This window comes from Peromyscus maniculatus, chromosome 5 (genome assembly GCF_049852395.1).
Source record: "Peromyscus maniculatus bairdii isolate BWxNUB_F1_BW_parent chromosome 5, HU_Pman_BW_mat_3.1, whole genome shotgun sequence".
NCBI lineage: Eukaryota > Metazoa > Chordata > Mammalia > Rodentia > Cricetidae > Peromyscus > Peromyscus maniculatus.
Window position 1 is genome coordinate 116,375,780 of NC_134856.1, and position 1,144,548 is coordinate 117,520,327.

The following is a 1,144,548-nucleotide window of genomic DNA, read 5'->3' on the forward strand; positions in this document are numbered from 1 at the left end:
ACCTCAGTGGTAGAGCACGTGTTTAACATATATAAAAACCTGGATTGGATCCCTAGCATAAAGGGGGGAGCTAATAAACTCATGGTGAACAATGAGAAAAGCCTTTTGTATTAAAAAAAAAAGAGAGAGAGAGAGAAAATATAGAATGTTACTGACATACCTAATATAAGATAGCACTTATATGCATATATGAATGACATTTATTTGCAAAATGGAAGCATTAAAGGAAGAAATAAGGACTAGGAGATGGCTCAGTAAATAAAGAGCTTGCTGTGCAAATGTAAAGATCAGAGTTGGAATCCCAGCAGCCACATAAACACCAGGTGGTTGTGGCATCCTGCCTTCAATTCCAGTACTCCAAAGGCAGAGAAAGATGATTCCTTGAGCGAGATATTTTCAAGCTCTTGGTTTAGTTTAAAGAGCCTGCCTCAAGGAATAAGGTAGAAAATGATGAAAAAACGATTAGTGAAATTAATTATTAAGGCCACTCCACATAGTTAAAAGGAAGATTTATTTAGTGGGTAACTTACAAATTAAGAGATAGGTAGGTCACGGGGTCTGGGGAAGGTGTATCGCAATCCAGCGATGTTCTCTGGAGCTCTGCTAGGTCCATCTCCACCATTCAGGGTCCCGGAACAGAGAGAGCTCTCGCCCATCCAGATCTCAGATCTCCAGGCACCTCCCCTGGCCCCGCCTCGTAGGCGTGACAATTACCAGAGTCTCAATGGGGGTTGGAACTTCCAGATCCAAGCTGGAATGGCTACCCACTACAAAACACAGACTCCCAACACAGCCTCAAGCCTTCCCATCACAGGCACACACATACACCCATACATATGTGAACATGTACATACATACACCACAGGCACATGAAAAGAAAAAGGGAAACAATAAACTAATAAAAGGGGCTAGAGAGATGGCTCACAGGAAAGAGCACTTGCTATTCTTCCAGAGGACCCAATTTCAGTTTCCAGCGCCTACATCAGGTAGCGTGTAACTCCAACTCCACATGATCTGAGGCCTTGTTTAGATACCCACATAGGTATGGCATACACTCGCACAGACGCACACACACATTCACATAAATAAGAATAGCTTTTTAATAAAAAAAAAAAGAAGTAAAAATAATTACTTATAGAAGAGAGACAAAATTGAAAGAAAGGGACTGAGCACAAACTCCTCTAATTATATAGTTTTAACTTTTGAATTGTGCAATTATTTTTACATATCCACATCATAGCCTAATCCTAAAGTGAAAGAATAAAGCAAGCCCTAGAGTTGAAAACAAGCTAAAATAAACTAGTAATTTTGGAAACAGCCCCAGAGAAGAAAGAGGTCTTCGCCAAATTTTGTGGCCAACAATTTGGCAGCCCATATTTGGGGGCATCTCCCACAGAGAAGTCTTCGATTTCATTTAACTATTCTATTGCTAGAGAAAATACTGGGATGCTGTTTTGAAACTATGACTATCGAAGGATGATCTAATTCAGTGCAGAACAGCTATTATAAACTAAAATAACCATATAGAAAGAAAAGATATGCAGGAACATAACCAAAGAGGTTGAATTTTTAAAATCAATATTGAACTTGAAAATTGAGAAAAACCAATGCAATGCTCTATTGGTAAATTTGAAAATGTTAGGATAAGTGTGTAATCTTTTGGGGGTAGAGAGAAAAGGCACGGTTCTTGGGCTGGAATGGGACTATAGTACTATGCTACTGATCTGAATTGGCTCCCCAGAACCCATGTGTGGTGGTTTGAAAAAAAAAGTAGTTCCCAAAGGGAGTAGCAGTATTATAAAGTGTGGCCTTGTTGGAGTAGGTGTGGTCTTGTTGAAGGAAGTGTGTCACTGTGGAGGTGGGCTTTGAGGTCTCATATATGCTCAAGCCATGCCCAGTGAGACAGTTCACTTCCTGTTGCCTCTGGATCAAGATGTAGGACTCTCAGCTTCTTTTCCAGCACCATGTCTGCCTGCATGCCACCATGTCCCACCACGATGATAATGGACCTCTGAATTGTAAGCCACTCAATTAAATGTTTTCCTTTATAAGAGTTGTCGTGGTCGCTGGGCGGTGGTGGCGCACACCTTTAATCCCAGCACTTGGGAGGCAGAGGCAGGTGGATCTCTGTGTGTTCGAGGCCCACCTGGGCTACAGAGTAAGTTCCAGGAAAGGTGCAAAGCTACACAGAGAAACCCTGTCTTGAAAAACAAAAAACAAAAAACAAAAAAAAAGTTGTTGTGGTCATGGAGTCTCTTCACAGCAATAGAACCCCAAATTAAGACACCATGTTTAAAAAAAAAAGCCTGCTGTGATGATGTACATTTGTAATCCCAATGCTGTGGAGGCAGAGGCAGGTGGATCCCTTGTACTCTCTAGCTGGCCAGTCTAGCTCATTAGATGAGCTCCAGGCTCCAGGTCATAAGAGAATCTGCCTAGAAAAAAAAAAAAAAGATGTGGACAGCACGTGAGAAAGGGCACATAAGGCTGTGCCCTGGCCTCCTCAAGGACACACACACACACACACACACACACACACACACACACACACACACCACATAAACAAATGAATGGACAAATGAAAAATGGAATGAATGAATGAAAATTAAATTTCCTCACTCTGCCACTGAAAGAGCTTAAGTTTAGCCTCAGCAATCATGACCACCCACAAAACCCAGGTGTGGGTAGCTACCTACTATGCTTCTACTGAAAAGAACCAGAACTCCTTGAAGAGCAGCTAACCCAGGGTCAAGGAACACAGACAAAGAATCTGAAATACCTTGCGGCAGAAACTGAGAAGATGTTTTAAAAGGGGGTGGGGGGGTTAAGGACATATCAGAAGGCCCAGTGGCTAGCTTGAGATGTATCCACTAAATACATTCAAGACAATTTTAGATTAAAAAGTATAAAAAGAGCCAGGCAGTGGTGGTGCCTGTCTTTAATCACAGCACTCGGGAGGCAGAGACAGGTGGATCTCTGTGAGTTCGGGGCCAGCCTGGTCAAGTTCCAGGACAGGCTCCAAAGCTACACAAAGAAACCCTGTCTTGAAAAAAATCTCCCCTGCCAAAAAAAAGGTATGAAAAGAGCTGGTGAGGTGTCTCAGTAGGTGAAGACGCTTGCCATGAGCTGAAGACCTAAACTGAATGCCCAGGTCCCACAGGAGAGACTCCCGCAAGCTGGCCCCCTGCATCATGGCATGTGCACACTTGCATTTATATAACATACAAAAGTAGTTAATTAAACATTTTTGATGTGCTGGCTGTAATGGAGCATATTTTTTATCCAGCAGGCCACAATGGCTCCCTGAAAGAAACCTGACTTCCTCAACTTCTGAATCTGAAAACTGCAAATGAGAGGAAGGAGGGAGCTGGGGGTATTGCTCAGTGTCAGAGTGCTGTGGGGTTCATCTTGGTTAGGCATGTCTCTGGGGCAGTCTTTGATTGCTAATTGATGTAGGAGGACTCAGCCCACTGTGACCAGTACCATCCTTGGCAGTCTTGGCCTGTATAAGAAAGCTAGCTGGACAGAAGCCACAGTGAGAACAAGCCAAGAAGCACTATTCCCTCGGTGGTGTCTGCTTCCAGCCCCTACTTCGCATTCCTGCCCTAACGTCCCTTAGTGATGGATTATGACCTAAGAGTCATAAGATGAAATAAACCCTTCGCTCCCCTAGTCAGTTCTGGACGTCATTTTATCAAGCAACAGAAAGCAGACTAATGCAAGCGCTTAGCTAGCACACATAAGGCTCTGGGTGAAATCTCAAGATCCAAAGACAGAGGTGGGTGGAGGGGAGAAGTAAACACTTGCCCTGTAGTTACAAGAAAATACTGGCTGGTAATGCAGAAAAATGGTAAAACTGCGAAATCACCACTTTTTGTTTTCTCATGAAATAGTGATATCCAAGCAAGCATAATCAATGAGTGCTGAAAGCCTTATATCAGACAGATGATAGGGCCAGGGTGGGAGAGTGGGAAGGGCACTTGATCTCAAGCACAAAGACAGAGATGAGGAGAAGCTGTCACAAAGCACTGACTGTACTCACTAATAATGTGGTGTATACTTCAAACTGAACAAGAGGGGAGCTTTATGCTGGCAGACATAGATGTGCTTGCTCTTATCAGTCCATCATGTGCCCAAGTGTGGAAATACCGCACTATGCCCCTCGAGTACAATAGATTCATTGTCAATTAAAAACAAAATTTGGGACAATAGCATTTAAAAAAATGTCGCTGATAAACTAGATGTTCACAGGTGGCTCGGGATCGATCCACAGATGACTCTCCAGTCCCAAAGGGAAATGTGACTTCTATGTGGAGAGGCCTGGCTGTTGCCGCCTTAAGCAGGTGACTACACATGGCTTTAGCACAGCAGGTGCCAGGCAGCACGTGCCTCCCTTGTAGCAGTATATGAAAGACGCTGTCACCCATCGATGCCCTTCTCAGACTCAGTGACTTTCCACCTAGGCAAGTCTTTGTTCTTTATGAGTCCCCGATATAAGAGACACAGAGGAGCAAGGCAACCAAGCTGTCCAGATAGATCCAGAACAAGGAGCATTCATAGGAATCAGGGCAACAGTCTACTCAGGAAGAAGGGGTGTGGGAAATGGTTGTCTACACGAAGGGGATGCCCTTGGCTGGATCAGGTTTTAAACAAGAGAAACAAGATGTTTGCAGGACAACTGAGGAGCCTTAGATTAGACCATTAGGGTTGAGGCAGGCATGACACTGCAATCATTTCACTTGAGGGTGTGGTAAAGCACTTAGGGATGAAACTATATGTTTTGGCTTGTGATTTTGTTTTGTCTTAAAGACGGGGTCTCACTATATAACCCAGGCTGGCTCCAAACTCACAATTCTACTGCCTAAACATCCCAAGCACTGAGATTACAGGTATATATCACCATGTCTGGCTCTAGAGAAGCTTCTAGAAGATGAAGTGTAACTTTAAATGCTTTCCAAATCTCTGTATATATATATATATATATATATATATATATATATATATATATATATATATATATATATATATTTGACCTTCTGTATCCTCAGATTTACATCTGTAGATTCAAGTGGCCATGAATCAAAAAACGGTTTTTAAGGCACCTATACTGAACATCCACACACCATCTCTTGCTATTATTCTCTGCACAATGTAGCCTAACAGTGATTCACACTGCATTTGAAGTGTGTTTGATATCATCAGTACTCCAAAGAATATTTAAAGTACACAGGAGGCTGTGTCTAGATTGTGTGTGAGTACTCTACCATATGACACAAGGAATTTGAACAGCAGTCGACTGCTGTCATCTCAGAGTGCCCTGCAGACAAACTCTCAGATTCAAAAAAACAACTGAATACATACATTTTCATGAAAAGTAAATATGGCAAAATATTAAGAGTGTTAAATTTATGTGGGTTCTTTGTGTTCTCCTTTCTGCTTCTCAGTATCAAGTATTTCATAATACAAAGGCAAGCTTAAAGTGAAGTATAAAATACAAAAGGAGAAGGTGGGGCTGGAAGGATGGCTCGGTAGGTAAGAAAGAGCACTTGCTCTGCAAGCAGACTTCGAATCCCTAGCACCTATGTAAACAGTAGGGCATTACCACGTTTACCTGTAACCTCAGTACTGTGGATGGTGGAGACAGGAGGATTACTGGGAATTGATTGCTGCCAGACTAGCTCCAAGTTCAGTGAGAGACTCTGTCTCAAAGGGCTAAGGCAGAGAATGAGAAAACTGAACAACTAATGTCTTCTGCTAGACTGCCCAGGTGCACGCATGCGCACACACACACACACACACACACACACACACACACACACACACACACACACTCACTCACTCACTAAAAAAGAATACAAAAAAACAAATAAACATACTAAGTAATGCAACCAGGTTAATTCCGCAAATATTTGTTCATAGATAAATATACACAGTGTACAATGGGCCAGGAAGATGTTCAATGGATAAACTGCTTGCTTTACAAGCTTGAGGACACAAGTCCAGATCTCCAGAACCCACATAAAGCCAGATGTGATAATACACATCTGTAATCTCAGCACTTCTACAGTGAGATGGGGGCAAAGAGAGGAGAAGCCCTGGAAGCTCTTGAGTGGGCTAGCCTGGTGTACTCAGTGGCAGACAACAAGAGCCCCTGCATCAAGATGGAGAGTAAGGACCAATGCCGGAGGTCATCTGCTGACACCCACACTGCCCATATTCACACACAAACACAAACCAGGCACAAAGAAAGGAGGAAAATTAAAACAGCATATCCTAGAAAAAGAACTGATTATATACTCTGAGTAAGGACAGGTTCCCAGTATTAAAGAATGTCGTTGGCTACTAAACAGACCGATTTCACTATCCTGTTTCAGAAACAATCTCCCTTGGAACTCCATTGTCTCAGGCCAAACTAGGTTATTTGCAGCGGGTGACCAGAGTCAGGTCTCCCTGGAAATGGGCTTCTCTCACCAGCAAGCACAGGCCAAAAGGGAAGGCAGCTTTGAAGACTCCTCTTTACAGATTCAGAAGTAAATCCACCCCAGGGATTTCACAGTGGCAGCTGCAAACACGTAAGGGTTCAAAAGGCTGGAGAATGACCTCTCCAAGGCAAATATCCACCAAAATAACAGTAATCATAATTTAAGCTTGTCTTTGAGGGACTACTTTCAGAATTAAGATAACCAGTTGTTTCTGGGTGTAGTCAATCTTTGTTGAACAATTGGATTCCTTAAAAAATGATTTTTTTCTTTATAAAGCAAGAATAAGAAAACTAGTCAAAGGTTTTGTGGAGTCTTGGAAAGAAAGAGGTCAGACTGTCCTCAGCACACTGGCTCCTAGGAACCAGTGCTCCACCCATCCCAAGCACACACACCTTACCCTGGGAAAGGTAATCCTGAATTCCAGAGTCACTGGCTTCTCCTTCCTATCCAGGACCTACAGCTCATAACATTCACCCACTAACCACTCCATCCGTCCTGAAGTTCTTCCCTCCCTGGACACGAGGGCTTCCTCTCTGCAGGCACATCTCCTGTTTCCTTTACTTTCCTCCTGTGACATGGGAATTTCACAAACCTCACTCTCCTTTCTTCCTAAAATAGTTCAACTCCCTCCACAGCTACAGCTCTCTCCTTTCTACATATGACTCCAACTAACATCAGCCTCGTGTTAGCATCATTCTTGAATCCCACACCTAAATGTCAACTACCTGCTGCAAACCGGCACCTCATTGGCCCACGGGTGTTTTAAATCCCATCTGCTCAGAATAGAAAGCAAGACAACTCTCTAGAAACTTCTACACCTCCAGTTCCTCTGTTTCTTCCTATGTGTCATCCTCAGAGAACACTGTGCATCTTACCCTGAGTGTCACCAGCCTCTCAACACCCTTTATTTTACTGATCCTGAACTCTGAGATACTATCTGTAAACACAGGGTACAGGTCCCCATGCCAGGTTTGGAAATCACTGCTGTTTTCTTGTCTAGTTGTGTGTGTGTGTGTGTGTGTGTGTGTGTGTGTGTGTGTGTGTGTGTGTGTGTGTGTGTGTTTCATGTGTGAGTGTGCATTGTATTATGGGGGTCCAAGGACAACTCTGTTCTCTCTTCCATCTTTGCAAGTTCCAGGGATCCAACTTGGGTCATCAGGATTGTGTGCAAGCAAGCACCTCACCCTTGCGCCACCTTGGTGGCTGGATCACTGTTTTTTTGTAAGACACTTTCCAGATGAGATCAGCCCAAGACCATGCTTGTCACCCATAGAACTCAGTTAAGATTTGTTGTGGTGCCCCTGGCCTCTTGAAGGATCTTACAAGAAGCTGCGTGGCTCAGAACTGCCCTTTTACTTGCTACTGAGGAGTGGGCATGTTAGTCTTACATCACAAAGGGGACCTTTTATGAGACAGTCTCTGCCTGTGAAGGGAAAACCAGGGCAGAGGCAGCCTCCAGGCACAGTGGAGGGACTTGCTTTGGGTTGGTTTAGTGACCCACTTGTTCCTTGAGGACATCTGTTCCGCCCTAAGAGCACTCGCCTGAAGGAGATGCTCAAACGTCCAGAGGGGACTCTTCTCGAGTGACAAAGCAGGTAGGAAAAGGAAACAAAGGTGCAGGCCAGCCATCCAGAACCCCATCCATGCTCCAATCCAAAGACCTGCTCTCACGTGATCTATTTAAGGCGTGGCCATGATTTGGAGCAGATATTCCCCATGAACAAAGGCTTTTGTAGTTATGAGAGGGGGCTGGATCTAGGCAATGAAGCTGCACTCACCCATGAGGCTATATATGGAAGTTAGAGGCTGGTATGGGGATGCTCACCTATATTGCTTTTCCATTTCCTTTTTTTTTTTCTTCTCTTTATGATCATGTCTCTCACTGAGCCTAAAGCCTGAAGTTTCCAATGGACTGGCCAGCCAGCGTGTCCCTGGTCCTAGGTACAGGGGGTTACAGGCAGCATCAGCCCTTTGCATGGGTGCTTGGAATGTGAAACTGGGTACTCACTCATACTTCCACAGCAAGGACTCTACCCAAAGAGCCATCTTCCTACCCTCAAAAGAGTTTTTAAAGTGCGAGAGCTGAGTATAACTCAGTGATACAGCGCTTGTTTTGCATGCAGGAGACACATGGTTGGACAGCCAGCACTGGGGGGCGGAGGGAGAAAACATAGTGTAAAGTTAGTTGGAAACAGACTGCAGAAGGCCTTGAACTCTAAACCAATACAGTAGATTTTCATCTCAGGCCAATGGGGAGCCACCCAAAGGTGTGTGGGAGGAATAGAGGGGGAAACAACCTTCAAGAGATTAACTCGATCATGTTCTGGATAGAGGCCAGAAGTAGGAGACAAAACTTCGACACTAATAGCCAGGTATTTTATATTCAAAAGTCTTGAATTAGATTCAAAGGCGGGAGGTTGATTCTTGGAATGGGTTAGGGCAGTGAAGGGGGACAGTGACTAAGAACAAAGTAGAATGACAGAAAAATGAAAATGCTGTAATGAAACCTATCACATTGCATGCTAACTTAATTTTTTTAATAATTAAAAAAGCCAAGCTGGGCGGTGGTGGTGCACGCCTTTAATCCCAGCACTCAGGGGGCAGAGGCAGGCAGATCTTTGTGAGTTCGAGGCCAGCCTAGTCTACAGAGCAAGATCCAGGAAAGGCACAAGGCTACACAGAGAAACCCTGTCTCAGAAAACCAAAAAAAAAAAAAAAAAAGCCAGATCTGCTTGTATATGCCTTTAATGCCAGAGACTGAGAGGTAGAAGCAGGCAGATCTCCATGAGTTCAAGTCTAGCCTGATTTCTATAGTGAGTTCTAGACCAGCCAGGGTACATAGTGAGATCCTGTCTCAAAAGGAGGTGGGAGGGCTAAAGAGAGATGGTTCACCAGCTAAGAGCACATTTTGCTCTTACAAAGGATCCAGGTTTGTTTCCCAGTATCCACATGGTGGTTCACCACCATCAACAATTCCAGTTGCAGGAGATCTGACACCCTCTTCAGACCTGCATGGGTACTAGGCATACACAGGGTACACATACACTCGGGCAAAACCCTCACACACACAAAGTTTTTAATGAAAAAATAGTTTTAAAAAAGACACAAGAGGTATTTTAAAGGGGAGAAGTAAATTTTGTGACTAATTAAATTTGGGGAACAAAACCAAGGGAAAAGTCCCCAACATGATCCCCAGATTCTAGAACGGATGACAAGCAGAGTACCCGTGCCGTTAGAAACCATGAGCCAGACAGTGTGTGGAGGGAAGCTGAGGCACCCCAGTGGGGGACAATGGAGTTGAAGTGTCAACAGGACACATTGTCGCCACATTTAAAACCCTACATTTAAAACCCTACAGGCCAACTTGAATACCTTCCATTGATTCTCACTGTCATTTTTTTTTAAGTAATACTTCTGTCCTTTGAGGACTTCAGTGTATTTTGATCATATACACCTCCTACCTCATTCCTCCCACTAGCTCCTCCCAGATCCACCATCTCCTCACCCCCTCTTTTTTCTCTTTTTCTTCATCATTACATGTAAATATATAAATACAACCTGCTGAGGCCATTTAATGTGGCCACTATGCATATCTTTTTAGATTAACCACTTGGTACTAGATAACCAGTTAGAGGGCTCATCCTTGGGAGAACCGATTCCCCCTCTCAGCTGTCTCTCACCAAAACTAGTGTGTGACTACCTCTCACCAAAAACTAGTCTGCTTTCCAAATCTCTCTGCCTTTAGTTCATTTCCATCTTTGGTCCATCACAATCACCAAGCTATTATCATGTCACCTAAACTGTCCCCAAACTGCTCTGACTACTTTCTGATCCTGTTCTTACAAAGCAACCACATGATCTTTTCATAAGGAAAACCTTGTCTACTTCCTTGCTATAAAAAAAGGTTTAAAAACCATCATGTTGATATTAAGATAAAGATGGAGTCACACTGGTTACATGGCCTTTGTCCTTTCCTTGTGTAACTCTGACTCTACCTTACAGTGTTAGGCTTTGAAGTATTCCAAATTCCGGCCTTTGTGTATCTGCTAGAATAGTCTCCATGCACCCTGATACCTGCACCTCTGAGACCTCCACCCCTACTTAGCTTCTAATTTCCCTCCCACTATGACATCAATAATCTCTTCCATGGGGCTCACTTCCTTCCCGAGCTTAAAGCTCTCCATCATGGTTGTCACTAATCATATCTATTTTTCATACAATGCTTTATTTTATCCTTTCCATAATTCTCCCATCTCTATTAGAGATGAGGAAATGAGACTCTGAGTCTCAAATAATTTGCCAAAGATGGTATTATAAGGAAGTGATAGAACCATTAATTCAATACCAAGATTGTTAAATGTTTTATTGTATCATATAACCTCTGACCATCCAAATCCATCACCTAGGCATTGAAGACCTTTAACAAATGGGACTACAGCAAGCTGCATGGCTCAGCAGGCAAAAGTGCTTGCCACTAAGCAGGATGACCTAAGGTTCATCCTGAGACCCAAGATTGAAGAAGAGAACTGAGTTCTGCAAGTTATCTTGACCTACACACTTACACACACACACACACACACACACACACACACACACACACACACACACACCAGAGCATAGCATAAATGCCACTTACACTAAATAAATGAAATAAATTTTAAATCAAACTTGGGCTGAGGAGATGGCTCAGAGAGTAAAGAGCTTACCATGCAAGTGTAAGGATTTCAATTTAGGTCCCCAAAACCCACATAAAGCCAGGCACAGTAACATCTGTTACCCCAGAGCTCCTATGGCCAGATGTGTGATATCTGGAGAATCCCGAGCTGGAGAATCTCCAGAAGCTTGTGGGCCAGACATCCTGACATACATAGAAGCAAAACAAGAGAACCTATCTCACACAAGGTCCTCAGATGCAAAGGACTGACACCCAAGTTTGTCCTTTGACCTCATGGCACCTACACTCACCCATATGAATACATACACGTGAATGCATACACATTATACCCCAACAAAAAGGGAGAAGGGTAAGGGTAAAAATAAAAAAACAAGAGAGGTAGCACACACCCCTAATTCCAGAACTTAGAATACAGAAGCCAATCGAATCTGCATAGCAAGTTTCAGGCCAGTCAGGGCAACAGAATGAAATCTGGTCTCAAATAAGCTGATAGATAGATAGATAGATAGATAGATAGATAGATAGATAGATAGATAGATAGATAGATAGATAGATACATAGATACATAGATACATAGATACATAGATACATAGATACATAGATAGATACATAGATGATAGATAGATATAGATGTGTGTATGTATGTATATGTATGTATGTGTGTATGTATATTTAAATAAGACTTCTAAAATGGATGCATTTTATTATATGAAAATAATACCTGAATTTAAAAGATAAGCTGAGCCTTGAAATACTTCTATTTAGGTTTTCTAATAGAAGTGATCCTAATGGACCTGAGGTAAAATCCATTCATTTTTAACTTTTCTTTTCATGAAGATTATTTTTATTTTATGTGTATGAATATTCTTGCCTGCATGTATGTATGTGCACCATGTGCATGCAGTACCCTTGGAAGCCTGAAGGGAGGGTGTCAAGTGCCCTGGAACTGGAGCTACTGATGGTTTTGAGCCACAATGTGGATCTGGGAGCCTAACCTGAATCTTCTACAAGAGCAGCCAGTGTTTTTAACCACAGAGCCATTTCTTCAGGCCCAATTTTTAACTTTTTTTTTTAATTATTTTTTAGAGACAGGGTTTCTCTGTGTAGCTTTGGTGCCTGTCCTGGATCTCGCTCTGTAGACCAGGCTGGCCTCAAACTCACATAGGTCCACCTGGCTCTGCCTCCCAAGTAGGATTAAAGGCATGTGCCATCACCGCTCGGTCCAAATTCTTAACTTTTATCATTCATTAGTGAATTATAGTTATGGTTTGCCTTTAAGTACTGCTTCAGGGGTGTTACACAAATTCTAATATGTAGTATTTTAGTTCTGAGTATTTTTTAGACTGGATGTTATTTAACAATGTGTTATCTAGCTTCTAAATAAATAGGATTTTCTTTTAGGCATCTTTTCAAAAATGTTAATTCCATAACATTGTTAATTGAAAAACACTGTCAAATGGGATTACATCTTTGGACTTTATTGGAGCTTCTTTTATGGTTTAATACATGGCTGTTATAAATGTTGGGTAAGAATTCTATTTTTATTTGGGATATACATACATTTTGTTGTATGTTCAGCAAATATCCATGCTATTTTTATTTCTAGTTGATCTATAATTCTTAGAGATGTTTATTAAGCTACTTCCAACTATAATAGTTAATTTATATATTTTCTTATTTATTTGATATAGTTAAGATTAAATTGCTTTCTGCTTCCAACTATAATAGTTAATTTATGTATTTTCTTATTTCTTTGACATAGTTCAAGATTATATTGCTTTCTACTATTTATATATTTCTTGTTTTGGTTTTGAAGACAGAGTCTCTCTAGGTAGTCCTGACTATCCTGGAACTCTCTACCCTCGAATTCACAGAGCTCTGTCTCCAAAGAGCTAGTGTGAAAGCATGGGCCACCATACCTGCTGTTCTTTGAACACTTTAAGCTATGAAATAAACTGTTTTATTTCATTCCCTTATCACATCCAAATAAGCTACAAAAGGAGACAGAGGGATGAAAAGAAAAAAGAAAGGAATAGAGGAAGAAGAAGAGACTATGCTTAGACCTCCTCCCAAAACCAACCCCCAGGATTTACTTCCTCTGACTACACCCCACCTTCCACACTTCCACTACCTCCTAATAGTATAGTAGGTTTCCGCCATCAATGGAGTAAGTAGGCCAGGGTCTTCATGAGCTAAGCATCTCTTGAACCAGGGGTTTTGTTAACCTCCTCAGCATGTCTCAACCCAGTCAAATTGACTGCCAAACTTAACCATTACATCCTATATATCAAAATTTCCAATGTGGCTGGGGGCATGTAGCTCAGTGGGTAGAGTGCTTGCCTAGCATGCACAAAGCCCTGGGTTCAATCTCTAGTACCACATAAACCAGGCATAGAGATGCATGCCTATAATGCCAGTTCTTAAATGGTGGAAGCAGGAGGGTCAGACATGCAAAGCCAGCCTGGAGGCCAGCATGGAATACATGAGACTGTATCTTTTTGAAAAATAAAATAAAATGACTAGAAGCTAGAGAGGTGGCTCAGCAGTTAAAAGCACTTCCTGCTCTTCCAGAGGAACTAAATTTTGTTCCCAGCAAGCATGTTGAGTGGCTCACAAACTGCCTATAACTTCAGCTCCAGAGGATATGGTGTGCTCTTCTTGCCTCCTCTGGCACCAGCATGCACCTGCACACACACGTGTGCACGCGCACGCACGCGCACACACACACACACACACACACACACACACACACACACAAATATATTTTTAAAAACTTTCTAGCTACACAACAACTATATGCTACAAAAGAAAGAGAAGGTAAATAACAATTTTTATAAAATGAGAAAAAAAAATGAAGCTATCTATTTTCATTGACACAAGAACCCCAATGATCTTAATCAACTTTGGCCCATGTGCTTCTTCTCTCCAAGATCACAGAGTTCTTACTGATCAAAACCCTCTTCCCTTCTTCCCCCACTGGTCCCTTATCCCTCTCTACGAAGGAGGTGGGTGCTAACTGAATAGTTCCCTAGAAGAGGCCCTTTGACCCCACCCTCTCCTGTGGCAGATGAAGAAATGACATAAAGAGGAAGCCTGTGACTTACTAGAGGTCACACACCTGGTGACTGTCAGAAAGAAGGTAGAAGAGACTCTGCTCCCGAGGCCCACAAGATGGCTCAGTAAGTGAAGGTGCTTGCCACCAAGCGTGATGACCTAAGTTTGATCACTGAGACCCATGTGGTGGAAGGAGAGAAGTGACTCCCAAGGTTCAGTCATGACCAGCTGTCTTCCCTGTTCTCTCCTCAGACTCTCCTTCAAGAGAGACAGATCTTGTTTCTCACTTTGTGCTCTGAAAACTCTGTCCTTCCCATTAACGGATCACTCACGGGAAGTATGTGGTGAGGGAGCCTGATGAATGGCATAGAACCACTGTAGCTGGAGTTTTCTCCAGTCCCACCTGGGGCTGGCAGCCACTCGGACTCAATAAACACACAGCCGCTTATAGTATTTAAACTGTTTGGCCTAATGGCTCAGGCTTCTTGCTATCTAGTTCTTATATCTTAAATTAACCCATTTCTATTAATCTATAAGTTGCCACGTGGCTCTTACATCTTGTTTCTCATGGTGGAAGCGGCTGGCAGTGTCTCCTGACTCAGCCTTCCTGTCCCCAGCATTCTCCTCTCTCTTTGTCCCGCCTATACTTCCTGCCTGGTTACTGGCCAATCAGCACTTTATTTATTAGCCAATCAGAGCAACACATTCACAGCATAGAAAACATCCATAGCAGGCTGGAGAGATGGCTCAGCCTTTAAAGGCTAGGCTCACAACCAAAAATATAAGAAAACATCCATAGCACTTCTCCTTTCCTTTTTTCAAAAAGGAAGGTTTTAACTTAACATAGTAAAATTACAGCATACAGGAAAATTCAGATGCAGAGACCGTTGTCTGAATATCTTTCCACAAAGAACATCCTTTGTATGTATGGGCGGGAAACAATTTTGAACTTGAAACTGACTTCTACATCTAAGACTGACTGACGTTTAAGTGTGCCTCTAAACTGACCAGGGAGGGCAGTGGAGACCCAGGAAGGCAGGGAAGTATAAAAGAAAACCAAAAACCAGCGGATCAGCAGAAGCAGACCCTGGGGCCACCAATTTGCACAAAATAAACTCGAGTGTCAGCCTGAAGGCAGGAAGACACAGATGCTCCTGGAGAGGCTTGGTCTCTGCTCCTTGATGGATCAGCTCTGAGCAATGGTCCTGGGAATCCTGGCATGCAATGTGAGGATCAGAGTCCTAAACTCCTGCAATTATGTCTCAGAGGCCTCATTTCCCTTGGTGGCATTAGAATGCTCTCTGTACCCACATAATACAGAAGTGACAGGAATTCCCCTCAATTTCTTTTTGGACTAGACTGCTTACAGAGTCCTCGGAGAAGGTAAGAGGAAGTGAGGAAGACAGAAAGAGATGAGTCACACACGTGACTGCTGTCCCCATCTGAGGCACGTGCTAGCCCAGGGCAGCCCTGTGCAGCAGGTCCAGCCTTCTCCCCGGGCTTAACTGGAGGACACTTGTGACCAGGACAGTTGCCTACTGCAGATTCTCATGCCCTCCTTCTTGTCACACATGTTTACACATCCTGCCACCTGGAACCATTCACTCTTCATTTCCCTGAGAGAACAAGGGTTCGAGTTACAGCCAAAGGATGTAGAATCCAAAATGGCTCCAAAGAAATATGAAGAGAGAACAAGGAAAGTCACTGCAGCTCCTTGGCTAGAGTGAGCCAAGCCATGAGAACTCAGTGCTGAGGGCATCTTTCTTCCTAGGTCTGCCATGCTCTGAGTATGTGTGACTCTGAGCTCTGTGACTATGATTCATTTCACATCTATCAAGTGAGGTCAGGGGAGATTCAAGCAAATGGCCCCCTTGAACATGACAAGTCTCATTTACAATCAGAAGTGGGAATAAGGTCACTGAGCCCACAGGGAGAAGAGAATTGGAAACTCCCTCCAGAAATCTGGTGTTTCTCTCTGCAAACACCTAAGTCCTTAAACTCATGATTTCCAGTCATGTTTTCTCAAGAAGCACCCTGAGGAGGGTTCTTGAACTTCCAGGCCAGAGGAAAGATTGCCACTTCAAGATGAAAAGATGCATGGATAATTTCCAAGCATCAAGGGACAATTTGTCCCTTTGTCATCTCTACCCAGCATCTGACAGTGAGTCAACTTCTACCACGGAGTGATTAAAGGCCACTTGGCTTTTGATGTGTGTCATTTGAACTTCAAGAAATTGAGTAGGTATTCCACTATTATGTAATTCTAAAACTAAGTATGGAAAAAAATTGAGTGCAGATGAAAAATTCTACAACTTGTTTGTTTTGCTTAAATCATGTTTGACGAAACACAAATATCCCACCAATAAAATGCTGCCATGTAACTCTCTGGCTAATAAGAGTGGCTTGCATTTGCTAGCATGTCCTTTCACACATGCTTAGGACATGTGTGGTTGGGACTAGCACATTACCGCTGTGGCACTGATGCTAAATCAAACTGATGTGGAAGACCAGCTACCATTCATGTGGAGCTCATTATGGGCTCATGGACAAACACGGAGATGATATGTCTTCAGTGTTATACCACAGCCCACCAGCAAACCTCAGGCGAGACCTGCAGGAGAATTCCACACACTACCCTGATTTAGAAAGACCTCAGTTTCCCCAGTTGCCTGTGTTGACAACAGCAATCTTGATGTACCCTCTCAGGTTGGAGAGTGAGGTCAGTTATCAGAGGGGAGGTGTGAAGCTAGCACTTGGGCTCCTGCTGGAATAACTTCAGGATCCACATCCTTGACACTCTATAGCTGCTTCAGAATGTTTAAGCCAGCCATTATGTTTCAGATGCCATTTCTCCAATCAGTTTTCAACAGGGTACAGAGAATAACAACAGCAGGGTGTCTGAGCTCAAGTCCCAGCTCTACCACTACACGGGGAAAGTTAGCCTCTTTGAGCTAAGTGTCTCATCTATAAAGACTCATTGAAGAATATTGTTCACCTGGTGGGCTGACCAACCCTGCAGCTGCCCAAGCCTAGAACCAGGATTATGACTTGACCCGCCCCAACATCCACCCCATCTATGATCTGCTGGAGCACGTGAAGGGGCCTGATCTGCAGACTCAAAGCTGCAGGATCTTCACAACAGAGGGCAACAACAGAACATCCAAGAAGAGTCCTAGTAAGGGTTCAGCATCAACAGAGTAGTAGAAACCAGAGGCCCCAAACCAGACCAATGACCTCTTTGCAGTGAACACTTGCAAGTAAAGATGTATGGACAAAGGGGTTTTTGTGTGACTCACTGTGTCACACTGAAGCTTCCATGAAGAGATTTTGAATTTTTTCCCTTTTTTTTCATTAAATTTTGTTTTATTTAGGGGTGAGGGAGTTACAAGGGTGAAGGGTTGATGCAAAAGAACAGAGAAATGAATGGGATCAAGATGCATGATGTGAAAGACACACAGAATAAATTTTTAAAAAGTGAGAAAAGAGGTAACATTCATTGAAAAGCCAGATAAGCATATATAATTATATTTATTTATTAATAATTTTCACATTAGATAAAGCCAGTCTAGGGGTTGAATGCAAGTGAATTTATAAATTAATGAAGTGAAAACTTGACCTTAAAATTGAACAATAATATGAAAACACTGAGATTTCAAATAAAATTTGGTCTTAGCTAAAAGAAAGAAAGAGAAAGAAGAAAGAAGAAAGAAAGAAAGAGAGAGAGAGAGAGAGAGAGAGAAAGAAAGAAAGAAAGAAAGAAAGAAAGAAAGAAAGAAAGAAAGAAAGAAAGAAAGAAAGAAAGAAAGAAAGAAAAAGAAAAAGAACATTGTTCACAAGGTTGTCATGAATATTCGAGAATCTATATGCAGTGCTCAGTGTACTCTGTTATAAACTACACTCTCATAGATCTAAGATATAAAAATTGTGGTTCGGGGCTAGCACAGTGGCTCAGTGGGTAAGGGTGCTTGCTGTCAGGCCCGACAGCCTGAGTTTGATCCCGGGAAGGCTCATCATAGAAGCCGAGAGTCAGATCCTGAAGGACTGACACTATAGTGAATTCCCACCCAGTGCAGTCTGTTCTTCCCATCGGGATTGTTGGTGAAGGTGGCGGGCAGAGAGTAGAGACCCCAGAACGATGCTATGACATTTTAGGCAGAGCATGGGCTGGCCTGGGGGAGAGCCAGACTGTGACCTGGAAATACAGAACGTGTCCAGGGAATCAGGAACAAGCTCTGCTGTTTGCACAGCAGTGGGTGGCTTGGCATCAGAGACAGTGTCGCAGTCTACGCCTTTGGGGATTTATTTTAGACAAATAAAACAGGCCATTCCTCTTGCTTTTAAGACACAAAGGTGAAAACGTCTCCCATTTCTGAAGTGGTTTTAACTTGTCTTATACACAGTGAGGCAGAGCCTCAACTGAGATGGCACATCAAGATTGCTGTTATCAACACAGACAACTGGGGAAACTGAGGTCTTTCTAAATTAGTCAGTGTATTAGGGCTCTCTAGAGTAACAGAACTTATAGAATGAGTCTCTCTCTCTCTCTCTCTCTCTCTCTCTCCCTCCCTCCCTCCCTCCCTCCCTCCCTCCCTCCCTCTCTCTCTCTCTCTCTCTCTCTCTCTCTCTCTCTCTCTCTCCCTCCCTCCTTATATATACATAAAGGGGATTTATTGGAATGACTTAAAGCTGGCCTAACAGTGGCTGACTGTGAATAGAAAGTCCAAGAATCCAGTAGTTGCTCCATCCACACGGCTGGATGTCTCAACTGGTCTTCTCTATATGCTAGAATCCTAAAGAAGCAGGCTCCAATGCCGGTGAAGGAAGGGATGTGCTAGCAAGGCAAAGGCAAGCAGACACAGAGCAAAAGCTTCCTTTTCTGTCCTTACACAGTCTTCCAGCAGAAGGTATGGCCCAGATTAAAAAAAAAATGTATCTTCCTCCCTCAAGATCCAGGATTAAAGGCATATGTTCTCCTGCCTCAAGAGCTGTACTAAGGGTGTGTGTCTTCCTGCCTCGAGATTCAGATCCAGACCAGAAATGGAGTCATCCACTACAAATCAATCAGAAAAAAATCTCTTATAGAGTGTGCCCTCCATTTCTGGATTGTGGTTCATTCCAGATATAGTCAAGTTGACAACCAAAAATAGCCATCACAGCCAGTGGGTGGAATTCTTTTGCAGGCCTCACCTGAGGTTTGCTGGAGGAGTGTGGTGTGGACTCTGACGATGTGGTATCATCCCCCTGTTTGTCTGTGACCCTAAAAGTTATCCCCGAAAAGAACTGACTCCATGTGTGCAGGCGCACACACAAATAATCAATCATCAATAAACGTGAAAAGAAATTGTGGTTTAGGACATCAAAGATCTCACTGACACCGTGGAGTCCCCAGATAGCCGGGTTGTCTCTCCTCCAGCTGCTGGCTTCCTCAGCTTTTAGATCCCTTGAGCATTCTCTCAGATTCCAGGAAAAATGTAATTGATATTAAATCAAAGTGATGTGGAAGGTCATTCATGCACTGGGCTCGCTTTTCATTTCTGTGTCTCAAAGCAAGGGGAATGGCCTCAGTTTTATTTTTCCAAAATAAATCCCAAAGGACATAGACTGCGACACCATCTCTGATGCCAAACCACCACCCACTGTTCTGCAAACAGCTCCTGGTTCTTCCTCCCAGCTCCCTAGCAATGCATCACTTCCTGCCTCTGTCTGAATAGCTCACTCCGTCTGCACTTTCTATCCTTCCAAATAAGATGTTGGTTGTGTGTCTATCTCTCTGCTAGGCTATAGGCCACTTGAGGACAGGAGCATCTCCTTGTCCATCTGTATCCTCCAATCTGTCACAGAAGGTAAAGAGAGGAACAGGGGGCCAAGGGTAGCTAAACTGTAGGGTGCTTTCTAAGAGAGGGCAGGAGGAGCTGGGATCATTCTTGTGTGACACAGTGGCTAGGAATAATAGCCTTCCAACCATCGTAGCTCAGTCTTTCATATATTGTAATAGATGTTGATAAACTGCAAGGAACCAAGAAATCGGCTTCTATTGTAGCAAAAAAGAGCAAGTTTGACAACTTTAACCATTGTTTTTTCCTCTGTCATTTTTAATGGGCTATTGCTTTGACTTGGTGCTAAATGATATTTACTGCTTCCCAAACAAGGCACAGAGGGCTGGCTGGCTGTCAGATTGAATAAGGACCTGGGAAAGTACCTACAGGTACTCTGTGAGCTTTTGTGAGCCTTGGTTTCCCGTCTACTCTAGTAAATTCCTCCTGTTGGGATTGTCATTGCAGGTGGTGAGCAGAGAACAGAGACCCCCAGAAGGATTATATGGCATTCCAGGCAGATCACGGGCCAGCCTGGGGGGAAAGAAAGAATACAACCCGGAAATACATAGGCCTTCCAGAAACTTCTCCCTGAAGAGAAACAATGGTAAGACCAACCAGGAGCTTAACTGGTTCTTGGAAAGCAGGGAAGAATTATCAGCTCTCCCCCGGTATAGTGATTATACTGGTGCATAGTGAGACCCTGTACAACACAAGCTTGGAGGCACTCCACAGCCACACCGCAGTAGCGTATTCTATTCACAGCACCTGCTCCCTGGAAAGCATGCCTCTCCTTCCTTCTCCTGTCTCCTCCCACCTGGCTTCTCTAAATTAATAAGTTTTTTTGGCAGGACTTCCGTTTTAGCACAGTGGTTCCTTTCGTCTCTTCTATTGCTTTTTTAAATAACTTTTGATGACCTGAGAAATACTTGGCTGGGTTCCACTTTCCACTTCCTCCAGGTGAAAGATAGTGCATCCTACACCCTGTGTTTACAAGTGCCAGAAAAGGCTACACTCATTCATCTAGCTGAGCTTCACTAAGGGGACACCTGGATTCCTGGCAGAGCAAGAGAGAATGAAAAAAAAAGGCTTTTCTTCACTGCTAAGAAACACCTAACAAGTCAGGGTGACACCAGAGCCAGCAGCCTGGAAATGCATCTCAGTTCTTTTGCATTTGTTGCCTATCAGCATCTTGGAACTTGGGGTTCAGGTGAATAGACAACAGAGAAGACACAGAGACTCCAGGCTGGGGTTTTCTTCTGCCGACAGAATTACATGATCCAATCAGTGCTCTACGGATGACATAAAATAGCTACTCCTTGAGAGGGACAAAACCTGGTGAGATCTAATGAGGTGATTAGATTCCATCAGGCCAGAGATGAGCATGACGAATGTGAAGTCAAGCATGTTCTCAAGTACAGGCAGAGGCATTTAGGAGCCTCAGACAGAGACCAGGAAGAAGGGTGAGTAGAGGGAAGTTGACACCACATTTCAGAGGGGCTGTCCTCACATCCCTCGTTCCTCACTCATATTTCAGCTGCTGCCGCTTCCACAGCCTTTTAACTCCTCGGCCAAGTCACTTGTTGCTGCCGCGGACCCACTCCAGACACATTAAAGCAGGGCTTTCTGTTAGGCCACGTTGTGTTTCAGTGTTGGAAATGAAAGTGCTTTGAATGTTGTTGTTGTTGTTGTTCTCATTTCAAAGGCAATAGTTGCAGTTTCTTTCCTCTTAAAATTCCTAAACCTTTCTTTTGGTACTTGAGAAGTTTTATTGGTTTGGTTTGCGTTTTTACTTGTTTGTTGAGACTGGGTCTTACTAAGTTGCCCTAGCTAGCCTAGAACTCTTTGTGTAGCCCAGGCTAGCCTTGAATTCTCAGAGATCCACCTACTTCTACCTCCCTAGTGCTGAGACTAAAGACTAAAGTGCCACTGTGCCCAGCTTTGTTGGGGTTTTTGTTGTTGTGATCTGTTGGTGGTAGGGTTTGTCTGTCTGTCTGTCTGTCTGTTTGTTTTGAGGCAGCATCTTAAGTAGTCCAAGGATTTAGACTTTGAATACCTGGTCCTCCTGCCTCCACCACATTTAACATTTTTTGAAAGTCTATATCCCCACAAAAAAATAAGTAAAAGTAGAGTAAATTTATATTTCTACTGCCCAGATTATAATAAAGTTTATGCTACCTAACTTTTCTATGGAATTAATACAAATTAATAGCCGCATATCAACTGTCTTCACTAGCATGTTTTTAAAAACAAATATCAGATTACATTATATGTAACTTTTGGTATTACTTTTGTACTGAATAATAGCTCATAGTCATCCTGACATCTGAGTAATTATTTGGATGCCTGCAGGTCACCCCACTCGATACTCTCGTCCTTGTGGATTTAGATAATGCTATGACAGGGACATCACTGCGTGTGTCCCTGTGCCTGCCTCTGGCATCTCCCCCCAGTCCAAATCTATAGCAGTGGATTATAGGTCCAAAGAGATGTGGTTAACGGAATTAACATATTCTCCTTAGCTAAAAGTCAAACGGTTTAAGGTTTGACTACATCTCTAATGAAATACTTCTCACACATTTCCCTATCTTGACCACCCCCCACTCTCACAAATGCCTGAGGTGACCATAGTTACTTTTAGTCATCGAGAGGTTTTCCTTTATAGATTTTAAAGTCATGATCTATTATGAAGATGAAAATTATTTACCGAGCCACATAATGGCACCATGAAGAGAGCAAGACAGAATGTGGGCATGGTGTTTAACTAATGCACTTCAAATCAGACCACTGTTGCCAGGGAGGAAGTATTATGAGTTAAAATCTGTCCATCTGCATGGGAGATGTGAATCATTCATAAGCCATCTTTCATTCAAATGGTCACCAGGATTTTCATTTCCAACGTAAGTTGCTTGTGCTCCTAAAGCAAACTCAGGTTTGGACCAAATTCTCCCCGATGGTGACTGGCATTCTTTTCTGTGGTCCATTTCCATGGTCAAGGACACTGAGGATTATATCCCCATGGTTACCTTAGTCCACTCATGTTAAAGTCAATTGCACTGTCATCTTTATTATTGCCATCACAAACTTAGCTGGCAAAGCACTCATGAGGGCAAGCCACAGAAGTCAAAGAGAGCTTCCTGTGGACCCTAGCATCATATTCCATGTTCTCATACCTCTAGTTGTTCTAGTTTCCTCTCTGTTGCTGTGGTTTTAAAAAATGACCAAAAGCATTAGGGGAGGAATGTATGTGACTTACACATCCAAGCCACAGTCCACTATTGAGAGAAGTCAGGGAAAGAACGCAAGCTGGAACAAAAAATCGTGGAGGAACACTGCTTGCTGGCTCACTAGCAGACTCAAACTTAGCTTTCGTACACAGCCCAAGACCATCTCCCAGGGAATGGTGTTGCCCACATCAGTTATCAGTTATCAAGACAACCTCCAGATCAGACTCACAGAGATCCACCTGCCTCTGCCTCCCAGTTAATGGGATTACCACCAGCACCCAGCAGGCTGTGTTTTAAAATAGGGCCTTGCTACTAGACTAAGCTGGCCTAGTACTCACTCATATAGCCCAAACTGATCTAAATTTCATAGCAATCCTTCTATCTTGGGGCATTCTGGTTTTTTTTTAACAGTTTGATATGCAAATAAATGCCTTCTCACTGTGAATTCCCCATTATACCTAGCAGACATTCAATAGATGCTTATCAAAATGAACTAAATCAGTTTTCCACCATGTCCTTCATTTGCTTGTTGATTTCAGAGACAGGGTCTAATGTAGCCTGGTGTCTTAGTCTCTTGTTGAGGCTTTAAAAATACTCTCAATGAACAACCTATGGGAGATAGGACTTGTTTTAGCACCCAATTCAAGGTACAGTCTATCCTGGTGGGAAATCAAGGCAGCAGGAGCTTGTCTAGACACATCAAGTATGCAGTCAAAAGACAGCAATGAATGCATGCTGCTATTGGATTCTCTTTCTCTTTCTGAGTCCAGGATCTCAGCCACAGAATGGTACCACCTACAATGGGTGGGCCTTCCAGTCTCCATTAACATAATCTGAGTAATCTCCCACTGGCATTACCCAGAGGCTTAGCCTCCCAGGTTATTCTAACCATCACACCTGGGCTGACTTTGAATTTCTAACCCTCCTGCCTCTACTTGCCAGGGTGCTAGATTATAGGCATATGCCATTGCACCTAAATCATACATTTTTACAGTATTTTACAGTTGGAAAGTAATACTAGCAATAACCATTTTCACAAATAGTGTTTTATTGCCTAAAGGGTGGAAAGATAATGCGAAGAAGAATGTCCCTGAGAAAGTTGAAGTTATCAAACCTTCGATTTAAAAAAAATTGGTTGTCTTAGTTTAGGGTTTCTATTGCTGTGAAAAGATACCAGGACCACGGGGTGGCTCACTTACAGTTTCAGAGGTTTAGTCCATTATTATCGTGGTGGGAAGCAAGGCAGCATGCAGGTAGACATGTGCTGGAGAAGGAGCTGAGAGTTATCACGTCTTGATCTGAAGGCAACAGGAAGTGACTGAGGCACTGGGTGTGGCTTGAACATATATGAGACCTCAAATCCTGCCCCCACGGTGACATTTCTGCTAACAAGGCCATACCTACTGTAACAAAGCCGTACCTCCTAAATAGGACCACTCCCTATGAGCTTGTAGGGGTCAATTACACTTAAGCTGCCACACCAGTGTGTGGTGATAAGCCTTGATCTCAACACTCCTGAGGCAAAGAGGCAGGTGGACTCTGTGAGTTCCAGGACAGCCATGACTACATTGTTTTTTACCATAGAAAAATATTACTAATTTGTTTTCCATAACTTGTCCAAATTTTAGGAGGTTGTGTGGATTTGGAGAGCAGAACTTGATCAGAAAAACTGATATTAAATGTCAGAAGAAAGGAAGACATTGTAAATCCTGTCTTCCTAGAGAGTGTATTCAGAAGCTCTCCCACTGGAAAATACTTCACTGAATTGGAAAGCATTCAGATTATGGTGGATTTCCACCCTAATTAGGTTTCCTCCTCCCAGGCAGCCTATTTACTAACGCAATATGATAAGCATTAATATTGTCATTTAATAAACATATTTATAATGATAAAAAAATAAAACATGCTGTATTCCAACTGTTAGCACAGTGTAAATAAGGATTGCTTCTCAAAATATTAGCTTTACTGAGTACTGTTCCCTTTTCTTTCTAATTGATCTGCCTCCTAGGGATTAAAATATATCAACAAATGGAGTTAGTAACACCAAGCAATATAGTATGCTCTTCATAGCATGTAAACATCTTCTTCCATTCTTGGGATAATACTCTGCAGGAAGAGGGAAACAAGAAACTATGCCTAAAGGCTATTTTGGGGTTTGGTTGGTTGGTTGGTTGGTTGGTTGGTTTTTACACTAGCTGTTGTTTGTCATGGTGAGGCGCTTGCCGCTCTCCATGCAAAACCTCCTAAGAAGCATCTATTCATCCCGTTCTGCCGCAGTGTGTGTTCCTCAGGTGACTTCCCTAGAGAGACAACAGACTCAGACTGAACACAACATGACAATGCGTGCTCTGTTGGCTTCACAGCAGTTTACTTTAACACATTCAGACACAGATTTCATTATAGATCAGAAGATTGTGTTACTGCACAATGACTGTAGCTTAAATACAAACATAGAAATCTATTTTGAAATAGATAATTGTCCTAAAATCCAATGAAAAGTTTAAAAGAGAGTTTATGTTGCAGCAGAAAGCCCTGAGTCTGAAGAACCCACCCACATACCAAGACTGGGGCCATTGGTCACCCCTCAACAGTCCAAATGAAATATGATGGCAAAGCATCACATTTGACTGCCCTCCACGAGCCTTTATTGAATGCTGTACTGTGTAGAGCCAACTGTGCTGACAGGAGTCGGTCAGGGTCCAGGAAGGAGACAGACAATCAGTTTGGTCAAATTGGGTAACTGTAGGACAGTTTCATAAAGAGGCAATTTACAAAGGCCTGGGCAGTCAGGGGAAAGACAGATGGAGAGAATTATGGTATGCTGAATAGGTGGGGAGCCATGTGCACCTGAAGAGTCAGGGAAGGTTGTCCACCTTGAACTCACCATAAGCCAACGGGGAGGCAAAGCCCAGATGTGCACCAGTGCCTCCCATTGGCCAAATCCTGAAGGCAGAGGGAGGGAAGCTGGTTCAAGCCCCACATCTGTCAGCATCCCAATGCACAGGCCAGGTGCTCAAAGATGAGAGGTATTTAAAACCCAATGCTGAATGAGTGCCTCTGGAGTGGTTAGGTCGTGAGTAGCATTGTTATTTTATTCTTCATTGTGTGTTTTCAACAGTTGGCTAGACGAGCCTTACTTTGGTCACTTGTCAGGACTTGGAACCATACGCATGCTCTTTGGCTATAGTGGGAATCCTGCCTTGCTGGGAGTTACCTGTGCTTGGAACTTTGCACTCCTGGTCCATGATTTCAGTTGGTCTTGAAATCACTGAAACTGTGAGCCAGAATAAACCTTTTCATATGCTGATTACCTCAAAGACACCTTGGGTATTTGTTATAGCAATAGAAGGCTGATTAGTAAAAGGGCAGAGCCCTAATCAAGTCTCAGAGGTCCCACCTCTTGATATCTCACAGCAGCGATGAATTTCAATGTGTTTTGTAAGGCACAAACCATATTTAATCCACCTGATTTTATATAACTAGGAAATTATTCAGTCATCCTAGTTGCCTCTATAGTTGCACGATTGAGCCTTAGGTGAGTCCTGTATTCGTTCTTGTCCTGTATAGTTCCAATCACATGTCCTTTCTGCACTGAGGAGCTGGCATTGTTAGATTGATCTGTGGGCTTCTGCCCGGTCTACTCTAAAGTCCTTGTTAAACATGACCATCTCCACAAGCATCCCAGCACTGCATCTCCACAAGCATTCCTGCATTGCAGCAGCTAACAGTTCATAGAAAGACCATGTTTTCATGGGCAGCATGATTTTGAGCAAGTTGCTCTGAAACTCCATTTCTTTCCTTGTAAAATGAAGATAATAACAGTAACTCGGAGACTGTTACCAGATTAATATAATTTCCAAATACTACCCCACACCAAATACCCTCTAAATCCCAATCTCCTGCCACCACCACTGCAGTGGTTCTCAACTTTCCTAATGCTGCGATCCTTTAATACACAGTTCCTCACGTTGTTGTGACCCCCAACCATAAAATATTTTCACTGCTACTGCATAACTGTAATTTTACTACAGTTATGAATTGTAATGTAAATATCTGATATGCAGGATATCTGGTATGCATTTCATACCTGTGAAAAGTGTGACCCCACAAAGGGGTTGCGATCCACGTGTTGAGGACCACTGCCCTAGTATGTCTGCATCTTGTTTCAGAAATTTATGTTTAGTAATTTTAATGTTAGTAATTTAAGAAATGTGTTTCAGGCCAGGAGGTGCACGCCTTTAACCCCAGCACTCGGGAGGCAGAGCTAGGTGGATCTCTGTGAATTCGAGGTCAGCCTGGTCTACAGAGCAAGATCCAGGACAGGCTCCAAAACTACATTGAGAAACCCTGTCTCAGGAAACCAAAAAAAAAAAGAAAGAAAGAAAGAAAAGAAAAAAGAAAAAAAAGGGAAGAAATGTGTTTCAGCCAGATAGTGGTGGCACACACCTTTAATCCCAGCACTCAGAGAGGAAGAGGCAGGCAATCTCCAAGTTCATGGCTGGCCTGGTCTACAAAGTGAGTTCCAGGACAACCAGGGCTACTCAGAGGAACTCTGTCAAAAAAAAAAAAAAAAAAAAAAAAAAACACGAAAGGAAGGAAGGGAGGGAGGGAGGGAGGGAGGGAGGGAGGGAGGGAGGGAGGGAGGAAGGAAGAAGAAAGAAAAAGAAGCCGGGCAGTGGTGCACACTCCTTTAATCCCAGCACTCGGGAGGCAGAGCCAGTTGGATCTCTGTGAGTTCGAGGCCAGCCTGGTCTACAAAGTGAGTTCCAGGATAGGTCCCAAAGCTACAGAGAAACCCTGTCTCCAAAAACAAAGCAAAACAAAAAAAGAAGAAAAAGAAAGAGAGAAAGAAAGAAGAAAGGAGAAAGAAAGAAAGAAAGAAAGAAAGAAAGAAAGAAAGAAAGAAAGAAAGAAAGAAAGAAAGGAGAAAGAAAAAGAAAGGAAGGAAGGAAGGAAGAAAGAAAGAAAGAAAGAAAGAAAGAAAGAAAGAAAGAAAGAAAGAAAGAAAGAAAGAAAGAAAGAAAGAAAGAAAGAAGAAAGAAAGAAAGAAAGAAAAAAAGAAAGAAGAAAGAAAAGAGAAAAAGAAAAAGAGAAAGAAATGTGTTTCTAAAGGATGCGATTAATACACACCTTTAATCAGGAGGAAGAAGTAGGCAGGATCTCTGTGAGTTCAAGGCCAACCAGCTTACTAAGTGAGTAAGCTATCTATATCTAGTAAGACATGGTCTGGAGAAAGATAGTTTTCCACACAATACAATAGAACTTGCACATACATCCGTTCATCTCTGCCTCCTTGACACACAGGAGCCACTTGCAAATCCACGGGACGAGCTGGCACAACCTGAGTATTCTATAGTGGAGTTGCTATGAAGCCTGGTTTGTCTTTGCTGCCAATTATTTGTCATGGAATCCAAAGCAGAAAGTGACATGCTCTGAGGTGAGGGCAGCTGAGGGATCTTAGTGGGAGAACACGGCCACCAGTTCCTTGTGGACGCCATAAATCAAACTCCTTGTCTGTGCCAAGCAGATTTGCAATAAAATCCCTTCACAGGCTTGAGCCACCTGTTGTCGGGAGTATGAATGAACCCAGACCCTGAGGATAGCAACCAAATCATCCTGCTTGACACCACTCTAACCAAATATGACTTGCTTTTTCCCAAGCCACGTGTTTCCACCAGCACCCACTTCTGTTCCACCCCCCTCCCTTCAGCTCAAATGAAATGAGAAATTTCAAGTAACTCCATTTGAAATGGTGTTTAACATAAGCTCTGAGTAGACGTGGATTCTCTTTTGAATTTTCACTCACAAACTGCTTCCAGCTGCCCTCCAGGGCGGGTCACCACCACAATAAAATACAGTGTTTGCCGAGGATTTCAGCGGCCACCTGGGGGTTTAATGTCCTCAGTGAATGCTATTTAGCAGAGGCAGGCGGTGAACCATTGACAAATGGTATGTTGACTTTTTTCTGTGTCTGTGGTTTTCGGATGGGTTGCTTTCAGTCCCGCTGGCACTCTCTTCTGCGTTACCAGACTTTTCCACATTTACAGCCTGGTCCTCCCTCTCTTCCAGGCTTCTGGTGGCCAGCTTAGTGCGACAGAAGCCATTTTTTGCTTAGATGGGTCATACTTGAGATGGCTAATAAATATGGATTTTTAGAGTTACTCCTTGCTTTAGAATTCATTTATATATGGAGAGAGAGAGAGAGAGAGAGAGAGAGAGAGAGAGAGAGAGAGAGAGAGAGAGAAGAGAGAGATCTGTCTTCTTGAATTAGACAGCTTCTCCGCAGAGTGTTATCACTTCACACACATGAAGTAACCAAGAGTGGGTTACCTCCCTCATCTCTGGACACACCCAGTCAAATGAGGCTTGTCTGTGTATGATTAGACACAGTCTGATCCACTGCCCAGCCAAACAGCCCCTGAAGCTTCTCTGCATAGTTGGACTTTGCCTCAGCCCTTTGGTCCACCACCTCGTCTTGGGCCCTGGGCTCTCTCAGAAGCTCAGCTCTTACACATGACTCACGAAGTCTGTTGCCACCTTCCTCATGCCCAGCCTTTCTGCTCCATCCTTCCCAGTTCTAAATCATTTTCAGTTATCTCTTATGTGTCTTCTCCTGGGGGGGCGGGGGGGATGTGAACAAGCACCCGTTCACCCTAGATAGGGCACCAACAACAGACCAAAGAAATGATGGCTCCCGAGTCCAGCATGTGGAGAGCCAGTGAGTGTGTTAAGGTTACGTACAAGGGCGTGGGTGACTCAAAGGCAGCTGCGTGGCTGGAAAGCCCAGCTCAGGTGATGAATCACTGAAGCTGCATGCCTTGAGCTTCCCGCATAACTTACAGGCAGCTCAGGCCACGAGACAGTCTCCTTTCCCCTCGCAAATGTTACGTCCTATACGGTATATGGCCATGGGACTCTCTGAGCTTTCAGAGTCTTGTACACTACCTGAACTTCTCTCCTCCCTCCAGAAAGAAACATGTGAATAGGGAGGAAATGGCTCTGCAACATTTTGTGCTTCAAGGTTCTGAGTTCAGACTATTGGCTGAACCAAAACCTGGATAGAGATGGTAAGAGCCAGGCACTGGGAAACCTGCAACAAAACAATTTCAAGGTCCCTCAACAGAAGTTTCTCCTTCACTCTTGACCGGAAGTCTCAGGCTCCTGCTCATTAAAGAGAAAGCCACTGTCCCTGAAGACTTGTCAAGGAATTCCAGAAAGCCTGCAGCATGCCGGCCAGGGAAGCCGGCTGCTTCTGATTGTAAAGAGGCCTGGGAGCATTCTTCAGAGAGGTATGGATCAGGGTCCCTTCTGTGCTTGTCAGGGCTCAGGGTGAAACAGCCTTTTGAAATATGAAGATGAGTTTCCTCCAAAGCAACCTTGAAGTAATCTATTGAAATCTTTTAGTTTAGCACAAACATACACGTACCTAGCCTGGTCGGTTTATTTCCTAGCAACCCCCTCCCAAGCTGCTGCTTTTCTTCCTGCTCTCTCTCCACCTCCTCTTAGGGGCAATCCAATTCAAGACACATTTTTTTTTTTTTTAGTGACTCTTGTATGCCTCCTTACTCCCATACACTAGTCAGACATGCAGATCCATAAATGACACCACAGAATGGCCAGGACAACAGGAGTGACTTAAAATCCCCAGAACACAAATGTCTCTTCTGTAACATCTTGATTGCTGAATGGAATTTTCTAGAACAGGCTCTCCTTGGTGCTGGGGCACAGCCTGGGTTAAAGGTCCTAAAGATAACCTTACAGCCTGTTCTCACTCAGAATACCTTCAAGGCTCACAGTCACGAACAGACAGTAAAGTCAACATGTGGCACTGGGTGTGTCACCTGGATCTCAATCAAGCTGGCCTCTGCTCTGCTCCCGGGCCATCATGGTCTCTTGAAAGAATTCAGACAAGACACACAACAGAGTGTCCAAGGTAGAGTTTGGTGAAAAGTGAAAAGAACACACACTCACAGAGTAAGAGTGGCCAATGGCCAGAGAGACCATTATGTTGACCTATATTTTAGGTAGGCTCTATACTATTGAGTCTCTAGAACAGAGCTTTCCCTGAGAGGTGCCTTCCTGTCCAGGTGATTGACAGAACCATTTGGATTCACTCTTAAGGGAGTGGACAATGGTACTCTCTGTTTCTTACCAGATAGCCTCCAGCTAGACAGCTAATCTCAAGATCTTCCAAGCAGTTCAGAATGTTCACCTAGAGCCAGAGACACAATTTCAGGTCTCATTTCTTTGACCAGTGATGAGAGTCCAACACTTGCAGTTCCTGATTTTACAAGCTGCTGATTGAGGGAGAAGGGGTCTATCCTCCCTGACTTTCAAGCCTGTTAATATCTAAACTGTTTACCTAATAGGAGTACAAAACTCACATCTGTATTTCCAGACCCTGCCACTTCCCCAGACCTCTGCCACATCTAAAGCTCAGACAGGCTGGGATCACCGCCTAGATTCTTCATTGTTTCATAGGAGGAAATGAATATTTGTCTGCTTAGACATGAAATCTAACAAGTCTTCTCATATATCAAAATACTGACAGTCAATCCCTCAAGAAATCAGAAATCTATCATTAAAAAGAGTAATTCAAGCCGGGCGGTGGTGGCGCACGCCTTTAATCCCAGCACTCGGGAGGCAGAGCCAGGCGGATCTCTGTGAGTTCGAGGCCAACCTGGGCTACCAAGTGAGATCCAGGAAAGGCGCAAAGCTACACAAGAGAAACCCTGTCTCGGAAAACCAAAAAAAAAAAAAAAAAAAAAAAAAAGAGTAATTCAATCACCTTTGTTGTTGTTGTTGTTGTTGTTGTTAAAGGGCTCACTCAGGCCTCTAGCACATGATAGGGAAGTGCTCTACCATGAAGCTACATTCCCAGCCCCAGTCACCTTTGGACCACTGGGCTAAAGAGTGAATACAGTAATGCAGACAACCTGCACTAGGCAAAGGTCTCAAGAGTCCTCTATTTGAAAGCATCCAGTTATTTTGCCCTAGCAAGCGCAATTTACATTTTTGTTTTGTTTTGTTTTGGTTTATGTGTGTAGGTGTTTGGCCTGCATGTTTGTCTGTACCCCATGTGCATGTCCGGTGTCCTAGGAGGCTAGAAGAGGGTGTCAGATCCCCTGGAACTGGAGCCACAGACAGTTGTAGACCACTATGCAGGTGCTGGGAATCAAAGCCAGGTCCTCTAGAACAACAGCCATTAACTACCCTTAACTACTGAGCAATGTTACTTGAGCAAGGCATACAATCCATAACAACCTGAAGGCAGAATCGGGGTGGCACGGGGAAGCTAGCTTGAGATGAAATGCATTGCTGAAGATAAACTAGAGAATTGGCCGAGGAGGTGGACTCCATGTTTCCCTAAGATTCTGTAACTAGACAATATGATTTATAGACCTCCAAAACAGGGAAGGAAAAAAAATCTTTGGAAGGGCAAAGCTTAACATTTTTACTGCTGGCACCAAATGTCTTCTTGTTCAGTCTGTCTTAAAGCATTGCTCATAAGCTACTGCCGGTCCAAAGCAGAGAGTCAAGGAAACACATGGATTGTACATCTCCTGCTCACCCTTCCCTGTAATAGGTAGTCAAATGGCTGGCACGGTTTGTAATAGTTTGTCCGTGCGGGGATGGAGGACAGTGTCTCCAAAGCCAAAACAAATGAGAAAAACGACAACGCTGTTGATTTAAGGAGTTTAAAGTCCAGGCAGAGCTCTCACCCAATGCAGACTGCTGAGACCTTGCTAAGCAACCCTGGGAAGGAGTGAAGAATTAAAAATGAAGTCAGCTGCTGCTGAAGGCGAGGATGGTTGGTCTAGTCTTGGGCCCTGTAAGAGGAAGGAGCTCAGAAGTACACACTGCAGAGAGAAACAGGCTCTCTGAGGAGGCCCTCTGCACGTATCACATCGTCATTGGCGATCTGGCTGGAGATGGGACTAGAAATGAAAAATCAGTTGCCAGGGATCTGGCCCAGGTTAGTGAAGTGCTTGGTTAGCACACAAAGCTAAGGGTTCCATCCCCAGCACCACATTAAACAGGGCATGCTTGTGCATGCCTATTATCCCAGCACTCTAGATGGAGAAGCTAGAGAATCAGAAATTCAAGGTCACCTGCAGCTACGTACCAAATTCAAGGCCAGCCTGAGATACCCGCTCTCAAAAAAAAAGAAATCAAATGAAAGAATACACTAGCAGATCACGCAGGAGTGAATGATATGCGTACTACCTTTAGTAGGCATCCTAGAGACAGTGGAGCTGTCATCTCTCTTGAGGACAGTGACATAGTTTAGGGGAAAATCTCCACTGTCTGGAGGGTTGGGATGGAGACAAACTGCAAAAGAGAACAAGGAAGGAAATGCCTCTGAGAAGCATCAGATGAATTTCAGAAGACTCCCCTTCAGCATCCCTTCTGCAGTTCCCGTCTCTGCTACAACTAATGGTGTCTCTGGAGTACGCAAAACAGATGAACTCCTCTGACCGTCTTTTCCACAGTGGGGTCTCACACTCCTGTTGCCACCATCCTAACCTGATTCCTCTCTTTATTCAGTCAGTGTGCCTGTTAATTTTTCACTCTCTTGGCAAATGTACTAGGAAGTCATCGCCCTTCCCCCAAAAAAAATTGTTAAGTGTGGCACTTTGTTCTTTTGGAGGGGGTTGTTTTGTTATTGTTGTTGTTGTTTTGTTGTTTGTTTTGTAATAGTTCTAGTTGTCCTGGAACTCACTCTGTAGACCAGGCTGGCCTTGAACTCAGAGATCTGCCTGCCGGGATTAAAGGCATGCTCCACCACCGCCTGGCAAGCATGGCACTTTGGAGTAATGAGACTGTGCACGAGGTTGATACTTTCTTCCACTGTGTGTCTGCATGTGGGCATGGAACTCAGATTTCTCTGTTTGATGGTGATCAGCATTAAGTATGTTCTTTGGCTGTAGTAGGAATACTGCCTTGCTGATGTTGCCTGTGTTTGGAATGTTCCACTTCTGGTAATTCATTCAATGTCTATATTTGTCTTTTCAAAGCCACTTAACACTTTCAGCTTATATAAATCTTGTCGTTAACTAAAGCCTCCAGGTCTTTTACACATGAAGTGTTCACATAAATCATAGGCTTCTGCTCTAGTCTCATCTTTAGGAGTAGTCAAGATATAAATCCTTCTCACAGTATTAAAGGATGCAAGTGTATTAAACAGCCTAAGTGACTAGCATGCCTTTGAAAAGGACCATCAGGATCAAATTTTCATGGTGAGAACTCCAGGAGCTGAGCCAGGGGTCCTGTCTGTCTTCTATCCTTCTGCTGTGGACCAACAAAATAGTCCTAGGAATACTACCTCCAGCAAAAATCAATACAGAAAAACATTCAAGGTAGTGCTAACTTACATCAGCAGTGAGGAAGTAATTGTTTTAACTTTGGGGGGGTGGGTGGCAATCAACTATACAGAATCCTTTCATGGTCTCTTGGATGTGTGAGCTACTAAATGGCAATAAATTTAAATATCAAAATTTTATGGTAATATCTAGGGGTGATTTGAAGTTGGAAAAATTCTCAGCATCTCTTTAATTTTGAATAAAGTGAAAAGTTATGAAGAAAAACTGTGGACAGGAATGGTGGATTACCACATCGTGCCACTATGCACAAGCACTGCAAAGTGATGGCGAGACAGGTAGGTAAGAGCGATAAAAAGCTGCCTCAGATCCTCCAAGAACCATCAGGAAATTCACCTATGCCCAGGCTGTAGGCCACAGCCGCCTGAGGATAGATGTCAGCCTTTCACTGTTGTCCAGACTGTAGACCAGAACTAAGGAGTGCTAACACAGCTCCCCGTGCTCTGTTCCGCTTGGTCTTCCCTCCCGGCTAGTACACAGATTCCCAGTGAGTGACTAGCCCAGGGACTCAAGTGCGCCCTCTTCCCTTTTCCTCCAACAGGGCCTGAGCAACAGCCAGCCGAGTTCAACTAACGCTGAACCCTGCACGCTGCAAGAGGAACGGGAACATCTTTATGATGACACCTGCCAGGTACATGTGCTTTCCAGGCCACACAGGCTAGTCTGATCTTGGGGTAGAAGATGTCTGCCTGACATGGCATGGCAAATTGTGGGGGTTGGGGATTTAGCTCAGTGGTAGAGTGCTTGCCTAGCAAGCACAAGGCCCTGAGTTCAGTCCTCAGCTCCGGAAAAAAAAAAATTATATATATATATATATTATATATATATATATATAGTAAAAAAATTAATTGTATTTAAAAATTATTTCATAAAGAAAAACAGACAGCCAGAGCAATGAACAAATGCACAGTCCAAACTGTTGTATGAACACCTCAAATGGCTTTATGTTTTCTTTCGAGCCCTGCATCCATATCTCCAATTTCTGGCCACTTCTTGTCTCCTTGTGCTGAGTAGCTAGCTCTTTAGGGACTCAGTTTTAAAATCACCTGCATTCGGAGCATTGAGATTCCATTTCAGGTGTTTAAATATTCAAAAGGCTAAGTCAAAGATTCATTTTATATTTCTTCTGATTCTTCCCCTGCCCCCATCTCAAGCTCTACATGTGACCAAGGGATTGTTTCTATGTTTTTTTAAAGAGAAGAATTCTTTGCCCATCTTTTTTTTTTTTTTTTTTCATTATGCTTCTCTTTCTCTCTCTGTAGCCTGTTGATCCCTCTTGGGTTGAATTGGGAGAAAGGAGGGTGGGAAGATTAGAAGAATCCTTAAGGAATATGGCTCCAGCCCCAACAGCTGGGGCTGATTTCTAGGAGGGTCCCTCGGGAAATACTGTTGTCTGGATCTTCCCTGTGACATCCCACTCCCAGGCTCCTGCTCACCCATGTGAGTCCCAGCTGGAGGGTGTCCGCACCAACACTGGCGTCTTTGAGGACTCACAACCAGCAGCACATTCTTCATAGGGACACTGCAGATGAGGAAAACAGGAGCTGTTTCCTCTTCACCCGATGGGGTGGGTTACTCAAGCAAAGCTTTGGCATTCTGTGTTCTCCAGATGAAAAGCAGAGAGCATCTTATGGGTTCACACCAACCCCTTAACTAAGAGTATGGAGGGTATAGACCTGCCTCTGTAGGAACATGTTGCTGCTCTAACAGTGGCTGTGACAGAATACATTTCCAAGTCCTTGCATCTTAACAAACAGCCATCAAGACCAAAAGACCACTGTCTCCTTGTCTGTGGTGGGCTTGGTTTGAGGCACAGATATTTTTCTACTGGATATGGTTCATGGTTTCCCCAACCACACATCATCATAACTTGAAGGTATTGTGAGTAGTCAATGCAGTAGTTCACCTAACCTACCCCATGGCCCATGGTGGAACTTGAGTGACTTCCTCCTTGTGACTGCAATGCTGACAAGAAGCTGTGACCCAGCGTTGCCAGAGAGCATCAGCCTTCGTATTACTAGCCAGGGAGAAGACCCAAAATCATACTTCCAAGACTCTCACCCCATAGTTAAGGAAAAAACACAACAAAACAAAAAAGACAAACCCATACAAGTTGAGCCGTTAAAGATTGAGGGTCATCTGTAAGGGAAGCAGCCATCCCACAGACACTCACTCTGGAGATTTTTGTGTTTGGATGCCTTTGGCTGTCAGGTAACATGGACCCTTCTCAGAAAAACTTTCTAAAGTTTACAAAACAAAGTGTACATGACTACCAAGGACACAATTGTTCCTGAGATACAATTATCAAAATCATTTTTAAAATGTGTACTTTAATAATAGTACATTTTATTAAGCTATTTCAGTAAGGTGCAGTTGGCTTGTAAAAGGCTACATATCTTTAATATGTATATGACATATATTATATTTTATGTGAATGTTTTAGTGTGTCTTGAGGAGTGCCTACTCATGAAACACCCTTAGAATCTACATCATAAATATATTCATCGCCTTCCAAAGCAGCCTTCAACCTTCATCATCCCTTCCTTCCTTCCTTCCTTCCTTCCTTCCTTCCTTCCTTCCTTCCTTCCTTCCTTCCTTCCTTCCTTCCTTGCTTCCTTCTTCCTTCATTAGGAGGACACTTAACACAAGGGCAACCTCTTAGCCATGTCCTAAGTATGCAATGCGTGTTGTTAACGTGTTGTGCAGCAGATTCACCTGACATAAGCGAACCTCTGTACTCATTGACCAGTACTGCCAGGGTCTCCCTGCAGCCCCCTGCCACACTCCAGCAGCTCCCACCCTCCCACTCTCTGCTTCCTATGCTCGACTATTTCAGTTCGGACCTGTTTGTCCTTCCCTGTCCTGCTTTTTTCACTCATGTGCTCCTTCTTCATCCCACAATGTACCAAGGTCCAGCAGTAATTCTAAGAATGAATTTAAGTGATATTTTAAGATGCCCACAACTGTGTGTGATGGGAAAACACCTGTGGTTTCTATTGGTGACAAAGTTGCAGCAGCTGTCGCTAATGCTGCTACAACTGGTTGACTGAATTCATAACTGAAGGAGAAGGCTGAATTCCGCCCAGAGAATACTGAAAACGGGGATCCGTTCCTAATCCTGTCCACAGACCTCCTAGATTCTACCCACAAGCCCCTGGGGACAGAAGAAGCATTATCCTAGAAGGCTACCTGCTCCAGGGGAATCCGCCCACATCTTTTCTGGTGTCTGCTTATATATAGGTCAGTGTGGGTGGAGGGGAGGTGGCTGCAGGGCTGGTTTGGTGGCCTGCTGGTGAGGTTTGAAAGGTCACCTAGCAACTTCTTTGGGAGTGGAAAGAAATCAAGGACAACAGTCCTCCTCTTTGGAACACGTAGCTCAGAAGACTGCAGACATCTACAAAATGACCAATCGCTGTGAATTCTGTTCTATGCTCCATGTCCACAACAATATTAGAAAATCTATATCTGGAAAACTGTCAGCTGTGGTTACCTCTGGGGCGGATAAATGGGTTGTGGGAAGCCAAAAGGAACACCTTTTCATGTTCATCTCTGTATACCTGTGCAAAGTGGACCTGAACTTTCACACCAGAATGCAAGTGAGTTAACCACATATTCTCCCTTCCCTCGTGAGCCTAGAGGCACATGAGGCTCTAACAACAAGGATGCAAGAGAGAAGTGGGGAGAGAGGGGGGGGGAGGCTCTGTGGCCCAGCTGGACTGGAACTCTTTTTATCTAAGCTCTGGCTATTCAATCTGTGAAGAATCACATCTACCCCATGGGTTGCAGTGAGGTTGAGAGATACAGGTGGTCCTTACCTTACAATGCACGCAGGAAAAAACTCCAGCTGGATCCAAGCATGGTAGCTCACTCCTACAATTCTAGGACTAGAGAAGTAGAATTGTGATTTCCAGGCCAGCCTGAAAGAAAGAATAAGACCCCACTGAGAAAAACAAAAAAAAAAAAAAGGACTTCTGTAGGATTAAAAACAAATATTCCAATCAAACATTAAAACGTTTAGACATATAGAGTACTGTGTTTATGCCCTTAAAGTAGGAGACAATTTCTTAAAGAATTCCCCAAAAGGACGAAGGATTAAATATGCATACACATAAACTGGACTGTACTAAAAAGTTAAACATTTCCACACAAGGAAAAAGTAAGACAGAGTGGAGCTGTTCGTAACATACTGTCCTAGTTTCATCTCTCTTGCTCTGATAAAACGCGCTGACAGAGAGTAACTTAAGGGAGAAAGGGTTTAGTTAGTACACAGCTGTATGATAGCAGGGGAGCCAGAGTGGCAGGAACTTCAAACAGCTGGCCACATCACATCTGCAGCCAAGAGCAGAGAGAAAAGAACACATGCTTACTTGTTTGCCTGCTCAGCTAGTTTTCTCTATTCCTATACAGTTTCAGGGCCCAGCCCTTGAAATGGTGCCACCTCCATTCAGGTTGGGTCTTCCCACCCCAATTAAGTCAGTTAAGGCAATCCTCCACAGACAGGCCTTCAGGCCAGCCCCAATAGACGGTCCCTCATACAGGCTCTCTTTCCAGGTGATTCTAGGCTATGTCAAGTTGACAAAGTCATACATACACAAGTGTGTGTGTGTGTGTGTGTGTGTGTGTGTGTGTGTGTGTGTGTGTGTGTGTGTGTGTATTGGGTTTCTTTTTGTTTGTTGGTTTATTTTTGGTTTTGGTTTTTCAAGAAAGGGTTTCTCTGTGTAGCCCTTGCTGTCCTGGAACTTGCTTGTGCAACAGGCTGGCCTGGAACTCAGAAATCCATACCTGCCTCTTCCTCCCTAGTGCTGAGAGTGTACTTCTACTGGGATATGGAAGGTAGAGTCCAGAGATCTGCCAAGCAGCCTGTAATGGTTATCACCTTAGAAAATTAAGCAATACAAAAATGTAAGGGCTGAGGGTGTGACTCCATCACAGAGCATTGTCTAGTGTATTGGTTGTGTTTGTTTGTTTGTTCATTTGGTCATCTTGACACAGCTAGAGTCATTTAAAAAGAAGACAATGGCCCCATCAGTAGCCTGTAGGCATGACTATGGGGCATTTTCGTAATTGGTGATTGAGGTAGGAGGGCCCAGCCTATAGTGGGCAGTGCCACCCCTTGGCAGGTAGTCCTGGGGTGTGTAAGAAAAGAGACTGAGCAAACCATGAAGAGCAATTCAGTGTGTAATCAGCATTCCTTCATGGATTCTGCTTCAGTTCCTGCCTTCAGGTTCCTGTCTTGAGTTCCTGTAAGTCAAATAAACCTTTTCCTCCACAGGTTGATTTTGGCCATAGTGTCTTATCACAGCAATAGGAACCTGAGACACCTACCATGTGCAATGCTCTGAGTCCATTCCCTTCTCCATTAAAAAATCATAAATACTCTATGGTGCTAAGGTGGAGAATCCTAATTATAAGTCAATGGAGAATTAAATACATGGCCCTTAAATTGAATATGATATACTAACTTCGACTGTTTTTTTTTTTTGATAAGACTATTTCCTAAATTATTAGTAAATGAAGTCTCTAAGCTGGGGTCCTCCTTGTAGATTCCTCACTTCTCCATTGCTGGTGAGAGTATAAACTTGGGAAGTCAGTTTGGATGTTTCTTAAAAAACTGGGGATTAACCTATCACAAGATCCAGCTATACTTTTTTGTTTGTTTGTTTGTTTGTTGTTTGGGTTTTTGTTTTGTTTGGTTTGGTTTGGTTTGGTTTTGAGACAAGGTTTCTCTTTGTAGCTTTGGAGTCTGTCCTGGAACTCACTTTATAGACCAGACTGGCATGGAACTCACAGAGATCCACCTGCCTCTGCTTCCCAAGTGCTGGGATTGAAGGCATGCTCCATCGTCGTCGCTGCCGCCACCACCACCACCACCCAGCCAGCTATACCGTTCTTGGGCATAAACCCAAAGGATGCTCAATCATACCATAAGGACACTTGCTCAACTATGTTCATAGCAGCTTTATTTGTAATAGCCAGAACCTGGAAACAACCTAGATGCCCTATAACCAAAGAATAGATAAAGAAAATATAGTACATTTACACAATGGAATATTGTTCAGCTATTAAAAACAAGGACACAAGGAAATTTGCAGGCAAATGGATAGAACTAGAAAAAAATCATCCTGAGTGAGGTAACTTAGACCAAGAAAGACAAACATAGTGTGTACTCACTCATAAATGGGTATTAGCTATAAAGTAAAGAATAACCATCTATAATCCCCAGAGATATTCTGGGTGGACTGGGGGTGAGTGGGGATGGGAACTTGAGGGATCAGGTTGGTGGGTGGATGGAGAGAGAGTGCTGAGAGACATGACTGGAAATCGGGGATATTTCAGGGTCAAGTAGAAACCTGATGCAAGGGAAACTCCCACCAATCTCCAAGGATGACGCCAGCTAAGACACCTAGAAACAGTGGATACATAGCCTGAACTGGTCATCTCCTGTGATCAGATTGGTGACTACCCCATTCATCATCAGAGAGCCTTCATCCAGTACCTGATGGAAACCCACAGCAACAACTCTTACCTAGGCTCCTAGGAACTCACAGAGTCTGAACCAACAACCAGGGAGCCTATATGGGACTGCCCTAGGCCGTGTGTGTGTGTGTGTGTGTGTGTGTGTGTGTGTGTGTGTGTGTGTGTGTGTGTAGTTTGGTCTATTTATGGGTTTCCTAACAGTGGGAGCAGGGGCTGTCTCTAACACTTTGGCTGGCTTTGGGGGACCTATTCCTCATACTGGGTTGACTTACCCAGCCTTAATACATGGGAGGTGCTTAGTCTCACTGCAACCTGATATGCCATGCTTTGTTGATACCCATGGGAGGCCCGCCCCTTTCTGAACAGAAACAGAGGAAGAGTGGATTTTGGCTGGGGACGGGGGACGGGGTGGGGGGCGGGGAATGGGCATAGAGGAGGAAGGAGTACTGCAATCAAGATGTAAAATAAATAAATAAATTAAAAGTCTTCCAGAAAGGTGCTTACCATACACTCATTTTCTCTCAGTCAGCCTTCAGAAACCATACAAGCTTGGATCTAAAGCCCCTTGGACAGCAAGGGGTCTAATTATAACATAGCACAGGGCCAAAAGAGATAGCTTAATTGGTAAAGTGCTTGCCACCCAAGCATGAGGAACTGAGTTCAATTCCCAGCACCCATGAAAGCCAGGCATGGGGAAGCAGGCTGATCCCTGGACTTGCTGTCCAGCCAGTCTCCCCTAGCCTACTAGACAAGTCCCAGGTCCCTGTGAGAGATCCTGCCTCAAAAGGCAAGGTATAGATGACTGTAAGGAACTACAACAGAGGCTGACTCATATATACATATATATATATATATATATATACATATGCACACACTGCACATATACACAAATAGCACTATATTTGCATAGCACATATACACATCTTCCTGTATACATCCAATTTCTATAATGCCTAATATATTATTGCAAATACCGAATAAAGAGTTTTTATGCTAGATTATTTAGAGAATAATGACATAGTCTGTGTACATGTCTGGTTCAGATGCAGGTTCTCCAGTATCATTTGTCCACATTGGTTGAATCTGCACACATGGGATCTGCAAATACAGAGGGCCAAATAACAGTGGTTTAAACATAGAACAAGGTGCTGGCACAGAGATCTGACCTGTCAAATGTGTAATGTTATGACAATATTATCAGAAATACATTTGTCGGCCAGCTTACCATTATTGTAACAAATACCTGAGAAAATCAACTACAGTAAACATATCTTGTGTATTAATTATAACAGTTTGTTAATTTGAGACTTTGCAATTTGAACTAAATGCCGGATGTCATAACAAGCTTCTCTTCCTATCACTCAAGGGAGTAATCTATAGATTCCATGACAGTGTCCACTAATTCCTTACCAAGAAGTTGAGCAGAGGGGGGCTTTTGTCAGAGGCATCAGGGGCTTAATCACTAGTGAACAGAACAAAGGCCCAATGAAACCAGAAAGAAGGATATGAAGGATATGGAAGAAAGCTCATCACTTGAGGCCCATCAACCTAGAATCTGACCATAAAATTGCTGTTAAGAGAAACAGCAAGAGAGCTGTCTCTAGAAATCAAAGAGAAAGCCAGTGCTCTGCACTCACTGCTCCAGCCAACATTGTTAATACCATGTACCAAGCAATGCACTAGGTCTTTATATACGCTACCAAACTTCTCAAGTTTGCTATGAGACATGAACTGCTGTCATCACTGTTTTACAAACAAACTAAGCCTTGGAGCTGGGGAGATGATTCAACTGATTGAGTGTTTGCCTTGCAAACAATAAAGACCTTAGTTCAATCCCCAGAACACACATAAAAATTCCAGGTATGGGCTGGGTATAGTGACACATACCTTTAATCCCATCCAGCACTTGGGAGGAAGCAAAAGCAGGGAGATCTCTGTGAGTTCAAAGCCAGCCTGACTTACATATCACAGTAAGACACTGTCTTTAAAAAAAAAAAAACAGGTTCTGGAAAGATGGCTTAGTGGTTAAGAGCACTGGTTGCCCTTCCAGAAGATCCAGGTTCAATTCCCAGCACCCACATGGTGGTTAAGACCACCTGTAGCTCCAGTTCCAGGAAATCCACATCCCCTCTGGCCTTCACAGGCATTGCACACATATATAGTATGCATACATACACACAGGCAAAACACTCTTACACGTAAAAGAAAAATACCTAATTTAAAATGAAAAATTCTGGGTTGTGACAAGTGTTTATGATCCCGGTGCTGGGGCAATGGAGACAGGAAGATTCCTGGGACTTATTGGTCAGCCAGTCTAGCCAATTAATGAGCTCTCCAGGCCAGTGAAAGACTGTCCCAAAGGAGGTGGCCAGTGTTCCTGAGAATACCACCAGAAGTTGTCCTTTGGCCTCCAAATGCACACATGCACAGATGAGCATGCAAACTAATGCATGGGTAGGGGGGAGGAGAGAAGAGGAAAGAGAGGGGGAGAGAGAGGGAGACTTTTTTTTAAGGTTTCTACAGTTTTGTTTTTTTTTAATTTTACAATACCATTCAGTTTTATATATCAGCCATGGGTTTCCCTATTCTCCCTTTCCCACCTCCTCCCCTTACCCCCCAGCCCACCCCCCATTCCCACCTCCTCCAGGGCAAATCCTAAGGACTGCGATCAACCTGGTAGACTCAGTCCAGGCAGGTCCAGTCCCTTCCTCCCAGACTGAGCCAAGTGTCCCTGCATAAGCTCCAGGTTTCAAACAGCCAACTCATGCAATGAGCACAGGACTTGGTCCCACTGCCTAGTTGCCTCCCAAACTGATCAAGCCAATCAACTGTCTCACCTATTCAGAGGACCTGATCCAGCTGGGGGCCCCTCAACCTTTGGTTCATAGTTCATGTGTTTCCATTCATTTGGCTATTTTTTTTTCAATAATTGAGTAAAACCAAAATTTATTATAAGCCACAGTCGTCCTAGGGACCTCCATGCTATATATATAGCCTCTATGGTTCTATGGGTTGTGGTCTGATTGTTCTTTATTTTATATCTAGAATCCACTTATGAGTAAGTACATACCATGACTGTCTTTCTGGGTTTGGGTTAGAGAGGGAGACTTTTTAAAGGAACCTAAGGTTTAAGGAGGTTAAACAGTTTACCCGAGGTCAAAGCAAATGGTAGGTAACATCAAGACTGGAACTCAGAACTCCCAGAAACTCAAGCAAATCTCAGTCATTTGGAGTTTTTGTTTTTCCCTCTGAGAAATGTCTCTTGTGCTCATTATTTAGTGCTACACAATCACTAATCATCTACATAATCAGTCTCGTTTCTTCGGGAGGAAAGTCACTTTAGCTGCACATTCATAATTGGTGTTTTCAAGCATGTGTTATGGTCTCTCCACATAGACAGGAGGGGAAAGGAACAGCTGTCATTCAGGGAAATGGAAAAGATAGATCAAGTTTGATGTGTAGTCCTTTCACCCTTTCTTTAAAAAACCCTTCCTTGCCATCTTCCTTTCTTCTTTAGCCAAATACAGAGTGCCCCCTCGTGCTTAGCATGTACGACCACAAACACCATGAAGCCCAGCTCTGCCCAGCTCTGCATTCACAGCACAGGGAGGCAGGTACGGGCACCAGTGAGCTCAAGTACTATGCATGTGTTCCATGTGTTCCATGCTGCACTCCAGGCTGTGAGATGGAGGTAGAAAGGATTTCCATAGACAATGACCAAGCCCAGAACTTAAAAAGAATAAATAGAAGCTAGCTAAGTGTGGTGGAGGTTGCGGGGACGGCAGGATGGCAGACCCAAGATGGGGGGCGGCGGCGGCGTGCAAAAATCTAAAGTGAGAAAAAGCATATGTTTGAGAACTGTGAGGTACAACAGGCGCTCTCTCTCTTCTCTCTCTCTCTCTCTCTCTCTCTCTCTCTCTCTCTCTCTCTCTCTCTCTCTCTCTCTCTCACACACACACACACACACACACACACACACACAATTTAAAAACTAAAAGAAAAGTAGAATTTTTTTGAAGGAGGAAGAGGAGTCAAATCCAACACTTAGGCTTCTCACTTCTAGGTTTGCTTGGGTGAGTGGAACCAGAAACAGGGAAAAGAGGAACAGGTCTGGGAACTGGTTCACATCAAATAGTGGTATAAAAGTCCAGGCTTCACAGATGAAAGGCTGCCTGGAGGTTTGCACAGGAAGTAACCACAGCAATGGATGGAGAGCTTGGACCCAGAAGAGCTGGGCTGTTCCCCTTCCTGCCTCCACCCACACCAAGCAGCTTCCTGCCCTGCTGGCCCCTCACCCAGTCTTCTCTTTGGGGCTTTGCTTCATGCTTCGGATAGTTGTACTGATTCCCATCCAAAATTGTTTATGTGTCTCTTTTTCTCTCTGGCTGTCTCTCCTAGCCATTCTGATAAATGATTTAATGCTAAAAAATTTACAGATATGAATAGGCTATTAACCTAAATCAGGTCTGATTTCTTTGAGATAGGATCTCTTGTAGCACAGGAGTTTTTGTTTTTGTTTTTTGAGACAGGGTTTCTCTGTGTAACAGTTCTGGCTGTCCTGGAACTCGCTTTGTAAACCAACTCATAGAGATCCACCTGCTTCTGCCTCCCAAGTGCTGGGATTAAAGGTGTGTGCCACCACCACCCAGCCCATGTCTGAATTTTAATAGAAGTGAATTCCAGGAAAGACGCAAAGCTAATCAAGATGATTTTAATCAATTAAACAAAAATTTCCCTTTTTTCTTTGTTTTGTTGGTTTGTTGGGGTTTTGACATAGGACCTCACTCTGTAGTCCTGACTAGCCCCTAACTCACAGAAATTCACCTGCCTCAGCCCCCAAGTGCTGGATTACAGGCATGAGTCACCATGCCTGGCAAACATTTCACTGTCTTTTACCTGTTTATTTTTGAATATGTGGTTATTCCTGTGAATTGCCCTCAGGCTCCTACCCTTGCCATTATCACCCTATTTCTTCAACCACGACATGCTTTCTCCTAAAACCAAGTGTTTGTGACTTTGCCTTGAAAGCATGGATACACACTGGTCTTGCCAAGTCCTGACCCTGTTGTTCTGGAGAACCTGGTGATCACTGAGTGCCTTTATTCCCCTGTAGAAATGGGAAGTTCAGATTGGGGCCACTTTAGTGCCAGCCATAGACAAAACAGAACTGGACCGTATGTCTGCTTCTCACCAAGGTAAGATCCCTGAGTTAGAGCTGCTTGGCAGTGGGTGGCAGAGAAGAATCAACTGTGTTTTGGAAGTCAAGTGCCAGTACCCCAGGGAAGCTTTCCCATAGGAATCTCTAAGGGCTCCTTCACCTTGTTTCCATGGCACTGTGGTGTTTGTCTTACTGTGTTGCAATTCTTTTGTTTATAGATCTACTACTACAAAACCATAAGTTCCAAGAAGAGAAATACCATATCTTACCCATTCTTCTATACTTTCTCTCTGTGCTTACCATAATGTTGTGTACAGCAGGAGATTAAAATCAGTTGTTGAGCAGATGAATGAATGAATCTGCAGGGATAGATTTCCTCCCCAGAACACGTGCATAGTGGTGTTTAAACATAGAACATGTTTAACAAGCATCAGTTGCATGAATGAATGATTAAATGTATGCATGCATGACATAAAGTAAGTATGTCAGAGAGATTTTGATACATCGTGTAACACAGGGTTTTTTTGTTTGTTTGTTTTGTTTTGTTTTTTAATGTGTTTGAGTATTTGGCCTGTGCATATGTGCTCCGCCTCTGTTTAGTTCCCACAGAAGCCAGAGGATGGTGTTGGATCCCCTGGAACCTGAGTTACAGATGGTTGTTAGCCAGTATGTGAGTGCTAGGACTCACACCTGGATCCTCTGGCCAATGCTCTTAACCACTGAGATACCTCTACAACTCCAGCATGGGGTTATAAAGACATACAACATTCTTGCTGATCTCCTGAAAAAGGCATAAGTAGTATGTGGCAATTGTGCAACTGGCTTCTGGAGAGAGGAATAAGGAAGAAATAAAGTGGAAGCTGGTACTGAGAACTGGGGCATATATGACTACAGTGAAACTGAGGGGTTTCAGGGAGGTCCCAGCAGCTCTGAGGGTGAATGGGTGTGGGGAATGGTCAACAGAAAGGAAGGCGTATGTGCTTAGTGAGAAAGATGTACATTTTAATAAAACGTAAAGGGGCCAGCTAGACAGATGTCTCAGTAGTTAAAAATAGTTATGCTCTTGCTCAAATTTAGCTCCCAACCCACATAGGATGGCTCACAACCACCTGTAATTCTAGCCCCAGGATGGCCCTATGCCTCTGGCCTCCATGCACAAATGCACATAAACACACACTTTTTTTTAATTTTAAAGAAAAATAAAGATGGAAGAACCATGACTGAAAACTGAAAATAAAAGAGATCATCAGAAAGCAAAATTTCCCAGGCATGGTGACACATTCTTTTAAGTCCAGCACTTGCAGGGCAGAAGCAGTCAGATATTCATGAGTTCATGGCCAGCCTGGTCTACATAGTGAGGTAGGTAGATAGATAGATAGATAGATAGATAGATAGATAGATAGATAGATAGATATGAAGTAGAGATAGATTAGATAGATAGATAGATAGATAGATAGATAGATAGATAGATAGATATAGATGAAGTAGAGATAGATTAGATAGATAGATAGATAGATAGATAGATAGATAGATAGATAGATAGATATAGATGAAGTAGAGATAGATTAGATAGATAGATAGATAGATAGATAGATAGACAGACAGACAGACAGATGATCCATAGGTAGATAGGTGATTGGTAGGTAGATAGATAAACTTTTCTTTGTGGAGAAATAAGATTAGACCTAGGGGCAGGGACTTTGGTTTGACAGTTGTGTTAGGATCCAGCTGAGGCCTGACACAAAGTGGTCTTCAGTAGAGTTTTATTGGATGGATGGATGGATGGATGGATGGATGGATGGATGGATGGATGGATGCATGGATGGATAGATAAATGGACAGGTGAGCTGTATTAGGGCTGAAGCACTACTCAGTTTTATAATGTTTTCTGACATCAAGAGTTATCTACATCCAACTTGCATTTGCATGTGGGCAATGATCCCAGATTTTTTTTTAAAGAATACTAAGTAAATATTGATCTAATGAATAAATGAGGCTGGTGATGTTCTCAAATAAGTTGTAATCTCATCAGTAAGACATAGACATAAGTAGGAAAGATTGATGATACAGGAAAACTATGTGCTAAATGATATACAACCTAAACTCTGCATGAGCTATGACTAGGATGCTTACAGTTTATTTTCTAGACTGAGTCCCCTTTGATAGTAAATGGCACCTTATTAATAATTACACCAAGAACATGAAAGTCCACTGGGTCATATGGTCAAGTAAGGTATAAGAGCTCAAACAAAAGGCAAATGTCTATGTGCTCTGGTAGCCACTGGGTCTTTGCACATGCTGTTCCCATAACTTGAGCACTTATTCTTGATTACTATTTAGTCTTCTTAAAATTAATTAATATAATATGTTAAAATTAGGATGAAAGTATGTATGAATAATTAAAGCCAGTAAGATAATAATGAGAGGTTCTGTAGATGTAGTTTGTACACATAAAAAAAAAAAAGGCAGACATATCTTTACAGAATTCTTAATTCCAGGTATTTGGCTTTAAGAAAATGTCCTTCTGGGGGGCTGGAGAGATGGCTCTGTGGTTAAGAACACTTATTGTTCTAACAGAGAACCCAGGTTCAGTTCCCAGCACCCACATGGCATCTCACAACCATCTGTAACTCCAGTTCCAGGAGACCAGACACCATCTTTTGGATTTTGCAGGCACCAGGCACTCAGATGGTACACACACATACATGCAGGCCAAACACTCACATACATAAAAGATTTTTAAAATAATATTCTTTTTAATGATTAGTCAAGATTATTTCAGAATTCTTTTGGTGATGGAAATGTTGCTAGGAAATGTATGTTTCTATGCGTCTAGTTTATGAATGAGCAGTGTCAGCATTGCCTGAATTCTGCCCAATATGCAAATTCTCAGCCCCCTTTACCCTAACATCCTTTTAATGAGAGTGAATTGTAGGCACATTGACATTTGAGAAGCAATGTTACATACCATATTAATTCTTCCCCGAAAGTACATTTTACTTTAACATTTAAATATGTTCTCCTGACTTTTGTCCTGATCTCCTTTATAAAACGGATTCAAAGTACAATCTCTTTTGTTTCTAAGTGTCCAGAACTTTAATGATGATAATGATGATGTCTTTTCTCTACACAGAAGAGTCACGATGGTAGGAACACCCTGTATTTTCTAAACAATTTCAGGAATAAAGATGGAAAATAATCTCAAATTCAGGTGACAACGGCTCTGTTCTGCACCTGTCCAGCTTTTAACTTTAACCCAACTCATTCTGTTTTCAAAACTGTCAGGAGGAGGGGATAGTTACAAAACCACTTAGAAATGCAAAACATTGCAAGAAATCTTCACTTTTGCTCATTGTAAATACTTAGCATCTTTATTGAGCAAGAGTCGAGTTGAAGGGATATGGACATGCTCTGGAGAGCCCCACTCATCTTTCCTGTGCCCGTTCAGCTGCCTCTGAACCTTCCATGAACTTGGTAAAAAACCAGGCAATGCCACAGCTGCATGCCAGCCTCAGTGGCCTCTTCCTTTTTTTCAGCCATTAAATGGCTTCTTCAGTCTCCAACATGTGTTGCTGCACATGTGACCCAATGAATTAGTCCCCTGAAGAAAGCCACAACAATAATGACTTTGGGCAATTAGCACAGGGACAGTGGAGCTTCCCAGCAGGCTTTTGCCTGTGTTAATATGCACAGTGTTTCCTGGGTGGGTGCTGCTGAGTAGTCCACTGTTAGCCATCACTGGAGCTGGGGAGAGAAGGAGGGATGGCAGCTTCCAGCAACACTCAACAAGATGAGTGTCGTGGATGGCAAAGAGAAGCTGCTAGTGCCCCCAAATAAAGGTTGTATACAGGTACTGAAAACTGCAAGCCTTCCAGTGGCAGAGCAGCCTTTTAAATGTACATTTCTGACCTTAACACTGTTATCACTTCAGGGAAGATTTTACTGCATAATCTGGGCCGAATCTAGCAGTCTCTCTGGGATTCTCTAAAGAAACCGATTTCCTTGCCTCCTGGTAGTTCATATCCCACAAAGGATTGATAGGTGCATGCTAAAACAATCTCAGCTGTCGTCCTCAGAGGCCAGAGGCAAGGTATTTATTTCAGGGCAAAAGCTGTAGAATGTTAGTCCCAGATGTGAGGGAGAGCCCACTCCTCCTGTCTTGGCCCCTGTTTGTATTAAATGAGGACTTTACCTATCCTGCCTGCTCACAGCCAAATAGACAAAACGGGGAGCCTGTTAAAGAACTGGTTGGAACCGGGAAGGGGGTTGCAGATGAGTGGGCGCTTACTTCCCCAGCAAGCCTGCTGCCTTGAGTTCTACCAACACAAGTCAAAATGCCCTTTTCACATCATTAAACCAAAATAATGCATGGGCTATTAATGATTTTGATTATTATCTTAAGCTGAGAAAAACGGTTCACACAAGTCCGGGAGCAATGAGACAGGTTTGCCAAGAGGTGTTCGCCTACCTACGTGAGAAGCTGGACAATATTTCCAGCTTTCTTCACTGTGACCAAATGCCTCACGATGCCAACTTGTGAAGAGTAAAGGCTTGTTTGAGCTCATGGATTTCAGTCCATGTTTGATTGCCCTCATTTCCTTTGGGCCTGTGATAAGATGGTACCTTGTGGTAGGATTACTTAATGCAGGAAGTTGCTCACCTCCTAGTAGCCAGAAAGCAAATGAAGGAAGGAAGAACCCAAGGGTTTGTATGTCGCCCTCAAGGGTGGCCATTGATCAGAGAACTTCTTGCTAGGCCCCTCTTCTTATAGGCTCTGCCAACCCCCAGTACATCCCAGGCCAGCAACTAGGTCTTTAAGACATGGGTCTTTGGGGATGCTTACCCAAACCACAAACATAATTTTGAGAACCCTTTTCCTTTTCCCTGAAGTCATCAGTGGTCAAGGCATACACTGTTAATTCACAACACCTGCACTCCAGCTCTTACCAGACAATCCAATCTTGAACTCCTTGCTCTCTAATCCCTTAGCAAAACACTAACTTTTGCGAAATAGTGTTGATGGAAGGGTTTGCAAATTTTCCATTCTACTGGTTATCCTAGAATTTACCTTTGGATCAAACTGGATCAGCTGAGTCATGTGTATTTAGATTGCAGGTGTTTGCTCCACATAGAACTGATTTGGCTGAATTGTACTTATGAGAGGAGGGTTTAATCACACTCCACTCAAAGGAACGCCTTCTTACTCTAAACATGGGGATTTTCATTGCTAGCCCAATCTGCTAGGCTATCAGCTTCTTCCCCAGGAGGACACACTGGAGATATGCCCTTGGGGATACAGCTTCAGGAGAACATTGGCTTCTCTACATAACTTTTAATCTTACAAGCAGCATTAATCTAACTGGGGCATTAGCCCTCCATTACTTCCACCAAATACACAAGGCAATCAATGTAAAGAGGTAAGGTTCATTTGGGGTCCTGTTTCAGTCCGTGGACACTTGGCTCCTTTGCTTTTAAGTCTGGGGTGAGGCAGTACATTGTGGTGAAGAGCGTGTGCCTGGAAAACTGCTCCCTTTATCATAGCCAGGAAATGAAAGAGGATGAGGAACTGCAGACCCCCTTCTGGATCCTAGGTCTTAAAGTTTCCACCGTCTTTCGATTACAGTAAGCAGGAGAGCAGCAAGTCTCTAGCAGGTCTCCTTGGGAGACATTGGGAGTCCTTTCTTGTTTGCTGTGGCCACTAAGAAACACAGAAGCGTGCCAGAGAGATGGCTCAGAGGTTAAGATCACTGGCTGTTCGTCCAGAGGTCCTGAGTTTAATTCCCAGCAACCACATGGTGGCTCACAACCATCTATAATGAGATCTGGGGCTCTCTTCTGGCCTGCAGGCAGAACACTGTATACATAATAAATAAATCTTTATTTAAAAAAAAAAAACAGAAGCAATTTTGTCTGGATTCTAGTAGTCCGTAAGATTCTTATCCTTAGCTTTAGTGTATGAATTCGTAACTTCTCTCCTTGCTGTGACAAAATACATGACAAAGGCAACTTAGAGAAGGAAGAATTTTCTCTGAGTTCAAGGCCAGTCTGGTCTACAGCATGAGTTCCAGGACAGCCGAGGCTACACAGAGAAACCCATCTCAAAAAACAAAAAACAAAAGGCAGGGGGAGGTGTATTTTGGCTCACAGTTTGAGGGTCCGGTCTGTCATGGTGGGGTACATAGTATGGCAGCAGGAAATGTGAGGCAGCCGCAGTAACAGAGCAGAAAGGGAGGAACGCCGGTGTTATGTAGTGTTCTCCTTTTTAGTGCTGCTGGTATCCCAGCTGAGGATACTAAGGTGGGTCTTCCCACCTGCTAACGTGATCTAGACCATCCAGGGACTTGTACCCTAGGTGATGCTAGATCTGTCAAGATGACAATATTAATCACCACAATAGCACACAGTAGCAATCTCAGAGCTTTGGAGATTAAAATAAGGAATCACAAGTTCAAGGCCAGCCTGGGCTACACAATGAAACACTGTTTAAAGAAAAAAAGAATATATATATATATATATATCAATGACAATACTTCATGAATTTCAGTTAAGTTCCTGATGTGTTTCAGTTCAACCTGTACCCAAAAGCCAATCAGATCTGATAGCACAGGGATATGATGGTCTCAGCTACTCAGGAAACAGACAGGAAAATGGCAAATTCAAGCCCTACTGAACTACAAAGTGAGTTCAAGGCAAGTCTGGATAACTTAGCGAGACTCCAAACTAAAAGGGCTGATGCTATAGTTCAGTGCTGGAGTGCTGGCCCAGCAAGCACAAGGCCCTAGTCTCATCCCCAGCACCATAACAAGAAGAAGAAAAATCTTCAAGCTGAGTACTTCTGGGGCTAGGCCTAATAATGCTCAGCTATGCTTCTTGCGGGGCAAGCTCAAGCCATGAGTTTAAATCACTCATATATCTGGTCCATTAACAGAGGCTTCTCAGTTCTGAAGATCTGCCTAGTTCCCTAACTTTCTTTTCTTTATTTCTTTCTTTTATTTTTTGAGGGGGTTTGAGGGAGTATGTCTTACTTATTCTAATATCCTAAAGCATTTCCTGTGATGTATTCTGCAATTTTCATAGACCAGGGCTGAAGTGATACTTTATTAGTTTTATCAAATATAGAGCCACTGAAAAGATTAGATGGATAGATTTAATTCTACTTCCTTTTCTAACAAATATTTTCTGACTTGAAGTTTTTTGTTTATTCTACCTAAATATCACATAGAATTAGATAGAAAATACAACTTAAAAAGAAACAAGGAGCCAGGCAATGGTGGCGCACGCTTTTAATCCCAGCAGTTGGGAGGCAGAGACAGGCAGATCTCTGTGAGTTGGAGGCCAGCCTGGTCTACAGAATGAGTTCCGTGATAGCCAGGGCTATGCAGCAAAACTCTGTCTTGAAAAACCAAAAAAAAAAAAAGAAAAAAAAAAGAAAAAGAAAAAGAAAAAAGAAAGAAAGAAACAAGGAATTTCCTAATTTTCTTAAACTCACCACCATTAGACATTAGCATCTGACCTTTTGGGTTTTAGTTCTTGGTGCCATCACAATGCAAAACAGTAACATTTAGGGAAGAGACTTGCATCATTTAGATTTTTGTGACATTTTGGACAAAGAAGTGTTGAAGCTTACTCATTCTCTCTGAGCATAATAAACAACTTACATTGTAAGAAAAAAAATATTTGAATACTAACGCACTACTTCCCAAAACCTTTTTGTGCAATATGTCTCACTTTCCTTTTGCTATGATAAAGACCATGACCAAAAGCAACTTGGAAAGGAAAGGGTTTATTTCATTGTACAGCTTGTAGTCCATCATGGAGGGACTCAGGGCAGAGTTCAAGGCAAGGAACCAGGAGGCAGGAACTGAAGCAGAGGCCAAGGAGGAGTAAGTACTGCTTACTGGCTTGGGCTCCTCTGGCTTGCTCAACCTGCTTTCTTATACCACCCTTTCTTATACAACTTCTCTGCCAGAGAAGGTACTGCCTGCAGTAGGCTGGGTCCTCCCACATCAGTTATTAATCAAGAAAACACCCCACAGACTTTTCCACAGGCCAATATGATGGAGGCAATCTCCAACTAAGGTTCTTTCCTCCCAGATAACTCTAGCTTGTTTCAAGTTGACAAAAACCAAACCAGCCCAAAGTGTTGTATTTTCTTCAGTACCCAGCTTGGTTCTGGTCTTTCTGAGTCTGGCTTATTTCACTTAACATCATGATCTCCAGTTCCATCCATTTCCCTACAAAATCATGACTGTACTTTTTTGTTTTTAAATGTTTATTTGTTTTGTGTGTTTGTGAGTATATGCACACACTTGTTGGGGAGGGGCACACACACACCACAGCATGCATGGGGAGGTCAGAAATGATTTTTCTGAAGTCTGTTATCTCCTTCCACCTTGTTTTTGAAGCAGAGTCTCTCTTGTTTCTGCCAGTGCACTGCTTACACAGGCTTCCAGCCGCTTCTTCTGTCTCTGTCTCCCATCTCACCATAGGAGTGCTAAGATTATAGACAAAAGCCATTGCATCTCCTTTTTACATGGATTCTAGGAATCAAATTCAGGCCATCAGGCCCATACAGAAAGTGCTTTACCTCCTGAGCCATCTCACCAGCTCAGTTTAATTTTTTTCTTAAGGCGGAACAAAATTTCATTGTGTGTATATTGCATGCTGCCCTTGTCCCTCATCTGTTGATGAATATGTAGGCTGGTCCATTTCTTAGCTACTGTGAGTAATGCAGCCATAAATATGAAGTGCAGTGTCTCTATGGTATGTGGACTTAGAATCCAGAATTAGATATCATTTGCTTTCTTTTATTTTGAGACAGGTCTGTCCTTTTTTTGTTGTTGTTGATGTTGTTTTTTTGTTTTTTTTTTCTTTTTGTTTTGTTGACAGTTTCTCTGTGTAGCTTTGTGCCTTTCCTGGAACTCACTCTGTAGCCCAGGCTGGCCTCAAACTCACAGAGATCCACCTGGATCTGCCTCCCGAGTGCTAGGATTAAAGGTGTGCACCACCACCGTCTGGCATGGTCTGTACCTTTGGATTGGCTTGGAACGAGCAAAGTAGACTAGGCTGTCTTAAAATTCACAGAGCTCTGCCTGCCTCTGCTCCCCAAGTGCTTAAAGGCATGTGCTTTGTTGTCTTCTTCAGGGTAGATATCCTGGTCCTTGAGATGTCATCTTAAAGCAGTTTTAATTTGCATTTCCCTGATGGCTGAAGATATTGAGCAGTTTTCTTTAATTAATTTTATTTTTAATTATGTGTCTGGGTGCCTGGGGGGGGTGTATATCTGATTACAGGTGCCCACAGAAGCCAGGAGATGGAACTGAATCCCCTGGATCTGGAGTTATGGGTGGTTTGTGAGCTGCTGGATGTGGGTGCTGGGAACTGAACTGCAGGTCCTCTGCAAGAACAGTACACAGACTTTTAACAGCTGAACCATCTCTCCAGCTCCGACATTTTCAAGTATTTGCTGGTCATTTGTATTTCTTCCTTTCAGAACTGTCTCTTCAGTTCATTAGCCCATTTGTTGATTTGTTCATTTAGGAGCTTTAGTGCTTAATTTCTGTAGCTTAAAAAAAAATTAATACCATATCTGGTATGTAGTTGGCAAAATTTTTCCTATCCTGTAAACCATCTCTTCACTCTGGTGATACTTTCATTTTCAGTTTTATATAATTTCATTTGTCAATTCTCGGGATTCTTTCGTGCACTTTTGAAGTCTTTTTCAAAAGGCCCTGTCAGTGCTTACACCTGGAAGTGCTGTATCTATGCTCTCCTCTAGTTTTCATAGTTTTATGTCGTTGGTCCACTTTGAATTAATCTTTTTGGTAAGCTGAGATACCTGGATTGTGTCTCGTTCCTCTAGATAAGGCTAACTATCTGGTTTTCTTGGGACCTTTTGTTAACAGATTGCCTTTTCTTAAACATCTGTGTTTGTCTAGAATTAAGTGGCTGTAGCTGTAGGAATCTGTTTCTGGATCTTATTCCGTTGGTCCTCACGTGTGTTTCAGTACCAGGCCCCTGCTCATTGGTTGCTACAGCTGTGCTGCCTTCTCTGAGATCACATATTGTGATGCTTGCTCATCTTTTTGACTTACCTTGCTTTGGCTCTTCAGAACCATCGCATGTTTTTCACATGAGTTTTAGAATTGTCTATTTCTTTGAAAAATTCAATTATAACTTTGATGGGAATATTGTTGCATCTGTAGCTCACTTTCGGTAATATAGACACTTTTACAACACTGATTCAGTCAATCTTTAAACATGGGTGGTCTTTCAATCTTCTGATGTCTTCTTCGATTTATTTATTCAGTATCAAAGTTTTCATTGTAGAGGTATTTCGCCTCCTTGATTAGGTCTGCTTATTTTTTTAGACACTGTGAATGAGATTCTTTTTCCTAATTTCTTTCTCAGAAAGTTTGTTATTGGTATATAGAAAAGTTACTGATTTCTGTATGTTGATTTTTTGCATCATGATATTTTTCCAACAGTCTTTATCAGATCCAAGTTTTCTGGTTAAGTCATTAAAGTCTTTTTTAAAAAGATGTTTATGTGCCAGGCAGTGATGGGGCATGTCTTTAATCCCAGCACTCAGGAGGCAGAGCCAGGCGGATCTCTGTGAGTTCGAGGCCAGCCTGGTCTACAGAGCAAGTTCCAGAACAGGCTCCAAAGCCACACAGACAAATCTTGTCTCGAAAAAAAACTATAAAAAAAAAAAAAAGAAAAAAAAAAGATGTTTATGTGTATGAGTGTTTTGCTTGCATGTATGAATGTGCACCTCATGCATCCACAGTGCCCTAGGAAGTCAAAAGAAGGTATCAGATTCCCTGGAAGTGGAGTTAGATATATTGTTATGAGCTGCCATTCATGTGCTGGGAATGCAAGCAACCCAGGTCCTCTGCAAGAGCAGCCAGTGCTCTTAGCCACAGAGCCGTCTCTCTAGCCCCATTAAGGTCGTATAAGTACAGGATCACATCAACTGTTAATAGGAACACTATGGCTTCCTGCTGTCCTGTTTTGTTCTTTTTATTTTGTTCTCTTCTTGTCTTATCATTGTAGCTAAGACATCAAGCAATGAACCAGGGCACCTTTGCCTCATTCTTGATTTTTGAGGAATGCTTTCACTTTCCCCTTATTTGGTATAAAATCTGTTGAGTATAGCCTTTGTCATGTTGAGGCACGTTCCTTTGGTCCTTGTTATGAATCTGCTTGTTTATATCTTCCTGACTTTATTTTGGTAGGTGCTATTAGTTACTTTTCTATTGCTGTGATAAAACACCATGACCAAGACAACTTATAAAAAAGAAAGGGCTTATTTTGAGCTTTAGGTTCCAGAGGGATATGATTCCATCACTTTGGGGGTCGGGGGGTTGGCAGCCGGCACCAGGCATAGCTGCAGGAACAGCTGAGAACTCACATCTCAGTCTACAAGCAGGAAACAGAGAGTGAACTAAGGGTAGGAATAGGCCTTTGAGACCTCAAAGCCTGGCACCAATGACATACTCCCTCCAGCACAGCCATACACCCTAAGCCTCCCCAAAATAGCATCAGCAACTGGGGGACCAAATATTCAATACCTGAGAACATGACAGACATCTCATTCAAACCACCACAGTAGGTCATGTCTCTAGAAACTTGTCCATTTCTTCTAGATTTTCTGTTTTGGGGGAAATATGCATTTTCAGATTATTTTCTAGTGACCTTCTGGATTCCAGTGAAGTCTGCCATAACCCCACTTTTTGCTTCTTTAATGTTATTAATTTGGATCTTCTCTTCTTCTTTTGCTACTTTGACCAGAGTTTGTCAGTCTTTTTTTCTTTTTTTAATTTTATTTTACAATACTATTCAGTTCTACATAATAGCCACAGATTCCCTTGTTCTCTCCCTTCCTGCCCCCTCCCCTTCCCCCCAGCCCACCCCCCTTCCCATCAGTCTTGTTTATCTTCTCAAAGAATGACTTTGTTTGATTCAGTCTATGTACTGTTCCTTAGCCCCCACACATTAATTTCTACCTTGGTCTCTGTTATTTCTCACCTCCTAGTGCTTTTGAGTTTGACTTGCTCTTGTTTTCCTAAGAATGGATTAGTCAGTCTCCAGCTATTTGTACTGCTTCACTTGTATCTGTTAAGGTGCAAGAAATTATATAAATTCTTTTGTATTGGTTAAGACCTAGAATGTATTTATGACCTAGAATGTGGCCTTTTTAGAGAAGGCTCCCGGAATATTCTATAGATATCTACTAAGCCCATCTAATCTGTGATGCAGCTTACCTCTGAAGTGTCTTTCAAAAACTTTAGTTAGGATAACCTGTCTAAAGATGAGAGTAGGGTATTGGAAGTCACCACTATTGCTGTATCAGGAGCTAACTGAGCTGTTGTGCCATTGCTGTTTGGTTCACAAAACTGGGTGCCCCAGCACTCAATACATGCATATTTACAATTGTTGAGTCTTTCTTGATGGATTGCATCCTTTATTGGTATGTGGGACCTTCGTTATCTTCGGTCTACTTTATCAGATGGGTACCTTGATGTGTTAGCTGCAAGCCTCATTTTTTCTTAACTTCACATTTGATTATTCTAGTTTCTAAGGAAGTCGGTCTTTGGATGGTGACAAATAGGTACACCTGGAAAATAACCTATTAATTAAATCATTGACTCATATGTCTTAAAAATCATTCCAAATTCTTTAAACTTCTCTGAAATTTAAGCAATCCCCAATGTCTTTTCTGCAACATTTTGAACTTTTGTCTACTTACTTCTTACCTGAAATCATCTCTCTCTTGAATTCTGTACTGTTGCATTCTCTTCCTTCCTTCCTTCCTTCCTTCCTTCCTTCCTTCCTTCCTCCCTTCCCTCCCCACCCCAAACACACAACATAAATAAATGCTACGAACACTGAGCTGATTCAGTAGGTAACCTGCTGCCACGTCGAAGCACTTGGTCTTGTTGATATTTTCTGCCCTCTCCCTCTTCCAGCCCAGGCCCGGCCACTTCTCCCCCCACACTTGCTGCATTGTTTCTTTGCATCAGTGATAACTCTCAACAACTGACTCTGCTGTCCTGAATATCCATTTGAATTCCGACCTCCAGCCTCAGATTATCAGATAATTTCAACTGACAGCTCAAATGCATCCTGTTAGGTATTAATATAAGACTTAGCACTAACAAGAAAGATGCCTTATTTGTTATGGTTTTGGTTTTTTTTTGTTTTTTTTTTTGGTGTGTGTGTGTGTGTGTGTGTTACACCAGATGCTTTTAAGGTAACACATGCCTTTTGATCCCAGAACTTGGGAGGTAGAGGCAAGCAGATCTCTATGAATTCGAGGTCAGGCTAGTCTACATATTGAGTTCCAGATCAGCCAGAGCCACACAGCACAGAGCTGTCACAAACAAACAAACAAAAAACCCACAAACAAACAACACTCCCCAAATCGAAAGCAGCTCCCCAGCCCCTGGGATGACTCAGCAGGTAACCGCACTTGCCACCAAGACTACTGACCTGACTTAGATTCCCAGACCCCACATGATGGAAGTAGAAAAATGAACTCCTAAAAGCTGTCCTCCAACCTCAGTGTGTGCTCAATGTAATGCATACACCACCCCAAACACAAAAGAAGGGTGTTAGGAGTCATTGAGCTGACTCAGCAGGAAAAGGCACTTGCTACCAAGCCCAAGCACTTGAGTTCAGTCTCTGGGCCCCACATGATAGAAGGAAGAGAGTGGACTCTTACAAGTAGTCCTATGATAGCCACACATGCACCATGACATGACACACACACACACAACAAAATGTAGCAAAAAATGTTTTAAGTAAGTGTTTTTAAATAGTATGAAAAACAAATCTCAAGACAGTCATTGTGACATGTTGTAAACTCAGCACTTGGGAGGTTGAGGCAGGGGGATCATGAGTCACTAGTAGCCTAGATTAGAGTGAGACACTGTTTTAAGAAAACAGAGTCTCACTTGATCCTCTAATAGATGGGCTCTACCATCTTGACTTCACCTATTAGGAAATTGAGAATCAGAGAGTCGAGAAAATGTTGTCCTAAAATAAAATTTGAATGTGTGTTATCTACCTCCAAGATGTAGGTAAAATGAAATTCTTTTTATTTTCTGTATCTTTATTTTCTTATGTCCCTACTTTTGCCTATGGTACTTCATTTGAGTATAGGAACTTGAAATTCTCTTCTAAAAAGACAAAAAGGCAGAACTAGCAAGGAAAAGGATTAGCAGGAGTGGGAGGGGACAGAAGGAGAGGGTGATGGGCAGAGAGGACCAAGATGCACTCACTGTATACAAGTTTGAAAATGTCAGATGAAACCAAGTATGAATAATTAGTATACGCCAATTAAAAACTTAAACAATTGTTTGGCTTTTTCCTCCCTCTTATTTTCCTTCACATCAGGTGCATCACTAAATCCCGTAATGTTGCTCCTTAATTTTTCCTCTCCTTTGCACACTGAAGGCACCCCCCGAGCCTCTGTTGTCTGTCTGCCTTATCTCCTGTGCACAGCCTCCTTCCCCAAGAGCCAGAGGGTGGCGCTTGCCCTCAGAGTGAAGGGATCAGAGGCCTCTGCTCCCCAGTCTCAGGTCCTCCACCTCTACTGGCTTCCACCTCCCATCTTCACGTGATCAGCTACTACAGCCCAGGTACCTCACTCCATTTTATTGCCTGTCGTCTAAATTTCTGTTCATGTCATCTTTCCGGAATCTCTCTCCCCGACCTCTGACGCTTAAAATGTCCAATTGAAGTCTTTGATTTGATTCTTTGCTCTCTCTTTTCTTCCAGAGTTCACTTCCTGTGTTTACCATTTGCATTACGCACTCAACACAATCACGTCGCTCTGTGTTGTAATTAAAACTCTTGGGTAGGAATCTATAGCTCAGTGGCAGAGTGTTTGTGTAGCTTGTAGCTTGTGCAAGGTCCTTGGTTACACACCCAGTACCTACTCCCAAATTCTTGTGTGTGCATGCATGTGAATGCATACATGCGTAGGTGAGTGCGTGCACGTGCGTCATAGGGTACGTGTGTGGTGCATATGTCCATGTGTGTATACCTCTGTGCATGTACTTGTAGAAGCTAGAGAAAGATGTCAGGTGTCCTGTTCTATCACTCTCCATTCATATTCCTTTGAGATCGGGGCTTTTTTTTTTTTTTTTTTTTTTTTAAAGCAAGACCCAGTGATCCTCCTGTCTCTGTCCCCAACAGCATTGGGGTCACAGGAACCTCTGCAGCCACATGTGACTCTGCAGCCACACATGACTTTTTACACAGGTCCTGGAATCCAAACCCAGGTCCGCATTCTTGTGTAGCAAGTACCGTTACCCTTTCCTGCCTTTGATCAGATTTTAAGTTCCCGGAGAGCAAGAACAGATTTCCAACACTTTCTATAATTTCTCTTCTTTCCCCTCCTCACCTCCTCCTCCTCACCTCTCTTTCTGATAGGGTCTCCTGTATCCCATTCTGGCTTCACACTCACTATATAGCTCAGGCTGGCCTTAAACTTCTGTTTCTCATGCTTCCACCTCCCCCAGATTTATGATCTGAACCCAGGCCTAGAACAACTAAATTCAAGTCCACTCACTGTGTGAATTCAGACAATTTTAACCTTTACATAATACATGACTATTTTTGTCACCTCATGGCTGATTGTGAGGTTCATGAGTTGTTAAGAGAACATTTGGCCCCTTCCTGGCTCCCATGACTACTGAAAACTGCAACTATTAGCAGTGCTATGATTATTTAATAACTGAAGGGTGTTATTCTCTTTTTAGACCCAGTGTAAGTATAAACGATGGTCTTGGCCGACATTATATCCACAACTGATTGATATAAATTAATCTATAGATTATGAATTCATATATATGTAATTACAACTGGGCATGGTGGCACCAGCTATAATTCCTTCCCTCAGTAGGCTGCAGCAGGAATACCACAAATTTGAGGCCAGTGTGAGCTATATAGTAAGAACTTATCTCAAAAGGGTACCTACATACAGATATGCATATATGTATATATATATTTAATATTGATATGATATCATCTAAGCTAATGATTTCCAAACACATGTCTACACAAAAATAAAAACTCTAGCTGGGAGGTGGTGGCACATGCCTTTTATCCCAACACTCAGGAGGCAGAGGCTGGTGGATCTCTGTGAGTTCAAGGTCAGCCTAGTCCTCAGAGTGAGTTCCAGGACAGCCAGGACTACACAGTGAACCCTGTCTTAAATGAATGAATGAATAAATAAATTCTGTGTAACAGCCATAACTGTCCTGGAACTTGCTCTGTAGACTAGGCTGTCCTCAAACTCACAGAGATCCACCAGCCTCTGCCTCTTGAGTGCTGGGATTAAAGGTATGTGCTACCACTGCCTGGCAATAATTAAAAAAAACAAACAAACAAAAAAAAAAAAACTAAATAGTAAAATTGAAAGGGTTGGCCTGTATTTTGTGGTTATGGTTCTCCTCCCTTTGGATGTGGTTAAAACCTCCTTGTTTGTGAAGCATTAGTGAGAGCAGGAGGTAGTGGACTGTGGCTGTGACTTTTGTTGTAACTGAAATGACTTTCTTTAATAAAGCAGAAAGTGTTTTATTGTGTTTATTTCCATGATAGCTTTGAAAATGTCGTAAAAAGCCCTTTTTACTACAGATGCTTGAAAATCTAGCTCAATCTCTCTGCTTTGGAATTGAGAATGCAGGCCGCGACAGTGGAGCACGCCTTTAATCCCAGCACTCGGGAGGCAGAGCCAGGCGGATCTCTGTGAGTTCAAGGCCAGCCTGGTCTGTAGAGAAAGATCCAGGACAGGCACCAAAACTACATGGAGTTTTGAAAACAAAACAAAATGAAACAAAACAAAAAATCCTGGAGTTGAGAATGATTTGATATTCAGAAGTTAAATGACTTTTCCAAGATCACATAATTCATTACCAGTTGGCTCTGTTAGCTCTCTATCTATGCCTCATATTTTAAATGAGAAACTATCCTTACTATGAGTAGCAAAAAGAACCTATTCTCCATATGACATTTGAAGAAATGTTGTATAAATTTTATTTATTAATAACATTAAAATCCTCCTGAAGGATAGTTTTATCACTAAATGAGAGAAATTGTAATACAAGCTTTGATGGTCAGTGTTACGACCTCGTCAGGAGTGCTCTCCCCCCGGCCCCCGCAAGACCACCAGGAGTCTGAGTTTGTATGCAAAAGCAAAGAGCCTTTATTGCAACCTCAAGCTTGGGCTCTTTTGTTCCAACACAATGGATAGATCAGGGAGAGCATTGAGCTCAATTGAGGCAGGGTTTTGAAGGAGTAAAGGATGGGGTGTAGGGGAATTCTGGATTCGGAGGGGGGTTGAACTCCTGATTGGGCAGGAGTGGGGCAACAGAAGTCTTGTCCAACAGGGACTGGTACTAGTGCTGTTGCAAGGAAATTCGCAACCTATAAACAAGTAATGTAAGCTGTCCTTAACATTCTGGAGCACCTAGCACTTGTTTGTCTCAATTCTGATTGGTCCCCCGCAGGGTACAGTTTGTGGCTTTTCCTGATTATTGTAAGGGTGAGGCCTAGTCTCAGTTTTGTTAGTCTGCTACCTGTCGTGGCTTCACTAATGTTAAGTTAGGCCTCTTCAGTCAATGTTCCGAATTTGACAGAATCTGGCATGGCCAGAGCTGGAAGGGCTCTGCCTCTGGGGGATTATCTTGATTGCATTTGTTGAGGTGGGGAGGCCAGCTCACTGTGCGAGGCTCCATTTTCCTGGGCTGGGATCCTGGACTGAATAGACAGAGAGGCATACTGAGCAGCAGACAGACAAGCATTCATTGCTCTATCCTGAATGTCGGAGGTAATGTAACCATCTGCTTCAAGTTCCCCCAGCTTCAACTTCCCCACCATGGTGGACTGTTCTGAAGTGGAAGCTGGAATAGACCCTCTCTCAAGTTGCTGGAGGTATTTTACCACAGCAACAGGAAAAGACACTAAGATACAAACTGTAGATGTAACAGTCTTATTAAATAAGAAACACAGAGCCAAATGCAGAGTTAAAAGCCCAAGAGGTCAGAGCAGTAGCTAAGAGCTGATACTAAAAAAACCTTTCTTACCCTTCGCTGCCACTATCGTCCTTCCCCTCCAAAAAAGAGACCTACTTCCCGTGTATCTGTCTTTTGATTGACTTTCTGTTCTTCCTTCTCATTGGTTGTAAACCCAACCACACAACCTCCTCATCACTGCCTGTCTATACAGACCTCCAGGTCTTCTATGGTTGGTATTGAGATTAAAGACTTGTGTCTCCAGGCTGGCTGTATCCTTGAACACACAGAAATCTGCCTGTCATGTGATCAGGATTAAAGGTGTGCACCACCACCGCCTGGCTTCTGCTATGGCTTGCTATTAGCTCTGACCCCCAGGCAACTTTATTTATTAACATACAAATAAAATCACATTTCAGTACAAATAAAATATCACCATAACAAACTGTGTACTTTTTAACTGTTTCTAAAAATATGCTTTCTAAATTCTTTACCACTTTCATTTCCACTCATTTTTAAATGGAATTTATTTTATTAAAAATAACTTTGGGGGTGTGGCTCAGTTGGTAGAGTGCTGGTCTAGATTCACAAGACCCAAGATTGGATCCTCAGCACCATAAAAACTGAAAGTGTTGATCCAAGAGGTTTGGAAGGTCCAGGACATCATCAACTACATAGGGAGTTGGAAGCCTGCCTGCGCTAAAGACCTTGGACCCAGCTTTTTTAAAAATGAGCAAGTGGGGAGAAGCTTTGAATATATAAAACTTCTGGAAAATTCAGAAATTCAAAAGGAAATAAAAACCTAATATCTCCAGAGAAAATAGCTACTGTTATTTTAAGTTCTTTCTTGCTAGGTGTATTTTTGCATAGTTGAAATTATACTGATGTACCTTTGTATTTCCTTATGTACCTGAGTATTAAATAAGAAGTTAAATTTAAATATTTGGAAGCTCAGAAAGGATGAACAGGTATAGCAGGAACAAGGCATCAAGGCATCACCATTCATCCATAATGAAAATGATTGTTTCCCATTTAAAATTTTTTTTGTCATATTATATCCTCCTATAGATATTTGACATATTGTGTTCAGGCATTGTGTCTTATTATGCAAAGCACATGAAATTCCCTATCTTTAAAAAAAATCTGAAAACCACCTTTCTAAGGACTTGCCAATATTTTATTAATAGGTATATCACTCATGTTCAGTCATGTATATCTATCAGATCTTTTAATGGTTTATGCATTTTTTTATTTTTAGTAACGTCACATATTCTGTGCTTTGACTGAAAGAGCACCTTCATCTTCTTATTTGGGGAAAGTTTAGGGCATTCTCAATAGCTGTCTTTGAACAGATTGCCATTGCTTCATTTTATGCCTGCTCCCAAAGCAGGTCTATTGTTCTGCTGAAGCTAGACAGCCAACCAAGGGTTGCAACTATCTTTCCTCCCATGAACTGACCTCAATCGGGTACAGTCACATCCTCTTATCCACAAGAAAGAACATCCCTGCTCCGTGTTCCATAAGCACTTATTGTGGGAATGTGGGGCAGAGGGGATGGCATTTGGCCTCCTAATTGTTGAGGACTCTACTGTATCCTGGGAGCTGGTGAGTTCAAAGTATAATGGTATAAGATTCACCAGGAAGCCACTCTCTGAAGCATTCAAACATGTACAAGGACAAAAAAAAAAAAATAATGACAATCGAAGCAGAAAACATGCCCCAGAATAAATAAATTATATGTCGCTGTCAGAGGGCTATGCAGTGTTGACTGGCTGAGTGTGGAGTGCTGAAGGCTTCCGTTCTTTGCAGATCGGTGGGGGGAAAGTTTGCCTCACTGACGAGAATATTCACGGGGTTGGCAGTGAGGAGCGAGGAGCAAAAACTTCAGCAAAATAGGAGAGAGCCTATTTCTGACTCAGAGGAAGGTAGATGTGAAACTGAGCTATTCCAAGGGAGAAATCTGGGCCGAAGCTATGAGGAAGTTAGCATAAAGGGACAAAAAAGAATCGCAACGCGAAAGGAAGCTACTTGGTTGAAAGATCTATAGAAAGGGAGTGAGAAACAGTAGCATAGAGTGGATGGAACTGTGGCAGACAGGAGAGCCTTAACTTTCAGAAAGCAGGTGAGTGAGGCGCAACCCCAGCCCCATCCTGCCCCTTAGAACTTCTGCTGGCTTTGCTTCATTTCTGGCTATGGAAATTCAACACGTTCTCCGTTTGAGATCCATTATTACTGTTGCATAACCCAGCGCAGCCTCTCACTGTCTTTCCAGCTACATTATCATATCAAGCGAAGACTCTTTCATAGAAATGTTCAAAGTAACTATGAGAAAATTAGTGTTTGCTCCCAGTCATCTCATGCATGTCCTTAAACTGTTTCTATGACTTTGCAGCTAATTTGAGATGTGCTCTTAAGGGCAGATGACAACCCAGATTGAGCACTTCTCAGTTACACTTGTTAGATCTTTTCAAAGTTGTAACTCAAGAAATAATCCAATGCATGAGCTTGAAAGTTCCCCAAGTAGCTCTGTTGCAGACCTGGCTCTGATACAAATGCACTTCCCTTGTGCTTTTAAAGGGGACTGGTGATGTGGCAGCAGCGGAGAATCCCCAGGCCACCTGCTCTGTATGCACAATGAGCAATATTTTTATTGTATCTATGGTTATCCCCATTCTTCAGTCATCTCTGACCCGTTTCCTCTCTGTAGTATGGGAATAATAATCGCTGTTCTACAGAGTGGTGGTAAAGGTTAGGTATGGCTTCTGGGAAGGGCAGATAAAATAAGCCAGGCTAACTTTCCTACTGAGGATGAATAGAAAAGCTTTGTGGGGCAACATTTGTAAGAATCTGGTTCACAGGACAACCAATCAAATAATGAAAAAACTGAACTTGAAGGGCCAAGTGTGGGGGCCCTAGGAGGTGAGCCTCAGATTTTGATGTTTTTCCTTCATGAGAAACCTAAAGAGCCAGAGATCAAAAGGCCAAGTGAGGTTCTGAAGACCATAAAGGACTAAGGTGTCAAAGATTAGTACCCAAGGCCCATCCTAGGGTGGCAACCCTGATGAATAAACTTCTCTCACACAGATTAAAATCAGAAGGAAGTATTTCTAGAGACTGCCACTGAGCTCTGATGATTTCAACCCATGGCCTTAGTCTTAGATGACCTTTAAATATATGAGCACCTATAGTGAGCTGGCAGAGGATATTTAATCCTCTTTAGAGAAAGACATCATCTCAGAACACAAACATTTCTACAATATTATAAATACAGTATCAGGCACATAGTATAAAATAATCTGATACATAGGATTAAAAGGACACAATACACAAATTGAAACAATTTGAATGACATCAATGGAAATAGTAGACATCAGAAATAGACCTACAGCCGGGCAGTGGTGGTGCCCACCTTTAATCCCAGCACTCAGGAAGCAGAGGCAGGCAGATCTCTGTGAGTTCGAGGCCAGGTCTACAAAGCAAGTTCCAGGACAGGTTCCAAAGTCACACAGAGAAACCCTGTTTCAAAAAGCCAAAAGGAAAAAAAGAAAGAAAAAAAAAAAAAAACAGAAACAGACCCAAAATAACCAAGCAGAGTAAACAGAGAATAAAAGACAAAGAGAAAAACCCTAGAACAAGGGAGGACAAATTGGGCTGGTGAAATTGCTCAGTGGGTAAAGGAGCCTTCCACTAAGCTTAATGACCTGAGTCCAGTCCTCGGGCCCTACACGGTGGAAGGAGAGAAGAGACACCCACAAGTTGTTCTCTGATCGGCACACACACACACACACACACACACACACACACACACACACACACACACACCACCTACAATTTTTTTTTATGAGAGACGGAGAGAGAGAAGACAAATTACCTTCAAAGGAGCAAAAGTTTAGTAATTCTCAGAAGAAACAATGAAAGGAAAGTAGAAGACAATGAACTTTGTCGAATGTATCAAGAGAAAATTGCTAACCTGGAATTCTACACCGAGAGGCATAGCCTTACAGAAAAAGGTAAAACAAAGACCTTTCACACAAACATCATCATCAGTCTACACTAAAGGAAATGCTCGCTGTTCAACGAGCAGATGGAAAATGATTTCGGATAGACGTGTGTTGAAAAATTGCAAGGCAATATAAGCCGATAAACGACTTTAGGCATATAGAGAATTAATATACAAAACAGTAGGGCTGGCAAGATGGCTCAGCTTGGCACACACCTCAGTTTCTTTTTCTGTTACTGGGATAAAATATCCTGACGAAAACCACTTAGGGGAAAAAGCTCACAGTTCCAGGTCACAGTTCATCATGGGCAGGAAGTCACAGTGGCAGGAGTAGCTGATCACACTTCCACAGTCAGAGGAAGACAGCAATGACTGCATGCCTTCTGGTGCTCAGCTGGGTGGGTCCACTCATTCACAATCCAAGAGCCCCTGCCTAGGGAATGGTGCCATCCACAGTGGACAGGTGTTCCCACCCCAATTAACTTAAAGGAGATAATCCTTCCCATGGGCACGCCCAGAAGCCCATTTCACAGGTGACTTAAACTTCTGTCAAATTGGCAACACTAACCATTACAACCAGCAAGCCTGAGGACCTGAGTTTGATCCTTGGAACCTGTACAAAGATAGAAGAAGAGAATCTGCTCTACAGAGTTGACCTCCTTCCTCCAAACACACACCATGGCATATGATACACACACACACACACACACACACACACACACACACACACACACCAACTAAGTAAATTAATTAATTTTAAAAAACAAAGAAACAGAAATAAGGATGGGCCATAAAATGAATGGTACCAAGTAGCATGTCTCATGCTGCTCAGGAAAAAGATAAAAAGTATTAATATACTTAGTAAAAAGAAAAGATTATCACTATATATTGAATAGAAACATGACTTTTAATGTAATAAGGTAGAAAAACATTTTTTAAACTTCTTAATCAACCTGAAACTAAACAATGAAGGAAAGAAAGAAAAATACAGAAGGGATGGATAAATATAAAAACACAAAATAGCACAGCATGGTGGAATCAGGGCCAGTGAGATGGCTTACTGAGTAAAGGTACTTGCCTTGTAATCTTGATGCCGAGTTTAATTCCCAGAAACCAAATAGTCAAAGGATTTTCACAAGTGGTCCTCTGACCTCCACATGTTTGCACAATGAAAAAATATATGTTAAAAAAAAAAAGATGGTGTCCTGGCTAGTTTTATGTCAACTTATGTCAACTCGACACAAGCTAGAGTCATCTGAAAGGAGGGAACCTCAGTTGAGGAAATGTCTCCATCAGATCCGGCTGTAAGGTCTTTTCTCAGTAATTGATGGGGGAGGGCTCATGGTGGGTGGTACTATCCCTGGGCTGGTGGTCCTGGGTTCTATAAGAAAGCAGACTGTGCCGGGCGTTGGTGGCGCACGCCTTTAATCCCAGCACTCGGGAGGCAGAGCCAGGCGGATCTCTGTGAGTTCGAGGCCAGCCTGGGCTACCAAGTGAGTCCCAGGAAAGGCGCAAAGCTACACAGAGAAACCCTGTCTCGAAAAACCAAAAAAAAAAAAAAAAAAAAAAAAAAGAAAGCAGACTGAGCAAGACACGTAGAGCAAGCCAGTAAGCAGCTCTCCTCCCTCCTGGCTCCAGGTCCCTGCTCTGCTTGAGTTCCTGTTCTGACTTCATTTGATGATGAACTGCCATGTAGAAACATAAACTGAATAAACCCTTTCCTTCCCAAGTATCTTTGGTCATGGTATTTCATTATAACTATACTAACCCAAACTAAGACAGATGGAATCAAAACTCCACAGATCAGTAATTCCCCTTAGTGTTAGCAAACCAATGAATGAGCAAAGCTTGTCAAGGTGAGTTCAAAAATGAAATGCTTAGTGGTAAGGAACAGATTGATTGTATATATCAAGATTTGGAGAACACTAAAAATGTAAAGATGGAGACATTTCTACCACATAAACACAAATCAAAAGAAATTTAGTTGTTGGTATTTTTCACAGTTTTAATTTTATTCTATTATTTATTGACCAGTTTTGTTTTGAGACAGAGTCTTACTATATATCCCTGATTGGCCTGGAACTTGCCTTGTAGACCGGGCTGGCCTTGAATTCACAGAGATCCACTTGCGTATACCACCATACCCATCTCATTCATAGTTTCAAGGTGTTTTATTTATTAGTGTGTATGTGTGTATATGCATGTGACATGGCGCGTGTGTGATGGTCAGAGAACAATCTGCAGGAGTTGCGTTTCTTCTTACAGCACATGGGTCCTGGCAATTAACTTAGGCTGTCAGGCTTGGAGGCATGTACTTTTGCTCACTAAGTCATCTTACTGCCTCTGGTTGTAGATATCTTGATTTCAAAATGTAGACTTAAAGTCAAAAGCCTTATTGGTGTCATTACACTAAAAAGACAAAATTCTTCCTTTTCCAGCCAACTATGACAATTGTAAATGTGTGTGCCAAACAACATAGCTTAAACAAATATATAAAGCAAAAACTGAACCAAAGACACAGACAAATTCACAAACATAATGGCAAGCCCCACCCCCCTCCAGACAGGGTTTCTCTGTGTAGTTTTGGTGCCTGTCCTGGATCTCACTCTGTAGACCAGAATGACCTCAAACTCACAGAGATCTGCCTGGCTCTGCCTCCCGAGTGCTGGGATTAAAGGCAAGCGCCACCACTGCCCGGCTCCATAATGACAAATTTTAATATACTTGTTTCAGTAATTGAAAGACTTGAACAACCTATCTACCTAGACAAGCAGACAGATAGGGAACATTGTATACCACTGAAGAATATGTAGGGTTTTTTTTAAGTATTATGGAGTATTTATAAAATTTGTGGACATCTGTGACATGCGAAATTTTAAATTTAAAAAAAGTTGAAATTTAAAGGACTGCAGCTAAGAGTCATTCACTGCTCTTGCAAAAGACCTAAGTTTGATTCTCAACACCCATGTGGTAGCTCACAGCCATCCATAATTTCAGTTCTAAGGGACCCAATGTCCTCTTCTGGCCAGCTTGGGCATCAAGAATACATGTGGTACATACACAGACATTCGGGTATGACACTGATACACATTTAAAAAAAAATAATGAATTAGAATGAGACATTACCACAGATCCTACAATACTAGATTTTGGTGGGAATTTTTGTTACTGAACTTGGAATTTTTACATGGAATGGATTTGACAAAGGGATAAACAGAAAATTTGAGTCTTTCTTAAATAATTTGAATCTTGGGGTCCAGAGAGCAGCAGTTAAGAGCACTGGCTACTCTTGTAGAGGACCTAGGTTCAATTTCTAGCACCCACATAATGGCTCACAACTGTCTGTAATTCCAGTTCTAATGGATCTGATGCCCTTTCTTGGTCTCTTTAGGCACTGCATGTACATGGTACACAGACATACTTCCAGGCAAAACACCTATGAATATAATACGAAATTATATGAATAATAAAATAATATATGAATAAATAAGATTTTTATTTATAAATAAAAATAAAACTTTTATTAGAAATTTCTAAATAAATAAAATCTTTATAAAAAAACAAAGAAAATAAATAAAATATTTTTTAAAAGAGTTTGAATCCAGCAAGAAAAAAAAAAGAAAAAAGAAAAAAAAAGAATTTGAAGCTTTATTTTTGGAAATTTACAACAAAAATGCTCTAACGCCTGAGAATTTTAAAAAGCAAATGCATACAATCACTGAAGAAAGAAATAGTGAAATTCACACACAGATTAAAAGTTGGAAAAGAGCCGGGCGTTGGTGGCACACACCTTTTATCCCAGCACTCAGGAGGCAGAGCCAGGCAGATCTCTGTGAGTTTGAGGCCAGCCTGGTCTCCAAAGAGAGTTCTAGGGAAGGCGCAAAGCTACACAGAGAAAACCTGTCTCGAAAAACAAAAAGCAAAAAACAACAACAAAGTTGGAAAAGGAAGCATACACCACCTTCTATGAGATCTGTACAGTCACTGTGGCCAGCAGTCTAATAGATGACACCAGCCTCTGAGGATCTGTACAATTGTGATATTAGAGCCTGACAAAGACATAAGAAAGAAAAATTTCAGGCCAACTTTCCTCAGAAACATAGATTCAAAATCCTAGACACATCATTAACACACAAAATAAGGTAATTAATAACATGGTAAACATACCAAAGCTTTATTTAGCAAATTCCAGAAAAGTAAAATTTGTTTAAATTTAAAAAAAAATGCCCTGGTTCTCTCCTCATTATTCCACATCAAAAATTGACACTTTAAAAAAAATATGTCAATACATTTAAAAAATGAAAATAAGCTGGCCAGTGGTGGTGCATGCCTTTAATCCCAGGACTTGAGAGGCAGTGGCTAATAGGTCTCTGTGAGTTCGAGGCCAGCCTGTTTTACAGAGTGAGTTCTAGGACAGCCAGACCTGTTATACAGAGAAACCCTCTCTCAAAAAACAAAAAAGAAAACAAACAAAAAATGAAAATAAAATATCGTGATCATTTTAGTAGCTGTCAAAATCTGACACGTATTTATGATGTAGTTTTTACAGTTTCTGTATTTGTTTTGTTTGTTTTTGAGACAGGGTCTCACTATGTAGCCCTGGCTGACCTTGAAATCACTACAGACTGACCTTGAACTCAGAGATCTGCTGGTTTCAGCCTCCCCAGTGCTGGTACTAAAGTTGTGGACCACTATTCCCTGCAAAACTTTCTTCAAACTAGCTTTAGAAAGCAACTATGGGGCTGGAGAGATGGCTCAGTGGTTAAGAGCACTGGTTGCTCTTCCAGAGGTCCTGAGTTCAATTCCCAGCAAGCACGTGGTGGCTCACAACCATCTATAATGAGATCTGGTGCCCTTTTCTGGCATGCAGACATACATGCAGATGGAGCATTGCACTCATACACATATGATAAATATATCTTTAAAAGTAAGAAAGAAAGCAACTGTGTTACACTGACTGAAGATGCCTACAAAATCTCCTTAGCAGCTACCATCCTGGTGGTGGAAGTTTTCCCTTTGTAATAAAAAGTGAAAGTAGATGTCCAGTATTGCCACTTATTTAGTGTTGCATGGGATGACATTAGTGTGAGGCTTGGTTACTGTGGGCATCAGCAAATGAGAGGCATCAAAAATGTATGTTGAAATAATTAGATATTTTAAACACACACACACTGAAACAAGCACAACACATCAAATTTAGTAGAATAATAAAAATAAGCTACTCTGTCCCAATTGCCTACTCTTCATAGAGCCATTCTTGTTTTTTGTTTTTTCCTTTTTTATTTACCTGATTTTTTAAATTAGTATACAGAATAATGGGTTTTATTATGCCATCATCACACATACATATTCACCCCATTACCCTCTCTTACTGTTTGTCCACTTCCCCACTAGCCCCTTCCTCCCCTCAAACTGTCCCTCTTTTTCTTTCATGTCATATAATCTAGAGTCTGTGTATGAGAGAACTTGCATGGTATTTGTCTTTCTTAGTCTGGCTTATTTCACTTAACATGATGATCTTCAGTTCCATCTATTCTCTTGCAAGTGACATAACTCTTTTTTGTTTTTTGAAGGTATCATTTTATTTTTAATTAAGTGTGTGTGTGTGTGTGTGTGTGTGTGTGTGTGTGTGTGTGTGTGTGTGTGTGTAGGGATGTGCATACGGGAACACAGGTCCAGAAGAGGGTATCAGATACCCTGGAGCTGGAGTGGAGTTGTAGCAGTTATGAGCTGCTTGAGGTGGGTGCTAGGATTTAACTTAGGTCCTCTGCAAAAGCAGTATGCACATTGTAGCCCAGCATGGCTTTGAACTTGTGTCAATCTTCCTGCCTTAACCTTCTATGTGCTGGGATTACAGGTATGAGCCACCGTGCCCAGCCAATTTTGTTCTTTATGAATAAAATTCCATGGTGTATATATGCCATAAATTTTTAGCCGTTAAGTTATTTATGGATTTATAGGCTGATTCTATATCTTGGATTCAAGCTTCCATTTGTTTGGTTGGTGGTTTATTTGTGTGAGACTGGGTCTCACTGGTTGTTCTGGAACTCTCTATGTAGACCTAGTTGGCCTTGAACTCATAGACAACTGTCTACTTGTCTCATCCCAGTGTGAGCCACTACACCCAGTCCTGTTTGTTGACACAGGGTGTCGTCATGTAGGCTAGCCTCAAACTTAATACATAGCGGAGGATGACTGAATTGCAGTGTTGGACACCAAAGTTTAGGGTCTCAAGTGGGCACCCCAAGAACCCAGACTCCAGTCCAGTTGATGCAATAGCATGAGGATTTATTAAGGTTCTATGTAGAAGGGCTCCTCTGCTCCCAAGAGCGCAAGAGTCACATCTTACTGCAGCCCCATGACGGCTTTTAAAGGAAAAACCCACAAAAGCCACAAGATTACAATTCCCATACAATTTCGTTTCACAAGATCATGGTCTGGGTATAGAGTGATCACAGAGGGGGTACAGTTACATCAACAGGTACATTCTTCCTGAAACCTCAAGGGGGGGTATCAAGGCGGGAGTGGAGTTTACACACAGGTCACGGTGGTCCTTCCTGGAACACCTCAACTATCCCAGTCACAGTTGAGCACATCTCTTAACAGAAATCTTTTTACATTGTTATATGGTTGCAGGGGAGATTGAACAATGGCTAAGTCAGGTTGCCCTTGGAACCAGATTTTTAGTATCTCATTTCCTGGTGCTTGTAGTTTCTCTTTTCCTGAGGCTTGGGGTGTAAGCCTGAAGGGCTAGGGTCTTTCAGCAGTTCTTTCCATCTCCCCCTCCCATTTGCTGGCATTACAAGCAGGAGTCACCATGCCCTGTAAAAGCCAAGCTTTTTAAGAGTATGAATCAGTGGGCTGGAAAAATGGCTCTACAATTAAAAGCACTTGATGCTCTTTAAAGAGGGCCATAGTTCAGTTTCCTGCACCCACATCGGGCAGCTCACAACTGTCTGTAACTCCAGCTCTACGGGATCCAACACCCTCTTCTGGCCTCCGTGGGAACCCACATGAATGGCATATAATCACAGATATATACATATACATACAATCTCTTTTTAAAAAGTATATTTACCAGATTATTGTTTAAGAGACAAGGACATTGCTATGACCACTAGGCTCATTGACCTCTTCACTCCATCTTTTTGTTGTTGTTGTTGTTGTTGTTGTTTTGAGACAGGGTTTCTCTGGGTAGCTTTGGTGCCTGTCCTGGATCTTGCTCTGTAGACCATGCTGGCCTCGAACTCACAGAGATCCACCTGGCTCTGCCTCTCCAAGTGCTGGGATTAAAGGTGTGTGCCACCACCAACCGCAGCTCCTGCTTCCTGGTCTCTGCATTGCAGCTTCTTCAGCTCCTCGGAGGTGTCATGTTTCACATCTAGATCTTTACACCGAGTCTTCTTCGAACCTTGAACAACCTCTATTGCCTTCTGAACTTGTTATTCTTTAGTTTTTAAGCTCACTAGCTTAGGTATTGTCTAATCCAAACCTTCAAAAGCCCCACCAGCAGATGAGCACACTCAGCACCCACATCCTGCTTCCTAGTATGCTTCTCTAGTGGAAGGAGTCAAAGTTCCTGGGGAAATGGCTGAGTCTAGGAAAATACTCAAGATGATCTTGGAACATCTCATAGTGCCAGAAAGAATGGGAAGACTCAAAACACACCCGCCCTGTGTTGGTGAGAGTGAGTCAAAGGAGCCACCAGCAAAGCCCTGCCGTCCAGAAATAAAGCAGTGTGCACTACTATCCAAAGCATATGACCAACATCCAGGAGGCCTGACTGATGGAAATGAATGATTAATGCATTAATAAGAGGAGGAGGAGGAGAGGCGATTTCTTATTCACATAAATTTCAAACCCTTTTCTAAATGTCCTGCTCCCCAAGAAGGGCTACATATATTTACACCTTTCCAAAGGTATGGCAGGCACAGAACAGGAAAAGGAGGGCAAGATGGGGTAAGGAACCTGACAGATCAAGTGATGGTCAAGTGATGATCAACATCCACCAGCAATGTTGGGTGTTTGTATCCTAAGTAGGATGAGATGAGATAAGAATGGCACTTGACCCCCATGGTCACTCTCCCCAAACACATACCCCAGTTTAATGAAGAGTCCACTGTAGATGTAACCAATCGTATTATTAAAATAAGAAACACAGAGCCAAGGTAAAAGAGAAAAGCCGAGAGGTCAGAGCTCAGAGATAAAATCTTACCTCCTGCAGTGCTCCTAGCTTCCCCGAGAGAGGGAGGTACTTCCTGTGTCCCTGTTTAAATAATCTTTCTGTTCTGCCTTCTCATTGGTTGTAAACCCAACCACATGACTGCCTCATCACTGCCTGTAAGTACCGCCCTCCAGGTCTTAAAGGCGTATGTCTCCAATACTGGCTGTATCCCTGAACACACAGAAATCTACCTAGCTCTTCTAACCACCACGCTCTTACTATGGCTCTAATAGCTCTGACCCCAGGGCAACTTTATTTATTAACATAAAATTAAAATAACATTTCAGTACAAATAAAATATCACCACAGTCCACCATCAGACACACTCCAGCATAGGGAATTCTGCAAATAGCCTCTTGGAGCAAACGAGCTATTGCTAAAAACTGCCAAAGTCATTAAATAGAAGGGAAGTCGAAGAAATTGTCAGAGGTAAGATCAGCCAAAGAAGGCAGGTGGTACTCACCCGGCATGCTGGCATAGGAAAAGGAAGCAGGTAAAAACTAATGCTTTCAGGGTGGCACACACCTTTAATCCCAGCATTTGGGGGCAGAGGCAGGCAGATCTCTATGAGTTCAAGGTCAGCCTTGTCTACAGAGTGAGTTCCAGGACAGCCAGGACTGTTAATACAGAGCCTGTCTAGACCACCTGCCCCCAAACCAAACCAAAACAAAAACTCCAAAACCAACCCCCACATCCCCCGCAACCAAAAACAACAACCAAAAACCAAAGTAAAGCACTAAGGGATTCTGAATGAAATACAGACTTTAGTTAATGTGATGGGCCAGAGGGTGGCCCAGGGGTGGATGGCACCAGCAGGCATGTAGCCTGGAACTGAATCCCTATCACCACATACACAAAAAAGTGCGAGTCTTGCTTCATTAGTTGTGACAGATACAATGGAGTGGCAGAAGACATTAACCATGGGGGAGCTTGGGTAGAGAGCATGTGGGGACTCTGTTAAATTCACAATTTTTCTAAATCTTTTAAAATAAGAAAAGGGTTATGAGCCGGGCGGTGGTGGCACATGCCTTTAATCTCAGCACTTGGGAGGCAGAGGCAGGTGGTGCATCTCTGTGATTTTGAGGCCAGCCTGGTCTCCATAGTGAGTTCCAGGCCAGCCAGAGCCATGTAGAGTGATTCTGTCTCAAACAAACAAACAAACGTAACCCCCAAGTTTATGAAAAACAAACAAACAAAAAACAAAAACATAAACAACTAAATATCCCCTAAATACTGAACACAATATGAGCTGTTTATTAGTTTGAGTTCCAAGTACTGACTTGAATATAGAATATTATTCCTCTTAACCTAGGGAGTTGGTCGTAGACCTTCTGCTGTCTTTATGTCCTTTTGAATGTCCAGTATTTCATTTTCATTTTATGTAGTGTGTGTGTGTGCTCATGTGTATGTGTGTGATATGAGTGCAAGTGCAAGTGTGCACACACCACAGCACACGTGTGGAGGTCAAAAGACAGCTTGCCGTCCACTCTCCTCTTCCACCGTGACTTCTAGAACTCACATCAGGCTTGAGCAGCAAATTCTTTATCCACTGAGCCATTTCAACAGCCCGAGTATTTAAAGTTTTAAGAACACTATCAAACAATCGTACAGAAGTAAAAGTGTTTCTTTCTCCTGGGATGTTGTTTTTGAGATGCCAAATTACTTATGGATGCAGTGATCCTTCTCCGCTGGCTCCCAAGCATGTGCTGCATGCTGCCAGGTGACAAGCTCTTGACTCCAAGAAAGTGACGAACTTAGTCATTTTAGGTGGCTTAGGCTCACAGCTTCCTGCTATTTTTCTTGATTGGTAATTCAGAGCGTTCTTTCCCTGACAGTTTAGTGTCTGTTTATCCCAATAAATTATTAGCTACCAGGGAGTAGGAATGATGTGTGTGTGTGTCGAGGGTGCACACACAAGTGTATGTCTAATTAATTTTGTTTAGCAAGAGGCTTGCTCATGAAGGGTCAATAAACTTTCATTGAGTGAGTGAATGACTTAGTGATTCAGCTTTCAGGCCTTCAAGTTGCATGGACCTGAGCATGGATTGAACTTTCCTCACCAACTGGCATATAGGCAGTAGCAGTATGCGTCCCTAAAGGTGCTTTGTGGATGGATGTACTTGCTTAGAGATCTCTGTAAATATTAGCTCTAATTTTATTAGGTGTTTGTTGAATTAAAGAGCTTAATATTTGTAAGGCTTTTAGAACAGTTCCCAGTACAGGACAAGGACAAGGGCTTTTGTTTGTGTTCATTTCCTTCCTTTTGTCTCTACCTTCCTTCCTTCCCTCTCTCCCTCCCTCCCTCTCTCCTTCCCTCTCTCTCTCTTCCTTTCTTTCTTTGTTCCTTTCTTTGTATTTCCATTGACCAAATTAAATCTCATCCATTTTGTTTAATTTGTTAGATTCTTTAGAAGGAAAGGCTTAAAATATGTAATATAAATTTGGGGCTGGGGAAATGGCTCAGTTAGTAAAATACTTGCAAGGAAACATGAGGATCTGATTTTGGGTCCCCAGGACCAAGGTAAAGAGTTGGTGTGGTGATACACATCTGTAACCCCATTGCTTGGTGAGGGGTAGGGGGGATAGGAGGATCTCCTGAAAGCTCACTGGACAGCCAGCCTAGCTAAATAAATGAACTCCAGTGTAGACGTATCCAACAGTCTTATTAAATAAGAAACACAGAAACAATGTAAAAGAGAAAGCCCAGAGGTCAGAGCTCAGAGCTAAAATCTCACCCTTCCTCCTGCGGTGTCCCAGCTTCCCGAAAGAGAGCTATATCCTGTCTGTTCGTCTTTTTATAGTATTTGGTTCTGCCTTCTCATTGGTTGTAAACCCAAACACGTGACTGCCTCGTCACTGTCTGAATGTACAGCCCCCTAGGTCTTAAAGGCATATGTCTCCAATGCTGGCTGTATCCCTGAACACACGGAGATCTATGGAATTAAAGGCGTGTGCCACCACCGCCACACTCTTGCTATGGCTCTAATAGCTCTGACCCCTGGGCAACTTTATTTATTAACATACAATCAAAATCACATTTCAGTACAATTAGATTACCACCACACTCCAGGTTTGGGAAGAGAGCATGCCTTAAATAAACAACAAACAAACAAGGTGGGGAGTGACTGAATATACCTCTGTCAGCTTCTATTGTGTGTGCACACATGCTCATGCTCACCCATATGAATGTACTCCTTATGTTACACATATAAAACATTCTCATTAGTTCAATGAGATATGATAGGGTATGGGATAATTTAGAAGGAAACCTAATCGGATCATTTTTTTAAAAAATCAATAAATAATGTGTACTACACACAAAAAAATGGATCACTTAGTGCTGCCAAATCTGATAATCTGGGTTTGGTTCCCAGATCCTATGTGGCAGAAGGAGAGAGTCAATTCCTGCATATTGTTCTCTGACCTCCATGCATGCCCTGCGGTATGAGTGGACACACACATATATGGTGGTATTGTGTTCCCCAAAATATTGTGCACCCTAATAAACTAGAGGCTTAAACAGAACAGCCACTAGATACAGAGGCTAGAAAATGGTGGCACTCACACCTTTAATCCTAGCCTTCTGAAGGCATGGATCTCTGTGAGTTCAAGGCCACACTGGAAATAGTCAGGTATGGTGACTCACACTTTTAATCCCAAGAAGTGAGCCTTTAATCCCAGGAAGGGAGGGCAGAAAGCAAAAAGGTATATAAGGCATGAGGACCAGGAACTAGTCAGGTTAAGCTTTTAGGCTTTGGAGCAGCACAGTTCAGCTGAGAGGCATCCAGTCTGAGGAAACAGGATCAGCTGAGGAATTGGCAAGGTGAAGTGGCTGTGGCTTGTTCTGCTTCTCTGATCTTCCCAGCATTCACCCCAATAACTAGCCTCAGGTTTGATTTTTATTAATAAGACTCTTTGAGATTCATGCTACATACATACAATAAATAAATATGTTACAAGAAAAAAAGGAGGAATTTAACTTAAAAACGCAGGGTGGGAAGGTGGTATTGCAATGGCACAGTGGGTAAAGAAGGGCACCTGCCACTCAAACCTGATGACCTGAGTTCTATTTCTGGGGCCTATGTAAAGGCAGAAGAAGAGAACTGACTCCACAAAGTTGTACACACACACACACACACACACACCATGCTCACATGCATAACAAAGAAATCAATGTATTGAGACAGGGTTTCACTATATAGCCCTGGCTGGCCTGGAGCTCTCAATGTAGACCAGGCTGGCCTTGAACTTACAGAGATCTACCTACCTTCGACGTGTGAGTGCTGGGCCTAAAGGCATGCACCACCATGCTGGCAAAATACCTTATTTAAAAGGATCATTCCATCATTTAAAAGAATGATTTTTAAAGCACATCAACAATACAGTTCATAAATAATTGACCACCTAATTTTGCAAGTGTTATTGATCTTTTCAAATAGAATTTAAAAAATTTTTTGACTTAGCTCAAAATGTAAAAATATATTTCTGTAGCCTCGTGTTGTGGCTTTCACTATTCGTCCCAGCACTCAGGAAGCAGAGGCAGGCAGATCTCCATGAATTTGAAGCTGGACAGGTCTATGTAGTGAGTTCCTGTCTCGAAAACAAAAACGAAACTAAAGCCACACACACACACACACACACACACACACACACACACATACACACACATACACACACCAAAAACAAAAATGAAACTAAAACAAAACACACACACATTATGATTGCAAATACACATGCACATGGGTGTATATGTATATACACACATATATGGCATGAATAAATATATATGTGTATTATAAAAACATAATTTTACTACATAATAGTGACTCTTGGGGAAATGACAGATGTACTTGGTTCTTTCTCCAGGTGTATTTGATTCTGTGCATTCCATTCCGATATTTAAAAGATGCTAGAGATTTAACATGATTTAACGATCCACTAATGGCTTGAAGCCTGTAGCTTGGTTTTACATATACATATATATGTTTTACGTCGGTCTAAACCTTTTCAACTCACACATTAGCATGCATTAGAATTCAATGGGCTTACTGAATTGAACAGATTGCTGGGTAAATGCATTTATACTTTTCTGTTGGTAAGAGAATCTGGGAATTGAACTCACAGTCCTACACTTACTAGGCAAGTGTTTTATTATGGAACTAAGGCTCCAGCCCAGAGAGTGCACACTTCTAACAAGTTCAAAGGTGCTTCTATTGCTGCTGCTGGTGATGGTTTGGGGCCACACCTTGAGAATAAGAGTGATACGAAGCAAACACACCAAGTACCACCTTGTGTTTTCATATTGCTGTCTGGCCCCAGCTTCACCTCCAAATTTACTTATTCTGTTCATTAATTCCATTTTCATTTGATTCTTGCCCAGGTCCTAGGCTAAGTCTGGGTTCAGGTGGCTTTTGGCCACCTAGTTGTTCTTAATTTCCTTATTAGCTGAAATGTCCTCTGGCACTCCTCTCTGAGGGTTAGAGATTGCTGGGTGGTCTCAGATGAGTGATAAATGTAATTAATTATCACAATAACTCATGAGAAAGTTACTTGCTGCTTTTTTAATGATCTAAAGTGAGTTAGCTCTGGCATAAAGTCAACCAAATATCCATGGAGCTACCTGTGGCTATCTGCTTTTTGTAATTTTGGGTCTTTTCTCTTTTCTCAAGGTGGGATATTGTCCACTGCTATTAATTAAAAAAAAAAAAAAAACTTCCTTGCTTCTGTTTGATTAGAATAATTTAATAAAAATATAAAAGTAATTTCAGTGAATAACTATGAGCTAAAAAAAAAAAAAGGAGAAATGGTGATGGCACAGGTCTTTAATCCCAGCACTTGAGAGGCAGAGGCAGGTGGATCTCTGTGAGTTCGAGGCCAGTCTGGTGTACAGAGTGAGTTCTAGGACAGTTAAGGCTACAAAGCGAAACTGTCTCAAAAAACCAAAGCAAAAAAAAAAAAAAAAAAGGGAAAAGCAGTCAAAAGCATTGTATAAGTTGAAAAAAAAAATGCCCCTCGTTGAGGATGTAACTCAGTTGTCCAATGTTTGCCTAGAGTGTTTCAATCCCTAGTACTGCAAGAAAAAAAGAAAGAGAAGGATAGAAGGAAGAATGGAAGGAAGGAAGGAAGGAAGGAAGGAAGGAAGGAAGGAAGGAAGGAAGGAAGGAAGGAAGGAAGGAAGGAAGGAAGGAAGGAAGGAAAGGACCCTTATTTGCAAATTGCCCAGCTGAACAGTGGTGGTTCCTCAGTTTAAGAGGGAAATTGGTGAAATCAAATGCAAAGAAGTCTCAGAGCTGACCTATCTAGAACAAAAAAACAAAAACAAAAACAAACAAATGTTGATGCTTGGACACGAAGGAGAGGCGTCAGCTAGGTCCTGGCTAGAAAGGGAAGGAGAATGTGGAAATGGGAGATTGACTACTCAGCCAGAGAAGGAAATGGAGCTAGGGTGGGGGTCACAACTAAAAATCAGATAGTAGTTGGCTTGAAAGAGGCACTAGTATAGACAATTTGAGGTTTCAGGAAAGAATGGTTGGCTCCAGATGCAGAGAACACAGCCCCTGGCTTCCCGTTTCTCTTGATCTTGCTTTCTTCCTAATTTTGAGCTTTTCCTCTCTCCCTGCAGGTGACAGAGATGGGAATTCCACTTAGTTTTGTGAAATGGATAACCTATAACAAGAATAGTATTTAATTTCCTTTTAGCCTCATTATGTTTAAACAAACCAACTCTAGGTCCCTTCTTCATAAAATCCATAATTAAATTCTGAGCTTTCGAGGCAGTAGCCAAGATGGAGTATGCTTTTGGGGTACATAATTGCTGTAGGCAATCTTGATCTGCAGCTTTTCACAGCTACCCATCCTGAAAATGCCTTTGGCTCAGAGATCCTTTGGTGCTTGATTTTGGCTTCTTTTGTCTTTAAAGTCCCATCCCCCATCTCCTCCAGCATGCCTTGGGATTCAAATGTAGATGGAATGCAGATTATTGGGAGAATAGGACCAGCAGTCGCCTGCCTTGGCTGTTGAGGGAGAAGGAAGGGAGAAAGAGGAGACCTTGAATTTTGCTTTCAGTCATTGCTCTCCAAAGGTGGAAAATAGTTATGGTGCCCGATCCGAAGAGTAGTACTTGAGTATTGGTTTGTGTGTTTCTGGAGAAGGAGTAAAATGGACTGTGTGGATCTCCGCTGCTTCAAGCCAGGTAAGAGTTGAAGCTTATTACACAGATCTGTGTTCTAATTACGTGTGTCCATTGTCTCGTGATGGCCCTTCATAGCCGTTTAAGATTTGTTTGATGCACATGTATACTAATGTACTGCGCACCTTTTAAAGATACTACTGTGTGGTATGTATTTTTGGTACAGTTTTTCTGAAGAGCATGGGAACTTGATTTCTTAATCCACAAAGTACTTCTACACCCACACACGTGGTCTTGGTAACTTGGATTAAAAACTGCACTATTTCCTAAAGATGGTATAAACTCAAAGCCACAAAGTGATCTTGAGCATATTTACTTTTGTTATAAGCACTGATAAAATGTTTATATTAAAAAATGAAGGAGGAAAGCAACATTTGAAAGTAAGAAATTCAACTGATGACGTAAAATATATATATGCAAAATAGCATTTAATAATCCAGTGGTTGTTGTAAATGGAGGGAAACAAGGAGGTCAGGAAAGAGGAGGTAAATGGACAGTTGAAAATGTGGTGAGATTTTTGATCACTAGTTGAGAACCTGAGAGCAGGTCTCCTGCCGTGGAAACCAACTCATTGGAGGAGGGGCAATTGATGCAGAGTTTAGGAGAAGGGCTTGCTCCCGCTTTGGCAGTCTACCAGGGGTTACACCTTCAACGGAGAGGACTACTTGTGGCTAGCATAATTTAGATCTTAGATGTTGTCAAATGTGAGCTTTTCTGGGTGACTCTACTAAGGCTCTTATCCCTCCCCCCCTCCCCATCCCATTCTGTCTTTTCCACCACGGGGAAGGTTTCCTCTCTATGTACTAGCCCAGAGTCTGATTATGGTCGCTATGTCTATCTCCATCCTCTTGTCTCCTTGGGACTGGGATAGGATTGAAGGCTCTTTCGAGATAATACACGATGCAACACCTTGAAAATCGTTAATACATTCTGTCCAGAAAATAGCAGTGATTGGTGTGAGCATGGTGGAAATAGAAATGTTTATACTTATTTTGGTGTCCACTCATGTACATGGGTTTGAATATGAGATGTTAGGGGCTCATTGTATGTCGACGATCCCTGTTTTTGTTGTTGTTTGTTTTCAATTTGTTTATATGGTGTTTGGTCATCACTTGAGCCCTTGACATGGTGTTAGTGCGCCAAGGGCTTTGAGATGCTTTTGTTCAAAGTCCTTATTCTTAGCTTCGAGGAGTTTAACAATTATGTTGAATAATTAGCAGGACTCGAGGTGACCCTCCAGTGAAGCAAACAAAGAAACTGCTAAGTGAGAAGGCGGCCTGTTGGGAGGTGGGACAGCATTGGCTGAGCCACCTGAGAAGGGCGGAGCTTGAGGCGCCTCAAATAGTTGATGAGTAGGACTCCCTAATTTGTGGTTCTTGTTTAGGCATTTGATTATGCTTTTCTTTGGCCACTGGAATTCCTGCTCACTGAATATCAACTTATTTCATATGTACAGGGTAGTGTCTAGGGCTGGAAGTTCCAATTTGAAGATGAGTGGATAAACACTAAAATATACTGATAAGCGCTGCCTTGGAGCACGCACTGAGTGCTTTGGGAGTCGCCGGAGAGAAGTCCGGAAGACCACGTTTTCGATGTGATGGTGCTAGGAATCTAAGAGGGCTTTGCAGGCATGACAGTCACTAGCACGAGCACTCTCGCGCAGACCTGGGGTTTGTAATGCCAGGCACTCAAGGAGTTGGTGTGTTGTTGTTTTTTAACCTGGGTATGGGGAAGGCTGCGAACTTCTCGACGTTTGTGGCTGTTAGAATGCTGTTGTACACAAACCAGTTGGGTTTTAAGAAAACTGGTATGAGGAGCCCAATGTCGGGAAGGTCGGTTAGGGTGGAGCTCTGAGGACTGGGGTGGCATCGGAGAGGAAGCATTGGGAGCAGAGGGAAGTGATGTTGACTTCCAGTACAGCTTAGAGGGAGAGAGTATCCGTAGTGCCCCGAGGGGACGTTCCATTGTGTTGGCTGTTTGGGGAAGCTAGTCCGGTAGCCTCCTTCCCCAACGACAAAGAAACGTCCAGTTTCGCGGTGGATGAGCTGTGCGTGCCGGGCCCACTCTACACGTCTCACCTACACATGAGGAAAGACCAGCCCATTGCAGCAGACGAAGAGGGAGTGTTGTCTACCGGGTCCCCACAAGACGCGTCACCATTGACAGCTTTGGTCCTTTAGAACGCAGACCTCCTGGAGTCCACATTCGTAACACTCCTCTCCGCTCCCCTTAAGGGGAGCTGGACACTTCAGGAGGAACCCGAGGCCTGGCGTGGGGAAGCTGCGGGCAGAGCTAGACGGCCGCGCCCAGATCCCACCCCGGCAGGAGGCCCAGCTGGCGACACGCGGCGGGGCGCGCGGTCCCGGCTCCGGGTCTTGGCTGCGGCCACGGGGCCGGCGGGCACGTGGCAGGGCGGGAGACTCCACCTGGCCACACCGCTGGCCCCTAGTTTGCTGGCGCTGGCCCCGGCCGGCGCCCGCTGTGGGCGCACGGAGGCAGACACTGCGCTCTCCCGGTCGCAGGCGCTAAGAGCACGGCGGCCGCCGCCGTCGGGTCGCGACTCCAGACGCGAGCCCACCAGCCCGCCAGGTTCCTTCACGCTCAACTTCGGCTTGGGTTACCTGCCCTGGCAGGCACGGTCATCCTCCACGACCCTCATGCGCCGCCCGGTCCCGCCCTCTGCCGGGCAACTAGCGCCCACGTCCAGGCAGGGCCGGTGGGCGTTGCCGTGGCCAAGCCGACCCCGGGGAGCGGGACTTGGGCAACTCGGAGCCCCGCCCACAACCGCTGGCTCCGCCCACCACCCTACACGGCCCCGCCCACCCCACCCGACTCCTCCCCTTCCTGCCGGCTTGCTCCCTGCCGCCCGCCGCCCGCGCCCAGGCCCGGAACGGAGTCCGTGCTCCCCTCGGCCGCCCCGCCCCGCCGCCTCCCGCCCCTCCCGCGAGGGCGGCCCGAAAACCCGGAGCGCGGGAGTACTGCTCCGCCGGGCCGGGCGGCAGCACTGGGCATGCTCAGTAGCCGGGGCAGGTTTTTCGGTCGCAAGTAGGAAGCTTTTTGCACTACACCGGAGACCGGGAGCCGCGGATCCCGCCGCACCGCCCGCACGACCGCCGCGCCCGCCCCAGCCCGTCCGGCCCCTGGCGGGCGCGATGAGCCCGCGCCTGAGCCTCAGCCGGCCCGCCGGGCACTGAGCGCGGGCGCCTAGGGCGCGTTGCGCAGCTGCTCCTGCGCACAACCCCGCTGCCGCCGGCCCGCACCGGCCGCCCGGAGCGAGAGGCTGGTCCGTGCACTGCGCCCGGCGCCGGCCGCGGAGCAGGAAGCGCAGGCCACGCAAGGACCCAACTGGAACAAAGTGTCTGCCGCCGGGTGCCGCGCCCCGACCCCGCCGCGCCCCTGCGCCGCCCACCATGGCCTCCGAGGAGCTGTACGAGGTACTCCCCTCCCCCCGGCGGCGCCCCCGGCCCGCGGGCCTCGGTGCCCCTCTTGCTGGACGGGAAGCGTGCGCCAGCCCCCCGAGCGAGCGGCGGCCGGCGGGCGGGGGCGCCGGAGTTGCCGGGCCGGGGGGAAGTGGCGCTGACACGAGCGACTTGCTCAGACTCAGCCCAAAGTGCTGCTGGCGAGGGGAGCCCGTGTCTGCGCGCGACAGGGTCCGTGGGCGGCGCGGGGGTGCTTTTCCTGCCCGTTTGCTAGAGCCTGGTGGACAGGGTGTCGCCTCGCGGGGGGCCCGTGCGGCTGTCTCCACTCGGGTACTAGCTAGAGGGATGCAAAATATCGCACCGAAAATGCTGAACGTTGACCACATGCTTTAATTAGGTTAGCATTGTGGCCGGAGCCAGGAAATTGAACTTAAACGCCGATGCGCCGTCGTCGCAGCCTTGGGAGTAGGAAAGGGTACTGTCGAGACGATGAGTTATGGGTGATGGGCTTGCCAGCTTTAACTATAAGTTTGAGAGTTATCGGTCTGGATCTTGGGCGAATTCTGAATGTCTCCACGTAACTTCTTGACTTATTTCAAAGTAGACTTCCTGGGAGTACAGAAGAGGGTTTTGCCTTTGGATTAAGTGGTTCTCTGATTTCACACATTTATAAATACATCTTTTTAAGAGACTTAAAACTTTCTGGATTCTCTCCAGACTCAACCTTTATGATACCTTTAGGGACCTGGGTGTTTAGGGATTGAAATAAGCATCTGTAACTACAGCCTTCTGTGATCCTTCCAAGGTGTGCCTCCTGTGTGTATTACTGCTTTTGGCGTGGACTGAAGCTTTGTTGACAACAATGAGAGCCCTGTAGCAAGTTTATGTTTGTTTGGTTGCTTTTAAGAAAAACAACTGTTTACACAAGTCCGCAAAAGAAGGCTACCTAATGTAGACTTAAGGGGGAGATTGTTGCCTGCCCTTGATTTGTGCTTCAGTATGCTGTACTATCACTGAAAATTGCCTCCCCCTTTCAACTATTTTACATATTAGCAGTCCCCTAGTGTATTCAAGATGCTCATAGGTCACTGGGGGATATAAAGAGAAAACTCCTGGTTCCCGAGAAGCCTTGCTTCCAGGAATGAACATGTCTTAGTGGGAACCAGCACAGTAGAGGCTAGGAGGTAGGCAAGATGTCTTACTGGCCAAGTCGTGGAAAGTACAGAAAGTACTGAGTGTGAACAAGGTGGGGATTTACTTTTCACATTAGATCATTTCTTTGGTGGCTTAGTCTTGCATGTTCACTGTTGAGTGTTTTGGGGGTTCTAAATATCAGCCCCATTGGTATTTGGGCAAGAGGTACACATTATACGTAAGTTGTATCCTTCGTGAGTAAAGGAGATGACCACTGATCATTGTTGTGTTATGAATTAGTGAAGTTACTTTCTATGTTTATTCTATAGCTTCCTGCTTTCTACTCGACCATTTTTTCTGACAGGTGGCATTTATAGATAGCATTTTATACTAAGGTTTGTGTTCATTCAGGGTGTTTTGGAATGCCTGGGGTATGGAGGTGTCATAGGGAGAGATGGAGGTATGTGATGGGCGGTGCTCTGAAAAAGCATCTCTTGGGGAGCAGATGCGGTCACCTATGCAATGGGAGTTCTGAGTCTGGGTTTTTCGATAGTTTGTTTTGAGGGAAAAGGTAACAGCTATGGTTTGAAGCCACAAAAGTCAATGTAGGTGTGTCCTGGTTAGTATCTTTTAGGCTTCCTTCTAACTTCTTTAGTTGCTGGAAACATTGTGGCTGTATTACAGTGAAAAGTTGATGTTGAATTAGTACACCTCTAATCTGAGGACTCAGGAAGCAGAGCCAGGAGGATCAGGAACTCCAGGACAGTCTGGGCTGCATAGTGAGCCCATGTTTCAAACAAACAAACAAACAAACAAAGGGGCCAGTTAGTGAGAGGGATCAACAGGTGAAGGCTCTTGCTACCAAACCTCACTGCCAGAGTTTGGTCAATGTCATCTACAGGAGAGAACTGTGACTCCTGCAGATTGTCACTTGGTGCCCACACAAACACTCACACAAAATAAGTACATTTAAAGAAAAGGGGGCTGGGTGGTGGCCTTTAATCCCAGCATTTGAGAGGCAGAGGCAGGAGGATCTCTGAGTTTGAGGCCAGCCTGGGCTACAGAGTGAGTTTCAGGAAAGGTGCAAAGCGACACAGAGAAACCCTGTCTCAAAAAATGGCTGGGCGGTGGTGGCGCACGCCTTTCATCCCAGCACTCGGGAAGCAGAGGCAGGAGGATCTCTGTGAGTTTGAGGTCAGCCTGGCCTATGGAGTGAGTTCCCAGGAAAGGCACAAAGCTACACAGAGAAAGGAAGGAAGGAAGGAAGGAAGGAAGGAAGGAAGGAAGGAAGGAAGGAAGGAAGGAAGGAAGGAAGGAAGGAAGGGAAGAAGGAAGGAAGGGAAGAAGGAAGGAAGGAAGGAAAGAGAAAGAAAAGGGAAAAGAAAATTGATATTTGAAAGTTTTGCACAGTGGCTGAAGAGTCTGGATGTGGAGTCAAACAGCTTGTTACTGAATTCCAGCTGTCATGTTGGGTAAATTAGCTTTGAAAGCTCTTTCTTCATCTGTGAAGTTGGGATCAATGCTTCCCTTGGAGAGCTGTGAGGTTTGTGTGAGAAAATACACAAAGCACACCCCTACAGCAAGCATGTAGAAAGAGGGGCACTCAGTGCTGTCCTGTAACTGATCTAAAATGCCCAAGTCCCGTTTTTGTTTAAAAAGATACAGAGTTTGCTCCCAGAGGCTTGCTTTCTTTGTGTGGCAGGAGTGATGCCCTGCTGTAGATGGGCACTGTGGTCTGGCTGGCTGGGCAGAACACCATGTGCTTTAGAGGCCAGGTCAAGGGATAATAGTTTTGTCATGTTTTTTTTCTGGTTGTCCCTAAATTGAAATGTTCTGTTTTTGGCCTGAGGTTCTACAGATGAGTGTACTGAAAAGTCTTGCCCTTAAGTTCCTGCCCTGATAGGAGGGATGGGTCTTAGTGCTTCATGAACACCAATGAGTTGTCTTACGGCTCACTAAGCTGGAGTTTTTCATTTATGTCTTTACCACTTCACATGGAACCTTGTATATAGTAGTAGGTCCTAAGTAGGACTAAGTGACTATCGGAACTATGTTTTGTGAATGAAAAACAAGGAAACAGTCTACAAAAGGGTAGAATGTTAGTCATTCAGAATCCAAAGGGCTGCTAACTCTCTGCATCTCTAGCAGCTAGGGCTGAGTGAAAGCATGTTTGTATGTGCACAGCATGCATGTGCCCCTTCCCATGTGCATTCATACCTTATGGTGCATGTGCAGAAGTTACGAGGACAACTTTGGAGTCTCCTTCCATCCTTCCAGCCAAAGGTTCCTGACATCAAACTCAGGTGTGCCTAAAGCATATTTTGATTAAGCATAAATAAGAACATAGATTTTGTAAAAGACCAAACATCTTTTGTTTTAAAGGTTTTAAAATTTGCATTTTAAAAATTGTTATACAGTTGTATGTATTTATTATGCACAAGCTATTATGTAAGTATGTGTATGTTGTGCAACCCCTTAAATGTGGCTGGTTGACACACAGTGCCTCTCGTCATTATTTTTGTGGTGAAAACAGTACACAGTGAACATTTTCAATAGCGCGGTACATCCTCATTCCACAGTCACCATTGCTTTACAGAAGACTAGTGTATTCCTTCTGTTTTACTATACCAACATTTCCCAAGCCTATTCTCCCTCAACTGACTTCTGTTCTATGCTCTCCTATGAGATTAACTATAAGTAAGTTCATGGTATCTTTCTTTCTGTCCTTGGCTTATTTCATTAGCTTAATAACTTCCATTTTTAATCAATGTCACAAATGACAGAGACTTCTTTTTATTGGTGGAATGGTATCCCATGTGTACATATACCATATTCTCTTTATTCGTCCATTGATGAGCTCATGCCCAATCCATATCTGGATTATTATGAACAGTGCTGCAGTAAACATGGAGTATAGATGCTCTTCAGCATACTGGCTTTATTTCCTTTGGATCATCTGGAAGATCTCATTCTCATTTCGAGGACCCTGTATAGTATTATTACAGTGCTTGTACTAATTCACAGTCCCACCATCAGTGTACAGAATTTGCTTTTTCTGTGTGCCCTTACTAGTGGATATCTTGTGTGTCTTTCAAAGTCATTCTAACAGAAGGTACTTGATTGTACTTTTTAAGACTTTGTTATTCTGTGTATGATATATATGTGCGTGTGTGGAGGTCAGAGGACAACTTTCAGCATTGTTCCTCTTCGTTCTGGGGATTGAATTTCTTTTTTTTTTTTTTTTTTTTTTTTGAGACAGAGTTTCTCTGTGTAGTTTTGGTGCCTGTCCTGGATCTTGCTCTGTAAACCAGGCTGGCCTCGAACTCAAAGATTTGCCTGGCTCTGTCTCCCGAGTGCTGGGATGAAAGGCGTAAGCCACCACCACCCAGCTTTAACCATATTCTTGACTCTAATCCATGAACATGGTATACCTTTACATTTATTTGTGTCTTTCATCAATGTTTGGCAGTCACCTGCTTTGATGTGTGTGTGTGCTGCTAGGATCCAGCCTAGGGTCTTCTCTGTGATAGACAGGTGCCCTAACAATGAGCTACAACTCCTGCCCTGTTATAGCTAAGTTCATTCCTAAGTCTTTTACTTCATTTTGCTATAAGTTGTAAATGTGATGTCTTGCTTGGTTTTTCAGATACTTTGCTTTTAGTGTGTAGAAACACTGCTGATTTTTATGGTGGTTTTGTATTCCACAAAAGGTTTTCAGTGGAATCGTTGGTTTTCTGTACATGAAATGATACTATATGTAAACAGGGATAGCTGAATTTCTTTTCAATCTGTTTTTCTCTCCTGCCCTGTCTAGAACATTGAGTGTGTAGGATAGAAGTGATGAGAGTATCTGTTCTTGCTCCAGATCTTGGAGGAAAAGTGTGTACCTTTTACCTGTTCAATGCAATGCTATCCATGGTATTGTCATCCATGCCCTTTACTGGGATCACTAACTGATTTGTGAGGGTCTTTATCAAATGCTTTTTCAGCATCCGTTGAAATGATCACCTAGTTTCTGCTCTCTGTCTTGTTAATGTGTTGTATTTGTGCTGTTCAACCATCCTTGCATGCTAGTGTGAATCACACTTTATCCTGGTAGATGAGTTTTCCTTTTTTATGTGCCATCGAATCGGGTTTGCTAGCATTTTGTTGAGGGTGGTTGCACCTATATTCATCTGGGTGTGATCTGGTACCGTTCTCTAGTTGTGCTTTTGTTTTTCAAAGTGTTAAGAAGAATTCAGTTGTGAAGCCATTAGTCTTTGCTTTCCTGGGAGACATCTCATTACTGAGTTAGTCTCCTTCCTCATTACTGGTTTGTTCAGATTTTCTATGTCTTTACATCATTCAATCTTGATTGTGTATTTGCCTTCATATTTGTTCTTTGGGGGTATCCACTTTATTAGTGACTACTCGTTCATAAGTCTCATGAGCCTTGCATTTCTGCTCTGTTTTTCTTAATTTTTTTTTTCTTTTGGTTCAGCTAAAAGTTTGTTGATTTGGATTTTTTTTCTTTTAAACCTCTCCACATACAACCCCTGTCAGTTTGGATTTCACTTGTTTCTGCTCTGATCTTTTGTATTGTCCTGTTTAGTTTTTGGTCAGCTAGAAGCTAGAAGCTAGATTGATCTGTGAAGAGGAACCTGAGTTGAGAAAATGCCTCCATCAGATTGTCTGTAGGAGGTCTGCAGAGCTTTTCCTGTCTCCGTTAGCATGTCTGTTGTCCTTGTTCAGCTCATGATTAGGCAGTCAATGATGAGACTTTATGGGTATAGCTTCTGACATTTCTGGAAGACACAATCTCAGTGCAGACTCCCTGATCCTTTGGCTCTTACAACACCCCCAGAACCCTGCTTCTGCAGTGATTACTGAGCCCTAGGTTCAGGAGTCATCTTGTGGATGTGTCAGTTGGAACTGGACTCGAAGTTCTGCATTTGATTGGTTGTGGTTTTTCTGTAATGTCTCCTACTGTTGCAAAGAGAGTTTCCTTGATGAGGGGTGAACTCTTTAGATTGTAGTTAGGGATGCTGGTTTAGTAAAATGATGTTGTAGATTCTCCTCTGAGATCTACGAGTTAACTAGCCCTGGGTTTCCAGTACCAAGCATGAGTTTCCCTTTGTTGAGTGGGTTTTACGTCCAAATAGGGAACTGTTGGTTACCTCCAAGGAATGCATGCTGTTACTGCCCAGGTAGGGCCACTGTGTCATGCTGATTGTTGTTGTGGTTCACAGATGTCATAGGGTGGGACTTAGTTGGTTCCCTCCTTTGGAAGCTTGCTTGGCTCTTCTTGTATCATGAAAGCTAGTCCTCAAGGAACTAGTTCCTGCTCAGGGGCCTCTGAGCCCTCCAAGTTACTTTTTTTGGTAATGGTGTTTCTCAGAGCAAATTAGGACATGTATGTAGCATGAATCCTAAAGGGTCTTATTAATAAAAACAAACCCTGAGGCAGGTATTGGGGTAAATGCTGGATGATCAGAGAAACAGAACAAGCTACAGCTTCCTCACCTCACCAGTTCCTCAGCTGATCCTGTTTGCTCAGTTTGGAAGCCCCTGAGTCCTTATCCAAATGGATCTCAGCTGAACTGCTTCTCGCAAGCCTGAAAGCTTAACCAACCTAGTTCCTGGTTTTCACGCCTTATATACCTTTCTGCTTTCTGCCATCACTTCCTGGGATTAAAGGCGTGAGTGACCATGCCTGGCTGTTTTCAGTGTGGCTTTAAACGCACAGAGATGAGGCTGGATCTCTGCCTCCCAAGTGATAGGATTAAAGGCATGTGTGCCACCATTTTCTGGCCTCTATATCTAGTGGCTTTTCTGTTCTCTGACCCCAGATAAGTTTATTAGGGTGCACAATATTTTGGGGAACACAATACCAACACACATGTTCTTCTTCCTAATGCTAATTTTGTATGCTTTGCTTTGTGGTTTACCATTGAGTTTACAAAAACCATGCTATAATTATAGCAGGTTATTCTCAGCTAATAGCAACATACACATTTTAGTATAGTATTTTATTATTCTTTAAGAATTTCATGCAATATATTTTGAACTCATTCGCCCCCTTATTCCCCTTAACTCCTTCTAGAGTCACTCCTTACTTTCTTACCCATTCCCCTATTTTATTCTGAATAGTCCACTGAATCCAATTTTTTACTGCGTGTGTGTGTGTGTGTGTGTGTGTGTGTGTGTGTGTGTGTGTGTGTACACTCATGGGTGTAGGGCCATCCACATGAACATAGTTAATCTATCGGGGCCACACCCTTAGAAAACTGATTCTCCCATCTGTAGAAGTCATCAGCTGTCCATAACTCTTGAGCTGTGGGTGGGGCCTCGAACCTGTGGACACTCCATGCTAGAGGGATGGTTGGCATGTTCTTACACAGGTCTTGTGCAGGCAACAACAGCTGCTGTGAGTTGAGTGCATCCATCCTGTCATGGCCAGAGGATGCTGTTTCACTCGGATCCTCCTGAACCTCTGCCTCTTACAATTTTTTTTAACCCTCTCTTTGCCTGTGTTATGGTCCCTGAGTCCTGGCAGTGGGTAGGGGAGATTGAAAAAAGAAAGCCGGTTCATTGGTTCTTTTTCTCTTTATTTTTAAATTGGTCATTGTCTTGCAGCATTTCCAAGATGTGATTCCATCATCTGCTTTCTCATCATTCTTGAGGAGCTTGCTTGTGCTGGATCTAGTTCCATTCAAAAAAATCAGTCTCTTTCTGGTTGCCTTGGAGATCCTTTCTTGGACTTTGCTGTTTTGGAGTTCTACCACCTTGTATGTTCTGTGACACTTCTATTACAAATAAGCTTGGTATATGTTATACTGCTTTTGTGAGTTTGTGTCTTATCAGGGCATTCTGTCTGCAGATACTGTTTCTTCTCTCTGTCTACATTCTTCCTCTGAAGCTTTGTTGAGTCTTGCTGTATGGCTCTGTCTCTCTTTGTACTGGCATCCTCTGGCCCTCAGCCTTTTCAGTGCTGGTGTGCAGCAGCAGTACACTCTTCTACTCTCCTGGGATCCCATGTCGCTGTCTATTGCATCATCTTTTGTCTCCTTATTGCTTAGCCTCTCATTTCCATCTCCTTGATTTTGCTTCATTTTTTAACTTCCCTTTTCTATTCATATATGAACGTTGTTGCTGTTTGTTTTCTTTTTGTAACCTTGTATTTCCATGACCCTAGTCCTTTGAACTGAGTTTAATTTGGTAATTCCAGTTCAGTGGGTCACCTAACTGAATGTTGAGTGTTGTGAAAATTTTGGCAATAGTAAAAAGCTTCTGAATGTGTAGAAATCAAAAGCAAGTGCTTAATGAATTTGAGGTGTTGCTGGCAGTACACCTGTGTGGCTCTGGGTGACTTCACTGTAGCTACCGCCTGTTGTTAATATACAACAGTTGTGCCTTGCAGTGAATGCTGTCACCATGTACAGTGGTGGCTATTGCTGCCTGAGATCCTGGCTCATATCTGAGACCTGTATGTCATGGATTGCCATGACATTAGCACTCCGGTGTTTGTATTGTACATACAAGTTTTCTGCTCTTTTTTAGAAGCAAGAAGCTGTGGTTTAATTATGGAAAAGAAAGACTTAATAGTTGTCTGTTCTCATTCTTTAGCATGTAAGTATCAAATTAGTATGTCTTTGGATTGTATGTGTTAGAATATTTGATTTTAAAATTGTTTAACTTGCTGACTTGAGTTTCATAAAAATGCTACATTTTGCTTGAGATTAGGGCAGAAGAACATCCAGCACGTTCTGAAATAGCTCTAGACATTCTTCTGTCATTTTGTACTATGCATTTAGGGGAAGTGGCGTGCTCAGCATTGACAGTTCAACAATTGTTTGACAGACATCAGAGGTGCTCTGTGTCCTGCATATCACACATTCAACCAAGTTGTTCTTTGTTTGAAAAAAGCACTAAGCCGGGCAGTGGTGGCGCACACTTTTAATCCCAGCAGGGAGGCAGAGGCAGGCGGATCTCTGTGAGTTCGAGGCCAGCCTGGGCTAGCTACCAAGTGAGTTCCAGAGAAGGCACAAAGCTACACAGAGAAATCCTGTCTCAAAAAACCGATAAATAAATAAATAAACAAACAAACAAATAAAAATGTACTAAATTTGCTCTCATCTTAAATAAATGGTTAAATTATATGTATGCCAAGTAGTTTTAAATTAAGCCTTATATCAATAAATGTCTGGGTTTTATACTTATTTTCTATACTTGTGTACTTGGAGTTAAGAATTTCTTGGATGAAAGGGTTGTGAGTGGAAACATTTTAAGAAGCCATGTGCTATTTCTTTAATTCACCCGTTCAGTGTTTTGACAGTACTTCTGCTTCTAAATACTCTGGGTGACTGTTATTGTTGTGATTGTACCCCCTCACCCCCCCCCCCCTTGCATTTTGTCTTGGGTGTTGCAGTAGCTATAACAACTGTAACAAGTGCTGGCAGAGGTAACTTATGGAAGGCCTTACCTTGGCTCACAGCCTACCTAATAAGGGATTCGGTTTATGGGGTGTGGTGGGGTGGTGGAGGTGGCCGCGGGAGTCACTCAGGAGTGAGGCAGCTGCCGCATTGTGTCTACAAACAAGACCATAGAGGAATGAGTGCTGGTGCCCACTTGACTTTCTCCTTTTTGTTCACCCAGAAGTCCAGCCCGAGGAGTAGTGCCACCACCACCAACTCCCTAGGGTCTCCCTCTAGAGCTAACCTAATCCAGAAACGCCCTCGCTCAGAGGTGTCTTCTTGGTGATTCCTGTCAGTTTGGATCAGTATTAGCTGCCATGGGTGGTGATCTATTTTTGTGATTTACTCATTCTCCGGAATTGGAATTGGAGGTGTGCCTGAGGTCTTCCTTGCTTCCTGCAAGCCCAATAAAGCCTAAAGAATTATATCTTATTAAAGATCTGGTTATTTGTGGTGGTGGTGGTGGTGGTGGTGGTGGTGGGTCCTCAGAACTCTCAGAACTCTCATTTGCTGTTGGCTCCTGCTTCTCCCCCACCCCCCATCCGGATTTGGAACTTGCAGTTACCATGATGAGTTGGAGAGTTTGAGTCAACGTGCTGTATTTACCTGATGAGATTGAAAATGCCAATGACGTGTTAACTGGATTTCATAGCGACTGCTTACGGAACTGGAGATAGTAGCTGCTCCTCCCTAATTTGCTCTGTGAGCATATCTTCTCTAACTTTTCCTTAGCCAAGCCTGGCTTGCTCGCATCTTGCCAGCCCCAGTGTCCATCTTCATCCAGCCTGCCTTGCATAGTCGGGTCCTTATTCCACAGGACCTTGACACAGAGTCACACACCTCATCAGCACCCTTCCCTTCCGAGTGGGACCATTTTGTTTCATACGGTAGTTACCACCCTTCACCTTTGTGCACACTGTTTTGTCCTAGGTGTGTGGTATGCATTTCCTTCTGGAATGGTTGGACACATAATGTGGTCTTGGATACCATAGTGTGATGTCTGGGGACATGAATGTGGTAGACAATCAATGATTGCTGATATAACTAGTGATTGGAGTTTGATATCATAGCTTATATGTGATAATGGGGCCTGAGGTGTCTGGTTTGCGACAAATCTTACCAGGCGTTTCGGAGGTAAATTATAACATGAACTTTACACAAATGATCTGAGAGGAGGAATGATTTCTCCTAGGAAGACAGATTGCATCGCTGTTATTAAAATGAAATGTGGGGCTGGAGTGATGGAGTAAAGGGAACTTACTGCTTTTGCGGAGGGACCCTGTTAAGTTGCCAGCACCCCCATCAGATGGCTCACAACTGCCTGTAACTCCAGTTCCAGGTATCCCATGCCCTCTTCTGGCCTTCGTGGGTACCTGCACACATGTACTGCACATACATACACTCAAGTACACATAAGATTGGGGAAAAAAAAATCCTTACAATGGATTTTATGTTTTCATTTGTGAAAGTGACGTGTGGAGGGGAGGCTTTCTTCTCACACTGGTGTCAAATAGCTGGTCAGCCCCGTGTCTGCAGAGTGTCTTAGTTTGTGTGTGCCTTCCTCTGTAATAGTTTGCACTGCTTGCAGTTTTCTAGACGACGCTGCCTTCCCTCCATTTGTTTGGTAGACCCCAGCACTGGTGATTGCAGGCTGTGGGTATTCTTTAGTTAAAGTGTCCCTTTCTTTTTGTCAGTCATTTCGGAGCAAATTTCAGGGCATCGAGTAGAAGCACACAGCGGCATTTCCTAATTGACCATGTAACTAATCTCACGAGTTCAGCTGCTGAGCACCGGAGAGAACTAGGGGACACCCCTCCCCATTCTTTGTGTGTTAAATAGCGGCATGTGCGGCATGTGTGTATTGGTCAACTCTGGGACTCCGTGATGTTAGACATGGTGTACTTGGAGTTCACTGGCTTCCGTAGCAGGATATACACGTGCAGCCAGGGAGGAACGCAGGTCTGCTAAAGCAGGTAAATGACATTAAGGCTAGCTTAGGAAATGAACTAAAAGGGGTGGGACTTCTTGGTCTTGAGATAAAACAGTTTTGGAGTTCATGAGCCCTGGAGAGAGCATAAGGTGTGAGCTGTGTTTATGCAAAGGCATGTTATGTGTTGGGGGGAAAAAACCATCTAGAAGGACTTTTGTAAAAACCGGCATATAAGTGTAAAGTTAAGATTTTTTTTTTTTTAATGGTATGTGTTCTACAGTTTTCGCCCATGCAGTTTATTCTAACAGCAGCAAAATGAGCAAAAACATTCTCCTAGGAAACTGAGATGGAGTGGAGGGTTGAGCGGCTTCAGCTGGCCTGACCTGTTTACATCTTATGTTACCCTAGAACTGTGAAGAGATTGTTGCTGGGTACGCGATAGACCTAGGGAGGGCAGCTATGAGACGTTTTAAAATGTTCTAGGAAGATGAGCCATGATAGTGGTTTATGGAGCCTGTGGTCTCCTGCAGTGTGTGTGTGTGTGTGTGTGTGTGTGTGTGTGTGTGTGTGTGTGTGTGTGTGTGTTTGTGTGTGTGTGTGTGTCGCGCACGCACAAGCTTGTTTTAAGAAGCAGGAACTTGAGTGTTACCTTCTAGAATAATCCTTAAGTGAAAGAAGTATAAGCTGAGTTGGTGATGTGTAAATGAAATTTGTGATGGTTAACTGGTCTTTTTTCAGTGCAGTTTAAAGGTACTGATTTCAGTCAGGTCATCTTCCTGCTGGCCACTCAGAAGGTGCATGGTTGTCTCCCCTCAGCCTTCTGTTTAAAGAGTGTTGGTGTTGCCCTCTGTCTTCAGGGTGCTGTAGTTTGGGTGAGGAATGTCCTCCAGAGCCTGCTGTTACAGGCTTGATAGCTCTCGAGCCTGTGGCATTATTGGAAAGAGCTGGACCCTTTAGAATGGGGTGGAGCGTGGGGGGCAGGCATAGTTGGGGGAAACTGGATCACTGGGGGCTGTCTTTGAAGGAACTTTTGGGGGTCTAGCCCCTGCCTTTCACTCTGCTTTCCAGGCAGCATGAAGTGAACAGCTAGTTGTACTTCACAAAGCTTCAGGACCGTGACATGCATTTTCACCACAGGCTCCAGATGCAGTCCCGCAACGATTCAGTCCACCTCGGTTATCTGCCTTGGGTATTGACAGGATTCCTCTCCCAGCTTTCTTGTTCCCGTGGCCAGTCTCTGACCTGACTTCGTTCCCCACCAGACTTCGCTCTGACTCTTGACTTTGGCTCTCCACTTGCTGCCTTGCAGAGCTCTGGATCAGGGCACAGGGCCTGACTGCCTATTTTCTTTTGCTAAGTTTTTATCTGTGTGCTCTAGGAGATTGTTTTTCTTATCTTGTACTTCAGCCACCTGAAGTAGAGTGTAAGGAACTCTGAGCTCAAACCAACCCGCTTTAGTCGTCCAGCTGTCTGGTATGTACTCCCCTCTGATATGCAGATACACAGGTGAAGTTTTGAGCTTAAAGAAGAGGTGAGTGTGTGCATGCATGCGTACGTGCTGTGTGTCTGTGTGCCTGTGTGTGCCTGTGTGTGTGTGTGCGCACACGCGCGCACACGCATGCAGAAAATTCTCATTAACATATGGTTTTTTGTGCCTTTCCTCAGAATGTAATAGAATACAGGGAATATATACCAGTAGCATCCTTAGTTTGATATCTAAAATGATAGGTAGTTTTGATCCCTCTCTGCTGTGCTTCATCTTATTTATGCTGTTTGGCTCTACAGTGTCTCCCAAGGGCCCAGGTGTTAAAGGTCCTTGGTGCTCTTGGGAGGCGTTAAAGCCTCTAAGAATTGGGGCCTAATGGGAAGTCATCAGGTCATCGGGGGCATGTCCTTCACAGGAATAGTGAGAACCTGTATCCTCTTGCTTCCTAACCGTGAGGTGAACAGTTGGCTTCCAGCATGTGCTCCCTGACACAACCTGAAGCAAATTAGTTGTGAGCTGAGATCTCTAAAACAGCCGAAAGTCTCTTCTGTAAGTGATGATCTCAGGCATTTTGTTGCAGGAATGGTAAACTGACACACACACACACACACACACCTGTGGTATCTTAATTTATAAATTAGGCGTAGTAAGAGATTAAACTGTTCTCTGACAAGGTCTCTGACTGTTCACTCGCTTGCTTGCTTATCCGCCCTCCAGTATCTGTTTGAAGTTGTGCTGTTTCTCTGGAAGTACTTTATATCCTCCGTTTGGCATGTTTTAATTCTCAACCTCTGAGGCCATTAGGTAAAACACGAGTTACTTAACTCTGAGCACCGTGGTAACTGGTAGTTTAATAGCCCAGATGGCTATCAGGTGACTAATGGCAGGTAGTGAGTACAGTCCGGGGACACTGCACAGGGGCTGCTGTGCAAATGCAGCCTCCTGGGGCTTTCATCATGCTGCTAACAGTGTGCCCACTTTCCTTTTTTATTGTTGTTTTGCAACAGGGTCACATGTAGCCCATGCTGGCCTCAAACTTGCTGTGTAGTTGAACTACTGATCCCTGTCTGCACCTCCCAAGTGCTGGCATTGTGGGCATACATCACTATATCCAGTTGTGATGCCAATTAAAAAAAAATCTATGAATTGTTTGCTTTTGGAATTTTCTGTCTGATATTTTCAGAATATAGTTGACTATGGGTAACTGAGATCATAGACAGTCTACAGTCTGTCCACTCACCTATCTACTTGAATAAGATCTTCAGGATTGTCACTAGGTTCTACTCATAAATATCTTTTGAGCATGTCTTGATTAAATGGATGAATACATATCAATTCCTCAGGAGATACTCCTTCCTAAATGGCTTCAGTTTGTGGTGGTTATGCGGAATAGAGTTTAAAATGCCATGGAATGCATTTTTTCTCTTAAATTGTCTGTGTGCATGGTGTGTGTGCTTGGTTACATGTGCCATGGTGTCGGGACAGAGGACAGGGGACAACTTGGTGCTGTCTCTTCTCTTCTCTTCTCTTCTCTTCTCTTCTCTTCTCTTCTCTTCTCTTCTCTTCTCTTCTCTTCTCTTCTCTTCTCTTCTCTTCTTTCTCTCTCTCTCTCTCTCTCTCTCTCTCTCTCTCTCTCTCTCTCTCTCTCTCTCTCTCTCTCTCTCTCTCCTTCAGCAGTAGAATTGATGCTAATTTCTTCTGCTTCACTTCCAGTGTGACATGGGTTCCAGGCTTCAAGCCCAGGTCCGCCAGGCTTGTATGGCAAGTGCCTTTACCTACTGGGCCATTTTGCTGGCCCCAAACATGAGACCTTGTCCAGATGTATGTGCTCATGTTGGTAGGAGGAATTCAAGTCTTAAGACCAGAAACCTTCAGAGCTGGGTGGCCCTACAGGTGCTCTTCCCATTGTGAGAAAGATGGCCCTAAGGAGGAAAAGAACACAGTGCCAAGGTGGGGATAGGGAGGGGTTATTCTAAAATTCAAGTTTTTTCAGCTAAGAGGAAGCTGAAATATCTTGAGGTTCCTTTGGCTAGTTCTGCAGTAGTGAAGGGGTGTGGGTGAACTGTGGGGAGCTGCTTCATGGGACAGGGCTCTCCGTTTGAGAAAAGTACCCGCTTTTAAGGAAACATTGGGGCAAACGAGGATGTTGTTCTGAAGGTGGGTCAAGTCATCCTTGAGTGTTCCCTAATAAAACTAGGGAAAGATTCGACTGTCCCACAGTTCCTCGGCTCTTGCTCAGGGTAATGGGTGGGAAGTGAAGGCAGGATGGGAATACCCGTCCCCCCTGGACATAGTGACTGCCATTCTCCAGTCAGACTCGGGAGGTTACGTCCAGTGTGGCCAGCATTTGCCCGTGCATGCCAGCTTCCTTCCCTACATTGCCAGTTACCAGCTCTGCTTTTCAGAGATTCAGGGTCTAGCCTTGTGCCTGCTGGGGGTCTAGCCTTGTGCCTGCTTGGTGGCCTTCAGGAACCATCCCTCCTGGTGATGTGTGATGAGCTAAAGTCTCTCCTGCCTCGTAGCTGGAGCTTCCACTCCAGCAGTCTCTGGATGCTTCTTCTACATTATCCTTTGTTCCAGAGATAGCCCAGTGATACGGCTTCATCTAGATCAATGGTTCTTAACTTGTGGGTCATGACACCTTAGCAGAGATCACATGTCAGATATCCTGCATGTCAGACATTTATATTACGATTCCTAACAACAAAATTACAGTTATGAAGTAGCAAGGGAAATAGTTTTATGGTTGGGGGTCACCACAACATGAGGAACTGTATTAAAGGGTCGCAGCATTAGGAAGGTTGAGAGACACTGATCTAGAAGCTCTTTCTTCGGGGAAGGAGAACCTTAAACATCACCTAGGAAGGTGTATGATCCAGGAAACAGGCATTATCCATGTTCCCACTTGGCTTGGAGGCAGCCTTCCTTCTGCTTCTGGTCAGCATTTCCCTCTGGGCGTTCCTCTCAAACCCAGAGAAAACTCTGGGTATTGAGCCCAAAGTCCATGCAATTACTAAGAATCCTTTTAGAATTCCCTAGCTGCTTGTGATCATAGCATCTGAGTTCTGGAGGCAGGCTCTGGCTCTACTGTGCTACATAGGGAGATCTGTTTAAAGAAAAAGAGGTCTGCCTGCTCCATGAGCTATAGGGGGCCAGTGTGTATTAAGAATCTGCTGTCCTTGAAAGATCAACTATGGAGCCTAGAGTTGTCCAAAGTTCTGTAATGTATCCCTAGCCCTCTGATGTCATTCGTAGAGAGAAGGTAGCTGGTGATTGGCATCTCTAAGCCCTGAAGGTAGCAGCCTCTTGAGTCCTGAACTTGAGCTAAAAAGGGCTCAAGTTTCAATATATTTTACAAGTATTTGCATATTAGTGGCAAAACTAACTTGGCTCTTACGTATGTGCCCCATAGCTTTGCAGTACACCCTTAGGGGGTCACTGTCTGGTCTGGGGGTGGTGGTGTGGTGTGAGTGGAGTGAAGACTGCTGCTGTCATTTCCACCCCCTTTCTTGTCTCATCTACCCCTACTAGCTATCAGGTGCAAAGAGCTTCTTGGTTAGGGGTGGGACTTTGTGCCCACTTCAACTTCTCCAGTCTAGGATTTTTCTGGTTTGAAAGCTCTCTATGATGCCCTTGAACTTTGGCTTCTCGTGCCCCCATCTCCCCATTGCTGGGATATGGGTTTGTGCCACCACACCAGGCCTGTGTGGTGTTGGGGATCCAACCCCAGGCTGTGTTGCTTCACCAAATTACATCCCCAGCTTCCTTCTGCTTCATTCCATTCAGGTCTTCATTGTCTGGACGTCCATGGTGTTTACGAAGAGTAGCAGGTACAGGGGAAGACTGATGTTTCTCCCTAGCTATCTACTTTGGATATATGATAGCAAGAAGCTGTTGACTCTTTTGGTAAGCATCCTACATTGCTGAAGGTGATGCTTGGAAGGCGTACCGAACCAATTGATTTTATGAAATGAATAAAGAGACCGTGACTTATTATGTTGTTCAAGCTGTCCTTGTACTACTGTTTTCAATGATCTGCTCTCTTAGCTTCTCAAGTTACAGGTTCACAGCTTCTAATGAAATCTTCGGGTCTCATTATGTAGCCCTGGCTGGCCTAGAACTCATAGAAATCTGTCTGCCTCTGCCATAATGAAAGCTTTCTTTTGCTTCGTTTTTTTGATGTTTGTTTGTTTGTTTGAGACAGGGTTTCTCTGTGTAGCCTGGAACTTACTCTAGATCACACTGAGATCCGTCTTCCCCTGCCTTCAAGTGTTGGTTAAAGGCATGCGCCACCACTGCTTGGCGATCACAATGCAGTCTTTTAATGTGAAGACTAATAACTTAACAATCTTTTAACCTAATTGCTAATGTTAGCTTAAAAGCATAGCTTCATATTTACATCAGTGTCTGCTGAGTGCTAGACACCAGGAGGGGAACGTCCCCTCTGTGGTTGAGCTTATTTTGTTGTGTCTGAGAGGCCATTGCCCTCTAAGATGCATGCTCATACTTCAGTGACAGAAATAGGTTGTTTTTCTTGGAATGAGCCTTAGAGACTCAAGAACTTCCGAAACTGTTCACAGTGTAAGTTGACAGGTAATAGTTCTTTTATAAAAGGTAGAGTCATTTGGAAAAAAAGATTTATTCTACGTTGTGAGCATGTGTGTCTGGCTACACAGGTGCCCGTGGAGGCCAGAAGAGGCCATTAGATTCCCTGGAGCTAGAGTTATAAGTGGTCGTGAGCCACCAGGCGTGGGTACCAGGAACCCATCTCAGGTCCTCTAGAAGAGTAGAAAGTAATCATAACTTTTGAGCCATTACACCATCCCCTAATATTTGTGTTTAGTGTGTGTGTGTGTGTGTGTGTGTGTGTGTGTGTGTGTGAGAGAGAGAGAGAGAGAGAGAGAGAGAGAGAGAGAGAGAGAGGAGAGAATGCATGTGAATGCATGCACACTCATGCTATGCACTTGCAGATCAGAACGTGAGGGTTGGTTGGTTCTCTCCTACCAAGTGGGTCTTGGAAATTGAACTCAGGTCGTCAGGCTTGGCAGCAAGGACCTTTACCTGTTGGGCATGAGAATCTGAATCACTACACCCATCTTCCTTTTCTTTCACTGTGACCATCTCTGGGGGTCTCTAAGTAAAATACACAACAGACCTGACTAACCCCGCTGTGGAAGCTAAATAAGGCTTGGCTAATTCCCAGTTATTTCACAGACAGCCAGTAGGTTTCCTGTGCATTGTATCATGGAAATCTTTTATGTGGACAGAAAGGAGTGACTAATGATGAGGTAGAAAATTAATAAACTTTACATAAGATGAAGGCGATCTGTAAGGAAAATGAACTCAATGAATCATCTTGGAGAACAGTTTTTAACTGACAAATTTAAGATGTCTAGAAAGATGCCTAAAGCGTCATTGAACACACACACACACACACACAAATCAGAGATTGGATTTGTTCAGGCAAGTTGATTGAAAATTTTGTCTGAGAGGAGTCACCAGGTTTCTTTTAAATAAAATTTAAGTGTCTACAAAGGTAATGAATGTAAGCTGTGGTTTGACAGGTGTGATGACATTGATATTTTTATATGTAAATGTGGGTTTCTGCTGTGCTTGGGTGGGTGAGGCTCGTGGTGGAGGACAGAGTTCCTCAGTTGCACCCCACGTTACTCACTGAGGCATGGTCTTTCAGTTGAACCAGAGCTTGGTGATGCGCCTAGACTAGCTCGCCAGCTTACCCTGCAGTTAGTTCCCTGTCCCTGGCTTCTGAGGGTTGGGATTCCTGGTGAGTCACCATGTCCATCTTTATGGGCTCTAGAGATCTCAACTCTGGCCCTCATGCTTGCCCTTGTGTGACGCTTCAACCACTGAGTCATTTCTCCAGGCCATGAGGTGCTTTTGGTGTGTGTGTGTGTGTGTGTGTGTGTGTGTGTGTGTGTGTGTGTGTGTGTGTGTGTTGGGGGGTGTTTGTTCTTGTTTTGTTAGACTTTAGTCCAGCCCCTTATGAGATGTTTTGTAAAGAACTAGAGCAACGAGCTTTATGGGAAACTTACAGAAGACTGTCCAGTGCCAACATCACAGATTCATTTATGGGGCTGGAGCAGTGGCTCAGCCGGCAAGAGCGCACGCTGTTCTTTAGAGAACCCACTGTCAGTTCCTAGCATCCATGTGGGGTGGCTCACCACAGCCTTCAGCTCCAGCTTCCAGGGGTCCAGTGCCCTCTTCTGGCAGCCATGGGAACATGTAAACATGAGAATACATGCACACATCCACATAAATACTTGAATTTTTAAAAAGTGTTTGATGTTGCTTTTTCATGTGTGTGCCTTTTTGCCTGTGTGTGCACATGAGTGTAGCAGCCAGAAGAGGAAGGCAGGCCATTGAAACGTGTTTGTGAGGCTCCTGAAATGTCTGACAGGAGCTGAACCCAGGTTCTCTGCAAGAGTAGCGAATGCGTGAACCACTGAACCCTCTGCAGCCCATAAAATTAGTCCTTTCCCTTCTTTCTTTATTTTTAAAGAAAAAAATAAGGAAGACTAGGGGCATTGTTCATTGTGAAATGGTTCTGTAGGTTATATATTTAGTGTGTGGGAATCAGGGAGCTTGAACAGTCATGGAGATGCAGAAGAACACATCTGAGGTCTGGTGATGACTTTCCTCGTCACTGTTGTAGGGAAAACCACTTTGGATTTGCACAATCATCAGCATCACTCGTGACACATTTAATTAGTTGCCTTTGCTTCTTCCAAAATCCATTTCTCATTTATGGTGGGAAGGTTGGTCACTACAGAGGGCGTTCAAAAGACTGTCTGCAGGTGGGTGGATGTCGGAGAAGAGATGTTCTGAGAAGGTGCTTGGTTGTCCACAGCCTCTCTGAAGTATGATCTGTCTGTCTCCAGTCACTGTGTAAACCAGCTGACACTCACCTGACATGCAGAATCGAATCTCATCCCCTTAGTTGTGGTTTGTGGTGAAGGCTCTCTGTATGCCTGTTAAAAGAAAGGATGGACGAGAGCTCCCGTGTCCCCTCTCCCAGGACTGAACACTAGCCACTACACCACAGGGGGCCTTTATTCCACATTTCTCTGCGTAAGTGTACGTAGGAGAGTGGATCTGTGAAGTAGGTTACATCTTAAATGCAGCCCTGGCTAGCTTGGGAATTGAGCTATGTGAACCAGGCTGGCCTCAAACTCAAATTTACCCCTTTGCCTCCTGATGCTGGGATTAATTGTGCTACCATGGTGAACTGTAGACTTTTATCAGGCTGTCCTGGAACTTACTACATAGACCAGGCTGGCCTTGAACTCACAGAGATCGGCCTACCTGTGTGTCTCTTGTTGTATGCAAGGATTAAAGATGTGGGCCACTGATTTTTTTTTTTCCTTAATTTTGTTTAAGAAATCCTTTCTAGGGGCTAGAGAGATGGCCCAGAGGTTGAGAGCACTGACTGCTCTTCCAGAGGTCCTGAGTTCATTTCCCAGTACCCACATGGTGGCTCACAACCATCTGTAATGAGATCTGGCACCCTCTCCTGTCTACATAATAAATCTTTAAAAAAAAAAAAAAAGAAATCCTTTCTAACTTTGGACACAGTCAGATATACAAGAGTAAGATCAAATGGAGAGGAGACTGGGATACCCTGGGGTGTTCTGGCCACACTCACTGTGCAGAGCTCAGGGGAGATGACCATAAAGGTGGAAGAGGTTGAGAAACAGGAGAGCCAATGCTTAGGCTGCTTCTCCCTTTCTGAGTTCTCTCTGTGATCTTGAAACTCTTGAAAGTTTTGTACAACCTGATTTTTAGAAACTGCTCTTGGTAATGGAAGAGCACTTGGCTATTACTGGTATGTTGAAAGGGTATTTGTGTCTTGTCTTATGTCTGGTGAGCTTTTCAAATTACCATGTCACTTGGAAAGTCTGTAGGTGGTTTTTTTTTTTTGTTTTTTTTTTTTTTATGTAGACTGACTTAAAGTTGAGATACACTTTTTTGTTTATGGATGCTTACCTCTTTTGTATTAGCAGCATTGAATATGAGCTGTAACAGTGTTCTTGCTTTGTTTCTGATCCTGAAAGGGACTGGTGTGGATGAACAGTCTTATTAAATAAGAAACACAGAGCCAATTGCAGAGTTAAAAGCCCAAGAGGTCAGAGCAATAGCTAAGAGCTAAAAACCCTTTCTTACCCTTCACTGCCGCTGCTGCCCTTCCCCTCAGCAAAGAGGCCTACCCTTTTATTGACTTCCTGTTCTGCCTTCTCATTGGTTGTAAACCCAACCACATGACCTCCTCGTCACTGCCTATCTATACAGACCCCCAGGTCTTCTAAGGTTGGTATTGAGATTAAAGGCGTGTGTCTCCATGCTGGTTGTGTCCTTAAACACACACAGATCTGCCTTCATGTGATCGGGATTAAGGGCATGTGCACCACCACCGCCTGGCTTCTGCTATGGCTTGCTATTAGCTCTGACCCCCAGGCAACTTTATTTATTAACATACAAATAAAATCACATTTCAGTACAAATAAAATATCACCATAGATTGGTTCTTCAAATATTAGGGGAAGCTATGGGAATCTAGATTCTTTTAATCTGGAATTGTTTAATCATGGTTATTGAATTATATTGGATATTTTTAAATTTATTGGAGATGATCCTTTTAGCCCTTGGGCGTTTTTGTTTTCTAATGTAGTAAATGTCTTCTGTGTTTTCTGATGTGAAGCCATTCTTACATTGCTACAATCTTTTCCTAAAAGTTATTCATGGAGTTTTCTTGTGATCATGTAAAGCATTTTATTTGGGAAATAGAATTTGCATTTGTTTTGATCAGGGTTCAGCGTTTATAGGCATAGATTGTAGTAGTTGATGTGGATTGTGAGTTGGCCAGGGTCTAGAATCCCCCATTAAACAATTACCTGGGTGTGTCTAAGGGAGTTTCTAGATTAGGTTAACTGAGGTATAAGACCCACCTTAGCTAGACAGTACCGTTCCATGTGCTAAGGTCCCCAGCTGAGTACGGGCATTTATTCATCTGTCCGTGTGCTTCTTGACTGAGTGACTGGACTCAGGCACCCGTTGCCTCAACACTTCTGCCTCCATGGCTTCCCCTCTGATGGACTGTATCCCTTCAAACTGTGGACCAAGTAAAGAGTAGCTTTGATTGGATATTTTGTCATAAGGACAAGAATATACACATCAGACTGACATCCTTTGACTAATATTGATTGGGTCTTTCATTTTCTCTTGCCCAATCTTTTAATGAGCTGACACAGGTGAGCTAATTTCTCAAGATTATGTATTTGTCCATCATTGTGTGTGTGTTTGTGTGTGTATGTTGTGCATATTGAGCCCATGCTTTAGATCTAATCCAATTTACTTACTGTATTTTTCCCTTGAAGATATATGGTATTCCCTTTCAAGGGAAAAATACAATATATGGTCTATATGTAGTATATGTGGCTGTGCCAACTAGCTTTGGGCAACATTTGCTGCTGTTCATATTTTTTCCTTCCTTTGTTTTTTGTTTTGTTTTGTTTTGCTTTGCTTTGTTTTGTTTTTAAAGTATCTTTAGGCACTCATGCATGCCTCTATAATCCCGGCGCCCTGAGAAGCCCATGCCAGAGGATCTGTTAAGCCCTGAAATTCAATGGCCTGGGCAGCACAGTGTGATCACATCTCAAAGTAAAAGACATGGGCAGGAAGGGAAGCCTGATTACCTGTTTTGTTTAGAACTGCAAGCAACACACAAAAAACCTTAAATATAAGAAGCGACCCTCACTCTGTAACAACAAATTCAAGAGTGGTGAAGGCAAATCAGTTTGAGTATTTACTATTTAGCATGAAAGAACTCTGGTCTAGAGTTTAAAATGGCCGGTGTACCATATGGTTGTTAGACAGTATTTTTCCCCAAAGATTTTTTTTTAAAATATTTATGCCTACAGGCACCAGGAGAAGGAACCAGAAACCCTGAAACTATGGGTTACAGAGAGTTGCGAGCCGCCATATGGGTGGGTGCAGGGGATAGAACCCAGGTCCTCTCCAAGAGCAGCTTAACTCCTGAGCTGCATCACTAGGCCCGGACTGTAAGTTTTAAAGTTCCCAACTATGAGAAATTCCTGCCCTCTCTTCCCATTGGCTGGTACTCTAGAGAGTTACAAACTTTGCCCTCTTCTAGCACAGTCCCCCTCTCCAAATCCCCCATTCTATTGGTTCAGCATGCAAAGCCTATTTTAGGAAGTCCTGGGACTGGAGATTGCCTGCTGAGGATCACGGGCACAGACTGCAGGCAGCTTCCCAGCTCTTGGACAAGCCACTGTCAGTTAGGAAGAGAGGGGCCCAGCACCTCCTGCTGCTCATCTGTGATTCTTTGCTGAGCTCTGTGCACTTCCTACTGAAAATGAACTGTAATTATTTCATACGAATGCAGTATTATTTCTGAATTTAATATTTATTATCATCGTTGAAATGGTTCTTAGTGTTTTTCATTACCATTTCTCTTTGCTGTCTTTCTTTTGGCTAATTTTTTCCTTAGAATACTGGGAACCCGACCCAGGGTCCTGTGCATGGAAAGTGAGTAGTCTACACTGGTACTTTTTAGTACTGACTGGCATTACCTATTCAGCTTTTTTTTGTCTAAGGTATTTTGATACAGATTTGCTTTGGAAGGTAAAACTGTGTCTGGCCTATGGTTGTCCTTGGTTTCTTTACATTCTGCTTGCTTACTCGGGGATGATCAGGTCATTCAGGGATCTTTCGAAGCTCAGATGATGTCAGCATTCTTAACCATTTGTACGCATCATCTCTTTTACGTCTATTCATCGAGGCTTTTGTGTTCTTTTCAGCATATCAACAATTAAGTGTGTATTTAGTAAGTTTTATCTGTCTTATCTTCCGAGAAAGGATGGCAAGAACCTTGTTCATTGCTCTCCATCTCTAGCTTCTCCCTGATAGGTGAAGATCCCTGTTAAGCCCTTATGTAGTTTTGGTGTTGTGAGACAGGATCTAGCCTGGCTATTTCACACTAGCTCTGTAGCTGAGGATCACCTTGCCCCGATTCTCCTGCCGAGTGTGTTTTCACCAGGCTCAGGGTTACATCTGTGCTGTTTTTAGAGATACATTTGATTTGGTACATTACTTTTTGCTGAATTAGATTAATTTTTCCAGCATTATATTTGAGTTTATTGTGTTCTCTTACCTCTTTTCTTCAATGTATGCTAATTTTTCTTCTTGAACTACATCTTTTTCTTTCCTATTCTTTGTCATATTTCACGAAATTTTATGACCATCACTCCCATCTAATTCTAGGACATTGTCAATACTCTGAGGGAACCCCGTATCCCATCCTTCCCCCAGCGTTGGTAGTCTGTGTTTTATCTCTGTGGATTTGTCTGTTTTGGGTATATTTCTGTATACTCGAACCATGCCATATCTAGCACTTCATCTCCAGCTTTTTTTTAGGATGTTTTCAAGGTTTAGTCAGGTTATGAAATACTTAAGTGCTGTATTCTTTATTACTTAGTACTTTGTATGTGTGTGTGGCTGCTTGTCCTACATTTTGTTTTCATCGGTTTTGGATATTCGAGTTGTTTATTGTTAGTGCTATTTTGAATATTCAAGGTAGAAGATATGTGTGAACATACTTAGGTTCTAATTGTTTTAGAGAGGACAAGAGGATTATGGGTAGTGGATTATTGCTATTGTGTCAACTGACTGCAATACTAGTGACTGTTTAGCTGGATATAAATGTGTGGGTTTATAGTTTTTGTTAGTCTTACAGCTAGAGACAACTTCTGCCTCTCTCCTGCTTCTCATTTGAGTTTCTGTCAGGTTTTCTTTCTTGCACTCTGTTAGTCTTACAGCTAGAGACAACTTCTGTCTGTCTGTCTGTCTGTCTGTCTGTCTGTCTGTCTGTCTGTCTGTCTCTCTCTCTCTCTCTCTCTCTCCTGCTTCTCATTTGAGTTTCTGTCAGGTTTTCTTTCTTGCACTCCGTGGTCATGTCATTTTATTGCGGTGGTTCTAGGTAGATACGATCCTTTGATCTGAATGTGAGTGACCCGAGGATGTTCGGACTTTTTGGTAGATGTTGATGTCTTGAGGGGTTATTTAGGTTCCTACGGTCTTTCCCTTGATTTATAGCAGTGTGAACACTGGCCTCATGAAAGACGGCCTTCTCTCCCTGTTTCTTTTCTGAAATTGGTTGTGTTGACATTGACTTTGGTTTTCCTATACATATTTATTAGAACTCATTAAGTGAAACCCCAGAATTTCTTTGTGATTGTAGATCTGATTTAAAATACATAAGGCTGTGTAGATTTTCAACTTTGGTCTGAGTTGTGTTTTTAAAGGAATTTACTTCATCTAAAGTTAAATTTTGATTAATCTATTTAGACAATCTTGATATATTTCCTTGGCTAGTATTGAACTACTGGACTCAGGCCATACTGTTTACTTAAGCCTTCCAAGTAGCCAGGACAGTAGCAAACTTCACACTTGGCTTGTACTTTTTTCTCTCAGACTTGAGTTAATTTTAGATACCTTGTAGCTGAACTTTATTCTGGTCCCCCAGCTCCTGCGGCCCCATGGTCCTGTGGTTCCTGCAGCTGCTCAGACCCAAATGAACACACAGAGGCTTGTATTAATTACGAACTGTATGGCCTAATGGCTCAGGCTTCTTGCTATCTAGCACTTAATATTTCTATAATATTTATATTTCTATAAATCTATACTTTGCCATGTGGCTTGTGGCTCACCGGTATCTTTAGATCTTGCATATCCTGGTGGTGGCTACCAGAGTCTCCTTTGCTCTCTTTTTTTCTCTCCTATCTCTTCAGTTAGAATGTACCACCTAACCTTATTCTGCTTCACCATTGGCCAAACAGCTTTATTTATCAACCAATCAGAGCAACACATTTTCATAGCATACAGAATAACATCACCCATCAATACCTAAGTTTTTTCCAGATTTTTTTTTTATTTCATTGCAGCTGAAAAACATTTTTCAAAAGTTTACATACATTCTATTCAGATAGTTTTTATGGACTTGTATATGGACTGCCCTTGTAAATTTTTTGTGTATATTTGGAAAGTTTGTCGAGTCTTTCATTCTTGGTTGAATGCTATCTGGTGCCTTGAGGTTGATGCTGTCATTTAGATCTCCCGCATCTGCTCTGGGTTCTGTCCATTTTTATTATTGTACAGTATTAGCATCTCCAACACCAGCGTCTCCCCTTGTTTTTGTTCCACTTATTTTGAAGCTGTTATTAGATGGATATGTATTTTTTAACACTGATAGATTGTCCTAGGCTGACTTTTTAAAATCACCGTAGATTCTCTTTCTAGTAAAACCCTTTGAAGTTGACTTCATTTGGTACAAGCCATTCTAGCCTGGTGTTTCTTTATCCATTATGGTATTTTTAGTTTGTTTCATTTGTGTATTTAAAGTACCTCTTTAAAAAATAGATTACAGATGGATTTTGTGTGTGTGTGTGTGTGTTGCCTTTTGAAAAAGGTTCTATCTATTTCTTCCTTTTGATCAGAATTTGTACCATTTATGTTTATTTTTATGTTTAGTTATGTGTATGTATGGAGAGGGAGGGATTTTTTTGTGTGTTTTGCCTCTTGAAAAAGGTTCTATTTCTTCTTTTTGATCAGAATCTGTACCATTTATATTTATTTTTATGTTTAGTTATGTGTATGTGTGGAGAGGGAGATAAGCTGGATGTGAGTGCAAGTGCTGGCAGAGGCCAAGGGGATCAGACCCCCTAGGAGCTGGAGTCACACAGGTAGTTGTGAGCTGCCCGATGTGAATGTTTGGAATTGTGGTGTGTGCCCTTTGTGGCTGAGCCATCTTTCCATCTTCTCACTTACATTTAAAACTGTTTTACTCTTTCCCCACCCCCTCACCCCCATCCCCCACCCCGTTTTTCTTCTAATCAGACCAAGGTCTCCTGCATGCCTGGTAAGTTTTCTGTTCACCCAGCCACATTTCCCACCCTACCATTTACATTAAAAATCATTATTAATCTGATTATATTTAGATTGCTCCTATTCTGCTTTATTTGGGAGAGGATTTTATTTGCTTTTTTGTATTAATTTTTAATTAGCTCACCAAGTCTTTTGTTTTCTAGCTATACTTCTTTGCTTTTTTGAGGAAAGAAGATATTTGATTCAAGGAGTACAGTATGTGCTGTAGCTTTCTCTTAACCTACTTGGCATAAATATCAAACCTGGAGCAGACCATTTTACCGTGGTGTGTTCTCATGTTCCTCTCGCCTCCCATGGTCGTGAGTTAGAACCTCTAGGTATTCTGCACCTCTGTCTATCAGTAGCATTATAGAATTTGCTTTTAACTAATCTTTTATAGAAGCCAAGATAGTAACTTCTTCTTAACATAGCCATACAGATCCCATTTCTGACTCTTGTTTTTCCCTGCTGATCGTTGGAGTGGCCATCTTGTGTGCTCTCCGCTTAGACTTGTAGGACCGAGTGTTTTGTATAGCAGGGATCTTCTTTTTGAAGTGATGATTTTGCTAGGTGCTGGAATTCTTTGCTAAAAGGCTGGCTTGTAGCAGGAATCTTAAAAGTTCTTATTAATAAAATCAAACCTGAGCCAGGTATTGGGGTGAACACTGGAAGATCAGAGAGACAGAAAAGCCACAGCTAACCTCACCTGGCCAACTTCTCAGCTGGTCTTGTTTCCTCAGACTGGAAGCTTCTGTGTCCTCATCCCAATGGCTATCAGCTGAACTGCTGCTCGAAAGCCTGAAGCTTAACCAGCTAAAAGCTTCTAGTTTCTGGTCCTCATGCCTTATATACCTTTTTGCTTTCTACCACCACTCCCTGGGATTAAAGGCTTGCTTTCTGGGATTGAAGGTGTGAGTCACCATGCTTGGCTGTATCCTTGAACAGATGGATTTCTGCCTCTGGAATGCTAGGATTAAAGGCGTGTGCTACCACTGCCTATGCTAAGTATTTAGTGGCTTTTCTGTTCTCTGACCCCAGATAGGTTTATTAGGGTACACAATATTTTGGGGAACACAGTACCACCACACTGGCTGTTTTGGGTTTCCTCTTTCATCATTTGACTGGTGCCCATGTCTGCATATGCCAGGAGATTCTAGAGAGAGGGTATCCCTCGTTCGGATGTTACCATTGGTTTCCTGGGTGCAGCATGCATTTTCTCTGGCTACCTTCAAGGTGTTCTTTCCCAAACTTTCAGTGGTGCAATTAAGCTCTCTCTGGGGAAATTTTTGTGTTTGTTTGTGGTTCCCTGAGCTGTTGTGGTGGTGGAGGTTTCCAGATGTTACATCTCAAAGCTTTCCCCCTTCCTAAATCGTGTACCGATTCCTATTGTCTCGCAAGTCTTTGAATTCTCACTTTTCAGCCCATCTCTTTCTGCTTGTTGTTGTTTTATACTCTTTATTTGGTTGACTTGCTTGTTGGTTTTAGGTTTACTGTTTTTCCGATGATGGGAGAAGGGAAGCATCCATTGCTTGCTAAGCAGATGTAGTTTTGGTGAGGAGAGGACTCAGCAAGTAAATGATGTGTCTGTCTTATAAGTGTGAGGACCCGTGTTTGTATTCCCCGAACCCATATAAAGTCAGGTGTGAAAAGCCTGGTGGTGAGCTGAGTGTGGTGGCCTACACCTTTAGCAGCAGTACTTGGGAGGCAGACACAGGCACCTACCTGCCTGAGCTGTCCAGCCAAGGGCAGACACATAGACTCTTCAGAAATACTAAAACAGAACAGAAGGAAGCTGGTGGTGCTCATCTACTCCAGCGTCGATGGAACAGGAAGAACAGGCACCGAGATTCCCTAGGAGCTCCCAGGCAAGCTAACCTGGCCTACGTGGAGAAATTCCAGGCCAATGAGAGAGTCACGAAACATGGAAGGTACCTGAGGACACACCTGAGGGTGTCCTCTGACCTCTCCCAAATTTAATCCATTAAAAAAGACTTTGTTTAGCTCTAGAATTTTCATTTTCTAGTCTCAGTTTTCCTTTGAGATTGCCTTATCTGCTTACTCATTGTTGTCATGTTTTCCATCAGTTTCTTGAACATGTCTTAAAAATCATTTGAAGTACTTATTACTGAGAAATCCCTTGGCGTCGGGTTTTCCCGTTTCTTCTTGTGTATTGTGTACACCTTGGTGGTGTTCTTCATTTCTTGTGTTGAAATGTGGACTGCGCTGTAGTGACTCAGTTCTTTAATGTTCTTACAAGGACTGCTGGGTTTTTATTGTGGCAGACAGTAGCGTGACATGGAGGCCGAGGACTGTTCTCCCTGTGCTTTGAAGCTGGTTGTCCTCTGCTGTTGTGGTTGTGGTGTACTCCTCTGGGACTTGTGTTCCTGTAGTGCTGGAGGGGTGCTGGGGATCTCAGATGTTCTTACTACTTCTGGTTTCCTTCTTGGGACTCTCCTGCTTTGCCAGCTGTGAGCTCTGCACACCCCACACTTGAACCTTCTGCTGCCCTACCTGGTCACGCTTGGGAAAGTGGGTTCCTAGATTTGGCTCTGTGCTGCCTTTAGATTTCCTTCCGGTCCTGGGTGCCTTCTTGCCCTGCTGCTTGTGGTCTGCCTGGTGCATGAGGCTAGCTGGAGCATTTCCTGTTCAGTCCTTGTTATGCCTTCAATCTGGTGATGACAGAAGACCCTGAGTTTCTAGCTCACCTCTAACTCAGGAGTTCTGGTATGTGAAACCATCACCACAACAGTTCTCAGCCTAGGGGTTATGACCCTTTTGGGGCTGGAGGGACCCGTTCACAGCGGTTGCCCAAGACCATCAGAAAGCATAGATATCTACTTTACGATTCATAACAGTCACAAAATTACAGTTACAAAGTAGCAACGTAGTAAATTTATGGTTGAGGTCCACCCACAACATGAGGACTGTATTAAATAAAGGGTCTCAGCATTAGGAAGGTCGAGCATCACTGCGCTATCAGGAAAGACTAGCTCTTACTGCCTCTGGTTTACAGCCACAGCTGTGGGGATTGGGTAGAACCATAAGCCAGAAAACACAAACTCACCCTTCTTCCTGGTTCTGGTTTTGTGTAGTTTTAACTCTTTCTTGGGTTTTTGTGACACTCTAGGTTTCTTTTGTTTAGTTTGGTTTTCACACACGATGTCTGTGGGTGTTGGAGTGCCCTCTTCAGTATTCCGCTGTTAGAAAGAGTGGATTGTTAATCTTTTTTCCCTGAACATAACAGGGTAGTTTGTTTCCTAAGCATGGCTTCCTGTTGAGCTGTCTTTGCTTCTGTGGTCATTATTCTGTTCATGTTTAAATTGAGATGATTTTGTAGACTCCACTGCTGGTTCCTTTCTGTTCCTGTGAAATGCCTCTTCGTGCATTTCTCCAGGGGAGGGGTCAGTGAGGTTCTCTGAAACCACAGCTCCAGAGCGCCCTCTTCTGTCCTCCGTAGCCACTTGAGAAGGTGGCCCAGTATTGTTGTTGAGCCCAGGTTCTCTTGCCTTCTCCTCCTCCCCCCTTTATTCGGATGGTCCCTTCCACCCCCCTGCCTCTGTTCTTCCTGCTCTGGCAGCTTGCTGTCCCCAGCAGTGTTCCATACTGGCCAGTTCTCCAAGAGCCCATAGGCCAGAGGCTGCTGTAGCCTGTCTCCCTGCGGGAGTCCCTTGTCCAAGCTTAGCTGAGGTGGTGGGTGTTAGTGCACAGCAACCCCTTGAGGTCCGGACTACTGTTCCGATGCTGGCTCCATTTGCTGTGCAGTTACCCATCCATCGTGTGCGGGTAATTCTGGCCCCTCTGTCAAATAGTCGTGACCCTCTTCTGCCTGCACAGATCCGCTGCCTTTGTGCCTTAGCTTTTGCTCACTTTTCCGGCCTCTGGAGCACTGCAGCTTGTGGGTTACATTGGCAGTTGTCTGAAGATTTTTTACTTTTATGAAGGAGGGCAGCGAGATGAAAGCTGCCTTTGCTTTTACCCATTCTCCCCCATTCCTGCCTCCTGGAGGTCAGGCAGGTTGGATCCTCCTGTGAAGGCTGGAATAAGGGCAGGATCTGCCATATAACCAAGACTGGGAGGGAGGTTTGCTTCCTGTCCATTCCCCATTTGCCCTTTGACCTGGGGCCTTGCTTGCCCAAGGAGACTTTGATCTGGCCTCCCACCTCACCAGGCTCCCAGTCCTCTGTTCCAGCTCCACATCACAGGCACCAGCGGCTTTTGGGGGATTAGCTACCTTGATTTTGTAAAAAGCTTTTCATCTTTATATTTCTGAAAATACCCCTTCTTGCCAGCCTGGGAATGATGGTTGTTTTGCAGTGTTTAAAAGGTTTTCATATTTGTTTATTTGTCTGAGAAGGGTGTCACTATGTAACCCTAGTGGTCTGGAACTTGCTAGATAAAGCACACTGGTCTCAGACTAGGAGATCCATCTGCTTCTGCCTTCTGAGTGCTGGAATTAAAGGTGTGCGCCACCATACCTGGTTTTAAAAGGTATTTTGTTCAATATGGGTGCATTTATTGTTCTAAATGGATGTCTTGTTGACCACATCAGAGGAGATTCCTTCTTAAATTGTTCCCCTCACCCCACCCCATGACTTACCTTTCTCAAGGCTCAGTGCACTCACTCTGCCGTTGTCAACCCTTTTGCTGTGTCCATCCTTAGGCTTGCTCCCTGCCCCTTAGGGCACCAGTACAAGGCCATTCGCTCTGTTAGGCTGGGGTTCTTCAGTCGCTTATGGGCTTGACCAGTGTAGACAATAGCGAGAGAAAAGGCGCGACACCTGCCTTACTAGACGAGAGTCCAGGCTCTGTACAGATTGGAGGGAGGGCACAGAAGAGTGGCCCTCAGCAGCAACTCTGTGCAATCACCACCTGCCTTCCAGCTCCACACAGCCGAGGAGGCTAGGACCAAGAGCAAAAGAATGGGATGACCAAACACTAGAACTAACCCTGCACACAGTGAGACAAGTGCTCGTCCCCTCCTTCAGAGCCGAAGAGGAGCCTTCAGTTCTGTCTAAAAGCCTCCCAGAGCCCCCCCCCCCCGCAGTTGTTCCACCTGCTGTGACACCACTGTCTGTCCTGTCCTGTCCCAACTGCTCAAAACGATAAAGTGTAGCCTTCCCCTTGTTTCTAGACTAACAGTTTCTCATACTTGACTAGTATACAAACGGCTGATTATAATGTGTCCCCCCTCCCCCACATGTATTCTACCCCATGGCCGTATGGCTGCTGGCTGCATGGCTGTCTATGATAATGGACACCTGAAGGTCTTTGAGAAAACCTTCAGGTGTTCATCATTCCCTTTGAGAACGTCTTAAACCTGTGTAAACTCATCTCTTAAAATGAAAACACAAAATTGGTTAATTGAGTGGAGCCATTGGCTCCACTTAGCCCTGGTATCTGTCCCTTTTCTTTGTGTTGGTCTGTGTGTTCAAGGTTATATTTACTCAAATACAGAAAAATATAGAGCCAATAGTTAACAATGAGTTTTGTGACATAAAGATTTAAGTCAAAATTCAAATCCCTCCCCCCAAAAGGGAACTAGACATTATATCTAAATAATAATGATACATTTGAACTGCTATGATTGATCTTAAGCACACTAAAAATATGCTAACCAATAATTAGTTTCTTCCTTATAAATGTAAAATTTGCTTTACTTTTAGAACCCTTAAAAAAACAAACATCACTAATGTTAATCTTTTTAAATATATGCTTTTATTACATCATAATTTATCTTTGTGTGCATGTGCACACCGAGGCAGGAAGATCATATTTAAGTCAGTTTAAGTTACATGACAGAAAGAGACAGAGGCTGAGGGCCATGTACCATCAGGAAGGACCTGTGTAATGAAGGACAGCCTGGGGGACAAAGTCCTCCCACAAAGTCACCTCTGCATTGGACATCTGTCCTCAGATCTGTGAGAAAGCACATCCCTGTTGCTTTGGCCTCCAGCCTGTGTGTTTTGGTATGGAGTCCCTGGCAAACCCCTATAGAATGCCAATTCTTGCTTAAAAAAAAAAGGTAGACCCAAACTTAGGGGATAGTCTGCAAAATAAGTGGAAAGCATTTCTCAAAACTATGGAGGTCATGATAAAAAAGACAGGGATTGCCACACAGTACAGATCCCAGGACAGAAAAGGGGCATTGAGGGAGAATGGTGAGACCTGAGTCGAGTCTATGCAATGTAATGTACTCAGTGAATGTACTCATATCCAGGTTTGGGTGTGACCATGAGTGATGTTGAAATTCAAGAAGTTGGTTAAGGGGTAAAAACATGACCTTATTTATTTGCAAGGTGGTTTTTGTTGTTGTTGGGTTTCTTTCTTAGTTTCAAGACAGGGTTTCTCTGCAGCCCTGGCTGTCCTGGAACTCACCAGGCTGGCCACCTACTTAGAGATCCGCCTGCTTCTGCCACCCAAGTGCTGGGACTAAGAAAGGCATGTGCCACCACCACCCAGTTATTTGCAAGATTTTAAATAATAAGGTTTATAAAAATTTTAAATAAAATTGGTTAAGTACTAAAAAGAGACTTTCAAATGAAAGATTGTATTTTAATTTTCTGTATATGAGTGTTTTGCCTGCGTGTATGTATGTACATACGTATATACATATGTATGTGTACCACATACATGCCTGGTATGCACACGGGCCAGAAGAGGGCATTGGACACCCTGGAACTAAATGATGGGCAGTTGTGAGCTGCCTGGCGTGGGTGCCGGGAACTGTGTCTCCATTCTTTGCAAGAAGAGCCAGCGTCGATCTCTTGTGCTGACTCTCAACCTGTGAAAAGTTTGTTTTGTTTTTTTAACATAGAGATTCATTACAGTATTTTGGTAGGAAATGCAAAGATTGTCTTTCTTCATTTTCTTCAGTTTAGAAACATACTTGGGCACGGCATGAAGGAGATAGTTAATTTTTCTCCATTCCAATTTTTGCTGAGTCCTGTGACATTCTACATTGACAGCTTGCTTGACTCTACACGAGGTTAAAAGAGGCTGCTGGAGGGACACTGCACGGAAGTGGCCCTTTGCGGTGTGGTGGCCCAGGTGCCAGCCGTCGCCAGCAGGTCTGTGTGCACAGCTGCTGGTCATCTCAGTGCTAGTAGGTCCTGGTTTTCTTGGCATACCCCGACCCTCTCCTGTCAAGGCTGGATCACAGCTTGGGCAGGCGGCCCTCCTCCAACTCTCTTTCCCTCCTCACCACGTGCCCCTGCCACTGCCTCTTGCCCACAGCAATAGTTAATTTAAGTTTGCCTGTTAACGTGACTGGGCCGAGGGATGCCCAGACAGCTGGCAAAGGATATTTGTGGGTGAATCTTTCTCACAACTGTGGGTAACATTGTTCTGTCTGAGGGTCCATTTAGGGCAGAAGGGCAGGGTGAATTCTTGCTCCCTAAATGAGGGAGGATCGTGAGAGATAGTGGATCCCAGAGCCACCAGCACCAGGCTCTTGACCTTCCTAAAGTGTCATACAATGTTTCTCTTTGGGGGCAGTAACTTCAGTGCTCTGTTGGCAGTTAACCTGCCAGTAATTTCTGTTATCTATTCTCTTTGTTTGCTAGATGGGGTTCTGACCCTTTCTTGTATGTGCTCGTCCACCGTCTCCGTCCACCCACCCAGTGTGTGTGTGTGTGTGTGTGTGTGTGTGTGTGTGTGTGTGTGTGTGTGTGTAAATGTAAAATATTTTAATTGTTTGTGTTGCAACCTAGTATTCTTTTGTTATTTGGTTCCAATTTGGGTCACTGCCTCCTCCCTTCAGTGTGGTTCCTGTATGCTCTCCACCCCCATTCCTATTACAGCTCTTAAGAATGACCAGGGCTCATCTCGGACATTGTTCTGAAGCCCTGCCTTGGAGCCAACGATTCTTTCCTCCTGTTTTAATGGAGAATGGTGTTTAGAACCCCAGATGAGGCCCCAGGGTATGCTTGATGGTATGGAGGTGTCCTTGCTTCTCAGCCATCCATAGGATATAGCTGTGGAGTGTGTGTGTGTATGTGTGTGTGTGTGTATGTGTGTGTGTGTGTGTGTGTGTGTGTGTGTGTGTGTGTGTGTGCGCGCGCGCGTGCGCACACACACATACAGAGGTTTTCATATGGGTCCTTCCCATATGTATGCACTCTGCAACTCAGAGTTCGTACCGATCTATTCCAGCCCAACAGTGTTCATCCTAACTGTTCTTGGTTGGAATGTCTTTCTCACAGTGAACCAACCACCTAGCCCATACTGCATTTTCTCGTTTGCCCAATTCTTGTTTCAAGTTTGTCAGCCCGTGTTGTTATGAGGAGCAACCTTATTAACTAGATCAAGTTTTAATGAATGATAGCCCATGGACCAAATCCAGTCTGCTTCCTGGTTTTGTAGACAGTTTTTTGGAATAGAGCCTGCCCATCTGTTTATGCTTTGTCTATGGTCGCTTTTCGTACTGTGATCAAGTCAAGTTCTTGCAGAGGGTGGATGGCCTGTAAAACTGAAGATACTGCTCTTCATCACAGAGTGAACTTGCTGACAATTCTGAGGAGAGATTTTATATGAAGTTTTATCTGTAACTTTACTGAGTCAGGTAATGTTTTCCCGTTTTTCCCCCCTCTACTTTTATACAATTGGGCACACTCCCTATTCCTTGTATTCCATTGTAGGCCTTCCCCACAATGCATCCTAGTTGACTGGAATTAAGTGTTTTGGGGGTCTGTGAAACATGACTTTGGATCCAGGCTGGAACCATCTAAAAAGGCATCCCAGATTCAGTGTCCCCGCCCCTGCCCCTGCCCGCTCCCATTCTAACAAGGTCTCCACCTTCCACCGGTTCTGTCATCCCTGGTATATCTTGTACAGATCAGCAAATACATGTGTATGTAGCTGACTGTACTCTGTGCTTTGCTTTTGTCCCGTAGCAGTCTGTCTTGGAAGTCCCTCAGCTCTTAGTGATCGTCCTTGTGACAGAACTCTTCAGTCCTTCAGCTTCCCCCTGGATCTGGCACGTAAAAAGTCCGCTGTGTTCCGTGGTTATGAACAGTGCCGTAGTGAAAAACCTCGTGTGTGTAGTTTTCTACTGTTGGGGGCATATCTCCAGACCCGTCTCTAGTGGGATCGCTGGGAGAAAATGTAAATGCAAGTGTGACTGGTCAGATCTGCCTCCAGAGTGGTGGGCCACTGGAGTGTGTCTTGTCACCTGGTCGTTGTGAGTCTTTTCCTTAGTCTTAGGGACACAGCTCACCTTAATTTTTCCTCCATGTCCTTAACTTGTAACTTATTTTAGTAGTGAGGTCCAACAGGTTTTCATATTATTTGGTATTTTATAATTTTTGTTGGTGCTGCTATTGTATATGAAGTGTTTGCTTGAGATTTTATATTTTTCCCATTCACTATCAGCCTTTACATTCTTCAGCCTTTAAGGGTCCTTTATATGGTGGGGTGCTAATTCTTGGTGATATTTCTTGCACATATTTTTCCATGATTGATGACTTTTTAAATTGGGGTTTTTATTTTTATTTTTTTAGATAGAGTCTCATGTAGCCCAGGGTAGCTTTCACCTCACTAGGTAGTAGTAGATACCTGAACTCCTGATCCTCCTGCCTCTGCCTCTTGAGTGCTGTGATTGCATGCCACCACTCCCATTTCTGCGTGTTGACTCTGAATTTGATTATGATGTGTGGTGGTTTTGCCTTACTGCCCCCCCCTCCCGTGCGCATGCGCGCACGCCTCCATGAGCACACCCCAAGCCGTGTTTCTTTAGCCTGCTTACACACTGTCTTCCTATGTGCATTGTGCCTTCCAGCTTCTGCTGAGTAAGACTCAGCTCTAAGGCCACTTCCCAAATGATTTCCCAACTAGAAAGAAGTAAATGCCTCTAACTTCTAACTTCTTAGAAGGTGCTACTTTTATAAGTTGTTTGATATGCATGTACCCTGTGATGACTGCCTGTGGTAATATGACTTGCACCATTTAATCACAAGTTTCAGGTTTCGTCAGTTCCCGTGTCTGTATGCACTGGTGCATCATTGGGCCTGAGACTTGGATTTCACAAATCCATTTCACCCAGCATACTGATAAAGCCTATAAATTCCAGTGCTAACCTGAGTGGTATCCTAGTTCATATAAAATGGCATTGCCTGAGTGACTTATAAATAGCAGAAGTTTATTACCTCATAGAACTAGGGGCTAGAGTTCTAAGTTCCTAGCACCAGCAGCCTTGATATCCGTGAGCGCCTTCTCTGATTCCTAATGGCGCCTTTTTACTGTGTGAAACATGAACAGGGCCAGCCAACTCTCAGGGGTCTCCATAAAGCTCTCGGTAGTCTCTTTCATGGGGGTGGAGCTTCCTGACCTCATTACTTTCAAAAGGTCTCACCTTCTGTTGCTATCATATTCATCGTGTGAAGTTTGGAAGACAGCATTGCCATCACAGTAAGTAGACATTCATGCCCGTTCAGTTACTGCCAGGGCCGCTTTGTACTTAGTGAAATAAAAGGGAACAAGTGCCTGCTGATACAGCTGGTCACCCATAGAGAGACCTGCACAATGGAGGCTGGTAATGCTTCGGGGTCAGGTGCCCTCACCCAGGGCCAACCCTGGAGACTTTACTAATTGGCATTATCCAGGAGACATCCTGAAAGCTCATGAGGCCTGAATTTCTTCTGGAAAGAGTAATAAGAGTATGAAGGGGATGAAACAGAGGATATGTAAAAACATTCCTGCTACAAAATGTATTACGTTTCTCCTTGCTATGATCAAACACAGGAGTATTAAGGGGAGCAAGGGTTTATTTGAGCTCACATTTCAGAGGGTGTGGAATCCATGGTGGGGAAAACATGGTGGCCGGATTCCACAGTCAGGAAGTGAAGAGAGATGTGTGCTAGTGCTGAACTTACATATAACATGTATCCTCTCATTGATTCTGAGAGTGGGCGTTTGTATATTTGTATGTGCACAATCATGCAGATGCCCACGGAGGCTAAAAGAGGGTGTCAGATCTGGAGCTGGAGTTACAGGCAGTTGTGGGCCACCTGATTGGAGTGTTAGGAAGCTAACTCGGGTCCTTTGGGAAACCAAGTCCTCCTAATCACTGAGCTGTCTTTTTAGCCCCTGCTTTCTCCTTTTTATTTAGTCCTGGGCCCCAGCCCCATGGGTAGTGCTACCCACAGTCAGGGTGGGTCTCTCCTCTTCAATGAAGACTTTCTGGAAACACCCTCATAGACACCCTCTGGGGTGTGGGTGTGTTTCCTTGGTCTTTTCTAAATTCCATCAAATTGACAATCAAGATTAACTGTTAAACATTCTACTATGGTAGAAATAATAGGTAAAACAAATATAAAAAACTTAGTGGAGTCAGTAAATTTGAATAAAAACAGGGCATTTAATTTAAATTGGTGTATTCATTCATTCATTCATTCATTCATTCATTCATTTGTAAATAACTCTGCCTTGGTTGTGGTTTGTTACCACAATCATATGGACCGATTCCCCTCCACCACTGTTATTTTCTGGTCTAGTGGCCGATTCTTGATTGAAGAGCAGAGCTGGCCAGCATTAACTGGCCCTCTTTTTGTACTTCTCAGCATTATGAAAGTCTTAGATTTTAGTAACTATATTCTTAAGTTTTCTGAGTTTTTAAAGACTGTTTTTTCACTATACACGCACTCAATTACATTATTCTTGGAAAATAACACAAAAATGAGCCTGACCCCACTTTTGGCTCCTGCCTGTGACTTCACTCTCCTGCCAGGCTGTTCCTCATGTGAGTCACTCTTGCTTCTGTCGCCTGTGGAGTTTTCAAGAACACGAATAGTACGTGTGCCGTGTGAGGTGACCCATGGAGGTGACAAGATGCTGTGCAGCGTCTCGGGGATCACCCAGACACATTGGAATGTGCGTATTAGCAAGATTCGTGTTAGCATGCTTGGTAGACACATCATCATTTAGACATAGAAAGTGCTCAGACAGTCCTGTACAAGGACCTGTGTGTGCTCCATCCCAAGAACCCATATTTTAAAAAAAATGGGCAAAGTAGGACATGGTGCATGCCAGTAATTCTCTTGTTGGTGGTCCCTGGGGTTCAGTGTAAGCCACTGGGAGACCCTGTCTTCAAAAAAGGAAAAGTAGATAGACCCTTGAAAACTGTTAGAATAAACTGGTGTTGAATAAAGAAACAGAAACAAGGCAAAAGTGTCTTGGCAAGGTAATTCTTTCTGTAAAAACAATGTCCCAGATCCCAGACCAGGGCCAACACAGCACACCAGGGCCAACATGGCTTTATTCTTTTATTGCTTATGTAGGTGATGGCTTTGTCTCATCCCATTGGTGGGAGCTTCACTTCACAATGTAATGTGATTGGTTGGTTGGGGAAGGGGCGTGTTCAGGAAGCATGAAGAAGGAGTGAGGCGGGGTATGTTCCATAATCAACAGCTAAGGTTGCTCTCTGGCTCCAACATACTTGAATGTGCAACTGTGTTTAGAGTTCACACAAAGTGACTGATACTGCAGCTTTTCCCACCAGCCAGAGGCTCTTCATGTTGCTGTGGGTGGATATGCCTCATCTTTTCCTTACTGTTCCCTAGCTTCCTTTCTGTGCCCCACCCCCACCCCCTTTCCCCTCTTAGAGGTCCAGTGTGGCATTAAACTCCCAGGATGTATCCGATGGACGAGTACCAGGAAGTGGTCAGATGGAAGGGTGTGTATTAAAGGGCCTGCCCAAGTGTGGGATCAGTTTGAATATTGTTTGTTTCTGTGATTATGATTGTATGTTCTTTATTGTGTATAACATTGGTTTAATTAGTGTAGCTTTATAACTTTTCATCTCATTGTCTAACTCTCTCCTTGCTATAAAAGTTCTTGTGGCTTTTCAGGAAATGTGTTCTTGTGTGGGAATGCTGTAAGCTCATCCTGCTGGGGTCTATGGAACCTTCTGGGGTTTTCATGGCAGGAGGTTGCATTGCATCTCTGTATCATTTTGAGTGAACAGTCTTGTTTGACTACTGAGCCTCCTCATCCTCATTCCCAAACACAGATGGTGTGTCTCTGAACTTGTTTTTCAGCCCTTTGGTGACATTGTAGCTAGGTACATATGTAATGTTTACACCTGCATATGTTGCGTTGTACTTTAATCTACTTTCTGTTAACATCTTCTTCTTGGAATTTTATATCCATTGCATCTTGTTGTCTGCTAGGCTGGGGATTTCCAGGAACGGCTGTTCAGATAGGCTTGGTAGATAACATTGCAGCCTTCACTAGGTGCTGGGAGTGTTCCAGTGTTTCACAATTGAGTGTGAGTGGCCTCCAAATGCCTGGCAAATACTCTTTTGTCCATATTTGCTGGTGAAGAGGTTGTTACTGCCTGGAGAGGGGTGAGTGGGTCGGAGTCTGATGGTATGCGTTTGCAGCTCCCTGCTGTGGTAGGTAATCTCTATCTGGTGATAGATTTCCTAGAACTGCAGCTCTCGGGTGGGCCTGGGAAGCTTGGTAGAAGGAGGCGCCATTCTTTTTCTTTTTTTGGGGGGTCACCAAAGGATTCATTTGCTACACTGTTTCTTTAGGAAGTTCAACTTTCTCCTGTAATGAGATTGACCCATGTGTTTGTGTGTGTGTTTCTGCACCCTTCGGGTTTAATTTTATTGGTGGTTATTGGAGTCTTATTGATTGTTTCATGATGTTTTTGGTAGAATTTTCTCAGAGTTTCTTTCTCAGATTCAACAGTAAACAGATTTGTTGACATATTTTGTGTTTCAAATGAAACTGTACATTCTAGTTATTTTTAACTTCTACGTTCTAGCAAACTATAGAGAAAAAAATGTTTCCTAAGAATAGTGGAGTGACTTTTACGGAACATTTTATAAACAACTGTTTTTATATTTAGTTGATTTTTAAAAAGACTTTTAAAAAGACTTTTAAAAAGACTGTGTGTGTGTGTGTGTGTGTGTGTGTGTGTGTGTGTGTGTGTGTGCGTGCGCGCGCGCTTGCTTGGTACCCTGGAAGGTTGGAAAAGGTGTTGGGTTGGGTCCACTGGAACTAGAGTTCCGCATGGCTGTGAGCCACCATGTGGCTCCTAGGAACCAAACCCCAGTCTTCTGCAAGAACACCAAGTGCTTTCCTTTCACCTCTGAGTGACCCCTCTCCAGCCCTGGACAGACTCTAAGTCGCTGACTTGCACCTACTAGAGGTCGAAGTTGAATAGGGTTCACCGTCATACGGCGTCTGTGTGGAGTCAGACCAAGAGGAGGGGCTTCACTGTGGGCATTTCCTGTTAGCCAGATGTGCCGGTGCCATTCCTGTCAGCTTGTCAAGGGGCACATGTAGAAGCCATTCTAAGAGGTGGGATCCTTGGGAATGGTGTTTTCTCCTAATCCAGGTGGAGTGAGGGTGACTGTAGTGACCGGTCCTTTGGCAGCATCTCCTGGACCACGTATCAAACATTGTTCATTGTTCGCATTTTTCTGCCTGTGACTTGGAGTTTGCCTTCTCCTCCATTCCAAAGGGGTGTGTGTGTGTGTGTGTGTGTACACTATGCCACAATGGTGATGTAGATGATAGACTACTCTGCCACCTCTCCCTCCTGTGTTCTCTATGGTGATTGGTCCTTAAGCCACACAGATAAATATCATCTCGAACCACAGCTAACCGTGGAGGGATCTGGGTTTTCTGTGAGAGAACAAACATTGAGTGCTCCAGTAGGCAGATAGACAGGCGTGGTCTCACAGCTGTATTATATCTTTGTAGCCTTTCCCTGTTTCAGGGCTCTCGTACACTTCTGTGACTTGAAAGTGGTTACTGAGTATACTCGCATACCCTACTTAATACTCTTGTAGGGCCAAACCAAAAAAAAAAAAAAAAAAAAGATGTTAAATAAAGCTTTTTAAAAATAAAAATGAAGTTTCACCCAAAGTGGGTGTCTTGTTTAGTGTTAACTTCCACAGTTTGGTCTGTTTGTGCCTGCTGTTCATCGGGCTAGTTGTTAGTAACCAGCTAAACAGGCTATGCCATGAGTTCCCTTGGTGGCAGGAATCTGCTCCGTGTTCATCATCAAGTTCTTAAGGAGCCCAGGAGACCTTGTCTGGTGTCTTTAGTCAATAAAGTAACCCCATACTCACCACACTGGACACTCCCTTGAGCAGTGCTCCGTTCCTCTGTCTGCCCAGATTGAAGTTTGGGTGGACACCGAGAATCTTCAGTGCTGTGCCTGCCTGAACCTCTGACGGCAGGCGGCCAGGAGCAGCAGGTGGCTCCCTCTAGTGGTACAGGTTTCCATATCAGCCCTTAAGGTCCTCTCTACCACCGTCCCTGCCACTGCTGTCACCACGGTCTGCCACCCCGGTGCAGCTCCACCTCCTACCACGGTCAAGGCTGCAGGGTTCCCGACAGAGCTCCTGGCAGGACCCCGAGCTCAGTCGCTGGGCGCCACTCCTGGTCCCAGTTCTGCTCTCACTGCTGCTCGGCTTCATTAGAGTGAGGGGCCACTGGAGAGAATCCTTTGTGTTGGTGCTGATGTTGAAAAGGCAGCACCAGAGGGTGTCTGCCCTCAGCCTGCCTCATGGTGAGAGAGAGCAGCCTGCTTCCAGAGCCAGAGAAGGCAAGGCAAACCCTTCATGGGAATGAAGGCTGTCTTCACACCAATCCTGCCACAGTTCTTTCTGCAGTCACAGCAGTCTGCTAGGCCAGCAGGAGAGTGCTCCCCTCTGACTTGGGTGGAAATAACAGTTGAAGGGCCAGAGCACAAAGGCGCGTGCAAACTGTTGGAAAGAGTTGCGGCTGGAGCTGCACTTTCAGAAGTTGGAGCAAGCGACTGCAGTCTTCGTAGTTCCCCCAAGATGCCTTTGTGTCAAAATAGAAGGTGCCGCTTGACTGGAGTCCTGTGCTCTATGGAGCTAGAACGCCAGGAAAGTGTCTCACAGCTATCAGAGTCCGCTTGCCCCACCCTGACATGTCTTACTAATATATATGCAGGGAAATAAGCATCACAAGGAGTGCTCACAATAAGAATTTATTAATATTAATACTGATGTGTAACGATTTGTAACACCAGCCACTTCTCTGAGGGGACATGGGCCCCTATCTGTTTTGGTTCCGCGTGTATTTAAGAAGAGACATGATAGACATGGACACTTGGCAGAGCTCTGTAAAAGGAAACAGTGTTGGGTGAGTGCGTTGGGAAGTGATTGAAAACGATGTCCACACATGTCTCGGCTATCTTCCTTGTATGGGTAGAAACAGTCCTTCAAACCTGTAAACACAGTAGGTAGTGAGACACAGTGGTGTGCCCCCAGTGAACTGAATGCTGTAATAAGGCTTCGGAAATCTGTAACAAACCCAGGGCTTTGCCTCACACCCAGAATGAAATGTAGAGTCAGAACTCACATAAATCTTACCCATTCTCCGCATAGACCGAGTATTGGCTGTGAATAGCAGTGGGGACAGCTGTTTGTATTCCTAGTCTTGCACTAAATCCTATTGATCTTAATGATGTGACGTAGACTCTCACCTCATCTCACCACTGTGAATCTCATTCTCACCTCTTCGCCTTACTGCTATCAGATTTCATGGTCCAAGCAACAGGTCAGAGACTGAAATGTAAGCCGGAGGGTGGTAATTACAAGTACTGGATGGGAATTCTTCAGAGAGCTCTAGCTTTCCGTGTGGTCTTAACATTTGTGGTTTAGAAAATGTAATGCATATTCCTTTGTGATTAAAATGAATTTGCATTGTCTGTTGCGTAATCATAATCAACCATGGTTTGACTTCATTTTGATTGAGTCATAACCCAAATTTCAGTTGTTGCAACATTGTTACCTTTTTTCCCTCCATACCATGACCCAAAGCAATTTAAGAAGGAAGTTTATTTTGGCTTACAGTTCCAGACTGAGAATCTGTATTAGTTACTTTTCTATAGCTGCAATAAAACACCACAACCAAGGCAGCTTATAAAAGAAAGTGTGTCATCGGGCTTATGGTTTCAGAGGGTTAGAGCCCATGATGACATGTTGACAGGAACAGCTGAGACCTTATACCTCGATCTACTAGCAGGAAGTCGAGAGCACACTGGAAATGACAGGAGTCTTCTGAAACTGCAAAGTTCATTCCCAGTGACACACCTCCTCCAATAAGGCCACACCTCCCAATCCTTCCCCAACCAGTTGGGGGAAAAGTATTCAAACCTGAGCCTCGGAGACCACAGAGTACACAATGGCAAGGAAGGCATGGCAGAGAGCAGTGGGAGAAAGGAGTCACATCTCAGCTGTATACAGGAAACAGCAATCAGGAAGTTGGGTGTTATATAATATAATAATATAATAAAATATAATATAATAATATATAAATACCCCAAAGCCTATCCCCAGTGACATACCTCTTCCAGCAAGTTTCCACACCCTGCCCAAACAGTGCTACCAACTGGGATCAATGATTCTATGATGAAGCTGTGCTGGACATTTTCATTCAAACCACACTACCTATCACCTGTAACGTTTCCTTATTTAAAAAGTAAATCAACTTTCTTAACCTCTCCCTTTAAAAATAAACTCTAGAATTAGGGTGGAATAATGAAATACCACTCAACTGAAATCGATGTATGAAAAGCATGAAGAGATGAGGCTCGTTTCACAGAAATGTCAATAGTGTTTGTTGATTGATGACTGACTATGTTAATGAGCATGTGTGCCCCCCCCCAATACAAAAGGTAACCAGCAATTTTTTTGAGTTTGATTACAAGAAATTTAATATTCAATAAAGATCACTTTGGTTTCAAGGAGTCCTCGGAAGCCGCTGTCCAGAATCATGGGGTTCATATCAGACAGTGTGATGAGAGATCAGTCCTCTAGACCATTGTTTCTCAGGCTTCCTAATGCTGCAACCCTTTAAATACAGTTTCTCATGTTGTGGTGACACCCCCCCCCCAACCATAAAACTATTTCGTTGCTATTTTCATAACTAACAGTTCTACTGTTATGAACCGTAATGTAAAGATGTGATATGTAACTCCTGTGAAAGGGTTGCTTGATTCCCCAGAGGGGTCAGTGACCCACAGGTTGTGCACCTCTGGACTAAACACTTACTGCTGCCATTCAGTGTGGAAAAGTGAACCATTATTATCTGTCTGTTAAGATTTCCTCACATTTAGCAAAATGTTTCCTAGTGGTGCAGACGAGAGATCGGGATTCGCCGTTAGCAAGGTGCATACCCTGGCCTAACTGCAGAGTTCTGCCTGTGCTTACAAGGGTCATGTGCACCTGGAATCCCCTCTTTGGCAGGTGCTTTGAACAAACACCATTGGAGAATGCAGTGATCACTGAAGCCATCCAGACAGCCGTCCTAGTTTGTAAACAGGGATGAGGTTCTGTCGCTGCACACTCTTACTCAGATTTACTTCTTTAAAGTTCTTCCAATCAGTACACGTGATGTTGTTGACATTACACCTCATACTTTCCTGTTGAAAAAATACTTTCTTGATAAGTAGTATGTTCAGAGTAATTTCTAACAAAGGGAAAATATTTTTGGGACATTTTTTGTTTTAATTGCAATATGGCCTGTTTCGGCACAAATATTTTCACAAGAACTTTTTTTTAACCCTCCATTTAGAATACCTTTGTTCAACAGATAATTTAACAAAACATTGTCAAATAAATTGCCTCTTTCATCCTTTTGAATGTTTGGCTATATTTAGATGCTGTAAAATTTAGCCTTTCTCCAATTAAAAATAGGAGCTCAAAACCAGTTCTTTCCACAGCTTACAGTGTTTCAAGAACACTCTGGCTTTCGGGGACTTTAAAATTCATTTCTTCAGCTCATCACTGTTTACTTATAAACTTTAATTTCAGTAATTGCCCATTTGCCAAAAGCTTTGAAAAGTACAAGTGGTGTGTGTGTGTGTGTGTGTGTGTGTTTTCTAGGAATTGTTGACTTTTGAAAATTTTGATGGATTTTCCCACTGTTTTGAATATAAAGCAGCCCAGGTTTTAAACATCTAATCTGAAAGGGTCCAGGTCATTTTGTGATACTTGGATTGATTTTTCACAGTAGTCTTTTGAAGGTCTACCTAGGTATGCAGCATGAAGAGACTACATAATGTTAAGATGCTGTACTTTTAACCTAGATAAATTAGTTGTTCATTCTCATTCACACATATACATATATTCGTAACTACGCATGTCTACCTACCACCCACCTCTCCATCTACCTATCTATGTACATGTGGGAAAATTTGTGTGTGTGTGAAAATCACAAAAACCAATAATGTTCTACATTGAAACATTTTTTTGGGTTTTTGAGACAGGGTTTCTCTGTGTAGCTCTGGCTGTCCTGGAACTAACTCTGTAGACTGTACTGGCCTCTAACTCACAGAGATCCATCTGCCTCTGCCTACCTGAGTGCTGGATTAAAGGCGTGTGCCACCACTGCCTGGCAACATTGAATGTTTAATGCTGTGAGGTTTTTACCTTGCAGGACAGGATTCAGGAAAGCTTCTTTGAAGGGCCAGTGATATGTGATGCTCTGTGTCACACATACTCATCTTCTGTGGTAGCCCAAAGGTAGCTGTAGACAGTGTGCAAATGAGTGTATGAGTATGCACTGGAAAATGGTAAACATTCTTCTACTGACACCAGGGTATGAATTTTTAAATAATCTTTATGCGTAACAAATTAGAATTTCTATTTTTGGTCTTTTTCCAGCCACTGAAAGCTGGTACAGAGCATTCTCGCGCAGTGGGCTGTGCCAAAGCAGGAGGCAGGTGGATTTGGCTCACAGGTTACTATTGTTGGCCCTTGTCCTGTGAGTTAGGTGAAAAATGTAGACTCAGTACTGCAGTTGATTTTCTCTTAGAAAACTGGAACAGTCTAACTGATGTCTTCCATGGCTGTAGGGGCCATCATGTACTGGCAGACCATTTCTGGAGAAAACAGACACAATGAATCAGAACACTCATTGGAGTAAGTGGGAAGTTGGACTTCACAAGCATACAAAATGCTGTGATTGTGAAGATGTGAACTTCCAACTGTAATTGATATTATTTTTGAGTATTTCCTTCTTAAAAAGTGAGTATTGACACTAGTTTAGAGTCTGGTTTTCCTGGGTCCAGCATGGCACTTATGGACAAATGTGCAGATTACATGGTCATTATTAATCTGCTTGAGCAATGAAAGGATAATTCTTATTCACTAGGTCCGTGTTTAATGTTTTAGCTCATTGCTACTACAGTAGCCCATTACGAAATAAAAGCAATGAAAACAAAGAATGATTTAGACCCTGAACAAGAGACATGAGAGTCCAGTCTCTGAGCTTGAGTCCCCAGCGCTCCCTGAACAAGAGTCTGCTGTCACGTGCTCCCTTTCTATTGGAAAGTGAGTGCCCCATGTGCCTGAGGCTTGTGGGGTCTGCAAAAGGCCCAGAAATAGGTGGTTTATTGCTGGTAGACTGCAGCAGCATGTTCAAGCTCTGTCCACTGCACATGTGAAACGTGCTGCAGACAAGATTGTGACAAATGCAAGACAAACTAGGCATGGACTAAATCCACACTAGTTTCTTTCAATGCAACAATAAATCGTAATATGTGATTTAAAATGGAAAAATACAAAGGCCAAACCAGTTTGGATAATGAGACAAGACTGTTCTCAGTAAACCAAGACATGTGGTTCATCCATTTAAATCCATCAAATCAAACTCTCCTGTAGCTTGAATGGTTTCTTTTCTTGTTTCAATTTGGTCAACAAAATATTCTGGTTCCTGCAACTGTCTCAGATGCCATTAGCACGCTCTCTCTAGAAGGATGCACACACTGTGTCAGTGCCACTTTGCAGTTTCAGCCACTAAGACTCGGGTACAGTCGAGTGTTCCCTATTTAAAACCCAGCATGGACTGCCCATAGGTGTCAGTAAGGGTTATCACCTGCATTCTGCACTGGTTTCCTTGGCATGTGAGAGGAGCTGAGTTTCTGGTTCCTGTCTCAGACTTAGGTTCAGTAAATGCTGGCACATCAGAAATTCAGCCCATCTATTTTAAATAGATACATGGATGATAGATGGTAGTAGGTAGGTAGGTATCTAGACAGACGGACTGTGTATTTCTCGTGTGCAAGAGGCCAGAAGAAACCATCGGATGGATGCCCTGGAGCTTGCTAGTTACAGGCACTGCAGGTGCTGGAAATTGAACTCAGTTCCCCTGAAAGAGCAGCAAGCATTCCTAACCCCCGAGCCATCGCTCCAGCCCCGCTCGTGTCTTTTTATCCGACTGCCCGCCATTCTCCAGCGTGCTGCATGCGGCTGCCGTGGCCCCCACTGTTGTCGAGTGGGTTATCTGATTTTTCACCACATCTGTCCTTCAGCTGAATAGACTTTCCGATTGAAATTGGGTTTGCTGTTTTCATTGTTTCTCTCTGGGCTTTCTGTGATATAGCAGGGCGTACTCTCTCAGATCATGTCTCTGTTCTTTATACTCTCCCTGAAACTTGTGAGTGTTGATTGAGGATTGCTTGTGCTGCTCAAGGCAGCACGCTTCCCATTGGCCCTCTGGTCACCAGTTGGAACTTGTGCAGGTGCGTCTGAGTCCATGTTGTCTCTTTGTGCGGCTCTCTGCACAGCTCTCGTTCTGCCTTGGAAATATGGATGGAGACTTTTCATTTCAAATTTGCATTTGAGCAGGGGCGGGGAGGAAGTCCTCTAACATGTCCTCTAAATCCTAACAGGTTTCGTTGTGTTTTAAACCAGGCAAGGCCCTCTTGGCCTGTGAAGAAAGGGTAGGGTGCCTCAAATCAAGCGTCTTCAGGGTAGACTGTCAGAAACTGTTTTCAAGGTTGGCTCTGTGAGGCAGCGAGTCTCTGTCAGCAGTGAGTCTTTGGTGGTGTGGGTGGATGGCGGGGTTGGGGGGTGGGGGCGTGGTGGTGTGATGTGGTGTGTGGGGGGGTATCTCTTGTTTCCTATCCTGAACTCTGCAACAGTGCCTGATAAATATGATCTGACAGTGTTCGTCTGAAGAACAAATGATCAAATATGTAAAGCTTTCCAGACACCAGTTCTATTTTCTAGTGATTTAAATAGTTTTTGCATAACAACATTTCACAGAAATTGGAGGGTTCTGTTACGGCAATTAAAAATTAGGATTACTGATAATAGCCTCTCTCCCACTAGTCGGTTTGAAAATAGTTGCTTGTACAAGAGTCAGGGGTGCCTCTTTTCACAGAGCGGGAATGCCCTTTTTTGACAAATGCATAAACAAGCAGTCATAGGAGAACAGCACACAGCTTATTTGGAGTGTCAGCAGCAAAGTTCTTCACAGGCAAGAGTCACATTGCATCGTGACCAGCTGCCCTGAACACCCAGTGTGGTAACAAGCCAGCTGGTTGGCTGGGAAAGGAACTTTTTCTAGGGACTCTTAGCACCTGACTGTCTTCTGCCTGTGCTTGCCCCATATTTGGGTTTAGGACATACTGAGTGTCGAGGGTCTTATACTTAGCTGCCACTTAGCTGCCCATGGTCTCTCTGCGGCCAGCTGAGACTCTTGGCAGTGGCCACCTTGGGCTTTTGTCAAGAGTCGAGGTTGAAGATCCTTCATTGTATGTCCCAGGTGTTTGCAGCTTCTCTTGACCTTGTTGAAAATACTTGATCAGTTTCCTTAAACATTCACCACTGAGTAACAAAGCAAACTTTAAAAGAGAGCTGTAATAATACATCAGGTACCAGTCATCAGGGCTGATACTGTTATTATTGATCAACTGTAGGATTAATCCTGTTTGCCTTAATGGTGGCCTATTCAAGAGCATTCTGACTATCTGGGGGCATCGTCAGTGAAACTGTCTCGAAGGCAAGGATTATGAAATAATGGCATTAAAGATTGTGAAGCACCATTCTGTGGTACAGGGATTTCATAATGTTGAAGCCTCTTGAAACCATGGAGTGACGAGCCAATTACAAAAACAGATAATGCTGATTTGGCACAGTGTGCCTTTGTGGCAGCATACATCAGCAACTACCTGCCAAGTACAAGTGCTTTTGAGGTTAGAAGAATTATAAGCAGGAAGCCGCAAACAATGTGTTTATATGACGTGCTTTCTTCCAAGATTCCTAATACTCTTAACTATTCTATTCTGTGTGCTTTGTTAGGAATTAATTGAGGATTGTTATTTAAAAGTTGTTCTTAATTGTCTTTCTCTAGTGCTTTTGTGCCTAAACATCACTGTTTGAAGAATATTGTCCTTTTAATTTTTATTTTTATCAAAATCTCCCAGACTGTAAAACTGATTAAGCCATTATTCCTCTCCACAGTTCAGGCTAAGTAATTTAAGTGATTCTTACTATTCTGTGTCTGTTACCCACTAGACCTGCACTTACGGGCCTCATAATGTATGGAAACTATTGGGGTTTTTGTTGTTGTTGTTTTCTTTTTCTGAAACAGGGTTTCTCTGGGTAGCCTTGGCTGTCCTGGAACTTGTTCTATAGGCCAGAGCTGGGCTCGAACTCCTAGAGGTCTGCCTGCCTCTGCCTCCTCAGTGTTGGGATTAAAGGCATGCACCACCACCTAGCTGGAAACTATTGCATTAATTTTTCTTTTTCTTTTTCTTTTTCTTTTTCTTTTTCTTTTTCTTTTTCTTTTTCTTTTTCTTTTTCTCTTTCTCTTTCTCTTTTTCTTTTCCCTTCCTTCCTTCCTTCCTTCCTTCCTTCCTTCCTTCCTTCCTTCCTTCCTTCCTTCCTTCCTTCCTTCCTTCCTTTCTCTTTCTCTTTCTTTCTTTTTGGTTTTTTGAGACAGGCTTTCTCTGTGTAGCTTTGTGCCTTTCCTGAAACTCTGTAGCCAGGCTGACCTCGAACTCCTGGTTCTGCCTCCCGAGTGCTGGGATTAAAGGCTCATGCCACCACCCAGTGCCCAGCCATTAGTTACTTTTTGCCCACCGCCCAGCCATTAGTTACTTTTTGGTTGTGACAAGTACATAGTAATTTGAGAGGATACAGTCTATAGACTGTATTGAGTGGACTGCAATACAGTCTAGCAGCAGAAGGCATGGCGGCAGAGGAACATGAGGTGGCTGGTTGCAGGAGGTCAGCAGGCGGGGAGCAGAGAAGAATGGCGCTTCTCACTTCATTTTCTCTTTTTCTGTTATTCAGCCCAGGACTCCTGGTGCCAGCCACATTCAGGGTGGGTCATCTGTCCTCAAATAAACCTGGAAACACCCTCAGAGACCCACTCATAGACGTCTTTCCCAGGTGATTCCAAATCCAGTCAGGTTGACAATGCAGCTTGACTGTCACAACCGTAAAAATGAGGAGTCAAAGCAGAAGTAACCTAGACAGGGACAGAAGAGGCGAGCCCTGGCTGCCTCTGCACTGGACGTGGTAGCCGAATGACTTCAGCTCAGTTATGTAACATAGGATTCGTTGTCTCCTGAATACATAGGTAATATTAAAAATGGGTGGGCTGGAGAGATGGCTCTGCGGTTTAGAGCACTGGCTGCTCTTCCAGAGGACCCTGGTTCAATTCCCAGCAACCACGTGGCAGCTCACAACTGTCTGTAACTCCAGTTCCAGGGGATCTGACGCCTTCACACTAATGTACATAAAATAAATTTTTTAAAAAATGGGCTGTGTAGCTAAGAGGGAGAGTATTAGTAGAAAGTTGTTACACGTGCAGATAATGCTAATAGCTCATCTTTACTCAGGGTTAGCATGCTGAAGTTCCACCACAAAGCTGCAAGCCGTGGGCCAGATGTGCAGTTCATTCCTTGACAAATGCAGCTAATATTTATTAGCACAGAGATGCTAGTCTCTAGGGTTACAGCAAGGGTTTAGATAGACAGGGATCTCTGTCTTCATTCTGATGGAGCTGTGATTTGTATCATTCACATTTTTATGTATTTTATTAAATGGTTCAATTTTTGTGGCTTTTGGCGGTTAGCTGGAAAGGTTTATATTTTATTAAATCTTGTAATAGGAGATTGTGGTTTTCCCACTCGATTTTAAAGAGCAGTCGTTTCATTCCATAAGCATCTTAAATTTAAAATGGTGGCGTTCCTTTCCTTCTAAGAATTGTACAGTAGCCCTAACATTCATAATGGTGCTCACTAAGGACACCGAGTATAATAAACTTTGTAATGTTCGTGTACATTAGGAAGCAGGAAGAAAATACACCATTGCGGTCATCGAATGCAATAGTGAAAACCACACGCTGGAATTTAGCTAAATTAACAGTGATGCTGGGTGAATGATGAGAGAAATTGTTCTCTACTTAGAGTAAGAGGAGGGCTGAAGTAATTCTGAGGGCTGGCAAGATGGCTCAGTGCATGCTTTGCAGACCCGATGGCCTGAGTTCGATCCCCGGAACCCATGTAAAAGTTGAGAGAACCAAGTCCTCATACTCCTTCTCTGACCTTCCACACTCCAGGGTGTACATCTCCTGCTCCACAATTAATAAAGCTTCTTGTAAAATGTTAAGAAATTAAAGTGTTGTAGGGGTGTGCTCTACATTATTAACTGATAAAGCCCATAATTGAACTGAAAAGTAGGGGGGAAATGATGTTTTTAAAAAGCTTTTGATTTGGAAGGGCCGGTATCCAGGTGGCTGAGACTGAGCATTGAGCATCAAGACTGTGTTGATCCTGTGACAGCTAGCACTGTCTACTGATTGACTCATGATTTAGTTTTGTAGTAACAGCTGTGAGTGCGACATCAGCACCTACTTGGCCACACAGACAGTTGGAGCTTGCTACCCCTTCAAAGCCAGAGACGCATTTGGTTAGAAACGGCCTGAGCCATGCTCATTCTGCAACCTTAGGCTGATTACTTCTGCTTTTCTGTCTGTGGAATGGATGGTAACCAAGGTGGTGAAGTCAAGCTGTGATGTCTTAGACCTTAGCTCCGAGCCTGGACAGAGATCATCGAGAGCTGTTCTCACAGAGATGTGAGCACCACTTGCTGTTTGCTGCACTGGAGCTATTCATGCAGGGAATGTTCGGCTAGCTGCCCCTGGAGATGAGCAGGAAGTGGAGCCTGGGCATCGCCTGCAGTTAGAGGTGCTTTCAGAAAGGAAATGAGCCTGTCCCCATCCCTCCTTCCCTTTCGTGGGGGAGCCATTAGATGGATCCAGGCAGAGGAGCTAGAAACAAGCCCAGTACTGCCTTCCCTGTAGGCCCGCTGGGATGCTGCCCCCGCCTGCTTCTGAATAGCTGGGATCGCTGCCGCCAGGCACACGCTCGGACTCTACCAGCCTTAAGTCATTGGAAGTACATGCTGCCTTCCAGTATGTGTCTTCAGTCCTTGGTGACTAGTGAACTGAGGCATGGGGGACGCTAAGAGACCAGACTCAAGCAAGCTGTGGTACCAACGTGCTGGGCACAGTGCAGCGTCTGGTTCCCTTTTTTGCAGTAGTTGCTTCGTTCATTCATTCTCATTGACTTTTGTCCCGGCTGGGTCAATTTCTAGGTCTGTGTCTCATCGCCTGGACTCATCTGGTTGTTTCCCGATTAACAGTGTTATGAAATTCATTCTGTCCTTTGTATTTCTGAGAATCAGGAGTTGGGCTGAAAGACCTGATTCACCAGACTCCTGTTGACCTTTCAGCATGAGGTGGCACTGGTGCCAGACCAGAGGCAGGTGATTTTACTGGCGGGTGCATCTGTTGTGGAGGGTTGTGTTTCCCTTGAGTGACACCCGGGCACCGACCAGGCAGAAATCTCGTTTCCCCCAAAACACGTGTCTCCAGTGGCTGTTGAGACACCATGGTTTTCTGTTTGTTCTTTCTAGATTTAATAGGGAAATTAAGTTTCTCTCAACTACTGAGGTCCTCTACGGTTCTTCCTAAGCACGTAGGGCTACTTTTAAACCAGTTTTCAAAGTTCATAAGAAGTTGATTGGTGAATAAGGATTTAAGTTTCTCCGTGTGCACCACTGTGGGCTTACACTGTAACGGGTGTGGGTCTGCTGTTTGTTGTCCTTGAGCATTGAGCTGTGGGAACCTTTCTGGGGGTGCTTTGATTCTTCTGACCCCCCCTGCCACTTAAGATGGTGCATCCCTATGCAGCTGGTGAAGGCAGCATCTGCCTGCTCACCACTGAGCACTGAAGGTACATTTGCTCTTACGCTCACATTTGCTCTTACGCTCACATTTGATCTTACGCTCGTTAGATTTTTTTTTTTTTTTCAACTAGACACAAGTTAGAGCCCTGGACCAGAGGAAACTTCAGTGGGGGCCATGGCACTGTGGGAAAATCCGTGGAGGCATTTTCTTGATTGATGATTAATGTGGAAGGGCCCAGCCCAGCTTACAGGAAGCAGTGGCATCCCTGGGCAGGTGGTCCTGGGCTTTTGTAAAGAAACCAGCTGAATAAGGCACAAGGCACGAGCTGGTAAGCAGCACTCCTCATGATGTCTGTTTGAGTTCCTTTCCTGACTGAATGTATAGTGATCTCTAAACTCTAAGATAAAATAAGCCCTTCTTTCCTTCAAGCTGCTTTTGGTAATAGCGTTGATCACAGCAACCGAAACCAAATAAGACAATCCTCGCCCTAACCCTGAGAATGGGAACTTCTGTTTTCCAGTAAAACAAGGCTGGCAAAGCTCAGAGAAATGGGGAAGGCCGAGCCGTTAAGTTCATGTTGGGGGTAGAGAATGGAGTTGGGAAGAGACTGGGACTGAAATAGTTCAGCCCAAAGCTCCCAAGCTCCCTGAGGTGCTGACTGATCATAGTTCACTGCAACCCTCTCCCTGCCTCGCCCTCCATCTCTTGTTTAGTACCAAGGATAGCACAAAATCCTCTTAAGGTGCCACCACCTTCTGGCTTGACCTGCTGGCCCCTCTTGTAAGTTAGGGCTCTGCCTCTTGTCTTTCTTCCCCTGTGAATGCTCTAGCCAGAAGGGTCTTTTCATTTCCTTTCCCCTTTCCCTTTTACCCTTCTCCCCTCCCCTCCCCTCCCCTCCCCTCCCCTCCCCTCCCCTCCCCTCCCCTCCCCACCCCACCCCTCCCCACCACTCTGTGCACAGGATGCAGCCAGCCCCCTGTGTGACACATTGTCTTCAAGCCCACCCCAGGCTTCTCCTCCCAGCTGTCCAGCAGTCCAGGACAGCTTGCATGTCACCCGTGCCCCAGCATGCCTTTCTTCTTCCTCTGTCTCTCCACTGTTAACATCTTAGTTTTCCCAAGCACTCGGGATTCCAGCATCTCTGGGGATTGTTTTGTCTGGCTCTCCAGGCAAAGTGTTCCCGTTCCTGGTGAGCCTGCTGAAGTGCAAATTCCATGTGCACAGATCTCTTGGAGTACAGTACACTGTGTATGTGGGCCTCGACCTGGCTTTACTGTGGGCCTCTCAGTCTACACAGGTGTGGATTATTAGGATGTTCTTCCTCGGCCCAGGTTTCTGAAGAACCAGCTCTCACAGTTAACTCGTTATATGAGACAAAAAAACAATTGACATTTAGTCATGGATTTGTTCCCAGCAGGTCAGAGTTAGAATTTGGGATTTTTCCAATACCCAGAGCCTGCATACTGTGAAGACTTTAGTGAGTCATTTTGGTGGGTCAAGTGGCATGATCTTTGGTACCTGGTAGCCATGTGTCTGTGTGTCTGTGTGTTCTTTTAGAAGTGTTCTGTGCTGCATCTTCTGATACAGCAAGTGGATGAAATACTAAAATGACTCTTGGCCTAGAAGCGTGGTTCTAAGACTGCCAGGTCAGGGAGCTGTTGTGCCTCACAGGTGAGTTCCAGCCGACTGGCAGTTTATGAGAAGCTTAGTTCTACGCATCCCAGGGATGTGACCAGGAGCCCTAAATTGCCCCAAACCAACTTGGGGTTGGCCAGAACTCGTGACCACTTGCCTTAGAAGTGTACAGAGCTGTTACATTAGGTGACATAGTCTCCCCGTGGCTATCAGCTAAGACTGTAGTGAGATCTAGTAGAGCTAAGGTTAGGCTCTACAAGATCTAGCTGCCATTTGATAAGGTGTGTGTGTCTAAGGTACATGTGAGCTTATTCATCAGTCGCTGGAGTTCTAGACCTATCTGTGTTGTTTAGGATAAGAGGGAAGAGCTGTTCCACAGAGTGACCGTAGGATTTAGAATGGCTGTCCAGGTCAAATGGTGGTTTATGGGAATTGACACATCGGTTGTAGAGGCTCAGGCGAAAGCTCAGGGTTGGACTCTGACTTGAAGTGAAACACCCTTGTTTGTATTAGCAGTTTTTCACCTGTTTAACCCTGAACGCTTTGTGGGATCTGTCTGCTTTCAAAAAGAAGAAAGGGGGAGGGGGCAGACTTCCAACATAGAGGTGGAACTGTAAATGTCTCAGCCCCACGGTACAGAACTATTAGTACATATCGTGAAGGGTCCATGAGCACCAGCCTTGCTATGCAGAATGCTCCACTTTGGGTTTTTGTTTTTTGTTTGTTTTTTGAGACAGGGTTTCACTGTGTAGTTTTGGTGCCTGTCCTGGATCTTGTTCTGTAGACCAGGCTGGCCTCGAACTCACAGAGATCCACCTGCCTCTGCCTCCTGAGTGCTGGGATCAAAGGTGTGCGCCACCACCGCCCAGCCTCCACTTTGGTTCTTTTAAGAAAGGCCATCATTAGATGACTTAATAGTGCTTAGAGGTCTATATCTGCAGTTAGACTGGTAATTCTTGGTGTTCTTGGTGTAGAAAGGAGCCAGGTTTTTTTAATTTCCTTTTTTTTTTTTGTTTGTTTGTTTTGTTTTGGTTTTTTCAAGACAGGGTTTCTCTGTGCAACAGCCTAGTTGTCCTGGAACTAGCTCTGTAGACAAGGTTGGCCTCAAACTCACAGAGATCCACCTGCCTCTGCCTCCTGAGTGCTCCACCACTGCCTGGCAGACCAGGTTTTTGAACATTGCTTTTATCATGGTCATGCAGTGTCTGATGTCCAGATGTGGTTCTTAGGTTTGTTTTTTCTTTGTTGCTAAGGAGGGCAGCTTAGACCTGGCTGTATGCTCAACCTCTGGCAGTCGAGGAGACTTGATTTAATTTCTGGTACATTAAACTACTGAGATCTGACCTACACTGTTTGTGTGCTTTAGGGGGCGGTCTTAGTCAGGGGTTCCTTTGCTGTGAAGAGACACCATGACCATGGTAACTCTTATAAAGGAAAACTTCTAATTGGGGTGCCTTATAGTTCCAGAGGTTCATTATCATCATGATGGAGCATGGCAGTGTGCAGGCAGACATGGTGCTGGAGAAGGAGCTGAGAATTCTACATCTTTTGATCCACAGGCAGCAGGAAATGAACTGAGACACTAGGTGTGGCTTGAGCATATATAAGACCTCAAAGCCCACCCCACAGTGATATACTTCCTCGAACAAGGCCACACCCCCATAGGCCACTCCCGCTGAGCTTATTGATTATATTCAAACTACCACAGGGGCTCTTACTATCTTAGGAAGCGTGCCGCCTTTGTGGTCCCAGGACAGGTCTGAAAAACACATTAGCATGTAGCAGAGAGCCCATTTCCTTAGTTATTATTCTTCCATGTTGTCTCCTCCTTCATATGCAGTAGTGGTTAACATAAACGCAGCCATACTGAGTGCTAAGCCCCCCGACTGTTTGCCTTAAGCACATCTGGCCCCCAAGCATTTTAGTAAAGGGTGTTTACCCTGTACCAATGTTGCCTAGTTACACAGAGAACAATCCAGAGTCTGGAACCCTGTCAGAGCCAGGCAGATGTAAACTCGGGCAATGCCTAGCTCTCCTGCTCCCCAGCCCCATCACACATATTTTTCTTTTTACCCACCTTTGTCTTGTTTTCTAATTCAAGCATATGCCATAGTTTTCCATGTCTTTGTGTCTATTAGGATTGAAGGCTCTCGACTTAGAAAAGAGTGGACTTCGAAATTAGACTTGCCAGGTTGGAATGCTGGCCCTTCTACTGACTACTCCTTTGTCAAAGGCCTTAACCTTCCTGTATCTGACTTCCTGCTCTGTAGAAAGGGAGAGACAGGTAAGGTTTGTCACCGCGGGTTTTGCAGGAATTCAGTGAGTTCCTACATAAAGAACCCAAAGCGGTGATTGCCAAATAAGCGCTCAGAAATGGTAATCAGCTGTGTCGAATGTCAGGCACCTGCTATGTCCCTTGTTCATTCCAGACGCTTCTGGACCGACTGATCAGACTTGTGCACATTTGCCCCATTGGTTTTTGCTCACTGTGAGGTCTGTCTGTTGAAGCTGGCATCCCTGGTAAGCTTTCTGAAATAGTCACAGTGAAACACGTGACTTCTGCGGTCTGCGGACACATCTGTCCTTTGATTACAGCAGCGGGGATTTTAATCCGAGGGGAGCTCCTGTTTGTGAGCTGTGTGTGTCTCCTTGGTCTTTTTCCCTGGGACTGGTTACTGCCCATCACTTGCTGCTTGCTACTGACTTTAGCAGACCGCCTGTGCCCAAGTGTGTTGTTTGATGTGGGCTTTTTCATTCAACTTCTTCAGCCTTGACCTGGTTACCCTTGCTTCACAGATGGGGAAATGGCGGTGCTTTCCCCTAGCAGACCCCAGGTTGGTCCCTGGAACTCTTATACTACACTACTACTTTCCTGCGGCCATTTACATAATGAACATTTTTACCGTGAGCTTCGGCATTAGATAATTATGTTTACATTACAGATTACATTTACAGGACGTTTTTGGCGAACTCAGGTGTTAGTCATCACCACCCTTGTGTCACCCATATAGCGCTTGCCTGGTTGGGCTGATGGTTTGACTTTTGTGGGCACCCTGTTATAAGATCAAGCTTACGTTTTCAGCTGTTTTGAATTGTGATTTGAGTGTTGCGTTCCACACGTATATGCTTAAAGTTATCACTACTGCTTGCCAACCACGCCCTCCTCACTCCATCCACTCATAGTGACCCTGGTGGTATAACAGCCACCTCGGTGTTACCATTTGGGTGGTAACTCTCTGACTAGTTTAGTACCGGTAAGAACAATATAGACGGTAATTAGAGATCATTTATTTCTTTCATGCAGGAAAGGCTTAGAGATGTCGTACAATCAAAATGTCAGTGTACAGTTTGGTACTGAGAACAAATTATTTGTTCATTAAGTGCTTTTTCTAGCTGTGTATATTTGGTTCATTTGGTGACACCTAGGTTAGCCCTCTAGGATAACCCCTTGGGCCTGAAAGACAACAAAGCAGAGCCTGTGGTGGGCTGTGGATAGAGCAGGTGGTCGTGTATATATAGCCAGGCTGGAGGAGATACAGCTTTGACCATGTTGCACTCTGCTTCTGTTAGATCATGTGAACAATATGTGATGCCTGCCTTTCTGTGGAGGTAGGGAAAACAGCACTTAAAATGATCACCATTTAGATGCTTAGCATGCATCAGGCATGGTGGCGGAGACCTGTGTAACTGGAACACTTGGGACTCTGAGACTAGGGGATTGAGAGTTCCAGGCCAGCCTGGGCTTCTTAGAAAGTTGCCACGTTTCTTGATACATTTCTTGTCTGAGGATCTGTTTCCATAGCAAAGCTGTCACTGTATCAACTGTGTGAAGGTATGTTACCTTTATGAGGTTACTCTTTAATGGAGTGAGTTAGAGATTCTTATTGGTACCCCTAGAAACTACCCTCACCATAGTACCGTTTTAACCTATGCCTTTAATACTGCTGGGTACCAGCTGATTTGTTCTGTGCAGTTTTACTCAGTATACCTGGAATTCCTTGGTTATAAAGGTCTGATTCTGGCCAGGTTGTAAAGATCCATGGCCAATAAAAACCAGCTTCTAACATAAAGTATGCATTCTCTATTAAGTCACAGTTGTCCATCCATGTACATGCGTAGCCCTGGTCATGAATTGAAAGAGATTCCCAACTCCAGTCTCTAGAATCCAGAAACCAGATAGCTATCAAGAGTATTGGTTCCCACATCTGACAGAGGATTGATCTCCACAATATATAAAGAACTCAAGAAACTAGACATCAAAGCACTGAACAGTCCAATTAAAAAATGGGCTAAAGAGCTAAACAGAGAATACACAAAACAAGAACTACAAATGGCTGAAAGACATTTAAAGAAATGCTCAACATCCTTAATCATCAGAGAAATGCAAATCAAAACGACTCTGAGATACCACCTTACACCTGTTAGAATGGCTAAGATCAAAAACACCAATGACAACCAATGTTGGAGAGGATGTGGAGCAAAGGGAACACTCCTCCACTGTTGGTGGGAATGTAAACTTGTACAACCACTATGGAAATCAGTATGGCGGTTTCTCAGAAAATTAGGAATCGAACTACCTCAAGACCCAGCCATCCCACTCTTGGGCATATACCCAAAGAATGCTGATACATACCATAAAGATACATGCTCAGCTATGTTCATAGCAGCACTATTTGTAATAGCCAGAACCTGGAAACAACCCAGATGCCCATCAACGGAAGAATGGATGAAAAAAATGTGGTACATATACACAATGGAGTACTACTCAGCAGAGAAAAACAATGAAAGCATGAAATTTGCAGGCAAATGGATGGAACTAGAAAAAATCATCCTGAGTGAGGTAACCCAAACCCAGAAAGACAGTTATGGTATGTACTCACTCATTGGTGGATTCTAGATATAAAATGAACAATCAGACCACAACCCATAGAACCATAGAGGCTATATATATAGCATGGAGGTCCCTAGGACGACTGTGGCATATAATAAATTTCAGTTTTACTCAATTATTGAAAAAAAATAGCCAAATGAATGGAAACACATGAACTATGAACCAAAGACTGAGGGGCTCCCAGTTGGATCAGGCCCTCTGAATAGGTGAGACAGTTGATTGGCTTGATCAGTTTGGGAGGCATCTAGGCAGTGGGACCAAGTCCTGTGCTCATTCCATGAGTTGGCTGTTTGAAACCAGGAACTTATGCAGGGACACTTGGCTCAGTCTGGGAGGAAGGGACTGGACCTCCCTGGACTGAGTCTACCAAGTCGATCACAGTCCTCGGGGGAGGACTTGTCCTGGAGGAGGTGGGAATGGAGGGTGGGCTGGGGGTAAGGGGAGGGCATGGGAGGGGGGAGAATAGGGGAACCCATGGCTGATATGTAGAACTGAATGGTATTGTAAAATATAAAATATATATCACAAAAAAAAAAAAGAGTATTGGTTCCCTTTTCTTGAGTTACTGTGGGTGCCTTTGTGGGCACTGACTTTATTTTTCTAATAGTTCATGGGGACAAACAGAACTCTCCAGGATGCAAACTAAGAGGTCCCTCCACCTGGCATACAGCCCGAATGAAGGCTTTAGCTCTGAAAGACTCAAGTAGATTCTGCTGGGTTTTTTGTTTGCTTGTTTGAGCTTACTGTCTGGTTTGAGGCTATGAAATGGGCTTTAAGTCTGTGAATAAAGGTATCAGCAGGTGACAACTGACTCCTCCAACTTTTATTTTCTAGAAGAAAGTCATCCTGGCTTGCACTTAGAACCCTTAGTGTTCTGGGAAACAGTGTTCTTTACAGCTGCCCTGTGAAAGAACTACACTTGATTTAACAAGGAAACAAATTGAACTCAAACCTCTGCAGCTAGTTTAACAAATGTAAAGGCCTGCTGTGGATACCACTGTGAGCTACGTCTGTGATAATAGAGAAAATATCATGATAGCTCTTTAATTTGTTCATCTTTAGTTTGAAACTCCAAAGCTGTTTCCTCACAAATAGCTTAAAGAGATGGCGTTTATTCTCTGGCTTGTGTAGGACAAGGTCTCATCAGTTCACCTGAAAACCCGGCCATTCCTTCCTGGCTGCTCTTCAGCGTGTCTTTTTGCAGGTGGACCATCTCCTGCCCCACTTCCTGGTTAAAAGAGAAAAGCAGTACATGATTTCTTGTTCTTTGGAGCAGAAATGAGGTCCTTTCATGCTCAAACGGAGGAATTGTCAGCGGCCTCACCAGCTGACCAGCAGGCTTCCCGGCCGTTTGCGTTCTGTCCTACCCTTCTCTACCCCAGCCCCGCTTTGATGTGCTTTGTTCCTGTTGCAAGATGGTGTTTCCTGTGAGGCTGAGTGATGTCAAGTTTCTCCAAGTAAGCCGTTGTTTTCCACAAACATATCAGAAGCAATCAAGAAAATAAACCACTTTTCTCAGATTTTTGTAGATCTGTAAAGCAGGTATTCAGGGCAGAAACTGACCTTAGTGCTTTCTGCCTCTTGTGGAATTCCATACAGTTTGCCAAGGCACAAGCAGGGACAGCTTGCTTGTGGATTCCTGAAAAGAAAAGACAGGGTCCAGTGAAAAGATTTGAAAATGACAGTGGCTAAGAAGATATCATTGTGGATTTTTTTTTTTTTTTTAAAGATTCTCAAATTGAAATATACTGAAACCCAAACCAATGTAATCTGGACCCAAATGCTATTAGTACAAAGCATAGAATATCAAAGCTGAGCTAGAAGATGTTGCTTGACAGCCCAGGAGAAAGGACCAGCAGTGGCACTGAGTGTGAGTCTCAGCAGCAATCTGAAGCACGAAGCTTCTGGACACCTTCCTAATGGAAGAGTTGGTTAGCTGAGAGCTGATGGGACCCAGGTAAAATAGACACCTCCACACAAGCACTGGGATGCATACTGAAAACCGGATCATCAAAGGATATTTGAGAGAGAGAAAGAAGAGAAAAAGAGGAAACCAGAGCCAGAAAGATGTGAGATACAAAGGATGATTGGTAAGCCAAGAAAGAGGCGGCAGCAATGTTTGAACAGCCAATATTAATGTTGATGAAATAAAATTTAAGTGAGAAGTTTTATAGCACCAGGAAGAATCACAAGAATAATCTTTTATTTGGATAGGAGGAAGTACATTTGGATGTAATTAACAGACAAGCATTATCTTCGTTACTTTTCTGTTGCTTGCTGATGAAAGGGTTTTTGTGGCTCAGTCTCAGGATGCAGTCCATTGTGGCGGGAATGTCAAGATATCGGGAACTGGAAGCAACTGTTCACATCGAACCCATAATTAGGAAACGGAGCAGTGAATGCTTGTACTCAGTTCACTTTCTCTTTTTCATACAGTCAAGGATCCTAGCCCAGGGAATGATGCCACCCACAGTGGGCAGATCTTTCCACCTCACTGAAGCTAATCAAGATAATCAGCCACAGACATATCCACAGGCCCACTTCCTAGATGGTTCTCAATCTCTCCTTGACAATTGAGATTGTCACACGCATACTAGATGATTTAAGGACAACCACTTAAAAGCGTGCAAATTGTGAAAAGGGAGAAAGAAATATACAAAACAAGAGTACATAGAATGAGACCATCAAAATAAATGCAGATAATTTAATCACAATAATTAATGCCACAGTATCAGATACATGAAATAGAATTTTAAAGGCGAGAAGACAAAAGGTTGTTCATTGTTTAGTGGGCGTGAGCACATTTCTCCGTGAAGATGAGGTTATTTTAACCTTGTCTGCCTCTGGCAGCATGGCTTCAAAATACAGAAAGCCTAGTTGACAGAAGTTCAGTTCTAGAGTTGGTGGGAAATGTTCGAAGACTTCTTAAGTATTTAGAAGATTGCTCAGCGAGAAATTACAAAATTAGACAGTTGGCACAACCACATTCTGAGCAGGGGGATGTAGAGAGCTCTACCTTGAGTAAGTAGATTTTCAAGAAAATTTCCCCCTCCTCTCCTTCTCTTCTCTCCTTTTTTCTTTCTTTCTTTTTTCTCTTTCTTAGATGGGGTCTGGCTGACCTTGAACTCAGAGAAACACCTGCCTCTTCCTCCTAAGTGCTGGAATTAAAGGTGTGTGGCACCATGCCTGACAAGTACGTTCTTAATTTGTCCTTGTACTAGCCACAAAGCAGCAGACACCAAGAAAGACGGAATTCCTACTAAGTTCTCTGATTGTTAGTTCCTAGATTGGAACTGAATGTTTAATTGAGCGTTCTGGAAATTTGAACTCATTATCTGTGAGCTGTTGAGGAACTCACAAGGGAATTAAGAGAACACCTAGAACTGAGTCACTGTTAGCCTTGTGTTTGAATTACAAACTAGAGGAAGAGCATCAGGAAAGTCAAAGAAAAAAAAAAGCGTGCCAAAAATAAGAACAGAAACTAGTAATAGAAAATGAAAGCATGGATCCAGTTGAGAAGATACGAACTAAAACTTGCCCCTTTAAGAAAGAAGTGGAGGGCGAGAGGGTTGGGCTACACGTTGGGAAGGAGAAGGAGTTCGTGTCTGTCTCCATCAAGGTGAACATTGCAGTGCTTGCCCAGACTGACTGAAGAGGAAGGAGAGCATCGTGGAGCCAGTTCACGGACACGACCTCCATGCCTGCACACCCACACGCCACACGCCTCCAGGCCCACAGAGTTCACTGGTGTCTTCTCATTCCAAAGAGCGAATCACCCAGATTTCACCTTTTCTCTTCCATTTTCAGACTAATACAAAATTTGTATCACAAATAGAACAGTAAATGTACTCACACCCACACAGTCATCTCATGCTAACAGTCACATACGTTGTCATTTTGTATCTCATCTGTGATCTCACAGCTTTTCTTGGTGGTTTAGTTTGTTGTTTGGCGTGTGTTTTAAAGCAAAATCTGTTAGTTCTTCAGATGGTTTTTAGCTTGCAGTAGAGCTGTGTTTTGACTAACCTATTTATTGTAACTTGAAAATACCCTAAAGTTGAGCAGCTACCACCGCGGGTACCACCCACTGACTCTGCAAAGGCGCTGTAGAGAGCCACCTTCCTGCTTGTTTTCTTGCTGGCTTGGAGGCTGTCACTCACCAACGACAGAACAAAGTCTGATGACGACAGCTGAAGGCTGGTTGTGCCAGATCCACAAGTTTAAAGAGAACAAGAAGAGAGACGCAATAGGGGCTACAGAGAAGGAATGAGTGGCAGCGGAGACCCAGGAGAGTGGCATCCGCCAAACCAAGTGGCTTCAAGAGGGGACAGTCAGAAATGCCAGGCCATATTAGAACCGGGAGGGCAGGACTTCGGGTATATGGAGAAGTACGTTGGGAAGTCCTTTGTACTGGGTTTTGGGGGGAGAATATGAAACAGCATTGCTGAAATCAGCCATTACAGGGCTCTGTCAAGTCGGGTAGACGATGATAGATTAAGGAATGTGTATTCATAAAAACTGACTGTACTTGGGAAAGAACGGTGGAAATGAGCAGTAACTGACCGGAAGAGCATGCACAAGTACAAGGGGAGATGTGGGAATGGAGTCTGCCCGAGTGAGCCCCCAGAGCGGACCTTTGCGCCCATTGGGTCGGCCTCGTGAGACTGATGCTAGAGAAGGCTCTGGCTTCCCTGCCAGTGTCTGAAACTCTGTGCAGAAGTTGTGGAGATTTTGACTTCCTCCAGTGTGGTCATTCTGCCTCCTTAGTGGCCTCGTTTGCCATTAGTCGTAAATGTGTGTGCAGTGTCCGCTTGTGTTTTGTGGACTGTACACAACAGCCTTGCTGCATTTCACACAGGAGTGAGTTTTAGTTATTCCTCTGGTGGTGTGTTCATTGCTGTTAGCAGAAGATTGGGTTTTTAAACACACTAACAGCTTATAATTGATGAGAACATTTTTAATTAAACCCAATGGATGAGATCTACAAATGTTTCTTCTGTGAAGAGGCTGCCTTGTGCCTGGTATATTCTGTACTTGGTTTAGTTTAGGTGTGCTTAAGGATTTGTATTATATTCTTTGCTGTTTTTTTTTAATTGCTGTAAATTACAAAATGTGAAATACTTGGCTAAAGAACCTTAGAGGAGATTTATTGGAGCTCACAGTTTAACAGAACACAGTCAGTCAGGACAAGGAGGCAGAGTGGGGAGCTACTTCCTGCTGTGGCAGAGGGAGCCTGCTCAGAGCCCTGCCGATCAGGAAGGAGGGCTTGGGTATAAGCCTTAAAGCTGACTCCCTCAGGCTCACCAAACACAGGAGCCTGTCCGTGACTTTTATGTCCACGTCATTACAGGGCTGGATGTTTTGCTCATGGAACATGAGGTTTAAAAGTGAGTATTTTAGCAAGAGTTTAACAAATTTAAGACAAGTTCAGATAAACTGTAGTTTCTAACTTTTCAGTGGTCTTATGAAAATAGAACTAAACAAAATTCCCAGCCTCAGAATTCCTATTTGTCTATTTTTAGCACCCCCACAGTTCATCTTTGTCTCTATCCATTTACTAACGCCAGGCTGTACAGCACAGTACCAGTCATTCAGTTTCACAACAGGAATTTCTTTATATGACTTCTCCAAGCTTCCCATTTAGCATGTTTGGTTTGTGTGGCCTGTGAGAAATAGCAAATGCATTATTCTGTTCTGAGGCATCTGAAGAGGAATACAGTTGTGAGATGAGTTTGCATAGTTGTTCTTACAGTTGCGGTGGGTGCTGTGTGGAGAAGTTCTGTTTCACCCCGTGTGCACAATACACACATACAGATTTGATTCAGTTCGGGCTCTGTCGAGTATGTGGGCAGCAAACACGTTCATTTGTACCACTCTGCATGTATTCAGAACAAAAGCCCCCGGAAAAGGAGCTTATTGGCAACTTCTTTTCAGCAACGTTGACTTTAAATTTTGTAAAATTCATTTTGATTTGGGTAGACCTCTTAAGAAAAAGTGACTAGGGCTGGCAGGATGGCTCAGTGGGTATACTCATTGGCTGCCAACTATGACAGCCTGAGTTTGAGTTTGATTTTTAAAATGGGTTGATAATAATAAAACAGGTGTCAGAACGTTAGCAAGAAAGATCTACTTAATCTTTTTATTCATAGAGAATTCTTGATCTTTTTGAGGTGGAGAGAGTTACAGTGTATAGTGTCGTCATGTCCTCTCTTGCGTGTTCTGTGTATCATTTTATTGCTGTCCATCTATCTAGTGCTTGCATGGCAGGGGAGAAGTATGACTAGGCAGCACTGTGATGTGCAGTGCTGATAACTTAAGCTATAACCTTTCTCCTTGTCTTTGTTGTGAAAGCTACCTTAATATTCAACGCTTTGGAAAATACGGCTAGGAAACCCCTGCCTTAATTCTGCCAGTCTGCTTTAAGAACAGACTGGGTGGGTACCACTAGTACAGAACCCTGTTATCAGGAAGTAACAGATGAGGTGCATTGTGTGGTGCTTGTAAGAGCCTGGGGCGAGATGCTTGAGTGGGAACAGACGGGATGCAGTCACCGCAGCACAGCCATGTAGAGTTCCTCTCTCACCTGCTCCCTCACTCTCCTGCTCTCTCACCTGTCTGAACCTATGCGCATATGGGTGTCTCCAGTTACTGCTTAGATTCCTTAGCTGAGTCTCCCGAACAAGAAGGCTGCTTTAAAGCCTTTCATGCTCCCAGTAAGATTGCAACGCTCTGTAAAATCTGCAACTCAGGCAGCCTCCACAGTCAAAGATGTTCCCTCACACCCTGGTAGGCCTTACACTGGGTGAGATTAAATGGTATCCATGCTTACTGGTGGTTTGTTTTCTTTTATGAATTGCTTAGAACTTGTCCCACACTCAGTTTGTAGCGTTGGCCCTATTGATGTGGAAGATAAAATCACATAGGATGAATTTTCTTCTTATGCACAGCACCTCTGTCTGATTCTGCGGTGACTCCTTTTTTGTTTATGAGCACACGTGTTTAGTGTCGGCCTTGGGATCGGTAGGCTCTGCTTCTCCAGCACTTAGGCCTTCGGAACTGTTATGCTGGCTTCCTCACGGGAAGCCATGTTGCACAGCTGTGGGCTGCTGTGCACCCAGCGGCCGCTTTAACTTCTGTTGGCCAGAAGCTCTTCTCCGGCCAAGAACCATGTAGGCGATCCTCTGTTGTGCAGTGGACTATATGAGATACAGTTGAAAACATAGGTCCTAGATGTCTAGGATCTTAACAGATGTAGGTACCTGTATAACTCCCCTCTGCTAGACACGGGGACCGTTTCCACCCACAGAACTCACTTCTGTCCCTTTCATTGCCCCGCCACACACCAGCTTTGTCCATTTTCTTGGTTCATATCAATGCTGTCATGTAGCATTTCACTGCTGAACAGACAGGTTTTAGTTTCAGTCTTGAGTCAGTAGTAGTCCTGTGCTCTTAACAAACACCCACAATACATCAGCTTACTGGGAAGAAAGATTGGTTTTGGTTAAGGGTTTCAGAGATTTAAGCCCATGTTGCTGGACTCCATTGCCTTTGAACCTGCAGTGGAGGCAGGAGCAGGTAACGGAGGGTCACCTCATCGCGTCCTAGAAGCAGAGATAAGAACAGGCTGGGGTTCTCAGTGTCCCCTCCAAGGACATAACTCTCAATGACTGAACTTACTCCTACCAGCTGGAGTTGACCTTGTACAGCTGCTACTGCTACCTCCCACTAGCAGGCCATTAAGCCTGTAAAACATGTTTAGCGGCATGATTGTTAAGCCCAGTGCGACTTTTGAGTTTAGAAGCAGCTTTGAGCACAGTGAAACCTTTTGATCTTAACCAGATGCTGATTGGGGGCGGGGGGGGGGGCAGGGAGGGGGGGGTGCGTCCTGCCAAATGATACCTTTACAGTTTCTTTATAAAGACAGAACTAACTTTGTCTTGTTTAACACTTTGCTAGAAAAGACAGTGCATTTCATTGACATTTCTCAGAGGGGGTCTGGTGGTGTAATACTGTGTTTGTATCAGGGTTCTTGTCCCCCACCCCCCTTCAAACATTGTAACATAATCCCTGTGGCAGTAGTGTTGTTAGTCAGTATTGGAGGTCATGGTGGCCCTACCAGGTGACTTGTGACTTCATAAAATGCCCCAGAGTTTGCCAGGACCTTCTACTCTGAGATCACACAAACATTCCCATCTGGGAGGATTGCTCCCCATTGGACACTTCAGTCTGCTTGCACCTTGACTGTGAGCAGTTAAGTTCTATTGTTCATAAATAGTGCAAGCAGCCCCAACAGGTAAACGCAGGTTGGTATTGAGCTCGGTGTTTTACAACTGTTCCCCCACCCTGTACTTGTGAGACTTTTAAATTTTGATGAAGAATCTGTTTTCTTCTTCCTTTCATGACTACGCTTTTTGTGACTCAAGAGACCTTCATCTCTTCCCACACCATAAGGATGGTTTCTTGTGTTTGGTCTAAATGCTTCTTGTTTTAGATTTTATTACTGGCCTACAATGTATTTTTGACTAACTTGATAACGAGGTTTGTGGCTCCATTTTATTTTATTTTTTTAGCAAGTGGATATATCCAATATTCTGGTATCTTTTTATTTTGTGGTTATAGGGTCTCATGTAGCCCAGGCTGGCCTTGGAGGAACAAAACATATAACTGAAGATAAACTTCTTACTCTCTTGCCTCTTTCTCCTGGGTTCTGGGATTACAGGCCAGCTTTATGTGGTGGCTGAGGATCAAATCCAGGGTTCCGTGCATGCTAGCAAGCACTCTACCAACTAAGCTTTGTTCCAGGTCTCCCAGTCCCATTTATCAAGAAAGTTTGATCAAGTGGGTTACGAAGGCCTTTATAATCAGCAGAATCAGTGTGTATCTGCGTGGATGGGTGTTTTTCTAGATATTCCCTTACATTTCACTGACCGTGGCTGTTACCCCACACTCCCTTGGCGCAGGATAACTATTGTTACCCAACCACCTGTCTATCTGATATTGCTGTATCTTTACTCCAAATCTCCCAGGTGTTGTGATCCTCAGACCTGCCCTTCCCTCTTTGGAGTAGCCAGTTTGGAATGAAGGGCTGACTCAGATGGAAAGAGTGTAGGGAAGCCTCGGGCTCAGTGGGAAGTGCCACACTGAAGACCTGGGTAGCTGGCCCTAGTAGCATCCTGCCTTTATGTGACAAAGTGGCACACCTAAACAGAGCTGCTAGTGTGTGAGTGTGTGTGTGTGTGTGTGTGTGTGTGTGTGTGTGTGTGTGTGTGTGTGTGTGTTAGATTTAGAAATAGAGATATGTAGATATAAAAAGATATAGATATAAATTTCATATGTATGTGGAATTTATTGGAATGAATTACAGGCAGCCGTCCAAATAATCCAACAATGACTAGCTATAGCTTTGAATAGAAAGCCCAAGAATCTAGTAGTTGCTCACGAGGCTGGATGTCTCAGCGCTCTTCTGTATATACTGGAATCCAATGCCAGTGAAGGAATGGATGTGCTCGCAAGCCGAAGGCAAGCAGGCAAAGACGTTCCTTCTTCCATGCCCTTATATAGGTATTCAGCAGATGTAGCCCAGATCGAAGGTGTGTCTGCCCATCTCGAGGTCTGGATTAAAGGCCTGTGTCTTCCTGCCTCAAGATCCAGATCACAAGTGTGGCCTCCATTTCTGGATTGCAGTTCATTCCACATATAGTCAAGTTTATAACCAAGACTAGCCAGCACAGCCATCGAATACAAATGGAACATTGGCTCTTCTGCTCTTGGGCAAAAGTCAAGGATCCTCACAGTTCTCTCCTGTGAATCTTGTTACATTTGAGCTAGTCTCTACAGTTGGCCATCTTTTGTTCTGCTGCTTAGAAAACCACAGATGGCAGTGTAAAGTCACATGTCTTTCAGCTTGTAGAGTTGTTGGGGTCACTCATGGATGTCCCAGGTCAGGACCAAGCTGCTCTGGGCCTCAGTGCTGCAGAGACTGGCAGAAGGACCAAGTGGCTCCACTTGTGCCCCACTACACAGAACTAACCATGACACCTGGAAATGCCCTCCATTTACAACTAGCATTTAGTCACCCCAGAGAAAGGATGGTGCCACCTGGCTAGTCCGGTGGACAGCCAGAGAAGTGGACTGTTGCCAGACAGGCCCTCCAAAAAAGGGACGAGCTTCCATGATTTGAGCCAAACCACTTACCTTAACATAAGCAGTGCAGAAGCACTGTTGGGGGCAGTCCCCGCGGGTCCTAGTGACACAGCGCCTCCAGAGCCAGTGTGCACGCTTGGGGCTGCATCTCCTGTGTGCAGAAGGCCAGGCGTTAGCTCATCCCCCTCTCAGAGGTGTGATGACTTTCATCTTAGGGTTGAGACTAGAGCCTCAGCTGCTCACAGAGATGTTATCAGAAGACCATGCAGCCTTCGTGACACAGTGGAAATCTCTCCAAAATGAAATTCCATTGATAATTGGATCACCTCTGGAGGGATCGTTGACATGGCTGTGCATTAGCTTCCTATGGGCCTTTACCCTGCATGAGCCCTGGTCATGGTCACAGAGTGGCAGGATCTTCATCCTGTACTCCTTTTGAAATGACCTTGTCCCTGGAAGATACTCTGTCAACCTTGACATGCTGGCCAGGGGTTTATGACAAAACACTTCGTATTTCCTCATTCGGGGCACAACAGGGTCCTTGCTAACATCACTACAGCAGCCAGAAATAAAGTCAGCTGAGTGAATGCATCCCGTTTCCCTGCTACTTGACCGCTTTATGCGGCCTGTCAGACACAATTAAGAGACGTGGTTTTGGGGTGGATTCTACTTTTCATTTGGCTTTTTCCAGTCTGAAGAAACCCCTCAATGTTTCTTGTAGAGAAGATCCCATTAACAGAATTGGTCTTTATCTGGAAATTGGTAGCACAGTCTCGTGTTCACAACAAGAAGTTCAGACAGTTGTTTGGAGGAGAGAGTAGAGATGTTCCATACAGGGCTTGGAAAGGGACCTGCAGCCTCCTTCCCCCTTTATCAACAGACTATAGCAAGGCGGTACATTGTTGAAAGTCATAGATGTGCATTCAGACAGCCCGCAGCTGAGGGCCAGCATTCTGTCTGGCTGTATACTAGCAAGGCAACCCATTGTGGTATCTGGTAGAGTGGTTTCTGAAGTTCTGTTCTAGTTCACCACCACCCCACACACACTCCCATCCTCTTCCCAGACGCTGACATGCGTCGGCCTCTCCCCTGCCCATTATAGAACTTTCCATTTCTGGATTCATAAATGTATACAATAAGTATATACTCATGTGTAATTGTCATTACGTCTATAGCACACAGAAGTATAGTATGTTTCAGTTGATGTGCCCACAAATAGAGCAGTGTAATGCGTAAAGCCCACAGTGACACCCCCAAACAACAAAACATGGCAGGGAAAGTGACATCACCGCTAACAGACAGAGGACCCGATTAGGGTTTAAATAGAAGATGTGTTGTCCACCCTCTGGAAAGACTTGACGATTTAAGACCAGTACCTTGAATGTGCTGTACCGCTTGGTTCTGCTGTCCATTATTCCTGATGAGAAGTCAGTTGGGAGTCTTACTGGAATTCTCTCCTCAGGAGTCATTTCTTTGCCTTTGTTTGCAGAATTGTTGCTTGCATGTATCTGGATTCTTCCCACTTGTAATTTGTTACATTTTCTGCTTGCGCTTGCTACTCATAAAGAAACTTGACTGGGGAGGTAGGCAGCTCAGTTAAACAAGGCACTTGCTACACAAGGGTGAGGCCTTGAGTTTGAACCTGCAGAACTCACATATATCTGGGTGTGGTAGACACACCCACAATCCCAGTGCCCTTACAGTGAGATGGGAGTTGGAGGCGGGACAGCCTCCGGGCTTGTGGGCCACCAGTGATGGTGTTTTGAAAAGCTGTCTCTTCCTGCTCTCTGCTACGCTGTGGTTCTCGGACCCTGAGTTAAGTTCTCACTAGAATACCTCTGTGGGTCTCTACAAATCCTTAAGGGCTCAGTCATTTTCCCCCACTGGTTCATCGTCTCTGCTGACCAAGGTGTCTTCTGACTTAGCCTTTTGCTCTTTTATTCAAGGGCACTTTTGCTAGGGGGTCTTACAGATCGACTCTCCTGGGACAAAGACTTCTGAACCACTACTTAGGTGTAACCTCTGATCTTTGCAGCTCATTCCACTTGACCTTTCACTCCTTCTCATCAGGAAATTTACATCTTTGCCTTTTTTCCCCAGAGACTTCAAGACAAAACAGCTCTGCTACTTTAGAGGGGTGATGTCTACTGTGCCCTTTGCTCTTTAGGCATTTTCAGATCCGGGTCCTGAGATGGCAGCTCTTTGCTTCAGGGTTATGTAAGTGTATGACCTGTGTGGCTCCACAGAGAGGATATCTTTCAAACTTAGCCTGCCCAGCACCATACATGTCACCCATGTACCTTTATTTTGCTGATTCTCACAGTATTCTTTCTCTGTAATGAGCCATAGCCATTGTGGAGTCATTCGTTGACTGTGGTTTCAGGGGTCCTGGGACACATCTTTACTCAGAAACTTGCCTGGGGTTTGAAGGCGTTAATGAGTTGGTTTGGTCCTCATGCTTCTGTGATGGGTCCTGTCTGCCACCTACCTAGATCTCTGTTTTACTTTCAACCCAGGTTTGTCCGCTGTCTGCTCTGAGTCCTCCCAGCTAAAGCAGGACCTCATCACTCCCTCTGCTTTCTCTTGGGGTTTCCTTACAGTGTCTTCAGGTAGTTATGTTTAAATTCTTCCTCATTTCAGCTGTGGAACGCTCTATTTTTGTAATATAGATGCTCAGCTTCTGATGGGATTACCTCTCGATAAACCGGTTAGAAGTTGAAAATGTCAAAAAAATGTGGATCACATGGTACCCAAGGAGCACTTGGCAGCTCCTTACCCCATAGTCAGTCAGCTGTTTCCTGTGGTGGCTGCCGCTGCAGCTGTGCAGTGTAGCAGGGTCCAGCTGTGTTCCCAGGAGCCTCGAAGGTCAGGATTCCAAGTTTGAAGTACAGTTTCTACGGAATCTACATTGCTTTCATGCCAGGATAAAGCCAGAAAGTGTGTCAGGCTGTTACATAAAAACTACCTTTTCATTGTTCTTCACAGTAATGACAGCTTTTTTTCAGTGGCTGGTATGTCGTCTTCATCTTGTGCCTCTTACGGGTTACCAAAGTTCTTTAAGTAGGGTTTTCATATGCTGTTCTCTCCACTCGGCATTGTTAGTGGCTTCATGCTGGTCCAAGGAACCTCTCGTGCTCCTGGGCAAACCTGCTTCCACAGGGATGGTGTGGGCAGTGATCTGATGTGCCAGAGTTCTGCCGTCCCGGCTTTCCAACTGGCAGTGGCGTTTGGCTTGCCTTGGGCTGGTTTTTCTTAAAGTGCAGCGGTAACTGAGTTAGTCTTCTTTGGTTGCATCCCTCCTGAGCCTTTCTGCCATGTGTTCCATTCTGTCTTCTGCAGTCCTGAGCACCTTGGTACACATCACTGGACCTGGGGACCCCAGACTGTGATTCAAAAGAGATGCTTGGGTGTTCAGCTGCTCCTTGGCAATTAATTTCATAGCTTTGCAAGTCATCAGAGGGGGTCTGTAATATTACAGAAGGTTGGAGTTCACTTGTCTCAATATTTTGGCTTTTAGATTGAGTTTTAGAAGAAAATCCTAACTCAGTGAACTTCAGTTGACTTACTGTATAGACAAATAAAGGCATAAGGTTTGAATTTCATGTTTAAATTTTTCATTCATTTCATGTGTGACTCTGGGTAACAGTTAAAGATAGTGATTTGGGTGGGATTTCCATGCCTTCTTCCTTCACTGAGTCATGGCTTTAATAATGTAAGAGCTTCTCTGGGCCTGCCTACATGTTAGCTCCTTCCACAGAGAATGATTTTGTATGAGATTCTTGGCGTTGACCTTGTGTCACTGGAGCTGTGCCTTTATACATACCATGAGAAAGGCACGTCTTAAGAGATTGTGGAAATAGTTATCTGGGGTGTAGACGCTCAGAAAGAGTCTGAGGTTTGAATGAAGAGAGGGGAGTTTTTGTGCTCATCTGTGACAGTTTTCTTCCTCACCTCTGTGAAAGGACTGGGGAAGTCATTTTAGGTTTACTCTTCCAACACTGTTGAATGTAAGTGATGCCTGTTTGCAGATTAATTAATGTTGGCTGCTCAGATCCATGGTCAACCCATAGTAGTTTGCTGTGTTGTGGGAGCCCGTTCTCGGGTTCCTCGTGGCTTTACCCAGCAGGTCCGCATAGAGGATGATTAGGACCACGGGCCTGAGTGCAGGTGTCTGAGATGGTCTGCACTTGGCTGTGCTGGGGGAGGAGGTCTTTTGCTCCACCCCCTTGGCGTCTCTATAAAAACCCTGGGGCAGAGACAGTCGGGGCCTGCTGGAAAAGGTTCCAGGCCTTCTCGAGGCTATCCTTTATTTTCTATCTGTTTATCTCCCCGATATTCTCCACAATAAATCCTATCTAATATTTCCTGCTGCTCACACTCAAGAAAACTCTGGGAAGCTGTGGGGGTGGTGGGTAAACGCCCCACACCGTGTCAAAGGAGACAATGTCCGCCAGTGGGGCCAAGAACGCACTCAGATCCCCGGTTGTGTGGTTTGTATTTGGTACCTTGTGTGCAGTCTGTAAAGAGTCTCCTGTATCTCCACCTCTCCAGCTCCAGGGCTTATTGTTCCCAGTCACTATGTTGTGTCAACTTACATGCTAAATCCTTCATAGGGTTTAGTTGCAAGTCTGCACCTGAGTGCCTGTTTGCTCCCCACAGTCTAAGGGGCTAGCAACTACAGATCATGGTGGACTCAAACAATGGGCCTTATATTTTAAATAGCCTAGTAAATAAAATGGTTATTTAATAGCCCAAGAAACTACAAGATCCTCCACTTACAGCTTTTTTGATGTCACTGATTTTGATTCTGCCCCCTTGCCTCAGAGTTGAGTGATTGGAAGAACATGTGGGCCTGAAGAGTTAAATTGGTGTTCTTTAGCAGTGCCCATAAGGCTTAGTAGCATCTTCCTTTGGCAGCTCTGAAGAGTCCAGTCCTGAGCATTTGGGAAGCCCACATGTGTACCCAGTTAACTGCCGAGGCTGGTTCCTGTACTGCATCTCCTTTGGCAAAGAAGAGGGCAGGGTCCTGGGGGCCCAGAGGAAAAAGCCAGCATTCAGAATAAAGGAGAGAAAAAGCATTCTGTGTCCCCACATCCTCACCTCAGCTTTAAGTGAGGAAAAGAGGGTGTTCTGGTTGAGTGCACACTTACTGGGGTAGAAATGGATTTAGGGGAACAAAACCAGCATAAAACATAGTTTCCCTTTAAGACATAATCTCTTTCCCATGCACATTTAAAACTTTTTAACTACAGCTGCCATGAAATTGATTTTTGTGAAATTTTCCAGAAATGCCCCTTTTACATCCATTGAAAGGCTTGCATCTGTGTGCATAACTATTCCCAAGCAAAGGAGCATGGCAGTGCCTTTGCAGGCCTCTCCTGTGTTAACCTGCTCTGCAGATCAGCTCACACCTTCCCGACAGCAATTCACTCAGGCGCGCTGTTAGTTGTGAAATCTGCCTCCCATGGAGACTAGTCTTTCTGTTCTTAACCCTCCTCACATAGAAGCAATAAGGAATGTTTAAATTGAGGCTGTTCTACAGTTAAGGGCTTTAATTGTGTCTGTATCTTAAGTAAATATGTTGGAGAATTTGTCTTTCTTTTTTTAAGAATAAGGAATATCTTAAGATAAAGATTGGGTGTCTCCACTTGCACAGCCAGCCTGCACTCATTTGGAGTATTACAGAACTTGGCATGCATGCACTGGGTCTTTCTTCTAACCTGTAACTTTGAAAGAAACAAACTGATGTTTTGAGAATTGGTGGGCTTAGACCTTTGTGGCCTTAATTAAAGAGCTGTTAGATGATATGAGCTTCTGCCTGCCAGACATGACACAAAAACCACACCTGACCACTGTGCGACAGTCTGGTGGCTTTTATATTAAGTGTGGGTATCACAACAGATTATGGGTATTTCTGCAATAATGTGGGCATTAATGTCAAATATTTTCCTTCATCTGAATTATAAGTCTGCCTTGTACACTTAGAGTGCCAAAGTAATAGAATACATCACAATAACAGATACATACAAAGCCAGGGGTGTACGTAAATTTAATACGCAACATACCAGTCATCACTAGCTCAGCATCACCTTCTTTTAAAGCTGTTAGCATAAAAAATAAAACCAAGATTGGAGGGACAGTCACCTGACTGTTCCGGAGCATTTCATTAAGGGGACTGGCCCTGGTATCAGTGAGCACTTCAAAGTCACGTTTACCAGGTCAGCTGTGCACCACAGAAAGCCCTTGCTGTTCATGGCTTACTGCTTGCTGCAGCCACCTAAGGATGGCCTTCGCTGACTGCAGATGCGCGTACTGCCCCAGCTGTGAGGAGTAGATCCCGCTCAGGTGGTGGGGCCGAGGGTCAAATTTAAAAGCCCCTTTGAATCATAAACTAACTACCTCATGCACAGCTGTGGATATCTTTTTGTTTTTATAGCTACAAGTGTATTTCCAGTTTATACTTAAAGTGGAAGATATAGTTCTGAAATTAGCAATATTTCTTGTGGTTAAAACACAACTGGTGTTTTAAGACAGGGTTCTTCTGTACAGCCCTGGCTGGCCTTGAAATGGCAACAATCCTGCATTAGCCCCGATCTTTGGAAGGCTGTATCAGTTCGGTTTTAGTTTGTTGTACGTATGGATTTTTTTTTAATAAAAACAATTTAACTGATATTAACATCATAAAACAACTCACATGTTAATGGGGTGCCACATAACATTTTGATTTCTGTATATTCATACATTTTGAGTATGAAATATAAGCATGTAGTTTGAGCTCATGGCAAGGACATTACCACTCTATTGCCTGCCCCTCCCTTTTTTCTTCCCCCTGATTGGGGCAGGAAAGAAAAGATCAACTTTATGGCCTATGGTAGTGGTGATTGTAATAGTCATGGTCATGGTCATGGTGATGATAATGAATGTTTCCTTGTTAAACTTATAGCTTTCTCAAGTAATGAGGTTTGTTTTTTAACCTTTCTCTCATACATAGGTGGAAAGGATTGTTGACAAAAGGAAAAACAAGAAAGGAAAGACAGAGTATCTGGTGCGTTGGAAAGGCTATGACAGCGAGGATGATACGTGGGAGCCGGAGCAGCACCTGGTGAACTGTGAGGAATACATCCATGACTTCAACCGGCGCCACAGCGAGAGGCAGAAGGAGGGTAGCCTGGCCCGCGCCAACAGAGCCTCCCCCAGCAACGCTCGGAAGCAGATCTCCAGGTCCACTCACAGCAACCTCCCCAAGACCACCCCCAAAGCACTTGTGGTAGGCAGAGATCATGAGTCCAAAAACAGCCAGCTGTTGGCTACCAGCCAGAAGTTCAGGAAAAACACAGCCCCATCTCTTGCAAACCGCAAGAACATGGACCTCGCCAAGTCAGGGATCAAGATTCTCGTGCCTAAGAGCCCTGTAAAGGGCAGGACCTCGGTGGACGGCTTTCAGGGGGAGAGCCCTGAGAAGCTGGACCCTGTGGAGCAGGGTCCCGAGGACACCATAGCACCAGAGGTGACTGCAGAGAAGCCCATTGGAGCTTTGCTGGGCCCTGGTGCAGAACGAGCCAGGATGGGGAGCAGGCCCCGAATACATCCACTAGTGCCTCAGGTTTCTGGCCCCGTGACTGCTGCCATGGCCACGGGCTTAGCTGTTAATGGAAAAGGTGAGTGTCTAGGTGGGCTGTGGTGAGCTTTGCTCATGTGCCGAGCAACGACTCTAGAGGACATATGTCCTTCTCTAGAAAGGTTCTTCTCACATCCTCCTCTGGGGAGAGAGCCACACAGCTATCTCCCAGGCCTTTGGGAGCTTCTTTCTTTCCTCAAAGCCTTTGGCATGCGTCTCCCATCCACACTGGCTTGCCCTTTACCGCCCACAGCTGGGTCATCACTTCTCACTGCTCTACTGGGTCTCTCCCTAAACAGTCTATGATTGTTTTGATTTGTTTTTTATAGCAAGTTTATGAAGCCAGCAGCCTTCCTATGTCTCTCACACACACTTTCATTAAGAATCTACCTGTGGTTTCTCATGTGGCCCACATAGATTCAGAGACCATACTCTTTGTTTGCCCATGTGAATCACCAGAAATGTTTCCACCAGTGAGGGTGTCTTCAGGAGTTTGCTCCGTGGATGTGGGCTGGTCAGCTCCTGGTGCATCTTGTTTGGGAGTCGGAGCTCACTCGGCACAGTGCCAATCTGTTACCATCTCTGTGCTTCCTCTCATCTGACCTGCCCATTTCCAAAGGTAGCCTTCCAGGGGCTCCTTCTGTGGTGATGCTGTGTTAACAGTTTGTGCTACATCCTTCCCCTAGCTAACCCACACCTTACTGGCTGCCTGGTTTTCAGGGTTACTCATCCAGACCCCATTGGCCGCTCTGGTCTTTTAAGTCTTGAGCCTGTCTTCTTCTTGCCACAGCTTCCTCAGAATTGACTCTCTGTGAGGGACTGCTGACGAAGCCCAGAGCCTCAGGCTGACCGTGTAGGCGCTGTAGTATTGAGGCACAGTCCCAGCTTCACCACAGCTTTCCACAGCTCTCCTGCTTCTTGCCTTTTGACACCTCCCATCCATTTCGCATATTTGGACAGGATGATACCTTTGGACCAAGCTAGTGAGTCTTCTCACTTAAGTAGCAAGAACACTTCTGAATGTTCCTGGGCCACTGCCCCAACCTGTGCAAGCATCATGATAGCGTACCCTGGCCTGTCTTTCTCATCTGCCTCCTGAGCTCCAGCTGGATTGCAGGCTTCACCTCCTGGGCCCCTTCTCGCTGTGTGTGCACCCCACTCCATTTTCGTAGACTAATACGGCACACAGTGGTGTGGGGGTTGTTGGGGAAGCTACTTAGCTCCGCAGGTGAGAATCACAGGAGCATTACTGTCAATCCTGTCATGGTGTGCGCAGCAAGTTTTCCTCTTGGCCTTGGCCCTTGTGTGGTCCCTGAGCAGGCTAGTAAATAAAATCTGGTGTCTCCCCAGCATTTTCCAGATACATACTAGAGCCAAGGTCCTGCTCTGCTGGCTGCAAGTCAGCGTCACATGAGATGAGCGCTCACTTATGAGTATGATGACATTCCGTAGCCAGGAGGATCATAGACATTCAGAGCTGGAGGAGACTATTAAGTACCTGCTTGTGAGCTCTGTTTCCCCATGTAGGGAATTCAAATCCAGAGAAAGTGAAAGTTCAGAGAAAGAGATAGACACAGAGGGATCAAAACAGATGTTTCAGTTCATCTCCTGTGTTCTCCCCATAGTGCCTGTACTAGTCAAGGGGCATCTGTTCTGGGCTGATGACTTGAGGCCAGGCACTGTGCTGAGCTCTGGGCACAGACAAGGACTAGAACAGTGGTGGGCAAAGCGACACAGCCTGTGAAGTAGTAGACCCCACTCACCACCTGTGTTTTATGGCATGTCAGCGAAGAATGGACTTCACTTTTCCTGATGACTTAGAAACCAAGAGGACTACTGATGTGAAACTACAGCAGAGCACCATTGTGTGTCTGTGTGAAGAGTCTGACCAGAACACCGCTGTGTTCATCTATGTATGGACTATATCCATGGTTGTCTCTGCTACAGGGACAAAGCTGAGTCCTGTTAGGGCCCATGTGGCTTAAAGTTTACTAGTCCCTGCAACAGGAAGTCATCCTTTTTTTTAGGCCTTTGCTTTTAACTTTGGAGTAGAACGCAAAGGCTTCAGGAGACCTGTGACGCTCTTGTCCTTCTGGAAAGTTTGTCTGTGTATTGTTAGTGGGAGGGAACCTGATGATATTCAAACCTTGGACTCAGCAAGGCTGAGAACGCCAGTGAGCTACTCTAAACCAAGAAGGCCAGCTTTGGTAGGTTCCCATGCTGTCTTTCTCTTGCTCCCTCATGTGACCCAACATGGACTGGGCCCCTCTTACGTTTCCACGATCTGCAAAATCCCGCCCTCAGCCAAAAGCCTCTAGTCCTTGTGTAAGGAGGTTACTGGCTCCAGTTTCAGGATTTGTGGCTTCCCACTCTTAAAAAGTTCTCATACTGGCTGCAAAGGTTATGTGAGCCTGAGATCTTCAGCTTTTGATCTTGCTGTGGAGCTTAGTGGGTTGGTGTGAGAGTAACATCCTGAGACTTATTTCTCAGCCCCTGTTCCTTCACAGTCCATGCTCCCCTTTCTGCTTGTTGGTCAGGTAGAGTGCTGTGCTGGAATACTGGTGAGAACAGTGTCCAGTGAGGGGGCAAATAAAAGCCACTTGGGAGTGTTTTTAGGACAGTGGGGACCAATCTCTTCTTTCAGCCTATGTCGAATCTAGACTTGCAGATTAGTAAAATGAGTACCTCCCTGCCTAGGGCCTCCGCCCCATTGGCAAGTCCTTTCTGAACAAGTGAGATGGCAAAGCAGCTAGACAAGACTCAGGTGTACCAGTACCCCTTCCTTCTGAGGCTGAGAGATGGTTTTCCTGTCCACTACAGTAGCATGGAGGCCAGTGGGGACAGGGGCAAGACTTGTCAGAGACGTGTCTGCCCTGGGGCTGGTTCTTAAGAAAAGCTTTTGGGTGGGCTGCAGTAGACCACATGCTCACAGAAGGTGGGCGCTTGGGGGCCTTTCTGGCCCAGGAGAGACTAGGACAAGTCTTCCCGAGAGCCAAGCATTCCCTCTCCTCAGTGATGAGCCATGAGGCCGAAGCTCTGCTCAACTGTTGGTCCACGTGCATAGATCTTTTAAGCAGTTGTTTGTTTTTACTTTGCAGATTAATTTTAGAGCTGTGTAAGAAAACGGATTTGTTTTTCTAAAACTAATTGAAGCAGATACTGGTTGAGTCATTGGGAAATGAACCATCTTTCTGTTCAAAACATTAATCATATGTTCAAGAGATGTATTTACCACTGAAAACAGCTTAGAGTGTCTGAATCAGAATGAAAGTTTGGGGCCATTAATACACAAATACTTTAATACATACCCATATGCACATTTGGTTTTTAACTATTTTAAAGATGAATGCTTAGAAGGTAGATTTATAGCTTCTCTCATTAATGCAGATAAGGTGTTTTCCTACTCCTCCACTAGGAGGTCAGAGATCATTCCTTGCTCTAATTACCTACTGAATTAATTTTATAAAAGAAATAATTTCTTTTGAAAGCTGTTGTTACAACTTTTTTTCTGTACACAAATTCAAGTAGGAAATTGAGACAATATTGTCAGGAAACTAGCCTCACCCCCACGAGGCCCCCCCCTCCCCTTTTTAGCGCATGGAGCTGGCTATTTTTCAAGTCAAAGCCATCCACTGTCCTGGGAAAGTGACTGAAAGGCCTTAGCTTGCCTGCATTCATCTCCCCAAGGATGTGGACTTGTGGCCTGGTTTGCTTTCCTCTTCTTTTCAGGGAAGTGTTAAGTTTCATGATAACAGCTCCTTTTTAGTCCCATAGGGCTAATGACGCAGGTAAGATGAAGTCGAAAGACCGGCACCCCACTGCTGGACCACGAGGAAATGTGTACTTGCAAAGAAGGGGCAGTGGGCAGGGTATAGTAGAAGGTGCCCATAATCCCAGTCCCCAAGAGGCTGAAGTGGAAGGATTGCTGTGAAATTGAGTCTAGCCTGGGCTACTTAGTAAGTTCAGGGTCATAGAGCACCACAGAGTAAAACCAGGAAAACTGAAGTGAGAGGAGGCACACAAGTGAAAGTGTGCAAACATTTGGTTGATTGGAGAGTGGAGAGGCGACTTCATGAGTGAAAGCGCTTGCTGCTCTTCCAGAGGACCATGGGGTTCCCAGCACCCACATTGGGTGGCTTACAGCTGGGTAATTTCTGTTCCATGGGTTCAGACACCCTTTTCTAGCCTTTGTGGGCACCTGTGTGCACATGGTATACATATAGACAAGCAGGCAAACACACACACACACACACACACACACACACACACACACACACACACACACACACACACAAAAATAGCAATAAGTTGGATTTTTAAGAAAAGCAGCCGGAGAGATGTCTCAGTAATTTGCTTGCTACACGTGTGTGAAGACCCGATACTGTATTCCAGCACCACCTGCCTGAAATGTCAATGCTGGGGAAGCAGAGACAAGAATGAGTGAGTACCAGATTCAGTGGAAGCCTGCCTCATAAAATGAGGTTGAAGACTGGGGAGATGGTTTATTGGTGAAAAGAGTTTTGTAGGTTAAAATGCCTGTCACGCAAGTGTGGGAACCTGAGTTTGAATCCCCAGAACCCACCAGGGATGTTACCAGGGCCCTCTGGGCCAGCTAACCCGGCACATGCAGCAACAGAGAAGGGACGACAGGGAAGGCCAGGACCGGCATCCAAGATTGTCCTCTGACCTCAACACATGCTTGTGCCCGCAACACACATCGTGCAGTGTGTGCAGTGTGCGCGCGTGGTAGGTGTGTGCACCCGGCGGGCATTTATTAGAGCCTCCTGTGCAAACATTTGCAGCAAGTACTTGAACAGCTCCCAAACCTCTTGATAATTGATGCCCTCAAGCAGGGCATGTAATGCTCAGTAGCAGATAGGGTCTTTTGTTCCTTGTGGTGAGTTTAGTGTGCTTTAGAATTCTAATACAAGTTCTAGCCATTCTTGGTTATCCCCAAGAAGTCTTCAAAGTATAATCACTTTGTTTTAAAACTTATAAATATGCAGGTATTTGCCAGTCAATGATATATAGCTAAGACCCTTTGGAAAAGGTGCTTAGATATAGCTCACGGGCAAAGCATTTCCCTAACTTGTGCAAGCCACTGACTGGGCTTGGTCTGTACCATGCGTGCGTGTATACACAGACAAAGAGGATAATTCCATTTGCTACTTGGAGGAGTGAAAGCTAATGAGTGTGAATGTAGGGCTGTTTCTTGACGAGCACACTGTATTTATTGTATCACTATTTCATCTAGTTTGGATTTCTCTACAGTAAGCCAGGAACATATACTAACATATTCCTAGGCTTTGGTTTGCTTATTTTTTTCTTTATATTCTCATTTTCTCACATCTATTTGGACAGGTATATTTAGCCAAGTCTTCCCAAAGCATGTGGTGTAGTTTTATTGAAGTATTAAATAATGCTTTTTGAAATCCCATTTTTTTTCTCTCCTATGTGAGTTAGGCTAACTGAACTAGTTATGTTTCCCTCTTTAGTTGAGCCTCTGAGACAGCTGAACTGAAGGAAAAGGTCTATAGGCCATTTAACTAGTTTTCTGCACATGCCACAGGAACAAGGAAGTAGCCGAAGGAAGAATTAGATGTAAGAACTTACGTACTGTTTGAACAGAGGACGGTAAATTGTGGAGAAGGTGACACATGGAAAAGATGAGCTTCCAGGGGCGGTGGCAGAGGTGTGAGGAGATAGACCCGAGTGCAGAGTGAGGCTGCTGTGATAAGGCTGGTTTGTGCACACTTGCCTCGGTTCCATCTCCAGTGAGACCTGTTGCTTCTCGGTACCCAAAGGGCAGGGCACAGTAGGAATATGCCCTGCATGGACTCGCAGTTGAGGGCAGGGCCATATTCTGATCACTGTCAGGCACTCGTGGAAAGACCTTGCCCAGCACAGATGGCGCACCAGCCCTGCCTGACTGCCGACCCCCTCCACCTGCTCAGGGGAGCGGGTTTTGTGGGAGTGTTTCTCCCTGCTGAGTGTATTCTAGTATCTTCAGGGAGACCCCAGACACTGGGCAGTGCTTTCCTGGTGATCCAACTTTAGTACTCTTGTTGCTAGTCAGAAACTGACCAGATGTGAAGTTAAAAAACGTATATTATATTGGTGTGCATGGGTATTTGCCTGCATTTATGTATGAGTACCATGTGTATGCCTGGTGTGCTCCATGGCTGAAAGAGGAAATTGAATCCCCGGGAAGTGGAATTTACCGATAGTTGTGAGCTGTTATGTGGGTGCTGGGAGTCAAACCTGGGTTCTCTAAAAGAACAGCCAATGCTCTTGACCGCTGAGTCAGGGAACTGTTTACTACAAGCATTATTAACATGTGTCTTAAAGGACTTTTCTGTGTTGCTACTCCAAATATTTCTTCAGAAGTTTTAAACTTTATATAAATTGAATGTCATAGTGATGGAAGTTGCTAGACCAGTGTAGGAAATGCCTTCCACGCTCTTTACCCAGATTGCCTAGGGCACATCTTGCCTTGTTTTGTTCTCCTGCCTTTTCTTACGCCCGTGGTTGTATATAATTATGTACACGTGTGCAGGCACATTTCTTCAGCTGTCTGTGATTTGGCAACTTGCTGTTGTAAACAGTGGGGCCATAATTGATTGAGGAATTTGCTGTTGCCATAATGCTGTCTGAAAAAGCTGTCAGGATTGTGACCGCCTGTTTACCTGTTCTTAAGGAACATTTTAATCCACTTCACAATATTTGCCAGGGGAGGCAGAAAACAGCATCTCACGGTTTGAATTTTAAAATGGGAAAAACTGTGACTATTTGGGTTTTTTTTTTCTTTCCTGTTCTTCACCTTATACTCCTCAACTGTTTTTCGATTGATGGTTAGCAGTTTTGGATGTGGTCGCAGGCACGTGCGCACCCTGCCTCAGGAGTCAGCCATCTCTTCGTCTCTTCCATGTACTTGAGTGGGGTGGGGGGTGGGTGGGAAAGGGCAGGGTACGTATTCAAGTTCACTTCCCTTACCTGTGGTATTTTCTTGATGCTTTATTATTTGCTCTTAGAACATGAGAGCTGAACACCTGTCCTCAGTCCCATTTGAATCTCTGTCTCCCGTTTTTGTCTGCCATCTGCAGCAGTCCTGCGATGGCATTCTGTCTCAGGGTGAGGATGACTGGATCCCCAGCTGTCCTCCCGCATGCTACTCTGTTGCCATTGTGCTGCTTAAAATCCTCCAGCATTGTGCTTCCAGCTCAGACAGTCTGAGTGTGAAAAAGGTGACTTGATTAAAGTGATTCCCCAGAGTTGGTAGGAAAGTAGGGTCTATATTAGAACCTACTTCTGGCTTCCACTCTGTTCTGTCAAGTGAGTGACAGGTAAGTTTTTATAAGCCTAATTTATGCTTTGAGCAGATATTATATTAGTCAAGACTTCTGTCTTTTTTCCTTGCCTGTCTCAAATAAGTGTAAATACTCAAAGCAAGCCATGAAGATGTAATGTGTTGGCCATGTAGTCAGATCCGCCACAGCTGGACACAGGGCCAGAAGAGTTACCAGACCTTAGCTGTCCTCTCTGGGCTCTGTTTGCCGCATTCAGACAAGCCCTGACCTCCCACGAGGAAGGAACCACCAGGGTACAGTGGTTGGTGCCCTGACCTCACAGTGGATAGACATTTCTTCCCCCCATGGCTCCAAGGGGACAACTGACTTCTCCTAAATTGTCTGACCTAGCAGGGGGCCAGAGTGGTTCCCAAGGGAATTTGGAGCTAGAAACAGGGCAAACCTGAACTGTAGCAGTGAATAGTCTTGACATAATTAAAATCACCAAGTGCATTTTGGTGGGGGTCAGCTCCCACATTTATTTACCCCAGGGACTCTTGAGGAGTGAGGTCTTCAATAAGGACCCAAATAAGAGATTTAGATAGAAATATAAAGGAGAGAGACAGTGAGAAACATATAATAGCCTCGGGAGGGCCTGGGTCAAAAAGGGCTTTTAAAGGAATGCCAAGGAGTGGAACAAAAGATCTCCCGCCAGCACAGCCAAGTGCAGACCATCCCAAACACCTGGTAACCATGCACATGGTCAAGCCATCCCCTAATGTGGCCCTGCTGTGTAAAGCAAGCTCAGATCTCACTAGGAAGCTTTTGTGGGCTCCCACAGCATTTATATACAGTATTTTGCAACGGACAAGATTATCATGAGGTTAAAAATTAATCATTTGAGTAATGCTTTCAAGTTATGTTATATTTCAGTGTTTGGCCAGCTGACTCACACAGCCTAGTCCTCCCAATATAGCTGGACTCTGCTCCTGGTAGACCATGCTCTGTCCATTCGTTCACTATTTGGATCCATATTGACTGTTCTTGCCCCATCTGTGGAGGATATACTCTGCTTTTACTCCCTTCCTATGTATAATCTTATATACACTGGCCTTATTCATAAATAAGGGATTTAAATATAGTGTCAGTGATCCCTGGAAAGAAGATGCTAGAGAGTAAGTGTTGTTGTAGGTATTTAACTCTTTGGTGAGGGCCCGCCATCCAGTTCCCAATTAAATCACACAGAGTCTTATTCTTACTTGTGAATGCCCAGCCTTATCTTGGCTTAGTTTCTAGCCAGCTTTCCTTAACTAACTTATCCCATCCATCTACCTTTTGCCTCTGGACTTCTCCCATTCTCTTACTTCTGTATCTTACTTCGTGGCTTGCTGTGTGTGGCTGGGGGGCTGGCCCCTGGAGTCCTCCTCCTCCTCCTGGCTGCTAGATCCTTCTCCTTTCCCCCAGATTTCTCCCTCTATATCTTCTCTCTGCCTGCCAGCCCCACCTCTCCTTTCTCCTGCCTTGCTATTGGCCAGTTCTCTATTAGACCATCAGGTGTTTCACACAGACACAGTGACTCAGCTTCCCAGAGTTAAACAAATGCAACATAAAAGTATCACACCTTAAAATAATATTCTACTATGTTTCCCTCTTTTTGTCTAAACAAAATGAAAAGGTTTTAACTTAAACATAGCAAGACTGTATACAATAACAATTATCAAGTAAGGATTACATTCACAATTTTCTGTCCATTTGTAGTTAGCATATTCAGAGAATATAATGCAATATCTATCCTATCTTAGTGAATCTAAAATTTTACATCTAATTTACTTTCTATTATAATTAAGAAGAATTGCAACTATAACTATTTAGTCTTTAACTTCATCAAAGACCCAGAAGGATGTAATATTACCTAACAACAGAGACATTTGGATGGATGCCTGAACAGTCACCCAAAGTTCCTCTGCAATGTTGGGGCATCCATCTTTAGCCTACAGGCCTAGAGTTTCTGGCAAACTTTTCTATGAAGCAGAAATTTTGAACTGTCCTGCCTTGTTGTGGCATTAGTCACTTTCCTCTGTGCCCTGAAGAATGTCTGGCAGACTCTTTGGCAGAGTAGGACTATCCTTCCTTATTTTGGCATAGTTCAACAGTTCTTTTTCCTGTGTCCTGTATGTCCAGTCTGCATAGCATATTTTCAGCAGTCAAAGGCAAGAATAGTTTTTTTGCCCAGTGGCTAACTTTGCCGTAATGAAAGCAAACTCCACAAGGAGTCTCTTCAATGCCCATCGTCTCTGAAGTAAATTGGTGCTTCCAGGAACAGATGTGTTTCATTCTAATGAAAAACTTTGTTAACAAAACATTTTAAAGGCCGTATTTTGTAGGTCTTTGAAAGGTTTGAAAACCATCTATCTACCTAAACTATATCTGTATATGATCTGGAAAGTATACCTAATATATCTACAAATTTGGTTATTATAAATGACTACTAATCTATGTTTTTTGATTATCCAAAATAGCTTATAATAAGTTTTCAAAAACTAGAACTTTACCTTATATTTTTAAATGAACTGCATAGGTACAACACCGTCAACAAGAGTAGAAACGTGTGTGTGTGTGTGTGTGTGTGTGTGTGTGTGTGTGTATGTATATATAATATTTTGTAACAAGAATAACCTTAAATTTTTATCAATATATAAAAATACTTTAAACGAGTAGGAACATATACAGTGTAACAAAAATAACTTTAAATTTGTATCAATATTTTATATTTCTTTAAATGATGATAAACATCCGTAACCCACCAAATAACCAAAGACCATCCACATCCCCAACTCTTGGGAATGTAGCCTTAGTTTTCTCCATACTTCTTTTTGCTGCCTGTGGACGAATTATCTTTAGGTCCCAGAGAGAAAACTTGAGATAATGACCAAGTCCTGGGAAGACCAGTGGTAATCTTTGTTGATAGATACCATATGTCAAGTTTCAGGAGGTCTCGCCTGATCAAACCTGCTCCATATTAATCCTGAAGGAATCAACAGCCTCTCTGCTCCTGTGGGAACAAAACTCCAAAGCATTTTTGATTTCCATTTGACAAATACATTTTTTGATTTTTTAAAAGTTAAGGCATTCCTAAAGTATATAGGCTAATTTATTTCAATAGTCCTTTTAATTTTAGGTCTTTTTGCAGCTGTCCTTTGCTATTCAACAATCAAAAAATTTAAAATCAACACAGTAACATACAGGATCCCGACTACCTGTGTATTTCCCATCTTACATGGCTTTTTTCTTTTATTCTCTCTTTAAAGACTATTTTATAGCCTTTTTTTTTTTTTAATGACTATACCCTTTTCCTTTTTCTTAAGTCTACACACATTGTTAAACATATTGTAACCTGTTTAGAGGTTTTTCCATCTGGATCTCTTGTCCTTTTTGACCGCATGATCAAACTTTAGACTGCGGACCTGGATCCGCTGAGCATGCTGCCCTCTGCTGGCTCCACCCACTTCTCGGGTCTGAGAGCCAAGCATGAAACTCACAGCCTTTCGGAGGTTTGTCTGACCAGAAGATGCATTCAACCTTCGTAAACTTCTAGAATGCTGGTGCTTGCGCTGTGGCGTGTGTTTTTACTTAGTTTTTTGTTCCTACTTAATGTACTAGCTGCTCAAGGACTTACTGACAGGCAGAAACTGTCTGGCTGAAGCTCTTAAAGGAGCCATATGCCCCCTTCTCATTTCCCCCCTCAGGTTTCTTAAGCCTGGCATGGAAATAAGGGCCCATGTTGAAACGCCATTAAGTAAATCCCCACGATTGTTTAGCTTTTGATAGCGACATCTTAAAGTAGTTTGATACCTGGATTGAGGGCTCAGATGAGAGCGGGTTTCCAAGAGGAATTTGAAAAAAATAAATATGATGGAAAAGGATCTTGGAAAATCTGGTGTAAAAGAACTGGCTGCTGCTAGCAAAAGGCATAGGAGTCCCAAGAAGGTCGGTAGATCAGGGTCACCACAGACTGAGCTTTGGGGATTCCTGGGTATGTCACAAGTGATAACAAGAACAGAGGGTTCCTGCAAATTGAGTCAGAGGAAGGGGCTCTTATGCTAGCCAGAACAAAAGTGGTTTTGCTCATGCCAGTGTGTACCTGGTTTATATTGGTACCAACGATGTCAAGCACCTTGCTCGTGTGCTTGGCTCCAAAGTCTCTTCCTAAGGCCTTACACACCACTATTGAGGGCTTGTTTCTGATGTACTGGGGACTGTGTGGAAAGCAGACCAGAGTTAGTTAACTCTGGTTAATTAGTTAACCATCAGGCAAGTTAAACCTCAAGGTGGCTGCTGTCAGGGTAAGTTGGATCCCGACAGAAAAGTCTTGGAGAAAGATCGAGAAGGACGAATAGGCCATGGGAATGGGAAGGCAACACAGTAAACAGTTTAACAATTTGAGATTCTCCTACTTTGTTTGGTCCAGTTGTTTACACATAAGAGTAGTGCTTAGCAGATGTTTCTAGGTGTGTGAATAAGTTGTTGGAGGAATTTTATCACTGCTGCTTCTGTCATTACTGCCTGTCTTTGAGAAGATGCGTGGGGAGCGATTTGACAGGTGGCTGGAGACATCACAATGCAGTAAGAGGCAGGGTGAGGTTCCGTGCTCACGGGCACCTACCTGCACGCCAGTGACTCGCCAGTGCCAGTGAGTCACGTGGGCTTCTGCAGACATACCTCGGCTGCAGCGTGCTGGGTCCTATGCAGACCCCACTAGAGTTAGTCGCCAGCAGAACGTAGTGTCCACAGTGAGCTTCAGCCCCTCAACTTGATTTTAGAGAAGGAGATAACCCGGTGTGCTCTGGCTGTTTCCTCCTCCTGACCCCTTGGTGCCTCCTCTGACTTTTCTCTTCTCGAGCTGCCTTCTGCCCCTTGTCATCTGCCTCCCACCTGGGGACGCTCCTGCTGGGACTGCTGAGCTTGCATCCAGTGTCCTAATGCTGACCCTGTCCTCCCCTAAACCTCCTACCTGCTCTTCTCCTGGCCCTCTGGGGCAGGGTACTCCTCCCACAGTGCTCCAAGGATGCCACTGCCTCACCAAAGCCTGTGTTGTGGTACCTGTCCCCTCCTCATGACTGTTGGCTTGAGCCAGCTTTGGTCTTCCAACTTCACTCAGTTCCAGGCTCTCCTGTCAGGGCCTTCATCCTCACTCATCTCTGCCTGTCACCTAAGGTGTGGCGCCCGAGGAGAGCCGACCTCCTCTCCCTCTAGTAGCTGTGTGCATGGTGCGCTTGCAGCGTGCGAGGCTCAGAACAGCAAGACCTGTCACTGCACCGTTGGTGATTGGCTGCCCTTTACTCTAAGACACCAGTGCTACAGATGAAAGTCACACTGTCTGTGTCTGAATCTCCTGCCGAGGAGGAGATTGTCCACCCTAAAGGTGACAGTGTCTTCTTTTTTCAAAAGTAAAAACCAGGTTTGAAGATGAATGTCCCTTAACTAGTCCCTGCTCCTGGCCCATTAGCAAGTTTCCTGTTCCCTCAGCCCCTTTGCTTCAAGTTTCTACCTGGAATTCTCTGCATTTCTGGAAATACACCCACCACTGCTGGCTGCCTCTTTTCCTCTGACATTGTCTGGGTGTTGCCTTGACTGCTCTGCAGATGATAAGCACCAAGATGTTGAATCTCAGCTTAGGTCCACCAGAGCCGGTATCCCCAGCCACGCTTAACATGCTTTATCACATTTACCGTTTTCAGTTGCATTACCAAACGGCTCTAGCTTTGCATTATGTGGTACTAAATTCACAGTTCGGTAGTGTTCTATGAAGTCACATGGTTTGACATAGTGCCTTGGACTCTTCCTGTCCCAAAGGAGAAGCTTGGTCCCCAGTACTCGGTGAGGTCCTGTCTGTCCCCCACCACACACAGCCTCTGGAAGCCCCTTTGACTCTCTGTGTCAGAGTTCACTCTTCAGTTTCTCTAAAAAGTGTCCTTTTGAAACTGGCTTATTTCACTCAGCACAGTGTCCTCAAGGCTCATCCGTAGCCCAGCATGTGTCCATTTCCTTCTTGCTGAGCTGAGTGGCCCACTGTTACAGCCCTGCCCACTTTCTCCTTTGGTCCCCCATAGTCCCTTGAGTTTCTGCCTTCCAGCTGTTGCAAATGTCACTGCTGAATACAGGCGTCTACAAACATTCCTGCAAGTCCCTGCGTTTGCTTCTTCTGGATAAATACCAGAAGTAGAGTTGCTGATTTTATGGAAGTTTGGGGTCCTCTCCTGACTAGTTTCCTTATCAGCTGTACCATCTTAGGGGGCTCCCGTTTCTCTACATCCTCACCACCTCTATCTTTTACCTCCCTAGCTGTTTCTCCTCCACTGGCCCGTGAGCTGTCCTGCCACCTGTAATGGTCCTTAAGATGCGGCTTGCTACGGCATCCATACACAGAGTGGCTTTCGGGTGCGCTGGACCTTGAAAAAGACACTAACAGCATCCATTGGGAGCCAAGCTGTCCGTGTGGGGTTCTTTTTGCCCCAGGTCACCCACAACCCTGCCTTAAATAGTGGGGAACCTCTTTCTAATTATACATCCTTTATTACTGGAGTGGGGAGAGGCTGGCCTTGAACTTGTAGTCCTTCTGCCTTTGCCTCCAGTGTGCTGGGATTGTGGCCATGCTTCCCCTCCCACATTTGCATGTCTTTTAAATGAAGTCAATAAAGATTTTACAGCTGTCCCCAGTGTACCAGGGACTCCATAACAGGAAAAACCAAGATTGCTTATTGCTCTGCTCCCTGCTACGGGGCAGGAGCCACACAGGTATGAAGGTGAATGCAGTGTTTTCTTTCGTGGTTCACCTTCAATGTGTTTCTATTTACCCTGTTTTGAAAATCAATACTGCATTGTTTTATGTGGGCACAGTCTAGATAAAGAGTCATTGAACTTCAACAAGTGGAATTATATGGAGCCACCCATCTTATCATGAGACATGACCATCTCCTACCACTGATGCCCTTGCGGAGAGACTGGTCCTAGCAGAGCTCAGGCCTTCCTCTTACTCCTGTTCATGGTGGCTCTGACCTTGTGCTTGGACTATATACATCGACTTGGGTTTATCTCATCTTTAGCTCTTTTGTGGCTTTTAAATTTCAAATTGATCATGTCGCATGCCAGACACTGACAGGAGAGTCTCCAAAGCCCCGAGTCCCTCTAGTGCACACACCAGCCACCGTGTGCTCACTCTGTTGTGTGCTGAATTCACACCTCAGAAGCCATGCCCCTGCTTCTAGGAGTTCCCGGTGTTCAGCGCACAGGCAGTATCTTCTGAACACAGGGCCCCGCTCAGTGGCTGTGTAGTTGATACATCCACACTGTGCTGACAGAAGCCATCTCTCAGTAGTACTAAAAGTAAAATTCTGCAGTTGTGGGCAGCATTCCTTAAGGCAAGAGCAGCATGCTGGACCATTGTTGAGGAGATTGTCATGAATGAACTGAACAGATCCACGCTCCCCAGAGTGGTGACAGCTAATGAGATAAACTAGCTCTATAAAATGTAACTCCCCCAGTGCAGTAAGTGCCCATCTTCCCCAGTGACACAGGTCTGACTACCCTCTTTAAGGCCATAACTAGGCTCCATGTTGCATTCAGAGAAGAAATGGTAAGAAATACAATGCTTACTTACCTCCAAAGGATTTATTACCTCACTTTTGTTGTTTTTTTCCTGAGCTTACACATGGGATTACTTCCCATCTTCCATTCATCATGTCTCCTCCTCTGTGCATGCTGGGAAGGCAGTGCTATGTAATCAGGTTTATTTATTATCTGGTCCATCTCGCACTGTGTTATCCAAGTTACTATGTGTAATTTTTTTTTGAAAGTGTGTGTGTGTGTGTGTGTGTGTGTGTGTGTGTGTGTGTGTGTGTGTGTGTGTGTGTTTGTGTGTGTGTATACGCACATGTGCCATGTGTATGGGTAACCATGGAGGCCAGAAGGAGACATCAGATTCCCTGGAGATATGGAGATCAGGTGTTGTAAGCCCCTCCCGTGGCCTCCATAAAAGGGCCGGTCTGGTTGTCCCCCTTCCCTAGCATGTTCTGAACTAAAAGAACCTGACTTATGATATAGTAGATAGTATGTGGGAGCCCGCAGCAGTTTCCTCGTGAGATGTGAGTGTGCCTGACACAGCAGAGCTGCAGAGGGGATGATTTGAGCACGTGTGTGGTCACCAGGTGATTGGAAGGGCTGCACTGGAAGTATTTTGTCCCTCCCCTCGGCGTTTTTTAAAAGCCCTTTGGCAGATACAGTCGGGGCCCAATGGGTAAGGACCCTCCAGAGGCTGTTCTATGTTTCTGTCTGTCTCTCTCTGGCTATATTTCTATCCAGTATTTTCTGTTGTTCCTGCTCCAGAGTACCCTGGGGGGAAATGGGGGTGGAATGGCCCCCCACAGTAGTAGGCCAAGTAGCATGGGATTGAAATGGTTGTATATTGCAGACTCACTGACGCTGGCAAATGATAGGTTGCCTCCAAAGAAGCTGGCAAGTGCTCTTAGCTCCCCACTAAGCTAGTGAGAATGTTAGACCCCAAAAGTAGATCATGCTGAACTAGAGGAACCGCTCAGTTAGCCCACCTGTCAGGGTCAAGCTTGAACATCCAGACAGACGCCAATTCTTACGGAGCTGGCCTCTGTTCCCTTGAGACACACCTGCACTATAGTGCAGACTGCTTGCAGTTTTAGAAATACTCTGTCACCAGAGAGGCCACACTTTTTCTGAGGTCGTATGGTTAATACTTTAGAGGATTGACCAACGTGTCTAGAAGAAGTGTGTGAGAAACAATGTGTGAGAAGCTGTGTTATTTTGTAGTAATAAAAGGGGGGTCCACTGTAAAAGGGGGGTCCACTGTGAAGTTTGCCTTTGAGTATTATGCCAGCTAAGCAGTCTGTTCCATGTGAGTTCGACTCTGTTCCATCGGAGGTAGAACCAAAGGCAGAGATTCCCCAGAACTGCTGCTTATGCATCAGATGCCTTTTAGTTTGGATCTCATGGCCTTCTTCATGGTGGTGTTTAGATAGGTCTGTTCCCTAAAGGCTTGGTCTGCCAGAAGCTTAGCTTTCAAAGTGGTGATGCGGAAGGTGGTTGGGTATGGGGGCCACCTCTGAAAGATGAGGACAGTACTTGTGGTACCCAGTGAGACCGTGGGGAGGAGGGGTATATCCCTCTCTCCGTCATCTCCTGCCATGAGTTCTTACTAGGGCATCAGACACTTGAACCTGCAGAACTTAGAACTAAGTGGCCCTCGCTATGAAGTTATCTGCCCTCAGGCACTCATTATAGAAACAGAAATTGGGCTGTTAGAACCTTTTTTTTTTTTTTTTTTTTTTCAAATTAATGTGTCTGTGTGAGGTTCCTGAGGAAGCCAAAAGAAGTATTGGATTCCCCTGGAGCTGGTGGTTTTGAGCCACCTAAGGTGAGTTTAGGGAGGCCAGTTTCACATCTCTAGAAGAGCAGTGCTCTTTACCACTGAGCCGTCTCTGCCTAGCGTCCATTTTTATAGACCAGTTCCATTGTCAGCTCCAGTCCAGTGGAAACTCCTGTGTTGCTATGGCAATTGGAGCCTTGAAAGAAAATGACTTAGTCCTAGTAAAATCTTAAAATTATATATAAGACAGTATGGTTTATGAGGCAGGTGCCTACGGTTTTAATTAAGTACGGTATTAGTAATGGGAGGAGTGTGTTTTTGTCTGGTAAGGAACGTGCCCATCCCAAGGCTGGGTGCTGTGACTTTTATTGGATGTAACATGCATTATTGCCTAAAACTCATAATGAACTAGGTAGAGATGATTTTTCGTCTTGCTGGGGCTTGAATGATCTGTCCCTTGAGAGCACTGTAACTGGTGTGCTTTCTTCTCGGGATGGCACTTCAGCAAAGCGTGGAGTCCTTCCGTCTTTGGGATTACCTCTAGAAGTTAAATGCCATTTTGGTTTTGTAGCCGTGCTATGAAAATACAATGTGAGCATTCTCCACGTACATGATAGGGAAGAGCAAGCTGTTTAATCACCTGTGCTCCGCGGGCTGCCTGTCTGTCCTGTGACAGTGCAGTGTGACGCCTGCGCAGGGACGCTTCCCACAGAGTGCGACACTGGGCATCTGGTTAGAGTTTCGAGATTTGAGCCTGTATCTTGTGGACCTAGAGGTGAGGTAGAAAGCTGTCTTCTCCTGTTCCTTGTCACAAACCTTGACTTTTTAACTGGAACAAAGGACGTCATAGGTAGAGGAGGAAGCTGTTCCCAGAGCTGCCCGCATTGTCCCAGCCTCGTAACAAGCGAAGAGGGGAACTTAAATAGTCCATGAGTTCTGTGTCGGTTTGGTTTTATCTAGGGGAAGCGATTTCCCATGCCAGATTTTGGTAACATTCCCACCAGGTGGTCTAAACATATTTTGTAATATTTCAGAAGACAGTTCTGGCCATTTGGAAGGACCATGGCATGTGACCCCAGTTTCCACAAAGGAATTCTCTGGTGCCCTTTATAAGCCATTACACATTGGGTCTTCCACTTATGTAGTCTCTGGGCTGCTGTGACAGCCTCGGGTGGCCCCTTTCCACAGTCTTCAGAGCTTTGATGGCACTGTTTAAACAACCGCGTTAGAACCCCTTCTCTTTGGAGCCAGATGAATGCATTGGGGGCTGGCTGGAGGGCTGGGTTAGTGCGAGCACTGGGTGCCACTGCGGTGTCTTCTGCAGAGGACGGGGAGGTGGGTGAGCAGACGATGGCCATGCTGCTGCAGCATAGCATTTCCTTGGTCCATGAGAACTGAAAGAAAAGTCCACAAGATCGGGTGCATTCAGGGTGGTATGGCTGCCTTGACTTCTGTTGTAATGGACTGTTACCTGGAATTGTGAGCCAAATAAACCTTTCCCTCTGAAGTGCTTTTACCGTGGACATTGGTCACAGTCACAAGGAAAGGAAACTAAGGTGGGCACTAAATTTTGCAGGGTCTGGCATTTTAACATAAATGAACTGTCAGAAAGAAAGAAAGGCTGACTGTCGGCACTTGGCTCTAGCACAGTTTTTAAATGGTTAAAATGAATCTCAAAACTGGATTTCTAAGTTGTCTCAGGTGCCCTTGTTAGTGTGGGATGTCTGGTGAGTGTGACTCTCAGCTTTTTACTCGATGTTCTGTGTCTGACGCAGGACTCGGTCTCGGTCTTGGTTTCTTAGTGGCTTTAGTCCTCAGGTGTGAGGCAGTGTGTTGATCCCTCCTCAGCAGTTAGCAGTGGTACTGGATAAGTGTCACAGCTGTAGGTTCTTGGCAGTTCCCTGTTTGGTACTGAGGAAAGGCTGGGCAGCCTTTGCAGTGGTGACCAGGGTACAGTGCACTTGAAACAGTGTAGCTTCTTGGCCTCATCTGGCATCGTTAGGGACCCTGGCAGACTAAGCTAAGTGTGTGATTTTAAAAAGAAATGTTTAGTGCTGGCTGTAAGTGAGGGGTAGCATCGTGAGGACCCCTTCCTGGCAGCTCTCAGGACTTGTCCTTGTCCTTTCCCAGAGGACAGCGTTGAACAATTGCAGAGGTTTCTCTCATAGTCGGTGTAAACAGCACATGTAACTTTCATTTTCATTGGACCAACTTGTAACCCAGATCTTTGCATGTACACTAAAGGTTTTGTGTGAACATAGACAGGGCTTGAGAATCCCTGTGCTCTCACAAGGAGTTAAGATAATGTCTGCACAAGCAGGTAGTTGTGCTCTTGAGATGTGTCCTCTTCACCTGTGACTACTCAGTGACAGGGTTAGGGAAGTGAGTTGTATTAGGAGAAAAGTTCTACTGACTTGTAATTATTTAGTACATTTCACCACAGGCATTGGAAACAAGATCATTGAAAAAGCTTATCCCTGACCAGCTCTGTCAGCCTCTCTGTCTCAGTAGGTGCTGCTTTCATCTGTTTAGCTCAGGCCAAGAGCCGTCATTCCCTTCCCCCACAGTTAGCATACAGTCTGTCACCTGACCTGTGCTGACAGGGCCTCTCCTCATCGCCACCACCGAGGCCAAGCGGTAGGCATCTTTGGTATTGCCCCTTTTCAGTGGTGTTCATCTGGCCACTGAAGGCTCTGCCATAGATGTGAATCGTGATTTGCTGTCTTGCTTTAGACTCCCAACTTCCTAAAACACTGGAGATCCACACTGTGGTCTGTGGAACCTGGGCTGACCAGTCTGGCTTCGGTGACATACTTCCTCCGTCTGAAATTGGCCCGTTTCTCTCTCACTGGATTTGTGCATGTGTCCCCTGTTCTTCCTTTTTAGTCTGGTTGACTCCATATGCTCCTGATCTCAGCCTGGCTGGCCCTTGTGGAAGCCCCTCTGGTCTCCACCAGCTTCCTGTCCTCTGCCACCTAAACTGTGAGGCTTCACAGCATCTCTGCTTATTGGTCTGTTACAGGACACCAGGAACCTCATATGTTAATGAAGCCCTGAGTGTGGGGTCAGCATTGGGACAGTGATTACCTGCTGTAAGTAAGCTGGCACTAATTTTCTGGACTTGCTCTTCCTGCCAGCTTAAGTTCTTTGAGCGGACTTCATGGTTTTGCTTCTGTGTTCCTAGCCAGAAGGTCACGAGTGAAGAATGGATGAGTAGACTGCATGCAGGGACCACTGTAGTGTAGTTTTTTCAGGTCCCACACAGTCCCACAGCTGCTTATAAAATAATCACTCAGAGGCTTAATATTATTTACAAACTATGGCTATGGCAGGCCTCTTGCTAGCTAGCTCTTATATCTTAAATTAACCCATTCTATTAATCTGTGTGTTGCCACGTGTTCCGTGGCTTTACTGGCCTGCTGGCATCTTGCTGCTCCTTCCATGGAGGCTGGTGTTTCTCCAGACTCCACCTTTCTCTTTCCTGTCTCTCTCCTTGGATTTCCTGCCTGCCTCTAAGCTGCCTTGCCATAGGCCAAAGCAGCTTACTTATTAACCAATGGGAACAGCATATATTCACAGTGTACAGAAAGACATCCCCCAGCAGACCACTTTAGACCTAAGGCTGTCCATAGAGATCTGTGTAGAAAGGTAATTTGGGCCAGGCAGTGGTGGCGCACGCCTTTAATCCCAGCATTCAGGAGACAGAGGCAGGTGGATCTCTGTGAGTTCAAGGCCAGCCTGGACTACCAAGTGAGTTTCAGAAAAGTTGCAAAGCTACACAGAGAAACCCCCTCAAAAAACCACCAAAAAAAGAAAGGTAATTTGATTAGGTAGTGTGATTGGGTAGTATTCAGAGACCATTTCCAAAGCCATTTCATTGTGTTTGTAGGGAGCAGGAAGAGGCTGCATGGAGCTCTTCTGATTATAGAGCTCTTGGCAGCTACTCCCTGGAGGAAAAAAGTACTATTGGCAAGACATTGCCTGTACCTACTACACCCCCTAGATAGAAAAGGGTGGTAGCCATGTGTCTGCCTGCTTCTAGGTAAAGAGAGGAACAACCTTGGGGAAAGGGCAGGGAGGTTTAGTTTTCCCTGATACAGCATCTGGAGCCTTCACCCTGCCAGTCCCTAGAAAATCCCTGGAGCCTTATACCCAGGAGAGGAGCAGCTGCTGTTAGCAGGTTATCATGAGACAAGTAAGATTGGGAGGCCAGAGCCTAGGGCTTCCCAAGGTCACCCTGATGGAGTAAGCCTGGAAGTGTGTGTGTGTGTGTGTGTGTGTGTGTGTGTGTGTGTGTGTGTGTGTGTGTGTGTGTGTGTGTGTGTGTGGTGGGACCACAAGGAAAAGAACCTCACCAGACATACAGCTCAGTAGATGCCCAGCGAAGAGCTGAGATGGTATGTTTCAGTACAGCCAGGCCTGATCCTGTGTGAATGGGAAGTAGGGTGGGGCAGCCAAGCCTAGTCTTCATTTTCTCATTTTCAGACCTCTCTTCATCTAGTCCAGTTCCTGGTGCTACAGTTACCACAGCAGGTGTGTGGCTCTAGGGTAGAACACATACCTGGTGTGTAAAGCCCCTGTGTTCGTGTGTGTGTGTGTGTGTGTGTGTGTGTGTGTGTGTGTGTACATAGAGATATATATATATATATATATATATATATATATATATATATATATATATATATATATGTAAACTTTTTTTTTTTTTTTTTTGCAAGTGCAAGGTTAGTTTCATGACTCAATCTTTTAAGTCCTAGATGTAGTGGGTAGCTGTTACTGCTATACCTGCCTATGACCTTGAAGTACTTGCCCCTGGGGTGTGGCTGCTGGGGACCCTTAAGACCTGGGATGCATGTACACAGCTCAGGAGACTCTTATCTTAAGGTGGTGGGTTTGAGTCCCATGTTGGGTACCAGATAATGGGAGAAATCCATGGAGTCTACCTTAAGAGCAAAGGAATTTATTATGAAAGAAAACTCACTAGACAAAACAGGAGCTGCCGGGTATGTGCATCCCAGGTCTTAAGGGTCCCCAGCAGCCACACCCCAGGAGCAGGTACTTCAGGGTCCTAGGTAGGTGTAGCAGTTACCTGCTGCTTCACTAGCTTCAAGGTCATAGCTGGAACAGCTACACTTCATCTACATTCATGATTTTTTTTATTGAAGTCCTACATTAGTTTTTGGAGAACTATATTATAGAAATGAAACAAACCTTTCCCAAGGTTTAGTGTGACGTAAACTGAGGGATTATTCTTTGGGGAGGAGAAGCTGTGAGTGAGCCTTTGGAACGTAAACAAATGTTTGCTGGCTGCTAGACCTGCTTTTGGGCTGAAAGTTGGTAGACTGAAAGTAACTTGAAAGTTGGGCTGACCAGAGTTCTTAAATGTTCACATTGAGTGTTTTCAATGAAAATGTCTCCTATGAAAATACACATCTTATGTCGGCTTTTTATATCACACAGTCAATGATAGAAATGCCTCAGAATTGTTGATTTAAAAATAAAAAAAAAAAATAAAAACTCAATCAAAGGGCCTGTGCTGCCCCAGTGAGTTAGTTTCATGTGTCTTTGTGACAAGCCTCCGTTAGATCCCTGGGCACCAGACACTTGGGGTTTCCTAAGGTGCTGGGTCTGCATCTTGAAAGATGAGGTGCCTGTTACTGTGAAGAGATGGCAAGTGTTGATTTGTCTTACATCTCTGTGTGCACAAAGAGTACTTGAATCAGTACTGTGAATGAAAAGATTGTTAGAAGGGACACATACCGTGCAGGAACTCTTGGGAGCAGATACAATGTGGGAAAAGGACAGGTTTATGGACATGTTGGGGAGTGGAGGTTATGGTTTAAGTTTGTAGAAAAACAACCAGATTCAGTGTTCATGCTAAAGAGATTAGAATCTATATTTGAATATTACATATTCATATTGTTTTTTATTACCTAAAATTACTATTTGTTTCAATCATACTCATTTTAAAGTATCAGATACAATAGAAAGTATAGCAACAGGGATCCTGGGCTAAGGTGGTGGTTGTTTAGATGAATAAGAAATAGAATAATTCAAAAAGGATTCCCCTGTTGAAAGAGATGAAAATATGTTTGTAGCAAAGACTCTGTACCCAGCCCTAAGACACGTGTGCAAAGAACACATGCAGTGTCATGTCAGTTTATATATGAGTGAGTTACCTACTGAACTGAAGATGGTTCATCCCTAAAGAACAATAATTAAGCATCACTAACTGGTATATCCTGAGAAATACATAGGCAACTTACCATTGTGTGAATACTCTAGGGCTTACTTACAGCCTTGATGATGTAAGTTCCTCTATGTGACCTCTTGATGGCATCAAGAAATTCAGTAAGAACGAGGAAGAGGATGTTATCGCCTACAGAACACTGCAAACACCATTGAAAGTATGTGGAGCTTGCTTTGTGCATTGGTGCGTGTCTGTAATCTCCGCACTTGGGAAGCTGAGGTAGGATGAGTTTGGGTTCCCAGCCAGCCTGAGCTACTCACCAAGACCCCGTCTTGAGGGTCTATATTGTGGTTTTGATCTTAAATATCCTCCAGAGTGGGATGGATGACTTGGGAGTTAGAAGCACTTGTTGCTCTTGCACAGGACTCAGGCTTGCTTTTCAGCACCCAAATGGTGGTTTACAACCATCTGTAACTCCAGATGGCGGGATCCATTGCTTCCTTCTGACCAGTGCCCACTGCGGTAATGCAGGTTCGGGTGCATGCCATCACTTCGTTGAGCATGCTTCTCAGCTGTGATGGTTGTGCCAGGATTCAGAACATAAATGAGACTGGTGCTAGGACTGTCTTTTTTTTTTTTTTTTTTTTTTTTTTTGTCCGAGTTTGGCTTTGGGAAATGCTTTGGCACTCCTCAATCCAGCTACTAAGTAGGCCATTACTAGCTGTCAAATATAATCTTTTTTTTTTTTTTTGGTCACATTGTCACAGGCTGACTAAGAAATGGTTCATTGGTTTTCATCCAATGAAAGGAAGACAATTCAGAATTTTTTTTTTTTTTGAGTCCTCTTAGGAGACACTCACTTGTCAAGCCTTCCACCTTTTTAAAATCTGCTCCCAAGTACAGAGCAACTGTTGAGTCATTTATGGCGAGTTCCCTGGTAGCTTCTGGTGTAGCAGTAAGAGGATTGGCCCTGATGATTGCTCCTCATCTTCAAGACTCTCCGTCCCTTAGTACAATCCCTTGAGCCACACTGCACTGACTCATCCCTGGGCCAAATCCAACGTTCACGTTGCACATTACCTCCACTGCTTTGGGACCCATTTTGAACTCAGATAAGAAAATTTGTCTAATTTGCTTTTTGTCTAACATCTCCATCGTGTAAAATAAACAAATAAGTCATTAGCAAAAAAAAAAAACAACAACAACAAAGCATCAAGTATGCATCAAATGAAGTATAACCTAAGCATACTTATTAGGAATGTAATCCAATCACAAACGGCAAGCTTCAGCAATGTGAAAACCACAATTACATTTACACTAATTAAATATTAGTATAATTGTATAGTTCTAGTTGCTGGTCACAAATACTGCTGCATTTATTAGTGTCTGTTGAAGCAGTCTTGCACTCCTAAAACAGATTAAGTTGTTGGAGGTATGTAATCATTTTCACTGCTGCTACATTCAGCTTGCTATGGTTTGTGGAGGATTTGGGATTTGAGTTCGTAATGAATGGTGTTTGTAATGGACTGTGCTTTATGAAACGTCTTTGATTTTGGTATCAAAGCAGTGTTGGCCCCATGGGATGAATGTAGAAATACTTCCTTTTCTGTTTCTCCTAAGAGTATTTGAAGGGCTAGTGTTGTCTTTAATGTTTGGGAATCCATGTAATCCTGGCTCTTCTTAGTGGGAAATTTTTTGATTACTAATATAATCTCTTGTCATGGGTTGTTCACATTTCTGTTTGTTCTATACTCAATGTTGGTGGTTTGTATCTTCCCAGGAGTGTCCTATTGTATCAAGTTGTCTTATTCAGAAGAACAGTATTCTCACAGTGGTCCTTTTATTCTGCAAGGTTGCTGATGGTATCCCTCATTCACTCCCAATTGTATTATTTATGAATGCTCTTTTTCTCTTGGCCAAGTCTAAATAAAAGTTTGTTAACTTTGTTGAGCTTTCTAGAGAACCAACTTCGTTTCACTTAATCTTACTTCTTGGATGGTTAGGCTAGTTATAAAAAAAAATTTTCAGGTGGGCTGTTGTGATCCCAGCACCAGGAGACAGAGGTTGGTGGGTAAGTTCCAAGCCAGCCACTACAGAGTGAGACCCTGTCTCCAAACAACAATAAAAATGGTTTGCAAATTGTCCTTTGTTAACTAATTTCTGATTTCATTCACTGTGTTTAGAATTTATGCTTCCCATGTTCTCGGTCTTCCTGAAGTTTTGTCAGACTTTATGGCCATATTCGTGCTCTGCCCTGCAGTCTTTGATGTGCCCAGGATGGGAGTGTCTTGTTGTTTGGGCTGGATTGCTCTTTGGTGCTCTGCTAGGTCTACTTGGCCTTCGTTACACTGATCTTTTCTCTGACTCTGTTCCTTCCTTCTGATGTATCCAAATTGAAATTTTCAGTTACCTGAACTGGATTATCTGTTTCTGCGTTTCATGTGTCTGGTTTTACTCCATTTTAGGACTCTGTTGTTACTTGGACATGTGACTTTGTTGTCTCTTCTTTGTATATTATTAACCTTTGGTTACAGAATGTACTCTTGCCTCCCCTTCCCACCTGTATTTGTTTATTTTTAAGTTCTGGGAATTAAACTCAAAGTACCACATATTCCTAGGCAAGTGTTCTAGCTGAGACACACACACACACACGTCCCTCTTTTTTCCCTCTAGTAACAATTTTTCTTGTACTTCTACTTTCCCGAACACGGAGTATATGGAGGCTGAGTTTGACGTCAAGTGTCGTCCTGGGTCACCCTTCACCTTATATATTGAGGCAGGGTCTCTGAACCTGGAACTTACTGTTACAGCTGTCTGGCTAGCCAGCTTTCTCCCAAGATGCCATCCCTGCCTTGGAATTGCAAGCAGACTGCCACACTCCCCTGGGTTTTAAGTGGGTGCAGGGATCTGCACTGCTGTGTCCTGATTCAACAGCAAGCATTTTCCTTGCTGAGCCTCCTCCTCAGGCTTTTTTTTATTCCGTCTGACACTGGTTTAGCAATTCCTGCTCCAGTCTGGTGATATTACTTTGTCTTTTCTCATTGTTCTGTTTACAGCTTATACTCGTATCATGCTTTTTCTTTCCTTTTATTAATCTCTTGACATATAAATGGAGTATCTACTGTTTCGTTACACTGAAAAGTAGGTTCATTATGCACTGACACATAACAGTGTTCAGTCACTGATGAGCCCACATGCATAACAATGGCGCCATCGATTATAATAGATAGGGGTCTTTTAAAAGTTGCATTTTGTTGATGTGACAAACACCATGACCAAAAGCTGCTCGACGGAAGAATGGCTCACAAGTCACAGTCCGTCGTTGAAGGAAGTCAGGCCAGGAATTCAAGAAGGCATGCTTGCTGTTCTGCACATTTCTACTTTCGGGCAGGAAACTCCACAGCAGCCTGGACCACTACGTGCTTACAGATCCATGCACACCTAGCTTTCTTCTCCTGCCCAAAACCACTTGCATGGGGAATGGTACTGCCCACAGTGGGCTGGTCTCTCCAGTGTCAATTCACAATTGAGATAATTCCCTCAACAGATACCCCATAGGTAGTCTGATATGAACAATCCTTCAGTTGAGATTCAAGTTGACAGTTAACTAGTTGACTGACTAGACAGGGTCATTACAAATAGGTTTTATTTTAATCTAAATAAAGAAACATTTAAAATTGTTGATAATCTAGAGATTAATTTATAGATTAAAGATTGTTTTATAAATGTAGTATGGCCTGGCTGTACAGTGTGCAAAGTCTGCTGGAGTGCAAGGGCCTGAATATCCTAAGCCTTTGTCTCACTCACCACTCACTCACTTATTCTGCTGGACCAACTTCTAGTCTTGCCAGATCCATTCATGTTTAAATGCCCTAAAGAAGTGGACCAGGTTTGTTTGTTTGTTTTCTTTTATACTGTTTCTCTGTGTGTGTGCCTTTTCAGTGGTTTTGTGGTTTGGGACATGTTTTTTTGAGATGTTAAGGAGCAACCCAGAGCTTCACACATGCCACTCAAGGGTATAACTACTGAACCATACTCCAAGCCCAGAGATGCATTCAGAGACACATGTTGAGGTTTGTAGCCTAGAAAGAACAGGCTATTTCATACAGCCTCGATGTATGGAACACAGATCACCTGTGCTTATGGAAAGCTGTTTCCATATTTTAGGCCCCACCCCATTCTTCCATTACTTCTTTTTGGTTAAATACATTCTGGTGTTACCACTTGAATCCTTTCCATTTTTTATGTGCTGCATGTGCTGTACATTTTCAGCAGTTTTCATTAATTTCCGTGGAGGTTTTAGTTAAATGCTAATTGATGAAAATATAATTTGAATTAATACCAATTTACATTCGATAATACTTTTAAAAATAGCTTTATTCCTATATAACTCCATTCTGTCCTCCCTCCTTTTACAGTGACTGTCATACAAATTATATGCCTGGTCCAGATGTGTAATTATTGCTTTGTATTAGATGTCTTTTAAATCAGAACTGAGAAGACTTGCAAACCAGAATACATTTGTCCTGCATCTTACAGTTTCCTGAGTGGTTCTCCTTGTCAGTGCTCATTTCTTTGTGAGGACTTGGGGTGCAATCTAGTGTCCTCATTTCAACCCCAAAGTGTCTCTTTGGTTTTCACTTGCAGAGCATTTTAGTTGATGGTGAATTCTCTTATTTGTATTCCCCCCTGTGTTGTTAGAAGGTGATTATACTCAGTGTGAAACTTCCGGTTCACAGTCCTCCTTAGCCCTGGACCCATCGCGCAGTTTGTCTCCTGGTTTCTGTTCAGAGGGGAGCTGCTAATCTGTGGAGGACCCTTGAACCCCGAAATCACTTTTACCTCTTTCTCACCACTTTGAAGGTTCTGTCTTTGGCTTTTAGCAAGTTGACATATCTCCAGAGAATCTCTTTGGGTTTGTTTTGCTTTGAGTTTTCAGTTTCTTGGATATATAGGTTAATATTTTCTCCATCTGATTTTGGAAGTTTGGGGCATTTTCTCTCCAGAAGTTACTTCTGTGTCTTCCTCCCTATTCTGGGATTCCTGTGATATGTGTGTTGGTGTGTTTGGTGGGATTTCTCCAGCCCTTTCCCAATTCTGGGATTCCTGTGATGCATGTGTTGGTGTGTTTGGTGGGATTTCTCCAGCCCTTTCTGGATCTTATCACATCTCTTCATTCCCTTTTGGTTTTGGTAGTGTTCTCATTGGGTATATTTAAGGATTTTCAAAGGTCATTACTGTTTTCAGTGATCTCACCCATTTGGATGTTGTATGTCTACACGGGCCAGTGGTGGTAGGGTTCCTAGGAATTGTTTTCAATTTCTAATTTGTTGGCCTACTCTTGTCCATATTTGTCCATCTTTGTAGGTTCTGGCTACTTTTCCCATTCCCCTCTTTATGCATCTTCTTCAGGGAGTTACCTACTTTTTGTCAGATTTTCTAAGATACTTTCTGTCATTAGTTTTACAGGGTTCCTTAATGTTGTTATCTGCATATTTAATCTGTATTTTATTTAGACTTAACTCTGTTTCTGATTGTCTAGTCAGTGTTCTGTTGCTGTGAAGAGACACCATGACCAAGGCAACTCTTTATAAAACATTTAACTGGGGGCTTGCTTACAGTTTCAGAGACTTAGTCCATTATCCCTCATGGCAGGGAACATGACTAGACACATGGCACTGGAGCAGTAGCTGAGAGCCACATCCTGATCCACAGGCCTCGGGAAGAGAGAATTGAGCCTGGCATGGGCTTTTGAAACTGCAAAACTCACCCCCAATGACACACTTTCTCCAAATCCCTCTCAGACAGTGCCTTGGTGGCTAAGCATTCAAATATATGAGTAAGGGCCTGTTCTTATTCAAACCACCACACTAACTTACTATGATGGCTATTTATATTTCTGAGTCTTAACAGTTTCAAGTTTTTATTTTGAGGTAAGATGTCATGTAGCCCAGGCTGGCCTTAGATCACTGCCTCCATCTCCCAAGTTCTGTAACTCCATGTGATAGCCCTTTTAAAATAGGCATTTAGTGCTGTGGATTTCCCCAGTAGCAAGACTTTGTTGAGTTCTCCATGTTTTGATCTGCATTTTTATTATTACTGTATATTTGTGTTTGGGGTTTGATTATAATTTTCCCATAGGTATATTGCATCTGTGAACATTTAGCAGATTGCACTGTGCGGCCTTCTTTCTATCATCAGTTAAGTTGCGTAGATACCTATTTGCTCAAATCGTTTGTCTTTACTAAGATGAGTGCATTCTCAAAACCCTTGCCTCTGCAGACGTCTTAATTGTGTCTTCCTGTTTGAAATCCTTATTTACTAGCTGCAGATTATTCAAATGACAGTTCTCATTATTTTAAGCTGTCACTCCATCTTCTGAGTAGTTGCTGAGGAGAAAATTGGTAGACATTCTCTGGGTAATATGTGTTTTCTGTTTTGGTCTAGTCTGAATTTTTACAAAATTGAAATGGATTGTCTAAGAGTAAATTTTTTTAAATTCCTGGAGGTCCCTTATATCCTCTGTTCCGGTTTTCTTTGTGTGTTTGGTTTTGTTTTTCGCAGGGTTGGAGAGCAGGAAAGCATTGGTCTTTACTCAGCTTGTGGAAGCCTCCTTAACCCCTGACACCATGATTTTGTTGTCGTTGTTGGTTTTCACTGCTCTTTCAACACTTTGATACACATACATATATAGTGCCTTCTGATACTGGCACACACACACACCCCACCCCACCTCTACACACCTGTTAACCCTCTCGCATGCACTTACACAGGTCCCTTTTCCACATTCTTATCTTTTTGTTTTCGGACCCACTGGGTTTAACCAGTGACCTGTGTGTCCAGTTGATTGCATTGGTGATGTGATGCCCACAGGATGGCATTTTACAGCTCTTCTGGCTTCCAGCTCTTGCATTCTTTCCACTTTTCTTCTACGGTATTCTCTGAGCCTTGGGGCTTGGGGTGGCATGAATGTCCTGTTGAGGGCTGAGCAGTCAGTCATCACTTATTCTCAGTGTTTTAAACAGCCATGAGTGTCTGCATTTACTGCATTTCATTGCAGTTTCTCTGATTGAGACTGAAGGCAGCATTTGTCTGTGGGCACAAACACAAGATTTTAGAAGCAGTTGGTGCACTGTCGGTTTAGCTGAACAGTAACGAATTATCCCCTGGGGTCAGACACCTCTCCCTCAGCCGTGGGTTTTCACCAGTAGGCGGTAAGTATTTTTTCTTGTAGAATAGGCCACAGAACCAACCAAGGAGCACTTAGTTGCCCCCATAAGAGACATGCCACTGTTGCACCAATGTGCACATCTTGCCTGGTGGGTTATGTAGTTTGGAGTATTTTCAGCTGGATAAGGCCACTGATACATCTCATTTTCTCCCCCATATGGTGGTGGTGGTTGTTGTTATCTACTCTCCTCTCCCTCCCATGCTCTAGACAAGAGTTTCTCTGTTTAACAGTCCTGGCTGTTCTGGAACTAGCTTTGTAGATCAGGCTGGCCTCAAACTCACAGAGATCCGTCTGCCTCTGCTTCCCAAGTGCTGGGATTAAAGGCATGTGCCATCACCACCTGGCCCTGGATGGTTTTTATTTCTGCCCTTAACATTTAATTGTTGCTGGAATTCTCCATCTATTCCTGCAAGTATCCTGTTGTATTTGGTAGTTTATCCAAGGCTTAAACCATGGCAGGTCCACTGCTCATTCTGAACTGTCTATCTCTTTCCTTGCTGGCCTTCCTTTGCAGTAAGTACAGCATTTGCAGATCAAGAACTGGAACTGGAGGTTTCTCCTAGCAGAGTCTTGAATGGCATCCCCTTGGTGTCAGCTCTGTATCCAGGTGACTTGGTTCCACCTTGGCCAATGTCCCTCAAACTCTCTTGCATGGTATACTTCTGCCAAGGAGCATGAGTATCATTACTGAGGGAAAAAGCCTGGCAGATACACTAAGTTACCACAACTTGCAAGAATTGGGCTTGTTACCCAACACCAAAGCAAGCCTGATGACCTGAGCTTGATTCTTCATGATCCACATGAAGATAGGAGAGAACCAAACCCATATAGTTGTCTTCTGAACTCCACACATTTACCATAGAATACATGCACGTGCAAACACACAGAGATGGATAAGTGGATGATAGATGATGGATGGATAGACAGACAGACAGATGATAGACAAACTGACTGTAGGTGAATGTTTCCTGTCCTGACTGCCTGCTCCCAAATAACTGACACAGAGGCTTAATATTATTTATAAATGCTCGGCCAATAGCGCAGGCTTATTACTAACTAACTCTTACATTTTAAGTTGACCCATATTCCTTATTTACGCTATGCCATCTTTATTAGCATGGCGCGTTCATATCACTCCCTCTGCATCTGGCTGGCAACTCCTGACTCCACCCTTCTCCTTCCTAGCATTCTCAATTTGGCTTTCCCACCTTATTTTATCCTGTTCAGCTATTGGCCAGTCAGCTTCTTTAGTAAACCAATCACAATGACAAATCTTCACAGTGTACAAAAGGATTATTCTATAGCAATAAACAGGTAGATAGAGGCAGGCAGTAGGTAGACCTTACTCCTGTGAGGTCAAGAATGGATCTGCAAGTGAGGATGGGTAAGAGAACATGACCACCAGCTTTAGATCTGGGAAGTCTGGAAGGTCTGGCTCTGGTCCTCATCCTCACATCCCCATCTCCCTGTGCTTCTTTTGTCCGAGAACTCATTGCACACTTTTGACTCCTCAGCATAAATGGCTGGTTCTCTGTTTTGTTAGGCATAACCACGTAGTCTTTAATTACATACAGCAGATGCTCCTCTGCTCAGACACACACCACAGGGCCCATCCTTCTGTTACATCTTAATGGAAATCTTCAGGATAAATCCTAGATGAGGGGGTTTGTGGTGTCTTGTTGAGTATCTGACACAGGTTCTCCAGCATTTGGCCATTCTGCTTTTGGGTGTGCACACTTTTAACGGTTCTGGTGTTAGATGACTTAAACATATCAAAGGTTTGCTAAACTTGAGTGTTCCTTTGAATGTTAGATTAGTTGATTAGTTGGCCTTGCATTTTCAATGGGCAGAAATGAACCGTAAATCTTATTAAGCAAATAAAGCTGCAAGATATGTCTTGAGTGACCCTCTTGGATGCAAACTGTCTACACTTCTGCCCTTCTGAGGGGATAATACTTCATACCAGTCCCCCCCCCCCCCCCCAGTTCTGGGAAATAAGCCCAGGGCGAGGCCAGTGCTCTACCACAGAGCTACATTTTGTTGTTACTGTTTTTTGCTCTTTTGGCGGGGGGGGGGGGGGGGGGGGGGTGCTACCCAGCTCCCAAATAAATCACATACAGAGACCTATTCTTTCTTATAAATGCATTATCTTAGCTTGGCTTATTTCTAGCCAGTTTTCCTTAAATTATCCCGTCTGCCTTTTGACTCGGGGCTTTTCCTGTTCTCTTGCTTCTGAAAATCTTACTCTTACTCCATGGCTTGCTGTGTATCTGGGTGGCTGGCCTCTGATGTCCTCCTCCTTCTCTGGCTCTTTCTTCTTTTTCTCCTCTTAGATTTCTCCCTCTGTATATTCTCTGCCTGTCAGCCCCACCTATTCTTTCTCCTGCCTTGCTATTGGCTGTTCAGCTCTTTATTAGCCCATCAGATGTGTTAGACAGGCAAAGTAATACAGCTTCACAGAGTTAAACAAATGCAACATAAACAAAGGTAACACACCTTAAAATAACATTCTACAACAATATCTCCAGGCCTTTTAAGTTTTGATGTAAGGTAGGGTCTTTCTAAGTGCTAAGTCAAACTTACAAGTTTCCTGCCTCTGTTTCCCAGGTAGCTGGGATTGCAGGTATTTGTTATCATTCCCAGTTTTTATACCATTTTGTTGAGCATATTCTTTATGTAAAATCTGTGTTCCTGTGAGCAAAATTCCTTTTAAATAGTCATCAGGTAGAGAAATACTGACTAGAAACACTAAAATTAAAGACAGACTGAATGCCTCAAATACTGTGAAACAATTCTTCCAAGTTCATTTTGGATCAGATGGACTAGGCCTGTGGTCTGGAAGATGCTTGAAAGGTGGTAGGATATCCTGAAAGTGACCAGATGGAGCTGGTATTTCTGTTCTCCAGGCCTCCTGACCCTTTCAGCCACTCTGTCAATTGACTGGGTCCAATGAGGACGTTCTCCTCCCCTCAGCCTGTTTCATACTAAATGCAAGTCTTACACTACTTCGCAAATCCAAAGAAGTTTAGTTTCTCCATTTTTTGAGCAGACAGAGCAGCTCAGCCACCAACCCTGATCAGTATCCCTGTCTAGCAGGCCAGCCCTGGAACTAGCAGGGACCCATCCCCAGAGCACTTTGTATTTGAGGTTCCGTTTGTTTAGAGGGGAGAAACTATCCCTGTGGGTTTTGGAAATGCTAAGGAACCTTCTCTTGAATTTGACCTATCATGTCAGGTGGAGATCTGTATGTTGACTTTGTCTTTCAGAAATGTTGGGGAGAAGTTTCTCTTAGATTTTAGAAGTACCAGCTTGTCTTAAGTCATAGATTTCTTTTATCTTAAGAGTTTTTTTTTTTTTTTTTTAAAGTGGAGTTGCTGTACATAACCCTGAAACAAGACTGTAGTAGCCTCGGTGGCTTTAATAAAGGCATCTTTTGCCCTCCAGGATCTATAACATGCTACTACAGAGCTAAATCGGACGGCATTTGAGAACACCATCAGGATTAATGCAGACACCATTCCAGTTTAAATATTTTTGATTTAGAGAGGCAATGAGGTTCGGAGGGAAAGGTTAATGTTGTCCTGTGGTGTGTTCTGTTTGACTACTAAAGAAGTTGCCAAAATGATTTCCCTCAGGAAAGAGGACAGTTTTCACTTAGCCTGCTGCCATTGCTGTTGTAGGTAGAAGGCTGATAAACTGCAGTGTGAATGTCAGCAAGCAGCGTGACAGTGTGACTCTAGACAATCATATGCTTTCCAAAGGTGTTTGAAGTTTTAGCTCTGTGAGGTTGTCTTTGCAGTAGAGGTGAAAAATGAGTGCTGAACATGTTATCCTAGAATATACTGGAGACAGTAAGTATATATTGTAAATTAACTGTCTTGGAAGAAGCTTGAGTATAATAACTAAAACGATGCCTCCCCGTAACAGGTAGGATTTGAAATTAATGGCCATGCACTATTAATGAACTAGGGAAACTGGACTGCTGTTCATTAGTTGTCTTACTAAAAGTGTAGTTGCAAAAACTGGTTAATTCTAAAAGTCAAAATGAATGTAAAGGAAAGTGTCAAGAAATGGAGCTCATGGGAAAGTAGAGTCGTTGTGCAGGAATAAATCTTTTATAGCTATGATCAATAATAGGACCCCACTGCTGCAGAACTACACCATATAAAAGAATCTGGATCCACAGGCACCAGGAGAGAGACACTGGGCCTGGCTTGAGCATTTGAAACCCCAAAGCCCACCCCTAGTGACACACTTCCTCCAACAAAGCCACACCTCCTAATTCCTGTCAAGTGATGCCACTCCCTGGTGACCAAGCATTCAAAGGGGCCTGTGGGGCCCCTTTCTGTTTACACCACACACGAGCTCCGCCTCCAGTCTTTGTTACCCTGCCCATGTTTTCCATGCCTTTGCTGTCCACACTAAAGGGGATGGCGGGTCTTTGGGTGTTCTGCTCATTTTACATTACTTTAAGGGGACATTGCAATGCATGGGGTGCTGGACCCTTTTCCCACTTCAGTCTGGAACTGTTTGTAAATATCGGAGTGAAATACAATTCATTTGCAGGTGCACCTGTCCTCCTGGATTTACTTTAGAAACCAGCAGGGTCCACTTGGCCTGGAGGGAATCTGTGTTACTAATAATTGTCCATCTTCTAGTTTCCATTTTCTGAGAGCAAAACTAAACTTCCTCCGTGGAATTTGCACTTGTCATTAAAGACCATTCTGACTTGAATAGTTTCCTTTGACTTTCAAATATTCACATTTAAGTTTCCTTATTGTTCTACCCTTGACTCTAAAGTGTTGATTATCGCCGACAGCTTTGTACTTGCTTCATGGAGTCTATGTTGTGAAGGACTCAGTCAATGTGGGGTTTCAGACTTCCTTTGTAAAGCAAGCTACTAAACGCTCCGTTTCTAGATTTAGGGATCCAAATCTCCTTAGGGATTAGTGCTATCTGAGGAGCTCAGCAAACTCCCAGTGAAGACGAAAGCTGGCAGAGGGTTCTTAGGCACAGGGTAATCCACAGAGCACTGACCTGTGTGCCACAAAACTTAACACAGAGACAAGGGCTCTTGGCTGTCCTTGGGCTAAGAACTTTGCATGGTGAAATCGTATGGTTAAAGGTCTTTCAGCAAGCTCTGAATGTCTTGAAACTCAGCACCAGAGGCCCAAGTTTAGTAAGGCAGAATACGGAGGTGTGTCTGCTGCCTCTATGTGTCTGCACTCTAAGATAGCTCTGGAGACCGCAGCTCCTGGCCATAAACAGTTAAACAAAGAACTTCCTTGTCTCTAGACTTGCATAGCCTCAGAATTGCGTGGCTTCTTGGGTGCTTTAGTGATCATTAGCCTTCATCCTCTTGGCTCTTACAGCCTGTCTCCCCTGCTTGCCCATCCCAAGGAGACTAAAACGAAGACATTTAACAAGGAAGTGGAGTGGGCACAGCCCGTAATTTAACTGTTTCCCCAGAGCTTGGCTGTGGCTACTCATGAAACACATTCCAGGATAATGTAGGAAAACACGAAGTGTAGCTTTAAAAACTTTAGCATAGACTTACCAGAAGATCCAGCAGCAGTTCCATTTCTAGGAGTGTGTTCAGAGGGTGAAAAGCAGAGTCTGGAAGGGAGAGGGATAGTGAAAGCCAAACGGTGAAAAATGCCAGCAGTCCATTGGCTGGTGGACAGATACAGGGACTGGGGTCGGTCCACACAGCAGGGTCACCAGGCCTTAGAAGTCCTTTCTGTGTGTGCTACATCAGGGCTGTGCCTTAAGGACGTTGTAAGCAAGTCAGTCACATAGGACAGATGTGTGGGTCTCCGTACAGGAGGAGTCAGTCCCCAAAGTAGACAGATCCGTGAACACAAAGGAGATAGGACAAAGAAGTTAGTGTTTATGGCGGGGGGGGGGGACGGGGGACGGGACACGGTGCCTGCCGCTGTAAATGTGTTTGATGCTGTGATATCACCCAGCTGTTTGCTAATCTCTACTGGGGACGTGCTGTCATTACTCCATGAACAGAATCCATGGATTCTTGAGTGTGGGTGCCGCTGCTTGATCCTGGGTGTCCCTGCGAACACTGGTATACACGGCAGGGAAGCTTTTCACAGCATAACAGAAGCTCCATGCGGTGGGTGTGAGGGGCGAAGGTGGGAACCGTGAGAGTGAACCATCAGAACAGCATATTAATCGTGTTCGTCTGTGGTGTGAATGAGGCGTTTTGCATGTTTGTGTTTGTGTGGGCACACATATTTGTGCAGCTGTTCATGCATGTGTGAAGGCCAAAGGTTGACTCATGTGTCCTCCTCGGTCACTTTCCGCCTTACATTTGAGGTATTATTGAAGTACATATTGAGGCATGTTCTCTCCTTTAAACCCAGAGCTCACCAGCTCGCTAATCCAACTAGCCTGCTTGCCTGGGGATGCTGTCTGTCTTCTAAGTGCTGTGATTACAGGTAGACCACCATAACTGTCTGGCACTAAAATGGTCCTGGGGTTCAAACTCAGGTTCTCAGGCTTGCATGGCAGTCACTTTAGCCACTGAGCCAGCTCCCTAACTCCTGTTAGGGGTGTGTGTGTGTGTGTGTGTGTGTGTGTGTGTGTGTGTGTGTGTGTGTTTTAATAATCGCCTAGCATGAGCTATCCCCTGAATAGCAGTGGTTCTGGGTGTTGTGTGCAGGCCCTACTGATGAGTAATAGTTCTTTATTTAGAACAAGCCAGGCTAGGAGGTGAGCGTGTTAAGCACAAAGAGAGAATGCTGCCATGTGTCCTAAGTGTGTTTCCTCTCAAACTGTAAACCAAGGAAGGGAAATGGGAACATGCCTGAGAATCAGCCATTTCTTCCCAGTCACTGGATACACAGCCAAAAGTGGTTTTCTCCCCATTTGTAAAAAGCAGTCCCTCTTCTCTCGGGTCAATGCCAGAGGTAATAAAAACAACCCTGGTGTGGAGCCCTTAAATTTTAATAAGCTATGAGACATGCGTTGGGAGTTACATCAGCTCTCGGGGTTTTTTCTAACTGGCTAGAACACATTTCCCGTTCCCTGGATGATCTCAAGCCTCCTTGAGTGCCGTTGTCAGTTTTTGCTGGCAGGTGGGTGAGTTGTTGATCATTTAATCCCTCCACTGCCTCCACTGTCATGCCTATAATTATTTAATGTGCTGTTTAACCCTCAGAAGGCTGGTTCCAATCTGTTCTTTTCCATCTTGGCTATTTGTGGTAAGCTTTCTCTTTGTGTCCCTGAATCTGGCATACATGGACATTCCATTTCTTTGCTAATTGGCATGGTATCCTAATGTGCCAGATTCTGTCTGTTAACAGTTGCATTCAGCAGATACCCACTGAGTGCCTACAGTTTGCACAGCACTTGAGAGCCATTGAAATCTCAATCCCATCAAGTCTCAACCCAGAAGTATGTGGAGATTTCCTAACTTTGAAGATTTCTCATCCATGAATTCTTTTCCCAACATTTACCTTTTCCTGATTTGCTTTTCTTGTGCGTGCATGGTTGCCACTGTGGGAGGCTGCTGGGTGTGATGTGAGCTTAACACCCACTGGTTGATCTCAGGTGGGAAAGGAAGCACAGTAAACCTTAGGTTTTCCTCTGGTAAAGAGATTTAATGAGGTGCTGGGGTGTCCCCAGGAGAGCATCGACAGGGCTGTCACTCAGTGTTAGGAGCCAGACTTTGTCCTGTCCAGCCACCTGTCTTCATTTTACCCCAAGAAACCACACCTTCCCTTTGATTTGGTGACAAATAAGTTGGAAAGAGTTACAGTTACTACTGAATGAGTAGTCTGTTCTGAGGGAAGATGGTTGATCAGAATATGAACGGTTCAGTTGCCTGAATGAAACTGTGCCACAACCAGCCAATCCTCTGTCTCTACCTTGGGAGCCATCACAGAACCAGTCACGTGTCTCCCGAGGAAATGCGAAAGCAGGTGGTCTTGGTGTTGACCCACACTCCACAGTTCCCTGCTGGTTTCTATGATCCTGGGCAGCTGTCTCCCTGGTTCCTCTGTGACCTAACTTTAATTGTTGGAGTTCGTGATTCTTCCTCTGGTGTGAAGGAAATGTCCTGGCTGCTGTGACCTCCCTTCTGCCCCGTATATTTTACATTTGGGGCTATTTCAGACTTTGAGTGTGCTCCATCCCTGCAGGTATCCAACACATCAGCTCTTGACTTGTGCTTTTCCACATCAACTTTGCAAGGGTCTGTGTTCTACCCAGGAGCTGCAGGTGGCTGGCAGTGTGGACCAAAAGCACTTTCAAAGAGCTCCCTGGGAGTCTGTGGTGAGTCAGGGTGAGAAGCCCTCCTGCTGCTGGTAACAACACACCGCACTGGACATGTCAAATACATCATTATTGTGTATCCCTTGATTTAATTAGACCGGTCTTATTTAGGATTAAGAAGGCATAATTAACTATTTGGAGTTGCATAGCCTCTCATTAGTTGGTAGTTCTTTTTTGTCTCAACATAGTATTTTTCAACTTAACTCTCCTTACTGCTTTGTGTACTTAATATTTTTAGATTAGTTCGCACTGAAAAGTTAGCTATTAAAGCAAATCACTTTAATTGAAGAAACCACAGCTTTTATGGTTCCTGAGCTGTGTGCTGTTGAGTTTTTAATGTTTTCATGTGCAATTTTCCATTCATTTACTTTTTGTCTGTTTCTGGCATTCCTGAGTTATTTTGCAGTTTGAATGAATTACTTGTGTGCTTTGTGGACTAAAATGGTGCTTACAGTTGCCGCTTGTGGGTTCCCTATGCTCTTTAAGGAATGAATCTGGTGCAGTATTATGCTCACTGCTAACGCTGTACCATAGTTGAATGACACGAGGTGTCATGGCCCCTCCCTGGCCTGAGGACTGAGAGCTGGGTACTTGTGTGTGCTCCAGGCTGGAAACTGAGTCATAATCACAAGAGCCTCAGAGGTATGAGAGACCAGTGTTACAGAAATCCTGTACAATTCGACTACGTTTAAGTTTAATGTTTCTATTATTGGTTCTTAATTTGTAGAGAAAATTGTTGAATGAGAAGTTTAAGGGGGTGGAGTAAAGAGTACATTTTATTCTGGCAGAAGACCCAGGTTTGACCCCCAGAACCCACTCAGGTAGCTCACAACTGCCTGTAACTCTAGCTCTGGGGAATCTTGACACCCCTCTGAATTTTTCAAACAGAAGCACACACATACACATACACAAGCACATAAATAAATAATATCTTAAGAAAGAAAGATTTGAGAAAAGTTTCAGTAGCCAAGGGAACTTGACGGTGTCATTGTGCAGTAGGATAAAAGTGGTTCAAAGAGTGAAATACTTGAGAGTCAAGCAGATCAGAAGGCAGCAGAGCAGAGAAGGGGACTGGGGTTGCATGTGGGAAGAGCTGGGGCAGATCAGCTGATGTTATGCCCATCCCTTTCCACAGCCAAAGGCCTGTGACCTCCCCTGCGGTTAGTGGTAGAGTCAGGACAGAGACCTAGCATTTTGCCCAGCCAACCACCTGTCTTCCAGGATGGTAATGAACCAGTGGGGAGAGGGGCAGGGAGGCTGTCTTAATCACTGTCATACTGCTGTGAAAAACCATCTTGACCAAGGCAACACTTAGAAAACAAAGCATTTAACTGGGAGTTTGCTTACAGTTTCATAGGGTTGGTCCATTATCATCATGATAGGAAGCATGGCAGCAGGAAGTCATGGTGCTGGAGGAGCTGAGAGCTACATCCAAATCCACAGGTAGCAGGCCACTGGGCCCGGCAGGGACTTTTGAAGCCTCAAAGCCTATAGTGACATACTTCTTCCATCAAGTTCACACCTACTCCAGCAAGGCCACACCTCCCAATCCTTCTAACTGTAGCAGGAATCTTAGAGAGTCTTATTAATAAAATCAAACCTGAGGCCAGTTATTGGGGTGAACACTGGAAAATTAAAGAACCAGAACAAGCCACAGCTACCTCACCTCGCCAGATCCTCAGCTGGTCTTGTTTCCTCAGACTGGAGGCTTCTGAGTCCTCATCCAGAATGGGTCTCAACCGAATTGCTGCTCAAAAGCCTGAAGCTTAACCAGCTAAAAGTTAACCAGCCAAATGCTTCTAGTTTCTGATCCTCACTCCTTATGTACCTTTCTTCTTTCTACCACCACTCCCTGGGATTAAAGGTTCGCTTTCTGAGATTAAAGGCATGAGTCACCATGCTTGGCTGTAACCTTGAACACATGGATTTCTTCCTCTGGAATGCTAGGATTAAAGGCGTGTGCTACCACTGCCTATTCTTTATGTTAAATATTGTGATAAATTTATTAGCACGCACAATATTTGGGGGAACACAAACAGTTCAGCAGCTAAGGACTGAACAGTCAAACATATGAGCCAATGGGAGTCATTCTCATTTAAGCTACACATTCAGGAACCAGGCACAGAGGTTGGATTGGTAAGCTTGAAACTCAGGATTTGGGGTCTGTCAAGTATATCAGAGAAGTGGTCCTCAACCTTCCTAATGCTGTGACCCTCTAATATAATTCCTCATAGCTACTTCATAATTGTAATTTTGCTACTGTTATGAATTGCTGTGTAAATAATCTGATATACAAGATACCTGATATGCAATACCTGAAGGGGTGGCACCCCATAAATTGAGAACCCTTGAGGTAGAAGCTCCCCCCTTCAGGGCCTAGATGATTTGGGTGGTGCTGTCTAGAAACACAGCTGGAGCTCTTGTGAGATAAACTTAACCTGCAGGTGCTGGTGTGGAAGCAGCATTCTCAGACTTCCCACATGACCCATCATGAAGGACAGGCCACTATGTGGATATGCTGTGATCTCTGGTTTCTCACAGCCCTGTCTGAAACAAATACTAACTGGTGGCCATGAAACTGCCTTTGCATCCCAGAGCTTTACAAGTACTGATGTGTGGGGCAGGGGGGTGGCCTCCCTGGAGAGAGTACAGTATCTCTCACCTGTTACCCCAGCACTCCAGGATCACAGTCAGACTGTTAGCCGCACTGCAGTGATGGCTGAAAGAATTCCCCCTGCCCTTGCCCCAGTATGAAAACTAGCAGCTACCAGCTAGAACAGAAAGGGTGTTCCAGTCTCGAGCGTCTGGCCAGGCAGCTGTGTGGTGAAGCTCACCGCAGTCAGGCTGGTCCTCCTGCTCTCTCTGCTGCCCCTGTGGTGTTGGCCTGTGTCCAGAACCCTGAGTGCCTGGAATGCTCGGCTGGAGCAGAGGGGGTCATCTACACTTAGAGCCAAGCTCTGGGAATACAGGGAGTGGGTTTATTCGGCAGAGTTTGGGCAGGCTGCTTCTTAATAATAAGGTTTCTTTAGTGATGGTCTGCAGCAGATTTGAGCTTTGTGTTCCCAAGGAGCTAAGTTCAGCTGGGTGCTGTTCATTCATGAATGTCCTCCAAACAGTTGTACCAACAGTGTCTTTCTTGCCTTACAGATAACTGAGGAGCATTTATCCCTAGGAAACTCAGATCCCTGTAGATGGAATTTAGAATTGAAGGAATAGGAGCAAAGGGGACTTTGTGTCCTTTGTATTATTATAAAATAGATACTAAGGCTGCCTTTACTTACTAACATGTTCAAATGAAAATATTTTCCTCGGTAAATTTAAGTTTCAGATTGCATAAACTGAGTAAGATTGTAGGTTTCAATAGAATTGAGTTAGGTGTGAATAACAATTTCAAGTGTTAAACCCTATAAACATGGGTTATACTGTAGACACCGTTGGCCTTGCTCTCTAAAGAGAAAACAGAGGCCATGGATATCTGAGATAGTTAAAATCAGTTTTAAATTCTAGTTGAAACCCATATTGCCTTGACAAACAAATTACTCAAATAGAGTTGGTAAGAGGGAAACCCGTTAGGAATGGAAATCAACATCCTAGAGTTTGGGTTCGGGCAGTGTGTTGACCGTTTGCCTGGTTGTGTCGGGCTTATCTAGTGATAAAGTAACGTACGAAGTGGCTGAGCTATAGAAAGTGTTCTGTGTCCATCCATATCGCCCAGAGCCACTGTTCACATTTGTGCGGTTACAGTCTTACTAAAATCACATGTATATCATGGTCTGGCCACGTGCTCCTTTTGATTTCTCTCTTAGTTACTTTTCTATTGCTGTGATAAAACGCCATGATCAAAAGCAACTTCATTTCATCTTACAACACTCAGGTAACACTCTGTCACTGAGAGAAGTCAGGGCAGGAATCAGAAGGCAGGAACTGAAGCAGAAGCCATGGAGGAATGCTGCTTAGTGGCTTGCTCAGCCTGCTTTCTGGTACAACTGAGGACCCACCTACTCGGGGGGTGACCCCACCCGTGGTGAACTAAGCCCTCTCATATAGATCATTAATCAAGATAGTACCCCCACAGACTTGCCCATAGGCCCATCTGTTGGAGGCAGTTTTTCAGTTGTGCTCCCTAAGTGAGGAAAGAAAATGGAAAGGACATGGCTGCTCCTAGGTATGGTAGAGGAGCAAGTTTATTATAGATATGAGGAAGGCCGAGTCCAGAGTGCACATGACCCTGAGCCATGTGAGGAGAGAGGCAAAGGGAACAAGATGCAGCAGCCAGGAGGCCCAAAAGTGTAGACAAAAAGAGCAGGTAACCAAAACGGTTGGATTATAGAGGGAAGGGCAGCTGGGGGCATGGTATGCCCGCCAGGAGGGCCTTGTATGTAACAGACAGGGACTGAGGGTACAGAACCTGGCGTCCAGGTCCATTGGGTATGTTAGGTAGGCATCTCAGCCATTTGTCCCTAATTGAGACCTGACAGTCCCCTTTTCACACATGTCTAGGTTTGTGTCAGGTTGACATAAACCAACCAGCACATTGTCTTTCATGTTTGCTGAGGTCGTATAAAAAGGCCACATGTCATATATATGCATGCTTTATAACTTATTCCATTTTAGAAGTAGAGGTATTTAAATTCATCACGTATGTAAAATACATGTCCTTACATAGTGTCTATGCCTTTTTCACAGAGTAGACCTCTAAAAATAGAATTATTGGAGCAGAAGTTGATGGGCCATCCTACTACTTAGAGATTTTTTTCAGTTGGTAGATGTGTACCATCACCAGCCCTGACTTTATTGCAACATTTAAACCTTTGCTACTGTAAAGGTAGAAATGGTAGTTCCATTTTTCTGTCCATGTGATCACTTTCATATTTTGGTGGTTTCATCCCTTGCTTTGAATTTGAGACACTTCCTGTGTCTGTGTGTGACTGTGTGTGGTCTGTGTCTGTGACTGTGTATGGTCTGTGTCTGTGTCACTGTGTGTGGTCTGTGTGTGTGGTCTGTCTATGTGTCTGTGTGTGTGTGTGGTCTGTGTCTGTGTGTCTGTGTGTGGTCTGTGTCTGTGTCACTGTGTGTGGTCTGTGTCTGTGTGTGGTCTGTCTATGTGTCTGTGTGTCTGTGTGTGGTCTGTGTCTGTGTCACTGTGTGTGGTCTGTGTCTGTGTGTGGTCTGTCTATGTGTCTGTGTGTGACTGTGTGGTCTGTTTCTTTCTTTTCACTTAACTCGGTTTGCATTCGTGCTTCAGTGTTAAGCACAGTACTAACTTCCCATGTGCAGCCCTGAGTGTAGTGTACCTGAGTTTTCTATCCTCTAACATTCTTTTCTACATACATAGAAACCATGCTGCACCAGACAGTGGTGGCGCACGCCTTTAATCCCAGCACTCGGGAGGCAGAGGCAGGCAGATCTCTGAGTTTGAGGCCAGTCTGGTCTACAAAGCGAGTTCCAGGACAGGCACCAAAACTACACAGAGAAAGAAATCATGTTGCATTATTTTTTGTTTGTTTGTTTGTTTGTTTGTTTGTTTGTTTGTTTGTTAAATACAGGGGTTTTTTTTGTTTTTTGGTTGTTGTTTCCTTTTTTTTAAACAATCGAACCTATCTTTTTTCGTTCACATTTATTGCATGGTCCAGGGTAGTCTAAGTGGTTTATAATGTTTGCTTCCTGATCTAAGCTGGTTCCATTTTCTTGCACTAGAATCCATGTACTATATGTAGTTTTATGTAACTAGTAAGGCATATTTAATTTCTCTGAAAAATCATAGTGTCTTCCTATTAGGTCTTTATTAGAAATACTGATTTGAGGACTATTAGAACTTCAATTGGAAGATGTTTTAAAAAGTATTCAGTGTTCTCCAGAATAATACTATTTTCTTTTTCTTTTGTAATATTCTTTGATAAAATTTTGATGGCAACTATTCATTCTGGTTGTTTTGTTTTTGAGGCAGGGTTTCATTCACTGTGTGGCCCTGGCAGGCCTGAACTCAACTGTGCAGACCAGGCTGGCCTGGAACTCACAGAGACCTGTCTGCTTCTTCCTCTGCCCCCTGAGTGCTGTGATTAAAGCATATGCTACCCATACCTGGCCTTATTCGGTGTATACTTGAAGATTGGGTTTATTCCAAAATTTAGTTCCTATTATAGATACATCTTACTGTGTATTTTTCCATTAGCTAGAATGTGGGTTGTATATTTGTTTTTTCTTGCCCTCACACAACTGTTAATAAAACAGGATTGTGGTGCCACAAGTGTGTGCCACAGAACCAGATAGAGTGTAGCTGTGCTCTGTCATCTGTTACAAGTGAGTTGCAGGTTTTCTCCAGTCTGCTGTGTGCCAAAGCCTTTGTTACGGACAGCTGTCCTTAGCCTGCTTAACCCTAAACTGGTTTTTAAGAAGTTGTTGCAATTTGGAGCTGCAGTATCCCTTCCCTCAAGTCCCATGTGTTGTTGGGGACCTTTAGGGCTCTGGCCTGGTGGAAGGTTGATGCCACTGGGGGCGTGCCCTCAAGAGGCTTTCTCTTTTTGCTTCCTGGGTGTGAGGCAAGCACTGCCTGCTCCGTGTGCTCTTGCCTAGGTGTGCAGCCCCCAGACACAGGGCCAATTGATCATGGGCTGAAGTAATGGTTTAAATCCACAGAGTCTATTTAATGATCAAAGGAATTTATTTGGGGATTACTTCACAACCAGAATAAAGGAGTTGGTCAAAGAATCCTCAAGGGGTGGGGCATGGTCCCCCATGGGCCTTGATCCACACCAGCATCCAAGACCATGAGATAGGGAAGAGAAGAGAGCACACGTAAGTGCATCCCAGGTCTTAAGGGTCCCTGGCAGCCACCTGCTGCCTCAGTAGGGGCGGTGCTTCAGGTCATGGCACAACCACCCACCCACTACACTGAAGCATCCATAACCATGAGCCAAAACAAACCTTTCTGCCATCCGTGTGCTGAGAACAAAGCACAGGCCCGTGTGTGCTCGTCTGGCCCTGGTCTTTATTTTATTACTTATTTATTTGCTCTTTATTGCTGTAGCCACAGAATGCTGATGTGAACAGAAGTGTTCCTGAGGTAGCTGCTGCTGCTGCTGTTGTTTTTATTCTTTCTTGGTTACCTTTTGTCTGTTGTCTTCTACTCAGATCTGTCTTGAGAAATAGTATTTTTTCCAACCACTACACTTCTTGGAGCTGTTCTTATTTCCGGTATATTCTAGATGATTTTTACTCATTTCATTACTGTGCTCTGTTGTTGGTACAAGGAAGTAAGGGGCAGGTGGACCTTTTTGCTTGTGATGAGTCCGGTGGTTACTGTTTTCTGCTTTAGTTATCGGCACCGTTTTCTCTTGTAGACTTGTAAAGACAAGCAGAGTGGTTCTGTCTGTGGTGTGTGCCCACCCCCGGGTTTTCAGATTTACGGTTTGCCTGTGTCTATGCGCACACGAGTGATGCACATGCATCCTGCCTCATCTTTGTTGTTTGTCCTGGGTCCGCAGGCTTCTTTCTGGCTTTCTTGAAATACATAAAATATGAGCTGTTCTTTCTAAAGTATCATGTATTTACATCTGTCCTGAGCCTCAGATGTGATTTTTTTTTTTTTAAAAAAAAAAAAAAAAAAATCTGATCTTAGAACTCCTTCTTTTAAAAATACAGTTCTTTTCTCTTTAAATCTAACTCTGTAAGAAATAGGCACAATAAGAAACATAGTTCGACAACTACATTGTAGTGGTTTGGATTCTGTTGTTGTGATGAGCACCGTAACCAAAAGCAACTTGGAGAAGAGAGCGTGTGTTTGGCTTACCGCTCACACCCTCAAGGAGAGCCAGTGCCAGCATCCAAGGCAGGAATCTGGAGGCAGGAGCTGAGGCAGAGAGAAATGCCGCTTACTAGCTGCTCCTCCTCCCCCCCCCCCCGCCCCCCCCAAAAAACCAGCCTAAGCCCTCCTACATAAACCAGCACTCAAGAAAATCCGCCTCCCCACCCCACCCCGACATACCCACAGGCCTGACCAGTGTAGACAGTGCCTTGAGTGAGGTTCCCGCCTCCCAGGTATGTCAAGTTAACAGCTGACGCTAACGATGACATGTCTAGGATTTAGAAACAAAAACAGTTTACCTGTTTCTATATGGACCATTGTTGAACAGTCCTGGAGTACTATGTGGAGCAAGACTTTGCTGCCTTTTCCCCTTTCTAGGTCTTTTTCCTCTCTCGGTCTTTACGTGTGGGTGACAGTTAGTCTTGAAATGTCTTTTTCTGTTACTTTCATCACTCCTAATTTTGGGGTCTCTTCCTATTCCGTGATTCAATCTTAGACACCAGCCTTAATTTTCTACTCTGTCAGCCTCGGCTTGGGTTGCTTGCTGGATACCGTGGCTTTTGCAATTTAGGGTGTTGGGTTTTATCATATACTTAAAGATTTGTGTGTGTTTGTTTTTAAGATTACATGTATGTGTATGTGTGTGCGTGGGAACGCAGGTGCCAGTGGAGGCCAGAGGTATCCAGTTACCGAGAGCCGAGTTCCAGGCACTTAGAAGCCGCCTGATGTGGAACAGAATGCCCTCTTAACCACTAACCATCTCCCCGATCCCTTTGTATATATCTTTAGAAGTGTTAGCTTGTTCTGGCTCACTGTAACTTTCGTGCAGTTCTAAGCATCTTTTGTCTTAGACCAGTGTAGATTTACTGCCGACGTGCGCCTGTGCCTTGCTCTACATGTAACGTGTCTCATCAGGGCTTCTGAGGGCTCCCAGCCCTGTGTAAACTCTGAAAATTACTCAGTTTAGGTCTCCAGGAGTTGACCTACCCTCAAGTTGTTCCCTACCAGACTTAATATAATTTCCCCATACGTATATCCAGATGGGTATTGGGCCAAGACTCAAAGGAATCCCGAACAAGTCCTGGAACTTCCTCTCCCTCTATACTGCCTCACAACATCTGTATGCACATCAGTGTTTTCCTCTAGTCTTGGGTGGAAAGCTGTTAGACAGTACACTGCCCTCCCTGCCTGCTATCCAGAGTCTGCAGATAGATAACTTGAATACTGTTGTATTAGTTGCTAGTTGTTCTGGTTGCCTTTGTTAGCTGTGATCCATACAGCTTAAGGAAGGGACGGAGGGTTTGGCTCACAGTTTCCGAAGGATCTCGGTCATCACAGTAGAAAGGCATGGGGGAACCACTCAGTTCATGGTGGCCATAGAAGCCTACTGCCAAAAAATTGAGAGAACTTCCCAGAACCCAGGGGCAGGTCCAACCTAGTAAGGTTTGCCCAAGTGCCCTACCACCCATTCTGGGTATGGTCTCCCCTCGTAAAGATTGCACAGTCTCCCAATGCTCAAAAACATGTCCACTGGGGGCCATTTTTAAATTCAGACCATAACACTAGTCACTACCAGAGACAAGAAACCACAGCACCTTTCTAGGTTGGAAACAGATTTCAGGCACTCTTAGACACCTGCCCCCATTAAAGTCGGAATAGTAAGCAGGTTAAGCACCCATCTTGGAAAGTGTCTTTAACTCTCTTCAGTGAGTAAAAGAAAAAGCAAGTATTCAAAAAGAAATAAGTTTCTTTGCTTGACAGATTTTATGCTCTTAAGGGAAGACACTGATGGTCAGAAGTATCTGCAATTAATTCTCAGAGGCCACTTTGACGCCTGTGTTTTCCTAAATGCTACCCTGTGAGTCCCTGGATTTTCTGTTTATGATGTAAAGAATAGTATTTCCTGGGCCTCCCGTCATTGGCGGTTGATTACGGGTGTGTGGTTTGACTGGAGAGCTGTGAACAAAGAATGTCAGCGTGAGGCGTCCACCCACCATACGGAAGCCCAGGGAGTTTGCTGGGGTTACTCCAGGGGCAGCAGCATCCCCGGGAAGCCATGTTCCTGGGCTTACTACCCTGCTTGAGGCAGTACCACAGCTCCGTGTCCTCTCCTCAGCCTTGGTATTGCTTATTTCACCTCGAGGCTGGGGGCCTTGTGAAACCGAAAAGGTTGGCGAAGCTTTATAAGACTTGGGGAGTTTGCCTACTTCCTGATTTCTAAGGCACCTTCTTCTAAAAGGGAGTGTTACAGTGTGGAAGATCTTGTTACAGCGCAGTCCTGCTCCCAAGTGTTGAACTGGTTGTCTCTGGATTAGCTGTGGGACAACTGGACTTTGTAACTAACTTTTGAAGAAATGAAGGCCTTTTGAGTGTTGTGAGCACTGGGGCTGCAGAGGTAAATGATACAACAGTGACCCTGCCCTCACAGGCCTTCATGGAGTGAGTATACCAGTAGTAAATATTATGTATGAAAGGGCAATGAGAAAAACTACTTTTAGGGGCCCAATAAAGGGAGTGTAGGTGGTAATGACAAGGGAGCAGCATGGGGTGATGAGGTCCAGAAAGTTTTGCAGGTGATGCCCGGGTGAGCAGAAGAATCTGGCCATTTGAAGTTCTAGGACACAGTATTCTAGGCAGAGGAATGGTGTATCCAGAGGTCCTGTAGTGAGCACACACCTGGATGGGTGTGAGAACACATGGCTGACTCTCTAGAGTGAGAACAGAAGAGCACAGATGCTATAGTGAGCACGTACTCCTGGATGGTGTGAGAACACATGGCTGACTGTCCAGAGTGAGAACAGAAGGGCACAGATGCTGTAGTGAGCGCGCACACCTGGATGAGTGTGAGAACACAAGGCTGACTGTCCGGAGTGACAGCAGCAGGACACAGATGCCGTAGGCAGTCAGGATAGGCAGGGACTTCATGTGGTATCGATGGTATGTGATGTCAAGGTCAGCCTCATGAGCACTTCCTATCTAGTGCGGGGCTGCATGCCTCATGCTATTCACGGGTAGATAACAGCGTCCCCAGAATCTGGAATTAGCAGGGTTTTCTAGCACAGTGAGCCAGAAGTTACTGGTTACTTAATTGCTTGCTTGTTTGTTAAAACACTGTGTATCCCTAACTAGCTTGAACTCAAAGAAATCTTCCTGCCTCTGCCTCCTAGGTGCTGGGATTAAAGGCGTGCACCACCATGTCCAGCCTTCGGTCATTTTACATTTTTAGCTTTAAGGGTTGTACTTGAAATGAGTAGTGTGTACCAATTGTAGAAAGTAGTGGGTTTCCTTATGGCATTTCTATACGTGCATGTGATGTACTTGATCATATTAACCCCCTGCATTATTCCCAACCTTGCTACAGACCATTGCTCTTCCCTGTGGAGGGACCACCTCAGCATCATCTCTAGACATCAGTTACCATACACTGATCTCCAACTCGGGATGCCCCAGCCCCTCTTCTGAGCTATGTAGCATATTCCCGTGAATGTGCTCACCCTGGGTAAAGCCAGTGTCTCTAACTCTCAGTTCCCCATATGAATGCCCCTGTCCTGCTCACTTGAGCTCCGTAGTTCAGAATCATACATGGTCCATGTCTCTGTACTCAAGGAATTACCAGGCCATGTTGACTTTGAATTGAGTCAGGGAATGGAGGGCCAAGGAGGATGTGGGGCTGGTGAAGACCAGGGATGCCATGGTGGGCCTGGCAGTGGTGCTGGAAAGAAGATTGGAGAGCTTTGGGTAGAAGCCATTGGTACAGGTTTGAGCACCAGCTGGAAAGGATTTGGCAGAAAAGAAAATGAAGCTTAAAAGCGTTCAGAAAGATTCGACAACATCCCGCCTGACAGGTGCCATTGGGTGTTCTTTTCAGGAATGAAAAACCTGAAGTCACAAATCCTCTAGAATCATGCGGTCTGGGTTTGCCTGTATGGGAGTCATACAGGCCACTGTTGATAGAATTAACCCATTGAAGATTAGTGGCTATTCCAGTGTGAATTGGGAAAATAAATTCTAATGTGGCTTACAGCAATTCCTATGAACTAATAGCGTCCTGATAGTGAGTGAATGCCAAGGTACCATTACACAAGTAAAAGCAAAAGTAACTGTGTGTATGCGCCCCTGCAGATGTGATGATATTCCTGTTCTTTAACAGGGAGGGTGGACAGATACTCCTGTTTCTTTCCATATAAAGAGTCTGGAAGGGCACCTTGGAAACCCTGGCCTGGAGTTCATCAGTGGAGTGATCTTGCCATAGCCTTAGATTAGGGGAGGGAGAAGCCTAGACTGACCTCAGGCTACTGTGTGCCAGTCTCTGCTTCCTGATGCCAGGGTGGCCAGTGTGTGCCACTGCGCTCAGCTTATTTTTAGATTTTTAAAATGTTTTATGTGTATGAGTGTTTTCATTGGCACGTATGTCTCTGTACCATGTGTATGCAATGCCTGAAGACTCGAGAAGAGTATAAGATCATCTGGAATTGGAGTCACACGTGGTTGTTAGGTGCTATGTGGGTGCTGGGAACTGAACTCGAGTACTCTGGGAGAGCAACAAGTGCTCTTAACCACTAAGACATCTCTTTAACCTCTGTTTTTAGAGTCTTAAAATGTGTGCATTTATATCCTGCTTAGATCTGTCAAAAGATTAAGTTTGAAGGGTTTTTATTGCAAAGATTAAAGCAGGTGGTATCATTTCCTCCTGTTGTGATGGTCAGGGTATGTTACTGTCCACTTTAATAAAGTATTGCAGGTCAGACAGTAGCTTAATGGTAGAGCATGTACCCAGCATGCATCAGGCCCTGAGTTTGATCTCTCACACTGAGAAGGAAAAGTTGAGGAATCCTGTGCCAAGGCTGGTTGAAACCAGCCTCCATTTTGATGCTGAGGAGCAGTGGTGCATGGTGGGGCAGTGCTGGGGGAAAGGAGAGCTCTCTTCAGCAGATCCTCAACCTGTGCTCAGAACCTGTGCTAACTTAAAGAACAACACGGAAGCCAGCCAGAGTGGCACACGCCTTTAATTCTTCCAGCACTTGAGAGGCAGGAGCAGGGGAATCTCTGTGAGTTCAAGGCCAGCCTTGTCTATATAGTGAGTTCCAGGATAGCCAGAACTTACATAGTGTGACCTTGTCTCAACAACAATACCAACAACAAAAAAGACTTGGTAAATATTATGGGTCCAGTAGATAGACCTCCTAGGCGTCTTCTGGGGCAACATAAGAAAGAAGTCATCTTTGCTGTCTGTAATATCCACAGGGAACAGTGGCCACTTCTCCATAGGCCTGCCAGGAGAAGACACGTGGCTTCATCTCTGCAGCTCTCTTTTCTTCTTGAATTTAGATGGGAGATAGCCTTAGTTCTTCAGATCTTCATCAGTCAGTCCTGTTTTCCTTTTTAAATTCTCAGACTTGAAGCATGTTGTTCTCTTTGAGACCCAGTCTCAGTCTTTACAAGGCTCAGACTTTGGCTCTTCCCTTTCAGTGGGTACATGGCCAGCATTTTTCTTTTTGAACACTAGATAGGCAAGAAGGTGATGTCTTTAAAAGTAAAAGTAAACTTGGGCAAGCTTCTAATTTGTATTGTCCTTTAATAGCCAAGTCCTGGGTTTGTAATGGGCATCTTGGTCTAAATCAGAGGCGACACTGGAAACTAATTGATGGTAGGACATCACAGACCACTGTGATTTCAAACTCTTGGCAGGTACATCTCCGTTCATGGATGCGCTAACAGCCAATGGAACAGCCACCATACAGACGTCTGTTACAGGAGTGACAGCCGGGAAAAGGAAATTTATTGACGACAGAAGAGACCAGCCTTTTGACAAGCGGTTGCGTTTCAGTGTGAGGCAGACAGAGAGTGCCTACAGATACAGAGATATTGTCGTCAGGAAGCAAGATGGCTTCACCCACATCTTGTTATCCACAAAATCATCAGAGAATAACTCACTAAACCCAGAGGTGAGAGACACGCCCCAGGCTGTGGCTTCATGCTTCTCTGTGCCCCTGGTGTCCCGGCCTGCTTTGCTGAGTGGCACTCTTTGTGATCTTTCTAAGCCTTCTGGGAAAAGCGACAGCTTAGCTTCTCGTCACACTTGTGGCCACAGTAACACCTCACAGGAGGAGGGTGCTGGGCAGCCACTCCATCCTCTGCTGTGGGAACTATGGCTTTGAAGTGGGGGTAGTAGCTGCATCCTTCCCCTCTTCACCCCCCACCCCCAAAGTCATCTGTAGATCATAGGGCTCGGTGACCCTGTGGCCTCCCTAAAGCCATGTGGAAATGTGTACACATGGGCTTTGCTTTAGTGTTCATCAGAATCTTGATGGGGTCTTTGTTCAGACAAAAGTCCCCTGGGTCTTAGTCCCTTTAAAGAATCCGACTGTCATCCTGCTGTACAGATGCTGTTAGCATTGTGGCAGACACACGTCCTTGTCAGTAGTACCTAGTAGAAGGACCTTTCAGTGACCCAGAGTAATGTGTTTGCAAAGTTTGGAGACCAGTTCCATGAAGGGTCTCGAATCCAATGTGTTTGAACTTGTACTTTACCAGAGTTTTGAGTTCTGGCGGTTGCTTGTCTGCCGTTGTGCACATCTTGGGCAAGTGGGTATCTGGACAGAGTCATAAAACAGGGCTGGTCCTTGGTCCACTTTTAGAGTAGAGGGTACCTTTTTTAGTTACTTTCAGATGCATGCTTCTTGGAGGTCGTTTCAGGTGGCGTGCGCCCTCCCACACTGGTGCGCCCTACTCAGTGCCCTGACGCAGCAGATGCCCTAGACTCCTGTCCTGTTGTGCTCAGTCTCTGAACAGCCCAACCCCTAGAACTCAGCTCATTTCTTGAAACTGGCCGAATGTGCCACCTGCTGTCCAAACTAGAAACTCCCATAGATGCCTGTGTGGCTGGCCTGGCCTGCTGAGAGCCACGGTGCCTACAGAAGAACCGAGTGGCGTGGGTCCACACGCCTTTCCACCGGCGTTTCTAATTCGCCATGAAGTTGTATTTCTGCTCCATCCCTAGCACTCTGACCTCCGCTGAGACAGTGTAAAGCTTGCAGAGTGCACACGGTGCTGGTGGCTGAAGTGAGCCCCCTCAGACTGGAGGTGCCTTTTCTATGGACCTCAACTGTCCCGTTAGACAGTGCTTTGTAGGATCCTGTACCCAAAGTGCTCTTGACCACTTGGACTTGTGGTGACTTCCAGGTGATGAAAGAAGTCCAGAGTGCCCTGAGCACGGCTGCAGCCGACGACAGCAAGCTGGTGCTGCTCAGCGCTGTGGGCAGCGTCTTCTGTTGTGGTCTGGACTTTATTTATTTTATACGGCGTCTCACGGACGACAGAAAGAGAGAAAGCACTAAGATGGCAGATGCTATCAGGTGAGTACAAACGGGGGTTTTCAACTGAGCCTCGGGGGGTTTGCAGGGTACCAGTCCTTCAGAGAACAAGCCTGTATAAGCCTCAGGAGTACAGTGCACATCTTCCTCTGAAAGGCACTGGTGGAATGATTAATTAAATCCTCTGCCTCCTCTATGGCCCCAGCATAAATTACTACTTGCCTTGGGCAGATCACTGATTTCAGGGTGGGCTTAAGCGCAGGGCATTCTGGGAGCATTGTGGTGCATTAGCCTTCTGTGTATTTGTGTTGTGTGTTCTCTTCCCTCTAAGTTGTCTAGGCTTTGTGACAGTCCGTAAGGTCACATAATGGATGTGGTTCTTGATTTTTTTTTTCTTTAAGTATAAGTAGTGCACGTTCTTGTTTGCCCCAACTTCCTACTAACAGAGCCCTAAATAATGCTGTTAAAAGTCCCATTTTTCTCACGCTCACCCCAGAAAATACATTATTTATTTGTATGTCTTCCCAGTAGTTTCTAAATATATTTTTAAATTTTTGAAATGATTAAAAACTGAATATTGAGACATGTACATTGTACAATTGGCCCTCACACTTCTGCTGAGGTGGGAACATTGAAAACATTTCTTTGTTCTTTCCCCCCCGCCCCCGTTTTTTGAGTCAGGATCTTGCTGCATAGACAATCTGACCTTGAACTTAAGATCCTCCTACCTCAGCTTTCCAATTGCTGGGATTATATCCAGGCCACTACCATGCCCAACTTAAAATCTACTTTCTTAACAGTTTTCAAGTCTACAGTATGTTTTCAGTTAGAGTCAACATGCCCTTCTCAGTATAAGCATTTTATACACACACACAGGTAATAAAGATTTAGTTTGGGTTCTGTTAAGTATGTAAATTATACTACTACTTGGCAGCTCGCCTTCTCCGTGTAACATTACCAACCGGAAGACACGTCCATTTCCCCTCTGGTTGATTTTTTCACTGCTGTGTCCTGACAGTTGAGACGCCTTCCCTAGACTTCCAGGTCTTACTGTAAGCACGTCTCCTTTCCTGTGCTAATCACTGCAGGTATAAGTAAGTGTCTTAATTTTTCAGAGGTGAGTTTTAGTTAAAGTGAATAAAGCCGGTCACCTACCAGGAAGGTGGTCTATGTTTCCCTGCCTGCCTCTCTAGAAGGACATTATCCTCAGGTGCCCCCTTTGGACCCTTTTGTGTTTTCCTTCTAATCTGCAGCAGATTGAAAATCCAAAGACTTGCAGGCTTGCACGTGCGAGAAGGTAGTTTGGGTCTTCTCCTGAACTGCCAGGTCCCTGTAGGGCTAGAGTGGAGATTCTGAGGGTTAATGGGCTCCAAGTTGCTAAGTACTGCCACTGTAGTACTGGGCTTCCTGGTCCCCTGGAAGCCACGTGGAGGCACGGAGCAGGAGAGGGATGGGTTTCTGAGGTGTGGCAGATCATGTCTTCGATAGACCCCAGGTGGCTCTCGTAGATGCTGTCCACAGGCCCTGGAGCCCCACAACTTGGAGTTGTGAGGCATTGCCTTGGCCTTACACAACATATTTCATCATTTTCAAAATTAATAGACATGGATTTAGGTTATCCACCATCTGTTCCAAATGTGTCCACCCCATGGTCCCCACACAGCCAAGGATGGCTATGAATGCAACCCAACACAAAATCATAAGCTTATTTAAAACTTGTTTTTAATAAACATTGCATAGTTCGTGGGCATGAAACTTGCACATGACAATATCATGTTCAAAAGATGGACTGTGCCTGCTGAGTGTCTTTATGAATGTGATCACAACTTGATCAGATTTTCCCAGAATTTTTAAGTTGTATAATCTTACTAAATATTATTTAGAATTATCTCTGGTCTCCTAAACAATTTCAGACTTGTGATAAACTAGTAGCTGGTACGATCTTCTGTTTCAGTTGGAAATTAAATTGCTTGGTCAACGTGCCTAAGTCCCTGGCAGATTGTCAGTACCTGTGAAACAGCTTTATAGTAGGACTACACACTTACCCAGTAGTGCCACCCGGCTCCTATCCAAGATGACCTTAGCCATTCCCCATACTCTGCCCCCATTCAGGACCAAGGGTGGAAGCTTGAGAGTCATTTTTATCCAAATCATCCTGCCCCTGTGACAGCTTTGCGTGTTGTCCATGTGCTCACACTGGAGCCACACAGAAAAGTGTGTGTTCTGATAGCCCTGGGCTAGGGACGGACGGACAGACAGGAGATAGGTAGGTAGGTAGGTAGGTAGGTAGGTAGGTAGGTAGGTAGGTAGATAGATAGATAGATAGATAGATAGATAGATAGATAGATAGATAGAGCAAAAATTAAAATAATAGGGTTCACCAGCCAGTGTCTCAAAGTTTGTCTCCTTTTTCCAGGTTTGCTTTCCTTGAGCTCCACTTATGAATCTTTCTGAGGCTCACCCCTTACCCTCCCTCCAGTGATAAGTTACTCTGGGTGGCACCAGAGACTAGTGGTGTTGGAATTAGGAAAACAGAAAAGACACCCCCCCCCCCAAAAAAAAAATCAAGACAGATTCACATAGTCTCATTTATTGAACTTTTAGGTAATTTTAAATGTATATATTCATCATGTCTTTTCCCAGCCTCCCTACATTGGTCATAAAGCTGGATTAGTGTTCTAGCAAACAGCCCAATCCTGCTTCAGCGAAACCTGTTTCTTTAAGCAAACGCATTCTTGTTGGTAGGAGCTTTTCTGATACACTTTAACAGGTCAGGTAAACAGTAAGTCACACCAGGTTCTATTTAGCCTTTCTCTTGCTCATTTGTGTTTGTGTCTGTGGTATGCCTCATCTCAAACCCCTTAAAACTTTGAGGCAGAGGGACTTCATTGTCTGGAGTTTCTGAAAGTCAGAAAGGAAGGTTGAGTTAAACACTAGGTTGTTCCATTGTCAGAGCCGCTGGTGAGAGCCACTTTGAAGATTCATTATAATAAAATGTCCAGGGCATTGGTGGTAAGACATAAGGTCCAAGAACCTAGTCACAGCACTTGGCTTCTGAAGTCTGTGGCCCAGGACTAGAGCAGCCACCTAGACTCTCCTGTGTGGAAGGTGGCTCTGCTAACTGTGGAGCCTGACCACCCCACCCCACCCCTCCTCCTCCTCCTCTCAGTCCTATTTACCTCGGCTGAGAAAGGCAGCACACTGACTGGTAACCGCTCTGGTCCTCGTGGCTTCATTTCCCCGCCCCAAACAGTCCCTAGATTTTCATGTGATTGGCTAACATTCTGATATTTAAATTAGTAGATGTTCTTCCGGCAGAGATTTTGCTTAATACCAAGCCTTTCTCATCAAAAGCAATAGGCAGCTCCTTCCCCTGATGCTGGCTCTTCAGGGCTCCAGCCTAAGCCAGGGGACACTCCACCCCAGGCTGGATGCTCCCAAGACCAAGCCTTCATGGCCTTGGGAAGTTCCTGCTAGAAAGGATGCTATTAGAGTTTTGGGATTTTCTATGTGGTCCTTGTCTTTATCTGTTAATCTAGGTTCACACATCAGAGTGGTCAGTTCCTGCTTAAAAGGGGAGGCCTTTGTTCCAGACTGGAATTCTGATGCTTCCCAGAGAGAGCCAGCTGAAGTTACTCAGAGCAACAATAACAATAAAGTCCAAGTTTTGATTTTTTTCCCCCTAAGACTTTAGAAACAGATATTTTTTATGCAAACATATAAAGTGGTATAGCAATATTACATAAATTACAAATCCTTTTATTATTTCTATGTAGAATTATTTTAGCATTATGATCAATTTCACATTAATTTACCATCCCTTTGTGGTTTCTAGATCTCAGCACTGTGCCAGCCACTCTGGGTACATGGAGCACATATTTTGAGAATATCTGCTCCTGTCATGGAGACCACCATTTTAGCAGTGACCTTTCCAAAAGGTGTCAGGGACAGCACAGGATATGTAGTCCCATCCCAAGTTAGTGATCCCTAATCCGCAGAAGGCAGTAAGACTGTGTTTGCTTCCAAAGCTTGCTCCGAAGGTTGTCTGGCTTTCTTCGTACCATATGATACAGTGGTGCCTCGGGCTTTCTCATCTAGGAAGTCGTAAGTGCAGACCACTCATTTGAATGAGTTCATCTTGTCTAGTCACAAATCCCACAAACTTCTGAGGCCTTCTACTCAGGCTTGAGTCAGCCTGGTCAATAAGCTGCTGAGCTCTGCAGTCCTCATTGGTCACCTCACTAAGCTGTCCCCTCCCAAAAGTCCTATGGCCTGTTCTGCAGGTCAGGGGCGAGGGACAACCTAAACTGCTGGGTCGTGATTTCCAGAGACGCAGGCTCACCACTGCAGCAATCAAACCGGTGACTTAGGAAAAGCAACTCGTTGGCCCTTTTCAGTGCTAAGAGTAGGCCTAGGTTTAGAAACCAGTCACGAAAAGCTCTGCTTGCTCTCCATTCTGATCTGTAGCTCATTCTACCTGTGAGGGACTCCAGTCTGTGTATTTTTATTCTTTCTCTTTGCCTCACCATGTTAAATCATAACACGGAGCCATCTCTGAATACACAGCTGGCTTCCAGAGGTGGGAGAGGGATCTTCAATGTGGTGTGACACTGACCTTCCCCATCCCCAAAATTGACCTGCTTTTTCAGCCTGACCCCTGAGCAAGCCCCGGGATAGCATTGGCTGTCCCTGTGAGGGCTGCCCTGCTCCTTGCATTGAGGTCCTTTGAGTTTCTGCTGTGATGAGATCCCGCAGCCCTTGGTTGGCTGCAGGCAGGCGCAAGCCTTGGAGTACTCCAGTGTCTCAAGCCAGCTCGTGTCTATCTCCTGGAAGCCAGTCAGTCTAGTTCAGCATAAAATCAGGCTTTCTGCAGACGACAGCTGTCAGAAGTCACACCCAAGGCTGGATGTGACCCTGTGCTGTCTGATACCTAACCCACTGTTGTTCACTCAGCTTCAGACATTCTTGGTTTGGGACACCAAGCTTCATCAGGACCATTCTTGGTTGGTCATGACTCCTGTAATGTGAGTGGGCTCCTGGATCTTCTGGGGCTGAGGACTAAGATATACTGGCCAGAAAGCCCAGGCACCCACTACTGGCATAGAACTTGTGGTAACACCTTTCCCCATGTGATGGCCAGACTGTCTTTAAGCCTTACATACAACATACAGCAAATAAATCCATGGTCCACAGCTTCAGAGAGAACACTTTAAGCAAATCTCATTCATCTCTTAATGATTTCCATAGAGTTTTACATCTTGGTAAATTGAATTCCATGATAGACTTTTTTCATCTGCTCAATTATGCAATGTTTTCAGTAATTCCCCATTTATTTTTCATTTTAGAAACTTCGTGAATACTTTCATTCAGTTTAAGAAGCCTATTATTGTAGCAGTTAATGGCCCAGCCATTGGACTAGGAGCATCCATATTGCCTCTTTGTGATGTGGTTTGGGCTAACGAAAAGGCTTGGTTTCAAACACCCTATACCACCTTCGGACAGAGTCCAGATGGCTGCTCTACCGTTATGTTTCCCAAGATTATGGGAGGAGCGTCTGTGAGTACCATTTAAAACCAAATCATTCTAGAAGACATCCTGAGGAGATCTAGCTTGTTATTGTTGTACTCGGTGTATATAGTGTGCCATTCTGTGGGGACTTCCCATACCAGCTATACAGTTTGGTTTGGTTCATGGAATGCTGTGAACTGTGTATTATTGTGCACCATCCCCATAGGTAACACTGGTTTCCACTATCCATATTGACACTCGAAAAATCCTTCACTCAAAAGGGGACGTGTGTGTAGGATAAGAAAGGGTTTCCCCACTACTTCTGTGGTTTCGTTTTTTTTTTTTTTTTAAATGTTTAAACAAATTCATACTAATATTATAGCTTGTGTTTTGACAAGCACCTACGGACACCTCGTTCCTTAGTCCTTGAACGGGGCAAAAAGTAATGACAAGGGGTTCTCCAAAGGCAGAACTCAAGAGACTTGGGCAGGAAGAGTCTTGGGCAATGAATACCTGCTGAAGAGCTGGTAAGACAGTCACACGGGACAGAGGGGACAGCAGGCTGTGATGCAGCTGTTGACACACACACACACACACACACACACACACGGCTCTGAAGTATATCCTCCCCCATGGACTTGAATGGCTGTTTCATGTCCATCATCACCGTGAGTGAACCTCACAGGAAAAATGTTGCCCATTAACACTATGGTGGAACTAATGTCTTCCCTGAGGTGCTGATAGCCATCTGCCAGCAGCACCACTCCCAAATGGGACAACACACTTCTCTTGGAAGGGACCTCAACCGCTTGTCTCTGTCCACTATAATGCATTCCCGTGCCACTGAAACCCACTTTTTGCATATTTGAGGGAGGGCGCATCTCTTCTAATCCTCAAGTGCCTCTTCCTGAGAGAAACTTTGAAGGAGGACATTAGACTATAAGAAGTTTCTATCAAAACCACCCAAGAATTAGAAAGAAGGGAAAGGCTGTTTGTTCCTCTTGTTGTTTGCGGTGGAGAAGCATAGCGGATACTCCCTTCCAGCAGTCAACCTGTAAACAAGGCACAGGGACCTCAGAACACCTCCAGACGAGCAGAGAGACTACAGCCTCCGCACTGCGGACCCTCTGCCGAGGAACACCCCTCAGTCTAGTCAACAAGAAACCCTGAGACAGATCCATACTGCACTTGTTGAACAGTGTTCCCCAGAAGCAGCAGGAGGTAGGAGGCAGTGAAGGGTGCCACGGTCCCACGTGGGCTCCTGGGTCACAGAAAAGACATCCAGGGAGGAAGCTGGCAAGATCAGTACCATTTATATAGTCTAGTAAAGAATGAGGAATCAGTGGTAATTTTCTGGGCTTTATCATTTTAACATGCAGCCTATCAAGAATGCAACTTAGAAAGATGTAGGGGAAGGGGAACTCTTATATAAACTTTCAAAGACTTTTCCATAAGTCGAACTTATTTCAGATACCAAAATATTTTTTAGTGAAATGTGAAAAGCCAAGGCTAGTAGAGCAAACCCATCTCCACAGCCTGTCAGGTCTCAGTCCACACATGCCCTTCCACAGCTCCCCTTTGGCTAGCCTTAATATTCAGTCTGCTGGGATACTTGTTTCCAAGGGCTGCAGCCCCCATCACTGCCAGGACAGAATGGCTACCATCGGACAGGAGAAAACTAAGAGCCTCCTGTTTCACTCAAGGGCCTGGCCACGCCTTGTTCCTGCTGAAGATATGATGCAACTTAAAGGTCTTTGGGATACTGTATGTACTACCAGTGAGAAAACAGCACCTACTCACCGTACCTCAGACACATACACACATTCTACACTCGTCAGGTGCCCTGTGGTCTTATCACCTTGGTGTGTCCTCTGCTGTGAAGGGTCTCCTGGCCAGTGCAGCACCCTGGTACTCCAGACTCCCACGCCTGATAAAAGCCAGAGGACCTATGGGCCGCCACAGGCTGAGAGCATCATTTCTCACTGGAACAGTCAGGCCACCACCAGGAACTACCAGGCTGATAATCCTTGGGAATAATTCCATGATAGTATCTCAGCTTTGTTTGATGTCTCCCACTGACAGGACAGTCAAGCAACAATAACAAAGTCACATGATATTTTGGAGTCACTGGTGAGATGCCCCATCCCTCAGATTATATGACTACAATTCCAAGATCACCCTGGCCAAGCAGCCAAGTGTCCATTCCAAGGTTGAGTTCCCTATTGAATATGGACATGATACAGCAGGGTGCGTTCTTTCCCACATTCCTCCTTTTCTCTACACACCTCTACCCTACACACCTTGTCCCCAATCTTCAGGCCCCTAGCCATTCATTAAGGCCAAATATCTGCTACAGGTCTGTATTAGCGTAACCTAGACTTGCTTTTTCTATGCCACTCACACAGATGACGAGGCACACTCCACATTTGTGGGCATTTCATATATGGGCCTGGTGGACATTGCCAGTGTAATCATTTGATGGCATCCTTTGCTGCTAAGAATGGCCCATTCTTGTCCAGAACACCAGAGCTGAAGTACAGCCTCCCTGGCTTTCACCAGAAGCCTACATGGCATCTTGTCCCTTCTTCCATGGTCACCAATAGCAGTCTTGGTCTGCCACATTCATTAGCCTGGGCCCACTTTCCCCTCCTTGGAGACATCCAAAGAGCAAGGGAAGACTCTTCCCTGGGGAGTTTGCCAGGGATTAAAATTGCATCCTAGGAGAATTCCCAAATCAGTAATACCACAGTCTTCCTGCAGCCTCTACACACCTAGCGATCCTTTATGGGTTGCTGGGATAAAAATAACTGACAAAGCAGTTTACAGAAGCGATTACATGGCTCACAATTGGCCAATTGTGGCAGCAGGGGTGTGAGCCAGCTAGTCTCATTGCACTTGCTGTCGGGGAATGGAGAGAAATGAATGCTGCTGGTCACTTCCTCTCTAGAACGACACCCCCCCCCCAAGTATGGAATGATGCAGCCCACATTTAAAGTGGCCTTTGGACTTGATTAACCTAATCTAGACTATCCCTCACAGACTTAACCAGGGGACTTTTCATGGTGATTCTAAGCCCCATTGACAGTCAACATTAATCATCATAAGCCAACTTGACAAGAAAACATCACTGTTAAACTATAACCTTCCACTCCATGGTTCATGGCTATCTCATAATGCAAAATGCATTCAGTACAACGGTAGGTCTTCATAGTTTTTTAATAGCCCCAGTACTTTAAAAGTCCAAAGTCCAAGTCTAATCTGAAATTCAGGGCAGTCTTATACTATTAAGTCAGAAATTCACACTTCCAATACACAATAGTACAGAATATTCACATTCTATGGGGAAGGATGGAGCCATATGATTCAACCAAATTTAGTTGATCAAACACCAAATCCTGTATCTGTCCCACATCTGTCATCTACAGCTGATAATGGAATTGTCTGGGCTTTAAAGGGATTGGGGATTATCTGACCCCCAAACTCTGCTGCCTGCATTACATATAGTCTCAAGATCCTTCCATCTCCAACATCCAAGAATCACTATTACAACTTAGACATCATCTTCAGATTCATGTAGTGGAGGAGTTGAATCTTGCCTAACATTGTCTCTGAAACTACAGAAGAAACTCCATGAATCTATCTATCTTGCATCTTTACAAATGTACATCTTTACTTTTAAGTACCATATGGACAATGCTCCCAAGTTCTGCTACCAGCCCTGGGTCGGTAGAAACTGGTTCCCATGAACCAAAGCTCAACAGCAGTGGTTCTCAACCTTCCTAATGCTGCGACCCTTTAATACACTTCCTCATACTGTGGTGACTCCAACCATAAAATTATTTTTGTCACTACTTCGTAACTGTACTTTCACTACTGTTATGAATTGCAGTGCAAATATTTTTTGGAGACAGAGGTTTTCCCAAAGGGCCATGACCCACGGATTAAGAACCACTGCTCTACAGGCATCTGTGCTGTGGCTCTATGGTATACACAAAACATACTTTCCATGGCAACAATTGTTTTTGAGCAGGGAAACATTCTTCAGCATTCTCACTTCAGGCTCTCCTTTCAAATGACTCTGACTTCTTAGAAGTTTGAGCCTCCCAAGTAGTCTTTCCTACAGGGCACCATTCCTGATGTCTCAGGGCAGAGTGCTAGGTTTCTCTTTGATCCCTTTAACAATTACATCTGCTTTCTGTGTTAGCTTTAAACTCACTTGTGCCCTTTACCTCTTCATGATGTTTCTGCTCCTCTTCCTGCTCTTGCACTGTGAACCTGGGTGGGAGCAGTGAGCTGTGGCATTGCCACCCACCAGAGTGCTGTCCTGTCTTGGTACCTCCTCCACCAAGCAGATGAGTCCATTCCGTATTCAGCCTCACTCAAGTTTTAGGACTTGAGGGACGTGCATCCAGATTATTGGCTAGAGTATTACATGAATGGCCTTCCACCCAGTTCTCTATAGAGTTCTTGTTGATCTCAGCAGCCCCAGGAGCCAGGTCTCCACTGTCCCTGTTCTCTCAGCACTCTGGTCTTCTAAACTCTACCAGAATAACTAACTAAGCCCTTTTTTACAGCATCCTAAGGATTGTCTGGTTCAAAAGTCTTAACCACACGATCAGGGTTATCTCAGTAACAAACTTACTTCTGAACCCAAGGGTTCATTTTCTGTATTACTGGAACAAACTATCTAACAAAGCAGCTTGAAGGGTTTGTTTCGGTTCACAGTTGGGGCATGCAGCCATCATGGTGGGGGAGCTTCAGATACCAGCCACATTGTGTTTACAGTCAGAGCAGAGAGAGATGAATGCTGCCATTCAGCTCCTTTTCTCACTTGTAGTCACTGCAGGACCACATCCCAGGGAGGAGTGTCACCCACATTTAAGGTGGATCTTCTGACCTTTCTTGACTTAAACTAGCAAATCCCTTGTAGACATTGGTTTCCATGGTGATTCTGTATCCCATCAAGTTGACAACCAAGATTAATCATAGGTCATTCATTACCAGTAAAGTCAGTTTTAGGTTTGTTGTGAGCTGTTGCTAAAGTAAATCATTTGACAACAGTTATTTCCAGTTCTGGCAATAAAAAGTCCTTATCACCTATTAAGCCAGCAGTTCTCAACCTGTGGGTCATGACCCCTTGGGGGATCAAATGACTCCTTCACGGGTCATCTAAGACCGTCAGAAAACACAGATATTTACATTCTAAGCCATAACAGTAGCAAAATTACAGTTATGAAGTAGCAATGAAAATAATTTTATGATTGGGGTCACACAACATGAGGAACTGTATTAAAGGGTCACAGCATTAGGAATGTTGAGAACCATTGTTAAAGCTAAATTTGAAAATCTGGTAGTGTGTTCTCCCTATGTTGTAGGCTCTTTGTACATGTGTGATGGGTAAAGGTGCACACAGAGGGCTCATCTGGAGGAGATGAATGATCTTAGACACACATATACCCCTGAGCAGGTACATTTTTAGAATTGGATCCCTTGAACCAAATGCTAGCCATGTGGAGACTTCAAGAGTTCACTAGCTTTGGGCCAATGAGATGGCTTGGCAGGTGTGCCTGAGTTTGATGCTTGGGATTCACATGTTGGAAGGAGAAAGCCAACTCCTACAAGCTGTCCTCTGCTTTCCACAAATGCATGGCAATGTGCATTCTCTCTCTCTCTCTCTCTCTCTCTCTCTCTCTCTCTCTCTCTCTCTCTCTCTCACACACACACACACACACACACACACACACACACACACACACACACCAAATAAATATAATTTTAAAATTTAAAGAATTCACTAGCCTTGGAACGTTTCCCAAAGGATGGCTTAAATCAGTCCATATGAACACCTACTCCTTTGTGGGTGGTTTCCTTGGTAGATGAGTCCTGACCAATAATTGCTCTTTGCCTCAACTTGGAATCTGATGGTATAGCTACACTCCACTGTGGTTACGTATGGCATAGAGCCATGGCTGGAGACCTGTCAGGATTCTACGATTGAAGATACTAGTCATTAGAAATCAGTGTTGGCACTCCTCATCCTCCAAAACAGGACTACCCCAAACACTCGCTGGAGTCCAGGACATCCCCCAGAGCCTGGGGAAGCCCTGCTCTGAAGCAGCAGCAGAGAGCCTGCCCCATACAGTGTAAATCCCCACCTTGTGAACAGCATTTGACTAACATCTATGCAACAAGTAACCCAATACTATTGAGGTGACTTGTATTGGTAACAGCTCTTGTTGAAAGTGACTCCTAAAAGGATACACTTTCTTTTGTGGCATTTTGGTGCATTTGAATTTTGAACGTGGGACAAGTTTAGCTTTCCCTACTTGGTGTGTACAAATTCTGCCAGTAGGATTAACTGAAGGAATACCATTGTCAGAAGAAAATGGTGTACAATGAGACAAGTTGTGTGAGCCTTCCTCAGTGTGTCCCATGGGGACCAGACACTTGCCTCCCTAGCTACTGGTGGGTGTGGCTTTAGCCTAGGAGTGTGTTGCTCTGCAGTCTACCACCACCACCCTCAGCAGACATCCATGGAGTACCTACTGTGCACCTTCCACCTTTCACAGTCCCTTCTTAAGAATCCCCACCGCTGTATGCTCGGGAAATACTCAGGGCCAGTGCAGTGTTGGTGCTTTAGGTAGGCTTTGCTAAGGAGAACAGGAAGGATGGTCCAGGCTAGACACAGGCCCCCATCTGTGCCCCTTTTGCTACAGATCCTCCTCTGTGGGCCAAGCTAAGGGCTGATTCCTAACCCCTTGTTCACCCACAAGAGCATTCTTGATTATCCTCTTGAAGCAGTCTGAACTGACATCTTCTTCCCTGTGCCTCCTAACTACTAACTTCCTGTTTTAAGACTACTGCAGAGAGGCAGGGTGGGACTCAGTCTATATAGTCTGACCAAGGAAATGGGTTTTCTTAATGGTTTTTTGTTTGGTGGTGGTGGTTGAATTTGGGTTGTGGGTTATTGTGATTTGTTGGTTCTTCATGCCTCTATTTTAAACTGACTCACTGCTGTTTACATGGGATACATTCTCAGCCTTGAATCAGTCCTGTTTTACACTCTTGGGTAAATTAAAATTTCTTTCATTGTCCTGCACATTCCATGTGAAATGGGGGTGGGGGAACCACAGACCGTAAAAGACTGTCTAGTAACAAATGGATGTAGAGCCATGCAAGCCAAGAGGAGGGAAACGAGGTGCCAAGACAATGTGTAGGCCAGAGCAAAGGCGGTTGTGATTGGCCCAAACAGACAACCAAGGAAAAGAGATGGACACAGGAAGTGAGCTGTGCCCAGGGCTGTGAGTTGTCTTCCAGAGGCAGCAGTGGTGTGTATGAAGTAGGGTGTGTTGGGAAGCTAGAGCCAGAGGATCATGAATCCAAGACTGGGAGGAGGGAATGACTAATGACAGATGGGCCCGAGGGAAAGCCTGGGAAGAAATGATCAAGATGGGCTTCCTTGGCCTGGCAAGTTCATTAGTATCTGCTGTGTTGAGGACACGTTTAACTTACGTGACTGGTGGTGTCACCTCCAAAGAAAGAACATTCTGTGTGCTCTAGTGTTCTCCCTACTGCCTCTGACATCGGGGGCCTCTCACCCTTTCTCACCTCCCTAGAGTATTCCTGTGGGGAAAGTTAACTACCCAAATAAAATCAAATCAGGGTTTTTTTAGATGTTTATGGAACATTTCAGCCTTATGAGTGTGTTCATGACTAAGCTCAAATGGCCATCTACGCTTGGATGATGCCCTCAAAACCTTGCAGACTCTTGTGAGGAGTCTGTACCTGCACCACACACATCTGTTCACAGTGTCTGCCCTGTTGGAAGTACAGAGTCAGCTGTACACTTGATCTCCATTGTGTGGTGTTCGCTCTGTGGATTACCAGACTCAAATATTCCATGTGATCCGAGGGTTGCATTTGGTCACTGGAGGGCCTCTGTGTAATTTTTGCCTCTGAAGAAAGGAGCATCTAGAGTATATTTATCTGGGCCTCATTGGGACCATTGGAGTCTCAGCAAGATTATCTGTGCAAGACAACCCACAGGTGGGACATGGTCACATCAGCTGCTAGGCAGACCTCCTTAGCCTGCCAGGGCAACTGTGAGGCTGTTGTTGATGATGGCAGGTCCATACACCTAATGCCAAGATGGGAACAGTGGCCTCTAATCCAGTAATACCTCTCTTGTTTTTAAAAGCAAAGTTACATTGGTTTTCTCAAGGAAACCTTGTAAAGTAACTCAGAACCTCTTAAGATGGGTGGCAGCAACTGAGGTACACTCAATCCTCCTGGATAGTTGGTATCTGTATGACAGTGTGACTTCTGAAGTGTGACTCTTCAGCAGTGACATGCCACACTGCCTTTAAACATTGTCGAGAAGGAGTCTGCGGGAAAATGAAGTTTTGTATTGGATTCGCTTCCTTTAGAACATGAATTACTGACTCAGGTACCCAGGTTGAATTTTAAATGAGTTCACTTGTGTGGGGAAGGCCAGCATCAAGAAAAGAATCTCATATAGAAGAGGAAGTTACCCCAACGTCCTCAAGTTTACCACAAAAAAGCCTCTAACTTGTTTTATCCAAGTCCACGTGACTCTGAATTACCTCATGAAGCGGGCCTTTTTCTTTGATTTTTTTTTTTTTTTAAACTGGCCCAGGGTGTTACTCTTCAGTCTAGCCACTTGGTCAATCTTTGTCCATGGTCTGTGCTTAGTGGCCACTGAAGGACATGAGGCAGATTCTGACATCTTCAAAAACCCATCCTTAGCTTGGATTTCTGAGGGTTGAATTTCCAAGACATCTTCTCCATCCACATCCCCTCATGTTTCACGTCACGTCTGCTCTTTTTTATTGTAGGCAAACGAAATGCTGCTCAGTGGGCGTAAGCTGACGGCGCAGGAGGCGTGTGGCAAGGGCCTGGTCTCCCAGGTGTTTTGGCCAGGGACCTTCACCCAGGAAGTCATGGTTCGCATCAAGGAGCTGGCCTCATGTAACCCAGTTGTACGTCAAAATAGTTTTTTTTTACTTGTTTGTTTTCTATTTGTTTTTAAGTAAAGAAAACCTTTTCCTTCACAGATTAAATTAGACTTGTACCATGCTCCAGATTTGTTTGCCCGGTCTTAGTTGTAGAAATGGACACCATTTGAAACTTAATACTTCCCATAGCCTATCCAGTGTTGACCCTTTCTTGCTATCTGCAAAGTCCTTACACTTCATCACGTGCTTAGGTACACATACATGGAGGCCTAGGGGTTTTGTTTAGTAAATGTGCTGAGTACTGAGTCTCCTAACAACAATGCATTTAGTGTTGTGGTGTGTGAAATATTTCAAGTGATTGATCCAACTCTCTTCTAAGCTCATGCAGATAGATGAGCAACTGTCATAGTTAAAATTAAGCTGTGTTTTGTTTAGAAAATTCCATCCACAGTCACTGGGAAATTTCATTGAGCTTCAGTAAAGTAGATAACCACTCAGGGCTCCACACCATGCCATAGCAGTAGTGGTGTGCAACAAACCACCTCTCTTGAAACAGCTTGAGCCATTTCAAGTTTCAGTATCCAATGTTAAATATCCCAGCATCCCTCTGTACCCATGATCCGTCCGTCCCTCTGCCATGGATACCAGAATCCACCAGTGTTGAAATCCTCTACAGCACAAGCACCTCTGCACATACTTCAGTCATCTCTAGATGACACACAGTGCCTGTCACAGTGCATTGCTTTGTGAGTGAGGGCTCTGCTGGATTTTGAGATAGGAAAGTCTGTATTTGGTTAAACATTTTTGGTTTTGGTTTTGGTTTTTTTTTTTTTTTTTTTTTTTGCATATTTTCAGTCCAAGGTTGATTGAGTCCCAGAGATATGGAACTCAGGAGTATGCAGGGCTAACTGTACTAAGCTGTGAGTGGACTGACATGTAAAGATGTAATGGTTGCTATCCTGCGTGTGAGGAGAGGTTTAGTGCCTATGAACGACCAACCTCCTTTCTCGTTCATCACTGCTGCAGGTCCTGGAGGAATCCAAAGCCCTGGTCCGCTGTAACATGAAGGTGGAGCTGGAGCAAGCCAACGAGAGGGAATGTGAAGTCCTGAAGAAGATCTGGGGCTCCGCCCAGGGCATGGACTCCATGTTGAAGTACTTGCAGAGAAAAATCGATGAGTTTTGATTGGCAGACTGAGCGGGACATCAGTGGCTCCCCGTTGCCACAGTCATCCTCACCAGTAGCTCATGCTTGGAAGCAGGACTGGAAACATCCAAGCTATTTATTACCGAGGAGTTTTTAAGTACTGTAACTTTAAAATAACTACAAAGCTTCTTTGTCCAAATGTCGTTATTTTATACTCATGTATACACAGTATAAAAATGTAATTGAGCACCAGGCTGCTCTTAGAAGCTCTGATTTCCTTGGAAGCTAGTTGTGGGGTTTTTGTTGTGTTTTTTAAAGGAATTATGTTTTCATTTTGGGTGACAGAGTTTGCAATAATGTTTGTTTTACTCATTTGGTTTTGGTTTTTTTAAAACCTAGATCACAGACCCTAAAGAGTGCAAGCCAGCCTCATCCCCCTCCTCCTCAGATACAGAAATGTCTGAAACGTGTCCCTGCATCTAGGAGGACAGGGGCAGTCCAAGTACCTCAGTGCTGAAAAAATTCTAATCAAAATTAAAACCAGTTTTGTAGGAAGAGCATCTTTGATGGAAAATCCTACATGAACTATGGGTTCATGCTGAGATGCCCACCAATTCTCTTAATGTGTCCCGTTCTTACCCAGCTAACATGAAGAAATCAGTGTCTGTGGAGGAAATCCAATGGTTCCGTGTCCGTGAATCCCTCCACAGCTTGAGTGCTACTGGCTAAGTTATGAATTAGCACTAGTGGGTTTAAATAGTTTTCCTGACTCTTTCAAAAAATAACTACGTAAGTGCTTCTTGTGGCTGGGTGAGAAATACTACTTTGCATAGTTTTGTTTGTCTATCTGCAGATATGATTGATGTATTACACCAAAAAAAGTATTTTTATGTTTATAAAGTGTAATTTTTAGGTTCACTTAGAATATATTTTATTTAATTTAAAATTCTCTTGGCACACTATTAAACACAGAAACTCCTTCCAAACCAGAAAAGAACTACCTTATATTGGACATTCATCGTTTGCGGTCTCTGCTTTGATGTCTGCCGTATACTGTGCACAGTATCGTGTTCACGAGTACCCCGTGGAGTGGGGACTGATTCCTGACTACAGGCGCCTATGACTACTTAGGCTTCTGGGCTTGCAATCATATTGAATGTATGAAGATTGAAATAAAATCGAAACCTTATTTTTGTACAGTTTTGAAGTTTATACTCAGAACTGACGCCTCCCCAGCTATGAGGAGCGCTGTGCAGTGTGTAAATCTGCCTTTACCGTGGATGGGTTGGTACAGTATTTTTGCATCTGTGGGACCTACTCTTTTGTTCAGTAGTTTGAACTATATATAAACTGTACAATCTGTAAAGTTTTTATAGAATAAATATTCAGCTGTGAAAACTGGTTAAATAAAACTAATATTTCTTAACAAATGGGAATGTTTCTCAATGAATTCTTCCCTTGCCAGATTTCCTGTGGGGGCATTTTCTCTGGAGTTTTCTATGAGGTTCACAAATGTACAAAAACATTGGTGTTTGGCGTAGAGGGTGCCGCCCACTGTCCACCGCTACTTCTCACGTTCTCCTGGATGGATCGTGTGACTGCTCCAAAGGAAGGAAAGTGTATTTCACCAAATTGGCACCTACAAAATAGTGATGCTTTAAAGGGCCCTGAGCCCCATCGGCTGGGTCTCCTCTCTGCCTCGTGGTTTCTCTTACTATATTCTTTCATGGACAACTTGATCTAGCCTGACTTTCCTGTCCCAAAGTGTGAATCTCCTGAAGCTTGTGAGACAGCCCTGGGTTTGTGCCCTAGCAAATGTGTGGGAAGGTGTGCCTGAGCAGAGACTTCTCACATGGGATATGACGGGGAGTCCAGAACAGGAAGGGAGAGGAGAGGCCTGGGGCAGTTGGATACTGCCGTCCTGTGGTGCTACCCAGGACTTGAGACAGCAGACATTGATCACACACACTTGTTGGTCATCCAAGTCATTGTAAGAAAATGGAACCCAGGGGCATTGGGCAGCATCATTTCTCAGCCTCTTGGTGGCCAGGCCCCAGGAAAAGTATACTTCAAGAGCACCTGTCAAGATGAAAATGGATTCTGTTCAGGTTGTATTTTTTAATTGTCTAAGTAGCTTTAAAAAAAAAAAAAAACTATGGATACCCTACCCACACAAAGCTAGCTGGCTAGGCATGGGGCAAGAATGGCCCTTCTTGGCACCCTTTGAGCAATCAACTCTTGGTAGAAGAGATGGGGCAGGGTGAGTGGGTTGAGGTCTAGTTGGATTCAAAATTTAAAACTACGAAAAGCATTGAGCTGAATGAGAAAATTACGGTGGTCTATCCACAAGCTATTTCTGCATCATTGGAAGCTGTACCAGCCAAGCATTCAAAAGTGGCCCTCACTAAGTTACTTAGCCAACTCTACCCCAGAAGGCCCTGGCCCTGCCCCTGTACCCCTGTAGACAGTGTTCTAAACAGTGTCTGAAAGATCTAGCAACTATCTGCTTGGGTGAAAAGGGCAATGGGTGGTTTTTAATATAGATTTAAAACTTCTTGGCCAGTCTGTGATTCAAGGATCCAACCTAAGAGAAGAAAAGCATAAACAAAAACAAAAAATGGGAGTACCTGTTCCTAGAGATGCCCCTGTGCCTGCCTCTGTCCTTCAACTCTAGCCCCCAGGATGCAAGGGATACTGCCAAAGGGAAGGTCTGCCACCTCTCTATGCCAGGACTCTTGGAAGCACCTTCCAGGTGACCAACGAAAGCCCCCACCAGTCAGAGATGGAGGCAGTGCTCAGCTGAGTTTTATATGCCCCTCAGTCTTCATTCACTAGGTGCTTTATATTGTCTTCATTTTTAGCCCAGAGAAAACAGATATGAATCCCAAATGTTACAGGGGCCACTCCACAAATTCTCAAGCAAGCTGGGTATGATGGAGTACCATCCTATGTTTCCAGAAGAGGATCATGTCTAGGTTCAAGACTTCTCAGTCTACAGGTCCAGGCCAGCAAGGACTATATAGTTATTTTGAGTGGGATAGAAATAAAATAGATTTAGTAAGTTTTAACATTTCTATTTTTGTAAAGTTCACGCCGCATTCTAGAACTGGGCAAAAATAAATGCATCTCCTGTATTAAACATGTTAGGATAGGTGATAACAAGGGCAGAGGCTTACATATTCTAAAACATTGACCTACCACATTAGAGCAATCCCCAACCAAAGGCAGTACAAGAACCATGTGCCTGCCCTTCACAATAGGATAAAAGGAGACCAATTACCAAAACATTGCAAAATCAACAACACCTTCCTGACTTACTCAGTTGTCCAAAGAAGAAACCACAGAGTAATTAGAAAGTAATTTGAAATGAGGGGCTAGAGAGATGGCTTAGCAGTTAAGAGCACTGGCCACTCTTACAGAGGACCTGGGTTCAATTCCCAGCAACCACATGATAGCTCACAACTGTTTGTAGCTCTAGTTCCAGGGTATCTGACACCCCATGCAGGAAAAACATCAACGCACATAAAAATAAATCATTTAAAAATTTAAAAAGGTAGTATATAATGAAGTAAAATTGAAACATAACAGAACTTGCACATAAGTTATATAATAAGCTCCTAGATATTTTCTAAAGTGTGCTGCTGGTGGTGTGTATTCTGGAAGAACAGCAATTGACTGCTGAGCCCTGTCTCTGGCTCACAGTTTTTTTGTTTAAAATGTTTGAAAGATAGCAAGTCAGTAACCTAACCTTGCAATTTAGGAAACTAGAGAGCAGAAAACCCATAGCAAATAGAGGGAATGAAATGAAAGATGAAAACAGAAACGTGATAAAAAAAAAAAATCAAAAAACCAGTGAAACCCAAAGTTGGTTCTTTGAAAAGGTCAACAAAAGTGACAAGCTTCTATCAATACTGACTGAGGAAATAGGGAAAAATATTTAAATTACTAAAATCAGGATTGCAGAAAGGGATAAGAATACATCATAGTAAACAAATTCTATTGCTGAGAAGAGACACCGTGACCATGGTAACTTATAAAGGAAAGCCCTTCCTTGGGGCTGGCTTACAGTTCAGAGGTTTAGTCCATTATCAGCATGGCAGGAAACATGGTGGCCTGCAGGTAGAAAAGGTGCTGGAGAAGGAGCTGAGAATTCTACATCCAGATCCGAAGGCAGCAGAGAAGAGCCACACGGCCTGGCTTAAGCTTTTGAAACCACAAAGCCAACCCCCAGTGACACACTTCCTCCAACAAGGCCACACCTCCTAATCCTTTCAAATAGTGCTACTCCCTAAGCATTCAAATATATGAACCCATGGGGGTCACTCTTATTCAAACCACAAAATAAGGAAGCTAAGGAGCTGGGCCTAGGGTTCCAAGCCCCTAATCCCAGCTCTTGTGAGATGGAGGCAGGACAATCATGGGCTAAGTAATAAGATTGTCAAAAAAGTAATAAGCTAATGAAGTCAGTAAGTTCCTGAGAAGACTACAGAAGACGACTCAAAAGAAACCTAAATAGATTAAAAAATCAAATCTGTAAAATAACAATAAAACTAAAAAACACTTGCCCAGGACCAAATAGCTTCACTTATAAATCTTAACAAAAAATTTTAAAAGGAATGATAGCAACTCTTCACAAATTTCTTCCAAAAAATAAGAGAAGACTTCTACAAGGCTGGTTTTTTCTCTGTTCTTAAGCAATGGACTAGAGCTGAGAGTCCAGAAATAAGCATTCACTTGTAATCCATCTTGAATAAATATGCTAATGCCATTCACCAGAGTTGCCTTCAACAACTGGATGCCCATGTGAGGAAAAAAATTAATTTGGATCCTTACCTCATGCTATATACAAGGATTAACCTTAAGTGGATAAAAAAAGAAAATCTAAGGGATTTGTCCACACGGACTTGTTAACTGCATATTCTCAGATTCAGTAGTATGCTAAAATACAAACAAACAAACAGCAAAGAGTTTTATCAAGTGTTGAGGTCTTGTGCTTCTGAGGACACTACCAAGTACATGGAAAAGCAACTCAATGGAGAAGGAATTGCAAATTTCGTACAAGGTAAGGGTCTGCTGTCTAGAATGTATTAAACATACACATAAGGTTATTTGGGGCTCTCTATCGGTGCTGGTGCTGATAGAGAGCAGAGCCTTGGGCATGCTTAGCAAACATTCCACCACTGAACTGTGTCCCAGCCCCTGTAAAGAGGTCTTGCAACTCATCAACAAAAGACAACCTGGTTTGTTTTTAACTTACATGTATGGGTGTTTGCATGTATGTGCATCACGTGTGCAGGAGCCCTCAGGTCATAAGAGACATCAGATCCCCTGAGACTGGAGTTACAGATGGTTGTGAGCCACCTTGTGGGTGCGGGGGATCAAACCCAGGTCCTCTTAACCTCTGAGTCTTCCCTCCAGCCCCACAACCATGTTTTTTTAAATGGGCTGACTGAGTAGATTGCTTCAGAGAAGTTATACAAGTGGCCGATAAGCATATAAAAAGATGCGTCATGAGGGAATTGCAAATCAAAATATGAGACGTCACTTTCTCCCAATAGGATGGTTAGAAGAAAAAGTAGAAAATAACCAAGATTGATACAGACACGGACAATCAGAATCCCCCACATTGCTGCGGAAAACAGGTTGACAGGTTCCCAAGCAATGGTGATTTTATTACCCTACAGTTCCACCCCTGGTTAGATATCCACAAGAGTTGAAAACAAGCATTCATTCAAGTAAGTTCTTGCACATGAATGTCTGTGGCAGCATTTTCCACAGTGGCCTAAAAGCAGAAACCACTCAATCGACATCAAGTGATAATTGCATGGACAATGCTTGGTGAAGCCAATGAGATGTCGTGCGGCCATAAATAAAAATGAAGCACAAGTGTGTAAGTGTGTACCGCCACAAAGCAAGCGTGTACTGCCACAAAGCAAGTGTGTACCGCCACAAAGCTAAACCTTGTCAGATGCTGTGAGGGAGAAAAAAACAGCCACAAACGGCCACAGACTTTGAAACTGGGAGAAGTTCTTGTATGAAAATGCAAAACTTTTCCGGCTGCATTTAAAATCCATAGACAGGGCTGGAGTGATGGCTCAGTGGTTAAGAGCACCTGTTCTTGCAAAGGACCAGAGTTCAGTTCCCAGCGTCCGTATGGTGGCTCACAATCATCCATACCTCCAGCCAGGGGATCTGAAGCCCTCTTCTGACCTCTGTGGGCCCTACATAAACATACAGCAGGCAAAACACTCATGCGATATATTCATACAAGCTGTTTACAAAAATATACCTAAAACTGAGAAGTTGGAAGTTCAAAGGTGGAAAATAATACCTTGTGCAAATGTTAACCCACAAGATCCAGAGTGCCTGGGTTATTAACAGAATGCAAGAATTCCTCCAAGCAGCAGATAGACTGGGTTCTTTAGAAGGACAATGAAAATGAAACGTGTTCTAATTACATAACATGAAAATACATACAAAATTGATAGCTCTGTCTGAAAAAAATATGTGCAAAACCATAAAGGAAACTCTGGGCACATGTCTGAGTGACAGAAGCCGGTGGGCATACTCCTTCCAGGAGAACAAGGTCGCTGAAGTGGGCCTGGTTAGATCATCCTGCACCTGCCTCACAACTCGATTGGACAAGAATTCTGGCCTCAGCTCCCATGAGCTCTGGCAAGACGGGGTTCCTATGGGCCATTGGACTGAGGGTCACTGGCTAGGTAAAGGAGGTTACCCTCCGTTCTGGGCTCCTGGGCCTCTCCTTAGGAGCCTCCCAGAACAGCAGCTGTGTGTCTTAGAGGGAGCCCAGGTCTGTGACACAAAAGTGGCACCCCACTGCTTTTGCTGAGCTCAAGACTAGAAATAAGCCACCAGGTCCAGCCTCGGTTAAGGGAGAATGACACTGGTGGGGGGGGGGGAGGTACAGGCTTGGAGGTGGGGCTGCTGCTGGGACCAGGAGCAGAGGTGGCCACTGCACTTGGGAACTCTCAGACACAAAACATGCCCCCAACAGGCCTGACTCAACTCCCTTGCCCGCATGGAAGGAATATGAGGGTTAGCTTCTGCCACTCACTGACACATGCCCAAAGCCTCCTTTACATTTTTGCACGGATCTGTTTTGCACATAGCTGCACTATCAGCTTTGTTTATATTTTTAGGTTAAGTAGGTAGACCACACACAGGTAGAGCAGTTCTATTTTCACTGGCCTTCCATGGGGATTATTCTATGTATCATGGCTAACCCAACTTAAAACAACCCCTTTATTTGTTTTTTTATTAGAATGACAGCCCATTTGTGTGTGTGTGTGTGTGTGTGTGTGTGTGTGTGAGAGAGAGAGAGAGAGAGAGAGAGAGAGAGAGAGAGAGAGAGAGAGAAAGAGAGAGAGAGAGAGGAGATGAGGAGCATGCTTACCATGGTGTGTGGGAGGCAATATGAGGACAATATTGTGGTCAGGTCTCTTCTTCCACCTTTACATGGGTTCCAGGAACTGAACTCAGATTGCCAGGCTTGTGCTGCAAGCTCCTTCTCTCACTGAGCCCTCTCACTAGCCCACAAGCCCAACTTTTACAACCAAGCTCCAGGCTCCAGTACAATGAAATAACTTTTGCCTTACATGAACTCTTGCCATTCACTGTCTTAAGCTGGGGCGGTGAAAGTCATCTGGGGCACATGCCCCTCTCCCAAGTCCTCTGAGCTGACTTGCAGTATCTAAAGCAGAAGCCAACAGTTGGCTGGGTAGTGGTGGGTCATTCCATGGCCAACAGTTGGCTGGGTAGTGATGGGTCATTCCATGGCCAACAGTTGGCTGGGTAGTGGTGGGTCACTCCATGGCCAACAGTTGGCTGGGTAGTGATGGGCCACTCCATGCGCAGAGAACACCCACCAAGCTCTGGCCTTCATTATCACTGCTCATCTCTAGTGACTATGATTAACTACAAGAACTTTTACTTTCCAAATAAATTGCTGTAGTGTTTTAAACTTCACAGACTGTCTAATTAACTAATTGTTATCACACGATCTGTTGATGGGATGTCTCTGGTCCCTTCTTATCTCAGGAAGCATCAATCAGTTTCCCAAAGAGCAACTTGCTTGAATGAGTGGAGTCCAATGTCACCACTTAAAGGCTGATTCCATGTAAAGATCGACAGCTTCACTGTGCCATTTCTTGGGGTGGCCTGTGGTTAGAGGGACATCCAGGATCCTGCTATGTAGCTTGAGCTGCCCTGGAACTCTTGGTCCTCCTGCTTCCACTTCCTGTGTGCTGGCATTATAGGTGTGTACCGCCACATCACGGACCGCATGAACTTTTTAGGTTTTACCATGAAGCCCCTGGTTTCCAGGGGAGGAGGATTGCAATGTTCTGCTTCAAGCTCAGCTGAACTTTCCTTCCCTGGCCAGAGTTGTGGTTCTAATGGCTGTAGCACTCAGCCAAGGAGGTGTGATGTTGGCATGGGACCTGTTTGCAGCCTCCGATTCCTCACCAAAGGCCTTCAGCAGCCGACTGACTCCAACAACACAATCGGCAGAGAATTAGAAAGAGGTCACTTGTTTAACAGGCTCCAGTCACCTCCCAGAAAGGCTGGGCACACCCTGCTGTGGCTAGACACAGTTAGACTACTGCCTAAATACTGCATCCCTAATCAGGCATCATTTGGGTATTAATAAAAGGAAAAAGCAGGAGACTATTGTTGGTCTTCATATCTCATTGTAAATTTTGCTAATAGCAACCTGTTGTGACAGTCACCACTAATTGCTTTTTTTTTCTTTTTTATTACTAAAGATAGTCTATGAATCTTTAAGCCCTCCTACAATAAGAAATCTGCACAAACATACTATTTGGAGGGAAAAAAAATCTGTAATCTTTATCCCACAAAGTGCTGTGGATATCACTCTGTATAAATAAACACTGATTGGCCAGTAGCCAAGCAGGAAGTATAGGTGGGACAAGGAGAGAGGAGAATTCTGAGAAGTGGAAGGCTGAGGAGAGAGACACTGCCAGCCGCTGTGAGGAGAAGCAACATGTTAAGATACCCATAAGCCACAAGCCACGTGTCAACTTATAGATTAATAGAAATGGGTTAATTTAAGATATAAGAACAGATAGCAAGAAGCCTGCCATGGCCATACAGTTAGTAAGCAATATAAGCGTCTGAGAGATTATTTTATATGTGGGTTGTGGGACTGCAAGGGCTTGGTGGGACCTGGAGAGAAGCTCTTCAGCTACAACAAAGGGTATAATTAACGTTGCCCAAAATAAAATAAAGTCCTCAGCTCTGTCCCAAGGACCATCAGACAAGGTGCATCCCCTTCATGATCAGGCAGAGACTCTGCTACTCTCCCCCTTGAAGATTCTGTCCTCAGCTGGGGATATTATGGGCACAAGAACATCAAACTTGAAGCAATGTCTGCAGCCTGCCTCCAGCAGGTGGCTTTGGAGAGTGACAAGCTAATTAAAAAGCAAATTTGAATCAATTCATGACAAACTGCAAGAGTGCCCAGCCTCAATGAAGGCCAACGTCACACACATTTAAAGTATCGCCATAGTCAAGACACTCTGAGTGTCTGTCACCTCCAAAGGCTTTCCTGTGCTTCTTGGACACCCCTCTCTTGGAACCTTCTCTACCATCTCCCACTCCAAGCAATGCACAGAAGGGCTCCAAGTCACAATGCAGACTGAGCTTTATATTGTGTGCTTTAAAGCCTCAACTCAGGGAGGGAGGGAAGGAGGGAGGGAGGAGGAGGGAGGGAGGGGAGGAGGGAGGGGGGAGGAGGGAGGGAGAGCGGGTACCATTCCTTCTGAGGACACCTTGCCCTAACTTGGAGTGCCTCAGAGCCCTAGCCCCCATAGGCCATCACTTGCCCTGCCCCCCACAAGTTCTGTGACACCCCTCTTTACATTTCTTGTCCAGGGCAGGCAGGCTCTATACAGTCTGTGGTCAATACCAAACACTGGGTGCCAGAAGTGTGGCGTATGAAACCATTTGCCGCAGCCTTGCCTCTCTTCCATGCGCCATAGAACTACAAACTCGGGGGGCTTCAGGGCTCCCTGCCAGAGCTTCTTCCCTTTGGTCTGCTGTGCTCATGGAGTCTTCCCCATCAGCTCTGTCCTGCATCCTGCAGTGCCGCCGGAGCTGCAGACTCTTCCATACTCTCTGTTCTCATCACTGCCCGTCTGAGCCGGCTCTTTCCAAAGATGCCGCCCCTCCACTCATCAGGTCCTACACCACTGGGATGCCCGCAGTGCTGAGAATGGCCCCATGCCTGTCTCAGGCCCTGCATATTTTCCAGTGCAGGACTAGTGTTCAAATGTCAGGAAACCATGAAAACCGTCCTACATACACTCTGGGAAAATGACATGAATGGTATCGGCTTCATACAGACTAGAAGATCGAGTCCGTGCAAAGTGCCAGCTTCATTTTGTGCCTCAAAATGGGCATCAAAACAGTGGTGCTTACTGAGTAGATGGGGGCTTTTGGACATTCCGTGGGATGCTGGTGAATGGGAAAAAAAATAAATAAAAAGGAAAGCAAAGGACATGACTGCTCCTAAGTATGGTGGGGGAGAAAGTTTATTGTAGGTATGTGGGAAAGCGTAGTCAGAGGCAGGAAGCACTGGGAGAGTTCCGAGTGGACCAAACTGAGCTGGGCCGTGTGGAGAGAGAGGGGGGGGGGGAGGGAAAGAACAGGGGAGGGAGGGGGAGCAGGTGCAGCAGCCAGGAGGCCAAGGGTCTAAGAAGGGAGGGGGAACCAAAATGTCTGGATTATATATAGAAAAGCCCTGGGGGAAGGGTAGCCCAGCCCCTGGGCTGGAAAGTTCAGGTTTAAGGATGAGGTTTATGCTGTGATCCATACTCTGTAGCAGGTGGGGCCTGAGGGATGCTGGGAGAACCTGGCAGCCAGTTCTGCTGTAATATGTTAAATAGGCACCTTAGCTGTCTTGAAACTTAACAGCTGGCCCTGGGAGGGCAGAGCTGTCAGCCCAGATACTCCTGGGCTGACACGTGATGATCATGTCACACTGACACTTGAGGGTCACAAATTCAAGTTCTAGTTGAGGCTATCCAATGAGTTCAAGCTGTACAACTTAGAAAGATTCTGTCTCAAAAGGAAATGTACAGAGGATGTAAATTAGATCAAAGGACCTTATTCCGTATGTATGGAAATACTGCAAGGCAACTAATTACTCTGTGAAATTGCTATATGCAAATAAAAGTAAAGCCAAACAAAAAAATAAAATAGTAAAAATATAAAGGAGGAAAGGTATTGCTCTAATGTATCTGCCTAACAAAGTCAGGCCCTAAATTCAATCCCTAGCATACATTTTTTTTAAAAAAATATTAAGCAAAACTCCATAGAAGGAGGATGCAGACTTGGAAGCCACTAACCCAGAAGGAAAATTTCATAAATTATATGATGGTAAGATTAAGAAATCCCCATCATCATTGGAAAGGCAGGTCACCTGTAGTCAGCGTCCTAGCCCTGGGAGCAACACCTCATATAAACTGACCCGTAACGAGGAAGGCGTTAGTTTGAATTCAGAAGTCCCCATCCATGCTAACTGCTGCTGTGGACCTGTGGTAAGGAAACATGCAGCAGAGCAGAAAGGCTGACTTCATGGCAGGGGAGGGAAAGAGGAAGAGAAGCCAGGGCCCACCACCCCCTTCAAGTACCACTGCCTGGGGGACCAGCCTCCAGCAGCTCAGGGCTCAAAGAGAAGCCACAGAGGGAGCCGGCACCCACTATGACTTTTTAATCTGAGGGAATTAGAGAAAAGAGGCACTCACACTCTCTCGATTTCCCACGTTAGTCTCTATTCTTCTGTGTTCTTTTGTGTTCTTTCTGTGTTCTTTGTACTGCATACTTGTTTTCCTACAGCTTATGTACCCCAACAAAGTTTTCCAGGCAATGTAGAAATTACAATGTGGTTACATTCTATTTTTCAATGATTATAATGAATATAGGTAAAAACATGTTTTTCATTTCCCTTACATGATTAAAAACAAAGCCACCCCAATAACCCACAGACATTTACATCTAAGTAACTTGTTACAGATTAACAGAACACGAGCAAGCAAGGAACATTTTTTTTTTCTCTCAGTCAACTCTTTTGTTGGTAGGCTGCATATTGCAGTTACAGAGAAAGAATCAATCATTTTATTATTTATCTTGAAGGGTAATATTTTAAGGATTCTTAAAGGAATCACAAACCTAAACTCTTATATATGCAAAAGAATCAGTCAGCTCTACTTTAAATCTTTAGGGTGCATACCCACTCATCAATAGCTTTTTTTTATCAGGAGACTGAGTACAGAAATGGGTATAAGGAATTAAAAATCAGCTTTGATCATCCACCAACCCTAGCAAGGAAAGTACATTAGCTAGTAACAACTGGGCTGCTCTGTAGTAACAACTGGGCTGCTTTGTGTTTTTGACCTCAGCTATGTGTCCTTATGAACTTTAGATTGTTTTCTGGGGTTTTTCATTCCAAAGTTATTATCAAAACTTCTGACCTAACCTGAAATTATTTTAAGACTTTATTTCAGCCTATGATGCACATGGAAACCTGTGAAAAAATCTCCCAACATTAAGATTAAAAGAATTTAAGATAGCTGGGCTATTGGGACTCAATTGTTTTTCTTAATCATTAACCTAAGCCACAGTCTATATGGCTCCTCAATAGAAACTCAAGTGTTATAGCAGTGTGACACATCCTTGCTTATATTTTGATCATCAAAACTCTATTTAAAAATTATCATTTAGACAGTACAGTTACAGTTAGTACAGTACAGTAGGAAGAAATCATCTTCATAATAATCCACAGGTAAAAAATGTCCAGTAGAACTGGATGTTTCCATGAGATAAACACACTACATTATAGGCAGTGGGGTTCTCCCCACACCCATTTACACCATGCCAGATACCAGAGAAAGATGGCAGCAGCAAACATACAAAGGCACAACAGAAGCAAAAGACATTCTGGGGTCTGTGGTCTTAGGGCCTTGAGGATCCGAGATTCGCCCATCGGGGAGTTGCCTCCTGGTGGGCTGACAGCTTGAACTTCAGCTGCCATTTGCTGCTCCTCTGACATGGCCACCCCACCAGCATTCACGGCAATGCCCTCCATGACCTAAAGACCTCACACCCTCCCTCTTATATCAGCTCACAATAGCACCAAGCCTTAAACACATGGGCCTTTGGGGGACATTTAAGATCCAAAAACAGGAGTCACAGATAGGGAAATGTGTTTATAATTTATGTACTAGGCAAGGATTCCGATCTATAATGAATGAAGAATTGCTATAAGTTACTAAGGGGAAAAAAAATCAGGGGAAAACAGGCCAAAGAAATCAACAGACAGAATCCAGTCTGGATGACAGCTGCAAAACAACGCAAGGTACCCATGCCACTGACTGTGAGCATGAATGTATATGAGTGATAGACTCTGTGACATATGTTATCATGATAAATGGCAAAACACATTAATTCAGAAAAAGAGCAAGTTCTTTACAAAAGCTGATAGAGAAAAAAGAAGGAAGAGGGGATATAACTGAAAGTTTTCCTGTGTCCCACCCGGTCCGTGGCCCAAGTAAAATCCACTCAGACCCAAGTAAACACACAGAGGCTTATATTAATTATAACTGCTTGATCATTAGCTCAGGCTAACTACTGACTAGCTCTTATACTTAAACTGAGCCCATTTCTGTTCATCTACATGTCGCCATATGTTCCATGGCTTTACCTGTATGCCGTCACATGCTGCTCCCTGGACAGTGGGCTGGCATCTCCTTACTCAGCCTTCTTATTCCTAGAATTCTCCTTGTCTGTTTACCCCTCCTGTACTTCCTGCCTGACTAGTGGCCAATCATCGTTTTTATTTATCAACCAATCAGACAACACATTCACAGCATACAGAACATCCCACAGCACTTCCCCTTTTCTTTTTTTTTAAAGGAAGGTTTTAACTTTAACATAGTAAAATTATATGTAACAAAACAGTTATCAAGCAAGAATTATAGCTATAATATTTAGTCTATTTGTATTTGGCAAAAAATTATAGAAAGTATTCTATCTATCCTATATTTGCGAGTCTAAAGTTTTGTATCTACCTTATCTCTTATCACAACCAAGGAAAACAATAATTATAACTATCTAGTCTTCAACTACATCAAAGACCTCAGGATATAATATTATCTAAGTAAACAGGAAGTGCATTGTAAGCAATTTCCAAAAATCTAGAATGACAGAGACAGCTGCCTGCCTGGACAGTCATCCAAAGTTCCTCTGTAATGTTGGGGCATCCATCTTCAGCCCATAGGCCTAGTCCCTCAGTTGCTTCTTCCTGTGTTCTGTAGAATGTCTGGCAGTTTTTTTTTTTTTTTTTGCAAAGCAGGAACCTGTAGGACCATCTTGCCTTGAAAAGTTCAGTGGTCACCTTCCTATGGTTCTTGCATGTCCAGTCAATACATTTTTGTCACACAGTCCAGGCAAGAACAGTTTCTTGCCCCAATGGCTATTTTTGCCAAGAAGATAAACTCTATATAGAGTGTCTTTGATGCCCATCTTTCTCTTTGAAGTAAATTCATGCTGCCAGGAGCAGACGTGTCTCATTGTCCAGAAAGTCTAAGTTTTTAAAACATTTTAAAGGCCATAATCTGTAGGTCTTTGAAGTACTTGAAGATTACCTACCTAACTGAATTATATCTATGTATACCTAGAAAACTTAACATGACTATAAGTTTGACTATCATAGAAGACTAATTATTAATCTGTATTTCTTAATTATCTATTACACTCTAAATGAGTCACATGAACATAATACCTTAAACAAGAGTAGAAATATATATACAGTATAACAAAATTAACTTTAAATTTGTATCAATAAACTAGAATCTATAGCAATATAAAAACATTTTTTAAACAAGTTGTTACTCTTTAAAAGTAGGTTCAATAATCTACCCTTTCGTCCTATCACATCTATATCCTACATTTCTATATCGGGGGAGAGAAGAAAAGAGGAAGGGAAAGAAAAAGAAGGAAGGAGGGAGAAAAGAAGGGAGGAGAGAAAAGGAAAAGGGGGAAAGAAGGGGAAGGAGAGGAAAGGAAGGAGGGAGGGATGATATAAATGTGGCAGTGTCCCCCGATAGCCAGGTAAAAGTAAAACAAAAAATAGCCAAGCTTGTTGGCCAAGCAATGTCTTTGAATGTTTCCAAACTTCACCATTCCCTCCCATAATTCACTCTTCACTTAGTAACCTCCCTAGAAACCTTTAGGAAAGGACAAAGAGTCCACCATTTAATTTAATCTCTTCCAAATGGCTCACCTTGATACATCTTCTCAGTGGTCCTCTGAGTGCCCTCCAAGCAGTCCGCCATATTTGAGTCATCTTTATAATCCCATCTTAGGGTTTTAAAGTAATCAGGAAAATTATAAATTACCATATATGGGGGATAAAGAAGCAAACGTTCCTGTAAAGTCCTTACTTAGTTCTTTTGAACAGAGATTGACCAAGTTTGCTAGCATGATTAAAAGCAGTTTTCCTAGCTGGGCTGTGGTGTTGAACACCTTTAATGCCAGCACTTGGGAGGCAAAGGCAGGTGGATCTCTGAGTTCGAGGCCAGTCTGGTCTATAGAGTTCCAGGACAGTCAGGGCTACACAGAGAAAGTCTGTCATGGAAAAACCAAGGGAGGGGACGTGGAGCTGTTTTCCTGAAGAAGCCTCGGTACCCCATCTCTTTGACGAGACTCTCACAACAGAAGAGACGAAAGAGGGGAGGAAGGAAGACAAGAGGAAGACGCATGAAGGGAGGAGATGGAGGGAAGAGGGAGGAAGGGCAGAAGGAAAGAGGAGGGGAGGGGAGGGGAGAAAGGAAGCATCCACACTAAAAACTTCTTGATTTCATCAGACTTTGGTAAAGAAGCCATGCTGGTGAGAAGGCCTTCCTGAGCAAGGTGACCAGAAGCAAAGTCGCTGCCCGCAGTGGCTGCTGGAGAGACGTGGACCCCCAGGCTCTGGAGGTTTAGCCGTTCAGCTGCTGATGGCGTGACGTGCATAGCTCGGACGTTCAAGGAGACTGGCAGCTCGCACTCCTGTGTCCAGCAGGCCTACAGCAGCATTGTGTAAGAAGAGCTCCGCATGCCCATTGGCAAGAAAATGTGCAAGCACACAGTGACATGTGAATACTATTGTTTTATTGTTGAGACGGGGTCTCACTATGTATCCCTGACTATCCTGGGACTTGCTGTGTAAACCAAGCTGGAACTCACACAGTGCCTCCAAGTGCTGAGATGAAAGTCCTGTGTCACCAGACCCAGCTTACTTTAGTGTTTTAGGTGGTTTTCTTTATTTACCTGGCTGCGTGTTTCCTTGTGCGTGTATGCACCACATGCATGCAGGAACCCACCCAGGCCAGAAGAGGGAGTCAAATCTCCTGGAACTGGAGCTATAGGTGGTTATGACCCATGGCATGGGTGCTGCCAACCAGATCCGGGTCCTCTGCAAGAGCAGTAAGTGCTCCTAACCACAGAGCCGTCTCGCTCCCCTCCCATCTGCTTTTTTTTTTATTCCCCGCAGCAAGTTTTAGAACCCTCCCACTGATTGAGAAGCTAAGCGGCTGGGCTCTGACTTGTGATGGTTTGAACTTTACTACGGTGGGAAGGGAAAGAGAATCCAGCAAAAACCTTACTTGTATGAGTTCTTTCCCTTGGACTGGGAAAACCAAAAGGAAGCACCAGCGTCCACAGGGGATGCTGCCAGGCCAGAGTGTTGGAAGGTCAGGCGTCTTAAATACATCGATGACTCGTGATTGGCTAGTTTGCTATAACCTCAGCCTAAGCCAAGCAATGCCGGTGTTTTATTTATAACAACCCCCTTGCTACCGTCCTCGGTGCCCCTTTTTGCTTCATGAAACAGAGTTCAAAGCTCCCAGCAGACTGGCTTCTGTGCAGTAAATGAACTCCGGTGTGCTTCTTAGAGCCACTTGTGTTGTGACCGTAAAAACGCAATGAGTTCTATGAATTCTAAATTGAAGAGTGTGCTGATCTTAAATCAGCAACTGGCCCGTAGATTTTACTTCATGCATGTAAAGGGAGGGAGGCTGGGTGACAGGCGGGAGCTGGGTGGAGAAGAGACCTCCAGACACCAGAGAGACTTGAACAAGTCAAAAGCTGGAAACAAAGAAAAGTCTCCATGTCACATAAAGGAACAGGAGAACAAAGTGAAGTAGTTTGACAAGGCAATTTTTCTGGGAAAAAGAGGGTGTGCCAATACCAAACCTGGCCAGCAAGCACACTGGGTCAAGACAGCTTCCCTTTTTGTACCCCTGATGTAGTTGGTGTCTCCATCTCATCACACTGGTGGGAACTCGAAGTCACAATCCGCTGCAGTTGGCTAACTGGTGCAAAGGAGAAGAATCAGAAAATGAGCCCTCGCCAGACTAACGACCTCTGATAGAAACAAAACCGTTAATAACAGGTGAGAGAAACAAGGCTTCAGGGAAGAAAAGGTGAGAGAGTCAGGGCCAGAGTCCTTGTCTGTCCCAAGCCAAAGGAGGAGGCTCTGTCAGCCGGAATCTTCTGCCTTGTGTCCAGATGCTTGCTTCAAGCCACCTTCTCAGGAATGGTGACTTGCTCAGAACCCCCTCCCACAAAATAGCTGATCGTGGTAATGGGGGGCGGGCACCAGGAGCTTTTGTGCCTATGACTCCATTAACTGAAATTTTAATTCTACGAGGCAAAAAACTATTACCTCTTTGGTTATAAAGTATTTTCTAAATTCAAAAAAACAAAGCAACTTTCTCTCTCACTTACACGAGACATAGATGGAGCTGGTCATTGCAGGATTTGGGTGTGGGGGGTGGAGCCCTGGTGCAAATGTTAACAGATTCAGAAGTTAGATTGGGAAGGAGACAAAGTTCTAGAGGTGGTGGCAATGCCTGTACAACCTTGGAAACGTGCACACACATACACATACATACACACACATACATACATATATACATTTGTTTGTCTCTTTGTATTTCACAGACTTCTTTGTGAAGCTTTGTCATCCTAAGGATGAACCCAGGGCCTTGAACATGCCAGGCAAGTGTTCCACCCCTGAACTACACCTCCAGCCCTGTGAATATATCCAGTCGTGTGGAACTACATGCTTAAAGCTGGTAAGATTATAAACTTCATGCTGTGTGTTTTACCATGATTTAACATAAGCAAATAATTATTAAAAGGTTATTGCACATCTTTAATCCCAGTACTCAATGGCAAAGACAGAGGGATCTCTGTGAGGTCGAGGCCACCCTGATCTACACAGTGAGTTCCAGGACAGCCAGAGCTATGGAATAGAGAGATCATATCACAAATAAATAAATAAATAAATAAATAAATAAATAAATAAATAAATAAATAAAGTTCCACAGAATTTGTTTACCTCCTTGATGTGAGTGTTTGAATCCTGGAGACAAAATGTTTCTAATATTCTTGATCAACAAAATGGTGTAGTGTGTGTGTGTGTGTCTGTGTGTGTGTGTGTGTGTGTGTCTGTGTGTGTGTGTGTCTGTGTGTGTATGTGTGTGTGTTTAACCCATCAAGAGGAGTCCTGCCCAGAGCAGACTCTGCAGTACAAGGAACTTGACCTTTTCAAAGCAGAACGAAGTGAAGGATTTGCACATCAGTGAGGCGATAGTCTATCCAGCTGACACGGGACCCACAGCATGCCAGGCATGCGGGCAGGACTTGTTTGTATTGTTGTTTTGCATGTGTTCCTACTTTGCCTTTTCACGGGTGACATCTGGTGCCACAGACACTTAGCTAAGGGGAGAGCGGTCTATAATCCCGGGTGTGCCCTTCACCTGAGGAAGCCACCAGCACTCCATCTTCCACCTTCAGGTCCCCGTATCTTATCTTTCATGTGGGGACGTGGCCTAAAGTCATCCTCACAGCTTTGCCTCAGAGGTCCAAAAGCCTAGCAAAGACCACTTAGTGGGGAGATTGAAAGGGAGCTAAGATTCTAGAAAATTCTGAATGAAAACAACAGTTGCAAGCCAGAATGGATTGCTCACAGCAGCTTATTGTTGAGTGTCTGTCTTGGGTTCTGGCAGGAACACTAGAAAATCTGCCACTTAGGCATACAAAAGAGCAGCAGGCAGTCAGGAGGGGTGCAGGGAGGGTGACAGGGTGGGAGGAAGTGTTGATGAGCCAAGCAACTGGATCCCAGTTCTCCCAGCATCCCCAGCTCCTGCCTTGTTCCCAGCCTCTGGCCCCATCTGGCTGTGACCGAGGAAGTGCAGGCCCAGAGCCAGCAGAAAGCAACCTTGGGGCAGCTCCGGTTTCAGCTGAACTGGACCACGTGTTATCCTGGGACCAGTAACCTGACACCGGTCCTCAGAGCCAATTATGGCTTTTGGCTCTGGTGGCATGGGAAGTTGAGGCCACTTTACAGGCACAGCAGAAATGCCTGTGCTGCTCCTCCAGCGAGTTGGCACACTCTTGCAGAGTCAGGTCTTTGATGGAATGGATTTGGATACAAATCAGATATTTAAATGAATGCTTTTCCTCTCTGGCAGGGCCCCGTTCAGCCTAGCCACACGTTTATTTTCGTATAAGATCTGGACTTCTTTGAAAGTGTGGTCTTCCTGATGACACCACAGACCATGTGGCTGCACCCAAGAGTTCACGGATTACTGCCAGGCCGTAGAGAGGGAAGAACAGGTCATCCCAGCTCACCTTTCTGGCTGAAGTGTGGTTGTGAGGAAACCGACTCATTTGTCTGCTGGCTGCACATGGTTTTGTTATTTAATCACTGGGTTTGGGGTTTATGCCAAGCAGCAACTAGCATCTGCTATCCTTCAAAAAGAAGGATCTCTCTCTCTCTCTCTCTCTCTCTCTCTCTCTCTCTCTCTCTCTCTCTCTCTCTCTCTCTCCAGATCTATTTATTATGTATACAGTGTTCTTTTGGCCAGCAGAGGCCACCAGATCTCATTATGGATGGTTGTGAGCTGGCATGAGGTTGCTGGGAATTGAACTCAGGACCTCTGGAAGAGCAGCCAGTGCTCTTAACCTCTGAGCCATCTCTCCAGCTCCCCCCCCCCTTCACTTCTTTCTCTGCTCCTGGGCTAAATGGGGAAAAAGAAGAGGAAGAAGGGCTCTGAGGTAGTCCTTGTGGTGCAAGCAATCCTGCTTCCTTTTGAGAAGTAGAATTTTGTGAAAGACTTTTTTTTAACACATAAATTAAACTGAGACATTTATAAATATTTTACAAGGCACCTATTCCTTCATCCATTTTGTTTTATTTAATTTACTTTGAGACAGGTCTCATGTAACCTAGACAGTCCTGGAACTTGCTGTGCAACTGAGAATGACTTTGAACTCCAGATCACCCTGTTTCTGCCTCCCGAGCCCTGAGATCTCATCAGTGTGCCATCGTGTCCAGCTTCCTCCCGGCACTTCTAAAGAAAGCCTGAAGAAATGTGAAGCTCTTTTCTCACATACTGCCGTGGACCCTGGCCAAGAGCGGAACCTACACCCCTGGCTGCTTGTTGCTAAGGCCAGCATTCAGTGACATTTGGAACGGCCTTTGTAGGAAGTGCAAGGATCCAGCAATCCACTCTTGTGGGGTTCCAGGAAGCCTTGGAGCTGACATCTCTCTGTGTCCCTTGGCAAAGCTGGTGGGACATTTTTCCATCAGGATGTCATCCAGGAGAAGCCCTTGCCTCTCTGCCCACCATGCCATGTGTTTCTGCTACTGCCCTGCAGAGGGCGCGTGTCGTAGCCAAGCTTGCCCTCAGCGTGCTTTCACCCAGGTGTGCGCTCTCCTGTAAGCTCCTTTCTCCTCTACTCTTCCTGCATCAGTCAATGACATGGAACATCTGTTACACCAGGAATGATGAGCCTAAGACACGGGGTTAAAAGTATTTACCCTTAATCTAACAGAATTGTGTCTTCTTTTTGTTTTTTATTTTTCAAGACAGTGTGTCTTTGTATAGCCTTGGCTGTCCTGGAACTCACTCTGTAGACCAGGCTGGCCTCAAACTCACAGAGAGCCACCTGCCTCTGCCTCTCCGAGTGCTGGGATTAAAGGTGTGTGCTACCACTGCCCAGTTTGCCAGGGCAATTCCAGATTGGGAAGTTTAAAGATCTGAGGGCTGTGCTCAGACCTAGAATCAGGGCTGCCTGCCACTGCTTCATGTTTCTCTCTGGCCCAGGGGACAGCAGAGTCCCCATTCAGCCCCTCCAAGAATCCACAACCTCTAGACTGGGAGCAAATGGGCTGTGTGAAAAATAATTCCTTTGCAGTCTCACAGTAGAGAAACAGACAGCTGTCCCTAAACAAAATGTCAGTTTCCTGGAGCATACAGGAGTCTGGTAGTGACATCCTCTCCAGGATTCATGATACCGTCAAAGAAGACAGCCATGGGGAGTAAGGGTTCCCGTGGAGAGCTTAAGCACTCAGGGTTAGGAGGGCCCTTCTTAGTGGTTTCAGAGGCGGGTGTTTCATGTCATGTAGTTGATGAGTAGCTTCCAGTCTGGTTGCGCTTGATTCCTAGGGGCAGAGCAGGGGGAAAGTGTCAGCCCTTTAGTTAACATGTGGCCACCTTACAGACTGCCACTGGTGGCCTCCAATAACTTACGTGTTTGACAGGCTCCCTCTGGGGAAGTGAAGACTCCAGACTCAGTCAGCCACAGTACGGTGCCAGCCATGCCATTTAGAGCAGCTGGAAGGGGAAAGAAAAAAAGAGACTGCTACAGGTTTGTGTGGCCTGTAGACCCTGGCTTAACCCTGATGATGTTACAAATCCATTCCCCAAATCACACTTGACAGTGAAAGATTAAACCCTTCTCTACAATCAGGAGCAAAACAAGGCTGCTCATCTCCCCACTTCTGCTCAGTGTGGCAGAGGAAGCCCTAAGCAGAGTGACCAGGCAAGAGAAAGAAATACAAGTACACAAACCACAAGGGACGAAGCCACGTGCCTCTGTCTGCAAACATGTCCTTACACAGGGGACACCTGAAACACGTTAGAACTGTTAGAACTAATAAGCAAATCCAGGATATAAAATTAACATGGAAAATTCAATTGCATTTCTATACATGAATGATAAACTATCTCCCCCCAAAAGTGATGAAGACTTTTTTCCCATAACATCTACAGAATTAAAACACTTAGGAATAAATTTGACTAAGGAGGTGAAAGAACTGTTCACAGACAATAAGACACCGATGGAAGAACTAGAGAGAGGCGTGTGGCAGGACTCCTGCTCCACCTCACACTGCCTCTGAGGACACACAATAAACCTGCTGTGTCTTCTTAAAGGGTGGAGGGAGACTTGAGGAAGACACAAACAAATGGAAAAACAACCCTTGAACATAGACTGGAAGAACCTAAATGGATAAAATGTTCACAGAATCCAAAACTATCTACAAATTAATACAATCCCAATCCAAACACAAATCCAACCCAACAAGAATAGAGAAAACAATCCTCCTATTTTAAAGAAACTGCACACACACAAAATAAATAAACAAACAGAAACCCAGTAAACAGGCAAAGAATGAAGTCAGAAGGATCATACTTTTCTTCTGTTGGTTTTTGTTGTTGTTGCTTGAGACAGGGATTCTCTGTGTAGCCCTGGCTTTCTTGGAACTCACTCTGTAGACCAGGTTTTCCTCAAACTCAGAGATCCGCCTGCCTCTTTCTCCCAAGTGCTGGGATTAAAGGCATGTTCTATCACCACCCAGTGGATCACACTCTTTGATTTCCAAATCTATCATAAGCCTCCAGTAATGAGAATGTCACATTACTGACATAAAACAGTTTGGCCGATCAATGACAAGGAACAGGGTCAGGAATAAACACACGCACTTTTAATCAGTTGACTCTCCAAAATGACACTGAGATAACACGAAAGGGAAAGGAATCCCCAGCAAAGCATTCTGGGAAAACTGAATAACCACATGCTAAAGGATGAGATTCGAACTCCACCATACCATACAGAAAAATCAGCTCAAGTGGATTGAAGGCATTGATGTGAGGCCCGAGGTTATAAAACCACAGAAAACACAGGGGCAAATTCAGCGACAGGGTATGTGAACAGTTTCTTAGATATGATCTCAAAGCACAGGCAGACGCTAAAATACCAAACTCAAAACCTTCTGTGCAGCAAAGAAGAGACAACCTACAAAACCAGAGAGGCTATTTGTGAGCATCTCAGCTGGTGAGTGGTTAGTATAAAGTACATAGTAAACTCAACCTAAACAGTGAAAATAACAGCAAACACCTGTTACATTAGGAATGATGAGCCCAAGACACAGAAAAGTATTTACCCCACACCAGAACTGAGGTTTTCATAAAGGATAGACACTATGGAAAGAAACAGAAAGTGAATTCTCAGACAGAGAACTGTACCCGCCGAGAGGGATAGGGGACCTTTTATAGCAGTTAAGAGAAGTTTCCTGGCCTTGCTTCCTGAGCTATTTGTGTTGGATCAGGAAGGCAGATTTTAAACACCACTTACCCTCCTGAGAATGGCCAATGGAGACACCAGGGATCACAAAGTTAGGCTTTAATCATCTCTATAGGACAGCACAAGTCCCTGGGTCAGGTTGCACACAGTGAGGGACCTGGTCGTTGGAGAGTGGGGTCAGGGTGTGAGTACACAGAAAGACAGGCACATTTATGTCTTTCCACAGCGTCAGCATTCACTGAGTAACAGTAAAATCTCCAAGGCCCATCAGTTTCAGCCGCAGCAATGTGCCAGATCATCACCCCCACCCTGGTTGTCTGGCTGAGGTGAACTCCGGTTCTTCCATTCCAGTCTCAGTTATTAACTCTCATAGCACACGGCACACGGCAAATCTATCTCCGTGCACATATGTGGTTTATAGGACAGAGGCAAGATAAAGAGACCATCAGCATTGGAAAGGTTTCAGAACTGGGCTGAGGGAATCTGCACTGGGAAGACAGCAAGGAGACTGGGGTCAGGAAACAGCTGCAGCCGAAGCTGCTGGAATCGTTTGGAGAGCGAAGCTGTGCAATGAAGCTTCAGGGTGAAAAGTTGAACCGGGGTCCAAGGGCAGGAAATGGCGAGTTCAGGTCCAGGTCTAGATGGGTAAAAAGTTAGATGAGCTGGTAGTCCCAAACCACAATGACAAATGGGACAAAGAAGATAAACGGAAGCTTCAGGGACAGTTGGGAGTCCTCCACTTTCTAATCTCTGATGCAGATACGGGCTATCACACGCTAGATTGGTGGGGCATCACCACCACAGTGTTAGGTGTCCGGCACCCTGCCTGTCTGGTGTGTCTGTTAAGTTCTTGGGCCTGGTTTCTCTGATATGATTGTGACACACCCATGGGCCCCTTCAGTCTCGATGCACCCTGATAAATGTATAAGGCAGTTCCTTTCTACTTCCGGGAGTGCCGTTTATCAGTCTATGCTAGACAAGTGCACTTTGCAGCTGATGGTGTAGTTTGTGGCTCTACCCAGGGCTTAGACCCATTCCTTTCCCTCAAAATGGAGTAAAAGGGCTCCTGGTAAAGTAGCCTCTCAGGCAAAGCACAGCCTGCAGAACAACAACAACAACAACAACAACAACAACAACACTATTTCACTACTCCACTGCACAGCGGAGCAGCTTAAGAGTCAGACACAGCTTATTTTCAACACGATTTCAATTCTTACTTTGAGCTCTTTATTTTTTGGCCTTCCTCTCTCTATAATAAGCTATTTGCAACTTTGGCAAAGAACCTGAAGAGACATTTGCAAACTAAACAACAACAAAACCATAGAAATGGCCAACAAGTATTTGAAAAAGAGTCCAGTGTCACCAACCATCAGAGGAATGCAAACTACACCCGCTAAGGAAGACATGCGAAGAGTTACTGTAGACTAAGGACACCCTCTACCCAGTTTCCCCAGAGCGGCCTGAAGCACAGCCACTGGGGAAACCCAGGCATTTTGTTTTGGTTTTGAGATCATAGTCCACTATGGGGGATTTGTTTGTGCTTCTAATAACATCAGGGGAGAAATGTCGGTTTTCTCACTTGTGGACATGGGTCACTGAGTATTTATGCTGGTCACTCACTCTCAGCTTCTGTATATAACCATCATTCCATCATCCACCATATTGACTTAGTCTCATTGCTGTGACTAAATGTGAGACAAGATGCAATTTAAGGGAGGAGAGGGTCATTCTGGCTTATAGCTCTAGGGGACATGTTCCACCATAACAGGGAAGGCACCGGGGCAGGAGCAGGAGGCTGGCTGGTCACATCGCACCTGCAGTAATGACTCCCAGAGTGAACAGGAAATGGGGACAGGCTATAAGAGGCTTTGCCTCCTAAAGTTCTACAACTTCCCCAAAATAGCATCACCAGCTAAGGACCAAGTGTTCAAATGCAGGTGCCTATGGGGGACATTTCACATTCAAACCACAACATCCATCCAACAGTCACTGAGTTACTTTCCAGGGCCTGGAAATACAAAGGTTGACAAGCAGAATGTCTGTAAGGTGGGATTTACTTGTATATATTTCTTAAAAAGGAAGGGGATTCTGACACAGCCTGGAAACACAAATGAACTTTGAGGACATCATAGTGAGAAGCCAGTCACCAGAAGACAAGTGATGCATCATCCCACTTATACAACAAGCACACTTGAGAACAGAGGTTTCCAGAGCCTGGGACAAGGTGAAGCAGTTACTATGTATGAGGAATGGAGTTTCTGCCTGGGCTTTGAAAAAGTTCCAGCAGTAGAGAGTGGCAGTGGTTGCCCCGTGTAAATGTGAATACTACCACTGGGTTCTATACTGAATACAGTTATCTTAGTCCATTTTATAAGTTTACCACAATTAAACAAGCAAAAAAGAAAGGAAAAAGGATTGCCAAGCTGTGGTTCCAGCCTACAGGGGAGTCTTACTTCAGAGTGGGAAGGATGCAGTCTTAGAACTGACCATTTCATGCAGGGTGGAAGCTGTACAACACAGAGACCTCAGGATGTGTGGAGCCCAGAACCCCCATGGGGGGCACCAACCTTATCAAGGGTCTCTGAGAAGAATCCCCTGAGGGCTGACCCCAATGCTGACTCCCAAGAGTGGCCAGGTCAAATGCACATGTGAACTGCTAACTGCAGCCCATGGAAGGAGCATAGGGGTGTTCCTCATCAGGAAGGACAGCAAGTGTCTGAGAAAGCTTGGTGTCTGAGGAACTTTAAGTTGCTTCTTTGTCTGGAGAAAAATGACATGACAGGGTAGGAAGAAGAGGCCACAGAGACAGACCTTCTAGCCTAGTGATGGGGTGGAAATCCCAAGGACATGCTGACATTCTGACTGTCTTTCTCTCCAGCTGGCTAACTTCAGTGGATAGTCACTATTCTATTTTCATTCTGTTGATGTGATAAAACACTCTGACAAAAGGCAACTTAAGGTAGTGTCTTAGTGTTCCGTTGCTGTGAAGAGACACCATGACCATGGAAACTTTATAAAAGAAAGCATTTAACTGGGGGCTTGCTTACAGTTTCAGAGGTTTAGTCGTCCATTATTAACATGGCAAGGAGCATGACAGCTTTCAGGAAGCCATGGTGCTGGAGCAGCAGCTGAGAGCTCATCTCTTTGAGGCCAAGAGAGAGACAGAGATTGAGCCTGGCGTGGGCATTTGAAGCCTCAATGCTCAGCCTCCAGTGATATACTTCCTCCAGTGATATACCTCTTAATCTTCCTAATCCTTTCAAAGAGTTTCACTCCCTGATGAGTAAGCAGTCAAACATATGAGCATATGGGGGCCATTCTTATTCAAACTACCTTAGGTAGGAAAGGGTTTATCTGGCTTATACTTCCAGGTCACAGTTCATTATTGAGGGAAGTCAGAGCAGGAACTCAGGAAGAAACCATGGAGGAACACTGCTTACTGGCTCATGTAGCTGGAGTTCTCTCACTGGCTTGCTCACAGGTTCATGCTCAGCTAAGTCTTACACTGTCCGCCTTAGGATTTCTGTTGCTATGAAGAGACACCATGACCATAGCAACTCTTATAAAGGAAAACATTTCATCGGGGCTTGCTTACAGTTTCGGAAGTTTAGTCAGTATCATCTTGGTGAGAAGCACGGCAGCATGCAGGCAGATACAGTGCTGGAGAAGGAGCTGAGAGTTCTACATCTTGATCCACAGGTAACAGGAAGTGAACTGAGTACCATACCGGGTGTAGCTTGAGCATATATGAGACCTCAAAGCCTGCCTTCACAGTGACACACTTCCCCCCAACAACGTCATACCTTTTAATAGTGCCACTCCCTATGGGCCAAGCATTCAAACACAAGAGTCTATGGAGCCATACCCATTCAAACCACCACATCGTCCAAATCCATCTGCCTAGGGATGATGCTGCCCGCAGTGAGCTAAGCCCTCTGACATCAGTGATCAATCAAGATAATCTCTCACAGACATGGCAATAGATCAATTTGACTTAGGTAATTTCTCAATCAAGACTCCTTCAGATGATTCTAGGCCACGTCCAGTTGACTGTTGAGGCTAACTAGGACAGCCACCTGTCTTTCTTATTAAACTGAAACAGAGAATATTAAATTTACAAGTGAGCTAGCCACTTACTGATCAGTTCAGCATTCTGAACACCACCAAAGTTTTGAATGTTGTGTATGTAGGACTTGGAGATGTAGCTTAGTTGGTCAAGTGTTTACCTAGCATGAAGGAAGCGCTGGTTTCAATCACCAACACTGCATAAAAACCAGCATGGTGGCACATGCCTATAATCCCAGCCCTCAAAAGGTAGAGGCAGGAGGAGCAGAAGTTCAAGGACATACTCAGCTACATAGGAAGTTCAAGGCCAGTCTGGCTGGGATACATGAGACTCTGTCTGGGGGAAAAGAGGAGAATTAGGCAAAGATTCATAAGCTCAATTTGGAAGTCCAACTGGTGAGTTTAAAGGAAAAGAAAGATGTTTCTCAGCCATATAGAATATCATCCATACAGCCTATGGTAAACTGTTGCTCTGGTGGTGCCCAATGAATCACCTCCCAAGATTCATCATGCCCTTGTATAATCTCCTGTCTATTCAACCCTTGGCCATGAGAGTAACTTTGGTCAGTGAGTCATAAACAACAATATTTCAACTGGATCCTTAAGTACTTTCACAATAAGCCTTATCTATCTGTAATGTTCCTTACTAGTGCCCACCATGATGTGAAAAAGCACAGCTACCAAGAAGCCCATACAGAAGAGCAATGAGAGATGACTCAGAGATTAGGCGCACTGGCTGTTCTTCCAGAGGTCCTGAGTTCAATTCCCAGCACCCACATGGTGGCTTACAAACATCTATAATGAGATCTGGTGCCCTCTTCTGGGCTGCAGGGATACATGTAGGCAGAATACTGTATACATAATAAATAAATCTTTTTAAAAAAAAAAAAGAAAAAAAGAGCAAAGAGGTCTCTGGTCATTCGTCTCAAGTGACCACCAAAGCTGCCACCAGAACCACCCTCCGAGTGTGGGAGTGAGCCACTTAAGACCAGCTAAGCCACCATTGTGCCAGACAGAACAACCTTCTGATTAATAAGCAGTACCATGAAAAATAACAAATGGCTGTTTTAAGTGATTAAATTTGGGGGAAATCTGTTATCTAACAATGAATAAAGGTATTTATGAAGGATTAAAAACACCATATTGGTTTTTTCCAGATGTGGGTGTCACTCTACAGTTCTGGCTGGTCTGGAACTCACTGCGTAGAACGGACTGGTCTCAAAACCATAGAGATCTACCTGCCTTCACCTCCCAAGTGCTGAAATTAAAGGAGTGCACCACACCTGGCTATAAATCTTAATTTTTAAATCTCCAGGTATAGAATAAAACTTAATGAGCCATTCCGGCTTGACTGCCTACTTCACCCTGTGGCCATGGTGGGGTCTATCTGTAAAATGTGAGTCGCATCTGTTCCAAAGGACTTTCATGGGCATTAACTGGTGGAATGTGTTTAAAATGCTTGGCTTGCTTGAATACTCAATGACTGCCCAGAAATGTCAGCCATTGTTATTACTCAATCAAATGTACTGGCTTTGCTTTTGTTCTGAGAAATTTTGAATGGATTTAAAAATGGGACGGGGGCAAAGTTTATCAATTGAGAGAAAGGAGAACATTCTGGAAGTTCAGAAGGCATTATGCTCAAAACTTTCTCACAGGAACAAGGAGATGAAGGCCTGTCAAGAGGTCTAAGCTGCACAGGACAAATCCTGGCTGCTCACAGAGAGACAACCATACATCCTAGCCTCTGAGTCTAACCTGGATCTCTCACCCAGGTGACGGCAATTAGCATCAAGGCCTAAGAGCCCAGAGTCCCTGGGATTAGCAGAACATGCTGTCCCAGGCTGCCAATTGTGATCAGAAATTAAAGCCAGATGTGAACTCTTCCTAAATCAAGGGAAAACCCTAACTTTCATCATCAGTTGAGGGAAGCAAAGAAAGTAGGCAGGATCCGCCCCCCTCCAAAAAAAAACCTGGTTTCTCCCCAGAATGAGTGTACAGTATCAATGGATTGATGATCCTGGCTGAATGTCCTCACATAGCTGCTTTCTCTCAGGGGTCCCCTGCAGATGGCATGTACAAGGCTAGATTTCTGCAGCAATGCTCACTCAGCTTGCTGTGGCCATTTTCTCCTACGCCCCCCCCCTCGCCCCCCCCCTCCCCCGCCCCCATCCCAGGCCAGTGGATTTTAATGGATAGAAAAGGGACAGCAAGTTCAGCCAAATGGATGGATTCATGACACATGAGACTGAAAAAGAAAGGAAGAAAACTTACAGGCAAAAATCCATAGGCTCAATTTTAAACTCCAGCAGGCAAGCTTAAGGGAAAAGGGTGTTTCTAAGCCATACGGACTATTATCATCCACACAGCCTATGGTAGGCATTGTTTTGATGGTGCTTAATGAACCACACCTCACAAAATCCAGGCCTTTGTGTTGTCTCCTGTGTTAATTCAACCCTTGAGTCCCCTGCCCCCATCTTAAAATAAGACAGTGCATAAAACGCTCGGTTCTGTTAATAGGGTCATCATCAAGGAAGAAGTTGTTTCCATAAAGCAGTGCACTGTCCCGACACACACCTTCTACTCACCCTTAGAGGAAGAGGGCGCCTAAGAAGCTTGGGCTGGCTAGCTGGTGTCCTGCTGAGAAATGCCTTCCCAAACTTGTACACCCACACTGGAGGGTGGACAAATTAGTCCTATGTTGAAGAAGTTCCCTGGTGGCCTTTCTCCACAGGGGAAAGGTCCTTCTTTCCACGTTCCAGCCCTTCCTACATTCTTGCTGTGCCTTCAACCAGGACAGTCCTATCAGCTTGAACTAGTGAGACTGAAGTAGGGCTAAATATCCTCCCAAATGTCCTCCCCGCCAAGAGCGAAGCCCATTCCCTCTGTCCTGCCAGCCCCACAGTGACTGGGTCAGGTACAAGCCAGATGCTTATACCTGAGGAACTGCCTCCATCAGCCGGCCCACGAGCATGTCGATGAGATATTTTCTTGATGAGATATTTTCTTGATTGCTGGTTGATGGAAGATGGTCCACAGTAGGAAATGCCTCTCCTAAGCAGGTGGTCCTGGGCTATATAAAAAAGCTAGGCGAGCAAGCCAGAAAGTAGCATTCTTCCATGGTCTCTGCTTCAGTTCTTGTCTCTAAGTTTCTGCCTCAACTTCCTTTGCTGATGAACTGTAACCTGTTCTTTCCTTCCAGAAGTTGCTTCTGGTCAACAGAAAATCAAACTAGATCAGTTAATGTATGAATAGTGCCCATGACAGAGACTGGGCCTGCCAAGGATAAGGATTCCTTTTTACCTAAAAACTCACCAACTGGTCCAATCCTATTGGTCCCTATCTTCCAGCCTACCCTACTCTGGAGTAAGCAACACCCTGTGCTCAAGAGAATCGTCAGCTCAGAGCTAGTCACTGGACAAGCAGCCAGTGCCCAGGGGCCACTGCAGAATAGACAGTAAGCAAATGCTGATCTGAGAAGTGAATTATGACAAGGCTGGATGACACATAACCCTTCCACAATGAGGAAATATTGACAACAAACATAGTTTTAACTTTTAATTTTCTTATGGTGGACAGTCATCAAATGCCCCAACAGCCATCTGAAGCCAATAGTCCTGATTGCTGAAAACCACAAAGTTGTATAAGTGCTCTCCTCCTTTTTGGAAGCCATGTTCATTCTCTCTCCACGAGACAGGGCTGTCTGCAAAGCCTTGAACTGACAAGGTGACCCATGGGGCTAACTTTGGTTCATCAAAGTAGTGACTGAAAAAGAAAGAAAATTCTTATAAATAAGAGGTCAGGAATGTCCACATTAAAGAAATTATCCTGGACTAGGGGTATTTCTGATGATCTAATTAAGCTGAGACTCTATTTTGATTCATAAAAACCAGGCTATGTGAATTAAATACTTGGTGCTATATTATGAATTCCATAAAGATTAACTAACATAACAGTCAGAAAACAACTTCAGCAGCTCTTACAGCCTGGAAAATCCAGTTAAGACCAAGAGAACAACCTCTACCCCATCCAAGATACATAATAGTTTCCCCTCTATTTAGGTGGGGTTTTGTTGGTTTGTTTTAAATGTGTGTATGCCTATGCTGGGGTCAGAAGACACCTTTGAGGTCCTCTGTGGATCCTGAGAATCAACTCAGGCTGCCAGCTTTGGCTCATGTGTCCTTACCCACTGAGCAATCTCCCTGGCCTCTCCCATGAAGAGTAATATTCTTGCCGGGTTGAGGACGTAGTGCTTAACACTTGCCTACCATGCTCAAGGCCTTGAGTTTGATTCCCAGCATGGAAGGAAAACAAAAAAAACCCAAAAAACTAGGGTTTCTCTATGTAGCCCTAGGTGTTCTAGAACTCACAATGTAAAGCAGGCTGGCATCGAACTCAGATCCGTCTGCCTCTGCCTCCCAATTGCTGGCATTAAAGGTGTGCACCACCATGCCAAGTTCCCGCCTAATTCTGAATGAAAGATCTGCAGAATTCTTTAACTTAACATAGATCATAATTTGTCCCATAGAATACTGAAGTGTTTTCAAGTAGTGTGTGCATTTATTTATCAAAATGGCTCAAAACATAACCAGAAAATGAGCAGCTTGTTTCAAGAGGCCTACTGAGGCTCTGCTTTCTCTTTCCACAAGGGTTAAGCACTTCCAAATAGCATCTTCTCTGTCAGCAAGAATAATATTCCAGGGCCGGAGGGATGGCCCAGTAGTTAAAAGCACTTACTTTCAGAGACCCCAAGTTTGCTTCCCAGAACCCACATAGGTGGACTCATAACTGTCTGCAACTCCAGCCCCAGGGTCTGAAACCCTCTTCTGGTCTTCAATGGCACTCATACATGTGCATGTAAATAAAACAAATCTTAAAGAATTATAGTTGTCTTTTTTTTATTGTTGTTGCTGTTTTTAATGAATACTTATGACATTTAAAATGTTAATATACTTTTGAGTACAAGTAATGAAAAAACAGGATAAATGTGTGTGAGGGGCTCTGCCTTGTACCACACTAACACAAGTCCTTAACACCCCAATGCAGCACCAACAAATGAGAGACACAGTCAATACTCACCATAGCTGTTCCAGAAGGACGTGTATCTTCTCTGGCAGTATGAAACCTGTGATTGTACACAGACAAGCTTGGGCTATCACTGTGCTTGGCTGGGGACAGCAGTAGGTTGATATGAAATTATAAGGTTGGTTATTTCTGCCATAAAAAGGAAAGAAAACGTATTTACAACCACTACATAACCACATCCAGATTACTGAACTCTTCCTAAAGACAAGCAACAAACTCCAGAGCTCATATACCCACAGATCCGCATTGCAGAAGACAGCGCCAAGCCAGTCAAAGAGCTCCGGGGCGCTGCAGGCCTCCTCCGGCTCTCCTGCCATCCAGCCGCTCTGCAGCACTGGGCACTGCAGCTCTCTCACGGTGCTCACTGCCACTTTGGGCTGATGCTCCTGAATTCGGTATTTGGAGAAGTATGACATCACTGTTGATTCTTGTGCACCTTCAAACACACCAAATAAGGCTAAGTCAGCGTTGTTATAACTTGGATGTAACTCAACTCCCTTGTCTTCTCCTGTGTGTTTTTGGGACAGGGTCTCAGTATGTATCTGGCTTCCAATGCATGATCCTCCTGCCTACCTCCCTTCCCTTCATCCGTATGTATCACCATGCCCAACACGTTTCCAATTCCCTTTTGAGTTACAGGGAACTGGTAAGATTAAGTAACATGGAAGCTAGGCAGAGCTGCATCCTAATTACAATTAAAGCAACTTAAAGTTGCTTTCAGCTGCTTATGCTAAAGTATTATAAACAATGACCTTTTTCACTCTTCCTGGAAAATACATGACACCTTCAGCTCAGGCTCACATTTGTTTTATTTGCTCTAACAAGAAAATTTCCACTTCATATATAAACCTCAAAGTATTCCTTGCATAGGATGTTAGTGAACTCTACAGAAAGGAGTTTATTTGTGCACTCTAATAGGAAACAGCAGCAGAACTGAATGACAGTAGAATCTCATGCTAACTATCCCTTTGAAGACCCAGGAAAATCCACTATATTTTCAGAGAAGTCTGTGCACCCAACCACCTTGGAAGACAGAAACACACACACACACACACACCCTCCAAAGCATAGGGCAGGCTGGCTTACTGTCCAGTAAGAGAGAAATAATGGCACCGCCCCCCATCTGTGGGCAGAGCATATAGGCTTAATCCCACTATAGAACAACTGGGTTCCTTGGGCTCTATGCTCCTGTTCCGCAATGCAAGCCACTCCACATGCCAGCATTACTAAAACAACTCTGTGACATTCCATGCCAACTGGGTTTTGGTGAGCTTATGCAAATGTCAATTCTCTTATGTGTTGATTAATTCTAGGTGTCAAACTGGATTAGTGGTAAAGCTCATTTCTAGGTGTGTCTGTGAGGACGTTTCAAAAGGAGACCGGCATGTGAGTTCACGGACTGAGTAGGAAAGCCCCACTCTTAGGGTGGTAGACATGTGAGTTATTCCAACAGCCAGGGCCCAGACAGAACAAAGAGGCAGAGGCAAGGTAAATTCACGCTGTCTCCTGGAGCTGAGAGACCCAGCTTCTCCTGCTTCTGGATATCAGGCTCCAGGTTCTCAGGCCTTTGGTTTATCCTGAGAGTGACACTATTAGCTTGCCAGCAGGGCTTCTACACTGGTCAACTGCTACCACTGTGATGAATCAAATCCTTTGTCTTTGACCCATGACACCTGTGGCTGATTTTGCTGGTTGGTAGACAGGGTAAAATCTCAGTCCATTCTTAATTTCTCTGGAAGTAATTGGGAGCTATTCAGAACCCAATGCACAGACAATCCTCAGAGAAGTTGCCAAGTGACAGAAACATGAGCAAATATCTTTCTCCTCTTGTATATTTACCATATGCAAAAGGAGGACAGGCATCAAGCATTATGAAATTTGGACAGACAGGAGTCATCCAGGGCCGACAGAGTCCAGGAACTTTCCATGAGGAGCAGACAGATGGGTAGAGTTCCAAAAAGGACTGTTTCCCTGTCTTCTAAAGGTGATAACACACCACCATAATTCCCAATGATCTGATTTGTTACAATCTGGTAATGGGCCAAAGATAGACTTCTAAAAGGAGCAATACATGTGGAAGCTGTAAGCAGATTAATATACTTGATCAACATTAAAGCTGGCACTAAATTCAGTATTCTAATCAATTAAAAGTCACAACAAATGCTATCAGACATTTAGTAGCCTGTCTGGGGTACTATCCTGCAATAATGATAAACATATCACACTCATATAACTGATGCTGCTTTAAAATATTCTAGCCAATATTCTAGCCACGTCTGGTGTACACGGGAGGGAAAGAAGAGAGTCGATACAGGTTAGCTGTTCTGAACCACTGTGCATCTCTGCATCTGCAGAAAACCCACGAAGACTGGGGCAGATTGCTCCAGAACTAGGTTACCTGACAAAAGGTGTTCCGGACATCTAGAGAGCTGGAACAGCTCCTCCACAACGCCACACATCTATGTAAACAATATTCCTTGACATCAGTGATACATCACAACTCAACCTTCCATTACACCTCTCCAACAATACGATGTCAAAATCATTGTATAAAATTTATACTTCATACCTGTATGATGCCAAGCCAAAAGAAAATCAAACTTCAAAGGCTTCTTTTCTTTGAAGGACCAAGATATTCTTTCATACTTCTTAGAATCCAGGTTAAGGGATAAATCCATTAAATCAATGGAAATAACTTAAAGTAGAAAAAGGAATACATGTTTCATTCAAAGTATACATAGCTTACACTGTAGAGAAACATCGGAATTTTTGTTAAGTTTATAAACAGTACAGATTATTTTGTTCTTCATCCCTTTTGCATCATCAAAAACATATCCCTCAATGGGCTATTTCTAGTGTTGAGAGCTGCCAGCTACAGTTTTTTTTAAATACTTTAAATCTTCCTAGGTCAAAGATCAAGGGCAGAGGTCTTCAGGAGATCAACTTCAATCTTGTGTGTTTGTGGCAGCCTTGGTTACTGAGGCTCCCACCAGACAATGTCATCAAAACCACCCCTTCACTTGTGAGTGAATTCCTGCTAGGAATCATAAAGAAACTGTGTGTCAAGCACACTAACTTGCTGCTCTCCACTGCATGCAAGGGGCCAGTCCAGTTCTACAACCCTTATTAAATGCAGCGTACAGCTAAGAGAAACAATTTAACCATGCCAACTGATCCTCTGGGATGCCCAACCACCAGCTCCTTGAGTCAGGATTTCAAAGGCATGAAATAGCCCTCCCTTTTCTGAACGGAGATCAGAGGTGTGACAAACATTTATCATTTATTACAAGAAAACTGACTTGCTAGACGCCAGAGGAGCACACATAATACTTACTAAACTTCATCGTTTTTCTGCCAGAATACCGAGATGGACGACCTTGAAGTCCAGTTTCTTCATAAGTATCTTTATCCAGTGATAAAATTAATTTCCCTATAAATCAAATAATAATTCCCATAAGAGAGATGTTAAAATATGGCTGATATTCTCTACGGAAGGTGGAACACTGGGCAATGACACAAGAGTGTAAGTACATATGAAGAACTTATTCATAACACAACGGATTTATCTAGCCATGTATTTGACTGGCCTGGAACTTGCTGTGTAGCTGAGGCTGGCCTCATACAGGTGGCAATCATCCTGCCTCAGCCTTCCAAATACAGGGATTACAGAGGTAAGACACCATGCTTGGTGATATTATCTATCATATATACATATGTAGATATTACAGTCGTGAAACCAGAAATAATTATATTTGTATTAAAGAAGAAACCACCAAACTCTGGTCTGTACATCAATTTCAAATACCTTCTTTTTAAACTTAAATTTAATTTAATGTTATATGTATTTGTGTGCCTGGGTATATGTAAGTACACCAAAGAGCCTGTGGAGGTCAGAAGAGGGTGTCAGATCTCCTGGAACTTGAGTTGTGAGCTGCCATGTGGGTACTGGGAACTGAACCTGGGTCCTCTGCAATGGCAGTTAGCACTCTTAGCTGCTGAACCATTTCTCCAGACCCTACTTCAAATATCTTCAAGTCATTTAAAAACTGTGTTAGAGCTAAGTAGAGATGTGCTGGTTCATATGTGTAATCCCAGCACTTGGAAAGCTAAGGCAGAGGGGAATGAAAATGTGAGACCAACCTGGGCTAAATGGTAAGGTCCCATCTCCAAACAAAACAAAACAAAAAGTTCTAAGTCTCAACTATTTGCACTGATGAAGGAACATGTCTATGCCCTACAGCTTGGGAAATAAGACTACTGAGAAACAAGGTAATATAACCAACAGTAAAAACGTTATGCTATAAATTCATAGGACATTTTGGAAAACTGCTCCATCTAAGAAGGAAGTCTAGAGCTCATGGAGGAGCTTCATTTTACTCGGTTTAGAACTGCATGATTTGACTTTTTAAAAATTATTATGTTACATTTTGATGTGTATGGGCGTTTTGCCCACATGTGTATCATGTATGTGCCTGATGCCTGTGGAGGCCAGACAAGGAAGGGCACTGGATCCTCTGGAACTAGAACTACAGACAGTTGTGAGCTACCAAGTGGGTGCTAGAAACTGAACTCTGGTCCTTTGGAAGAGCAGCCAGTGATCCTAAATGCTAAGTCATCTCTCTACACCCTAGAGTTGTTTTTTTTTTTTTTTTTTTTTTAATTTTTTTTATTTTGTTTTTTCTAACCACACAGATTTCTTTTATAATTGAAAAAATAAGTTAAAAAAATGAATGTTGTCACCATTTGGTAGGAGGGCAACAGTATTATCTTCATCAATACTTGTATTGTATGTTAATGCAGAAAATGAACCTGTAAGAGAAATTCAAGAAAAAGAATTAACTCAACCTTGCATAATGTTTGCTAATGAATTATTTTCACATGACAACAAATTTTCCAGGTAGGTAACAGTCAGTAGCTAGCACTATTCTAAGCCACTCAATAAACCCAATACAGACCAGGGATAAGTTGGAACATATACATGCTAAGTTCCAGCTAGACCCATACAGGCAGGGTCTTTCTGTGCAAGTTTACTATCAACAGGCTGAGAATGGACTCAGAATAGAACCCACAACCTTGGGGATTCTAGCAGAAAGAACGGTGTACAGTAGAAGATGCAAGAGGACAAACCTTTGAGGCAAAGTTCTAAGTTACAAGTCAGAAACTACTCAACCAAGTTAATAATCAAAAGCTACTTAATCTCGAGCCGGGCGGTGGTGGCGCACGCCTTTAATCCCAGCACTCGGGAGGCAGAGCCAGGCGGACTCTGTGAGTTTGAGGCCAGCCTGGGCTACCAAGTGAGTTCCAGGAAAGGAGCAAAGCTACACAGAGAAACCCTGTCTCGCGAAAAACCAAAAAAAAAAAAAAAAAAAAAAAAAGCTACTTAATCTTTCTCATCTGCTAAGGAGGGATTCAACCTACTTCACTTGAGTTGTTGGAAGGGCTAATTAAATTTGTAAGATCTGTAGCCATCACCTAAAGAGGACACAGGAAAGAGGAGAACAAACAATTCGGATAGATGGAGAAGTGATGCATGCAGCTAACCACATGGTCTAGCCTCTACAGGTCCTTTTGAAAACAACTGAAGAACCCCAGTATTTTGCTATGGCCTTCCTATAGTTCTTCATCCTTCCTTGTTCATATGAGGCACTAAATGCCTTTTCTTACCTTTCTTTACAAAGGTGTGGATGAACTCATGTGTAATTAATTCATGAAGTGGTAAGTTCTTCACAGAGTAATAAGGCCCAATTTCCATGACCAGGCTTTTCAGTTCTTTTGATAACAGCCCACATTCAGGAATAAGAAATGAAACCTATTGGTAGAAGTACAAACAAAGTTATATTTTATGAAGATTAACACTACGTTTTTAGAAGTGAAATATGAAAATTGCTAGTTATTACTTTACAGGTTTTACTGGGACATACAAACAGACAACAAATCTTCTTAAAATTGTTTTCTGAGACAAGGTTTTTTTCTCATAGAGAAATTGTGTATCAGGGTAGCCTCAAACTCAGCAATCTACCCACCTCTGCCTGCACTACCCTGCTAGGTACCAAATCTTTTTTTTTTTTTTTTTTGGTTTTTCCAGACAGGGTTTCTCTGTGCAGCTTTGCGCCTTTCCTGGAACTCGCTTTGGAGACCAGGCTGGCCTCGAACTCACAGAGATTCACCTGGCTCTGCCTCCCGAGTGCTGGGATTAAAGGCGTGCGCCACCACCGCCCGACAGTACCAAATCTTTTAAGCTATCAATCTCAGGCAAACACATTTGATTAATCAAGTTTTTTTTTTTTTCATTTCTGCATTGCAATGTGAGGGAAGAGACTAAGTAGAAATGTAATAGACGTCTTGCTTAAATTTTATCTTTTGCACAAGAGCAATACATGCTATGTCCTTCACACTTTATATTCAAGGAAGTATAGTATAATTCAACATGCCTTGATTTGTTTACCCTGGAGTCACTGAAACCAAAGGAACTGCTCCTGGGAGCGACATTCCATTGGTAAGAAGCTACACAGAAACAGAAGTGCTCCTGGACGCTTCCATTTCCTAGACGAACATAACAGGCCAGACAAGATAAGCGATACACCCTTGACCGCAGTGATGAGATTTCAAGCAAAGCAGAGACGTAAAATCAGCGCGCATTTCAAATGATCCCCAAAAGCACATCTAAAGTCCGTCCCACAAAGCTCCAACAACTAGCCTGTGCCTGAGGGACAAGGACGCCAGTTAATGTCTCTGAGAAACGTATCAAGCCGATATTTAAGGTGTAAAATGCTTAAGCCCTTGTCGTCTTGAGGTAGGTTTTTTGGCGTTCCTTAGTTGTCAAACCCGGTGATGCTTTGGCAAGAGGCACAAGCTGAGCTACGGAGACCAGCCCAAATTTGGGGCGAAAGGCAGCTTCATGTTATTCAGGTCACACTCCTAACTCCTCCGTGCCTGTCCAACCCTTCACCTAGCTACCGCGGGCCGTGGGAGACTCAATCACGAACCCCGCATTAACCAGTCGAACTCAAAAAATGAACACCAAAACTCCACTGTTCCTGAAGGGCGGAGTACCGCCCTGTATCCGGCTTAGCTGGGAGTTGTAGTCCTACACCCCTCCAAGTAAGGTACTCGGCAAACTGAAGAGACTACAATTCCCAGCATGCCTGGCGACGGACTCTGCCCGCCCCCGCAAGGCGAGGAGGTCCCGCCGGGGTAAGTCCGGAGAAGCTCTATCCTAAACCTCTCCAGCCCAAGGAGGCCGGGTGGACCTGACTCACCCTGTAATTATGATAGTGCGTCTCCACGAGATGTTTATGGCGAGACTTGTCGTGGCCGAAGTTGGATTTCTCACAGACGAGTAAGTGCCGGGGAGCCTCTTGCAGTCGGCGCAGCGTGGCCATGTTAAGCACGCGTCTAGGCGCGCCCCGCCTCCCGGACCGCCCCGCCTCCCGGACCGCCCCGCCTCCCGGACCGCCCCGCCTCCCGGACCGCCCCGCCTCCCGGACCGCCCCGCCTCCCGGACCGCCCCGCCTCCCGGACCGCCCCGCCTCCCGGACCGCCCCTCACTGTACCATTTGCCCCTGTCTGAGGCCACGCCCCTCCCTCCGCCACGCCCTTAACCCTTCTTTCCTTCCCCTCTGCTGTCAGGTCCTAGGAGATTTGGGTAGGAGTAGAGTGAGGGTTCCTTATATTTGTAAAGAACTCGGACGCTTCTCCGAAGGTTCTTGGGAACCTAACACATCCATTCCATCCCACAGAGTTTCTTCAGGGAAGAACAGTGCGTACCTGAGCAGGACTCAGAGAAGGCCTGCACTCTATCACATTATAAAAAGGAGGATGATAAGACAGAGGGAAGATCCAGTATAGTCAGGAAATTCACCTGCTTTGGGCACACATTCTATTTTCCTGACTCCTCACATGGTCTAGTTCCTAATGCACACCCCCCACAGGCCCCTAAGTTCCCACTGAGCCTTCCCAAAAGGTATAGGAAATTGTGGGGGAAGAAAATATGGTATTTTAGCATTTTTACTTCCAACAGGACTCCTTTGCTTTGCTTTTTGATTGTTTGATTTATTTTTTCATTTACAACATTTCTATTTGTATAATTTCCCCCAGAATCTCAGCTGAATTGTACTTCCATGTAGCCGATTTTTTAAAAAAAAAGCCATATTGCTGATTTTTCTCATCTATTTTGCTAAGCATATGTGTGCAGCTGACTTTCCTCTCCAGGTCCTTGACTGAATTAATCTTTTTTGTTTGAATCTTTTTTGAGGTCTTAAAGTATTTTTACTAGTAAACTTCTTAAGTCACCCAGCATTTTACCTGTTTCAGAATCTTTGAATCCAGTGGTCAAACTGTTTTGTTTTGAGACAGGGTCTAATTAAATATCCTGAATGACCTGGGACTCCATAGCGAGTCTTTCTCTGTCCCTCCAGTCAGCTCCCAAATAATGACACAGAGACTTATTATTAATTATAAAAGCTCAGCCAATAGCTGGGATTAAAGGTGTGCACCACCACGCCTGGATAGTTGTTTTGTTATTGTTGTTGTTTGGAAGAGTTGTCATGTTTTTTCACTCTTGTTTCTTGCATTTCTGTGTGTAGTTTTGGTATCTATTGATTTGAAGGTGTCTTACTGGCTTTCTTGCTGTTATTCTGACCTAGTGCCCTCACTCTCTAAGGCTCAGTCCCCAGCACTGCACTCCTAGAGGAGAAACAAAGTGCTGAGATGCAGCAAAGGAAGACATAAAAACACACTCACAGTGACTGAGTTCAGCAATGTATGGCCAATAACCAAGGAACAGATTTCCAACACTGATATAGAGGATTTTGTGAACCTTAAGATTATGTAGGGTAAATGTAAAAATAGCAAGAATATGAAGTACGGAAAGGAGAAAGAAGAAAAGCAAGCTCCAATAAAAGAAAGAAAAAGAGGGATGGGAAAGTATGTCATGGATGGGGAAGTGAAGAGAGAAAGGGTTTAGAAAAAAATAACGAAAAGAAGAGGGAAAATCTCACTGATAAAAAGCTTGAATAATGAACTATATAAACACAAAGGGGATAAAAGATAAAAAATGTACAATTTTTAAAAAGGTACAAAAGGAAGAAAAAGAGTGCCAAGTAATAAAATGTAAATAATATAAAATAAACTTATGTATGAGATGTAAAACACATGAAAATACGTGAGAGGGAATTAAAAAGTTTCTAAAGAATGCAATAAAGTGAAAATAACAGCACACTAAGAAGAACAAAGGGTAAAAGTAAAAGAGAAAGGAGAAAGATGCAGTGTGGAAGCATGTAGATGTAACCAATCGTATTATTAAAATAAGAAACACAGAGCCAAGGTAAAAGAGAAAAGCCGAGAGGTCAGAGCTCAGAGATAAAATCTTACCTCCTGCAGTGCTCCTAGCTTCCCCGAGAGAGGGAGGTACTTCCTGTGTCCCTGTTTAAATAATCTTTCTGTTCTGCCTTCTCATTGGTTGTAAACCCAACCACATGACTGCCTCATCACTGCCTGTAAGTACCACCCTCCAGGTCTTAAAGGCGTATGTCTCCAATACTGGCTGTATCCCTGAACACACAGAAATCTACCTAGCTCTTCTAACCACCACGCTCTTACTATGGCTCTAATAGCTCTGACCCCAGGGCAACTTTATTTATTAACATAAAATTAAAATAACATTTCAGTACAAATAAAATATCACCACATTTCCCCTTTTCTATTTTAATAAAAAGAAAAAAGGCAAAAGGTTATAACTAACAAAAGAAAAACTATATACAAAAGTACAATAACTATATACAATATATACAAGTAACAAATACCTAAACGATGTCTAGTCCATTTGTATTTGACAAATCAGAGAAAATAATTCCCTTATCTATCCTATTTTAGTAAGTCCAAAATGTATCTAATTCACTTTCTATCCTAATTAATCTTCAACTATAACTAACTAATCTTCAACTCCCTCAGAGACCCAAGAAGGAAATAATATTAGCTAACAAAAATAAAAACAGGAAGTGCACAAAAGCAACTTCCAAAAATTTTGTGAGTTGACAGAAACAGCCAGCTGCCTGGACAGTCACCTGAGGTTTCTCCACAGTGTTGGGGCATCATCTTCAGCCTATAGGCTTAGCGTATCTGACAGACTCATTTGTGAAGTAGGTTGTACACAAGGTCAACAGTTCAACCTCACACTGGGTGAGAGCAGTCCATGTACCAGAAACACCTGAATTCCACTAGTGTCATGTCATGATTCAGGATTTTAAATTCTGGAAATTGTTGATGGTTTTTGAATTCAGCTGTCCATTCTTCTTGGCTGTGTATATATGGCTTCATCTAAGCATGCCCTTCTCCACATCCCTCTATTAAATGCCAGTCTACCATTGAGAGGCGTGAGCTTTCAGTTGCTGTTCCATTGCACAACAGAAGCCATCGGCCCACTGCCTGTTCAGCTGCCTTCTAAGAAAAGGGTACTGTACCTTTTCCAGATTGTGAAGGCGACTTCAGGGATGGTGCCATATTGTCCTGGCCTCAGAAGATGCCGTCTGATAAAGCCATAACCATACTTGTTTTGGCAGGAATCGGTAGTCCTTTGTTTCGTGTTCTGTCTGTCCATTTTGTCCTGTTGATTTGAGGATACTTTGTGGTCCAGTGGCTAACTTTTGCCACAATGAAAATTAACTCCATATGTAGTTTCTTCAATGCCCATATTTTCTCTGAAGTAGATTGGTACTGCCAGGAGCCGACATGTCTCAAAAAAGAAAAATTTCTAAGTTATTAAAACATTTTAAATGCCATATTCTGTAGATCTCTGAAGGGTTTGAAGATGACCTGTCTAAAATACATCTGCTCAATTTTTAAAACATATCTAATATGACTACAATTTCTATTGTAATATCTAACTACTAACTTTCATTTCTTTATATCCTAATAGTTGGTAATAATGTAAAGTATTTAAAACTAGTAATTGTCTTTTCTTTTCTTTTCTTTTTTTTTTTTTTTTAAACAAAAACCTTAAATCTAATCTCCTTTGCTTAGCCTTTTTCCTAACCCTTGACAACAACTTGTAACCTACCCCCCTAAATAATGAAAATTATCCCAGACCCAAAACCCGTTAAAAAGAACCAAAAAAACTACCCGCCCCACACCACTTCTTTGGCAATGTGGGTGTCATATTCTTAAAATTGCTTCCTGCTGGGTATGGGTGAAGTTATCTTTATCCTGAAAGAAAAATTTAGGTTAATTGTCAAATTCTAGGAAAGGTAACTATATCCTTCATTATTATCCAGTCTGTGTATAAAGCCAAAGTTCAGGGTTTATCTCAAGTCCTTATTCAAGTAGTCTTTGAGACTGGATCATCTCAGCTAGTCATCTCAAAATTGTTCTGAGCACCTTGTAGTTCAAAGCTGATCTGTAGATGATGTTTGTCAGCTTAGTGATATTATTATTGTCCACGTGGAATTGTTGTTGTTGTTGTTGTTGTGGGGCCCCATCTTCTTTCCGGAGACTTCAGTTGATGTTAGGCCTGGCCGTGATTTCCTGCAGAAAACTGATAAGAGACTCGAACACAAAGACATATATATGCAGCTAACTGAAGCCTTTTTTCTAGAATTAGTTAGTACTCTATATGACCATTCCTATCTTAACAAAGTTTAAAATGTATATGTATCTATTAATCTTGTAAATTTTGATATAAAATTTATACTTTAAGAAAAGTTTAAAGAATCAGAATAGAATCAAAGAGTTGAGATTAGTAATAGAATAGTCCCTTAATTAATTTGGCTTTTGTCCTGTCCCATAGCAGAAAATGGCTCTTTTATTCTGTCATGATACAGGGAGTTTGTATTTTCATTTTAACAACATGCTTGAGTTTAAAGAAGGAGAGAGCCATTCTCCAACTCCAAAGTCAGCTTTAAATTTTAATTGAACTGGGACTATTAGAAAACCAATAGTGTTAAATCTTTAGAGAAAAGCAGAAACAAACATTTAAGAAGACATAAAATTTTTTAGATAATATATACCCATATGCCATATACTCCAATATACTCTGTTTCCTGGGATAGATGATTTGTCCCTTTTCTTCAGTTGTCTCATTTGTCTTGTGTCCTTCAGATTCCTTAACCTTCATTCTCCTAAAAGACAAAAACAAAAACCTTCCCCCAAGACTAATTTTGGGGATGTTCCTTTTTGGCAAGTTATTATCTGATTAAATGAAAAGACATGTGTTACAGGTACAAGTTAGTTTAAATTGGATGTTCATGCTGGTTGATGAACTATCACCTCCTCTAATTAAGAGGTTTCTCTTGTTCAAATCGAACCTTTATCAATTTTGATGGTACCCACAGCTTATCTTCTCCTATAGAAACAAAAGCAAAACCTCGTCCCCAACGTAATACATACCCTGGCTTCCATTCTGAGGTCAGCACATCCTTAAAGTATATAGGCTGATTTAATTCTGTAGTTTTTTCTATTACCCAATGTCTCTCTGCAGCTGTTGTTCCTTTCTCATTGGCATTCAGAAAATTCAAAGTTAATAGAGCATTATGCAGTCTATTTCTGGGGGTTTTTGTTACTCCTTTCTGTTTATTTAGCATATCCTTTAGAGTTCTGTTTGACCTTTCTATAACTGCTTGACCTGTAGGATTATGTGGTATACCTGTAATATGCTTTATATTGTAATAAGCAAAAAACTGTTTCATTTTAACAGAGACATATGATGGAGCATTGTCAGTTTTGATTTGTGCAGGTATACCCATAATGGCCATAACTTCTAGCAAATGAGTGATTACAGAATCAGCTTTTTCAGAACTCAAAGCAGTTGCCCATTGAAATCCTGAATAAGTATCGATAGTGTGGTGTACATATTTCAGTTTTCCAAATTCTGCAAAGTGAAACACGTCCATCTGCCAGATTTCATTCCTCTGAGTACCCTTTGGGTTACATCCTGCTGGTAATGGTGTTTGATTATAGAAGGAACAAGTAGGACATTTCTTTACTATTTCTTTGGCTTGTTGCCAGGTTATGGGAAAATCCTTTTTTAAACCTTTACTATTGACATGATGTTTTTTATGAAATTCTGAGGCCTCCAGCACATTTCCTATCAATAATTTATCAATCTCATCATTGCCTTGTGCTAGAGGGCCTGGCAGACCAGTATGAGATCGGATGTGAGTTATATATAAAGGATGACTCCTTTTCCTGATTGTATCTTGTAATTGAATAAATAGTGAAGTTAATTCTGAAGCATCAGGGATAAATTCTGCAGTCTCAATATGTAATACCACTCTTTCAGCATACTGAGAGTCAGTTACTATGTTGAGAGGTTCTGAAAAATCCATTAATACCAACAGAATAGCATACAATTCTGATTTTTGCACTGAATTATAAGGACTTTGTACCACTTTACTTAAATTTTCTGATTTGTAACCTGCCTTTCCTTGTTTGTTGGCATCTGTATAAAATGTACGAACTCCAGATATGGGTTTTTGCCGTACAATTCGAGGCAAGATCCAATCAGCTCTCTTTATAAAATCAATTCTGTTGCTTTTGGGATATTTGCTGTTAATTTCTCCCAAAAAATTACTGCAAGCTCTTTGCCAAGGTTCACTTTCTGTCCATAATTTTTCAATGTCCTCCTTAGTTAAAGGTACGACAATTTCTGCTGGGTCTATTCCTGCTAATTGACGAAGTCTCAATTTTCCTTTCCAAATCAAGTCAGAGATTTTTTCCCCATAAGTTTTTAATTTTTTATTTGGTTTATTTGGTAAAAATATCCACTCCAATATAATATCTTCCCTCTGCATTAATATTCCAGTAGGGGAATGCCTAGAAGGTAAAATAACCAAAATGCAATCCAGCTTTGGATCAATACGATCCACGTGCCCTTCATGTACTTTCTTTTCTACCAAGGCCAATTCTTTCTCAGCTTCAGGTGATAATTCTCTTGGACTATTTAAGTCCTTGTCACCTTCTAAGGTTTTGAACAAATTAGTCAGTTCATCATTTTTTACCCCAACAATAGTTCGTAGATGAGAAATATCTCCAAATAATCTTTGAAAGTCATTAAGAGTCTGTAGTCTATCTCTCCTAATTTGCACCTTTTGGGGTCTAATTTTTTGTAGCTCTATTTTATATCCTAAATAATTAATAGAATCTCCTCTTTGTATTTTTTCAGGAGCAATTTGTAATCCCCAGCAAGGCAAAATTTTCTTTACTTCTTCAAACATTCTTTCTAAAGTATCTGCATTTGAGTCAGCTAGTAAAATATCATCCATATAATGATAAATTATAGATTTAGGAAATTTTTTACGTATCACTTCCAATGGCTGTTGTACAAAATATTGGCACAGAGTTGGGCTATTTAACATTCCCTGTGGGAGGACCCTCCATTGAAATCTTTTAACCGGTTGAGAATTATTATAAGTAGGCACTGTGAAAGCAAATCTTTCTTTGTCCTTTTCTTGTAAGGGTATTGAAAAGAAACAGTCTTTTAAATCAATAACTATGAGAGGCCATCCTTTTGGTAACAGAGTAGGCAAAGGAATTCCAGATTGTAGAGAGCCCATCGGCTGAATTACTTTGTTAATTGCTCTAAGGTCTGTTACCATTCTCCATTTACCAGATTTCTTTTTAATAACAAATACAGGAGAATTCCAAGGGCTGGTTGACTGTTCAATATGCTGAGCATTTAACTGTTCTTCTACCAGCTCTTCTAAAGCCTGGAGTTTCTCTGTTGTTAAAGGCCATTGCTGAACCCATACAGGCTTGTCTGTTAACCATTTTAAAGGTAGAGCTGTTGGTATTTTTGGAAGATTATCAGTTGTTGTGCCCTGTTCCTGTATAATATGGATGGCTGGTGACCACTCAAAATAATGCCTTCTAATATTTCTCTCAGAAACATGTGCTAGTTTATGATTTGTTTTTGAGATTGGAGGGATTTTAATCTGAGTATTCCATTGTTGCAACAAGTCTCGACCCCACAGGTTCATAGCTATGTTAGCGACATATGGTTTTAATTTTCCTCTCTGTCCTTCTGGACCTATACATTCCAGCCATCTTGCACTCTGTTTCACTCCAGATAATGTCCCAATTCCTAACAGTTGAACGTTTACCTCCTGAAGAGGCCAAGCTGGATGCCAAAATTCTGGTGCAATTATGGTAATGTCCGCACCTGTGTCTACCAGACCAGACAACAAAACACCATTTATTTTTAACGTTAATTTTGGTCTCTGTTCATTAATAGAAGTTTGCCAAAAAATTTTCTTTATGTTTTCTCCTGAATTTTCTATTCTCTCTTTTTCATCATCCTGACCAGCCTGATTTATTCCAATAGTCATTTGGTTATTTAATCGCTCAGAGCAGGGATTTCCTCTACAGCTGCAGGAAAGGTTTGAACTGGTTTTGCTATGGGGGCCTGCATGAGGCCCCTCCGGGAGTTTCCCGAAAACTGAGGCAAAGGATTACCCTGTCTGTCCTTTGTTGATCTACATTCGTTGGTCCAGTGTTTTCCCTTACCACACCTTCTGCATACTCCAGAAGGAAGGGGCATTCTGTTGCCATTGTTCCTTGAAGAAACATTGCTTCTAGGATTGACCTGTTTACAGTCCCTTTTAAAATGTCCTTGCTTTCCACACCCAAAACATCTAACACTCCTCAAACCTTTTGAAATTACTTCTCCTACCCACGTATCATGCTCATCAACCTCAACATTAATTGTTTCTCTAATCCAATCTTCCAAAGGTGCAGATCTTGCCCTTAACGGCCTGATTATTCTTTTGCATGCTGCATTCGCATTCTCAAATGTCAAAGCTTCAATTATTGCCTTACTAGCTTCTGATCCTGAGACCATTCTGTTTACTGCTGAAGCCAGTCTTTCTAAAAAATCTGTGAAAGATTCTTTAGGGCCTTGCATAACCTTTGTGAATGACTCATGTTTTTTTCCTGGTTCATCAACTCTGTCCCATGCATTCAAGGCTGCCATTCGACATAAAATTACGGTTTGAACATCATATAAACATTGTGTTTGTATTGAAGCATATTGGCCTTCTCCAATAAGCTGATCCTGACAAACTTGTATTCCTTTATCCCTCCATTGTGTTTCTACGTTTCTAGCTTCCTCCTTAAACCAAGTCAGAAATTGAATTCTCTGGCTGGGTTCCAGAACAGCTTGTGCAAGGTCCCGCCAGTCCTGTGGTATAATCCTATTATATGTTGACCAAGAGTTTAACATTTGCTTTACATATGGGGAATGCATGCCATAAGATACTATTGCCTCCTTAAACCTTTTAAAATCCATCAGTTCAATTGGAGCCCAGATATTTTGTGTAGCCATTTGATCAGGCATCTGCTGTACGGTTACAGGATAAATTAAGGATGATTGTGTGAAAACAGGCTTTCTTTCTGTAACCTTATGATCCAAACTTGAACCAACTTCACTGTTAAAATTAACAGGTTTTTCTAAAGCTGTTATCCTGGCACTTAAATCGACTATCTTTTTAAATAGTAAAATGAGAATAAGCATGGTGATTAACTGCATAATTCCCATAATACTAATCTTTTCATATAGTTGTTCCATTGTCAGACTGCCTAAAATTTCAAACAAAACCCAATTTTCTTCCAATGTACACAGGAAACCCATTTTTTTAAATGTGGAAAAAATTTGTCTTTTAAATAGTTTCCTTTATGACTTACCAAATCTGCGTAGAACAGTAGAAATCCGAGCGAATTTCAAAACAGCCACCTAGAGTCCTAGGTGTAAATCCAGAGAGAGAGAGAGAGAGAGAGAGAGAGAAACAGAGAGACAGAGAGAAAGCAAGAGAGAAAGCAAAAGCGAAAGTGAAAGTGAAAGTGAAAGTGAAAGCGAAGGGGTAGCCGGCTAAAGCTTAAAGCCAGCCACTTGTTCCCTCTGAGCCGAGTCAAGGCTTGGCTTTACAGCCAGGGGCCCTGTTTAGCAGGGCAGGCCTGAGCTGTTTGTAGCACTGGCTTTAAGCAAGCAGCTCACAGTCCGGCCTGAGCCCAAGCAGACCTGGGCTGGGGCTAGGGAGCCGGCTGCTCCGGCTAGGGAGCCGGCCCCAAGCAGTTTTTAATGGATTCTTGTCACGTTGGGCGCCAGATGTAGATGTAACCAATCGTATTATTAAAATAAGAAACACAGAGCCAAGGTAAAAGAGAAAAGCCGAGAGGTCAGAGCTCAGAGATAAAATCTTACCTCCTGCAGTGCTCCTAGCTTCCCCGAGAGAGGGAGGTACTTCCTGTGTCCCTGTTTAAATAATCTTTCTGTTCTGCCTTCTCATTGGTTGTAAACCCAACCACATGACTGCCTCATCACTGCCTGTAAGTACCACCCTCCAGGTCTTAAAGGCGTATGTCTCCAATACTGGCTGTATCCCTGAACACACAGAAATCTACCTAGCTCTTCTAACCACCACGCTCTTACTATGGCTCTAATAGCTCTGACCCCAGGGCAACTTTATTTATTAACATAAAATTAAAATAACATTTCAGTACAAATAAAATATCACCACAGAAGCAGCCTCGTTCAGGGTGTTTGGAATTGCCCAGGAGAGGGATGTTGTTGAACTTGCGGACTCTTGTCTTGAGCCTGTATTGAACAAGTGTCATGTGTTCTCCAGAGTTCTTATAACACGAATTGCTAAGTGGTCTTATTAATAAAAATCCTGGAGCCAGATATTAAAGTGATAGCTGAAAGAAGAGGAATAGAACAAGCCAGCCCCACAAGTTCTTACCAATAGGAAATCCTCAGCCCAAGGGAGCTACTTCCTGTACTCATACTTATATACCTTTCTGTGCCCTGCCATCTTACTTCCTCTCTACACCCAGCTCTATCACTTCCTGTCTGTCTGTACAGACCTCTAGACCTCTGGTTAACTGGCACTGGGATTAAAGGCGTGTGCCACCAGGCCTGGCTCTGTTTCCAGTGTGGCCTTGAACTCACAGAGATCCAGATGAATCTCTGCCTCCCGAATGCTAGGATTAAAGGTGTGTGCTACCACTGCCTGATCTCTGTTTTTAATATAGTGGCTGGTTTTGACCTCTGATCTCCAGGCAAGCTTTATTTGTTAGAGCACAAATAAAATATCACCACAAGCTGTCCTTACTTTGTTTTGTGTGTGTGTGTTTTCCCTTTGACATCTTTTTTTTAAAAAAAAAAAAACTCTTATTCTTTTCTTATTCTGACCACAGTTTCCCCTCCGTCCACTCCTCCTCACCCCTCCCCCACTCCCCTCTCCCTCAGATTAACTTCTGTTTTCCTTCACAAGATAAAAATAAAAGATAAAAAGAGCAGGCTTCCCAGGGATATCCACTGAACATGGCCTAACAAGATAATAAGATTGGGCACAAATCCTCATATCAGAGCTGGACGTAGCAACCCCTTAGGAGAAAAGGATCCCAAGCAAAGGCAGAAGAGTCGTAGACACCCCCCCACCCACCCACACACACTCCCATAGTTAAGAGTCCCACAAGAACACCAAGCTATATGACCATAACATAGGTGCAAAGGGCCTAGGTCAGACCCATCCATACAGGATCCATTGATCTATTGAGAGTCTGTGAGTCCCTATGAGCCCTCCTTAGTTGATTCTGTGGCCAAGTTCTCATGGTGTCCCCAACCCCTCTGGTTCCTACAATCCTTCCTTCCCTTCTTCTGCTGGGTTCCCTTGGCTCTACCTAGTGGTGGTGGATCTCTGCATCTGCTCCCATCATTTGCTGGATGATGCCCTCTGATGACGATTGGGCTAGGCACTAATCTATGAGTATAGCAGAATATCATTAGGAATCATTTTATTGACTTTTTTTTTTTTGGTTTTTTTTGAGATAGGGTTTCACTGTGTAGTCCTGGCTGTTCTGGAACTCACCATGTAGACCAGGCTGGCTTTGAACTCACAGAGATCTGCACGTCTCTGCCTCCTGAGTGCTGGGATTAAAGACATGCGCCACCACTGCCCAGCTGACTTTTGTTGTTGTTGTGTTTTTGCCAGTCAAGTTTGTTTCTATCCTGGGTCTCTGGACTCTCCTGCCTCTGGTCTCTGGCTATCCAGGCAGTGTCAGGCATGGGCTCCCTCTCATGACGTGGTGTGATGTAGTCCACAAGTTGTACCAGTCATGGGTTGACCACTCCCACACGTTCTGTGCCACCATTGCCCCAGCACATCTTGCAGACAGGAAGGTTTTGTGGATGGGTTGATGTCCCAGTCCAACCGTTAAAAGCCTTACCTGGTAATAGAAGATGGCCAGTTTGGGCTCCTTATCCCCCATTACTAGGAGACTTCAGTAGGGTCACTCTTGTAGATTCCAGGGAGTTTCCACTGTACTAGGTTTCTGGAGATGACTGAAATTGGGGGACTTTTGGGGAGTGATGTCTTTATCTTAGTAGCTTTACTTTGTTCATCAGGGACCTCTGCTGACCACACTTAGCTTTTCAGTTTGTGGTTCAAGTTCTCCCATTCTCCTGAGATTCTCCAGATCATAGTCCCTGGGGTGCTAATGGTCTAGCTAAGGATTGTCTCCTCAGTGCTTTGAAAAGGAGGAAAGTAACCAGAGTGGTGTTGTTGGTATTTTGTCTCTTTTGGGGGACCTGCCACCCAGCTCTGAAATAAATCACACATGGAGTCTTACTATTAATTATAAATGTCCAGCTTATTTCTAGCCAGCTTTTCTTAACTTAAAGTATCCCATCTACCTTTTGCCTCTGGGCTTTTCCCGTTCTCTTACTTCTATAAATCTTACTCTTACTCTATGGCTTGCTGTGTAGCTGGGTGGCTGGCCCCTGGAGTCCTCCTCCTTTTCTGGCTACTTCTCTCTCATTCCTTCTTCCAGATTTCTCCTTCTATTTATACTCACTGCCTACCAGCCCTGCCTATTTCTCTCTCCTGCCTCACTGTTGGCCATTCAGCTCTTTATTAGCCCATGAGGTGTTTTAGATAGGCACAGTAATACAGCTTCACAGAGTTAAACAAATGCAACATAAACAAAAGTAACACACCTTAAAATAGTATTCTAAAACACCAGAGCACTGAGTGTGTAGACAGAGCTTGTCTTGTGCTTTTCAATATGCAGCTGTGAACATCAGGCAGTCTGCTGGAGCTTCAGAGTTTTTAGACTCTATAGCTGAAAAAATAATTATTGTTAAGACACTGAAATTTTGACAAAAATACACAAATAGAAATCATGGAAATAAAAAAAGATCAAATAAAAATCAAAGTGTAAAATATTACCGATCAGTGTGGCCAAGCAGAAGAAAGAGTATATGACAAGGTTGAGAAAGCCATATGTTCAAATATCAATAAAGAAAATAATGAACAGGACAACAATATTCAAGAACTCTGGGTTATGATCAAGAGACCAAAGTTAAGAATCTATGAGACAGAAAGGAGCTGAGATCAAAACTAAAGGCATAGAGAATGTGTTGGTGAAATTATAGCAAGAAAAAAGCCCCAAATTTAGAGAAGGAAATGAACATCCAAACGCAACAGACATTTACAACCTCAAATAAGCATGGCCAGATTCTCTCCGTGACACAGTGAGGAAGTAAAAAATATAAAGCAAAAAAAATATTAAAAGCAGTAAGGGGAAAAAAGCACTAACTCAGCTACAAAGGTGGACATAGAAGAATAATATCATAATTTTCAGCAGCAGCCCTAAAAGCTAAGAAGGTGTGGAACAATATATAACAAGACCTAAAAATTAACTCTAACTAAGATTGCTCTATCCAGCACAACTATCTTTTAAAATCAGTGCTGAGGCCAAGGATGTAGCTCAGTTGGTAAGCTTCTTGTCTAATGTACACAGATCCCTGGGTTCTGTCCCTAGGACCACATAAACCTGACACAGTGGCAAATGCCTCTGGTACCAGCAATTGGAAGGTGAGGGCAGGAGGATCAGGGGCTCAATGTAGCAATTTGAAGTCAGCCTGAGCTACATAAGACCCCTAACAAAAAATCAAGGCAGTGGCACACACACCTTTAATCCCAGCACTCAGGAGGCAGAGCCAGGTAAATCTCTGTGAGTTTGAGGCCAGCCTGGTCTACATAGTGAGTTCCAGGAAAGGTGTCAAAGCTACACAGAGAAACCCTGCCTCGAAAAACCAAATAAATAAATAAATAAAATAAACATTGGTGAAATGGGAACATCTCAAGACAAGTAAAAGCAAAGACAGTTCATGACCACCAAGCCAGCATTTAACAGAGAAGCTTAAGAGAGTCACGAGAATGCAGAAAGAATAAACCATGAGAGGAACGTGAGTGAAGAAAAACTAGGAAGGAATCCATCACGTAATCCCTTTATGCTGATGTGGCGAGAAAGAAGAGAGCAAACAGTAACCCGACAGAAAACCAGCCAACAAAATTAGAGGAATTAGCTATGCAGAGAATGGAAGAGAGAGAGAGAGAGAGAGAGAGAGAGAGAGAGAGAGAGAGAGAGAGAGAGAGAGAGAAGAGAAGAGAGAGGAGAGAGAGAGAGATTGCCTGTAGCAAAGCTGGAGGGACAGAGCTGTCTGGAGTCTTTGAAACTGTATCCCCTGATACTGGACACACTGGATTTGGTGTTTTCCTACTGGATTTCAGTCTTGCTTTGACTGGATTTTTCCTCACTATGCCCGATTCCTCCCTTTGGAAAATGGAATATTTATTCTATGCCATTGTATGCTGGAAGTATGTAATTTGCTTTTTTGTTTTACAGGAGGTTACAGTTAAGAGATTGCCTTGAGTCTCAGGAGAGACTTTGGACTTTTGAACAGAGTTGAGACTGTTAGAGACTATGGGGACTTTTGAAGTTGGCCTAAGTGCATTTTACTTCATGAGCATTGTATGCCACGAGCCTGCGGGGACCAGAAGCAGAATGTGTGGTTTGAATTAGAAATGCCCCTTAAGCTTGGTGCGCTGAGCACTTGGTCCCCAGGTGGTGGTGCTATTTGAGAAGGTTGTGGGAACTTTAGGAGGTGGAGCCTTGCTGGAAGGCAGTTTCTAACAGCAACAAAAATGTAGCTAAGACAGACCTCAGTGTAAAATCAAAGTCTGAAACTGCTACAGAAGAACATAGGAAGAGTGCCTCAAGACACAGGCACAGGCACGGACTTCTGAAAAGAGTGATCCTAAATATTGACCAAGACTTAAAACCTTCTGAATAGAAATGAAATGTTCAGCACAGTGAAGGCACAGCTGGCAGAATGGGAGGAAATCTCTGCCAAATACACATTGGACAGGGGACTAATATCCAGAACCTATAAAGAACCCCAAAAATTAAACACCAAAAACATCCAATGTATAAATGTGCAAATGAATCAGACAGACAGTTCTTAAAAGGAGAAAATAGATTGCCAATAAATATGTGGAAAAGTATCCCCCAACCTTCACCATTAGAAAAACCCCAATTAAAAAAAACCACACTGAGATTTCAGCTCACATCTGTCAGAACAACTGTCATCATGAAAACAAACAATGCTGGTTCAGGGAAGATGGACCCTTAGACACCGCTGTTGGAGATGTGAATTAGCGTAGGCCCTGTGGAAATCAGTGTGGAGGTGCCTGCAAACAACTAAAACTGGAGCTGCTGTAGGAACCAGCTGCAGCACTCCCAGGTATATACAAACCTGAAGAAGTCGAATTCAGTACCTTGCAGAGGATGGTTGCACACCCATGTGTATTCCAGTACTGATCACAATAACCAAAAGAAGGAACCCGCTTAGTTGCCCATCAATCTGAATTCATAAAGAAAATGTGCTGGGTATGATGCCACAGGCTGGAGGTTTGTTAAGAGTCTGAAACCACCCTGGTCTAGCTAGGGAGTTGCAGGCCTGCCTGGATTACAGAGTGAGACCCTGGCTCGGAAAGAAAGAAAGAAAGAAAGAAAGAAAGAAAGAAAGAAAGAAAGAAAGAAAGAAAGAAAGAAGGAAGGAAGGAAGGAAGGAAGGAAGGAAGGAAGGAAGGAAGGAAGGAAGGAAGGAAGGAAGGAAGGAAAGAAAGAAAGAAAGAAAGAAAGAAAGAAAGAAAGAAAGAAAGAAAGAAAGAAAGAAAGAAAGAAAGAAGAAAAGAAAAAGAAAACAGGGTGCATGTACACAGTGGGATTTTTTTTTTTTTTTAGGCCATGACATTTCCAGAGACTAGATGGAACCGGAGAAATAACTCAGGCTCAGAAAAAGAGCATGTTTTCTCTCATTCCTGGAAGCTGTATTTGAATGTGTGTATATTCAAATGTAGAAAGGTCATGAAACCAGAAAGAGGACCAGAAGAGTGAAGGAGAAGATCCTGAGGTGGGAGGTGGAATAAGAAAGGAATGGAGAACATGTGACAAGAATGCAGAGGGAGTCTATGGGGGGTGTGGGGGGGGGAGGGGCAGGGGGCTTTGCAGTCTAGGAAGGAAGGAATGAAAAACAGAGTTTCATGACAAATGCTGTAGAAATGTCATAATGGAACCCATTAATTTGTATGCTAATTTTAAACATTGACTTTTAAAATTATTGTTTTAGACCTAAAAAAAATATTAAAAATAACCAGGCACAGTGGTTCATGTCTATAATCCCAGCATTTGATAGGCTGCAGCAGGGGAATTACTATGAATTCAGGGCCAACCTGGGTTACAACCCGGCTGGCTGAGTTCCAGCCCAGCTTGGCTACAGAACAAAATGCTATCTCAATCCTCCCACCACCAAATAAATAAGAATGATATATAAATAAACCAAAATTTAAAAGCATTCAAATACATGAAAGTATAGTTGTTCTGTATTTGTATTCCCCAAAGAATGTGGCAATAAACTAATAAACCCAAGCCAAGAGGTTTGCAGAGAAATAGAAACACCTTTGATCATATTCCCAGAACAAAAGTGTATACCTAGTAAATATAAAATACTAAACAATTTACACATCACACTTTTGGGCCAGGTACAATGAGATTCCAAACAACCAAAACAGAATTGAAAGATACTCAACTCCTGGAAAGTACTAAAAATATTGTTTTAAATAAATTAATCCTGGGCCAAAGTTAAAATCAGAAACACAAAATCACAATGCTTGACTATACATTTTGGTATTTGTGAGAGAGTTCTTTGAAAACTCAAAAGCACTGAAAAGGACCAGGTTATGCTAATTAGACACCAGTACTGCACTGGGGTCTTAACACCATCTTATTCAGATAGGCCCAGTGGCGCAGGGGTGTGTCATCCCTGCAGAAATTACAGAGCCTGAGCCTGAACATCACATCACACACTTTTTCAGCAACAGATTCCAGGCCCTGCTGCAAACCACCTTTGGGATTAGACCCCCAACTGCCCTCCTGCAGCACAGTGGCCCCAACCTGACAGCTGCCTGCCGTGGAAACCAGTTGTAAGGATTATGTCTTTACTTATGTCACTAGCCTGCAACAGCATCCCAGCCTAAAAAGCGGGTGTGCCCTCTGTGCCCTCTCTCTTTCCACACTCTCTCCTTCTGTATTCCCCCATCCACACGGTCTTTCTCTCCCTCTCTCTCCCTCTCTTTTCTCTCTCTTTCTCTCTCTTTCTCTTCCAATAAAGCTCTAGAAAGGTAACTATGGCTAGGATTCTTCCACCACTGCAACATCTGTTGAGCAATGCCACATAACCAACACCAATCCCTGCTGTGATTGATCAGGGTGTTGTAAGTTCCCAGTGCGATGGTATGGAAATGAAGACTTTTGGGACGTGAAAAGTGGGATCAGTAGCCTTCCACCCCGTGAGAACACAGAATACACTATGACAAGAAAGAGACTTCACCAGACACTGCACCTTCAACTTCTTGGCCTTCAGAACCATCAGAAATGCATTTCTGTTGTTTGTAAGGTCTCCAGTCTATGGTGTTCTGTTATAGCCCAAATGAACGTGGGCCAGTGAGATGGCTGGGTTGCCTGCATACCTGCTGACTTGAATTTGATCTCTAGATCCTACAGTGGGAAGAGAAAATTGACTCCCAAAAGTTGTCTTCTAATGTCCACATTCATGCCATGGCATGTGCACATCCATGCACACATACACACACACACACACACACACACACACACACACACATACACACACACACAAATAATAAATAAAATTTGAAAAGAGAGAAAAGCTGAAAATGTATACGTTAAACAATGTATTATAAAGAATTAACAATTTCAGTTAGTGATAGTAATTAATGAAAGTATTATGTAAGTCAAATAGATTTTTTAAAATAGAAAGCTCAGGTGAATTGTTCTTCTGTGTGGGGAGGCAAAAGTCTAGATTTGGCAGGGACCATTTATTTATTTATTTAATTTTTAAAATTTATCTTCTCTCATATTTTACATCCCAATTGTAGTTTCCCCTCTGTAGGTGGAAGTTTCTGTCCCACAGATGCTCCCAAATAACCATCAGAAGCTTAATATTAATTGTAAATGCTCAGTCGATAGCTCAGGGTTGTTACTAGCTGACTCTTACATTTAAATTAACCCATATTTCTTATTTGTACTTTGCCACGTGGCTTGGTACCTTTTCTCAGTACCGAATACCCATCTTGCATCTCTCTGCATCTATTCACGACTTCCAGACTCCGCCCTTCTTCCCATCATTCTCAGTTTGGCTCTCCTGCCTAACTTTATTCTGTTCAGCTATTGACCAGTCAGCTTCCTTATTAAACCAATCACAGCAACATATATTCACAGAGTGTAAAGGAATATTTCACACTCCTCCCGCCTCTTCTCCCAGCATCCTTCACTGCCACCACCACCACTCCACCTCTCCCCCCCCCCCACCCATCCACTCCTCCGTTTCTCTTCAGAAAAGGGCCAGGGATATCAACCAAACATGGCATATCAAGTTGCATTAAGACTAGGAATCTCTCCTCATATTAAGGCTGGATGAGGCAACTCAGTTGGAGGAAAAGCGTTCCAGAAGGGAAGGTATATATTTCACATACACATAACTTTGTGTGTTTAAAATCGTTCATATTTTTTAATTGTTAAAGATGATGGGAGATGGCTTCCTTCCTCCTATGAAGTGTGAAGTCAGTGGTTTTTAGTATAGTCACAGACATGCAGCCCACACTGTAGTGACCCTGAGGACGTTGTTGGTACCTCAAAGGAGCTCCACCTCTTTAGCTATCCCCTCCACACGATCCCCCAGCAGTAAACAACCACTAATCTCCTCTGAAGATTGTCTTTTCTGAACATGACACATAAAAGAACTCACATAGCACAAGGGTTCTTGTGACTCCTTCCCTTAGCTGTGCTGTGGAGGTGATCAGCATATCATTAGCATGCATCAGTACTTCGTGTCTTTTTATGACTGCCGCAATGGTTTTGGTTTTTGTGAATGTTTATCTTGTATTTGAGGAAAAATAGAAGGAGGTGAGAAAGACAAAGCTTTCTTCCCAGATCCCAAAGGGACTTCGGTGACTTCCCAAACTGGGGATTCTAAGCTGTAGCATGGATTTTTGGTTCCTAGTGACATCGAATGTGGCAGGGAGTGGGAAAATCCTCATTTTACTGTGGGCATAAAAAATGACTAAAGAGCTGCAGCAGAGGATGGAGGAATGGAGGGAAGGCGGCGCCTGTTGCAGCTTGTTCAGGGAAAGGCAGTGGAAGGGCCAAGGATAGCTTGGTGCAGGCTTGAGGAGAAGGAAGGGATGGGAAAAGATCGGAGACTGGAGCTGGGGCTGGGAAGAGTCGGGGCGAAGTCTCAGGAGGAAGTCAGTGGACAGGTGTGTCTGCAGATGCCTGCAAGCCCTCGGCTCCAGGGAGCAGCAGGAGAAAACTCTCATGTCCTTCATGTCCACTAGAAGGATTCATTTTGTTTTAACCAACAGCCTCTCCCCGAGGAGCTTGTCGCGGGATAAACGCAATGCAAAGCATCAAGATGTGATTTCACCCCGTTCCTGTTTTAGAGCGCTTACCATCTCATGAGAACAATATTTGTTATTTCTTTTCCATCTCACTGCAGTTCCAGGAAGTCCAGTCTGTATAGAATGGGCAAATTACAATCATTGTTGGTGAATAATTGAAGAAATGAAGCATTTTATATTCAGATTTCTTTTACAAAACTGCAGCCCCTGAATGGCAATTTTCAGCTTTGCAGCCTGGAAAAGGTTTAGGGAGTGCAGAACTCTGAAAATCTCTTAACTGCTGAACTCCACACTTAAAAAGTGTTAAGATGGTAAACTTCTACATTACATGCATTTTGTTACAATGGAAAAAAAGTAAATGCAATATCAGAGATGTTGGCTTTTTAAAGTTAACAATACAAACCAAACAGAAAGTAAAAAGCTAATTTTCTGATATTGGTGCTCACAGTGATGTCCATGGCAGGTGTATTGTTTGGGGGCTTTGGGTCATTTATTCCTCTTGAGTTCAGTCATATTCTGGAGCAGTCATCAAAGCATTCCAATATTTGAACTGGGCCTCACTCTCTGAAAATGCTATTTTTTCTTTTTCCATTTTTATTGGAGAATCGAAGCAGGAAGTTCCCTTGAGTGAGCTAACTTCGGCGATCATCCTTGCTCTCCCACAAGAGTATGATTTGTTTAGTGTGCAATGCAGTTTTGCTTGCTTTCTAACTTCTCAGCCTGTCTGCTCTGAATTCAGCACACAATCCCCTCAGTGGTACATGAGCATAATCTAAGACCCAGTGTGGACTAAGTGTACTGGGACCTTTCTGAATTGTTGAGAATTACGCCTGCTTTTAGTATGGATGTGTGTGTGAACAAAACATATAATTTCACTCCAGCCTCAACTCATCAAGTTCTTTCTCTCAGTTGTGGTCTGAAATCGGTATTTGAGAAGTGAGAAAATAAAAACACTATATGCCAGGGAAAGAAAAGTCCTGTGGGTTTTGAGTGCTGCAGATATAATGTTGGCCTTTTCCCTGATCACAGGGAAGAGAATCTATGGAAAAGAAAATACAGACCCTCGAAGCCAAGCCTTGAAACACTTGCTAAATTAACTGCTTTGAACTCAACTTTCATTGGATCTTACATGTTTATAAGGCAGCATTTACAGTGGACATGAGGATATTATAAGTACTTATTGATTTAGTTGTGCGATATCTTTTAATGTAAGACATATGATTTCATTTTCTACAAATCAACTTAATTTCCATTTTGGCCCTCTATCATGATGATAACAACAGAAAAGCGATTCTAGTCAATCAGATTTTTTTTAGCATGAATCTTAAAATGTCTTATTAATAAAAACAAACCCAGGAGCCAGACATTGGGGTGAACGCTGAAAGATCAGAGAAGCAGAACAAGCCACAGCCACGTCACCTTGCCAATTCCTCAGCTGATCCTGTTTCCTCAGACTGGATGGCTGTCAGCTGAACTGTGCTGCTCAAAAGCCTAAAAGCTTAACCAACTTCCAGTTCCTGGTTACCTTTCTGTCTTAAATACCTTTCTGCTTTCTGCCATCACTTCATGGGATTAAAGGCGTGAGTCACCATGCTTGGCTGTTTCCAGTGTGGCTTTGAACTCACAGAGATCCGGATGGATCTCTCCTTCTGGAATGCTAGGATTGAAGGTGTGTGTGCCACCATTTTCTGGCCTCTATATCTAGTGGCTGTTCTGTTCTCTGACCCCAGATAAGTTTATTAGGGTGCACAATATTTTGGGGAACACAATATCACCACATATTTTCTTCCTCCATTCTGATTTCATCACAGTGCCAGGCACAGGTAGTGCAGGTTCTCATGGACATACTGACGTCATCCACTCACACTGATTGGTCCCCGGTTAGCCAGACCTGTTTTGTCTGGTTTGGCTCATTAGATTTCACAGGAATTCTGATTGAATGATGAGGTCTAGGTATTCTCACAATGGCTGTCTCACACTGGAGAGGCCAATGGCTCATAGTTGCTCAGTACATGAGGCTGGATATCTCAGCGATTCCAACCTGGTACCCCATAGGAGAGCTGTCAGTCTTCAGTCTCCATGGGAAGCCTGAAGAAGAAGCTGGTTCTTACATCAGCAAGGAAATGCAGACTCAGCAGCAACAGGATGGAGGAACTTGCCAGCCAGAGTGAGGGCAAGCAGGCAAAGGGAACACTTTCTTCTTCCATCTCCCTTCTAGCTGGGTTGCCACAGGAAGGTGATCTGAGGGGCTCTGACCTGCACCCACTTCAGGGAGATCACCTGCCCATCCCTCCCATCTTTCCTTGGGCCCACAGGGCAGAGACGGCATCCCTGAGGAACTGAGGAAAAGGCTCCAAAGATGAGCCGTTCTTTCCCTCTTGCTGCTGGTTATGGTCCACTCTCTTTCCCCAGGGGCCTGGAGAACAGTGGCACTCTCAAGAGGGATCATCACCTTCATGTCTGTCTAGTCTTTACCACTAGAATTTGGATGCAGAGGGAGCAGATGAAAAACTGACTTTGCAGTTGGGCCTTGGAGCCCTGCTGGCTAAGGTGAGGTTGCCCGTTTCCTCCCATAAGGTACTGTGTAGTTGACACTCCAGTCACAAACACACATGTCTGCATGTATTTCTTTACTATTCAAGAAACTGGACTTCAAATAAGAAAAGCAAGTCAGTAATTGTAGGGTACTCACTGCTTGCTAGGCAACTTGTAACCACCATGCCTTCAAATACTGGGATCCCATCCTGCTTATATTAGTTGGTTATTGCTGTATAACAAACTAGTCTGAAACTTATTTAGCTCATGGTTGGCCTGGGGAGCCATTTAAGTGGAGGCTTGTCTGGGCCATACTTTCTACAGGGAATCTTTGAGTGTGTGTGTGTGTGTGTGTGTGTGTGTGTGTGTGTGTGTGTGTGTGTGTATCTGTGAGGTTAAGTGCTGATTCTCTAGGTAATTCTACTTCTGGGAAATCTTGATTCTCCTCCCCAGAATATCTCACGCTTTGCAGGCAGTGGTGGCGCACGCCTTTAACCCCAGCACTCAGGAGGCAAAGGTAGGTGGATCTCTGTGGGTTCAAGGCCAGCCTGGTCCATAGAGCTTGGACAACCAGGCCTGTTATACAGAGAAACCCTGTCTCAAAAACAAACAAAAAAGAGGATATCTCACCCTTCAGCAGGCTATAGTGGGTTTCTTCCCACGGAGATGAGATGGCAAGGAGCATTCAAAACCTCTTCTCACCGTCATATCTGCTTCATGTTTGCCCAGAGGAGGAATCAGCTCAGATTCAATGTGAGAGAAACACATGCTACCCAGCAAGGGGAACAACTGTAAAACCACATCACAGAGAGCACAGGTACAGGTGAGGACGGAGAAATACTGGTTTTGGTCACCAAGCGTCCTTGGCTGATGAAGCTTAAATAATATTCCAAGTGACGTCTGAAGCTTCACAGCTAGGAAATGCCTGGGCTGGGACTTGGTGCTATCGGCTGTACCTGACTGCAAAGCCTGGGAGCCCTGCACTCAACCACACTGCTAATGCGGGGTCCCATGTGGCTCTGGAGAGAGCTACTTCTATAAGAGAAGCATGAGTCATGTCTTCCTCACCACCGGGATAATCTTGCCAAGAGCATGCTGAAATGTCTTGCAAGGACTTGGAATAATTTAAGGAAATAACTGAGGATGAAGTTTAGAAATTAAGGACCAAGCAATATAATTTTCATTTCTAATCATAGGATGAATCTGAAAACATGTATAATGCATTCCACATGTTTGTAAATTCTTTTCATCTCTCTTTGGTATTTGTAGGTCACTTATGATTTTCGTCACAAGCTAAATTAAATGGTGCCTGAAACAACTTCACAGTCTGGATGCAAGTCACAGAAATTGAACGGCTAAGAAGACATCGCCTGTTGCTGCAGTTCAGCCCAACAGCGGAAGGCGACTTAACTGAGCCTTTGGTTTAACAGGGCAAACCTGGTTCCCATGACCCCAAACTGAGATGCTGACACGGATTGAATCCCCCCAGCACCTATGGAAAGGCTTGCAGCCAACATATTCTTAACCCTGATTCGGCGCTTCTCATGGAGGGCTGTTCCTTACGGTAACCCAAGAGCCTGGAAAGTTGCCAAAGTCCAAGTAAAGAATAACTAATTAGATCAGGATTCTTTGGAGTGGGACTCAGGCCTAAGTATCTTTTAAAGTTCTCAGTGATTGTGGTATACAGACAAGACAGAAACCACCACTTTAAACCAACTTGTCTTGGTGACTTACTTACAAATTTGTTTTCAATTGAATATAAAACATATGCTATTAAATTGTAGCCTTTCAGTCTAACCTACAGTATCTACCTGCTGTCTTTGCAAAGACAGATATCTGATGCTTATTTTGTTCCTGTCTTCCAGGCCCACAAGTCCAAGTATGTGGGCAGGACATTGATAGGTACAGTGACCTTCACATGATACCATGAGCAGTTGTCTGCCACTTTAAAAGAAAGTGCTCATGAAGTATTTAAAAGTTTCATTGGAATATAGTGTGTTCTGATAGTTAATTCACTGTCAGCTTGGTGGGATTTAGGATCACCTAGGAGACACGTGTGACTGTACCTATGATGGCATACATAGAGAGAGGTGTAACTGGGGTAAGAAGAACTGATTGTGGGTGTCACCATGCATGGGCTGGGGTCCTGGACTGAATAAAAAGGTCAAAGGAAGTGGAGCACCAGTGCTCATCACTCTCTGCTTCCTGACTGTGGGCACAGTGTGACCAGCAGCCTCACCCTCCTACCACTGTGCATGGGGGACTGTAGCCCTTCAAACTGTGTACCAGATAAACCCATATGTTGCTTTTGTTCAGTAGTTTGTCATAGAATCAGGAAACATGAGCTAATACAGATGCATACAGTACCTGAACAAAGTACCCTATAAAACTTGGTGAATCAATGCAAAGTGCATATAATTATAAAACTAGGAATAGGAGAACAACTTCTCTAAGCAGCCATTTTCTCCCTTCTCTCAAAGACAACAAAAGATTTTTTCAAAATTATTATATTTGTGTGTGTGTGTGTGTGTGTGTGTGTGTGTGTGTGTGTATGTGTGATGTGTGACGTGTGGGTGCATGTGTGCCACAAAGTGTGTTCAGAGGTCAGAGGACAACTTTGAGGTGTTGTGTCTCCTACCATGAGTTGCAGGGACTGAATTCAGGTCACCAGGCTATGGCAGCAAGCACTTTTACCTGCTAAGCCATTTCACTGGCCTTCAAAAAACCAAAACCAAAGATCTCAAGACCTAACATTGTAAATTAATTATGTCTTTGTTCTTTCTTACATAAAAATTTAGACATACATGAAGAACAAAACAATAACATTGGCGTCTCACCTAACTTCAACACCTAGCAATTATTTGCCATTTTTCTTTCATCTACACCCCAATCCAATCTCCAGACCTTTGTGTGAGCTTTCTGTCACTATAACAAAGATGCCTGGTGTAATGTATTTATAGATAGAAGAAGTTGATTTTGACTGACATTTTAGAGTTTCCAGTCCACAATGAGTGGCATATTGGGCTGAGCTTGCCTTGAGGTGGAGCATCATGGCAGAAAATGAATGGTAGAGCAAATCTATCTGCTTCATTTCTAGGAAATACAAAAGAGGCTAAGATACTGTTCCAACTATTCCATAAGAGAGAAAGAAAAACCAGCCTGGGCTACCAAGTGAGTTCCAGGAAAGGCGCAAAGCTACACAGAGAAACCCTGTCTCAAAAAAACCAAAAAAAAAAAAAAAAAAAAAAAAAAAAAAAAAAAAAAGAGAAAGAAAAGAAACAGTGCAAACTCTTTTAATGAAGCTATTATTACCCTCATATCAAAATCAGATAAAGATACAACAAAAAAAGAAAGTTTTAAATAATCTTCCTGATGAACAGATGCAGAAATTCTCAGTAACATATTTGTCAGCTGCATTCAAGAACACATAAAAGATATCATTTGCTGTGATCTAGTTGGCTTCATTTCAGAAGTCCAGGGACAGCTCAACATAAACAAATCTATACATATGTCACATAAATGGACTTGGGGCAGAAATCACATGACCATCTTAATAGATTCAGAGGAGGCGTTTGACAAAATCCAACATTCCCTCCGTGTAAAGTAACTGAAGAAACTAAGAATAGAAGAATATATCTCAAAATAATATAGGTTATATATGACAAACCTATGGTCAACAAAATGGGATATACAATACCAAATGGGAAAATATATGAGAGCATTTACTAAAATCAAGAACAAGACAAGGATGTCTACTTTCTCAATTCTTACTCAATGTACTACTTGAAGTCTTAGCTACAGCAGTAAGGCAGACAAAAAGAAAGTGAAGAAATCAGAGTATCCATATTTGCAGATGATATGATCTTTCCTATTCATAACAGACTCTAAAGACTCCACCAGAAAGCTCTTAGAACAGTTAAACATTTTTTTTTTGCAAAGTGACAGAATACAAAATCGACAAAAGTCAGTAGCCTTATACTTTACTAACAAGCATCTTGAGAAAGAAATCAAGAAAATAATCCCATTCACAATTGACTTAAAAATATAACAAAATATCTTGGAATTAATCTAACCACAGAAGTGAAAAACATTTACAATGAATATTTTAAAGCCCTGAAGGAAAACACTGAGGAAGATTCTAAGAAGCAGACTTTCCATGCTCATGGATTTAAGGAATGCTAATGCAGGTGATAAGCTCAACTGTGCTTCACTCTGACTCATTCTGAAATTCTTTGCAGCAGCCTACTTCAACATCGTGGCTTCACCTGAGCAGGAATCTCCAACAACAACAACTCCAGCTGCAGCTACAGCTTTGGAATGTATCCCACACTTGCAGTGTCTTGTGGAACTCTGTCCTCCAGGCAGGATACCGCGCTTATCATCTTGAAATCAGAGAACCTGTGATTACCCGTGTATCAAGCCTATTAATATTCCCTTGAAGGAGTAGAGTGCATTTCTATTGCTGAGATGAAGACCATGGCCAAAAGTAACTTGGGAAGAAAAGGGTTTATTTCATCTTACAACTCTCAGATCACACTCCATCATTGAGGGAAGTCAGGGCAGGAACTCAGAACAGGAACCCAGAGGTAGGAGCTGATGTCGAAGCTATGAATGGATGCTGCTTACTGGCTTGCTTCCCATAGCTTACTTTGCCTGCTTTCTTATAGCTCCTAGGACCACCAGCCCAGGGGTGGCACCTCCTCCAGTGAGCTGGACTCTGCTCTATCAGTCATTGACAATATGCACTACAGACATCCTCACAGGCCAGTCTGGTGTGGGTACTTTCTCAATTGAGGTTTCCTCTTCCCAGATAACTCTAGATTTTGTCAAGTTGACATAAAACTAGCAAGCACAGACCCTCCCCTGAGACGCCAGCCACTCCTTCCCACTTGCCCCTATCAGCTCCACGTAATGCTTCCCCAGTGGCGTGTGGTCTCAGGAGTCCTGGAGTATAGAGAGGTAGAAAGTTAACTGAAGATAGACTCCTTCTATGCAGTTTTTGGAAGAGTGTCATCGGGGTTTGGGTGGACTCTAGTGATGCAGCTATTTGTCCATCCCCTACAAACTTTTAAGTAGCCCTTATTAAGGACCCACAATTAAGCCCAATACACCCACTAGTTCATCAAGTTGAACTTGGATGAAATTGTTTCACTGTCTGTCATCAGTACCTTATCTTGGGCAAATAGGCACTTATTCATGTCTCCCCAGGAAAAGTCATACAACACAGTCACACTCTTACCTGACCGTGAATAACACTTTCACAAGGGGACACCGTGCATCACAATTGATGTTTCTATAAGAGCACCTAAAGGGTCTCTGGATTGGAAAATTGTGGGGTCCCTTTTTTCCTTACAGTCAGTTGACCACCAGTCCACAAGGACAAAGGGGCAGAAGAGCTTTGAAAGGCCTGTGAACATGGCAGAAATAGCCTTCTGCGAGACAGCTTCAGTGAGACAGCTCAACTTTATTCCAGAGTGAGGAGAGATATAAAGGATGGGGAAAGAGACAGGAGTATCGCCTAATTTGCATTGAACAGTATGCTCCTATCCTAAGGCTCCTAGTACAAGTCTAATTACCATAAGCTCAGCACGGGGAAAACTTCTGCAGGGGACTGTGTCACATTAGAGGTAAGTCAGGCATCTGGACCTAGAGACATTCTCCAGATATGGAGATAAGGAGAGCAGGAAGCCCCCTGCCAAGGGAGGTGGTGGAGGTGGGGTGGGGCTAGGGAGGAGTCCTCCATATTGTGCAGACTGAGCCCAGGGAGAGCTGAACTATGGTAGACTGCAACCTCTCACCAGTGGGGCCTCCCAACAGAAAATAGCTCCAGGTGCATATTTATAGAGGGAGGGGAGGGGACAAGCCTGCTGCCCTGGGAACTGGGAGTTTCCACAAAGATGGAGGGCAGAGAGGAGGAGGAGCTCCAGGCCCATCCAGCCTGTCCCTGCTGGAGCCAGTCATGGGGTGCGTTGGGGGGGGGTTGGGGTCGGGGTCGGGGGAGGACCCACTTCTATATAAGAATATGCAGAAGGGTCCTGCAGAGCTGCACAATGGCCAGCAAGATTTAAGGATAGGCTTCAGGAAAATGCTCTTCGTCTTTCTGATCACAGAGCTGAGGTCAGGAACTGTGTTCTAGAGTCTATGTGACTACCCAGGACTTCTCTGTCACTGTCACCGAACTTGGGGTAAAGCTAAGCCCAGACTCCAGAGAGTTACATTTCAGAGGAAAGGGACACAGAACAAGATGTTCACAGATGGTCCAAGGAAATAGATGCTGCTGCATTCAACAATGTGGGCCAAAGTCCTGTGGGCTTTGCTCTGTTGTGTTAGGGCGAGGTAGCAACTATCACCTTGGAAAATGTATGCAAACTTCAAATTGTCATCATGTATTGCCACACAGCTTTACATAAACCCTGTCGCGATGAATGTTCCCACCAACAATGCATGAAAAGGCACTTTCCTAATTCTATTTTGACATGAACAATTCTGAGATTTTTTTCATTTCTCATGATCTGTACCTGATTGAATCTATGCTTTTTAACTTTTCTGTTATTATTAATGATGTTTGAAATATTTTATTGTTTTATTATACTTTTATATATTTTTTTAAAAACTGCCTTTGGGGGAAGGAGAGATGGTTCAGTGGTTAGGACATAAGGGCATACTGCTCTTATGGAGGACCCAAGTTCAGTTCCCAGCACTTATTATCAGTTGGTTCACAGCCACCTGTAAATCCAGCTCCTTGGGGATCTGATACTTCTGGCACCCATTACCTGCACTCATGTGTGCACACACATATACATTAAAAATAATAAAAATAAATCTTAAAACCCTGCCTTTTATTGTTATCTTATTACTGGGGTCTAATTGCCTTCATCAATTTATTCACCACACATGTTGCAAATGTTTGGTCATCAGCATCCAATCATTCCTTATGGTGCTTCATAATGTAGCACAATCATTATAAAATTCTCCTCATAAGCATAGATTGTGACACCTCCATAAACAAATGGACCATTCTGTTCCCAGCTAGCATGGTAATATACACATATTAGTACAGAAATCTGCTGAGGACTCTGTTGTTTGAGCTGCTGGAAGAGTCTGTATCCTGCACTGAACTAGCACAAACGCTCAGGGCTCCTGCTCTGCAGTGGCTGAGTGATCTGTTGAACTCAAGTGAGAAGACTGTGCACAGCTAAAATGGGACCCATGGAGGTCAGCAGGAGCCCAACCCGAATTCAGCAATGAGGGCATGCCAGGCAGTTGCTAATACTGAATGGAAGAGAAGGGGTGGGCTCACTTAACATTGGGCAGCAAAGTTAATAATGCATCACCCTGGCAATTTCCTTGGCTCTGCCATTTAGGCTGGAAGTAGAATTCCTTTCAGAGCTCTGGCGTGCAGTATGCCAGCAGTTCCTGCATTCCCACTGAGAAGGAAACACATTTGAAAAGCATCCATCAGGCTGCTGACTTGGAGGGAATGTGATATTCAAAAGGAACTACTGCATTGTGGATTTGTGGAGAAGCCAAGAGACATTAAATGCCCCTTTAAAATTAAAATGATCAACCAAAACCAAAGAGGAGCTGTGAACAGGGAAACTCATTTTTCAGAAGTGCTCAAAATGTGCAGCTCAAGGTACCTAGGAAGTGCAAGGAGCAGATGATTGTCAACATTGCTAGCAAATGCCTTCCGTGGAAGATGACTTGTCTCTCCACACAATCTTAGGCAGAAGGTGACCGAGGAGACGTATGATCCAATCTTGGTAGAAGGCCAGATGACATGGTGACTTCCTGGAAGGGTGTCATACCACAGGCTGTCGGCCAAGCTGAAAAGGCCAAGGAATTCAGTGTATTGAATTGTGGGAATGAGCAGACAGATTTCTCACATACTGCTTGGGTTTTGGATCCGCACTCTGCACACGCTGGTCAATGCAAACTCATTTTACAAAATGGCAGAACTGCCCCATCACCATGTTCAGAGCACATGAAGGAAGCAGGGCGAGAACTGAGAAAGGGAGCTAGGAAATGGCTCTGATCTGAGTTCGAATTCCCAGCACCCAAGTGAAAAAGGCAGCTATGACTGATGGAATTAGTGGTACGCGCAGGTTACAGAGTGACTTTTGATTGGTTTTGAGACCTGTCCCACAAGAGAGAATTCATGCCAGGTGCTGTAAGCCTAGTCAAAAGCCCCTGGCTGGGGATGTCTTAGGCCTCAGGGGGAGCCTAGCTGCTGTTGTCTTGCTAGATGGGTAGGTTGTCACGCCGCCTTCTAAATCTTTGTGTTTCTGCTGCCTCAGCCTTGGCCAGAGATGGCTCTCCCTGCAGTCCTCAGAAGTTAGTGCAGACTTATAGCTGGTCAAAGCTCCGAAAGCAAGTGGCTATTGAGTGTTCAGCCCTAAATGGGACATCTGTGTCAATGCCCCCTGAGGCTCAAGGAGTGTCAGGAGAGAGGGGACAGAAAGAAAGTGAAAGTGGAGGCTGGGGAAGCTCTGTCTCCTGGGCATGACATGGCTGCCACCTCACAGCAGCTGGAGTCACCTGCAGTCAGCATTCCAGCAGGCAGCACCAACTGCGCTCAGTGGGCTAAAAATAAAAAATAAAAAGAAGAAGAAGAAAGGTGAGGGCACGAAGTGTGTGTGTGAAGGGGTACATGTAGGGGGCACTAGGGGATTGGTGGGGGAGGTGGGGGTGGATATGATCAAGATAGGTTGTTTACATGTGTGAAACTAACAAAGAATAAATAAGAGTTACTCTCTTGGGAAAAAAAGGTCAGGTGTTGTTGTCCACGCTACATTCAGGATCAGGGACAGGCAGATCCTGGGAACTCAGTGGTCAGCCAAGCTGAAGTGGCAAGCTCCAGGTTCAGTGTATATCCAATGTCCGCCTCTGGCCTCTGGATGCACCCGTGTACATGCAAACAGGTTCACATGTACATACACACGAATACAACAGAGACTACAAGGAAAATATTTTTTTAAGAACTTAGAAAGGAAAGGGATGGTTGGAGAGAAGCAAGAGGGTCCGTGCAGCCATATTGTAGTAGAAAGGAATTTTAGCAAGAATTTGATAGAGAATCACAGTCTTTCCCCTGAAACAGTCCCTAAAAAGAGCAGTGACTGGCAGGCAAGGGGAACAAAGGCAGCTTAACCGATAATGTAGTCAGGAAAGAGAAAATAAATCTCAGAAACATGTTGCCACACGGTCCCCGCAGGTGAAGGATGTGAATAAGCTCTGCTCATCTCAATACAGTCACAGGCCCCAGCAGGAGGAATTGTTGCAGAAGAATTAGCGTCCACTGGGGAAGTCAGGTTCCCCGCCCCTCTTTCTGTAGGCCTAACAGTGACAAGCCCAGTTACTTTGCTCTGGCCTCTCTGTGGGCCCACAGGAAACCCCAGGGAGGATTCTGGGTGGCTACTGCTTCTCCTCCTAGAATCTGTATTTTAACAGTAACTCAGAGTCTTTAAGACTGACAGGCACACGTCTCTCCATTGTGTTATTTTGAGAGACGGGAGTTTAGAAAGGATCTTTTCAGCATTGCTCAATTCCTAACAGAAAACAGCCCTGACCAGCTCTGTGCACAGAGGGAAACAAGTCCCAAGTCACTCACCATTACCTTGAGTCCAGTAGAACTGTCTCAGCTTAAATGGCCCAGTGGGTCTTCAAAAATACAGAACATAAAGAAACCACAAGCATAAAGAAAGACATATGCTATATAATTAAAGTGTGGAGAACAGAGAAAGAACAAACTTCCTTAAGAGAAAAAAGTGTATTTATAAAAAACAAAAATAAACCAACCCGAATTTTCACATTTGTTCAAGAATAGATTTCCTTTTGTAGCCTTCTGGCATACTCTAAAAAACTTTCATAACAAATTCTTATAATTTTCAGTTAAGAATGTGTAGATGCTTAAAACAAAAAGCCTGGAAATATAATTTTAAATTATCTATTTAATTTTATGTGTATATGTGTGTGCCTGATAGTATCTATGCCCACTAGGTGTGTGCAGTGCTCACAGAGGTCAGAAGAGGCATCAAATCCCCTGGAGCTAGAGTTACAGGGTTGTGAGCTGCCTTCTGGGTGCTGGGAATTGAACCCGGCTCTTCTGCAAGAGCAATAAGTACTCTTAACCACTGAGCCACCCTTCCAGCCCTTGGAAACAGAATTCTAAAAAGTTGATAAGTATAACAACACACGGGTCAAGTTGAACAGCAGCCTAGAGTCCCAGCTACTTGGGTGGCTGAGGTAGGAAGACTGATTGAGCCTGCAAATTTGAGGCCAGTCAGGGTAGTAAATCAAGACTCTATCTCTCAAATTGATTAATTAATTATTTAAATGAGAAATGTCTTCAAAGTGATCCCCTTTTGACAGGAATTATGGAAGGCTGGAGTGATTCATGCCACAAAGAGGGAACTGACCCAGAGCAATCTCCACAATTCTCAATAACAAAGGGATGGGCCGATCAAAAACATTCATGATAAGAGACTAGTTCTGAGACATCCTAAATCTATTTGTGAAGGTATGCAAGGTAGAGGAGAGGAGGGCAGTTAAGCAGGTCCAGACATAGTTGGAAGCCGACAGGACAGCATTCCTGAACGTTCAGATCCTCACCCAAGCGCCCAGCATGTGCACCATGCAAACACAAAAAAGCTGCCCAATACATATATTTGAAAAATACTTTGGTACAGCTGGGGAGAAGGGCCAGTGGGTAAAGCACACATTGAGCTAGCGCGAGGACCAGAGTTAGGATCCCCAGCACCCAGCATCTGCCTGTAATACCAGTACATAGGAGGCAGAGGCCCTGCCTCAATATACAAAGTAAAGATTCATCAAAGATGCATATACATCCACATACCAGTAAACACACGTGCAAAAAAGGCAAATGTATTTCTTTTTTTTTTTTTTTTTTTTTAAGTGCTAAATACTCTTTATTTGATATTATACATAGGTCACAGTAAGTGCCTTTCAATGGCGAAAGGCAGCATCCTTTGACAGGGACTTCTAATTAAAATGACATCATCAAGTCAAGAATAGACAGTTGCTTCCTGGTGTTCCATTGCCTGTAACAGGCCAGTGAATACAAACTGAAACACAGGTGAGTCTTCTTGTTTCTGAGAGTGACAGAATTTTCCCAGTGTTTAAACATATCCATATTCCCCATTATATAAATTTAAATATAAAACCATTCAATAGGTTTGAGGTGACACCCCATCTTTGTGGAAAGTATAACTTTAGTAAGTCCAATCCGATCTTGAGAAAGGGAGAGCCGTGATAGTGACTGGAATTGTTATTTTAAAAAAAGATCATATCCACTTTACTATAAGTCATTTTTACTTAAATCAGGACCGTCCCAACAAAAACATTGTTAGCCATTCATGATCTGAATTTTGATGTATGAATTAAATTATGGTACACATTAGAAGCCATGAGACATTTGTTTTGTAATAAATAAGGCAGTGGAATTACTCATTAGTAGCCTTTTTAAGATAAGCTATTAGGTCTGCCCTTTCTCCCTTCTTCTTAATTCCAGCGAAGATCATTTTTGTTCCAGGGATGTACTTTTTGGGATTCTCCAAATACTCCATCAGGGTATCCTCTCCCCAGGTGATGCCTTTGTTCTTGTTGGCATCTGTGTACGAGAATCCAGCGGCCTGACCAGTCTTCCTCCCAAACAGACCATGGAGGTTTGGTCCAGTCTTATGCTTGCCTCCCTTTTCCACAGTGTGGCACTGGGCACACTTCTGAACAAAAATCTTCTTGCCTTTCTCAACATCACCCATTTTTTTATTTCGCTCCCGGGTGACCGACACCTCGATCGCTACGACCCGAAGACGGACGTCCCGCTCTCTGTATTTCTTATATATACATTATAGGCACAACCAGTTGTAACCTGTCCTTAGTCAAATTATCAACTACAATCCTGTATTACTTAACAATAAGGGTCATTCTGGAAAACACATCTCTATTTCAACACTGTGAGGACAGATTCTTCTGTACTGAAGATTTGCTCTAGAAAGCAACTGTCCTCCAAACTTGGCTGAAATATGTGAAAATCCTTCAGTTGTCTGATGTTAGCACTGGGTATCCAGTCATGATTCTTGAGGCTTTGAACTTACCCAGAGCTAGCCTGAAATTCAGCAGTAGATCTGGCCTTTACTTTCAAAACTACAATTGGTTTTTTGCATAGCTCACAATCATCATGGTGCTGATGAACAGGTGTGTCCACCATGGTGCTGATGAGTATGTGTGTCCATCATGGTGTTGATGAGTATGTGTGTGTGTCCACCATGGTGCTGAAGAGTGTGTGTGTGTGTGTCCACCGTGGTGCTGATGAGCAGGTGTGTCCATCATGGTGCTGATGAGTGTGTGTGTCCATCATGGTGCTGATGAGTGTGTGTGTCCATCATGGTGCTGATGAGTGTGTGTGCCCATCATGGTGCTGAGAAGTGCATGTGTCTGGATCTGGCCTTCAGTCCTCACAATGAGCATGTATATGTGACATGGGCCTTGAACTATGCTCATCTCATTGGCTTCAGTGAAGCACATCCTCTGTTTCATTATTACTTGTGTTATGAGTGTGCAGTGATGATGATTCACCCAGAAGCAATGCTTTCTTAATTTCATCATTTCCTTCTCAGTCAAGATCCCAGCCAGGGTGGAATGGGCCATGCTCGCCTGACAAACAATAACCAATGCTGACTCTGTCTTCATGGTCCTTAATCACTTTTTATTTTGTTTGCAGTCAACCATGGACATGGTCTCTTTCTGTCAACTCTGACAGGAGAGAGTATGTGCTCAGAGGCCACAATGCACAAAACTACATCAGATGAAATTAAGCACAAGAGAAGAGGATACAGTCAAGAGACACAGTAAACACAAGATGGATGAGGCAGCTTCTGGTGTGACACAGAAGACTGTTCAACAGTGAGATTTAAGTGAGCTTTTGTTTTATGTGTAGGAGGACCACACTGTACATTAATGGTCAGAAGAATAATGCAGTAAATACATGCACTAGCAACATGGGTGCCTGTCATCCCTAAGTATTATGTTCATGTGTGGGACATTATACATCTGGCTGCACAGTAGGTGTTTTCACACACGTCATTACAAAAACCATGAATAATATGGCGTCATGACAATGGCTATGATGTCACTAGGTGATGTGAATTCTTTAGCTCTGTTACAGCCTTATGGGACCACCATCGTATATGCGGTACTTGTGCTTTCATAGAAAGGGAATTGAATATGAATTTTATTTATTTGTGTGAGCATGTGGAGGCCAGAGGACAACCTTGGGCCTCAGGTGCTTCCCAGCTTTGTTTTCTTGAGACAAAGTCTCTTCCTGAACTGGAACTCATGAATGAAAGCAAGCTGGCTGGTCACCAAGCCCAGGGATCAGCCTCTTTCCACTTCCCCTGTGCTGGAATTACAATTGGGTGCCACCGTGCCCAGATGTTTATTTAACTTGGGTTCTGAGGATAGAACTGAGGTCTTCATACTTGCAATGTAAGCATTTTACCAACTGACCTATCTCCCCAGCCTGCAAATGAATTTTAAATACACAAAACATCCTCCTTAAGGCCAGAGAGAGGGTGTCTCAGAGAACGAAGTGGAAGGTAAATACAGTCAAATTATATTATAAGCATGTATGAAAAGTCACAATGAAACCTCTTATTTTGGGCAAATAATACATACTAATTACTTTTTGGGGATAGGGTCTGCCTCTGTCTTGAGTGCTGGGATTAAAGGTGTGCACCACCACACCCAGCTCTGTGTTTTTTTTTCCCCACTTGTTTGCATGGCCTAAGAAGTCGGATGTAATTCTCTTTTAAAAGAAAATCTATGTAATGTTTCACAGTTTCCTATGTACATAGTACACTTTGATCAGATCCTTCACATTATCCTCTCCCAACAAACCCTGATCCTTCCCAGAGTCTCCCTCCGGTCTTCACGTCAGTTTTTATGGGTGTGCTCACTGCATTTAAGTGGGGTTACTTGCATGAGCATGGATGGCGGCTTATTTGATTGAGCATGGATGGTGGCTTATTTGATTAAGCATGGATGGCGGCTTATTTGATTGAGCAAGGGCAACTTACCAGTGGCCACACCACTGAGGAATCTGACTCCTCATCCCCTAACAAGTAACTACTCATAGGGAGGAGTGGGCCTGCTGAGCCACTACCCCATCCATGATGGAATATTGATGGACCCAGTCATGTAATCACTGCCACTGTGAGTGCACGGGTGTTACAGCCATGCCATGTCCAGAAGATGGTGTTTCACAGCACCCCTCCCCATCCTCTGGATGTTATATATTCTTCCTGCCCCTCTCCCATGATGTTCATCAAGCCTTAGAAAGGGTGATAGAGATGCCCCATTTACGAGTGAGCAGTCAACAGTACTTTGACCCTCTATGAGTTTCTGCATTAACTGTCACCTACTACAAACAAAAGCTTCTCTAAGCAAGGCTGAGACTATGGTGATATTTTAATTGTACTGAAATGTGATTTTATTTGTATGTTAATAAATAAAGTTGCCTGGGGGGTCAGAGCTAATAGCAAGCCAAAGCAGAAACTAGGTGGTGATGGTGCACGCCTTTAATCCCAGCTCTGAGGAGGCAGAGCTAGGTAGATCTCTGTGTGTTCAAGGATACAGCCAGCATGGAGACACACGTCTTTAACCTCAATACCAATCATAGAAGACCTGTAGGTCTGTACAGACAGACAGTGACTAAGAGGTTATGTGGTTGGGTTTACAACCAATGAGAAGGCAGAATAGAAAGTCTATAAAAAAGACAAACAGACAGGAAGTAGGGCTCTTGCTGAAGAGGACAACAGCAGCAGTGAAGGGTAAGGTTTTTAGCTCTGACCTCTTGGGCTTTCATCTCTGCATTGGCTCTGTGTTTCTTATTTAACAAGACTGTTCATCTACACTGAGACCAGCACTAATCTATACATATAAACATAAATAGTTAGAAGGCAGTTTGATAACATGTCCATTTAGCAAAACAACAGTACTGGATTCCCCAGAAGGGCCTATGATGTTCCCAGCCACAGGTGTTTGGGAAGGTTTCTGGTACCAGGCATGAATTCTTTCTGTGGAGCAGGACTCAATCAAATCCAAAGATGGTTGGTTACCCCATAAAATTCATGCCACGGTTGCACCAATAGATCCATCTTGCTTGGTGGGTTGGTATTACAACTTGCAGAGTTCACAGCTGGGTCAAAACACTGATGGCTTTTCTTCTCCAGTAGCCGCTATAGTAACTTCTGACACTATGAAAGCTAGTCTGAAGTGAAGAAACTTCCAGCTCAGTTCCAGCTTGATTTCTCTGTGTCCTACAACAATAGGGTCTTGTTACTTTGTTCTGGTGATAAGCAAGAGCAATGCCAATAGCTTGTGTTGTTTTGGGGCCTACCTGACCAACACTTGATAAGAGGTTCCCTATCTTGGCACTGGAATTTTTGTTGAATGACTTATGGCTTCTAGAGGCAGCATTTGTGAAAGATGCCTCCCTTAAAACTTCTTTTCAAGTTACATTTTTTTCAAGTAGCTTACAAAACAGAGAGTTTCTGTCCTAGTTTGGTTTCTGTCTCTGTGATTAAAATCAGGACTGAAAATCAGCTCGGAGAGGGAAGGGTTGATGTCCTCTTACAGCTTGTAGTCCATCATGGAGGGAAATCAAGGCAGGAACTCAAGACAGGAACCTGGAAGCAGGAACTAAAGTAGAAACAGTGGAAGAATGCTGCCTATTGACTTGTTCTCCACCGCTTGCTCAATCTGTTTTCTTAAATAACCTAGGACCATCTGCTCAGGAGTATACTGCCCACAGTGGGTGGGGCTCTCCCAGATCAATAGTTAATCCACAAAATATCCCACAGACATGCCCAAAGGTCAGTCTGACAGAGGCAATTCTTCAGCTGAGAATTTCTCTTCCAAGATTGTGTCAAGCTGACAGAAACTAACTAAAATAATTTCCATATGGATTTTTCATAAATCTTTAATTTGTGATAACACTCCCCTCTACCCTTTCCTCTCTTCACTCCCCCATCCCTACACACACTTAACCCTTTCCATTCCATCATGTGTTCTACTCTGCTCCCCCCCCCAAGGCCTCTTTCAACACCATCACCATCCTTTTGATGACTCCTTTCTAGCTTCCTGGACTCTACAGGCACTCTAAGAGGTGTCTTTCTGGGCTTGGTTTACTTCATTTGGCATAGTATTTTCCAGTTCTATGAATTCCCGTAAACATCACAATTTCATTTTTTACAGACGAATAAAATCACATTGTGTATATGTACCACATTGTCATTTTCTGTTCATCAGTCGATGAACATCTGTGATGATTCCATCCCCTAGCTGTTGTGAATAGAGCAGCAATGAACATGGATGTGAAAACATCTATGCAGTAGGACATGGAGTCCTTTGGGTGTGTGCAAGAATAGTTGTAGCTGGATCACACGATAGTTCTAGTTGTTAGCTTTTTGAGAAATGTCCAGGCTTATTTCTATAGTGGCTGCGCCGGTTTATGCTCCCATCAACAGTGGATAAGGGTTCCCTTTCCCCGACCCTCATCAGCGCTTATTGTTAGTTGTTTTCTTCAAGGGTGTAATTCTCACCCTTGTCCCTCTACAGTCAAGTTAGAAAAGCTAGGGGTAGGCTTTCCTATAGATCTCCTGGTTTCTTCTTGGGCACTCTTTGGTTTTGAATTCCTGTAGTTTTACTGAATGTCCTAGTGTATAGCTCCCCCCACCCCCATATTTATCTGCTTATTATTCTCTGAGTTTTTAGACTTGGTAAGGTTTCTTGTCTGTTACTAATTCTGGAAAATTCTCTGCCATGATTACTTTCCATATTTTCTGGGATCCTTCTTTTCCTCGTTGTTAGCATTCCCATTGACATATGTTCCCCCTATAAAATTATTCTTCAGCTTGGGATATTTATATTCTGCTTTTAAATTGTTCTTAGATTTGTTTACTTTCATGTGTACATGAGCGCTTTGTCTGCACATATGTATGTGCAGTGTGCCGAGCTCTTGGAGGTCAGAAGAAGATATCAGATCCCTTGCTACTAGAATTGCAGATGGCTATGGGCCCCCAAGTGGGTGAGAACCGAACCCAGGTCTTCTGCAAGAGCAGCAAATGCTCTTAACCAAGGAGCCCTCTCTCCAGCTTCTATTCTGATTTTGCTTTGCTTTTCAGTTTGGGAAGTTCCTGTTGATATGTCTTCAAGCTTATTATTATTATTATTATTAATTATTATTATTATTTTATTATTATTGTTAGCCCATGCTGGTCAGAGGTTGCAGTCTACTGTGGCCTGGCAGCTTTCTGAGCTTGGCAACATGGAGTACTTCCTCCCCACAACAGGGAGCTTCCCGCACTCCTTATCTGGAGCATGTCTCTAGGTCCAGATGCCTGACTTACCTCTAGTGTGACCCTTGACACAGTGCCCTGCAGAAGTTTTCCCCTGCTGTCCATATGGTAATTAGACTTGAGCCTTAGGATAGGAGCATACTGTTCAACGCAAATTAGGTGATACTCCTGTCTCTTTCCCCATCCTTTATATCTCCCCTCGCTCTGGAATAAAGTTGAGCTGTCTCACTGAAGCCGTCTCCGGGAAGCTATTTCTGCCATGTTCACAGGCCTTTCAAAGCTCTCTGTCGTCACTTCTGCCCCTTTGTCCTCGTGTACTGGTGGCCAACGGCCCGCAAAGGAAAAGAGGACACCACTTATTATTAATATTTTACTATTATTATTATTATTTTATTTTATTTACTATGTCCAGTTGACTCATAAACTCGTCAAAGGCATTTTCATTCTGCTGCTGTGTTTTTATTTGCAGCATTTACTTTTGTTTCTTTGAGTTCCCATTTCTCTGACAGTGCATCTTTCTGTTCCTTCATGTCACCCACTTTCTCCATTAGCATGTGAATGATAATTGGTTTTTATTTTTTTGTTGACTTTTTTTCTTAAGACTTGGTCACTTGAACTCCAGATCTCCCTGCCTCTAATTCCAAAGTGCTGGGATTACAGGCATGCATCAACCACCATGTCCCCTAATGACAGTGATTTTAAGACTCTGACCTAATAGTTCCAGCATTCTGCTGTGTGTGAATCCAGGCCTGCTATTTGCCCTGTCTCTTTGGTTGTACATTACTGAAGTATTTGTAACTTTGCTGAAAGCTAGACACACTGAATTTGGTAGAGAGAACTAAGGAAGGTGGGTGATTAGTATGGGGTTTTGTATTTACTTGGATATGAGATAAACTGTGTTTACTATTGTCTTGGCTATGGAGGTTAGAGGTTAAAATATCCTCTGTTGTTCTTGGATCTTCTCTCCTCTTGTCTCTGGACTTTTTCCAGAGACTTCTTAAATAAGTTCTGGGGCATGCACAGTTCCTCCCAATGTCCTCTGTTGGTATTGAGCAGGAGCCCCAGTTGGTAAGATAGCTGGTGTGGAGAGAGAAAAATGTTAATACTCCAGAGTCCTGACTTACACTAGATGATGTCTCCATCAGCTTGTTGTGATTGAAAATGCATTAACACCATTGCTCAGCCTAACTACCTTAAGCACTCTCAGAAGTTGTATTCATCTGGGTTCTCTAGAGCAGCAGAACTTATGGAATGAATCTATTCTCATACACTAATGTGTAGATGTAACCAACCGTCTTATTAAATAAGAAACACAGAACCAATGTAAAAGAGAAAGCCGAGAGGTCAGAGCTCAGAGCTGAAATCTTACCCTTCCTCCTGTGGTGCTCCTAGCTTCCCGAAAGAGACCTATTTCGTGTGTGTATGTCTTTAAATAGTCTTTCTGTTCTGCCTTCTCATTGGTTGTAAACCCAAACACATGACTGCCTCGTCACTGTCTGTATGTGGAGCCCTCTAGGTCTTAAAGGCGTATGTCTCCAATGCTGGCTGTATCCCTGAACACACAGAGATCTATGGGATTAAAGACGTGTGCCACCACCGCCACACTCTTTATATGGCTCTGACCCCCAGGCAACTTTATTTATTAACATACAATTAAAATCACATTTCAGTACAAATAGAATACCACCATACTAATGGTGGGCTATGAACAGAAACTCCAAGAATCCAAAAGTTGCTCAGTCCACAAGGCTAGGTATCTCAGCAGGTCTTCCATAGATGTTGGAATTTTGAAGAGCAGGCTCTAAAGCCAGTGAAGAAATAGACTTGCTAGCAAGGTGAGGGCAAGTAGGCAAAGAGCAAAAGCTTCCTTCTTCTATGTCCTTATATAGGCTTCCAGCAGAAGGTATGGCCCAGATTAAAGGTGTGTCTTTCCGCCTCAAAATCTGAGTTAAAGACATGTGTCTTCCCACCTCAAAGGTCCAGACGAGAAGTGGATTCACCCACTTCAAACCAAGCACCAAAATCTCACAGGTGTGCCCTCCACTTCTGGATTGTAGTTCATTCCAGATGTTGTCAAGTTGCCAACCAAGAATGGTCATCACAGAGGCTTACAATACCTATAGTTGAACAAAACCTTCTAAACTCCAAAGCAGAATCTGCTTTATAATACAATGTTATTTTTTCATGTAATTTATTGAATACCTGTATTCCTAAATACTGACAGCATGGTAAACACTGCTTCAGGTGTTTTCCTGTGTTTTCATGTGACTGACTGAGGTCCAAAACACCCTGCCACAGCCCCAGATCATAAGAATCATACTGCATATCCCAGCACAGGAAAAGGCTAGAATTCAAAAATCAAGGTATACTTTTTAGTGAAGGCGCATTAGTTTTGCATCATCATAAATATTTTTGGAAATTTATTTAAAAGTCAAGCCATCACAAATGGGTGCTGTCCTATGATCAGTGAAAAAATACAAATATATATGTGTGTGTGTGTGTGTGTGTGTGTGTGTGTGTGTGTGTGTGTGTGTGTGTATACATAGATATTCAGTGCAGGCTGGCCTCAACTTTGTGATCTCCTGCATACAGGCATCTTAGCTCATTTTTGTTGTTGTTGGTGCTGCTTGTGTGTCTGTGGCCTTCCAAGCACTTCTCAGCCCCTAACCCCGCATGGAAAGACAGAAAACCCAAGAGTAGCTGGAGTTGAGAGTTTCCTATCTCTCACCTCCTTTAGGCTCTGGGAAAACCCAAAGTGGTCAGTCTCAAGGGAAAGACATGCCCTTGAGGACAACTTTTTATTAAGAACACAAGGCTTTGAGAATTTATTTATTTTTGTGACAGATCTCACTCTGCAGCACTCACTGGCCTGGAATCACAGAGATCTGTCTGCCTCAGTCTGGAGTGCTGGGATTAAAGGCATGCACCATAACAGCAGCAGCAGAGATTTTCTCTGACGACTCTGCTTGGGAGGCAGAGTCACTGATGGTTGGGTCCTGTGAAAATGAGATTTCCTCTTTCCACTATTCTTTTCTACCTATTCCTTTGAGGCAGTGGCTCTCTGTGAACCTGGAGCTCCAGTTTTTCTGGTTAGGCTGGAAGCCAGGAAGCCCAGGTCCTCCTGTCTGCCCCTCCCCCTTAGCGCTGTGGATACAGGCATGCACTAGATCACACCAGGCTTACACAGATGGGATCTAAATTCAGGTCCTTGTACTCACTCAGCAAGTGCTCTTAACTGGTGAGCCATCTCTCCAGTCCCTGGATTTGTTTAGGAGACCATGCTTTATCCATTAAGAATTTGGGACTTTATACCCTTCATTTTTAATTCTCAAGCTTGCACACAGTGAGCCTCCAGCTCATCCACTGAATCTTAAGCTTTCCTACAGCAGTGTTCCTCTAGTATCTGGTTCCAGTAACACCAGATTCTATGTGTTTGCCTTACCTGTGTCTCAATTTTGGAACATTAATGTTCCGTGCACTCTGACGAACCAGGAAAAACTGTTGATTTTTCCACTTATTTGGTCTTATCCTTTGTGAAGACGGGGTAAAAACTTCCTAGTCAGAAGTATTTGTCATGATGGCAGGGCTTTCTCTGGGTGTAAGTCTATATACAGCACCTTCTATTAAACTTTCAATTAAAGTTCTTTAAAAACACACTGTAGATGTAACAGTCTTATTAAATAAGAAACACAGAGCCAAATGCAGAGTTAAAAGCCCAAGAGGTCAGAGCAGTAGCTAAGAGCTGATACTAAAAACCGCCTTTCTTACCCTTTGCTGCTGCTGTCGTCCTTCCCCTCAGAAAGAGCCCTACTTCCTGTGTGTCTGTCTTTTTATTGACTTTCTGTTCTGCCTTCTCATTGCTTGCAAACCCAACCACACGACCTCCTCATCACAGCCTGTCTGTACAGACCTCCAGGTCTTCTATGGTTGGTATTGAGATTAAAGGCGTGTGTCTCCAGGCTGGTTGTATCCTTGAACACACAGAGATCTGCCTGTTATGTGATTGGGATTAAAGGCATGCGCCACCACCGCCTGGCTTCTGCTTTGGCTTGCTATTAGCTCTGACCCCCAGGCAACTTCATTTATTAACATACAAATAAAATCACATTTCAGTACAAATAAAATATTACCATAACACACTTCACACTTACTCAGTGGATCATTATTTTGGGGTGGGTGGGTGGACACATGCTGTGGCATGCAGAGGCCAGACGACAACTTTGTGACGTCCTCCCCCCCCCCACTTTTACATGGGTTCTGAGAATCAGATTCAGGTTGTCATGCCAGGCTGGCAAGCACTGTTACCCACTAAGCCACCACTTTAGCCCTTAAAATTTAGGTGGCAGGAACTGGTGAGATAACTCAACAGTTAAAAGGGCTTACCGCCAAGCCCAGTGACCTAAGTTCAATCCCCGAGACCCACATAATAGATGGAGAGAACTGACTCCTAAAAGTTGTCCTCTGACCTCCACACTCATATGCCTACATGGGAGCACCTGGCATGCACATACATGCAAACACACACACACACACACACACACACACACACACACACACACACAAATAGATAAATAAAACTTTTTTTTATTATTTAGGAAGTAGAGCTTGGATAGTAACAAGATTACAAAAGTTCTGAAAAAACATAGATAAAAAAAAAATAAGTCAGGTCCCAAGAAGGTTTCAGAGGTCCCTGACAGCAAATGGACTGACCTGGGGTGTCCAACACTACAGTGAAAGAGACCTATTATAAAAGGCAGAGGGTTTCAGGGAAGCCTGGGAGGGGCTAGGAGAAACAGAGTCTCCCTCCCTCCCTCCTCATTTCAGTTCAAATTCAGCTTTGAGTATCTCTCATATTGGAGAAAAAGTCAGCCGTCAACACTACCTCAAATCTGCCACAGCTTTGCAGTTCAGCCGCAAGAATGTCTTAATGCATAATAGATAAAAATCTCACCTGAAGCCAGGCGGTGATGGCACACGCTTTAATCCCAGCACTCGGGAGGCAGATGCAGGCGGATCTCTGTGAGTTCAAGGCCAGCTTGGTCTACAGAGCGAGTTCCAGGACAGGCACCAAAACTACACAGAGAAACCCTGTCTTGAAAAAAAAAAAAAAAAAAAAAGAAAAAAGAAAAAAGAAAAAAAAAAATCTCACCTGAAAAACAAAACTTGTTGCAACTTCTCCCCTTCTGAAGTTCCCCAGTTCCTCTTCTGAAGTTAATCCATAGCTTGTGCTGTTAATACTTGTCAATATTTGTAATCAGAAACCTAGATTCAAACGACCGAAACTGATCTTCACCCCAAAATAAAATAAATAACATCAGGTTTATGGCATATAGTTAGGTCAACACACGTACAAGAAGAAATTGAAAAAAGGAAACGAAGGTGTCCAAAGCACAGCTGAGCCATGGAGCCCATTCAGTGGGGTAGAAGTCCACACAAAGAATGGAATGGAGCATCAGGAAGGGCTCCACATGGGTTTATGTGCACCTGTTTAGAGAGGAGATCCTCCAGGGTAGATTCATGTGCAGGGAGCTAAGGGAGGCGGCCATTTTAGAAGTTCCATATTGAAGCCGAGTGGGGTGTGGTGGGATGGCCCTTGGGTGCTCAGTGTCCCTGTAGGCATAGCCTAGAGAGATCATCTGTGTGGCTCTCCGACATACTCTCATCTAGGCTACCCATTCTTCCCATCCTCTGGTCACCTCTTGTGTGCCTAGCAGAAACTTGAAGAGCTTGTTTCTGTCTGGGGGAGAAATCACATTTCTTTCCATCTTCAAGCACCCTGGTGTAGTTCTCCTGGAAGGCCTGGTCCTACTTTGGGAAGCTGCCCTGGTCTCTGGGGAAGATGGTCTCCACCTGCACACCCATGAGGACACCAAGTGGACCTGGTGGAGTTTCAGCAGCTCGGATATCTTCCCCCCCCCCCCCCCGTCTATTTGCTATTAATTTTAACTGGATTTTTACTTATCTTCACACTGATTCTTTTCTCCATTTATGATTTCTTGTAATGTGATTGCAAAATTGCAACGCTTTGTAGACAAGGGTAGCCAATTGTTAATTGTGAGAAGGTGAGGACAATGTGTTCCATAATCTTTTAAATGTTAAACATATTCTACAAAAATTAGGCTCTTTCAGTTGAGGTTTGCCACTAGTAATTACAACAGATTTGCTAGCATAACCACGCCGTCAAGGCTGGTGGATCAATCTGGTGCTTTTGTGGGAGTCTCCAAGACCTGGGAGGAACAGATGGAGTTCCGAATTGTTTCTGCAGAAACAAACTGTGTCAGGCTTCTCAGAATTCTCAGGGGTTTATAGACATAGCCCCAGTGAGCCTAGATTTCTTGAAAATATTTTTAAATGTTGTATTTTAGATGTTCGTCTTTAAAAAAATAGATAAGCCTACTCAAAACCTTCTAAATCACCTTATAAAATAATAATTAAGTCAGGGCTGGAAAGATGGTTCAGCAGTTAAGAGCACTGGCTGCTTTTCCAGAGAGAACTTGGTTTGATTTCCAGCACCCATGTGGTGCCTCACACAACTGTCTATAACTCCAGATCCTGGGGATCTGATTCCCTGGCCTCCACGGGTCCCAGGTGCTCAGGGGGTACACACACATACACGGAGGCAAAACACGCATACACTTAAAATACAATTTACAAATAAAGAAAAAGTTTAAATCAAAATAAAAACAGGTCATGGCTAGGCTTTAGTAAAAACTGGATTTTTACTTATCTTCATAACTAGGTGCTATGTCCTGTGTCTTTGGTCCCAGCACTCAGGAGGCAGAGCCAGGTAGATCTTTGTGAGTTTGAAGCCAGCCTGGTCTACATAGTACATTCTAGGCCAGCCAGTACTACATCATGAGACTGTCTCAAAGAAACAAAGAAACAAACAAACAGAAATCACCTCATATGATTTCTATGTACAGAATCACAGTGAGGAAGAAATGTGACCGTGAGTTACTGGGGACTCCGTGCCAGGCAGCAGATTCCTCATAAACCAGTACCTTCATTTCTCCTGGTCCCTCAGAAATAACGTCTCGACAAAGGCGTGTTTATTTGTTTGTTTTTTGAGACAGGGTTTCTCTGTGTGGTTTTGGTGCCTGTCCTGGATCTCGCTCTGTAGATCAGGCTGACCTCGAACTCACAGAGATCCGCCTGGCTCTGCCTCCCGAGGGCTGGGATTAAAGGCGTGCGCTGCCAGTGCCCGGCCTGGACGAGGGCTTTGAGCTCTTGTGCTTACCTCTCAGTAAACCACAGAACCACCCGCCAGCCTTGAATGATAATTGACATTGTTATTCCTTTAAAATATGAAAGTTGTCACAATAAAAGTAAGCATATGTTTCTAAAAATCTAATCTTATAAACTGACCAATAAGGCCAATCTTTTAATTTCATTTGATAAAAAAGTATTATCCTGAGATTGAATTCAGCAACCATTCTTCCAAAGCCAGGAGAAAGCTGCCCACGACTTTCTCTACATACCTGTGTTCCAGGCATTGTCAAAACTGAGCTGTCTGTCCTACCAGCACTTAATGGGAGTGGTATGGGGGCTTTCAAGTGAACCTGGCTGTGGGTCCATCTTCCAGGGACACAGAGCTCAGAAGTACCTACATGGGGAGCTCCAACTCACCTTTAGAGATTATGATACTGTCTCAATTTGGAGCAGCCTGGAGAAGGAGGAGGCTGGGTTTCTATTAATCACATATAGATATCCTTCTGGGGGCCTAGGGTGGTCATAAATCACTTCAAAATACAAAAGCAGAATTGGGTGACACTCAAAGATGTAAATCCATAAGCTAGAAGTGGCAGCCCACACTTGTAGTCCCAGCCCATGGGAGTCAGAGGCAGGGGGACAGTTGTGAATTTAAGGCCAGCCCAGTCTCTATAGTGAGTCTCAGACCGGCTGGGTTACACAGTAAAGCCTCACCTAAAGAGACAAAACAGAGCGGACAGGATGGCACAGCAGGGAAAAGCACTTCTTGTGTACGCCTGATGATCTGAGTGTGGTCCCCAGAACCCACGACAGGAGAGAGCCAACTCCCCAAAGCTGTCCTCTGACCTACACAACAACAGTACAACAAATAAAAACTGTTTTTAAAAAAGGAACAAAACAATGAAATGGTGTGTTGCATTTCTTTATGCTGCTGCATTTGTTTAATGGTGCAAAGCTGTGTTGCTTTGCCTGACTAATAAAAAGCTAATTGGTCTAATAGAAAGCCGAACGGCCAATAGCTAGGCAGCAGAGGCATAGGCGGGGCTGGCAGGCAGAGAGAATAAATAGAAGGAATCTAGGCTCAAGAATGAGAGGAGGAGAGAACAAGGGAGAAAGAGAGGGAGAAGCTGTGGGCCAGGCAGTCAGGCAGCCACCAGCCAGCCAAACACAGAGTAGGACATACAGAAAGAAAGAAAGAAAGAAAGAAAGAAAGAAAGAAAGAAAGAAAGAAAGAAAGAAAGAAAGAAAGAGAGGAAGGGAGGAAGGGAGGAAGGGAGGAAGGGAGGAAGGGAGGAAGGGAGGAAGGGAGGAAGGGAGGAAGAAAGGAAGGAAGAAAGGAAGGAAGAAAGGAAGGAAGAAAGGAAGGAAGAAAGGAAGGAAGAAAGGAAGGAAGAAAGGAAGGAAGAAAGGAAGGAAGAAAGGAAGGAAGAAAGGAAGGAAGAAAGGAAGGAAGAAAGGAAGGAAGAAAGGAAGGAAGAAAGGAAGGAAGAAAGGAAGGAAGAAAGGAAGGAAGAAAGGAAGGAAGAAAGGAAGGAAGAAAGGAAGGAAGAAAGGAAGGAAGAAAGGAAGGAAGAAAGGAAGGAAGAAAGGAAGGAAGAAAGGAAGGAAGAAAGGAAGGAAGAAAGGAAGGAAGAAAGGAAGGAAGAAAGGAAGGAAGAAAGGAAGGAAGAAAGGAAGGAAGAAAGGAAGGAAGAAAGGAAGGAAGAAAGGAAGGAAGAAAGGAAGGAAGAAAGGAAGGAAGAAAGGAAGGAAGAAAGGAAGGAAGAAAGGAAGGAAGAAAGGAAGGAAGAAAGGAAGAAAGAAAGGAAGAAAGAAAGGAAGAAAGAAAGGAAGAAAGAAAGGAAGAAAGAAAGGAAGAAAGAAAGGAAGAAAGAAAGGAAGAAAGAAAGGAAGAAAGAAAGGAAGAAAGAAAGGAAGAAAGAAAGGAAGAAAGAAAGGAAGAAAGAAAGGAAGAAAGAAAGGAAGAAAGAAAGGAAGAAAGAAAGGAAGAAAGAAAGGAAGAAAGAAAGGAAGAAAAAGAAAGGAAGAAAAAGAAAGGAAGAAAGAAAGAAAGAAAGAAAGAAAGAAAGAAAGAAAGAAAGAAAGAAAGAAAGAAAGGTAGAAAGCCCTGAGGCAAAATGTAGATGAAGAGAAACAGGTTAAATTAAGTTATAAGAGCCAGTGGGACAAGCATAAGACAAGGCCGAGCATTCAGAACTAATAATCAGTCTCCCTGGTATGATCTGGGCGCTGATTGGTGGCCCCAAAGAAAGTCTGCTACAATGAAACAGCAATGACAATCAAGTCGTAGACGGGACTGGGAAGATGGCTCCGTGAAGTCTTGCTGCCCGAGCATGCGGGTGTGTTCTGGAACCCCTGCACCCCACAAAGGTGCAAGCTCATGTCCCACTTCTAGAGAAGTGAAGTTAAGGTGAGTGGACGTCGTCCAGCACGGGCTGCGTTAGACTTCTAGGCTCCGCCCCCTTTGTGGTTTGGAAATGCTGTGCTCTTCACCTGTTGACCTAGAGGTTGATGCTCAAGCCACTGCTGTCCAGGAGATGAGCAGCAGAAGTCAAGTTGTATTTGCCCCGAATTCCAGACGTTGATTGGTGCTCCATAGCTGGCAGCATGCTCTCCCTGATGCTGAGAGTGGTTGGAGGGAGGACCCTTCTCTCCTTCTGCCTGTGATGTGGGTTTTAATGGAGCTAATGTAAAGGAATGTCTCTTTAAGGAGCCTCAGTGAATCTGCTGAGGGAAGTCAGTCAGGGCTGCAGGAAGCCAAGGGTTTTCTCACTGCCTGGGGCCTGGAAAGCACAGATGACCTTGGCTGAGGCTACATGTGATGTTCTGTGGCACAAACTGTGAACTGCCTAGGACTGTGGATCTAAGTCCCATCATCCATTGCAGCATTCGGGAAGTTTAACAGTAATCCAACAATTAAGAAGTCAGTTGCTGGTTATTGCATATGAGTCTTTGGCTTTTTATTTTTATTTTTTATTTTTTGGATTTGTCTGGGAAAATGGGAAAGGCATGGGACAAAAACAAAGCAGGAAGCACCTCTGTTAATGATTTTAAAAACTTATTTGGGCACAGTCTGACTCCCAGCTGGCTGAAAGCTGCAGTTAACGGCCACTTACAATCTTCAAATTGCTAATATCACCAAGTGGGTTCTTTCCCTCATACTATAAGTAGAAAATCTTATGCAGGCCTCTGAGACTTTTAGTTCTCATGCTACTCCTCGCCTTACACTTCATTGTTTTAAAACACGAAGTGGACAAATGGTTGATTGACAATACCTGTTGGTTAAGGTCTGAGAATGTGGATGGAGTACAGCTGTCACTGCATCTGAGATGTCCGGCAAAGGCTCACGTGTGAAAGGCTCGGTGCTCAGTTGTGAATGAAAAACAGAAATAAAAAGGAAAGGAAAGGACATGACTACTCCTAGGTATGGTAGAGGAGACAGGTTAGTACAGATATGTGGGAAAGTGTAGTCAGAGGCAGGGAACTCTGGGAGAGTCCGGAGTGGACATGACCAGACTGAGCTGGGCCATGTGGGGAGAGGGGGGAGGAATAGAAAGGAGAGAGGAAAGAGGGGAGCCAGATGCAGCAGCCAGGGGGCCAAAGGTACAAAAAGGACAGGTACCTGAATGGTTTGATTATATAGGGAAGAGCAGCCCAGCGCCCTGGGCTAAAGAATTCAGGGTAGACTGCAGGGTATGCCAGTTAAGAGGGCCCTGTAACAGGTTGGGGCTGAGGGATGCTGGGAGAACTCCGGCAGCCAGGTCTGCTTTGATATGTTACATAGGCACCTCTGCCATTTGTCCAGGGTTTAAAACCTAACAAGTTGGGGCTATTCGGGTGGGGGGTAGAACCTGGTGGGAGGAAACCACAGTGGATGATGCCACTGACGCTGTTGGGAGGGGAGGCAGATAGGAGCCTCTGACGGTTAGCAGGCTCAAGTCGGGAGGCAAAGGAGCTGTAGCTAGGTGACAGCCGTAGAGAGCTGATAACTGTCCGTGCAGCAGCAGAAAGGAATGAAAAGAAACAAAACCCTGGCTAGTGAACTCCCCTGGCTGAGCAGGGTAGGAGGAAGGCAACTGGAAGCCTTTAAACGTCCCTGTAGCAACTGGCAAGGGACAGAAACTTTCTTCCTACTTTCTCTGCTGCTACTGAAACGGAGACCGGGAGACCTTATCATGAAAATTTTAGAAACTCAGCAAGCTCAGAGTTCTTCCCCTTCCCACCAGGTTTGACAGCTCTTCTTTGATTGGTCCTATTTTCACCTTATTTGCATACCTACTGTATCAGTTACTTTTCTACTGCTGTGACAAAACACCATGACCAAGGCAACTTATAGAAGAGTTGATTTGGGCTTACGGTTCCCCTGGGGGGTTAGAGTTCATGATGGTGGAGTGAAGGCATGATGGCGGGAGCAGGAAGCTGAGGGCTCACATCCTGAACCTCACTGAAGCAGAGGAGGGGGGGGAGGGAGAGAGAAGTAGGGGAGCACACTGGGAATGGCATGGGGCTTTTGAGATCACAAAGCCCAGCCCCAGTGACATACTTCCTACAACAAGGCCACGCCTCCTAAACCTATTGAAACAGCTCCATCCATTGGGGACAAGATATTCAAATATCCATCCCAAGTCTATGAGGTCCATTGCCATTCAAACCACCACATCTACCTTCAGCCAATCAAGGCCCAACTGGCACCCTGGCATGTCTGTAAATACAGACACCCTGCATCTTTATTAATGGAACAGCCACAGTAGCTGATAGATGAAGAAGACTTCAGTCTTGACTGGGAGCCTAGCCTCTAATGTTCCTTGTAACTGTGTGTCCCAGCACAGGTGTGTGGGTTCATGTGGGTCTGTGGAAAAAAGACTTAGAGGCATCTTAAGAATGAATATAGCCTTTCATGGCTGCAGGACTGTCCAGCCTCCAAGGACTGAAGCACTTTCCCTTTGCCTAGGGCATATTTATTTACTCTCTATTACAGTTTAGCCAGTTAATTTCTGTACCTTCAAAGCACCCTAAAAGGAGCTCCCAGAGACCAAATGCCAAGTGCAAATTACTTGATTTATTGGGTACCTCAGTTTTCCAGGTTTACTGGACCAAGTTTTGCATAGTCCTCTGATTTTGGGGGGAATCTCTGATCCTTGACTCTCAGACAAGATTTACATTGGGCAATGAGAGAAACCAAAGGTGTGGTTAAATAAAGGAAGGGTTAGGGCTGGGTGCTGCTCTCTGGAGCCACGCCAGGAGCTCAGCAGGAATGCATTACAGTTCCTACTCTCTGCAGAAGTAGACTGTAGGTCTGGCTCACAGGCATCTTGTCCATCAGAAAAGGAGGACTCACCAGGAACAGACATGCATCTCTGTGCCTGAGACTTCTGCTCAGGATAGGGAGCTCTCTTGAGCAGCCTCCAGTACCAACAGAGGCTGCAGGCAGAGGAACTCATTCCCACCTCAGCCTCCAAGACCCTGAGCCTAGCTACAGATGGAAATGCATTCTTGCAGTGGCTTCCACCTCTAAGACCCTGCTCCAGACCTGCAAACCCAACCCTTGAGATCTGTTGGAGATGGGAGACCTGCTGTTCCTGCCACTCCCCTGGCTGACCTGTAGACTTGGTCTGCAAGTGACTGTTCTTGGTTGGCATCTCAAAGCCCCTGGAGAGCTTCTGAGCTATGACAGTTCCCAGTTCTGTGTGAGCTATACTGACTCCTTTCAGAGCTATAATAACTCTTGGCTAGCTAGCATCTTACTGTTAGCCAACAATTTGAATCTGCTTCATTTAAATCCCACATGGCAATATGATTTAAGTTGTGTGCTGTGGGATGTCTTTCTGTACATTGTGAATATGTGTTGCTCTCATTAGTTGATAAATAAAGCTGTTTGTCCAATGGTGAGGCAGAATAAGGTTAGGTGATACATTCAAACTGAAGATGGACACGAAGAAGGGTGGAGTCAGGAGAGATGTCAGCCTCACTGCCCAAGGAGCAACAAGATGCCAACAGACTGGTAGTGCCATGGCCACATGGCAACATATAGATGAGTAGAAATGGGCTAATTGTTTTTGTTTTTGTTTTGTTTTGAGACAGAGTTTCTCTGTGTAGTTTTGGTGCCTGTCCTGGATCTTGCTCTGTAGACCAGGCTGGCCTTGAACTCACAGAGATCCGTCTGGCTCTGCCTCCCAAGTGCTGGGATTAAAGGCATGCATCACCACCACCTGGCTGAAATGGGCTAATTTAAGATGAAAGAGCTAGCTAGCAAGAAGCCTGAGCCATAGGCCATACATCTTGTAATTAATATAAGCCTCTGTGTCTTTACTTGGGACTGGGCAGGACACAGGAAAACTTCTGTCTACAGTTGTGTGATCCCACTTAAGGGAGAGTTCCTCCAGGTTGTACTCTTTGCTGTCCACCCACTCCTTTCTTGGAGGAGAGCAGGACAGGAACCCAGTTTGAGACAAGAGACAGTCTCCACTGATTGCTTCAAAACCAGGAGCCCTAATTAACCTTTTCTCCTTTTAAGTTGATTATCTCAGGTAGTTTGTCTGACCTTTGCCATGTCTTTTTCTTCACTGCCATATTCTTGGGGTTTAAATATCTGCCTGGCAAATAATTAGTTCTCAGTGTCAGTTAAATGAACACAGTGCTTGAACATTCTAAGATAAAGCAATGTAAAACATTGAACATAGTGTACACAGTTGTAATCTCAGGACTTGGGAAGTGGAGGCAGAAGAATTAGAAGTTTAAGGAGAATCTCTAGGCCAGCCTGGGTTATATAAGAACTATAACAACAACAATAACACTAATAACTTCTACTTCTATAAGCTTTATACCCATAATTTGTCCGTCAGTTGTTTACATTAGTGGAGAAAAGCAGTATGTTGCAGGTCCACTTACTGAAAGCTCCAGGGGAATCTGACAACCTTAAACTTTAACACTGAGTAATTATGTTAAGGACAACGGCAGGGCTGGAAATGGTGCTCAGTGGGAAAGCGCTTGCCTACCGCGCGTGAACCTGTTTGATCCACAGTTCTGAGGCCGCACAGATGCAGGGTGCTGTATGTTGTCTTATGCTGTTATCCAGGTTGTCTGGGAATCAAGTGACCTTCCTTCCGTCCCCACACAGCCTGTGAGATGCATTATTTCCCCTCCTACCTCCTTAGCCAACCCAGAGGAGTTTAATTAACGCATGCACAAATTAAGATCTCCCTGGCTCTAAAATTCTCTAATTATTCCGAACAGGGTAGAATCTGATTAACTCCAACTGCTTCTTCCAAATTTCTAATTATTCCATTTGGTGTAAGCTAAAGCTTATTTTGTTCAGCAGAATTTTATTGCAGATCAGTCAAATTTAAAGAGAGAGAAAAAAAGAGGAGGTTGGATAAGTGTTTACAATATTTAAAGGAACACAATGTTGATGCACTCATTTGAAACTGTTAGTCTATTATCAAGGTTATGACCCAAGGGACTTCAGTTAAGTAAACAGGATGAACAGTGATAACTTTCCTGTTGTTTTTTAAATGAATATTTGCTGATGCTTTCCGTAGACCAGGCTCTGTCTCAGTACCAGAACAGAGCTGAGTCAGTCAAATTGCATGGACATGCTGCTTGTGTGGGTATTTCCTTGGCATTGAAACCTTACTTCCTGGAGGAGGGAGGCGGAGCTCAGAGGCTCATGGAATTTTCAAGAGACCCACAGGGATGGTGAAGACTCCTCCTCAAGGTTCTGTAGCATGGAGTAGAGAAGAACCAACCTTCGGCAGCGCTGCCCGCAAGCTGTGCTGGGAAGTTTAGTGATGCCGTTTTTCATGCGTGGTCACCGGCGCTAGGGTGACTTTTCAGAGATATTGCGGCTGGAGTCACCCATGCTGCTGTGAGTAACCCCGGAACATACTGGTAACCCCAAGCTGAACCTAAATGGAATCATTTCTTTGTCAAGTTGTTGTCCTCTCTATTTGGGGTGTCTAGAAATGGACTCCCTAGCTGGCAGGGTGGCACACGCCTTTAATCCCTACACGGGAGGTGGAGGCAGATGTAGGCAGATCTTTGTGTATTTGAGGCCAGTTCTATACAGGGAGTTCCACGTGAAGGGTTCACAACACGCCCCACGGTTGGGCGTGTTTGCGCATGCTCGGCGGACCTGGACACTTCTGCCTAGCCAGTTCCAGGTCAAGAGAGCCATTTCCCTATCAAGGCGTCTCGCGTGACCAGGATCTGTGACTTTGCATGTTTATGTAAGTTCACAGCGTAGCATGTGATCTACGCACATGCGTAGAGTAGTTACGTCGACCTGTGCATGCCCAGCCTTTATATGCTGGCACCATATTCCCAGCTCCTTCTTCTTCTCCACACACGTGTCTCTTCCATAGGCCTGAGCACTCTCTGTCCCTTTTATCTCAGTAAAACTCTTATTAGCGGATTCTGTGGTGTTTCATGACATTTCCTTGCAGGGTAAGAGCACAGCGCCGAAAATAACTAACACCAGGCCAGGCGAGAAAAGAAGGGCAGGGGAGAAGCAAAGAAATTCCCCAGATGAAGTAACTACTATGTGTTAAGAGTGAAGAAGTTTCTTCTAATGGAAGATAAAGTACATTATTTTATTTGCAGGATAGTGGACGGAACTTTGTTCCTCCTTCATTTGGTCTGTACTGGCCTTTGTGCTGAGCCAGAAAGCGTGTTTGCTGTACTTCCGACCTGTCCCCCTACCCATCCACTCCTGTCCATTATCCTTCCTGTTGATCAGAATCCTCCCAGCACATCAGTTTCTCTCTGTAGAGCAGTGGTCTCAACCTTCCTAATGCTGTGACACCTCATGCTGTGGTGACTACCAACCATGAAATTATTTCGTTGTTACTTCATAATTGTAATTTTGTTACTGTCATGAATTGTAATTGAAAATATCTGGTATGCGACCCATGGGGGTCACGACCCACAGGTTGAGAATCACTGCTCTAGAAGCTCTCTGCGGGTAGATTGCTAAGAGGCTGTGGCACTCAACGTTGCTCCCTTCACAGGGGCTTCAGGCACTTCTGTCCCCTGCCCTCACCACCTCAGACTGGGGATCAGATGTAGACACCCACAGAGGTTTCCTAGTGAGAACTTACTCAGGGTCCAAGAACCTGAGCTTGTTTTACCCAGCAGGGTTGCATAATAGATGATTTGACCATGGGTGTGGTTACCAGGTGTTTGGAAGGGTCTGCACTTGGCTGTGTGGTGTGCTTTGATCTAGTAAGGGGGAGGTCTTTTGCCCCGCCCATTGGCATTGTTATAAAACGCCCTTTTGAAGAGACAGAAGGGGCCGGTAGATTTTGATCCAGGTCCTCCCGAAGCTATCCTGTGTTTCTGTCTCCTCTCTGCTATCTTTCTATCTAAATGTTTCTTATTCCTCTCTCCTCCTCATAGGAACCCTTTAAAAGGTGGGAGCTGGCTTCCCACAATCAGACAACTAGGGACAGCGCTGTGTCCCAGAGTCTCCTAAACAATTCACATGTTCCCATTGTGGATACACTCACCCTGCTTCACATGTCTCTTCCCACAGGGACCACAAAAAAGCTCTGCCCACAGCTCTTCGGTTTTTCTGCTTCCTGGTGACACTGATGTTTCCCCATGGTGTGCCCTGGGAACTGTGAACCATAAAGGTTTTTGTTGTTGTTGTTAGATTTGCTTATTTTATTGCATGAGTGTTTTGCTTGCATGTACACATATGTACCCTATGCCTGCCTAGTGCCAGCAGAGGTCAGGTGAAGGCCTCTGATCCCCTGCAACTGGTGTTGTAGACAGAAGTGAGCTGCCATGTGGGGTCGGGAACCAAACCCGAGTCCTCTGCAAAAGCAACCAGTGCTCTTAACTACTGAGCCATTGCTCTAGCCCCGTGAATAATAAACTTGCAGTAACCATCTCTTTGAGGAGAATGGTAGACGAGGATCACCAGGAGTTGGAGGACAACCTGGGTTATAAAGTGAGACTTTGTTTCGATGCCTCCCACGAAAAAAAAGAAAAGAAAAGAAAAAGTCTCCTGTTATCCTTACCGAACCTCAAGATTTCTATCAATCTATTGTATTTTGTAAGACAGAGTGAGCAGGCTAGTTAAGCCTAGGGCTGGAATGTGCCGCTAGTTGGCGCTCAGCTGGTTTTAGTAAGCCTCAGAAACAGGCTGAGAATGGGGTGCCACCTGCTGGTGATTATGTTGCACTGCGGTCCCAAAGTTGTTGCTTCTGCCGTGTGTTGCGCCGAACTGAATTGTGGAGCTCAAAAACCAAGTCCCGCGAAGAGAGATTTTTTTTCTGGTGTGGCCACGCTGGCAGAGCTGAGGAGGGTGAACTATAGAGACAAAATGCATACAGGGAAGGCCAAGGAACCTACGGCAAAAGTCCGCGTTCACTGAGCCATCAGTGGTATGTATGAGACTCATTTCCTCACCAAGGAAAGCAGAGCTCGCGCTTGACCGGAAGCCCAGCCTTCAGAACCAGCGTTCTTCACGTGGGAAATCTTTGGAGGATTTCTGAACCAGATGAATAAGGCCAGTTGCTGTTCTCAGCCCTCATTCCAGGTTTGTCTCTGTCTGCTCACTCAGATGTGCAATCAACTTGCACATTTGTAGGAGGTGGCACAGGGGGAGCCTGGAGGTTTTCTGATTGTCAGCTTTGACGTGTGCACCACCACAGATAGTGTGTCCCAACATTGTGAGAGTGGTGGGAAGTGTTTGAAAACATGGGACAGCTTAGATGTGTTTGTGATGAAACAGGAAACAGCAGGGGTGCCGATTTATCTCACTTGTTTTGTTTTGTTTTGCTTTGTTTTTCTGAGACAGGCTTTTTCTGTGTAGCCCTGGAATTTGCTCTGTAGACCAGGCTGGCCTTGAACTCAGAGATCTGCCTGTCTCACCAGTGCTGAGATTAAAGGCATGCACCACCACCACGCCTGGCGCAGTTAATCTCATTTTGTCTCACTCTGGTACTCAGACGATCTTTACTTTTCTTTCCACGGTGTCCTGATGGGGCCTAGTGCTCTTGCCCAACAGTAGAACAGCAAAATTGGTCATTTTTTAAAGACTTGAGTATATAAAAAAAAAAATCTTAACATAAATCAAAAGGACAAATAAGTTTACAGATGTAATTACAAACATTCCCAACTCAAGGTAGGTAACCACCTTCAACAATCAGGAGGGAAAACACAAGAATGAACACTGGTCCTAAGACTCAGGCTTTCCTGCCCTGTTAGATGGATATGAAGGAAGTACTAAGTGACTCGGGAACCCTTGCCACCCTTGGGAAATCCTTTGCAGTTGGCTCTGTCCTTAACCCTGCACAGATCGGTACTCTGCTCACACCAATTCTCCAGGCTGGGGTTCTCTTCCACAGCATGCTGTCCTCAGCTACCAAGTGACCCAGGCCACACGAACTAAAGCCTGAAGTCAAGATAATGCATGGAGTATTGCGCATACACCAAAGGAATGGCCAACTTGAGTATGAGGTCAAAATTTGGTAACGAGCCCTGTGACCTGGTCCTGATATCAGATAAAAGCTTCAAGGATACATTTCTTTTCCGAGGCTATTCCAATTTTGTGAGGTGAGCAGGTGGTGTGTACATTTGCCAGAACAAATTGAAACTTTAGAGTCAGCTCATGCAGCAAATGACTGGCGCCTGATCAGTCCCTCTAAGTGCATGCAGCAGATGACAGAGGTCCAACTCTTCACACTCCTGCTTGCTGATCCACATGTGGAAGGTGGACAGAGAGGCCAGCACGGAGACTGAGTACTTGCCCTCAAGGGAAGCAGTAATCTTGACCCATGGATGATTGGTAAATATTCTTCTATTGTAAATTTTGATGCTGTGTTCTTTTCAGTGAGTATTTCAATACTCTCCCATTCAATTTTGGCACCTCCAAAGGGACACAGTACACCTTTCTGGGCAGCCTGTTAAAAAAATGTCAATATCTTTGTTGGTGCATACAACCTTCATAGAGATCTCCACTGCATCTACCTTCTCCCAGGGTACCCCAGACCCACATCTGAGAGAACATCATCTTGGAGCTCACAGCTGGAAAAGACATCACTTCAGACAGGAGTGTCCCAGCCCAGAGCCCCTATCTATTGGAGATGACACTGCCCCCTGCCACAGAGCAACCACATCCTGAACTCTAAGACCCTCACCCAGGGACACCTATGGTGTTAGCCTCCTGAAATATCCAGTGGCCATGGTGTGGGAGCCCGTTCCGGGGTTCCTCGTGGCTTTACCCAGCAGGTCCGAATAGAGGATGATCAGGACCACGGGCCTGAGTGCAGGTGTCTGAGATGGTCTGCACTTGGCTGTGCTGGGGGAGGAGGTCTTTTGCTCCACCCCTTGGCGTCTCTATAAAAACCCTGGACCAGAGACAGTCGGGGCCCGTTGGAATAGGTTCCAGGCCCTCTCGAGGCTATCCTTTATTTTCTATCTGTTTATCTCCGCAAGATTCTCCGCTATAAATCCTTCTATCTAATATTTCCTGCTGCTCGCACTCAAGAAAACTCTGGGAAGCTGTGGGGGTGGTGGGTAAACGCCCCACAGAATGGCGCCGTGAACAGGGACTAAAGAAAAAAAGGGACTAAAGAAAAAAAGGGACTAAAGAAAAAAAGGGACTAAAGAAAAAAAGGGACTAAAGAAAAAAAGGGACTAAAGAAAAAAAGGGACTAAAGAAAAAAAGGGACTAAAGAAAAAAAGGGACTAAAGAAAAAAAGGGACTAAAGAAAGGGGAAAAACGGGACTAAAGAAAAAAGGGACAAAAAAAGGGGGGACTAAAGACAAATGAACAGGGACTTAAGACAAAGTAATAGGGACTAAAGATAAAGGAAAATAATAGTTTTATTACAGAGTTTTTGGTGAAAGTGCTGAGTTAGCCCTGCCAGTGGAAAGGCATGCCGGTGTTATGGAATATATATATTTATATATATATATATATTTTTTTTTTTGGTAAGGCAGGGGTTTTATCCTCGAGAGAAAAGGAAAGCGGACTGGAAGGATGTCCGATGCTGCAGCGAAATTCTCTTCTGTCAAAATTTTCTATCTTCTATCCCTTTCTCAATTTCTATCTGTGATAAGTATAAGATATAGGGTAGTAATATAGTTTAGGAAAAACTTAGAAGTATAAGATTGTGTAGGAAAAAATAAGTAAGGCAACTAGACAGAAAAACTCAATTTTCTAACTTTGGGGGCTTTAAAAGCAAACTGGGAAAAAAATCTTTCTTTGGGCTTTTCGGGTAGTAAAAAAGCTCTTCTTTGAGCTTATGGGGAAGAAAAAGTTTCCTATGGAAGCTTTTGACCTGGGGACCAAGCGGCAGGAGAAAGTAATTTCTCCCTGAGGCAAAAATGGGGGTGTAAGAAGTCAAAGTTTAAAGTTGGGAAGTTTTGGGAAAAGTTGGTCTTTCTCCTGGGGGGAAAAATCTTGCTCTTAAACTCTAAAGCTTTTCTTGGAAAACTTGGGGGGAAAAACTCTCTAAAAAGCCTTAATCTTTCTCAAAAGCTCTTAAACTTAAAAACTAAATTTGTCCTTCTGGGAGATGACAAATTAGAATCACCTGAAGATATTAGTATGGGGACCACCTGTGATTAGCTCTAAGGGAAAACAACAAACTTAAGACAACAAAACCTCTCTAAGTTCTTTCAAGCTTTAAAAATCATCCCTGCAATGCAGGAGGCAAGGACAAGTTTCTAAAAACCCCTTCTAAGCTCTGTCTCTTCAAGCTAGTAAAAGACAGTGGGTCAGAGTACCCTGAGGGAAACGCTTGGGAGAGTGTGGGCGAAGAGCTACAGAGAGCCCAAAAGGGCAGGAAACTTTACCTGAGAAAAGAAAAAAGCCAAGTTTCACAGTTATAGCCGAGTTGAGGCATCAAGGGCTTTGTCTGAGTGAGCATTTCAGAATGAAAAGGTGCTCCTAATCTTCCTAAAGCAAAGATCCCCTGAAGCAATGCAAACTGTTAGCATTGTATCCTCGCTTCTGAGCAAAAACCCAGAGGCGACTGGCCAGCGTCTCTGAGTTGGAGTGCATTTCGGGGATACTAGGGTTCCTGCGTTGTAAACTTCCTGGAGCACAGAGCTGAGGCAGGAAGGTGCAGGACCCAGGGGAAGATTGCTAATGAACAAACAAAGCTAAAGCCGGTGGGAACGGCACAGTTGTCCACTTTCCTACAAGTCCCAAGTTGATAGGTCCACAGCTGCAAAAAGAAATCTGAAAAAAGCTTTCCTATCGGAGAAAGGACCTTTCTGGGAAAACAGTAAAGATGAACTGTGTCTGAAGCAATTGTGCATCTGAGTCAGAACGCTGTCTGGGGAAAGAGCCCAGCCAGGGCAGAACAGAACTAACCAGGAGTAAAGCTTTCTTTTCTGTCAGAGAAAACACCTCTTTGAGAAAAGCTTGGTTTCAACTGACTCCCTGAGATGAGGGAGTGTAGCCCTAAGGGGTGATTGCCTCTGGCATAAGCTCTGTCCTTGAGCACCCAGACAAGCAAATGCAACCCACTGGGGGACTGGGCCAGGTGAAGGCCTGATGAGGCAAAACACCCGTCCTAATGGGAGTTTAGAAATGGCAAAAACCTCCCTTGTTAGATTTTCAGTCTGTACGCAAACCACACAGACCCCGAAAAAAGAAACAGACTAAAGCCCCTACCTTCAGTAGCAGGGAAAGCCGCCACTCTAGTGTCGGAAACTGTTTCTGGGGTAGAGGGGATAAACTGAGACCAAACTGGGAACTGTCTGGGAGAAAGACTCTGAAGCAACAGAGAAGGGACATAATCCTCCCCAGAAAATATGACCTGAAAAAGCTGCTAGAATTTGAGGCAGATTCGGGGGGAGAAAGAAAGCCCCTACCTCCAAAGGCAGCTAGCAGAGGAACAGAGCCGCAGATAGCTGAAGCTCTGCATCTGGGGAAGGAAGGAACAAGCAAAATGAGAATAAAATCAGTGGGAGAAAATATCTCTGAAGGAGCTATGGAAAAGCTCTGTTGTACATGATCTTGTTTTTCACTGTCTGGCTAAGGCAAACACAAGCCCCGAGCAAAGTTGCTATCAGAAATGCCAGCCTCAATGCGCGCTAACGAGGCAGGTGTGGTTCTGATTTCGAGGGCCAGTGTCTGATGAAGGAGAGACACCTGTTAAAGTCAGCTGAGGAGAGACCAGAAACCTCCCAATGTGCCATAGCTGAAAATGTAAAATGCTTGTTCAAATTTCCCATTGCAAAAGCAAAAAACTTTGTTCAAACCTCCCGGGCAAGAATTTGTAAGCAAGTCTGGTAAAAGAGAACCAGTTGACTCTCAAACACGATAAAAAATATGGGAAATGATTTAAGAAACTGATATGGGACTGATATTATTATGGACTGATATAAGGGAAATGCATTCTGGGAAAGGTAGTGTTTCTGCTAAAGATGGCGACATTGCCCTGAAACACTTTTGTCGGCTCTAAAATTAAAATACAGCTTTTAAAAGAAAAAGTGGAAAAGTCGTCTAAGGGTTTAAGTGTCAGTTCCAATGAAAAATTGAAAGGATACGGAACTAGGTGCTTCGTGGTTTGGGGTGCCGTTGGTAAAATGCCTTATTTACCCTAATAGCTGTGCAAAGTTTTTACAGCAGTTGGATGACAAAAAGCTACCTATAAGAGCAAACAAGTCACTTTAAAATCCTTAAAATACCACCTAATAGCTGTGCAGTTTTTGGCGAAGAGCTTTACAGCAGCTAAATATGGTAATTTCACCCTCAGTGTGAAGTGAAGTTTTTCAGTAGAGCAAACCAAAAGTACTGCTGTGATAGAAACGTTTGTTTGAATTGAAGTTCTTAGGGGAGCCATTATGAATTTGGGTGAAGGGACAGCCTCTAGTTAAAAACTGTCTACCGCTGACAGTGCATCTCTGCCGGTTCGAAAAGGCCCACTCACAACTTTGGGGTGTGGCTTTGTCCTGAGAATGTTACAATCCCCTAGCAACAAGTATCACAACTCTATAATGACAACACTCACTAAATCCCAGTGCTTTATAACAAAGCTAACTATAAACTGTAAACTTTAGAAATGATGTACGTACTTCCTGTCTAGTTAAGAGAATCTTTCTGATAGAGATGGTGATAATAATTAAGAGTAAGAAGTAGATAAATGAAAATAAGATATGTGAGTTTATAAAAATTCTGTCTTGTTAGATCTGTGTTAAGAAATCTTTAGGTGTTTGCTAAGTTAGATATATGCTAATGATAGCCTATATAAGTTTGTAAAATAGATCTATAGAGTTCCTTTAAGAATATAAGCTTGCAAGAAGTATCTAAGGTAGTCTTAAGACATGTAGTAATAAGCTTGTAAGATGCTAGTTGTAAATGTAAGTTTAAATAAGAAATAAGATAAGTATATAAGAATTAATAGGAAATATATTTGCTAAAGTAGTTCTATAAAGTATAAATAAGTAGATGTTAATATGTTGTATGTGAGTTTGTAAAAATGTGTAAATGTTGAATATGAGTCTAAATGCTTTGCAAGGCAAAAAAATGTTATATGTGAGTTTGTGAAAAAGTGTAAATGTTAAGTGTGAGTCTATTAATGTATATGGTGAAAACACCTGAGACACAGGAGATAGTGTCCTAGTAGACTGCAAAGTAGGCAGTCTGAAAGGTTTCAAAAGCTCCAGAAGCCGCTAAGAAGCTAAGAATGGCGGACGCCAGAATCAGCACAAGGCATCCGCAGCTGAGATCCGTGGAATATCAACGCAGCACAGAAAAACCTGAGCTAACAGCAAAAACGGTGCGGTTTAAAATCTTACTATAACTAAAAAGGTCTGTCTGTGAGAACAAAAGTTGCAGAGACGCTTGTTTGAACAAAAATTATTAACTGCAAAAAGTTTTGGTTAAAAAAGTCTCTTCATATTTGGAAGTAAAAGCCTGATACCAGAATTTATTTCTTATTTAAACTTTTTGAACTTAAAATGAGATAAAATTACAAAAACATTTTGGTTATGGATTTCTTCAAATTTGGAAGACTAGTACCAATATTTATCATTTGAATTTTGGTACTTAAATGAAATGAACAATAGAGATTTCATTGCAATGGGACAATTTTGAGCTTACTTATAGTAATGACCTAGGAACGGTTTTCTGGAATTGGGTTAAAAATGAAACTGTTTAAATGAAGAAATGTATTTCTACTTAGAATCAAGATGCAATTTTGTGTATGCGTATATGCTTTATTAATTGGAGATTTATGAATTGTTTTGTGAAACTGTTTATGTAAAAATGAAATTACTTATGGAACTGGTTTTATGTTACAAATGGAACTGTTCAAACAGATAAGTTGGGGTTCCTCTAACTAGGTTTGAGACTTTGTTTAAAAAATTATAAAGAAAAGGAGGAGTTATGAGATTGAATTATGTTCGCAGAAACCTATTGATATTAATGCACCCTGGTTTTGTGGAGTTAAGGAAATATTTAAGTTTGATGTGAATACATCAAAGGTTTTCCTATGTTCTGTTAACAAGAAAATTCAAATGATTGAGTTAAAGTTGTAAGACGGAGAAAATTGTTAACTATATATAGCACCATATATGCTAATTCTAATGGTTCTGTTAAGAGTTTGCTTTGAGTTGTAAGATTGAGAGAATTGTGACTATGTATAGCAATATTTATGTTAACCTGTTAATGGTAATGATGAAGCTAAGGGATTCTTTAAGTTTGTAGTCACCGAGTTTTGGTTTAGAAAGGGCTTGAGGCAGCTAAGACTGCTGTAGTCACCTTGGACCTAATTCAAAAGAGAAATGCCATCTATATCATCCTCTACTCCCATACTGGGAGGTGTAACAGCTATGGAGATTGCTGTAAGCCATTAATAGTTATTTTTTTATATATTAAGAAGGGGGGACCTGTGGGAGCCCGTTCCGGGGTTCCTCGTGGCTTTACCCAGCAGGTCCGAATAGAGGATGATCAGGACCACGGGCCTGAGTGCAGGTGTCTGAGATGGTCTGCACTTGGCTGTGCTGGGGGAGGAGGTCTTTTGCTCCACCCCTTGGCGTCTCTATAAAAACCCTGGACCAGAGACAGTCGGGGCCCGTTGGAATAGGTTCCAGGCCCTCTCGAGGCTATCCTTTATTTTCTATCTGTTTATCTCCGCAAGATTCTCCGCTATAAATCCTTCTATCTAATATTTCCTGCTGCTCGCACTCAAGAAAACTCTGGGAAGCTGTGGGGGTGGTGGGTAAACGCCCCACACCATGGAACATTTGTGTGTGTGTGTGTGTGTGTGTGTGTGTGTGTGTGTGTGTGTGTGTATGTGTCCGTGTCCGTGTCCTGAGTTCGCCCGAGGTAAGTCAGGAGAGGAAGGGTCTGGGCAGGGTGAGGCCTTTTGTAGGTGACTAGGTCTTTAAGGTGGAGTCCTCATGAACTGGATTAATGTTCAGGACTTCAAAGAGCTGGCTCACCCCTGCTGCCATGGACACTGTGAGCCAGTGTTGTCTGTGGGTCAAAATCAGGCCCCACCAAACATGAATCCCTCATAGTAACTGACTTCGCACTTCTCACCCCTAACACTCTGAGCAATGGGTTGCTGTTGCTTATCGGCACTAAGTCTGTGGTACTTCGTTTGGACATCTCACACTGAAACGGAAGAAGCAAGCAGCTACTTCCCATCAAAACAGCAGCACCAAAAATATTAGAGGGATCAGATTTCTCCAAACCATCACAGGTAAGGCTCCTCCCATTTGGAGCAGACAAAGAGAGAAGGGACTTGCTGTAAATGACAGCAAAGAGCCATGGCACAATAAACATTCATTAAGGCAAGATACTGCAACCAGAATCCCTAGGTGGATTTCTTTGTATGGCCTCAGCACTTCATTCTCCCCATCCCTAAACACCCGTGGCTAGATAAAGAAGGCTTCAAGTTCCTGACTACTGTCTCAGGCCTGAGTTGATTCCTGCCCTGGAGTGCTCATTTTTCAGGTGGGAGCCTGCATGGATGCAATGTCTTTAAGGGAGTTACAGTGTAGAATCTGAAAACATACGGGGTTTGCACACTCGTTACAATTGGCTTATCTTGCACTGACCAAGCTCGATGCTGTAACATCATCCATCATTCAGGAACCGGGGTTCACTGAAAAACAGTGACCTTTCAAATGTCTGTATTACAGTACACACTTCGCATTTGCTTTCCTGCCGAGGTCAGGGTGAACTCGTTAAAGCCAGGAAGCTGTGAAACTGTGGTGCACAAAATGTTCCCAAATTACCACTTCCCCCCAAAGTTCAGATTTTAACACCAGCAACATATTTTCCAGTTGCTTCCATTCAAGTTAGAAGCTCACGTGGATCGTTCAAGAAAATATCGACCAACGCTCATGCCAGAATGCTCCGAGCTTATCTGCCATTCTTTGCAATAAAGAGAAAGCAGCCAGTTCACACTTGGTAACCAGGCGCTGTCCTCAAGGCAACCATCACACTTTTGGAGAAGTGGCTCATGTGTGCCTCCTGTTCACAGAGAGTACTCAAAGCTTGCACTCATGGTTGATGTTAGTTAATTTAATCATTCCCAATATTTCACCCGGCTGATCTTAAGTGACCTTAGTGGGGTTTTAACATGCCATTCCACTGTTCTTTGCCACCAGCACAAACATCCAGAAGTCCGTAGTGCCCAGGATGACTGGGAAACAGCTTCAACCTCACCCTCCCACTGACACCACAATGAGACAGGCTTGTCCTAGTTTGTGTGTTTGCAGGAGCTGCACATGTTTTGCCCTATAGGGGGCGCTCAAGGCTTCTTTCCTTCCTGTCCTGCCTTATCCCTCCAAGGGGCACAAAGAGAATCATGTGGGAGACTGAAGGGCTAGCCTTTGCATTGGAGGTCTGAAACAGTTGGTAACAACACCTCTTTATTCAGTCATTTATGATTTAAGTTTATTCAGTTACTCTTGAATGCTTCTTCCACATTAAGTTCTTGATGTGACCACATCTCCTTTATTGTCCCACTGGCCTAGAGTCCCGGATCTTGGTTCAGCGTCTCCCAAGAGCAGAGTCAAAGGGAGCTCCCTGTGCCCAGGATGAAGAATTAACATGAGTTCAAGGAGGCCACTACAGCCTCCTGTGACTCCTCTGTGCCACAGGGGTCACAAATGAACATGAGTCTGCAGTGTGCCACGTGGATGTTTCTTCATTCAGATGCAGGACCGTGCAGGGTGCTGCCAGCTCTCCCACGCCTCCACAGCCTGGCAGATCCAGCTCCCCCACGTTAGCAGAAATGGGAGAGGCCAAGGTCAGCCTTGAACACTCTCTGCCCGCCATGTTCAACCACCCTTCCAGATCACAGCCACATGCCAGACAATCGGCTTGGAGGGAGTGTGTACCCGCCCAACAGCTTAGTCTCTTTCCCTCTCCCTTCCCAGCCCCCACCCCAGCTCCACCCCTGGCCTTTTGAGCCCAGGCTGTGCTGTGTGTCAGCCTCTGGCTTCTCTAGGGGACAGTGGAAATCCTGTGAACTCCACAGAGAACCCCACCTTGTCTCCAATGGCTACCTTTTCTCCTCCCAGACATTTCATTCCCATTGCGCCCCGCCCCCACCCCCATTCTGGCAATGGTTTATTCACTCTTCAGCCAGATCTCCACTCCACTGAAGTATGTAAGATTGTTCCAGTGTGTGCTGTTTGTGATCCCTTTTTTTTTTTATTTTTAACTTTAATTTCCTTCACATTCCTCTAAGGTACAACTTTTTTGTTTCCAAGTTGCTTTTCCTGATTATAATAACAACAATGACAAAAACTAAGTGCTTTTAATTGAAAAAGTAAGAACATAAGGTAGAAATTGAAACTGATAAGAAAGGTAAATATTGAAAAGCAAGCAAGACTTTGCAGTGTCTTACTCTCCCCAGGGGCAGCAGTGACCCCAAGTTTTCAGTGTACATAACAAACATCCCCCATTTCTTACTGCAACAATAGAAGCTTGCTGCTTACACAGTTCTGAACATTTTCTTTTCGGGTTTTTTTTTTTTTTTGGGTTTTTTTGCTTGCTTGTTTTTCAAGACAGAGTTTCTCTGTGTAGCTCTGGCTGTTGCTCTGTAGGTCAGGCTGACCTCAAACTCAGAGATCTGCCTGCCTCTGCCTCCCAAGTGCTGGGATTAAGGCCTTGGACCATCACGCCTGGCACACTTTATTTTCTTGTTAACCTCTGTGATAGATAAACTTGACAGTTGGATGGACTTTAGAATCACCTTGGAGACAAATGGCCTATCTGTGGGAGGTGTTTCTGCAGAAGTTGAACTGAGGAGAGGAGCCACCTTGAATGTAGATGGTACATACTGTTGTCCCATGGGCTGGGACCTTAAGGTTTCTATTGTGATCAAGATCATGACCCAAAGCAACTTGGTCAGGAAAGGCTTTGTTTCATCTTACACTTCCAGGTCACAGTCCATCACTAAGGGACGTCAGGGAAGGAACCTGGAGGCAGGAACTGAAGTGGAAGCCATGGAAGAACTCTGCTTACTGGCTTACTTCTCATGGCTTGTTCAGCCTGCTTTCCGACAGCACCCAGGACCGCCAGCCCAGGGGTGACACCACCCACAGTGAGCTAGGCTCTCCCACGCCAATCATCAATCAAGAAAATGCATCACAGGCCAATCTGGTGGAGACACTTTCTCAATTGAGTCTCCCCCTTCCGAAATGACTCAAGCTTCTGTTGAGTTGACTTATAACCAGTGGGCACAACTGGGTTCCTGGAATGAAGAAAAGGGAAGGAGCATGGACACCAGTGTTCACCCTTGTCAGCTTCCTGGCTGGCTTCTCCAGTCCCCACTGCTGGGCCTTCCTCACTGTGGTGGATGGTGTCTCAAGCTGTGAGCCTAAATAAACCCTTCCTCGGTGAGGTGAGGTTGCTCTTGCCTGGTATTTCATCACAGCAGAGAGAAAAGCAACAAATACAACCTCATCCCCCAGGGAGTGCTCAGACACGCAGGAGATGAGCGACCCTGGGGTGTACCAACCAGCTCCCGAATCATGACATGGAGACTTCTTATTAGTTGTGAATGCTCAGCCTAACTTAGGCTCGTTTCTGGGTAGGTCTTTTAAATTAACCTGTTTCTTTTTATCTATGTTTTGCCGCAGGCCTTTTAACCTTTCTTTCCTTCTGTATTCCCACTTTCACCGCTGCTCGTGACTGACTGGTGTCTGCCTGGCTTCTGACCCGTGGTGTGTCCGTGTCCCTGTGTCCCTCTGTCCCTCCGTCCCTCCTCCTCTCCTCCTTTTCTGCTCTCCTCCTCCTTCTCTTCTTCTTCCTTCCAAGCCTAGGTTTCTCCTCCTGTTTATTCTCTCTGCCTGCCAGCCCTGCCTATCCTTTCTCTGCCTAGCCATTGGCCGTTCAGCTCTTTATTAGACCAATCAGGTGCCTTACGCAGGCAAGGTGAAACAAATGCAACAAACACGTCTTTACACAATTAAACACACATCCTTACATTGTTAAACAAATGCAGCATAAACAAATGTCACACACCTGTACAGTTAAAGGAATAGTCCACAGCATAAACAAATGTCATGCATCTTTTCCCAGTTAAAGTAATATTCCACAACACTGGGGCTTGGAAGGACTGCTTCACAAGTGGAATCCTTTCTGCTCTTATCACGAACAGTGCCAGGGGAAATGCCGGTGGATGCGTAGACTCAGTTGCTGCGGTAGATTGGTTGGCTCACTGTGTTTGATTGCACACGTTGATGGGCCTGGGGGTGCAGCTTGGCAGTATCACTCCTGCTCAGCCTGCAGGAGGCCTGGGTCTGATCCTTAGCATTACAGAAAAAGGAAAGGTTTTTCTTAGTGCCCCAAAGAAGGCACTTTTTGTCAAAGCGCTGGGATTGTTCCCTGATGCTGATTGTCTGGGATTGTTGATGATCCATTTTGCCTCGCAGGGACACTGGATTCTCTGCGCAGGTGAGTTCACGTCTAGCTTTTGTCTCTGGTTTCATGCTTAGGTCAGTTCTTCCCCAAGCTAAGATGTCTTTTCCTCTTCCTTGCTGTCTTCTAGCTTTCAGGCTTTCATTTTTACTTTAGGAATTTTAATTTGAGGATTAAAGTCAAATTCCCCAAGAAGTTATTTCAGAACTAGCCACCAAATGATTCCTGTTTCTTTGAGGAGTTTGGACGCTGTCTTTACCACACACCATTCTGTATTATCTCCCATTTGTTTTATTTTATTTTTTTATACAGATCTTGCTCAGTAGCCCAGGCCTTGAAATGACAGTGGCCCTCCTACCTTCTGAGAACTGGGATTACAGGTCTGAGCCACCATGCCCGGCTCTGGTCTGTATTTCTTTGTGTGACAGTTAAATGCAGCCCTAAGAGGAGATTTGAGAGAGGCTCAGGGAAACAGGCTTAGGTTGTCATGGGTTTCAGACTTGGCACCCTGGACACACAGCAACATGTGGCAAAGCCTTGAGGTGGTCTGAGGCAGGGGGAATAATGAGGGGGGTGAAGACACCAGTGCCCCTTTGGGTGTCCAGGAGAGGCCAGGCAGGCCGAGTGAGACAGTCGGGACCAGCCAGCGCGCATCTTCTCGGTGGGCCCTGCCCCTGGGCAGTGGTGTCTAGTTGCTTGGCAACTTTTAAGCTGTATTATATATTGAAAATTACTAACGGATTTTGTTTTTAGGTTTACAAAAACACTGCGTGACAAGAAGCAAGTCTCCACACACCCTGTCCTCCCCTCACGTGACCTCCACATGTCAACATCCCGTCACTCATTGATGCTGCCCTGGCACAGGATTGTCATCCCAAGCCCACAGTTGACACCAGGAGTCACTGGGTGCGTGGTTTCTGTGTCCAGGGTCAGCCTCACACAGGAGCTTCCCACCGAGGAGCCCTCTGCACCCTGCGCGCTCAGAGCCGCTGTCAAGCTCCTGGGAGCCTCTGGTCTTTCGATGCTTCCAAGGATTTGCCTCTTCTAGAGGGTCGGAGAAGCCCTGCAATATGGAGGCTTCTCCACTTCATGATACACTTTTAAGTTTCCTTGTGGTTTTGTTTTTTGGGTTTTGGTTTTATTTTGTTTGTTTTGCTTAATAGTATCTTCCTTTATCTTTCTTTTCCCTTCCCTTCCTTTCCTTCCCCCATTCCTTCCCCTTCCATTCTCCTTCTTTCTCCCTCCAATCCCCCCTCTTCTCCCCTCCTCTCTCCTTTTCCCTCCCTCCTTTCTTCCCTTCCTCTCTTTCTCCTTTCTTCCCCTCTTCTCTTCCTTCTTCTTTTTTTTTTTTTGAGATAGGGTAATGCTATATAAAGTCCAGGCTAGCCAAGAGCTGATTGGTTTGCATTGCCAAACAGTACTCTAGTGCTATATATACCGTGGTTCATTTACTCACCTGTTGTGATAGTTAGTTTTAAAATGATAACCTGCTGCAACCTAGAATCACTTGGCAAGAGAGCCTGAGTGAGGAACTGTCTAGATCGGGCAGACCTGTGGGCATGCTTGTGGAGGACTGTCTTTCCTGCCTTCGGGTGTGACGGAAGATTGATGATGCAGACTGAGGTGTGATGGAAGACCCACTGTGAATGTGGACTGTGTCATTTCATGTGCTGGGTCCTGAACTGTCTAAAAGAGAAGGAAACGACCTCAGTGCAGGGGAGCAAGGATGTGCACATTCACTCCTGCTCATGACTGTGGATGTGATGTGACTAGATGCCTGAGTTCCTGCCTTGACTTCCCCTGAGAGGACTGTGACTTGGAGCTGTAAGCTCAGTGAACCCTTTCTTCCCTAAGTTGCTTTCAGTGGGGTGTTTTATCACAGCAACAAATGAAACTAGAACAACTGAAGGGTGTATTGGCTGATCCTAGGTTTGAAAGGACCAAGCAGATACCATAACAGGCTGCTCAGTCTTCTCTCAGAGATCAGGCCTCAATTTCAGTTTCCTGAGACTTGAGCAAGCAGTTTCTGTGAACAAAAGACATAGTTCTTGCAGTAGCTCCTTTTCTGCATGTACTCTGACCGCTCAAGGTTCAGCCAGTTGTTTACTGTCTGGGACCCCTCACCAACTTAGAGCTATGTGCATGAGTCAAGGACAGAGCCTGTGCCACTGAGTCAGCCCCCACAGTCAGTGCGTGCTAGGCCAGTTAGCCTCCATGGCAGCTCAAGGTCAGAGCCTGGGACTTGTCCAGGCCTGCCCAAAATTCTAACTGTAACCCCCAACCAGTAAATTCAAAGGTTGCATACTGTCATCCAATCATATGCCGCAAAGGCTTGTACCACCCTGCTTGTGATTTTTCCCTTTAAAAACCCCTCATTCTGCCGGGCGGTGGTGGCGCACGCCTTTAATCCCAGCACTCGGGAGGCAGAGCCAGGTGGATCGCTGTGAGTTCGAGGCCAGCCTGGGCTACCAAGTGAGCTCCAGGAAAGGCGCAAAACTACACAGAGAAACCCTGTCTCGAAAAACCAAAAAAAAAAAAAAACAAAAAAACAAAAAAACCCTCATTCTGAGAGCTCAGGGCCGTCCTCTTCCACCCTCTGTGTCGGAGTGTTGGACACAAACCGAGCCCGGGCTTGCTTGTAAATCAATAACCCCCTGTGTGTTTTGCATCGGATATCGGCCCTGTGGTGGTCTTGCTCAGTGGTCTCTCGACAGGGGTACAACAGGTTCATGCTTTAATTTTATTTCCTCCTGAAATGTATTTGCATAGACTTATTAATGACCAGCTTCTTCCCATTCCCCACAGGTTTCTTTCTAGACATTTCCTGTTTTTATAGACATAAGAGTTTATTCACTAGTCTACAAAGTAGTGGTTGCATTCTGGCCATTTTATACATAATGTGTGTTTCTTTCCTTCTCTTCTATCCCCTTTGTGCTGTCCCACCCCAGTAGTCCACTTTCTGCTCTCCTGGCATGTGGATTCAACCACCCTCCTCCTTCCTCAAAGCTTCCATTTTTTAGTTTCCTTTCTGTTGCTGTGACGAAACACTGATGAACAAGCAACTTAGGAAGAACGGGTTTGCGTGGCTTACACTTCTAGGTCACAGTCTGTCCTTGAAGGAAAATCAGGGAAGGAATTCAAGGTAGGAAGCTTAGCAGAAATGGGGTTACTCTGCTTGCTGGCTTGCTCAGGCTCATGCTTAGTTAGCTTTTTTTATATAGCCCAGGACCAACTGCCTAGAGAATGGTACTACCCACAGTGGACTGAACATCAATTAACAATCAAGACAATCTCCCATTGACATGCTCATAGGCCAATCTGATCTTGAGCTATTAAAAAAAAAGCTATGAGTGCTCTGTAACAAATTGTCTGAAACTTAGTGATTAAATAATGAAAATGTCGTGTTTCACAGTTTTTCAGAGCTAGGAAATTGGGAGTGTTTAATTAAAGTGTTCCTGGACCATTTTCTCAAGGGGATGTCCTAAAGGTGTTGGTTAGGGCTACAGTTGCCCGGCAGCTCAGAGCCATTTCCCAGGAACACTCTCACTGCTCACTCACATGACTGGCATATTGATGCCTGTGTCACAACAGGAGGGCTGGGAGCCACAGAGCCTGGAGAGTGACAGGACCCTCAGTGTCTTCTGTGACAGCGTGGGCAGCTGTCACGTCTGCCACCTCCTCGTGATTGCACACGTCACTGGAGGGTTGTGAATACCAGGGAGAAAAATCGCTCTGGGTTGTCTGGAAGAATGACCAGTGCATATAGAAATTCATGGATTTGATTTTTGGCTTTTGTGGAAATTTTTATATTTGGAAAAATGACAAATCTCAAGATACATTCTTTTCCTTTTATTGGCATATACGTATGGCCAAAATACTTATGTATTTTGCTCAGATTCACCTTCATTATCTGCTCTTGTCCCTTTTCCCAAGTAGATCTGGTCTACTTCCATGTCTTTATAAAATCTAGATTCCATGCCGGGTGGTGGTGGCACACACCTTTAACCCCAGCACGTGGGAGGCAGAGTTTGAGGCTAACCTGGTCTACAGAGCGAGTTCTAGAAAAGGTGCCAAAGCTACACAGAGAAACCCTGTCTCAAAAAACCAGATATACATAATACACACACACACATACACACACACACACACACACACACACACACACACACACACACATATATTCCACATATGGGAGAAAACACACAATGTTTGTTTTTCTGAGTTTCCTTGATTTATTTAACATGATCATGTCCAATTCCTTGGATTTTCCTGAAAATGACATGATTTCCTTTTTCTCTCATACTAAAATCTCATTGTATGTGTGTGCGTGTGTGTTTGTGCATACATGCTACATTTTCCTTATCCATTCATCCATTGACAGGCTCCTGGGCTGTGAAGAATAGTGCCATGTTAAACACTGTTATGCATGTATATCATTTTTTTAATAGAAAGTAATTAATTCATTATCACATTTTCATACTGTAGACAAATTTCTAAGTGGTCTTATTAAATAAAAAACATGGAGCCAGAAATAGGGGTGAAAATCTGACAGAGATCAGAGGAATCAGAACAGCTACCAGCTAACCTTACCTCACCACGCTGCAGCTTCCAAAGTGCGAGCTACTTCCTGTCTAACCTGCGCCTTTATTGCCTTGCTGTTCTGCCCTCTCATTGGCTGTCTTAGCCTAGCTACCTCATTTCTTGCCACTGCCTGTCTGTCCTCATGCCACTATGCTTCCCACCATGATGATAATGGACTAAATGTCTGAACCGTAAGCCAGCTCCCTTATAAGAGTTGCCATGGTCATGGTGTTTCTTCACAGCAACAGAAACCCTAATTAAGACACATACGTCTGTGGTATTATACTTTGCTCAGTTCTTAAGGGAATAGGGAGAAGGCATGGTAAGTAGTAGGAACAGAAGAAGTAGAATTTTATGAATGAAAGCTGAAATGGGAGCTATCTGGGGGAAGGAAGAGAAGCAGCTAGACAGGACAAGGAACACAGGGAAAGGTTTAATCCAAGTAAGATTTAACTGATACACACAGCATCAAAATAGATTGTTGTTGTTTGTTTTTGCTCTTTTTTTCGGGGGGGGGGTGCCACCCAGCTCCCAAATAAATCACACGTGGAGGCTTATTCTTAATCATGAATGCCCAGCCTTAGCTTGGCTTGGTTCTTGCCAGCTTTCCTTAACTTTAACTTATCCCATCTACCCTTTGCCTCTGGGCTTTTCCCATTCTTTTCTGTAAATCTTACTCTTTCTCCATGGCTTGCTGTGTAGCTGGGTGGTTGGCCCCTGGAGTCCTTTTCCTTCTCTGGCTCCTTCTCTTTCCTTTTTCCCCCTTCTATATATTCTCTCTGCCTGCCAGCCCCACCTATCCTTTCTCCTGCCTTGCTATTGGCCAGTTCATTAGACCATCAAGCGTTTTACACAGGCACAGTAACACAGATTCACAGAGTTATAAAAAATGCAACATAAGCAAAAGTTTAAAATAATATTTTAAACTTTAAAATAATATTCTACTACAATAGATCTCATAGCAGTTCATAGCAATTTGTGTTGAGAAGTTTTAAGCATTATAATAATAGAAAGTAAAATTATTAAATATCAGTATACATTGAATATTAATATAATGATATAGTATGTGAGGATTACATTTTGTGAGAACTAACTTGTCAATACTTGGATATGGGAAGACTGCAGTGACCAATTACCTTTCACTTAGTACAAACCTTACAAGAACACCCTGCAGTTATCACAGTGCTGGATATGGGATGGGAAACGTGCTTAGAAGACCTTGACATTTTATTTTTCCTTCAGACAGCTATTGCCACATGCCCACATCCAGATTTATTTTAGGCTTGGCTTCACCTGTTTTTGAACCAGGGATTTGGGGCAGCTGCTTGTGGTGCTGGATGCTTTCTTTCTGTACAGTGCTGCAGTCTTTGCACCCTCACACCACAGGAGGTCAAAGTTGAAGCTCTGATCTGTTTTGGACTAGGATGAAAACATGGTCCCCAGCGAGCCGTGAAAGGTAAACTCGGTGAAAGGTGAAACTCCCATAGCAGCAAAAGTGCAGAAACATCTGGGACAGGAAGGAGACAGCCCTGGGATCATAAACAGTACGAGCGCCACTGTTTACTGTCCTGACTTCAGAGTGCACAACTATCGATCACAGGCAAGTGCAAACGTTAGAGTACAAAAGTGTGATCAGCCAGGAGAAGACCCACGTCAAAATGCTTGTTTATGTCTCTGATGCAGATGTCCCATGACTTCTGGGCTCCGTTTGTTGCTCTGCATTCCTGTCTTGGTGTCTCAGTTACAGTCTCAGGTGTCCAGAGCCCGTGGCTGTTATTTAACCGCTCTGGAAAGAGGAGGAGTTTGACACAGAGAGGTGAGGGAGGTGAAGGTAAGGGGATCTACTCAACCAAGCCTAGTTTAATGAGCACCTACTATGTGCAAAGTTTTATGTATGTTATCAGCTACGTATTTTTCCTTGGTCTTTTCTTTCTTTTTCTTTTCTTTTCTTTGTTTGTTTCTTTCTTTCTTTTTGAGACAAGGTTTCTCTGTGCAACCCTGGATGTCCTGGTACTCTCTGCAGACCAGGCTGGCCTCAAACTCACAGAGATCTGCCTGCCTCTGCCTCCCGAGTGCTGGAATTAAAGGTGTCCACCACTGCCCAGCTTCAGCTCACTCCATATTTTATGCATTCCTTTATATATTGTTTTTATCTTATTCCCAGACACCAGGATGTGAACTCACAAAGGACAAGGATCTGGGGCCATTTCACTGACAGCACAGCCCCAAACCCTAGGGGAATGTCTCTAGCTGGCTTTTTTTTTTTTTTTTTTTTGACAAGGTTTCTCTGTGTAGTTTTGGTGCCTGTCCTGGATCTCACTCTGTAGACCAGGCTGACCTCAAACTCACAGAGATCCGCCTGCCTCTGCCTCCCAAGTGCTGGTATTAAAGGCGTGTGCCACCACCACCCCACTCTAGCTGGGTTTGTGATCTAGCAGTCAGGAGGATTACTGCAAATTAAAGGCCAAGCCTTTTTGTGAAAAGGAGGAGGAGGAAGAAGAGGAGGAGGAGGGTGTGTGGCTTTTGTGTGTGTGTGTGTGTGTGTGTGTGTGTGTGTGTGTGTGTGTGTGTGTGGTTATTGCCTGTACATAGCTGGCATGCAATATGTTAAATTAATGAAGGCATTATGCTAAAAAGTAATAGTAACAAATAGTTACTGTGCAGCCGCACATAGGGCTTCTTGAGAAGCAACCTGCACACATTTTCTTGTTTTCAGGTTCACAGCACCATGAGCAGGCACTATCATTCCCACTCACTGCTAGGGAGAGCACAGCTCGGGGAGGGCATGTGATTTGCAAACGTGGCTGCACTGCAGTATAAACTCTGGCCTTCTGTCTCCCAGGTTTCTAGTTCAGACAAAACCTCCCTTATTACACTCTGGGGGAGTTACAACGGCCAGTGCCACCAGTGGTGACGGTAACAACAGCGGTGGTGATGTAGCTGTGATTTTTGTTGCATGGTGCGGTGGTGATGTGCTTTGGTTGTTTTGTGGTGCAGTTCTCTGATCAAGCAAAAATTGCAGGAAATTCTAATATGTAAGAGAGGTAAAAATTCAAATTCTCAGCTAGAGTTGCAGCAGGGCCCAGGGCCGTGCTGTCTCAGCTCACATCTGCCCAACAGTGCCTAGTGCACTTTTCAGGAAATGATGTAAAGCAGACAGGATGGTAATGTGTTTGACATCAGGCACAAGTGGGCAGGAGTTTGGCTCATACCTGGTACATGTATGTGATTGGCATCAAAGCAGGGGTGGGCAAGACTCCTCCATCAGGAGCCCGAAGGATTGAGGAGGGCCATGCTAGATGTCAACAGTGGTCCAGATAGGAGCGGATGGACACGGCACAGAAATGAGATTGTGTGGCCAAAGGCAGCCAACAAGAGAGAAGAAACAAAACAGTAGAGTGAAGCCAGGTGTAGTAACCATGAATGCTACCATAGCTTTTCACTTTTAAATTGGTTTTTTAGACCATGCTAAAATATACAGGACATAGTATTTTTACCTGATTTGCTTTTTAAATTGCCCGGAGCTGTCAGGAACATTTTGCAAATCGAATTTAGAGATGTTACGGATCTTAGAATGTTTAGGGCAGCCTATCACAACAAAGACATTCTGCTTAACATATACCAATGTCTGTCTCATTGAGTCTTAGTGGGTAAAGAGTTTGCTGTGAAAGCATGAAGACTTGACTTCAAATCCCCAGTGCCACATAAACAGCCAGGCACAGTGGCTTGTGGCTATAATCTAAGCACTGGGAGACAGAATAAGGAGGGCCCCAGGGTTTTGGGGACCAGCCAGTCTAGGCAAACCACCAAGCTTCAAGTTCAGTGAGAGACCCTGTCTCAAAAAATAAGGTAGAAGGCAATGAAGGAAGATGTTGACCTCTGGCCTCTGAACATGCATGCACAGGCACACACACACATGTATATTACGTACGTACGTACGTACGTACACACACACACACACACACACACACACACACACACACACACACACACGGTGGGAGGGGGGCTAAAAAATTAAACTAAAAACCAGGACCATAAATTTGGGGACTCAACACACAAGCTCTGGAGGACTGGGAAACTAGAGCAATCCATTCTCCCTCTCCATACCTTCAAGACCCATTCATTACCCATTATGATGCTCCCGGTCCCAGTCCCACAAGGCTATGCAAGAGGGTAAGAAATGAGCATACAGGGGCTGGGCAGATGGCTCAGCGGGTAAAGCGCTTGCCATGCAAGCCTAAGGATCAAGGTTCAGATCCCAGCAGCCATGTAAAAGCCAGGTGGGTGTGGCAGCCGGCCTCTAACCCTAGTGCACAGGAAGTGGAGAAGGGAGGTCCCCGGAACAAACTGGCTGCGTAGACGGACTGAATCCCTGGACTCGGGGCTCAGTGAGACACTGCTTCAGTGCACCAGGCAGAGAGTGATGGAGGAAGACACCCAGCGTCAACTTGGGCTCCACAGTGTACACACACACACACACACACACACACACACACACACACACAGTGTGTGTAGTAACCAGCACGTTGTCTTGGCTGTTTTTGTTGCGCTCCTTTTACCTTGATGTCATCATATACACTAAATGACTAGCGCCGCTTATGGACAAAGAGTGACAAGCGCAGTTCTCCAGGTTGGAGTTGCTTGAGGCTGCTGTTATCGGTCACATTGGCCTCGGTCTGCATGCCTCGTCCTCCACGTGCCCTGCCGCTTTGGAAGAGCAGAACAGGTTGTGAAATACCCGACATAATAGGCCTGCAGTCTGACTTGGGCGGCTGTAACAAGTCAGTCCAGATTTTGCTTTACTCACTCGTAATTTCTGTTGTGAGGCCGTGTAATCAGGTGAGCAGCTGAACTGTCCCAGGTTGCACAACAGTGGTGGCCTTTGACCCAGCTGAAACAGTTGGTGGTTTGGTTTGAGGATGCCAGCCTTGGGTTCAGACCACAGTGTGGGATTGTAACACTGTCACATCTATTTATTTATTTGTTTGTTTGTTTGTTTGTTTGTTTATTTAATGAAAAGGGGAATTTTCTTTTCCATTGACTTTCCTCACATCATGTGAGACTTCCCAGGCCTCAGACTTGGGGATGACCCCAGCTCCAGCCTTTTAGGTAGAGGCAGGAGGATCAGAAGTTTGAGGCCAGCCTGGACTATGTAGCAAGCACTCTCTAACCCTTACAAAACAACAAGAACAATTAAAATAACTGAGAATCTGAGTGCCTGGAGTAAATACTTTAGCAACTGAGATGTGTGATCATGTGATGTTTGTGGTTGACTTAAACACATATCTATAGACTAGGTGGTCTAAATTCAAAAAGTTATTTTTCAGGTTGTATCATTTAACTACAGCTGCTCCCCAGTTTACACTGGGGTTTGGTTCTACCCTATGCTGGAAATATTGTAAGTGGAAAATGAATTGAATATACTTCATCTACTACACACTTTAGCAATGTTGTCTACACAGGGCATCTGCTGTTTCCCTTAACAATCTTTGGAAATATCCAAATTCAAAATCTGAACTATAGTTTCTACTAAAAGTGTGTCTGTAGGCAGAGTTTTTCTGTATCTTGGCAGCTGCTCCTAAATAACCACAAAGAGGCTTAATATTAATTATAAATGCTCGGCCAGTGGCTCAGTCTTGTTACTAGCTCACTCTTACAACTTAAATTAACCCATTTATATTCATCTACATTCTGCCACATGGAGTTACCCCTCTTTTATCTTGCACCTCCCGTTTCCTTTCTGTGTCTCCCTGGCAACTCCTCTGACTCCACCCTTCTTCCCAGCATCCTCTGTGTCTTCCCACTTGCCTAGCTACCAGCCAGTCAGCTCTTTTATTAAATCAAGCAGAAGGTGCCTTGGCAAAGATACATCTTCATAGTGTACAAAAAGATTATTCCATAATATATGTCACTTTCATGCCACCAAAAAGAACCAAGAATTGAACCATCTCTATGTCAGAGAGCGTCTGTTTTCCTTCTGGGAGCCAGAACTTTAAAGCACACACATATCACCTGGCCCTGTCTCAGAGAGGAAGACTCAGGAAAATGTCCTGTCTCCCACCAGCTTTGCCAGAGGACAGATGTGCAGTGGAAGCCAGAGACAGACTGAGTCTTTCAGAGTGTCCCCAAGTCCCCATAATGGATGAGTAAGGTGCTCACTGCCCTTGCTTCTAAGGTCTTTGCTTGGTTTCTGGGGAACAGCCCTTTCTTGCTTCCTGCTCATCTCCATCCTCTCCGCAGGTTACACCCTTCTGCTTATACTCATCAGAGTTCATCAAAGCTCAGTCCAGACCTATTGAGCTGTAGACCTACTGCAGTATTATAATGAAAACATGCAAAGCTGAGGGGAGATCCACCCTCTTGCCTCACTTGCTTTTAGGTGACTTCAAAAGGCACAAAATTTGGAGGTCAGGTATCTAAGCAACATATTAGTCTCCTGGTAGCTTTGCTATGGATAACACCTCTGATGTGTAGGTCATGTTGCCTAGGTTATTTTTCAGGGAATAAAAGGTCACTTTTTTTGAACTCATTGACTTTTTAATGTGGGCTTCTTGATGTCACAGGACCAAAATTTCTATTTGCAGAAAAGGCTGATATCTTATATTCTGAACATGTATGTGTCTTGTGAGGATCAACCATACACTATATCACCTCCAGTCACCTTTCCCCAAATCTCAAATCCCTCTGCCATAGCCAAAACTGCCCTCTACCCTGTTCTCTGGGAAATGGATTTGAGACCTGCCCAAACTATGAATATACTCTCTTTTGCAAAACTCATTATTTCAATGACCAACATCCTGCACCAGGGCAAAAGGGCCTGGGTCAGTAGCAGGTACATTTGCTCTTTGCCCCTACTTGCTAGTATAGACCTCCTAAGACTCAGCTCTAAGTGAAGAGGGATTGGTCATTGATTATATGTTTGTTATAACCAAATATTTATGAAAAGCTCCTTTTGGTAACACCTGAGTTTATGCTAATGAGATCACTTCAACTGGGTCCCCTAGACAACCAGACTAGTTGGTTACCAGAAAGAACCAGAAAGATTGGAAGCTGACCTCCAGGAAGGGGAGTGAGGCTGGAGTTCCTAAACTGAGCCTTTAATTTGTGGCTCCGACACTAACTCCAGGTAGGCAGTGTCTTGAACTGTTGGATGCCCATTTGAGAATCAAAGCATTGGCTTTAGACAAGGCACTGTTTGATGTGAGGAAGAGCCCAAACTCAATCTGTCCTTGTAAAAGTGACACAATTCACTCCAACCTCAAAATCTCTTTGAAGTTCCTATTCCACCTTTAAACTAGTTTGTGAAGACTTAGTATGTAGCTAGAGTTTTCCTGCCTTGCCCACAGTCAGGACAAATCTTTGTCACCCGCCAGTCCCACAGCTGCTCAGACCCAACCAAATAAACACAGAGACTTATATTGCTTACAAACTGTATGGCCGTGGCAGGCTTTTTGCTAACTGTTCTTATATCTTAAATTAACCCATTTCTATTAATCTATACCTTACCACGTGGCTTGTGGCTTACCGGCATCTTTACATGCTGCTTGTCCTGGCGGTGGCTGGCAGTGTCTCCTTCCGCCTTCCTGTTCTTTCTTTTCTCCTCTCTATTAGTCCCGCCTATACTTCCTGCCTAGCCACTGGCCAATCAGTGTTTTATTTATTGACCAATCAGAGTAATTTGACATATAGACCATCGCACAGCATTAGTATCACAACATAACAATGCCAATTTACATGTAAAAACATTGCCCTCTGTCCTAGACCTTGAAGATGCGTGGGGGGAGGGGCACTCTAGGTGGATCTGGATTTTCTTGTGAGCTCCAGGCCCAAGTTGAGATGTAGTTAAGAGTTCTACACTGGGCACTTAATTATCACAAGAGCCCAGCTAAGGGACCCTTCCTCAAAATACCTCCTCAGCTCAGGCTCCTTGTCTATAGACAACATTTCTCAATTGCCTGGGGTCAAACGTGACTACAGCCCAGCTGTGGGGCCTGGACAGACAGCCCCTTCCTAGCCTTTATGTGCTACATACAGAGTAGGAGCACTATGATTCCTATTTCACAGAGTTTTGTGTGCATAACATCACACAGGAAGGACCCTCAGTCCTGGGGAGGGATGGGCAGCCTCTGAGTCCTCAATAGATACTAGCTATGAATATGATCCTTTCCCTCTTCCTAATATGCCCAAAGTCCTGGGAACATTACATTCTGCTCAGGGATTAAGCCTCAGTTGAAAGGCCTGGGTAAGATAGCTTTGCCCCCCCCCCCTTTTCCCTTGATCAATGTTTCTAGAAGCCCCAACTTTATTTTTTCTGTTTTGTTTTTGTTTGTTTGTTTGTTTGGTTGGTTGGTTGGTTTGGTTTTTCCAGACAGGGTTTCTCTGTGTAGCCTTGGCTGTCCTGAAACTAGCTCTGTAGAACAGGCTGGCCTTGAACTCAAGATCTGCCTGCCTCTGCCTCCCAAGTGCTGGGATAAAAAGTGTGCGCCACCATTGCCCAGCCCACCTTTTTTTTTTTTTTTTTTTTTTTTTTTTTTTTTTTTTTTTGGTTTTTCGAGACAGGGTTCCTCTGTGTAGCTTTGCGCCTCTCCTGGGACTCACTTGGTAGCCCAGGCTGGCCTCGAACTCACAGAGATCCACCTGGCTCTGCCTCCCGAGTGCTGGGATTAAAGGCGTGCGCCACCACCGCCCGGCCCAACTTTTTATGTAAGTAATTGTACACACAACCATGCCAAGTAGTTATTCATTCCTAAATTGTGATCCTCAGAGCCTAGCCTCAGCATCTCCCTGTTAGAAATCCTCTCAGGCACCGCGTGCGACCCCCTGAATCAGATATGGGGGTAGGGGGATGAGGGGTGGGTGTGACGATTGGTCATGGGGTTATCAGTTGACGTTTGATCAAGGCAAACTGGCCTAAAGATGAAAGCACAACACAACACTTTATCAAGTCTCCAGTGCCAGAATAGAATGGCGTGCTCCCCCATCTGTCTTCCAGCGATTGGGCTTTGGCCGCCCCCCCACCTTCCACCCCCACCCCCCACCCCCGACAAGGCCTGAGCTGTATTACACTGGTCTGGGATCCTCGGGGAGGAAACCAGCAGTACCAGCAGGCGAGGAGGATGCATTGCCGGCTGGGGGAAGGCGCTCAGAGGCGGTGGGAGGTGCCAAGCCCCTTCTTCGCCACCCAGATCTGCGGGCGGGACAAGGGGAGGACCGGAGACGTGCTTTAGTGCCAGGCGCGAATGGCCTCCGGCTGCACTGAGCTGGCCTCCGTGTCAGCTGGTGGGTTCTTTCTCTGTCCCGTCACAAGCCCACCGGCAAAGTCAACGGCTAGGTAGGTGGAGGCTGCAGCTCCCAGCCTTTAGGAGCACTAAGGGGCAGCTGCATGGATGCAGATGCGACCCGGGGACCCCCGAGGTTTGGGGGAGAAAGGCTTTGAAAGAGAAGGGATGCACTCAGCTAGCTTGCTAGCCTCAATGACAGGCTTGCATCGTGAACTTCCTAGGACGGTGGCAGCTGGCATGTCACAGCGAGGCGACAACACTTCTTTGGAAGAGTAACTTCACTGACTGGAAAACTTTGTCTCTACTCTTGGCTCTGAAAGTTGCGAGCTGCCCTAGAGGTGGGACAGACGCAACACTGCCACGGGGAGGATCAAGGCTATCAGCCAGCCCGCGACCTTCAGAAAGTTTTAATTTCCATTCGGGACCTCGTTCCCAGGTATTCCAGAAGCCGCGCCTCCCCGCCCCTGGCCCTCCCCTTGGTATCTTGCCTTAGGCCAGCATCCTCCTCCCTCTCGGTCCGGGGCAGCTAAAAGCTGGAGGTTCTAGGCTGAATCTGCTTTCTGCTCTCCAGCCTGGCTAAACTGCCAGGAAGGGCGAGCCCAGCCGGCGTTATGCGCTCCTTCTGCTGCTGGAGTAGATAAGTTTCCAGAACTGCGTTTGCTGCGGGACTAGTCCCGGGGCCGGATGGTATCATGGAGCCATCCAGGGAGCAGCAGCAAAGTTCCGAGGCGCCCAGCTCCACGCTTTCCGGAGACCCCCCGCCCACGGAGAGGCTGTCGGTCCCCGAGGTCCTCTGCGTGGAGGGTGGCACCTCGGAGACCCCGATCCCTGACGCTCAGTTCCAGGACAGGCCCCTGTCGCAGCAGGAAGAGGCGGCTCTCTCGGAGCAGGAGGAGCTGCAGGAATATCGCCGCCCTCGTGCGCGCTCCTTCTCTTTACCGGCGGACCCCATCCTGCAGGCAGCCAAGCTCCTGCAACAGCAGCAGCTGGAGGGACAGCCCGGCGCGGAGTGTGGCGAGCCGGCCGTGGACTGCTGCGCCAAGTGCAAGAAGCACGTGCAGTTCGCGGACTCGCTGGGGCTGAGCTTGGCCAGCGTGAAGCACTTCAGCGAGGCGGAGGAGCCGCAGGTGCCGCCCGCCGTGCTCTCCCGTCTCCGCAGCTTCCCGCTGAGCGCCGAGGACCTGAAGCAGGTCGGGGGGCTGCTGACGGTGGCAAGGGTGCCGGTGCCCCTCTGGGTGCCGCGGATCCAGCTCCGACCCCTCTTCCAGCTCCCAGGGCTGAGCGCTGCGGAGGAGCGTCTCCGGCGACAGCGAGTGTGTCTAGAAAGCGTGCAATGCTCCCAGCCGCCCCGCGCCGAGGTGACCGGCTCGGGCCGGGTGATCAGCTGCCCCGGACCTAGGGCAGTGTCAGTGCGCTACACCTTCACCGAGTGGCGCACCTTTCTGGACGTGCCGGCTGAGCTGCATCCTGAGTCACCGGAGCAGCTGCCTCCTGTGCCGTCGGGGCCCTCTGGACCAGGGGCTGAGGATAGAGAGGAGGAGCCGGTCACCGAGCGTTTCTGCTTCTCGCTGTGCCTGCCCCCAGGTCTGCAACCCAAAGGGGAGGACGCTGACACATGGGACGTCGCTATCCATTTTGCCGTCTGCTACCGCTGCGAACAGGGCGAATACTGGGATAACAATGAGGGGGCCAACTACACCTTGCGCTATGTGTGCTCCACAGATCCACTCTGAGCCCTGGAGCTTTGTTTGAGACATGGAGAGAGGTTGACCAGCACGTGAAGTTCCATCAAGAGCTCTTGAGGAACCTTAGCTGAGCGTCGCATTAACCAAGCTTGGAGAGAAAGGAGCAAAGCGTTAAATAAAACTCGCAGCACAGATGAACGCACCAGCAAGCACAGAGGGTCTGGCAATGCTCTGACCCTCTTTCGACTGACCTTCCTACTTGCCTTCTAGAATTCCCAGCCTGCAATGGACTAAGGGACACCCCAGTCCTCCACGCAGGGGTTCTCTCCAAGAAAGGGGCTGTGGATCCCTGAGTCAGGACCTGTGTCCTTGGGGATTTGTTTCTAATGTGAGATGTGGTCCTTCCAGCTTGATGAAAACCTGCAGGCAAAGACAGGCACCCCCACCTCCAGGAGGGAACCTTCACAACCGAGGCTTGATTCTCAGAAGGCTCGGTGGGTGCCCATCAGCCTTTCCTTTTCTCTGGGATCTGGAAACGTCTGCCCAGACACAACGCTCTTTTCTTCTGTGACTGGATACAAATGTCCTTTTAAAAAGTAAAGGCCACGTGCACATACTTTCCCTCTGTGCTTCATGTTTCACCTTCTGAGGGTTTGGGTTTGGGGAGGCCTTGGCGATCAGGGGGTGCTCAGCTGACGACACAGACAGCATTGACATGCTTTCTCTTGATGTGGAAGAGCCCAAGTTCTCCACACTGGGAAAAGCGATCCTCAACATGTACAAAAAGTGCTCTGTCCCTTGTCTTGGTAAAATGCTGGACGAATTAAAATGCCAAAGGCCTTGGCTGGGAGCTGCAGGAACCCATCACATTCGTCCCAAACCCTTTTGTGCAGTTCGAGCTCGTAATAGCTGTCCCACTCTCTGGGCCATTAGTAGTCAGAGAAGCTGGGCTCTCGCAGGCTGCGCTCCAAGCACAGGGGTTGGGGGCTGGACAGGTGGCTTCTTTCTCCTCTCAGAGGCACAAGGACGAGTGGGAACTAGATGGTAACAAAGCACACTCTGAATCAAATGGGGCACTCTGCACAGCAACCCCCTAGGCGCGGGTGTGGGGACCTTCACTCACTGTGGACCGCCCCATATGCTGAGATGTGTCCAGGTCTGAGTGGGGGCGCACTCTGGGTGAAGGAAGACTCAGTTCCTTTCTTCCCGCTCTTCCCCCGGTAACTTACTTTCTTTTGAAAATTATTTTTCAAAGTGTCCTATTTTCTAGCACGTGACTAGCATAATGAGTTTGGAGTAGACTAAATTTAAGGGGAGATGTTTTCATGGTCCTACAGATGGGTCAGCGCAATTACCAAAGATCAAACAATGCCCAAAGTGTGTTTTCATGGAACCAGAGACCTAGAAATGATTTCTACATGTTTAAAGTTTTATTTTAATTTTAAAGGATTATTATTTTGTGGCATGAAAATTATATTTAAGCCAGATATAGTGGCACACACCTATAATCCCAGCATTTAGGAGGCTAAAACAGGATTGTCAAGAGTTTGAGACCAGCCTTGGCGGCCTAGAAAAACTATACAAAGCAAAAAACAAGGCCGAGTATGGTAGTTCATCCTTGGAATTCCAGGACTCTAGAAGCTTAAGTAGGATGATCACAGCTTGTTGGAGGCCAGCAGAATGAGAGCTGGGTTAAAAACAAAACCAACCCAACAAACAAAGGCTTATGTGGAATTCAAACTTCACCTTCCACATATATTTACTGGAACAGAGCCATGACCTCATTCTGTGGATGCTCTTCTGCACTACAGGAGAGTAAGTAGATGCAAAGTGTAAACCATTTACTCTCTGACCCTTTAGAGAAAGCATGTCAACCCTGCTTACTATTTTTAAAGCTATATGTCGAGATTTTTAATTCACAAAACAGTTAACAGCTTAGTGATGATTGCCATTTAAAACAGCAAACAAGGGCTGCGTGTGGTGGCACACACCTAAAATCCTAGCACTGTCTGTGATTTCTAGGCCAGTCTGGTCTACGTAGTGCGTTCCAGAAAACCCAGGGAGTCACCACAGAGAGAGCCTGTCTCAAAATACAAAACAACAACAACAACAACAAAAACCAGCAAACATTTTTGTTGTTGTGGGGATGAAACCTGGGTTTTTATTTGTTTATTTATTTGTTGTTTATTTATATTTTGTTTTATTTTAAAACCCAGGGTTTCATACATATTAGGTTTATAAATTAGCCAGCCAGTATCTCTAATACTGAGCTATTTTTTAGCCCATAAGAAACACTTAAAAATATTTATTTATTTATTTATTTATTATGAGTATGGGTGTTTTGCTGGCATGTGTGTCTATGCACCCATCACCTGTGTACCTGGTGCCCTCGGAAGCCAGAAGAGGCCATGGGATCCCCTAGAATCAGAGTTACAGAGGGTTATGAACCGCCATGTGGGTGTTGGAGATCAACCCTGGATCCCATGGAAGAGCAGCCAGGGCTGTTAACTGCTGAGCCATCTCTCCAACCCCCAGGAAACATTTTATTTTATAAATATAAGTGAAGTTAAAATACATTTTTGTTCGTTGTTAGAATTTTCGTTGGTTAAAATTTTTGTTAGAATTTTTGTTGTTATTTCAATATGGGTGTGGTATAGCTGACTACTGAAATCTCAGTACTTAGGAGATGAAGAAAGAGAATTGGGAGTTCAAGGTTATCTTTAGCCTTGTAGAAGCTTCAAGGCCAGTCTGGACTAAATGAGAAATAAAAAAAATATTAAAGCTGGGCAGTGGTGGTGCACACCTTTAATCCCAGCACTTAGGAGGCAAAGCCAGGAGGATCTCTATGAGTTCGAGGCCAGCCTGGTCTACAGAGCAACAGGCACCAAAACTACACAGAGAAACCCTGTCTCGAAAAACAAAAACAAACGAACAAAAACTAACAAAAAATTAATGTTTATTTTGAAGGAAAGGTTAACACTAACGAAGTTACTAAGTATTTAAGAGTGTGTTTACTAGGACCTGGGTGCTGCTCAGTGGCAGAGCACTTGCCTGGTGCGTCAGTTACTTCTCTCTTTTCTGGGGGGCAGCTGTTCACATTGTATCACATTGTGTCTATAATCAGGAAGCAGAAAAGATGAACGCTGGCCTCGGTCTACTGGCTCCCTCTTTGTGCTCGTGTGTGGTCTATGCATAGGCGTGGGTGTCCCTATGGTTGTACTCACATGTGTGGAAGCCAGAGGTTGACATCGGATGTCGTCTTCTATTGCTCTCTACTCCATCCCTTTTGAGACAAGGTCTCTCACTGAACTTGAAGTTCATCGCTTGGCTAGACTGACCTTCTGCTTCCACTCTCCAGCGCTGGGTGACTCCCACCCCACGACTCTTTCACCCAGCCCTGACTCCTGTGAATCATAATTAATTCCAAGTGTGCCATCTCCCAGCCCTCACTTTCTCCTTTTTTATTCAGTCTGAGACCCGCAGCCCGTTCATGGCGCCATCCACATTCATGGTGTGTCTTCCACCCGCCAGTTAAGCCTTTCTGGAGACATTCTCACAGACGCACCTAGAGATGTGTTTTCTATGATGTTTCTAAACCTAGTCAAGGTGGATAATGTTGACTAACCATTGGATCTAGTATGTGTGAAGGCCTGAGCTTGACCCCCAATCCCACAAAACAATGGGAGAGGATAGGAGGGAGGGGAAGAGGAAGGAAAGATGAGGGGAGAGTAGGAGTTAATCAACTCCTACTCCAAAAGGAAGGAAGCACATCCCCTCAACACAAAATTCATACAATGAAGCTGGTGCCTCTTTGCAGGAATATTTGAGAAGTGTGGTCATTTTGCTTGAAAATGAAATAACTTTAAAAATCTTACCTAGCTCTAGTCATTAAAGACTAACTTCTTCCCAGTGATTTAACTACCCTGTCCTACATTAAAGGGAGATTCTAGAAGCTTCCTGGTGGCCAAGGTGTTCCTGAATCCCTGATTCAGGGAATGTTGGATGGAAAGTGTATTTCCATCTAAAGATTTTCCGAAGCATTGTGCAAAAGTCTGAAAATTTGCACGGAACAAAATGTTTCCCTAGGAAACTCCATGCTCATGGAGCAAGATGGGCGGCAAGGGAGCCAGGCTCCCGCTCAAAGAGTGGGCACTGTACTCTGGGAGCCCATGAAGCAGCAGGGAAGGTCACTGTTCAGAAGACTTCCCTGAGTGCCTGGGAGTGTGCTAGTCCTATTACCCACAAACCTCTGCTCAAAAGTCCGTGAATTTTCTCATACTGTGTGTTCGTGTGCACACATGTGTGCATGTGTGGGTTTCCAGTCTCATGTCTCTCGATCTGCTCTACCTTCCTTCTCCCCTCAGCTACTGGATTTTCATACACCACTTCATGGGTTTCACAAAGTTCAGCTCTAGCCACACAGCTTTTGTCTAATTGATTAGGATAAGATTTTTCATTTCCTGACTTAGCCATGTGTGTCTCTTGAGTTCTGTGCCTTGAAGCCACTGGCTTAGCCTCCCTGCGTCACATCTTCTTCATTAGGAGGGGAGAAACAGCACAAGAGTGGAAACTCTGCTTTCTGTGGCACCATGGAACTGAATCAGATTTCTGGCACATGCTACCTGTAGGCGTGTAGGGTAGAGACAGCACTTTGCCTATAATAAGTTAACAAATGGTGATGCTATATTGGTAGTCCCAGCCTTTGCCTGGGCAGTCCCCAAGATGTAGGGGGTCTGCTTGGTTCACAGGATTGGGGATGTGCAGCTGTTTGAAGTCATTGGGGATAGAGGTTTGGGGCAGGGAGAGGACAAGCTGAGGTCACTTTAGTGACTTGGCTTTCTCTATCTACAGAGCAACCTGGGAAAGGTTATCACCATAACTGTTGCAGCTGGAGGATACCAGCTTGGTAAGGAGTTCTACACTTTGCGTTTTGGATGGTTTATATATTTGAGGAACATAAACACATTTTACAGACAAAGGAGCCCCCCAGCAATTGACATCATAGCTACAAACAAGTTCTTTATATGTTCATCTAGCCTCTATGTTGGATGTATATTTAGAATCCTCATTTTCTGATGTACAAGTATGTCTCATATATACAATAAGAAAATGCCTCTTTGGTCCAGGAAAGTGGATATAGATAGGTTTTAAATAGAACTGCCCGAATGGAAAGTCTTTCATCTGATGGTGATGATTACAAGCAGCAGTTGAAAGATTTTTATTGGCTAATTTTACATTGATGGTTCACACACAATGCATATTGTATAAAAGTGGACCCTTGATGGTCATTTTGTATGCACTGGCCATACATGCCTTTAATTCTGTAAATCTTTTTCTTTTGTACATTAGTTAACTTTTAATTGTGTGTGTGTGTGTGTGTGTGTGTGTGTGTGTGTGTGTGTGTGTGTTCTTTCCTTCCACAATGTGGGTCCCAGGGATTTGCACTCAGCTCACCTAGCTAGTGAGCCTTTATCCACTGAGCCATCTAACTGGCCTGGTACTCTGTAAACATCTGCATAATAGTTGGATGAAATTTAGTTACACAGCTCTCTGCATTTCTAGTCACACATACGTAGGGTATTGTTAGGCAGGGTTCTTTAGGGGACTAGAATATATGATAGCATATATATGTTACAAAAAAGGGCTCCCCCTTATAGGAGCTGGGCAATTAAACAATGCTCATGTGCATTCCAGAGAGGCTGAGAACTCAGTAGATCCTCAGCCCACAAGACTTGATGCCAAGCAGTAGCAATTTCATGCCGAAGGCCTGGGAGATTCCTGGAGAGTTACTGATCTTCACTCTATGTGGGAAAGCTGAAGTAGCTAGAATTTGACGCTAGCAAAGGATGACAGTAGCAACAACAGAATAGACACAGTCCCCAACAGGGACAGACACAGTCAACAACAGGGATAGACACTGTCAGCAACAACAACAACAACAACAACAACAACAACAACAACAACAGGGATAGACACAGTCAACAACAACAACAGGGATAGACACAGTCAACAATAATAACGGGGATAGGCACAGTTTTCAACAGCATCAGGGATAGACAGAGTCAACAACAACACAGTCAACATCAGGGACAGGCAGTCCACAACAACAAAAGATAGACACTTTGTAGAAGCAGGCAATACCACTGCTGTCCCGTTGGGCTCTTTGTGTTTGGGCGGCTCATCATACAGTATTGTTCCATCTGAGGATGGTATTGTCCCTTAGTCCTGTGTGGAAATCTACTCACAGACCTATCCAGAGGTGTTTCTCTTAGTTGATTGCAGTTCCTATCAAGCTGATAAGATTAACCTCTACAGGTCTTAAGTGTACTTATAATTACCTTACAATAGCTGTTTATAAATTAGTAAGTTAAAAGATTTTAATGGCCAGGTGTGATGGTACATGCTTTAATCCCAGCACTTGGGATTAAATGTGATTTAGAGAAGGACTTATGTCAGTCCCTGTCTGGATCCTAGAAGGTTTCTAGAATGTTCCACATAAAGAAGTTAGTAGTTATCACATACTCCCTATCAAACTCAGGGAAAAACTTAGTGCTACAGATTTTAAAACCTGACAGGAACCTTACAGGGCTTAGCTGTGACATACAGCTCCAGTTTATGGAGTTCAGAGACTCTGTTCACATGTGATCTTGCTACCTGACAGAACAGGGTTGAAAGAGAAAGAGATGGATGACTTTTCTAGGCCAGGCTATCCACAAATGGGGGATTCTGCACCACTTGTCATCATTAATGAGAACCTGGATTTGGGATACACTCCTGTTTGAGGGCCAACCTGCCCCTGTGCTTGCCCACAGGCCTCTGGTGGATATTTGCAATGTGTACTGCTCAAACGTGTGACCCTCCTGAGCATCACTGAGACTCAGAGATCTCTGTGAGTTCTTTCTAGTCTACACCCTTCCCTCGCTCTCAGTGCCTGTCCAGTACCTGGTCATTTTCTAGGTGTTTTATGTGAGTTATCTAGTCTCACCAACAATGATCAGGCTCCCTCTGGCAGGGACTCAATTATGTTGGACCTCAATATGCCTCCACCCAACTGCCCACTTCTCAAATCATTCAGAACTGCACACATACAGTTTTAATTCTACATTCTGCAAGTAAGAGAAAAAGTGATGCATTTAGAGCTTTTCTAAAAGCCATATTCCTATACTTACCTCTAAGTCCAGCACTCGGGATATTGGGGTAGGTGGATTGCAAGTTTGAGGCTAGCCTGGGTTACAACAGTGAGACCCTGTTTCAAGCAAAGAACTCTCCGCAAAGCAATCAAACAAAACTATCATCATAATCCAGCTGAGAAGATATGCAAGTGAGAAATTACTGCTGAGAAAGCAAGATAGTCTCCTCTTTTTTTTTTTTTTGTGATATATATTTTTTATTTTACAATACCATTCAGTTCTACATATCAGCCATGGGTTCCCCTATTCTCCCCCCTCCCACGCCCTCCCCTTACCCCCAGCCCACCCTCCATTCCCACCTCCTCCAGGACAAGTCCTCCCCCGAGGACTGTGATCGACTTGGTAGACTCAGTCCAGGGAGGTCCAGTCCCTTCCTCCCAGACTGAGCCAAGTGTCCCTGCATAAGTTCCTGGTTTCAAACAGCCAACTCATGGAATGAGCACAGGACTTGGTCCCACTGCCTAGATGCCTCCCAAACTGATCAAGCCAATCAACTGTCTCACCTATTCAGAGGGCCTGATCCAGCTGGGAGCCCCTCAGTCTTTGGTTCATAGTTCATGTGTTTCCATTCATTTGGCTATTTTTTTTTCAATAATTGAGTAAAACTGAAATTTATTATATGCCACAGTCGTCCTAGGGACCTCCATGCTATATATATAGCCTCTATGGTTCTATGGGTTGTGGTCTGATTGTTCATTTTATATCTAGAATCCACCAATGAGTGAGTACATACCATAATTGTCTTTCTGGGTTTGGGTTACCTCACTCAGGATGATTTTTTCTAGTTCCATCCATTTGCCTGCAAATTTCATGCTTTCATTGTTTTTCTCTGCTGAGTAGTACTCCATTGTGTATATGTACCACATTTTTTTTCATCCATTCTTCCGTTGATGGGCATCTAGGTTGTTTCCAGGTTCTGGCTATTACAAATAGTGCTGCTATGAACATAGCTGAGCATGTATCTTTATGGTATGTATCAGCATTCTTTGGGTATATGCCCAAGAGTGGGATGGCTGGGTCTTGAGGTAGTTCGATTCCTAATTTTCTGAGAAACCGCCATACTGATTTCCATAGTGGTTGTACAAGTTTACATTCCCACCAACAGTGGAGGAGTGTTCCCTTTGCTCCACATCCTCTCCAACATTGGTTGTCATTGGTGTTTTTGATCTTAGCCATTCTAACAGGTGTAAGGTGGTATCTCAGAGTCGTTTTGATTTGCATTTCTCTGATGATTAAGGATGTTGAGCATTTCTTTAAATGTCTTTCAGCCATTTGTAGTTCTTGTTTTGTGAATTCTCTGTTTAGCTCTTTAGCCCATTTTTTAATTGGACTGTTCAGTGCTTTGATGTCTAGTTTCTTGAGTTCTTTATATATTGTGGAGATCAATCCTCTGTCAGATGTGGGGTTGGTGAAGATCTTTTCCCAATCTGTTGGCTGTCTTTTTGTCTTATTGACTGTGTCTTTTGCCCTGCAAAAGCTTCTCAGTTTTGAGAGGTCCCATTTATTAATGGTTGTGCTCAGGGTCTGTGCTGTCGGTGTTTTATTTAGGAAATGGTCTCCAGTGCCAATGCGTTCAAGAGTGCTTCCTATCTTCTTTTCTATTAAGTTTAGTGTAACTGGATTTATGTTTAGGTCTTTGATCAGTCTCCTCTTTTTTTTTACAACCAGTTCTAAAATATACCTAGTAACTGTGGAGGACACTAAGGCCATGATTGGTTCCTCTGTGTAGTTGACTCCAGGTGTGGACTCTCTTCCAATATGACAAGGTGATAGTTATAGCCTGTCTCCAACAGAACCCAGCTTTCCTGGAGATGGGCCACCACTGCTGGTGTGTGCCTTCAGTACACCCTATTCCCTGTCTCTGATTTTTCAAAAAGATTTACCTATGTTTTCCTTTCTATGTACAAGTATTTGCTTGCACTACATTTGTGCACCACATACTTGTAGTACCAATGGAGGCCAGAATAGGGAGGTGGGTCCCCTAGAACTGGAGTTAAAGACAGGAATGAGCCACCATGTGGGTACTGGGGATTGGACCCAGGTCCTCTGGAAGAGCAGATGGTGCTCTTAACTGCTGAGCCATTTCTAGAGCCCAGTGGTTCTAGAAACCTTTTTAATGTTGTGGTGACCCTCAACCATAAATTATTTCATTACTACTTGATAATTGCAATTTTGCTACTGTTATGAACTGTAATATAAATATCTGATGTGCAGGATATCTAATATGCAACCCTTGTGAGAGGGTTGTTTGACCCCTAAAGTGGTGAGACCCACAGGTGGAAAACTGCTGCTAGCCCATAATTTATTTATTTTTTTGGTTTGGAGGTGTGTGTGTGTGTGTGTGTGTGTGTGTGTGTGTGTGTGTGTGTGTGTGTGTAGCTTCCTATGTAGTCCTGGCTGATCTTGAACTCAGAGATCTGTCTGCCTCAGCTTTCCAAGTGCTGGGATTAAAGTCATGTACCTCAGATTTTTATTTTATTTATTTATTTTCAAGACAAGGTCTTACTTTGTAGCTCTGGGTGTCCTGGAACTCACTATGTAGACTAGACTGGCCTTGAACCCTGAAATCTGTTTGTCCTTGCCTCTGCTAGGATTAAGGACATGTGCCACCACACCTTGCTGAGTATACTTTTATTTATATAAAGCTGCTAGAAAATGTAAGGCTATGCTTGAAATATTTTAATGCATACTAAAATCCAGCAAGTTAAGACTCTTAAATATATTACATTTGAATCTCAATGGAAGACTATATTAGCAACTATTAATCAGATTCCTACCTTTTACATTATAGTTCTTGATCATATATCCTGAATGTCCTACATATTAGATGTACATAAAAGAGATGTGCATTAACTCTTCAAAATAAAGAGCTGATTATATTGACACTAATCTTAGACAGGCAAAGTCACATGGGTTCTTCAAGTAATAGATCAGAAGTTCTAGTGAAATGCTTTAAGAACATGTAAGGCATTTAAGAGACAAAGTAAATAAAGTAACTTTTCAGATGATGGGCTGATAATGGACAGTTTCTGAGAAAGCTTAACATTCTGGTAGGAAGATACAGATCTTTCTTGGAAGCTGTTTCTTGTGGAACCAGTTCTTTCTTGATGCTTTGAGTCCCTGGGGAAGTCCAGGCAGATGCCTGGTAACTCACATGGGCCACAATGTGGTCACCATAGACTTGTTCAGTCGAGACCATCTGGTTACAAAAACTCCAGTATGTGCAACTCCAGGTCTATTAGTGTTGACAATTCATGTGATCCAGTTTCAAGACTGAGACACTGACATTGCTGTTTGCACAGTGGTAAAAACAGTCCTCTCAGGTAAGGAACAGCCGAATTCATCATTGAATGTTCTCCTTCTGGTTCTCTCTGAAGGGTCTTTGGACTTGAAACTGAGTCCCTGAGCAAAAGCAAGGCATCCATCCAGCTCCGTACGTGGATATCAAATCGAGAAGCAATTTTCATCAATGGCTCCCTGAAGTACTAATAAAGCTGCAAAGACTGAGAAAGAAAGATCTTAATGTTTTCAGGTGTAGGTGAGCCACTGTCCACATAGATTCTAGGTAATCTTTCAGAGAGGAGGAGGGAGAGAGGTCGGCTTTGTCGTTCAGCACAGTCTCCACTACCGAGTTCATTTATAACAACCGGCAAATGCGTGGCTAGTAACGAAGCTAGCAGTGAGGCAGGATGTGCAGAGGGCTTTCTCTTGGCTGCCCCCTTTGTTTTGAATAATGTGTATCGCCAGTGCTGGGTGTATGTTTGTGGGGTCATCTGGGTTCAGGTAATATTTCTCAAGGGCCTACTTGACTGTGAGTTAACTCCCCCAGAAAAAGGAGCTTCCAAATTCAGAGCATATTATCCTGAGTATAAGACACTTCCACCTGTTTGGGGGGGGGGTCTTATCTTCTCTTTGGCTTTTGTTGTTTTTAGCCTGGCCCCAATACCTAAGAGGTCCTTTAATCTAGAAGGCAATAGCAGTTGGTATGAAGTACAACTGTCACCTGTTGTCTGCAGGGGACTAATTCCAGGAGCTCCTATGGAGGTCAGAATCTGCAATGCTCCTTTCTTACATAAAAAGGCATTGTATTTGCATAGAACTTACACACTCAGCCAGGCAGTGAGGCACACGCCTTTAATTCGAGCACTTGGAGGTAGAGGCAGGTGGGTCTCTATGAGTTCAAGACCAGCTTGGTTTACAAAGAAGAGTTCCAGGATAGCCAGGGCTGTTACACAGAGAAACCCTGTCTCGAAGAAAAGTAAAATAAAAACAACAAAAAAACCCAAACAGTCAATCAAAAAGAAAACCTTCTCTATAGGCAGCTCTCCCTACGGGTGCATATCTGTTCTACAGAGCTACAGGTAAACTGTCTCTATGAAGGTCTTCCAAACTGTTTTATGGCATGATACACACAAGGTTGTAGCTCCATGGCAGAGCACTTCCCTAGCACACATAGGGTTGGTTATCTGCAGCACTGGAAAAAGTAAGAGCAGTGTTTCAGATCCTTGGAAATAATAGGCTTTCCGTGTTGGGTGTGGCTATGGAGAAAAGGGCCAAAGGTGACTTGTAGCTGGAGGGCTTCTCTCCAGGTCCCACCAAGCCCCCGCAGTCCCACAGCCCACGTATAAAATAATCACTCAGATGCTTTATATTACTTATAAACTGTATGGCCTTGGCAGGCTTCTTCTTATCTACTTCTTTTATCTTAAATTAACCCATTTCTATTAATCTATAAGTAAGGCTCATGGCTTACCGGTACCTTATATCTGGCTTGTCATGGCGGCAGCTGGCAGTGTCTCCCTCTGTCTTCCTGTTCCCTCCTTTCTCCTCTCTGTTAGTCCTGCCTATACTTCCTGCCTGGCCACTGGCCAATCAGTGTTTTATTTATTGACCAATCAGAGTAATTTGACATACAGACCATTCCACAGCAGTGACTGCTGCAGGACATCATATATGCAAATCAATCTATGTCATGGCCTGAGGATGCTCTCTCTTAGCTCCACCATCTAGAGCACAAGGGCCATCAGAACAATATAGCTTCACACCTGCCTACATACTGTTGTTCTAGAACCAGAGTTAAAGAACCAGATAAGCCCACCCAATGCCATCTGCAGGTCTAGGAAATGGCTGCTTGGCAAGTGGTTTTTGCCTCTGGAGAGGTGAACTTTTGGTGGCATTTTTCATCTGCAGCTGCTGACACTGAGTGAGCCCCTGGCACCTGCAGAGCAGTGGCATACTCTGGGAAAGTTGAGATGGCCCGGGCAAGTAGTACAGCTTCTTCATCACATTGCCTGGCCCAAGCTCCACAGTTGGGGCAGGCAGATGGCTGCATTTTATAAACACCAGTTAAATGCTACTTTTTCTGAAGCCCTAGAATCAAGGCTCCTTGACTGGGAACACCCAATGTGAGGCTCTGCTTAGCTGACTCCTGTTTGTGGGCTTTTCTGTTTCAATTCTCCTTTGTACAGATCCTCAAATACAGAGTTAATTTGATCTAAGTTACAAGAATTAGCTCTATATTATCAAGCCTTGGGCATGTCCAAACCCATTTATGATGTTTAATTAACACAAAAGCAGCCAGCTGTCAACGGTTTGCAAGTCAAGCCAAATTTACTCCATGATGGTCTGTGGAAGTGATCTTGTGGGGAGTCACCCATGGAGCTACCATTCTGCTTGCAATGTGATACTTTCAGGGGGATGACTTAGGTTGCACAATACAGTTACTTAGATTGAGAGCACTGTCCATAGCATTGCTGTTAGATGGTGAGTGGCTACATATTTTATTGATGCTCAGTATAAACAGTAAGTACCACCTCCACAGGGCTGGGTAACACTGCTCCACATGTCAGCTGAAAGGCGAGAGCACACTTCCCATAGCATGTCTGTTCACTCAGGCTGAATGTCCTACTTCTCGAATACCTCAGCTCCCAGGAGTGGACCCAGTGGTATTAGATTTGAGACTACTTACAGGTGTACAGGACTTAATTCTGAGCTCATGAGGTGCACAACTGGAAGAATGAGAACCAAGTATGACACACAGGCATGAAAATTCCATAATGAAATCTGTGGTGGCTGGAGTTGAGAATGGTCCCCATAGGCTCACATATTTGAATGCTTGGTCATCAGGGAGTGGTGCTACTTGAGAGGATTAGGTGTGGTCTTGTTGGAAAAAGTGTCACTGGGGGTGGGTTTTGGGGTTTCAAATGCCCAAGCCAGTACCAGTGTCTCTCTTCTTCGGTTGCCTGTGAATCCAGATGTAGAAATCTCAATTATTTCTCCAGCACTATGTCTGCCTATGTGCTACCATGCTCCCTACCATAACGACAATGGACTAAACTTCTGAAACTGTAAGCAAGCCCCATTTAAATGCTTTTCTTGTTAAGAGTTTCCATGTAGTTGAGCATGTGTTGACACACGCCTTTAATCCCAGCACTCAGGAAACAGAGGCAGGCGGATCTCTGAGTTTGAGGTCAGCTTGGTCTACAGAGTGAGTTCCTGGACATCCAGGGCTACACAGAGAAAACGTTTTTTGAGGGGGGAAAAACAACAGAAAAAAAAAAAAGAGTTGCTGTGATCATGTTGTCTCTTCACAGCAACAGGACCACTAAGACAAAACACATTACTTTGCACACTAGTTTAAAAAAAGAAAGCTGTACTGCAAAATAGACATCACCATGGCAGAATCTGTACTGCACAGGCACCAGGGTGAACCCCTGTGACAGGCTCTATGTAGTCTGTGCTTAGACTTTTCATGTAGCCCAAACTGTCTCAAACTCAGTGCTCCTGTTTCAGCCTTCAAGTGCAAGGATTACAGATGTGCAACCCTACACCTGGCTCACTCATGGCTTTATGTATGTGTGGTACATGCATGTGGAGGTCAGAGGTCAATGTCACTGAGTGTCTTCCTCAATCACTCTTCACCTTAATGTTTGATGTAGGGTCTGTCACTCAGTCTGGAGCGGACCAATTTGGTTGGACTGGCTGGCTAGTGAGCTCTTAGGATTCACCTGTCTGATCCTTCCCCTCCAGGGTTACCATGCTGGTATGCCCAGCTTTTCTTTTCATGTGTGTGCTGGGAATCTGAGCTCAGGTCCCCAGGTCTGTGCGGCAAGCACTTTACTGTCGATGGACTCACATCCCTATCCCTACTTCCATGACTTTTACGGGAGGGTGGCAGTTAGATGGCTTGTATTCAATTCACACGGATGCCACAAGAATTAGTGACACCCTGTCTAGCTACTGGAGCACCTGCACTACTTCCATGCCTGTTCCAACTGTGACATGAATCCAGACTACTGAACACTGACCAGAAATTCTCCCAGTGGGACAGGTGCCCGGAAACTCCCCACAAGTTAAGCAAGTTACGTGGTATGTGCCTTGTGTTTGGAAGGAATGAATTGCTACAGCAAATGACATCTTCAGTACCTGGGAGAGGCTCCAAGTCAATGGCCTGTGGTGATATTTTATTTGTACTGAAATGTTATTTTAATTTTATGTTAATAAATAAAGTTGCCCTGGGGTCAGAGCTATTAGAGCCATAGTAAGAGCGTGGTGGTTAGAAGAGCTAGGTAGATTTCTGTGTGTTCAGGGATACAGCCAGTATTGGAGACATACGCCTTTAAGACCTGGAGGGCGGTACTTACAGGCAGTGATGAGGCAGTCATGTGGTTGGGTTTACAACCAATGAGAAGGCAGAACAGAAAGATTATTTAAACAGGGACACAGGAAGTACCTCCCTCTCTCGGGGAAGCTAGGAGCACTGCAGGAGGTAAGATTTTATCTCTGAGCTCTGACCTCTCGGCTTTTCTCTTTTACCTTGGCTCTTATTTTAATAATACGATTGGTTACATCTACAATGGCCACTGCTGACTGGCTGATCATCAGAGTCACCCAGAGAACTGTATTTTATTTTTTAAAAAATAATTTTAAAGTTTAATTTTCTTGAGTATTTTGTCTGCATGTATGTACATACACCATGTGCATACCTGGTCACTGCAGCAGCCTGAAGAGGGCATCATATCCCTGGAACTGGAGTTACAGATGGTTGGCAGCCACCATGCCAGTTCTGGGAATAGAACCTGGGTCCTCTACAAGATCAAAACACACTCCCAAGCGCTGAGCCACCCCCACCCCACCAGAACTGTATTTTAAACATTTCAATCTCTGGGCACTTCATTCCCGATGACTCTAAGGTGCAAAAGAGATGTACTCATAAGGTATATGTACTCATAAGGTGTTCCCAGTGTCCCTGGTGTTAATCAGATCTGGGTGACAGGACTAAGAAGGCACTTCCCGAACTTCAGTGTGATGGCCTCCCCTGGGGATTACCAGAACTAAGATTCCAATGTGCATAGGTTGTGGAGGGGCTTGGGACTCTGAGCTTGTATATTTGAGTGATGGGGTTGTACCTTGTGCTCCTCTTGATCCAGGTCCTTATTGCCTGCCTCTGAACTGGTGCCTGGACTTGCCTTCACAAAGGCAACATTTAGCTGGTGGTGGGACCTTCCTTTTGGGTTCCCACTTTGACAGTTCTTGTCTTGTCAGGAAATAAATGCACATTCACTATAATGGGGTTATTTGGTACAAAAGGGTAGGGAGATAATTCTGTTTATTTTAAGGACTAAGACACAGAGTCTGCAAAAGCTCTATACATAGGTGATCTGTAAGATGGGTGAGATGGAGAGGAGACACAATAACACATGGCATTATTCTGAGTGACCTCCAGCTCTTCATTCTGACACCTGGATTGAGAATGCACAGCCATTTCTTCACATTATGGCTGTGACAGAATGCAAATGTGACCCAGTTTATCAGCTCCTACAAGGCAGGCAGAGCAAGAGGCTATATTAAGCCCATAATGGGAGGATCCACACCATATAGAATGGATGCTGAAGGTGGTCAATTCTGCTGCTGGAGGCTGTTTCCTAGTGCTGGGCTCCTATGTCCTGGGCTTCTCTTGATTCTCAATGATCAGCTTGTCAGTCGAATACAGTTGGCCAATATGCACCTGAAGGCAGAGAAGAGACACAGGTTAAGAACTGTTGGACTCTGTCAGCTTTGGTTTGAGACAGTGTCTTGCTATGTAATTCAGGCTAGCCTTGATTTGGCCATCCTTCTGACTTAGCCTCCCAGGTGCTGGAATTATAGATGTGTGCCACCAGCCTGGCTTCGTTTCTAGCAACTACATGCAGGTGCCTGTCATGGCAGACTGATGCCTCTGGAAACGGTGCCACAGGACAAAGTTCATCCCCATGTGCCACTGCTAGTTCCCTTAATACCCCCCTTCCAGGTGCCCTGCTATGGGAGGTTAGTGAGACCCCCCCCCCATTTCTCTCAAATGTCACCATGGCCAGTCTTGGTATCTGGAGCTGGCAAGGCTATCAAGCAGGCTCCCTGGTTGCCAGCTGCGGGCAGAGCCATTCATGTGTAGAGCTCTTACCCCATGGGAATTCCTTCCTTTCCAGGGAGCAAGCAGCATGTGCTGTCTACGCTGGGCTTGTCAGTTTGTGTTCGCTGCTCCTGCTCCGTCTTTCCTGCCCCTTTCCCTCTGTTGTGTTCTTTTTAATTAAGTGTCTCTGTTGCTATCCCAATGCCCCCACTACCTCAGATGCTGGAGCAGCAAAGCAGGGCTGTTCCTTTTCTAAACAAAGAGTCCTTGTCATGGTTTTTCACTAAAGGCACTTCCTGGGCGATACTTTAAGGAACAAACAAAACCGGGGAAGAAAGCGCTGAGCATTAGGACGTCTGTCTGGATCTCAGCACTGGGACACTCTCTATGGACCATCTGGGGCGAGAAATTGCTCTTTACAAAGACAAATAAGAGCACACTTCCAAAGGCCAGGGCTACCACCCAGAGTGGTCATGTGTCAGAATCCAGACTCTCTCAAGGGTTCTTCTCCTTCCACAACCCCCCTGCCCCACGAAATAGGGTTTCTCTGTGTAATCCTGGCTGTCCTGAAACTTGCTTTGTAGACCAGGCTGGCCTCAAACTCAGAGATCCGCCTGCCTCTGGCCCCTGAGTGCTGAGATTAAAGATGTGTGCCACCACACAGGTCCTTTTCCTGCCTTAATGCTCTAGCTTAGAGAGAGAAGGGAGTATGTCGTTAGCAAGGAACACGGTCGGTGTGGTTTGCTCCCACCAATGGTGGCTGCTGCAGAGGCTCTCCTGACTTCCCTGTTTTCCTGCGCACTTGTCTTATCCTTGGTCTGCACTTGAGTAGACACCCACACAGGAAACTTAACAGATACATTATCTAAGTGCAGAGTGTGGAAAGGAGGATCGATGCAGGTGCTTCTGTTGCCAGCAACAAGTGCTTTAGAATGATTCTGAATGAAATTACAGTGGTAAGCTTGCTTCTGTGTCTGTGTTCTTGTCTTCTCATCAACACAGAGAATGCCAGATAGATGGAACCTGGGAAGGTGCATTTCTGGGAAGCAGGACTGTGAACACTTTGGTGAGCATGGCTGGGACTTTGTTCAGGTCTGGTATTGGAGTTAGGTAGGTTTTTTTTTTTTTTTCTTCCTCATTTATCCATTCATTTTCTGGATTTCTAATCCTATCACAATCCTAGTGAGTGGAGAGTGGAGCCAAGGGCTAGTTTGGGGTTCCCACCTTGACAACCTGAAATAGCTGCTGGTGTCCTGAACCATGTCTTAAGAGAAAAACCAGTGCTTTTCTCAACCCTGCATATTTGTAATATATATCAGTAAATTGTAAGAACGTACATATTCATAACCTTTTATATATTAGCATATAATTGTTTGGTGCATTTTAACTCACTGAGAAGCTAGCTCTGGAGGCTGGGTTGCCCCTGTCCCACTTCAAGCATGTTTATGTCAGTGTGTCCTCCAAGCCCCTTACCTATCCAGCCCTGGGAGAAACAGAAAAGAACAGAAGCGAGTCCAAGAGCAAAGATCTCAAGTCCTCGAGAACAGGAGAGCAGCTTGTTAGGATAAAAACCGCAAGTCCTTGAACAAGCTGGGGGGTGAGTCATTTTCAGGCACCTTCTCAAAGCAGCTCTGCTCCTGCTTACCCCATGACACAAACATAAAAATGCCTGTGGTGGACGGCTAATTCCAGTCTCCCCAGGAGAACATTCCGCCTGGGGCCTTCTCCTCCAGCACACACTCTGGCTGATGGTTTTGCTTGTAGGAGCTTCCCCAGTCAGTTTCTGCTGGATGCTGTATCTGGTGTGATGTCCTACTGTGTTTCTGCTGTTTTGTTTTTTCACTCCTGATTGCTATATACTTAATAAACAACTCCTTCAAAGCCAAAAGTATGGCTATTATGGGTCATTCTCATATGAAACAGACCTATTGACTCACTATCAAATAGTTTTCAGAAAAAGTAAAATACAAATAATTTTTTAAACAAAGTAACCAAATCACTATTTTTTTGAAATGTCTACATACGTGAGCTAGGTTAAATACATTATTTATTTATTTAACTTTATTTAACATTAACAGCTCAAGTGGGTCAGAAGGGGTGTGGGGGCAGGGAATAGGAGAGGGGGGAGGGGAAACTGTGGCTGGGATGTAAAAATAATAATTTATGAAAAAAATCCAGCTGTAAGGCATTTTCTTAATTAGTGATTGTTGGAGGAGGGCCCAGCCCATTGTGGGTGGTGCCATCCCTGGGCTAGTGGTCCTGGGTTCTATAAGAAAGCAGGCTGTGTGAGCCAGGGGAAGTCAGTAAGCAGCACCCCTCCATGGCCTCTGCATCAGTTCCTGCCTCCAGGTTCTTTCCCTGTTTGAGTTCTTGCCCTTGTTTCCTTCGATGATGAACCATATGAAAGTCTGAGCCAAATAAATGCATTTCTTCCCAAGTTGCTTTGGCCATGGTGTTTCATCACAGTAATAGTAACCCTAACTAAGACACTTGGCCTTCTTTCTCCTTGGAATATGGACATGATGGCTGGAACACCAGCAGCTATTTGGCACCATGTGAGAAGTCAGATCTGGGAGTCACACGCTAAGAATGAGGGGGGGTGTTACCCGATTCCTAATGTTCATGGAGCGGCCTGCTTGTTTAGGGTATCCTCCTGGGGGGGGGACCCATTGTTTTAAAAAGCCATTGTTATTTTGATTTTGTGTTATGTAGCTAAAACCAACTCATAACTGATCTGAATATACACTGAATATTAGCATACAACTGATAGGGAAAAAAAGGTCAGTGTCAGGAAGGAGGTAGACGCTGTCCTGTTTATAATAAAAGAAAATGTCCCCATGACAGAGGTACCACTAAGCTAATGGCAATGTTCCAAGTTTAAAGACATCATGAAGGGACTTCAGAAAGTTCCCCTCCCCAAACATCGGATTGCATTATGGTACATAGCTGTTGACATTTTGGTGGGAATTTTTTTGGGAAGCGGTCCTAGGGTTGGACTCAGGGTCTTGTACATTATATGCAAGCACTCTACCACTGAGGTAATACACTCCTAGTCTCTTGTCCCTGTCCTCAGTCTGTTAACTTATAATAGGTTTAAAAATGGGCTCACTTGAACAGTGTTTTCCAGCATGCAAAGCCTAGTACTCAATGCCTAGAACTGTATAAACCAGATGTGGTGGTGCACACCTGTTATCCAGCACTTGAGAAGTGGAGGGAGGAAGATCAGATGTTGAATGTCATTTTTGGTACATATTGATTTCAAGTCCAGCCTGGGCTACATGAAACCTTGTCTCAAAAAGTCAAAAACAAAACCAACAAAACTAAAGAAAGTGTGTGCACATACACAAAACAAGATATTTAAATTTGGAATTGTAACTTGTTCATTCTACTTAACTTCATGTTATGATCATTCACCATTTTTTTCTGAACTAACATCTCTTTCAAAAAAGATTTAATTATGTGTGTGTGTGTGTGTGTGTGTATACATACGAGTGCAGATGCCCACAAGAGCAAAGGTGTCAGATCTCCCTGGAAGTGAAGTTACAGGTGATTGTGAGCCACCCAATGTGGGTTCTAGGTCCTCTGCAAAAGCAGAAAGCATTCTTACCCACTGAGCCTTCTCTCCAGCCCCTGAAAACATATCTTTAATAGTTGTATGAAGATGTGTCATTATAAAGATAAGTCATATGTGTTTAGTTGTTTCACATTATGAACATGTAGACTGCTTCTGGTTAACACTAGGATGACCACTTATATGTTTTTCATGTGTGTGTGTTTGTGTGTGTGTGTCTGATTTTTTTTGTTAATGAAAATTTCTAGAAGAGTTACTGGGAGTAGGTATGACATTCTTAGGAAGCCCGAAAGAGCTTCCAATGGCTTTCAAAGAGGTTTGCTTGTTTTTGCAGCTGATGGATGCTCCCTCTGGTGGTCTGTCTGAAGGCTTCAGTGACACAAGACTGAATTCACTTTGATTCAAGTATCAGTTAGGTTTTTAAAGTCCATTTAAAATTTTAGTGCTGGGATAGAACCCACTTGTATGTTATATTAGACAAGCACTCTCCCCTTGAGCCACAATCCCAACTCTTAAATAAATTCATTCAGATGTGTAATTTTATGGCTTGGGTTGTGGTTTATGCAATCAGATCTTGATAATGTAATTAGTGTTAAGTAACCAAAGATGAATGAGATCTGCCGGTCTAGAATCTTGTCTGCACATAGTCCTCCCCCGGCTGCTCACCGGCTCTGTCTGTGAATGTTTCACACATTGCAATCAGGCTTCAAGTCTCTGACTTCTGGGCCTTTCTGCCTAGTATATTCTTTCAAGAGAGGCTCCCTTGATATCCACCCCAGCAGAGCCTGCCCACCCTTTGGGCTTCCCTGGTTGAGGCTTCCCTGGTCTCCTCTGTAAAAGGGGCTCTCTTCCTGAGTGCATGACAGAGATGGCAACACTTATATGGTGTTCACATGTCCCACACGGACCCCACATGAGCCTGTTTCAGTGACTGATGGAAGGAGAAGGCAAGAGGGGATGGAATTACTGAACTGTGTTGTTCTCATATCCACAGCTCAGGATAGGACAGGCATGTGGGCAGTGTCCAGTAAGTACTGCCACCTACCACCTACCATATAATGATGTTCGAAGCAAGACACATGTCCTATGTGATGAAATATGATCCTATAAGATCATATTTCCTAGTGGCACTGAAGCCATATTAGTTTGTGCAAACACACTCTACAATGATCCCACAGTAATCAAATGGGCTAATGACATCTTTCTCAAGACCTATCTGTCCCATCAGGAGTGATGCACGACTGTTATTTGGTAACTGAAAATGGTGGTGTCTTGAAGCCTATGGCCATAAGATTCTATGCTGGCTACTGTGAAACCTAGATCTGCTGTGACTGAGTGTAGAAATACAGACCCAATGAAGGCAAGCTGATAAAAACAGCAATAGGATGATCGTTTCCTGAAACAAGAATGTCCACTGACTGTTGAACAGAACCAAACAGTTGGCTGAGCAGAGGATTTTATGCCATAATTCAGGGTTATAGGGCTTAACACTGAGCAATTACAGAACGGAAAGTGAAATACTGAATTCACACAGGGAGGAATTCCAAACAGCTATCTGAATGAGTGCTACAGAGCTGAGCCCACAAATGTACATCTAACTGCCCTTTTGCATTTTTCAGGCTGTACAAGCAGTCAGCACACTCAGGAGGCAGTGGGATTAAGGCCGTAGCACTGATGACACAGCATGTTGCCAGTGGGCTGCAGGATAAGGGAAGTAAGGAAGTGCAATTAGCAGCCTCAATTTACAGCCCCCTCAGAATCCACAACTGATTTCCACAGCCAGGCCAGACAATTACTGTGCATAAATTGGCCATTAAAATGGATCACACTTTTTTTTTTCTATAAAGTTTTGGAGTTGGCATTAAAGTCTATCAGAAGATACAGATTATACAACTACGAGTAGGTGGGGGAACTGAAACATAGACAAAGAGGTTGCTAAAGATGAAGCAGGATCCAAGAGAACAGAATAGGTCTTAGTCTCTGAGGTCTTTACTGCTAACTCTTCAGAAGTGATGTGTAATCACCCTCCAATGCATCTGCAACTCAAGGGCAGAAGAGCTGGACTCAACAGCTGGGACTTGGGGAGGGGAGCGAGACCTGCCAGTGGACTGAATCTGCCCTGCCATGAGTTCTAAACCTGCCCCTGCTACTTCCTGCTTGTTTCATGGAGTAGCAGAGAGTCAAACTAGAGGATAGGTATGGGGAGCACTTACCTAGCAACCACTCTAGCTGCTCCCAGAGTCTAAACACAGGGAGGCACATGGCAAGTGCTTGTTAGTTGCTACTACCCATCTCAGTCATGATGTGCATCATAGGGTCCTAAGCCCCAGCTTTAGGAATCTCGAAGGTCTCTCGCTGACTGTGAGAACCTATGGATATGTACTGATTAGACTGAGGCATGTGGCTTTGAATGTGAGGGTTTTTGCTGTTGTTTTGTTTTTTGGTTGAATTTGAGGAATGACTGACTGCTGGGTTGGTTCTTATCTCTAGGGCTGTGGTTTCCTGCCCAGCCAGGGCCCTTGTACTTCCAACTGGTCTGCGGGCTTGGTGAGAAGGCAGTGCAGAGACATTGGAGTTAAGGGGGATGAGGACTGCTGGCTTTGCTGGTAAGGCCCAGGGCAGAATGCCACTGCTAGCTTCCTTGAGGTAAGCCAACCAGGCAGGACATTTCCTGGGCAAGTGGCAAATGTGCCTCCAAAACACTGTGATGACACCCTTACTACCCATCGTGAGGAAAGTGATAGCAGCGTCTAATGAGTGCTTGCTATGTGCCAGGCACGGTTCTAAGTATTTCATTTAAGAGAACACAACTTGCTTTGTTTGAATTTTCATTTTTGGATGGCATGTCCTTGCTCTGATGAGCATGTCTTCCCATTTCACATACCAAAGCCAGTACTGCAGTGATCTACATGATAAAAGTCAGTATTGTATCAACTTCACAGTGACCACACCACACTGAGACATAATCTTAATAAGAAATGTGTGGTGTTGATGAGACATGGCTTTGTGTGTAAAGGCAGCTGCCAAGCCTGGTAAATCTGAGTTTATTTCTCTGGACTTAGAAGGTGGGAGGGAAGAACAGATCTTGCCTGTTGCCCTCTGATCCTTAAACACATGCTTATAGCATGAGTCTATGACACACACACACACACACACACACACACACACACACACACACACAAATTAATAATATTAAAAAAAAAAGAAATATGTGATCTTTAGGAAGAAACTAGAAAACTTAAATCTAGGGTGAGTGTGGTGATGTATACCTGTAATTCCTGCACCTAGAAGGCAGAGGAAGTGTGGTGGCCCATAGAGGCTTCCTAGTGAGACCTTACTCAAGGTCAAAGAATCTGAGCTTGCTTTACCCAGCAGGGCTGCATAATGGGATGATTTTGCCACAGGTGTGGTTACCAGGTGTTTGGAAGGGTCTTCACTTGGCTGTATGGTGTGTTTTGATCTTGCAAGGGGAAGGTCTTTTGCCTCTCTTTGGCACATTATAAAAAGTCCTTTTGAATAAAGCTCTGGGTGCGGCTGGGTACTGACCTAGGGCCCTCCCGAAGCTATCCTGTATCTCTGTCTTTCTTATGTCTCTTTCTATTTTTCTATCTAATATTTCCTCATTCCTCTCTCCACTCTCACAAGGAAGGAGAACACCTACCAGTTTTCCAGCCGGGGATGCATAGTATTTTCAGGGTGGCCAACACTGTATCTAGCAAGATCATCATAGAAAGCCAAAAAATGAAATTATCCTGTTGCCCAAACTTAGAAATTTAGAATGCTTCCTCTCTGGCATGGTTTCTCATTACAGCCCCGGATTAACTTATAACTTGTTACGTTGTAGTCCCTGACTGGCCTCAAATTCCTGGGAATCTTGCTTTAGCCTCCCGAATGCTTGGATTACAAGTGTGAGCAATTGTGATCAGCATCTAAAACAGATTATAATGAAATGTGAGACAAGCCATGCTCATGGAAGGCATAATTTATTTGACTAATAAGAAAGAGACAGAAGCTTAGTGTACAGTACATGCTCACAATCCCAGCATCAGGTCAAGGTAGGGGGTCTGTAAATGTGAAGCCAGCCTGGGCTCTAAAGCAAGGTCTGATTCAGGGACAAAACAAAACAAAGGACCAAACAAATGAAACACCAAAGACAATGATGTCAAAACAGAGAACAATTTGAAAATAAAAATCTGAAATCACTTTTGGGATACAAGCAAAATAGCATGGTGCTCACCAGAGGTGGAAGGTTGACAGAGCAGAGCCTTTCACACTGGACCCTGTTATGAATTAGCTGATACACAATCCTTCTCTTGGGGATTTGACTAGACTTGAATAGGTTACTGAGAACATTTCTCTGAGGATCCTTAAATATGTGGCATATATTGCTCTAAATATATTTCTGTTTATTTTAATCTAAAAATGTTTTTCCCAAGGTGATCATGAATTTCTAGGAAGACACACTGAATTTATCCTGTGTTTCCATACACTCAGTTTCAGAAGCACATTTTAAAGATTTCTCACTTTCTTAACATGGGGCTACACTTACCAGGGGATTTGAAAGGCAATAAACACAACAAAACACCTTTCAGCTATCAATTAATGAACCTCCTATGAATTCCAGCTTGAGGCCTCTTCTCACAGGGCAAGTGATCGGCTGTCTGCTCTCGCTGGCCTGCACTGAGGAGGGCATGCACAGCATCAGGGTCTCTGGCTTATGCAAACACCAGACAGCTTTTCCAACGGTGCAATGCAATCAGCGATTCTCTGTGACACCACTGCAGCCTCGTGTAGCTGTCCATTCTGTCTTTAAGCCCTGACTTAGAGACACTGGGACATTCTTAATGAGGACAGAGGTGGTGAAACAAAACTGGTTCCTCTCTTGTTCTCGCTCCTGGCGAGAGTAATGAACTGGTGTGGGGTGCAGCTCACTGGGAGAGCTCACTGCTTGGCAATTTTCAGGTGCAATTACCATCATTGAAAAAAGAAAAAAGAACAAATATACTCCCTCCTCACTTCCCACATCACAGCTTGTAATTAATGTTGTTATCCTTGTGCTCAGGGACAGAGAAAGCAGATGTAGGAGTGTGTGCTCTCATTAGTATATCCATGCATCCTGTTTACACTGGCTGTCCCTGCAGGATTAGTGATACACAGTGATCCTTCTCTCAAGTGTGCCGGTTTGGACAAGGAATGACATGGTTATGACTCTTACCTGCTGTCACCAGCTTTCTGGGCCATCTCACTGTTTGCCTGCATGTCTGATGTTCAGTTACAAAAGTAAGCCCACCATGTGAGGGCCATTCTTATTCTAGTAGGGAAATGAAACTATTTTAAGGGACCTCAAGGAACTGTGGCCTCTGAGGAGCCTGAAGTCATGGGCTGCCAGAAGCTTCTCATTTCTACAAGTTTTTAGTTCTTGCTACAGGGATGAATCTGTTTCAAATGGATGCAAGTGTGGGTGCAGAGACTCCTAACAAGGGCCATATCCCTAACCTGGAGGTTAGTTTTTCCAGGCAGTCACTGTGGATAACACTTGAGTTTCTTATTAGGGAAGTAATGGGATGAGGGGAAGGCCAGGCCATCCACTGCTCTTTCTTCTGACTGACATCCTTGGGTGATAAATGACAGGAAGTATAATCTAAGGAGATTAGGGCCAACCACTTACTCTTACTTTTATTATTGAATGAATACTTGAAAAAACAAACCAAAACCCAGAGCAGAGCATTTCCCCACCAAGTCCTTCCAGAAGACAAGGTCACACCCAGCAAATGAGATAGAGAAGAGATTGTGCAGTTTATGGTGTTCAGTAAGACACTAGTGCCTGTGCACTGCTCCAGAGCTGGGAATTGTGGATGCTTCCAGCTGCTGGTATAGACCACTGCTCAAGGTGGGGAGGTGGTTAAAAAATAGGAGACACGTACTTGTTCTTCTAGCATATTCTCCCACCTCTGCTGGGGTGGGCAGAACTGGTAAGGCAAGGACAGTGGACACGAAGATGCCCAGCGGGAGTCCCTAGAAGCCTCGTGGGGCATTACATAAGAGGCTCTGTGGAATGATAGCCTCTGAACAGCAGACCCAACTCAGGCACTCTGCCCTTCCTGGAACTGAGCAAAACCCGAGACCCAAACATCACGTCAGAGTAAAACTTGATACTTTGCCAGGCATGGTGACAACAGAGTCTGGGCTAGCTGCCAGAGACAATGTTCCATCAGAGATCACGCTCCTGCACCAAGGGTGAGACCTAAGCTTGGTACACGTCAGTCCCTGAACTCACCACTTCAGGTCACCAGCACCTCAGCCATAGGCCCTCCCCTGATGATACATAGTTATTAGCAAGGCTGGGCCAATGCCCCCCCCCCATCCCTCCTAGATCACAGGCCAGAATGAGCAAACTCCTGGCTATGTCTGTCCTCTGCTCTGGGGAGTATCTTTTACAACACTGGGGCAGCAGGCTGCCCCTTGCTCTTTACTCCTTCAGGACCACTGTTGTTAGGGTAAAGGAGAAGGCAGGCTCAGAAGCTGAGCAGGACAAAGGACGGCCCTGCTTAGTTCACACCATTGCAGATGCTCTGTCCTGCCTCTGTTTCAGCTGCTTCCGGTCTATTATCTCTGCCAGTTGACAACTGCCTAGTACCTTACCTGGCTAGACACTGGACAGCTCTGATGTCTGCACAGCTTTATGTGATTCTAAGTTTTGGATTTGTGGGCTTCCAGAATTGAGAGGTCTGAAAGTCATGGTTTCCTTAGTTCTGAATACAGCAGCACATGAGTCAAGGTTAAAGCCTCACAGAAGAGTCAGTGCTGAAAGACTCCGCATAGGAGCCAGGCTCACACTGATTTTCAAATTTAGGGCTATTAAATGCACTCATTTACTGGCCCCTTCCAAAAGCCGCCTGGGAAGTTTGATGAAAAAGTGCCCTATGATTCACAGTGAGTGTCCTCTTTTCTGGTTGTGCTCAATCATTTGTACACTCAATGCTTTCTGGAAGTTCTTCTGGGTGCATTCTATCTCATACCATTCCCAACAGGATGCTACAGCTGCCAGCAGCTACCCTTTCTGTGCCCTCGTGAGCTGACGTCAATGAGGCACATGCTGGAAGGGCTTGGAAACAACAGAAATAATGAGCAGGAAGTCTCATGGGCACTTTCCTATAGCTGTTCTCAGCTGGCCATCTAGAACAGGTTCCCTTGTCCTCAGGGCCCACAGATTTGCAATGGCTACATTGTGACCCTTTGCTCACAGGCCCACAGGGAGTTGTATATGACACTCAAGGACTTTAAGGCATGTGGTCAGCAGCACTCACTTCCCAGGGTTTTAGTGCTGGTAAGAATGACATTACAATTCAGGGTCACTTCTGACTAATTGGGATATCTCCCCCTGTAACAGTCAGGCTGTAGAACATACCATGACAGTCACTGGGAGAAAAATATCAGTATAATCCAGACTGCCCGGCAGGACCTCAGAAGGGCCCCATGTCAATGTGGGAGCTCATTGCAGCTCAGTGGTGAGGAGACAGCAGCTGGGCTGGAAGCATTGAGAAAATGGGCCAGGGAAGTGCAGGAAACCAGGGGCATCAGCAGCAACACAGGCAAGGGGCAGAACAGGCAGAGACATAACCTCTGTTAACACAGACATCAGCACAGTGCTACTTCCTGAATGTTCCCCTAGGAGCCCTAGGTAACAAGGTAAAGGAGACATTTGAGTTCATGTGTAAGATTCTTGCCTTTCCTGGAATGTCTGGGGGAAAGAAGGCCCTTGGCCAGGGGCTAGGGCAAGGCTATTTGTATGAGATTTGTGAAAATGTGTAACTGTACCATCCCTAAGTAAACAGCTGCTCCTCATGCCACCCTCCACCCCCCCCCCCCCAAACACAACGGATGCCTGACCCTCACATTTGGGGACCTTTCTTCTGTTTCCTTCCTCCTGGATGCCCCACACTTACAGTTCTCATTTGTCAGTGCCCCCTTACTGTTTTTCATCTTTCATTCAAAGTGATCATGTACAGGCCTCAAAGACAATGTCCTGTACATCACCCAAAGGGAAGGGGCTCACAAAGAGTCTAGGCTACTATTGTGAAGGGGTCTATTTGTGAAGACAGGGTCCTGGTCACCATGCTCAGACTTCCTTCTTTTCAAGGGAAATAAGAACTGGTTCTTAGCTTGCTGTGGGAAGTTATTCTGGATGGGGCAGGGAGAGAAGCCAAAAGCAGAGCCTGAAATGTCACTAGCCTGGTCTGATGAGACCAGGGCCTTTGCTTACTTCGGTCAGCCTACTGGTGGTGGCTCTCTGGCACTCCTCAGCTCTTCTCCCAAGTCCAGTCCCAGGCCCTGGAGCTAACTTAGTATATGGGAAATTCACTGTGGATTTTGGAGGAAATAACAGCCTTTCCAAGGTCCTCAAAGCTGTTACTGAGTATTCCTTCCAATTAGACTCCAAGAATGGTTTAAATAGTAGTCCCCATAGGCTCATAGATTTGAATGTTTGCATTAGGGAGTGGTGTTTCTTGATAAGGATGAAAAGGTGTGGCCTTGTTGGAGGAAGTCTGTCACTGGGCGTGTGCTTTGGGGTTTCAAAAGCTCAAGCCAGGCCCAGGGTCTCTCTCTAGCTACCTGCAAATCTGGATGTGGAACTCCCAGCTCCTCCAGCACCATGTCTGCCTGTCTGCCTGTCTGTTGTCAGGCTTCCCACCATGCTGATAGGAACTGTAAGCCAATCCTTACAGTTAAATGCTTTCCTTATGGAGAGTTGCTGAGGTCATGGTGTCTCTAGACAGCAATAGAACACTGACTAAGACACCAAGTAAGAGAAGCACTTTCAGTACCCAAAAGCCTCCCGGAGCCCCTAGCAGAAGTGTCAACCTCAGCATCTGAGTATCCCCCTTCCACCCATCAGTGCTCCACAGTGTGAGCCACAACTCCCGAGACAGGCACAAGAGGGACACTACCTTTGGCAGATGAAATGAAAATCAACCTACAGAAGGAATGAGCCACGCCTTGAGTCACAAACCACAGTGCTGCACTTCCCCAATGCTCTGCAATGGCTGGTGACACAGGGCCTTTCTGCTTTCACTTGCCCTGAACAGATCGGGCTGATGACAAGACCCTGGCCAGCCTTGCCTGGGCAAGTGGTCCTGGCTCTCATCCCTCTGCTCTACTGAGGCAGGAGTCAGTTCATGACAGGCAGTAAGGAGAGGAGGAAAATTACAAGTTGCTCCCATATTTCAGTGAGAATACATATTAGGTTTTAAAAAAATGTTCAAGTTAAAACTTGAAAGGCAGGAACACTGGGCATGAGAAACAAAGAAGCTTGTAGCTAGTCATAAGCTAGCCAAGTGGACCTAATAGGAGAGAGGCAGGCTCTGAGAAGTAAGGCCAGTGTTGGCGGGCTTGCTGGCTAGGATCCATGAGACCCTCTGTGGAACATATGCTAGACAAAGTTGCTCTTTTAAATATTGCTTCTAAAGCAACTAATTAAAAGAGGTTAAATTGTAAGTGAATACAGTTTCTAAAAGCCTCCATTCATTTCAGGAGAGAACCCAAATTGCCCAAAGGACCAGGAGTTAAACATGAGGGGGTTAGGAACAGTTGTAGTTACATCTGGACAGCTGTGCTAAGTCAGTTCTCCACCATGATGAAGCACAAACCAAATGTGAGAACAAAGAGAGCACCCCCAGCAAAACAACTAGCAGGTCAATGACTAGCAGTTAAGACCAACAGCTAAAAAGGATGAGTGAAGGTGGACTCAACCACCCCTAACGGGGCAGGAAGGACATGGACTGAGCATGATCTTTGTTTAGGCCAGGGAGCATGGATAGTGGGTGGGGCCTTCTAATGGCTAACTAATAGATTACCTTAGCCTCGGCCCCACTGCAATCAGAAATCTCATAACAAGTCTTTACTCAAGGTTCCTCAGGGTCCAGCTGCTTGACCCCCCCTCACCACTGCCAAGAGCTCTGCTTCCTTTTTATGTCGAACCTTTATAAATCTTAGGCCTAGGGCTGGAGAACTGGCCCGGTGGTTAAGAGCACTGGCTGCTTTTGAAGAAGACCCTGATTTGATTCACAGTACTCACATCGTAGATCATAATCAACTTCATTTCCAGGGAATCAATACCCTCTTCTGGCCTCCATGGCTGCTAGGCAAGTATGTGACACATAAATATAGATACAGGCAAAACACTCATACACATACAATAAAATAAAAATAATTGAAAAAAATTTTAGGCCTTTTCCTCACTTTCTTTAATTTCTCACACTTCACAAAATTTTCCTTAATAGAGTTTACCTTTTGCCATGCTTGGTCCTGAGTGTCTGTGTAATGCCACTCTCTCAGGGTGACTTTTGCTGGCATCCTAAGTCCCTGGGACACATCTACTTTGCTCAGAAAGGTATTGTGGAACTCAAAACTATATTGCTCACTATGGTAGTGCCACCCCTGTTCTTATCCTCTGTGCTACCCAGGAAGCTGTTTCCAGCCACAGAAGCAGAAGGACCACAGAAAGCAATTTGGAATAACTGTTCACTGGAGGCCACGGGCTGTCCCTTCACATGGGCTTACCTTCACCTGTTAAGGGGTAGATAGATGCAAGGGAATTAATCCCTGCCCTAGACACATTTTTGTCACTGCTGATTTTAAAAAGGGCCATCACTAGGTCTTTCCTTCAATTTCATTTGCCTCAATAAAACCCTAAGACACACATTGACTATGATTTCATACTTCCATGTATAATAATTATAGTAGCAACTGATACCATTCAGTGTTTTCAAGTTTCCATAGTATTATATACTACATTGGCTCATCTGATACCTCTAAGGTACAGGCAGCAGTTATCACCATCACCACCATTACCACATTATCACTACCACCATCCTGCCATCACTGCCACTACCATTATCTTCATCACGATGGTGGTCTGAGTAAGAATGGTCCCATAGGCTCATATTGGAAAGCTTAGTCACCACGGAGTGGAACTATCTGAAAGGATTACAAGGATTAGGACTTGTGGCCTTGTCAGAGGAAGTCTGTCACTGGGGGTGGGCTTTCAGGTTTAAAAAACCCATGCCAGGTCCAGAGCCCCCGCCCCCTCTCTGTTCCAGTGCCATGTGTTCCACTATGCTTCCTGCCATGATGATAATAGACTAAGCCTCTGAAACTGTAAACAGGTCCCCAATTAAGTGCTTTCCTTAGTAAGAGTTGCCTTGGTCATGGTGTGTCTTCACAGCAATAGAACAGTAATCAAGTTAATCACCATCATTACCAATACCACTGCCATTATCTCTACTTTACAGGAAAAGATATCAAGTGTCTATAAGGTAAATTTATCAAGCTTTATGGAGTTAAAACTTATTACGTGATTTGAAGCTTATTTCTAAATTTAAATTCTTTAATCTATATAAAATGTATATAAATGTCAGTTAATTCTGTGAACATGATATGGATTTAAAAGTTTGTGTAAAAGAAAATTAAAAAAACAAAGAGCCACAATCCCATCACCATAAGTCATTTTTACCTCTGTATATGAATCCTGTGATAGGTTTACATGGCCAGGTAAAATCAGTAGCTTCACGTGGTTATGCTATTTGGTGTTACTAACTACAATTAGTGTGTGTGTGTGTGTGTGTGTGTGTGTGTGTGCGCGCGCGTGCTGGGAATAGAGCCTAGGGCTTTCAGCATGTTAGGCAGTGTTCTGACACAGAGTTATAACCCAGCCTGCCATACCTATGTTGGAGAGTCTACAAGACTGACTGATCAGAATACTCTGATTATGGAGCCTTGGAATGCTGCAGATCCAGACCAATTTTCCTTGGGCTATTTTTAGTCCCATTAATATCTGTTCACTGCCACATTTATCTGATCTAACATCCTTGTGACTATTATGTGAAACTTTTTGGGAGGTATTAAGAGATACGCAATAACCACTAACCCAAAAGCTAAGAATGCCATCAACATCTGAAACCTACAGCAGAGATTTCCCCACTCTCTTGCAACCTGCTTACCTGATATTCTGACCAATGTATTTGCAAACTGCTTTGACTTTTGACTTCCTTTTGCTCTTTAACTATAAAACATGGTATTTGGGGCAATGTGAACTCACATTCCTGGGCAATGGTTACTTATGAGACTACAGGGTAAACTATTTGTTCTCTTTGAATTTAAAGCTTTGTTGTCTTAACAGTGAGCATTCTATCACCACACAGCAAACACTGTATCTCAGTAGCTGAAGTCTCAGCCTCAGCTAAACATGAATGATTCTAGGACTGTTTGATGTGGTAACTCAGGCTTGTAATCCAACACATAAGAGGCAGAGGGAGAAGGGTCCCAGCTTTGAGGTCAGTCTGGGCTCTACATGGACTTCTAGGCTGGCCTGGGCTTCAGTGTGAGGCCATCTCCACAAAGCCAAATACAAAACAGAAGACTTTCACCAGTCCTCTGTCCTTTGCCTCTTCTTTCACCTCTTTTTCCTCCTTACCTAGGTGTGGTGATTGGAATGAGAAATCTCACCCATAGGCTTATGTATTTGAGCATTCAATTTCCAGTTTGTGGCACTATTGGAGAAAGTTTTGGAACTGTACAAGGTTGGGGCTTGCTGGAGAAAGCATGCCACTGGCTTTGAGGTTTTACAGCCTTGTCTTACTTCTGGCTGAATATAATCAGCCAGCATCCAGGCCTGCTGCCTCTCCTGATATATGGACCCCACCTCTCTGAACTTGTAAGCCCAAATAAACCTCGCTTCCTTAAACTGTTTTAGTCACGGTATTTGATAACAGCCACAGCAAAAGTAACTAACACACCAGGCTTCCTCTGGGTGGGAAGAATGGCCTCAAGGAAATTAGGGGAAGGACACAATTTAACTTCAAAGGCACCAAGAACCTCAGTGTGCTGACTTCAGGAGGCACTGATGGTGTCTGTGGAGGAAGCCTTCCCTGCCTACTTCTGGTCTACTCTCTGCAGTGCTGGATGAGGTGTCCGAGTCCCTGGGGCAACCCTAGAGGCTGTGTTAGTCAGTCTTTGGCACTGTTTGTCACTGCTGGTATCATCCTCACAGATACTCCAGCCACATCAGTTCTTGGCACATATACCTGCAGAGGTTCTACAGTTTACTTAGCTCATTTTATTCTAGCTCCAGGCCCTGAATCAGCTCTTCTGATGGTCTGGGTTTGAACTGGCACCTAGGTGGTGGGCAAACACCTTGTTATGGTTGGAACCTTAATGTCTCTAAAGGTCCACATAACAAAGACTTGATCATCAACCTGGGGCACTGCTGGGAGATTTTGGAATCTTTAGGGGGTGGGGCCTAGAAGAAGACATGTTTCTGGGAGCGTGGCCATGAAGGGGATGATGGGACCTCCTCTTTTTCTCTCTTTCTTTGCTTCCTGGCTGCTATGAGGTGAACAGCTTTTTTCCAGCCTAGGTTGTCTTCACTGAGATGTGGCCTCATCACTGCCCCACAAGCAAAGGAGCTAATCAATGAAGTACTAAAGCCTCTGAAAGAATTAGTTCATACAAACCTTTCTTCCTTATAAGCTAAAACTGACTAACATACACACCCCTCTTCTGCCAGTTCCACAGACAGCTCCCATAGCAAAGGAGCCACAACCTGTTCCCAGTGCTTGACATAGTTATCACTCCCTCTCTGATGAATGCAGGAAAGAATTCTAAGAAGAGACCTTGTCCAAGATCCCAGGCAGACCTTGGTAGAGTAAGACCCAGAAGGTGGACTGGGTACCAGCAACAGGTGAATTTGGCAAGGGAGAGATCCTCTCCAAGCTGCTCCTCCAAGCATTTCTCACACATGTAGGGACACTCATGAACCAACAAGCTTTGGGTCTGGAAGATGACTCCCAGTCTTCACATGTGAGTTTAGTGACAAGAGCTGTGCTCAGGGGCTTTTGTTTGGACCTGTCAGTCTCAAATACAATCTGCTATATATACAACTGTCCTTTGGGCCAATTTCTGGTGTGTTTTGGTTCACACAGGGTAGGTTATCCACTGCTCTCAGCAGCAAGAGGAAGAAAACCATGACTTTGGATCTAACTCTGACAATAATGACTGCCAGTGTGACAAGTTCTTACTCCAAGGTAATTTGTAGAGATGTCTAAGACTTCACTGTGCTCAGTTTCTCCACTGGAGTGACATGCTCCTATCACTTAGCTTTGGGACTGTATTATGAGTGATTTTAATATCCATGATTTTTGTTGTTGTTGTTACTGATAGAAACATCCTAAATTGTGCTAAGGCTAAACAGTGCTCACCCAGAGTTGCAAGAATACAAGCTTTCCTCTCTATTGGAAAAAAGTGGTATATGAGCCCCTAACATCTTTAGTCCTCGGGAAGTGTCCTGGACAGAGACAGGTCACCAGTGCAATTGATTATAATGCTCAGGGACTAGAAACAAATCCTTTAAGACAATGGAGAGCTCAGAAATGCAGCTGCTATAAATACTCACACATTCAAGTGATGTGAATTACAGAAAGATACAGCCCAAGGAAAGATATGTAAAAATAACTATGGAACAGTGTAAGGAACAGTGTAAGAATGATTTTTGTAAAATTAAACCTCAAAGAAATGGACACATATGCCCACACAGAAAGGTGTCCAAGGATGTTCACAGCAGTAAAATTCACAGCCACAAAAAAGCAGTAAGAACCCATATACACATTAGTCATGAGAAGATGAAGAAATGGTGGTAAAGGTAGCATTCTCATATGGACTACTACTCAGTCACCAAAGAAATGAAGTTTGGACATATGCTACAACATAGATGACCTGGGTAACACTATGTTAAGTGAAAGAACCCAGATACAAAACTCATACATCTGATGAATCTGTTCTTCTGAAATAACTAGAACATGCAGTCTGTATAGACGGGATACAGATTATTGGCATGGGGATGAATAGAGAAGAGGAGAGAATGAGGAATGACTGATTGGTTGTGGGGTTCTTGTATGGTATCCTGAAAATGTTTTAAAATTGATTTTGGTGGTTGCTACACACAGACTACCCTAAAAACAGGAATACATTTCCAATGGGTACATTTTATGGCACGGTGAATCTCAGTAAAGATGTAAAACATGCTAAATGATTTTGCAGTTATTGCTCCAATGTCATCTGGACTGTGTTGTGCTCTGTCACATGGAGCCATTGAACACTTGAAACATGGTTGATCAAAGTTGAGATGCTCTGTAAGTGTAAAACACAAATGGAGTTTCTAAGATTTGTTTTGGATACACTGAGTTAAAAATAACAGAATCCTAGAACTAAGCTTGCCTGATTAAAAAAAAAAATATTGTTAACTAGGTAATTTAAGACTCCATTGCTGGCTTGAATTGATACCATACATTGTATTTCTTTTGGATAGTTCAGATCTGATATCTTTTAAAACTAATTTTTAATTTGTAAAAAGTTTTTTTTTAATTGGCAAACTAAACATTATATCATTTTGCAATTCACCATATTCCCCTTGGCTTTTGTTTTTGAAAAACAAACACGTGAATGAGAAGTTGACACATGTAGTATGGAGAGGGCCTTTATGCTCCTTGCCCTGTTTCAATTCTCCTAGTGGTACATTCTAACAGAACTACAGCACAGTATGCAACCTGGGGAAGTGACTACATTTACACCATTTGCATTTTTCTGTGTATCACCAATCAGCACCTGGTGAGGGGAGCCTGGGGATGCAGTGGGAAGCAGTGTTTAGAGGTTGTTGATTCTCAATAAGATAAATGGGGCTCCTCTAGGAATAATAAAAATTAAGTAGAACCCACATGTAGGCTTCTCACTGTATGCAAAGGGGTATTTTATGGAATCTGTCAATGTTCAAGGAACTGCCCCTTGGAAACAGTACACCCATCATCTCACATAGCCACACTCCTAGCTCAAATTGGGGGTGTCATGGACTTGCAGAATCAGGACACTCAGTGGCCTCATAGACATCAGTCCTGTCTCTAGCTCACCAATCACTAAAGGCTAAAGGAAGCTGTCAGATTTGACAATCGCTGCACATATCCCCCTTGAGGAAAGCCAAAGTGACAAGGTTGTGGGGCTGACTGACAGCTGATAAAAATGACCACCCTTAACTTTTGCCTTTGCAGGGAGAGAAATCATGTGATGATTTTGTGGTCCACTCTGAATGAGCTGTCAGTCCCAAAAAGGAGGGCTTGGAGACGATGCTTCCTTCCTCTTTTTAATCTCCGCAGCCATGTCAAGAACATGTCTTCCGATCCCTCTTTGTTCACATGCCATGTTCACAGCACTGGGACATGAAGCACTGTGTGGGAGAGGATCACATTCACTGACTCTGCTTCCCTCCACACTTCTGAGGAGTCCCACCGCACTTAGGGGTTATATCCACGTCTGTAACTTACCATGTACGAACACACATAGAAATAGTATCAAATTGTTGAAAATTCTAAAGGCAAAAAAGCTTTTGTGAGGATTCAGCAGGAAAACTTAAAAGAAAATTCTTGTCATACTAAACACCAATCATGTCGTGATGACTGATCATTTTAATCTCACTCAGGCTTTCCAAAATTTTATTTTAAAAACGGGTAAGAGTTGGATAGCAGATTTTGGATAGTCTTTGTTGTCTGGTAGTTGCTGAACAGGCAAGGATGGGAATCCTCTAGAAACAGCAGCCAGACTGGCATGAGTTTAAAGATAGCACAGCACTACCATGACCCATGAAGGCTCACAAGAAGCCCTCCTGTGGCTGGAGTGTGTCTCAGCAGTGAGTACTTGCCTAGCATTTGTCATGTTCTTGCTTCCTCTCCTAGCACTAAAAAGAGGAAGCCAAAAAAAAAAAAAGTCCTCATCCATTCTGCTTCTGTCAGTGACTCCAAGCCTTCTGTCCCATGCAGGATGGATTTCAGACTGCTCTGATGCATGGGTCACATAAAAGACTTTGATTCATTTGATCTTGGATCCTCTGTACACATCAGATATTTAAAAACACACATAACCAATAACCTATTTTCTGTCTCTATAGATCCCCCACTCTGGACATTTCATATGAATGGAATCATTCATGTGTCACTTTCATTTAGGCTGTAGAATGCATCAGCTGTTCATGACTGAGATTATGGTATGGACACCTGGGTGGTTTCCATCTTTAGGCCATTGTAAACAGTACTGCTCTGAACATTTACACACAAGTTTTTGCTTCAATAACTGTTTCAATATTTTGTGGCATGTGCCTGCTGGTCAGACAGCAGTTCTATGGATAATTTATTCAGAAAGTGACAAGCTGTTTTCTACTCATCAGGACAGGGACATCTCCCCAGGTTAATCTGTCTGGCTAGAACTCAAACCCAGGTTGATTAATTAAGAACCATCAATTTTTATATAACCCAAGTAACAACAACAACAACAACAACAACAACAACAACAACAAGTCCTCCAAAAACCAAAACACCAAATCAGCAAAATTCAGACACTAAAGCTGACTACTACATTAAACTAATGTAAGTGGAGCCTACAGATTTCTTTTAAAAACTTTTAAAGACATTATCATCTGGACCTCTATTTTAATCCTAATTCAAATACACACTAGGAAAAATTATATTTGTGGTACAATGAAAAATGTAAACATTTGCCTATTATTACATTTATTAAAATGGCAATACTCTTGAAGTTATGCTTTAGAAGAATATTATTTCCAGATACATACATATTAAATAATTTTCAATGGAATGATAAAACCTTCCTCAAAATGATACAGGAAGATGTTGGCAGATACACAGGTTAAAAACAGTTGTGGCCCTGTTCATGTAACTGTCAAAAGGTGCTGGATGGGTAACATGTCTTATTAGATTATTGTCTTGTGTATATACTCAAATTTGCAGTAACACAAAGTTAAAAAACAAACTCTCAGCTATTGGAAAGCAAGGAGCAGGAGGAAACCCTCACCTCCTTCATTGTGTTCCCAGGACACAGCAGAGCATAGATTCCCTGCAGGTAAGATTTTTATGGTAATCAACTGAATTAGCTCCCTAGGTGGGGCTCACTCTGCATGCCTCAGGCCTTGTTTCCTTCAAAGACAAGACTTTTCTTTTAAGTTTTCCTGCTGAATCCACTCAAAAGCATTTTCTACCCTTAGAATTTGAAATAAACCTGATACTACTTTTTGGGTGTGTCTGTATGTGGTAAGATATGTATGTGCATAACTATATAACTATAACTATAACTATATATAACTATATACATACATACATACATATATATAGTTCTAGGGCACAGCTGTGTGGCAAATGTGGCATGTCCCCATAGGCTCACCTGTTTAACTCCTTGGCCCCCAGCTGGCAGCTCTTTGGGAAGGTGGTGGAGCCTTTAGGAAGTGGAGCCTCCCTGCTGAAGGGCGTCCCTGGGGGCAGGGCAGACTCCTAGGCTTCCCAGCTCAGCTGTGCTTCCTGCTCCCTCTCAGCTTTCTGAGTGCAGATGCAATGTGGCCAGTGCACTTCCTGCTTTCTGTACCACGATGGACTGCATCTCCCTGGAACTGCAAACCACAGTTAACTCTTTCTCCCTTAAACTGCCTATCTCAGGGCACATTTTCTTACAGCAACAGGAAAGCAACCAGGACAGTCATCAGCATCATCAGCTATGCATTCTAGAGCGTGTCACCCTCCCTAACTGAAACTGCATCCCTTCAACACTGAGCCACTACGTTCTCCTAGGTCCCTGTGGCCACCATTCTACTTTTGTTTTCCGAGTTCTACTACTCTAGAAACCTCCGATATAAGGGGACTCACATAGCATGTGTTCTTTGTGACTGCTGTATTTCCCTTGGCATAGTGTTTTCAGGTTCACTCATCTTGTAGCTTGTATCAGCATTTTTTCCCTGAAGGCAGACATTTCATTGTGTTGCCAGACCACTGTTCTCCATTCACCTGCTGATAAGACTGTTGAGAATGATGCTGCTCTGAACACTTGTTCAGTTCTCTGAGGTATATATAGAAATGGAGATGTGGGATTATATGGTAATTCTCTTACACATTCTTAGATTTAACCTGTTCAAAGTTTACTGCTGCCGTCTGGAATGGGGCCGGACTGGGGAAGGAGGAGAAAGTCATATGATATCATAGAGTAGAGGATGGGCTTTGAAGCAAAGCTGAGTACAAGTCTTTCTTTGTCAATTGCTGGTTAATCACTTAACTCTGAATCCTCACAACACAGAATGAGATATTACCAGTCTTGTGGAAGTTAGATAGTGTTTACATAATGCCAGTGGCTAGAAGGTGGCATTCAATGAGTGGCCCCACCCAACAGATTCCTTTCTCTGCAACAGCCCTCAGTGTTGGCTAGGGGTTGACTGCCACAGGTCCTTGCCACAGCCTCTCCTAATGGACAGCTACATGGCTCTGAGGACCTGTGCTGTGGGGAGACCAGGCCAACTGTCCTTTTCTCATTTTAAAGGACTCTTCACAGGAAGACCTTTTCTATCCACTTAAAGTACAATGGTTTTGGGTATATTTATACTTGTGCATATATTACCATAATTAGTATTAGAACATTTTCATTACCTTTGACAGACACATTACACTTGTTACCTGGCATCTTAGTACAGTTTTAATATATATGTTTCCTCAAATAAATGGAAGATTTTAATCCCCATTTTTTTCACTGAATGGTGGCAAAAGGCTGGAAACCAAATCTCACTACCAGCAGTATACAAGGCCTTGGGCATGACTGGATGTCACCAGGTGAAGCTCTTGTGACTACACACGTACTTCCTGATGATGTGATCCTGGTGAGGTAGTATTTTGTCAGAGCCTGGGCCATGTTGTTTATTTCTAGAACTATGAGCCAAAATATACCTTTTTCATCATTTATATCAAGTAGCCTGACTCAGGAATTTAGTTGTATTATTGAAAAGCTGACTAATACATGACTCCTCAGACTTCTCAAATATTCTCAGGCCCTGTCAATGACTAATCTTTCTGATTCTTATCTATTCTGTTCATGAAAAGAAACCGTAAGTATATAGTCCTTCATGGATTTTCTTTTTCACACAGCATCATGTTTTCAAAGGTCATCTTTAAAACTCTTTTTCATCATCAAATACTATTTCATTGTGTGAAAAACAATATTAAACTATTTTACTAATTTAATATTCAGTAATCTGAATGATGATTCTAAAATATATAATTTCTAAATTGCCACAAAACCGTATATGGTAATGGTTGTCTATTATGTAAGGAACCCTACTGTGTACCCCACTCAACTTCAGAGAAAATACCAAGGTGTGATAGAAAGCAAGCTTGTGGTAGATATGACCACGGGCTTTAGGATGGAGATGGAGTAAGAAAAACAAACACAAGTCAACAAAAGTTCACAGTTAAAGAAAGGAGATTTCGGGACATCATATAGGAGCAAGTGCTAGAGGTGTCAGAGGACAGCTGAAAGCTTGAGCATCCTTTCTTTGAATCTACATGGTCTGCTCTCCACAATCAGGCTAGAACTCTAAAGTGATAAGGTCATACAAGCAGTCAAATGAGGGTTCTCAAAAGAACAATATCAATGCTGAGTGTCTACTACATTCCAGACACTTAAGATAGGCACTTGAATTACAGAAAGTAATGTTTTTTAATATTTAACAATAGGAAATAGCTATTAATGTCTTTTTTTAAAAAAGATTTATTTATTATGTATAGTGTTCTGCCTGCCATGTATTCCTGCATGCCAGAAGAGGGCACCAGATCTCATTACAGATGGCTGTGAGCCACCATGTGGTTGCTGGGAATTGAACTCAGGACCTCTAGAAGAACAGCCAGTGCTCTTAACCTCTGAGCCATCTCTCTAGCCCATAGCTATTAATTTCTATGTTTGATGTATATCCATCTTTTCTTTTGTAGTAGTTATTTTTTTGTTGCTGTGATAAAATACCATAACCCAAAGCAACTCATAGTTTATTTTGGCTTATAGTTCCAGAGGGGGAGTCCACAATGGTGAGTATTGCATGAAAGCAGCTGTCCAGAACAGGAATCTGGCTGATCACATTTTAACTGCACACAAGGAACAGGAAGAGAGGAAGAGGTAGTGGGGTGGAGGGGTGGGGGGCAGTGAGGGGGGTGGGGGGCTCTAAACCCTCAAAGCTGTCCACTCCCATTTACATACTTCCCCCAGCAAAGCTGCACCTCCTAAAGTTACACAACACCCCAAACAGCACCACCAATATGTCCAAATACATGAACCTATGGAAGATATTTCCCACTCAAACTCCAGAGCATCCACATGCTGTGGGCACCTTGGCTGGCCCGCTGCCTACTATGAATGGTACTGCAATGAACATGTGAGTGCAGGCTTCTCTTTGAGATGCTGTTTTCACTGACTTTGGCTCTGTACCTACAGAGGCATAGCTGGGCCATCAGTGGACTGATTTCTAGTTGTTGAAGGAAGCTCCATATTCTTTTCTATAGGCTTCTACTAGCAATGCATGAAAGTGTCCTTCCCTCTGCACCTTCATCAGAATTTGTTTGTCTTTTTGATAATAACTACTTTAACTGGGGATGAGACAGTAACTCACTATGGTTTCCATTTACATTTTTTCTGATGACTTCTCATGTTGAACATTTTTCACATACTTGTTGGTCATTTATATATACACGACAGGGCACCATTAATCCATAAAAAGAATGATATTCTCTGACTCACAGCAACATGGGTGGTACTGGAGGACATTTGCTAACTAAAGCCAGCTAGGCACAGACAGAAAAACACCATGTATTTCCATTCATATGTTGAGGCTAAGAGTTGACCCTGTGGGTGCAGAGTAGAACATAGTGGCTATCAGAAGCTAGGACTGGTGGGGTAGGTAGAGCGTTTGGATAATGGGTATGAGCATACACCTTGATAGAGGAGTGAGTTCTATTGTTCTACCACAGTACAGTCACCACAGTTTATAACAATATATCTCAAAAATATGCAGGAGTCTCAATGTTCTTAACAAAAAGCTTATTTTGATCATTACACACTGCACACAAAAAGTATCACACTGTACCCTGAAAACATGCATAATTATTTGTCAATTAAAATTAAAAACAAAACAAAACACCAAAACCTCTGTGTTGGAGGGCTAGGAAGGCAAAGGTGTAAATAGCCAACTCTAACTAAATGACGACAGTAAGCGACAAGCAGAAATGGCCAGATAGGCCTGCTAGCCCAGTGCACATGACCTTCCCAGGCACCACAGTGTACTTTCACCTCATTTAACAGAGAAACAGAGTCAAAGTTCAAGCCCTCTCCTCACCAGAAGGATGGCAAATGGATTGTTTCTAAAATGCTGGCCAAGACAAGGCAGACTGCAAAATCAGTCAACTGAATATCAGGTCCTACCCATGACAGAGATGACCCTGAACTTACAAAAATTCACCTGGCGCAGGAGACAGAAGAGGGTCAGGTAAAGCATGCCTTTGGCTGGTTTTAAGATGCTCGTATTGACTGACACTCACATGACAACCACAGCTAATATTACACATGACTTTGTTTTTAAAGGTTTAACTGACCTTTGGTAGGATTTATAACATTACCTAGAGGACAAGAAATTTGCACACATATCACATATATCCCCAAAGCACACTGGTGTCAGCACTGAGAACAATATTATATATAGGATACATAGCCTATACAGGCTTAGACAAACAAGGAGAGAGGATGTGGGCGCTGGGCTTTACCGATAAGAAAATTTCCATGTTTTATAGACATTTACATTTGTGGCTGGTGACTCAACACCCAAGGCCTCAAACTGGGCTCAGAAAAGCCACCTAGCTTCACTGACTTGCTCTTGTGTACACGGAAGGCCAGCTTCTCCTACCTGGTTGCTCCTGGGGCTCTTGTTCATTCACCTAAAGTCTGGTAACAATGTAATGTGTAATTCAAGATGATTCAGGTGTCAGATTCTGTGTCATGTGAGCTTTAGCATAAGTAACAATGAAAGAGTGATAAACTAAACTGTAGACACAGACCCTTTCCTTATTGCTCATACCATATTCTGGAAGGAAAGCTTTCCTACCACTACCTTCTACATCTTACATAATTAGCTCCTTAGATTAAAAGCTGATCAGCATGCTTTAAAAATAGCTAGTTTTATACTCAACTTGCTGGTATCCATAGAAATCATATCAAGGACCTCAATGTGTGATCATGGCTACCTTTAGTAGTCTTCCAATGTAGAGTTTTTAATGTATGAAAACCTACACTTAATAAAATTAAAGGCACTTAATACATGTGAGCAGACACACTGCCAGGGACACTGGGCTGCCCCCTGGGAATGTAGGAGAAGGGAAAGGTGGGGGCTGATGTCGCTCAGGTCCTCATGGTTACACATCTTTGGTTAAAAGAGATCACATGAATGGTAAAGTGCACAGCTGTCAGGAATGGAGTTTTGGCTTCCCCTGCCACTTAACTTTTCCCTTGACTTTGGGCAAATACTCTTCCTCATCTGTAAAATGCCAGGTGTGATGGTTTCAAATGTCCCAGATGACTGCAAAAGCCACTCTGCATCTAAAGTTTCATTATGAAAACGTCTCAAGTAGCCTAGGCAAGAGCCTCTGCGTCTGGGATTTCTTCTTTTGCAGGCTCTTACACCCACAGTATTGAACTGCAGAAAGGAACCTCAGTCTGTGAAAATGCATACTGACTGACACAGGACACGAGAGGCTCCTAAATTTTACAGAGTAGGAGAGTGCAATTAAGAACTGCTAAGGATGGCCACGATCTCAATGTACATGGCAGGGCCTTTAGAGATCATGAAGGCATTTGAGGGAGGAGGTGTCTTAGACTTGGATGGAGGCTTTCCCAAGTTTTCCAAGACTTTGACAGGAGTTATACACAGCACCCCCACTGGGGCATATGTGAAGTATAAAGACAGGATAATGACCAAAGCTCAGTTTTTTCCCTCTCTTCCTTCCATGCTGGAGATGCACATAGCCTTGCACATGTCTGACAGGCACGTGATCCACCACTAACTGAGCTCCACTTCCCCACTCTCTTTTCCAGTGGAGCTCGTGTGGAGTCCAAGGGATAATTGCCAAAGCTGGCTCTTTCCCTCCACCATGTGAGTTCCAGGCATCAAACTAGGGCTTCCAGGGTTGGTGGTGTGTGCTTTTACCCGTTTCTCACCGGGTCCCAGTCTTTTTCTTTATAGGATGAAGAAAATAAGGCTAAGAGTGCCTAGTACTTGGTCAGACTGCAAATTAGAGAGGGATCAAAACGAAAGCTGCCCCTACCGCTCCAAGTCGTCACCCACTGAGGGTCTGTGGCATGTTCTCTTTGGTTATCCACGTGTGCAAGGAGCCTATAGTAACGTACAAACAAGTCTGGACAGACTTGTGCCCTGCATGCTCCTCTTACACTAAAGCATTACTTGAACCTTCATGGAGACACTTTCACTCAGCCTGGAAGGTCCTGTGACTCTGACCCATACCCCCAACAGGAGAAGTGATTCTGTGTGACATTGGAGGTAATGTGACTTCTGCCTGGCTCTTTCTTGGATTTTTATACCCAGGAAGCTGCCATGCTGTGAGGAAGCCCGGGCTACATGGAAAGCTTGTGTATTTTGGATGAAAGCCCTGGCCTGGCCCTCAGCTTCCAGCCAGCACAGTTGCCAGATAAGTGAGTAAGAGGAGTTTGTTGCCCAGCTTTCAGGTCTTGTAGCAGACTCTGGTCACCCCAGAGTAACATGGGGCACCTCTGCCATGTCTGAATTTCTGACCTGTAGAAGTAAAGTGTAGTATTAAATGAAGACTGTTATTTCAATCCACTAAATTCAGACAGGCAGTTTTTTTTTTCTGTTTTCAGTATATACTTTTTATTAAGAGCAAATCCAAGAAGTATATGGTCAACTGAATTGTTTTATTTCCTACAGTAAAATCTTTTAGTTTTTTTTTCATTTTTCTTTATTAAGAAATTTTCTACCCACTCTACATACCACCCACAGATCTCCATTCCTCCTTTGAATATTTTCCTGCTTACTATTTTATGAACCCCCAAGGAGCTGAGATGCTACATGGATTGTTTCAGTGCAGAAAAGACCAGTATATTGCCACTTCATGTTCAGAATGGCATCGGGGTGATCCTGATTCACTTCAGAAGGTTCAAGTGACATCTGTTGGTGCACCAAGGCCTTCTTCAGTGGCCACACTGAAGAGGCCAAGAACTACACTGCAAGCAGACCTTTGCTGGCTGGTTGTAGCTAGGTGATGTTCAGGATTCTGGCTTCATTGATGTAATATGTTAGTGATGACAGTTCAGAGTTACTGAGAGGTTGACAGTTACAACAACAGGACCCATTTATAAGGACAAACTGAGTAGAGTCTTTGACCTTGAGATGAAGGATGGCATGGGGCCTTAATCTAGAAATAGCACACAACTAGAATAAAGCCAAGAGGAAGAAAGTGCCTTTGTCATCCTTCTCTTTTCTGTCACACTTTTAGAGTGCTGCGATGTCTCTCAGTAACCCTTGACTACAGGCAACTAAACTTCAGTGGGGGTAAAGTTTTGCCTCAGAGTGTCAAAAATCTGTGGACAGGGTTGTGGTAGGGGCACACCCAAGATATGAACTAGTTAAGAATTTACCAACATAAAACATTTTTTTTGGCCAGCAGATGGCAGTAGAGGACCTTGGAAGTGATTCCAGGAGCCGGTTCTGAATGCTGGCAGGTAGCTCTTAACAGCTATTGTATAAGTGATTTATGTATTTGGATTCTGCTCAATGTTATATATGCATTACTGAATAAAACATTCACAGTGTATTTTCCAGCAGCAGCTGAGCTCCAATTCCAAGGTTCTGAGGCCTAATTCCCAAGGCTCAAAGGAACTCCTGACATCAAATTGCTTTTCTTCCCTGAAGAGTTGCTCCATACCCCAGAAAAAGAAATGCTTAGAGCTGGGGAGAGAGATCTGATGTGACCACATCGTCACAGTGGTCTTACAGAGTACGTGTGAGGAAAAACAAATGCCTGTCAGGCAGTTTCCTTGAGGATAAATCATGTGGGGCCTCCTCATGCTGGCAGTTCCCTAATTTCCTTCTGACTGAGCCTTCTCAGCACATCTCGAGTCCTGGCCTTGGGTGAGGGAATGCCTGACTCAGTTTGCACAAGGAAGAGTGGATTTTCTATGAGACTCATGATTTTCTCTATCTTTTCCAGCGAATCCCAGCTGCCCACAGCCATGGTAGCTGGGAAATCTCTTCACTGTTCCAAACAATGCCCAGTGAGAACTGTCTAAATGCAGGAGCAGGTATTCATCTGGGTGTTGGAGTGTGGCACTTACTCTGAGGCTCAAGGCCTTCCCTATTGGCCTGCACCAGAGGACTTCTCAGTCTGGTACCTGGCGTCATGTGAAGTGCGATCATCACAGGTGCTGGAGCAGGCCATGAGGCCAATGTGGTACCTCAGCTTGATGGGTAGGCCCACAGAGAAGGAAAGATATCTTATTTAGAACAAGGAGAGGCAGAAAGACAGGCTCTCTCTTCTGTCAGGGAGACAGCATCTAGAAATCAGGAAGTCCAGGTATATCCCTGCAGGAAACATCAACCTGCTTTTCAAACACGTGGCCAACTGACAGGCACGAGTCTCTCACTTCTCACATATATTTATGTTTACACAAAGGAAAGACAATGCAGTTATGGTTAGCAGTGCTAACAGCTCACATCTGACCACTTCCTCTAGGCCAGGTGAATGCCAACCAGTCTTAATGCATCATGGCATGTGGCTTGTATGACTGTTCTATACAGTTGGTCTGTTAGCCTCATTTTGTAGGAGAGGAAGCTGAGGCCTAGGAGATGCCTTAATTTCATATAGATGATACCCAGGAGTGAGGACTGAAATGGGGTAAACTAAGACCCAGAGTCTTCCTGATTCCTGCCAATGTTCTTCATCACCATGACAGGGCGGGTGATAGCTGTGGTATTTCTCAGCGACAGCTAACGCTTTCTTGTCCACAGAGTTAAAAAAAAAAAGCTCCATCTACAGGGGAAGCGATTGGTGGGGGAAGAAATCACAGGAGAGATGACAGCAAAGGAGCAGAAAATTCATTTCATGCCTTCATTCCTCATGTATATTGATAGGCAATGCTCCAGAGCACCAGAAACCCACCAATACGTCTTTAATAAATATTTACCACCCCTGGTCTCATTTGTCCCCTTGGCTTCGTTAGCAGTGCTCTCGCAGCATTGACTGCCTGGCCAGAGCTGTTTCTGGACCCCCTAACCCAGCAGAACCAGAATGTATACTGTCCCTATCATCCACACACCCTTCCTGCCAGCACTCAAACCAGCTCTTCCGCTGGCTCTTCCCCCTGGATACCATGCCTCCATTATCAACTCTCTACAGTTACACTTCCTCATCACCACAAGTTCTAACACATCTTGTATTACTGCTTTACTACCTAAAGCATTTTAACTCCCGCTCACTGCATATGGTGCTTCTAACACTGTCTTCGGACCCGCAGCACAGGGTGTCTCACAGGGTGCTAGTGTAACGGCACTTTCTTCAGTCCTAGTAAACAAATGCCGGTGACAGCGCCGAGGCTGCCTCTATCAAGCCCTGCCCTTTGGATTAGACTTTACTGGGAACGGAGGCCTGTGCCAGGGACACTATTCATCATTCAAAAATCCTGAAGGAGATACTGTGCTCTTCATTTTTACCAGTGAAAATTGAAATGCAGAGGTCTTGCCCAGGGTGACAGAGCCATGGATCCAAATTCAAGTGTATGTGTCACTAATGTCACCAGGCAATACCTGCTGTATGTGTTGAATGCAGTTCCCAGACCCCTTGTAATGGACCCACTCTGGTAGATGATGCTGTTGACGACCCATTCCAGGCTGTCCTGCTTCCTCTTTCCCCTCGAAGTACTAGGGTGTTCAGTCTCCCTTGTGCCCCAGGGAAGTCCAGTGTCTGCGGCCATGTGTCTTCACTGAGATGATCAGAGTGGTTGCCCAGGGAATGGCTTGGGCACAATCCTACAATACAACTGCTAACAAAACCAGTGTAGAGGGCAGGCGGGACCTCTGGAAAAGCTTTATCCTCCTTTAGAGGACACAACCATGCTTAAAACACCCATACACAGTAAGTATGTATTAAGATGTCACACTGTACCCCATAAATAAGAAGGATTACTATGTGCTACAGCGGAGCAGTCTTCTGGGTTGGGCTGCGCTGCTTTGGTGATCAACACAGACTGACCACAGGCATGACAGTGAAATACGCAGAACCATCTAGTTGATAGTGGGGTCCACAGCAATGACAAGGCTATTACCATTTCCTTGTGGAAGGAGGGGGCAGGTGAGGAGACCTCACTTGGGTCTGACTTCTTCCTGTGCCAGCTGAACTCAGAGGAGCTGCTGCCAGAGAACACAGGGGGACTTCTTCGTGGTATAGCTGCTTACATCACTCATGCTCTTGTAAATAACCCTAATAAATCCATGGGTTCACTAAGTGGGACTTGGACAGAACCCTTCCTTGGTGTGTTGGGGCCCTCATTATTAATGGTGAATTTGTATCCTCAAGAAAACTTAGATAACATGTGTCATTTAAAACAAATAATAATAAAAAAGAAAACAGGAGTTACAGATTTTTTTTGTTTTGACTGATGGATATTGCCAAATTGAAGCTATCAGGTCTCCAATATTAACTATGCCAAGATTTGATCTCATATAAAACTGTAACATTCTTATATCAGGAATTTGATGGAGGAGAGGGAGAGGGCAGACCACAGTCATTTTGGACCAATTTGCAGAAAAGCACCAGAATCAGTGTGAATGTTCCTGCCATCATTTGTCCACTGTGGAATCATGCTGTGACTTGCTCTGGGTTATTGCCCTGCTCTAAGCTAGTCTGTATTGTGGGGAAACAGTGGCTTTTTTTCACAGTGGCTTTTTTTCACAGTGGCTTTTAGGCTGGGCCTCACCCTGGCAGACTCCACTTCACAAAGCAGCAGTTGGCTCCGTTTTGATTGCAAATGCTGTACACAGACACCAAGTGCAGTGTGAACCACAAGGAAGTGATGGAGGAGAAACTTCTTCATGTAAGTAAAGGTGCTACCTATGAACTACCTGAAGTAGACTGGGAGCTTGCAGGTGCTGGTGCTATTCAAATTCTATCAGCACAGATCCACGAGACCAAAGCAGGGCCACTCCCTGACCTGGATAGCACAGAAAGAGGGGTACCTAATACCGTGATAGCGAGAGCCCCGCCAACCTGTCAACTGACCATCTGGTGCCTGTGTCAAGGCACTGATAGGCAGAGAACTTCTGGCTGTCCAGAGGGCTTAAGCTCACTATGTTCTCAGTGCCTGATGTGGCCCAGTTGGCTTCTGATAGTCCATTCACCTATCACTGGACCTGGTACTGAAAGATCCCAGCATACTAGCTTAGCCTAACGCCATTTCAAGTAAGGTCTGAAAAGCGCAGGGTGTCTACAGCCGGCCTCCTGGCCCCAGAAAAGGGTACTAAAGGTCAGAAAAACAACTTGGAGCCAGGCAGCAGGCGTGTCAAGCTCGGGGGAAAAACCACGAGCTGCCCTGAGTTTGAACCCGGCCTCATTTGAATCGTCCAATCAGAGCCCTGTAAACCATGAGTTGCCCTGAGTTTGAACCCGCCCTCCTCGTGCTCCTGCTGCCCGACCCTATAAAAACCCTCCGCTCCAGCCCGGGGGCGCGCCAGTCTCTTGAGCTTCTTGAGGGACTGTGTTGCCCCGGGTACCCGTGTTCCTGAATAAAGCCTCTTGCTGTTTGCACCTGACTTGTGGTCTCGTGTGATCTCTGGGCGAGGGTCTCTCCAGAGGGAAGACTGCCTTCGGGGGTCTTTCATTTGGGGGCTCGTCCGGGATTAGAGACCCCCCGCCTCGGGACCACCGACCCACTGTCAGGAGGTAAGCCGGCCTTGGTGTATGTCGTTTCTGTCCTGTCAGAGTGTTATCTGTTTGCGCGCCTGAATCGGTCTGGAGTCAGTGGGGCTGAAGGAGCTGACGAGCTCGGACTTCGCCACTGCGACCCTGGAAGACGTTCCACGGGTCTCTGAAGTCCCCTTCTGGGGCACGGGAAGTCCCCTTCGGGGGCACGGGAAGTGTCGGTTTGTCTAAGTGTTGAATGTTGTCTGTTTGCGCGCCTGAATCGGTCTGGAGTCAGTGGGGCTGAAGGAGCTGACGAGCTCGGACTTCGCCACTGCGACCATGGAAGACGTTCCACGGGTCTCTGAAGTCCCCTTCTGGGGCACGGGAAGTCCCCTTCGGGGGCACGGGAAGTCCCCTTTGGGGGCACGGGAAGTCCCCTCTGGGGCACGGTTTTTCGGGGCCACCCCCGTATCAGAAGGATACGTGGTGCTGGCAGGGGACGGAGAATTCAAACACTCCGTGTCCCCATCTGAGTTTTTGCTTTCGGTTTTACACCGGAGCCGCGCAGCGAAACTGTTTCTTGTTTGTGGTGTCGGTTTGTTTTGTGTTCTTTGTATAATCCTTCTCCATCCAGGCACGGCGCCTCCTGTCATGGCGCCAGCCGCGACCACCTCAGCGGCTGCGCTCGTGGCGCCTCCTGTCATGGCGCCAGCCGCGATCCCGGCGGCTGCGCTCGCGGCGCCTCCTGTCACGGCGCCGGCCGCGACCACCTCAGCGGCTGCGCTCGCGGCGCCTCCTGTCATGGCGCCGGCCGCGATCCCGGCGGCTGCGCTCTCGGCGCCTCCTGTCATAGCGCCGGCCGCGACCACCTCAGCGGCTGCGCTCGCGGCGCCTCCTGTCATGGCGCCAGCCGCGATCCCGGCGGCTGCGCTCGTGGCGCCTCCTGTCACGGCGCCGGCCGCGACCACCTCAGCGGCTGCGCTCGCGGCGCCTCCTGTCATGGCGCCGGCCGCGATCCCGGCGGCTGCGCTCTCGGCGCCTCCTGTCATAGCGCCGGCCGCGACCACCTCAGCGGCTGCGCTCGCGGCGCCTCCTGTCATGGCGCCAGCCGCGATCCCAGCGGCTGCGCTCACGGCGCCTCCTGTCATGGCGCCAGCCGCGATCCCGGCGGCTGCGCTCGTGGCGCCTCCTGTCATGGCGCCAGCCGCGGCCCTTCCAACGGCTGCGTTCGCGGCGGCTCCTGTCATGGCGCCGGCCGCAACCCCGGCGGCTACGCTCGCGGCGGCTGCGCTCTCAGCGCCTCCTGTCATGGCGCCGGCCGCGACCACCTCAGCGGCTGCGCTCGAGGCGCCTCCTGTCATGGCGCCGGCCGCGACCACCTCAGCGGCTGCGCTCGCGGCGCCTCCTGTCATGGCGCCAGCCGCAACCCCGGCGGCTGCGCTCGCGGCGCCTCCTGTCACGGCGCCGGCCGCAACCCCGGCGGCTACGCTCGCGGCGGCTGCGCTCTCGGCGCCTCCTGTCATAGCGCCGGCCGCGACCACCTCAGCGGCTGCGCTCACGGCGCCTCCTGTCACGGCGCGGGCCGCAACCCCGGCGGCTGCGCTCGTGGCGCCTCCTGTCATGGCGCCAGCCGCGACCACCTCAGCGGCTGCGCTCGCGGCGCCTCCTGTCACGGCGCCGGCCGCGACCCTCCCAGCGGCTGCGCTCGTGGCGCCTCCTGTCATGGCGCCAGCCGCAGCCCTTCCAACGGCTGCGTTCACGGCGCCTCCTGTCACGGCGCCAGCCGCGATCCTGGCGGCTGCGCTCACGGCGCCTCCTGTCACGGCGCCAGCCGCGATCCCGGCGGCTGCGCTCGCGGCACCTCCTGTCATGGCGCCAGCCGCGGCCCTTCCAACGGCTGCGTTCACGGCGCGGCTGCGTTCATGGCGCCTCCTGTCACGGCGCCGGCCGCAACCCCGGCGGCTGCGCTCGCGGCGGCTCCTGTCACGGCGCCGGCCGCGATCCCGGCGGCTGCGCTCGTGGCGCCTCCTGTCATGGCGCCAGCCGCGGCCCTTCCAACGGCTGCGCTCGCGGCGGCTCCTGTCACGGCGCCGGCCGCGACCACCCCAGCGGTTGCGCTCGCGCTCGCAGCGGCTCCTGTCACTGCGCTCGCGGCGGCTCCTGTCACGGCGCCGGCTGCAACCTTCCCGGCGGCCGCCCCCCCCATGATGACCCCGCTCGCTGGGGACTCGGAGGAAGAAGAAAAGCAGAGAGTTTTCCTGGAGACCTGGAAGCAGGTTCCGGGCGATGACGGGAGGCCAACCCAACTCCCAAATATCATCGATGCCGCTTTTCCCTTGACCCGCCCAGACTGGAACTTCAATACACCTGAAGGTAGGGAGCATCTACGTCTCTATCGCCAGTTGCTCTTAGCGGGTCTCCGAGCGGCCGCCAGAAGGCCTACCAATTTGGCTCAGGAAAGGAAAAAGAAAAAGGAAAGGAAAGGAAAGGAAAGGAAAGGAAGAATCACCCGCTGCATTTTTAGAGAAGCTGATCCAGATATCAGTCTAGCTCAGATATCCGAACCAAATTGCAGCGGTTGGAAAGTTTGCAAGCGCTAGGTTTGCCAGATTTATTGAAGGAAGCAGAGAAAGTGTTCAGTAAGAGAGAAACTCTTGAGGAGAGTGAGGAAAGGAGATGGCAGAAACGTGAGGAAAGGGACAAGAAAACAACATAGGGAGATGAAAAAGGTTTTGGCCACCGTTGTGTCTCAGGGACAGCAGAGAGAGGGAGATAGGTTGGGAGAGCGAAGGAGGCCACCCCTTGATAAAGATCAATATGCTTACTGTAAGAAGAAGGGACCAAGAGTCACAGGTCCTAAAGGAGACCCCCTACAAATCCTTGCCCTCAGTTTAGAGGAAGAATACCGTTTGTTTGAGGCAGAACCCACGGAGAAGTCACCTGAGGAGCTACAGAACTGGCTGAGGGAGTTTCCTCAGGCCTGGGCAGAGACTGGGGGCTTGGGGTTGGCACGCGATCAGCCACCGCTGATGATCTCACTAAAGGCCTCCGCGACTCCCGTTTCAATCAGACAATACTCAATGTCACGGGAAGCTCATGAGGGGATCAAGCCCCATATTCGGAGGCTCCTGGACCAAGGGGTGTTAAAGCCCTGCCAGTCACCTTGGAATACCCCTCTCTTGCCTGTTAAGAAACCGGGGACAGGAGACGATAATCTCCATCCCCCCTCCTCGGAACCCCCACCAAGTTCGAGAATTCCTGGATACGGCTGGGTACTGCCGCCTTTGGATTCCTGGCTTTGCCGAACTGGCAGCCCCATTATACCCCCTCACTAAACCAGGGACCATGTTCCAATGGGAAGAGAAACATCGGAAAGCGTTTCAACAGATCAAAAAAGGCCTTACTCGAGGCCCCGGCTCTGGGTCTGCCAGATCTAACCAAGCCCTTTGAGCTGTTTGTGGATGAGAACTCAGGTGTTGCCAAGGGGGTACTGATGCAAAGACTGGGACCTTGGAGGAGACCTGTAGCGTACTTGTCCAAGAGATTGGACCCGGTGGCTACAGGATGGCCTCCATGCCTCCGCATGGTGGCAGCCATTGCCGTATTACTCAAAGATGCCGGAAAACTGACTCTGGGACAACCATTGACTGTGCTGGCCTCCCATGCAGTGGAGGCCTTGGTCCGACAACCACCGGACAGATGGCTTTCTAACGCCAGAATGACTAACTATCAGGCCTTACTGCTGGACTCAGACCGGGTAAATTTCGGGACCACAGCCTGAGAGAGACCCCATGCCCTATAGCCCAGAAGACCATGAGCTAGCAAAGAAAATGGGGGCGGACTGGGAACAAAGAAGACAGGCATATATACTAGGGGACTGGATGGTCATGTCAACTTCCCATACCCGATATATGCTGAGATTCCTCCATGCATTGACCCATTTGAGCAAAAACAAGATAAAGACCTTATTAGACAGAGAAAACACCTGAGCAGTGCTGCTGAACCAGGATCAGGTACTCCAGCAGGTAACTTCCACCTGCCCAGCCTGTGCTCAAGTCAATGCAGGAAAGGTTCATCTAAACAAGGGGGCCCGCCAAAGAGGCCATTGTCCTGGTGTTCATTGGGAAATAGACTTGACAGAAGTACTCTATCTCCTGGTCTTCGTGGACACCTTTTCTGAATGGATCGAGGCATTTCCAACCAAGAATGAGACGGCTAACGTGGTAACAAAGAAACTGTTGGAAGAAATCTTCCCCAGGTATGGGATGCCTCAAAATATTGGGGTCGGATAACGGGCCTGCCTTCGTCTCCCAGGTAAGTCAGAAGGTGGCCAAACTATTGGGGGTTGATTGGAAACTCCATTGTGCATACCGCCCCCAGAGCTCAGGACAGGTAGAACGAGCTAATAGAACAATTAAGGAGACTCTAACCAAATTAACGCTTGCAACTGGCACTAGAGATTGGGTGCTCCTACTTCCCTTGGCTCTCTATCGAGCCCGAAATACTCCTGGCCCACACGGCCTAACCCCTTTTGAGATCATATATGGGGCCCCACCTCCTGTTGTAAACTTTCTCCATCCTGATATTTCCTCTTTTGCCACCACCCCTACTTTAGAGGCACATCTTCAAGCCCTCCAGTTGGTGCAGAGGGAGGTCTGGAAGCCCCTGGCCAAGGCTTATCAGGAGCAGCTGGACAAGCTGGTGGTGCCCCACCCCTTCCAGATCGGGGACTCCGTTTGGGTCCGATGACACCAGACCAAGAACCTGGAATCACGGTGCAAGGGGCCCTACACTGTCTTGCTGACCACCCCCACTGCACTCAAGGTCGACGGGATTGCTGCGCCCGCGGCTCCTCTTCCTCCCCCTCCTCTTAATCTCTACCTACCCCCAGGGGACTAGGGCGGCAGAGAGCCCGCACCTAGCTAAGAGGCTCACTTGGCAGGTCATCTCACAAACTGGGGAGACGGTCTGGCAAACGACCGCCTTTCACACCCCCTTTACATGGTGGCCTAACTTACATCCAGATCTCTGCCAATTAGCAGCAGGGTCAGAGGACTGGGACATCCCTACCACTGACCCCATGAACCCCAGAGCACCAGACGTCTGTCAGGATGGTAAGGGAACTTGCAAATGTAGTGACGGGAGATACGGATGTGGCCACCCTGAAGCCAGGGCAGCCCTGTCACAACTATCCTTCTACGTCTGCCCCCGAAATGGTAGGGACAGAAAGCTGATTAGCCAATGTGGGGGTTATGAAAGTTACTTCTGTAAAGCATGGGGATGTGAAACAACTGGCAATACCTATTGGAAGCCTTCATCCACTTGGGACCTCATTAGGGTAAAAAGGACTACCCAAGGGGAAAGCCGCACATGGCGCCCACTCACCCGAGCACATTGTTGGGGTTTCCCAGGCGAGCTTAGTACATACTGGGAGGGGGAGGGCCCCTGTATAAACTTCACCTGCAACCCCCTAAACATATCCTTTACTCAGAAAGGAAGGGGGATGGCACAAGATTGGATTAAAGGAAAAACATGGGGACTTAGATTTTTCATGACAGGACAGGACCAGGGATTCACCTTTATGATTAAACTTAAAATTGAGGAGCCCTCCGCCTCTATAGGCCCCAACCAGGTTCTCGCTGACCAAAAGCGCCCCTCTTTACCTGCTCCAGCACCCCCGAGGGCTACCACCCGACCCAATTCGGTCATTCGCCCAAGCACGGCTCCGAATGCCGCTGTAACCCCAGTCACCCTCCAACCACCCAGACCCGGTACGGGAGACCGGCTATTGAATCTTATAGAGGGCGCTTACTCAGCCCTCAATGTTACCAGCCCAAATCGGACTCAGGAGTGCTGGTTATGCCTAGTTTCCACACCTCCCTATTATGAGGGGGTGGCTGTAGTCGGAAGTTTCACCAATTCCTCTTCACCCCCATCAGGATGTGCCTCAACACCTCAGCATAAGCTTACAATCTCCGAGGTGTCAGGACAAGGACCAATTTATCAGGGAACGTGTTTCTATTGTTCAGACCTTGGTATTGACCCAACAATACCAACGACTCAACCAGGTGGAAATGGAGCCACATCCCTATTCTTCCCCATGAATGGAGGATTCCATTCCCTGAGATAAGAAAATGGGGGAATGAAAGATCCCAGCATACTAGCTTAGCCTAACGCCATTTCAAGTAAGGTCTGAAAAGCGCAGGGTGTCTACAGCCGGCCTCCTGGCCCCAGAAAAGGGTACTAAAGGTCAGAAAAACAACTTGGAGCCAGGCAGCAGGCGTGTCAAGCTCGGGGGAAAAACCACGAGCTGCCCTGAGTTTGAACCCGGCCTCATTTGAATCGTCCAATCAGAGCCCTATAAACCATGAGTTGCCCTGAGTTTGAACCCGCCCTCCTCGTGCTCCTGCTGCCCAACCCTATAAAAACCCTCCGCTCCAGCCCGGGGGCGCGCCAGTCTCTTGAGCTTCTTGAGGGACTGTGTTGCCCCGGGTACCCGTGTTCCTGAATAAAGCCTCTTGCTGTTTGCATCTGACTTGTGGTCTCGTGTGATCTCTGGGCGAGGGTCTCTCCAGAGGGAAGACTGCCTTCGGGGGTCTTTCAGTACTATGTCTTGCTTTTATGGTCCTGCACTTCAGGCTCTGGGCAGCTCAGCAACTCTGAAGCTGGATTCCTCAACTTATAGGAATCCATCTTTAACCCTGTCATAGTCACTCACTCTTTGTATCACTGTCTGAAATGTGGTGTGAAGGGTTAACAACAGCAATTAATACAGGAATAAAAGAACCCGTGATTGCTAAAGGTGACATTATCAAGGGAAATCTAGATCACTTGGTAAACTGCAAGCATCAAAACAAAAGGAGCTTGTGAACTTGCTGCTAGTCCATGAATTCTGACCTTGTGAACAAAGCACAAGCGTGGCTCTCTATATTTCTGACAGTAAGCACACAACATCCTCTCAGAGGGACTTTTCCTAGTCAGGACACACAATCCAAAGGCCAGATGCAAGTGGCCATTTGTTATCTCAACAGATTTGGGATTTTCTACTTTAATGATATTCTAAACTGGATGGCAGGAATTAAGTTTTGCTGAGATATTTTTGTTTGAGCAAGAAAAAAAATCCTGTTTATTAGCAATTTAAACATAGACTTACATTCCACTTGAACTCCTTTGATTTTCTCAGGGAAACAAGGCCATGCTAGGATTTTCTTCTCTTTAACCAGGTTAACTGCTCTGGAAAGCCAATGTGTGGTGATGATCTAGCCGCCTTCATCGTTACAGCACTGCTACCTGTTGTAACAGTACTTTCTCATCGGACCACCAGCCCACAAATAATGGCATGGAGACTTATTATTAATTATGAACGCTTGGCCATTAGCTTAGGCTTGTCTCAACTAGCTCTTCTAACTTAAATTAATCCGTTTATATTAATCTACGTTCTGCCATGTGGTGTTACCTCTCTTCCATCTTGCAACTCCTGTTTCCTCTCCATGTATTGAGGGTGATTCCACTTTTCTTCTTCACAGAGTTCTCTCTCTTCCTGGAAGTACTGCTTATACCTCCTGCCTAGATTTCGGCCGTTCAGCTTTTTATTACACCACTCACTGCAATACATCTTCACATAGTGTACAAATATCCCACAACAACCTGTACCTTGGGTTAGATAATAAAGCACCTAATTAGGTCACCTAAAACAATCATTTCAGAATGTAACCTTTTCTTGTTTATTTTTCCAGGGAAGTAACAGTGTGGTACTTTGTTAAACTTAATTTCCTTGGAAGCTCCAGGTCTCATTAACAGTGCATTGATGCGCGATTTCTTTTGTGAATTAGCTAGCAGCCACAGGCTCTAGGAAATGTCTCTTTCAAGCAGTTTAGTTCCTGGATTGGGTCAAGCTCTTCCTTACACAGGGCACCTAATATGTCTCTTCTCAGGGTTTTGCCCTTCCTGTACTCCTCATCACCTATAGGAGAAGTAGTCGGAATCCCCACACCTATGGTTAACAGGGCTATGACTTCCTGGTGCAGTGAAGGAGAATCCTGATCTGGGCCAACATTTGATCAAGCCTTGAGTAAGGCCAATTTCTTCTGAATATTCTGAGAAGCAAAAATATGGATGAGAGAAAAAAGAAAGAAAGCTAGGAAAAACATTAAGAAAAATTTCAGATTAAGTGATATAATAATCCTTGGTGGGAACACACACACACACACACACACACACACACACACACACACACACACACACACACACACACACACAGTCCCCAGAAAGAGGCTGCACTTACACTGAACATTCTACAATAGCTGATTGACATTAAAATTTCAGTATTGTGGAGAGGTTGGAATGTTGCAGATCTAAAGCCAAATTACATTGGATCTTTATCCTCTTTAATGGCTATTCACTGCCACTAACCATCTGATCTAAAGTCCTGATACTACCTACCACATGAAACCTTTTGGGATGACTCAACTGATCAATGCTTTTTACCAACTCCAAAGCCAAAAATGTTACCAGGTAGCATCTGAGGCCTATAGCAGGCAGAGGTTTCCGCACTTTGCTGTAGCCACCGGGCCTCCTTGCCCCGTGTATTATGAATGTAATCGAAAAATGTCTTTTCTGGAGTTTCCTCTTGTAACTACCTCATAAGACTGCTACTACCCTGGAACATTGAAATTGCAATAATCTCAATCTGTGCCATGGTCACTCAAATTTGGCTCCCTAATAAACTGTTTCTTACCCACTTTGAGGTGAATCAGAATTGTGCTTTTTATGTCATCATCATCATAAAAAAAATCAACTCTGGAATGCATAACGGAACCGTGAGTCCCCTGTAAAATTCTCATTCTCTCAGGTATAATTTCAGTTCCAGGGAGATGTAATACTCTTTTCTGGCCTCGGTGGGCACCAGACACACGTGTAATGCACAGACATACATGCAGGTAAGCCACCCATACAAATATTTTTTTTTTTTTTTTTTTTTTGGTTTTTCGAGACAGGGTTTCTCTGTATAGCTTTGCGCCTTTCCTGGAACTCACTTGGTAGCCCAGGCTGGCCTCGAACTCACAGAGATCCGCCTACCTCTGCCTCCCGAGTGCTGGGATTAAAGGCGTGCGCCACCACCGCCCGGCACACAAATATTTTTTTTAAGAAAAGAAATAAACAAAAAATTAATTCAGCAACCAAGACCTCCTCTTTCACTCTTATTCATATCTCTCCACCTGGCAGCTTCTGAGATCTCTAGCTTGCCTGTGATGTAGCTTCTCTCTCAAACTGATAAAATTGTCCTTTAGTTAAAAAAAGAAATCAACTGTTCCCAACCAACAGCAATGATAATTCTTGAAGAGACAGTTTCCCATTTGAAACCTTCTTCACTTATATGCATGTGAAATAAATGATGAAATGACTGTCAATTAAATCCATAAATACACATATAAAATTACCTTGCCGCTTACAATGTAAGGTCCAGGATGGAATCAAATGTGTTTTATAATTTTTTTCAGAACTCAAATTTTTATTTCTTGACCCCCTAAAAATAATTCCTTTAAACAAAATTCATTTTTTGACACGATGCTCATTTGATATTTCAAAACTGTACTTTAAACCTAAAATTTCCCATTAATTACTGTATTTTTAGGGCTTTACAGTGACACGTCTCAGAGGAATTATTGGGTGAATAATATTTAGCCAACTTAGTTCCTGTTGGAGGTACAGTTCTGGGTACACATTCATACTTAAAGAAGCTTCTGTTAATATAAGTGGTGTTTTCAGGTTTTAGAGTGAAACAGGTACTAATGTAGTGATGATCATAAGAGGAGGACTTGCAAGAAGCCAGAATGTGTGCGAAAGGCATGCTGGCAAAGAATGCCTGCCATGGGAGGCGTCTTGTGAGAGGCTCTTCAATCGAAGACAGAGTATCTGCACATCAGTTCATTAATTCTTCCAGGGCTAGAGGACACAGGAATCAAGGATGGTGTCTGGCTCCTTACTCCTCTGAAACCTGACATGCAGGAGAATTTCAGTGGTTGGCTAAGGTCAGAAGGCATGCTGCAAAGCTGGGATTCAAACCTTAGATGTCTGCTTTCAAAGTTACAACTTACACCACTTGTCCTTACAGCTACTTTAGAAAGACATTCTCCAAATTACACTAGAGATGGAGAAAAAGTAACCTGAAAAATTTTGCATGTCTTATAGAAAAAAAGATCCCTAAAGTTCCTTGGGAGCTGTAGAAATCAGGATATCCCAGGGGCTTATCTCTTAAAATAATTTGAAGTGGCTAGAGCTTCAAATAAACATTACTCTGAGCTGTGATTGAAATAATAAAATCATGATATAATGGAAAAATTTGGAGCAATTTATATGTAGCATATAAAATTGTCTGTATATGTAAAAACCATGTACCCAAATAATCCTATCTAAAATCACATATATAAATGTGATGCTGTCTTGCTAGCTCATCATGGAAGTAAGCTGGTCAATCCTATGCTATGACTGATTTCCTACAAGTAAAACACCATCTCTTAACAATAATGCCAACCTCTAGGATAAATATAAAAAATGGCAAATATTAAATGCAAAATCTTTGTGCATAGAGGAGATGAGCAGACCTGTGTGTCTCTGCTATCTCTGAGTCCTTACTAACATTCAGATATTAACCCTTATTTCAGGTAAAGGCAATGTGGGGTATTAAGATGCAGTAACATGCCACAGCACATCTGTTCTATTGCAGTTCAATGTGTGAGCTTTGTAGAAATCAGGTGAATATTAATGGTGACGAACCAGGCACCCATTTTTGAAAGTAACTCCATCCTCAGTCCTGAGTTTCAGTTTTTGATGGCAAATGAACACAATCAGCCAGGTCTGCTCTCTTTGCAAGTCTTTCTTTTCTAGTATGATTCTCCCCCGTCAAAGCACCTCATTTACTTCTTGCCTAGCAAAGTCTGGGGATCCAATGGCCATCACAGCAGTAACAAGTGATGTTACTTTCTAGTTGTGTGACCTCGGTTATTTAACTTTGTCTTGTTTCTTCTTACATAAAATGGAGGAAATTCTAGCATCCACCTCTTCAGGTTGGGCAGTATAAGGTATGTGCTGGGTGCATTCAGACACTTACTGTTGGCTATTAGCATAATTATTCTTTCAATAGTCTGCCCTTCAGTATCTGTCACAAAGACTATGAGATACCAAATATACATGAGAACTGGAGACAGCAGAGCACCAGGTGTCTACTGAGTCAACTACAACCCCCAGCCTCCAGGTCTCTCCAAGGACATCCCCTACTCAGGCATGCTTGGGGTGACCCTAGCTCCCTCTGGTCACTTCCTTGAGATCTAGAACTACAGCTTAAATAATCTTTTGCACTTTAGACTCACCAAAATTAGAGTCCTCATTGCATCTCATAGATTGTTCCTAAGATTGGGTTTGGTTTTTCTTTTTGTGAATATAAAGATTGGGGTGTATGTAGAAGCCCGTTTTCGGGTTCCTCGTGGCTTTACCCAGCAGGTCCGCATAGAGGATGATCAGGACCACGGGCCTGAGTGCAGGTGTCTGAGATGGCCTGCACTTGACTGTGCTGGGGGAGGAGGTTTTTTTGCTCCACCCCTTGGCGACCCTGGGGCAGAGACAGTCGGGCCCGTTGGAAAAGGTTCCAGGCCCTCTCGAGGCTATCCTTTATTTTCTCTCTGTTTATCTCCGCAAGATTCTCCATAGTAAATCCTTCGATCTAATATTTCCTGCTGCTCACACTCAAGAAAACTTTGGGGAACTGTGGGGGTGGTGGGTAAATGCCCCACAGGTGTATATGCACATGTGTGTATGCGTGTGTGGAGGTCAGAGGCTGATGCTAAGTGCAGCTCAAAATCACCTTTCCACCTTCACTTTTAAAACAAGGTAGCTCACTGAGCCTGGAGCTTACTGACTGGACAAAGTAGCTAGCTATCTAGGGAGTCCTGGGGATCCTCTTGTCTTTGCCTCTTCAGTTTTGCCACACTTGGCTTAAAACATGGATGATGCAGATCTGAACTGTTTCTTATGCTTGCATGGCAAGCATTTTACCTACTGAACCATCTCTCCAGTTCAGGTCTGGTTTTTTCTTTCTTTCTTTCTTTCTTTCTTTCTTTCTTTCTTTCTTTCTTTCTTTCTTTCTTTCTTTCTTTCTTTCTTTCTCTCTCTCTCTCTCTCTCTCTCTCTCTCTCTCTCTCTCTCTCTCTTTTAAATTTTATGTGCATTGGTGTTTTGCCATGGGTGTTAGGTCCCCTGGAACTGGAGTTACAGACAGTTGTGAGTTGCCATGTGGAGGCTGGGAATTGAACCCAGGTCCTCTGGAAGAGCAGTCAGTGCTCTTAACCCCTGAGCCATCTCTCCAGCCCCAGGTCTGGTTTTTCTGAAGAAACCACCTTTATGAGAATGATACACTTTCCTCTTCCTCTCTATTCCTTTCTGCTTAGATAGCCATATTATATCAAAGTCCCCTATACTTGATTCTCGTCTCTCTCAGCACTCTTACAGCATGGCTGGATGTGACTTCCACATCTTCTTGTAGTGCCTCCAAAATGTCTTGTAAATAGCTTCTGAGGCCTTCCCCTGGTCCACAGCTGCTTCCCCTGACCACTGTCCTTGCCTGTAGAAACACACCTGCACTCTTACCTGCCCATTGCCTTTGCTCCCCAGTGCGCACACACAATTCCATCCATTTAAAGTCCTTAAGCAGATGGCTCTTCTAAAAAGTGCTTTCTTTATCCCAGATGGTGCATGTTACCACCTGTTAACATGTCTCCCAACATCTTCCCAGGAAGGAGGCAGCATGTTCCAAAAGGAGAAGTGCTGCGGGTTGCAAGTATATGAAATGGAGATTCAGCTGTATATGATAAAGCTATACCTAGAAGGGTCAAGGAATTCTTCTAGAGGAAAGTCAAACATCAAGGAATATTTGATGTTATTTGGCTTTTAATATATCAGCTGTCTTCTGCTATGAATTTCTTGTGCGCTCATGTACTACTAGGCCTTAATGGCAAGCAGTATAAGCTTATCAGACCGACTGCTTATCTGAACTAGGTAACACCCCTACAGAGTCTAGGAGACAGGTGGATTGTAGATGTATAGCCTTTGTCTTGTGCAAATGAAGCTCAGACCTTCCTTCCTGAGACAGGGAAAACAGCATCCCAGAGCAATTGTCTCAGAACAAAAAAGTTTTTTGTATAACCAAGTGGATTGAAGGCTGGGGCAGAATTCCTGGTCCAGGCAGAGTCACTTGGCAGGAGGAGGGAGAACAGGGCAGAGTTTTTGGATCACTAGGGGTTAGGTCAGATCAGAAGAGGAAGGAAAGATGGAGGATGGAGGAACAGAGGATGAGGTTGAGAGCATAAGAGCTTAGTTATTAATGGGGCTATGAGAGGACAGAAAAAGAAGGGACAGTGAGGAACTGAATGTCAGAATGGAACTGAAGCTATGTAGATGGAACTTTGTCTTAGAGAAGTAAAGTGGACAGACAAAAGAGCCTGGTGTACTTAGATTCTTTTCCCTCAGAATACCCTCACGCTGACCGTAGTGTTTTCCCCAGGACCCTGGGAGGAATCTCCTCAGGGCAGGCCCCTGGGAAAATTCCAATAAAGAAGCATGAGCTTCAAGCCATGAAAGTCAAAGTTCTGCCTTCATGCACAAGCTACAGCAGCAGGAACACATCACTCAGTCTTGGAAGGTTTGATTTCTCACCTGTAAAGTCACAGTAATTCCATCTCTTGGGATCCTAAAGGGTCCACCATCTTTCGATAGCACCATGGTCTGACAAGCAAGCCTTTGGAGAAACAATGCTATTGAGAATTAGGTGGCTTGCTTATGGCAAGTAAAGAGTGGAAGGCACTCAATTCTGTGTCTCTCCTGTGCTACATTTCCTAAGCAATAGGACAAGGCTGGCCGTTTTGTGACACCAGAAGCATTTCTTATAAAAATGTTACCTTCCCATAATACCTCAAGTCACTCAGGGAGGTATCCACAGACAACAAGCAATTTGTAACCTGACAAGCCAGGTACTGAGCCTCTAGTGCCCTGCATGGCCTCCTAAATGAAGCAAGGAATGAGAACAGCAATCTCATTATCTGTTATCCTAGTTGAAGAAAGCAAGTTTATCTTATTCTACCAAGGTATGGCTGGCATATGTAGAGGCTGGGACTATCAGGCTGTCATCTCTGGCCTGGTCAGCCATCTCTGGCTAGGATGTCCACTCATGCCCCCACCCTCACCCCCACCCCCGACTTCTCCTATATATGGTTTCCTAAGACAAGGACTGACACTCTTATTACTCAGCTCTTTGAATGTGGGAGACTATCTTTCCAAAGTCCAATCTTTTGGGCCTGCTCTCCTGGGGGCTGGGTCTACTTCTCAGGCAGCTGAGGCAACTGGTTTATATGACAAGAGGGCTAGCATTCTCTCACTAATCTGTACCGATGAACTAGGTGAAGGTAAGAAGATTCTGATTACTCATCTGTAGACCAAGACTATGACAACTGATGGTATGTCTTTCATACTTGTGATATCTGGACTCTCAGGCTCCTTAGATGGAACATTCACCTAATTTTGAATCCCTTGGCAAAATACACTGTTTTTTTAAAGTTTTGTTTTCATTGATAATCTTAAATTTGGGGAAGAGCCCAGATCACAACTGTGTGTCTGACCACCTTGGTAGGGAAACTGGGCATCTAGAACCAAACAGATGAGATGCTCCATGAAGTATGACCTTGAGAAAGTTTACCCAACCTCCCAGGGCCTCAGTTTCCTTCCCTGTAAAAGGGATTACTAACATCATATACTGTGCTTCTGTCATCATGGGTGGTTCAGAAGCAAGTGAACAATGACAACATTCCCACTGGAACCTATGCTTTCAAACAGGGGGCTCATCAAGATCATCCCTGTAATTTCTTACACATACATTTTGATGGACAGAGAGAGCTGGGGAACACTGTTGTGCAATACTCAACAAATCTAAGAAATTATTGATGTGTTTAGAGCCACTCATGAACACTTGAATGAAATGACCATGTACCCAGTGAATACTGAAACAAAGATTCTAATAATTTCAAAACAGGAAGTAGAGGGCTTTTCCCTTAGGAGCTCAATATCCCTGACATATATGCTAAATTGCAGCAATAAAGCTGAGGACATTGTCTATAGAATGCACCAGTTCTAAATTACTGGCTAAATCTAGTAAAGAAAATTACCTGCTTGAATGTTATCATAAATGTTGGGGCAACATTTTATTTTATTTATTTATTTATTTATTTTTTACCTAAGTCCTAGCATAAACCCTAAGTGGAAAAAAAACCAACCCGGCAAAATTAGATATTCTAGATCTTAAAGCCACTATTTTTAATCAATATCAGCCTGGAAATTTTAAATGACTTTCTACTGAACTTCTCCACCCCCATCAAGTAATTATCAGAAATATTGATTTCATTCTACATATTCAATCTTATAAGTTCATAAAATATTAGCTTATTAAGTTAACATAAAATGCAATTTAGTGGAATTAAACAGCAGAGGGAATTTCACACAAACACTGCAAATTGGGTCTATATATGGATGACGTCTTAATATATTACCTATACCTCATCATCAGTCCCCTGGCCCTATGTGGGTGACAGAAGTCACCCTCAAGGCGAGGAATATACTTGACAAAGAATTGCTTGCATAAACTTAGGACTACACAGGACAAAGATGAAGGAGAAGACGAAATTCAGAATCTCATTTTACCTATTTAAAAGCTGTCAAGTTTACAAGGATGCAGTAATATCTTAAGTTGGACTGTGTACGAGTAAGACATCACAGTTCAGGTCCCCACACTCTAGGTCTGAGATTTTAATGTACAGCATCATTCTAATAGGATAGTTGGTTGACTGTACAGATGGAAAGAAGGATGATTCAGAAGTCTTGCTTTGATTCTGAGGATCACTATATCCCCTGCTGTGAGGATCACAAGAAATGTCATCAAAAACCAATACTACCGAAACACAGGAGGTGTCCAGATCTCATCTTTATGAGGCTAATAATGAACTAACTCAGCTACCATGACTGCAGATGCAGAATAGAAATTACTGATGCCGGCAAATTCTACTATTCTTCAGTAACTATGTTTTAATGGCTGTGTGTGTGTGTGCATGTGTGTAAATCATGCATATGAGCAGGAATCCTACCTTTCAAGGCTGGCCCTGCTATTACTTTCTTACATAGTGTCAGACCTGTTTTTTCAATTCAAAAGGTAGTTAAATGCTTATTCCATCTACTGTGAAGGTAATACATGGGAATTTATTTAAAAAGGCTTACAGCATTAAGCCAACCAAATGCCTAATTGGCATTTTATAGTTCTCAGATTTGTGTAGGTTCCAAAGTATCATACATAATTTGATCCCTGTGAACATATTTGATTTCTGTAGTGAACAAAAAAAGGCAAAGAGAAAAATCTTGAGATTTGTTTGGAGGCAGCCTGGGTCAACTTGCTACTTTCACATGGCATTCTCCAGAGGTAACCATGCAGGCTTACACACTCAACTGTGAATGCTTCAATGGGACTCTGCCATCTTCCTTCTAGAATATTTGCTCTTGAAGGCAAAGGTAAAGCATGAGGAATTCCTTATGATGTCTAAGGCACTGGAACAATTTTGTTAGTTCTGAAGAAGACACTATGGATACAGCTGGAAGTCAAGAAGAATGGCAGCCATCTCCAGAGCTGAGCAACATGATTCCTTTTCTACAGAATGATAAAAGATGGCCTCTTACACGCTAAGACCTCAGCTTCAGGTGGAGAATAAACAGGTCCTGGGAAAGGTATGGGACCACAGATACCTGCTAATGGTTCAGGTCTCTCTAAACACTAGGAGCAGGCACTGTGCCCAAGAAACATGTGTGTATGTGTGCACTGCTCATAATGACCTTGCTAAAGCAGCATTTGAAATAGAGGCACAAGATGGTATGGAGATGCAAAAGCAAGAAATGTATGTGGGGGATGGCTGGAGCTGTGGCCATGTCTTAAAGGACTTCTAGTCTGGGTGGGTGACTTGCTGAGGCTCCTTGCTTAAGCTACACATTGTTCTAGGAATCTAGAAGCCCCACATCATAAATTTGTACAATTCTAAGTCAATCTTTTTTTTAAAATTTTATTTTGAGACAGGGTTTTTGTTTTTGTTCTCTGTGTAACAAACAGCTCTGGCTGTTTTCTTTTTTTTTTTTTTTTTTTGGTTTTTCGAGACAGGGTTTCTCTGTGTAGCTTTGCGCCTTTCCTGGGACTCACTTGGTAGTCCAGGCTGGCCTCGAACTCACAGAGATCCACCTGGCTCTGCCTCCCGAGTGCTGGGATTAAAGGCGTGCGCCACCACCGCCCGGCGTTCTGGCTGTTTTCTAACACACTCTGTAAACCATGTTGGCCTTGAACTCACAGAGATCTGTGCTGGGATTAAAGTCTTGTGCTACTACCTCAGGCTCCTAGGTTGGGATTTTGACAGGACAAAGAAAAACATCATTACAGTCTTTTAGAACTGTAAGCATATATGCTGACTAATAAACAGATAGTGTGTGAAAGCTTCCTATCCCTTCCTCTCTCTCACCTAGATCATCAAGAATGACCTAGTGGGTCAAAAAACATGATTTAATGTGTTGATTTTCTCTCTGATAATTTCATTCAGAAGCCCACATTTGTGTGAATGAGGACTTCGAAGCCTGCTGTGGACTCCAATGCAGTACTCTGATAACCAGTGCTTTATAGCCAGGTTCCAAGGAAGCTCTTTCACTGTCGAAGGTGGGTCTACAGCAAACTGCCTCTCACACAATTGGACATTTACAGCTGGCTAACATTATCAAATGTTCTCTGTGTAAGCTCTGCTTACGAAAAGGCAGCAACTAAATGGTGTCTTTGTTGTTTGGACAAGAATGGCCCCCTTAGGCTCATATGTTTGGATATTTGGTCCCAAGTAGGTTAAACTGTCTGTGAAAAAGTAGGAGGTGTGGCTATGTTGGAGGAGGTGTGCCATTGGGGGTGAGCTTTGAGCTATCCCAGATAGCTCTCCCTGCCGTGTGCTTGGGGTTCACAAAGTTCTCAGCTACTGCTCCAGCACCAGGCCTGCTGCAACGTGCCCCACTGTGATGGTCAAGGACTCTAACCCTCTGGAACTGTGGGCCACAAATTATATGCTTCCTTTAGTAAGTTGCCTTGGTCATGGTGTTTTGTCACTGCAACAGGAAAGTAACTAAGAGGATGTCTAAAGCTAAAAAGTAAAAAACAAAACTCTAAACAACTGAAATTTAATATTTTCAACTGTATGCCTTAACTACAGAAGAAATGGTGCAGTTTACTTTAAAATAGAAACAACACAGTAGAATTCCCAGAAGAGTCATTTAGAAGTGAGATTTGGCTTTCATTTCACCTGGCTTAATAATGAAAACATGAAAGATGGCTCCCAGTTTCTCCAAGATCAACATATTAGTCCCTTACAGAAATGCCACAGGAGGCCATTCCTACTTTTCTTGAGAAGACAGATTTCATTTGTTCTCTGTTTAAAATTGAATGTATCTCTTAATTTTAACAGTGCCTGAGCCACAGCTAGGCAACATGAGTTGGATTTAAACGAAGCCTGTAGGTAAAGACCACAGTGGGACCTTCTACTCAGCCATTGCTGGCCAGCCTCAGCACTGTGGGCATTGCCAGTGGGCCTCACTATCACCCAGGTCCAAGTGCGATGAAGAGAGGACGGGCCTTTGGGGGGGTGTGTGTGAGACACTAAACACCACGGCAACACCACCACATACAACCTCTTTTGTTTGCTTCAGAGCTGGGCTCAGACAAATGGGTGGGAGGGCTGGGAGAAAGAATAATCCTACTCTCTTAGTTAGGTTTCTATTGCTGTGAAGAGACACCATGACCACGGCAACTTTTACAGAGAAAACATTTAATTGGGGTGGTTTGCTTACAGTTTCAGAGGTTCAGTCCATTACCATCATGATGGGGTGCATGGTGGCATGCAGGCAGATGTGGTGCTGTAGTAGCTGAGAGACCTACATCTTGTAGGCAACAGGAAGATGACTGTCACACTGAGGGAAGCTTGTGAAAAAGGGACCTCAAAGCCTGTCCCCACAGTGACATGCGTCCTCCAACAAGGCCACACCTCCTAACACTGCCACTCCCTTTTCTTTCAAATCACCACACCTACCCACTACAAGTTATACATATGCATGCAGTTATGTATGTGTGTGTATGAACACATGCATGTGCAAACTAGGTATGCATACATAACATATGTAGATGTATTTACTTATGTACATACTAATGAATAGTAAGCAGGTACTTCAAAGATTTTAAAATCATATAAGCAAATGTAAATGGAAACAGTTGGCAGGTCCTATTGGCAATGCAAATTGAATGTAGCCATATTTCTCTCCCAGACACATGCCACAGCAGAGGCCACACTGGTTGTATGGGAGGCTTCCACCCCTGCCTGTATCCAGAAGACAAATCCAGAAGATACTGATAAGAACAACACATTTATTAGTATAAATATCTAAAGATTCATAATATTATTGCCATGTGTTGTAAAAGACTGGCACCTTCATGGTACAGGCAGGCTCAGAACAGGGCATCAGCTAGAGCACATGGGGCCTGGGTATCCTGAGAGACAGCAGAGAAGCTTGAATGCCACTGCATGGAATAGTCATGGGAGGGTTTCAGTCTTGAGACACATGACTAGGTTAGTTTCTGGGGAAGAGCCATCCAGTGAGGGCCAGATGAGGGAACAGCTGCTGTTCTCAAGGAAATGTCTAAAAGATGTGATTTTGGGTAACACTATCACTTTGGTAGTCCCCAAAGAACATGAACGTGAGAAGGAAGGCAGAGGGTCACATATGCTAGGGAAGAGAGATCACAGATGAAGGATGGACACAATTTATTATTCATTATAACTAATGCATTGCATTTACAAGAAAGAAGGTACTGGTGACTTGTATGAGTCATATTTTTATAAAACATTTCAGTTGTTCTTCACTGTTTCCACAGGAATTATCCTTAAACCCATCTCAAGCTTTCTCTTCAAACAAACAAACAAACAAACAAACAACAGAACCCTCCAAACCTGTCCTGTACTCTCTGAATGCTTAGGTACTGGATCTTTCCATTCTGATACTTTGCTCAATTATTTTCCTAAGTACATATTTAGTTGCCACTTCAAAATCACACTTTGCTAGAAAGCACTAGGGGACTCTTGATATATTTATATCTATATCTGTATCTATAGCTATATATCTTCAAAATGTCTGTATGTGAATATGTGACCTACAGCACCTGTGAAATAGCACATATCCATCAAACAGTGAGCACTGGCTTGGAATCTGCTTTATTTTTCTTAAGCCTTATTTAAAAAAAAAGAGATTTATTTTTAAGTGTGTGTGTGTGTGTGTGTGTGTGTGTGTGTGTGTGTGTGTGTGCGCGCGCGCGCATGTCTGTCTGTGCAAGTAAGTGTAGGTGCCCATGGGGTCCAGAAGGGGTGTCAGATCCCCCAGAGGCTGGAACCAAATTTGGGTCCTCAGTATGAGCAGTACCCACTCTTAACCACGGAGCTATCTCTCTAGCCCTGGTCTCCTGAGCCCCACTACTCCGTGTTAATGGCATTCTCATTGGAAGCCATCATCCTGTCCAGGAATGTTTTTAGTTCTTTTCTTCTTGAAGTCACTTCTCTTAACTTTGGCTGTGGTGATCTCTATGTAGAAGCAGGTCTGGAGACTCCTCTCCTAGAAGACTCTTGGCTCTCTCTCTATTTTAGGAAAGTGACTTCTACTTTTGCAGCTTGCAAAGTAAACAGTTCAGTCTAGCAGATGTTTGGTCCCTGGCCTCTCTGACCTCCACTGGGTAGGCTAGGAATGGAGGGCAGAACACTGAGTGAGCCTGGGAAGGTTCCCTGTTTAGTTCTGGATCTAGGATCCCTTCACTGACCACATTAGTCTTCCTTTCTCCTGCTTGTTCTCCCCTCTTTCTCCAAGCTAACTAGCTCATATGCAGCTGGCCTCTCAACCTTCCAACTCCATATCCTTGGATTCATCCAATCTTGATGCTAAAAAAAATAACAAAACAAAAACTTAAAAAAAAAATACTTGTAAGGGGCTAGAGAGATGCTTAGCCATTCAGAGCACTGGCTGCTCTTCCAGACACCTGAGTTCAGTTACCAGCACCCATGCCATGGGACTCACAACGGTCTTTATTTCCAGCTCTGATGCCCTCTTCTGGCCTCCACAGGTACCTGCACATGCTTGTATATGTTATAGACGCAAACATTTACACAAATAAAAAAATAAACCCTAAACAATTACTAATAAAAATACTATTAAAATTACATCTTACTAGACATAGAAACAAAACATTTCTATCAGTACAAAAACATTCTATTAGTACTGAAAAAAGTTACATGCAGACTTTTCCTGCATTATTCCATTGAAAATACAGTTTAACAACTATTTATACTGCATCACAATGGCAGGTGTTACAAGTAGTCTAGAGTGGTAAATTATATGGGAGAGTATACATTGGTCCTATGCATTAACATGACATTCATACAAGGGACTTGAGCATCTTCAGATTTTTGGATTGGGTTTGCCAGGAGGCAGGTTCAAGTTGGGGATGACTGTATTCAACCAGATAAAAATAGTTCATAAGTGCCAGTTCATGCACTGAGGACAGGACCCGGTCCCACTGTCTGGATGCCTCCCAAGCAGATCAAGCTAATCACTGTCTTATTTATCCAGAGGGCCTGATTCAGTTGGGGGCTCCTCAGCTATTGGTTCATACTTCATGTGTTTCCGGAACCTGGGGCTTATACAGGGACACTTGGCTCTGCCTGGGAGGAGGGGACTGGACCTGCCTGGACTGAATCTACCAGGTTGAACTCAATCCTCGGGGGAGTCTTTGCCCTGGAGAAGACGGGAATGGGGGGTGGGCTGGGGGGAAGGTGAGGGTGGGTGGGAGCGGGGAGAACAAGGGAATTTGTGGCTGATATGTAAAATTAAATTTAATAAATAAACTTAAAAAATGAAAAAAGATAGTTCATAACAACACAGTGAGCAAATTGAAAAAACAAAAACAAAACAGAGTTTTTGGAATGGCTGTGATAACAACACAGAAAGTCATGGCTAAGGTCTCTGCATCTACTTTTCCTTTTCTTACTATATAAAGGACAAATATCCTGATTTTATCCTAATCTGTTGAAAATGTGGAGAACTTAACACTGATAATATGTAATTTGTTGAAGACAGGAGGTTGATAAATTACAGAATTATAAAATACTCCAATTTTCATTAATGGTACAAACATTTAGGTCTTCTTTAAATAATGATAATTTTTATATCTATATACAAATATGATTTTATTAACTATTTTCATATAGCAACATCTAGGTTCTAGTTACTGCAAGGGAAACCCTCTGATGCTGTGGAGACTGTCTAGAACATGGCAGGTGGTTCTGGCTTCCCAGCTTTTGTTCTGAGATGAGGATGGTGGGCAGATCTCATCTCTAGTTTTCATGACACTTCTTAGAGACAGCCTTATCACTTGGGTCTCACAGTATGATATTCATTTTAATTCCTAGCATACCATGTCTGATCATATGGTGACATCAATGTAGTGTTAATGGTCTCTACTGTGGACCACCAGACCAACATCATGGATTTGGCCCTCTGCCCTTGGATAGAGTGACCTTAAGTATGATATTGACTATACCTGCCACTGTGAATCACAGCATACATCAAGGAGGTCCTTTGCACAGCCTAGGAGTTTTAACAGACTCTGCCTTGGGGCACACAGCTTACTGGAGTCACATTTTCAGCATAAAGTTTTGAACTCCCCTTGGGGAAGCCAGATCTCTTCTGGACTACTGTACTTAACCCCTGAATTAACCAATACTTTCTTGTCAAGGACAATTTGTGTCCTGGTGGCTAAGGCAATGATTTCTATCTTGGATCTTGACCCCAAAGTAGCCACCTTCAGGCAGTTACCAAGTGAGAAACTCATTTATTCCATCTTTGAAGATGCCACCAACAACATGTTTCCTCATCTGGAAATGTGCACTGCAATGTTGGTGTTGCACCTGCCGGGAGGCCAGATGCTGCGATCCTGATCTAGTACACCTCATTAGCCAGAAACAGGCTGGAGGTCGTAAGTTAAAATCTTAGTTCCAGCTTGTTCTTTGTTTGGCAAAAGAGATGAATGAAGAAACAGAAAAACACAAGACATGAAAAGTCCCCATCAGTTATAAACTTTCTGTTGCACTGTCTTCAATGATACAGTGTTAACTGCTACAACCTTACACAGATTATCACATGAGTATAAGGAAAACTTTCTGGTTAGTGTTTGGAACAGCTTATGACACCCAGCAAAATAGCATATAACATTTTGTTATAGATGAGACAGTAAATAAAAACTATTTCAGTCACTGTCAAAAGCTGTTAGAAGTGGTTGTATGAACTAGACAATGTTTTCATTACAATGCATCTGTATCCAAATTGGATGTAGAACCAAAATAGAGATGGCCACTGCTACCATGTCTCTCACTTGACCAAGTGGCAAACTTTTATGGGTTCAACGCATTAATACAAACTTGAGTGCCATGAGTTCTTAATCTGTGTTTGGAGGGCTGAGAAGGCCAGGCAAAAGAAGGCAGAAAGGACTGATCCCTCAGGCCCTTCTGGTTCCAGAAGTTCTTAGTTCAGATAGCACTGAGTGTCTGGGGTTAAGGAAGAATGGAGGGAGGGAGGGAGAAAACTCTTTTGAATAAGTCATTTATTCTTGAAAAGATAGTTTTATCACTTCATATTTGTCGTCCTCAGGGCTGACAGACTCTAGAAATTAACTGTAAAAAGACTAAGGACCCCTCTTCCCCAATCAAGCACAAATCTAACACCCTGAAGGTCATTTAATGGGGCAAACCCATATTTAAACTCTGAGGGGACCCATGAGCCAGACAGGGTGATGTGCTAGATGCATTAGCTCTGGGCCCTAATGCAGTGGCTGCCAAAGCTCTCACCAATGATTCCAGCTAGTCCAGAAACCAGACAGATGGCTTTAACTTTGTTTTTGTGTCACTTTGACACCTATTTTATTCATTTACAAATCCTTTGAGCCATCACATCTTCTAGCTTTGTATAATGCCCAGGTAGATCACATAAGAAGCTTCCTTATTCCATCCATTCTATCACATACGTGCCCCTTCATTATTTTCTCCAGGGACAGCATTGGTAACCTGCGAGTTTGAGCCTTAGGTGGCTGTGTATGGGATAAGACAACTATGACTCAGAGATTAGAGGGAAGGAATGAGCAGGCCATGCATGTTGGTGGCAGAGAACTAGTTTGATCAGTTTCATGGTAATGGGAAAGCTGTATTTTTCTTAGGGTTGTAAATATGTGTGAAGCCATCTGTTGAGTCCTTCTGTCACATCCTTTAGATCCTGCATGTTTATATGGCATCAAAACATCATGAGCCTAAAACAACAATATTTACAGGACATGGGATTTTAATGGAATCATACATAATACTGGTTCTTATAAACACAGTAATTTTATAATGCCAGACATAGGGGAGTTTTTAAATTATACACACATTCTAACCAGGGCTGGGAACATAATCTCAGCACTCCAGAGGCAGAAGCAGGTAGATCTCTGTGAGTGCAAGGCCAGCCTGGTCTACAAACTGAGTTCCAGGCCAGTCAGGATTACACAGTGAGACCCTGTCTCAAAAACAAAACAAAACATATACATATTCTGTCACAAATCAAGAGAAAATGAGAAAGAGAAAGATTCCTCATTTGACCATCTAGATATTGCCTTTGTAAAGTGAGTACTCAAGTCTTTCACCCATCTTTAAAAGATGTCTTGTGGCCATTTTAAAAGTTCATTTGTAGTTCATTATACACTGTGGATAGAGTTTTTTTTCTCATGTCTTCTTCCATTCAGCTTTGCCACTCTCTTAATAATGGTATTCTTGATGCTCTAACTTTGACAGAGTATAATGCTTTAATACTTTTATTTCATGGTTTACACTTGTGATCTGTTTGAGAAAAATTTGCCATTTCAAAATATGAAAGATGGTATTTTTCTCTAAAAACTTTATCTTTCCCACCTAAGTCTACAATCCATTTTTTTTGTGTGATATGAGGAAAAGTCCAAATACTTTCTTCCCCCAATATTTATCCAAATGGCTGAACCCACTTATTAAAATGGCTGTGCTATTCCCAACGTACTGCATTTAGCCACATACCAGGTGGCTTTTCATAAGTGGGCATCTTTCTGGCCTCTATTCAGTTCTACAATCAGTCTCAATCATCTACCTAGCCTTGACTCAATTACCAGAGGTTTAGAATAGTTTTGAAATCTGCTAGTAAAGGAATCACAGCTTTCCACCTCTTCTTTAAGAATGCTCTGCTACTTTTGGCCCTTTGAATTTTCATGTCAACTCCTGAACGAGTAAGTGTCTTAGTCTCAGAAAAATTGTTAGCAATTTGACAGGGCTGTGTTGGGAACATTAACAATGTTAGTGGGGAATATCCATCCTGCAATACGTATGTTAAAAGGTGCTCATCATTACGAGTTCTTACAGAATTCAAATTTAAATCTCAACAGATTTGTGTTATTGGTTTTAGTGTGGGTCCATGTGTATGTGTGAGTGTGTAGTATGTAGTATGTAGGTCAGGCTCAGGTGTCATGATCAGGAATATCAGAATGCAATTCACCTTGAGACAGGGTCTCTGATTGTCTTGAAGCTCAGAGATAAATCTAGGCTGGCTGGTCAGTGAGCTTCAGGGATCCCCTTGTCTCTGCCCCCCAGTGCTGGGGATTACAGCCCATATCACCATGTTTGGCTTTTTTTTTTTTAATGTGTGTTTTGGAGATGAAATTCAGGTACTCATTTTTGTGAGGCAAACTTTAATGACAGAACTATCCCTCAAGCCCTTAAATTTTCCTATCTAAGAAGGGGATCAGGAATAGGAGAAGGTGAATGTAATCAAAGTATATCATATACAGGCATAGAAATGTCAATATAGTTAAAGTTCATTATATGCATTCATTTAAATGTCATAATGGAGTCAATCATTTTATTTTTGGAATAAGGTTTCACTTTGTATCCAAAAAGTTCTATAAAGGTTTTCCAGAATGGACATCAGTTTAAAGTTTTTAATGCATTACTTTTGAGTATTATATATTTATTACAGTATGCCATTCTCTGTGGTGATATTACGTTCCCCAAAATATTGTGCACCCTAATAAACTTATCTGGGGTCGGAGAACAGAAGAGCCACTAGATATAGAGGCCAGAAAATGGTGGCACACACTCCTTTAATCCTAGCATTCCAGAGGCCGAGATTCTCCTGGATCTCTGTGAGTTGAAGGCCACACTGGAAACAGCCAGGTGTGGTAACAAAAGCCTTTAATCCCAGGAAGTGATGGCAGAAAGGTATATAAGGCATGAGGACCAGGAACTAATCCTGGTTAAGCTTTTAGGCTTTTGAGCAGCACAGTTCAGCTGAGAGGCATCTAGTCTGAGGAAACAGGATTAGCTGACGAATTGGCAAGGTGAGGTGTCTGTGGCTTGTTCTGCTTCTCTGATCTTCCAGCGTTCACCCCAATACCTGGCACCAGGTTTGATTTTATTAAGAAGACTCTTTAAGATTCATGCTACAATTCTCTTTAAAGGCAACTAGCTGGAAATACTTTATCTTTTATTTAGATGAAAACTAAATGGGGCTGGACATGGTGGTGTATACTTTTAATTTCAGGATTCAGGAGGCAGAGACAGGCAGATCTCTGTGAAATTGAGGCCAGCTTGTTCTACATAGTGAGTTCCAAGAGAGCCAGGGCAACCGAGTGAGATGAGACCCTGTCTCAAGAAACAAGTAAACAATGGGGCATGCACAGTTTGTGGTGGTGTTGGTAATGGGGTGGGGTGTTGAGATACTCCCAATTTCAGTTTGCCTAATTTCCCATTCAAGTGATTATCTCTTCCTGTTTTAGTGTCTTATCAGGAATTTACAAATAGACATACACTGGCTGGTTTTTTGTGTCAAGTTGACACAAGATAGTGTCATCAGAGGAAGGAGCCTCGGTTGAGGAAATGCGTCAATGAGATCCAGCTATAAGGTATTTTCTCAATTAGTGATCAATGGGGGAGGGCACGGCCCATGGTGGATGGTGCCATCCCTGGGCTGCTAGTACTGGGTTCTATAAGAAGGTGGGCTGAGCAAGTCTTGGGAGGTAAGCTAGTAAAGCAGCTCTGCTCTATGGCCTCTGCATTAGCTTCTGGGATCCTTCTCTGCTTGTGTCCTGTCCTGACTTCCTTTTGTGATGAACAGCAATGATGAGGCATAAGCCAAATAAACCCTTTCCTCTCCAACTTATTCTTTGGTCATGGTGTTTTGTCACAGCAATAGAAACCCCAACTAAGACAAGACACAAATGTTAGTCTGTTTATTTTTGGTGTTATATTTTGGAAACCACATGGCATCTACAGAGATTATTTCAGTTCCTTTGCCTTCCTGCTCCCTGAACAGGGGATTGAACCTAGGGCCTTCTGCATGCTAGTTAAGTGCTCTGTCACTGAGCTACATCTCCAGCCCTTCCAGATATGAAACATGCTCATTTTCATGCAGGCATGGCAAACATTATTTTCTTTGTTAATTAAAACCTTGAAAAAAATGTTTCCTTTTAGGGTTGTAAATCCTGGCTTACAGTTCTATGTTGGTTTATTTCCTGCTGGTTGTTGATCTGATTATTTTGTAAGCCTCACAGCATCTGGGGATCTCTTAGTAGGTGGAAATGCTGAGTATAGTGGTTAATTTTGTCATCTTACTGTGTACAATGGGGTGCTCATATATTTGGGCAAACATTATCCTCTTTGTGGGTAAGAATAACACTGAAAACAGGCAGCTAAGCAGAGCAGATGGTGTTTCCTGATGTAGGTAAGCCTCATCCAATAATTGAAGGCCTTCATAGAACAATCAGACTCATGTCTGGGTAAGATAGAATTCTTCTTGTCTACCAGCCTTCAAAATGGAGCACCAATATTTTGTGTTCTTTGTTAGACTCAAACTGAAATACTGGCTGTTCCTGGGTACAGTGTCTGCTCATCACTCACCCTGCATATCTTGGAACTTGCTTGTTTCCATAATCATTTGAGTCAATTCATTTCTCCATTCTTAATGGGCATGACATCAATACAATTAACACACCCCCACCATCATAACCAATTAAGAAACTGCAACTCAGATTTGACTGGACCTAAGATTAGGTTCAGGAATCAATTAACCACTTGAAATATGCATGTTTTTTATCGTTTTCAAGTGGAACACCCAATGTTTAGATTCTTAACAATTCTGACTCACAATACAACTATAGGTCTGGAAACTACTTTCCTTACAACATGACATCATCCAATTTCTAACCTTAGGAGCAACACACAAGTATTAAAATCCAATATATACTTCTTTCTCTCCAATTTTGCATTTAAAAAATCTTTTCATACTGTGTATCAATTTTGGTCTGTCAATTATATTTTCAGCAATCTATCATAAACAAACAGCCATCTATATCCCTAACACTAATGTTCATCATGGCATTATACATACCAGCAAAACCAGGAAGTAATCTAAAGGCTCAACATTAGAAGATCAGCTATATAAAGGAAGGATAGAGAGTTCACTGGGTGGCACCCTGCCTTGTTCCCTTTAAAGTGATGATGCAGGCTTATTATTTACTGTCTTGAGAGACAATAAATTAGATAAGCGACCAATTGCTAGTAAGATTTCATCAAATGACAGACAGACAGACATCTCTGTAGAAGTAACATTCTGGAAGGAAATAGATAAAGATGACATTGTTTCATGACAGAAAGATTAACACTAGTTTTGCTTTATAAATATTTATTTTTAATTGTGTGTGTCTGTGTGTGTGTGTGTGTGTGTGTGTGTGTGTGTGTCTGTGTGCCTGCATGCACATATGTGAATGTGAGTGCTGATGCTCAGAGGCCAGAGCCATAGGATTTACTAGATCTGGAGTCAGAGGTGATTATGAGCTGGCCAATGTAGGTGCGGGGAAATTAACTCAAGTCTCTGTAAGAGCTGTGCCAGCTCATAACCACTGAGCAATCTCTGTAGCCCCAGTTTTTCTCTTTTTACCCATAAATATTATTATAAAAATTGTATATTATTTATGTATTCAAAAAGACAACTTTTCCCTTACACTTGTCCTCCCATATCAACAAAATGTCTCTCTATCCATCAACGTTATATCCCTCTCTTTCTCATCCTGCCAGGCAAAGCACTAACACTGTTTCATGAGAGTCTTTTGTCCCTTTAAGTCCTGCATCAACCAGTATGAATCATATTGCTCTTGGCATGCAGTCTGGATGATCTACTCTTGTTCACAGTTATACCTCTAATCTGAGAAAGACAAAGAAATGTCAAACAAACATGAATGATTGGGGGTAGGTAGGTAGGCTAAAAGAATACCAGAAGATATTGTTATAATCAGAAATAAATCAAGAAGTTTAAACTTCCCACAATCTTGATAAAAGAACCAATCTGCAGTTGTTATCATTTCCTGGTGTTGGTTAACCAACCACATAAACATTTTAAGAGTCTCAAGTGATGACAAAGCATCTCTTTCTGTGGTGGAGACTCACGGAGGAAAATGTTAGCTTTTCCTCTACTGTCACTGCAGGTACTAAAATCAAACATAGCAGATTTATGTAGCATCTTTAAATTGACTTTTTTATTATTATTATTTTTTGGGTTGAAAGGATAAGGAAAGAATTATGAATGGGGTAAACCTACTCAGAGTTCATCAGTTTCTAGCAAAGAACACTGTAAATCACTACTTCCATGGAATAGAGCCCATAAACCCATCAGTGACACCAGCATCAGCCATGTGGAGGTGTGGACATGCTTGCTATGTCTGTGGTTATGGCTATGTACTGTAACAGCACTCTTGGCTGCATAATGCATAGACCACTCAACTCACTCATAAGGACCGCAGGCTGTACCAGGAACTCTCCTAACTCCTACAAGGAGCTCTGCAGCCAAATTTCAGCTCATGCACTAACATGCTGGGATTGCACACTGCAACATGGCTCTCTACTGTAGGAAGAGTTCTAGCTGATGAGCAACAACTTCCAGAAAGTTCAGGAAAAGAACCAGCAGAGGACAGAAGATTTGGAATATTTGCCATCTTAGGGAGACAAAATGCTGACTACCCAAGAAGTATATGTAGGTTCCAGGAGCTGTTCTTTTTACTTGGGGGCTAGCTCAGCTGCCTATTTCCTAGCTTGGGCAGTATGCTTCACCTCCCTAGAACACAGCAGGTGTCGATCCTGACCTATAGGCCCTTTAGGGCTCAAAGTCTCCTCTGTGCAATGAAGACCACAGCAGGTAACTTAACAGCTCTCCAACATCTCACTAACTCTAAGCTGTCCAACACCAGGGCATCAACCACATGTAGTGAGGGGAAACATGATGAACATTCACTTCTTCCCTCATGCGTGCCCGTCACTTGATTTTTAGAAGTCATATATAAGCAGTGCTATATTCTGCCTGACTTAGCTGCAGATAATACTCTGATAAATGGGCACTATGGTAGAGAGTAGCTAAGACTTGTTTTTAGGAATTTGTTGGTAACCTTGTCTAATTAATACAGGCTAAAACTAACAACTCCTCACTTGGAACTGCTCAAATATCTGATGAGTGCCTGTTTAATGTTAGAGGGCTAAAAACCGTCCTGAGAGCCTTTGGCAACATAAACACCCAAATTTGCTCTTATGCTCACAATAAAAACCCTGAGATTGGCTTCAACTTCAAAGAGACATAAGAAAGCACTAGGTAGACAGGAATTATTCCTGCAGAGTTCACAAGTGGGTTAGCCAAGCCTGTTTAAAAATGGATTTTTAGAAAGAACAATTTCACCCTTTCTCATCTTTCCAAAATAGAGGAAAGAAACAGTATAACACTATTTTAGTGACCTACGTGGATAGCACTCTCTTATATTTCACTCTTTGGTGCTATGTGGTAGAACAATAACTTCTACAAGTGATCCAGAATCAAGCTAGAGAGTGAGTTCTTTACTATCAATAAATCTATTTTCTAATTATGTAGAAAGACATGTTTGTCTTTGGTATGGATTGCATTAAAAATACCATAAGTACCATTGCTTTATGTGAATTACATAAACATGACTCCCCAAGTGAGTCTGATCCATTAATAATACCTCTAACTGCTAATGACTTCTGCAGACACGTAACAGGATATTTCATTGCTGTTTTCAACCATCTGTCTCGCTTTCTTTCAGTATCAATTTGCCAGAGGTGTGATGAAATTTCTTCTGCTTTGTGCCAGTACACATCTGTTAATACTAACACTCCTAGATGTACTATCATGGAGTTCCTCTCTGGTTTGGGCATTGCTCGAAGAACCAGAACCTTCTGTCTCAGTCTCTCAGCCAAAGGTTACAACCCATGTAGCAGCATATTCAGGTATGTTCTCAAGATGCACAGAGAATAAGGTTTCAATCAGTTGTAGAATAAAAATGAGTAACACCACCAGAGATGCCACACTCTGAAGAGAAACCTAATATGTAAAGTCACAATCATTTTCTTGTAAAGTAAGCTTATCTATTTTAACACATTTGAAATTCAACAAATTATGTTATTGAAACAAATGGCCAATGAGTACAAGAGTGATGAAGAATATATCATATCAAAATTTCAGCCTTTCTCCCAGTTTTTTATCTTACTGTTTACTGAATATCTATTAAGTGCTAGTCACTTTTATGGTCAATTTTGCTGAGGGGAGTTCATGTTTAACATGTACACAAAAGATGACTCCATCCAGTAACAATGTGAATTCAAAGTAATGTGCCAACTTTCAAAATACAGTAACAATGTGTGTAGTTCCAGGTCATCTTGGGTTGTATGGTGAGATCCTAACTCAAAAAGAAACAAACCATCAAAAAAACCCACCCAAAAAATGAAAACAAACAAACAAACAAACAAACAAACAAAAAACATAGCCACCCTGCCCCCAAATCTAAATACTTGTACAATCTTTGCTGCACTCAACAGGAAGCTAGCTGTCTTCTAGACACGTGGAGATTTCTGCAGACCTGAGTGCTAAGGAATAAGATGGTACACATGACCCTGGAAAAGGCAGAGAGAGGACCCTGTTTGAAGACCAGAATAGATGGGAGTTACAGGAATTGTCCATTCTGGTCCTGAGTTCTACCATTCGAAAAACAGGAGTGGGATCCATTACACAACCTGCAAGGAACCTTCTTGTCTGCAGCTCTTTCCTGTTGTTGCCGGACCCCAGCTTCTCACTGGATTCTCTGAAAACACCTGTCTTTCTCTCTCTCCCATTTCTTAAGGAGTCAAGGGTCTTCCATAAGCAGCTGTTCAGATCTTGTAATAAATTTTGCATTGAGAGCTCCACAGAATATAAAAATCACTACAGTCTTTCCTCCACAGAGGAAGCAACTAATTTCACCCCTACAGGGTACCAATCATGTTACCAAGGGGAGTATCACCTTTAAAATCAATTACTATGGTTAGAACGAGGAACATATCCATCTCTCTCTACTCTTGGCTTCAACAGAGGTGCTATGCTACAGAAGTGATAATGAATAGGACAGGAGGGAAGAAAAATGGGAGAAAGCTTTTCATAAAGATTCAAGTTTCAAAAATGAAAATGATCATTTCTATGTCTCATCCTGTTAGGTATCAGTAGGACATTTCTTCTCAGAGCAAACTTAATGCTTCGGTCAAGAAGGGCAGAAAGACAAACTTAAGTCTTAAAGATTTCTACATCCTATCTGATCCCCTGTGAATTTTGACTGTTTTGGTTTAGGTTTTATTCATCTTTACAGTTATAACTGTCACCTTAGAAGGCCTCATGCTAAATTAAGGGGCATATATGGATAGTCATATTCCCCTTCGTTTCTAAACTGATATGAATTCTAGTAAATACTGAGAAGAGTTCAGAGTATAAAATGTAACCTAGCATTAACTTCAAAGTGGAAGCTTTTCTACAATTAACCATTAAGAGTCTGTTCCTTACCTGGGCAGCAGTAGTGGCACATGCCTTTAATCCCAGCACTTGGGAGGCAGAGCCAGGAGGATCTCTGTGAGTTCAAGGCCAGCCTGGTCTACAGAGCGAGATCCAGGTACCAAAATAACACAGAGAAACCCTGTCTGGAAACCCTCCCCCCCCCCCCCAAAAAAAAGTCTGTTCCTTAATCAAGAAAGCTTAGAGACATCTAGATATCATACACATAGTATTTTTTCTTTTCTTTTCTTTTAAGGTTTTACCCTGTAGATCTAGCTGGCTCGGGACTTGCTATTTTGCCAAGATTGGCCTCAGACTAAGAGTTCTTCTGTGTCTCAACTTCTCAAGTGCTGGGTATACTCCATCATCACCTGGTTCCATACACATAATTAATACAAGAGTCACACATATGCACATGAAGAATGCTGGCCACTTATTTAGAACTTATACTATTAGATACTTTCTTTGTAAGTTGATAAAGTAAGCAGTGTTTAAAAGGTGAGGGCATTCCAGACTCTAACGTGAGATTATAAATGTACATTCTTTGACAGTATCTTGTTTGTTAGTCTTAGGTCTTTTGCAGAGGGGCTCAGAGCCAAGGCACAGACAAGGGTCCAAAGGTTAGCCCACAGCATATTTTTAGAAAACAAAGTAAGAAACAATTAAAAATATAGCTTCACAATAAAATTAACAGTCCTCATTCCAATCTAATATTTCCCCTTAAAACAAACACATGCACACTGCAGTTAGACACAGCTCACTCCACTAATTCACTGATATGTTGAATTTTTGATTGGGTATTGTTATGTATGTCACTAGGGTGACCTCAAACTCCTGGCAGTCTTCCTGCCCCAGCCTCCTAAGTGCTGAGATTATAGTCATAGGCCACCACCCATGGCTAAAATGGGGTCTAACCCAGGACCATGAACCTAGGGCAATCCCTTCATTTTTGCTTTGTTAAACTTGTCTACATCACCTTTTTCTTTCCTGCTTGACCCATGGATTAGAGGTAAGAGCCCCTTGGCTCTTATCACTGAACTGTATAATGGGCAATGGGGTAAGAATGGAGTAGAATAATTAAGAAGAAATATTTTCTGAGGATTCCAGATCAAAAGAGAGATGTGTTTTGGGATAATCTTTCTGTACACTGTGATGTTGTGTCTCTGCCAAGGCACCTTCTGATTGGTTTAATAAAGAGCTGAATGGCCAACAGCTAGGCAGGAGAGGATAGACAGGACTTCCAGGAAGAGATAGGAACTCTTGGAAGAAGAGTGGTAGGATTTGTCAGCCAGACACAGAGGAAGTGGGACACACTGTACTGAGGAGAGGTAATGAGCCATGTAGCAGAATGTAGATTACTATAAACAGGTTAATTTAAGTTTTAAGAGCAAGTTGGGAACAAGTCTAAGCTAAGGCCAAGCTTTCACAATTAATAAGAAGTCTCCATGTCATTATTCGGAAGTTGGCAGTCCAAAGAATGCAGCACTCAGGAGAAGAGGTCTTCAATAGCTTCAAAACATGGCCACAAATCCCATGTCACTCCCACTTGGTGGGGTCTATGGTCCCATTCCTTGAATCTTAGCTTTGACCAGTACAATACCACAGAAGCAATACTGTGTGGCTCCAGGACTGTGTCATAAAGGTCACATAGTTCAATCTTACTCAATGGACTTGTGACTACATGTAGGAAGTCTGAGTACCCTGAGGTTGCTACGGGATGATGAAGTCCAAATGAAGAAACCAGACATTGACACTTTTAATAGTGGTCACTGCTGAACCTAGTATACAACCGTAGCCAAACCCAACCCTAAAGGTTATTCTTTTGGGGCTGAAGAGATGGCTCAGAGGTTAAGAGCACTGGCACCTCTTCCAGGAGTCCTGAGTTCAAGTCCCAGCAACCACATGGTAGCTCATAACCATCTATAATGAGATCTGGTGCCCTCTTACGGCATGCAGGAATACATGCAGGCAGAACACTGTTATACATAATAAAAGAAAAAAGTTATTCCTTCATGGTATGGTCTCTTCAAAAGAGGCTGGCATTTTGCAGCAGATATAAACCAGTGACAGAGCACACTCCTAGAATTCCTGATCCCCACATTCTGTGAGCATAATAAAAAATGGCTGCTGTTTCCTCAGTCTATTAAGTTTTGGGTTGCTAGCAACAGATCTTTGACAGTGTTTGCACAATACTAAGAAAGTATTTGAAATGGTCTCTTTTGTGTTATTTTCTTCTATGCTAGGTAAGCTTTACTTGAGATACATAAAGCAAGTATTCACTTGTATTCTGGTTTAATTTGTGTTGCTGTGACCAATGGCCTGACCAAAAGCAATTTAGAGGAGGAGATAGTTTATTTCAGCTTAAAATTCTAGGTTTCAGTCCTTCATCAAGGGAAGTCAAGGCAAGAATGCTAGGTAGGAACTTGCAGGCCTGCTTGCTATTCTACACATTACCTCTGACCCAAGAACTCATGTCATATCCAAATAAGTATAGAATCATGGAGGATGCCTCTTGCTGGCTAGCAGCAGGGATAGACTCATCTAGCTTTCTCTTTTCATTCTTTTTTTGGAGGGCCGTGGGTCGGTGGGGCAGCTTCTCACTATGTAGTTCTGGCTGGCCTGGAAACAGCTATGCCAAGAGAAGGGATTAAAGGTGTGTGCCACTATGCCAGGCAAGCAGCTAAATCAGCTAACTTTCTTATATAGTTCTGGATCACTTGCCTAGGGAATGATTCTGCCTAGAGTGGGCTGGCTGGACTCTCCTCCATAAATAAACATTCAAGACAGTCACCTCAAGGCATGCCCATAGACCATTCTTCAGTTAAATTCTCTTCCCAGATAATTCTAGGATGTGTCAAGTTGACAGTTAAAGCTAATCAGGAAAACATGTCAGTAGTGTGTTTCTCTTCTCATCAGGAACAAAGGGAAAGATCGCCTGGGAACTCTTGCACTGTACTTCCACAAGCACTGGGGCTGAGAAATACTTCTTGCCTATTATTTTCTTGGGGGCTGAAAGACCAAAGTGTGCTTATGTTAAGATCTGACATTTTCTTTTGAAAATGAAGTTTTCCTATTCATCACAGAAACAAGGTTAATGATGGCTGACTATAGAGTTCTTTTGCAATAGTAGTAAAAGTTATAGTGAATGTGAATTTTAGAACTCCCAAAGAGGGAGCCTTTATCTATACTGGTACGTATTACTTCCGATCTCTCTCATATGTTTCCCTAAGCTGCCCATCACACAATATATAAAACAGTATTGCACATGGAATGCATTTCTATCAATACTCTAGATAACATATTTCAATTGCATTCATTTTGTTTAAGGTTGCTGGCTGTTTGAAAATAGGTCAGTAGATCCTCTACTGCAGTGGTTCTCAACCTTCCTAATGCTGTGACCCTTTAATACAGTTCCTCATGCTGTGGTGACCCCCAACCATAAAATTATTTTCGTTGCTACTTTCATAACTGTAAATTTGAAACTGTTATGGATCATAATGTAAATATCTGATATGCAGGATATCTGATACGTGACCCCTGTGAAAAGGTTGTTTGACCCCCAAAGGGGTTGTAACCCACAGGTTGAGAACTGCTGTTCTACTGTGTAGTTGTTCTAAATATGCATGAAACGAGAACAACACTATGAAGAGGAAGTATGGAAGCGTTAATACAGGCTATGAACTGTAGAAAGCCTGCTGAGCCTCCTACCTCTGTCCAGTTTAAGGCAACTCTGTTTTAAATAGGTGTAACCACTGCTGAAGTCACAGAGGAGTTTGGAAATTTCTTGATTTTACATTCCTCTGTATTTAAAATTTAAAAAATTTTTGGTGATGCTGGAGATAGAGCTGAGTACTTTACTAGGTAATGTAGTCTACCACTGAGCTGCTACCCCCCTCACCACCATAACAGCTGAAGGCTTTCCTCAAATGACATACTCATTGGGCTCTTAAGGATGGAACAGACCTTTCTTAGCAACACAGTGTTGGTCAAGGACAGTCACATTCTTGGAGAACAGTCCCACTCCTAAAACTTTATGTTGTCTGGAGCAAAATCTCCTGAGCAGAAATTCTACTTTTGCTCTCCAGAATGAGTCCTCCCAGCACCAATGCCCTTGGTAAGGCCCAAGTCCAGTGGTGCCCAAGCTCCTGGTGCCAACACTGCGATCACTTAAGAGAATGGTATTTGAGAGCCCACTTTTAAGACCCACTCTCCCAAGTTGTCTGGTGAGGACTTTTGGTTCTGTCCTGATGCTCTGACCTGAGAAATCTTTAAATCTTTTCTCTAATCCTTTTATCCATGGCTGTCAAATATGGCCTTAGGATAGTAGGTTACTTCAATAACAAAAGTAGAAAATCCAGCAGGAATCACAGATGGACTGATTGGTATTCTCTGACCAGTTCATGGGCTAAAGAACAAATCATCACCCTGCAGCAGTGTCTGTTCTGTACTCTCCAAACAAGTAAGGTCAGACATATTTACACAAAGACAAGAAGTGATTATTAGGAAATGAAAGCTTTTCGGTTTGCCTCATACATTCCTCATGACCATCAGTTGGGGAGATGGAAATGCATCCCAGGGATGATACTTCCGTCTATGGAAAAAGCATTCCAGAAAGATGTTCCTTCCCAAGGCTCTGAAGATGCTTATGTGAGGCACCCCCATAAAGAGTATATAGTTAATTATGTAAATTCTTGTCAGCAGCGTAAGAGTAGGGAATGAAGATGTCTTTTCATCTTACATTTGTTGCGATTGGCAGAACTCCTGGGAACTTGGAAATATTTATTGAGCAGGTAATTCATATTCTTTTGCATATTATTCTTTGACAGTTCATCCTCTGAGGGTCATTTTGCCTTTTGGAACCAGTCAAACATAATTCAGAACCAGTTATGGAGACAAGCCTTGGTACTATGCAGTTTTCTTACATGTACTATACACTAGAATGGCAGGCCATTCTGGAAATGTAGTGAGTTAACTGGCAGGTTCTTGCATGCAAAAATACTGAAGACCATCACTTAGATGCAGGAATAGCACAATTGCTCAGGGACTCCTTTTTGTAACTTAAAAAAAAAAACTTTAAAAAGTAAAATTCTATTTCTGCATTTGTGTGTGTGTATGTGTGTTCCCTGAGTGGGCAGTGAAGTGCAGATGGGCTTGTATTTTAGCATGTGTGACAGTGTGAAAGGCTCAAACACTTTCCCTTCTCTTATGGCTTCCTGTGCCATAGCCTTTCTTTCTTTTTTTTTTTCCTTTGGTTTTTCGAGACAGGGTTTCTCTGCGTAGTTTTGCGCCTTTCCTGGAGCTCACTTGGTAGCCCAGGCTGGCCTCGAACTCACAGCGATCCGCCTGGCTCTGCCTCCCGAGTGCTGGGATTAAAGGCGTGCGCCACCACCGCCCGGCAAAGATTTATTTATTATGTATACAGTGCAGAACACCAGAAGAGGGCACCAGATCTCATTACAGATGGTTGTGAGCCACCATGTGGTTGCTGGGAATTGAACTCACGACCTCTGGAAGAGCAGCCAGTGCTCTTAACCACTGAGCCATCTTGCCAGCCCGCCATAGCCTTTCTACTGTGTTACTTCTCAGCAAAAGCAAAACGGCATCTAGGCATGATTAGAAAGACCCGGCATCTGTCTTTGTTTGGCTTATGTTTCTCTGTGTCACTATCTATAGATAACAGATCAGAGATAAAACTTAGCTTCCCTTTACATCATCAGTTTTTAATCAACTGAGCCATATTTAATGTATTTAAACAACTTAAAAATTTTCAATTATTGTATTTTATGTGTATGGTTGATTTGACTGCATGTATCTCTGTATACTATGTGCATGCCTGGTGCCTAAGTGGGCCAGGAGAGGGCACTGGATTCCCAGGAACTGGAGTTACAGACAGTTGTAAGCCACCAAGTGAATGCTGGGAATGAACCTGGCTCTTCTAGAAGAGCAGTGAGTGCTCTTAACTACTGGACTGTCTCTCCCGTCCTCCAATGCTTACTTTTAATTCACGTAGAAGTATGTGCAAGGCTTATCTATCTACTAGTCATCTCCTGTTCTTCCTTCTCCTTCTTCCCAGGGCCTGGCAAGTACTCTACCTCAGCCCTCTTCTTCCTGTTAAATGACATATAATCTATGTACGGTAAAGTACACACTACATCGGTGAGCCAAACTATGTTTTTAATTGTTTAAAGGAAGCGATTTTCCTTCTCTTACACTTTCAAAAGTGGAAAAAACAAACCAAACCAAATTCACTTGTAATTAGGTCAAGAATGAAAAAAATCTAAATAAAATATAATCCCTCAAAGCAATTTAATGATTTCTACTGAAGCTGAAAGTAAAAAGCTTTCAATAAAAGACCACATACAGAAATATAGATTGATTTATATGGCTCTTATGAATGACAGGGACAGAAAAATCAATGTGGTCACCTCAGAGCAAGTTACATTTTACATTTAATCAAAAAATGTTGCTGAAAATTAACTTCAAAGCCCATCTGGTCACCCATATCTGCCTAACTATATAGTTAATTGCTACTGTGGTGATATACTGTGTACCTCAATAAAGCTTGCCTGGGGATCAGAGGACAGAGCCAGCCACTAAATTAGACATAGAGGTCAGGCAGTGGTGGCACACACCTTTAATCCTATCACTCGGGCGGCAGTGATCTGTCTGGATCTCTGTGAGTTCAAGGCCAAGACTGGGCTACATGAGAGAAACAGAACCAGGCAGTGGTGACACACACTTTTAATCCCAGGAAGTAATATGGTAGGGCACAGAAAGGTATATAATGCGTGAGGAAACAGGAACTCTCTCTTTCGGTGGAGGACTCTGTAGGGGTAGGAACTAGTAGCTTGCTGCTCTGCCTCTCTGATCTTTCAGCTTTTATTCCAATATCTGGCTCTGTTTTTTTTTTTTTTAAATTAATAAAATCATTTAGGAATCCGTGTCACATGCTATAGTTTAGGATTTTTGTTTTCTTGAGACAGACTCTTGTGTAGTCCATACTGGCCTTGAACTTGCTATGTAGCCAAAGGTGACCTTAAATGCCTGCCTGATCCTATCTCTATCTCCATGTGCTGGGACCACAGCTGTGTGCCACCATGCCCAGCTTATAGTTTAGATCTTCAATATCTCCTCCAAGCCACTGTGCTGCAACTTGTTCTCTAGCCTGCACACTCATGGGAGGTTGGTGGAACCTTTAGGAGGTAGGTTCAGTGAAAGGAAGACAGGTCAGACTGGGTGGTGGTGATGCTCTTGTAGGGGACATCTGGACTCCAGACCCTCCTTCCCTTCACAGCCCACTTCGGCTCTCCCCTCTCTTCCCTTCCTCCATACCCACATCTGCATGCCACAACAGGGTCCAGTGACACAGGCAGAATCAAACTCCTGTAATTATAGTCTAAAGTACATCTTTCTTCCTCATAAATTGACTGTGCCAGGTAGTTCTGTCACAGCAAAGGAAAACTGGTTAACACTGAAACAGAGAACCATATTTTAACTGCACTAAAGATAGCCAGTCAAGAATCTACTCCTATATGTAACACATTTTTATATGCACTTAGCCAGGTCTAACAGCTTCTAATTAGAACTATCTTGTACTACCTTTACTTTTCATGGTGCTGCTTATCTAATGCTGCCTAATGAAGACTTGTGTTTCTTCTCTATTATTCCTTAAAATTCTAGAAGCAGTGACACATGTTCAGTCAGGACTTTCTATGCAAGGGGACTTCTTGACAAAACTGTCTCTCTATCAGCATGGGGCTCCTCTCACTTATTTCCAAAGACTCAAAACAACACCCTCAAACAGGCCAGTTAAAGATTTTATGAGTTCTGCTGGCAATTCCTATGGACTCTAGGATCCTAGTTTATGAGTCATGGCTTATCTAGAGAACAATTCAAGATAGGGAGAATCTAGTTGAAATTCTGAGCACACACCCTAAATGCAAGTGAAACATAAACTAAAACCACACACTGCTATTATCCAGGCATTGCAGCTAAAATGCCAGTAGAGGGGCAGGCAGGTTAGGAAGGGTATGGTAAGAGAATCTGGGCACATCTGGGGAACTGGGGAACTTCTGGCAACAGAAAGGATGTCTGTATTAGTTATGTTACCACATCTGTTTTGTGGCCCAAGGAGGAAAATGATGTCCCCAAACGTCTGTGAGGCTATGGCGAAGCTATGGATGGCTACAGAGGGAAGCAGAGTTTCTGTAGTGTGGTCACACTACCATCCTACTTCCATCCCACTGGGCTGGCCTGCACTACATCTCTGCTGATAAGACAGACAAGATCTCACAGGTTTGTCAACTTAAGACCTGTCTCTAATCCAGGCCAAAGAGAAGTCCACAAAGCAGGAACAAAAAATTAGCCAAGTAGTTGAAGGCAACTGTGTTGTTAGCTCCAACTTATGAGAAAAAATAGTTTGTTTTGGTTCAGTTTTGAAGGTTTCTGTCCATGACTAGTTGAGCCTGGTAGTCAGGACCTGTGGTACACAGTGTGGAGGAAGTATATGGCAGGCAATCTACTCACCTGATGCTGCTAGAAGTTAGAAGATGAGAAAGAGAGTAGGGGTCCACTATCTCTCACTGGGCCTCACCCAACCACTTCACAAAAGCATACGCTGGATACCAAATGTTCAACACAGGGGTCTTTGGAGGGCATTCAAGAGCCAAATCATTACACAGGTTTCGGGAATTTCCTCTTCCAAGTTTTCAGCTAAAAGGAAATAAGTTGGCATGGCCCCATGGCTACTTTGTCATGCATGGAGGTTATGTGTAAAAGATTCAGTTCACTGGCCCACCATGGAAACACCAGAGACCTCCATCTGGATGCCATGTGTGAGAAAGTGTGTCACAGATCCTAAGACCTTTTATATACTCTGATGTACTGACACTGCTTAATAAGACAGGTGGGAGTGAATGAAGTGTCTTGGGTGCCCCTTCCTGAAACCAACGAAGTAAATAAAAGAAAATAGAAAGGAAATGGCTTTAATAAGACTTATCATTGTTGTTCCATGTAAAATAAAGCAGTATTTGTGCATGTACAAGTATGTGTTCTTGGAAGATTAGAAAATGATACACAGATCATGTCCTCACTGATTTTCTACAGACAATGAAATATACAATTGAAAAAAAATCAATAAGAGCAAGCACCTGTTGATAACTGAAAGTTAGGTCCAGGTTATTCACCATGATGTGCACGTGGAGGTCAAAAGACAACTTGTATAGTTGCTTCAGTGTGCGTGTCACTCAGCAAAGATGCTTGAGGAAACCAAGACCCAAGACCAACCAATGGAGGAGGAGGTGGTTGAGACTTTCACCTTTCAGGCAGAAATCGCCCAGTTGATGTCCTTGATCATCAATACTTTCTATTCAAACAAAGAGATCTTTCTGAGGGAGATGATTTCAAATTCATCAGATGATCTGGACAAGATCAGATATGAGAGTCTGACGGATCCTAGTAAACTAGACTCTGGGAAGGAGCTGCACATTAATCTTATTCCCAACAAACAAGATGGAACCCTTACTATTGTGGATACCGAAATTGGAATGACCAAGGCTGACCAGATCAATAACTTTGGTACTACTGCCAAGTCTGGTACCAAAGCCTTCATGGAGGCTTTGCAGGCTGGTGCAGATATCTCTATGATTGGCCAGTTTGGTGTTGGTTTTTACTCTGCATATTTGGTTGCTGAGAAAGTGACTGTGATCACCAAACATAATGATGATAAGCAGTATGCCTGGGAATCCTCAGCAAGGGGCTCATTCACAGTGAGGACTGACACAGGTGAACCAATGGGCCGTGGAACAAAGGTTATCTTACACCTGAAAGAAGACCAAGTATTTGGAGTAACGGAGAATAAAGGAGATTGTGAAGAGACATTCTCAGTTTATTGGCAATCCCATTACTCTCTTCATAGAGAAGGAAGTCAGTGATGATGAAGCTGAAGAAAAAGAAGATAAAGAGGAAGAGAAAGAAAAAGAAGAAAAGGAGTCTGAGGACAAGCCTGAAATAGAAGATGTTGGTTCTGATGAAGAAGAAAAGAAGGATGGTAACAACAAGAAGAAGATAAGATAAAAGTACATTGATCAAGAAGAAATCAACAAAACAAAGCCTATTTGGACCAGAAATCCTAATGACATTAGGATGTAGAATGAAGAATATGGAGAATTTTACAAGAGCTTAACCAACGATTGGGAAGAACATTTGGCAGTGAAGCATTTTTCTGTTAAAGGACAATTGGAATTCCGGGCCCTTCTTTTTGTCCCAAGACGTGCTCCTTTTGATCTGTTTGAAACAGAAAAAGAACAACATCAAGTTGTATGTGTGCAGTTTTCATCATGGATTTGTGAGGAGTTAATCCCTGAGTATCTGAGTTTCATTAGAGGAGTGGTGGATTCTGAGTATCTTCCTCTAAATATTTCCCATGAAATGTTGCAGCAAAGCAAAATTTTGAAAGTTATCAGAATTTGGTCAAGAAATGTTTAGAACTATTTACTGAACTGGCAGAAGATAAAGAGAACTACAAAAAGTTTTATGAGCAGTTCTCAAAAAATATAAAGCTTAGAATTCATGAAGACTCTCAAAATCGGAAGAAGCTTTCAGAGCTGTTGTGGTACTACACATCTGCTTCTGGAGATGAGATGGTTTCTCTCAAGGACTATTGCACCAGAATGAAGGAAAACCAGAAGCGCATCTACTTTATCACAGGTGAGACCACGGACCAAGTTGCTAACTTGGCCTTTGTGGAACGTCTCCGAAAGCATGGCTTAGAAGTAATCTATATGATTGAGCCCACTGATGAGTATTGCGTGCAACAGCTGAAGGAATTTGAGGGTAAGACCTTGGTGTCGGTTACCAAAGAAGGACTGGAACTTCTAGAAGATGAAGAGGAGAAAAATAAACAGGAAGAGAAAAAGACTAAATTTGAAAACCTGCAAAATTATGAAAGATATTTTGGAGAAAAAGGTTGAAAAGGTGGTTATATCAAACCAATTGGTGACATCCCCATGCTGTATTGTCATGAGCACATACGGGTGGACAGCAAACATGGAGAGAATCATGACAGCTCCACTCCTCAGAGACAACTCAACAATGGGTTACATGGCAGCAAAGAAGCACCTGGAGATAAACCCTGACCACTCCATTATTGAAACCCTATGGTGAAAGGCAGAGGCTGGCCGGGCGGTGGTGGCGCACGCCTTTAATCCCAGCACTCGGGAGGCAGAGCCAGGTGGATCTCTGTGAGTTCCAGGCCAGGTGGTCTCCAAAGCGAGTTCCAGGAAAGGCGCAAAGCTACACAGAGAAACCCTGTCTCAAAAAAAAAAAAAAAAAAAAAAGGCAGAGGCTGACAAGAATGACAAGTCTGTGAAGGATCTGGTCATCTTGCTGTATGAAACTGCACTCCTGTCTTCTGGCTTCAGTCTGGAAGATCCCCAGACACATGCTAACAGGATCTACAGGATGATCAAGCTTGGTCTAGGTATTGATAAAGATGATCCTACTGTGGATGATACCAGTGCTGCTGTAACTAAAGAGATGCCACCCCGGAAGGAGATGATGACACATCTCGCATGGAAGAAGTAGACTAAACTTCACCAGAACTATATGTTTGATGCTTACTTTCATTCCATCTCTGATAATATATTTTCCAGGATTTTTGTTTATTTTTGTTAACATTTAAAACATATGTGTGGCATGTAAACAAAGGGGAAGATAAAATTTCTTTCTACTTGTGATACTGTGATACTATAGGTTTAATTCAACAGGTTGGTAGAACGTTTGTTGTAAGACGTAATGTAACCTATTAACTTTGTGGTCTGGAGTGTTTAGCTGTTCAGAAGCTGGATTCATTAGTAGACCAAATAATTTGTCACTTGGGAGTATTCTGAGATTTAGCTTCATGTTTAAAAGGAAAAAAAATTAAGATGGCTTAAGTTTCATCTTAAAAATTTTCATCCCCTGTAGTAATTCTGCATGTTCTAGTCTTAGAAGAACACAAGCTAAAACAGAAGAATTCCCCATGTGGCTTGTTTTCCAAAGGACCAAGAACAAAACCCTATGCTTCCCTAGGTCTTGTAACCCAGCAAGTCTTCTGAATGGAAATATAGTGCTCGGTTATATTCTACTTTACAAGGTAAATACAGATGAGATTAAAAAAAAAAAAAAAAGGCAACTCGTATGAGCCTGTTTCTCTTTCTACAATGTGGGACTGAACTCACATAGTCAGGTAGGCAGCACTTGCCTTTACGCAGTGAGCCATCTTATATTCCTTTTCATAAGAAGACATTTTTATGTATCATTCTTCTGTTTTGATTAATTATTCATAAAATTACTGTTTTAACTACGACTAAGTATATAACTCAGTAGCTCTGTACATTCACACTGTTCTGCTTATTATCCCTTCCATCTATCACAGAACTACTTCACCACCTCAACTTGAGCTCTGCCCTCATTACATACCAATTCCTCATCCTCTCTTCCTACAGGCCTTAGCAATACTGTTCTACACTATCTCTGTAAATGTGACAACTCTAGGTACCCACTATAATTGTAATGGTAAAGTACTGTCCTTTGAGATTATTTTATTTTACTTGGTATATGTCTTCTTGGTTCATCCATATTGTAACACATGCCATAATTTCTTACTGTTTTAGAGGGGAATGCTTTTCCATGGTATTGTATTATTGCTGATCTAGACATTCATCTACACACAATCTACCTTTGGCTATGGTCAAATGCACTGCTATGAATAAAGACATACAAGTATCTGCTCATCACTCTGATTTTAGTTCTTTAAGGCAATATGCTCAACAAGTGGAGCTACTGGTCACATGGGAATGCTGAGAGAAGTAGCCTCAGTTGGGCTTTATATAATTATGCTTCCTTATATTTTAGGCTATGGCTCTTTTTTTCCCAATACTTTATTATTTTTAAAATTTTTTTGAGACAGTCATACTTTGTAACTATGGCTGGCCTGGGGCTCACTATGAAGACTAGTCTGGCCTCAAACTCAGAGATCTACCTGCTTCTGTTTCACAGGAGCTGTTCTCAGTGACATCTGAAAAGCAAGGAATCCTAGATGCCTCATCAAACACCCATATACAGGCTACTCAATAGGTCACAGTCCTACTGGGTCACCACATATGGCAGTGTATGTGTGCCCTGTGCAATCTCACACCTCTTTCCAAATGTGCAGCTTTTATTCCTCCTGTGATAGTAGTACCTGGCTCTATTTTCCTGTGTACTCATTCTTCTGCCTTCATGAGTAGCTCTTTAGCATCTATGCTAATGATCTTCCCAAGACCCTGGCTCATACAAAACATCTAGCATGTTCAAATTCAGTTGCTTGTTTGCCTCTCTAATGATGTAACCTGGATCTCACTGGCATCTAGAACATGTCCAAGATTTTAACCAGCCCTTTTCTTTTCTCAACTTGCTACCCTTGCACTTGGTCTTTTTCTTCAATGTGACTTCTGCTTCTTTGGTCCTTCCCATTATCCTAGCCTCAAAGGCCTTGTTGTTCTAACCTGACATTGGTGACCAGTCACTGGGGTGATGTTCTTAAGTGTGGCCTTCTTCAAATGACTCCTATTGCTGTCTTGTCTTTGGTATTTCTAGCTTGGGGAAAAGGTGTCAATCTCTTTATGTGCTCTAAATACTGCAAACCAATGCTGGATGTTCTTGTTATGAATCATGTGATTCCATTTCAACTTTAATACTGCCCTGCCTGCTTTACCTTATCTGTACTTAGGGAGGTGCTTCTCCCAAATACCTACAATAAAGACTTTCATTTTCTTACGCAATATACCTTAATCCTATAACCCAGACTTTACTCATAGAATTTCACTCTTAAGTCTCTGAAGGGATCAGGACCATTTAAAATTAATTTTCTTGTCAAGAAAAAGAAAAGCACAAAACAGAGCCCTGGTTTATCTGATAATCTGAGTTTACAATGTTAAATAAAATCAGGATAAAAGGTGAATGAGAAGGTAAGAAAGAATATAGGAGTATGTTCAGCTCCTCTGCCTCAGACTTATCGTGTATGCCTTTCTTTTAAAGGAAAAGGAATTTCAGGAAGCATGCCTTCCTTCTGTAGCTCTAGGTCCATGTTCTGCTACATCCTTTATTGGACTTCACTGATTGCTTCTGTATTTGCTCCGTTCTCTTAGTCCACATTACAACATCTTCATGTCCTCACAAACACTCACATACCGACCTATCTGCCCTTTCTCTCAAACACTTGCCCAAACCAGTCCCTGTTCTTTCCTACCAAGCAGTTCTTCCATGTCTTCGCCCTCTCAATCCTGCTATTCTGTCTGTCTTTTCTCTCACTCTCTTACACTCAACACAGCCTACTTGTACCTATCATTAGACACCGAGTGGCCTGAGCTGCAGGTCTGCGTCCTGCTGGATGCACCTAGAAACTCAGGAACTGGCAACTTGCACTCAGTCTGACGGGACTTCTTCTGTCCTTTGGCTCTCCTTTGTTCCCTACTGTAGAGAACAGCACTCTTCAAACTGAGTGACACACAAACACTCACACTAGTATAAGAAGCCAACTTTGTTCTTAATGGGGCAGCTCAGACTCTGGCAATCAGTAGCCTCCAGGTCCTATTACAGATTATTAAACTCAGACAGGTATTAATTAACATGACATTTTTGAAATCCCACAAGGTTGTGTAGAAATAATGAAAAGTAAAGTCAAACCAATACTGTTAACATTTTAGAACAGGTTCAAGTATAAATGTAGTAACTGGCTTTGTAATGACCGTTTCTGTATTGCTTTAGCTATTCTTTAAGCTGTTTGAATTAAAAAAAAAGCAACTACATTAGAGGAGCAACTGCTTTTTAAATTGGTTAAAGAAACATAGATTAGATTTTAGTCAATGCTTAAATGTTTACCAAAGATCCATTTTAAAGTTTCATTTATTGGATACCTAAGATTAATAAACTAGTCGTTATGTGTGATGTACTTATCCATGGTCATAGCCCTGTGGCTATTAAAAACCAATCAATGTTCAATATACATCATTTATACATCTATTTTTTTTAACGGCTTACGGTCATGGCTTTACAGAGGAGAGCAAGTGCTCACAACGACAAGTCTGAACATGTGTATTCTAACAAGGTGGCTCTGATGGACTGCCCCTTTGAGGAATCACTGTTCATGTCCACCCTTAATCAGTGCAAAGAGTATAATAACCTGTGTCTGTGTCTCATTTTGCTTGAGATCGATGGATCTTCTGTATTCTTTAGTTGAAATGCATCAATTTTAAGGAGGCTATAACCCGAGAGAGAAGAATATTGTATATTACAGAGACTTTTATTGTAGGGAGATTTTATCTGTATACATGCTTTATTTTTACTATCTAGCATTTACCATAAAGAGTGGGAGAAACTATAATGGAAGCACAAATCTTAGACTTTGACTGTACTTGGCACATGTATTTAATTACCAAAGACTTCTGCTCCTATCTCTTTGTCCTCACCCTAAGGAGTTTAGTCTTCATGTGGAGATGAGTACAGAGACTAACCAAAGCCACAGGCATGATTAAAGACACTCAGGAACTGGGTCTCTAGTTGACTTAGCCAGGGCTCACAGAAAAGAAAATCAATCAAATGTACTGAATTGCAATGTTTGTCCTTTTCTTTGCTGTATAAACCAGAGATTCCCTGTGCCCTCCAATTCTACATCACATCTTCTATTTGCTGCTGAGTCAAAACATCTTCTATACTTAATGTTTAATTCTGCAGCCTGAAGGAGGTAAACATTGTTTGTATTAATTTCTGGTCAGGGAAAACAGCACTAGCATCTGGCAATTCAATAAATGATAGTTATTATAGTAAGTAAGGTTGTCCTTCCTAAAGGGGCTGTGCACCAACACAATAATTCTGAGATTCTATTTGGAAAAAAAAATCTGGAGAATAAAGTTATTATTAACTAATTCTGATGTGTCATACAGAATTTCCTATTTGTAGTACCTCACCAAGTCTCATTTATCTGCTGTACTCTCCTCCCTCTTCTTAGATCCAGGAATAAGTATTGGGGTAGAGGTGGTCATTTCTCATCTTTTGGGGACAGGGCTAAGGTAACCAAAAGGAGAACAAAGACTGTGACAGCTAACTAGGCCGTTGAAGCTCCTGCTGGAATCCACTATGTAACACCAGGACGGCTGTCAGTGGGAGGAGCGCTCCGTATACTGAACAACTGCCGAGAGAGTAGACCTCAAATGCACGGATCACTCAGAAACATGCAGTAAGGCTGAAAAGTGATGGGCATGGTAGCTAGATTGACAAAATCATCTTACCACACATATCAATCAATGTATCACACTCCACATTGAAAACATACAATTTATATTTGTCAATTAAAAATAAGGATCAAAAGTTGTATCTTTTTCTTGTGCTTCAAAACTTCTGTGTAAGGGACTATGGGGCAATCAATCCATTTTTCTATCTTTCAAATTACTTTCATTAAAGACATTTTTATATGTTTTCTTTTATTGAGGAAATAGGGACTGAACCTAAGTCTCCTACATGCTAGGAAAGCATTCTACTAGTGAGCTACCTACCCTTAAACATACTAAACATAACTATCCACAATTGTCCACATTGTAGATGCTGTGTCATAACAAATAATCAAAAGTAGAAATTAAAAAGTAAGGTACAGATAGTGTACACTGAGATCTCACAATAAAGAACTGTACTACAACCAGGCAGTCACCCTCACAAGAATTTTTTTTTTTTTTTTTTTAAAGAAAAAAGTATTCTTTTTTTGTCCTTCTTGGAAGGTAATAGTTCCTAAATACTGGGTGCTCAGATGGAACCTGTAACAGCCATGTGTCCACAAGGTTAGAATTCTCTGTGGAAATGCTATTAAAAATAATACAAACACAAAACACAAAAAGGATTTGTTCACACTTAATACAGATAAATTGTATTAACATTTCAATAGACTAATTTAAGCCTTTGGTATTTAGAAAATAGATCCTATTCTCTACAGAATTAAAAACAGGGTACAAAGAGCTCCAAGTTCCTGCTTCTGGATTGAGGATGAATAAACTAGTTTGCTGGTAGATACTGCTTTCTAATGTTCACTTATACACTACAAACCCTTCGTGAGTAAGTACTGCATGCAGATTAGGCATTGCTCTGGGTTCTGAATGTAAAGAACTGGTTCTTAATAAAAACTATAAGGTAATTCCAGAAATTGGTAAAAAAATAAAATTAATTGAATATAACCCATGAATATAACACTACAGAACACTGGAGCTGTGCAAGTCTGGAGGACAAGTCCTCACCCACACCTCTAACTTTGAACTTTGAACTTCCTTCCTTTGAGCCTCCTTAGTCCCTCGTTGCTGAGAACACGTGTTGAAAACTATGTGGTAGGGAGTTTGTATTCAAACTGTAATAGTATGAGAAGATCAATAAAGGCACCAATCCCCTTAATTCTGACATGCATGATTCTTGTATCTTAGGCATTAGGAACCATGAAGGTCTATAATACTCCATATGGTAGCTGGGACAAAGCAAAGACCCACTTATTAAATTCTGTTGATTATTATGACTTTATTTTTTATGATAGTTTTTCTTTTATTGAAAGTAGATTTTTTTTTCACACAATATAGTCTGATTAAATATATTCTGATTATGGTTCCCCCTCCCCTACCTCTTCTCAGTTTTCCCCTCATTCTCCTCCCATCCAGATCCATATCCTTTCTGTCTCTACTTAGAAAACAAACAAATACTTAAGGAATAATAATAAAATAAGCCAAACAAACAAATCAGTATAGGATAAAACAAATATAAGAAAAAGAGCCAAAGAAAAAGTACAAGAAACACATTTGCACACACAGAAATGTTATAAAAATACCAATCTGGAAGCCATAAATATATACACAAAGGACTGGTAAGGTTAAAAAAAATTGCCCTGTCACAGCATTATGAGACAACCCCCAAAGATGCCACTGAGTTTATTTTGTGTTGGCTATTGACTGCTGGGCATGGGGCCCACCCTTATGACTTACCTGCCATATCTGTATGAACAATTAAAAAGTCAGAAAAGGAAAAACAAAGATAGTTAAGTCATCTGTGAAAACATGCCAACACATGCTTTTACTCCTGCTACCCCCAAATATAAGTCAACAACAAAAGTTGATCTGATCCAAAGAATTCCTTTACTGGTATAGCAAAGTAGATTAATATGGACATCTCTATTTAATAAATGAACAAAGAGTGTTTATGGAACTCTTTCAAGTTTCTCCTGTGATTTAATGACTCAACCAGATGAGTTCAGTCTCATGCTTTCTAATTTGCCTTAACCCCATACAAAGAGATTATCTTTTCCTCACTTTAATTTTTTTTAATGGGATATTGCTAGAATCGAGTCTGAGTTTACTCTGGAATAATAAAGTATTACACTAAGCATGTAGAATAGACAGTATTGCTGTCTCTGAAATTCCTTAGCAGGCTCAAAGCATTTGAGGCTTAAAATTTTGTTTTTAAAACACAATTTGGCTTGAGCAAGGAGGCTAAACTTAAATCTATAGTAGTATCTGTTCTAAATGTTTTAATGAGGAAAATATTGAATATGATGGCTCTAATAGGCCATGATACGGAAAATGTAATGGGATGCTATTTATATGATTAAAACCATCTCTATCAAATGCAGCAACACACAAAAACACATACTCAGGATATAATGCAACTGTCTTTTATGTGACGTACAACATTGAATTCTAGGAACCAGAACCTTAAACAGATCTTCCCTCTGATATCTGGGAAGCATTTTGGCTTACAGACTCTTTCCTGGGACAGTGCATTTAGACATCTCTGTTCTATGTCTGTTGTCCAGAAATGAGTACTTGGAAAGACAAGTGTAGACAACACATGTTACAGTGTGTGTGTTTTAGTGGCAAGGTGGAAGAATAGTACTTGTTTCAGAGACCTCAAAAGCATGATCTCTGCCCTCATGGAATTCACTGGTAACTTGTCTCTATTGAAAGAAGAACAAGTGTTGATAACTTAGTTCCCACCATGTTCCTGTGTCTGAGTTACCATGGCCTCTTAAGTGGAAAGAATGTAGCAGTAGTTTCAATTACCAATCTAAGATTCTTTTTTTTTTTTTTTTGGTTTTTCGAGACAGGGTTTCTCTGTGTAGCTTTGCGCCTTTTCCTGGAACTCACTTGGTAGCCCAGGCTGGCCTCAAACTCACAGAGATCCGCCTGGCTCTGCCTCCCGAGTGCTGGGATTAAAGGCGTGCGCCACCACTGCCCGGCCCAATCTAAGATTCTATAATCAGTTTTCCAAATTATAAATAAATTGAATTAGAGTAAGTGGTTTGATGCAACTCTGGTAAGGGAAATAGCAGTCCAGTGTGCAATGTGAAAACTGCCATTACCCTACACTACCCAACACAGAGCACAAATCGGCAGCAAATGACTATAAGAGGCAAGGGATTCACTGTATCCTCAGCATTACAAGTGACAAGGCACAATCTATTACCAATAGAAAACATTTCAAGCCTTCCCTTCAGAAATGACGATCTGACAGATGCCAATTGTAATATTTCTTTACCAACAGAGCAAGAAAAGCTCCTATCAGCCTCATAACTAGCTAATTAGAATTAAATCTATTGTTCAGAGCTGCAGAATGTGTTAAACCAAGTGAGTCTAAGGAAGCTTCAGAGGCAGTGTGTGTGGTCTTGGGGAGTTTTCAGATCTTAATCTTGAAAAGCAAAAGTTCTGAACCTGAGCTCATTTCTTCAAGAACCCCCAGTAAGGTATGCAAAACATCACCTCTTCATACATGTGTAGCTATTTCTGAGGAAAGTGCAATGATTGCCTCATATACTTAAAGAATATGGTAATTACACAGTCCAGTCTTTTTAATGATATTCATTTATCCCACAAAAGCTATCAAGAACATCCACAAAGATATTTATGGCAGTATTGTAATTAGAAAAAAATCAGAAATTAAGTAAATATTCAACATTTGAGGGATAGAGTAAACAAATCATGGGAAGCTAAAAAATAAAATACTGGAAACCATTAAAAACCACGAGTCAAAAGGAAATTGAGTCATATGAAAAATGTTCACCTTATGTTAGATAAACATAGCTGTGGTAAGCCCAGCACACAGGTTATCTTCACACAGGGATAGAGAGGGAAATTAGTTCTTGTTCTAGGCATGTTAGTGCTGCAAGCAGGTTCAGTGGTATCGTATGCAGCTCAGGGAAGCAAAGTCCTCTTGACATAGACTGACCTTCAGCCTCTGAGAAGGAATAGTGCAACACCAACTCCTAGGTCAGGCTTTAGAATGGGTCACATTATGAGTCTGTTCAACCGTGAATGAGGAGTAAAACTGGCTGAGGAATGCAACTGATTCTAAGTCAGGATTTATTCTTGTTAAAAGTGGGCCCACTGTGCTATGCAGAAGTTGGTGATAAGAGAATGAGAAACATCACCATTTTGGAGGCACTAATGTAAGAACCCACTCAGACATGGTACATTAATAGGTGTGAAAAACACTGGATGAAAAGCTGTTGAGGATTTATTTATTAAAAATACAAATATTAGTAATTACAGAGAAACAGGATTTTTACAATGGAAATATCTGGTTAAATCCATTTTTACAAATGACCAAGTTAAGTATGAAGCAATAATAGTACAAAGGACATTATAATTTTCCTGATATAAAGCAATGGGAAGAATAGCATATTACCTACAGTTTTCTTGACAAGGGTCTAATTTTGAGTGTGTCACTGAGAACAACCTGACAAACTCAGACAGGAGAACATTCTGGGCTAACTATGTCTGTGTCATGAATGTTGATAAAAGATTGCAGAAGAATTCCATGTTAAGACTAAAGAGACATGACTACAAAAGGCAATGCTCAACTCTTGCATGGGTTTTCAATTAGAATTAGGACTGAGCCTTATGTCAACAGCAACACGGATTGATCTGATACATGAATGACCTCTTGGATTTGGTTAAGCTTGCCTTAAAGGATCACAAGTCTACTCTGATGGGCCCAATTTGAACCCAGTTCTGTAAAGCTACTGACTCTGGGCAAGCCATTTAAGCAAACAGGGTCCGCTTGGCTTCCTCCCCATCTGATACTCTAGTTTACTCCCTCAGCAGAGTTTGTCACTCCCAGGGGAGATACATTTGCATTCATCAGGGCAAGAGACTGAACTTTGTGGAATGGACTGTGGTGCTCTGGAAACAGTTATTTAAATTGGCATGACTGGCTCTTTAACTTATAGCCCTTTGGCAACATGGGCTCAATTTTCTGTCTTGCTGCACAGTTCCTTTCACATGCAAAATATTCCTCAGAAAAACAACTTACAACACATCAAATATTGGCAGGAATCTAAAGCCCTAATGCTGAAGTTATCTGTACATATGATTTATTGTAGACATTTCACTGTTATAACCTGGTAATTAGGAAATATTGATAAATGCAAACATATTATTGATGTCAATTAAAAAAGCACAAGATTGACGAGCTCCCCAAAGTGCTCTGACAGCAGCAGTTAGAGAGTAATACCCATCAATACACATCTAGTCACCACCAATGCAGAGAAATTAGGCTGCCAGGAAACAATGCTTTCACATTAAAAGCGAGATTATTCAAACAGATAAGCAGGGAGTCAAGAGGAAGCTCTATCAGAACTTCAACTGCAGACCTGCTCAGAGAAAACCAGCACACACTAGGGATTCAGGATAAAGCAGGCAAGAAAACCGGAGTGAAGAGAATGAAAGATGAAGTTCCAAAGAGGATATTTAGTCAATGTTACCAGTTAGAATAAGTAGGATTCAAAATCTAACTGGATTAGCAATAAGGAGGTCTATGTCTTTGTATTAGCAGTTGAATTTGTACAGGGAAGCAGCTAGCTTTCCAAAAACCATATATACATATTGATTGATACCACTGTGTTCTAGAACTCCATGAAGCAGTATAAAAAGGTACTGTCTGTCCATCTGAGAAGAATGTCCTCTTTCATCAGTACCAGGGAAGGGCCACATGAGATTGAAAAGTAGGATTCTCATCTAGTACTGCAAGGTGAGTCATGCCATGGAATTTCCCAATAACTCCAATCACATTTTCTCTTTTAAGCACTGTAAAGTTAGCAATGGGCTTTAATTTCAGAGTGGAATTTAGATACCAAGAAGGTCAGGGCCAAGGTTATGTTGTACCCTGTGTCCCATTTTAGCCTTTCTTAGATGTCTCAAAGTCAACCTAAGTCAAAACCTTGTTTATTGTAATAAAGGTATACATTATTCTATAAATCTTGCCACCTCATACATAGTAGGGTATAAACTACAATATAAACTATAGGTATTAATGAGTGCTTATTTATAATGTGGCAAAATCAGAATCCTTGAACACTGCTGATGGCAATACACAGTGGTGTAGACACTCTAGAGAATAGCGTGGCAGTTCCTCATTGCCGAGGACAATTTCAAGAGCCATGCCATATTGCCTGCCTGATTTAAGCTTCTGTTGTCCAGTATTGAGCCACTAACCAGAAACTTTTGACATGCCTGGACAAGTCCTGAGTTATTAGAAAATAATTTAACATTTCCTCATCTTTCTGCTACAGTCCCCTGATCTTTTCCCAAAGAAAATTTCCTGGTCTGCTTACTATAAAACCCACCTGAGAAAAATAAAATTTTGCAGCTTGATCAGAATACTGTCTTGCTGTCAATTCTTTGTGTCTCTTGTCCCTTCATTCGCCATTCCCCCTTCTAGGGTCTCTGCTGAAGGTCCCACTGGCCGGGAGACCTCACAGAGTATAATCCTGACTAGTCCACTCTTAGGTATTTACTGAAAAGAAAAGAAAGTATATGGTCAGAAATAGCTTCTGGAAACTTGTACAAAGATGTGTAAGAGAAAAAAAAAAAGGAGCAACAAAATGTTCACTGATAACTGAAGAGTGCCTAAATTTACAGTAGTGTATTCGCACAGTGGAGTCTGACCAGCAACGAAGTGGAATGAAGTAATGAAAGAAGCCACAACATAGATTGACCCTGAAAATGTATTATGTGAAAGTCACAAGCATAACTCCAGGCAAAGCCTTGGTTGGCTTTGTTTTTCCATCCCTCTTTCCTTCTCTTCTTCTGTCCCTCTCTCCCTTCTCCTTTTTATTTTGTCAACAAACTAGAGTTATCTGTGAAGAGGAATCTCAACTGAGAAAAAAGTCTGCATCAGACTGCCTGTAGGAAAGTATGTAAGACATTTTCTTGGTTGATGAACCACAGTCCATTCACAAATGTGCAAGATGGAAAAACTACAACTTCTATGTAGAAAAGAATACTCTCCCATCAAACTTAAACTTCTCCCTGGGATGAATGCTCTAATCTTGAAGACATGTCTCCACTATTCTTCTGAAATTAAATTTACTCTACTTGGCTGTTAATACTGTCTTGTGGGCTGTCAAGATGGCTCAGCAGATGAAGGTGCCTACCACCAAGCTGGGTATCTTAAGTCAGATTCCAAGACCCACATGATAGGAGAGAAGTGACTCTCTCAAGTTGCCCTCTTGATCTTCCTATGCATGCTGTGGCATATATAGATAGATGCAAAATAAATCAATAGAAATTTAATAAAAAGAACACTATCTCATAATATCACCCTCAATTCCAAAGAATGTCATAAGAAATGTGTACTTTATCCTACTGAGCAAAAAAAGCACAGAGATTCTTAGTTACAGTGAGTTTATTTAAACTCTAAAGCTTAAACAGAGCCTAATCTACTGTAAAAGTGTCACAGGATAAAGAAACCCTGGAATACAAGATTTAGTTTGGATATCCAGAAATCAAGGATGATATCACATCAAAGCAACTTGCTTATTGCCTAGTTCTTTGGAAAGTAGTGCTAACAAGATTACTCCAGGCAGGCAGGGTCCCTTCTAGGCTTAGTGAGAGATATCAGTTTCCCAACAGTGGCTGTACTCCCCAAACTCCTGAAGAGCTTCCAAAATGCTGATGCTTCAGTCTCACTCTTAGAAGTTCAAATGCAACTGCTCTGGAGTGACAGGGTTATTGGGATTTGTCAAAGTATCACACATGACTCTAATGTCAAGGCTGGGAACTGTCAGTGCAAGGTGAAGGGTCCTGTCTTTGAAGTTCTCATTAAAGACCAGATAGCCTTGGTCTTCTCACTAAGACAACACAAAATAGAAAGTTAAACTAAATGTCAAGCATCCTGTAGCATATTACAGTAAGACATTATGAGGTTAAGATTAATTTTTTCCTCTTTCTTCTGGAAGAAATGTACTAGGGTTGTTTGGAGATGTTTACTTTTTTTCTTTTTCCTAATGTCATAAAGTGTTTTAGAGTGAAACATTCTACTTATGTAAGAAATAAAACATCTGAGAAGAAGAGGCATTTGATATAGAATGTGCTAGTCTTCAGTTAGCTTCTTGTTCCCATCATGGAAAAACAGGAGCATGAAGAAGGCCAAGCCCTAGTCCATATGCCTAACAGGTCCTGGGAGTGCAAATGCATGGGAGAGATTCATGTTCTTTCATGTTTTCATTGGAAAAAAAAAAATCTTCAGATTCTCTAAGACTTGGACCATGTTTAAGTCTTCAGTTGCTATCAGCAAGAATCTGAACTGACTCACCCATGCAACAAATTCTCAGTCTAGTGTACTCTACCCTACTAACTAGCACATGAACATTTCAGTTAGAATTCCTTTTATTTAAATCTCTAAAACCTGAACAGAGTCTGAATCACTATAAAAGCATAAAGGAAGGATAAAAACAGCGCTGAAACAAAGGTTTAAGTTTGGAGATCCAAAGATTTTGTATGGTTGTCCCATGATCAAGACAAGGTAGCCACTGTCTAGTCCTCTGGAAAGTAGGACTTGCATTTAGCTTAATTGGGTCACTTCATTGGTCAGACATGATCTTCTTGGTAGCCTTTTGTTCAGCTCTGGATCTTGCCTGGCTTACCTCTTTCATTGTTTATTTCTCCAGAGAGAATCATCTTTCTCATACCATTGGGAGTGAGTGACCTTCTGAGCACTTCTGAGCACTCCAAGTACTTGAAGTGGGTGCATCTAATTTCTTCTGTCCTTCCAAGGCTCAAGGACATAGAGAAGGAACAGTAAAAAGCCAAAGGGGTACCTCCCTCAAAGCGTGACTCTTGGTGTTATGGGTTTATTTACAGAAGATTATAAAAATATATTGGATCCTATGTTTTTATAAAATTCTATTAAAATGGAATTAAAAGTTCTGAAATGTATACTAGTGATTGAGTTTGCCCAATATGTACAGTTCCAATACAGCACAGTACAGCACAACAGTATAGAACAACAAAACTCTTAAAACAATTGAAGGATCCTACTTTGAGCTACTATGTATGGAATAGTGACAGACGCCTCAGCTTAAATCTTGGTCTTGACCTTTACTGATATATTGCTCAAGCACTTTATCTCTGAGATGATTTCTTAACCTGTTTGTTACCTGTAAAATGGTGAGGTCCTACAGGAAGGGTCACCATAGGTAAAATGTACAATGCCTGTAGGACTGGCACATGGGGAGAGATAACTCCTCTATCTCTGTAGTCCATGAACAGCTATAACCAGATTTCAACTTTAAGGGCTCTCATTCAGCTTCTGCTTGGTAAATTTCAATAAAAAACCAATCAAGTCTATGTAAACAAAGCACCCAGGAAAAGCATCACTTAGTGTATCTTCCTGTATTTTCAGGCAAGTAAGAATTCACAAAATACTGTTCTTCCTCTGTAAAGGTGAGTGAATTAAAGTGTGATGGTCTGTGTGTTTATGTCATCTGTACTCTATGGAGCTACAGGACCATGAGCTGAGAGGAAATGGTCACATCTTCAGCCAGAGTGGGATGGAAAATGAGTGTGGGTTAGTTATGGTGGCACTATTCACTAGTAAATAGCTTTGCTGTTTCCAGAGGATGTTGATAGATACTTTAGCCTGAGTTCAGTTGATAGATACTTTAGCCTGAGTTCAGTTGATATTCCTGGGAGGCCTGCTCTTTTCTGAAGGGAAACAGAAGAACAGTGGATCTGAGGCAGGGAAAAAGGGAGGATAGGAGGAGGGAAGGACAGAAGGTCGGAAGGCTGCAACTGGGATATATTGTATGAAAAAAAAATTATTATTTGTTCTTAAAGAGAAGGCCACCTAAAGTGTGAGTCTTCCTGAGAGCTGGCTTAATGAGAATGGTATGGATGTGTGGGTCCATACCATTTTTCTCCTAAAAAGTCACCTTTCCTCTTAGACATCAGGATAACTATGCCTGTTTCATAAGCCGTTATGAGAAGCCAAGACAATGTACCCTAAGTGCTGTGTGGTGTCTGTGCACAGAGTGGCACAAGAAAGCACCGCAGACACTGCCCACCACCATCTTTCAACATGACCCTGTCACTCCATGGATGAAGTAAAGTGGTAGACAAGCAACTTGCTCCAGATCCTAAAGCACATCCTAAAGACTCAGGGGAAATTCCTACCTATGAGTCTGTTATAGTCACCAATGACTACTGCTTTCAGGATACACCTGCACAAGGACAGTCCTTTATGGAACACCAGGAAACATGGCTCTGGTGACTACATGGGAGGCAGATGGATGGACATCATTATAAAATTCCCCTAGTAAAATTCCTGCCCAAGTCTTGGAGACACAGCACCAGTACATGCATCTATATAGTTCTCTGTGGAATGTGCTAAAGAACTACCACTGTACAAGAAAGCAGGCTTCTTCTAGACCGGAAAGGCAATCTTGTTTTACACATGTCCACTTTGGAGAAATCTAGCATACAGGCAACCTGCAATCAGATGAGAAGTATGTCCTTTGCAGGAATGCTGAGTGGGAAGACCATTGTCTCAGACTTCAGGCTTAACCAGAAATTCCTACAGAAAGCAGGGAGGCAGAAAATTTGTCTAAATTCTCACTGAAGAGATATTTTTATAGTTTTAGAGGAGCTATATACTAAACAAATGGAGGGGGGAATGTTCACTATAGGGCAAGCTATAAAACTAAACAACTCTTCTTGTTGCTCTGTTTTCTTAAACTTCAACAGGGGACTAAGGAATATTTTATTCATACGTAAAGCTCCATATATCCAAGGTTTCATTTTGGGTGCAATTCTGGTCACTGTATATAAATTCATGCTGCATTTGTGAGGCTTTTTATTGAAGTCCAAGACAGAGTGTGGCCATCTCCTCTGCTGCTGACTGTTTTATTATCACTTTTTAAGTGAAGATCGATCCTCGGAGCTAATCTCAGTTGATCTATCTAGGCATAGGGGAAAGTGTTGCCAGGGTAGGATTAAAAAAAAAAAAGATTTTTATTTTACATGGATGGATGTTTTCCCTGCATTTATGTCTGTACTATGTGCATGCCTGGTGCCCACATGGGCCAGAAGAGGGCATCAGATTCCCTGGCACTGGAGTTAACATACGTTGTGAACATCTATGCAGGTGCTGGAAATGGAATTTGGGCTTTTTCCAAGAGCAGTCAATGCTCTTAATGGCTGAGCCATTCTCCATCAATCAGGATAGGATTTTAAACTTTGCTTCTGTTGTATTAAATGAAGGAATTGAAAAGATCTAGATCTGAGAAGAACCCTGATGAAAAAGAACTTCTACAATGTTCTGATGGACCTCAAAATCCATCTCAAGTCTATTTTCAAAGAGCTTATCAATTATGCAGCATGGGGCAGGTGCTCAATAAATATGAAAGGAAAGACAGTATGCATGCAGAATTGAAAAATACACAATGCTTTTGACTGAAGTAGCAGATGCGTTTAACATAGTTGAGAAGCCAGCCAGGGTACAGGAACAAGGAACAAGGGGACAGAACCAAGAAGAAATCAGTGTTGTCATTCAGGAGGGGCTTGGGAAAACATTTATTCTTTCTCTTGCCTGCAAATTATATTGTTCTTTAACTACTGTTTCATTTTCTGGCAAGAAAACAGTGTGGTCATATTTGCTCCAGTCCTGCTAAGATTCTTCTCAGGAATAAAAGAAGGCTAAAAACAGAGGTGCTGGCAACATGAGAGAAATAATTCAATATCCTGGTAGCAGAAGCATCATACCAAGACAAGATTTTGAAATTTATGATGAATAAATATTGGTGTATGACTTGGCTCGTCTACAGTCTAAACTCAGTAGAATTAAGTTCTTTGTGAATTATGATCAGTGAGATCTCAGCACAGATAAGTTTACTTGAAAATGTATCAGTAGTTTCTACAGAGATGGAGGGGACAGATGTTTATGAGAATCATGGGAGCTGAGAACGGGAAACAGTTTTAGAAATTGGAGTATAATTGTTTCAACAAGCAAACTGAAGACTCATAGATATAAATCCACTAGTTCAAGCTTCAGATGACTTTAGCTTCCTATTCTCAAATACATGTACATAAAACATTTGATTTTACTCTTTCTAATTAAAATTAAATGGCTAGCTGAAATTTACTTTGGGGGCATTTTTAATTGTGAAAAACACCTCACATAAAATTTTCATCCTAACCATTTCAAGTATATAGTTTAATAGTGTTAACTATGTTCAGATTTTTGTCAGTAAGATCTCTAGACCATTTTTCATCTTCTGAAATCAAAATTGTGTACCACTGAACAACTCCTCTTTTGTGCCCATGGTAACCATTCTATCTCTGTTTCTATGACTCTGACTAGTACTTCACACATGTAATCATGCAGCAGCTGTGCTTTCACGTCTGGCTTATTTCACTAGGCATCCTACTCTCAAGGTGTATTTACGTTTAGCAGGGATGACTCATATTCCACTGTAGGTACAGGCCATATATCTATCCATCTGCCAATAGAAATTTGGGTAGCTTCTAACTTTTCTAGACAGTATAAAATTCTTTTAATGTGTTCCAAATATCCCTAATGTAGGAACTAACCTTCCTTTAGTCTACCAAAACCACAGCTAAGTATGCTTTTGAAATTCTCCAAACACTAAAATGGTACTTCAGCTAAATGTATGCATATGAAAGATACAGGTTGCACTATCTTTGCTCCTGCAGAACCTAAAATAATCCTACCCTTTGCACAGGTGTTCTGTAGGGATGAGAATTAATAGGTAGATTTCACCTTTATTCTGGCTCTCATTACCACCGAGGGTACTAGTGCAGATAGGTCAGAGGCTGTCTAAGTTACCAGCTGCTCATTTCACAGTAGCACACTCAGAGCTCCTGGTGAACATTTCTCATGAATGGTCTTTAGAAACAGCAACAAAACAGCAATGAAAGTAGAAACATGTAAGGTTTGAAATTCATCTACTACCACTCAAAATACTCATAAATTGAGCAACTTAATTTGCTTTTAGTATTAAGTGCATACTAATAAATACTGAAAATACTTCACCTTGTATGTATATGTGCTCAGAACAACCAAACTCCACCCCCCTGTATCTTTAATGTAGCACCTTCTGTCTGCTCTTAATGGCTTCCACAATAGCTTCATAATTCTAACCCTTCCACTGCACAGTTGAGCTGCACAGTTAAAGAAAGCAAGTTTAAGAAGAAACACTGGAGCAGAAAGTAATGACTCTTGGAAAGCTGATGCCAACATTGTTATCATGCTGAACTCTGACATTATCTGGAATCAGAACATATCCACTTTACCTCATGTACAGCTGCAAACAGTAGTACTAATGTATTCCTTCATACTAATACTTGGGTAATAAGAGAAACTGTGTTTTTCTTGTAGCTGTCTTTCTATCAATTTACATTTTTTTTTTTTTTTGGTTTTTCAAGACAGGGTTTCTCTGTGTAGCTTTGCGCCTCTCCTGGGACTCACTTGGTAGTCCAGGCTGGCCTCGAACTCACAGAGATCCGCCTGGCTCTGCCTCCCAAGTGCTGGGATTAAAGGCGTGCACCACCACCACCCGGCCCCAATTTACATTTTTGTAAGCTCTTGTCTTTGATAGGATTACCAAATACTTTCTGATATAATTTTAGTGCTAAATTTAGCAGTGTGTTGAATCTAGTGGCTGGAAACATCTCAATACAGAACAATTTTCCTTTTCTACAAGTCACAAACTTACTCTGTTTACCATATTACATAAAAGGTTTGTGAAAGACATTCTCTCCAACACTGCACCCTAACCAACTTTTCTTATGAAGGTTTTCTGTTCTATGAGAATCCAGAACTGGAGAGTCATCTCACTCTAATGACTTAGCATGACATAGGTAGAAAAGAACTCAAGCTTCCTTCACATTGTTTTCATGCAGAAGTGTTAAGGTTCTTCGGATTGAGGTGAACATTTCTGAAACCATGGGATGATTTTTTTTTTAGATGAATTCATTTTTCTAAGTTTCAAGCAGAGGTGCCGTCAGTCAAGACTTGGCTGGAAATTCCTGAAATCATGATCGTATGCATGTGTCCAAATGAATATTATCAACATAGACCCCTAAGCCTGGCTTACTGCTCATCACTGTGTCCACTCCCAATAGTCTCTTCTGTCTTGCCCAGATATAGAATAAAGGTCATAACTTTAATTCACAATACTTAGAAACTAATTCCTCTTTGGTGAACACATGCTCTCCATGATTGCCATAGTAAAGAAGGCCCCAAGTACTAGAGATGCTGGAGTTATTTTGCCACCCAGAGTAGCAAGGGCTAGTATAAGGCAAATAATATCCCATACCAAGGTACTCCATATTATGTTCCCATAAAAGAAGGGGCAGCTAGGTGTGGTGGCACACACCTATAATTCTAACATCTGGGAGTCTGAAGCTAGCCTGGGTTATATATTGAGACGCTGTCTAAAAAACAAACAACAAAAGAAAACCCACCAATGAGTGTGGCAAACTGCAGACTATAATCAATCGGGATGATTAAGTGATAGCAATGGCAGTTAATGCCTTATAAGTAGTACCAGAAGGAATTCTGGAATCCCTTTAGCATGGAAAGACCCAAGACAGAATCTGGCTGACTTTCTTGCTTCTTGCCTGAATTAGAAATTGTGGGAAATTCTTTGCTGCCCAGGCTTCCTATGATCTCCTCACTCTGGCCCATCCACAGTCCACCTTCACTGCCTGGCTCTATCTGGTACATACCCTAAATCTCACCCAACATTTCTAACCTTCCCTAAAAGCAAACAGGGAAGGCAGGTTTAGTGAGGCCTACTCCAGAACTTGCTTTTGGTAGAGAAGCCAATATGTACTGCTTAGGCCAGTGTGTCTTTCCAGCATCATCTTATATGGCTAGAATGGTAGTTTAGCAGAAGGTGAGGAATGTATTTGCTGGCCCTGATACACGTGCATATAGCTAAGAGATTTGAGACTGGCACACCAGACCGCAATTTTCAGGGAGCAAGCTGGCCCAAGAATGTTAAAGACAAAACAAGTAGAGGTGGGGCCATAATTATGGAGAGGAAGCAAGAGGCTGACTTGTTCACCATGAAAGAAAAATAATTCTCATTTCTTCCTGAAAAGAGAATGATCCTTACAGCTATGTGAAGGTTAAGAAATGCTGGTGCTGCCTTGAATCCCTCAGGGTTGCCACAATGAAGATTCAATATCCTACACATGAAGAGTGTGGAGGAAGAGGGAATGACCTGAGAAGAGGCTGAGCTAGGTAAGTGATATGCTTATCGTTCTTGGAACAAAAAGGCAATATGACTTTTATCTATTATGTTCTACTGACTCGAAAGCTAATAATGCCCTTGAATTTCTGAGCTTGCTAAAGACTGAGAAGATATGAGCTCACATTTGGCCCTTTGTCCTTGGAAAAAACAAGGTTCAGCTGTCCTGGAACCTTGGTTTTTGTTTGGGAGAATTCTTTAAAAATTGCAAAATCTGGCCGGGCGGTGGTGGCGCACGCCTTTAATCCCAGCACGCGGGAGGCAGAGCCAGGCGGATCTCTGTGAGTTCGAGGCCAGCCTGGATTACCAAGTGAGTTCCAGGAAAGGCGCAAAGCTACACAGAGAAACCCTGTCTCGCAAAACCAAAAAAAAAAAAAAAAAAAAAAAAAAAATTGCAAAATCTTACTGGGCTTTTAGTGGTCTCATAAACCCCAGGATGACTGAAGTGACAGGAAGCTGCCACAAGACGGGTGACTAGCAAGTAGGGTAGCAGGTTACATCATAGGAGGTGGGGGGAATTTCAGCTGGGGTGTTGCCTTTAGAATCAGAGTATCTGACAGCTGGGCTGGTGTTCATGGCTTCTGCTTCAAAGAACTGGGAGGAACTGTGACTGAATTGATATACAACCTGTGGGTGTCTGAGGTCCACCAGCTCCAGTAAAAGGTTTGATAGGAAAACGACCACAGTTCACAAGCTCTCTCCCATTCTTCCACAATTCAGGCTTTCTAAAAGTAAGTTCTAGGTGTTTTGGGTTCCGTTGAATACATTGCCATTTTGATAGCACAGATCCTTTGCCTGAGGTGATCTTGGGACAAACTGCACATTTTCATTTAGTTAACGAACACTGGAAGTCAGTTCTATGTGAGCCTGTTCTTTACATGGTAGGTAAGAATAGACATACTTAGGTAGTGGTGGTGTGTGCCTTTAATCTCAGCACTCAGGAGGCAGAGCCAGCCTGGTCTACAGAATGAGATCTAGGACAGGCACCAAAACTACACAGAGAAACCCTGTGTTGAAAAACCAAAAACCAAACCAAACCAAACCAAACCAAACCAAACCAAACAAAAAAACAACAAAAGAATGGACATACTTGCCATGCACTACTATCATTTCAGGGGCTTTTCATATATTACCTTATTTGATGCTTGCTACAACGCCACTATCCCGACTTGTATTTGCCACCAGGCACTGAGGGGTTAAGTCATACACATGGTAGGCCAAGTCTGGACTTAATGCAGATAGGCTCTTGTGGAAGCAGTGACTATGACACAGGTCAGATCCTGTCCTCATGGGGTGGGACAAAACAGATAAGGCTCTGAGTACTACTATTTAAGGTATTGATAAGTGCTCTGAGGAATAAGGGCAAATAGCTGTTTTAAACAGCGTGGCTAAAGAGGAAAACCATACCTCGGGAGTCTGGCTGGATTCCTCTGGGAAGAGGGGGTGAAGGCTGGTTGTGCACCAGGACCAGCAATGGTGTGAACAGTGAAGGTGATGGGGATGAGAGCAGTGAAGGGCCTCTGAGGATCTCTTGAGAATTTCTTGTTTTACTGTCAAGCTGCTTCTTTGAAGCCTCTGGGGGGACTTCAGCAGGACAGTGACTCAATCTGATCCTTTCTTTGGAAAAAGACCACTCTAGTGTGTGAACAGAACCCAGGGGGCACACTGAGGAATTTGACAGCAGTGACAATGGCTAATGCACAGATAGTGTGACAATCTAGTTTCCTCTCTTACTTTAGGCCTTTGCTGTAAGGCCAGCTTATGCCAGCTTGTAGCAAGTTGGCTCAGCGAGTATTCTACTGTGGTGAATGGGGTACTTGGATACAGAAAGATTTGACATGAAAGGGAAGTAAACAGAATTAGCTGCTTGCTCAGGTATAACTGGCTAAGTTTTCCAGTGTAGTGAGTATGCTGCCTTAGTCAGGCCTCTCTAAGATGGGAACATGTGGCTCTACTAGGTAACCATGGAAACCTCGAAAGAAGGCAGTGTGCATCTTTCAGAAGGAAAGTACAGTCACCAGGCTGTCCTGAGGTGGGCATCACCACCTTGCTCAAAGTCCATTTCTCCTGATGTCCCAGCCTGTTCTCAGTGTAAATTTATTGGGAATGTTGACTGACCCATAGTCTGTCTAGTCTTTTTATATTTTGGTTTGTTTTCTCTTTGCAGTTTTGGGGCTAGAACTAAAGATCTCTGACCACAGTTGGCAAGTGTTCTACCATTAAGCCATGACCCCAGCCCTGGAATAGTTTTAGCATTTTAAACCAAGAGGTAATACAGACAATTAAAGATTAGACATGAGAAATGGTGGCAGAGATTACTTATAGGTCCCCTTTCCATTGTAGTTTGTGTTCTGATCATGCTTGCCAATTTCTGCACAGAGAAAGTGCCAAAGACCCGAATCATTGTGCATTTATATAATATACATACTCAAGCTGCTTATCTTCCTAAATTCTACCACTAGAGGCTTCCATGAAATGATCCAATCACCAGAGATTGGAAAGTGCCATTGGCCTAGAGTTTTCCAAGTGACATATGTATCTGTAGTTCTCACCTATATATGTAAATGTGCAGACTGGGCCTTTTCCTGGTGACATTATTACCTTTTCAGGCCTTTAGCTGATGATCATTTCCTAGGCACATCCAAATGTGGCTCGATTATTCTGACTAGACAAGTGCGGGACTCAGAGGATTATCAGAGTTTAATGCTATTCTTTTATTTTTATTTTTTTTTATTTTTCGAGACAGAGTTTCTCTGTGTAGTTTTTGGTGCCTGTCCTGGCTCTTGCTCTGTAGACTAGGGTGGCTTCAATCTCAGAGATCCACCTGGCTCTGCCTTCCCAGTGCTGGGATTAAAGGCATGGGCCACCACTGCTCGGCTTGATGCTACTCTAGAAGAGAGTGCTCCATTATGTAGGCAACAGAAACAGGTTTAATCTTGACACAAAATGCAAATCTCGTTTCTTAAATATCATTTTTTTTGTTTAAATTCTATTTTGAGACAATTGTGAAAAGAGTCAGGGAAAGACTGAATCAGAGGACTGATTGTTGGCCAAGCAGGACTCTCCTAAGTAGGGGGCTCACAAATCCCATTCCAGAATACAACAGAACTTTGGAAATGTATCCCCTCTATACTGCATAAACAAATTTGCTATAAGAGAGAAAACAGGTAAAAACAGAAATGGAGCTGTGCTAATTTAAAGAAAAGTGAATGGGAAGTTTAGTGCAGAAAACCAATCAATAGAAGACTATATCAGTCTTTGATACTTCAATTACTTCAGAAGACGGACATTTCACACTACCACACTAGGCAGGAGACCATGCTTCCATGTGTGAGAGACGCACCTTACAAAGCTCTAGAACAAGAAGTCTGAGTCATAGTGACTCCTGACACTGAGCACAATGAAATCAGAAAGACCTCTTGGGGGACAATGCAGGTCAGCATGTCAACAGATGTGCTCTGTATCCTGTATCTGCAAACACACCTTCCACATGGTAACATAGGTCATGCTTATAGCCCATTCTATTCATCTTAAATTCTGGTGAGAAAAACGAGAAAAAGGAGGATATATTTGTGCTTTGATATAAGTCACATAGCCATCCATGTACATCCTAAAGACACTTGGTTTCAAAAGCAGTTTTCCCCAACTCCCGGTTTCTCATTCTCAAGACATCAACTTTAGTAAAATAGGAGAGCTCTGTTTCCCAGATGAACCAGGCTCTGGAAGTCCTGGAAAGCTGGTATTCTCCTGTAGGATGTCCTTGAATCTGGTGATAGGATAGTTCATCCTGGCATGTCTGCATTAGAAAAGAGGACAGTGCCTCACCACTCTGTGGTGGAAATCACAAACACGAAAGCAGTGATGTCCAATCAAGGAGGGAATGTCAAAGCTGAAGATGCACAATGAAAAGCAGTCTGTCAACGACCCATCTTACCTGTCTACGGATTATTTCAAGGTCTCTTTTGGCTTTATTCACCAGGGCTTGAATTTCTACAGGATCCTTTACATTCTTATTTTCTCGGAAGGCATCTCTTATCCTCCTGACAGCATACATTCTAATGAATTCAGAGAAAAAAAGAGAAGATGTCAGCAGGTATGAGGTTCTGCTTTTGAATGAATTCAAAGCTTTTTTTTCCCTCTAGAATTAACTGTAAAATATTCTCCTACAGATAACCCAATTTGATCTTTGCTTGTCTGTTCTAGGATGGCTAAGCAAGCAGATTTAGGAAAATAAGTCTATCCCAAACAAGTTACATACAAAGGCAAATTGCTGCTAAAATGCTCCTTAGATTACTGGCTCTTTGGAGTTATGCATGTCTGGCTTCCCTCCATTAATATGGATAATTGAACCTTTACTGTGCAGAGACAATCACGAATTCTGAGGACAAATGATGCATTTCATATGCATCTACAAGGACAGTGACCAGCCTTCTAATTCCTGCTCATTAGATGACGGCTGGGTAAGCAGGCCCATGGCCATCTCTGGTGTACTTTTATGACACAGTGTCTCTGTTTCTTACCACACCAACTTTCTCCTCCAAAGCACCTACTTTTTTATGCATAAGGAAAATAGAAATGGCATAAAATATTTTAATTCTGCTTTTCTTTTTGAGACAGGGTTTTGCTATGTAGGCCTGGCTGGCCTAGAACTTGCAATCCTCCTCAGGAATGATGAGATTATATGAATGTATCACCATTCTTTCTAATAAATTTTCTTTTTTGGGGTGTGTGTGTGTTCACAACAGGATTTCTCCATGTAGTCCTAGCTGTCTTGGAACTCGCTCGGTAGACCTGGCTGGCCGCAAACTTAGAGATCCACCTGCCTCTGCCTCCCGAGTGCTGGGATTAAAGTCATGCGCCATCACTGCCTGGCTTAATTCTAATATTTCAATCCACATGTAACAAGACTGATTTCCAGGTGTCATGTTTTTCTTGTGGCTGGTGCTCTAAATCAGGCAAAGCATGTGCTTGACTACTGAGCTCTGCCTGCATCCCTCATTCATTGCTTTAATTCTTCATTCACAATTCATCACAAGCTTGTGTAAGAACACCACAGCCTATAGTAGCCATCAATGCCCTTATTTTTTTTTCTCCCCAGAACAGGTAACTGGTTCAGAATACCAAAAAGAAAAAGTGCTGTGGGAGGACCCTTCTGTACATTGTGAATGTATGTTGCTCTCACTGGTTGATAATAAAAGCTGATTTGGTTTATAGCAAGGCAGAATAAGGCTGGGTAGGGAAATCCAAATGGAGATACAAGGAGAAGGGCAGAGTTTGGAGAGATGAAAGTCAGCTGCCCAAAGAGCAAGATGCCAAAGGACCAGTAAGCCATGGGCCATATGGTAATGCATAGATTAATAGAAATGGGTTAATTGAAATGTAAGAGATAATTAGTAATAAGCCTCAGCCATCAGCCAAACATTTATTATTAATATAAGCCTCTGTGTGATAATTTGGGAAGTGGCTGCGGGACGGGGCAGGACAGAGAAAAGCTTCCGTTTATAAAAAAGAGTACTGCAAGCCAGGCGGTGGTGGCGCACGCCTTTAATCCCAGCACTCGGGAGGCAGAGCCAGGCGGATCTCTGTGAGTTTGAGGCCAGCCGGGCTACCAAGTGAGTCCCAGGAAAGGCGCAAAGCTACACAGAGAAACCCTGTCTCGAAAAACCAAAAAAAAAAAAAAAAAAAAAAAAGAGTACTGCACAGAATGGAAATAAATGTAAGTAAAGTTTTTTTTCCGAAGTTTAAGAAAATAGGAGAGTTGCTCAAGGTGCTCTATAATTTATATCAATTAAGCTCAAGGTTGAGCTCAGAATATTTGGCTCTACACTTTTTTTTTTTTTTTTTTTTTTTTTTTTTTACATCTCCTCAGCTTTCCAAGGCCTTACCTAAGGAAATTTAGCTCTATATCTCAGAACTCAACATGTTAAAAGCCAGCTGGTGAGATGGCTCAGTGTGTAAAGGTATTTGCCATTCAAGTCTGGCAATCTGAGTTTGAGTCCTGGAATTCACATAAAAGTGGAAAGAGAGAACCAATTCCACAATGTTGCCCTCTGAGTTCCATACATGCACTGTGGAATTTGTGAGCCACTTTCCTCGATACCATACACACATAGTCAAAAATCTCAGCTCTACACCTAGACACACCTTTGAAATGACAACATGATGGTGTCCTTCTCTTTTTTGTTTCTAAGAAAAGATACTTCACTGGCTCAGAACCACAGAGATGCTTTTGCACGGGCAATTTCTTTCCCAGTAATGTGCCTAAACTTCAAATGATCAGTTAGGGGAAGGTCAACACAATCTAGATAGCCCCTCAATTTGTAGGAGGACTAACCACCAGTTATTTTAATCCTGCCTCATTCTGTTTTTAACCCCTTCCCCCTTTTAATTTATTTTTGTAATGTAAAAAATTACCACAAGTTTTAGATGAGTATAGTGGTGCATACCTTTAATACCAGCACTCATGACGCTAAGGCCAAAGAAAGTTAGTAAGACATACATAAGAAAAAAAAATAGGCCCAGAATAAGGCAGAGGAACAAACACGAATACTGAGGGTGAACAAACCAAATTGCTTAGGAAATTGATTACAATGAAAGGGAATGTCCCCGAGTTGAGTGTAAAAACCTGACAGGACTCACCAAGATTTAACAACTAGGGCATAATGCTAAGACATTTACTTCAACCCCTAACTCAAAGGTTGGAAAAAACAATACATTTAAAGGAGAAAGAACTCAAAGTAGATGATAGTGAATGGGACACAGAGATGTGCTCAGATGTGCATTTTTAACCCCTAAAGAGAAAGGCTGCTGCTCGTCACATGACAGTCCAAAAGGTTAAAGCATTAACAGTCGGGGTACAATACCATGAGGTGTAGAGCACCGGATATGCCTTTTCTTATTCAAGCCTCACACACTGTCACTCAGAGATATATGACTCAGTGTGTGGCAGCAGCGCGCTCTGAACTCAGGTGATTATCTTTCAATCCTAAGTCATGCCACCCGAGGTTAATAAACTACCCACTATTTGATATGTGCCTGGCTAAGCCAAGCCAAGCTGTTACTCATTTGAAAGCTTTATAAAAACATTCTGGCATGGAAAAGCTTAAAAAGGTCATCTCCACTCTCAACACTGTCAAGTGCTCCTACAAACAGTTCAAGTGTTGAGCCTGTCCTACAAAGACAAGTGGCTGAGAGCCTTAGAGGGAAAGAGCAGTTGATATAGCACCACAAGTAAGTGAAATAACTGAGTTTAATTGTTTCAAAAGGAAGCAATGACAACTGAAGGGTTGTAGAGTGAGGTGGTTAAATTACCACAAGAAAATACACTTTGAGGACCAATGCAAAATTTCTGAGTTCTGGTGTGGCTGTGAATAAATTCTACTATACTTCTCGGTTCAGAATTCTCTCATTGTTTTCCACTGTCTGGAGATTAGGGTCAAATGGTTTATTAAAAGACTCGGGGCCACTCTTTCAGTCCTTCTAGCACCTTCTATATGGACCATTCACCAGCCATGTGGGAAGACATGCCTTTTCATCAGTTCTTTGCTTGAAGCTAGCTAGCTCTGTGTATATAAAGTGTTCTTTTGTTGGAGTTTTTTATTTTGGGGGGGGGGCAAACTCCACTCATATCTAAAGACCTAAGTTACAAACAAATATGATAGGGGATTAATATCCTACTTGAATAAACACCACGTATTAAGCCAACCAAAAGACAAAGACCACAGTAAATCAATGACTAAAACCATGGAACAATACTTTACAGGTGAGTACACAGAGACTGAATTTACAGAGACAGAGGTGTATGAATGGCCAGCCCCAGGCATCATCCAATACACACTCAAACAAAGCACCACTTTTCTGGTCTTTAGTTAACAACATATTTAGAAAAAGTCAAGGAACTAGTCACTCTGCTGGGAATAACAGCTAGTACTGCAGCATAATAATGGGTAATAACTCAAGTTTAACCTGCAAAATCCACCTTTGTGGACCTATGCCATGGAAGTAACCTGGAAGAAGTTATATGCATAATGTTCATTACAGATATGTATGCAGTACAAATAGAAAAAAATACATGTTCAACACTGCAGAAGTGGCTATATAAACTAAGACACTATGCTTTTGAGAGAAATATTTTCAAAAGAAGTCACAGGTCTAAAAGTGTGAAGTGAAAATTTGCTCCTTTCTATTCTGTCCCTTTAGGCAAGCAGCTTTTTATCTGCAATCAATGATCAGTTTCTTTTTTTTTTTTTTTTTTTTTTTTGGTTTTTCGAGACAGGGTTTCTCTGCGTAGCTTTGCGCCTTTCCTGGAACTCACTTGGTAGCCCAGGCTGGCCTCGAACTCACAGAGATCTGCCTGGCTCTGCCTCCCGAGTGCTGGGATTAAAGGCGTGCGCCACCACCGCCCGGCCAATGATCAGTTTCTTATAATCTTCCCAGAGGTCCAAGATCCTAGACACACTACAAACATTGGGACAACAGGTACTGTGTCCGACAGCGTTCCAAAAATAGGGCTTCAGAGCTCAGATAGGCTGGTGGTAAATCTAGTTTATTGACACAAAGTGTGAGGCAACCACAGAGCCAGAAGAGTTTTCCCAGTGAAAACAGTAGATGTCAAAGAGAAGCTGGCCTTGGATGGAGCCCTGAAGATGTCCTACCAATACAGAGGAGTAGACATGGCAGGATCTACAAAGAGAATGGGAGACAGAGGTGTCAGAAGGCAGATGGAAAGCTAGAAGATGCACATGAGATAAGGCAATCTTTCTAGAGAGTGGATATGATCATTTCTGGGGATTCTAACAGTGACATTCCTAGGAGCAACACCATCACAATCTAGTAAAAACAGAGTAGCAAAAGCCCTAACTCTGGAAGCACATTCATGAATAACAATTAGGACTAGAAAGAAATTCATTAACACAATTAAGAAAATGTCTTCAACAATAAAAATACAGAATGTGAAATCTTTGGAACATAGTGAAAGCCATACTTACATGAAAATTAATGACTCAAATATGTTTGTTAATACATACTAAATTCAACAAATTAAGTACTTCCTTATTACATTCTAAAAAACAAAATAGTAGTGTCCCTACGAGAAAATAGAAAACAATATATTTAAAATTAGAAATTAAAATGGTCAGATGAAATTAGTTAAGACAGTTTTGTTTTTTGTTTTTGTTTTTAAATGCTATAGTATCTGGCTTATATATCAGGAAAAAAATTACAAGAAAAAAATTGAGGAAGTTTGGAGGTTTGAAAAACAAGGTTTAAAATAATTATTTCAGGATCAGTGTGACTATACTTCAGAACTTGCCAAGTTCTGCTGATGAGAATGACAGGTGTGTTCAGCTGCACAGGTGAATACGGGTGGACAGTGTTGTTGACTGTTTTGCTCACTTGGCTCTTTGGCCTGCCACCCAGTTCCCAAATAATAATAAATATTATTTATTTTTTTAATAAATTGAAAAAAATAATAAAAAATCACACACAGAGGCTTATTCTTAATTATAAATGACTGGCATTAGCTTGGCTTGTTTTTTGCCAGCTTTTCTTAACTAATTATCCCATCTACCTTTTTGCCTCTGGGCTTTTTCCTTTTCTTCTGTGTATCTTAATTTCACTCTTACTCAGTGGCTGGCTGGGTGGCTGGCCCCTAGCATCCTCCTTTCCTTGTTCTCTTGCTCTTACTCCTTCTCCTCACAGATTTCTCCTTCTATATATTCTCTCTGCCTGCCAGCTCTGCCTATCTTTTCTCCTGCATTGCTAATGGTCATTCAGCTCTTTATTAGATCATCAGGTGCAGTAACACAGCTTAACATAGTTAAATAAATGCAACATAAAGGAATGCAACACATCTTTGCATTATTAAAGCAAATGTTCCACAGCATAAACAAATGTAACACATCTTAAAGTAATACTCTACAACAGGACAGTAACACCTAAATGCAGTTTTGACAGCAGATATCACACCAGGGCAAAGGAGAGTCTCTCCACAGCTCAAGAGAAGAAGCTACAAATGTTGCCCCTCCATAGTCACTCAAGTTCCTTTTGGAAGATTCAAGTACTAATCTAAACATTCAATAAACAAATGAACAAGCAAACAAACCCAACCTCTAAAAAGTTACAGTAAATTAATGAAACAATAAAATTGTTGAGCAAATATGAAAAACTATGTGCCAACCAAAGTATATTCAGAACAATATAATTTAACAATTTCCTAGAACTGAAAAATTTGGGTAAGGGTCTATGGGGATACTTGAAAATAACATTATGTTTTAAAAAATTAATGGGCTAGCAGAAAATGAGGAAGTACACCTCTTGTAGCAAGTGATCATCCTTGTCCCTAGGGGAACAGTTGAGGTACATTTAGGTCTTGGCATCCTTCACAATGCTTAAAAGCACTGAATTTCTTCAAACTTCAATTTCTCATTATCACTTGGTTCTACTATCAGTCACTGACACTTTGTGCCCAACACCATTTCTCAAAATGTTAACCAAGTGATCACAGTAAAGGTTACCCTTGAAAGGGGTTTGCCATGCTTTCAGCCAGAAATACAGACCAGGTGGAGAGGTGCAGGGCCCTGTCTCATTTGCCTTGAGGTTTAGACTTACAGTACTGTGAAAGCTGTAATCCCAGAGGTGGTAGTTGTGGCTAAGATCCATGGTTCCCTTGTCATGTGTCCCCAGACTAAGAGAAGAACCCAGGTTTCATTTGCAGAGTCCTGTGAGCTGCCCTTGTGAGGGAATAAGCAGAACATTCTGGTAATTTCTTTATGTCTACATAAATGTTTCTTTAGTAATTGGCTGCATTTCTTTTTCAAGTATTTTGCCATAAAGGCTCTATGGCTAAGAATGAGATTTCCTGCCTCTACCTCCACCTCCAAGAGAAGAGAGCTTGACACAGTACCAGAGAAGAAACCTTAACCTTTCATTATGTAATAGAACTAAATTTTGGGCTACAGAATATTATATTTTATTTCAGAATTATAGTGTGTGCCAGCCAACCTTAGACATGATCTTTAAGGTATTTCAAATTTATGGAGAATAAATACCTACAACAGACTCTGCAGTGAATTCTGGAGTTTCTACTTTATTAGAGAAAAAACAATGTAATGAGCAATGGAAATCTCCCTTGGTCAATGAACTTGAAAAATTAATTAAAATAGCCTACAAGTTGAAATGCCTTCCCTTTTGTCGTTTTTATTGCCATTACTCACCAACAACAGGCACTAATAAGAAATGACTAAGGAAGGAGAAAAAGGGAGAGTATAAGTGATCTACTCAAGCTTAGTGTATTATCAAGTATAGTTTATACAGTGGCAAAATGCAGGAAAAACCTCCCCTTCCTTCTTTAAGGCCAAATAGCAGAATAATCCAAAACAAAAGAAACCTCCAAAAGTGAAACCAATAAACCAAACTGTAAATCTTATCTGCACAAAATACTTCAGGGATATAGTAAGCCCATGTACTTTCAGGATGGCAGAGAGTAAATACAGGCTCTGGGCCTGGAGTGTTTGAAGACTACAGAGTATGGTTCAAGTCTAGATGAGTGTCTCCAGTGTCTTAGCTTTGAAAGGGCTGCAGGGGACAACCTGGTATCTGTTCTCTTAGCTCTTGAATACTGAGGGTGGGGCTGTGCTCAGCTCAGTGGCAGGCCACATACTTAGAACTTCTCTGGAAGTTCTGCTTATCTTCTCCTGCTTAGCTATTAGTCATTCAGCTCTTTATTAAACCAATCAGAAGATGCCTTGGCAGAGACATATCTTCACAGGGTACAAGATTATCCCACAACACTTGGTTCCTAGTTGGTGGTGCTATTTGATGAGGTTATGAAATAATTATGACATAACCATAAAAATTTTATTTCTTGGCCTCTAGCTCAAACTATTGAGTTATACATGGGTTTATTTTTTGGTTTACTTCATGATCCTAAATAATTAAAAAAAAAAAACTTAAGTTAACAATGAAACAAAAACCTCACTATAGATGGCCCACTACAATAGTCCCTTAAATAAAACCTCTATGGTATGGAACTGGAAGGTGTGCAGTCCTTAGGGGTCTCTAGTCTTCTGTCCATAAGTTCTCAGGAATAAGGTAAAGCATTGGCCTTCAGCTAAGTCTAGGCTCTGCTATTTGGAACATGTCAAAATTTACACCAAAGAGAATGTTATTTGTGGAGTACTACTAAAAAGGCACACCCTCTATGCATTCCTCTATATATTCCAAGCTTTATCTGTGGGTTATACTAGGGGCTTGCAGCTTGGTTCCTTGCAAACTGATTCATTACTGTGGTGTGCCATTAGCCAATATCACAGGACACCAAGAATTTTCAGACTGCCGGTCATCTGCTGAATAGTTGCTTTAGTTGATGAGGGGACCTCATGCATGATGGCAGTCTCAGAAAACTGTATCCCCCAGTGCAATTCCAGCATTTTAGTTGGTGCGATGATAAAACTCTCTTCACTTATTTCCCAGAAAGCACTCTGCTTTTACGCGCCTTCTGCCTATTTTTCTGCTGAGGATACTGACCTTCAAAGAAAAAACTGTAAGAGAAAGAGATGCAATTCCTGTTAGCAACTGGCTGTTTCTACATTGTAATAACTAACTCACATAACCAAGTATCACTGTTTCTTGCAGTTGCTCCTGGGAAGCTTTGAGCCACACCAGACATGTTGATCCTGGTGTCAACTGTTCTGTCTTCTAAGCAGCCTGCATGCTTGCAAACCTCATCCCAGGTCTTTGGTTTCCTTTCCTTTCCTTATTTTCTAGATGTTTTTATTTAAAATACTTCTATACAATTCTGATACCTCGTTTAGATTCTTTTTTTTTTTTTTTGTTTTTTTTGTTTTTTTTTTTGTTTTTTGAGACAGGGTTTCTCTGTGTAGCTTTGCGCCTTTCCTGGGACTCACTTGGTAGCCCAGGCTGGCCTCGAACTCACAGAGATCCGCCTGCCTCTGCTTCCCGAGTGCTGGGATTAAAGGCGTGCGCCACCACCGCCCGGCCGTTTAGATTCTTTATTTAAGAAAAAGTAAATTAAGATAAACCAAGAACAAAATTAACTCCAGTTTTATGTGAGAAAAGATAGGTGTTTCAAATTTTTCTTGTTTATTTTTTTCTCTTTCAGTGCTACGGAATTTAATTTAGGGCCTCATAAGAGCTATAAAAATCACACCACCATATCCCTAGCAATGGAAGTTCTTGATGAGAATTTGGAATAAAATGAAATGATGGTAAGATTCTAAAGCAGATCCAAGGAAGTTTATTCCAACATAGCATATGACAATGTTAAGGAAAACTAAGAATATTCAAGATGCATTCTGCAGGCTAAGTCTATATGGATGCATAGAATTCTTTCCTTATTAGAGGGTTTGTTTTTAATGAGACATCAGTGATTTTCCAAACTCCTATACATGAGATACATAGGTTAAGACAACAAGCATATTTTTAAGTATTTAAAAGAAAGTTCAAGGGTTTTGTAAATAATCCATATTTTATTCAACTAAGTTGACTTGTTTTCCCCTTTATAAACAAATAATTTAAGTAATTTAATTCAGTGAGAGTAGTGAAGTGAATACAGATATTTGAAGAACAATACGACATTAATTTTATGATCCTATTTATTTGCTATAGCTCTTATGAGATAAGAAATTCAAATTTTGGCCTTGGGTTAATCCTTAATATTCCTAGTAGGAGAAAACTAATCCATTAGAATTCCAAATTTTATAAGCAAATCCAACATATTTCCTATAGACAAACAGAGCACCATCTTGGACATAAGTTATCTCCAGTCCCATGCTATTTACTGGAGCTGCCTTGTCTTGTATTCATTTAAATAGAGCCTACTCAATTGTCTTGACAAATTTTAGCTCTTTTGGGAAGAACTGTGCTTCTGTTAACCCTTTATGCTTCTTTTTAAAGTTAGACTGGGGACAGAGCAAGACATCTTGGTTGCAGCATGGAGGATGCCTGACACAACCAAGAGCTGGTACAGAGTGATGTATAGAAATTGTACAAAACCAGATAAAACCTGATGGCTAACAAAGACCACCATTGTGAGGACACAAAGACAGCCAGTAAATGGAGTATGTAAGAGCAATTCCATGGGAAATAAAAACCTTATGACTTATACAAAGTCAGGAGAAATCAATATGACTTCCAGTTTAAGCAATGAATATCTGGACCATGATGAAGAAAAGAGGGCCAAGCTTGCTTGGAAGGTGCAACAGATTAGGTGGGTTGCGGCATTAGAGTTCAGGTCTGCTCAACTTGAGATGTTGATAACACACCCAGAAATGCCCAGGAGGACCTTGGAAAGAATAGGATGTGGTTCAGGAGAGATAAGGATTAACTAGTGGGAATCACCAAGACACACAGGGTGGAAGCCACAGTTACTAAGGTGAATGTGGGAGAATGTCAGAAGGGAGAAATGGAATTCTGGGGCCTCCATTGTCAAAGATAAAGAGGCAGGAGAGGAGAAGAGCCATTACATGGGGTGGCCATAAGACAGGGGGGCCTATTTGTCTTATGAGGAAGTGCCAGAAGATGACATTATACCAATTGAGCCCAAGACAAACGTAATATGAGGACTGTTAAGCCAGACTGTGGTGGAGTGAGGAGGATGAGAGCAGCAAGGGAGAGGCTGTAGAGCTCATCCCATGCCAGCATCCCCAAAGCATAGGCCACGCATGTTTTTAAAATGCTAGAGGGTCTTGGAGAGGAAGGCCATGTTCCAACCAAACCTGGCTTTCTGTTCTGAGGTTCTTTGGATACAGTTCCTCTGAGACATCTTCACCATCCCTATACAGACAGAACCCAGCACAAGTAGAGAGAGCTTCTGCAGAGAAGCTCAGTACCTCAGCACAGAGGAAGTGCACACTGCTGGAGCCAGTCAGGCAGAGGCTGTAGGCAGTGGTCTGGAAATGCTTCTCTCCAGTGAGGTAAAACCAGGCCACTAGCAGAAACCCTTCAGAAGTCCACAGGGTTCTGCCAAGGCAGATGTGGCCAGTATTCTGCCACTGAACATGTCCCTCCTCCAGCATATAACTTTCCCAGCTTTGACTTGCTTTTCTAAACCACACACATTTTATTCATTCTTTCTCTGCTAAGATCTTGTCCCTTATCTGTCCACTTCTTGGTCTCCCATTACAACTAAAATGCAGAAATATTTTTCATTAACACTACTCCCACTCCTCTGCTTGTATTTTGGAATATGGCAATGTAACCAAGCTAATTTATTTTCAATCTATAAAAGTGCACTCTTTGTGATAATATTGCCATAGGGTATTCATACACAATTCAAAACATTTACTTAGGAACTTACACCAGAAGAGCAGCTGGGAGCAACATCTATTAAAATATCAACTATGAAATGACAGCTTTTAATTATGCTTTACCCTCTCAAAAGGGTGAATGCAGGAAGAGCTGTCTAGGGAGGGAAGATCCAGAGCTGAAATGTCCCCGACGACAGTGTGCAGGGGCTTGACTCTCCCACAGATGGGCTGTGAACTTCTAGGAGTGGTTCTATGGTCAATATAGGTCTTAGCTCTGTGAGCAAGGCCAAGATAAGGTTAAAAAGTAAAATTATTTAGGGAATAACAACTGGAGAGTCTAAATTCTCACCTGTACTTTAGAAGTCAAGGGGTAATAAGTACGGCCAGCCCTCCATATCTACAAAGTTCTATATCCAAAGATTCAACCAACCACTACCAAAACTGTATGAGAAGAACAAAAACAAACAAAAAACAAAGCAAACAAAACAAAAGCAAAATAGTGCATGGATCGAACATGTACACAGTTTCTTTGTTACCCCTCAAAAATGTAGTGATCCCAATTTCTGTAGCATTTACACAATTTATATTATATAAGGGTCTTAAGCATCTGGAGATTTTGGTATTCTAAGATGCGTTCATGTAACCCATGAACACTCGGGGAAAACTGCACAGAAAGAGTTCATGGAAAGTAAACATGGCTCCAGAGTAGGGTTATTCAGATTTGTTCTCATCCACCCAGGGTACCATGTCAGTGTGTCTCTTTCACAGAGAAACACATCCCAAGAGGCAGAGGAAGGCAGGCAGGCCTTGTACATGGCAATGACTATAGAGAGTAAGTAAAAATATCTGAAACATATTTTTTCCAAGGCTGACAAATGAATTTATAGAATTATGAAATTCAAACAGGCTGCACTGCAAGGTGTTATCTCTTCCCTCTATTCTAAAGGAGGAAAAAAAATAGAGAACATTGGCAAACAGCAGCATTAGATTCATACTTACTCCCTAGGGTCAGGAGACTGTAGGGTAGCAATTCCCTTTCTCGAGGTTGTAGACTAACATTAATTACTACGGTAATGCTACTATTGCCAGGTGCCTGTGTGTGATAGCAGTTAGGAAACAAGAAGCAGCTTCTGCATTTCAGTTTTCTAATTAATTACAAGAAGGAAGCATATTTTCCACACTTTATCTTAGAGGCTGGTTCTTCTGATCTTTGAAAACTGTCGAGGAAACAGATGGCAGTGTCTTAATAAAGTGTGCACCATCATCAGAGTAAGACACTGTGAAGGACAAGGACTCATCTTCTCACATCAGATTTGTCTATCATCTGAGCTGTCTCAATATTTAGGGTATACCTCAACCTATCGAAATTTCCCCAGGGGCCTGCCCTGAGAAGGTTTCTCCCAGAGTGCTAGGGGAGATGCTACAGCCGGCAATGGGGTAATCTGACGGAAAAGAATCTATGTACATTAGATTCTTTCATTTTATTTTCCTGTCCTCTCATAGCCCTAACTAAGGTCTTCTGCTATCGATCTCATCTTTGTCCATATCTGTCCTCCATTCCTCCATCTCCCATCTTTCCTTCCTCTCCTATTCTCTTGACCTGATTCAAATTCGCCTACAACTGCAAAAACTTTTCCTTCCTGTTTTCTCCTCAGGCCACCGCGCTACTCTAACCCTCCTGCTTTCTCCTTAGGCTGAGCTACTTTCCTCTCCATCATTGCCCCGCCCCCAGGAGTTATGGGTGCACAAGACATTGATAGTAGGAAACAACTGATATATTAAAAGTCAAATAACACCAAATATTCCTTGATAATTGACTTCCTCTAGAAGGACTCCTGACCTTTCTAGGTAGTTTTTTTTTTTTTTTTTTTTTTTTTTTTTTTATCACATACAGCTGAATCTCTATTACATATTCTTGCAGCCTGCCGCACCCATCCCCACCGACTTTCACTTTTTACAACAGAAGGATTTTTTTCAGGGAGGGGGTTGCACATGCTAAGCACATGCCCTACCACTAAACTACACTCTAGCTCCAGGAAATGATGTCTAAGGAAGTATATTTCCAACACATCTTACTTCCTGAATTTAGTTTAAATAAAGCACAAATCCTATTGGCATGCCATTTTTGCCCCTCATTCAGGAGACAGACCAACTCTAAAGGACTCATTGAAAGGTAAGCTAAAGGTATGCAGTAGGAATGTTGAGAAAGGGGGAGAGAGACCACTGTCTGGGACAGCTGGTCAGGTCAATAAGAACACAGGAAGACTCAGTCCCAAGCCCAGGTCCCTGAGACTGGGTGAGCATTTCTGTACTGGCTTCAGGCATAGAATCAGTAAGTGTCTTATGTCTAGGTAGCATGAGGTACTGAGAAAGCCACAGTGACAATGGCAATGTGATGGACAGTTAAAATTGGCAGTATGGGGCTAGGGAGCTCAGTCAGACAGTATTGTGCCTGTTGTGTGAGCATCAACTTGAGTTCAGATCCCCAGCTCCCACATAAAAGCCAAACATGGTGGTCTGTCCCAGTAATTCCAGCGCTGGGTCTTCTGGTGGTGGATCCTTGGGACTTGCTGGAACCAGTCTAGCAAAAACAATGAGCTCTAAATTCAGAGAGACAGAGAGAGAGAGAGAGAGAGAGAGAGAGAGAGAGAGAGAGAGAGAGAGAGAGAGAGAGAGAGAGAGAGAGAGATCTTATTTTAATTAGTAAGGTGGTATCAGTGCCTTTACTACCAGTACTAGGGAGGCAGAGGCCGATGGATCTCTGTGAGTTCCAGGCCAGCTAGAGCTACACAATGAGATCCTGTTTCAAAACAACCACCTCAAAATAAATGAATAAATATACGAAATTAGATGGAAAGTCTAGAGGAAGGCACTCAAAGTTGACTTCTGGGCCCCACATGCACAGGTGAGTGGAATGTGCCTCTACCACCATACACAAAGCATCAGTTTACATAGGCAGGCATTCAAACCAGGAGGCAAAAGGCAATTATGTGCTGACTGCAGGCTGCAGTGAAGGATGTGTCACACTGAGTCCATGTGGTGCCTTCATGGCATGGAGCATAGCAACAGAAATGCAGCTCTAAGGAGATGGAGTGTGTCAGGGTGGTGTTGGCCACAAGAGACACTCTCCTTCTGCTGTAACCCATGTCCTACTAATGTTCCCCTCCAAGGTCAATAATGCTGGCTTGGAAACTGTTATTGCTATGATTATATGTTAGTACTTTGCTGGCCTGCACATACATTATACAAATCCCAATAAAAAGGAAATCATGCTGATTTCATTTTCAGGAAGATCTTCTGGGAAAAGAAATCTGAATCCTATTTTAAAATGGATTTCTGGGAAAAGAAATCTGAATCCTATCTTAAAATTCCATGAGATACCTCTATATTTGGATAAGTGATAATGAAGAAATACAAAATGTTCCTGGGCTCTAAACACTCCACCACACTAGCTCAAAGAAAATGCTGATGCTCAACTCAAAGTTGACATGGTCTTTACAATCTGAAAGGTGATATTCTAGTGGAAAGGTACTGTTAGGGAGAAATAATATGGCAGAAGGTTGCACAGTGTCTGAAAGTCAGGGACAGCATCATAAGAAGAATTCATAGGTTGCTATAATGTCCTGTGTCTGTTCCTCAAGTACCTGTGTATGCTGGGGGGATGGTGAACACATACACCCAGGCCTTGACATCCTGAACCTGCCATCAGACTAGAAAAGGAAATGTAGATAATGTCAGACCTCCGCTGGTGTGTTCCCATGGAGGCATGCACTGGGCTAGGAATGAACACTGCTGCTGGGCCAGGCTAAGTGGGAGGTGAGTACGGAAGACCCGTGTCTTAGGGTTGCTACTGTTGTAAAACACCACAACCATAAGCAAGTTGGGGAGGAATGGGTTTATTCCACCTTACAATTCTTAGGTCACACTCCATTACTGAGGGGTCTTAGGGCAGGAACTCAAGGGAGAAACTAGGAGGCAGGAGCTGATGCAGAAGTAATGAACGAACATGCTTATTGGCTTGCTCCTCATGGCTTGCTCAGTCTGCTTTTTATGGTGCCCAGGACCACAGGCTAGGAGTAGCAACACCCATAGGGATCTGGGCCCTTCTATAGGAATCAAGAAAATGCCCCATAGACTTGCCCACAGGACAATCAGGTAGGGTCATTTTTTCAATTGAGGTTCTCTCCTCTCAGATGACTCGTGTCAGGTTGACATAAAACTAGCCAGGATAGTCCAGAACTGAGAACAGCCTGGCCATGAGCCTGGGAAAAGGCTATGGTTATAGGTATCCTTAAGTGGGAAGGTGAAATGACACAAAGGAAAAAAGCAGGGAGCCCAGGCCTAAGTAGGGAAGGGTTTGGATCTTTATTCCAAGAGGAAGGACAAGACCTAGAGCTATGACTTTTTAGTAAAAGGAGCAGAGTGCAGTGGGAGGCTGCAGAGCTCCCTCTGAAATGTTCTATAGCAGAATTCTAAATGATGTCAGGGATTGGCTAAAGGAAGGAGGACGTACAAAATGTAGGGATCAGTATGTGATCACATAAAGGCAACTTTACCATAAGAACACGCAAGGAGTTTGCTCTGACCGAAGAACAGAAGGAGAGAGGGGAGACAAGTGACATTAGAATTTTCCATGAGTTAACTTCCAAAAGCTACACAGATTCATTTAAATAAAGGGGAGAGGAACTGGAGTTTTGGGTTCCAATTCAGATCTCTTCTGCTTCTCATGAGGTCTTAACTGAAATTATCTGGTGGCTACATTTAGCTAGGTGTACACCACACAGATGAAGAGGTTGCCAGTGCAGTTTAGAAACCTCACAGAGAGGAGAACAGGCATATAGGGGAAGAATAGCAGCATACAGGAGCAGATATCTAGGTGAGAAGTCAGGGTGGAATGGCTAAGGGGTGAGCCAAGGGTAGGGAGATGTGCCCGAGAAGGATCCAGGGAGACTGTAAGCAACTGAGGTTAGGGAGGAGTCCTGGATGAATGAATGTTCATAGCAGTTTTGTGTGGCAGGTCTGATGTGGTAGTAGGTACAGGGATGACTCAAAGACCAAGTCAGATGCAGAGGCTGGCTGCAGTTGAAAAACTGTGGGTGGGTAGAGCACTACTCACAGAAGGCTGCTAGTTAAAGGGGCTATTGTTCACCTACTGGGGCTTTCCTTCCTTCCCAGGTCAATCGCAGAGCCAATAAACAGACAATGACATCTTCACTAGGTCTGTCAGTATTCAAGCCTGGAGGTGCAGCACAGTGCTGCACCAGCTCCATCTGTGCTGTCTCCAAACTCCATGTCACTTGAGTGCTCAGTAACAAGTTGCTGAACTAATGAAGGATGACTGGACAGCCCTGGGATCAATGGCTGTGTCCACCACCAATCTGTCTATAAGGAAGTACTTGCTTTTTTTTTTTTTTTTGCCTTTTGATTAGTCAAAGGTAAAGATAGTTTTAGATGAGACATTTCTGCCTATAGAAATAGTTTCTGGTAAAACAGGATGTTTCTTACTTAGTCATTGGATGGGGGAGAGAGATGATTATTTAATGAAAATGGTTGTATGAATAGACAGAAAAAACCATAAGAAGTCATTAAATGAGCATAGTAAAGAGTGATGTTCACCATCTATAATGAATTGATAATATAAACAACTGAATAAACCAAGCTAAATGGAGAATTAAACACACTTCAAAGACTACCTTGGAACAAAAGACTAAAATATAAGGGTAATACATTAATAGCACTGAATGTGGCAGCAGCCATTTATTAAATAAAACAAATAATTACTGAGAACAGATCAATCAAGTCAATGAGAACTGACGAATATTAACAGGCAGATTAATAACACCAACACATATAATGCATAATTAGAGAAAGAAAAGTGAGAGAAGGGAGAGGGCTGAAGATGAAGTTAACACTCATATCAAAAGAGTGACGAGTGCTGTATCAGACACCCAAGTCAATGCCAACTGCATATACACTGATGTCCCCCAAGCTCCACAATACTGAGGTCTACTGACATGGTAGCCATGATGATGTCACTGTACTGCCACATGTTACTCCCATAATTGTGGTGATGCTGGTGTGAACACCCACTGTACTGCCAATAGTATGAAAGTATAGCATATATAATTATCACTAGTGTATAATACTTGATAACAACAAACCATCATGTCATTGGCTTGTATATGTCCTTTTGATAATTTTTGAGTGTCCCCATAAAGAAAAAAACAATCTGTCTAACACTGGCTGCAGCCTCCTCTATTTGACTTCACCAGTGCTTGTAACTGCATCAGGTCATGTGGGGTCACTGTCCTGGAGCACTCCAGGCTTCTCAGAGTGTACTCTGTGATATTTGCAAGACATGTCTCTCAGGACTTAGGTCTGCCACCAGTGACACTGGTGTTCACACTTGTCCTCTCTGCTCCCACCTCTTTTAACCAGTGACTTCTTGCTAACCCTCTATGCTTGGGTCAGCCAACTTCAATTCCTTTTCAAGTTGGGCTATGCTGCCTTTCTGTTTCTGTAATGGCCAGTTCATCCCCTCACTGATCCAATGCTACCATACTGTTTTCAGTGAACATATCAGTCTATACACTGAACTTACTGTGAGCATCTCTGGGGCAAAGAGTAAGTTTTATTTATCTCTATATCCTCAGTCAGGAGCCGAGTTCAGACAATGGGAGGTACCTAATAATTAGTTAGTGAATGAAGGGTCAAGTGTCATAATGAAGGTATAAATTACAATAGCAAAGTTCTATGTTTAGATTGAAAAACAAATAAACAAAAGTACTTCATACAAAATATGATTCAAGAGATTTAACTGAGTTGCTGAAAGACCATTGAATATGGCAAATTTGAGAGGTGGCCTACCACTATTAGTGATAACTATATAGTCACCAATTTGTATGTAAGGGAATCTTCCTGTGTCTGCAGGATCCCAGTGTAGTACTTTCCACATTCTCATATCTAATTCCATCAATGCTTGAACATTAAGTTCCTTATATGAAATAGTATACTATTTCATAGGCCTTAAGTATATCCTCCTACATACTTTAATCATCCCGAGATGGCTCCTGATAGTTAATTAAATGTAAATGCTGTGGAATAATTGTTGTATACTTTAGCCAGTGGTTCTTAACCTTCCTACTGCTGCAACCCTTTAATGCTGTTTTGTTCTGCATGCTGTGGTGACTCCTAACCATAAATAATTTTCATTGCTGCTTCATAACTGTAATTTTGCTCCTGTTATGAATTGTAATGTATCTGTGTTTTCTGATAGTCTTAGTGACTCCTTTAAATAGGTTTTCAACTCCCAAAGGTGTCATGACCCAAAGGTTGAGAACCACTACATTATACAACAATGATAAGAAAAAGTGTCTACATGTTAAATATAATCAAGACTGCCTCATTCATGGTACTCAAGCCATAATGCCAAAAAACAGTATGTAAAAGCAAATTCAAAAGCTTGAGCTATGATTTCATTTCTCTTGAACTCTGAGGGCTCATCAAGCTGTACAGATATTAAGATGCCACAGCAATACCATTTTAACATGATCTTGGTAACTCTTATTCTGCTTCTTAAAATAAGCAATGGAGACCCAGTTGTATGAACCCTGTTCCAGGTATTTTGATTATTGATCAGACAATATTCTGAGGACTGGTCTCTTGTTAGCTGAACTCTACAAATCTACAAATTCATAGCTTGGTTCGTGCACCCTATGTGATTTTACTAATGGGTAGAATTTTACTAAATTTACTAGGTACCAGTTAATTGAGTAAATAAGCGCCAAGACAAATGTAAAAATCTATACTTAATGGAGTGGAGTTCAAGGACAGGAAAAGTGTCATACAGGATAAGAGGTATGGCATAGAAGACCCTTTCTCCTTAGTGAAGTCTGTATTTTGTTATTGTTGGAGTGTGAAAGGCAATCAAAATTCTATTATTTCATTACTGTCATTTTCAAACAGAATAGTTTGTAAACAAATGGTATTACTTGACTACAATGCAGAATACCTTTAAGACACTTAACAAGCATCTTATTTACATGGAATAGCATATTGTAGTCTTTTTTTTTTTATTTTCTACCTCCATTTTCTCTTTGCTTTGATTCTTTCACTTATTTTTAAATAACATTTCATTTTATAGTATGCTTTTTCATATTAGGGTAGAAACGCTAAGTTGAAGTATAGATAGAATAAATATAACTTGGAGATACTTTCAAAGGCAAAAAAAAAAAAATCAGCAATGACACACATAGACCTAATACTTTTGTTTTGGAGGTCTCATGTATCCCAATGTGGGCTTGAATTCTGCTACGTAGCTGAGATCTTGGACTTCTGATCCTCCTGCCTCTACATGTTAAGTGTTGAAGTTAAAAGGTATCACACCGCATCCTTCTACTTTTTTTGAATGTTGTGCTGGGGATCAAAACCGGCATGTTGTGCATACTGGGAAAACTTTACCAACTGAGCTACATCTCCAGCTCTACCTCTAACACTTTCAAATTACTTCCTCCTATCATCTAGTCTAGAGTAAAAATGAATGCACTTATTCTATCCCCAAATTTAGCTGATGGATGTGATCTTGTCAAAGTACCTCCAAAATAACTATGTAATTTTAACTTATTTTTCAAAAACCATTAACCAATATTATGGTGATATTTTACTTGTGCTGAAATGTGGTTTTATTTGTATGTTAATAAATAAAGTTGCCTGGGGGTCAGAGCTAATAGCAAGCCATCTAGCAGAAGTCTGGCAGTGGTAGCACACACCCTTAATCCCGATCACATGACAGGCAGATCTCTGTGTGTTCAAGGACACCACCAGCATGGAGACACACGCCTTTAATCTCAATACCAATCATAGAGACCTGGAGGTCTGTATAGACAGGCAGTGACGAGGAGGTCATGTGGCTAGGTTTACAACCAATGAGAAGGCAGAATAGAAAGTCAATAAAAAGACAGACAAACAGGAAGTAGGTCTCTTTCTGAGGGGGAGAACGGCAGTGGCAGCGGGTGGTAAGAAGGTGGTCTTGGTCTCAGCTCTTAGCTACTGCTCTCTGACCTCTGGGGCTTTTAACTCTGCATTTGGCTCTGTGTTTCTTATTTAATAAAACCGTTCAGAATTACATTCATACAATATGGCAACTTTAGCAACTATAAGAGAAAAAATATCAGTTTTTGAAACTTCAGCCACATTTGGTTATAATTAATATTTCACAAATTTAAGCAATCATGAATTGCCTCCAGTTGTCTGTGGCATACCACAAAAAGGGCTAGCACAAAGATTCTTCCTAACAAAGTGCCACAGGCTATGTATGCATGAGCTCAACTGCATGAACTCAGAATTAATATTAAAGCACAATTTGCAAGGAACTTAGAAAATTTAATAAAGCAATGGTTTTCTTTTAAAAACTATGCTTTTGTACAACTTGCAACAGAAAAGATAGTTTTCACCAAGATGTATGATTTGCTCAGCATTTCACAGTAAAATTTTTAATTGGCTGCTTAAAAGAGATTCTTATGTCTTCTCCAGTAAGTAATGATTTACCTATGTCTAAAAAGCATTATTTCAAGACTTAAAGTGAGGGGAAAAAAAGGAGTTCCCTTTTTAAACTGAAGTGGATAAAAAAACCCTAACAATCTTAAGAACACACCAGGGGTGAGGACTGTAATGCAGGGTGGAGTGTGAGCTTGCCACATATGGAGGCCCTGAGTCTGATCCTTAGCACCCACACAAGGAAGGCAAGAGCAGCAAGAATGCACCATGAACAATACCCTACTCACTAACCTGATGGCACTTGGGTGGGCTCTGGGGAGCTCTAATTCAGTCAAGAAGGGAGAGGTGAGAAAGGCTAGAGGGATGGAGTTTCCCACTATTAGCAACTGCTGTGTAGCAGGAGGCTGTGGTTTGACAATAAGGCCAAGGTTACCCTTGGAGGGCTGAAGATACCTTTATAGAAACAAAGGGCACTGCAGTGTATGTAAGTTTCTAAGGAAGAAATGATACACAGAATTAAGATCAAAATGGAGTGGAGTTATGCCCAAAGGGTTGAAATGAGCACCACAGTGTTATGGAAGCATATTTTTACAACAGTGTAACAAGTGGCAGCCAAATCATCAATAGGAAGTGTCTCCTGGAAACCACTATATGCTACAGTTCAGCACTCAGGCACATATTTTCTGGTAGTTCTGCTAGTTTCTGAGGTGGTCCTTATGCACAACCACACCACAATCTTTTCTAGCTGGCCATCCTATGTTTAGATTCTATCTATTCTCAGGCCCTGTAGTTACACTTACACACACACAGAGTTGAAGAGCTATTAGGAATTTCTCAGTTTGTTCGAAGGGGTAAAGACTATTTGGCATCAAGGCCTTCTTTTTCACCTTTTTTCCCCCCTGCTCTGTCATGTATGCAGACCAGAGGCTGATGTTACAGGGTCTCCTTTAGTTGTTGTTGTTGTTGTTTTGTTTTTTTTTCTTTCAGTTTTTGAAACAGTGTCTCACTGAACCTGGAGCTGAGCACCTGGCTAGACTGGATAACCAGTGTACTCCAGGGGCCCTCCTGTCTCCACCTCACCAGTGTTTGGACTACATTTGTCTGCTACTGCATCTGACTTTTTCCTGGGTGTTTAGGATCTGAACTCACAGCCTCATGCTTTCTCAGCACTTTATGCACTGAGCCACCTCCTTATCCTTGTTTTAGAAAGGTTCGGTTGGTATTAGTATGACTCCTGACAGACTCATTCCAATTTACTCTGGTTCTTGATCTGTGGGCATATGGGGAAAGGAGGCAGTGAATCATTCCTGTATCTATTAAGAAGTGCAGGGGATAGGGGTTATGACAGGCATAAGATGGTGTCAGCCAGTAAGGCTGTGCCAATAGTTAAGACACATGCTCCATTAATAAGGTTCCCTGATTGAAGACACATGCTCCATTAATAAGGTTCCCTGACTGAAGACACATGCTCCATTAATAAGGTTCCCTGACCCAGGAGATGATCCTAAACTCAATGGCTCAGAAGCTTTGAGATAAGCTGGGCTACTCGCACTCTTCTATAACATCACAGCATTCAAAAGCAAGTATATCCCAACATTTGCTGATGCATTAGGGACCACCAGAAATGCAGAAATAATATGAACAGTATCTTAGAAATACAAAGAGAACCATTGTCCCAAGAAGAAATGGAACTTATCTAAGATGAAGGTCCAGAATGATCATTGTGACTGCTGTTTTTCATCAGATAAAATCATAACTTTACAATAAAGGCCTTTCAAAACAATAAATCAAAAACTGTACATTAAACCACCTTAATAAATATTCTGCAAAATGAATCAGGTATAGAAACTCTGTATGGTCACTTTTATTTCCAACTTTTGTATCTATGTCAGTTTCTCCACAAGCTGACCTGATCACACTTATTAAAGTCTATATTTTTAAATGTTAAAAAAGAGAAAGTGCAGGACAGAGCATGCTGGAGACTCTCGAGGGCTACGTGGACATGGTGGCTCAGGCTGTTTGGGTGCTGGGGCTACTGAGGTGCAGGCTGTGATGACCTGCTTCTGCAGGGTGCCCTGGGCTCCATTCCTTCTTGGGGACATTCCCAAAGTGAGTGAAAGATCTCTTCAGACCAGCTATTTCTTTACTGTTTTAGTCAGTTAATGGCAGGGCATCTGTTTCCCCTTTCCTGGGCCATACTCTAGACCCACCTTGATGCTATTTTGGTGCCTGTAGTAGTTTGAATAAGAATGGCCTCCACAGACTCACACATTTGAATGCTTAGGAGGTGTGGCCTTGTTGGAGGACTTGTTGGCCTTCTAGGTGAGCTTTGAGGTTTCAAAGGCCAGGCCCAGTCTCTTTCTTCCTGCTGCCAGGGGATCATGATGTAGAACTTTCAGCTACTGTTCCAGCACCATGTCTGCCTGTGTGCTGTCATGCTCCCTGCCATGATGATAATGGACTGGCCCTCTGAAACTGTAAGCAAGCCTCTATTAAATGCTTATTTTTAAAGAACTGCCTTAGTCATGGTGTCTCTTCACAGCAATAGAATAATTGAATAATAAGACTGCGTCATCAGAGTTCTAATACTCTCCTACAAAAGTCTGTTTTCTTATGTTCTCTAATTGCTCTTCTCACTATTACAATCAACTCCTACTAATGTCTTCACTTCTAGCTCAAGATACTCTTATCCTGCTGCCCAAAGGAACTTACCTAATCCTCAGATCTGGTTGTCACTTAACAACTTGAAATCACAATAGGGTGGCTTGGCTGCTTCTCACCTAAGACAAAACCCAGGTTCCACAGTGGAGACTACAAATCCTGGTATGTCTGTCATCTGAGCTGCAATATTCTGCTTGTAGTTACCTGAGTTTATGCTGGTGAGCTCGCAGCTGATCTGATGCCAATGTCTGGGAGGTCCTCCAGCTGATTCGACACCCTGCCCAACCTTCTATCACAACAGGCTGCAAAAAACCTTCCTGTTAGCTACTGAGAGAACATGGGTTGCCAAGTCCAAAACGCTCACCTTTGTATTTCTGGGGCCTGATTCAGTGGTGGGGAAAGGAAACTTCAGAGGTTTTCTAGAAGCACTAAGCTAAATGAACCTAAGAAGGGGGTCTGTTTGGATGTCTTGGTGGCTGTGCAATGAAGTGAATGGGGAAAAGCAATGTTCAGAGGTCATAGCATACTACAGTATCTTAAGGAAGAGAAGGCATTCAGGGTAGGGGTGACAAGGGACGTGCTAGACAGAGGAGGGCTTTCAAAGGTCTGAGGACCAAAGGACATGGTACATTTAAGAAATGACAAGTGGCTGCCTTTTGGTAGAAGCCTTTAATCCTAGCTCTTGAGCCATGGGGAGAGGGAGAGGGAAGAGAGGTGGAGAGAGAAAGAGAGAGGGGAAAGAAAGAAACAATAAAGAACACAGGGTGTGTGAGTGAGGCTTGCTGGTGCTGGGATGAAACCTGCCCAGGCTATTGAAATGAGGCCTAGGTACAGGTCTTACAAAATAGTTCAGCACTGTGATTACTTTAGACATCAAAACTTTTGGGTTGTTTACAAATTTTTCACTAATGCCTTTTTTTCATTTTTGAGACATAGGATCATGTAACCCAAGCTGGCCTTGAACTTGCTGTATAGACCAGATTGGCCTTGAACTCATCTTCCTGCCTCCTGAGTGTCAGGATTACAGTTGTGCCCCACCATGTCCTGGCTCAACAATGCTCTCTGGATTGGTCATCTAGCATCAGCTTCATGACTTTTGATAGCTTAGCGTCTCTAGTGCTTGGTTTTTGATTAGTTCATAAAAACAGTACCTCATGAAGTTTTCAAAAATAAATGTGCTAATAGACATAAAGAACAGAAAACATGGAAGTGATCAATGGATACTCTCAGTGATTGCCATGATGACAAATAGTGTTCAGTTGAGAGAGGAGGGAAGCAGTTATTTTTGAGTTCTACAGAGTATTGGAGAGGCAGACATATTTTATAGGAAGCAAGATTTATTTTCGTGGGACATAATGATAATGCAGGCAGGGTTCTCAGGTTTTGGATAAATGGTATCTGGTAAAAGTGACCACTACATTTACGTGGAAAACACATCTGGTGTGAGGCACAGACTACTCTTAGAGTGCTTATCAGCATATAGTTGCTTATGCTGAAGCTCAGTTTTACATTTCTATTAGGAACAGCCAACGATTTTCAGTTTACTCCTAGGGACTTGGAAAATGTTTGGTGTATTGATCGGCTTTTAAGTCACTTCCAGATGCAAGTTTAGAAATGAAGGACCCTTAAGAGGCTGTCTAGTCCAATGACTTAGTTTTGCCATGAAGAAAACTGAATCTCAGAGGCCGAGTAACTCCAAGGTTACAATCTCTGTTGAGGGCTGCTTCCTGTGTTTTATACAGTCTGTTCCCAGATGTGCCCTCTAGTGTGACCTAGTCTCTGTTTATTCCTTCCATGTTTATTCTTGAGACAGAACATCTTTTAGACTGTGGGGAACACTCCAAATATTTACTTCCAAATTTCCTATATTCCATCAATTGTAAGTACTTAGCAGTAGGTATTTATGGAACATCCATTGGCAGGTTTAGTGTTTATATCTTTTATCTTCCAAAGGCAAAGTCATCAAGTAAAACCATGTTTAATTTAACCATGTCTTTAGTGGGTATCAGCTCACTAGCACAACCAATGCTGCTCTCAAGTTGACAGGACAAGTATAATTTCTCAGTCGGTTTCTAAAAGATGAATTACTGCTGGAGATATTTGGTGCATCCGTCCACAGACTGAGGTTGTGCATGGCCTGCCCATCACAGGACCTTGCAGCTCAATTTCTAGAGAAGGGTGCACCTAGAACCAGGTCTGTTTCAGGAGTTAGGGGACACCAGGACACCATAGCCTAGTCAGTTACCTAAGGGTACGACATCAATAATGTCTGAAATGGTAAAAAGTGAAGACTAGCTTGTGAACACTTGGGAAATAACTGTAAATAAGTAATCCATTAAAGAAACATGAGCTGATTCCATCCGATTCTTGTTCTCAGGAGTATGCTTCAGTCTCAGAGGATTCAGGTAACTAGTCAGTAAGACACCACATCTCAGAAAAACCCTGAAGGCTCTACTGAAATGGTGGGTCAGAAATTCCAAAGAAGCAGAAATTGAGAAGGTGGGGGGGCTCTGAGGTGGAGAACTTCTAACAAGTATAAGGGGCTCATATACAAGTAGTGGAATGGCCAGGCATGGAAAAAAATGGGCTGGCTTAAAAATGTAAGCTTTATTGCATGAAAGTGAGGTACACATATGGCACCCCATTAATGCATGATTTTTGTGCATTTATGTATAACTTAAATTTCTTTTTTGAAGAACTGATGCTCTTGTTTTCTTGCTGTTATAGGTCCTAGACTCTAGGACCTAGAGGGAAGATCTCAGTCTGGTGAGGCAGGATAAACTAACATTTCAGTTTCTGAAGGCTTAGCAACTCCTCTTACCTTTAACATTTCTTGTATATGTACTCCCTCCCTCTCCTTTATCCTCTAATTCAGTGTCTTAACCTTCATAATGCTGTAAGCTTTTAATACAGTTCCTATGTCCTGGTGACCCCCTCAACCATAAAATTATTTCTGTTGCTACTTCATAACTGTAATTTTGTTACTGCTATGAATCATGATGTAAATATCTGTGTTTTCAAATGTTCTCAAGCGACCCCGGGGAAAGAGTCATTTTCGAGGGTCTTGACCCACAGGTTGAGAAACGCTGCTCTGGTCCCTGGCCCCAGAGTCGCGAATTAAAACACCGGAGTAAATGAAAGGGGGGCCCAGAGCAAGCCTCCAGCTCTGCGGCCACGTGGTTCCCAGCGACTGCTTCCAGTCGTATTCTCAAGGAAAGTTTCATGTACGGCACATGTTTGCTTGTCCTAACTTTTCTCACTCGCGGCTTCACGCCCATCGTTTCGGATCGCAGAAACAAGACACTGGCCAAGGGTCCTAAAGCACCAACTTGGGTGTCAGTCAGTTCAGGGGAGATGTCCCAGGACTTGAAGGGCAAGCCCTTGGCTCCTCCCCTCCCGGGCTCCGAGGGTCACACCTGGGGGTGGACAGCTGCACGTGCGCGTCAGGGCAGCGGAACCTGTCACTAACCCAAGCTGCGGGCGCCTGCTCCGCGACCCTTAGAGACAGACCTGGGCATCCCATTCCCGGCGCTCCCCCCGGGTCACCTGTAATTGTAGGCGCTGAAATGCTTGCTCTCTCTCAGCATCGCCCGGTACAGATCTAACACTTGTGCGCGGCTGGAGGCTGCCATGTTGGAAACAAACAAAAAAATAACAACAAAAACCAAACAGGTCCTTCTTCGAGGGGGTCCCGGGGTTTAACTCAACCCCAATGTCAAACGATGCAAAAAGCACGCTGGGAAGCAGAAGCAGCGCCTCGGCCTGGCTCGCGGCCTGGGGAAGAGTCCCGCGCGCGAGGAGGCGGCGGCGCAGGCAGGGCGGCGGGCAGCTAAGGGGAGGCGCCCGCGTCCGGGAGGCTCCGCGTGGCTCACAGGCTGGCCCAGCGGCAGGAGGCCCGGCCGTCCAGCCCCAGGCACACTCCTCCGGGGGACGCTGACGGGCTCGAACTCCGCGGCTGGCAGTCTCCTCCTCAGCCTGCACTCTTCCGAACCGCTCGGGGGCGGGGCCGAGACCTCGGCGTCTTCGGACACCACGCCCCCTACACCTGCCCAGGCCCGGTTGCCCGGGTTACGAAGCGTGCGCCGCTGCCCCGCCCCTGCCCGGTGCGGCTGTCTTGAGCGCTGCCTGACCCGCTGTGCGCGACTGAGAGGGTGAGTTTGCTTTGCCTGGGCCTGATCGGCAGCCTGAGATAATCGGCGTCATCATGGCTGGGGGGGACTCAGCCCTAGAGGTGCGGAGTTGACCAGCTAGCGACTTTCTGGATCACCGGCTTCTCTCTGGGCGAGCGGCGCAGGGACCTCGGGCCCGGACCTCTTTCCGTCAAGATGGCGGCGCCCAGCGCGCACGGAGGATGCTAGGCGAGAGGTTGAGCTCAGTGATTGCAGAGCGAGTGTGTGGTCGCGCTGCTGACTTCGAAACGCCCGCGGTCTGCGTTTCCCCGGCGAATGCTGGGTGAGTGCTGCCCTTGCTGCAGCGTGGAGGTGTCACGTCGCCCATTTGTTGTGCACTTGGCGTTTGGCTGTGACTTTCTCCCGTTTCCGAGATAGTCATTGAGGGTCTGGACTTTTTCATCGTTTACCTTTTATTTTTGGAGACAAGGTCTCATTTTGTAGCCCAGACTGTCTTTGAGCTTTCGTTCGAAGCCTTCCGAGTGCTGGAATTACAGACGTGGGACATGCAATTCTTGGTTATTATTATTACTTTTTAGCGCACAGTTTTGTAGTGTGTTTTTAAAACAAAAACAAAAACGCTAAAACTCTGGACTTTAGATGTCACGATTAATTAGGGAGCCCTTGGGACTGAGGGATTTCCGAGGCATCATTTCAGACCCAAGGCAAAAAGTTTTCTCTTATGGTGTCCCCCCCCCCCCCAGCCCCCTCAGAATTCAGATTTTACGGGCCATCTTGCTAAAGTAGTAAAGTTTTTTGTTCTGGTCCTTGATTTTAGGGCTGTGCGAAGAGAAGCCTCTGCTAGTTCTGGTTACAGTGTTTGGAAAGCCCTGATATTAGTTTTCGAATCTGGTTTTATATAAGGACGTTGCTACAAGCCTTTTCTTTTAGTCTTCCCCGCCCCCAAACAGTAAAGAGTAATTTTAAACGATAAGACTACGATTAAATTAACATCCGTTCTCATCTGTTTTGGTGTATCTAGTTTTGAAATGATGTGGCTCTATGCGAAGCAACCTGTATTTTCAGGAACATTAGGGCAGAGAATTCTTTAGTGTGCTTGCAACCTGTTGTCCTTGAATCTAAAAAGCAAACAAACAAGCAAACAAACAAACAAACCTACTAGTCATGATACAGTGACATTTAAAAGTATTGACGATACAGTGCTTTTATAAAAAATACTTTTAAGCTCCCTGATTTTCTCCTAATCAAAACAGGCTTTTAAAATTTATTTATTTATTTATTTATTTTTTTGTTTTGTTTTTCAAGACAGGGTTTCTCTGTGTAGCTTTGCGCTTTTCCAACTCACGCTGTAGCCCAGGCTGGCCGTTTATGTATGAGACAAAACTTACATAAAATACATATATAAATATTTAAAATTTAATTTTTTAATAAACATTAACAGAATGTGCCTCAGTATTGCTCCCTTGCTGTTTGGTCAGGTCATTGCCTCAGGTTTAATGAGATCTATTAATGTTCTTGAGTTTTTTTTGTAATTTCTTAACTAGCTGAAGACCATAAGGAAGGTTTTCACATTGTTACAGAGTGAGAACAGAGTTGTGTTCTCTTGAGGTAATAAACTATTGGTTGCTATTGATGTAAAATATAGGGCACCAGTAAAAACTACACATTGCAAGTTACAGATATACAAAATTACCAGAATGAGGATGAAAAATATTTCAATTGTTTTGACTTGTCAAAAAGGAGTGGGGAATACATTTCTGCTGTATTGTACTTTCATCTTGGAAGTGTGTGGAGTTTGTGCCTAATTACAAGGGAATTAGTTACTAATGTGCACAATAACGTGGACATCTAAATATCTTTGTTGTGATCAAATACAGCTAACAGAATTTGCAGAGTTAAAATAGTTTGGGTAGATCTGTCAGTTCAAGGAGTGGTTAAGATCAGGAAATTGATAGAGTCTTAGTGTTACTCGTCAGATTTGTCAGAGGCTATGGGTACAGCCTGGTACCACCAGTGGACACAATAGACTAATGTAGACTTTAATCATAGTAATTAAACATTATTCAAGAGGTCCTATAACCAATTCAGTAACTTGCAATGAAGTTGCAAGCTATTGACTAGTTGATTATGTTGCCTCCAATGGCATTTTCAGTGCTGTTTCCATTTTCTGTAATGCTTTCAGATCATCACACTGTTACTGTTCTAGAACCTGCTTTGGTTTGGGAGTTGCCTGATTCTCATGCCATTTTCCTTTTCTTTGTTCAAATAAACTACTATAATTGCTGTAACATAATTAACATGAGTTAACGCTATTCCAAGTCTTTATAAACATACTTTGTTTTGTGATTTTTTTCCCATTGGCTATCATTGCTTTGAAGGACTAATTAAAAAAAAAAATCACTTTCCCAAATTAAATCTTTGTTTTGCTCATCTTCACTTCAGAAGTGACTTTTTAAATGCAACAACTCTACCAAGATTCTAGGTAGACTTGGCCCAGAGGCTGAGACTGGACCTTACTCATGTGTTCTGTCATTCTATTTTAGAACAAAGTTTTATTCGATAATAACTATAAACAACTGGGTACCTATCCACTGTCATTTAGTCCTCAAAATGTAAACATTTTCTTTAATACTGAGTTAAGAATACCATAATTCTTGACAGTAAAATATTTCTTGCTTTTTGAAGCAATGTAAAGCCATTTACTATCTTTACAATTAAATATAACAATGATAATATAAAGAAAGTTTTATATTGTAGAGTCACCTTATATGGAATTACTGTATTCCATACTGTTAGATCATGGGCCTGCCCCTTTAAGATGCTGGTCTCTATAAGCACTCACGCTATAAGCTTGAAGAAATCAGGTGACCTCCACCCCCAGCTTTCTCTTTGACAGAGAGTTAAGGATCCTGGCTGTTTCGTGGCTTTACAGCCCCTAATTTATGCTCCTACTCAGTACCTGCCTCCTCCATGTTCCTCTTCACTTATGCTATCCCAGACTAAATCAGATGAGGGGATATCTTTCTGAGAGGATAGAAAAACAATACAGTTTTTCTTCATCCAGGATTTCTCTGAAGGTGATTTTCTTAGCCACTCCATCATTCCATCCATGATGACCATCTCTTATTTAAGCCATTCCTCTTGATGAATTGCCTCTGCAGGTTTTAAAGGGAATTCTTTCTTTCCCTTTAAGTTCCCAGCATGTTGTCAGTGGTATGATGGGTGGTCCCTTTTTAATGCTGTCCCTTTAAGACCTGATCATGGCAACCTTGGCCTTCTTACAAAGCTCATTTCTGAAGGATAATTTCATGTTAGCTCCTTTCCTGAGCCAACTGGAATATTACTTTAACTATATAAAGGTGTGTTACATTTGTTTATGTTGCATTTGTTTAATTATATAAAGATACGTTGTTTTTTCACCTTGTCTGCCTAAAGCACCTGCTTAGACTAATAAAAAGCTGAACAGCCAATAGCTAGCTAGGCAGGAGAGGGATAGCTGGGGCTGGTGGGCAGAGAGAAGTAGGAGGAAGAATCAGGGCTCGAGAGAGAGAGAAGAGAGAATGAGGAGAAAGAGAGGGAGACGGCCAGAGAGCAGCCAGGCAGCCACCAGCCAGCCAGACTTGGAGTAGGACATACAGAATGAAAGAAAGGTAAAAAAATCTCCGAGGCAAAATGTAGATGAAGAGAAACAAGTTAATTTGAGTTATGAGAGCCAGTGGGATAAGCCTAAGACAAGGCTGAGCATTCACAACTAATAATGTTTCTGTGTCATGATTTGGGGGGCTGGTTGGTGGCCCAAAAGAAAGCCTGCTACAAGCTGCAGCCATGCCTTTTTCTAACATTGAGGTGTAGCTAGATCTTTGTGATCCGTGTTCTTCAGTTGTTTGTTTGGTTTTGGTGTTTTTTCTTTCCCCACAAGGTCTTGCCATGTAATCTTGCTGGTTTGGACCTCACTATGTGGAACATGGCTCTCCCCAAACATGTTCACATGGGATCTTCAGATCCTCTTGTCTCTACCACAAGAGTGCTAGAATTACAGGTGTGCACACCACACCTAGCTCAACTAAGACCCTGACCTGAGGGAAGACACCATCATGGAAGGCAGTTGGAAAATGAGTGTGGGAAGTTTGACATTGTAGTTCCTGATTAAGGCATGGAAGGAGGTGGACACAATTTGTGTATCCACCTTTCTGTGGTTTGGACTAGCTGAAGGTGGGAAGTAGGGTTCCCCTGTCAGACTACAGAAGTGATTAGCCCTGTATCAGCTTTATTTTAGTTATATTTCCTCTTTTTGAATTAAGTTATTTCTTTCCCCTATGTAGCAGCAAGTAGAATGTTCTGACCCAGTGGAGTGGAATTCATTAACAAGGTACTGGAGACTTGTTCTATCCTGAAGGAGCCTCAGAGTTAGCCCAGAACACACCCAGACACTGTATTCTCAATACCAAGGAGATTTTATTACCATCAGGGGACAGACAGGGTTGGAGGGTGGGAGGGTAGGGGTGGCTGCCTCTGGATCTGGCAAAAACAGTAGCAGGTGTTTTTTGGAGGAGTGGTTTTTAAGGAGAAAAGGGGAGACTGTGCTAGGATGAGCTGGTAAGTCCTGATTGGACATGTTAGTCAATGTAACCAAATACTGAATTTTGATTGTTGGTTCTTGATGTTTTCTAGTTGGATCTTGGTCTTCAGCTTCAGGGATGAGTCAAGCATAAGAAAGTAACCAGATATGGAATGGACCTTAGTTGCTCACTTTAGGAATGTAATCTGATGGGTTAGCAAGGTCTGGGGAAGGGGGAGGAGGGAAGGGGGATTAGAAGACCTGCTGGTGCCATGTTTGCCATGCCTGGGCCTGTTAGAACCCTTCATATCCTGAGACTTCAAATTCTGTACTCCAGGAGCTCTGCAAGCTTCGTTCTTTATTTGTATATTTATCAGGAAGCTGACTAGCCTGCTTCTTGTAGTGACTTAGGGCACAGATCTTATTTATGGTTTGAATGCATTTGTGTGTAATTGTAATATGGGTTAGAAAGCACAAAGGTTGCCAAGGAAGTGCTGGTTATGTGATGTTGGGTCTAAATGCAAGGAGAGGTCATGTCCATCCTTGGTGCCTATACTATAGCTAGGACTGCATTCCCTGGGCACTGGATATTGCTGGGGTAGGGAAACACTGAACCCTGAGAATTAGGACCTTTAAGGTGAAGGTAATGTTTGGGTGGCTGGGGAGGATTCAGATTTCAGCTGGGCCTTGAGGGCAGAGAATTTGGATGTGTGGTTGTGGTGGTTTCTTCTTAGAGGAGGAAATGTTGCCTTTATCTGGGGAAGATAAATTTAAGCCTTTATTATGAGTCTGGAGACCATATAATTATAGCTTCTTTCCAGAGCTCAGGGTAAGGGGATCCGGTGGGAAGACATTAGAGGATCTGAACCCTCATGTGATCTTAGCCAATTAGTCCATGAGCAGAGGGAACAGCTTTTGCCTCTAAGGAAAGGGAACCTGGGAGAATAGATCATTTAGCCAGGACCAGGCTATTAGAAAATGGGCTGTAATGGCCGTTGGTTGAGTATGTATTCTGTTCATCTATACTGCTTGCTACCTTACTTCATATAGATGATCTTCTTGTGCCAGCTTATGGAATTTGAAATTGAACTGATCTCTTCTCTCTCTCTCTCTCTCTCTCTCTCTCTCTCTCTCTCTCTCTCTCTCTCTCTCTCTCACTTTCTCCCTCCCTCCCTCCCTCCCTCCCTCTCTCTCTCTTTTAAAGAAAAATTGTTTCCATTTATTATATGTGTGTGTCTCTCTGTGGTCTTGTGTGCTGTGGTGTCCACAAAAGGATGGAGGACAACATTTAAAAGTTGGTTCTCTCCTACCATGTAGGTCCCAAGGTTTGAGCCTAGGTTGTCAGACTTGGCAGCTGGCTTTTTTACCTACTTCGTCATCTTGCCAACTCTGATTATTATTTTTTTTTTTTTTTGGATAATGGTAAATTTTAGTCACATTTGAATTTAAATTTAGTTGGATCCTCTTATACTTGTAAAGTTAACTCCTCTGTAAAGGAAATCCTGTAAGTATTGAGACTCAGAATTGTTGATTTGTATGCTTGTTTTTTTTGTATTTTATGATATATTTACATTTCAAACAAAAATTTTTTTTGCCTTCTTAGGTCTCTCTCTCTCTCTCTCTCTCTCTCTCTCTCTCTCTCTCTCTCTCTCTCTCTGTGTGTGTGTGTGACATTTCTGTAGAGCATCTTCTCAAATAAATTTAAGAAAATCTGTCCTGTCCTCTTTGGTGATTAGGTTCACTGGCTTGTGGGCAGCAATAATGAAACTGTCAGTCACTTGTGCAGGATTCTTATTTTTTAACCAATTAATTTCTCCTTTTGGAAGGAAACCATATTTCCTTGCCCAAAGTCACCATCAATGTGAAGATTCTTTGACAGTGGTAATACTTTGTTACAGAATACTGTCATCTTTTTATTAATATGAATGGAGGATAGCTATTATGGTTTTTTTTTTGTTTCTTGCATTTGAGAATGATGTATTAAACAAACTAACTGATAAAAATAATAGCTAATAATTATTTGGCTTATTTTCTCTTATTTGAGCCTTGCTAAGTAGTTTACCAGCATCCCATTTTGGTAATTTTTCTAAAGATAAATTTGAAGTTGTGATTGGCTCTTTTCAATGAGGTCTAAGAGTTGTCAGTTCCTGTTTGTGCCTATCAGTTGGTTCTTTTCAGAAAACACTTGAGATTTGTAGTGCTGACTTTGTTATGTTTGTCAGTCCCTAGAGAAATACTAGTTAAGGGTCTTAATGTACTTGACACCTAGTTCGCTGCATGATTTCTGCTCCTGTGGATCAAACCTAGGGACCTGGGTATTCAAGGCAAGTGCTCTACCATGGCGCTGCACCTTTTGCCTGTAGGTCTGTGATATCATAATAACTGATTTCTCAGTAGGATAATATGCTTTTGAAATTATACCAGAGACTGATTAACCAGAGTCTATACATAGAGTTCATAATGTCTTTGACATCACAGTGAATATTTTTATGTGATTTAATATTTCATAACTTATTAGCCAAACATTTATTTACTGAGCAATGGAAGCAATTTAGCTTGGTAAACTTGTTATGTGTGTGCACTTGTTAGCTTGAGTTAACTAATAATGTTTAAGAGTAATAAGAGCCTGTCTGCTTTTTGTGAAATGGATTACAGTAATATTGGCAGACAGTACTACAGAGTTAGCTTTAGTTAATTAGGATAGCTTTATTGGGAAAATTATCTTCACAATAATTCTTGAAGAAAAGTAAGTTAAGAAGTAGTGCTGTTGGAGAAAGGTTAGCATCTAGCACACTATCTTCCTGAAGTTTTTGAGACACGGATTCTCTGTCAGCTTTCTATTGCTGAAACGGTATACACAAAACAATCAGATTATAAAGAGTGAGGGTTTAGTTTGCATTGTAGTTTTGGAGATTGTAGTCATGACTGAATGTCTTTGTTTTAAGTCTCTGGAGGCATATCATAGTGGGAGTGTCTTAGGGTTACTATTGCTGTGATGAAACACCATGATCAAAGCAACTTGGGGAAGAAAGGATTAATTTGGCTTATGCTTTCAAATCAGTGTTCATCATTGAAGGAAACAGGATAGGAACTCAAGCAGGGCAGGAATCTGGAGGCAGGAGCTGTTGCAGAGGCCATGGAGGAGTGCTGCTTACTGTCTTGTTCCTCATGGATGGCTCAGCCTCCTTTCTTATAGAACCCAGAACCACCAGCACTGGGGTGGCCCAACTCACAAGTGCTGGGCCCGCTCCCATCAATCACTAATTAAAATGCCCCACAGGCTTGCTTACAGCTGCATTTTGTGGAGGCATTTTCTAAATTGAGGCTCCCTCCTCTCTAATGACTCTAGGTTGTGTCAAGTTGACATAAAATTAGCCAGCACAGTAAGCACAAAGTGGAATATAAAAAGGAGAGGAAGGAAGGAGAGGACTGGTATCCCATGATCCTTTTTAGAGACATATCCCAGTGTCCTAAAACTTTCCACTAGGCTCCTCTTTGTGGTTTGTAGCTGAAGTTTTCCTGGTTCCACCTGGCTCCCATGGTCTGCAGTCCTGCAGCCACTTACAAAATAATCATTCAGAATTAAAATTGCTCAGCCATTAGCTCAGGCTTATTACTGCCTAGCTCTTATACTTAAATTAACCCATAATTCTTATTTATGTTTAGCCAAGTGGCTTGGTACCTTTTCTCAGTTCTGTCTTGAACATGTGCCTTTGTGGGGCATTACAGATCCAAACTTTGACAGGCCTGACTATCTATTTCTAATCTCCCAGGCATTTTAAAACAAGTGCCTTTCCCTGAGCACCCATAACCTTAAGTCCTTTATAAATTCCATTTGCATAGGCTTTTGGGTGCCCTGAGAGCTAAGTATGATGGTGGCTTTACTTTATAGAGCTGGGTTTGAAGAGCTTCTAGTAGTTTTGTCTGAGTGAGGTTTCCTTTGCTGTGATAAAGACTAAGACCTCCTTTGGGGAGGAAAGGTTATATTTCAGTTCACAGTTTATAGACTCAAGACTGAAGGCAGGAACTGGTGCAGAGGCCATGGAGGAGTGCTGCTTACTGGCTTGCTCCTCCTGGCTTGTACAAACTGCTTTCTTATACATGCCTGGAAAACCTGCCCAGGGGTGGCATCAATCAGAATGAACTGAGCCCTTCCACACCAGTCATTAATCAAGAAAATGCTAGACAGATTTGTCTACAGGCCAGTTTTACGGAGGCATTTTCTCAAGATTCCCTCTTCTTGGATGACTCTAGCTTCTGTTAAGTTGACCAGAAAACCACCCAGGACAAATCCCTTCTTTGTGTGTGTGTGTGTGTGTGTGTGTGTGTGTGTGTGTGAATTCTGAGTAACAAACTCAGGGCCTTGTGTAGTACCTTTAAAGGTGTATAGATTAAGTTTTATTGTGAGCTTTTTTTTTTGTATTTTATTTTGTATTTATGTATTTATGTACTTATACAAATAAATACACATAAATAATTGTATCTACTTGTATTTTATATCTTTTGTTTTGAGCCAGGTGTCTGTTAAGTTGTCCATGTTTGCCTGGAAATAACTCTGTAGCCCAGGAAGAGCTTGGACATACGATCATCTTGTCTCAACCTCCAGATTGACTGAGATTACAGGCCTTCACCACCAGGCTGGGAAGTCCCAACTTTTTAAGGCCCCAAGTAAACAGTTTTTGATTTGCCATTTGTAAGCCTGCCTGGGGCCACTAGAATTATTTGAATTATTATTATATATTATATCATAATATTATTATGAATTATTTTTCTTACACGATAGACAATTATGTCTATGTTGTCTCCCCCCGCCCCCCCAATACTGCAGCACTTTTGGGATGTAGTCTGAACTCTCAGCATAGCCTGCAAGGTCCTGTTGTCCCTGGCCAAGTGATTCTCCAGTCTGCTCCATCCATTGTTACTTTAATATGTGATTTTCTGGTTCTTTGGAACTTCTCCCTTCTCTGCTCTGGACCTGTGCCACAGCCAATCCAGCGACCTGGCAACTCTTCCTTCTTCTCTTAGTTAAGAGATACTGTGTGAACCTACCTTCTTGAAGTGAAGCAGATCTTCCTCTTCAGTGTGCCTCAGAATTGGGAAGTGTTTTTCAACTGAGAGTGACTGCAGTTGCCCCAGACAGCCAAATCAAGCAGATTCACACCTTTGCAGTGGTTTTGACAGCCAAATCAAGCAGTTTCACACCTTTGCTGTGGTTTTGTTGACTCCTATGACATGAGGGCTCAGAATCCAGATGGAGCCTTACTGTTGGCTGGTTTGTGTGGCATTACCAAAGACCTGGTTTTGTTCTTTTTCTTAACAAGTCTTTTCCAATGTCTGCTGAATTCTTAGGTTTGCAACCTGTCTTGGTTTTTACCACCAACAATTCTTGGGTGCTTGTTTGTACTTGTGGAGAAGGGGTGCCCACCAGTCCATTCTTTTCATCCATTGTCTTCATCTACAAGCATGCTCATCCATCTCTGAGGTAATCCATTCTTAGGGACAGGGTTATGATAATTTAGTTTGAGTCACCTGCCTAACTTTTAGAGGCAAGGTGAGCACAGCTCCTCTCAGTGGGTAGGTGTGAAAGTTAGGGATGAGTATGTTGGTGTAGGCTACATACATTGAAATGCAAGTAGTGAAGCCGGGGGTGGGGGGTGGTTGTTTATTGTAAGAAGCAACAAAATTCACTAGAGTATTCTTGCCAGAGTTGCATGCTTCTTTATGTGGTTATTCGATTAGTATTGTTCTTGGCTATTAGGCTGAAGATTTGAGAATGGTTGGAGACTTTCTCTGATTACCATCATTTCCCCAACATTTTGCATTTAGCTTTGCACACGGTATTTGATCAATGAACATCAATGGTTGAATGAACTAATCAATCTAAACTCTTAAGTGATTCACCTGTGAAAATTATCGGGTGAATTCAACTTATTGTTGGCTGGGAATCCAACAGATATTTTGTTGATTATGAATTTGATAGAATTGAGCTGTCTTTTCTCCTGACCAGTGCCTAGGTCCTGAAAATGAATGGTCTTAGGCAGTCACGGTAATTCAACACCCCCTCAAGTCACTCGCTTCTTCCCACTTGCCCTCACCTCTTAAACATTCCCCAGAACCCCTCAACAGCGCCACTAGCTGGGAACCAGATGTCCCCACATATGAGCCTGTGGGGACATTTTACGTAACAGTGCCTGAAATAAAATTGACTGTTCTTGCTTCAGCTTTGCTAAGGTTTGGTTTAGAATTTACTGCTGCGTATTTTGAGGTTGTCTTTGCTATTTAGGAAGTTTTAGGATATTTTCATGCATTTGTTGTTTTACAGAAATCTGTTATGTAAACACATAGACTAAGCTCCTTTTCACTTAAGAATGTTTGTACACAAAAACCTCTCTCTAGAATAATCATTCGTCTCTGACAGTTTTCACTTGATTCAGGATCACTCAGATTAAATGTCATGTCTTGGGTGCACTGCGCCCTGGTTATCCTTTAAACCACACCCTTATGGTTTCAGTACTTCTTCTAATACCTCATTCTTTCCCTTAACTCTGCAGTCTAAAATGATAGGTCTGTATAATGATAGGTTATTGGTGTCACAGAGACTTGCTGAAGAATAATTATATTTATTGTTAATAAGTAGGAAGCTTTGTGGTGCCGAATATTTGTGCCGTGGGTGCTAGGAGCATATGAAAAGGGATGGGTATGCAGATGACTTTGATTGGAGCATAGATGAATTTAAGGAGCACACAGAATTTTATGGGTAAATGAAAGTTTTATAGATGTTTTAAAATAATACATTGGCCAGAAGATTAATTACAAAGGTATTTGAGAATCAATAATATGGGGCAGTGGTGGCACACGCCTTTAATCCCAGCACTTGGGAGACAAAGCCAGGTGGATCTCTGTGAGTTTGAGGCCAGTCTGGTCTACAGAGTGAAATCCAGGACAGGCACCAAAACTACTGACAGAGAAAAACCCTGTCTCGAAAAACCAAAAAAAAAAAAAAAGATGTGTTGGGTTGGGGATTTAGCTCAGTTGTATCAAGGGGCCCTGGGTTTGGTCCTCAGCTCCAGAAAAAAAAAAAAAAGAAAAAAAAAAAGAGAATCAATAATATGGTTGACACCAGTCCAAGGTTTAGCAGACGGTTACTGGGTACAAATCTTTGCCCACCCATTGATGTATAAGGTTGTGGTTCTGAATGCCTTGTGATAGATAGTTCTTGTTACCAGGTACATGGGCCCAAGATCCTGTCCTTAAACACCTTCCAGCTTTATTCATTCATTCATTCATTCATTCATTCATTCATTCATTCATTTATTATTGTTAGGGTGGATACAAGCAACTCTATTTTTGATCTATCCATTCTTATAGTGGCTTACTATTGATTTCTTACATCAGTATGTGAATTCCATGAGGAAAGGACTGTATCTGTTTTCTTTACCACTGTAATTATAACACCTTGTAAATGATCAGTAAACATTTGTTGAATGACTGAATGAAAGAAAGGAAACTTAAGAAATACTTTACATTTACTGCCTATTTTTTTCATTAGCATCTTTCTACCCCGGGTAAGCATTCATATGCAATCCCTTTGTTGTTTTAGGGTGGCTATTCTGTATTTTCTTTGGTTCTATATGTGAAAAATTAGCATTGGTGTGAATGTGTGTGAAAGTGACTATAGTGAGTGATCATCACTGCACACAGCGTGCATGTGGTGAGCCTGCTCCTTCAGTAATGGATGAGAACGGAGCTGTGGTTTTGTATTTTGGTGAGGATCCCTCCCAGTCTCTCTTTTTTTTTTCACTTTGGTATCAGTCTCCCCCACATCGCACCCCTGGCCATGTTTAGGTCCTGCAACTTCAGGTAGATTGATGTGAGTTTTAAAAGTTTCTTGGGGTTGGGGATTTAGCTCGGTGGTAGAGTGCTTGCCTAGCAAGCACAAGGCCCTGGGTTCGGTCCTCAGCTCTGGAAGAAAAAAAAAAGTTTCTTGGCCTTGCTAGCTTAGTCTGTTGCCATAGTGATTTTCAGCCTATGTGGGATCTGTGGAAAAGTTCCAGTACTTTTATCATTTCCTGAATACAACAAGAAGGGTATGTGAACTTTTGTGTGCCCCCAGTGTCACCTGCCAGTTTCTGACACATATATGTCATCCCATTTTTCAAACATGCAGGTACCATAGTGATGTGATTATTAATGTTTCATGTAGCTGAATTACATACGGTTTATTGAAATTACATATCTGGTCTTAAGAGAGGCAGGTCTATTTTATAGTTAAAACTTACTTTTAGACTATACTAGAATAGCTTGGGAGTCCCTTGGTGACTTCCTAATCAAGGAAGAGCAGCTCAGCTACATTAGTCAGGTAGTTTCTGTCTTAGGGTTTCTACTGCTGTGAAGAGACACCATGACTATGGCAACTCTTATAAAGGAAAATGTTTAATTGAGGTGGTGGCTTATAGTTTCAGAGGTTTAGTCCATGATTGTCATGGTGGGACATGGAAGTGTTTAGGCAGACATCATGCTGGAGAAATAGCTGAGAGTCCTACATCTTGTAGGCAACAGGAAGTGAACTGAGACACTGGGTGGTATCTTGAACGCATATGAGACCTCAAAGCTCTCCTCCCCATTGACACACTTCATCCAACTAGACCATACCTATTCCAACAAGGCCACACCTCCTATTAGTGCCACTCCCTTTGGGGGCTATTTTCTTTCAGACCATCACATTTCCATCTCTTCCCTGGCTTCAGAGCTTCCTCTTAGCTCTTCACTAATGTGGCAGAAGTGTGTTCTCTCATCTATGCTAATTTCAGGGATGAGACAATCTTTGGCTCCCATCCTTGGTAATATGAGCCAACCAGTAAACTGTCTTGCACTTAATGCAGCTCCAATTTTGTTTATGGCTGGACAATATTTTATTAGGAGATATATGTTAAAGTAAATTAGTTATTTGCCTATACTTTGTATTGGATTAAGTAGTTATTTGTGTATGCCTTCACAGATCTTTGATAATTGGTCAGTAATTCAGTGCAAGATCCCACTTATGTGGTGATTTCATGATTTACTTGTATTCCATGTTTTTAGATTTTATTTATTGAGCAGAATTTTTGTATTTAGCTTATGTGAAATGTATGTGATTCTGTCTGGGTAGTTCAGCTGTCTCTGCTTCACCTCTACATTCCTGGTTGGACACTAATCAGCTCCCTGTGTACTAAGGAGACTAAACTACTCTTGGCTTATTCAGCATCAGTTGCTGGCTTTGTGTTTATGTTTATATTTATGGTGCTGTGTTTGATATTCCTCACAAGAAGAGATACAGCTGGGATTTAAGTCAAACATGTTTTATTGAGCAGACTTCCTCAGAAATCTCCATTTTGAGCATTTTCCTGACTGTGCCCTGGCATTTCACCAGACTGTGTGCCCCCACCACTCCACTAGGACTTGGGGTCTATTAGTCTTCCCATGTGGGCTCTGTGCTGAATCCTCCTCTTAGCTTTTCTTCTCTTCATACTGAGCTAAGATTCTGCGTTATGTCAGTTACTTGTCTTGTTGCTGTGACAGAATGCTTGATAAAGGCACCATAAGGAAGAATGGGTTTATATTGGCTAATGTTTCAGGGAAACAGTTTGTCTTAGTTAGGGTTTCTATTGCTGTGAAGAGATGCCTCAACCACAGCAACTCTTATAAAGGAAAACATTTAATGGAGGTGGCTTACAGTTAAGAGATTTAGTCCATTATCATCATGGCAAGAAGCTTGGCAGTATATAGGCAGACATGGTGCTGGAGAAAGAAGGAGCTGCAAGTTCTCTATCTTGATCCACAGCCAATAGGAAGTGAACTGTCATACTGGGTATGGCTTGAGCATGTATGAGACCTCAAAGCCTGCCTCCACAGTGACACATTTCCTCCAACACCACACTTTCTCCAACAAGGCCACACCTCCTAATAGTGCCATTCCCTACGGGCATTCAAACACATGAGTCTATGGGGGCCATTCCTAGTCAAACTACCATACAGTCCATCATTGTGGGGAAGGTATATGACAGGAGCAGGAGGTGGTTGATCACCTTGTATTTTTAGCCAGGAAGCACAGGGCAGTGAGTGCTTTTGCCTAACTAGCTTTCTGCTATCTTTCACTCATGGCATGGTACCACTCACATTTGAGGTAGGTCTTTCTAATTCAATTAACCTAACCTAAATAGTTCTTCATAGGCATGCCCAGTTATTTGTTTCCATGGTGGTTCTAAATCTCATCAAGTTGACAATCAGGGTTAGCCATCATGTGATCACTGTTTTTAAATTCCTGTATAATGTTCCTTAGACTGATGCAGCTCTCAGTCCTAGTTATTAACCTCACTCTGCTTTCTTCCCATGCTTTTGCTAGCAGGCTTGATTACAGTGTAGGGATGCTGTACCTTGTGGGTACATCTGTCTATGTCTGTCTCCTTGGCTCCCCACTGTAATATTTTTGTGTATCATTTGGTGATGTATGTGTAATCCATATGTTGAGCACTGCCCCCCCCCCAGATGTATGTCAAGGACAACCCACCGTTTCAGTGTCTGTTTAAAGTTGCACTTAGAGGGGGTAATACACTCCTGGTTCAAACTTGGTCTCTTATCCATGCCTTCTAAGGACCCAGCCATGGAAAATGGTGGTGGTATATAGTTATTTTGTATTGTTTTTTTTTTTTTTTCTTTCTCCGCTCATTCAGACTGCCTGTCACTGAGACTTCTGCCAATACCAGAGGAAGGAGAGTAAAGGGATTCAGTAGTTTTGTGTTAACTGGGAGGATTAGTCCTCTAGGTGTTGAACAGACATTTTCCTGGGGTTTTCGAAAACTAAAGCTGGACTTGGTCCTTCCAACTCCATCTTCCTTGATTTAGCTGGTTCTTCTTTGGTTTGCTATGCCCTCTTGCTTTGTCCTAGCTCATCTGAGGTCCTTTCACACTTGCCCATGTGCTTTCTTGGGAAGAATGTTGCCCAGGCCAGGCACTCTGCCATACTCTCTGTGGCCCCTGAGCCAGACACTGCCCTCTGCTCCCAGTCCCAGGGACTTCTCCAAAGAAGTCATGTGTGCATGTTGTCAGCTTGTTTCTGCTCTCTGTGCTGTCTGGGTGCACGTTCCTGGTCTACTTCACTGCGTGGAACCACACCAGCTGCTGTCCAGGGCAGTTAAATGAAGTGCCTACTCAACAGAGCTAAGGAGGCAGATGCACCTCCCGGGAATTCTTCCATGCAAGGAGGGAAGCAGGGGCTCTTCCACGCTCCCTTGAAGAGATCTTTATTTGTAGATATGTGTTGATGTTGAAGAAGTCGTTGATGTTATGTTCCTTTTTTATATACCTGTTTCTCTTCTATTTGAACTATTTTAATAGTTTTATAAAAGCTTCTGTTAATGTGTTGGTTTTAACAGCTGCATACATCAGTTGGGAAAGCTAGCTTTTCTTCTGTCAATCAGTGACAGTTATTTGCTAATTCTATAGCTAGTCCATCTGTGGCATCATTTACTTACAGTTTTTGACAAAGATTTTCTATATAAGTCTGTATCTCATTTAACATGTTTTCTTTGCTACTCCGTATTCTGTCTGTACCTCCATTGAGTGTTCTCTGATTCCTGGTCAGATGATGGCAGCCCTGAGATTGAGAAAGATGTTACAGTTCCTCACTGAAAGAGCAGGTGGTAAACCTACAGTACTCTCATTCTTTCTTCTTCTTCTTTCTTTTTTTCCAGTAGGTTTGCAGTTTGCAATTGGGGAATGTTAATAGAGGAATTAAAGATCACATTAGTAAAATTAAACTACCTGTATCTCCGTTAGTAGCTTATTGTCCTCTTCTCTGTCAAATTTTGCAAAAGGAAATTAATTCGAACTGTGTAAGAAGGAAACTCCCTTTGAATAGATAGATGTCTTTCCAGTGTCTTTGATTGGTTCCTCCAAAGTTTTGCTTTGTGAGTTTGAGAATATCTGACTCATGAAGAGGAGACTAGAGACCAAAACGCAGGCAGGGCAGAGGAAGTAAATTCAGATTCCCTCGGCATCCACCTATGCTGTACTTTACCCACATCCCACATTCAATTTCTAATGGGAACTGGAGAAAGTAGCACAGTTGCTGCCCAATAGTCAATTAGTTGAGTCTTGCAGTTTACTTGATTACTACTGCAGTTTACTTGAGCACGGGATAGTGAACTGAAACAGTGTATTGATTACTTCTTGTGCACGGGATAGTGAGCTGAAACATTCTTCTCTTCACCAGCAGCAACTTGTTTGTGGCTGACATAGCTCTCAGTTTTGAACACCGGCTTTCCTAGCTTTTCCTTATTACTTACACCCTGATAAAGCCCTGACAAAACATAGTAAGTTCTGTTTTATATATGTGAAAATGGGAGCTGAAAGTATTCACACGTGAGCCAGTGCTGCATAGCTAATTGAAGGTGAAGCTGGGATTTGAACTCCAGTGTGTCTGACTGTAAGCCTTTCTGTCCCCCACAAGCGTACTCCTTCCATGTTTCTGTGTAGAAGAAAGGGTTTGAGTCATCTTGAAGGTCATGCTGCTTTTGTCAGTTTTCAGGGCCTTGCTTTGTTAACTGACAGACAGAACTGTTTCTGGTTTTATTCATCTGCTGATTTTCTACCTTGTTCTTTTAGGCAGACAAGAAAAACCTATCAATTCCTGGGCTCTACCTGCACCAAAGGTCAGAAATATGGAGAAGGGAAGATAGGGGCCTCACTACCAAGGATGGACTGAACCTGTCTTAAAAAAAGAAAAGTCTTCAGGGACATTATGTCAGCAGGCCCAAGTAGCTGCCTGAAATGGCAGAAGACATCTGCGTTTGTTCATCCCCTGTACCTATGTGCCTGTGCCATTTCTTATCAGCCCTATGGTATTGAACCTCTGAACTCAGGAGGAGGATGCAAATGCCTTGCATACATTTCAGAGCCTGAGGTACAGTGCTCAGATGCCTGTGGCCAGGTGTGCTGAGAACTTCCCTTACTGAGCCCCTTGGATTGGAGAGAGAAGCTACTTCTAAGGCAGAGTGAGTGTGGGACACCTGCTCCCACTTTTTCCCCAGGGCATTACTGAGTAGGGAGAAGTGAGAAATACTTAGATAGAAATATAGAGGGGAGAGAGACAGAAACACAGGATAGCCTTGGGAGGGCCTGAATCAAAACCCACACATGGTCAAGCCATCCTCTAATGCAGCTCTGCTGGGTAAAGCAAGCTCAAATCTCACTAGGAACCTTTCTGGACCTCCACAGCGAGGCCTTGATTTGAACTTTCCTTCCCTTATTAAGCAGTTTTTTAGAATTGATCTTATCTTTAATCTTAAGACATGTCACAGTGAGTATTGCTTGCTCTGTGACTTCTTGCTACCCAATTTAACCAGTCTTCTCATAATGTATGTACCTCATTCTTTCAGTTCCTTAGCAGCAAATCTATACAGCCAAATCAGATGTTGCAGGTACAACAGCTTGGATTTATATCCCCGCTTGCCAGGGAAATACTCTTTAGCCAGACTTTATGCAGAAGATGTGAAGGTAAGTTAAGAGCTTTCTGAAAATGGCCAGTACTTCACGTATGTGGTGGTTTGAATAAGAATGACCCCCATATGCTGTTTGGAACTGGTTGGAAGATAGAATGATTAGATAGATGGTCTTGTTTGGAGGAAATGTGTCCTTGGGAGTTTCAAAAGCCCACACTAGGCTCAGTGTCGCCCCCACCCTCCTCCTGCCCCACTGTGGATCAGGGTGTAGCTCTCAGCTACTGCTCCAGCACTACACTTGTCTGTGTGCCAGCATGTTTCCTGCCTCCATGATAATGGACTAATCCTCTGCAACTGTAAGCAAGCCCCAATTAAGTGCTTTCTATTATAAGAGTTGCTGTGGTCACAGTGTCTCCTCACAGCAATAGGACATTAACACCAATCTAGACACTTGATATACAGAATAGAACACTAACAGAAATCTAGACACTTGATAAACAGAATAGAACATTAACAGAAATCTAGATACTTGATATACAGAATAGAACACTAACAGAAATCTAGACACTTGAAAAACCTAAGGGTGGGCATGGCCTCCTAAATTGCAGTTATGTGCTAGTTGCAGTCTGAAATGCAGAAATAGCATTTGGAATATACAGCAGAGCATTTTATGAGTAGGGTCCTCGGTATGTCATGAATTCCCAAGTTGAATCAAACAACTGTGGACAATTTGAGAAGCAGTTTGAGACATCTTGGGCCTTCATACTCTTGGAAATTTGTAAATTGTCAGTTGAAAGCAGTGGTTGATCCTGGCTCCACATTATAGTCATTGGGTGTTTGTAAAATGACTGTTAGGAAACCTGTGCCCCACAATTGATCAAAGTGATTGGAGGTTGTGCCTTGATAGGAATATTTTAAAATAGTTTTCCACTTAACCTGCTGTTTAGGAAAAGTTGAGAATTGGTGATCTTAGTACTGCCCCAGGATATGAGCCTCTGATGAAATCACAGCCATTGCCTATGCCTCCCTGGTCTAGGGACCTTGCAGTGCTAGCTCTGGTAAATCTTTGAAGTTAGAGCCTCTTTTGTACTGTTCACCGTTTCCTCAATAGACGTTAGTGTGTGCATCTTTTTAATGCACAGTAAAAGATCTCAAAACCAGTTGGGTCTAGTAGTGCATGTGTGCAATCCTTGGTACATTGCATGAGAGGCAGGAGCAGGAGGATTGCCAGTTTCAGGTTTGCCTGAGCCATGTAACACGTTTTGGATTAGCAAGAGCAACCTGGGACTTGGTTCAAAATAGACAAGTGCAAAAGGGCTAGGATGTAGCTTAGTGTTGAATGCTTGCCTGGCCTGCATGGGGTCCCGAGGTCAGTGTCCAGTAATGACGAAAAAATATTTGCCAGTGAATTTTATCTCTTTTAAAGTATAGGCAGTCTATGACTTAGGATGGATGAATTATGATTTTGTGGAATTTACTATGGTACAAAAGCAATATGCATTCACATTGATTCCATAGAAATGTGTACTTAGAATTTTGAGTTTGAATCTCTGCAGGCCCAGGGGTGTGTGGGAAGATCTCCTGGATTCTGTGCATTGGCAGTGAGCTATTCCTCTCAGTCAGCCTTGTAGTTACCAGGAGAGCGCCATACATACACTGTGTTATGTTGCTTAGGTGGTTTAAATGTGTTTTCAGAGTTTGTTAATTTAAGCTTACCATGGTCTATCAGTTTTTTTTTTCCCCATTGTTGTGATTAGTACCTGATACCCCTAAAAAAAGGGTTTATGTTGGCACATAGATTGAGGGGTTATGGTTTTTTTTTTTTTTCTTTTCAGAGCAGTCACGGTAGCTAGAGTAAGAGACAATTGGTCACACTGCATCTGTAGTCAGGAAGCAGAGAGAGATGAATGCTAGTCCTCAGCCTGCTTCCTTCTTTCCTCTTTTTAGTAATTCCATATCCCAGCCCATGGAGTGGTACCACCATGTAGATTCATGGTGGGTCTTCCCTCTACAGTTAAAGCTTTCTGGAAACACCATACAGACAGGGTCAGCTGTGTGTCTCCTAGGCAGTTCACATTACATCAAGGTGAAAGTGCAGACCAGTTATTGTGCATGAGTGTACTGGGATGGAAACCTCTTAGGAGTCAAGGAGCATCAGCACTCCAGCTTCAGTTTATATTGATTGTATCTCCCCAATGCAGCATAGACTGGTTGCACCACTATTGAAACAGAGTTGTACCTGCCTCAAACCTGGCTGTATCATCATGCAAGTGGTGGCTGACAGGGGCTTGGGACCTTCAGGGCAAGGAGATGTCTTGACACCACCTGCTGGGGAGGACCAGGGGTTCTTTCTACCTTCATGTTCCCATCTCTATGAACTGTGCAGCCCAGGGACAAGATTTGATTGATATGCCTTGAAATAATGTCCACCTGTGCCCACTATATTCACTACCTAACCTCCGACTACTATGGTGCAAGGAGATTATTTACCTCTTCTGGTATTGAAGCCTTAATCAGCTGGATGCTTTTCTGTAATTAACTTTGCCTTTCTCTGCTCCTGGATTATTTGGTGATGTAGGAGTGGGATCAAGCCACAGGGAATGAATGCCTTAGAGTTTTATTCAAAGCTTGTGCATTTGCAGACTTTGGTGGCTCACAGTACTTTCTTTGGCACTAGTCAGGTGCAGACATTTGCTTTGTTGTAGACTTTACTCAATACAAGCCAGGTATAGACCTTTGAAAGAAACCAAAGCCCAACCAAAGTGGTCATGTAGAACTGCAGAATGGCTTGCATTGGAAATAAAGTGACTGGCTTCAGAGGTTTGGAGGTGGTGCTTCGAGGAAAGAGAATGGGTAAGAGTTTCAGCTGAATGATTGTAGATATAGGTTTTCTTTTTAAGTTACAAGAATACATCTGTTTACAAGAAAGGTACAAGCTCAGATCAGAGTGCAGCAGAACTTGTTAAAGTTAAGCACGCCTGTGCCTAAATTCTTTTTAAAAATGCTTTTATTTCCTAACTAATTTCCATAGGACATAAAATGTGCTAGAAATACTAAAGTTGAACTGAGTTTTATGTAATAGCATTTTATCAGAAATACCAGGTTTAGAGGGAATGCAGGTATTTACCATACATTGATTGTCTGTGGGGTGTTGAATTCATAAAGTGGAAGAATGTTGCCCTTTTTCTTGCTCAGCACTCCATCCCCTCCATATAATCCTAACACCACTTTGTCAATCTTCACACCTCTTATTTTAAGGAATATCATAGCCCGTTTTCTACTTTCCCAGTATTCCTACTTGAGTAAATTAGGGAAGTGTTGAGAAAACAAGCATTTGAGTTGGTGTCCTGATCCAGCTCTGTTTGAACTATACATTAGTTATCTAAAGCATCTCTTTCTTTATTGTCCATCTCTTCCTAATGCAAAACATAACCCAAACAAAGGCATCAGCTGTTGACATTTTGAGTTACCTCATTATGATCTTGAAATGTAGAAGGACTGAATATGACCGTGTAAGTCTGCAAGAGTCCTGCTCTTCCCAGCTTATGTGGGCCACAGCCAGATCGACTCCTGCTTTTCTTTCTTCAGTCTAAAATAAAGTAGAATCGTCTGTCCTCTTTTTACCCTCAGGGGCACTGTAGAGCAATGGTCTCAACCTGTGGGTTCTGACCCCTTTGGGGTTGGAATGACCCTTTCACAGGGATCATCTAAGACTACCAGAAAACATAGATATTTACATTATGATTCATAACAGTAGCAAAATTATGAAGTAGCAATGAAAATAATTTTATGGTTGGGGGTCACCACAACATGAGGAACTGAATTAAAGGGTCGCAGCATTAGGAAGGTTGAAAACCACTGCTGTAGAGTTAAGAACACTTTCATTCTTTTCCTTTGACCTTCCGAAACAGTACATGAGTGGAACAATCTGATACTTTACTCAGAATGACCATGTTAGTCACATTTTACTTGAAAGAAGCCCAATTTTAATTAACGAAATATGTTTAGACAGAAAGTCTCTGCCTGTGAATGTTTTGATGGGTGAATTTAAAGTACATTTATTAGCATTATCATTTACAGCTCTTTACCGTTTGTTGGGTTCTGTTAATTTACTTTGTCTTTAATTCAGTAAGGCTAAAAAACCCAAGCCAGCACAAAACTGAAAGCCTGTCTTGGTACACTTTTTACATTTGATTTTTCATTTGGAGTAGATAAAAATCAAATACCTGTATTCCATTCAGAAAGCGGAGAATGGATTTTATTAATGATATGGTGGCTTTTTTGCCATATCTGTGGAGGCAGACCTCACCCATTTTTGCTATAGAAGCAGACCTCACTCAAATTCCCCATAATGGTTATTCCATACTTTTCCATCCTGAGACCGTTACCCATCCTTAGGGGAGATGTCATAGGTACTTTATGGTCTGCTGACCTCTATGCTATAGGTCAGAGACCACACTAGAGTCTAGATTCTAGGCCTTTTAGCTATAGCTTGTGGTTTACATGTACTGTGTAAAAGAGTCTCTAAGTATTGATACTTTAAGCATTATTGTGAATCTGGAATTGGACTGATTACACTGATTGTGGCTTGGAAACCTCTTCCCTAATTGTACTGTTTTAAATGTTCTGATAACGACCCACCTGGCATTAGATTCTCTGAAGTCTGATCCAGCAATCTGCACCATGTTTTCATTCTCATTTCTTCGAGGGTTTACTCTCCTGCCTGGATACCTTAAGGACCCCCCTCATATAGGCACTGAGGGATTGCAGGGTTTAAAGTTTGCCATCAGCCTAGTCTTCTAAAGGCTGAGGACTTTTGGCTGTGCTGAGGGGCCTGCCACATTGCAGCCAACTGGGAAAGATTGCTCACCCTGTCTTATTACTCCAAGCAGCTCGATACTGTTAAAGACTGCGGTTGTTCACCCACGGTGAAAATAATGGTAATGCCCTGAAATAGAAGGAGCTCAACCTGTGATGAAAATATCCTCATTGCCCACATTAATAGTGGCATGGAAAGACACAACCAGTTAAAATTCACAGTAATTTAGAAGCTCATTTAAGCCTCTCTTTCCTCTGTTAAGAAGCAACAAAATTAATAGCTGTTTCAGAACATGCCCACTCAGAAGTTGATACTTCAAGAAATGAGATTACAAAAAGACAGGTGATTTAGAGGAAGAAAGAGGGCTGCTTTGGGTTATATATGGGCTGTGCTCTAACTTTCCCCGTGGAATAGATGTGAGTGTCAGTTAAATACTTTACTTGGTGTTTCAGGTTAATGAGACAGCTACAAAATGTACTAAATGTAGTGTCTAGAATCTGCTTAGCCATTCCCACGCCGAGTACCAAGGTACTAAGTTCCCTGGGTCTTGAAACTTGGTTTGTGTCTTGTCTTTTTGAAGACTTACCTTTCTAGATCTGTCTAATGTTGGCTTAAACCTTGCTTCCTTAGCTATGCTTCCGCAGTCATTTTTTATCTAAAATTATGATTCCCCAGTCCCACCTTTAAGGTTTCTATTATTCTTTCTTAAATTGCATCATTCTTTCCTGGTCTGGGTCTGCATTTAGCACAGTGCTCATCACAGACAGCTAGGTACCCCACAAACATTCGTTGAAGGAAATAGGAAATGGTGTATTTCAGGAAAAAGGCACTTGGGTGTGTTGAGTAGTTCTTGAGGAGTATCCAGCAGACAGTCCATGGTGGACACGCTCCTTACTTTGCTCTAGTATGCTACCACCACCACCACAGGTGTCTCGGGAGTGCTTGTAGCATGACTGGAACAGAGGGACAGACTTTGTGTTTTATTTTATTGTAATTGACTCGTCACAGATGGCTAGTGATTACTGTACTCAATAACACATATCTTCAGGATGAAATTTTATTGATTTCTGACAATTAAAAATATTGTCACTGACTACTATGCCAGCAAATACTGTTGATTTCTGGAGCCAGAATGGTCATGTAAAGGTTGTACTATGTATATAACTCATTTTCTATGCATAGTTATTAGGCTGTGTGTTTTACTTGAAATTTGTAGAAGATTTTATAGTATTCATAATAACTTAGGATTTTGTCTTTATTTTCTTCTAGTCACTGCTTTTATTATTTTAATTGTATTTTATTAATTTGACTGGTGCCATCCTGGGCTTAGGTGTGAGAGACTACGCTTTTCAAATTACGGTTGTGTTACTTCTGATTCAGATGTGCACTTCCTTTTGTGTGGAGTGTAATCTTTAAGGTGTGGCTGTGGCTAGCAGCATGGGTTGATCTTAGAGGATAACCAGGTTTCAAGTGAAGAGTAAGACTGAAAAAGAATTGTCACACTGAATTGCACTAATGTGTTAGTACTTTCCAAGTAAAGGTAAGATTTCATGAGGAATTAGCAGAACAGACAGATTTTCATTAGATTGCCTGGGGTTAGACACACCTAGGTGGTGTGGTGTAGTGACAGTAGGTTTGAAGTATCTGTCTCAGGCTGCTGTTGGGATACATTGTCTCTTTCAAGTCTTCAGAGAAGAGATGAAAAGAGCCACTGGGTTAACGATAAACATGATAGCCATGTTTCACAATGGATGTTTTTGTTGTCATTTACCACTTTAATCATTTTTATATATACTGTTCTTTTATATATACTGACCTTTCTTCCACTGACATTCTGGGGGAGACCTCACCACTCACTATGCTTTCTTCAGAACTTTTTGTTACCATCTCATACCAAAGTTCTGATTCTCCCATACAGTTCCAGTTTTTGCCACTTCCTGCTCTTGGTAATCATTCTACTTCCTGCCTGAGAGTTTGGCCATGCTTTTTAAACTTGTATCCATAGCCATTGTACAGACCAGTATATGGCACTCACACCTGACTGTCTTCAGGGATCATGTCTTTTAAAATGACTGTAGCCCACTAATTGCCTCACATTGAGAAATGGGAGACACTTCTTATTAAGGACATGGAGCCATCCAATTTAGTCACTGCTTCTGGCCAACACTGACCTTACATCCCACTCTGAGTCTGATCATTTCTCTCATTGAAGAAAATAATAATTCTTGAAAATTACCTTTAAGTGACAGGTGGTAAGGGTGACTTTTTTTTTTTTTTTTTTTTTTGGTCATTTTTTTTTTCCTTTTTTTTTAGTTAAGAAAATTTCCATTCACTTTACATACCAACCACAGATTCCCCCCTTCCCTTTTTCCATCCCCAGCTTTCTCCCCAACCTACCCCTGATCTGCACATTTTCCAAATCAAAGTCTCCCAGGGGTAGTCAGCAGAGCCTGGCACACTCAGCTGAGGCAGGTCCAAGCCCCTCCTCCCTGCACCAAGGCTGTACAAGGTGTCATACCCTAGGCACTGGGCTCCCAAAAGCCTGTCATGCACCGGGGACGGATCCCGATCCCTCTGCCTGGGGGCCCCTGAAACAGTTCAAGCTAAACAACTGTCTCCTGTATCTAGAGGGCCTAGTCTAGTCCTATGGGGGCTCCACAGCTATTAGTCCACAGTTCATGGGTTTCCACTAGTGTGGCTGGTCATCTCTGTATGTTTTCCCATCATGATCTTGACATTCCCTGCCCACAGAACCCCTCCTCTCTCCCATTGATTGGATTCCAGAGCTCAGCCTGGTGCCTGGCCCTGGATATCTGTATCTGCTTCAGTCAGTCACTGGATGAAGGCTCTATGATGACAGGGTATTCACTAGACTGGTCAAGGGTGACTTTCTTGAGTAAATACTTTGTATTCAAACTTTTTTTTTTTTTTTTTTTTTTTTTTACCAGTTTCTACTGAGAAAGACAGAAACAGTCATACTTTTAAAGTGTGTTCCAGATATAAACTGGCCCACCCTGCAGAACATCACATCTCAATCAGTGAATTCAACACAGATTTGGGACCATTTAATGAGCAACATGAACTTTTTAAATCTGAAAGACAGTGTTCCTTTCCCCAGATGCCTTGCTCTGGAGATTGGTGTGGGCACATCTTTGAGTTCAGTAGACTCAAGACAGAGCAAGAGGTACACTGGCCTGGGTCTGTAGGGGAAAGAGGCAGTGGGTAGCCTGAAAGGCGGCCTGTGCCAGGGCCATACAAATACACCGGCTGCAGCATTTGCAAGAGGGCACGAGGGAAAGACTCCTGAGTAAGTGGAAGTCCTTGTGGTGATGGGGACTGCAGACTATTTTAGCAGTGCAGCTGGAAGGAGTCATGTACATGGAGTGAATGATAAACCCCGATAGAGGACAACAGGAGAGTTAGGCTTGGTGCTAGGGAAAGCTAAGGGTTTGTTGTGTTCAGCTAGAGTGTTGGACACAGTTCCCAGGAGAAAATGGAGACTTGAACCTATGGGGAACACTTGACAGTCCTGGAAGTCACTGGTCTTTGGAAGCTAAATAAAGCTGTAATTTTGAAAGCAGATTAGGATTGGTGTCAGTGGTGAATCCTCTAGAAGGAAGGTACTGGGGATCTTTATGTTGTATCAGTTCTAGTGAAAGAGAAAGCAAGGGACAAAGTGACTTGGAGATTGTGAGCTAGAGGCCCTGTCAGCTGTTCATGGTAGGGAATGCCGAGAGCACCAGGTCAGGAATATTAGGCTGTGATGCATTTGTGAAGTCCCGAAGGTCTAATGAGTGTGTGATAAAGTGAGTCTCCCTCCTGTCTGTCCTTTAGCTCTCTCTAATTGTTATGCCTTTTCCTATGCATGCTCATAAAGTCTGTTTGCACTCCTACAAGGTCAACTACCCTGCACACATATCAATATTCTGCTCATGTTGTAAGCCATTTCGTGGTTGGAGCTATTATGTGAGGAGTGGCCCTATTCTTAATTTACTTAGGTAGTCCCCAGACATACAAATTAAGTTTTTTTTTTTCATTCTTAGTGAATGTCCTTGTTTGTGAATTATTTCCTCATCTTAATAGGTCTATTTACAGGTTCACATTGCTACAGATGGGATTGCTGATTAAAGGATATGTGCATTAAAAATTAGATGGATATTCCCAAATTGTTTCCTATTAAATTTTTATCAGCAATTTCTTTTTTCTTAGACCATTGGATCTTTCCCAATCTTTGATTATTTAAAATGATCTCATCATTTGAATATGCATTTTTCTAGAGTGAAATGGAATGACATTTCATGGAATGACTTTCAGAGGCATCTGCAATTCCTTTTGGGTGACTTTCTGCCTCTGGTGATTCCCATTTTTCCATTCAGAAGCTGGACTGTGAGGTGCTTACTATTATAGTGCTTTCTTGTGGAGTTTTGGTTGATATGTTGGAATAACACGAAGGCACTCATCGTCTCTCTGTACTTTATTCTTATAGTTTTAATCACAAGTGACTCAGCGTTTATCAGATGCCTTTACAGAGTCTGGAGGGGTGGAGCATATGATTGGAAGAATGAATTTCCAATAACAATTGTTGCCACATTCTATGTATGACTGCCATATGGCACACTCCCCTGCCATGCTGCTTTTCTATTAGCAATTAACAGGGTTTTGTTTGCCAATATTTGTATTTGTGATTTTTGCATAGACTTTAACAAGTAGCACTTAGGAATGTCTGATTTATATCTGATTCCTCAATGAAACAGCTTTCCCAAGTTTATTGATAGCTTCCTAATGGTCAGTACCTTTCCCCATCCGCCAGTATTTTATCCTCTGGATTCACTTGTGACATTTCACACCCCCTAACACCTAATCTCTCCCTCCTTGTACCTTTCCATCTCCTATAGCCTCTTTCCCCACTTATGTTACAGGGGTCCTTCCAACTGTGGCCCTGTCTTCCTCAGTGCTCTTTTTTCTCCCTTCATGGTTTTTCTATCCCCCCACCCCCCCAGATGAGGTTTCTCTGTGTAGTTTTGGTGCCTGTCCTGGATCTTGCTCTGTAGACCAGGCTGGCCTTGAACTCACAGAGATCCGCCTGGCTCTGCCTCCCGAGTACTGGGATTAAAGCCGTGCGCTACCACTGCCCGGCTATGATCTTCTTTCTAATTTTATAGCCAATATCCACACTCACCCTCACTTACATGCATACATGTAAATAATATAAAGTAGGGTTGGCTTAGGAGAGAACAATGTTTTTTTGTCTTTCTGAGTTTGGATTTTCTCATTGTAATACTTTCTAAATTCATCCATTTTTCTACAAATTTAGTGATTTATTTTTACTTTAGAACTGACTAAAATTTTATTGCGTATGTATGCTACATTTTCATTATCCATTTCTTGATGGTCATCTAGGCTGGTCCCTTTTTTTCTTGCTCTTGTGAATAATGCATCAATAAATGTAGATATGCAGTTATCTCTGTGATAGGATGTAGAGTGCTCTGTGTTTGAGCTGGGTATAGCTGGGTAATGTGGTAGATGTCTACTTTTAAACTTCTGATTTCCATAATGGCTGTTCTAGTTTACAATCCTGTGAACCCTGAATAAAAATTCCTCTTTCCTTACTAGCATTTTTTCTTGTCTCTTCTTTTTGTGAGAGCCATTCTGATGAGTGGGAGGTGGAATCTCTAATGAGTTTAGTTTGAATTTTTCTGATGGCTAAGAATGTTGAGTTCTTTTAAAGTACTTATTGAATATTTGCATTGCTTCTCAAGAACAGACAGTTTTTTTTTGGTGTTTAATTTTTATAGTTCTTTATATATTGTAGATATTAGACTCCTGTCTGAATTATAGCTGAGAAAGATTTTCTCTCATTGTTTAATCAGTTTGCCTGTTGATAGTTTCCTTTGCTATGCAGGAACTTTTAATTTCATGTAATTTGGATGTATAACTCATTGGCAATTTAAAATTCACTGACTTGTGATGTAGCTCAGTAGTAGAACACTTACCTATCATGTTCAAGGACTCTATATATTCAGTCCCTAATAACATACACACAGATACACATACACAGATACACACACAGATACATACACACACAGACAGACACACAGACACACACACACACAGAGTAATGCTTACCTATAAAATTTTAAGATTTGAAAACAAGACAGGCCAGGAGAAACAGTATGCTTTCTCAAGTAAAATGTTCTGTTTTTCTGTGTGAACTACAGAGCACTAGGGTGACAGTACTGTTTAGATGACATGATTGGAAGATGTTGCTGTACCATGGTTTAGCTGATGTATGATTGGTTGATACCAGTGAGGTTAGCCTTAGTTGCTAATATCCCCACTCCTTCCTTCCCTCCTTTGGTGCCAGTTTAAACAATTGCAGAAAGAGGGCTGTGATAATATTCCATGGAGCACTTACTGGAATGGATGTCTCACTGGAAGCAATGACATATAATACCATATATAAGAATTCACCTGCTTTCTTCTCACCGTGAAACATTGTGGAAATAGGTATAAAAATATGTACATGGTAAGGTATGTGTTGAACATCAGACACCAGACAATCAGTCTGTATTTCTTTTTATAATTTAGTCTTGTTAACATTTTCTAACTTAAGGAACAGGACCCATTGATTTATTGCTAGTGTACGTTGTTGTATGTGACAGTGCGGGTGCTGGTCCACTTATACCATGGTGCACGCACACACACACACACACACACACACACACACACACACACACACACACGGAAGCCGAAGGACAGCATTCAGGAGTCAGTTGTTCCTTTCCTCCATGGGCCCTGGGGATCAAGTTCAGGCCGTCAGGGACAAAGGCCTTTTACCCCTTGAGCCACTTCCCCAGCCCGTGGAGCATTGTTTCCTCTGGCATAGCAAGCTGCTAGCCTCGCCCTCGTTCATTTATTATGAAGATTTCAATGGTAAACTTATTCCTCTAACTTCTAAGCATCATTTTCAAATCTACTGCTGCTTGCAACCCTTTTCTGAAGGCAAAGTGCCTCAGCGTTGGCAGGAAGGGAACAAATGGTCTAAGACGCCAGGTAATTTCAGATTCCTAGACTGCTCAACTTCAGTGAGAGAAAGAAAAATTTGTTCACCTTTTATTAGTTTTAGTACAATGGAGTTTTAAGCTTGCTTCATGAAAAATAATTGTTGTCTTTGGTACTATTAATGAGTTAGAGATTTATTTACTACTTTTGTTGCCTTTAGAATTAAATATTTATATATTTGAAAAATAATGTTTCTTTACAAAAAATCATTGACTTATTATACTAATATGTGGTAGTTAGGTATAGAAAGTCTAATAAGACACATTTCCTTCCTCCCAAGAGTGTATATTTTAGTGAGAGAGATTAATGTCAACAACTTCAGAAAAGTCTGTAGATGTTGAGGTGATGTGAGGTCTGAGGGCAGGGTCACCCTTACAGATGGGCAGAGGGGAGCTTTTCCTGGAGGGTTTCAGCGAGAACAGGACTTAGCTAAGAGACATTGGTGGGCTTTTCCTGGTTGAGGATATTTTTGACACAGGTTTGTGCTTCTGGCTGGTTGATATTTGGAGAGGGATAGTTGATGGCAAGACATGAGGTTTATCAGATGTTAAGGAAACAAATTATGAATCTAAAATTTTTTACTTTTTCTTGGAGAGTTTTGGGTAGGAAATCGGTTCCTGTGACACAGATACTTTTGCCAGCAGCCTGGATTGCTGGTCAGGGTACATGTGTTGATTGGCAGCAGTGGCCTGTATTTGTGGTATGTTCTGGTAATCAAGGTAAGACTGATGGTCTGAGCCAGCAGCGGTGGAGGGAAAGGAGAAATAGGAGACTAGATGCCTCTCAGTTTTCAGGGTGGAGTGCCCAGGCGGTTGTTAGTAACATTCTCCCAGTTAGTAAATTAATAAGGTTGGGGATTTGCCAAGTAGAAGATCCCCAAGGGACACTCACATGTAGAAGCCCCACACATGGATGTATATGTAAGCTGAAGCTCCAAGGGATGCTCGACTGAATTGAAAACCTTGAGGAACTTTGACATATAGCATTGGCATTTCAAGCTCATCATATTTGAAGATAGTTCCACTAAAGCGTGTAGCAGAGACTAGGTCTACATAGCCAGTGATGGAACTCTGAGAGGGATGATTGAAGGACAAGTCTTTGAAGGAGACTGAATTGAAATGGTCAGAGAGATGAGAGAAAAGCAGGAAGAGAGCCCCTTACAGAGACCCAATTTTGAAGAAGATTCAAGTGGTATTGTTGGGATTCAACAGAGTTCAAGTGAGGTAGGCCCAGAGGTGGCTACTGTGTAACACAGGAAGCCTCTGACCCCAGTGGGAAAGCCCTCCAGGACAGTGGAGTGGAGGCCTAGTGCTCACTGTGCTGACAGATAGCTGGATGAGACATTGGAGGTGGCTGCTTCAGTGTCAGTTCCTGAAAACTGTGATGCTGTGTCAGGTCATGTAACTGCATGTGGGAGTTCTCAAGGCTTTGGCAACAGCAATAGTTTTTCAAAATACAGAAACCAAAAATTAAAGCAAAGTCCAACCAGTACTGAATCCCTAGTATTTCTGGCTACACTCACCTACACTGTGTCATGTGACTTCACTGCTTCCTTGGTTCTGAGCACACAGCATGGGCAATTTGCCCTGGCGTGGTTGTTGTTATTGTTTGCCTTGTTTTTACTGTGCATACATTTTTCTGCCCTCGTAAATATCAAATGTTTTAATTATGGGAACAAAGTGTTTACTACCTTCATTCTTCAGCATAATTGAGTTAGTTTTTCTTTGATTTGTAGTGTGTTAGAATGTATGACTTAAAAAATGGTTTGATTTGCTGATGTAAGTTTCATAAAAGATCATTCCATAGATTTTGGCCTGGTATTAGGACAGATTCAGCAATTTCTGAAGTGGCACTGAACATACTTCTGCCATTGTTTACTGAATATTTGTGTGAAGTGGCATGTCTAGTATTGATACTTACTAAATCAAAATATCAGTCAACTCTGAAAACATTAAAGATGCTCTACATCTGTGTCAGGGATGATTAAACTTTCAAGCAAGACTGAATTCTTTATGTAAAAATAAACACATTTATTTCATTATTATGCAAATTTACTTCATATAAATAAATAGTGAAATTATGTACATACTAAGAAATGTTATAAAATACATTTATAATGATTTATTATCAGTAAATATTTGATGTGAGTATCTGTTTTATGCACTACATATCCAGGGCAGTGTAAACCTTTTCTGGTGCACAGGGGTTGTGAGTGGAAATGTTTACGAAGCTCCATGTAGATACTAAGTCTGTTCCTTTTTAAGAAAGAAAGAGATAAAGCCCTGAGAAGGAAGGGAGCTGCTACTGGATGGGATTGGCAAGAGAGAGGTGCTTTTGGGCTTAGTGAGGGAAATGTGGGTCTGTCTTGAGCTGAAGTGACTGAGCCATGAGGCTTTGGCCTAGGCAAGATGTAGCTTGCTTCTCTACTGACAGGATGAAGCAGGAAAGAATGGGCACCATGTGGTTAAGGTGGGATGAGAGTGGGAAGGATCCTGACTCCTTATCATAAAGAAGGGAAATGAATTAAACTTCAAAATAGACTGTTTTTTAAGATTTCACTATCTAGAAACTTCAATTGTTTCTAATCCTTTAAACCTCAGTGGAGGAAAAGTTATTACTTAATGGTAATGTATATCCTTACTTTTATTAGTCTTGGCAAAAGCTCATTTCCAGACTCTATGTACCATTTTTCATGTGTCAGAGGGCTTGCTCAAATTATATTCTTGTCATGGGCATTTTGGAGCTTGAGGACAACAGAAGTGTTTGCAGCATGAATTCTCAGTGCTGATTTTGACCATAGTGAAGTGGCTGCGAAGGCTGAAGGTCAAGGGTTTGATTGATTGGGTGATTAAAAATTCCTTTTCAAACAAATGAGAGGTGGCAGATTTGCCACAGGTGAGAAGTACTACAAGGAAATGAATCTCATTAGCAGATAAAACTTCTAGGGTCATCAAAAAGGAAGTTTTGTGTTTTACACACACACACACACACACACACACACACACACACACACACACACACCCATGAATGGCCTACATAGGAAGGCATACTTGGTATTGTACAATTCAGATATATGAAGCACAGTTGTTCTTTATGTTTATAAACATATGCAAGCACAAGATAAGTGTGTTTTTATTTTTAATTTAGAGATTGGTACTTACCCTAGTGCTTGAGGTTAGCCATTCACTATATTTGTCTTTACATTTGGGGTCTTTGGGGTTACTAGATTTGTGATTAGGCACTTGGATTTGTGGTCCCTTGTTTAGGAGGAAGTGTTAGGGGAAGGAAGTGTGCAGGCAGGAGAATTGTAGCATTTACTGAGCGAAGGGGAGAAGGGTGTGTGGGGTGGTGGGCTGAGGCAGTAGTCTGTGAAGAACACATACATCTGTTTTTCCGAATTTTGAAATTATTTTTCTAAAGTTTAGATTTGTAGTCCATAAAGGGTAATGTTGTACAATATCATTTTAAGGTGTGTTACTTTTGTTTATGTTGCATTTGTTTAACTCTGTGAAGCTGTGTTACTTTGTCCATCTAAAACACCTGATGGTCTGATAAAGACCTGAATGGCCAATAGTGAGACAGGAGAGAGAAATAGGTGGAGCTGGCAGGCAGAGAGAGAATATATAGAAGGAGAAATCTGGGAGAGAAAAGAAGGAAGTAGCCACAGAAGGAGGGGGACATCAGCGGCCAGCTACCCAGCTACCCAGCAAGCCACAGAGTAAGAGTAAGATTTACAGAAATGAGAGAATGGGAAAAGCTCAGAGGCAAAAGGTAGACAGGGTATTTTAAGTTAAGGAAAGCTGGCAAGAAACAAGCCAAGCTGAGCCGGCCATTCATAAATAATAATAAGATTCTGTGTATGATTTTTTTGGGAGCTGGGTGGCAGGCTCCCCAAAAAAGAGCAAAAACAAACGACAGGGTAAAAATGCAGTGTGCTGCTGGCTACCTGGGGATTGGTCTACTTGAGCCCTATTTTTATTTTTTCCTTGGGAATTTTATAATAAAATACTTTTAAGAGCATCAATAGAAGCTGGCTGTTGGTGGTGCACACCTTTAATCCTAGCACTCAGTGGCAGAGGCAGGAGGATCTTTGTGAATTCAAAGCCAGCCTGGTCTATAGAGAGAGTTCTAGGACAGCCTGGGCTATACAGAGAAATCCTGTCTTGAGGAGAAAACAAATCAGAATATAGTCTCTTGTGGGAGGCCAGTTCCCACCTTTTCAAGGATTCTTATGAGGCTGAGAGAGGATAAGAAATATTAGAAAGATAGTGAAGAGGAGAAAGATAGAAACATAGGATAGCTTCGGGAGGACCTGGGTCAGTACCCAATGGCCTTTTCCGTTTATTCAAAAGGACTTTTTATAACAATGTCAAGCGGAGGGGCAAAAGACCTCCCCCTTGCTAGATCAAAGCACACCACACAGCCAAGTGTAGACACTTCCAAACACCTGGTAACCACACCCATGGTCAAATCATCCCCTTTTGCAGCCCTGCTGAGTAAAGCAAGCTCAGATTCTTGTAAGATTCCTGAGTAAGTACCCACTAGGAAACCTCTGTGGGTGCCCACAGTCTCTCACTTGCTGTCAAGTAAAAGAATGTAAGAGCAGGCCACTTTCTTCTTTCCTTCCTCCTGTCAGATCTGTATGGTAGCTTTAGCCTTTGAGCCTGTTTCTGAGATGATTGTTAGCAAGCAGCTTAGGAATTAAAGTATGACAATCAGTTGTGTTCTCTGTAGTTAGCTTTATAGTGTGTAGATGTGTGGCTTCTTTGTCTTCATTCCACTGCAGTGGGTGTTTACACGAAAGGGTGTTTTCCTGAAAAAGAAGCCTAGTGCTGAAGTAGCTGCTCACAGAAGGCATACAGCTCAGAGGTGGAGGATCAGTCTTTGACTAGCCTTCAGTAAGGACTGCAGGGAGTCAGAGAGGCAGGCGAGTAAGATAGGAGCTGAAATTGAGGGATATCAGCTGTGTGTTAGCATACACTTTACAACTTACATGTGTGGGGAATGGATGAAATCCTAAGGAAATGTATATTGTTGGCATAAGCATAGCCAAGTAAAGCACCCTAATGTTAATACCTTATCTAAGTGGAATTATGTAGCATTTGTCTTTTCATGAGTGGTTCATTTCATTTGGCATAGTATTTTCAAGGTCATCCATATTGTAGCATGTATTGGCAGTTTCCCTTTCTAGGCTGGTGAATGCTTCATTCTATATATACAATACATTTTATTGTATGCATTTAATACATTCATCTTCTGATGGGCTTATGCTTTTGTTTTTAACTATTGTAGATAATGTGACCATAACAATGCATTTCTGGTATCTTATTATATCCCTGCTTTTAGTCCTTATGTTCATACAATGCAATGTGGAACTTTTGGACCATATAATAAGATTGTGTTCAATTTTGCAGGCTTTTCTGTACTGTTTCCTTATGGTGGCTGTCTGATTTTGCAGTCCCACAAGCAAGTCCACAGGGGTTCCAGTCTCCACCTAGGAGGTAGGTACTATTGTCCTCAGTGTTAGAAAGCAGGAAGGAAGCAGAGAGAAGCTAAGTGAATGTCACACAGATGAAGTCAATTCATATGTGTCGATCAGAATTTGCACTCACCATCCAGACTCCAGCACAATGTCCCATGACACACCAGTGTGAAAAGCACAGAGACCCAGCAGCAGATCCTGGATTCAGAGTCACTGCTGGGAGGGAAACTACTGTTAGCCTTTACACTCTTTATGTTAAAAATGCTATTTAAAATAGAGTAATCTTTAAATGTCATTATATGCCTTTTCCTCAACTCTCTGAATTTATACTTTAAAATGTTTATTTTATTTAAAATATTATCTTAAAAATGTCAGCAGTGCTTGGTTTTCTTTTTGACTTTCTTGAGTAAATTTTTTGTTTAAACCTTTTGAATAAATATGCATTGATTCTAGTGAATTTTAAAATATAGCTCTGCTCTATCCCTCTCTGTCAGAAGTTTGCTTTCAAATAAAACTAAGCTAAGTATTCAAAGTCTATTTAAGCTGGGGAAGCCTGGAGGGGAGCCGTGGTAAACACTTGGGTTTCTTTTTATTCAGATAAAGTGAACTTATGGCTTTTATCCACAGAGGAAAAATAGGAAACATATTCATTCTTCTGCATTTACTTTGCTAAGAAAGTATTGGTTCTCTCCCTAAAAGGACACATGGGGTTATGTGCCTTTCAAAACTGGAGCCATGCCTAGGGGTGCTGGCCCAGTTCAGCTGGTGTGTTCATGTCACAGGGTCTCCAGTACCTCACACTGATACTAGGGAGGATACATGAGGTCTCCCAGAGCTGGACTCATTAGGGCTAACTTGTAAGCAGGAAGCTAGGTTGTACTCTGTCTTCAGCTTCTCTTACAGAGTTGAGAGGAGAGAAAGACATTTTATCCCAGTGCCCATGGCTCACATCCTGCTGAGATGCTACTCAGGCAGAAACTTCCTAACATGCAGGAGGCTGAGTGCAATCCCAGTACTAAACAGAGAACCACATAGAAACAAACAGAGAGATACCAGGGTCTCATCCCCACTCTAACTGGTTTCATACTAAAAAAGCTTGCAATTTTAACATATGGTAAAGGTATTGGGGACTTGGCTATATTCTCCTTAACTTCTTTCTTATAATTCTTTAGGTCTGTCTCAGTTAGGGTTTCTATTGCTGTGAAGAGACACCACCACCACCACAACTCTTATAAAGGAAAACTTTTAATTGGGACTGGCTCAGAGTTTTAGTTCACTATTATTATGGCAGGAAGTATGGTGGCATGCAGGCAGCCGTGTGTTGGAGAAGAAGCTGAGAGTTCTACATCTGGATCCACAAGCAGCTGGAAGAGACTGCCACCCTGGGTGTATCTTGAGCATCTGAGACCTCAGAGCCCACCTTCAGTGACACACTTCCTCCAACAAAGCCACACATGTTCCAACAAGACCATACCACCTAATAATGCCACTCCCTATGGGCCAAGCGTTTAAACACATGAGTTTATGGGGGCCATTTCTATTCAAACCATCATAAGGTCATACTTAAATGTTTTACTATGATGAGTCACAAAAATGCCTTTTCCCATGCTATCCTCATTAGCCGAGTTGCTGGGGTATATTCCTCACATAGGAAGGGAATGTCTTTTATTATTATTTGACTTATGCTACAAAATTACTCTTCTATCTTTGCTTTATTTAGCAGCTTGGGGGTCTAGCCCTCAGTGGCACTACCCAGGGTACTCAGAGAAATGCTTCTCAGAAGCAGGGATGGAAAAATTTCTATAATACCTTCACACATGAAGGTCTGAGGGTCATACTCTTTATTCTTTTTTTTTTTTTTTTTTTGCTCTCTATTCTTTTATTTTCTAATTTTCTTTCTACAGCTTCAATTCCCTCTTGCTTCTTTGTTCACCTAGCTTAAGTACATTTTTTTTATAGGATGCTTGAAGCAATGAGAAAAAAGTTACAAGAATTGCATCTCATTGGTCATAGCACATTCCTTGGGTAAAGGATAAGGACAGAGCCATTTGCCTTGGCAGTGTAAGGTTTCGAGGTTTCTGGTGTCAGACTGTGATCAGAGGCCAGGGGCACAGTGCCTGGTGAGACAAGCTTCAAGACATAGGTATTTTATCAGCCAGACTTGGCAAGTGAAGAATTGGCATGATTTTTTAGGTTGCTTTGTGTTAATGACCTTGGTTAGACATCTGCAGCTTTGACCTTGTACATATCTGTAAAGATTTTAACTTAGGATCCATTCACAGAGTCATTCAGTCTAGTTTGAAACTGTTCTGAGGTTTCAAATCAGCAAAATATATGTAGCTTGTCTTAGACTGGGGAGAAATTGTTGCTTTCTTATGTTAGTCTGAGTAAAAGGAACAAATCAGGCTTTAAGTGTCTTACAGTCCTTGTGGGACAATAGATCTAGTTATGAAGCATATTTTAGTATATTTCTATTTATCAAAATTATACAGCTTAACGAGAAGTCATCTTCCTGACCATCCACAAATCTATGTGCCCATAAGATTGAGATGCAATCAAGAGATTACATACATCTTGGTGGTGGAGGCACATGCCTTTAATCCCAGGACTCAGGAGGCAGAGGCAGGCGGATCTCTTTGAGTTCGAGGCTAGCCTGCCAGGACTTTCCCACAGAGAAACCCTATCTCAAAAAATTAAAAAAAAAAAAAAGAGATTACATATAGATGTCATATAAAATTAGTGCAGGATTGGGAAGATACTACAGTTGTTTCTGCACATGTGAAATTACAGACAGGAGCAACTGTTTTTGGAATTGGTGGCCTTGCAAGCCTTGCATGGCAGTGTTCATCAGGGAATCATTAGTCTGGTGGGTTGACATCTGAATTATCAATTACTATCTGCTGTAACTGCATCATAGCCTGAATAGCTAGTGACATTGCTCCTGACAGCTTTAGTGCTGGTTGCTATAGCAGAAAGATTTAGTTCACTCTGTAGAGCCATGTACTCCAAAGTACAGAAGAAGGGCAGAGATTTGTCTGTCTAGATGTCAGCACAAGCTCTAGGTCACTGATGGTGTATTAGTCACAGTTCTCTAGAGGAACAGAATGTACAGAATGAATCTGTGTAGATGTGTGTGTGTATATACTTCTGTGAATGCTTGAATATATACACACAGAGACAGACCGACAGACAGACACACACATCACACACACAAAGGAGATTTATTAGAATGGCTTACAGGCTGTATTCCAACTAGTTCAACAATGGTTGTCTACCAGTGGAAGGTCCAAGAATCCAGTTCAGTCCAGGAGGCTGAATGTTTCAATTGGTCTTCAGTATACACTGGAACACTGAATAAGTCGGCTCTAATGCTAGTAAAGGAATTGACTTGCTATTGAGAGTGAGAGCAAGCAGGCAAAAAGAGAGCAAGCAATTCTTTCATCTCTGTTCTTTATACAGGGTGCCAGCAGAAGGTGTAGCCCAGATTAAAGGTATATCTTCCCACTTCAAAAGATCTAGATTAAAGGTGTATCTTCCCACCTCAGAGATCTGAATTAGAAGTGGGTCTTCCCACTTAATGATTTGATTAAGAAAAAAATCTCTCACAGGTGTGCCCAGCCTTTTGGGCTTTAGTTAATTCCAGATGTAGTCAAGTTGACATCCAAGAATAGCCATCTCAGGTGGCTACTTAGTTGTGTAAACTGAAGACTGATGTCTTTTGCTGTTACTTCTGATAGTTGTAAAGGCTTTTCATTTAAACATTTACCTCCTCTGAAGCACAGTGTTCCAGCTCTTTTTGCTTCCTGTGTTTGGAAACACCCATGCCTGTCTTTAAAGCAGAAGACCTGGGTTTGTGTGTGGGTAGACCGCAGTTATTGCAGTCTTCTTACATTTGGAGAACAGAAGGGAAGAAGCTGTGTTTCTTGCATTTCTTCTTTCTCTAAGGACAGTGGCCATGTTGGACTGTGACTTTAAGGTTACTTAGTAGAAATTTCCTCAGAGTTTCCGGACTGTTTAAAATGGAATGTTTTTAGCTGGGCGGTGGTGGCGCACGCCTTTAATCCCAGCACTCGGGAGGCAGAGCCAGGTGGATCTTTGTGAGTTCGAGGCCAACCTGGGCTACCAAGTGAGTTCCAGGAAAGGCGCAAAGCTACACAGAGAAACCCTGTCTCGAAAAACAAAAAAACAAAAAAACAAAAAAAAATGGAATGTTTTAAGATGGGCATGGTGACACACTCCTGTAGAGGCAGAAAGATTAACAGTTCAGGGCCATCCTAGGCCACATATAAAACTGTCTCAAAAAAATGAAAACTAAATGAAAGAATGCTTAGGTATAATACTTGATAATGGTGTCATTACTTTGTTTCCTATTTTTCTGTGAGTGCTGCTAATAGCTGGAGCAACAAAAATGCATGACTGATTGTGGCCTTCCTGCAGGGTATGTCTTAGAGATCTGACTGATGGCTAAAAATGACTGAGTTGAGTAGCTGAGGACAAAGACTTCCTTACCCACTCCAAAACCATTTTTGATGTAGTTAAAACCTTCATATATACAGTCTCTGCTATCTGCTGGGAAGCTGATTCCAGCCACTACAGATACCAAAGTACATAAATACCCTATAACAATATACTATTTATGTATCACCAGAGCACATCCTCCTGAATATGCTCATGCATCCCTAGATGATTTATGACTCCTAACACACTGTAAATGTTATTCAGAAGACTGCTACACTCTGTTGTTTGGAAATAATAACAATAAACAGTCTGTATCTGTTTAGTACATATGCAGGATTTTTTTTTGTCCTAATTATTTTTTGCCAACATATGTTTGAACTCATGGATGAAGACTCCATGAACTGGATGTATATGTGCATATGTGTGCACTATAAAATATCTGAATGTTAGGTCTGTTTGTGTCCCAGTATACCCGCTGATTCAGAGTGATATGAAAGTTCTCTCTCCACTTTGGCCTATGACATTTATTGGAGACACCTGATGCTGACTCTGTGCGGTCTTTTCAGAGAGGTGCATACAGTATTTGGCATGACATTTCTGTTTTGGAAATCTTTTAGCAGTGTGGGGACCTGGGAAATGGTTCTTTTAACCTTTATGCAAATTTCTTCCCTTGGTTAATTTCTGAGGTGACAGGTGTGTGTAGAGATGGGAGTGAGACAGAGGCACTAATGGATGTGAGACAGATTATTTAGATAATGGCCTGTGACATCTGGTCATCTCCAAAGTGTTAGAAAATGAGGTTGTGCTCCTTGGGGGCTTCCAAGTGTCTTCTGGAACAGTTGGCATGGCTTTTCTGGGCTCTACTTAGTTATTTTTTCTGTGTCTATCTGTAGTTATTCCTAGATTGTTGACCACCATTGTGGGCTTGTTATTTAGATATGGCACTAAGAAAAGGTCCAAGGCTAGAGAAACAAGGCACAGAAACAAAATTAATTTTCTGATGTCTTAATTTTGTTTTTGTCTTTTTAAAAATATTCTAGCCTGGAGGTGGTGGCACACGCCTTTAATCCCAGCACTCTTGAAGAAGAGGCAGGTGGATCTCTGTGAGTTCAAGGCCAGCCTGGTCTAGAGGCAGCCTAGTTCCAGGGCAGCCAGGGCTCCACAGAGAAACCCTGTCTTGAAACAACAACAACAACAACAACAAAACCCAAAAAACCAATCAAAACAAAAATATTCTAGATATTGGAAATAAAAATGAAGCAAGGTAACAGCAAATACTTTTTAAAACCCAGCCTGTGGTTTCTTGGAGATATTTTGCCAGCCCTTTTTCTATAGCAAGTTCCTGGGTCTATCTTTTCTTCCTCCCCCTCCTCCTTTCCCTGTTCTTTCTCCCACTTCCCTCTCCTTGGTTTTTGAGACAGAGTTTTACTGTGCAGATCTGGCTGGCCCAGAACTTGTTATGCAGACCATCCTGGCCTCAAACTTTTGATGATTTCTACTTCATCCTCCTAAGTGTTAGGATTAAGCATGAGATGTCATGTTCATCTTGCCAGCTCCTGGGACTTTTCAAAGACAGCATCATTTCTACAGGAGTTAGTTCTGAACTCACTAAGTCTACCATAGGCTAGTAAGTGTAAATGTTATATGAGTGTCACTTTCCTGATGGGACTGCAATGTTTTGGATTTTGTGGTTATAAACATTTTATATACAAATAGTGAAATAATTGACATACAACCCTTGTTGACATACAAATGAATCGAGTTTCAGGTGAACCTATAAACACAGGCTGAATGTACAGTATTTTTGTTCACTTGCATTTTGACGGTTGTCTCTTAAGAGGTCAGGTGTGGAATGTTTCCACTTCCAGTGTCATGCTCATACACAAAAGTTTTAAATTGGGGGGCATTTTTTACTTTGAAATGGAAGGATGTTCAGTCCATATTAGGATGGGGAGTGCATGGGTGACAATGTGAAATAATTTTGTTATTTGTCAAATGAACAAATATCATTCCAGTTTAGTTGATAGACCCACAAAAACAGGAAGTAATGTTAGGAGATTTCCATGGTCATCTCCTCCATGTCTGGTGTTCAGCTGAGCAAATAGCTGGATTTCAATGTGTCTCTTGCCCTCTGAGGGTTTACCAGCTCACTCTAAGCTGCGGGCCAAGTGCCCCTCTTTAGTCTTTTCTCAGTTATCAGTCACACCCCATCTTCCTTGTCACTTGCAGAGTCTGGGCATAGTCTTCCTTCCCATTTTGAGCTAATTTTTGTTTGGAACCTTTTGGCCCGACTGTGCATGGGTCCTTGGAGGAATGTACTCAGACTCCACCCGTACCTGTGTTGTTGAACAAGGGGTCTGGGTGACTAGGCCTGGAGACTGTGCTAGGAGGAAGGCTCGGCCTCAGCAGCTGAATGGGACTTCACACTAATGTCTCCTGGGCCTCTAGGTGCTGCTCATGCAGATCTGCTGTGGGCTGCATGGTAACCAGACTGTTCCGTGGAGAACTTGGATCATCCTGAAGTCACAGAATAGCAAAGACTCTTTCACTTTACTCATTATACGGATTGATGTGTGTTAATCTTGGTAGCTGTGGCCTAAGTACTCTAGGAGTTAAAGCAGTGAGTATCTGAGCAAGGCTTGAGTCCCAAGAGTCTGGTCTGTCAGCATTGGATGATTACTGATGCATAAGCAGAGTGTTTCAAAGTTCTACACTGTTAGTTTCCTAAATTGATACATATATTCCAGATTTTCATTTATTAAAAAACTCAGTTTCCTGTGATGGAGAGTCCAGAAGTGGTATTATGGGGTGGTGTGCTTGTGAGTTTTTGTATGTTTTTTTTTTGTCATTTTGACACAAACTATAGTCGTCTGGGAGGAGAGAATCTCAACTGGGGGAATATCTCCATCAGATATGCACTGTGGGCATATTTGTGGTTTATTTTCTTGATTAATAATTGATATGTGAGAGACCCATCCACTGGGGGTCGTTTCACCCCTGGGCAGGTAGTCCTGAGTTGTCTAAGAAAGCAGGCTGAGAAAACTTGGAAATGAGTAGTAACAATGTTCTCCCGTGGTCATTGCCTCTGCTTGAGCTTCTGCCCTGACAGTCTCCAGTGACCCACTGTGATTGGGACATCCAAGCCAGACAAACCCTTTCCTCCCCATGTATTTGGTCATAGTGTTCATTACAGAAATAGAAAGCAAATTAGAATATGAAGTGTGGGGAGTTTACCCACCAACTCCACAGCTCCCCAGAGTTTTCTTGAGTGCCAGCAGCAGGAAATATTAGATAGAAGGATTTATTGCGGAGAATCTTGCAGAGATAAACAGAAAATAGCCTATTGGAACCTATTCCAATGGGCCCGACTGTCTCTGCCCCAGGGTTTTTATAGAGACGCCAAGGGGTAGAGCAAAAGACCTCCTCCCCCAGCACAGCCAAGTGCAGACCATCTCAGACACCTGAACTTAGGCCCGTGGTCCTGATCATCCTCTATTTGGATCTGCTGGGTAAAGTCACGAGGAACCCGAGAATGGGCTCCCACAATGAAGTAAGAGAAGGAATATTTTTAAGGCTTCTTAAACATTCTGTCAGATTGCTTTTCTGAAGCTCAAACCAGTTTACAAGGCCATCACAGAGACATTTGTTTCCCCGATGGCCATCTAGAGTTAGGATTGCAGTCTCGAACAGAAGGAGAGTGATGTGTGTGTTATGTGTATGTGTAACTTACTAGTTTATCTGTTTATTGACTGAAGTCCTGATGCTACCAGGCATTATCCTTGTCATTCGGAATATACCATCATCTCATTAGCATATTAGCTGTAGAACAGTGCACAGATGTGGGAAAGAGCAAATTACAGATGTTTCCTGCTCTTCTGGAAAGTAGTCAATACAGGGCTCACAGAATGGCTCAATGAGTGGCCTGGAGAGATGGCTCAGTGGGTAAAAGTGTTGGGTATGAAGCTTGTCAACCTGTGTGGATTCCTGCATCCACATGGTGGAAAGGGAGAACCAACTGCCACTGGTTGTCTCCTGTCCTAGTCATCTTAGCACTTGAGTGCCTCCCATCCAATGAGTAAATAAGTATAATTTTTTTTTAAGTCAACATAGATGACTAACAAGTACACTCAGTTATAAGTACTAGGTTCCTATTGGTTGTCTACTTTTGGGACTACCTCATGACTTGCATGTGCAAGTAGTGCTCAGAGGGAATTGGTCCAGAAGGGGGAGGGCAGTGGAAAAACCTGGGCTTGTGCTCAGGAGGATGCCTAACCTGGGCTGCACATATTCCTTGTCTACCAGGTAAGGGCTCTGTATACTGTTTGACTGCTATGTGCAAGGCTGGCAGTTTGTTCTGAACTTGGTCAATTAAATTTTCTTCAGTTTATTATCTTTCTTGTTGGGTCATAAACATATGTCAATAGGGATTTTTATCTTTAAAATGATGAGTTTTATGCTGGTTTCCTAGAGTGTCTAGTGCATTGTTGTGGGTGATGTGTGTATAGTGACTTTGGTTCTCTTGAATGGATGAATTAAGGAAATGAGTATTTTGTTCTCTTCATCCTGATGGCACAAAGCCTTGGGATGAAGCAACAGATCCCATAGTTCCCATGCTCACGTGGGAAAGCACACTTCACTACAACATTTCTACAAAAGAATTTAGGACAGGTGTGTTTTTCTCATTTCTGGACCAAAACCTTTTGTGGTGGTTTGAATGAGAATGGCCCCTGTAGGCTCACATGTTTGATTTTTTTTTTTGTTTTGTTTTTGTTTTTGTTTTTCAAGACAAGGTTTCTCTATGTAGTCTTGACTGTCCTGGAACTCACTGTGTAGATCAGGCTGGCTTCCAACTCACAGAGATCTGCCTGCCTCTGTCTCCCAATTGCAGGGATTAAAGGCATGTGCCACCACTGCCCAGCAGGCTCACATATTTGAATGTTTCATCACCAGTTGTTGGAACTGTTTGGGAAGGATTAAGAGGTGTGATGTTGTTGGAGGAAGTGTGTCGCTCGGGATTGGCTTTGAGATTTCAAAAGCCAATGCCAGACGCAGTGTCTTTGTCTCTTCCTACAACTTGTGGATCAGATGTGAGCTGTTGGCTACTACCCTGGTACCATGCCCACCTGCCTGCCACTGTGCTCCCTACCATGATGTTCATGGACTAACCCCCTTAAAATGTAAGCAAGCACCCAGTTAAACTTTTCCTTTTATAAGTTGCCTTGGTCATGTTGTTTCATCACTACAGTAGAACAGTAATTATGACAGCTGTCTTGGTGCAGCTCAAGGAAGGAAGGATATATTTTAGTTTATGGTTTGAAGGGCTACAGTTGGTCATGGTGGGGAAGACACGGCAGCAGGAGTGTGAGGCCCTGATCACATTGTGTTCATGTCAGGAAGGATCGAGAGAGAGAGAGAGAGAGAGAGAGAGAGAGAGAGAGAGAGAGAGAGAGAGAGAGAGAGAGAGAGAGAGAGGTGCTTTGATCACTCCCTCCTTTTCATTCAGTCTCCTGTACATGAGATGGTGTTACCCACATTCAGGGTGAATTTACTCTTTCCATTAAACTTTTCTGGACACACCTGTATAGACACACTCAGAGATTTGTTTTCATGACTATTCTAAGTCTAATCAAGTTGATAGTGAAAATTAGCCTTTACCAAAGATGCTTGAATTGACCTCTTCCTCCTCTGGGTAGTCTTCCAAGACAACTGGTGGGACTGCCTTCTTCTGTGTGGCCTCAAGCACAGTAAGATTAATGTCTTTTCTGAAGCCACACAGGTGGTGGGTGACTGGGAACTCCAAGGAGGGACTCCTGATCCCCAGAGTAGCATCTCTTTGTGAACCTTGTAACTTGTGCCTCCTCCAGCATCTTTTGCAGATACACATTGAGCTTCAGTGTGGACCACACATGTTCCTTTGTCATGGAGCAGAAATATGTTTAGGATGACAGCTTCAATGGACTCTGCTAGAGAGTGTCCAGAGTGGCACAGACCTGGAGATTTGTACTGACTTCCAATAGATGGTGCAGGGTCACAATTCAGTTCTATATAGAGTTACAGGCAGTGTTATTTCTGAGTTTGTAAAACTTTTTTTTTTTTAAGGGAGAATGTGCAGTGATGAATATGACTGATGATTTGAATGTGTGTTTTTCACAATCATGATCCTAATAAAACTCTTTATTATGACCCACATGCCTCGAGAAGTAATGTAAGATTGTCAAGGGAGCATTGACTTGGGGCTTCTTGATTTCTCTTCTGACTGAAGCTCCGCTTCAATATTGTCTCTGCCATGCTTTAGTTTTCCTCCTTTCTTTCCATAACTCCTTGACCTGATGTATTGTGCATATTTAGTTGTGTAATTGAAATTCTGAATAGAAGCACATTAATAGGAAGCGAGTATTCATGATGAATGCCAAATGAAGAGACTTAGGAGACAAAGGAGAATTATCAGTGTACCAGTTTTTACCAGCCCATCTCTCGGCCTTGGGAGTTGAAGAATTTGTAGATACCAGAACTTACTCCTTCCATGGTGGTCTTAGGCCCCTGGGAATTGATGGTAACCTAGTCAGCTGTCAGTGGACACAGATGCTGTAGGATCAGGTTTGGAATTCATGGAGGTTTACATTTCAGAGGGCTTTTGCTACCTTTTTGTCACTTTGTCCTTGGTTTGATGGAAGAGCTTATTTTATGCAGAGTGTACAAGCCCCAGACCATGTCCATGGTGTCATACTCTCTGTGTCTGCATTTTCTCTCTGGGACAACTCACAGGTGATCCAGTTATTCCTACTCTGGACTAGCCAACAGCATCACCTTTCTCTGCTTGTATGACACTCACACTCTACTGTCTTCTGTGAACAACAGGCATTGTGGCTACTTGGACTAGAAGCTGCTTCGTAAACCCGTAGATGATGCCAAGTACCATGCACTTTGCAGCTTGGGTTCTGGAGCCCTGATGAGGGACAGCAGGGGCAGTGAGGGAATGAAGAAAAGACAGACACCTGCACAGTGAAGCTCCTATGTGGGGACTTGTGTGTGTTTATCAGTACAGCACCTGGGGAAGGACTTGCTGGTCTCAGTGGGAGGTCTCTGTAGGGAAGCCCTGCCAGGCTGTAAACATCTAGGAGCATAAAGCTAGTTTGCACATACTGATCAGTTATTTGTAGTGGATGAATGCTTTGCCATTTCTCTTTAGCCTGGGTCATATGGGTAACAGTTTTGTCATTTTCCCATGGGTCTCAGGTTTTGGACATGGCTAACTTCTGTGTCAACAATACATTCACTCAGGACTCCACTCAGTCATGGTTTCTTTTGCTCCCTATGGCCAACTTGTCACTTTTTATGGAATTGGATTTTGATCCTGTAACATAGGAATTCAGTGACAATTGTCAGGCCTGTGTCACTCTGGACCTTCTCTCTAGCCACTTCTTTTGAAGTCACTATCTCTGAACATATTCTACTTGGTGGTGAGAAAGGATAATAGTGATTATCCAGCAAAGCTCAAGTATGTATGTGTAGAGAAACTGGAGGCTCATTGCCCTCTTCTTGGTAGATGTTCTGCCACAGAGTACAGGTTTGATACTGTTTAGCTTTGCTTTGTCTTTAAGGGATTGAAATATTTTCAGAATGAAATAAATATTTAGAAAATGTGGGGGAAATGAAAGATGAATGAAAACTTACCAATCCTTTGCTGTGGGGTAACCTCCAGTTTTCTCTGGTCTCTAGCCCAGCATCAGTTTAGGTTCTTGTGTTCCCAAAAGTCAAGGCACAGTTTTAGATGACACAGAAGAGTGTTTAGTTAAATCAAGGAAGGGAATCAAGAACACACTCTTTAGAAAGAGTGGACAGAGCTGAGGAGCAGTGGTCCTACTTCCTGTGAATGTTACAGCTCTGTAGGGAAAGGCTTCCCCAGTGCGTGTGTTACAGCTCTGAGGGGAAAATTTCCCCAGTGTGTGTGTTACAGCTCTGAGGGGAAAATTTCCCCAGTGGAAGTGTTATAGTTCTGAGGGGAGAGGTCTCCCCTATACATGTGTATCCTGGCTGTTGGGAACAAGGAATTCTACAAAGTCACAGGGCACAACAAGACACAGGAGGGTGCTGCCTCTGCTCAGCGAGAAGCAGCAGGGAAATGAGCAGGAGGCAGGGGTATTAGGGTTTCTTATGGGAGGAGTTTTTTTTTTTTTTTTTTTTTTTTTCCCTTGAGACAGGGTTTCTCTGTATAGTTTTGGTGCCTGTCCTGGATCTTGCTCTGTAGACCAGGCTGGACTTGAACTCACCAGGCTCTGCCTCCTAAGTGTTGGGATTAAAGGCTTGCACAACTGCCACCTTGCTTTATGGGATGTAGCTGAAGTTTTCTCTGGTCCTGCCCAGCTCCACAGACCCCACAGCTGCTTATCAAAATAATCACTCAGAAGCTTATATTGATTAAAATTGCTCGGCCATTAGCTCAAGCTTATTATTGACTAGCTCTTACACTTAAATTAGCCCATAATTCTTATTTATGTTTAGCCACGTGTCTTGGTACCTTTTCTCAGTTCTGTCTTCACATCTTGCTTTCTCTGTGTCTGATTGGCAACTTCTGGCTCAGCCTTCCTCTTCTCAGAATTCTTGTCTGTTTATCCTGACTATACTTCCTGCCTGGCTACTGGGCAATCAACATTTTATTTATCAACTACTGGGAACAACCCATTCACAGCAGGCACAGCACCATCACTCATCACTGAGAGTTTTCCATGGTGATGGTGGTGGTGGTGGTGGTGGTGGAGGATGTGTTGGGGGAAGCAGGGGACACTGACTGACAAGGTCTGTGTGTTTATGGTGGAGACAAACCTAGGACCTTGGACTAGTCAGGTGTGTGTTCTGTCACTGACTCTTGGCTCCTCCCAACAGATCAGTCAAGTGTGCCATTACAGGGCCTTTTCTTTTCATTTCTGTACATTGCAACATAAACAGTCAATTTTAATGTTGTATAGTCAAAAATTTCTGCAAAATGATCTTTGTTAGCTGCTCTGCTGTTCAGTCATCAAGTATACTTATTATCTTGGCTTTGGAGTAAATGAGACTGTTCTTAGCTTTAGACTTGCCCAATTTTTGACCTTGGTTTAGTTAGCTGAGAAAGTTGTGTACCCATTTTTAATTATGAGCATAGAGGGTGGGTTAGAACAATTTGAAAGGATGGGAAGGAATGGTTTCTGTTTGGGTTTGTTTGACCTTGTTAAAATTGAGGTAGAAATAGTTATCCAGCTTGCTTTGCTTTGTAGCTGTACTGCACTTCTGATTCATTGTGGCATATCCATTGTGGTCCTATGTGAATTTACTCATTGTAGATGTGATTGGGGTTGTAATTTAGCTTAACTAGTTTTTCTTATGTTATAGAATCCTTTGAATGCTCATGGGTTTTATGATACAAATATTCATCTACAAACAACATTAAGAAACATAAAACTCCTTGACTTCTAATGAACTTTCTATATATCTACAGTTTTTAATACATGTAGGTAATTTTGAAAAAAGCAAATAACTTGGGACCATCCTCTGGAAGCAATTCAAATTATGAATAAAGCTTCAGTTTTTATGAATGTATCTTTAATTCAGAAGTATGGCAGCTTCATAATACATTCATTTATCCCCAGAAATTAAAGCATAACATTTTCAGTGAGCATTTCCCCTGGGCTTTGCTTACTATTAATTCATAATAAGTCTTGTAACTTACATTTGTGTGATATTTTCTGTTTCAGAAGACTTTTTCATACATTCTCATTTTAAGTTTCATGACAATTCTGAGAAATCGACTGGGAATTGCCTTTATTATCTGAGGCCTTATTGTTTGATACTTGGAGACAATATTGCCAACCTAGGAAAGACGTTAACAATGGTGTAGAATATTAGAGTAAGACAGCAGAAAAAGCAAAGGACTATCAAAGCTTCAAGCTTGTCTCTGTAGCCATGGGAAATGTGCTCATTGAGGAGGGTTTTGAAAAATAGGGTTATTTTCAGAACGCGCTAGAAAATGTGGAGCCTTCTGTTCTTGCCCTCTATTTTGTGCTCTTGTTCCCTGAAGAATTATCTCTCAGGTTTTCAAGGCCATGATTCCAAATATAAATTTCAAGAGGTCCAAATGGGGTTCAGATAACATTTAGTGTGGCCACTCTGCGCAAAAAGTACTGAAGTAGCTGCTGGAGAACCAGTGCCAGACAGTAGACCCTGTCTGTCCCTTGCTTAGGCTCTCAGCTGCTCACCAAGCTGCATGTGTTCTTGTTGCATAGGAGCCTGGGCCTTCAGAAGGGGCCCCATGGCATGAGCACCCTGGACGCCTTGTGTTCAGTGGTCTAATAGGGCAGTACAAGTTACTAGGAAGTACAGAACGGTGGCAATTGGCTAGGATTTGAGGATTCTGGAATGGGTGTGTGCCTATTTGAAATGTTATGGGAAGCAAGGCAAGCTGATCTGTAAAGAGCAGAGAACCAGTCACCCTGTTATGGTTTGAATTGGGTATGTCCCCACAGGCTCATCTTGTATATGTTTGTTCTTCCCTGAGAAAATTCATTTTGAAAGCTCTGGAATCTTTGGCAAGTGGGGCCTACCTGGGAATCAGGTCAATAGCGGCAGGCCTTTAGAGGTTTGCATTGGCCTCTGTTTCCTGGTCTGCAGTGATATGAAGAGCCCTCGCAGTATGCTCCTGTGGTTGTGAATTAAACTAGCCTAGCAAACCTTTACCCCAAGAGTGAAGTGAAACCCTTCGGAAACTCCGTGCTGCAAATGAATCTTTCTCTCACTTGTGGCAGACATTGTGGTCTCACCAATGTGAATGTAAGTTTTACATTTCAAAATAAGCTTCAGATGACAGTATATTCAAATGCCGCCTGCTTTTGTTGTTATAAACGCCCCTTGTCATCAGGTTGGGATCCACCAGAGTCTTTCAGCAGGAGACTGCCCCCAGCTAGCTCTAGTTTTCTTGATGCTTCCTCAATTCTTACTGGATTCTTTGCTCTCTACTCATCCATGAACATGCACTGGATTAAGTGAGAGCAGGGCCGGATTCTTCATTTTATCTGATTCCCAAGTCATGCTCACAATTTTTAGAGCAAAGACCTGCTTGAATTTCTATTTAATGTGTGTTTTCCTTGTTGATAACTTCGTTGGTTTTCTCGTGACTAGACATTTAGTTTTCCTTTTTAAAAATGTACTGTTTGAGAATTTCCTACACGAATAGAGTGTTTTGATAACCTCTTCCACGAGCTCCTCTTATATCTCTTCCTCCACCACTCTTATTCACAACTTCACATATTCTTCTTTCAAACTCACTGAGTTCACACGGTGCTGCCAGTAATTTTATTTAAAGAACCCTTTTGTAGGAATTGAGTTTTTCTGGGAGGTAGAATTTCCCAATCCTTAATGGAGGAGTAGGATTCTAGAAGGAGGGGATATCCTAAGCAAAACCCTTCAAAGAAGACAACATAAAAAAGTGTTGAAAAAGAAAAATGGGTTGTGTGGTAGGTTTTGTGGTGGAAATGGTAATAGGTGAATCTAGAGAAGGAGGCAATGGTGGGTGCGTGGCTCCCCAAGCTTGCGGAACATTTGAGTCCCTTGGAATGAAGAAAACAATGCAGATGCTTGTCTCTCTTCTCTGGGCATCTTTAGCTAATTGGTTTGGAGTACACCCTGAACACTGGGAATTATAAACACCTCCTAAATTTCATTGTTTGTCAATATGTGGCAATCTTCAAGCCAATTTATAAAGAATCTTATGCATTATACAAAGGTATTAGAGTTTATTTATAGAGCAATTTATGGAGTCAGAGGACCCCTGGAAGATTTCAGCCAGCAAGTTTTTGAAGCAGGAAGATTATGCTGATTGCTTTAGGAAAACACTTTAGAGAAGCTAAGTAAGTAATCTTCCGTGGGTTCTGGGAGTGGAGCTTGAAGCACCCAGTAGCTTTTTGTTCAGTATTCTTTGTGAATTAATTTTCCTTAAGTATTTTTTCTGCTGGAGCTGGATATGGTTCTCAGGCACAGATTCTGCCACGAGAGTGTTGAAGAAATATGTGCAGAGTATGGGGACACTGGTACATAGAACCTTTTAGCCTTAGGGTCAGCACACTTGTAAGTTTTGGTAGACAGTTTCTGGTGTTACTTCTTTAGGAAGATTCTGGTCCATATCTACTGATGAGGGTGGTAGTTGGCAGACTAGCTTCCTGATGTGCCCTGTCTCATGTAAGTCTGATCTAGAGAATAAATGTACATTTAGAATTGACTTACTTGGCCAGAACAGCTCTCTTCTCTTAAGTGCTTTTTAAATGAATGTTAATGTTAATTTATCTAAGTAGCTAATATTTTGATTTTTGGAAAGGTTAGGAATTTGATAAATGTGTAATGTGTGAAAGAATATTTTCTAATAAATATTTATTGAGAAGCTTTCTCATATTCTTGCATAGCAGTATAGCTCGTAAGTTTGAGTGAAATACTTTACCTGTCCTTAAGGATCAAAGATGGGAGTTGGAGTGTTCCTGAGTATAAATTAAAATCCTATAACTACTCAAATAGTAGGGAAATTCTGTTTGATTTGTTGAATGGCAGAGATAAGTATATCACTAGGGTGCTTAACCCACCCTGTGCCCTGGACAGAGAGCATGTCTCAGTTTATTTCAGATGCTTAAGCTACTGTTTAGAGTTCGGAAGTCCACGATTGAAGCATATAGTTTAGGTGATTCCTGAGGGCTCATTTCTCTTTGATGACACCTTCTTGTTTGTTCCCTCACATTCTGGAATAGGCAAGTTAGGTCTCTACTTCTCCCATAGACACTGGTCTCATTTATGATGTTCTGTGCCATGACCTAGCCATTTTCTAGAAGGCCCCACTGCCTAATGATATTATGCTAGGCATTTGGATTTCGGTTTGACACAAAGCCTGTAACAGCAGGTAGCCAGGTCTGTCCAGAGTCATCTCTTACCCAAATCTCGTGTGTACGAGTGAGCAAGGGTCACGTGGACATGAAGGGAATAAAAAGTGGGATGGCTTTCTTCTGCTTCCACAGAACCCTGTTTTTGAATCCCATGTACAAGGTGATCATTTCCCCATTTTCTCTCTTGTTACTATGTGTGTATATCCCAGGCTTAATTACATTGAGCTGATTGACTGCATTTGTCATGATACTAGGAGACTCAAAATCTTGTTTGTTCATCTGTTCTCATTTTATTTGCAGAAGTAGCCTTGTGGTATGTCCTGGATGTGTAGGAGTTGAACACAAGTAGAGGCAGGACTGAGTAGTGTTGATGAAAATCTTCTTGTGTTGTCTTTCCTTCTTATAGCATTGGTTAAGAACTGTTTCTTGTGTGAGGTGAAGAGTGGCCAGGTAGCTAAGGTGTGGTGCTATGCTATCTTGTATCTACTTCCTCTACATTTGCTTCATAATTTCAGTGTTGGAGCCCACGAAGGTTTCCTAGTGAGATCTGAGCTTACTTTACACAACAGGGCTGCATTAGGGGATGGCTTGACCACGTTCATGGCCACCAGGTGTCTGAGATGGTCTGTATTTGGCTGTGCTCGGGGAGGTCTTTTGCTCCACCACTTGGCATTCCTTTAAAAGCCCTTTAGTAGAGACTGAAAGGGCTTGTGGGTTTTGACCCAGGCCCTCCCATGGCTATTCTGCGTTTCTGTCTTCTCTCTCCTCTATATTTCTGTCTACATATTCCTTATTTCTCCCTGCTCAAGAGTACCTTGGGGGAAAAAGTGACAGGCCCCCTGCACTTCTGTATCTATTTATCTCATCCTTTCAAGTTACATTTACATCCACATAGAAAGCTGTTAGCTAATTGCCTAGGTTGGGAGCTTTTTGCTGTCTTTAACGTGAAATATAGTTGGCTCTCTGAACCTTAGCTGCCATCTGTAGCTAGAGTTATCCTGTCTTGCCCACAGTCAGGACAAATCTTTGTCACCCGCTGTGGTGGTATTGTGTTCCCCAAAATATTGTGTACTCTAATAAACTTATCTGGGGTCAGAGAACAGACAGCCACTAAATACAAAGGCTAGAAAATGGTGGCACTCACACCTTTAATCCTAGCATTCCAGAGATAGAAATCCCTCTGGATCTCTGTGAGTTCAAGGCCACATTGGAAAAAGCCAAGCATGGTGACTCACGCCTTTAATCCCAGAAAGCCAGCCTTTACTCCCAGAGAGTGGTGGTAGAAAGCAGAAAGATATATAAGGCGTGAGGACCAGAAACTAGCAGCATGTGGCTGGTTAAGCTTCAGGCTTTTCAGCTGAGACCCATTCTGGATGAGGACTCAGAGGCCTCCAGTCTGAGGAGACAAGACCAGCTGAGGATCCGGCAAGGTGAGATAGCTGTAGCTTGTTCTGTCTCTCTGATCTACCAGCATGGACCCCAATAACTCGCCTCAGGTTTGATTTTATTAATAAGAACTTTTAAGAATCCTGCAACAACCCGCCAATCCCACAGCTGCTCAGATCCAACCAAGTAAACACAGAGACTTATATTGCTTACAAACTGTATGGCCGTGGCAGGCTTCTTGCTAACTGTTCTTATAGCTTAAATTAACCCATTTCTATAAAATCTATATCTTGTCACGTGGCTCGTGGCTTACCAGCATCTTCACATGTGGCTTGTCATGGTGGCGATTGGCAGTGTCTCTGACTCAGGCTTCCACTTCTCAGAATTCTTCTCCTCCTTGTCCGGCCTATACTTCCTCCTGCCTGACTACTGGCCAATCAGTGTTTTATTTACTAACCAATCAGAGCAACACATTTGCCATACAGAACATCCCACAGCAGCCATCTCCCCTGAAGATGTGCATTTGAGGGCAAGTCAAATGGCTTTCTGTAGAGAGCAGATCATACACTTCCTTTGTCACCTGCCTCTTGAGATTATCTTGTTGAGAGACATGCCATTGTGCAGCAGGAAGGAGGCTGGCAGCTTGAAGGAGGCTGGCAGCAAGCACTGGCAAACATCTGCCTCCTTTACTTCCTGTGTATCTCACAGTTTCATATTGAAACATTTGAGCATTTATCAAAAATGGCTTTCACTGGAAAACACACTCTTTAAAATAAACTAGTCTTTTAGTTACAAAGAGTGTTAGAGCAATGCAGGATTGCTACACAGATGTGCAGCATGACAGTCACTTTTGGATACTCATCATCTTCCAGGATGGCAGCTCTGATGGACATTTTCAAATGGGTTACCTTTTCCAAAGTCCAAAATGAGAGGAAGTGCTAGCATACTGTGTGCCTGAGCTCCCATCCTCACACTCTAGGCCAGTCTCCAGAAAGGTCGAGTTGCACAGCAAGGGATGCTTTAGCAACACGTCTCCTCAGTGCTGAGTCTAGCTCATGCCTGTAGCATCCTGCCCTCTCTGTCATCAGCACTGCGTGAGCCTAGCAAGGGACCGACCCACTGTTGAGCCTACCTGAGTGCTTACCTGAATGGCGTCCCTTTCAGCAGAGTATGGCTTCCATGCCAGATTCGTCTGTCAGACCACTCAGCCACTGCAGATCACAGACTCTTCCTGCAGCTCAGGCAACAGGGTTATCAGCAGATGTTGGTATATGTTATCACACTGGCCATGAACAAAATGGTCCTCTTGTTTATGAAGATACCATCTATTTGATGAAAACTTTCAGTGAATAGTTAAGTACCAGAATGAAGAATAATACACAAATGACCAGCATTTACAGTATTTGTTATAGGCATTAATGGGCAAATTACTAAGAAAATAATCAGTATCTTAGAATAGAGACTCAATAAAAAGTACTGGAATTTATTAAATGTGTGAAAACATTTTTAATGTTCTTAAGAGAGATTGTGAAAGCGTGTACTTTTAATCATCAACTGGCAGAGATGGAGGAAAAAGAAAGCCTCATAAATGCCATGCTTGTGAAGAACTGGAAAATTCCTTTCCTTATATTATTGGTGGTCAGTCTTTGTGTAGAATTGTTTGGCAGTACATGGTGACAATTTGAAATACACATTTATCTGTGTGACAGTTCCCTACTTCCTTCCTGACTCTACCATACAGGTCACAGCCCGTAGGAGGCTGGTGCATATTGTTCAGTTCAGCATCATTTCCTTGGCTTGTCTGTGCAATGTGTGCTCTGCATTCCTTTCCTCTGGTGTGTAACTCTCTGGAGTTGGGTGTAGCAGGAATCTTAAAAGTTCTTATTAATAAAATCAAACCTGAGGAGAGTTATTGGGGTCCATGCTGGTAGATCAGAGAGACAGAACAAGCCACAGCTATCTCACCTCGCCAGATCCTCAGCTGGTCTTGTCTCCTCAGACTGGAGGCCTCTGAGTCCTCATCCAGAATGGGTCTCAGCTGAACTGTGTTGCTCCAAAGCCTGAATGCTTAACCAGCCAAAATTCTTCTAGTTTCTGGTCCTCACGCCTTATATATCTTTCTGGTTTCTACCACCACTCCCTGGGATTAAAGGCTGGCTTTCTGGGATTAAAGGCGTGTGTCACCATGCTTGGCTATTTCCAATGTGGCCTTGAACTCACAGAGATCCAGAGGGATTTCTATCTCTGGAATGCTAGGATTAAAAGTGTGAGTGCCACCATTTTCTAGCCTTTGTATCTAGTGGCTGTCTGTTCTCTGACCCCAGATAAATTTATTAGAGTACACAATATTTTGGGGAACACAATACAACCACAGTTGGGGGTTGGTTGTAGCCTTGGGTATAAGAAAACAGCATCTTGTTATGGCTCTTAGGTGACTCAGCAGATGAAGCCTAACCCAGGTGGCTGCTATGGTACTCTTTTGCTGGTCCTTATATAGGAGAATGGGGATGGTCTCTCCCACTCAGTCTCTAGTAGGGACGGGCTGGATGGGCCTGCAGCTCCTCCTTCTCCTCATTGCTCACCATCTTTGTTGAACCTCCAGTTCCCAGGTCAACAGGCTTGACCCTGTTGTCCACATGGGGCCCTAAAGCTTGTTCACAAAGCAGCAAGATTGGTACCTCCTTCAGTTACACTTAACAGGCACGTGGGGGTACATAATGGTTTTGTTGTGGATCACACTGGCAACATTTATAATCTGTTTATATATAGTTTATATTAATTTACTATCATTTTGCAATGACTTCAGATTCTCTTTAATCAATCCAAGTAATTAGTGCAGTTATTCCCAGTTTTCAGTTCAACCCTGCATTAAGGGCATGGCAGATATTAATTATTGAGTTGATGTTTAAAAATCCTGATCATGGTAAATCAGCCTAGACTGTTTATAAATGAAGCTGGAAGTAGCTGCTTCTTAGCTGTAATTCTTTATGCTGGCATGATATGTCAGTTACCAAATTCCAGGGAAATCATCTATATATCTCTTTACTGAATTAATTCTTATTTTCCTAAAATAAATTAATAAGAAAAAGAAAAGCAGTTCACAAATTTAATCTTTAATTTTTTTAAAGGACACTCTGCTAGTAATGTTACACATTCTGTTTTCAAGTAATCTTGATTGCTAGTTCAATTTATGAAGAATAGGAATATAGAAAAACCTGACATTGTAGATTATGAGGGAATTTCCTTTGGTTTTACAGTGACCTCCTGGATAACTGCATACCATACTCTGAATTTATTTTTTCTCCTGTCTCCTTTCTCATCCTCCTTCCTTAAGTAACTAGACTACATAACCAGGAATTCTGGGGAATGGATAGCTAAGCCCCTAATACCACTTGCTTTGAGTTGAGTCCCCTGGCATTGATAGTGACCTTTGCTTTTCTGAAATAGCTTATTGGCCATTGGCTCGTACTACTGACCCAATAGCTTTGGGGAAATTTTACCTCTCTCAGAGATCATAATAAAAAATAAAGAATTCTTGAAATTCATGGTATTGTTTTAGTTCACTTTAAAATAACCTCTTTAGTAGATCTTAAGATAACTAAATGAATACCCTGTGTATTTGTTAAAGGAGATGTCTGTTTTTACTGGGTTCTAATACAGGGTAGCTTTAATAAGTGGCTTCTAGATTCTTTATATTATCTTTTCACCCTTCTTTTTCTCAACATGAAAAAGTATTTTAATTTTAACCAGAGACTGGTTTGTCTTGATTCTCATCACCTAGGACATACGTTCTTTTTTTAAATATCAGTTAATTAATTAGTTTTTTACATTCCAATTACAGTTTCCCCTCCCTCCCCTCTTCCCAGACTCTCCCCTCATCCTCCCCTTTCCTCTTCCCTATCCAGTCCTCCTTTTTCTTCAGAAAGGGGCAGGCTTCCTGTGTATATTAGCCAGTCATGGCATATCAAGTTGCAGTAAGTCTAGGCATCTCCTCTCCTGTTAAGGCTGGATGAGGCTACCCAGTAGGAAGGAAGGACTTGCAAAGCAGGTAGCAGAGTCAGAGACAGCCCCTGCTCCCACTGTTAGGAGTCCCACAGGAAGACCAAGCTACACAACTTAACATGTGCAGAGGGCCTAGGTGAGTCCCATGCAAGCTGTCTGGTTGGCAGTTCAGTCTCTGTGAGCCCCTGTGAGCCCAGGTTAGTTGATTGTGTGGGTTTTCTTGTGGTGTAGGTCATACATTCTGTAAGAACACTCTTTTCTATGAATTTCTGGAATGGAAGATATGAGGATATAGGACCTTTTTTCTCCCTCTCTTAAAAAAAAATAGGGCCTTGAATTTGTTTTTCCATTTCCAGTGTTGTAGCCATGGAAGATGAATAGCTTGAGGAGGAGCCCCAAGCTCTGGCTCACATCTGCTCCTAGGACTCTCATAAAACAATGGACTTATATTCTTCTATATTTTCAATTGATTTCCTTGTCTGTAGTGTTTTTGTAATATCAAAGTACTACATATTTTCATTATTGTGTCTTTATAGTGAAGTAAAGGATCGAATATGATGGAAGTGTATTTTTGTTGTTCTAGCATCTCCTACTTTTCTTCTGTTGGCTTTTAAAAATTAAAAAAAACCAACGACATTGAAACAGCGTCTTGCATGCTTTAGGCTGGTCTTGAAATGTCCATGTAGCCTAGGATGACCTAGAACTTCTGATCCTTCTTCCTCACCTTTCTAATGCTGGGATTATAGCTGTGTGTCATCATGCCTAGTATATATGGTTCTGGGCATCAAATTCAATGCTAAGTTCATGCTAGGTGAGTACTCTACCAACTGAGCCATGTTCATACCCTCTCTGTTGGCTTTCGAGGTATACAGAATTCTTTTGAGACATGTTGAGTTAAGAAGAGTCCTTTCTAAGAAGATCCATTCTGAAGAGCAACTGAATGAGGGGTACCCTTCCTCAGGTGGTAAATTGTAACACAACCTATACACTCAAGGCTCTGGGAACACTACAAAGGGTGGCTGGAAAGATTATGAGAGCCAGAGGACCGGCACATTTCATGAGATAGCATCTTATGTATATGACAGAGAGTTACACCCATCAAATCTTAACTATATGGTTGCCTAAACACCTCTACAATGACATTAGTTGACACCCAGTGTGGATATGGGAAATTTCATAATGCCCTGTAAGGACGCTTACTGGGCCAAGGTCACCTGATATGACCACAAGGAATGAAACCAGGCTGGGGTTGGAAGGGCCAAAGGAAAACTGAGGCTGTAACAGTTTAACTGAAAACAATCAGACTTTTTATACTTTCACCAGAAACCGAATTTAATGTCAATTTCCAGGATCAATACAGTTGTAGTGGCCGGGATACAATGACGTTTGCAAACTATACAGGAAAAAGAAGATTAATGTCTAACACCAATTGTCCTGTCAAGATTGCAGGTTTTCTTGACTTTCAGAGGAACGTACAGAGAAACACAAAGCAGCCTGTATTACTCAAGGTTCTCTAGAGTCATAGAACTTAATGGAATGAATATCTGTCTGTCTGTCTGCCTATGTACCTATCTACCTATCTGTCTATACACATAGATACAGACAGACTGACGTACAAATTTCCATATAGATATGGGAATTTATTGGAGTGACTTATAGGCTGCAGTCCAACAATAGCTAGCATTGATTGGGAAGTGCAAGAATCGTAGTTGCTTATTCCCATGAGGCTGGGTGTCTCAGCTGGTCTTCTGTATGTGCTGGAATCCCAAAGAGGTAGGCTCCCTAGTGAAAGAATGGATATGCTGACAAGGCGAGGGCAAGCAGGTGAAGACTGAACAAACCCTTCCTCCTTCTTCTTCTTTTTTTTTTTTTGGCTTTTCGAGACAGGGTTTCTCTGTGTAGCTTTGCGCCTGTCCTGGATCTCGCTCTGTAGACCAGGCTGGCCTCGAACTCACAAAGATCCGCCTGCCTCTGCCTCCCGAGTGCTGGGATTAAAGGCGTGCGCCACCACCGCCCGGCCCAAACCCTTCCTTCTTACATTGTCCTTATACAGGCTTCCAGCAGAAGGTGTGGCCCAGATTAAAGGTATGCCTTCCCACCTCAAGATCTGGATCAAAAATGTGTGTCTTCCTGCCTCAAGATGTGGATCTCAAGTGTGCCCTCCATTTCTGGATTGTAGTACATTTCAGATACAGTCTGAACACTTCACTGCCTGAGGGAGCGCATTGGTCTCTCAGGAACCGGAAGGCACATTGTTTCCCAGGAGCCATGGACTCTAACCTGGAACAACTATGCCTCTCCAGGCCAACTCTGTGGTTTCTTTCAGGGCCTCACCCCAACATGAAGACCTACAAGCAATTAATAGCTACTAAAAAAAAGGGAGAATTAGTCTTCTCTGTGTTAGTTATGGTTTCTATTGCTTTGATGAAACACCATGACCAAAAATCAAGTTGGGGAAGAAAGGGTTTATTTGGTGTATACTTCCATATCACAGTTCATCATTGAAGGAAGGTAGGACAGAAACTCAAACAAAGCAGGAGCCTGGAAGCAGGAGCTGATGCAGAGACCATGGAGGATGCTGCTTTCTGGCTTGCTCCTCATGGCTTGTTCAGCTTGCTTTCTTATAGAAACCAGGACCATGAGCCTAGGGATGACTCCCACTTAGAACGGGCTGGGTCCTCCCCATGAATAGCACAGCTGGATTTAGGTTCCCTCCTTTCATAGAACTCTAGATTGCATCAAGTTGACATAAAACTGTCCAGCACAATCCTGATAGGTTTCCAATCTCAAGTATTCATTCTTAAGCACATATACACATGAGCAATACTAAATGGATCCAGTAGGATGTATTTATATATATGAATACACACACACACACACACACACACACACACACAGAGCAATAATTAAGTCATGAAATTGAATGGGAGTGGGTGGAGGATCTGGATGTGAGATCCTATGGGATGAAAATGATGCAATCCTGTAATCACCTATGAAATTCTCAATCAAGTATTAAATGAAATGTAAAAAAGAACCACCCATTTAACCTGCTCCACTGTAGCCTAGGGAATTAAAAACCTCAGTTGTGAACCTGCCAGTTAAGGCGAATTTTAGCATTGCATGCTTTCTGGGTTTTGTTCTACACTGCTCATCTTTTCCTGGACCTGTCTCTAGATGTGACCATGCATGCCTTCTCCAGTCTGCTTTTCCTGTTTGAAGGCATCCTGGAGTAGTTCACCACCTGAGTGTCCTGCTTGAGAACTTTCTTGTCTCTTTCCCTTTCTGATGCAGTCCTTCCTTTCATGGGCACTTACACAGTTCAGAAACTCCTCTGTTTTGGTTAGTCGATATGCAGTCCTCTGGTGAACATCATTTTTGCAGAAAAATGCATAGCTAACAGTCAACTTAGGGATAGTTCATCAGGGTGGGTCTTGTAGTTTTGGGAAGTACTTCATGTTAGTGAGTTTCTCTCACTGTTGATAATGGTTGAAATGGGAGGTGAATTTTCCAGTATGTGGGTTGACTGTGCTTACTGCCATGCTGTGGTAGATATGCCTTCCAGCTGTCTTTTTTTTTTTGTTTGTTTTTGTTTTTGTTTTTGTTTTTCGAGACAGGGTTTCTCAGTGTAGTTTTGGTGCCTGTCCTGGATTATGCTCTGTAGATCAGGCTGGCCTCAAACTCACAAAGATCCTCTTGGCTCTGCCTCTCGAGTACTAGGATTAAAGGCATGCACCACCATCGCCCCGCTCAGCTGTCTTTTTCATAACTCTTGTTGATAAAAAATGTTTGTCCCCATCTACCAGTTGTTTACCTCTTTGCTGTCTATTGGGACAGTTCTGACACTGCCTGGTGTTTGTGTAGACCACACAGGCAAATATTCTTTGGGACTTAATTTGGCCAAGCACTGCCTGATCGTGTAGATTTTTGTCTTTAGTTTTTTCAAAAAATATTTCTTTTATCTTTTGAGATTATAATTACATCATTTTCCCCTTCCCTTTTCTTCCTCCAAACCTTCCATATACTCCTCTTTGCTTTTATTCAAATTAGTGGCCTCTCCTGGCATGATTTGTCGTGTTGAATTACAGAAGATATAACCTCCTCAGTCTGTATAAAGTTCTTTGTATGTTTTCAGGGCTATTTGCTATTGGATAAGGAATTGACGTGTTGTTCTTAGGGAAGACCATTTCTTCTTAGCATTCCTTTAGTGCCTGTAGTTCTTTGTGTAGGGTGGTGAAGGTCCTCTGGGCTTTCCCCCATTTAATGTCTTGGCTTTATTTTGTTTATTGAGACATGGGCTCATTACAGAATGGGCTTGAACTGTTGATCCTCTTGATTTTGCCTCCAGAGTGCCAGGATCCTGGTGTCTGCCGTCATGTTTGGCTAGAAGATGTATATTGTGCTGCTTTTGTCCTAGTAGCTCCTTTTGCCTCAGTATTATATATGTCCTGAAGTAGGAAGATGTTTTATGTTTGGTTGCAGGGGCATTTAAGATCACTGTGTATGTGTGAAACCTTCCTTACATGGTAATGGGGCAAATGTCCACTGCTCTTTAATTTCACTCAACTCTTGGGAGGAAAATTATTCATATTAGGAAAATAATAGGAATCTTATGGAAGATAAAATAATTCATCAGCAAATGGCATTAGTCAAATTTCATAATCCTTTGAATTATTGCAAAGTATATTTTTCAGTATATATACATATATATTTTTTATTCTATTCTGATGGGTAGCAGATTTGAGTAGTCATAATATGCATGCACTTGAGTGCACTATGCTCTAAAGGACTTAAGTGTTGCTGTGATCCAGTCGATAGTAACTTGGTAATTCTTGATTATCCAGTATATATTTTTTTCAATCTTATTTCTCATAGAATGATATTTCCAAGCTTATACTTAGGTAAGCTTTGTTTTAAAAATTAAATTTTCTCTTATTTTGCTTGGTTGTTTTCATTTTAGTGTTACTTTCTTCACAGAGATTTTGCCTGAATAAGGGGTTGCAGTTTTGAGGTGCTGTGTAGATGAGAGAGTAACCAGAGCTAGAGATCATATCTCTGGGGTCATTCACATAGCCTCCCCAATGTCTGGCTAGCCAGGCTATCCCACTTAGGATTCTCTGGTCACAGGAGAGGGCTCACATTATAGTGTTCTGTAGGTGGCTTGCCCATTTGACATCTTTGATAATGTAAAGGAACTTATTAGACATCTTGTTCTCATTCACCTGTAGTTTCCATGTGATGTTAGGACTAATAGTGAATAGTCAAAGGTTGGTAAGTACATGTAAGAAGACCTGGTTTAGCTATCCAGGACTCACTCCAATTGGGATTGCAACGTGGGTCACTTAGCAATGAGTCTAAAAATTAGGGTGAAATTAACATGAACAGAATTGGATCTGATACAAAGTGCAGAAATATTCCAATTGTTAAGGTGAGTGCCTGAAATTATTTGTTGCATCATAGAAAGTATAGGCAACCTCTTTTATAGTCACTAGTTTTTAAATGGATTGGTACCCTCTATCTAGCATGATATTACCAAGGTATAATTTATAAGAAATTCTGGTGAAGATATATTCATGTTTAGTAAATATTATCTTCAATTTGGTATTCAATGTCACTACATTCATTTAGTTTTCGTGGCGTTTCTGTGATTGATTTATTGTCAGGGTCTTACTGTGTTTCCCAACCTGGCTTTGAACTCTGAAATAGACCTCCTCCTCCTTGTTCCATTATATTTATTTATTTTGTGTGCATGTGTGTATGTGTGGCTGTACATGTGCTGCCTGAGGAGGTCAGAGGACAACTGCTGACAGTATGTTTTCTCCTGGGGAATCAAGTTCTGATTCTTGGCATGGTGGCAAACACCTTTACCCACTGAACCATCTCACCAGTTCTGAGATGGATGTTCTTGATGGATCTGTGCTTTTCAGATATGAAACTATAGGTCTTAGTGGTAGCAGGATTCACTGAGTGCCAGGTGTGCAGCCAGCTCTCTGGAAATACAAAAAAGTATCAAACTCTCCGCACTGCAGGATTGTTAGATGTCTTCATTTGAATGACTTCACAGAAGCATTGCACAAATGCATGGCTTTTATGTCTTCGTAATTTGAAGGACTTCATGGGAGCACTTCATAAATGCATGGCTTTATTTCAGCTGGCAGTGGTTTGATATCAATGTATGAAATGTTGAGAGTCAATAGAAAGAAGTGGATGATTATAAAGAAGACAGAGCAGAGCTGTAGAAAGGCTAAATGAAAACGTGCTGTTAAGAAACTGTCAAATTTATAAATGTCCTTTGAAGATGCTGTCCTAGCAATTTTGGGCTGATTTGATCATTGATAATATACTGAAGTAGCCAATCTATTCAGGTCAACATCAGTTGCTTTATTTAAAATTGTGCTCACTCAAACCATCCTAATTTCAGTGGATTTGATAGTATAAACTTGTTATGATATGGATTCAGATAGGAGAAACATAAAACAGGGGAAATCTTCTGTTTTTCAGCTCCACTTGTCATTATAGTGCATTTAATATTGTGCCCAAGGGGTTACTGATGATCATGGAAGTACAGATAGAACCACAATCTGCAGTGGGTGTTAGAATCAAGACATGCGATAATCAGTTTCAGGGATAGAGAAGATGTAAAATTTGTTTTTATTCACGAAAACAGATGTGATTAGCAGAGTTAACTCTTAGGTTTATATATGGGCCATACTTTGAATGTTCTTCTAGAGCTGAGCAGATAGTTCAGTGGGGAAAGTACACTAGGACCCAGGTTCCTGTCCTTAGTACCCACATTAAATGTCAGGTGTGATGGCATACATCTTTAGTCCCAGAGCTAGTGAGAGCAGATGCGAGGCTTTGAGAGGTTCTCTGGCCAGCCAGTGTATCCTAAATGGCAAGCTCAGACCTTGCCTGAAAAAATAAGTTGGAGAAAAAGCTTCAGGCTTCCACATGTGCCTACATAGGAAAAATGTACACACACACACACACACATACACACACACACACACACACACACACACACACACACACACACACACACAGAGAGAGAGAGAGAGAGAGAGAGAGAGAGAGAGAGAGAGAGAGAGAGAGATATGATTGATTGATTTTTTTTTTTTTGTGGTCATTAACCTCTATAAAGTGCACCATTGCTGCTGTGGAATAATCTTTGGTACACTGTAAAGATTTGTTACTTGAATTGGTTTAATGAATCACTGATTGGCCAGTAGCCTGGCAGGAAGTATAGGTGGGGTGACCAAAGTAAGGATGATGGGTAGGCAGAGTCAGGAGTTGCCAGTAGGTGCGGAGGGAGCAGGAGATAAACGTGCCATGCTAATAATGGTACCACCACGTGTCAGAGTATAAATAAGGGATATAGGTTAACTTAAAATGTAAAAGCCTGAGCTATTGGCTGATCATTTACAATTAATATAAGCCTCGGAGTGGTTACTTGTAAACAGGCAGTTGGGACAAGAAACTTCTGTTTACACACTATTATACCATTTTGCTTTCTGAATTATCTTTGGATTTTTTATCTTCAAATACCTTTTACTGATTTGTTTGAGTTATATCAGAGAAATCAGAAAGCAAAGTAAAAGATCTGATAATTAAATTAAATGATGTGCAGCATTTTGGCCATGCTTGAGATGGGTAAGATGTAGAAAGGCATGTATGTGGAACTCACCCATCGTGTGTGAGCTGTATTTCTGGATGCTGACCTGTTTGCTTTCATCTTTCTTGCTTTAGCTGGAGCATGCTGTTGTCTCTGGTTCAAAATGATTGATCTGTAGATACAATCAGAATATAAAATAATGAATGGAAAAGTTGAAGTTGTTGTTACTTTGCTGACCATCATTTCAAGTTGAGGTTTTCTAGGCTAGATTGTGTCTAAAGAAGGTCTTGCTTGCTAGGGAACCAGCCCTCTATTGAGGATCTGTGTATGTGGAGCAGAGGTTAGTGTCTTTCTGAATCACTACCTCTAAGTATGTCTGGTTCTTTACACACTTTTTTGGAAAGATTTATTTGTGTTTCTGTTCTCTTTAGCTTGTGTTATTCAACTAGCCCCTTGATAAGTCAGAGAAGGCCCAACTGTCCCTAGCCAGTCCATCCTTTAGCTGACCAAGAGCATGTCCTGTCATCATCTGTACTGACTTTGAATTCTGCTGAGGCTGATCTTTTCCTGTATCTTCCCCTTTGTTTTGGACTCTTTAGGCTTGACTCATTGAATACAAGGTTGGAGCCTCACTTCTTACCTCTTCCATGAATGTCTTCCAGCCATTCTCTGTATATGCCCCATCTCTAAGATACTTAAGAGTCTTTAGGGCTGCCCTGTTGTTAATCACATCTTCTTAGAAATGCACTTATAGGTTTTATAGGTTTTAGCAACACTACTGCCCTCCAGACACAGGCATTTTAAACCTTTGATGTCAGATCTGATCATTTAAGTAACAGGAATTTTTGCATAGTAACATTTATTTTTGAGTCGTCTATATCATTTCACATAGTTTTATTTTAGTAAAAGTACTTGGCAGTGTAGAGGTAAAAATAGGTTCCTCACGTAAGTTATTATGAGGAGCATTGGAACATGGCTCATACACACTATTAGATGGAGGCCTATCTGGTACTGTCTCTTAGGTGAACTCTTCCTCTAACATTTTCCATTTGGTTCTCTCTGTTAAAAGTTAAAATGTGTGAACGTCTTGATATGTGTGATATAATGTGGTGATACATTGTGTACCCCAATAACAGTTGTCTGAAGATCAGAGGACAGAACAAGCCACTAGATTAAACATAGAAGCCAGACAGTGGTGGTGCACACCTTTAAATCAGCACTTGAGATCTCATGCCTTTGCTTGGGAAGCACACTCACCTTTAATCCCAGGAAGTGGTGACTGGATGGAGAAAGGTATGTAAGGCATGAGGAGAGAGGGACTAGAGGCTTTTCAGGCTGAGGAGTCCTACAGGTAAGATTGTCTCTCTGATCTTTCAGCATTCACCCCAATATCAGGCACTGTTTTTATTTTTATTTTTTATTTTTTTTTGATTATAAGACCTTTAGAAATCCAAACAACATTTTGGAAGCTGTCCTAACACCCTTAGGTTTTAGTCTGTCGTAAAAATGCTTCTGTGTATATGTAAACATGCATGTACAGTATACCTTTCATAGAGTTACTCATTTTAACAAAGTATTTGAAGAAACCTACACATCATCAGTAGAAAAACGAGTGTCAGTGTTTTGGTCCTTTTAGATGGTAAGCTGGATCTGTCCTTATTGCTGTATAACTATTGGATGCAGTCAGTACAGATTCTTAATTTAGAAAGATGCCAAGTGGTGTGTAAAGATTTGTTTAAAAATTAAGTATGAGGATGTGTGGATGTCCATATATATGTATGTGCACATATGAAGTACACGGGAGGAGATAGAGTGGACAGTATGAACTTACCATTTAAAATTTTCTTATTTGAGTTTTATTTCCGTATATTGTGTTATGTGTAAAATATGTGAGATTAATTTATTTTGTAGCCTTGGCTGGCCTGGGCCTCACTTTGCCGACAGGCTGGCCTCAAATTCATAGAGATCTGCCTGACTCTGCCTCCCAATTGCAAGTGCTAGGATTAAAGGAACATACTGTTAGGCCTGACAGGATGAATTTTTTATATATTTATAAGTAAAGAATTAAAATCCACATGACTGTCATTGTAACCCTGGAAGATAAGATAACACATATAAAGAGTTTCTACAGTCCTAGTACCCAATGATGTTTGGAACGTGGCTGTGGTCATGGTGGTAATGGTGATTGTGATGACAAGATTTTACCCTAAACAAACCCTAGAGTCAAAAATTGTGACTTCCATCCTGCATGATATGTTAGTAATCTTAAAGAATACAGCATAAAGTAGGAGATATTTAATAGTTCTTGTGCATAGTTTTTTTTCGTTCTCTGTAATATTTTATTAATGTTTTTAAAGGTAAAGTAATTATAAATCACTTAACATTAAGGAAACTAGTCAAAAAAGTTATATTGCCAAGAAATGAGAAAGAATGCATCTAGCCAATGTTGGTATTCTTGACAGGTAACTCCTGTTTCCCTCTGGTTTTGTGGAACCTTGGTCAATGCTGGCTATGTCTTAGGGGCATGTTAGCTCAAAAGCAAGGGATGTGTGTGTGTGTGTGTGTGTGTGTGTGTGTGTGTGTGTGTGTGTGTGTGTGTGTATTAGGGTCTGGTCCTGCCTTTTGGTGATTTCATCTGATGATCTGATGATTTACGTGAAGCTAATAGAAGTGAACTTGGTTTGTCAGGCCAGTCATCATCTGTTAACATTTGTCCTTGAGAGCTAGGTTTCCTAGACATATGTACCCATGCCCTGCAGAGCTATAGTCCTGAGTTCCTATTTTTAAATCCATGTCAAACTTCAGGAATTTTCATTGCCTTCAGTGGTTAATCTATTGCAACTACTTTGTCTGCTTCATGTGTGTCTCCCTCTGATCTTTTGTGATCTGTTAGACAGCTTAGGCCTGACTGAGACATAAATGATCTTCTGAGACCTGGCAATAAGAAGCAAGTTCTGTGCCAGGTGGAGAAAAGCCACAATTAACACTATATAAGTCCTTTGTGTTTCTCCTTCAATGTTGGAAGCCTTATGCATGAATAGGCTGTATTTATAATGCTATTAATAGATGTGTTTTTATTCCTTTGTCTTGTACTTATGTGCTGATGTTATTTTTGACCAGTATTGACATCTACAATTCTTTAATTAAGTGCACAGATGTCATTCACATTGAAACTGTTGAGTGCTTATTTTGAACAAATATTCTTAGTTTGAAACTAACATGTTTTTGAACAACTACTAATTGGTTATAATGTAAACTATTGTCACTGCTGTTAGGTGAAACCAAATTATCTTGTTGTTTAGCATGTGAAATTTTTTGTAGAAGTTGTATGAGTAATGATGAAACAGCTCATAATACTTTGCAAAGAGGAAAGTGAAAAATGGCTAATATTTTCTCTGCAGTACAATCACCTTTAATGTGGTCACAGTGCACAGTAAATGTTTCAGTTAGCAGATACCTGTACTTACCTTTTTCTTCTTTTGGGCAGTTATTTGACTTTTTGTAAATATGGAAGATATAAGAATAGATTTTATTTTTGGGACCTTGTGACTTCAGAGGTATTGGCCATTTGCTTGATGCCTTTCTGGAGATTGGAAGAAGCAAAGAACTACCTCTTTAGCCCAGAGCTCTTGTCCGGCTCATAGAACAACTGCAGAGGTGTACAGGTAATTGATTTGATTTCAGCTAATTCTCCCCTTAACATTTTAGTCTTATTTATGCAATACTATCTCTTGTGTTGGGGGATTAAAATAAATCCAAAGCTAAAATTGTTTTTTTTTTTTTTTGGTACAAATACTCTGAGAATAGACGATATTCTTAGCTGTAAGTTCAGGGTTATAAAAACTGAGAAACACAAGCTCTTTCTCTGGAAGAGCAAAGACATTGTGGTCTTATTATTTTAAAATCTCAAGGCCCTATCATGCCTGAGTAACTGGAAATTGGGGGAGTTTTAAGAAGTTGTTAGGGTGGCAGCCACCATTTGGGATGTTCAGAGAGTACAAGAGAAAAGAGAAGGAAACAAGCCCTTGCCTTCCTAGACTTTCTCATCTCTCTGACACAATACCCAAAGAAAGGACTGCTGGGACCAGTGATGGAGAAGGTGTGGCTCTGGGAACAAGAAGCGGAAGAGTTCTTTCATGGTGCTGCAAGAACACAATGCAGACACTCGGAAGCGACAAAGTCTGGTATCTATCTTTCAAGGTGCACCCTTGGAGACCCACTTCTGTTAGCAAGGTCACATGTGCTAAAGGTGGGGGAAACCTCCCCAGAAGCCCCATCAGCTCAGAACCAAGTGTTCAAGCACAGGTGTTTGTGGATTACATTTTATATTTTAGCTATTAAAGCTCCCATTGTTTCTACTCTTTTCTTTTTCTTTTTCTTTTGTCTTTTTTTGAGACAGGGTTTCTTTGTGTAGTTTTGGTTCCTGTCCTGGATCTTACTCTGTAGACCAGGCTGGCCTTGAACTCACAGATCCACCAGCGTCTGCCTCCCAAGTGCTTGGATTAAAGGCGTATGCCATCACCGCCTGGCCCATTGTTTCTTATATATTTACTTAATGCACTATTTGGTTACAATGACTATGCTCACTACCTGGCTTTATTTTTTAGCATATAGCATATCAACTGTTTTGGATCGGAGATAATGTGACCTATTTGTTGGAACATCAAAGTGTGTGTGTGTGTGTGTGTGTGTGTGTGTGTGTGTGTGTGTGTTTGGGAACCTTGATAGATACAGCTTTTAGTATTCAAAGCATGTAACAGGAATGGGAAGCTATTTATTTAACATTATTTATTAACTGTACATCCTGTTATTGTGTAATAGCTAACTCAAGCTTAGGAGCCTTACATAGCACCTACTTACTGTTCCATAGTTTCTGCAGATGTCTAGTTATATCTCACTGGGTTTGCTCTTCAGGAGTTTGCAAGGCTGAAATCAAGGTGTCATTTGGGCTGTATGCTTACCCAGAACTTAGGTTCCCCACCCAAACTCAAATCAAGGTAGGCAGAATTCAAGTTCTTTGGGGATCTGGAAATTCTGCACCATTAACTATGCATAACTAAAAGGAGCTTCCAGAGCTGATGATGTAATCAGTTGGTAGAATGCTTGTCCCATATGCATCATAAAACTGACTGTGGAGATTCACTAGTAATCTTAATACTCCAAGAGAAGAAGCAGGAGGATCAGGAATTCAAACTCATTCTTGGTTATTCCAGACCAGCGTAGGCTATAGGAGATTCTCAAAGCAAAGAAGCTTAAACAACAGCCATCCCTCAGCTTCCATGTAGCCAGCTGTCACAAAGCCCATGTCATCCTAGCAGGAGCTAGCTTTGCAGAGAAAATACAAGCCATGTTTTAGCACAAATCCTGGCTCCTGTCCTTTTTCTGCCATCATATACTGGCCTCTTTTCCACTCACAAGCCAGCCCTGAAAAAGATGACCCAAGTTTAATATACAGAAGTTAGACACTTGATTTATCTGTTCCTAGAGAACTAAAGCAGTATAACATTCCTAGTTATAAATGCATATTTTCATGCCTAAGACTTATGTAACACAAATGGATTTTTAAAAACATTAAAATGTGTTAAATTGAAAGTTGGACAATTTTGCAAACTAGTTATTTTTTTTCTTTTAGCACAAATTCTGCTTCTGTCAGCAGGAGTACTAGCTCTAATCACTGAAATAAATTTTCAGTGCAGTGTTAAGTAAGGGTTCACTGGTGAGCATTTTGTAAAGGGTAGAATAGGAGTACATGAAGTAGATTTGGGCATTGTCCTGCGTTTTCTTCCTTGTGAGACCCTGGCTACCCTCTCCTGATAGATGAGACTGCAGTTTGAGCCACAGTTTTCGGGATGTTACAGTGCTGGTTTTGGCTTTGTGTTTTAGTGGTGTTTTTTTTAAGGTTTCTGCCTAGTCACTTGTTGCTTGGGCAGTCTTTAGTTATCTTAGTCTTTCTTGGTGTTTGGGATATGTGTACCCTTTTTTTCCTGCTCCCTTAGCACACTAAGTTGATCAGCTTAGGCCCCTTGTCCTCTTGACTGTTGGTGACAACATTCACATACTTAGTTATATCCACTTTTCTCTCAGATTGTGTACTTACTAGTATCAGCACATTTTCGTAATTCCACTAGTTTTAACAACTAATTTAAGTGTGTCACCTTCATATCATTGTGCAAATTAACATTGCTTGGCAATGTGGAGCTCTTGATGATTGAGCTTCCATGGGATGATGCGGTAGTATGAGTTCCTTCATCAACTCAGGCATGGGTGGCCTAGGTTAGCCTATGAAGGTTGTTTGAGGGTGATCTTTCAGTGTTTGGAAGTACTGGCTGTACAAAGTCAGTCTGTACAGCATAGACTGGTTTGCATTCTAAACTAAATCAGGTCTTTTCTGGATCTTATTCTCTTCTTTAGGATTACCAAATTTGACTTATGATCTTTTTGTTGTTGTTTGAGTTAGGATCTCATATAGGACAGTCTGACTTCAAACTCAGTAGGCAGCTGAGCATGGCTTTGGCTTCCTGATCCTCCTCTCCATATCCTCCAAGTGTTTGAATTACAGGTATATATACTATGCCTGGCTTGTCATAGGATCTTTTGTTTTTTAATTGTTTAAGAATTTCTTAAATTTATATAGTACATTTTGATCAAATCTACCTTTTTTCTTCCTTTCAAATTCCCTGATTTGGCCCTTCCCTCTTTTTCCTCTCAACTTCGTTCTCTCAGTCTCTCTTTTTAAATAATTTTGAGAATTTCATGCAATATATTTTAGCTGTAACCTATCCCTTTTACTTTTTCTCCTTGGTTCTCCACCCCCTTCATATCCTCTTAAAAATTAATTTAATGGTTCCTCAACTTCCATTTGTGCTGTCCATATACTTCTGGGTTTGGGTCTGTACACTCCTGTGTACCATAGTGCGTGAAGCCTTAGCTAGAGCAATAAAATGCAAGAAGAATATAAAGGGGATGCACATAGGAAAAGACACCTAAGTATCATTATCTGCAGATGATATGACTCTATACAGAAAATATACTAAAGTCTGCACCAGAAACTTCTTACACTGGTAGACATGTTCAGCATAGTTGCTCTGTCTCTTTTTCCTTCTTTTTAACCACATAGGTAGCTTCTCTGTACTTGTGAAGAAAACTGATTTTCCCATCCCAGCATCCATTAGTTGTCAATAACTGGCTCCCGAGCTGGGCTGAGACTTTATGAGTCCCTCCCCTATTCATGCTAGGACTTTGGCTGCTTATCATGTGCAAGTCTTGTAGATGCAGTCATGGCCACTGTGAGTTCATGTGTGCAGTGCCACTGTTATAGCCAGAGAAGGCTGTTTTGCTCAGCCTCCCGCTAGTCTGGCTCTTACTGTCTTTCTGTCTTCTCTTCTTTGATGATCCCTGAGCCTTAGTGAGGAAAAAGTTGGAGATGTAACATGGTTGTCACATTTAGAGTGGAGCTTTCCACCACTCACTTATTATCTGCATCTTGACAAATTGTGATTCTGTGTATTATTTGCTATCTCTTGTAAAAAGAAGCTTCTTTGTGCTTGCTTCAGCAGCACATATACTAAAATTGGAATGATACAGAGAAGGTTAGCATGGTCCCTGCACAAGGATGATATGCAAATTCATGAAGTGTTCCATATATTTTTTTTTAACAAAAAGAAAAAGAAAAAAAGCTTCTTTGTTGAGGGATGAGAGATGAATTATTCTTTGGGTATAAAGATAAGAACTTAAGGAGAAATTTATTACTATATCTGTTTAGCAGAATTAGTAGTGTAGATTCTCCTGTAGGACCTATAACCTAGCTAGCCATGCGTTTTGGCCCATTTAACAGCACCAGACATAAGTTCTGTCTTGTGGAGTGACCCTTAAGTCTTCCAAGAAAGTGGTTGGTTACTCCCATAATATTTGTACTACTGTTGTACCACTTGGCATAGCTTGCAGAGCTGGTCATTATTGTAGTTCACTGAGTTCACTGCTGGGTGAGACTGTTAATATTTTTTTCTTCAGGCAGCACACATAGCGCCTTCCAGCACTATGAAAGCTAGTCAGTAGGGAGGGATGAAGCTTCCCTCTTTGTACCAGTTATTTTATGGAACTATTGGAGGAATATTGGTGTTATTTCTTGGAAAGTCTGGTAGAATTCTCCGCTGAAGCAACCTGGCCCTGGGCCTTTTTAAAATTACTGCCTTTATTGTTATGGGTCTGTTTAAGGTACTTAAGTTCATCTTGGTTTAACATTGTTAGGTCATCTGCATCTAGAAATCTTTTTTTTTTTTTAGATTTTCAATTTTAGTGGAATCTAAAAATTTAAAGCATGTCCTTACAATTTTCTGAATTTTCTCAGTGTTGTAATGTCTCCCTTTTAGCTCTCATTAATTTGGGTCTATTCTCTTTTTCTTTTGGTTATTTTGGCAAAAGTTTTGTCAATCTTGTGAATCTTTGCAAACAACTAACCTATATAGTTTTTGTTTCATTTTATTAGTTTTCAGTCCTGATTTTGATTCTCTCTTCCCATCTACTGTTTTTGAGTCTTATTTTATAAGCCATGCACGGTGCATGTTTAGTTTATTAATTTGAGTTCTCTCAAATATTTTGATGTTGGTACTTAGTCCTATTAACTTTCCTCTCAGTACTACCTTCATTGTGTCCCATAGATTTTGGTATGTTTTGTTTTAATTTGTATTGAATCCTAGGAATTTTTAATAATCCTTCTTGATATCTCCCTTGACCCAGTTATCATTTAGTAGTTTGTTGTTCAGTTTCCATGAGTTTGTGTACTTTCTTTAGTTTATATTGCTATTGATATCCAGCTTTATTATTATGATCAAGTAGAATGCAGGATGTTATTTCATTTTCCCATATTTGTTGAGAATTGTTTTGTGTCCTAAAATGTGGTTGATTTTGGAGAATATGAGTTATTGGTAAAACCTTATATTCTTAGCTGTGCGGTGGCGGTGCACGTCTTAAATCACAGCACTTGGGAGGCAGAGGCAGACAGATCTCTGAGTTCGAGGCCAACCTGGTCTACAAAGTAAGTTCCAGGAAAGCAAAGACTAAACAGAGAAACTCTATCTTGAAAAACACCACCACCACCACCAAAAACAAAATAAAACAGACTGTATTTTTTATGTTTAGGTGAAATGTTCTGTTCATGCCTGTTAGGTCCATTTGATTAATGGTATCATTTAACTCCAGTGTTTGTCTCTCCAGTATTTTTGCAGATGACTTGTCTGTTGGTGAGAGTGGGGTATTGAAATCACCCACTATCAGTGTATTGGGAGTTTATATCCAGTAGATTTTTTTTTTAAATGAAATTGGATACACATGTTCTCAACATGTATATGTTGAGAATTGTGATAGCTTCTTGGTGGATTGTTCATTTGATAAATAAAGTAACCTGCTTTATCTCTAATCACATCCTTGTACTGAAACTGAGCATTGTTCTTTTTGGTGTCATCTGAACAATCTGATTGTATTATTTCACTTTCCCCAGCCCTGTACAGATGAGATGCTGTAACTGTTAATGTTTTGACTTTCTCCTACTGGAGAAATTGAGAGAAAGTTATCGTAGAGTAAAAGTTATGACATGCTCTAGCTCCCCGTGTAGTGAAAGTGAAAGGAGGTGAAAAAGTAGAGCTATACTCAAGTATCCTTAAGCTGTACCGCGTCATAGGCTTGTCTGTGCCCAGGATATGGGTGCCTAAGTGTTCCAGGGACTCTGTAGATGGAAGGACAAGCTCCCTAGGAGCTAGTATCACATGGACCTATCTGGGCAGTGATCTGTGGGAGAAAGGCCATTCTGTCTTGCAGAAACTCATGTCTCTGTGGTTGGTATATACTATAAGTTTTACAAGTTAAAACTTCTAACAGTGAAATTATTCCTCTAGTTTCTTTAAGGAATAAAAAGCTATTTGTTAGCTCAAATACTCAAGACACTTGGAATTGGCCCTTGTTCATTCTAGTGGCTGGAACAATCCTTGTTCAGATCTGAAGTGTGCTGTGATTCTTTGCTTTGTCCTTCCATGCTCTGTTTGTTTCAAAGTATGTGTTCACCCAAATGGATGTATGTATTTCAGCCCACCTAATGTTACAGAAGTCACTGTGTCTGATGTGGCATTTCAAAGCAGGTAGCCTTCAGGTTTAAGTTTATGTACGTCTAAAGAGGGAATTGGAAACACCACTGTGGTTATATGTAGGAACTGGCCACTGCTGTGGGCTGATGCCTTGCCCTCTGCCACAGTGTTTGATACCATTGTTGTGCAGGAGTGGGTTTGCGGACATAGAAGTGGGAAGTGACCTAATAGATACATACCCTAGACCTGGACATGGGTTGTGGGTGTTTGGTCCTGCGATAGATTTCTAATTCCATTTCCTCATACATGGGGGCTACTAGCTGCATATTCTTAATTATGGGCTCCCACAGTTCCACTTGAATATACCTCAGCTTTCTAGTTTGCTGACAGTGGAGGCTGTTGAGAATGTGATCCGATGTTAGAGCCAGAACCAAATCACTACTTTATTACAGGACCCATTACTCCAAATGATAAGCTCTGTTCATCAGAACAAAGCACAGAACAAAGGGTGAGCAGACTTGGCCTGGGTAGCTGAAGTTGATCCCAAATACTGTGATCTGAGTTTCATAGTTGGATCTGGAGTTTAGATTCTTGCCAGTCCAACCTTGCTGTGTAGCTTCAGCATTTCATTCTTCCCTCCCTGCAAAGAGGGTCTTTCTATATTTGACCCAAGCTAGCCTTGAACTCATGGCACTCTTCTTGCCTCAACTTCCTGAGTGCTATTATTGCAAGTGTGAGCTACCTTGTTCAGCTTCTAGAAAATAGTAGCTGCAGTTTTCTCTCTGAGTCCCAACAAGCCCCGACAGTCTGACAGCCCACTTATAATAAACACACAGACGTTTATATTAGTTAAACTGGCCTAATGGCTCAGGCTTCCAGCTACCTAGTTCTTACATCTTAAATTAATCCATTCTATAAATCTATACCTTGCCATGTGGGTCGTGGCTTACTGGCATCTTCACATGCTGCTTGTCATGGTGGCGGCTGGCAGTCTCTCCATCCTCCACCTTCCACTTCCTAGAATTCTCTCAATTGTCCTCTCTGTTAGTCCCGCCTATACTTCCTGCCTGGCCACTGGCCAATCAGTGTTTTATTTATTGACCAATCAGAACAATTTTACATACAGACCATCCCACAGCTCTCCCCCCCCCCTTTTTTTTAAAGAGTAAGGTTTTAACTTTTATACATCTCCAAAGCCAGCTTGGTATATTTGGGAATTTGGGCATAGCTTCTCTTACTACTTCCTGCTGGACGGGGGCGCTGTATTTTACGGGGACACAAAGAAAATTTTAGGATTATGGAGTAGTCCGTGAGGGTGTATCGTCTGAGCCGGTTGCCTTGAAAGGGTTCTGTATGTTGGATCATCTGGGCCTTGGTGTCATCGGAGACCTTTCAGGGGGTCTTGCCTGGTCAAACCTGATGTATCTTAATCTGGATGAAATCCATAGCCTCTGGCTTTCTGTGGAAACAGAACAGAGCCTCTTTTCCAAAGCAACATATCCTTGCATCCAAATTTTGAAGTCAAGGTACCTTTAAAATATACATTTTGGCATAACTCAACAGCTTTTACAATCAAATGTTTTTCTTCAGTTACGAGTATCAAAGAGAACATAATCCAGATTCTCTGTGTGGTAGCCATCTTTACGTGGCTTATTTTTTATATTACCGTGAGCCTATTGCTTTAAACTGCAGCATTCTAAGACTGTAATGGTGTTGTGGCTGCTGGCTCCACCCACTTCAGCTTCCCAACATGGTAGTGGTATGTTTTCTGCCAACTCTGGGAGCCAACTCTAAGAAATAGTAGGTCTATGCTTCTATCAAAGCAGCGTGTAGCCTAGAAACCTCTTTTTTTGTTTTGTACTAGCGAAGGCTAAATCTACGATGCAGCTTAATGTGCCAGTTGCAGAGGCCTCATTCCCGCCATACTGCAGGTCAAGCACACACGCCAGGAACCCGCCATAGTAGCTCAAACATGCAGGCTGCCACTAACTTGTGAGAAAAAACTAGGAACTGTTTTTAGCTCCGTTTTACAATCTTTTTTCTCAGGTTTTAGGTGGAAACTCTTGCCCCACGTTGGGTGCCATTTGTAGCTGGAGTTTTCTCTCCAAGTCCCACCAAGCCCCGGCAGTCTGACAGCACACTTAAAATAAGCACACAGACGCTTATATTAGTTAAAGTGTTTGGCCTAATGGCTTAGGCTTCTAGCTATCTAGTTCTTACATCTTAAGTTAATCCATTCTATAAATCTATAAATCTATACCTTGCCACATGTCTCCCTCCTCTACCTTTCACTTCCCAGAATTCTCTCAATTCTCCTCTCTGTTAGTCCCACCTATACTTCCTGCCTGGCCACTGGCCAATCAGTGTTTTATTTATTGACCAATCAGAACAATTTGACATACAGACTAACCCACAGCAGAAAATAGTAGTGGTCTTGAATTAGGATGATATATATGAATTGCATGGTTAGTGATTCAGCTGGAGGTGACTGTAAGGAAATAACTGCCTTTTGTGCTCTTGATTCTTTGCTGTAGAGGGGAACAATCTCATTGCAGGCTACTCTTCTGATACTGAAGTATATCAAGGACTGCTAGGCCTGCATAGACTGTGAGGCTCATTGGCCGATGGGCCTTGGGATTAGGTGCAGCTTGAGTCTCTATTGTAAAGTAGTAGGAAGGCGGAACTTCTATTCTCTGGTGTTTAGAGGTGAGGCTTTTGTAACAAGATTGGGGTTAGACAAGGTCATCAAGGTGTAATCCAATTATTAATCCCAGTGGTTTATAAGAAGCAGGTTCAGTAGAGACATGTACTACTGTTGTGTGACAGCTTGTGTCACCTCAGGACTTCTCAATGAGAAGATTGTCTTCAGGTTCTGACCTTGAGCCTCTAGGATTGTGAATCAAATAACCTGTTGAACTGCAGGTGTTTGTTCCAGCAACACACCTTGACTCAGCAGAGTGTGTTTGTGTGGATATTACCTCAGTAAATTAAATTAGAGAAGCATTTTGAGCCGGATGGTGGTGGCACACGCCTTTATTCTCAGCGTGCAGGAGAGGAAGGAGGATCTCTGTGAGTTCCAAGCTGGGCTGGACTACAGAGTGAGTTCCAGGACAGGCACCAAAGCTATGCAGAGAAACCCTGTCTCGAAACTCGCCCCCCCCCCCCAAAAAAAAAGAAAGAAACATTTTGATTACAGAGAAAGGTAACTGAAGCTGGAGCTCCTGGAAGTGGGGCCTTTCTACCCATTCCTTCACACACACACACACACACACACACACACACACACACACACACACACACACACACACACAATGAGGCCATGTCGTTCCCCTGCAGAATAGGGCTGTGGGGATGTACAGAGGACGAATTTCAGCTCAGTGTTTGGATTGTGTGTCTGAGAGCAGCAGACAGTTCAATCCTGTGATGTGGCATAGGAAAGAGGCTTGAACTTTAAGAATGTTCCCTTTCTTTGTTCTCTTACTTTATCCTGAGATTTTAACATGATATTAATTATCTCCACAGCTCATATTAGGTTATACTAAAGAATCTGAATTTCAAATAAGTGTCAAAGTCAGAAAATAAGCCTGTAATCTTTCATAGGCAGTTAAAAAGAAAACGGACTTTCTGGTTTTGAAGCATTTTGTCATAGAGAATAGAGACTTTTTTTCCCCCCTGAAATGCTTTGTCACTAAAATAACTGGAAATATCTCATTAAAAGACACCTTGGGGTGCTGGAAATGGCTTTCTTGCTTAGTGGTGTGAAACTGTGGGCTCTAGACCAGCAGTGCCTTCAGCTCCCATGCACCCTAATTCTGATGTCCTGGAAAGTCAGCCATCTGTGAAGTCAAGATATGAAGCCAGCTGTTGGGTAGTGTTGGGGACACTTGGTATTTTACACCTGTAATGCACACTAGGAGCCTGAGAAGGAAAGCTAATTCTGAGTTTGAGGCCAGCCTGGGCTGCATAGTAAAAACTTTCTTCTAGCTCTATGTGTGTTATTCATGGAGTCCTGAAAACAGAGGAGGTGTGATGTTGTTCCTTACCGAGGCCCATGGTACATGTGTGTAGGAAATTCCTAATTATTGCCATTGTAGCCTCTACCTGTCTTTTTGTGAGATGGAAGTTTCTGAAGTAAATCTTCTATGTTGTCATTTTCCTGTCACTCTTCACTGCCTGAGCTACTGTCACAGTGTTCTAGGATTTTCAATCCAGGCATATAGGTGTACACTTGAATACACCATGGTACTTTTGCTACAACCCACTACCTACTATTTATCCTGTTCCTATTTTATTGAAGGGCTTCAAGTGTACAGACTGGGCTGAAACATCCTCCTGGTCATTTCCATAAAGCCCCACCTGCATTCTCCAGTAAACATGGTGTTATACATACTTTGCGATCCATCCACTTTTCCCCTCTCCATCTATATATCCATCTTTCTTTTCCTGAGGGGGATTTTCAGAATGAGTCACTGACTTCCTCTTAAATGCAGACAACTACCTAACTGGAGCTCATATTCATATATGACTATGATTCACTCTCACAAAATCTACATACAATGAAATACACAGGTAATTGGTATATCATCCATCACTTTGTGACAAATATTTGTACCTGTAAAATTCAAATCTATCAAGATATTAAACATCATTGTCAGTTTTTTTTTTTTTTTTGGTTTGGTTTTTGTTTTTTGTTTTTCGAGACAGGGTTTCTCTGTGTAGCTTTGGAGCCTGTCCTGGAACTCACTCTGTAGACCAGGCTGGCCTTGAACTCACAGAGATCCACCTGCCTCTGCCTCCTGAGTCCTGGCATTAAAGGCATACACCACCACCGCCCGGCCATCATTGCCAATGTTAAGAAATGCCTTCTGGCCCTTTCCAGTTACTCATTACCAGTGCTTGCCAGAGGAGTGTATTGGTGTACTTTTTTCACCCAAGATTGTTTTCTCTTTTACGTTAATTACATAAAGAGACTGAGACAGCATATACAATCTATGACTCTTATGTGATTGCACAAAATAGCCTTAGGTCTTTTTAACGATCAATCATTGTCAATAGGAAAAGCTTATAGTTTCTAATAGCTTATAGTTTCTATTTTCATGAAACCTAAATTTTAATTGACCTCAGAATCTATCCTGAGGGTTTTTAGAGTAGTGACTGCCCACTCTCTCAGTATCTGTTTAGGAACATGAGTGAAACCATGCTTACAGCTGCTGCTGCTACTGCTGCTGCTGCTGGTGGTGGTGGTGGTCTTGGAACAGGTACTGCTCTACACAGAATAACTTATTAAGTGTTGTACAAAGTATTATATTTAAATTTCCTGGGGGAGCATAGCTGTAATGTAAAGTGATTTTTCTGATGCAATTCATTGATAATATTTTCTGTGTGTGTCCTGTTCTCTGTGGCCTCCACTTTTGGTGGCAACTAAGAACTTAAGATGTTAGTATTATTTGCTTCTAAGTCTTTTTTTTTTTTTCGAGACAGGGTTTCTCTGCGTAGCTTTGTGCCTTTCCTGGAACTCACTTGGTAGCCCATGCTGGCCTCGAACTCACAGAGATCCGCCTGGCTCTGCCTCCCGAGTGCTGGGATTAAAGGCATGCACCACCACCGCCCGGCATTGCTAAGTCATTTTTATGTGCTGTTTCCTCACCTGAGTTTGTTTACAGTTGCCTCAATGTAGAAAAAATAGATGGTTCTTTCAATTTTTATTTCAATTTCCTTTTCACTTTTTCTTTCTTTGTCTCCTTTTTAACATATAAACCCAAAGCTAAAATTTATTTTTGTAAATTTTTAAAGTGTGTTTAATACTGTTTTCTTATATACACATATCATCATAAACTTCATCCATGTGAGCATTCTCCCTCTCTTCCTCTTCCTCCATCTCTCTGCAAAACTCAAAGGACAAAAGGGCTTAGAGTAAAACACAAGTTTCTCTCCCAATTTGCCTAGCCACCTGTTTCCTTTCCTGTGAGGCATCTACTATGAACAGTGTCTTGGTCCACACTCAGTATGCATCATGCAAGTCTTCTGTATCTGTATTTGCTCACTCTTCAGAATTGTACCTGAAATCAGGACTTGAGATACTGCACTGACTGTCCGACAGGTGGAGCAGAGGCAATGAGGGTAAGCTGATATGCATACACACTGCTGCCAAGGTTGTCCTAGGCAGTGTTCTGCCTTCACATGTCAGCTTTCATGCTGAAATAAGGAACCTTTTCTTGGTCTGTTTGGTATGATATTTTGGACACTGGTAATTGTAAACAATGGTTCTTTCTCACCCACAAGTTCTCGAATAACCATTCAGAGACTTATATTAATTATAAATGCTTGGCTAATGGCTCAGGCTTATTACCAGCTAGCTCTCACATTTAAATTTACTCATATTTCTTTGTTTTGCCATGTGGTTTGTGGCTTGTTACCTCATTTTCTATACATCTTGCTTCCTCAGTGGCTGGCTGGCTGGCTGACGTCTCCTCAACTCCCGCCCTTCATCTTTCTCTTCAGTTTTATTGTACCGTCTAACCTTATCTTGCTTCACCATTGGCCAAAACTACTTTATTATCAACCAATGAGAGCAGCACACATTCACAGCATACAGAATGACATCTCACAGCAGATAATGGTTTTTATTATTGATTTTACTTTTTACAGTGACTGCCAACCATTGTGCTGGAGTTTCTTCTAGAACCTGAGTGTAGGAAGTTTGGAAGATACATCTGAGAAATCACACATGTTAGAAGCTTCATTTAGGTATTGGCCATGAAATCACTTGTAATGTAATATATTAACCATATAAAGTACGTTTAAACAGAAACACATAGAACAAGGTCATGTATTGATCAGGTGGCAATGATATGACTGGGAGCTTCTGGGAAATCAACCCTGTATTTCCTCTATGTGCACACTGCTTCTTTATTTGCTAAGTCTGTAATCACAGGGGCTTTGTAGGATAATATTAACTATCATGAGTATCTTCTGTATATTATTAATTTAAACACCTTCATGAATTAGTTGTCCTTAAAAAAACCAGTGAGGTTGTAGAGAAATATAAGATGATTTTTAGGTGGAGAAGAGAATTTATGGGGATGGCCGAGGCTGCTGCTGTCTTTCTACTATGCTTAGGCTTATAATGTACTGTGTGCATTGTAATGATCTTTGAATTAATAATTTAAAAGTGATGTTTGAGTCTATGCTTGCAGTTGACTTTCTATGCTGACTGTACATTGGCTTTTCTCACTACTGTCTCTTGAGATCTGCTATGGATAGTAGATGGTAACACATAAAAGTCATTGTGAGGTGAGTGGATGTTATGGGTTCTTGACTAAACAGTAATTTCGAAATTTATCATCTTAGATGTTCATGACGGAGTTGCTCCTTTTACTTGGAAAAAACTTCCCTTTTTAATAACAAAGTTTTTACCTTGTCCTCAAGTGCCTTAAGATCTGACAGACCAGACTAGTCTTAACTGATATAGTATTTTCATGAGCCATGGTTGACGTGCGTAGAAGAAACATACCTATAACAAAAATGAGATAGCTCAGTACCCACCACCTCCCCCTCTTCCTCCTCATTATTGTTATTTTATTATTTTTGACACGTTCTTGCTGTGTAACTCAGGCTGGTCTGGAACTCAAATTTTCTACTTCAGTTTCTGAGTGCTGGAATTATAGGTGCATACATCCAGTTAAGACAGTTTTTAATGCAGATAAAACATTAATAGCGTTTTGAATCATGTTAATGGGAAGATGGCTTCAATTTTGGAAGAAATCATATAGAGAGCATATCGAAGAAAACATGCTAGGTGGTGTTTGTTGGTGAGGCCAGGCAGTGGGCATTGCATGGTGGGCTGCAGCCTGGACGAATCATGACCGGGTGCTTCACTGTCGCATTCTCTTGTCTGTAGGTGGGACTTTGTGTTGTTTGCAAGTTTGAAGGAGGAAGAACTGAGCTGTGGAGGCTTTGAGGGGGTGCTGCAGTTGCAGTTGTATGAAGGTACACTGGAGCCTGTTGGCCTCTGCTCACCAGTCCTGGGCTGTGGGACTAGATGTGCCCATGCGCTGTAGCTTACTCTCTTCTCTACCAGAGCCAGCATCCCAGGATTTTATATGCAGTGAACTTATTTGGAGAATTGTAGATTAAAAACCAGCTTATTTAGAATAGTTAGGAGAAAAAATTTAACCCAGAGCTTATTTTTCTGCATAGCAGTAATATTTCTAATTTCTTAAAATAGTTTTTTAATATGAAATTAATGAGCTTACTTGAAACAATTTTTAATTTTATTTGCCATTACCATTCTGCTTGCTAAATGATTTCTGGGTGAAAATCTTCTCTTTCATTAGCTGAACATTTAAAAATTTAAAATTGTTATGTATATATACATTACTAAAATTATTATGAAACTTTTTTAAATGCTAGAGTTTGTGGATAATTGCAATGTTTCTTCCCAAATATGGACTATATAGAACTATAGTCCAGTTAAAAAATTTTTTTTGTAGCAAATAAGGTAAGAAAGAAGCTGATAAATGTTGAAATTACCCATCAGTTTGCTATTTCACTTGGGTTTTTTGAGATAGTAAGAACATGAAATATTTTTGTTTTGCTATTTGTATATACTGGTGTACGTGCGTGTGTGTGTGTGTGTGTGTGTGTGTGTGTGTGTGTGTGTGTGTGTGTGTGTTGTGTACCTTGTACATGATGAGTTTTCCTCTGGCATATTTAGGAAAGCACTCATATTAATAGATACTGATAACATGAACTTAATTTTACATGACACTTTGAAAAGTTAAAAATAGTGAAAAAGTGATTGAGAGTCACATCACTTCCAAATACGGTGATATCTTGTGTCACTTATTAACCAGCATTCAAATTAATTTGTAGAATCAATGGTCTGCAGTCAATCCTTCATGCATTCATTTAATTGAGTATCTTAACCTTTTGGCTTAAGATACCAAATTGATTCCTCTTGGAACTTGTGTTTAAGGATGGAAAAAAACCTTTCAAAGTGATATTGTCCTTGTGTTTTTGTTTCCATCACGTGATAGTTTTCTCATGAGTGCTCTTTTATTTTTGAGTAAATAAAGATATTCCCAGTTTGAAAAACACTTTCAGAATTCTCATTATTGAAAACATGGCATTTATTATCAAAGACTGATATTCGTAGTCACTTTTCAACTGAGTTATACTGATGAAAAGATTTTTCTGAATGGGCATAGGGGATTATGCACACAGATAATAGTTGTGTTAATACTTGCTTCTCCCCTACTTTTCCTCCCTCAGACTTAGTGTTTTAATAAGACATTATCTACACAAAAGGCCACAAGTACAAAAGACAGAAGTGTCAAGGGATTTCTCAGGCTTTTGATCCATATGCCCTGGTCCTGTCTTTCATGGGGCTATCTGCTTTCTGTAGCTGTCAAATTCATTCATAATTGTCTTGACAAATGGCATTCTCATTAATATTGTAATGGGCCTTTGCCAACCAGTGGAAGCCATGTGCCTCAGGCGGCATTGCCCAGTGTCAGTTTCTTGCTGATGGTTATAAATCCTGCCTTTAAATATACCTTGAAGCCAATGATAGGTAAATAAATCACCATTTGAGCTAAAAATTACTTACATTTATGCATGCAAGCCAGGAGCAATGATATGTGGTAAGGGGCAGCTGGTGTTTAACAGTTGGAGACCCTCACATGTATGGGACCTGCAGTTGCCTTCCCTGAGAGCTTCTCCATTGTCTCATATATGCTCTGGAGTCAATCAAGAAAACACATGGTGATGAGTTATTACAGAAGAATTCATTCACTAGATGCTTGTCAAGGATGTTGAAGTACCCGGGATAGAAGCAAGGTCACTGTTAGGGCCTGCAACCATTTTTAGGACTCAGCTGGACCAGATTCTGTGAAAAAATACCTGTCTAAATAGACAATGTAAGGAGAAGGTGTGTGTGTAGGGGGGCTGCTGTCCATACAACCTTACATGTATTGCTATGTCCTCCTAAGCAGTTCATGATAGTTTCAAAGTACACATCTGTTGATCATATAGAATGTGAATGATCCTGCTGAACAACTTGTTTCGTGTTGAGCTCATGGAAACAGTTCTGTGAGCACTGTGGAATGGGAGTTGTTAATTCGTTTTTGCAGTCATTAATTTTGAAGAAATGCTTTCTTGGTACAGGTACTTTGTGCGCTTTACCACCTCACAGAAATAATAAAATGAATTATTTCTGCTCCAAACTTGTTACTTTTTTATGGAGCAAAATCCATGTTCACAAGTGATTACTGACTGGATCATTTGATGTACTGTGTGATTATTTCCAATTTAAACATTCGTTTTGTTTTCAGTGATGCCCATAGAAGATGAGGTTTTTTTGGTGCTCAATTAGTCGATGTATAGATGCAGCAAATTATGTTCCTGAGAACATTGAAACTGGCTTCTTGGTGATCTTGGTACATTGCACAAAACTGTTCCTGTGTAACCCCTGAGGTGTACTCCAAGGTTGAGATGTGGCTATCATTGTGTGGCTTTGGCTCTAGAGACTGACTTCATGGCAAGTGGTCTTTCTCTCCTCTCAGAAAGAAGCCCCTCTGGCCAGTGTAGCTAGGGCCCTGGGCTTTGCATTTTAATCTTCTTTAATTTTAAAATTAATTATTTTGTGTGTATGTGTGCCTTGCAGGCATGTATGTCTGTGTACCATGTGCATGCAGTGCCCTCAAAAGCCAGAAGAGGGCCTTAGATAACATGGAACTGGATTTACAGAAGGTTGTGAGCCACCATATGGATGCTGGAGATCAAACCTAGCTCCACAGAAAGAGCAGACTGCTCTTAACCTTTGAGCCATTGCTCCAGCCCCCACCCCACCTCCTCCATTTTAAAGTTTTTGGCATTTGCCATATTTGACCAAGTTTTAGCTGTGTGTTTGGCTTCTTTAAGTTCTTTGGTTCAGGAAAAGTAAGCATTTTGTAATGTGATCTTATTTTCTTTAAAAATGACATGAATTCTAGAACTGATTTTCCTAAATCCATCACATGCCCTTGCTATCAATCTGTTTTATTTTTGCAGTCATATTGAGTTACATTTCCCTTTGGTTAATGTCATTGATAATCTAGATCTTGTTAGGTTTCTCTTGCTGAGATGAACACCATGACCAAAGCATCTTGAATACGAAAGGGATTATTTCATCTTACAGTTCATACTCCATCATTGAGGGAGGTTCGGGCAGGAACTGATGCAGAAGCCATGCAGGAACATTGTTTCCTCCTCATGGTTTGCTCCTCATGGATCACTCAGCCTGCCTTCTCTCATCAATCATTAATCAAGAAAATGCCCCAGAGGCAGGCCCACAGATCATGTTTTAGGAGCTTTTTCTCAGTTGAGGTTCCTTCTTCTTAAATGACCAAGAGCTAGGCAGCACAGGCAAGATGAGCTGAAACTACTTCAAGGTATTTTAGTTTTTGTTATTAATTAAAATTATAATACTACTCTTAACATCTGTGTTGAAACATCAGAATTAATGAAAATAGTGTTTATGGAAAGATAACCTGCTGGACTCATTTTTCAGTACATAGGTGCAGAGTAGTAAACTCTGTGCATGTTGTGGGAAGGATTCCAAGAGGAGGCAAGAAAAGTAGCTTGGGACAGGGCCACAGGAAGTCTTGTCTTAGCATTGGGACTGTGACAGGTTTCCCAGCAGAAACCCAGTGTGGACATGTGTTTAGAAGGTCCTCATGTTTTCTCCATTGTTAGAGTAAAAGGTTAAAGCTGAGAGAAGGGGCTCATTGGGGCCTGGCTGACAGCAAGCAGTGGACTCAGGACCAGGGAAACCTGTGCCCAAGGCCTCTTATTGTAATCCTCAGGTCTGAGAAAAGTCCCGAAGAAAAATTGCTTCCAAAATTTACTTGAGTACAAAATTTGAACTGATTTGGGTTATGAATTTTTGTGTGGAATAGATCATAGCAATCTCTGCTGTTTCCTTCTCTCTCTCTCTCTCTCTCTCTCTCTCTCTCTCTCTCTCTCTCTCTCTCTCTCTCTCTCTCTCCCTCTGACTTCAAACTTAATTGCAGTATTAAAATGGTGAAGGAGTTGGCAAATGGAAAGCCATGAAAAGGGGACCTGCGAAGGTGTGTTGGCAGCAGCCCAGAGAATACAGTCGTCACAAACTGCCTGTGAGATGTCTTAGTACAGCAGCACTGCGGGGATTTGGCTGAGCATGCGCAAACTGTGGTGTTTGTACACTGCCAATGGTTGCTGAGAACAGTGCCAACAGGAATGGATTATATATCTGGTAGGGAAAGATGATTGATTGCTGCATTAGTAGGGTTTGGATTTGAGGAACTGAAAGTGTCCAGTGAGTGGTTTTTACTACAACTTGGAATACAGGATACACTGTCAATGGGGAGGTGAGTAAGGATTGTCCCATAGGAGTTGACTATAGGCTTATGCCAGTGCTGCCGGCACACCTAAGTAAAGTTGACAGAGGAGGATACAGAGCACCTACATCAAGATTTCTGAAAGGAGTATGTTTATTTAGGCTTTATTATTTACCTATGAAGCGATAGGCTGCTGGAGTGCATATTTGCATATCATTTCACTGGTGCTCTGTAGGAGCTCAGTGAGCTAAGCTGGGCGTGGGAAGGTGAAAGTAGATCTTAGGCAGCTCTTCATTCAGCCTACTTTTCTGCTTACCGTGAAAAGCCATGTCTTGGTATTTGATCTCTCAACAGTGAAATGTCTTTATAAGATAGCCTAGTGGGCAAGGAATCCTGAGTCTCCTGAGGAACAGGTCTGCACAGATTGAAAAGCAAAATGAAATGATAGGTTTGCTGCTGATTCCTAGCATTCCCAGGCCTTCTGAAAGAACTCAGCCTTTGCAGTGCTGCTTGTGCTGTTCCTGATGCCCCACCCAATGAGGCAGTGTTAACGACTGGATCTCTGTGAGTTCAAGGCCAACCTGGTCTACAACGCAAGTTCCAGACAGCCAGAGTTACTACACAGAGAAACACTGTCTTGAAAAATAACAACAAACAAACAAACAAACAAACAACATAAAACAACTGCTGGATTCTGACTGTGACCCACTTTCTCATGCCCCAGCAGCCCTGCATAAGGAACCTCTGGGCTAACAGGCCTGCCTTAGTTTCATCCAGGTTGTTAATGAACCTTTTCCTTACAAGTAAGAAGAGTTTTCTTCTTTAACTAAGATGCCACATAGCTTCTGAGGTTTCACACATATTAAAAGTTTCTTTTATGAGTATCATTAAGAAATGTATTTACAATTGGATCAGTTTCCTAAAATTTACTTCTCAAGAAGTGGCACTGGGTAACTGCTGTTGTGTTTATGACAGCTGATTTATGGATGAACAGAGAAAATTGGTCAAGTATAAAGTTTCCTACACAAGCATTCTGCTTTTATTCACATAAGAAGTAATGGTGTAGGTGGGCACCATATGCAGTTATCTTGCCAAGGATGTATTTGCACTGACACTCTTCTTTAATGCAGGCCATATAGTGTCTAGAACACAACTGGACAGTTTCAAAGAAAATTTTCTTGTAATAGCTATGTTTTCAAAATAAACTTCAAAATACAATAAACATACATTTAAAAAATTTAATAGAAGTATAAAATAGAATAAAGAACCAGTGGTAACTGCTATTAAGCTTTTCACATAATTCTTCCCATGGTTTTTATGTCTAGCACATAGTATTATAGGCAACCATGTATTTGGTTTGTGTGTGTGTGTGTGTGTGTGTGTGTGTGTGTGTGTGTGTGTGTGTGTGTGTGTGTGTAGAGGTGCAGGGGTTTGGTTTTTTGAGATAGGGTTTCTCAGTGTAGCTTAACTGTCCTGGAACTTGCTCTGTAGACTAGGCTGTCCTGGAACTCACAGAGATCCGCCTGCCTCTATCTCCCAAGAACTGAACTTAAAGGCATGGGCCACCACTGCCTGGCTAGTTGGGGCTGGAGAGAAGCTCATAGGTTAAGAACACAGGCTGCTCTTTCAGAGGTCCTGAGTTCAATTCCCAACAACCACATGGTGTCTCACAACCATCTATAATGAGATCTGGTGCTCTCTTCTGCCATGCAGGTGCAGAACATAGTATATACATAGTAAGCATGTATTCGTATAGGTAAGGTTTTATACACACAATTATATGACCTAAATTAACATTAGTATATTGTTTCATCTTTAGGATTCTTTCCAAAATTTGTTATATTTAATGACTACATGATTTTATTGTGTGGTTATTGTACAAGTTGCTTAATTATTCCTTTGTTTTGGGATATTCATACTGTTTTTAACTTTTTTCTATATAAATATCATTAAATAAAACTGCATTTTTAACTCTTGCCTTAATTTTGGTTTTTCTTATGATAGCTTTCATCACTGTGCCAAAGAGTGTGAATAGTATTAAATTTCATGATAGTGCTGAATTGCTTTCTAGAAAGCTTGTGCCAATAACTCTCTCACAGGTAATAGAGGAAACTGCCTGCTTAGAGAATTTTTGTTATTCATCCTTGTCAGCAGGATGCAAAACATACTCTCTTGATGTGATCTTTTTTGAGTGAAAATGGAGACTAATAGAGTAAAATGTATGTATTTATTTTAAAAGAGTCAAATTTTATATTTTTTACCATATAGACTATATATTACATCTGTCATTATAGCATATGTCTGATGGATTTTGCATAGTGATGACCTTGTGTGGACTGTGGTTACTCACCACTGATCCTTTTCAGCAAGGCAATTGTATGTAGTTCAGAGAAACCATTATTCTGGTAAGTTTGTGAAGTGCTTAGGTTTTCCAACAGGAATAAAGGAGGTGGAGAGAGGACTGTGGACCCATTATAAAGTTCACATTAGGGTTAGAGAAAAGGCTCAGCTGTTAAGGGCATGCACTATTCAAATGGAGAACCCAAGTTCAGTTCCTAGCACACACATTGGGTGGTTCGCAACTGCCTGTAACTCCAACTTCAGGGGATCGGACACACTCTTCTGGCTGCCCTTGGTTCATGCATTCATGCTCAAGTGCATGCATGCACACACACAACTAAAAAATAACTAAAATCTAAATTATACGTCCCCAATAAACTTTACATCAATTACCATTTTATTTTTTAGTCACTGTGCTAGATTTGTGGTGGTAAAGAAAGTTTCTAGTATTCTTAATGTGGACAACATCCTAACACAACCTTTAAAATTGAGGTGTAATCAATGGCGATAAAATTGAAGCTTTAGGTTCTTCCTCCTCCTGTGTTTTTGTGGCAGTGTGTCTGTGCAGCCCAGGATGGCTTTGCCTTGAATTCCTGATAGTCCCTCTGCCTCACCCTTCTAAATATGGAAATTCCCTGATTATGCCCAGTCCCTTTCTACTCACATCACTCAAAAGATAGGAAGAGTGGCTACTTGAGAGGATGATATTAAGGATGCTAATAAGTTCTCCTAATGTAAGCCTGAAGTCATAAAACCTTCCCTAAGCTCTGTGTGGAGGAGGTAGTTAGCATCCCTTTGTGGAGGCTTGACTTCCTATTGACCTTGATGTCTTAGCCTGTTTTGGATCAGGTGATTCAGTGAGTAGATGTCCAATGTACTTAGGTAAATTAACTATTAGCAGTTGTAGCTGCCATTTATGGAGAGTTTTATATGGTCCAGGTACTGTTGCAGGGTCCTCTGTCAAGGTCCCTTTTTTTTTTTTTTTGAGACAGGGTTTTTCTGTGTAGTTTTGTGCCTTTCCTGGATTTCGCTCTGTAGATCAGGCTGTCCTCAAACTCACAAAGATCAGCCTGCCTCTGCCTCCCGAGTGCTGGGATTAGAGGTGTGTGCCACCATGCCCAGCCTAATTTGCTCAATTCTAACAGTGGTGTGGTCTGAAGGATCCTCTTGACTGAGAATGAAAGACCACGATTATTCTGCTAGTAAACAGTGACATCAGAAGAAGGAAACTATAATAACGTGAAATAGAAAGACTTTTACCTGGGGATTGGGTTACTGGGATAAGTCATTGTCTTAGTCACTATTGCTATGTTCTATTGCTACGAAGGGACACCATGACCAAGGCAACTCCTATAAAAGAAAGCATTCAATTGGGGGTTAGCTTATGGTTTCAAAGGCTTATTTACTTCATTATCACCAAGGCAAGGAGCATGGTGACCAGCATGGCACTGGAACTGTAGCTGAGAACTACATCCTCATCCACAGGCTGCCTGGTTTGAGCTATTTGATACTCCAGAGCCCACCCCTAGTGACATTCCCTCCAACAAGGCCACACCTCCTAATCCTTCTAATCCTTTCAAAGAGTTTTACTCCCTGGTGACTAATCATTCAAATATATGAGCCTATGGGGCACATTTTTATCAGACTACCACAGAATCATCTACTTAGATTACCTGACTAGTTTCCTGCATGTCCTAATTTATAGAATCCGAGCTTTGAACTGAATGACTTCTGGAGGACCTTTCAGACTGAATATTTTTTTTTCTATTTATCTGAAGGCTAATCCACATACTGTGGTAGAAGCTAGTTTATGTATTAAGATACAATTTTAATAATCAAAGTTTTTTTGCAAGTTTATTACAATCTTGCTTTATATCACCGGGGTCTTTAACTTGGGAAGCTCCTACCTTAGCCTCTTGATATTATGCCCCCCAAGAACCAGTTTTGATTGTGCACAGAATTCCTAGGTTTCTACATGATTTACTTTCTCACCAGCAGTGTTCAAGTTTTATATTTTGAGAAATTAAAGATTTATTTTATTTTCATTTGTGTATCTTTCTGGGTGAATGCATGCTACTTGTATGTGGGTACTTTGGAGATCAGATGAGGATATCAGATTTCCTGGAGTTAGAGTTCCAGGCTGTTACATGCTGCCTGGCATGAGTAGTGGGAACTGAATTCTTGTTCTCTGGAAGAGCAGCAAGCAATCTTAGCTGATGAACTATCTCTCCAGCACTCCGTCCCCTCGTTTTTTACATTTATTGATTTTAGTGTATTTGCGTGTGTGTGCATTGTGGGTCATGTTTGTGCTGTGATGCCTGTATAGAAATCAGAGGACAACATTTGGGCGTCTGTTCACGCCTTTCATCTTGTGGGTCCTGGGGATGGAGTTCAGGTTATCCAGTTTGGCAACAGTGCCTTTACTTGTTGAGACATCTTGCTAGCCCCAAGGTCTACTTACCTCAGTTTTGCCCAACATCTTACTGTTTTGTAGAAATCGTAGCATAGCTAGTTCTTTTATAATTTGCTCATGTGTAGTCCCTCTGCATCCTGCCAACATACAGAAAATCATCTGAACAAACAAGATTTCCATCTATTCTCAATTCTCAGTCTGGCTTTTTTCTGTTACAGATGTCTAGAGGTCTCTGGGTCCTTTTTACTTCAGCTGAGCTCTTCTTATTCATCGGGCAATGAGTGAAGTACCTTCTGAACAGGGTCTGGATTAATCCTTTATCTGTGAGATACGTGTTCTTTCATCTTTTTACTTTATGGTAAAGAACCTAAGAGAAGGACTTACGGACTAAACCACAGGAATACTTCTGTGAAGTTGCCAGCTGTTCATTATATTGTCTTTCATTCAGATGCCACTCTTTGTCCTTTGTATTAATGTCAATACGTAATGCATGCATTTATACTTTTTCTACTTTCTGTGTCTGTATAGTCTACATACATTTTTAAGTAAGGAGATTTTTACTAACAGTGCAAATAAACTTCTCAGTGAGTTAAGTTACAGTAATGGCTAGCAAATATTTTTCATAAAGGACCAGATCATGTTGCAGGTTATTTACATCTTGGGGGATGTTTGTATGTCACTCTGAAAAATGTCCTTTGCTGTGTTTTAGGAAGTTTTATATATAAAAACAAGCCAGGGGCCTATTTGGCCCTTGGTTCACATTGTTTTGTTTATTTATTTAAATATTTATTTCATTTCTAACATTGAAGGTTATGAATTTTATTTTGTTTAATTATTCAATGCACTGATGTTTGGCCTAAATTTTTTGGGTAAAACTAAAGTCAAGGGAAGGAACTGTATTGAAGAGACTTGGGCCTTTGAAAAGCACTTAAATTGCTTAGAGTTCTGAATTTTGATTACTGGGTGGGCAGAGACATTTGCATAAATTACTGCATATGTACTGGCTTTCATTTCTTTTTTGGCAAGAGGTTATGAAGGATTCTTACCCAGTGCTGTGGATAGGTGACATGCAAGCACCCTGCACCAGTAGAACAGTGCTGTCTTAGAATGCCTTCTTAGGCCTCCTGTGTTTTCAGATGACATTTTTCTTATGGAGAGCTTTGGTAGAGGCAGAGGGAAGTCTTTCAATTCATAACAGCCAAAAAGCAATCCCTACATTTGTCCTGCTTGGAAAGAGATGATAATAGAAAGAATGAATTACTGTTTCGGTATGGAGAATGAGTGTGGACACAAACTAGAGCTGAGCAGATGGACCAAAAGTTACAAAATGAGAATGAAAAAAAGTACGCTTTAACGGACAAGTTTGACACGTGAGAAGATCATTATAGGATGTTAGGATAGCATTCATCTATGGGGATCTGGAAGGGCTTTCGTGTGTGGAACAAGACATTGATAAAGTAAAACACTGTTGGCAACCATGAATAACTGTATAAAGGCACTTTTTTAAGCAGTCCTGCAGTTTGTATAACAGCATATGCTGTGGAAGAAAGAAATGTTTTCTTGTGTTTACCAAGAGTTCTGAGCTGGCTAACTAGCAGCCTATCAGTGTGGCTTTGTGCTGGGATGCTTAAGGCTGCATGTGCAAATTTGAAATTCGTATCTACTGCAGGGACAAGTTACTGAACAATGTAGATGGGAAGACAGATTTCAGCTGAAGCTCAGCCAAAACCACTCGAAGCATCCCTGACAAAACACTACCATGTGTGTGGATCTAGTCTGTTCCTGGGTATCTCTGAAAGCTTCTCCGTCATGATAGCTCTAGGGAGAGGCTTCTAGGAAGTTAGTCTTACTTGCAGTTTCAAGTCTGCCAATTATGCAGCTCAGGTCCATGTGAGGTAAGCTTTTGTGTACCACGGAGTTATGCATTCTTGGTGCAATTGCATGCATGAATCTTGAAGAAAGTAACCAAGTTGTATATTTTAAATTATCTCAAAAAATTTCAAATGAAAGTTTGAAATTCAAAAAAAAAATGAGTGACTTAAGTTTAAGAACTTAAATTATTTTTGAACTTTCAACTTTGATCTCTAGTTACCCTTGTTAATATGGTCCCTGAGGGAATTCAAAACTGCTTTTGTTGAAGTAAAGTATAAACAATGTTAGTAGATCACAGTCTTTCCACTATCAGGCACAGAGTTTGGGCATCTATTCCTGGATATTTATCGTTTTCCTTGAGAATTCAATGTCCTATCCCATATGACTGCCGAGGTGACTCTTAGTTGGGGAATTCTACAGTCTTATTAAATTCTGTGCATTTTTCTTTTCTTTCTTTTTTCCCCCCACATCCAGGTCAATCCTCTGTCTTCTGTCAACTTTGTGTCCCCTTTCCAGTAAATTCTCTTGTGTCGGGCCTACTATGTGCATGTATTCCAGTAGAAGCTGTGTTTTATGAGGAGGAATAGTCACTGATGGAATGATGCAGAGGGTTTTAGATTAAATGTCATGACTAATAAGAGCAGAGAAGATTGAACATTCACAAATATGATTTCTGCCTACTCTTCACATAATCTGTTACTTAGTATTAAGTTTCATTAAGTATATTTTTATTTTTTATATTACTGAATGAAACACTCAACCATCTAAAGTAGTAACTTTATTTAGAAAATCTGTATGTATGTGTATATGTTGGTATGTGTGTGTTCATGTGGTTGTGTGCATGTATGCATTTGGGTACATATGGAAGCCAGAGGTCAACATTATATGTCTTCCGCAGACATTTTCACCTTGTTTTTGAGACAGGGCCTCTCATACTCTCCACCTTATTTTTCAAGACAGGGTCTTGCAGTGAACTTGGAACTCAACTGTTCAGCTAGGCTGACTTGCTCATGAGCGCCTGACCCAATGTTGGCTCTACAGATGCTTGCTGATGTGCCCACCTTTTTCACATGGGCACTGGGGTCCAAACTTGGGCTCTTATACATGCATGGCTGGTACTTTATCAATTGAGCCATCTCCCAAGATCCTATTCAAAATGGCTTTTCAAAGATGTAATTGATGGCTTTATTTATTTATTTTTTTATTTTATTTATTTTTTTTTTACAATTCTGGGAAGGCAGAAGGTACTCTCTGTAAAAGGGAAACAGGACTTCGTAGTTATGAGGGTAGATAGCAGAAAGATAAAGTGTGGGTGTTTACTATTTTCTCATATTGCCCATCAGAAGCCTTAATGTGAGCCTATACTTTCTTTAATGAATGAATCCAGCTCTGTGGACTCTAATAACTTTTAGGTGATCCTTCTAAAGATTCCTTTGGTGTTACAGTTTAGTAAAAGTAAAGATAGTTGTCACATAGAATGTTTTCTCCTTCATGAGAAATTTGAACAAGGCCACATGATGAAGGCTTTTTTTTTAAAGTTCAAATAATTTAAATGACAGAGAAGGACACCTAGAGATTAGTGTCCTATAAGCACCTTCAGTGTTCTTCTGATTTAGTGCAGTAAACACTAAGGCTTTGTGAAACACAATTCTCATTAGTCTTATCAATAAAAACCTAGAGTCAGATATTAATTAGGGTGAAAGCTGAAAGATCAGAGGAGCAAAGGAGCAGCCACAGTCACTTCTTACCTCTACAAACCCTCAGTCCTAATGGGGGCTAAGATCCTGTCTCCATCTCCTTATATTCCTGTTTCCATTTCCCTAGCGCTGGGATTAAAGGTGTGAGCCTCCCAAGTGCTGGGATCGAAGGCATGAGATCCCAAGTGCTGGGATCAAAGGTGTGAGCCACCATCATCTGGCTCTGTTTCTATTTTAGACTGGTTCATTCTCATGACAGCCCAGGGTGGCCTTGGACTCCTGATCTTGTTTCCTTCTCCCACGTGCTGAAATTAAAGGAGTGAGCCACCACTGCCTGGCCTCTATGGTTAACTAGTCACTAGCTCTGCCCTCCGATCTCCAGGCAAGCTTTGTTAGAACACAAACAAAATAGCATACAACAGCTTTGTCTTAGTGTGTTTTGTTTGTTTTATTTGATTTAGTAGTTAAAATTTTGAGACAGGATCTTACTATGTAGCCTTGACCTGCCTGGAACTTGCTATGCTAGACCAGGATGACTTCAATCTTACAGGAATCCACCTGCCTTTGTCTCCTGACTGCAGGTGCATGGGCACCACCATGCTAGAGTCATTTTTTTTCTTGGTATAACAGAATACCACAGATTGAGTAATTTATAAAAAAAAAAAGGGAACTTGTTTCTTACAGCTCTGGAGTTTCGGGCTAAAGATCAAGGCACTGGCGTGAAGCCAGACCTTTTTACTTAGATTATCTCATGGAACAAGAGAGAGGACAGGGTTTGAGCTTATCCTTGTATGAGAAGCCCACCCCCGTGCTAATATCCCACTCTTGTGTTCTGGAGGCAGAGCCCTCATGCGTTGCACTTTTTAATACTATTAGATGTCAGTGAAATTTCAACATGAATTCTGGGAAGAACTTTCAAATTACAGAAACCTGTTAATAGATTTTCTGAATTGTCTTTCTGTGGTGTGAATGTGATGGCAAGGACACAGGTATGTCATTAGGAAAGTAGTGAACCTGTTGAGAGAACATAAGGACACATTCCTATTGTCTACAGAATGAAACTTATGCTTTTCCTGTGTGTTTTTTCCAGAATTTGTGAGAAGCTTCTATAATGGTCTGTTCAGCCTTCATAAGAGCTGCCCATGAACACATTTACCTACTAAGGAAGGTCAGTCATGTCTTCAGATGCCATCAGCATCGGGCCTGGGGCTCAAGGCCAGCTACTTCCCAGTTCGTTGCCCAAGCTGCTCCGGGCAGTGTGGTAGAGGTGCTGGGAAAATCCTACCCTCAGGATGACCACACCAACCTCACCCAGAAGGTCCTTTCCAAGGTGGGCAGGAACCTGCACAACCAGAAGTACCACCCTCTGTGGCTGATCAAGGAGAGGGTGAAGGAGCACTTCTACCAGCAGTACATGGGCCGGCCCAGGACCCCTCTCTTCTCCGTCTACGACCAGCTTCCTCCAGTAGTCACCACCTGGCAGAACTTTGATAGCCTGCTAATCCCAGCGGACCACCCCAGCAGGAAGAAGGGGGACAACTACTACCTGAATCGGGTGCACATGCTGAGAGCACACACGTCGGCACATCAGTGGGACCTGCTGCATGCAGGACTCAATGCCTTCCTCGTGGTAGGAGATGTGTACAGGCGGGATCAGATTGATTCCCAGCACTACCCAGTTTTCCACCAGCTGGAGGGTGTCCGGCTCTTCTCCAAGCATGAGGTGAGTCTTTAGACGTGTCTTGTTGTTGAAGAACATTTGTATTGATGTCTCTGAAGATGGGTGATCATCGAACCTTGAAAAGGCTGTCCTTGATCTTCATTCCCTTTACTGACCCATCCGTTTTTCATGATGTCTTTTGTGCACACTGGCCTCCCAAGCTGCAGTGTGCCTGATTTGAGACAAACAGTTGTTGGCTCACATCACTGCAAACTGTAAACTTCAAAACAGATTTCCTTTTTTACTTGTTTCTTCTCATCCCTTTTCTCAGTACTGACCTTTACACTGGTTTACTATGGGAGAGTGGTTGGTTAGTGGTTCAAATTCAGCCTAATCCAATCTGAGTGAAGGCACAACTCTAAAGCTGTGCTCGGGTTGTCCATTTGTGTCAGTGGAACTAAGTGCTGGTCTCCTGCTGCTGGAGAGTGATGCCCCCCTATGCTAAGGGTGACTGTAGGTGCTCTGGGTTGGACCATCAACTGTGCTCTTGTTCCTCAGCTCCTTCCTCTCCTGCTTGACATTGATGGTGGGGCAAGTCTTAATTCTTAGTGTTGACGTGTGTGTTTGGATGCATAGAGTCCTTTTGATTAGAAGTCTGATATTCAGGCCATCCTCAAAAGTTTACAAATTCAGATATCTGTTTGATGCTATCCTAATGTGCTGGGTACATATTTATTTTCTCTGTAGTATGAAAGCACTACAAAGCTTGAGCCTACTTCCAAAAAAAAAAAAAAATTGTAATAAGCACGGTAGCTCAAGCCTGCAGTAATTCATCTCTTGGGAGGCAGAGGCAGGAGCTGGGCTGTAGGTTCAAGGCCACTCTGGGCTACATAGTGAGACCCTGTCTTAGAATAAACAAATTAAAGAAAAAATAATTAAATTGCAGCATTACTTTTCTTTCAGATATGTTAGAGACTGTTTCCATCTTTTCTTGTAAGAAACAGGGAAAGTTTTAGAAAGTTCAATTATTTAATATATGTCTATAGCAACTCCTTCCAAACATTTTTTTCACTGGGAAGGGGAATTGGTATGGTCACAAAACTCCTTCCTGCAAACACAGCTTGATGGGCTCTTAATGTGAAAACAAATAATATAGCTGTAAGGAAAAGGCGCTAGCTACAGAAATTCACCGTGGCCGGGCAGCGGTGGTGCACTAGGGAAGCAGAGACAGGCAGATCTCTGAGTTTGAGGCCAGCCTGGTCTACAGAGTGAGCTACACAGAGAAATTCTATCTCAAAAAGAAAAAAGAAAAAAGGAAAAAAAAAAAAAGAAAAAGAAAAAAAGGAAAAAGAAAAAAGAAAAGAAAAGAAAACCACCCTGCCCCTGGAGCCCAGAACCAGTGAAAGAAACACAGTTTGGCTCTGAAATCAGAGCCATTTCTGCCCTCGGCCAACTGATGAGTGAAACCAACCAATCTCTGAGCACCCTGACTCTGGAGCCCAGAACCACTGAAAGAAACACAGTGTGGGTCTGGGACCCGAGCCACAGTAAGAAACACTTTATTTCTAAACCCAGAACCAAAGAAACATGCCCTGACTCTGAAACCAGTGCCAAAGAATAACTCTTTGTCGCTAGAATCAGAGCCAGTGAAAGAAATATGCCCTGGCCTCAGAATTAGAGCCGAAAAGCTAAGAAAGGCCAGTGAAAGAAAGAAACACAGTTTGGCTCCGAAATCAAAGCTATCTCTGCCCCTGGGCTACAAAACTAACCAATCCCTGTACAGAAAATCTTCTCCCTGGAGGAGCTCCGCCCCTAAGAAATCCTTTATAAACCACCTTGCCTATTCAGTGTGGGCTGTTCTTTTCCACCCTGGTAGAGACAGCCACTCTCCTGGATTCCTTCCTCAAAAATGTCTTTCTCAAAAGAGTCTTGGGTGTGAAGATCTTCATTCACAGCTCCAGAGAAGAACCTTGCTAAGACGTCCCTTGGGAACTGAGCAGAAAAAAAACTTTGCAGAGACGTCCCTTAGGGGACTGAGCAAGGTGGAGCAGAAAAAGTAACAACTTTGGCCTGAGCCGCAGAAGATTGCTACATTTCTGCTGGGGGTTACTCTTGAGCAGAGTGAAGCAAAAGAAGCAACATCTTGGGCTGTAGAAGTGGAGCTCTGATGGGAAGCCCCTTAAGTGGGGGCTGAGCAAAGCCCAGCTGTAGTGGCTTTCCAAGAGAGGAGCAGGATTGCTATATCCTGCGGGGAGACCATCCCCCACCGCACCCCAACTCCAGGTATAGCCCGACAGTCAGGATACCTTTCCCTCCGGGGCTGAGCTGTTCCATTGCAGCTCCAGCTGCCAGAGCTGTCCTGGGAGCTCAAAGTAGTGCCTGACTCCTGGAGCACTCAGGACACCTTTTCCCCAGGGTTGCAACACTTGCTTACAATAGGGTCCTTAGACTAAGAGTTTTTATTTTATTATTTTAGTATATAAGTTGGTGGGAAATAACTGAAAAATACTACTTTCTCCTTTTCTTTCTATCTGCTTCAGAGTAATGTTATCCTTTACATCTGGGACATAGGTTAGTTAGCCTTTCTCAAAACAGGCTTCAGAGCTGGATCTGGGGAGCTTAGATGGACATTCCTAATACTTGGGATATGGTTATTTGCAAGGTAGAAATACTAACACTAGAAAGGATATGGAAACATTAGGGAACTGAAAGGAAACGAGAAGAGACAAGTCAGAGTCTGGAATATGACAACGTTATAAAATGCCACTAACATTCACCTGCAAGAGATGCAGTGATAATAGTGATGTGATGATGTCCATGGCATGCCATTGGACAAGTGTTCAGTCTGGCTTACCTTGTTAATACAATAAAGAACACACTAATGTGTAAGCTTGCATGTTCTGGTAGAGATAGTCAAGGCTGAGAGACTGACAGTGGCATTTTAATGGGAGGAAACTGAGGTTACAAAAGGAAATGAAATGCATATATGGTATTAACCCTTCTTTGTCTATATTTGTTGTAATCCAGTCCAATTTTCCAGGCACCATGTGTAGCTACTCTAGTCTGATATTGTGACTGCTTTCTGGCTTATTAATGAATTATGCACCTATATATGTAACTGGCTTCCTTTCAGGTTGCAAGATGCTTCAATTTTCAGTATTTCATTTATTCTTCTTACTAAAAACCTATGAGGTAGGTCACCTCACTCCAGCACAGAGAGTTCAAGGTCTGGAAAGGTCTAGTGACCTAGTCAGTCTTGCAAAGCTAGTCAGCGGCAGAGCTCAATGGGAAGACAGTCTCCTGAGTCCAGTCTTCACCTGCTGTGCTCTGCTGTCCTCTGTGGTACTGCTTGTCAGTGACACTGTTTACGACAGTGCAAGGTTGTTACAGCAGTAGAACACTGGAGAGCGGTCACTTCTGACTTCCTGTAGTCCATTGAAGTTTTGATTCTTAATCTTCTCTACTCTTAACCTCAGGAAAGTGTTTTTCCTTGTTTTTATTTTTCAATGAATAATACTTTAAAATTTTAAAACATATGTACTTAAAAACAACATATTGTTTTATTTTCCTAATATTTAATAAACTATTCATTATTATATGCACAAGACAAGTTATTAGATTTATAGAGTAAAAGAAACAATGGTGCTGGGTGTGGTGTATGGGCTAGGAATCCCAGCACTTGAGAGGCTGAGGCAGAAGGATTTCAAGTTTGAGGCTAGTCTGAGCTACATAGTGAGGCCCTGTCTCAAGAAGAAAAAGTAGAATGTGAACTATTGATAATTGCTCAGAAATGAATGAGCAATGATAGCATGTTAATTTAATAATTATTGAAAAACAGCCCCTTTGTTCTTTGAAGAAAGATAAATGAAAGTAACATCTATAACAATTTCTGGGGAGTAATTAATAGGTAAGTCTGCTAAAGCTCTGAACAGGAGAAAGGATAGAAAGAAACATTGAGTATCCACACTTTCTTGAAGTAAAGATTGGTATTTAATCTATACCTTCAGCAACAATGGAGGGAGAAAAGAAAAATTCAGAAAAAGGAGTAATATAGAAAAAAGATCTAAGTTCAACAGAAGTCAGGATTAGAAGACAGAGAGCCCAAATCGTCAGTTTAGTATCAATTCTCATGTGTGAATATTCCCACACTAACGTTGGTTAAGCCTAGCAGGTGCAGAAAAGTGTGATCAGCTTGGATGTTCAGAGAACCCGAAACCAAAGCACCCCATAGAATGGGGAGAGGGACAGGCAGGTTTGTCCGGCAAATATTTCCGCAAAGGTGTCAGATGCAGCAGTATTAACATCAGAAGAATTTATAGAAGAAAAGATAAATGGGATGAAGCCTGAAATAGGTAATCTAAGAAGCTTTCTGAATTATGAACTTTCATCTGCCTCTGTTATAACCTTGATATATGAAGCAACACTGATGACTTAAAGGTCAAGTTTGACAAATCATGATCATGGTCAAAGACGTTAAATGATTTCAGTCAGAGACCTGTGGATTATCTAGACAAAACGAATAAAGGTATAGAAGTCAGAAAATGTTATTAACAAGCTTGATATATCTTTAAGAATTCTGTGTGTTGTCTCTGTTTACATGTTGTATATAATTAATGAATTCAATGTTTGTTTTAAAATGCTATAAGTATGTCAAATTATTCTAAACAACAACAACAAAAAAGACGGTAGATGGGTGTACAGTTCTGGATATCCCTAAGTCTTTGCAGAAAAACTGAGCCACTGGAGCAGCAAAACTAAAACCTATGCAAAATCCAGACATAACTAGATGACAGGGTTCTCCTGAGAGCATCCCTGTGTAGGAAGTCACTTCTACCAGCTGGAAGTTCTGAACTGTGTTAGAGAATGAGTTTATAGAGGAGTAAAGTAGTGCCTGGAAAAAGGAGACCTTCCTACAGAACTGCCCAGAGAGCAGTATTTGGATTACCAAATTTGCTAGTGGCACTTTGACATGACATACTTATAAGATTGTGTGTCAGTGATTACCACTATCATAAGAAAAGTACCAGTCAGGGGCTCAGGAGGAAGCTCTGGTTGTAAAGTGCTTGTCATGCCTGCATTAGGTCCTGAGTTCAGTCCCCAGCACCAATTACACTAGCTTTTTACAAAAGCTACAAGTGGAAACATGCACTTGAAACCTCAGTGCTTGTGAGGCAGAGTAGGCAAGATCCCGGGGCTCATTGGTTAGCTAGCCCAGCTTAATTGGTGAGCCATAGGACAATGGGAGATGGTCTCAACAAACAAGGTGAACGGTACCTGAGAAATGATATTCTGGTTTATTCTCTGACCTCAAAGTGCATGTATACTGGTGTATACATGTGCACCTCCCTACATACCCAAAGAAGATAGTCTGTTAGAGGTGTGTGTTCTGATGTGGGGGGCGGGGCATGGCACTGACTCTAAAGACTTGCCATGGCAGTTGGATGTGAACACCAACAAGCTCCAGGTCCAGCTATCATATTATAGGAACTATAAAAAAGAGAGGCACATATGAGGGTATGGCCCAGAGAAGCAGTGCCAAAGCTGACCATGGGGAGTGGCAGCAAGTCTGCTCAGGGTGTGACCTGCAGAATGAAGGTGAAGGGAACCAAAAGCAAGTGCTTCAAAATGTTTAGGCAATGGGAGGTGTTCAAGAGTCAAACTCATTTTCTACCATGTTGTTAGTGAACTTCTTGTTGGAGCCCACCGAGGTTTCCTAGTGGCTCTACCCAGCAGGACTGCATAAGAGGATGATTGGGCCATGGGCCTGGGTACCAAGTGTTTGGAAGGGTCTACTCTTGGTTGTATCTAGCAGGGGGAGGTCTTTTGTCTCACCCCCGGCATTGTTATAAAAACCCCTTTTGAATAAAGTTCTGGGCTGGTGGATTTTGACCCAGGCCCACCCAAGGCTATCCTGTGTTTCTGTCCTTCTCATCGTCTAGGTATCTTTCCAACTATTTCTCACTTCTCCCTGCTCAAAAGTACCCTGGTCGTAAAAGTGGGGGCTGGTCCCCCACAACTTCTTTTCTTGGAGAAGGGGTTCCTGTGTTCTTAAATGCTTCCTATGAGTTCTGTGTGTGTAGTTGTGTGCAGTCGGCCCATGGCTCTGTTCATAACCCATTGGAAATCTAAGGCTCTCCATTTGTTTTAGTTTGGGAAGTGCCGCTCAAAGAATGAATGACTCAGCTCAAGCAAATGACCAGAACACAAAATACTAGGAAATGGAACTTAGGGATGAGGGAAGGATTGGTCCATCTGATCCTAATTGGTAGATCCTACCAAGGGAAAACATTTTGTAGGGAAAAGGGGAAACAATGTTTAATGTGTTTGGATATTTGAATACTAATGAAACACCTGCAAGTAAGCTCTTTTCTTTCTTTTAAAATGTGATGAGAATATAAACTCTTTATAAAGTCTTTATTTTAGACATGCATATTGAACCACCAATATGGAAAATACAGGACTTGGTATTTTCTTCAAAATAATATTGGAAGTGGCTTTAGCATATTATGGTGGATGTAAGAGGACTGGTTGTAAATTATAATTTACTTGAGTATTGTGTGCATGCAGAATCATCTTTTGTGGGTGTGTATTTACATGTGTTTTAGATTCATCTCCTATAAATCGAAACACAGAATATTGAGTCCAGTAGTCAAAAATGACATGGGCTCAGCGTATACTCTAAAGTGTCCCATTCTTTTATGGGAAGGTAATCACCAATTCTTTCTGAAAGACAGGAAACATTAACAAAAAGAGTATAAATGATACACAATAGAAACATTAAATCTGCAGTTGATAGCTTCTCCTTTTTTCATGTGAGTTTTTACCGAACTTGTGAAAGAATTATGTAGTTTGTTTTATAAAGGAGACAACAAGACATTTATCAAATTTATCTTATGAGGTTATACCTGTTTATAGTCATGCTAAATTAAAAGGAAACTTTAGAAATTTTATTTTTATGGTTACCATTCATTCTGTTTCAGTGAACAGACAAACATTTATTGAATTAAATATCTAAAAATTCAATTCAATATCATCCCATTCTATTGTTGTTTACATATATTGAAATCTACTGTATTAACTCATACAAAGAGGGGAAAAAGCTTGTGATTATCTCAATAGATGTAGAAAATAATTTGACATTTAATTATATCATAGTATTAAAAATACATTTAATGACATTAATGATGCATGGTAAAAACTTTAGCAAACTAAGAATATAAAAAAACTTCCTGAACTTTGCAAATGATATCTGTCAGGCATTTGCAGCAGCTATCATAACTAATGGTGAATTATTACACGTTTCTAGCAAAATCAACTTTTATTCAGAGTCATCTGCTTCCCCGATTCTGCTCATACTGAATTAAGACGTCTCCCAAAAACAGAAAGAAAGAGAATCTGAAGGCTTGAGACATGGTTCAGTGGTTAAGAGTGCATACTGTTTTTTCAGAGGATCTGCGTTCAATTCCCGTCACCTATGCCTTACAATCACCTGTAACTCCAGCTCCAGGGAGATCCAGTGCCTCTGGCCTCATTGTGCACTTTGTCCTCAAATGCACATACCTATGCACAGATCTACCCACACATGTAAAAAAATAAAAAATAAAAGAAATCTTTGAGAAAAGAAGGTAGAAACACTGGATAATAGGAGCTAAAGCTGTTTTCTTTTATATGGTGTAGCTAGAGTTTTCCTGCCTTGCCCACAGTCAGGACAAATCTCTGTCACCCGCCAGTCCCACAGCCGCTCAGACGCAACCAAGTAAACACAGAGACTTATATTGCCTACAAACTGTATGGCCATGGCAGGCTTCTTGCTAACTGTTTTTATAGCTTAAATTAATCCATTTCCATAAATCTATACCTTGCCACGTCGCTCGTGGTTTACCGGCATCTTCACATGCTGCTTGTCATGGTGGCGGCTGGCAGTCTCTCCCTTCGCCTTCCTGTTCTCTCAGTTCTCCTCTCTGTTAGTCCCACCTATACTTCCTGCCTGGCCACTAGCCAATCAGTGTTTTATTTATTGACCAATCAGAGCAATTTGACATACAGACTATCCCACAGCAATATGGTATAACTATATATCAGACATTTAATAGAATTTCCAGACTTATTCACACTACAAGGACAATTCAGCCAGGGTACAAGGAAAATGTAGGAGCATTAATATTTCTTATCATAAGCAATAACAAATGGAAAATGTAATAGCATAAAGATTCTATTCACAGTACCAGTTAAAACTTTGAAGTCCTGTATATAAATACAGCATAAGATACTCAGGGTAGTTATGGATTAAATGCTATTAAATATATAATAAAAGAAAAGAGAGATATGCCATATATAAGTATTTTTACAAGTAAGAAAACAATGCCATGAAGATGGCAATTCTTCTGTCTTTGTAAATCTGACAATGTCTCCTGGGTCTTTAAAAGAGGACTGGTCATAAAATTCAATACTCAGTGTTAAGTATAAAGGGCTTGCTTTACTAGATATTAAGACATATATTTTGTGGTTGTAAAGATAATTTAGGAGTGGCAGAAAGTTGATAAAATAGAGACTTTTTCTTACTGCAACTTGATGTGCCATGTTTTGTTGATACTCATGGGTGACCTGCCCTTTCCTAAATAGAAACAGGGGGAGTAGATTGAGGGGGACAGAGGGGGCCTTGTGGTGCAGGGACTTGGAGGAAAGGAGGGAGGGGAAACTGTGGCTAGGCTGTAAAATAAATCAATATATTATAAATGGAGAGTTTTGAAATAATCATATTTATGAACTTACAAAATAGGAATGAAGTTACAAAAATGGGAAGATAATAAATTCTATTTTAATTGTTCTGTGACAGTTATCCATGGGAAAATTGATCTTGATCTATCACTGGATACAAAATTCATTCCTGGGTAACTTAATCCATTTGTGAAATGAAAGTCTTTAAAAATTTTAGAAGAATATATAGGAGGTTATTTTGCTTATCACAGTGGAATTTTGTATCTGAAATAAAAGATTCTTTAAGGGAAAAAATACTCCATGAAGGAAAAAGTGTTTAAGTTGATTACCTTAACCTTTGCCATAGAAACCTCCATCCATGGCCATTTATGGATAGACTACATTGAAGAGACAAAGATAAACCCTGCCTGGTTGAAATCCTTGCTGTTTATGTGTGTGTGTGTGTGTGTGTGTGTGTGTGTGTGTGTGTGTGTGTGTGTGTGTGTATTTATTAAAATATTGGCAATGGCAAATGTTTCCTTTATGAAAATGCCCAACATCGAGTGTCAGTAACTGTGGACCAATGATCTGTCAGTGTGCAAGTGTAAAACCTGCACACGAACTCCTACTCTCATGTTCACACTTGGAGATGTTCTTGGGTGTGTTTCATCTGGACACTAGCTTTTTATAAATCTATTAGAAGTAGATGCAAACTGGAACAATGCCAATTTAGTGAACTAAATTGGGAAGTATTTATTTGACTCTACAAGATCATGAACCGTAGAAATGGTTGTCATTACCCTCTCAGTGTAATGAGTAGGAGAAGCAGTATTGAGTAATAAATAAAAGAAAGCTACAGAAGCTTTGATAATATGGCTACATTTGTATAAAGTTGAAAAAGTGAGCATAATTACCTAATATATTATATAGGGGCTCAGGTATATGTTGAGAAGTTGCAAAGTAAAACAAGAGAATGGTAAACTAAAAAATTAATTATTTTCCATCTGAGAAATGATCCAGTGTGGTCAGGTATGGGTGGTGACGGCTTTCCAAATTGTCAGTGCTAATCCTCTTCTAAAAGAGGTATGAATGGCAAGCACACAGAAGGGCTTTTCTTCTTTAAAATGATACATTTTGATTTTTCATATGCACGTTTTGCTATGCTTTAAAAAATAAAGAGAGGATATCATAATGAACTTCTCATAAAAGAACATCATCCATGATTGGCCAGTGAGCACAGACCAGCTTGACTAGGAAATATGTAAATAGAAAAGCAGATCAGTTCATTTAGTAATGCTGCTGATTGACAGTGTTGAGTGAAATCATAAGATTCTCAGCCTTTTGGAAGCACGTGTAGCTCCCATTACTCCACAGAATAGTTTGGTCATTTCCTATGAAAATAATTTTATGTTCTGCAATTTGACCTTTTTTCTTTGAAGATTAAAGACTCAAATGTCCATCAAGAAGAGAAATGTAATTGTCTGGTTCTCTTCTGACTGCTAGTTCCTGAATAACCACCCAGAGGCATAATATTATAAGTGCTTTAATCCACAATTCTTATCTGTGTTTAGACACCTGGCTTGGTACCTTTTCTCTGTATGGGATTCTTATATTGCTTCCTCTGTGTCTGGCTGGTGACTTCCTGACTCATTCCTTCTTCTTCCCAGAATCTTAGTTTGGTCACCTGGCTACTGGCCAATCAGTGTTTTATTAAACCAATTCCAGTGAAACATCTTTGCAGTGTACATAAGGATGGTTCCACAGGAGAGAAATCGTAAATAAAATGGGCCTTATTTGTAAAATGAACTGGCTACCTATGTCCATGGTGATGAGGCTTTAATGCTGATGTTGTATTAAAGGATTCCAACAACTGGAGATGCACTAGACTGCTATCCATTTTATGGCTTTTCAGACTATGCCCAGCAGTGCATGCTGTTACAAAGTGGTTTGTGTCCTTTGTCTTAATATGCACAGACACAGATTTCAAATTAAATAATTATGTGATGTAGGTATGAAAAAAATTCATGGACATGCTAAAACAAAGAATCAGGACAGTGATGACTCATCAGGAGGAAGGGGTGAATGTGTATGTAGATAAGCCTTACAGTCATTGCACTTTGGAGAGAGTATTAGGACTCCTAAGATTGTGGGAGGATTTTGAGATAAGGAGTATGTGGAGACCACTGTTGTGTAGCTTTAAAACTATTTTGTAAAGATTGTCAGATTACATATATTTGACAGACCCATCTGAGAGTCCATTGTAGGAATCCTGTGTCAATGTAGTTTGATTAAAAATATTAATGAAAAATGCATACCTGGAGCAGTGCTCCAAGCTGTTCTTTTTCCCATTGTGCTTGAAGATGCTCTGTCCAGTTTCACCAGCTGCCTGCACTGGTGTTCTGTGCTGGTGATCTGTGGAGTTGTGGAGGAGATGGGCATCTTGCAGTTTGTGCTTCAGTCAAGGCTGCACAGGCTGCATTTCCTGCGCTTGTCTGCATCCCACTGCATGCTCCGAGGGAGGTGTATTTGGAGTTTTGTCCATACATGCACATATGCAGTCACTGCTTCTGAGTTTTATCCCATTTGAAGAGACTTGCCACTCTGTCTTAATTAGTTTCAAAAACCACTTATGTACACAATTTAAAATTAACTGTATGTAATAATATGTGCATCTGTTTTATTTCTCATCTTCCTGGGTAGTACAAGGTATTAGTGATTTTACAGGAAAACTGAAACCATGACAGCAGTGTAGCAAGTTTCATAAAATTGTATTTACTTGTGTTTGTCTTTCAGAGTTTCTCGAGGGCTGTGTAACTTTCTTTCATCAATGATAGAAATAGTATTTGAATCCATGCATGCACTTGACAAATAAAGGATTATTTATTTATTTATAAAGATGTGCTTGCCTTAGTCCTCAGAATGTTTTTGAAATTTTTATACTTTTGTAAAGTATAAAACTTAAGGCCTTAATAAAGGCAGTTTATGAAGAAGTTATAAATATTTTAATGTAAGCATGTAAATCATGAATATTGATGTAGAAACAAAGAAGTGTGTTTGTAGGAGAGATATATGAAGGTATACTAAGAAAGCTTTGATGTAATTTTAACCAGAACACATCTATTAAAATGGCCTTTCATCAAGATGTCTGTGTTAAGTCCATATACCACTCACCACCTTTTAAAGAGGGATCATGGTCAGTGACCATTTTCTGCAGGTAGGAGCGAGTAGAAGGCGTTGTTCCTTCAGTTGTTCCCCTTGACTGTCATGATTTCAAGTGGAATGCACCCTTTATTTGAAGCACAGTGGCGTGTATAGCCTTCATTTAAACACCTGTCTGGCCTCCACCATAGATTCCTTGTAGGAAGCCACTGGCAGGCGTTATTAGTTTCTCTTTTCCTCCTGTGATACTTCGCCTTCGGTCCAGATGGTTCATTAGAATCCTCCTGTTCTCGAGCTTCTCTCTTTGGGCTTCCCCACTGTCACTCTTCCTGTGAGACAGAGGTGCTCTCTTTATTTCTGCTTTCAGCCCCAAATCACTTTTCTGTCTTTTAGTGAATGATGGTTATTTATTTTCCACTGTGTGGTTATTGGGTTTCCTTAATAGCCTCATGTGGAGGAGTTTTATTGAGGGCATTTTAATTTCGCCTTGATAGATTACAGTCACCACATTTCTCTAATCTCTTTTTAAAAAGTCTTTTAGGCAGGGGTCTTGTCAAAGACACACTTACTAGAAACAGCTTGTCTTCATTTTTTTCCCTTTACCCAGATGTTTACTTACTTTTTTCTCTGGTGGTGAAATTACTGATCCCAGGAATCCATAGCTCATGTGATTTGGGTAGTAGCTATTATTGGAAGACATAGAGGGATTTGGAGGCACATTTGATTAGACCAGTTTTTCTATGACATAAGGCTTTTGCCGATAATGCATTGTTGATTGCAGTAAGATAGATGTTATAGCCCCTTAGCCCGAGACCCATGCTGCCTTATTTATAGATGAGCTCTTGGTGCTCACTGTTGCATTGTGTAGTTTACCATCTTGAAATATCCCTTTTTTATCCATGGTGTCCCCACCAGATTAATATGTTCTTTGAGGGTTCCAGACTGTCTTCTTTGTGTCCCCTTTGTTGACAGAATCCTGAACAGAGAGACTGTTTGTAGGTACAGAACTTGGGTGTCTCCTTCACTCCAGACTGTCAGTTTGCACTTTGCAAAAGATGGCGACTAACACATTTAAATACATGGTGGTTCATGTGTCTACTTTTCTGGTCAGACATTCTTAGAGCTGTTTCTCCTAATAGAGGAGCAAGTGTAGTAAGAGCCCAACCTTGAGGAAGAAGTCACACAGTAAGTTGATCTGAGAAGGTGTGCTATTAAGAATTTGATGAAAATAACCCTTTTAGCAAAGGCTGTCTTGGGAGCATTGCCTGCAAAAAATATTGTTATGTAAATGACAGAGAGGGACTGGAGGAAGCTGCCTATCTCTGAGGGAACCACTGCTGGAGCCCAACACCCCTGCTTGCCCTCACTGCAATGCGGAGAGCAAAGTAGTACCTGGGACATAGACTTCCTTCAGTTACGATGGATCTCTCCAGCAGCCTCTACCAACACTGCTTCACTTTGGGTCAGCTGGTGAAAGAACAATGTTTCCAGGGCGCACCAGGTTCTCAGAGCCGACAAAGAAGGACAGCTTGATGGTGGAGAAGCAATAAAGCAGTGACTGGCAAAGCAGGTGTACTCCTTTGCCATAATGTTTAGACACATTTTGGGAGACAGGCTGTTATTCGTCCAGTAAGTGGGTTGGTATGGAAAAGTCACACCCAGAGAAACAAACATATTTGTTGTGAATAAAGTTTCTGGGTATAATTAGTGTGTAGGTTTCCTCAATACTGTTTTTTAGTACATGGAATGACGATAGACCAGAAGATGTGCTGAATGGTGAGCACCTGTGCTCCAGGGCCAGGAATAGCATCAAAAGGAGCAGTCTAGCATCTTTTAATTTTATTTCGCCAAGATATCAAGAAAATGGCTGCCATTTACATTGTGCTACTACAGGAGGCCAAGAGGCCTCCTTAGGTTTTATTGAATCCATATAAATGCAGTAACAGTGTCTTTTCTACTTGCCTAAGTGAAGTGTGAAAGTGGCAGAAATATATTCACAGTGCTCTTGCACTCTTGCACAGTAGACTTCCCACTTTGCTGGGGACCACATCTCTTTGTGTGGTACATATACCTGGATGCTGTTAGCAGGGATGGACTGGCATCATTTCACATATTTAGCTTGGGAAGTTGGTAGGTGAGAGGCTTCCCCTGTCAGCCTCAGGCCAGCATGGCAGTGGTGACACTTGTATCCCACTGGGCTGAGAGTTAAGCACAACCAGTACACACTTATCCTTGGAGGCCTTTTAAGTGTTGGAATTTGCATAATTTGTTATTTGTGTTATTTAGGATGTAAGAAAGATTATGCCAGGCAAATATAAAGAACTTTCTCACCAAAAGGACTCTTGATTGAGAAGATGAATTTTAAGGGAAAATGAGTTTACATTCTCTTGGTTGATGATCCTATATTTTCATTTTTTTAAAGTATTGACTCATAAATAAAGTTAAAGCCCATTGAGTGAGTCACCTTGATTCTTTCCTCTTTTAGGATGTGCTGCATCTCTTCATGGGAGTCTTGTGATGGAATCTGTAGAATATGCATCCACCTGCTTTGGCAGTAGTGGCACAAATGATTAGTTGAACTCTGGTGCCAAAAATATTGTTCTAGAATCAGATTGTTAGATATTGATTCTGTCATATGTTAATATATACTGTAGTATTTTCTAAGCAAGCTACAATAGATTCATCCACAATGAATCATCTGTACTAGTGGTGATTTATTATTGAAATGCTCCATCCGTGTTTGGAACCTGCAGCCAATATAGGACATCGTTGAAGATCTGCTGCTAGTTTTTTTCAGAAGAATCGTGGGGATCCCAGCTTTCCAAATGTGTCTCAAGGCTTTGGAGTTTATGTTGACTGTGGTTCTCTGAACAGCAGAACCTGTAGGAGCGCAGGTGATCTCAGAATTCCTCTACCTTGTCCTTCGGGTTTCTCCCTGCCTCTCTCCCTCCCTCCTATCTTTGTTTTATTGAAAATGGGCTTTTTTTCATATAGTATGTTCTGATGTGGCTTTCTCTCCCCAACTTCTCCTAGAGCCTTGCCATTTCCCCATCCACCCAAACCCACACTGCTACTTCTTCTCATTAGAATAGAAACAGGGATCAGAAAAGAATAGTAATAAGATAAAACAAACAAGACCGAGACAAAACAAACTGAAGAAAAAGAGCCAAAGAAATGCATATAGATGCAGAGATACACATTTACACACACAGAAATCCCATAAAAACACAAAACTGGAAACCATAACCCGTACAGAAAGGACATGTATGATTTAAAAAAAAAAAAAAAAGAGCCCCGACCAAGAATTAGGAGACAAAGAACCTCCAAAAATGCCATTGAGTTCAGTTGGCTATCTCCTGCTAGGCATGAGGCCTTAAGTGTGGTTTGTATACCCAGTGAGATGCTGTTGGAGAAAACTAATTTTTAAAATTTTAAAATCAATTTTTTGAAAGTGGTTATCAATTAGAGGTAGCTTCTGGGCTAAGGATGGGGCATATGTCCACCTCCCCTCTCAGTGCTAGTACCCTATCTGGCCTAGACCTGTGCAGGCCCTGTGCATGCTGCCACAGTTTCTGAGTTCCGAGGGGAGAGAATTGATATGACATCCTGTTTAGGACTGAGTGTTCCAAGGTCTTTTATCCCCTGCCCATTGTTAAGTTGTGGGTCTCTATATTTATTCCCCTCTACTGTAGGAGGAAGCAGAATGGATGTTCCTTTCTCCTTTAAACTGTGTTGTCATGAGACCCAGTTCACATGGGATGTTGGGTTTTTGTTGCCATTGTTGATTGTTGTTTTTTATTTCATTTTTATTATTTCTGCATATGTACATACAGAGGGGTATGCTTTTGTGTATGTGTGTGTGTATGTGTCTACGTAAATATGCATGCGTGTGCTTGTGGAAGACAGAGGTGGATATCAGATATCTTTCTCAGTGATGCCCTATACCTTAATTTTTGAGACAGGGTTTCCCATTGAACCTAATGCTTACTGATTTGGCTGGACTCTGGCTGGCAAAGCCCCAGTGTAGAACCTCTTGTCTCCACTTCCCTAATACTGGGATTCTAGGCATGGGTGGGCGACTGAATTGTCACCTCAGTTACCATACTTACTTTTTATCTCAGCATATCTACACATTGAGTATCTCTTGCTCTTGTGTACAGATGTCTATAATTTCCTTCCTTTCTTCAACGTATTCAATTTCTTGTGCTTTCTATGCATAGGCTAGAACAACATTCTCCCATCTGTATCCCTGGGATAATCTACAAGAGAAGAAAGGTGCTATAAAGTCTATGTGAGCAGGGAGGACAGCTCATTGCATTTGTGAATACCTGGAAGCAGAATCTCTAGGGAGGCCTGGGCTTCAGGACCTCCCGATGGTGCTACACTGGATGATCATGGAGGACAGCCTCAGCTCATCCCAAGAAAGCAGCTCTATGAAGTCATGTTGGGTGAACCTGCCTCCCTGAGAGCTTTTATTGAACCTGGCTTCTCTGGAACATATTTTCGGGTTATTTAGCTTGGGATCTGACTATTCAAGTTGAGTTTTATATTATAGAAGCTGGAAGATTAGGGTAGATCATGTGGGTTTGGAAATGAAAACCACTTTGAATGAAGGATGACTTCCTAAAAAGCTTAGACTGAAGCCAGAAGAGTGTGTCCAATGGAAATTGGATACCTCAGTAGAAGTCGGATGTCTGGACAAGCAACATTTGGTTCGGCTTTCTGGCAGTCATTGTTCCTCAGCTACAGTATCTTCAAATGTGGCCTGTTTCCGATCTCTCCCCTTTACTCCGCTGCCACAAAGTCTCATTACAGGGAGAGGAAATGAGAAAGCAGCAGGGCGAGAATGAAGTCTGTTTTTTGCAATACACAGGTTCAGTGCATTCCCTCCCCTGTGCTGAGCTCTGTAATTTGATTAATTGGCATGTGGTGCATTACAGAAAATCCAAAGAAAGACAAAGCTAGTTCGATATCAATTAGCTGAAGCAAGAATGGACTTCCCACAGAGACCTGAGGACAGAGCAGTGTTTAACCGGCCCTTTCAAACACAAGTCCTCCCCAATGAGAAGCAGACGATCCCAGTTGTTTAAAGAAATTAAAAACCATGGAAATTAGCAGCTCAAATCTACTTAGATGAGTCTGCTATGCCTTTAAAATAAGATATCCCAATCCTTCCTCCAAAGTGATTTGAATACTTAATATTTGCTGAAATGCTTTAGTCAGATTTGAATACTATAATTGAATTTGCTTGCTGCGTTCATGGGATGTGAAGGCCTGGGAGTTCCCATGGTGAGGTATGTGCGTCCGATTCTGTTTCAAGGGGATTCTTCCTTATTTCTTTCTGAGCCATGGATTAATAGATAAAGTATTACTTACTGGAGTTACAGGCTATACCTATCACTCTCTATCTGACTGCCTTGTCCTGGGGCTCAGAAGGCGTCTGTTTAGTCATAGGTTTTAGTTGAGCTGAGTTGGATATAGTTTGCCTTTGTGTTTAGATGACACATGTTTTTGGGAACCTAATCCTAAGCAGGGTTGGTATAAAAGAAGATCTTGACTAAGCACTGTTCCTTGTTGATAGCATTGTGAGAGATCAACAAGCTACAGGCTGCATACTATGCAATTAACATTCTGAGAAAGATGGTCAGCACATAGAAATGAGAAATCGCTTCTGATATAAAAATAAATAAAGGTATTTTAGAGAATCTTGAACAAAACATTATGGTTGCAGAACAGATATTAGGAGTAGCATATTTGACAGCATCAAAATATGACAATTTTGACACATCCCTAGACCATGTATTATGGAATGCCTGGCACATGGAGAGATAGGTGGTGAAGGTAAAGAGGGAGGCGTGAACAACTTCATGAAGGCAGTCACGTGTTTGAATGTACAGCCCCCTCTGTCTTAAAGGCATATGTCTCCAATGCTGGCTGTATCCCTGAACACACAGAGATCTATGGGATTTTAAGGCGTGTGCCACCACCGCCACACTCTTGCTATGGCTCTAATAGCTCTGACCCCTGGGTGCCAGATGTAGATGTAACCAACCGTCTTATTAAATAAGAAACACAGAAACAATGTAAAAGAGAAAGCCAAGAGGTCAGAACTCAGAGCTAAAATCTCACTGTTCCTTCTGCTGTCCCAGCTTCCCGAAAGAGAGCTATTTCCTGTGTGTAAGTCGTTTTTTTCTAGTCATTCTGCCTTCTCATTGGTTGTAAACCCAAACACGTGACTGCCTCGTCACTGTCTGAATGTACAGCCCCCTAGGTCTTAAAGGCATATGTCTCCAATGCTGGCTGTATCCCTGAACACACAGAGATCTATGGGATTAAAGGCGTGTGCCACCACCGCCACACTCTTGCTATGGCTCTAATAGCTCTGACCCCTGGGCAACTTTATTTATTAACATACAATCAAAATCACATTTCAGTACAATTAGAATACCACCACAGTAGTGTTTGATGTTAGTTGGATGAATTAACAGTTAAAAATTTCAACCCTGAAATGTGCTGCTTTACTCAGTGTGGCTTATTGCAATAGTTCTAAATTAATCAAGTAGTTATTAAGGATGGCATGAAGGCATTGTAGTGATGGTTCCTGCTCTGGAGGCCTTGGTGGTACTCAGAGACCTTTGCTAGTGCTGAAACTATTAGAAAATCATGGTCGTCCATCTTAATTCACAGTAAGAGTTTGATGTGACTCCTGGGGCTCCAATTCTTTCTGTATCATGCTGACTTCACTTAAAGGAGTATATCATCATCTTCATATTCATTATCTTAATAACACTTTTATTTTGGTATATATTTTGGTTTTCAGAACTGTTGCCAACAATAGAGAGAACTCTTGAAATCCCTAACACTGGCTTTCCCACTATTGAAAACATCATATTAGTATGGCATATTTATCGCAATTAAGGTAGTAGCCAGTTTTTTATTACCATAACAATCCCTAAGGTATATCAACATTTGAAAAAAGGCTTATTTTAGTCTCTGGTCACTTGACCCTGTTGACTTTGGCCTGTGGTGACACGGCCCATCCCGGTGGGAACTTCTAATGCAGCAGAATGCTCACTTTGTGGTATATGGGAAGCAAAGAGAGAGAACAAGCATTTGGGCTTCCATAATCTTTAAGAACATGCCTCAACAGCAGGGCTTCCTTTACTACTTTTCAGGAGTGACCACAGGCTGGGGACCTGCCTTTGCAGACAAGCCTTTGGGGAACATTTAAGATCCAAACCATTGCAGTCGACCTTAAAATGTTGTTTTTTTTAAAGACTGTTTGTTGCTGTTGTCCCCAAGCAAGTGTTAGACTCTTGGCTCAGTTGGATCTTCTGCTTCAGCATTTCTTGGCTGTGATGACAGGGGTGTGCTACTGTGCGCATCCTGAACCAATTTCTCTCTATTACTACCTGTATTCACTTTTGGTTTTTTATTTCCAAGCCTTCCTGCTCTAGCCTCTTGGGTTATCGTTGGCATTGAATAAGTTTGCAACTTCCCTATGCAGAGCTAAGCCCTGTCTCCCTGTTTCCTTGGGATTATCTTCTGAAACTTTGTTTATCTCTTTCAGAAATTATACCATTGAGGGTAAAAAGTGCAGAAAAAAATCATCTGGCACTTTAGTAAGTTAATAAGTCTCTGGCATCAGTTATGTCTGGCTTTAATTTAAAGGTATTATAAATATAATTTGCTAGACATTACTCTTTTGAAAATGGAAAAAATGGAGAATACTTTTTGATGACAAATCTTGTGGCCTGGCCAGTGATAATGGAGCAGCTCCCTGTCTTCTGCCTCTAGATGGCAGTGGTCTCATGCTGGCCTGCAATGCTTAAGCTGCAGGATTTGGAATGAAAATATCTTTGTCAGGCTGGCATTACGTGTGTTCTGTTGTTGTGCACTGTGTACTCACTTCTGTCTCAGCAGAACACACAATTAGGGAGCTCTGTTAGTGACTGTAAAATATTCAGTTGTTGCACAATCCTGGATGAGTGGTGGGGAATTTATAAATAGACAGTATTTGTGTCCTGTAATCTGCAGCAGACTCATTCCAGGGAATCAGTAATGGATCTGTCTGTTTCCTCCAAGTACCCTTATGAGTTGTTAGTGGGCAGCCATTCCCAATAGTTCCTCTGTGTATAACTTAGTTCTCTGACAGCTGCTTCCTAGGCCAAAGATATTGCAAAATGGGAGAAAGAAGGTAGCAAGTTCTCTACTTTCATGTGGATATACTTAGTCACTGTTTTGTATTTCATGGAGTTCAAGGGTTTTCACTTCCAAGCACCTTAGTTATTTTTGTCTGTCACATTTTATCTCCTGTTTTTCTCCATTTGTCTAAGACTTCTCATATTACTGAGAAAGTAACTATCTGTCCTGCTTAATTTGACCATGAATCTCTGAGTCTCTTCTATTAGGCGCTTTCTAATAAAGTCCTGTGGCTTTTAGACTTTTAAACAGAATGACCTTCAGAATTGCACCATGATGGGGATAAAGCATGCTATTTAAGCCGGAGTTTCACTTGACGACTATTGTCCAGTTTTTGAAGACATTCTTACCTCTTCCTTCCCCTTTTATTGCCCACATCCTTATTAAAATAATGATTTGCATAACCCAGATTCATGACCCTTCCCTCCCATCTTTCATGCATTCAGTTTCTATACTTCACTGTTTTGCTTGGCTGCAAGTCCCAGCCATAGTTCCCATTCACATTATTCACGGTGTTCTATTCATTCCTCATGTCACTTTCCCTCACATTTGATATCATGCAGAGCAAAAATGCTTTATGCCATGCCAATAGTCCTGTAGCCTTCTTGCTCTGTTACCTCAGATAGGGATGGCTTAAAAGCTTCCACATAGCCAAATTACTGTTATAATATTGGCTGACTGTTTTACCAAAGGCTTTGTAATTTTCAAATGTGATTGAATTGATTTTATCACATTTATTTTAATGTTATAATCTAGAAATATTTTGCAATTTAAAAATGTTTCACTTGATTCACATTTCCCACCCCCAAAATATTGTTTGTTTATTTGAAAGAGATGCTCCCCATGTAGCCCAGGCTACCTCAATCTTATAATTCAACAGCTTCAGTCTTCTGAGTGCCAGATTAACATATGCTTGACAATGTGTAGACTATTCACAAAGAGACCACTAATGCCTGCTTTCCCTGAGAGGCTGAGAAGACTGTCCCCTTTCTCACCATCAGCTGATGGTTCTGAGTAGCAGCAGAGTGTCATGAGTTCTGACACAGAAATTTAGAGAAACAGGCATCATAGATAGAATCTAGCACTCACATGCAAGGCTTGTAGTGTAGAAGGAACAAGTGGTCGCTGGACATTTAAATGAGCAAATAGAAAAGGATATTTAAATGAGCAAATAGGAAAGGGTCTGGGCTGTGGTTCCCAAAGCCCAGACTCATGTAACCATCTGGAATCCTGCTTTCATCTGACTCTTCCCTTTGATCATTTGGAAATTTTATTTTGAATATTATTTTATTTTGTATAAAATTTTATTTTGTATATTATTCTGACTTTTTTCTTTATAAAAAATTGCCTTTTTAAAAAATTTACTTAGACTGTAGGACTTTTTGCTTTCTAAATTTTCAACAAAATCAGCTTTTGTTATCCATTTTCATTGTTAAACCATATTTGGATTAATTTCTTTTCTCTTTTCTGTTCTCATTTGAATTACTTCCCCTGGCTTCTGCAATGAGGGTAGAATTTGTATTTTGGGTCATTTGAGTTTATATAGGGGTACTTAAGAAAATGTCAGAAATAAAGACCTAATATGAAAACAGCAGGCATGGCCTATTCTGCGTGTTTAATGGAAAGTTAAGTTTTCATCAACACTGTGGTGTTTGTCTCTCAATCACTGGGTGAAGTGAGAAACCACCCTTTAAGTCTTTGGGACTGGGGTGAGACCATTCTAAGTGACCTTGCCCCTCCTGGATCTGCAATCCTTAGACTCTCTTCCTGCCCTAGTGTTTTGCTTCATTAGAAATAATATCTGGCTCTGATTAGATTATCTAGTTCTTCTTCTGTGCCATGTTGTACAGATGGCCTCTCACACTGCTCTTTCACCTTGTTTTGGTGTTTTTCAATCTTTAATGTTTTGTGTATGTTCAGATACATTTTGGTTATACTCATGTACTCTGGGCTTCAGAGAGGTCTGGAACTCACTATGTAGCCCTTACTTGTTTTGAAAATAGCCTGATGGTGTTTGACTTCTTTTATTTGTCATTGTCCTAAGCTACAATATAGTGCTTGAGTAGAAAAACTCCTGGGTACGAGAATAGAATAGTCCCAACATTGCAAATTGGGTTGGTTCAGTCCCTTTGACTAAGGGTTACTACTAGGAAGGTAGACTCATATAAAGCCATGCTAAAGAAATAGAATAATTTATTATTATAATTAATTAATAATAATCTCAGAATAATGAGATACTGTACTGTTCCATCCCAGAAGTGTAAGGACTATGGCTACGTGGGAGTCTTAGGTCTGCCTGCTTTTCTGAACTATTCAGTAAACCAGTACCCTTTCCTTTACTTCTTTCTGTCTCTTTTTTTATTAACCCCCACCACACACATTTTGGCTTCCCTCCCCCCCTTTTTAAGCTTCCCTGGCCCTGCAGCTTAAATGACTCAGCTTTCCCCCTTCTTTCCTCCATTCTCCTCCTCCAGGCAGCAGCTGAGGTTTTGCTGTTTGCCTGCTCTGTGTCTTTTCTTTTTAACTCTAATAAAATTGTTCTTGTGTCTCCACTGGAGTCCATGTTTAAATTCTTTTGTTAATGATATAAGAACCCCCAAAGGGGGCCCTATATCCCCTGTTAATAGGAGTTATTTAAGTGTTCCTAATGCACAATATTTCTGCTCCTTCCCTACCCCCTGAGATTTTTGGCATGTTTGGTGTATCTACATAAACATTCCAGTGCTGCTGTTTGTTGATTTGCCACAGTCCGTAGTTGAATTCTATAGGCTACAACTTGGCCCCTAGCATTAACTGGTAACCATGGAACTTGGAGAAGACACACTTTCGAGTTGGAGGTTCCATCTGTGTAAAGAGGTGGTGTGGGGGCAGAGTCAGCAGTGGCAGGAGCTGCATGTGGTGCAGGGGAGGATCATGTGTTTTTAAAGTGACAGTACACTTTATTGCTAATGTGAGGTATACAGTAATATTATCAGGCAAGAACTCTGAGTTGGGAAAAAGGTACACCAGAGGTAGAGCTAGTTTCCTCATGTAGTGACTGACAGCTGTACCAGGCTCTTTTGTCATGGCTTCCATGCTGATCCTTTAGGAAAGGGCAGAGTGAACAAGCCTTCTTGTAGTGTTGTGTGAAGCTACTGGCTGAGTCTTGGCTTTAGATTTTATTGTTTGGTGTGCCCATCCTCAGCTGTGGTTCAGGAAAACCAAGAAAATGGTCACATTGGATTAAAGTTGAAGGCTTTGACTTCTTATATGATCAAATATTTCTTCTCGGGTCTAATGCTAATTTAAGAGAAGTTTCTGTTTTTCTTTGCTAACAATGGAGTGACCTTTGTGCTACAGAGGGGACATAAGGAAGCTTAAGAATATAGAGAAATTGATTAGTACATTAAAAATATATGTGTAGGCTGTCTGCTCTGTTGACAGCCCACAGAATGGGAGAAGATCTTTGCCAGACAAAGTATTAATGTCTAGAATATATAAAGAACTGTAAAAGTTAAACATCAGAAGATCAGAACTGTCAGTCAATAAATTGGTGAATGAAATGGACAGACAGTTCTCCAAAGAAGAAACTCAAATGGCCAATAAATATTTTTTAAAAGTGTTTAATATCTTAGTTGTCAACAAATCCAAATTAAAACTTCTCTGAGATTCCATCTCACCTCATTCAGCATGGCTTCCACCAAGAAACAAAGAGGAACAGATGCAGCGTGGGGGAGAGACAACCCTGTGTGTTATCGGTGGGAGTGTGAACTGGATAGTCAGTGTGGGGATCAGTGTGGAAGGTTATCAAAAAACTGAACGAAGTAAAGCTATTATATGACCCAGCTGTACCACCTCTGGTCAAATACCTGAAGTGCTGTGTGCATTCCACCTCACAGCTGTGTGTCCATCCATGCTTATTGCTGCTCTACTCATAATAGCAAGACAATGGAACCAGCCTAGCTAGGTGTCTATCAGTACATGGATGGATCATGTAACTATGGTATATATGCACAATGGGATTTCATTCAACTGTAAAGAAAAATGAAATTATGATATTTGTGGGGAAATAGTTGAATCTGGAAAATATTACGTTAAGCAAGGTAACCCAGCTTCAGACAATTACCACATGTTCTCTCTCATATGCAGAGCCTGGTTTGACATGTTTACATACATACATACATACATACATACATACATACATACATACATGTGGGTATGTATGTGCGTAAAGGTCATGTAACAAGAAGCGGGCAGTGAGAAGGGGAGAAGGAGGTGTTGAGGAAGGGGGCAGGTACTAGAACACAGGTGACAATAATGAATATGAATATTGGACATAGAAGAGTACAGGAAGGAGAAGGGCATGTGGGAGAAAGGATTCACAGAAGTGAACTACACTTGAAAATGTCATAGAAATCTAAAACATTCTGTACCGATTATCTACATTTTGACCAAGAGCATCTTAGTCTTTCACCTTTCTACCACTAATGAAATGCTTTTTCTCCTAAGTTCTCCTCTCTGTATTTCCCACTAGTTAGCTTGACCTGGGAGTGGTTCCAGTCATAGGAGCAGTTACCTTTATGTTTCTGAACAGAGCAGTAGAACATTGTGTGCTGTATCAATAAGAGGTGCCCACTGTAGTATTTGCAGTGCACAATACTGACGAGTAAAGACTCTTCCATGCCCCTCACTCCTTTCTTAGACTTACTTATATTACTTTATATGTATAGAGTTTGCCTGCATATATGTATGTGTCCATGGTCATGTCTTCTGCCTATGGAGGTCAAGGGAAGGCATTGGATCACCCAGTACTGGAGTTATGGATGTGAGTCACAATGTGGGTGCTGAAAACCAAACCCAGGTTCTCTCCACAGGCAAGGGTTTTACCCACTGAGCCATCTCTCCAGCCCCACCATGTTCCTTGTTGTCCTTCAAATGGTGTTTGTTGTATTCTCTGTAACTTCAGATGTAATCTTGTTTATTGGGAAATATACAAAATACATAAAAACAGCAAGAAAAAGGGAAAATTATGAGTGATCCTACCACAGAGAGATAATAAATATTCCACTGTTACAGTTTTCTCTTAAATGTTGAATTTTTAATGGTTGTGTTATGGCTCAACCTCATCCTAGTAATGGAATAACATTATTTCATATGAACTTTCTTATGAAGAAAGACCAGTGTTGCTTGCTAATTTAATGTAGTTTCTAAATTCTTTGCCATTAAAGGAAAGCTGTTCATGAACCTAAATCTCTACAGAGAGTTCTCCCCACCAAAGCTTAAAAATCACATTGGGAAGTAGTTTGGTTTTTTGCTTTTTTTTTTTTTTTAAAAAAATATCCTTTAGTAATTAAAGGGCTATTAGTATCTTTCATCTAGTTTCCTCCTGGGACATCGCAACAATGCTGAAGGTGCTCTAAGTATTTACAATGACCTTTCTTTTTAATTTTATTTTATGTGTGTGGGTGCATTGTCTGCATATATGCGTGGTGTCCATGGAGGCCAGATGAGAGTGTCAGATCCCATGAAACTGGAGTTATAGCTGGTTGTGAGCTACTGTGCCAGTGCTGGGAACCAAACCCTATTCCTCTGGAAGAGCAGCCAGTGTGCTTAACTTCTGAGCCATCTCTCCAGCCCTGAAAAGTATTTTTGTTTGGCATTGTCTTCAGTGAATTCCATCATCAGGTATTGAGATGACCATATTGTAAGTGCAGATCATATTGCTTGAGAGATTTGGGTTTTGAATTCAGTCAAAAGTCATTTGGGTAGAAGGCTAGAATTTTGAGTGATCAAACTGGGTAACATTGCATTAAGAACCAGACTGGTCATGGTGACCAAAACCAGAACTAGAGAGTGAAAAATAGTAGAATTGCCCCCATTTGAGACCAACACGGGCTACATAGTGAAACCTTGGAGAGAGAGGGGTGGTGGGGAGTTAAGACTAGGCATAGTATGACCCTGTGTTCATTATTCAACTCCATAAAACAAACAAGCCAGGGGTAAAATATGAAAGACATTCAATTTCTGGGAGTCTTATAATATGATTCTGAAAGTAGTTTACAAAGTTACATTCCAGAAGCTTGTCCTAAGTGTGGACTAGATATGCAGAAAGAAGGGATTAAGGGAACAGTTTAAAGAAAGGGTAAGTAACCCATAAAATAATTTTGCTATAATTAAAAATATTCTTGAGGTTTTAAAATTTTTATTTGTGTGTCTGTCTGGATGTCTTTCTGCCTGCCCTTATTTATTTATTTATTTGTTTGCTCATTTATTTGCACATAGGAAGCAGGAGAGTCAATTCTCTTATTTGCCATGGGAGTTCTGAGAATTGAACTCGGGCTGTTACTCTTAGTGGTGTGCTCCTTTACCAGCTGCACCATCTCACCATACCTTGCTGCATTTAAAGCTTATGGAAATGGGACAATTTCCTGAGGAGAGGGCTCTCATTGAACTGAGTGTCTAGAGAGGGTACAGGTGCATTGTGGGGCTTTCTGCATGCCATTCTGTCCTCCTCTTTAGGGCTGCCAGGAGACTAAACATGATGGGGGAGTGAAACCTGAGAACTCTCCTCTTAAGTTACAAATTGGCCCTAGAGCTGTGGCTATCTAGTCTTTGAGGTTGAAAGCTCCCTCAGCCTAGGCCTTCAGGCTTCCTAGTGACCTTCCATCCACAGACTTAAAATCACCTAACACAGATACACACTTCTGGACAGTGCTGTTGGAGGGTTGGTAAAATAGTCCCCAATTGTTTCAGCTATTGTAATTCTAAGGTGTAGACTATAAAATATTTTAAAAATCAAATCTTAAAATTGTATAAATAGTAAAAATGTTTTATTCAAAACAATCATACATGAGCTATCAACCAAGAGAAGATATAAAGAAAAATTAAGGGCTGGAGAGATGGCTCAGAGGTTGGGAGCACTGCTTGTTCTTCCAAAGGTCCTGAGTTCAATTTCCAGCAACCACATGGTGGCTCACAACTATCTGTAATGAGATCTGGCGCCCTCTTCTGGCCTGCAGGGATATGTGCAGACAGAACACTATACATTATAAATAAATAAATAAATCTTTAAAAAAAAAGAAAGAAAGAAAAATTAAGTGCATATGGCTCAGTGAAAGGTGCCAATTGGAAAAGTCTGGATATTCCATACTTCCAATTATGATATTTTGGAAAAGATGAAACTTTAGATTGAAGTGAAAAGATCAGTGGACAACAGGGGCTGCTGGGGAGAGACAGATAAATTGGCAGAGCACAAGTAGCATTTAGAGTAATGAAACTGTTTTGTATGGTGTTAAATAGTGGCTACATCTTTGTACATCTACGAAAACCATAGAACACATTGCTCTAGTAGTGATCCCTAATGCAAACTCTGCTGCAGTGATCACAGCTAATGTACACTAAAGACTGTGGCTGTCTGCTAATATGTCAGTGTGTGTCCATTAGTCACATAAGGTGTAGTGTCTGGTGGGGATGTTGTTAGTATGGGAAGTGTATGTGTATGTTTGGTAGACAGGAAGTGTGTGTATGTGTGGAGGGGATGATAGACAGCATTTTGACAGCTCTACCTTCCTCTCACTTTTACTGTCAACCTAAAACTGCTTTTTAAAATTAGCCTTTATTAAAAACACATACACACAAAATGAAACAAACAGCAGCAGCAACAACACGAACAATAAAAATCATGCAGCTCTGAAGAATTCAATAGAATATGCAGACATATTTGCAGGAATTACAACCTTTCCTCCGATTTGAGTCAAAATTTCATCCAGAATGATACGCTGTGTAGTGGACGTGTCCTCATCACCTTCCTTAAACTACGACAGTTTTCAGTCTTTCTTTGTCTAGAGCAGTGGTTCTCAACCTTCCTTATGCTGCAATCCTTTAATACAGTTCCTCATGTGGTGGTGACCCCCCCAACCATAAAATTATTTTTGTTGCTACTTCATAACTGTAATTTTGCTACTGTTACAAATCATAATGTAAGTGTCTGTGTTTTCTGATGGTCTTAGGTGATCCCTGTGAAGGGGTTGTTCAATCTCTCCAGAGGTTGTGACCACAGGTTGAGAACCACTGGTCTTGGGTGACTTGACACTCTTCATAGTATTTGTCAAATTTTTCATAGGATGGTTTGGACATTGTATCTTCTCATGATCAGATTTGGGTTATATATTTTTGGCAAAAGGGGAGAAATTTTCTTTGTCAGTACATTGTTTTTGAGAGATGATAGGTCGTTGATGTTTCCATCTTTTGTTACCCCGGGATCGATTACTTCATAAAGATAGTATGTGTCTCTGTTGTTAAAATTTTCTGACATAATTAGGAAGTTTCTGTGGAATCTACTTTACCACTGTAAATATCCTGTTTCTCATATTTTCTCCTACTAACTTTAGAATCCACTGGTCATCTTCTGAATTAATGTTTTTTTGGCCAACTTTCTTCTTCTAAATGCATTCATTAGAATTTTATTCTCTGTACATATTTATTCAATATTTAATATTTTCATGGCTTTCTGTATATTTGTTTCTATATCTGTGGTATAGTCTATGTTCAACTTATTTATGTATTGTTAAGTTGGATCTGAATTTGGCCATGCAGAGCCCCTGTGGTAGTCATCTGTGCCCTGGACTCTTGTTACTTTGTGTTCAACAGGGTATTCATCTTTTAAAATCAGTTATTTCTCTAGGGACTTCTCCTTTATAAAAGAATGGTATCTAGAAACCCAGACCTGAGTATGTTTATTGTTATAGTCAATGCATTTTGTCTAGGCCTTCTTAGACACAGCCAGGAAATCTATATACATCTGTTTCTGTATTACCATGTATCTGTACAGGTGTTGAATTTGTGGATACCTTCAGTTCCAAGCCAGCACCAAAGGGCTCTTTGTGGCCCTCTCCATAGCCCTTGCCAGTAACTTAGGGTCTTGTTCTTCTTACCAGTAATGCATTTAATACACAACAAGCCATAGAGGGAACTTCAAGTGCTTTCAGAATTGTTACCGTATAGTCTTGTTGAGAAAATGGCTGTCTTGTGTACCACAAATGTCCCCATAATTACATTTTTAACCTTATACAGTGACTTATATACTGTTTTTAAGATTTACTGTGGCCAGTGCTCTTCTCTCCTCTGTGTGACTGTGCCAGTCAAATGAAAGCACATTTGGTGTTCTCCACCCCTCTGTTGGTTTTCTTTGTCATGTTTCGAGTGGATTAAATATTAACTTGATTCTCAAATCCAGAACTTTTGTGTAAAAGTTTTACCTAGAGAATCACCACTGTTTGTGCCCTGCCCATCCTCACACCGGATCCCCACTCACCTGCTTATCCTTTGTTTCTGCTCACCTAGCCCTGGCCAGTCACTCTTCAGTGTGGTTTATCCTTTAGTTATTCCTTTGCAAGTACCTGAAGACTGTCTTTGTGTCCTCCTGCAGATTACAGGAATGCCCGCATTTGCTCCTTTGTACTCGGCTCTTTTTCACTTTTTTTTTGCGTGTTGGAAATCCTTTCTTGCAGTTAGGGAGGGCTTCTGCATTCTCTTTTGCACTTAAATAGTGCTCACTTAGATTGCACAGTTTATTCAAATATTTCTCCAGCACAAAACTTTTTATGTTTAATATTTTGAATTCTCAAAAATGCCAGATATGATGCACAAATATGATGGCTAGTTTTGTCCACTACTTCACTCAGTATAGAATCACCTGGAAGAGAATCTAAGTGAGGGCTTTTTCAGGGTTAAGTTGGCCTGTGAAGATGTCTGTAGGGCATTGTCTTCTTTACATTAATTAATGTAGGAGGACCCAGCTTAATAGTGGGCAGTATCGTTTCTTAGGCTTGAGTCCTAAAACTTGAATTGTATTAATTGTACACAGGTGGGTTATTTTCAGCACTCACGGGAGTCACTTAAGGCCCAGGGTAGTGAGATCTTCTGAAATGACCTTATGAGCATCTAGAGGAAAGCTCAGTCTTGACTTCCTTGGTTTTTTGATCACAGTTGGAGCTCCCCTTTTGCCTAGGAGGTGTGGCACTTGACTGGAGGTTTTGTCGTATGTGTTTTACATAGATTTGGTCCTTGGAGGTGGGGTGGGGTGGGGTGCAGTGGGGAATGAGTCTTTCTGTGATGTTCAGCTGACATTCTGGCCTGGTCAGCTACTGGGCTTCTTGCACTTTTGTCTTGCTAACTGTGCTAAGCTGTCACTCACACACTCAGCTTTTCCTTAGTGTGCTAGGAAGGCAGGCATTCTTAGGGAGTTTTTCCCCATGTTTTGCTGGTTTCATGCTATTTGGTAGAGTTTTATTTACTTCGTAATTCCTATCTACTTTGTTACTTTCTTTGTGCCTTTAGCAAAATTTTTTATGAAGATTTTTCTAATCATCCAATATAACTTTACTAAAACCGACAACCCTTTGTTTAGTAAAACATTAATTGTTGCCCATGGGGCTCAGGTTTAAACAATGATGGCCATTTGCTCATTTCTCTCTCTCTCTCTCTCTCTCTCTTTTTTTTTTTTTTTTTTTTTTTTTGAGGTATGGTTTCTCTGTATAGCCCTGACTGTTCTGAAACTTGCTCTGTAGACGAGGCTGGCCTTGAACTCACAGCGATCCACTTGCCTCTGCCTCCCAAATGCTGTGATTAAAGGCGTGTGCCACCATCGCCTGGCTTTATTTTTCTTTTATTCTCCTTATAGGTAATGTTGATCTGCTCTGTCACCACGGTTGGATATGTTCATGTGTGGGCGTGGCTGTATGCCTGTGTCTATACATGTGTGTACACACACAGGCCAGGGGTGGATATCAAATGACTTCCTGTATTACTCTCCACTTTAGCTTTTGAGACAGGGTCTTTAACTGAATTTGAAGCTCACTGCTTTGGTTAGCCTGGTTACCTAGTGATCTCCGGAGAGCTTCCTATTTCTGCTTCCTCGGCACTGGGATCACAGGTACGCATGTCACTGTGCCTGGCTTCTCGTGTGGTTGCTAGGTTTGAATTTAGGTCCTCATGGTTATGTGGCAAGCACTTACTGACTGAACCATCTCATCAGCCCCGGATATTTTATTTTATTGGAAAAGCAGCATGTAATTAATGACAGCTGTGGTTAATGATGATACTAAGGAACTTCTGTTTAGTTGTACTTGCCATGCACTCTGTATTTTCATATATTACTTATCATATAAATCTGTGAATTCAGCATGATCCCATTTTATGTGTCATGAGCTGAGGCTTAGCTGTCATTTAATTGCCCCTTTCTGTGTATAGCATGCAACGGAAATATGTGTGAAGCTCTGAAATGGGTTTTAGAAATAGAGTATTAAAACTCCAGCCGGCTTCCTGTCTTTATAGGATTTAATTCTTAAACTGTACTTTCTTCCTTAGTCTTAGATCACATTGGGAAGATCCTGTGGGACACTTAGGGATACTATTTTAGAGTCTAAAGCTTGGCATTTCCATTAAAATTGAGGATAATGTCTCTTGTAAGGAAATGACTGTAAATTCAGGCAAATGTAAAACAGATCAGCAAAGATCTGAGGAATGTCTTTTAATTCCTCAGAGACCCTCCACACTGGGTAACTCAGAGCTTGGCTAGTTAGTACAAAGTGCTGTTAATTTCAATGTGCATATTAACTATAAAATTTAATTATTTTTAAATTTTAATTAAAAATTATTTTTGGTAAGATATAATTCTTATACCCAGAATTTTTATGCTATTTGACAGAGGCCGACTAGGACCTTTTCTTTGTTTTTGTTTTTAAACATATGTCATTATTCCTTTTGGTTTACAGTTATTTGCTGGCGTAAAGGATGGAGAAAGCTTGGAGCTCTTTGAAGAAAGTTCTCGCTCTGCTCATAAGCAAGAGACACACACCATGGAGGCTGTGAAGCTTGTGGAGTTTGACCTTAAACAAGTACTGACAAGGCTTATGACACATCTTTTTGGAGACGGTAAGTACTCAGATATCTTTTTGTCTCAAGGCTTAATAATTCAAAAGTTACTAACACTGTGCAGCACGTCATTGAGGCTGTGTCTAAGGTTTTTGTCTAAGTTATAGGTGGATGAGAGGGAGCCTGTGGACTTCTTGGTTCTTTCAACCTGAGATATGGAAGATATAGAATGGAATTAGCTAGAGAAGGAACAGTGATGGTGGACTAGCTTGTTAGCAGGTTAGTTTGGTTTTGTTTCTGTATTATTATATCACATGGACAAGATTCTTCACAATGTGGAGTATCCCCTGGTACAATCATAATTTGATATACTGACTACTACAATCGAGAGCAGAAATATTAATGTGAGTTTCTATAGGAAAAATAATATTGTTCAGATTTTGGCTCTCACTGTATACTTATCTTTGAATCTTCTTCCAAGGGGGAAAATATTGTTGATGCTCCCTGCAGTGGGAGCCACAGTCCTCATCCCCAGCTGGATCTCAGAGCTCCCTGATCTTGGTTGACCTGTATGCTTTCTTTCCTCCAGACTCCCATTTATACATGAACTCCAGTGTGTGTTTAAAATGACTCCTGTTGTAATTTAGTAAGACTCTGCTACTCTGTTTTAACAAGGTTTATGGGAATATCTTTACTTCCATATCATCAGATGCATAATTCATATAACATTTAAGAAGCCACTAACTAGCCCTCTACATTCTTTATATGGCATACATTATTTAAATTTGCACATTGATGTCAGACTTACGCTTTTCTAGGCTGTAAGAAATAGTAATGGGAGGGTGTGGGAAACTGCCTTCATCTGTGTTAAAGATGTTTTATTTTGTAAAAGTATGAAGTAAAATATGACAAAATGTTATGATTTGATAAAGTAGAATAATGGGTGCATGGATGGTTGCTATTTTCTATTCCTGTCTCCAGACTTGAAGCATTTCATATTAAATAGTGTAATGTGAAACAGATTTCAGTTCAAGATTGTTGATATGAAGATCCTATTATAGCTAGCCTCTCTTTACTTCCACAATAAAGGAATTGTGTGTGGTATTTTTAGCATTAGTACAGTGTACTTAACACTGAAATGTAGAGAGATAGATTATATTGTTCAAGTATTGAAGAGGCAGGGTAGGGAAGAAGGGGTCCCAGTGTTAAGGAGAAATGTTCTGCCACACAGCTTCATACAGCATGCCAGGATTTCATCTACATTTTTTCCTTTGTCAAATTATGTACACACACAAAAATCTTAGGCCCTCCTTATTTTTTTTTTACACATACCTGTAAGCAAATAATTGTAATTGCTATTTGTGAGATTTTATGAACTTGATTTTTACTAGGTTGTAGACATCACAGTATGGAATAATCTAGACATAATTCCTGTCTTCAAGCAGTCAAGCATCTTTATTCTCTACCAAGATAACATTGTCTGTGAGTACTCAGAAGAGGAGCTTCATTCCGGATTGAGCCTGTACTCAGGAGGGCACCTGGTGGAGGATAGCCAATCGAGGATGAGGGAGAATTAGCAGGGAAGGCTCCAGACAACCAAAAAACAGTGGAGAGAAAAGAGAACACATGATAACCAAGTCTGCAGACGTAGGTGCAGAACACTGAAAACAATGCCTGGGGCTCCGACACAGGGACAGGAGAAAAGAGGAAGGAATGTGGCTGGAAGTCAGTCCCATGCTTGCTAAGGATTTCCATGGAGGTCTCTTCTCTACCTTTTTAACCCTGATTTATTTATCAGTTTCTTTGATATCTTACACTTGAGTTGTCCATCTTTTAGTTTTAAATAGTACTTGCTTCACAAATAAAATGAAGTATAACATGCAGAATACACCTTATGTTCTTGATTTTTCTACTCGTTGACTCTTTTGCTCTTTGGGGGTCACCACCCAGCTCCCAAATAAATACACACAGAATTTCCCGACCTTAGCTTGGGCTTGACTTCATTTAACCTGTTTCTGTTCATCTGTGTTTTGCCTCGGGGCTTTTATCTTTATTTATTTCTGTATACCTTTCTTTACTTTTTACTCTGTGGTTGGCTATATAACTGGGTGGGTGGCCCCTGGTGTCCTTTCTCCTCCTCCTTCTCTTGCTCCTTGATCCCCTCTTCCAAGATTTTTCCCCCTATTTATTCTTTCTGCCTGCAAGCCCTACCCATCCTTTCTCTTGCTTTGCTATTAACCATTCAGCTCTTTATTAGACCAATCAGGTGTTTTAGGTAGGCAAAATAACACAGCTTCTCAGAGTTAAACAAATGCAAAGAAAATAATGCAACACATCTTTGCATCATTAAACAAATGTTCCAAAGCATAAACAAATGTAACACAGCTTAAAATAATATTCTACAACAACCTTATAAGTTTAAATATTAAATTTAGTGTAAATATGAAAAGAACTAAGAAACGGATGTGAAGTTAAGGTACTAAACACAAGATGGCTATGAGGACAGTGGAGCATAGTCAGAGTGATTGACAGGTAGGTTTGTTTTGTCTTGGTGGCAGCTAATGGAATGAGATGCTCCTTCCCCATCACATTGGTGCTTAGCATAACTTTGCATCATCTGCAACAATTTGGCATTTGTCTTTGTAACACATCTTTGTTCTGGACTGGTGGCTCAGCATATAAATATGCCCCGGGTCCACCCTAACAACCTGAACTTTATCCCCAAGGCCCACATGTTGGAAGGACAGAGCTGATTCTCAGAAGTTGTCTTCTCATTTCCTCAGTGTACTATGCCAGGCACCTGCTGTCAAAAAATGAATGAATGTATTGTGCTAGACTCCATGGAGACCAAGGATGTCTATTTCTGGGAATCTGGTTTTGAACTTACCTTTGTATTAGTATTTTAATATTTGTATTTGCATGCCTTTCAAAACCACATATTGGAGTAAAATTTCATTATTCAAGACTGCTTCTGCAATACATTTGTTTGTTTGACTGTGATGCCTGTCTTGACATGGGGCAAAAGCTTATACCTAAGTATAGAATTTTGAGTTTTGAAACTTCAGTGAGGTAGTGTCTCATTATCAGGATATGTTTGTTTGCTGATTTTTAAAGTCTTATGAACTTGGACTTTTACAGTTCATATTTTTTAACAGATCATTATTGCTGTTTTTTTTTTTTTTTTGAGATACAATTGCCCTGTGTATTTCTGGTTGGCTTGAAACTCACTCTGTAGAACAAGCTACCCTGTAACTTAGAGATCCACCTGCCTCTGCCTCCTGAGTCCTGAAATTAAAAGACATAAGCCACCATGCCTGGCCAGGATTGCTGTTTCTGTGCATCTTCAGAAGAGTCACTTTTGTTTGTAATATCTGCTTCACAAAGGCATAGAATAGAATTAAAGTAAAAAAAATAATGTCTTCTCGGAGAAGAGTGTTCATGTAAACTGAAGTCTGAAGTGAACCTGGAGAGAGTCTTAGTACAGTTGCATCAGTACCCTCAAGCTTGAGTGTCATGGAGCTCAGAGAAACAGTCAGAGCGATGACCGCGGCCCCAGAGAGGGTAGCTGCAGTCCATCCTGACACGGAGCACTTGCAGAAGGAATTGTTCTTTCCTGCTGCCAGTTGAAGCCCAACAATTCAGACTCCTGAACCTAGTATAGGGGTTAGCGCTTTTGAAGGGATAAAAATAAACCATTTCAATAACCCACATGGCGCAGGTAAGTGATCCTGAATTTGGGGCGCTGAGGCAGCAGGATCAAAGTTACCCAGGACCACGTAGGTACGACACTTTCAGGAAAGGTAAAAGGAGAGAGGCGTGAGTAAAGGGGAGATATTGGTCATTTTAATATTATTTCTGAGACTGAGACAAATGAAATCTATGATGGAAAAACAAAGTCAGACAATCTAACTAAAGTGGGAGAAAGCAGCCTGTCTCTCCAGTCTGCCCTCCGGCTTTTTTCTCTCCCTCTTGTCCTGGGCCAGCCTGTCACCAATCCTCTATTTGCTACATGTTTAGTTACATTTTGGGTATCAAAGGACACATAAAAACTGAAACTCTTTTCTTTCTATATTTAATTAATGGCCACAGTTTGCAGCCTCAGACATATTTCTCAAGACTCTTTTTATATTTATCTATATGGCCGAAACCCCTCACTTATTATTATTGGATTCCTTTGTACTTGAAAGCAAAATTAAAAATTAGAACTCATCCTGCCCTTGTGACAGTTTGTTGTTATTATAGCAACTTTAGGTTCAGCTTTTCTCTGTCTCCAAATATGGTTTATTATTTTCTGTTAACATTTCAATTGTACCAGTACCCTAAGGCCGTTCGAAGAGAGGTTATCATTTTAGGATTAGAAAGAAATAAAATAACGCTTTAGACTATTTTTATGCTCATGGAATTCATTATTGTTTTCCATATCTCTACTGCTTTCTGTATATTTTGTACCCTGCTTAGTAATCATTTCTTTTGTATCATCTAAGATAGGAATTTAGGATTCCTAGAATTTTAATTTCTTTTTGTAGCCTTTGGTGTTTACAGCCTTTTTCCAGAGCAGTGCCTGACACACATTGGTGTTTCCCAGTAGAGCGTTGCTCTCTCTCATGGTGCAGTTTAGATGAATAAGTTAAGAGAGAGAGGGCCCGTGCTGTTCTTCTGCTGACCTGGTCTCCACAAAGGAGCATGCCTCTCTCTGTTGCTGGTGGTCTTTGGAACACATCTCCAACCATGCCCTTGCTGATATACAAGGAGCCTCCAGCCAGCAGCACCTCAGGAGACAACTGTAGATGCCAGGAGCTCCCTTGCCTGAGGACATCCCTTCCCATGTCCAGAGCTTGAGTCTAGCAGGAATGTCTTCTGTGATGCTGTTGTGATGGCCATTGCTACTTCTGTAAATGCAAGGCTTTGTGAGGCTGACAGCAGGTTGTGGTTTTCCTCTTGTGTTTACTTTCTGCCTTACCATATTGCCCTTCCATGGGTGCTGAGTCACCACAGATAACCTACTTGCCAGTTAGACCTGCATAGGGACCAATATATAGACTCATTCAACCAAAACCTTCTAGGGTTCCCTGTGCTGTGAACAGTGACCTAGTCCAGAGTGAGTTTATGAGGTAATGGTAATAAAGACAATATGCCTTGAACATTTTGTTTTGCTTTCTCTATCCATAAATATGTCAGTGTAAATGAAGTGAAAGTGATTGAGACTATTAGGTTTGTGAGGGTGCTCAGTCGGTAGAGCATGAGACTCTTAATCTCAGGGTCGTGGGTTCGTGCCCCACGTTGGGCGCCAGATATTGGAGAAATTATTTTGGCCACTCCACGTAGTTAAAAGGATATTTATTTAATGGCGTAATTTACAAATTAAGTAATGGGTAGGTCGCAGGGTCTGGGGAAGGTGTAATGCAGTCCAGCGGTGTTCTCCGGAGCTCTGCACAGTCAATCTCCACCGGTCAGCGTTCCGGCACCAAGAGAGCGCCCAGACAGAGCGCTGGCCCATCCAGCTCTCGGGTCCCCAGGCGCCTCCCCTTGCCCCGCCTCGTAGGCGTGACAGTTGCCAGAGTCTCAATGGGGGTTGGAACTTCCAGAACCAAGCTGGAATGGCTACCCACTACAAGGGTTCTAATTTATTTCTAAAATTGAATTTAGTGTAAAATACATTAATCATTTCATATTAACAGTCTTTAAACTGCTGTTGTCTGCTGAGTTTTATGGTCTGATTGGAGAGGGTTGTATTATTAATTTTCTATTGCTGTGATGAAAAAGTCTGACCAAAAGCAACTCAAGAAAGAGGTTTTTTTTTTTGCTTACAGTTTGAGAGCACTAGATGTCCATAATGGCAGGGAGGCATGGTGGCAGGGGCAGGAAGCTGAGAGACCACATCTCAGCCACACACAGGAACCAGGGAACAAGAACAGGAAGCTGGGTGAGGCTATAAACATTCAAAGTCTGCACTCAATGATGAAAGTTCTCCAGCAAGGCTGAACCTTCGAGAGATTCCATAACCTCCCTAAACAATGCTCTCAGCTAGACACCAAGTATTTTGAATATATGAGTCTGTGGCATTGGTTCTCAGCCTTCCTAATGCTGTGACCCTTTAATACAATTACTCATGTTGTGGTGACCCCAACCATAAAATTATTTTTGTTGCTAGTTCATAACTGTAATTTTGCTGCTGTTATGAATCGTAATGTAAAAATCAGAAAGTTCCTGCATCAGTAATAGGGAAAAATGGTCACATTCTAAATACACAGGATATGCGATCCCTGTGAAAGGGTCATTTGACCCCCAAGGCAGTCACAACCCACAGGTTGAGATCTGCTTCTCTATGGTCATGCATTTCTCATCAATGCCATTACAGCTTTTTTTTTTGAATACTCAAGACAGTGAAGTAGCAAATCATTCTTTGCATCAAGCAGTGTTCACTTGACTGCTCACTGTAGCTTGTTGTTATCTACAGCAAGATGTATTTAAAAATTAAAACTGTCCAGTGTGCTTAGCCTTCCAAGGCTTTGGATCCTTATGCAATGGAGATGTGAAATGCCTTGCATTTTGCCAGCAGAGTGTTCAGTGGAAATAGGGCATCACCATGGGAATCAGAGAACAACATTCAGATATTTTCTATCACTTCCTCTCTTTTGAGACTCTAGTTATATGTACTTACCATTTGGAATTTCTCCTTTCTGTTCATTGTCTTTGCCTGTTTTAGTTCTTCTGTTTTCTGATGGATACTTCTTATTGCCATGTCTTCTAGCATCTTCTTAACATATCTAGTTTTTGCTTTAGCTTCTTGAACTTACTGAGTATCGCTATAATATTTGTTTTAATGTCTTTGTTTTCTAGTTCTGTACTTGTCATTTCTTGGTAAGTTGCTATTGATTTTTCTCTACTTACGTTTTTCTTCTTTGAATGCCTGGTAATTATCACCTTGTGATGCAGTGAGTAATTCTGTATCTAACCAGTGCCCATAAACTTTGTTTGGGAATACTCAGAAACACTTTGATCCTTTTTTTTTTTTTCTTTTTTACTCTTTCTTAGGCAAGACTGGAATAGTATTTAGAATGTGACTATTTTTCCCTATTACTGATGCAGGAACTTTCTGAGTACTCTGAATGATAACCAGTGCATTATGATTCTTTTCATTTGGCTGCTGGGAACTAGTACCATTTTTGGTCCTGTGGGAGCATCATTCCCCTTAATCCTTTTGTGTAGTTCAATTTCTATCTGCAGATGGATTCCTCTGAAGATCCACAGAGCTTGTTCTATATGTGTCTATCTTTGCCTCTACACTCTGCCCCATGCACTCCAGCCTCTCTAAGTTGTCCAGACTCCCAGTTGTCTCTAACTCGGAGGTATTGTGCTATTCCTACTTGCTGCCTTCTTCCTGGAGAGGAATTAAGTCTCTTCTCTCAGAGAGCATTTCCTGGTTCCCTGGTGTCTAGTGTTGTGAATGGCATTGTTTTGTGCATGTCTGCCCTGCATGTTCCATGTTCATGGATCATGCACCTGTGGAGTCAGCATTCTGTGGGCCAAACTGTTTTTTTTTTTTTTTTGTAAAAAGTTGCCTCTGTACTCTTTATGTACAGATGTTTTCTCCTCGGAATTATTTCCTAGACAAAATGGTTTCTTCTTGATATTATTCTCTAAACAACCCCTTAACAATGGTTGATAGTACTTCTATGTTGTCATTGTAGTAATCTAGAGCAACCTGGTGATCCATTGATGCAGATGTGAAGGAGATCAAGTGTCTAGCCTTGTCTAAACCTACAGCTCTTCTGAGCCACAGCTCCAGGCTGTATTTGGGTGGTAGTCTTTTCATCCTTCTGTGCCAGCATAGAATTCATCCTGCTGTAGCCTTTGAGGAAGATTTTAGCACTCTTCAGTCCAAAGCTAGCAGTGTGTCATCCTCAGAGGTCAAGCTAATAGTTCTTCCTTGTGTGGACCTGGAGCTGGGCAGACCTTGGTCTGACCTCTCACTGAGTGTCATTTCTCTTTTGTTTCTGGCCATTGGAGATGTTTCTCTTGTCTCTAATCTTAGCCCGTGTCTTTTTTTTTTTTTCTTCATTTTGTTTTATCTGTTACTCTTTTGTAGTTGTTAGAACAAGGACCCACCCTATAGTCTTGGCCTCGTAAGTGCCCTTGGATAGGAGTAGAGCTAGTCATTTTTTGCTGTCTGTTCTAGTGGAGGGCAGTGTGAGAGGCTGCTGTTTAATATACTTGCTTCTAATCTTGGGCTGGAAACTTAACTTCACGGTGGTGTGAGCTTTTCCTTCACCTGTAAAATGGGAATTATACTTGCTCTGCTTGGCGGTTGCTAGCCTTCTATAGTGTAGCAGGAATTGAGAGAAGCGTGTGAGATGATACTTGCATGGTGCCTCCTATGTATGAATTGGGCAACAAATGCCGTTCACCTTTTGGACATACAACTTAGAAATGTTCATTTCATAATGTATAAGGAGGTGCGGGACTCTGGGGCCTTACTTCCATGGCCTTCAATTAAAACCACCCATGGAGTCTACTAGAGGCCGGGCTATGCTCTCCACATGCTTTCCTTAGTAAACTGACATTAAGCTGTTATTTAGACAAGCTGAGGCACCAAGACGTTAAGGTACCAAACACAGTGGATCCAGAAACTCATAGGTAGCTCTTGGCAGCTGTGGTGCCCCCCTGTAGTCTTTGCGATTGGCTTTGCATTCTGGAGTGAAGTTAATTTCCTTTTAGCCTGCATTGTAGAGAAGCATCAGGACTCAAAGGACCTGTGCTTACCTCAAAGTAGGGTGATGTTACGCTCTTCCTTCTGCTGCTTAATACACAGCCTTGGAGAGTGAGACATCTGTTCTAGCACCTCTGACTACAATCTCAGTATTCGAACTGCTGATGGCCATTTCTGTCTTCATGGAGAGGTGGAGAAATGAATTAATCTTAAAGATCCTAGCCCCAATCTAAAGGAATCCTATGAAGAGGGCTCCCAGGGAAATTCACTTAAACGCTAGTTCCTAACACAAAGGAGACTAATAGCTATGTGATCCGCCACATCATCTCCAGTGGTGGAGAAATTGCCAGACTTCAGATATCCTTGTTATTTTGTACATGGATTAGCAGAAGACTCACTGGTGACACAGCACTAACTTCTGGTTTGTGCTTGGAGAGATCTACACCAAAGGACTTTATGACACGTGGTGGTTGCACCCTTCAACACTGGACTCCCTGGCAAGTGGCTGTGTGGATGTGGAGGGTGTATGTGGTATACTAAATAGCCACAGTGGGGCCATTGGCAGGTTTGTGAGGCCCTAGTTGGGAATGAAGGGTATGTCACAATGAGTTTTGTTGCTTTGGAAATGGAATTCACACTTATATTCCCACAAGGATGCTTCAGAGATTAAATGTGCCTCCTCTTCCTCATAACTACTAGCAATGCAGTTGCTAATTCTGGAAGACACTCTTCCTTTGCTAGGGGAGACACAAGGGCTGCCTGCAGAGAGCAAGTGGCTGAAAGGCAGCAGGAATCTGGGGATCCTGTCCACACTGGCTACATCTCTTGCCTCAGATGGGTCAGCCTGGCAGTCTTTCATCAGCAGCTCCCTGGGTTTTTATCAGAGCCTGAACACCACTTTGACACTACCACTAATTAGTTGTCTTTCTTGGTTTCTGTGAAAAGCATTGAGATAATGTTGATGTAAAGTATTACGTAACATCTGTAGAGAACAAGGAGGCAATATTTATTCTAGCTCTAGAAGCACTTATTCTTGGGCCCAGCAGGGTGCTTTGTTGTAGCATTGCTCTGAATAGCAACATATTGTCTATACCCCAAGCACATGTCAGTCAGGAACTTCTTTGAACAGGAGATAGCCATGTGCAATACTTTGAAGGAACAAGAAGAAAATGATGAGTCCTCTGCCTTCATGCAGAGCGGCCTCCAGACATACCCAATGTAAAGACCACATGTGTGGGATATTGTGGCTAGGATTCTGAATTTTATCTAGGAAAAGGAAAATTGAAATGGATATTTGTATTTGCTTAAACTTGGCAATTAAAGGAAATTATAAATTTACTGTAAAGGTTCAGGAGAGCAAAGGAGACAGAGATAGCGATGTGAGGGAGGCTACTCACTGAAGACCTGCTACATAGTTGGATTTATCCTGCTGGAGTGTTTTGATTTGTACCCTGTCAATGTATTACCTAACCCAAAAGAGATTTTTTTTTTAAAGGAAAATTATTAAAATAGAACACTGCTTAGAAGTCTGAAAAGCATGGCCTACTGTAGTGGGTAGCTATTCCAGCTTTGATCTGGAAGTTCCAACCCCCATTGAGGCTTCGGTAACTGTCACGCCTACAAGGCAGGGCTGAGAAAGGACCCTGAAGACCGAGAACTGGATGCGCCGGCTCTCTTGGTTCCTGGACCCTGGACGCTGGAGGTAGATCAAGCAGAGTTCTCCAGAGAACACTGCCGGACTGCTCTACACCTTTCCCAGACCCTGTAATCTATCCCTTCACTTGTGAGTTACCCCACAAAATAAACCTCCCTTTTAACTACATGGAATTGCCTTAATAATTTCACCAATAGCCTACATGTTCATTATTGTACACTCTGGTCAAGGACTATGGAGTTTCTGGGAAGTAAGGGAGATGAGTTGCCAGGTGCCTTTGCCAGTGGGACTGAATTATTTCCCTAGCTACACCGTGGTTTTCTATCACACTGCCAATTTAAAAATACTTTTATTACATTAATTTATTTGGAGGTATATGTGTGTATCACAGTGCATGTATGCAGGTCAGAGGACAACTTGAAGGTGCATTATCTACTTCCATCATGGGGTTCCTGAGGCTCAAACTCAGGTCACTGGACTTGGTGGCCATGTCCCTACCCTGCTGAGCCCAAGGCCACTTTTTTAGGAGCTTATTTCCAGCCAGAGTATATCCTCTGTCTTTGTTCTCTCCACCTTCCTTCACTCTGGTGGATGCCTGCTTCATGCTGTTCAGAAAGCAACCAAGAGCCACTGCTTTAAATTGCTACATTTTACTATTTATACCTGCTACCAGCTGAGCAAAGACCTATTGAAAAATTAATGCCACACACGGTGATTAATGGCATGTGTGTAGTCAGCTTTAAAAATTATTTGCTTCAGTGGAGGCTGGCCTTGGAAGGATTTAGAAAACCCTTTGTATATGCTCTCATTTGGACTGCCCTTCACATTTAGATTCTAGTGCCTGTGGAAGGGGTTCTTATGGCAGAGTCCTATTTTAAATATGAAGGGTATAGGGGCCAGTAGGAGAATCTGTTTAGCTTTTACTCAGGGAAGTTAAATGTTGTGATTATTTATTAAGTATGAGATCTATTGTGAAGGTGAAGGGGAGATGGAATAGAAAGACTACTGTACTAGTACTCACAGTGTGTCTATCAAAGTGGTAGAAACTTGAGCTTTGTATGGGAGGCAAAGGAAGATGAAAAGTGCCCCACCCACCCCAGCTGTCCATCTGCCGTTGGTCTTGCTAAGAATAAAGCAGTTGGGAGGCTGGTTCCTGGATGGGTTGTGGTGTACCCTTTCCTGGTTCTGTTTCCTGGGGCAGTAGGGTAGGTAATGAGTGTGGCCTCTCAGTGGTGAGAAAGAAATGGAGTTCTTATGGTCCTTTTCCCATTGGCTCAGGTCACTGGCCAAAAGGAATTTCTGTTCATAGTTCCATGGGTACCCAACTCAAGGATTATTATAACTCTGCACCCCTACTCCTTGTAGTTGGTGTCTACATCTAACCAGAGGAGCTTGTATCCTGAGAGAACTAGGTACCACCCCCCCCAGGGGGCGGGGGTCCTCTCCTCAACCTCTGCTATCTTCACACAACATGGATATACGGCAGCTCGACCCACAAGTGTGAGTTAACCTACCTTAGAAATTGGAGGCTTGAACTCAAGTCTTTATTTATTGTGGAATGGCCATTCTCTAGTTGGCCTTTGGTGGAAGTTCAGGGTATATTTTTGGACAACTGCCTTTATATACAGAGGTTTGAAGCTGATTTGAAAACCCCTGTGCTTTATTTATAAATGTAAATTATGACGCCTCTCTGCCAAGAAAAGAGACAGAAGAAAGAGGAAAAAAAAACCTGGACATGATTTTGCAGTGACTGTATTCTAATACAGGTAAATTTCCCTTAAGCACACTCCTAAGAGACTGGGGAGTAAGATCTGTGTAATTTGGACATACCTAGCCCCAAATATGTCATTTTTCTTAGTAAACATAAATTTTATTTCTGATACTTGACATGTGAAATAAGCCCTAATTTTAGCTAGTTGTTAATATTATATTGTTAATATAGGAAGCATGGCAAGATGTTTTTTAAACTGGGTTTAATACAGAAATTTTGAGGTAATGAAGAAAAATATATTTTGGTGCTAATATTGAAGTACTCAATAAATCATTTAACAAATAGTTTTGAAAGTGTGTGACAAAAACCAAGAAGAAAATAGGTTTCAGTGTTAATATCTAAGTTTTCTATAAATGGTTCTGTTAGCAGTAGTTTAAAAATGACCAAGTGTTCAAGTGTCAAAGTAACAAGTTTAAATAGTTTAACTATGTAGAGGATATGGCATATTTTTTGCCAATATTATATATTAACTAATACCATACAGTTTTATAATTACTGCTTGGGTTTGGAATAGAGCCACAGCCTGCTCAAAGGTGGGGTTTGGAAGATTTGGGCTGTTGTTTATGCAAAGAAGGGGAAAGTAACGACCAAGAAAGTGCTTAGAGCTGGTGGAGCCGAGGAGATGGATGGCGTGTGGGCTCAGCGTTCTCGGCAAGGTCAGAGGGACTTTCTGGGGATCTGCGGTAGTGAATGTATTCAAGTCTCCCCGGTCTGCAGCCATACCTGTGACCCATCAGTGTCTTCTAAAGTTTCTGTTGTGCCCACAGGCTCTGCCATACTGATCACTAGCATTCCTGCTTGTCAGCTTTGGAAAGCTTTGGCTGGCTTTCCTGCCTGGGTGTGCTTTGCTCTAGGCAGGCTTCAGTGTGCAGTAATTTCCTACATCTCTGCTGAAAAATGACACCCGTCAGGTGATTGGATAAGAGACTGCAGGTCATGGTGGCTAGGGTCTGTTGCCTAAAAGAGCAAGAGCAGATAAAAGGTGCTGGAAAAGCCTCACGAATTTGTTCACTATTGCAGAAATTTTCAGTTGAAACTAAAACTTTCCCCTGATAGTTGCAGAAGAAATGATAAAACTGAAACCTTGCAATGAGCGGAGTCCTGTAGGCAAGAGATCTCCGGCCTTTGGCCTTGCTGTGCTGATAGTTCCAGCGCTGCACAGCCCAGCCCCGTCTCCTGAGGCCCTTTTGCCTTGGGACTCTACAGAGAATGCATTGGCTATTATTTTGAGTGCTTATTGATGCCTTAAAGCTTCTGCCTCAGCTTAGTAGTAGCCCATGACATTTGAAGTGTGAAATATGAAACTTATGAGCTGAGGTACCCAGAGTACAGCCACACACATGTTAAAGATTCTGCAAGGCTGGCTAAAGTTCTTGTACATGGAGAGTTGGAATGTTGCAATCTAGAACCAAAGTACATTGGGTTATTTTCAGCTCCTTTTAGTAGCCACATTATCCACCTGTGTCTCACCTAGCTTCCTTTGACTATCATGTAAAACCTTTGAGAAGTATTCACTTTTATAGATCACGGAATTCCTCCAAACTCAAAGCTAAGAGTGTCATCAGATAGAGTGTGCAACCTATAATGGAGGTTTCTACACTTCGCTGTAACTGCCTATCTGATGTTTTCACTAGTGTATTGAAAAGTGCCTTGATTTTGTTCTATAATTATAAAAATGTCATGAAATTGTGTTCACATTACAACATGGTATTTGAGGTCATTTGAACCCATGTTCCTGGGCCATGGTCACTCATACTTGGCCTAAGACTGAACTGTTCTCTTTTTCCTTTTGAGGCGTACTTTGTATTGCCAAGTCTGTAAATGGGACTTTAGTTAGCCTGATCAAAACTGTTTTTTTAACGCCATAGAATAGAATTGATTTGTATAGAATCCTCTTAACATGTTATAGGCTCTTAGAAAATAATTATACGGTAAGGATCATAATGTAAGCCTGGAATTTTTTTTTTGGTAGAATTCAGTCCAGCTATAAAAAGCTACAAACATCTATCTTGTATTCATTAACTGCTTTCATTACACCACCTGTTTTTGTCTTCTTGTCCACCAGCTTTCTGTCTGGAGGCTGTACATACTTCTGTTTGCTAGCAGAATGGCCTCTGACTTTTTAATAGAAATATTTCTAGGGATTGTTGGGCTTGCCCAGGGACAAGTGCACAGGTGTCCGCAGCCCTTCTTGGAGAACAGCTGAATATAAACACTTGCTGGCACATGTACTTTCTCAACACTTCTGGCCATAGCAGGTGGCTTGTAGACATTTCTCCAGTGACCCACAAAAGGGAAGCTGTCCTTCCCCATTAGAAAGAGTCTGGCTGGATCTACTCAGCACTAGAAATGAGTGCCTAATTGTTACATGCAGCAGTGTGAACGAGTCTGAAACTGACCATTACAGCAGAAGAATACATTCTGTGTGCTGACATGCTTGTAAATCCTAGGGGATGCAAGTGCCTTGAGAGTGATGGATGAGACTGTTAAGGATGTGGCAATCCAGGGTATATGATATTTTATTATTATTATTATAGGTTTTTAATACTGGTTTTTAACCCAGGGCCCCTCACATACTAGCTAAACACTCTTGCCAGTAAGCTACATCACCCGGCATTTAAAAAAATTATTTTGAAACAGGATCTTGCTAAGTTGCCCACACTAGCTTTGAACTTGACATCTTCCTGCTGGGATTACAGTTATATGTTTGTATTCCTGGCTCTGTCTTTAACTTGAATGTGGCTACAGATTCATATGTGTATACATCTGTCAATATCTGTCAGTTGATGTATTTTCTACATGTATAGTAGAATGTTTTTCTGTTATACCATGTATATGCTAGAAGGGGAAATAAATTATCATTTTTTTAACAAAAATTAGCGCCACAGACAACAGTTAACTAGAAAAAGAAATTTCAAATTGAACAGAACAAACTGAAAACTCCACTTTCACAGAAAAGGTACCATGTCTCATGACTTGCTTCCATATGATTTTAATATTATTGTTTTGAAGCAGGCTTTCACTATATAGCCTTAGTTAGCCTGCAACTTGCTGTGTAGACCATGCTGGTCTCAGACTTGTAGGCAATTCTCCTGCCTGTCTCTCAGGTGCTAGGTTTACAGTCCTGTGCCATCACTGCCAGCTTCTATCTTGAGTTTTGATTGATGGTCAGGGAATTCTGTTTAAATTGTCAAGATTAGAGATTTAGAACAGGGCAGACCTGGGTTTGGCTTAGTCACCTGCCCTAGCTGTGTGACTTTGGGCAAGGTAGACTCTCTGTTTTGGTTTTTCCTTCTCTGGGAAAACAGAACTGCAGAAGCATAATGAGTGCTCCGAAGATGGAAGCACTTGTTAACACTTTCATTAATTGTGTGTCTTGATTCCTGTGGGGCTCAAAGTTAGATGGTCTTGAGCAAGAAAATAGAGTGTCTTAACTTCACAGGGAGTTGGTTTCTGTGGAATTAGCAGAAACGGGAAGAGAAGGACCGTCCTGGGGAGGGACAGGTGCTCAGGTGAGCTGTGTTTCTTCTGTGTGCCTGATGGGATCATCAAGCCATTAGGGAACTACTTACCTGCTCTCTCTGCTTTCAGGTCACCTCCAACCTGCTCAGGCATCATTGTTTTGAGTTCATTAATCTTTTTCTTTGCTGAATAATGATATCATTGCTCAAAAAGACCATATTTCTGATTGATTATTGAAGATCAATTCTGACATTTAGTAGGTATTGCTTTTTGTTTGTTGATATTAAACAAAATATATTTGCCATTTACTGTAGGAAAAATGTTTGATGTTTTTAAATGTTTTGCTTAAATTTGAAAGACTTTGTTTTATTAACTTGTTAGCTGTGGATAATTTATAAAACTAACAGCGTGTACTAATAGGAGAGTGAAAGTTGGTCTCGTTGTCCTCAGGTAAACATTGTGGTTTGTGAAAACAGAACTCTTAAATTGGGTGGAGATCTCTAATTCAAGGGTTTGTTGATGCATTGCAGATGCTAGCCAGAGGACAGTCTAGGTTCTCCAATAAGTTTTTTAGAATCCTAGCAACAGGAATAGTAAACTAGTAGAAATAGGTCCACTGGGCCAGATCGAAGGGCAAATTTTGATACTGGAATTTGAGGAATGTGTAAGCTGTGTATGTTGAATCTACTTACCTATAGATTAGGCAAACATTATGCCAGATAAAGAGAGCCTGGGATTGGAAGGCATTCTGTAAGGAGTGCTGCTCTGGATTGGTGAATTATATGTTTTCTTTGGGCTACCAGCTCACAAATAACAACATGGAGACATTAATTTTGAACGCTTGGCCTTAGCTTAGGTTAGGGTTGTTTCAACTAGCCTTAGATTAACCCATTTTTTATTAATCTATGTTCTGCCACATGGTGTTACTTCATCTCCATACACACTGCCCATCCTGCTTCCTCTGTGTCTACCTGGCAACCTCTTTCTTCCTCCTATCATTCTCTCTCTGCCCGGAAGTCCACCTATCTCTCCTGCCTAGCTATTGGCCATTCAGCTTTTTATTACAAAAATCACAGCAATATACTTCACAGTGTACAAATATCCCACAACAGCTCTGGGCTTAGTGAGAGCACTGAGCTGGCATCAGGCATGATGGATTTCAAGTCAACAGTTTCAGCATACACCCAGAAAGGAGCCTCTGCACCAGTGAATTGAATCACTCTCTGTTTGCTTTGATGTTGAACTTAGGCCTTTGTAGTTGAACATAGGACATCCAAATTTGTTATTTCATCATTGATGTATACATTTGTATACACCTAGAATGGTACAAGAATTTTTTGTTTGTTTTTGAAAAGACAGGTCCAGGTTTTTATAAGTTTTAATATTTATCATCTTGCACTAGCATATTGCAAATGAGTTTGTTTGCTGTTTGATTTATTTAGAATGTTATAATTGACGTGGCTAGCTGAAAGACAAATTTGATGCCAAGCAAGGGTAGACTACGTTATGACTCAGTGTACCTTTCCTCTGGGTCTCTGCAGGGCTGGAGGTCCGGTGGGTGGACTGCTACTTTCCCTTTACCCATCCTTCCTTCGAGATGGAGATCAACTTCCGTGGAGAATGGCTTGAAGTCCTTGGCTGTGGAGTGATGGAACAGCAGCTTGTCAATTCAGGTAGGAAAGAACCCCATACTACATTTACAGGTTTCCTAGAGGACCTGTCTATTCTCATGTGACCTCATCTGCACAATTACCTACAGTTGTGTCACCAGGGACATCATCACCAGCCTCTCCAAGAATGCCCACGAGACCCATCTCTGATGCTGGGCTTGTCACTCCTCATTTTGCAAATGTGTCCTATCTTTGGAGATCCCTTTTGTCAGCTCTTGGCAGCTAGATCTGCATCTTAGGATTCTGTACTCATTGGAGGGGTTGGGAAGGGTGTTGTAATTGCCCCAAAGGCATTTATATATGTGTCACATGAGTGCAGTTTGTCTTCCCAGCTATTCAAGAATAAAGCTAATACATAATCCTTTTTTGTTCTTATTGCATTCAGTTCAGTAGCCAGAATTCAGGAGAGATTTTATAACTACACTACAGCATAAAATAAAACCACACAGGCCCATGTTACTGAGTTGCTCCCCACTGTCAGCAAAGGTATTACCATCAAGTGAAAGAACCTGGACAGACATGGAGCTAATTAAATTCTAACCAAACTTGAGAAAGCTCTTTGCAACTCTTTTCTAGGGGACCGTTAACTAATAAAAATGACACCATTTAGACTTGGCTTCAGAACTGTGCATTTTAAAAATATGAGTATATGAATTTAGTTATGAAAGGTTTTTTTTTTTTTTTTTTTTTTTTTTTTAAGGGCTAGGGATGTAGCTTAGTTAGTCAAGGCTTGCCTAACATGCATAAAGCCCTGGATTTGATCCTCAGCACTACATAAAATTGAGCATGGTGATGTAGGTCTATAATCCCAGTACTCAGGAGGTAGAGGTAGAAGGATCAGAAGTTCAAGGACAACCCCCTTTGCTCCTCCATCTTGCCTCCCTCTCCATTACATATTCCTTGGTCAAAGTGACCTTGGGAGCTGTGGTGTGTTGCCTGATCTGCTTTAATTGCAAATGTTCATTGCCATAAGTTGTTTGCTGGTTAATGGCCTCTGTCTTCTAGTACACTGTCAATACTGGACCCTCACAAAACTGTTCTTGGATAGATACTCTTGCTGTTGTCCCGAGTATTGGAGATCTCTGGCTATAGTTTGGAAGGACTGGTCCCTTCATGCATTCCAGCATGCCGTAGATAGGTAGATGTTGGGGTGGGCCAACTCAAAACTCTGAATATAGGCCTGGGTGGTAGGTGAGTTGGTCAGCTGGGGCCCCTGCTTGGACTGCGCCCCCTCAGGTGAGGGGTGGGGCCATCTCTCCTATGAGGGGCGAGGCTAGCTCTCCCAAGGCCAGCTCATCATGGCTCTAGGACATCAACATGGCTTTAGGTGGCAGTCCAGACCACTGGCATCTGAATGGCTTTTGGTGGTAACAAGGGCCAGGTACATCAACACAGACCCCAGCTGCAGTAGATCCGTGGACCCAGACATGGCCCCAGTGGCAACACAGGTCCAGATATCACGTGGCCTCAAGTGGTGGTGCAGGCCTCTCACATCAGGCTGTTCCTCAGCACTGTCACATCTTCAGTTCCACCTCTCTCCACAGCGCATGAACTGCTCTGCTTCTCTTTCTCTCCCATCTCTCCACCAGACACTTACTCATTATATTGACTCCCTGCCTGCGTTGCCTGGTGGCAGCAGGTGGTCCTCTGGCCACTGTCTCTACCCATCATGGCAGCAGGCCTACAGTGCCTATTCTTAAAGCATGAGATGAGCTTGATAATTTACATGAGCACTGGAGTTGGCCTTGCTATACATGTTTTCATGTCTACAGCATGTTTTTTTCCAAATGGTTCATAGAATGTACCTTTTCTCTTCTTCCTTGTGCTCTATATATTCACTGTGACGTTCATGCTCCTAGACTTAGTAATTGTGATGTGAGTGTTGTCTGTTCTCCTGATGATTTGGCTAACCACCTCACACTCCCTGCTTTGAGGACAATATTGAGTCATGTCCCAATGCTATACAGTTTCCCACTGGGATGACTCAGGTTGCTTCTGTCTATTCGTATGGGGTATGGGATACAAACATCTGAAGCCATCACCAAGGGATGATGACTGGATATGATTGTGCCAGGAAGGAATTTATCATTCATTGACCCTTTTGAGGTTCCTAAGATTATACATAGACCAAGGCAGAGAGAAAGGTCTGTGGTGGAAAATAGCTTAAAACACCCTATCTGTGTCTCTGATGGCTAATCATGGTTGTCAACTTGACCACATCTGGAATTGACTAAAACTGGAGCAGTTAGGTACACCTGTGAGAGATTTCTTTGATTGGATCATTTGAGGTGGGATGACCCACCCTAAATCTGGGTTATTTGAAGCCAGAAGACCCACCCTAAATCTGGGCCACATCTACTTGTGGCAGTCCACACCAAAGGACATGGAAAAAGGAAGCTTTGTATTTTTCCTTGCTTGCCCTCACTCTCACTGACAAGTTCATCTGTCCTATTGCTAAGTTATTCCTTCACTGGGATTAGAGCCCACTTCTAGATTCCAGCATAGTCTGAAGACCAGCTGAGACATCCAGCCTAGTGGGCTGAACAACTACCAGGTTCTTGGCCTTTCTATCAGGAGATAGTGATTGTTGGACTGGCCAGATCATAGGCTGTAAGCCACTCTAATAGATCCCGCTTTAGTATACATATTCATTCTACTAGCTGCGTTCCTTTAGAGAACTCTGATGTACAATTTCCTTGCCTCCTTGGTGAATTGCAAAATGGATTCTTGGAAAACCTTTGTAAATCTATTCATTATCAGTTTCTAGTGTTAAACAATTATTGTTTGCCTGTTTTGTATAAAAATTTTCTTTCAGTCTTTCTAAGGCTAGTAGAGAACAGAGTCAGTATTGCCCCTTTGAGACTATTATGATACACAGACATAAAAATGATAACAGTATCGTGGTGTTTTTAGCAGAGGAATGAGTAGTAGGCACAGTGAAAGCGAAGCTTCCTTTTAAGCTTAGAAAAGATTATCAGGAAAGACTCAGGATGGAACATTCATGATATTCATGATAGATGTTGGAAATGTGTCTCAGGATAAGTTCGGTTCCTGTTTCCCAGGAGTCATCTTTGTCATCACTGCTGCTTCCCAGTTGGTGTTTGTATTGTGCTTTCCCTGTGTTAATGTGAGGCTTTTTCTTATCTCTCCCTCTTTGATAGCTCATCTCTGCAGTCTCTATGTGTTTTAGTGTTAGTGATTTAAGTTAATCACCTTTTAAAGGGCATCAGCCTTGATATAGCCTTGGCTTGTTAGGTACACTAGACATGCTGTTTAATAGTTAGCATTTGAATAAATGCTAGACAGGGTATTAGGCCAGGAGGTTACAAACATAATAAAACATACCTTTTCCATGTAAAAACTTACAACATAGTAATTTGGATCCAGAATATCCCCCAAAGCTCATATATTCAATGATTGGTTCCCAGGTTGGTGCTGTTGGATGTGGGGTGCATTGGAAGGAAGTTAGATCACTAGGGGCATTCCCTTAAAGGGGATTTAGGCTCCTTCCTGTTTCTGACCTCTATGATGTGAGTAGCATATTTTGCTACATGTTCTTATGGTGTGCTACTCTACCCTAGTCTAAAACACCAAAACACTGAGCCAACCAACCATGAACTGATACCTCCCAAACTGTGAGTACCTCCATGCTTTGAAAATGCTGTGTTTGGGATAAATTGAATATTCCTCTAATTTTGGTGTAGATGATGTCATAACCACAGTCAAGATAAACAGTATTTTTATCATTAACATGTTTGCTCTTGACCTTTTCGTGATCTGCCCCACTGCCAACCTTGTTTTGTAACCACTGATAGCTTCTGCCACGTTAGTCTTCCTTTTCTAGTATGTTCTGTAAATACTGTCATGTGGTCATTATGTATTCTTTATATATGGCTTCTTTCACTTAGCATATAGCAGTTTTGAGTTTTCCTTCTATTAAGGTATCAGTCACTGCTGTATCAGTTCATTGACTTTCATTTTGAATAGTATCCCATTGTGTAGGTGCACTTCAATTTGCTTACTCATTCATTTTTTTTTTTGGGGGGGGGGCGGGGATGGGTGTTTGGATTGCTTCCAGTTTCAGGCAAGTAAGTATGAAGCTTCTATAAATATTTGTGTAAAAGCCTTTGTGTGGTGGACATAGTTCTGTTTTTTGACAAAAAAATCCATGATAGAATGTTCTCTAAGTGTCAGTAACATCCAAGTAACTGCCTAGTGTTGTTCACCTTTTCAATGCCTGCTGACATTTCCTCTCTTAGTGTTGAGAAAAAAAAAATGTCTTCTACTTTGATTACGGCATTCTCTTCTGTGTCCTTTAATACTGTCAATTTTTCCTTATGTTTATATATCTGTGTTTTGCAGAGGAGTTGCTCCTTTCATCCTTGTGAGATCTACATTTTCATCTGTGGTATTTCTTTCTTGAAGCCTATTTATATTAAAATATTGTATATTTCTCCTCCTTAATTTTTTATTGTTATATTTACATTTGTTATTCCTGGCTCTGTTGAAAACCTCATAATTCAATGTATATTTAATTCTTTCTAGCCCTTTTCCCTTGGTGTGGAAATTTTCCCTTGGCATTTCTTACAGCCTGTGTTTGCTGTATCTGAGCATACCTTTCTTCGTTATCATGAAGAATATTTTTGTTGAATATAGAAGTATAGCTTGGTGGCTTTTTCCTTTCTCTTAGCAATTGTTGTCTTAAATATATTGTATTGTGCCCGTGGTTATATGAAAAAACATAATAATTTTAATTGCCTACCAATTGTTTGTCTATCTCTACAGTGTTTTCTGTTATTTTTTAAAGCTACTTTCCAGATTTTTACTTTTGCTTTCTTGATTTTCAGAAATGTGATTTTCATATTTTTTAGATACTGTTTTCTTTGAATTTATGTAACTACTCCTTTTTTCCCTCTTTGTTCTCCCACAGAGATCCTTTTTAAAAAAAATTAAATTATGTTTTTATATGTGTGAATGTTTTGCTTGTATGTGTATCAGTTCATCAGTTGCTTGCCGTTGTCTGCGTAGGCCAGAAGAGGGTGTCAGATTCCCTGGAACTGTAATGAAAGGTAGTCTTGAGCCATCATGTATGTTGGTGCTGGGAATCAAATCTGGGTGAACTGATAGTGCTCTTAACCTTCTCCCCTTCCCTCCCCTTCCCTCCCCTTCCCTCCCCTCCCCTCCCCTCCTCTCCCCTCCCCTCCCCTCCCCTCCCCTCCCCTCCCTCCCCTCCAGTTCCCTCCCCTCCTCTCACTTCCTGTTCCTTCCCCTCTTTTCTCCTCCTCTCCCTCTTCTCCCCTCCCCTTTCCTATCTCCTCTCCTTTTCCCTCCTTTTTCTTTTCTCCTCTGCCTTTCAGATCTGGTGAACCCTGTGGAATAACCTCATGTTCACTGGTTATATCCTCTAGTATCTCAGTTTTGCTGCCCTGGTCATCACATGACATTTTAGTTCCTTTGTAATTGACATTTGCTTGTGTTTCACAGTTTCCATTTTCTGCCGAGAATACCTGTATTTTTATTCTTACCAAATGAATTGTTCTTAGAGCAAAATTACTACAGTCCCTTTAAAGAACCTACCTGATTATTTCTACACCTGGGCCATCTTGAGACTGATATCTGTGGGGAATGGATCATGCCTTCCTTCTTTATACTGGTTGTGTATTGTGTGATGGCACTGTGAAGGGGCTTGTGTACCTTCTTGTCTGGTTATAATCCTGTGATGATGGCTGGGATTTGAATAGGTGAACAACCTTCGGTGTGCTTCTGTGCACAGTGGTTCTTGTCTCAGTGTCTTTGCTGTGCTGATCTGCGTACTTTGGAGATGAGTCTGAAACCTGGGAGAGAGGCTCACCTTCCATTGCCTGGGATGCCTGTGGCTCTACAACTACAACTAGGAATCACCTTTAAGACAAAAGTAGCACAAGTCAAAATAAACAAACAAACAAAAACAAACAAACAAACAAATAAATAAAAGAACAACTAAGAGATGCTTGCTATGGATCATATTGTCAGGTTTTGACCATTCTTCATAATTTTCCCCTGGCTTGCTTCCCAGAATCCTTCACTGGCTGTTTTGTTTCCATGCCCAGGGCCTTTGTTTTTAATCTGAGGGAGAGGTACATGAAGTGACCTGTAGGTAAGATCTGTGATCACGCCGATGGTCCAGGTGAGAGGACAGTTACGTGATACAAGTATGTGAGTCCTATGGAAACATGTGGTTGTATTGGTACCACTTGCATATTTCATCTGTGGACATTATTAGTCAGGATCCAGGCTGGTGTACTGAGGCACAGTAAGCGAAGGCTGTCTGTGCTCAGTCTGACTGCCATCCCTTCCTTTCACCTCCCTCAGACTCTGAGTCTCGGCCTTCTTGATGCCCTCCCACAAAGTCCACGGGTATGTGTCGGTCCTGTGTGCACTCATTTCTCACTGGTTTTCAGACGGCCTCTTTAGAGAGGTCTGTGCAGATATGGACATAGTGTTTCTCCCTTTTTGAAACAAGTATTCAGCTTTTCTCATATAAAAGCATTCTGCAGTAAGTGAAAAAATAAAGTATAAAAAACTAGATTGAAAGTTAATTGTGGTCACCTAAACCAGTTGTCAAAATCTTAAGCACATAAATAAGTGTAATTATCACATGACTCTGTATGGAATCACGTTTTATAAAAGTAGAATCACTGACTATTAACCTATTTTGTTCCGAGTGAACATGGCATGAATGCCTTTCATATTGCTGAACATGAACTAATTTAGATGTAACCAACTGTCTTATTAAATAAGAAACACAGAGCCAATACAGAGATGAAAGTCAAGAGGTCAGAGCAATAGCTAAGAGCTAAAACCTTACCCTTCACTCTCGCGGTGGTCCTACCTCTCCAAAAGAGACCTACTTCCCGTGTGTCTGTCTTTATAGAGACTTTCTGTTCTGCCTTCTCATTGGTTGTAAACCCAACCACATGACCACCTTGTTATTGCCTATCTGTACAGACCTCTAGGTCTTCTATGGTTGGTATTGAGATTAAAGGCATGTGTCTCCATGCTGGCTGTATCATTGAACACACAGAGATCCACCTAGCTCTGCCTCCCAAGAGCTGGGATTAAAGGCGTACACCACCACCGCCCAGTTTCTGCTATGGCTTGCTATTAGCTCTGGCCCCCAGGCACCTTTATTTATTAACATACAAATAAATCACATTTCAGTACAAATAAAATATCACCATAAACTTTGTTAATAATCACATGGCATTATGGACCTTTCTTTCTGGCCACTTCCTTATTGGTGGGCTGTTGAAAGCAGTCTTTTGTCATGTGCCCTTCTTTTATGTGTGTGTGTGTGTATGTGTGTGTGTGTGTGTGTGTGTGTGTGTGTGTGTGTGTGTTAAGCTCACGTAACTACAGTCTTTTATCTGTGATGCACACAGTAAACACATGCAAAGGAAAAGCACCTGTGGTCTTTGGCACTGTTTCTGTTCAGGCTGCGCTCATGGGCAACACTGAACATGGTCAGTTGTTTACTCTCCCACTTAAAATGATGGAGACGTTTTGTACCAATGTTATTTTAATTTACTTTTTTTCTTGTCACTAGTGCAGTTGTCTTGATAGAGTGCTAGGAAATCTTCATGCTTTCCTTTTGGTCTCTCTTCTCAGGTTACACTTTTATTTTCACCTCTGTTGAGAATCCCCAGATCTCCGTGGCAATGTCATAACTCCTTTCCTCTTCATTCTCCTGCCAACAAGCATTACTCTGCGTTTTGTTTCTACCTTGGATTTCCTAGACTTCTGCACAATATGTTAACTTGGTTGTACATTTTTAACCCTGGAGTAATACTGTATATAATTGTGTGACTTGTGTGTAGTTGTGGTGCATTTGTTTCACACTATGTAAATTCACTTGGGTGTATATACCATAGTTTGTCTCTTCTTAGAGCATACCTGATTGTTTGCAGTTTTGACTGTTCATGCTAAATGCACTACGCCTCTAGGGGTTCACAGGCCCTTGTTTTAATTGCAAAGTCAGTTTCAGGAGTATCTTCAGGGTTTTTCGTGTGTGTGTGTGTGTGTGTGTGTGTGTGTGTGTGTGTGTGTGTGTGTGTGTGTGTGTTGGGGGGTGTCACCCAATTGTTTGCTAATAGTTTGTCTGTTTTGTATCGCCTTGAGGCCACATTGAAAGCCCCTGTTGCTTTCTATCATCTTCACCACTTGACCTTGTTCTGCTTCACCTGTCTGGGGAGAGTAAACAAAGCTCATTGTGGTTCTTGTTGCCTGATTCCTGTTACGGCTGAGCTCATTCTTATGTGCTTGTTTGACATTTGTAGTTTGTCTCTTCATTTTCAATTGGGGTTTATCTTCCCAATTCTTTTTCTAAACTTATTGGTAGGCTTTTTACATTTATATCAGATATTATTCACTTGTTATTTTTATGTATTATAATGTCACAAGTTTGTGACTTTTCTCCCTTTTTAGTTTCTAGTTCATAAAAGTAATATATATATAGACACACACATACTATATATATATGTATATATATGAAATACATATAGTTCTTTATATATCAGTCATTAAAAAAATTCCTTCTACAGGAAATGTGAGTGGGTGGAAGTCGACAAGCTCTGTGCAGATCACCCCTCTGCTTGTCATGCTTAGCCCTGGTAGCTTTATGTCTCTCATGTTATTGTCATATCATTTGTATTCTCAAGACTGGGATTCTAAATATTTAATTCTCTCTGGCATCCACCTCTTGTCTCATAGTGTTCTGTCAGATTTGGTTCCACCTTCTGTGACAGTTTCTCCTGGCTGGGAAGGTATGTTTTAGGGTTCTCTTGCTTGATTAGGAAATGTAGCTTGGAGCTTGCCTGAGGTTTCCATTATGCCTTTTACAGGGAATTGGATATGTTTCCTAGGAGAGTGTTTAGTTCTCCCTCATCCTGCTTCTAATCCTGTCCCCCTCCAATGTTTCTCTTGCTAGTGTAAGGGGAAGGCCCCCACCTCTGCCTTCAGACTGGGGCCTGCCTTTGTTCCCAGGAGCTTTTTCATCAGTTCTGCTGTGTACTGCATGCCCAGTGTTGGCAGCTGAGTTACTGCACACTGTATGCTTGGGAAATGGAGAGAAGAACCAACCCATCTAGGATTCTTATTTTCATCTCCTAAAGTTTTGTATATTTGGTGATTGTATTACCTCTCAGTTCCTGACTCCTTTCCCATCCATGTGATCACACTGATGAGGTTGACTGTGAAGTACCAAGTAAGAAGTCTGTAAATTGGCCAGCTAGAGTACTCCAAGCTGTATTTCATTCCATCTACTCCTTCCTTTGTCTATTCATGTTGCCCTGGGGCTTTGAAGCATTTTCTGCTGTGGGAGGAGCATATTTCTCTGTCTTCCTGATTTGATGCTCGCCCACTTGACTGATTTAACCAATGGGATATTAGTAGATGTGGTAGGAAGACAGACTAGTGTTTTGCTACTGCTGTAATAAGGGAATATTCCCTGTGCATCTGGCTGTTTTTATAACAGTGAAAGGCTCATAGAGTTTTTTTAGTCCAGCTGCCAAGCCTAAAGCACTGCCCTGCAGATTTCTGGTGGTTGTTACATGCCCTGAGACTTTGTACTGATTTGTTGTCTAGTCATTGATGAGTCACAAAAACATACATGGTGGTTATATTGTGTGTTCCTTTTCAGCTGACCGAGGTCTTGAGGTTGTCTCCTCCAATTTCATTTCACAGAAAGTCCAGGAAACCTCATTCTTTTTTTTTTTCAGACATTTCTTCCTTACTTTCTTCTGTAGTTTAGTGTGAAAGATAGTTGAAAAGAATGGGAATTTTTCTACTTTGTTTCCACTGTACAGCAGCCATTGAAATATTGTCTCACTATGAGGTGTAGTTGGGGATTCTATGAGCCAGGCAGAAGTTAGCAGTGCAGTTTATCTGGAGAGTTGCCCACTCAGACAATTTTTACTTGCTACTAATGTGGAGGATTGTGCTAGGTTTAGGGTATGTATTCTTCAGAGACTATTATACTAGGACCAGGGTACAATTAGGAGATGGTGGGATTTTGAGGAGATGCACCCTAGGGGGGAGGGGAGTTCTGGTCACTGTGGGCTTGCCTGAAGAGGATATTGGGCCCTAGTAACTTTCTTTGAGAAGTGACCCACCAGGAGATAATGCCGCACCAAAGGCCCAAGAGACAGCGTGGCCAACCAAACATGAGTTCAAGCTGCCAAAATAAATTTTTCTAATTTGATTACATCAAGTATTTTGTGACAGTGATAAAACAGTGTGTTTCTGGTATATTAATTTCAGACCTTGAATTTAACCAGTCATAGACAGAAGACTCAGAAATCTTTAGAATAGTTGCTTCATGAGGCAGGTTAAGTTTTTGCTTTTGATTAATGTTCTGAGTTCTAGGTCAGTGCCTAGCACATCGTTAGTACCTGTACACAAATCCAGAATGAATGGCAGGGTACACAGGGGAGCCTCTCACCCCCATGGTCATTGGTAGGCCCCCCCCCCCAGGTTTATAGAAGCAGAACAGTGGGAAGAAAAGGGACCTGTATTTTCAAGTGTGCCCTTGGCTTGTTCTTCCCTTAGCTCCTCTGTGTGATCTTGGCTAATGAAGATGGTAAGTGAGAGCACATGGACCTTGGTATCAGGACCTGGCTGCTCTCTGGGCTGCAGGTCTTGGACAAGTCATTCTAGTCTCAGTTTCTTCACTGAAAAATGAGTGGCCTAAGACCATGTGTCTAAATTTCCTTTAGAACTCCAGTTCTAGAGTATGGTTTTCTATACAGCCCAGAGGTTTTAAATGTCAACTGGGCCTCACATTTTGTTCTGTATTATCATGTGGAAAATTGTAGACCAAAAAGGTTTTGTTATGTATGGTTGGTTAAGGAGGCTTCTTTTTCCCCTTTAAAGAAATTCTCAGAGATAAAACAAAATAGAAAAACTAGAATGCTCGTATAATTGAATTGTATGTAAAGTATTTATGGAGCCCTTGCTTTACGGGATCTCAGCAGCTCTGCAGGCGGGTGTGATGTGCTCCCAGTGGCTAAATTTTATTTTCTCCCCTGCAAAAAGGCAATTTTAGAGGTTTAGGAATTATTTATGGTACTGTGTGGGTAAACACAATCTACTAAAATATTTTCTTGTGTCTTTTTTTTTAAGATTCATTTCAGTAATTTAGGCTAGAAGCAACGACATCATGAAATGGCCATGTTATGCTTAGGGGAGGGTATGAAGTATTGTCATCAGGCATAATTTTTGCTATGTTTTAAAATTATGATTTTTAATTGACATTTTAGTATTTGGATATTATTAGGTGTTTCTACGCATGTACATGCAAAGTTTATTAGTTCTTAGTGTGGGAAATGATGAATTGAAAACACTGTGCTATAGTACATCTATAGGACATCTGAGTTACGTAGCCCTAAGTGAAAGATGAGTACACAGCTATTCCTAAGCTTACTAGCCCAGGGTATCTGTCACATTTCTCCCATCTACACCTCCCCTACCCCCAAATAAACAAACCCTTTCATGGGAGGCATCCTAAGATGGAGAGTTAAAGAATGCTCTTCCATTGGCTGCTGAGGTTGATAGTAAACTAAGGGGAAGATAGAAATTCATTTTGGGAAAGAAGTGATGAACCATGAGATACTCTTAAAATTTTACCTCTAATTGTGTCTGTCCATAGTGTAACAAGTGTCTGATGGCAACAGTGCAGTTCAGAATACCTCTTTGCAGGTTGGATGTGGTACCTGTGGAAGTACAATGTTTAACCTTTAAAAGGTATTAAGGAAATGCTCTCAAAGTGTGTTATGTGTATTTAGAACCCCTGTCTGTTTGGGCCGCTTCTCTGTTACCTTCTATTCCTCCAGCTTTCTATTGAGCTTCTGTGTGGCAGGCTCTGTGCTAGGTGCTGGGCACAGGGAGAGGGAAGTATCTGCCTTTGAGGTATAGACAGTCTAGGCATGAGAATGATGAGGAAGCCATTGTGTCCCCGGTTCTGTAGGAATAGTTGAGACAGAAAGTGGTTCCTGGAAAGGTTGTACAAAGTCGTCTTGTTGGATTCCAGGCTTTAGCTGAGCAGCAAGGTTGAGTAACTGGTGATGTAGGTCTGATGCACAGATCTTTTCTCTCTGAAGAGTTTTATAAGGAGTGGAAGGCAGTTGTGCATGTTCTGGGGTGACAGATGCACAGGACTTGCTAGGATATACCCACAGGCATGAGGGGTAAGTAAAGGAGGGCAGTGTCTAAACAGGGTCAGTTCTTCATTTTTGTTTTTTAAAGAAAAATTTTACTTATTATATGTGCATGGGTGTTTTGCCTGTATAAATGTCTGAGTATCTATCTGCACATTGCATGCAAGCATGGTGTCCTCTGAGACTGGAGTTAGAAGTGGTTGTGAGCTGCTGTGTGGGTGCTCACCTAACCACTGAGCCATCTTTCCAGCCCTAGGGTCAGTGTTTGGAAGGCTTGGCATGCAAAACAAAGCCCATACATCTCATTCTACTGGTAGTAGCCATCCATTCAGAGAACATAAGTAGAGAGACAGTGTGAAGAGATTGATGTTGGGAGTCTGACCTTGCTATGGTGTGAGTATAACAACCTATTCAAAGGGTAGGACACCAAGTTGAAAGTCTAGAGTTATACATGATGGGACAGGGGTGAAAGTGATAATGGGCAGACAAGAAAACTAAGTGGCAGTGTCTTACAGGAGATAATGCAATTGACAACAGTCTGGGCATGATAATAAATTATAGATTGAAGGATAATTTAGTTCCAGTTGTGACTTTCCCAAGAACTGTGAACACACAGGGTCTTTGTGCAGTGTTCTCCTCTAGAACCACGTAAGTTCCATATCTCTTCTTCCTCATTCTGTTTCATGAGTCACCCAAATGTACTAACAAGCACAGCATCTTTGTCTTTGCTGAGGCGTTGTTTTTAGATGGAGGAATCATTGGAGGAGACCAATTCCCGCCCAAACTTCCTAAAGCAGCATGGGACTTACTTCCCATAGAGAGTTCTCCTGAGTCGCACTGGCTGTGACCTACATAAAACCTGGGTGTACCCTGATTGAAGCACATGTTGTCCACTTGGCTCCTCTCTCGGACAGGTTGTCTGGGGTGTATCTGCCTCCTGGAGGTTGCTGGTGGGTGGGTAATCTGCATTAGCTGAGTAGACACATTTTCCAAGGTGATCTGAACATGTCTGTGTGCAGCTCCATTTCTTTGAGTACTGGACTTTTTAATTGCATAATTAAATTAAAACCAATCTAGCTTGCTCTGTGGCCAGTTACCCGAGTTGAGTACTGCCGAGGCTGTGCACGGGGCTCCTTGTTAGCAGCACTTACAGTCTTGAGCAGCACCTTGGTGATGTATGACACAGACGGCAGAGAGCGCTTCCATGTGTTGTGGCAATGTCTTCAGTCATTGTCCCTGCAGATGCTGTGGTTTTCCACATTGTTGTGTTGTTGTCCTCATCTTCCTTTCGGGGAGGATTTAGGAAAGGTTTGGCTGCAAAGGTTAAGTGTTTGATCTGATGGCGGGTGCTGTAAGAACTTCAGGGCTTCTTAGGCCAGTGCTCACCTCTGTGAATGCACATCTAGTTTGCTTTCATTCTGAGCTTTTTGTGTATTTCCTAGACGAGTTTGTATTAATTTACATATAAAAGTCCTATATTTTCGTCTCATTTTTATCTTACCACTTCAGGTATACGGAAATAAATGAAAAAGTCATCAAATGTTGACTTCCAAGGCTTTATTACCTCAGACAGCTTCATTATGTTTGTAGAAATCTAGTGTGCTTTGAAGGAATTAATCTAGCCTTGCTTGCAATCTGTATATGTTTACATAGAATGAACAAATATTGCATTATGTTTCATGAAAATTCAATTATTCCTGTCTCCGGGAAACATGTTCTACTTAGTATTTAATTCTCAAGTAAGTCAGTATGATGGTTCTTGAATTGTCATAAGAATTGAAGATTTGGAGCACATTGCTTGCTTTTTATAATTCATGGAGAAATGGCTAGTTGCAGTTTCATTGGGCATCCTAATCTGCATCTGAGGTTATAGGGACATTAGTCTCAATAACATTAGGCTGATATAAAATCCTCCTAGATTTTTCTTTAGACTGATAGATAGCTAAGGATGATGCTTGCATGGTTAATGTTTTATTTTGGAATCTACTATGTTTAGATATGCTTCATTTTTTAATTTGTTCTGTGGACAAAGCATAGTGGTGTTTGAAAATAGAAGTAGTCAGTGAGGGGCTTGGCTGTCTCTTCTAATTGGTTAGACCTTACTTAACCAACAAGGATTAGTTTAAATGCTGCTTTTCTTTTAAAACATTTGCAGGATTCTGTACTTGACCCTAACACCTGGTCTCCTGCTGTGTATTTTTATTGCAATGAAGTAATTATTTTGTAGACATTCCTGTCATGTGACACTTCCATATCTTTTATAGTTATATGACGGCTATTTTGAATTTTACTTTTACAAAGCTCCAACCTCTATGGAGGCAGGAACCTTACTTAATTCATAATTAGTAGTTGTGCCAGTAAAATGCATTGAAGAAACTAGGGTTAGGTGTTGAGGGGCAGAGGCTGGGTGGGTGGGCATGTCACACACTGGTTGATGGGAATAGTGAGTTTGGCTATGGATACAAGTTGCTTGGAGTCCTTGTAAGGAAAGAGCGAGGTGTGGTGCTGGAGCAGGGGTTGAGAGTGCACTGGGAAGGGTGACAGCTTTGCATCTGGTGGCATAGAATCCATGCTTCAGGGTTGGGAATGGGTCACTGCTGTTTTGTTTTTTTGACAGACATTGTGGCAAAATAGGATGGTCTGCAAGATCCTTCCTCCCCAGTTTCTGCCCATTTTACTTTGCTTAACAAGCGTTCTTTTCTGTATTTTGAGATATGCTCTCAGTGTATACTTCAAGGTGGCCTCAAATTGATCTGTTCAGGTTGATCTGGGTGTTGGGATCATCCTGATTGGCCTTTGTAGCTTAGGTTTACAGTCGTGGACCACCACACTGGGCTCTCCCCTCTCTCTCTTACCTGTAGATGCACTGTCATGCACCCCCCCCCCCCCCCCGCACTCCCTCCCAGCTCAAAGCATGTCTGTGGTTCATCACATCCCAGCAGGACCCTAGGAATTCCTAGTGTTTGCTTGTCAAACTGTGCTGGTTTGTTTATTGTTTTGCTTTTGCACTATTCACAAAACAGTTAAGAAAAGAGTTCAGGCTTCTTTATTTCCTTGTCATCAAGTCTTCACGCATGCCTAACCTTTAGTAGATTCTCAGTAGGTATTTATTGAGTGAGTGGATGGATGGATACATTTGTGGACTGAAAGACAGATTGTACAGAGCAGAGCTGGGAGATGGATATTGGTAAGGAGCATCCACAGTAGCCTAGGAGAGAAAAGATGAGAGCTTGAATTACAGCCATGGCGATGGAAACTCAAAGGGGGAAATACATTCTGGAGAGCTGGGGAAGTAGATCTGGTGGAACACAGGCAGTGAACAGATGTGAAGGGCTGCGGCAGTTGAGCAGTGGGACACAACCTCTGAAGCTGTTTGATCATGGCATTCTCTGGGTGCTTTCTTGGGGGCCATAGAAAGCCACCCCTTATATTATGATTGGAAATCAGCTTAATTGTGGATTAACTGCCTTGGTTTGTGAAACAACTACCAAAGACTGCACTATAGAGTAAATTGTGGGACTCTAAGGAATTCTTTGCTTAAATGTTATTTACAGATTTCTTTAAACACAATTTTGTACATTAAGGCTATGAGGCAGTGACATCTATTGATATAGATATATCTGGATGAAATGAGAAGCGGGAGATAAAGGGGAAATAAGAATAGGAAAATAATGAAGCTATTACAAGTTTGCAACAAAGAGACACATTTCTCTGTGTTGCTACAGAGAGGCATATATTTGCCTCTCAGCTCCCCATAGTAAAGGGAAGGGGGAAACAATTCATTAGTACTATCTATAGTGTCTGCAAGATGAAAACTCTTTCAGGGAAGATAGCATTCTTGACATGGAAAGCTGAGGGAAATTTTTTCCTTCTCTGTAAGACAGAACATCTTATAATACAAGTGATGTGATGTTCAGAGCATTCTTCCTAATACTCCCCACACTTCTTACTAGAGTGGTAGGATTTGATTTTCTCTGTGTGACACATGATGGAATTAATTGTGAACTATCTCTGCAGCCCACATCTGCAATTCTCTGTTACTTGTCTGTTACCTCTGTCAGTCAGTTCTTGGTGCGTATTGTATGTGGCAGGTTGCCAGGTGCCTTAGGAACCAAGTGTGTAAACCTTTCCAGAGATGCCCAACAGCTCTAGTGGCCATCTCAGGCATAACCAAATGGAAGGTAGAATTGAGTAACACACACACACACACACACACACACACACACACACACACACACACACACGTATATCTTATTACTTATATGTTATTACTTTATGTATCTTATTATTTATACAGGAAGCTTCAGAATTCTTCTGCTCACATACTTAGATTTAGGTTGTGTTAGTCCCATTTGGAATGAATGCATCTGCCATCCATTCCTTGGACTTGCGGACACGATTTCCTGTTGTCATTGCTAAATACTAAGCTATCAACTAATCCTCCCGTCCTGATTAACCTTGCTTCATTTCCAGCTGTTTGTACTCTTGTACAAACATGAAGGATTGTTTTTCAGGGGATGAGCTCATAGTGGTGCATGAAGTTTGCCTTCTCACTGCTCACAGGCCCTTGTCAGTGCCCTTGTCAGTGCCCCAGAGTCTGTGGTGCTCTGGCCCTTACTGCCATGTAGCCTCACAAGCCCAACACCCCCTTGGCATGTGGCATTCCCCTTTTTGTTTCATCTTCTTTGCCAGGATGGCTTGTGTCTGTCAGGACCCTGTGGGTCACCACCATACTGCCCCTCTATCCTCTGTACGAACATCAACACTGAATGACAGTTGTGATCATGTCTCTACTAGTGTCTCTGATTCTAGCCTCCCTTTCCCAACACTGTAGTGCCTCAGGGGCAAGGGTCACGTTGGTTTGTCTCCTCTGATCCCCTCCCCCTCCAGCGGTGCCCACAGTGTGTGCTGCAGATACAGGTGTTGCTTTGCTGTTTATCAACAGTGTCACCATTGCCAAGAGGTTCCCGTCCTTTCCCGTCGTCATTCAGAACTGTCTTGGGGACTGCTTATTTGTTACTCGTTCTTTACCCTGCAGATGGCTACCAAGTAGCTTTTTGATTTTTAAATCTTTGCAGAAGATTCCAAAAAGCTACTCCAAAGATGACACAAACCTCTATTTATTGCCTTTCAAAATATATACACTTTTAGTGCCAAGGGAGGATTTTTGAAGCTTGGGTATGTGTTAGTCTCTAGGGAGCCAGCAGGGAAGGCCAGACTGTGAGTGTTAGTCGAGGAATGTCTGATGTGGTTTACTGAACAATTTCAAAGCAGAGTAATGGAGGCAATCTCAGGAATTCTAAGCAGCAGCATTGTAAAACAGAGAGTGCAAGGCTTTCATTTCGTTGACCCAAAATCAGGTGGTTTCACCCATCCTCCGTATTTATTTTTATTACCTTAATACTCCATGTAGTACCGCCTCTAATCGTTTTTAGAATAAAATTCTTTGGAGTTCTGTAAACTCCTCCTTTCTAATTTCATTGCTCTTAATTATAGGGCATTGAAAGTACAAGGGACTGACTGTGGATGGAAGAAGGAGCATTCTGTGTAGGGTCTGGAGTTGTGGACCCCGTTAAACCCACTCACACCTCCACAGCTGCACTGTGGCCTTAGAGGGACCTTTTGACAACTCCACGTTCAGTTCCTTAGTTACAAAAGGAAACAATTAGAAGTGATATCTAGGATTGCTGTGCTCTCAGATAACAATTGCCTCCATGCATCAGGCCTTGTTCAGTCATTAAATGAGTATTGTTTAAACACCTACTGTATGCTAGGTACTCTCCTAGGTCCTTGAGATACATCAGAATGCAAAGAAGTGAATTTTCTTATCTCCTGTCTTGTATTCTTGGAGCATTTGGAAGGCTTCATGATATTTAATCTATGCCAGTTTATTAAATACTTTGTGAATGAAGTGGTGTGGCTAGAGAAGCTGTTGAATGAAGAAATGGGTAGGCATCAATTGAAGAGTGGCTAGTGGGTATGCCCCCCCCCCCCCCCCGGGCAAATTTGGTAGTGAAGGGCTAGTGGGTCAGTGAAGGGTCACTGGGAGGACAGGGTGGACTCATCCCTGTCTCTGTCCCTGATTTTGGAGAGGGAGTTAGGGGCAGTTTCTCTGCTTGGTCTAGTAAGAGTTTTGCTATTAGACAGCTTTCAGCTGCAACAAAATGCTCATGAAAATTGCTGTCTTCCAGACAAAGTTCTCCAGGAAGGCTCTGAGTCACCCTCCTCTTTTTCCTTTACACGTGTTCACAAGAGTGGGTAGACTCGCTGCTCAGTTTTCCCAGCCTACAAGAGGCGTGTTCCATCTCCAAGCCATTGTATGCATGTTGTCACCTCAGAGTCTGCAGTGTCATGTCTGCTTACCAATAGCCCCCACAGTTAGGGGTGTGGGTCTTGGGCAGTCATGCCACCAAAGCCTCTGCATGTTTGACCCCTGAGATCAGAGGCCGTTTCCCACCCTAAGCCTCCACAGCCGCCGGCTCGCCCGCTCAAATCTTGGATACCTAAAAGGTCCTGTTCCCAAATGGCTAAAATTGTTAAATGGACTCTTTCTATAATTTCCTGTGATATTGACTATACTTTACCTCTGATTTGATTGAGCATTTTTAAAACTTCGTTTTTAAGAGCTCCTTGACAACAGGTGTTTTTTTTTTTTTTTTTAGTATTCTTAAGCACGTAGTTCCTAGATTCCATGAATATTTAATGTTCTAAAATAAAGTGAGTTGGAATTCTTGTAATGTTGAATTTGAGGGGTGGAGTTAAGTATATGGTTCTCATTTTGTGGTTCTTTTGGGGTTTTTGGGGACTGAGGCTAAGAAAAATAAGGAATATATAGATAGGCTGATGTCTTGACCAAAACTAAACATTGGCGAGTATAGTTAAGAGAACAAAATTGGTAGTTTAGGAACATTATAATCCTTAAAAGCTCTCACATTTCTCTCTCCTATGGAACCCATTTTCACGTGTCCAGTTATACCCTGTGTAAGGATTGTCACATGTCCGTGCACACCCTGTGTAAGGATTGTCACATGTCCGTGCACACCCTGTGTAAGGATTGTCACATGTCCATGCACACCCTGTGTAAGGATTGTCAAGCATTCATGTACACCCTGTGTAAGGATTGTCAAGTGTTCCATGTACACCTTGTGTAAGGACTGTGCTTTGCTTGGTGGGAGCCTCCTCAGGCTGGCAGCTTTGCCTGGCATCTGTAGGGACTGTGACTGAGGGGAGAAAAGGAGTCTTAGGTTGAGTAACTCTGGCTTGGCTTCTGTGTGGCTGCCCTAGTTCCTCTGCCCATCCCATCATGTCCTCTGATCAGTTCCAGGGCACAGCTTGTATGTCTGCTCCTGTGGCCAAATCCGGTTGGCTCTCATATCCTTGGCTCTAGTCAGCCTGCCTCTGCCTTCTGCTCCTTAGATCTGTCTAGGTTTGATGCTCTGTAATTATTTAGAATGTGGCCTGCAAAACTTGGAAATAGATCCTCAACTTGGTGGGGAAAAGGTTTGGGCAAGAACTGGTTGTGCTGTAGTTAGAATACTGGAGGCTTTGTTGGGGCCAGGGATGTTGGGAACCTGGGTGGGCGGAAGCTGGTCTTCTACTTAGGGCAGAGTGATGCTGTAGACCAAGAAGAGGCATGTTCTCTGGCTCCTTGGCCAGCCAGATCCAGGGCTTCTCTAACTGCATATTAATTTATAAATGGAAAGAACAAGAGGTGATCAGCTCCTCCCACGGTTGCTAATGATAGTGAATAATTAAGAACATAAAACCAGAACTCCGTTTTCCACCTAGCAATCAGACCATGAGTCTTCACTTACATAACTTCTAGTACACATGGATACTGCTGAGGCTCCACTCCCATCCAGACGCCTGCTAAGGGCAACCTTTTATTGCTTATTTTCTTTCCTCAGTCTGTCTGTGGCTTCTGATTCCTGAGAATGGCAGGGAGTAAAGGATTATTTATTTCCTTTGATATTTTTCATTTCAGGAATCAACATGGATAGATTTATAGTGTTCACAAAACATGCTGGTAGCTATTTGATTGTGGGGAGAATGAAATTTTGCTCAGGCAAGTGCAAATTTATCTGTTGTGATGCGAAAGGCCAGTCCTGTGTAAATGGTGTGATTTTGTCCTGAAGATAAATTTTAATGCAGATGGAGGTGGGAGTTTTTATTTTCCTTTGTTCTTACAGAAACATTAGCCTTATTCTTTCAGATTGCTTTGAAGATTAATGCACAAAACGTGTTGAGTTGACTATATGGGGTTGGTTACCATAATGTACCTCTGTGTAAAATTTTAACATTGACTTATCACCTGTGTTGTTTAACAGAACTGTGACATTGGACCATGGGGACAGAATGGAGGGAATCAGGATTCTTTAGAGTGCAGTCGTAGATCTGAGCCCTAGACCTATACTACTTACTATAATAAGCAAATTTGTTCCCTGTATTTTTGGAAGTGTTGACTCTTGGATATCTCATGAATAAATTTGAATTCAGCTGAAAATGTTGGTTTTTTTAACAACTGTTTTAAATATGAGGCAGTTGTTAGTGATCACTTTAAAATTATTTTCGATGCTTTGTTTATCTGTGAAAACCACTGTATCATTTTTCTAGTTGAGATTCCTCTTTCCTACTACATGATCAAGTTCCTTTTGCACCTGATCTTTCCCAGTCACAGTTGTTTTTGAGCCTCTCTCCCATCAGTTTGCCTCTTTCCTGGCTGGCAGTAGCTGGGCCACCATTACAGACAAGAAAGGGATGTGCCTAGCTGCATTCTGCCTGCGTTGATGTACCTAGGAGAGGAAGAATAGCTGGACTCTGAGCACCGTGGTCTTGGCCATAGAATGATTCAGAGGGTTTGTGTCTCTGCTTTTATAGACTATTCTCCTTTTGTTACAGTTTATTCGGGCTGGTATGCAGAGTCAGACACTTCTGGGAGATTTAGCAGAACCATCCCTCTACAGTCCTTCCATGCCTTTCCATTTCCTAGAGCAGTGGTTCTCAACCTTCCTAACGCTCTGACGCTTTAATACAGTTCCTCATGGTGTGGTGACTCCCAGCCATAAAATTATTTCATTGCTGTTTCATAACTGTAATTTTGCTACTATTATGAGTCATAATGTATACATCTGTTTTCCACTGGTCTTAGGTGACCTCTGTGAAAGGGTCATTCACGTGTCATGACGCACAGGTTGTAACACTGTGCTTGGTGCTTCCAGCTTCCATTCTTAGAGAGACTTTTTGTAATCTGCCACCCTAATCAACCCACACCACTATCTCTTGATTTCTTTTCATTTTAAGTATTCTCTTAAGACCATGCAATATGAATGTAACTGATACTTAGCTTTTTCTTCACACTAAAACACCTTAAAAGTCCCTTTCATTCCACTGGCTTGCTGTAGCTGTAGGCTAAATTGGGATACACCTGTATTTAAACTGAATACTGTCTATAGGTAAAACTGTGATTGCCTCTTCTCCTCTCTGCAGCTTTTTAGCCCTTTTTGTTTGTTTATCTTCTTCTTCTGTGAGTTTTTCACCCATTCAGAAGCATGCCCTTCAGTCTGCATCCCCCCATCCACTCCCCCCCCCCCATACCATTCTGGCTATTTGATGTCCTGGAGATATCTCCCCAAGCATTCTTAGAACCTGCTCATGCCTGGGTGGGTTCATCTCCACATCTGGCTCTCAGCTGTCATCTTGGTTTCTCTCTTTTGCCATATGGTGTACTCTTTGCTGCTCTCTTGTGAGGATATACTGTCTCCTGTGACTTTCTTTATAGCTTATTTTCTTTGCAGTGTTTCAGATGGAGAAGACAAAAGGGAGTAAGCTTAATTCTAAGGTGTCCTGGATTGCCTGGGAGCTACAGAGCTGCCAGCCAGCAAGGGTATTGCTTCTTATAGCTCACTATGCTGGAGGAAACCATGAGGTCGCCCTGTGACTGCTTAAGATTCTGCTATAGGCGCAGTGACGGGTCAGATGCCATTGCAGTTTTTAACGTGCTGATACCCATGCTCTTGGTGATGAGAGGGGCAGCCTCCCTAGAGAAACACCCCCCATTGTGCCATGCTGACCAATAAGGAAAGCAAAAGCTGTGCAAGGATGGCTTCCACTCCCATTTCCTGTCCTTGTTCAGTGTCCGTAACTGGAGGGAACTAAGTCACTCAATGAACCTGGACATTGGGAAGTTCTGTAGCTTAGAAGGACAGAGAGGGATGGGAATGGGTAGTAAGTGCCATACTACCCCAGACACCATACCTGGTCTGTCTGACTTTCGGACTCTGTCACTTCTCATCTCTCCACCCCGAGTGTGTGTGTGTGTGCGTGTTTACTCTTTTGTTTTGATGGTTCTTATCCCCATGCTGTTCTGAGAGAGGATAGATGGTGCAAATTTCTTGGATCCTTGCAGGTTTGAAAGACATTTATTCTGTCTGTATATAGCTTTTGTTGTGAAAATCTGCATTCTTTAGAACTCTTGTAGAGATTCCATTGTTGAGTTTGTAATCTGAAAACTTTAATTTCTGGCAATTTATTTGTTACTACCTCCTACAGCAATATTGGAGAATAATTTTAGGTATAAAACTTTTCCACTATGGACTGGGGAGATGGCTCAACACTTAAAAGGACTGGCTGTTCTTTCAAAGGACCCAGGTACAATTCCCAGCATCCATTCAGTAGCTCACAATCAGCTATAACTCCAGTCTAGGAGTCCTGACACCCTCTTCTGACTTTTGTGGGCACTTAGCATACATGTAGTACATAGACATACATGTAGGCCAAACACCTGTACATATATGTCAGTATACACTTAAAGATTCTTTATTAAATTTTTGGAGTTTTGTTTGTGGTCATCAATGCAATCCAGTTTCAGAACATTTTTTTTTTTTTTTGGTTTTTCGAGACAGGGTTTCTCTGTGTAGCTTTGCGCCTTTCCTGGAACTCACTTGGTAGCCCAGGCTGGCCTCGAACTCACAGAGATCCGACTGCCTCTGCCTCCCGAGTGCTGGGATTAAAGGCGTGCGCCACCACCGCCCGGCTCAGTTTCAGAACATTTTATCATCCCAAAAAGTGACCTCTTGGCCATTTGTAGTCAGCCATTATTACTCTTTTCCCCACATGCCCCGCCCTAGTCAAAAACTGATCTACTCTCTGTAACTGTTAGTCTGTCTTTTCTATACACAGTATGTAAATGGGACCATGTCTGTGACATTTTTTCACTTAGTGTAGTTTTGTGGTCCACCCTCTTACCAAAACTCAGTCATTCTTTCTTTCATATCATTGGATAATATGTGCATATTTTATTTTCTTCTATATTTATTCCCAAGAGATGGGCATTTAGGCTGTTTTAAGTTTAGGTTTTTTAATGAATGATTCTGCTGTGAACAGTCATGGCTGGATTTTTTAGGGCCATACGATTGTAGCTCTTTAGTAATTCTTTAGGGAAAATTATTTGGTTGCTTAGTAAGCTTATGCTTGGCTTTTTAAGGAAACTGCAAGAACATTTCAAAAGTAACAAAAAAAGTAACAAAAGTAACATCTGGATTCCCACCTGCAAGATGTGAGCACTTTGGTACCTTTCTCTGCCTCTTTCCCAGCATTTGATGTTGGCTGACTTCTTACTATTAGCCATTCAGCCGGTCTTCGGCAAGCTCAGGTAGTAGTAACTTACATTCTCATCAAGAGGACTGCAAGCATCTTCTCATATGTTCTTTAGCCACTTCTATAGCTTCTCAGATGAAGTGTCTGTTCAACTATTGTGTTCATTTTCATTGGATTATTTGTCCTGATATTTAATTATTTATATATTCTTTTTGTAAGATTCCAGAAATATGTTATTTCTTGTATTTAGACATATGATTTTGATTTAAATTTTGTGACTGGTGTAAGAGAAGGCTCTGAATTATCTTTGTGGATGTCCCTTTGTACAGTGCTACTTGTTGAAATGATAGTCTTCCCCCACTGGATTGCTTTGAGGTTTTCGGGGAAAACCCACACCAAGCATATACAGTTTCAGTCCTGTTTATACAGCTTTATAGCTTGGTACAAATATGGTAATATAAATTTTCAGAATTTGTTGTTCATTTTAAATTATTTTGGCAGTTTGAAACTGTTTTGTTTCAGTATAGATCACAGATCAGCTTGCCAGTTATAGAAAAAGGAAAAAACAAAAAACGCCAAACTTGTCAGTTTTTGAGTGTAGGTAATGTTAGACATTTTCATCTTAGTAATACTGAGTTCACATTACAGTGTGTATGTATGGCTTGGAGGTTGGGAAACATTCTCTAACGAGAGCACTGGTAAATGTTTTCTTCCTGGAGCCACACAGCCCTGTCACAGTAACCCAGCTCTGCAGCCAGAGCAGCGTGGAGAACGGGTGAGGCTGTTTCCAGGAACACTTTGTCTGCTAAATCTGAACATTGACTTAGTCAGCTTTCTTCTTGTCAATGGAAGTATTTGTAGTTTCCGCAAGTGCTCACTTGAGAAATTTATTTCTAGGTGTTTCTACTGTTTTTAATGGTGTTATGAGTGAAGTTTCTTTTAAAATCATATTTTATTGTTACTCTTCGTTGGTAGGTAGAATAGATAGAATGTTACATCTTGATCTTGTGCTTTATCCTGTAAAATCTATTGATTAGTTCTATAGGGTTTTTGAAGTCTCCTGAGAGTTTTGGGGGATCTAGTTCTGTTCAAAAGTTTGGATACCATACATTAGATACTTTGTTGTGGGTCCTCCTTCACCCATGTATTGGACTCATTTTCTTGTCAACCTTTCAAAACTGATAGTTTGAAAATTGCTTTCTTTAGTTTTGTGTGATTTCTGTTGTTTTTCTTTTGTTTTATAAAGAAAAGAAAAGAAAAGAAAAGAGCCCTACTACATTATTATGACCTACTGAAAATATTTCAAGAAAAATTTACAACAATAATAGGTGTGATAAACTTTAATAATACATATTATCTGCAGGTTTTATTTAATGTGCCTGTGGTGTAAATATATAAGCAGCATTTGCAGAGCTGGCTCAGCCATTTTTTATTTATGAGCGGATTTATTTTCTAAAAACATGCTAGGTTACTACAGCCAGTCACACATGCTATTTTCTGTTTCTTCTCTGCACAGAGCCGTATGGCTGGTTCTGGTGGTGCTGTCTCTTGGTGGCTTCAACCCTAGGCTGCTTCCCTTTCCCTTTTCCATTACATCACTAGCTTCCTTCCTCCCCTCTTCCTGGTAATGGCATTTGTGAAAGGTCTTATTCAAGGGAAGGAGCAGAAGAGCCTTTGCTAAGATGCTGATGATATGCCAATATACTTAGACACAAGAGGAGCCCTTAGGAATCGTCCAGGCACTGGGACCTCAGGTCAGGCACTGTACAGTGACCAAGGCTTAACCTCTGATGTGCTTTTTATCTGCATCTTTCTTTAATGTGATTGTAACCTGGACCAGGGAGAGCACCTGGAGTCTTAGGGTTTGCTTCCCTAGTGATTGTCCAGTTCTTCTTTATTAACTTACTATCCAATGTATTCATTTTGTCAGCAGTTTGTAATCAAACTGCTGGGGGCAGTGTCATAGATACGCAAAGAAAAGTGAGTCTTGGTAGGGGGCAAGGGATCTGTTTGGGATAGACAGAACGTCTTGCACACTGCTACCCTACTGACCTTGCAGAGAGCCTGTGACTGCAGAGCAGCTGGCTTCCTCCACAGCTGGCTCCCTTATGTGCTGACCTCTCGTTTTCCTGGTTGAATAGTCATAACCTTGACCTGCTTTCAGGCCAGTGTCTTCAAATTCAGTGGAACAATCTGGCTATTGTCACCAGGAGCCCTGGGCTTCTACCAGCTTCAAAATCCGTGAGTCCTCCCTACACTTAGGGAATCTGTTTGGAAGAGTGGTTCTTCGCCATAGTTAAGCTTGCCCAAACCTGCCAGATTTTGTTGTCTATGCCAGATTTAGAACATACTCTTTTTTTTTAACCTTTGTTGTCATTGATGAAAACATTTCTTTTTTTTTTCTTTTTATTTTATTTTACAATACCATTAAGTTCTACATATCAGCCACAGGTTCCCCTATTCTCCCCCCTCCCACCCTCTCCCCTTTCCCCCAGCCCACCCCCCATTCCCACCTCCTCCAGGGCAAAGCCTCCCCCAGGACTAAGATCAACCTGGTAGATTCAGTCCAGGCAGGTCCAGGTCCCTCCTCCCAGACTGAGCCAAGTGTCACTGCATAAGAGATTTCAAACAGCTAACTCATGCACTGAGCACAGGACCTGGTCCCACTGCCTAGATGCCTCCCAAACAGATCAAGCCAATCAACTGTTTCACCTATTCAGAGGGTGAAAACATTTCCTAATAGTGTGCAGCTCTTTCTCAACCTACCAGATATCTGTTTTCTTTATGGAGATACGTTAAATATTTTCATATAACTAAGAAATTGCCAACATCTTGTAATGTTTTAAAAAATTAAAATTAATCTTAACACTAAGCCAGAAATGAGGACTTTTCTAAAAGTGAAAACAACTTTGTCTCAGGTAGATCACCAATGTAACTGTTTAGCTGACATAGTCTGAAGAGGCAGAAAATAACAAAATTGGACCTTTCTCTGAAGAGAATGTGTCTTTTCAATTGTTCTTGAAAATACAACTAGAAGAATCCTTCATAGTTGTGTGAGGGCCACACTTTAGACTCCAGGAGACTTTCTTCTCTGTGGAGATGTGGAAGACTGACATTCAGTACCTAGTAGATGGTACCTTGTGAGCATCTTCAGTACTTAGTCATCTCTTAGAAATAGTTTAAACAGTGTCCTCTTAAACGCAGTACATTCGTGAAACATCCTTGGACAAGTCCATCTGACACTGATTATCTCTCAAATTGATTCATTAAAAAACAAAACGAGGGCCGGGCGGTGGTGGCGCACGCCTGTAATCCCAGCACTTGGGAGGCAGAGGCAGGCGGATCTCTGTGAGTTCGAGGCCAGCCTGGGCTACCAAGTGAGGCGCAAAAGCTACACAGAGAAACCCTGTCTCGAAAAACCAAAAAAAAAAAAAAAAAAGGAAATGAAACTAAGCAAAACGACGTTGAGGCCTTCACACTACTCGGACGCAGACCATGCCGCCTTCCCGTTGAGGGTCCTACAGAACTCCCGAGTCCTGTGTCAGAGTCGAAGCTTTCTGGAGAAGGCTTGCTGGCGCTTAGTGCTGTCCAGTTTCTGTACTTGCTTCCTTGTTTCACTGTAACGCTCACTGAGGGTTAAGTGGGCTGGACACCTCAGCCGTTCGCTCACCGGCTTCTTCTCACAGAAACCAGAGCTGCCCAGCACCAAGGCATGGCCGTACAACTCTCTTGCACCTTCAGCCTCTCCCCCGGCTGGCTTCTTGTTCTTGCTTATGACTTTGGAAAGACCCCTGGGAAGGCATTGCATTCATGTGTCTTACTGCCTTTAGCTGCAAAGACGGGTGTGCTTCTGCCTCTTCATCCATGTCTCCATCTGTGCCCACATCTCTGTCAGTGCCCGTGGAATGGCAGCACCTTTAGCCTTCTGTATCTGTCAGAATCCTTTGAAAGCCATGAGAGATAATTTTTTCTCACATAAGTCTAAAAAGTCCTTTTATTATTATTTTTTACTTTTAACTTGTTTGTCATAAGCACCTTTTCACAAACACACATGCACACACACACACACACACACACACACACAGGATAGGGAAATGGTTCCATTACTAAAGTGCTTGCCATCCAAGCATGACGATCTGAGTCTGCCTTGGAACTCACAGCCACATAGACATGCATGCTGGCATTTGTTGTAATCTCAGCATTGTGGAGGTAGAAGCAGGCAGATCCTTGCAGCCAGAAGGCCAGTCAGATAGCTTAATCATTGAGCCCCAATGAGAGAGTCTGTCTCAGAAATGAAGGTACGGGTTGGAGAGGTGGCTCAGTGGTTAGAGCACTTTTGCTCTTAGGGAGGTCCCAGGTGTAGTGGTCAACACCCACGTGTGTCTGTAACCACCTGTAACTCCAGTTCCAAAGGTTCTAATGCTCTCCTCTGTACTCCCTCAGCACCACATATACTTGCAGTTCACATACATTGAGGCTGGCAAATATTCATACACATAAACTAAAATAAAGAAATCTAAAAAACAAAGAAAAAGGAAGGCACAAAGCTCCTGACATTGACATGCATGCAGGCAGGCAAACATACATGTACACCTGCACACATATGAATACACACATATACTCCCCAACCATTTCCAAAATAAAAAAGGCTCCTTTCCTGCGATTTCAAGATGCTCATTATGTAGGAATCAACTTTGTTTTTAACATATCTCCATGACCTATGGAGATACCACTTACTAGGACAGACATGCTTCTTTTTTAGTCATGTCTTTTTTTCTGTTCAGAGATGAGGTCTCACACTTTTGCCTTGACCAGTGTCAGTTCCCATGCTCAAGAAGCTGTCTTTTCTCAGCCTCCAAGTAGCTCAGACTCCAGAATTGTTCACTGTGCTGACCCTCACAAGCTTCCGAACCCTGTTGCCTACCATACAGCTCCTACAGAGTTTAAGAAACTTGGAGACTGTGTGGCTCTCTGGATGTCCCTCATCTCCGTCTCTCAGAGCATCTCAGTCCATTCCGTCTGCCATTTATCCTTTTCTCCCTCAGTTTTCACTTATCCATAAATTTGCAGCCTGCTTCTCACGTCCACATCTTCGAAAGCTTGGCTTCAGCTTCCTTGTTTTCATTCCTGTTCCCATTCTGGGCCCCAATGAGGCCCGTCTTCATATTTCTGTGCCACTCTGGACATCTCCAATGCCGTGTGGTATCTAAGTCCGCTTTGAGAAGTGTTGCCATTGGTAATGGGGCCACCTTGAGTCAGCTGCTGGCATTAGCTCCTCTCTGGGTTCTTTGAGTCCTAGAGCACATGGACAGCCGTATATACTGCACTGACATCTTTCTCTATAAGCACAGCCTGTGACTGGCTTGGCCAGAATGGAGAGAGCCACATGGTCTTCAATCTGTCACAGATCTCTTCTTAAAAATTACAAAGGTTCATAAAGGGACAGTGAGACACTAGTAATGCAGATTTTAGGAAAGTGAAGAATCACTCCTCAGTTTCTGGGTTGCTATCCTTAGTTGGATATTTTAAACATTGGATAACAATGTTTTACCGAGCTTACATCACCCATGACCCTCCAGAAGCCCCTATTTTGTCTGCTTGGTTTCTGAGAATGTCTTCCTGACCCTTGCCCAAGTAGTTCCCATTATGACCTCTGCACACCCTACACATGGAAGCTCATACTTGTCCACAGAGAACTCGTATATGCTGAACTAAGACACAGTGGTCCTAAGATAGTGAGGAAATATTCCTTGTGATGTACTTTAAAATCAACTTTCAGTATTATTGGTGTCATGTGTCGTTCCCCTCCCCCCCTCCATTTTGCCATGCTCTAACAGGACAGCAGTCATCTTTTTCAGTAGGTTCTTCTTCCCCCCTCTAGGGCGTCTGACAAATCCTTTAGCTACTTCTTGGCTGAGTTTTCTCATCATAAGGTAATCAGAGCTGGTTTTATTTTGGAGGCAACACATTTCTTGTGGTATCCTGGGCTCAGTGATATATAATAGGAAAGAGAATGGCGTCTTCATTGTAAAGCAGCAGGTATCACTTAGACATGGTGCTGTCTTTCTTCCCTGCCCCCTAAGCACAGAGAACTGGATTTCCCTATGGTTGAGCTGTTGTAGAGCTGTTATCAAGTACTGCTGTGGCTGTGGAGGCCCAGATTTGACCCAATTTTTCATATATGACTCTCAGGTGAGCTTAGTTCCCATGAACTATAGGACTTACAGGCTGCTTCTTTCTTTAGATGCTCATAGTCCTTAACTCCTTGCTAAGCTTGATTCATTTCATTCTTTCTTTTTTCCTCCCTTGGCTTGTTTGTTCGTTCATTTGTTCATTCCTTCCTTCCTCCCTTGTTTTTGTCTCTGTCTTTTTCTATTGAGATAAGGTCTCAACTATGTAATACTGGTTCTCCCACAGCTCAGATCTTTATCTGCCTTTGCCTCCAGAATCTTGAATTAAAGGCATGGGCCCCCAAGCCTGGTAAAGAAAATGATTTCCATAAAGTTAGTGTGTCCATCTTAAACTTTTTGTATGACTGGTACCTGGCTCAGAAAATGTTCAAAGTGTATTGCTATGGAATCTCTGAAATGAAATGTACACTCAATCTTTTACTGTTTTCTACCTTATTTTATTTTGTATGTATAGGGATGCACACGTGTTAGGGTGTATACATGTAGGTCAGAAGAAAACTTTAGAGATTTGGTTCTCTCCTTCCATTATGTGGGTTCTAGAAATTAAATTCAGGACATGAAGCTTGATGGGAAATGCCTTTACCTGCTAGCTATCTTGCCAGCCCCATTCAATCTTACATTAGTTAATGATTTTAATTTAACCGTATTGATGTGGTCTACTTATTTGAAGGGGTGTGCTTCTCCCAGCTTCCTGGGAGTGCTGCATTGCTGGGCTCCAGCCCTGCCTTTGCCATGTGCTGTCCGTTGGATGGAGAATGTAGTGGAGTCATGATTTAACCTTGTTTTCTGCTTCCATGTCTATGAAGAATGAGATAATAATACAATGTTCATCTCTTAAAGGTCTTCAGAAAAATTATAGATGGTTGTGTATATAAAATACTTTAAATTGGGGGAACACAGCTGCCTTTTAGCAAATATTAATTTGATAAAATAGTCACTGACTGTGTCATTTTCTTCCTCCTCCTCCTCCTCCTCCTCCTCCTCATCATCATCATCATCATCATTCTGTGGACTTCTGAATTTCTCCATCAGTAAAATGAATGGGATGGGTTAAAGTTTTGTTTCTTAGATACCATATGTCTTTGTTTTTATGTTTCTATGATTTTTGGATAGTAATTTGTATGATTATAGGTATTTTTTACTTTAGAAAATTATCATGAGAGACTGATGAGTTCTGTTTCAAGATGTTCATGTTCTCATTAATGTGATTAACTTGAGAATTTTACTTGGTGGAGTGTGTTTTGATGCAGTAGTGATTAGCCATTTTCCTTGTGAAAGTGTGAGACAGAATCTAGTACTTTAAGCCCATAGTCATAATATATTAGCTAAACGGAAACGTTAGGGTTCATCTCATCTGCCCCTTGTAGGAGACCTATGCTTTCTCAACCCTGAACTTTTTGGTGATATGTTAGACACACCCAAGTAAACTCATTTTTAAGTACTAGGAAGTCATCGAAGCCCTTTATGTCAGCAATATCAAAGCTGTGTTGCTCTGAGTGGCAATTATAATCCTGCAGTGCACTGCAAAATAATCTCTTAAAGTGTGAGGAAGTTAAATATATATAGTGCAGTGTCTGTTTAAGATTTTCAGGTGTGCCAGTTAGAGCCATACTTTCTTGAGTGGCAATAGAGAAAAAAAAATAGCCATATAATGAAATCAAAGGAATTGTGTGCAGGTGAAGTACTATTGTTACCTTATTAAAGGAATGCAAATCCTTTTCATATTCTCATCAAGTGCTTTGTATTTTAAAAAGGAACTATTTAAAAAGAATCCTTAATACTATAGAAAGGATACTTATTTTCTGAAGTACAGTTTGACCAGAAATCTTTAGATCTACTTCAAAGCGCCATTCATTCATAAAATGGAATGCCTCCATTCTGAGTATGAGGGCTTGATCTTTCTTCTGTGTCTGTGGAATAAGTTACAGAGTCTGCATAATCAACAATGCATTTCATTTCCTAACAGCTAACAAATTATTCACACTGCTCACATGATTAGGATGCCTAGGATGTTTCAGATCCTGGTCCTGTATAGGAAAGTAATAGTAAGATAAAGTGGTACTTTCATTTGTAAGGCAATATATGGACCATGTGCTTATTAGAGTGATGAGTTTGGGGAATTCTGTGTCTGCAGTTTGTACCTGTAGGTATAGATGAGTGTTTTTTTTCTGGCGTCTCATAGCTTCCCTCCCCAAACGTTTTCTAACAGGAAACACTGGGAAATCTACTGCCAGTCTCTTCTGGGTTCTTGAAAAGTGTCCTACATGAGCCCCCTAGAGAACATGTCATGGCCCATGCTTAGCTTTTGCCACTATTACTATAACCATTTGTATGCCTAAGTGGCAGGCTCCAGCCATCTGCTCAGTTGTATCCTTTGTTATTTCCTTCCTGTGGTCACCCAGAGCCTCCCAGGGCTCTGTTCACCCAGAGCAGTGGCAGTATTCTACCCAGGACCCATGCTGCTCACAGCAGCTCATGGTGGGGTGTTCTGCTCCCTGTGGTGGATTCCCCACTGTTACTGGCTGAAGTGACTCTAGCAAAGGCTATTAGTCCCTCCTGGTAGTTCCCTAGCTTTCTCCATAGACAATTGCTCACAGCCAACCCCCTCTCATGCCCCTCTACCCCAACACATACCAGCTAAAATCTAGCAGCTACCTGCTTATTGCCATATGTCAGCCTGTGGAACTTGGTCATCCAGAATATTCCATACATTGGTCTTGGTGTCCTATCATTGAGCTAGGTTTCTTTCAGTCATGCTGGCTTACATCAAGGCTAAACTCATGATACATCATTAAGAATGCCAGAGGGGATGCAATAAAATGGCACTTGCTTCCAAAATGGAAAGGGCTTAGGTTTGAGGGTTTAAAGAGGATTCATACAAGGTAACTAGAGGTTTTATAATACACCCCCACTCCCACCCCCGGCAAAGGAACTAGATTCCACAGTCCACTTCTCTGAGTCTGTTCACAGGATGTGATTCTATTCAGTGTTATTCAGCAGAGCTCAGTAACTAAGTCAGATATAGATAGTTCTAATTTGGATTCTCCTTTTGTTGTTTGTCAACTAAATGATACTAGACATTTATCTCTTTAATCTCATTTTCCCATTAATTCAATCTTAATTCTTTGATTCTTATTTTAAAATTTTGTTTGTTTTTATTTTCTGTGTATGGGTGTTTTGCCCATAGATATGTAAGCACCCTGCTTTGGTGCCTGGTGCCTGTGGAGACCAGAAAAGGGCATCAGATCCTCTGGAACTGGAGTTAGAGGTTATAAGCTAATATGTAGGTGCTGGGAATTGAACCTAGCCCTTTTTAAGAGCAGGCATCGTTCCTTACCACTGAGCCATCTCTCCAGTCCCCATTCATTAATTCTTTTGTTGTTTGTTTGTTTGTTGAGACAGGATCTGACCTCAAACTCACAGAACTCAGCTGGCTTCTGGCTTTGCCTTTGCCCCTGACTACTGGGATTAAAGGCTTGTGCCACCAATCCCAGTCCATTAATTAATTCTTGATTAATTTTAATTTCATTCATGGGAGATAATATTGGCACTGATATTAAAGAGTTGTGAAAATTGAAGAATGATATCTGTAGCTCTCAAAGTAGTTTGTGATAAGGAATTTGAATACACCATGCATTAAACTTTAATAGATTATTTCCTAGTGTATTGTGATCATTCATTTAGACATTATGGAAGGAGTTGATTTGTAGTAAAGAAGCACAATTTCTGTATCATTAGCTCTAAGGCAAGTTAATTTGAACTCTAAGCTGAACTAGTATTTTAAGTTGTAAATGTAGGTTGTCATCATTTATATAAGAGGATTACAAGTAATGTTTGGTGTATTTAATTTTTTCCTTTGTAATTTTATTTTTTATAGTAATGGGGTTCTTAGAGGTTCAAAAGTGAATTTTGTACAGTACTGTGTAAACACGAATCTGTGTTTGTTCAAACTAAATTCAGAAACAAAGCTGAAGATTAGTGCTATGAGTTAAGTCTTAAGAACAAGAAGTTTTTTTCTTTTCAACTGACTGTTCTAGAACATGTATTAATGAATGAAATCATGTAGACATCTTTTCATGAAAGAATGTGAGTGGAAATACAAGTTCATTTTTTCTTTTTTAATTCTTTAGTTTGTGTTTATGATGGAGTCAGCACTCTGAATTTTCCGAAGCTCATTCCTGGTCTGTTACTAATAATAACCAAGGTACCAGTGAGTGGTTTTCTACAGGACTGTTATTTTTAGCAACCTGTCTATTGTTATCTGATCTCTCTTGTTCCTCTTACCAATCAGCAAATGCCTTTGAAGCCAGAGTTTTGTAAGAGTGCATGGTAATAGAAGTGAACCCCAGCATGGGGTTCAAGACTTGGGGAGACTGACCTAGAAGCAGCAGCAGAGGGCGCTCCGTCCCTCGTTTCACAGGAATGGAACCTGCAACAACTATCTCTTTTGAGCAGCTAAACATGAATTGCTCATATTAATTAAGTTTTGGTAAGACCTTATTCTGTGATCTGGGCCTAAGTGCCTTAGAGTAACGTAGGTCTTATTTTAATCTTGGGAAAACTAAGTATAATAGGGAATTTCCTGAAACTCTGAAGGAGGAATAAAAATTTCAATGAAACTCCATGAATCCTTCTCTTGTCTTTCCATATTCTGGCTAATGTGCCAAATATCCATTTTCTTTAGAAGACCCAAATGGAAACCCCAGGAATTTGCATTTCTTATTGAATACTTTCCTTGATGAAAGGTGTATGAGATGCAGGCTTTAAACAAATCAGTGACTTGAAACATTGTAGCACCTACTTGAAAATTAATCCTTTTTGTTAGATAGCTAGTGCCTCTTTGCTTTTAACCAACAAAGACCCTTAAGAAAAAGAAAATGAAAAAATAAATAGCATTCCTGGAACGCTATTGCCTAGTGCAGGCGGATCATATTCCCTGTGATCTTGTCCGCTCATATTATGTGGTGATTAGAGCCAGCTTCAATCAGCTGAAAGATTCCCCAAGGCAGGGTCTCGTCCCACCAGTGCACATGGCATGCCCTGTCTGACACCAGGGCAACTTGAGAATTGAGCCAGAGATGCTGCAGTGTGGTGCAGCAGATGCGCACTGGTGGTTGCCATGGAGATTGCTAATACTGCTGAAACTAAAAGAAAGGGCACTTGCCACAGCTCAGGAGCCTGTGTGAAAGTGAATGAAAAACAAGTGGAATTCAGAATAGGCCCTCAGCTACTTGTCCCACATGGAGTTTTAATTTCCTTTCCTTTCCTCTTCCTTTTTCAGAATCTAGATTGAAAACAAGGCAATGTCATAAGGCATGCTGAAGCCCCTCGGAGCTTTCTGCAGCCTGACATATCCTTGGGATAAGTGTGTATTAACAAGGAGGCATGACTAATAGGATTGGGGTTGGGGGCTGGGGTGAGGCGTGTGGCACTCCTTCTGGAGCCTGTGGTCCACTTGTCACTGGGGCTTACTAGGCACCTTGGGATTTGTCTGCAGCATATGTGCTGCTGTTAATGATTGAAAAATTACCACAACAATTAGTCACAGATCACTGAAGGCAGGGCCCCAAATGTGATGGACAATGTGATTAAATCCATGTATGTGACAATTAACTCTCCTGCAGGTTTATCCAGCCGGGGAAAGTGCCCTAGGGGTGAGAGCAGAGTGGGATGAGAAGATGGGGAAACGTGGTGATAAAAAGGAGTAGGAGAGGTGAATGCCGCAGAATAGATCTGATGCAGCTGGCTCTATTGGTTTTTAATCTGATCCTGAATTAATCACGGTTGGATTAATCCTGGTTTTATTGCACCTTTCTATTGCCCATTTATTTATATCTGCCTTAATTTGATGGAGGTGTGACTGATTAAATTCTGCTCGTACCATGTTTTTGAATTTTTAATCTGTCTCTCCATTGAACACAATGTTCTAGGTGGTCCAAAGTGCAATTATCTTGTAAGAGCTAAGCAGGCACCAGACATAGCATGTCGTGAATCCCCTCATGTATCACAGCTGAGTAACCCAGAATAAATATTTATTTGTTCAGTAATCTGCCTAAGCAAAAGGGGCCTGTTATGTCAATCTGCTTGGATTTTTGGAAGAAATAAGACCCTTCCCCCAATGTTGGTAAATAAGAGTAACACAAATTCAATATGTATCACAAAGAAAATTTTGTGTACAAAGAAGAACAGTTGGATGTACTTATCTTCAAATTATTCTTATAGCATAACAAGATAATATTTGTCATCCACAGCTATGGTTGTATGATTTTTTTTAAACAACATGCTCTATTCTTTCTTTAGATGATACTTTGTTGTATATGTTTGCTTATGAAACACGGCCCTGAAATAATACCAAGGAGATTGTGACTCAAAGCAGCATATGCAAAGCCTATTGCTTTTTCCCTCCCTCACCTGGGATGTGCTATTTGCTTGCCCCTGATTCCGAAGACATTGGAAGTTCCAAGGAATTGTATATCCACGCTTACACACAGTTCTCCTTGCAGCATTCCTTCTACTTAGGCTGTTGCTTTTTCAAAGTTGAATTTGAGAATGTTCTTTTATTCCCCCAGACTAAATTGGGTTGTCTTTTAAATCTACATTTTAGCACGACCTTCCCAGGTACATAAACATAGAAGATTTGTTTGTAATGAGGGGGGCAGCATCTTCCAGCACAGCAGAATCAAAAACAAAACATCAGCCCAAGTAGAGGCTTGCTGCCCTGTGAGATCTCTGTGGAATATTGTGTCCATCCCTAACTACTGATAGTACCACTGATTTGACCATCAAACAAGAGCAGCAGCCTACCTGTGTGTAGATGATAGGGGTATGCTCTCATGTAACCAGCCTTATTACGGAGATTGGAAAGCACTTACTCATGAAATGGCATTCTTTCCCATGGTACTCCATTCTTGAGCCACGATTACACATCAGTATTCAGTAATAGCAATGATACCATCTCTTTCCATCCATTTTGTTGGAAATTTAATGACCAGAACTGGCAGACAATTTCTATCCATTTGCTTGTTTGTCAAAATGTTATTTCTTTTATTTATTATTTACCAGACGGTTTGACATACACCAGGCAGTGTGCCTAGCACATGTTGTGGACATAAAAGTGGAAAATGAAGTCACAGACATTGATGTTCTGCTGCAGGCAGAGGATAGAGAAGTATATGCGAAGTGTGAATTGGCAATTCTACAGAAGCACACTAGATCAAAGGATTTGATTGTTCCATACAAGAAAAATGACTTTTCCATAGATATTTGGAAGGTTTTCTGGTATCAGTCTTTGAACAGGTTTTTAATTCACCTTAGCCAATAGTCAAAAGACTAGATTTTTTCACTATGTCCGTACACATTTTGAACTGCTTGTACAGGATGGAAAAGAAACATATACTAGTAAAATGAATAGTATAAGAATTTGGTTGTGGTAATGCTTCAACCATGACAAGGGGCCAAAAGTTGATCTGAACATGTGTGAGCACAGTGTGGGTCCAGAATAGGGCGGACAGTAGGGGCTCAGTCAGTGTCTGGATTTCATTCTATGGTCAGTGAATTGAATCACAGTAAAATGACATACCAGTGAAGAACATGCTCCCAGAAAGCTGCTGGCCTTCGGGGTCCTGCACAGCTGGCCTCTGACTCCTTCTCTTTGCATCCTCCTTCATTGTTTTCTGTGTCCCAAGTGACTGGCCTTGTTTCTCCCAGTGTGGGGAACACTCTTTGGGGGCTTTGCATAGACACCTTTTTGTCTTTGTTCAGGTGCAGGTCAGAGATTGTCTTTCGTTTCTTCTCTGCCCTTAGCCTCAGATGTCTTGATGTCATGAGCTCTGGTAGTTGTTCCCCTGTTTGTGTTTTTTTTCCATAGTGTCACTTTGGTGTTTTGGGAATGGTGTTCCTGTCGCTCATCCAGGGTAGATTCTGATGAGTCAAATGGCACCAAAGTCATTTTCCTTTTACCAATAACTGGTTTGGTCACTTCATGACCCACAGTTGGATCAATGAGAGCTAAGAGGCTGTCAATCAGGGCCTTTGGGAGAAAATGTCCTCACTTCTGACAAAGTCATTAGGTGAGGTGCCCTTTCATTTTCTGGAAGTTGAAGCCAATATGATAGTGTCTGAGTCTGATGCCTATCTGAAACCAGACCCTGGAAGGAGGAGGCCCCAGAGAACTTCCAAGTGTAATGGATTCAGTGGAGTTGGCCCAGAATCGTCTTCAAGATCTGAGGAATCGTTTCTGTCTCAAGGCTCTTTGTCAGGTAATCTGTTGTTTGAACAGAAAGCATTCTCACTGGTGGGATTTTCTTGGTATTGCCCACCTTTATGTTCTTGGTGGAAATTAGCCATCTATGAGGTATCCTGTTTATTTTAATACTTATTGTTACTCTTGCTAGAATTTAAGTTTCATTTGGGCAAAGGCTTGTCTGTCTTGTTGACTATCAAATCCATAACTATTAGCCAATATGAAGACATCAATGGCTGATCAATAGAAATTTATAGGATGGATGGATGGATGGATGGATGGATGGATGGATGGATGGATGGGTGAGTAAATGAATGAAGTGAAGCAGGGAGGTGAATATAACCCTTTTATGAAATACTATGCAGGGCCACTACAGATGGCTGGTGAAAAGTGGTTGTAATTGCAGAGAAGTTCTGCAGAGCAGTAAACACCTACTCACTGGAGTTGCAGTAGCAAAGGGCTGGGCAAAAGAGATGTCCTCAGCCAGAGAAGGAAGGGGCACCAAGGGTATTTGGGAGAAATGGGGGATATAGGAAGAAGAGCACATGCTATTCTGGATAAGGGGGTAAATTTTTGAAATGTAGACTAGTAAGTGCCACTTAGTATTATCAGTGTGGAGATCTAGATGTTTGTTCTTGAAAATTTAGGCACGATGACACTAGAAGAAAATGTCCCTCATTATAATCAGGGCTGGCAACCAGCGTTGCTGGCTCTTATGTATGACTCGATGTTGTATATGAACTATGTCCTGTAGCACGAATCTTAAAAAGTCTTATTGATAAAATCCAACTGAAGCCTGGTATTGGGGTCAATGCTGGAAGATCAGAGAAGCAGAACAAGCCACAGCTTCCTCACCATGCCAGTTCCTCAGCTGATTCTGTCTCTTCAGACTGGAAGCCTCTGAGTCCTCATCCAGAATGAATCTCAGCTGAACTGCTTCTCAAAAGCCTAAAAGCTTAACCAGTCTAGTTCCTGATTCTCACGCCTTTATATACCTTTCTACTTTCTGCCATCACTTCCTGGGAATAAGGCTCACTTCCTGGGATTAAAGGCGTGAGTCATCATGGCTAGCAGTTTCCAGTGTGGCTTTAAACTCACAGAGATCCGGATGGATCTCTGCCTTAGGAATGCTAGGATTAAAGATGTGTGTGCCACCGTTTTCTGGCCTCTATGTCTATCTAGTGGCTGTTCTGTTCTCTGACCCCAGATAAGTTTATTAGGGTGTACAATATTTTGGGGAACACAATATCACCACAATGTCCAGTTCAGTTTTGTATATCCAAAGCTTGACTGCATATGTCGTCACAGTACTTTGTATATGATTTCATAGTTAAAATAAGCAGTCAAGGCTGGGACTAGTGGCACAGATCTGTAATTCTAACTACTTGGAGATTGGCGGCAGGGGGATTCTAAAAACCCAGTGTCTTCCTGGACTACTGAGTTATTCAAGTTATGCTCTGCAATGTAGTAAGACTGTTGCAAAATAAAGCACAGTATGAGGGCCGGGGACAGAGCTCAGTGGTAGAGAGCTTGCATACCATGCAGGAGGCCCAGTGTTCAGTCTGCAGTACTACAAATGGAACACAAAAGACAAGGACCTTGACTGTCCCTTCTCACAAGGAGTGGTAATCCTGAGAATGTGTCTGTGTGCTTCTGCACTGAGCTGCTTTAGGCATCCACTGTATCATCATCCTTTTTATTCTCTCCCCAGTACTCCCCACTTTCCTGAAACTTGACTTATTTGTTTGATCAATGCAAACATGTCATTTGCCTTGCTATAGCATCTTCAAGACATAGAACCAAGTGATGAGGAACATGAGCTCCTAGTCAGCATGCCTGAATTTGAACCCTGTCTTTCAGGAGGTTAATCTTGATCTTATTAATTGACCTTTCTAAAATTTTTTTACTGAATAGTGTAATTAAGTTTCATGTGTAGTTAGTTGATATCTTTTAAGGATTAAATGAATAAGTTCATTAAAATACATTGTGCTTAGCACGCAAGAGCTTCCTTATTAATGTTGATCTGGCACAGGAGTGCCTGCAGACATTGGATCCACAAGCACTAATGTTGGCTGCAATGTTCCTTCTCTACACTTGTAATTCAATACTGCTTCACCTGTCTCTGTTGGTAAGCATTTCCAATTCTAGGTAAACTTCTAGAATGAGAGAGATAGATGTAACTTTCTAGATGAGTGCAACATTTCTGTGAGACTTCTGTTTTTTCACTGATATCAGCCCTTATTCTCACCTGGAGTATAAGGAGTATCATTTCTATTCATGAGGTATGGTGCTTAGACACAAAGGTTAAGAATTCTTAAGAACTGGGGATGCATAAGTGTTTTATTAGTAGACTACTTGCATAGCATTGCATGGGATGCTCAGTTCAAGCCTTAGTACTGTCCCTGTCCCTGCAAAGAGAAAAAAATCAAGTCCTTGATAAGCAGTAGCAAAAGGATGAGTAAAATGTAAGACCCCAGTTTCCTAGACCCTAGTTAGAGGTGTTGATCTTTTATTCTCAGCTTGTGCTATCAGTGTTCTGCCCAAAATCTAGGTGAGAAACCAACGTTAAAACCACCATAGTGTTCTCAGGCTGATTGAGCAACTCAACTTGCAACCAACCAACCAACCAACCAACCAACCAACCAACCAACCAACCACCATTGTAAAAATGGTGCTGTTTGGAGGTAAAGTAACACAGCAGGGAACTTTCACTAGTTACCCCAGTGTTGATACCATTTGACAGTTTGGGCCATCTTAGTATGAATACTCTGAGTAACAAAACACTGGCTTGTTTATATCCTTTTGAAGACCATGTAGATTGCCTTTCTCCCCGCCCCCTGAGCACACTTGAGGGTGCTAAGGCCTATGGGTAAGACAGAGCCCATATGCTTCAAGTTAAGTGTGTTTAGAAACTTTCTATGACTTTTTTGAATATGAAAATCATCTTTTTGTAGTGTTTGAAATATGTTAAAGCCACTTACATGATTTGAGGAAGTCATTTGTGTTTGCCTCCTGGCCAGGGTGCATATCATATGCAGCTTTGTGTCAAGTGAAAGGCTTGGACATTTGGATTGATTTTTCTGGATGCAGGTCTTTTTTTGATCCCTTTGTTTGAAAATCCTCACTGGGCCTAGACCATTTAGCATGTTGCCTATGAAATGTGTTAGGTTTGCCTTCTCTTTCTTGCTGGCATAGTTATGTTCTATTAAAAAAAAGTGGTTGCATCCTATTTCAAATACCACCATGAATAAGGCTGCACGACCTAGAGTATTTGAGGAGTCTGGGGCCAGAATTGAGTTCCACTTCCCTCTGGTGTTCTTATGTTTGTCCAGGGGCAGAGTTTTCTTAAAAACCTTAAGGAAGGTCTGCAAGTATTCATCTTTACTTGGCTCTCAGCAGGATAAAGTCATTTCTAATGCATAGTTGTTTACCTTTTAAATTGTATTACTGTTGATCAACTCTGATCTGTAGTTGATATGTCTGTAGATACTATATTCTTATACTGAATGCGCTTACAGCACAAATCTGTGCAGATGTAAACAATTGCCAACACCCTCTGTATGGACCCAGTTCAGGTGGAATTGTACAAATAACATTTGGAGAATAGTTAAAAAGAATCGCTATGGTCTGAACTATAATTTTGACTGTATTCCAGCCTGATTTTTGAAGGCTAAATAACAACTTGAAAGGAGCTAAGCATAAGCTCATACAGCCATATCTGCACATGTGTCTTGGGGAGACACCAGCCAGCCATGCTGCTTTAGCCACCTGAGGCAGCACTCTGCTCCTTTGGAGAAGGGAAGGGTGTGATGCTTGGAAGAATGGGGGACCATGGGAGGGGCCCTTTTCAGTCTGCTGTGAAGCTTTCACCTCCCCCACTGCAGTAGCCTCACAGACACAGACATGGGCATGTGCATTTGCATACACATCGCTTGACATTTCTGTGTCCTCATAGGTCATTGCTCAGCTCTCAAGCCAAAACTAGGGACTGATTTAGTAATAGAAGAGGCTTGTGTAGAAATGAGGCCACTCTCTATAGGCCTCTCAAAGGCTCTTCCTTTGATGAGACAGTTGAAGTAACTCTATTCAAATATCAGGTGTGTGGACCCAGAGCATCAGCCATCTTTCCGAGCCCCTCAGCATCTTTCTTGAGAACAGCTTGAACATGGAGGGAAGAAGCCATTAACAACAGCTCAGCTTTTATGTTTCTTTGCGTCAAGGTAAGCTTTGAGTGACTTATCTCTGAAGATGGGATCTCCATGTTTTAGCCCTTCAGTGTGGTTAGGGGAGTCTGCTAACCACATGATTCTGTTCTCTGATATGAAGAGGAGGTGGTTTGGGGCCAGGAAGAACTGTGGTCATGAATTACAGAGCTGCTTACCATGAGTTTTCCTTTCCATTGGTTCATTTATCTGGGGTCAGTTGCTGAGTGAGAATCCTAAATTGGAAATTCTAGGAATAAACTAGTCCTAGGTTTGCAGTTGTGCACTGTTCTTAGTAGCATGATGGACTCTTGAGCAGGCCTGCGGCCTCCCACTTGGAACAAAAGCCATTACTTTGCATACTCTCTTTACCTCATGTTTCCCCGCCATCTCCTAGGGGGCCATTGTCATTTCAGCTCATTCTAATTGGAAGACCTACCTAAAACAATAACATTCTGAGATGGCCATTCTCAGTAGTCAGCCTGACACGTGTGGCAAGAAGGAGCATCAAACAAAGAATTACCTCCATGTAAATCTTGTCTTTTCCCAAGTTATTTTTTGTCCATGCTGGTTATCATAGCAACATAAAAGTAAACTGGAACAGATACTTAGAAAGGCCACAATTGTGTACCTGTATTAGTTAAAATTTTTTTATACTGTTAACCTCTTGCTGTTCCTACTCTATAAAATAATCCTTAGTATTGATATGTATATGAGGGGAAAAGCACAGTATGTATAGGAGTCCACACTGTCCACAGTTTCAGAAATCCCCTAGGAGCTTTGGAACATGACTCCATATGTAAGAGACCTACTGTAACCATGGGGCAGCAGTCACTGGGCTCTCATGGCCATGGTACTACCAAGACTTACCTGAAAATGTCTGTCTTCTCCTACCTTCCACCTTAGCTCAGAACCTTATTAGTCTAACAGTAATGTATCTTCCTTGGGACTATCCAAAAGGCGTCTCCTAAAAATCTCTTCAGAGGCCCTTGTGAGCAGCACAGAGAATGTGGTCTGGGTCGAAGAAGGGTGCACTTAGTTATATTTGTCGATATTTGAACGTATCTTCCCAAAGTGTAGATTATTGACTTAATATTAACCTGAAGAAGTAGTCTAGTAGAATGATTCAGGATCCTGTCCTCAGACTTGTCTTGTTCATGATTTTTATCAATGACTTTGATAAAGACATGTTTATCAAATTGGCAGTTGGCACCAGGCTGGGAGGAATAGCTAATATGATTAGTGACTTGGTCCTGAGTCAAGAAAATCTTGATAGCCTAAAATGTACCCGAAATATCCCAGTGAAAAATAGTAAAGTTAAATATAAAGTCTTCAAATTAGGTTTAGAAAATTAATTGTACAACTCCATGGTGGGGAGAGGATGTAATTTGTCACAAATTCAATTTGAGTTAACTTATGACAAGTCTGCTGAAGAATGTAAGTAATAATATGGAAGCACGTATGTAGCCCCTGAAAAATAAGACCAGCCATAGCTCATAGGGCTGTTGCACCCCCGCCCTTACTGCAGATGTGCCAACAGTGTAGGATTACTGAATGGCATACATATTTTAATGAGTTCAGGAAAAACATTCTAAGTGCAATTTGAAATATGTAATTTATAAACACATTCTTTGAAATGGAAATTAGTATTTCAAAGCACATTTGGGGAAATAGTTAGAACTCTGAAGCAGGACAGGCCATTTTCTCTGTTCCTCCTGACTTTCTGTCACTCCAGGTCCCTGCTATGTCTGTGACCTACAACAAGGTCACCAAACAGCATCTTTCTCCTAAGTTGAAATATATCCCATCTCCTTCCTCCTGCGTGGAAATGATGGTGAATTGAAAGTAGGACTCTGTAGGATCCTTGAGGGCTTTAAAAAAATCAAATGTCGTGTGTGTGTGTGTGTGTGTGTGTGTGTGTGTGTGTGTGTGTGTGCGCACATGCATGATGACCAAATTCATTTTGCAAAGTTAATGAAAGTGCTTTATAGAACTTGTCTTGCAATTAGACTTCAGCAGTGTTCACTGGAAGCCGGAAAAAGCAGCCAGTTTTTTATGTGTCTTATATCCTTGTTCAGTCCCTCACTCCCTGGGAAGAAATACTCTGGCACCAGTATCCTTTTGTCTCGATTCAGAATGGGTACCACCTGCCTCCAGAGCCCAGGGGAACTCTCCATGTGTCTCCCGGAGGCATGACACATGGAGATGTATACATGGTGCCAGACCAATGTGCTAAGAAGAAGGGAAGGGGAGGGGGGAGGCACCAGGCTGGAGCTCTGCATAGTTTAAGCCCCAGCCACCTATTTATTAGCTAGTTAAGCTTGTCCATGGTGTTGTGAAGGGGGAATAAAGAGGCATGGGCCTTATTACAAAGCTGTCAGTTGGACACTGGGCTGGTTTAATTACAACCGCAGTTTCTTTTTCTTTTTCCTATCCTTTGAGTCCTCTCAGTTTGTATTATCAGACTTGAGAAGGGGGAAGGATAAACTGTCTCTAGCCATTTTACACCAGCTGTCCAGGGTTTATACCCAATAAACTGACTCTTCAAAACAAAAATTGGAGCTAATTTACCACCATCATATCTAAGAATACAGTCTTATTTTGTTGCTTGCTTTTGCTATGCTTAGCATCCTGAGAACTTCCTTCTGTATTTTTCATTTAGCCCATGAGTTTATCCAAACCCATTCCCTGAGGATTGGAGGCCTCTGTGAATAGTCCTGTGCTGTGGGGGTGTGGTGTGGGGAGGGAGTGGAAGAATAATCAAGAGACTTTATTGGGGAATTGTTGTTCCAGAGTGACGACTGAGCTTGATGAAGTGGAGAGGGAGCAAAGCCAAGGAACCCCGGACATTTTTCTTTATCACTCAATTGACAAATACCACATTGCAAAAAATCTTGGAAACACCTTGCCTACCCCAGTTTTGTATTTCTGGACTCTTTTGTCATTTGGTCCACATCATCTTCCATTGATTTTTGTCAGAATTTTCTTTCCTAATGGTAAATAAAATAATGTGGTTATAATAAGTGCTATGTCAGATTTGATGAACTAGGACTGTATCTACTGGGCCTGTGTTGAACTAAGTGAAGGAAGATGAGGCATACAGAGCTTGTAGTGCCTAGTTATGGTTCTTGCCCCTGGGCGCCTTACCCTGCCATTCACTGTTGGAAAGGATAAGCCTGAGCAGAGGCTTGGGGTCCTCAGTTATACTGTGTGTAGGGATGCATATGCCCCTTTCTTCCTTCCTTTGATGAGCAGCCTGTGTTTGCAGCCTCAGTTGTTGCTCAGAGAGTGATAGGCCCTTAATGAAATGGAAGCAACCCTTGCCCCTCCCAGCAAGAGAGAGTGACAAAGCTGAGCTACTGACCTTCAGCACCTGCTCTGGAAAGGCACCATATTCTTCAGAAGTGGCTAGAGTTCTGTGAATGAGAAGTGCCCTGAGGGAGTCCTGTCCAACCTCTCCCTCTGTGCACACTTACTTGATGGTGACAATTGAGGCTGTTTCTCCTAGAGGGAGAAAGCCCAGTATCTCAGCTATTCTTTGTGCACTAGTCAAAACTGTCAGGTGGTCCTGTGACCACCAGGTTTTTGCACCTCTTCAGAAATCTGTTTCTTGTTCATGAGTAGACTTGGAGTTCTCCTTCCTGCAGTGTGTAGATGTGCGCTCCAACTCACTTTTCTCCTTCCTGAAATGGAGATCGTACCTAGGATATGTTTTGGTCTGCATTTTTGTCTTAGTTCAGACTCAGATTACTTAAATACTGTAATGGAAAATAGGGAGATGCTCTCATAGTTCTTGTCATCTTTATACTATTAAGATTTAAATGAAGACAGAAGCTTAATTTTTTCCCCCAGGAGCTATGATTATGGTGGCCTAGACTTGTGCAGGACATATTTTAGGCTGTGTAGTCTTTTGACTGTCTCTGTTGCTCTTCTTCTTTTAAATTTTTACATATTTTCTCTCTCTCTCTTGTTCTCTCTCTCTCTCTCTCTCTCTCTCTCTCTCTCTCTCTCTCTCTCTCTCTCTCTCTCTGTGTGTGTGTTTGTGTGTGTATGTATGTATGTGCATGTCTAAATAAGCAACAAGAGCTCTTAACCACTGAGCTGTCTCTCTGGTTCTCCTTTTTCTTTAATAATATGATTGTCCCTCCTAGCTCACAGTCAGCATGGTGAGCTGGTAGCCATTAGTTTGCCAGCTACTGCCCCAGGGTGCCCTGCCCAGTGTGCAGCCAATAGCTACACATGGGTGTGTAAATGTAAATCAATCCTTCTTAAACATGTTAAGCAGAAATGACAATTCAATTCTAGCCACACCTACCACCCTTCCAGTGCCTAGTAGACTTGAGCTGGCTACCAGCCACCATTTCACAGCATGGTTAGAAAACATTTCCAGAACATAGAAGAAGTTTGTCTGGGAAGCCCTGCTCCCATGTCCACTGCATCCTATACTGCTCACCAGCCTTGTGGATTCGAGCTGGTTATTTATTCTTCCTGAGGCTTTGTTCCCTCAACTGTAAAGTGGAAATTATTACCTTACCTCTCTCAAGGCTGTGGTCAGAATTTAATGAATATAAATTACTTAACACAAGGCCATTTAAACTTGGTAAATGCTGGCTGTTAATATTATAGACAAAGACACATTTTGGTTACTGTTAATTGTAGTAAAGCTTGAAATATAAAAATAATAATAATAACAATAACCCTCTGTGTTTGATTAAAAGGACACCACCACCCTTTTTAATAGGACATTTGTGTAGTGACAGCCTGCAGCTTTGTGTTTTAGTTACTGGCCAGTGAAAGAGAAGTTTTCCTTTAAGCCCTGACTGAATTACTGATCTGTTCATCCTGTCATTTCTACAACTTGTTTTCATTTAGCCTTCTACCAGGTTGAGTACTCACTCCGGGAATTTTGAGAAAAACCTACAGTAAATGTTTGTTCGGCTTAGAGGTAGAGATAAAGGTTATCTCACAAGGGAGAGTACTCTGCAATTGGGATTACAGAGTAAATTATCATTTTACCTTTCCTTATTCAGAATTAAAGCCAACACTATATTGATTGGCTCCTCTTGCCCTGCTAGTTATCACTTTTGCTGAGCAACAGACTTCTTATCTATGTAATGATTGTTGTTAGCCAACCAACTTGTAGGACTATAGGCCTGTAAGTCTGGTGCTGCTCTTTTTCCTTCCATGGTTTCTGTATCATGTGACTAGATAAGCTATATAACTATATCTATAACTATATAACAGTGTATATAACTATATAAGCTGCCTACTAGGTAAAAAAAAAAAAATGAAGGTGACTAGATGTTGACTGCTCATGTTCATAGGTGATTATTTGAAATAAATCCCAAAATTTGATATCTGTAAAAAGATGGTGCTTAGCTGCAGTGACACTACACACAGAGAAAGACTTCTGGTTTTCTGTTCTTTGCTTTGTACTGCTGGTATTTTGTTAATGGCTTCTGGGCTCACTATGGAGATAACTTCTTATCATCATGAGTGGGTGCTGTGGGATGGTCTTTCTGTATACTGTGAATATGTGTTACTATCATTGGTTAATAAAGAAGCTCCTTTGGCCTATGGTAAGACAGGTTATAGCCAGATGGGAGAGGAAAGGCAAAGTCAACACAGATGCTGAGAACTGCCAGGGGAACAAGATTTAGTGGAACACAGGTAAAGCCACAAGATACATGGCAATACATAGATTATTAGAAATAAGGTAAGATGAAAGAGCTAGCTAGCTATAAGTCTGAGCTGTAGACCAAACAGTTTATAATTAATATAAGCCTCTGTATGTTTATTTGGGACCAAGTGGCTGCAGGATATAGGAAAACTTCCAGCTACAAGTGGGTGGGACTGAGGGTCCCCACTCAACCCTTCCCAGGTGCAAGTCAGCTGGTGGTGCACTCTGCCCAGTGGCATGGGGTGGAAGAACCCATGGCTGGGAAGTGTTGGGCAGAGAACAGCCTCTTGTGCAAAGGCACCTATGTAGGTCCACAGTTCTTAACGAAGCTATCCAGACAGACAGGCTGAGGGAGCTGAATTTAGCTGGAGAACCATGACCCTGTGTCCAGGAACAGAGTTAGTAAGAACTGGTCTTTAATAACCCCGGGCAGTCTTCGTAGTAACAACTGTGATTGCTCTGCACACACTAAAGTGCACTGCAGTGTTTCCTGTTACACTTCTGTTTGACACTCCTATGCCATTCCCTTTTCACTGATGATGGAGTGCTTAGAAAAGGAAACTTGCCCAAACCCCATGTGTTAACTATTGGCAAGCTGTACTCAACCCCAGGTGGTCTGATGGCAGTTCCTGATGTCTGGCCCACACAGAGGGGTTTTCTTCTGTCACTGTGTCTGCAACTGCTGACACAGGCTCAGAGCCTCTGCTGGAAAATGAGGGATTGGACTAGACGTTTTCAAAGTCCCTTCAGTTGGTGACTTGCTGTGATTTTTTTTTTTTTTTTTTTTTAATTCCTAGGCTCATCAGCCCTTCTTCTGCACAGTTCTGTTTACAGCAATTGAGCTCCCTCTGGGCACATACCATGTGGTCAGACTCCATGAATACAGAATGAGCATACTGGCTCTCTCTATTTCATGTTGGCAGGGGCTGGGCAGCTGGTCTGCAGGGCTACAGCTTGTTCTAGGGTCCGTTCTCTTCCAGAAGAAGCAACTTTCTTTGAGGATACTTTCTTTGGGACATTGTTTCTCAGCAGAAAGTGGGGGTTCTGGTCAGCTCTGTCCTCAGACAATTGTATTTCTTATGTCCTGGCATTAAGCTCCTGCCCTTTGCTTACTTATGTCCTTCTGAATTTGTTCCAAACCTTCCCTTGAACAAAAGTGATCCCCAAACTCAAGCTTCAAGGAAGAAAATGCCCACATGCATTTGTGAGACCCCTCCGCAGGCTTTCTTCAGTCAATCTGCAGTTCTTTTCCCTGGTGCAGTGCTCTGTGGCAGGTTTGTATAAGGATCCAGAATTCTCCCAATGCTGTCAGGGCTTAAGGATGCAGGAATATGAATGTCTACTATGGACCTACCTGAATGTTTCCATATATCTGATTTTGTGGCCAGAATTATTTGCTTTATAATTGTACTTGGCAGTATACAAAGATATTTATAGAAAGCTGCGTAAGTTCAGCACTGGAGAGGTAGTATGGATTTTTATTGGTTGGGTATAATGACACATTTAGAGTTTAGTTGTGGACTTGTTGAAATGGAGGCCCATCTTTAGTTGTGGACTTGTTGAAATGGAGGCCCATCTTTAGTTGTGGACTTGTTGAAATGAAGGCCCATCTTTGCAGAACTTTAGCCATTGTCTGTTAGAACATCAACAACTCTGATTTCTGTTATATTCCATGGGCCTTCTTTAGATATGAATATCTCACACCTGGTGTAAACATCTCTGAACAACAGTTTCTTCTTGATCTTTTGAAATACACACACACACACACACACACACACTTTCCAGAGACTGACTTCTTGTAATGTTTTCATTCGTTAAGTATTCCTGGCCTTGCATACTAGGTACTTCTCTAGGTACTGGGTATCACACAATGAATACAGCAGGGCACGTTGCCTTTTAGAACTTAGTCTGGTACAGAGAGAAAACTAATAACTAAATGAGTAAGTTATGTTATCTGGTGTCTTCAGATCCTAAAGGACACAATTTAAAATGAAGCAGGGAAGGATAATAGGAAGTTCTGGGTGTGGGAGTTGGGGTGGGTGGGTATATTTCAGTTTAAAATGGGACAGTCAGCAGATGCCTCCAAGTGAAGTTGACATTTGATGTTTCAATGGTATTATGATGTTTTTCTTTTCCTTTTTACTTTTATTGATTCTTTGTGGATTTCACATCATGCTTTCAGGTCCCACTTATCTCTCTATCCCCTTGCATCTGCCCTCTGCCCTTGCAAGCTCTCCCAAAACAAAACCAAATTTAAAAGAAAAACACAAAACCAAACCAAACCAAACCCCCCACATAAAATAAAAAGAAAAGAAGAAGAATTTTGTCATAGAACTGTAGTGTGGCCTGTTGAGGCACACAGTTTACCCTTTAGTCCATTCATCTTTGCTCCCAAGTGTTCATTACCACAGCGAGTCATTGGTCTGGCTCAAGGCCTCTGGTTTCTGCTACACCACCAATAAAGGGCTCTCACTGGGGCTCCTCTTGGATATCCTGTTGTTGTCCTGTGTCATGGAGATCCTGCTGTTTTGGATCTGTAGCTTTGTCCCTTTCACATGCTCCAACAGTTCATAGATTCGGTGGATGTTGGGATGGACCAACTCATAGCCCTAGTTCTGAATATTTCCAAATGCGTGGGAGGACACAGCACACAGAGCAGTCAGTCTCTGAGAACTGGTGCACATAGGTTTCTTGGTGCTCCTGCCTCCATGCTGAGGGAGGCTGAGTGCTGCCGGAACAATGCCTTTTGCCTGGTGTGGGACTGGACTGCATCTGATATCCCACTTATGTTTGTGGACTCTAGGCTGTAGTTCAGCATTGACCCAGGTTACTTAGGTTAACTTTATTAGTGCATTTCCTTCCAGTCCTGCTGATTGTCAAATGCATTTGTCTCTATGTAATTTCATTATTTCTACATCTTTGTTATATAATTAGAGCTCGAACTGATGTAGCCTGAGAAAGCACATTAACTTGATCCAGTCTGTGTTATTAAACTAATTTGTTCTTTTCCCCACAGCCTTTTGTGTATGTCATTTGCTTAGTGACCAGAGCCAAGCTGAGCTGTGTTGGACTCAGCAGAACTTGTTCCTGACCAGCCACCTACATGTGGAGGTTTCAGCTGTAACAGTACACTCTTAGTGCCTGTGCCTAGCTCTCATCCACGAGGTGGTCTCCGTGGGTCCCAAAGGCAATCAGTGTTACATATATTTCCTAAGTGAAAGTAAACTGCCTGCAGCACTTCATGTGTTCCAAGTCCAAGGCCTCACTTTCTGCAGTCTCAGTTAGCCTAGTCAACCACAGCTGAACAGGTCCTAAGTTCTAAGTTGTACCCATTCGGAGAAGTGTGATGACCACTCTTTTAGTAAGTGTATTTCTGTATCTGTCCTATTTTATTGTCATTATTAATCTCTTGCTATTCTTTACTAAGGCTTATCATGGGTGCATGTGGTTAGAGTACATTGGATTAGGTACCATCTATGGTTTCAGTCATCCATGGGCATCTACAAACACATCCTTTGATGATAAAGGGTATTTGTTCTGTATTGCTCTTTGCTAATTTAATTGTTGCATAGTTCCTTTCAGTTTTCATTTATACCTCTTAACAAAGTTTAATATGTTTAAAATTAGGGATTTTGGTGTCTTAGTATAGAACATTTTAGAAATACTGTTTAGGTGGAAGAAGGATCCGCAAGAGGGATGATCAAGGAAATGTCTTTGCTTGTCTGCTCAAAGTTGTTTTATATTGGGACCTTGTATTGGGAATACACCATCAAGGCGAGAGTTTCCAGGGAGAGGACCAAGCCGGGACTCGGGTTATGATAACTAGCTCTGAGCCTGATACAGTTCTTTTGCTATCTCAGCCGTAGTTTCCCATCTGTCAAATAGGGACATTATTGTTAGTTATTTATGCAGATATTTTGAGGATCAAAAGAATTGATTTACAGAAAGCACACAGAATGAGCATCTCTTAAATAATTGTTCAAAAATTAAAAGGATATTTCTAATAATATTGTTATACATGCAGTAAAAATTAATGACAGGTAAATTAGATTTTATGAGGTCCACAGTGTCTGCTGAGCCAGGTTTACTTTCACAAAGCAGAATTCCTAGATTTTAGGTTCCATGATGTTTTTGAAGTGAAGTATACACCTTGGTGATGCTACTGCTCATCCATTCGGAACTTGGTAAATGAGGTACAACAAGGCCAGGAATCTGCTGAAGCTGTACCTTGGTGGGGCTGGAATCCTTGTCTGTCACCTGGGCTTGATACTACTCCCTGCTTGGCATACTTTACAGATTAGAAATTTGATCATATTGTGAGTCTTTGGCATATTCTCATTTCTTAGTTTTTTCCAGGCTCTAAAAATACTGTCGTTTGCTTTGTGGCTACCACCTCCATTGGGGTGGGCGTGTTGGTGGGGTCTCCTTAGGATAGATCCCCTTCATTATTAGATCCAGGCCTGCAAATCTCTCTGCCTAAACCTTCTCATTCTTCTCTTGGGTTGGCCCTTTGTCATATTTGCCATGTTGACTCCCTTTTTTCACTTCCCCATGTCCCCCCTTCTATATTGCCTGCATGAGTTCATGTGTCTGCTAAATGAAATTTCAGATACAGTGTGTATGGAGACATGTCTTATTATTTTCATTTTTCTCTCCTCTCCCCTAGAGCTAATTCAAGGTGTCCCTGCAGCCTAAAATGTCAAAGGAAAACTATCAAGGGAAAAGTGATGGAAAATAACTATTATAAGCTTCCTTATAGCTTAGACGCAGCTCTTTCCTCTTGACCCTCTTAAACAAATGCACATTTTGGCCATGGAAGGAATAATTGCTCTTCTCCTCAGAACACACTCTGTAAATGACTAGCTGCTTGAGTTGTCCTTCTGGGAGAAGAAGGTCAGCCCGAGTGGAGAACTTTATTGTTTCCCCTTCCTCCCTCTCATTCCCTTTGTTTTCTACCCACACAAATAATAAAACCATTTTCCAACTATAGAAACTGTAGAGGTCAACAGTGTGACTCTGGCTAATCCTAGGGGAAGTCACAGCCACCTTAAATTAGAATGCAGTTTTTCTGCTTCCCAACCATGGTCCTTCCAGCTGGAAGATGCACATTGCCGTGGGTTCCTACCTCCATTTCATCTTGTCCTTTTTGCATTGTTACAGGACTCCCACTCTGCTCTTCTTGGTGAGCCCTCTGCTCCCAGTGGGACCACAGAACTGGTACATGGGCCTTTGATATTTTGCCAACTGTTTTCTGTGATTAAAAGTGAATTGGAAATGGGAGCACTGTCTCTGTTCTGCCGATGCTTCTGGGGTCTAGTCGAATAGAGTCGTGAAAGGTCTTGAACAAAAGATTCAGGGGATATGTAGGAAAAATGGAAGTCTGATCTTCCAGGTAAATGAGGCCCTAAGGGAACACGACTTCTTGGCCTCTGGACTGGCTCCTCCAGATTTGCTCTTTTATTTGGGTCACGAAGATGATCAGTTAAATTTAATCCAATGGTAAACCAGTAATCCTGAAGTGGTAGCTCATGAAGTGTGTGGTTGGCTTGAGCCTTACTAATTATCTATCTTCCCAGCTGAAATAATTGAGAGCCAGAGGCCCTTAATAGAATGATTTGGAATTTGAGATTTTTTTTTTTTGAAACATGTTCTCCACAGGAGTGGTAAATAGGTTGTAGCTTGTAGATTAGCCCTAACTGAGTAGTTGCCTAGAGTGTAGGGCTGAGAAGTCTAAGGATCAGACTAAAATCCTTAGAATATCACAGCACTGTGAGGCCATGCCCGAGCACTCAGCAGCCCTTAAGGTCTGCCTATGGCAGAAAAGTCACCTTGTTAAAATCATGTCAGGAGTGGTCATGGTGGCTTGTGTCTACAACTCCAGAACTGAGGCAGATAGATTACCAAGAGTTTAAGACCATCCTAGGCTGTGTAGTTTTAGGCCAACCTGGATTACAAGTGAGACCCTGTCTGAAAAACAAACAAAAAAATCTTATGAAGTTACCATGCCCCAGTTTTTCCACTAAGGGTCTCCCATGTCTACTCCCTGATCCCCCAGCCTGATTCTCCCAGTAACTTTCCACTTTACTTTGAACACATGCAATGATATTTTTCCTTTAACGAAAGGAGGCTTTCGTTATAGTCCAGCTTTCTGAAACACTGTGCCCTTCTGCGGTTGCTGTGTAGCAGAAGACAGTTCTTGAGAAGGTCACTTTCCACTCACTAGTACATGGTGACTCTATTGGCAGGCATTACAGAAGTCAGTTTAAGATGAAGTCAAATGAGACATTATGGATGTTCAGCTTTCAGAATATCACCAGCATGATAGGGAGGACTTTGGTGAAATTGTTGAATTTGCATTACCTGATAGCTGGGCATTCTTACATAAAAGGCAAGAGATGGTGTATGCATGTGTTAATCTGCTTCTGCTGCCACGGCAGTTCCAATGTACTTTGGGCCATGTGGAACTCTAGAAGCCTGAGACCATAGCGTCTGCAGAGCTGATTTTATCAGTCTTCCTTCTCTCCTTAGCTTGTAGATGGCACTTTCTTTAGGTGTCCTCATGTGTTTTCCCTCTGTTTATACCACTGTCCTTACTGCTTCTTACATGATTCTAGTGACTTTCTTTGAATGAGTTAATTCTTTAAAGGTTCCCTCTTCTAGTGTGGTTATGTTCTCAGATACTGATTTTCAAGATAGGAGCTTTTAGGAAGCACACCTAGCATTTCTAGGCAGTTAATATGCTCTAGTGCTATAACTTGGAACATTATTGAATGGAAAAGTATCTTCTCGGGATGGTATTGAAACTCAAATTCTTGTGTATGAAGATTTAAAAAAACTCCATATCCCTACACGAGAACACGTTAGAATTACATAATACATAGTAGTGAATGTCATGCTTAGTTTAAGACAAAGCCACCGGTATCACTGGAAAGGGCTGGGCCCACCTTAGGAAACAGTATCGTTTGGATCCTTCTTACTGGAGTACCAGAGAAACTGGCTGAACAGGTGCCCAGTGTGCTTACAACCCTGGTGAAGATTGAGCAGATCTGAAGAAGGGGTCATTTGCCAGGCCTACTGAGAATGATGTGTTAAATGTGGGCCGAAGGACAAGTTGAGAGGTATCCGAAATGATTGGCTGTCATGGATTAAATGTCAGAAAAATGAGTACAAAGAACATTGTGTGTTTATCTCATTTAATAATAGAAATCACAGTGTTCCACCACCACTTCACGCCTTCAGTTCTTGCCTGTATTAACTATTATCATAGTATCAAAAAGCTATTAACATGAAAAATGAATACCAATTTAATCATTGGGAGTTCTTGCTTCTTACAGTTCCCTAAATATATTTACAATGTTTTATCAGTGTTCTGATTGAGAGCTAGGGATGTGGGTCATTTGGTTATCCACAGTTTCATTTTAAGTAGAGTTTTCAACCTTGTCTCTTTGAAAAATGTAATTCCTGAATATATTTTCTTCTACCCTAAATTAGTAATTCATTGACCTTTCTTCTTACAGGAGCTGTGGCATCTGAAAGCAATTAAGTGTTTTACATTATCGTTCATTGTGAATAAACAAATAGTTCACAGTCTTCTCTCCCTAGGCTGCTGTAATTTAGCAATTGTAGCTAATTATACAGCTCTAGAGCCAGTTCTGAGAGGGATAAACACTACCTCCCAAATGCTTTGCAATTGCTGCCTGTGCTGTGACTTGGGGGGATAGGGAGCCTCTCTGGGGGTGTTTAGGACTTACATATTTGTTGAGTTAGGCAATTTATACTACTCACAGTTTCACTAAATGGAATCTAGGACAAAGCTTCAAAAAATAGGAAATGATTAATTTTTTTGATATTTCATAGTTCTAAATTGGAAACATGATGCTGTGATAAAACAGTTGATTCCTGAAGATATGATTGTCTGGGGATGGAACTTTTTTCTCTTGTCCTTTTCACCAGACCTTTGGCTGTTTCCTTTTTTAGTGTCATTCTTGAAGAGCATGGGCAGAGAAAGAAAATGATAAGGCGCATGGGCTGAGCTAAGGCTCCTCTCTGATTAAGAAGTTTGATGGAGGTTATTTAACTTAAGCTGTAGCTGTTGACTCTTTTCGCTTCTGTGTCTCCTCTTGATTTTGGATTGCTTTAGGAAGAATCCACTCCTTGCTGTGTCCCTAACATCAGCGCTGATGACACATGCCAGGCACTCAGTACATGTTGGCTCAGTGGATTGCTTTATTAGATTTGTGATCCATATATTTTTTTGTTTGTTGTTTTTTGTTGTTGCTTTGCAGAAAATAGAGCTGACTTTAACTTGGCTGTGACTAAATTCTTCAGACTTCCTAAAAGCAGTTATCCCTTTAACTACCAACAGCACATTTAGTTACTGTTTGGATTGTGTACCTGTCACTCACAGAAGGACAACAGCATGAAAAGAATGTCAAGACTGCTGAGTTAGGAAGAAGAACATTCATTCAACTCAAGGAACTCACAGCTATCTGAGCCAGAATGCTCGGAACTGGAAGAAGGTGGTTAACCATCCTCTGAAGACAGTGGCATCATTTCTTACTGAAGGAGGCTTGGGTGAAGTAGGCACTGATTAAACCACAGATGGTTCTCAAACTTGGTTCTGCCAAAAACACTAAGGAGCCCAAGAGATTGGAATATGAACCTTTTGTTAGGAAGAAGTATCTTAGAAGTAGAAAAAAAGGGAAGTATGTCAGACCCACAGAGGTTGGGGGGTCCTGTGTGTTTTTTTGTCCCCCAAGAGTCTATGAGATGAAAGGTATACTGTAGTATCCTTCAGTCCAGCAACATGAGTAGATTGCATTGTGACGAAAAGGATAGATTCAGAGGGCTTGGTTTCTAGTCATGAACCTACTATTTTTATTAACTGCATCTGTTACTTTGATGTAATCCTCTGGGCCTCAGCATTCAGATCCATGTTACTGGAATTCAGTGGACTGAGAGCTATGATGCCCATTTCCCAGGGTATGCATTTAAAACCTCAGTTCCCCTGAGTTCCCCATAGAGTTATCACTTTTTGTGAGACTTTAAAGTAACTTTAGGATCATTCTCTTCCAGTTTGCTTCCCTTTTGCTTGTTGATGTCATCATATGCAGAAATAGAAAACTGGTACAAAACCAGTTCTTCGGTTCTGTGTGCCAGAATATCTGATGAGCTCATGTATTGCTCTTTTACTTTTGAAAACTGAATCTGACTCAAATAATAGTGACTAACTACTTAAATTTTGGGTCTAGCTGTGGCCTACATTTCCTGTTCCTTTGCTGTTAGTTTTCCATTTTCCCTGTGTGGTTGCTTCGTTTTTTAGTTCCGTCTTCCTTTCCTATATATAAATTAATATGAGGCCATCCAAAATTCAGGCAGAAGCAAATGGGGCAGCTGGAGCCACCTTAGGCAACTGTTCTAAGAGCAGTGCCCTTGGAAAAAGTGTTGTATTATGAAGACATGACTCCTACATGACTCTTTGTATCAGTAGATTTGCCACTTGACATCATTTAAATAACCTGTTGAGGATCTGCTCAAATGCCCACTCATCCCAACTCCAGGAAACTGCAGTTAGTAAAGTGTGTATGGTATAGTGAGAAATTCTGGTAATAGGAACTTGACTTCCCAGCCAATGTGGATTCATGGGAATGCAACTTGACGCAGGGCTATTGATAGCTGCCTAGAATCTGGCTGAAGCAGAGTGTGACTCAAATAAGACCCGAGAAAGAAAGTATTTCTAGTGGACAACACATTGGGGAATCAAAGCCAGCAGAACCTGGGGCAAAGACAGGGCCTCATTGGCAGCTTGCAGCTGAGCAGGTAGTGCTCTCCTTCCTGTGAATTCCTCCAAAGCAACTCAGTGTGCAAGCTTTCTGGTGCCAGGAACTGGAGGAGGAAGATGCCCATAGCTAAGGCACAAACTCTAGAGTCAAGACAAGCCTGGATTTCTGAGGAAGGCAAGTGCTTTGGCTGTGAGCCTTAACAACTGAGTCTGGGGACTCTGCCCTGGGAAAAATGAGGGAGTAGCTGGAAGGAACACCAAGGAATTCTCTGAACTGATCAGAGAGGCCTAAGCACTGGAGAGATGGCTAGCAGTTATGAGTATTGCTGCTCTTCCAGAGGACCCGAGTTATTGTCTCAGCACCAATCAGGTGATACTCAACTGTTGCTTTTAACTCCAGTGCCAGGGGATCTGATGCCCTCTTCTGGCCTTCACAAGCACCCACCTACCTATATGTGCCATACAACACATAGATAACATACATATATGTAAAGCAATCAAACACACACAAAAGTGATCTTTATTCCTAGAAAACATGAGAACCAGGGTAGCTCTGCTATATAGGACAGAAACTTGAAGGAAACCCCCTTGAATGTTTTCTGTGTTTGTGACATTTTATTCAAGATCCAATTCCCATAGAATTTTATGATCAGTTTGGTTTTGATCTTTTTTAAGTGTGGTATGATTAGAAGAGGGGATGTAATATATAGCAAACATGAAATTGTTTTATGCAAAGGAAACTTGGCTAGCCTTATAAAAACAGAGGGTGAATGTTGTTGGGCAGAGGAATAGCGGAATGATACTTATAAATGAGTAAATTTCAGAGAATTTGAGCAATACTTCTAGTATCTCAGCTTTATATTACAAAACAAAAAGTCTAAGCCTGATGAAAAAATAATACCCACTGTTTGGTTCTTCCTATTGGAAATATGGAAAAAGACAAAGCCTGAAAAGCTGTCAGGTATGCCTTGAAGTGAGTAAGCCCAGTGATCTTAGATGTTTGTTGCATTTCTTTAGGAGACTCATTAACTAAGAGGGTGGGTGGCCACATGTCTCAATTTACCCAAATAATTCCAGTTCTTATCTTTATTCCTTCCAAATTAGTACTGTCTTGGCTTTCTCACTTTTTAGCTAAAGAATCATTATTCCTGATTGAGTTGCAGTAAGTCAGTATGGGCTTGATGGGCCTTTTCTTTGTCCACTCCACTCTGTAGAGCATCCTCCAGGTGCACATAGAACTTTTGCAGAGAGATCTCACTTACTCACTAGAGCCTTCTTTACAATGCCCTAGGTTTTGTAGGCACAGAGGAAGTGACATTGTGCTGAGACATGCTTGGGATAGGTAGCATGGATCGACCTGGTATGAAAGAAGTATTTTGTACTGTTACTCTTTCCGCTGTCAGCCAGGCAGACACCACCATTCCTTTTTAGGCCTGAGCTACTGACTGACAGTCAACTGTAGCAAATTACAGGTTGAAATGTGTGTATGAAAGAGGTCAGGAGAGCATTTGTGCTTGGAGAGTGGAGGGATGTTGAATTTTAAAGGATACATTGAAACTACTGATTTTTAAAAAATCATATTCTTTATCTATCCACCCAACTTTGTGTCCTAAAAACAAACAAAAAAGCAAAAACAAAAAACCCCTTCAAGACCAATGTATGTATTCTTGGATGTATGGTCTTTCATGAGAGCCTGTTTGGCTTACCAGGAGCTATACTTCTGGAGAAAACTGACCCTTTGTTTCCCAGCTGCCCATGGCTAGAGATGGGTTTATAGGCCAATTCCCGTCTCATGTTGGAACTGGGTCTGGTTTGGGACTTCACAGGTTTTGCCTGTGCTGCTGTCAGAACACACTGATGACAAATACTGGTGTGCATATGAAGAAAGGGGCGCACTCATTCACTACTCGGGAATATAAACTGATGCAACCACTATGGAAATCAATGTGGAGGTCCCACAAACAGCTAAAAATAGATCTGCCACATGATCCAGCTCTATCACTCTTGGGATACCCAGAGGACTCTAAATCTTACTATAGAGTTATGTGTTCATCCATATTCATCACTGCTCTACGCACAATAGTCAGAATATGGAAATTCCTTAGATTTTCCTCAGCTGATGGGTAGAAAATGAAAATGTGGTATAGTTACACAGTGGAAAATTATGTTTTAATAAACCCTTTGGATAATGATCTTCTGAATACTTTTTTTTTTTAAGGAAAAGTGAATTCCATCGTTTCTCCAGTAAGTTGAGCGTGACTGTGTAACCTTTAACATCTGACATTCACATAAAAACCTGCTGATTATAACTGACCACATTTCTCTTAATGTTATTTCTCTAAAGCTGGCTGGACCACATGGCTTATGTAAGCATCCAGAGGGTTGGCTGTCACTTCCCTTCCCATCTCTCTCCTTCTCCATTTGTGCTCACCGAGGGGAGTGGTGAGGTCTCTATAAAAGGCATCATCTGTCTTCTGCGTGAGGTGGAGAGTATAGAGGAAAAGCAGATTGCCCTGCTTTGAGGTCTTTTGATACAAGAGTTCCACCTCTTGGAGAAATATCAACTGGGGAGATAAATTCTTCCTGCTAGTAGAGTCGGTCACATATACGTCATGAGTTAAACAGCACAAATGAAGCAAAAGTCATGAATGTGGGGGGAGACTTGTAGGGAAGAAGAGTGGCTGACAGGAATGCGAGGCAATGAGAGGGGGAAGGCATAACCAAACATTGTATGTGCATATATGAAATTGTACTTGACTTTTCTCTACATACAAAAACACGAGACCAACAGAAAAAGAAATTTCAGCATACCACCACAAGTCCATTGTAATACATGGACCTAGACTGAAGACTGGAAAACACCCTACTGTAGTTCTGTGATATCCAATATTCTGATGGACAGCTAGTGTATAGGTGTGGTTGGACCAGGAACAGCCTGTCCAAAACTGGGGTACATCAGTCTATTGACAGACATTGTTTTCTTAGATTTGGTTGTGATACGTAAATACCCTTCTACTTTGTTGCTTGCAGCTCTCTCTGCTGCCCCAGAGTCCAGGTTGTCTTAGCATACTGAAGATGACATCTAGCCATGTTCCTAGCACTGATAATGCTGCTCTGATTCTCACATGGATCTGCTTCAGAAGCATGGAGCAGATTTAGCTAATAAACATGACTACTGGTGAGAAGAGTCTGTGCTGCAGCAATTGATCATTAGATTGTTCTGAAAAGAGCTAAATAGAAAGTCACTTTGAAAGTCTATAGACAATTGATTAGCAGGGAAATTGGGTATAACAATAAATCTTCAGTATTGTTCTTTGCTATCTGACATTTTTCACAGAGAGAAGCCAAAAGGCTAACTATATATTTAAAGACTGACCCTGGCCTGGATGTGGGTGTTCTGTACATGGCTTTGATTTTCCAATAGAGGATGACTTGTTCCCAGTTTTGCACATTTGAGTGCATGCATACCGCTGTCTAGAGTTTCAGATCTTTCTAAAACGGATTCACAAAAACATCTAACCTCACCAACCCCTTTATGCCACCTGCCTTCATTGTGAATGCAGTGCTTACAGCCTTTCAAAGACAGAGGCTTCAGAATTTGGCAGTAGAAAGCATGGCTCCTAACACGTTTACACTGTGGTTGTCAGTAACAGGTATTTAACTCTGCTGTGGCTGCCTGGCCGTGCCATTGTTACATGTGCCATGCCAGCTGACATTTATTTAGGAAATGAGCACAGTTTGTATGCTCACAAACCACTTGGGGCTTGAGATATTATCTCCTACATATGTTGTACCTGCCCACGGAAAAGAAGCTTTTCCCCACCTCTAAGTCTGATGTTTAGCACTTCTTGACTTGTAATGGCTAAAAATGAGTTTGAAGCAGATTCTTTTTCATCTCCTTCCAGCTATTAATTTCCAGTACTTTAATTTGTGTTTGAAAAAGCAGTTAAAAGTGAAAGTTCTTGGTCCAGAGTGAGTAATGGTGACCTAGGGTGAAAGGCTCAGGCTCAGGGTAGTTTTAAGACTGTAAATACAGGGCTGGGACACTAATTGTTGATGGCAATGGCTTTTAAGAGAGCCAGAGAGCATAACTGGGGCTGGATTTATAAATCAGGATCATTTCTCAATGGCTCAGCCTAGCTGCTGGTGACCTCCTGGATGGCAGGTCTGACTCTGCAGCCAGAGCAGGCATATTTTGGTGGCATATGGCAAGAACACCAAAGCAGAGCAGAGCAAGTAAGGAAAAGGGAGCAACAGCAGGGGCTGAAACCTCCAGGCTGCCCTGCTAGGGATTCTACTGCAAGGTTTTGTTGCTTTGTTAAAAGTCCAGATGTTTATTCATAAACGTTCAGCGTGTTAAAGATGTGATGATCTCAGTTTCTTCTCATGTCAGATTCTGCTGAGAAAATAGTTATTAGTTCTGGAGGCTACAATGTGCAGATATGGAAAATAAACAAGATGTTAGCTTTTGCAAAAGCGGAGTATACATTATTTCATTGATATATTTTAATTCTTCTAATAACACACTGCTCTGTTATGAGACCAATTAGATACTTGAGTAGATAAAAGTAAAAATGTTAATTATCTTGAATGTAGTTGAGTCTGATATAAACTTATTGCTGTGTACATTGATTGGTGTATAGTTGGTTCCCCTGTTACAATGTAATATGTTGACTTTCCACATTTAAGAGGATCATCGCTAAAATGAGGTCTTCATAGCTGAGTCCGTGCTGAAATGTTGGGTCTCATTTGTTTTATTTTATTTTTGTTACCTCCAAAATCTATAAAATGAAGTGAAAATCTGGTAGGAAATGGGTGATTCCTGGGCAGTAGTGGCCAAACCATAAACTATGGGTGGATTTGAAGAGAGAATTATGGGATGGGAAAAGAAGACCTTCTGGTGGAAATGGAGCCAGACTTGGCTGAGCCAGGCAGGGTCTCAGAAGCCAGTGTGGTGGTGGAGGAAACTTAGGTGTGTGTGGACACTGGCTGGATGGGGCTAAGGCAAGAGGAAGTGAGGCTAAGTCTGAATTAGGGCCCTGGATGAGAAATTCTAAACCTTGTTTGGATGGCAACTAGAGCCTGCAGGTCCTTAGTGTGAGTAGGAGAAGATTCAGCAAGTGTATCCAGAAAGACCCTGAGGAAGGAGGCACGATGGGCTGGACTGTGAGGAAGCCCCCCCAAAGCTAAAATGAAACCTGGGAAATTATGGTGAGTAGCGCTTCCACTGGACAGGAGAAGGCATTTCGATTTGAGAAGTTTTCTGCAAAAGATGTGACAGTAACATGATAAATGTAAAAGTCCACAGACGTTTTCTCTAAAGTGTGAGCTTTTGAGGCTTATGAGAAACATCAGCTCTTTGGGTCAGTCTCCAAATAATCCTAATGTGAGGGTAATTGCAGCAAAGACATGTGAATACAAATGGTCACACATGACTGAAGGACAGTGGTTTGCCAGTCCCTAAAAAGAGATGGAAAAAACATGTTTAGCTTTAGAGAATAAAAGTGCAGATTAGATAACACACTGGTAACTTTGTAACCAAAATTTCGTTTTACCCATTCTAGACTTTATTTCCCTTGGAAGAATCTTGCAGTTACCACCCTTTCTTTTAAATGATGGGAGACACTTGTAATAAACATCCAACATGGTCCGACTCACCTGTTCTTATTTTCCTTAAATAGAACTCAGTGCAGGCAGTTGGACCCCAGTCTGATACACAGTGGCCTTGTCATTTACATTGTGTAGCTGTGGAAAATGTCATGCAGAAACTTGAGTGAAGTTCTTCTCAACAGCAGCAGTTCATTGAAGAAATGAGCTGTTCATGGTAGAGGACAATTCCAGTCTGTCCTGGGTTTTACTTTCTTGCTTCAGCTCAGAAAATGAGGGTCAGGATCAAAGGTGCAGGTACAGGAAAAACTGGGACTTGCAGGGTGAGGTGCACAGCTCTGGCCTCCTGAGTGCCTTGCTCTTTAGAGTATAGTTGATGAGTGAGAAAAGGATGTCAAGAGACAAACCAAGCTTGGAGCAGGAAAGGGAAAGCCTAGGATGTCATGACATAGAACATTAGGACTGTTCTTATGCTCAGAGATGGTGGCTTCTTTCTGTAGATACTCTCTGTAACCTGCCTTTAACACAAGCATTGCCCTCAGTACAATACCTGTATACACTAGTACTTAACATATGTATTCCTCTAGGTGTTTATATTCACGTAGTTTCTTTTACTCAGAATTCCCATTTTGTTTTCTAGTGCAATGTGGAGCTAGCTCTCTCTGATGGTGACTTCACTGTTATAATGGCCCTGCTAGTCTTGGACTGGGGATGCCTAATTAAAATTTATTTATTTTATGATCATGTGTGTGTCTAAGTGGATATATGTGTACCTCATGATTATACCCATGGAGGTCAGAAGAGGGCTTCAGATCCCCTGCAACTGGAGTTACAGGCAGTTGTGAGCTGTTTGATGTGAGTCCTGCGACCAGAACTGGGATTTTTTTCAACAGCAGCAGGTGCTCTTAACCACAGAGCCTTCAGCTCCTTGGGCTGAGAATTTAAACCATTTTCATCTACATAGATGGGAAGAAGAGGTGGTGATTGCAAGATTCTTACAAGGGAAACAAAGTCTGGAATTGGTATTTTTGTTTGTTTGTTTGGATTTAGTATTGCTAGCATTTTTCTTGTTCTGCTTCCTTTTTTTTTTTTTAAATTCCAAAGCCTTATATTTTCAGAATTTCCAATGTGTATGTGTAGAAATGTGATATATATGTGGGTGTTGTGTGCACCTGCGTATGCGCACATGGTCTAGAAGGGGACACTTGTCTTGCTCTCTCATGCTCTGAATTATTCCTTTAAGATGGGCTCTGTCACTGACCTAGATCTAGACTGGTGGCCATCTAGCCCTGTCTACATGCTGTCTATATCTGCTATACCTCAGAGGTCACAGATATGTGTGGCTATACCAGGCTTTTTATTTGGGTGCTAGGATCTGAATTCACATCCTCATCCTCATGCCTACACAGCAAGCTCTTATATATGTACACACACACACACACACACACACACACACACACACACACACACACATACACACATACACACACACCCACACATATTGTAGAAATTGGATTTCTTAGAGGTCATACAGAGAATAATCAGAAGTAATTCATATATACATTCTCAGAAAATGATTCTAAAACTTGAACTTGTAACTTCATCTGGAAAATTACTGTTTTTTTTTTTTTTTAATTTTTTTCTCTCTAATGACAATTCTCTTGTATATCAAAATGACCTTTTTATAGAATTGGCTTCTCTTTTTTTAAATTTAAATTTTTGTCATGGGGGGGGGGTGGCGGGCCTTGCATGTGTCGTGCCACATACATAGAGATCACAGGACAATTCTGTGGGGTTGGTGCTCTTCTCTTTCCTTTATGTGGATGCTGGGGAAGGAACTCTGCTTGACAGGTTTTCAGGGCAAACACTTTTACCCAGTGAGCCCTCTTGCCTGCCCCAAATTGGCTTCATGAGGAATTGTTCTACATTTTCAGACTTTGGTTGGGCTTTGAAAAAACGGGTTTTCCCCAAAGAATAACACAGGATGTGTATGATCTTGCTATTCTCTACACCATGGCCATGGTATGACCAAGTGTCTTAGTAAATATTGATGAGTATCAACTTCTGCAGCACCTGTTGCTCCCTGTTTATGTTGAAAATACTTCACATCAGTGGGTGGGGTTTTTAAAAAAAAAAAGAAAGAAAATACTTCACCTCACTTCACAGATACCTTTCTTTTTAACTCAGTGACTGGGATGGAATGTAGACTGGAAGATTGTTACTCTACCTGGAGAGATGGCAGGCAGATAGGTTAGGTGGTCGCTTAGTGGTTACTACACTTGGTTCCTTTGGCTTCTTGCTGCAGGACAACATCCTGTCTTCCATCTAGGCAAACCCATAACATCAGGGAGCTGGAACAGGTTTCTCCCCTCTGACTTCAAAGAGCCCTTTCTCTGTTTCACTACTGAATGATCTATCTTATCTTATCATCTGTAAGTACCATAAGGCTCCTAAACCAGTAGCCTGGGGCTTGCACACTATGGGCACACTTGCCTAGGGACTGAAGGGATTTTGAGCAGAGTGCAGAGCCTTGCCTTTGTATTCCATGGGCCTAGCACATGAAGGGGTGCTTACTGTATGTGCAAATCAATGTGTGAAGAGGAAAACAAAATGAGGACCTTGGCCATGTCTTCCAGTATGTGTTGCAAGCCTGAGTTCCACCACCACCCTCTTGTCCTTTGAGGAATACCCTACCACAGAACTGAATTCACATAAATAATAGGCAGGTGAGACATGATTGACGGTTTTCTAAGAGTTGGGTGTGTGTCTGGTAAGTGGCTTGTCTGTGTGGGTCTCTGCTGATGCATAGAGTTGGAGGCCTCACTGGGCTGGAATATGATAGTCCCTTGTTCATTTTTCCCCAAGGCTACTGAGGCCATACAAATCAGAGCTAGCACTGCTCATTCACACACAGGATGGAGCAGGAGAATGAGAGCCAGCTGGTTCAAGTGCCCCACAGTCCACTCAGAATGCCTGGATTCTCAGCAAAGAACAAATGAAAACGGGGAAAGGAGGGACAGACAAGAAGAATGGATTCCAAGATGAAGACTTTGTATATAAACAGGGAGTTAAGAAATATGGAAATTTCCCTGAAGGAAGAAATGAAGAGAATAAAAGCAGTTGTGGGATGAAAAATAACCTATAAATTATGCTTAACTAACTTACTGAATAAATATAAATCATAGTTACATAAAATCATTTTATTTCATTATGCTAATGTTGATAAATTTTAATTTTCAGGTGTACATGCCTATAAACCTCAAGGCTCTTAAACACACAATAATCAAAAAGCTAATTAATCACTTATGGGCAACTTTCCCAAGTAACTATAGAAACAGTTACAATTAAGAAATAATGCCCTATCCACAAAGAATAAAAATATATGCTCAGACAGGAAACTTCATTATAAGCTACAAAGAAAAACAGAAGGATTTTGTTTCCTACATTATCTAATGTTTCCAAGTGTGTTTTAGGAGAAGGGGAAAACAAAGAGGAGTTTGGCCACGAGTATTGCGGGATGTGTTCCAGACCTGAGCTCCACCACCACCTTCTTGTCCACGGGAGCTGACTCACAAAATAAGTAATTGGCAGATAAGGCATGATTGACTGATGCAGAGAGTCATTTCAGAGGCCTACATCGACTTTTTGTCTGTCTGTCTTATTAAATCTGTCCTCTTTGCTCTTTGCAGACCATCAAGTCTTTGTTCTTGCATGTTAATTTTAACTGTTTGTTCTAGATCCTCACGATGTAAAAGTAAGATAAACAGGGTTGTCATTTCTTTAAGTATTGGTTGAGAGCCATAAATAAAATAGGGATAGATCAGGACCAGATACAATGCAAGGGATCTGTGGACAAGCATGTATATTCATCAATCAGACCCTTTGCAACTTGCAACAAGTTTCAGAAAGCCCTCTTTTCATTTTGTGTTGATACTATAAGGCTAATTCTGCAATAAGGGACAGTAAAGGTAGGCTATTAACATTCTTTAGTTTTAATAGTCAAAAGCCCAACTGAAGTAAAAAGTGAAAGGGGGTGGGGCTTGATTGCTTTCATAAAAAGAAGGTCCATGGTGTTGGCTTGCTTACGATGCAGCTGAATCCAGTCCACATAGCTAATTAGTAGTAGAGTCAATGTTAGAATTGACCTCAAGTTTTTTCACTCCCAAGGCAGTTCTCTGTCTATTATATTGTGCTACCCTTACACTATTGCAATCAGTATCAGAAGAATTAAAAGCGAAGTAGAACAAGAACATGCCTTGTCTTAGGTTCCCAGTGGTCATATATGATGATTTTACCTCTTAGGACCTGCATCTTCCTCACTCTTTAAGGAAACTAGCAAATACCCTTGGCTCCTTCATGAAGAAGATCATTGCTTTGTACCCACTGTGTCTTCAGCTGATGATGTCCATCCATTTGTTCATTTCTTTACCCATTTTTTCTAAAGACGTGACTTGGGACCTCCTGGGTTACAGATACTGTGCGAGGCATTTGGGAAGCAGATATAAGGGATACACAACTGCAGATAAAGATGGCCAAGCAGGGCACATAACACATCTGTTGTTTCTTTTCATTTGGTTTCATTAAGAAATGAATGTGTTCATTCTTTTCATCAGCAAATAAGAGGTTCACACTGAGGATCCAGTAGGAGGCATAGTAGGCATCAATGTTGGGCATGAAAAAGTAGTCCAGATATGGAGAACTCCAGACAGTTGTGTGTGGCAGAAGCTGGACCACAGACAGTTGAGTGTGGCAGAGGCTGGACCACAGACAGTTGAGTGTGGCAGAGGCTGAACCGCAGGCAGTTGAGTGTGGCAGAGGCTGAACCGCAGACAGTTGAGTGTGGCAGAAACATCACTTGGGAAGATGCAGAGGGTAGCTGGGTTCAGCCATCAGCTCTGCTGGGGGTCTCAAAGGCTTGACTCATCACCACTCTCCAGCTTTCATTCTCTAGTAGCTATGTAGGTTGGGTTGCCAAGAACAGGGACTGGAGGCTCAGAAGTCAGAGATTATGGGGATATTTCCTGGAAAAGGATGGAGACTAGTAGTCTGTTACTGTGGAATTAGGCTCAGGAGACAGAGGTCAGAATGGGGTAGAATCAGTGACTTGTTTAGTAAGGGAAGGAGTAGATTCCAGGGTAGTTCTGGGTGCTAGGGTGGCCAGTGAAATCAGTAGCTAAGACTAGAACTCGGTAAAGAAGCAGAGCTTTGCCTCGTGTTTGCATTTACCTGGAGCGGTGCCCGATTCAGAGTAAGGCTTCTATAAACAGCAATGATTATCAGATATTATAGAACAAGTAGTTAATGGGAATCTATCGTAATTCGGAAGGCCATTGAAGAACACCCCCAAGAAATGCCATTTGGCTGAGGGTTGAAGAATGACTTGAATTAGCCATGGAAGATACATTATGTCATTTGTGACTAAAATGCTACCCATGATGCACCTATGTTGTTCTCAGTACTGCCTCCCCCAACCTCTCCCTGGCTTTTCCTCTTGGCCTTCTGTTCCAGAACCTCTTCTGTATCTAGGGAGGCAGTGGGTTGAGATTGTCATAGTAACGACTGTTTATTACCCAGTTGTGTTTACCAGTCTCTTTTGCCGCCCTCAAGCACAGAAAATGAACACTAAGTCCTTGGAATAAGTTGTTGTCTCAGTCAGTACTTAGGTCCTGAACAGAGACCTGCTGGGTTTCCAGAGCGTGGAAGGCTTTATGTGCTATTACACGTTCTAAATGTTCAAAACCATTTTTTTAGAGAAAAAAAATTTAATTTAATAAAAAAAAACAAAAAAACCCAAAACTGTTTAGTGTCTGGAGAGATGACACAGTGGTTAGCACTTGCCGCCCTTACAGAGGCCCCAGGTCTGGTTCCCAGCACTCACATGGCTCATAACCACCTATAACTCAAGTTCCAGGGAATCAGAGGTCTCCACAGGTACCAGAAACACATATGGTGCACATTCATACATGCACTCCATAGCACTCATACACATAAAATATAATTTTTAAAATATATCCTAGTCAAAATAAATATGCTGTTGAATCCCTTCATGTGGTCATCTGCATGCTTTCATGGTATACAAGGTTTGAGAGTGATTATAGATAAACAAAATACATAGGGGGAAAACAAAAAGTGAGTGTGTAAATCAGGACCAGAAAAAGGTAAAAGATAAATGGAATCTAGTAATGTTCCAGGTATGATGTGACTTCTGAAATAATTCTGTGTTGCAAATTCACGAAATATTCAGCCAGACTCAAATGAAGCACAAGTAATCTGCTAGCCATCTAATTAAAACAAATTACATGGCTGAAATTCTTCTCAACCAAGTACACATTCTTTAATGGAAGGAAATGCATGCTAGAGGAACAGTATATATACAATCCCCCTCCCCTCTCTCCTCTCAGATGTGGGGAGCTGAGTCCTATACACTCTACAATAGTAACTGGGGATTGCATAGTTTTATCAGAGAGGATTGGTGGCATTGAAAACTCAAAACATATATGAAATGTTACTATAAATATGTTCAATTATCAATTTTAAATTTGGAAATTCTGAGCTTAGGGAATCACCTAATAGTTGGATAAAACTCTTTTTGCTGGAACACAAAGGAAAGAAAATTTCAGTTGCAAAGTCACTTTGCATTGAGCATCTTTACCTGACACCACCTCCAACTCCTGCCAAAGGTTCCAGTACAGAATAATAATCAGCATGCCTGTGGGGATCATCCCCAGAGGCACTGTGGACATCATTAGTCAGTCCTCCTTATTGTAATATACGTGAGAATGCAATAATTTGCAAGCTATAAAACTTAAGATTGTGTATTTCCTTGGCAGTAGTAATAATAGTAACTTTGTGATTATTACACATAGGTGGTGCTACTCAGGATGCAAATGATAGACAATAAGAAAGAGAGGTACTCAGGACAGGTGAGGGCTCCTCAGGAATTCCTCAAGGAGTCAAATACCCACATGCAAAGAAAGACTCAGACCCTAGCATGGTATTGGAAACTCTTGGGAGAGTGCCAGTGAAACCTGATTGAATATTTGGTTTTGTGTGTGTTTTCTACAGTGACAAGTTTTTGAATTCATATTTTTACACACCTGTGGCATTTAAATTAAATGTATAATTTAGCACACCATTTTAAAATAAAAAATAGAAATGAAATAACTCTGTAGTAGATTTGTATTCAGTAGCTTGAGTGGTATTAATTACATTTGGCACTGCATTCAACTTGGAGAAGCACAGCCTTATGTATGTAATTTAGTTTGCTGTCTGTGTTAGTCTGGGTAATTAAGCATGAGCTGCTGTGGCAGGAAAAACACAAACTTCTCAGAATCCCAGTCACTTAGCACAACAAATATGTATACCCTGCTCTTGAAAATGCTAGATGAGTCAGCAGGGACCAATTGATAACTCAGCAGTGCAGGCCTGTTCCACACTGTAACAGTGCTGTTCAGCCAGGTCCTCGGTGAGGGAAGAAGCACTTTGGTGGCATGGAAGTGCAGAAGTGCCTCACACCACAAGTGACCCATGTCCTCTCACACCTACTGTATGGCTAGAAATATAACACGGCTCTAGGAGGATCAGAGAATGTAGCACTCTGAACTTTGACTGAATAGAATGTTCTATGCCGTACCGTCCTGACAAACAAAATTCAGTAGTATGGATGATCTGTAGTTTGTGGGCTCTTTTTGGTTAACATGGGTAGTTGATGTAACCATATGAGCCAAGTGGTGAGGTAGAAGCCTTAAGTGACTAGACTGTGGTGTCATTACATCTTCACTAAATTTGTATTCATCACTTAATTTTTTAACCTGTTTTCTCCTCATTCTTAAGGTAGATCAGATCTTAGAGCACTTAAAACTCCAGAATTTAAATCTATTGTATTCAAGCTTGAATTAGAGGTATAATATTATCACAGATGTGTAACTGAAAGAGAACCTGTGAAAGCACTGTGCATGTTTAGAATACAACTTCACATTTTTAAATTAACCTTTGATATGTTTATTTAGAAGTGGCACATGATTTTTTTCTGACTCCATTGTATTTAAAACAGATTCATTTGCCTGCTGCTATATACAAGATTTTGTAAGAAGCTTGAAATATAAATATGAGCAGATGCAGTAGGATTTCATTCTAGAGATGCTGGAATTGTGGTGTTAGAGACAGAAGTATAAACCGGCCTATACTCAGTCAGACACCATGATGGTGTTCTACATGAGGATGGATGGAGTGTGATTCACAGGACATGGCATAGCTAGGAATTAGGAAGGATTGTCTGAGCTGAATCTATAATAATGATTATGAGACAGTCTGAAGAGGAAAACTAAGTCCTGTAAAAGGTTGATGTTTGTTGAAATCCATCAGGTATTTGCTGGTGTTCAAGATGCCTTGTCCAGCCTCAGAGGCACTGGTCAGGTGTTGCTGTTGAGCTCTTGAATGGGGCTAGTTCAAGGACATGGAGATTCTTGGGGTTGTTTCTGAGCCATTTATTTTCTCTGTACCTGTTTAAATGGGAGAAAGTTCAGTGTGAGAATTTTGAAGTTTGTACATCTAGTTGATGATGCAGTGCCAGTCACTGGAGCACAGGCTAGGATGCAATCTCTGGTGGGTATACATGAAGGGTTGTAAAGGGGCAGTGATGCTAGCTCTGCTGACCTGGAATTGGCATTTGGAGAAAACTCACTCTTGGGTTTCAGTTTTTGGTGACTGGTGGATAGTTGTGTTGCAAACATTTTCATTTGGGAGAAACAATAATTTGATATGACTTAATGTATTTCAAAGGAGTTTAGAGTAGGTAAGTCTGTGATGCTCAGGGAGGTCAGAGCTGGGCAAACCTGCAACTATTCTACACATGGGAAGATTTTACATTATATTTAGATTTTAGATTATCAGGAGGGAATATGATGGAAAAATATAGAAAATAGAAATGGTTGTGTGAGGAAGGTCCATACTCAAGGAAGGGCCAGAAGGAGCCCATCCAGGATCACCAATTTTTAGGATAACTTATTAAAAGATAGTATTTTTATTAATAGTAATTTAAATGTTGTTTCCATCAAGTAAGGAATATATATTTTATTACTTATAATTTTAATATTAATACTTATAAATCATAATTCCTAATAAAAACTATTCTTGATTTTCTTACTTTTACTAAGACATTTAATTCCTAATAATATGTAAGGGTTCCTGAAGTAATCAAATTTTATAGCAGATGTATCATTAGCACTTTGAATTTTTTTTCAATGTTGAGAGGATTTTTTTTAATTAGTAAGGATTGATATAATACTTGCAGTGTTTTATGGGACCATTTTTATACCAAAGCGGAATGTCTATTTCATGGTAAAATTTTACATCTAAAATGTAATGCCTGAGATTACATAGTACATATAAAAAATCATGGGAAAATCCATTCAAAAGCTCTGAACAGATGGTAACAGGCTCTTGCCTTGAATAATGAAGGTTTGCTATTGCATTGTGTTATTTACTTTTCTCGGTGGTGTGTCAGTAAACCTGACAAAAGCATATGAAGGGAACAAGGATTTGTTTTGGCTTGTTGTTGAAGAGAGTACAGTCCATGGAAGCACAGGAGTGCAGACAGGGGGTTGTGCACCTGGGAAGGCCCTGAAGCAAAGGAGAGGACACACACTGGTGTTCCACTTTTCAATCAGTCTAGAGTGCTAGGTCATAGGATGTGGCTCTTCACATTCTGGGTGGGAATAATCTCAGACATGCTCAGAGTTACGAGTTTTAAGTTATTCCAAATATGGTCAAGTTGACAATAAAGATTATCTTACATGAGTCCATATTGAGTGTGGGAGCTGTACATTGTCTAAACAAAGCCAAAAGAATGATGCTGTCTGTATCAGAAGCAGTGGACTTCCTGAAGCTAGCCTCAAGGGACTGCTTTAAAGATAGCAAAGGGTTTGTCACCATTCGAGAGTTTTTGTTTATTTATTTTATCTGTACGGATATTTTGCCTACATGTATGTCAGTTTAACACATGGGTAGTTGGTGTCTGCAGAGTCCAGAAGAGAGCATTGGATCTCCTGGGACTGAAATTATAGACAGTTCAAGTACCATGTGGATGATGGGAATTGAACCTGGCTCTTTTGGAAGAGCAGCTATTGCTCTTTGCTTTCTAGCCATCTTTCTAGGCCATGATTAAAGAGCTTAAAACACATTCATTATTTTAAGAAAGAGGTTCTTGTTATTATGTAAGAGGAAGTGGAAAGAATATAAGAGCCAGATGTTGGGGAGAATCAGAGAGAAACAGTATCTTCTAACTTGACAAAACTATTGCATTCGTGAACTCACATGCACACAAGATCTAGCCAGCTAACATTCCAGCTTGGAAGGGAGTGGGGCACCTCAGTTCCAACCCCTAGTGGAGAAGCTATTGACAGTTGTTGGCTTCTGGAGGAGGGAGAGTCATTTTCCTCTAAGCTTGTGACGACCTTCAGTTGTCTGGCCATGCTTTAGTGGATGGCCCCATACCCATGAGTATATGGGCATCACAAATGGAATTATTTAAGAAAAGAACAAAACAGAATACTAAGTTGTGTGTGGGGAGTTGATATGAGAAGAGTTGGGGAAAGGATGGAGAGTGAATATTGTTAAAATACACTTACATGTATATGAATTTCTCAAAGAATTAACTGAAATACTGTGGTGGTTTGAATGAGATGCCCCTCTTAAGTCTCAGGTATTTGAATACTTGGTCCCCAGTTAGAGGCTGTTTGGGAAAGATTCAGAGTCATAGCCTTGTGGGAGGATGTATGTCACTGGGAGTGGGCTTAAGGTTTCAAAAGCCTCTTGCAATCCCCAATGTGCTCTCTGCTTCCTGTTTGTGGAGCATGGGGAGGACTCTCAATTGCACCCGCTGATTGCCTGTTGCCAGTGCACCATGCCATGATGGTGATGGGCTGTTATTCCTTTGGAATCCCCAAATAAACTTTTTGTTCTATAAATTGCTTTGGTCATGTGTTTTATCACAGCAATAGAAAAGAGCTAAGAAGTAGGTACCAGGCAGTGGACTGTTGCTGTGACAGACCCGACCATATGCTTTTTTAGAAGATTATGGAAAGCTTTGGGACTTAGTACTAGAAAAGCAGTTCGATGCTGTAGGCAGAGCTTAATGAGTCATAGTAGTAGAAACTTGGAAGACAGTAGTGTTGGGAGATTTGTAGACTGTGTAGGCTCAAGAGGCATCAAAAGGAACCAAAAACTTGAACAGCCACTGAGCTTGAGGTCATTCCTGTGATGGTTTGGTGAAGAATATGGCTGCCTTCTACCCTTGTTCTAACAATTTGCCTGAGGCTAATTTAGAAAGTAATGAGGTAAATTTTTTGGTGGATGTGATTTCAAGACAGCCACATGACTCTGTCACATTCTTATTAGTAATTGTTCTTTTGTAGGTCTACAATGAAAAAGAGCAAATGGAGAGGAGAAAGAAATGAAACAAGTACAGTTTGGAAAGAAAAAAGCAAGGCTTGTGCTGAAGGAGAGAATGACATTAAGGAGTAGCCTGATATACTTTGGAATAAAGGGAGGAGTGCCCTCAGGGCAAGACCCTGCCCAGCTAAGCTTCTAGTTGGTGACAAGAAAAGGTCTTAGGGATTTTCTGCTCCATCGTTGTTATGATTCAGGGGGTCTAGTGTTCACCTCAGTTGGTTGCTATACTTGGCAGTGTTCTCCATGTGGCACGGCCTTTAGTTATGAAAGATACACTAGTAAAGAGGTTGTAGAATATTCCTCCCTGGTTAAGGGGAGCTGCTGAGGTCAGAGATGTGTCACGGGAGTCCCTGCATGGAGGCTCTGAGAGACCTTTGAGTGAAACTGTGAAAGCAAAGCCTAGATTGCATTGTTGGAGATGCCAGAGCCATGGATGCTTGCCAAAGAGAGCTCTGCATGGGGATTGGAACCAGCCAGAGAGCAGTGGTATCTTACAGGCAACAAAAGATGGCAGGGAAGAGCCACCTAAGCCCTTAAGACACAGAAGATCTAGAGGATTTGGAGTTTTCACTGAAGGCCTTTGATCTTCCTTTGATCCAGTATTTTCTCACTATTCCCTGATTCCTACCTTTTGGAATGGTAATGTATATTTTACGCCATTGTATATTGAAAATCTGTAATTTGCTTATTAATGTTATAGGAGTTTCAATTGAGATTTCCTTGAGTCTTAGAAAAGATTTGAACTTTGGACTCTTAAATTGTGTTGAGACAGAAAGAAACTTTTCAGGTGGATTAAATGCATTTTGCATTGTGATATGGCTTTGAGCCTATTGGTGCCAAGGAGTAGAGTAGGGTTGTTTGGATGAAAATGGCCCCCATAGGCTCATTGTTTGAATACTTGGTTCTCAGTTGGTGGAACTGCTTGGGAAGGAGTAGGAGGAGTTGTGTCACTGAAAGTAGGCTTTGAGGTTTTAACAGTCTCCTTCCAGTCCCACTACCTCTTGCTTGGTGGTTGGAGATATGGGCTCTCAGCTGTTCCTGCCTCCATGCCTGTGCTCTGCCATTGTCGACTCTTAACCTCTTGAAACCAGAAACCCATGAAATGTTTATTGGTTTATAACTTGCCTTAGTCATAGTGTCTTATCACAGCAATAGAGAAGTAACTAATACAAATACTGTATTTTTGAAGTGGTCATAATTTTTCTAGTTTTTCAGGGAAAGCCTGGTTATGGAATAGAAAGAATGCTGCTAGTTTCTTCAGTCATAATTCCCAGCAATGCCAAGAAAGAAGATATTCTAAGTAAATAGCAGTTCTTTATTTCAAAAATTCTTTTTGTTTTCTCAATATTCTTAAAAACAGTAAGTCTCTAAGTCCAGTACTCTATGGAGTAGTAATATATGAAAGTAAATAAGCTATTTTTGTATTATCATGTTTTATTGTCTGGTTGCAAGTGCCAAATGTAGTGTTCATCCTATTGTATTGCATTGGATGGATCCAGGCATAGTCCTAAAGATGAACTTTGTTGAAAAGTGAATTATGAGACTCTTCCCAGGGTTGCTTTGAGTAGACAAATGGGTAGTTCCTATCCAAGCTGAGTTCTGCCTATGACTTTTTGTGATTTTCCTACAATTGCTGTCCAGTCCTGACCTGGCCAGTTCCCACAGTGGCAGGCTGGTAGCTGTTTTTTTGAGAAAGTCAACAATAGTTTTCTTTCTTGACTCCAGGCACTACTCTTTTGACTCTGTCAAAGACTGCTGCTGGACTCATAAGGTGAGCCAAACCTGAATATCATAAATCTAGTTCAAAGACAGAGCTTCATGCTGGGTTAATTTTTTAAAATGAATTTTTAAAGATCGTGTGTGTGTGTGTGTGTGTGTGTGTGTGTGTGTGTGTGTGTGTGTGTGTATTAAACACGTTGTTGTCAGAGGACAACCTTCAGGAGTTGATCCATTCTTCCACTACCATGTGGGTTACAGGAATTCATCTCAGATTGGCAAACTTGGCCCTTACCATCTTGCTGGACCTTGAGGGTGTATATATGTTTGTTTGTTTGTTTGTTTGCTTAAATTTTGTGTGTAGGTCACATCTGTAATCTCAGTACTGGAGATACTGAAACAGGAGGATTACTAGGAGTTTGAGGACAGCCTGGGCTATATATTGATTGGTAGGCTAGCCTGAGCTACTGAGTTAGACCCTTACTCAAATGGGGAACAAACAAACTCACTAACATGAATGTTAGGACCACGAGAGCCCAAAACAGGCACTTGTGTAGAAGTGTGGTTACAGCTATTGTCCTAATAGTCACACTTGTTTACACACTTCTTTGTATTTGGCAGGGTATATAGGAAGTGACTTGTCTCACTTTATATCCCTGTGTAAGATATGTTTTTAAAATTCTTGTTAAGAAAAATGTGAAATACTCCCACTGATACAGAGAATAGTATCATACACATTCAGTTGACATTCAGTTACCACTTCTGAGAATATGTTACAGATAGGAATACAGCCTGCTGCATTCCCCTCTTTACCCAGGTAGCAATATATGAGAGTCTTTTTTAATCTACCTTCCTGCTAATGTTTTTCATTGTCACACTGAAGTTTGTGCCAATCCTGTCGAGTGAAAAATGATGGAGCTATATTTTTCAAATTACCCTTGGAGTTTCTGAGAATAGATAACACATGGAAGTGAGTTTTCAAAGAAATACAGTCCCCAAAGAAGTAAAATATTGATTTAAAAATCATGATAAATTTATTACAATAGAAAATGAGAGAATATCAACATGTACTGTGTTAGTGAAATGGAATATTTTGGACATACTGTTGGATTTCGATTGGTCACTGAATGATAGATTTGGCTGCCACCTGATTCCTCAAAGGAATCAGAGTCAGGCTTCTTTGGACAAATTTAATGTCAAGAAACATCCAAGTTCCTGCCTCATTCTGGATAAAGCCAGTACTAATGATGGACTCCGGTTCTTGGAAGCTTTTTTGAATACTTGCAAGACTTCTTAGAAGTCTTTCCTGTTCTTGTGTAATATTTTGTTTTTCTGTTTTGCTTGCGTCTCTTGAATTTTTCTAGATATTAATTTCTGAAATGTGCAAGTCCTAGAGGCTGAATGAAGTTCCAGAGTTTTCTTTTGAGCTTTTATTTTATCTATGGTTTGGGTTTTGGTGACAACATAAAGTAGAGATCTGTTTGCATTGGTATTTGGTAACCTTTGGTATCTGGAGTAGCAGTTGATAGTTGACACTAATGGTAAAGGCCATGTTTAATGTGTGGCAGGTTGTAGCTGAAAGATTTCCTGTGTACCGGCCTTCTGCAGTTGGGACAAATCTTGCCCCTTTGTGTCCCCAAAGTAAAGCCACAGAGGCTTATATTAATTAAAACTGTATAGTCTATGACAGGCCTCTTGCTAGCTAGCTCTTATATCTTAAATTAGTCCGTTTCTATAAATCTATACTTTGCCACATGACTTGTGGCTTACCAATACCTTTACATCTTGCTTCTCCTGGTGGCAGCTTGCAGCGTTTGCCTTGCCTCTCTTTTCTCTTCCTGTCTATCTGTTTGAATTTCCTGCCTGCCTCTAAGCTGACTTGCCATAGGCCAAACGAATTTTTATCATCCAGTCAGAGCAACCCATATTCACAGCATATAGGAAGATATTCATTGCATTTCCCCTTTTCTTTTTTTCAAAAAGGAACATTTTTAACTTTAAAATAGTAAAATTACATATAATAGAACAGTTATCAAGCAAGAATCACAGTTACAATATCTAGTCTATTTATATTTGGCTAATTCAAAGAAAATATTCTATTTATCCTGTATTTGTGAGTCTAAGGTTTCATATCTAACTTACCTTGTATCATAACTAAGGAAAATTATGACTACCTAGTCTTCAACTACATCAAATAACTCAGAAGGATATAATATTACCTAAGTAAACAAGAAGAGCATTGTAAGCAACTTCCAAAAATCTAGAATGACAGAGACAGCTGTCTGCCTGGACAGTCATTCAAATTTCCTCTGCAATGTTGGGGCATCCATCTTCAGCCCACAGGCCTAAAGTCTATCAGTCACTTCTCTTGGTGTCCTGTAGAATATCGGGCAGTTTTTTGTTTTGTTTTGTTTTTTGCCTCATTTCCTTTTATTAATTGCTTTCCCAAAAACATTAGATATATACAAACTTCAATTATTACATGATTTCCAAACCAAACCCAGAAGTAACAGTGAGAAAGTTGTGGAAACAGATCACCATAATGGCTATACAGCAAGAATATTACTCCACTGTATTTTGCATTTAAACATGTGTTTCATGGCTTGTATTTTACCAAAATTTAAAATGTTTTAAGATGAAGCATATTGTCCCTTTATAACATCTCAGTTTATATTGCAATGTTTATGGCTACCAAAACAAAACCAAACAAAATATAAATATCCTTCAGCCTATGATCTTTTCAGTGAAGAAACAGAAAAATCTGTGTAGTGGTTTGAATGAAAATGGCTGCCATAGGCCCATAGGGAGTGGTACTATTAGGAGATGTGGCCTTGTCATAGGGGGTGGGCTTTGAGGTTTCAGCTCAAGCCAAACCCAGTGACTCACTTGCTTGTCCTGCTACCCACCAATCCAGATGTAGAACTCTCAGCTACCTCTCTAGCACCATGACTGCCTGTGTCCAGTCATGTTTCCCACCATGATGATAATGGACTAAACCATTGACCCTGTAAGCCAGCCCCAATTAAATGTTTTCCTTTAGAAGAGTTACTGTGGTCATGGTGTCTCTTCACAGCACCTAAAACAATCTGCATCTCCCATGCTACTCTAGTGTTCCTCGTGCACTGTTTCCACTTAATTGCTATTGGCTGAAAGCACACCCAAATTCCCTTTATTTTTAGCCTGAAACAGAAGGCTACTGCCAGAACAAGGAATTATAAAGTTTAAAAAGCTTTCCTGGGTATTCTGACCAAGACCTGTGGATGCTAGGAGCTAACTAAAATTCTGACATAGCCAAGACTGGGTTTTCAGTCTTTATTATAGAAACTTCTAGAAATCATGACTAAACAGCACCTTGGGGGTAGCCTATTTTATTGCATTGTTCTTTAGATTTTCAGGGATTTCATTTCTTACATTTTAGCCAAATGCTTACTTAATGCATCTTTACCGTTTAGGAATATCTTATTCATAACTATTTATAAGCAGCTGTGTTTCTGTAAATCTCCTCCATAACCTAAGTAAAAAATTTATATTGACTTATCAAAATTATTTGTAAATGATAAAATGGCATTTTTATTAAGAATGTGGTACCACTCCAAGGTTATGCCATCCTTCAGTAACTTTAGATTCCTCCATTTACCAGAATCTGAAACCTTACTGATAGTCAGGATAGGTTAGGCCATTGCTGCATTAACAGCTTAACTTAAACCTGAATGACTTAGTTCACTGAATTTTTACTGTTCATCCATACTATTGTGGAGTTTCCCATCATAATCATAACATCTGAATCATGTGACCACCAGGGTCCCTACATCAAGGGAAGAGAGAACTGGAGGGTCTCCAAGGAACAGGCCTCTGTTTGCTTAGAGATCAATAACAGACCTGCAGTGAATGGGCTCAAGATCTTTGCAAAGGTGACTGTGAGCTGTAAGGTGTGCCTCTCAAGCAGCATTAACTCTAAGTATTAGTGTTAGTGTGACTTGACCATGTTACTTGGTGAAAGGAACAATTGTCACTGTGTTCCGCAGAGTACATTTTGCCGATTCGGTTTGCCTGGTTAACACATATTATTATAGAAGTTTCATGTGCTCAGATTGGCAGAAGTGTGTTTTTGGCTTTGCCAACTGATATCTTATTTTTATACAATGTCCTTTTAAGTTCCCCCTCCATCTGTTTTCCTTCTTATATTCCATATCCATGGCTAAAAGATACATTGGATTTGTTTGGGGAGAGTGACTTTATGAAATGGATAGAATTTTAAGATTTAACATCGGAAGAAAAAGGAATACAGCCAGAGAATTAGGACCCATTAACTCGCAATATTCTACTTCCTTTTCCTTCTGTCTACTCAGTTTAGCATGTGCTACTCTAATTAGGATGATTGCCTGTCACCAGGAAGCATGATTGGGAAAGCTGGGGACAGAGGAAGAAGGGAGGAAGAGGGAACTCAGTGAGGCCTTTTGGGATGGAGAGGAGAGAAAGGACGGTAAAGCTGCCTGCAATGGAGAGTTGCTTTCTGTTGGGAGCCCACGAAGCCACAACAAATACACAGGTCATTAATAGAGCACAGACATGCATCCTCCAGCTCCTCTGATGGCCCTTTGCACTATGTTGTTGACCTGTAGAATTTTTCAAGTGTCATTAAATTTTCCCCTACTTCCTTCATGAGGCAGTTACTTCCCTTTTTTCTGAGGAGGTAGAGGACGGCAGTTAGTTAATGAGTCCTCAAAGGAGGACATTTGGCAAGGAACACTGAATGTTCAGCTTTTACACATCCAGCATGGAGGTGAGAGTGAGTACACCAGTCTCACTGTCTTACAGTTGGTTTGGATCTTGAATATCTCACGAAGGCTTTCTCCCTAGGGTTTGTTCTTGGGACATGGCAAAACTTTGAGATAGCAGTGCTGCCCAGTAGGTGATCATTGAGAACAGTTCCCTGAAGGGACCTGTGGGATTCTTGCCTCTCTCTTTTGCTTCTTAGACATGAGGAAGCAGGTTCATACTGCTGCATCCTCAGAGGCACAAATGATGACAGACTCTGAAACTGTGAGCTGAAATAAGCCTTTTCCTATAAGTTATCTGGGGCATTTTGCTGTGGTGATGGAAACCTAACGTATGTCCCCAGTGCATGTGTTTCCTAGACTGGAACTTTACTAATGCTATCATGTGTTCCGTTGAACACTCTTTTCTATAATCACGTCTTTGAAACCACAGTGGTACCTACAAATAGGCAGTGTTCTGTTGAGCATCCCACCAAATAGTTCACAAAGTGAAACCACATGCGAGAGGGAGTCCAAGAGAAGATAAATAATCCATGACCAGGGCCAAAGCTTTTGTATAGAAGAGAGGCATCAGGGGGGTACTGAGTTCTACACACAGAGCAGACTCGTAGTTGGGGCCTGTTGTTTGATGGGAAGAGGGAACTACAGAGAATTCTAGATTCTTTTGAACCACACATAAGATGCTGTGTGAACATGAGAAAAGTTCTGAGTGTGTGGTCTGAACTCTGCCCCCAGAGAAACCCAAGGCAAACCAGGTTTTAAAAGGCACATGACCATTGCTAGGTGACATGTTCCTAGCTTCCCAGAACTACTCCACGATAATCACCATAAGGTTCTTTCTTTCTTCTAGGTTCTGTCCCAAGCTGTTCCCTTTAATAATTTACTAATCACCCTCAATTTCCAAATGGAGACATTGACTCAGAGAGAGATTTAATAGGTTACCTAGGTAACGTGCTAGTAAGTGGTATAGCTGGGATTTGTCTGCCTCCAGGGTCAGTGTTTTTAGCTATTCGGTTCTTTACGTATCCTAGGAGCATGTGATTAAACTAGTGTACACCTAAGCTGAGAGAATGGGAAAAGCCAGTGACTTACTAGAACCCACTTTTCCAAGGTAGACACCAGGCCTGCCCAAATGGGAGCAGCTTTCTGCCATGGCCCTTACATCCTTGCACACCTCAAGAGCATATGCTGCCGTGTGTAAGAATCTGAGCAGGAAGTGGCCACCAAATGTGCCTTCCTGGAGCAGAGCAGCATTGGAATTTCTCCTTCCCTTGGACATGCTCTGCTAGGGAATTTCTAGAAGATAAAGGGTGCTGACACATGGCCTATGTCTACCCACAGTTTTACCTATGCTCAGACTCTACTTTTTTCCAAGCAAGTAGAACTGCCCTACTCCCAAGAGAACTAACTCACTTGCCCACTTGTTCAGAGAGGCTGTCCTCTCCTCAATCTAGCTCTGAAAGCCCAGAAATGTCCAAGAAAGGTAAGAACTCAGGCTGCTAGGAGCCAGAGTTTACAGGGGTCTGGGGGGCGGGCACGGCATTATTTTCCTGCAGGAACCCAGTCAACGCTATTCATCCATATTTGGTAGGTTTGATGGCACACTCCTTTACTCTCAGCACACAGGAGGCAGAGACAGGCAGATCTCTGAAAGTTTGAGGCCAGCCTGGGCTACAGAGTGAAGTCTAGGCCAACCAGGGGTATATAGTGAGACCCTTGCTCTTAAACATGTATATGTATTAATGATACATTTTGGTATGAAAAGGAGGAAAGAGTAGTTGGGATTGGTCTGAATAGTATGTCATAGGAAAGGGGAGCCTGGATAAAGAAAGAGAAGTAGCCAGGCCTGGTGGTGAGCGACTTTAATCCTAGTACTTGGGAGGGAGAGACAGGTGGATCTCTGTCAGTTTGAGGCCAGCCTTGGGTAAAAAGTGAGTGCCAGGAGAGTCAGGGCTACACAGTGAGACTCTGTCTTGGAGGGAGAGAGGGAGGGAGGGAGGGAGGGAGGGAGGGAGGGAGGGAGGGAGGGAGGGAGGGAGGGAGGGAGGGAGGGAGGGAGGGAAGGAAGGAAGGAAGGAAGGAAGGAAGGAAGGAAGGAAGGAAGGAGGGAGGAGGAGGAGGGAGGGAAAAAGAAAAACGGAAAGAATGAGAAGAGAAGATGACTGAATTTTGACTCAGAGCCTTTTCAGATGAATTCCCTGTGTTCAGAGGAGAATGACAACCATAGGCCTGTATTAGAACACTTTCACTAGACCCTGAAGGGTATGATAGGCAAGATTCTTCATAGATGTGGAAATTTTACACTTGCTTTGGGGTTGAGATTGTAGATGCGTGTGCAGTTGTATGAACAGCCACAGAGAATTTCTCCAATTTCCCCATGGTATTAATTGGAAAGTAAGCTGCCAAGTTGATAGTGATACAATTCATTGATCTATCCAAGATCCCCAACTTGATGTCATTTGTGTGTGTATTTAGTTCTAATGATTTTCTCTTTTATTGTCTTGCATTGGTGTTTGCCTCCATCCATGTCTGTATGAGGATATCACATACCCTAGACCTGGCATTCCAGACAGTTGTGAGCTGCCACATGTGTTTTCTGGAAGAACAGCCAGTGCTCTTAACTGCATCACTGCAGCCCCTCTAGTGAGTTTCTAAAGTCAAAAGGCAAAGCTGTTCATTCACCACCAGGTTCCTCCTTGTTGCCTTTTATAACCGTGGTTACCCTTCTCCCCAGGTGCTCTGCCTAACCCTGAGCATTAGTGGTATCTCTTTTTCTAAAATTTTATTATTTCATATTGACACAAAAATGGAATCATATAGGATATAGCCATTAAGCTTAGCTTTCTTCGCTTAGTGTAATTCCATGGAGAGCCATGGGGGCTGCAGTGATACAGTTAAGATCACAGGTTTTCTGATCATGTACCTTTTGAAGGACATTTGTCACTTGCCTGCAGCCCCTTAGTTCATAAGGGGTTGGCCTTCTTGGGGTTAGTTGACATTTTAAAAATTTTTATAGCAAATTCTTTAACTAAAAAGTATTGGTTAATATATGTGAAATGTTAATAGACAAAAATTTATTACTGTTATTCTAGTCAAGTTCCCTGTATTTTTGGATGTTGCTATAAATAATTGCATACAATTTTGGGGGGCCAAGCCCTGGAAAACCGCATGATGACACTGGTCATGATCCTCCCTCCAGACCCTAATCCCTTGTACTTTATGAGGATGTCCCTTCTGGTGATGCAGACTACAAAGTAAACTGATTTAGTGTTGACGAGCAGAGCTAAAACCAGAGAGGGAAGACTGAAAACGAGGCACATTCACACAGCATCCTTAAGATATATGGGATAGACAGCGTCAAACTGTTCAACCTCTGCTCAGAAATTCTGTCTTGATAATGAGCATGACTCCAGTCAGAGAATTAAAGAGGTCTCTGGATTTTGTGTTTGGGTTAACATGAAAGGATACCTTTTCTCTTGGTGTAGTTGCTTAGGAAGCAGATGGTCTAACAAATATGTAACTCAGTAAATTTCCAAGTTCTGGAGCAAACCCAGAGAGGAAACAGTTTTCATAAGATCCTCCTATTGATTTGTTTTCTGTTGGGAAAGGTCAATGAATATTTCTTCAGCAGTGAAACAGCACAATTAATATCTGTCCAATAGCATTCAATGATACGATCTAGCATTTCCTGTATTGACAAGTGAGATTGACGCCCGGGGTGACAGCAGCAGCATGTAGGGAGACTAAGATGGAGTCGGGCTGTGTGGTGTGGTCCCTCCCAGCACTCCTGGAAGACAAGCCTTGTTTCTCACTTGCTTTTCCGTTGGGAGTGGGATGCAGTTTGATTTTTTTTTTTAAGGTTTGTTTTTAAATGTCATCTTTTAATTATATTTTGGATAATGATGAAGAGATATGCAATTTGGTTATGAGAATAAATCTTAAAAGGCTCAGTGACTCCTTTATCTGCTGCTTAAAACAACTCCCACTAGTAAAGAGTGTTTCATTAATTGTCAGTGCTTGGGAATTATGGAATTAGAACAGCTGACATTCCTTTCATCATTCACAGACTTAAGTGGCAGTGGCATTACTTACTCTAAATTAAGTTCCTTTCCTGGTTCGAAAAAAAATACAACAGTGTCATAAGAAATAGAGCACTGTTAACTTTTATTTTGGAAGGCTGTTTTTCTAGTGGAGAGATGAAAACAACTGTCATTTCTTTTCTCTTCAGAGAGAAAGAGATAAAGCATCTAATTTAATACTTTAAGATTCTAGCTATGGGTTAAAATGTTTGAAAGGACATTAGTATGGTTTCATGTCTTCCACACCCATAAAGGTATAGGACATTCTTCTTAATATGTACATGATATGTATATGTCACCTACATGTGTATAACATGCATTATGTGGGTGTGTGGGTGTTGATACACACATACATATATGCACATACATACCGCAGTACACATTAGTTGGACTGATGAATAGATAGATGATAGATACTTTAAGTGTGTATATTTTCTATTTAGGCTACTGTGTTGTGTTTTATACCTGGTAGCTCCTGGGCTTATCTTTATTGTTCGGCTGGGTCAGGTATCTCTCTCAAGTGGGACTTGATGCTGTGGTGTCAGCAGAGCAAGAAATGGCTATTGTCTCTGTGGAAAGACTATGTTCATTCTGTTGTCCAAGACAGGGCTCCTAGAATCAAAGTGTCCTGATCATCTGTGCTCAGGGGATTTCCTGAACTTCCTTCCATTTCTGCTCTGTTGTCCTGAAAGACTTTTTATAATATGGTGAACCCACTGATTCCCGCTTTGTTGTCTGCTTATGGCCTTGTTGTGGTAATTCTTGTTAATAAAGCGATCTAGTGATGCATTGGATGTGATTGTGGCCTTTTTTTGGTAACTCTTGTTAATAAAGCGATCTAGTGATGCATTGGATGTGAGTATGGCCTTATTTTGGTAACTTTTGTTAGTAAAGAAATCTAGTGATGTATTTGATGTGAGTGGAAGCATTTTCCAACACTGGCAGGTGTGTGCAGCAACTTTAAAGTGTTTTCTCAAGCACATTTTATGGTGTCACTCCCCTTGTGAAAAGCCTCATATAAAGAGACAACATTTAGTTGGAAGTGAAGATTAGTGATCACCTTAGTGCACTTTAGGTATTACCTACTTTCTTTTGGGATCACCTGCAAATTTGGAAGAGTATATTATTACTTTAATATCTGTTTGCTGTTTAAGCAATTTAAAACAAAATACAATAAGTAATAAAATGAAAACTGCCTCTGCCTCTCCTATTTGTGGTGGTTCATGTCTGTAATCCCAATACAGCAGGATGGTTAATGGGAATCAGAGATAAGCTTGGATTACATAATTCCAGGATAGCCTGAGCTATCTCAAAATAAACAAATGGGCTGGAGATCCATCTTAGTTGGTACACTGCTTCCCTAGCATGCTTGTGGATTTGGTTCCTAGAACCACATAAAACCAGGCATGGTGACCCATTCCTGTAGTCCCAGCCCTGGGAAGCTAGAAACAGGTGTATCAAAAGTTTTAGGTCTTCCTTGGCTACACAATATGAGGCCAGCATGAGCTGCATGAGACCATGTCTCAAAACAACAACAACAACAACAACAACAACAACAACAACAACAACAAGCCACCCTTCATTTCAAGTCAGGTGGTAGCACAACCCTGTATTCCCAGCATTGTGGGGCGGGGGGGCGGAGGGGGGGTAGAGGCAAAAGTTCAATGCCTGCTTGGACTACTTAGTGAGACCCTGGCCACAAACAATGAACAGCAAATAAATCACAATTTCTATCTAAAGAAATGGAAAATATTATTCTTAGTATAACTATAAGGCCATTAAACAAAGCTCTTAAACTATGAGGAGGCTGACTTTTGCTGTAAGATGACTTGTTTGCAACATGTTACTTTAAAAACATTTAATTCTCTTGAAATCTAGGATTTTACAATGAATTTTCAAGGAAATAGGCTAAAAATGTAGGCACTATATTTTGGGATAGGCTGAGGGAGGCATTTCAGAGGTGGGATATGAACTCTAGTTTGTTGACTTGAATATCTATATTTAGCTTGTGATTCTTCACAAAAGCTGTGCGAGGCATGCATGATGTGTGATATTTCACGTCTTTTAAGGCTCTGAATTTCCCTGCACTGCTCTGTCCAGTTTGGTCAGCTTGGCCCAATGCCCTTCTTCTGCCTCCATTTGGCTGCCTGATTTTCTCTCCTGGTTGGTAATCTTACCTTCAACAACCCACAGTCATTTCAGAATATTTCTGATGTTCTTTTCCAAACAGACCTGTTCAGCCTATTTTAAAGTAACTCCTTTTTTCTCTGCAGTCCCAAAGAACCTCATTTTTAGCACTCACAGAACTTAAGGCTCTTTGTCTCTTTGCTTTGAAAGCATGTATTCCTTAGGGGCATGAGCTCTCAAGCTCCATGCTCCTGGATTCACATCTTAGATATGGCACTTACTAACTGTTGGCCAACTAACCCCAGTGCCAGCTCTCCTTAGAGACATTTCCACTTTAGATTTAGAGAAGCCAGGCAGCTGTGTTTCTTTCACCCTTTAAAACTCAGTGGCCTAGCAAGCTGGCTCAGGGGGTGGCTTTAAGAAGTAAGGAGAATTAGCAAAGCTTTCTTTCTCTGTACAGCACCAGGTAATTACAGCAATACTTATGGCAGCTATTTCTGAGAACAGGACAGGAAACTAAAAGGATCATCCATGACATCCTAGAGCTGTTTTACCAAACCAGGAAATGACCACCTCCAGAATCCTTGTAGAAGTCAAGTGTCTATGGCATATGTAATTTTCAACTTTTTACAACCAGAAGCATTTCCAAGTAGTTGTATAATCTGGAGTAAATTAGTTAAGCCCTTTAAACTTTGGCTTTCTCATCTGTTAACAAATAGAGCTGATAACAGTCACTACATAATGATGTCAGATTTAATGATTTTTATTAATTTAAACAATAAAATTAATTAATTTAATTAATAAAATTAATTAAGATTTAATTAATTTTCTGATTTATCATACCAAGTAATTATTTATCCTTTTGTCTTATCTTATTTGGTATTGATAATCAGAAAGCATCTACCACATTGTTTTCTTTTAATAAAAATAAGTCATAATAGATATCTGCTGAAAGAGTAAATGAATATTAGCATCAAATATTTATATATACTTTACATGTTAAGATCCTATAGCTTATCTTCCCACAGGCTTGCTAATGACTGAGTTGACAGTCTTTTTCCACTCCTCATTTGTGGCTTGGCACTATGGCTTTAGTCAGTCAGGTCAACAGCACAAGGACACATATAGAGTGTTTGTGTAATGAGATTTACACTCTTAATGCAAGTAGAACCCTGTATTCATATGTCTGCCCAGCCCGAACTGGCTTACTGGGTGATGTGAACGGACCAAAGTGTCCCTGCAGTAAACAGCCAGTAGCAGCTATGTGAGTCCAGCTGAGCACATGCGCTTCAGTGAACCCAGTGAGGAACTAAAGAACCCGGGATCACCTGATCTGCAGCTCAATGAACCACAGAGTTGTGGGAGTGATTTTTTTTAATGCAGAAAAATAAATGTCAGAAATAATAGCATGGGGGATGGGAACCATGAGTCCCAGCCTGATGCCTGGAGAAAGAACAATGTCACTTGTAGGTTTGTGCTGGCTGATCCAGAACCTGAATCTAGTTACAAAAGAATACCAAATAATCCCATGTTCAGGATACTGTGCAGAACAACTGTCCTTGGGTTCTCATGTCAGGTCAGTGTCATGTAAAACGAGGGAAAGCTGGGAGTGTTTCTAGATGAACAGAGGCTGTGTATGCTTTATGAGGATAATGTATAGTCCTCAACTGAAAGGGAAAAATGCTATGAGATAATGACTGAGACACAAAAATGGAATGTAGATTTCAAATTAGGTGAGAGTGTCATGCAATATGAAATCTTCATCTCTTACTTAAAAAATATACAACAAATGTCAAGGACTAGAGGAGTATGCTGTGTGCAGCCAATCTCAGGTGGCTTACATAGTTCCTATAGTATGCAATGAATATTTACAGATGTGTCAATAAGTGTTAATATAAACTTGTATTATTATCATTGAATATGAATCAAAGATATCATTTAGATCTACCAAATCAATAGACTATATAAAGTGGTAGCTGATATGGCTACTGCTACCCTCTTGGCTAAGGGAAGTTGTTGTACATGGCTGTCTTTACAGAGTACATTTGCATTTCTATAGATTGTATACTTTGGTGTGCCCCAGTAGAATGACTGTTGAATGTGAGCTCTGTGAAGCTGTAACCAAAACAACTCTTTCTGTTTCTTAGCCTATAGTGCCTAGGCTCTGAGCCCCTTTGCTGTTCTTCTGTCTATTGTAGGGTGATTGCAATTTGTGATATTAGGGTTCTTTTATTTTAACTTCTAACTTATCTCTCTCTTGTTGATCCCATTGGATTTCTTGTGCCTTCTCATTGAACACATGATGGAGACCTGGGCTTGTGTGCCTCTTCCTTATGGAAGTTTGTTACTAGGCATGGTAGTGTTAACATCTTTCCTGACTGAGAAGATAATAGTCCACAGGGAAATAAGTGTTCATTATTCCCATGGGGCTATACTTTTATGTTGTGGCACATATTGAAGAAAACAGCTAGAGTAAAGTTCAGAGCTGTCCTCGTGAGGTGTTGTTGACAGTGTGTGATTCAGGTCTCTTCTTTCCCTGTCAGAAATGCCTGATGGTATATTTATTAATTTATTAGCCTTAATTTCTTTGTGATGAGTCTCTGTAATATTCTTTGGTTGGTTCCCCCCCCTTTAATTCTTTCTTTCCAAAATTCCCTAAATGCTTCCTTATCTACTTTCATTGCTATTTACACTGAATGTTTATAGTATTATTAATACTCAAAGCTCCATGTCTGGTGTCATTGAGACCTGGACTCTGGCTCTGCACTTCCCCTACCTGGGAATGACACTTTGACTTTGAAGAATGCAATCTGAGACACAGATGAAGGCTAGAAACTGATATTTGCTGTCCTTAGGGAAAGTATCCAGACAGACGTCCAGAAGTCTATTCATTGAAATTGCCCTTTATCCCTATCAAGACCTGTCATCCAAATAGCTTTCTATATTGTTTCTTCCTATTGCTCATCATCTAAGGTTTTATACATCTTTCACAAGAAGCAAAACTGTAGCTAATGGTGGAATAAGTCACATGGCTCATCCCTGTGCATTTCAAAGACAGATTTAATATGAAGATTCAAGGCTCTTTTGTGGGGACCAGGCTCTGCACTTAACCTGCTCAGTCCACTGGCATCCAGACACCAGCTTCTTGCCTCCTGTACTTGCTGGCTCGTACATTCTTATCATTGTACTCTCAAGTGAGAGTAGCTAATGTGGTATGGAAGAGGAGAGTTCCAAAGGGTCCTTTACCCAAGGATAAACTCTAGCTTGTGAATGTCACAGCAGCTTTCTCTTTCTATCTGCCCATTGCCATGTCTTTTCCTAGAGCAGGTATTTGAATAGGAAATCAGGCCCTTGGGGTTTGGCACATCACTATCCAAATTGCACACAGTGTGCTAGCAGCTGGGAAGGCTAACCATACTACACCTGGATTAAATTCTAAGGGATCAAAAGGGTGAAAATTCCTGTGTTCCAAGTCCCTTGGGGAAATCGAGGATGCCTGTAAAGGACAGTCTCTCTGACAGTCGCTTTATGTACTATTGATTGGCATGTGCCCCAGAAACTTATGTTTCTTTTAGGAATAGAAAGTCCAATTCTGGACCCAGTAAAGAAAGGGCCTGGGCTAAAGTGAGTTCCATGCGATAGATGATGGTGTTTGTGCACTGTGAGTAGTGTACAGTGCAGAATGTACTAAGGAAAACTTTTCATGGCTAGGCCACCGTCTGCTCCAGACTATGAGAAACTTTTAAAGAAAAGTCTGCCTTTGGATCATGTGAAGGACTTATTGACAGAAGTGTGTGGGGCCAAGGGTATATACAGCTAGAGAAATTTTTCAGGCAGGAGATCGATCTTGAGGCTCAGCTGGAGAAGTCAATCATCCAGTGGCCTGTCCCAAAGGAACCGGTTGAAGAAGTGTAGCTGAATGGAGGAAGCCAAGGACCACATCCTAGGTAGGAAGAGGAGAAATGAAAATTGATGTTGCTGCATAGGCCCTTGTAGTCCTGACTCTGTGTGCACAGTGTCTCTCTGGGCAATGTGCTGCTTGCCTTTCCTGTGATGATCATTATAACTAATGATCCAGGGAGGCAATAGCTTTTATCCAGTGCCACTGCTAAGCACTAGTCCTGTTCGCTCACCCAGGATGAGTTCTGTGTGTATATTCAGCATATAGGTCATTTTTGGAGTAGCCACACCCAACATAGAAGTCTCCTGGTACATCTGAGCACCTCCTTTTGTAAGCCATTTTGCTAACTTTCCTGGACTATGACAAAGTCAGTCTGGAAACAAGCACTTCCAAAATAGAAGGCTCACAGATGGGATGTAGCTCTTAGGTGTTTGGAAAGACCTTAGGCAGCCCCCTAAGTTAGTTTCAACATGAATCTGGGGAACCAACCACTGGGTGTATGCTTGAGCTGTCCATAGATTTGAGTTCCAGCATTGATAAAGCCTAGATAGCAATCTGGCTGTTTCCATGGCTTCGTTGTGAGGCATAAAATCAAGGCAGTATGGATGAAATGCCCTGGAATTGGTGGCATTCCATGAAATATATACATAGTAATTAATTTGTTGTTTCAGTGTTTTGTGTGGCATTTATCTAGGGCACATGTTCCCTGAAGTTGAAGATTTCCCAGATTTCTTCCCCTTTTGACCGCCCCCCCCCCAAAGAAGGAAATATATACTTAATATAGTGCAAAAACTCATTTTAATATGTAATGATTTAAATTTTTTCTTTAGCCCTTAACCTTGTGGAAAAAAAAATCAGTGTATAGAAAGCAGTGAACAGGGCTGCTTAGCTTTGCACAAGCCAGTTTCTGGATGAAGGTAAAGCAGGAGGGAAGCTTGTGTGCATGCCCACGTCACAGCCCACCTGTAAGCCGTGGGGAGCTGGGAGAATGAGGAACTTGGACACTTCTCCCTAGTGTTCCCTTCTCCTCTGTGTGATGTCGCCTCTGGAGTGGCATCTCTGAGGTTATCTGTGTGGCTCCAGCTGCTGAGACTCAGTGATGTGGCCTGCCTTTAACAAGAAGTACATGAAAAAATAAATTTGCTTCTAGCCAGTCATAGTAGCTCACACCTGTAATCCAACCACTTTACAGGGATAGGAAGACCAGGAGTTTAGAAACATCCCTTGGCTTTATAGTGAGTTTGAGGCAAGCCTGGTCAATGAAAGACTTTATCTTTAAAAGGTTTTCACTTTTGTTAAAATGTCACCTCAAAGTATATATGATCAATAAAATCTCTTGCAAACAACAGAAAATAACTGAAAGCTTGCTGTAAAATATGAAATTCTCTGTGATACTATTGGTGAAATTATTAAGGCTACTCCACGTAGTTAAAAGGGAGATTTATTTAATGGCATAACTTACAAAGGGATAGGTAGGTTGCCGGTTCTGGGAAAGACGCAGCACAGTCCAGCAGTGTTCTCTGGAGAACTCTCCACAGTCTACCTCTAGCGTCCAGCATCCAAGCAGGAAGAGAGCACAGCGCACCCCGATCTCGAGTCTTCAGGGCCCTCCCGTGGCCCTGCCTTGTAGGCGTGATAGTTACCGAAGCCTCAATGGGGGTTGGAACTTCCAGACCAAAGCTGGAATGGCTACCCACTACATCTCCCCCTTTTTGTCTAAATAAGGAGGTTCTAACTTAATATAAGACTATATACAAAGGAATGGTTATCAAATATTATCCAGGAGTAATGAGGGATAATGACCTAGATATCATGAACTACAATCAATGCAAACAATATCAAGCAAGAAACACATACTAAAATCCAGAGAAATCTGGAGCGCAGGTAAATGATATGTCACAAAGATCATTCCAAAAGGTGTCCTATCTTAAAGAACCTGAATCTAATACTTAATATGTTCTGTCTAAGATATTATACACATACATACACACACACACGTGTGTGTGTGTGTGTGTGTGTGTATATATATATATATATATATATATATATATGTATATATATATATATATATATATATATATACAAAGTTGTAACTATAACTGCTAGTCTTCAGTCCCATCAAAGACCTGAGAAGGAGTATAATGGTACCTGAGAAATGGTAGATGGATGCAAGCAACTTTCAGGAATCTTGGAAGAGTAGATCAAGACAGCTGGCAGCCTGGACAGTCACCTAATGTTTGTCAGCATTGTTGGTGTATTCAAATTGGCTACAGGCCTAGAGTATCTGACAGACCGTTTTCAGAAGCAGGAATTCTGAAAGACCATCTTACCCTGTCTTGGCAGAGTACAGTGATCGCTTTCCTTGTGTCCTGCTTGTCCAGAAAGGACAGCATTGCATTTGTACTGTCAGCAGTCGAGGCAAGGGCAGATCTTTGACCAGTAGGCCATTTTGTGCCAAGAAGACAAACTTCCAAATGGAAATGTCTTAGAAGCCCAACATTCTCTCGGGATCAAATTGGTGCTGCCAGGAGCAATTGTGTCTCTTACATCAACAGAATTCTAAGTTATTTAAATGCCATATTCTCTAGGTCTGTGAAGTGTTTGAAGATTACCTGTCCATCTGACCTATGCATCTGTAAATCTGGATAACCTAACTAACGTAACTATAGAGATGACAAGCATAGGTGACTATAAATCTATAAGTCTTATCTACCGAAATAACCTAAGGACTAAGGCTTCACGTAAACAAGGTAAACAGTCTATAAGCAAATGTATGGTAAAGAACGATGACTTCAAAATTGTGACAATACACAAGATATTTATAACAGAGGTAGGAATATATAGTGCAATATACAATATGACAATAATCTTAAATATATATCAATATGCAGAATATCCTAAACAGAAGTAGAACATACATAAAGTATGACAGATATAAATTTACATTTGCATCAATATACAAATATTTCAATTAAGAGTAGAAATATATGTACATTATAACAAGTATAGTTCTATATTTGTATCAATATACAAATTATCTTAAACAGGAATATAAAAATAGTTTACATTTGTATCAACATACCATCCATTTCCATGAAGCCAATAAAGTGAAAATGGAAAAGGTTTTGAGATGTCTTTCTTTGATCGAATCCTGCTATCTCTTTTCGATTCTTCCTGAGCATTAGTTACATGCCAAATGCCTGGGAGCTCCTAGAGCTATGTCAGTGATTAGGAGGCTAAGATGCTGTCCAAGGTATCTTGTAAGTCTGGTGCCAAATAAGAACTTGAACAATAGGAGGGATGGGGTGAGGTGGTGTTTTGTGAAGTAGCAGGCATCAGCAGGAGTTAGCATTTGTGTTGGGGGACATGTCTGCACCTGTTTGTCAGGTGCAGTTGGGGAGGCCTCCCTGAAAAAGGGACATCCAAACAGATATATGCGGATGTCACATCAATTGCATCAAGGTTGGATGTACCTGTGTCCTTCCAAGTTCATGGAGACCAGAGACCACAGGAGAGAACACTCAACAGATTTATGTCTAGTTTTGTTGTTGAATATTAAAATTACTCATTCTGCTATAATTTGTATTTTGTTGAGCATTTACTTATATTAGAACCTCAGTTGAGTCCTTTAAAGTGAACCACATCATAGAGTTCAGAGCTGTTAAAATTTTTAAATTGTTTTTTATTTAATTATATAAAATACTTTATGTAGTAAATGTATACAGCTTGCCTTATTGGCCTGTTTGGACTGTACATTTCACCACTGTTTTCAAAATAGTTTCATCTCCTCCATCAGCAGCTCTCTAGCCATCAAGCAAGAACTCCTCAGTCATCCCTCCCATCCTGCAAACTACTATTCAGCTTGCTGTCTTCCTGAGTTTTTGTCTTTTCTAGAGACCATACATTTTGTGCCTGCCTTCTTTGTGTAACACACTACTTACAAAAGTCACCATTGCTATGCAATGTATCAGAACATCATTATTTTTCTAGCCAAATCATATTCTGTTATATGTAAATCATGTATTTTGCTCAAACCTTCATCTTTTGAAATGCACGTTAGTTATTTCCACCATTTGGCTCAGATCAATACTACTGAACACCAGTATGTAATTGGTTAAGTAGGGGAAGGAAGAGAGAACTGGAGAGAAAGGAGACTGAATGCATTACTGTGATACATTATGAAGCTATAACATTTTTTGTCTGTGTTAAGAATCGACCCCAAACATTGTACATGCTAGATGAGCGCTGTACATCTGAGCTCTTGCCCCCCAGCCCTAACTCAGTGACATCTTAGGAGCCACCAAAACTTTTTGTTTTTATTATTATATGTGTTAATTTATGTTTCTCAATGTAGTTTAATTTGAACTTCCTAATTACTAATAATGTTAAGCATCTTACCATGTTGACCACTTGTGTATTGGGGGATTTGTGCAAATGGTTGCCTCTTTTTCATTAGGGTTGTCTGTGGTTGTGCTGTGGAGACTCCTTTTTTACCTTGAACAGTCAACCTTTATCAGACACCTGACAAATCTTTTCTGCCATTCTGTTGGTTATGGGGTTATGGTTTCACATTCCTGAAGTGTCTTGATGTAAAAAAAAAAATTCTAAATGTTGATGTGACTTGGCTTCTTTGTTTGGTTGCCTGTGTTTTTGGAGACAGAGGATGATATTTTTCCCCTATTTTTTTTTTTAAAGAGTTTTAAGCTTTTAAGCCTTAAATTTAGATTTCCAACCTATTTTAGGTTTTGAATAAAGTGTCAGCTGGGGGGCAGACAAGATGGCTCAGCAAGTAAAGGCAGTGTTTTGCCAAGCTCGAACTACATTGCTCTTCCTGATGCTCTTGTAAATAAAGCTTTGTTTAAGCTCTTCATTATTGATATTTGGATGTGTAATTGATTTTTGCAATTTGATTATATATTTTTGCAATTTTGGTTATGTATTACTCAACTTTTCTAAATTTGTAAGTTCATGTTTTTTCATGGACTCATTAAAGTTTTCTACACAGAAAATTGTGTCATCTATAAATAGATAATTATGTTTCGTGATTTCCAAACGGGTATCTTTTATCCCTTGTTCTTGCCTACTTTTTCTGTTTAGAACTGTCAGTACTCTGTGAGTAGAAGTGGGGTAACTAACACCCTGTCGCTTCTTCACAACTCAATATGATGTCAACTATGAGTTATTCATGCACAATCTTTTTCATGTGGAGGAAATTCCATTGTGATCTAATTTTTGGAAATCTATTTAATCATGAAAGAGTGTTGCATTTTAACAAGTGCTTTTTTGGCATTAATTATGATAATAGTGTGCATTTCCCCACATTTTTCTACTAGATGGCTATATTACTTTCATTGGGTCTTATATTTTGAATTACCCTTAACATGCATTCCTGCACAAATCCCATATGATCATGGTGTATAATCCTTTTAATATGCTGCTGAATTTAGTTTGCTAGTAATTTGTTGAGGATTTATGCATTTGTGTTCATAAGGGCTATTGGTTTGTGTGAGTGAGTGAGTGAGTGAGTGAGTGAGTGTGTGTGTGTGTGTGTGTGTGTGTGTGTGTGTGTGTGTGTGTTTATTTATTAAGCATGCCCTTCTGAAATTTTACTTTACTTTAAAACTCTATTATCTTTAGTTTTAATGAATTTTTACTCTCATGTTATAACTGCTATAGAAATTGTCTTCTGGGAATTCCTTTACTTTTTTTTAAGAGCCAAGAATGCATACCACCATTTGTTAGGATGGCAAGGGCTAAGAATGCAAAACTATAAAAGGAGACCATGAACGCTTTAGTAATTACAGTTTTTAAAGATTTATCTTTATTTGTGCGTATGTATGTGACTATGCAGCTGCCAGGTGCATGTGAATAAAGATGCCCACAAAGGCAGAAGAGGGCTCTGGATCTCCTGGAGCTGTATTACAGATGGTGTGAGCTGCTGGGTGTGGGGTATGGGTACTGAGATCCAAATTCAGAGCCTATGGAAAATCAGCCCATGCCCCACTGAGCCATTCTTTAGACCTAAATTATATCCCTAATGAAGATTTTCTTCTGTCTCCCAGGGTTAAATAGGCCATTGATGAAGAATTGTAGATTAAAGAGTAAAGTACCTCTCTGCTTCTGAGGAAAGAAGGGAGCAATCTTCCACTGTTCAGTGGGAGTATCAATTTGTGTGCTTTTTCTAGCTTCCTCTACTCTGGAATTATATTTTACTTTAAAATTTATCTTTAGTTTTATAATCTTTGTTTTTATGTTGTAATCTCTGAAGGGAAATCTGCTCCTGAAGTATCATCTTCTAATAGGCACTAGGTAGTATTTCAATCCCTTCTCCTCAATAGCTGTAGAGGCAAGGGCCTGGAGGGCCAGCCATCTCACCCATGGGTTAGAATCATCTAAAAGCATAAGATCAATTTTGTTTCTCTACTTCCACAGGGGTCATATCTTGCTGTCTTCTCTTCTATTGCCTAGCTCCTACTCTTCCTCGCTTTCCTTAACTTCCCCTTCTCGGGACTCCCACACATTCTTTTCCTCTCCTGCATGACTGGCCTTCTTGTAAAGATGTTCAGCAACAATGAAAATATGAAAACATCCTTTCATAGGATGTTTAGTCATTGCAGAATGGCATTTATTAGAATGTCTGGGTGCCTCTCATAGCAAGGGTTCTGTTGGTGAGGATGCCCATCTGCATTGAGTTCTCTCTTCTGGTGATTCTGTCTTCCTGCAGTCTATGATTCTAGAATGAGGGGGAATCCTACTGTAAGCTCTTTCCCACCTTGAACACCTGTCAATCCATTCCAGCCAAGTATGCCAAAGAGTCCAAGATTGTCCCCACTTCAACTGACACTGGTTTTCAGTGTTGTTTATTTATGGCTTGCTCTCTTCCACAAATAATTTGAAGCACTTTGTAAAACACATAGAAGAGGATAAAACAAATAGTTGAAATAATCAGGGCAACATGGAAATCAGGATATGAAAATAAAACTGGGGTAGAAGTCACATAGACTTACATCCTGGATATTTTTTTTTCAGGTGTTGAGTGGATATACGTGTTTGGCTCTAAGTTTCCATGAGGGTGAAATAAAAAGTGAATTATTATGACCAATTATGTAATGCATGGCATCCTCAAAGTTAAAAACAGCCCAGTTGTTCTGGAGGAAGCCTTTTCTGTTCATAAGACTCACAGGAATTTTCTTAGATCTGAGATCTATTTATTTCTTGAAGCCTCTTGCAGAAGACTGTGTTTGGTAACCAGTATTCCTAACAGACATTCCTGGCATTGTCTTAATAATTTAATGAACCATGATATAGTGCTGAGTGTATTTCAGATATAAGTCTAGATGGGACCAATAGAAAGTGTTTTATAAATGAAATTTGTTACAGCTCAACAAACCATCCTCTTCCTTGAAACCTTTCATGATGATTGGGTGTCACAACCTAAGCAAGCTTTGATATTTTTTGAAAAGAAGGTGTGTATGGGGGGGGGGGGTGATTACAGATGTCTGGGGGGATAGAGTTGTCAGATTCCCTTAATGTTATTGGTGTTATGAGTTGACTAATGTGGTTGCTGGGAATCAAACTGCAGTCCTCTACAAAGTAAGTACATGCAGTTAGCCACTGAGACATCTCTCTATCCCCTCGACAAAGCCTTTTGGCCAGACAATGAAGAGTATAATCATGTTGAAATAGGCATTGGCAGAAAACTCATCTGGAGTTCAGAAGCCAACTTCTCAGCACACCAGGGTATTGGGGTAATTTGTTCCTTAGGATAATAGGAATGAGGTTCTCATTTCCTCTGGCAGATTCTTAAAGCTTTAAAGACCATATGGCTGCCTTATATAAAACAGGCTAATCACAGGCATGAAATCTCATCCTTTATGGGGCCTTACCACACTCAGGGAGGGCTTTCTCTAGGACATGTACATGGAGGTGGGGGTTTTGGGGCCACCTCTGACTACCATGGAACCCTGTTCATCACTGGTGTTCACTTGGAATGCAATTCCTTTTATGAGCTCTTTGCATAAGCTTTTCTAGATGTATGAAGGGCTCCTATGCCTTCCTCCACATAGTACTTTATATCATTTACTTTATATCATTTTTTATTATGCCTCATATATGTGAAATACAGCCTTAAAATTCATGGCTGTATCATAATCTGAACAGGACACATTACCTTTGGAATAAATACTTTTGGATACACATTTCCCAGCTGCTTGCTTGCTCTTTCCACATTCTTGAGATAGCTTATGAAGGATAAAGATATGATATTTTTAAAAAGGTGAAGTGTTTATTGAGTTTTTTTCATATAACACACCCTAATTACAGTTTCCCTGCCCTCTCTTCCCAGTTCCTCCCCACCTCCCGTCTCATCCAAATCCACCCCCTTTCTATCTCTCATTAAAAAATGAACAGGTTTCTAAGGGATTATAATATGATATGATATATAATATAATATAATATAATATAATATAATATAATATAATATAATATAATATAATATAATATAATATAATATAATATAATATAATGATAAAACAAAACCAAACACATCACAATAGGGAAAAACAAACAAACAAAAAGAGATCCCAAGAAACGGCACAAGAAACAGATATAGATGCAGAGACTCACTCATTCATACACTCGGGAATGCCATAAAAACATAACACCAGAAGACATAATATATATGCAAAGGACCTCTATGATTGGGGGGGGATAGGGAGAGAATGAGAGAGAATTAATGAAAAAAAAAAGCCTTGATATGACATTATGAGACAAGGAATCTACAAAGATGCCATTGAGTTAATTTTCTGTACCATCTACTGCTTGGCATGCAGTCTACCCTTAAGAGTAATTTGTTTCCCCAGCGAGACTCCCTTAGAGAAATCTAAATTTTCATTTTCAAGTGGTTATCAATTGGCAATAGCTTCTGGGTTAGGGATGGGGGCATGTACCCAGTTCTTAAAGGCCTGATACTGTTTTCTGAATGTCAGCCATCTGCTGTGACACATTGTGAAGACTTCTCTCTATATAGTAAATTACTTAGGGAGAGATCTTGTCTTCCTTTCTCTTAAGGTGTGCATATAGGGTACTTAATGTTTGAATTGGAGCAAACACAGATTACAGAAAATCCTAATTCAGAGGTAGGAGCCAGGGCTTGGACATGGAGCTGGGGTGATGCCTCTGTTGGTAAAGTATTTGCTATGCTAGCATGAGGACCTGACTGGATCCCCAGCACTTAAGTGAAAAACCAGGCATGACAGCGAATGCTTGTCACCCCAATGCTGGAAAGATAAAGACAGGAGGAGTTCTGGGACTTCCTGTCCAGCCAGTGTCTGAATCAGCGAGTTTTAGGCTCATTAAGAGACTCTATTTCCAAAATAAGGTATAGAGGCTGGCAATGGTTAAGAACACTTTTTATTCCTGCAGAGGACCCAGGGTCAGGTCCTAGCACCCATCTGGCAGCTCACAACCACCTGGAGCTCCAGGTCTGGAGGCGCCGATGCTCTCTTTCGGCCTCTGTGAGTACTGTATGTGTGTAGTGCACAGACATACATGCAGGCAAGACAGCCATACATATAAAATAAAAATAAATAAATCTTTAAAAAATAAGGTACAAAAGGGACTTAGAAAGGTACCTGTTGTTGACCTCTGGCCTCAACAGAAACACATTCACCTTTACACACAAATGCACCCAAATATATACATAGAGGGTGTGGGAGGGAGGGAAGAAAGGAGGAGAAACATGGAAAACAAACCTCCCCTTTGACCTTTATTGAGAAGTTAAAGACTCCCCAAGCTGGTATGATCCCAGAAGTGTAAGTGTGGAATAAAGGAAAAAGTGCGATTGAACATTGTCTTAGGTGAGTCCATAGTACTCTTCAGCCCTGCCACTGAGGCATTGCCAGTTTTCATCGGAGTGCACCAGGCATCTGTGTGATCTTGGTGCTTTCCTAAACAGACTTTTCCTTTGTTTCTCCTCACAGCTGGTGCTCAAGATCAAATTGGCTGGGCTTTTGGCCTGGGGTTAGAAAGACTGGCTATGATCCTCTACGATATCCCTGACATCCGCCTCTTCTGGAGTGAGGACGAGCGCTTCCTGAAGCAGTTCCGCCTATCAGACATCAATCAGACGGTCAAGTTTCAGGTAGGATAATTGTAAGAATTAGGATAATGTTGATAAAAAATGGTCATCAAAATATAGGAGGATCTTCTACTTGAAAACTTGAATTTTTAAATAATATTGTAAAAATCAGGGTGACGATCTTTACTGTCAACTTGATGGGTTTTGAAGTCATCATTGAAACAAATCTGTGGGTATTTCTTTAAGTTGTGGTGGTTTGAATAGGTATGGCTGCATAGACTCAAGTGTTTAAGTGCTTGGTCCGTAGGGAGAGTGGCATTATTAGGAGGTATGGCTTTATTGGAGGAAATGTGTCACTGTGGAGCCAGGCTTTGTGGTGCCATGCTCAAGCCATGCCCAATGACACAGTTGCTTCTACTGCATGTGGATCAAGATGTAGAACTCTCAACTACTTCTCCAGCACCAAGTCTGTTTGTATGCCACCATGAAGATATTGGACTAAACCTCTGAAACTCTAAGCCAGCCTGAATTAAATGTTTTCCTGTATAAAAGTTGCTGTGGCAATGGTGTCTCTTCACAGCAATAGAAACTCTAACTAAGACATAAGTCAAGATCAGAAAGCCTACCCTTCATGTAGCCAGTGCCATTCAAAGAACTGGAGTCCTGCCTGAATTAGAAGGAGAAGGAATTCTGCACAAGCACCCATACTAGCTCCTCGCTGACTATGGACTTGCTGATTATGGCCATCTGTCTTTTGCTTTTCTGCTATTTCTTCCCTGCCATAGTGGGCTATATCCTCTGGATCTTTAAACCAAAATAAACTCTTCCTTTTAAAATAAGTTTAATACATGTTTTTATTAAGAATTTCATAATTATATTTTGATTATATTCACTTCCTCTCCCAGTTCTTCCCAAATCCACCACTCATTCTCTACCCTCTCAACTTTGTGTTTTCAGTAAAAAAATAAAATGTAAATAAATTAAAACAGTCCAATTAGTGCTGGTTTTGTGGGCATCCATTATGTTATTCCACCTACCAGATGGCACACCCTTGAAGAAAGCTAACTCTCCTTCTTCCTCCAGCTCTCTACCAATAACTTCTCAGCTAGGGACTTGATAATCAATCCCCCATTCTGTACTGGGACTTTGTCTGGCTCGAACTTATATTGGTTTTGTCCCAGTTTCTGAGAGTTCTTGTGTGTACCTGCTCTATTGTATCCAGAAGGAATTGTTTTGTTGCAGTCATCCACCGCCTATGGCTTTTACAGTCTGTCCACTCCCTCTTTTGCATTGATCCCTCTGAGACTTGGAAGGAGAAAAGTGTGTTATAAGTGCCCCATTTATGTATAAGCACTCTACTGCTTTATTCTCTTCACCTTGACCACTTGTCGGTTATCATCTATCGAAAACAATCAAAAGCTTCTGTAATCAGGTTTGAGATATATACTAATAGGTGGGTATAATGATAAGTCATTAGGAGTTATTTTAATATTGTGTCCTTTGAGTGGAGAAGTTGTAACTATTCCCTAGGTCCTGTGTCCTGTCTAGCCACAGGGTTTTTAGCTCTTATAACAGTGCCAGATATGTGTTCCATCTTGTAGAGCAGGCCTGAAATCTAATCAAATATTGTTCGTTATTTATGGCATTATAGCACTGGTGGGCTTATCTAGATGGGCAGGTTGTTATTGAAGCTCCCGGGTTTCATATCTGAATATTTCATCCAGTAGTGTTCATAACACAACATAGCACTATGAAAGCCAGTCATTAGGGATAAAGCTTCCAGAGCTGTACGAGCTTCATTTCTCCATATTCTAGTACTCTATAGTTCCGTATGTCTTCAGCAACAGGACTTGGAATGGTTACTAAATGCAATGGCAAAGGCCTGTAATATGTGGTGGTTTATGGGACCTTACAGACCAACAACTCCAGAAGAGGTAACCCATTCCTGACATTGGGCTTTTAGTTTGTTAGGCTATGGTGTATTCTAGGGACATTATTGTCCTGTTAGAGAGTAACTCCACTTAATCTCTCTCAATCTCTCTCTCTCTCTCTCTCTCTCTCTCTCTCTCTCTCTCTCTCTCTCTCTCTCTCTCTCTCTTCCTCCCTCCCTCTCTCCTTCCCCCTCTCTGTATCTGTTTGTCTGTCTATCTATCTATCTATATAATTTTTTCATCTTGATACAAACCTAAATATATCTAAAAAGAATACTCCATAAGATTAGCCTGTAGACAAGTCTGTAGGGTATTATTATTATCATCAGTGATTGATGTGAGAGAGTCCTGTCCACTGTGGGCAGTGCCATCTTTGGGTAGGTAGTCCTGAGGTATATACAAATGTAGGCTGAGCAAGTGAGTAAACATCATTCCTACATGGTTTCTGCTTCAGTGCCTACCTCCAGGTTCCTGCCTTGAGTTTCTGCCCTGACTTCCCTTCATTATGAAGTATGATCTGAGAGTTGTAAGATGAAATAAATCCATTTCTCCCAAAGTTGCTTTAGGTCTTAGTGGTGGGGTTTTTTGTTTTGTTTTGGGAGTTTTTTGTTCATTTCTTTGTTTGTTCATTTGTTTTGGAGACAGGGTTTCACTGTATAGCCCTTGTTGTCCTGGACCTCGCTTTATAGACCATGCTGGCCTCAAACTCACGGAGATTCACCTGCCTTGACCACCTGATTGCTCCTGGAAGGTCTTGGTATTTTATCACAGCAGTAGAAACCTTAATTAAGAGCAAATCTTCTACAGTAGCCGTTTTCTCATGCAAGTATGTAAGAGGGTTTAGTTTTTTTTTTTTTTTTAACTCTTTGGAGGCCTCCACCCAGCTCCCAAATGAATATAGAACTTATTCTTACTTATGAATACCCAGCCTTATCTTGGCTTGTTTTTAGCCAGCTTTTCTAACTTAAATTATCCCATTTTTCTTTAACTAAATTTTGCCTCTGGACTTTTTACATTTCTTTATTCTATATATCTTTTTCCCTTCTTACTCAATGGCTGGCTGTGTGTCTGGGTAGCTAGCCCCTGGCATCTTCCTCTCCTTCTCCTTTTCTTTATCCTCTTCTTTTAAGCCTAGATTTCTCTTCCTACTTATTCTCTCTGCCTGGCAACCCCATTTTTCCCTCTCTCCTGCTCAGCTATTGGCTGTTCAGCACTTTATTAGACCAATCAAGTGTTATTGGCTGTTCAGCTCTTTATTAGACCAATCAGGTGTTTTAGACAGGCGAAGAAGTAACACAGCTTTACAGAGTTAAACAAATGCAACATAAAAGAATGCAACACATCTTTGCATCATTAAACAAGTATTTCACAGCATAAATGAATATAACACATCTTAAACTAATACTCCACAACAAGAAGGTCTTTGATATTAGTTGTCCTGTGTTCCCTCTAATCTGTTCTCCCACTCTCAACCCCATTTAATCCTTGTTAAGATTATTCTTTTTTCCTGCTTTTTAACACTGTTCTCCCCTCTCACCCACCCCAGCCTTCCATGTGGAAGCCCCTATCATGACCTCTTAATTTCTTCAGTAACTAATCTCTAGACCACTTCTACACTTTAAGGTGTTTGTTATAAATAGTGTCGTGCTTCAAGAAACCAAAGTATGTATCCATTTCTGTTGTTGCTTTGACACATGACTACAAAGTCAGAAGTCTGGAACAATGTGGAGTTGTGTCCTTTCAGGTATGTAGGTAGTCTGGCTGTCCCAAGTCAAGGTGGCGGTAGGTGTGGTTCCTCAGAGTGGCTCCAGGGGACAATCTGTTCCTGTGCTTCTGCCAGCTCTCCAGACCCCTAACATGACTGCATACCACATGGACTTTTTACCCCCTGAAATCTCATCACTTTTTCTGAATTTGTGCCTCCTCTTTCAAGGACTCCCATGATTTCATGGTGCTAGCAACATAGTTCAGAATGTTTTTACCTACTGTTTCTTTGTCAGTTTGTTTCGTTTGGACTTGGTCTAACTGTGTTGACCTGGCTTACTTTGAAGTGGCCGTGTAGACCAGGCTGTCCTCAGAGTCCCAGATAGCAATGTGCTTCTGCTTTCCAAGTAGTGAGATTCAAAGTACACACCACCATGCACAGCCTGTCTAGATCTTTCTTAGCGCCTCTGCAAAGGCACAGGACCATATTCACAAGTCGCAGGGTTCTAGATGCCTTTAGGGAGCATATTTTGCCTTCTACTCTCTCCTTTTAACATAAAGTTGTTTGCCATCAACTCTGCTAATTTTGTTATTGGCACTTTTACTGTTTTCATAGTCATCATGTTTATGTTCGTAAGAGGGAACTAAGAGCCTCTTGGCCCAGAAGCAGCTGTCTGTAATCCTAGAGAATAGTCCTGCTCTGATGAGAGGAGTAAAAATGTTGAGAAAAGCCTTCTGCAGCTGTGATCTTTGGCTTATGACTTCTCTGGCCAGGAGCCGCCAGGAGCCTCCAGAATCCTGTTGTGTGGAGGCAGAGATTTGTTTCCTTTATCCTCCCTTGGGCCCTCCTAACTTATGCCCCAAGCTCTCTTGGCCTTAGTAGTTGTATCCTCTGCAGGCTCTGTGGTCTTGTAAATCAACTCCTAGCTATGAGGGTGCTCTGGCTTCTAGGGCAGTCTCTGATTTAGAACACCCTGAGGCCTTATCTAGGAGACTCTTCTAATACCTTGAGAGCTATTTCTTAGACCTAGTAAGTAGAAAACTTGAGTTATGCCTTTTTAATTTTTGGTCCTCAGCATGTACATTTTGATCAGAGACTTTGCCTATGACAGCTCTCTTTAGACCCCCAGATAGTGCTTGAGATAAGTGGACAAGCAATGTGGTTGCTTTGCCATGCAAGCGTCCTCGTGCTCTGCACAAGAGCTCTCTGCCCACTGCTGCAGGGCTGAGTGCATGTGCCTTTGTGGGATGTTTCTCTGAACTCCCTTGAAGTCACACTTGTATGCTAGTGCCCTAAATTGAATGCACAGTAAATCAGCTTTTATATATCCTTCACAGTTCTTGAAACAATCTATGACTGTGAGTTCAGTGTTTAGCCCTACACAGAGTATTAATACATCATGCATTTTATTTACATAGCTTTCTTAAATGCCATTAATCACATGTCTGTCCATAGTAGCTTACCAATTATTTAGCAATGGTGACTGTTTCCTTTTCTGTCAAATGAGGGGTTCTTTTCAGGTTGCCTTCACTGTCTGCATACTATGCTGTTCCTAAGCCTAGGTGATGGTCCCCTAGGCCTTCCTCTGTGACATGACTGAGAAAGTTTAGCTGCCTTAACCTTCTTCTCACCAACCCTCTGAATTAAATACTGATACTCCCCCATTATATACATGGGGAAAGGAACCCATTTCAGTATCAGCCTTAGCATAGTGTGTTACTCAGTCAGGACTTCAGGGGGCTATTTTTTTAAAACTTAATTGACTTAAAATTCATAGATGGATTATTCATAGCCAGAGCATATGGCACATATGTAAATATATAAAGTATCCGGTTTATTAACCTCCTTTTTTAATCTAATCACAGCCACAATCACGTATATTAATGATTCTCAAACTTTAATGTACAGATGAGTCACCCGTGGACCCTGTTAAACACAGATTCACTGTTTCATGTGGGAACTGAGAGTGTGCATTTCTTACTACCTGCCCGTTGTTGCTGGTGCCACAAGTCCACAAGCCACATTCTCTTGGTGGCAACAGGAGCCTTATCCATTCCAGGAGGTCAGACCTGCTGACCAGGCTCTGAGCCTTCCTCCTCTGGTGCACTCTCCTTGTGACTTGAACAGCTCTCTTCCATGAACAGATCTATGAACCTTTTTTTTAAAGTTTTAAGAATAGTAGTTACTTGTACACTCCTCCTCCTCCTCCTCCTCCTCCTCCTCCTCCTCCTCCTCTTCTTCTTCTTTTTGTTTTTGATTTTTAGTTTTTTCAAGACAGGGTTTCTCTGTGTAGTTTTGGTGCCTGTCCTGGATCTCTTTCAGTAGACCAGGCTGGCCTCGAACTCACAGAGATCCATCTGGCTCTGCCTCCTGAGTGCTGGGATTAAAAGCTTGCACCCTCACAGCCAGCCAGCTTACACTCTAAATTTTTGATGAGCTACGTAAGATTCTTTCCTTCTCCCATCCTCCCCTCTCTCTTCTCCCTTTATTGGTACTTGCATCTCTTCTTTATCTTTATGCTTAAAGTGAAGAGATGTTAGTATTTAAATCAAAATAAATATCAACTGGAGATGGTGAAATAAGAGTTTTAAAGAAGAAATGAAAGACAAAGAATTTGATATTCAGGAATCAGAAAGTGGCAGCTATGGAGGTTTCCTGTGTTAGCTCAGTCTTGTTGGAAGTCAGCTATATCCTAGTCATGGAGGGAAACTGTGCCTCCAATAGCAGCAGTCATCAGCAGTGGGTCTGTGTTAGCTGGGGACGGGAGGTTTCTTAATGGAATATTGTGTTTTGCCTCTTTTCTCTTATTTATCTATACTGTTGAGTAGGCATAATTCAATACACAATTCCTCTGTGTGTGATCATAATATGTTATTAGTGTGTGGGGAGGGAGGATACTTGACATGCTGTGTAGGTGGAGTCCAGAGAACATCTTTTGAGAGTTGCTTTCTTTCTTCCCACTCTGAGTTCTTGGGTTCCAATTCAGGTTGTCAGACTGGGTTATAATCACTTGGACCTACTGAGCCTTCTCACTGAGTCCCGTACATGATCATATTAAAACCTTGTAACACTTGGCACTTGAATGTTGTATGCAAATCACGAATTAATACTTTGCCTATTTACAGCTTTGATGCACCCAAAGGTTTAGATGGATATTTTTGAATATATTTTGTAGGCATAAAAAAGTGAGGCTTGGTATCATCAAGTAAACCTAACCATAGTAACTACTACTCAGTAACAGCCAGAATTTTAAGCTCAGCTCAAATCCACACAACTGCTTATACTTAGTAAGTTCTGTTTTTACATATACCAAGGTACTAGTAGACATGGAAATCCTAAGGTGAAACTCTCAGTTTCCCAACTCCAAGATGTTCAGAATCTAGAGCAAAAAGCAGATTTACTGAGACACCTAAGATAACAGAGAGCAGTGGTGGAACTACACATAGGTGATGCATAGTTACAGTAATACTGACCATTGAGTGTGGAGGTCATACTTTCCTTTTTCCTTTCTTTAATCCTTTCTTGCTAGTTAATTCTCTGAATCCTCCCATGTCTCTCCAGAACTGTCTCAGGGCTCTCACCTGTTTATGTATTAATCTCCTGGCCTGGAAGAGCTTCTAGATCTGGTCATTATCATAAATAATACCTGATAGAGATTTAATGTAGGATTTTACAGTATTTCCTCATTCTGTTCACATAGATTCAGTTGTGAGAATCTCATGAGTTTCAATGTGTTACAGGGATGTTTTGGTTTTTTTTTTTTTAATTTGCTACCATATGCATTTTTTCCTACTCAATCAAAATTAAACATTTTCTTTTGCTGGAAAAGAGATGATTCATCCAAGAAGAAGGGGCCAGAGGAATAATCGGGAAGATGGGAAAGCAAAGGCCTTTGTGCAAGTTCAGTAAGCATAACTGACTTACAGATGTGGACAGTGCAGCAGTAAGAGAACAGACACATTTGGGAACCAGTTTGTCTTATTGTTGTTGCTGGTTTCTTTTTATTTTTTAATTTAGAATGTAATTGTATCATTTCCCCTCTTCCCTTTCTTCCCTCTAACCCCTTTCAAATTCATAGCCTCCTTTTCTTTATTATTGTTATATATATCTGGCTAAAATATATAAATACAACCTTCTGAGACTGTTAGTGTTGCTCATCTGTATGTATATAATTTGGGGGCTGACCACTTTATATTTGATAAGGTATTAGGATCTCATCCCTGAAGAAGAAAGAGTTTCCCTCTCTCAACAGTCACTAGTTGCCTGTTGTTCTTTGTCTATAAATGAAGCCATCTGAGATTGCTCCTCTTCCACATTAGCATTTCTATTTTTATTGTCTTGTTCAAGTCTTGTTTAGGCAGCCATATTGTTGGGGTATAGCTTCTCTGTCATATCTAGAAGACATAATGTCACAGCAGACTTCCTGGTCTCTGACTCTTAAAATCTTTCCACTCTCTATTCCAAGATGTCCCCTGAGCTTTAGGCATAACGGTTTTGTTCTAGATACTCATTGGGGCTATGCCACCCCCATGATGATCAGTTGTTCTCTACATTTGACCAGGTGTGGGTTTCTGTAATAATTTCCATCTGCTGCAGAGAGAAGCTGCTTTGATGAGGGGTGGAGCCACACATGTCTGTGGGCATAAGGATTGAGAATGCAGTTAGGAATATGCTAGTCTACTAAAGTCAGTAGTGGGTTCTCCTTTAGGATCATGACCTCACTAATGCTGGTTCTGTCCTGTTGTCTCTCTCCACCAGATCTTGTCCCATTATGCCCACACCATATCTGCCCTCCATGTCCATCCATGCCAGTATACCCTGTGCCAGCCTAGCATGAGTCCTCCCTAAGCCTCCAGCGTGCTCCCTATCTTCAGATGGAGTCCAGATCCCACACCCAGCACTGTACCCATACCTTCCCAGCCTCCAGGCTTTGGTCAAGACACACATTTTGTTTCTACCCAGGCCCTTTTGTTCATCAGATTTATTTTATTTTATATGTATGAGAGTTTGCCTGCGTGTATGTCTGTATACTGTGGACAGTGCCCTCAGAGTCCAGAAGAGGGAATCATATCCTCTGGAACTGGAATTACAGGTGGTTAGTTATAAGTTGCCATATTTGTGCTCTGAATTGAACTTAGGCCCTCTGCAAGAGCAACAAATGCTTTTGCCTGCTGAGCCATCTCTGGAGCCTCACATTTGGGGAATCTTTATAGAGTTGTGTATAAAGCCTTTAGAAGAGACTCTCACTCATTGTGTTTAATACAATTACTCATGTCTTCCTTAGCATCATATCATATCTCTACCACCACTGTTAGAATGCAGGCTCTTCTGAGGGCCACAACCTTGTGATTCTTGGTCTCTTATGCCCTCAGCTACTCTCTCCACCTTCCTTTGACAGCTTTGATTTTCCACAACCTGAGCTAGGTGCATTTTATCCTATCATGTAAAGTTCTGTGCTTGTATTGGAATCTATCCTCACGAACATATGGATTTTGACTGCTTTTTTTAACTGTAAAAATTAGCAGCCCTTGTTGTGTTTTATGTTTAGAGAATTATAACCATTTTTTTTTTCAGTTAAGGCCCTTCAAACATACAGGTGTGCATGGACCTGACTGCCCCCCACTACACCTCAGCATTATCTCCTATGATGTTTTTTGTAGTATAGATTGCAAACGTGTGTTTAGTGATATTTATACATGTGTGATGCCCTAGATAGATTCTGTGTGTGTATATAATGTGTCTGTTTTATTGTATTCACCTCTACTGCCCTTTCCTGCTCACTCCCACTCTTGCTCATCTCTGTCCTCTTCTCAGCTTACCCTCCTACTTTCATGTTTTTTGGGGGTAAGCTGGGAAGTTTACTTGGGATTATTAAAGGGAGCATGGATGAGAAGTTATTTATAGGAGCACCAGCAACTTACCGATGGCTACCCACTGAAGAAAACATCTGTCCCTACCCTAGTGACCATGAACTGCTTATAGTTCCTCAGGTAGGTGTGGGATCCTCTGGTTGTTGTTTTTTGTTTGTTTGTTTTTTGTTTTTTTCTTTTTCTTTTCTTTCTTTCTTTTTTTTTTTTTTTTTAGCTTTTAACTAAATATACAAATGCTTCTTGTGGGTAGACAACATGTTAAATGCTAAGTCTTGCCAAAATCTATAAAACTAACCAAAGAGCAATATATTTTAGGAATTATCTGTGGGACTAGTTGAAGGCTTTTATTTCTATTACTGAAGGAAGAGAACTAATGATGTGCTCTGCAGAATCATCTAAACAGGACACTGATAACTGATGGCAGAATTTCAGAAAGAGATCATCAGAGTAGGCAGGAACTGACATGGGTAAAGACAACATGTCATATAAGTGGTAATGGACAGGCCCATGTTTTTCCCCTAGATATGAATTTGGAAGGAGATTGTTGCAAAAAGAAGATCATAGTGACAGGAAGGCTTTTGGTTCAGCCAAGAGAAGAGCCAATTGGAAAAGGCAGAACAGTGACCATGAACCTGCACAGATGCCCATGCTCAAGAGCCCTGAATGGGTTTTGCTCACAGTTGTCCCCTCAAGCCTGAAAGATGGCAGCAGAAGCATCAGCAACAGAAAGCATCTGCTTTTCGTTCCTTTTTTTTTTGAGTCTGAGGAAAATCCTTGCAGAGGTCCTCACATCTCATCTCAAGTTCGCTGCTGTGCTCTAAAAGCCCACCTGCTGTTCGCTAATATGTAGACTACGCTCCTGTCTGCAAGTTGACACTTGCAGGATTGTCCAGTCAACAGCACCAGTGCATATAATTCGACCGTATCTGAAAAGCTAAAACTTTGTACTGACCCCATTTTTAATAGATTGTCATTTATGTAATAGAATGACAGAAACTAGTTAAAGTATGATTCCGCCTAAAATCTTTCTCTCTGACTAATGCCTGAAGTCTCCTTTACTTTCCTGCTTTGAATTCTGGTTGAATAGAAAGTTCCTTTTGTCTAGAACTGACTGTTTTGTCTAGAACTGTTTACTTTCACAGAACAAATAGAAGATGATTGTTGTGCTATATGGGAATTTTCTGTTTAAAGTAAGGGTCATCTCGGAGCCTTAGACTAAATCAATTAACTGTATTAGCCCAAAGGAAAAAGGACTGAAATACTAACTTCAAGGTCATTCAACCTAGGAATGCGTTTCTCAGAGTTTTGAAGCAACTAAAAATGTTGATCACTCAATTGCTGCAGAAAATCCTAAGTTCATATTAATTAACTGGGACCAAATTAGATTAAAGCAGTTTGCCTATAAAAATAACTAGTAGAGAAGGTAAGTACAGTTTAATGTGTCTTTCTTTCTTGGTTCATAAGAACAATCAAATCTCCCCAATGATTCAGTCAGAGGCATGTCCTGCCCCTGTACAGAGATGAGAGGTGAATTTAAATTCATCTGAGATGGTGGGATTTAAAAGTTGTGCGTGTTAAGACAGAGAAATGATGCTTACTTTGCAGTTAAATTGTGGGACAGATTTTCAAACTGTGCATTTATGTTGACATTTTTATATGTGATTTTGTGATCTCAAAAATGGTTAAAGAAAGCGCGCGCGCGCACACACACACACACACACACACACACACACATATAATTAAGCCATATATATATATATATATATATATATATATATATATATATATATATATATATATAGCTGATGGCTTAATTATTTCTCCTATGACTTGGGTAAATAACAAATCAAACGTTTTCTCTGAGTGAGGGAAGAATTCATCTTCTTAGGGGCTTCTCGTGCATAGGTTGTAACTCTGAGATGGAACGCTCTGCTAAGGAGAGTGAGTGTGAGGTTGACTTTGGGAAAGCCCGGCTGGCACAGTTTGAGCCCAATCTTAACTGCTCTTTGAGAGTTAGTTTTTTATTAGAAGGAATTCTGTTCCTTTTTGTAAATGATGAAGCATCTAAAGCAAGTATTGATCCATTTGATTTCTAAGAACAGTGTACACCTGTAAGCCCGTCACTCTGTTGCCTCCTTCCAGCAGTCTCTGAGTTTGTGCCCCGTGCTTCTTTGAAGAGGGAAAACAGAAGAAGTTCGATCAGACCCCCTTTGCCTTGCCAGGGACTTGTGGTCACCCCAACAGTGCCTCCGCTTGCTTCTTCTCCACGCTTGTCAGTCTTGGTTTTGCTGCGCTTTATGTCCAAAAATGATTGGTACGATTGCTCCAAAGTTTCAATCAGATGACAAAGGCAGTGGAAAAGGAGAAATCCAGAGAAGCTTGGTGAGAAATTTGAAAAACAAATTCTAAATTTGATAGGATGATGCAGAGAGCCTGTAGTGCCTATAATGATCTCTAGGACTTGAGAAACTGTGGGACTGACTCTCACAGTCCCTAGAGTATCTAGGGGTCCAGAACTCTGAACAACATACCTCCCTCCACAGGACCATGCTCATAACAACAAGGACTCTGCCAAGCAGTGCCAAGAGGAATAGTCTGTGTAGATGCAGCCGAGCTAATTAGGTATCTATATGGTAAAGAGGAGAAATGACCCTGTATTCCTCATTAGCTATAAATGAGTTCTGGGGTGGGGTGTGGAGGTTGGAGATCTGAAATCAAAAGGGAATTTATTAGCTTACAGCCTTTGAAAAATTCACTTTACCATGAGTGGTTCTTTGATTCTTATTGGAGTAAATTGAATTGAGGAGATTGAACTAAATGAACTATGGTAATGTAAAATTAAAACCTAATTATATATCTGATCTAGAAAGTTTGAAATGTTTATTTATTTAAAGTGGTTGCTGTGCTTTTTTTTTTTTGGTGAGGCATTTATCAAATTAGGAATATCTCCCTCTATTTCTAATTTGCTGAGGACTTTATTTTTATCATTAATGAGTGTTAAAATGTATTACACTCTCCATGTATTCTGAGGTAGTCTCATGAGTTTTGGGCTTTATTCTCTTACTGTAGTGATGGTGATTAGTTTTTTCATGCTAAATGATTCTTCTGTTCTTGAAAAACACATATGAACTTGGCTATATTACCTTCCTTGTCTAGTTGTGGATTTGATTTGCTAATATTTGTTTAGGATTTCTAAGTCTTTGTTCAAGGGTTACAGGCTTGTAGTTTCCCATCTGTTTTATTCCTCTCGGGTTCAGATTGTGCTTTTTTCATGAAGCTAGTGTGAAAGTAGTTCCCTTTTGTAGTCTCTGGAAATGTATTTTGTGGGTGATAATATTTCTTAAATATTGTATCAAATTTACCAGTGAAATTGTCTGTGACTCAAGTTTTCTTTGTGGAAGTTTTAAATTATAAATTAAAATTTGTGGGATATGGCTATCCAGATTTTAAGTTTTATTTTGTATCAGTTTGATTAATGTATGTTCTTCCTCAGGAAATGTCCATTGCATTTAAATTTTCAGATATATTGGCATAAATTTGTTTATAATATTCATTGATTATTTTGATATTTCAAATTTTTTAATTGGTAATTAAGCATGTGTGCTGATGCCATTTTTATATACTAAGCCTTCTTTTACATTTTGCACCACTGTGTTTTCCCCCCCTCCTCCTTCTAGACTTGTTCATTCCCCTCATCCTTCTTCTCTTCCTCCTCCTCTTCTAGGCTGGGGACTGATCCCAGGGCCTTCCATGTGCTAAACACGTGATCTGCCAGTGAACTGAAGTGTACTACCAGCTTGTAGCAAAAATTGTTAGAAAGTCTTATTAATAAAAACAAACCTGGAGCCAGGTATTGGGGTGAATGCTGGAAGATCAGAGAAACAACCAACCACAACTAACATCACCTCACCAATTCCTCAGCTGATTTCATTTCCTCAAACTGGAAGCCTCTGTGTCTTCATCTGAATGGGACCTCAGCTGAACTACTGCTGCTGAAAAGCCTAAAAGCTTAACAGACTCTAGTTCCTGGTCCTCATGCCTTATATATCTTTCTGCTTCCGGCCATCACTTCCTGGGATTAAAGGCGTGTGTCACCATGCCTGGCTGTTTCCACTGTAGCTTTTAATTCACAGAGATCCAGATGGATCTCTGCCTCTAGAATGCTAGGATTAAAGGGGTGTGTGCCATCATTTCCTGGCCTCTATGTCTATCTAGTGGCTGTTCTGTTCTCTGACCCCAGATAAGTTTATTAAGGTGCACAATATATTGGGGGACAGAATATCACCACATCAGCTTTTTGCACTCATAATCTAATGCTAATTTAGCAGGGTATAAAATTCCTGAACAGTCTTCCTTCTGCTTTAGCATTTTGAAGGTACTACTTCAGGCCCATGTTCTAGAGAAGTAATCAATTTGTTTTTCGGTACATAGTAATAACCTTTTGCCTTAGGTAATACTTAAGAATGTCTCTTTACATGTGATGTCCTCTGATTTTATTGTGCTATGTCTTGGTATGGATTTATGTTTATTCCACTGAATATTTGCCACGTACTTTTGGTATCAGAATTGACTCTTGAAATCTGAGTAGCTCTTCTCCACAATTCCTTTCTTTACCTTTTCCTCATTTTCCATTTGTGCATATTGGAGCTTCCTGTCTCCAATGACTCACAGTTTAATTGATTTAGTTGGTTGTGCTTTTCACATTCTGATATTTCTATGTTTAAATCCAGCCTTTTTAGGTCATTTGAACATATTTGTTTCTCCTCACTTTTGCTAATTTTTTGCATTTTTGTCTATGCTGGTTTTGCATGACTTTTACTTCGTCCTTCATGTGCTTTCTTTGAGAACTAGTGTACTAATGGCATTTAGAATATTTACCTCTTCATTATATAGTTACCATGCTAGTGGGGCTCGGGCTAATAACTCATGAAAATCATCAAATATTCCTTTTTCCCTGTACACATAGCTCCCTTTAAAGAAGGCGATGATTTAGTTCATGAGCTCATTGAAGCATCACATCATGATTTTTGCCGTAAGACTCTGAGGAAATAATTTCCTTAACATTAGCATCTTTAGTTGAGTTGTTATTCATCAGGAACTAAACCTTGATCTACATCTGTGCTTATTAAGTCAGCCTTTTCCTTGACTTCACATCAGTTGGCACAGCCCACTATTCTGTATATACTCAGGCTTTTGAATTATTAGTAATTCTACCCTTTTCCCTCTTCCTCACATTTTTAAATGTTAACCCAATATTCTAATCTTAAAATATAATGTAATATAATATAATGTATAAACTTGGTTATATTATCTTTTTATGTAACTATGAATCATGTAGATAAGATGTATATAGTTTTAAACAGAGTCAAATTAATATTCATAAAGTAATAACTTGTTTCCATATGTGTTAATTGTATTAGTTACATGTAACAAAATTTAGCACATGACCATTTTTTACATTCATAATTCATTGCCAATAGCACATTTACATTATTCTATAGCTTTCAGCTATCTCTAGAATTCATCATCTTGAAAACATCCATTGTAATCATCATATAATTATTCCCTGCCCCTCTTCTCCCAAGTCCCAGGAAACTGCTGTCTACTTTCTGATTCTGTAGGTTGTCTTCTGTAGGTACCTCATATGAAGAAAAATCACATACTGTCTGACTTCCAATGACTGGTTGTTTTCCCTTAACATAGTGTCCTTGAGGTTCATACATATTACAGCATATATCAAAAATTCCTCCTTTTAAATGTAAAATGTTATAATTCATTTGTTTACTCATTTATTTGTCACTAATAACTGAATAATACTACTATAATCCTGGGTGGTTAAATACTTTTTTATTGATTGATTAACATGTTAAAACTTTATCAGTTCTCTTTTCCATTGCACATCTTTCAGTTGTCATGGTAGTGTATGAAGTGATGTCACTGTGATTTTGATTTTCATTTCTCTAATGATTAGTGATGCTGAATATCTTTTCAGGGTCTTGTTGGCTATCAGTGTGTCTTTGGAGATGGGTCTGTACAAGTCCTTTTCCCAGTTTGTCATAAAACTATTTGTTTTTATTGTTTTTTATGTATGTTTAAGGAAATTATTTTCAAAATTTGCCATTACATTCCTAGAAACAAATTATTAGCAATAGAAATCACATACTGAGCATCATGGATGAAAAATCTTTTTATATAAAATGTTTAGACCTTTGTTGCCCCAAGGTAATTATTATGGCTTATTGGTGATATTTTTGTGCAGTCCATTCTTTGCTTTGGAACTACCTATGTATTTTTTGAATACCCCATTATTATCAGCATATCTCTGGTGGTAGGTAGCTGGAAGGTAGAGAATTGATTCCAGTATCTTTTCTGATTGTGCATCTGTTTATACACAGGTGTGACATTCTTTCCCGATCCACTACAACATGATGTTTGAATGTGGACTTGACCTGGGATTGGGAAACCTTGATAGAAGGAGCCATTTGATTACTCATTGACTTTTGTTTTTATCTGGGCTGCTCCATACCCATTGTGTCATTCATTGTTCATGGAGAGTGAGTAGGATTCCTTGTCTCCTCTCCTGTTTCCCTGAAATTTCTTTGTTCACTCCTTAAATCACTTTTGAGTTCATCTTGCCAGCCTTACCACCACCACCACCACCACCACCACCACCACCACCACCACCACCACCTTTAGAGTGGTGGGGGGTTAGGAAAAGAATCAAATAGAATCCATGGCTGTCCCTGGACCCCATCCTTCTGAAAAGGTCACACCAGATGACAAAAACCCTCAAAACAAGTTTTGGTTTTTAGATCATGAAGAGGCAAGAGGGGCTGGTCATATGGCACGGGGTTAGGAGGGCCAGATCTTTAACTATTACAATCACTTCCTCTAGAACTATTTGTAGAACACCTTATAAGCAAGATGCTCTCAGTGTGGCACTCTTTCCTTGGAGCTGCCTCTGTAGCCAAAGAGCTCAGGTCATGCTGTGGCCCTGGGCTGATGACTACCTGACCTGACCGTGCTGAGCTTCAGCCTCTCTCTCCAATTCTCCCTGTGCCTCGCCCTGTTCTTCCATCTTTGTGTCTCTGTCCTTCTCACTATGTTTTTGCTAGGTGACATTTTCACTCTGTGATTGTCACCATCTTAATATGTGATTCTGATTCAAGTTAGGTAGTCAGCACGGCAAGGAAGAAATGGTCTCAGGATTCATGGGATCCACAAAGGGAGTCATTTCCCTGTTGTTTATTGAGGCTGTAGTTGATGTATGGGGAATCCGACAGGATTTTTCCCAAACACAAGAACACGATGAATTATTCATTAACAAAGCATTTCTGAGCATCTACTCTGTGTCAGACACTGTGTTGCACACTGGGATACAGAGAAGTCCCTGCCCTCTGATAACTCCTGGTGGGAGTGGACAGAAACATGTATAAGGGCTTTGATAAAACAGGCTGCCTTCCTAGAGAATCTAGCCTGGGCAGGAGGGGGCAGGCCATAATGAGAAAAGGAAGCCTGAGAGCAGCCTGGTGGCAGGATGCAGTCGCAGTCTGCAGCTCAGTTTAGGGTGTTTTGGGGGGAGGACTGGTGGTTCTGAAGAAGGGTGGGAAATGTGGGCACGGAAAATTGGGGGATGAAGCCTGTCTTTGCATTTGTCTAAAAGAAAATAGTGAAGTGTTCACTTCCTGATCAGATTTCCACATTAGTTGCCAGTGTTAATGGACAGTAAGAAGTATGGGTTGTCGCCATGAGGTTAGGAGTCCATGTAAGGCCAACCATAGGCATGGTGTGAGACCAAATAAGGTAGGAGTTGAAAGAGATGGAAAGACAGTTCTGGGATCAAAGATAACACTGAACGGCCATAGGCCATTGGCAAGATTTAAGACAGAAGTATGGTGATTATCTCATTTATTATCTAGACTGAGACCTGGCTGCCATGGAGAACAACAGAAGATTACTAAGAGGTTACTAACAATGGCTAGTAACTGCTACCCCTGCACGGTGCTCCTTTAACTGACTTTCACAAGCCCATGTTTTCAGTCACCATAATAAACTAAAGACACACATACAATACGGGATGATTCCTAGGTTTTTATCTTTGGAACTGGGTAGAGTAGAAAAAGGAAAGAGGAAAATAAAAATGATAAATATTTGGAGAAGTAAATGCAGAGTCCAATTCTGGCCAAGGGAGTGTAAAAGTTGGTATGTTATTGCCTTTGTCTTCTTTTATATGGCAGAGTCAGCTCTTCTACTGAGCATGTGGCTGCAGATAAGACTGGGACCAAGTGACAGCCCAGGCCAAGACACGAGAAGGTGTAACAGAATGTTTCTTGTGGAGGACAAGTCCGAGCTGAGCCCCTTTGTTAGATTGGGCTGGCAGTAATTACCAAGGGAGAGTCAGTTGGTAGTAAGCACTAGCATAGATGGTGCTGGGAAATTGCTGGAAAGAAGACCGCCTGCCACAGCAACAAGGGTGAGTCTTCCTGGAGGAAGCAGGGCCATGTGAGCAGGTGGGTGGAGCAGAGGAGGGTTCTGTGGGCCAGCATCCACACCGTCACTGCTTACTCAGCTTGCTGAACTCTCCAGAGATGCTCTAAGCCTTGAACTTGCTTAAGGACAGTTATATAAAACAATCCTCACGAAAGACAAGCCTCAAGCTTTTGGTGAGTTCATCTCCCAAATGCATTTTTTTAAATGTTAGTCAAAAGATACTTCTTCCTCAACCCAAAGACTTAAAAGTGGAGGGAAACAAACTGGAATCACATTGTAGTAGGTGTTATATAGATTTGACTATTTGGAAGATCTTCCTCAGGTGTCTATTTTGGTAGAATTGTAAGCAAATGGGAAGAGAAGTGGATAGTACAAGTTTTCTTACATTGCTAACTCAAGTTTTGGCAGTCTTAAACCACATAGCATGCCCTTTACATTCTGGTGCCATTATAAAACCCATGATGTCCTCGTATTTCACTCTTCAACATTTCATTAGCATCTTTAGCATTACCATGACATTGACATAGTCTGGAGGTAAGTCTGTCCCTGTTGTCCCATGATTCAGATTCCTAGTTCTGTGTGGGTGGTTTGTTTTTCCTCCTTCTTAACTCAGTTTTCCAATTAGCACTGTAATAACTGTATTAACTCATATTCTGCCATTTACCCTTTTCCATTAAAAAAGAGAGAGGAAATGGAAACCATATTCTTGTTATTCTTGTTAGTAGGTAAATTCAGCTTCAAACTGTGGTACCCCTAGTGATAGAACCTCCACATCATGGGAGATGCTGGTTGCTCAACACATTTCTAAACAGCAACAGGAAAGGTCCTTCCTTGCAGGTTGGAAGCAGAAGCAGCACTTACAGGCATTGCCAGCTCCAAGCTGCAGGAACAAACCAATTGGCCTTCCCATCAGAGCCTCCCATTTCTTTGCCAGTGAGGTACTGAACAACATTCATTGTGTTGCTACCACAAAATAATTTTCATTTATCTTCTCATCCTGGCATTAGCTTTATTTTGTACCAGAGGAGAAATAAACAGATTCACTGGCTATCCCATTTTCCTATTTTTCATGAGGACATAGTAACTTTACACTAAAATGGATACTCATTTATTATACTTACTTTCACATACCACATCTATTAAAGGCAAATATACAACAATTAGTATGTAAATTGAACTTGAATGCCGAACAAATGAGGTAGAGCCTCAAACATTATTTATTGACTAATTAGTTTCATTGTAATTGGAGGGGAGCCTATAGAAATGAGAAAACCTGTGGTGGGGACCTGAGTAGTCGTACCAGGAAGCTGCTAAGCACACCTTGAACTCAAAATAGGAAAGAACCACTTGTAAAAGGCTTAAATTAGCTCTGCCCTATTAGTTTTAGGCATGTTCAACATGGAACAAAATTCAGGCAAATGTTGAGTTCATTTTGGTCTCACTATTTCATGCCTCCTGTGTGACTTACAGGCATGGTCTTTTTCATTTCACAATGGTTTAGATACTTTGTTTGTATCTCTCAGTTAAAGAGGAGAGCAACACCCCTACACCTTTTGGTCCAATGGATTAAGTCTAGTACCTTATAAATGTTTGTTAGGGTACCTACTTAGCATATATAAGGCCCTGGGCTTAATCCATAGTATCAAAAGAAAGATGGATGGATAGATTTAATCTTTTATAAAGGAGTTACTAAAAAATAAAAACAAACCTTCTATGACTGAGTAGTAGAATGCTTGCCTAGCATCTTCAAGACTCTGAAAACCATTCCAAACACTGCAAAAAGTAATAATAAATAAATACATTATAAAAGCAAAAGCTGCTAGGAAGGTGTAGAGAAATTATGTGTGGTGTTTTCAGAGGTGGCCCCTTTCCTCCTGAGCCTTGTGATGGTGACACCTTACACCTTCATACCTACTGCCTCCTGGTCACCTCCCCGCCATGTCCTGCTATCTATAGTCTTTGGATGTGTCTTTCTCACCACAGCCTAACAGCAGTGCTTAAGTGCCACAGTCGTCTTGACCTGAAAGAACAAAATATATCCATCAGGTACCTAGCCAATAGGAGCCACCATGAATAGCCACAGGTCCATCTGTCTTGTACCGTAACCAATCCTGCCCCCTACCACTTGTAGGACCATTTGTATCATTGTTTTCAGTCTTCAGCTTTATCCTCCATCTCCCATGCACTCTGTGTGTATTCCACAAGCCTTACTTCTTGATCATTAAGCCCAGCCAGAGACCATGTTGCCTGATCCTGCATCTCTCTCCCCCAGCATCCATGGCTGTCATTCTTTCCTGTCTTCTGGCCTGGTCAGGCATCTTCTGTGTCAACCCAAAGTTAATTTTTTTTCCTGTTTGGATCTTTTGTTCCATGTTGAACATGCCTAAAACTAATAAGGCAGAGCTAATTATCCCCTTTTCAAGTGGCTCTTTCCTATTTTGAGTTCAAAGTGTGCTTAGCAGCTTCCTGGTACTACTACTACTACTACTCCATCACTAATAATTTCATCTCCTCGATGAGGGCCGGAGTCGGGGGAATAAGGATATTAGATATGAATACCTCCATTTCCTTCTCCATTTCTGGGTTGCTCCTTAAGGTTCTATCCATCCTTGGTCCTCTGTCAGAACCTTTGGTGATGGATTTGAGGAGTCTGCTTTCTCACAAACTGAGGTTTTTGCTGCATCAGAGTTTGAAAGCCCCAAGTCATACTGGCATAGTAACCACCTATTTCCCCTGAGTCTGGATCTTCCCATTTCTGCCAGCCCATATGCTGCTGCTGCTGCTGCTCTGTTTTAACCTTTTCAGTAGTTTCCATTACTTAGAATGTCTTACCATTTATCCAGGCTGTTTGTTCACTAATTATCCCTTCCTATCCAGTTTCTCTTGCTCTGTTTCCCTTATACCTACTCTTTCTTTTTAATAGTAGCATGTCTTAATTGCACAGAATAATGGGCTTCATTCTAACGTTTTCATTCATGCGTATACTGTACTTTGTTCATATCCACCCCTAATCTCTGCTCCACAGGTACTCTTTCTGTTCCAGAATATGCCCCCCCCTTACTTTCATGTCTCTTTTTGTCTAGATTACACTTGTGAGAAAGCATGTGTTGTGCCTACTTTTTGACAGTCACAGACTTATGTTTGCTAAAGTGAATGATTTACTGATTCATTGATTCAACATTTCTCTGCTTACTGTCAGATGTGATTCTGGCTTTGTGCTCAACTGTCTTCTGTGTCCTTGTGCATGTCTCTGTGGTTCCTAGACACGGTGTACATTCTGAGGTCACTGGAAATGTTTCGTATATTGACGGGAGCTGGCTTGTGAGTATGTCTGTTATGAAAACCATGGAGATGAACACTCATGCCCTGTGCTCTTCCCTATATATAGATTCACATCCTACTTAGAAAATCAAAAGATTGAAAAATGGAACTCTAAAAGGAACTATAGATATAGAAATAGTGGTAGTGCAAGACTTTAATCCCAGCACTCATGAGGCAGAGGCAGGTGGACCTCTGTGAGTTCAATGTCAGCCTGATTTACAGAGTGAGTTCCAGACCCAGCAGAACTCATAGTGAGACTCTGTCTTAATAATAAATAAGTAAATAAATAAAATAGTTGCAACAACAGGAAAGACAAAAATAAACCCTTATTAGGTTAGAATTGGGGAAATTAATATGAATTTGTGGATTGTTTGGTTGGTTTATTTGGTTGTGTGTGTGTGTGTGTGTGTGTGTGTGTGTGTGTGTGTGTGTGTGCGTGCATGTTGCTGGGGATTGAACCTTAGGTTTGTACATGATTGCCAAGTGTTCTACCACTAAGGTGTATCCCCAACACTTATTCACCTTTGTTTTTTGGTTAATAAAGTGCTATTTTATTTTATGCATATGAGTGGTGTGCTTGCCTATGTGATGTGCATCATGTTCATACAGTGCCCTAGGAGGTATCAGATCTCCTAAAAGTGGAGTACCAGTTATGAGCTGCCATGTGGATACTGAGCACATCCACAAGAGGTCCTTGCAAGGGCATCAAGTGCTCTTAACCACTGAGCCATCTCTCTAGCACCCTCCCTCATACCTTGCTTTTGATACAGGGTCTTGATAAGTTGTCTAGGCAGCCCTTAAAAATATATTTGTTTAAACATAGAGTGTTTGCGCATGTGTGTTTGTCTGTTAGTTCATAGGCCCTCTGCAGTTCTGCCCTTTTTCAGCATCTGGAACAGTAGCAGTGAGCAACCCTGATGACCTCGATTTCTAAATACTGTTTTCAATTAAGAGGAAGAATGGCCCTTGCTCAGAAGACTCAATTTAAAGGGAGGGAGGGAAAACAGAAGGTGATAAGCCTGGAATATTGTGCTGAACTTGATGTGACTCTGATATTTTCTTGTTTCTCCTGTCACAATACTATCTATAAAATTTAATGACCTTTCACTTTATGCTGTTCCCTGAAACTGCAGGGGAGTTTTGGACCCCAAAAGTAGGGCTTGGAAACATGAAGTACTAGTTTGGATCCAGAATATAACTTGATTTCCATTGACCTTATGTGGTGTTTCCTGAAATTTTGTATCTGTTCCATTCCATTTGAGTAAGAATGATTGGTAATTATGTCTTGTAGAACCTTCCCAGTGGCTCTTCCTCAACACATGCTGAGTGTTATGTCCCACAATGAGTTCTCCACAGGACACTAGGCCTTGTTCCCTCACATACCCATGACACATCTGGATTGGCACTTCCTGGGCTTGAACTATAACCGCTCTAGGGAGGGGACTCTGGGCTGTGTTGAGGCTGTCCTCAACCAAACTGTCTTCATAGCCTCCACCTGTGTGTCCCACTTTGTGCAGAGAGCTGTAAGGAAGCTTTGGTGTGTGGGGGAGGAAGCAACAGTAAGGCTGCAGTGAGGTGTGAGCTCTGGAGCAGACCATCTGAATTCATGTCCCATGCCACTGCTTTAGTCTAAGTTTTCTCACCTGTAAAAGCAGGAAAATATTAATTCCTCCTAGTCAGAGAAGGTTGTTAAGAGGATTAAGGGGCTTAAATACAATACAAATCCTTAGCACAGTGCCAACATATAAAAAGTGTTATGTAAATCTCAGCTATTATAGCTGTAAATGTCTGTGCTAGTATAGCAAATAAATACCTGGCACATACTTAAATGGGTATGTTAGGGGTATAGCAAATAAATACCTGGCACATACTTAAATGGGTATGTTAGGGGTTGCCACATAAACTCTCCTACGGTCCAATAATAAGCACTGTATATAAATTTAAAGGTAATCGTCTATGAATGGAATAGTGTTTTGCCAGCTTTTTCACAATAGTGATATTCCTCACCATCTTGTCTTTGTATGCCTCCTCTCAGGGGTTAGTAGAAAAACCTAATTCTTTTTCCCCACCTAATATTTTCCTTTTGTCCATTAAGGTACTGTACATTAAATATGAAATTTCACACCTGCCTGTGTGTGACTGACATCTTCTATCCTGTTTAATCACTGATGGTTGCTGATTATTTTTTAAACATATAAGGTATTACCATCACAACACTGTCACTCATTGATTGATGATACAAGGCATATGCCTGCAAATCTACTGCAACAGCCTAGCTTTTTACACATAGATTCTCATGTTTATGATCAAGCAAAAAATCCTGGCCTTTGTTGGTCTACTTTTTCCGTTGATAGTTTTATCTACTCTTTCTTTGCTAGAACCTAGGGCCTATAGCAAGAGTATGGAACAAGATGATTGATTCTCTAGGTAGTGTTACCTCTGATTTTTCTTTGAAGAAAGTAAGGCTCCAGGGTATTTACTCAACATCCAGAAAGGCAAACACACAGAAACAGAAGATACCTTTTCTAACTGCTATATACCGTCATATAGCCCAGATACTCACAAGGGTAGCAGACTGGTCCACCATGTGGCCTTGCCGCCATCTAAGCCAGAGCTGCTCTGTGAGGTAGACCTAACACCTGCTCCTGTATATATCATAGCAATGATTAAGGCCTTGCCTGTGAACTCACTTTGTGAACAGGTTCAGAATTTGATGTTGTCATCAAGGAGTAAATTATCATTGTGCTTCTAGAGACCACCATTCTTGATAGGAATATGGTCAGGGAGCCCAGGCTTGACCTTCCCATTACAGGTAGCTGTCATACCTACATTGCAGTCTTGGCTTTTAGCTCTGTTACCAGTGCATATATAAATCTGTCAATATGTGTGATTAGTGAAAAGCTTGGGTTGCTAAAAAATACTTTTTTTTACGTATGAAAAATAAGCATTACTGTTGAGAGAACTGTCTATTCTGGAACATCCTGAGTCTGTAGAATTAAGGATTTGGGATTCACAGAAGTGTGGCAGAGTTCACAGAAAGCTGGAAAAGCCTGTGTGGGAAGTTTGTGGCCTTAAAGGTATTTGAGGTGATGATGGTACCTGCAATTGGTTTGCAGCATTTGCTCCTCACATTCAGGTTCCCTAGAGGCTGTGTGCCCTAGCACTGAGAATGGCTAGGCCTTAGAGAGCATCCCCTGCATCTGGAGGGAACTCTTTCTGAGGATCTATCTCATGGACAGGAGTGCAGGAGACTGCATTTTCAATTTACTAAAATGAAAAGTAGGGGCTGGAGAGCTGCGTAAGAGTGCTTGCTGCTCTTGCGCAGGACCAGAGATCACTTTGGGTGGCTCACAACTACCTATAAACTCCACTTCAAGGGGATCGGATGCCATCTTCTGGCCTCCATGTATAACACGCACGCACGCACGCACGCACGCACAAATCTTCAAAATGAAAAGTAGAATACATATACACATGGAGAAAAGAAAGGAGGCTATGGTGTGGGGAAAGTTGATTCAGAAATTCTTTAGCTTTTAGCTAGGTTCTCTTTTACTTTGTATTAAAAACCCAATCAGCCATCTGGGTAGCGTGTAAGTAGTGCACTGAAAAAGCCACTGGTGTGTTGCTGAACATGGTCCCTCAGGACAGCGTCACTCTGGGTTTTGCAGCCAGGTGTGTGCAAGGTGTGTGCTGTGCTTATTCTTTGCTTTGAGTTCTGGATTCTTCCACAGCTAGCAGCTGTGCCAAAGAAAGAAAGAAGGGCCAAGCACCTTCTGCCTGTACACAGCAGGGCCTGTGCAGGAGGCTGTTTCTCCCGTGTTTTTGAAACGGATCCCAAATGAGACACTCTCTACTCAGGCATCCAAGTAAGCTTCAGAGCCAGATGCCAGTCCCCTTACTGTGAATAACCACTAACCTTTATTAAGAACTCAAGTACCCACAGCGACTGCCACATGCTTGCCAGGTGCTTTCTGTGATTTTTTACAGTTTTACCATAGAGTAAATACAAAGAGTGTCCGTATTTTGGACACAGCAAAATTGACTTTTGGAGAATTTAGAAATTTGACCAGTTACACAACTTTCAGGTAGAACCAAAAACAGTCACTAACTAGCAGTTCTGTACAATTCAGTCTGACGGTTTGTGGCAGAGCCTTTGCCATTAGACAACTAAGTTTCTGTGTGTGCCCCTTGACAACTGGGTAACATTTAATCGTATTTCATCAGAAGAACAAAATGACCTTTTCCAAGTTTAAAAAAATGTACTGTCTTTCAGAAAAATATGACAGTTCTTTTTTGCATGAGTTGAAAGTCAGAGACAAAGACTAATGAAGTTTCTGGAATCATTGCAGACGTAACTGAGTTCAGCCTTGCAGACATTGCGATGAGCCATGCTGACTTCTCTTTGACAGCTGAGTGTATTCAAGGCAGCACTGACCTAGAGCCGTTCGAGGCGTACTCTGTGAGTGTTTAGCCAACACATGAGGAGCTTTAAGAAATAACTGTGCTGCAGGTCCTGTGCTTTCAACCCTCATTCTGTCATCATTAAAGCCACGCACTCTAAACAAGTGTGTCACCAGTGGATGATTGTTCCCAGGCTTAAAAAGTACTATGAACACAGAATGGTTCCATAAACCAAGTATATTACTGTTCTTGCTTAGCCTCTGTAACAGGAATGAAATTAGAACAAAACAGGAGGTTTCTATCAGTTAAATGCACAGGTAGACCTCGGGCCGCCGTTGTTTATCGAGGGTCTGCTCTCACAGCCAGTTGAGCTGTGTTTGCAAGACTTGGATAAGAATCATGCATGCTTAAATCTGCCTTACTTTTCCTAGTTATACAATGAATAAAGGTGACTCCACTTCTAGGTAATTATGTTTACATGGCATCCTGAAATCTTCCAGAGAAATGATGCTGTTGAAATTACTAATGAACTCATCATTTAGAAAGAAAATGCAGTCCCATCCCATCTGTATTTACAAATAGAATTATTTGATTTTGTTGTTGTTGTTTGTTTGTTGTTGTAGTTGTCTTTGAGACAGTCTCACTGTGTATTCCTACCTGTCCTAGAACTTGTTATATAAAGCTAGAAATCTAGCTGGCCTAGAACTTAGAGATCCATCTTCCTCTGCTTTTCCAGTGCTAGGATTAAAGACCAGAATCGCCTGCCCTGCTAGAGTTATTGTTTAGCAGAACTTTCTTCATGTCCTGCTTCCAGGCTCTGTTGTAAACATGTTACATAAAATGCTGGTTGCCTAGATGTTGAAGTAATAATGGTCCCATTTTATAGAAGACGAAACTGAGACTGAGACGGAACAAAGCAGGTCCAGTGCCACAGGCAGTCAGGGTGGAGTTGAGCTAATCTGGTCTGTACTCCTGTGAGCACTGTCAACCTGGACTCAGGCAAGTGGCTCTTCCTTTGTGAGACCAGTGTTACAGTTTTTATTTATTAGTGTGTGTGTGTGTGTGTGTGTGTGTGTGTGTGTGTGTGTGTGTGTGTGTGTTCCTAAAATTGTAAAATTTCAGATATTCCTGTTCCTGTTCTGACCCTCCCTAGCCTGTCAGGCCAGCTTCCTCCTCACCAGGTGCTGTTGCAGCTTGGAGACAGCCCTGCACCTTGGCTCTGGATGCTGTTCCTTGATCAGAATTCCACTCTCCCTCTTCCTTACTGTTAAGGGCTCATCTAGGCTGCCAGACAGATGCTGCAGAAGTCAGCAGACTCTTGAAAGGCATCTGGTCACCTTACAGCATCATCAGCTCCCCATTCCCCACCTTCTAAACAAAGGAGTAATGAAGCAAAGCCCTTGGTTGGGCTTCTCTGTAAATCCAGCCATCCAGTTTCTGGGGGATCATCCCTGCATAGGAGTTTCTCATGTTTTAAAAATAAGTGCCCCGCCCCTGTCCTTGCTTCCTTTGTGCCCTTCTACTCCTTCTCTTCCCTCGTCTCCTCTTTTCCTTCTTTCTTTTTCTCCCTGCCTCCCTATGACAGTGTGTGTGTGTGTGTGTGTCTGTCTGTCTGTCTGTCTGTGTCTGTGTGTCTGTGTGTGTGTGAGTGATGCACCCTTTGGAGAAGGATCACTTTATGACCTCTCACTGGCATAGTTCCTGGATGACTATTTTATTAGCATGTTGGGCTTTGTTTTAACCTACCGTAGACCTGCATCTGCCCTCCCACAGCATTTAATGAAGAGATCTTTGCCATAAATCTCTGAAAACAAAAGCTACATTATGCATCCTGTGCATGGAGAGCGGCCAGGGATGCTCCTCTGTGAGACGCATAATTAGAAACAGCAGTGCTGTGCTGAGAGAAGGGGCTGCGATGGGTTAATAAAACCCCAGCTCTTGCTTCCTTTTATGCTCAGAATATGAATTAGGATATGCAGAAACTAAATGACAGGAGCAGCCCAGGGAAGAAAATGCTTCACTTTATTGCTGTAATATTCTTTGTCCTATAGTCTGTGTCATACCAAAACAGTGCCAGAGACCTTTAGGAATGACTGTGTATAAAAAGAAAGGATTGTCTCAGGTAAATGTTTACTCTTGTGTAGATGAAAAACCTTCTATACTTCTGTTTTTAAATTATTTTATCTAGAAATATTTAATTGAAATACAAATATATGGATTCAAGGCATAGACTGTGCTGATTTCACTATAATAATAAGGCAGTCAAATTATCACATCCACCACTGTTCAGAGGTACTTGTGTGTGTGTGTGTGTGTGTGTGTGTGTGTGTGTGTGTGTATGCACATACTCTATATTCTCCTTATCTATTCATTCATTGATGACACTTAGATTGGTATTATGCCTTAGCTGCTGTGGTAGTGCTGTAAAATGAATATGGGGTTCTAGATTGTAACTCTTCTGATCCTGATTTGAATGTTCACAGACATGTCATAGCTGGGGCATAAGGTAGTTCTCTTTCAGTTTTGAGGCCCCTCTGTACTGTTTTTCATGATGACTGTACCAATTCCAGTCCCACCCACAGCAAATAAGTTTCCTTTTCTCCCTATTTCCATAGCCATCATAGCAGATGGGAGGTGATGTCTCATTGCCTGCATGGTTAGCATTGAGCATCCTTTCAAATACTGTTGGAGATTCATATGCTTCCTTTGGAGAAATGTTTATTCATTAAATGTCCTTTGCCTAATTTTTAAACTGAGTCATTTAGCATCGTTACTTTTGTGTAGTTCCTAATATATTTTGGATATGAATTCCTTATTGCATATATAATGATAAAAAAATGAGATTTCCTAAATTACAAAGGTCAGAGGATAAAGGGAAGAACAGATAAGGGAAGTTAATTTACAAACAGCCTCCAAAGGTTGATTATAAGAAATCTTGGCTTTATGCCTCTGGCAGTTTATAGAATCTTGTCCCAGGACCAAGTCATTCATTAGTTCATTCATTGATTCATTCATTCATTTCCTGGCATGAATCTGTAATGGCTCAATAAGCCTATTTGGCATAGGTTCCTTATCTGTAGAGTTTTGCTTTGATAAAAGTTTGCAAATATTTTCTTCCATCCATATGTTGCTCTTTTGTTATTTTTTCTTTGCTGTGACATGCTTTTTGATGTAGTCCGATATTTTTTATTGTTGTTTTTGTACCTATAATTTTAGTGTTGTATATTATACATATATATAAAACTACGTCTGAGAATTTTATTCCTCTGTTGTCCTATAGAAAGGTAAGGTTTCAGTCTTAAAAGGTTTTAATTCATTTGGGGTTGATTTTTGTATGGGATGTAAGATAAACTTTCAAGTTCATTGTCTTTGCTGTGGATATTCAGTTGTCTAAACACCATTTCCTGAAAGCCCGTGCTTTCCCTAGTGTGTATTTTTGGAAACCTTGACAAAGAGTAACCCATCTAAGTAAGATTGTTTCTGAGATTTCTGTTTGTTCCATTCATCTCTTCTGCTTCTATGCTGCTACAATGGTGTTTAGATTATTATGATTTTATAATGTAGTATGAAAGTCAGATGGTATGATTTCAATAGTTTTTTCTTTGGGCTCAAGAATTATATGGCCCTTCTGTTCTTTTGTGTATATATCAATTTTAGTATTTTTTTCTTATTCTTTAAAAAGTGCTATTAGAATTTTGATTGAATTCATTGACTCCATAGATCACTTTCACAACCGTGAATGTTTTGAAATATAATTTTAATCCTTGAGTACAGGGTGGGTAGCTTTTCATTTATTTGTGTCTTTTTCAATTTATTTTAGTTTATATATCTTTCATCTCCTTGGTTTATTTAACTTCAAAGTATTTTACTTTGATATTACATAGAGGACTTTGTTCCTTCTTTCCTTTTTCCCTCCCTCCCTTCCTTCCTTCCTTCCTTCCTTCCTTCCTTCCTTCCTTCCTTCCTTCCTTCCTTCCTTCCTTCCTTCCTTCCTTCCTCTCTCCCTTCCTCCCTCCCTCCCTCGCTCCCTCCCTCTTTCCCTCCCTTCTCTCTCTCTCATTCTCATTCTCTCTCTCATTCTTATTCTCTCTCTCTCTCTCTCTCTCTCTCTCTCTCTCTCTCTCTCTCTCCCCCTCTCTTTCTTTCTCTCCTTTTGACAATCCATTGTTATTACAGAACTATAATGAGTTTTTGTATGTTGATTTGGTATTTGTGGTGATTTGAATGAGAAATGTCCTCTGTAGTCTTGGGCATTTGGATAGTTGATCCCCAGTCTGTGACACTGGTTGGGCGGGTTAAAGTGGTACAGCCTTGCTGGAGTATGTCACTGGGCCTTGGGATTGAGGTTTCAGACTGAAAAGCCTCACCCACCTCCAGTTTGCTCTCTGCTTCTGCTGCCATGTGGGGGACCACTTGCAGCTCTGCCTCCCTGTCAAGATTGACTTTTACAGTCTGCTACTGCAAACCCCGATAAACTCTTCCATGGGTTTCCTTGAAAAGATTTTATCACAGAAACAGAAATGTCAGCTAATATAATATCCTTCAACAATAATCAAGTGAGGTAATTCATTTATTGTCTCTAACAGTTTTTAATGAAACTTTTAGATTTTTTTAGTATGCAAGATACTGTCATCTGCAAATAAAAACACCTTCCTCTTTCCACACCATAGTGTGGCTATGTTTGATTTCTTTTTCTTGATTGCTTTAGTTTGAGCTCTAGGACTTTGTTGAAGGGGAATGACGAGAGAGGTTATCCTTGTCTTGTTGCAGATCATCTTAGGGGAATATTTTATGTTTTTACTGTTGATTATAACATTAGCTGTGGACTTTTCATATATATCAAGAGTATATGTGTTGAGATATATTCCTTTTGTTACCAGACCATAGATTATCTACTGTTCAGCATTGTACTGGAAAACAAACAAACAAAAACAAGAAACTTGAAGCATAGATTCCCAGATTTGTTTGGAGCTGTCAGCATGCAGCCTCTTTTTTCTTTGAAAGTCATGTTGATTCAGACCTCTTCGAGTTAGGCGGAGTTTTCTTTTTTTTTTTTTTTTTTTTTGGTTTTTCGAGACAGGGTTTCTCTGTGTAGCTTTGCGCCTTTCCTGGGACTCACTTGGTAGCCCAGGCTGGCCTCGAACTCACAGAGATCCACCTGGCTCTGCCTCCCGAGTGCTGGGACTAAAGGCGTGCGCCACCACCGCCCGGCTTTAGGCGAAGTTTTCTTAATACACTACTTTTTACAAGTCAGTTTATTCGAGCTCTCTCTCTCTCTCTCTCTCTCTCTCTCTCTCTCTCTCTCTCTCTCTCTCTCTCTCTCTCTGTGTGTGTGTGTGTGTGTGTGTGTGTGTGTGTGTGTGTGTGTGTGTGTGTGTGTTTCACATCTGCTTCTCTTTAGATGTTAGAATAACAAGTCCAAAGAGCTAGTTCATGGGAAGAACAGGGAAAGGATTATGAAAAGACGACGCTGAGTTCTTCTGTTAGACTCTATGCCTAAATCGTAGTGGTTTTTGTTCTGAAGGGATGATTTTGTCAAATGCATTTTCAGTGTCTTTGGAAATTGTAATGTGATTTTTATCCTTCATTCTGTTAATGCAGTCTGCCACATTGGTCCACTTGCATATGTTGAACCATTTTTGTATCCCAAGGAAACCCTACTTAACCAATCCAGCAGTTCTTACTATGTGCTATTTAAGTGAATTGGGTAGTGCTTTTTTAAAAAGAAAATTTGAATCCATATTTATTAACAGTGTATCAGACCCATAATTTTCATTTTTTGTGTTGTCCTTTTTGTTTGTTTGTTTGGTTTATTTATTTTTTATTATTATTATTTTGTCTTGAGGTTTTGAGGAGAATGCCGGCTTTGCAAAATGAATTTGATAGTAGTTCTTTCCTTGGGTTACTTTCGAAGAGTTTGGGAAGGGGTGACAATTCTTTTTCAAGTGTTTGCCAGGTACATTTCTATATTAATGACTATTGGTACTGTGGATTGGCTTCTTAGTGTGTTAAAAATCCTAGTGTTATAGTTTACATACACTACATTGTTTAGAAGAGTTGTTTTTAGTATATTCATGAAACTCACTATAACTAAGGAATACAATTAATCAAAATATATGCCTAACTGGTAGCCATATGACTTGTGACATGAAATAATCATCAAACTCTGTATGAAAACCAAAGCACCCTGATGTTGAGATTGTTGGTGCCAACCAGCTTTCCTGTTTGTCTTTTCTCTTACATCTGCCCTTTCCCTTGCTTAGAAGGAAAGCCTGTTTCTACCTTTAAATCAGTATGTTCCATTGGTTCTGCCTACTAGACTACTTCATATACATACATACATGCATACATACATATATATATTCACAGATGAGTATTTGTAAGCATGATGAGATTATGAGATTGAAAAATCATAGAACATCTGAAAGACGATGCCAGCAACACAGTCCCCTGTAGAGTGTGGGCTGTTTCCACTCATGACTACACAGATCACTAAGTTTGTGATTAAGGAGGCTTTACTCTGAGTATCTCTTGTCAGTAATCAACATTTATCAGTAGATAACAGACTTTCTAGATCCTTTTAATTGTAATTGCTTGTGAGGATCCACCAATCTAATAGTGTAATCCCTGAGCAACCTTGAAGACCTTCAGGGGTCACCACATTGGCTGAGGTCTGTCTGTGTCCTAAGAACACATCTGCCTCTTTTTGTGCACCTTTTTCTTTACGAACCTTGGACATGGGGGTCAGCTCCTAGGAATTGATACTGTATCAGACAAACTATTTTTTTTATAGCATCAAACTTAACTTTTTCTATGTTTTTCCTGTAGACTAAGACAGAGAGCTGGCCCTGATGGCAGTCTACTATGATGGATATTTCTCAATTTTTTCATGAGCTATGTTTGTCTTTGTCATCATTGCTATCATAGAGCCCAGAACACACCTTCCTGGACTACTATGGTTTGGGGTAGGATTATTGACTTCATAGCGCTGAAAAGTGAAAATGTACATTCAGTAGAAATTGCCTTAGTTTGGATATGGTTGCATACACATGTAATCCCAGCCCTAAGGATACTAAGGCAGTAGGATTGCCAGTTTAAGACCAGCCTGGGCAATATAATCAGAACTTGTCCCCAAGTGTGTGTGTGTGTGTGTGTGTGTGTGTGTGTGTGTGTGTGTGTGTGTGTGTGTTCGTTCTCCTTTGTCTCTCATGATGCTGGGGAACATGCTAGACAAAGTGTTCTACCATCAAGTTATATCCAGCCCTGCATTTTAATCTGGATCTCTTCCCAGGCTAGCAGTGTGCTCTCAGATCCTCTCTTGTGATGCTGGGCAGCATCAAGGAATCACAACCCTAGTGATCTGTGTAGTCATGAGTCAAAACAGCCCATACTCTACTGTGGACAGTGTTGCTGGCATCATCTTTCAGATGTTCTATGATTTTTCAATCTCATCATGTTTACAAAATACTCATCTATGAATATATGAGAGGTATTCATTATAAAATTCACTTTATTGTCATATAGACTACTGTTAATGCCCTGAGTCTCTGTAAAGCTGGTGAGGCTAGCTATGACTTTCTAGGTCAGATATATTCCAAGACGTTGTTAGGGCTCATGCGTATAGGGCTGTGTGTATATGAAGAGCCCGGAACTGGAGCTGGCTTGCCCAGTGCCCACCCTGTTCTGCACTGCCTGAATGCAATCCTAGCATGCCCCTCATCCTCTCTGCTCCATGTCAGCATCCATAGTGAGGGTCTGAGGTGGGCTTTGTGGACAGCATGTGACACAAAGTCAGCACACAGTAAATGTTCTCATTAGTTGGTAGATTAATCGTTGTACGCTAACATATAATACTTAGCAGCACTGGCTTGTCTTTACCAATAACCGCAACAATAGAAGAATCATTTTTAAATTTGAAAACAGCAAAACTCCTATAGCTTCACTCAGCAGTGTCCTGTTTTTCATCGCCTGCTCAATCTGTAGGCTGGCTTTGGTCACCTCGGCAGATGCTCCAGGCTGCGGCAATCCTGCAGTGATTGGTAAGCCTTAGATGGAGCACTGTGGGACACACCGTGTCTGAGAATGCCAGTGGGCTTCTTCTTAGTCTGGATGCTGCATGTATATCCTTTGGACAAGTCATTTCCAAGTGAAATTGTATTTTCTGCATTTTATAGATAAATGTGATTTTAAAAGCTCTATGTGTGGAGATACAGGACATATTTGAAAAAAATGAGTATACTGTAGATATAAGTGAGCTGCCAAATCTTAATGTTTAGAAGCACAGATTCTGATGTCAGACAGGCTGGAGTCATGGCCCAGCTCTACCTAGAAGCTGTGTGACTTTGGTGAAAACAGTCTACACTATTTTCTCCTCTGTAAACTGAGGAACCATGTGTTTTCCTAAGGTGGGTTTTGCTTGCCATGTGTTAAAATATGCCCAGACTCCTTAGCTGAGTACCCAGCACACTGAAAGGGCACAGAATATCTTAGTGTATTTAAAAGTGACAGTCCTACATAACTGGGCCTTGTGGGTAGATGTGTTGGAGAGGATGCATGTGAAGCCAACGAACAGTGCGATTCCATGCTGCTTTAGCCTTGTACACTGGCTCCCAATACATTTCTTGAACATCTTTCAGAAAAGACAAGTACCCAATGTTCCCTGCTCCAAGATGGATCCGGCAGATTGGGGGCTCAAGTACACAAACCAGTTAAGAACTCAGCACTAGCACATGTTCTGGATTCATTAGGTCAGGGCCATCGTCTCCAGCACAGAGATCTCCCTTTAGTGAGGAAGGGCAGGCCAGGTGCATTAGTGTTCATTCAAATCCACTTCCACCTCCTACCTTTTAGAATAATATTCCCAGGACACAGTTTGCTCACAGGAGATGGGACTGATGCACTGGTCAGACACATCTTTGTCCCTAAACTCCCTGCATGGAATTCTCATCCTAGTCAGTGTTTTAGTACTCAGCAGCCATGTAACTTAACTCTGTAAATTGTACTGACCTGGTCAATGTTTTTTGTTTCTTTGGTTGGTGTTTTTGTTTTGTTTTATTTTGGAAGAAGGAAGACTTTGCTTCACTTTTGTATAGATGTTTTTTTCAACCACTAAATTTGTAACTCACTTATTTTTTAATTTCTTTTATTTTTCCCTTTTTTTTTTTTTTTTTTTTGCTTTTCAAGACAGGCTTTCTGTAGTTCTGGTTGTCCTGGAACTCACTGTAGATTAGGCTGGCCTTGAACACATAGAGATCTGCCTGCTTCTGCCTTTTGAGTACTGGGATCAAAGGCAGGTGCTGCCACTGCTCAGCTATTTTAAATTTTTTCATAGCTAACACATTGCTTTGCAAATTCTAAAATGAGTGAAATTTCTAGGGAAATGGATTACTGATGTGAAAAGACTAACCAGCCATCAATAGCACCCATGAGAATTTACTCTGGTATCACTAAATTCTCCCCGTCAGGCCTATCTACAGCAACACGGATAGGGAGAGCAAACACAGACGCAACACAACACTTGGACGGCTGCACTCTGAAACATCCCAATGGATGAAGGGACTCTGGGTCTCATGCTGTTGAACTTGGGATAAGAAAACCCTCAACCTTGTGTGATAAAGGTCAGTTTCCTGAAACTTGGGAAAGAGAATACGGTACTTAAGTGAAGTTTGGGTGTTCACAAGCCACAGGAGGAGGGAACCAGAGGGACTGACCAATCCTGAGCTACATGACCAGTGTCTCATATTTGACAGATCATTGACTATGACAGGAAATCTTATATCTCCAACTTACATTAACCAATCTGAGGATGGCGGACAGGACTTAAGCTCTCCACAGCTTGGCTCTCTCTTCAAATCTTCCTCAGGATAAGCACTGTGTGTGTTGGCTAGCCATGTCTATGTGGCTGCCCTGTTTGTATTTTAAAGTCAACACACTGAACATGGTTCAACTATGCAACAGTCTCTGTGCTTGAAAGAGCCTCTATGGTGATAATTTAATTGTACTGAAATGTGATTTTATTTGTATGTTAATAAATAAAGTTGCCTGGGGGTCAGAGCTAATAGCAAGCCATAGCAGAAGCTGGGCAGTGGTGACGCACTCCTTTAATCCCAGCACTCAGGAGGCAGAGCCAGGCGGATCTCTGTGTGTTCAAGGATACAGCCAGCATGGAGGCACACGCCTTTAGTCTCAATACCAACCATAGAAGACCTGGAGGTCTGTACAGACAGGCAGTGACGAGGAGGTCATGTGGTTGGGTTTACAACCAATGAGAGACAGAATAGAAAGTCTATTAAAAAGACAAACAGACAGGAAGTAGGTCTCTTGCTGAAGAGGACATTAGCAGTGAAGGGTAAGGTTTTTAGCTCTGACTTCTTGGGCTTTCATCTCTGCATTGGCTCTGTGTTTCTTATTTAACAAGACAGTTCACCTGCATTCCTCTGTATTTTTCTGTTTTTTGATGATAGACATTCTTGCTCTGAAGACCCTCTCCTGGCTCCTCTTCAGATACCATAGCTTCTCCTCACCTGCATCCCAATTACTCATGTTCCTTCTGAATTCCCAAAGTTTTTTATACTTCTTCCAATTTAACTCACATCTAAATTAATTTAGCCTGTGCTTACCTCCTCATCAGTTTGTAATTCTTGTGAACAAGAATATTTTACTAATTCTTTCTATCTCTTGTGTGCCTTTCATATTTCTTTGCATAAAAATAAAAAATATATTTTGGATGAATGAAGATAAGAAAGACTAAGTTGGGTTAATTGACATCAAAGTGTTTGGGAAAAGCACATTGAATCATGTTTATGTTTTTATATCCCTGTTCAAGCTTTTTAGAACATGGTACTTTGTTTTTGTTGACTCAAATCTGAAAGGTATCTGATATTCATTGGGGGTGCCTGTTATCCCTGCATTTGGGATGCAAAGACAGAAATATTATGAGATTGAGGCCAAAGCTACCTAGCAAGATGTTGTCTCAAAAATAAATACATTAGAAAATGTTGTAATGAGATCCCATCCTGGAATATTCACTTAGTCCCTAGATGTGTCCTTGATTCTTTAGATTTTTCTAGTGCCTTTGCTTCAAGCTAAGAGAGCATTTTGCTGTTTGTTTGTTTGTGTTTTAGTCATTTTTCCCAGGCTGGCTTCAGCAGGAGACCTTTCTGTCATGACCTCCCGGTGCTGGAATTACAGCAATAGGTGAACATATGTGTTTTGGCCACTCACTTGGAAGAGCCAGTGAGAGGCAGAGCAGACCATTCCTAATGCTGACATAGTCTGCTTGTGTCTTCCCTGCCTGCCATAGCCAGGAAATGCTTCCTGTTCCCAATAGTCAGCATCCTGGCAGGCCACTGCAGGTCCCCAAGAAGCCCAGAAAGGACAGTGAAGTGGGTACATGGGTGGGTATTGGCATTCTGAGGACTGTCCATCACACTTCTTTCTTCAGGCCTGTCATCCCTCTGCCCCTTCCCCAGCTCTCAAGCCTCTTCTGAAGCGCTTTCCCTCCTCCCACTTCAACTTTCCACCTCATCTCTTTGTTACAGGCCAAGAGTAAGCCAACCAGAGCATTCCTGAGCACTGGCATGGTTCTGCTTCATTTCGCAGCACATAAAATAAGGGACGTAAGTGGACAGCTAAGCAAGTGACAGCTTATCAACTCAGGAAATCCAAGGCTTTCTAGCCCAATGCCTTCTGGTTTCTCTGGGAACATTTTCCCCTGGGGTACCTCCATGCAGGACCCAGCTTTCTGCCCTCCCTGGTCTCTGCCCAGCAACACAGTAATTCTCCTAACTCTGAGACTGAGACAGCAGGTGAAGCAAGGAAAGCCAGGCCCAACCGTCTCTGCAACTGCAATGAGGAGGCAGTTTCCTCCCTTTCTCTCCACCCTCCACGGCTTCCATCTCCAAAAAAAGAATAAACGAGAAAGAAAAAAGAAGTCAAGAGTAAAATAAAAGAGCCTTGGGAAACTGCCAAAAAGAAATTTTGTCCTATCAGGCTCGTCAGAGTCAGGCTTAGGAGCAGAGAGTCCAGTGGGGCTAACAGTGAAGTGCTGCAAACCATGTTGAGTCCTCGGGTTATTTGGGGAGGAGGTCCTGAGAAATGGCCTATAGGAAGTTATTTGATTGCATCCTATTCAGGCTTAGGGAAATTTCTCATGACATTGCCAGGCAGCAAAGAGGCTGTGGTTGGGGAAGCGAAAGAATCCTGGGCTAATAAGAGTGTGGGGCTGCATGTTGTCACTGTTGTTAACTGTGGCTCCCGGGCAGCAGACAGATGGATTTGCAATGGACAAATCCCTGGCTGAGGACCCGTGGATAAGAGCTATTTCTACCTCCAGGCATAAGTGAGACCTTCTCCAGCCCTCCTCCAGCAGCCTCCATCCTCACGCTGTCCTGTTAGTCATCATTGCGTCCCTTGTCCCCTGAAGCTTCTGACATCACTGGTTCTGTCTAGCAGAAAATTTGGGTGTGGTCTTTTCCTTTGCAGGGGTGGGGCACCTTAAAATGGGGTTTGGACCTACAGAGTGTTTAGTGTTCTAAGAGGGCTCAGAGTTGGCATTTTTGAAATTTCTTTAAATGGCCAAAAGATTTGCACTGGAGGGAGCTTAGCCGTTCCCTGGACAACTTACCACTACTGGCTTTTTTCATTTTGTTCTTTAGATTGGTGCTGTGAATTGGGTTTTCTGAGTCTCCTGTTACTGACTTGAATCAGCTGTGCTAACAAGGCTAGCAACTACAGACCCTGCTTAGCCTCTGTCCGTTTCTCCTGGGGATGCTGGGGTCTAGGCAAATGGCAGAGACCGTATCAATGACTGGATTTTGGTATAAAGAATCTATTCTAAAGATGTATCAACCTGTGAGTGAGGAAGTAGAAAGGAGGGAATTGTGGGCCTGCAGGTGCAGAAGGATACTCTTCTAAAGAAATGAGGTAACCAAGAAGAGGCTGACATTAATGCATCTTATTAGCATCCTGGAGGAGGCTCTCTCCGAGGGACTATCCGACCTGGGACCTGACTCAGGTGAGGTCAGTGCTGCAGGGGTCAGGCGAACTACAGTGAGTTCAGCTGCTGCTAATGGCCTCACTGATTTCCATGCTGTACAGACATGGTATTTTGAGGACTCTTGACAGGAAGCCAACGGGAGGAACGGGCTCCTCTGCCTAAGCCATCCTGTAGCCCCATTAGCAGAGCCCGACAGCAACACTGGCAAAGTTGAAACATGGTTTGCAGAGCCCATCACTGCTTCTAGCATCGGTGGGCTTGGATCTGTATGGTAGGAGGTTAGCACCTGGACCACAGATGATTGGCTTCATCATTCTCAAAGCAAACCCTGGTATCTCTCTTCAAAGCTGTGCTGAGCATAAAGCTTTCTGTCTGCTTCTTGCTCCCCAGTTCAATGTTTCACTGTTGGACATTCCAGAACAAGTACAAAGACCCTCCAATTTTCAATTACTTAATCCCTTCATTTCTCTGCTAGGGGAGAGCTATCCCCTAATCCTCTAATGGTGTACTGGGGGAGGGGGTGTGTATTATGTGTCCTGCCGATTCCTCCAATTATTTGCTCTTTCCAGTAAGTTCTCTCTGCTGCCATCATTTCTCTGATGGTCTGTTTCCTTCTTGACCACCACAGATCTAGTGTCTCTGATCACCACTGCATCTAGGTTAGTGAAGCGGAGAGAGCCACACAGCTTTCCTAATCTATTCCGTAGGCATTGGCCATTTGTATATTGTGAGCATCACTCTGTTTAATAGAAACAGGTGAAATGTGGTCCCTGTCCAGAGAACATGAATGCACAAACTCATGCATGCACACTCATTCTCTGTAGATTATAGACCATGGTGAAAATGGAATAGCATGAAGGGGTAGGAGAAGCATCTAGGTCTGCGTTCCCTCATAGCTAGTCTACGGATAAGTGCAAACAGTAAACATGTATCACCATGTGGTCTCTGTATGCTTATACATCTGACCCTGTGGCGGTGCTAGTGAAGGAATACTAGGATGATTATCCCCACTGCAGATAGGGGACTGAAGAACTGCCCAAAGTCATTAAAAAAAAAAAATAAAAAAAAAACTAGCAAACTGTGACAGCCTAGTGACATCCTGCATATGTTCTATCTGAAGATTGAGTGAGAAAACTGGCATGGAGTGAAGAGTAAGCAGCATGACATTGTCTTGTTCATCAGATTAGATGGACAGTTTTCAAAGCGTACAATTATGCCAGGTCGTGGTTGCACACGTCTTTAATCCCAACACTAGGGAGGCAGAGACAGGTGGATCTCTGTGAGTTTGAGGCCAACCTGGTCTACAGAGCAAACCCTGTCTTGAAAGACCCACCTTGTTTGGCATTTTCTAATGTATTAGGGGTTTTAGTATGGACTGTTGATTAATAGCTGTCACAGTGAGCATTCAGTGATAATTCTGCTTTGAGTTTGGAATTTGTGTATTTTCCCTCTGCACTACTATCTTGTCCAATCCTCTGGTTCTTGTGAGCAAAGATCCACTCTTATAGCCAGTTTCTCAGTCACAAGGGGAAACAACTGATGCTTTGCACACACTGGGCTGATAAGCTTGGATATTCAGTTGTTGTATTAATTAATTACATTCTCCACTTCTGATATGTTCCATTTATAATGGGTTTATCAGGCTGTAACTCTCATTAGAAGTAGAGGAATACCTGTCTGTATTTTACTTCATTTAATTTTCATAATAATCTGATGAAGAAGTTTATTCCTTCTAAAGAAACAGAGGGAGCCTGAGAGACAGAAAAAACAGCACAACCATGGTGGGAGCAGCAGCTCTGGGGAGGGCTGCAGGAAGAGGGACACATTGTGGGTGTGCTGTGGTGTATGGCTGTGGGCTGGATGGGGAATCACATGCCATGTGTGGATCCCCTCTCTTCTCACTCTTCCCATGCACCCTTGAGCACGGTGGCTTCCGCGCTTCCCTTTCCCCATCCGCAGAAGCTGGATCGCACCATCTGCCATGCTGCGCCGTGAGGCGGGAAAGTGAGAGTTGAGTCCTATGGAGGTAACCAGCATATAGGGCAAGTCTGGGAGAACCGAAATCTGAACACGTGGCTTCAGGGTTGATCCTGGGTACGTGACACTCATTGTGAACACTTGGAAGAGGGGAAGTTAGTGACTAGTGGGCCTGGCATGGCACCTTTGAGTTAATGATCTGGCTTACTGGGAGCCTCGGAGAATTTGATAGAACTCTAAGAAGCTGTTTCCTAACTGTAAATAGTTAAAACTGAGGGAGAGACTGTCACTAAGCTCAGGGTCCTTGGGGAGGCAGGTGTAGGGTTTAGTAGAAGTGAGATCTGAGAGCACCCTAGAAGTCAGGACTAGTGCAATCACCAGATGTCCCTGTTGGTGTCTCTTCTGTCCTCTGACAGGCACGATGGCAGCACCGAGGGATCTAGAGGGCCTAAAATGTGTGTTTCCCTTGACCTTTTCAATTTAAAATTTAGAAAGGACAAGCTCCTTGTAATCTTCATCTGGCTTCTCCTGCCTAACTTGTTTAACCCAGTGCTTCTCAGATACACTTGACAGTGGCTGGCACTCTCCAAGTGCCACTCTCTGGGACAGTTTTCATTGGACACCAGCATGTGAGCACCCTCCTTTGCAGATGAAGCCCTGGGTGCAGAGGGTTGATGTTTTGTCGTGGGTCAAAGACATAGATCTGACCAAGGAGCCATGCACCATATGGGGACAGTTTCTTCTGGAAGTAACAGATTGGCTGTTTCTTTCTCAGTGTCAGGTCTTGTGGGCCAGATCCTCTAGACTGTGTCCCCAAGGTTTATGCTTTGAATGAGTTTACCTTAAGGAGACTTTATTTTCTGTCTGGAAGGTGCAGTTGCCCCTGGAAATCAGAGAAGAAAATCGAAGAACCAATAGCAGCTGTGACATTTACAGTGATGGCTAACCTGGCCTGTGCCCGAGGGGCTTGAACACATCTTGCACATATCACATTTTACACCAAGCATTTGTTTTGTTCCCCTTCACTCTGGTCAGTTGGTTCTTGGGAGGTAGGAGTGAAATCTGTGTGGTCAGAGCCAGCAGCACAGGCAAGGCACGTGGCAGGTGCCATGCCTGTGCTCGGGGGTGGGGCCTCATAGATCCCCGTGTTCACTTTCATCTTCTCTGAACTAAGACCTTCTATAAAGTTTGCGGTATATTGTGTTAGGTTTCTTTGAATGTGGCACCAAAGAAAACCATACTTCACATTGGTTCCTAAAGTAAGACAGTTGTTGTTTGTTGACCCAACTCTCATATTAACAACTAGAATTCTATGCAAAGAAATAGTGACTTGAAGGAAGCCCAGCTGCGTAGACTGCAGCTCAATTTCCCTAACCACTTTATAATATTCCTAGGTTGTGAGTAAGTATTAATACCTTTTTCCTGTGATGGTCTCTTCTATGGAATATTTGCTGTTTAGAAAATACAAATATTTAAGTCACACAGCGTTGTGGTGCCCTGGACGCCAGTGAAGAATGACAAGTGTCTCCAGTCCCTTGCCCTCATGTGTCTTTTCTTCCCTCCCACCCACTTCTCCATCCCGAGACCTTCTGTCCTTGCCCAGAGCAGCTATGGTGTTCGTTTTCCTTTAGAAATTTGAGTGCTCATGTTTAGTTTTTGTCTCACCTCCCTTTTTACTCTTCGCATTTTTAGGTGAATTAGACTATTCTAAAATTGTTAAGTTAGTAAATGTTTTAAAAGTAATTAATTCAGCTAGACCGACTTTTCCTACATATTTCTGCCTTCAGCTGTCACAGAGAACAAAACTGCCAACAGACTCAGGGTAGATGTTGGCTGTGGAGACAAGCCTCTTCAGAGAATAAGTGGGCATCAGGAAGAAGGTTCCCATGAGGGGAGGGATCTTACCACATACATAGAGGGTAGGGTGAGGCAGTCAGATCCCAGGGAGTCCTCCCAAAGGCAAGTTTCTCCTTTAGTTTAGCTTTGAAAAGCCATTGGAAACTGTTGTTGTGTGCTTTTTACTCTTTGCGGGGTGGGGGAGTGGGGGGGGCTGTGCCAAAGTGTTGTTTGTTTTTGCTCTTTGGGGGCCCACCAGCCAGCTCCTGAATAAATCACACATGGAGACTCATTCTTAATTATGAATGCCCGGCCTCAGCTTGGCTTATTTTTTGCCAGCTTTTCTTAAATTATCCCATCTACCTTTTGCCTCTGGACTTTTCCTGTTCTGTGATTTGCCATGTAGCTTGGGTGGCTGGCCCTTGGTGTCCTCCTCCCTCCCTGGCTAGTTCTCTCTCACCCTTTTTCCCCAATTTCTCCTTCTGTTTATTCTCTCTAGCTCCCAGCCCCGCCTGTCCTTTCTCCTGTCTTGCTATTGGCCGTTGAGCTATTTATTTGCCTATCAGGTGTTTTAGACAGGCACAGTAACACAGCTTCACGGAGTTAAACAAATGCAGCCTAAACAAAAATAACACACTTTAAAATATTCTATAACAGAAAACTGTGCTTAAACTCCAGTTCATGTTTGTTTTGCTCATTTTTCTCTGAGGACTGGATAGTCAGGAAATCCCCTCTGAATGAATCCAGGCATGTTCAAGTCGCCTTCCCTAGTTAGCCCCATTTCTACCTCACAGAATGAAAGTCTCTGTCAGAATTTGGGACTTTGTAGGAACTGGGATGACATAAATGTGAAGGAGGTAAAATTATATGAATGAGAATGTGAACCAAGAGTTAACATTTTGAGGTTGCTGTAACAAAATACCCGAGAATGTCTACATTAAAATGAAAAGAAATGTATTTGACTTGTGATTCTGGTGTCTGTGCTGTCCGAGCAGAATGGTACTAGCATTGCAAAGCAAAAGGCTGTACTTGGCAGGAATGTATGCAGCAGTGACCAGATTCAGAAGAAAGTGCACCTCACTCTCTTGGTAACTAATCCAGCTGCATGCAACCTAACCCACCTCCTAGAGACAGTCGACAATCCCTTGTGAGATTGTGCCTTTGACTTAATTTCCTACTCCTAAGCCCCATCTCTAAGCATCCCACCTCCTCTGAATACTATTACGCTGGGGATAAGCTTCAGCACTGTGTTTTAGCAAGGACAGACCATGTTCAGTCCATAGCAGAGGGTCACAGATTAGCTTCTCATTACTTTTGTTCTTTTAAAACCTAACTTCTCTACTCACTTTAAAGGAAGCAGATGGTAGGTTCATTCTTGTCTCATGGTAAGCATGATTACTGAGACAAAATTGCGTAAAATACAATGATGGTATACGTCCATTGAGATGCATACGAGAAATTCGGTGGAGGACTTAACCAATGAGACAAACCTTCCGCAGCCACTTCACCTCAGTGAGAGTGAAACAGTCCTGCCTCTAGGAAAGCTAGACTGCTCAACCTAAAAATAACGAGGGGATAACATCTAATAAGTCCTGAAAGTCAATCTAAAGAGATAGAAAAGAAAAGGGGTATCCCTCCTGGGGAGGGGCATGATTACTTCTTCTGTTAATATGTCTGCTCGTGTGCTACTTTCCTAGCAGTTGTACTGAGATGCAGTCCACCGTGCATCACCCTTTGGAGCCTGAGATTCAGTGGAGTTTTTTTTTTTTTTTCTATTTTACTGTGTTCACAGAGATATATGAACATCTCTACTATCAATTTTAGAACATTTTTATCACTCCGAAAGATATTAACTTTTTTGGCATTTTTACTTTGTGCATGCTCTGAGGCCACAAATGAGAGCTCTCTGCTCTAGGCCCCTATTCTTCTGCAGTTACTTCTTTAGCTGAAATTGTATGTGATATTTGAACAATGGTGTCTAAGCCTTCTTTTTTATTTTTTGTTTTCCCTTAAGTTAAAGAACTTTACATTCAGACAAGGATCTCGAAATTTGTATTGAATCCCCAAGACCCACAGACTATGGCAAAATGTCTGAGATGCCTGGGCTACCCATCGACAGCATTTACCAAGGGGAGCATACCCAATCTTCACTTTCCAAATGGTGGCATTTTATGATTTGTTCTAGATAAAGCCTTCCAGGGTTTAAAGTAAATCTGAGAGGGCTCTGAAAGATTTGAAATTCTGGCTCTCTCCTTGGCATTCATTAGAGAATTGGAGACCATGTTATACTCTGGGAGTTGAATGCACAGTATTTGTTCCACATAACTCCATAATGGAAACACTGTATTTTCTGTGATCTTCAGAAAGAACTGAAATTATTTGACAAGGTAACAATAAATACAGAAGCTTCCTCCCCACATTGGAAAGAATGCTGAGAACTCAGTGAGCCTCGTGCAGTTTCTTGGTAAAGAAACAGAAGCCAGGTTGCCTGAGCAGGAACTGTGCCTGCCTCTGACCATAGTGTGTGCCTGGAACTCAAGGAAATTAAGGCAGATCAAACCAAAATATTGGAACAAAGCAAGAAAATATGTTAAGATCAAGGCAACAGAGTCATGAGCTAAAAAGTCTACATTCATATTGTACAAAACCTGCTAGCCAAATTTAATAAACAGTTTTTATTACTAAATGACTGGATGGAGTTAAAATAAGGGCTGTCAAACATTTGAATATAAAAGCAAATAATTGATAGCACATACTATTTATGTAACTAAAAGTGATTTTTAAGTTACTTTGGATAAGAACACAATCTCATGGACAGTAAACAGACTGGAAGTACTTGTATGTCAGGATAATTAGTCTAAGAGGTACATGAATCATTTGAAAAGGAAATGTCAGGGAAGGCACCACAGGGATAAATGTTAGATTTGGTCTTATTTACATAATTGTTAATTAGGCTGAATAGAGTTCTGGAAACAGTAGAGGGAACTGAGCCATTTCCTGTGAGCCTGTACTAGACTGAATGTTTGTGTCTTTACCGAATCCATAGGCTAAAATCCTAACTTCATATATGATTTTTGGAAATGGGGGTCCAGAAATGGGAGTAGGAGGCCTGCAGACATGGTTCAGTGAGTAAGGTCTTACTCACAAACACGAGGACCTCAGGTAGGATCGCAGTACCCATGTAAACTCCTGGCACGACCAAACACACTATAACACCAGGGCTGGTAGGGTGGGTTGGGGTGGAGAGCTGGGAGATCACTTGGGTCTGATGGCCACCAGCCCAGCTCTAGGTTCAGTAAAAGACTGTCTCAAAACACTGGGCTAGAGAGTGGTAGCTTTGGCTTTCATGCTTGTGGAATGTGTTCTCTCAGTCTCTCTCTGTCTCTCTTGCTCTTGCTCTTGTCAGTCTGTCTCTGTCTGTCTGTCTGTCTCTCTCTCTCTCTCTCTCTCTCTCTCTCTCACACACACACACACACACACACACACACACACACACACACACACACACACACACACGAGGATGGGGTGCTAAGGGAAGAAGAGGTGGCCTTCCAGCCTCACACTGTGCTTCCAGAGCTGTGAAAAGTGTTTGTTGTTTAGGCTATCAGGCTGTGGTATTTTGGTTTCAGCAGCCACAGCTAAGACAGAGCCCTCAGTTTTAAATGAAAGTCCTTACAACCTAGGTGCTAACAATACAGCCTAGCTCTCGTAGATGTGCATTTGACCTTGGATCTGCAACTTACTGGACCTTTGATTTTAGGCAAAGTAGTTAAGTCTCTGTGATTCAGGTCCCTCAGGAATCCCAGTGGTTGGAATAGCTGTATTGGCTATCTTAGAGGACTGCACTGTGCATTAATGAGACAATGTACATAAAGTACCTGCTTGGCCCACAGCACCCCGGGGATGTTAAGGGTAGGTAAGAATATAATCACATTAGAATTCAAGGGGTCATCTTTGGCAAAGTCAAAAGCTAACTGAAAATCATCTTGACAGATTCAGAACTCTGGAGAACTTGTTGTGGGAACAAGACCCTTTGCTGTTGGATTGCTGATCAAAATTAATTCCCATCCCCAGACCCCAAAGCAAGCCTCATAGCTCAGCCTAAATGAAAGAAAATTTGGAGGTGAACTTAATGATTGACGAGAGCAGGCAAAACTGTACAGTGGAGGGTGGGGCTCTGTCGTCCTGTCTCAGGAACAGTGAAGAAAGAGAGGGACATAAGGTAAGTGGGTGGTTTCCATGTAGAAACAAGCCAGGCAGTGCTACCAGCTGACCTCACAGGTGATCTTCCTTGAAAGTACTTACGACAGATTCACAGAAGCTAGAGATTCTGATTTTATTATAGAATGAAAACAGGAGAGCCTTTGAACATTGTGACCTAAGAAGACTCTGGAACCTTTGTATTTTAGATGTGGGGGCAGCTAAGTGGGAAGCTGGTGCCAGGCAGTATAGAGATGAGCAGTGTTAAACAGAATTTCACCTTTAGACCTTTCATCACATCTTTGGCAAAGTTAAAATTCATAACTGCCCATGCACATCTAGAAACTTTTATGCCCAATCAATATTTTAGTCAAAAAGCCACCGCATGTGTGTTCATGAATGATATCACTCGTGTTGTCTGTACCACTGTGGAAGGGTCTTGATTTGTCAGGAAAGCACCCTGCCAGCTACCTGGAGACTTGTATGGTTTTCATTTACCTAGACACAGAGAAAGACAAGCTAAAACTGCCCACTCTCTCACAAAGGACTACAGCAAAACCAAGTATGGTGAATGGGTATGTCGTAGTTCCTGTTCCTGTTGCTGTGATACAACATCCTGAGGAAAGCAACTTAGGAAGGCGGGGTTGGTTTTTGTTCACAGTTGTAAAGTCAAGTCCAACATGGTAGGTAAGTCCTGGTACCCAGAGCTTTAGGCAGCTGCTCACCCACAGTCAGGAAGCAGGGAGTGATGAGTGCCTCTGCTCACTTCTCTTTATTTGTATACAGTCTAGGAATCCATCACAGGTAATGGTCCCACCCAAACTGGGTACATCTTCCTACCTCAGTTAACCTAGTCAAGAGGGCAGTCTCTCAGGTGATTAGCGATTTCATCAAGTTTACAGTTGAGATCAACTGTCATAGATGTAGCATAACCAGAAACCAGATAGGGCAGGCTAAACATCAGAAACACATTGTCTCAGAGTTTGGCAGCTAGAAGTATATAATCACTGGGCTGATGACTTCTAAGTGTCTAGTACATGCCTCTCTTCTAGCATCTCATGGTTTGCTGGCCATCTGTGACATTCTTTTGCTCTCGGTCACGTGGTCCCAGTCTCTGTTATTATCATCCTATGATGTTCTTCCTGCATGTCTACCTGTGTCTAAACTAAGGATTTCTCCTTTAATATGTGTACCAGGCATATTGAACTAAACCAATCTAATAAATTCCCTGTATATATTTGTTGTTAGTTTATTTCATTCTGTCAGTTCTGTTCCTTTAGAGAACCCTAACTAATATAGATGGCTTTTATGTAGGTGCTTGGGATCCAAACTCAGGTCCTGTTGTTTATATAGCAAGTACTCTTACTCACTGAGCATCTCTCCTGCACCCAAAAGCCCGACTTTAAAGTTAACTATTGTAAGATAATAATGATGCTTTGATGTATACCTCTGTCATCATCATTTATTTTTTTTACAATGCAGATACATGTATCCATGTAAATAGGATTGTTAGTAGAGTAGAAGTTTAGAATTTCATTCCCTTAATCTAGTCATCCCAGACATCTATATTTCAACTGTATGCCTCAATTGTGACTATGCACATTGACTTAGGGTTTCTATTGCTCTGATAAAACACCAGTACCAAAAGCAACTTGGGGAAGAAAGGGTTTATTTCATCTTCTATTTCCAAACAACCAGTCCATTGCTGGGGGAAGTTAGGTCAGGAACTCAAGCAGAGCAGGCATCTGGAGGCAGGAACTGAAGCAGAATCCATGAAGGGGTGCTGCTTACTGGTTTGCTTGCTTAGTCTGCTTTCTTATACAACCCAGGATCACCTGCCCAGGAATGGCACCGCCCACAGTGGCCTGGACCCTCTCACATTGACCATTAGTCGAGACATTGCCATGCAGACTTGCCTACAAGCCAGTCTTATAGAGGCATTTTCCCATAAAAAAGATTCCCTTGTCTCATGTAAGTGTAAGTTCATGTCAAGTTGACAAACCAACCAGCATACACATTGACTTAGTTCTTATTCCAAACTGTCGAAATCACTGGGCTTTTCCATCTGTATTATGAAAATAAGTTCTTTATGGAAGCAGTACTTAAACTGCATATCATATTTTCAGAGCTCTGTGCCCTCTTACTCCACAGACAGAGGGATATTGCATAAAGGAATAGTCCAACTGATGCTCCTGCATGGGCTGCACTTCTTTGCCTGCTCCAAACACACAGAACTGATTAAAATCTAAAAAGAGAAAATTAAAAAGTCAAATCACTGTCCCCCAGCCCCACTTAAAAAATCACATATTGCTGTGGGCCAGAGACAAACTCAAACACAAAGCAGAGTGTGAAGCTGAAAATGATGTGTGCTCCAGCGCTGTCACATGGGCAATGGCTTAGCTCTTCTTATGTGCACCAGGGCTGGGCAAGCTGAGTGTGGCTTGCTTTTCCAGTACCTGTGCTCTGCTTGAACAGGAGGGAAGACGAGAACTACTGTCACCTATGGCCTTTAGCTTACGTGGAGCCTTGACTCCAGTAACAGAGTTGAACAGATACAAGGTTTTTCCACCAGGGATGATGTGAGTGGGCACAGTGGCATCAGCAGGGACCATTTGGTAGAGACTCAGACTACCATGGTCATTTCCATTTACAGCTCAGAGTCACAAGTGGAGGAACACAGGCAGAAGATTAGGAGCTGTCTCTCAGTCAGGAAGAGCCTGTGTACACAAGTCACACATTTCTCAGGATACCCTACATTGTCCTGTCAGCCTTGTATATCAACAGCCAGGCTTTCATTGAGTCAAGTCAAAAGCAATATTTAAAACAAATGCCTCATATCTTCAAAGAAAGGAAGGATGGAGGAACAATAACTATAAAACAAATAAAGCAGCAGGAAAGTATTAATAGGGGGCAGAACTATGCAGAAATGAAGTATGAGGAGTAGAGAGAAGAAAATAGATTGGAATCTCAGAACCAAGCCATAGATTCATTGAAGCCAAGAGGGAAAGTACATGGGTGCTATGATTCTCAGTTAAGGGAGACGCAGGTAAGATGCTGTTGTTGAAAAAGTCCCCCACCATGCAGACACAGATAAGATCCTCAGATGGTCATGTAACTGAAGTGGAAGAGAACACAGAAGCTCCGCAGAACGTCCTGATGCTGTTCCAGAAAACAATGGAAAGAATGACTGAGCAATAGTGACTGGAATTTTTCAGAATTAGAACAAGACCCAAGCTCTGTGATTGAGAGCACCCTCTACAAACTGAGCAGAATAAATAAAGATAAATGCATACTCGACCTCATCAGAGCCAGACGGCAGAGCCTAAGGGAAAGAGACGTAGCCTTCCAAACTGTCAGGAAGAAGAGACACATTACCTGTGAAGGAATAGCACTAACTGACAGCAGACTTGTCATCATTACTAATAGGTACCGGGAAAATACTTTCAAAGTGCTGAGCTGAAACAACCATAAGCCCACAGTTTTGTGCACTGCCAAATTACTTAAGTGTGAGGGCCTTTAGACATGGAAATACTGGGATGGTTTGCCTGCCACAGACTTTTATTTTCAATTTAAAAAAATAACAACCAAACTATTCAAGGATATTCATCAAAGAGAGCAAAGGAGAAAACCAGGTGCTATATGGTAACAGCCAAAAGGCCCAGGTGTCACTTCACTGATATGGTCCCCATCTTGTGATCTACTGGGACATAGTTTTTAGGAGGCCAGACCTAGTGGGAGGAAGTTAGGTCATTGGGAAAGTATCCTTGAAAGAGATACTGGGACTCCAGCCTTTCCTGTTTCTTTCTTTGTTCTCTGACTGCCATGAGGTGGCAGCTTACTTTTTTACTTTCTCCTACCATGACGTCATACTGTCTTTCATGGGTCCAAAGACAAGGGGGCCAAGCATCCCTGTAGTGAGACCTCTGAGACTATGAGCCAAAACCAACCATCCCTCGTTTTCTATAGTGTCACAGAAGGGAAAGGGAAGAAGGGCGTCAATACCTAGAGAGGCTTGCAGGTCAGCTTCACAGACATGAACCAGATGCCAGGGAAGCACTCCTCAGGGGCAGAGGACCCCTTCCCTCTCAGCAGAGGCAGCAGGAGTGTCCCCCTCACATTGGTTGTCCCATCCCTAACCCCATGAGCGAACTGTAGGCGGGGTTGTGAAAGCCTTTACACCGAGGGACTTCATCTATTTCAGTTGTTCACTTCCGGTCACTTGTTTTCTCCTCCATTATTGAGATGTAGCACTGTTACCAGACTTCCACTTTCATTCCCAAACACTGTCACTGTCATTCTGCTGAGGAAACAAATCTGTTCCTCCCACCCCATCTCACCCCAGGAGCAACTGCAGGTATCTTCCAAGGCCCTGTGCTGTGCAAGCTGGCAGTGTAGCTCAGTGGCAGAGCACTTGCCTAACTTGTCTGGTGTGCATGAGGCCATGAGTGTGATCCCGGCACCACACACACAACCAGACCTTGGTGAGGATAGTGTCACACCATTGCTCCTTAATGATACTCTGGAAAGGCTGTGATCAGTGTGGGCCTTCGTATTTTCTCCTTGTCAGCTTCTTCGGGTTGCATTAATTTAAAAACTATTCTAATAGTTATCCCTCTGGGACAGAAGAAACTGTGAAGTGTGTATGGATATGGGCATGTATCAAGCTGCCCTGGATATTCATGTCTTTCTCTCCACACAGAGATAGTGGTTAACACAAACGCAACTAGTCAAAGAGCAGAGAGTATTTACGAAATGCTCAGCCACAAATGGGACATCTGTGGCTGATGTCCCCACAAACTTAGGGAGCTTGTTGAAAGAGGGGCCAGGATTATAAGAGCCAAAGGTTAGGGAAGAATGCAATAAAACCTCTTCTAGAAATGATAGGCTTGCTGCTCTCCATGAACCCAACAGCAGCTGCTGCCTAAACAAGGCCAGGCCAGTCAGTGTTCTGGCATGGGGGTAGAGGGGTTCGTGAGTCCCACCCCAAATTGAGGAGCTATGCATAGTTAATAGCTCCTAGTTTTCTTTAAGGCTTGACCCCTGATAGGTTGGCCACACTCTGGTGGATGGCCCTATGCCCATGAGTATATGAGCAACTCAACCTGGGGGAACAGGTCACAGAGTTGGGAAGATGGGCAGGGGTGGTGGATATGGAAGGCATAGAGGATGAATATGATAAAAATACATTGTACACATGTATGAAATTCTTAAAGAGTTCATATATTTTTTATATATTCAACCTGGTTCCTAAATAATACAACAATCTTCATTTTCTTCAGCAACCCCTTTCCAACACTTGTGTTCTTTAAAGCAGTTGTCCTGAGTTTTATTTAAGAAACACACAGAAAGCAAGTTATTTATCTGGAGTCAATTTTTATTTATCTGGAGTTAATTTTAAAGATTTTTTTTTTACTGAGTATGCTTAGTTTAATATAATTTCCTGTTAGTGAAAATTGCTACTTGTACAGAAATTCAAAGTTACAGTTTTTTGTTTTCTTTTTTTTAGTTCCTGTTTCCTTTACTATGTCTAGATTAGGTTTATGATATTGTTCTTATGTAAGCGATGGCTGCTGGGTTCTTCTTTTTTATTATTATTTTTTTTATTTTTATTTTTTGCTGAATGCCGTTTATTGAGGGAGGGAGGAGGTCTTAAATACAGGCTTACAGCACAATGGGAGAACCTCAGAGGCCAGAGGTTTACTATGGGCTGGAGAGATGGCTCAGAGGTTAAGAGCACTGGCTGTTCTTCCAAAGGTCCTGAGTTCAATTCCCAGCAACCACATAGTGGCTCATAACCATCTATAATGAGATCTGGTGCCCTCTTCTGGCCTGCAGACATACATGCAGACAGAGCACTGTATACATAAATAAATAAATCTTTAAAAAAAAATTTTTAAGATTTTGATTTTCAATTATTCATATACACATGTCTGTGTGTGGCTCTGTACATGTGAGTGCAGATGCCTGTGAACAGAGGAGGGTGTTAGATCTTTGGAGCTGAGTTGCAGGTGATCATGAACTCCCTATGTGAGTGCTGGGAAACAAATTTGGGTTCTCTCAGCTACTGAGGACAGAATGAGCTATTGCGTACCTAACAGCATAAATGAAAAGAAAATGAAGCAAAACTGATAGAATTACCATGAAAAGTTTATTCAGTGACAGTAGTGGGTAATTTTATTGTCTTGGAAACAAGAAAAATCCAGCACATAAAATATGAAAGGGATGTAGATTTGAACTGTGCAATGAAGAGGAGGAGGTGTGTGTGTGTGTGTGTGTGTGTGTGTGTGTGTGTGTGTGTGTGTGTGTGAAACTCCATGTGAAAATGAAGCTGGTCAAGTCTCCAAGCACACTGAAAACATGTGCAGACTTGACCATGTTCTGTTATAGAGCAAGTTTCAACAAAACCAGGAATAATTACTATTTTTCAATGTCAGTGCAACTAAATTTGAATTAGCAATAGAGTTATTTAAAACTGGAGGATAGTTCTATGATAGCTGGGATTTGATCTCCAGTAAGAAATATATCTATTTATACTTAGGTAAATATTTTATAATACATGTAAATATTTCAATGCATGTATTTGAAAACTAGAAGAACTTATTGCCATGTAAAGTAAAAAAAACAGTGATATAAAGTAAAAATATTTCAAGCTGAACAATGGAAATACCGCATTAAGCTGTTCAGTATATCTAAAGAGGTTTTAGAGAGACTCGTTCTTATTTAAGGGGAAGAACGCCTTTAAAGGTGTGAATTAATCTTTCACATAGAAAAAGAACAGATGGAAACCAATGAAACAAGAAGATAAGAGAAATCAAGCCAGACTCAGTGCATGCCTGCACTTGAGGCTCAAGCTTGAAGCTACCTAGCTACAGATGAAACTCTGTCTAAAAATAGAGAGAGAGAGAAATAATTGAGATTAAAAAAAAAAAACTGCCCACATTTTCATTTATGTCCCATTTAATGCCTGGTGTCTGGAAATTGAACTCTTGACTCCCAAATCTGGGGAGTGCATCCCTAGATGAATCAGCCCTTGATAAAGAGAAAAAGAAAAACTGGGATAAGGTTAATAGACTTTGTGTGGAAGTTACTGAGAACGTGTGTTCTAATGCTTTGCTGTCTCAAAGAAAGCAAGGAGGGAAACAGCATCCTCTTCAGAAGCTGAGCTTATGTAGCCCAGATAGCGTAGAGAACTGCTACTTTGAGAGTCCAAACTGCACTGGGAGACTTGGAACATGGGCATGCACCCTATAGCACAGTGTATTCAAATAGAGTTCACGGGGCATTTATCAGAGGGTGCTAGGCTGCACAGATGGGCAAAGCGTGGTATCCTGAGGACATAGTGAAACATGAGCTCAAGGGGTACCAAATCGGAGGCCTAGGGTGGGCCAGGTAAGCACACAACTCCATGATCTCCCTGCTCTGCATGAAGCAAGGATGAACAGCATTCTCAGAAGTGCTAAGCACCGGGGTTGGGGACTTAGCTCAGTGGTAGAGTGCTTGCCTAGCAAGCACAAGGCCCTGGGTTAGGTCCTCAGCTCTGGGGAGGAAAAAAAAAAAGTGCTAAGTACCAATTGTTGGCAGAACAATAATTGTCTAATGAAAAGGATTTTGTTGTAAGCCCATTATAAGCAGCAGCCATTATATAAAATAAGGATGAGCAGTTGTGTGTCATGAATGCCTGATACTGGTGTGTGAGTCTTTAAGTCACTGTGTAAAAGGCCAACTCCAGATCACACAGTTTTGCCTCTTGAAATTCAGGCCATAGCTTTTAATTATTTTTTTTTTAGACCCTTGGATTTCATTTTCTGTTCTTCATATGGTTGTGTATATGAATGTTTTGGCATGTGTAAGCTGGAGATTGATGTCTGGAATCATTCTCCATCACTCCTTCCTCTTATTCATTGAGTTAGGGCCTTTAAATGAAATCCAGAGCTCTCTAATATGGCTAGCCTTACTAGCCAGCTTGTTCTGGGCCCTGGCTCCACCAGGCTAGATTATGGGCTAGCATACCCTCCAGCCCTTCTGTGTGACTCTTGTCTTCATGCTTGTGCTGAAGGAGCTGTAGCCAGTGAGCCATGTCCCCAGCCTGTTTTAATTCTTTCCTGCTTGGGTGTGATCTGCTATGTAAAGGGCAGTGGTGAGAGGAGCTTCTTATTCTTACATTTAACCTTTGGAGATGCCCTAAAATTATATGGCTAAATCTGGGGTCTACTGCCAGTTTGTAGAAGAAGCCTACTTTGGCTAAGGAAGTTGCCTTCTGTCTCTGATTTGTTGATTGTTTTCCTTTATAATGAATTAATAATGAATTTATCAAATACATCCTCCTTATGAAATAATCATGGGTTGTTTTTCTTTGCATATTAATTGGTTTTTGCTTGAAGTCACTCCTGTAATTTTAGAATAACCCTTCCTTGGCCATCTTGAAACTTTATATTAACATAAATTTTAACTGTATTTACTAATATGAAGACAGGATTCTTCATGTAGGCTGCAACATAAATTGATGGACAATTTTCTTAGGAATTGTACTGTTCTTGTGTGATCTTGTCTTTAAACCTCATAAAATATGTTGGGCTTACCTCCTTCTCTGTTTTATGAAATGCTTTATATACAGAAAGCAGTTCTTTTACCTTAAACACCTGATAAAACCATACTGTGAACCATCAGTCTAACTTCTTGGTGTAAGGAGATTTGAAAAAATGACTTCATTTGATCCATAGTTGCTGGTGTAGATTTTCTGTCATGAGCAGATATTGTCTGTTTAATCCAAGTTTTTGAAAAACGTATTGTTACAGTTCTGAATGTGGAGAACCCACAAATAGATAGAAGCTTTTAGGAATCGTTTTAACTTTTATGACTCAATCCTAGGATCTACCACCAGTGATTTTTTTCTTTTCTTTCTTCCTGCCTCCCCCTGCCCTTTTTTATGATGAAAACCAAAGTCAGAGTCTGATTCTTTTTTTTCATATATATATATATATATATATATATATATATATATATATATGAAAATATATATATATATTTATTAAGATATTAAGAGATTTTTCTATTCATTTTACATATCAACCACAGATTGATATTGAGGACAGATTCCCCTGTCCTCCCGTCCCCGAGCATTCCCCCATCCCACCCCCCATTCCCACCTCCTCCAAGACAAGCTCTCCCATGGGGAGTCAGCAAAGCCTGGTACATTCAGTTGAGGCAGGTCCAAGCCCCTCCCCACTGCACCAAGGCTGCGCAAAGTGTCCCAGCATAGGCACTAGGTTCCAAAACACTGGCTTTTGCACTAAGGACAGGTCCCTATCCCACTGCCTGGGTGCCTCCTAAACAGTTCAAGCTAAACAACTGCCTCGCTTATCCAGAGTGCCTAGTCCAGTGCCATGAGGGCTCTATTACTAACCCAAGGAGTATGGCTGCCTGTGATGATGAAGCCCTCTACCCCAATTAACCTGACCAAGATAACCTCCCTCGAATATGCCAGGTGATTCTAGATCTCATCAGTTTGACAGTTGAGAGTAACCATGGAAAGTAGGTTTCTTGTAGGCCCCACATGTAACTGGTCTTTGAATTTTGATCTACTCTGACAATCCTTCTGTGATTAAATCATGATTAGTATATTTAATTTATATACTTGGGTTAGTAAGGACCATAATTGTTATTATTTTCTATTTATTGATTTTGTTTTTTTCATCTGTCTATCTTTACAGCCTTTTGTGATTCTGTGTATTCTGTCCCCCTGGCCCCTTTCCTTTCCTTTTTTTTTTTTTTTTGGTAGGAAGGGAGGCACTGTTGAGACAGTATCTGCTGTGCAGCTCTAGGTGGACTCCAATTCATTATCCTCATGTGCCTAGGGCCATGGGAGTATATAGGAGGTGACAAATAGTATTTAACAAGTGGACCCACCAATGAATAAATAACTCTCTGATGGGGAGCCACACCTGGCAAGGCTGTGGAGTCACTGACCAGTTGTTCTGTCTAATTTCTCTCGTGTCACTACATTTCTTCCCTAATAACAGCTATGGATAGTCTCCCCACTACTTGTGTGTTTTCCTCGAGAAAATATTCCATCTTCTGGGCACACATATAGCTGTGGATAGTCAGAAAGATGATTTCTGTTTAAGCTGTATAATTCTGATGAATAGAAATAATACTAGAGTATTTTTCATAACTGACACAGGAAAGTAACAGTACTCTCAGTCACAAAGTCAGCCTTTTATACATTTTGCTAGACTTCAGAACAATTTCAAAACAGACTGGCTGCCTGCCTCTAGAGACAAATACACAAGGAGTCTGATTCTTACAAGTGTTCTACCACTGACCCACTCACCACCCTTACCCAAGTATTTTGGTGGTTAAGCACCTGAAGACCGACCTACATCTTGGGAATCAGGCTCCGCAATTGTCGTTATTTACAAAGCAGAGTTGAACTCCTGTTGATAAGCCCTAGGTGTCCCTATCTTAGTCTCCCTTGCTGTTCCTGTGATAATACACCCTAACAAAAGCAACTTAAGGGGAAAAAAGGGTTTGTTTGGGCTCACCTTTCAAGGATACAGCCCATCATGAAGGGGGAGTCAAGGTAGAGGAAGCTTCAAGCAGCTGCTAACATCAAATTCACAATCAGGAGCACTGTGCACAGCTCCTTTCTCCATTTTATATAGCCCAGGCTCAAAGCCAGGGAATAGAAATAGCCCTGCCCACATTGGCGGGTCCTCCTACTTAACACAATGAAGGTAATTCTCCACAGGTGCCCAGAGGCTCTTCTCACAGGTGATTCTAGGTTCTGTCAGGTTGGCAATACCAACCTTCATACTCCATTTAGTTAATTTTGTACTTTAGACTTGTGTTTCTTAGCTTCAAAATAAATTACAAAGTAGTTAGTTGTGTGGGCTGTTACTTTTAAATGGGTAAGTTTTGAGGCTATATTTATTATAATCTGTATGTTTTACGCATCTGGGGGGGCAGGTATTCTTCCTGACGTGTCACTATATTGGCTTGTCCACAGGCTGCTAGCCCAGATGCTTTGTTGGGGTACCTTCCCCCATTTCTCTGTGACCTCACCTCTCATCAGAACTCAGGAAGGGTGGTACATCAGGTTGGACCCATTGAAGAGAAGATTTTATGGCAGTCCTTGTAGTCTCAGTCTCTTGTCTCCCTAAATTCCAATGACTCTTAAAAGAAGAGTGGGGACAATGAAAGGGAAAGCCTCGTGCATAGCCACAGAAGTGCCATCTGCTCTCCTTGTCCCCGGGTTGTGACTACAGCATCCTGATTTCCCTCCAGGGAGAGAAAGCACAGGGGCTTCTGGGGATCCAGGGTGTTGTGCAGAGGGCAGCCACACTGCAGCTCTGTCACACGTGTTTGAAATGTGTGTCCCGAACTGACTCATTTGTTTGACAGCTTTATTGACATTTCAAGTTCAGTAATCACTTGTGTATGAGTCTTTGGTTCTTCAGAGACTATGCCATTCAAAAATCTTACATTTCTTCTAATCAGTGATTCACCAAAGGGTTTGTAGTAATACCAGATTTAGCATAAGTCAATGTATACATCTGCCCATCTAGAAAATACACAGACTTAGTAGGTATTCCTGTAACATTTCCTAGTTACATGCTGCAGTGTTTCTCATTATGGTATTACTTATAGACCCAAGTCTGTATGTGAGTGTCTATATATATATAATCATGATATACATACATAAAGGCATGAATACAAATGCAGCATCTTCAAAGCATGTGTAGCTAATTTTAAATATTTAATATGATGATTGAGTGAACTGTTAAAGCAAGAATAAGTGGAATAAAATGGGGGAAATGACACATTTGTGTTTATCACATTTTTAAAACATAATTAAAAAATAATCTCTAAATGTTGACTTATCAGTGTAGGCCCTAGTTTTCATAATTAGAAAGTATAACAAAGAATGGCTTTACTAATTGGAACCTCAGTTTTGACAAGCCCTTATTTCCCTATTAAGATGGTTCCTGAAAGTACCACAAGAAGTTAATGAATCCCATGTTAATTACATTTGAACTCTTTTTTTTCTGGGGTAGTCAAATGAAAAAAAAAAAAAAAACCTGAAACACAACACATTCAAAATGCTTTTTAGTAAATTGACCATTAGTGACAAAGTAAATATAATATATGGTAGTGTTATACATTAATGTGGTAAGAATCTGTAGCATTCAAACTGGAATTTACTAATTTTGAACATTGATTTGTCTTTTAAATTCATTTTGCTTCTGAAAATTCAAACACTAAAGTAATGTTTTATAAGTATTTCCTAATTGCCCAACTGAAATCTTCCCTGAAAAGATGTATTCTCAGCAACTAACAAGTGTGTGTCTTTTCTTCTCTCCTTTTGCTAGCCTCTTAGCAAGTACCCCGCTGTCTTCAATGACATTTCCTTCTGGCTGCCCTCCGAGAATTACACGGAGAACGATTTCTACGACATCGTCCGAACAGTCGGAGGAGACCTGGTGGAAAAGGTTGATCTTATAGACAAGTTTGAACACCCAAAGTAAGTGAAAAGCGTTCCGATTTTATCCCTTACCATCTCTGTGTGACCAATGGGACCTGGAGACTCACAACAGAGTTTCTCTGAAACCAAGTGTGCCAAGACACAATGTCTTCTGAATTTGTGCTGGAAGGGAGGCTGTATGTGAAAACTTGCGTCAGTCCTCTCAGAAGATTTCCTAAAATGCATCCTTGTCCTTTTCTGCCTTGGTGAAGGAAGTGCATGAAGCAGAATGTTTGAAAGGTCCTTTGTCAGAGAGGTGGTTTCTAGCCATACCACCCTCCAGGGGCAGAGTTGATGAGACGGGAAGAAAGTCAGGGAAGCACACCTTAGTGCACGTTTAGAAGTGACACAAGATCCACTGTGGGTCTTCATACTAACTGTGCTCCCACCAGCGTCTTCTCTGAGCCTGCTGTCTTGTGGGAAAGGCACATGTTAAATAAATCACCACACACTTGCAGTCTAATGAGCGAAAACACATTACCAATCAATCAAAGAGCTGGTGCCAGCTGGGGGATTGGATCAGCTCTTGAAGATATTGAAGGTAAGCAGATAAACATGGTGAGCAATGGCCTAGCAGTGCCTGCCTGTAATATCCCAGCTGCTCCAGGGACCAAGGCAGGAGGATTGCAAGTTCAAAGTCAGTTTGAGCTATAGAGTTTAGGTACTTAATGAGATCCTGTCCCAAATTTTAAAAAATAAAAAAAGGACTGAGGATGCAGCTCTGTGGTTGAGCATTTACCTAGCATGTGTGAGGTCCCAGGCTCAATCTCTAGCACCATGGAAAATACTCAGAAAAAAGTATGGTGAGCAGTCTAGGAATGGGAAAAGAACATTCCAGAAAGCAGACTTGAAAGCTAGGTGTAATAGCTCATGCCTATAATCATAGCACTTGGAAAACTGAGGCAAGAGGATTGCTTTGAGTTCAAAGATAGCCTGGGGTACAGAGTGAGACCCTGTCTCAAACTATTAAAAAAAAAAAAAAAAAAAAAAACTACGTAAAACAAAAACAAAATAGAAATCAATAGAATCCTCTGTTAGTGGGACAGTGATGCATGCAAGATGCTGAAGGCAGCAAAGACATGTGACTAGAAGTTCTAGGGGGAAGTAAATGAGAAGAGGTGACTCTGAGGCAGAGATGTATCCACAGGATCAGGCAGGGCCAGAAGGTGCAAAACCTGAGACTTGGATTTTGCATTAGCTGTGATGGAAGCTTCAGAAGTTCGTGAGCAGGAAAGATGGAGAGATGCTCACTTTCCTGGCTCATCCTTCTGCAAAGTCCCTTCTTGACTCCCAGCTGTTGGAGACTTGGATGGTCACTGAATCTGGCCTCGAACCCCTCCCCACTTCCTGGTCTTCACACTTGTATCACACCCATTTCATTGCCCTTCCTCTCTACCCTGCTGAACATGTTCCCTCTTTCTGCTTCTTGTTTTGTTTTTTTAACTTCTTTTCCCAGATGAAAGTATTTGGTACTCTCATTTTCCGCTCTTGTCTCATTTCCCCCATTCTTTAGACATCCTAAAGTTCATTGTCAAGGGCAGTGTTTGCTCAGAGAGTAATGGATGCAGTTGTTGCTGGAGGGCTTCTCTCCAGGTTCCCCAAGCCCCGCAGTCCCACAATCCACTTATAAAATAATCACTCAGATGCTTATATCACTTATAAACTGTATGGCCGTGGCAGGCTTCTTGCTAACTGTTCTTTTATCTTAAATTAACCCATTTTTATAAATCTATACCTTGCCACATGGCTAGTGGCTTACCAGAGTCTACATGCTGCTTGTCCTGGCGGTAGCTGCAATGTCCCTCCCCTCAGCCTTCCGCTTCCCAGAATTCTCCTCTCTCCTTGTTCTACCTACTTTCTGCCTGGCCACCTACTTCCTGCCTGGTCACTGGCCATCAGTGTTTTATTTATATAGAATGATATCCACAGCATTTCCCCTTTTTTTCTTTTTTTAAAAAGGAAGGTTTTAACTTTAACATGGTAAAATTACATATAACAAAACAATTATTGAGCAAGAATAACAGTTACAATATTAAAGAAGATGTCCTATCTATCTTATATTTGTGAATTTAAGGTTTTATATCTAACTTATCTTTTATCATAACTGAGGGAATTACAACTATCTAGTTTTCAACCACATCAAAGACCTGAGAAGGAACATAATGGTACCTGAGAAATGGTAGATGGATGCAAGCAACTTTCGGGAATCTTGCAAAAGTAGACCAAGACAGCTGGCAGCCTGGACAGTCACCTAATGTTTCTCAGCATTGTTGGTGCATTTAAATTGGCTACAGGCCTAGAGTATCTGACAGACCATTTTCAGAAGCAGGAATTCTGAGAGACCATCTTACCCTGTCTTGGCAGAGTACAGTGGTCGCTTTCCTTGTGTCCCACTTGTCCAGAAAGGACAGCATTATATTTGTACTGTCAGCCATCAAGGCAAGGGCAGTTCTTTGCCCAGTAGGCCATTTTGTGCCAAAAAGACAAACTTCCAAATGGAAATGTCTTAGATGCCCAACATTCTCTCGGGATCAAATTGGTGCAGGCAGGAGCAATTGTGTCTCACGTCAACAGAATTCTAAGTTATTTAAATGCCATATTTTCTAGGTCTATGAAGTGTTTGAAGATTACCTATCTATCTGAAATATATCTATGTATACCTAGAAGACTTAACTAACATGGCTACAGATATTATTATCATAGATGACTAATTATTAATCTATTTTTTAATTATCCATTACAATTTTAAATGAGTTACATAAACATAATACCTCAAACAAGAATAGAAATATTTATATATAGTATAACAAAATTAACTTCAAGTTTGTATCAATAAACTAAAATTTATACCAATGTAAAACATTTTAAACAAGTTGTTCTTTAAAAGTAGGTTCATTAATCTACCCTTTTATCTTATCATCTCCATATCCTCCTATATATCTATATCATATCCCCTTTTCTTTTTTAGAAAGAGATCACATTTATAATCAACCTGTTTTAAATAAAAATATTGGTTTTTCTCTGTCCCACACCAGTGGGCTCTTCTGATTTGGGACACAAGAATCTCTTAACCATTTTTTTTTTTAAAGCAATATGTCTAGGTTTAGAGGGGGAGTGAGCCAATTCCACCTCTAAAGCCAGCTTGGTATATTCGGGAATTTGGGCGTAGCATCTCTTACTACTTCCTGCTGGAGGGGGGCGCTGTATCTTATGGGGATGCAAAGAAAATTTTAGGCCTATGGGGTAGTCCGTGAGGCTGTATTGTGTGAACCAGTTGCCTTGAAACCGCTCTGGATGTTGGATCATCTGGGCCATGGTGTCATCGGAGACCTTTCAGGGGGTCTTGGCTGGTGAAACCTGATGTATCTTAATCTGGAACAAATCCACAGCCTCTGGCTTTCTGTGGAAACAAAAGCAGAACCACTTTTCCAAAGCAATATATCCTTAAATCCAAATTTTGAAGTCAAGGTAACTTTAAAATATACATTTTGGCCGGGCGGTGGTGGCGCACGCCTTTAATCCCAGCACTCGGGAGGCAGAGGCAGGTGGATCTCTGTGAGTTCGAGGCCAGCCTGGGCTACCAAGTGAGCTCCAGGAAAGGCGCAAAACTACGCAGAGAAACCCTGTCTCGAAAAACAAAAACAAACAAACAAAAAAAAAAAAAATATACATTTTGGCATAACTCAACAGCTTTTGTAATGAAATGTTTTTCTTCAGTTACAAATATCAAAGAGAACATAATCCAGATTCTCTGTGTGGTAGCCATCTTTACGTGACTTATGTTTTATATTACCTTGAGCCTATTGATTTAAACTGCACCATTCTAAGACTGAAACAGCGGTGTGGCTGCTGGCTCCGCCCACTTTAGCTTCCCAACATGGCAGTGGGACGTTTTTCCGCCAGCTCTGGGAGTCATCAAGTCTCAGAAAAAGTGGGTCTAAACTTTTATCAAAGCAGCATGTAGCCCAGAAACCTCTTTTTTTTTTTTTCTTTTTTTAATACTAGTAAAGACTAAATCTACCACACAGCGTAATGTGCCGCTGGCAGACGACTCATTTCCGCCATACTGCCGGTCAAACACACACGCCAGGAACCCGCCAGTGTTCAAACCTGCGTTTTGTGGCGTCTAGCTGCCCGTATGAGACAAGAAGCAGGAACCTGGTTTTGGCTCTGTTTAGAATTGGTTATTAAATATTCTCAGGTTTAAGGTGGAAACTCGAGCTGTTGGGCGCCATTTGTTGCTGGAGGGCTTCTCTCCAGGTTCCCCAAGCCCCGCAGTCCCACAATCCACTTATGAAATAATCACTCAGACGCTTATATCACTTATAAACTGTATGGCCGTGGCAGGCTTCTTGCTAACTGTTCTTTTATCTTAAATTAACCCATTTTTATAAATCTATACCTTGTCACGTGGCTGGTGGCTTACCAGAGTCTACATGCTGCTTGTCCTGGAGGTGGCTGCAATGTCCCTCCCCTCAGCCTCCCGCTTCCCAGAATTCTCCTCTCTCCTTGTTCCACCTACTTTCTGCCTGGCCACCTACTTCCTGCCTGGTCACTGGCCATCAGTGTTTTATTTATATAGAATGATATCCACAGCATGCAGTATCTTATGACCCTGTGTGTTTTCAAAACTGGCAGTCTGTTTATGCCTAGATGAGTGTCACTTGGGTCAGACATAACATACAGTGTTACTCTCTTGACTTCTTGAGTTTAACTTGGTATAAAGAAATCTAAGGCCGCACGTGACTGTTTTTGCTTTTTGTCCTAAAGGATTCTTTCGTTATCTAAAAAGCTGGCTCGCTTGCTCAGGATACCCCTCAGTGGGAACCTGCTCTTGCCCATGTGAGATCTTTCAGAAATGAGATTTGACTCTGCTTTTGCTTTGGAGGAGTTTTCTTAAATTGTATCTTTACAGGCCGTCCTGAGAACGTCCTTATCTGACTCTGTTCCTGTCATTTGTCTCTCTCATCTTTTAAATCTCTTTATTTCCTCTTCACCTGGTAGGCCTCCTGTCTGTGATACTCTGTGGCCCCAGGTATATCTTTTCTGTCCCCCTCCTGTCCACACATCAGTACACATCTTCAGTTACTGCTCCCCCTTTGTGATGGCCTGAGAGCTCACATCCTCTTCCTCCAGTCTCACCATCTCCTCCCTATGCCTATTTGTTTTGTTTTGTTTTTCTGATTTTTCAAGACGGGATTTCTCTGTGTAGCCTTGGCTGTCCTGGGACTCACTGTAGACCAGGCTGGCCTCTCACTTAGAAATCCCCCTGCCTCTGCCTCCTGAGTGCTGGGATTAAAGGCGTGCACCACCACCGTCCGACTTCCCTGTGTCTGCTTTATCACCTTCCTTAAGAGAGATTGGTTTTAACAAGTCACTGCAAAATACTTAGTCAGAAATTGTCTGAGCTCCAGAGGCAGCAGTCTCTCCTCTTAGGATTTCTTGCTAGTAAGCTTTTCTACCACTTTCTCCATCCTTCCACTCTGTCTCGATTGATGAGCATGTGGTAGAAGTGTGATTGCCACTGGGTTTCCTAGACCAAGTGCTTGCATGGGCTTGGCAGGGGAGGTTGGGCATTGGCCAGGGGAGACTCAGCTCTTCCTTCATGGTAACTTGTTACACCAGTAAGGCTTCTTTCCCCCTCTACTCCCAAGAACCAACTCTTTTTGCAGTACTAGAGAGTGAACCCAAGGCCTTGCACTCTACCAGACTTTTTTTTTTTTTTTTTTTTTGAGAGGAGGCCTCATTAAGTTGCCCAGACTGCCTTTGAATTCACTCTAGTTCAGGCAAACTTAGATCTCCCCATCTTGGCCTCCTGAGTGGCTAGGATTACAAACTTACCCTGCCTGGTCCAGCTTCATCTTCCATTCTATACTTGTTCAAAACAGATGCACTCTTATTATCCCAGAATGGGCATTAATTGATGTTTCCTTTACACCTCAGAGTATAAACCTCAGCTCTCGGGCAAAAGCAAAACTATTTGTTGGGGTCTTTTGAGATAAAATATTGTATGTGTTTCTTTCCTCCATCATTTTGCTTTCTACTCGATTTCCACTTTTGGAACCTGTGCTACTTGCCTCCTGACTTGACTAAGGTGCCTGGCTGAGATGCAATGTCTGGTGCTCTAGCAGCTCTTTTGTAGCAAGGTGTAAAGCTGTTAGGAAAGTAGTAACATAGAAGCCCCAACCCTGGCTCTGGGACGTATCACTCAGCCCTAGGTGAGAGTGTAGTGGCTTACTGAATGCAGGTGTTTGTGGTTCACATCCAAAGTTAAACATAGCCCATACCACTGAGGAACATATCTGAGGAAAGATACTCTTTAACCATGTTGCTCACTGCGGAGTAATTCTCAAGCAGTCTTGCGAGTTTTCACTTTGTGGGCCTTCTTGTCTCTCCACACTACCTGACTGCCACTGAGAAAGCCGCCATAAACAGAGTGCACAGTCCAGGCTTGGCTGTGCCTCAGGCTGCCCTGGGAGTCAGATTTGGCCTGTAGGCTACAGTTTGCTGACTCAAAACCCCACTCTGAGTCTGCAGCCCTGGCCTGGGAGGTTGTCCTTCCTGAGCATCCTGTACCCCACTGCTTCTCCCCATCAGAAGGCCCCTTGAGCATCCTGCACCCCTCTCCCTATCAGAAGGCCCCTTGAGCATCCTGCACACCTCTCCCTATCAGAAGGCCCCTTGAGCATCCTGCACCCCACTGCTTCTCCCCATCAGAAGGCCCCTTGAGCATCCTGCACCCCTCTCCCTATCAGAAGGCCCCTTGAGCATCCTGCACCCCACTGCTTCTCCCCATCAGAAGGCCTCTTGAGCATCCTGCACCCCACCCCCTCTCCCCATCAGAAGGCCCCTGGCTGGGCGGGGAGGAAACGGCTGCCTAGACTGGACTTGCCAATGCCCACCTTGAACTTTCTCTGCAGACATAAGTGACAATACTACAAAGGAGCATGGACCCTTTCTCTGTCTGACATCCAAAACACAGCAACATGAACGAAGCACAAAGGCTGCTCTTGGAGATAAATAAGTGTTGAACAAATTGCATATTGTGTTTTGAACAAGAGCACATCTCAGGATGTCTGAGGGAAACATTATCTACTGAATATGAGGCTAATTTCATAATGTTCAACAAATGGAGGAGTTTCGTCTCAATTACAGATAACAGTCTGTCCCCTGCAGGAAGATGGATGCATTGGCTTAGGAGAAAATGGCATTTGGTTCTAGCTGGTCATTCAGAACCTTCTTCCAGAGGTTCACTGTGCTTTCCTCTTTGGGCCTCTTAATGTACTAAAGGGACTCTGCAGTTCAAAAGTTTAACCTAACAGCAAATACCACAGTGGCCACTCCTTCGTAGGGTCGCTGTCCGGGCCTCTGTGGATTATTGCTCTCTAAGCATGTCCTGTCTAATGAAGGCAAATCATAAATCATCTTGTGTATGCTTTCAGCTCCCTTAGGAGGCATCAGTCATCTTTAGCCTCTGAGTTCATGCAGCTTTAAGAATTATAGTGCCAAGTTTATTTTCTTATGCGACACAATTGTTCAAAATATTTCTAGCCTGGGGCATGAGAAAGAGTAAAGAGAAGCTGGGAAAACCAGACCATTTTCTCCAGGCTCACACTCTATTTGGAGATGGCAGCAGGTTATTGTGAATTATAGAGCTAAATTTTAAAGTAAAATAACCTCAAATAGGGTGATTTGGGTTGAGTTTAAGACTTGTTTTGAGAGAATTAAAATTTGGTTGTTTTTTACGTATTTGGGTTGACACTTAAGAAGTGCATGTTGGTAAAACTGCAGGTCTCTGCGGTAGAGACACTGATGTCCCCACCCCGGCTTTGCTCTTGGACACAAGTCTCTCTGGGACTGCAGTACTGCCACTGTTCATGTGGTCATTATGGGGTCTTCTGAACCTTGTTGTTGAGAGCTGTGATGCCAGAGGGATGAATCCTGTCCTGTGAGTCACTCAAGATGAGTGTCATGTTTCTTCTTAGCTTTCTAGAGGTTATAGCCCCCTCTGCAACCTATCATTTCACTTACTAAATTGTCATAGAGGATATACCCAAACACTGCCATTTTCACGGGCTTCCAAAGGGGTCTTCACTGGGAGGAGTACTTCCCCAGGGTGGCAGCCTGGCTGTCTTTGGACAGAGGGGATTTATTTAAGGATTTAGTTGAATCTTAACTGCAAGGGTGTTGGGAACTGAGACAGATCTGAAGGGAAGAGACCCTCCACATCTGGATACCTTGACTCTTACTTTTCCTTTTCTCAGCAGGCTTGAATTCAGCTCCCCCACTTCATACATACATGTTAACCTCTGTCTCCCTCACGGTCCACAGCTTTCCCTGGGCAATCTTCTCCATGATTCCACGGTCGCTCAACTGGGGAGTTCAGTACTACCACCTTTGATTGGGTCATACCCTTCTCATACCCTTCATTTACACAGGTGCTATTTTAGGGCGAGAGCTCCTTGAGGGCCACTGCATAGTAGACGCTATGTTTGGAATGCTTTTGTCTTTCTGGAACCTGTGGTGAAGTTGAATCACCACTGTGCTAGTCTGAGAGGTGGACCTTTAGAGAAGTGGGCAGGTCATGAGGCTTTTCCTCATGCATGAGCTTCCTGCCTTCCTAGAGGAGGATTCTGAGTGCCTGTTCTATGCTTCTGATCCACTGTGTTAGGACACAGTCTTGTCTTGATAGCCTGCTGTCCCTCCCGCCCTGTGAGGGTGTGTAAGAGGAGCCTCTACAAAACCAACAGCACAAGTCTTCACCAGACACCAGAGCTGCTGCCATCCCCACCTCATACTTCCCAGAACTGTGAGGAATTACTTTTTTTATTTAGGAATTGCCCAGCCTAAGGTATTTTGTTATAAAAGCAAAAATAAACTAAGGCAAGAATAGCTCACTTCTGTCTTCTCTTGGCGTTTATAATGGTGGCAAGAGCCTTACTAACCTCACTCAGCGTGCTTGATGAGTGGATAATGAATCTTGTTTCTCAGCAGAGTTCTTAGTGTATGACATGTTTAATAGAAGCAGAGACTAGGGATGTAGTAGAAGCAGCCTAGAACATGTAGTTGGAAGCTGTACATCAAGTCCTGAACTCACGTGTTTAATATTCTGTTCTGAGCTTTCATTTCCTCATCTGCTATTAGAAGTGATATTTTCTTCGAGTAGTTGCTTTAAAATAGAGCTATGTGTATGAAATACATGGAGATAATTAGCTCTTATTGTTTTGTTTAAAACCAAAAACAGTGCCTTCCAAACACTCCTGTTATAGCTGAGAGTCCTGGGTTTGGCGGCCGGGTCCATATGACCGCAGGCTCTGGAAGTGAGGAGAAGGACTAGACTTGGAGTAAAACTGTCCATCCAGTGATGTGCATTCACCCTGCAGCGTGAGTGGATTTTTAAATGGGGGGAACACCTTTGTGAAGTGGCCTCGGTACTGGCCGGCAGAGCTGTGCACCCACGTGGCTATTCCCTGGGTCCTGGGTGGAGCAAATGCTGTGAACAGAGGCAGGTGGGATGAGCTCTCTGGTTTGCTTGTCATTCCTGGTCTTGTGATGGAACTGAGTGAGGGCCCTATCTGAACTTAAAGAATCCTTAGCAATCTTTTGTGAAGATTATAATAATAGTAACAAAATAGTAATAATAGTAATAATAATAAACAGTCTGATAATCTTAGGAGAGCCCTGGGTGCAGAAAGCTTGTCAGAAGTTGTGACCCTTGGAAAAGACAACATGTAGTACCACAGAGATGGCCCGAGGCAGCAGGTCAGCCTTTGAACTCACCTGTCCTCTTTCCTTTTCTGTGTTCTACTGCAGTGCTGCTGCAGGCCAGAGGAACATTTGTGGTGCTTCAGATGGCCTGGAAAGCAAGTCTAAGGAACTATTTTTAGCGTGGACACTGGTTTTTGCCTCTCTTCCTTCTTTCCCCAAGCTGCGCCTTTCCAACATTCCATGAAGGATCCATCACATTACCTTCACACAGCAGGCCTCTTTGCTCACAGCATCAGCCAAATTGAAACAGTTAACTTAGTCCCTCAGCGCCTGGTCTCTCTAGCACATCAGTGTTTGCTAAAGGATTGTGTAGGATGACCTTCAGCCCTGCTCTGCTCCTCAGGAAAGTGAAGGGAAAGGCCTCAAATAAACAAGCAACGTTGTTTCACAGAAGGGTGGCACCTACTTTACCTTAAATCCTCAAGTGACTTTTGCAGGTCATGGTTCAGCAGAATCTTGAGGACAAATGGAGCTTAAAGTGGAGGCCCCCCAAATCCCAGGCAGACTGAACAGAATGTGTGAGAGAGAAAGACAGAGATGTGAGCAGCATCACACCAGCATGGAAATGTGCAGGCAAACAGCTAGAGACTGCCTCAGTCCCTCCCTGTTACTAGAAAGGGATAGCTGGTTAATTTATAATGATCGGGTATCTACTTATTACCCAGCTTGGGTTAAAAGTCCAAGAGCACAGTGCCAACATCTGGCAAGGGCCTTCTTACCGTATCATAACACGGAACGTGGAGTGTGCTGGCTCTTGACTCCTCACAGAGCCAGAATCCCTCTATGGGACTCCTCCTTCCCCATCTCCTCTGATCACCACTATTTCCTGTCCAAGTTTGCTTCTCTGTCATTGTGATAAAACACTGACCAACAACAGCTTGGGGGAGAAAAGGGTTTGTTTTCATTTTATGGGTCACAGTCCATTGTCAAAGAATCCAAGGTAGATGCTTAAAGCAGAAGCCATGGAGGAATGCTGCTTTCTGGCTTGCTCTAGCCAGAACCACCTACCCAGGGTGGCATTACCCACAATGGGTTAGGTCCTCCTCCATGAATTAGCAATCAAGAAAATGCCCCCACAGAGCCAATCTAGTGGTGGCAATGTCTGAATTGTGTCAAATTGACAACCAAGATTAGCCATTATACTTTGCAGAGGCGCCACCTTCAGATGCCATCAGCTGTGAAATGAAGGATGAGCTTCTAACACGTGAACTTTTGGAGTATACCTTCAAATCACAGCAGATGACTTGTTTCCCTTACAAAACTGTTAGCCTTTCTGGTAGAAAATCAGGGAAGTTGTTGTTCTAATTCCATTTGCCATTTTTTAAGGCTTTCCTGTCATTCCTTTGAGGACAGTGTTGGCCATGAAGAAGAAGTGAGGCTGGGAAATAAGTAGAGGGATGTCTGTCTGTCTGTCTGGTTTATTGTTTTAAGTATACTATTCCAGAAACATAATAACATTCTTGTGTTTTTCCATTATGTCAGAATGTACCGAATAACAAAATTTACAATGTAAATTGCTTTTACAGGCAACAGTTTCCCTGATAATCCTACTTGCTTCAGTAATCTGGTCAAGGTGAACATAAAATCTTTTATTTATATCTTAATTTCTAATATTAACTATTATCACATGACGCACAGCACACACACACATATATATATATTCCTTTATCCCTCTGTACTCATTCTGTAACATATATATGATATCTATGATATATAACATATATTATACATATATACAGATATATATCTGTAATGTTTTTTATATATATTTATATATGCTAAAGATGCAACTATTGTTTTAAGAGATTTCAGGAGTACTGATAGACATGTATTGAAACTGTATTGATAAGATAAGGAACCCAAACCAACTCTGAAAAAGCATGCTGCTGTAGTCTGGGCAGAGAACCAAGATGAGCCCCACCTTGAGGTGAAAGGCAGGGCCAGGTTCAAAGCTACAGCCAGTGACTGGATGAAAGGCAGGTCCAGATGGGCTGTCAGGGCAAGTAGACAGCAGCTAAGGAGGCTGTGTTAACAGCAGGGACGGGCTTTAATGTTCTGTGTGTTGGTCCTTGACTGACATACTGGTTCTTGATGTACGTGGTCTGTGACATATATACTGGGTGTCAGATGATTGGTCAATGGGGTGCCATGTCTTCTGAGTGGTAGGTTTCTACTTTTTTATGTAGTTCAAGTGAAGGAGTTAGGTCCTTTCCTCAATCAGGTTATGTCTGATAAGTTCTTGGGCTCGATTTCTCTAATACGATTTTAATATGCCAATATGCCCCTAAAATCAAAATTCACCATTATAAACAAGAAGAACAGAACCCTTTTTACTCCCAGAAATAAGTGATGTACCATGCCAAACAAATGGTGCTGTTTGTGTGTCCACCCTGGTGCAGAGCTGTCCTTCTTCCTTCAAGTCTGCTTGTAGAGTGGAGTCCCTTGGGGGCCAGGTGCAACCTGGAAAAAAACACCATTTGACACAATCTGGAGTAATTTAGGGTAGGGCACAACCTAATCTTTAGTGCTTGTTTGTTTGTTTCAGACGAGCATTCCCTAGACAGTCCAGACTAGCCTCAGACTCACTGAGTTACTAGCAGATACCACCACACCAGATTGAAGCACACCTCAAGAATCAGAGTGAGTGCCTAGATAGGTGGCTTATGAGTTAAAAACACGTACACGTACCATTCTGGCAAGAGCATCTAAGTTCAGTACCCTGTGTCCACATCAGCAGTTCACAAACCACCTGCACCCACAATTAGAGAGGAACCAACATCCTCTGGCTTCCACGGCATTGCACTCACATGCACATGCTGACATGGAGACACACACACACATCATATAATTAAAATCAGTTTTTTTAAGAGTATGGATGAGAAAAGAGTCTGGGATAAGACAGGGTCAAATCCTCTGGAAGAAGCTGACTGGAAGAATATTTAGATGAAATCTATAGGAAAAGTGAGCCATTCAAGGAAGATATAGAGGTGATGGACCTAAGTATCACCTGATTGTGTGACCACAAGAGCAGTGTTTGAAAGTGAGGTGCAGACAGAGAAGAGGGAACAATGCCCAGGTTATCTCAGACTTTCTGATTTCAGGGACGTGGCCACAAGAGCTCCTGGAAAGAAGCAGGGTCAATAAAGCATACTGACTGAGCAACTCATACTCTGGAGAAGACCCAGGGGCCTTGTGAGTGTCTGACTAGGAAAACCAAAGGAAGAAGGATTCTGGAAACATCAAGGTGAACAGAGGGTAGAGAGAAAGTGTGAATGAAGGAATGGAGGCTGGGGGATAGCCTTTTTGCAAGATCCATTAGAGTACAGAGCTGATAGCAAGGCTCTGACACTGAGGTCCTCTGTGCTCAGTCTAATGATAGAAAGTTTCTGACAGGGCACCACACAGTGTGCCTTCACTTCCACAAGGGTTAGTGGTGAGAGGATTCTTATGTATGTATGCATGTATGCATCCAGGGTTTTATGGGCCAGTGCATTCTGACTGGAAACTAGACCTACCTCTTCTTAGTTACATGTCCCCGGGTGTCATTTGAAAGAATGCTGTGGGAACTTTTCCCTTTTCCTGTCATTCCTGTTTTTATTTCCATTCTTGGACAGCTCGTGCAAAGGTCAGGAAAGGACAGCTGATGGATCTGTAGTCCCCTTCTGGGCATGAATTACTCAGATGCTGGATTAGATTCTGGGCCAGCAAGACAGCTCACTGGGTGAAAATGCTTGCTGCCAAGCTTGACAACCTGGGTTCAGTACCCAGAACCCATTTGGTGGAAGGCAGGAACTGACTCCCCAACTTGTCCTCTGACCTTAATGTGCCCACTATGGTACACACACACACACACACACACACACACACACACACACACAATGAATACCTGTTTAAAGTTTTTTAAGGATGACATTTGTGCTGGAGATATAGTTCAGCAGTTAAAAGCACTGCCAGGCGATGCTGTCGCATGCCTTTAATCCCAGCACTCGGGAGGCAGAGCCAGGCAGATCTGCTGTGAAAAAAAAAATATATTGCTCTGAATAAATAAAATGCTGATTGACCAGTAGCCAGGCAGGAAGTATAGGCAGGACAAGCAGAGAAGAGAATTCTAGGAACAGGAAGGCTGAGTCAGGAGCCGCTGCCAGCCGCTGCCATGAGTACCAACATGTAAGATACTGGTAAGCCACGAACCATGTGGCAAGGGATAGATTTATAAAAATGGGTTAATTTAAGATGTAAGAACTAGATAGCTAGAAGCCTGAGCCATTAGGCCAAACAGTTTAGGTAATATAAGAGTCTGTGTGTTTATTTTACAAGTGGGCTGTGGGACTGCCGGGGCTTGGTGAGAGCTGGAGAGAAATTCTCTAGCCACACAGATCTCTGTGAGTTTGAGGTCAGCCTGGTGTACAGAGCGAGATCCAGGACAGGCACCAAAACTACACAGAAACCCTGTGGGAGGTTTTATCCCCCTGAGGGGGGATAAAAGAGCACTACTGAGTGTTCTTGCAGAGGAACTGAGTTTGATTCCCAGCACCCACATGGTAACTTACAGCCATCTGTAACTCTAGTATCAGTCCCAGGGGATTCAGTGCCCTCCTCTGGTCGCCTCAGGCCCTGGGCACACATGACTGCACAGACATACATGTAAGCAAAGCACTCATTACATAAAATAAAATGAATCTTAGGGAGAGAGAGAACTACTTCCTAGCACTGCGGTGATCCACCTAAGCCAAGTCTCATTATTCATTAAACCCAGTTCATAATGCTTAGCTATGTCTCTAATCTTAAAAGGATGGCATGCAAATGAAAATATGAATGGAATTTGGACTATACTTTGATCAGCATTTCTCAAATTTGGAGACCCCACCTTGTTAAAATCGCACATACTTCCCGCTGCCTTACGTGGCAGGGCAGTCTGTGGACATGCCACGTGGAATTTTCACCTCCGTGTCTCGGGAACCAGAGTGAAATACAATGCAAAGTACACGTGGTTCTTGAAGTTATGCCTGACCTCTGCTCACCTCTCCAGCCAAAAACAGCCTCCCCAAGATGAGAGAAAGTAGAGGGCTGATTATAGATTTTTCTAGCCTGGATTGAAGTGGTGAGTATTTCTCCATAGAACATCTTTGTTTTGGGATTCCCACATCTTAGTCTTGGGATTCCTGCTGCTCATGAACCTGCTTAAATCTGAAATAATGTTATACCATGTCTGATGCAGGAATATACCTGCAATATTAGACAGATCAAATTCTTGAGAAGACTGGTGTGAATAGGTGCTATTCTTAGCACTGTATGAGTAAAGGAGATCAATATAGATAGTCAAGATGAAAATTCTCATTGTTAGTCCTGAACTCAAGTTCAAGGTCCCCCTAACCTTCAAAGCTGAGTCCAGATTCTTTAAGGAGGACAGACGTCTCAGAGATTCGAACCAGGAGCTTCCAAGCAGTGCCTAGGCCCCGTCTCCTTTCTGAACATGGCCGTCTTCCAGACCGTCATCATCTTAGAGCTGACCACTGGCCTGCCATGCACGTCTCTGCCGTGTACTGTGCTGGTCAGAAGGCCGACATGCTGATGTGCTCAAGGCAGGCATTGAGGAGCTGTCATCACTCACTTCTGCTAGTTTAAATAATATTTTTACTTAGGCTTCATTTCTAGTTCATGCTGTGATTTAAGACCAACAAGTCAGTTATAATTACCTAGTTCTTAAAGGATAGCAGTCAACCATTCTGACACTGTTTTCAGTACGTTTCACTGTGTATACCTTCGATCTGCAGGATCACATCATGGCATTCATGTATACTAAAGTGGGTTCTATCCCGAAACAAAGGAACACATCCACCTGGTTCCCCATCTCTCCCCTGATCAGCTGCATCTACTCACTCCTCAGAACCCCGCCTGCCCTGCGCTGGCATCGTCTGTGGTTCCCAGGCTGCATGTCTACTCACTCCTCAGAACCCTCCCCTCCCCACCCCACTGCACTGGCATCACCTGTGGGTCCGAAGCTGCATTCTAGAATGTTCCAGCTGTTATCCTGCCATCCTGCTCTCTTGCTACTCAGTACCTCTTGACCCACATCTCCCCCAAACTTTGTATTTGTTTATCAGTGGAGTCTTTGGATTATGTTTTTAACAGTGCTTTTCTCCCTACCTCCCAATTTAAAAGAAAAGTTGGAAATTCTGCTGGTTAAAATTCAATGGGAAGATAGATACCAGCAGCCCCCAGGAGGCATTGGAACAGAGTCTCTCTGGACAGAACCTTCTCTGCCCATCTTAGCCTCCAGTGTTTTGTCTCTACTTCTTTTCTCTTGGGGTTGTACAAACGGTAGCATCTCATGCCCGCTATTGTCAGCTCTTATATGTGCCCAGAGGTCTAGACTGATGCCTCCATCTTTGTTTCCAATCTTTTTCAGGTGCTTACCTACCTTTCCTTTCCTTTACAGCGTTCCAGGCATTGGGATAGTTTTATATCATCACAAGTAACATTTTTCACCCGTTTGTTCCATTGCTTTTACAGATAGAAAGTCTTCATTCCCAAAAGATGGTGCAGCTACCACTTTACATTTCCTCAGGTTACTATTAAACTGTTTATTTCCAGTTTCATCTTGGCTTTGCCACTGTATCATAAGATGTGCATATGACACTTTTATTGTCCTAAGTAGTTAAACAGTTTCCCTGATGCCACTTATAAGATGAACCATTTGCAGTAAATGAATCTCTTACAAAAGACATAAAACCAATTATTCCACATGACATTTTCTAAGTTACCCCAGAGAACAGCTTGTATGTACAACAGGTTTCTGTCTGGCTTGGCTTTCATGTGTTCCAGTCCTTGCCAAAAAATACCTCTCACACTTCATACCAGAGTGGTCCTGTTAAATTCCCTAGTCCCTTTGTTCAGACTACCATGCTGCCAAAGGCGATGGAAAGGCAACAACCTGGTTGTCCTTTGACCCACTGGATAACTAAGTTACTGGGATTCTGCCATCATAGTGAGACTTAACCTGGCCATATAGCTTCACTGTGGGACCTTTATTGTAGTCTACCTTATCTTCCTAAGCCCTGGAAGAAAGAAAAGGTGTTACCACTCAGGACTGAGAGGCGTTTGTGCAGTTGTGGCTGTGTATGGCACACCAGTTTCCAAGATGCATTAATTACTGATGGCAGTGGTAAGATCCTACAGGAGAATTTCTTCTGGGAGAAATGAATTCTAAGTCAGGATGTGTGCCTTCCAAATACATCAGAGTTCTGATGATTCTAATAGAGCTCATATTCAAAATAGGCATCAATTTGCTTCACTGGTAGTTCACTCTACATACTACAGTCCTTTCTCAGGAAATACTTGTTTTGGAAAGAATAAAAGGATAAAGCAGGACAAGAGAACGACAAAGAGACACAAGCTGTGGCCTTAGATCTGTGAGCAGACCTCTGTAATACCATAAGGAAATCCATGCCTGTTTCTTTCTTGAAGCACAGTAACCATGTGGATGGCATGCTTTTGAGGGTACATACAATAGAAGAACAGCACTGGGTGCCTCTGGTAAACAAGGACAGAAGCAGTACCTGCGGCCAGCACCATTGTGCAGAGTGGTGTTTGATGGTGCTTGCAGCGTGACCTGGAAGGGAGGAAGGAACTGCCACTAGGGGTTGGGAAGGTTTGGCTGAGGAGTACCCACAGCATGGGCCCTGGGCCCTTGTTTCTCAAGTTTTAGTTCAGGCCCAATGTCTACCCCATAGTGACTCATTAACCAAGGGATCCACAGACTCATGGCTCTCTCTGGTCAGATTTGGAACTCAGTGAGCAGTTTGTTTGATGATGTGTGTGAATACCAAGTAGTTGCTGCTGTCACTGTTCTGGAACAAGGGTTGTCAATCACTCTCAAGAAATGATACTATTTTGTCATTGCCTATTGGTGACCTAAAATATAGTTCGTAGTAAAGTGATTTCTTAGACATCCACTACTAGCCAGTTATTTTAAGAAGTATTGCTATACTGACTTACAAATAGCAATGCTTTGAAATAGGGTTTTAAGGAAGTGTAATGGGTTGGTTGCTTATTTGGGACAGGCCTTCACCGAGTAGGCCAGGCTGGCCTGGAACTTAAGGTCCTTTGTCAGCCTCCCTAGAGCTAGGCATGTGCCCTCATGCCTGATTATTGTTTTCTTTTCTTTTTTTAATTTAATGTACTTTTTATTGAAAGTAGTTTTTTCATACAATATATTCTGATCATGGTTTTTCTTCCTTATCTCCTCCCATATCCTCTCCACCTCCTGACCCTTCCAACTCCACATCCTCTCTCTCTTACTCTCTCTGTCTCTCTCCTTTTCTTCCCTCTCTCCCTCCCTCCTTCCCTCCCTCTGTCAAACAGACAAATAAAAAAAAAAAAAACCAGAACAGAGCAAACAGAAAAAATACAAAGATGAAACAGCAACAGAAGCACACACGTATACTGGGAACCCATAAAAACACAAAACTGGAAACCATAATGTATATAAGCAGAAGACCAGTACAGTTAGAAACCAAAAGAAAAAATGCACAAAATATGAGACAAAAAAAAAAAACCCTCACAAAATACAATTGAGTTCATTTTGAGCTGGCCATGACTGCTGGCCATGGGCCCTGTGAGTGTGGTTTGTATACCTAGTGAGACTCCATTGGAGCAAACTAAATTTTCCTTTGCAAGTAGTTGGAGATAGCTTCTTGGTTAGGGATGGGAGAGTGTGTCTGCTTCTCCCTCTCAGTGCTAGGACCCCACCTGGCTTGGACCTTTGCAGACTCTGTGCATGCTACCAATGTCTCTGTGACTTTATATGTGCATAAGTCATGCTGTGTTTAGAAGGTCTTATTTCCTTGGTGGGTCCCATCCCCACTGGTTCTTACAATCTTATTACCTCTTCCACAAATTTCTTTGAGTACTGTGGGCAGGGATTTTATGGAGACATCCCATATAGGACTGGGTGTTCCAAGATTTCCGTTCTCTACGTATTGTCCAGTTGTGGATCTCTGTATTTGTCCCTGTCTACTGCAGGTGGAAGCGTCTCTGATGATAGCCAGGCAAGACACTGATCTACAGGTATAACAGAATGTAATGTTGTCAGCAGTCATTATGTTGACATACTTCTTTAGCAGAACAGTAGTATTTGGTTTTTCCCTAAGTCCATGGCCTATCTAATCCCAGGTTCTTAGCCACCTGAGTATTGTCAGGCATGGGTTCCATTTCATGGACTGGGCCTCAAATCTAATCAAACAGTAGTTGGTAACTCTTACAACTTTTGTGCCACTATAGCAGCAGAATATCATGCAGGCAGGTCACCACTGGAGATCACAGGTTTTGTAGCTGGATTGGTGTCCACCTTTCTCCTTTGGTAACATGCAGAGTGCCTTCCAGTACCATGGACACTGTTGAGATGATGGGCCCTTGTCAGGCTAAACTGCCTTTGATTAAGTATATGCACATACATCCTCACAGGACCAAGCTGGTTTTGGTTTTGTTGTTGAAACAGAATCTTACCATGCAGTCAGGCTAGCAAACACATGTACTCCTGCCTCAGTTTCTGGTGATCGATGATCTGAGGTTAGGTTTAGTACTCCTAAAATAAGGTTGAGCATTTCTTTGTCTTTAAATCTCTTCTTACTGATACCATATGATGTAACTTTTCTCATGTGTGTGTGTGTGTGTGTGTGTGTGTGTGTGTGTGTGTGTGTGATGTGTCTGTATGTACATGAGTGTGCACACCACACACATGTGAAGCACCATGGTAGGGCATGGCTAGAAATGACTTCCTAAGATCACCTAGGTAGTAAGTGATTAGCTTTCTCCCAGGTACATTCCCTGCCACTAAGCAGGTTGCTAACCTCAGGATTAGCCCAGGGAGCCAATATAGAAGATGTACATTTACCAGACATGCTTATCTGTGAGTCACCACACTCACCAGTCATAATTTTTCAGTGTGCTCACATGCAAAGGCCACTGGACAGATGTAACTTGAAGGTGCAGTCTTTAGAGAATGTTCCTTAATACTCCTGTCCTTCAAAGAGTCAGCCATGTTTGGTGTTCCTCGCTTGCATGTAGGTCCATGAACTAACCACTGAATTGTAAACTCACTGCAGATAGGAAATCTGTTGGTTTAACTGGACAGTCAGTCAATATTTACTAAAATTGCTGTTTTACACCAGAATACATGTAGATAGAGATATGAAAAATATATATTCCTGTGTATTATAACACATAGACAGTACATATTTTAGTTTATCACTGCATAATTACATAGACTCTTTAGAATGGTAGAGACTAGTACACAAATAAGAGCTGTAGTTCTTTTGATACAGGATAATCATGGCCAAGTGCTCTTCTGCATACTGTAAAATCCCTGACTGACTTGTTTCAAGTTTCTTGTCCATTGCTTAAGCTTTCTGGCTGCTTGGATTAATAACTTATGATAGTTTCCTCCAGGTTAAAACTGTTGCTCCAAAAGGCAGGAGGGTTGCCTAGAGAGATGGCTCAGCTGGTCTTGTAGAAGACCTAAGTTTGACTTTCAGCATCCACATCTGTTGGGTCATAATTGCCTATAACTCCAGCTTCTGAGAATATGATACCCTCTTCTGGCCTCCATAGACATTGCACTCACCTGCACAAACCCACACACAGACACACATATATACATATAATTTAAGTAATAATAAAATAATTTTAAAACCTTCTAGAATGTCTTATTTTCTTTGCCCATCTAAAACAGGAGCTGGGAGTTGACATTATAGAACATCCTACTTTTTCCCTGTATGTGGGCTTTAACACAGAACTTCACGAAGAACAGAAGATACTTCTTAAAATATATATTTGTTTAGATATAATATATGTTATAGTAGCCTAATATAATATTATATATGTGAACTTTCAAACTTTCTCCTGTATATGTTGCCCCTACTTCTGTTGCAGACCTCGAACGTAGCTCTGCCGTGAGAAAATGTACAGTATACACACCTGCAAAGACGGCTCCACCTCAAAGTAGATGCTCATCTTTTTAGAGTTCATTCTGCTCATAGAGCAAGTACAGAAAGATTAGACCTATAGGCCACCTTACAGAAGGCCTCAGAACCTCCACAGCCCGTGTGAAGTCCAAAAGTTTTCCCACTGGGACCTGATACCCCAGCACCCACTGTCCTAATGAGTTTGGAGTCTCACTGTCTAGATTGTCTAGCTCTGTAACATACTGACTCTTGACCTGAACACAAGCTCATCTGAGAGACCAGCCTAAGCAGGATGACACAAAGGTTCAGAATGTGAACCTGAGGAAGAAACAAGTCCAGGATTTGTTTGTTAGATCTATTGACTGGAGTGTGGAGCCTAGTGGTCTGCACTTCCAATCCCAGAGTTTAGGAGACAATGCAGAAGAGTAGTCCCAAGCTCCAGCATAGTGAGTTTCCTGCCAACTAGGACTACAGAGTGATACCCAGCACCCCCAAAATAAAAGAACAGGAAATAGTTCAAATCTGATGCCATGTCCTGTAATTCCAACACTTATGAAGTAGAGGCAGCCATGTTGTTGAGGTGACTGCCTAACAAGACATGAGTAATTCCAAACACAGTTGACATCCCAACATAGCTGAGGTAAATTTCACAAGACCCTCACCCTAGATGAACAATTGTAAGTAATTAGCAACTGCAGAGAGAGGGTGAGCCCCCTAATAGGTCATCTAATAAGTAGTCAGCCCCAGAACGTGCATTCGGGTAACACTGAGCAGACAGAACAGTTTGTATTTATAGGTTTATTAATTTATAGGTCACAATAGTTAAAGAGTAGAGAATGTGGATTTGAAAGAGAGTGAGGTGGGAGTGGACATGGGAGAACTAGGAGGCAAATAGAGAAGGAGGAAAGATATAATTTTATTTTAATTAAATAAAAACAAAACAAGTAGGGACAGGATGACCATAAATTCAAGGACATCTTCAGCTAATTGTGAATTTAAGGCCAACCTGTACTACATGAGACCCTGCAGAAGGATGGTGTGTGATGGGGTGGTGTGGGGGGATGGCACAATTCTTAACTGCCCCATGATTTGTCTACACAGGCAGGTACCACACACACACACACACACACACACACACACACACACACACACACTTTCTTACAGGGAAAAGCAGATGTATATAACTGAGAAAAGAACTGAAATAGCTTGATTAAAGTTCCTTGCTATGGTGTTCACTCTGAAAATTATTTCTAATCAATGAGCACTACCACTGTACGCCAAGGAGTAATTACCTTACACGTGTTTCACTCGGAGCTGTGATTAGAAACAAGATGTGAGATCAGAGGAGCATAAAATGGATATAAGAAGGAAAACTCTCAAGCAGAAGCTCGACTGCACAGGGTGGGGGAGATTTAATGAGCGGGAAGGCTGTTCCAGATAGCAGCACTGGTGTTCCTGTGATTACCCAGTAAACATTTCCTGCCTGTCTTCAGCATCACTGATAGCATTTGCAGCCATAATAAGGTAAGTTGGCATATACTGCCCTAATGGCCAAAGATAGGCATGTGGTGGGACTTAGAGCTGTCCTGGGACCCAAGCACACCCAGGGAACTGTGCCCTATAACAGACGCCGCCTCTCCCCTGTGGTTAGAAGCCAATTTTCAAGCACAGACTGTCTGTCACAGGCCACCAGGCCCAGCTGTAGTTATACCTGTGCTTTACTAATCCAAAAGAGATACCGGAATCCTAGAAAAGGGAATGAAAATGGGCTTGATTCTAACGTGGTGGTGGTGCAGACCACTTGATCTCTACAGAGGAGGACAGAGTGCTCTCTCTGGCATGAGAACTAGCTTTTTAGCTCTTGAGAGCAGTAGATAAAAATGGAGTGAACACACATATGCGCGCGCGCGTGTGCGCGCGCGCGCGCGCGCGCGCGCACACACACACACACACACACACACACACACACACACACACACACACACCTACACCTGCTTTAAGCCATGTTCCTGTAGAGGTAATGGCTTTACTAGTCATTAAGACAAAGGACTTCTTCCTCCACTGAACACAAACGGCCACTCTCACACATGCTTCCTTTACATGATTTCCATCATGCACAGGTACCTTTGATTCTGGCTCTCACAGCTTACAGACTGACAGCAGATCTACTCATGTAGTCTTAAAGACTCACTCAGCACCTTTAGTCATGAGATTCTGTTGAGAAGCTGGGTGATGCTCCCGAAAGCCAGGCTCTGAGGCTCCATGCATGATCCACCCACTCTAATTCAGCAGCTCCGACAGCTTACTTATTCTTCTCCCTTTACTCTTCCTCCCAGTTGGTAAGGGTACAGTTTTTAAATTTCTTACCTTCTTCCAAAAAACTGAGAGAAGCTAGAATGATTGGTAGTTTATTATAGCATTCTCTCTGAAGATGTTTACAAACGGGAATAGCTATGCACTCAGAATCATTAAGGACTCTCCTAACAGGACATAGAAAACCTGCTCAATTCCCAGCTTCTGTGAGTCTGAAGAAGTAATACCAAGCCACAGGACTACAGCATATTGAGCATCTTTGCTGTAAAGGCTGACTGAGCAATGAGGACAGTACTACCCTCCCTATCTTCAAGGATGCTTAAATTCCTCTTAGACACTTCATCTGCAGAGCTTTCATCTATCAGTAAATATTAGCTGCCTCTAAAGCAGCAAATGGCAGTCATTGTGCCTCTGGGACAAAATTAGGGACTGGACAGAGTGTGTTTACCTGCATGCAGACAGAATTGAAACAGCCGGAATGTGTTCCAAGTATCCAAGGAGGATTTGGGCGAGGCTGTGAGCCAGGAGTGACATGTCTGTTGTTATTTTAGATTTATTCAGTTAGAATCATAAGCAAAATAAATTGAGCTGATTCTTGATTTGAATATTTTCCTGCCTTAGCTTCATCAAAATCCCACCCCCCCCCCCGTGTGTGTGTGTGTGTGTGTGTGTGTGTGTGTGTGTGTGTGTGTGTGTGTGTATGAGCATGCACACACGAACGAACCAGGGGACATGTGTGTAGAACAACTTTTGGGATTGGTTCTTTCTTCACCCTGGGATCCAGGATTAAACTCAGATGGTCTGGCTTGAGTGGCCAGCTAGCAAGCCCCACAGCTTTATTGCTTAATGGAAGACTTCAGCAAGCGTGGTCATGTTTAATGTCTATCTCTTTCACTTTATGGAGGCAGGGATCTCTGCTGTTCTTCCTCTCTTCCCAGAGTGCTGGTTCTGGCTGGTGCTCAGTAGGCACTTAGTAAACAGTTGTTGACTGGATTGATGCTAGATAAAACCATGTGTCCTTGCTTAATAATAATGTTTGTGGGTCAGGAATCAAGGCCATGACTGAGGAGATCCTCACTATCTTGTTCCAACAGACTGATTACATAATGGCTTCTAAAAAAGTCACTGAAGCACCCCATGCCCTAGTTTGTCAGACAGTTCATTTTTATAATTATATCAGTGCCTGGTAAATCTCCTTAAATTAATGTGTCTTGCAAAGTTATGGCTGATGTGAAAAGGTATCTACTTAGCATCTGTGTGTTCAGCGTGTATCTTTCAACCATGCTGTACATATATTTTAAGGAACATTTCTTCGGGTGCTGTGTTTTTTTTCTATTTATGTCTTCACCATAAAAATATAAATAGATCGTTTATCTCCGGTATCCTTAAAGTAGCTTGCATCATTTCAGTCTTTTAACTTTTACATATCCAAAGTTTCTGTCCCCAGTATGCCTTATATGGGAAGTAAGTATCTGGGCGCAGTCCTGGAAAGTCTTTGGACTCCAGAATGACATGAAAGCTGAGAACTGTAAGTGCAGGTGCTCGGGCTCCAGTCTAAGAATTGCCATACAGGACACCCGTGCTGTTGGCCTGCCTGGCATCAACCTACATATTACGCCTGGTACTTAATGTATAATACCTTATTTAAGTCAATAACTCTATAAGATAAATCTTTTTACTGTTATTATCTTATAGATGATAACATGAAGGTTTAGAAGACTAAGAAACTTGCCCAAGGTCCATATAAGCAGTAAATGACAAAGCTGGAACTAGAACCCTACCCCCTGTGGTTCTGGACCATTTTCTTGTCCATTAGACTCTCCAGGGCAGGGCAGTTCTGAGGCAACCCACAGGACAAGCTGGGCAGATGTGGTCTAGGTTATTGGTGAATAATGCCTCTAAACATCCCTTCCATTGGCATTTTGGTCAGAAGAGTCCCAGACTTTTTCACGAAAGGGCTTCTAAGATTTCCAAGTACTGTGATCACAGATGGCTTTCAGGTGATAGTCATGTCATTGGGCAAGCATTGTGGTTGACATGTAAAAGTCAACCACATACAAAGATGCTCTGTGTATGTGAATACTTGGTCCTGAGCCGGCGGCACTTCTTTGGAAGGTTGTAGAACTTTCAGGAGTTTGAGCATCACTAGAAGAAATGGGTTACTGGAAGCAAACACTGAGGTATTATAGTTGGACTCCACTTCCTGACTACAGATACAGTGGGACCAGCTGCCTCATGCTCCCACCACCATGACGTCTCTACCGTGATGAACTGTGTCCTAAAACTGTAAACAAAAAAAAAAAAAACAGTCTTTCTTTCAAGTTGATTTTGCCAGGTATTTTGTCAGAGAAACACATAAAGAAACCAGTAGTATAACTAGTACAGTAAGCAAAAAGAAGGGCCTCTCTGTTTGACCATCCATTTCACTGTAAAAACCCTTCAAACCCAATCCCAGAACGTTCCGAATGCAGGGAGGTTCATCAGAAATCTGATGCTCATGTCTTAGAGATCTGAAGGTATTTGTCCTAGCATCAGTTTTCAAGTGGTACACAACTCTACCTGGAAGATATCTGTGTTCCTAGAGATGTGGAAGGGGTAGGTCTCTAGTAACTGATTCTCTGAGCTTCATCCAGCCATTCCTGGAGAAAACTAAGGTTAATAGACTGTTGATTAAAGACAGCAGATGGAGCACAGCATTAACCTCAGTTGCCTTCAAGCTGCTGTTATAGAAGAAGTGAGGTAATGTGTTCCAGACATAAATTAATTATGGGCTGAGCGAAAGTCAGGGGAGAATCAGCAACATCGTTTTGGAAGCCAAAACACTAATGGAAAAGTAGTGACCACCTTAAGGGCTTGGTTGGTGGAAGAAGCCAAGACTCAACCCAGCTTAACCTCCAGAACCTCTGCCACCACCCCACAAAGCTCAGGAATGAGCTGGCTTGCCTCCTGTGGAGGTTGTAGTAGAATGAGGTAGACGCCCGCAAATCCAGGGAAAATGCACTTGCAAAGCAGAACCTCAGATGTTCTCCCCAGTTCTGGCCGGCAGAAGAACCCCTCACCCCAATGACAAGTAAGCCTTCATTAGTAGAACTCTGGAAACTTCCCTGCAGAAAGCTAAGCAGAAGATACACTGAGAAGTTAGCCAGGCTAGCACCTTTGAGGTAGTAGACCGATCAGAAGAGAAAAGGACAGGCTGCCCGGAAGCAGCAGTTATCCAGAGGGATAGCTGTGCAGGCTAGACTCTGCAGAAGACAGGACACTAAGTACCAAGCCATAGTCCTCCCCTCTCGGAGCTGCTAAGTATCCCTGTGTGCCAACAATTCCTGTTAGGAGCATTGTATGTAGACAGTCATTGTCTCCATGTAACAAATGAAGAAATTGGTGCCCTCAGTGCCCAGTAATTTCCTGCAGGTTATGTGCCAGTAAGTGACAAAACAGATTTGTACCCAGACAATTCATGCTTACAACCCCCATTCCACAGCCACCAGTCTCTCACAACCTGAGGAACAAAGTAGATGACAGAGGAAAGGAAGGAGGAAGTCGGCAGCTGCACAGACAAGAGAAAGAAATCTGTGGCCCTGTGAGGCTCAGCTGTGAACCTGTGATGAGGCGGTTGGTGATCTTACAGACCACACTAGAAAGGTGGAATACAACGTGGACAGGGCATGGTATGGGATCAGGGAGTGATGTGTGAAAAGCCAATTTCTATTCTTCTAGAATAGAGAAGCTCTGTGGGATGTATACCGTCAGAATGCATATTATTCCAGCCAATAGCAGTCTGCTTAGAAGATGTGAGATTATGTCACCTAGTAATGGCAAAACTGCTTGAAAGCATATTTCTGAATTGTACCTGCATCGTTAGGTAAAGCAACACTTAACTGTCTAAATTAGGGGAGAAAAAAAGTAACAATAAGACTATATAAAGATAACTTCTAAAAGAATGATCTATCTAGAAGGACTAAATACAAGTTTCTCTGGGAAGTTAACTGACAAGAAGGAACAGAAGCTACAGTCTTTCTGTCTATAAATTTCTAGAATATTTGACCTTCCAAATGTGTGCAGATATTATTTTGATAAAAAATGATAAGCAATTTTGGAAAAGAATAAATACCTTGTGGTACCATTATAAAATACTTTTTTAAATTCTTCCTGGGGACTTAGCAAATGTTAGTCTTCTTCTTTCCTCTTTCTTTCCAGGACAAGGACATGTTGCACACAGGAATTTGGAATGGGCATGAGGCTGGGCTGACTGACACACAGCTGTCAGAATTGCTAGGTGGCTTTGGCCCTTATGTGTCTTAGATGCTCATGTCCACTGAAGAGGGAAGAGATGAGGAGGTCTGGGGGCAGATGCTGATGACTGCTCCTTAGCGTCCGTGGGCTTTGCTGGGTGTGTGATTGGGACTGAGACAATGGCCAGATTTATGATCTGGTCAGAGGCACCTCGGTGGTGTTGGAAAGGGTCAGGGAAGGCATCTGGACGCATTCTCAAGGTCCAGCATGCAGGGCCCTCCTGATTAGTACTAATGGTAAGCTCCCCCGGGCAGGAAAGATGGCATGCAGAACCTCAGAGATGTCCAGATTAGAGCAAGAGGTCAGGGCCATGAGATGCAGTCTGGGTTTTGTGTATTGAAGGAAAGAGAGAAGACTCAGTGTGCATATTTATAAAGCATGCCATATGCCACATGTTCAATGCAATATGCCATTTTATTTTTATCTCTTCTTCAAAGACAAGGAAAGTATATTAATTAGTAAATCAAGTTATATACATACACATATATATGTGTGTTAACTTAAGTGTTTATGTATTGATAACTTCAATTTAAAATACTTTTAATTTCTTGGACCTCATGCCTTGTTGAACCACAATCTTCTTGAAGTATCTCCCAGTATTTGAAAACACAGGTTGGGTTAATTCTTTCCTGAAATGCTTAGGACAAAATGTTTTGGATTTCAAAGTATTTTCATACACATAATGAGATGCCTTAGGGATGAGACCCAAAAAAACTAATTTTTTCCTCATGTGTACCTTATGTGGAGATCCTGAGGCAATTTTAGGTCATAGTTTTAGTCTACCTATATTTTAATTATAATTATATTTATAATTAAATTAATATAAATATATTTAATTATAATTTATCCTATGTATAATTTTCCACTTGTGATATCACATTGCTATGTTAAAATTTTCAAAATTTAAATCATTGCAGAATTTTCAGTTTAAAATGGCCAACCTGTAGCTCTTCCTATTATAGACTAATTATAAAAATCAGTTTTGGAAAAATAGTATATTCATAATCTTCTGTTCAATAATAGCCCCTTTTTTATATTTTTCTTTTTCAACATAATGATTTTGTTTCCTAAAGATTTGTTGTGTTTTGTTTGTGAACAGGGTCTCAGTATGAAGTTCATGCTAGCCTGAATGCATGTGAATCCTGTGTGTGCAAATCCCACCACTCTGGAGAAATAATTGGAGAAAAGATGTTTCAGTCCTTTAAATCTACTGGTAGTTATTGATCACCCACTGAATGGGAGGCATTGAGCCACCTTCCCTGGTTACATTGACAAATGCAGCAGGCTCACCCTTCAGCCCTTACGCACTTATCTGGAAGAGGACAGTCATTAGAACTGAATGACACTAATGGGAGTCTCACCAGAATTGCATAGGAAAGAAATAATTAGGCTGTCCTAGGAGCTTGGTGGGAAAGAAATATCATTTCAGGGCCCAGGAAGAGAAAAACGAATTGACTCCTAGGGATCTGTGCTCTTATATTCATGCATCCATTCATTCTCTCAATGCCTATGCATGCCGGGTATGTGCTGGGGTCTCTCCGGATATTTGGATGTGGCTGTGAATGAAGTTAAGCCCTGGCTTCAGAGAAGCACAGGTAAGGGTATGGGACAGGAGTGGGCTACATCTCCTTTGCTCTAACCTGACCTCAGTTCTATTGACCTATTGTTCTATTGTGTGTTCTATATGCACATAGAGCATTTAACTTAAAAAAGGCAAGACCATTTTCTTGGTAGTCTCAGACATGGCCAGCATGGACACTGATGCCTTGGATTCCCTGAAACCATCTGGTAATTTGTGGAGTGAGTGTTATCCATAGAAGGTACACATTCTAGTCCAGACCATTTACCATTGGATCTAAGTCCGACTTGAGCCACAGTCCTTAGGTGAATGTCAGATGCACTCTTCTGAGAATGCAGGGATACCAAGCCCAGCTGTGTCAACTAGAGTCATCTGTCTTAAAGGATGATAGCATCATCCTTACCTGGACCACTCTACCTGCCACACATCCCTGATTCCTCCTGACAGGCCATGGGTCTCCTGGCTTTTTTCCATCCTGTCCTAGTATTAGCCAAGAATGACTTCAGAGGACTTAAATTACGATTTTAATGGTTTCTAGAGTTGAAGCTTAGTATATTTATTCTGAAAAGAAAGATGTCATCCTGGTATATCCTCAGTGAATAACAGCCTAGAAAACATTAGTTACCTAAGGGTTTTAGTCCTGTCTCCCCTTCAGATCCCCTGAATGTTTGCCAGCCATCTTTATAGTCCTAGAGGCTTGTATGTTCCTTTGGGGTTTATACTGTGTAGCCATATGAGGCCTGAATTGCCCCGACCATTTTTGAAAGCATCCAGAGTACTAGAAGGTATGATAGACCATTTTCAGAAATCACATTCAGTTGTGTAACTCTTAGTTTCTGTCCAGGCTTATGTGGTGGCGAGTTGTTCGTGAATGAGCAATGCTGACTATGGCTCAGCAGACAGGCCCAGAGTAGAATGGCTGGGTTCAAGTCTTATTCCCACCAACTTGTTGCCATGGTGCTGTAGATAAATCACTTAAGTTCAGTTGTGACCTCTGTGAAATAGGGAATCATAATAAGTATGGTGTTCTTCTCTGTTGTTGAAAAGAGTATGAGTGAGATACATACTCAGTGCATGGCACAACAGAGTGGTTCAGTTTATGTTGGTGGTTTTGACAATAGTATTGTTATCCCGTGTCATAGATTTGAAGCATAAGTCGATCTTTCAAGGGTTTAATCCCTGTGAGTTAAATCCTCAGTAAATCTGGGTGGCCACTATGCTGTTCCAGTGCACTGAGTCCTGGGACCTCAGGTAGTGATGAGTGTGTTCTGGGGTACACTCCAGCATGGTCTCTCTCATTCTCCAGCTGTAGCTGCAACACCTCACTCCTTGAAGAGTGTGCAGCAGCCTAGAACTGTATTGCCATAGTCATGAAGCTATTACCTCCCTGGGTTGGGGGAATGCCACCAAGAATTTTCTATTCAAGAATTGATTTTTTTTTTCCCAGAATGAAATAGATCTTTAGCCAAATATAGAACTCAATTCCTGTCACAAAAATTTTAGAGGAGATCATTTTTAGCAGTTTTCCTCAATGGTAAAACCAAGTTATTGGGTAATTGAAAATCCACTTCAAACTGTCTAACCACCCTTTCTGTGGACAGTGATGGTAAAAGTACCTGGTGCATATTCTCAGCCAGGTTAACACTTTCACTGCATTTTATCTGAACCCTTCACTGCCAGGCTACCCAACACTGATGTTCGTTCACTCCTGTGTCTCCTGACTATTCTCTGTAGCATTTTGGAATATTGGGAGATTTCCCATGCAAACTGCCCATAGTGGGTTAGTTGTTTCCTTGCTTGCTAGCATGTCTGGAGTGACTAATAATCTGGAAGGTTTTGTAGAGTCGTAGATAACCTACTGTGTAGTCCTTGTCTGGCCCCCTTTCTTTTCTGCTTGTTTGGATGGTAAGTTAAGGATTCATCACATGTTAAAGCTAAGAGTAAGATCTTTGAAGTTATGTGGCCCTATTTGTTTATAGTAAGCCTAAAAACACAAGAATTTTACAGACAAAATTAATTCAAACATTATGTGCACCAGCTAGGACTAAACTTTTAATTCATCTAGTAACTAGGGGGGAAGAAAAGCAAACTCAAAGAATAAATGAAAAAATACTGCTTGAGGAACTCACAGTTGGATACAGTGACAGGTGAGCAGATAACAATGACAAGTTGTCCAGTGCCCAGCCCCTGCTTCTGTTCTCCATTGCAGTGGAGAGCGTTGTAAACACTGGATGGGTAACTCTTTCAGCTTGACCTTCCACACTGTTGTAAAGTGAAGCACTTTGTGTTTTGATATCTGTCTCTAATTGTCTATTTATTCATGTTTCTATCAGCCATTCATCAAAAATACAGGAGTACCTGAGCTATGCTGGACCTGAGTTTACTTATGTATGCCTGAGGGCATAATCCTGGTCTTTGCCTTCAAGTAATTTATAGTCTATCTAAAGGAGGCAGGAACATACAGAATAAGATACAGAAATGTGTTAAAAGATCTATGATATAAATATGGCACAATACATGGAAGGCACAGTTGCATTCCTGCCAAATCCTCCTGGGGTCTTCACAGATACTTCCTGTGTGAGAGTTAAGTTTGCACTATGCCTTCCCCAAAGCATTTCCATTTTAAAGGGGACCTTAGTCAGTCCTTGGTGTACACTACCACACATACACTCTGCTCTCCTCAGACGTTAGAGAGTGTGTATTGAGTGTGTGACTTCTAAAAGTGGCCCTGCTGGAAGACAGTATGAATGAAGCTTGAGGAAAGCCTGGGGTCCTGTGTTCCTTTGCTCACATCATTCATTAGCTCTTTTGTTTGTTCATTCATCTGAATGGCTGCTGGGTGCCAGGTGCTGAAGATAATACAGAAAGCAAAACAGACATGGTTGATGTTCTCCAAGAGCCTAGAGTCTGTTCTAGCATGCAAATCGAAATTTAATTGAACAACAGGCACCGACGTAAAATGACACCAGAGAAGTGCTGTCTGTGGTGCTTTGAAAACCAAGGTTGAGCATGAGGTGGAGAAGAGAAGGGCAGTCAGATGAGGAGCAAGGTGGGGTAGGGAGGGGGGGATCCGATGCATCAGAGGCTCAGAACAAAGGCCAAGTCAAGTCAGGGGAAGTGTGAGCTTGGTGATGAGGCTGGAGAGATATTCTCCAGGCAAGGATTCCCCTGAAATGTTGAAAGCAAAAGATATGTGTGTTAGCTCTCTGCCACTGTCGTCTAAAAACAACTGAGATAATGAACTTATAGAGAAGAAGTACTTGTTCTGAAAGCTCATGGTTTCAGAGAGTTTAGTCCCTGGTCACTTGTCCCCATATCTTTCTCCTCTGTGGTAAGGCAATGTACCATCACAGGAGAAACACATAGTAGAGAACGTGCTGACCTCATGGCAAGTGAGATGAAGAGATCAAAGTCCCATAATCACTTTCTACAGCATTTCCCCAATTACTTAAACTGCTAGACCCTCCCCCAGCTCCACAGCCTAGCAACTGACTCTTTAACAAGTGTGCCTTTGGGGGACCTTAGTCTGTATCAGGAGGTGATATGGTCAGCTTTGGTTTGCAAAAGTAACACTGTAGGACCAGGGAGAGAGCTATGGGTTCATGGATCTCGAGTCAACATGCTGCAAAGGCAATTTGGAATCACGTACAGCTCAGGGCTATGTGAGAATTGATGTATAGTGTATTCCTCATTTGGAATATAAATGTGACTGGAAGCATAGAGAAGGTGCCTGGGAAGTGTGGAGTGAGAAGAACAAGGGGTCTTGGGTGAATAGTGAAGAACCTGAGCGTTTAGAGGTGATAGAGGATAATGAACCTGAATGGAGCATGTGGGGCTAGAAACGTGTGAGCCGTACAAGCCAGGGACAGGTAGACTTCAAGATAGTGAGAGTAGCCAACACGTCAAAAACTACCAAGAAACTATGAAATGACAGACAGCCACCATGCTTAGCAATGTGAGGGTTTTCAGTAGCTATAGTGGGAAAGGTTTGTTCTTAGGGGACAGAAAGAAGCTTAGAGTAGGTAGAGAAAAGGACGGGGTAGAGGAACAGGAGATTGTATAGTGAGTTTGAGGAAGGAGGGGATGAAATCATAGTTGGAGTGAATGTACAGATCGAGAGAAGTGTTATTGGGGGGGAAAAAGCTTCCATGTATGGGAAAGCAAGAAGAAAGGTCCAGAAAAGTAGAAGTGGTTAACTCTAAGAGTTGAGGAAGAAAGTTCAGACCAAAGCAGTCAGGAACCAAAGCTGTAGGGCTGTCAGATGAGCCACTGGAAGGGGATGGAGTTTTCACCTGGTGGCTTCTATTTTCTCTTGAAGTCCACGCAGAAACTTCAGTATTAACAGATGAAAGACTGGACCACAGTAGAATGGGGAGAAGCTGGGGGCACTGGAGAATATCTGAAATGGTTGGGGAGCACATGGAAAAGTAGGGTGAGCAGAGAAACAGCAGAGTAAAGGTCAGCTGGGTGCTGGTGAAGAGCATGGGGCCTTCCACCTCTCCTAGCACAGACCCCTCCCTGGTGCCTTGGGACATGACTGTGCTATGTTCTTACCAGACTTCCCTTTGACAAGGATCTAGGCCACTCTAATTTTCCCTGCTCTCTTGCTATGGCTTATCTTCCTGTTTTCACTGCATGGTTTTGTTCCAGTCTTCATCTCTGGCAGCTCTTGTTCTGAACTGGATCCTTTCTTTGTTCTGCTTTCGCTGCCCTTACAGCCTGTGTGGAATGTTTGGTTCCTTCAGTTTTGCAGGGATGTCTCTGTAAATGGCAGCAAACAGTTCAGGAGATACAGAACCATCCTAATACGTCAGTGCTGTGTGTCTATTTCATTCAAACCGCATTCTAGAAGTGACCACCCATCCTGTCCCCTTACAAAGCTGCAGTTGCCCCAGCCCGTGGAAGTCACCATCCTGCCCTAGAAGGAGACATTGCTTGCCAAGGTCACACTCCTCAGCTGGCTTTTGACTAACTCAGGAGGAGGAGTGTGTATTTCACTCAGGTGTTGTAAATGAAAGTTTCCTTTGGTTTTCAAAACTGCATATTTAAGAAAGTGATGCCAAGGGATCACTTTTGGAGTCCTTGTGTGAGTAGCAATTGGGACATGCATTGATCAGAGGGAAGACCCTCCAGTCACATGTCCTGGGTTTGGATGTTAGGCCAGCCACTGCATGGCCCTTTGTAAGCATGGACAATTTATAATTTCATAGTACCCCAGTTTTCTCTTCTGTAAAATACAAAGAATACTTGTCCTCTCGCCTGGTGACCCTGGGGTTAAATGAGTTCATGCTAATGGAGCTTGTGGAACAGCACCTGAAGCATAATGGGCACTTCCGCATCTTCCCTGTGTATCTGCCTAAACACCATGCTGGGGCTTCCCATGGCCCTCAGTCTCCCTATGCCATTTCCTGGCCATTTCACTTAGGATGCTCTTTGGGTTGGTTACATAGAGCTCTGAAAGTTGGTTCTTTGGACCTTGTTTTTCACAGTGTCTATCTACCGATGCATTAATTCCTTTGCCTTACACACACACACACACACACACACACACACACACACACACACACACACACACCTTTGATGTGGGGAACATCTTCAGCCAGTTTGGCACTGATAAACATACTTGCTTTTAGTCATTTTTAACCATTTAACAATGGAATAAAATATTTGAATTTAAAAAAATAAAATTCTTAGTATAGTAAGTTTGGATTTAGGGTGGAATCCTTTATTGTAGGAATGTGGCATTGTTCAAAGCTGCCCTGCTCCTCCTTAATTGAAAGGCTCTGACACTGGCCCTGGACAGGTCTACCCCCTGGCCATCGAGAAGCCAGCCTTCTATAGAGTCTTTTATCAGTGATGAGGTGGGGAATGTTTTCCCCTGAGAGCAGAAGCAATCCACTGAAGAACGGGTGGAAAGAACTGGAGAGCTTAAAATAGCTGAGAGGAGGGATGTGGAAACCCTGTGAAGAGACGGAAGCTGGTGCGAGCACAGGGCAGATCTGTCATCTCTCCCAGCCCAGAACATTTTCCTGGTGGCAAGAGAGGTAAGAAATCCTGGCAAAAGAGCAATGAAGATGTCTTTGAAATTATTTGAGGGAGCCAAAGACAGACATGGAGCTGAGCTGGAGCAAGTCCCACCCAGCAAACCTCTGGACAGTTTCTCTCCAGATCTAATGCTTGCTCCTAGACACACCCACCTGTTTACTTGGGAGGCAAAGGATGGACTGACCCCCCCTCGTGATGGCATATCAGTGGACACTTCATCATCCACTGTAGATGGCCCTGTCCATGCCCACAGTCACTGTCCTCCTAAGCCCACCTGATGGCCTGTCAGTGGGCACTTCATCATCCACTGTAGATGTCCATGTCCACAGTCGCTGTCCTCCTGAGCCCACCTGATGGCCTGTTAGTGGGCACTTCATCATCCACTGTAGATGTCCATGTCCACAGTCGCTGTCCTCCTGAGCCCACCTGATGGCCTGTCAGTGGACACTTCATCATCCACTGTAGATGTCCATGTCCACAGTCGCTGTCCTCCTGAGCCCACCTGATGGCCTGTCAGTGGATACTTCATCTCCACTGTAGATGTCCATGTCCACAGTCGCTGTCCTCCTGAGCCCACCTGATGGCCTGTCAGTGGGCACTTCATCCACTGTAGATGGCCATGCCTGTGGTCACTGTCCCCCTGCGCCCCCATCTTCTCTGCCCTTCTGTGCCTCCTCCCTCTCTGGCACCTCCACACAAGTCTCTCAGTCCTTGTCAGTCCCCAGCTCCCTCACCCCTGCTCTCCTCAGCCCACGATCCCCCTACAGCCCATCTTTGCTCCACTCCTCCTCCTCCCCTTAGCCCTCCTCTTCTGTCCAACTCTCCTTCCCTCCTCAGCCTTCTTCCTGTCCCCCTGCTTCTCCCCTGCAGCCCTGCTCTGCTGCCTCCTCGTTACCTGCCCCATCCCTCTCTTTTATCTCCAGCCCTTCTTCCCCACATCAGCCCTCTTCCTTTGTCTACCCCTCCTTCCTCTCTCAGTCCTTTTTCACCCATTCCTCCTTTCCTTGTCCTCTACTCATCCCTCTTTTTCCCCTCAGACCTCCTCTACCGCCATACCTGCCTCAGCCCTCCTCCTCAGCTCCCTGCTCCCCCAGCCCTCCTCCTTTGCCCTCACCTCTCCTTTCCTCCTAGCTTTCCTCCTCCATCTTGATCCCTTCTCCTCAGTCCCCTCCTCCCCTCCACACAGCCCTTCTCCTCTGCCCTCATCCCTCTTCAGCCCTCCTAGCATGCTTCCTCAGCACAGCTCACCGTGGAAGCACAATCTGAACACAAATTAAGTGGCAGTGTGGGGTTTCAACAAAAAAAATTTTTTTTTCATTTTAGAAATGGAAAACTTAATATCTCCTGTGTCAATTCACTCTGAGTTCCCCGGAATACTTTCATCTCTATGCTAATTTATGCTGAACACAGAAGCTGCTTATGCAGAGAGGACAGAAAGGGGTTGGGAGCCAAAGACCATCTGAGTGACGATAATCCAGTGAACCTTCCATTCCTTCCCATTGAAGAAATGTCCTCTGAGCAGCCAAGGATGCCCCCAGGGGCAAGGGCAGGGACGGTTCAGGAGGTGAGGCTTCCGTTGCCAGCCTCAACCTGGCAAGTGTGGATGTCAGTCACCCTTCGTTCCAGCAGGTCCCTGAAGATTCCAGTCTCAGTGTTGACTCTGCTTATTGGTGCATCAGAGCATCTTCCAACCAGCATGGAGTGGCCTCGGATCCATGACTGTGAGTCCGAGCCAGGGGATATGGTTTGCACTTGGTTCTAGGTCATGAGATGGGACCCTCACCACAGTCGCCTTTGCACTATGGGCACCAACATGGAAGCTTCCTCGGATTGGGTACTGTTTAAACATACCTGAGGGACTTAGGGCTGTGCTCTCTGGAGGTCTACATGGGTCTGCTATACAGTGCCTCAAGGCACCCACGCAAAGAAAGGATGAAATATCTAATTGGTTTTGTTTGCTTGCTTTCATTTAGTCCTACCAGTTGTTATTTCCTGTTTCTTTTCTTACACTGTGAAGCATTTGTTAGTTTATTTAAAGAGACAATGCATGATGAAAGAGGAGTATGCTGGAGGCTTCTAGGACCAGAAGAAGAAAATGACAAAAAGTTTCTTTTAACTTGAGAGAAAATTTAGGAAGAAGTTGTTTGTAAGAAAGCAAGAACTCTTGACACATAAGCAGTCAGGTGGTCACTCATGGGCTGTTGTCCTGAGGGTACCCACCCCAGTTCTTAGCTGACTGGGTTGCTTATGGTTTCCATTGGCATCCCCTTTGGTACCAACATCTGGAGATTTAGTTCAGAATGGTAGAATGGGGAGACAGAGTGCACAAGACTACATAGAGGTCATGGCTTCTTAGTCCCCGAGGCTGCCAGGCTGCCATCTTACCGTAGTGCCTTGCTTCAAGAGTGCCAGAGGAGTAGGCACATAAGCTGTGCCACTTGATTTCCTAGAGATTTGATGCACATCCCTGAAGGCTTTGGGGGAGACACAGAGATACAGAGGCATGGTCATGTGTGACTGAGGTGCTTGGCTGCTCCTAAGAAGACAGTCCACTGAATTTATTTTCCCTCACTTGGGAAAGCTGAGCCAGAACCACACTGCTGGTAGCAACCAAGAAAAAAAAGTTCATGGTGCTACTCAGAAAAATAATGGATGTGTTTTCTGTCATTCTTTTAAGTATTTTCTCAGGGGTTAACTTAGAATATTGCCTTTCTAGTTTTTTGTTGTTTTGTTTTTGTTTTTGTTTTTGTTTTTGTTTTTTCACAAAATGCCCTGACAGAACTCAAATAGGGTAAATGAAAAGCCTGGCAGCAGCCTGCAGGAGAGATCTTCCTATTTCCTCTCTCAAGGAATTCTCTTCATTTTTGAGGTTAAGAACTAACTGGTGTAGGTACAGCCTAAGAAGTTTGGAGAGGGTTGCTAGAAGTGTTAGTGTTGAAAGCCCTGTGTGCAGAGTGCACAATGCTCCATGGTAGAATCTAGAAAGAGGAATGGCAGGTTCATGGCCTCTGGAGTGCTGCACTTATTTAAAAGGCTGTGAGTTTGACTGATTGCATTCGACTAGCCCTGTCATACTCTGGGGTCCTTCTGTGTACAGTGGCCTGAATTAGGGATGGTGGGTTGTACAGAGAATTTGCTAACTCTCTTAACCTGGTACATTTACTGCTTACTAAGAAGAGGCATAATCAGGTCATCAGTCTTCCTTTGCTTGTGTACTTCAGTTTACACAGAGCAGAGTCTGTAACTGAGTAGAGCAAACACGTCCCAGCAAAAGACCACTGCAGCTCCCCAAGTGCACTTTGAGTTGAGGAGGTCCCACCCAAATGCCCCATGAATGTTGACTTCTCTCCTGTACGATGCTTGGAGTGCCAAGAAACCTGACAGCTAGAGGGCCAAGAGCAATTCATTACTGAGGACACGCTGTGTTTCTATGGACCAGGCCTGTGCAGTTCAAAGAGACAGAGGCAATAGAATAAGATTAAGATTGTATCTAACAAAATCAAACTTTAGAGATGAAAAAGAAGTGTCATTTGACATTAAGAAAAGAAAATCCTATAAAATATCAAATATAGAGCCAGTAGCTAAAATTCACAGAATAACGAAATATCAGAGCAAGACAAGCCCCTAGAACAGTCTGTTCATTTAAATCAGTCATCCTCAGGTGGGGTGCCAGCACTTGGCCACCCTTCTCTTGGGCAGTGTGTGTACTGTGGAAGTGCACCTTAATATTACAGGGTTCAGAAAGACAAGCTGTTTTCTCTGAAGGTATTTTGGCTGCTGCTGACAGACTCGTGGAGCATGAGAACACTTTGTAGTATTGATGTGGGTTATGTCTGTGGCATGGGGGGTTTCCTGCGCTACAGAGGCTTTCCACACACACCCATGTGATGCCTGGCAGCCCACGTTCCTTTACTGCCCACCTTCAGAGTGCTTTTCCTTGCTGTTCCTCTGTCTGGCCCCTTCAGAAGTCTCTGCTCTCCAACAGTAAAAACTCAGAAAACAGATGAGAGGTGTGTAAATCTACCTTTTCCCCAGGGACGATCTGGGCATCCAAAGCTTCTGTTGTGCTGCATTTCACTTCTAAACGGTGATGATAATGTGAGCTGTCTTCTGTTTCATATGTATTTTTCTAAGTAACCACATAAGCAAATGTTTAATTTATTTTCACTCCGTAGTATCAGATGGAACGTAAATGAAACTGTAGTGTTTCATGGCCATTGGAAGCTTGGTGGATATCCAGCACAATTCTGGTGTTATACAGATAAACACGTATCATGAAAGGAGCTGGCCCATTGTCAGTTCCAACAACCAAAGACACCAGAGTGAATGGGATCACTAAAATTTATTAACTGAACACTTTGATGTTTACTACATGTTTTTCATGGCTTCATTCAGACAGATCACTTATTGTTTTTCTCATGTGGGAACATCCAGGGCCTGAATGGATGGTTTTTGAAGGCATCTCTAGTGTAAACCTGGCGGTCCTTGTATATAAACTTGAACAGGCTATGTAACATCTCTGAGCTTCAAATGTTTCCAGTGGTGATACTACACAAAATTTTCAGGAAGGTTCTAGTTTAATAAGATACCTGCAAATACAAGCAGCTATTTAATCTTCCTCCTCAGAAGAAAGGGGAATGCTGGGATTGAAAAAGTCACAAGTCATTTATTAACATCAAACTAGCTGTGGTAATGTAGCCTTTGGTAGCATGGACAGCATTATGGTTCTCCAGGATTATGCACCTTGGCTTCCATCAACAGATCCTCTAAGGGGGAAAAAAAAACAGAGGAAGTTGCTTACTACAGGCTCATTAGTAAACTTGCTCAGGATCTTGTTCTTGTAGCACTGGAAGCCTCTAGAAGACCTTCTGTGAGAAATTTCTTAAGAGTTCAATGTGAGAGAATTTAGCTTTCTTCATGGTGCAGGTAAAGTTAATATTAAGCATTTTGCACCTAACTGTTTTCCCTGTCTCTTTTGCTGGGGAGAGCCCCTGCTGATTCTGTGTCAGCCTTCAAGGCTTGCAATTTGCATTACTTTTCTCCCTGGTCTCAGCAGTACTAATGTTGACCTCACATATCGTATGCAAGGTTGATAAAATAGTATTGTAGTTACCACTCAAGAAGTTAACATCTTTCTTGTCACCCCAGCATCTATGAACTCCCAAGAATTGAGTCTGTTGAAAGAGAGTAGCTTTTGAGGATCACCTCATCAGCCACAAAAGCACAGGTCTGGCTCTAATTTCAGATGAATGAAGGAGTTGGTGAGGGAGAAGAGACTGAACTAGCTTAAGAACCATTTCTAAGCCTACACTTTCAGGTGACTTTACATGCTTATATGGCTCATGACCTTTGAAAGGGATAAGAAGTGGGTAGAAGGGAGTTGGCTTCAGTAAAATGCCAAAGACACTCCCTTGAGTTGGCTCTTTGTTTACCATCAAGCCTTATGTTATTACATATTTTTCTTTTGTTAGCCACTTTAAATTACCTTGAAAGTGAGACAAAGTATAATTTTATGAAAATCAAACACAGCAGGTTAAGGATATTGCATGAAAGTTTGGGCATTATGCATTCGTACACAAGGGGCATTCAGTGGCCAAGATTGGCCATAGGTGATTTGATCACTGGCCAAGTTATATTTAGGTTTATATATAAATCAATCACAACCAATTAATTGATATACATAAGGCAGTATCTACCACTAACCAGTGCAGATATCATGCTTTGGGAAATCACTTATTCACAGGGCTATGTCCCAACTAAAGATCTAGCCTCCAGAGAACAGAGCCCATGTCTTATCTAAGTCTTTATTCTTACCATATGTGACCCACAACTGATGTGCAATAATATGTAAAAGATGACTAGATAAACACCAGGAGAAAAAATCCCTCTAAATCAACAGCGCAGAGCTCATAGGAACTCACAGTATTGAAGCAGCAAGCACAGGGCCTGCACAGATCTGCATTGGGTCCTCTGTGTATATATTATAGCCTTCAATTTATTGTTTTTGGGAAATCCTGAGTGTGTGAATGAGTAGGCCTCTGATTCTTGTGCCTTCTCTTGGGCTAAGTTCCTTTTGTTGGTTTGCTTTGTCCAATTTTGATATGATGGGTTTTATTATATTTTATAAATTTTATTATAATCATATAATTATAACAATCATAATATAATATTGTATATTTATTATATCAGTACATTTTCTGTTCTGTTTTGTTTTTATCTCTTAGAAGCCTGTTCTTTTCTAATGAGAGACAGATGGGAGGTGAGGTGAGGAGGGACTGTGAAGAGTAGAGGGAGGGGAAAGTAATCAGGATATATTGTATGAGAAAGACTATTTTCAATAAAGGGATGGGAGAGAAGGAAATTTTTTTAAAATATTAATGGGGATATAATTCAAAATCGTGAAATGTAAAATATCACATTATTTATAAGAAACGACCTGTTAGACAAGTTGCCATTGTTTCTAGGTGCTTCTAAAGAAGACACTGTCCTTGCCAAAGGCTCTTAGTCCTCACTAGCAGGCACAGCTCTGAAGTTTGCTTACTGTTTTTTCTTTTAAAAATTATTTTTAGATTTCTTTCATTATTTTGTGTGTGTGAGTATCTATGCACCACATGTATGTCTGTGTACCATAGGGGTACTGGGACCTGAGGAGGCCAGAACAAAACCTCAGATTCCTTGGAACTGAAGCCACAGACAGCCTTGAGCAGCAATGTGGGTGCTGAGAATCAAACCCCATCCTCCGGAAAAGCTGCTAGTGCTCTTAACCTCTGGGGTGTCTCTCCAGCCCTCTTTCCTTTCTTAACACACACTCTGTGTTTCCCTTTGGTCCATTCTCTCCAAAAGCTTGGCATCTGATTCGCACTGTCTGTGCTTCTGGCAGTCCCTGTTCCCTTCACATTGCCAGGCTAAGGGGGAACTCATCGTGGTGAGTCTTAGCTGAAATCATAAGTACCTGGAACATCTTTATTTTCAGTGCCCTGTTAGTGCCCATCCAAGTCTATATATTCAGAAGTCTGAAGTCTATTCCTAACTATGTAATGACTGGACTGTCCCCATACTATAATAAATAATGAGTGTCAGTGAACTCATTATGGTAAATCCTTGGGTAATTACTCTCTGCCATGGTTAGGGAACTTGGGGTAGCATAAACTAAAATTATTCCATCTGAAGACAAGCCCTGAGGTGGATGCTAGGGTTAAATAGAATTCATCTGTAGTGTGTTTATTATAGTTAAATTTAGCTAATTTAGAGCCTGTTGCTGGCCAAGAGCTGAGCAGTGGGAGAAGGTTCGTTCCAGTGCTGTGAGTTCTGAGAAAGAAGAATGCAGTTGCCCAGCCGAGCTTGCAGAACATGATGTGGGCCTTTCTCCCTCTTGTCCTCCCTGTCCCCAGTCGGGTACGTTTGTTGCTGAAAGTGGTTTTGTAGCAGGAATCTTAAAAGGTATTATTAATAAAAACAAACCCGGTGCCAGTTTTTGGGGTAAATGCTGGAAGATCAGAGAAGCAGAACAAGCCACAGCCACCTCACCTTGCTAATTCCTCAGCTGATACTGTTTCCTCAGACTGGAAGACTCTGAGTCCTCATCCAAATGGATCTAAGCTGAACTGCTGCTGAAAAGTCTAAAAGCTTAACCAGGCTCTAGTTCCTCGTCCTCACGCCTTATATACCTCCTGCTTTGTGCCATCACTTCCTGGGATTAAAGGCATGAGTAACCAACCAACCATGCCTGGCTGTTTCCAGTGTGGCCTTGAACTCACAGAGACCCAGAGGATCTCTGCCTCAGGAATGCTAGGATTAAAGCATGTGTGCCACCATTTTCTGGCCTCTATATCTAGTGGCTGTTCTGTTCTCTGACCCCAGATAAGTTTATTAGGGTGCACAATATTTTGGGGAACACAATATCACCACATGGTTTGCTAATGACCCATTGAGTTATTGGCTTGGTATGGTCCAGTGAGAGGGAATTTCAGCTTTAGGTTGATATATCTGCCTAGTTCTTGTTCACTGTGGTCACCAAAGGAACCATGATGGCCAAAATGGATGATATGGATGCCTTTTCAGCAGATTAGGGTCCCCCCCCCTTCAGCCCCTTCCTTGCAGTATGGTAGGGCCCATTTGAGTGTTAGCTTTTCCTAGGCCTTCCATCTCAGAAAGGGACAGATATGAAAGAAGAGGCAACATGTGTCCTCAAAGTGCACGCGTTTTACAACAGCTTTTTAAAGTCCATTCACAAGAAGAGGAAGAGGGGAGAACACTGAATCTATACAATCCACAGCAAAACAGTGCCTGTCACTGAAGAGGCCACCCGGAGACTTCAGCTGAGGCAGCTGCTCTACCACACAGCACCTGGGAACATCCTGTATATTCAGTCCCAGGACAGCATAGCTTACCTCAGCAGAGAGCTCTGATTCTAAACCTTGGGACCCAGGCTCTTCTGAAAACTCTTTTCTGTCTTGCCCAGTTTAGCCACAGAAGTGGTTTCCAACCTTGACAGCAAGAGCAATGTGAATGCTAAATGCTACGGGTGATGTAATTTCAGAGGTGTAACTGGTTTAACACAGAGTTTTAACTGAACCTCAAGAAAGTTCAAGGGGAAGAAAAATCTTTTTATCTACCACCACCCTCCATGCAGTCCTCTACCTACCCTTACAAACAGCATGCAGAACAGTGGGTCACCCTTGGGGTTTGCATATTTATAACTTGTAACAGTAGCAAAATTATAGTAATAAAGTAGCAACTAAATAATTTTATGGTTGGGGGATCACCGTGACATGAAGAACTGTATTAAAGGGTCACAACATTAGGGAGGTTGACCCTGAACTAAAGGTTACCTGTGGCTGAGTCATTGCTGAGTGTGACTCAAGGCCAGGCTGCAACTGAACCTGTCAGAATCAGGCCACAGTAGTTGGTGATAGAAGCTAAGATTGGTTGCCACTGCCAACATGTGTTCTTCTTTGCTCTTACCCCAGAATTTGGAGGCACCATATTTTCCCTTTAGAGCAAGTATCTTTGCATAGTGATCATAATGGGGTGAGATGATCCACCACAATTAATTTGTCCCTCTGGTGGCTCCAATGTGATACAGAGTTCCTAGCCATTTATTAGAGGAAGATATGAATTATTAACATAATGTAAGAGCTATGAATCTTGTCACTACAAAGGAAATTTGTCCATCTACCTCTGCAGCTTGGAATCAAGTCCCTCACATCTGTGCATCGTCCCTGTACCCTAGTAAAGTGGTTTACATCAATACAGGCAAATGACTAAATAATACTAAAAGAGCATGAGAGAAACCAATCGAAATAAAGAGGCTCTGTGCAGGCCCCATGTCCATTTTCAAATTCCAGGTCTGCATCATAAGAATAGAACCAAATCTGATTCTGCTGGTACATACTTAAGGGATCCATTGTGAATTTGGAACTGAAATGAGCTGACACTGCTTGCAGACTCTGCTCCCCTGTCTCTGTCAGCAGGAGGTCTCGGTTTCAGCTCCTTCTAGAGGACTTCAGTGACAAGCCACACGTTTGGGCCTGTCCACTATGATGTAGGTATCTGTGTTAGCAAGGGTACTGTTGCAGTGGTTTTATTTTTCCAAATGGAACTTGAGCAGCAAAGAATTCTCCCTGACTTTTGTGCAGAATTTGGCTATATGCTTTTGAATTTATGCCAGTTCTGAAGGAATGAGGGGCAGAGAGAAGAAACATGGGAAGTTCCACTGCCATGATGATGGTGTTTATCTCTGATGGACACAGACTTACAGACAGTGGAGAGCAGAGATCCCAACAGGCAATTTAGCACACAGGCATACATGCATGGCATGCCTACACTGTGGTCTCCTGAGTCTCCCAACTGTTGGTTTTGTCTGGGTTATGGGATTAATTTGAGATACAGAAACACATTTTATATATATATGATATATTTTATATATATTATATATATTTTATATATATACATTTTATATATATATCATATATATATCTCATCCTAGGAAACTAGAAGGTATAACTAGGAGGGATATATCATCCCAGGAAACTAGAAGGTCAGGCAGCTCGTCTCTGGATCTGTGGACAATGGTCTTCTTTAGTTTTATTGCTTATTTAACTTTAAATCATCCATATGAATTATTGTATAGTTTTTCATCCCAACAAAACATTAAGCAGAATGTTAAAATGAAACCAAGGGGCAATTCTGCCAATGATTTATGTATGTGTGGTATTCAAACACTGACTTTAAAACCATTCACCCTGAAGATATATCCTCCTTTTCCTTTTTTCAGTTTAAAAGTGACTATTTTCTTTGTTTTATAATTTTTTTATTTAATAAAAAATTTTCTTTCCTTTTACATACCAACCCCTGTTATGCCTCACTCCCCTTCTCCCACTCCTCCTCACCTACCCCCATCCCACCCCAATTCCCTCCTCATAGAGGGCAAGGCCTCCCTTGGGTAGTCAACACAGGCTGGCATACTACATTGGGGCCGGACCTAGCCCCTCCCCCTTGCATCAAGGCTGAGTAAGGCATCCCACTATAGGGAATGGGCTCTAAAAAGCCAGTTTGTGTACTCGGGATAATTCCTGGTCCCATTGCCAAGGGACCCACAAACACATCAAATCACACAAGTTTCACTCACATTCAGATGGCCTAGCACGGTCCCATGCAGGCCCCCCAGCTGTCAGTCCAGAATCCATGAGCTCCTACATTGAAAGAAAATAGTCACTTTTCTGTGGTCAGAATCATGATGGGAAAAACCATAGAAAAGTGTGGTGGTATTGTGTTCCCCAAAATATTGTGTACTCTAATAAATTTATCTGGGGTCAGAGAACAGACAGCCACTAGATACAAAGGCTAGAAAATGGTGGCACTCCACCTTTAATCCTAGCATTCCAGAGATAGAAATCCCTCTGGATCTCTGTGAGTTCAAGGCCACATTGGAAATAGCCAAGCATGGTGACACACGCCTTTAATCCCAGAAAGCCAGCCTTTAATCCCAGGGAGTGGTGGTAGAAAGCAAAAAGATAAATAAGGCGTGAGGACCAGAAACCAGAAGATTTTGGCCTGGTTAAGCTTTCAGGCTTTTAAAGCAGCAGTTCAGGTGAGAGCCATTGGGATGAGGACGCTGAAGCTTCCAGTCTGGGGAGACAGGACCAGCTGAGGAATTGGCAAGGTGAGATAGCTGTGGCTCGTTCTGTCTCTCTGATCTACCAGCATTGACCCCAATAACTGGCCTCGGGTTTGATTTTATTAATAAGAACTTTTAAGATTCCTGCTACAGAAAAGTGACTATTTTCATTCAGTGCACTCTTAAGAAAGAAAGGATTGGGGGAAGAAAGACAGAAAAGAAGGGATGGAAGGAGGAAGGAAAGAAGAGAAGGGGAAGAAGAAAGGGATGGGGAAAGGAAGGGAGGAAAGCAGGCAGGTGGAGGTGTAAATCCGAGAAATTGTTGATAGATTCACCCCATTCATTTTAATTTGCCTCATTTTAATAAACCTCTAATTAGGGAGACCTGGATAGCCCACTTTTCTCCATGTCTTGCTAGTCTTATACAGCTAATGTCCTAATTAAGAGGAAACCCTACTGCTCAAGTGTTAGCCCTGGCTGACTGACACGTAAAGGGAACCAGTGACTGGATGCTAGGAGGATTGACAGACTCTGGTGACCACATAAAGGGCCCTGGGGAATGGACACTAGGAGGGTGTGGACCCTTCCGCTCTGCAGAAGCTATCTAGTCTTGGAGCTGGGGCTTCTTGTTCCCTGTCAGTCCGAGATTAATAGTTGTCTTTTACATTTTGCAAATGTTCATGATCACTCGTTCTTTTTTCACTTACAGTTCTGTGAACATCTGATTTCACTTGCTTAGGCTCAGATTCTTAGAGGGGAGAGTGTATGAAATGCTGTTTGTCTTCTCATGTAGGAATGCTTATAGTCTATATCAGATCAGTATTGCTCAGTTCTTCTGGAAGAAGTATTTTTGCCAGTTTCTATTATTATAAAGCATGTCCATGTTTGGAACTGTGGTATTTTGTACTTGGGATTTTTTTTTTTTAAGATATTGTCTGGTCCGGTCCCTTCATTATGCAAGTGGAAATTTTGACACCAACACAGTCAAGGAAAGTACCCAAGTCTGGTCAGCAGCACAGCTAAGCCAAGGCCATTTCTCTTTTTCACTTCTGATGCTCAGTGCTTCTCACCTCAGATTTCCAAATAATTATGGGGAGTTAAGGAGACAGTTTAAAAGTCTTTTCAGACTAGGTGTTTGATTCCAAGGTAACGTACTTCCACAAGGCCCTGTGTTTAATCCACAGCATGGGGGCGGGGGCGGGGGGAGAAGAGAAGAAAAAGAAAGTCTCACAGTCTGTGTTCTTAGAGGGAAAAGAAGTAAAGATCAGAAGATCTGCCTACAGCACAGATCATCAGTAAACCTTTTTAGAAGAAAGTGTTTTATGAACTTGTGTGTAACACAAATATGGGTGGATGAATGGTAGATAGATAGATAGGATAAAATATGTAGGATTAGATAGCCAAACAAGCTAGGCCAGTAGATGGATAGAGAGATGGATTAGATAAAACCACACAGGGAAGTTACATCTCATGTTCTGTCAGCACAGCGAGTTTTGGGGAGAAAGGCCTAATATGTTATGTTCCTTTTCAATGATGATTTACCAGAATAGTTGTGGTGTGAAAGCCATGCATGCCAGCATGCTTGCATTCTGATGGCAATGAAGTATTGTCTACAGTAACTGTTTAGTCCTGAACATGTTCCTTACTATTCTATGCCTACTAAATAGAGTGTTTCAAAAGAGCCCTGCCAGATTAGGATCAATCATAGGACAAGTGTAAGCACTTCAGCTATTGGTCACCTAATGTGCTAGAGACATGGTTCAGTGGTTGAGTACTTACTGCTCTTGTAAAGGACCTAGATTTAATTCCCAGCACCCACATGACTGCTCACAACCACCACTGTATGTAGCTCCATTTCCTGAGACACTAATACCTTTTTGTAGTCTCCTTGGGCACTATACATGTGTGGTACTCATACATACATTCAGGCAAAACACTCATACATAAAATAGAAAGATGAAGAGAGAGATTAGTGCTTCCAAGCTTCTCATATCATATTTCATGTGGAAAGGCTGAGTTAGGAAACCTTAAGAGTCGCACAGTGTAAATGGCAGGAAAAGATGGTTTTTATCCAAACAAAGTAAAGCATTCAGAGAAGACAATAAAATGAACCAGAACTAATCTATAAGTAAGCTACAAATGGTATGCTGTTCCCATAGTGCTTTTCATTGGTTAGCACCAGTGGAGTACATTTTTTTTTCATATCACAAGAAGTGTTCTCCTGATCGCCTTCCCTATGTACTGCACAGCATCTTGGTCATAATTGTATCATGTGCTACATGGGCCTCTGGTGAGAGACCTATGGAAATTTTGCTTTACTGGATGAAAGTGGCATTTAAAATATGAATTCAAATAAAGACAAATGATATTAAACCTGGCTAGACTCATATAAAAACTAATGAGTAGCCATCAACTCAACCTGACTCAGGCTTGTGACAGGCTTAGTACAGCACAGCACCTTGAGGCGTGCACGGAGCCTTTCTTAGTGCCTCTTAAAGATGTTGGCTTGATTGTGTAAGCAATTTACTTCATCTGGTGGTAGGTGGGTACGCCTTTTTGTAATGATTTTATTATTTTGGTTCTTTTTCTCTTCCCCCTCAGATTAGGCACTAGCCTTCTGTTGCATTTTGCACTTGCTACGTACATTGGTCCTCTCAGGCTGGATCTACGTCCAAAAATTCAGGTTTATTTAATCTTCCATTTTGAAATCATGACACTAATAATATATTTCATTGCACATGCCTGTGGTGTCCTAGTTTGGGATCTGCTTTAATTCTCAACAACACTTTAATAAGACCATTTTAGAAAGCAGCGTTAGCATAAGGACATTTACAATGTAACATGTAATTAATGTAGTAGTACATTAAATCATTGCAATCAGATTTCATATGATAGAGTCTCAGAGCCTCAGCATATTTTATGTGGAGTCATATTTCTTAATGTAGAAGTTTCATTTTGTTCAATTATCTGTTAAATGCTCTTAAACTTAATAGGGCTTGGTTTATACTTTTGGTCTGTATTAGAAAAAGAAAATCTTGTAGCCCATCTTAAATTTTGGCCCCATCCTATGACTGCACTGTTACCTTCCTTGCTCAGGGATTGCCCTGGTATTTGCTGCTTCCTCCAGTCAATATAGACAGACTTGAGTACACACAATTCTGTTAGAGGATGTCAGGGTATGGGCATTGCTGAAACATCCAAGAGATAGTTATTACTCTCGAGTTCACAGCTATCTGTATATTGCCCACACATCTACACTCAAGTAGTTTCATCAAATGTTACTTTTTGATTGAAAACATTTAAATATTCTAAGTCTTAAATAAATCAAGGATGATTAATTTTTATATAACCAAAGATGAGTACAATTTGTAAATCAGAACAAATGTTTTACCAAAACATGTGTCTGTCTGTATATGTGTTTGTCATGTTGTACCTACTGTAGATCCCACAGGCCTTGGTGTTTCTCAGAGACACCCAGTATCCATCCAAGAAGATGCACTTTAATGGCTCATGCTGCACCCTTTGTTTTGAATCATCAGGGCTGCTTGCTTGGGCACCATTGTTGTCTCTCCTGACCTCTGTAGCTTCAGACATCTCCCCTTCTTACCCCTTTCCGAAGGGCCAAAGTAGTCTTAGCTGAGTACCATGTAAATGAGGAGGGAATAGCTCCGCCTCTGGCCTTAAGTCTGTGAGTGTACGGGCTAATGTTCTGTCAACTCAACACAAGGGAAGGGAACCTCAGCTGAGAAATTTTCCATTAAGAAAGGCTGTAGGCAATCCGGTAGGACATTTTCTTAATTAGTATTGTGGGAGGGCCCAGCCCATTGTGGGTGGTGCCACCCCTGGGCTGATGTTCCTAGGTGCTATAAGAAATCAGGAGAAATAAGCCAGTAAGCAGCATTCCTGCTCTGAGTTTCTACACTGGCTTCTTTCTATGATGAACAGTGATGTGGAAATTGAAGCGAAATTAAGCCTTTCCTTCCCCCAGTTCCTTTTAGTCATGGTATTTCATCACAGCAGTGGTAACCTTATTACGGTGAGTTACTATGAGAATGTGGTAAATAATTCATTTGATCATTTCAGTGCCCCCTCCCCCATTGTCTGTAGCTGAATTTCTAAATGGTCTTATTAAATAAAAAACACGGAGCCAGAAATTTGGGTTAAAGCCTTAGAGAAATCAAGGAAATGTGAAAAGCCACCAGCCAACCTTACCTCGCCAACTCTGCAGCTTCCAAATGGAGTGACTTCCTGTCTACCCAGGCTTCATATGCCTTGCTTTTCTGCCCTCTCATTGCTCTCTTAGCCCAGCTACCTCAATTGTCCAGAACTTTCTAACAAGCTCTGTGAACATCTGTGAAAGTTCTGTAGGTAACAGGAAGCACTCTTGGCCATGCCCTGCCCTGAAGTCTTGCCCGCCATGTTTGATAAACAAATCAATGAGGCCACAGCTGTCTCCGCCCAGAATTGGTGCCTCTCTGATCAAAAGGAATGTCCAAAACACATTGATCCATGGTCAGAATCACAAGCTAAGCTCTAGGAACATCCAGCCAGATGCCTGTTCCTAGGAAATGGCCTCACAGATTTATTTTTCTAATAGAGCTATGACATGCTGCCCCTTGATTTCAGAAGTCTAGACAACTGAGACAAAATGATCTCCTTTCTCATGCTTCCCTTAGGCAGTGCTCTTAGAAGCAATATTCTTTCTCTGTAGACTACATGTCTGTGATGAGATGAAAACCAGGTCTTCACGGGACTAACTAACATGGGCCACTGCAGTGAAATTGGGACTGAAACAGGCCACTGCAGTGTATCATGACTGACACGGGCCACTGCAGTGTAATCAGGACTCACACGGGCCACTGCAGTGTAATCAGGGCTCACACGGGCCACTGCAGTGTAATCAGGACTCACACGGGCCACTGCAGTGTAATCAGGACTCACACGGGCCACTGCAGTGTAATCAGGGCTCACACGGGGCCACTGCAGTGTAATCAGGACTCACAGGGGCCACTGCAGTGTAATCAGGACTCACAGGGGCCACTGCAGTGTATCATGACTCACAGGGGCCACTGCAGTGTAATCAGGGCTCACATGGGCCACTGCAGTGTCATCAGGACTCACAGGGGCCACTGCAGTGTAATCAGGACTCACACAGGCCACTGCAGTGTAATCAGGACTCACACGGGCCACTGCAGTGTAATCAGGGCTCACACAGGCCACTGCAGTGTAATCAGGACTCACACGGGCCACTGCAGTGTAATCAGGACTCACATGGGGCCACTGCAGTGTAATCAGGACTCACAGGGGCCACTGCAGTGTAATCAGGACTCACAGGGGCCACTGCAGTGTAATCAGGACTCACAGGGGCCACTGCAGTGTAATCAGGGCTCACACGGGCCACTGCAGTGTAATCAGGACTCACACGGGCCACTGCAGTGTAATCAGGGCTCACAGGGGCCACTGCAGTGTAATCAGGGCTCAAACGGGCCACTGCAGTGTAATCAGGACTCACACGGGCCACTGCAGTGTAATCAGGACTCACAGGGGCCACTGCAGTGTAATCAGGACTCACAGGGGCCACTGCAGTGTAATCAGGACTCACAGGGGCCACTGCAGTGTAATCAGGGCTCACACGGGTCACTGCAGTGTAATCAGGGCTCACACGGGCCACTGCGGTGTAATCAGGGCTCACACGGGTCACTGCAGTGTAATCTGTGACTGCAGTGCACACTAGAGTCACCAGCCTTTTCTCTTTCCTTTAAAACCAGACACACACAGTAGGCCCTCCTTCACCAGCATCCCTGCTGAGTGTTTCTGGACTACCTGTGGCTGCTTGTGCTCTGCTCCTCCAACTCTCACTCGTTCCTCTGGACCCCTTGATCTATTAATCCCCATGTGTCAGCCCTCCCTGCCTTGGTGTTAACTTCACAATGTGGACTGATCACTTCAGCTCCCTACTTCCCCAGGGTCCCTCAGAAGTGCAGTGGCTTTCAGAAGGTTGGCAATAATAGAGACACCTTATACAGTTGAGTTTCTGTAGAGCACTCTGACAGCTTGCAGTGATTTGTCACCACAGACACTCACAGACCATCCTTGACCTACAGCTAGGGCAGCACCAGGACAGCCTGCTAGAGCAAGGATTCTCCAATTTCCTTCCCCCCAAGTGAGTGTCTCGTCTCCCCGAGTTTCCTGTGTCTTTGACCTGACTCAGAGGCTTTAATACTCCCTGTCTTTCACAATATCACACAGTGATACCTGGACTCAGTTCTATAGCTCAGTTAGCATCAGTTGCCCAGCTCTGCAAAGCCTTCCTGCCCCTAAGGAAGAAACTAGAGCACTTTCCAAAACTAAAGAGCAGATCTCACGCCACACCTGAATTCACCCTCTAGCCTAGTGGGGCAGCTGTAGCAAGTGTTAATTTTTCACAACTTTTCCTTCCTGGTACATGAGGGAAAGTTGAGTCGCGATACAGCAGTGTAGCTCTGGTACAGTTGGGGCCTTGATTAAATCCTTAGGCCTGGTGACTGTGCTCTCAGCATTAGTGAGTGTCTGCATATGCAGTAACTAAACAGTTATTTCAGTCCAAGTGCTAAGGTGCGTATAGCCAGGGAAAAAGGTAGGTGGGTGGGTGGGTCGTGTGTAGTTGTCTGTGTCAGCAGCAGCAGCCACCACCCTGCCCACGGACGAGAGAGGAGAGGATCTCTGCAGAGGCAGACATAGAGAAGGCCTTGAATAAGGAGATGGAAAGTCGGGCAAAGAAAACGTCTTACACAGGGCTGCTCTCTCTCCATTTTCTGTGCATCATCGTCATGTGGAGCTAACGTGGGAGATGGTGTACCTTTTAAATTATACTCATCGAAAATTCAAGTATCCACTCCCATCACCTAACCCATAATTAACACTTCAGAGGATTTCCTCTGATCTTATTTCCATTTCTTTTTTTATGCATAAACATGTGCTGTTTGTTTGTTTTGCTTCTTCCAAGTAGTGTTACAGTAGCTCAAGTAGTCAATGGAAGCACACTTCATTCTACTAGGAAAATGAGCAGTAAAATAAAAATACTTCACCAGACAGTTTAATCTAAATTTAAAACAAAACTTAAAAGTTCAAACTCATTAGTGATCATAAAAATGCACTTTAAAATAGTAGTGATTCAATTTTCCATCTGTAATTAAAACAGGCAAGGCCAAAGACTGGGGTGGTGGCAGGCACGCAACTCTACTACCACACTGGGTGGAGGCGGGGAGGCCCAGGAGTTGGAACCCAATCTTCTTGGGTCCATGGAGCTTGAGGCATCCTGAGCTACATGAAATTCTGTCCAAAGAAATGAACAAGGAGCTGCAGCCACTTGTGGAACATCTTTACAATGCAAGATAGGAGATCCCAGGACACCCCAGCCCTGCCCTCCCCTCCGACCTAGGTTGACCGACCCATCTACTCACAAACTGCTGACTGTTCTCAAGAGCTCAAGAAAGGAAAACAGCTCTGTCCTGGGTCTGAGTAACGTCTTCCCAGCTTCCTCCTCTGTGGCTGTCTTCTGCTCCTCCTTCCTTCCATTGGTGCCTTTTCCTAAGTCTGTGGCTACATTCAGTCAGTAGTTGAAGTCATTCTTTCATTAATAATTTGTGAGGTGATTTAGAGCTTCCTGACAACAGCCTACCATTTGCTCTTATAAACTAAGATAAGACTGCCAGTGACAGGCTGTGTGTGCCTTTCTTTTGGCCCTGGTTAAAATGTGGTTTGAGTTCTACTAAAAGGATACTTCCCATACTACCTAGGTTTATGCAGCACTTTTATTCTCCGTGAACTTTCAATAGCTAAGTTAGGTAACTGTGTAAGAGAGAATGTATGAGGAGCCTACAGTAGTACATCACCTTGGTGGAGTACTACTTAGCCATTAAGGAATATAAGAAGTGGGTTGCAGTATCAAAAAGTGTTACAAAAGAGAAATGGAAAGCACTATATCTGATTGTCATTACAACATTGTAAAAATGCCCATTTTGCCGGGCGGTGATGGCGCACGCCTTTAATCCCAGCACTCAGGAGGCAGAGCCAGGCGGATCTCTGTGAGTTCAAGGCCAGCCTGGTCTACAAAGCGAGTTCCAGGAAAGACGCAAAGCTACACAAAGAAACCCTGTCTCGAAAAAAACCAAAAAAAAAAAAAAAAAAAAAAATGTCCATTTGTATTGGAAGGATATGGAGGAAGCATGGGAAATGAAAATAATTTAATGGAAGAGGAAAATGTTGGTAATTCAGTAGTAAGTATTGAGCAGTCACCTTACCTGGAACTTTGGTAGACTGTGTGCTTTTCTAACAAAGTTTCTTAATGTGTTGAATTTTAAAGCAATGTGAAGTGTGGTAGTGGAATTCCTTTATGTTCGTAAGGGCAGCTGGGACTCAACCAAGGAGGACATGTAACACAGCATTCCTGCACAGTGGATCAAGCACAGTACCTGGGCTGGAGTTCGGTGTGCCTGCAGTTCTCAGTGTGGCTGTCTGCCTGCTAACTTCCATGGTGTTCTTTCACCCATGCACGCTACAGATGCTGAATCCTGCTGTGTGCCATGTTCTGTTGGTGTTGGGCAGCATAGAGCAGCTAGGATGGCAAGGATCTGTCCCCTTATGGGTTTCCAGGATGTTGGGGAAAACAGACACTACATGAGCAGGCAAGTTCATTGGGAGCTCAGTGTCAGCTGCAGTGAACAAGAATAACAGTGAGCACAGAGACAGAGCATCAGATGCTGAGCTGTTGCAAGGAGAGTGAGGGGCTGGAGAGATGGCTCAGTGGTTAAGAGCACTGGCTGCTCTTGCAGAGGACCGGGTTCAGTTCCCAGCACACATAGCAACTAACAGCCATCTCTAACTCCAGTTCCAGGGGATCTGACTCCCTCTTCTGGCCTCCATGGGTACTGCACACATATGGTACACAGCTTCACATGTAGGTAAAACACACATACACATAAAATAAAAGTAAATTTTAAAAAATTAGGGTGGCATAGGTAGAAAGGAGAGAGCAACATGAAGTCTAGGAAGGCAGCAGGAACAACATGTACAAAGGTATCACCCCTGAGGCATGGGTGCAGGGTTAGTGTGTTTGCTAGAGAAATTGAGCTGAGTTAGCTAGGCCAAAGCTGGGAAGTGTGGGGCTCAGGGGACCACAATAAGGAAAGTCCTTGGCACCATGAACAAGTTCAGGCATTTCAAAGATGGTTCAGCAGAAAGAATGGACTATCAGAGACTTGGGGAAAGGAGGGTCAGCTAGAGCCTGTTGGCAGTGGAGGATACAATCAGGGCCTGGCCAAGTAAAGGGGATAGAGTGATGGGGTAGGAGTGAGCATCATACTGAAGGCCAAGGAGAAAAGATATGCTGAGGGGTACTGAGGAGCCAAGGGACAAGGTAGGTGCCTACTTGGAGTGGATGGCCGAGGGCATGGTGAAGATGAAATGGTGGCATTTTGAGATGGAGGGACAGTTTTGGGGATCTCTGGCTCCACCCGGAAGCAGCTGCTACTTCCCTGAAGTTTGTGGCTATATATTCAGGGCATGGAAAGGGAGTCTCCATGGAAAGAGCTTGCCATTCTGGTCTGGTCCACCTCTGCTAGTCACAGCAGTGTGACCAAAGACACCCACCCAAGCCTTCCCAATGCAGTTTTGGTGCATGTCTGCCCATCTGCCTCCCACAGGCAGATCCATAGTGGTGACACCATTACTTTTAGTCCCAGGCAGTGAATATTGTGTTTAGAACTATCTGTGATGAATTGGCTCAGATATACGAATAAAGGTCCAAATTCATGCCAGCCCTGGCTAGCTTGTGCTACATCCCAGTACTCTGCAGGAACCCACATCCAGGAAAGACTCCTCCATGAGTAAATCCAGCAGTAGTTTGATAAATCCTCAAGAATTCAGAGTATCAGATTTGAGTATCACTCTTAGGATTTTTGCCAAATGTTGGTCCATGTGAGCAGTTCATATTCATGGTCAAGGCATGTGCTCTGTTTCCTTTTTCCTCATCCTAGATGAAACTGACCACATAAATACAAGGGTTTATAGTTAGGACTGAGGGTTAGAAACTAGCATGTTACGTGACCTGGAGAGAATGATACCTGGGCTGAACATAGAGCAGCCAGATGTATACCCAGGAAACTGGTGAGTACTGAGGCTGTCTTCATTTCTCCTGTGTCCCCTGTTCCTTGCCTGAGTGAGCTCTCAGCTGTCTGAAGAAGGCATTCAGGTTCCATCATCTACAGTAGCAGGCTTGGCTTCCATGACCTTCTCTGACTGTCTGTTAGATTTAGCCTCAGGTGTTTCTTTTATCAAGCAGCACACTTTCTGTTGTCATCTAGGTTCCGTTCCTGTGTATCAAAAATACCATCAAAGTACTCAGCCACTACCACATATGGGCTAGGTACTGGCAAGTCACACTTAGCCTTCACAATGGGATTATTGAAAACGTTGAAGTACAGATGTACGTATAAGTTATTGGACTCAAACATTGTCCCACTTAGTCTGTGGCAGTGGTTCTCTACCTGTGGGTTGCAACCCCAAGGGGCCATATATTAGATATCCTGTGTATCAGATATTTACATTATAGTTCATAACAGTAGCAAAATTACAGTTAGAAATCAGCAATGAAATAATTTTATGGTTAGGGGGTCACCATCACATGAGGAACTGTATTAAAGGGTCATAGCATTAGGAAGGTTGGGAACCACTGGTTTAAGGGAATTGTAACATCTTTATTCCTAAACAATGTTAATAGGGGAATGATAAAATGATTTTATAATATATAAAATGTCTGTAGTATGTGATGGCATGAATTACATTATTCTCATACTGTACTAATACATTGAACTTACCATCCTATGATTATGTGGGTCTGATACATGTATGCTTTCATGTTCTTATATGCTGTCATAATTGTCCACACCTATGGCTCTGTAACCAGGCCACTAGATTGCTGCCTACCTTCCCAAATCTAGAAGTTAGTCTCCTCACTCTTTATCCCCTTTCCTGGTATGCACGTGCATATGTGTACATGCGTGTGTGCATGCATGCATGGGTGTGGGCATGCATGCATGGGTCTGTGTTTGCTTGTTTGTTTCTGCCATCAGAAATGAGGATCCTCACAGATGCAGGTTAATTGGTGTCATAGTTTTTCCCTGTCCTAGTGTTCTGGGTTAGGCCTTGTAGCAGAGAACTCGTGTTTCATCTGTTTTGCAGAATAAATATTAACAAGGAGTTATCACCATGCTGTTTTGACACAGTAACATCCCATTAGCTTACACATAGCAAACCATGCCTGACAGTTATCTTGCACAGCCTCTGGGAAGGTGGTTTTACACTTACATAGCCATGGAGACAACTGTGAAATACTAGCTGGAACCTATGGTGACAACTGCAGCATGTGACAAGCCCCTCACAAGATGGGCTGAATGTTTTCTTTCCCTTATGGGAAGCCCTCAGCAGACCTTCCCTCTTAATGTTGACCCTGGAGCTGCTTGATGATACATGAGGAATCCAGCACTTAGCTCTGACAGAGGGTGGGATGGATGGAAACCTGCTTCCCACAAAGTGATAGTGAATGGTATATTAATGGGTAGGTTTGTGGTGGTATTTGTACTGTAAGAAATAAAACTTGCCGGAAGATGAGAGAGGCAAAGGAACAAGCCACAGCTGCTTCTTACCTTGCCAACTCCTCATGTCTCCATGAATCCTCAGACTGAATACCTCTGAGTCCTCAGCCAAAAGGGTCTCTAGTTTCCATCTCCTCACCCCTTATTGGCCTTTCTCTGCCCAGTTGTTTCACTTCCTGTCTCAACCTTCCTAGTGCTGGGATTAATGGCATGTGTGCTTCCCAAGTACTGGGGTTAAAGGTGTGTGCCACCACTGCCTGGCTCTGTTTCTCTCCTAGACTGAATCAATCTCATGTAGCCTTGAATTCACAGAGATCCCAATGGATCTCTGCCTTTCGAGTGCTAGAATTAAAGGTGTGTGCCACCACTGCCTGATCTCTATGTTTAATCTAGTGGCTGGCTCTGACCTCTGATCTTCAGGCAAATTTTATTAGAGTACAACAAAATATCACCACATTTCCCCCCTTTTTTTCTAAAATAATAAAAGAGGGTTATAACTAACATAACAAAAACTATACAATAAGTACAATAAGTTTATACAATATATATAGTCAGGAATTACATTAACAATGTCCAGTCCATTAACCTTTAACAAATTCAGAAAAAAATACTCCATTATTTATCATATTTTGGTGAGTCCAAAGTGTACCTAATTCACTTTCTATCCTAACTTATATTACCAACTGAAAACTATCTTTTGATGTCTTTCAAACTTATACACTTTACACCTCTTTGGTAAGTTTCTTTTCTGAATTTGTTAACAAGGAAAGCTATAACTATAACTATCTAGTCTTCAACTCCGTCAGAGACCCGAGAAGGAAATAATACTTACTGAGTAAGCAGGAAGTGCAAAAAAGCGACTTTCAAAAAATGTGAGAAATGACAGAAACAGCTGACTGCTTGGACAGTCACCCAAGGTTGCTGTGGGATATCTTTCTGTATGCTGTGAATATGTGTTGCTCTGAGTGGTTGATAAATAAAGCTGTTTGGCCTATGGCGAGTCATGTTATAGCTAGGTGGGAAATTGAAGAGAGATACAGGAAGAAGAAAAGAGAGGGGAGAGAGAGACACTGCAAGCCGCTGCAAGGGGAAGCAAGATGTACAGTACTGGTAAGCCACAAAGCAACATGGCAATGCATAGATTAATAGAAATGGGTTGAGTTAAGTTATAATAGCTAGCTAGCAAAAAGCCTGCCATAGGCCATTCAATTGGTAATTAATATTAAGCCTCAGAGTGATTATTTTATAAGTGGCCACAGACCATGGGGCAGGCGGGACCAGAGAAAACTTCCGGCTACACAAGATTCCTCTGCATTGTTGGGTCATCCATCTTCAGCCTACAGGCCTAGCATATCTAACAGACTTATCGGTGAAGCAGGATAAATTCTGAAGGGCTGTCATACCTTGTCTTGGCAAAGTTGAGCAGTCCTTTCTTTTGTGTCCTGCTGGTCCCATTTGCTGCAAAGAAAGTAAAATCCATATGGAGTTTCTTTGATGCCCATCATCTTCTCTGAAGTCGATTGGTTCTGCCAGGAGCAGACATGTCTCATAGTCATAAAAAAAAAAAAAAAGAATCTATGTTATTAAAACATCTTAAATATCATATTCTGCAGATCTCTGAAGTATTTGAAGATGACCTGTCTATCTAAAATATATCTCTGTTTGACCTTGAAAACATACCTAACCTGACTACAAGTTTGATTGTAATAACTATTAACTTTCATTTCTTTATTATCTTAAATAGTTGGTAATAATTTTCAAGGATTAGAAAATTGCATTACATTGTTAAATGAGCCATACAGGTACAATACCTTGAACAAGAGTGGAAATATATGTGCAGTATATTCTTACACAATTAATCTCAAATTTGTATCAATATACACAATTTGTATACAATATACAAAAATCTAATCCAATGTAAAATGTTTACAACTAGTAGTTGTTTGTGAAAAGTAGATTCAGTAATCTACTTTTTATCTTATCATATCTATACCTCTTTTCTTTTTCTTTTTTTCAAACAAGAACCCTAAATGTGATCTCCTTTGTTTAACTTTTTTCATGACCGTTACCAATAATAACCTACAGTCAACCACCAAAACAATGACAAATATCCATAACTCATTGAACAACCAAAAACCACTCATCCTACCTCTTGGGAATGTGGGCATTGTGTTCTTAAAACTTCCTGCTGTTTGGAGGCAATGGCATCATGAGGGGATCCTGAAAAGAAAAATTTTCGGTTAATTGTCAGTTAATGGAAAAGATAGCTGTATCATTTGTTGTCTAGTCTCTCCATAATGGGAAAGTGTAGGGCTTGTCTCCAGTCCTGGCTAGAGTAGTCTGTGAGGCTGGATCATCTCAGCTAGCCATGTCAAAATTGTCCTGAGCAGTTTGTAGTTCAAAGTCTTTGGATGGTGTTTGTCAGCTTAATGGCATTATCATTGTCCTGATGGAATCATCATTGTAGGATCCCATCATCTTTTTGGAGACTTCAGAGATCACATTAGGTCACATTATTCCTTTTCTTGGTAATTTTTTCCAGGTAGTTCTCCCTTCTTCTTTGGATGGTTATTTGTCCAAAGGTCCTTTAAATTCTTCAGGATGGTTGTTTTTATTCTCTTCAAAGACAAAAACAAAACACTTCCCCAACTCTAACTTTTTGGAGTTTCCCTTTTGGCAAGTTATATCTGATCAAATGAAAAGCATTTGTTAGTCTTATAAGTTACTTTAAATTGATTGATTACACTGGTTGATGAACTATCACCTCTTCTAATTAAGAGGTGTCTCATTCAAATCAAACTTTCATCAATTTTGATGGTATCCATAACTTTTATTCTCCTGTGGAAACAAAAGCAAAACCTTGTCCCCAAAGTAACACATACCCTGGTTTCCATTCTGAGGTCAGCACATCTTTAAAGTATACAAGCTGATTTAGTTCTGAAGGTTTTTTTTTTCTCTTATCCAATGTCTCTCAGAAGCTGTTGTCTTTTCTCATTAGCACTGAGAAAATTCAGAGTAAATAAAGCATTATGTAGTCTATTTCTGGTGATTTTTATTACCCCTTTCTGTTTCTTTAGCATATCCTTTAGAGTTCGATTTGATCTTTCTATGACTGCTTGGCCTGTAGGATTGTGTGGTATACCTGTAATATGCTGTATATTGTAATAAGCAAAAAATTGTTTCATTTTTACCAGAGACATATGCTGGAGCATTGTCAGTTTTAATTTGCTCAGGTATACCATGATGGCCATAACTTCTAGCAAATGCATGATTACAGAATCAACCTTTTCAGAACCCAAAGCAGTTGCCCATTGAAATCCTGAATAGCTATCAGTAGTATGATATACATATATTAATTTTCCAAATTCTACAAAATGAAATACCGGTTTCATTCCTTTAAGTACCCTTTGGGTTACTTCCTGCAGGTAATGGAGTTTGATTATATAAAGAACAAGTAGGACATTTCCTTATAATTTTCTTGGCTTATTGTCAGGTTATGGAAAAATCCTTTTTCAAACCCTTACTATTGACATGATGTTTTTTATGAAATTCTGAGGCCTCCAGCACATTTCCTGTCACTAATTTATCAATCTCATCATTACCTTGTGTTAGAGGGCCTGGCAGACCTATATGGGATTGGATGTGAGTTATGTGTAAGGGATAATTTCTATTCCTGATTATTTCTTGTAACTGAATAAATAGCAAAGTTAATTCTCACTTATTAGGGATAAATTCAACAGTTTCAATATGTAAGACCACTCTTTCAGCATACTGAGAGTCAGTAACTATGTTGAGAGGTTCTATAAATTCCATTAATACCATCAGAATGGCATATAATTCTGACTTTTGGACAGAACTATAAGGACTTTGATCCACTTCACTTAAATTTTCTGGTTTGTAACCTGCCTTTTTTGACTTGTTTGCATCAGTATAAAATGTAGGGTATCTAGATATCCGTGTTTCCCATACAGTGTGTGGTAGGATCCAGTTAGTTCTCTTTATAAGTTGAATTCTATTGCTTTTGGGATATTTGCTGTTAATCTCTCCCAAAAAAATAATGCAGGCTCTTTGCCAAGGTTCACTTTCTGCCCATAATTTGTCAATTTTATCATTAGTTAAAGGTACTACAATTTCTGCTGGGTCTATTCCTGCTAATTGATGAAGTCTCAATTTTCCTTTTAAAATCAAATCAGAGGGCCTGATCCAGTTGGGGGCCCCTCAGCCTTTGGTTCATAGTTCATGTGTTTCCATTCATTTGGTTATTTGTCCCTGTGCTTTATCCAACCTTGGTTTCATCAATTCTCGCTCATATAAACCCTCCTCTTTCTCACTAATTAGACTCCCAGTGCTCCACCCAGGGCCTAGCCATGGATGTCTGCATCCAGATTCCTCAGTCCTTGGATGGGGTTTATGGCACAACTATTAGGGTGTTTGGCCATCCCATCACCAGAGTAGGTCAGTCCCGGCTGTCTCTCGACCATTGCCAGCAGTCTTTTGTGGGGGTATCTTTGTGGATTCTGTGGGCCTCTTTAGCTCTTTGTTTCTTCCTTTTCTCATGTGGTCTTCATTTACCATGGTCTCCTATTCCTTGTTCTCCCTCTCTTTTCTTGATCCAGCTAGGATCTCCCGCTTTCTTTCCCTCGACCCTCGCCCTTCATTGCTCGCACTCATGTGCAGGCTGTTCATGTAGATCTCATCCATTTCTCCGTGTCTTTCTTGGGGTCCCGTTTTCCAGGTAGCCTCACTGGTGATGTGAGTAGCAGTCCAGTCATCCTTGTTCCACATCTAGCATCCTCCTATGAGTGAGTACATACCATATTTGTCTTTCTGAGTCTGGGTTACCTCACTCAGGATGATTTTTTCTAGATCCATCCATTTGCCTGCAAACCTCATGATGTCATTGTTTTTCTCTGCTGAGTAGTATTCCATTGTGTATATGTGCCACAATTTATTTATCCATTCTTTAGTTGAAGGGCATCTAGGTTGTTTCCAGGTTTTGGCTATTACAAACAATGCTGATATGAACATAGCTGAGCAAGTGCTCTTGTGGTATGATTGAGCATTTCTTGGGTATATGCCCAGGAGTGGTATAACTGGATCTTGGGGGAGATTGATTCCCAATTTTCTAAGAAAGCGCCATATTGACAGTCGATTGGCTTGATCTGTTTGGGAGGCATCTAGGCAGTGGTACCGGGTCCTGGGCTCATTGCATGAGTTAGCTGTTTGAAACCTGGGACTTATGCAGGGACGCTTGGCTCAATCTGGGAGGAGGGGACTGGACCTGCCTGGACTGAGTCTATCAGGTCGATCCCAGTCCTCGGGGGAGACCTTGATCTGGAGGAGGTGGGAATGGGGGGTGGGCTGGGGGGAAGGGGAGGGGAGCAGGAAGGGAGAGAATAAGGGAATCTGTGGCTATTATGTAGAACTGAATAGTATTGTAAAATAAAAAAAATATATATTAAAAAAATCAAATCAGAAATCTTTTCCACATATGTCTTTAATTTTTTACTCTGTTTATTTGGTAGAAATATCCATTTCAATATAATATCTTCCCTCTGCATTAAAATTCCTATAAGTGAATGCTTAGAGGGTAAAGTAACCAGAATACAATTAAGCTTCAGATCCAAATGATCCACAGACGATTCATAGAGTTGGCAAGGTGAAAAGTGGCTGTGACTTATTCCTTTGTTTCTCTGATCTTTTAGCATTTACCCTAATATCTGGCTCCAGGTTTTTCTTTAGGAGATGGTTTTTTCCTCACCAGTTGCAAGGTAGCCATTCTCAAATAAACCTAGTATGAAAGTCCAGTTATCTGTTGCCCTGTAGCAAATCACCCCCAAACTTGGAGATCCTCAGTGCTGGTCTCACTATGTTCAAGACCCTTGTCTCTCTTCTGTAATATGAGGTCTTGTGTGAGCAGACTCAGACTTGGAGTGTCGGTGGCAGGGCTGCACTGTACATGGCCATCAGTGAACACCAGCTATCACCTGAGGCTTGTGAAGTTTGGACAGAAGAATCCACAGTCTCTCCATGTGACCCAGCCTGGCTCACTGCAGAATGTTCTAAGTCGTGAGAACCTTTATTTACTGGCCAGTAGTTTCAAGAGAGAAAAGGAAACAATGTATGTGATCGGGCCTTGATGGTCCCATAGCATTTCTGCTCCCCCAGTTAGTGAGAACAGTCCTTATGACCACCATGTTCCAGGAGACAGGGCTGCAGCCTGCACCTCTCAAAGGGTTGGTTAACTAAATCTTGTCAAAAGAAAGTTGGGTAACCTTGGAAATGTTGTGATAACCATATTCTAGAAAGACCAAGCAGGATGGATGCCCAGTCACATCCAAATCTGGCCAAGAGCCAATAGCTAACCTGCAGCTGCCTTCCAGTGGCTAAGGTCAGTGGAGCCTGCACAGTAGACCTAGGCACTAATTTCCAATGTACCAGTGTTACCTAAATTGAAATTTAACCTACAAAGCAGCTGCCACTTTGGGTCAGTCACCTGAGATCTGGGATGACTTTTTATCTAAATAAGTATGTTACTGTGATTAAAGGTTATAGAGAAGGTCACCCTTTCAGCTGTTGGCAAAGGTTCAAATAATGCACTTGGCAATCCTCACCCATGGGTTCCAAGTCTGTGGACTGAGCCAACAGATCAAAAATATCTGAAGAAAAATTGTACCTACACCAAGCATGCACAGACTTTTCTCTTGTTCTTTGTGAACAGTACAGTATACCTGCTACTTAGTTAGCACTTGCAGTAGTTGGTAGGTAATATAAGCCATCTGGAGATGACTTGAAGTATATGGGAATCTATGCATAGGTTCTTTGCAAATACTGTACCATTTTATATAAGAGACATGGGTATTTGTAGATTTAGGTGTCTGGGGGGAGTGTCATAGAACCTATCTTCCAAGATTCCAAGGGGCTGCACCTCAGTGATGTCAGTGTGAAATAATGCTATTCACCTGTTTATTTGTAGAAGTGAAAATCCATACAAATCTTCTGGAAATCTGTTTCATGGTGTGTGTGTGTGTGTGTGTGTGTGTGTGTGTGTGTGTGTAGAAAAGAAACTCACTAAAGAGGTGTAAGTATATAAATTTGAAAGATGTTATAAGATAGTTCTGTTAGTAATATAAGTTAGGATAGAAAGTGAATCAGGTACATTTTAGATTTACCAAAATAGGATAAAATGGAATTATTTTCTCTGAATTTGTCAAATGCAAATGGACTAGACATTGTTTAGGTATTTATTGCTTGTATATATGGTATATAGTTATTGTACTTTAATATATAGTTTTTCTTATATTAGTTATAACTTTTTTCCTTTTTTCTTTTTATTAAAATAGAAAAGGGGAAATATGGTGATATTTTATTTGTGCTGAAATGTGATTTTATTTGTATGTTAATAAAGTTATCTGAGGGTCAGAGCTAATAGCAAACCATAGCAGAAGCCGGGCAGTGGTGGAGCACACCTTTAGTCCTGACACATGACAGGCAGATCTCTGTGTGTTCAAGGACACAGCCAGCATGGAGACACACGCCTTTAATCTCATTGCCAACCATAGACATACAGGAGGTCTGTATAGACAGGCAGTGACAAGGAGGTCATGTGGTTGGGTTTACAACCAATGAGAAGGCAGAACAGAAAGTCAATAAGAAGACAGACACACAGGAAGTAGGTCTCTTTCTGAGGGAAGGACGACAGTGGCAGTGAAGGGTAAGAGAGGGTTTTTAGCTCTTAGCTACTGCTCTGACCTCTTGGGCTTTTAACTCTGCATTTGGCTCTGTGTTTCTTATTTAATAAGACTGTTACATGTACATATGTTTTACACACACACACACACACACACACACATTACACCTACTCTTTGACTAGAGTTAATTTACTTTGATTCTTTTGAGACAGTTTCCTTGTGTAGCTCAGATTAGCCTTGAACTCAACATCCTGCCTCAGCTTCTAGAGTGCTGATATTACAGGCATGTATCACCACACCTGCTTCCTACAAATCTTAACACAGACCTTCAAAAATGTGTGTATATACATTGATACATTGATTGCAGTAGTATATACAATGCCAGAAACTGCTTGCCAGTGGAGAACTGAGTAAATCCTAGAATGTTTGTAGTATGGGATCCTAGCAGTCAGTATGATGTATTCTACATACCAGCAAATGGGCAAGACAGATAGATTGGGAGAATCCAGTTATACAGTGGGCTATTGACTATTATCAAATTCTGTGCTTGTTAAAACATAAACAAAGGATAGAAAGGAAATCATTAACAATTATCTCTGAAAATGAGAGCTGTTTACAATTTAAGTAGTTTACTATGATATGCCTACATTACATTGTATAAGAAGCACTCATTTACAAAGGAAGTGTGGGAGCCATCACTTATCAGGAACCTGGGTGCAGGAAACAGCCTGCATAAATGGATCACTTCATGCCAAGAGACAGATTTCACCAACCGTGAAAAACAGACAGTAGTGACTTCATACAGGAGAGGGAAAAAGTAGCAAAGCTAACTGGCTTTGATGATTTTTCAGCCTAGTAGATATTAGAAAAACACAAGAATTTTGACAAGATGCTTTCTGAGCTCTTCTTTTTCCTACTTACCTAAGTGAAGTTGGAGAATCACAGTAAGTTCTCGGGCTTTCTTTCTAACAGGCTGTAGATTTAGACACAGATAACAAAAGTGTGCCTAACAAAAGTGAAAAAAAAAATGATAATGGCTGAGTTGATGATAAATTAGAATGATTTTTTTTACTTGAGTTACAGGAGACATGAAAAGGATGGTGAATGGTGGTATATGAAGGACCATGGGGGGGGGTGGTACTGTGAGTAATGGTGTTTTCTGCCAAGACTGATCACCTGGGGTCAGTTTCTGCAACCCACATGCTGGAAAGAGAGACCTGACTCCTACAAGTTGTTCTCTGACCTCCATATGAGTATATACAAAATGACTAAATAAATATTTTAAAATCAGTTAATAGTGTGAGAGGGTTGAAGTTGTTCTTTCAAAATGCTTTGAAAGGGAATCCTAAACCATTGTTGCCTAGGAATTTGGAGACTAAAAGAGTTCTGACTTCTTTGCTTTACCGAAGAGAAATGTGAGTCCAGTTTATCGACTCCATTTAAAAACACAAGTGTGCTTGCTGTGCAGCCTCCTTCCCAGTCCCTGACACTGTATGATGCAAGCATGCTTTCCTAGAGCATCGTTCAGTATTCACTGGAGACATGGGTCTGGCTTTTGACAAAGACAAGCCATGAAATAAGACCAGAACCGAAGATTCACCTTTGAAAGGGCTTTATGTCGTTATTTTAGTGCTCTGCTCAAAGAGAACATGTTTTCCATTCATTTGCAGACTTCAAACATCTCATTTTAGGGTGCACTTGAGCTGAGTGGCATTAGCGCCCTCTGAACTGTCTGTGGTTTGGTGTAAAGTGAAAGGTCCGAGGAGACTAGCAGGCTATATTCTCAACTTAAAAGCAACACTCGCTTTTTTAATCAAAACTGCCATCTGATAGTATTTGAATCTTAACAGATTTATGCCCTGCCTCTTAGTTAGAACTCTGCCTGTAGAGAAGTGAGTCTGGACTGGTGTGGAGAGTGGACACAAAAGCTGCATAGTAAAGTTGTGGTTACAGGAGACAAGGAAGAGAAGGATATCATTAGCAGCCCTTTGGAAGCTCTGGCCCTGTAAAGCGCCCCCAGGGGCTGGAGGTCAGGGATGTCACTGTCAGGATCTTTAATCAGCTTCCCCATATCAGTGGGGATATACAGGCACTGGGAGCCACAAGTCATATCTTCTGGGTTCCTGGAACCACACTGGAGGCCTTAAAGCCACAGGGTCAGTGGCTGTGTCTGTCAGTCAGGACTGGTCAGACACATGGTAGAGTGGCAAGTAACGTAGAAAGTTTGGTGATTTAACAGAGTAAGTCTATTTCTTGCTATGAGCATCTGTGGCTGGGGCACCTCCATGCCAGGGTTATGGAAACTCTTCATTCTGTACTGTTCCTGGTTCAGCCTGCAGTGCAGAGCAGAAAGACACTGAGAAAGACACTCAGAAGCAATCAGGGGCCCTCCCAACTGCAGGACAGAGGGCGAGGCAAAGCACTGGCCACTGTGCCTACGAGAAGATAGGAAGTGATGTGGGGGATAAAGTCTTTGGGGCAGAAATTGGCAGACACCAGCATCCATATTGCACCTTGCTGGGTGGTGACTCAGACTGCTGGCGCAGAACACCTAGCAATGGCTGCAGTGGTATGGGGACTTTCCGACCACTGGAGGGTCTTTTTAAGATACCCCATAGCAGCAGCCCCTTGTGGGGCAATATTGCATAGGTTTACTTTCACTTGCTTCCTAGATTCACTCAAGCTCCTCTAGCCTCACCTTTCTCATTAGAGCCCTGGGGGTCTATTGTCTCATCCCTTCCCCATAATGCATCCCCTCCTCATGCTAAAGGGTGCATAGCTGATCTTTGGAAAACTCAGTTTTATAACGTCACTCCCTCACACAGATCTGGAGTTTTCCTACTGTCTCTTAATTTTGTTACTCAAGCTGGTGCATGGATTTGCAACCTTGGCATCAGCTGGGCTCTGTTTAATGCAGCTTCTTGAGCCGCACTGCAGCCTGCTGGATCACATTGCACAGATAGCCCAGGAGATGTGTGTGCATTTTTGAAAATCATGTCTCTAGAGTGCTGGTTTTCAAATTTGTCAGCATGTTTAATTACCTGGAGAGTTGAGAAAAAATGCAAATTGCAAATACCCAGTCCTCAGGTCCGGAGTGAGGCCTTCCACCAAGATTTGCTCAGCTCAGGTGACTGTCAGGCTACAACATCTGAGACTCCCTGCTGTTCTCAAGCAGCATTCCTAGCATTTACTGTGGCCCAGGACCTCCCAGGGCCATCTCCCTTCCCAAGTGTTACCAACTGGGCTTTGGTCCCCAAAACCACTCTGTGCTGATTTGAAAGGAAGTATTTTAGCTTCTTTCAGAAGTCACAAAACAAGGTCTACTTTCTTTCTTTGAAGTGCTGGATCAAGCCCAGGGTCTCACACATATTGACAGAACACTCTAATAGTTACTACCCCAGCACTCCAGTCTCTGCCTCTTTCCAAGACTGAAGAGTTCTTAGGACAGCCACAGTTAAAGATATTGTAGGCACAAGTACCATGGATACAAATACATTCACTTACTAAACTGTACTGTTAGTATTTTCTAGATGTATAAAATTTAACTCTTGATTTTCCCTGGATGATTGCTTAAGGATACCCATTGTACTTCCCCAGTTTCTTGTCTTATTCATGATTGAACATTCAAAACTATGTTAGGCAGGGCTGGGGTCATAACTCAGTGATAGAATGTTTGTCTAGAACTCAGAAGGCCCTGAGTTCAAACCCCAGTACTACAAAAATAAATAACATAGACAATTGGAATAAATAATGTATTTGGTTGTATCTCATTAACTCTGAGAAGGCTTTTAAAATTTATAAGTGGATAGGTAGACTAGCAGTGGTCATTTTCATTTATTTCTCTCACTCTGTCAACTCATGATCAGTGACACATATTTGAGAGACATTCAGATTTACGGACCGGTGTAAATATCCTAGACCTCATTAAAACCTTTCCTACTATAATAAGGTTGCCACATGCAGGCTTCCCATCTTTCTTGAAGGGCCCCCCTCTGTCACCACAGCACCTGCTGTGCTAGACTGGAGCTCACAGGGACATTTTTTTTCTTTCCCAAATAGCCTCAGAAGAGAATAAATGGCTTCCTTCATGTTTTCACCCACATATGCTGTTAATTTTCCATGGGACATTTATGATCACACCACGTACAGTTGCTGTTGTGTGTGAACACTAAATAAGAGTCGAAGTATAAAGAGCTCATTGCAGAGGACCCAGCAGGATCTGTGGGATTTGGTGGGCTATGGCAGAAAAATGACCTGCCAGCCTGTGACAAGTGTGCATTTGTGGCAGACCCAGTCCCTGGAGACGGGATCCACTTTTCCAGATTACCCAGCCTGCAGAGTCAGAGTCCCGTGTGCCTTTCTCCACAAGAGCTATTGGTCACAGGCAGAAAACTGGTATTAGCGGTGTGCCTGGGAGCCACATTGTCATCTCTCCCTCGGGGCTGTCACTGTCATTGCCTGTGGGCAGCCAGGAGGTGTGGGGCATGTGTCAGTGGCAGACACATGAATGTGAATGCGACTGCACTGTACCTCTCTGGGCTGAGCTTTCACTGGGAACAGGGATGCACACATCTTTGGACAGGTGCAGAATTGAAGACTAATGAAGCCTCAGAAACCAGACACAGGCAGTCTCACAGACAGTTGTCGTATGCACTGAAACCAAGGACCCCAGTTTTAGTGTGGCAACCCTTTTGTTTTTCATAGTCTCTGGCTTAATCCCTAAAAGAACACTGGAGACAAAGGAGGAGCAGTCATTAGTAGGAAATAAATGAGAAGCATGGCGTTGTTAACTCAGATCATGTAAATAAGAAGGCTCGTTGAAATGCATTGTTCTCTCATACAAAGTTCTTATTATACTGCCCTTTAATGGGTGCCTGTGACATGTGGGTTGTAGGTCTCTTCATTAACTATTTTTATTAACATGGTAAATATTAGAATAGACCTTGGGAGTGGTAATGTAGGTGAAAATAGATGGATGACTTGTCAGATACAAAATATAGCAGTCTGTGTACATGTGTTTTTACACTTTTTTCAGATTTATACTGGCTATTTTTAGGCCAGTCTAGCCTTTCTCTGCCTTCTGTTTTATTGTACTGTTGCTCTCGACATAACCTCAGATTGGAATTTTAGTTAGCACAGTAGCTGAAAAGCTGGGGCTTTGAAGGCCAGTGCTAGAGATGATTTTTAAATATTTCATTTGAAGGCAAGCACATAAACAAAAACAAAATGAAAACAGCAGCAGCATTTTTCTCACTGATAGCAGTGGTTTTGTGCTTCTGGACTGAAATCCCAGAAACTGGAAGTAATTGGTTAGCCAAGTGTATGCTCAGCCAGTTTCTGGTAATTCTTTGGTAGGGGGAGGGGGGCAACTCTTGGCCAGGGACAGTGACTGCAAAGGTAATAATGTCAGCTCTGAGCAGCCCTAGTTAATGAGAGTGAATCGGAAAACTACATTTCTAGACCGTCCGTCACTGCCCCCAGGTGCTGGAGCTCTAACCCGGGGCCTTGAGCACAGTAGGAAGGGACCGTGCTGAGCTGTGTCTCCTGCCGGAGTCTTCCTATAGTGATTCGTGTTTCCTGCCTTTGAAAGGACCGAATAAAATGTAGCTTTAGTCTATGGTAATAGGAATCCTTTTGGAGTGCGCTGTAGTCACCAGTGTGTCCAGAAAGTGATAAAAAGACAACTCACTAATGGGTTGATGGAGGTCAATAATTACAGCAGTTTTAAAAGCTAAGGCCATACAGCTTGTCTATGGACGGTTTGCTGAGGTTTTATAGTTAATTAAGGTTTTTGATGAATTTGATTTAGATTTCCTTTCCCTTCCGTGCACTGCCGTGTTCCCTGTGCACTGCCGTGTTCCCTGTGCACTGCCATGTTCCCTCTGTGCACTGCCGTGTTCTCTGTGCACTGCCGTGTTCCCTTCTGTGCACTGCCGTGTTCCCTCTGTGCACTGCCGTGTTCCCTCTGTGCACTGCCGTGTTCCCTCTGTGCACTGCCGTGTTCCCTCTGTGCACTGCCGTGTTCCCTGTGCACTGCCGTGTTCCCTCTGTGCACTGCCGTGTTCCCTCTGTGCACTGCCGTGTTCCCTCTGTGCACTGCCGTGTTCCTTCTGTGCACTGCCGTGTTCCCTGTGCACTGCCGTGTTCCCTTCTGTGCACTGCCGTGTTCCCTTCTGTGCACTGCCGTGTTCCCTGTGCACTGCCGTGTTCCCTGTGCACTGCCGTGTTCCCTCTGTGCACTGCCGTGTTCCCTTCTGTGCACTGCCGTGTTCCCTGTGCACTGCCGTGTTCCCTGTGCACTGCCGTGTTCCCTCTGTGTACTGCCGTGTTCCCTTCTGTGCACTGCCGTGTTCTCTGTGCACTGCCGTGTTCCCTGTGCACTGCCGTGTTCCCTCTGTGCACTGCCGTGTTCCCTTCTGTGCACTGCCGTGTTCCCTGTGCACTGCCGTGTTCCCTGTGCACTGCCGTGTTCCCTCTGTGTACTGCCGTGTTCCCTGTGCACTGCCGTGTTCCCTGTGCACTGCCGTGTTCCCTGTGCACTGCCGTGTTCCCTGTGCACTGCCGTGTTCCCTCTGTGCACTGCCGTGTTCCCTGTGCACTGCCGTGTTCCCTGTGCACTGCCGTGTTCCCTCTGTGCACTGCCATGTTCCCTCTGTGCACTGCCGTGTTCCCTGTGCACTGCCATGTTCCCTTCTGTGCACTGCCATGTTCCCTCTGTGCACTGCCGTGTTCCCTGTGCACTGCCGTGTTCCCTCTGTGCACTGCCGTGTTCCCTGTGCACTGCCATGTTCCCTGTGCACTGCCGTGTTCCCTCTGTGCACTGCCGTGTTCCCTGTGCACTGCCGTGTTCCCTGTGCACTGCCGTGTTCTCTCTGTGCACTGCCATGTTCCCTGTGCACTGCCGTGTTCTCTCTGTGCACTGCCGTGTTCCCTGTGCACTGCCGTGTTCCCTCTGTGCACTGCCGTGTTCCCTGTGCACTGCCGTGTTCCCTCTGTGCACTGCCGTGTTCCCTCTGTGCACTGCCGTGTTCCCTGTGCACTGCCGTGTTCCCTCTGTGCACTGCCGTGTTCCCTGTGCACTGCCGTGTTCCGGTCTGTGCACTGCCGTGTTCCCTTCTGTGCACTGCCATGTTCCCTTCTGTGCACTGCCATGTTCCCTCTGTGCACTGCCGTGTTCCCGTACATGCTGAGCTGACAATAAGAGGAGGCACAGGATGGAGGACCCTGGACATGTCGGGCAGATGAGCAGTTCAGAGGTGACCAGCCAGACCTGCTGTTCTGTATACCTTGGGACGCTGCTCACCTCCCAGTTTCCTGTGGGGGCGTGCGCGCGCACACACACACACACACACACACACACACGCACACACACACACACACACACACACGCACAGAAAGAGAGAGAGAGAGAGAGAGAGAGAGAGAGAGAGAGAGAGAGAGAGAGAGAGAGAGAGAAGAGAGAGAGAGAGAGAAATCTGACACATATGTGGAGTCCAGTGGATTATATGTTATGACATTGTCATTACATGAATGACAAGCCTCATCCAGTGACATGGCTGTGAGTCAAACATCAAGAGTCCAGTTCTCACTGTGTTGCGTGCCTACTGTCTGTTAGGCCCAATTAGCCATTTCATGTCAGGGACTGTATTAGGGCTTCAGAATCCTTCTGGAGATCTAAAACAAAGTAGGATTGAAACTCAAATCCCAGAAATGGATCCAACACACAAGCGAAGTTAACAAGTTTTGTGCTGATTAATTTTCAGTTTGTCTCGATCTACAGCCCCTGGGGAGAGTCTTAGTGAGAGACTGTCTAGGTCAGGTTGGCCTGTGGTCATAATTGTAGGGAGCTATTGTGATTGTATTAATTGAATTTTGGAAGACCTGCCTATCATGAGAGGTACAATTCCCCAGACAAGAATTCCTGGAATGTGTGGGAGCTGAGCACAAGCATGCATGTATTAATTCATTCCTCTCTGCTTCTTGATTTCGGATGAGGTAAGACCAGTTGCTACAGTTTCCAGCTGCCTTGACTTCTGCACAATGGACTGTAACCTGACTTCTCTGTTACTTTTCTCAGGGTATTTTATCGTAGGAATAGGGCGTGGAACTGAAACAGACTTCTGATGTAACCGGGTGATCTGTTTGCAATAGTGGTCAAGAAAGCAAAGCGTACATAGGGACTGTGTTCAAGCACTTCAGACTGACTTATGCTGGAGAACCATTCCACTCTGGCCATTGGCCATTACCTGTTAGGGAACTCATCTATAATAAAACCTGTGCTCAGAGCGCTGTGAGGAAAAGGGAAATACATAGAGGTAAGGTGCTATAGACACATGCATGTGCTGCCTGTGTTATCAACAGCTAACTCTGTAAACCCATGGGTTTTGTTCTAGAGATTTAAAAACAGCGTTCTTAGTGTATGAGGGACAGATTTTATGGCTAATATTAGAGAAACGAACAAAACTGTAGCAGCATCCCTGACAGTTGCAGAAGTTGGCCTAAGTTACATTCTGACAGCATGTATCATAAATAAGAAATATAGTTCAAAACATAAAATTGCCATTTAAAAAAATGAGAATGGTTCAATATTAGGAAATCCATATGTTTTGATTTAACATTATGCTCAGAGAAAAGGCAGAGTGAGCTATTGGCAGAATTCCTGTTTTAGGGGATAGCACAGAGGCCACACAATATGGATTGTATATAGAGCAAGCCGAATAAGTCATGTTAGCAGATACTCTGTGTGGTGGCATTGGTGAAATTATTAAGGCCACTCTACATAATTAAAAGGGAGGTTTATTTAGTGCTGTAACTTACAAATGAAGGGATAGGTAGGTTGCAGGGTCTGGGGAAGACGTAGCGCAGTCCGGTGGTGTTCTCTGGAAAACTCTGCTCAGTCTACCTCTAGAGTCCAGGGTCCAGGAACCAAGAGCAGGCAGCCCATCCAGATCTCGGGTCTTCAGGGCCCTCTCTTGGCCCTGCCTTGTAGGCATGACAGTTACCGAAGCCTCAGTGGGGGTTGGAACTTCCAGATCAAAGCTGGAATGGCTGCCCACTACATGGTGGCTTAAGTAAAAATGACCCCATAGGCCATTAGGGTGTGGCACTTTTAGGAATGTGGCCTTGTTGGAGTAGTTGTGGCCTTATTGGAGGAAGTGTGTCATTGAAGCAGGGCTTTGAGGTCTCAGATGCTCAAGCCATGCCAGTGTGTCAGTGTATTCTCCTGCAGCCTGCAGATCTGGATATAGAACTCTCAACTCCTTCTCCAGCACCAGGTCTGCCTGCATGCCACCATGCTTCTTGCCATGATGATAATGGACTAAATCTCTGAAACTCTAAGCCGGACCCAATTAAATGTTTCTCCTTTATAAGAGTTACTGTGGTCTGTGTCTCTTCACAGTAGTAGAACCCCTGAGACACCCTGCTTTGCCTTCTGCTGACATGCTTCCTCATATATCCAGTGCCTCTGGTGAGATCCTGGGAACTTCCTGTTGTATTTATCCCACGCCCAAACTGTTAAATGACTTCTTCCCAGGAATGCTGTCTTGGAAGGAATACAGGGATCATCCAACATGGCCAGAAGGAAGGAACTCCTGAGAAGAAAGAAGCTGTGCTCAAACCATTGGCAAGACCTGTGGGGAGGAGCAACCAGACATTCCTTGACTCCCTTCAGATATTGAAATAAAAAGTATGACAGTGGGTTGGGCCTATCTAGCACCCATGCAGAAGGGACAGTGGATCCTACACTTCCTTATTCTATCCCTGAACCCATGTCCTTGAAAGGACGGGATACTCACATGGATTTTCTTTATTTTTAAATACTTTAACTTTTGTGGAGACAGGACACACCAATCTTACTTGTTCAGTTGGATGAACTTAATAATTTGTACTCATCTAGGTAGTCACCCTAGAAAATCCCCTTATGCCCTTTCCCTGTGAGGGAATCCCTCCTCCCATGCCACCCAGTACTCGAAGGCAACAAGCATCCTGATTTGTAACACATCTGTTGGTATTGACTTGTTCTTGAGCTTCAGAGAAGTGGAGTTGCATTTATTATCCTCATGAGCCTTAAGTAAGGTAGTGTCCTTTGGAACAGTGCTAGTGCCAGTAGAGACCCCCTTTCATGAGTTCAAGGACCTACTTAATAAGAAAAAGAGGTGAACTCAGTATTAAATAATCTGAACCTATCACAGTAACATCACACTCTAACTTAGAGGGTAGGATCACAGACCTCATCCATATCAACCAGCCAGCTGAACTAAAGTGCACACAGCTGGATCCCCAAGACTCTCATCTTTCCTTGGAGTTTCCTTTTGCTCATTTGAGAGGAAATCAGGAAGGTCATAGTTACTAACCACTTGTAGGACACGACAAAACACTGTAGAAACAGGCTATAAGGGAAGGATCGGGTATCCACCCACCACTGCCTTCCTCAGAGGCAAGTCGTCTTTTCCCCATGGAATAGGGCACCTTTTGCTCTGGACTTCAGATCTGACTTCTCCCATTGTAATTTCTTCTGAGGAGGCTCACTGTGAACTGTCTGTGGATGGCTATGACTATTGCTATCCAACTAATCCGCCAAACACGGCTCCAGCTGCTTATTATAGCACTATTGGAGTTTCTGAGAGTGGGAGTCACAGTGATAGCTGTCACTGCATGCCCTCATCTCACTACATACAAACCCTTCTCTGAGACTGTTTCCCCTTCCTCAAGAACATTCCCGGTAACCCTGTAACAATGGGTTTAATTATCTCTGTACACATTAAATGAGAAGATGGAACCATGGATTGCTCAATGACTTGCCCAAGGTAACGAAGCCATGACATGCACTGTGACAGAGACTCCAGGGTCTGTGGTTGTGTTTTGACACTGACTCCATTAACCAGAAAGCTGTGCCACAAGACAGCTCATTGCAAGGTACTTACTCATGGCAGCCAAAGGTGATAGTTTCTTATGAATGCCTGCCTTTTTCTTATCCAATGTGTAGTCATCTTTAAAAAAAAAAATCACTGAATAACACCAGCTCAAGTATGTACCACATGCCCTTCAATTAATTGGTCCTTAGAAGCCAAGAAACTCCCGCCTGGTCACAAAAGTCATGATTCGCTGGAGCTAGCAAATGATAATCATAGAAGATAGTTTCTTTCTTCTATTAGAGTTGAAGTAGCCTTGTGTGGAACATGCCTGTCATCCTAGCTTCTGGGAGACTGAGATAGAAAGGTGATGAATTTGAGGCCATCTTAGATTTCCTAGGAAGACTCAGTCTCAAAAAAAAAAAAAAAATTGAAGTGAATGAAGGCCTTGAGGAAGACTCCTTCCTGTGCCCACGTGCCTTCCCTCCCCTTGCCCACTCCCCTGTTAGGGGCTCTCCAGCACACATAGGCCATGGCACTATCCTTCCTGGCAGATATGTGTGCCTGGAACCCAGGTGCCCATGTGTCTGTCTGCTGCCCACCACCTCCTGAATGTAGATTTTCATGGGATGCTTGCCTTGGTTTCCCTCATCCCTCATCCTCCATCATACCCACCAGGGGACCTCTAAGATCTGTTTGTAAATCCATCTTCTCTTCTAACCCTAGAGCCTCATCTTCAGCTGCCTGCTGCCCACTCTGGCCTTGATCTGCTGACACCGGGATTTACCTTGTGCCCACCTGAGTTCTGTCTAACCCAGACATGGGGTCTCAACATCACCTTCCCACTGCCCCCGCCCCCCGTGCTGTCCACTGATTTCCCCACCTTTTCTTCCCCGATCAGTTCCTCCCTGTGTGAGCCACTCCTTCGTCCTGCTGGTCTTCCTGGGCTTGTGTTTTCTGGCCCATCCTTTAAATGGCTGTCTAGCTCTTCTTCCTAGATGCAGGCCTAGTGCCTCCTGTGAGAATGCTTAGTGCTTCTCATTCTCTTTACTAAACCGAATGGCTCAGTCCAGTGCTCATGACCCCACTGGTCCCATAATATTCCTTTCTTTCTGTTTTCTACATACATAGTCCCTCCATAACTGATTCAGCATGTCCCCACTTCATAAATGCCTGTCATACTCCCCAAATCTGAGCTCATCCATCTTGAGTGTCCCTGCCACAGCCACAGCCACTCAGTTTTACAGTTGTTTGTGCCCACCCGTGTCTCTAGGCCTAAGTGGCACTGTACTGTTTCCCCCATTGGTGATCATTATCCTTATCTTCTGTGTTCAGCAGTGACACTTGGTCTTTTCTCTGTGAGATGACAGCTCTCTGATAGCCAGGGGCTATGTCTTGATCATCATCATATCCCTACGATACAGCTGGCCACTGGTCATTTCTGCCATGGTCACTTCAGGGCTTGTCCCAGCCCACATCAAGTCATGTTGACCTCTTAGGGACTTGAAGGTCCTAGGGCTGACTGGCATCTAGTATTAGGACCCTGCCGGGAGTCCTAACAGTAACAGCCCCAGAAGGTTCCTTTAACCCCAAGGCTGCACACATGGCTGACTTTCCAACTAGGAAGACATTTAGCTTGCTTCTGTGTGAGTCCTTCAGCTACAAACCAGTTGGTAATTGCAGGCTATATTTTAACTGTCTGTGTTGAGACGTGTTTGAGCAGAGAAATGTGTTCAGCAGCTCCTGTTACTTCTGTGACTTGTCTCCAGCCTTGCCATTTACCAGATGTTGCTGGGGCAATAGCCAGAAAGCCCTTTAGAGAAGGGTTTTGTTAGATTAGACTTGGAGATAGTATTTGAGGTTGTAGTCTTTGCATCCTTTTCGAAGCTCATGTGTCCAGGAGCAGAGCCATATATAAAGCCCAAGCAGACGCAACTCAGCTTTCCCCAGTGTGCCCCGCTGAACCAAAATGTCTTGTTTTTGTTTTAGCAGAGGCGCAGTCAGCTCGGGCCTGTACGTGCTTGTTTGCTCTGCTCGCCCCTGTTCTTCTGTGTCCTTCCTCCGCTTCCTTTGATTAGAGGCCTGCTGGATATCATCACCTTGTTGCCATGTTTGCTGAAAGAAACAAGTGTGTCCATGCAGTCTCCTGTGGGTCCCGCCTGCAGTCCGCAGCACGGGCTGCCCCATGCCATGCTGGTAATGCATGCGTCACTCGTAAAAGCATATTCTTGTTGCCAGCTGGGCAACAACCATTATTCCAATACTGCACAGATTTGAAACACAAATTTGGCATCTGAGAATAAAGTGGCATCGGGGCCTTCAATGAGCTGCTAAGCATCAAGAAACCCAGATGCTAGATCAGTCTTCACCATCAGACCACATGACCCAAGGAGAGGCAGAGACATAGAGCCTGGTTAGAAACAGTGAGTAAGCCAGCCAGGCCTGTAGATGTGCTCCCAGTCACTGAGAGCATGTGGTGGGGTGGCCAAGGCTGGAACCAAGGCTTTGGATATCACGGTCTCCCTTTGAGCGGGCCATGAGAATACCTCTCCTGCCTCCCATGGGCAGATATGCAAGAGAACAGCTGCCAACCTCCCTTGAAACATTAACCTGCCAACAGAGTAGCACGTTTTCCTTCATGTCCTGTCTATCCCCAGCACACATCACAGGGAGCTCCCACCACGCCCGTTAGTCATGGGATCCCAGAGATTTGTGGAATCACATTCTCTACCCCAGCACTTCATACTCCAAAACAGAAGAAAGCTTAGCAAGAACTCAGGGTGCAGCTGTGGGAACCTGGGCAGGGGAAACTCTGTTAGTTCTGCATTGCCATCATGCGTGTTATTGGACATTTGATAACCACACAGAGGGTGACATGTAACAGGCTTTCTTTTAGGCCACCAACCAGCTCCCAAATCATGACACAGAGACTTCTTATTTATTAGTTGTGAATGCTTGGCCTTGTCTTATGCTTGTCCCACTAGCTCTTCTAACTTAATTTAACCTGTTTCTCTTCATCTATGAAGAGATGGCTTTTTCCCTTTCTTTCATTCTGTATGTCCTACTCTATGTCTGGCTGGCTGGCAGCTGCCTGGCTGGCTCCGGGGGGTCTTCCTCTTTTTCTCCCTCCTTCTCTCCTTCTTTCTTTCTCTCTAAAGTCTAGATTCATCCTCCTATAGTCTCTCTGCCCACCAGCCCCTCCTATTCCTCCTCTGCTTTGCTATTGGTGGTTTGGCTTTTATTAGACCAATCAGGTGCCTTAGTCAGGCAATGCAACACATTTTTTCATCATCAAACAGATGTAGCATAAACAAATGTAACACATCTTCACATCATTAAACAAATGCAGCACAAACAAATATAACGCATCTTTGCCTAGTTTGAGTAATATTCCATAACAGTGACATGGAAATAGAACCTTGAGGAATGAGTGTTTCCCCAGGTATAGCAGAGGGGTAGGGTAGGATGCTTTTGGTAGAATGAAAATGTGCAGACCTGGGAGTGAGTGTCTTGAGTATGTGGTGTGTTTTGAGCAGTGAGCAATCTGGTGGGGATTGGGGCAGAAGGGCTTGTCCTTGAGATAATCAGCTATCAGTGTGGAGAACAGCAGCTTAATTTTGGTGAGTTGTCCCAGGTGTGGGATTCCCTAGTGTTCTGAGCCTCAGTATGCATTTTTATTGGACTGGGTTCTGTTGTTCTTATTCCTGCATGTGGGGTCAGTTGGTCTGCTGCTGTCCTAGCTTTAGTCATTAACAGTGGTGCTAATTAAGGTCCAGCTTGTTCTGTGATCTACTAGAGTCGGGGCTCTACAGATAGGACCCCTGTGGTCGCCTGCTGGGAGTGGGTAAGGAAATACTGGTCACTGGAGGCACCCTGACTTCATCAGTAGAGAACCTAGGCCCAGCTCAAGGCAGGCTTCCTGTGGCAGATGAGCTCAGGACACCCCTCCATGCACCTCACCCCTTCCCTTTTAAAAAGCAGCAAATCAATAACTCAAAAGCCGGCTACTTACCCTTATCTGCCTTAACAGAACCCTTGTCACTGGCTATGAAGTAAACAAGTCTTGAGGGAACTCTGAGTCAGAAGTCAGGAGTCCCGTGCCAGCCTCTCTGAGGAGGGCTGTTTGTTTCTTCTGCCTTGCCTGGATCTTAAGGTACGAGTGTGGGGTGTGTGGCATGGAACAGAAGATGGGGTGAAGCCAAAGATGCTGCGGGGACACCCCATCTGGGATGGACTCTACACATAGTTCTTTGAGGTATCTTGCTGTTACCATATTGAAACCACAAGATCATCTACTGATAGGGGGATTCCGGTGTGCTCCATGAGACAGTTTGTTTTGCCATATTTCCACTTCCCAGTAGCCAGGAAATCACAGTGAAAAAGTTTGCTTTGCTTTGGTAAAAATTTCCAAGTTTTAACTTTTTTCTTAGAAATCTTAAGCATATACCTCAGTTTCAGTGGGCATGCTGGGAAGGATTCTGGGCAGAGAAAAAAAGACATTAAGAAAACATGAATCTTCCTAAGGATGGACTTTAGAGAAAATAGTATATAGGGATTGATATTGGTTTATCAGTTAATGGGAGCTTAATAACAGGAGACACTGTGAGGTGGCAATGTGACAGCTAAGTCTAAAATATTCACAAATGCACATTTTATCAAGAAATGCTTAAACAAAGGTACAATTAAGTAGCATATTTAGAGCTAAGTTGTCGCACGAGCCAGCACAGTTGAAGAAGCCATCTCTTGTCCTTCTTCTTTCCCCTCCCCATCACTGATAGGCTTTCTTCACATCTCAGTTGAGTCAGTGACTCCATAGAGGTCTAGCAATATATTAGAATTAGCTTAAAGAAACCCAAGTTACTCAGTTACGAAACTTAGTCAGGCTAAGCCATATTTTAATCTTGAGCCTTGAGGTCTCAGGGACCATGGTGGTTCCCTGCAGGGCCTTCCAGGCTCCTGAGGGAGAGGCTAGGCACTGAGAGCACAGGATTTCATAACTGACTTTTCTCTTGCAATCTTTGTTGCCATACTGTGCACAAACTGTTGGCTTTTTTTAATCTTAGCTCTGAAATATGGGCCATTTCTCTCATGAGTTATTTGGGGCTCAAGTAAATTCCTCCCATTCATTTAGCTAGCAAATGTCAGAGTCAAAGTTCAAAAGGTCATGTTACTGTTGGAACCATACAACCTGTACATGCCTCTCCCAGCTTCCTGGCCCACCAACCTGAGTCCTTGACCTTGGTTTGTAGTGCTGGCCTGCCTAGCAAGCACTAGGGTAAGAACCGGGTACTCTGCTGTGATACCCCGCACACAGCTGCCCTGGTCAGACACATCCTCATAGCTGTGCTCCAAGGAGTCTGCTACTAACAGTGCATAGTCCTGAATCTACTAGGATGCCCTTAACTATACCTGGTCCTAGACCTGCACCTGTTCCTATGTCTAAGCCTAAAGGAAGCTCTAAAATGAGTACCACAGAATCTTCAGTCCTCACTGTGATGCTTGGAAATTAGAAAAAAGGTCAAATGACAACAGATGGCGTGCCCCTTTGCCTCCAGTGAACCATCATAAGCCTTCAGTGGCCATGGCAGTGTGCCATATGGTGGAACTGCTGGGTTGTAGTTTTTAAAACTTTGCCTCTACCTTTGCTGGACAGGAACAGATGCTATATTACAGACTCCACAAGGATACACTGTGTACGCAGAAGTACATTTCAGTTATAAACATTGGTGCTGGTGTTGTCTCTGAAAAGCAACACAGTACACAGTTCTGTTTCAATTACCAAAGGGAGCCAAATAGGAAGAACATTGTTCATTTGGCAACTGATATAAATGTGTACACTATAACTCTTAGAACAGCGAAATCAAGGGTGTTTTGCTGTCTTCTTCAGTAGGATATACCTGCTTACCTATAAATTGGAACAAATGTCTACTGAATTACCACCACATTTATTTTTCACTTTAAATAAAAATCTCTGTCCTGGTCACATGTCAGATGCACACATGCACTGACCTCTGAGCTTACTGATTGCCTCACCAATCCAGAGTATCTATAGGAAGGTCTTGTGAGGGAGCATTCTGAAGCACTGATCAGCACTCCTTGAACAGCTTTCATGGGGCTGTGCCCCTATCCCTGAGTTCCTCACTCTTAGCCAGCGCCCCCAGTATGCGGCATATTTAAACAAGCCATTGCTGTGAACTTGGGCCAGGGGAGTCACATGCCCCTTGCCTAGCTAAGTAGCATTCTTAGGATGCAGAGCTGAAGAGCATATCGCTGCCTAGCTCTGTTGTGTTTTTGAAAGCCATGAAATTTAGTCCATATGCTTAAATGTCTCATTGACTGATTGCCCTGTGCAGTTAATACACATAATACAAGAAAAATTTTAAAGTCTATTTTGAAGAAAATTTGAATGATATAAAATACCGCAGTTCTGTTTTGAGAACATATGTGAGCATGTAGTGTGTGTGTGTGTGTGTGTGTGTGTGTGTGTGTGTGTGTGTGTGTACGCACATGCACACTCTCAGAATACCATTTACCGAATATTTGTCATAGTTTCATTGATTAGATGTATATAATGCCTTTGCTATTGAGGTATCAGAGCACTTTGCTAACTTAGGAGGCCACTCACTCTTGATGTACAAAAAAAATGGAGTCTAAGGCAAAAGGCCAAGTTAGAATCCAGGCAGGCCTGTTGATGTTAATAACACACAGTCACTTCTGGGTTAAGCTGGTCTCCTCAGCTCTCCACCCAATGAGAGAGCCTGGGGTTCACTCGTGGCTATTGGGTGAGGATAGCCAGGCCTTCTGGTGCAGAGATTTTTGTAATGCTTCCAAGGGTCTCTACATCTTTTTCCACTCTCCCTAAATCTCCATCTGTAGTGTGAGCTAAAACGAAAACTAAGTCACAACAATTCAGTACCTTTTGAAGATAATGCCATGGTAAAGAGCATCATAACAATTTAAAAAGACCAAGCCAGCATGAGACTTCAGGATGCTTTGTGTGAGCCTCCATGTGTGCCCATGGTGGCAGTGGGCTCTGTAGGAGCCAGGTGACAAGTGGACATGATTGTTGTGTTCTCTGAGCATCTCTCGCATGGGTGCCATAGTCTGGCTAGGCTTCCACACAATCTGTATGTTTCCCCACTTTATATTTGAGGAAACGGAGAGTCAGGATGCTTATGTTCTCAAGGTCATACAGTTGGTCATGATCAGAGCCAGGATTTGACCCAGAGGGCCTGATGTAGGGCTTCCATACGTAAACAGATTGTCATGTGGTCTGTTGTAGCTCACCAGTGTCCTTACCGTCTTTCCTCAGTACGTTTTGCTCTCTGGATAAGTGTGCCACTCCATGCTTTCTAGTGCCATTCATAGAGGGATGCATTACGACCATCACTTTTCGAACATTTGAGTTGCCTCTCAGAAGATCTGGGAGCCCTTGGAGCAATCACTGTCCTCCTGTTTTCCATATCCTACTCCACCCCAGTAACCACTAGTCTACTTTTTGTTGCTGTTGGTTTGCCTACTCTGGATATTTCATGTATGAGGAGTATTGTAACATGTAGCTTCTTCTGCCTGTCTACTACTCTCTAGGGTTGTCCATTTTTATGGCATCTATCTGGGTGTCCCTTTTAAAAATAGATATTAAAGCATGTTGATAGCTTATTGTATATACATTTTTATTACTCAGTTTATATTACACAATTTTCATGCAAGTATACAATGTACTTCAAGTGTATTTCCCCCTCCATACTAGATCTCACCCTCCCCTTTCATTCTTTATTTATGGTTGAATATTCATGGTATGGATTTCCACTGATTGAACCATAATTTAATAAACACTATATTTACTGATTTATGTCAGCTACCATGATAATAATGCTGTGAACATTTCTATTAAAATTTTCTGCTGACATATTCCTTTCATTTCTCTTGAATATGAATTCCTGGGTCATCAGGTCATTTCATGTTTAACCACTTGAGAGAATGACTAACTATTTCATCTTCCACGTAGACCTTCCACAATGTTCTGTCGAGCCTTAGGTGTGTAAGTTATGCAACTACCATGTTGCAGTCAGTGCTTTCAAATCTCTCAATTATACCCAGCACTCGGAAGGCAGAGCCAGAAAGATCTCTGTGAGTTCAAGGCCAGCCTGGTCTACAGAACAGGCACCAAAACTACACAGAGAAACCGTGTCTTGAAAAAACAACCCCCCTCAAAACAACAACAAAAAACCTCTGAATTATCAGATTCTGTAATATTCTTCTTTTGTGTGTTTGTTTCATCATTTAAACAAGGCCAGCACTTGCCTTCAGTTAATGTCTCTCGGATCTTTTAATCTATAAGCTCCCCTCCCCACTGCCTAATCCTATGGTGATTGAAGTTGGGTTGTATGTGTTTTCCAGTTCTGAATTCTGCAGGTGCATCCCCTGTAGTGTCATTTCACATGCTCTTCTGTCTTCTGATTTCCTTCAAGCAAGTAGTTGAATCTAGAGGACTGATCATATTTAACTTACTTTGTGTATTTGACAAGACTTTGTCTAGCAGAGCTCATACATCCCTGTCTTTTGTTGTACCTTTAAGGTTAGTTAGTTAAAGGCCGGGCAGTGGTGGCGCATGCCTTTAACCCCAGCACTCGAGAGGCAGAGGCAGGCGGATCTCTGTGAGTTCGAGGCCAGTCTGGTCTACGGAGTGAGATCCAGGAAAGGTGCAAAGCTACACAGAGAAACCCTGTCTCTGAAAAAAAAAAAAAAAAAAAAAAAAAAAAAAGGTCAGTTAATTAAGTAGAGTATTGTATAAGGTATGTGTTATAAAATCCCCCTGTATTCAAGTTCTCCAGAGAAGCAAGGCTATCACCATGTATAGAAGATGGAATTTGTTAGGCTGCTCTCAGGATCAGACTCTGGATAGTCTTACAGTGACCATCTGTAGGCTAAGGAGCCAGGGAAACTGCTTAATCAAAGAAGGTGGAAGCATCAGAAGAAAACCATAGATGTAGTCCCAGTCCAAGGCAGAAGACCTGGATGACCTGTCCTGTGTTGGTTTGAATGAGATTGTCTCCATGCGCTTAGCTATTTGAACACTTGGTTTCTGTTTGGTAGGGCTGTTTGGGGAGGTTGAAGTGGTGCAGCCTTGCTGAAGGAAGTACATCAGTGGTAGCAGACTTTGAGGTTGGATAGCTCACCCTACTTCCACTTCCCTCTCTTGGATTCATGCTTGAAGTTAAGGATCCCAGCTCTCGGCCTTCTGCTCCAGCTGCAGCGCCTGCCACTTGCTGCCGTCACCACTCACTACGATGAACTCTTATTCCTCTGAAAATTGAGCCAAAATAAAATATTGTTTCCATATTGCCTTTGGTCATGGTGTTTTATCACAGCAGCAGCAAAGCAATTAGTACAAACCCTGAGGAGCCAGCCCATGATGCACATCGAAATCCAAACACTAAGGAACCTGGAACCTGATGTCCATGAGAAGCAGAAAACGGACCACTCAAAGGGGACACACACAAGCCAAAGATAGTTTCTGTCTTGAGCTCTTTGCTCCATCATCCCCAGCCTATTACATGACATGTTTTTTTTTTTTTCCTTTTTGTCCCTTGTTGCTGTGATAAAATACTCTGACCAAAGCCACTTAAGGGAGAAACAGTTTGTGTAGCTCATAATTCCATGTTACAGTCCCTGGTGGTGGGAAAGAGATGGACTCAGGAGCTTGTCACATGATATCCATGATCAGAAGTAGAGAGCAGCACATGATAGTACTGACCAGCTTTTTCTACCTGTACTTGATCAAGGTCCCTAGCCTAGGGAATAGTGCCACCCAAAGGGAGTCCTCCCACCTCTATCAAAATAATCTAGATAATCTCCCACAAACCTGCCCAGAGGCCCACCTCTCAGGTAATTCTAACTTTTCTCAAGTTCTCAGTCAACAGTAATCATCATAGTGTTGCCTACATGGAGAGTAGGTCTTCCTGATTCATCCCTGCCTACATGCTAGTTTTCTCTGTAAAATTTCACAGATATACCCAAAAGTGTGCCAAACCAGTTCTCTAGGCATCCATTCTTTCATGTAGCCAGTTTTATAACCAAAACTAACCATTACATCCATCCACCATCTTTTTGCATTAGTAAATTTTGCAGTCATTCTTAAGCATTGCCTAGACCTGAAATTCACTGGGGAAGCTTGCTTTCCTAATCAGTCTCACCAGGTGCCTCCTGAGAATGCAGCTGTGATCTTTCAACCATACTGCTAGTTCCCTTGTATTGCAGGGATGGTGAGGTATTGATAATTAAAGGAGCATTTTCTTTTTTATGCTAATTATGGAATCATTTTACTCAGCTCTTCCATGCTAGACTGTGAGCTTTGGAGAGTCAGCAGCAGATCTGCTGTGTACTCCTAGACCCGCAGTTCAACCTCGTGCTCGGCCTGGGTTGTGGCAGGGCTCACTAGTGGAGGCTGGTGCGTGAGGACCGGGTGCTCCTCCCCGTATCTGCTCTTTCACTTGGCAGCCTTTGTGCTAGAACTTGTGTAGCTCTCTGGACGCTTTGCCGGTGCCCTGTAAACATCAGTCCAGGTGAGAGGAGCCCGAGCACACTGATGTGCACAGTGACTTTTGGAGCATCAAATCCAGACGGCACTTCAGAATGCAGGCTGTGGTTGGTTTGGTTTCTTTTTAACCAAAACTTCTTTTATCTAATTAAACCAGAAAATTTGTGGACCACATACCTTTTAGAAGGCAGAATCTATTCCCCTTCATCTGGAGGAATCCAACTCCCAGCCTAAGGCTGTGGTTGCTTCTTTTGGATCTAAATGAAAATTTTCATTAAATTCTGATTATCAAGTTCAGGCCAGTGTGTTTTAAACAACGAGGAAATCACATCTGGGGACTTTTCCTGCTAATGCTGAGTCTTTGGTTTTTCTGAATCACTGCCTGTCTCGTCCTGGTGCTTACAACCTACCTGAAGCAAATCAACGTTTGCCTCTTAGGGTCTGAGGGCTGCTCCCGCTTCACCCCTTCACTACTGATTCTGCTAGACTTGCCTGAAGACAAGGCTCTCTGTACCTTAAAGACAGCAGCTAGATGCTAAGTAGCCCAGCATCTGGGAAACAGGCCCTGTTCTGTAAAATTCAGCAAGGCCATGTGAGTGCGTTCTCAGCACCCATGTGTGGGCATTCTCTCAGGCTTGCTCACAAAGCTGAACTTTATGTGGAATCTACAGAAGTTCTGATGATGGGCCACCAAGAGCTGGGGTTGGCAGTGGTTCATCATTCATGTCTCACCAACAGAGAGAGCACATTCCCTGATGCAAGGTAACTCTGAGTTCAAATTCTGCAGCCCACTCAGAAATAATCTTGATAAGTTCATAGTTTGCTTTTCTTTAAGCATGGCTTTCTTGCAGTGTGACACTGTGTGGAGTCTCTGTTTTACACAGAAATTGCTACAATTACAATGTCCCTTCTATTCCAGAAAGGAGCTTGAGAGTTGCTTTTAAAACTTGGCATGTGCTGCCCTGTGGAGAAGGAACCTATAAAATGATACTGTCGCTTCTTTGCCCTCTACTCATATTGCTGAAAGTGAAAAATTCTGTAAAACAGTAATTAACAGTAAAGCAATTACATTATATTCTTGTAAAATTTAGCTTTAAAATTAGTGTCTTGACGTAGGCACTTAAGAAAAAAGCAGGGATGACAAAAATAGCTGTGAACATTCATGGTGATCCTGAAGTGCGTATTTGCTTTTGGGGAGGGGGAGGTCTGTCTTCTTTACATTTGTGAGCATTTATTCAAACTGCAGGACTCATGAGGAAGGGGAGCAAGCAAAGAGTAAGTTAAAGAGAGAAGTTTCAGAAAGGAGACATATGTCAAAGAGATTATCTTTAGTCCAGTGCTCATCCAGTACCCGGCATGTAGGAAATAGTAGAACTGTGGTTCCCAAGCCAGGAGTCTCTAGGTTCCCTTTGCATTCTTTCTTATTTCGTGGTGCATGTGTGGTGTGTGTTCGTGTGTGTGTGTGTGTGTGTGTGTGTGTGTGTGTGTGTGTGTGTGTGTGTGACAGTTTTCATATGTAACTCTCACTATGCCAGTTTGGCCTCAAATTTACAATTCTCCCACCTGAGCCCAAGTCCTAGGATTACACCCAACCCTCTTTCATATCCTTAAAAGTTAATTGAAGACCACAAGAGTTTTTGTTTACATGAAGTTATAAATGCAGATAATGGCTAGCTGAAAAATTACAACCGTAATCGTTTTTCTAAGTATTTCATTAATTCATTTAAACTTCACAGTGAAGTCTTTGGTAATTAGCATATACAACCATGAAAAATAGCTATAGGAGGAAATGCAGTTGTATGATTGTGTTGTGGTTGGCGGCAGAGATGGAAAGAGATGCAGCTTCCTGGAGTTCTATGGTATTGCCATTGCCAAGATAGGAGAAGAAAACTTTCTGGATACAAATGTGCCTTGTACTTCTGCTGTGGATCCTTCTATGGTTTGCTCACTGGGATAGGTAGCCTCCCATTGATTGTGGCATTCATTTAAAGACATCCCCTCTTAGCACAGCCTGTGGCAGTTAATGGCACAGCCAATGGCACTACTTTACCCCTTATGGAACTCCTCTATTCTGAGTTTTTCCTTGAGACGCTGCTGCAACTTGATTTGTGTTGTCACATTATCTGAGCAGTGGCTCTCCAGTGGCACCATGGAATGGATGGGGCTTGAGAAGCCCTTTCAACCTCTCACGAAAAGAGCCTCTCACTTTTCCTTGAGACCGGAAGAGCTGTTTGATGATGGGAGTCGGGTGGACTGCATGAACATCTTAGATCTTCATGATGAAATAGTTGTAATTATTCCCAACTTCAGAATTCTCTCTCTTTCACTTTCCATTTCCTACTTGCTTCTAAGCATTTCTTTGTCTGCAACAGCTCTTGGCTTTCCTGCTTCCATTTTATTCCCACCCAAGTTCTGAGGTAATTTGTAGCCATAAGTCCATCAGTAATCGTCCGAATCCTTGCTCACTTCTCTGCTTCTTGGCTTTAGTCCAAAGCATCCTGTGTGGACTGGCATGGATGCTTCCTTTAATTATTATTTCAAGGAGGACATCCCCATTCTAAGAATGGGGTTTTTTGTTGTTGTTGTTGTTGTTGTTTGTTTGTTTGTTTTTTGAGATAGTGTTTCTCTGTATAACAGTTCTGGCTGTCCTGGAATTCACTTTGTATACCAGACTGACCTTGAACTCATAGAGATCTGCCTGCCTCTGCCTTCAAAGTGCCGGGATTAAAGGCGTGCACCACCACCGCCGCCCGGCATGCCTTGAATTTTGAATACACTCTCTAGCCCATAGTCTCCTTCACTCAGTGGCCCCTTGCCAGCCTATCCACTTGGACATCTCTGTCCAGGTATGTAAACCCATGTGTACTTTGTACATACTGACTTCATCAAGTACCCTGAGAACTATGAATACCCCATCTCTCCTGCTCACAATACCTTTCCCTTTCATTTTGCCAGAAAAATGATTGATTTTATTTTGTTTAGCCCCTGTTTTCCAGGATTCATCACTGTGGGACCCTTTTCCTCACAGATGGCTATTAAAGGACCAGATAGCTTCCGCCCTCCCTTTGCCCTACTCTCGGCCTCCTCTCTTCCTCTCTGTCTTCTCGGGGAGGCAGATCTGCACAGATCAAGCCATGTCAACAGCTTTTCTCTGACCTGTTTCCACTTGGCTCAGGCAGTGCCCAATCATTGCATTGAAAACACTGATGTAGCTGTCACTGTACAGGTGTTTTGTAGATGTGATTAATATCTACAATTAGTAGACTCTAAGAGGAGTACCGTGCCGGTGAGCCACTTCCTGTCATGTTTGAGCTTAAAGAGCAGAAGCAGAGGTTTCCTGTAGAAATTCTAGCTGAAGAAGCAACATCAACTCCCACCTGTGTTTCTGGCCTCCTGCTCTGCCCTGTGCACTTTGAAACTACTAGATCCTTCCTCCTTATCCAGGATTTATCTATTGGTTTTTCAGACCTCTTTAATGTCTGCCTGCTTTAAAAAAAAAAAAAAAAAAAAAGAGCCACAGCTGGCATCATTTTTCTTTCCTTCTTGGGTTTTTTGTTTGATTGTTTGTTGTCTTTGGGGTTTTGTTTTTTTTTAATTATTGTTTGTTTGTTTGGGGAGTGGAGAGGGACCATGGTTTCATACTATATTCTGAGCCAAACTGGAACCACATAGCCCAGCCTGTTCTTGAACTCATGGCAATCCTTTTTTCTGGGCCTCCCAAGTGCTGAGATTATAGTTATGAGTTCTAGGCCTAGCTGACCACTGGCTTACACAGCCGCTTCAGTGTTCGGGCTGATGCTCTCGGTTGCTCTTGCTGAAGTAGATGAAGAACGCCAGCCATGGTGCCAACATGCTGTTTAAAAGGAGAGAGTGTCAGTGGCTTCTGAGGAGACTGGATTTTCTTCACTGATGGAATACTTCCACTGACCTGTAGTCTTCACGAAGTTCACTGCACTAGGAAATCTGAACCAGCGTCAGTGAACTTTACTTTTAACATTGCACTCCATTATCCTTTATTGAAAGTGAACCAACCTTCTACAAGTGTGTGATTTCGTGAAATAATGCATTATCAGGTGGAAATGCTGGTTCCCTCCATTGTGAATCTCTTCCAAATGCTGACGGATTCCATTATCCAAGATCAACAAGATGTGTTCATTATCCACACCACCACTCTACCAGGAATGTCCTAACTATTGGTGGATACATGTTTTCCAAAACTCACATTTTCACTTGAGTATGAATAGCAGGCTCATTGTACTCATTATTAGAAGTCTCAGCCATCCTGGCTCTCACAACACTCATTTCAAGTAAAACAAAAGAAAAGAAAAGTGTTCTATAAAATAGTTGCTACCTCAGCTTGGTTTTCTTTGAGACAACTTGATATGTCATTGTGTAGACATGAACGTGTTTTTTTTCTGATCTAGTCACACAAAATATTAAGAAAAAATGAATGCCCAAGATGGGAGATTTAATCATGGTAACTTTCACTGCTTTTAAGACAAATTTTCAAAAATCCTTTTTTTCATTGGATTTATTGGATGAAATTTGTTATTATACCCCCCCCCCCAAAATATGAAAACAGTAAAAAGAAAATCTAGTAACTATGTATCCTCATTACCTTGCTCTGGAGTAGCATAATGTGAGTCTCATCCACCTGTGACTCGTGTACAGAGAAACAGGTGGAATACTATGAAAATGTGTTGACCTCAAGAATCTCCGAGGAAGAGATTTGGGCCTATGGGATGCTGTCTGGCACTAGATACATCCTCTGGTCTTTCTTGTAAAGTTAGAGAGCTAGAAATCAGTAGATGCTCGGCATTCTGCGGGCTGAATAAAGCAGGGAGCCTTGTCCCAGCAGCTGCTTCCAGAATGCTCATGAGAAGCTTCTCGGGAGGTGAGAGTTAATCTGAACTTAAGAGCGGAGAGTAGACAGCTAGCGCAGGTGCCAAGGAAAGAGGCTACTTGGGATGTTCTGGACACAGAAAGGAGTGCTTGGTTCTGAGCCCAATGAGGAAAGGGAAGAGCAGGGAGGTACTGTGCCCCACCTGAGCTGGCTCCGAAACCAAGTCAAAGCCTGATGTTATTGCACGTGCCCCAGGAGGCTCTTGAGAAAGTTTGTCACAACAGGACAACAGTCCTCCCCCCCAGGAAAAAAAAAAAGCAGGAGGTTGTATCTCCCTCTCCTCCACCTCCTTTCTTCTCCAAGTGACCATAGCTGGACTCAAAGTTCTAACACTGTAAATAGAGTGTAAGAAAATCCCCAACGGTTATATATGGCACAAACTTATTTTATAAAATAAAAACCAAGTCATAAACTATGGGTAGTTGTGGTAAGGTAAAAAGCAAGAAAGTCTAGGGAACCATGTTAACATTCAGAGAGAAGCACCAGACAGTGGCTTGGGGCAACTCCAGAGGGAAGAAGTTTCAAGTTCTGATATCCAGTGACTGCTGGTATTTTGTATCTCATGAGGAACAGTGAAGGGAAGCAGACTGTGAAGTGGACCAGCTGGCTGTGGGAGCTGTACTTCATGACAGGCAATGTGTGGGGTGTAACATAAGGAGGGTGGAGAGTGCAGCTCACTGGTAGGTCTTGTGCTTAGCGTGCACAGAGCTGAGATTCAGTCCCCAGCATCATTCCCACTAAAACAGAAGAAAGGAGAGAGAAGAGAGCTGTCAAATGCCGACACGTTTTGCTCTTTGTCCACCAGGAGTTAACTTCCCAGCTTGTTTGGACCAGAGCCACATGAAATGCCAAGTGTAGCCTTGTGGGTCAGAACATAGGTCCTGGGGAAAGGCTGCTTGATTTTTGAGACTTTCTTTGAGACCAACTGTGCAATGTAGGGCACATTGCTGATCCCCTAGGTCTCAGTGTCATCTGCAGTGAGGACTAGTGGCATTCCCCTTGTGGGACTACTTACTGAGATCGTTTTCTGGGATACAGCCTATCCTCTGTCACTCTGGAGTCTCCTCATGGGTCGAAAGTCTCTCCTGACTACACTCTCCCTCTACCCTTTTGTTGTTGTTGTTCATTGTTAAGATAGCTAGGGACCAAGAATGAAGCAGCTTTGTGGGTTGTGTTTTGTTTTGCTTTGTTTGTGGGGGAAAAGTTGTTGAATCTGTTCTTAAGAATGTTTGAATTAAATTCTTCTTGCCTGAGGATGATATTTTTATCTTAGATGATTGTTCTTTGAACAAGCAGTAAGAAAGCAAAATGAAATTGGGAGGCTCCATGCTCTCTTCCTGAAAAGAAGCTTCAGGGCTTTTGGTCCAAAAATATGGCTGGAAATGAATTTTAGAAGCATCCACAGTGGGCAGCCTCAGCCGAGCAGCCGGCTGGTGACAGGCACGTTCCCCCAAGAGTGCAGAAGCCTGCCGAGCAGTGGGGCTGCTAGAGGAAGGGTCTCGGTGGGAACCGAAAGCTGTTCCAGGCCTTCGTAGTGCGCTTCTCCCCGCCCTACGTGGCTGTACTTCTCTTGAGCAGGTTTGGAATCTACCTCATTCATCTATTTCCATAATTGTAGTAGTTATTTTTTTCATCACTGTCTCCAGATACCTGGCAGGAAACAACTTAAGGGAGGAGAGTTAAGTTTTGACTCAGAGTGTCAGTCCACCATTTTGGGGACAGCACAGCCCATTAATGGTGGCAAGAACCACCACCAAGCCCCACACCAAGGTGTCTGGGGCTCATTGCTCAGCCAGCCAGAAAACAGAAATGCACCTGAAGCAGGAAAGGCTGTGACCCTCTATCCTAAAACAGCACCAGCAGCCAGGTGCTAAGTGTTAGAACAAATGAGCCCGTGGGGAACATTTTCACATCCAAACCATAGCAGTAGTTTAGACTCTTTCCGAAGGCAGGGCCGGCCCAGGCCTGTCAGCCAGCAGAACCAGTGTGCCAGGTAGCAGTGCCTTCCATGCCACACTTAAGAGCTATAGACTGAATTGGGTCCCCAACCAAGAGGAAGAACTAGTAGAGACAGAACAAGCCACAGTGATAGGGGACTCCATTGCAAAAGCTGCTGTTAATATGATTATCATCAGTGTCGTTATTTTAGGAACATTAATTGCAAGACGGGTGGGTAAATTCCAGCAGGTAAGTGACTGTCACAGTGGGACACATCAGCACTTCAGGACCTCACGTGAAAAGACTAGGCGTGCTGCACCTGCCCGCCACACGGCACCTGCTCATGTTTCCTCTCACAAATAGAAACTCTATTTTTTCTTTCTAAAGCCTTTTTAAAACCATCACTTGGGATTAATCACATGCCACAACCCTTCATCAGGATGTGGAACAAAGATGTGCACATTTAGTAAAGCACTTCCCACAGGTGACTCTGGGAAGTAGTTTCAAGCCCTGGCAAGTTTCAGTGCTAAAAGTGCACACTTCATGGCTGTGGCCCAGCGAGACGTTGACAGTGAGGACAGTCCAGCAGCAGGGGGAATATTTAGGCTGCAATGTCAAGTCAGATAAAACCTAAAATTGTATGGTTATAAAAATATGAATCTGTGGTGTCCTTGAAGGTTGACCCATTGGGAATGGTAGACATGTGGAGGTAGTCAAGGAGGCGGTGCCTGATTAGCCACAATAATGGTTTTCCATGAATTTTTTTCTAATAAAATAAAGGTAGAAAGGACTAAGGACAGAGTGTTGCCAAGAGGCCTCTGGACCTCAGGACGCCCTCTGCTAAACAGCTGTACTTTCAGCAGAAGAGAGGGGCTGCATGTGTGGAGGACCCAGCCTGGGATACGGAGCTGACACCCCTGTGTTCTCTGTCACCCTGGAATGCACCATCTTCTAACTAGCAATCCCTAGCCAGTGACTCCTCTGCTTCCCTCAGAGACTGTGAGTCCTCCCTCCACATGGACCACCCTTCCAGGGAACATGGACTGACAGAGGCTCCCTTTGACTGTGGGGTTGATGGGCTCAGTTAAAATGTCTAGGACCAGCTGTTCCCATCACGCACAAACGAGGGACCTTGGGCCAGTTGTGTGGCCTCCCTGAGCCTCACTTTTGCCGTCTGTAATGTGGAGTGACAATTTCTTCTTCGTTGATTCTTTGCTAGTAGGAAGGACAAAAATGTGTTGGGTGGCACCCAGGAAGCCATTAACTGAACAGGTAGGGGGATAGGGTTGTTATTGTCACATTGGTATCCCTAGAGCACTTTCATTCTGGGCAGCTCGATTTCACTCTCCTCCTTGAGGTTGGACCCCATTCCTCTCCAGTGCCTTCGGTTCCATCCGGGCTCTGGAGACATTATATTCATGCCTCTTCCATTGACATCTGCTACTTCCCTGTGACAGCAGTGTCCTTTGTATTCATTACCACTTTCAGAGGTAGAGGCAGAGTGACAAATCACCAGGACATAGAAAGGCCAGGTCAGGGGGCTTCTGTTAAGACTGGAAGAGCTATGCCAACAGGTCTCGTGTAGCTATAAAACAAGTACATTCGCCTGAACCTCTGGGCTGAGAACTTGGCTTGAGTCTCAGGTCTGCTCAGCACTTGCTTCCAGAACCTTTCATTTCTTTGTCCTCCATCCAATGCCTTCCATCTTCCCCGCTCCCAGAGAAGCAATGCTTAGTACCGTGTGGGCATTTGTTACATATTTAATAAGTGCCCCAGCTAATTACTTAAGTGCAGATTCAAGGAGTCTGAGGAGTTCACAGACTTAGGGACACCAAGACCTTAGTACCTTTCCCTCTGGTGCATATGACAGCTATGAACTTCTGGGGGTTCCTGTCACCCCACCCCACCCACACACATTGTTGCCATGTGACATTGGCACTTGGAAATATAACAACGGGATTCCAACGAAGTTCTTTTCAAATTACATGTGCATCTGGAGGCAGAGGTCAGTCTGCTCATACTATTAAGAGGGCCACCCCATGAATGAAACTCTTAGAGGGACTGCAGCAGGGGCAAAGGGTGGCTCGGAGCTAAATCTACCAGGCACTTAATGGAGGCTAAATCAAGTGAGAATGAAATCAAGTGAGAGATGGGCAGATCTAGCTGCCTTGAGGAGCCTGCAGTGACCGGAAGGCACTGGAACACTTGCACACTGGCCATCACCATCTCAGCAGTGGGGCTGCATTCTTCTCGTTCACTGCGGATGGGCAGGAGTTTACAGTCCTAGGACACTTTCATGAGCAACATAAATGGAGGAATTATGCCTGGCTTGTGAGTCTACCCATTAATTTGAGTGTATTTCAGAAAAATCCAACAGCTGGGAATGGCCTGATACGGCTTTGCAAATGTGCTTAGAAGGAACTCGGCATTTTTGTATGGTGACATTTGGAGGGAAATTATGGATTTCAGAGCATTACAGCTTTATTGGGTTTTTGTTTGTTTTGTTTTATTCTTTTGTTTTGGGCTTTGCTTATTTTGAAGTGAGGTTTGCTGTAGCCGAAATGACTGTTTATTCATGACGAGCGGGGGGCAGGGAGGTAAAGGGAATAATTCTGCTCATCTAGAAAGAATGACTTCTTCAAAATGATTTTTGCTGTTGGCAAAGCTGAGAATATATTCGCCGGAGTCCCTGCCTGCACTAAGTGGCAGGAAAAACACTATGCGCTGCGGATCGCTGTAACTGGGAGCGAATAGGCTTAAATCACAGTGTGAGCTGGGTGTGTACAGCAGGCCCTGCTAATCCTCAAAACCCTCAAGCACAGTTGAGCTTTCTCCTGAAAAGAGCCAAGTGCTTGCCCCAGGGTAAACTGTTCTTGAGGCAGAGGTTTCTGCCTTACCCTTGTCCTCCTGCTCTTCCTCCCTCCACTATGCAGAGGCTGGGCCACTCTCAAAACCCTGTCTAAGCTCTCCATTCTCCCACTGACTTTGGAGACTGTGGGAGGAAACGTCCCTTGTCTCCATCAGTGTCTGGTGCTTCTGACAGGCCATCACATCCCCAGGCAGCTGCTGGTGAGGTCCAGTGGGGTGGGCATTTGAGCTGCTCACTCATCCACAGATGTCTGTTGTTTCCATTTCTCACAACTTAACAGAAAGAGACACTTAAACAAAGGAAGCATTTAGTTCAGGCAGCATCAGTTTTCCCACTGCAGGGAAGAGCCCAGCCCTGGGCAGCTGTCACTTGCATTGGTTTTAAGGCTGCACTGACTGACCTACCTTCTCTCGGTAACTGATGAACAGTTTTTGCTAATAAATGGCCCCAGAACCTGGTTAGACCAACAGACTGTCCCCTGGTGCTGGGACAGGGCCTTCTAGAGTGAGACTAGAGTGGAGTGGAGACAGTGGGAAGGATCTGGGGAGGGGCCGCAGGGTAGCAGGGTGCAGATACGTGCCAGAGCTGGAAGCTTGTTCAGAAAAGGCAGCATGCATTGGTGGTATGTGTTGTCAGATGTGAGGTTTGCACTCATGTTGCTCTTTTCTTGGGGAGATTTCTAGACGATTTTATAGAATACTTTTGGACCTTTCTGTATTCAGAGCTCAGCTTCTGGCCTTCCCAGACTCTTTCCTGCTCAAGGTTAGACATACTGCTTAAACACAAGTACCTGTGCCCTCATTTTATTGTGCAGGTGTCAATGCTTTTGATGTTCTTTGGACTTTGTTTGCTTTTAGACTCTTAGACTCTTAGACTGAGTCAGTCTCATATATAGACCAGGGTGTCTTTGAACTCACAGAGATCCAGATGGATCTCTGCCTTCTGAGTGCTAAGATTAAAGGTGTGTGCCACCACTGCCTGGCCTCTATGTTTTATCTTGACTTGTTCTGTTCTCTGATCTTCAGGCAAAGTTTATTAGGGTACACAATATATCACAACAGATGGGAAGTAAAAAAGAGAGGTAAGAAGTGGCCACTATCCCTAGTTCCACTTCAAGGTCACCCCAGAGACCTGATAAGGTCAACTAGCTCACCTCCTATTGGTTTTAGCACTTTCAATAGTATAACAGGCTGAGGACCAAGCCTTAGCCATGGACTTTGGAGAACATTCCAGACCCATATTATCTCTTCAGTTATCATCTTCTGTATACCCACTGTGAGTGTTGCAAAACTCTGAGGGAGAGGTATCCTGACTGTTCTGGGAGTCAGGCACTACCTTGAGCTGCTAGAGCAGCTCTGACAGCTGGAGCTGCAATGAGACAGCTGAGCTCTGGAGGGAAAGGTATCCTGACTGTTCAGGAGTCAGGCTATACCTGGAGTTGGAGTACAGTGAGGGATGGTCTCCCCGCAAGATATAGCAATCCTGCTCCTCTCCTGGAGAGCTGCCCCAGCTGGGCTTTGCTCAGCCCTCACTTAAGGGGGCTTCACAGCAGAGCTCTACTTCTTCTCCTGCCCGAGATGTTGCTTCTTTTGCTTCACTCTGCTAAAGAGTAACCCCCTGCAGAAATAGCAATCGCCTCCGGCTCTGTGAAAAGTTGTTACTTTTTCTGATCCGCCTTGCTCAGTCCCCCAAGGGACGTCTTAGCAAGGTTCTTCTCTATGCCAGCAAATGAAGATCTTCACACACAAGACTCTTTTAAGAAAAAGATTTATTTGAGAAGGAGGAGTCCAGGAGAGTGGCTGCCTCTACCAGGGTGGGAAAGAAAAGCCCACAACTAAACAGGCAGGGTGGTTTATATAGGATCTCTTGGGGGTGGAGTTTCTCCAGGGAGAAGATTTTCTGTTCAGGGATTGGTTAGTTTTTCCACTCAGGGATTGGTTAGTTTTGTTGGTGGGGCAGAGATGGCTCTGATTTCAGAGCCAAACTATGTTTCTTTCACTGGCCTTTCTTAGCTTTTTGGCTCTAATTCTAAGACCAGGGTTATTTCTTTCACTGGCTCTGATTCTAGGGACAAAGTATATTTCTTTGGCACTGGTTTCAGAGTCAGAGCATGTTCCTTTGGTTCTGGGTTCAGGGATAAAGTATTTCTTTCTCTGGCTCGGGTCCCAGATCTAGGCTGTATTTCTTTCACTGGTTCTGGGCTCCAGGGTCAGGTTGGGTTTCTCTAGCTGGCCCCTTTTCCCTACACCCACTGATCTACCTGTCTGTTTATGGTACTAACCAGCCAACCACAGGACAATAGTAGTATACTGGGTCTAGACACTTGCCCTCTATGACTAACTGCTCTGATCCTTACTTGGCCTTTTGTAGATGAGGAGGAAGCAATACCCACCAAGTGGGAAATGGAGCAGGCTTGTGATTGGACTGGGCTTTGTGGGCACAAGATGGAATGGAGGGGAAGATCAAAAGCAGAGATGATCATTAGGGAACCAGGCTCTTAGTCAGTGACAGAATGCTTATCTAGCTTGTCCAAAAAGCTGGCTTCAACCCCCAATACTTCAGAAAACCTAGATTCTGAATAGAAAGTGAAGAGCAAAGGCAAGCCAAGAACCAGTGTTTGGCATGTGTTTACTGAGGACATGCCAAGGTGTGGTGGGGGCTGGAAGATACAAGATCATCCAAGTGACTTGGGAAAGTCCAAGTTGTGATCAAATAATAGAACCAGGGAACACAGTAGGCAAGAGAGAAGGTAGTGGGTTGAGTTTGAACCAGGTTGATCGGAGCCCTATAGGAAGGAAGTTCTTAGAGGTGTTTTGCCAGCATTTAGAAATGTGGGCTCTGGGAAAGTCAGTGTAGCATTCTCCTTATAGTGACTGCTTGACCAAGTACTTAGACAGAGCAAAGGGTGAAAGAGAGAATCAGAGACAAGGTCTGACAGCACTCACATCCAGGTACGCTGTGCAGGGGAATGGAGTAGAGGCTCCACACAAAGGTGGATGCTGAGCCCACGAAGCAATGGTCTGGCATTATCCCAGAGCAACCTAAAACCACAGGAGGCTGAGAGACAGAGGTTCAAAAGAGGAAGTTGGGGGTCACTGCATATCCAAAGATCAAGATGGGAAGCAGGAGAAACACATCCCTGAAGATTGACTGAAGGTCTCAGCTTGTAGTTATAGGAAAAGTGCAAAGGGGCACCATCCTTGCTTACGGATGGTAGAGATAAGACTTTTATCTTTTAAAGAAGTTGCTTAGAAAAGGTGAGAAACAGGACAGAAGCCTTTAGATGTGTTTATAAATATGTATTTATAAGAAATATGAGCTTCCTTCAGAGAAGGGGAGATTGGATCCATTTCCAGAGCAGAGGCAGGAGCCAGTATCCAGGGAAAACTCAAGTAGGTGGCAGCTGTTGCTGCTGAGACCAGTGGGGAAGGAGGGTGGAAAAGAGAGGGGTCAGATCTGATGAGGATGGGCACTTCCATTAGCCCCAGTCCTAGGCGCCTGTAAGAGTCACTAGATTATCACTGGATCTTTGTCCAATGAGAATTGTGGCTTGGGGGGGAAATTCTTTTCTGAAGACATCAAAGGGTGGTAACATGTTTTCATCAGTGACTGTGTCCAAGCCCAGGACCAAGAGAGAAATTCAGCCTCCTTCCAAGTGACAAAAATATTTATCACCAGGGACACATTACGCAAGAGTTGGCAACCTTTCAGAGGCCATGAGCTAAGCTTCAGCTGTTTGCTCCTCTGAATGGTTCTCCTGTTAGCTGTGATCCTACCTCCTCCCATTGCTGGGAATTGGTAATGACAGTTGCTGGTTTTAGGGTGTGTATATTTTGTCCCAAGTTCTGTACTAAGAGCTTTACATGGATCAACTCTGTTGATCCTCTTTGTCCTAAGTGGCCATTTAAAGATGAGGAAATAGAAGCCCAATAAAGTTAAGTAACTTGGCAGACATTACACAGCTCCCAAGTGATACAGCTGGGTTGCAAACCCACACCACTGTCTCTGAAAGCCTAGCTCAAATGATCAGAAGCTAGTCTATCTGGAGAAGTGATTGAGAGCTAGGAAGTGCATGCCGCGACCTGCTGCTTTGCTACCATGGCTGAAGAGCCTTGGGAAGTCAGCTCATGTGACTAGCATCTGAGAGGGTGGCAGACCTGGGGCATTTCAGATAACCTGGAGATTGGGCTTGTGAGGTAGGAAGGAACTGGGGAAGGAGGCCATGTTAATTGGACAGCTTCCCAGGAACCCAGAAGATTAAGTCCCTTCCCTCTTCTTCTCTGCCTCCTTTCTTGTTGTCCTCTTCTCCTCACACCCCCTTCCTCTGTCTCATCTCCCTTTTCTCTTCCTCAAGACATGGAGCCCTCCAGACCCACTACCTCTGCTGGGCTGTATCCCAGTCCTCAGAGAGTAAGATACTGACCCTCGTGATGCTTGTCACGTGGGCTCATTAAAAGCCAGAGTACCCAAAGCTGAGCCTTTTAACACATGGGAGTATAGAAATTTTAATGAACAGTGTTTGCCATCTTAGCCTGTGATCTCTTGAGCATCCCTCATCCAGCCACCGGTGTCATGAAGCCGTGGGAGGCAGAAGCCGGGCAGACTGTGAACTGGGAGCTCAAAGCCCCTTCGCAGTGGAATTCCATTCTAGGCTATGACTGCTTTCTGATCTTGCTTTGTCTTCTCCAACATCCTTTCTCATTAAAAACTGAAGAGCATAAAAATAGGCCCCTTGGTCCCTTTTGGGGGACTCAAAGAATGTTACCTGAAGCTGTACCCTTCCCCTGATCAAAGTCCTAATGTGATTTACCCCCGTTACATATCATCAGGGTCCTAGATGCCCATGCCACAGGAGTCTCAGGCTGATCTGGAAGAGCACTCCCCCAGACAGATTCTTGGCTTGCCCTCCTACCTCTGCCTCTTCATCTCCTTCTCACCTCCTGTGGGGTCCTGTCAACCCATCACAGAGACGGGATCTCAGAGACACGCCTACTTGGGATCTGTTTGTATCATTCTCTCACCCCAAACTGCCCTCTGAGCCTCCCTGAGTGATCTTGGTATTGCTTCTTATGGATGAGCCCATCCTTGCTGGTTTTAAAGTCACTTTAGTAGTAAAGCGAACATTGCCTTAGTCCTGTCATGTGCCAGCCACCATGCTAGATGCTGAGCATGCCAAAGTCAGTGAACAGCCAGTAGAAGTGACAGGCCTGTCAGCCCATGGTGCAGACCAGGAGCTGGGCACACACAATTTCCTCAGAGCAGAGACTCCGTTATGTGCTCAGCCTCCTAGGAAGACAGTGACTCCATGAGTTAAGGTTTGGGAAACAGTTACACACGGCACATAGAAGGCACTTGACAATGGCCAGCTGTCATTCTCTTCTCCCTCTGAATTTTAGCATTAGGCCATGTATATGGTCAAATGTTCAAAAGACACTATAACAAAATTGCAAGTAAGAGCCAGTAAAATGTTTCAGTGGGTAAAAGCACTTGTTACATGTCTTTATTTGGTTTTTATTGCTGAGATAAATCACCTTGACCAAAGGCAACTTAGGGGAAAAGGATTTATTTGACTTACATGTCCACATGTTCATCATCAAAGGGGGTCAGGGCAGAACAAAGCGGAACTGAAGCAGAAGCCGTGGGGGAGTGCTGCCTACTGGCTTGCTCCCCATGACTTTCTCAGCCACGTGCTTATACCTCCCAGGATCACCTGCCAGGGATGGCAACACTCCCCAGTGAGCTTGGCCCTTCCTAATCGATTGTCAATCAATAAAATACCCTACAAACTTTGCTATAGGCAGGCCATGCCACACAAGCCTGATCATCTGAATTCAGTCCCTAGTGGCTGGGGAGAACCAAATCCCAGAACTGGTGCGTCTGTCCTCTGATGTCTGTGCATCTCTACATGCACACAAGGAAGGGCAGGTGGGTAAATGAAATTCAAGTAAATAACTGCTGTGCTCATCACAAGAGGGTCTGAGAAGACAGAAAGGTGAGCAGACATTCTTGATGTGGAGGTGGTCCTGTCAGGAGGGGAGTGTGCAGAGGGATAGGCCAGGTCCTGTGACGTCTAAGACCCTTCCCACGGAGCAGCAGACTCCTCCAGCAGCCGGAAGGAGTCAGTTCCTTCATGATCCCTTGGGGAAGCCTCCCTGTTGCTGCCTTCTTCCCTCTCCCACCCCACCCCCAGAATGAGAACTGTCATGCCTTTATCTTTTCTAAGCCCCGTGCTTTCATTCACAGCCCCGAGTGAGCGCCACTCCTACAGCTTGGAATTATGCCAAGTGCCATCCTAGGTTCGCAAAACTACAGCCACATCAAAACAGCCCGCCCCTCACCCAGCTCCTTTCTGTAACAGATGACAGCCTCACAGGGTGACTGCCCAGCCCGACCTTCCTCCCCGCTGCCACCTTTAGAGGACAAACCACAGGAAGTCTTGGGCTGGATGGCTTCTCTTCTCCCAAGATGAGGGTTTGTGTAATTTTAACTTATTTGCAGATAATTAACCTCAGGGTCAAAATGCCCTGCCCTTCTGCGTGGGCAGAGATTGAATCGGAGTTGGGGAAAGAAGTGATTGCTGTGGAGAATTAAAGGCTTCTTGATGAATGCTGCCGTCATGACATGGAGAGGAAATTACAGTCACACTTGTGCAATGTAATTAAAAAAGCAAAAAAGCAAAGATGAATGAAAGGCCCACAAGTGAAAATGGGATTTGGTTTTTGGTGGAGGAGATTGGAGTACTGTCTCTCACCTGCAGGTTGGGTCCTGAGTCACCTCAGATGTAGCTGGGGTCACACAGAACATTCTTCTTTGCAGTATCACCAAGAAGGAAAATTTGTACTTTAAAATGATGGGGTTTCTCCCCCTCTTGTCTCTTTCTAAATGCCAAAAATCTCTCACTGTCCCAGGAAGGGTTTTCCCTGCTCACGGTTGCCAAGCCCTGATCTTAGTAGTCACACTGACTCTCCAGTCTTTCGTCACCTCTGCTCAGGAGCATTGTAGCCCTGAGCCGGGTGTGTCAGACCATGGAGCCTTCACTGGTTCCTCCTTCAGATTTTTCTTCAACTAGGAGATGAAGCCAAGGAGCCCATGCCTGTCCCATATTGTGGTTTGTACCACAGTTTGGAATATAACTGTAAGACAGGAGAGCCCCTGGCTGCTCTATACCATGGCCCCTACTGTGGGGTAGGGGAGTTTGTAGCTATGAAACCAAATATCTGGACCCTTGACCCTGCCTAGTTCCTGGTTGTGTAACTCTAAGAAGAAACCTCTCTGTCACTTTTTGTATTGAATAGGACTCAGAATAATTTTGTCATCAGATCTATTCTGAGAATTAAATGAATTGATGTAATTAAGTCTAGGTCATAAGCCAGAAGAAAAAACCAGATACTGTAATAACTATTAAGTCATGGGATTCAAAAACTGATGAGGGACTTGGTATTGCAACAGCCTGTTGGAGACAATAGCCATCACCTCTGGGCAAGTTCTAGTCCCTGATTTGTATGTAATCAATAATAGGAACACATGACGGACGCAGCTTGGCTCACCTTGCATGTGCAGTGAGGGAGCAGAAAGGAAGAAAGGCTGGTACTCACCTCTCTTTCTCCCTTTTTATTCAGCCCAAGACCCACCCATAAAACGGAGCCACTCACATTTGAGGTTGACCTTTCCACCTTAATTAACACAAGCTAGAACGCCCTCACAGACATGCCCAGAGGTTTGTCTCCTAGATAATTCTATATCCCACCAGTAACAATATTAACAGTCACATTATTTAATAACATAGAAGTATTGCTTCTCGTACTTATCTAAGAATGACCTATTCGGGGTCATAGAGCTGGTTAGGGGTGAAACTGCAATATTTCAAACCATTTGGCTCTATCTATCTCTACGTGTTTCTTCCATGATCCTCCACTTGACATGAGTGGATCACCAGATCTTGTCAATAGATTGTACCAAGGAAATGTGAGAATTTCAATGGTAAGAGCATGTGGCTTCTGCTCAGCTTCTGGCTCCATCAGCTCCAGGGCACAGATGGGATCATCAGGGTTGTGTTTAGTAACACAGGTACACTCCTAGCTCCGTTCTGTTGTGTGGTATTTTGTTTGTGTTCTGACAAATAAAGCTTGCCTGGAGATCAGAGGGCATAGAGGCCAGGGAGTGGTAGCACACACCTTTAATCCTAGCATTTGGAAGGAGGAAGCAGGAGGATCAGGAGTTCAAGACCACCCTGGGCTACACAAGATTGAACCAGTATAAAAGAGAAACAGCTGGGCAGTGGTGGCTCACACCTTTAATCCTAGCACTAGGGAGGTGGAGACAGGAATATAAGGCAGGTGGAGACAGGATCTCCTGCCCCATTAGGTCTGAGGATTCGTAGAGGTAAGAAGTTTCTAATGGCTGCTGCTCTGCTTCTCTGATCTCCAGGCAAGATTTATTTGCCAGAACACAAACAAAATATCATACAACACTGTTCTCCCAGGAGTAGTTATTCATTGACTACGACAGGTTGAACATCCCTTATTGCAAATGCTCAACATGAGAAATATTTCAGATTTAGGGTTTTTTTTATTTAAGACTATTTATATATATACATAATAAGATATATAATGAGATATGTGGGAGATGGGACTTGTTATAATACACACACACACACACACACACACACACACACACACATCTTATCCACATAGCTTGAAAAACATTTTATATTGTTTTTGTTTGTGTTTTGGAAAAGAAATCTTTGCATCTACAACTAATCTTGAACTCATACTCTTCCTGCTTCATCCATCCTGGTGCTGTTTTACAGATATGTACAACTACTACATTCAGCCTACAGTATTGTGTGTGCATATGTATTCATGTGTGTGTACAAGTGTGTATGTGCATGTGTGTGGAAGCTGGAGGTCAATGGTGGGTTTCTTCATCAGTTACTCTCCACCTTATTTTTTCAGACAAGGTCTCTCATTGAATCTGGAACTCACCAATTCAGTTAAACTGGTTGGCTAACTAGCCCCAGAAATCCTTTGTTCTCAGCCTCCCCAACACTGTGACTACAAGCATGTGTCACCACACTTGCTTTCTAGGTAGGTACATTGATCCAAACTCAGGTCTTCTTGCTTGTCTGGCATTTGCTTTATGAACTGCTCCATTTCTCCTGCTTCCTGTGTTCATAATCATTGTGTGTATGAAACAGCATTTTTACATTGAATCATCAGACTTATGGCATTACCAAATTTATATCATTGTCAAATGTTTCTGATTTTAGAACCGTTTAGAATTTGGTTTTTGGATCGAGAGTGTTCAGCATACTGTAACACTGTGAAATCTGGAATGCTACTGTATAATTCTGACTCTTGTCACTGTCAATGGCTATAATCAGTAGTGGTGATATTCCAAACCTTCAAATAAACAGTCAGGCAGTGTCCTTTACCCCAAGGCTAGAGAGTACCTTATGTGCCTGCTCCTTCTTGGGACCCTGTGGCTTAACATTAACTTTCCAAAAACTTCCAAGAAGGTTAGGTGTCCTGATAGCTGATGATGATCTTTTGGTAGGAAACTATTCTTAGGAAGATTTAAATGCTCTCTTTAACCACTGGGACAGGAAAATGTGACTAGTCACCCATTGCTCTGGGAAGGTTGTTGTGGGGAAGTATCACTCAGCACAGAGTGGCTTATCCTCAGCACATCCTGATCGTTCACAGTGCTCATAGCCAGGAATTGTAGACGAGCATCCAGGTGGGCTAGTTCTGTCTCGTGAGGTTAGTTAAGCTGTCATCAAGGGCAGCAAGGTGACAGCTCACCTGGGCCAGAGGACCCTGTTCTAAGCTCTCACACTCAGCTGTGCAGTCTCCGGAGAGCTCAGCTCCTCACCACAGGTCAGGTAGCCACCGACTTCCAAAAAGGAGCCACCAAAGAGAGAATACAATACAGAAGCCATGGTTTCCCTCATAGCCTAGCTTAGAAATCTCACACCATCTTTTCTGCCCTGCTGTGCTATCCACACAGTAGTCCTGGTGCAGTGTGGGAGAGCTGACACGTGGCAGGAATCCCAGGGGGATGGAGAAGAGAGACGGGACAGTCTCATCTCTGGACAGCTGTCCTGGCCCTCGCCTGGTCCTCCTACTGCTGCTTCTCCTCCTCTTCCCAAGTGTTGCCTCTGGAAAGTGCCACCCAACAGGCTCTAAAGTCTTGGAGAAGGTTCATTCCACATTTACTGGGTCATCTGGCATGGTTGAGTGTGTGGAGCCATGTGAAAAACACTCTACTGATAATATTAACTTTAAAATAAAAGCTGGAAACTCGAGTCTGGTTTAACCTCAAGGGATCTTGTTCACTTGCGTGTCCCCTCACTGTTTACCATGGAAATGGCTACAGATCTTTAAATAGACTCACAGAATTCAGCTCTGTTTTCAATGTAAAACCATCAAAGGTGCTAGAACGCTTCTTTTTTTAATCCAGGAGGACGAGTTATCTAAGAGGCTGAATACTAGCAAGCCAGTCTATGCTAGCTGCTTACGCAACTGCACCCCTCAGCCCACACCTCTTTGCTGCCCTACCACCCCATTCACACAGGAGTCTCCACCCCCCTGCCTGCCTGCCCTCCCGCCACACTGAGCCAGATGACTCTGGGTGAAGATAGTGGTTTAAATGTACTTTGTTACCCTTATCTTCCAGGAAGGGGATGAAATTAAACATCGTAGGATCCAGACATCAGCATCATAGCTAAGGTAGCATAAAGGTAGTCCACATGGTTGCAGCCAAGACCTCATGCAGAACTCGGAGCCACACCAAGAGTTTCTAAAGGGCAATAGGGAAAAACAAGAAGTAAAGTATCATCAAAACTCACATTCCACAGGGAGGCAAGGGAACCCACCCTCTTTCCCTTCTTGGAGTAGGGTAAGTCAGGAAGTTACCACGTGACTGAACTGGCTTTATCCCACATCTTCCTTTTCCTCATTCTAGACATAGCCTGGAGACTCAGTTTTGGCTAAGGAGAATGAGCAGAGGTTTCTATGAAGAGACCCTAGAGCAGTGGTTCTCAACTCGTGGATCACAGCCCCTGGGGGTCGAATGACCTTTTCACAGGGGCCACCTAAGACCATCCTGCATATCAGATATTTATATTATGATTCATAACAGTAGCAATATTACAGTTATGAGGCAGCAATGAAAAGAATTTTATGGTTAGAGTCACCACAACTTGAGGAACTATATTAAAGGCTAGCAGCATTAGGAAAGTAGAGAGCCATGGTCCGAGGAGCTTTTGGCCTGGCAGGCACCGATGACCTTTTCCCATGCAGCCTCTTATCTCTTACCTGTGCAGTGCTGATTTGTGGCTCTTTGGCCATCTGCAACCATTAGGGAACATATGTGCATGCTCAAGGTGGTCCCTCATCACAACAAAAGCTTCTTTGGACTGCGCACCTCCAAATTATTTTGAATGTGTTTCAAGCCAGGTCAGTTTTGTGTTTGTGGTGCTTGATTGTAGCTGAACTGATCAGAAATGATGCAGTGTGCCAAGGCTGTGCAGAGCTGGGATGTGTCATTCTACTGAAACTCATAAAAGAAGTGGGATCCCGAGTAGAGCAGGAGCTCCGAATATACGTGATGCAGTCTTCAGTGAGGTCAGTGAACCAGAGTCAGAACACCGAGACTGAATGACACAGGAGTAAATGCCAGAGTCATAGAGAAAATAGCCAGGGGAGTGGAGGTTTTCCAGATACACAGCTATCTACGTGATTAAAGGGGTGTTGTTATCACCAGCAACCTCAAACTTTTATACAAGCTTAAAGTAAATTTTTATCATTATTTCTGCAAATGTTTTTATTAAAGGAAACACCATATGGTAACAGCAAGAGGAGCTGGTTACAAGTCACGAAGCTAGTTGGATTTCTTTCCAACAGTTAAATCCAAAATACTTATCACAGACCCTACATTTAGAAGAAAAGAGCTGAGGCTTCAGGACTCCTGAAAGAAAACTTCCATGGACAATGAACAGTTGTTGTTGTTGTTTTCCTTTTCTAGAATCCAAAACTAATGCTTCTAAGATAGGAAGTTCAATTCAAAGTATTTAACAACCGGTAGCACCTGGCCCTGCTTCTCCAGAGCAGAAATGCTGGGCACCAGAGCTTCCATCACGGGAAGCAGCCTCTTTGGGGCTACCCCCACACCCCCTCTCCCAGTGTACTTAGTATGTACCCACTATCTATTTTCTGTCTCTGTGACCTGTTGTTTGATATACATGTCATCATACTACATGTAGCCTTCTGCAGTGGGCTTTCTACACTGCATAGTTCCCTTGAAATTCCTTCAAGATGTTGCACATATCAAACAAGAATCCTACCTGCTGCCTGTTCCAACAGCATTTTCACATGATGGCTGGAGTCCCTCTGTCCCTCTCCTCAAAGCCCTCCTCCCAACATCCGTTAAATGTACTTGTTGCATTGTTTGACTTGGTGCTCTCAGTATCTCTACAAGTAGATAATTGCCATCCATGCCATTTTATGGGAAAAGAAATTAAGGCTTAGAAAAATAAACTCTACCAAGATCAGATACCAAAACCAGAATTGACACAATGTTTAAAAGCACCTCCAGCCTTGTAGTACAAACTAAAAACAGACCAAAGGCCCTGAATATGCAGACACTTGTACCACCTCTAAGCACATCCTTATACCAGGATATTTGGTGTTCATTCCTCTCCGCTGTGACCAGGGTTCATGGAACCTCTTTCAACATTGTCTCTTCCACTTGCCTCTGGGCTACCCTCCAACAGAGCAGAGATGCCCTGTGCTGGTGTGTGTGTTGAGGGGAGGATTGAGATTCATGTGTAATGTAATGGCAAGCACTGGTGCAGCAGTTTGAACTGTGGTACATCACCTCCCCTCAGCCTTCTACACATTCCATTTGTGTTCCTGTATTTCCTCCTGATTCAGTCACACTGTGCACAGGATCGAGATTCCAAACAGCTGAGAACATCTCCAGCATCATGGCTCAGCTCATGAGTACTTCCACTCTACCTATAGGTACTATGGATCTATCACCCCTGTGACTGTTCACCAGCAACCAGGGTCTACTACAGCCTCCTTGTGTGACTGCCCTGGAGGACTTCTTTGTAGGTGTCAAGAGTCTCCAGATTCATCGGGCTTCTGGGCTGTATTCTAGGTGAACTCAATCATAATAGCCTGTCTTTACTCTGCTCCAGACAGAAAGAGGCGCTGTACATAGGCTTTGGGAAAGACAGTCCCAAGTCTTTCAGGTCTAAGATTAATGAGTACCTTCAGCCAGCCCTGTCACCCAAGTTTCTTTGAAAGTCTCTCTAGATTTGCTGATTTCCCAATCATTTCCTAGCCTTTGTTACAAGGATGCTCACATACAGTGGCTCCTGGGCACTTGTTGGTGTCTCCTTCCCATAGATCCAATCTGGAGTGCAGGTTTTGACCCTCCCAAAACTGTGTTTAATCATCTCTCTTTCTTTCCATCCCTTATTCTGTCACCATCGTCATGTATTTCATCTCTTCCTGGATTTCTTACCCCTTTCATTCTAAGCATAGTTTGTACAAAAGAACAACATCTAAAGAATTAAAGTAGGAAGATGAATGGACACACTAATGGAATAAGAATTCCAATAGATTGCTAACTGTTTTATTTCCCTCAATATGTGTAGTACTTTCTAGATTCTGGCCTCAATGAGAATTTTGCTGCTCAAACTTTTTTTCCCCACCAGTGCAGAGCTCCCCCTTATTTTTTCTCTGTGATAACTTTTTCCTCCTTAGTTTGGTTGCCTGCTTGCTTTTTCCTACCTTTCCAGAGCCTCACCACCACTTCCCCTCCCCATGTGCCCCCTGCATTTTCAATGTCTGCAAAGAGGAAGACACGTTTAAAGAGTATTAGAGTCACCGGAGGAGAAGCAGGTAGTATTGTTCAAAAAAGCAAACTTGTTATCTCATAGTAGTTACTTTATAATAGAAAAAATTCTTCAAGGAACTCCTGAACATAGAAACAAAGCAAATAACCACATTCCTGCTGACAAATGGGGTCATAACACTCAAGAGAATTTGTGCTTTTGTGCAATGGCCAACCAGTTACCTCCAGGGGTGTGTGTGTGTATATGTCTGAGTGGGGCAAATATAAGATTCTTCCTTTAGGGAAGCATATATTCTATAAATTTTGCAGGTAAATGAATCACGAATCACATTGAACCCTTTACTCAGGCTCTGTTTATTCCTTTCTATGCATATCAGTGACAAAGTTAATTGGTTAAGTCAGGCAAAGTAAGAGATTAATAATGCAAATAGAATGATTAGAGTGATGCACTGTAATGAAACTTATTCAAAATTCATAAATTATTTATTTCTATAATTTTCCATGTATTATTTCAGACACCATTGACTGTGTATGACTCCATGCCTAGGAAGTAGATCTAAAAGGACTGTATGAGGATCATGAGGCAAAGGCAGGACTTGTGGGCCTAGTGGATCAATAACATCATCAATCTTTGGTGCCTTATGGGTTATATCTAGTGATGGAAGTTTTGCAATTTTCTTCAAGCAGTAATCCCAAGCCCTCTCAAGGACCTTGAGATGGTTCCTTTAAGGATTCCAATATCATATTAAATGACAACTGAAGCTCCATTTAAACCTTTCACTTTTCTCATCTCGTGATGAGACACTTAACTTAGTGACTTCTGTCCTTCAAAATGCCACAGTGGAAACATGGAGACCTTCCTTCCTCCACCTTAGCCCTAAACACTGACACTGCCATCCTAAAGAACAGCAGATCAGGCCAGAAGCTCACTGACCTTTCTTATGGTGCCTGAAAGGTCATTGTGCATATTATAGTCTTCAGAATACTTGAGACCAATGCTTCTAATTTTGTTGTATCATTGCCACTATATAAAATATTGGTTTAAATATTAGAAGGTGAAATCCATGCTTTATCATGACCTTCTGAAAGTCTCATGGTAGGTTTCTAGCAACATAGATTAAGAAAAAGAAAAAAAACAAAACATGTTCCTACTAGTGCAGGTATTGGAGGCCCATGCTCACACTGAGAATTGTTTTCACATTTAGGGTAGCTTCATAAGAGGTCACTATTGGTAAATACCCTAGAACATGCTGTATTCGTTGAGAACATGTGAGTTTAAAAGTTGGCTATGTCACTCTATGTCAGTCAACTTCTAAGATGATAGCAAAATACCTGAGATAATCAAGGTACAAAGAGGAAAAGTTGCTTTTGGTTCACAGTTTTTGAGGTTTCAGTCCATGCTCAGCTTAGCCCTGCTGCTTTCAGAACAATAACAAGACATACAACTATAACATCATGTTGGGAGTACATTATGGAGTAAAGCCATTCACCTGATGTCTAGAACCAGAAGAGAAAGAAAGATTCCTGTGTCCCATTCATCCCCATTTTTTCGAGTTTCTATAATCTCCTAGTAGCACCATTGTCTGGGGACCAACTTGTATGTTTAGGGATGTAACAGTGTTCCTTGGAGGATGTTAAAAAAAAAAAAAAAGGTATCCTGTCAACAGACATCAGAAATGCTAATTACTTACACTATTAAACAGTAATAAATTTCCATATTTCCATTCATTGACAGCTAACTGTTAAGGATACTGAGTGTGTGTCTGTGTCTGTGTAACTCTTACTGTCTATTCCCCTTCAGCAGCCTCTCTCTTATTTATTTATGCCAACCATATTGTTTCAACCATTGACTTCTGTTTTTCTACTGGGGCCAAACCAACAGTGCACAGCACTTCTGATATAACAGGAACTGGCTTAGGAAGGAGTGGTGACCTAAGATATTAGATATTGGTAGCTAGGCCTGTGTTCTCCTCTAAAGAATAGCTCAGAAGAGTGTGTTTTCCTGTGGGTAAGAACCTGGACTCCCTGGTACAAATCTGAGGACCATGCCACATTGTGTGAAAAAACAGGCCTGGAAAAGCAGCAGAGGATCTGAGCCAGGGCCTCCACTGTAAGACAGTGTCTCTCTGCCCTACTCACCAGAATAGGTGTGATCCAACACTGCTCTGCAATCTTATGTAGTAACCAACAGCACATCTGAGTGACACTGATCAGTGTGTGAGCATACCACCCATCAATAAGGCTCTTTTGAGATCAGTACTATGTAGCCTTTATCTGTGGAGGAAGCTGGGGGGCTCAGCAGCTGTCTTGAGTCTGAAACTAGTAGTTAGCAAAGTTGAGTACAAACCCATTCTGCCTTATTCCTACACAACCTTCCTCCCTGAAGGTCTCCATCTATCCCTGTATCCTGACCATCATGCACCCAGAAGGCGCTCACTTTCTGGGAAGCAAGAGGAAGCAGAGTACCTAACTCTGCCTCTGAGCCTAAGTACACAAAAGGCAGAGCACAGAACAGGAGCTCATCAGCTCTGCTCTGAGCCTCCCAGCTCCAGGGCAGTCCTGTAGTTGGTGTGTAGCCACGGGAACTGCACAGAAGGCAGCCCATTAAGTCTTTAGTCCTTTTTACTACCACATATAACTTACCTACAGAAAAAGGGCATAAAATATACAATATAATGAACATCATAAAGATAATGCCCCAGTCAAAACCTATTTAGATTTGGCAATTATATCATCAATGGAAATGATTGTCACAGGTGTTTCCCCAGCCTGGTATCTGCAGCATTTGCACTCTCTAGGGAAAGTTACAGTATTTATACCACACATAAGACCATAATGAATATCCACAGATAACACCCACAAAATACTGCCTGGCTCCCAGGATGACATAACTATAATTCCAGCACTGGAAAGGCAGAGGTGAGAAAATCAGCAGTTCAAGGCCAGCCTTGACTACATAGTGAGTTCAAAGCCAACCCAAGCTGTATTAGACTATGTCTTTACAAAAACAAGAGGGATGCTCTGGAAAGGAGCCATTAGAAACATAAAACTGCTTTTCTGGTAAGGGCAATGGCAGCAGCAGAGCTCTAATTAGCCTTGTTCTACACACAGGCTCATACTATGCTAAGTTCTTGGGGGAAAATGTGCCCTGAAGAGATTTCCAGGAAATAAAACATTTAAATGGTTAAGCATAAGAGATAACTGTCCTTCTCAACATGTTCTTGCCCTTGACCCTGATCTTTCTGCCTGGAACATAATCCTGGCCTTTCCTGTGAGGGCCAGGGTACACCAAAATGTGTGGAGGGGCCATCTTCATTGGACACACTTCTCTGTGTGCCTGGGCTTTAAGGATCTATTCTTTTTCTTAAGTATCCCACGTCCGTAAGTGCCAATTTCTATCTGTGTATATCTCTTATCATTGAGCCTTTATTGGCTCTTTTCAAAGACAATAGAATAAAAAAGTCTTTTTGAAGATAACACGCCATGTCCACTTGATGCAAGCCAGCAAAGAGGTACATCAGGATCCTTTAGAGGCACCTTTGTACCAAAGTGAGCCCTCCCTGGTCTGTATGGGACAGGCAGGTCCCTGGGGAAAGTGCACCAGTGACAGAAATCCGATGCTAGGTTCCCATGATGTAGGACAAGTCCTCCCCAGCTGCTGCTGCCTGAGAGAAAGGCTAATCAGGATGTCCTCGCCTGCTCATATGTTAGCTCTTCATTCAGATCTTCAACTTCAGAAATAAAACATATCTTCCAGCCCAGATGACTCCTTTCATTTTTTTAATTACTAAGGTAATCTGCCTGATACCAAGCATTCCCAGGCAAGTACCACATAATTAGTTTTGTACACTGCTGAGACCAGCCGAAAGCCAGGCCTTCTGCTAGGTGCCTGCCCTTATGAACAAAGACAGTGCATTAAATGGAAGGGGAAAGTTAAAGGGGTGTGTTTTATACACATGTGCCTATACACACACTCGCATACACTCAGCTTCAGTGTTGATGGTGTCTAGTTTATAAGCTTGACATTGGCAGGGTCTTGCCTGATTGACATAGTCTGTGGACACTTTGGGGATAAATCAGACAGTGGCTTTCACCCCCATATCACTGAGATCCTGCCACTCAGTCCCCCAGCCACAGAGGCTGGCAGAGTGCCTAGCATTTTCAAACCAAAGTTCTTTGCAAATAACACCTGATCAGACCAGCAGCTTCAGGGAAAAAAAAAAAAAAAAAAAGTAGCCCAGCTTTTGAGCAGAAGCGGGATTTAGTGAAGATACGAGGGCCAGCCAAGATGAAACTACACAAGATGGGGACCAGGGGCGGCATCAGGTCTTCTTCTCCCTTGTCTCTTGAATATCAGTAGTGATCAATGTCTGTCTGTTACTATTTATTCCCTGTTGTTGGAAAGGGTCAAAGAGACTGCAGTGGTGAAGAGCTAGGAAGGAAGTACTGCATGCACCCAGCTAACAGCCCAGTGGGAAAGGCCGGGCATAAAATCAATGAGCAGCACACAGATCGTTTAGACTGTGATAGGGAGTAGTATGGGTTCCATCCAGGCATCAGGGAGGGCTTTGGAGAGATGGTACCAGTTGAGTAAATACTTGCAGGAGATGAAGGAATGATCCCTAGAGTGACCTAAGAAAAGGCATTCCTGGCAGAGGAAAGAGCAGTTGCAAAGTTTTAAAGGCTGAGAGCCCCAAGCTTGGATGGATAGATAGTGGGAACCAACCAAAAGCCCACATTACTTAGTTCAAGTTGAATGGTTATGTGTATAGGAGATGGTCAGAAATGGCAGGTGGGGTCTAGACCACACGGGTCTGGTAGGCCTTTGAAAGGCTGACTTTTACCCTGAACAGTTTGGGAAAGCTTTGCAGGATGTGGAGCAGAGATGACTAAGCATGACTTAGAGCTTTGCCTACTCAGAATGCAAAGGTACAATGGACCATTGTGGAGATTCAAATGCAGAGCGTGAAAGCTTAGGTACTAGTGACAGAGGGGGTGAGATGAGGTAAGGTTTATATTATATTATATTATATTATATTATATTATATTATATTATATTATATTATATTATATTATATTATATTATATTATATTATTAATTACATTATAAATTACCTGTGTGTTTGTATGTGAGTGTGTGTGTGCCCAATCCCAACCATGTACCACAGTATTAATGTCAGAGAACAACTTGCAGGATTCACTACTACTTCCACCAAGGTCCTAGGATCAAGCTCAGGTCCTCAGGTTTGGCAGCAGGCACCTTCACTCTAAAATTCAGTGGTTCTCAACCTTCCTAATGCTGTGACCCTTTTATACATATCCTCAAGTTGTGGTGACCTCAAACCATAAAATTATTTCATTGCTGCTTTATAACTGTAATTTTGCTACTGTTACAAATCATAATGTAAGTATTTGGGGAGATAGAGGGTTGTCAAAGGGATCAGTGACCACAGGTTAAAAACTGTTGCCCTGAGCCATCTTGCCAGGCCTGGGTGTGTTTTGAAGTCAGAGCCTTATATCCCAGTGGGGAGTGGCAATTCATAAAACCAGCGAGTAATCTGTGGAATGTTTAGATTATGATGATACCCACAGGCACAGGCACAGGCACAGGCACCCATATACGTGTGCACACCTTTCTTACTCTGTCTGTATGAGCATGAATGTACATGTGTGTGCATGTATATGGAGGCCAGAGGACAATCTTGGCTGTCATTCTTCAGATACCATCTCTCTGTCTTTGGAGAGAGGGTCTCTCACCAGACTGGAGCATGCTGCCTAGGAAGCCTCAGATATCCGTCTGCCTCCATCTTTCAGACACTAGATTCAGAAGTGTGGGATCGAACTCAGGGCCTCATGCTTGTAAGGTCAACACTATTTTATTGACTGAGCCATCTCTCCAACCCCACTTGCTTTTTTTTTCCTGGTTATTTGAGATAGGGTTTCTCTGTGTAGCTTTGGAGCCTTTCCTGGAGCTCACTCTGTAGCCCAGGCTGGCCTCGAACTCACAGAGATCGGCCTGCCTCTGTCTCCTGAGTGCTGGGACTAAAAGTGTGCAGCACCACCACCTGGCCCCCCACTTGCTTTTTAATTGTCTTCTTCCATACACCATCTAAGGATCAATGGTGATTATGACTTTTTTTATGACTACCTGTCCCTATTGGGGTGTAAACAAATAACTTACTGTCATGTCTGCAATATTCCATGGTTACATAGGCCAGGGTCGTGGTACAGCATGGGAAGGAATACCACAGGAGCATGGACACCACATGGCAGGAGTCTTGGACCCACCTTAGAGGCCAGATACTATGGTGGGTATGAGTGAAATGGACACTTGAGGTGGCCACCAGTCAGGTAGGGAGCCTCAGGTGGGTAAGTCACCTGCTGAAGGCACACAGCATCCTGAGAGTCATATGGCCAAGTCGGCAGAGAACCACCTGTTCACCTTCTCTGTGCTGCTAAACAACCCTTTCTGATGACTAAAATAGTCATCACCCCATTGTTAAGATCCCCAAGACGCCTCTTTCTTCATTATTGAGATTAGATATCAGTTGATTTTTAAAATCTATATTCAAATTCTCCATTCTCTCCAATTCCAATCTCTTTCTTTCTTTAAATGTTCTGTGCTTCTTTCTAGACTGTTTCTTAAGATTAAGTCTTTCTATGACATAGATTTAACAAAAATTGTTCCAGATCTGCCTGTCAAGCAGTCCCATCCTCAGAAAGCCCCCTACTTCATTTTCACCCCCATCTTGCTTTCAGCTTCAGGTCTCTATCACTTCAGCAGGGCTGACGCCTGACTCTGGAAATTCTGGCTTTCCACCTTGCCACTCCTTTCCCAAAAATGGACCCCTTTCTTCCATTTCTCTTTCTGGTTGGGAGAAATAGCACCTTCTGTTTGAGCAAAAGCTAAAAAACAAAACAAAACAAAACAAAACAGGACTCATATGTAGTAGATATACAAAGGACACAGCACCCTTAAAGGCAGAGAAAATGAGAAGGGTTAGTGTAGAGAGCTTTGGCAATCTCAGCCCCTGACCACCTCCATCTAATCTTGACCATTTCTCTCACCAATTGAAGGCTAGCCACGCAGCAGCCAGGCATCATGTCATGAGAAAAAAGAGTAATGGCCAGCACTGATTTCTAATGGATGCCAGTGTGTCGCACACTGTCGTTTTATCCAGCATGACTGAGGCTCAGAGGTAACTTGTTCAGAACACCACCAGGTACTGACAGAGCCCAGAACGGGAACCAAGATCTAATTCTGCTCTCTCGAGCCAGTCTGCAGTACTTCCCATTCTCACAGTCAACAGACACAACCTAAGTGCTGACTTTGGGAAAGACTCTGGATCCTGGCATTCTGCTTTCTGATTTACATGTGGTGAGTCTAAACCAGCAACCGTTTGGGTTTGCTACTGTTTCAAGAGGTCCATGACAAATGACCTCCCTTCCTCTTGCAAGTTTGAATGTAACTGAGAAGCAGACACAGGAATTGGACAAGTGAGAAGCAGACACAGGAATTGGACACGTGACAGCCACAGTACAGCATTATTTCTGACAAGGCTGAATGAGTTTGCTGGCTCCTGAGGCTGCTGGGAATCCATACCCAGCCTACCCTGGCAGGGATGGCCCTTCATCGAAAGGCCATGTCCCTCCCCAGGGAGATCTGTGAAGGTGGAGCCAAGTATTCTCTGATCTTCCTCCCTTTCCCCAGACTAACCCTCTTCCTAGGAAGCAGCTCAGGCTAGGGGCGGGGGTAGCATGATGAATACCTTGGAGAAGCCAGAAGACTGTTGATTCCCAGTGGCGGGAGCTGAGGTAACATCAGCACATCACACATGAAGGCCAGGCCTGCAGGGCCTTTCTCTTCATATCAGAAGTGGTGGAGGCCTAATTAACTTTCTTAACCAGGGATGTGGCATCGTCAGATTTTTATTTTTTCAAAGATCCTGCCAGGTATGGCGGAAGAGTGGGTTGGAAAAGGCCGGCTGCAGGGATGGGGGGATCATAAAAAGTGAGACCATAGTGCTCACTGAACACCAGGCCAGGCTGGATGGAAGGTTCTGGTGAGGGCCTCTGTGTGGCCTGCTGTTGGCAGGGTAAGTCCTAACCTGGGGTGAGATGGACACAGCTATGGAGGAGATGAAGCAGACAGCTGTACCAAGCATGTGCCACAACCCTGGCCTGAGCCTTCAGGGCTCAAAGCTCCCAAGGGAAGTGTGTTCGGAGCTCCCTCCCCACTGTGGAAATGCCTTCCTTCCGGCATCTTAACAGTTTGCTAAGCATCTCACGGCTGTGACAGCAGTGCGGGCCGCTTCTGCCTCCCGCCCCTGCAGAGGGGCAGGTGTGATTGACAGAACAAGAAACACGTTTCCCCATTGATGGAAGAGCTTCTGCGCCTTCAGTGAGTTTGCTTATTGCAGGCCTTCTGTGGAGTAAGGACGGTCTGCGTTCATCTGCCATCCAGCACACAGCTGCTGAGCGCCTCGGGGGAGAGCACCATGGTGGGCACTGAGGACAGAACAGCGCACACAAGGGATTCAGTCCCTAACATCGCGGAGTTAGTGCCAGACCATCACTGCAAGTGACATGCTGGCACTAGGGGAGCACGTGGAGAGGGGGACAGGGACCTCTTCTGTAGGCAGCTGCAGAATGAGCAGAAGTTAGTGAAGTAGAGTGCGGGGGCACATATGGCAGAGAGAGCAGTAGTCTCAAGATGTGGAATCAATCTAGAAGCCTAGCATCAAATGAATGGGCAAAGAAAATATGTATATACACAATGGTTTCATTCAGCCATAAAGAGAATAGAATTCTGTCATTTGTAGGAAAGTGAATGGAACTAGAGATCATCATACTAAGTGAAGTAAGTCAAGCTCGGAAAGACATATCATGTATGTTCTCCCCTATGTGGAATCTAGATGTGTGTGTACACACACACGCACGCACGCACGCACGCACGCACACACGCACACGACATGAGAGTAGAAGAAGGGGTCCAAAGACAGGAGGAGAGGTTAAGAGAAAAACAGGGAGAGAAGAAAAACATTATGTCACAATTTCTTTTATGTGGACCTAAACTTAAATACATATGTAAATATATACATATAACATGAGAGCATATAAGTAATAATTTGGGGGGAGACGGGGGAAGAAAGGGGTGAATATGAGATAATTTTGACATACATGTGTGAAAATGAAACCCATTTGTACAACTTTAAGTACCCAAAAGTATGGCATTCTCAGCAGCCCTGAACTAGCCCGAGTAGGAGCACTGACAGGATCCCCTTTTACGGGATGCAGACTACCCTGGACCAGACTCAGCACCAGCTGGACTCTAGCCCTTTCTCTCCCTCAGTTAACTGGGATTGTAGTGCACAAGGTAGTGATCACATTGAGGACACACATTTTCGTGAAGCTTGGCTGTAAAAGGGGCAAATGACAACTGGACAGTGAGTGGTGAAGCCCAGTGGAGAACATGTTGCTTTGAGATGGACTCAACTCCAGCTTGTGAAAATACCACTGTGGAGAGGAAAGGGCCCAGGAGTGAGGAGGGGCAGGCACAAGGAGAGTAAGGATGCGGTTAGACAAGATCCCAGAGAATCTGAGGCATGCTGAGGATTGTAATGGCCAAATGCACTTTAAAAGATGTGATTCCAGGGCCAGTTGCAAGTTTGCTGGCAGGAAATTGAAATTTCCATTCTGGAAGAAGGCCATCTTCAAAGATGACTATTGAAGATGGACTCCCTCCACCTTCTAGGTTATCTCAAAGCACCTTGTTGGCAAGTCTACTTTGTTTTTCTTGTTGGTTGGTTAGTTTGGGGTCTTATTGTAGGATTTCCCAGCCTTTCTTTGCCACCATTTTGGGTAATGCTTTATGTGTGTGTTGCTTCTTCATCCACTAAATGATGGAGGCAGAAGCAGAGATCCACAGCCAGGCACCGGGCCGAGTTCCTGGAGTCCTGTCGAAGAGAAGGAGGAGGGATTGTACAAGTGGGGGGTGGGGGGTAGGGTGGTGGTCAAAGTCATGATGGAGGAACCCACAGAGACAGCTGACCTGAGCTCAAGGGAACTTAAGAACTATGGACCAACAGCTTGGGAGCCTGCATGGAACCAACCTAGGCCCTCTGCGTGTGTGACAATTGTGTAGCTTGGTCTATTTGTGAGGCCTCTAGCAGTGGGATCAGGACCTGTCCCTGACACTTGCACTAGCTTTTGGGAGCCTGTTCCCCATGCTAGGTTACCTTACCCAGCCTTGATGCAGGGGGAGGAGCTTGGTCCAGCCTCAACTTGATGTGCTGTGCTTTGTTGACTCCCATGAGAGGCCTGCCCTTTCTGAACAGAGATGGAGGAGGGATGGATGGGGGGGGCGGGGTAGATGGGAGATCAGGGGAGGGAATGGGAGGGGAGGAGGGAGGGGAAACTGTGGTTAGTATGTAAAATAAATGAGGAAAAAATAATTACTTAAAAAATGTGTTGCTTAATTTTCAACAACAAGATGACTGCCATAAACATTTGGAGTTAGGTATATTTTGAGGGGCTAGGTGACATCCTGACACCATACATGTTTCTAGATGTGCTGTGGTCCAAACTCAAGTCTTACAAATGGTATTTGGAACCTGTTTCTCCATAAAGACCCTTCCTTGGGTGCTAAGTTATTTGGGAAGTTGTAAAGATTGAACTCATTGACCTCAGTCTAGGGAAGTCAACCAATGGTGGCCAGTATTTGCCCCAGCAAATACACTTGGATCTATGCAGCCTTTAGCTTTCTAGACAATGGCATCATCCCACCTAAAAGTAGGGTGCTGCTTTCCTGGACACATGAGAGCTGATGCAATAGGAAAACTGCAGCAATTCCCAGCAAGCAACAGATAACTTCCTGCCAAGCAGAAAGCAAGCTCAATAATGAGCTGTCATATTGACCTCCTTCACATCTGTCCTCAAGCAGCATTTATTCTGGTGTGAAATCCTTTAAACCTAATTCTAAGCATGGACCCTCCCTAATCTTCTAGAGTGGAACACCTTTCCCCCATTTCCAGCTTTAAATAATCAGTCCTCTGTCTGCCTCAGTTCCCTGGTTGGCCTGGTGGAAGCCAGCACTACCTAAAGTGTTCCAAGTTGTACTCAGGAAGATATCCTCCCCAGGACCATCACTCCCTTTACTCAAGTACCCTGTCTCTAATTCCATAGTGACCTTGGACATGGCAAACACAAGGCCACTTCTCATTCCTGATAAGCCTTTGAGAACATGAAGGGGACTCTGAATTTCTTTACACTTAGAAGTTATTCCCTCCGTCCTAGTTTATACAAGAGTGTCCTCCTAAATATGCCTTGTTTATGACATAATAGTCCCTTTCTCCCACTTATCACCTTGTCAGTGTTAGCAAATTAAAAACCATCCTCCAATTGGCTTTGTCCTGGCTCTGCTTTTAGGATTCCCCTGGGCACATCCCCTGGTATTGTGAAGGGCCAGCCTCACTTACTGTCTCCCTTGTGATGTACAGAGATCCCAAGACAGGAAAGATCAGTGATTTAAAGGAAACACTTAAGCTTCCTCTCTCAGCCCTCCTCCTCCAAGATGTTGAAACCAATACATCAGGGTTCCGGCTCTGTGTGCAGAGCTACAGCTAAATCATAGGAAACGTTTAATTAAAAGACAAATGGCAAAATAAGGTTGTGGTGGGCGCTTTCTAATTGTGGTTTGTTAGATTTTAATTACTCGTCATAAATTGTGAAAGCTGATCCAGTGCGCCTTTGTGCACCCCGTTCTTCTTAATCACAAAGACATGTTCTCGGCTGCTGACAGGGTGGGCTTCGTCTTCAGCAGGCAGCGATTTGATCCTACACGACAGTGACTCAGCAGCTTGCCAAATCCAATTAGCAGCTTTTTGGCTGCTTATTCAGAGCAGGCAGCTCAAAGTCTGGCTGTGAACCCCTCCCAGCCAGGTCTCCCAGGCCATAGACCACTCATTTGTTACCAGCAGTGACCTTTGCCAAGGAGGGACAGAACAAATGTGGGGTCCCTTGTTGAGTTAGAAAAGGCACTTTCCCCATCTTGCCAACTTCTGATCAGTGCTTACCAGAGTTTAAGAGGTGATTGGAGAGTGTAGAACTGGGGAGCCAAAGGTCTCAGTGATTGGTCATCTAATCCCAGTGCAAGACTGAGGCCCAGAACCTTAGGTACTTGCTCAGGATGCCATAAATGGAATTTCCATGTCACTGCAATGCCAGCCTCCTGACCCCAGGCATTGCTCCTTCCTTGTGCCCCGTGTCTACCACCCAGAGCCCGAGCCATCCAAGGAAGCGTAAACACGGCAAGGAGGGGCTTCAGCAGACCCTCTTCCATCTAGCAGAGCCAAGTGGGCAAACTGGACACTTCCTGGTTCTGCTTGCTGTTTGTTACTAAGAAAGTAATAGACAGGTAAACATTTGAGTATATGAGATAGCTATGTTGACGTGTCCCTAAACTAAGTAGGACTCTCATGTTCATTGGCTAGAGATCCCTTCATAGTTTGGAGGCCTTGAAGCACAAAGTGGGAGAAGAAAGTGGACAAGAGAACATATGTGTTACAGGAAAGTATTATGAGTCAGAGTCACTCCCTCCACACATTGAATAGATGTGGTGGCCGGGAGGGTCTCTAGGATATCAATGTGTGTGGCTGATAACTGAGAGGAAGGGTGCCTTGGATGATTTTGTTTGGGGGTCCAGGATTATTATTTGAACCACTATTCCAGCTGTAGAGCTCTGCTCAGTGCCTCCTTGGACACATGCCTGTGTTTTGTAGGTTGCTGCCTTTGTTGTTGGGACAGGCCTCTATCTGCCCCTGGAGGCAGTGGTAAATGCTGGGTTTGCTGAACTGCAGAAGTGATCAGCATGGCATGGAGCTGGCAGCAACCCTGTCTTTCATCTGCCACCCATCAACTCCCATATAACAGGAGCTGCATGTCATGGTCATGTCCTGTCTGTTGAAAAGGAAACTACGGGGCTAGTCCCTCATCCGCTGCCCTGTTTTGGTTTTTCCTGTGGCTAGACATTACTACAGAGAATGATTCACAGAACACCACCAACCGGGATGTAGCTTCTACACCTCTTTCTGGAAGTCACTAGCCACTTCCTGGGGGCAAATGCAGAGCAAGCTGAACCAGTCGTGGTGGTGCTGACAGAGGACTGCCCAGCTGTCCCATGCTTAGAAAGCTTACTTGGAAGGACTGTGGGAAGTAGTTGTCCAGTGTTTGTCCCCTGGTGCCTAAACTTCAGTTAACAGCAATGCTCTTCTTAGTTCGTATGATGTTGTTCATTTCCCAGGATATAACCCTACTGATAAGTGATGTATGACTTTTTACAGTATGTTTTGTTAGTTTTGTTTGAAACTATCAAAGCTGAGGCTTAAAGAGATTTAGTAATTTGAAAAAACAAAATCACCTTCTGTGTGCTGCGAACTAGTCTCCGTAGCCTGCAAGCTGCACTCGGCCCTTCAATTGTGGCTTCTCAGAGAGGGACACAGTGAGCAGTGAGTTCTAGAGCAGATTACCAACATGTCCTCAGCTATCGTGCCAACTCAGGAAGAGTCTCTGGACTACCCGCCCGGCTTCTGAAACCTGACAGAGGACCAGCGCGGCCACTGCTGTCTTTTCCACCATCATATGCTGCCGTTGCTACATTCTTGCTTCCCCGTCTTATTTCAGTCTCCTTCCTGAAACAGTTTTACAAATCTTTCACTGAAGTCATGGGAATCCTGAGTATAGGTTAGTTTTTCCATCCCAGAGTGGCAGCTCAGCTGGCCAGAGTATGGAGGCCTTCTGCTGGGGTTAAACCGCATCGCCTGTCCTGCCTGTGGATGTGGGAAAACCTGTTTTCCTTCCAGGCCTTTGATCCCTACTTATTTTCAGCCATCTCTTTGTAGCTCAGAGTGTAAAATAAAGACTTTGTTTTTTAAATTGCCCCCATTCAGAACTTTACTATGCCTCCTGAGAATTCCATTAATTCTGGAAACTTCTCAGTTACTATCCTGTCTCCTCTTCAGATGTTGCTTATCTTTATTTTCCTTGTAGTCTTCTAGCACGTGTGTTATTTTACGCGTTTTTGTTTGTTTGTTTGTTTGTTTGTTTTTTGTTTTGTTGTTGTTGTTTTGGTTTTTTGTTTTTGAGAGGAGTATTCACTGTGTAGCCAAGGCTGGTCTCAAGCTCAAGATCCTCCAGCCTCAGCATCTGAATGCTAGAATCCCAGGCCTACACCACCTCCTCTCATAGTCTTCATTTCTGTTCTTCTCCATACTGCTTTCTAAACAGCTTCCACAGATCTGTCCTCCACTTCATTGCTCTGTGTCCAATCTGTCATTTAACCCTTCTATTTCTTGTAAATCATAACTACAATTGTATTTCTACATATTTTATGTAAATCTTCTTTTAGACTTGCTGATCTTTTCCCCTAAATGTTGCACACACACACACACACACACACACACACACACACACACACACACACAGAGTTGGTTCTTGTCTCTTGAAGCAGGGCCTTATTATGTAGCCCAGGCTGACCCCACACTTGCAATCCTCTGGCCTTTGCCTCCATTGTGCAGTGTATAAGTCTGGGCTTTGAGGTTATATTCACTGGACCATTTACTGGGTGATCCCTCGTGCTAGCCTTTTCCTTGGACAGCTTCTGCATTTTCTTTTGCTAGTTATCCTAGGGTTAAGACTTTCCAGGACCAATTTTATGCTTGGCTTTTTAGCCCTAGGTACTATATATGGTGACTCATGAATCAGCTTGAGATATGAGCTGCATTTGGAGGTTTGCTTTTTCAGGGTTGCCTCATCCCTGTGTCCTCAGAATCCACACAGATCCAGGATCACTCTGTCCAAGCTTCATGAGTATATTGTTTTCCTAGTATATGCTACATTGGGAAGCCAACCCTTTGCAGAATCCACTTTGGCAGGAATGTTCCAGATATCCATAGCTTCTGATTTCATGTCAGTCTTGATCTTTTCTAGGGTGAATAATAAAATTAAATTCCAGTCTTTGGTGACTGACACTGTCCTCCACTTTTGGGGTGGAAACACTGGAGACACCTGCTGCCATTTCTGTTTTTTATTTTGATACCTGGGAATTTCTCTCTTGTTATCTTATCTCTTCCATCATTTCCTTAAAACAGTCACTGTCCTTCTGTGTACTCTGGCACATCTGGGTGCACACGGCAATAGGTTCTCTAGTCATCTTATTCTGGTCATCATGTCATATGTCAAACTGAGTGCCACGCATAGAGAAGGTTGAGACTAGAAAGAGACACATCCTCCAGTCACCCATGCCAGCAGTCCTACCAGGTCCATCTTCTGCCCAATCTTTGCTCATTCCTTGGCCCAGAAAAATTGAGCCTCAAGCGAGGGGCGTAAACACATAGACGACACCAGTGTGAGCTTCACACTGTGATGTGTGGCAGTGCCCTTGGACCCTTACCTGAGACGCCACTTTGTCTCTGGTGCTAACCCAGCCCTCCTGAATTTCTCCAAAACACTTTTAATGGACAAATTCAAGTTGAGAAAATTGATCATGTTTCTCTCCTATACACTGGAAATCTAAGCCTTAAAAAAAAATGTTTCTTTCCTTGAAGTAAGAAAATACAGAAAGTGAGCACTTCTCTTAACTGAGTCTGAACGTGGACAACTGCAAGTCAATAATACTGTTGGATGTTCTATTGACTCTGACTTCTACTTTATTAACACTTCGTTCCAAGTTGCTGACAAGGCTTTGCTTACATGAATTCAATTCTTCCTAACTGAGGGAATATTTAGGAACAAATAACACTGCTTCTCTTTTATTGAGACCTGGAGAGATCTGTAGATTCATCCAAGAAGCAAGGATGAGGCAACTAAAAAATAAGCCTGTCCCAGCCACCCCCCCTTGCAAAAAGCAAAATTGCTTTTTTATAAGATCATGAGATAGGGTTTGAAGTTGATCGTTCAAATTTCATCATGGGCACAGTGTTATGAAAGCTGCAGGTGCTTTGAAATAGGGATGCAGTTGAGACACTGGCCACTGACATCAGACGACATCCCATGCAGGACAAGAGCATTTCAAGGCACCTGGACACCTTACTTGTTACCTAGTATTTGGGTGGACTTTGAACTTCTCTGACCTACCACTCATGTGTGCACACACTTACATGCACATACACCACCCATCATGTCAGAACTGTTGTAAGAATTAAATGATTTAATGAGTGTAAATTCAGTTTAGTGTTTCAATAACAGAAAGTGATCCACAAATCTTCACCATTACTAATCATAAGCTTCTGTTTCACACACCCCTCCCAAGAAGTTCTTTTGGAATGTTAGAAGTTCCCTAAATTTCTCTGCTGTTTTCTCCTCTCTGGCAAGTGCATTGAACCTGCTTCCTTCTCCTGCTTCAGCACTATCCAAACGCAGAACCAGCAACTCTGTGTTGTTCTAGGCTTGACTCCTGCCCTCACCACCCATTTTTTTTTCTCTCTCTCTGACTTTTTACCTTGTTTGTGTTTCCTGTTGGTTATGAGCCTAAATTAAGATCATTCAAGCACCTACAACAACTTCATAATAGATCATTTGCCCTTTAAAATACTTTTTCTTCTTCTTTTGCCTTTTCTTCTCAGTCCCTGTACTTTCTGTTCTAAATAATATTTCATATTGGATTTATTTTTTTCCCCTTTGGGGATAAAGTCATATTTCTGGAAACATCCTGAAATTTGCTTGGTAAGTAACCGTTACCATGTGAGTCCTGTTACAAGCAATTGATAGCAACAGCTGCGGACATTAATAAGCTGAGCAGAATGGAGTTTGGACAGACCACTGCAGTTCAGTGACAGGGAAGCAGACAGAGTCCAAGCTGGGCTGTATTCTAGCTGTGGCCTTACCTGTCACTTCATCTTTGGGCTGTTCCTTGTTTTCCACACATGGCCAAGCCAGACTGTCATTGCCTGCGGAGAGCAGTACAGATCAGCCACTGAGACAGTGGTCACATGTCAGGAACATGCATGGCATTATTCCTCATTATCCTCTTTCATTATTTAGAAAAATGTATTCCCAAAAATGAGCTCCTGTCACATCTTAATGTTTCACTCAGGTTCGTAAATTCTGAGAAAAATTCAGGCAAAGTATGGCCTCTGTCAGCCTGGCTTTCTTCTGTGTTGAAAGCCTGATTAGTATTTAAGTAAAGCCCTTGGAATCTGACTGGGGGCGACCCCTAGCAAGAGAGCAGGCATGGGTGGGATCCTATGCCATCATCACTAGAGCGGCTTTGCTCTCCACTGTGCTACACGAACTGTAGTGTAGAAGACACACGCTATTAGGCTGTCATGTGGCACAGCAATTGGGGTTCTTAGGAAAAAAAAAAACAACTAAACACCTGGGGGCAGTGGTGCCTAGATAGAACTTCCGGCGTGACAGGCAGAAAGAAGGCTTTCCTCAAAAGGAAACTGATGAGAAAAGGTGATGGATCTGAGCAGGACTCTGTCACTCAGAAGGGGAGAAGTTAGAATTTGCATGTAGATCCCACGGCCTTTATCCGTGGCCATGCCTGCCACTCCTTCCTTCGCGCACCTCATTGGCTCCCATCCTCTTTCGGGTCTCAGCTCTGATACTTGCACAGGGAACCTTCTCTGACCTTCAAGTTAATGGGCCTTTTATGTAGCCTCATAGTGCCATGTACTTCTTCTCTATAACCTTTATCATAGTTGTAATTTACATTTTTTCATAATTCTTTGATTAGTACCTATCTCCTGCACTAGGCTCGGAGCTCCACAAGGGCATGCTCAAGTCTGGTTTGGATTATGCCACTGTTAAGGTTCTCAGCACTTTGCAGAATGCGTGGCAGAGAGTGGATTGGGTGTACACTATTCATTTTCTGAGTGAGTCCATTAATGAGTTGCATGTATAGATGGGTCAGTGACTCTGTTCCTGACACTGGAAGCAGTGATGCTGCATGTGACATGGACCACCTTTCCCTCCAAGATCTCTTTCCTCTCTAACCACTGATGGGCCTTGCATACCCTAGCCAGGATCAGTGCGCCATTTTGCTGCTGGTCATGAGTTATGGGGTTGTTTTTGTTTGTTTTGGGTTTTGGTTTTTCAAGACAGAGTTCCTCTGTATAGTCCTGACTGTCCTGGAACTCATTCTGTAGACCGGGCCAGCCTCAAATTCACAGAAATCCACCTGCCTCTGCCTCCTGAATGCTGGGATTAAGTAATGAAGTTTAGCCAACTGCCATAGAAGAAAGAGACCAGAGTATATCCATGACCAGCAAAGAGGATCACGTGACACATTTGTCCACTCTGTGTGAGGGGCACAGCCTCTCAGCTTACACCGTGGAAGCCTTGGACAGGCTGCCCATTGAAGCAGTCACAGCTTGTAGGAAGAATGCAAGCATGGCTCAGAAGAGCTCTCTGGTCTGTCATCCTCGAGCTGGTGAGTTCATAAATTGTGTCACCTGTGCCACAATACTTACTGAAGCCATCACTGCCTCATTCCAACCCAGAATATCATAAATTAATGATGCTTGTCCTGCCAAGCAAATCCCTATTTTGTTCCCTTGATCTCTGACTTCCTACTTGTGAAGAAGTGGCACTATAGATTAGAACCAGAGAGTCTCTTCCAAAATATATTTGCAAAATAAAGTCATTAGAAAAGTCTGGAAATCTTTCTTTACTAATGTGTGATTCTTTCAAACGTGGTCCTGAGTCTTAAAATCTGTACAACATGGCGTTCTACTCCTGAGTAGTGGGGATGGGGAACATCTACTCATGCTCGAACAGTAGCTATTAATACCTGGTAGAACTGTGTGCACTGAAAGCCCCTGATAAGCTCTGCTGTTAGCTGACTGCCAGCCTCTGTATGCAATGAAGCTGTCCAGAATAAGGGCCTTTACTTTAGTTCCTTTTCACCTGGTATAACAAAATACTTGACCAAAACAACCTACAGGAAGATGGGTTAGTCTTGGCTCAGTTTTAGAGGGCACAGTCCATCGCAGTGGGGAAGGCATGGTGACCAGAGCTTCAGACAGCTGGTCACACCGTCAGTGGGATTAAGTAAGAGGCATTAAGGTCCACCCCAGGGACCCACTTACTCTAGCTTGGCCCCACCTCAGGGCTCATTTCCAGCTTGAGACCAAGTGTTCAAACACACAAACTTATGAGAGACATTTCATGTCAAGGCCACAACACCTTTCCACCCTTCTAGAAGGTTCCTGTAGAAGCCAAGTCTGAACTCAGGCGTTTTGGTTGGCTTAAAGATGGACTTTTGTCTGAGGCCTCTGAGCCTGAAACATGAGCGGACCTCTGTGACCCCAGCTCCAACACACATATTTCTGTACTCTGCTTTCTGTCCCAAACACTGGCTACTCTGACACTCACTTCCTGAACTATTGGCATGCTCTACAGAAGTGGCCATTCCTCTGCAGCACTTATGCGTATGCCCAGCTCTTGTGCCCTCCTTTTTGTTAGCTCATGAGATCACTGCAATCTCCTCTGGGCAGCTCCACCACCTCCATGCCTGCCTAACCAGCTTTGGTCTGTGAGTGTATGCAACATGTCCTCTCCTAGGAGATGAGGCATGTGACCTACTGGGAGGTGCTCACAGCTCCATCTAAAAGCTGGGGCATACATTCAGCCTCTCCGAGTTAAAACGAGAGGGGAAACTTCCACTACCGTCCCTGCTATCATCAGCACCACTCGTGGGTTTTGTTTTCAGGTGGACCAAGAGCCTTGATTTCACCTGTCGCCATCCCATTTGTGCTCCAAGATCTGGATTTACTCTCAGTCTTTTCTGACCTCTGAGTTTATAGTTCATGCCATTTTTTCTACTGAGTATTAGTAACTATGTCTTGCCTGCTTTCTTTTTATGTACCAATGTCCTAGCATCCAAATGGATTATAATATAGTTGTGTGCTGCTAAATGGCATGGTTGCATCCTAAGAAATGAGTATCAGATGGTTATGTTATTGTACAAACATACAGTCTAATCCCATAAATGAAGGCGGATGTGCCATCACTGTGTGATACATACTCCCAGGAGTGCTACTGTCTTTGTGGTCTGTTGTTGACCACATGTCATTATGCAGTGGCATCCCTCTTTCTGATGCTTTGAGACATTCCTACACTACCATTGTATCAGGCAGAGTGGCCACTGCATGAATATTCATGTATTGATCAAACAGTTAATTTACATGTCTTTATCTCCCACAGTGCATACCTCAGCACAGGATAAATAGTTGCTGATCAACCAGCTGCACAGAATAAACAATTGCTGATCAATGGGCTGAGCTGGAACTGTAGCACTTTGCCTGCCACAGATTTTTTGTAACCAGACCTGGTAACCTGTGTCAGGACTGTCAGGAAGCAGCCTTGTAGCAGCACGTAGTTAATGCTGGCCTTGTTGACTTGGGTTTGGCAGATTTAGGCCAGAGAGGAAACTTAAAATCACCTCCAAATCTTCCACACAATTGACAATCGCAGAGCTTTGGAAATCTGTACAGAATGGGACGTAACTTCACCTCTGTTAGAAGTGTAGGAAGGTGGCTTGGAGGACAATTATAGAACAACTGAAAAAAATTGTCCAATAAGGGAAAACCCTGCTGTATTATGGAGGGAGGATTTTAAAAACCATCTCTGTAAGATGCAGGGATCCTGGCTGTTCTGTATGGAATTCTGGAGGCACTCCACTGAGCAGGGCAGAACTCACCACAACTGGAATCCAGAACCATTCTCTGCAGTTTGGTTTTTAAGTAGATAAATAGAATGCAAATTCTTAACTTCTGGCTTATTTTAGGCAACACTCCTTGAATTTCCCTTTTTCTCGTAGTAGAATTTACATGGCATTTGCTGCTTCTGTCTCTTTCCAGTGTACAGGTCAGAGGCATTAAGGACATGACCACTGTGTAACCATCACCTCTATCCATCTTCTCCAGCACTTTCTCATTTCCCCACACCGCAACTCGGTGCCCTCTAGCCAGCTCTCAGAGCTCACCTACTGTCTGTCTGTACGTGTGACTTCTAGGCACCCTGCACAGCAGAGTCATGGAATACTGGTCTTTTGTGTATCATTTGTTCTCTGAGCACTGTGTCCTCAGAATGTTCATCCATGTTGTCACATGTAACATGTGCAATCACCTGGGCCTTTCTGCATAGGCCAAAGCAAGGCCTTGCCATGCTGCCTGCAGGTCCAGTAAGATCAGTTGTTCACAGTAAGCATGAAATGTGCCAACAATTGCCCCGGTCTGTTTGTCTTATTCAATCCTTTCAAAACCCCCACGAGTCTATAGTGCAGAGTAAGAACCTGCGTCAAATTAGAAACTGGCCCCAGAGCCTTTAGCTGAGAGGCAGTAGTAAGAGAGACCAGTAAAAGACTTCCCAAAGTAGTTATTTTCATTTTCACTCAGATGAAGATCCAGCACTTCAGCCCCACCCTGCAGGAGGCCAGCACTCCACCTCCCTCCCCGTGCCGGCTTGGCAGAAGTCACTGCTCAAGAGTACCAGAAGTTACGGGGAGTGTTAGGGGAAAAAACCTGGGGGTGCTTTGAACTTCCCAGAGGACTTGGCCAGTGTTTGATGTTCAAAAGCACTTCTTGCCTGTAAAATGTGTCTCTATAGCACTCTTAAGTTGCCGACTGAGGCTGACCAGGGAGTGGGCCAGTGGGGGTGGCCAGCTCAGTTCCTTTCCCAGCTGCTGGCCCTGCCTCTGTGAAGGCCTGCATGCGAGCTGTCTTTCCGCAGGCAGAAACTGTCAGAGGAGCCAACTGGTCCCGTTTCTTATGACTGACTCCAAGGAGCAGACATCCCTCTGGGAGTTAGCAAGCTTGGCAATGGTAGTGAGACACCTACCTGAGGCTAGCTCCCTGGCTAGCTGAGAACTACAAAGAGGCACAGCTCAGAACGGCCTCCAGGGGGCACCAGGTCAAGAAAAGGTTGGAAAATAAGGTGGCAGACCTCTTAGCTGTTGTTACAGTTTGGTATGAAATGCCCCCCAGAGCTTCATGTATTGGGGGCTTCGTTGCCAGGCTTTTGGAGGACTGTATTCTAAGGGCTCTGACCTAATCACGAATTTAATAATATATTTATATTATGACACTATTGGAAGGTGATGTAGGCCAAGAGATTAGCCATGTCCTTCGGGCTACCCTGGCCCCTTCCTCTAACTCCTCTCTACTTCCTGGCTACCATATGAGCCTCCTCCTCCTAATGTTCTATCCAATCACACAGGGCCAAGTAACCATGGACCAAACCCTTTGAAACCATGAGCCAATCAAATTTTTATTCAGGTGTTTGGTCCTGGCTATGTGGAAGTGACTAATACAGCTATGGGAGGAGGGGGGATGTGGATGGCCAGGACTGGGGGCATAGGAGGCCAGAGTAGCTGCTGGACAGCTGGAGACCCTCCCACTGGCTACAGGATACCTCTTTTCATTGGTCTTCTGAGCAATAACTGCAGACCCCCATGAAACCAGCCAACTGCTTCATTCTCCTAGTATCCTCACGTCAGGAATGGGTGCAGCTCATGTCCACCTCAGTCCTTCCATTTCATTCCATGCAGCTGGTAGAGTCTTCTGGAATCTCCCTTCCCTCCTGTTTACTCTCGGGCTGTCAGAGCCAGGAAGTACCCTAAAACCCCTAGTCCACCCCTCTCACTGCTGAGGACGATGAGACCAGGCAAGGTCACTCGCCCAGGCTTGCCTGGGCTCCACGCCCCATCCACCAAGTCTGATCATCAGAATGTCTTCATTATCTCCTCTCTGTTTCTTTGTAGCAGGGAGGGGAGCAGGAGTCTGGTTTACTTAGTGTCTGGGTCAGTTATTCAGACCAGGCCCAAATCTGTGCTTTGGGATTTTATTTTTCAGGAGTAGCCCTGGCTATCTTCAGACCAATGTCTGATTCCATACTCATTAAAGGAGGTTAAAAATTGATAAACTGGTTTCAAGCATCAGAGAGGGAGAGAGAGGGGGAGAGAGAGAGAGAGAGAAGAGAGAGAGAGAGAGAGAGAGAGAGAGAGAGAGAGAGAGAGAGAGAGAGAGAGGAGAGCTATAGTCATTTCTCCAGTAAATTACACGAGGAAAAGACAAAAATGGAACAACCGAGTAGGACTCCCTCGTTTTAGTTTCACTTCCAGCAGCGTATTTACATGAAGTCAACTATAATCCAAACTATTAAGTTCCAGGAGTAAATAATTCATCAGTTCTAACTCACACTGCTTGGGCAGTATGAAATTTTGTGCCACCTCACCCATTGTTCTCCAACATAGCCATCCTGTGTATGCTACCTATGTAACATATCCACCCATCAATCATCAGTAGCTTTCTCATATATCAGACCAGCCGTGTGACATGAAAGTCCTTGAGTCAAGTAGACTTTAGCTCGATAATAGCCCAAAGCTTGAGTAGTGATACTGGCAAGTTTTGCATTATATATTTGCAGTTGTTCTGTTTCACTGTTTTTAGCCTCTTAATGTGCTTAAATTTTAAATCAAACATCAATACCCTCAGGAAAATGTATCTGTAGTGTTTGTTGCCTATCTCTGGCATCAGGCAACCACTGGGGGTCTTGGAATGTGTTCCCGCCAATAAGTGGATAGCAGTATTGAACATCCACTTGTGACAGCCAGACTCTGAAATAACTGCTGTATAGTGCCCATCCAGTCCTCAGGGAGCCTAAGAAGGAAACGGAGGTCTTAGTCCATAGGCAAGGACTCTGAGGCACACAAGGTCACACAAACTGCCCTAGATCTCACAGCAAAGAGAGTAAGAATTGGAACCAGGTTTCTCTTAACTGCAAAGTCACGTTCTTCTCTACTCTCCCACGTCCATCGGCTCTCAGTTCTATTCTTAGAAGTGACATGGGGCTGTCTCCCCTCCCTGTGCCTCTTGCCCAGTTCAACAAGCCTATGAAAGTACTGGATGAACTTACTCTCTCCATGGAGCAGAGTAGTAATAACACAAGAGTTCAGATTGACCTTGTGTCCCTAACAAGCAAGAACCAGTTGAAGATGAAGCCAAGGACCCAGCTTTCTCACTTTGTTAATGGAGCTCTTGTGGACATCATCTCTTCTCCATTGAGTAATCTCTGTGTGGATAGGCAGTGTCTGCAGTGCCCACTGGTCATGCCTGCTCTATTCTGGGAGGTGTCAGGCACACCATCTAAGAACATGGACTAGCTGCTCTGTCACAGATGGAAACGCATACTATTGTGGATGCTGTAGGAGCTGGGTTTGGGCTGCACGTGAGGAAGGGTTTTATTTCAAGTACAGAGCTAGTTTGGTTGCCACGGTGAACCAAGTGGTTATATAATAGAACTCTTCCCACCCTTACCAGCACTCTGACCCATTATGGTTCCTTCTTTCCAGTAGGTTCCATAGCCCTGCCTCCTTTCCAAAAATCCCCACTGACATACTCTGGGCTGAGGAGCACTAGTCGCTCTTCACAGTACTTTTGATAATGGATCATTTTATCACTTCTATTGTATTTGCTTTTAAGATATTTATTGCTCAGCTTTTTCATATTAAGATCTATACAAATATGCATATTTATGGGGTACAGTGTAATATTTTTAGCTATGTATAATGATAAAAAGTGTTTGGCATATTCGTCACCTCAACCATCTCTTTGTGTTAAGAACATTTATCATCTCATAGCTGATTTAAAATATTCAAAACAGAATTTCTAGCCATAGTCAGCTGCTTTGCCATGGATCACCAGAGCCTGTTCTTTGCATCTTCCATAACTTTGCTCCTGCTGACTTATCATCCCAACCCCAGCCTCTGGCAGCCTCCCTCTTTCTTTTTTGAGACCAGCTTCTTCAGGTTCCACACATAAAAGAGAACATACAATGTGTGTTTTTCTGTCTGTCTTATTCCACTAAGCATAATGTCCTCTGTGATTATGCATGTTGCTGCGAATGGCAGGATCTTATCTTTTTAAAGACAGACTAGTATTCCATTGAATATGTGCTCCCTGTGCCTTCTTCTTCCATTCATCCATTGATGGATGTTTGTGGTAATCCCATATCTCGGCTTTATGAATAGTGTGCCTATAAGCATGGGGTACGTACAGGCATCCTCTCAACACAATGGTTAAAATTTCCTTTGGATGCACACCCAGAAGTGGATTGCTGAGCCCGTTTAAGCATAAACTTGACAGTCCTTTACTGATCCAGACTTGACTGTTCTTAACTCCTACGCAGCTTTATCTTTGGTCTAAAGTTAGGAGTCTCGGAGGAGGAGGAGGCACTAAAATGGAATTCCTCTCTGTTGGCTTGTCCCACACTGTCCTGCCAGCTCTCCCCAGGGCTCATGTGGGATTGCCCATCCCAGCTCTCAGTTTCTGCCTGAGCATCTGGACTTGGGTAGGCGGTGGAATTGGGTAAACCATGGCGTTCACAGTGGAGCAGGGAACAGGACCCTGAGAAAGTAAGCCATGTTTCTGGTTTCCCCCAGTTGGACTGGACCTAGAAACAGGGCACTGGATGGCAGGCTGGTTGGGAAAAGCACAGAAGTGGCGTCACTGGTACTGCGAGCACCATGAGTCATTCAGAAGCAGACGAGGACAGTCAGATGTAGCTGTCTTGTGTTCAGTGTCAACAGGCATAGTGACCCAGATTTCTTCAGTGCTCAACTCTAACTAGACGAGCAGCACCATGCCGGTACCCATGGAAATACCGTTTGCTGAAGAGGAGAAACTCAAAGGTTCTTGTTGTATGGAGTGTGGCACAGCCGGCTTCCCTGCCAAGTGACTGGCAGCCTCTCCTGCTGCCCGCCGCAGCTGCACGGCAGATTACCCATTCTCTCTCTGTGCTCCTCCGTCCGGCTCAGTGCCTGCAAGATGCTGTTTGTTGAATGACTGAAGCCGTCTATAAATGTCCTAGTTGAAAACACTGTAAGACCCTTACATCAAAATCTGTTTAAAAAAAAAAAAGTGAGGTTCTAGCCAGCAGCCAGCTCATTTTACAGTCAGCCAGTATTGCAGGGTAGTAAAAGTTTTTAAGTGTTTTTTATTTTTCATTCTCTTCCATCTTGTCAACAAGGGGATTTGACTTCCCTAACTGAACAATAGATAATCTTGCTTATTAGTCTCATAAGTGGAAACTATGAGGTACGTAAAAGTGAACTTTGATTTACCTATGACTCTCCAGATTGTATAGCTCACTCTGCTCATCCTGAATGCTGGGCCCTGTGAATTGGATAGAAAGCTATAGCAACTGCCTCATGCCCAAACCCCAGGACTGCCTTGTCTTCCTGCTCTCTGGGCCCTATTTTCCCAGCCAGCTGCCTGCTGCCTACTGTCCACCTTTTAATGGTGCCACAGTAGGAGAGATCCTTATCAGCGTGTTCCTGGTCTATGTGTCCCACTCAAAGAGCATCCTGGTCATCCTTGCCTCCAGCCATGTCCTCTCTGAGACAGAAAGGAATGTAGGGTAGGGATCACTATGGATCTTTCTTGGTTATTTTGAAACTATATTGCTGCTTAGAGGAAGCTGGATGTATTTGCTTTCTGTTACTCTGAGAAATACCTGAGAAAAGATAATGTGTTTATTTGGGCCCACAGTTTGGAGCCTTTAGTCCATGACCAGTTGACTCATTACTTTGAGCCTGTGGAAGCACATTAGGGTGGGAACACATGATCAAAGGGACTCATTTACCCTGTTGCTGGGTGTGGAAAAGTGAAAGAAGGGGCTGAGGTCTGCTTATCCCCCTCTAAAACCTGCCCCCAATAACCTAAGACAGCCCCCCAACTACACCCTATATCTTAAAGGCCCTACAACCTCCCAGTAGCCGGGGCCCTTGGTGAGATTCAGGATCCAAACTACAGCAAGAGCTTGGATGTGAAAGGGAGGGCTATGTTTGTTAGAGCTCCTGAGTGCCGTGGTTAAAGCCGAGTCCTGAAACCAGATCGGCCAGGGTGTGTTTCTGTTCTATTGAAATAAAACTCCCTGAATATGAAATCAGTCGTTTTGAAAGTGTACAGTTCAGTGCACTTGGGCACTTCTCTAGTCTGGATGTTTCAGATACGTGTGGTGTCTACATACTTCGGTTTTGAAGTTCTCCTAGTTTCCATTCATCAGTATTAGTAAACTATTCTTTCTTTCCTTTCCTTTCCTTTCCTTTCCTTTCCTTTCCTTTCCTTTCCTTTCCTTTCCTTTCCTTTCCTTTCCTTTCCTTTCCTTTTCCTTTCCCTTTCCCTTTTCCTTTTCCTTTCCTTTCCTTTCCTTTCCTTTCCTTTCCTTTCCTTTTCTTTTTTCTTTTTTGCCAAATAGTAATCCATTCTCTGGCTATACTAAATTTATTGATACCCATTCATCAGTTGGTAATGACTAAACATAGCTTTTAGGAAAGTGTAGAGTGTGTGTGTGTGTGTGTGTGTGTGTGTGTGTGTGTGTGTGTGTGTGTGTGTGTTGCTGGGGATTGAACCTTTGACTTCACACATCTTTGGCAAATACTCTACCACTGAGCTGTATAGGCCCAGCTCTCCTTTTACTTTTCATTCTGAGACTGGGTCTCATGAAGTTGCTAGGGCTAGCCTGGAACTCACTCTGTAATCCAAGCAGGCTGTAAACTTGTGGTCCTTTTGGCTGAGCCTCCCCAGGTAGCCAGGATTACAGGCCTGATCAAGAGACTCAGCAGCAAATTCTTGTCTGACTTTAAGTGTGATCCTTCTGTTCTCTGGGGGCATATACCTAGGAATTACTGGAGTATGGACTAATAATACATTTAATGTTTTGAAACCCACTAAACCTTTCCACAGCAGCATATATGTTTCATATTCCTACCACATTGCTTGGCTGGAATTCTGGTCTTGTCACGTAGTTCCGCTGTTTGAACTTGGACAAGTCCCTTCTGCCTTCTGCGATCACAGGTGTATCCCAGGGACAGTGATGTTATCTGCTCAGTGAAGATGGCAGTCGGAGTGAATTTATGTGTCCAGTGGAAGACTGGAAGCACTAGGTAGGCTACAGGGCTGCCACGTAGGGTATAATACAATAAAGAGCCCTGGGCCGAACCCTTGGGCTCCTCACCAAGGCCATCCCTCCCTTCACGGAGTCCTATTTCTTACATGTTTGGTAGTTGGCCGCAGCTCTGCGAGCCTTTGGTTTGCCCTGCAAATCTCAGGGACTGAACAGACCTGGGTCTCCTTCTTATGACTGGTCTCAATTCGTGAGTTGGGCTATGGTGGAAAAGTAACGGGGTTGAAGGAAGACCAGTTCTCCCTCGCCTAAAACAGGCTGCTGAGGCTAACGAGGACGGGGACATGCCAGCCAGCCTTGAATATGAGCGCCTTGGAGGTGACTCCTTCCTGCTGCTCTTTGCAGAGGGGGGCTCTGTGCCTGGCTTGGAATGGCAGAGGGTCCTAGGAGCTCACCCTTCCCAAGTGTGGCTCAAGGTGAGGGGGGGAAAGAAGCAAAGTGGAGAAGCTAGGTGGGGAAGGAGTGGAAGGAGAGCTGGAAGAAGAGACAAGGAGATATCAGAGGCTGGACTGAGATGGACACTTCTCTTCCCAAGCATATTCTGTCTACTTCCAGGTCTGACCTAAAATCAGCAGGTGGGAGACAAGGGAGAGAGCACTCTTATGAGAACGATCCCGGAACATCATGGAGGCCTTGGAAGCAGAGGCTCTAGGCTCTGGTGGCCACACAGGGGAATTATTTTGTCTTCCCGTAAAGGGGTTCCCCAAGATGCCAGCCCACCTGAAACTCATTTGTCCCCGGTTCTGGCATGACTGAAAGCCTAGCCCTTACTCACCTACTGGAGGTACTGTGGCCTCTCGTGGTCAGGCCCACAGATGAGTGACATCATTCGGAGGGGCGCCCCCTGGGGGCCACTTTCTTTTCTGGGGCTTCGCCTGAGAACCCAAGGTTGGCTCTGCTACTACTGGGGTTGGAAAATAGGAGTTGTCACGGCTTCTCATTATGCAGAAGAGAAATTAAAGTTCTCAGAGTGGGTTGTTCAGACCCCTCCCATCCACACAACCAGTGAGAGCCACCGCAGGAGAGGGTCAGTGACACAAGTTGTAACCTTTTAGTCTTCCCGATGAGACCACCATACCAGTGTGGCATTGCACTGCCTACAAGCAGGACTGCTGCTGCCACGCCACTTGAGCAGAGCGATCCACAAAAGCAGGTCAGCACTGCTGTGTAAAGTAGAGGTCAGCCCAGCATGTGTGAGTGCCCGGTGTGCATGGAATGATGTAAGCTTCCCAGGCCCACGGGGGTGCTGGGGATGACACTTCCCAGCCTTGTCTCTGGCACTGTTTGCTGCAGTGTGGTCTACGAACATAGTTCTTTTCCATACCATGGCAAGGTGGGGGCCACTAGCATTGACTCCCAATACTTACACTGTCAGAAATGCCTGGGGAGTCAGAAAGAGCTCAGAACTCCAGGTCCTGTGTCCTGCAATCAAACTCTCTGTTTAGCCCAGGACATCAAACCTATGGGGAGCACCTACCTTGGAGACTGTGGTGCATCCAACATGAAGGAACCAGCTTCTCCATTATTCAAGCTACTGGTTTCCTAACCATCACCCTCCTACACACTGAAACGATGTGGTCCTGAGTGGCAAGTGGTATTTGTGTGGTGACACATGACAGATACTGGATCCTGACCCACTAGGTCTGCTCTTAGCAGGTGATACCATCCCATTGTGATATGGCAGCTGTTTTACAAGAATAAGCCCTCCTGCTTCCAGTCCATGTGCAGACGTGTCTGTCACTCACCTCCTTGCACTCTCTCCTCCACTCCAGGACACACAGGACCAGCCACTGCTACCGCATCACCTACCGCCACATGGAGCGGACACTGTCCCAGAGAGAAGTCAGTAGTGTCCACCAGGCTGTGCAGGAGGCCGCCGTGCAGCTGCTGGGTGTGGAGGGCCGTTTTTGATGCCCTGCTTTTACCCAGGCTGCAGCCCTCATGGAGCTCCAAGACTCACTGGAAAAGGGGAAACACGTTGCTTGTGAACTGGAGTATCTGTCATCTTTTGATAAATGGGTCTGCTTTAGGACTTTCAGGAAATAAAGGATCACTTTTGAGAAGCATTGACATAGCATTTGTCTTTTATTTGGGGGAAGGAGAAAGCAGGCACTGGGATAAGAGTTCCCTGTTATCCATTTAGAAATGCTTGGCCCATTGGCTCTCGGCGTGGTTAATTGGTCCCTGGGTTCCATTAAGCACCAGGCATGATTCTCGCCTGACAGGCTCTTCCACCCATGTAATGAGTGAAGCCACAGAGAAAGGCCTCAGAAACTGGATATTGTACAGGCATGCCTAGTTTTTGTGTGCTTGCTTGGCTGCAGGTCACAGATCCGGCATTTTGACAAATTGGAGGTTCATGGCAACCTGTGTTGAGCAAGCCTGTCATCCTCCATTTTCCTTCAACTCGAATGATCATTAGTCTTTCTTGGCACTGTTCTTATTTAATTGGGTAAATATATGGGCTTTTTGAACATAAATCTATTGTGCACCTCACAGAGACAGTTATCAGGTAAGCTTGTACTTCCATATGCACTGGGAAACCAAAAGATGCCTGTGACTTGCTACGTGATGAACTTACTTTATCAGTGGTCTGGAACCAGATCATAACCCCCAACTAAACCTGTCCAGGAAGCCTTTGAATGTCTGCCATCCTTTCTCTCTTCTCTTCTTTGTTTTGCAAAGGGCAGGCTTCAAAGAGGCCACTGATGAAATGCCAGGGCTTCCCCTGAAAGTGGAGAGAGCCACATCTCTGAGCCAGGCAAGGTAGCTGTTTGCTTTCATAAACACAAGGCCAGGGGCCAGCCCATTGGCCCTGAGCTTGGACTTCCCCGCATTCTGCCCTCATGCAAAGGAAGAAAAGGAGCAAAAACTGCCCTGGGTCCAGGAGACACACAGGGCCACCTCCTCAGGTTGTTCCCTGCAGGAGGCCTCCAATTCCAGAAGGAAGGCGACCTTTAAGGAAGAGCACAGGGCTTTGATGTCTTCCCCTTTCCGTCCTGCACTTTGTAGTCTGCCTGCTTCACTCATGACCAGCCTTAATAATCAGATTTCAGGCCTGACAAGATGCTGGAGGCTGATGGAAGACTCTGAGTGCTGGGATAAATATTTGATGAGAGGTGGCCATAATCAGCAAGCATTATCAGCTGCTCAGAGTGTGACTGTGTTTGGAAACAGGCTTATTGCAGATAGAAGTAGCTAAAAACATCTTACTGGGTAAATGAACCCTTTTCCAAAGAGCTGGTGTCCTTCTGAGAAGAGGACTACATGAAGACGGAGATGCCATCAAAGCTCTCTGTGAGCTCAGCATTCCCAGTGATTGTCAACAAGCCATGGAGGACAGGGGGAGAAGATCCCCTATGATTTCAAAAGGGTGCAAAGATCTACTCAACACTTGACTTTAGACTTCTGTCCCCCCAGAACTTTGAGAAAGTACATTTTTAGCTTGGGGTATGTCTTAGTTAGGGTTTTATTGCTATGAAGAGACACCATGACCATGGCAACTCTTATAAAGGAAGCATTTAATTGGGGCTGGTTTAAAGTTAATAGGGTTAGTCCGTTGTCATCATGGCAGGTGTCATGCAAGCAGACATGGGCCTGGAGAAGGAGCTGAGAGTTCTACATCTTGATTCTTAGGCAACAGGAAGTGAACTGAGACACACTTCCTCCAACAGGGCCACACCTACTCCAGCAAGGCCACACTTCCTAATAGTACCACTCCCTATGAGCCAATGGGAGGCCAATTACATTCAAACTACCACAGGGTACTTTGTAATCTCAGCCCCTAGAACCTAATTCATCATCCAAAACAGGGATGCTACTTCCCTTTCTCATTAAGACTCTGCAATGGTTCACACCTAAGAATCCTCCTCCTACCTAGGGATGGGACTGCAAAGCTAACTTAGCCAGGAGACACTGAGCTGTCACATGACTCCTACGAACCCCTTCATCTGGCAGTCTCTTGAGAGGTATATGGCATGGGCATCAGTTAAGGGTCAGGGGTCTGTCTGGAGGTCCAGGCCATATATAGCTGAGACTCAGAGGGGTCTCCAAACTTGCAAGCACTGAACTAAGGCAGCCAAGCAAGGAAGGCCTGTCCATGACAAGAGTGTCCTGGCCGTGTGTAGTGCCTATTGATGATCTTAGCACATGAGTAGCAAAAGAACATGGACTATCCTTGACACCCATGACAAGAAGAGCAGTTCACAGATGGTCAAACGTGTGTCTGCACATTTAGGTGACACACCCCCTTTGGAATCTCCAGGAACTTGCCACCCAGTGTCAAGGAATAGAAACAGTGAGAACAGTGGAGCCCAGTGGCAGAGCGCTTTCCTAGAGTGCATGAGGTCCAGGTTTCCATCTCCAGTCCAAAGTCTGGGGCCATACTCCTGAAAGTGCCTGATCTCTGATCTTGGAGAGCAGCAGAACTGGGCCTGGTTAATATATAGTGAGAAACACCTCAAGGGCTGCAGGGCCCCAGGCCCCAAGGAACCTGGACAAGAGGTCCAACGGGTCCTGTAAAGCTGGCATCACTAGGCTCTCTCAGCTGCCGCCATCATAGCACCCCCTGACTGGCCAAGGAAAAGGAAGTCTTGATTGCCACAGGAAAGTCAGGATGATAGGTCACTTCCTTTGGCTCCTGTTTCTCTGCCCTCAAAGTAAATCCCTGGTCCAGAGGCCAGAACATTGTCCTTCTCTCCCTCCCTTCCCCTGCCTTTCTTCTCCTCCTTCCCTTCACTCTTTCCTTCTTCTCTTTCTCCATCCTTCCCTCCCATCATCTTCTCTTCCTCCCCTCCCTCCCCCAGGCCTCTCCTTCCTTCCTCCTTCCTTCCCTCCTCTTCCTCCAGCTATTCTATGTGGTCCCTCCTTTGCCCACCCCCTCTCTTCTTCCCTACCCTCTCCTGTCTCCTGCTGTCACCCTGGAGGCTGCCCTAGCCTGCATATTCAGACCCTTAGGATGCCATGTGAGCTGCAGCTCCCACCAGAGGGAAGCATTGCAGGTCCTGCTGTCACCTGCTGGTGAGAGAAGCGGCACCTGGTAAATCAGGGCTCCTCTGCCAGGGCAGCTGGCGCTGCTCTTGTCTCTGTGCATTAATCACCTCCATGCCCTGGCGAGCACAGACTGCAGGGCCTCTTTGCGGCACAGGGAGTTTCTCTGTCTTTATAGCTCTGCCACCGCAGAACCCCAGTAGAGGAAAGCTAAAGAGCGCAAGCTTCCCTGCCTCACGCCTCCGGCTGACCAGCTCTGACAGGTCGCGCTGTGCCGTTCCAGCTGCAGATGGCTGTCCATTTCTGTGTCCATCCAGCAAGCTGGAGTTTTATAGGGACTCACCCTGGGCCAGGAGAGGGGCTGGGAACGCTTCCAATTTTTTGTCCAGCGCAGCATCAGGAATGGGAAATAGGCTGATGGTCATGGAAGGTGCATTGTCAAGATGGACGTTCACAAGGGTGCTAAGAACCCTGACTGGACTGTGGCAAATGGAGGTTCAAGCACAGGGCCACACCTGCGGAAGGGGTCCCATCACACCCTAAGATTTAAATGGCAGTGTATGCCATAGCTGCTGGTATTGGACAGTGAGGGGTGCAGAGTCCCAGAGGACCACCATCCCCACTGAAGGATTACAAGGATAGGGAGGCATCTGCAAAATGGGGTACCAGAAGGTCTGACCCAAAAGAAACTATAGGACTCATCCAGCAGCCCCACCTTAAAGGTGAATTCCCCAAGCCCGTGGGTGTAAAACGGCTGGCTGAATTATTTGAATAGTTTGGCTGTGAGGCTCAAATGCCCAACCTAGCTACAGTGTCTTAATCTAGTATCCCATGGAACCGAAAGTCAGAGGAACCTCACTACTGAGACCCAGGCTCTCCCCATATTTTAGCTCTGCTGCCTATGATGTGTTGGCCCTCCAGGGCTGCAGTGGGGCCGGGGGAGCACAAGCAACATGTCCCATGCGACACCTTCTGTGTTCCAGAAGGGAGAGCACCAGGCATCTTAGCGTCTCCTCACAAGTGTCTTCCGCCACATCGAAAACATCTCTCACCCTTCCCTTCCAGTGTGTTTGGCTAGGAGTAAGCAAGCCCTGTTTGTATATTCTGGGCCCGGCACTATTTTTAAATATCAACCCCCTCCTTCCCTGTGCAGTGTCCTCATTGAGCAGGGCATAGGGTGGGGGTGGGAGGGAGGTTCAGGCAGCCAAGGCTGAGTCCAAACGGAGCAGTGTGGCGGTTGGTTTTCTGGCTTCTATGTCCCAGGGCCTACAGACAATTGAGAAGTGTGTCAGGGTTGACTCGTGGGGCCCAAGGAAGGAGTCAACTAATGGCCCAGCCTTCCCCACATTCTTTCTGGGTCTGTCGAAGGTGGTGGCTGGCATGAAACATTGCACTCTGAGGCTGGCAGTTTGAAGAGATGTGTACATGCCACCAGGGACCTTGCCTTGCAGTGTTTATGAGCTCTTTACAAAGGCTAATTTATTTATGCCCGTAACTCAAGGTGAAGTCCATGGGAGACATTTTTGCCATTTCTAGTGTTCTCCCCCACCCAGAGAGGTATAGGGATGGGTCCAGCTGCACACAGAGCCCCCACAGGGCTTCCGTACCATTGGCAGGGACAGGATCTAGTGCCAGAAATCAAAATGCTAAGCCCTTTGTCACTTTTTAAAGCTAAATGTCAAGAAAGCAATTATGGGTGAGCCGGAGGCTTGCAGCATGGACTAAGCGGCCATCCAGGAGACTGCAGCTAGCTCCTAGTGGCTCAGGCCAGGCTGTGGGAAGACGGTGGTGTGGGAGGGAAAGGGCCGGCAGAGTCGTGCCAGCTCTTGACCTGGGTTGTGAGAGTTCCCAGATGTCTGTGGCAGAAGCAAGGCCAGACCCAGAGCCCCAGGCACCCAGGCGAGGACTTGTTCCCATTGTACCTGTTGTTTTCTTACCACCAAGACACTAATGAGCAATAGCTCTTCCCAAGAATCCTGGCTTTTAAGAGATTCGCATTTGCCAGACAACTGCAACTGTCAGATAATCAATTACTCATTTCCCGCTCCAAACACGAGTCAGGGGTATACACGCCAGCCAGGGTCCCCTGCAGCAGCCGCAACTCTATGACCGCAAGGGGTGATTGAACCCTGGCCCGAAGCAAGTCATTTTTCCTTGTAGATACCCCAAGCAGCTTTAATGTAGGAACATAGACTGTCCACCACAGCTTCTCAAAACCATCAAGAGAGCTCCCAGACCCCTGAGAACTCATAGAGCCCTTGGCCTCTGGGGACGACATCACAATTACAAAGAGAGCTTCTCTGTCTTAGGGTGTTGTCAGTAAACCGGCAATGGTGTGTAGCCAGGATCAAACCCTAGCAACCCAGAGCTGAGGACAAAGCACTCATCTCCCAGGGCCTCAGGTTTCCCAAATGTAGAAAGGGAATGAGATATCTTCACTGGGGTTCACTGAAAAAAATTTCACCGATATGACAGGGAAAATGTTGTATTAAAAAGGTACTAATGGGGCTCAAGAGATGGCTCAGTGGGTAAGAGCACTGGCTGCTTTTCCAGAGGACCCTCGTTTCCGGAGATCTCTAGTCCTCTTCTGACCTCCACAGGCACCAGGCACTCAAGTGGTGCATAGACATACAGACAAAACACCTATACACATAAAGGCTGAAAAAACAAAACAAAAAACAAACAAACAAAAAACATACCTGGGAAAGGAGTTTGTCATTTCCCCATCAAAAAGAAAAAAAAATTACTGGAGAAAGGAGATTGTCATTTCCCCATAAGTGAAATATAAGCTTATCCTGTGACCTACAGTCCCAGTTGTAGTATATAGTCACAAGTTTATCCATTGCTTTTCTCATCACCAAGGACAAATACCCTATAAGAACCTAAGGGAGGAAGGAGGTTTTGGAGTTTGGGCTCCCAGTTAAGAACACAGTACACTAACTGTGCATGCAGGGAAGGAAGGCATGGCCACTGGCGGCTCCAGGGTGGTAGGGGTGTGGCAGCTGATTGCTCACATCATCTCAGGAAGCAAAAAAAGACTTCAGACTGAGAAAGCAGGCCTGGGCTGTAAACCCTAAGATCTGTTCCCTAGTAACCCACTTCCTCCAGCTAAACCCCCCACCTCCTAAAGGCTCCACAGACTCCCCAGTGTCACAGGTTGGAGGGCAGGGCACACGGCACACTCAAAACCATAGCCACAAGGAATTGACAATAGACGTTCAAACAGTATACACATAAGCTCTCTTCATGACTGCAGAAAGCAAGAAACAGCTCAGTGTTTACTGGCCAATGAAGGAATCAACAAAATGGAGTCTATCTATACACACGGCAAAACAGTATTTCCCTACGAGAAAGGATATGGCATTGGTCCATGCTATAGTGTGGATCAGTGGTAAGGAGAGAAGCAAGACCACAGAATATTTCATTCCACTCATATAGAATACCCATGACAGGTGAATCCAAAGGGACACGGTGCACACTAGAGTCCTAGACTGTGGGGGACAGGAGCACTGGAAAGTCACTGCTTAGTGGACACAGGAGTTTCCAGTTGTGGTGACCAAGAACTGGATTATACAATTGAAAAATACTAAAATGATAAAAGTTATAGGCATTTTACCATAACAATAAAAACAGTGGTACGCTATATACCAAAATTAGAGGCCATAATTTAAAATTTTCAAATTATGCTTGAAAGTCATAGAATGCTGTTCCAGCAAGAGCCGTTCCCAAACCCATCCCAAGGATCATCCTGCAGCAGTCACTGCAGATGCTACAGGCCCTGGTGGCCCTAGTGGCCCCGGTGAAGGCATCTGCACTTCTGCCAAGGGTTCTGTCCCCTGTGGCTGCTCCGTGTGCAGGAAAGAAGTCGGAGAAGATGCTTCTGGCTGGGTGGGCCTGGGCCCCGCCCTACTCCACACTGCAAGAAAGACTTAGCAGTCAGCTTCCGTGTCCAATATTCTCCAGAGAAGGGTTACAGGGAAGTGGCCTAAGAGGTCCAGGGCACTCAGAAGCAATGCCTACTTCACAGATAGTGTGACCATAGCTAATGTGCTGATATACGACAGATGTGCAAGAAACACTGGCAGTCATGGTCCAGTCCTGTGAAGTATGAGAGAAGCAAATCACCAAGTACTATTCTTCAAAGCACACTTAGAAGAAGGCACCCATCTCTCCCATTGTTATCCTCCTTAGAACATATTAGCACTTGACACATGCAAACCGTCATTCAAAGACAGTGCTGGCTCATCTTCCCAATCTAGAGGCTTCCAGACTTTTTTCAATTGATTCTTTGGGGATTTCACAGCCTGTGCTCCAATCCCCACCCCACTTCCAGTCCTTCTGCATCTGCCCCTCACCACCGTTGTGTCCCCTCCAAGGTAAAACTAACAAAGAAATACAAAAATAAGATGGATTTAAAAACAAATCATAAAAATAAAATATAAAAATAAATAAAAAGTAAAAAATAGAAATAAGTATCAATTTCACTTCAAAAACAAACAAACCAAGAAAAAACAAATGAAACAAACACTTTGCTCCTCCGACTTTGAGTCTCCATCGCCTTTCCATTCATCTCAGTGTCACTGGGAGCTGCTGTGTGTCGTGCAGTATACCCTTTTGTCCAAACAGCTTTCCTTGCAAGTGTTCATCATGTAATGTGTTGGTCAGGTTCAAGGCCTCTGACCTCCAGCACACCATCAGCACTGGACCCCACGGAAACTCCCCTGACATCCTGCTGTTGCCCAGGGTCATATAGACCACGCAGCCATGGCTCTGCAGGACCAGTCCCTTCACACACCCCAGCAGGTCACAGATGGGGTAGATGTTGAGGTATGCCAGCTTAAAGCCCTGAATGTGTACCTGGATGGCTGCTGAGTTGGTCAGTCCAGGCCACTGGGACCACTCCCTCAGGTGAGGGGTGTGGCCAGCTCTCCCATGCCTATGGTGAGGGGTGGGGCCATCTTTCCCAAATATGGCAGTCCAACTCTCCTATTAGAGGCAAGACCAGCTTTCCCAAGCTGGGATCATCTGGGTCCTTTATCCCAGGGCAAGGGTCGGGGGTCAGCTCTCCAGTGAGGGAAGGTGGCTCTCTTCAGGGCCAGTGAGGGGCAGGACCAGCTCAGCAAGGCCCTTGTTCGTCAACTCATGGATCAACACATGGTTCACACAGACCTCTGTGGTAACACACCTGAGACCATATTGGTGCTGGAGGATCAAGATAATGCTGGGGCCATACAGATTGGGGTGGACTGTGCTGCCATCTGGGGCCCTGGTGGCGTCAACCAAGGGCCATGTGTGGGTCCATGGCCCTACTGGAGTCATGGCCTGTTCTGATATCCATGGCTCCTGGTGCCATTGAAGGCTGTGCAGATCCATGAGATCTGGGCCACCACATAGGGCCATGTTGTCTGAGGGCCACCTTGCAACCAGGGTGATGCTGATCTGAGAGACCTGCACAATCACCTGGCACCATGGTGATATCTGGGCCCAGGAGGCTTCCAAACTTTTTACAAGATGATCATAGCAGTTGGTCATTTGATGAAGGGACACTAACCCTTGCCTTTGCTCTCTGGGATTTGACTATCAGTCTGGCTGTTGTTCACTCAGATACCTGTCTTAGCTAGAGTTTTATTGCTGTGAAGAGACACCATTAACAGGACAACTCCTATTTTTTTTAAAGATTTATTTATTTATTATGTATACAGAAGAGGGTGCCAGATCTCATTACAGATGGTTGTGAGCCACCATGTGGTTGCTGGGAATTGAACTCAGGACCTTTGGAAGAGCAGTCGGTGTTCTTAACCTCTGAGCCATCTCTCCAGCCCCGACAACTCCTATTTTTAAAAGCATTTAATTGGGGCTGCCTTACATTCAGAGGTTTAGTCCATTATTATCATGGAGGGAAGCATGACATTGTGCAGGCGGACATGATGCTGGAGAGGGAGCCAAGAGTTCTACATCAGGATTGGCAGGCAGCAAGAAGAAAGAGTAAGCCACTGGGCCTGGCTTCAGCTTCTGAAACCTCAAAGCCCACCCCCAGTGACACACTTCCTCCAATAAGGCCACGCCTACTTTAACAAGACCATATGTCTTAATCCTTTCAAATAATGACATTCCTTAGGAGCCCCTTGGGGCTATTTTCATTCAAACTATCACAATGCCCAATAACCATGAGATGGTGTCTAGAAGTAGGTGGAAGCTGTGGGGACCCAGACTGCCCTTCACACCGGAGCTATGTCCCCAACTTAATACTCACTGGACCTTTGGTAGAGGGGAACCATCATCACAGACTTGCCCCTAATCTTTATCACAGAGAATCAAGAAAGAAATGTAAGAGGAGGACATGGACAAGATCAGAGACATTTTTTCCAGTTTTATGTTGTTACATTCAGAAAAACTGCAAAAATAGAAGAATCTCCCATATACCCTTTACCTGGTTCACCAGCAGTTTCGAGTTGTATCTGATTTGTTTTCTCATTCTCTGTTTTTTGTATCAGTGTTTATCTTCTTCTCCTCACCCTACTCGATCCCTGCCATTGTGCCCCTAAATTCCCTTATATGTATTTCCCCAAAACAAGAACAATCCTATACACAATTTCAAGATAATTATCAAAATCTGGAGGTTGGATATTGACTAGTATTTCACTGTTCTATTGCTGTGAAGAGACACCGTGACCAAGGCAGTTCTTATGTAGGAAAGCATTTAATTGGGAGATGGCTTACAGTTTCAGAGGTTTAGTCTATTATCATCATGTCAGGGAGCATGCAGGCAGGCATGGTGCTGGAGAAGTAATTGAGAGCTACATCTTAATCTAGGGGCAGAGAAAGAGAAAGAGAATGGGCCTGACATGGACTTTTGAAACCTCAAAGCCCACCCCAAGTGACACCCTTCTTCCAACAAGATCATACCTCCTAATCCTTCTCAAATAGTGCCACTCCCTGGTGATTAAGAATTCAAATATATGGACCTATGGGGACAATTCTTATCATTCTTATTCAACCCACCACAGTCACCTGAACCAGTCCATTTTCCAGCTTCACCTGCTCCCCTGTAATGCCTGTTATAGCTTTTTAGGGATGTAGAGGATGTTTAATCCCACCGTGGTCACAGAACACAAACGGCAGACTTTTACAGTGTACTGTGTGCCTTTATCCCCTCAGCTGGTGTTTCTTGTAGGTTTCCTGGCCCCTCCTCCACATATGCCAGTCAAGGGCTAGGAAGGAATTTATGAAAATTTGGGGACTTTCCTCCTGACTCTCTGTCGTTTGACATTTCTTCCTTCATTTTCTGGAGTTATACCTTTCTGAGAACTCAGGTTGGTGAGACTGGATTTCTCTATCGCTTCCTGGAAGGAAGACAAATGTCCTTCCACACAGAGTCTGTGATTCCCCAGCTTCCACTCATGCTGCTCCACTCACACTGTCCTGATGGTTTTAGCCCAGAATATATAAGTCAGTCTACATACCTGTACATAACCAGGAAGGTAACTCGGTGGTGTCCCATTCACCAATTTATACCACCACTCTGAACATAGTAAACTTGACTTCCAACCCAATGATGTTCAGTTTCAGTTGGATTCGGTCATTCATTTCTCTAATTTAGTTATTTTGTGGTTTCTTCTTACTGATGCACAAAGAAGTCCTTTTAGAGTGAACGTGAATAATTCAAGAATTGCGTGAGATGCGACTAAAGATATACACGAAATGAGCCAAATAGCATATGCTTAAACCCATGAATATGTCAGCTAATGAGTCACAGGCATGTAAGTGTATAATGAAGAAAACTTTGCTGAAACACCTCATTGTAGTTTATATAAAACAGTCTTTAAATATTTGACACAGTTCAGGAATGTTCGGAAAAGACAGTCTACCTCGATTGGATGATGTGTTAGTTTGCAGTAAGGAAGTGCCATGGGTTGGGTGTATCCATTACCTTTCTCACTCTGTCACTCAGTAACTGACAGATGCAACTTTGGGGAGGAAAGACTTGGCTCACAGTTGAAAAGGATATGGTCCACCATGCCAGAGAAAGGGCTTCGTCTACAGCAATGGGAGCTTGTGGCATGGCTTCTTGCACCTTGATGGGTCAGAAAGCAGAGCCAGCTCAGACAGAAAGTCAAACCACACTGTACCCTTCAAGGCCAGCCACGTCAACAGCACATGTCTCACAGCTAGACTCCTCCCCCTAAACAAATAGTGTCCCTAACTGGGGACTGTCATTGCCTGGGGGACCAGCCTCCAGCAGCACAGGGTTCAAAGGAAATCCAGAGTTGGTGTGTACTAGACTTTTTTGTCTTAGGGGCTTAGGGAAAAAGACATTCACACACTGTCTTGATGGTTTCCTTCTTCATTCTTCTGTGTTCTTCATTCTGTGTTCTATTTTCTTTTCTTATTTCTATCCAGAAATGTCCCTTCTCTCTTGATGTTTTCCTTCTTCTAACTCCCTTGATGTTCTCCTCCCAAGTCTCTCATTCTAGATGTTTTCCTTCTAACTCATTTTAACTTTATCTTTATTCTTTCTCTTACAGTTTATATACCCCAGCAAAATCTTTCAAGCAATATAAAAATTATGATGTCATTACATCCTGTTTTTCAAGTGAATGATTACAATGAATATAAATAAAAAACAGCATGTTTTCCATATCCCTTACATGATTAGACATTTTACATATTGCAGGTGAAAACCAAATTATCCCAAGAACCCACGGACATTCATACCCAAGCAACTTGTTATAGATTAACAGAGTGCAAGCAAGCAAGATATTCTTTTACCAGCAGGCTACATTTTATAGTTACAAAGAAAGCACCAATCACTTTATTACTTATCTTGAAAGGTAATCTTATAAGGAACCTTAATGGAATCACAAACCTAAACTTTTACACATGAAAAAGAATTAGTCAGCTCTACTTTAAATCTTTAGGGTACATACCCACTCATGAATAGTTTTTTATATCAAGAGATTGAGGGCGAAAATGGGTACACATGAATAATTAGGGACACTTCTTGCTCCCTGTGTTTTGATAACACCCAAATGTTGAAGAGCAGCTCCTGACAGGAGGAAGAACCCATAATCGTCTCCTTCTAGTGTCTACACTCACTGGCTCTGCCTTAGCTCAATCCACTGCTTTAGTCTTCTTTGTAGTGTTCAGAGCTCTATCTATGTGTCTCAGACTTACCTTGAACTCATGGTCTTCTTGCCTCAGTCTCCCTAGAGCTGGAATTACCAGCATACATCCCCACACACTTCTTTTTCCTAGTTAAAACTAGTAGCAATTTGGAGCACACTCATCTGTCAGCTGGCCCAAAAGGACTTCATGTTCTATCACTAAAAAAAATTGTGGTGGCTCACACTTGAAATTCCATCACTCAGGAGAAGAAGGCAGGAGGGTTACTGTGAGTTTGAGGCTAGCCCATGCCACTTAGTGAGTTCCTGGTCATCCTGTAAAGCATCCCTCTCCATAATATATATAAACTAGTTGTGGGGCACACATCTGTAACCTCAACTTTGACTCAGGAAATAGAGGCAAGGTGACCACAAGTTGGAGGCCAGCCTGAGTCCCTGTTGCAGAAAAGAAAAGCAGAAAGAGGTGTATATACAATCTGTCATTTGAGCTAAATATTTTCTCCGCAAGCTTTATTTATGTATAAATGATAAAAAATAAATTGTATATATTTATAGCAAGCACTGTAATATTTATAATATATGTCTATATTCTGAAATAATTACCACATTCAAATTAATTACCATATCCTTCACTTTATATATACATATTATCCGTATGTGATGAGCTCATTTAAGATCTATTCCCTTAGCAGTTTTCAACTTTATCATACGTGATTATTAACTATAGTCATTGTGGTGCACATGCATCTCTTCATTGCTTTTCCTGTCTGATTGAAATGTTACCTTTGACTAGTGTCTCCCAAATTGTCTGTCTCCTTCCCAGTGTCCTTCAGCTGCCACCTTGCCCTCTGTTTCTACGAGTTCAACTTCTTTAGACATCACATACAAGCGATGCCACGCAGTACTTGTCCTTCTGTGCCTGGCTAACTCCGCTTGGTACTCTCCTCTCCAGCTTTATTCATCCTATTACAAAGAAAAGAATTCCCCAAGGGTTTATGCTGTAGTTGCTGTTCTCTTTGGATGAGACAGTCTCTTTGTAATTCAGGCTAGCCTAGAAGTCACCACCTATTCCACACTGGCCTGGAACTCATGATCCCCTTTCGCTGCCTCCCAAGTGCTGGGATTGCTTGTGTATCTGACCATGCCTGACAGGAGCAGCAGATTCCTGCTGAAGCAGCTTGCCAAGACTCTGGCTAAGGAGAACTCAGAGGCCCAAGAGGACACTCCAGGAGAGGAGCACTCATCCAGAAGAAGCTGCAGAAGGGCCCAACTGCAGTTTAGATCAAGTTCATCTTGACCAAACTTGGGTCCAGAGAGTTTTAACTGAGGAGAGAAGAGGCACTCTAAATGCATATGACACCATCAGGTGGGTTGGGGTCTTTGACTGCATAAAAAGCAGGGAAGGTGGGCTGGAGAGATGGCTCAGCGGTTAAGAGCATGCCTGTTCTTTCTGAGGTCCTGAGTTCAATTCCCAGCAACCACATGGTGGCTCACAACCATCTGTAATGAGATCTGATGCCCTCTTCTGGCCTGCAGACAGAACACTGTATATATAATATATAAATAAATTTTAAAAAGGGGGGGGGGAGAAAGTGAGGAGTGTACAAGCACCCATCTCTGCCTGCTTCCTGGTCGCAGATGCCTCCAAGTCCCTGCGGCCACGATCGCCTTGCCATGATGGACTGTAACGCGTTCCATCTGTGCCCCGTAGAAAGCCGGTCGGTCCTTCCTTAAGCCACCTTTCTGGGGTTGCAGGAAAAGCACCCAATGTTGTCACCCAAGCAGAAAGGAGCTCCTGCTTAGAGCCGTCGGCCTCAAGGGGCAGCTAGTCTCACATTGTCCTTCCTCCCCTTTGTACTGCAAATGTACATTAGACTTACTGCACACCTAGTCAGTTTTCTGTTCCCATGGTAAGTACCTGAGGAAGAACGAACTGAACAACCGGAAGCTGTACAGGAAGCAGCAGAAGCTTTTATGTTTGAAATGATAATAAACACTGGCATTTTACCCAAAGGAACAGAAGAGGAGAAGAAAGAGTTACAGAGCTCTCGTGAGCTAGAGCAACAAGAGGAAAGCAGTTTTGACTTGTTTATTTAATTTGACTCATGGTTGGTTGGCACGTTCCTTTTGGGCCTGTGGTAAGGTAAGTAGAGGAGGCGATTTGCTTTGTGCCAGCCAGGAAGGGGGCGTAGAGGGAAGGAAGGAGGGAAGGGGGAGGGGGCAAGGAGGGGAGGGGTAGACTGTGAGATGCTTTCCTGTGTGGCTACTGAGTGATAACTTCGTGGACTACTCGATGGCTTAATTTACGTCAGCCCGCCTACTTCTTGTTTTATTTGCCGTGGCTGTCAGTCACCAGCACAAAACACACAGTGAACCCTTCATGCGCAAGACTTGTCTCATCTTACGGATTAGTTTGTTTGAGCTAGATTCCCAGGTGGAAGTTTTAGAGTCAAAAAGGACGATTTCATTTTTATAGAAACGTTTCTGATGATCAGGAGGAGATGGTGGCGGGGGGGGGGGGGCGGTCAAGTAGAAAAATGAACAGATTTGCAGCAGATGATAATGAGTGATACCAAGGGAGAAGCAGGGGCCGCGCCCCCTGCAGACACTGTCCTCTGAACTAGGCTTGTTGGGTGCCTGTCTTTTCTAACCCTTGCTGGATGCCCTCAGGCAGAGCTGAGGGCTGAGCTGAGCAACAGGAGCGATGAGAAAGCGCTGGGCTCAGATCCACCTCAGGCAGCAGCTCCAGACGGCGCACAGACAGTTACCAAGGAGACCTCCCTGTCTCCCCTCTTCTCCAGGTTAACAGTACTGAATCTGTGCTGGGTGTCTGGATAGAATCAGTTCAACGTAGGGAGAAAATGAGACAATGGCTTTAAAAGACATTTTACCTGTTAACCTCAGGGATCGGCACCAAATAGACAGCAAAGAACATTCTGGCCCGTTCCTTTTTCTGTACAGCTTTCATGGTTTGATCTTTCCTCTCAGCTGCATTTGTTTTAATTTTACTTTAATAAGAGAGGACCACCTGTGTCTCTATGCGTCTAATTACATACAGCCCGTAGAGTGGCAAATATCCCCACCTCATGAGCTCACAGGCTCTGATGAGGAACGGTGAAGTTGCAGAGTGATTATTAAGGCCTTGTGGAAACTAGGAACAGGGAAGCCCAGCCTCTCATGATGAATCCCAGCAGGGCCCCATCGCCACCAGTCACCACAATGGGACTTTGCAAACCTGGCAGGGCATTGCTCTTAACTGCTCACAGACGGCTCAGAAGCCTCCACTGCTCTTCTTACTAGATTTTCTACACCGCCATTGGCTTTTCTCACCCTGAAAGCCAGCCTCAGGGGGAGCCTCAGAGTGAGATCCCAAGGCAGGTGGATGCTGTTTATCAAGTCTGACTTTGCAAGAGCACAGTTCTGGGTGTTGGAGGTTCTGATCAAGTCAATGTCAGTCTAAGTCACTAACCAGGAACAACCCCCTCTACAGATGTGGGCCGATGAGACAGAACAGCAGAATTGACCACTAACCAGGCCTGTGGCTCGAGCGTACGAAAGAGAAGATGGAGCTGCAAGCCTGGCTCCTGCTGGAGAAGGGAAAGGGTGGCTCCCTGTGCCCTGTGCCCTGTGCTCCCTGTGCTCCCTGTGCCCTGTGCCCTGTGCTCCCTGTGCTCCCTGAGATCCCTGTGCTGACTGTGCCCTGTGCTCCCTGTGCTGCCTGTGCTCCCTGTGCTCCCTGTGCTCCCTGTGCTCCCTGTGCTCTCTGTGCTCCCTGTGCTCCCTGTGCCCTGTGCTCCCTGTGCTCCCTGTGCTCCCTGTGCTCCCTGTGCCCTGTGCTCCCTGTGCTCCCTGTGCCCTGTGCTGACTGTGCTCCCTATGCTCCCTGTGCTCCCTGTGCCCTGTGCTCCCTGTGCCCTGTGCTCCCTGTGCTCCCTGTGCCCTGTGCTCCCTGTGCTCCCTGTGCCCTGTGCTCCCTATGCTCCCTGTGCTCCCTGTGCCCTGTGCTCCCTATGCTCCCTGTGCTCCCTGTGCCCTGTGCTCCCTGTGCCCTGTGCTCCCTGTGCTCCCTGTGCTCCCTGTGCCCTGTGCTCCCTGTGCTCCCTGTGCCCTGTGCTCCCTGTGCTCCCTGTGCCCTGTGCTCCCTGTGCTCCCTGTGCTGACTGTGTCCTGTGCTCCCTGTGTCCTGTGCTCCCTGTGCTCCCTGTGCTGACTGTGTCCTGTGCTCCCTGTGCTCCCTGTGCTCCCTGTGCTGACTGTGTCCTGTGCCCTGTGCTCCCTGTGCTCCCTGTGCCCTGTGCTCCCTGTGCTCCCTGTGCTGACTGTGCTCCCTGTGCTGCCTGTGCTCCCTGTGCTCTCTGTGCTCTCTGTGCTGACTGTGCTCCCTGTGCTGCCTGTGCTCCCTGTGCCCTGTGCTCCCTGTGCTCCTTGTGCTTCCTGTGCTCCTCGTGCTCCCTGTGCTCCCTGTGCCCTGTGCTCCCTGTGCTCCCTGTGCTCCCTGTGCTGCCTGTGCTGACTGTGCTCCCTGTGCTGACTGTGCTGACTGTGCTCCCTGTGCTCCCTGTGCTGACTGTGCTCCCTGTGCTCCCTCTGCTGACTGTGCTCCGTGCTCCCTGTGCTCCCTGTGCTGACTGTGCTGCCTGGGACACCTGTCCCACTCACCCTAAGTTCCATGAGACTTTAAGGATTTTTCCCAACTCCTAACAAAAAAGGCTACCTGTCCCCACAGGTCTCTGTGATACACTTCCAATGAAGTTCAGAGGTTTATAAAAATACAAATGCACCATGATTAGGCTGGGATAGCCCAAGAAGCCAAAGGTGTCTTAACTTGAGAAAAAGCTGGTGAGATAATGCACCACACTGCTCAATGGAGATGCAATACTGAAAGGTGATGAAGGCAGGCCCTAGAATGTTCAAAGCAGTGTTGTTTGAATTTAGAAACAAAACAAGTAAAGGCTGTTTAAATGGTCACTAGTAGAATAGTGAAAACGTGAGTCATGATACAGTCAATCATCCAAGGGAGTACTATGCAGCAGTGACAATGTATCACTATGACCCAATGATTTTGCCACATACATATACAAATATATATATATATATATATATATATATATATATATATATATATACATGCCTCATATATATGTACATATAAAATCTCAAAACTGTGATGCTGATGTAGAAAATCAAGGTACAAAACAATATATATGAAGATTGGTTTATAATTCATTGAAATACAAATATCAAGACTCACGGTAAGTATAAAACATGAAAAAGAGTGTCGTGGATTCTGTGGAGAGGCAAGTATATGCACCAATTCTATAAAGAAAAGCATGGCCTATATCAACTCTAGTTTCTGGGCTGTATTTATTTGTGGAGGACACATTATGTACCAGGGACTGGAGCTGAGAGATTCAGGGAGATTGTAATGTCTCATTTCTCCCATTGGGTGGTGGGTGGCTAGTAGCTCTATGAATTTGAATCTCTATATGCATTGTGTGTATGCTAAATATTTCAAAATATTTTCTAATAAATATTGAATTAGCCATGAAATGAGTAGCAAAATGAAGAGACAATAAGGGACCTATTATCTGGATTTATTTTTGATGTATGAAGATGAATTGTTTAAGAGTCTAGGCGGAAAGAAAAACATCATTTTGGGATCCACAGAGCTGGGGATGTATACATAGTTCCTAGTCTTTGAGGGAAAATACAAGCACCACTAATTGGGCTCAGTAGTTTTTGTATATATGTGTACAATAATTATAGAAGAGGAGGCCATAAATTCTAGAGGGGGTGGCGAGAGATAGCAGGGGTTGAGAGTGAGGAGGGAGAGATGGAAACAATGTAAATATAGTGTATTTGTCTGTGAAATTCTCAAAAAAAATTAATAAAAATAATGAAAAATGTGAACCTTATTTTATGCATAAAGGCCCCAAGAACATATGTGAAGAGTTAGAATGACAGGGAATCCTATTTAAATTCTGAATGTTCAAGACCAAGAGAACCAAATGCCTTCCTGCTCCCACACCATTGGGTTAGAGATCTGTCCTCATTAGATTCCCAAGGGTTTGTTACTGGACTCCCACGGCCTAAACTCCAAATCAGGAGATGGGAGCACGGTGGTTTGGGGGTGTCCTCTGAAGGTTCATGTGAAGGAAGCTTGGTCCTTGATGGACAAGTACTGTGAGGTGGTGGATCTTTAAAAGGCAGAGCCTGCCTTTTTCATCATTGGCTGTCACAAGGCAAGATGGGTCACCCACAGCTCTCCTGGAGTCACCCACAGAAGTTCGGCTAGGGTTCTCGCTCTTGCCGCGTCTGCTCTAACTGCCACGGTCTGATCCGGAAATATGGCCTGAACATGTGCCGTCAGTGTTTCCGCCAGTACGCGAAGGACATAGGCTTCATTAAGTTGGACTAAGCAACCTTGAATGGATTATTCAAGACAATGAAACAGATCATGCTAGTCTTTGTACATAAAGAATAAAAATGAAGACAAAAAAAAAAAAAGGCAGAGCCTGGTGGCTGGTGATTAGATCAAGGATGCTCTCTCTCCCTTTGGAAGGAATTACTGTCATCCAGGAGTAGACAGCTGATGGGCCAATCACAACAGCCTCTGCACCTACCCCTCTCTCTCTGCTTCATTTTATGGAGGATAAACCAGGCTTACTCTTCCATGAGGGGCACTGTTTTGGGGGAAGATGCTGTCAGAGCATGAAGTGCCTCTTGTGCTGCAGAGAGGTGAACAGCCAAGCGCCTCCCCCCTCTAGCAAAAAAAAAAAAAAAAAAAAAAGAGATCCCTTTTGCTATGGCTTAAATACTCCCTCCCAAATGCGTGTTAGGTTAGTTGACATTGTACCAGTGTGGCAAGGCAGGACGTTTAGGGAGTGATGAAGTCATGAGGACTCTGCCTCACCAGTGTAGTACCACTGAGGTTTTGAGAGCTGGCCAGTCATTGAGGATGTAGATTCCTGCTAAATGGATCAATTCAGTCTAATTCCTTCTCTCCGTCTTGTGTGCTTGCATGTCCTGCCATGTTGTGATGCAGCAGGTAGGCCTCCACCAGAATTGTGAGCACAAAGCATCTACTATTTACAAACTATCCAGCCTGAAGTATTCTGTCATAGCAGCAGAATGTGGTCTAAGCATTTCCTTTGTCCGTGCTGGGATGCTGAAGCATCTAAAAGGCCTTGCTCCAGCTGTCCATCCCATTAGTGCTAAGGGTGCTGTGAACTACAGGAAATGTAATGGTGCCTGTACTGCCCTCCTGAGTGCACCTGGAGACCCCTGTTCTCGACAGATCAAAAGTAGAGGAGCACCCTGCTTTGATAGACAGACTGACTTCTCCTTTGGGTCATGTTCTCTCCCTATCTAATGGATTCATTCACTCACTCACTCTATCACTTGCTACTATAAGAGAATAAAGGGAAAATACTTGGGGCTTTTTACTTTTGCTACTTCAAGAAATGTCCTTAGCTTTCTAGCTTTTCCTCTCACTTTCTGCAAAAACAAATGTGTCTACCTCTACTAGATGACACATATAAAGTTCCCAGGATATTATAGATGCTTTATGATTCTTATTTCTGTTGGGACTCATTGTATGCTAACCCCAGGAATACATAGCTGAGTTAACCCAAACCTGCTTCAAGGAGGCTACATTCCATCATGTCTATGTCTCCTTTTCACTGTCTTGGTGAGATGCCCAGTGGCAGCTGCTCCAACCCAGCCACTGAGCCACTAAAGACATGTTCTGCTATGTGTCCAAGTGCTGGAAGCCCTCAACTCAAGGTAGGTGTAGGAATGGCCTGTCCCAGGGATCACAGGGCTTTTTCCTCTACTCCATCAGCCCAACTGGTCCAAAGACTGTGGCTTCTGTCCAGCCTTGGCTCCTCCAACCCTTTGGAGACCTGGGTATATGTGGAAGGGTGGGAAAAGAGCGGGGTGGCCACTGTCACTTCTGCTGTAGACTGGTCCTTACAGACAGATGACACCGAGGCATCTCTGGGTGACGCCTGAGCTGTGCTTGGAAGCCCACATCGTGGAGAGGGAAGGCAGCGGAGGCATGGCTGCCTCTTGGCCTCCAAAAGAGCAAATGTTTGGGAACGAGGGTGCCAGAACAAAACTGTCTGCACTGTTGTCCCGGTCCCTGTTCAGCTCAAGTCACACATGTGCTAAGAGGCTCTTGGCTCTAGGCGACTGGTAGACACTGGCTGACAGATTTGGGATCTGATAAGAAGCTGTTGATTTCTTTCGTTTGTGCAATGCCGGAGATGAATTTTAACAGTTAAAATTGGGAAGGAGGAAAAGAAAGAAAAAAGAAAGAAAGCCCTCGACTTCTGCCAGCATTGCCGTGCTGGCTCTATCTTTTAACGGATTGCTTGAAGCTGACAAGTGTCTGATCCGGAGGAGTCTATTTATAAGGGGCCTTGTTGCCATGTGCTTTCTGTGGAGCCGAGTGGTGCTAAAGCAGAAGCCAAAGGAGATGTTCATGGGAACCCATCTTCCCTCAGGTTCCTGTTCCATCTTGGATTCACAGGCATCCTCTGGTGCAGGCTGGCAGCTTCTGTCTGTGTAAGACTCTGACCTCAGGATAGCAGCTTCAAGTGACCATTAGGGCCTGAAATTAATGGTGCCAAGCAAAACTCTCTCTCTCCCCCCTCTCTCTAATGATGGTGATGATGATGATGATGATGATGATGATGATAAATTAAAAACTTTAGGGATGGTGAGAAGAGGGCTCAGAGGGTAAAGGTGCTTGCTGCCAAGCCTGGCAACTTATGTTCCATCCCTAAAAGACAGGAGAAAACCAATCATACAAAATTTTCCTCTGACCTCCCCGTGTGTGCACTATGGCACACATACATCATTGCAGACACATAACACGAAATAATAAGTAAAAAATTTAAAATGAAAAAATATTTACCCCCAAGAACATGCTATTTCAGAAGCTGTGACAACCTCCATTGTTCACGCCAATAAATAATTGTGATTTGAGTGATGGGCTTAGATGCCTGATCTCACCATGTGCCTTGCGTTTTGACTTCTCTGTGTGCTGGTCAGTCTTCTGCTGCTGTGGTAAACACCTGTGGCAATCACCACAAAGAGGGAAAGGCTTGTTTGGCTTATGGTTTCAGAGACTTTAGTCCATGATCGCTTGGTCTTGTTGCTTTGGGCCTGTGGACACAGAATGTTATGTGGGGAGCACTTGGTAGAGGAAACCTGCTCAACTCGAAGCATCCAAAGGGCATGAAGTGGGGTGCACTCCAGATAGCCCCTTCTGTGACATGCTCTTTGGTGACCTACCTTTCCTCCACTAGGCCTACATGACAAAGTGGTCTCTGGGGCCAGAGTTAAGCATCAAAGGGGGAAGATAATGTCACTGTCACAGCTGTAGGAGACAACAAAGTCCCCACTATGATCCAGGGCACTCTGCTGGAAGACCTCTGCTGATTCCTGTGTCACCTTGTTGGTGTAACTTTCACCAGTTGAAAAGATCTATGACCCACATGTGGAGTGTGAGGACATAAAAGTTTCCTAGTCAACACAATAATGATATGATCTTGCCACAGCTTTAGTAGTGCCAATGGATGACATCCAGGGCATCATCAGTTTCCTAGAGAAGAAACCAATGGGAGGGATTGTAATCATGGTCAATGTTATAATTTGGATGTGAAAAATCCCCCATAGGCCTGTGTGGTTGGTTTGTTTGTTTACATTTGGTTCACTCTTGGTATTTGGTCACAATGAAAAACTTAACTAATAACAATTAGCAACCTTAGCCAGGGAGGGTCTGTCTTCGGGTTACTGTTGCTGTCATGAAACACCATGACCAAAAAGCAAGCAAGGGTTTATTTAGCTTATATATCCTAAATCATTGTCCACTGAGGAAAGCCAAAGCAGGAACTCAAACAGGGCAGGAACCTGGAGTCAGGAGCTGAAGCAGAGGCCATGGAGGGATGCTACTTACTGTCTTGCTTTTCATGGCTTGCTCAGGCTGCTTTCTTATAGAACCCAGGACCACCAGCCCAGAGGTGGCACCACCCACAATAGGCTGGGCCCTTCCATATCAATCACTAATTAAGAAAATGCCCTACACGCTTGCCTAGAGCCTGATCTTACAGAAGCAGTTTCTCAACTGAGGTTCTCTCCTCTCAGATGACTCTACCTTGTGTCAAGTTGACATAAAACTAGCCAGACTGGGGCCCAAGTGTTTGGTGGTATAGGAGGCATTGATAACACTCTCAAAGAGTTTGAAATACTTCTCATAATTTATGTCACTGCAGATATGGGAACATCAGAGAAGAGGCAGCGACAGTGACCTTTTGGGTCTACACTTGATGTAAAGTAAGGATGTGTAGCTGGACTTTCTTGCTAGACTTTCTTTGGATTGACAGCTCCCAAATAATGACATGGAGACTTATTATTAATTATGAAAGTTTGGCTTTAGCTTAGGCTCATTCCTAGCTAAATCTTATACCTTAAATTAACCCATTTATATTAATCTACTTTTTGCCACATGGTTGTTACCTCTTCCCCATAATGCATGTCTGACTTTCTATGTGTCTTGCTGGCTAATCCAATTCTCTTCCTCCTAGAGTTCCTTTCTTTGCCAGGAAGTCCTGCCTATTCTCTCCTGCCTACCTATTGACTATTCAACTCTTTATAAAACCAATCAGAGCATCACATCTTCACACACTGTAAACAAATATCCTGCAACATTTCCCTCTTTTTGTCTAAATAAAAAGGAAAGGTTTTTAACTTTAACACAGTAAAACAATATACAATAAGAACAATTATCAGGTAAGAATTACATTTACAGTATCCAGTCCATTTGTATTTGCCAAACGTAGAGAAAACACTCTATTATCTATTCTATCTTGGTAAGTTCAAAGTTTTGTACCTAACTCACTTTCTATCATAACCTGCATTACCAACCTAGAAATATCTTTTTAGACCTTTTCTTATATAAATAAATTAAGCTTTCATGTCTCTCAAACTTATATACTTTACATCTCTTTTGTGAGACTTTTTTTTTATGAGTTTGGTAACAAGGAAAGCTGTAACTGTCCAGTCTTCAACCTCTTCAGAGACATGAGAAGGATATAATGTTACCTGAGTAAAGAGGAAGTACAGGACAAACAACTTTCCAAACTATAGAAAGAATAGAGACATCTGGCTGCCTGAACAGTCACCCAAAGCTCCTCTGCAACACTGGGGCATCCATCTTTAGCCTATAGGTCTAGAATAGCTGACAGACTTTTCTGTGAATCAGAAATGTTTGAAGAACTAGTCTTCAAAAATGACAGTCTTACTTTATTCTGGCAAAGTTTGGCAGTCACCTTCTTTTGTGTCCTGCTTGTCCAAATTGGATAGCATACTGTCAGCAGTCGAGGCAGGGGCAGTTTATTGCCCAGCAGGTAGCATTGTCACAATAAAAGCAAACTCCATGTGGAGGTTCTTTGATGCCCATCATCTTCTCTGAAGTAGATTGGTGCTGCCAGAAACAGACATATCTCATTGTCATGGAAAGCCTTATATTATTAAAACATATAATGCCATATTCTGTAGATCAATAAAGTGTTTGAAGATCATATATCTGTCTAAAATATATCTCTGTCTGACCTTGAAAATATATCTAACATGATTACAAGTTTGATTGTTATAGATGACTAACTACTGACCTGCATTTCTTAATTATCTTAAATAGTTTCCAATAATAGCTTCCAAGGACTTTACATTACATTTTTATATGAGCTGCATAGGTATAATACCTTAAACAAGAGTAGAAACATATATACAGTATGTTCTAATGAAAGTAATCTTAAATTTGTATCAATATACAAAAATCAATAACAATGTAGAATATTTGAGATTATGAGTTGCTTTTTAGTTTAAAAGTAGATTCAATAATCTACTCTTTAATTCTATCATTCCTATATCCCCTCTTTTTATCTTTTTAGAGACAAGTCCCTGAATCTAACCTCCTTTACTTAGTTTCCTCCAAGACCATGACCAGTAATATCTTGCAACCCCCTAAATGATGATAAACATCCATAATCCACTGAATGACAAAAACCATCCACCCTACCTCTTAGGAATATGCACATCATGTTCTGAAAATTACTTCCTACTGTCTGGGGATAACAACATCTTGAGGGGACTCTAAGAAAATTGAGATAAGAGTCAAGTCCTGGGAGAACTAGCTGTGCCATTTGTTGTCCAGTCTCTGTCTGATGGGAAAGTGTAGAGCTTAACTGAAGTCCTGGATAGAGTAGTCTATAAGGCTGGATCCTCTCAGTTAACCACTCTGAAGTTGTTCTGGATGTAGATTCTTGAGGAAACTTCAATAGAGGCATTCTGAGAGGCTGAATCTCCTGGTTACTTGTCTTTCATTGGTGTTTGTTCTTTTTTTTTTCTGAAAACACACGAACTTTTAAAGGTAACATGCATATCTGCATTAACACAAGTATGGAATGTGTGGTATGCACAATCAGCTAACGATGATTCTCTGTTCTATGTTTGAGTAGGTAAAAGACATCTGTCAATTTTATAAGTCCTTTTGAACTGCATAATAAAACTGTAATATAAATCTCCATTCATACCATATGAAAGGATGACATGTAATAATAAGTCATGAGGACTATGTAGCCAACAAGATTTATCATGTCTCATCCAATCTCAGAGCTGTTCCCTGTAGAGAGATCAGCTTATACATCACTTGTCCTGTAGTTCTTCTTGGTTGCTCCCTTTATGTCTGCAGCAAAGATTTTCAAGAGTTCTCCCCAGGTCAAATCTAATCTCTATTAACTTTGAAGGAATCCATAGCTTTTTGTTTCCTGTGGAAACAAAGGCATAACCTCTCCCCTTATGCAACACATTTCCTTACTTCCATTCTGAAGTTAAAACATCCTTGAAATACACAAACTGGTTTAATTTAGCAGTTTTTTCTACAATCCAATGTCTCTCAGCAGCATTTGCCCTTTGGCAGCATTTGCCCTTCACTCATCAGCATTCAAAAAATCCAAAGTCAACAAAGCACTGTACAGGATCCAGACATCCTGTGTATTTCCCTTCTTATGTGGCTTATTCTTTTTTATATTACTTTATTCTCTTTAAAGACTTCACTTTATTAGTTTTAAACTATTTTTTCTATGACTGTCTATACCCATTTCCTTTTCTTTCTTCTGCATCTAAGCACATTTTAAAGCATACTGTACCTGTTTAGAAGTTTTTTTGGCCTGGACCTCGACTCCCCCCACACACACACACACATCTACAGTATTTCTCTGACAGAGTGAGCCAAACCTTAATCTGCTAGGTGGCAGCTAGGCTATTTGCTGCAGGGCTCTGCTTAGCACATGATGCTGGCAGCTGGCTCTGCCTCCCCCTCCTCCCCCTGGTTGGTGAGAGCTGAGCCTCATGCCCCTGGGCCCAGGCTGGGAGCCACATTTATCTGCCCCTCTGGGAATTTTCTGACCCTGTGCTACCTAGGGCTGAGTAGAATGCTAGTTATTCAAGTGCTTGGCTGCATAGCAAGGCCTCTTAAAAGAGCTGCATCTCTGTATGCTGCAAACACTGGTCCTACCCAAGAGACTGCAGTCACCAGGAAGCCACATCCAATCCATGTTCAGGAACTTATCAGCTTTCTCAGGCCCTATGTGGATTTACATGCCCCATTCTGGGTGACAAATGTAGTTGGACTTTCTTTGGACTGACAGCTCCTAAATAATGACACAGATATATTAATTATGAAAGTTCGGCCTTAACTTAGGCTCATTCCCAACTAGCTCTTATATATTAAATTAACTCATTTATATTAGTCTACTTTTTGCCACATGACTATTACCTCTCCTCCATAATGTAATCCAACTTTCTATGTGTCTTGCTGGTGAATCCTCCTTTCTTCCTCCCAGAGTTCCTATCTCTGCCTAGAAGTCCCACCTATTCTCTCTTGTGTAGCTATTGGCCATTCAGCTCTTTACTAAACCAATCAGAGCAATACAACTTTACACAGTGTAAACAAATATCCCACAATAGGGATGATGACCTTTTTGGCTCCTCACTTGAAGTGAGCCCCAGCCTTTTCAAGGTATGGAAGATGTCAGTGAATTTCACACATAGCACCAGTATCACCCATTTGCTGCTGGAAGGATCTTGCTCCTAGAGGATGAAGATAGGTGTTCCATTGATGATGTCTTGGACTTTATCGGGGGTAGAATCATACTGAAACATGTGTAGTAAGGAGCTGAGGTCTGTGTGTGAAGGGACCATTGGTGGTGATCTCATATACTTTCTCAGAGTTAAAAGAAGTCCTGGTGACCAGCAATTGGCCATACCTGTTTACTTCCAACTTCAGTATCAGGGATGAAGCTGCCCTTGAGGAAAAAAAAATGTAGATGTATCTCTGTTAAACAGTAACCCGTGCCCTCGCATGTGTTCAGTCTACCTACTTATAATATCCTTTACAAGAATGGTCCGTTTGTTACAAGTGATGTGATGGTTAGTCTTTATTGTCAACTGGACTGAATTTAGGATCACCATGGAAACATGCCTTTGAACATGACTGTGATGCATTTCCAGAGAGGCTCATCTTGAATGCAGACAGCATCATACCATGGGCTGGGGACCTAGACTGAACAGAAAGAAGAAAGTAAGCTAAGTGTCAGCATTCATCTCTATCTGCTTCTGCAGCATGGAACCAATGTCACCAGCTACTTCACACTCCTGCTGGCATGCTGCACCTGCCATGATGGACTATACATACCCTCACATTGTAAGCCAAGATAAACTCTTTCTCCCTAAAAGTTGCCTCTTGTCACATTAATGAACAAAATAACTAATACAGTTGGTGAAGCTACATAGACATATCCTCATCACCCGGAGTCCATAGTTTACATTAAGGTTTACCCTTGGTGTGGTATATTCTATGGGTTTGAACAAGTGAATAACACAGATATACTATTATAGCATCATACAAAGCAGTTCCATGGCCTAGAAGACCTCTAGGCTTCATCTGTTCTTCTGTGCCTCCTCCCCAACCCCTGGGATCCTGATCTCTGAATTCTCTCCGTGTTTTTTCATCTTTTATAGAGTGTCATCTACAGTATGTAGGTCTTTTATATTGGCTTCTTTCACTTAGTTATATGAATTTAATTTCCTTTTAGTGCAGAATAATATTACATTATTTATAGACTTAGACATATCACAGTTTATTTAGCTATTCACCTAATGTCAGACATCTCAGTAGCTTCCAAGTTGTGGCAATTATGAATAAAGCTTCAGTAAACATCTGCTCTGCTGGTGATGTTCCTCACTCCCTACACTGCCCATCACTGTGACCTTTTCCCTTGCTTTCTAATCTCTGTCCTCCTTTGTGCTCTTGTCCTCTGCCTCAGGTTAGCTCTGAAAAACAGACACATTCAGAGGCAGGAGGTACCTGCTCTCAGATGGCAGAGCGAACCTGTAGGTACATGTAATGTCTTGGTCCAGGGGATGGCATTTTTGGAGGTTAAGCCCCAGGCACACAGGCTCACCAGCTTTCTCTGCTCTAGGGGAAACTGGCTCCACCAAATTTAGACCCAAATGAGAAGTAGGTGCCAGAGTGTCTAAGCAGGCAACTTCTCAACACAATGAGTGTAGGATGGGCTCCTCCTGGAGCGACACAGATGGCAGATGGAGTATGTGTACAAAAGGAGATGCTCTTATATCCTCCTCCTGTCCCTCCTGCTTTCTGTCCTATCCCCATCACTTTGCTGACTGTCTGGAGAGGCTTCCTGGACCTGGTATTGAGGATATTCATGTGGCTGGGCAACTATCTCCTCTGCATATGCTACAGTCTCCATTCCTCGGTCCAAACCTGCATCTTTCCAACAGCAGCTTCCTTCTTCCTGGACTTCTGGAGCCCTGTTCTTCTTCTTCTTCTTCTTCTTCTTCTTCTTCTTCTTCTTCTTCTTCTTCTTCTTCTTCTTCTTCTTCTTCTTCTTCTTCTTTCTCCTCCTCCTCCTCCTTCTCCTCCTCCTCCTCCTCCTCCTCCTTCTGTCTGTAAATTTAACAACTCCAGAAACCTCATGTGTGTGGACTCCTGCTGTGCTGTTCCTTCTGTGACCATGTGATTTCACTATGATGATGCCTTCAAGGCTCTCCCTTGTAGCAAAACTCTTCAACTCTCTCTCTCTCTCTCTGCATTTGTGCACGTGTGCATCCAAAGTAATTGAAATCAGTATGGGGAAGAGGAGCCTGCACATCCATGTTTATTATAGGATTGTTCACAATAGCCAAGATACGTATGGAATTACCAATGGATGATTAGATAAAGAAAAGGTTACACACACACACACACACACACACACACACACACACACACACACACGGTGTGGGGGGATATTAGTCAGCCTTCAAAATGAAAATTTTGTCATTTGTGACAACCTAAGTGAATGTGGAAGAGATGGTGGTGAGTGAAATAAGCCAGGTAAAGAATAACAAATATCACATAATGATCACATGTTTATTCTACAAGGTTCAACTCACAGATATTGAAACTAGAATAATACCTTTTTCTCCAGGGTCCATGGAAAGAGAAGCGAGTTGCTGCCTCAAAGATAAAAGCGTTCAGTTAGAAAGGAAGCTCAGGAGTCCTGGGGTACCATTTCACAGGGAGTGTAGCCAGGAACGATGTATGGGGGGCTGGAAATTAGTTGAGAGTAGACTGTAAGGGTTCTCATGACAAAAATGAACTATGCGAGGTAAGAGCCTGTCTTAGGGTTTCTATTGCTGTGTAGAGACACCATGACCATGGCAACTCTAACAAAGGAAAACATTTAATTGAGGTGACAGCTTACAGTTTCACAGGTTTAGTCTGTTATCCTCATGGCGGGAAGCATGGCAGCATTCAGGCAGGCATGGAGCTACAGAAGGAGCTGAAAGTTCTATATCTTAATCCGCAGGCAACAGAACAAGACTGTGTGCCACACTGGGCGTAGCTTGAGCATATAAGAGACCTCAAAGCCCACCCCCACAGTACACACTTCTTCCAACAAGGCCACACCTACTCCATAAAGGCCACACCTTCTAATAATACCACTCTCTATGGGCCAAGCATTCACACACGTGAGTCTAGGGGGGCCATTCTTATTCCACCACAGAGTCTATGCTAACTTGATTTAGCCATTTCACATGTGGATGTATCAAAACATTATGCCACATGCCAAATATATACAATTTTTATTTTTTAATTTAAAAAAGTATGGGTGTTATCTCACTTAACAAGAAAACAAGATATCTATGGGAACAATGCCCCATGAGTTTTAACCACCAACAATGGCAGCAGATCCAGAGAGTATGACCTTAGTGTGCTGTGGCCCATAGCCTCTTTCTAGCCTCTATGCCCTGCAGGGCTGTGGGCATCTCCATTCTCCATTTAGCAGTGAGGGACCCAAGGCTGAGGCAGCACTTTGCAGAACTGAGTTTCAAGATCAGTGTCCCAAGGGGCCTGAGCAGAGCCACATCCCCAGGGAAGGGCGGCTCTGCCTTGAGGAGAACAAGACAGGCCCAGGAGAGAGACGCGTAGCTTCCTAGAGCAAAGCCACCGTGAAAGCCACAGTTCTTTGGGACTATGAAGAACTTCCAAGCAGATGCACGAAGACTGTGGAAGAACTGAAGAAACTGAAGCTGCTCTCTGACAGGGCAGCAGGAATTTGGCAAGGGGTGGCTTAGGCCCAATGTTATCCACAGTGATGAAACGCAGCAGCCGGTGGTCATGAAATATTTATGAATGGGGAGTGGATGCTGCATTCTGCAGCTCAGCGCAGGGGAAAGCGAAGTTTCAAGAAGACTGTGATAGCAAAACCCTCCATTAATTATCAGAAGCAAGCTGTAACACTGGTTCCTATGGCAACAGGGTCCCCAATGGATTTTGTGCTTTTTTTTTTTTTTAAAGCTGCTCCCACTTACTGTGGTACATTGCATTTCACTGGAGGTTTTTACGCTTGTCCTTTGCAAATGAATTTGTCCTGTCCTCACAGCTAAGCGGCTGGAGTGAAGACTGACAGGCAGGGCCTGGGGAAAGTTAGATTATGCAACTGTGAGCTCGGGCGCTCTGTGAGGACATCCATGCCTCTGTGAGCATCTGCACTCCTGGCAGGGAGGGAATGAGGGAGGAAGGGCAGGGACAGAGGCCTGGAAGGGGCAAGTAGAAAGCATGGGTAGTAGAGGGAGCTGCTGTCACCCCCAGCCCCTTGGTTTTGCGATCCACACTTGCAATAGGGTAGAGCCAGGCTCATAAGCAAAGCACCTGCTGTAGCTGCAGTCGCATCCAGTGCTTGTATCTGAAGCCCTCTGGAGAGGGCTATTCCAGACTGTGCCTGGGTTTACGAGGGAGTGGGTTGCACCTCCTGGAGAAGTGATGTAACCCTCCTTCTCCTGAAGGCTGTTGCTCCCTGTCCCTACCACCAAATCTCTTTCCTCTAGATCAGTGGTTCTCAACTTCCTATTGCTGTGACCCTTGAATACAGTTCCTCATGTTGTGCTGGCTCCAACCATAAAATTATTTTCATTGCTACATCAGAACTGTAATTCTGCTACTGTTATGAACTGTGATGCAAATACCTGATAGGTGACCCCTGTGAAAGGATCATTCAACCCCCAAAGGGGTCATGACCCACAGGTTGAGAACTGCAGCTCTAGGGTTAAAGGGGAATTTTATTTGATGGACAGATGTGCTGGCATAACCTCATTTGTCAACTCGATGAGATGTAGAATGACCTGGGAGAAGAGCCTCGGGGCCTGCCTATGGGGGATTGTCAAGTTGCCCACTGTGGGTGGCACCATTCCTTAGGTTAGGACCCTGGACTCTATAAAAAGGGGGAAGTGAGCTAAGCATGGGTCAGTGTTCATGGATCTTTGCTTCCTCACGGTGTGACCAGTTGCCTGTGGCTCCTGCCACCATGACTTTCTTTCCGTGATGTACCGTGCTCCTGAGTTCTGAGTGGAAATAAGTCCTTTCTTCCTCACGTCACTTTTGTCAGGATATTTTATTACAACAGTAGGAAGAGTAACAAGGTCATGGGTGCTCCTGTGGCTGCCTGGCTGTGTAGACTGCTATCCACGGAAGCATGCTAGTCTCTGTCCCTTGAGCACAGACAGGAGGCAGTGGCACCTTCCTCCATCTCTGTACTGCTGATGAAAGGCCATACACATATCCAGAGGCTTTGCTGCTGCAGAGGAGGGCAGAGAGTTCAGAGGAAGACAGAGGCACCACTCTGTATGCATGCTTTTGAGTGGAATGCTATCTGGATGTGTTCCAGAGCCAGGGAGCTTGGGATCTTTGTCCATGCCATCTAGCCTCACCATTCAGACTCTACCCTCACCGTATCTCAAGTTTTTCTGGTTCTGCCTCGCTCACAGTCAGGACAAATCTCTCTCACCCTCCAGTCCCACAGCTGCTCAGACCCAACCAAGTAAACACACAGAGACTTATATTGCTTACCAACTGTATGGCCATGGCAGGCTTCTTGTTATCTACTTCTTCTATCTTAAATTAACCCATTTCTATTAATCTATACTTTGCCACATGGGTCGTGGCTTACTGGTACCTTACATCTCCCTTGTCATGGAGGCGGCTGGCAGTGTCTCTCTGCCTCAGCCTTCCACTTCCCAGAATTCTCCTCTCTGCTTGTCCCGCCTATACTTCCTGCCTGGCTACTGGCCAATCAGTGTTTTACTTATTAACCAATCAGAGCAACACATTTGACATACAGAACATCCCACAGCACCCTACAGCTAACCCATGGGTATGGGGTGGGGCGTGGGGGTGGGGCAAAAGACACACTGACTACTGACTGGACTCTTTCATGTCACACAGTGCTGTGTCTCTGTGGTCATCATTTTACTAGCTCCACCCAGGAAGACAGCTTCCCACTTATGCTGAGGGAGTGGAGTCCCCAGGAGAGCTCCTGGGCTCCCTTATTATTCAGGCTTAGAACTGGCTCCAGAGGCCCGCAGCTGTGGAACAACCCACAAGCTGCAGGGTGGGCTCTTGGCCACAGAGTTATCTTCACAGGCAGGGCTCTGAACTCCTTTGTTGGACAGGGATTTCCTGAGTCTTTTGGACCAAGTGACCTGAGGGATGCTGTGGAACTTCTTTAGGCCCATGTTCCTCCTCTTTATAAAAGAGACTGGTGTTGAGAATAACAGCCACCCCCCACCCAAGGGGGACAGGAGTCATAAATGGAGGCCGCTCTCTACCTGGCAGTACTTCTTTTTAATAATAATAATTGGAATCTGCTCAAGTGAAAGCAGCCTGGAGGAGAGCCTCATGAATATTCATTGAAGGAAGCTCAGATGTCAGCCCAGGAGAGCCAGGCCCTTCAGAACAAGAGAGGGCCTGAAAGCTTGGGAAACTTGAGAAGGGGCCAGGCCTAAGACCCCTTTACTGCTGCTCCAGTGAAGATTGCATCTTGGAGGGAGATGGCCAGGAATCCTCTCCAGTCAGGAGTACAAAGTGCAGTCCATGTTCCAACTCAATGAACCCATTCTGTCTGGCTCTGCCCCTGATTGCAGCCTCCTCAGACATGTGCCTTTGTCCTGACACCTGAAGACTAGAAACAAACCTGTTTGTGTTTTTGAAATTGTACATAAGGATGGGAGGCAATGAGATGCTTCAGCACAGGTGCACAAAGCCGTGTGTGGTGGTGCATGCCTATAACTGTAACATTCAGGAGACAGAGAAGAAGATGGCCAGTTTGTGGTCAGCCTGGGCCACATAGCAAGTTCAAGGCAAACCCTACTACGTGGCAAGTTCAAGGCAAGCATAGGTTACACAGTGATTCTGGGAACAGTCTAGGATATATAGGCTATTGTGGGGGCCCACAAATGCTCCCTAGTAAGGCCTTACTCAAGGTCAGAGAATCTGAGCTTGCTTTACCCAGTAGGGCTGCATAATAGGATGATTTGGCCAGGGGCGTGGTTACCAAGTGTTTTGAATGGTCTACACTTGGCTGTACATGGTGCTTTGATCTTGAAAGGGGGAGGTCTTTTGCCTCTCCCCTTGTTACTGTGTAAAACGTCCATTAGAATAAAACTCTGGGCAACTGGGGTATTGACCCAGGGCCCTCCCGAAGCTATCCTGTGTCTCTGTCTTTCTTGTCTAGGTCTATATTTCTAATACTTCCTCATTCCTCTCTCCTCCCCCCAAGAACCCTTCAACAGGTCGGAGCTGGACTCTGACACTCTATCTCAACAGGGGGAAACATTAAAAGCAATTCTCAGTAAATACACTTCCAAAAACATTTCTTTATTTTTGCTAGTGAAAATATAGGAAGTTTTCTCTCCCAGCTTTTTGATGTATTCAGTATGTCATTATTATCTGTAGTCATCACCCAACTGTGCAATCACAACCCAGAACTGATCTGTTTTCTCTAACTGTGACTTGGAACCCATTGGCCAACCCCTCTCCATTTCCCCCGACCTTTCCAGTCTGGGCTGTCACCATTCCACTCTTAAATTGCACAAGATCCACTTACCAGGTTCTACACATGAGTGGGATCACATAGTGTGTGCCTTCCTGTGCCTGTCTTATTTCATGATGTCCCTAGGCCTATCTGTGTTGTCACATGGTATTTTCATACTTTGGCTGCAGCTCATGCCAGGTGAGAGCCTGTGGGTCTTGGTGTCCCCTAGCCTGCAAATGTCCCCAGCTCAGAGTGCAAAAGTGTTCATGAAGCTCCAAAGAGTCAGTTCCCTGCTCGGGGCTTCCAAGAAACTAACCCTTATGTCCTAGGAAGGTTTCCTCCTAGGCAGTTGCCTGAGGGCCATTTGTTGTCTAGAGGGTGAGCAGAGACCTTTCTGTACTCATGAAATGATTTCAAGTAAAAAATAATGTCCAGGTCACAAGGACTTGTCTGAGAGGGTTGGGGAAGGAAGGAAATGGGCAGGGAGGATCAGGTAAAGAATTAGTTCCGCATCTGAGGAGGCTAATGTGGAAATGGGATGTTTTCCCAGTCCATGGCTATTAAGTGACTATTGAAATGAATGCCAACCAGCAGCACAGATTCATGAGAACATTTGCCTCAGAAGAGGCCAAAACAAGGAGAAAATGACTGGAACCTGTATTCAAGCACTGAATGCTTCAGAAACAGCTGGGGGCAGTTATACTGTGATTTGTAGATAGATGATGAGGTCGCTTTAAGATGATGTGAGGAGTCAGGTGATACACAAGTGAGGAGGGACAGGTCAGGCTGTAAGCACTGCAAGCCCAGAGCCTATCCTCCATCCCCCGGGATGGGGACAAGGTTGCAAGTGACAGGGCAACTCATGCCCTACAGAATGGTGTCTAGCCCTGGCCTGTATAATCCCTGCCTCTTGAACTAGGGCCAGGAGGCTCCAGGCTGCTTATTAGCTTTGTGAACACACAAACACACACACACACACACACACACACACACACACACACACACACACACACACATCTTCTCCCCTATCCATGTGAGTTTACTGAAATGTTAGAGGACCATTTGGGTGCAAACATTTGTCAGGAATAGTGGTTCACAATTGCCTGTCATTACAGCACTTGGGAGGCCAAAACTGGAGAATTGTGTAAGTCCAGCCTAGATTACATAGAAAGCATTGGGCCAGCCTCAACTACAGAGTCAGACCCTGTCTTAGGAAAGAACAACAGAAAAACAGTTGTGATTACTTGTCAGGTTCTGTCTTAGCTCGCTTTCTGTTGTTGTGATAAAGTCCATAACTAAGAGCAACACAGAGATGAAAGGGTTTATTTCAGCTTATAGGTTACAGCTTGCCATCAATGGAATCCAAGCCAGGAACTCAAGACAACAACCTGGAGGCAGGAACTGAATTGGAGACCACAGGAGAATTTGGCTTACAAGCTTGTTCCCCAAAGTTTTCAGTTTGCTTTCTTATACACCCAAGGACCACCTACCCAGGGATGGTTCTGCCCACAGTGGGATGTGAAGGCGGAGTTGTTTTTTATCTGGACTGTGATCAGCTCTGTTCCACCAGCTGCTTCCCAAATAACCACTCAGAGACTTATTATTAATTATAAATGCTCAGCCAGTAGCTCAGGCTTATTACTAACTAGCTCTTACAACTTAAATTAACTCATCTCTATTAATCTATGTGTTGCCCTGAGGCTCAAGGATTTTACTTCTTTTGCATGTCCTGTTTCTTTTCCATCAGGCAGGTGACTCCTCTGACTCTACCCTTCTTCTTCCCATCATTTTCTCTGCCCTGAAAATCCTGCCTAGCTGTTGGACAATCCACTTTTTATTAACCATGAGAGAAACACATTTTCATCATGTACAGGATTATTCCACAGCAGGGATGGGCTTTCTTATATCAATCATTAACTAATAAAATCTGTGGTGGATTTAATGAGAATGACTCATATGTTTAAAGGCTTAATTTCTAGTTAGCAGAACTGTTTGGAAAGGATTAGGAGGTGTGGCCTTCTTGGAGGAAGTGTGTCACTGGGGGTGGGCTTTGAGGTTTCAAAAGCCCATACCAGGCCTAGTATCTCTTTCTCTGCTTGCTGCCTGTGGATCAGGATGTAAAGCAGTCAGATATTGCTCCAGTACCATGCCTGTCTACTCTCCACCACAATGATAATGGACTAAGCCTCTAAAACTATAAACAAGCCCCCAATTAAATACTTTCCTTTATAAGAGTTGCCTTGGTCATGGTGTCTTTTTACAGCAGCGGAACACTGACTAAGATATAATGTGAGGAGGCATTTTCTTTGTGGTGGGTTTTCTTTCCAGATAGCTCCAGTTTGTGTTAAGCTGACAAAAATAAACTAGGATAGACATTATCCTATGAGCAAGGTGTGCTGACCACAGGGTTTGGAGGGAGGCACTGACCCTTGTGCAAGATTGACTGGAAAGTGACGTTTTATTGGCTGATTCCTCTGAGCTGAGATGGATGCTCTGCTTCTCTGGAAGACGAAAAATATTTGTGTTTTGTAGCTGCCAGATGAAATGACCACCTACCTAATTTGTTCTAGTACAATAAAAACTCAGGAGTCAAAAATTGAGATAAAGACCTGAATGATTGGTCAACCCTCTCTCCATATTCTCCAGAACCTCCAGTACCACAAATTGCCCCCCCCAAACTCCTCCTGAGTCTCTTCCTGTCCTCTCTAGTCACCCTACAAAGTCCTCTAAAAACTTTGTGGGTAATCCCAGTCAGCCAATTGCTGACTCTGTCCTAGATTAAAGGTTGCTTTATTGGCACATTAGATTGGTTGTATAGACAATTCTCCTGCAACAGTGTTTGATGCCTAAACACTAGAGGTAGAACCTGGAGTCCACTCAGCACCATCCTCAAAGGCCACGTGGTTCATCCTTCCTCTAGCTGGTTTAGGTATTCACTGTCTTGAACTTTCAGATGAGGAATTCTCTTTGTGGGGCTATATCCCTTTGGGGTAGGAAGAGGAAAAGGGGCAGTGTGTACTCTAACTAGACACAGAAGAACAAAGACCACACCACATACTTTTTCTTGCATGTGAAAACTAGGGGGGAAAGTTGGAAGTAGAAGAGTGATTACTAGAGCTCGGGACAGATCTGTGTTTACTTTGAGGACAATCTGAACAGCTAAAACTTGCAATCAGCATGCCTCTGGAAGCCACCCAGAAGGCATACCTCAAGGCTCTGGGACCTCTCTTACCCTAGCTGCAAAGGACTTGGATATGCCTTAAGTTCAAACCTCAGGTAGTGGTCCAGCCATTGCCTGTTCCTCACCAAGTGCCCTTTAAATCCAGAATGAAAGCAGGTCTTGCTGTCCATGGCTGCTACTACAAAAGGACATTTTCCTCTTGTGAGACATTTTATATGCTGAAATACAGCAATAAAACATATTTATTATATTATATTACATTATTTATGTATGTATGTATATATGTATGTATATATGTATGTATGTATATGAGGTGGGTACACATATGCCACAGTGTGCATTTGGAGGTCAGAGGACAACCTGTAGGAGTTGGTTTACACCCTCCACCAAGTAGGTCCCAGGGATGGAACTCAAGTTGTCAGGCTTGGTGCCAGTGAGTGCCTTAACTCTCTCAGACACCTCATCAGCCAAACATATTCATTCTTAGTGAAAAACTTAAACAAAACCCAGGTAAATGTTCTTGACTCTCATCTATTGAACACATCTATACGGAATGGGTGGCTGTATGCTATGTATTGTAAATTGTAACATTATAACTGATAAAATATAAACAACACATGGTTTTACCTTCAAGGAGCTCACAATACTGTGGGAGAAATGTGTTAATTTGAAGATAATATGGTGGTTGTCATATCAATTTACAGGGGAGTAAGAGAATGGGGTCCTTGTAGGTGGCCTAAGAGGGGGCCCGGAAGAGACGCTTTGGGAAAGGCATCTTGAGACAATTAATGACTTCAATGTTTTGGGTTTTTTTTTTTACTTATTCTTTGAAGGAGGGATGGATGTGTTTGGGGAAAATTAGGAATTACAAGATACTACTGTGTATTGAGCAGAAGGGAAAGATTTCCAATTTCCTGTCTCATTGAAATAGCCACACTGTTATACAAAAAGCCTTGTGATTTACATTAATGAGCATTTTTTTTTTGCTTCTCATTTTGAACATGAGCTCAATAAAAGTTAATTAAAATGTAAAATTCACAAATGACCTTGTGTGGGTTAATTAAGGCTAATGAAAACAAGCTTTCCTTCATGGTTCCTTACCTATAGAAACCTAAGAAAATGGCTCTCAAAGCAACTGGGCTCATGGCTTTCAACATCTATGCTGAAAACTGTAAGAATGGAACCCAGGAAAGCAGGGGTCAGGATACACGCAAAGATTTGTTATCCTAGAATTTGGGGAAAATGACTTCTGATGTGAAGGGCTAAGATGTGTCAAGGCATGAAGGAGGGAAGGGGCAGAGAAGAGCAGAGGTGTAAACTAAGAATCCCTATAGATATCTGTGAGCCACTCCATGGTGGGTAGGGGCAGTTGGGAACTACGATGGTCAATACTGGTTGTCAATTTGACAGAATCCAGAATTTTCTTGGAGACAAACCTCCCTGGGTGTCTGTGAGTGAGTTTCTGGGTTGAGTTAGTTGAGGTGCAAAGATCTACCCTAACTATAGATGCTACCATTCCATGGGCTGAGATCCTGGACTGAAATGAAAAGAGAACTGACCAGCATTCATTGCTTCCCAACTGTAAATACAATGTGACCTGCTGTGGAATACTTCTGTACACTGTGAAAATGTGTTGCTCTCATTGTTAATAAAAAAATTGATTGGCCAATAGCTAGGCAGGATTTTCAGGGCAGAAAGCATGCTTGGAAGAAGAGAGGAGTCAGAGGAATCACCAGCAGACACAGAGGAGACAGGAGGTACAAGACGAAAGAGAGATAATGCTGCATGGCAGAATGTAGATTAATAGAAATGGGTTAATTTAAGTTGTAAGTAACTAGCTAGCAACAAGCCTGAGCTATTGGCCAAGCATTTATAACTTTTTTGTGCTTTCATGGATTCATTTTTATTTTCAATAAAAATTATATATATATATATACATATATATATACACACACACACACAAACATGTGTAGAATAAACTATATCTGTAACTTTCTTTTGTCTTGCTTTTTTTAAAGAAATTTTTTTATTCATTTTACATACCAACCACAGAGGCCCCTCTCTTCCCTCCTCCCACTCTCCCCAGACTTCCCACCCAACCCACCCCCATTCCCTCCTCCAGAAAGGTAAGACCTTCCATGGGGAGTCAGCAGAGCCTGGTTCATTCAGATGAGACAGGTCCAAGCCCTTCCCTCTGCATCAAGGCTATGTAAGGTGTCCCACCATAGGTAATGGGCCCAGAAAGCCAGCTCATGCACTAGGGATGGATCTTGATTCTACTGCGGGGGCGGGGGGGTGTTAAGCAGATTAAGCTACACAACTGTCTCACTTATGCAGAGGACCTAATCCAATCCCATGGAGGTTCCACAGCTGATGGTCTAAAGTTCATGAGTTCTCACTAGTTTGGTTCAGTTGTCTCTGTACATTTCCCCATCATGATCTTGACCCCTCTTGCTCATAGAATCCCTCTTCCCTCTCTTCAACTGGACTCCTGGAGCTTGGCCTGGTGCTTCACTGTGGAGCTCTGCATCTGCTTCCATTAGTTACCAGATGAAGACTCTATGATGACAGTTAGGGTATTCACCAATCTGACTTGGGGTCATCCTTGCAGATTCCTAGGAACTTGACTAGCACCTGGTTTCTCTCTATCCTCATGATGTCTCCTTCTATCATGGTATCTCTTTCACTGCTCTCTCACTCCATCCCTGTCCCAGCTTGACCATCCCATTCCCTTATGTTCTCATCCCCCACCCCCTACCCTCTATTGTTCCCTCTCATCTCTAGTTTACTCATGGAGATCTCATCTATTTCCCCTTCCCAGTGTGATCCATGTGTCCCTTTTAGGGTCCTCCTTGTTAGCTAGCTTCTCTGGAGCTAGAGCTGTGGGTTGTAGTCTGGTTATCCACTGCTTTACATCTAGTATCCACTTATGAGTGAGTACATACCATGTTTGTCTTTCTGAGTCTGGGTTACCTCACTCAGGATGATATTTTCTAGTTCCATCCATTTGCCTGCAAATTTCATGGTTTTTTTTTTTTTTTTTTTTTTTTTTTTTTTACTGTTGGGTAGTACTCCATTGTGTATATGTACCACATTTTCTTTATCCATTCTTTGGTTAAGGGGCATCTAGGTTGTTTCCAGGTTCTGGCTATTGTGAATAATGCTGCTATGAATATAGCTGAACAAGTATCCTTGTGGTATGATTGAGTATCCCTTGGGTATATGCTCAATAGTGGTATAGCTGGGTCTTGAGGAAGATTGATTCCCAATTTTCTGAGAAACTACCATACTGGTCTCCAGAATGGCTATACAAGTTTGCATTCCCACCAACATTGTAGGAGTGTGCCCCTTGCTCCACATCCTCTCCAACATAAGCTGTTATCAGTGTTTTTGATCTTAGCAATTCTGACAGATGTAAGATGGTATCTCCGAGTTCTGATTTGCATTTCCCTGATGACGAAGGATATTGAGCAGTTCTTTAAATTTCTTTTGGCCATTTGAGATTCTTCTGTTGAAAATTCTCTACTGAGCTCTGTAGCTCATTTTTTAACTGGATTGTACAGTATTTTGATGTCTACTTTCTCAAATTCTTTATATATTTTGGAGATCAGCCCTCTGTCAGATGTGGGGTTGGTGAAGATCTTTCCCCATTTTGTAGGCTGTCATTTTGTCTTATTAACCATGTCCTTTGCCTTGTAGAAGCTTCTCAGTTTCAGGAAGTCCCATTTATTAATTGTTTCTCTCAGTGTCTGTGCTACCGGTGTTATATTCGGGAAGTAGTCTCTTGTGCCAACGTAATCAAGACTTCTATCTACTTTCTCTTTTATCAAGTTCATTGTAACTGGATATATGTTGAGGTCTTTGATCCACTTGGACTTGAGTTTTGTGCATGGTGACAGATATGGATCTATTTGCAATCATCTACATGTTGACATCCAGTTCTGCCAGCACCATTTGTTGAAGATACTTTCTTTTTTTTCCCCATTGTACATTTTTGGCTTCTTTGTCAAAAATCATAGGTGTGTGTATTAATGTCAGGGTCTTCAATTCAATTCCATTGGTCCACATGTTGGTTTTTATGCCAATACCAAGCTGTTTTTATGACTATAGTTCTATAATAGAGCTTGGTCAGGGATAGTGATGCTTCCAGAGGTTGCTTTATTGGACAGAATTATTTTCATTATCATGGGTTTTTTGTTTTTCCATATGAAGTTGAGTATTGTTCTTTCTAGGACTGTGAAGAATTGTGTTGGGATTTTGATGGGGATTGCATTGAATCTGTAGATTGCTTTTGTTAAGATTGCCATTTTTACTATGTTAAACCTTCCTATACATAAGCATGGAAGATCTTTCCATTTTCTGATATCTTGTTCAATTTCTTTCTTCAGAGACTTAAAGTTCTTTTCATACAGGTCTTTCACTTGCTTAGTTAGAGTTACTCCAAGGTATTTAATGTAATTTGTGGCTATATAAATGGTGATGCTTCTCTGATTTCTTTCTCAGCCCATTTATCATTTGTATATAGGAGAGCTACTGATTTTTTTAAGTTAATCTTGTATCCTGCCACATTGTTGAAGGTGTTTATCAGCTGTAGGAGTTCCCTGGTAGAATTTTTGAGGTCACTTATGTATACTATCATATTGTCTGCAAATAGTGAAAGTTTGACTTCTTCCTTTCCAATTTGTGTCCACTTCATCTCCTTTTGTTGTCTTATTGCTCTACCTAGAACTTCAAGTACTATATTGAATAGATATGGGGAGAGTGGACAGCCTTGTCTTGTTCCTGATTTTAGTGGAATTGTTTTGAGTTTCTCTCCATTTAATTTAATGTTGGCTGTAGACTTGTTGTAAATTGCTTTCATTATGTTTAGGTATGTTCCTTGTATTCCTGATCTCTCCAAGACCTTTATCATGAAGGAGTGTTGGATTCTGTCAAAGGCATTTTTAAGCATCTAATGAGGTGATCATGTTTTTTCTTTCAGTTTGTTTATATGGTGTATTGCACTGACAGATTTTCATATGTTGAACCATCCTTGCATTCCTGAGATAAAGCCTACTTGGTCATGGTGGATAATTTTTTTGATGTGTTCTTGGATTCGATTTACCAGTATTTTATTGAGTATTTTTGCATCAATGATCATGAGGGAGATTGGTCTGTAATTCTCTTTCCTTGTTGCATCTTTGTGTGGTTTGGGTATCAGGGTAACTATAGCCTGATAAAAAGAGTTTGGTAATGTTCCTTCTGTTTCTATTGTGTGGAACAATTTGAAAAGTATTGTTATTAACTCTTCTTTGAAATTCTGGTAGAATTATGTGCTGAAACCATCTTGTCCTGGGCTTTTTGGTTTTTTTTTGTTTTTTGTTTTTTGTTTTTTGTTTTTTGTTTTCTTTTGATTGGGAGACTTTTAATGACTGTTTCTATTTCCTTAGGGGTTATTGGTCTATTTAAATTGTTTATCTGGTCTCTATTTAATTTTGGTATGTGGTACCTATTCAGAAAATTGTCCATTTTTTAGTTTTCCAACTTTGTGGAGTACAGGTTTTTGAAGTGTGACCTGATGATTCTCTGGATTTCCTCATTGTCTATTGTTATATTTCCCTTTTATTTTTTCTTTTCTTTTCTTTTATAGTTAATTTAATTTTACATATCAGCTACAGATTCCCCTGTCCTCTCTCCTCCCACCCCCTAGCCTTACCCCCAATCTACACCCCCCATTCCCACCTCCTTCAAGGCAAGGTCTCCCCTGGGGATTCAGCTCAGCCTGGTAGATTCAGTTGAGGCAGGTCCAGTCCCCTCCTCCCTGCACCAAGGCTAAGCAAAATGTCTCAGCATAGGCCCTAGGTTCCAAAAAGCCAACTCATGCACTAACTCAGGTCCCGGTCCCACTGCCTGGGGCCTTCCTAAATAGTTCAAACTAATCAGCTGTCTCACTTATCCAGAGGGCCTGATCCAGTTCCATGGGGGCTCCTCAGCTATTGGTTCACAGTTCATGTGTTTCCACTAGTTTGGCTATTTTTCCCTGTGCTTTTTCCAATCATGGTCTCAATATCTCTTGCTCATATAATCCCTCCTCTGTCTCACCAGTCGGACTACTGGAGCTCCACCTGGGGCTTGGCCATGGATCTCTGCATCTGTTTCCATCAGCAATAGTCAAGAGAAAGCCCAAGCTGACCTACTCTGGTGATCAGATGGCCGAATACCCTAACTGTCATGATATATCTCCCTTTTCATTTCTGATTGTTAATTTGGATGTTCTCTCTTTGCCTTTTTGTTGGTTTGAATAAGGGCTTGTCTATCTTGTTAATTTTTTCAAAGAACCAGATCTTTGTTTCATTGATTCTTTGTATTGTGCTCCTTGTTTCTATTTTATTGATTTCAGCCCTCAATTTGATTATTTCCTGGCATCTATTTTTCCTGGGTGAGTTTGCTTCTTTTTGTTCTAGAGCTTTCAGGTGTGCTGTTAAATCACTAGTGAGAGATTTCTCCAACTTCTTTATGTGGGCATTTAGTGCTATAAATTTTCCTCTTAGCATTGCTTTCATAGTGTCCTATAGTTTGGGTATGTTGTACATTCATTTTCATTGAAATCTAGGAAGTCTTTAATTTCTTTCTTTATTTCTTCCTGACCCTTTGGTGATTCAGTTCAGCATTATTCAGTTTCCATGAGATTATAGGCTTTCTGTAATTTTTGTTGTTGAAATCTAACTTCACACCTTGGTGGTCCAATAAAATATAGGAGGTTATTCCAATTTTTTTTTTCGTATCTGTTGAGATTTGCTTTGTGATGGATCATGTGGTCGATTTTAGAGAAGGTTCCATGGTGTGCTGATAAGAAGGTATATTCTTTTGTGTTAGGGTGGAATGTTTTGTAGAGATCTATTAAGTCCGTTTGAGTTATAACATCTGTTAGATCTCTTATTCCTCTGTTAAGTTTCTGTCTGGCAGACCTGTCCATTGGTGAGAGTGGGGAGTTGAAGTCTCCCACTACTAGTGTGTGGGGTTTGATGTGTGATTTAAGGTTTTGTAATGTTTCTTTTACATATGTGGGTGTTCTTGTATTTGTGGCATAAATGTTCAAAATTGAGACTTCATCTTGGTGGATTTTTCCTGTGATGAATATGTAATGTCCTTCCCGATCTCTTTTGATTGATTTTAGTTTGAAGGTTATTTTGTTAGATATTAGGTTAGCTATACCAGCTTGCTTAAGTCCATGTGATTGGAAAGTCTTTTCCCAGCCTTTTACTCAGATAGTATTTGTCTTTGAAGTTGCGGTGTGTTTTTTGTATGCAGCAGAAGGATGGATCCTGTTTTCATATCCATTCTATTAGCCTGTGTCTTTTTATAGGCAAATTGAGTTCATTGATATTAAGGGATATTAATGACTAGTGAATGTTAGTTCCTGTTATCTTTTGGTGATAGTGTGTGGGTATTTCCCTTCTTTGGGATTTGCTGCTGTGGGGTTATCTATTGCCTGTGTTTTCATGGGTGCATCTAACTTCCTTAGGTTGGATTTTTTTTCCTTCTAGTGCTTTCTGTAGAGCTGGATTTGTGGATAGGTATTGTTTAAATCTTGTTTTGCCTTGGAATATCTTGTGCACTCCGTCTGTGGCGATTGAAAGTTTTGCTGGGTATAGTAGCCTGGGATGGCATCTGTGGTCTCTTAGTGTCTGCATTATGTCTGTCCAGGACCTTCTGGCTTTCAGAGTCTCCATTGAGAAGTTGGGTGTTATTCTAATTGGTCTGCCTTTATAAGTCACTTGGCCTTTTTCCTTTGCTGCTCTTAATATTTTTTCTTTATTCTGTATGTTTAGTGGTTTGATTATTATGTGGTAAGGGTCTAGTCTATTTGGTGTTCTATAAGCTTCTTGTATCTTCATAGGTATGTCCTTCTTTAAGTTGGTAAAGTTTTCTTCTATGATTTTATTGAATATATTTTCTGTGCCTTTGAGTTGGTATTATTCTCCTTCTTTGATCCCCATTATTCTTAGATTTGGCCTTTTCATGGTATCCCAGGTTTCCTGGACATTTTATGTTATGACTTTTTGGCTTTAGTGTTTTCTTTGACTGATGAATCTATTTCTTCCATTGTATCCTTCATGCCAGAGATTCTCTCTTCTATCTCTTATATTCTGTTGGTTATGCTTGCATCTGTAGTTCCTGTTCTTAATCAGGTTTTCTATTTCCTGAATTCCCTCTATTTGTATCTTCTTCATTGTTTCTATTTCAATGTTCAGGTCTTGAACTGTTTCTTTCACCTGTTTAATTGCTTTTTCTTGGTTTTCTTTAAGGGATTTATTGATTTCTTCCAATTTTTTGTTTGTCTTTTCCTCAGGAGTCTTCCCTGCTGGCCTGAAACTGAGGCAGTGATGGGTGGGGATTGGGGGGCATGGGCTGTCCAAGCATGTATAATTAATATAAGTCTCCATGTTGATTATTTGGGAACTGGTGGGTGGGAAAGAAAAGTCAACCTACAGTGACCAGCTGCCTCAGGCTCCTGCTGCCATGACTTTCCATGACAATGATGGACTGTGCCCTTGAACTGTGAACCAAAACAAAGCCTTCTCTCTTTATGTTGTCCTGGTCAGGTGTTCTGTCACAGCGGAGGAATGATCTAATATTGAACTGCCCAAGCTTGTCTTGAGAACATCTGACAAAGTGTCTCTTTAATCATTTGGGAGGCATTTGGCTGCAAGGCATAGAATCCCTTATTCACTTCAATCAGAAGAAGCAGCTGTTTTGCTCTCTCCCATGGTAACAAGTCTGGCAGGATGCAGTTCCAGGACTGTTTAATCCACCAGCTCCCTGATGGCTCCAGACACAGGCTCTTCCTATTTTTCTGCTCTGCCATCCTAAATACTTGGCTTATGCTAATCGCTGCTCTGCTAATAGATGGATGCTAGGGTTTCAGAAATAGCACAGTGGTCTCAGGCATGAAAGCAGAAATGTATCATTCTTACTTTCAAGTCACTATTTATTTATTTACTTACTTATTTATTTATTTAGCAATAGAAACCTCTGCAGGATCCTCCCATGCGGATCTCTTTTAGTTTCATTGACCCAGACAACTGCACACCATGTGTATGCCTCCAAACCAGTCATTAGCCAAGGAAATGATTCCACATTATTTGGCCATGACCTCTCAGCCCCAGGTAAGCAGACAGCCTAGCTTTCCATGAAGGACTTGGTAACTTGGACAGGATGAACAAAGGTAGAGTTCTAGTTGCAGGAAAACAAATGGAGAAAACGTGAAGGTGACCAACTCTTCAAGCTCCACAGAGCTGTCTGCTTCCTCTGCCCAGGTGTCCTAGCTAGGGTTTCTATTGCTGTGACCATGGCAACTCTTAAAAGGAAAACATTTAATTGGGATGGCTTGCTTACAGTTCAGAAGTTCAGTCCATTATCATCATGGTGGGTCATGGGAGAGTGCAGTCAGACATGGTGCTAGAGCTGTAGTTGAGAGTCCTATATCTTGTAGGCAACAGGAAGTGGTCTGAGACACTGGGAGGTATCTTGAGCATATATGAGACCTCAAAGCCCACCTCCCTCATGACACACTTCCTCTGAAAGACCACACCTACTCCAACAAGGGCACACCTCCAAATTGTGCACTCCCTTTGGGGACCATTTTCTTTCAAACCACCACACCAGGTTAAAGAGGCACAGTCTTGGGGATTAGATACTGACCCGTTGGTCATCTCATTTGTCTTGCTAGCAAACAGTCAGAATCATTTCAGACAAATGAGCACAATGTAGTAAACTCTGATCACACTCAGATTACTGGGGGACAGAGCACATATAAACATGTAGGAATGCTTTTAGAAAAGTTGTGGGATATGTAAACTTGACTGTTGATATAGGGAGCCTTTCCTTTCTGTGACCTTCCTCACCACTCATGTCTCGCCCAAGAGACTGAGTATATGATTTACTCTACTCATCGGTGTGACAAAATACCAGACAGGAAGCAACCAGGGGAAGGAGGCTTTATTTTGGCTCGCAATTTAAGAAGGTATACAGTCTATCATGGGAGGAGGGAGAGGCACAGTGAGAGGGGCATGGGACAACTGGTCACATTTCACACACAGGCTGGCAGCAGGGAACACTGGATGCTGGTGTTCAGCTTGTGTTCTCCTTTTGATTCAGTCCAGGTCTCTATTGCATGGTGCTGCCCACAGTCAGGGTGAGTCTCCTCTCCTTGGTTAAATCTCTGTAAACATCCTTAAAGACACACCTTGATGTGTGTTTCCACAATGATGATCGATCCAGTCAAGCTGACAATGAAGATTTGTCATCACACCCAGGATGTGCTTATATTCTTCTCTGCTCTATCAAAGCATCAAATATAATCCATGTAAAGTTTGCATGACCAGTGAGCACACACTAGGGATTAAAAAGCAGCAAACTCTGAATCTCAGCTCTGCCTCCATCTTCCAACTATTTTAGTCCTCTGTTTCCTCAAATACAAATGAGGACACTGATAATGGGCCATTGTTACTATGGTTATTGTTATTTGTATTAGGATGAGGTAATTTCCAAAAACTTTGAAATCTCAGTAGCTCAATAATAAATGTTTACTTCTCACTAATACTGAGTCCCAGTGTGGATGATTCTGGTCAGGTGGCTCCAGGGACTCAAAGATCCTACCTTTTTATCTTGTGGCACCATTGCCTTCAATATATAGTCTTGGGGATAGAGAGATTAAGAGCATGTGTTGCTCTTGCAGAAGACCAGAGTTTGGATCATATACCCTTTTCTGGACTCTGTGGGTACCTACACTGATGTACACATACCACATGTATACACACACACACATACACACACACATACACACACACACACACACACACACACACGCTTTAAAAATAAGGTAAATCTTTAAAACAAATAAAAACTACACAATCTCTGAGGTTTCTGAAGGATAGTCACACTCGCTTAGCTTGTATTGAAAGAGCCTCATGGTTGAGAGTCAGGACCTCATCAAATTATGTCTGAATCAAGGGCACTGGAAGAGATAACTTAGCTGTATATTCAGGTAGAGATAAGGAGAACATCATGCAAGTCCAGGTGCACTATTTTTATTGTTATTATTATTAATAATACTGTATGTTCAAAAAGGCAGTCATTCTCAATTTTCTAATAGTTTTTAGATGTTCACAATCATAAGCATAGTCTGTCATGCTAGGAGCTCAGGAATCTACATGATGGTTCAAGGTGTTGAGGGGAAATAGTCTGTTACTAACCAGAGTGATGAAGTCCGACTTCCTAGAAATACCACACATGGTACTGGTGCAGCAGGTATTGGTTCAGAAACTGTGGACCATACTCATAGCAGATCTTCACTTTGACGTCCCTGCATCCTTATCTTCATCCCCTCAGCCCCCAGTTTCTTTCACTCCCAGTATCTAGAACCCATACTTTTTTTGTTTGTTTGTTTGAGGGCTCTCCTCAAGTTTCTGGAAGCTTCTTTGCCTGTGTGAAGTAAAAATGGGAAGTGTCTGGTAGCATACATCTCTCTGACATAGCTCTTGTGTGAGTTTGTTTTTCATTATTACAACAAAATACCTGAGGTGGGTTTACTTTATAAATGAAAGGTTTTTGTAGATCACAATTCTGGAGATTAAAGGGTATATTGTCAACATTAGCCAGGCTGTGTATGTAAGCACATGTGAAGCATAAATCTAATTTATCTTCTCAATAAAAATCAGGAGTCAGGTATCAGGGTAATAACCTGAAAGAGTAGAAAAGCAAGGGAGTAGCCACCAGTGACTTCCTACCTCTTCCGTTCTTGGAATCCAAAAGGGCCAAGATCCTGTCTCTGCTCCACCTTATCACTTCCTGTTTTCTCTCTGTATAGACCTCCAGACCTCTATGGTTAACTAGTGGCTAGCTCTGCCCTCTGACTCCAAGCAAACTTTATTTGTAACAACACAAACAAAATATCACATAACACACATGTATTCGTGTGTGTGTGTGTGTGTGTGTGAGAGAGAGAGAGAGAGAGAGAGAGAGAGAGAGAGAGAGAGAGAGAGAGAGAGAGAGAGAGAGAAGCTTTTGCAGGGGCCTGGACTCTTGTCCTTTCTGAGAGCACAGTGCAACTGCCCTGCTATGGCTTGAATCTGAAAAGTACTCCACAGGCTCATGTTTTGTACACTGGTCCCTAACCTGCGGTGCTATTTTTGGAAGCTGTGAACACTTTAGGAAGTTGGGCTACCTGGTGGAAGTAGGTCACTGAGAGCAGGCCTATGAAAGTTCTGCCAACCTCAGTCTTAACCCGAATGTTCTGCTTCTGGGTCTTCTGCCATGTGAAGAGGCCCCATCACACATGCCTACTGATATAAACTCCACTCTGCCTTTGTTACAATGATGTATTGGTGGAATTATTAAAGCCACTCCACGCTCAGTCCAGTGGTGTTCTCTGGAGAACTCTGCTCTGTCTACTTCCAGCGTCCAGGGTCCAGGAACCAAGTGCTCCACCAAGCGCTTGCCCATCCAGCTCTCGGGTCCCCAGGCGCCTCCCCTGGCCCCGCCTCATAGACGTGACAGTTGCCAGAGTCTCAATGGAGGTTGGAACTTCCAGATCCAAACTGGAATGGCTACCCACTACAATGATGGGCCGAAACTCCCCTAACATTGTGTCCAAAAGTAGCCCCTTCTCCCTTAAGTCGCTCCTGTCAGGTGTGTTGGTCACAGTGACACCAAAGGAACTAATAATAGACACAGACTCTCCAAGTTTTCACCGCACAGCTTTGCCATGCCGAAAACTAAGCCTTCAACACGCGAGCCCTTGGGAGACACACTCAAGCCTTAGTCAAACAACAGAAATCCTTAAATGATAGGTAGAGTGGCTCTAGGTCTCCAGACCTCCTCATGGAACAAGCCAGTCACTCTGAAAGCATGAGGCCGTGGCTGGCTCAGCCACCTTGCTTAGCTTCCTTCTCTTCCCGTTTCTATTCTGTACTCTTCCCTTGGGAGATACTACTCAATAAACAACTTCCCCAAAGCCAATGCTCATGAGTCCTCACCTCAGAGCCAGATTCTGAGGTACCAACTTCAAAGCAGAATCAGAATTTTTGAAGTTTCTTGTCCCTGTTGCACTGCAGGGAAGAGCCGCATCTTCGGTCCCGTTCCTATTTCCCTACCACCCTAGTTATTCCATGAAAAAAAAAATCAAAAGATCACAAAGGGAGACTTTGCTGGGATATGGGGCCTGAGTGGCCTGTGGACACAAAGATGTCTTCTATCTGCTCATCCGCCCACATCCCGTGCATCAAGGCATTCTGAGAGACTGGGTTCAGCCAGGACCAGACAGGTCATGTGAAAACAGAATTTACATCTCCACAGAGGGTCATTTCTGTCAACTGAGCCAGACGTGCTTCTCTCGATGGGAGGTGCACATTGTGAGCTTGTAGAATTTGGACTGTAGGTGATGCGTTTCCGAAGATTCTTGCTGAGATGACACAGAGTACCCCAGGTGAGTTGCTGCCAGATGGATGCTGACCATGTAGAAAGCCGTTCCTTTCTCTTTTATCCCAATAGAGGTCTCTTTGCTTTTGCTTAGGCCTGGCTTGGGATCTTCAAATTCTCCCAAAGATTGGAAATAGATCCCCAAATGACCCTAAGGCAGCCATATTTAAGACACAGTGAGGTATGTACTAGGCTGAGCCTGAAGCCTCCTGCAGGGCAACTGTACCCTTAGTACCATGCAGATTCTCCATCAATATGGACTCTGTCCCTTTAGTGGGAAGTACAGGGATGGCATGGAATGCTGTAGAGAACGAGTCTTTGAGGTCCCATTTTAGTTATTGCTATTTGTGCAGAAAGATCTAGCATCTCAAGCCAACTTGCAACAATCCTGAGAGGCATCAGGGCTGTCAAGGTCTACCACAGTGGGACTGAACAAGGGTGGCTTTGGTTCCATCTTCCTCTGCATGTTACTCTTCACTGATGTAGGGGTGATTCCTTAACACGATACAGGAAGCACTCCATTGGGGTTCTAAGACACCCCATCTGCAACAGTCATGCTCCTTCCTCCATAGCCTGGACTCCTGCAGGTGGCAGAGGGGACACAGCCACAGCCGTGTGCACTCAGCTCTCTCTTGCTTTCGAGCTCTCTGGGGGAAACGCTTTCTCAATGACAGGGAGAGGGCAAGGCCTCCAAAGTGCAGCCTGAGGCTGGGGTGATGGCCAGGGCCACCTCATTCTGATGCACACAGAAGGGTCTCAGCAGGGAGCTAGAACACTCAAGCCCCAGAGCAGATGCCTTCCCTGAGTGCTCCCCACCCCTCACTTCACACACCGTCTCGTAGATAGTTAGCAAGCCCTGCAGACTGCACGTGGTTTTGCTCGGTCCCTTCCAAGCCCTCTGCTTCCATCAGGGCCACTGCTCTCTCTTTCTTGGGCCGCCATGGCTCTTTGCCTCTTGGCAGCTCATTCTCCACACTGTGGCTGGAATGACTTTTGAATAATCAAGTTTCCCACTTCTAAAATCTGTTATTGTTTTTTCATAATTAGTTGTTTTCTGAGTCATGACAGTTTGATGTATAGATGCCCTCCCATATTTCTCTAAGATTAAGTAAGGGGATTAAAGCCTCTCTGCTCTGATTAGAATATGAGCTGCTTCCTCAGTCATAAATTCATTCTTTTGTTGTGTCTGTTGATACCTGCTTGGGTATCAACCTTTAATGCTGTGTGTAAATCTCTGCATTTGGTCTCTAACATGAAATCACAGCTGTGCTTTGGCAAGCCTATGGGAAGGGGACAAAAGCCATTGCTCCAGTTGAATGGGGAGGGATGCCAATCACACCACTGTGAAGACAGCTCACTATCCCATTTGCTTTTGGTGGGGGTGGGGGGTGGGAGGGAGGGAAGGTGGGAGGGGGGTGAGGAGGTGGGGTACTGGGGATTGAGTCCAGGGCCTCATACATGGTAAACAGGCACTCTACCACTGACTCATCTACCTGTACTGGCTGCTCATTTCTCCTAGGTGCTTTCAGCTTCCCAGGGATCCAGTCTGGCCACGTACCCAGTTTTCACATTGAAGGGGCCCATCTAGAAGCAGGGATATCCCAACCTGACCAGAAAACTCCTTCCTGACCATGCAAACAAAAAGCCATCCTCCAAGGCATCTTCGTCTTCATTACCTTGATCACAATAGTTCGTTAAATATTTACTAGCTTACAAAGGCCCTCCCCTACTGAATCAAAGTCTATGGAACAGAGGCTGGGTCTGTCTGGGCCACCAACCTACAGCCAGGTTCTAATGTTGCATTCGACACATCTCGTTCAAGAAATAGTTATTGGACAATGTCTTGTTTTTGCTTTGACGTCAGATTTCTTTTTAAAGAAAGAATTCTTAGCTAAACACAGAAACAGCTGCAAGATAGGGCATGCTGTCACATGAGAGCAAAAGGCCCGGGCTTCCACTTGGAGTCTGTGGGGCAAAGAAACAGCAGGGCTTCCTCGGCCCAACCCCCTTTTCCCGCGTTTGGGAAAAATTACTTCTCTATCTCTGGTCTCCTGGCCTCACTCCGGAGTCTGACTTCACCTTCCTGAAAGCAGGAGTTTTTTTCCTACTAAATTCTGCTTGCCTGCTGCCAGCAGAGAGAGGTGGAGCCTGCAGAGGCAGCCACAGGACCGTCCTGTGCCAAGCGAGGAGACAGCAGTCCCATTAGTCACTGGGTCCTGGGGTCTCGGCAAGCAGGATATGGAAAGATGAAGGGAGAGAGGGCTTCGTGCGGCACCGTTTTTGAGTCATCCCTGAGTGTCAGCACCCCCACCCCACCCATGAGCACGACTGTGCCATCTGCAGCCATCTGCCCAGCCTCTCAACCGTGGTACCAGCTGCAGTAGGTAAGTAGTAAGGGAGTAGGCCTCCCCCAAGCAGAGGATGCTTACTGAGTCCGAAGAGGAGGGAACTTTAACAATCAAAGCTCCTCCCCGACTGTTTTATAAGTGAGGAAACCAGGCCACAGCTGAGATGACTGGCCCAAGGTCACCCCGGCAAAGATGGGGGAGGTGGGACCAGAATGAAGGGCTCCTAATACCCACAGGTACTGGGACTGCATCAAGGTATGCTCCCCACCCCCCACCTCTTTCATCCTTGTCCTCCAGACTCTTCTTACCATCTCAGCCGCAGGCCCCGGCTTCAAGGACACCCCTGCACCACCACCATGCAAGCTACTTCTTCCTACTTGGGCCCGAAGGCCTTGCTGGCCTCTGATCACGTGGCACTTGCCTAAACAAAGCTCCCTGAGTGGTAGCAGGCAGAATATGGGAGCAGCATCTGAGGGCCACGAACTGGCTGTAGCCAGAATACGTGCTGGCCAAGGCTGAGGACACCTACGTTTCTTCCCAAGAGAATAAGGGTGACTTTCAGAGCCCAGAGCAATGCCCCAGGATGAGATTCCTTCCCAGGCCAATGAGCTCCTTTAACAAGCCCACACTGACTCAGTCTTTGCACTTTCGGTCCTTCCTCTCTGCGGCCATTTCTTTGATCCTCTCAACAGACTGTCATTTCCCCTTTTAAGAGGTGTCACCGTCCGTGGTATCTGTTGACTCTTGTACCCAGCACACTTGCTTATTTCTCTGTCTCTTGGTCCTCCCAGGGGTCACTTTGGGCAGAACTGTGTCCAGGACCTGTCATCTCCAGTGCTGAAAAGACTCTTTGTCCTGAAAGCTAGGCTGGCTGGGATCTGACCCCCTGAGACAGAAGAAGCCTGGCGCAAAGAGGAGGGTGGGAGGCACTGCTCAGCTGTTCAACCGCCACCTCCCACCCCCAGTTAGGGTTTGGGGAGCCGGCAACAAGCGGCAGCCTGGTTATGTCACAAGGCTCCATCCATCCTGGCATGGCGTTGCCTGGAAAGCCCAGTGTGAAGGCCTGTGGGGCTTGGCTAGCCAGCTGAGGACTGCGGTGCCTTGTCCTTCCAAGAGCATTTTCAGTGTGATCCGTGGGACACTGTGATACACTCCGGGAATAAACGGTTCAGAGATCAGCCAAGCTCGGCATGTACAGCTTCCTGCAAGTCTCTGTCCCTCTTGCCAGTTTATTCCAGTACCCTTGGCTCTGAACGACCACTCTGTCTTCTGACCTTAAAGCCTGGCAGGTACCTGGGCCTTGAGGGGCCAAGAAGGCTCTGCAGAGGTGTGGTATCCTTGGCTCCCCGAGATCTGGGCTCAGGGACCCCCGCTTTTGCTTTGGATTTTGTTTCCTCTTATTTGAATTTCCTGGAGAAAAAAAAAAGCCAAACAGAAAAACAAAACAAAACAAAACAAAAAAACCCCTCAATAACTAGTTCGAGGCCAAAGCGGAGCTGGCCAATGAAAGGCCGAGTTGGAGCATTACAGCATCAGCGAGGCCGCCCATTGGCCTATCTGCCCTGAGGAGATGTGGCTCCCCGCCCCTCCCCACGGTGCGGAGTCCGGTGCGGGCAGCGCTATGTGCGCGCCCCGAGATGCCCGGCGCGTGCCCTTGGCCTCCAGCCCAGAGCTCTGGGAGCCCGGGGCTTTGCGAGCGCCCCGGCGAGCCTTGGGCAGCCGCAGGATGGCAGCGGAGTCCGCGCTCACCAGTGGTGCCTGCGGGGACGTGTGGGGCTGGGCTTCTGCAGACTTCCAAGGCACTTGGTCCCTGCGCCCATTGCTGGGGACCTGCTTCTAGAGCTGTGTTGTAGTGTGGTGCGTCTCCTGCTCGCTTTTTAGAGTTACATCAACCACCATCTCGGAGTTGAGCTGGGCATATTGTTGCTGGAATGAAGACTGCATTCCCAGGTCCCTCGTAACTAGATACGACTAAGTTGTGGTCAACCAGGTATAAACTGGATATTCTGGCTGATGTCTGTTGTAATCCCAGCGCTTTGGAGGTTGAGTCAGGAGGATTGCTGAGTTCAAGGCCAGCCAAGGCAGCAAAATGAGACCTTGCTCCCCGCACCGCCCACCCCCCCACCCCCCCGCAAAGAAAACCCACAACAAAAATAAAGCCAGGGAAAACGTGTGTGTGTGTGTGTGTGTGTGTGTGTGTGTGTGTGTGTGTGTGTGTGTGTGTGTATTTGCCACAGGGACTAACTAGCTTATGTAATCATGGGGCTGGTACTTCTTAAATCTGCGTATTGAGGCACTACTCAGGAGTTTGCAGGCAGGCTTTCACCAGGTTTTTAAGGTCCCAACTGATTGGACTAGGCCTGCCCAAACTGTGGAGGGAGAAACACTGCAAATGTGTCTAAATTGAATTTGGGGGAAATGTCACAGATGCTGTGAGCTGAATCTTGTTGGCCTCTGTATCCCAGTGTCCCAGAATGTGACTATTTCAAATTAGGGCCTTCGAAGTGGGAGCTAAGTTTAACAAAGCTGTTAGGATGCACCGGGATCTGATCTGACCACTGTACTTTGAAGACTTGGAGACACATAGTGGCTTGGGCTGCCTGGGCAGAGGCAGCAAGCCCAGGAGAGAGGCCTCTGAGAAACCAACCTGCCCTGCTTTGACCTCTCTGACTTCTGGCTCTCTGCAACTGGGAAGAAACCATTTCTGTTGTCCAAGCCACACTAGCCTGTGGCACTTTGTATGGTTGCCCTAGAAAGCAATGCTAGCACAAATTCAGTCATTTCAATGGTGTTTGTGTCTAGACTGCATAACGGGAGCCCTTTGTCCATCTTTGAGAAATGCATAAGTTCTCATGCTATGCAAATGCCTCAGCTTGAGATCTAGCCACCTGGGAATGTGTGTGTGTGTGTGTGTGTGTGTGTGTGTGTGTGTGTGTGTGTGTGTGTCTGAAGCCTGTAGGGGAATACATACAAAATAATGCATTTTATTATGGCGATTTCATCCATGTATGTCATGATTATAGTGCTATGATTCTGAACATAACAGCCATCATCATCATCATCATCAGAGCAGCTTTGACTACTTACAGAAGACCCCTAAGATCTGGCCTGTTGACTGTTGACATTCTCTATTGAAGGGGGGATTAGGGAAGGCCACTGGACCCTCACCTGAGATTTCAGTCTCTCCCTCCTGCACCTCCAGGCCATTTGTATGTAATTCTGCCTTAATTGCATTCAGCCTTGTGGTCTTGGAGGGTGTTAGACCATATACCCTGTAAAAGGTTAACTGAAAGGGTTTCATCTATGATTTCCATCTATACAGCTATGAAGAAGTCATCATCCATGTCAGCGTGAGATTTTTCCAGAAGTGTGGATGCCTTGGTACTCACATTCCTGTAAGTAACTCCTTACTGGTGATCTGTAAGTAAGCCCAATAAACTCATTGGTTCCCCAGGTTGGGGAATTGTTCCCCAAGTTGTTGGTATTCTATAAGAAGGCAGACATGTGTGTGTGTGTGTGTGTGTGTGTGTGTGTGTGTGTGTGTGTGTGTGTGTGTGTGTGTTATATTCTAGATTCTGCTTATGAGAGAAATTCTCTGAGTTGGGCTTTTCTTGAAATCCAGTTCATCAACTTTCCTGCAAATGATACATTTTCATTCATCTTTGTGGTTGACTAAAACTCCCTTGTGTATGTGTATCACAGATTATCCATTCATCTGTTGACCATCATCTAGGCTGATTATGAATGGCACTACAAGAAACTTGACTGTGTAGGTATCTGTCATATGTTGTTAAGGTCAGATATGGCTTCTAGGAAGAGCTCTCTTGAAGCAATGGTCTAGGAAGGAGAGGGAGGTTGCTTTGAAGGAGCAAACTGTTATGGAGCCCTGGTGGTGTCAAGAGGATTCAGCACAGTGGTCAGATGACACTCCTGTGATACATAGTCCAAGGGAATGATGATGATGCCAACCTAAGTAAAGAAGGTGACGGATTGCTCTCCTGTGGGCAACGTGGGTGCAGGTCAAACAATGCATTTGTTTTTACGCATTGTTTTCTACCTTCCTGGAACATTCCAGAGGGATCACACCAGGACCATTTGCCATGTTAGTGTCAAGTTCAAGTTGGGTTAGAAGCAAAGATTTCCATATCCCTATTCATCCAGAATTAGGAGCCAGGAATCTTCCCACCACACTTGTGGTCTTAGTCCCAAATTTCCCAAACATCTGTAGCCATCCATCCCCATTCCTTTCCCCTCCTTTCTGTCCTTCTTTCTTTAAAAAACATTATTATAGTGTGTGTGTGTGTGTGTGTGTGTGTGTGTGTGTGTGTGTGTGTGTGTGTGACTGCATGTGTGTAGAGATCAGAGGACAATTTTTGAGAACTGATTCTCTCCTTCTACCATGTCCATCCTGGATATGGAAGTCAAGAGGTCAGATCTGGCAGCAGGCACCTTTATCCACTGAGCATCTCACCATCTTCTTTCCTTGTTTGCTTTCTTACTTTTTCTCTTCCCTTTTTTCACTGCCATTATATTAGGGTAGATTTAGGAAGACCTCAGGTCCCATTGAGGACCCACACCATGTGATGAAGGCCCAGTTGCCGTTCATAGTCAACATGGTTTGTAGTCTGCTGGCTTGGGGCTTATGCTTTTGCTTTGAAATTCAGAATCTTTGGATGCCCCCCCCAGCGCCCCCCCCCCGGCCAGATATCTGAGCCAAGAGAGGGAATGTTTAGAAAGATCTGTCTGAGATATGTAGCGAAGTGTGTCTGTTGTTCTGAGCTCCCTCTCTCTCCATTTGGAACTTTCTTCCATGAACCAAAACGCCTTCCTAGTCAGGGCCTTCTCAGTCTCCTGCTCTGAGCATGTAGGCATGGAGCAAGCAGAGGGATTTAGGAACCACTTGGCCTCAAATCTTCTTCTTTTAAGATATGATTTATTGGTATCACTATAAAATAAGTGTATCTCTGTGTAAGAGTATCTGCAAGTGACCGCAGAAGTCAAACGTGTCAGATTCCACTGCAACTGGAGTTCAAGTGGTTGTGAGCGGCCTCATGTGGGTGCTGGGAACCGAACTCAGGACCACTGCAAGAGCAGTCCTTGCTGGAACAGCGGAGCCATCTCTCCAGCCCCTCCAGCCCCGCTCCTGATGTGTGACCCCAGACAAGTCTTTGCCAGACTCCCACCACGGGCCGGTGCTTGCTGCCAGGTCCTTGAGCCTCTGGCTCTCTCTGAACCTTGGCATCAGTGGACAGAAGAGACACCCCCCCCACCTCGCAGGGCTACTGTGATGAATCAAGAGAAATAACAAATGTGGAGAGGCCTCTCACGAAAGCCGCTAACACCAGGGGTTTCTGCTCCTGAAAACTGCCTTGAGTTACTCTCTGTCCCTCCCCAATTAAATAAAGCAGAGCCGCAGGAACAACAGCCACAAGAATGTGCTCTGAGGCCCCTTTCTCTTCTGCCTGCTGGAGGAGCGCTGGTATCCTCAGTGCTCGCCAGTGCCATGCTCTTCCCACACCAGGAGCCCCTGGACCAAGCACGTTCATCTTGGCGCTTTGTGCTGTCTCTCCCTGTCAGCTTCTCAAGGGTTATGTTGCCCTTCATCTTGGGAACTCAGACTTACCCTGTGTCTCACCTCCATCTATGAGGCATGTCAACTGCAGGCAAGAACTAGATTTAGCTGTAACTCTTTGTTGCCCAGTAGGGACCGCTAGCACCCCAGGGGGAGTAGCTGTTCTCCATGAAGCTGTGATCTCCCTTAGAAACCAGTGAGCCGCTGGTTTTCTGGGGGTGGTCTTTTTGTTTGTTTGTTTTGTTTTGTTTTTGCTTCCTAAGGATGCAGAAATCCTGGGGGGTCGGCTGAGTGCCTTTCTCCTGCTCGTAGGGCTGTGCAGTCCTTAGTGCTGTTCCTTGGAAGGGACCTTCATCCAGTGGCCGTGGCCCTCTGCTGAGGCTGCTGCAGTCTGCAAAGTTCTGTTACACATTGATGACACCCGACAGGCCTTTGACCTTCATGAGCTAGAGGCTGACGGTTCTCAGCCTGCCTTGGCAGGGCCACCATGCTGTTCCCCACCATATGGGCACAGTCCTGAGATGTTTTCTGTGCAAACAGAATATGACGATGGCACTGATGATGACTATAGCAGTGCAACAAGGCCCTCCACCCGTGTGTGTGTGTGTGTGTGTGTGTGTGTGTGTGTGTGTGTGTGTGTGTGTGTATGTGCACTTGTGCTCGCGCACACACTGAAGACAAGGCAGAGTGCCCAGCATCCACTGCACACTTACCATCCCTCCCAGTCCACAGGCAGCAGAAGCATCCTGCTCTGTAAGTGGGAAGTTGGAGTTCAAAGCCACAGAGTACAGTGCCAGACTCTGAACCTTGCACACACAGATCTTGTGCCCAGGTCTCACAGCACAAAGTTGGCCCTTCCTTCCTTCCTTCCTTCCTTCCTTCCTTCCTTCCTTCCTTCCTTCCTTCCTTCCTTCCTTCCTTCCTTCCTTCCTCCCTCCCTCCCTCCCTCCCTCCCTCCCTCCCTCCCTCCCTTCCAGCTTACCCACCAAGATGGGTATCTTGTGTGCCGCAACCCTCTGTTGATGTGACCAACCTTGTCAATTGCTCTCTGCCATGTCCATTCTGATGTTCCCCCCTTGGCGGGGAGGGGCACTTCCAGCTAGTGGCCCTTCCTCCAGGGCCCCAGGGCTCCTGGGCACTAGCAGAGGGAGGCACTGGGCTCTGCAGCTCTGCCCAGCTGGGAAGATGGGGCTGAGAGGCCCAGTTGCCTATTGATTGACTGAAATTGGATTTGTTGACACAAACTGCCAGTATTTCACAGTGATGAAAGGATTGCCCACCGGCCTTATAACAAGCAGAGATTTCCCTGAGGGCCTCCAGAGCTGCTGGCGTGGTTCTTTTGTGAGGAGAAGGAAGCAATTAGGAGAACGGGGGAGGTTATTAGGTCTTATTGCTTCCCTCTGCTCCTGCGCACAGCTCGCAGCACTGTGTGGGATTTGGGGCTCCCAGCCCTACCTGCCGTGGGTTCTGCTTGTCCCTCTCTTCTGCATCAAACCAGCTGGGAGACCAACACAGCCCATTGCATACTGACTCCAAAGCATATGGCAAATGCATACACAGATTTGGGTCACCCAAAGAAACCAGCAGGTGGAACCAGCTTTTAGCAGACTTTAAAAATAACAACATCACTTGGGATAAATACAAACCCATGAATGCGGGAGACACACACATCTCTCTCCCCGGCTTTCTCCATCTCCATGTTTTGTCTGACTGAAAATGTTCACAGTGGCATGGTTTAAAGGTGTATGCAGCTCAGACAGCCAGCTATGCTCACTGACAGATGTGAGGGGAAAGAGTAAGAATGGAGGCAGTGTTCTGCAGATCCGGATGCAGGTTTCTTGCAGGGATATGCATGGGAGTAGGGGCAGGTGTGTGAGGGGGAGGTGACAGCATCAGAAATAATGCCACCTCGTATTGTACAAATGTTATTTTTGCTGTGACGAAATATACATAGCATAAAATGGACCTTCCCGACCATTCTTAGTGTACAGTTTTAGGGCTTTGAGAACATCTGCAGGATTGTACAACTGTCACCCCATCCAGCTCTAGGATCTTTCCTCTTCCCAGCAGGAGCCCCAGATCCATAAATCCTGACTCCCCATTTCTCTCTCAGCCCCTCTCAGCCAACATGATGCTCTCCATTTCTCTGTAATTTTGACAATTATAGGGGCCTCACCTGAGTCGAGTTACACAGTATTTGTATTTTTGTGACTGGCTTATTTCACCTAACATGATGTCTTCCATGTGACCTGTCTTGTAGCATGTGTATTTCCTTCCCTGAAAGACCGAATAATATTTGTGTGCAAAGAGCACATGGTATTGTTTACCTACTATTCACTGATGGACACTTGAGTTTCCTCCATTTTTTTTTTCTGTTATGATGAAGACTGCTACAGACATGGGTGTGCAGATGTCTGCTTAAGCTCCTGCTTCCTGTCCTTCGGTGCACCTAACCTGAAGTGGGACTTCTGGGCTACACAACAATTCTATGAATTGTTTTAGAACCTGCCATAATTTTCCCACAGCAGGTGATCCACGTCACCACTTCATATTCCCACTAGCAAGGGATGAGGGCTCTAATTTTCCCATGATCCTCTATATTTACTGTTCTCTACTTTGCGTTCCTTGTTAGTTATTTTTTATTTATTTTTTTAAGCCTATAGCACCCAGTATTCCCAGGCACTTGTTAGTTATTTTTATTTATTGTTGTTGGCAAAAATACCTTGGTTTATTTTGACTTACAGTTTGAGGGGATACAATCCACCTTGGTGGAGAAGACATGACTCTAGGAATATGAGGCAGCTGGCTACATTGCATCAGCAGTTATGAAGCAGAGAGGAAATGGGGCTGGACCAGAAAACTTCAAGGCCAACCCCATGGACTCACTTCATCCTTTCTCTAGCAAGGCTCCATCTCATTAATATCCTACAATCTTCAAAACAGCCACACCAACTAGGGACCAAATCCTCAAATGCATAAACCTGTGAGGGATGTGGTGCGGAGCATGTGTGTGTGCATGTGTTGCACATGTGTGTGCACAGGCAGGTGTGCATGGACATGTATACACATGTATGTGGAGGTCAGAGGGCAACCTGATTACTGCTTTTCATTCTCCAAATGCTATCTACTTCCTCCCTCCCTCCCTCCCTCCCTCCCTCCCTTCTCTCTCTCTCTCTCTCTCTCTCTCTCCTTCTTTCTGTCTATCTTTCATTTTTTTGATACAGGATCTCTCATTAACCTAGAACTTGCCAATTAGGCTGGTCTGGCTGGCCAGCAAACCTTAGGGATTCTTTTAGCTCTGTCTCCCAAGTTTTGAGATTACAAATTCACCACCACATTCAGTTTTTTACATGGAATCTGAGGATCAGACTCAGGTTCCCATGCTTGCAAGGCAAGCACTTCACCTACAGAGCCATTGCCCAGCCACACGAGGGCCGTTTCACATTGGAACCACAATATCTTTGTACGTAGGCGTGATAACTGCTGAGAAGTGATATTGCACTGTGGTGGCAACTGTGTTTACCTAATGACTAGTGATGTCAGTATCTTTTAATAAGAGGCTGGCATTTGTATATCTTCTTTGGAGAATGTGTATTTAATTCCCTTGTCCATTTGCAGGTGAGTTTTTTGGTTTATGGTTGTTACATAATGTTATTTTTGACTAGAGTTATGGATTGACTCCTTGTTGTAAAGAAGGAGTGAGGCTCAAAGGTGTTAGGGACCTTGCTCTGGGTTTTCCAGATTTGAGTTCCTAATACGCTGTCTTTCTACCAGCCACACTATCATCTGCCTCCAAGAGGCTGAGATGTGGTCCAAACTTTTGCAGACTTCACATTTCGTTCTTGACGTAAAACACATGTAAAACAAAAGTCACAGATGATAAACTAACTGGACATTCAGAAATTGGGGACCGAAGAATGGATCATTTGAGAAAGACTCGGTAGCCAAGAGACAACAAGAGTTGAGTGTAAAAGTTGTCTTTCTGTATGCTGGGAATATGTGTTGCTCTCATTGGTTAATAAATAAAGATGCTTTGGCCTATGGCAAGGCAGGATAGAGCCAGGCAGGAAATCCAAGCAGAGATACAGGGAGAAGAAAGATGGAGTTGGGGGAGATGCCATCCAGCTGCCCAAGGAGCAAGATGCCAGCAGACTGGTAATGCCACAGCTATGTGGCAATACATAGATTAACAAAAATGGGTAAATTTAAATTGTAAGAGCTAGTTAGTAATAAGCCTTAGCCATCAGCCAAATGTTTATAATTAATATTAAGTCTCTGAATGGTTATTTGGGAACTGGCAGGCAGGAGAGAAACTTGCGATTACACTTTGTTTTTGTTCTCAACCATCAAAGCTAATCATCTGTGATGGCTAAATTTCATTGTTAATAAGACTAGGAAGAGAGAATTTCAAACGAGGAATTGCCTCTATCAGATTGGGCTCTGGGTGTGTCTGTGGGTCATTTTCTTGATTTTTAATTGATATGAGAAGGCCCAGCCCACTGTGGGGGGTACCATCCCCAAGCAAGTGAACTTTAGCACATAAGAGGTAGCTGAGCCTGGGAGCAAGCCAGTAAGCAGCATTTCTCCATGGTCTCTGCTTCAGTTCCTGCTTCCAGGTCTCTGTCTTGGCTTCTTTCCAAATGACGGACTGTAACCTGTAAGATGTAATAAACCCTTTCTTCTCCAAGTTGCTTTTTGCTTAGAAAATGATTTCTCACAGCAAGAGAAAGCAAACCAGAACACCATCACACCACGTCCTTTGCAGGAGTTAATATTAAAGTGTCAATACTACTCAAAAGACTCAACGCAATACCAGTTAAAATGCTGACAGTATTTTTTTGTTTTACATAAACAGATAAACCAATTCTAAAACTCAGATAGAATCACAAAAGACTTCACACAATCAAACAACTTTGAAGCAAGAACAATGCCGGAAGCATTGTACTTCCTGATTTCAAAGTATGTTAAGAAGCTATGCTAATTGAAATAGCATGACACAGACACACAGCCTGACAGAACAGGATGGACAGCTAGAAATCAACACATATAGATGGTTAAGTAATTGTCAGCACAGGCACTAAGAATACACAGTAGAAAAAGAATAGTCTTTTCCATAAGTAGTACTGGGAAACTGGATATTCAAATGCAAAAACAATAAAATCCCCAAACTTGATTGGCTACTTATTTCATTTTTTAATTATGTATGAGTGTGTGGTAGTTTGAAAGAAAATGGCCCCCAAAGAGAGTGTCCCTATTAGGAGGTGTGGCCTTGTTGAAGTAAGTGTGGCCTTGTTGGAGGCAGTATGTCACTGTAGGGGCAGGTTTTGAGGTCTCTTGCTCAAGCTTTGGTCAGTGTGACACTGAGACCATTTCCTGTTGCCTTCAAGATGTAGGACTCTCAGCTACTTCTCCAGCACCATGTCTGCCTGCAAGCTGTCATGCTCCCTGCCATGATGATAATGGACTAAAGCTCTGAAACTGTAATCTGCCACCTCAGTTAAATGCTTTCTTTTCTAAGACTTGCCATGGTCATGGTGTCTCTTCACAGCAATACAAACCCTAACTAAGAGAGAGTGTTTTGCTTTCCATATATGTCTATGTACCACATGCATGCCCGTGACTATGAAAGCCAGAAGAGGGCATCAGATGCCCTGGAACTGGAGTTACAGGTGGTTGTGAGACACCCTGTGAGTGCTCTGGAAGAGCAGTTAGTGGTCTTAACTGCTGAGCCCTTTCTCTAGCCTCTAGATACTTATTTTAAATCTTACATAAGTATGACTGACAGACTTAATTGTAAGGCCTGAAAAACATTAATTCCTGGAACAAACATGTGGGAGACTCTCCCCCAAATTGATCTTGGTAATACATTTAACTTTATACTAATTATTTTAAATCTTTGTGTTTAAGTGTGTGTGTGTGCAATAGCATTTGAGGTATGTATGTGTGTGCACACACACCCTCTAGTGCACATCAGGATAGCCAGTGCACAAACTCCCCAGGATTCTCCTGCCTCCACCTCCCATCTTACCACAGAACCATCACAGCGTTTATAGGTGCTTATCCAGCTTTGTATGGGTTCTGGACATTTGATGGATTCTCATGCATGCCTGGCAAGTACTTTTACCCACTGAGCCTTCTCCCCAGCCCTAGTAATAACTGATATGACATTAAAAACAGAGGTAATAAAATCCAAATGAACAGGTTAAGCTGCACCAAACTGAACACATTCTGGACCACAGAGGAGTCATCAGCTGAGTGAAAGGGCAGCCTGCAAACTGGAAGGAGACATCTACAGACAATATACAAATTAAGGTATTAATAATCCAAAACATATAAGGAACCCATGCAACTCAATAGAAAAAAAAAAAACACCTGGATTTAAAAGTGGCCAAAATATTTGTGTTAACTTTTCCTAAGAAGATGAAAAAATGGCCAACACCTGTGTACACAAATGTGGCTGTCACTGGAGCTCCAAAGCTGAATTCCACAATGAGACCACACTTTGAGCAGGCCTGGGTGGCTGCCAGAGTAAGAGGACAAGGGAACTCTTTGTATTACTAATAGAATATAAACTGAAAGACCATTATTGGGAAACATGGAAATCCTCCCTGAACCAGGCATCTAGTATTACTGTTAGATGTATATATGTGTCCAAAAGATAGGAAATTGGTATCTTGAAGCAATACCATGTTCACCATAGGAGTTTCCCCTATAATCACGCCATACAAAAAGCAGCAAGCCACGTGTCCACTCACAGACAAATGGATAAAGAAAATGGATACACACTGTGGTCTACTCGCTTATATGTATAAAGTTAGTCTCTCAGAAGCAGGAACTCTTGCAGCCTGCAGACCATGGAACATGGGTGACATTGTGCTGAGTGAAATAAGCCAGGACCAGAAAGACTAACAGTGCATCTTCTCATTTCTATCCCAAAGTGTCAAACTCATAGGAACAGAGTAGAAGGGGTGTTACCAGACGCAGGAGGGAGAGGGGTGTGGAGGGATGTTGAACAAGAGGTACACAGTTTCAGTTGTGTAAAGTAAATCCCAGAATTCAATTGTAACTACAGCTATCAGGGTTGTGTTGTGTGCTTGACTTTGCTGAGAAGGTAGACCTTGGTTTTCACCATGCCAATAAAAACACGAGCTATGAGGGGCAAGGTATACTTGCTGGCTTTGCTGTGACTATTTCATGGGTATCCATATAGCAAATCATTGGGGAGTATATTTTAACTATGTATAATATTTAATCCTCAACTACACCTTAATAAAGTTGGGGGCTGGTATAATAGGAAGAAAAATGATCACCAAAGGTGTCCATGTTCTAGTCCTGGATCTGTGGCTCTCATTATTCAGCAAGGGTCAATTAGTTGCCTGTGGATTTAAAGTTGCTAATCGGCAGACTTTGACAGGGAGCACTAATTATCTAAAGGTGATTACTTAGGGTGGGGACCATGAGATCCCAAGGGTCCTTCCTTGTAAGTAGAACAGGCAAGCAGGGAGTCGGGGATGTGGTAGCAATCTCAGAGAGTCAGGCTAATTAGACAGGAGAAAGACTGGAGCGGCTGTAGCTGCCTTGGAGGAATGGGGCTAAGAAAGGTACACAGAGCTGACCATGAATTAGAGCGTTTGGGACAGATTTAAATCAACAGTAACAACCGCAACAAGGGAACATGCCCCAGGAACTCAGCTCTGATTTGTGTAGAGGTGGATTAGCGTTTTAAAGGCAGAATGAGGGGGTTCAAGAAGAAGGGGAACATGTGGGCTCTCAACAGAGCCAGGAAAGTAAAATAACTAAGGGTTCATCTGTGCACAAGCCGTCGGGACAGCTGTGTGATCGCTGGAGGCGGGTCTCCTCTCACCAAGGCTGGGAGACGTGGGCCAGCTGTGAGTTTTCTTAGGCAGGTGCTTCAGAAGAGGGTGAAGGTCGGCTTAGAAAGGTGCTTTGAGCTGTCACAACTGTATAGTGTTTTCTCAGCTCTAGAGACCAAAGAGGAGGCCTCGTGGAGAGTACCCAGAGGATCCTGGTGGCAGTTTGCTCAAGGAGACAATTTTCCTCAGAGCTGTAGCTAAGGACATGGGCAGCATGAGGGGCCAGAGGAAGCCAGAAACCATCATCTTCTCCAGGGCTTCCAGGCTAGACCATGGCCTTGTCAGAGCATTGACTCCAACCCAGGGAGAGTTTTTGGGGCACCTGACCTCTAGAATTCTAGAACTGATAGATAATGAGCCTGCATGATTTCTGGATATCTAAGTTTACATTTCTGCCCATTTGTCACAGTGGCAATAGGAAACCAATGGAAGCAGCCCGTTCTAGACCAAAACTCAAGATCCCAGGAATGTAAAGAGGCCCTCCACAGGGTAGAGGGGCATCTCCTTAAGACAGAGGGCTTGCTTCGGGAAAAATGGCTGCTGCCGGGCTGGGGTGCTTTTCTTCTGCTGCTCTGGAAGTGTTCTCTGCTAAAAACTTTTCTGATCCAGGTTGGCTGAATTGTCTAAAGTCACCACAGTGGTAGCTGCTGAGGGAGAAAGGTACGATGTGTGTGACCAAAGTGCAAACACAGTAGACTCCCTGTTGACAGTCAACTAAGGTGGAAGAAGCCTCACTGTTCCCCCAAACTCTCAGGTGGGGCTGTTGGTTTTGTGCCTGGCTGAACCCAGCAGCAGCTGGGAAAGTGTGGTCTGCTTCTAAAGCCGTGGTCTGCCTGTGAACCCTGTGCTTCTCTGTGGTCAGGTTGGGAGAGCGGCAGAGGCTCTGGGAAGAAATGCCTTCAATGCCAAGGCCAAGGTGTCAGCTATCTGGATTACTATGTGAGATACAGGAAGAACTCATGGGAGTTTTGACATGAATAGAACTATGGCATTATGTATGATAGCAGAAGGTCAAAGAAACCCTAATGTCTATCAATCAGGGAATGGTCTGTCCACACCATGGTATATTATTTAACTATAAAATGAAGAAACAATGTGGATGAAACTTGAAGACATTTCACTCAGGGAAATAAGCTTGTCATCAAGGACCAGGTATTGCATGATGAGTCTATCCCATGAAGTGTCTGGAACAGGTAAATTTAAAGAGACAGAGAGTCTATTAGTAGTTGCTAGGGGTTAGGGAGGTAATAGAGGGGTGAGAATTAAAGGACTCCTTTTTGAGGTGATAAGAAATTGTCTTTTATTGACTGTGAACATCTATTAATATCAGGAAAACCACTGAAACATACACTTCGGAGGGCAGATTCTGTGATACATGAAACATATCTCAGTGATGTTGTCAGAAGGAAGCAGCTGTGGAGCTATCCTAAGCCAGCAGCCTGCCTGTGGCAGTTTGAATAAGAATGGCCCCATAGAGTCATATATTTGAATGCCTAGTCACCAGGGAGTGGAACTGTTTGGGTTAGAAGGATTAGGAGGTGTGGCCTTACTGGAGTAGCTGTGGCCTTTTTGGAGGAAGTGTGTTACTGGGAGCGGGCTTTGAGGTTTTAAATGCCCATGACAGGCCCAGTCTCATTCTCTACCTGCAAATCAAGATGTAGATGGTGTTGGGCACATTCAGGGTTGGCCCTTCCTCTTCAGCTAAAGCTTTCTGGAAATGCTCTCATAGATAACCCCATATGTGTGTTCCCAAGGTAATTCCAAATCCAGTCAAGGGGCTGGTGAGATACTTCAGTCAGTAAAGTGCTTGACCCTCAAGCATGTGGATCTGAGCATCTACACAAGAAGCTAGCATGCCTGGAATCTCAGCACCAGGGAGGCTGAGGTGGATGTCTGGGGTTTGTTATGGCCCAGCCCATTGATGAGCTCCAGGTGTAGTGAGAGAAGCCTTGACTCAGAAACTAAGGTGGCGATCAGTAGAGGAAGACACTGGCTTATGTCCTCATGTGCACACATACCCGTGGACAACAGATGAAGTCTTTCTTAGCTCATGTGTCTTTCACATGGGTGTGTCTACACTGAGTGCGTAGCTAGCTTTCCCTAGATGAAGCTGCTAGATGCTTCATTGCTACACCGATTCACTGGTCCCTCATCACAGAATTTGCTCTACTTTACAATTCCCATTTGAAAGCACTGTCCTAATAGGGTCACCATACATGTGACACACACAGTCTGGTGATGCCAAGCACATCTCCACCTGTTGTCTGGACATACCATGCTGTGGACTGTTCAGGCAGTTGGGACCATATCACAGGTGTCTAGGATTCTGGTTCTGTTATTTGGTGACTTATAATGGTCCTTGGTTTCATATTATCACAGATTGATCAATTACACCATCCTTCTTCCTCCCCAGGTCGTTTATCACAATGCTGGAGCATCCTACCAGGGGGCAGAACTGATAGAGACCTCACTATCTGTTGACATTTGTTCATTAATAGGCCCTGCTGGGTATGTTTGTTCAACCAGTTATGTGTGAATCACCCAACACTTCTGTTACCCAACCTACATTTTTTTCCATCTGTTCCTGGAAACATTCATTTTGGTCCTTTAGCATATATATTATGTTCTGGTGTAATAGCTGCTGCTGTTTGCCTAACTGGGTCAGATGCCACTGCAGCAGGGGGCCATGGCCTGTTCTTCTCCACTTGACTTTCTTTGAACACGTGAGCTACCTTCTCTGAACCCTGGGATGAACCCCTGCAGCTGGCCACATAATCAATTTACCTGCTTCATTATTTATGCCTGTTCTGATCCTGCTGTATATTTTTGTTCAAAATTATACACGAAGAGAATTAGATTTGCTTTGAATTCTTGTTTTGAGAGAATCAACTGTGTTTAATCTAATAGCTGGATTACAGAAATGAATATCAGGCAGGGAAGAACAGCTGTGAGACGCTTGCTGTAGGCTCCCTTAGAAGGGGGCTCTTGAGCTTTGAGAGGATAAACAGCTCCCAGACACTAAACTGACTGAAAACTGGCTGGTGCTGATAGAGGTGGCCTGTGCTGTTTGGGGAAGAAGGGCATTGCTGGGGGAGAATATTCCACAGTGAGAACCCCCCTCTCCTGCTAGTGGGAAGGCAGAGTGGTGCAGCTGCCATGGAAAACAGCGTGGAAGCCCCTCACAAAGGTAAAAAGAGAGGCACCACATGGCCCCACAATCTACTCTGGGGTATAAACCCAAAGGGATTGAAGTCACAGTGCTGGAGCCTCGGCACGCTCATCGAGCTCACAGCAACACTGTTCACAACAGAAAGAAACAACAGATAGATCATTTGCAAAGCAGAATGTTATCCAGCCTTTGAAAAGGAAGAAATCAGGGCCTGGAATGATGGCTCAGTGGTTAAGAGCACTTGCTGTTCCTGCAGAGAACCTAGATTTGGTTCTTAGTACCTACAGTGAATTGGGGAGGCTCACAACCATGTGTAACTCCAGTTGCAGGGGAACTGCACAGATATGGTGCACATAAAGACAAACAGACAGACAGACATGCACATAAATAAGGAATTATAAAAATAAATAAATAAATAAATAAATAAATAAATAAATAAATAAATAAGTAAAAATAAAAAGGAAGAAATACCACTGTTGAGACAAGATAGGTGAACCGGAGGACTGTAGACTGAGTAGAAGAAGCTAAGCACAGAACAAGTACTGTAAGGACTCCAAGATCCCAATCATGTGAGGCACCAAGAACAGTCACAGAAGAGACAATAGAACGGTGGTTACTAGGGGTGGGGCGGGGGGGAGGGCAACAGGAAGCTTTTGTGCAGTTAATGTGAACTTTCAATTACACCAGGAAGACTGGTTAGCGAGATCTACCCCGTAGCGTCGAGCCTGGTGTCAGCCATACTGTGCCACACAGTTTACATGCGTAATAAAGATCAACTTCATGGTAAAGGATCTTACCACAAACAGAACACAAGGGAACAGAAGAGAGGCACAAGGAGCTTTCTTGAAGAATTGGGTGCATCTTGATCATATCTACCCCTAATATCCCTTTCCTACTTTTCCAAGACACCTCTTTAACATGTTGCTTTCCCACCTTAATGCCATATTATTTTATGGGGAGTGGTGGTGGTAATTAGTTAGTACAGCTTGGAACGTTGATTTACCTTGCTGGCTTGATCTTATATAGGTCTTGCGTAGGTAACCACAGCTGCAATGAGTTCACGATCTCAATGGCCATACCATGTTCATTAAGCATTTCAATCCCCTCATCTTATATTCTTTCCACTCCTTCTTCTGTGATAGTCTCTGAGCCTTGCTGAGCAGGGAAGTATGGTGTAAAGATTCTATTTAGGATGGAATACTCAACTGTTGCTTATTCTAAGAACTCTGAACAGTTTTATAAATCTCTGCATTAACTGCTGCTCACTGCAAAAAGAAGCTTCTCTAGCCAAGGCTGAGAGGAGTACTGATCATCGATGGGTGCAAGCATAAATATTTAGGAGACAGTTTGGCAATATGTTCATTTAGCAAAATCACAGTAGTTGAGTCATCCACTGGGGCCTATGATCTCCATGGGCTTTTGACCATATTTACAGTGTCAAGCATGAATTCTCTTGACACCATATGCATGGCTTCAGAGATTGACCTGACTGGAGCCACCAGGTCATGAAGAAAGAAAAGTTATACAGATAGGTACAGAAAAGTGAGGGTCAGGTGAGCTGTGCTAGATCTAATGGAGGCCACCAACTACAACAGCAGCTTGGTTACATATAACTCATACGTATGAGTTAGAGGCAGGTTTATTGTATAAAGCTGAAAAAGGAGGCAGGCTTTGCTAATCTTATTAGGGGGTCACTGTAAAAGAATAGACTCAGGTTGCAGTCATCCATGAGGAGGAAGCTGTTGTTATGCACGTTGGTCAGTTGTTCATAAACACTCATACTTGGGACCAGAGGAAGGTTTTGTCAACCCTCTGAGTCTCACCTAGAGAAGCCTTTGCCAATTCCCATGGGCGTGAGGCATTGGAGTCGTTGACATCCCATGTCAACAATACACATTCACTTAGGACTTCACCCACTCACCTACATTTGTTCCAGTGGAGCAAGTTTCAAGTTGAATCAGAAAGTGGTTGGTTGCTCCCATAACCTTCATACCCCTATTGCACTGTGGGTCATCTTGCCTGGCTGGTCAGTATTGTAGCAACGAGGGTCCATGATGACATTTCTCCTCCAGTAGGCTACATAGCACTTTCTAGCACTATGAAAGCTAGCCAACAGGAAGAAAGTTTTTGGTTAGTTCTAACTTCATTTCTCCATGTGCTGTATCTGATGTGGTATAGTGTCTTAATCAATAGGGTCTTACCATCTAGTTCTGGTGGACAACCAACAGAAATGGCAATAGCCTGCACTGTTTGGGGGGGGGGGCTTTGGACTCTCCCTGACAAATAGCTCATAGGGAGATACCCAAGGTTGGTTTTTTGAGAAGCAGCTGTATCAGGTGAACTTGTGAATCTGTAAGAAACTAAGAAAGACACTTAGGACACTGGGTTTGTGTGTTCTCCAGCCAGAGAACTGTGACAGCCAAAGTACACCCACTGGCCAGATTACAGAAGTAGTCCTTTAGTGATTATACACCTTTGCTTATTTATTTATTTGCTTATTTGACTGCTTATGATCAGTTAAACTGAGGTTTAAATGCCTGTCTCACTGTTCACTGTATCAGTATTGTGGGACAGATTTTATTCAGACACCTGGCAAGCCATTCTGAAGCTGGGCCAGTATTGGTTTAAATATTAAGGCAACTCCATGTAGTTAAAAGGGAGGTTTATTTTGTGGGGTAACTCACAAATGAAGGGATAGGTTACAGGGTCTGGGAAAGGTGTAGCGCAGTCCGGCGGTGTTCTCTGGAGAACTCTGCTCAGTCCACCTCCAGCGTCCAGCGTCCAGGGTCCAGGAACCAAGAGAGCTTGCCCATCCGGATCTCGAGTCTTCAGGGGTCCTCTCTTGGCCCTGCCTTGTAGGCATGACAGTTTCCGGAGCCTCAAAGAGGGTGGTACTTCCAGGTCAAAGCTGGGCTACCCTCAACAGGCCAGTTTCCTCCACAGCCTGAGCCTCAGGCTCATCTTTTGCAGTGTGGTGAATCTCACAGGATGTTTTGGGAGACTTGCAGATGCTTAGACCAGTGTCTAGTATATAAGCACAGACACTGTTACTGTTCACTTTAAATACTCACCTCGTATTTTCATGGATTTAAGTATCCAAATCCTGAAATTCTAAAATTAAAATAGGTGTAAATTGGCAACTTCCCCAATGTTCAAGGCAGCAGTTCCCTGTAAGAGGCTCAAATGTTTCTCTCAGGCTGTGGATATAGCTCAGAGATGGTGTAGGGCTTGGGCTCTCTTCTCAGCCCCATAGAAGGACAGAAGGGGAGTGCAGGGGCTTCTAGAGCCCAGGAGAGAAGGTCTGATGTACAAGTCGACAGCAGTAATGCATGGTGCTTGCTGTCAGCCTGTTGTGAAGTGTCAACGTCGTCAACGTCAGCCTCGCGGTGTCTCGGGCTGAACTGGGGCAGTATGGGGTTGGAGGAAGCACCTCACTTCTCCAGCCCCCTTTTTCATTCCATCACCCTGACTCTGAAATGAGCCCAAAAGGAACAACCACCTGCAAATCTACCTCCCAGTGCTGGATCTTCAAAAACTGTGACCTGCTACCCCAGGGCAAGTCAGGGTTGTCACAGTGAATTTGACTTTGGCAAACAATATAGCTGAAATAACAAAACCCAGTGTGTACTGACTTTGTATTCTTAAGTTACTCCAAATGATTTACCCAGAATGATCTAGAAGCTATTAAGACTGCCAGAACAACCTGTGCAATGTGGTTTTTCTCTTCATGGCTCCTCATCAAATCTGGTCGATTCATAGACTCCCTGGAATACATATATAATTTCCTATTTGGAACCAAATGTTGTTTTCATCAGTCAGTCCATTGGTCACTAATCTGTCTTAGGAATTACAAAATAGCTGAGACTAGGTACGTTTTAAAGAAAGACTTCTGTTTAGTTCGTGGTTCAGAGGCTGGAAGTCCAGTAACAAGCTGCTCTATCTGCGGGACTCCCAGTGTGGACTGCCCTCTGCATCCCATGGTAGGAAAACAGGAAAACAGTGCATGAAGGGCAACCTTTAACCAGTCCCATGCAGGAGAGCTTACTATTGTCTAAGTTAACTAACTACCATAAGACAGCATTAATTCCTTTTAACCTAATGGTATCAACATGAGTTTGGGAAGGGATAAGCCATAAACAAAACATAGTGGCAACGAGCCGTGACCCCCCAAGAAAGATGATACTGTGGACAGCAGGAACCCTGGATCCTGAGCTCTTCTGGTGTCCCTGTTCCCACTTTGATCTCCGATTCTCGCTGACTCACTATGGAGTTCTCTGCCTTAGCCTATTTTCTCCTGACTGCACAGGATGAGTACGTGCACAAATACAGCTCGGAAGAACAATTAATTATGAATGTGGCCTGATCCAAAAGGGACGCTAAGAGGAATATCTTAATCTTTTGAGAGTCATAAATAATGTAAACAATTTCCCCATGTTTTATGCAAGTAGACTTTTTTGGTGGTAAACAGTGATATTACGTATACACATACATATATTTTTTTCCATCCAAAACTGTATGTAATTAGCATTTGGAAGATTGTAATTATAGCTTGGCTGAGCTTTTTTGTAGGTGCTAAAATTGATTTCTTGGTTGAATTATTTTGCAACAGACATAAACCACTAATTGTACACCTAAATGAAATTGAGTGTGAACAAATCGAATAACTTTTATTTTACCTTGGATAATAATTTATTGATGCAGATAAAGCCCCTTAATTAAATTTGGCACAGCCGAGCCTGCAGAGGCCACACATAAAGGTATTCTGTCGCCCAGCTTTAGTGATTATTTTAATTTTAGAATAATGCTCTTGTATTCTTGGAAAAAATTGGGCATCTATTGAGCCCTGCGGAGGGAGGGGTTGGTTTCAGTTTGGTAGCCTTTGAGTCCCAGGTGGATAAGGATGGATTATTTGTAAGCAGTGCTACTACTCCTTTATAATTGTAACCAAATACATCCAAGATGGAAATATGTACCATCATTCTCTACCGTAGTCTAAATTCAGAAACTCCCAGAGTCCCTCAAAAAGAGAGGAAATGGGTGAGAATCAGTGACACATTCTTATCCTGATCTGTACATCTTAGGTATTCCGTCAGAGATAACCCATTCACACACATGCATTTGTTTCTTCGGCTGCTGTAACAGAAGCACAAAGCGGGTGCCTTAAAACAACACGTCCAATTCCGTAGGTCTGATGTTCAAGACCACGGTGTTGGCAGGGCTTGGCCCTCTCCAAAAGCTGCAGGGGTCCCCTTGACTCTCCATCTTCCAGTCTGTTTTCTCAGTCTCTGCTTATGCAGTCACTTGCCATTTTTCCCGTGTGTGTCTGTGTTCACAAACACTATATTTCTGTAAGGACACAGTTTTAGTTACTTTTTCTGTTTCTATGGTAAAATACCCTGGTAAAAGTTACTTAAAAGGGAGGTATTATTTTGGCTTACAGTTTGAGGATGCAGTCCAGCATGGTAAGGAAGTCCTGATGGCAGCTAGTCATGGTCAGAAAGTAGAGAATCATGAATGCTCTTCCTCACCTAGCTTCTGCCTTGTGCAGTTCAGGACTTAAACCCAGGAAGTGGTGTGACCCACTTTTAGGGTGTAAACACATGCCTAGGGGCTCATCTTTTTTAAACAACCCCTCACAGGTGTGTCTGCAAGCTTGCCTGCTAGGTGGCTTCAGATCCCATCAAGTTGACAATAGCATTCACCATCAGAGATGCCAGTCACATCGGTTTAGGGGTCACCTCATGTTCATTTTGCAATAGTTCCACGTCCAGACATATTCAAATTATGAGGCAGTGGGAGTTAAGACCTCATCTTTTTGGAGCATGAGGCAAACAATTCAGCTCCTAGCAGAAAGAAAAATACAGTAGAGATTATAAACCCGCATGAGCAGCAAACACAAATTTCATGCATAAATCACTACAATTAAGAACTGCATCCATCCTCAGTTCCTTTTAATTCCTATTAATCAAGAGCCTGATCTAATTTAAGAACTACCAGCTAGCTTAAGGTTTGTAAAAGGATTACATAAAAGCCTGTCAACTTTTACCAGTTCTGCTGAGATTAGGAATAATGTTCAGCTGGAAAGCATCGACAGCATTGTCAAGTGGTACAGCATCACAACACCTTACAAAGTCCTATGTGTTGGTGACTCCCTACCCCCAGGTTATTGTAGAAGAATTGGAGGGACTCTCTCTGCTAGAGATGACTGAGTACAGAACTTTCTAGAAAACGTGGTTGGCTTATTTCAGATTTTCAAAGTGTAATTCAATGCCCCACTGTTCACGGGACAAAGGACCCTTAAACCAGTGGATTCCTGAAACCCAAGATGGTAGTGAACCATGTATGTGCTGTTTTTCCTAGTACATACACTCCCATGGGAAAGATTAATCAGGGAGTAAAATATTAATAAGAATAACCAGTAATAAAACAATTATAACAATACACCAAAATATAAATACAAATGATAAAAGTTAAATAAATGTAGCCTCTCTTTCAGTATCCTATTGTACTGCACTTGATTTCACAGTGGTTTGATAGGATATATTGCTTATGTGATGGGATGTGGCATGGTGAATGATGTGAATGACAGCACTAAGCTACTGTGTAAGGGCCACCTGAACACATGTACAGGTATGCTGTGACTGATGATCTGATAACCAGGACAGCTACTCAGTAACTTACAGGAGGGTAGCATATACAGCATAGATACACTGGACAAAGGTGTGATGAAAACTCAGCATATGCTTTCATCATTTTCTCAGAAGATTACACATATTTAAAACTTATAAGTCATTTATTCCTAGAATTTTCTGTTTAATAATTTGGGGTCTTGATGAATTGCAGATCAGTAAAGTTGTATAAAGTGAAACTCCAGATAAAGAGGACAACCTTGCACGGTTCTTGAAAGTGTTTGCAGCTCTATAATCCTAACTCTAAAAATCCCTATCCATTATTCATTCAGTTTATATTTCCTCCATTCTTGGTAGTGTGTTAACTAGGTTGTTCATCTGCTAGAGTGACCCAGTAATGTGGTGGGAGGTTTGAGCCCTTTGGGGAGGCTGCCATTGTCCACCCCTGCATTTGCTTATTTCCAAGAGTGGTTCTGGGCTCAGCCATTCCACCTGTAGTGGAGTACTATCTGTCTCTCATCTCAGCTAAGAAAAGCACTCTCTGGCTCGTCCACCCATTCCTTCCAGCCTTCTTCAATCTTACCCCAGAGGTCAAGGAGGTTTCTGAGCCCACCTATCTCAATGATGCATTCGAAACTGAGGAAATAGCCACAGGATGATCTGCAGACCCTCAGGTCCACTGTGGGGCCTGCTGTGGCAAGAACCCCATCCATTGTGGGACTTTCACACTCCCCTTTCTGACCACAGCCATCATGGTATCTTGGGTTTTATTGGTACTGGTGGCAGTTTGGATTCTGTATGCTTGAAAACTTGGTGCATTTCCATTTTCCTAGCATAAAGTTACACAGTGCCTTAGGAAAGTTTGTGATATTGTGGAGTCTTTTCTCAGGGGAACCTAGCCTCCCTCCAATCCCCAAGCCATGGGTGGTGAGTGATAACAGCTCCTTTTGCTAGTTGACATCAGATCTCTGTGCACCTTTTCTCCATAATATTTTTCTGATTATAGGAGTAGAGAAAGATCTTTATTGTCTGCTCATCCACATCACCTCTAGAGACAGAGCCATCCATTGTCACCTCTGTCCAGAGCCCTGAGCCACTCTGGCCTTGCTGTTCATTATGGTCACTTTATTTACTTGCCTCTGAGTGTTGGGCTCTGCTCCCTGGCCTGTGGCACTCCACAGTGCTTCCTTCTTTACTGATGGTGGCACTTACTGTTATGTATGCCCCATATGTATGACCCCTCACCTGGGAGGTTCCTATTCCATAAAGGATGCATTCTCCAGGTCTCCGGGAGCAGCTCAGGTCTCTGGTATTGTGTATAAACAATCCCTGGACTTTCTTAGACCTTTGACCCTCTCCTCAATGCCATGTTAAACCATATATGGGACCTTTTCCCGATTACGTTGTCCTGTTGTTCAAGCTTTAAGTGATCCATGACCAGCATATTAGGGAAGACAAATTTGTCCTTGTAAGAACACTAAGTTACAGATGAGAGTGGGTGAGCCATGCCCTAGTCACTCTTGTGAGCCACCCACGGACTGGCCCAAACCTCTCAAGGCTCACTCCTATAGTTTCTCTGGTTCTCATGGGTTCATATTGAACCCTTCAAAACCTTAAATGAATCATTTTCATCACTGAATTTGTAATTTTATTAAATTTCTCTCCCTGGGGCTCTGCTGAGAATGAACTCGAGTGGTCTGGAGACCGGAGGAGCAGGGGAAGGTAGACAGGGTTCCCTGGTAAGTGGCCGCATTTATTGAATACCTTTGGTGGTGTGCAGAGAGCAGGAGGCTGGTTCAAGGTCCTCAAACTCAGCAGCAATGATACCTAATTCTGACTAGAGTGTTCAGGGTCCATAGTATCTATGTAGAACATCCATTTTTTTCTTTTTTTTTTTTTCTTTTTTTTTTTTTTTTTTTTGAGGCAAGGTCTCAGTAGGTTACCCAGGCTTATTTTAGACTCACAACTTGCTTTTATTCCTCAGCTTCTAAGAAATGAGTCACCTCCTATGCCAGGTGCTCCCACAATGATGCACTATGTCACCATAGGCCCGAAAGCAATGAGGCCATTTGACCATGGCTGTGGCCCTTGAAACAAGGCGTCAAAACAAGCCTTCTCTCCTTTAAATCTGTTACATTGGGTGTTTTGTCACAGTGACGGGGTCACAACATCATCAGGAAAGGAAGACGCAGTCTTACAGCCTTGTGTCTGTCAACCTTGTGAGTGAGAACTTTGGCTTTATCCTGGGACAGGTGAGATGGGAACCATCAGTGATCTCAACATCCCCTTCAAGATCACATTTCCAGTGACCTAGCTCCCACTAGGTATACCCCTTGAAAGTTCTACATCTCCCACCGGTCAGCTAGTGACTAATCCTTCAAGCAGGGGCCTTTGGGGTTACCTTCACATCACTGACTGTCTCTTACTTCTGTCCCTTTGGTCACTCCTTGGCAGGTCTCCTGCCACTCTTAAGCATGACTAGCACACTTCTACAATTAGGTCTTTGCTCTGGGTAAGTCCTTCAGCCTAGAGTTCCTCTTCGTTTCCCCCTTCTGGTACTCTTGGACCCCTTCACTTTTCTCAGCTCCCTACCTCCATCGTATGTTTCTACATATGATGTACTTATCTCATATATTTATTGTTCCTTATCTCTTTCTCCTGTAAGATTATAGACCCTATGAACACAGGATAATTTGTGTTCAATAATGTATCTTGATGCATCAAGCTTGACACATCGTTGAGGCCCAACAAATAATTATTAAACACATTTTGATGTTGCAGAAGTAATTTGAGGATAAACAGGTAAATAAATAAATAAATAAATAAATAAATAAATAAATAAATAAATACAAAAGAGAACCTAGACTAGATCCTAGGTATTTTTCTTTCTGGATCACTAGTGTTTACAAGCTGTAATTAAATGTACATGTAGATATCAATAAATCTATGCATTCTCAATGGATCTGCTTCCAAATTCCACATTAAATAGTCCTGTTTAGGCTGGCATAAATATGTTATATTAGATGGCATTAGCTTTCCAGCTTTTTTCTCACTTTGTTCACATGACCCCAGTCAAACTACTACACATTTTGGTCTCCTTTTCCTTTTCTATAAAGTTGGGTTATTCCTATCATGTGGGATTTTTACATGAGACAAAATGTATAAAGCTTTGTTTATAGCCCTTACACAACACAACACCACACACAGACACAGACAGACAGACAGACAGACAGACAGACACACACACACATACACAGAGCAAAGGGGATTATTTGAAGAGAAGAAAGGAATGGGGGGGGGAGGTAAAGGCGAAGTAAGGGGCAAGGATGGTCAAAGCACCCGATACATGTGAATGAAAATGTACTGAAACTCATGTTTTTGCCCAATTGTTGTATGCTAGTTTAAACTACAAGACTTGCGTTTAAGGGCTGCCTGTCAGGAAAGGCCCTGGACATGTCTACTGTGCTGAAGGTGATAATCTAGGCACAGCATTATGATGTTCATTCATTCCTTACTGAATGTTTATTGAGTGAAAGTGTACTTGGTGAAGTACATTGCACAAAACAGTCAAAGTCCTTGCCCAAATGGGGCATGCATGTCAGGGAGGAAGACAGACATTAAGCAAGATAACATAGGTAGATTTTAAATAAAACAGATGGCATAATGGTTAATTCTTTGTGTCAATTTGACAGGACTAAGGCATTCCCATGTTGCTGGTAAAATGTTATTTCCAAGAATATCTGTGAGGATGTTTCTGTATCAGGCTAGCACTTGAATTGGTAAATTGAGTCAACAAGACCTAGCTTCACCAATGTGGGTGGGTATCACCCAGCCCATTAAAAGTCTAAATAGAACAAAAATGTAGAGGTCTGGTAAATCTTTTCTCTCACTTCTTAAGTGAGGATGTCCATTTTCTGTATTTCATTAGAGCTTCTGGTCCTTGGTCCATTGGACTCTGTTACTTAAAGTACCTTCCTTCCATCATCAGGCCTTTGGCACCAGGCCCCAAACTGCTGAACCTACTTGCAGGCCTTAAGATTTAGAGATTTACACTGAGTTATATCACCCACCTTCCTGCTTCCCAAACTTGCAGATGAGAGGTCAGGGGGCTTCTTGGTTTCTGAATTAGTTACTTTTCTGTTGGTGTGTTAAATTTCCAAAGACAACTTAAAAAGGAGTTTCCTTTGGCTTGTGGGTTCAGAGGGCTAGGTGTTCAAAATGGTAGGGAAGGCAGAGTGGCAGGAGCAGGAAGCTGACAGATCACATCTTGACCACACACAGGAAGCAGAGATATTAAGCACTAGTAAGTCTATAAAATCTCAAATCTCACTCACAGTAAAGTACTTCCTTTAGTAAAGCTCCATGTCCCCAAAGTTCCACAACCTCTCCAAGTAATGCCACCAACTGGGTACCAAATGTTCAAATATATGGGGGACATTTCTCATTCAAACTGCCGTATCTTCTTTTCTAACCCTCCTTACTGTATTTATCTGTATATAACCCTTAAGTTCTGTTTCTCCAGAGAACTCTGTTTAATACAGATGGTGAGCAGTGTTTTGGAACCAAATCTAGGGTAGGGAAGGCGCTGGAGACTAAGTATGTGTTGGGGACAGGAACTGAGGACGTCTCCACTTTCCTATACACAAATCTTGACATGGGTGACTGAATTAACTCTGTGTCCCCAAGGAGTATGTAGCACAGCCCACTTCTAGAGTATGCAGCAGGGACCATTTGCTGAATATTGCTGTTGGTGACACTGTGGTCACCGAGGGAGAAGCATCTGGACTCAGTGCCTCCCCCACCACCCCGAGCCCGTGGCATGCCTGGAAGCTCATTGGTCCCCACCAACTCCCAAGTTCATGCATCCATGCAGACTTTCATGGGTGTCAGCTGTTCAGTCTTATTCAATGGATGATTTTCTTCCACTGTGCAGGTAATGACAGAGGCCTAGAGTTGCATAATGGTAGAAAATTATCTGCATGCCTATTTCTAAATCTTAGAACTTAGGTAGACCCAGGTTCAGAGTGTAAGACTCTCACTTCATGTGTGTTGTATGAATATAGACTTTTTCAAAAAACAAAAGAAATCATTATTTCCTTTAATGGATGCTATGGGGAGTCTCTACCAACTATTGCATAAAAGAAACGTAGATCCATTCTTTGTGCTTCTGTTGGACTGGAACAGCTCACCCCAGCTGAGAAAGCCCCATTCCTGCCTCCCCAAACCCCACCCTCTCAGAGAAACCACCAAATGCCAAGTTTCACCCAGTTTGGGAGGACGTGGCATTGCCCTGTGCCTATAGATCACCCCCACTCCTACCCCTCCAAACCCTGCCCTCTCACAGAAACCTCTGAAAACTCAGTTCTGCAGTGGTGGCTGAAGACCCAGGCCCCAAAGCTCACCACAGCTGGAACCCTCCTTGGGACATGTCATCACCCCTACGCTCCTACAGGGTATGTAAACCACCCCCTTTAGAACACCATTCGATTTCTCTCCTGATCCCCTTCCTGAGAGTCACCTTGGAATGCTTTGCTCAGATTAAACCTCGGAGGGTGGTGGTACAAAAATACCTATCAGCTGGGTTTATGATACCATTTATGGCTCCCAGAAGGGAATAAATGATAATGGAAAGAGATATTTACTAAATATCAAAGTAGAAGTCGTTTATTTAATCACTATGAGACTAGCAATGTAAAAATGTTGTGCTGAAGAAATTTCTTTCTTTCTTTCTTTCTTTTTTTTTTTTTTGTTTTTTTGAGACAGGGTTTCTCTGTGTAGGAAATTAATTTCTTAAACACATACACATCATCATGCATGCCACTTAAAGATTTCACTTTTAGATGTTCATTGAGAAAAGGGTTAGTTAAGTGATCCCAGATATAATGGACTTCTACGTTAGACAGAGAGGAAATTTCCATGGGTAAAGAGAACAGGGAGAATGAGTACTCCACTAGAAGTATTGGAGCCTCAGAGCAGGATGGCTGAATGTCTGTCCCTAAGAAGACATCCCCCAAAGAAGCTGGAATCATTTATAACCTGGAATGTCCTTCTCACCTCTCTGAAGGGACCTTTATCCCTCCTTTTTGATCCTTTAGGTTGATGTTAGCTGTCACAACTTTTGGAGTCATCCTCCCCGCTTACTCCCCCACCACCAGCCCATTACCTCAGTGGTGTAAAGTACATCTTCTCCTTCCTTACTTTTCTCCACGTATGCCTTACCGAATAAAGCAAAGGACACACCTTCGATAGCAGCAATAGTGTGGTGCTTCCAAATGGAATCCACCCTTGTTCTGGATACCAGGCTGGACACTGCATTGATGTTTAATCATTTGGTGTGAATTGAAATTTCAGTTTGCCCCTACTAAAACTGTTTTTACTGCATGCCCTGAGTCTCTGAGTCATAGTTCCACTCCTGCTTTGGATTGATTCTAGAAACAAGAATTATTAAATGTTTACTGTCTTCTGTCTCCATTAAAGCCAGAACAGAAGAAAAAGTGGGAGTTCTAAAGCCATAATTACCACTAATAAAACAGAGAAAACCACAAGGAAGGGAATCCTAGAAAGCCCTAGTTGGACAGATTTGAGTTTGGAAGACAGGGAGGGGAAGCAAGTATAAGTGGTTTACTTTTCTTAGTTGAAAATCAGCGCCTCTGGCTGTGGGGGCATGTGTTGGGAGACTGAAGCAGGAAAATCACCTGAGCCTACCCCAGGCCTATCAATTCAAGGCCGGCAGGCAGCACAGCCAGCCTGTTTCTTCAAGCAATTCTAGGAAAAATAGAAACTAAATCAAGTCAGGAATTGCCTGATGATGCTCTGAGAAATGCATTAGAAAATGGTTTCTGTCCTTGTGCAAACACCATTGAGTATGCGTATACAAGATAACTATGATACCATGGGGGGCAGGATCTTAGGGGTCTTAAAATGTCATCATGTGGAATGTGACTAGATAGGCAAACAAGAAAATAAAAGCCACTGAAATCCTGTTTGAGAAGGAACCACAGTTAAGTTGAGAACCTTTAGCACATTTTCTGTGTCTGCCCACACATGCGTTTTCCTTTCCAAAATTAAAATCATTTTGGCCATGCTGTTTCATAACCTGCTTTAACACTTAGAAACATTTCCTAAATATTTTCTTAGGCCACTGCACTTTCTCTTGCACATCATTCCGAGTAGTTTATTCTTCTGACTTCTGTCCTTTCATCACGCCCTGTCCCCAACACAGTGACAAATCCCATTGGCTCTCCCTTTACCAACATAGAGAGAAGTCTTCTATGGCTTCAATCTCATCCAAGGCATTGAATCCCATGGGCAGCTCTTACCCAACTACCCTGTCTAGTATTTCCATGATCCCAGTATGATCTGTCTTTCTGCCCTGGTTTATGTTTCTCTGCAGCCCAATACCGTTCTTCAAGGAACCACACACATGTTTGTATGGAACATGGGTGGTGCTGGTTGTCTATTGCCCATGTGTGTGAGCTCTGCAAGGGAAGGACATCTGCCTCTTCAGTGCTTTGCTTTCTTACATCTGGGGCAGCACCTGGCACACAGCAAGCTCTTGCTTGACATTGGTTGGCTGAAGCATTGCAGCCACATCTGGATAGACCATGGTGTATTTTGTTGGCATCTGCTTATATCCACTTTATCCTCATTCTATTAGATCATGTGGGGGGTTTCCCACTCTCTAAAAATAAAAAGAAAGAAAAAAAAACCTTTTGGATGATACATAACTTATGCTTTAGAACAAATTCTCAGCACAGGACATATATTTTTAAGGCTTCCAATATGTCTTGCCAATTTGCTTCCCCAAATGCTTGCGTTGAGATATTCTGACAGCAGCAGGATAAGACAGCACCCGTTCCTCACATATCAACTTTGAGCAATGCCAGGGATTTTTGCACATGTGTACTCCCTATTCAAACAGTGACTTATCAGAATTTACAGCGTGCAGCCCCATGATAGTGTGGGTAAAAGGATTCACTGGACCAATAATTTGGCCTTAACACTTGCATTTGCTCTACCATGGGTGGCCTCAGAAGGAAGGGTGCATGGCTGGGTTGACTGGATTTGTCTGGAACCATCTGGAAGCATCCACACTCAATGGCCAGAGAATGTTGCTGGATGTCAGTTAGGACTTAACTTGGGCTGAGGTTGGAATACTTACTCATCATGGCTCTCCAGGTGACCTGGGCTTCTGCAAGAATGATGGTCTCAGGGTAGTGACATTCCTTACTTGGTAGCTTAAGGTCATAAATGCAAGTGCCCTAGGAAACCAAGAAGGCATGGCATTTCTTTCCTGACCTAGCCCCAAAAGGCAGGCATGCTCAAGCCTACCCAGATTTATTGCGAAGGGTTTGTGGACTGCCTACCTCTCAGAAGAATGATGTCAAGAGCACTACAGCTATTTTTTGGTGAAGCTTTACTTTAAAAAAAAAAATTGTTAGATTCTCAGCAAAACTGAATAGAAGCCACAGATACTTCTCACATACCCCTCACTTCACCCCTGGGCTCGTCCCCCATTAACAACATTCTGTATCTCAGTGACCTATTTGTTCCCCATAACAAGCCTTCATTGCCTCCTCCTCATCAGTAACTCCAAGACCTCAGTTTTTACCTGGGGCTTGCTCTTGGCATGCTATGTTGTGTGAGTTTGTACAAATTGTGGTGTCCTGTGTTCATCATTATCTCATGCAGAGTCATTTCACTGTCTTCATATCCTTTGCATTCCACTAGTTCAGCCCTTCCTCTCCCAACCCCCCAGAATCTACTCAGTCACCACAGTTTTCTTTCTTGGAGTGCCATATAGTTGGGATAAGGCAGCCTGCAAACCTTTTATATTGGCTTCTTTTATGTAGTAATATGCATTTAGATTCCTCCATGGCTGAAAAGCACTTATCTCTTAAGTCACGAATGGTAACTGGTTATCTGCCATGACGCCTGTTGAAGGCTATCTTGGCTGCTTCTGAGCTTTGGCAATTGTGAATAAAGTTTCCGTGGGCACCCATGTGTAGGTTTCTGTGTGGGTATAAGTTTCAGCGCTGCTGGACAGTATTGATTGCTGGATTACATGCTAATAGAATGTTTATAGACTGTTTAGTTTAAAGAGACCAAGCAAGCTGTCTTCCAAAGTGGCAGCTTGCTTCCCACTAGCAACAAATGAGAGTCCATTTTGCTTGTAGCCATTGTGTGTGTGTGTGTGTGTGTGTGTGTGTGTGTGTGTGTGTGTGTAACTGTCACACATTAAAACAATGTTTGAAGCTTGAAAGAGCTCTTGAGCTATTGATGAGTGAAATTCATAGGTGGAAAGGAAAGAGAAGAGAGTCCAGAACTGGAGTCATGTTCTGGGATAATACACAGTCCTGAAAGGATAGGGGCACTGTCTTATCTACCGAGGATAAGCAAATCCCTTTAGTCCACCACTGCCTAGATCCCTCTGTCCCCAGGAAACTCCCCAAGGAAATCCAATGGGGCTTTATTCTTTTCCTCCAGAGCCTATATAATAAGGAATTTGGTTTTATTCAGAGATGTGGTTTTTGTCCGCTGCTTCCAGATGTGAGCTGATCTTTAAACCTGTGGACTTCCCTGGGTGACAGTAACAAGGAAGCCTGTCTTTCATGGCTAGCCTCCTCCACCACCCCTGAATGTTTATGTTAATGGGATGGCCCTTGGTTGGTTTCCGGCGTACTGGAGGTAAAGGTCATCCAACTGGTCATGTAACACTCCAGACGTCAGCTTTGCTGTTCATTGTCACGTGTGGATGCTAAAACGTTCCATGAGCAATAGTTGTACCATATATGGGCATGGGACCCTCTTTCCTGCTGCCTTCTGTGTAGACACACTTTTGTCTGGTCCCAATGCTTTTCCTGTAACAAACTGGAGCTGTGAGTGCTGCCATTTTCAATGTGTTCAAGGAAGTGTCATAACTGGAGGTGGGATTGGCGTTCCCTGGCTCTGCAGGAGCAAGGGCAGCTTTGGGACTGTTCTTCAAGTTGGGCAATTTGTTGAACTGCAGGTGGGCTCTGCTTCTGGTTGTCTGTCTCACCCAGACAACATATGAGCTTGAACCATCCCTTGGTTTTGGGTGTTTCACTGACATCATGATGTTAAGGTCTATTGCAGATACTCAGGGTGATTCTTGGAGGAGACGGTTCTTGCCTTCAGCTGGACGCTAGGTCTTCACACATCATCAGGTGGTTCCAGACAGATTAAGCACCTGGACATGAGTAGGCGAGTGCATATCTTGTTGTTCCTTTTACAGGAAAGGGTCACTCCCATACCACATGCCAAGGCCATTTTGCATCAGCACGCAGGGTGTTTATAAAATAAAGCCAAAGTCTTCTATTGTGCTTACTCTGGCCTTTCAGGTTAAACAAATCCTTTCCATTGGCAAAGGGCCTGACAAGCATTTAGTATTAATTAATTCTTGGAAGTCTCAGGGGAGAAGGTAAGTATTTCTAAGAACTGACAAAATGGATTGTTTCATTAAGTAGGTCCCCATTCCCCAAGCCCCATGCAGCACCAGCTCCAGGAATTCTTTCTGCACCAGGCTGGCCTGCGACTTGCACATCCCTCCAGGGTGTGGAGGCAGGATGGCACAGGGCACAGTTTATCAGGTGCATCTGCCTCTTCCCTTAGCAACTGCTGCCAGCTTCACTCCAGGCTTTTCAAATCCCAAGTTTCCTCTCTTTAGTAAATGAATTCATCGCCTATTTTCCTCCTAGAGTTATTGGGAAGTTCAACTAAGGACCACTGGTGTTGCTGATGTGGTGGGCAGTGCGATAAAGCAGAGCCGATGCCTAGGCAGCCATCTACCACTGTAACCGATTACATTTTAAATGTACACTCTCCTTTTGCTCAATGGGAGGCTGTGTTTGCTGCTCCCCATCTTATCCTCAAAAGGCTCATGTTCTTCTCATTGACGAATTGCCTGCAGGACCATTTGGCTATGTCACAGTCATCCGAATTTACATTGCCCATTACATATGGGAGGAGTTGGGGCTCCTGCCCATCTCCCTGGTTCTGTGTTGTGTTTTATGTTTATTACCATGCTTCAAACTTACGACAGAGGTCAGGGCCAAGGGCAGTCAGTGGCCTTCTGCCGGCTGTCTCTGCAGAGGGCAGAGGTCTCAGTCACGGGGTAGAGCAGCGGCCCTTTTAACAGCTGTCTCCTGAAGAGAACTCAGATCTAACTGAAATGTCGTGAGGAAGACATTCTTGTAACTCACCGCTCCCAACTTCCTGTCTGACTGCAGATTACAATTCTCCTTAGTCTTGAATATAGAGGTATGTGGTCAGGTGATGAGTTCTGGACCATGACATGTCAGGTGATGTGTCTGGGTCAAGTGCTTAATTGCCGGTCCTCTCTTCTCCCACTGCAGAAACACTTGAAGCCTCACATAGAAATGGCACTGTCATTAAGTGGGGTAGAGAGACTTAGTACAATGAAGGACCCAATCTAGAAAAAGAATAAATGGCTTTACAGTGTGTTTCCCTCTTCGATTTCTCGTGCCTGATACTATAGACTCATCTAGATTATGAGTTGGAAGACTATGATCCATGTGCCAGATCTGGCTCTCCACCTGTTTTTGTAAATAAAGTTTTATTAAACTACAGCCTTGCCAGCTCAAATGCTGTCTAGAGCAGGTTGCACACTGCAACTGACAGCAGCGAATAGTTGTAACAGGCATGGACTGGAAAGCATACCATTTTATACTATTTGGGTCTGTAGAGAAAAGGGTTGCCTACCTGCCTCTCCTGAATGATAAACTTCTTGAATGAAAGCTTTTTGAATTACCACATTGATGATACGAAAGGTAGAAATTCAAAGCTATTTCTAAAATAAGGACAAATTATGTTGCATGATGATATTACTGCTCACCCGGAGAGCATTTATTATCAGTTTTATGTCAGACTTGTGGGTGATGCTTTTCCTTTGGGATCCAAGGGGTTCAGAGATTGGAGAAAGTGTTTCTCTCCCTTGTAACTTTGGAGAATGGAGACTCAATGTGGGAAAGAGACATTCTACATTAGCAGAGAGATTTTTTTCACCACTAGTTCCATTAAAACACATCTATTTATTCAAATTTATCCATCCGTGTTTACATCATCTATAACAGGAGAACCAACACAGGGTATTATTAGGTAGTTTCAACAGCATTGCTGGGATCTGAGCGGTGCAAGATGCTGGAAAGGGGTCTCCTGTCTTCTGAACTCAGCTGCTGGGAGTCAGAGTGCTAACTACTCTTAACTCTCAGCTGAAGCCAAGCACAGGCGAAGAATTGCTGATTGACCTACCACAGTACTTGGGACTCTTCCTCCCTCGAGGAAAGTCCTGGAACAATCATTTCAAGTGCCAGATTTGCACAGCAGGTCCAAGATCCTGGCTTCAGGCAGCAGCTCGCTGCTCAGTCTTGTATCACACAAAAGAGCTTTGCCCAGGCGCATAGCCCCCTCTTTTCATCCGATCCTCTCCTGACAAGCAGCCTGGAAAGAAGCATGCTCGTATTGATTCCCACAGCACAATTGGAACTCCGGCATTTTCTTCTGGGCTCTGGGGTCAAGACGAAGGGGCTGGCAGTGCTGGGTGGGAAGTAAAGGAGCAGCAGTCACACGGGACCTGAAGGGACAGTAAATGAGGCGGCCGTCTTCGGGCTATGTGAAGTCTGCGCTCTCGCATCTGTACCTCGGACAAATGGATTTGGTCCTCAGTTCCAGCCATCATCTGATTTCAAGTTTGGTTACCTAGGAAACAGAGGGCACACTGCTGGGACAGTCAGCCCGTGTTCTGTGCCGAGCAAAGCTATTAAAGCCTCTACCAAGTCAGCCTCTGAGAAGCACAGAGCACGGGCAGTTTCAACGTCCAACCAGGTATTTATTTATTTATTTCACTGCATCCGCAGCAAAATGAGTTATTGAACCACTCAGTCTATCGATTGGGGCAGCTCCCCCTCCCCCACAACCCATGCATCCTCTCGGTCTCCTGAAGCCCCTGCGGAGTTGGTGGCAGCCCGGAAGCCCTTTGTTGATAGGCAGTTCACAGCAGGGAAGCCAGGCAGCCTTAATCCTCCAGGAGCTAGGCCTGGGGTCAGGGCTGTGGTCAGACAGGCCACCTGTCTCAAATCTTATTTCCTATTTCACTCTCAAAAAGTACAATAAAACCAGGTATAGTGACACGTGCCTCTAATCTCAGCACTTAGAAGGCTGAGGCAGGAGGATAACTGTAAATTCAAGGCCAGCTTAGGTTACATACCCGAGATTTTATCTCAAAAACCAAAAGTAAAAGTCCTTAATAATTTGTTGACCAAGACTCTCATTCATGAACAGCAGGTACCCTGGGGTCTTGTCACAGTCCCCTGTCCACTCTGTCTAGACCTTCAGAAATATCTCAGGTAGGGGGCTGGAGAGATGCTCAGGGGCCAGGAATACTCACTGCTCTTTTAGAGGACATAGGTTTGATCCTAGTACCCAAACGACAGCTAACAACAGTCTGAAACTCCAGTTGTAAGGGACCAGTTGCTCTCTTCTGGCCTCTGAGGACACCAGCCACACACATGGTACAAGACATATGTGCAGGCAAAACTCCCATACACATAAAATAAAAATAAGTAGATCTTAAAAAAAAATAGAGCAGGTAAAAGCGTGTCAGTCAGCCCTATCTGTCTGCAGGGCCCGCAGTCACAGATAAACCATGAATGGAAAATACTGGTGTCAGGGGACATTGAATCTGCACTGAACACACACACTACAGGTTTTTTCCTTGTCTTTATTCCCCCAAATAATACAGCATAACAATTATTTATACAGCATATAACTGTGTTAGGTAGTCTCTCATCTAGGGGTGATTTAAGTGCAAGCGGGCTGTGCGTGGACTCTGTGCACAAACACTGTTCTGTGACAGACCTCAGCCTCTGCAGCTTTTGTGTCCACGAGTGTCCTGGAGCCAGTGGCCCCTGGACACTGAGGTATGTCACCATCGTCTGCCTACTCCCCTGCTATCTGCTAAGAATTACTGGCCTTTCTCCAGACACAGCCTCTCCTCAGCCTCCCACACAGAAGCTCTGCCATGTATTTAAATGACGGAGGGTAGTTCAAACTATCAACCCTCACCAAGGTCCACTCCAGCATCTGCCACGGGTCTCCACACAGACCTTCTCAACCTGTGGTCATCCATAGGTTGATTTGTGTTGCATAGTGTCCATGCTTCTCTCTAAGGCCTCAGAGGAGTGGGTTCCACTCTGTGAGGAAGCCTGAGACATTCTCCACTTGATGTAGGAAAAATTCCATCCTGTCTGTATAATTAAAAGAAAAATGGTTACAATTGGTGGGTGGCAACAGACACAAGAAGAAGGGGTTGCTTGTGGTGGTGAGTGAAGGTCTGCATGAGAAGGATTTCTTCAGCACGATGATTACACTCCTTGCTCCTGGAAAACAGCCCCCCGGGCCTCCTGCACACACACAGTGGTGTGTTCTGTGGATGGAACCATTCAACATGACCAGCCTCTTCCAATGCTTCTCTGCACCATGGCATACTTCATCCTCCCGATTGTCATCAGAGGCTGCAGCACTCACCTACTGCTGAGAGACAAAGGCCTTCACATCCCAGCAGCTTCATGCAGCACACATGGATTCTCTCCCTGTTTTGAAGATCTTCCATGGCTGAGGGAGTCTGGCTTAGGGTGTCTCTGGAGGGTAGGCCAGCTGTCAGAGGCAGAGCCTGCTTTGATGTTCACCTATGTGGTTGTTGGTAGGAGGTTCTGCTCCTCACTGTGTGGGCTTTGTTACAGGGTCACCAGAACGTCCTCAAGATCAGACAACTGTTTCCCCCCAAAATGTGGCAAAGAAATGCTCAACTAAGGTAAAAGCTAGAGGATCTTCTAGAACCCAAGGCCCTTGAGTGTGGGTCTGTGCAACTACAGACCCAAATTAGTTTGAAAACTTCATATGGAGGGAACATGCCTGGACTTTCCTAGCCATTATTATCTAAACAATATATCAACCAATGTAGCATTTACACTGTGTTCAACATTACAAGAATGCAGAGATGCTTTCCCTGTGGCAGAATGTGTTAGGTCACATGCCAATGCTACATTTGAGGACTGGGGGTTTTGATGTGCACAGGTTCCCCCATAAACACTGAGGGACAGCTGTCTCACATTAATTTTCCTTAAAAGTGGCAGTGGTATTTTTCCAAAACTAGTCCAGAAACTGGATCATGACTCTTCAGACAAATCTCAGCCTCTAGGTGATGATGGTCAATGCTCCTGAGCAGCATAGAGCACATTAGGTTCACTTATCAGATTTGACAGATAAAGGCATTGAGGTGCCAAGAAATTAAGTGATGTGACCCTGTTCACACAGAAAATGAAAACTAGAGCTACGTTTCATACCCCCAGCTTTTGTTTAGCTTGCAAACTGCAGACATTTATTGCTCAGCGTTCTGGGCACCAACAGTTCGAGTCTGAGGTACTTACAAGATGAGTATTTTATGCACCTGGTTCCCAGTTCACAGAAGGCTCTTCACATGTAGGTTTTCAGGGCTCTTCAGGTTTTATTTTATTCATACATTTTTACTTTAAATTGATGCATGGTGATTGTCCATATTTGTGGATTACAGTGTGTCTATATGTGTATGTATATATTATATGTATACATATATATGTATATACAGTGTTTCATTATATGTATACAGTGTTTAGTGACCAGTATGATTGGTACCTCCAAAATATATCATTCAAAATCCTCTCCATCAGCTGTTTTGAAATATTCAATTAACCGTTTCAAACACAGCCATTCTACCATGCTGTAGAGCATTAGATTTGTTTTCCTATCCACCTGCATGCTGTTCTTAGCCACCATCTCCATCCTTCTCTTCTCAACCCTCTTCCTAAGCTCACAGTCCATCCTCTTAATACTGTGCCATGTTGGGGCCCCTCAGACAATTGTATCATATCTTTGTGATCTTTCTTTATAGGGATGACATTCACTAAATGGCTGGTGAGGTCTTGGGTTTCTCTAGGACATTGAATTTTGCAAGACATTTGGTAGCTGATGACTCACTGTCAAGAGTCTCTAGCTCCAAATGAAGCATAGTAGCACCATGTAAAGATAAGACCAGTGAGTAGAGGGCAACTGAGTTGTGCTGCTCAATAGTTACTGAAAAACTTTACTAACAACACAATTTTGCCTGGGCTTTGCGCTTTGCAAAACTGACTCCTACTCCATGTTAAACATTACAGTCTTGGCCATGGAGGCTGGAAACAAAACACCTATGGAGCCACCTGCAGATGCAGCTTCCCTTGTGAACCAAAATGCCAATGTTGAAATTCCAGGTGGCAGGCCATATTATTCCATTCTTGAAATTAAGAGTTTTCTTCTAGGGATCCATTTAGCATTTCTTTCTTGAGTATAGTCTGTGTTCTGTCACTCAGCATGACAATCAGTGACAGGGTAGGTATCCAGTGCCACCCCTTAGCCATGAATCCTGAGTACAGGATGTTAGTTACTCATATGAGTAGCTGTTTAGAGCACTTTTAGATATCAGCAGTCTGGTCAGGTTTAGGGTCTGAGGGTCAGTTCTTGGGAACTGAATATGGGGTCTGTGTTGTAGGTCCCAACAACTCTTTTTAGAAGCAAAGCTGAGTAAGCCATTTTTGAAAAAGGAAAGATGATTACCAAAATGACTGTTTATGGAGTGCCTCTTACATGTCAGAAGCAAATACTCTGCAGATATTTCAGTTTCAACATAATTCTCACGAGCACTTAACAAAGTAGCTCTGTTAGTAAGTGCAGTCAAGTATGTGCTTAAGGGGATGTGGCTGGTTGATGGCTCTGGACTTTGAACTTGGGTCAGTCAGACTCCACAGTCTATGTATTGGGTCCCAGCTGCAGTCACCTTCCCATACCTGTGTGTTCTACAGAGCTTCAACCAACCAAAGATTGAAAAGAATTTCAGCTGTGATGAGTACATGCAGGCTTTGTCTTGTCATCTTTCCCTGCATAATACAATGTAGTTATTCAGGCAGCATCTATACTTCCACACTGTGTTGTGGATTCTGTATCAGTTACTTTTCTCACTGCTGTGCAAAATACCTTGCTGTGGAATATTAGTTTAAGATGTGTTAACGATGCAAAGATGTGTTGTATTCTTTTATGTTGCATTTGTCTAACTCTGTAAAGCTATGTTACTTTTCACCAGATTGGTCTAATAAAGGGCTGAATGGCCAATAGCTAGGCAGGAGAGAGAAATAGGCAGGACTGGCAGGCAGAAAGAATAAATAAGAAGAGAAATTTAGGGAAAAGAGGGAGGAGTAAGAAAGGGAGAAGGATTCCAGGGGCTAGCTACCCAGCAACACAGCCAGCCATGGAGTAAGAAGGAAAGAAAGATATGTAGAATAAAGAAAGGTAAAAACAACTCCAGAGGCAAAATGTAGTTAAAGAGAAATGGAATAATTTAAGTTAGAAAAGCTGGCTAGAAACAAACCAAGCTAAGTCTGGGTATTCATAAGTAAGAATAAGTTTCCCTGTATTTATTTGGGATCTGAGTGGTGGGCCCTCCAAAGAAGAAAACAAAACAAAAAACAAAACAAAACAAAAAAACCCCTACATTTTGGCGCCCAATGTGGGGCCTCTATTTTCATGTAGGCCCTGAGAAAGCTGAAAAAGAAAAAAAAGAGAGAGAGAAAAATAAAAATTAAAGAAGAGATGCGGCTCCTTTAAGAAACTCTGCCGTACAGCAGAGCACTTAAATAGCCTTTTCCATGCTAAGTAAAAACAGGAAAGAAAAAATGCCTGCCACCGTATGGGACACTCACTTCCTAGAACTGGGGGGTTGAATACAGTTTCTGGTCAAGTGCATCTCTAAACCGGGCCATAAGTTTAAGGCTGGGCTTTCACAGACCCAAGAAAGGGGTGGAGCCAGCCACTAGAGCCCTGTGGAGGACCCAGCTCTAGCTTAGCAGTTTAAAATTTGCTCACTTGAGCCAGGTGGTGGTGGTGCGCGCCTTTAATTCCAGCACTTGGGAGGCAGAGCCAGGTGGATCTCTGTGAGTGTGAGGCCAGCCTGGTCTACAAAGCAAAATCCAGGATAGGCACCAAAACTACACAGAGAAACTCTGTCTTGAAAAACTAAAAATAATAATAATAATAATAATAATAATAATAATAATAATAATAATAATAGAAAGAAAGAAAGAAAGAAAGAAAGAAAGAAAGAAAGAAAGAAAGAAAGAAAGAAAGAAAGAAAGAAAGAAAGAAGAAAAACAAACAAAATTTGCTCACATGGTCAAAAAAGGCTAGAAGTTATACAGTAAGAGAGGTTCAGACAGAAAAAAAACCTCTAAACAGGCTACAGTGTGTTTAGCAATGTATGTAGGCTTAAGAAAGAAAAGAAAACGGGTATAGACTGTCATAGAAAGAAATAATTTTTGCCTGCTTTTATGTCTGTATGAGGGTGTCAAATCCCCTTGAGCTGGATTATAAACAGTTGTGAGTTGCCATATGGGTGCTGAGAATTGAACCTGAGTCCTCCAGAAGTGCAGCCAGTGCTCTTAACCACTGAGCCACAGTTTAAAAATAATAAAATGAAGTCTTTACAGAGAAGTAAAGTAATATAAAAATAAGCCATGTAGAGATGGGACACACACAGGGAGTCTGGCTCCTGTATGGTATTGTGCTGTCTTTGAATTTTCAAATGCTGATAAGCAAAAGACAGCTGCTGGCAGACATGGGACTGTGAAAGAGACTGCTGAAATAAACCAGCCTAGATATTTTAAGAGTACCTTAACTTTAAAATGGAATAAAAAATGTATTTGTCAAATGGGAGTCAAAAATGCTTTGGGATAAAGGCTATGCTTTTGTTTCCACAGGAAACAAGAGGCTGTGGATTCCTTCAGGATTAATATGAATCAGGTTTGATTGGCAGAGACCTCCTGAATCTTGACAGCTGATATATATCAACAAAGGCTACAGCTGATCTTCTCAGGATTTAGCCATTATCTCAATTTTCTCAGGGACTCCTAAAGATGCCTTTGCTCACAGACAACAGGAAGCCATCTGGAGAACACAACACCCAGATTCCCAAGAGATGGGGGTGGGTGGTTTTTGGTTATTTGGTGGGTTATATGATGTTTGTTATCATTTAGGAGAATATAAGAATATAGGATAAAAAGACAACTACTAATCTCAGATATTTTGCATTGGCATGGATTTTGTTATATTGATACATATTTAAAGTTATTTTTGTTTTACATGTATATATGTTTCTACTCTTGTTTGGGGCAATGTGCTTATGCAGCTCATTTAAAAGCATAATGTATAATTAAGAAATGAGGTTAGTAGTTAATCTATAATAATCAAACTTGTAGTCACATTAGGCATATTTTCAAGGTTAAACAAGTATATTTTAGACAGATGTTTTCAAATACTTCAAAGACCCACAGAATGTGATATTTAAGATGTTTAATTACCTAAGGTTTTTCATGACACATCTGCTCCTGGCAGCACCAGTTTACTTCATAAAAGGATGATGGGCATTGAAGAAACTCCATATGGGAGTTTGTTTTCAATGTGGCAAGGCTAGCCATTTGGGCAAGAAACTGCTCTTTCTTGACTGCTGACAGTATGCTGTGCAGAGTGGACAATCAGGACATAGGAAAAAGACTGTTGAACTTGGCCACGACAAAGCAGGACAATCCTTCAAGATTCCTGCTTCACCAAAGAATCTGCCAGATATTCTGCAGGACACAGAGGAAAGTGACTGATGAACTTTGCCAATACAAGGTGGAGGAATCCTTCAAATTCCATGCTTCACTGAGAAGTCTGCCAGATATTGTAGGCCTGTAGGCCAAAAATGGGTGTCCCAATGTTGCAGGGGAACTTTGGGTGACTGTCTAGGTAGCCAGATGTCTCTGTTGTTAGATAATACTACATTCTTCTTGGGGTTTTGAAAGAGTTGAAAACTAAATAGAGAGTTATAGCTTTCCTTAGTTATGACAGAAAATAAATTAGGTATAAAACCTTGGAATCACCAAGAGAAGATAGATATTGGAATACTTTCTGAATTTTCTAAATACAAATGGACTGAATATTGTAAATGTAATTCTTACTTGATAACTGTTTTTGTTGTATATAGTTTTACTATGTTAAAGTTAAAGCCTTTCATTTTTATTTAGCAAAAAGGGGGAAATGTTGTGGAATATTAGATTAAGATGTGTTACATTCATTTATGCTGTGGAATATTTGTTTAATGATGCAAAGATGTGCTGCATTTATGTTGCATTTGTTTAACTCTGTAAAGCTGTGTTACTTTACACCTGATTGGTCTAATAAAGAGCTAAATGTCCAATAGCTAGGCAGGAGAGAGAAATAGGTGGGGCTGGTAGGCAGAGAGAATAAACAAGAGGAGAAATTTAGGGAAGAGAGGGAGGAGCGAGAAAAGGAGAAGGAGAGGAGGATGCCAGAGGCCAGTCACCCAGTCACACAGCCAGCCACATAGTAAGAAGGAAAGAAAGATATATACAATAAAGAAAGGTATAAAACCCCAGAGGCAAAATGTAGTTAAAGAGAAATGGGATAATTTAAGTTAGAAAATCTGGCTAGAAATAAGCCAAGCTAAGGCTGGGCATTCATAAGTAAGAATAGGTCTTTGTGTCTTTATTTGGGATCTGTGTGGCAGGCTCTCCAAATAGTTGAAAAAATAAAAACAAAAACAAAAACCAAACAAACAAACAAAAAACTATCTGCTACAATTTCTGACAATGCAACTTTCAAAGAGAATGAAGGTTTTTTTTTTTTTACTTAAAGTTTTTAAAATTACTTTTAATTATGTGTACATGTATATTTGTGGGTGTGTATGTTACCTGTGTGCGGATTCCCCTGGAGGCCAGAAGCCTTTGATCTCTTGGAGCTAGATTTATAGGTGGTTGTGTCTCCCAAGTGGTTGCTGAGAACTGAGCCAGGGCCCTCTTCAAGAGTTGTGTGTGTTCTTAACCATTGATCCATCTTTCCAGGCCCATGATTTATTTTGCCTCTCAGTTGGAGGGTACAGTCTAGCGTGGTGGAGAAGTCATGCCTGTGGCAGCATGAGGCAGTTGGCCACATTATGCTCTGAGCTGAGAGAGATGAATGTGATTCCCATCCCACTTCTCCTTTTCTATTCAGTCTCACACTCAACCCATGAAATAGTTGCCACTCATTTAAGGTGGGTCATCTTTGCTCTGTTAAACCACCCTCATAGGCACACCCAGAGGTGTGTCCCTTAGATCTTTCTAAATCCCATAAAGTTGACAATCAAGATTGACCATCACTGTACCAAAAATAATCAAGAGGTGAAGCCACGTGTCTAGAAAGATACCTACCAGCTATGCTCAAACACTATACAAGGGATCCAAGCATCTTCAGTTTTTGGTACCTGTTTTAGTTAGGGTTTCTATTGCTGTGAAGAGACACCATGATCACAGAAACTTATAAATGAAAACATTCAACTGGCTGGCTTACAGGTTCAGAGGTTTAGTTCATTATTGTCATGGCAGGAAGCATGGCAGTGCATAGGCAGACATGTGCTGGAGAAAGAGCTAAGAGTTCTACATCTGAATCATAGGCAGCAGGAAGAAAAGGTGAGCCACTGGGCATGGGTTGAGCTTCTGAAACTTCAAACCCACTTCCTGTGACACACTTCCTCCAATAAGGTCACACCTACTTCAACAGGACCATATGTCCTAATCCTTTCAAGTAATGCCACTCTTTATGAGCCTTTGAGGGTCCTTGTCATTCACACCACCACAGTACCCCAGAGGTATCTTGGATCTGATCTCTTATGGGCATTAAAAGAAAATTTTACTGGATAGTCTTCTACATTATCCAAAGAAATTGTTCATACCAGTTGATCAAGCCTGTGCTTGTTTTGGTCTCAGCTGACACACACATCTGCCACTAGACCAGCCCCATTCTATGCTTTGAGATGTCAACAAACTTCAGACTTCATTTAGTATCCTCTCAGTCACTAGGCAGATAATTGACATCATGATAATTTTTCTCTGTTTGGCTTTCCACATAATAATGCTGCTTAATTAAGCTAGCTGCCCAAAGAGCTGCTCAGTTGAGACTGGCAGGGAGGATTTGAATTAATCTTTCTTCTCTTAGATCTTTCCAAGTCAAACTCATTCATGCCCACACATGATGTCATTCTTGTTTAGTTCTGTCCTGGGTCTCTGGTTCCTGATCCTTCAGGCAGTATCAGGCATGGGCTCTGTCACATGGCATGGGTCTCAAGTTGGACTGGTCATTGGTTGGCCACTCTTAAAAGTGCTCTACCACCTTTACTCCAGCACATCTTGCAGGCAGGACAAATTATAGATCAAAGGTTTTGTAGATGGGTTGGTGTCCCAATTCCTCCACTGGAAGCCTGATCTAGTTACAGAAGATGGCCAGTTCAGGCTCTGTATCTCCCATTACTAGGAATCTTTGCTAGATTTCATCCTTAGATTTCAGGGAGTTCCTGATGCACTAGGCTTCTACCATTTCCCAAATGCCCCCTGATTCAAGAACTCTCTCTCAGTACTCTTACCCTCTACTCTCCCCACCTGGTCTCCCCTGGTCTCCAGTGGATTTTTCCTTTGATGAGTAGCAAGTGTCCTTTCCCATCTCTTTGGATTAATTTTGGTTGGAAGCCTATTTTGTTGGATATTAGAATGGCTACACCAGCTTACTTCTTAGGTCCATTTGCTTGGAAAATCTTTTTTCAACCCATTTATTCTGAGGTAATGTCTATTTTTGATGTTGAGGTGTATTTTTTATATAAAGCAGTAGGATGGATTCTGTTTTTTGATCCATTTTATTAGCCTGTGTCTTTTTATGGGGAAATGGGTCCATTGTTGTTGAGGGATGTTAATAACCAGTGATGGTTATTCTTGTTATTTTGTTGTTGTTGTTGTTGTTGGTTGTGTGTGTGTGTATGTGTGTGTGTGTGTGTGTGTGTGTGTGTGTGTGTGTGTGCATTTGTGTCTGTGCTTCCCTTCTTTTGGTTTTGCTAATGTGAGCTTATTTGTTTTCTGTGTTTTCATGGGTGTAATTAACATCCTTGTGCTGTGAGATGTTCTATATGACAAATGTGTTGCTCTGATTAGTTAATAAATAAAACACTGATTGGCCAGTAGCCAGGCAGGACAAGGAGGAGAAGAATTCTGGAAAGTGGAATGCTGGGTCAGAGAGACACTGCCAGCTGCTGCCATGACAAGCAGCATGTGAAGATGCCGGTAAGCCACGAGCCACATGACAACTTATAGATGAATAGAAATGGGTTAATTTAAGATATAAGAACAGTTAGCAAGAAGCCTGCCATGGCCATACAGTTTGTAAATAATATAAGTGTCTGTGTATTTATTTTATAAGTGGGCTGTCGGACTGCTGGGGCTTGGCCAGACCTGGAGAGAAAACTCTAGCTACATCCCTGGGTTGTAGTTTTCCTTCTAGTATCTTCTATGGTACTGGTTTTGTAGATACATATTGTTTAAATTTGACTTTATCATGAAATATCTGGTTTTCTTTATATATGGTGATTGAAAGTTTTGCTGGGTAGAGTAGTCTGGGCTGGCATCTGTGGTTTCTTAGAGTCTGCAGGACATCTAGCCAGGACTTTCTGGATTTTAGGGTCTCCATTGAGAAGTTGGGTATAGTTCTAATAGATCTACCATTATATGTTACTTGCTTTTTCCCCCTTGCAGATTTTAATATTCTTTATTCTCTTATTCTCTATGTTAAGTGTTTTGATTATTATATGGCAAGAGGACTTTCTTTTCTGGTCCAAATCTGTTTGGTGTTCTGTATGCTTCTTATACCCATATAGGCATTTTCTCCTTTAGGTTAGGAAAATTTTCATCTATGATTTTGTTTAAAATATTTTCTGGGCTTTTGAGCTGGTATTCTTTTCCTTCCATTCCTATTATTCTTAGGTTTGGTCTTTTCATGGTGTCCCAGATTTCCTGGATGTTTTGTGCCAGGAATTTTTTAGATTTATCATTTTCTTTGACCAATATAGCTGTTCTATTATATCTTCAATGCCTGAGATTCTCTTTTCCATCTCTTGTGTTCTGTTGGTGAAGCTTGCCCCTGTTTGCTTACCTAGGTTTTTCATTTCCAGAATTCCTTCAGTTTGTGTTTTCTTTATTGCTTCTATTTCTATTTTCAGGTCTTGAACAGTTTTATTCATTTACTTAAACTGTTTTTTCTTGGCTTTCTTTAAGGAATTTATTCATTTCCTTCAATTTTTTTGATTGTCTTTTCCTCTCTTTCTTTAAAGAGTTTATTCACTTCCTCTTTAAGGACCTCTGTCATCTTCATAAATTTGCTTTCAAGTTATTTTCCTTGTGCTTCAGCTAGGTTGGGATATTCGAGGCTTGCTGTCATAGGATAGCTGGGCTTTGGTGGTGACATATTACCCTCACTGTAGTTGACTGTGTTCTTACTCTAAAGCCTAGACATCTGGGTTTGGGGTGATTAGAGGTCTAGGTGCTGATTTCCTGGTTTGTCATTGTTGGATGGGTGTTTTGTCCCTTGATTTCTGTTTCCTCTCTGGTCATCTCACCAGTGTGGCTTGTGGTTGAGCAGGGAGACTCAACTCAAGTTGGAGGCTGGACTTCTGGTGGCCAGTGTGGTCTCTTGTCAGGCAGGGGTCTCCACCTGAGTTGGGGATAAGGAGGTGAAGAGGTATTGGGAATAGAGTCCTGGGGCAGGCACCAAGAGAGTGGAAGAGGTCCATGGACAGGCAACCTACCTGGAGTTCTGGTGGCTGGTGTGGCCACTGGCCCAGCAAAGAATCGCTGCCCAAGTTGGGCTGTCAGTCTTTCTGCTATCTCTAGCTCTGCAAGCTACCTGCATCACTTGGCTTATGGGTCTTCCTCTGTCTTCAGAGGGCATCACTCCAGCCCCTGACTCCAGCAGCACATCACTTTTCAGTACCTCTTCTTTCATTGTGCCATCACCATCCATGTGTGTGTCCCTCCTGGCTCCCTTCCATAATGATGCTGACGATTGCATTGCATCACCTGAAAGATCCAAGGTAAGTGCATCATCTCAAGACCCCTAATTCATTTGTTGTTGTTTCATTTTTACTATCATTTTTTTGGGGGGGGGGTTTTCGAGACAGGGTTTCTCTGTGTAGCTTTGCGCCTTTCCTGGGACTTACTTGGTAGCCCAGGCTGGCCTCGAACTCACAGAGATCTGCCTGGCTCTGCCTCCCGAGTGCTGGGATTAAAGGCGTGCGCCACCACCGCCCGGCAATTACTACTATCATTTTTTTGGAACAAGGTCTAATGTATAATCTAGGCTGCCTTTGAAGCATGGCAACTCTCCTGCCTCTGTCCCGCAAGTGCTAGTATTACAGGTGCATACTACCTTGGCTGGGCAAGGTTCTTAATAATCTCTGGCCATAAGGTGACATTCAGAAACTACAGATTTAGGATTAGAATGTGGACACCTTCAAGAAGCCATTACTTGATATATCAGAGATCCCAAAGACCTAAAGACCTAATGGGGAAACACATGAATACTTTTTCCCCCCGAGACAGGTTTTCAATATATAGCCCCAAATCTCCCAGGACTTGTTGTGTAGACTAGGATGGCCTCAAATTCACAGAGATTTGCCATCTACATCCTGAGTGCTAGAATTAAAGGCATAAGCCACCATGCCTGGCTTAAATGAACATTTATTTCATTGACCAGTAGTACTACTTTGAAAGAAAGTGAGCAGAGTAACTGAATAGAAGTAAATAGTGGTTGTATTGATGGCAAAGAGAAACAAGATACAACGAGGTTGCTCATTTTGAGACAGAGGCTGGAAATGTCTCTCGGCAGAGTGATCCTCAAGCAGAGATCCATTAATATGAAGCAGTGAGGCATGCAAGCATCTGAGGGAAGAACCTGCCATGGAAGGACTGAGAGGGATACAAAGGTGGGAAAAACCGAAAGTATTTGAAGAACCAAAAAGTCTGATATGATTGTGAGGAGAGCAAGGAGGCAGGCTCAGGGGATGAAGGAGGAGATGATAATATGGCCAAGCCAGAGAAGGGAGGGGATTGGATTTCAGCATAATCCTGGGAGAAAAGCAGTTGTCAGATTGTACAACACAATCAACAAAAAGTAGTCTCATTTTGTTTTATAGTTTTAAGAATAATACTGGGCAGAAATTAATGTAATGAAAACTAAGAAAACAATACAAAGAATCAACGAATCTAATCTTTGAGAAAATAAACAATATTGACAGACACTTTGTTCAACTAACCAAAAATAAAATAAAATAATAAAGTTAAAGAGAGGGCCCAAATAAGCAATAAAAATGGAACAGGAAATGTTACCACAGTCACCAAAGCATTTCAGTATATTATAAGGGAATGTTTTAAAAACCTCTTCTCTGTTAAGCTGGAAAACCTAATAGGAATGTATGAATTTCTAGATTAAATCAAACAACCAAAATTAAGCCAAGAAGAGGTCAACAACCTAAACAGACCCATAACAAGGAGATTGAAATAGTAATAAAAAGCCCTCAAACTCAAAGAATACCAGGAGACCAGGAAGTGGTGTGGCTTGCCTAATGAAACCAGACACAGGCAAGATGCCAATCATTTGAGCAGAGTTTAAAGAAACTTAAGAACAACAACAACAAAATAAGTTTATTTTATATACCTGTTGCCTTAGTTAGGGTTTCTATTGCTGTGAAGAGAAGACGCCATGAACATGGAAAACTCTTATAAAGGAAAAACATTTAACGGGGTGGCTTACAATTTCAGAGGATCAATCTATTATCATCATGGAGGAACATGGCGGCATGCAGGCAGACATGGTACTGGAGAAGGAGCTGAGAGTCCTACATTTTGACCAGCAGGCAACAGGAAGTGGTCTGTGTCACTGGGTGTAGCTTGAGCATAGCTGACCTGAAAACCTACCCCTGTAGTGACACACCTCCTCTAACAAGGTCACACCTACTCCAACAAGGCCATACCTTCTAACAGTGCCACTCCCTTTGGGGGCTATTTTCTTTCAAACCACCATACCTGTATTGTCAATTTTTTGCATTCTTCTTTCCTTATGTAGAGCTAAGCTAAGGTGTCCATATAGTCTTCTTGGGTACATTGCTTTTTTTCAAAAAATTATTATTATTATTATTATTATTATTATTGGGTTTTTTTGAGACAGGGTTTCTCTGTGTAGTCCTGGCTGTTCTGGAACTCACTCTATAGACCAGGCCAGCCTTGAACTCAGTGATCTACCTAGTTTTTAAAGGACTTTATTGTAAATGATTCCTTTTTACTAGGCCAAAAATGTGTGGGCAACACAAATTGAAGTTCTACTTTTATGGTATATTTGTATTTATTTATTCATTTATTGATGAACCAATGAATTTCATTAGGGTTGCCTATAGAAAGGGACCTTTAACAGCCTACATATCCTCAAGGATCTACAAGACTCATGGAACCTCACTCACTCACTCCCACAATTACCATCAGCTGTCCTCAGGCTGTGGGGAAGGGTCATGGGCCTTCCTAACCCCCACGGCAGTTGTTAGCAGGCACAATCTTGCACAGGTTTAAGCCAGTCAATCACTGCTACTGTGGGATCAAGAATGCAGTCACAATGTCGTGTTCTGGAGACAGCCTTCTTTCTCACTCCACTCCCTCTGACTCTGAGTCTTCATGGTGTGTGGTCTTCCATGCTCTCTGAGCCTCTGGGAGGGTGATACCTGGTAGTCCGTAGTCCCTTACCCTCAGCACTTTGACCAGGTGTGCAGGCTCTGCAGTTTTCACTGACACCTCAGAAAGGTGCACCTCTGACCAAAGCGGGGTCACTGATATAGGCCTATAAGCAGTATTATTTGGAAGGGAAATGAACAGGTATAGCCTATACATTTAGCAAAACAATATCAGTACTTTCCCCACTGGGGGCTTATGACTTCCCGAGCCATAGGCTTTTGAACAGGTGTATAGTACTAGATACGGATTCCTTACAGAGGAGGGGGACCTCACACCCAATCAGAGAATAGCTGGCTACCCCCAGTACTGTCTCGCTGCTGCTACACTAGTGGTCACTTCTTGCCGGGTTGACTAGTCAAGTGGCACACAGGTCTGCATCTGCAGAGGATTTTTGGCAGATTATTCTTTCACAACTTGTGTAGCATCCTCTGGCACTATGAGCTTGCCAGTTTTTTTTTTTAAAGATTGATTTATTTATTCATTTATATACCCTTTTGAGGTACCAATTATACATGCCTTAGAACACTTGGACAGTTGATGCTGTTCCATGGGTTACTAGAGTACTCCTCTAAACACTCTCTATCTGTCTGTCTGTCTGTCTGTCTCTCTCATGCACACACATATACACACTTCTAATAAAATACTTGCACATTCAATATTATTTTGGTCCTGGCTTCTTGGACAGTCTCGATCACACTGTTTCTACTGACTAATTTCCTCTCCTGAACTACCTTCTTTGAAAAGCACCTGTTTTTAACAACTAGTTCCCTGCTGATATTCTTGATCATTTCTAGCTTTGTTTTACACTTATGAACATGCATCTAGAAGGACTTTAGAGGATAATAAAACTCTGCTGTTAAGTTTGCCCCTTCTACAATAGCCACAGATATTCAACTGCTTTTTTCCACTTAGGTTGATTAGAACCTGAATGTTCCCTACCCTAAGAATTTTCCATTTGCAGGTCAGTGCTCTGTGAGCTCCTTGCCTGGCTTTGTGGATTTCACCCCATACAGTCAGAGGAGTGGACTCAGGGGGATTACTTGGTTTCTAGAGCTTTGTAGCTCCCTCCTTTCAGGTACTTGGCAAATTCTTCAGGATCCCTAAGTATCTGCCATGGCTTCATCATCTTTGTGAAAAATCAGATTTAACTTGAAATCCCTTCTCTGTCCCATGGAGTAGAAATTACCCACAAGTAGAGAATAAGAACAATTATAGAGTTGTTCTGTCTCCTCATCCCCTACATTTTTTTTATTCTCTCAGGGTCTATAATTATAAGGCATTTTTTTGACCGAAGAGCAATTCCCAAGCAAGTTACTCTTTCCTGTAATGGGTGTACTCAAAGAAAGAACTTAATACATAAAATAACCAACTAGTTACCGTGTAAGAAACTAATGGCTAAAAATAAAACTCTAAAGAATAATGAAAGAGACAACTGCAGGAAGCAGAAACCATTCCAGAGGTTTGTTGAGCACAGGGAAGAAACTGAGATGATTAAAAACTTAGAAACTTAGAGAAGTATCCCTGTGGCGCTAAGACCTAGATGCATGATGAGGCCTTGCTTGCTTCTATTGGTGCCACATTTCCAAATCTGGAGCAGTGCCCCAAGGGCTTGGAACCCAGATATCCAAAGGGAGGTGCTGGATCGTAGGCCAGGGCATCTTCATTTGGAATTTAACAAAGGTATTACTAAGAATAGATTTAAAACTGAAAATTTGATTTAATTGCTGGTGTTGGAATGCTATGGTTGCTGCTAAGGATGCCATACAGTAATCAATAATCACAGAATAATAGCACTCAGGAAGCCACGGGAAAACAGTAGGAAATGTGCCCTCCTTCCCCACAGAAAAACAGCAGAAAGTACCTTTCTTTCTCAGCTTCTCAGTCTCTCCCCCTCTACTATGGTCAGGGCCTGGAGTAGAGCATCTGGGTAAGGGCACTTCTGGTTTGTAGCAGAAGAACTCTTCTTTGGGTCCCAAGTAGCTGTGTAAAATGTTCTTCTACCAGCTAAGCTGAGGAGGATTGCAGGAGGAGCTGATTCCAACCCCATCTCAATACCCCTTGAATCAGAATCACCGGGAGACAGATCTGGGAATTTCCATTTTAAAAAGTATCAAACATGATTCTTATCAGCAAAATGGGTGGTAACTGACCTAGAGCCACTAGGCCGTTAAAGGTAAATGGTACAGTAGGGTGAATACAGCAATAATAAGCTCGAATGTGGCACTCTTCTGTCTCAGCATAGGAGAGAAGAGTTTCTATAAAGAAACTACAGAAGTTTCAGGCAATGGATATGTGAATTACTTTGAATTGGTCTATATCTAATACATACAGGAATAAAACACATTGTGCTACATACATATATACAAGTATCTGCAACTTGCAGCAATCTAAAAATTAAATACAATGAATCCAGGTTGAGATGCACTGCAGCTCAGGAAACAGATTCTAAATTTCAGTCCCCAGCTCTGAAGTGAATAAACAAGGAGAACTAGGTAAATCACAGAACTGCAGAGCTCTTGGGAAAAATAACTGAGTAAGATTTTGTGATGTTGGCTGGGCAGTGACTTCTTAGCTATGCCCCTGAAAGTCAGAGCCATATAAGAAAATACATAAATTGTCTTTATTTAAATTTAAAATTCCATCAGTGGATAAATGAATTAAAGAAAGATTGGTATATTCATATCATAGTATGTTATTAAGTGTTAAAAGGAGAAATGTTCTGGTATATGCTACAGTTTAATAGGAACTTGATATTGTGCTAAGTGAGATAGACTAGTCATAAAAGGACAAAGGCTGTATGATTATTTTCACATAAAGCATGTGAAATAATCAGATTCATAGAGACAGAAAGTAGGATGGTGGTTTCATGGGGCTGGAAGATGAAGGAGATGGAGAAATTATTATCTAGTATTTACATGGCTTAAATTTTGGAATAGAATGTTCTGGAGATGGATGGTAGAAGGTAGTTATACAATCATGTGAATATACTTACTACTATTGAACCACTTGAAAATGTTTAAAATAATAAATTTCACATTGAATGTATTTACCACAATTTACAAGTAAGGAAGTAAATCCACAAAATGTTTCAAAACAAGTTTCAGAGCACAAACCTTCTGTATTCCTAAAGGTACCATCAGGGAAGTGAGATGGCACTCTCTAGAACTAAAGACTAAGATTGCGAGTTCTGTTTCTGACAAAGGTCTCAAATCTAGCACATGCAAAGTCATTCCCTTTCCCATTGCAGTGACAGAATCCCTGACAGAGTGACTTCAGGGAGGCAAGGGCCATTTTGGCTCATGGTTTGGTTTATAGGGCTACAGTCCCTTGTGGTGGGAGAGCCGGTTAATCTGTGGCAGCAGGAGCTTGTGACATACTCACCTCTTAGTGGAAATGAAGCAGAGACACATGGAAAGCAGAGCTGGCCTATGACCCTCAAGGCTTACCTCTAGTGCTGACAACCACTAGCTAGGTGCACCCAAAACAGTACGAGCAGCTGGGTCCTACTGCTCAAATGCATGAGCCTTTGGGGGTACTTCTTATATTCAAACCCTAACAGTTCACAAAGAGCATTTAACAAGAAGACAATCCAATTTTAAAATGGACAAAAGATTTAAAGAGGTATATTTTCAAAGGTATAAATGGCAAACAAGGGCAAGAAAAAGTTGTCCCAAAATTAATGGTCACAATCCAACACTGCATCACTTTACGGAATGGTGGTAGTCAAAAGACCCACAGCACCAAGTGCTGTCAATAATGCAGAGAACCCACAGCCCTCACCCATCACCAGTGGGACTGAAAAGGATGCAGCCACGTTGGGAGATGATATGACTGTTCCTTAAAATGCTGAACAGTGAATTACCATGGTAGAATTTTTAATAACAATTTACTTTCAGAAATTTCAAGGATGAGAAAACACATTGCTCCCCATCCCCCTGCCCCCCCCCCAAATAAAACCCTTGTGCATAAATGTATAAATGACTTAAGAGGCAAGTTGAAGCACACTGACTGTAGAAACAAAGGATTTGTCTGAGCCCAACCTGAGGGTGGCCACTTAAAAAACACATTTGTTTGTACAGAATAAGTGTTCTGAGGTTTAGGGAAATGACAGTTACAGTCACCGCTTTAAACCACAGTGTGGTTAGACATCACATCACTTGTTGTTGGGTGTTGTGGTTGGTGCTGGTGAAAACTAAACTGTTGTGTAAGTTGGATGAGGTCCTGGTCTCTGCTTGAGAAAAGTATTCATTGAACAGAAGATAAGTAGAGGTTAATAAATATAATAATATGATATAAAACAAAATAAAAATAATAAATAATAACCAAATCTATGGTTTAACACAGGTCAAAGATCGGTGTTCATCTGAAAACAGACCAAGTTCAAAAGGCCATGTATACAAAGACAAGGCCTGATCGAACAATGCCTCCTGGCTCCATTATAAATACCTTAAACCAATGCTACTCCATTTTTACTTTCTCTCTCTCTCCTTCCCTCTCTCTCTTGTTCTCTTTCTCATTCCCTCCTTTCTTTCCTTTATTTTGTTTATTAATTTTTTATTATTTAAAAATTTCCTTTGGTAATTTCATACAGTATATAGTACATTCTGATTCTTCTCCCTGTCAACCTTTCTTATCTCCCTCTCATCCCCATCAAGCTCCCCTATCTTAGTTAGGGTTTCTATTCTATGAAGAGATACCATGACCATGGCAACTCTTACAAAGGAAAACATTTAATTGGGGCTAGCTCATATTTCAGAAGTTTAGTCCATTATTATCATGGTGGGAAGCACGGTGGTATGCAGGTAGACATGTGCTGGAGAAGTAGCTGAGAGTTCTACAGCTGGATCCACAGGTAGCAGGAAGAGAGCATGACACTGGACCTGGCTTGGGTTGCTGAAATCCCAAAGCCCATCCCCAGTGATACACTTCCTCCAACAAAGCCACATCTACTCCAACAAGGCCACACCAATTAGCAATGCCACTGTCTATGAGTTTATGGGGGCCATTTTCTTTCAAATCACCACATTCTTCACCCTAGCCTCTATAGGCTTGTAGCCATATAATAATGCAAAATGCATTCAGTCCAACTTTAAAAGTCCCTGTAGTCTATCTCTGTCTCAGCACTGGTGGTGCATGCCTTTAATCTCTGACTCGGGAGGCAGAGGCATGTGAAACTCAGTGAGTTTGAGGCCAGTCTGGTCTATAGAGTGAGATCCAGGACAGGCACCAAAACTACACAGAAAAACCCTGTCTTGAAAAACCAAACCAAACAAACAAACAAAAACAACAACAACAAAACAAAAAACAAAAAACAAAACAAACACAAAAACCCCCAAAGCTCAAAGTCTCTTCTGAGACTCATGAAATCTCTTAACTGTAATCTCATATAAATTCAAAATTGAAAAGCAAATCACACACTTCCAACATACCATGACACAGGACATAAATTACCATTCCAAAATGGAGAAAAGGGAGCATAGTGAGGAAATACTGGACCAAAAAACAAGACCAAAAAACAGCCAGGCAAATTCCAAACTTTGAATCTCCATGTCTGATATCAAAGTGCTCTTCAGATCTCCAACTCTTTTTAGCTTTGTTGATGGCAGCACACTTCTTTCTCCTGGGCTGATTCCACTCCCTGTCAGCAGCTCTCCTTGTCAGGTATCCCATGGCTCTGTCATCTCCAACATCTTGGGGCCTCCAAGGCAGTCTAGGCTTCACCTTTACAGCTTCACACAATGGCTTCTTTAGGCTTCCATGCAGGGACACCCCTGACACATGCCTGACCTCTGTGGCTTCCCTTAGTCTGCAGAGGGAGATTCCATAACCCCTTTCTCCTATTCTTAATTCTAAAGCTAGAACCATGTAGCCAAAGCTGCCGAGTTCTGCTACTTGCTGGGGCTGGAGCATGGACCCCTCTTTCAAATATGTCTTCACCAGCTTTCTATTTTCAATGGTTTCCTTCACTGCATAAGCTTGACTACCCTTGAACTTGCTCTATAGACCAGACTGATATTGAACTTAGATATCTGCCAGCCTCTGTCTACCTAGTTCTGGGATTAACGGTGAGCTGCATCGCAGCCAGTCCTGAGTTTTTCTTTAATTCCTCTTCACAAGTTGGAAGCTTAGCTGTGTGGGATCTTGCCCTGAGCTCACTATTCCTTTCATTGCATTTAGCATCAGACTTTTTTTTTTAAGTAGTTTTTTTGTAGCCTTGAACATGGGACTTAGTTTCTTTATACTCCCTAGGGCCTTTTTTTCTCCTCAAAATGTGCATTTTGTATTTTCCCTTGCTTAGATTAATGATCCTTTTCATTATACGTCTGCATAGTACCAATAAGCAAGAAACACAGTCAGTACTAGGCTGCCTAGAAATCTCCTCTGCCAAGATGTTAATCCATTACTCTTCAATTTATCCTCACATAGATTTTTTTGGGGTGATCAGGGAAGAAAGCAACCACAATCTTTACCAAAATATCACAAGATCATTCTCTAGGGTACATACTAATGTTATTCTCCTCTGAAACCTATTGAGTAAGGCCTCCAGTTCAAAGCACACTCAGCATCACTGTCTTTCATGCTCCTACTAGGGTGGCCCACTAAGCCCCACTTAAAGAATCCAACAGCTTTTCTAGTCCAAGGCCCAAAGTGTTCCATATTCCTCAAAAGAAAGGCATGGGCTGGCCTATCACAATACCCTACACTCAGTACCAACTTCTGTCTTAGTTAGGGTTTTATTGCTGTGAAGGGACACCATGACCATGCCAACTTTCATAAAGAAAAAAAACCATTTAATTGGGGCTGGCTCATAGTTCAGAGATTAAGTCCTTTATCATCATAGTGGGAAGCATGGTGGCACACAGCCACACATGGTGCTGGAGAGGTAGCTGAGAGTTTTACAACTGGATCTGGCTTGGGCATCTGAAACCCCAAAGCCCACCCCCAGTGACACACTTCCTCCAACAAGGCCAGACCTACTCCAACAAGGCCACACCACTTTATGATGCCACTCTCTATGAGCCCATTGGGTCAATTTTCTTTAAACCACCACATCCTTTAACCAACAAGTACCTTTACTCCCTTTATGTTTTTAAATTTATTTTATGACCCACAGAGTTTTACCAAGGTCATCTGTATAACCATTGATTAGGAGTTATTACTAGAGTTTGATGACCTCACTGGTTGTTAGACACATAAAGACAATAACTCCTCTTTTTCTTCTAGAATCTACCCACAGCCAGTTGTTCAGTGAGGGATGGGTAGACCTCCCTGAGGCCCTTCCTCATCTATGCCTGACTGCTGTGCAGATCCAGTGTATTCACAGCTGGTTGCAATTGTTGTGTCTATGTGGAACACCATGTTTCATAACCTTCTTCTAGTCTGCCTTCTAATAGATTCTCTCCACCCCCTCTTCTACAATGTTCCCCGGAACCTACAGGGGATGGTCTTGTTTATGACAGACCAGTCAGCCATCACTGCCATTGTTAGTGGTTTTGTTGGTTTGTTTTGTTTTAGGAAAGTTCCTTAGGGCTAGAGATGGGGCTCGGTGATTAAGAGCACCTCCTGCTTGTCTAGAGGTTAGGAATTTGACTTCTAGCACCCATGTCATCGGGCAGCTCACAACTCTCTGTAACTCTAGCTCCAAGGGTTCTGATGCAAAACTCCAGGAAGGCAGATTTTGGTTTACCTGGTATACCATTTGTCTAGAAAGGGACCTGGCAGACAGCAGGGCCATATAGAGTGGCTGTTTAAAACAAGGCATGTGTCAAGTGCTTAAAAATACCTACTAGGAATTTATAAGACATAACATCATATTAACAAACACTTGTTTGCTATTTGCTACAATAAGGAAAACATAATGAATTTAGAGAAGTCTAAAATTGGGGAAATTGGTACCCTAGTCACTTATTCCAGGTGTTCCTGATTATGCCAGGGATGGAGAAAGGTGATGTAGCCCTCAATTCATGCTTCTCACTGACCAGCTTTACACATGAGATCAGCCCCCTTTCAATCACTAATATTTGACAACTCTCTTAGTGTCTTAGTTAGGGTTTCTATTGCTGAGACACCATGACCATGGCAGCTCTTATAAAGGAAAACATTTAATTGGGGCTGGCTTACAGTTTCAGAGGTTTCATCCATTATCATCATGGCAGAACATGGCAACATGCAGGCAGACATGGTGCTGGAGAAGGAGCTGAGGGTTCTACATCTTGATTCATAGGCAACAGGAAGTGAACTGTGTCACTGGGTGTAGCTTGACATAGGAGACCTCAAAGACCACCCCCACAGTGACATACTTCCTCCAACAAGGCCATCCCTCCTAATAGTGCCACTCCCTGTGGGGGCCATTTTCTTTCAAACCATCCACTTAGTCTTTGTGTCTTTGTTTCCATGTGAAATAAAATAAGGTGTTTTCCTCACAGAGTTTTGATTGTGCTGTAGTTTGAATTGTCAGTCTTTTTTGACAGTGCTGTTGGGCAGTAGAGGAGCCTTTAGGAGATGGTACCCAGTGAGAGGAAACCAGGGATGTGGCCTTAGACCTCATCATCAGGTGAGTAACTTCCATCGCCATATGCTCCATCCATGCTGCATTGTGCCACCTCAGACCCCAAGCAACATGACAAAGTGACCAGATTAAACTGCCAAAGCACCCAGCCAAAGCATAAACCTTTCCTTTTTATAGGTTGATTTTCTCAAGCATCTTGTCACAGTGATGGAAAACTAAAACAAAGAGAACAATTATCCTCAGCATATCATAAATGCTCAATATAGAGTAGTCATCAATTATAATCCAAAAAGTTACCAAAAACTACTCTGCCTCCTGCCCTGGAAGCTTTCTTCCTCACACCCTCTGAGGCAGCCATTTTATAGTCATTTATTCAGGTAATGAGTCTTGGAGATGCTTAGGGAAACTCACCCAAGGTCACATGACCAGTAACTATTCTTCAGAGTGATGGTAAATCAAGTACAAGGGCATTTAAGTTCTCAAGCATGAGTATCCCCTTGTATCACAATTGTTCTCTGTGCTGAAATGGACTTACTGGCTTCAATTGCTTTGAAGGTACATATCAAAAATAGCACAGTGTTTCCCCAGTGACGATAGGTTTGGGCTCCATAGTGGCAGCACAATGCTCTTCGCATTTAATGAAGTAGATGGATGTTTCAACCATGACTTCCCGCAACAAATGATTTGTTTTTTAAGAAATCCCATTTGGGGACTGATATCTCGATCTGACTCCGGAATATCATTACAGTGTGAGGCGAAATGAGCACTCGCTTATAGCTGAGGCTATTTCCTCCACGTGAGTGGAATATCGTGCACTTTACAGCATCTATCTTCTAATACTATGCAGGCTATCACCTTCCATGGCTACTTAAATGGGTGCCAAAAGTTCTGCTGAATTCCAACATTTTAAAAAGACTTTGTTATCTTTTTAAAAAACCTTTTTGCTGATAAAAGAATTAAATTAGGAAAACCATTATTGTGAGTCTTTATGATTGATGTAGCTGTTGTTTCTCCCACGTGTGTGTGTGTGTGTGTGTGTGTGTGTGTGTGTGTGTGTGTGTGTGTGTGTGTGTACCTGTGTATACATAGCTACATGAACTCTGGCATGCACATGTGGAGACCAAAGACTCTCTTCTTCTATCATTTTCAGCATTGCTTTTTGAGTCAGGGTCTCACTCAAGCTGGAGTTGACGGATTTGCTAGAGTGACTGGCAAGTGAGCTCCAGGAATCCTCCTTTCTGCCTCCTGTGTGCATGGCTACATCTGTCTTTTTACATAGGTACCAAGGATCCAAACATAGGTCCTCCTACTTGAACAGTGGGCACTTCACCTACCTGAACCACCCTCCCAGCCCACCTTCACCATCCTCTTTTTTCTCTTTATTAAGAATTTTTTAATTTACATACCAACAGCAGATTCCCCTCTCTTCCCTCCTCCTGCTCCCCCGCCCACCAGCCTTACCCCCAACAACCCACCACCCATCCCCTCCTCTGAAAAGGTAAGGCCTCCCATGGGGAGTCAGCAAAGCCTGGTACATTCAGTTGGGGCAGGTCCAAGCCCCTCTCCCTGCATCAAGGCTGTGCAAGGTGTCCCACCATAGGTAATGGGCTCCAAACATCGAACTCAGGCACCAGATCCTGATCCTACTGCCAGGGGCCCCTTAAGCAAACCAAGTTACACAACTGTCTCTATTATGCAGAGGGCCTAGTCTAGTCCCATGGAGGCTCCACAGCTGTTGGTCTAAAGTTCATGAGTTCCCACTAACTTGATTTGGTCGTCTCTGTAGGTTTTCCCATCATGATCTTGATGCCTCTTGCTCATAGAATCCTTTCTTCTCTTCCACTGGACTCCTGAAGCTCAGCTGCACCATCCTCTTAACATTGTCAATGGGATCACACCTCTGTGTTCTCAACATTCAATTATGTCTCTAAATTCTATATTTATTTCTTGCACAGTGTAGTGTAAACCCAATATTCCTTGAGAATTAGAAGAATACTAAGGCAATTGTCCATGAAATAAAAATATTTATTTATTTAATTTTGGATACTACTTCTTTTTCTTTCTTTCTTCTTTTTTTTTTTTTTTGGTGTTTGGTTTTTGGTTTTTGGTTTTTGGTTTTTTTTTTGAGACAGGGTTTCTCTGTGTAACAGCTCTGGCTGTCCTGTAATTCATTTCATAGTCCAGGCTGGCCTCAAACTCTCAGAGATCTGCCTGCCTCTGCCTCCTGAGTGCTGGGATTAAATTCTCTTATTTTAACTTATGATACTTTGTTAGCTAAAATGGAAAAGGGCATAAATATACATGACCTAAGAATACAATATACAGTAAATTAAAGCAAGATAATCAGACTTCTCAAGCCTTATAATGTCCCATGAATTATAAAATTAATCAAAAATTTTCTTTGGCTTTGATTTTTTATAATATCTGATTTCCCTTTTGTTTAAGAGTTCAGATACAACCCAAACTAGAGATTGAAATTAAAGTGTCGGGCTGCTATACATAGTTTCAAAAAAGGACATCCATATTCCTCAAGTTTATATGTGAACTGAGTAATATGAACATTGGTCAAACTGATATAACTATAAAAATGAAACAGTCATGTTTCTCAGCATTGTTTGACGTACAGTAATTGTGCTGCTGATGTTAACTGAAATCACCACCACCTCCATCATCATCATCATCATTACCAGAACTGCTACCTATGGTGGTATTTGATTTGTACTGAAATGTGATTTTAATTGTATGTTAATAAAGTTGCCCAGGGGTCAGAGCTATTAGAGCCATAGAAAGAGCATGGCAGTGGTGGCGCACGCCTTTAATCCCATAGATCTCTGTGTGTTCAGGGATACAGCCAGCATTGGAGACATATGCCTTTAAGACCTGGAGGGCTGTACTTACAGGCAGTGAAGAGGAAGTCATGTGTTTGGGTTTACAACCAATGAGAAGGCAGAACAGAAAGACTATTTAAAGATATATACACAGGAAGTATGTCTCTTTCGGAGAGTTAGGAGCACCGCAGGAGGAAGGGTAAGATTTTAGCTCTGAGCTCTGACCTCTTGGCTTTCTCTTTTACATTGGTCCTGTGTTTCTTATTTAATAAGACAATTGGTTACATCTACAGCTACCATCATCATCATCATTAATAACATCACCACCACTGCCCCTACCACCACCACCATCACCAGCAATAACATCACCATTACTACCATAATCACTATCAATAATGTTATCACCAATACCACTTTCCCTACCACCATAAATAACATCATCATCACCATCACCACCATCACTACTGCTACCATCACTACCATGACCAAACCAGTATCATTAATCACATAATCAGCAGCAATAAGATCATTATCATCATCACCATCACTATTATCACCACACTATTACTGCTGCTGCTGCCGCCGCCGCCGCCGCCGCCGCCGCCGCCACCACCACCACCACCACCACCACCAATCACCCCCCTGTAACTTCCATGTTTTAAAAAACTTGGTGCCTTGCATCAATCCTGTGAGATACTGTGATAAAGTGATTTTGTTAGTATCCTGGTCTGTCTCTATTAACAGAGAGAAGAAAACATCTGTCACTAAGAAGTAAAGTGTGCTCACATTGAAGCAGTATGATTGAAGAAGCTAAAGGTTTCTATTTTTAAAGGATGGATTTAGATGGAAGTTCTGTGTAAACGAGGTCCTGCACTCGAGAAAGTCTTTGGAAATGCTGCTGACATAGGCGAGAAAGAAGATGCATGGCAGCTATTTACAGTTGATGAGTTTGTCTCTAGTGCTTTGGGGTTTTGTCCTGTTTTGTTCTTGGGCTTCAAATTAAGGAATCTTTACTAAACATGGATATAGTGCACAGAAAAAAAATGAAGCCAGAAGCATACTCAATATATTGGGTGAGAGACATTAGATATTAAAGATCTTAAAGCCTGGAATATTGGGATAAAATTCACAAAATAGTATTTGGGAGATTGAAAATTTTATTTGATGTTGGGCCCAAGATATATAGTCAGAAATACAATGCACAAAAGTGAAAGCACCAGGATTTTAGAGTAGGGCACAGCAGCTTTATCATTTGTCTTAGTAGAAAGTAGACACCAATCATTTTGGAAAACATTTTAGAATTTTCCTTAAAACAAACATGCAAAGACTAACTCACCATTTACAATCCTCAGCACCTACACATGTCCACACGGAAGCCTCTTTATAAATGCTTGTGGTACTGTGTTGCCTGTAACCCTAAACTGGAGACAACCCAGCTATCCTTCAATACAAAGAAACCGACTGTTGATACATACAGGGTGGGTGATGCTCTACTAGTAGCTACAGACTTAGGTAGCATTGTCTTTTATTGAGGTAGTCCCCTTGACTACCTCTATTGGCTTTGAGGAACCCAGAAAGGGTGTCTGTTTTTGCATACATGATTTAAGTCTGACTGTGACTTCATAAACAGGGTGAGGCTGAATTAATGAGGTAAACATTCTTGAAAGAGAGGCTGGCTCTCTCAGCATGATGAGCATGCTGCCCAGTGGCTCACCATCACAGGTAGAATCTGGGGGTCAGGCCTAGGCTACTAACCCCTAGACACTGGGAGATAGTAAATACACAAACTACTAAGACTATGGTAACATGTAATTCAGTAATTGGCAACTCTCACAAGGACCATGGTTTGTGGTATAGGTGGCTGGGCCTTTCTTTGTTTCACCTTGTTTCAATTTGCTTTATAAATACCTTTCTTCTCATTCTCTTCCTCCTCCTCCCTCCATCCCCCCTCTCATCTCCTCCTTCTAATGTCTTATTGTATTGTCCAGGCTAGCTTAGAATTATCCATGAAGACAAAGCTGACCTTGAACTCAGAATTCTCCTGCATCAGCATGTTGAGCACTGGAACTGCAGATAGGTGCCACCACGCTTGACTTTATGTTATTTTTCAATGATTTCCAGAGGATTCTCCCCCAAATAGTAAACAGTCCTGAGATACTCTATGGATAATTGAAACTCATTACTTTTACTTTACAGAATGGGAAGTACGCGCGCGCGCGCGCACGCACACGTGCGTGCGTGCATGCGTGCGTGTGTAGAGTGGGGGGACATTAGATCACTCATTTAATCCAGAAATTTTTATCAGGACATCCTCTGTAGGCTGTGTGACTTATGCTGATTAGATCCAGGACAGTCAGGTCGTAGCTGTGTGGCTTCTTGCTTTGACATCACTAGGGACTGAACTGGTTGCTTGGTGGAACCATCTGGACAGGCAATCAGACTGTCTCCCACCCTGATGCCCTGAGGGGTACATTCACTTGGTTTCTTCTGTCTTTGCTGAGAAGCTGTGAAAACTTAACTTGGATCCCACCTTCCAGTCCTTAAGCTCTGGGGTGCCATTGCCTCCACAGCAAGGCTCACCTTCCTTTTTCTTGTTGGAATTCTGGGTAAGAGGGTTAATCACAGCTGAACCATAATGACCACTGTCTCCTGAGTGTTGCTTTCTATGGACTTGGCACCATCCTAAACACTTAATCCCTAATGTCATTAATTCTTACAATGACTTCATTTGGTAGCTAACATTAAAGTTATTAACAGACAAATGCCTTCAAGTGAGTTTGAGTTGCATACAGCCTACATTGAAGAAAAAAATGTCTGCACTAGTGAAGTCATGCATGGAAAAGACAAAAGATTCTTTCTCAAGTTATCTATAACATTTTGCATTTGCTAATAATTCTTCCCCTTTGGAAAATAATCCTCTTTAGATGTGGGTATTATATAAAATACACGTCTATTCCCGACTATTCTGGAACCAATTACCAGAAGTTTAAAATAGCCTAGTGTCACTGTCTGTCCCCCCTCTCCTGCCCACCCCTCAGTGTTCCTTTCTTCATAGCTCTGTCCTTTGCAAACAAAGAGGAGATGAGCACAAACTCAAAGCTGTCAGGTTTGGTTACCTGCTACCAGCTCCACCGCAGACCAGGTAGGCGAGAGTCAGACTAATAGGAAGCTTGTCATTGGGCATTTTCTGTGCTAGCTCTGTCCTTCCTGCCACAGAAGTCCGGATGCTGCCATTGAGATCCAGTGATCCCAAGCCACTGGGTAACAAGATAGCATTGATTACATAACCATGTTATTTCCAGGTGTTAGCATTTCCCTCAACTAACCCCCAAAATCTCCAGGCTAGTACCTGGTGTGGCTTGACTCTACCACATATATAGGGCATATTTGTTGTCACCCACCATGAATTCTAACCTCTTGTTTATTGGGCACCTGCCCTATGTAATATCCTTCTGTGTTAAATACTAAAGAAACAGGAGCCCCAGGCTCTACCAGGGAGGATGTTTGTATATAAAAACTAGATACAAGTGAAAAAAAACTAATAAATAAATGCTTCTTTTCCTATCCTTCTTTATAGTAAATTATGTGCTGTGTCTGTAGCCTGTATTCTCTATTTTATTTAGAATCTAAAGTACACAATTTTCCAATATGGCTGCTGTAACAAATCACTGTAGACTCAGTGCCTCAAACAGCACAGATTCATTGTCTTCTTCAAGGTTCAGAGTTTGGGAGGCCAAAGGGGGACAAAGTGCCAGCTGGGCTATGGTCCTTCTGGAGGCTTGAAGGTGAATCTGTTTTCTGGTCTCCTCCAGGTTCAGGAGGCTATTCACACAGCTTGACTCCTGGTCTGTCTTCTCACCCACAGCCAACAGTATTGGTGGTGTTTTTCACATGAAACTCTTCTGAATACTTTTGTGCATTTAAGGACCCATGAGGACATAGTCGGACATCCCATGATGATCTCCTAGTTGTAGCCACCTGCTTCAGACTGGCAGGTGCATAGAACCTGTGCTCAGTGTCCATTGGTATGAATTCCTCCAAGACAGATTATGCGCCCAGGAAGAGAAACTAGCTCAGTTTCCACTTCAAGTCTGTACCTCAGTACCTGTACTAGGCAGGTTCTCTAGAGAAAAAGAACCAATGATGTGCATATGTACAATGAAAGGGGCATCCCTGGAATGCCTTGTGATACACTAAGGGCTAGGTAGTCTAACCGTGATTGTTTATACAATGAAGAAAATGAGAACCACAGTTCACAAAGCTAGATGGCCCAGTAGTCCCCTTCTGGTGCTGAGGATTCCTGAAGAACTTTGGGTCCTCAGTCTATGTGAAAAGGCCAAAGAATCTGATGTTTAGTGCCAGCAAAGATGGCGGTGGCATCATCATCATCATTATCACCACCACCACCACCACCACCATCATCAAAGACAAGGATAAGCACACAGGGCAGCCAAAAGCAGAAAGGCAGTACTGAGCCACTGAGTCTTTCCCCCTCAATCAATCCTTCCAGGAATTTCTCTCACAGACCTGCCTGGAGCCACTGGTCCCTAGATGACTCTAGCCCCCATCAGGTTGACAATCAAGATTCTCTATCACAATATTTCCAAATTGGTGACAAACAGTTGGGATCTTTTGGTTGAGACCAGGCTCCTGCATCAGCTTCTCCTCTTAACTTAAACGTTTTGGTGTTTATGCCTAGATTTGTTGGAAGAACAGGGATGCAAAAAAGTAGGTAGAAAGTTTTGAGAGGTCTCCAGATTAAGGATGGTGGCCCATGTCTATAATCCCAGTGGCAGAAAGACCTTGGGATTGACACTCTGTCTCAAACACAGAAGAAAAACGATCCTGAGGCAGATGTAGATAGAGGATACATTCAGGTGATGCCCACCTCAGGTTCATTTTAAATGTTCTCTCCAAATCCAAAGGGTCCTGTATTGAGCATAGGCAAAAGAACCTCTAAATATGTCACATTTTGTCATATCAATCCCTGTCATGTGGTGCCAAGGGTGCCACAGAAAACAAACAAAAGCCTCGTTTTGGAGAAGTCCAATAAGCCTCAGTATTGTTGACCTATGTGAAGGTCACCCTTGCTGTTCCTTTTTTCCCTGAACATGTCACCCTGAACATGTTACCTTCCATCTCTCCCCCAAAGCAGCTTCATGGACCAAAGCCATCTTCTCTGATCATAACACTTCCCTGCCTGGTGGGCAAGACAGCCTGGAACCGGCTCCCTTAGACTCCTTTTAGGAATATGTGCTATTCATTAATTTCCAGAATGTTTAGCACAGAGCAGCACTCCCCCCCCAGGTAGCAGAGATGGGTGGTACAATTCTTCAGTGACCTCAGGCAGCCCTTGTTCCCTACGCTTTACCCCCGAGGCACTGTAATGAGATTTGTGAAGACCCTGTTTTTATTCTGAAGGGAATCTGAGCCACACTAGACAGCAGTTTCCTCCTGATCTGAGGAGAGCTAACAAGTGAGGCAGAGAAACAAATGGGTCTGTCCTTGTTAAAGTCACTGCCTGGTGTTCCCATTAAAACGGACCTATCAGAGAAGCCTTCTCACACGTAATTGCCACCAATACATCCATCACGCCACAGCTATTTCTACCAGAACCCAACCTGCCAATATAATTAAAGGAGGAAAAGAGAACAAATTTATTCATGGGGGTCATCCATCAGGGTCATGTTTACACTTCTGCTGTTAACCATTACTGGAGTCTTCTTTCTCAGAGAATTTGCTTGCATCTCAAAGGTACTTGTGAGCTTCCTGCAAGGGAGTGACCAGAGGGAAACGTCCAGCAGGTAGATCAAAGTTGGAAGCCCTGAGTTCTACAAGTAAAAGACCTTATCTAAGTGACTTTGCCCGGATCGTTTAGCCTCTCTGATCCTCTTACTTTCCTGTCAAACACTGAATTGCATGGAGCAGAAATCCTCAAGAAATGCCATGGACAGGTGGCCCCGCAGACTGCTTTTTTCTCTTCCTTAGTCCTTGTTGTCTTTTTTCTTCCCCCAGGAGCACTGAGTAGTATTATAAATAGGACTCTAATTAATGACCTTGCCAAGAACATAGTTAAAGCTATTCAAACGGAGAGGTTATGAGTGGGCATATATTCTTCCATATAAAGGAAAATGAAATTAATCTTGTTAGAAACAGAACACCTTCTAGAGGAGGCAAAGGGTGCCATGGGAGTGGGAAGGATGCTATTTTTGTAAGGAGTTCCTGCGGGGTCAGGGATTGACTCTTGAGGAGCCATCGGGGAGACGATAGGCAATGTTCAATCCTTGCTCTTCTGGCTTCTTGCTTTCTGTGGCTGTTGCTTCCAGCTCTGCCGATGATTTAACATCCTCCATCCAGCTCTAGGTGCTGCAGCAAGACAGAGCCTTGGGCCTCCATATGTCTCCCTCTAGCTCATCTCCCAGGGAGGTGCTGGAGAAACTGTATACATCTCACTTCACTTACCAGTTATGCTCTGGTAACATTTAGATGTGCTCCTCCATTCCACACCTTTGCTCTGAGCTTCAGGCCTGCCCATCTTTCTTTCCATGAAGCACCACCATCAGATGTCTCAGAACCTCAGATGAAACTTGGCTGAAGTGAGACAGTGCTGTCCTTGTGTGTGGTGACATATTGTGCACCCTAATAAAATTTACCTGAAGATCAGAGAACAGAACAAGCCACTAGATTAGACATAGAAGCCCGGCAGTGGTGGCACACACCTTTAATCCTAGCACTCGGGAAGCAGAGATCCAGGATCTCTGTGAGTTCAAAGCCACCCTGGACTACATGAGATTGACTCAGTCTAGGAGAAAAAACAGAGCCAGACAGTGGTGGCACACACCTTTAATCCCTGTACTGGGAAGCACACATGTTTATAATCCCAGGAAGTGATGGCTGGGGGGAGAAAGGTATATAAGGCGTGAGGAGACAGGAACTAAAGGCTTTTTAGCAGAAGCATCCCTTCCAGCTAGAGGCTTTTTTGGCTGGATCCTTTCAGGTGAGGACTCAGAGGATTTCAGTCAGAGGATTGATAGAATTGGTGAGGTGAGATGTGGCAGTGGCTTGTTCCTTTGTCTCTCTGATCTTTCAGCATTTACCCCAATATCTGGTATCGAGTTTTTTTTTATTATTATATGATAAATTAGCAATTTGTGCAATACCCATGTCTAACTCTGGTCTTGATGCAGTGTCTGCTGCCTCAGGACATGGAACCTGAATGTAAAAGCCTTCCAGAGAATTGTCCTCAGTGCCTCTCTCTTTCAGTCACCACCAGTCCAGCCATGCATTCCAATTTCACAGCTTAAGTGTGTGGCTGCCATAGCCTTTGGTTGACCCTCCATCATCCTCACTCTCACCCAGTCCTTTCTCCAGACCTGTCCCTTCAGTGGATCTGTACTTCACTCTTTCTTGGTCACTGTTTGCTGAAAGTCCTTTCCAAGCTTCAGGAATAAAATTCCACAGTCATCACAAGACTTAAAGGCGTTCTTACCCGTATCCCTGGCTGTCTTAACTCTATTCTTGTGTGACAGACACATTGACTTTTGCTGTTTGGTTTTTCTTTTTAATTGCATATATATGTGGTTGTCTTACGTGCAGGTATATGCATATAAGTGCAGGTGCTCACGGAGGCCAAAAGAGGGCAGCAGATCCCTTGGAGCTTGAGTTACAGGAGGTTGTAAGCCACTCATTAGGCTGCTGGAATCAAACTCAGTCCTTTAGAACAGTGCACGATTTTATTGATGAGTTGTCTCTCCAACTTCTGCTGTTGGTTTTAACTGACACATAATGCATATGTTACAGGGTACAGTGTGATGTTTCAACATATGTATGTCATATAACAAGCATGACCATTACCTCAAACTTTTGTCATTCATGTATGGAGACCACATAAACTCCTTTTATTAGCTCCAACATTTTAATTTTATATGTGGTGATGTTTTTAATTGGCATTTGTTTTTGTACCTCTTCCTCCATTCCCTCTTTTTTTTTATAGTTTAATGTATTTTAATAGCAAACTTACAAGAACAGCACAGAAGACAGACAACATTAAAAACATGTACTTGCATGTAGGATAATTCAGTTAGAAAAGTATAGTGAATGGATGGAATCTACTGTATGATAAAAATGCTACAAACACCATTTAGTTGCCATCAATAAGAAATTTACTTATTTTAAAAAAATCCAAATGCTGGCATTGTCCAGAAAATTTTAACAGGTTTATTTATAATTGTTATAAAGTTGAACTGTTGAAATGTGTTCACTGAAACATTTTGCTTGCATTAATGCTTTACATCTTGCATTTATATTAAAAATTCACACACAAGTGAAAATGGAAAAACTGCCAATACCTGATTTCTATCCCCTATTTTTCCACTCGCAATCATATACTTAGGTACCTTTTGACCCCATGGAAAAAATATCTAACATTCAGAACTACTGATAACAAGAAGAAGAGGAAAAAAAAATTTGAGAATGAAATGTTTCCCCTCATAGTGGACTCTTAAGCACGTTCTCCGCATATGCGGCGTGCTAGCTGGATATCTTTTGGCATAATTGTTACACGTTTGGCATGGATAGCACACAGGATGGTATCTTCCAAAAGGCCAACCAGATAGGTCTCACTTGCCTCCTGCAAAGCACCAATAGCTGCACTCTGGAAGCGCAGATCTGTTTTGAAGTCCTGAGCAATTTCTCGCACCAGACGCTGGAAGGGGAGCTTGCGAATCAGAAGTTCAGTGGACTTCTGATAACGTCTGATTTCACGGAGTGCCACAGTACCAGGCCTGTAACGATGAGGTTTCTTCACCCCTCCAGTAGAAGGCGCACTCTTGCGGGCGGCTTTAGTAGCCAGTTGTTTCCTGGGTGCTTTACCAACGGTGGATTTGCGGGCAGTCTGCTTTGTACGAGCCATGGTATGGGCACCTCCTTACTTACCCCCCCTTCTCTTTCGGCTGGAGCTCTGCAAGAGAGAGGCAGCGCTGGCGTGAGGGAGCGGCGGCTGCGAACACCTCCATTCCCTCTTTCTACCCATCTCCATCCCTCAGATCCAGTGATACTCTGACTCTAGTGTTCTCTATTCTGCTTCCATTTCACATGCATTCTATTGCTCTTCTCCTATTAATATCTCTTTCTCCCTTTAATGGTCCTCTTTCTAGTTTCATATCTATAAATCCAGGCTCCACAGCTAAGAGAAGATGTGCAGTATTAGTAGTCTGTCTTATTTCATGTAGCAAAATAATTTCTAGTTTTGTTAATTCTCTGACAAATGTTATAATTTCAATTTTTTATGGCTGAATAAAACTCCTTTTTGTCTATACCCCAAGTTTCCTTTATTAATTCATCTATTGATGGATGTCTAGGTTGGTTCCACTTCTTAGCTACTGTAAATAGTGCATCAATAAACATGTATATAGAGCCAAGATTCGAAGTCTCCTGAAAGGCACCACACTCTGTCACCTCGGGCCTGTGCAATGATGTCCCCCTCTCTTCCACACGCCCCCTCTCACCCCCTTTCTCATTTGTCTGGTTTTTACTCATCTATATGATCTCATCTTAGAAACCACCATGTTTTGTTTTCAAATATACTGTCTACATGGTGACAACTCTGAATTGGGGTACCTCAGTCTGGGTGCATCCATTGGTGTGGGCTGTTATCTGGCAGCTGTCGGGATGCTGTTGCTCTTGTTCATTTGTGTCTATGCCCACATCAGCTGTGGAAGCATTCATCACAACATGCAGAATGCGGCTGGCGGTTTGGCTGCGAATCCTGAAGACAAAGAGGCTCACTCTCGTACGTCCTGAGAAGTAAACGATTGTGGTGGGGAAGTAAGGGGTGGCGGATCAGACCTATTAAGCAACATTCTCCAAGCCAAAGTCAGAAAGAGGTTATTCGGGCATAATTGCACATTTGGCTTACAACACAGTCCCAATAGCTTTCAGTTCTTTTATGGACTCTTTTCAGAAATATCACATCACAGCACTCTTAATGGTGAAGAAAAGGATATCGTGTGGAAAAAGCATCAACATTAACCATTCTGTGATGAAAGTAATAGATGCACTCAGTATAAAGAGATTCTAGGAATTCCTTAAGAACCTATCTTTGCTCTCTGACCCCCTTCCCAGCACATCACCCAGATCTTCTCCTACAGACTTCCACCACCCCATCCCTTTGTCTCAGCTGCCAACGCACAAAGGCATTACCAGCAAAGACAAGACCAAACGGCAGCACCTAAAATTACAAGCATCCCAAACCCTGACGCCTAGATGCCAACGTAAAAACACAACCACTAACAGCCAGGACAATCTGTCCTCACTACAGCCCAGCAACCCTGCTATATAGTAGGCCTGGAAAAATGCAATATATCTGAAGCACAAAGAATTCAAAATAGCTATTATGAATATAATAGGTCTTTTAAAAGGATATGAATAAATCTATTAATGAAATCTATAAAAATATTAAAAAATCTATAAAATATAAACAAAAAGTAGAATGAAATGAAGAAAACAGAACTTGTACAGCCACTGTGGAAATCAATGTGACAGTTCCTCAGGAAGCTGGTAATCAATCTACCTCAAGATCCAGGTATATCTTGGGCATATATCCAGAGAATAACTCATCTTACTACAGGGGAACTTACTTAACCATGTTCATTCTGCTTTATAAATAGCCAGAAACTGGAAACAACCTAGATTTCTGTAAATGGCTAAACAAAATGTGCAACATTTACACAATGGAATATCACTCAATCATTAATAAATGATACTATGAAATTTACAGGTAAATGGATGGTACTAGAAAATATTATCCTGAAAGGGATAACCCAGACCCAGAAAGACAAATTTGGTAGGTGTTCACTTATATCTGTGTGTTAACTGTTAAGTCTTGGTTAAATAAGCTACAATTCATGTAGCCACAAGTGTTAGGTATAGAGTAGGGGACTAAGGGGGAGGGATAGATCTCCCCAGGAAGGAGAAATAGAATAGACAGATATGGATGGATGAGGAGGGGTGGGAATGGAATGGGAGAATTAAACAGGGAGGGGAGGAAAGAGGGGAGATAAGAGAGGGGGTTATAGTGTAAAAAATAAAACTAAGAGCCATTTGAGGGGTTGTATGAAATCTGAATACAGTAGAAGCTTCTTTTCTATTTTATTTTATAATTTAATTTAATTTTACATATCAGCCATGGATTCCCTTGTCCTCCCCCCTCTCATCCCCACCCCGCCTTCCCCCCAGCCCACCCCCCATTCCTATCTCCTCCAGGGCAAAGACTCCCCTGGGGATTGAGTTCAACCTGGTAGATTCAGTCCAGGCAGGTCCAGGCCCCTCCTCCCAGGCGGAGCCAAGTGTCCCCTGTATAAGCCCTAGGTTCCAGCCAGCTCATGCACTAAGGACAGGTCCCAGTCCCACTGCCTGGGGGCCTCCCAAACAGTTCAAGCTAATCAACTGTCTCACTTATCCAGAGGACCTGATCCAATTGGGGGCTCCTCAGCTATTGGTTCATAGTTCATGTGTTTCCATTTGTTTGGTTATTTGTCCCTGTGCTTTTTCCAACCTTAGTCTCAATTCTCGCTCATACAAAGCCTCCTCTTTCTCGCCAATTGGACTCCTGGAGCTCCACTTGGGGCCTGGCCATGGATCTCTGCATCCGGTTTCCTCAGTCATTGGATAATGTTTCTAGCACGACAATTAGGGTGTTTGGCCATCCTATAACCAGAGTAGGTCAGTTTGGGCTTTCTCTTGACCATTGCCAGTAGTCTATTGTGGAGGTATCTTTGTGGATTTCTGTGGACCTCTCTAGCACTTTGCTTATTCCTATTCTCATGTGGTCTTCATTTATCATGGTCTCCTATTCCTTGTTCTCCCTTTCTGTTCTTGATCCAGCTGGGATCTCCCGCTCCCCTAAGCTCTCTTTCCCTCGACCCTTGCCCTTCATTACCCCCACTCACGTCCAGGTTGTTCATATAGATCTCATCCATTTCTCTGTCATTGGGTGATCCCTGTGTCTTTCTTGGGGTCCTGTTTTCTAGGTAGCCTCCCTGGAGTTGTGAGTAGCAGTCTAGTCATCTTTGTTTTACATGTAGTATCCTCCTATGAGTGAGTACATTCCATGTTTGTCTTTCTGAGTCTGGGTTACCTCACTCAGGATGATTTTTTTTAGATCTTCTTAAAGTATATACGTGTATGAAGGTGATCTAAATGAAATCACCAAATAATGGAGGAGACAGAGCTTCAGCTGGACATCTCTTTCTGTCAAATGAACCTTCCAGTACTGAGAATGGGTTCCATCTAATCAAGTTGTTGGCCAAAGGGGTCCAATGGGAACCCCCAAACAATCCAGGCTATGGCTAAGGCTGTTCGTTACTCACTATAAACTGATGGTAAGGTCCTGTTAGTGAAGACAGCATCTACACAACTCATTGAACACAAAGACTAGTGTTCATGGTACTCGAAAGTACTCTGCATGCTACCAAAGGAGAAAGGTAGACACCAACCTAGCTAAAAAGCCTTTACAATGGGGAGCTGCCTACAAGACACACTGGTGCAATGGTGGTTTAGAGTTTACGGGAGTAACCGACCACTATTTGATTTGATTTAAGGCCCAGTCCAAGAGATGGAATCCATACTTGACACTGCTTGGGTGGTCAAGAACCTGAGACTAGATAGACCATGGACCTAGGGGAAAACTGAAGCACTACTGGTCTAATAAAGCACTGTAGCAATAAACTGACTCCTAACAACATTCTGCTATCCTCATAGATCCGTAATGCCTTACTCAGCCATCATCAGAGAAGCTTCCTCCTGCAGCAGATGGGGACACATACAGAAACTGACAGCCAGACAAAGTGCAGAAAGTGAGAGACCTTGGAATACTCAGCCCTAAATGGGGTCTTCATCAAATGCCTCCCCATAGGACTTACGGAACTCTGTGGAGGAGGAAGCAGAAAGAGTGCAAAAGTCAGAGGGGATGGAGGACAGCAAGAAAAAGAAAACAAGACTTTCCAAACACAACAGGACTGATGCACATAATGAAGTAACGGAGACTTAGGCAACATACACAGGGACTGACTGCGTGTGTCTACACTAGAAGAGGCCCTAGAGCTGCGAGAAGAAGTAGACACACACCTCCACCCCTAATGCAACAACTACCTCCAACTGGTAACTGCTTGCAAAGGGATAGTTTAGTTTTCCCTAATAGAGTTTTACTGGGTATACAAATCACACTAAGGGCAGGCCTCATTCCCATCAGTAGACGGACAACACAAAATGAATTCAGTGGCTGGCATCTCATAATGCTGTGTCTGGACCTTCCCCCCGCCCCCTGCCCCTTCAGGTCCTTTGAGTACATATCATGGCTTCTGATTTGGTGTTTTTATGGGATTCCCCCACTGTGTGGCTCTCTCTCTCTCTCTCTCTCTCTCTCTCTCTCTCTCTCTCTCTCTCTCTCTCTCTCTCTCTCTCTCTGTGATTGTATTTATTGTGTTTCTTATTTGGCTCTTTTTTCTGTTTCTTTTTTTCTATTCTGATTTTTTGTTTTATCTGATTTTAATTTATTCTTCTTCTTTAGATGCCTGTTCATTTTCTATGGAGAGACAGAAAGGGTATGGATCGAATGGTGGAGGAAAGGAGAGGAACTGGGAGGAATTAGGGAAGGGGAAACCATAATCAGAATACATTGCATGAAAAAAAATCTATTTTCAGTAAAAGAAAAAAAAAGAACTGAAGAACTGATCTCCCACTCTCAGATTTCTCCTGGTTGTGCATACAATGATATTTAATAAAAATCGAAGTCAAATAAAGCAAATGAGATATTCTGAGTCCTAGTGTGTAATGTGTAATATTTAGTTGGAGGGAATTTTTCCTTTCTTAGTGGTACATACAATGACGGTGTGTGTTTCAGGTGATGGCGTCTTAGAATTGGTGGAACAGCTCTCAAGAACAATTTTTGCTGGTGCCCCAAATCAAGCCGGGCCATTACTTGAAAGACTTTCTCATAATCCAGTAGCTCATTAGATCACAAATAGGTATAAGAAATCCTAATTGTCCAATTATCTAGTTACTGTCTGCAAGACAGAAAGTTCGATGTAACATGGACTGTATCCTATTCATTGCTTTCCCCGCAGAGCTAGAATGCAGATATTGTTCAAGATATTGTTTGGACTTGAGGCATAGCTTAGTAGCAGAGTAGTTTAGCAAGCAGAAGGTCCTGAATTCAACTCCCAGCATTGCAGAAAAAGAGAAGAGCACTTTGTTTAGATGAATGGATGAGTCTGCTTATAGCTGACCTCGTGACCTCTGGGTAGCCTAGAAATAGACAGCTTTAGAGGAATTCTAACTTCACCATAGCCAAGATGTGCAGCTGTGAAGTGAGCTGGTGGGGAGGACCAAGGGTCAGGAGAAACCTTCAGTTGCTGAGAAGCAGTTAAAACTCCATCCTGAGCAAGGAGCCTCTGCAACACCAATCTTTTGCATTGGAATGCAGCACCCAGTTCCTGGTGTTACTGCAACAGTGATGGCTGTGTGCTATGTGGCCAGCATTTCCTCTTCCATACTGATCATCACATTCTTGAATTTAGACTCTCAGGTAGGCTTATCTCCCAGGTCAAATAAACCCTTTCCTCCCCGACTTGCTTTTTGATCATGGTGTTTTGTTGCAGCTACAGAAACCTTAACTAAGATAAACACCATCTAAGTCATCCTTGTTTTAAGGAGGACCGCCGGTATGATTATGGGGGAGTTTGGCCTGCTAGCCTCTTCCTTATGTTTTCCCCCCAGGACTCTGTGATCTTTGTTTATATTAGTTTGGCCATAGAACCTTCTAACTGAAATACTCTGTGTCCTGTGAGAACCCCAAAGATCCAGCAAGTTATCTTTTACAGAATGTTTAGGGACTCTGAAGGTCTATTAGCATTACAAATGTGCCAGGAAATAAGTCCTTGGGTATTCATTGTGAGAGAAGCCCAAAGTGGCCCCCATTTCCTTGCTTGATAGCTTATTAAAAAGTTGGGAATTTTCTACTGGGGTGAGAAAGACAACTTTTACTTGTTTCGTGGGTGGTTTTTTGAAAAGCCTTGGAGACTCATTCCTAACACAGGTCTATTCGAACGTGTCAAAGGCATTTACCATTCACCCACACATGCAGGGAAGGCAGAAGACAGAATATAGAAGAAATTAGAGCCTCCAGGGTGGAAGGAAGATTTTTTTTCCCCTCCTGGCAGTAAGGAGGTCTGCACACAGCACCTGGGGTGATGCAAGGTGAGAGCCCCTGCAGCCCCATTTACTCCACCCACTCATTGAGGGGAATACGGAACATCCCAGATGCTCAGACATCCCAGTTTTTAACCAAAAAATCATCCTTAATTCAAAGAACTCAGCAACCCTGTATACTTTCTACAGGGCAATCAGCCACTAGTTGTCTGAAGCCTGTCTTGCAGATATTTTCAAAGTCTTCATCCCAAAGCAAAAAGATGGTTAAGTAACCGGGCAATGACAGAGGAGGTCACTTGTCTCCAAGCACTCACTGGGAGTTCAGACTTAGGACAGGTGAGATGTCCAGGTCCTGCTAAGGACATTGACATGCAAGCCCATGCATTTTCAGCTGATGTGCCAGGATCATGAACACTGATGTCTGGAATGAGCTCTTTTGGGTCTTAAATTCTTCTCATTGCTGGTGACTCTTTGGAAAACGTCCTCAAATTTTACATATAATGGTAAGTTCCTGTGATGATCCACGGCAGCCATTCCCACAACCAGCACTTCACTGGTCTGAATTCTGTTCCAGTTTTATTGCCTCAAACTCCACTCATGACTCCAGACTCCAGAGATGTTGACAGTGTCTCCATCTCCCTGGAACTGGCATTTTAATTCAGCTTTACTTCCTGTAGCTAGAGTTTTCCTGCCTTGCCCACAGTCAGGACAAATCTCTCTCAACCCAGTGGCACGTTTTCTGCCAGCTCTGGGAGCCATCGTGGGTCTATGCTTTTATCAAAGCAGCGTGTAGCCCAGAAACCTCCTTTTTTGTTTTATACTAGCAAAGGCTAAATTCACCATGCAGCTTAATGTGCCACTTGCAGAGGCCTCATTCCCGCCATACTGCAGGTCAAGCGCACATGCCAGTAACCCACCATAGTAGCTCAAACACGCAGGCTGCCACTAACTTGAGAGAAACAACTAGGAACTGTTTTTAGTTCCATTTTAGAATCTTTTTTTTCTCAGGTTTTAGGTGGAAACTCTTGCCAACACATTGGGTGCCAGTTTTAGCTAGAGTTTTCCTGCCTTGCCCACAGTCAGGACAAATCTCTGTCACCCGCCAGTTCCACAGCCGTTCAGACCCAACCAAGTAAACACAGAGACTTATATTGCTTACAAACTATATGGCCATGGCAGGCCTCTTGCTAACTGTTCTTATAGCTTAAATTAATCCATTTCCATAAATCTATACCTTGCCATGTGGCTCGTGGCTTACCGGCATCTTCACATGCTGCTTGTCATGGCTGGTGGCTGGCAGTGACTCCTTCAGCCTTCCTGATCTTTCTTTTCTCTTGTTAGTCCCGCCTATACTTCCTGCCTAGCCACTGGCCAATCAGTGTTTTATTTATTGACCAATCAGAGCAATTTGACATACAGACCATCCCACAGCAGCTTCCTACATGCATTCTCTCTCCTCTCCCTCTCTCTCTACTTCCATTCTCTCTCTCTCTCTCTCTCTCTCTCTCTCTCTCTCTCTCTCTCTCTCTCTCTCTCTCTCCATGGACATCCCCTGCTACCTGTAAATGTAGATGATTCTCTCCTTTGGCTTTGATTGTATAGAACACCATCTTCTACCTTCACTGTCCTGCTTCTGGCTGGAGTGTCCATTTGGGTTGTAAATGTGCCAGTGTGGGGTGGGGGCAGAAGAATGGAAGGCAGGGGTTCCCTGCATACCAGAATAACAAAGGTAGAGTTCTTTCCTTCTCCCCCTTCCTCTTATATCTATCTGCTTTCTTTTAATTAGATGAATAAGAAGCCCAGAAATGAGACCATAAACACTGAGATTGCACAAACTAAGTCGCACCCTGACTTTGGCAGTGGACACTTGCTGGGTTTTAAAATAAGGCAGCTTGAATTTTGGTAAGCTTTCCATACCGGTACACATATAGGCTAAGAAGAAGTCTCATTCCCAAAGGGCAATTTATTGAAACAAATAAACAAAATAAAACAAAACTCCAAGTGTCTAAGAAGGAGTTATGATAAAAAGTGCTTTTAAAATCACAACTATATCATGTCCTGACATTTATAATGAAATTGAGATCCGACCTTAGAGTCCTCAGGAGCACGAGATGTGTCTAAACAACTAGATTAAGACTCTTCTACTAGAAGTGTGCCTCACCTGGGAGGAGTCTGAGCTTCCCATAGCAATGTGGTTCAGTGGCTGCTGGCATGGCTCATGGTTTGTTCACAAGTGGAAGCCCAATACACACATGCAATTCTTCCATAGAATAAAAATGACTGCCTCCATTTTCAACCAGGCAGAACACTAACCTTGATTTGTTTGCTTTCATTTGCCCTTAGAATTATGTTGACCTAGTCTTTCACTTTGTGATTAAGAGACATTTAGTGAGCAGTCAAGGTACACTGTCCTATATTTGTCCTTGTTCTTGAATCCACCTTGAAATATTTGGATACTGAGTTGAAACATTTTGGAAAATTAGCTAAAAGATGGCTTAAAATTTTTTGCAACTTGAAGAAACCACAACAGGTCATCAGAGAAGGACCATAACCTCCCCCCACCCCCTCAGCACACACATGCTCAGTAGGGCTGTCTTTAGAAGGCAGAAAACAACACAGGCAGGAAGAAAATGGCTATATAATTTTGCTTTAAAGAAATGATTCTAGTTTAGAAACTATTTAATATAAACTGGAGATGGGTAGATGGGCCTTCTTCAGACATGTGGGTATCTCATCTGAAATACACCGAGTTTCAGAGGCCACAACAAAGGTTGGGTGGTAAGATGGGTGGACAGAGGCCAGGAGATGTTTTTCTGGTTACAAAATGGCCCCCGTTGGCTTTTTGTGCTGACATGGAGAGCAGCGTTCTCTTCTATGAGGACAGATGTGGTGAGTCTTGGAAGAGATGGAGGGGTGAGGTAGATCAATTTCACTTCTCTTGGCAGAGAGGGAGCTGCGCACAGAGAAGAATTGCAGGTCTGAGGGAAAGGCCATGATTCACACAAACACGGTCAAAGATGAAGAAACCAAAGTGCTCCACAGGGCCAGGCCAGCAGCTATCAAGGTAGAGACCCAACCGGGGGCTGAACTGTGGAGTGTGCCCAGATTTCCCCAAGGCACTTCTGGGTCCCAACCAGATACCACAAATCTGCAAATACAAATCAGGATTAGCCAGATACCTTCCCATTTCAAGAAAAGCCAGGAAACTGAAATTTGATTTGAAATCTCATTTATTTAAAAAATTGACAGCACATCTAAGGTCTCTTATAAATGTTTTGAAGGCGTGGCTATCGTTTCTATATCAGTGGTTCTCAACCTGAGATCCTGCATACCAGATACCTACATTACAATTCATAACAGTAGTAAAATTACAGTTATGAAGCAGCAATGAAAATAATTTTATGGTTGAGGGTTACCAAAGCACGAAGAGCTGTATGTATTAAAGGGTCACAGCATTAGGAAGGTTGAGAACCACTGCTCTATATGAAATGTCCCCTTGTGTGATGAATACCAGATGGTGGCACTGTTTGGGGGAGGTTCTGGAAACTTTAGGAATGAGGCGTATAAACACTGTCCCTTGTTCCTGGTTCCTGCATCTCTCTCTCTCTGCTTCTTGTCCTCTGTGACTTGAAGACCCTCTCTGACATGATGCTCTGTCCACGAGTTTGGGATCAAACAACTATGACCTGAGCCTTCTGAAACTGGGAGCCAAAGTAATTCTTTCATTCTTATATTGTTGTCTCGGTAATTTGCTCACAGTGGTAGCAAAATGAACCAAACCATCTCCGAGGCTGGCAGATTGTAACTGCATGGAAACTTTCATGAGGTAATGGGGAAGTTGATGCCGGCTTGTTTTCAGATGAGATCTCATCCTGTACCTACCTCAGGCTAGCATGGAACTCAGTATGTATCCTCAGTATGTGTGGCTCAAACACACGGCAAACCTTCTGCCTCAGCCTCCTGAGCACTAGGATTGCAGGTGTGAACTGCCACGCCCAGCCGGGAATGGTGTCCTTATCACAGAGTAAAGGAACACATTGTAAATGCAGGGAACTGGCAAGGGCAGAGAGGGAAATCTTTTCTAATACTCTTAAGGGTCTTAGTTACTTATTTCTGTGTCAAACCGTCATGACCATTTGGTGACTTAGAAAAGAAATCATTTAACTGGGCTTATGGTTTCACGGGATTAGTGTCCATGTTGGTGAAGTAAAGGTACAGGGAAGGAGCACCTAAGAGAGCACATATTGATCCACAAGTAATAGGGAATGGAAATGACACAAGGAAACATCAAAGCTCTTTCCCCCATTGATACACCTCCTCCAATAAAGCCACACCTCCTAATCCTTCCCCCAAAGTTCCACCAACTGGGGACCAAGTATTTAAACATATGACCCTATGGGGGCCATTCCCATTCAAACTACCATAGCCCCAATACTAGCGCCAACTCTGAGAGTCAGAAATTCATCTCAAAAGGTTCTAACCTTCAATCTGGAAGTTAAAACCAGAGTTATATTAAATAGTTATTAATAACAGATGAAACCAAATACAGCATTACTTCCTCCATAGCAAGAAGTTAAATATTTATATTGCTAACTGAATCAGGAGTTTTACTTTGGTAGAAAACTCATAAATGATTGAATTACATGTTTTATGGTTGACCTTTCTATAATTTGCACAATTAACCATTTGGTCTCCATACTCATAAATCAAGTATCACTGCTTACCTGGAAGCAGCTATGCAGACTTGGATATAGCAGATAGAAAGAAATAATAAGCCCTCCTGGGGAAATTTTCTAACCTCTAACTTACTGATGAGGGTTTTCAGTGGGATTAAATTTATTCCATACTCTGTTGAATTTAGTAGTGCTTGATCTCAGAACAATTGTGCTTTAGGTAATGTTTGGTTCCTCTGACTGACTTCACAGCCCATAATAATGTGCCCTATAGGAAAACATAGGGGAAAGTATCCACAAATATTATTTTCCATTTGGTCTTCTCCATTATGGGAAAAATACACTTCCGTGTTCTTGGTTTTGGGGCTTGGCCATGAGAGATGCTGTAGACAATATAATGACACAGATGAAAAGTGGTCCTAGTGAGAATCACATGTGTGGTTGGAATTGTTCTGGTTCCTCCATTTCCATGTGATGATCTTTTTCTTTCTTTCTTTTCTTTTTTATTTTCAAGACAGCGTTTCTCTGTGCAGCTTTGTGCCTTTCCTGGAACTCACTCTGTAGTCCAGGCTGGCCTCAGACTCACAGAGATCTGCCTGCCTCTGCCTCCTGAGTGCTGAGATTAAAGGCGTGAGCCACCACCGCCTGGCATGATGATCTTTTTCTAAGTGATGCCTACCTCTTTGGTTCTGATTGAACACACTTGGAGCAGAGCTGCTCCGTTATATTGAGCTATACCCACAGTTGGACCCTGGTGTAGACATTCTGCCCAGTTAAGTTACAGACCAAGGAGAATAAATGTACTTTCAGGAAACTAAATTCTGAGTGCTATAGACTGAGTTGGTGACCCAAAAAGTTCATGTATGAAGGGTTGGGAGATACCATGAACCTTTAGGAAGTTGGGCCTAGTGGGAGTCTGTGGGTCACTGGGAGCATGCCCTGGAAAGAAATTGCAGGGCCCTAGTTTCTCTCTGTCTCTGTCTGTCTGTCTGTCTGTCTGTCTGTCTGTCTGTCTGTCTGTCTCTCTCTTCAAATTATAACCATTTTACTCCTATATGTGTTCTTGCAATGATGTTCCATCATATTTTATTCTAGCCTCATCAGAGTCCAAACCACTGTGTCTACCTAAACTGGGCTTTGGACCTACAAATGTGAGTGAACTCTGTGTGTGTGTGTGTGTGTGTGTGTGTGTGTATGTGTGTGTGTGTGTGTTAATAAATTAATATATATTATATATGTCCACAAAAGAGGTTTTATTTTTTAAACCTGGCATTATTTTGGTACTAGCTTATTGATACAACCCTCCTCGTAATGAACTAGGTGTTTTTGCCCTTGACTTATACCCTGCAACTGTCTTGCTTACCTTAAACTGTGGAGAGGTAGATATTTCAATGTGGGAGAACTAGACAATAGTCGGATTATCTAATTTAAGCAATTGGTCTAACTTTCAGACAGGCTGCTTGTGGTGGTGTGAATGGTCGCTGTCCTCCATAGGATCATGCATTTGAATACTTGGTTCTCAGCCATCAGTGCTGTGTGAGGAAGTGATGGACACTTTAGGAGGTGGAGCCTCGCTAGAGGAAGTGTATCACTGGGGGTAGGTTTGAGGGTGTGCAGCCTCGCCCTGTTTCTTGTTCTTTCTCTCTGCTTCTTGCCTCTACCACCACACTTTCGCTGACTGTTGCCACGTCTTTCCTACCGTGATGGACTCTAGCCGTCTGGAACTGTAAACCAAAGTAAACTCCTTCTTCCTTAAGTTGCTTCCGACGGGGTATTTTATGATGGCAATAGAAAAGTAACTAATACAGAAATCGGGACAGGGGAGCGATGTTGCTGTGATGAGCCTGACCGTGTGGTGTTGGAGGAAGACTGTATAAGCAGTTGGAGCTTTGAGCTGGAGAAGCTGCTGAATGTGCATAGCTTAGCAAGCGATTGTTGTGAGAGCTTGGAAGATCAGAATGCTGTGAGAAATGCAGACAATAGAGCCCGTGGTTGTGACATTTCAGAGGGAAACAAAGTGGTCAGCCCTAGAAATATATACACACAGGGAACACTGAACAATAACCAGCAGGTTTATTCGTGTGTGTGTGTGTGTGTGTGTGTGTGTGTGTGTGTGTGTGTGTGTGTGTGTGATAACAATGATTAAAGAGGAGGAGGCTGTGAATTTGGGAGGGAGCAGGTGGCAGGCATTGAAGAGGTAGGAGGATGGAATCATGTAATTGTATTTTAATTAAATAAAAACTATTATTAGCTTTTCTATATACATATACAACAAACATGGTTTTTGAAAAATCAGGGAAAAATTAAATCCACAATAGTCACAGAAATAAAATAAAATACCTAGGAATAAATCTAACCAAAGAAATGAAAGACCTCTACAATGAAAACTAGAAGACACTAGAAGACGACAACAACAACAACAATAATAATAAAAACCCAGCTCCAATGCTTATGGGTCAAAAACCATTCCACCAAGAACACTCCACAAATTCAATACAATCTCAATAAAAATCCCAGGGTCATTCTTTTTAGACATAGAATAAAACCCGTTCTAAGATATATGTGGAAACAGAAAAGCTCAAGAGTAGCCAAAGCAATCCTGAACAAAAAAAAATCCTGCAGGAGGCATCATCATACTTGATTTCTGGTTATACTACAAAACCATAGGAATAAACAGCATAGGACTGGCATACAGACAGATCATAGATCACTGGAATGGAATAGAGATCTAAAATGTAAGTGTGAACAACTATAAATACCTGAATTTTTACAAGGATGCAAAGAACTACACATTAAAAAGAAGAAGCATCTTTAACAAATAGTGCTCAGAGAACTGGATATCAACATGTAGAAAAATACGACTCAAATTTCATCTCTTATCCTGCATAAAACTGAACTCCAAATGAATCAAGGCTCTCAAAGTAAAAATAGGTATTACTCTTCAACATAAAGACACAACTAAGGACTTTTCTTAATAGGATTTTAGGAACATAGGAAATAAGACCAACAATGTACAAATGGGATTTCATGAAACTAAAAACGTTTCTTTACAAAAGGAAATAATCAATTTAAGGAAGTGGTAGCCCACAGAATTGAAGATCTTTGCCATAGTACATATAACACAAGATTAGTATCACTTTATAAATCTAATTTCAAAACATAAACTTTTAAAAAGATCTGGAACAGACGTGCCATCGTGGATGGGAACTGCCATCCCAGACGCCATGGATTATTAAATGAAAATCTCAGTGCCACATGTGGGGTGCCTTCCTAGAATTGTTGGCTAGAAAATCCACAGAGGCTCCTGAAACTATAGAGATCATGGTTATTGTCCTTGATCATCTACAAGTACTGGATGTCAAGGCCTAATTGCTGAGGGAACCCCAGACCTTGGTTGTAGAGTTCAGAGAAGCCATGCTAGAACTAAGCTGGACACTTCCTGCCTGCTGGCTAGTTTTCATAGTGCTCCAAGTTGCTACGTAAGTGGCAAAGGAGCAAAGTCAGCAGTAGTCTCCCCTAGCTTTATACCCTGCATGCTACAAACACCCACTTACTAAACAAGAGGTGCTTACTGGTGTAGCAGTGGCATGGCTAACATGGGGGTGATCAACTGAGTTCATGTTGGATCAGAGACCAACTCCCCAGGAGGGATCCATACTTGGTACTGTAGACCTGGTCCAAGAACCATACGTTGTGGAGACTATAGGCCCTGGAGGTGAACCTATTACTGTTGTTTTGCTAAGAAGACATTTGTCCAACTGGCTGTTAAATATTTATACCCATAGGCTAGTGCTGTCCTCAGCTTTGATCAAAGCAGTGCCTCTTTGCAGTGAACAGCTGTTAATGCAGACTCATAACTGGTTAAGGTACTGAGAGCAAGTGATTGCTGAGTGTTCAACATTAAATAGAACACCCATATTTCCCTCCCCAAAGGTCAGGGAACATCATGAGAGAGGGATAAAAAAGAGTGTAAGAGCCAGACAATGGGAGGAAGGGTCGTGAAATCATGTCTTATGGGGATGACACAGCTCAAACATCCATGGACTTAAAACAGCTCAAGTCGTCTGCATAAGGCATCCACAAGACTGAGCTAATAAACTTCCAGTCATAGATGTGGAGGGGACTAGTGGAGCCCTGCCTTCTCATGGGATGTATTGGCAGTTGTGGAGCCTGGAGAAGAGGTCGCTGGAGAAGAGGTCATTGTCTTCAGTGATGTGGTCTCTTGTGACCTTCTCATGCTCCAATGGGTAACTCTGTACCTGTGCCCTCAGAAGTGCTTAAAATAAGTGGGTCACAAGGCAAAAGCAAAAACAAGCACAAAGACATGATGCTTGGATCAAGTCTTGGGAGGAAAGGTGTGAGGTGGTGGGTGATGGAGGGGCATAAGAGAGGGTGGGGGAAGGAGTATGTCCAGAACGTATTACATACATATATGAGAATGTCGGAGAATAAACTCATGAAAAAAACTGACAAGGAGCAAATTCTGCTGAAGCCCATTGCATATGGTGGGATGCCTTGCTCAGCCTTGACGCAGGGGTGGGAGGAGGCTTAGTCCTGCCTGAGCTGAACATGCCAGGTCTGTTGACTCCCCATGAGAGGCCTCACCCTTTCTGAGGAGTGAATGGGGGTGGGTTGAGGAAGGTGGGGGCAGCGGGAGGAGGGGAGGGAGGGGGAACTATGGTTGGTATGTAAAATGAATAAAAATAAATGTATTTTTTAAAAAGTTGGAAAGAATTTACTTCCTGTCTTAACTGGACTGTTATGAGAATTATCTAGGCATTAGTAAGGCAGTTGTGGTTGTGGCAAAAAGTTCTACAATACTTTTGTTACTCATTTCCTTTCCATCCTTCTCTTAAAGGTAGAGGGGGTGTTATAGCAAAGAAGATACAATTTTGAGATTGTCTGTACTGTTAGCAAATATTTTAAAGGTCTAAGTCCTGGGATGCACTTTAGGTGATGGGTGCTTGCCTAGTATACATGGGGCCCTGGGTTCATTCCCCAGTACCTTGTAAACTGGCTGTGGTGGTGGACCACCTGGACTCCCACCTTTGAGATATAGACAAATGGGGATCAGAACTTCAAGGTCATCCTTGACTAAATATCAGGTTTAAGGCAAACCTGGGTTAGGAAGAGTTGTGTTGTTAAAAAAGGGTTCTGGTGGTGCATGAGTAGGCAGGTTTCTTCAGTGTCCAAGGCTCGGTGGAGGGACCAGGATGCTTCAGTAGCCCTTACAGTGGGTGGTCACCAGTAATATAGTGTCTGGCTGGGAGAACGATGCCCAATTTGTGCCCTGTCAGGTAGCACAGACAAAAAAGAGCAAGTAACTTTCCCATGCATAGTTGGAATTACACCAGTATAAGTTGATAGAGCACAAGGCCAGGTCCCTCACCTACAGTTTGGGAATGAGTTTCATACAAACCAAAGACAGACAGTACCTGAGCCCACTAGGTGACTGAATCATGCTTCTCTTCATCAAGGTATGGCCATCTACTGCCTAGATGCTGAAAAGATGAGATAAGCCCCTGCCTAAGCAGGAAATACTTTAAAGGCTTCATAGACATGTGACATTTTGTCTCAATTCTGTGGCTTCTTTAGTTCTTCTCAATGGCAGACTTTTGAGTTAAATCCAGGTCCTGCCACTCAACATCCGAGCATTCTTACTGAGCTTCCGTTTCCCCATCTATAAAAGCAGGAAAACAATAGGGTCTAGATCTTTGTATGGTAGTAAGGATTAAGTGATCAATACAATAAAAATGCCCTCGTATTGCCTGGCTCATAGAATTCATCACACATGTAAGCTCTGGTTATCATTCCAGGTATCCTTGGACTTGGTCACCTTGGACCAATCCCATGTTCTCCTGGATCTTGCAGGGGATGTTAAACAGGAAGGGTAAGCAGGAAAATGATGACGAGCAGAAGATGACGAAGGGGATGAACTAGAACTAAAAATGTATGAATAAGTCAGAAGGAAACTTGATGATGGGTAAGCTAAATAACAAAGACAAAGAAAAAGCGGAGTTTAAACAGAATTGCACTACTTGGATAATGTCCTACATGAATGCCTGCTTTCAGAAATGGTAGGCTGTTACATGAAAATCCCAGTAACAGGCATGGGATACCCCTCTATGAGTGGTATTCTAATCAAATTAATGTGCAGACATCTCTTTTTGTACTGATGTAGATTGATCTTCAAAATGAGTTAAATGCAATAAACAAAGGGATCACAAGTATATTTTTGTTTAAATGTATATAATAAATCTCTTGCTGGAGATCCCATGATTGTCACAGCTGGTGGCAGGAAGGGCAGTAGGTGACAGGGTAAGAAGCAGGACTTTTGTAATGTGTTTTTACTTTTCAATGTTTGGATATGTGAAATATATTCCTTACATGAATAAGCAAATAAACAAGTTATTAAGACCACAGGAGAGGGGCTGGAGTGATGAATCATTGGTTAAGAGCTCTTACTGCTTTTGGAGTGACCCCTGGTTTGGTTCCCAGCATCCACATCAGGCAGCTCATGAGCTCCTATAGCTCCAGTTCCAGGGGATTCAATGCCCTCTTCTGGCCTTCACAGGCATTGACATGCACATGCGGCAGATAGCATATAAACTCAGCACAAGCTCATACATTAAATCAACAACAATAATCAAAACAAGTCTTTAAGACCATAGAAGAAAATGAACACATCCCATGGGAACACATGTGCTTGCTCAAGTTCAAAGAAACCTTAAGACTCCTACTATTTCTGCTGAGCTAAATTGCCAAGAGATTTGTTGGATTTCACTGGTTTACACTCTGAGTCAGATATTGTTCAGCGACTCTCACAACAGGCGCCAGTTAGTCCGAAGCATAAGAAAGAGAACATGCTAATGAGGACCATAAACATTAGGCTCGTTCTGCACATGTGCCTCAAGAGATGTTCCACGAGATCTGACATTGTATCTTCCGGATCCAAAGTCTTTACAGCATATGAAAATACATAAAATTAAACAGGAGCCAAGTAGGGATGTTCCTTACCAGTTTGCCTTTGACTTATTGGGTCTGGCTGTGCTTCTTCATGCTAACAGCAGAACCTGATTAATCATGAAATCAATAAATCGCTCTGCTGGTCACCCAGTACGGCACTGCATCCCCAGGCGAGAAGCAGTTTCCACCGCAAATTAGCTTCAGCATCAGGGTGCATCTGTCCCATTGATTTTTGATTTGGGACTTATCTGTAAAATCACTTCATTTCAATTTTTCTAGTTCAGTCCATCCCAATAACGCATAATATGCCACTTCTTATGGCTGGTCACAGGTTCCTCTAATTTGACCTGTTTGTGTTGGTTAGGAGAAGGCCTGTTTGTCTCCATCAATGCTCCCTAAATGTCCAAATGGAATTTAGTCCATGCCAGGCAGCCATTATTTTGTCACATTGTCCCAAACATACCCGGTGTACTTGATGACAATCTAGCCGGCTGTTTTTATGTGGCAGACTGGCAGACAAACCTGTAAACACCATCTTTATTTAAATGTCTTCAGTCTACCTCACAGTGCATTATTTATGATGAAGATCTATAACCCTTTCTTTTTCCTGGCCATTTGGAAACAAAACAACAAAATCATATAAATAACCCCATTTTGCCTACTTTAGCACCATAATGAGTAGTTAAATCCCAAATGTCTGTGATTACACAATCCATCTGAAACCACACAGCAGGCAGACTACTTTGTAGTTTGTTAACCAAGAATTATGTAATTCGTTTAAAGAAGGAAGTACAGGTTAATTATTAAATGGGAAAGACAATCCTTTTAAGATTGTAGCTAAAATTGCATGATGCAAACCCAGTTATTTACAATGATATTTCTTTGCTCTCAGTCACTTTGTGTGTTGTTTGATTTTTAACTTGTCCACAAGTGCTAAAATTTCTAAAGGATGTTTTCTTGAGATTTTTACTTTTCTCTGAAACAGATTTGTGAATGAGAAGCAGACATGCAGAGCCAGGCCCTCCCAAAAGATACAGGAACATAGCTGGACTGGGGGCACTTGAGGACATTTGCATTGTGGAGGGCATACTTCTCACCTCCCTCCACCGTCTGCTTCATATGAATCAACAAAGCACAGAGTGCTCCCTAGTGAAACTATGTAAGATTAGTGCCCTTCCCAATTTGAATTTTCGTAATTGCTGGCCACTTAATAATGACATGACAAGTGTTATTAAGTACAAGCTATGTCCCAAAGACACTTGGTGCATGAGCAAATGACAACTGTCATTGATGCCACTTGAAAAAAAATTTTAAAAAAGCATTTCCGCTAAATGGGTAAATAAGCCAGTATCTCAGTCCATGAGGGTCATCAGAGTCCATGGCCAAAATGAGTAAGCTGAATGTTGCAGTAGAGAGTGGAGCTGATGCTGTAGAAGTGAGGCAAAGCTGTGTATCTTCAACCTTGCACATCCTAATGAAGTTGCCTAGTAGGTGTCCCAAGCCCTGAGGACCCTCAGGAATGCCCATCTCTGAACTTATTTTGAACCTTCCCTTCCAGCCTCCCTCTTCCCAGAACCCCATCAAGGGTATGTGTGCTCTGGCTGCAATGTACCTTGCTCCCAAAACTTCCATTGGGATTTAATTCTCAGCCTTGAAGTATTGACAGGTGGGGGAGCCTTTAAGAGACCATTTGGTCGTGAGGGCTCCATCCTCATGAGTGTATCAGTGCCTTTCTCTAGAGACTGGATTGGAGAGTCAGCTGCATCTTGAGGGCTTGCATTAGTCACCAGAGAGGCAGGTTGGTGCTGATATACAGCAAGCCATGTGTGTTGTTGAGAATGGGGACAGGTGGTCTTTCCTGGAGTGTCAGCTGCTTATCGCTCTTACGTTCCTGCCTCACCACGGTTTCTTGGCCTTCATCTTCCCCACCCTTCCTTCCTTCTGTTTCTTTCTCCTTTAGAGCTTGGTCCAAGCAGGTTCTTATAAGCTGCCACGAGATCCTGTTGGGTGACAAGCAGAACCTAAAGGCTTCTGGTGCTTTGGGCTAAGTACTAAGGTCCTTCATTACCCTTTCTCTAAAGCTCTCCTTGAAGCCCTGTGGCTGCTTGTCCACCATGTGTCTGACCTCAGGCACTTCCTGGTTGTTGCTTTCCTTTCCTGTTCCATCCCATGTCATCACAGCTCCTAGCCAACATTACAGCTCCCCCATCCTGTGAGTGCTGCCCACTTCTTAGTGACTCCAGAGCAGGGCCGTGTGCACTAGTATTTGTCACAACAGTATTACCCTTTGTAGCTGAGTGTTGTGCATTAGTGAATTCAGCCAACCAATGATTGAAAATATTTTTTAAAAATCTGAACATATACAAGTGGTTGTTCTTGTAATTCTCTAAATACTACGAAACAGCTACTACATAGAATTCACATTGTGTTGATTATAAGTCATCTGTGGATAAAAGAGGATACAAACAGATTCTCTGCAAATATGACCGCATTTTATCTGAGGGATTTGAACATTTGGAGTTTGATATCTGCAGGAGTCCTGGAGTAAATCCATTGGCAGGATGAAGGGACTCCTGGACCTACCAACCACTTCGGATGAAATAATTAGTGAATACACTTACAGGCCCGTTTGAGAAAGTGCGTACTGGGTGAGAAAGCCAAGCCTGTGTCCCCAAGTCAAGTAAGGCAACTGGTGTACTCTCCCTGCTCAGCTGCTGGACCTCTGTCCACACACCATGTGACCTGGAGACTTTCCAAAGCACTCTCCAAGGAACCAGGAACCCTTCACATAGTGAATTGGGAGCAGAGTGGTAAAGTAGATATGTCATGTGTTAAAATGTGGGGGCAGGCGCTGGACACAACACAGAAATGGGAGAACTGTTGCACACATTTCTGTATGTGGTGCCTGCTAAAGGCAATGTCATTGTGTGACTCAGATTGACATGGCCCTGCCTGTTGCTGAAGCCCCCAATGGCATGTACACGATGACAGACATGCATGTCAAACTACTGAAGACAGCAGCCTGCTAGAGCACAGGGCAGTGACAGAAAATCTGAAATAAGATGTCAAATCATGAATTGGCCTCCGGGGGCTGAGTATGCCATCCTGCCTCACGTCTCATCCCTGTAGAACGGGACATTGGCTGGATCTATGTAACATGTGCAGGCTGGCTGCCTTGTTCACCACAGAACGTGGGCTTGCTAGTCTGATAAGAGTAAAAGAACCCACTAAGTCCTGGGAAGAGTGGGAGTACTGGACTCCCACGCTCTGACAACATGGCTATCCTATCTGCAGCTTCTATACGCTGATGTGGGGTAAGCTGAGGTTGTGCGAGAGGAACTCTACTCAGATATTGCTGAGTCTCCATGGTATCTTCTCTTTTGATAGCAACGATCATTATCCTGAAATAGCAGGGATCACACAGTAATGGCATATCCTGACCCATTATTCTAAGACTTAATTTTCACAATATTCCCCTAATGTAGGCGCTACAATTGTCTCCTTTCCACAAACGAAATGATAAGTCTAAACCAAGGGACTATCCTGCCCATGTTTTCTATGATGTGGTTTGAATGTGACTTGTCTCCCTAACGTCCATGTAGTAGGAAATTTAGTTGCCAGTGTAGAGGTAATGGGAGATCAGTCTTGAAAGGGATTAATGCTTTTCTTCAGGGAGTGGACTCTTCACAGACTGGGGTTCATTTCCAGAAGAGATGGTCATAAAACCAGCATATATGTCTTGGGTCCATCTGTGTTTCATCTTTTACCATTTGTCCTCTCTGCTGTGGGATCTTTAGAAGAAACTGATGTTGGTAATGTGCTATTGTACCTCCAGAATACATACATACATACATACATACATACATACATACACACATACACACACACATATGAATTCTATAGTCTTATATGAATATATATGAATGATTAGGCCTTGGGTATTACCTATGGTAACACAAGATGGACTGGTTATTGAAGCATGAACTCAGACCCAGAGTGTCCTGTGCTGCTTCTCTCCACACTAAATAGTGTCCATGAAAGACCTGAGAATGAAGTGAGGATCAGTGACAAGCAAAACCAAGCATGGCTGGATGACACAAGGGCATGTGTGGGGGTCATGTTAGGGATGCTTTGCGTCCCTCCCTTGACCTAGACAGTGAAGAATTGGCTACAGAAACTTCTTCACTCTCTCTGATGGAAAGTTTGCAGTACCAATAGGTACCACTTGAGATCAAGGAAGGAGTATGTAACCATGACAACCATGATGTTCCCTAATCTCTACCCTCATAAAAAGAGTGCTTTGTCTTGAAAACTACTCCCAAAATGGTAACTGACCATTGACATTTAATTTAGATAGCAAAAAGCAAGTGAAGAAACTCCATGACTGAAATACTATTGCCCCTTGGCCATCCAGAATCTGAGTATTTGTGGGCAAAGAGGAGCATGGGTCAGGTGGGTGAGACCTCCTGAGGAAGAGTCTTAGTGCTGGGGTCAGAGCCACTCCACTCACAAAGAAGAGTGAGTGTCTTGTCACATTCCCTTGGAAATTGATTCTCTTCTGCACCTCACTCACATTGTCAGCAAGCAATTTAAGAAGCAAATTATACTAATTTTGCTTATTCCTGATGTGTGAAATCCAAGAATATGGTGCCAAATGAATGATCATGTATATTTCTCAGTTTGTTCATGCCTTTAAAAAAAAGTTGGTTCATTCCTAAGGATACGTGTATGCCTTGTAAATTTCACCGAGATGTAAAATGGAGAATGAAAACAGCCTTATCTAAACTCATCTGGAAATGGAGGTGTCAGATGCTGAGAAGACTTTCTACAGACACGCAGCTGTAGAGGTGTGGGTCCAAATCGATTTCAAACCTAACTGTTCATCACATAGTTACAGAAAACATCCAGGACCACAGCTACAACAAACTAGCAGAATTTTCATTTGTGAGCCAAGAATAAAATCAAGTCATCATTGAAAACAGTTGATAAAATCTCATCCTACATTTAAGGATGAGGCAGATGTCGGTATGTTGATTATAAAAGCAACATAATCAAGGCTACCCTCAAATTTTAAAATTATTTCATAAAGAAAGGTATCTGTGATGTGTGCCCAAATTGTATCAGGCAGCTATTATCATGAATCTACTGCATAACAAACACCCGGGAATTGTAATGGGAAACAATAGGGTTTGAATGGGCCTGTGGGTCATGCCTATGGGTGTGAGATCAAGGCATCAGATATCTAAGATATAGACTTTCATAGTGATAGAAAATGTGAAGAGAATGAGCCTGACCTTGTGAGTACACCTTTAGGTTCTTTTCTAATTAATATTTCCTCTCCCTTTAGCCAAAAGAAGTCACATTATTATGTTCCAAATCAAGGAATGTATAAGCACATTTTTTTATGCCACGATGCCCTGGCTGTATGCCACTGTCAAGCACTGCTACAAAGAAGGAAGAAGCATGACAATTTAACATCCCTTATACTTACAGCATAGTATTTTAGTTATGTAAAGGGCATTGGCCTGCTTCATTGCTGCTTCTCCAAAAGGACAATGTATGTTCTTGGTTTGGGGTCTGCTTCTTTATAATGCAAGCCCTCTCATGGCCAAAGCAATGTCCTTGAGAACTGATCCACAGCCCCTACAGCCAACTTTCCCACTCAGAAGTGTCCTAAAGGATACTGCCCCTTTTTGTAACTATGCTAATAACTCCGGGGCCCTGTTTTTACATGTTGATCCTGATTCTTAGGGCCAACCCCACCTCAGCTCTATTTTCACTCTCCTTCCATTCCCTTGAGGGCAGTGTGCTGGTGCTGTCCAAGGTAGGAATTCTGTTTCTACTCGCAGACCAGAGAGCTCCCTCTCCACCCTCTGTTCCAAGCCAGCTGCAGCCCTGGACTTGGGATCATTTGCAACTGAAGTTGCTGAAGATGGTGAACAATGAGGGTTCATTCTGGGGGTTGAGGGGGAAAGACACTCATCATTTCAAGCAGGAAGAATTTAATCCGAAGAGAGTATGATGGCTGCGTAGGGCAGGGAAAGCCAAGGTCAGAGAATTGACTTTCACTAAATCTACAAAAGCCAGAAATTTGGGGAAACTCCCAGCTAGATTCCAGCTGTCTTGGAGCACCAAAGCACAAGACCCTCATAAGAGCCTCTCAAAGCCATGGGCAGCCAGCTGCCTCCAGTAAACAGCTACCCTCCAGAGTGTGTGCATTTGGGAGACACTCCCCAAACGGCAGCAAATTTTATCAACTGCCTGATGCCATTAGATTTTTTTGTTCTTTACTGAAAACTCTAACAGTAACGGGAAGAAAATTGCAGAGTTTTCTTCAGCAACACACAACACTATGTAGAAGGGGTTGGGGCATGCCAGGCTGTCAGTGTAAACAGTATATCATCCCTTCTCATATTTAAACTTTAAAACTACTATGATATCATGCTCTGTCTGATAGATTGATCCTAAAAAATGTACTTCTTCTGTCCACCCCAGGGGAAAACACAAACACCTTTAAGTCCTGCACAAAACAAGGGTGATTCCTGAAAGATCTTCTTTGTAATCAATTGTGTTAATTCAAGAACTCATTGAACTTTAGAGAGCCATTTTTACATAATCTTGTACCACAGAATAACACCTCAGCCAATGATAAACCATGCACAGGACAGTGGCGTTATATTATAACAGAGCTAAAAAATTCCTGTTTCCTAGTGACACTGTAGCCTGCATAAGATCACATTGCCACACACTAGTCATGGATTTGAGGTGATTCTGATGTTATAAGTGAACTGTACGACCCATTGTATAAAGATAACATAATTACGTAAAATATGTAGTACTTGATAGTGGCAATGACTAGGTCCCTGTTTTACACATTTGTTATTTTTTTCTTACCTTATACTATTAGATGGCTTGCCCTGTGATACCAGTGGCAGCCTCATCCATTTCACTTCAAGCACATCTCTAGACCTTATCACGAAGCCACATTGAGTGACTGACCTATGGAATCTAGGTCTGCATGGAGCAATATAATGTTCACATGCGGATAAATTTGCTAACCAAACACCTCTCAGAATGTATGCATGTTGGTACAGATGGCATGGAAGTATTCACATCCACAGTGAAGAGACTCTTTTACTCAGATGTTATAAAATGTGCTGGAGTATATTATTTCAATGAACCCAGCAAAATACCACACTGAACCTTTTACAAGTCTCTTCATTATGATAAAACCAGAAGAGAATCTTCTTTCAGTTTTATGTAAACAAACTAGGAAAATTCTCATGATCTATTTTACTCCTTTATGATGGCCTGCCTTTGTTCATATACCATCTTATACATTATCTATTCATAAATCCTACTGGAAATCATCAATGGCCATGTATAACTATTTCTACCATACCCTCCTCAGCATTAGAAAAAATTATGAAGTACAGAGTACATTTGAAAGATAAATGAGATACACACACACACACACACACACACACACACACACACACGTGCGCGCGCGCGCGCGCGCGCGCGCGCGTACAAATGCACAGCATGAGAGAAACAGAGACAGAGACATGGAGAGAACCAGGCAAATCAATCATTTCTTTAAGGTAAAAGCTATGCATTTTGAATTCAGATCTCTTTGGGTCCTGGAATGTAAGCATTGGTTTATTTACTCCTCTGTTTCTCAAGCTAAGCATGGTGACTAGTGCCCACAGGTGTCCCCCTCTAGCAGAGAAGCTGCATCACTCTGTTGCCAGAAGCATAGAACTGCTACACTCAAATAACACGTTACATAAAAATTCCCCCAGAGGAACTGAGGAATGTATTCACATCATCAAGTAGTTCTGAGATTTCCCAAAATAATTACCAAAAAGTCTTTTCAAATATGAAATAAGATTGAAATTTCCAGCATTAAGGATACATTTGACCATCTCAAAGAATAACTTTGACAGCACATGGCCCTGACAAAGCTATATGATGAATAGGAGTCCCCAAAAGAGCACACTTCGTACCTGGAGGTTGCCTGGCTTCTCAGGGTGACAGGAGAAGCCCAGTGTTCAGACTCTCAGTGCTATCCAATGCTCTTGCTGATTGCTACCTTTTCTTTAGCAACCTCTGATGGAGTTGATGGTTCTTCACTTTTATTAATGAGACCTCGATGCTTTTGACACCATAGACTGGGAAAAGGGTTTGCAAAATAAAGATAAGGTCCTGTCCTCAAAGGGGGTTAATAGATCTGGCAATGAAGCTACAAAACCTTAGGATCAGATGACTCTTCAGAGTCTCTAAGGAATCACCAACTACTGGTCAGAGAAGCACAGTAAGATCAGAACGTCAGACATCTTACATTTGGGAGCAGGAAACTGAGGCTGGAGAGAAGGATGAATATTTTGTGAGCCTCAGTAAACCCAAAGCTGAATGGATGCTTGTCCAGGTAGGATACAGGCTTCCCACATGGGTACATTTATGGTAGAAATAGGAGATAGGATCATTTAAAAGTTCTATTAACTCTACTTCTCACTGGCTGTGTGGCCTTAGACAGCTCACTTAACCTTTCTGAGCTTCAATTTTCTTAATGGGAAGGTGAGAACCTCAGATATGTGACTGAGGCATAACAAATATGAGTCATTACTATGATTAAGAAGGTGGAGGCCTGTATCAAAAATCTCCAACAATCCAAGAGCCAATGTCAAGGGGCTCAATATAGAGACTGAGAGTCCAAGACCAGGCACCATGGGAGGCAGCAAAGCCCCTCTCCTTGGCTTCCATGCTCTGGCCTTCTTCATTATTCCTGGTAGCTGCCCAACTCCCAATATCCTACATTGGGATCTGCTGGTCTTACCTGTCCATCCTGATTCTAGCTCTTTTTCCCCAAGTGGTTCTGGGTAACATTCCTTGTTACATCAATCTGGTCAAGACACCAATCTGCTGGAAAACCTCCAACAGGATCCTAGTTCAGCCCTCTTGTATGGATGTAGGCCTTCTGTGAATGACACTCACAGTACACTGGCCCTAGAGAGTCTTAATGCTTGGGAAAGGCAGCTTGAACTCTCTGGCCAATAAGCCTGCACTTCCCTTGGCATTTGCCAATACTACTCACCTGTCACTGGATATTAATATTACCAACTGTTAACATTTACCAACTGTTTCAATACCAGCTTGCATCCCAAGCCATTAGCACTTTTGATTCTTTGCATCGTTCTGAGGCATGGCTAGGGTTACAAATCACAGCCTCAACTCACTGTTGTCTTTAAACAAAGTGCTGCCTGGTGACTGAGTGAGTTCAAGGCTCTGGGTTCCACCTACACTGGGTTCTATACTGCAAAATAGAAATTCATCAACATTTTAAGAGAAAAGAGAATCATGTTACTTGTGTGGAGTCTGAAGTTGCCAGCCTGAAGTTTGAATATCAGCCACCTGCTAATGTTTGCTGCTGTGGGGTGGAACACTCATCCATTTCAGGAAGAGGATGTCTGGAAAGTGAAAATCGTGATCAATTCAGGAAGTGGGAGGTCAGCCCAGTCCCCCACAAAGCCGGTAGATTTTTTTGTTTTGAAATCTTTGTGAATGTCACTGAGCACAAGCCCCAGTAGCTTACGCAGCTCTCGGGGAGCAGCCTGGCCCCGGGCCAGCTTAGCACAGAAGGACCAACCCGGGAAGGGAGGAAGTGACTCAGGGCTGCCCTCTCCCCGACAACGGGACAGGGCTGTAACCTTTTTGTGAAAGGACAGGTAAAAATAGCATCAGTACTTCAGGAAGGGCTCAGAATGTTTAGATCTGGCCCGTCTGATTATATAACAGAGGGTGAGTGATCCAGGGAAGGGCAAGGAACCCTCATTTGCCATCTTTTAGTGTCCTAGGCTGGGTGCTGTGCGTCTTCCTCTTTAACCCTCCCAGGGCCCCATGAAGCTGTTGCCATCATGTCTTTTGGTACATGGGAAGCCTGTGGCCGTTAGTGGAGGTGACGTGTTGGATCACAGTGCTGGTAAAGGGCAGATAAGGACCAACCCTGGTGCCTGTGTGTCTGACCACTCACGCTCTGGCAGAGCTTCTGGCTCAACTCCCGTGATGACTAAGGCGGGTGCCCAAGAATGTCTCCAAGAGCTGGGACTACCTCTTGCAGTCCTGGAGTCCCTGCAGAGCTGCGGGGAGAGTAGAACAGAGCCTGGGGTAGGAATCCTTAAGCTCCAGGCCCACGTGGAGGGCTGTATCCTCACTGTAGTCGAGCTTGTTGGAAAATGTTAACAGTGAGACAACATACACCACCCACATTTCAGGGGAAATCTGGCAATGCCCAGCCTTAGATCTGTGAGGGAGCAAGCTGACTCTAGAAAAAAAGCTGAAAGGCTCTGAAATCTACAGACTGTGCACTCTAGACATCCTTTATGATGAAAAGAAATCAGGTTTTCTTAGGAAAGTGGCCATTTCCAGACCTGGAGCAAATAATAATAATAATAATAATAATAATAATAATAATAATAATAATAATGATAATAAGTACAAATTGAGACAAGAAGGAAAGCAATAAAGATCATACTGTTGGAATTAAAATAAAAAAGAAAGACTGTCCACCTGAACTTATGGAGGATGAGACAACTTGAAGAAGAAGAATGACTAAGATGTATGAAAACACATCAAATATAGAAAAACTACAAGTTTTTTTCCTACAGTAAAACAAAACGACACAATACAGCCCTTCACAGTTGACTGGTTAACTACCTTTGGAAACTACCAGGCACCAACTCATTATTCTGGAGATGGACAAATAAAAGTAAAGAATAAAGCATTTACCCCACCTTACCTGCGTTCACTTTATTAGACAACCAAATAGTCCATGAGAAGAAGTTTTGTATAAAATAAAAATCTCAATAAATTATCAAGGGGGAGGAATGTTAGGAAATCACCTATTTGCAAAACTCATTAAAAGAATAGACCTGGATGGTGACCACCATTATCTATTAAAGCCATGGAATGAAAGTCCATAGGACCTTGCTTAGAAAGAGGCACCTTTGAACTGTAAGCCAGCCCCAGTTATATGTTTTCCTTTATATGAGTTGCCATGGTCATGTTTTCTCTTCACAGCAATAGAAACCCTAACTAAGACAGAGCCTGAATCTAACCTAGTTCCAGATCCGGGAAGTGATGGGTATGCTAAATGGCAATGGTCCCTCATTGGTATAAGAGAATGGAGCATTTGGGCTGGGGACATGGGTTCTAGCCTGTCCTCTGACAATCCTGTACAGCTCTAGGACTTTTGTAACAGGTCAGTGAGGTATTGGTTCAGCTTCTATCACGACTCAGTGTAATTCATTGTGGAAAAGACAATTAAGGCTGCATCTCATGTGAGTGGATTTTAGAGGGCAAAAGGATAAGAAAGTTCCATGGTTTGGGGCCACTTAATAAAAAGAAGAGAATACCAAACTGCAAACATACACTGTGGTCACATCAGTGTTTAGGTTTTTGGTATATTTACTAAACATTCACACATGAGAGTATCACAGTGTCAGAAAGTGACCCCATATGTGCATTATTCTACCACATTAACCCAGAGCCCCTTGTAGATTACTGGCTGGATCTTGGGAATTTTCCCAGCCACAGAAACAATAAAACCAGCCTCTGAATTTACATTCTGTTTCTTATCTATCTTACCCTAGGATGTAGTCATGGAGAGAGCTAGGCAGTAGAGGAGAGACAAGTTTCCTACATCAACAGTGAGTTCCACAATGAGGGACGCACCTTCAGCCAGCCACGGTCAGTCTTCTTACCCATGACCTTGAACACTCTTATGAAAGGCTCTCATCATTTCATATTAAATGGCATGCTGTCTAACAAATGAAAATGAGTCTTCCAAAAATTCTCTTGCTACACTGGCCTTTCTGTGTGGCTCACTAGTATCAGAAAAAAACAGTTTTGTTTGTATTTCACTCACATTTAAAACATCTGCAATCCCAGTATTCAAGGGGTGATGGTAAAACCATAGTGAGTTTGAGGTCAGTCTGGGCTATATAGTGAGCTCAGGCCAACCTGGGCTACATACTGAGACCTGGTCTCAGCCTACATCCCCCCAAATATTTCCTTAATATAGACTAGAATAGGGCCTCAAGAAGGGTCTTCAAGTAAAGGTGCTTGTCACTAAACCTGATGGTCGAAGTGTGATCCCTGGGAGCCCACGTGGAAGAAGGAGGGAACCAGTTCCTACAGGTTATCCTCCGACCACTGTATACACACATTAGCACCCATGCACTCTCTCACATACATGTACATAAAGAAGAAATCAATAAAAATAGGTAATAAATAGAGGAAAATTAGTAAAGACAAAACTTGGTTCTTTAAAGTACCAAGAAAACTGACAGAATTTTGCTTAGCTAGACTACAAATAAAGAGAATGGAGACACAAATGAGGAAAGTTACAGTGAAAGTGGAAACTTTATTAATAATTCACAGAAATAAAAAGCATTATAAGAGTGTAGTATGATCAATCATATGCCCACACATTGGAGAACCTCCACAAAACAGAGAGATTCCTAGAAAGACTGAATAGACCTATAAGTAGATGGAAATGAAGCTAGTGACCAAAACTGTCTCAACTAAGAAAAGCCCTCCATCCAATGGCTTTGCCAGGGAATCCTAACAAACATTGAGAAAATGTCCACCACTCTTCAAATATCCCCAAAAAGCACTTAACTCATTCTGGGAGGACCAGTATCATGCTGGTGTCAAAAACAAAGACAGGAAGAGAGATGAGAACTACAGATCAGTGTCTTTGTTACAAACATAGTTGTAAAATTGTCAGAAATGTTAGCAGCCATGTTCAGTCACATAATAAGGGGATTATACACCAAAGCCAAGTGAAACTAATTTTTAGGATGCAAAGATGATATAATATTGGGAAGTTGATGAAAACAATACGTTACATTAGTAAACTAAAACTTAAAATCTCACATAGCCATCTGAATTGATGAAGAAAAAAGTATTTGCTAAAATTCAATACCTTGCATGATTTAAAAGGAAAGGAAGCCCAACAAAGAGGAAGAGAAGGAAAGTGCTTCAATATAACCAAAGTCCTGGATGAAAAACCTGCAGCTAACTCTCCGCTGAGAGAAACAGAGAGCCTTACAGATGGCTATTGTCATCAATTTGTGTCTGGTTTGGTGCTGAACATCCAAGCTAGAATGGTTGGTCAAGAAAATGAAGTAAGCAGGACTCAAATCCAAAGGGAAATGTAAAAGAATCACTGTCGGGATAGAGAAAGGGATCAGTGGTTAACAGCACACACCAATTCTGCAGGCAGCCTGAGTGTGGTTCCCAATACCCATGTCAGATGGCTTATAACTGCCTGTAACTCCAGATACAGGGGAGCTGACACCTTTGACCTCGTCAGGGACCCACACTCATGGGAACATTACTACTCCCCTACACACTTAATTTTAAATTTTAAAATTAAATATTTAAAAAAAATCATTTGTGTTTGCAAATGATATGATCATATGTGTATAAAAACCCCGATGTTCCACAAAAACATCTGCCAAAACTAATAGAAAGGTCAGCTGGCATGGCAGAGCCTGTGTGGCAATCCCAGGATTCAGGAGGTAGAGGCTGGAAGATTAGTCAGAAGCGCCTCTAACTCTAGTGCTTGTGGGAGCAGGAAAGGAATGGAGGCAGGAGGATTGCTGGAGCTGTCCGGTCAGCAGCCTAGCTCCATGTTCATCTAGAGGTCTATTGTGTAGGGTAGAGACAGAGCATGGCACCTTTGGCCTCTTCTGAATTTGGCATGAGCTCACTCTTCATACAAAAGTGTTCACACACACACACACACACACACACACACACACACACACACACACACACACACTTGCACAAATTTTAAAAACAAATTAACATTTCAATAAAGTAGCAGGAGAGATTATTCACACACAAATACCAGTTGTAGCTCCAACAAAGTGACAATGAACTCTCTGAAAAGGAAATTAAGAAAACAATTGTATTTACAATAGCATAAACATCTTAGACATTCACTTAGTCAAGGAAATGCAAACTTGTCCAATGAGAACTACTGTTTCTGAAGAAAGTAAAGAATAAATGAAAATATACATATGTCCACAACCCAGAAGACAATATTGTTAAAAAAAAAAAAAACACTGCCAATCAGATCAATATAAATCCAACTGATCGAGACAGAAAAATCCTTCCTAAAATTTCTATGGACCTCAAAGGATCCCCAAATAGGTAAAACACTCTATCCTGATTTCAAAATGATTCAAAGCTGCTGTCATCAAAATAGCACGGTGCTGGCATACAGACTTTTACCAAAAGAATGGGGTAGATAATCTGGAAATGAACACTTGTACACATGGGCAGATGGTTTTTGACGATGTAAGCAATAAGAAAATAATTTTTCAACAAATAGTTCTGGGAGAACTAGATGGAAACATGTAAAAGAATGAAGTTGAATGCTTACCTAAAGCTATATCTGATAATTAATTGGTGAATTTATAGTGGTTCTCAACCTTCTTTTTTTTTTTTTTTCAAGACAGGGTTTCTCTGTGTAGCTTTGCGCCTTTCCTGGAGCTCACTTGGTAGCCCAGGCTGGCCTCGAACTCACAGAGATCCGCCTGCCTCTGCCTCCCAAGTGCTGGGATTAAAGGCGTGCGCCACCAACGCCCGGCCTCAACCTTCTTAATGCTATGACTCTTTAATACAGTTCCTCCTATTGTGGTGACCCCAACCATAAAATTACTTTGTCACCATGTCATAACTGTAATTTTGCTACTGTCTTAGTTAGGGATTCTATTGCTGTGATAAAACACCATGACCAAAAAGCAAGTTGGGGAGGAAAGTGTTTATTTGGCTTGTACTTCCACATCTCAAACAGGGCAGGAACCTGGAGGAAGGAGCTGATGCAGAGGCCATGGAGGGTGCTGCTTACTGGCTTCTTACAGTTCAGAGGTTCAGTCCATTATCATCATGGTGGCACATGGTGGTGTGTAGGCAGGCACGGCACTGGAGAAGCAGCTGAGATTCCTACATCTTGCAGACAACAGGAAGTAGTCTGACTCAGTGGGCATGGCTTGAGCATATATGAACCCTCAAAGCCTTTCTCTATAGTGACACATTCCTCCAACAAGACCACATCAACTTCAGCAAAGCCACACCTCCTAATAGTACCACTCCCGTTGGTACTGTTTTCTTTCAAACCACCACAGCTTACTGTGTTTTTCGATGATCTTTTGGAGGTTGTGACCCACAGGTTGAGAACAACTGGATTAGTGTATATATTCCTTAAATATAAAATCTAAACCCATGAAACTCTTAGAAGCAAACATACTACAAAAGTTTCACATACTGGATTTTTCAGGGCTTGTTAATTGTACAAAATAATGACTTTTATTATGACATTTTGACACGTGTATTGGTCATATGCATCCTCTGTTGCCCTCTCCGGTCCCCATCTCCCCTACAGTTGCTTCCCCCAAACTGCCCCATTTCACATCCTTTGTGAAACTGAGATTTCTCATATAGGAGGAGATGTGATAAATGTCATTTTGAATCTGGCTTGTTTTGATTAACATGTTGATCCCCTTTCCAACCATTTTCCTGGACATGGTATAATTTTTTTCTTCTTTTGTAACAGACTAATGCTCCATTGTGGGTGTTTGTATATATATGTGTGCATCTCACTTTTTCTTTATCCACTTCTCTGTTAAAAGGCACCTAGGCTGAGGCTATTGAGACAGTGCTGCAATAAATGTAGATGTGCACACATGTCTCTTGTATGTTGACTTTGATTCCCCCAGAGACACACCCTGGGACAGCACAACATATCATGATATCACCATTTTAGTTTGGGAGAGAGAACCTCCATACATTTGTTTGGTGATTGTACTAATTCACACCCCTAACAGTGTGTAAACAAAAACTCACTAGTATTTATTTTTATTTGCATTCTTTTTGTTTTGTTTTGTTTTGTTTTGTTTTGTTTGTTTTTCAAGACAGGGTTTCTCTGTGTAGCTTTGTGCCTTTCCTGGGACTCACTTGGTAGCCCAGACTGGCCTCGAACTCACAGAGATCCGCCTGGCTCTGCTTCCCGAGTGCTGGGATTAAAGGCGTGCGCCACCACCGCCCAGCCTTTTATTTGCATTCTTGATGACAGCCATTTTGACTGGAGTCAGATGGAATCTTGATGTAATTTTAAATGCATTTTCCTGATGGCTAAAGAGGGAGCATTGAATTGGACGATGTGTGCTTTGGATACAAGAGCAAAGGTGCAGACAGGAAGAAAAAATAAAGATCAGATATTTCATAAGATTTTAAAAACACCAAAAGATACTGTCAACATAGTAAAGGGTTCCCCATAGAATGGGAGAAAAGATTTTCAGATCATATGTTTGGTAAGGAACTAATATCCAGAATACTTAAGTTAAAAAAATATCTATTTAGGGAGCTGGAAAGATGGCTGAGCAGTGAAGAACACTGGCTGCTTTTCCTTAGGACTGGGTTTGATTCTCAGAATCCACATGGCAGCTCACAACCATCTGTAACTCCAGTTTCAAGAGATCTGATGTCCTCTTCTGACCTCCACAGGCACCAGACACACACATGTTGCACATATATACATTCAGGCAAAACATTCAGACACATAATTTTTTTAAATTTAAAACTGAATATGTTTTCAGAAAAAAAGGTTACAAATGGCCAACAAGAATGCCAACAAGTCCTCAGCATCACTGGTAATTAGGTAAGTTTAAGACAAAGTCACAGGATATCCCCTCACATCCACCAGAATGGCTTCTGCAACAAAACAGAAGTTGGTGACTAGGAGAAATCGGACTCCTTGTACAATGTTCGTGGGACTGAGGGATAATATGCCCAAGTGGTAAATGGTACAGAAGATCTTCAAGAAATTGAAAATGCAACAAAATCCAGCAATTCCACTTCCAAGTATATACTCAGAAGATGGACAGCAGGGTCTCAAAGACATATTTATTTCTCTATATATACCAGCATGATTCAAAAATGGCTAAGGCATGTAAGAGATTCATGAACCCAGAAAGAGATGAATGGACAAGCAAAATGTCATCTATACACACCATACTCAGCTTGAAAAACTCTGGCACATGGTATGATACAGAGGAATCTCATGCTAAATTTAGTAGGAGAGCCACAAACGGGCACACACAATGTGATTCTAGGTATATGGAATCCTTAGAAGAGTTAGATATATAGAGATAGAAGATAGTAGAGATTAGGAATTGGCAGAGTGGGGATCTTGTATTTAATGAGCCCAGGGTTTTCCACTTGCTCCTTCTTAATCTTACTTGATGGTCCCATGCTTACAGTCACTCATGCTTGGAAGTCTGCACACTGGTCTTTTATTTTCCCATATGATCCACATTCAGCCTTTCATAGATCCCGATTCTGTCATCAGAGTACCTCCAAATGTTACATCTTCTTAATTCTCCCATCATTACCACTCAGTTTTTTGCCACATCTTGGTCTTCTAGGGTAGAGACAGATAAGTGGTCCACAGAACTTGTTTTCTCGTCTCCCTGGGTGTGCATCTGGCCTCTGAGCTCCAGCTGTGTTTGTGGCTATCTGTAGCTATTTGGTTGAGTTCTAGACAATGCAAGATGTGTGGAAGTGAATTGGGCCACCAAACTCTGCCTTCTATGAGCTTGAAGCAGGCTGGCCTAATAATATCTTCTTCTGCCCTGTTCTCCATAAAGTAGCATAGCAATCATTTTATAAATACATATAAATTTGAGATGTGCAGTTATATATACATACATATGTACACACACACACACACACACACACACACACACACACACACACACACACGTTTTCTCCTCAGAAATAGATCCTGTGGTGAAGATTGAAGAGATAGGGTCCTAGTTACCCAGGCTTCTTGAACTGGCAATCTTCCTGTCTCAACCCAGGCAGCTGGGATTGTAGGCCCTTGGCACTAGGTCCTACTTCTAGGAATGATTTTAATATACTTATAAGTATAATTATTTAGTAACTATTGCGGTCTTGGGGCTGAGGGGATACAGTGCCTCCATTTCCACATTTCTCATAAATGTCTTGACCCATTGTAATGTAACTTCTCCATAATGAAGAAAACTTGTCTCTATCTAAGTCACCAGTGACCTTCAGGTGATAAATGAGCATTTCACACCATCCTAATTAGATATGTTAGCAATAATTAGCCAACTCTCTGTCATTTCCTTAGAAGCCCTGGCCCTCTTTCTGGTGTTCAACGTGTGGTCCACTGTCATGGAAACACTCTTGTCATTGGCTTGTGAGTCCCTACTTTCCTCGCTCTCCTCCCACCTCCAGCTGCTCCTTCCCAGCTTCTTTTGCCAGGGTGCATCCTCCTCTATCTCTGCCTCTAAAGGGTTGGACTCCCAGACTGCACTGGAGCCCTTGCTTTTCAGTTGATTTCATCTGCATCTGTAGGAAGCAGAGGACACCCTGAGTGTCTGAATTTCTGACCGGATGTTAGTTGTTGACCTAGGCATGGCTCTATCATGAACCAAAGCTTCAGACCCACAGAGAAAATGGCGAAACCTTCCCCAGGCTAGGCTGGGGGGAATGACAAGGACTTTGCTTCTGATGTGAATGTTAGCAGTGTGTGCAGAAAATGCCCACCGTAGCTTTCTCCCCCTGATGCTTACAACCTGAAGTCTGCTCCTACAGAGATCGTTCCTCTTGAGATCAGCTGAACCCACCTCCATGTTCAGCTGTATGCAGCAACCCTGCCTCCCTGTTCAACTGTCTGTAACAAACATGGTGAGCTTCCAGTGTGCTGCAGTTTTACCATCACTTGATCTTCTGTGTATCCATGTGTTTGTCTTTTCTTCTTCCCTCCATACTCTAGTCAGCGTTCTAGGACCAAGCCATGCTAGAATGCATCCATGCATTCACTGACATTCTTTGCTCATGATACTTAAAAATCTAGATGTCCCCTCCACACTTAGGACTTATATTCAGCTGTCCTTTTATATCTCCAAATCACCATAGCCAAATGTGACCCCACACCTTCTCTTTAACATTTCTCCCCTTATGTGAATGGCCTACCATCCAGGCCGTGTTGAGACCTGGAAGGGAGTTTGGGCACATACCTGTTCCTCATTCTCTAGTCCCACCTCAATAGTCCACTGTTTCTTTTCCAATTTATTCTGGCCTTTCTAGTCTACTCTCTATAGTTACTAATATTTTTTTTCAAAACCTAAAATCTGAGTTTATTTTTTTCTATATTTAAAATAATTCAATGTCTTCTCTTTGCATATTGGATCACAATGAAAATCCAGAGTGTGGCCTGGAGGGCATGTGGACTTGGGCCTTATCCACTCATGGCTTCTCCTCCCACTCTCTGCTAACCACGACTCTATTGGAGTTTCAAGAACTCCATCTTACCCTGTCCTCAGGATATTTGCATTAGCTGTCCTCACTTAGGAATCTCCCATGTAGTCTTCATAGTACAGGCTGTTTCATCTTTCAGGAGCCTTCTCTGACCAGCCCGAGGCAATCTAACCCTTCTACTGAGTCCTCTACTTAAACGCTTTGATTTCAGTGTGCTCGTAGACACTGGTGCTATTATTTAATATGACACTAACATTTTGGTGTCATATTAAACCCTTCCTGGACAAAAACCATATAAGACTTGTGAATTATTGGATATCTGGCACCTACACAATCTATAACACAGTGCAGACTGAATAAATACTGGTAAGAAATGAAAGAAAGGTAGACTAAGAAAGGCAGGAAGGAGTAAGGCGTGGTGGTGCACACTTGCAATCCCAGCACCTGAAATCTAAAGTGGGAAGCATAGTAAGTTCAAGACCATCCTGTACTAGATATCAGGATCTTTTCAATGAAACAAGGTGAATGATGAGAATAATAATCTAAACCAAGTTCTGTTGCCATGTTGAGCCTTCTGGGGTGTGGGGATGTTTTGTTAGCTATCATCCTAAGCTACAGTTGCAATAACACTCAATTTACTAGTATCTTAAAATGAGAACATGATTGACACACATAGTATCTGTATAATTTATGAATTATATTAATTTCTATAAAAAATCAGTTTATAAATTAGGTCTAAATTGACAATGTCTAATTAATATGGTAATCAAAATATTTCATCCAGGTGTGATGGAATACACCTGTATTCCCAGCACTTGGGAGGCTGAAGCATGAGGATTATGGATTTAAGACCAGCTAAGGCTACATAAAAAAACAAAACCCGGGCTGGAGAGATGGCTCAGTGGTTAAGAGCACTGATTGCTCTCCCAGAGGTCCTGAGTTCAATTCCCAGCAACCACATGGTGGCTCACAACCATCTGTAATGAGATCTGGTGCCCTCTTCTGGCCTGCTGTCATATATGCTGTATACATAATAAAAAAAAATAAAATCTTTGAAAAAAAAACCCAAACATGTATGCCTTTCTGTTTACTATCTCTATAATCGCTCTATATACATCATGCATGTGCATATGTGGGTGGGTGGGGGTTGGGATGGATAAAATACAAGAAAAGATCGATAGTCAAGACAATTAAGCTTTGTGAATGTGGTTGTTCATTTCCCCAGCACAGTGACACAATTGCCCTCAAGTAGTGAATCCTTGGGCAATACCATGGGTTCAGTTTCAGAGCACATGGGATTCTACTCTTTGGTTTCTCTTCAAGAGAGGAGTAGAATATAACCTCTGTGTAGGCAGAAGACAAGAAGCAGAACCAGCTGGTGGGGGAACATGCTGATGCAGGACTGCTAGGAGGACCACAGAGAAGTCCTTGTTTGTTATGAAGTTGGAGCAGAAGTAGGGCCAGCATCATCCCCATTTCTGACTTTCAATCTTGACCTTGTCAAAGGGGCAACCACACCAACTGGCCCATAATTAAATTTCTGCAGTTTAAAATGATGCTTTGGCTGCAAACATCTGCATTTGCATGTGGAGATGCCAAGTGGCATTTGGTTTTATCTGGACTTGCTCAGTAGAGAACAGCTAACAAAAGCTGAAGCTTGGTAGCTTTTGTGAGACTAGCACAGCAGTTCTGAATGTCAGAAGACCAATGTTTATCTCCCTGTGCTAAAACCAAGATGGCAATGGTTGCATTCTTTTTAGAGGTTTTGGAGAGTAAGATGGGGATCCATTTTCTGACTTTGGGGACTGCTGATAGAATTTATTTCTTTGCAGTTGTGAGGGAGGGCCATTTCCAGTTCTAGATGGCCACTGCATTCCTTGACTCATGGTATCCTCTCTCCATCGTTAAAGACTATAATATTGGATGGAATCCCTCTTGTGTGGAATAATCTCTTTGGCTATAACTGGAAATATTCATTACCCTGAAGGACTCATGTGAATTGACTTGGCACATATGAACAATTCAGAACAATCTCTCTTTCTCTTGAAGTCCTTTTGCCTTTCATAACCGCAAAGTTCTTTATACCATGCAAACTATCATATTTCAGGATTCAATGGTCCATTACCATTGGTCCTTGGGGTCCATTACCGTGCCTATTCTGAAACTGATCATTTGATATAGGAGGGGTACCTGTGAGATTTTCCTTGGTATACTGAGGAAGCACTTCTGTGAACCAAACAGACATCCTCACAAATTCTCTGCCATACACTCCCGATACTAAACACTTTAGTGGCATTTCTTGGAGAACTCTATACTTTAGTAAACTCCCAGAGAGCACCATCATCAGTCTCCAGTGAGCGTTATGCAGAACATCAATACTATTTTAATCTCTTATACTCTTTGTTTTCCTTTCTATCAAATAACCAAGTATAGTTCAAGTTTCGTTTCCTTCTTGAGTATCTGTGTTCTCTTTCTGGCAGGCAGGTCCATTGTAGAGGGTCCATATCATCAATGAGGCATCTTAAGAAGAGAAAAATCTTTTCACTCACCTTCTATTTCATTTCTCTAAACTTTTAGATTTGTATATGGTCCTCACATGCTGATTTTCCCATCAGGAAGTTTTAAAATACAGATATGCTGTGGGGGTTTCATTGTATCTCAACCTTGTGCTAACAGTATAGCTACAGATTTAAAAATACCCAATCAGGACAAATGTCTTGTTTTATGCCACTGAGTTCTTGCAAATTAGATATAAGTTACACTGAAACAATGGGGTTTCCAAACAGCTGCCTGAAAAATATGTTGATAATCTGTTCTGCTTTGAGTTTGGTAAGATCCAGATGTTTTAACATCAAACATCAATAAAGAAAAAGAATGTATTTTATTAATTAGCAGATCTTGAATTTTGGTGTCCTATATATTTCTAGTTCACATGCTAAATGCTATTGTTCTTTACATTTGAGAAAGATTTGATTAATTCTTTCATAAAGAATTATTCTAAATGTAATTCTGATTGAAACTGAAAAAGAGACTACAAGTAATATATACAACATGATTATATATTCTGCAGTATAATTTTCTATATTGTAAAGCAAATTTAAAGTATAAAGCAGATATATGTATGCCTGTGTAATATGCACATATAAATGATACTGGAGCAAGATGGCAAACAACACAATCTGTCACCTTCCCTCTAATTGTAAGTCTATTAACATAAAAACACTATATTTTAAAAGGAATAAATTTACAATCAGAGAAAATGTGAAATGAAGCCATCATCAGAAGACCAGAAATACTGAGAAATTCTTAGAAAGAAGACAGAAAATGAGTGGGATGAGACAGATAATACACATGCCCAGAAAATTACAGCCCCAAACATGCAACAAAGAGCCAATCCAGAGAGATTCTGCACTCAGAAAGAGCTCTGCGAAGGAGAAGGGAGGGGCTGTGGGCAATGCCCTGGTGATTAACACAGAGACAGAATGGACCAGCTGTCAGCATTCTCGGGTCTGCTGGGTGATATAGGCAGCACCTATGTTTGGTTCTGGTTAAACTCTGAGAAACACAACCCGGAGGAAGTCTTGTCCTGGAGACAGGACCTAGTTCAGGAGCCTGGAAGGTGGGAAGGCTGAACTTGAGATATCGGCAGACCCTATCCGGACAACCAGACGACCGACATACACCCAGAGAGAAGATACATTGAAGGCTTTCACCACCAGTGGTTGAGAGCACAGCGTCCTAATCTTGTGGCCACTTGTTTCCCTTGTGAAGTATGTGACCAGTTTTACTTTTCAACGACTAAGTTTTCATTTGTTTTTCTTTTCTTTCTCTTTTCATTTAAGCCTCCTTTTTACTTTTCCTCCCCTTCTTTTCTTTCCTATGTCCCTTTCTAAAATAGTGTTGGAGTTCTTCTTAAGCCAGCCAAAGCAAACAAACATAAAGCCAAAAGCAAGCACATGTGGAGGTATACACATGAACGTGTAATTCTGGGGGTGGGTTTGATGTCTATAACAGAGCTTTTTGTGTTATCAATTGAACATACTGTGTGATGCTTGGTGGCAATCATATCTGGGAAAGAAAAGGGGGTCTAGAATAATATAGGTAATGCATAGCCATGCAAAAGAAATGATTTTCTATGTGGCTTTCTCATAAAACAATGTTACTGCTTAGCACACGGTGGTGTTCTGGGCATACAGCTCAGTGTCAGAGGGCTTGCCCAGAGTGTATCAGGCTTTGGGTTCCACCCAAGCACTACAGAAACAAAGAAAAAGAATCTGTTCTATCTAAACAAATCACTTTCACTACAACAATGGCGCTTTTCCTAAGATGGAAACTTTCTTTCATTTCCTCAACTCTCTGCCCTGCCTCCTCTCTAGACTGTCCATGGTGGATATGTGCACACTGGGTGAGGACACCAAGTCTTCTGATTTTTTTTTTTTTTTTTTTTTTGGTTTTTCGAGACAGGGTTTCTCTGCGTAGTTTTGTGCCTTTCCTGGAGCTCACTTGGTAGCCCAGGCTGGCCTCGAACTCACAGCGATCCGCCTGGCTCTGCCTCCCGAGTGCTGGGATTAAAGGCGTGCGCCACCACCGCCCGGCTAGTCTTCTGATTTTTGTTTTTTTCTTTTTAAATTTATTCCTCTCTAATATATTACATCCTGACCAGTTTCCTCTCCCTCCTCTTCTCCCAGCAACTGCTCCCCCACATCCCTTCTCCCCAGATCCACTCTTTCTCTGTTTCTCTTGAGAAGAGGGCAGGTCTCCCAGGGGTGTCAACTGAGATGTGGCATAACATGTTACAGTAAGACTGGGCACATGCCTCATATCAAAGCTAGATGAGGCAACCTAGTAGGAAGAAAAGGGTTCCAAAAGTAGGCAAAAGAGTCAGAGGCAGCCCCTGCTTCCACTGTTGGTAGTCCCACAAGAATACCAAGCTACACAATCATAAGCTGAGGACCTCAGTCTGTCCCATACAGGCTCCCTGATTGTTAGTTCAGTGAGACCCTATAAGCCCTGCTTTGTTAATTCTGTGGGCCATGTTCTTGTGGTGTCCTTGACCCCTCTGGTTCCTACAATCCTTCCTGTCCTTCTGCAGGATTCCCAGAGCTCTGCCTAATGTTTGGCTGTGGGTGTCTGTATCTGTTACCATCAGTCCATAGATGAAGCCTGTCTGATAATGATTATGCTAGGTTCCATTCTACAAGAATAACAAGAGTGTCATTAGGAAACATCTCATTGACTTTTTTGCTTACCAGTCATGTTTGGTTCTATCCTAGGTCTCTGGGCCATCCAGCCTCTGGTTCCTGGCCCTCCAGGCAGTGTCAGGCATGGGCTTTCTCTCATGGCATGGGTCTCAAGTTGGACCAGTCATTGGTTGGCCACTCCTGAAAGTTCTCCACCACCTTTACCCCAGCACATCTTATAGGCAGGACAAATTATAGGTCAAAGGTTTTGTAGCTGGGTTGGTGTTCCATTCCCTCCCCCTGGAAGCCTGACCTAGCTACAGAAGATGGCCAATTCAGACTCTGTATCCCCCATTACCAGGATGCTTTGCTAGGGTCATCCTTATAGATTCCAGAGAGTTTCCATTGCACTAGGTTTCTACCTCATCTCCCAAATGCCCCCCTCTCTCCTGGTACTCTTACACTTCACCCTCCCCCACCTGATCCCTCCTGTTGTCTGGTGGGTTTTTCCTTTGATGAGTATGAAGTGTCCTTCCCCATATCTTTTGATTAATTTTGGTTTGAAGTCTATTTTGTTAGATGTTAGAATAACTAAACCAGTTTTCTTCTTAGGTCCATTAGCTTGGAAAATCTTTTTCCAACGCATTTTCTGTGAGGTAATGTCTATCTTTTTTTTTTTTTTTTAAAAGATTTATTTATTTATTATGTATACAGAAGAGGGTGCCAGATCTTATTACAGATGGTATTGAGCCACCATGTGGTTGCTGGGAATTGAACTCAGGACCTCTGGAAGAGCAGTCAGTGCTCTTAACCTCTGAGCCATCTCTCCAGCCCCGGTAATGTCTATCTTTGATGTTGAGGTGTTTTTCCTGTATGCAGCAGAAGGATGGATCCTCTTTTTGCATCCATTTTGTTAGCCTGTGTCTTTTTATTGGGGAATTGAGTCCATTGATATTGAGAGCTGTTGATGACCAATGCTTATTGATTCCTGTTATTTTACTGTTGGTGGTGGTGGTAGTGTGTGTGTGTGTGTGTGTGTGTGTGTGTGTGTGTGTGTGTGTGTGCGCACACACATTGCCCTTCTTTTGGTTTTGCTGATGTGAGATTATTTATTTTCTGTGTTTTCATGGGTGGAATTAACCTCCTTGGATTGTAGTTTTCCTTCTAATATCTACTGTAGGGCTGGATTTATGGATATATACATATATATATATATATATATATATATATATATAATCACTTTGTCATGAAATATCCTTGTTTTCTCTATCTATGGTGATTGAAAGTTTGAAAGTTTTGCTGGGTATAGTAGTCTGGGCTGGCATCCATGGTCTCTTAGTGTCTGCAAAACATCTGTCTAGGACCTTCTGGCTTTTGGAGCCTCTGTTGAAAACTCAGGTGTAATTCTAATAGGTCTGCCTTTATATGTTACTTGGCTCTTTTCCCTTGCAGTGTTTAATATTCTTCCTTTGTTCTATATGTTAATATTTTTATTATCATGTGGTGGGCAGTGAGGGGGGCTTTCTTTCCTGGTCCAATCTATTTGGTATTCTGTAAGCTTCTTGTACCTTTATAGACATGTCCTTCTTAAAGTTAGGAAATTTTTCTTCTATGATTTTATTTAAAATATTTTCTGGGTTTTTGAGCTGGGATTCTTCTCCTTCTTCTATTCCTATTATTCTTAGGTTTGGTCTTTTTATACTGTCCCAGATTTCCTGGATGTTTTGTATCAGGAATTTTTTTAGATTTAACATTTTCTTTGACCAATGTATCAATTTCTTCTATCGTATCTTCTATGCCTAAGATTCTCTCTTTCTTCTCTTGTATTCTATAGGTGATGCATGTGCCTGTAGTTTCTGTTCACTTACCTAGATTTTCCATCTCCCTCAGTTTATGTTTTCTTTATTACTTTTATTTCCATTTTTAAGTCTTGAATACTTTTATTCATTTCTTTCACTTGTTTGCTTGGTTTTTTTTTTTCTTGGCTTTCTTTAAGGGATTTATTCATTTCCTCCAATTGTTTGTTTATGTTTTGCTGGGTTTCTTTAAAGGATTTATTCATTTTCTCTTTAAAGACCTCTACCATCTTCATAAAGTTGATTTTAAGGTTGTTTTCTTGTGCTTCAGCTGTGTTGGAATATCCATGAGTTGCTGTAGTAGGATAGCTGGGGTCTTGGGGTGCCATATTGCCCTGGATGTTGTTGAATGTATTCTTACTCTAGCATGTAGACATCTGGGTTTGGGATGATTATAGGTCTAGGTGCTGATTTCTGAGTTTGTCTTTATTGGATAGGTGTTTTTTCCCCCCTTTGGTCTTCTGGACATTGTGGTCTGTATTTCTGGGTCACTGTGACCTCTGGTCCAGCAGGGAGTCTCTGTCAGAGTTGGGAGTTGGACGTTTGAAAGTGTTGGAGCCCACTGAGGTTTCCTAGTGGCGCTACCCAGCAGGACTGCATAAGACAATGGTTGGGCCATGGGCCTGGGTACCAGGTGTTTGGAAGGGTCTACACTTGGTTGTATCTAGCAGAGGGAGGTCTTTTGTCTCACCCCCGGCATTGTTATAAAAAGCCCTTTTGAATAAAGTTCTGGGCTGGTGGGTTTTGACCCAGGCCCACCCAAGGCTATCCTGTGTTTCTGTCCTTCTTGTCGTCTAGGTATCTTTCCAACTATTTCCCACTTTCCCCTGCTCAAGAGTATCCTGGGGGAAAAGGTGGGGGCAGGGCCCCCACATGAAAGTTAGCATGGCCTTTGTTTGGTCCAGCAGATGGTCTTTGTTCTTCTGATTGGAGTGGCCTGTACCTGAGCAGCTCTCCCCCTACCCACCCCTTTTTAAAGTCACATTTTTCAGGCTGGGTGGTGGTAGTGCATGCCTTAAATTTCAGCACCTGAGAGGCAGAGGCAGGCAAATCTTTGAGCTCTAGGCTAACCTGGTCTGCAGAGCAAGTTTCAGGACAGCCAAGGCCACACAGAGAAACCCTGTCCCACAAAAACAAAAACAAATAAATAAAAATCACATTTTTCTTTTAACTATTACTTTTTGTTTGTTTCTTCCTGGGTTCTTCTTCTTCTTAAAAAAAACAGGTTATTTTATTTTACGCATGTGAGTGCTTTGTCTGCATGTGTGGCTGGTACCTGTGGAGGTCAGAAGAGGGTATTGGGTCCCCCAGATCTGTAGCCACAGATGATTATGAGACATCATGTGGGTGCTGGGAACCAAACCTGAGTCCTCTATAAGAGCAACAAAAGCTCTGAACTGTTGAGCAATCTCTCCATCTCTTCTTCTTGGGTTCTTGCAAAGGTGAATTCTTTTGGTCTCTGTTATGGACTACATGTTTATGTTTCTCCCAAAACTCTGATGTCTGACACACCTCACAAGGTAACTCAACTGGAATGTGGGGCCTTTTGGAGTTTGTTAGACCATAAGAATAGAGACTTTGTAAAAAGAATCCACAGAGAATTTTCTGGCCCTCTCCTTCTGCTCTGTAAGCATGCAGAAGAGTGCTGGTATTATGGGCTTGGATCTCCAGCCCCCCAAACTGTAAGAAATATGTTTCTGCTGTTACAAGCCACCCAGTCTGTGATATATGTTGTAACATCATGAACATGCTAACTTACCCCTTGAATGAGTAGTTCTCTATGATGCTAGGAGCTTTGAGTAAAAGATGCGGAGTGCGGCTCAGAATCATCCACCTAAGGGAGATATGGTGAACATTGGCATGTCCATGTTCAGCTTCCTCTGATCCACAGTTGCGTACAGCATGTCAAATTTCTCATGCTTCCAGACTGAATGTATGAATGTTGTCTACTCTGCTTGCATAAAGGTCGCCTGTAGTGGTATTTGTTCCATCCATGACCTTGGGCTATACGGCCTGAAAGAGGTGGTGCTTCTTGCCATTGTAGTGACCTCTTAAAAGGAAAGGGTGAGGAGTCAAGAGGTCCCTTCTCCCTGCTTCCTGCTCCCTGGTATAATCGAACTGCCCAAGGTCATGGGCAGAGTAAATACCGCTATAGTGGCCATTCTGTATGTCTGGACCAAAAGATGGGCTGAAGGGTGGGGCTGGCATGGGAGATGCATAGGACAACACTGCTGAGGGCCCTTCAAGCCAGTACACTTCAATCTCAACCAAAATCTGTTGTTTAGCCTTTATTAACAAAACAATGGATGCTCAACTCAGTATCATTTCTGACAAAGCTGCCCTTGTGTTTGGTTAATAAGCATGTGAGTGCTAGGCTGTCACGTGGAATCAGCACAGTGCCATAAACAATAGGAATAAGACACCACCTGCTAAAGTGTCAAGTGTGGAGTCTGTTTCAAATATAGGGAAGCACTCTAGATGTAACAGCATTAACAACCTCCTCATGTACTGAATATGTTTAACTTCTGTTGACATTTGGATACCAAAATGTTTATTATTTTAAAAGCAAAATACTGCTCTGAGAACCCTCCTTCCAGAAATTTAATTTTCTGTCCTAAGATAATGATTAAAAGTTTGCCTATTGATCAAACTGATATGCCTGGAGAGTGCAAGCATCATCTAATTTATGATACTTTCTGGAAAGACCTGTTTTAATTAATGGGGACTAAGGAAGAACTCTGGGGTACAGCTGGGGAATTAGAGTGCATGCTAGAACTCACAGTCCTGGGTTCAATCACCATTACTGCCAAAAAAAAAAAAAAAGTGTCTGAGACAAGTGTGAGGCTCACGATCCTCCATTGGATTCTGGTTGGGGGAGGGGGTGGGAGCCATCAGAGGGACAATTTGCAAAACTGCCTTCTCCCTCTTGTGTTTGGTCTCTTACTCAGAAATTGTTGGTTGTTTCTTTGCTGGGACCTCCCAGGTAACCATAATCCTTAATTAGAAACTTGATCATCATGTAAAGGTTTATCACAGAGAAAAAAAATTAAGCTAAATTATTGCTCACAAGAGAGGAATTTGGGGACTGCAGGATAGTAATAACTGTTGACACTGACAAATCGCTCTAGAAAGGGAGTTTATAAAATCTAATAGCTCATAAAAACCAACATGTTATTCATGGAAACGACCAGGGAGGAGAAACGTGTCTAACAAGACCTTTTGTTTTGCTTTGTTTTGGGCCCCTCTAAGCTATCAAGTCACTAGCTTGAAGGATTCACTCTCTGATGGCAGATATCAAAACATTCTTGGGAAGTGATTTGGGAGGTTGTGGTGCCATGATGTTTTTAGTTTGGTTCCAAATCCGATTAGGAGCCACTGTCCCTAGAATTCAAGCTGTAGTCGTCCCTCAGCATCCATGGAAGATTGGTTCCAGAAATCCCTGTGTACATCACATTGTCAGATGTAAATACACAGAATGATTGGTATAGAATCTACTTGTGTCTTCCCAGATATTTCAAATCATTTCTATTGGTAAGAAAGCAGAAGACAGGGACCAGTAGGAGAAAGCAGGGAACCAGCTGGAGAGAGAATGGGGGAGAAAAGAGGAGGAAGAGGAGGAAGCAGAACAAGAATGACATGTCTAAGGATGTTAGTACAAGGTAAAATCATCTCAGATGATGCCAATGCTTGATATAATACATTGATATGTGTGGTTTCCTTCCATTTATTTATTAATTAGTTTGTTTGTTTGTTTGTTTGTTTGTTTAGAAATAGGGATTTCTAATGTAACTTTTGCTGCCCTGGAACTCACTATGTAGACCAGACTGGCCTCAAACTCAGAGACCCACCTGTCTCCGCCTCTGCCTCCTAAGTGCTGGGTTTGGAAGCACAATGCTGGCTAAAAAGAAGAGGGATTAGGTTTAGATCAATGTGATTCCCATCTTCTGGTTGAACAATTACCTGCAATGCTTTTGAACGTAAACAAAGTCTTCTTTGTTATCTACTCTCTTGAATACAAGTGCTGGTGAATAAATGTCCCTCAGTATCCACAGGGGATAGAGTCCAGCCCTTGAAGATATAAAAAAAATTCTTAGATGCTCATGTCTCTTCTATTCATGGCAGTATTTGTAAAGGACTCACCACACCCTCCCATGTACTTCAAGTCATCTCCGGAGGACTTGAAATAACCAATGCAGGACAAATGCTAAGTATAGTTTTTATACTTATTGTGTAGAGGAAAATGCCAAGAAAAAAGTGTGCACAGGCTAGGGATGCAGCTCAGTTGGTAGAGTGCTTGCCTAGCATGCACGGAGCCTTGAGTGCAATCCCAAACATCTCACAAACCAGGCATGGTAGCACATGCTTTTGGTCTTAGACCTGGGAGATGGAAGCAAGGGATTAGGAGCTTGAGACTATCTTTGACTACATGGTGAGTTTGAGACGTCACCAAAAAGAAGAATATAATATGTAAATGTTCATTCTAAAGGCAGATTTTTTTTTCTGCCAAAATTTCAGTCTGTGTTGGTTGAATCCAATAACAGTACCTATAGACACAGTGGGCTCAAAGGTACCAGATGCTGACCTGTGGCTGGGATCAGCCCTGTGTTTAGAGATATCTACTTTTTGGTGCTGAGGATAGAACTCAGAGCCTTATACATGTTAGGTAAACACTCCACCACAGTGCTATACACCTCTAGCCTAATGTAAACTCTTGTCAGAGATTAATTGGTCGAAAGATGAGGAGGGTCCTTGTGTAAGAGAGACTCTGGAGGTGTCTTGAGGACAGCCTTGACAGCAAGCTTGCAAACACTTAGAGGTGCCTTAGGTATCTCTGCTTAGCAGAATTTCTGTGGTGATGTATGTGCAAGTAATTGCAGATTAACAGATCTCAGTGAGATTTTTCTTGTAAAAGATTTCAAAATGAGGCATGTACCCATAAATGTCAGGACCAGGAGCATGTATATAGCATGTCCCAGACTTCCTTGGCTGTGGGGACTTCTCTTGTCTATGAATGTTAACAGAGTTTCTCTGTGTTACTGTTCCTTCTCTGCAGATACAGTTGGGGACCTCTGAGAAGAAAGTTGTAACATCGCTCATCTATTTGAGTGTTACTGTTTCCATGCATTTTCTCTCCCCAGGTCTTCAGTAATGTCTTTTCAAATGGTTCATGTCATTGTATATGCTGCTTAATAGTGAATTAGGGGATGAGTTAGAGTCTGCACATCTACACTTTAGCATCAGCCCCGACTCTGGGGGGGATCATCTGTGAAGTCTTCCAAACTAGATTTTTAAGTCCTCTACTTGACCTTAGGATTCGATAGGACTGGTCAGAGCCCAGGGCACACCTCTGGTGTTTGGAAAGTTCAAAACAAAACATTCTCTCCAATAGATTGAAGGAGAAGGAGGGCACTAGTTAGTTACTTTTGCCTTGCTGTGACCCAATTCCCAACAGAACTACCTTAACGGAGGAAAGGCATGTTTTGCCTTGTGGTTTTAGAGAGATCTGGGTCCATCATGATGGGGAAGTCGTAGAGGCAGGGGCCTGTGGAGGAGACTCTTCTACAGTAAAACCTTCAAAAGTCTAAACCTAGAGCTCTCTACCAGCCAGGCTCTACAGCCCTCAAAATATCACCACAAGCTGAGGACTAGGTATTTTAGAAAGGAACCTGGCGAGGAGATTTCAGAATCAAACCCTAACAGCTGCATCCAGGACTGAGAAGAGGCCTATAGCATGCACCAGTGCCCTCTGAGGCCAGCCTAGTAGTGGTGCAAACAGCACCCAGACATCCTCAGTAGAGTGGCGATCTTTTGAAATAAAAATGGGGGGATAAGGGAAGGGGTGGGTCACCCTCACAGTAATATTCTCCCCCAGGGTTTGGTTTTACTCAGAAAAGTGGCATTTTGCTGCATATTGTATCATATTACAGAGAACAGAGACCTACCATTGGAATGGAATTTATTTAAAGGTGACCATATGAGTTCTTTCTAAACTGGTAGGCTTTCCCATGAAGTGAATATTAATGTATAAATGCTACTGTCTCCTTGACTACCCCTGTGTTTGTGCAGATGACAGATGAAGGGGGAGTGGTTTAGACAGAGCCCTGTCTCTTCTCAGCACCAATTTGGCAATCAGGATACACCACAGTGCTGGGGGATGGTCTGTATGTCAAGTTGCTCTGATTGGTCAATAAATAAAACCTGATTGGCCGTGGTTAGGCAGGAAGTATAGGCGGGACTAACAGAGAGGAGAAATAAAAGAACAGGAAGGCAGAAGGAGTCACTGCCTGCAGCCACTGCCAGGACAAGGAAGATGTAAAGTACCGGTAAGCCATGAGCCACGTGGCAAGGTATAGATTTGTAGAAATGGATTAATTTAAGCTATAGAAACAGTTAGCAAGAAGCCTGCCACGGCCATACAGTTTCTAAACAAAATAAGTCTCTGTGTTTACTTGGTTGGGTCTGAGTGGCTTTGGGACTGGCGGGTGAGAGAGATTTGTCCTGACTATGGGCAAGGCAGGAAAACTCTAGCTACACCACAGAGTGTCTCCTTTACGTGAAAAACATGTAAGGCCTCACCTGATCACAGCTGTCGGAGCTACTTTTCTGGTTGCTGTGGTAAGATATTCTAACGAAAGCAGTATAAGGGATGAAGAGGTGTTTTATCTCATAGGACCACTCTGTTGCAGTGGGATATCAGTTTCTGGAGCGTTAACTGTGGTTAGGATCTACTCAGCAGAGCCCTGTGATCACCAAACACTCAGCACCTTTGTCTCCAGCATGGAGCTCACTCAGCCCCACCATCTCCTGATTATATAGGTCAAGAGTAGCCACACTGGATCCTCTGGATAGCACCCAGCACTTGCTACTTGTTCTGACTCAGGTCTTTTCTTTTGTTTGGTTTTGTTTCTCATTATTTCAATTGCTTGAGGCCAAACACAGTTTAAAAACACTAAATGAAATATTCCAGAAATAACTCATGAATGTTAAAATATATTCTGTTTGGAGAAACTTGGTGAATGCTTTCTCCATCCCCACCTGGGGTGGGATTCACCCCTTTCTCCAGTGTGTCCTTATTGTATATGCTACTAGTCCACTAGCCACTTATTAGCTATTCACATAATCAGTGCATATACCCTAGTATCAACCACTTGTGCATGTATAACACTATTTACTTAATGGCCCCCAAGTACAGGAGCTGTGATGCTGGCAATTAGGGCACACCACAGAAATCAGTGACTCTTTTAAGTGGAAAGTGTATAGGGTCTCGCCTTATCATAGGTCTCTATTTTTTTTCCTGTCATTGTGATAAAATATCCAGACAAGAGCAAGGGACAGGGGAGTTTATGTTGCTCATAGTTTGAGGGTACAGACTACCACAACTGGAAAGTTCTGGCAGCAGGAGTTTGAAGAAGTTGGTCACTCTGCAGCCACAGCCAGGAAGCAGGGAACAATGAATACTTAGCTAGCTTCCTCCTTTTGGAACAGTCCAGGACCCAAGCCTAGGGAATGATGCCCCCCTTTAGGGAGGGTCTTCACACCTCAATTAATCTAATCAAGAGCACTCACACAGGTGGGCCCGTAGGTTAGCCTAAGCTAAATAACCCCTCACAGTTGTGACTAGGGGGGGGGAGGATATTTCAGATCCTGTCAAGTTGATAATCAATACCAGCCTTTGCAATAGATATGAGGAGAGACAGTATGTATAGAATTGTGTACTATCTAAGGTTTCAGGCACCTACTGGGGTTCTTGAAACATACTGCCATGGGTAAAAATGAATATTGATCTATTGAGATTTGCTCATTATTAGTTCAAGAGACATCAAAATGTGAGGTGAGTGATTCAGGAGAAAAAAATCAGGATGTTTAGCTTCAGAAGAAAAAAACTCCAAGAAAGGATCCGAGAAGAGGCCCAGGGACCACTCAGGGGCTTTAAGAGACAAAGAACTACACAGAATGTGTCTGTTCATCCAAGAGCTGGGCACAGCTTCACCCAAGTGCATTAGAGGATGCAACAACATTAAGTAGTGATTTTATAAAACTTCAAGGGGTCAGGGCTGTGAACAGAGCAAAACTAGGCAGTGCCTGTCTGCTGAGGAGCAGTTACCAGCCATGGTGGCTCTCAGTTCTCCATGGATGGGCTAGAGAAGCTAACTCTGATGCGGGATGCCGATGTTAAAGCTGAACGACAAGAAGGAGCCTTCCATTTAAAGATTTTTGATGCAAGGCGGAGAAACTCTAGGTGCAATGGTGTTGGGACTCATGCTGTCTGTGGCAGAGAATGTGCTGGAAAGAAGGAAGGTCAGCAACAAAGCAAGTAGATGACAATGTGAACATTTCAGAAATTGCAGTTTCAAAAGTTGCATGGCAGCAAGTGAAGATGCAGCAGGTGAAGATGCAGCAAGTGAAGATGCAGCAGGTGAAGATGCAGCAGGTGAAGATGTGCTGCCTATTGGTCTCTTCTTCTCTTGTCTCCCTCGTCTCACAGACATACATTTGTGATCTGGTTGATTTCACTTGTTTCATGTTGTACCTGCTCAGAAACTTCCATTTGGATCAGAGTGCCCTCAGCAGCTGTTGGTGTTGGTTTCCTTCTCTTCATGATGAGAGCCATGTTAGAAAAAGGTGGGTGAGAGGGAGGGAGGGAAAGAAGGGAGAGAGAGAGAAAGAGAACCAAAAATGTCTACTCCAGGTATGTAAGTAAGTATGAGTTTTGGAGATACCACATCCCTGAGTTGGATGTTTGATTTTTGGGGGGCAGAGCTCACTGTGGCATGTCCTCTGAGTAAGAGAAGATGGCTCATTCACAATGGTCCTGTAAGATGTTGGCTGTAACTAGAGTTTTCCTGCCTTGCCCACAGTCAGGACAAATCTCTCTCACCCGCCAGTCCCACAGCCGCTCAGACCCAACCAAGTAAACACAGACTTATATTGCTTACAAACTGTATGGCCATGGCAGGCTTCTTGCTAACTGTTTTTATAGCTTAAATTAATTCATTTCCACAAGTCTATACCTTGCCACATGGCTCATGGCTTACCAGCATCTTCACATGCTGCTTGTCATGGCAGTGGCTGGCAGTGACTCCTTCTGCCTTCCTGTTCTTTTATTTCTCCTCTCTGTTAGTCCCGCCTATACTTCCTGCCTAGCCACTGGCCAACAGTGTTTTATTTATTGATCAATCAGAGTAAATTGACATACAGACCATCCCACAGCAGTTGCCAGAGTATTGTTTACAGTACCTCTGTGCTTGTGAGGAAATAAACACATTTTCTAAAACAAGATATTCATTTTGAGAAAAGCTATTATGTTTTAATTATTTCCTTTATCTGCAACCATACCTTGGTACCAGTCATCAGAATAACAGGCCATTTCCCTTTTTATTCTGAGTAGCCCAATTTTTCTCCATTGGCCATGAACTAGGTAAAATGTTGTCAAGGCAAACTAGATTGTCTTATTATGAAAGTATGTAAGTGGATTAAAATAATCAACATTACTTCATAAATTATATTGAAGTCAACTTCTTACCATACATGTATCCACAGCTGTATAATTCTTGTTTACACATTAGTATTCTGTTTCAGGCTTCCCTCTCAGGAAAGGGAAGCTGGAGCTTCATTGGCTAGACTTGTACAATGCAGCCCAACATTCCCACTAAGATCAGGAACAAGACAAGACTGTCAATTCTCTCCAGACCTGTTAAGTACAGTAACTGAAGTTTTCATGAGAGCAGTAAGATAATGGAAGGAGATTAAGGAGCTACAAATAGAAAATAAATCCAAGTATCTTTTTTGTTTGGTTGGTTGGTTGGTTTTGGTTTTCATTTTTTGAGACAGGATTTCTCTGTGTAGTTTGATGCCTGTCCTGAATCTTGCTCTGTAGACCAGGCTGGCCTCGAACTCACAGAGATTCACCTGGCTCTGCCTCCTGAATCTTGGGATTAAAGGTGTGCACCACTGTAGCTTGATTTTTCCTGCCTTGGCCACAGTCAGGACAAATCTCTGTCACCCGCCAGTCCCACAGCCGCTCAGACCCAACCAAATAAACACAGACACTTATATTGCTTTCAAACCGCATGGCCGTGGCAGGCCTCTTGCCAACTGTCCTTATCTTGCTAACTGTGCTTTTATCTTAAATTGATCCATTTCCATACATCTATACCTTGCCATGTGGCTGGTGGCTTACTGGCGTCTTCACATGCTGCTGGTCATGGCGGTGGCTGCAGCGTCTCTGGTCATGGCGGCAGCTGCAGCCTCTCTGGTCATTGCGGCGGCTGCAGCGTCTCCTTCTGCCTTTCTGTCCTTTTATATCTCCTCTCTGTTAGTCCCACCTATCTTTCCTGCCTAGCCACGGCCGATCAGGTTTTATTTATTAACCAATCAGAGCATACAGACCATCCCCCAGCACAGCCAAGTGCAGACCATCTCAAACACCTGCACTCAGGCCCATGGTCCTAATCATCCTCTATACGGACCTGCTGGGTAACGCCACAAAGAACCTGAGAATGGGCTCCCACAGGACCTACAGAACATCCCACAGCACACCACCACCACCCAGCTCCAAGTATCCTTATTCGAAGACAATATGATTTTATTTATAAAAGACCATAAAAATTCCATGGGGAAACTTATACAGATGATAAACACTTGCAGCAAAGCAGCAGGATGCAAAATTAATACACAAAAATCAGTAGCCTTCCTATATACAAGTAACAAATATAAGGAGAAAGAAAGCAAGAAAACATTATCTTCATAGTAGCCTCAAAAAATATCTTGGAATAAGTGAAAAAACTGACCCAACTATTTCCCCCTCTGCCTCTCTATCAAAAGCCTAAGCAAGTAACTAGAATCATCAACTTCAGTTTTGGCATTAGCAAGAAAGAGTAGCCCAGATATACTGTTCTGTATGGGCTTTCATCATTGGCCTGACACATGGCCACATCCCAGGATCTACCCAGCACTAGCTATTAACCTGCCCATATGCTTGGGTTGGGAGAGGGGGTCATTTCTAGACTTAAAGGTCCATTCAGAGCCTCGGGGGAAAAATGTCCTAGATAATTCAACTACTATGGCCTTTCTAGAATGTATGAGTTGATCTACAGTAGACTCACAGTTGGAAAGGCTGAGTCCAAAGGTTTTCCTGTAGTTCAGGGCTTGAGTTTCCACAGGCTCTGTTCTTTATGCTTTTTTACATTGTTAGTACCTTTTAATCTTTGCTGTATAGGTGCAGCAAGTGGTCAGTAGTTCCCACATTTCAGGTACGGTGACAAAGAGTAAGAAGCAGAGTAGTCGAGTGGTTAAATACACATTCTTTAGATCCCATTTACTGTGTTTGGACCCCGTTTCTGCCACTCACCATCTGTGTGACTTGATTTCTTTACAGCTGAGGTGGCTCACCTGTCAAACACACCACATCGGGACCAGCTCCATGGAAGGGCTGTGGGAGGCACATGAGTTGACAGTCGAAAAGAAGATTGCTCCATTCCATTCTCTTGGCGTGTTGTTTCTTATTAGGAATCCTTTTCTTCAACTAAATAGGGCTTTGCTGTGGAGGCTTTTTTGAATGAGATGTGCCCCTATGGTGGGGCCCAGTATTTTGGTGAGCTCTGGGATAGATGTTAGAGCTGAACATAATAACATCTGATTTTCTCCAGTCAGAGGAGGATCATGCGTGTTGGCTGTTTCATTTTTTCAAGAAAGACCTATCAGATATGCGCTTATATTGTTTCATTATCTGTTATTGTTTCACATGATAAATTGTCTCTATTAGCCCCCAGAGCCTCACTTTTCCTACGCATATCTTTTCTTTAATAGTGGGGAAGGAAGTCTGCAAACTACATTTCCCAGACTCCTTTGTCTACTTTTTCCTGACAGTTTGGCCTTGCAGGAGATTAGAAGGGGAGACTAGCTTTCTCCCTCTGACTCCTGGGGTGTCTCCAGCTCTGTAGCAGCTGCAGCAGCTCAGTGCTAATTGCTAATGGGTGAGAGAAGTGTCATTTTTCTCATTTGCTCTCAAACCAATGTCTTGCTATGGTTTCCTAATTAAGGTAACATTGCTTTGTTTTTGATCTTCTTTAACTAATCATCTGTATAGATTTACCTGAATTAGAAATATTTAGACTGTTTTTTTTTCCTGGATGTGTTTTTAGCAATACAATCCCAAAAGACTTCATAGTTGGCAGAAATCATTCTTTAATAAATTTAGATGCTCAAGGTAATTTGGACTTACAGACTCATGGGAACGTATACAGAAAAATTAACAAACATGGAAGAATAAAATGAAGGAATATTCCAGACGCAGTTGTTAATCTATTGTTGAGTAGCTTGCTCCACACATCATTCTCAAACTGGTTTAAACAAAAAAAAAATCATTTATTATTTATCAGTGTTTCTCTGGGTAAAGAATTTGGAAGCAGCTTGACTGGGTAGATTGGTACAGGAATCCGTGAAGTTGTAGACAGAGGGGAACTGAGTCCGGTAGGCATCTGAAATTCTATTAGGGGATAGAGAATTTTGCTTTTCCAGCCACTCATGTGTCTGGCAAGACAGTGCTGGCCGATGGTGGAAGGCCTCACTTCCTTTGTCTGTGGGTTTCTTCCAAGTGTTTACGTGTCCTCATGGCAAGGCGGCTGGCTGAAGAAAGCAATCCAAGAGAGCGAGAAAGCAGCTGCAATATCCATTGTGACCTTGTCTTGGAAGCCACTCAGTGCAACTTCAGTTATAGTCTACTGAATTGGTCACATAGGATCAGCTGTGATGCATAATGAAAAATGATTACATTGGGTGAAAGAGACAATGTCGGCTCAAAGAGGGTCGGGGAATTTGATATGGCTGCGATGTATGCAGAGGGTTGTATGTAGAGATGAGATGAGATGGGACGAGACCTTGGTAAGTCATGAGCTCTATGCAGGGAGTTGAAAGCTGTGGTTTTTTTGTTTGTTTGTTGTTTTTGTTTTGTTTTGATTTTTTTTGTTTTTGTTTTTACTTTTGGGGGGCTCATCCCCCAGCTCTCATATGAATACTTGGAGACTTACTCTTACTTATGAATGCCTAGCCTTGTAGGTTGGCTTGTTTCTAGTCAGTTTTTCTAACTTAAATTGTCCCGTTTCTTTATGTTTTACCTCTAGGCTTTTTAACCTTTCTTTATTCTATATATCATTTTTTTCCTTCTTACTCTGTGGCTCGATGTGTGGCTGGCCCCTGGTGCCCCTGCTGTCCTCCTCTCCTTTTTCTTTTCTCGCTCCTTGCTCTTCTCTCTGTTCTCTAGATTTCTCCTATTTATTCTCTCTGCCCACCAGCCCTGCCAATTTCTCTCTCCTGCCTAGCTATTGGCCATTCAGCTTTTTATTAGATGAATCAGGTGTTTTAGGCAGGCAAAGAAACACGGCTTTACAGAGTTAAACAGATAGAACATAAAAGAATGCAACACATCTTTGCATCATTAAACAAATATTCCACAGTATAAACCAATGTAACACATCTTTAACTGATATTCCACAACAGGAAGCACTCAGCAACGATTTAGCCATGGGAAGAGAAAGAATATGTTTGAGGAGAGAGACAGCATCATCATACCCATGCAAAAAGGAGGTGATTAATGCAAGAGACACTAAGTCCAAAATGATTACCTCTGGTTGAAGAAATTATAACTATTTAAATTTTTCCCTTTTATATCACCTGCACTTTCCAATCTTCTCACTGTGTGTGTATGTGTGTATATGTGTGTGAATTCTTGATAAAAATTTTTAAATAGAATAAAGTTTTTTTAAGGGTAAGACACAAATGAGGCAGAGGAGAAGGGGATAATAGCAGTGTCTACAGAACTTGGCTCTGGAGATCAGTAGGGGAGTCAGCAGAGGAGTGTTATTTGACTGTGGACTGTGGCCTCCAAAACTCGTCACACTGTTTCCTATCATGAGATAGTAGGATGCGGGACCCTTACATGATGTTTAGGGATACATGTTCTACATGGACTCATGGATTGATAAAGCTCAGAAATGGTTCTGGTGTAAAAACCAGGCTGTTTTTACATCTCTAGTGTGATCCCTGTCTCAGGCTATCTGTGACATGCTGTACAACCTGGGGACTTTGCCAGCAAGAAGGCCATGCCAGATGCAGAGTCTTGACCCTGGACCAGAACAATGGACAAAATAAACCTTTCTCTATAATTTATTAGGAACAGAAATGGACTCAGGTAGTATGGATGAAGATGTTACTGTTGTACTCTTTATTCATGCATATTTATCCATTCTTCATGTGTTAACAAAGTTATCAATATCTAAATCCTAAGTTCCTTAAAATCAAGAAATGCCCCCTCACTTTCCAGTATCCCACGATACATAGCACTATGCCTGGCACAGATGTTTACTGAGTAAATCACTTTCTCTAATATCTCACATAGAAGTAGTCACACATCCTAATATTTTTATTGATCTATATATGGACACACACACACACACACACACACACACACACACACACACACCACTACACTTCTTCCAAGAGTTGTGTCCAGGCTAAGCTTGTACTCTACTACCCATCTGTTATCTCTGGACCTGATTCTTCCTTTATTATTTACTATGCATCTTCTGTGGCTACTGCTCCTGGGGCATCATAGGGAAACACACAAGATGAACAATATCATGCTTTGGATCCTACATTATCCTAAAGGCTCAAGGGCTAAAGTTTTGATTGTCAACTCATGACACTATCGGAAAGTGATGGGACCATGAACAGATGAAGCACAGCTGGAGAATGTTAGGTCATCACCACCGTGCCACTGAAATGAGACCTCACCCTCTTTCTTTCTCTCCGTTGTTTCCCTGTTCTATGATATAGGTCGAGTCCTGTGCCACATTCTCCTGCCATGATGCACTGAGGCATCACGGGCCCAAAATGGTGGGACAAGTGGCTGTGGGCTAAAACTTCTGTGACAGGAGCCAGTCACTTTTCTTCCTTCACAGTTGTTTGTCACAGGGACAGAAAGAAGATGAGTGTAGACAGGGAGAGAAGAGCATGTGGAGGATGAAACTCAAAACAGGGATCATAGTCTACTAGATGGGAGACAAGTTTCAAAAGCCAAACAGAGGTTCCCAGGTCAAGGAGAGCACTGTACATCTGCAGGTATGTGCACATGTGAGTCTGTGTTATTCTGTGTGTCCTGGGAAATGTTCAACAATACATGATTGCACTACCTGTGCAAGTCCATACACATATGTCTTAGACTTGACCTTATAGAATGATCTGAAGATAAATATTTTGGCCAAGAACAAGTCATTTTGTTTTCTGTAAAAATGTCTAAGGGTTGTTCAGAAGTAGAACAGAACAGTATTCCATACAGAGAAACTGAGGCAGTCAAGTTCAAGAATGGAAAATATCATAATATGGCAAAAGTTTCTCCAAGACCGATGTGTAAAAGGTAAAACAGACATGTGACACAGACATGCCTACCAGCTCACTAGGTGGATATAATCTTTGGGGAGACCTGGCTGACCCCCAACTCCAAGTCTTCACCCTCCACACTGGTTGATGGGTTAGCCTCTAGTGTACACTTCAAAGTGGCCTACGTTGAAGACTTTGTGTTTGAATAAAGCTAACTGATCATTTGGATTGAGATTTCTCTCTGTATCTACTGAGACATGTGTGCATCAGATGACAGCCAGATGAGCTGACCAGAGGACCACGAGGCTCCCTGAGCCCTTTCTCACAGTCACTTACCTAAGCTTGCTAACAGCTCAAGGACACATAGAGACATAGCAGGGTGGCCCGAGGAACCAGTGCAAATCTTCAGTTCACTGTGTTAGGACTATTTTAACAGCTTTCTCTGGATGTAGAGGACAGACACAACTAGAGGCCTGTCTAAATTTGCTTTGCGGCCCCTCCTCCCCACCCCCCTCACCCCCACCCCCCGCCGAAAAAGAACTTCCTTCTTAGGATGTTGATAGCAAGCAAATCACTCCAGATAGTCTATTAGAGGTGGAACTCACTTCCTTATGTTATCTGGATAAAGTGCAGAGTTAGAAATGCTACCACCATGCAAATCAGTCCAACATACGATTTTTGTCCAGGTGATGATGTATGTGGCTAATATTAGTTCCTGTGAATTTTCAAGAGAAAACGAACACAGTGATCTATTTCATGAATGCATGGCCCCAAATGATGAGCTTTTCTTGTCTGGGCAGGCCCATGAGGATTATAGAGCCAAAAAACCTCCTAGCATGTTCATTGGCTGGAAAGGAGATGAACAGGGGGCTCTTGCAAACGGAAGGGATAGAAAAGGGATGAACATGTGAAAGTCTTTGTGCTGAGACACCAGTGAGCAGTGGTATTGTCCCTTAGAAACACATTCTCTGATGCATAGTCTGCCTCCTGAAATTCATAGAAATGGATCAGCCACATCCTCCAACACACACGTGGATGAAGGGAAACCCTGAGAAAAAATCTCTAGCATGCTTATATCTGAAGGGCATGTTTTTTGTTTGTTGATTTGTTGGTTGGTTTGGGTTTTTTGTTTTTTGGGTTTTTTTGTTTGTTTGTTTTTTGGTAAAAAGTACCTTCTCAACTAATCAGTACAATACGATTTATGATTGGACTAGCATTCTCTTCAAATTTCACAGCTATAACCAAATATACAAACATGGTAAATCAAACAACACCTTATTATCTGATGCTAGGTTCTGTAGATTAGAAATCTACATGGATTTCATTGGGCAGAAATCGCTGGGCCATATTCCCTTCCAAAGCCCTGGAGAACATTTATTTTTTTTCTTAGTCTTTCCTGGAAGCCATTTCAACTTCCTTGGCAGAGATTCTTTCCTCGGACTTCAAAATCAAAAGTGGGCTGAGTGCTCCCATCCATAACTCTGTCCTAGTCTGCCTTCTTCTTGGGAATTAAGAACATTGTGAGTACACTGATCCCCAGAACAATCCAGGAAAATGTCCCCATCTTAAGGTCAGCCCATTGGCAGTGGAATCCCATCTGCAACCCTTAATTCTCCTTTGCCAACAACTACAAAACTCACCCATTCCAGAGCTTTATTAGGAAATGGATAGACATCTCTCAGGCCATTTATTCTACCTGCCAGGGGACTTACATTTCTTTGTTGTTGTTGTCTTTTTGCTTCTGTTCACTCTTTTTGTTCAGCGTAGTAACATGCCAAGCAAAGGGAAGTGACCGTAAAACTGACCCCTAAGCTAGACCAGTGCTTTCCATTTCAGCTCCCTCTCTTGATACCTGCTGACCTTGGAATGATTATTAGCCTCTCGCTAAACCCCAGCTTCTCATCTGTAAAATGGGGATAATGCAGTTCATTTACTGAGCTTACCAGGGAAACGCAACCTTTGGGCAAAACACTTGACATGTAGAAAGGACTCAGTGACAGTTGATTTTACTATTTTAAAGTTAGGCCAGAGTAAACGGAGGAAGGATTGGAGAGGGCGGAGTAGAATTGAGATTATTCTGTACAGTGAGCTCCCCCATAGATGGTTCAGTCCTCCTGGGTGTTCATGTGGTTTGGATCCTGCCTGTAGGTGCCTCTAGGACCCACTGGGCAGCTGCAGCCTTCATCTTCCTTATCTGTGTCCCATGCCGTGTGCTTTGCTTGCCACCCACTGCAGCCAGGCCAGGGTACTATAGCCTCAGCTGGGACTGGGAGCTGGCATGCTGCAGGGTGAGTGCCAGGTAACCACAGAAGGTGCAGTGGGGGGTCCTCAGCTGAGCCTTCTAATCACTTACCAAGTCCTCAGGAGTCCTAGACTCCCTGTGCCTGTTGATTAAATTAAGGGTGGTGAGCCAGGGTTTTCCAGGACTAATTACTCCCAGCTTTGAATCAAATCATTGACTATTTGGCTCTTGCCACAGTCTGGAGCAGGGACCCAAAGTCTAGCTGCAGCTTCCCTGTCCCTGGAGACATGTGCTCTGGTCCTCAGGGTCCAAGAGAGATGCACAAAATCTAGTAAAGTGCCAGGAAAGGTGGCCCCCTCAAAAGCTGCAAAGCACTGTTAACACCCAGTGTTGATGAGGATGCAGAAAAACTGGTAGTCTGGATCCTTTAGGTGATTAATTAGTATCTTTTCAGAGTAAAAGCACACAAACATTTCTGCCCAGCAATCCAATCTGAGTGATGGTGGGGGAACTCTAGGCTACTGAAGAAATAAAAATCTAGTGCAGAGTGTTGTTTGAACAAGAATATTTGTGACAGTAACATTTGTAGAGCATCAGAAACAAACAAAAGAAAACAAAACCTCATATCGCATCAATATATGTTAAACAAACAAACAAATAAACAGTAATCTGTAGTATACCATCCTGTGGAATCGTGTGTGACTGGTTAAAAGAAGGCACTATGTATGTAGATATTCGTCTAAAGATTTGGTTGAAATGGAATACACATGCCATGGAGAAAGCCTAAACTCACCTTCACCACAGATATCTGTCAGCACAGGTTTATAGGCACACTGTGAGGGACACATAGTCATCACTCTATAAACACTGTGAGTGAATGCAAGGTTAAATTTCTCCCTTGAGTCACATTGTTGGCTACAAGGATAATTGTTTTACATTTTTACTGTTGGGAGAATTTTCTGTACATGACAGGAGTGATGCAGCTGGTCATATGGTTAGGGACAGTAAGGGATTGGGGCACAGCCAGGTGGGGTGGAGTGGTCTCGGGGAAGTCATTCATAAGTTGATAACTTTATTCCAAGTTATCCTTGGATATCCTTGGAGAAGGTCATGGAGGGGCACAGAGCATCTATAGCTAGAGGACCTAAAACTGTAGGAGTACTAATAGAAAAACTCTCCAGACGTTTTAAAAGGCGGAATGGGGTTGTCCCTGGAGGTTACTTTGAAGAATTCTGCGAGTTCCAGCAGGTAAAGCCTAAACCAAACAGGAAGCAGTTAAATTAAAAACTTACGCTATGGTCAGCTTTCAGGAAGGTACAGTCCTGTGACACAGAGTGTGGCTGTGCCCAGCTGACATTCAGAAGCAGCTGCAAGGGCTCAGCCACTGTGTTTAAGGTTGTCACAACTGGGAGTCTCGCTCTGGGGGTGCCCGAGTACAGGTTCCTGGAAGCCAAGCTAAAGGTGACTTCCCTCTAGGGTACAAATCTGACTGGAACACCCCAGCCAGCTGATGGGGGAAGAGCCTTCTCTGTGTTGGGGAAGGGCATTGAGAGACTGCACACACACACACACACACACACACACACACACACACACACACACACACACACCCTGCACCACCTTGCTCAGGCTGTTCGGTTTGGAAAGTGGGACCGGATCCGGATCCATATGTCATTACAAATTGCCTGACACCCTGACCTAGGAACTTGAAGACTTGGGATGCAAGGAAAGGGGCAAAATGAAGCCCCCTTTTTAGCCCCTGAAGCTGGTGAACTCATCGCTCCCCCCACCCCCACCCCCGCACGCTGTTACTCTGGTTACCATTTTGTTTCCATGTCAGAGGCAAGGGATGGGGGAGATCAGCACATAGATGGTGGATTCTTTTTGGTAGGTGTTAGGGAGCAAGGGCAAGCGGGGGACCTTGGTCTTTCCCTCCAGGGCCCATGGGCTAGAGTGCCGGCTGTTCCAGAAACTGACACCGCTCCCGCCCCCCCCTTCCCCGCGGCGTCCTAGACCAGACAAGAGGAGTATCACCAGAGTCGGGGAGTCTGGCATGTGGCGAAATAGGTGTGAAGAGAAGCAAAGGATCTTGGAGGACCTTCCCAGAAGCCTCTGCAGGGATTTTAAGGGGCCCTCTGGAAATGGGAACTGCTTTGCCTGCTTTCCGGGAGGCAGGAGTCCAAGACTGAAGGTTTGGGCTGTGAGTGCTGGGGATGGGCACTCCAGAGCAAAGATGCAGCGGGTACCTACACCATAGCCATCGGAAGTGAAAAGTCTTCATCGCAATGAACGAAAAACTCTGGATCCTCAGGAAGAAAGTCCCAGTAGTCACTTGTAACGTTCATTTCACCCAGAGTCCTAAGTGAAAGCTAAGGGTTTCACCCCGGCCTTCTTTTCTCCAAGGCGGGCTTTATCTCTCCTGCTCTAATTTCCCCTATTATGCTCTTTCTTTATTTCACAGATCGCCTCCGCCCCCGTTACCCTCGTTTTCTGGATCTGTCTTCCTCAGCGTTCCACCGGTTTCCATTTCCCATGCTGGTGCCTTTCTCTGGCCTGTCTCCTCCTTCGTTCTCCCCACTACCAGCCCTCAAGTTCCTGACTGAGGTCGGGGCTCCCTCCGGAAACGGCCTTTCTCACATTTTCACATGGTGATCTAGCATGTCTTGAATCTACTTTGCCTAGGATGGAGTGAAGGAAGTCCTCTTCAAGTGCTGGAAGCCAGCGCCAGCGGGGCCGTGTGGAGAGCCTACGAGGATGCTCGCAGGTCAGGTCTGGAGCGGGTAAGTGTGTTGAACTTAGTGATCACTCCTCCCACTTGACCACAGCGTTAGGACAGAGCCACCCTAATTACACCACCTCCCAGAACTGGCAACCCGGACTTCTGCGTTGCAGCTTAAAAACAGTTACACCAACCAACATATGGAGATGGAGATGTCATCCAGATTAAACAGCACATGATAGTTGGAGACGGAGCGATAATAATCTAAACAATCACAAACAAAAGAAACGTTCTGTGAGGAGGCAGATCCAGAAGCCCGAGTTTCAAAGACTCGCCTTACATTCCTGGAGATCTCTCCTAGGGCATGTGAGCGTGGTCCCCTAACCGAGTAAGATAGCTTCAAACAGTAAGCCGGTGTTTCCTGTCTCCCGAGGGACCGCTTGGAGTAGGCGCGCCAGAGGAATTAGGGTTGGGGAGCCCTCCGTCTAAAGCAGTTCCACCTGGGAAGCAGTTGGAACCTCACTCACTCAGAGAAAGGGGTTCCTGGAAAGGAACCCTGTTGGGTGAACAAATCAGCCCGCCCCCTGATCCCTTCTGTCTCCTCCTACAGCCTCGCCCACTTAGGTCTTCTAGGAGGTGGATCTAGTGGGAAGCTCGCAGGGAGGAGCCACTCCAGTTTGCCTGTCAGCCTTTTCCCCAAAGTCAGCAGAGAACACGAAGTGGGATTCATTTCCACAAGCTAGGAGCTCAGTGATGGGCAGTGGATCGTCCCCAATTCGCAAAGGGAAAAAGGTCGTGGGCAGCAAGCTATTATGACAAAAAAACAGGACCTGAGGAGATCCTCTTTTTTTTTTTTCTCCTTGTACCCGCACCCCATTAAATAGATGGGTGTTTGCGACAGGCTTAGATGTTTTCATTTAAATTCTAGCGGTTGTGCTTAGGTTGGTCATTTGTATATTTAGACTTCTTGAAAATACCATCAGAATGAAATTACGAACAAATTCCAACTGTTTTTCAAAATAATGTGCGATCCGGCGCGGGCGAGCACCCCGGCCCAGGCAGCAGGATCTCCTTCGGTTTGGGCTGAGATCCAGATCGAGGGAGGAGGAGGGGTTGGGGGCGGGGAGCGTGTGGAACTGTTCCCCAGAGTGGCCCCGCGAGGCGCGTGCGTGAACCAGAGCCCGTAATGTATGCTGCCATTAAGAATCCATGCAGCTTCCAGCGCTCGGGGCGCAAGGACGCATGTGTTGCTGGAATTCAATCCGTGGGGGGAATACAGATTGGGCTGCGACCCACTGGGTTTGATTTATGAACTGTTACACTAGCGATTGTTTACACATTGCATTTCAGAGCTTTGGCACACCCTCCCCGCCGCGGGCGGAGGGCTGCTGGGTGTGGGAGTCTGCTTCAGCACCGGGATCAGCCTTCATCCTTCTCCCGCCCCTCCACTACCCTAGGGAGCACCCACGAACTCCCTCCCATCCCTACCTACAGTGAAATCAGATTTTGATTTCAATGAACCCAAGAGTCTATGCGTATAGTTCTCCTTCCCCCAGCCTACACCATGTATGCAGACCCTGGACCAGGGTCTCCACTGCGGCTGTTTACTAATCTGTAAAGCCATGAGGAGCCTATAAATAGGAGAGGTGGAAGCAGATCGACGGGCAGATCAATAGGGCCCCGTCTCCTCGCCATTTCAGCTGAGCTGTCTTATTAATTATGAAAGGATTCGCCTGATCCCCGCCTGGGAAAGCAGTCTCTCTGGCCCTCTACAGAGCCCTTAATGGCGGTTCCTTTGCAAGCTGCCTCTAGCCACCGCAGAGGAAGAGGTGTGTGGCGGTTAGGGCCTGACCTGCAGGAACCTAGGTTAGGGCTCAGGCCCACCTGGGGGCTGGGCAGCGGGCTGACCACGGTCATTGTATCTGCGTGTGAAAGTCT

The 1,144,548-nt window shown here is 43.0% G+C and overlaps 7 protein-coding genes, 4 long non-coding RNA genes, 1 other non-coding gene and 2 pseudogenes across 27 annotated transcripts; 6 read left to right on the forward strand and 8 right to left on the reverse strand.

The window, feature by feature from the left end:
* The first annotated feature begins 7,903 nt into the window (after nt 1-7,903).
* Nucleotides 7,904-234,679, forward strand: Cdyl (chromodomain Y like). 5 transcript variants are annotated; one of them, XM_042278348.2, is made up of 9 exons: nt 7,904-8,077; nt 20,493-20,631; nt 35,174-35,263; nt 164,718-165,384; nt 217,227-217,483; nt 218,721-218,893; nt 224,197-224,407; nt 233,215-233,358; nt 234,361-234,679. In XM_042278348.2, exons 2-9 carry the CDS (start codon nt 20,629-20,631, stop codon nt 234,517-234,519), a joined length of 1,704 nt encoding a protein of 567 aa, XP_042134282.1. In that variant the 5' UTR covers nt 7,904-8,077; nt 20,493-20,628; the 3' UTR covers nt 234,520-234,679. The 5 variants fall into 5 exon arrangements, with proteins under 5 accessions (XP_042134282.1, XP_042134284.1, XP_042134287.1 ...); XM_042278350.2 differs by lacking the exons at nt 7,904-8,077; nt 20,493-20,631; nt 35,174-35,263 and adding an exon at nt 86,855-87,137; XM_042278352.2 differs by lacking the exons at nt 7,904-8,077; nt 20,493-20,631; nt 35,174-35,263 and adding an exon at nt 124,258-124,485.
* LOC143273460 (uncharacterized) lies at nt 234,398-242,216 on the reverse strand. The gene is made up of 3 exons (XR_013051566.1): nt 241,895-242,216; nt 237,108-237,495; nt 234,398-236,559 (listed from the first exon to the last, which is right to left on the reverse strand). It is a non-coding gene; the product is annotated as an uncharacterized LOC143273460 (long non-coding RNA).
* A 23,326-nt stretch (nt 242,217-265,542) lies between these two features.
* On the reverse strand, nt 265,543-274,504 carry Rpp40 (ribonuclease P/MRP subunit p40). 2 transcript variants are annotated; one of them, XM_042278354.2, is made up of 8 exons: nt 274,344-274,504; nt 272,749-272,893; nt 271,825-271,893; nt 270,419-270,514; nt 269,654-269,779; nt 267,322-267,520; nt 267,079-267,213; nt 265,543-265,764 (listed from the first exon to the last, which is right to left on the reverse strand). In XM_042278354.2, the coding sequence occupies exons 1-8, from the start codon at nt 274,464-274,466 to the stop codon at nt 265,566-265,568; spliced, it is 1,092 nt and encodes a 363-aa protein (XP_042134288.2). In that variant the 5' UTR covers nt 274,467-274,504; the 3' UTR covers nt 265,543-265,565. The 2 variants fall into 2 exon arrangements, with proteins under 2 accessions (XP_042134288.2, XP_042134289.2); XM_042278355.2 differs by lacking the exon at nt 274,344-274,504 and adding an exon at nt 273,516-274,099.
* Nucleotides 274,505-307,739: 33,235 nt separating this feature from the next.
* On the reverse strand, nt 307,740-308,231 carry LOC143273461 (cytochrome c, somatic). Its single transcript, XM_076573176.1, has one exon. It carries the CDS (start codon nt 308,204-308,206, stop codon nt 307,889-307,891), a length of 318 nt encoding a protein of 105 aa, XP_076429291.1. The 5' UTR covers nt 308,207-308,231; the 3' UTR covers nt 307,740-307,888.
* A 49,406-nt stretch (nt 308,232-357,637) lies between these two features.
* Ppp1r3g (protein phosphatase 1 regulatory subunit 3G) lies at nt 357,638-360,025 on the forward strand. Its single transcript, XM_006972765.4, has one exon. It carries the CDS (start codon nt 358,417-358,419, stop codon nt 359,455-359,457), a length of 1,041 nt encoding a protein of 346 aa, XP_006972827.3. The 5' UTR covers nt 357,638-358,416; the 3' UTR covers nt 359,458-360,025.
* A 15,147-nt stretch (nt 360,026-375,172) lies between these two features.
* Nucleotides 375,173-505,299, reverse strand: Lyrm4 (LYR motif containing 4). Its single transcript, XM_006972766.4, has 3 exons — nt 505,042-505,299; nt 478,008-478,128; nt 375,173-375,606 (listed from the first exon to the last, which is right to left on the reverse strand). The coding sequence occupies exons 1-3, from the start codon at nt 505,125-505,127 to the stop codon at nt 375,538-375,540; spliced, it is 276 nt and encodes a 91-aa protein (XP_006972828.1). The 5' UTR covers nt 505,128-505,299; the 3' UTR covers nt 375,173-375,537.
* On the forward strand, nt 451,719-454,214 carry LOC102914901 (heat shock protein HSP 90-alpha-like; annotated as a pseudogene). The gene is made up of 2 exons (XR_013051567.1): nt 451,719-453,645; nt 453,817-454,214. The product of XR_013051567.1 is annotated as a heat shock protein HSP 90-alpha-like (transcript).
* An 11-nt stretch (nt 505,300-505,310) lies between the features above and the next one.
* On the forward strand, nt 505,311-954,243 carry Fars2 (phenylalanyl-tRNA synthetase 2, mitochondrial). Of its 9 annotated transcripts, XM_076573179.1 has the most exons (10): nt 505,687-505,947; nt 540,957-541,043; nt 587,503-587,571; nt 588,100-588,198; nt 603,223-603,855; nt 635,604-635,763; nt 652,842-652,973; nt 754,492-754,652; nt 813,686-813,837; nt 953,950-954,243. In XM_076573179.1, the coding sequence occupies exons 5-10, from the start codon at nt 603,244-603,246 to the stop codon at nt 954,086-954,088; spliced, it is 1,356 nt and encodes a 451-aa protein (XP_076429294.1). In that variant the 5' UTR covers nt 505,687-505,947; nt 540,957-541,043; nt 587,503-587,571; nt 588,100-588,198; nt 603,223-603,243; the 3' UTR covers nt 954,089-954,243. The 9 variants fall into 9 exon arrangements, with proteins under 9 accessions (XP_076429296.1, XP_076429300.1, XP_015846260.1 ...); XM_076573178.1 differs by lacking the exons at nt 587,503-587,571; nt 588,100-588,198 and adding an exon at nt 589,352-589,440; XM_076573181.1 differs by lacking the exons at nt 505,687-505,947; nt 587,503-587,571; nt 588,100-588,198 and adding an exon at nt 505,311-505,646.
* LOC143273462 (uncharacterized) lies at nt 555,107-611,729 on the reverse strand. Its single transcript, XR_013051568.1, has 4 exons — nt 611,675-611,729; nt 571,448-571,547; nt 560,909-561,089; nt 555,107-555,329 (listed from the first exon to the last, which is right to left on the reverse strand). It is a non-coding gene; the product is annotated as an uncharacterized LOC143273462 (long non-coding RNA).
* Nucleotides 578,916-579,022, forward strand: LOC121829950 (U6 spliceosomal RNA). Its single transcript, XR_006072989.1, has one exon. It is a non-coding gene; the product is annotated as a U6 spliceosomal RNA (small nuclear RNA).
* On the reverse strand, nt 637,140-644,983 carry LOC143273463 (uncharacterized). Of its 2 annotated transcripts, XR_013051570.1 has the most exons (3): nt 644,812-644,983; nt 644,467-644,591; nt 637,140-637,241 (listed from the first exon to the last, which is right to left on the reverse strand). It is a non-coding gene; the product is annotated as an uncharacterized LOC143273463 (long non-coding RNA). The 2 variants fall into 2 exon arrangements; XR_013051569.1 differs by having other exon boundaries at nt 644,467-644,983.
* Nucleotides 719,645-721,960, reverse strand: LOC121829583 (uncharacterized). The gene is made up of 2 exons (XR_006072552.2): nt 721,686-721,960; nt 719,645-721,480 (listed from the first exon to the last, which is right to left on the reverse strand). It is a non-coding gene; the product is annotated as an uncharacterized LOC121829583 (long non-coding RNA).
* An 18,292-nt stretch (nt 954,244-972,535) lies between the features above and the next one.
* LOC102916681 (small ribosomal subunit protein uS14 pseudogene) lies at nt 972,536-972,726 on the forward strand (annotated as a pseudogene).
* A 104,290-nt stretch (nt 972,727-1,077,016) lies between these two features.
* On the reverse strand, nt 1,077,017-1,077,980 carry LOC102913984 (histone H3.3A-like). Its single transcript, XM_015990823.3, has one exon. The coding sequence runs from the start codon at nt 1,077,945-1,077,947 to the stop codon at nt 1,077,537-1,077,539; it is 411 nt and encodes a 136-aa protein (XP_015846309.1). The 5' UTR covers nt 1,077,948-1,077,980; the 3' UTR covers nt 1,077,017-1,077,536.
* Nucleotides 1,077,981-1,144,548: the final 66,568 nt, after the last annotated feature.

Excerpts from the sequence above, each read along its gene's own strand:
- LOC143273461 (XM_076573176.1), bottom strand. The coding sequence starts at position 308,206 with ATGGGTGATGTTGAGAAAGGCAAGAAGATTTTTGTTCAGAAGTGTGCC.
- Fars2 (XM_076573181.1), top strand. The coding sequence starts at position 603,244 with ATGGTCTGTTCAGCCTTCATAAGAGCTGCCCATGAACACATTTACCTA. Across the intron at positions 635,764-652,841 it reads GACACATCTTTTTGGAGACG|GGCTGGAGGTCCGGTGGGTG; the intron begins GTAAGTACTCAG and ends GGGTCTCTGCAG. Across the intron at positions 813,838-953,949 it reads GACAAGTTTGAACACCCAAA|GACACACAGGACCAGCCACT; the intron begins GTAAGTGAAAAG and ends CCTCCACTCCAG.
- Ppp1r3g (XM_006972765.4), top strand. The coding sequence starts at position 358,417 with ATGGAGCCATCCAGGGAGCAGCAGCAAAGTTCCGAGGCGCCCAGCTCC.
- Lyrm4 (XM_006972766.4), bottom strand. The coding sequence starts at position 505,127 with ATGGCAGCCTCCAGCCGCGCACAAGTGTTAGATCTGTACCGGGCGATG. Across the intron at positions 478,129-505,041 it reads TTCAGCGCCTACAATTACAG|AATGTATGCTGTCAGGAGGA; the intron begins GTGACCCGGGGG and ends TGAATTCATTAG. Across the intron at positions 375,607-478,007 it reads TTGAAATAATCCGTAGACAG|GTGCATATTGGCCAACTGTA; the intron begins GTAAGATGGGTC and ends CTCTGCCTTCAG.
- LOC102913984 (XM_015990823.3), bottom strand. The coding sequence starts at position 1,077,947 with ATGGCTCGTACAAAGCAGACTGCCCGCAAATCCACCGTTGGTAAAGCA.
- Cdyl (XM_042278348.2), top strand. Across the intron at positions 217,484-218,720 it reads ATAACTCACTAAACCCAGAG|GTGATGAAAGAAGTCCAGAG; the intron begins GTGAGAGACACG and ends GGTGACTTCCAG. Across the intron at positions 218,894-224,196 it reads AAGATGGCAGATGCTATCAG|AAACTTCGTGAATACTTTCA; the intron begins GTGAGTACAAAC and ends TTTTCATTTTAG.
- Rpp40 (XM_042278354.2), bottom strand. The coding sequence starts at position 274,466 with ATGGCCACGCTGCGCCGACTGCAAGAGGCTCCCCGGCACTTACTCGTC. Across the intron at positions 270,515-271,824 it reads TGTTGCCCTCCTACCAAATG|GGAAATTAATTTTATCACTG; the intron begins GTGACAACATTC and ends TTTGATTTATAG. Across the intron at positions 267,521-269,653 it reads TTTGGCTTGGCATCATACAG|GTGCACAAGAATCAACAGTG; the intron begins GTATGAAGTATA and ends GTGTGTTTGAAG.